At 45.8% G+C, this 1153433-nt stretch overlaps 2 protein-coding genes across 2 annotated transcripts; one reads left to right on the forward strand and one right to left on the reverse strand.

Annotated features, from left to right (window-relative positions):
* Window positions 1-215925: 215925 nt before the first annotated feature.
* On the reverse strand, window positions 215926-772156 carry BMPR1A (bone morphogenetic protein receptor type 1A). The gene is made up of 13 exons (XM_086922023.1): window positions 771934-772156; window positions 537327-537427; window positions 391736-391967; window positions 348037-348199; window positions 333307-333409; window positions 318401-318500; window positions 312715-312814; window positions 311173-311311; window positions 299905-300097; window positions 286911-287208; window positions 261863-262038; window positions 225819-225949; window positions 215926-224676 (listed from the first exon to the last, which is right to left on the reverse strand). Exons 3-13 carry the CDS (start codon window positions 391800-391802, stop codon window positions 224551-224553), a joined length of 1596 nt encoding a protein of 531 aa, XP_086778149.1. The 5' UTR covers window positions 391803-391967; window positions 537327-537427; window positions 771934-772156; the 3' UTR covers window positions 215926-224550.
* Window positions 619125-621148, forward strand: LOC147711277 (uncharacterized). The gene is made up of 3 exons (XM_086920131.1): window positions 619125-619580; window positions 620588-620803; window positions 620885-621148. Exons 1-3 carry the CDS (start codon window positions 619125-619127, stop codon window positions 621146-621148), a joined length of 936 nt encoding a protein of 311 aa, XP_086776257.1.
* Window positions 772157-1153433: the final 381277 nt, after the last annotated feature.

The raw sequence follows: 1153433 nt of genomic DNA on the forward strand, positions 1-1153433 counted from the left end.
GTCCCAAATCTGTGTCTTTTTTTTAGGTTGTGCTGACGCAATCTGGCAAACAGCTTAAGTCTGCCTATAGCCTGGCATAAAAAAGATGAGCCACAATTCTTAATTTTTGGGATTGTTCAACTGAGTTGTTCAAAAAAAGGTGTATATGTGACTGAGTATAACTATATTAGGAACTCAACACTCCCCCCAACTCAATAAAGTTCCATTGTTGACCTTACTTAAGAAGTGATTGTTGATGGCCTCTGGCTTTGTGCCCTTTGACCTATGTATTATAAACCTATTAGACCAGATTGGTGGCATTGTTCAAAAATGTTGGGCAGCAGAATAAAAATGTTTCACTGACAGTGTTCCGTATGAGTCATTTGTTCATGTAAAACAATGTAAACCTATCATTGTAATTCACATTCAATTTACAAAACCTTGATGTGTACCTGCTATGTTACATTCAATGTATTTTTGTTAGTTTTCATTGTAACGTTTGACCAGGCACTTACTACAGAACTATATAACAAGCTTTGCAAGGTCATACATGTAACATCAGCTATATGATTATTATTCGCCATCAGCGATCATGGTGGAAAAATCTAGTACATTATAACATTTCAGTAGTTTGGGAATTACGACCAGCAAGTAGATCCAGGGTAGGGGGTAACATATTGTATGTTGGAGGAAAAGGATGGCGAAAGCAGGGAGTAAATACTATTATGAAACCCATTGTTGCGAGCATGTACTGAAGTTCACTGTTAAGCCATGTAACAGGAGTCAATTTGTGGTAGTGCATTTATGTTCCAGTTCCAGCCATGTGCTTGGCTGAATGTCCACTGTTTCTCTCAGTACAGCTGGGAGGGGGAAGGGGGGTCGCCTGCTAAAGTGTAGGACCTTTATTCCCCTGCGTCAATAGCTCACGGAAGGATGTCCGGAGACCTCCCATTGTTGATTATGTTTACTTGTCCTTTGTAGTTACCTTCCTGTAATGCTATTAGTTCTATTTCAGCTCAGTGCAAAGTCAGCTTTGTCCAAGTCTGTATCCGGGGTCTCAGCGGGAATTTCCAAGAAACGTCAGTTCCCTCTTTTAGCTATACTTAATGATGATGCTATACATTATTTGTTAGGCATTTCCCCCTTTTTCTGACGCAAGTATCCTCCCTAGAGGCATCATTTGGGGGTAAAATAGTTATCTCCTCTTTGTGACTCATTCCAATTATCCTGACACCTTTTCTCAGAAATTTGATACCCCGCATCACATCCACTTATGTGATACAAGTCAGCTCCTTTGACTCACCATCTAGGGAATTCATCACTGGAAGTGGGTGACATCAAATGTATTCTTTTTGGGGTGACGTATGCCCCATGCAAAAAGTAAAACTGCTGGACCATGGAGTGCATTAAGAAGAAAGGGGTCCCAGTTAAGGAGAAGTGTATAAAATTACAAACAATTAATTAAATCAAGTGAACAAAAATGCGTCTATAATGTTTTAATCACATTATAGGATGAACCAACAATTATATTTTCAAACATTGCGGTTGTAACAGTGCCCCTGGGGGTAAGGAGGACGTGAGATCGTGAGGGTGGTGTAGGTAGGGGACAGTGACAATAAAAACACGTATATATCCAACGTTTACACAAATTCAATAATAGATATATAGCAAAACGATCACAGTTCAAATCAATAATTCATAATACACATGCCCCATTGTCCAAAAATTACAGGAGTAGTGGGTAAGGAGAGGCTGTGTCTTAAACCGGGGATTGTGTCGACGTTTTGACCCCTAGTAAGGCAGTAGATAGATGTTTTTCTTTGACTCTATACAGTCAGGCCTTAACGAACATGATAGTTCCTTCTCTCAATTGACAACTTTGCCCTAATACTCTATACTAATCCTGATTCACACTGTGCTAACCAGCTGTTTCAGGTCTTTACCGTCATGCGACAGGTACACCTATGAATCTACTCATAATGGGTATTGTATTGTGCCAACCGTAATCTGCAAATATTCTCTAACATTTTTTCAACTGACATTGCCTTTACCATCTTGTGATTGGTACGCAGTACATATAGGTACGAAACTTTTTTACATGTACGCTATTAACTGATTGCAACTATGTCTTTCAATGTTTTATCAATTCCTTTTCACAAACATGGCCTTTACCATCATGTGATAGGTACGCCATGGTAATCTAATCTTGCCTTCGCAAATGTCTTTTATAAATTGATTGTAAGATTGTATACTATGACATAGTATACCTAATAATACAATTACACCAGTTCTTTAGCCTGAATGCACTATGGGTTTCAACAAACCACCATCGGCACGTGATGCAAATCGATTTCCAAATATTTTTTATCCCATAAATATTTTTTAACCCATCGCTATTTATGAAATCTGATATTTGCGACATGGACCTTATAATACTTTAAATGTTTTCTCAAGTATTATAATTTAAACACTGGTTTGAACCTCATTTGGATTACACTCCAGCAACATGAAACGCATCAAGTCTTTCTTCCATATTTAATGGTCACGTGACACTCGTGTTACCATGACCACGAGCGTACCAGGAAGCTCGGCATTTACCTCGAGGCTCCCGCATAGACGCTTGATGAACCACACATCGGTAAGCTCACCGATCCCCCATTCTCCATAACGGAATGAGTACATGGAACCTGTTCACCAGCGTATTATTATTAATTCCGTTTTCCGTCCTCGCCCTAGGTTACGACTCCTGACTCGCGCGGACGTAATCCATTGTAACGGGGACACTGTGAAATCAGTAACACCACTCGGTAAGCTGCCTCATGGCGTGATTATACCTCTTTGCCAAGTAGTTTCACCAGGGCCAAGGCTGAATAAGTTTCCCCTTTGATTTAGATACGTGGAGTGGTCCCCCGTGCCCAAGTGTCCGGATCTATCTTTCAAATCACATCGGGATACCGGATTTAATTTAATAAGTACGTTTGATCCAATCATACATCCCTTACGGAAATGTTCTACAATATAGTGTTTACACATTGTTGGCATCTTCCATAGGAAATATCGCTTCTCCTGCAGACCCATCCCGACCCATCCCAACCATGACCAGCAAGCACTGATTTATTCAGGTATGCTTTAAACACGGTGTGTCCACCCTCATAACCCTCATTTTTGTAATTACGACTATTTCTAACGACCACAATATTAATATGCACTAATTACTTTTTCAAATAGGTTGCCGGCCCCACCCCTCTTTCGTCCTGATGAAGACCCTCATGCAAGGACTCCATTGATTCCTGCCTTACTAGGGGTCGAAACGTCGACACAATCCCCGGTTTAAGACACAGCCTCTCCTTACCCGCTACTCCTGTAATTCTTGGACAATGGGGCATGTGTATTATGAATTATTGATTTGAACTGTGATCGTTTTGCTACATATCTATTATTGAATTTGTGTAAACGTTGGATATATACGTGTTTTTATTGTCACTATCCCCTACCTACACCACCCTCACGATCTCACATCCTCCTTACCCCCAGGGGCACTGTTACAACCGCAATGTTTGAAAATATAATTGTTGGTTCATCCTATAATGTGATTAAAACATTATAGACGCATTTTTGTTCACTTGATTTAATTAATTGTTTGTAATTTTATACACTTCTCCTTAACTGGGACCCCTTTCTTCTTAATGCTGATACTACCCAGGTCCCAGTGACTTAATTGGGTTAACCCTTCTTTTTGATAACGGACCATGGAGTGGGCTGCCCTTAAGTCCTGTGCAGAGTATTTCAACACCTTTTCCCAGTCTTTGTCTACAATTTCTTCATTCAACTTATGCATCCATTTAGATTTTTACTTAGAGAGGTGGCATCTAAGTCAGTATGAGCCACCCTATAGAGTTGTGTTATGGCTTTTCACCCTCCTCCCAGTGTCAGCATTCTAAGGGGCTCATTACGATCGCGGTTTTCCCGCATCCTCCGGGCCGGCGGAAGCCACCGCCGGCCCGGAGGATGCGGGAAAACCGCTGCGGACCCACCAAAGACCCACCGCCACATTAGGATGGCTGGTGGGTCTTGGTTTCAGTCCGCCGCTTTTCCGCCGTGGTCGGCTTACAACTGCGGCGGAAAAGCTCTAATATGGTGGCGGTGTCTCTCAGACACCGCCAGACATATTAGGATGTGTTTAAAAAATGCTTTTCCGCGGCGGGTTTTCCGCTGTGGAAAAGCATGTGGAACTTCACTGCGGGGGCCCGTTGCGGGCCCCCTGGGTGAAGTGGGGGGTGCACATGGGGGGTACCTATGGTACCCCCCTGTATTTGTATGCAGAAATCGGCAGGCACCGCACGGTGCCTGCCGCTTTCGGCATACAAATGCAATGTATGCATTTTTAACATTGCAGCGGGTGCAGCTTGTAGCCGCACCCGCCCCAGTGGTAAACATAGAGGATCTGACCGGCAGGGTGGCTTTGACATCCTAATTTCACAGGAGGGAACTCCACAGGCCATGCGAAAGTTCCCTCCTACTCAGGGGTCCGTCCGCGATCCTAATGAGCCCCTAGGTATGGTTAAAAACTGCCCAGGTTATTCAATTATCATATGACTTCATAACCTTTATTGGAGCTCTTCTACCATTGTCCCATAAGGAGGGAAAAGGCCTACTTAAACCTCATATTTGTCCATTATTTCTTCAAATGTGTACAATTTACTGGAGCGATACAGGTCACCCACTGTTTTCATGCCCAAGCGGTGCCATTCTAGTCATCCGTTACTTGGGTCTCTTCACCACGGCTCTCAGGGGGATGCTGGATGCATGAAAGGGGAGCGACCTGTCTTTTTGTCGTAGCTGGGTCACCCCGTGGATTGATGCTGTTGGTGAAAGTAACATGGGCCGAGGGCCTGGTCAGGGACTATGTCAAGATACAACGCAAAATGTCATCGACCTCCATGCCTGGCCAGGTACATGAGGTTTCTACTAGAAGCCACAATATTTTTCTACTGGAAATACATCTGTTACTATTCTGGTCACCCACTGGGGCTGTGCTGCTATATGGTAGCATTTAAAATTCGGTACTAACATCCCACCTTTTTCACCCGGTAACGGCAGTGTCTCTAAAGAGAATGTACACTTGCTCTCGCCTTAATATCATTGATGAGGCCAGAGCATCCATCTTCTTATACGTCAGCAGAACCTATAGAGCAGGTGGGTGCAGTAGTAATGAAGCCTGGGCATTATCACCATTTTAATGAATTTCACTCATTCCCTTATGTTTAGTTGGAGTTTCTTCCAGAAGTGGGGTGCAGCGACTTTACTGTGATACCGATATTAGCCTTGATTATATCACTTGTTTAATCTAATATACACATGTCCAAGTGCTTAAACATGTTAGGTTCTCATCACAGACTTCCACCTGCATGTCCCATATTGAAAGCCTCTGTAATAGGGTTGGTGGGAACACACGTTTTGATATTTCATTATGATTAAATCTGAAATGCACCCAAGGTTCTCCATAAGTGTAAATGTGTGATGCAGGCCTCTGTTTAGTTCCCTCAAATATATCAGGACAGCATCTGCATATAACAAGATCACAGGGAATAATTCTGCTTCATGCATCTCCACCTCGCGACGCGTTGCTCTCACTCTGAAGCAATCCGTTAAGGGTTCCATCCACAGTGTAAACAACAGTGGAGTGAGAGGTCAACTCTGGCGTGCTCCCCAGGAATCCATATAGGCGCTGATAATGTCCTACCAGTCTTGACTCTTGCTTTGGGATCCATGTATAGTAATTGTATCCATCCTATTAAGGTCAGTCCCAATCCCATTTAGGACATCACATCAAAGTAGGACCATCTAATAGTGTTAAAGCTTTGCATAAGTCAATCCACACCACTTCAGGTTTCGTATTTGCATCCTGTTTGGAGCTCCCAATTTGTAGTAGGTGGCTTATAATGAGAGACGTGCCACGGCCCTGTTTAAACCCATTTTGAAGAAAAAAAAATGTCTCGCGCATTGTGGTTGGTAGGTGGCTTTGGACAAAGGCTGCGTAAAATAAATCAAAAAATTAGGGGGCAGATTTAGAAGCCTCTTGCGTCACGTTTACTCTGCTGTTGCGTTAATTTTGTGACACAACGGCGGCGTAAAAAATGAGGCAAATTTACTAGGTGACGCATCTAGGGAGATGTGTCACATTGTAAAGCCCTGCATGGCATTATACCTGCGTCGGGTATAATGTATGCAGGGTAGGTGTTCCCAGGCAGGTAAGCCTCGTAAAAGTGATGCAGTGAAATCTACAAGATTTCACTGCGTGACTTTTAGGATGCCACTGCGTCAAAACCTTACGCCTACGTGAAGCAGGCGTAACTAGTGATGCAGTGTATTGGGAATAGGCCACAACACGCATTGCTGAAGTTGCGTCGTGCTTCCGACACAACTCCAGCAATCCGTGACTTTTCCACCAACAGATGCGTCATAATTTCTGACGCGTCTGTCAATGCTTGCTCCCTATTGCGCCATATTGTAAATATAGCGCATCTATGGTGGCGCAAGGGTTTTTCACTCAGGCGAAGGGAAACTGACGCATCTATGCAGATAAATCTGCCCCCTGGAGGCTATCCTGGGCGAGTATATTTTGTAAAATTCGGCTGACCAGCCACCTGAACCAGGAGTTTTAGTAGAGGACAGTGCAGAGATGACCGCCTGCACCTCCTGTACAGTAACATCACTGTTAATACCTTCCCTTTGTTCAGGAGCCAATTCGGGGAGGTACACACTTTAAAGGTATTGCTGTATGGCTTCAGAGGAGGGGGTGTTGCCCTCAGCATAAATCTCTGAAAAATAGGTGTGAAAGGCATCATTGATAGCTTGGTGTGTGTAGCACTGCTGCTTTTGTTACTGGTATTTAAAGAAGAACAATGGTTCCTGTGGAATAGATACTTGATAGTGATTTATAAAAGGACGTAAGATACGTATTTAAGTGAGATGTCAAAGAGAAAGAATTTTTAATACACCAATGTAAGCTTTCAATGAGTTGTATTGAAAATCATTTTGCATTGTATTTAATACTTTTATACATAAAGCAAAAGTATTTACAGTTGCGTAAAGTGTCCCAAGTGAAAGTATGAACCAAAGCATTAGAGTAACATAAGTGAAAAAATAGATGTGCAAGGTTTCAATAGTTTGTCCTTTTACAAAAACGACCACTGTCTTTCATACAATTACATAACATCTATACAATCATAGAATGCTATTTCTCAAAAGGTTCGCTTTTCTCAATAGTCGACGGCGTTTCGAACCTAATATGGTTGTTGGGTCTCTTCAGGACCTACGATGTGGGACCTCTGTCTTTCAGGAGCGCTAGATTGCTGGTGGTGTGCGTGAAAACCGTGTAAGGGTGAAATAAAAGTACTCACTAGGCAACCCAGCCCGGTTCCCTAATGAGGGTGTGTGTCTAGCGATTCCGGGTGGACGCATAGTGGCTTTCCTCTCTTTTAAAGAAGCAGTATTCCGATGTGCTTCTTATGGACTAATAATGATTTTGTTTGCGGGTGCTCATGGGCAGTGACCGCGTTCCAGGATGATTCTTTTGCGATGATGGCAGGAGCAGGACTGCTTCCATCAGTCCTTGCGTTGGTACAGCGACCATATACGTATATACGTATCTTACGTCCTTTTATAAATCACTTTCAAGTATCTATTCCACAGGAACCATTGACCCAGGTTCCGTTGTGAGTAGGGTCCCCTTGTTTTTTTCTTTACGGCTTTTGTTACTGGGGCCGATGTTGCAGCTCTTCTCCTGCAAAACCGCCCCCCGGGTACAAAACCGCCCCCCACCCGCAAAACCGTCCCCCACCCCTCCAGTCTGGTTCTGACCATCCCTGTCCCAGCCCCCTCTGCTTCAATGCCATGAATATCGTGTAATCCTGGAAACTGAGTTGTTGTGTCATGATCAGTTACATTCTTGCTACGTGGCTATCAGCCCTAGCATACTTTTTCAAAATGTGTAAAGTATCTGCCTAATGTTTATGAGACGACTACTCTCATTTTTATGCTCTCACTAAACAAATTATAAGCCATGGATTAAAACTAGAAATCTGTTTGGCAGGGGAAAAATTAGAAAATCAAACAGACAACCTCTAGGTACACCAAATGTACAGGCTTGGGTGGAAATACAATGTTACAATGTAAATACGGTGATAATAACCAAAATTAAATGTCATAAATTGTTTCAACATGTATCACGACCTAGCCAACCTAGCAGTTACTCATCCCTATTACAAAAAGAAAGATGCCATAACATCAGCAACGTGTCTCCAAAATATTATCAATTCAATATCAACCGAAACATTTTCCAAATTTGCTGGTTTAGGGCCCGATGTAGGTGCCCTAATACCGGTCGGAAACAGCCGAATTCGGCCGTTTCCGACCAGTATTACGTTTTTCAGATGTAGGGCATGCATTTACAGAATCAGTATTTTACCGATTCTGTATTTACCGATTCGGTAAAATTACCGAATCGGTAAATACAGACTCGGTAAAATACCGATTCTGTAAATGCAGATGTAGCTGGCACATGTCAGAGTGCCACAGGGCTTTAAGAATCGGTATTTTACCACCCAATCCAATTGGGTGGTAAAATACCGAATACAGGTGTGCATGCACATCTGTGCATGCACACCTGTGCAATGTGACACACAGACATGTCCTTAGGACATGTCTGTGTGCCACATGGCACACAAGTCCCGAATTGGGGTGCAAGAGGGTGTCAAAGTGACACCCCCTGCACCCTTGCAAAAATCGGTATTTACCGAATTGGTAAATACCGATTCGGTAATGACCATTGGTTCCTATGGGCTGCAATGCCCATAGGAATCAATGGGCTTTACCGATTTGGTATTTACAGAATCGGTAAATACCGAATCTTAACGATTCGGTATTTACCGAATCTGAAATACCTACATTTCCCCCCTTCTAATTTACCACTTCTTAAATACCGAATCGGTATGATTCGGTATTTTAGAAGTGGTAATTAGAATTACCTACATCGGGCCCTTAGTCCCAAAAGAACATCTTAACCTTGTCAATACATTTGCATAATTTATCAAGAAATTGCAAAGTTGTATTTTTAATAAATAAAATTAATTTGCCCCAAAAGTAAACTTGTCAATTTCTGAAAGTACACTTACATTGTCCACAACTGTTAGTCTGTCTTTTCCAATGAAGCTAGATCAGTATGCAGTTACCAGTTGTCGCTTCTTTAAAAAAGCTTGTCAGTAGGGACATCTGCTAATGAATGATTGTTCTTCAACCACTAGGAGGCTAAACTGAAGAATGCAAATATATATATTTATCGTTCTGTTAATTAAAACTATTACAATAATAAATTCATAGATATTGACACAATAAAAAATATCGATAACAAATATGCAAGAGAAAAAAAAATGTAGAAATCAGTTGTAAATATCGGGTTATTTTTAAGGCCAGCTCCATCGAATACTAATAAATAGTAATATTTCAGTTTATCAAAGGGACCTAATTTGGATAGGCAAAACCTGAACGGCGAAATACACAAGCTGGCCCATGCAAAGTCTAAATTACATGGAGAGACATGCCAGGACTATAGTTTAAAGCAGTTACATTTCATATAAAAAGGCCTACGTTTGGTTAGTTAATTCCCTTGCAGCATAATCCATACATTTTTCCATGTTACATTTTTAATTGGTGTGTTCACCATTCAAGCACAGGATTACTGCTTGTCTGGATGATGATATTTGCTGAGGATTAAAGTGAGGTCTGGGCAGTTTCTTTGAGAAATAAACCGAAATGAAGGAGAAATGCACAAAATATGGATTTGCTTTTCATCTCTCAATCAAGAAAACAGGATTTATAAAGTGCTGCTAATCACCCACGAGGCTATCCAGGTGCTGACAGCTGTGCTGTTGTGGGTGGAATCAGTGGAATAGCCTGGTCTTGAGCCCCTTTGTGAAATCCTGAAGAGAAAGTAAGGTCCGGAGGTGGAAGGGGAGGTTGTTCCAGGACTTTGCAGTGAGGTAGGAGGAGGAGCGTCCTCCACTGTGACCTCCACGGATGCGGGTGTGTGTGCAAGGGAGGCAGAGGGCAAGTGTCTGGAGGGTTGGTGGAGGTTTAGGCAGTGATTTATGTTTCCTAGTCCTTGATTGTGTAGAGCTTTGTAACCGTGGGTCAGCATCTTGTGTTGGAATCTCTTGGGAACAGGGAGCCAGTGGAGTTTCTTGAGGTGTGGGGTCATGTGGGTACATTTGGGAAGGTCGAGAATGAGTCTGGCCATCGAGTTCTGTATGGTCTGCAGTCTTTTCAGGAGGAGTGTGGTTGCCAAAATCCAAGTGGTTGGTGACAAGGGCTTGAGTGATGGTATGTCTGGTGCTGATGGAGAGCCATTTCAAGGACTTTTAGAGCATGTGAAGAGCAAGGAAGCAGTTGGAGGAGACTGGGTTAATCTGGCTTTTCATGGTGAGTTTGCTGTCCAGGATAATGCTGAAGTTCCGGGCATGGTCTGTTGGAGTGGGCGAGGGTCCTAGTTCAGCAGGCCACCAGGAGTCGTTCCACAACGAGGTGTTATTCCCAAAGATCAGTACTTCATTTTTGTCTGTATTGGGATGAGTTTTGCATCATACAGTGATGCTGGTAATGCACAGGCAGAAGTTGGCCATTGTGGTGGATGGGTCTTCAGATAGAGAGAGGATGAGCCGGGTGTTGTCTGCGTATGATATGATGTTCAGTCCGTGAGTTCTGACGATGTTGGCCAGCGTGGTCATGTAAACGTTGAACCGTGTGGGGCTGAGGGACGAACCTTGAGGGAAGCCTTAGATGATGTTCTTGGGTTCCAAGGTGAATGGTGGTAGGCGGATTGTCAATGTTCTTCCGTTGAGGAATGAAGTGATCCATTTGAGGGTGTCTCGTTGGATTCCGATCTTATGGAGCCTCTTGATGAGGGTGTGGTGAGACATGGTGTTGAATACTGCTGAGAGGTCGAAAAGGATCAGGGCAGCCGTTTCTCCCCTGTCTAGGAGGGTCCTGATCCACATAATCTACAGTTTGATGTTGAACAGGTTTTCTTTTTCCACTGTTGTGTCAAGTCTTTGGCAGGAAAGTTTACCAGTCTATAAAAGAGAAAGTTTCGCTTAATATATACTAAGAAGGTAATTTTGAAATATTGCTGTTGAATAAGTTCAGTGTAAGAATTAAATGATGTCCAAGTGTTGGCTTTTTGGGCCCACCAGAGGGGGGACAGCACAAACTACAGACCAGCTTGTTGGTGTGAAAAAGTCTGCTTTATTGGAAGCAGGTGCACCTTACAAATAAATTCTCTTTGCCTGTGCCGTACAAAACTAAACCTTGCTAAATATATTTTTCCTAACACGTCCCCCACCCCCTCCCCTAAACATAATCCCCCCCTGCAACAATTATAAACAAAAACTTGCAATTGCCAACTTACCTATCTACCTAGCTAAATTATTTCTTGTATCTACCCCAACTGTAAAACCAGATCTCCTAAAATCCCCCAGTACTTAGGAAATCGCCACCCCAAAGAACTGAACGAACACACCAGCACCTGTTCCAGCGACAAATCCCCGTACAATAAACCTTCCTGATGCACCTGTTTCCAACAAGCCTCCTGAGTATGCCAATTCTCACAAAATCCAATACGTAGCAAAACCCCAAAAAGAAGAAAATATCTGTAAAAGGGGACGGGAGGGAGGGCAAAGAAATGTGCCCACAGACCACCCACAACCGGCTGCTGGGTCACTACCACTAAATGGTGGCTGGTACCCTAAAATGACAGTTAAATAATAACCTAGCCCAAATACAGCCCAAAAGAAGCCCACCCAGCCCAAAAATAGCCTTCAGAGCCCAACCAGCCCAACTGAGGTGCTGGCTGCTCCCCCCAGGCCCAAAACCTCCTGGGAGGAGCAGGCCTCCCGCTGGTCGGCTGCCCCTCCCAAATCCCTACTGGGCCCACCGGAGGGGGGCAGCACAAACCACATACCAGCTTGTTGGTGTGCAAAAAGGCCGCTTTATTGGAAGCAGGTGCACCTTACAATTAAATTCCATTGGACTGTGCCGTACAAAACTAAACCTCGCTAAATATATTTTTCCTAACACACACCCCACCCCATCCCCTAAACATGGTTCCCCCTGCAACAATTATAAACACAAACTTGCAATTGCCAACTTACCTATCTACCTAACTAAATAATTTCTTGTATCTACCCCAACTGTAAAAACAGATCTCCTAAAATCCCCCAGTACTTAGGAAAACCGCCACTCGAAAATCCTCCTAACGACTTTCGACCCCCCCCTTAGGCATCCTGTCTCTTTGGATATCTGTGTACCCCTATAACTCCATCACATACCGAGATAGGTGGACTCCGTGCTCCCTAAAAAAGTACACTGCACCATAGCGCAGTTCTGGATGTTCCATCCTACCCATACCTTCCTTCTCACAGAACATCCTCATCTCTCTGTTGATTTTCCTACGTGCCTTATCTCTGGCCGCCGGCTGCTCTGCTCCCCTCCAAATCCACCTGGGTATAAACTTCGACCAAATTACATGGCAGCCGGACCACTGGCGCCGTATTTCCAACAAATCCCTCTTCATCTGCTTCACCAAAGCTAGGCCCTTACACTGAACTAAATCGTTCTCCCCCAGGTGAATGGCAACTACATCCGGGCACACCCCCCCTCCTGACTACCTTGTTCAAAGCTGGCAACAGTTCATGCTACCTCATGCCCCCCTTTCCTTGCCAATGACAAGTTCGGTCCAATTCGAGGTTCAAACTCCATTTCTTATCCCACTCTGCCCCATCCGCTCGCTTTACAAATGAGTGTCCTATAATGAAGATAGACAGGACATCTGCGTCCAGCCCCGCCATCGCACCTTCAAAGACATGTAAGACAGCGGAAAACTCAATCCAACTTAGTTCTCCGTCCCTACCCCCTCAACCTGACGTACGTCTTGTAACAATCCAACTTCCAACGCCCCAGACGCATGAGCTCCTCCCTCCCCAACCCTGTCTCACTGCCTCCGTCTCCACCCCAATACAGAATGAATGCGTCCCAAAAGCCTTCGGGTCCTCACCCATGGCGCGTAGGGCATGCCGCAGAACCCATAGCAGCTGCGCCGCTGTCACCCTGCCCTTGCCAACCTGGCCAAAGACTTCCCCAGACACCTCCCTCTGTCCGGACGTCAGCATCCCCCCAAGCCACTGGGCATACCGCGCCTGTTCCCACCGAACCCATCACCTCCCACTTCCCGTTGGTCAGTCTTGGAACAGCACTGCACCGCCACTTCTCGAGCTCTCAGTTCCACCTCCTCCAAAGGACCCGAGGCCTACCCATGAGCCCCATCAATTCCAAAACTCGAAACGCCTCAAAATACATCCACGACATGAGCGTGGAAAATAGAATGGTCTCCTCTCGGTTGTGGCAGACGGTCGGCAAAAGGTGTATCAAGGCCCCGAGCATGCCCACCGTGATGGGCCGGCGCCCACTAACCCTGGCACCCCTCTCCCGCACCCAACCTTCCGATAGCCGCGTTCCCAGTTCCCGCGCTGACGGCGCGTAACCCCACCACAACTTCCCCATGAAAGCGACGGCCAACAACTTGCCGGTAATCTTCACTTTTGACAGCCCCTTCTCCATCATCCGCAGCATAAACTGCACCACCTGTTCGCCCCGTAGCCAGCGAACGTCCTGCCGCACTACCCCACTGCCCAGAAATTCCCTACAGGCCTGCTCGTACGCTCTCCAGGTAGAAACGGCCACCGACGCTCTTACAAGTTGTACAACCCGGTCTTTCCCACTGACCTCAGTTCCAATGGCACTGGCATCTTGCGTTCGTTCACCTCCGTGGCTAGCCCATGGAACCTCTGCCACTGTGAACGAGACAAAGCATCCGCAATGTCATTGTCCATCCCTGGCACATGTCGGGCTTAAAACAAAATGTCATGCTCCAAACATCGCAGCACGAACACCCTCATCTACTTGAGCACCTGTGGCTTCCCTGGCCGACTGCCTGTTGATGACCTGCACCACCGACATGTTGTCCACTTTGAAGAGCACCCGTTTGTGTGCTAGCACTCGCGCACACACCGTCACCGCCACCACCAGCAGGAAAAGCTCCAAAAAGGCGATGCTCCACCCTCCCCCCTGCCAATGCGGTGGCCATTCTTCCCCGCATCACTTCCCCCGCCAGTACAGACCAAAGCCGCCCAGCCCCGCAGCATCCGACGAGATGGTGAAGTCCCATTCCCAGTCCTCAGGGAGCACCATGGGCACACCATTGAAGCACTCCAAAAATGCCTACCACATGCGCAAGTCCTCCTTCGTCCCTGCCGACAATCGCAAGTGATGATGTGGCAAAGTCAGTCGGGACATCGCCAGACCAAGTCGCCTGCAAAAAGTGGGGCCCACCCGCACAACGCAGCATGGAAAGTTTATATGCCCCAGCAGAACCTGTACCTCCCGCTCTGTCACCTTCTGTTTCCTCAAAATGTTGTCTACCAACGCCAACATATGCACCTTCTTATCCCTTGGCAGGCATGCTTCCATGACCACGGAGTCGAGCTCTATTCCTAGAAATGACAGCACCGTACTGGGACCCTGCGTCTTCTCTGGCGCCAGGGAAACACCTAGGTAACCCATGAGTTCAGTAAAACCGTCCAGCTGCTGCTGGCAGTCTGCTGAACCAGGCCATCCCACCAAGAAGAAGTCATCTAGGTAGTGCCTCACCGTCTCATTGCCTGTGTGCCAGGAAAAAGCCCAATGCAAAAAGGTACTGAAGCGCTCAAACAACGCGCACAAGATTGAAACACCCCATTGGCAACGCCTTGTCCACAAATATGTCCCAGTCAAACTGGATCCCCAACAGCTGGTGATCCTCTGGATGAACCTGGAGCAGCCGGAATGCTGACTTAATGTTGCAATTCCACATGAGGGCACCCACCCCTACCGACGCCACTAGCCTCCGTGCCACATCCACAGACGAGTAAGACACCGATGACAACTCTGACGATATATAATCGTTCACCAACGTACCTTATGGCCATGACAGGTGTTGAATCAGGCGAAATTGCCCTGGCTCCTTCTTCGGCACCACACCGATAGAAGAGATAATCAAATCCCGTAAGGGTGCTTCCCGAAAGAGGCCCGCCATCTGCTCCTCCCGCACCTCCTTAAACAACTTGTCACGCACCACTCCCTTGTGTGCATTGACTGACTTCAGATTCTCCGCCCACCTGGCAATCCTCGGACCTTCGTACCCCAGTCAGAAACCCTCCTGGAACCCCCGCCGCAACACACACGCGTCTTCAGAATGTGGCTAAGATGCCAGGAGGGTCTCTAGCAGGTCCTGCTTAACCGGCGTATGAGCCGTTTCCCAGAGCCCTGACCTCTCTTTTCCTCCCCACCCCCAGACGGTGACCCTGACATCGCGGGCTGCTGGCCCTGGGTACAACTCCCGACTCCCCAGCATTACAACACAGGGTGTCTCCTACCGCACTTGGAGCACTCATGCCGGAATCGGCAATACTGTCTGCCACACGCACCCTTGTTGTGGTCCCAACATGCTCCAACCATGGTGTTCGCTGTACCTTCCCCCTGCCCCACCCTCCCACGGGTGGGGAGGGCTGGAAAAGGGTGAGGCGCAAGCGGTAGGCCGCTGGCCATATAGATCATTTTACCAAACTTCGCCCCCCATGGTCTGCTGATACAAATTCGAATCGAGCTCACCCCACTTCGCCTCCGGGTCCGCCGCCAAGTGTGCAACCACACATAACCCCCATACGTGACCTGCACCTGCCGGATCACTTCCATATATTTGAAAAGCGCAACCGCCCGCTCCGGGTACTTCTCGCAGTACACGCTGGTGAATATCAAAACCCCCGCTGGCCAATTTTCTATGTTCAAAGGGACCTTTGGACGCTTAGCAAACTCCTGTTCTCCTCCTTTGACCCCTCCTTCGCTGTCAGTTCACAGTGTAGGAGCTTCAGAATATCCACATAGTCCCCTTTCCAAATCTTCTCTTTGGTCGTCAGCGATAAGTGCGCCCCCAGGGGTTTCGTAATACCCATTTAAGGAAGCTTGCGCACCGGTACATCGCAGCTCTCTTTCCCCGCCTTGCCCCCTTTGCTTCCCTCATCCGTCTTCGCTTCCCCGGACCCCCGCCACTTGCCCTGTCTGCCTTCATGTCCCCGGCTGACGCCCGCCTCGTCCGGGCCCACCCTGTGTCCTTCACATATGTACCCTTACTAAGGCGCACCCTCTCATCCCTCCCTTTTGCATTAAAGCCACGTTAATTGACTTAACGCTGCCTTGGTAATAGCGCACCCTCTCATCCCTCCCTTTTGCATTAAAGCCTCGTTAATTGACTTAACGCTGCTTTGGTAATAGGGCCCCTTTCATGATAAACTCATCGTGAAAGGGAGCGTGCAGTGGGTGTTGCGGTGGGCGTTCCACTGCAACACCCATTCACTTTGACGCTGCCAATATTATCAAGCTTGGCGATAATAGGTGGCAGCGCCGAATTTAAGAACAGGTCAGACCTGTTCTTAAGGTGGCGAAACGAGATTAAATGCTTAAATTCTCCTCGTTTTTGCTTTTTCCATATGTGCTGCCTTGTGCAGTACACATGGAAAAAGCAAAATGCCAAGGTTTGTTTATGTACAGGAAGGTGTCCATTACTGTACATAAACAAACCTCTTTTAAAAAAGGCCAATTTGTAACTTACATATGTATTGCATAAATCAGCACACATGTAAGTTACAAAATGGCATTTAAGCTTTGTTTATGTGCAGGAAGGAACTCCTTCCTGTACATAAACAAACCTTCCCTGCCTGCGCTGGCATTAGGTTGTAAAACTTATCGCCATCGCAGGGGGAAACGCTAGGCTGCACCATATCCTTGGTAATATGGTGCAGCCTAGCGTTTCCGAAGTGGAGAAGAGAGGTGTTAAGCCAAGGCAGCTAACACCTCTCTTCGCCACTTTGGGCCAGATGTAGGTTAATATCATTTACTGATTCTAAAATACCGAATTTTACTGATTCAGTATTCTAGAATCGGTAAATGATATGTAGATAATGATTCGGTAAATTTTACTGAATCAGTAACATTTGGTAAATACCGATTCGGTATTTACCGAATTGGTATTCCCCATTCATTCCTATGGGCCTGGAGGCCCATAGGAATGAATGAGAATTACCGATTCGGTGAATACCCAATTGGTAATAGGGGCTAGACCTACAATGGTGGCAGGGTGCCACATTGACACCATGTTGCACCCCTGTATAGTGCATGGGTGCACATGTGGCACACATACATGCCCTAGGGGCATGTATGTTGTTAAAAAAAAGCACAAAATTCCTTTTTTAACGGTTTTCCTTATGTACCACCAACTTGTAGTTGGTGGTAAATAACGAATCCTTACAAGTGAAAAGCACTCACTTGAGTGCTTCCTACATTAAGGATTCGTTAATTTACCGAATCGGTATTTAAGAATTCGGTAATTTACTGATTCCTTAAATTACCGAATCCTTAAATTAGGCCCCTACGTCCCAAAAGCCTAATACCGGTCGTAAAACGGACGAAATTCGGTAATTTCGGCCATTACCAACCGGTATTGGGCTTCCTACATCTGGCCCCATGTTGCTAATATGCCCCGTAGTTTCTTTATTGTAGATCAGTAGGTGCTTACAGATAGATGTCCCATCCACACGACCTCAGCAACAACTAAAAATGAAAGGTTCTAAAACCACTAGAAAAATGAATAGACTCTAGAACCTAGAACACTATGAGGTGGGAGGACAAGGGACACAGATCATTGCAATGTCATTACACTGAGCAATTAAATAGTAGTAAAGATCAATACACAACCATATAGAGATTCAATAAAATTGGCATTAGCACACAATCGTGTTTAAGCTCTTTCAATGTCAGAAGTTTCTTTGAAACCATGATGCCATTACCAAGCTTTATTTAACCCACATTTTTTAATACAATAGTTGTGCAATTTTTGTCTAGGCACATTTTGGACTACAAATAGCTGTATAATAGTTGTATTGCATTTTTAAAAGTTGAAGGAATTCCCAATTGTAACAATCTGTGCCATAGTGTTTTTTCTGAAACGTTATCAAACGCAGGTTTCAAAACCATGAAGCATGCTTTTTTTCTGTTAACTGCATCCTCAGCTAAAATGCCACTGCAAGGAAATTTGTGATTGTTCCACTTCTGACACATAAACTCATTTGGTTAAAAAGTACTAGCCCCAATAGATCAGCCCAAGCTTTTAAGTCTTTAATAGTACACTTGAAAAAATGTGGCCTCAACATCAATTAGGGCTATCAACTTGTAAATTGTTGGATCCTTCTCAGCACTTCTCTTGAAAATAGGATGCCAGATTGTCCCTCTTCATGAGTGAGGAGTGGTACGGGTAGCTAGACAGTTTTTATATAGGGTCGCAAATGCATTTAACCAAGGGCTGGATTTATATCTTGTTAGTGACATTCTGGTGGCGATATCCCCTTGTAAATAAGCCCCATTGTGGCTTGTGCTAGTTAAAGTTTGTCAATGACAGAACATGCCTATTCACAACCAAAAAAAATAATATTTTGCTGTGGTGTGGGCTTGTGGAACATTTGCATTTGTTTGTGTATGGAAAACATTTCACTGTTGTCACTGACCACCAAGCATTGCTCACCATTTTTGGCAATACTAAAGCCAAGATGCCTCCTCGCATTGATGGAGTTGCGATTGCACGATTATGATTGTACGATTGTGCATCATCAAAGAAAAGATCAAAACCCTGCTAACTATTTCTCACATATGTAAATACACTGTCATGGCACTACTGCCAAAGTGACTAATGCCTATGTCAACTTCATTGTGAAGTTCAGTACCCTGCTGTCATATCGGTAGAACAAATCAGCACCTCCACAAGTACTGACAAGGATTTGCTAATACTCAAAGACATTGTTACCAATCGTGACGAACACTTACTCAACCTCTTCATGATGACCTTGAATGCCAGAAATTCAATAATGTGCAAGATGAACCTTCAGTTACCCTTGAAGGCATCTTCTTACCAGGGTCGTGAACTGTCATTCAAAGAGTCTAACACAGCAAGTTATTGAACTGCCCATGAAGGACACAGTGGAGTTGTTGCTACAAAGTGAACTTTACAGGACCGAGTTTGGGTCCCTTGTCTTGATGAAAGAGTTGAAAAAGAGTTAAAAGCATTTCATTTGCACAACTGTTTGTCATCTAAGACAACACCTCAACCGTTAAGCATGCTGATCTCCCAAAGCATGGAGAAGATTGAAATTATTTTCTTTGGACCACTTGACAATGGACATCATCTACTAATAATTGTTGACGAATATTCCCATTTTCCTTTAGTGAAAGTTCTGTCGTAAACTTCTCATGACATAGTCATTGAGAGACCAGAAAGTATTTTTGCAACTTGGAGTGTTCTGTTAATTTTGAAACCTGACAATGGCACGCCTTTCAATAGTCGGTAATATAAAGATTTTCTCGCTAATTGAAATTTCAAGCATCAGAAAAGCACACCTCTCTGGCCACAGGTGAATTCTGTGGTCGAGAGATGTATGAATACACTCAAGAAGACTGCTCAGCGCACTGCGCTGGCAAAGCTTGAACTCAAAGCAGTTCATCAGTCTACGCTTTATGCATATAGGTCAACTTCCCTTCTACCACAGGTGACAGCCCTGCCACCTTAATTTTTGGGAGAGCCATGGAACCAAATTGCCACAATCGACCACTCAGGGATCTATTGGCAAATCTTGGCAAATTTCCGCCCAATATCCCTTCTGCCCGTCTTCTCCAAAATCTTAGAGAAACATGTCCATGAACACCTCGCAAGGTTTGCGGAGGTTAATGATATTCTGCACCCCTCCCAATCGGGTTTCCGCCCCGTATTCTCGACGGAGACAACACTGCTCGGAGTGATGGAAAATCTCTGCCTCCTGGTCGATAAAGGGGAGTCTACTGCGCTGATTTTAGTCGACCTCAGCGCAGCGTTCGACACCATCTCCCACAACATACTGCTTGACTCACTCTCCAACATGGGCATCAAAGCACTGGATTGGATTGCATCTTTCCTGACACTCAAGACATTTCAAATCTCCTCTAGCACCGCGGCATCAAATGTCCATCTCTCTCCCTATTGAGTGCCACAAGGCTTGGTGTTAAGCCCCCTGCTTTTTAACCTCTATGTAACCCCGCTCGCTGAAGCAACTGGTCTTAATATGTTCACATACGCCGACGACTCACAAATCGTATTCTCCCTCTCAAATAGTGACCACGACTCCCCCTCCCTCCTGCAGACAGGCCTCAGCAACATCGCCACCTGGATGAGCACTAATATGCTTAAACTTAACGGCAGCAAAACAGAGGTCTTAATAGTGGGTCCAAACCAAAACCTCTGGAATCCTAGACACTGGCCATCCGAAATGGGCCCCTTACCTACCCCGTCGCAACAAGTCCATAATCTTGGCATTACCATTAACAATGGCCTAACTATGGAGCCCCAAGTCAACAACCTCACAGCCACCTGTTTTACAATTCTGAGATGGCTCAGAAAAATCATTTGGATGCTCCCGGACGATACACAAAAGACTGTGGTCAACGCATTAATCACCTCCCGTTTAGACTACGGTAATGTCCTCTACTTAGGGGCACCACAAGCAGTCATGCGACGCCTCCAACTGGTGCAAAACGCTGCTGCCAGACTGCTATGCAAATGCCATAGGAGGGAACGTATGTCCGGTCACCTAAAGGCGCTCCACTGGTAAAGAATCGAAAATAGGGTCAAATTCAAAACTCTTAGCCTCATGCATAGAATTAAATGGGGCAATGCCCCAGATACCTCCAAACCCTCGTGCAAACCTACACACCGGCTCGATGCCTGAGATCCTCCACTTAAGGCCTTTTCTGCGTCCCCAAAACACGCAGAGCGAGGATGGGAGGTAGATCCTTCTCCCTTCTAGGCCCCAAGCTCTGGAACTCCCTCCCGCAACCTCTCCGTTTGGAAACTCGCTACAATCATTTCCACAAAGCCATTAAGACCTGGCTCTTCAACCAGTAACTAGCTCCAGTCTCTTTCCTGAGACTTTCTTCTGCCCTCGTGGTTCAGTATCTTCCAGCGCCGGGAAACCCTTTTTGGGTAGCTGTCGCGCTCAATAAGCCCAATAAACAAATAAATAAATAAATATTGAAATTGATAAGCGTCCAACCACTGATTCGTCTCACAAACACAAAATGAAGACCTATGTGAACAGCCGCCACTGTGCTCAAAGCACTGTGTTCAACAGAAGAGACCAAGTTATCGTCAGGCACAAATGGAAATGCAAGTGTGATGCTACTTTTGATGCTGACCCACTCAGGTTTGTAACTAGTAAAGGACAAATGGTGGCTACTCACCATCCTGTAAAATATATTATGCGAGATTCTTCGCATTTCAAGCACCTGCTTCGACCTTCGCCAACTCCAGATATCAGGAGGAAGTGAGACTTGTACACCTGAGAATCCAGAAGGCCCAATGACTGTCCCGATGTCTCTGTCACCAATGCCAGTGATGGACAATTCTCCGGTCCCTTCCACAGCCTCAGATGACCAGATCTGGGCAATAGACTGGAGCACCAAAACAACTTATTGAAGAGTTGTAATGTATATATGTATTATTGGTACTTTTTATTTAACAAAGGGGGAGATGTAGTGTCTTGTGAGTTAGAAATTGAAGTACCCTTTTGGTTCCTGATGGACTCTGTAGAACAGTGACATAGGTTCATGGGTGTGGGTGATGGAATTCATGATGTAGAATGTTCAGTTAACAGTTACACACTGAGGAAGAAAGACATGTAATACAAAGCTCCGTGTGTTGCATGATCATTTGCATGAACCAGTGCTAGGCTGGACGCTACAGCTGGCACAGAGTCTTAAAGGATAAATACCAATAATGAGAGAGAAGGGTAAAAATAATAAAGAGGCATGAGAGGCCAGCAAGTAAAGAAAGAAGACAAGCAGTGTATTTTGAACAGGCACCTCCTTAAAAATAAGGAACAACTGTAAAATTGGAGAGCAAAGACAGTGGAATGATTGGAAGGGACTTTGGGTCAAAAGAGAAATTGGAGAAAAAATAGCACTACGTTTTACAGCAAGAAGATTTTTCATCAGGTTGGTTTTATCAGACTGCTGAATGACTATCATGGTGATGAATACGAAGTAACTCGTATGACTGAAAGGGATTTTGAGAACTGGTTTCACCAGATTTGTTTTCTTCCCATATCACATCATTTCAGTCATACACCTAGAGGTATCCATGACCTCTTAGAAAGAAATTTCACTTCTTTAACAGATGGTGAAATCTTGACTGAAGGATGTCCAACAGGCTGTGTATTTAGCATAGCATGATGTGTCGGATCAACGGCAAAACCTAGGATGCAGTAGAACATGCAGTTGGCATCATATTAGACAGCACACTGTGCAGTTATTATATGTACTGAGTGTTTGGCATAGTGTATTAATGTATGTTGTGGTGCAGTGGCCAGGGCAGCTGACTTCGGAGCACAGGGTTCACAGTTCGGTCCCCGGCTCCGGCGGCAGCTCAGCTCAGCACCATGTGACTCTAGGCAATAGCTCACTTAATTTCCACAATGGCCCCCAGTGCCTTGAGACCCATAAGGGTGAGTAGTTCAAGCTTTACAAATACGGATTTTATGTCAGTGCACCTGTCCTGTCAGACTCTAAATGATCTCCTAGGGGCCTAGTCTCTAGACAAGGGGTCTTGTATACACAGTTGTTTTACTCTATGCAGTGCTTTATGTGCACTGCAAACAGTATCATTGTCTTTTTTGCAATAGATTCACTAATCGTTTAGGGGCTTATTTATGAGCCCTTGCGTCACTTTTGCGCCGTCGGTGCACCATTTTTAGTGACGCACCAGCTGCGTAAAAAGTGAGCCTTGTTGCAACATATTTACAAAGTGATGCATCTACCTAGATGCGTCACTTTCTATACCCCTCGTCACATTATACCTGCGCTAGGTATAATATATGCAGGGGGGGCGTTCCGACGCAAAAAAGGGTCGTAGAAGTGGCGCAGTGAAATCTATGAGATTTCACTGCATCACTTCTAGGAAGCAAATGTGTCAATATCTTCCACCTGCCTATTGTCAGGCGTAAGATTGGCACAGGCACATTTAACATGGGACTTGCCCATGTGTAATGACTCATTGCTGGAGTTGCATCACTTTTGTGACACACTCCAGCAATGCGTCATTTTTGCGCCTACAGATACTTCAGAAATACTGGCGTACCTGTAACTCCTTGCGACATGATGTGTCATACTGTAAATATGACGCATCATTGGTGTTGCAAGGAGGGTGCAATGAAAAGTGACGCAATGCAGTTTTCTCGCAGCAATGCATCACTTTTCATAAATGAGGCCCTTGGTGTGCATAGAGGCTACTCAATTATCAATATCAGTCAGGCGGTGATCGGCTACTTGTTTCCTGCAGATATTTTTTCCAGGCTTCACAATGTGACATCATTGTGACTACTTCCCCAGGAAGTCTCAGGGGACTCACTGAAATGAGCAGGGAGCAATCCATGGGATTTGTGCCTGGTTCACCTCCAGATGTCTGATGCTCGCACTTGTACAATAGAAGCTATCAAAGATCGACAGCTTCAACTTTAAACATACATATGTGCTTTAGGCAATCAATATTTATTCCTTGTCTTGAAAAATAGGAGCACTTGCAAAGTATTTATAGGTTCCATTTCTTTGCTGCAGTAGGCATACACTTTCCATCTCCACTGCTATATGGACTACTACTACTACAAATCCGCCCTTAGTATTATTATTATTATTATTAGTAGTAGTAGTAGTAGTAGTAGTAGTAGAAGTGGTTGTGGTAGAAGTATTGGTACTAAGACCTACAAGTAGACAAGCCCAGCAAGGGTTGATTTTGGCTCATGCCAAATGTCTGGATCTGGCTCGGCTCTTGTCCCATGGGGAATGGCAAGCCGAAACAGAGCTCATCCGAGGCACTACCTTTTTCCTTCGTTTTGCAGTTTTAAGAGGTGAAAACCAGTAAACACATGAAAACTGAGTGCATAAGCACTTTTTTGTGAAGTTCCGTGGTGCAGAAGCCTGTGTGATATTTATCAAGCAGCACTAAGCCCCTTTTTTTGGGTCAATGCTGCCTGATAAATATCAATCCCTTTAATGGAGTGTTCTGTGTTAAAGTGGCGTGCAATGGGTGTTTCTGGGGCCTTTCCCAGCAACATCCATGGCCTTTTGACACTGCCCCAGATTTATGAGAAATCGTAAATCTGAGGCACCGCCAAAAGCTTTTGCCTCCCCAGGGGAGGCGTAAGGGAGGCACAACGGGGAGAAATATCTTTATTTCTCCTTGTTTTTCCTTTTTCAATGTGTGCTTCATTCTGCAGCACAAGTAGAAAGAGAAAAAGCCTCTTGTGATTATTTTTGTACAGAGAGGTTTCCCTTCCTGTACAAAAATAATCATCCCCGCAAGGCAGGCCCCCTTGCACCATTGTGCAAAGGTGCCTGCATTGGCGCTTGGCAGCCCACTGTGCGCCGGCACAGGTGAAAAGGATAGGAATGTGCTGTATCTTATAGATACGGCACATTCCTGCCCTTTTCTTTGGCCGTAGGGAAGTGCAGCAGGTAGGCCTGCTGCACTTCCCAACGACATAAACCTCATAAATGAGGCACTGTGTTTTAAGCACCCCTGACAATAAGCACTCCTTTCCCTTTCCCTTTCCCTTTCCCTTTCCATTGGCCCTTAAGCACCTTCATGTACTTCTTCTCATATAATAATTAACATGATAAACCAGCGTAATAGTCGGTACATTTGAAGCCCCCTCCCCACAGTCTTGCTGACCAAGAAACGCCCCTGCCTTTTTGTTTGGCTAATAAATTTAATTAGCATCTTTTAGACACTGACCCACTTCCTTTTTATTGTTTGTTAAGTCAGGGAAGTCAGTGACATTCATTAACACAAAAATAGTTTCATGCCTTTCCTATTTCTTAATGTTGTACAAAAACGACATTTTGACGTACGATACATATATTGAGTCAGACTGGCTATGCATGTCATTCTTGTATTAACTGAATATGGTGTTCTAATTCAGCACAAATCTTTTTCCTTCAATGGTAAATAGACTGAGAAATGGATATTCATCCTGAAGAAATAAATTAATCTTCTTAGGGGTCCCACTGATACTTGGTCCTTATAAACCAACAAAGAAGAAATTGGCACAGAAGCTGAAATATAAAATTTACATCTTTATTAACCTCAAATAAGTCAGACTACGTCAGACAGAAGCCTTAGCAACTGAATGAGGCAGTCTAAGGAGTACAGAAAACTGGGGCCTTATATATGCTTAGGGTTACATAGTCAGCATAAGACCAAGGGGCAGTCCTGGCTCATGTAAGCATGCAAAATGACTAATATGGACATGCAAGATCTGCTTGCTCAACAAAGTGGGAGGAGCTAACAGTGGCTGTTTTTGGCAAACACATCCTGACATTTACATACTAGGAACAGTTGCAAGGACAGCTACAAGCACAACTGAGCATGTGCGAAGGTGGAAGATGCTGAATATAGTGCGTTTCTAGGCAGATTACGAGAGCAGTCAACACTGAGGGAGGACAGAGCACATGGCGAGCATGTGGCAGCACATGGCAAACAAGATGGCTGCCAGAAATACAAAATGGCTTTCAGCTCATGCTAACAAATCCGTCCAATATTTAACAATCCAGTGGCTCAAAAGCCCAAAATGGAAACAGGAAAGCTGTTCAAATCCTAGATTCCCCATGACTAAATTGAAGGGTCCTACGAAAATCGCTTTACTTTACTGCACTCCTTTTTAATTAAGCATCAAATATGATCCCTCTATAAAGGAGTTCAGTTCAGAGAGTGTGCCACATCGAAACACACTGGTAGGGTTTCATAGAAAATAATGTTGCTTCACATGCAACAACAGTATTGGCTACATATGCAATGCACATCACAGACTGACATACCTTGAGTCACTCATGGCAGTGTTGGCAGGGTTTTGGGGGTGGGGAAATGTTCAAGTTTCAAAACTGTTACGTTGAACAGGTGTCAGTGCACAGGTATAATCTAATGTAAAACCACATCAATGGGTACATCAGCTATAGGTAGAATACAACTTACAGTATTACTACCCTAAAACAAACCTACCAGAATCCAGATTGGACAGTTAGAGAGTTTCTCTGTGAGTGCAGAGAGAAAGGAAGGCCATCCTTATGGAAGAGGAAGACTCATACACAAAACTGTGTCATGTTTCATCATCAGCAACCTCTCCCCACCCTGGTAGGGCAATACCACCAGGGCGGACTCAACCTCTTGCTGGAATCTGCGCAGGAGAGAGTTCTTAGATAAAAACTACTGGATAAAAGGAGGGATTCAGATCAGTGAATTAAACAACCTTACAGTTCCCAGGCAGTTCATCTTTATTTGTGGAAACTATATGCAAGATTAAAAGCGAATAGGAAAGTTGTTGAGGACAATGGCTCACACTGTCTCAGTAGCTAGGCCCACATGTTTCTGCCCACATTAGAAGCCCAAAAGGGACTGGTGCACTTTTCAGGGCCAGGGATCCCTAACAACCTCCTAAAGGCTCAGATTTTTCTGAGGTGAATAAAGAAAAGAAACGTACCGGAAAAAAAATAAAAAAAAAATATATATATATATATATATATATATATATATATATATACACATACTCAGGTGAGTCTTAGCTGAGGGACAACAAGCTATTAGACTATTGAGGAGAAAGATTCAGAAAAACATTTTTTTCATATCAACTTCTCTAATCAAGGACTTAAAATGAAAAGTGTCATGGGCATACAAGTGACATTGCAAAGCATGCCACTGCACTCATGGCACAGGTGATACGTGAAAAACACATGCAAGACCTGCGCGCATGCACAATATTATAGTAATGTCAATAAAAATCAAGAAACATATATATTGTAGCCACTTCATAGCATTGTCTAATAGGAGCTAAAGAGTTCTCTTACCCTAAACTTTGGGGGATACATCTTCCTGGTCAGAGAGCAGAATAATGTCCTTTTTAGTCACACATTGATTGATTCAAGATATAAAGTCAAATGCATAGTGAGCACAAAGGTTCATATTAACCTATATCACCCTGACACATAGGTTCCCTGATCAAACATCACGTATTCCATGCCTGCGTGATATACCATATTATCTCAATTGTATACGGAGGGATCTGGCGATGACCTCAGTGAGTGTAGGAGTAGAGACTGTTTTTTGGTTGCCTAGCTTTAATGACTAAATAGGAACGAACCTGATTATTGCTCTAATGTCTTATATGGACTAGAAAGAGACCGTTAAATCGCTCATGTTCCCTGGTGTGGTCCAGCTAAGGTTTGTATGGTTCACGGTTCACAGTTCACAGTTAGGGATGGAAGGATCCAATTAATGAAAGGCGGTGATTTTTCCACACGTTTCACATTCGACCCAGCAGGAATATTAGGAAGGAAAAACCTGCACCAAAATAGGTGCATTCATTATGCATAACATTTACAAATTAAATGTGTGAATCAATGGTACATATAGTATAATTATGTTAATGTTAAGGTAATAGACTGCTAGGGTGAGTAGCTGTATTGGCATTGCTCAGATCCAACCCCCCAAAAAACACATGCGGTTGATACTCATACAAGTGCTTTGTGTATATGGCCATACAACACATTCAGCACACCCCCATGACTCATACTTGCAATGATTTCATTAGTATTTCTTTGTGTGAGACTTGTGGTATTGGCACTATGAATGTCGCATTTTTAATCTTTCGACATTAGTTGATGGTATTATTTCTAGGATTCTTTTCCAAAACTGTTGTGGTTTGTTTATTTTAATATTTTATTAAATTAGAAAGAACATATAAATAATTAAATACAATAAGAAGCAATACACTGACTTTATAGCAATACAAGACTCAATGTCAATACTGTCATTTATAGCTCCTACATAACAATGTAAATATCATGTTTCAGAAATAAGAACATATAGGAACCATATTAAAAGTTCAGATGCATCACTTGATAACAAATAATCAAAAGAAAGAAAAGGAAAGGAAGGAGAAAAAAGAGAAAGAAAGGAAGAATAAAAGAGGACAGAGAAAGAAAAGAGAGTAGAGTGAAGAGTGAAGAATGAAGAGAGAGAGTCTCCTGCTACAAAGGAACGAGAAAAAGAAATTAAGGAGACGACACAAAGGGAAATTGCTCTACCAGTCCTTTCGAAGCCAAGTCCACATAACTATCCAGTGTTCTCCATACCCCACTAGAAATGGGGGGAGAGAGATGATTCTCCTCCACAGAGGTATGAGCCCCACAGAGAAAAGAGACCCAAGCCCACCATGTATGATAGGATACGGATCCAAACAATTTTCACTCCGTAAGAATAATATTTACTGCAATTGTCAACAATAAATCTAATAATTGCATATCTAAAGAATCCAACGGTAATGGTAATAGTGCAGCCCATGGAAGCAACAAAATTAAAGGTAAAAAAAGTTGAAACTGAATATTAAAAATTAGCATGAGATGTGTATGAACCAATTCCCAAAAAGGTTGGAGTAAAGAACAATCAAAAAACAAATGCTGATAGGTACCAGCGGCTAAGTTGCAACTCCAACAAAGGTCATTATCTTTAGGATTGAGAGAGTGCAGGCGTACCAGTGTCCAATGTAACAGATTAAGAGAAAAGAAGTTAGACTGAAATAGAGAGGGGGCAATCTTAGTACGAAGAGAAAGTCTCCCAATAAGTTGCCACATGTCTGGGGAGATATGTTTGAGAAGATCATGGTCAAAATGGTGTAGACATTTCTGTTGTGTAACAGTCGCCAACAGAGGCGGTGTAGAAGATAGAAACTTATAAATCTTAGACGCCATATGACCTGATTTATACCACATATATAGGAGAGAGACTGTATGAGAAACCGGATCAAAATTAACCTTAGCAACGGCAACTTTGATTTTCAAAAATGTATAAAAATCAAAATTAGTGAGAGAAAACTGTCGAGCTAAGGAAGAAAAAGGTAATGTATCATGATTGGAAACATAAAGATGTTGGACAAGGGTAATACCTTTATTAGCCCAGTAGACAACCAAAGACGAATCAATATCAATCTTAATTTTAGAATTGTGCCACAAAGAAGACCATCTAGACTTATGGGTTGGCTTAGAAACTTTTTTATCAATCGCTTTCACTGCAGCAATGGTATCTAAAATAATAACACAAGAAAAGGAATAGACAAAGTGGAAACAGTTAAAAAAAGAAGAAGTAGGTAGAGAAGAAGATTATTCCCGCTCAATAAACACCCACGGTGGAGTAGAAAACAAAAGAGCCCCTTGGGAGGCTAAAAAAGCCACTTGATATCGATCCGAATCAGGAAAATTACAACCCCCTCATGTCATAAGGGTTTCCTGAAATGTTTATAGGCTATTCTGACTCTCTTATCACTCCAGAGGAATTTTGAAGTAAGAGAATCAATTTAATGAAAAAAAGATGAAGATAATTTAACTGGAAGCATTGAGGACACAAAGGTAATAATAGGTGTTATCATCATCTTTAAAGTTTGAAGATGTCCCAACCATGAAATATACTTAGGTGACCAAGTATCCAGAAGTTGACGAACCTTAAGTAAAATTTGAGCTTCATTATAAGAAACTGTGTCTGGTACTGCAAAACCAAATCCCCAAATATTTAATATGTTTTGATTGCCATATAAAACCAGCATCCCCCATGTGTGCAGGAAAACAATACGCGTTGAGGGGAAACATTTCCGTTTTATCTTTATTGAGAGTATATCCTGAGACACTAGAAAATAGATTAATAGTCTCGGAAATAGCAGGAATTGCCGTAGCTATATCATCGGAAAAAATGAGCACATCATCTGCTTAGGTGGCTGTTTTGATACAAGTGGCATCAAATTGAAACCCTTTAATATCTTGATTAAGATTAGGTAAGCGAAGAAGAGGATCAATAGACAATAAAAACAAAAGAGGTGATAACGGGCACCCTTGTCTAGTACCTTGACACAGATTAAAGAAAGAGGTAGCACCGTTAACCCTAATATTTGCCCTAGGATGTGCATATAAAGACATCACCATATTAATAAAAGGATCTTCAAGATTGTGGGCTCGAAGCACTGCTTGTGGAAAGGGCCATGAGATCTTATCAAAGGCCTTTTCGGCATCAAGGGCAAGGGCTGCCGCAGGCAGATTGGATAATTTTGCTTTTCCTCAGATATGACAAAATGTTCGAATATTATCCCTAGCCAACCTACCTTTAACAAAGCCGGTCTGCGAAGGGTGTATAAGTAGAGGAATATAGGATTCCAGACATTTGGCCAGGATTTTGGCAAACATTTTTGCTTCCATATATAGGAGAGATATAGGGCGAAAATGTTTAGGATCCAAATGATCTTTACCCTCCTTAGAGATTACTACAATGGTAGCATCCGCCGCAGTCCCAGAAACTGAACCTGTCGAAATAAAGTTATCGAAAACATCTTTTAGACGAGGTGCAAAAGATGGAAGAAAGGTTTTATAAAAAAGAATGGGAAAACGATCTGGACCTGGAGCTTTCCCAGAGCGGGCGGCCTTAATAGCATGAATAATTTCTTCGGATTCAATCGATCCCCCCAACTTTGCCCCATCAGCTTTAGAAACAGTCTGAATAAGAATTGTGTTTAAAAATTGTTGACATTGATCAAGAGAAGATTGATTGTGAGGAGTGTATAATTTACTATAATACTCACGAAAGACCTCAAGAATCTCCTTAGTTTGAAATTTCCTAGTAGCAGAACTGTCATTTATACGGATCACTGAAATAATATCGAGGGACAAAATATCGACTTGCCAAAATATCGTGGACAAAATATCGACAGTCAAAATATCGAGTTTGTATCTACAAACAGGTAAGTACAAAAATATCGAGTACAAAATATCGTTAACAATAATATAGATGTAAAAAATATCGACTTTATTAAAAACAGTGTTAAATTAAATTAATATTAAATTTTTATTACTAAAATATACTTAAAACTACTTAAATTAAATTATAATAATTAAATAATAAATGAAAATAATAAAAATAATTTTTTACAATCTTATTTGTTGACCCTGAACCCTAAAAATACCCCTTTACCCAAAAACCCAAAACTGACCCTGAACCCTAAAAATACCCCTTTACCCAAAAACCCAAAACTGACCATGAACCCTAAAAATACCCCTTTACCCAAAAACTGAAAACTGACCCTGAACCCTAAAAATGCCCCTTTACCCAAAAACTGAAAACTGACCCTAAACCCTAAAAATACCCCTTTACCCAAGAACTGAAAACTGACCCTGAACCCTAAAAATAGCCCTTTACCCATGAACTGAAAACTGACCCTGAACCCTAAAAATACCCCCTTACCCATGAACTGAAAACTGACCCTGAACTCTAAAAATACCCCTTTACCCTAAAACTGAAAGCTGACCCTGAACCCTAAAAATGCCCCTTTACCCAAAAACTGAAAACTGACCCTGAACCCCAAAAATACCCCTTCACCCTAAAACTGAAAACTGACCCTGAACCCTAAAAATGCTCCTTTACCCAAAATTTATCAATATTATTTAATTACCAATTAATTATTAATTAACAATAACAATAAAGTAAATATATTAGAACATTAGCTGTAATTATTTTAATAATTAATATTATTTTTTCCAAATTAATTACTTAAAAATAACACAAAATTATATATATTAAAAATTTACTCTAATTAATGTAATTAACTAATTACAATTAATTAATTAACAATTAATTACTAATACAAAATATGTTCAAAATTATATTAATTAATTAACTAATTAATATTAATTAATTATCAATTAATTATTAATTAAAAATATTAACAAACATATATTAATTAATTAATTATTATTAAATTACTTCCCACCCTATTCCCCTATAAACCCACAACCCGCTACAGAATTACATTACGCAATTATTATAAAAACAAAATTAATTTAATAAAATATTTTATAACATTAATACACACTATTCACACATATTATTACATAAAAATACACTATAAAATATTATATATTATTAAAAATTCGATATTTTTGCTATCTATATTTTATACAGTCGATATTACTTCACTTACCTGAAAAACGATATTTTTGTAGTCGATATTATGTCCAGTCGATATTTTGTCCAGTCTATATTTAAAACTCGATATTATGTCCAGTCGATATTTTGGAGTCGATATTTTATCTGTACACCCATTTATACAAGATATCTGTGTTGATCTGATATTTGACTCCTGAAACTTTAATGTAGCTGCCAAAACCTTCCCTGCTCGGTTTTTAAGGAGTAGCTGTTTAGACTTTTGTGCCTGGACGCCGATATGCGCTCTCTTAGTTACAATCGAATTGTAAGAGTATTTTAAATTCTTTATATCTTGTAAGAGTGCCTTTTCGTTAGATTTCCGATATAGAGATTCCTTCTGCTTAATGGTATCTGCTAAAGCAGCAAGTTCCTTCTTGATATCGGAGTTATTTTTTGCCATTTCGTTAATAATCTGCCCTCTGATCGTACATTTAAAAGCGTCCCATAAAACCACAGGAGAACTAACCGAAGACTCATGTTCAAGAAAAAAAGTTTCAATATCCTTGTTGAGTAAGTCAACCTGAGACCGATCATGCAAAATCTCTGAATTCAGACGCCAAGTGCGAGGCTCCCTGGTTTCTGACAAATTGAGGAGTGTAAAAGAAACCACAGCATGATCGGACACAAGAATAGGATGAATGACAGTAGTCGAGGAGTATCGTAAAAGAGCTGAGTGAACTGGGAGATAATCAATACGAGAAACACTAGAGTGAGGAGAAGAGAAAAAAGTGAAGTCACTACCAGAGGGATTATGTAGTCTCCATACATCAGTAAGATTAGAGGAGGAACACATGTTAGACATCTGTTTATGAGCCCTAGGAGGATGAAATTTTAAAGCAGAATGCCTGTCCAAAATGGGATCCATTGGGAGATTAAAATCCCCGCCGACAATCAAATTACCATCATGAGAAACCTCTGAAAGCTTTTTAGTAATAGAACGCCAAAAAGATGAATCATCACTATTCGGAGCATAAATATTCATGACATAGATATCAAGAGAGCCATTGGATAAACGAGTCAGCAACCACCTACCCTCACCATCATGTTCGGAGGCAACAACAGTCAAACTCGAATTTTTGGAAATCATAGTCACCACTCCATTGTTCTTTCCAAAGGCCTCAGAACAAACAATATCAAGAACCCACTCTTTTCTCAATAATAGCACTTCTTTATACGAAATTTTGGTTTCTTGTAACAAAACAAAGTCACTAGAAAGGCTTTTACAATAATCCAAAATGTGTGCCCTCTTTACAGGATGATTCAAACCACGCATATTAAGGGATAAGACGTTCAAACCTGGCATAATAGTGAAAAATCAAAAAACCAAGTACTATTTGGTGCCAGAGAAAAGAACCCCATAACAGAGACATCTGCACAACAAGAAAAACTGCAGCAGGAGACTCTAGAAAAGAAGGAATAAGTGAAGATTGGAAGAAAAGAAAAAGTAAGGAGAAAAAAACAAAAACAAAGCACAGCATCGAAAAGAAGAAAGATCACACCAAGGGAACTCTATAGTAGACAAAATACATACACAGGAAGAACATGAATGAGCAACCAAGGAGGCCCGCAAACGAACCAACCGCCTAAGAAAAAGGAAGCAATAGAGAATAAGAAGTATAGGCAGCATAAAAAGACAACTCAGATTAAATATATAAATATCTTCTATGAATTGATAAAAAACATTTGATCAAACAAGGAGCTTGCAATCAATATGCACAGCAAATAAGAAGAAAAGCTTATGTAATATTCTTCCTATACAATATAAGGCAAAGCAAAATATATATATTACTATTGAATAAAGTATACAAAAGGTAACATACATAAATAGATACATAAACACATCAGTAAAAGAGAATTCATATGCAATAATTCATATAACATATTAATGAAAGACAACTAGAAATAATTTTTAAAAAATTAAAAAAAAAAACAGATCATAATATTATTAGGCTATCCAAGAACATCGGAATGTGGTACACAAACATAAGAATAATGAGGCCACACATTCAAGTATGAAGAAAAAACTAATGGCTTCAAAGGCCTATGAATGGATGGTAAAACACTGCAAAATAGACTAACATAAACACAAACATGCAGAAACAGAAAAACAAAGAGTGGTATGGATAACGGACAAAACATCTACATCACGTACAAATATATATAACGCTATCAAAATTGATAAAGATACAAGGAAAAGTACCAAGAAAACACATTAGACTAAGAAATTACCAAATAACGAAAAACCTAAAGCAAAAAAAAAACAAAAAAAATGGCAGAAGCTCCTCAACAAACCAAACACAGTAAAAAGGGTAGAAAATACTCTAAGAAACGAATAGAAGAAGGGAGAAGAGAGACAGATCCAAGAGAACAGTAATAAAAAAAACAGTTGCTGGAGCTAAAAATAGAAAGGCAAAAAATAGTAATATGGATAGAGTATCATCATGTACCATAGAAGCAAAACCTGAAAAGAAAAGGTTAGAGCAAACATAGAGCTGCAAGTAACAACAACAAATCGTCTAAAGTAGTATCAAATTCCCTAGCTTAGTGCAGGGATACTAGGAATAAGTAAAGGTAAAATTCCAGAACTTTCACAAAGCACTCAAGACCCAGAAGGACCCGGAGAAGAATCAGACTCCATTTGTAATTCAGATTGATTATACAAAAAGGTAGATAACTCAGAAGGTTTGTGAAATATCTGAGTGCGACCTCTGAAGGTTATTCAAAACCGTGAGGGACCAGCAAAAGAAAAAGGAATGTCCATGTCCAAAAGTCTTCTTCGAAGATTAAGAAATTCTTTTCGTCTGATGACAGTGTCTCTAGCAAAATCCTGGGATATAGCAATTCTATGGCCTTCCCAACTAACCGCTTTAAATTTCCTCATGTGCGCCAAAATTTGCTCAGAATGTTGATGTCTCAAAGGTTTGAAGACCATCAGTCTAGGATGTGGTGAATACTTAGGTCTAAACGTGGGAACCCTGTGTGCCCGCTCTATCTCAAACTCCCTAAGAAATGAGATATTCAGCACAGTAGGAATCCAATTGAGCAAAAATTCTATCATGGAAGGCGCTGCTTTTTCTGAATCCTCAGGTAGTCAAATATACGTAGATTGCTTCTACGATTTCTGTCCTCCTGCTCCGTGAGATCTCTCCGTAAAGCAACCAGGGAGTGCTCCATGTTCCGCATAGATTTAACCTGTCTGTGTGAGGAGTCCTCCACAACACTTATCTGTGATTCCGCATTAGAAACACGAAGTGTTAAGTTCTTAAAGTCATTTCTGATTGCCGCTACTTCAACCTGAAGTAAATCAGTATTTGTGTTAGTGCTCTGCACAATATCGTGAACAGCGTTCAGACGAGAGAGAATAGCATCTAAGGCAGTACCAGAGTCTTTCGGTACAGGCTCCGGAGTAGGGGACGTTTGCTTAGATCTTTTAAGGCTCCCTTTAAAGTCTTTGGTTTTGGTAGAAAGACCCATATTGTCTGCCATTAGAGGAATAAAGAGAAAAGAGGCAACTGGGGAAGCACGCGGAGGCGCTAGGGGGCGCACAGCGGGATGTCTGCCTAAATGAGCAGCTCCGCCGGGCAGATGACGATATCGCAACAAACGATTGCCTAAACAGACCACAACAGGGAATAAAACACATTTTCAGTGATGGGAAGGTGTACTGCATGCCAGGAGCGCTGAGCGGAGATGTTACAAGCACGCTGATCCCTGAACGGGCTGCGGGAAAATAGCGGCCGAGAGGAGACAACATGGCGGCCAGCGCCCCAATCAGCTTGGGGGGAAACGGAGTGTATTGTCGGAGTTGGAGCTCAGTGCCCAATGCGGTTCATACCGAGCGTCAGTGACGGACTAAAGGTACGTGAGATTGATCGCCGCAGAACCCGATCATTACTATATGCAGGGCGGATACCTGAAGTCCGATGAAAGGTACATCCATGTCACAAAACGGCGGCGCCCACTCCGCAAGACCGTTGGTAACGGACAGTATTCACACTTCCCGCAACTACCCAAAGGTGCAAAAGCCACCCCGACACTGCACACTACCCTCGCGTGTAAAATCATACACAAAAAGTGTGATTTAGTAGCTCAGATCCTCAGTGCCATCTCGCTAACACTCCAAACTATCCTGCATTATAACATGAGGTAGGGCGACAAAATGGAGGCGCCCATGAACCGGGAATGCAGGCTCACAACACTGCCAGCAATTGAACACCTACAGTGCAGGTTCCACACAACGGGAACCGGAAGATACTAGCCAAGGACCCGTATTTGGAGTTGACCGCTGCAGGAAGCAGCGCTTGTGAAATCACGCGAAGGGGAAAATTCACACAACCGAATGCTCCGATGACACTCCACAAGCCTGACTTCAGACGCGCCAAAACCAGTGCGCGGTGACGGAGGGAGAGTGCCACGGCGATGGGCTACTTCAGGCTCAATTACTGCGGCCGCTGCGGTCTCACTCTGACCGAGGGGGTGAATATTCCGTGGCTGTGAAACAATGCGGATGGCTGATTAGCGGGGGTGTTACAGACGACCGTAGGCTGAATAGAACACGCTCAGCTGGGATTTCTGATCTTGGCTGCCGATACAAGCCCAATTGTGTTCTGGTCACTCCCTCCACACACCTGCTGACTGTGAGGGACAGAAGAAGCAAAGTACAATACGGGGCACACTGAACATTGCCACTGGGTGACATTACATGGCCACGTACACCATTGCAACGCCTTCTGCGGGCCGCGGGGTCGGAGTCTCCAACCGCACTACACTGGGGTACCTACGCAACGAGGTGGAGGCAAAGGTGTATTAGAACCCCAGAGACCGAACGAGCACCTGTCTATAACCCACCAGTGCGATCGTCTATAGAAGGATACCCTGTCACACACATCTGAACGCGTGACCAACACTTTGGGGTAACAAGATCCGTGACAGTGAAACAGGACCTATTGTCTTCAGTTCTTTGGGACCACGTGCAAATTCACTGCTGCATATCAACTCGCAGGGACCACGTAGAAATCCTCCTGTGACCACAGACGCTATGCTTTAGGAGAGAAACAGCTATTCTATTGCTCGCAATGGGTAAGCCAGACAAGCAGCAATCGAAAATCACCTTTGAAGCACGAAAACCACCAAAGGGCCAAAGTGGGTCTGAAGAGGAGGACCTGGAGACGGAGTCTACGGAAGGTGGCAATATGGAAAGCATTCTTAAGGCCATACAAACAAATGTGCAGGATATCAATGGCAAACTAGACCACCTGACGGGGCGAGCGGATAGTATGGCTGCCAAACTGGACAAAAAGGGGAGAGACTAGATACAGCCGAAACTCGAATATCTAACGTGGAGGTTGAGTCAAAGACAACAACAGCCAAATGCACAGGTATGGAGAAGGTCCTGGAAGTCATCAAGGCAAAGGCGGAGGAGTTGGAAGCATGCTCGCGTTGAAATAACATACGCATAGCAGGCCTGCCAGAATCCACCAACACTGGACGTATGGAGGCTTACGTCGAACAAATATGTAAGGACGTATTTGGAGACAATGCATTATCCCCCATCTTTATCATTGAAAGAGCGCATCGATCTCTGGCTCCAAGACCTCCGCCAGGAGCTGCACCGCGAGCGATAGTGGCTCGTGTTCTAAACTACAGGGATCGAGATAACATTTTGAGACTGGCACGTGAAAAAGGAGAAATTCAACACCAAGGAAATAAATTAGAGTTCTACCCAGATTACACGGTTGCAGTGCAGCAGGCATGATGGGAGTTCAACGATGCCAAAGCTAAACTCTGTGAATTACACACACCCTATGCCAAGCTGTACCCAGCACGTTTGAAAATCACGTGGGAAGACAAACCGGTGTTCCTAGCTACTCCTAAAGCTGCTCTAGATTTCATCAAGAAAATAGCAAACAAAGGTAAAAAGGTGAACCAAAAAGACAGACAACTGGACTCAGACTGACGGTAAGATGTTGAAACGCAAAATGCACTGATAATGAGCGCACCGGCTCCCCTGGGGATCTACATCATTCACAGCCTGATCTGTTTAATAGCTTCTGGCAAACACATCGTACGATGACTAATAGAGACATAGAGTGAACATGATTTGCAGTAGTGATGTGTTTCTGGGCCACAGGCTGGGAGGAGTTATGCATTTCAATCACAAAAGAGGGGAGAGGGTCAAACTAGTTTAAACTCTACCACCCCAGACCCCCAATAACCTCAATTATACACACAAGAGGGGTGACTAGAGTAAGTAACATAAAAGTACACTTACATGTATACACAACAAATAGAGAAAGCCCCAATAGGGCAAATCACTCTATTTGAAAAAACTGCCCTCACTCACATACCGAGGTATGTGACATGCTTCATCATCGGGCCTGCTTACAATACGCCCTGGTGTACCCCACACAGGGCGGAGCATAAGGGAGGGGGAAAAAATAATAAATTTCACTTAACACGACATGTAGTTGAGACAAATAGACATAGACAACACTGAACACATAAATTGGTGAGAATCGTGCAAACACCAAGTGATCTCAACCGAGGAGTGCGACAAAAAAGTGCAGTATGAGGAGTGATTAAAACTGATTAAAGGTGTCAACCAAAAAACAACCTTTATTAAACTTTCCTTGACACCCCTACCAGGGTTAAAAAAAAGATGAAAAAGGATGGGAATAAGCCTCTGAGAAGTAATTAGGAACCTCAAGGCATCCTTCCTACCACTGCCAGAGTCAACATGTTTCGACCACTCTGTGTGCGCCTGTAAGGTCACTCCGGTCTTCTTCAGGACCGTCGCATTCGGTATCACTCTGGGTTCCACCGTACTTCGGAGAAATTTTACCCCAACAGGGGGGCAGGTCTAATCCAACCGTTCCTCTCCTGTATAGTCTGTGAAGAGTGTTCCCTCAAATGCGGGAGAACATTCACTATGGTAAAGAGAGAGAGTGGAGAGAAGGTGGTATAATCCCTTATTCATATACACCTATTCTTTCTTGCAAATTTTTGCCTGTCCTCCATGTCTCTTTCTTTCAAATTATTACATATCAATCATGTCTATAGAACTAGAGATCCATTGTTTAATGTAGAGTACGAAGACCCCGTACACAAGTTATGCACGGACGCCTGCTCAATTAATCCATTGTTCCCATGTAATCAGATGTGTACCAGTGATTAACCATGTCTCTGAATTAGAGTAAACACCCGTACCTCGTACCTAGACCCACTCAGTAACCGAGGGACCATCACTGTACTGCAAACTGTAACTCATGCTATTTACGTGCCCCCACTCATGATGTTATATAATGTTTTGTCACTTACCGAGTTCATATAAGTTACAAACTCGAACTGGTGTCCGGTGTGGAGGACGCCCAAGAACACAATCTGTAAAGATAAGTGCGGGAGGAGATGTTACCTGCCAAGTCTCCCCTTCCCGGTATACGTCTGAGAGATAGATATAACACAGGCTGTTCTGCAAGATTGACGTGCCTTCAAGGGTGTAGCCTGTAACTCATGCTGCAAGCGCTCACCCCCGTGGAACCCTCTCCTTACCGTCCCGTAAGCCCGTCCCGGCTCTGTCACCTACAGACTGCAACACCGCGTAGATGATACGCGTCGTTCGCCATTGGTCTCTTAATGTTGTGACACAGCTGAAGAGTACCACGTGACTGCGCTCGGGCGTGATTACATAAAGCGTTCTCGCGTACGTAGAAGGAACCAAGGGAAATGTAGTTTGTGCTCAGAACTATACTGAGCATTCAGGGTTCGAGACTCCTATGGCGTTATTGAATTTAAATAAAAAAAAAAAAAAATAAAAAAAAAAATCGAAGGTTAGCAATATACACTTTCCTTTCATCCGTCCTAGATTAACAATATTCTTTGATAGAGAGACTTCAAGGGACAACCCAGGCACCAATGTGCGAGATTATTGCTACCGCCAAACAATGGACATGGAGCGCTCGCTCAGAGGCCGGGCTTTTCTCAGAACACATATAAATCTTCGGGTGGATGATGTAGGATGTGTACAAACCTCCTAGTTCGGCATCTGCCAAGAGAATAAGGCCATGAAGGACTTTGCTTAGGAGTCTGGAGTTATAGCGTGGAATGTCCCCTCTAAAGTGTTTATTTCTATAAACCCTCACGTTCTCTATTGACAACCCAGAGACCTCTATTACGGAGTTCGGGTAAATGATCCAATAAACCACAGTGGTACTTAGAAATAAAATAGAAAAGGGGGGTTGTATAAGGAGTTATGCATTGCCTACTGTGTATGCCGGATGTTAAACTCTGCTGACACTGGTAACGGACCTGGGTGGGATGGGACCAAGCACGGTATAAAGTGACATATGCACAGCCCAAACCATCACGCTCTAGGTATTTTTTACAGGAATTCTGGACGGTAGTGTACGTCAGATGTTATCACGGTCATGCCTTTCTAAACTGACCCGGCGTGTTCCATATGTGATCTGTTCATTATATATAGATCTGTCCCCACCCTTCAGTTAGGATGGTGTAGTGTACTCTCGGCGGACCTCTACATGGGTGGTCCCCAAAAAGTTATGTTAGTTTATGATGTTAAGAGGGAGACATGGCTTCGACAGAATTGGGATGCTGGAGTGGGTGGGGTCGGGGTGAGTTGGGGTTTAATTCTTATGAAACTGCCAGAACACTTAGGATGCATTGCTGACCTCCATGTTGAGCTGGATATACGTGGGTCATAGTCAACTAACACGATGTCAGACCATACTATGTTAAGAGAAGCTAAGATGAAATGTAGAAAACTGTATATTGTGACTGAGAACAGGTACATCAGGTAAAGACGGTATAAACCTTTTAACTTGGAATGTACGGGGATTCACTAATCCCAAGAAAATTAGACAAATATTTGCCTGTCTCAACAGGAATCACATAGATATAGCGTTGTTGCAAGAAACGCACATTGCTCCACAGTCATGCAGGAACATTGGGACAAAATGGGCGGAATCCAGACATTCTGCTAATTACTCCTCTTACTCAAGAGGTGTTATGACATTAGTCAAAAAGGGTGTCAACTACAAAAGTGTCCGTACAATCCTAGACACACAGGGCAGATATGTGATTGTATCCGGTATGCTTTGAGGACAGTGTATAACCTTGGTAAATGTGTATGGGCCAAATGTTGACTCCCCTGAGTTTTTTCAAGAAATATGGAATCATTTGCTTGAATTCACGGACACGAACATCATCTGGGGGGGGGAGGGGGATTTCAATATAGCACTAAATAAAGCCCTGGATCGCTCTTCTGCATCCTCAGAACCACATAGAAAGGCAAGGGGGAAAGTGTGTGATATCATGGAGGAATTATCCCTTAAAGATATCTGGAGGGTAAAATATCCGACTGTAACTGGTGCGACACACGTTAACATGGCCCGCGGGAGTTGGTCAAGGACAGATTTCTGGTTAGGATCGGACAACGCTGTATTATGGACCAAAACTATGAAAACACTACCAAGAACTCTATCCGACCACATCTCGATCCTATTAACACTGCAAATACCACAGTACACACCTCCTCCATTCAGTTGGACATTTAATGCAAAAGCACTTTTGGATCCGTTATATGCGGATACCAGAGCTACTGCTATCAAGGAATACTTCCAATTAAATGTCGACACAGTTGAGGACCCTGGCACACTTCAGGAAGCGTTTAAAGTAACACTAAGAGGAGTATGCATGAGCACAACAATAGGGATTCTGAGGGATATTAGAGTATAAATCACTAACCTTGAAAGCCGAATGAAGGAACTAGAAACGGAATATGAACGTACTAGCAATGTTGAACTACTAGGAGAGATCAGGCAGATTTACACTGAACATCAGACCTACGCGGCAGATGAGCTAAAATGTGTAACCAAACGGCCGATAACCAGACAGTTTGGAGAAGGGGGGAGGCCGGGTAGAGTACTGGCAAGGAAAATGTGTGACGGGAGAAGGCCTCAGATAATAACACAAGTGCGGGATGAGGAAGGTACGCTGCACACACGGCCTGAGGGAATATTAAGCAGTTTTGTACATAACTATGCAGCCCTATACAAATCCCAACAAACAGCTCCCCCACAGGAAACTTTTCGATACCTGCACGACATCGCCATTGCATGGCTGTCTGATCACCAGAGGGAATATTTATTACAACCTATAACAGTGGAGGAAGTGACTGAGATCATCCTCTCTCTCCCTACTGGGAAAGCAGCAGGGCCCGACGAGTATACTTGTGAATTCTACAAAACGTATGTAGAACTTTTAGCTCCTCATCTAGTTGCAATGTACGGAGCCGCATTCGACCAAGCAACACTACCCCCGTCATTGCGAGAAGCCGTACTAATTACCCTCCTGAAACCAGGTAAAAACCCAGAACTGTGCGGGTCCTACAGGCCTCTATCCTTACTTAATGTAGACTCGAAGATACTGGCCAAAATCCTAGCAGTTTGATTGCAGCCCCTGATGACGAATTTGATTTTGCCCGATCAGGCAGGGTTCATACCAACAAGAGCTACTTCACATAACACGAGAATCGTTTTTGCACTGTCTCACTATCTAAATCCAAACACTAAAGCGGCAGCGGTTATGCTTGATGCCGCCAATGCCTTTGACTCCATTAATTGGTCCTACCTGCAAACGATACTGCACCAAATGGGATTTCCTATACGGTTCATAACTTGGATAACGCTGTTATACACGAAGCCGATGGCTAGAGTCCGCGTAAATGGCTATATATCGGAACCCTTCCACATAGCTAGGGGCTCTAGACATGGATGCCCGTTGTTACCATTGCTATTTGCCCTTGCCCTTGAACCTCTGGCTTGCATCATTCGGCAGACACACAGTCACTCGGCACTACACTTCCCCGGACGACCATTACACATATCATTATATGCAGACGATATGCCTTTATATGTTCGTGACCCTGAACAAAACCTAAGCCCACTATTGAGAGAATATGTAAAATTTGGACGACACTCTGGATTACAAATTAACTGGGACAAATCTTTAATTATTCCTCTTACTGATACCACGACACCTCATGTCCCAGATTTTCCTCTAGACTGGCAAACTGACCCCACTAGATATTTAGGGATCTGGTATAGCCGAAACCCCGAGGAGGTTATACGAACCAACTATGGCAGAGTGCTCTCTGAGCTGGAGGAGAAAGTTAATAGATGGATACAACTGCAAAAAACACAGGTGATGGACAGAATGCAGAACAATGTCTTACATTCACCCCAGTACAAAGATCTGGGCCTAAATCCATCGTTTTTTTGCACTCCACCCCACCCTAGGTCAGACAATGGCTAAATGCAAATCAGCCTTGACCCTGTGCCTCATGGGAACAGTCCAGCCCGAACTACCAAGCCATGTCTTTCCTAGACTGGAATCAAGCAACCAAGGACCGGTTTCTGGCTATCAGCCTTCTTCAGCCTGGATAGCTTGACTCCAGTGATGTGGAGAGCCTGGGACTCACGTCTGAGCATACCCAGCACACTCTGGGTGAAAATTGCAAAAAACACAGGTGATGGACAGAATGCAGAACAATGTCATACATTCACCCCAGTACAGAGATCTGGGCCTAAATCCATCTTTTTTTTGCACTCCACACCACCCCAGTTCAGACATGGCCATATGCAAATCAGCCTTGACCCTGTGCTTCATGGGAACAGTCCAGCCCGAACTGCCAAGCCATGGATACAACTCCCACTGTCGTTAGCTGATCGTATTGCAATCGTGAAGATGAATGTCCTCCCTAAATTCTTGTATTTATTTAATAACATACCGATACCACCGCCGAAGACATTGTTCAAAAACATAACATCCTTAGTATTGAAACTAATCTGGGCAGGTAAACAAGCACGCATAGAACTGCGAACATTGACATTGCCCTATGAAAAGGGAGGCTTCTGTGTCCCAGACTTCTTCCTCTACTACCTATGTGCACAAGCACAATATGCAGCACACTGGGACGACTGGCACACAAGCTGCCACTGTATGCCCCAGCGCCTCCGCTCCTCCATCACCCGAGATATCAGTGACCAACGAAAAAGTTGGTATGGATATTCTGAAGCAAATAGGTATGGATACATTCGGAGACCTATATATAACGAAGGGTCCTTTCGTCAACCAGAGGACTTGTCTTATATCAGCAATCCGGCCATGCTATTCCGTTTCACCTATTATAGACTACAAAGGGCGATCCGAGATCTATACCCAGACTACCCATCGGAACCACCCAGCTTACACACACTACAACTAATTCTAACATCATCAAAAAGTCGCACCTAGTATCACAACTGTACACAGTATCCCAGAGTGAAATCCCATATAATTCAAATAAAGCGATGCAGCGATGGAATGCGATATTGCCAGATTCGCTATCGGAGAAAGAATGGTCTGCCACGTGCACCCTCATTAAACTACTAACGCCAAATGGTAATTTACGCATCACACATCTAAAATACTTGCACCAAACATACCACACTCCAATGAGACTGCATAAATATGGGCTGTGGGAAGACGCTAGCTGTAAGAGGTGCGGGGTCCGGGAGGCAGATTTTGCCCATTTAGCCTGGCACTACTCCAAAATAAGCGACTATTGGGAGAAAATAATTGATACACTACGTAACATGGTAGGTGTAGACATTGACTGTTCAATGAAAGTGTGCCTGTTGGGTCTTTTATCAAATGTCATAGCTGGGAAAAGTAAATTCTGCGCAGTGGCCCTCTTAATAGCCAAAAGGTAAGTGTCTAAATGTTGGGGGGGGCAAAGCGATACCGAACCCTAAGCAATGGCTGAAAGACATGGCTTACTGCAAAGATAGGCTGCTGACCTATGAAGAAGAACTGCCAGCCAAGTCACGCCCTAAAGATTATTGGTGCTATTTGACTGACTTCTTGCAAACCACTGATATAGATACGTTGTACTAAACGATGGTGGCTTCCTCTCCCATCTACTAGAACCCCTGCAAGACATGTACCAACTCTGTTATATCCAAAACGCTAGACTCGATTACATAAGTAGTTTCAATGACCATGACACACAATCATGGATAAAGAATGCAGAAATGTACTGGCTTTATTAATTTTGTTTTTTCTCTTACTTATACTGTTTTTGATGTTATGGAAAATGAAGTGCTCTACCACTGCTCCAACATCTATACTTACTACGAGGGAGCCATCTTTAGTATGTCTGCCCCAGACTCGCCGCCGGACCCCTGGGTTGTCGACTGAAGGGCTGTGTTATTCTAGAGACTGGTAGATTGTCACTCACTGCCGGCCCCAGGGTTGTAGGCAAACAGCTGTGTTTTACATGTATACTTCAATAAAGATTTTTTAACTTAAAAAAAAAAACTGGGGAAGCACGCAACATATATTACTTCCACTAAAGGAGCACCAGATACTACACTGTTGAAGAACAGCCTCTTGAAGAACACCAGTGTGGGTAGGTCTGGTCAGTCCCGTCCGTATAAGTCTCTTATTAATCTCCACAATAAAATGAATACAGCGCTAACCCCTGGATTTAGAAATTATTAACCAAAAGAGCAGCAGAAAAATCAATTTATATATGTGGCAGGTGCGCTCCACCACTCGGGAGCGTTATTGAGATAACACCAGAGCAAAAACAAGCATATCAATAAAGCACACACCAGAAGAAAGTATGGCAAAGCTGGTATCCAATGCAGCAAAAAGCTATGATTAAAGCAGACAGTACGGGAGTAAGGTCGTCAGATATGCACACGAGTATTCCAGTGAAAAAGCAGTCTGCCAAAGCACAAAAGCAATAAAAAATCGGTGACTGAGACACACGTCTGAAAAGACAGTGCCAAGTGAAGAAAGTACTTTATCAGAGGAGCGCCGCCGTTCCGCTCATGCTGCTTGCGCCGCCATTTTGAAAGTCGCTCCTGAGGTAACCACAAACATGAAGATTATGAAGAGCAGAGCACACAGCAGCCGTCACAAAACCGCTGTCAACACTCCCTCCGCATTCCGCTGCCCGAATCCGTCATCCCTGAAGGCAAAGAAGGTCTCAGACGCAGATTAATTCACGACGGAGCTCAAAGGAATGCGGCCATTCTGGCTGCTCGCAAGCCACGCCGCCCCAACACTTTTGTGTTTTAACATAGGATTGTTGAAGATACTTAGCTATCAGGTAAAATGGCCATGTCATCCATGAGCCATTATTTGACCATCGCGGATTCGAAGAAGGTTTGTCTCTGTTGGTGTATATGTGTTCTCTTTGTGTTTGCTGTGATGGTTCACCTGGTCCCACTAGCTGTTTGATCCAGAGAGCGCATTTTCTTTTATCACATCTTTTTTGGCATACGTCTGTGTTATGCTTTTTCACGCTCACTCAATAATGTATATATATATATATATGTATATCTTTGTATATATTCCCTCTATATTAGGATTCCAGGGGTCAATCATTTTGGACAATATGTCATAGGCCTACGAGACTGGCCCCTAATTTCTTCCTGATGTTTCCATTATCACACTCATAATGTCTTGGATGGACATCTTATCCATGGATGCTTCACTGATTGATGCAACTTGTATAATTATGGTCTTGTAATTTATGTTTCATGTCAGACATTGAATACAATTGCATTTACCCTACACATATATACATCACCATTTCCCTCTATATTTAGTATTAAACAAACTGGTTGTTCTAAGTAAATTCTATCTATATATTGTTGATTTTTCCAGAGTTCACTTATCTGTCTTTACTTCCTTGTATTGTCTAATGATGATGATCAATTAATTTCTTAGGTTGGATTCATTTGATACCAACTTTAACGGGAAACAACCTTTACAACGCAACTTTTACAACGCACTACCATTACAACGAAACTTTTACAACGCAACATCCATTACAACACATGCATTTACAATGCAACCATTACAACGCATGACACTACAACGCACACCACTACAACGCATGCCATTACAACACAGTAATTACAGCGCATACCATTACAATGCATAGCATTACAACACATAGTACCCTTACACTATCCAACACTTACCCTACTGTTGCACCCCCTGGAGTTAGAATAGTAATTTTTACCCCTACACTATCCAACACTTACCCTACTGTTGCACCCCCTGGAGTTAGAATAGTAATTTTTACCCCTACACTATCCAATACTTACCTTACATGCAATGTAATGTTATGCGTTGTAATGGTATGCGTTATAAATGTAGTATGCGTTGTAGTGGAATGCGTTGTAAAGGTAGTTTCAAAGAATTTGTTGTAATGGTAAGCGTTGTAATGGATGTTGCGGTGTAAAAAATGTGTTGTAAAGGTAGGCGTTGTAAAAGTATGCGTTGTAACGTCATACATCCACTTTAACAAACTAATTCACTGTGTTCTCTTAATTATTGCTCCTGGGGCTCCTTTACTTACTAACAATATTAAAGACACAGAGGCAAGTATTATACTTTCAGATCTTGTTTTTAATTGCTAGCAGTCAAAAGAACATTGACATACTACTTTTCCCAATGACTCCTGTGGAGAGAAATTATAGAATAGGCATAGTCAAGTTTTGCCAATCAGTCTTATAAATGTTTGACTTCAAGCAAATTTCCCTCTTTTCTAGATGTGGATTATAAAATTCTAGAACTTGTATGAAAGGTATGAATTCCAACAGTAGAAACATTTCAAGATAAGTTTAATCAGATGCAGGAAACAAGGATACCTATAGGGTTAGTAGGATCTTTAACGCTGCTTCTCGATGGAGCTAGAGCTTAAGGAAAACAAAGAGAAAAGATCACACAAATAGAAGAATTTAAACTATATATTAAAGTATGGGGGGGCGGAGCAAGCCGGCGTCGATGGCGGACGCGTGAGCCTTCGGCTCCTCTCATAGCCCCGGAATCATCCTGATAATCTATCCTTAATCGTGCCTTCTATGCCATAGCGGGCTCTCGACCACCCGTTGGCACCCCTAGATTCACTTGGGGGCCACTTGGGACGACTGCTGGTGAGCAACTCCGACATAGCTGAGGGAGACTAGGCCTGCAGCCGCGCACTATCCTGAAGAGGAGGCCGGGCGACGTCGTCGGACGTGCGGCCTCACAGCTGGGAGTGGTCGGGCCGCGCTCCGACCGGACAATTGTTTGGCTTTCTCCCTGACCGAAACGACCTCTCCCCCTTCGCCAGCGGTTGCCACACGAACGAACGGCTTGGAGGCCCAGCAGCGGGGTGGAAACCGAACACTCTCTACACGAGGCGGAGCGGTAAACATGACGGCGTGCTTGCCGCACTGTGGCGAACTGATTCCCCGGCGCCTGCCGGTCACGGAGAAGGGAAGTTGACCGGTGCTAGTGTTGAGGTCCTGTCTGCACCCTGTGCCTTGCAGGCGCGAACCTTGCCGAAGTGGGAGGTAGGGAGTCGCCCGCCATTACAGGCGCCATCTTGGCTGTATCGGATCCCTGGACCGAACTTGACGACTGGGGGCAGAGAATCGCTTGCTTAAGAGACCCTGATCTGCACTTGAGGCCTGCTGCTGGCGAGACATCCCCCTGTCCTTGGCCCCTCCGCGACAGGGGAGTACGATGGGGAAGAACGATGCTACCCAGGGGAAGATCTCCTTTGAACGGCGCCGACTGAAAGGGCCTAAAGCGGCAGCACCGGAATCATCGCCGAAGGGAGCCACATCGACGGCCCCTGCATCCACGGAGCTCCGAGACATGTTAGCTGCAATGGAAAAGGGCATCCAGGATAGCATTGCGTCTGTTGGCACTAAGATAGACGCTTTGTCATACCGAATGGACCGCATGGCGGAGCGCGTGGACAAACACGCGGAGCGCCTTGATATGGCGGAACGTCGTCTCACCGAAGCTGAAGAGGCCCAGACAGAGTGGGACAAAGACAAAAAGCAGTTTGATAGACTTTTGCATGTTATCCGCGATAAAACAGAGGACTTGGAGGCGCGCTCGCGCAGATCCAACATCCGCATCACAGGCGTGGCGGAATCTACGCAGACGGGGAAGATGGAGCTATTTGTGGAAAAACTGCTGAAGCTGCTGCTCGGAGAGGAGGTTTTTTCCCCCATGTTCATAGTGGAGCGGGCCCATCGCACGTTGGGCCCCCAACCGCAGCCAGGCGCGCCTCCTCGCCCCATTATCGCGAAGCTCCTTAACTACCGCGACAGAGACACGGCATTGCGCTTGGCGAGGGAGATGGGCAGACTACAACATGAGGGTATGGACATCTCCCTCTACCCGGACTTTACGGCCAGGGTGCAGGAAGAGAGGCGGCAGTTCGCGCCATATAAAAAACAACTCCGAACTCTGGGTCTGGACTACGCGATGCTGTACCCCGCCAAGCTACGCATCAATACAGGAGGACGGTCGTACTACTTTACGGACCCTAAAGAACTTCAAAAATCACTAAAGACCTGGACAAGGGAGCGGAAGGAGGCTAGGCGAGGGCAGGAAGACGAAGCCGGCTCGGCATCGAACCTGGAAGAACAGGACTAGAGGGACTTGCAGCGAGGTTTGGAACTCCTCCCCGACTGGGGGACATTATGACCTGGCACGGCTGAGACTCCAAGAGAGAAGTCCAGTGTAAGGCCTCCATGGGTACTCCTGGTAGTGATTGGCGAGGCGGTGGATAAGCTACTTGATCATGTGCCTTGCATACTACTGGTGAGGAGGTCGTTGACGCTGGGGGGGGGAGAAAGATAGGAAAACTGTTGCAAAGTTGGGGGGCTGATAAGGGTGTGGGAGGGCTGTTATACTTGCTGCTCGATGGGCATCGACCTACAAGTGGGGCAAGGAGGAGGCGCTGATCAGATCATTTGATTGGGACAGTTTACGGTGGTGTTCTATTTTGGCTCGCTCTGCCCCGGTGCCTTTGGTTGTGTAACTCTCGAAGGGGTTGGTATTGAACGGGCGAATACTCTACTCCCTGAGGGTTGATGGGGGGGATCTATGGGACCTGTCTGACCTGGTTGGGGGTGGTCGGCTGTGGGTGGGGTGGGGTTCGTGGGGTGGGGTTGGGGACCTGGAATGTTGGGGGGGGTTGTTGCCTGGGGTTGTTTGGGGGAATTGATTGTACTGAGTGTGCACTGCTTCGTGGGACTGTTCCTGTATGGATTTGCCGGCTGGCGAATAAGAGACCCAATGTACTGCCTTGTCTTGTCTTGCTCTTCCTTGATGCTACTATACACACGAACCCTTGTAATGGCTAGTGCTGCGCCAAATCCACCTACGAATGCCTCGAATAAGCTGAACTTAATGACCTGGAATGTGCGGGGTTTGAATGACTTTCGTAAATTAAGAAAGGTCCTTAGCTACCTCCACAGGCATCATGTGGATCTTGCCCTGCTGCAGGAAACGCATTTACCTCTCTCTAGCAGGATGTTACAAACTAGGGGCCTGGCGGGGAACACTGTTGCTGCAGGTTTCACGACACACGCACGAGGGGTGTTAATCTGGGCCAATCCCTCATCACACCTGAAGTTGATCCCGGTGCTGGCAGACTCGGAGGGTAGGTACGTCATGGCTAGGTGTGTGGGTAGGGGTTTGGATCTGCTAGTGGTTAACGTTTATGGCCCTAATTATGATCACCCTGAATTCTATTCGACTTTGTCTGCTCTGAGCAGGCCACATGCCCAACCATGGATGTTGTGGGGGGGGGACTTTAACTTTGTATTCGACCCATCTATGGACCGCTCCTCGGGCCCCGTTCGGCGCCCGGTGGCTTCGGCCTCACACATGAAAGCTGAGATGACTAAATTAGACTTGAGGGATGTATGGAGGGACAAGCACCCCACGAAGGGCGGCTTCACGCACTATTCGGCCTACCACAACGTTCACACCCGGATAGATTACTGGTTGGCATCCCCCCCGGTCCTTGGTAATATTAGCGCATGCGAGGTTCTCCCGCGCACACTCTCGGACCACTCCCCCGTCCTCCTACACCTCTCTACCGGTAGGAAGGGGATCCCGGCCTTCACTTAGAGGTTCCCCCCTTTTGCGCTGCTGGATGAAGCTTTTCGGGGGGAGCTTGCGGACGACATAGAACGCTACTTTGCAACTAACATAGGCTCTGTTGACGACTTCTTCACAATTTGGGAGGCTTTTAAGGTGTACATCAGGGGAGTAGCCATGTCAAAGCACTCCAGTGTATTACGCTCCATCAGGCGGGACCTCGCAGCACTGGAGACCAGAATAGCGGAGCTGGAGGCTCGGAAGCTGTCGGCAAGTGCCGATACTGAGGGCCCGGCGCTCACTCAACTCCTATCCGAGTTCCAGACTCTAGCGGACAGAGAGATTCTGTATATGGGCAAGTACGCCACTGCCAGAGTGTATGGTGAGGGGGATAGGCCAGGTGCGTTGCTAGCGCGCATGGTTCAAAGCTCTCGACGCCCCCTGGTCGTTGAGGAGCTGAGGACTCCGACAGGTGACAAGGTCGCAGACGAGGAACAGATATTAGAGACTTTTACCAGATTTTATGCAGAGTTGTACCAGACAAAGACGCAGGGTGTTGAGGGAGAAATGGAAGACTACCTAGACCACATCGCAATGCCGTTCCTCAAGAGCTCGGATAGGGAATTCCTGATGGCCCCCTTTCACCAGGACGAAATACGGGAGGCCCTGGTGAGCATGAGGTCGGGTAGCGCTCCGGGCTCGGACGGGCTTACGGTCGGCTTTTATAAAGCCTTCAAAGACCTGCTGCTCCCGCACTTGGTTGTCCTCTTTGACACCATCTGTGAGGATGGCGAAATGCCGCCCACCATGCGCGAGGCGTTGCTCATCACGATACCTAAATCAGGGAAATCGCCGGACCTTTGCGGCACGTATAGGCCGCTCAGCCTGCTGAACGTGGATGCGAAGATTTATGCTAAGGTCCTGGCCAACCGGTTGGCTTTACTGGTCCCCGAGCTTGTCGCCCCGGAGCAGTCCGGGTTTGTGCCGAGCAGAAACTTGACTTACAACATACGCACGGTACTGGGAACAATGCAACACGTTAGGCAGGAGAACACCGCGCTGGCCATCTTCCTGGATATGGAAAAGGCGTTCGACTCGGTTGAGTGGCCTTTCATGGTAAGGGTACTGCGGAAGCTGGGCCTGGGCGAGCCGTTCCTGCAGAGGATCGGGGCGCTGTATCACCGGCCCTCTGCCAGACTAAGGCTGGGCGACAGAGTGTCGGACCCGATTTACATTGGCAGGGGCACACGGCAAGGCTGCCCGCTGTCGCCGTTGCTCTATGCCCTGGTCGCGGAACCCCTTGCATGCGCCATAAGGGAATACCATAGCCTGGAGGGCATAAGTTTCCCCACCTATAAAATCGGGATCTCAACTTATGCAGATGATACGTCAGAAACCCGGAGACCAATCTGACCGCGGTCCTCCGAGAGGTGGTCCGCTTCGGCTCGCTATCTGGCTTGAAGGTGAACTGGGATAAATCCATTGCCTTTCCTCTCACACCGGTGACGCAACAGTTCGATATGGAGTACCCGCTGCAGTGGTCCTCTGACTCAGTCCGCTATTTGGGTATCCGCCTGCACACGGACCCCGAGATCCTGGTCCGGGACAATTATGGAGTGGCATACAGTAAATTGGTCGATGATGTTGAAGCCTGGATCAGACTCCCGCTTTCCCTGTCGGGCAGGATTGCTCTAATGAAAATGATAGTGCTTCCCCGATTCCTGTTTCTCTTCCTCAACCTACCTGTGGTCTTATCGAAGTCATTCTTCAAACAACTAACCCAAGTCATGATCCGACTGGCATGGGGTGACAAGCAGCCGAGAGTCAGATGGGCAACTCTCACTCTCCCCTGTGAGATGGGGGGCCTGGGAGCGCCGGATCTAGAGCGCTACTACCGAGTGGCGCAGGCATCGCACTTCCACTCGTGGATACATGGCGACTCGCGTACCCCGCACCTTATACTGGAGCGGTTGTTTGCAGACCCGCTCCCTTTGCCTGCTACTGTCTGTCTACCCACGGACCGCTCGATTGGCCAGATGGACTCGCTTAAAGCGACCAATCATGCCTGGAACTCTCTGACGAGGTCTCGCGGCTGTACCCTTCTGTACTCCCCGTTGATGCCCGTAGAATGGGCCCTCTGGCTGGACCCGTTGGGTGAGAAGGGAGTGGTTAAATCCCTGCAGGCTCTCGGCGTAGTAAGGATGGAGGACCTGTTCTCTGCTGGCACACTGAAAACTTGGGACCAACTCGCCACCACGGTGTCGGGCCCAACCATGCTACAGAAATTCCAATATCATAGACTTCGCTCAGCGTTCCGGGAAATACTGAGCCCTGACATGGAGGAACCAGAGGAGATTCCGGAACTGTCATATGTCATTAAATCCACCTCAGCCACAAAGCTAATTTCTCAGGTCAACAAGTTGGGAGTAGTGCATCAGCGCCTACAACCTTCCAAGGCTAGGGAGGCCTGGCAAGTCGATTTGCAATCCCCCATGGACGACCAAATGTGGCGATATTGCTGTGCAAGCACGCAAAAGATTTCCCTGAATGGTAGGCACAGGTTGGTGCATTTCAAATACCTGCAGCGGGTGTACTATACCCCCGAGCGACTGCACCGCTATGGCCTACGCCCCACTGCGGAGTGCGAGCGTTGCCGAACACTGGTGGCGGACTTCTTCCATTTGGCGTGGCTTTGCCCTGGGGTACAGGCATTCTGGGGGGAGGTGTTTGCCGAACTCGACCAGATCCTCGGGGAGACACTGCCCCGCACCCCGGCGCTTGCGCTCCTTGGTTATTCTAAGCCTTTGGCTCCTTCCCTGCGCCGGCTGGTGGACATGGCGTTATTGCTGGCTAGGAGTGTGGCGGCGTCCTGCTGGATGCGAGGGCCCCTACCAACCAAAATGAGATGGATGCGCGACCTACAGTACTGTTGCACCCAAACAGAACTATACAGCGACCTGTTACCTCCCAGGAGCAGGCCCAAAAATTTCTGGGAGCTCTATAAAGACCACCTGCAAAGGGGGGAGGATGGCGACTCCGACACTTCTGAAGCGGCTGAACTACAGGACCAGGTGGGGGAGGGGGACTGACCGCATTCACTTCTATTCCGGGGGGTGGAGCTGGGGGTGTGCTCTAAGTCAGATGGGGGCGGCGTTGAGGCTCCCACGCTGAGGTGCGGCTGGGGGCTGCCTGGGGGGGGGACATTCCTTAAGGGTGGGGGGACACAAGACACAGTGTAAGTACACACTGGGATACGTATGAATGGACAGGGTTGGCAGACACACAGACACACTCTAGGGGGAGGGGCGGGAGTTTAGTTGGGGTAGTTTTGTTGACTCTCATTCGATACTAGACCTTCTGGTCGCGATTGCAGTAAGGGATTGCCAGTTGACACATGGCTCCATTATGCTACTTGCGGAGTGCACTTAACCAGGTTATAGCAGGCTGATAGCACATCATCACGCCGCCGGGCCCCCAGGATGCCGGCAAAAAGGCTGTGTACGAACTCTCTACAGTGATTCTAGTGTGCTTTTTACAATGTATGTCATGTTGTACTGTGTTTATGTGAATACTTAATGGTGTCAATGGCTCTGCTATCAATAAAGGTCTTTTAATAAAAAAAAAACTATATATTAAAGTATAAGATTGACATACAGTACCTTAGAATAGATACCCCAGCAATACCAACCCCAGAGGTTGGTCTGCGAACCACGTTCACACCAGAAAGTCCTGGAGAATAGAATGGCCAAAGAAGCCGTCTCTCCTGATATTGGCTGTCCAGGCAGTAGTGTTTTGTGAATGTGTGCAGAGATGCCCATGCCACTGCCTGACAGATGTTGTCGTGAGCAGTGGTAGCTGCCGTCGCCCTGGTGGAATGGGCGCGTAGCCCCACTGGAAGCTCCTTCTTTGCCAATGAATAGCAAGCTTTGATGCACAAAACAACCCATCTAGAGATGGTCCGTTTGTGCACAGCCCGTCCTTTTTTAACACCCACGTAGCCAACAAACAGCTGGTCATCCACCCAGAATTTCTTTGTGCGATCCTAATAAAATGAAAGAACAAGCTTTGGATCCAGACGGCGGAGCCTCTTTTCCGCTCTGGAAGGATGCGGAGGCTGAAAGAAGGTGGGAAAAGTGATGGTTTGTCCAATATGGAAATGAGTAACCACTTTGGGAAGGAAAGTTTGACGAGTTCTAAGGACAACCTTGTCCGGATGGACAGTCGGAAAAGGAGGCTTTGAGGAAAGAGCTTGGAGATCACTCACCCTGTGGGCAGAGGTGATGGCCACCAGGAAGGCAGTTTTCAAAGTCAGAAGCCTGAGAGGACAGTTATGTAGCGGCTCAAAGGGAGCACACATAAGATAGGTAAGAACCAAGTTCAAGTCCCACTGGTGCATTATGAAGGGAACAGGAGGAAAAAGATGAGTAATGCCCTTAAGGAAACGATTAACAACATGGGACTTGAAGAGAATTGCCTGATCAGGAAGCCTAAAAAAGGCTGAAATGGCTGAGAGGTAGCCCTTGATAGTGCCCAGAGCAGAGCCCTGCTGGGCCAAAGGAAGGAGGAACAAGAGAACCTCAGAAAGAGGGGCCATTTCCTCATAAAGCTTATGTAGCATTCAAAGGCCCTTTCAAATGCCATCATGCTCTTGGGGTCTAAACTGAAGGAGACGAGTTCTGGGAAGACTGTGCACCCCACTGCTGCTCTGGGATGATGGAAATATCTGAAACTCTTCATCTTAAAACAAAACAAAGTATTTTCTGCTTTGTTAGGCACCTGTGAGAAAGTGGATTAATTGGGGCGAATGGTAGTCCACCACAAGTAAAGATTTTACTATTCTGGTCAGGTCTGATGAAGATTTAAGTCATTTAAACCTGAGCTCAGCCCCTCGTAGTCATGGCACAGAACAGATAGCCTTAACTTAAGAAAATGTGTAAGGCGTTTAGAAGTACCACAATAGTCAAAAAGTCCTAATCACAACTCAATAAAAATCCCACTCCAAATTATTAATATAGAGAGTATTTAATCCAATAAGAGGAACTGGAAATATATATTTTTTTATTTATAGTAATAATAATAGCACTGTAAAGCAAAAAGCACCAACCATGGGCAACTGGTTGAGCAGACCGTAATGGAGCACAGGTCAGATAAAAGTAACAGGTTGGTCAAGGTCAAAGGCAAGGAAGGGTCCTCACTGGGGCAAGGCAGCCGACAGGAACCGAAGATGAGGCCATCAAAGATGGGGTACCAAAGAACACGGTCTTACGGAAGCCATTGGCAAAAGCCAGGGGGGAGCTGCGACCTGGGACCAGTCTGGAGTTCACACCTAGGAAGCTTGGTGTCACATACAACAAGCATTTTTGCCCTTGCAAACAAGCCAATTTGCAGGATCACAGGCTTTACTATCTACACCAGTGGTCTAAGACTTTCCTGCTGTCTGCAGGGCATACCTCGTAACCCAAGGAGGCACTCCTATGGTCTATGAGGGGCTGTAGCAGGAAAACCTGGACTTCCAGATGATCACACTGGCCACCAAGGGCAATTGATGGAAATCCTAGAGCCGTTTTTCTGTTGTGTGTAAAGGGTTATATGTAATAGTTTTGGTAGAACATATTTTTGTCCATATTTCTGTCTGTGACTGTCTGTGCAGCATTTGTATCTCCTCGTCTTGTAATTCCTTTGACCACCAGATTCCTTGTGTTTGTTAAGAACTTTTAAAAAGTATCTTTCTAAAAGTTTTTCTTACAACCCCGACTTGCTCAACGAATTGGATTTGTAATAAGTATTTTTAACAGTCCAATAAGTAAAATCTTATCTTGATCCTATACAGAAATAACATTAGAATTTAACATTAACTTCCAATGCTTTCCTATAGAGCAGCTAATCCTGCAGCAATTAAACTAGCTCTTCACTGTAAGGACATGTTTTCCTTAAAAATTGTCAATGGGGGCGTGGCCAAGATGGTGAGGTAAGATGCTCTCTCCCATCTCTCCTGCCTGCCGTAGGCCCGTATACCGCTTTGTGGACCCATATACAGCCATAGCCAACATAGTTCTGCTGGCAGCCTCCTGCAAGATACCGGAGAACACCGAGCTCTGCAAGGGAGATTCCGATCATGATACGGCGCAAGTAACCACTCCGTGGAGTGGCAAGGCACGGGGTGGGCCGGAGACGTGCCCAACTCTTGTGACGCACTTGTCGGAGATCGGCTGCATGCCTCCCGATGAAGCGGCCTCAGGCAACGGTCCTGACGGTCCCAGGGACAGAGCCTGGTGGCGGGGATGTGGATCCCGGCAGAAGCAGTGACGTGGCTCACAGCAATTGGCTGGCTGGTACCCGTGTGGCAGTGAGGCCTTCCAGGGGCCGGTGGCTGGCAGACGCTAGGCCTGGACTTGGCGCCAATGTGGCACAGTAGCAACTGGGGGTGTGGGATGTGGCCCAAACCAAAAATTAGAGCCCAGAAAGCTGGCCTGAAATGACGCAGGAGCCTACCAGTGCCCCGCTGAGGTGAGGAGTTGGGATCCCTGCCTTGTGGCCTTAGTGACAGAAGCAGCAGGCGCCTTCACTTGGGGGCCCTTAGAGCAGCGTCTCTCAACATGTCCTGGAATGCTATGTGAGGAGCCCCTGTACCACATGGAGCAGTGGTGTGGGTGCCGAAATGGGGACAGGGGCCCAACCTATCAAGCAAAGAGTATTGGAGGCGGATGAGCAATGCAGTAGACTGAACTGACCACTTGCTATAGAGCCGCCTGGTGGAGTGACATGACATAGTGGGCTTCAGTCCTAACAAGGGCGCTCCCTCTGACCACAGTGACAATGCGCTGGGAAGTTGGTGGCCCGCTTTGGAGCCCACGAAGTGTACGCCGGGCCTATTGTGCTGGGTTTGACTGACGACCAACCGCCGGGGCCTACCTGTGAAGAGCGTGGGCGTCCAGGGGAAAGCACACACTGAGCTGGGTCGCGCATCATGGCCAGGACCTGAGTTGACGGCTCTGAGGCCACCGAAATTAACTGACATACGACGTCAGGGTCTTCCGGGAGCAGCATTTAAGGATGGCAACAAACCGCACCGAAAAAGACCGCACCCTCAAAGACATGCTCACTCGCCCGACCAGGGGTCCGGCAGGGAACTGCCCCACGTCTTCAGAGCCTTCACTGAGCCAGGTCAAACCCACCACAGAAGAACCGGTGATGAGCACCTTTTAAGAAGCACTGCAGGAGGATCTCCAAGAGAACTTTCACAGGATATTAAAGAGGTCAGCAGGGACGTGGATGCACTAGGGGACCGCGTTGCAGCACTTGAGGACAAAGGAGACGGTCGAGAAGAGGAAATGGAAGAACTCCAACAGGAGGCCCTCCGACTTCGCGTGCAACACATAGACCTACAGACCCATCTAGAAGAGCTTGAGAACAGGTCTCGCCAGAAAAACATCCACATTCGTGGAGTAGCAGCAAAAGCGGAAGGTGAGGACATCTTTGGATATGTCAGGGATTTATTTCGACATCTCCTCGGTGGGCCTCCAGACGCTGAAATCAAGATAGACAGAGCTCACCGGGCTGGCTCGCCCCAATCAAATACAGCACCCACTGCAGACATCCTAGTCTGTGTGCATGACTTTCTAGTCAAAGAGGAGATCCTACGCATTGCCCGAGAAATGCACCTAATTGCCTTCAGAGACTAAACTCCAATTCTCTACCAGGGCCTGGCAACTCTCACACTGCAGAAACGGAGGGAGTTCAGACCTGTCACCACTCACCTTTGCAACCAAGACATATCTTACTCGTGGAGCCACACTTTTCTCCTCATATTCCATTGGGAAGGCAGGCTCCATCAATTACGATCCCTAATGGTGGTTTGCCAGGTGCTGGGTCTGGACCTGCCCAAGAGGAGCTGTGAGCCAGGGCCCTTGTCCCCCGACTAAGAGAGCGTCAGCCATCCTGGCGAAGGAAGGGGTCGCAACGGAATCTGAGGCAACCAGACCTGGGGGAGATAGTGAAGGGGCCGCAAGCGGCACTGGCTGGCAAAAACAGACAAAAATTAAGTAACTTGGGCAATCTGGAGCATTTTTGAGGAGCACTGGGGCTTGGTAGTGGGTGGGGGGGACGGGTGATTGATTGCATGTTGGACCCTTTGTGATTAAACTTGCAGTCATGCCAGGCTGCCGGACTGATAACGGGTTCTCTCTTCACCTTTTCAAGTTAACTTTTTTCATTGATATTTATTTATTCTTGTTCGGACTCCCACTCGGTTCGGTTCGGTTCAAAAACTTTATTCGATTCAGAAAAGAATCATAAAATTAAAACATTTTACAAAACATGATTTAGAAATATTTTAAAAGAAAGCAATTGTTAAAATTACACATTGTACTGGTAAGAAAACATTAATTAATATGTTCACAGGTAGTTTTACATGGCAACATAGAGAAAAAATAAGGCCCGTACCGTTCACTTTAAATCAACAGGTGTTATTTCATAGAATATTCATACTAGAATGGCCATCAGAAGGAGCAAAAAGGATAAGAATCACAATACAACGTTCTACATGAACAAAAGGTCTAAGGCCAAATTAACCATACTGTTTCCTAATCAGGAGAGACACTCGTATGAAATTTAGCATAGCACAACACACTCCAGAAGATGACAATGATAACAAGTAGTCATAACCTTCTTTGTAGTTACATGGTTGCTTCCCCTTCAAAATAGGCTTAATAAACCTAGTTCTCGGATCCTTATATAAGGAACAAAAGAGGACAACATGCATAGTACCTTGACTAACTTTGTTATTACAAGGACAAGGGGGCAGCCTCTCACACCAACCCCCTTGTTTAGGAAAGGCAAAAAAAAAATGCAGGATGTTTAGCCTAAACCTTGTGAGATAGAATCGCCATTGCACATGAGTTGTGAAGGTTAAATAAAACTGGTGCTGTAAGTTAACCATAGATCCAGATGGCCTAACCAGGGAATGAGCATGTGAAGATTTCCAATAACTTGTTTTGATGACGGTTTTAATGTCACCCCGGATTTTTTCAGGGTTATCGTAGATGTCACCCAGACCTATTTTATGAGGCATTTCAGGTTTCAGGTTTTAAAGTCTTTATTTCGATTATTAGCAATCATAAAAGACATATTAAAATACAAAAGAATATAACTGGTTCATTTAAAATATCCAAAGAAAATCAATGCACATAGATATTATTTAGACACTCACAAAAATACATAGGTGCACAAACAAAAGAACATTTCTTAACAAGTGAATAAAACAGGATTAAATTTCAATCAGTGAATAAAGAGACCTGAATATTTTGTATAAAATTAAAGAAAATAGAGAAAGACAAAAATATTGCCTTAAAAGGTTGGGATTACAGTTCTAGATTGCGAACAATGAATGCAGTTAATAGAACATAGTCGTAGGGTGGTTTAACAATTGTATACTTAAACTAAACAGATTATGGCAAATAGCAGAACAACTTTTGTACTTGGCGCTAAGGCGAGCGCTTTTTTAACCTAAGGAGCCAAGCCCAGCCCAAGTACTTTGCCAAGGCTACCACAAAGACCTCTGAGGTGTTAGTCCTGAGCACCTGTATGGCTTCCATTGCTGTTTTATATGGTAAATTTTGGAACAGAGGTTTTAGCCATTTTTTCCGAGGTGCTCCGTACCTAGGACAGGCAAAAAGGAAGTGACCTTCTGACTCAATATGACCTGAGCAGCACATACAATAAGGTGATATCCCTGTGGACCATTTGTTCAGAAAGATGTTTAATGGCAAAGTGCCCACTCTAAACTGATGGTACAATTTCTTATCTAGCGGTCGGGAAATAACATCCCAGTATGGCTCTCTCAATAGCTCAATTTTAAATGTTAAAAACCTGCCTGTGAGGTCATTTTTATTGGACAGCATCACTCTTTTTAGGCGGGTGGTGGCCCAATATAGAGATTTAAATTCATCTTTAGGTGGGAAGGGATTAGATTGTGGGGATGACCAGAGATGTTCCAAGCCCATGTCTATCAGAATTGTTTTTACAGTAATGAGCCATGGTATTTTCCCTGAACCCCTGATAGACCTAACTTCCGACAATTCCTTTGCAAAAAGGAATAAGTCTAGGGATGTCCATATTCGTCTCCACAATGCCACTAACCTAAATCTTGCCATTTCATTTGTGGGGGGGGAACCAAGATCCAGGCAGAGAGGGAGCGAGGGTGTAGACTGTGGAAGGCCCACTAGGTTTCGGAGGAATCTACATTGAGTTTTGTACAGATTAGACAAGTCCATATGACCCCATAGATCTGCGCCATATAAGATGGCTGTAGAGATTTTAACATCATAGATCTTAAGGGCTGGCAGGACCCATTTAGTGATTGATTCCTTCTGCTCTTTAACGAGACAACTAGTCAGCCTGGCAAGTTTGAGTTGTTGCATATTGATCTGATCCTTCCATCTCAGACGGCTATCAAGGGTGACCCCTAGATAGGTCATGGTATCAACCTGTTCAAGGTTTACTCCATTCATCTTCACTGAACTTCGCACTGGGTGGTTTTTTGTGAAGACCATAAATTTTGTTTTCCCCACGTTGACTACCAGGTTGTTGATGGCACAAAACTCCTCAAAGCGGTCCAAAGCCCGCTGTAGTCCGCTGCGTGTTTTAGAGAGGATTAGAGTGTCATCTGCAAAGATGAGTAGCGGAAACCTCATCCCTGCCAACATTGGGGCATCAGTGGGAGTATCCAAGAAAAGTTTAACAACTTGGTTGATAAAAAGGAGGAACAGGGTAGGGGCCAGGACATACCCCTGGCGGACGCCTCGGGTTACGGGAAAAGTTTCTGTGACTTGTCCCTGACCCCCCCACCTCACCCTCGCAAAGTTGTCCTCGTGGAGTCTTATAATAAGGTCCAATAATTCGGGTGGGCATCCCAAGGTTACCAGCACACCCCACAACCTGTCCCTGGGCACCAGATCAAAGGCGGACTTCAGATCGATGAATGCAGCATAGATGTTACCACCACCTAACCAAACCTCCTTCCAATAGATCAGGCAGAATCTAAAAACCTGGTCTATGGTGCTCATTTCCGATCTGAAGCCCACCTGCATGGGGGACAGGATGTTCTCCATTTCTATCCAACCCTGGACCCTTCCCAAAACCATACGCGCCACTATCTTTTGAATCGAGTCGATTAAACTGATAGGGCGGTAGTTTGCTGGAATAGATTTATCACCCTTTTTATAGACTGGAACTATTTCTGCCCCTTTCCAGGATTTCGGGACTGTAGCTCCAAGTGCCAAAGTATTAGCTATTCTAGTGATATACGGGAGCCACAAAGTGGGATTAGATTTGAAAAGATCCGCCGGGATTAGGTCCATACCGGGGGCTTTGCCTCGGAGAGTAAGTGCCAATGCCAGCTCAACCTCAGCAGCCGTAAAGGTGAGTTTTCCGCTTTCTGGGGTCTGCATGAGTGGATTGCCTAAGGGATTTGAAGTATCATCGTCCCCAGCCCTAAATTGGGCCGAGTAAAATGATACCCAATCCTCGAGTGGCACATTATTTCCGGGTGTAGAAGAGTCAATGTTTTTACCCCATTTAACCAAATCCCAAAACCTTTTCTGGTTATTAGAGGATGATGCCTCTAAAAGATCTGTCCAGAACTCATCCTCCCACTCCCGTTTGGCTTTACTAAGGGTTTTTTTGTAATGGAGTCTAGCAGCTCTCACTTTAACCATATCCCGAGATTTAATGGCAGAGATGAGAGCTGTATGTGCCTCTCTACAGTCCTTGTTATACCATTTTTGAGGCAAAGGATTAGTTTTAGTAACAGCCTTCCCACATGGTTTGGATAACATTGATTTTAAGCTATCAAAGCACTTAATATGAACATCCATCACACTATTTACAACTCCATTCGCCATCCCCGACATCTATTTGCAACATTTCATTAAGTGCATTTTCCGCTACAACATTGATATTATTTAATAAACACTCGTCTTCTATAACCCGTGACCACTTCAATCTCCTCCTATCATTGGTAAGTAGGACATCCCCTGTACAGATTGCAGATGGTTCCTCCCTTATATTTAGATCCGGTGTCTTCAACGATAGGAACAGTGGGTTGTGATCACTTTCCGGGCGCTCTAAAACTGCCATATCAATTAAGAGAGCCCAATGCTCCATGTCCAGTAAAATATAATCAATGCGGCTTTGCCTCTGGCCATTATCAAAGGTGCATTTTCCCTTCCCATCAGAGGCAGAGCGGCCATTACATGCCCGAAACCCATTTTGTAAGCAAAAGGCCGTCCAGGACACTGCAGCCTCTGTAGCTTTAGCCATCTTCTCCAATTGCAAGTCTGGAATACCCCATGCAGAATCATCTGCCATAGTCCATGTATCGCCCATATCTAACACGGGTTCTATAGTACAATTTAGGTCCCCAGCAATTATGGTAGTGATACCTCCGTCCATTTTCATTATCATGTGATCAACAAGTTTCAACAGGGGAGGGCATCGACCACCAGGAAGACCTCTAGCATAGATGTTAATGATATTCATGACTTGCTTGTTCCCTTTGTTTAATATAATGGATAACAGATCCTGGTTCTCCACCGGGAACTCCGTTGGGTAGAAGCCCAGGGATTGTTTCACCCAGATTAGCAAGCCACCTGAAGCCCGCCCTTTACCTCCTTTGGTTGCGGGTTTGAAAAAGTTAATATAGCCCAGCTTATGGACAGGTTCCGTTGCCCATGTTTCCTGCAACAGGATAATATCGTAGTTGTCCATAAAATTTGACCAATCGGCAGACACAAGGCGTGCCTTAATACCCGCTATGTTCCAGGACAAAATTTTCAGATGGTCGTTCAAATTGCCTGGCAACAAAGAGTGTAAGGGCTGTGCAGATCCATGAGCAGCCCCTATATCATCATTATCCACTAGATGCTTAACACAGTCTACTGGGGCAATGATTTTTTCCTCGATCAGGGACCCCAGGGCAACTACGTGTGGTCTAGGGCTGTTTGGCAGATATGTTCGGCCTCCTTCCCCGTCAACTAGATTGGTCGATTGAATTGGGCATACCACATTATAATCACTTGGGACTTGGGCTATCACACTACCAGTCGGATACTCGCTAAAGGGATCGTTAAGTCAGTCTATAGCTTCCAAACCAGTAAGTGGGCCAAAATGATTAAAGAGAAAGGGGCGCTGGCCATCAATCGGGGTCAATACCATAGGATGTCTCGCAGCAGGACCTTTGCGAAACAAAGGATAAGATTGGAAGGGTATATGCCGGCGCGGGTAAAAGTAAGATAAATCTAATGTTTGAACATCCCCCTGCCTTGCAAATCTGGGCACTCGTTTAATAGCATCTACTACCCATGAGTCTTTGAACGATATAAGGATGCAGTCACCTTCTAAATCTTTTGCCTCAGGACCCACCCAATCTACTCTCCTCACATACAATATCTCCGTAGGAGTGGAGGGGGGTAGCGGGCGATTTTTGTTCAGCCAAAAGGTGACTTTATTACGGAGGTCACCATATGATTCCCTAGATCCTGGTTTTAATGGTGCTACACCTGTCAAAACGATGGTGTGTAAGGCCACTTCCGGTGGCAGGTCAACACTGGGGATGTTTGGCCTTTTACGCCCCCCCTCCCTGCGACTAGTAGAAGCAGTATTTTGGGTTCTTGAAATACTTGGTGAGGGACGATTTAAGTTAGATTGTATTAGAGGACCCATATGTTGACGCCCAACCATATTTTGTTTAGCCTCTATTTTTGTTTGGGGCTTTAGTACCTGAGTCTGAGAGCTAGCTCCTAGTTTAGGAGAGATGGTAAAAGAAGTATTAGTTTTTTGACCCCCTTTAGCTATGGTTTTATTTATTCCTGTCGTTTTATTGAGGGAATTTTTGCCGTTTTCCATATTCTTACTAGTAACCTTACTGGGTGCCTTACTTGGTGCTGGTGCGTTAGCAGTGTCCTTATTATTTAAGCCACACAATGCTTGTAACATTGCGTGGTTTGATTGGATCAAACCCTCCATGCTATCGATCTTTGAGGTCATGAGCCTAGTCCGCTCCAGGACTGGTAAAAGTAGTGTTTTAAACATGGCCTCCATTTTTGCCAGCAGAGCCTCATCACTATTGAGGCACATGGGACATGTAGTGGAGGAACCCAAAGCCAAAAGTGAGGGACATAGCATATTGTTAGGCACCGAGGGTTTTAGCAGGTTTGGTTGGGGCTCGGACCCCTGGCGCCATTCCCCTTGAACTGTATTTGCTTTATTGGATTTCATATTTCTTTCCCCTGACATTCTAGAATCCCGCTTTCTCTTTTTGGTGTTGGGGGCAGAATTGGATATAGGTGGATTAGTCTTTTCAACCGGGTTAGAGATATTGGAGTGATTAAGGAGAGGAGTTCCGGATAACTGGCTAAGCTCCTGCTCCTCACTAATCACGGAGTCATTTTTCTCCATCCCAATCTCCTGCGTATCTTTGGAGTCGTTAATACTAATCCTTTCTACCATTATTTTGTCCCTTGTTGTCGGGCTACCCCCAATATTTTCTATATGGACTATTGCGTCTGTAGAGGTGGTATGGACGTAATTGAAGGCTGCATGGGGTACAGATGGTGCAGGGGAGATAGATGTAGCTAAAGCCCCCAGTGAGGATCGTTTTCCACTAATCAGATCTATTGAGAGCCTTTTCTCAACCATGGCAATTTCCTTTTCTAAGATGCCAGTGGCCCGTGTGATAAAAGCGTCCAAGGGGCCAGAAACAACGCCATTAGATGTATTGATTTGAACAGTACGTTCCTTCCCTGATCTTAATGGCATTTTAGGTGGTCTTCTGAGCGTCCAGGGGGAGTGGGCCTAGGCCGGACTCTGCCGTACTCGAACGGCCACAAACGGCCCGCTCTTTGCCCGCTCTTCGCCCCGAGCTGCGTCCCGCGCTGCGGGAGATTACGTCTATTATGTAGGGGACGTAAGGGGCGGGGGGCGGGCCAGCAGGGAGAGCGGACCGTCAGCTGTTTCCCGGTCTCGCAGGGACTCCTGGTCACTGGAGTCCCTGCACGCTTGCAGCCCCGCCGAGCCTCTCACCCGAACCGCCTTAGGAGCCGCCTTGAAGCCCGCAGTGCACACCAACTCGAAGCGGCACCCGCGGAGCGGGTGCGGCGAGAAGTCGAGCCGGTTTTGCAGGGTATGTTACACTGACACGCCGTCAGTTTCCAGATGCCTCCGTTGATAGGTTCAAACAAATGTCCCAATAGTGGAAGGTAGAACGCTCCTTTTACCAGCTACAAGGGGCGGGGGGCGGGCCAGCAGGGAGAGCGGACCGTCAGCTGTTTCCCGGTCTCACAGGGACTCCTGGTCACTGGAGTCCCTGCACGCTCGCAGCCCCGCCGAGCCTCTCACCCGAACCGCCTTAGGAGCCGCCTTGAAGCCCGCAGTGCACACCAACTCGAAGCGGCACCCGCGGAGCGGGTGCGGCGAGAAGTCGAGCCGGTTTTGCAGGGTATGTTACACTGACACGCCGTCAGTTTCCAGATGCCTCCATTGATAGGTTCAAACAAATGTCCCAATAGTGGAAGGTAGAACGCTCCTTTTACCAGCTACAAGGGGCGGGGGGCGGGCCAGCAGGGAGAGCGGACCGTCAGCTGTTTCCCGGTCTCGCAGGGACTCCTGGTCACTGGAGTCCCTGCACGCTCGCAGCCCCGCCGAGCCTCTCACCCGAACCGCCTTAGGAGCCGCCTTGAAGCCCGCAGTGCACACCAACTCGAAGCGGCACCCGCGGAGCGGGTGCGGCGAGAAGTCGAGCCGGTTTTGCAGGGTATGTTACACTGACACGCCGTCAGTTTCCAGATGCCTCCGTTGATAGGTTCAAACAAATGTCCCAATAGTGGAAGGTAGAACGCTCCTTTTACCAGCTACAAGGGGCGGGGGGCGGGCCAGCAGGGAGAGCGGACCGTCAGCTGTTTCCCGGTCTGGCAGGGACTCCTGGTCACTGGAGTCCCTGCACGCTCGCAGCCCCGCCGAGCCTCTCACCCGAACCGCCTTAGGAGCCGCCTTGAAACCCGCAGTGCACACCAACTCGAAGCGGCACCCGCGGAGCGGGTGCGGCGAGAAGTCGAGCCGGTTTTGCAGGGTATGTTACACTGACACACCGTCAGTTTCCAGATGCCTCCGTTGATAGGTTCAAACAAATGTCCCAATAGTGGAAGGTAGAACGCTCCTTTTACCAGCTACAAGGGGCGGGGGGCAGGCCAGCAGGGAGAGCGGACCGTCAGCTGTTTCCCGGTCTCGCAGGGACTCCTGGTCACTGGAGTCCCTGCACGCTCGCAGTCCCGCCGAGCCTCTCACCCGAACCGCCTTAGGAGCCGCCTTGAAGCCCGCAGTGCACACCAACTCGAAGCGGCACATGAGGCATTTCATTAACATATGATAACCAAGGGATCTGCTTCCCATTCTCCAGGTTTAAGCAGTCCTGGAGAATGTCTCTAGAGAGCTGAAGATCCTCAGATAGCCATATTTTGCCCCATAATAATAAGGGTGAAAGACGAATGGTATCACTCACATAGCTCAAACCTATTTCATCATGAGCAAATTTGTTTGATGAGCCTGGTGGGATTGCTAGTACACGCTTTATGAATTTGTTCTCCATGACTTGTATCGAGGCAGGGCTTTCAATCCCCCAAACCCCTGCCCCATAGGTGGCCACAGACAAACATTTTGATCTATACAGGGTTTTTAAATGTGTGACAGGTTTTTGACCTAGCTTACCACAGAAGCGAAACAGACCTTCTATAGAGCGACTAGCGCTCTGAACTCGAACCTTCATTAATGGGGCCCAACTCAATTTATTATTAAAAAGATTTCCCAGATAGTTAAAATTTTCTACCTTTTCGATGGTAAAATTATTTACCACGAACTTTCTGGATTTAGTCCCCTTTGGGCCACAGACCATTGCAAAAGATTTTGTGAAGTTTACCTTCAGGTCTAGGTCCAACATGAAGGTATTAAATGCATCAAGACAGATCTGCATGCTATTTCCTGTGAGGGTCATAAGTACCGTATCATCGGCATAAGAAAGCATTGGTATACTCCTGCCGTTAACCTTTGGGAAGTCGTGACAATGGTCCAACAGATACTTTTCCAGGCCATTTGTGTACACAAGGAACAAAAAAGGGGCTAATATGCAACCTTGTCGTACGCCCTCGGTTGAGGGGATAGATTTTGTCTTTTCCCCCCCTGGCCCGAACCTTATGGCTACAGTTGTCGATTCATGCATTCTACGAAGCAAGGTGACCAAGGGTTCCTCAAAGCCCATATCCCCCATCATCTGCCAGAGCTTGCTCCGACACACAGTGTCGAATGCACTTGAAAGGTCCATGAAGGCAAGGTGGATGGAAGAATTCCTTGACTTCATGTACTTTCCTATGATTAGTGCTCTACCGTCCCTTTACCTTTTCTGAACCCGTATTGGGAATTCACAATGAGGCCCACCGAATCTGCCCATGTTTCCAATCTAGCTAAAATGACCCTACCCAATAGTTTACATGATGCATCAATTAGAGAAATGGGGCGATAGCATCGGGGGTCAGATCTGTCGCCCTTCTTAAAGATCGGCACCACCACTGCCTCCTTCCATGATGCCGGGATACGGCCAATAACAACTGCCCTGAACACATTTAGCAGTAAAGGGGCCCAAACCTTGACGTTATGCCTAAAGAAATCCAAAGGTACTGAATCAGGGCCAGGGGCTTTTAGTAATATGCCTTTCCTCAAGGCATCCTCCACCACTTGCAGAGTAAGCGAAGAACTCAGGGACAAAGATGTCTGTTTGGCCACCAGCTCCCTAGTGTTTTTCAATGGTTCCTGAGTTAGAATTCCATTTGGGTTAAAAAAAAATCCAAAGTGGGATTCCCATGATTCACCTGTAATCTGCATCACAATGTTATCCTTACCATCGCTCGTAAAAAGGGGACGATTAATTACTTCCCAGAAGAGCCTACTGTCTTTTAATTCCGAGGCCTTCTCTAGATCTTCCCAAGCTAGGTTTTTTAAATCCTGCTTCCTTGTTCTGATGGCCTCTTTATAGGCCAATCTGGTCGTTCTAACCAGCTCTTTATCCCTTGGTTTTTGTTTTAATGCCTTTTTTAAGGATCTATGCCATGCAGAGCACACGGCATCAAACCATCTGGGGCCCTATGGTTTATTTTTCCCAATTGGTTTTTTGAGACGCTCAGCTACATGCCCACATAATGTTTAAAAATTCCCTATGACCTTCTCAGGGTTAGCTGTAGGGGATAGACATGAGTCAAATTCGGGGCTATAGGCATTTAGGATCTCTGCCTCTAGACCAACAGCGTCTATTTTGCCCCATTTGAGGGTAATGCCTTGATTTCTGTTATACTTTATAGGTTGCTCCCAGACTGGATGTTTGGTTTTACAGGACAAAGCAGGGATAACATTAGAGGGTTGTGGTCACTGGCAGCATTTGCAATTACCTCAAGCTTATCAACATAATGAAAATAGCCACTAGACACAATTGCGAAATCAATAAAACTTATTGTGCCTCTACTTCCCTGAAAGGTTGGTATTGGGGCCGAGTTTGGGCCAACCCAGGGCTCCACTATACATAGGTCATTTAAGATGATGATATTATTTAAAGCATCCCCCTGGGGTGTGTGTTTAAAGTGTGTCAGAGGGTGTTCATGTGAATCTTTCAAACCACACACGTTTGAGTCCCCATAACTACATAGTGAGCAATTGAAGTCCCCCACCCAGATGATGAAAAGTAGGGGCTGTTCACAACGTGCCTTGGCTATTGCTTCCTCCAAGTTCGATATTATAGATATCTCATTGTCATCAAAGATATTATAATACCAGTTGATCAATAACAGTGGTTCCGGAAACAGATTTTCCAACATAAGCAATTGATACCATGGGGTGTCAACTATCTTAGATGTTACCAGTTTGCATAATTTGAGGGAAATGGCTGTCATTATCCCACCTTTTGCCCTCCCCGCTGGTGAAGGCACCGCCAGGACATTAAATGGTTGAAAGCCATCAATGTTCTGGGGGGTTCGGCTCCATGTCTCCTGAAGACACAAAATGTCACGATTACCCACATAATCCAACCAGCCCTCATCCTCCAATCTAGTAGCGAGCCCAGCGATGTTCCATGAAATTAGACACAACCTTGATTCACATAGTTTGTCTCCACCTAATTCTGGTATTGCTACCAAATCTTACCTTAAGGTAGTTAAATTTGATTCACTTTCTTGGATGGTGCAAACCTCTGAGTCTTGAAGGTTAATAATATGTTCATCACATACGGAGACATCCTCCACCAAATTATCATTACAACTTTCCCCATTCTCCCTCTGGCTCAGCTCTTCTATTGGCAAAACATCTCCAGAAAGATTTTGTAGTGGTCAATCCAACTCCTCCATACCCACAAGTGGATCAAAACGATTTCTTAGGGGAATATTACTTGGCATCCACCCTAGGTAATCATCTCCCTGGATTCTCAGTCTTGGGTCGTTATAGGGTGGTTGCAAAAAGTTATTATAGTTACATGGTGGTCCCCTAAAGTAGCCATCACCCTGGTGCCACATTCCCGGGTTATTTTGGTTCGGCCATGCAGCCATATTTCTCCGAGTCCACCTAGGATATGTTTCGTTCTGGAAGTTCTGCCCAGAATTCTCATGGTACTGATTCGGTGGGACATAATTCAAATTAGGATAGAAGTATTCCAAACCTATACATTGGATATCTCCAACTCTGGCAAACCTTGGCTTACGACAAATCATATCTTTTACCCAGGTGTCCCTGAAGTTATTCAGAATGCAATCCCCCTCTAGATCCTTCTCGCTTGGACCCACCCAGAGGACTCTTCGCACACTGAGTATTTTTGTTTTAGAGTCAGGGGGAAGAGGCCTATTATTATTAAGCCAAAATGTTACTTTATTTTTAAGATCCTGGTTTGATTCCGATTTATTAGGCATAACTGCAGGGACTCCTGTCAGGATTACCGTAAAAGGGACAGAGTCTGGAGGCAAATTTACGGGAGGTAATTTCTTTTTAAGTACTATGTCACTATCGTCTACAGCTCCCTGTGGTGGAATTGGTTTAGGCCCAGAGGTGACTCCCTGCTTAGATGTAGTTGCCTCAGACGTTGATGCTGTGCCTGCCACATTTTGGCTTTGGGACCCTGCAGTGGCCACCACTGCAGATTTAGTGCGTGCTAATGGTACGGGTTTAGTCCGCACCAAAGGAACGGGTGCCGCCTTGGGGTCCACAATTGTGGGTGTTTGGGGTGCTTTACTTAGATTTTTCTGTCCCCCTTTTCTTGAGGTAATATTATTATTATTACCCCCCGTCTCAGGTGATTTACTCTTATTTGCCAATGTTTCAAGAGAGTGGGTATTAAGTGAGATGAGGTGTTCTAATTGGTCTAACTTTAAATTAACAATTTGCGTTCTCTCTAGGAGGGGCAACAATAGGTTCTGGACCAATTTCTCAATTTTCCCCAATAGATCCTCATTATTATTATTGAAAGAAAAGATTTTCTGTCCCACATCACCTGAATGGGTACCCTTTTGCTTGGGCACATTTACCGATACTTTAGGTGCAACTGTCTTAGCTAGCTTGGCTCTACTTCCCTTCAATGATTCCCCCCTCTTTTCCGTTTATGCGGTTGCGTGGGTTCTTGATCACAATTTAAGACTCGGGGTTGCATAGGAGTAGACTCATTAATACTCAGATTACAATGTTGGGCGCTATCCCCCGTAATACCTGATAGTATATGTACAGGTGTAGGTGTAGGTGCTTCATCTGGGCAGCCCCCTAAATCTTCAACCATAGTTGGCTGAGAGTCAGAAATTACGACAAGATTTGGGCTAGCTTCCAAATTAATTTCTGTACTCTTATCGGGGGTAATTGTTGTCTTTTTGGGGGTAGTTGTTGAGCCAATTCGTCCCAAAGAGGAGCGTTTCCCTGTTATTAAGTCTAATGACAAACGCTTTTCAGTAAGGGCAATTTCTTTTTCTAAAATCCCCGTTGCCCGGGTTATAAAATCATCTAAGGTTCCAGTGGCTTTCCCATTATTCGTCTTTACAGTTACCTGCCTACCCTTCCCTGAACGTAAGGACATCATATGAGTATAAGATTCAATTTATAAAAACAAAGTAAGAACGAATACAAAGTCTTAATACCAGTCAATGGAATGAGGTCCTCAAATCACCGATGAAAGAGAGTGGGCCCGGCCCGACCTCGATCGTTCTTGGACGGTCTTAGACGGTCCCGCCCTTGTCCCGGGCTTCTCCCGGTCGCTCCCGCGCAGCGGGTCTATCCTTGCTTGTTTATAGGATCAGGGAGTAAAGGAGGGAGGAGCCTGCAGGGAGAGCTGGCCAGGTGGTTTGAGTGAGGTCGGGCGGGCGCTCCTGGGACAGGTAGTCCTGCGCCTCCCCGCCTGCTCGCAGCCCTGCAGAATCAAGGAGCTTCGGTTCGCTCCACGTCCAAGAGTACAAAGGAATGCTTAATGACACCTCCCTCGCGACGCGGGACCCGCGCAGCGGGTACCGCTAGCTGTAGTCGATCTCTGCGTTGGGAGACAGAGTCCAATCTGCTGCCTGTAACAAGCCAACCGCCACAGAGGAAAAGGTAGTAGTCCGCCAAGAGTCCCACCGGCAGTCCGGTTCTGCTCGCTTTTTAGTCGGTCAGTGGGGGAGGAGCCTGCAGTGAGAGCTGGCCAGGTGGTTTGAGTGAGGGCGGGCGGGCGCTCCTGGGACAGGTAGTCCTGCGCCTCCCCGCCTGCTCGCAGCCCTGCAGAATCAAGGAGCTTCGGTTCGCTCCACGTCCAAGAGTACAAAGGAATGCTAATGACACCTCCCTCGCGACGCGGGACTCGCGCAGCGGGTACCGCTAGCTGTAGTCGATCTCTGCGTTGGGAGACAGAGTCCAATCTGCTGCCTGTAACAAGCCAACCGCCACAGAGGAAAAGGTAGTAGTCCGCCAAGAGTCCCACCGGCAGTCCGGTTCTGCTCGCTTTTTAGTCGGTCAGTGGGGGAGGAGCCTGCAGGGAGAGCTAGCCAGGTGGTTTGAGTGAGGGCGGGCGGGCGCTCCTGGGACAGGTAGTCCTGCGCCTCCCCGCCTGCCCGCAGCCCTGCAGAATCAAGGAGCTTCGGTTCGCTCCACGTCCAAGAGTACAAAGGAATGCTTAATGACACCTCCCTCGCGACGCGGGACCCGCGCAGCGGGTACCGCTAGCTGTAGTCGATCTCTGCGTTGGGAGACAGAGTCCAATCTGCTGCCTGTAACAAGCCAACCGCCACAGAGGAAAAGGTAGTAGTCCGCCAAGAGTCACCTTACACAGTGACATTCTATTAGGCTAGACATCAAGCTTGTGATGGCGGTTAGAGGATTTCTTAGGCTCATTGGAAAGCTAGATTATACAGCGCAGTCACCCTCCCCTTTCCATATGCAGTCCACCCCACTTAGAATTCTCACCCTTAATATGAGAGGCTCAACAATCTGGTGAAAGGTATGGCTGTATTATCATACCTGGAAAACTCAAGAGCTGATATTTGCCTTCTATAGGAAACCCACTTGCTTGCCAGGGACTGCCATTACCTTAGGTTGTGTGCCTTCCCTCATCAATTCTTTTCCTCAGCTCCTACAAAGACGGCGGGGTGGCCATGTTGGTTGCACCCACCTTCAGAGGGGGGTAGATAAGAAGGTGGCTGAACTCAGAGGTAGGTTCCTCACTTACCGCTTCACGTTGGGGGGCAGTCCTTGGTGGTAGGCTGAATCTATGCCCGAACAGCGGGCAAGAGGAATTTCTCCATTCAGCACTAGTGGAAGCTATGTCCATTGATGAACAAAGGGTGCTGCTTGGTGGAGACCTCAACCTAGTATTCAATAACACATTAGATAGATCAGCATAGCAACATGGGCAGGTGGGAGCACTGTCTAAGGAGGGCCATGCCTGGCTGAGAGACTTGGGGCTGAAGGATCTATGGCGGGCCTCTCACCTCATGCATGCGAATATTCCTTTTTCTCCAACGCACATAAAATGTACGCTAGATTACATTTCCTCCTAGGCACAAAGGACATACACGCAGTCATGACAGAGACAGAGATCCTTACAGCGGCACTATCGGATCAGGCGGTGGTTACAGTCTTGCTATCTCTACCAGTGGCGTGGCGCCCTTTCCAACGATAGTTCTTAAGAGACACTATGCTGCAACATCCGGCAGTGGTGACATAGATTCAACAATCTATCAAGGACTACTTCTCACACAATGATTCCTCTGATGTTTCCACAGTAGTACTATGGAAAGTACACAAAACAGTATTAAAGGGCGAATTTATTGCAATCTCAGCACAGAAAACAAAGTTTGGAAAGAGAAAAGGGAAGCCCTTTCCAAGTAAATTAGACAACTGGATCACATTCATCAGCGCACAGGTGCTCGGCGAGTCTGGCCTCGGTTATCTACCCTTTGCTCTCAGCTGGCCGCCATATACATGGACTGGGTGGAATACGCCATCCTCTGCTTGCACTGCTCTTTTTATATAGGCGGGGAACAATGCGGGTGACTCCTAGCTCTTAAACTGAGAGCCAGGTGGCAGGAACAGGGGCAAAATCGAGACACTCACAGGGGGAATCTGGTGACAGACGACAAAGACATTGCTGACCCCTTTAAATAATTTTTTTTCACAATTGTACTCAGGCCAATCCCTAGATCTCACCAACTGCAGACAATACCTTCAGGGTATACAAACATCCTCCCTCACACCGTAGTAAGATGAAAAACTTGATGGTGCGATCCGCATTGAGGAAGTCATATCAGCTATCTCTTGGTTCAAGCCGGCAAAGTCCCCAGGTCCTGACGGTTATACCCCTGCCCTGTCTTAGCGCCCCTCTTGACATCGCTGTTTAACACTTTTGCAGACCCCAGGGCGATCCTACCCTTGATGCTGGCTGCCTCTGTGGTTGTTATCCCCAAGCCAGGTAAAGATAAGTCGCAATGTAGCTCATATTGACCAATCTCTCTTTTAAATGTGGACCTAAAACTATTCACGGGCATCCTGGGGAGCAGGCTGAATTTATACATGCCCTCTCTAATTGACCCCGACCAAGTGGGCTTCATCCCCAGAGGCAAACGAGCGACAACACCAAGCGTTTTCTCTATGCCATCAAGATGGCCTCACACATCCCCGGCAAGTACATGCTATTAGCAATCAACACTGAAAAGGCCTTCAACAGGGTCCAGCGGCAATACCTGGAACAAGTTCTCACGCATTTCAGCCTAGGGGAAAAGCTTAAGACACAGATCTTAAATTGCTACTGCTTGCCTATAACAACAGTTAGGATCAACAGCTATTCCTCTGCCTCCTTCATGATCAGTAGAGGGACACGACAGGGTGCTCCCTGTCATCCCTGCTGTTTGCTCGCTATGTACAGCCATTGGCTCAGAGAGTATGGGACCACTCTGAAATCACTGGAGTGACCTTTGGGGGCAACCGACACACTATAAACCTGTATGCGGACTGACTTAAGACAAACCGGGTAAGGCATTAGCAGCCTTCCTGAGGGAACTCGAGATATTTGGTAACACATCGGCTTTAAGGTCAATGTCGAGAAATCGCAGACACTTAGCCTCTCCCAATCACCCTAAATTGTGGACCAACTGACAAGGTAATATCCCATTTAATGCTCGTCCGATTCCCTTAACTACCCTAAGCTGCACAGGCAAATTTGCAATTACTTATTGCAGTGGAACACCACCAGATCTCTTGGCTAGGCATTGTGGGAGCAATTAAAATGATGATTCTTCCAAAGATATTATACCTTTCAGACCCTCCCCTTACTGACACCCCCAGGAATGATGCCCAAACTCCAGTCGGAGTTACGGCAATTTATATGGCAAGGAAGGAGACCCCACATGAAGAAGGCTATTGCCTTCCTTCCCGCAGCTCAGGGAGCCTGGGGATCCCAGACCTTCAATTAAAATATCAGGCAGCGCAACTGCGTTACTTGGTACAGTGGAACCGAGATGAATCTGAGAAGCACTAATTATTTCAAGACATAGTGGTGGCAGGAATGTCCAAGTGAAAAGTCCCCTTCCTGAAGAGATCACACAGACCACGGAATTTATAGCTGTCTCCAATCACACAGGCAACAATTGTGGCATGGGCCCAGACTAGCATCCGGCACAGTCTGGCCTCCTTTCCCTCCCCCATGACACTCTACTCGACAATCTGTACTTTGGGTGGGGAACACGAGGTTCGCCAAGTGGCAGATCTCAGACTGCCTCTCAATGGGCCACCTGTTTGATGAGGAGAGAATACTTTCATTTTCCCAGATACGCGCAGATTATGGTCTCCCCGAGACAGAGCGTCTTCAGTACCTACAACTCCGACACGGGACACTGCACCCACCAAATAAACCCAAAGCGCAGCGACACCTCACCCAATATGAAAAATGGCTCCTCACTAAAACTTCAGATAAGAGATTGTTTTCAGAAATATATGCATTTTTTAACCTTTGTATAGAAGCATACACAACACTAGTCGGGACAGGTGGGAAAATTACCTAGGGAGAACGCTGGGAGACAAAGAATGGGAGGGGATATATTACAGAACCAGACACACAGCCAATAATGTGGCACTCACCGAAATGCTCACAAAAGTCACCACATGCTGGTGCTATACCCCGCACGGTTGCACAAGGCCATCCCAACACAGAGTGCAGATTATTGGCGGGGTTGCAGAACACCGGGGACACTAATACACATTCTATGGGACTGCCCGTGGCTCCTCCAATGCTGGTCTCAAGTACTTGATGATATTGATACCCACCTGGACACCCAACTGCTACGATTGCCCGCACACATACTCCTCGGGCTGTCAAACCCACTAATATACCCTCTGAAATCTAGAAGAGGACAGCAAATAGGTTTAACATTAGGAGTGGCATACAGAAAGTCCTCATGCACTGGGGCACCCCGCAGACACCTGCCCACACTGGATGGCTTCACAGGCTGTGGCACATATTAAGCATGGAAAACATAACGCTTTCACTGGCTGGACAAGGAGCCCCATTCAGGAAATTATGGCATCCTTATCTGTCCTTACTCTCAAGACATTCTAGAACTTACATGCCCTAAGTCCCTCCGCCTTCCACGCTTACCTCAGATAGCCTCACAGCTGCCATCTGATCATTCTTAAGCAACGGCACTGATACCAGTTCATATGTATTTTAACCTGAAGTGAGTGGAGGGAGGGAGGGATGGGCGGGCAGGGAATGGGATTGTTTGCCGCACCAATATTTTCATAAATATGTTTACATCGCTTAACGGTCTCGCAAAGTCTAGAGAGACTGAAACAGCTGTTGTCTGCACTGTTTTTTTCCTTCCTTGAAAATACCAATAAAAGAATTGAACCATAAAATCGTCCATGTTCTGTTCTTAAATACCATGCACCCTGTCTCATAAGCACTTAAGGCTAGCTTAGGGATGACTATTAATTTTTAAATGGAGGGGTTAAGCCCGTTAAAAGTGGTTATTTTAACAGGTCAAATTTGCAGTTTAAACCTGCACAACCAGGTTAATTGTGGGAGGCCTGCAGTCATATTTTGCAATGTCACTTTAATGGCGGCACAATAATTGCTGTAGTACACTAGTGACATTTACCTAACAGGCCCTGGGTACACTTGGTACCATATACTAGGCACTTATGGGTAAGTTAAATATGCCAATTAGGAGCGTAGCCAAATTTGTTGTGTTTTAGAAGTCAGGGCTGGTCAGCAGAATTCCAGTGCAGTGAGTTAAAAACAAACTGCAGCATCAGTTAAAAAATAGTTTTTTTAACTAAAAATAGGTATTTCCTTACAGTACCCCAGAACATAGTTTGCACTAATTTGACCATATTCTTCAAATAAATTAGTACAACTTGCACCTGTAATCTATCTGAAGACCATCCTACATGTACTGACAGATCAAAGGTGTTATCAAGTCATACATGCACTGCCACTAGGATTGGGAACAGTTCCAGGAAAGTTACACTGCTTTCAGTCAGGCTCACAAAGCTGGACTGAATCATTTAGCTGGTCACTATTGACCATACTACTTTTTCTGAGTATGGCACTAAATAGAACAGCACATTGCTAAGCAAGCCCATTTCTTTACTGGATATAGGGTGACCACCTCACTCCAAGTTATTATGGACACTATTGACAGTCCTTCCTGCAAATCATTGATTTCCATTGAGTCAATCTAATTAGCTCTATGAAAGCAAAACAAGACTACAAGACCCAGAATGCATTAGACTACCAATACAGGACTGGAAACAGTGTCTGTAATAACCTGAAGGGAAGTGATCACCCTAGTTAGATTCTTTGGGTATTGACCATGCAACGTTGGGGTTACACTCAAATAGAAAGCTGGACAAAATATCTAGAGCCTGCAAAACGTTTTGCTCTATGAGCATTCACACATGAAATTGCCTGGGCAATTAGCCTTTAAAAGGGGCATAATGAGCACCACAAAAAAGGCGAAGAGCTAAATGAAAGAGGCTGACAGAATTCTTCTTGACAACAGGAGTGCAGCTTACAATGAGCGGAGGTGTCCAGGGCAGGCAAGAGTGCGCACTGGCAAGTAGCTGATACGGGGTCACAAAGAAGGCAATTTACCACAGCAATTGTTTTTAAGCCCCATGCCCTCAACCCACCTCCCCAGCATAAGCCTCCACCCCTGGGGATTTTGGGCCAAAAATGATATTTTGAAAAGTTTTCAGGTTGAAAAAAAGGGACTCCTCCAACTGGTGGTTTCAACGTGTTTTGGCCCTGTATGATTCAGAGCCTCTTCAGGACAGTGGAAGAATGAAAAACCAGAGTGAATCTGGACTGAGCTAAAGCAAAAGTTAAGGCTCCTCCTCTGGCCCGGGGGTAAGCCGTGATGCAATCGACTCGTAGACTGCCTGATTGCTATGTGGGTCCTAAGCCAGATGGAGGAAATCTGTCACCATGGCCAGTAATAATAGTCCAGGATGTTCAGAGGGGGGTCCCAGTCTGGCTGGATGGAGGGGTATGATACCACCAAGTAGTCCCAGTGGGGGGAGTGCAGAAGCAGAGATGTCTGGGGTGTCAGGAGCCTTGGGCCCCTGGATTGGCGGAGGTCACAGGGATGATGCTGGGCTCAGAGCCACACATACTGAACAGACATTAGGAGGGTTCACAGAAGGGTGGGGCTGCCAGCGGCGAGCAGTCAAGTTGCCCCTTTTGTTAGGCAGGTGGCCTCAGAGTCTGTGCGGGGAGAGCAGCTAGGTCGTTCAGGCAGGCCAGGGCAGGGCGTGCCCATTCGGTGTAGAAGGGTAAAATAGAGGCAGATGGCAGTGGGTCCCTGATGAAAAAGTTGTGGGAAATGTCAGAGTACAAAGAGGTGTAGTGGGCCCTAACAAGTGCTTAATTTGAGCAGGTGCTTTCAGGTGCTCAGCACCGGCACTTCTTTCACAGGGCCGGGGCTCCAATTTCTGACCCTGCAGGTGGTGGTCTCAATATTAATTGTTCAAATAAAAATTAAAAAGAATAACATACATTGCATGGTGTCTGGCTGGTAAATGTTCATTGACAGGCCAGCATACTCCTCTCCAGGCAGGCATGATTGTGTATCACCACGTTAGTGATAATGTCATTACGCCAATCACAAATCCAAGAAGTCATCGACAAACTATGGCTTGCATTTATTCCCAGAGCCTGCTGCACCCTGCCACTGCCTGAGCCTAAGCCTCCCATTGGATAATTGTAGCTGGGGGCTGGCTTATAACGGAGCTGAGGCAAGTAAGATGCAAGAGCGCATTTGGAACTTGGGAGTGAGGGCTCTTGAGCAAGAATATACGAAATTAAGTGTGGACTATTCACTTGCTGCGTAGCCAGAGTAGCATATCCTGCAGCCCTGCATTACTGCTATCCTCAACGTGCTCGATGTGGCTGTGGCCCATCACAACTATTGTGCGCCATGGCGCCACCTGTACATTCTGTGCGCTGCACCCCAACATGGTAATTGCTGAGCGTGTGTGAGTCCAGTAGGCACCACAGCCATACTTACCAGCATTGTCAGCATTACGGCTCGGGAAAATGCCTGTGCTGTAGCAGGCAGGGTCACAGCAAGCTGAGCAGTAGATGCTGCCGCCATCCCTGGACCTACTAATTACAGGCAGCACTAGCAGTGACATCACCTGCTGTGCTCGAGCAGCCGTCTGTTTCACAATAAACGCAGTAATACCGCACTGATTAATATACACAAAAAAAGCATTTTCATTTTGTTTATGTACTCGGTGTAGGTAAGAAAGTAAAACACGCCATCTTCCACTTCTTTAGAAATGACAACAGGAAAACGAAGAGTTCAAAATAGCAGGGAAATGTACAGGCTGACAACAGGGGTCACAGGCAGCAGCTAGTTATAGTTGAGAGAGAGAGCAGGAGTAAAGAGGAGAAAGAAACAACAGGAGAGGAGATAGATAAGACGGAAATAAGTAGAAGAAAAGGAGAACAAATCAGATACAAAGAGAAAGCAGCCATGACTTTAAGAAGAGAGTATTAAGAAGAGAGAAGATAGAATGAAAGGACGTAGAGGAAAGGACAGAGGGAAAAAAAGAGGATATATGATAAAAGGGAGACACAGCTAGTCACTGCTAGAAGAATGATAGTCATGAGCCAAGATCGAGGGGAGAGAGAGCCGAGCATGGATAATAGTGAAGAGGAAAAAGGGCAGGGCTAGAATTAATAGAGGGAAAATTAGAAATACAGGGAAAAAGGTAACACACCAGGTGTGACAAAGATGATAGAAAACAATTAGAGAGGTGAGAGGATAGACTCTTAGAGCAAAAACGTAGGGGACAGACAACAGATCAAGGTTAGAAGATAGAGACTGGGGCAGTGAGAGTGTTGAAAGTGGGGTCACTGGAGGAAGAAGTGAGCTGTGGCCTCCTTGGCAAAATTTTCAGCACCTGCACTTCATTTTTTACAAATTAAGCACTGGCCCTAGCCAGATGGGACAGGCAGGGTACATTGAATCATTCTTAGCCAGAATGCACTCCCAGAAGGGAGAGCTCCCTAAGGTTCAACAACCCCGCCCAAAGCCAGGACACACGCCTATGCGGCTGGCTCTGGGACGGCGAAGGACTGATCTGTTGGTCACGGGGAAAGGCTTACTGTGCATTGCAAAGATTTCCGCAATACCATGTATGGAGAGCAGTTTGGTGATGGTGTTGTGGGTGGGTGATGGCGAACTACCGAGTACGAGTACCGGTATGTGTGAGGTTGAGAATGTAGGCATGGATGAAACGTTATACTATGAATAGGAAGAGTTGGAAGAGGGTGAGCTTAAAGAGGAGGCTGCCAACAAAGCAGCTTGGTAGTCAGAACCCAATGATTCATGTCATGGGCGCCCGGGGGATGCGTAGTGACTTACAGGCCATGAAAAATTAAAAGAAGGACAAACAAATCTGCAGTACAAACTGAGCGGGACAAGCAGCAAGCCAGGGAGCAGTAGCGAGGGTCACGACTTTGAAGCAGGTAAGATAGGAAGTTTGAGTACAAAGATAGAATGTCATTAAGTAGGAGTAGTTACAATGGGAATTGGGGCAGAAGAAGGGATTAGGCTGGTGAAAGGGACATATGTACATTATTAAAGAACAGAGGATGAACCTGGTGTTACAAAGGCAGGAAGCGCAGTAAAAGAGGTGGAGACTGAGGCAGGTGACGTGGAGCAAGGTAAAAAGGAGCGGGACAAGAAAGAAAGCATAGAGGTTAGACATAAGAAGCTTCTATTAATGGGTATTACGAAACCCTCAGGTGCATATTACCATGGCCACAAAAGAACGAATTTGGAAAGGTGAGTACATTCAGATGTTCAAATTGCTGCATAGAGAAGTGAGGACCAAAGAAGGGTCTAAAGAGAAAGATTATGAATTGTCAAAATGCCCCAAGGTGCCAGTTAACGGCTGCCTTCTTAATATAGACAAGCGTATATTGTGAGAAGTATCTGGAGCGATTCGTGGCTCTGTTTAAATACGTACATGTGGTGCACAAGGCCCACATTACTGGGCCTTGTGCACCACCTGCTGGGCATGGGTCCAGTATGACGAGAAATTTAGAGCAAGAGTAGCTAATGACGTAGATGGGGTGTAGGGGCCATTGGATAACGAGCTGTTTTTGCAGATCATGACTCCAGCTAGGCCAGCTCCAACAACGTATACAGCCATGGATGGCCTTTGATTTATAAGCCCTTTCCTGACAGTCCCCTCAGAGGGGGTGGGGTCAATTGGGAGAGGACAGCAGAACATGGCTGGGACATGCTGGGCATTCAGCAAGGGGACATGCAATAGGGAATATTGTCGTTTCAGACATGAATGCGCTCAATGCAGAGCAAGACAGAGTTTTGCAATGCAGCCCTCAAAAAAGGGTCTGACAAGGGCCAACAAAAGGAAGTCAGTGGCAAAAAAACAATGGGGTCAGTGGCAGTCTAGCAATGATAGGGACAGAGGGAGAGGTGGCCCGCACAACATGAGAAAAGGCTTGTAAGCCAGTTAAATTAGATCGTTTGAGACATTGTTTGAACTGCTGTGCATTGACAGTCGAAGGAGAACAACTGTCATGTGGTTTTGAGTATGGATTTTGCCTAGGCTATTAAGGTCCTCGGGCGCGTCGCTGGGTTGAGAATTTGCGTTCTGTCAAGTCAAGTCAAGTCAAGTCATAAAATTTGTATAGCGCACTACATACCCAGAGGGTTTCAAGGCGCTTAGGAAGGGGAGGAGGATTATTTGTCAAATATCCAGGTTTTAAGCTGCTTTCTGAACGCTAGGTGATTCTGGGTGAGGCGAAGGTAAGCGGGGAGTGAGTTCCATGTTTTGGCAGCCAGGTATGAAAAGGATCTGCCTCCCATGGTGGTCTTGTTGATGCAAGGTACAGTGGCGAATGCTTGGCTGGAAGAGCGAAGTTGGCGGGAGGGGGTGTAGAAGGACAGTCGAGAGTTGAGGCAATCTGGTCCGATGTCGTAGAGTGATTTGTGTGCGTGGGTAAGTAGTCGGAAAGTGATCCTCTTATTGACGGGTAGCCAGTGGAGGTCTTTAAGGTGACCAGAGATGTGTTCGATGCGTGGGATGTCTAATATGAGCCTGGCTGAGGCGTTTTGGATTCGTTGTAGTTTCTTCTGGAGTTTAGCGGTGGTACCTGCGTAGAGGGTGTTTCCGTAGTCCAGACGGCTCGTGACCAGAGAGTGGGTGACTGTTTTCCTTGTTTCGGAGGGGATCCAGCGAAATGTTTTTCTGAGCATGCGAAGAATGTTGAAGCAGGAAGAGGATACGGCGCTGACTTGTCTGTTCATTGAGAGTGAAGAATCCAGGATGACGCCAAGGTTCCGTGCGTGGTCTGTCGGGATGGGTGCTTTTCCGAGGGCTTCCGGCCACCAGGAGTCGTCCCATGCAGAGGGGGATTTACCTAAGATGAGGACTTCTGTTTTGTCTGAGTTCAGTTTCAGACGGCTTTGTTTCATCCATTCGGCGACTTCTTTCATTCCTTCGTGTAGGTTCGTTTTGGCGGTGCTGGGGTCCTTGGTGAGAGAAAGGATCAGCTGAGTGTCATCCGCGTAAGAGATGATGTTGAGGTTGTGTTGGCGGGCGATGGCCGCGAGGGGGCTCATGTATACGTTGAAGAGGGTGGGGCTGAGTGAGGATCCTTGTGGTACGCCGCAGATGATTTCAGAGGCCTCGGACTTGAATGGTGGGAGGCGGACTCTCTGAGTTCTTCCGGAAAGAAACAAGGTGATCCAGTCCAGAGCTTTTCCTTGGATTCCGATGTTTCTGAGGCGTTGTAAAAGGGTGCTGTGGCAGACTGTGTCGAAGGCTGCAGAGAGGTCGAGGAGGATGAGGGCGACTGTGTCTCCATTGTCCAGTAGAGTTCGAATGTCGTCTGTTGCTGCGATGAGGGCGGTCTCAGTGCTGTGTTTGGCTCGGAAGCCAGATTGTGAGGGGTCGAGTGATTTGTTGGCTTCGAGGAAGGCGGCGAGCTGGTTGTTGACAGCTTTCTCGATGACTTTGGCCGGGAATGGAAGAAGCGAAATGGGGCGGTAGTTTTTGAGTTTGGTGGGGTCTGCTGTTGGTTTTTTCAGAAGGGCGGTGAGTTCAGCGTGTTTCCAGTCTTCTGGGAAGGTAGCGGAGTTGAAGGAGCAGTTGATGACGTCTCGGAGGTGCGGAGCTATGATGGAGTCTGCTTTGTTGAAGATGTGGTGAGGGCATGGGTCTGTGGGGGATCCAGAGTGGATGGAGTTCATCAGGCGGATGGTGTCCTCAGTGGAGATTGGGTTCCAGGTGTTAAGGGTGTTTACGGGGGGAAGATGGTCAGCAGATGGTAGGGTGGGTTGGCTTCCGGGTTGGTTGTCAAAGCTGTTGTGGATGTCAGCAATCTTGTTGTGGAAAAAAGAGGCTAGGGAGTCGCAGAGGGTTTGAGAGGGGGTGATGTCGTTGGAGTTGGCCGAGGGGTTGGAAAATTCCTTGACGATGTTGAAAAGTTCTTTGCTGTTGTGGGCGTTGTTGTCAAGTCGATCCTTGAATGCTGTTTTCTTGGCTTTTCGGATCAGTTGGTGGTGAGTACGGGTGGCGCTTTTGAAGGCGTCCTTGTTGCTGGTGGATGGGTCTTTTTTCCAGGCCTTTTCAAGGGAGCGGCACAGTTTCTTGGACTTCTTGAGGTCATCGTTGAACCATGAGGCCTTCTTGTTGCCAAGTTTGTGTTGACGTTTTTTCAGTGGTGCTAAGGTGTCGGCGGTGTTGGATAACCAAAGGGTGAGGTTGGAGGCGGCTTCGTTGGCGTTAGAAGAGAGGGCTGGGGAGGTTCGAAGGAGCGATGTGGAGATCTGATCCGTGGTGATTTTGTTCCAGTTTCTTTGTAGAGTTGGTTGGAGGTGGATGATGGGTTTCGGCTTGTTGTAGGTGAAGTGAACGCAGCTGTGGTCAGTCCAGAGGAGATCCGTAGTGTGGCTGAAGGAGACATGGTTGCTGGAGGTGAAGATGGGGTCGAGTGTGTGACCTGCGATGTGGGTGGGGGAAGTGACCAGTTGTTTAAGTCCGAGAATGGCGAGGTTGTCCAAGAGGGTGGCGGTGTTGCGGTCGTTGATCTTTTCAAGGTGGAAGTTGAGGTCTCCCAGAAGGATGTAGTCTTTGGAGGGGAGCGCGTGTGGGGTGATGAAGTCCGTGATGTCTTCACTGAATTTTGCGCGGGGTCCTGGTGGTCTGTAGAGGAGGGTGCCTCTAAGAGTTGTCTTGGGGTCGATGTGGATCTGGAAGTGAAGGTGTTCAGAGTTAGCGAGGTTGGCGTCGGAGCTGGAAGAGATGCGGATGGATTTCTTATGGACGATAGCGATTCCTCCTCCTGTATGGTCGGTGCGGTCCTTGCGTGTGATCTTATAGTCATCAGGGATAGCGATGGCGATGTCAGGGGCGGAGGAAGCGTTCATCCATGTTTCCGTTAGGAAGGCGACGTCAGGAGAGATGGTGTCTAGTAGGTTCCAAAGGTCAATGGCGTGTCTGTGGACCGAGCGGGTGTTGAGAAGGATGCATTGTAGGTGGTTGGGGTCGGGAATCTGTGGTGTGGTCGGAGCGGAGATGTTGTCGGTGCCGCTAAATTTGCAGGAGAAGCAGGAGAACGGTCCATGGGTGCGTCCAGGAGCGGCTTGGACGCAGTTGGGGGCGCGACCGGGGTTAAGGGCTAGGAGGGCGGCGGCATCGTAGGTAATGCGGGGGGGCTGGGCAGCGCGAGGGGCAGGGGGACTGGCGCTAGGCGCGGTCCAGGCGCGGACGGGCGTAGACGGGCTTACCTTTGGCGCACCTTCGGCGCGGATTGGGCGCGGTCGCTGCGCGTAAATGTTGCGCGCGGGAACAGCTGTCATATATGGATGGTGGAAGGGGAGGGGCGAGGGCGGTTCAGCTGGGAGGCGGGTCGGGCTCACGAGGGCAACAATAATAAACAAAATGGAGGCGGAGGGGGGGAGCACAGCGAGCGCTAGAAGGAAACGCGCTAACAAAGTGAGAACCAGTGAAAACAGCGCAAATTTTACAAATGTGAGTCACACTGATGAGGGAGGTCAAAGAACGAAGAATGGCAGGCCCTTTTTACGATTGAATAATGAATGTAAACGGGTCCTGCACTCTGTTTAGTCAGTGTTTTAAGCGTTTACACGGTGTGTGTGCTGTGTTAGATTAGTGCCTGCTCACTGTTATATGAAAAAGTATGTGGCCTGGTTCCAAAAGTCACCAGGACTCTAACACGCACTACAAAAAATTCAAATTCTCCAATCGTACATTCAAATCAAATTTTATCAACATATCAAAGATAAGGCATCACAATTTCATATTGTTATTGTTCATAGTTGTTCATGAAATAAACAATTATTCATCCATTGCATCATCATGTATTCAAATAATATTACATTGTGAATACAGTAAAAACCCAATTCATTTCGGAGCTGAGGCCCCTTCGTCAGGGGTCTGTTTAAAAGAAAAAAGAGAAGAGAAAGGAAACTCAATTACTTTTGATGCTTATGAGGATTACGAAATTCCTACAACTTATTAGTTTAACGGTTCTTAACGCGAAAGTAGGTTGACACAACAAATCCTATGTTGGAATTATATTATTTTGTGGCAATGGTACATCTAAAGAATTTTTTTTTTTAAAGAGTTGTTTTAAAAAAACGTGTTGTCTTTTGAAGCTATGAGAAAATACAGGTATGCTCAATTAATCAAATTAGAGTCAGTTTACCTGTGTCTTTTATTACGTATTGAACATCTGCAAAAGAATTCTTATACTTGGAGTTACTTGAAAATAGACCAAACTAGATCTTTTTTAACCACGCTGCGCGTTGTCTTACAGAGAACATACTAATTAGCTCACCTGTGCGTGTTTTCATGGGCGCATGAATGAAAAATCCTGTATGGATTAAAAAATACGAGTTCTAGTGAGCATTGTTTTATGCATTTTGGTTTCCGAGTTCTCTGGGATTATGGATGAAATTTTACCTGCGAGCTTCAGGAGTAGTATATTGGTCTCACTACTTCATAATATGCGTTCCGCTGTAAGTAAAGGAATAAACGCATTTAGAGGCCAACTCTTGATTTTTAAGAACGATGCGATGCACGTTAGTGCTTGCTCGTATTTTCAGGCTTACCGTTTACGCGAACCGTCTCATTCGATGCGGCGTCCTGAGCAAAGTTTGCCGACCGGAACTATCCCTAATGATATTGGTCCTTTCTTTATTGTTTGTTTACTGCTGCACGATGCCTAACAATAAACGAAGGACTTATTACCTGAATAATCGCATCGTTCTTAAAAATCAAGAGTTGGCCAATATACTACTCATGAGGCTCGCAGGTAAAATTTCATCTATAATCCCTGAGAACTCGGAAACCAAAATGCATAAAACAATGCTCACTAGAACTCGTATTTTTTAATCCATACAGGATTTTTCATTCATGCGCCCAGTAGAACACGCACAGGTGAGCTAATTAGTATGTTCTCTGTAACACAACGTGCAGCGTGGTTAAAAAAGATCTAGGGCTAGATGTAGGTAGGAAAGATTTACCGATTTTAAATTACCGAATTTTACCGATTCGGTAATATAAAATCATGGCATAGGTGTGCATGCACACATGTGCATGCACACCGGAATCGGTACTTTACCATCAAATTGGATTTGATGGTAAAATAACGATTCGTTAAGGCTCCTGGGACTCTGAAGAGTCCCACCTACATATGGGTGGCTCCGAATCGGTAAATTTACCGATTACTTATTTTACCGAATGGGTAATTTTACCGATTCGGTAAAATAATGCCCCCTACATACCATTCGCCTATTTACTGACAGGTAACGGCCGAAAATACCGATTTTCGGCTGTTACCGACCGACCTACATCGGGCCCCTAGTTTGGTCTATTTTCAAGTAACTCCAAGTATAATAATTCTTTTGCAGATGTTCAATACGCAGTAAAAGACACAGGTAAACTGACTCTAATTTGATTATTGAGCATACCTGTATTTTCTCATAGCTTCAAAAGAAAACACGTTTTTTTAAAACAACTCTTTTTTAAAAAAAAAATTCTTCAGATGTACCATTGCCACAAAATAATATACTTCCAACATAGGATTTGTTGTGTCACCCTACTTTCGCGGTAAGAACCGTTAAACTAATAAGTTGTAGGAATTTCGTAATCCTCATAAGCATCAAAAGTAATTGAGTTTCCTTTCTCATCTCTTTTTTCTTTTAAACAGACCCCTGACGAAGGAGCCTCAGCCCCGAAATGCATTGGGATTTTACTGTATTGACAATGTAATATTATTTGACAAAAATCAGGCCTTACAAAGAAAGAACCTCCCTTGAAAGTTCTTTTGGCATCTGGTCTCGCTTTCTCTGATATGGACTGTCGTAGAAGAAAGTTCCCTATGTAGATTAAGATAGCTCTGGGCTTATCACCTTCTCTGGTATTCTGTCTTGGTTTAAATGGAGTCCTATGTGCTCTCTGAATTTCAGTAGTCCAATTCCAACCAGCAATGTCTGGAAAGGCTTTCTCAAAGGTTTTCACTATAAAGGCTTTGACATCCTGCCCTTCTATTCCTTCCGGAATCCCGAGGACCCTGAGATTGTTCCTTCTTTGGCGATTTTCTAGGTCCTCCAGCTTCCACTGGACATCTATTGCTTGTGCGTCAAGAGATTTCACCCTGCTCGTGGAAGCTGCAACCTCTGTTTCAGTAGCGACGATCCTCTCTTCCAGATTAGAGACCCTGTCACCTATATTTGTACAGGCTTTAGATAGTTTCCTGACCACTCCTTTCATTTTTCGCATTGCAGCTTGGGCCTTGAGGCTGTCTGATCGAGTCTCTTCTCTATGTGCTGTTATTCCTTGATGAATTGATTCCATCATTGCCATTAGTGACATCATTGAGAGTTGCGTAGACTCCTGATGCTGTGTCTGAGCCTTCCCTTGATTAGCATTTCCCTGTAGAGATGTTGTAGGAGAATGGTCCCATGCTAGTTCTGGGTGATCCCTTTGGGAAGACATGTTTTTAACAGTAGTTGATGGCATCCCTTCCTCGTTTTCACTTTCCGTTTCTGGGTTGCTACAATCGATATCAGAGCTATGGAGCTCCTCATCCTCTGACCAGTCGGCCTCCTCTGTCACGGAGAAGAAACACTCACTGGTAGTCTTCTCCTTTTCCTTCTCCTTTTCGCCAAGTGCTGACCCAGAGACATTTCCGCTACCTACTGATTCGACAGGTTCAGCTCGGATCGTGGTGGATCTGGTATCCGCTTTCAGTGCCTCGTCTATTGTTGAGCCTTCTTGAATATCCCCATTGTTAGTTGTTGGAGAAATGGGAGTACACTCTCCCATGTCTTCTGGTAAAGAGACTAGAGTATCCTTAGTGGTGATAGGAGCTATACACTCACTGGTCCCTTTACCAATCCCCTCGTTTTCCTCCATAATCATATCGATAGGATGAGTTGTCTGTGATATCAGGACCTGAGTACCGTTTGAGGTGTTAGCCCCTGCTCCAGCTACCTGGCCTAGCTGATATGACTGCAGCTGAGATTGAGGTTGGGGCTGAGGCTGTTGAGGATGAGAGGCTGGTTGAGATGTAACCTCAATGTCTGGCTCAGGCTCAATCTCTACGTCTTCTTGAGTAGATGGTAATGCTGGTAATGATGACACGAGGACCTCAGGGGCTACCGCTGCTGCTGCCCCTGCCCCTGCCCCTGCCGCTGCCGCCGGCTCCAACTCTTTCTGCTTTTTCTTCCTCTCATTCCGATTCAGCATGTCTACGACACTCATGGTGGCGGTGGCTGTGGCTGTAGCTTGTCTGGTTCTAGCGGAAGGGGGTCGCATCTCCTTTGGGGTACTCGGACCTGAGGACGTCTGTTGCTGCTTTACCCGACCCCCAGATCCCACCTCTGATGTTGCCCCCTCAATCCCTGTGCTAATTACAGGCACAGTATTCGCGGAAATGTCTGTATTGCTGCCTGTATTGCTGCCTGTTATGCCAGTGTTGTCAGCGTTTCTCTTTTTAGACAAAGGCTTACCTCCAGTATTGGGTTTTGGAGCCATTAATGAAGCAAGTACCGAAAGTAGAGACAGTTGTTGTCTCACTCGGACCCGGTCTCTGCACACGTGAGCCTTACAGCTTCTTGGACCCGGGCTGCCTCTGTCTGAATCGCAGGCGCCACAGCCGCAGCATCCACGGGCTCTGCAGCGAGCTCCGCTGCCTCCGCTCCTTTCTTGCGAAGCCGTCCCTGTGCGGCTCCCCCTCCAGGCTCCGCGAACTCCGCCGGGTCTCCAGACCAGCCCCAACCTCAGGAAGGACGAAGCAGCAATCCTCCGCAGGCCAGGGGGGAGTGCCCTGAAACACGGATCAATCCAGAGCATCCAGACAGCCGAGATGCCGAAATGCCGAGATGCGGAGAAACAGACACCACCGTACCGTGTGATTTTGTGCTTACTCCGTGCAGCCACAATCCGTGATCCAAGACTCCGTGGAACAGCTCAGACCACTATCTGCCCGGTATGTTTAAGGCAAGCTCATGGCATTTATTTCTCTGAAGTAGTGAGTGGGTTGTTGAGTTTCATATTGAAAACTTTGTCCACCCTGCTGAAGCGGTTGCTCAGCCGCTCCTCACGGCCGCCATCTTGCCCCTTCCCGTTGAACGGCGTTGGCGGCTGAGACAATTAATCAAGCCCTTTCAGGACAAAAGAGTACTGGTCTATCTCATCAATCCTGCCCAGCTAAAAATAATCCACTCAGGCAAGACTATATATTTCTCTTCAGAAATCAAAGCTCGGGAGTATCTGGGCTCAATTTAGCATGGCTCATGACTAATATAGATTGTGTAGTGTAGGGCTATCCTACACATAATATACCAGAGTTACTAGATTACTATTAATCTTTAAATGATCTATATAAGTAGGATGCAGCTTTATGGGGATGATATCAAGCTGCAGAGTTGTAGAAATGTATAGTTTCTTCCGAGGAGGCTATGACTTGTAAGTTTGTAAGTTTAATTTCTTCATTAAGCTCAAGGCTTGTAGAGTTAATGGTGTCACGATAAGGTGGTTCATGGTTTATTGATGAGTTGAATGTGAGTTCCAATCAGTAGTTCTTAAATTGTCCACTGCTGGGTTGCATCCATCACACGCACAGACTTAGTCTGCGCGCCTCACTGGGGGGAGGGTTGGGGCCGGCAGGGTTGGGGGGGGTAAGGTTTGGAGTGGGGTGGGGGGGGGGTGGGGAAAGCAAAAACTAAAAATGAAAAAGAAAGTTCATGCAATCAATGTGTCTCTCAATATAAATGTAATGTTTAGAGTGAATATGCGCAGCCACGGGAAGCTCAGGAGAAATTGTAACTGGCTAGAATGTTGGATTTGCTCCCTACAGGGTTATGTCTAGGATCAGGGTAGTTAGTCTAAACATTGGGGGGTTGAATGATTGGAAAAAGAGGGGCAGGTTTGAAGAGTATATAAAATTAATAAGGGCTGATATCATATGTCTACAAGAGACCCACTTACCATGGAAAAAAAAAACACTGGCTAAATCTAAGGGGATATGAAGTTCTGTCCTGTTCCTCACAGACATCAACGGTAAAGGGGGTGGCCATTATGGGTCGGGTAGCTCTGGGAGGAGCAAAAAAGTCAAAAGCTGATGCGCTGGGAAGATGGGCAATATGTGAATTAAAGTTAGGTATAACGTTATGCACAGTATATGGCTCTAACATGGATGATCCAGGGGTGATGGATCATATAGAGACAGAACTTATTAACTGGCCCTCACCTATAGTAATGTGCGGAGACCTTAATATCTCAGCAGATTTTTCAGGGGATATCCCATATATCGGTCGCAAACCCCGAGTATTCAGGGCCATATCTTCTATAATCTAATCTCATGGGTTGAGGGATGTGTGGGGCAGCCTAAGGAAAGACGAGCCTGGGTTCACCTACTTCTCACACCCATTTAACAAACACACAAAATTGGACTACTTTTTAATATCAGCAACGAGTCTTCCTAATGTAAAGATTGAAATGCTGCCTAGGATAATTTCGGATCATAATCCCCTCATTCTTACTATGACCATGAATATACAAAGGGAGAAGAGCAGACCCTGGACTTTTGACAGAAAGCTTTTAGCGGATAATAATTATCTAGCATACATCAAGAATTGGTCACAGTCGTTCTTTGATGCGAATAGATATAGTGCATCCCGGGTTATGGTCTGGGATAGTTTTAAAGCCGCCTTGAGTGGAGAGACAATCAGCTTTTCGGGTAGGATGTGGAAAGAAGCTAGGGAAGACAGAGAACATCTTTTGGCCAAACTGGCGGATGCAGAGGAAAAACACAGGAGAGATGTCAGCCAGGGGAAACAGGGTAACCAGAGTTTAGAAAAGTTGAATAGTATAAAGGCAGATATCCATCGGCATCTGGCAAAAAAAGCCGCAGCAGAATATCATGGCCGCAGAGCCAGTATGTATGAAACAGGGTAGAACGCTGGCAGGGCTTTAGCTTTAAGGATAAGGCAAGCCACATCAAAAAATACTATTTCTGAAATTAAAGAAGGTGATCAGATTTATAATAAACCAACAGAAATTCTTGAAGTCTTTAGGAGGTTTTATCAGGATCTCTACAAAGAAGAAACGGATATAGACGATTCGAGTTTTAACTGGCCGGATACAGGCACTAAATTAACACCTAGCGAGATAGAAACTCTGGAGCAGAATATCACTATGGAGGAGCTCTCCCAGGCACTAAAAGATCTATCAGCAGGTAAGGCAGCAGGGCCCGATGCCATACCCCTGGAGGTTTATAAATACTTAAAGGAAGAAACGGCACCTCTCCTGTTAGATTTATTCAATGGGATTATAAATGCTGGAGTTATTCCTGAATCCTGGACCAAAACCAATATAGTTGTATTTCACAAGAAAGGTAAACCAAAGGAAAGCCCGGGATCTTATAGACCAATATCATTAATAAATAGTGACAATAAACTATATGCAAAGATAATGGCTACACGGCTGGGGAGGATTAACGCGACTCTCGTCTCGCCCTGGCAGCATGGTTTCGTCCCTGGAAGGGGTACCACTGACCATATCAGAAGGGCCATAACCCTGTTCGATATCCATGCGGCTGGCGGGGGGGGGGGGGTGGTGCGATGATCCTCCTCGATGCAGAAAAAGCGACGACCGTGTCAAATGGAGCTTTCTGTGGAAAGTTATGGCGGATAGAGGTTTTGGTCCTAGATTTTTGCAGGCAATTAAAGCCATGTATTATAATCCAACAGCCAGTATCCAACTTATGGGTGAAAGCTCTAGGCAGATTCATATCACGAGAGGCACGAGACAAGGGTGTCCGTGTTCACCCATTCTTTTCGCACTATACATAGACCCCCTAATTACACTTATAATGAATAACAGCAATATAAAGCCGGTTGTCACTAATGGATTCAAACCAAAATCCTTGCGTATGCGGATGATCTGGCCATAATTACCACTGATCCAGACAGCGCAATGAGCACAATAGTCAGTATTACTTCTGACTTTGGGAGGTTATCCGGGTATCGACTAAATGTGGCAAAGACACAGGTACTATGCTCAAAAAATATTGTTAAACGAGACGACAGATATGGGGATTCAGTGGTATACTTGGGAATAACAATTAATGCTCAGCCAAGGGAAATCATCAAAGACAATTTTCAGCCCCTACTTGAAAAGATGAAACAGGATCTAAAAAGAATCGATACCCTTCATCTGTCAATTATAGGCAGGGCCAATGTCATTAAAATGACAATGTTTCCAAAGATCCTATATAAATTTAGGTCTATCCCCATTAAAGTAGATGACATACTGATCAAGGAAATAGAGGCAGTCTTTATAAAATTTGTGTGGCAGTATGGTAAGGTGAGAAGATCAATTAAATATATGTCTCTCCCTCAAGAAAAGGGTGGGTTAGGAATTCCTAATCTTAAGTTTTACAACTGGTCCTGCCTCTTGACAGAAATGGCTATACTCTTTTTTCCAGGTATTACGCCGCATAGCCAGGGAGATATCCCATCTATCTATCAGCTGGCTTTAGGGAGCGAAGCACATGGGGTATTACTTAGGAAATATGATAAACGATTTTATAAGGCAACAGGCTACAAAACTTTGGAAGACGTCTGGGGGTTATGGTCTTCTGTTCAGAAGAACCAGAACATTCCAAAGTACAATAAACACACTATGCTCTGGAACTCAGGACTATTCCCTCATCTAAGCAGAGATGGCTCATGGAGACACTGGGAAACTCAGGGAATCACTACATTAGGTCAAGTGATGATAAAGGATGTTTTGAGGCCCCTTGAACTTCTGAAATCACAATATTTACTCCAAGGATCCCAAGAGTTCAAATATATACAGTTGTCCAACACTATTAAATCAAAAAGACCGAGGATAGACATATCAAAAGACTGTACAATATTAGACTACATGAAAGGAGGTGGCTGTAGAATTAGATCAATTTACGGGCTACTCTTGGAAACGCTGCCCGATGATATGTTAAAGACAGAGGCGGCGTGGGCCGCAAAGTTGGGAGACCCTGACATTGATCTGGATAAAGCTATCCTAATGGATAAAAGATTCCTACGCTCCTCAAACTTAAGAGCACAGCACTTTAAGACTCTCTTCAACTTATACTATACCCCTGCTAAACTGTATGAATGGGGAAAGAGGGAGGATAGTAACTGCTCTAGATGTGGGAATGGGCCTGCTGACGTTTTACATATGTTCTGTACTTGCGGGAAACTAGGGACAATCAAAAATGAAATCGAAAAGTTCCTAGAGGGGCTGCTAGATGTCAAAATAGACCTATCCCCTACACTCCTAATAATTGGATGTGATGCTAAATTGGGCCTAAGTACAGAAGCCGAGGCACTTGTCTTTTTATCAACAGCCGTTCTTAGAATCTTAATTGCTGCCGCATGGAAGGATGTTGAGGCCCCAACCTTCCGAATGTGGATGTGTAGGATGCTTGGGATTCACAACATCGAGGGAAATGGGATTAAGGATATGGGCACCAGTGGCATCATGGAGGCAGCTAAAAAGTGGGGGCCCATAACTTTTTAACGCAGCCCTTACTATTGTATTTATTGTATCTGTCTTTTTACCCCATTTTATGCTAGCTAAGCTTTTTACTCTCATTATGTGTATTTACCTTTGTGTATTTATCTTCTTCGTGCGCATTTTTATAAATCTGTATGAATACTTAATGCTTTGTACAAGGGTACATTATATGTCATGAACTTTCAATAAAAAAAATAAATAAATAATAATATTATTTGAACACATGATGATGCAATGGATGAATAATTGTTTATTTCATGAACTATGAACAATAACAATATGAAATTGTGATGCCTTATCTTTGATATCTTGATAAAATTTGATTTGAATGTACTATTGGAGAATTTGAATTTTTTGTAGTGCTTGTTAGAGTCCTGGTGACTTTTGGAACCAGGCCACATACTATTTCCTTTTTACGATTGGCCATTGCCACATTTGATTATTTCTCCCATTGCAGTGGTACCTAACAAAGAACCTGGGGAGTTTAGGATGATTCAACATCTTTCATAGCCTGAAGAACAGTTGGTGAATGATTTTATCCATAAATAAAGGAGCAGAGTGCACTATGCATCAGTCAATTCAGCAATAACACTAATAAGGAAGGTAAGCAAAGGTGCCCTGGCGGCAAAATGTCGTATCAAGTTAGCTTCCAGGCTATTGTCAGTTCATCCAGACAACTTTAAATTGTTAGGTATTCAGTTTGCAGGTTGTATATCTGTAGACAAAGTGTTGCCCATGGGATTCTCTGTTTCATGTTCATTGTTTGAAGCATTCAATACAATGCTGTAGCACGTGTTTCAGGGTATTTTCAGTTCAGAAGTAATGATGCACTACTTTGATTACTTTTTCTTGGTAGGAGAACCCAATTCTTTGGAGTGCAAGGAGCTGTTGTGCAGATTTCAGGATTTGCTGTAGTACATTGGGGTTTCTATAGTCCCTGAAATGACCTGTGGACCGGTGGAGGTTTTGACTTTTTTGGGAGTGGAACTGAATTCATTGAGGATGGAAGTGAGGTTGCCTAAAGACAAGAGAGTGACACTATTGAGGCTGTTGAGTGAGATACTGGCAAAAGAAAAAGTGAAGGTTAGATTCAGGTTTTACTGGGGTATCTCAACTTTACATGCATAGCGGTCAAAGCAAGGCAAACATTTTGTCACAAATTGAGGTTGGCTTTGTCGGGCGCTTTGCTCCCACACCACAGAATCGGGCTAAAGGCAGAAGTCAAGGAGGATTTGCGAGTATGGCACGCCTTTTTTGATTGATTTCAATGGCATTGCGAAGGATGGAATGGGATGGGTGAGGAAACAGAATGGTCTCTGCAGTTGTTCTCAGATACAGCTGGTTGTGCAGGCTTTGGAATCTATTGGCAGGGGCATTGGTGTGCCGAAAAATTGCCTGAATGGTGGAAGAACAGAGGCTGTAGCATTGCATTCTTGGAATTCTTTCCCTTGGTGGTTGCAGTTTGTTTGTGGGGACAAGAAGGTGCTGTTTCGCGTAGACAATTAGGCAGTGGTGCAGATTGTTAATAGGCAGTTGGCAAGGGATCTACAGTTGCTTAATCTATTGAGAGTCTTCATGCTGGAATGTTTGCACTTGAATGTGGTCTTTAGGGCATGGTACATTCCCGGGACGGACAACAGCATTAGAGATGCTCTTTCTCGCTCTCAGTGGCAGAGATTCTGATCGCTCGTGCCTGGGGCCGATGCGGAGAGTACACCGATGCCAGTGTACTTGTGAACAGTCGGAGAGAAAAGTTGAAGCAGCTGCTAAAGAGATCCTTGTTTGAGTCAATTTAGCGAGCTTACAATCAGGCCTGGAATGAGTTCAGGGAGACAGGCGCTCGGAGTAGGAGGCCGGAAGAGTGAGATGATTTGCATAGAGAGGATGTGGTAAAGTTTATTATAATAAAAGTGTTTGTCCTCCAAGACGATTGAGTGTAAACTGGCAGTTGTGTTTTTTTTGTGGAAAATGGTACTGGGGTTATGAACCATCATCAGGTGGACTGGGGAGGAGATTGCTGGAGAGTTGGGCCAGAGAGAGGTGTTCGCACGAATGTGTGAGGAGGGTGGTGACACTACAGTTGTTGAAGCGAGTGATTAGGGTATTGCTGCATTTGTGCCATAGTATGCAAGAGACCACTTCGTTTTCTGTGGTGGTGGTGTGGCTGTTTTTTGGGGCTTTCAGCGTGGGTGAGGTGATTGGAACCAGAAAGAGTTAAGGTATTCAAGGGAAGAGTGTTTGCGTGTTGCAGAATCAGTTGAAAGTATGGCTGCCAAAGTCAAAGATAGACCAAAAAAGAAAGGGGCAAGTGTGTGAAACTTGCAAGGTACCAGGTGAAGCAGTTTGTCTGGTACAATGGTGGAAAATAAACGCATGTGGGGTGTCCACACTGGGGACACTTTTTCTCCATGAGTCTGGGGATAGACTGCTGCAGTCCCAGGTATAAGGAGTGTTGTCAAAGGTGTTACATAAGTTGAGCATACAAGGGAAAGACTATGGCACCCACTCCTTTAGAATTGGGATGGCAATGGAAGCAGAGATGTGAGGGTGGGAGGAACTTGAGATACAGAAAGTGGGGAGATGGAAGTCAGATTGTTACCAGCAGCATGAGTATGGGCCTCACTTAGTAGAGGGTTTGGTCTAACGTGTATTCTCTGTTATAGGTTGCATTGCAGGGCCCTAGCATGAGCACATTGAGGCCTGGATTTGCAGACATTCCTTTGTGATGTATGTATGTATGTAAATGTAAATGTATTGGCATTTATATAGCGCACTACTTACCCGTAGGGTCCCAAGGCGCTTCGACCGCTGCGAAACCCTTCCTGGCTTCCCTGAGAGATGGTCCCTTAATGGGTATCTCCAGGGTGAGACCAGGCATCCCCGGCGGTCTGGTGGGGCCGTTAGTGAAGATGAGGCAAGCTAATGCCCAGAGTTGCCGAGTGTGATCGCTGATCAGAGTGGGCACCGAGGCGAGAGAATTATCGAGTCCGCTGACCCTGGTCCAGAAACCTGCCACGCCGGGAATCGAATCCTGGTCCCGGGCCGTCTTCTGCTCTCGGGTCTGCCGCCTCTAACCAGTGAGCCACACTACTTCACTGGTCAGAACACCAGGCTGATGCTGGAAAGTTTGGCAAACAACTGGGATTTGATGGTTTAAGAGTCTGAATAAGATGGTTTGGAAAGGGTGTGAAGTGCTAGACAGAATTTCTGCCTCGGTTGGAAAAGTTACGGAGAAACTTTCATTGTCTGGATGTGGTGGTACTGCCTTTGGGTGAGAATGATTTGGTTAGGATGGAGGGCTTGGCCCTTACGCAATGCGTCATGGAGGACTTGCGTGAGATCAAAACGATGTGGTCTGGCAAAACATTGGTGTGGACAGCGCTCTTATCAAGGAGACATTGGAGGGGTGCCATGAAACCTGGGTTGATTAATGGAGCAATAAAAAAAATTAACCACGAGATAAGGAGGTTTCACAGGAATGAAGGGGTGTTTGTGGTGGAGCATAGCCATATCAGGTTCGAAGAAATTCTGTTTTTCAGGGACGATGGTGTGCATTTGTCAATTTTGAGTATGGATTTCTACCTGCTACAGTTGAAAATAATTTTGCTACCTTGCTTAAGGATCCGGCGTAAGGTGCGGAGAGGCAAGAAAAAATCTTGAGAGGTTTTTCTGGTGGCGGGTAGTTCCAACAGGTTGGAAGTTACTTTCACAGAAAGTTGTACAGGTTGACAAGTTCAGAGTTACAGTGGCGGGGAGGGAGGGACAATTTTAAACGTTACAGGAAGACGAGCTTGAGCATTTTGTAAGTGTGAAGCTTGGAGTGAGCAGAAATCGAATAGATATGAGTAACAGGGAATTCAAGGGCTTTCTTTAGGTGCAGGGGAATGTCGGACAGATAGGTTTTACAATGTATTAGTGAGGACGATTTTGTATAGTGTCTATGGCTAGATGCAAAGGTTTGCAGACGTTTTTGTTAAAGTGCACCTGCCACATTAAAGCAGCCTTTCCCACAATATCACTGTCTCAAGGGTCTTAATGAGCTCCGTCCAGCCCGATGGGGGTTTGAGGATGGTAGGTGTAAGCCTGCACCCTTGGGGTATTCGGGCAGGTGGTGCGATCATTGTAAGGAGGAAAAAAGGATGGGTCAGAGTAGTGGGGTGGGGGTGGGGGGGGGGGGGGGGGGTTTAAGGTTTGAGAGGAGATAGTGAGGGTCAGTTAGTGCGGCACGTCAACAGGAGCAGGGAAAGTTTTTCCTGCTCTTGGTTTTAATGTTTATTGGTAATATAGACTGGGGGGTGTGCTGTACTGTGCTTCTTTGCTTATTGTGACCGTTCTTGAGCTCTGCTCATGTACACGCATGCATGATGTCCTTTATCCTTCATGGCTCGTGCGTTCAGCATACCGCGTGCGCCAGAATCGAAATGTTGCCTATGTTCAGTTTTCCTTTGACCTTGCATCAAGGCGCAGATGCCTTTGATGTGCGCGTGGATGCATGTTTCTATTCAAATGGGTAGAGCTTTATTTATACAGTATCCAGGTCAGTTCCTGGCTGGCTGTTGTGCATTTCTGACTTGCTGCTGTGGGCTCCATATTTATTACTTTTGGATTTTACCAGCTTATTTACTTTCTTCTTCATTCCTGGGGTGGTACTTTCTGCCTGGATCTCTGTACCACATTTTGGCGATGATTAGGAACGAAAACATGCTTCAGGGAGGCACAGATCTTCTTCAATATTGACACTTACTTTAAAAATTATTTAATTGCTGTAGGTACTGATGAATATGTTCCTAAATGGAAAGCAGACATTCTCTTCAGTCATTTGGGTTGTAAAGGACAACAAGTTTTTGACAATCTTCCTAGAATACCTGAACCCACTGATGAGGAGAATGAGTGTGATGTTTTTCTGGAAGCGAAAGCTCGTCTTTGTAGGAAGCTGGCTCTGTATGTGCTATACCAAAATGAGGTGTAGAGTGCACAGAGACCAGTAGAACCCAAAAGGTTGGCAGAGGTAAAGTAGAGAGCACCTCACTGTCTATTTGTGGTAGAGTGGTCGAGCAGTAAGGCTTTATCAGAGGAAAGTATTAAGCATTTGTTCTACACACTCAGTCAGCAAATGAATTCACACACTCAAAGACTGAACTTGTGATACATTCTTTGCAGTAAATATACAGTTGCAACACTGTTTGGATTGTAATTGTATATGAATTTTGTTTTGATTTGCAGTACTGTTACTGAAAAATGCAATGCTTTGGAAATACAGTACATATACTTTGTGTTTTTTCGTAAAATGACCAGTACATTACTTTCAGATTACTTTTCTTACACAGGGTAGTATACCTGGATACTACACGGGGACATCTCCTGTAAACAGGTAAGTAAAAGCTTTTTTGTTATTTAGAACAGTTGTTAAAGGATTTCTTAGATTTTCCAAATCCACACTTAGAAACTTTTCATAGAAAAACAGTCAATGTTATCCTATGGAGGAAAATAGTGTTATTGGTTCAAAGGTAAGTACTTTGTTGTGAGAGTTGGTATTCTGGGGTTAGACTCAGGGGTCCCCCGGAGTCAAGGATGCTCTCTTGTTACACTAGGGCTGCCGGGAGCAGAATGCTGGGAGCAGAATGCTGAGGCCCAATATTATTCAATAGGGGATAGAGGTCCTCTGGTTGGTGGCTGCTGACAAGCAGGCCCCTGGGTTGTGGGAGCAAAGCTCCTGGACTTAAACTCAGGGCAAATGGGGGTTTAGGCCATCACAAAAGATGCACTCTCAGCGGCACTGGGATTTCCGAGTGCAGAGTGCTGTTTTGGCGTTGGGTGCCCTGTAGCTATCAATGGGGAATCGCTGCTTTGCTAACACATTGCAGGCTCTGAGAAGGTCTTCGGGTGCGACCACCACTTGGAGAGGTAAGTTGGGTTGTTGGGTGTTGGTTAGGCACCATCGGTTGGGCCACCCAAGGCCGTGGGGCGTCGAGTGCAGGGGTGCTTTTTAGAGTCGTATCTTCTTACCAGCTCCTGGTCGCGGTTGGGGAGACCTTCTGGTTTGAGGCTGCAGGCGTCGGCTGGAAGCAGGTCAGGGATCACCGGATCTCGGGTCAGGATTGCCGGGAAGACCTCCTCCTGGTGTTGGGCCACTCAAACTCAGGCCGTGGGCTTCGAGTGCAGAGTAAGGCAGACCTGCTGATCCTTGCAGAGCTGGAGTCTGTTGTTGAACAAATCCGGTGTTCACAGGAGATAGAGTCTTCGGGATGGAAGGCAGGCAGATCCTCTGGGTTTCTCGAGTTTGCTGTCTTTAGGACACACCGGGATTTCGTTGGAGCAGGTTCTAGGTGGGGACAGGCCGGTAGGGCTGGGGCCAAGTCAGTGGGCGTCCCCCTCTTGTTAGCTTCGGCACAGCTGTTCAGTACTTTTTCTTTTTTTCTTCTTCTGGTTTCTTGTCTGAGGAAGTAAGGTTTGGGGTTCCCCCTAAATACTAGATATAGGGGTGTTACAGGTAAGTAAAGGTTAGGACCAATGGGTCCCTTCCTTGGGGTGGGTACACCCCCTATTATGACACCCTCCAATGGGAGGGGGAATATGATTACTCCGGTTGGCTGGGTCCCCCAATCTGCAAGATGGCAGGGACTGAGATGTGCCTCACCTCGCCTCCCCCACCTGAGGGGTGGAGTTGGCAGAAGTGGGCAAACCTCTCTTCCGCACTTGTTTTTCCTGCTGGTTTTCCCACCCAATGTGTCGGGTCAGAACCAGTGGGGACCAGTTGCTGAAAGCAGCAAGTGGCCTGGGGAATGGGGCTTGGCACCTCGGCCCTGGATGTGCATTGTTTCAGGCTCTCGTTTAAGAGGTCCAGAAACAAGTCGTGTGGTGGCAGCTAAAAGCAGCCACTCAGCCTTGACACTGATGGTAGGTCATTTTTCAGGGGGCATCTCTAAGATGCCATCTGTTTGAATTTTTCATTAAATCCTACACTGGCATCAGTGTGGGTTTAATGTGCTGAGAAGTTTGATATCAAACTTCTCAGTTTTCAGTCTAGCCATTATGGTGCTGTGGGGTTCGTAATGACAAACTCCCAGCTCCATATACTCTTAATGGCAGCACTGCACTTACAATGTCTAAGAATGGACTTAGACAATGTATGGGTACAGGGCTCATGCACCTGTACCCTCACCACTGGTATAGGGCACTCAGCTACAGGCTTGACTGATCTATACCAGGGCAGTGGGTTGTAGGCATGGCACCCAGGGATGTGTGTCATGTCAACTCTTCACTTTGCTGTGCAACAAGACACGCAGCCTGCAAAGGCAGTGTGATAGTGTAATGGTACAGGGCCTCTAAGGGTGGCACAATAAGTGCTGCAGCCCTTAGTGGTCTTCCCTGATCATAGTGCCCTGGGTATCTGTGGTACCATTTACCAGGGGCTGACCTGTGGCCAGAAATGCCAATTGGGTTTTGTTTTCAATGCAGTTTTAGGGAACGAATATAGGCCCTGGGTACCTGATTGGCAGGAGCCCAGGGCATACTCAGTCAAAGCACATCAGCAGTTCAGAAAAAAGTGGGGGCTACCATGCAGAAAGAGGGCACTTTCTCACAGTCTTCAAAAGAAATTCAGTGATGAGCCAAGCATTCTTCTAGAACGCTTCCATTTTGTCAAGAGAAGACAAAGCAGTGATGAGTTCATGGAGGATCATTTGTCTGTTTTGAGATACTTAGCTACCAATTGCAATTTTGGTCCTTCAGTGGATATTTATTTACGCAATCAGTTTGTCTATGGGTGTTCATCTATAAAAATACAGTAAAGATTGCTGTGTTTTAGAGTCCCATCTCTTAGTGAAGTTTTAACTGTTGCTAAAAGCATAGAACTCTCCATTGAGTCTTCTAGGGTTAAGGGTCAGGAGATAATTACTTCTACTCATGTGCACATTGTTGATACTGAGGTGGATGTCAATGTTGTTAAATCAGAAAACAAATTTACTAAGTTTGTTAACAATACTGCTACCTTTTGTTTCAGGTGTGGGTGAAAATCTCTGATACGTAATTCACCACAGTATCCAGCTGTTGGTAAACATTGTGTGAAATGTAAAAATATTGGTCATTTCCACACTGTATGTAGGATGGGCAAAATCAGACTAGAGTTAATAGTTTGGAAGCACCCTTGGACACGGAGGCACTGGATTTATCCAATTTATTACTTAGTCTTAATGTCTTGCAAATTTCTGATGCAGAAATTAAGGATCCCATTTGTCAAGTAACTATACATGCGATTCTTACTCTGGACATGATGTGTGACTCTGGTGCTCCCATCACCATTATTTCTGATGTTTTATTCTATTCTAACTGGGGTAATGGGGCACATTTGCATCATTCTGATGTACATCCAAAAGCTTATGGGGAATAAGAAATTGATATGGTGGGATTTTTCTTTGATATCATTACTTGTCTAGGTAGGACTTTGCAAACTAAGATTTATGTTGCAAGAAATGGGCAAATCTATCATTTGGTTGGAAGGATCTTGCCAAGTTAGGTATTGATTTAGTTCCTGGTGGTGATCTTCCAGTCAGGATCCATGATTTCCCTGTTGCCCCGGATTATTCTCTTGATTATTCTGGTATGACACTATGGGAAAAAAAGATTTCCTGCTGTGTTTAATGACTCTTTGGGCTGTGTGAAAAATTATTTACATACTACTGCTTAAAGAAAAGATCTAATCCTGTAGCTCATAATGTTTGTCCTGTTCCATTGAACATCAGAGTTGAGCTTAAGTCCTTGCTTGATAAGATGTTATCTGAAGGTGTGATTGTTAAGTCGAAGCCTCCAAATGGGTTAGTCCCTTAGTTATCATACAAAAGAAAGACAAGAGTATTAGATTATGTGCAGACTTGCACAGCCTTAACAAAGGCATTGTTTTTGAGAGTCACCCACTACCTAAAATTCAGGAGTTGTTGGGCAAAATTGGTGGTGCGCTGTACTTTTTCCTGCTAAATTGAAAGTCAGCGTATCACCAAATCCCTCTAAAGTCTGACTCTCAACTTTTTACCACTTTTGTTACGCCTTTTGGGGCTTACAAGTTTATCAGACTTCCTTTTGGACTGGCTTCTGTTGCCAGCATTTTTCCGAGACTGCTGGACACTATCTTGGAGGGTATCACTGGCGTACAGGCCTACCTGGATGATGTTCTCATTTTTGCTAAAACACTGGCTGAGCATGATGCCGTACTGGGACAGGTTCTTGGCAAGTTCACTGAGTTTGTTAATACTCTAAGATTGAACAAATGTCAATTTAATGTACAAAAGTTTGATATTTTGTGTCATTCTGTAAGTGCAAAAGGTATTTCAAAAAAACTTTCACTGATCAAAGCTATTCAAGATGCCCCCATTCCCTGAGAGAAGGATTCCCTACGCTCATTTTTGGGTTTGAGTGAATATTACTCCAGGTTTGAGGATGGGTATTCCTTTATCATGAAACTGTTGAGAGAGTTACCAAAGAAGGATGTAAAGTTCATTTAGAATGACGACATGCAGGTTACCTTTGCAGCTGTAAAAAATCTAATAATTTCAGCTCCTGCACTTTATCCTTTTCAGTCTAATAAGGCGGGCATCCTGACTGTGGATGCCAGTTAAACTGGTCTGGGTGCGGTTCTGTCACAAATTGTTCAGGTCATGCCCAAATATTGTCTTATCATTAGTGGATACTGGGTATCGTCTCCAGATTGAGACAGAATTTAATATATCTGTGGGTACTTTGGACCAGTTTTATTCGGCCATACACCCTTGAAGGACTTTCAGTTTACCTTAAATATTCAGAATATAACTTTGATTTCAGAATACGGGATCGGCCGATGTCCTTGACATCCCAGAGTAGATTGAGAATGCTCTAAAGATTGGTTGGACCAGAATTCACAATTTGGTTCCGGGAGTCATCAATTGTCCTGAAGAAGGTGGTCTGTATTGAACTGCAATCCACCGAAACTCGTCAATGCTTTTAATGTATAGGTAACTGACTACTAGGATATATGCAAGTGTATGAAACAATATAAAGCACCTCAATTAAGCAGATAATCCAACAGTTGCGGGTATTTTTATACAATGTTATGAACATCTTTGTATGTAAAAAAAAAAAATCCCGTTCTGAATGTATTCATTTTGTGTATAATTGCTGTAAAAAAAATGTATTTGTTTATCACAAATTTTATTGGGTTTTGTCGTTATAAACTGAGATATTATGTTTATTTGTGTATGAAATTTCTAGGTAGAAGACTTTTTTTAAGAAACAGATTTTTTAACCTTGTTTTCATATTGTATTTTATTTTGAAAACAAATTATTTGAATTTCTGAGATAGGAACATTTATGCTTTGATGATGCAGTATGGGTATGTGAGGTGCCTATAACTGTGGTGTTCGTAACGGATGTGTTTGTATTTAAGGTTAGCCAAAGAGGACATTTTCTCTGACCTTCGTCTATTGGGTGCTCTGCCTCTTTGGTTTTAAGGTGCCCCTCTCTCTTTTTTTGAGTTACAAATTGTTCAGGGAAATGAGCGCACAGTTGCTTTTGCCTCGCGCTCTAGCTCCACTTCGAAGTCATGTTACACTACCATAGGGCGTGAGGCATTAGCATGTTCATGGGCTGTGAAAAAGGTTTAAATGTTTTTATGGGGACAACATTTCACCATGTTCATTGATCACAGACCTTTGTTACATTTGTTGAATGGCAACGGCGCTGGAAAGTCCACTTCTCACTTGGTAAGGTTATTATCCAAATTGCAAGAACACAATTGCACTTTAAAATACATTCCAGGTTGGAAAAATGTCTGAGCTGACTGTCTTTCCAGACTGCCCATTGAGGATGATTCTAAGGATGAAATTAATTGTGAGGAATGTGTAGTTGCGCTATTGGATGAGGTTGTTTCCAATTCTGCTTCTGTTTCGTACGAAGAATGGCAGAAGACTTCTGCTTTAGATCCTGTTTTGGTTACTGTGGCAGGTTTTTTGGGAAAGGGTTGGCCTAAAGTGAGATACAAGGAGTCTTCCTTGCAACCTTTTATGCAAGCGGCTGATGAGTTGGCCCTGGTTGAAGGAGTGTTGGTGAGAGGAGATCGTTGTGTGCCGCCCTCTTCCTTCAGGTTGTCTCTCATCAAGGAGGCTCATGGTGGTCATTTAGGGGTCTCCAGCACTTGCAAGTCTTTGAAACTGTTTTTTAGGTTGCTGTCTTTAGAGGTGCAGGTTGAAAAGTTTGTAGAGGATTTTTCAATCTGCTTGGTGTCTGACAAGCATTGGACGCAATATGAAACATCTTATGCCTGTTCTGTTGCCTGAAGGAGCTTGGAGCAAGATTACTCTGGATTTTGCAGGCCCCTTTGAACTGTTACCTTCGGGACAAAGCTTTCTTATGGTGGTTATAGACTTCAGCAAGTGGGTCTGTTTCAAATTTACATCTCATCCTGACACTGAGCAAGTCATTGGGTTTTTATCGAAAGTATTTTTTTATTGAAGGGGTACCTAAAAGAATTGGTCTCTGACAATGGCACACATTTTGTTTCCAAAAGAATGTGTGCATTTTTGGATAAACATTGTATCAGGCATTTAACTACAGTTTTGTTTTTTACGCACCTTCTGTCAATGGTCTGGTTGAGCGAATGAATCGCGTTCTCAAAGAGGGAATCCAGATGGCGTTAATGATGGGTTGGGATGCCAAAGATTTTTGGAAAACAAAACTTTGGTCATACGTACTTACCCCGCACAGCACGACTGGTGTTTCTCCTTTACTTTTGTTGAGGAAAAGGTTACACAGATGCTCATTTTGTCCTGACTGTGTCAGAGACATGAACAAGCAATGATCTCATCAGTGGTTAGAAGGTGTGGCTGCTCGGGTAGCTAAAAAGCAAGTGCAGTCCAAATTGGGTTTGATCGCAGACATAGGGTCCTTGTGAATGATTTGAAGGTTGGTGACATTGTGTTAGTAAAGAATCCAAAAAAAGTGAAGAAAGGAGAGTCCAAATGGTCTCATCCTGTAGTGGTTGAAAGAGTTTCCAAAGGATCCGCCTTTTTAAAAGGCAAAGGCTGGTGGAGTTAAAGGGACTTGGTGAAGGTATCTAAGGAGCAGGCATTAAAAATTTCTCGCATAAAGAAAAATGAGGATTCTGACTTCTTGGATTTCTCTGGATCTGAAACTGCTGGTCCAAGTTATAGCAACCCTTGTCCTGAACTCAAAGGTGTTGGTAAAAGTTTGGATAGGTCTACCTTTTTACATCCCTTTGGTGACAGTTTAGAAGAAGAAGCGTCCTCTTCTGTTTTGCAGAGATTTATACGAAATGTGGGTATGCCTACAAAATATAACGATTTTTAACCCCTTCGATGCTCATGACGAGCTCAGCTCGTCATGTGGTACACCTCTCGTACATGAACAATGGGAATAAATCAGGATCAGCACAGGAGGGGAATACCATCAGCATTGATGGTGTTAAGTGGACTAATCCATTTAATTTAATTTGAATTTTGAATTTAAAAAATATTTATTGAGCGCACGATTACCAGGCTGTTTCTTGGCGCTAGGGGGCAAGCCACAAAAAAGGGAAGAAGGAAGGAAGCTAGGGTGAGAAAGCCTGTGAAAATAGGAAAGTTTTGAGCAGTTTTCGGAACTCCAAATAAGTCACTGTTGACCTAATGGTAAAAGGAAGGGAGTTCCAGAAGGCGGGGGCAAGGACTGAGAACTTTGCGCACCCCGATTTGATCTTCCTAAACCGGGGGACCGATAGGAGGGATAGGGAAGAGGAGCGCAATTGTCAGCTGGGAATATAGGACTTGACCTTGGAGATGATGAAGGCTGGAGCCGTCCCTGCAAGGGCCTGGAAAGTCATGCATCCCATCTTAAAAGGGGCGCGTTCTCTAATGGGGAGCCAGTGAAGGGATCTAAGAAGCGGAGTGACATGATGTGATTTAGAGAAACCGTGGCTAAACGGGCGGCTTGATTTTGGACAAGTTGAAGACGCCGTAGGGCGTAAGCGGGGACCCCATTATACAAAATGTTGCCATAGTCCAAACGTGAGAGGACCATTGCCATAAGAATAAGTTTAAGAGCTGAAAAAGAAAAAAAAAGTGAAATCTTTCGAATAGTGCGTAGGGCAAAGAAACAGGATGAGACCACCGTGCCGATCTGGGAATGTAAAGTGAGGTGTTGATTGAGTGTAATCCCTAGTGTTTCAACGGAAGGGGAGGGTGAAGGGGGAGGACCAAGGGACAGGGGCCAGAAAGCAGGGGACCAAGGGCTGGAGCTGCCACCTGTGAGAAGCAGTTCGGTTTTAGCAGGGTTGAGTTTAAGGTGGTTAAAGTTCATCCAATCCCTGATAAAAGTCATCACACATTGGAAATTGTGAATGGAGTGAGGGGAATCCAAGAGATTAAAGATGAGCTGGAGGTCATCGGCGTAGTTGAGGAGCTAGTATTCACAGTCCCCACCCTTAATTACTCCTCTATTCTTTTTTTGTTTATGTTTGTAAGGGGAAGGTGTTGTGCTGTGCTTCTTAGCTTATTGTGAACGTTCTTGCGCTCTGCTCATGTACGCGCATGAGCGGTGTCTATTATCCTTCACAGCTCAAGCGTCCAGCATACCGCGTGCGCCAGAATGGAAATGTTGCCTATGTTCTGTTTTCCTTTGAACTTGCATCAGCACGCCAATGCCTTTGATCTGCGCTCGGATGCATGTTTATATTCAAATGGGTAGAGCATTATTTTTACAGTGTCTAGGTCAGTTCCTGCCTGGCTGTTGTGCATCTCTGACTTGCTGCTGTGGGCTCCATATTCCTTGGATGTAAAAATAAATACATTTGGATTTTTACCATCTTATTTACTTTCTTCTTCATTCCTGAAGTGGTGCCTTTCTACCTGGATCTCTGTACCACAAGGTGGAGACCCCATTTTATGTTTTTATGAGGCAATATTTTTGAGGCAGGTTTCAATTTGTGATATGATGATCAGGTTGGTGTTTACTGTTTTGTCCCTGATGAGCAGGTGCATGAGGGTGTGGCTGGGAGTTTCACCGGTTGGAAGTTAGTTTCATTGAAAGTTGGACAGGTTAACACGTTCAGAGTTACATTGAAGGGGGAGGAAGGGATCATTTGAAAGGTTACACGAAGAGGAGCTTTAGAAGATGTGAGCATTTTGGAGTAATGAAGCTTGGAGTGAGCAGAGACAGGAGAGATTTGAGTGGCAATGGAATTCAAGGAGTTTCTTTAGGGGGGGGGCAAGGAGGATGGATAGGTTTTACAATGTATAAGTGAGTATTTTGTATAGTTTGCAAGGCTAGATGTCAAGGATTGCATAAGTTATGGTTGAAGTGGACCTGCCTCACTAAAGCGGCCTTTGCCCACACTGTCACCGTCTCAAGGGTCTTAATGAGTGCCGTCCCGCCTAATCCCCACGTTTACTCCATTCTGTGGTTGCGCTGGAAAGTGTACTGTACCGCCACCCCTACATGTGCCGGCTACTAACTTTGCCACCCATATCTTGGCGAAGTGGCAAATCTGCCCAATGGATTCAAATGCCCAAAGCAGTGGGGTAACGCAAAATGATGGGTCCCCCCTGTAGAATATGATAAGCACCCCCCAGTAGCTAATATCGCACAAATATTCATATGCTGGTGCTGAATGGGGCCCCCTGAGGTTATTGGCCCCTGCCTGCACTGCAGGGGCCCGCATTACGCCCATGGCCCATAGACCAAGCAAGATGTAAGTGCCCCGCCCACTCAGGTGCTAAAACACATTTAAAAAACATACTTTCACGCACTCATAGATACCAGCAGACACTCAGGCATGCACACAAAGTATTTGAACATGCGAAAACGCATACAAGCATTAACGCAGACAGACCATCACATGCATTGTAATATATAATGTCATCAATACGCACAGACTAAGAGACATTCAGGCTCATACGAACCCAAAAAGGCATGCACATACCATCACACACATCCACACATCAGAGTGCATAAAAGTAACAAACATAAAGGAGCAGCTACAAGCACAAACATTACACATGCAGGCATGCACACACGTGGATAGAAAAGGCATTACTCTGGTGTTGATGAGCATTGGGTGCATTTCTGTGAGCGGATATACGAGTGACGAGATAAATGTATGAGGGTCGGTGGTCAAATACATGTTTGGATTGATGGTGTGGGGATACACGTGGATGGATGAGTAAGTGGGTTGATGGAGCGAGTATGTCTGACTTGGTGTGTGGATAGACTGAGTGGGAGAGGAATGAATAGGTGTGGTTGTATTTTCATTCCATTTATCCATTATTCATGCACTCAAGCATCAACTTGCTCGCCCTATCCATAAGTCTATTCCTTCACTCAATCATTTAATCATCACTAATTCATCCGTCAACTTACCCGTCCATTCATCCTCTTAATCAAGCATTAATTATTTCATGCACCCAGTCTCTCAATTTACTCATTCATGCACTCACTCATTCATCAGTTCCTCCAGCTGTTCTCACATTTACCCATCCACTCAATGACACCCACACACTCATTAAGTACAATTATTTCAACAGAAGTGTACTGCTGCCAATGGCATCGGTTTGATAACTTCATTGTAGATAATTCAAATAGTTAAAAAAAATTGGTTTGCAAAATGTTTTCTACTGGGTAATTTTGCCTGTGCCAATGGTGCCATCGTGTGGCCGGTATGGGTAAGTGAGCCATTCAGTGATAATAATGAAATGTACTTGGATTTAGAAAAATCCCCATTACACACAAAGGCTGATTGATACTAACTAGTCGCTGAGGCTGTTGTGAATCATACCTAGATGGAAATTCGTTGTAGGTAGAGGCTCGTAAATCTATTTTGAAATAGGAGTATTTACAGGCAGGTTGGTGAAGCGCCAACGGAACTGCCAGGGGAGACCCAAGTAAGGTCGTTGTGTCTGTTCGTGAAATCTGTCTCCTCACATTCCCAATATCAATATGCCTTTCCTTTTGTCTCTAACCCCTTTCAGCGGTCTTCCTAATCTTTCACGGTCCTGGGGTCCGATTGGGTGGCGACGAAAAACCTGATAAGCTTTTTCGGAAAGAAATTAAAATTATTTAATTTTGGAATTCTATTAAAAACCCGCTGTGCAAACTTCCGTGCCTGTTCACTTTTCTGCCAATAAGTGATGGTAAATACACCAGGAAAAGTGGTGAGAATTGCCCCTATCGAGGGAAGAAAATTTGACAAGAGATTGGAGGATTTTGCATCAAAAGTGACCTCCACGCGTAACAGGATGGAAAGTTAACAAAACTGCCAGAAAACAGTGGTAAATCTATTCCTTCTCATATGTCAGATTCTTACCTGGACACACAGGACATGTTCAAGGGCAGGAGGTGAGCTTAGCATTTCTTTCTACTGTCTTTAAGCTATCTATAACGATTCCATCAATGGCAAAATGAGCCACGGATGCTATTCCATGCTTCTGTACTTCATTTGTAACACGTGCTCACAGAATTAACAGCAGAGTTTAATTTGTTAGAAAGTAAGTGCCAACCAAGGTCCTCGTCAGGAGGCCACTGCAGCTGGCACGACCCATTGCCCCTGCCTGTGCCACCAGTGCCATAACCAATACAACTCCTAACAAGATGATGAGGTGAGGAAACAGAATGGTCTCTGCAGTTGTTTTCAGATACAGCTGGTTGTGCAGGCTTTGGAATCTATTGGCAGGGGCATTGGTGTGCAGAAGAATGGCCCGAATGGAGGAAAGAACAGAGGCTGTAGCATTGCATTCTTGGAATTCTTTCCCTTGGTGGTTGCAGTTTGTTTGTGGGGACAACAAGAAGGTGCTGTTTCGCGTAGACAATTAGGCAGTGGTGCAGATTGTTAATAGGCAGTTGGCAAGGGATCTACAGTTGCTTAAACTATTGAGAGTCTTCATGCTGGAAAGTTTGCAGTTGAATGTGGTCTTTAGGGCATGGCACTTTCCTGAGACGGACAACAGCATTAGAGATGCTCTTTCTCGTTCTCAGTGGCAGAGATTCTGAGCGCTCGTGCCTGGGGCCGATGTGGAGAATACACCAATGCCGGTGTACATGTGAACAGTCGGAGAGAAAAGTTGATGCAGTTGCTCAAGAGATCCTTGTCTGAGTCAACATAGCGAGCATACAGTCAGGGCTGGAATAAGTTCAGGGAGACAGGAGCTCTGAGGAGGAGGTTGGAAGAGGGAGGCGAATTGCATAGAGAGGATGTGATGAGGTTTATTATGATAAAAGGGTTTGTCCTCAAAGACGATTGAGGATAAACTGGCAGGTGTGGCCTTTTTCAGAAAATGGTACTGGGGTTATGAACCATCAGCAGGTGAACTGGAGAGGAGATTGCTGGAGAGTTGGGCCAGAGAGAGGTGTCCACACGAATGTGGGACGGAGGGTGGTGACACTACAGTTGTTGAAGAAAGTGATTAGAGTACTGCTGCATTTGTGCCATAGTATGCGAAAGACCACTTCGTTTTCTGTGGTGATGGTATGGCTGTTTTTGGGGGCTTTCAGCATGGGTGAGGTGATTGGAAACAGAAAGAGTGAAGGTATTCAAGGGAAGAGTGACGGTGTTGCAGAATTAGTTGAAAGTATGGCTGCCAAAGTCCAAGATAGATCAAAAAGAAAAGGGCAAGTGTTTGAAATTTGCAAGGTATCCTGGTTAAGCAGTTTGTCCGGTACAATGGTGGAAAACACACACAGGTGGAATGTCTATACTGGGGACACTTTTTCTCCCTGAATCTGGGGCTAGGCTTCTGCAGTCCCAGATATAATGAGTGTTGTGGAAGATGTTACATAAGTTGAGCATACAAGGAAAAGGAGATGCAAGGGTGGGGGGAACTTCAGATACAAAAAGTGGGGGGATGGAAGTCAGATTGTTACCAGCAGCATATAAGTATGGGCCTTGTTTAGTAGAGGGTTTGCTCAGAGTAGTGTGGGGGGTGGGGTTTAAGGTTTGAGAGGAGGTAGTGAGGGTCAGTTAGTGCGACACGTCAACAGTAGCAGGGAAAGTTTTTCCTGCCCTTGGTTTTAATGTTTGTTGGTAATATAGACTGGGAGGTGTGTTGTACTGAGCTTCTTTCCTTACTGTGAACGTTCTCACGCTGTGCTCATGTTCACGCGTGTGTGGTGTCCTTTATCCAATTTTGGAAAAGGGGGTGGTGATGGACAGAGTTTCTGAATGATGCAGAATACTCTTACCCAGTCAAGAGATCAGGGCTTGATCCATCACCGTTTTTTAGCTCACTGCACCATCCCAGCTCAGAACCTGGCTATATGCAAATTAGTCTGCTCCTGTCCCAGTGCATGATGGGAACAGGGAAAACCAAACTACAAAGCCAATTCTTATACTGGGAAGGAAACAAGCTTCCGGGGACCGGTTTCTGGCATTTCAGCCGTCGTCGGCCCGGCTTGCTTGAATCCTGATGGTGCAATGAGCAAGGGACTCACGTCTGAGTATACCATCCCACACATAGTGTGGACAAACCGATTTTGGAAAAGGGGGTGGTAAGGGACAGAGTTTCTGAATGATGCAGAATACTCTTACCCAGTCAAGAGATCAGGGCTTGATCCATCACCGTTTTTTAGCTCACTGCACCATCACAGCTCAGAACCTGGCTATATGCAAATTAGTCTGTTCCTGTCCCAGTGCATGATGGGAACAGGGCAAACCAAACTACCAAGCCATTACTTATACTGGGAAGGAAACAAGCTTCCGGGGACCGGTTTCTGGCATTTCAGCCGTCGTCGGCCCAGCTTGCTTGAATCCTGATGGTGCAATGAGCAAGGGACTCACGTCTGAGTAAACTGTGGGAGGGTATACTCAGACGTGAGTCCCTTGCTCATTGCACCATCAGGATTCAAGCAAGCCGGGCCGACGACGGCTGAAAAGCCAGAAACCGGTCCCCGGAAGCTTGTCTCATTCCCAGTATAAGTAATGGCTTGGTAGTTTGGTTTGCCCTGTTCCCATCATGCACTGGGACAGGAACAGACTAATTTGCATGTAGCCAGGTTCTGAGCTGGGATGGTGCAGTGAGCTAAAAAATGGTGATGGATCAAGCCCTGATCTCTTGACTGGGTAGGAGTATTCTGCATCATTCAGAAACTCTGTCCATCACCTTTTCCAAAATCGATTTTGTCCACACTAAGTGTGGGAGGGTATACTCAGACGTGAGTCCCTTGCTCATTGCACCATCAGGATTCAAGCAAGCCGGGCCGACGACGGCTGAAATGCCAGAAACCGGTCCCCGGAAGCTTGTCTCCTTCCCAGTATAAGAATTGGCTTGGTAGTTTGGTTTGCCCTGTTCCCATCATGCACTGGGACAGGAACAGATTATTTTGCATGTAGCCAGGTTCTGAGCTGGGATGGTGCAGTGAGCTAAAAAACGGTGATGGATCAAGCCCTGATCTCTTGACTGGGTAGGAGTATTCTGCATCATTCAGAAACTCTGTCCATCGCCTTTTCCAAAATCGATTTTGTCCACACTAAGTGTGGGAGGGTATACTCAGACGTGAGTCCCTTGCTCATTGCGCCATCAGGATTCAAGCAAGCCGGGCCGACGACGGCTGAAATGCCAGAAACCGGTCCCCGGAAGCTTGTCTCCTTCCCAGTATAAGAATTGGCTTGGTAGTTTGGTTTGCCCTGTTCCCATCATGCACAGGGACAGGAACAGACTAATTTTTATGTAGCCAGGTTCTGAGCTGGGATGGTGCAGTGAGCTAAAAAACGGTGATGGATCAAGCCCTGATCTCTTGACTGGGTAGGAGTATTCTGCATCATTCAGAAACTCTGTCCATCACCTTTTCCAAAATCGATTTTTGTCCACACTAAGTGTGGGAGGGTATACTCAGACGTGAGTCCCTTGCTCATTGCACCATCAGGATTCAAGCAAGCCGGGCAGACGACGGCTGAAATGCCAGAAACCGGTCCCCGGAAGCTTGTCTCCTTCCCAGTATAAGAAATGGCTTGGTAGTTTGGTTTGCCCTGTTCCCATAATGCACTGGGACAGGAACAGACTAATTTGCATGTAGCCAGGTTCTGAGCTGGGATGGTGCTGTGAGCTAAAAAATGTCGATGGATCAAGCTCTGATCTCTTGACTGGGTAGGAGTATTCTGCATCATTCAGAAACTCTGTCCTTCACCTTATCCAAAATCAATTGGTGTCCTTTATCCTTCACCGCTCATGCGTTCAGCATACCACGTGCGCCAGAATTGAAATGTTGCCTATATTCTGTTTTCCTTTGAACTTGCATCAGCACTCCAGTGCCTTTGATGTACGCACAGATGCAAGTTTCCATTCAAATGGGTAGAGCTTTATTTATACAGTGTGCAGGTCAGTTAGGTCAGTTCCTACCTGACTGTTGTGCATCTCAAACTTGCTGCTGTGGCCTCCATATTCCTTGGCTGTAAAAATGAATGCTTTTGGAATTTTACCAGCCTATTTACTTTCTTCTTCATTCCTGAGGTGGTACCTTTCTGCCTGGATCTCTGTACCACATTTTGGCGATGATTAGGAAGGAAAACAGGCTTCAGGGAGGCACAGATCCTGACACTTACTTCATTTCAAAGCGCTACACATACTTCTTGATGTCACTGGATTGAGGAACCCATGAAGTTTTCAGTGCACTGCTTCAATCTCTTCCTGGCCTTTGGATTTTACTGGCTACAACTGAAGCTGCTTCTTCATTTCAAAGATTTACTTACTGCTAATTCAACAGTGCTGTTTTCTGTGCACCGCACTAAAGTGTTTTTTGCCTCTGGATCTTCATGACCTTACTTTGAGCTGCATTCCCAGTTCAAGGTGTTATTTGCTGCATCTACAGTTGCTATTCTGCGACCTCTTTTAAGAATTCACCCAGGTTTGGCAGCTTGCTTTTGGATGTTCTGGAAATCTCTTGTCTGTGTACAACAGTGACAGGCACACCTTGTGAGTACGCCTTTTTTTGCTTCCTGCTGCTCTCTTCATCTGTGCCTATAACCACTACTGTCTCTACCATATTTATGGCTGCTGCTAATTCTGCTTCCAGCACTTTGCCTCTACTGGCTCTATTTCTAGATCGTCCTGGCAAACCTCCTTTGAAGTGTATGCTTTGGATCAGAGCTTTTGAACATTATTTAATTGCTGTAGGTGCTGATGAATATGTTCCTTAATGGAAAGCAGCCATTCTCTTCATTCATTTGGGTCATGAAGGACAACACATTTTGACACTCTTCCTAAAATACCTGCACCAACTGATGAAGGAGATGAGTGGGATGTTTTTCTGGAAGCGAAAGCTCGTTTTTGTAGGAAGCTGGCTCTGTATGTGCTATACCAAAATGAGGTGTAGTGTATACAGAGTGCAGTGGAACCCAAAAGACAGGCAGAGGTAAAGCATTCTATTTGTGGTAGAGTGGTCGAGCAGTAAGGATTTATCAGAGGACAGTGTTAAGCATTTGTTGTACACACTCAGTCAGCAAATGAATTCACACACTCAAAGACTGAACTTCAGACCAATTTCTTTTGTATAAAAAATGATTTTAGTTATTTTATTTCCTAGAACCAAGCAAGCCTGGCACAGGTAAGTGATAAATACGTTGCAGTAAATATACAGTTGTAACACAGTTTGGATTGTAATTGTATATGCAGTGGAGAAGTGTGGCTCAATGGTTAGAGCGGCAGACCCTGATGCAGAGGTCTAGCCCTGGACCAGGGTTCAATTCCCCGCCTCGGCGGGTCTTGGGCTCAAAATTCCACGGACCTGATAATTATCGCATCGGTGCCTATTCCAATCATGGAGTCCCACTCTGCAACTCTGGGCAATAGCTTGCTTAATCTCCACAACGGCCCCCACAAAGCTAAGGATGCCTGGCCTCCACCTTGGGGGTGCCCAGGAGTGGACGACTCACAGGGAAAGCCAGGATGGGTTCCACAGCGGTATTCGTACAAGCGCCTTGAGACCCTTGCGGGTGAGTAGTGCCCCAAACAAGTATCAATTTACATTTTTACACTTTGTTTTGATTTACAGTACTGTTACTGAGATATGTAGTGCTTTGGAAATGCAGTACATATACTTTAAATGGGCTTTTTAGTAAAATGACCAGTACATTACTTTCAGGTTACTTTTCTTGCACAGTGTAGTATACCTAGATATTACACTGGGACATCTCTTGTAAACAGGTAAGTAAAAGTGTTGTTGTTATTTAGTACAGTTGTAAAAAGATTTCTAAGATTTTCCAACTCCACACTTAGAAACTTTTCATAGAAAACAGTCAATGATATCCTATGGAGGAAAATAGTGTTATCAGTTCAAAGGTAAGTACTTTGTTGTGAGAGTTGGTATTCTGGGGTTAGACTCAGGGGTCCCACAGAGTCAAGGATTCACTCTTGTTACAGCCTCAGCGGCACTAGGGGGGGCAGGTGCCGACTGCTGAGGCCCAATGTTATCCAACGGGCATAGGGGGCCTCCGGTTGGTGGCTGCTGGTGAGCAGGGGAACATCCTTTACAACACAACTGTTACCAGGCAGTGCCTTTACGACGCAACTTTTACAACGCAAACCATTACAACGCTTGCGCTGGGGGGCGCTCTAGGATAAGGAATAGGTTTAATGTATTATCCAACACCTTCCCTACTATCCACGGGGACTGGAGTTGGAATAGTAAATTAAACTATTCACTATCCAGCGCCCCAAAGCACTATGCGTTGTAAAGGCATGCGTTGTAAAAGCCGTTTTGTAAAAGCATGCGTGGTAAAAGCATGCGTTGTAACGTCATACATTCGGTGAGCAGGCTACTGGGCTGTGGGAGCAAAGCTCCTAGACTTAAGCTCTGGGCAGATGGGGGTTTAGACCAGCACAAAAGATGCACACTCAGCGGTATTGGGGCAGCCGGGTGCAGAGTGCTATTTTGGCATTGGGTGCCAGGTAGCTTTCAATGGGGAGTCTTCGGTTTGTAAACACACTGCAGGCTCAGGAACGAAGGTCTTCTGGGAACGACCACCCCTTGGAGAGGTAAGTTGGGATGTTAGGGGTTGGTTGGGCACTGTCGGTTTGACCCCCCTAAGGCCATGGGCGTCGGGTGCAGGGGTGCCTTCTAGGTCAGATCTTCTTACCATCTCCAGGTCACTGTTGGGGCGACCTTCTGGTTTGAGGCTGCAGGCGTCAGCTGGATGCTTGAGGCAGGTCAGGGATGACCAGAACTCAGGCCGTGCACTTGTTTTTCCCGCCGGTTCATGCGCCCAAAGTCGGGGTCAGAACCAGTGGAGACCAGTTTCTAAAAGCAGCAAGTGGCCTGGGAAAGTTCACAAAGGTGGCATGCCTTTAAAGCTTCCCCTTCGTGGACCCTGCCCATCCTGGGGGGAGGAGGCTTGGCACCTCGTCCCAGGATGTGCATTGTTTCAGGCCCCTGAGAGCAGCAGGCTCTCGACCCATGGGTCCAGAAACATGTCTGGTGGTGGTAGCTGAAAGCAGCCACTCAGCCTGGACACTAGTGGTAGGTTATTTTTCAGGGGGCATCTCTAAGATGCCCTCTGTGTGCATTTTTCATTACATCTCACACTGGCATCAGTGTGGGTTTAATGTGCTGAGAAGTTTGATACCAAACCTATCCGTTTTCAGTGTAGCCATTATGGTGATGTGGAGTTCGTAATGACAAACTCCGGGCACCATGTACTCTTAATGGCAGCACTGCACTTACAATGTCTAATTATGGACTTAGTGGGGTAGCGCAGCAGCGTGTGCACTCAGTGAACTAAATTATCTAGTTTCCAAGGGAATTGTAAGATTTATAAAAGTGTTTACATGCGTGCAACAGGTGAAAGGTCCTGCTACACCTTTAGTCTGAAAGCGGAAAAAATTACCTGAGAATTTCTCAGGAACCTTATGCACTGCGCGTTCACTCGAATGAGTGTAAACAGTAAGTTTTCAAACAGTTCTGTTAAATTAATCAAATCAGATTCCAAATTAACATTGTAAACATATAATCATGACATTTCAATAAACTTTGCAAATAACATTGATGAGTTGTTGCCCGGTGTTGGTTTAATGAATATTTTTGTAAAGATGTTGTATAATCACAAATTACAGAATTTCAGCAACAATATTTGTTAAAGCGTCCCAATGCATTTCGGGCTTAACAATGAGCCCTTCTTCAGGGGAATCTACAAAATGATAATTTATACATTAATAAACATGGTTGGCAGAAAAATATGTAACACATCATACTAAGAGGTCAAGAGTTTAAGTGATGTTCAACACTGGCTGAAAGGTGAGTACGAAAAAACAGAAGTAACAGCCCGTGACCCCATAGATTACTAGGGGTGAGAGAACAAAGAGATAGGTAAATTACATGAGTAGGGCTCTAGGAAAAAACGTGCTCAAGTTCGTAAAACAGAATCAGAAGGAGGGGTGAAATAGAAAGTGGTGATGTGGGTGAAATGCTCAGTTAATTACGTGAACAAGGTCCCAAGGAAAGCATGCATTAATTCGTAAACATAAGTTTAGGAGATGATGAGAAAAGCGAGGGCTTACATATCTGTCCAGGAACAAGTGCCCAATTCGATATTTCGTCAAGGAAAAGAGCTGTGGGAAAGACGGAAGTATTAAAAAAAGAGTGATGTTTAAACGCGGATAGTGCATGAAGAAAGGAGAGAGAATCTCGCTGACCCGTAGGCGGAACACACAGCTTAAACGTATCGCGTAGGTGTAGCACGGAGCTTACCGTGTCTCGAGCTACGGGTGAGCGAGATTCTCTCTCCTTTCTTCACGCACTATCCGCATTTAAACATCACTCTTTTTTTAATACTTCCGTCTTTCCCACAGCTCTTTTCCTTGACGAAATATCGAATTGGGCATTTGTTCCTGGACAGATATGTAAGCTCTCGCTTTTCTCATCATCTCCTAAACTTATGTTTACGAATTTGTGCATGCTTTCCTTGGGACCTTGTTCACGTAATTAACCGAGCATTTCACCCACATCACCACTTTCTATTTCACCCCTCCTTCTGATTCTGTTTTACGAACTTGAGCACGTTTTTTCCTAGAGCCCTACTCATGTAATTTACCTATCTCTTTGTTCTCTCACCCCTAGCAATCTATGGGGCGACGGGCTGTTACTTCTGTTTTTTCGTACTCACCTTTCAGCCAGTGTTGAACATCACTTAAACTCTTGACCTCTTAGTATGATGTGTTACATATTTTTCTGCCAACCATGTGTATTAATGTATAAATTATCATTTTGTAGATTCCCCTGAAGAAGGGCTCATTGTTAAGCCCGAAATGCATTGGGACGCTTTAACAAATATTGTTGCTGAAATTCTGTAATTTGTGATAATACAACATCTTTACAAGAATATTCATTAAACCAACACCGGGCAACTACTCATCAATGTTATTTGCAAAGTTTATTGAATTGTCATGATTATATGTTTACCATGTTAATTTGGAATCTGATTTGATTAATTTAAAAGAACTGTTTGAAAACTTACTGTTTACACTCATTCGAGTGAACGCGCAGTGCATAAGGTTCCTGAGAAATTCTCAGGTAATTTTTTCCGCTAATAATGGACTTAGACACACTAGGGGTTATGCACCTGTACCCTCACCACTGGTATAAGGCACTCAGCTAGAGGCCTGAGTGATCTATGCCAGGGCAGTGGGTTGTAGGCATGGCACCCGGTAATGTGTCAGTAAACAAGAAAAGAGTGTCAAATGGTTATACCAGACCATAGTCAGGAGCAGCTAAGAAAGGGGTTGACGGCCTCACTCAGGACGTTTAAGGAAAGCCCTCACTCACCACCTGGTGATGACATGTTTCATCATCGGGCCCCACCAAAGAGATTGAGTGCCTCTTTGGTGTGCTTCAACGCCAGATCTACTGCGGATCAGGATAGTGAGATTCAGACGTGTTGTGCAAGGTAAATTTGACTAATGAGTGGTTAGGGTTTTAAAAAGTCAGTAGTGTATCAGAAATAATTTTATTCTGTGATCACTAAGGACAGGTTATTAAAATGTATGTGTTTGGAAAAGAGTCCACAATTAATTGAGTGGTAGTTTCCTTACAAATCAGTCTGACTGATACAGCTAACCATTTGACACTCTTTTTTTGTTTACTGGTTATAACCGGGGAATAAGAGTGTTGCTTAACTCTCCCTACCTCTCCTCTTGTTGAAGCACCAGGTAATGTGTGCCATGTCGACTCTTCACGTTGTTCTGCACCAAGACACGCAGCCGGCAAAGGCAGTGTATTTATGTAATATTAAAGGGCCTCCAAGGGTGGCACAATAAGTGCTGCAGCTCTTAGAGGTCTGCCCTGGTCACAGTACCCTGGGTACGTGTGGTACTATTTACCAAGAGCTGACCTGTGGCCAGAAATGACAATTGGGTTTTGTTTTCAATGCAGTTTTAGGGAAAGAATATAGGCCCTGGGTACCTGATTGGCAGGAGCCCAGTGCACACTCAGTCAAAGCGCATCAGCAGTTCAGAAAAAAGTGGGGTCTACCATACAGAAAGAGGGCACTTTCTCACAGTCTTCAAAATAAATTTATTGATGAGCCAAGCATTCTTCTAGAACACTTCAATTTTGTCAAGAGAAGACAAAGCAGTGAGGAGTCCATGGAGGGTTATTTGTCTGTTTTGAGATACTCAGCTACCAATTGCAATTTTGGTCCTTCATTGGATATTTATTTACGCAATCAGTTTGTCTATGGCTGTTCATCTAAGAAAATACAGGAAAAGTTGCAGTGTTTTAGAGACCCATCTCTTAGTGAAGTTTTAACCGTTGCTAAAAGCATAGAACTCTCCATTGAGTCTTCTAGGGTTATGGGTCAGGAGATAATTACTTCTACTCCTGTGCACATTGTTGATACTGAGGTGGATGTCAATGTTGTTAAATCTGAAAACAAATTTACCAAGTCTGTTAACAATACTGCTACGTTTTGTTTCAGGTGTGGGTGAAAATCTCAGATAGGTAATTCACCACAGTGTCCAGCTGTTGGTAAACATTGTGTGAAATGTAAAAATATTGGTCATTTCCACACTGTATGCAGGATGGGCAAAATAAGATTAGAGTTAATAGTTTGGAAGCACCCTTGGACACGGAGGCATTGGATTTATCCAATTTATTACTTAGTGTTGATGTCTATCAAATTTCTGGAGCAAATATTAAGGATCCCATTTGTCAAGTAACTATAGGTGCGATTCTTACTCTGGACATGATGTGTGACTCTGGTGCTCCCATCACCATTATTTCTGATGTTTTATTCTATTCTAACTGGGGTAATGGGGCACATTTGCATCATTCTGATGTACATCCCAAAGCCGATGGGGAACAAGAAATTGATATGGTGGAATTTTTCTTTAATCTCATTACTTGTCTATGTAGGACTTTGCAAACTAAGATTTATGTTGTAAGAAAGGACACATCTTTCGTTGGTTGGAAGGATCTTACCAAGTTAGGTATTTATTTCGTTCTTGGTGGTGACCCCCAGTCAGGATCCATGGTTTTCCTGTTGCCCCGGTTTATTCTCTTGATTATTCTGGTATGGCATTATGGAAAAAAAGATTTCCTGCTGTGTTTAATGACTCTTTGGGCTGTGTGAAAAATTATTTATATACTATTGTTTAAAGAAAGGTTATAATCCTGTAGCTCATAAAGTTCGTCCGGTTCCATTGAACATCAGAGATGAGCTTAAGTCTTCACTTGATTAGATCTTACTCGAAGGTGTGGTTGTTAAGGCGGAAGCCTCCGAATAGGTCAGTCCCATAGTTATCGTACGCTAGAAAGACTGGAGTATTAGATTATGTGCAGACTTGCACAGCCTTAACAAATGCATTGTTTTTGAGAGTCACCCATTACCTAAAGTTCAGGAGTTGTTGGCCAAAATTGGTGGTGCGCTGTACTTTTCCTTGCTGGATTTAAAGTCAGCGTATCACCAAATCCCTCTCCAGCCTGATTCTTAACTTTTTACCATATTTGTTACACCTTTTGGGGCTTACAAGTTTACCAGACTTCCTTTTGAACTGGCTTCTGCTGCCAGCGTTTTTCAGAGACTGATGGACACTATCTTGGAGGGTATCATCACTGGCGTACAAGCCTACTAGGATATTATTCTCATTTTTGCTAAAACACTGGCGGAGCATGACCCCGTCCTGGCAAGTTCACTGAGTTTGGTATTACTGTAAGATTGGACAAATGTCAATTTAATGTACAAGAGTTTGATTATTTGGGTCATTCTGTAAGTGCAAATTGTATTTCGTCAAAACTTTCACTGATCAAAGCTATTCAAGATGCCTCCATTCCCAGATATAAGGATTCCCTTCACTCATTTTTGGGCTTGAGTGAATATTACTCAAGGTTTGTGGATGGGTATTCCTTTATCGTAACAGTTGTGAGAGTTGCCAAAGATAGGTGTAAAGTTCATTTGGAATGGCGACACCCAGGTTACCTTTGAAGCTGTAAAAAATCAAATCATTTCAGCGCCTCCACTTTCTCCTTTTCAGTCTGATAAGGAGGGCATCCTGACTGTGGATGCCAGTCAAACTGGTCTGGGTGCGGTTCTGTCACAAATTGTTCAGGGCGAAGAGCGCACAGTTGCTTTTGTCTCGCACTCTCTCTCCACCTCGGAGTCACGTTGCACCACCATAGAGTGTGAGGCATTAGCATGTTCATGGACTGTGGAAAAGATTAAAATGTGTTTATGGGGACTACATTTCACCACGTTCACTGATCACAGACCTTTGTTACATTTGTTAAATGGCAACAGCTCTGGAAAGGCCTCTTCTCTCTTCGTAAGGTTATTATCCAAATTGCAAGAACACAATTTCACTTTAAAACACATTCGGGGTGGGAAAAATGTCAGAGCTGACTGTCTTTCCAGACGGCCCATTCAGGATGATTCTGAGGAAGAAATTAATCGTGAGGAATGTGTAGTTGCGCTTGTGGATGCCACTGCTTCCAGTTCTGTTTCGCATGAAGAATGGCTAAAGGCCTCTGCTTTAGATCCTGTTTTGGTTACTGTGGCGGGTTTTTTAGAAAAGAGTTGGCCTAAAGTGAGATGCGTGGAGTCTTCCTTCCAACCTTTTATACAAGCGGCTGATGAGTTGGCCCTGGTTGAAGGAGTGTTGGTGAGAGGACATCGTTGTGTGCCACCCTCTTCCCTCAGGTTGTCTCTCATCAAGGAGGCTCATGGTGGTCATTTAGGGGTCTCCAGCACTTGCAAGTCTTTGAAACAGTTTTTGGTGGCCAACTTTGGAGGTGCAGGTTGAAATCCTTGTAAAGGATTGTTCAATCTGCTTGGCGTATGACAAGCATTGGAAGAAACATGAGACACCTCTTATGCCTGTTCCGTTTCCTGAAGAAGCTTGGAGCAAGATTGCTCTTGATTTTGCAGACCTTTGAACTGTTACCTTCAGGACAAAGCTTTCTTACGGTGGTTATAGATCCTCCTCTTGTTGACGGGGAGCCAGTGTAGGCCTCTCAGATGGGGTGTGATGTGGCAGCATCAGGGGACGTCGATGATTAGTCGTGCCGAGGCGTTTTGGATTTGTTGTAGTCGTCTCAGGAGCCTGGTTGTTGTTCTTGAGTAGAGGGCGTTCCCGTAGTCGAGTCTGCTGGTGACGAGGGCCTGGGTGGCGGTTTTTCTCCTGTTGGGGGGATCCATTTGAAGATCCTGCGGAGCATTCTGCGGGTGTTGAAGCAGGATGCAGAGACGGCGTTGACTTGCTTGGTCATGGAGAGTGCGGAGTCGAGGATGACCCCCAGGTTGTGTGCGTGGTCGATGGGTTCTGGGGCAGTGCCTAGCGATGTAGGCCACCAGGAGTCGTCCCAGGCTGATGGGGTGGGTCAGAGGATGAGGACCTCTGTCTTATCTGAGTTCAGCTTCAGACTGCTGTGCTTCATGCAGTCTGCGACGGCCTTCATTCCACTGTGGAGATTGGCTTTGGCAGTGTGGGGGTCTTCGTGAGGGAGATGATCAGCTGGGTGTCCTCGGCGTAGGAGATGATGTTGAGGCTATGTTGTCGTGCGACTTGGGCGAGCGGTGCCATGTAGATATTGAACAGCGTCGGGCTGAGGGAGGATCCCTGAGGAACGCCGCAGATGATCTTGTGGTTTTTGAGCTGAAGGGTGGGAGGCGGACGCTCTGGGTTCTGCCGGAGAGGAAGGATGTGGTCCAGGCCAGGGCCTTCTCTTGGATTCAGGCGTCATGGAGGCGTGCTGATAAGGTGCGGTGGCAGACCGTGTCGAAGGCTGCTGATAGGTCCAGGAGGATGAGGGCGGCTGTTTCTCCCTTGTCCATCAGGATCCTGATGTCGGTGGCAGCGATGAGGGCGGTCTCGGTGCTGTGGTTGCTGCGAAAACCGGATTGGGAAGGGTCATACTTACTTACCCCTCACAGCACAACTGGTGTTTCTCCTTTTCCTTTGTTGAGGAAAAGGTTACCCAGAAATTCATGTTGTCCTGACTGGGCCAGTGATATGAACAAGCAAGGATTTCATCAGTGGTTAGAAAGTGTGGCTACTCAGGTCGCTAAAAAGCAAGTGCAGTCCAAATTGGCTTTTGATCACAGACATAGGTTCCGTGTGAGTGATTTGAAGGTTGGTGACTTTGTGTTAGTAAAGATTTCAAAGAAGTGAAGAAAGGAGAGTCCAAATAGTCTCTTCCTGTAGTGGTTGAAAGAGTTTCCAAAGGATCTGCCTTTTTAAAAGGCAAAGGCTGGAGGAGTGAAAGGGACTTGGTGAAGGTATCTAAGGAGCAAGGATTAAGAATTTCTTGCATAAAGAACAAGCATTTACAATGCAATGGTTTCGCCTTTGCAAAAGTTAGAGCTATTGGCATTGTAAATGACAAAATTTGTATTTATGTGTTGGTTTTGAAAACAGATAAATAAATGTCATTGTCATTTACATTGCCATTAGCTTAATCTCTGCAGTCACTATGCAGTCCCTAGCACTCCCTAGCACTCCCTAGTCACTCTGCACTCCCTAGTCACTCTACACTCCCTAGCACTCTGCACTCCCTAGCACTCTGCACTCCCTAGTCACTCTGCACTCCCTAGCACTCCCTAGTCACTCTGCACTCCCTAGTTAATCTGCACTCCCTAGTCACTCCAACAGGGAATATGAACCTGCAAAGAGGCAACAATCCTGGTTTTTAACAGAGTGGAGCCGTGTGACTTGGTGAAATTTGGCAAATACTTAAGCCTGCTACAAGTATAATTTAAGGACATTAATAATACTGATCACTGCTCCAATTAAATCACCAAAACAGTGAATTTTAACGTTTTATATGGCAGGTTTAATCCACTTGGATAGATCTTTAAAATGTTTTCATTGCCGCTCTCCGAGCCCATGATTTGAGAACTATCTGCTATATAATTCCCAGTCTGTATGCACTGTTTTGCACACGTAAATTAATTTGCACAGTAATTAGCTGATATTAAGCCACAGGTATTATTCATGATTCCCAAATTCTCATGACATTGATTTGAAATCTGTCCAAAATGCTATATATTACTTACATTACCTATGCTTGCGATTACAACAATATGCACATGTACTGTTTGCACAGCTGAGGTATTTTGCATAGCAATTATCTGGTTTCTAGCCATAGGTATATTCACGATTTTGACATTTTTATGACATCTACTTAAATTTGGCATATAAAAGGTAGTTTTGTCTGGTTAACTTAGAATCTATCTGCACTCGGAGTTATATCTACTTGGCTGAGCTGCAGTGATCTACCCTGACCAGCGCACTGACCAACTGAGAGAAGCCATTCAACAGTGAAACGCTGCTCGTCAGCCAGACCCTGAAAGTCGCATAACAATGAAGAACTAGGTTACCAGTTGTCTCCACACCAAACTCTGGGAGAGAGGGACCACCTCTATAATTGACGCCTGATGGGGGAATGGAGAGCTCAAGAAGCAGCGTGGAGGGAACGGCTCCCAAACACCAGTGGGCCCGGGATGCTCTTCCTTCTCTAGTCATGTGACTAACGTGTGTTTCAACACTTTGCAATGTTATTTTCCTTCTCACGCGTACCTAATATCTACCCAATGATCCATCACATGACGGAGTGATAGCTACAATCACAAGCCGCCGCGTTCTCCCATCTTAGGTGACGTTATTCACTCCCCACTGAACTGAAGTGTAGGCATGAGATTTTAAACAGCTGTTCAACTGCACACCACTCAGCTACTGCACATACAAAATAAAGATCATTCTCTGTTACTAAAGACATAAAACTAGACAACCATTTGTGTATTATTGAAGCATTTCTTGTATTTGAACTTCCACCCCATGAATCAAACTTTTAAAAGCAAACCTAAACTCCCTCTCAGAGTATCTCTGTGGCTGCGAGGAATCTCGAAGACCCCCTCCACTTGAGGGCCCATAGTCACCTGCTGCTCACAATAGACTCAGTCTACAAGAAAAACATGGCAACAGCTGTCCACTGCATTTACATTGCTAGGCCAAAAGGTTACGTGATAGAAAGTGAATGTTATTGCACGGGCTTCGATGTATAGCATGGGCCACGTGCACAAAATGTCCTTTATCACTAATGTGCGAAGCGCCTCGTTTGACCGGAGTGCAGCTGGCCTGGTTCAGCTGGCCGCTCGCCTCCATCCTCCATACATATATATTTGTTAAATGCATGTTGCTCTCACTGCTATATCTACAAAGGCGTCGACAATCTCAGGGAGCTAATTAGCGAGGGGGATAAACAGCCGCTGCGCACGCGGCGCGGCAGATTTCAAATCAGAGGTCACAGCTACCCTGGCCCTGCTAAACTCGTTCAATTTGCGATAATTGCCGGCATGTTTGTTTTTCTGGAGAGACATCAACAAGGTTCTTTGCGTCACTAAGAGAAAGCCGTTCAGAACAAGGAAAGGCATGGACAGCGGGAGGGAGGGCAGGAATGGCACGAACAGCGGGAGGGGGGCGGGAAAGGCACGGACAGCGGGAGGGGGGCGGGAAAAGCACGGACAGCGGGAGGGGGGCATGCAAAGCGAAACATTCACAACACGGGGTAGCAACTACACACACAAAGTCGAGAAACAAACAGAAACACACAGTTAAAAAAATAAACCAAATGCATTTTACCTGAACATAAATAAAAACAACACCAATCCAGCTGAAGGTACTCCTGACAAGACGAAAACAACACGGAAAAAAAAAACACGCCCACCGCCGCACTGACGTGTTAAAAGGGGCTGGATGAGAAAAATTCTCAGGAACGCCCACGAGTCGCCTCGCAGAATGACGGACGCCTCTGTTTTCCAATGGCTAGCCTCCATTTATGGAGCTAGCCAATGGACACAGAGACGGGACAAAGCCCACATACTGCAAAACAAAAGAGTTTGCCTGTGCGAAACGCTGCTTGCGCAGCTTTCGACAGGCGAAACCTAAAAAGGCACTGTTCCTGGGGTCAGCATGGACAAAGGGTGGTTTAATTGGTGGTTAAATAGACTATGGGTGGAGAAGATGAGGACTTTTTTCGAGGGGTTGTAAGGAGGAGCGCAGGGGCTAATGAAAACACTGAGGCTGCACGATTAGGACCAGGACATATGCCATTGGAATGTGAGGTGTATATAAATTTTGAGCAGCTGGCAGCGTACAGGGGAGGCTGAAGAGGTGATAAAAGCCACAGGCCTCGTTATGCTGAGAAAATGAACCCCACGTTTATGAGAGCTGTGGAAAAGTGTGAAGGTGTGTCGGGAAGAGGCGTGAAGGACGAAGAACATAAAGGATGGGTGAGGTGAAGAAACCTAGAGAGATATAATTATTGGAAGGACAGCATAGCAAAGGCCAATGGAATTATTTGATTTTGCATCAGTGACGTTTGCAGCATAATTAATGATTTGCCAATTAATTCATCATCGGCTGCATTGTTTCTCGCTCAAAAGTACTAAAAACGCAATTACACTTGTTGCCGCAGAGTGGATGCACTTCACAATAGTTGACAGTCATCTTTCTGTTGCATATTGCTGTATTTGAGAGTTTAACTGGTACTAATAACGACATTACACAATATAATTTGCTGTTTATTGCTACTTAATTTAGTCAACCCTTCTGCATAATTTGGTCTTCCCGTGCCCCATAGTCCATGGTCCATGGTCCAGAGCATAGCACTCATCCCAATGTATGGACCATATAATCAAACTTCCTCCTTGGCAGGGCGCTTATCCCAGTACAGAAGTGCAGCTCTGACCGTTTACACGACTGACCCTTCAGCCTCGTGAATACCACACTACCAAGTACCAAAGACGTAGATATCATTAGTGCGGCAGGTGCAGTGGCACCGGGGAACAGGGGCGTGAGGTGCCCACAGCACCCAATGATTTCCGTCTCTTACTGCCTGAATAAGGGACTGAAGGGCATTTCTCCTTCCATGAATTAAGGCCAAGGGCACTTGTTGCACCACTACCATGAACGGCCCCAGCGGAGACCCGGGAATTCTTTAACATAGCGCTTCAAAGTGGCATAGGAATGCAGTGAGCTGGAACTGGTTTCGGGAAGGCGCAGTGCTGGGGGTTTGTCCGTCAGCGCAGCTCCAGGCAGATGGGTCCTGCTCCGGAGCGATCCGTCACCTTGGCTTAGCGTGAAAGGTAACAAGGGCTGGTTATTAATGCCACGGCCGCTGCGCTCAGACAAGCACCCATCTGCCTGCAGCTCCTCCGACGCAAAGGTCGTCCATCTCCAGCCTGCTCGCCGATGACACCGCTCCTCAAGTGGACACGAGCGCTCGGACGGATCCCGTCTGCGTGAGGCAGGGCCCCTGGCATACATTACCTGTCATGTTGCTGCGCGACACGCGTTTACCGGCCGTGACCGGAAGCTGACACTGAACGTCGAGGGGGTGGGGGCTGGAGGTGACGGAAGAAGGGCGTCCGTACCTCGATTGGGGTTAATGAAGGCCCCACGCGGCGCGAGGGTGACCGAGGCACCACACACGTACTTACAGTGATTGACAGGCAGTCACGCGCTGCACCCTAGAAGTACTGAAGGCACGCCATGGAGTCACGCGCTCGTTGCTGACGTCTGCTGTGACTGCCAGGCCAGGAGTTCAAACTCGCCTAATGCCAGCGTGACCTCCCATGGGCGGTCAGCTGATTATCAATAAACGGTGTCATAGTGAAACCTGTCACTTTTATTTATTTATGTATTTGTTTATTTATTCATTTCTTTAATTAATGTGATTTTATATAGCGCGAACATTACCCGAATGTGTCAGAGCGCACCAACAATAAGAAGAGTATTATAGTCATCTGGTGTGCAGCTAGGTTGAAAGTAAAAACAGGGGGCGGGAACGGACAGCGGGGGGGTGGGGGGTCGGGAAGGCTTCCTCCGTTGGCGGTCGGCCGCGGAATGGCCAAAACAAACCTGGACAACAACAAAAAATAAACCCCGCCCACGGCCGCGATGACGATGCTAAAAGGGTGGAGAGGGAAGAAATCGCGGAACGCCCACGAATCTGTTCCGGCCATGACGGACTGATCTCTGTTCCAATGGCTAGCCTCCATTTATGGAGCTAGCCAATGGAACAGAGAGGCGGTGACCAAGCCACATACTGTTCTCATTAGGTTTTCACCTTCGTGAAAAGCTGCGTGCGCAGCTTTCACTTAGGCGAAACCTAAAAAGGACGTTTCTGACTTCCGGGATTTCTCTGGATCTGAATGTGTTGGTCCAAGTTCTAGCAACCCTTGTCCTGAACTGAAAGGTTTTGGTACCAATTTGGATAGGTCTACCTTCTTACTCTCCATTGGGGACAGCTTAGAAAAAGATGCGTCCTTTTCTGTTTTTCAGAGATTTGCATGAATTGTGGGTATGCCTACAAAATATAAAGATTTTTATGTGGACTAATCCACTTATTGCTGGTATTAACAGTCCCCACCCTTAATTACTCCTCTTTTCTTTGTTTATGTGTGTAAGGGGAAAGTGTTGTACTGTTCTTCTTTGCTTATTGTGAATGTTCTCGTGCTCTGCTCATGTACGTGCATGAGCGGTGTCCATTATCCTTCACAGCTCACGCGTCCAGCATACCGTGTGCGCCAGAATGGAAATGTTGCCTATGTTCTGTTTTCCTTTGAACTTTCATCAGCACTCCAGTACCTTTGATCTGCGCGCGGATGCATGTTTCCATTCAAATGGGTAGAGCATTATTTATGCACTGTCTAGGTCAGTTCCTGCCTGGCTGTTGTGCATCTCTGACTTGCTGCTGTGGGCTCCATATTCCTTGGATGTAAAAATAAATACTTTTGGATGTTACCAGCTAATTTACTTTCTTCTTCATTCCTGAGGTGGTGCCTTTCTACCTGGATCTCTGTACCACACGGTGGAGCCCCCATGATATGTTTTTTTGAGCCTGTATTTTTTTGTCGCTGATGAGCAGGTGCATGAGGGTGTGGCTGGGAGTTTCAACTGGTTGGAAGTTAGTTTCAGTGAAAGTTGGACAGGTTAACAAGTTCAGAGTTACAGTGAAGGGGAGAGGGAGGGAGGGATAATATGAAAGGTTACAGGAAGAGGAGCTTTAGAAGATGGAGCATTTTGGAGGTATGAAGCTTGGAGTGAGCAGAGACAGGAGAGATATGAGTGGCAGGGAATTCAAGGGGTTTCTTTATGGGAGGGGGAAGGCGGATGGGAAGGTTTTACAATGTATTAGTGAGGACGATTTTGTATAGTTTGCACAGCTAGATGCCAAGGATTGCATAAGTTATGGTTAAAGTGGACCTGCCTCACTAAAGCGGCCTTTGCCCACACTGTCACCGTCTCAAGGGTCTTAATGAGTGCCGTCCCGCCTGATCCCCACGTTTACTCCATTCTGTGGTTGCGCTGGAAAGTGGACTGTACCGCCACCCCTACATGTGCCGGCTACTAACTTTGCCACCCATATCTTGGAAAAGTGGCAAATCTACCCAATGGATTCAAAGGCCCATACCAGTGTTGTAACGCGAATAATGGGTCGCCCCTGTGGAATATGATAAGCACCCCCCAGTAGCCAATATCTCACAAATATTCATATGCTTTGTGCTGAATGGGGCCCCCTAAAGGGTTTGGGCCCCTGACGTTATGGGCTCCTGCCTGCACTGCAGGGACCCGTGTTACGACCATGGCCCATAGACCAAGCAAGATGCAAGTGCCCCACACACTCAGGTGATAAAACACATTAGAAAAACATACTTTCACGCACTCGTAGATACCAGCAGACACTCAGGCATGCACACACAATATATATCCATTTGTTGTTATGTTATGTTATGTTAAAAGAATTTTTACCGCGCACGGTCACCAGAACATTTGAACATGCAAAAACGCATACAAGCATTAACGCAGACAGACCATCATATGCATTGTAATATATAATGTCATCAATACGCACAGACTAAGAGACATTAAGGCTCATACGAACCCAAAAAGGCATGCACATACCAACACACACATCCACACATCAGAGTGCATAAAAGTAACACACATAAAGGAGCCGCTACAAGAACAAACATTACACATGCAGGCATGCGCACACGTGGATAGAAAAGGCATTACTCTGGTGTTGATGAGCAATGGTCGCATTTCTGTGAGCGGATATACGAGTGACGAGATAAATGTATGAGGGTTGTGGTTAAATACATGTTTGGATTGATGGTGTGGGGATACACGTGGATGGATGAGTAAGTGGGTTGACGGAGGGAGTATGTCTGACTTGGTGTGTGGATAGACTGAGTGGGAGATGAATGAATAGGTGTGGTTGTATTTCATTCCATGTATCCATTATTCATGCACTCAAGCATCAACTTGCTCGCCCTATCCATATGTCTATTTCTTGACTCAATCATTTAATCATCACTAATTAATCCATCAACTTACCCGCCCATTCATCCTCTTAATCAAGCATTAATTATTTCATGCACCCAGTCTCTCAATGTATTCATTCATGCACTCACTCATTCATCAGTTTCTCCAGCTGTTCTCACATTTACCCTTCCACTCAATGACACCCACACACTCATCAAGTACAATTATTTCAACAGAAGTGTACTGTTGCCAATGGCATCGGTTTGATAACTTCATTGTAGATAATTCAAATAGTTAAAAAAATGGTTTGCAAAATGTTTTCTACTGGGTAACTTTGCCTGTGCCAATGGTGCCATCGTGTGGCCGATATAGGTAAATGAGCCATTCAGTGATAATAATGAAATGTACTTGGATTTTAAAAAAATCCCCAGACGACACAAAAAGCTGATTTATACTAGTCGCCGAGGCTGTAATGAATCATGCCTAGATGGAAATACGCTATAGGTAGAGGCTCGTAAATCTATTTGGAAAGGTCCCTATACTTTAAATTTAGAACTGGTCTTCTCCCTGTAATGGAATTTACTTGTCACTGGAAAATCCCATACCAGACTGCTCCGTGGTGTCCCTTCTGCCCACAGCGCAGAGAATCTGTCCCTCACTTTTTATTTGAGTGTCCTGCATATATAGTTCCACGGTCAAAATGGCTCAAGCCCATGTGTCGTACTTTGGGCACTAGGCATTGCAACGTGGCTTTAAGGATTCTCTATTCGGACACTCGTACTTTTTACGCATGTGCCACCTCGAAGTACCTTGGGTGGGCATGGCGAATCCGGTCAAAAAGACTTAGGCAAATTGTTTAATTACACTTTTTACCATGGTCTGTTTTAAACTAAATGCTTATTTTAGAATCTATAGATCCATTTTCTGATAGCAGAAAGTTACGGTTTATTTTAAATGCACTGAAAAGTATTTTTTATTGTATGTATGCTTTTTAAGATATTGTTATATGTCGAAATAAAGCCTTTTTGACTTTGACTTTGACTTTGACTTTGTAAATCTATTTTGAATTAGGAGTATTTACAGACAGGTTGGTGAAGCGCCAACGGAACTGCCAGGAGAGACACAAGTAAGGCCGTTTTGTCTGTTCGTGAACTCTGTCTCCTCACATTCCCAATATCAATATGCCTTTCCTTTTGTCTCTCACCCCGTTTAGTGACCTTGCTATCTTCCTAATATTTCACGGTCCTGGGGTCCGATTGGGTGGCGACGAAAAGCCTGCTAAGCCTTTTGGGAAAGAAATTCAAAGTATTTCATTTTGCAAGTCTATTACAAATCTGCTGTGTAAACTTCAGCGCCTGTTCTCTTTTCTGCCAATAAGTGATGGTAAATACACCAGGAAAAGTGTTGAGAATTCCCCGTATCGAGAGAAGAAAATTTGACAAGAGATTGGAGGATTTTGCCTCAAAAGTGACCTCCACGTGTAACAGGATGGAAAGTTAACAAAACTGCCAGAAAACAGTGGTAAATCTATTCCTTCTCATATTTCACATTCTTAACTGGACAGACAGGACATGTTCAAGGACAGGAGGCCAGCTTAGCTTTTTTTTCTACTGTCTTTAAGGTATCTATAACCAGAACATACAAGTATTCAGTGGCAAAATGAGCCACGGATGCTATTCCATGCTTCTGTACTTCATTTGTAACACGTACTCACAGAATTTATAGCAGTGCTTAATTTGTTAGAAAGTAAGTGCCAACCAAGGTCCTCGTCAGGAGGCCACTGCAGCTGGCACGACCCATTGCCCCCCTGCGTGTGCCACCAGTGCCATAACCAATACAACTCCTAACAATCGCGCCCTACAAGTGTGACAATTCAGATTAACCCGGCCCGCAAATCTACACGATGGTCTTGTGCAGCAGATGTGAGTCATTTCTAATGTACATTGAATTACTAAAGAACTGTTGTTGTGTTTATTTGTAATTTAGACAAACAGCTTCACCATAAGGCAATCTGTCATAAGTGCCAGTGTTGACAATTAAGTGCAGAGCACCGGAAACCTCCAGCTCAAATTAAGCAGTGAATAACAGTTGTTGGATTATAGCCCACTGCCAAAGCAACAGTGGCCATTAAAAGCCCTCTACCTACTCCGGTCTCTCATGAGGCAGAGGGAACTACTATGGGGCATATTTACTAGTAAATATCTCCACCAGAACGTCATTTTTAGCGACGTTCTGGAACTGATATCCCTTTCTCCTTATTTACAAAGTGGCGTTCAACCAGTTAACGTGGCTTAACGCCACCTCGTAAATTAGGCTTCTTTTTATGCTTCACTTAACGTGAAAGGGGCGTGCAATGGGTGTTGAAGTGGGCGTTCCGCTGCCATACCCATTGCTTTTTGACGCTTCCCCTTATTTACAAAGCTGGGGCAGCTCCAAAAACTACGACCAGGGAATACCTGGTCTTAGACTGGTGATAAGAGATGAAATTATGAATTTCTCCTCGTCTTTCTGCTCTTTCCACGTGTGCTGCATTCTGCAGCACACATGGAAAGAGGAAATTGCCTTTCAGGATTGTTTTTGTGCAAGGATGGTGTCCCTACCGTCCAATAAACAATTGCCATAGCAGCGCAGGCACCCTTGTACCATGGCGCAAGGGTGCCTGCGCTGGCATTAGGCAGCTTTATTAGACCCAGTGCTTGGCAAAACACAGGGGTGCACCGTATTTTTGTAAATATGACACATCCCTGCGTTTTAAAAATGTCGGACCGTAGCGTTACCAATTGTGGCATTTCACTGCGCTCAGACATTTTGTTGTAAATATCCCCTTAGGTGTTGTTTTCTCTTCAAACTGAATGTTGGGCACTGATGAAATGGATTTATACTACCTGTATTGTTTCATTTGTCCTCGAATGTTTGATAAGTGATCATTACATTGGTTTCTGCTGTACGAGAGTAAATACAAATAAAATCAACAACACAGACGGGGTGCTGATGGGATACACGATAAAGGGAAAGGTAGGAACAATTCTAGTTTGCAAAATGAAGTAAAATATAGCCTCCATTGGCGAGAAGTGGAGATTTCAGTTGGATTATTACATGGTTTGCTTGAGATACCAGCCCACATTTTCCCAGATGTATTAAGATAAATGCAGTCCATGATTAGTTTATTAGATTTACTCGCTCCATGGTTTATTAAATGCCCGAAAGAGGAGAATGAACTATTGTTCCCTGGTAGACCATTCTGACAACGTAATGGTCTTAAAGGGAAATTCCCCATTTCAATTTATTAGGAAAAGTGAATGGGTGAAGATGAAGAGACTTGGCAAAAAAATGTTGTAAAATAAAAGTCGATATAGAAACTGAACACAATTAAAAGAACACAGGAATTCTTTGTTATACCACCAAACTGTGAGGAAATAAGCAATACAATCCTACTATCCTCTCAGGTGGGGATCTGGGGGTGCGAACTCAGGAGTTGAAGTCTAAATGAACATGTTTCTCTCCAGAAGGAGTGTCTGTCTTGAAAGAAGATGTTGTTGAATAGGAGCTTAAAGTGCACATTCAGTGGCTACAGTGGAAGAAAATCATAAAATGTCATTTGTGGCTAAACCACCACTCCCTAAAGCTGGCAACCAAACCAAAAACACAGAGTTTATGAAAATGGCCTCCTAAATCATCCAATGTCAGTTTTGTCCTGCTGTCTGTTCCTAATCTGCTGCTGGCCACACCTGAAAGGCTCAAGCCTCTCGAAGACCTGGGAGCAGAGGACCTGAGTGAGTCTGAGTGGAGCAGGAGTTGCAAGTGGCTGCTTGGGGTGATGGGAGGTTGTGGGCTTGACTACCTGTGGAAATTGCAGTGTTCAGCAGCCAATTGGAAGGTTGATGGAGCTCAGCCACTGGTGCCGCCTCCTCTTTCTTTGGGTCCCATGCCATCAGAAGGCCAACACAGTGCTCTCAGTTTTGGCCTGATGTAGCCGAGCAGCGATCCCTCTTTTGGGGCTGTCCTAAATGGCAATCTAAAGAAAGAAGTAAAATACATTAATTGTACCCACTGCAGGCACATTCATGTGTATCATCACACAGTTCCCGGATTAGGGAGCAAGTATTACTGTGTTAGGTAAAGTTGAGTTTTGGCGAAGAGTTGGGATAGAGTTAGGTTTAGCGATGGACTGATTTGGTCATTAGTGAAACATACAATGCAGACCACTAAAAGGGATAGCCTAAGAAGAAACGTACAAAGAAGACATGGGAGAAATGTTGCATGAACCATGAGGGGTTTCACAAGATTTTGTTTATTTATTTGGTGTTTTATATAGCCCAAACATGACTCCGAGTAGGGTATCAGAGTGCTTTACATTTACATATCAAGAAACAGTTATGTTACCAAGTCATCCGTATTTGTACAGTGTTTTTGATAAAACATTAGGGCTTAATATACATATATACAAACCACAGCGGGGTTAACGTTCGATGAGAGTTAGCATGTGTATGATCATGGAGGATCAATGATGATGGAGTCTGCTGAGTTGATGGGAGATATTTACTCATATACAAAGATTTGGCTTAATTTTTAAAGTGGAGACGGATTAAATTCTTCGAATGTTCAGGGGGGGGGGAGCATTCCAAATTCTAGGGTCTGCACCGGAGAAAGCTCGGTCATTAGTTCTTTGCTTACGGAAATGGGCCGGTTTCAGTAGTAGTTCTCCCTCACTCCGGGAGACACGGCATCCTCCCGATAGTTGATTTTCTGGGCTAGGTACAGTGGTGTACTGCAGTGTATGGCTGGTTTTAGATTTATTCTTTCTTCATAAGGCAGCCAGTTAAGCGCTTTCAGATGGGGGATGATGTGGTCGAATTTTCTGGAGCCAGTTATAAGTCTTGTGGCCGCATTAAGACAGGCTTTCAGAGGGGCTGCTGAGATCTTGGGGAGACCAGCTAGAGTTGTGTAACCGTACTCGATCCTTGAGATGACTAGTATAGCAGAGATGTTGGATATGGGAGGGCAAAGCACTGAGCAGCACATCCACCCATCTTGTCTACCCATTAAAGTAGCTGGCTGAGAGGCACAAATATAAATATAGAGGGTGGAAAACTTAAAAGGTTTGGGGACCAGGCCTAGGGCCAAGACAGAAGTACCTTAAACAAGCATTGGCATAGCCAATAGGTCTCGCCTTCAGGACCTTTTAAGTGTTTAGCCATGCAGCACATTATCCCATGAGCTGTGCCACCAGGTATTGAAGAGCTATATAATTGCTGCATACTGTGTACCCTTTATAAGCAGTATCTATATGCAAATGGTCCGATTTAGCAATGTGCCACAAAAAAATTATATATGCTTTTGAAAATATTACAATGCTCCATCCATTTTCAACCCTTCCCCCAAACACTTCATGACACCAACAAAAGACTGAATGAAGAAAGGTGACACTGGCAATGTCCAGCAATATTACCCCCCGCAGGGCCCCTCGCAAGCATCCATTCAAAGGTAATAAAAATCCACTTACATTCCGTTTAATCAAATGGAAGAATCCCTGCATGCTTATTGTTTTTGCTGGCACTGGTGGCGTTGGTGTTTATGAGCATTTGTTTGAGCTCCGCACTATCCAGCCACTGCTCTACAACTTTGGCTTCTTCGGTCTCATTTCTGTTCTTGGTTTGCTCTAATTTAGAAATGTTTTTTGTGATGTGGGAGGCAAAATATATCATGTTTAAGTGCTGCCGCTGGCATTCCTGTGTACCGTGAAGTCTGCAGAATGTCAATTATGGCTAAGGAGATATGAGAAGGAATTCAATAAGCCCAACTGAGCACAAAGTGTGAAGACCCAAATACCTGCAGCACGTGAAATGAATACTTGGCAAAAGTAAATTACACATAATACAACTTTGCTTTTGCTAGGGGTTTCGCAGCTAAAATAAACATTGCAAAGGCCCAAACTTTGTACTGAATGGCAGGTTTGGGCAGAGGCGCAGCTAGAGCCAAATTTTGCAGGGGGCTACTAAAAAGTTCAGGGGGGCTGATTCGAACAGCAGCATGCACAGTGGAGATGCAGGGACTCTAAGAAGGAGTGAAAACACAACAAAGCTTCATTAGCAAGTAAATGTTCTTTTAAAGACCCGTGAAGTACTCAGGTGCGGCTGTGTGTGTGCCCGGGAAGCTGTCTCAGCCCGGGCTGACACACATAGGGGAGCTGAAGCCCTTTGAGCCCAATGAGCATTGCGCGCCTGGGTTTGGGATGTTCACTGCTGCTGAGTAGCTGCTGACTGGGGAGGCAGATAGATGGGAGAGTTTGGAGCAAACTTCCAGGCTTATATTGAGATGGGGAGCAAAGTTCCTTAGGCAAATGCGGAGCATGGTCAGAACACCAAAGGACTGTTTCCTGCTGAGCTTGTGTTCAGCTGGCCAAAAGAAAACAACGTCAAATCACACTGTGATTATGGCAAATGCTTGGAAGTCATACTGTGCACTATAGAATGGCACCGCGATGCTGCACTAATAGCAGTGTGGGTGATTTACAGGTGCTAATTAATCATAACATATCCTTAAAGCACAAGTTACATCTGTAAGAAACTTTAGCTAGTTATAGATTTGTTACCTTAGAATTACCCCAAGGCATCAGACTGGATCTGGAAAGTTTTTTGTCAGCAGCACCTATGCGCGTTCGAGAGGGGCATCAGTCGGCTCGGAGTCCGTCGTCGGAGTCGTGGTCGCCGGGATGACATCGCAGCAGCTATTTAGACGCCACCCTCGCGCGCTGACATCAGTTCTGTACACGACTTTCCATGCCTGAAATGCAGAGCCATGCAAGACACTGACCATTGGTGCACAAAACTAGGGCTCTGAAAGGATGTCCTTAACCCTAGAAATCAGTTTGCAGAACGGGGAAGATGGATGGGCCAGTATGGTAACTTGTGCATCTGAAAGATACACGTCAGTTATATATTTCTTACCTTAGAATAGATACCCCAGCAATACCAACCCCGGTGATGGGTCTGCGAAACAAGATCACACCAGAAAATCCTGAAGAACAGAACGGCCAAAGAAGCCGCCTCTCCTGACTTGGCTGTTCAGGCAGTAGTGTTTAGTGACTGTGTGCAGTGGTGCCCACGTGGCTGCCTGACAGATGTAATTCAGAGGCAATCACCTTCCCAAGGTGGTAGTGGCTGCCGTCGCCCTGGTGAAGTGAGCCCAAAGCCCAGCTGGAGGCTCCTTTTCAGCAGAGAGTAACAAGCCTTAATACACAACACAACCCATCGAGAAATGGTGTGTTTGTGCACGGCGTGACCCTTCTTTGCGCCCACATAACCAACATAAAGTTTATCATCCACCCAGAACTGTTTTGTGCGATCCAGATAGGAGAGCGCAAGTTTTGGGTCCAGACGGTGGAGCCTCTCTTCTTCCTTTAAAGGATGCTGAGGCGGAAGAAGGTGGGCAACGTAATGGTCTGCCCGATGTGGAAGGCTGTGACCACCTTAGGAAGGAAAGATGGACGAGTCTGAAGAACCACCTTATCTGGATGAACAGACAGGAAAGGAGGCTTAGAAGAAAGAGCCTGATGCTCACTCACCCTCCTAGCAGGGAAGCAGTCTTAACAGTCAAGAGACGTAAGCGACAGTTATGAAGCGGCTCAAAGGGAGCGCACAATAAATAAGTTAGTACAAGGTTCAAGTGCCACTGAGGCATAACGAAGGGGAATGGAGGAAAAAGATAAGTTACGCCTTTTAGGAAACGGTTAACAACCGGGGACTTGAAAAGAGAAGGCTGATCTGGCAACTGAAGGAAGGCAGAAAGATAGCCCTTGAGGGTGTCCAGAACAGAGCCCTGCTGGGCTATAGAAAGAAGGAATAAGAGAACCTCAGAAAGGGGATCCACAGCCTTTGCTGTGCACCATGCCACAAATTTGTTCCACCTACAGGCGTATAGCGTTTTTGTGGTGGGATGCCTGGCTGCCAAGATTACGTCACAGACTTCGGGAAGCAAGTCGAAAGACGTCAAACGCCGCCGCTCAATCTCCACACAAGGCGGTGGATGCTGGGCAGGTTCGGGTGAAGGACAGTCCCCTGCTGCTTGCGACATAAGATCCTCCCGAAGAGGCTGTCTGACCGGAGAATCGATGGCCATGTTGAGCAGCTCGGGATACCAGACTCTTCGGGCCCAATCCGAAGCCACAAGAATGACTTGAGCCCAGTCGCGCCTGATCTTCTTCAGCACACTAGGCAGAAGTGGAATAGGCAGAAAGGCGTACAACAGACCGCAACTCCACTCGCGATGAAAAGCGCTGCAGAGCGAGTGCCGCCTTGGAAAATCCAACACACAGAATTGCTGAAATTGCACGTTCTATTTGTTGGTGAATAGATCTAACCAAGGCTCTCCTCACTGTCAAAAGAGACCTTGCACCACCTCCGAGTGAAGATGCCATTTGTGATCCATCATGCACCTGCAGCTGAGTTCGTCCACCCTGGCGTTCAGGGAACCTGCCAGGTGTTGAACCATCAGGGAAATGCCCTGATGTTCCAGCCATGTCCAGAGACGAAGGGCCTCCTGACAGAGGGCCCACAACCCCACCCCGCCCTGTTTGGTGCAGTACCACATGGCGGTGGTGTTATCCGTGTAAACCTGCACTACTCTTCCCCAGAGGAAAGGAATGCTTTCAGTGCAAGACGAATCGCCCGGAGCTCCAGAAGGTTGATGTGAAGCCTGGACTCTGCCGAAGACCAGAGTCCTCTGATCTTTGCCTCTCCCATGTGGCCATTCCACCCCAGAAGGGAAGCATCCGTCACCACAGTGTGGTCTGGTTGGGGGAGAGGGTTCTGCCATTGACCCAATCCTGGTTTGTGAGCCACCACTGCAGTTGTTGAGCAGTGCCTTCTGAGAACTGGACGCAATCAGCCAGATTCCCCTGGTGCTGCGCCCACTGGAACTTCAGGTCCTACTGCAGAGCCTGCATATGCCACCTGGCATGATCGTCCAGCAGGATGCAAGAGGTCATGAGGCCCAGCAGCCTCAGGGTCATTCTGACCGAAACCCGGAATAGAGGCTGAAAGATTGGAATCATAGCCCGAATATTCCGGACTCGCTGTTCGGGAGGATAGACCCGAAACCGCGTCATGTCCAGAATCGCTCAGATGAAGAGGAGCTTCTGAGAGGGAATCAGGTGCGACTTTGGCACATTGATGAAGAACCCCAGAAAATGCAGAAGGTCAGCCATAGTCTGGAGGTGGGAGACAACTGCCTGGGGTGAGCCCGCCTTCAACAGCCAGTCGTCGAAATAGGGGAAGACAGAAAGCCCTGATCTGCGCAGATGAGCTGCGACCACCGCCATCACTTTTGTAAACACCCTAGGGGAGCTGGTAAGGCCAAAAGGGAGCACAGTAAACTGAAAGTGCTCGTGGCCTATTGCGAACTGTAGGTAACGCCGGTGGGACGGGGATGTGAAAATGGGTGTCCTGCAAGTCCAACGCTACCATCCAGTCTTGCGGGTCGAGGGCAGACTAGGCCTGAGCAAGCGTCAACATCTTGAACTTCTCCTTCCGGAGGAAGCGATTGACGTCCCTGAGGTCCAAGATAGGATGCAGGCCCTTTTCCTTCTTGGGAACGAAAAAGTAGTGGGAGTAACAACCACAACCTACTTCTGGGACAGGAACGTTTTCCGGTGGCCCCCTTGGCCAAGAGAGCCATAACTTCCTGCTGGAGAAGGGCCAAATGATCCTCCGACATGCGGTGGTATCGCAGTGGCGTGGATGGAGGGGTAGTCTCAAAGAGGAAGGAGTAGCCCCATCTCACTATTTGCAAAACCCACCTGTCCGATGTGATGGTGTGCCAGTGGGGGAGGTAATGGTGAATCCTGCTGCCCACTGGCATTTGATGGGCCTGAAAGGTCAGACTAGGAGGTTTTGGAGGCTGCTGCAGAGGGGGTTGGTGGACTGGCCTGCCCGCTGGCCCCTGTAACCATGCTGGTTGTTTCCACGTCCCCGGCCTCGCAAAGGTTGGGTAACTTGCTGCGGGCTGTGGCTCTGGGTGGGACATAGCGGGCACCCCTTCAGTGGCCACAAAAGGGACGAAAAGCAGACTGCGCCGGGTGTGAGTAGAGGCCCAAGGACTTGGCCGTAGCCCGTGAGTCCTTGAAGCACTCAAGGGCATTGTCTGCTTTGTCGCCAGAAAGGCGACAGTCATCAAAGGGCATGTCCATCAAGTTGTTCTGAGCATCCCCAGAAAAACCCAGTGTACCCCATCCAGACGTAGCAACGAAGCGCTACTAACGTTGAAATGGTTCTGCCCAGAGAGTCGAAAGTTTCCAGCCCAAAATGTATTGTAAACTTAGCTGCATCCCCCCTGGCGGCAACAGTCTGGGAGAGCACTGCCTGTGCCTCCTCTGGACACTGAGGCAGCACGTGCGCCACCGTATCCCACACTGAGTGACGATAACGGCCCAAGAGACATGTGGTGTTTATGGACCGCAATCCTAAGCTGGCGGAAGAGAACATTTTCTTGCCAAGGTGGTCCAGCTTCTTTGATTCCCTCTCCAGTGGAGCAGTAGGGAAGGTGCTTTTGGAGGTTGAAGCTTGAACAACCAAGCTCTCGGGGTGGGGTGTTGGGAGAGGAAATTGGAATCTACCGGAGCCAGGCGGTTGCGTCAGGCAATCAACCCGTCCACAGGAGACCCCGTGTTGGGCTTGGACCACGTGCCCAAAAGGACGTCTGTAAAGACCTCATTAAACAGCAGCAGGGGTTCCGAAGAGCTCACAGCCGGTTGAAGCACCTCTATCAGGAGATTAGTCCTATCGGCCACCGTAGGAAGCTCGAGGTTGAGAGCCCTAGCCGCCCTGCGCAACACCACTGCGTATGATGTTCCCTCCTCCCAGGGTAGGAGGAGACAACTTGCCATGGTCAGGAGAGTTGTGAAGACCACTGGCATCCCCCAGTTCCGCTCTCCAGTCCTGTTCAGTACCTAACTGGTCAATCAAAGGGTCACCTGACCCTTCCCATTCCTCCTCATCATCCTCTGGGTGCCCCTGTAGTTGAAATGGGACCTCAAGAGTGAACAGTGGCACAAAAACCCCTCTCAATGCCAGATCCGGCATCGGACGATGCCGGTCTGGCTCCGTGTCCATGTTCAGAAAGAGGCTGGGGTCAATGCCGGCCGGGGAGCCGACCAGCACTGAATTCGGTAATGGTGCCATAAGGGTCGGCGCCAGTGAAGGTGTAACGAGGTCAACCTGCGCCGATCCGGATCCAGGCCTGGATCCAAGGGGGGCCTGCGGCGCTGGGGCTGGAGCAGCCAGCAAAGACCTAGGCCCCCCAACAGAGTCCACGGGACCCAAAGGCGGGCCAACGGGGTTGGTACGCCCAAAGATGGCACGCATCGCCTCGTAGAATGTACGAAGCTGGGCAGGGGTCGCTCTGGGTCCCGGAAAGGGATGGAAGCTCGGGGTTGACCCGTCTGGCTCTGCTGGCGGAGCCGCAGGAGTGGCACCATCCACGTGCATCTTCGGATCGGCCAACCCGTGAGGCGAAGTCGAAGAGCGACGATGCATCTTTGACTTTTTCTTATGCTTCGACTTACCCGACCCCGAGTGCGAAGACTTCGATGATTTTGAACTAGAATGGCGATGGCTCCACGACCGGTCCTTCAACCTCCCTCTCTTCTGGGACCTCTAACGGCGTGGAGCCAACTGTCAGTAATAAAACAGGTTTCAGGACTGCTCCCGCAAAGCCTTCAGTGCCATCAACCGACAGTCGGAGCACGACTTGGGGTCGTGATCGCGCTCCAGGCAAAAGAGGTACACGCAGTGCAGATCCGTCACGGACATCAGTGGGGTACAGGAACCACAGGTCTTGAAGCCAGGCATCCCTCATGCACCTGTTTGGAGTCGGAGACTCAAAACAAGAAGTCAACAAAAGTTAAAAAAAACGTAGTCAAAAAATAACTGAGGTACCTCTCGTTCTGTATCTGCACTGGCTGGCGCGTAAAAAGAAAGAACGGACGACAGCGCGCAAGGGCGGCATCTAAGTAGCTGCCGCAACTTAATTCCAGCGACCACGACGGACGCAGAGCCGACCGATGCCCCCTTCCGACGTGCAGCGGTACTGTTGACGAAAAAACTTTTCGGATCCAGTCTGACGCCTAGGGGTAACTCTAAGCTAAGGAATCTATAACTAATGTGTTTCTTTCAGATGTAGTCCTCACTCGCATTGCACGTATGACAAAGATAGTGTAAGTGCCTGTAACAAGTAGCACTTCTCACAAAGACCACACAGATACCAAAGATCCCGTCCGACCTTCCATCTCGAATGATTGCGTTTGTTTATTCGCCTTCAGCGCTATTTTTAAGAGAAGTATTAATAATGTTTGTATTAGAAGAATTACGGGGTTTAGGAGGCAGGCAGCACAAAGGGGTCATGACGAAGGTAATTAGTGGCCACTTTCTGTGCAGATCCTATCTCTGGAGAGTGAAATAGAAGGGTTTGAACGGGGGAGGAATCTGGCATTTTATGAGGAAGGAATTTAAGTCTCTCAGTTACTGAAATGGAGCCAGAAAACCGATTATAAATAGATTAGAATAAATTAAGCACCTCATTCCAGCATACGGTATCCTCCAGGGCTGGAAATGCTTGTTAACCCATTAAAGCAGCCAACTAGCTGCAGTCTGGGTGAGGCAGATAGTAGAGCCTGGAGCAAAATTCCAGCAGTCGTGCCTAGAGCATGGGATTGTTTCTGCTATGTTTGTCCTCGGAGAGTGGGGGAGAAGTTATAACGTGACAGGGAGCAGAGTTCCAGGAGGCCTGTGCATAGCATGGTAAGACCACCAGAGGACTGTTTCTACAGCTGTAACTGGGACGGATGCAGAAAATAGTGGCACTGGTACAGGTGCGTGCAGCCCTCAAAAGTTGTTAAAATGGCTGAATCAATCAATTATTGAAAGATTTTGCCGTTTCTCTCAGGTAACAAATTTGCATTGAATCAGCAAAAAAAACAGCAGGCTCTACCGCCCTCTCCCTCTGTTGCCCATAAACCTGAAAGGAATACTATTAAAACTGGTAACGTGCTGAAAGAAAGCACGGCACCCCTGCACATAAACGTCAGGTGCATGACGGCGGTGGCGGCGGCTGCCATGGTAACAAGCTTGGCCGCGAAAGTGAATGCGACCGCGCTGTGTTAATTGGTAACATGATCCACAACAACAAGGGAGGAATGCAGCTGCCTCCCTGCGCACAACTGCTTGCTCCTGAGACCCAAACTCCATGGGAGTGAACATTTAGAGAAAAGGCGTGACATGCACCCGTCTTTGGCCAATTGCGTGCTTTCATTATTGAAAGCCACACGCAAAGGCCAATGAAATGTGTGGGAGTTGCCAGACCCACACGGATAAGTCTTGGGGAAGTTTGGAGTGCTCACGGGAAGCCTCCCATTGAGCAGTGCATAAACTCTGCGCTAGGCTCGACCTAAAAATGGTTTACAAAGAAACGGCTGAGGCTGCTTATACCGCACCTATTACTTATTAGTACAGAAATATACAAGAAAGAAGGGCGCATGAGTATGTTGGACCAGCCACCATGAACCCCCTTAAAGGACAAATTCCCTTGTTAATAGAAGTTATAGTAACTGAGCACTACAAAAGAAAAAATATTTTGAAATACCCTAACTTATATCATAAATATAGGTCATACATGCATGTACACTTGTTAATGGAACTGGATTAAGCCCTGAAGAAGTCCTAAGTGGGCGAAAAGTGTTGGCTAACGCTACATTTTATGATAGTATTTCATCATTATTTTGTCATTTTTAAGTTGTTAACACTGTCTGGGCATTGGTTGCACCTCATAAGTATCAGTTTAACACCCAAATGTAGTGATAAGCAACAAAAAGCTGACCTGTCAAGCTTTGCATAGGGCCTTCTACTGTGGGACGACATGTATTTCTGTGTTTTTAGTATCATTGAACCAGCTGAGTGAGAAATAATGTTTTGGTCAATATCTGCAGATTATGCCACAGGTGATGGATTATGTAGCAAATAAGGCAAATCTATAATTATGAGAAAAATGCAGCGGCCGCACAATTGCATAATTCAGGGGCCCTGGCTATCACCATGCTGACATTGCACTTCCAGCCATCATAGGCTACACACACACTTCCAACAGAAAACATCAGAAATAATCTCCTTGTCGTACACTTAACACAGCCCAGATACAATCATGTAGTCAATTATCACAGTGGCCATCAAGAATAGACAGAGATAAAAATGCATGACAAACACATGTAATATTCTGATATGTACCACTTGTGTGAAAGGGCTGCTAAACAACCATCTTGCTTTATCGATATTTACCTCAACTAATTGACCGCACAGTGATCTATGAATGTTAAATTATAACGCTTGCATTATGAGCAATGCATTGATTTAAAATCCTTCATTATTTAAAATTGATTGCTTTTTCCCAGTATAACTTGTGCACTAATGTTTCTCAAAACCTGCAACATTCTGTATTCCTTGCCCTGCCTTACGTCTCTCAAAAATATCAACCAAATCAATCGGCATTAATTGATATTACAACCGACAAGCATGGACGGTAGTCCAGGTTTCGCGAACATCTGTTTATTGCTGTGATAAAAACATCACAAAACCCAACATACATCACTAGAAAACTCAGTTTAGCCACTGTAGACAGGCCTTACCACATGCATCCATCAAACTTGCAATCGGTCATACTCGGCTATCACTGCACACCCAACAGCATTTGGCAACAAGCAATACTCACTACACAGACCCTCTGCCATCACAAATATAATTTGCATTTCCTGAACATTACACTTTAGGCACAATACTGAGATTCTCACCTGTGTAACATGGCACAAAAGCAATATAGTTGGCAAAGCGATCCCAACTTAACAGGATGTTCCTTGACCACAGCCTGGAATCATTCATATAGCTCGGCTAAATATACAAACCCTTACATGCATAGCACTGTATCGTAGCCGTGTACCCGGACAGTGCTGACTCTCAAGAAAACAATCTAAACAGACTGAGCAACAGACAACCGCCCTGCACAGCTCAGTTAAAACCTGCAAATCCCTCCAGCATACTAAACACACCACATAATGCAAACCAACATTTACCTGGATAATTTTACTCTCACGAAAACCAACAGAAGCCATTTGTAAAGTAGACATGTATCAGATCTCTGATACCCAGACATCTACACTCTAATATCAGTCTCCACTTTGATTTTTTCTAATGCACCACCACCTATTTCCCAAGTAGGTTACTGCATCGAATGGAACTGTTATTGACCTGAGGCAGGAGTGGCCACCTGCCACCTTCCCACAGGCCGGGAATTAAAATACATCAGTGTTCCAGGGTTCAATTCCCGACGCTGCAGGGTCCTGAGCCCAAAAATGTCCACGGACTCGATAATTCTCGCCTCAGTGCCTACTCTAACCATGGGGTCCCACGCTGCAACTCTGGGCAATAGCTTGCTTAATCTCCACTACGGCGGCCCACCCGCTGCGGGATGCCTGGCTTTCACCTTGGGGATGCCCAGTAGGGGTTATCTCACAGGGAAAAAGAGAAGCAGAGGTCAGACCTGGGACCAGGGTTCAATTCCCGACGCGGCAGGGTCTTGAGCTCAAATGTCCACGGACTCGATAATTCTCGCTTCGGTGCCTGACCTAATCATGGGTTCACACTGTACAACTCTGGGCATTAAGCTTGCTTAATCCCCACAGCGCCCCCCCGCGGCGGGATGCATGGCTTTCACCTTGGGAATGCCCTGTAGGGGCTATCTCACAGGGAAAAGCCAGGACGGGTTCCCAAGGCAAGCGCTTAGAGACCCCTGGGTGATAAGCGCTATATAAATCCAATATACAATACAATGCAATACAATACAATACAAAAAGCCAGGACGGGTTCCCAAGGCAAGCGCCTTGATGCCTTCGGGTGATACGTGCGCTATATAAGTCGCAATACATTACATTACATCAGTAATAATGGTGCAGTGAGCCCATCGGGGTTCTGGGTCCCAGTGCCACTGCACCTGCTTTACCATGGGAAGCTATGTCCCTTCCCTCAATGGTGACAAATACGTTTCCGGGTTAGTGTCACCAACCAAAAACATTTGAGACTCACAAACTGTCAGTTTTGCAGGCCCAGTGAAGCATCTGTCAGACAGAAACAGGAAAGTACATTGGATCCTTTGACTGAAATGAGGAGGAGGTTAGTGGGGACCTGGGGCTGCAGGATATATGAATACGGACTTCCAATAGAATATTACAAGCAAAAACTGTGGTTCCTCCCTTATGAGAATTAATTGGTATTTTTTCAATTAATCACAATTATATTATTTCATTTAGAGAAAATAATAATGAGAAACTCAGATCAACAAAGGAGTGTAGTCGCTGCTTACTGCAAGAACAGGTACCCAATAAACTAGTGTCCTTGACTTATAAGACCCTGAATAATAACGCACCGGACAGATTGGGGAAGTTGAGGGCCACCTGGGAACAAGACTTGGGGGAGATGGACACAGTAGACTGGGAAGCAGCCCTGATGCACCACAGAGAAGTTGTGATTAAATCCCAACTGCGACAAATTCAATATAAGATACTACACAGGGTTTACTATGATAGGGTTAGGCTATATCGTATGGGTCGAGTTAGTGACTCTGATTGTCTTCGGTGTGCCCACCCGCAGGGGGATTTCTTTCATATCATATCATTTGGGACTGCCCCACGATTCACACCTATTGGGCACAGGTATTGGGAGAGTTAAGTGAGGTGTTAGAGACAAAGCGTACGGTGGACCCAAAGTTTGCCGCATATGACATATTTCCACATTCTGTCAAATGTTTTTGAAAGGCCACCTGGTAAATGGTCATATCAAACACAATGGGAAGCAGAGTGAATTTACTCAGGAATGTGAAACAGCCTGGCGCCATTGACACAAAGGTTGTATAAACATCCAACCCTGGGAGGCAGAGTCCAACATCACTGGGAGGGAGGATATGCCCCCCATCAGGTTCAAACTGGGACTTTGGAGATGTGCTGGTGGTGTGAAAAAGAAAGAGGCGCATACTTGTCCATGTGGTGATATACTGCAACATATTGACGCGATCATGGGTGCAGCTGTACCTTGCCATCCTTAAGTAGTGCTATTGAACATGAAAGGCACTAGACATTAGTGGTGATCATGCAAACGACCCTCCGCTATCGCATTTTTGCGCAGTCAAACACTTGCTGGAGAAAAAGGAAACACAGTACTATAAGAAAAGAGAAACTCCTACCTAGAGGGTCTGGATGCAGAGTTTGTGACACACTATAAGGCTGGATAAACGAACATATTGCCTCATGAAAACTGAAAACAAGCTTTGGCTGTGAAAGCGAAAGTGATGGCAGGGACGCGCTCTGCGGTGGGGGAGGAGCAGAGCGAGGCGCTTGGGAGAGCAAGGTTTAATGAGCCATGAAAGCCACATGGCGGCTGCTTGCGTGCACGTGCTCGTGAACGCAAGCTTGAGGCCAGGAAAAGATTGTGGCAACACTTTGAAAAGCCACTAACTAAATGTCTCGCAGAGCAGCGCATACGCTGGCTCAGCAAGACCTAAAAAGTGTGATGAATGACCATACTTCTATGATGTAAAATAGTTCTCCATGCTTCCAAATGGAGGTGGAAGAATACGGATGTATGACGTTACAACGCATACTATTACAACTACCTACCGTTACAACGCGACCATTACAACGCATACCATTACAACGCATAGCGCTTTGAGGTGCTGGATAGTGGTAAGTATAATTTACTATTCTAAATCCAGTCCCCGTGGACCCTAGGGAAGGTGTTGGATAGTAAATTATACTTATTCCCTATCCTAGAGCGCCCCCCAGCGCAATGCGTTGTAATGGTATGCGTTGTAAAAGTCGAGTTGTAATGGTAGTGCGGAGTAAAAGATGCGTTGTAACGGGTGTATACCGAAGAATACACACAGACATCAGAAAAGTAGTGAGACAAAAGTACTTCTGTGGGTCGATCCAAGATGTGATTGGCACAATCTCAAAACAATGGCTAATGGTTCAGATACAAATAAATGAATGGCGGAAGGATGCTGACCCAAGCCATTGTTGGACTTTGTTCGGGGTGTCCACAGGGCAGACATGGGCTACTGGTTGTCAACTGTGGTGGTTAATGTCCTTTGCCATTGACTCTCAGGCAGTGGTGTAGCATGGATGGGGCCACAGAGTCGGTTGCCCCAGGCGCAAAAATCTGAGGGGCTCAAACTTTTAAAAGAAAAAAAAATCGTACTAGTAGCTTTCTCTGTTTTTGACATATCATTGAGGATTCCTTTTTTCCCCATAATGGGGCATGAAGTAATTCGCCCAGGATGGTGTTGTTGCTGCGACATATACACCCTCTAAACTTGTGTATTGGAGCTGTAGACTACATGCCCTGCCCTGGATGTCCTTGTCTGGAAGCCTGTCCTCGAGATCTTTTTCTGTACTTATCTCCCGATGCTGAGGTCTGGACTAGACCACTGGCAGCGCTCCAGGGTGTCCCTTCTGATTCGGTGTACGGACTGCACATGCGCAGTTGGCAGCGCCAGTAATGAGTGGTTACACCTAAAGATGTTCTTCCTAAGCTCGGCCAGGAGAGCGGAGGAGCAAGCGCTGCCTGCTGAGGCACATGAAAAACAACAATTGATGGACAGAATGCAGAACAATGTCATACATTCACCCCAGTACAGAGATCTGGGCCTAAATCCATAGTTTTTTTGCACTCCACACCACCCCAGTTCAGACATGGCCATATGCAAATCAGCCTTGACCCTGTGCCTCATGGGAACAGTCCAGCCTGAACTGCCAAGCCATGTCTTTCCTGGACCGGAATCAAGCATCCTAGGACCGGTTTCTGGCTATCAGCCGTCTTCAACCAGGATAGCTTGATTCCAGTGGTGTGGAGAGCATGGGACTTACGTCTGAGCATACCCATCCAACTCGGGTGACAAATGCAAAAACAACAATTGTTGGACAGAATGCAGAACAATGTCATACATTCACCCCAGTACAGAGATCTGGGCCTAAATCCATAGTTTTTTTGCACTCCACACCACCCCAGTTCAGACATGGCCATATGCAAATCAGCCTTGACCCTGTGCCTCATGGGAACAGTCCAGCCTGAACTGCCAAGCCATGTCTTTCCTGGACCGGAATCAAGCATACTAGGACCGGTTTCTGGCTATCAGCCGTCTTCAACCTGGATAGCTTGATTCCAGTGGTGTGGAGAGCATGGGACTTACGTCTGAGCATACCCATCCAACTCGGGTGACAAATGCAAAAACAACAATTGTTGGACAGAATGCAGAACAATGTCATACATTCACTCCAGTACAGAGATCTGGGCCTAAATCCATAGTTTTTTTGCACTCCACACCACCCCAGTTCAGACATGGCCATATGCAAATCAGCCTTGACCCTGTGCCTCATGGGAACAGTCCAGCCCGAACTGCCAAGCCATGTCTTTCCTGGACCGGAAGGCACAGGCGCATTCAGGGTGCTGCACGTGAGTCATGCTTCTGCTTTTTTAGGTCGAGCCTAAAGGCAGCATGCAAGTGCTGCTCGCTCTGCGAGACATGCTGTATTGGAGTATGCACTGGAAGCCCCGCCCACACTCTGCCCATTGTTGTCATTGGCTTGTGTCATTGTCCTTCGTAAATGCTGGCTTCTGATTCGTACATAGACTTGTTAGTCCCTCCTTGGTACCGCCTTGTCAGCATTTGTTACCTCTCGTAATGACTGGACCTTTTACTTGGCTTGTTACATGGTCTGCGTTATCTGTTGGGTGACCACTATTTTCTTTAATGTTCTTTCCCTATTCCACCCACACAACACTGCAGACCGCTTTTACATTGTTGTTACGTATTTTTTTATAATTTGCAACGCGGTCCGCTTTCACTTCATCAGCCGCGCTGCTTTATTTATTTAACTTGCACCACTGTCCGCTTTCACTTAGGCAGCTGCAATTCTTTATTTAATTAATTTACAGTGCGGTCTGCTTTCACTTCAGCGGCCGCGCTACAGAAACTTGCTTTCCTTTAGTAACTAAACCACCCATACCCATTTTTAAATCTGCTAGTATAAGCTTAATGCTAGTGCTGCCGTCAGGTGTTGTTTGTACTGCAGCTCTTTACACAAGGTCCAAACTATCCTCATTGTTTACGTCTGCAAGTGTTAAAATGCAACGTCACGCCTATTCTAAATATGAAGCAACATAGCCATAAGAATGGTCTACACAAGTATTTGGTCGAACTGGTTATTGATATCAACCTGCCAGACCATTGTGTTTTTTTCTGTATAAGCAAGCATTTGTAACATTGGTCACTAGATGGCAGCAGAGGGCTGCAATCATCTAAACAAACATCAGCGCTGTGATAACCTATTTTTCTAACACTCAATCCATGCACACCAAAAGTTATGTCCAGATCGATATGTCCAAACTAAGGGCCATATGTATCCTAGTTCCGTTTTGCGATTTCTAAATAGCGATTTTTAAGGAATCGCTATTTAGAAATCTCAAAGCGTTTATGTATGAAGAAAATAGAATTTTTTTTGCGATTCCTTAATCTTTCTTATTTGCGAATTCGCAAGTTGCGAATTCGCAAATAAGGAATCATTTCCAATTCATTCCTATGGGCCAGGAGGCCCATAGGAATGATTATTATTATTATTATGTTTCTTATATAGCGCCAGAATCGACCCCCGAAGGGGTATCTCCGCGCTTGCCTTGGGAACCCGTCCTGGCTTTTCCCTGTGAGATAGCCCCTACAGGCCATCCCCAAGGTGAAAGCCAGGCATCCCGCCGCGGGGGGGCCGTTGTGGAGATTAAGCAAGCTTAATGCCCAGAGTTGCAGAGTGTGAACCCATGATTAGGTCAGGCACCGAAGCGAGAATTATCGAGTCCATGGACATTTGAGCTCAAGACCCTGCCGCGTCGGGAATCGAACCCTGGTCCTGCGTCTGACCTCTGCTTCAGGGTCTGCCTGCTCTAACCAGTGAGCCACACTTCTCCATGATTGTGAAATGCATTTAATTTTGCGATTCGCAATTTGCTAATCGCAAAATGAGATTGATTTCAAGGGTGCAGGGGTGTCTCAAGGACACCCTGCTGCACCCTGAAAACAGCATGTGTGTGCATATGGCGCACATACATGCCCGATGGGCATGTATGTGCGTCACATGCCACATTCAAAAATGCCAATTTGTGCATTTTTACAAGAAATCGCAAATTACCACCAATTGAAAGTTGGTGGTAAATTGCGATTTCTTAAGCTTAATTCGCTATAGAAAAATGCCTCAATCATAGCATTTAAGGACTCGCAAAATTGCGATTCCTTAAATGCTATAGCAAAATAAGGAATCGCAAATTTATGCGATTCCTTATGATGCGATTTTTTAATACATATCAAAAAATGCAAAACAGCCTTTTGCGATTCGCAAAGGCCAGAATTTGCCGAATTCTGGCCTTTGCGAATCGAAAAAGGCTTGATACATATGGCCCTAAATGAAGTGAGCAGTAACAGCCTGCTGTCACTCGCTTTGGGCCTCACACTGCCTTGCAGGAAGCCATCTTAAAAGATCCAGAACAGACCAATAAGGCTTCAGGAGAAAAGTAAGCCAGGTGCCAAAAGTCCCCTCTCACATCTGCAGGATAATAACGCTTCGGTCACAAACAGAGCAAAAGTTCAAACAAGCATCTGCAATGAAATAGGTCTCGCATTTGCAAACTTTTCAACTATTGGCATTGTAAATGGCAATGCCCTTTGTTGATGTGTTTTGAAAACCTGCAAGCAGCGACTAGAAGTACAAAATATACATAAATAAAAGGCAATGTCATTTACAATATCAATAGGTAAAAGTTTTGAAAATAAATGCAAGAACTATTACGTTGAAAATGCTTGCTTAATACATGCACTTAATATGTGCGGCCAGGTGCCAAGGTTGTATGGGCAGGTAGAATCTTTGCATTGCTGTTACCAGGTGAACATAGGCCAGGTGCCACAACACCCGTAGGTTCAGTTTTATTGTCAATGGGATGCATTCCGGGATTTGTAGTTTAAAGGCTCATATTCTGGGTGCACTTTAGTTACAGTTACCACTGTTACATAGTGTGCAACCCATGTATAATGAGGAGGACCTTGGATCCCCAATTTTATTAATCAAAACATGCAAGAGACACTAAAACTCTGCCCCAACAGCTTCCTGTGCCCTTTGAAACAGCAGTGTAGCTTCAAAAGTTCACATTCAGAGATGCCTCCGCAATGAGAGCAGTGAAGGCGGAACCTTGATTGGTGCCAAAGAGGCGAGGAAACCATATACAGGAGCAGGGGTTGCATTAAGAACTGGAAGAAGATCTGGGGGCCTTGGCTGAAATACAGAGGGTCGGAGAGGAAGCCTGGGGAGTAACTATGTTAATCGGATATCCCACTTGTGTACGAATGTGTCCACCACAACGCTATTCCCTGATATGCCTTTTGGATACTGCCTGTCGTTGTATGGTACCATGAGCTATGTTAATAAAAATAATTTAATTTAAAAAAAGTTCCCATTCAGGTGCAGTGCAGTGGGAGGATGGGGCAATCCCCCCCCCCCCCACACAACTTTATTAGGTGTAAATGTTTGACCACATCCTCCTGCCCTCCACTCCTGTGAGGGGAGGGCTGTTCTCTTTGTGGACAGTGTTTTAATATATATTTTTTATAAGACCATACTTACACCAAATGTTTCATGGCGCTAAACAAAAGTGGGTAAATATCGAGGGAATGGAAGGTCCGATTAAAAGTAGAATGGCGAGTCTACTCACCATTAAAAACCTTGTTTGAATAGCCTGTTTTTTTAATGATGTATAGGAATAAAGATCAAGATGTAGACGAAGATCTAGTAGAGTTCCACTCTATCGGAGTCAAAACTGCGCCTCTGTTTCCTGTTTCTAGGTACTGGACTGGTGGAAGGGACTCAGGAAGTGCTAATGGTCCACAGGGTAGAAGGCGCAATACTTCCCTTGCGCCGGGCCATGGCAACCCATGCTATTACGCTGCTCTCGGGGTAGTGAAGGCAAGCAGTCACAGGCTTCTCAGAAAGATAGTATAGTGGGCTAGAGTTCAGAACTCGACAACTGAATAGACACAATAAGGTAATGTGCAACCCAGTGCTAATCTTTATAAAAAAATAAAGTACTTTTAACCAGTGCTTGAAATTGAAAAGTAGAAGTGCAGGTAATCTATACCAGAATACCCACTTGTTTCTGAGAAGTGCTGTTACTCTCAAATCAAAAGTATTACATCTCTCTTGAGAAGTGCCGGTACTCTCCCTCAAAAAAGAAGTGTTGGTACTCTGTACCGAACAGTACCGGCTCATTTAGAGCAGTGCTTTTAACTTTAAATAAAAATTAAAAGCTGTGAAATTCAATACATACCTCATACAGGGAAGATTTGCTTGCCGTCAAATCATTACAACAGAATAATGCTATTCCCTTCAAGCAAGCCGATAAAGGCGGGTGTTAGAATTGGGGGTCTCTGGTTGGCACAGGTATGCACTTGTGAGAAACAGAGACCCTCTCCTCTAGTCAGGGCAAGGAACTTACTCCTAAAAATAACCCCTGCTTACCCTCTAGGTAGTGTGGTGCGAGTAGACAAGGCTAAACTTCAGGGTGTTTGTTAGTTAAGCATTTATGATCAGACACAGCAATCAATGACCCACCACAAATGGACACCAGGCGTAGTTATGTATAAAAATATGTATGCTTTATGTAAAAATATGTTTCTATGCAGGTTTAAATTACAAGACCATAATAACGATTTAAAAATGAGGCCACAGTACTTTTGTAAGTAAGAGTTCTTGGAAAATGCTTAGCTTCTAGTCCTGCGCGCTTCGCGCTTGCTGTGCGACTCGTTCGTGGAAGTTCGTACTCTCAAAGGGAATTATTCAAACGTTGCGGACCCTGAGGTCCGATGCGCAAAACAGACACAGTTCGAGTCGCACAGTACCTTGTTTAGTGGTGTTCGTGACGCCCAGGTGCGGTTGTAGGCGAAGGCGGGCCCGGGACGGGGTCGGCGGTTTTCCACAGGGAGTCCGGCTCGAGCGGGACTGCGGGGAGAGCGGGGCAGACGATCCGGGGCTTAGGCGTTCGCAGTGTGAGGCGCACTACTGTGGCATGCAAGGCGTACTCTTTTAGTACGCGGTTGTAGATGGCACCGTACCTTCGGGTCTGCGGGGGCGCGATGTTCCAGGCAGGCAAGCGTGGCACTCGGCTCCTAGTACGGACCATACTGGAGACCCGTTAGTGTGCGGTGCAGCCCTTCCAATGCTGGAGTGCAGAGCGGGGTGGCCGGATACGTTACGAATGTACGGGCCGTCCGAGGCAGAGAACAGCACTCCTATCGGATTCCGGCGGGAGGGGTGAGGGGCGCACAGCGCGCTCCAAGCGGGCGAAGGGACAGCGTGCCGGCGGCCCAACGGAGCATAGGGAGAGTGACTCGAGCTGGGCTCTCACAAGGCAGGGGCGGCCAGGCACATCGTCACGGCCCAAGGAGGAGGTGAGGTGCACCAGAGATCACGGTTCCGGTGAGGGGGGAAACACAGCAGATCAGCAGCAAACCTCGAAGGCAGGATGAGCCCAATGGTCCTGGGGCTCAGTTCAGGGGGTAAGCTCACTTCCAAGCCCTTGGAGATCGTTTTGAAGCACAAGTTCTTTTGAGCAAAAATAAAGCAAATCTTTTGAAAAGGGTTTCTTCTCCTTTGGCAGCAAGGCAACCATTGCAGGCCAGTCCCCGGGAGAGGGACAGTCTTCCTCCTTCAGCTTTCCCGGTTCCTTCTCCTCAGACAGAGGGTTCTTCTTGGTTCAAAGCAGGATCTGATTTCTTAGGAGCAGGGTCCCTACTTTTATACACCAAATCCTTTGTTCTTTCAGGCCAGGGGGGCCTTTGCCTAATCCAGTCCAGTCCCTGAGCACTTTGTTTTTCAGACTCTGGCTTCTCCTTTCAGTAAGGAGGGCAGGGACATCAGACGCTCCGCAGGAGGTGGAGCCAGCATTGTGGTGACAAGTACAGTCCAGGAGCACTCTGTTGACAGTCTTCCCCTCTCTCTTCACAAGGTACAGGGTAGAGTCATCAGTCGCTCCCCAGGGGGCGGATCCAGCATTGAGGTGGCAGAGCACAGCCCTATTCAGAGTCAAGGGGTACTCCCTCCACCCATCCTGGTGTAATCTCTCTATTCACCTCCTGTCAGCCCCAGCCTGTCTCCTGGAATTCCCCAGCCCTGTCACACACAGAAAACAGAAAGCAGATACACATCAGGCAGACGCGGTGCTGAAATGGTTAGGCAAGCAAATACTAACTTTCTAAAAGTAGTATTTGCAAACACAGGATATTAAAATAAACTTTACTAAAAGAAGTATTATATTATTCTGAGTTCAGGCATACTAAACTTGACTTTCTACCATGATCTCTGAGTCTGTTAGGATTATAGAGTGTAATAATTCCAGCAGCCCATTCTGGCCTATGAAGAGCAGGTAGCCTTACAATAGTGAAAAACGAAAATTGCTGTAATTCACTATTAGAACATGCCACAAACATTAGGGCCTATCCTACCTTACTTACAATGCACCCTGCCCTTGGGCCTACCATAGGGGTAACTAATATGAAGTTAAGGGAAGGTTTAGGGACTGGCAAGTAGGTGTGCTTGCGCAGTCAGCGTGACAGTATCAGACTGCACGCAGGTTCTGCAATGGCAGACAGACACATTTTACTATGCTGCTTCTGTGGGTGGCACAACCAGTGCTGCAAGCCCGCCAGCAGCATTTGTGTTTACAAGCCCTGGCACTCCTGGTGCACTTTACTGGGGACTGACAGTAAACCAAATAAGCCAATCATGGAAACCAATCAATGTATACATTTTTCATAGGGAGCACTTGCACTGTGGCACTGATTGGCAGTGGTATGTGTAAACAACAACCTAGGCAGACAAACTACTTGTTAAATAATAGATATAATATGTGCAAAGGACCAAATTAGAGACAAAATTAAAAAACACAAAATGTATTAACAAATACATCAAGAATTCATACAAAATCACAATAGTTTCAATAGAATAGACATAGAATTAAATTAATTCATAAAGCTGTGACAAAAATATATGTAACAGGAAAAGCAATCATTATATATACAACACAGTTGAAAAACACAGTTCCAATGCATTAAGAAATGTTCGTGGCAAGAAAATTGTAAATGGGTAATGTCATTACCCATTTAAAATTTCCTTCCACAAACATTTCTTAATGTATTTGGAACTGTGTTTTTCAACTGTGTTCTATATATTATGATTGCTTTTCCTGTTACATATATTTTTGTCGCAGATTTCTGAATTATTTTAATTCTATGTCTATTCTATTGAAACTATTGTGATTTTGTATGAAATCTTGATGTATTTGTTAATAAATTTTGTGTTTAATTTTTTCTCTAATTTGGTCCTTTGCACATATATCTATTTTTGACAAGTAGTTTGTCTGCCTAGGCTGTTGTTTACACATATGATTTATCCCTGACCTAGGAGTACAGTAATTTGTTCTTTCAGGGGGTCCTTGTTTTATACACTACTGATTGACAGTGGAACAGTGCCTGAGCAGCTAACACCAGCAAAACACATGAGTCACATCAGCAAAAAGTGGAAGGGAGACTCATGCCAAGGTGCCAGGTCTAACAGCGGGGCTGTTGTTATGCTTAATGTAATTTAGTATTTGTCGAGCGCACGTTTCACCCCCAGGGGGGGTCTCAAGGCGCTTGTACGCATACCGCTGTGGAACCCTTCCTGGCTTTCCCTGTGAAGTGCCCACGCCTGGGCACCCCCAAGGTGAAGCCAGGCATCCTAGCGCTGTTGGGGCCGTTGTGGAGATTAAGCAAGCTATTGCCCAGAGTTGCAGAGTGGGATCCATGATTAGAAAAGGGCACCAAGGCGAGAATTATCAGGTCCAAGGAAATTGAGCCCAAGATCCGCCGAGGCAGGAATTGAACCCTGGTCCCGGTCCAGACCTCTGCATCAGGGTCTGCCGCTCTAACCATTAATTATACTCAGAAAAAACAAAATGCCAACTACACAATTACTCTAAGTCCTCTATTTTTGAGGAGAAAAACCAAGTGAGACTTCTTGATTAATCCGGGTATATTGCTATTACCCTTTTATTATTTGATGTTTTCAATTTTTTTACTGTTTCATGTATGAAAAGGACACCTTTTCGTATTTTTTATGGTTCATACTTACTGACAATTATTTACAACACAAAACATCTTCAAACCATACAAACAAGTCGTATATACAAAAATTACTTGCTTTGATATATACACAATAAAACATTCATTTTCTTGCAAAGACAAGAGTCACGATATGGACTCAAAGTTAGAATAGACAGTTAATTGCAGTCTAGAATTAATAAACTTCAACTTAATGTGATTAACTATGCAAAAAATAGACTCTAAATAAATTCCTTTAGTCTATTGACAAACTAATGTCTAGTCTCTTTTATGCCAACGTGTTTCGAATCCAGTATGTCCACTCAACGGATTCTCATCAGGGCTCTGTCTTTATAGAGTGTATCTGAAAGTGTATAAAGCAAAACTTATTTTAGCTGCTTTACTTGTAGGTGTTGAGCTTCCAACTATACTGTGTCAATGTCACTCATATTACCTGTTTACCAGCAGTCGCCGGTCCGCAGGTAGAATGTTGTTCTTGACTGAATTCCTTTCACTTCTGTATCTATAAGTGAATACGGATATAATGACCTTTTTTGTATAGCCTGGCAGAATAGCGTGGGGCACATATATAATTGACATACCTTGAGGGATCGAGTCTATGTCCCTTCGGTTTCGTCAATTTTATTTTCGGATCTTGTGAATTGATTACAGCCTGAAATTAATAAAACATTCATTTTAGGCCATTTTATGCAAAAAGTCAAAAGAGAGAGGCGCTCACTGCTCTATACGGCATACCTGTTTGAAATCAGTTCTTGCTTCAGCTGTTTGCGTTCTATTTTCTTTTAGCGGCAAGCGCTTATATTACACATTACGGGCTCAGCTTGTGAAGTCCTCATAAGTCGCAGTCGTTTCCCTAAAGGAGTTTTGGGATAGTTTTACTTGACTCCTCACTACAGTTATAAATGGGGCAGCATTAAACGATAGAGTCTTTGGACTTACTTGATCGCGCGGCAACCCGGTGGCTGGCTCTCAGTCTCTGGGTGCGGCAGCCATGTTGGAACGTGATTTTAAGGTTTTCGTTTGGGCAACATTTACGGCGGCCATCTTGTAGTGGGGTAACTGAGGGAGGGTGTTCTGTTCAATGTGCAAAGAAGGTGAATTCCGTTTGAGTTAAACAACCTATTGGCATTGTTTATATCAGCGTTATTTTCAATTTGCGCATTGGTGTTGCCTAGTTTACAAAATATTTGTTGAAAGCATTCTCGTGAATGTAGTTTTATCCTGCATCTACAGTCTGGATATTTCAGATAATGAATTGAGGCCAGTTAATGCACTGTTAAATTTAAGTATCAAGTACGCCTCCTTTTGTAGCAGAATTTTATCAGGGACCATAGGTCTAGACTGTTGCAGCACATACAAAATTGACCATTTGAGGTCATTTTCAGTATGTTTATTTTCGATGAAGTGTTCCACCAGAGGGGCGGTTAACACCTTGTTCTTCAGTCTTGATTTATGTTGCGTTATACGCATGTTTACTTGCTGTGTTGTCTTGCCTATGTAAATTTTTGCACATGGGCAAATTACTACATACACTACATTGCGTGTCTTACAGTTTGAAAAACTCAAATGTTTCCACTTTGAATTCCTATGTTGAAATTCCTTCCCTTCTACAGTAGTCCCACATGCCGCACAGGAACCACACTTGTGGTGTCCCTCAATAGGTTTTAGTCCCCATTGCGACAATAGGTCACTCTTGGGTTTTGGTAATGCAATGTCAGCCCGTACAATTTGTTGTCCAATACTTTTGTTTTTCCGGTACGCAAAAAGCGGACGAGGGAAAGAACAATCCAAATTTTCTAGTAGGTGCCAGTTTTTCAACACAGTCTGTCTCAGTTTATTAGTGTCAGGCCCAAATGTAGTAACACAGACCAATCAGTCCAATTCTACCTTAGATTTAGTCTGTAGCAAGCATTTGCGTGGTGTACAGCGCGCCCACTTAAATGAGTTTTTCAACAATTTTTTAGGATATCCTCTGTTTTCTAGTTCGTGACAGAATGTATCAGCATGTCTTTCATATTCAGACAGCTCCGTGCAGTTTCTCCTGATGTGGAGCAGTTGGCCATAAGGTAAATTGGCCTTCAGATTTCTGGGGTGAGCACTTTGATGGTGCAGCATTGTGTTTTTATCAGTCTGCTTCCTGTGTAGAGAAGAGACTAACCTTCCATCTACACATGTAATTTCCATATCAAGGAACGTCATTCTAATGTCACTAAGCTCGATTGAGAATTTGATGTCAGGATGTTTGGAATTAAGCCATCCGTGGAACTCAATCAACTCCATGTGGCTCCCCTGCCACAGGAGCCACACGTTGTCGATATACCGTAACCACTGCTTGATATGACTACAGTAAGGATTATCCTTTTCAATGAATTTTTTCTCATATTCAGCCATGTACAGTATAGCCATCTCAGGAGCATATGGGCATCCCATAGCAGTACCTTTGGTCTGCATAAAGAATTGCTCATTAAATCGGAAATAGTTTTTCCGCAGTGCTATTTCTGCCAGTTTGAGAATAAAACTGGTAGGAACCCGATGTGGTCTTTCGCGAGCTTCTAAATAAAGCTCAATTACTTCCAATGCCTCTCCTTGGGGGATCTGGGTATAAAGGGACATGGCATCCATCGTCACTAGTAATTGTGACGCTGGATTGAATTCAGTCCCCTCTACTTTTACTAGGAAGTCCATTGTGTCTCTGAGGTATGATTTTACAGAACTTACGAAAGGCTTCAAAAAGAAATCCACATATTTTGCGAGCGGTTCAAGGCAGGAATCGCGCCCAGAAACAATGGGTCGTCCTGGCGGCTCCTTCAAATTTTTATGGATCTTAGGGAGGAAGTACAGGATGGGGGTCCTGGGGTATTTTTTAGTTAGGAATTCACCTTCTCTCACACCCACATACCCTTCCTCTAATCCTATTTTCACCGTGTCAGCTATCAATCCCTGAATACTTTTAACAGGATCTTCCTGCAGGATTCTGTACCAGACTTTGTTGTTCACCTGTGCATTTGCTTCTGCAAGATATTGTTCTCTTGGCCAAAGGACTACAGCTCCGCCTTTGTCAGCCTGCTTGATAACTATTGACTGATCATTCCTCAAGTTCTGTAATGCACTTCTTTGTCCCTTGCTTATGTTTTGTTGAAAATACTTTTTAGTTTTTTCTAATTTGACTATTGAGGATAGCATAATTTGTTCGAAGGCATAGATCTGTTTTGGAATTTTTTGGGTAGGTATAAAAGTCGATTTATTGCGTAACCCAGTCGTTTCTTTTTCCATCATGGGAGGCTGGTTGGCAAAAAAAGCCCTGAGTCGAATTTTACGACAACATTCTATAGTTTCAAGCTTCATTTGGGTGAAGTCTGTTTGCTGGCGGGGAACAAATTTTAATCCTAGATTTAGTACAGATTCTTCGTCTTTTGTTAGTATTTTGGGCGCTAGATTAACTATTGTTGATGGTGCCTTTATGATTTGTAAAAATTCCTCCTTGTCCGCATCTCCCATGGTACCTTGAATCTGGTCTTTCCTTGCTGACCCTTCTCTAAAAAAGACACCTGTTTTTTATTTTGGTTCCCACGTGTGTCAGAGCCCGATGAATCAGATGATGACGAGGTTTCGGAAAAAGTTTTAAATCTGTAACGGGACCTGCCCTGCCCCCCTTGACTCTGCCTGAGTATAGTACTCGTCTTTCAAAAACGGATATGCCTTTTCAAGTGTGAAAGCCTTTGAGTCTCTTTCGTACTGTGCAATTTTATTGTTGAGTGTATTGTCTTTAAATGCCAAGAGCTCCTTTTCTATTTTTTCTAGTAGCGCTTTGGCATCGGATATTGTTGGACTATCTTTGATGGCCTGGGTTAGTATTTCTATTTCTTCTAGTTCCTTTATACTGAGTCTCTGTGCAGTTTCTATAGTGTGGACCATCAGGTCCCTACTACATTTCGTGTTGATACAACTGAATCCCTTTCTGTATTCAGTGTCCTCAGTGAAGATTACAGGGACATTTTTCACCTGTAGCCCCCAGGGAATAGTCCCACCTCTCAGATGTTTTAGTAGAAAGTGCCCATGTAGTTCTGTCGTTAAATGTTTTTTGCTCAGCCTTATTAGTTTATCTGACTCATTCTGCTGTTGGGCAGAAGAGCTCAGAGCGACATTGGAAAATGCAGAGGAAGCAATAAGACTTTGTATACGTTCTTCGCTGAACGATAAGGTGTCCTTCTCAGTCATTCCTTTTTGGAAGGATAAATGATCCCTCCTTGAATTGATCTTATAAACGCCAACAAGCAACTTGACTTAATCGTGTGCCCTTGGAACTCTCGCGGGGGTGTCCCGCTCTAAAGTTAGAGAATGGGGGAGTCAGGTCCTGGGACGTGTGGCTGGCTGGACCATGGGTTATACTTAGAAAAAACAAAATGCAAACTACACAATTACTTTAAGTCCTCTATTTTTGAGGAGAAAAACCAAGTGAGACTTCTTGATTAATCCGGGTATATTGCTATTACCCTTTTATTATTTGATGTTTTCAATTTTTTACTGTTTCATGTATGAAAAGGACACCTTTTCGTATTTTTTATGGTTCATACTTACTGACAATTATTTACAACACAAAACATCTTCAAACCATACAAACAACAAGTCGTATATACATAAATTACTTGCTTTGATATATACACAATAAAACATTCATTTTCTTGCAAAGACAAGAGTCACGATATGGACTCAAAGTTAGAATAGACAGTTAATTGCAGTCTAGAATTAATAAACTACAACTTAATGTGATTAACTATGCGAAAAATAGACTCTAAATAAATTCCTTTAGTCTATTGACAAACTAATGTCTAGTCTCTTTTACGCCAACGCGTTTCGAATCCGGTATGTCCACTCAACGGATTCTCATCAGGGCTCTGTCTTTATAGAGTGTAAAATCATACCTCAGAGACACAATGGACTTCCTAGTAAAAGCAGAGGGGACTGAATTCAATCCAGCGTCACAATTACTAGTGACGATGGATGTCATGTCCCTTTATACCCAGATCCCCCAAGGAGAGGCATTGGAAGTAATTGAGCTTTATTTAGAAGCTTGCGAAAGACCACATCGGGTTCCTACCAGTTTTATTCTCAAACTGGCAGAAATAGCACTGCGGAAAAACTATTTCCGATTTAATGAGCAATTCTTTATGCAGACCAAAGGTACTGCTATGGGATGCCCATATGCTCCTGAGATGGCTATACTGTACATGGCTGAATATGAGAAAAAATTCATTGAAAAGGATAATCCTTACTGTAGTCATATCAAGCAGTGGTTACGATATATCGACGACGTGTGGCTCCTGTGGCAGGGGAGCCACATGGAGTTGATTGAGTTCCACGGATGGCTTAATTCCAAACATCCTGACATCAAATTCTCAATCGAGCATAGTGACATTAGAATGACGTTCCTTGATGTGGAAATTACTTGTGTAGATGGAAGGTTAGTCTCTTCTCTACACAGGAAGCAGACTGATAAAAACACAATGCTGCACCATCAAAGTGCTCACCCCAGAAATCTGAAGACCAATTTACCTTATGGCCAACTGCTCCGCATCAGGAGAAACTGCACGGAGCTGTCTGAATATGAAAGACATGCTGATACATTCTGTCACGAACTAGAAAACAGAGGATATCCTAAAAAATTGTTGAAAAACTCATTTAAGCGGGTGCGCTGTACACCACGCGAATGCTTGCTACAGACTAAATCTAAGGTAGAATTGGACCGATTGGTCTGTGTTACTACATTTGGGCCTGACACTAATAAACTGAGACAGACTGTGTTAAAAAACTGGCACCTACTAGAAAATTTGGATTGTTCTTTCCCTCGTCTGCTTTTTGCGTACCGGAAAAACAAAAGTATTGGACAACAAATTGTACGGGCTGACATTGCATTACCAAAACCCAAGAGTGACCTATTGTCGCAATGGGGACTAAATCCTATTGAGGGACACCACAAGTGTGGTTCCTGTGCGGCATGTGGGACTACTGTAGAAGGGAAGGAATTTCAACATGGGAATACAAAGTGGAAACATTTGAGTTTTTCAAACTGTATGACACGCAATGTAGTGTATGTAGTCATTTGCCCATGTGCAAAAATGTACATAGGCAAGACAACACAGCAAGTAAACATGCGTATAACGCAGCATAAATCAAGACTGAAGAACAAGGTGTTAACCACCCCTATGGTGGAACACTTCATCGAAAATAAACATACTGAAAATGACCTCAAATGGTCAATTTTGTATGTGCTGCAACAGTCTAGACCTATGGACCCTGATAAAATTCTGCTACAAAAGGAGGCGTACTTGGATACTTAAATTTAACAGTGCATTAACTGGCCTCAATACATTATCTGAAATATCCAGACTGTAGATGCAGGATAAAACTACATTCACGAGAATGCTTTCAACAAATATTTTGTAAACTAGGCAACACCAATGCGCAAATTGAAAATAACGCTGATATAAACAATGCCAATAGGTTGTTTAACTCAAACGGAATTCACCTTCTTTGCACATTGAACAGAACACCCTCCCTCAGTTACCCCACTACAAGATGGCCGCCGTAAATGTTGCCCAAACGAAAACCTTAAAATCACGTTCCAACATAGCTGCCGCACCCAGAGACTGAGAGCCAGCCACCGGGTTGCCGCGCGATCAAGTAAGTCCAAAGACTCTATAGTTTAATGCTGCCCCATTTATAACTGTAGTGAGGAGTCAAGTAAAACTATCCCAAAACCCCTTTAGGGAAACGACTGCGACTTATGAGGAATTCACAAGCTGAGCCCGTAATGTGTGATATAAGCGCTTGCCGCTAAAAGAAAATAGCACGCAAACAGCCGAAGCAAGAACTGATTTCAAACAGGTATGCCGTATAGAGCAGTGAGCGCCTCTCCCTTTCGACTTTTTGCATAAAATGGCCTAAAATGAATGTTTTATTAATTTCAGGCTGTAATCAATTCACAAGATCCGAAAATAAAATTGACGAAACCGAAGGGACATAGACTCGATCCCTCAAGGTATGTCAATTATATATGTGCCCCACGCTATTCTGCCAGGCTATACAAAAAAGGTCATTATATCTGTATTCACTTATAGATACAGAAGTGAAAGGAATCCAGTCAAGAACAACATTCTACCTGCGGACCGGCGACTGCTGGTAAACAGGTAATATGAGTGACATTGACACAGTATAGTTGGAAGCTCAACACCTACAAGTAAAGCAGCTAAAATAAGTTTTGCTTTATACACTTTCAGATACACTCTATAAAGACAGAGCCCTGATGAGAATCCGTTGAGTGGACATACCGGATTCGAAACGCATTGGCGTAAAAGAGACTAGACATTAGTTTGTCAATAGACTAAAGGAATTTATTTAGAGTCTGTTTTTTGCATAGTTGATCACATTAAGTTGTAGTTTATTAATTCTAGACTGCAATAAACTGTCTATTCTAACTTTGAGTCCATATCGTGACTCTTGTCTTTGCAAGAAAATGAACGTTTTATTGTGTATATATCAAAGCAAGTAATTTTTGTATACACGACTTGTTGTTTGTATGGTTTGAAGATGTTTTGTGTTGTAAATAATTGTCAGTAAGTATGAACCATAAAAAATACGAAAAGGTGTCCTTTTCATACATGAAACAGTAAAACAATTTAAAACATCAAATAATAAAAGGGTAATAGCAATATACCCGGATTAATCAAGAAGTCTCACTTGGTTTTTCTCCTCAAAAATAGAGGACTTAGAGTAATTGTGTAGTTGGCATTTTGTTTTTTCTAAGTATAACCCATGGTCCAGCCAGCCACACGTCCCAGGACCAGACTTCCCCATTCTCTAGCTCTAACCATTGAGCCACACTTCTCCACAACACCTTAACACCTGTGATTATGAGACAGAGATACTTAGGTTGTTGGAGGTCCGCACAAATTACCATCCGTTAATGCGTGACCCCACTCCTGAACTTCTAGACACCATCAAGCAGATGGTGGCGGACGCTGTAGCAAAAAAATGGATTACCTCTAAAGCGGCTGATTTCATCATCAACACCAAATCACGGGTGCTGGCGTTTACATCTTGCCTAAAATCCATAAGCTGCAGCGTCCGCCTCCTGGACGCCCGATTGTTTCGGGCATTCAGTCAGTTCTGGAACCCTTATCCCAGTTCTCCGATTTTTTCTTGAGAGAATCTGTGGTCACGCAAAATTCCTATGTACAGGATACAACTGACATTCTTAATATCCTTAAAGATATTGATTTTGAACCTGAAATCCAATCACTGGTTACCATCCACATAGAGTCGTTATACATCAGTATCCCCCAGGATGCTACGCTGGTGGCAGCAGCCCGGGCCCTGAGGGAACTGGAATGGTTCTATGACACGCCCCAGACATTTGTGATGCAGTGCATCGAGTTGACACTCACAAGGAATTTCTTTGAGTATAAAGGCCAACTATACTTGCAGACATCAGGGACTTTGATGGGGGCCACATTCGCTCCAAGTCTGGCCTGCATTTATGTAGGCCAGTTTGAGGAGAATGTGGTCCACCACTCTTCCAATCCATACTTGAGTAACATCTCTTTATGGAAGAGATATATAGACGATGTCCTCTGTATCTGGATAGGTACAGAGAACCTTTTATTAACATTCTTGCAATGGTTGAACCAAGCAGATGCCAGCCTGTGGTTCACTTGGACCATCAGTAATATGTCAGCAGTATACTTGGACGTGGATATCACTGTGGTGGATCACAAACTTGCCACCAATGTACATCATAAGACCACCGATAGAAATTTGCTCCTCCATTGCCGTTCTTTTCATCCCAGGGCACTTCGGGACAATCTTCCGGTAGGTAAATTTTTGAGGTACCGGCGTAATTGTTCCACTACTGAAGTATTCTTGGATCAATCAGAGGAGCTTGTGACGAAACTCAAGTGAAGAGAATATCCCATGAAGGTGATCAAACATGCGAACAAACGTGCATTGAACACCCCACGGGAAGCTCTTCGAGAGAAACGTTAAGGACAGGAAAGCGTGTCTTCCTGTAGTGACCACGTTTGATCTCCTGTCTACTAAAGTGAGACAGATCATTAGGAAACACTGGTCCATTTTGGACACAGCTACCAGTAAAATGCCTGTTCCTAGATTTGCGTTCAAAAGGGCGCCCAATCTTAGAGACAAACTAGTCCACACTCGTTGCCCTACTGTGACACAGACGAGCACTCTCCCCATCGGACATTACCCATGCGGTGGTTGCTCGGTTTGTGGTCTCACGATGGCGACTAAGAGTGTTGTTTTACATGACGGTAGAACATGGTTTTTAAACCGGTTCAGTAATTGCAACACATCACATGTTATTTACCGACTTACGTGTAGTTGCTGGCTATTTTACATTGGTCCTAACTTCGTGTAAAGTTAAGATCTGCATACAGGAACACCTCAGTACAATTAGAGCCAAGAAACTCACCACTCGCTTAGTGCAACATTTCATTGAGAAAGGTCACGATCAAAGGGATCTGAAATGGACTGTCATTGAAAAGGTAGTGGGGGATACACACAATCTTGATACCATCTTATCAAGAAAAGAGGCTAGATGGATTTTCTCAGAGAAGGCAGATCGTGAGGGACTCAATGAAAATATTGAATGGAATAAAGTTAGCAGAGCCTGAATGTTTGGGGAAGATGTATCTAGACAGATTGAGTACTTACTGTCTTTGTAGCCAATATTTAACATCAGCCCTTTCTCTGCAGGTTTACTATGAGATGGGTTTCCGCTTGCACATCTAACTAGTGGGTGGGAGGGCGTTCGGGAGGTAGTGACCCCTTTGTATTCTAGTCACATCAGGCTCCCTTTTGCCGAACTGATGGCTAGCTTTGTCCTCTTCCTCCTGTGCTGTTGCAATGAGTGGCGTCATCGAGTTGGGAAGTTGCCTGTGTGGACAGACTGAGTCGCAGTCTTATTGTTACAGCGGTCACAAAGGAACTGTTTATTAGTACCACCATCACCACTCACATGGATATGCCCAGTAGGAGCGGACATCACCGTTAATGCGGGGGTTATCACTCTTTAGGCTTACTGGTAGTCATCAACTGCTGCAGGGAGCTTTGGTGCAACGAGTGCAGTATATTGTGGTATGTGAGCAGGTGGGTAGCTTAAAATGATCTGTAGTTGTCTATTCCACTTATGTCTGCATTGTGATTTGATTAAATGAACGTGGAGGTCTTTTTCATTTCAGTCCAGTTTTTGAATTTGGATTGGAATTTAAATTCTGCCCGCTAAATGTTAATCACCGAACCGGGCCCATCTCGGTGCGGACATTAGCCTCACCCAATATGGCCAACGCACATAGCGAAGATGACATACGCTACGCAGCATCAGGGGCGTGCCCAGGGATCGAATCAATATTCAGAGTCCTTCCCGGGTAACCCCGAAGAAGCTGCAGGAGCGCCGCGGCTTCAGTAAGATCGTTTGTCTGCCCCGAATGCGTATTTTGAATGAGTGGGGATGGTGCCGCACTATTGTGCTATACAATGAATGAATGTGGCAGTTTAGAATAGGAGTCTAATCAACCTTGTGTGACCGCGCATAACTTTGTATATGTATTCAGTTTATTTCGGCCAGAGACATAGATGAGCTGGGTCGGTTGACCATTTCATAAGCTGGTTGTTGAATGGGGTCATGTTATTGCAGCATTCACCTCATGTATGGCGGTTCATTTTACTTTTATTTCTTGTCATATAGAGGGCTTGAGATATAGCAAGCCACTGAGTGACACGTGATCGTTAGACATGGGGTCCGTTTTTTCGGATGGTTGCTGGTATGTACTGACAGGGCAACCATCAGGTAAACAATTTTGGTTTTGTTAGTCGCTGTATTGTGTTAATGTGCTTACAATGAAAAACCTTCGGAAGAAGGGGGATGTCAATTTATTGCTGTGCTTCTGTTTTCAATGTCATCACAGGTCCTTTGATCAAGTGAGTGTGAAGACTGATAATAGAGAACCCCACATTGCCCTGAAGAATTTGCTGGAATGTAGAGCAACGAAACATGTTGGCACCAAGTAAATGAGCATGGTATACAAGTTAACCATTTTTAATTGGGAGGGTTTTGCAGCATTGGAATAAAGTTGGATAGCCAGCAAACCTTACCAGAATTAAAAACCGAATACACTGGTTCTTATTGGGGTTTTAGGTGCATATATATGTAGGTTTCTAAATAAGTGCACATATTGATTTTTTCATTGCACCTCACTATTTTCTCTTTATTATTTATCGACACTGCATATTCTTGGTCTTCTTTCTTTACACACCACATAGAGAGAGAGTGACCGATGATGAGGAGAGGGTAGACTGGTAATTGCTAGCCAGAAACCCCCTCAGGTGTTGTTACCGTGAGGCAAGCTCTCTCGAGACTTACCAATTTCTTCACAGTGGGTTATGGCCTGTTGAGACGTTTTTATATTTCGAAATATACACCTTGACCTCATGGATTAGTGATAAGTTACACATGCGTGGGACTTGAAAAATTACTACATATTAAATCCCCCCTGGAGGTCTTATATATAGGTGTTGTAAATGGGTAAGGCTCCACATTGTTGTTACTGAGTTGAGTGGGGGGCAGCCTTACCTTTTATCCCCCTAACACTCCTATTGATTGACTAGAGCACACCTCCACCTTCTGAAGGCACAGCACTGCACCGTACTCTGGCACAACAAGCTTCCATTCTATGCAGGCACATCACCATCCCTGGGGAGAGCAACACTTCACCGTACTCTGGCACAACAAGCTTCCATTCTATGCAGGCACATCACCATCCCTGGGTAGAGCAAACCTCCACCTCATGAGGGCACAGCACTGCACCGCACACTGGCACAAGCTTCCATTCTATGCAGGCACATCACCATCCCCGGGTAGAGCAAACCTCCACCTCATGAGGGCACAGCACTGCACCGCACACTGGCACAACAAGCTTCCATTCTTTGCCAGCACAGCACTACACCGTGGAAGAGCAAGCTTCTACTCTATGAATGCCAAGCACTATCGCCTGGTACAACAAGCTTCCATTCTATGTTGGCACAGCACCATTCCAGGGTAAAGCAGACTTCTGCACCATGAAGGCACTGCACCGCAGACTGGGCTCAGGCAGGCTACCATGTTACCAATTTACCAGAGTGTATAAGACACATAGGGCAGGCCTGGCTGCCCAAGGCATGAGCAGTAGTTTCTGCTCACACTGCCCATTGTTGACTTGAGACCTGTCTGACTGCCATAATGTGAGGACAACACAACCAATGACCCAGGCCACCACTGGATGGGTGGTGCCTCAACAGGCACTGCAGCCTGCAGCACTGAAATCATTATCAGAATAGAATCAGACTTGAGTCCTGGTGCAGGGGAGGGAGGGAGTCGTCACAGCAGGCTGGCCTGTACCATGATGGTGCTGCAGTGCGCGCGCTACTAGTGTCACACCGACTACACACATGATCACGATGAGCCATAAAGTTACAGCTGCTACTGAGGCCTCTGAGCTTAGATATCAGGCAGTCATGATCCACGCTGGGGCTCCTCTACCATCCTCTAGTGGGCCCCAGGTCCCACGTGACAAAGAACATGGACATGCTCTGATAATTGATCATGTCTTTAATTTGATTGGTTGACAGCCAGGGAGGCGCAGGTTGGCTAAGGCAGGTAAACTCTGTTTAGTTTGTTTCACTGCTGCCCTGCCCGGAAATAGGTGTCCGACCTAGACTGTAAGGAGACGGAGGTGGCCCAACACCCAGGATCGCCGGTAAAAGCGAGCAGGGATTCCCACCCCCTCACCTCCCCTATATTGGTATAAGGACCAGCTTCACCCTTGCCCGTAGTGCCTGGCTCTGGGCCACAATACCCAGCCACCTGTACCTGGAAATAACTGCTGTGGTGGATACTCGTAGTGGGAGGAGGGTAGTTCTGACTGGTGGCTCTGTGCCTAATTTTTTCTCGTCTAGCGCTTTAAAATCAACTTTGGGAGGGTCAACACACCCCTGAAATCGAGGTGGCACTGGGGGCACACTGCAGTACCTACAGGAGTACAGGAGACCAGCAGTGAGTGTCTAACTGCAAACGCATTGAAGTAGTCATCTGGACGTTATATGCAAGGAGCGGTTGCCTGGATGAACGCCTCCCCTTCATTCAGAAGCTACAGGTGCCATAAGTATTCTGGTTCAATGGCCTAATTACCTACAGGAGGGTATAGACTAGAACCCCTCGGGATTTGTGTAGTATTATGACATCTAAATAACAGTGCCTGATAGTGTGGCTACGATGAAGGCGATATTCACATGCCAGCCAGCTAGTGAAAGTGTCTCAATCAATACAGGCTCTTGTTGAGGCCAATGGACAGAAATAAAGGGTACGGATCATCCCTAAAGTTACTTTACACTCATTCTTCAACAGTTGAACTGTGCATCAAGGATGCCCACACATTCAAATAGAACTTGAATAGAGTAATTGTTGAGTCCTATGTAGAAAGACACCAGGAGCCAGGATGTATATTTAGGTCCTCTTTATTAAGTCTTCAGTTCAGGATACATCTGTCTTGACTCCAGCCAGCCTAGTGTTGTACCAGCCCCACCAGGAGCAGCATGCCTAGCTTCTCAGCCCATCTCTAACTGCCACATTCATCCCACTCAGACACCCAGGCATTCCACGCATCTCAGGCACACCAACATTCTAAGACCAACTCACACTCTGGCTGAGCAGCTAGAGACAGCAGGGCTAGAGTACATGTTATACTAGTAAATAGGATATAACATTATCCCTTTTTCTTTAAACAAAAGCAAAAAGGAAACTAGAGAACTAAGCCCAATTCGACTAATATAACGAATCTCAAAGATGCAGCAAATGGACAAAGCATCTAAGAATATAGAACCAAGAAAACATCAGTAATAGTACAAATCTCTAGGATGCAGCAAATGGACAAAACATCACAAGAGAAAGAACCATTAGGTAAAGAAAGAATGGTAAAGATAAATACAATAAATAGCAATATCCCCCATCCCCCTTAAAAAGAGAATATTTAAACATATTACAGTACATAGCATTTAGAATCTTATAATGCAACGTAAAATACTATAACGCAAAGGGTAAAATACTTCACAACTCAAAAGCCAAAATCATAACATAGAATAGAATACCCTGCAACTTCAATCCCAAGAGTAAGGGAAACAAGAACAAATGGGTCGTCACCGATAGAACCAACTGTAAAGATATGTACTATTGTACTGCGCGCAACTGTAACAGGGAATAAAACCCACATACAACCTCGAGTAGGAGTTTTCCTAGGTATATACATATGGGAACTAACATGTTCCAACCCCCTCGTGGAGGTTACATACCCCCAAGTAGGAGTAACACACAGTCCAATTGTAAGAATAAACCTGGATCCAATATGGGAACTAACCCATGCCCAAACCTCTAGAGGAAACTACATACCACAATAGAGAGGTAACAAAACATAACAGTGAACCAGAACAGTCATTAACGCCAATGCTATGGGTGCAGGACCAACTGTGATGTCCACCCACCAGTACTCAAGGAAAACCATCCTAAGTAAAACATAAGCATGTGGCATCACAACATTAGAATGTGCATATCAAGATCACACTGACTTACCTAAGAGATACGTACTCCATAGCTTTCGACACAGCACACTAGAGGAAAATGCGACATAATAACAAAAAGCCACAATGTGTAGCCAAAATACTACACTGAAACTTAAATTACTTAACCACATTCTTTTTACAATCATGGTAATAACATGTGACCACACAGAAAAGTTGGAAAATAAACCATAATATAAACAACATTGTGACAATCCCTCCAACATAGATAAAAAGAAGGATACCACCAAAAGAATGTCTTTAAGTCGATAGTGCAGTCAGTACTCCTGTGTTGTCCTCGAACTACATTCAGCCTCTTTGAAGCTGTTTATAGAATCCCTCATAGGTGAATCCTGAGCGTAAGCAACTGCGCATAAAGAGCGATCTCCATAACCTTGTTGAAACTTTATTGTGACAAACATAGACCAATGTGGTTTGCCTAAGAACCATATATCAAAATGATGAAAAACTCACAGTCCTGGGCTGAACTATGCCACACCGAACCTTCAAAAGATGCTGCTTACATGACATTGATTCCTCAACTACTTCTCAAAAAAATAACGCTGTGTAGTTCCCGGACTCCATGTGTTCTTTCACAAAACCTTATAGGTGAAGCACAAACACTGTGGTTGGCGAGAGATACAGAGTGCATTTGGACAAGCTTTGTGAATATGTGTCAACCTTAAAATGGAGGCACGCATGTGATGTTGCGCCGGGTGGGTCACTGCGCGTAAATGCACCAAAACACTCTCGTGCAATAGACAAGGTCACAGAGGAACGATCTTGGATCTGCGCGGCAAGAAGGCATCCGAGGTAGGTTCCTCGCACAGTATGTAGCTCGCGCCCAAACTTTTGAAAAACAAATGCAGTGTTTGAACTGTTCCATGTCAACCGTTGCAGGGGGGTCTGTAAAAATACAAAACACCACCAGAAGTCCGATAAAATAAATAAATAAGTGTTGCCGACCCTGCCACACCACTACGCTCCCCCTGTATTAATCTCTCTGCACAGTGTCAAACACAAGTCGTAGTCACACACAACTCGCCTCAATGACTTCAAAAACAAAACGAGCACAGTCTAAGAAGTCACACTTCGTCATAAGACATTAGGCAGAGCTCTTGCCAACCGAACTGACTGCTCTCCAAAAACATAACAATACGGAGCTCTTTCACTATGTTTCTGTCGCAGAGGGCACAATTCACAGCCCAACACCCCCTTTAAAGCTCCATACCGACCAGTAGAGTTAAACAGTGTTGAAAACTTGCGCTCGTTTAAAACCTAGTGAAACAATGTGGGTCACTGTGGTTTTGGAGGCACTATAAATCGCTGGAACTGTCAAATAAGCACCATAAAGGTATTTCTCCCCTGTGTAGCCACTGCACATTGAAAGTTATTGCATCTTTATTACTTAAAATCTCAAATTGTTCCTTTTCCTTAAAGAGATTGTAAACTATGCAGCGTGATGTGACTGGAACACCAACACCTGGTTGTAGAGAGGCTACTCATCCAACTCACAAACATTTTTGTATGTTACCATGTGGCTGGACCACCAGATGAGGCTGTAGGTGAACTACTCCTCCAACTCACTGTTGATCTCTGTGGCTGGAACACCAAAATCGGTTGTAGTTGTACTACTCCTCCAACTCACTGTAGCTGTAGTATTTCCAGGCTGTAGTGTCAGTTGGTGGTGACACTGCTCGTTGGGGCTGTCCATAGGAAGGACACTGGTGGGGCTGGCGCTGGCTTACCTGGAATTACCTTCTTTATTCTTGTAGTTGCTTGTAGGATCTCTTGGTATCTCTTGTAGTTCCTTAGTTTCTTTGTTTCTTTGCTGTACCAAGAGTCTCTAGGGTTCAAGTCTAATATGTTGAGTCCTATGTAGAAAGACACCAGGAGCCAGGATGTATATTTAGGTTTTCTTTATTAAGTCTTCAGTTCAGGATACATCTGTCTTGACTCCAACCAGCCTAGTGTGGTACCAGCCCCACCAGGAGCAGCCTGCCTAGCTGCTCAGCCCATCTCTAACTGCCACATTCATCCCATTCAGAATCCCAGGCATTCCACGCATCACGGGCACACCAACATTCTAAGACCAACTCACACTCTGGCTGAGCAGCTAGAGGCATCAGGGCTAGAGTACATGTTATACTAGTAAATAGGATAGAACAGTAATACATGGAGGGACCGAGAAATGGGCCCTGCTTGATCTCAGATAAGCAACCCTGTTTCACATGCTTCACCATGGGGGTAGACTAGTCACCATAGAACGTCCAGACATCTGCTGGAAAACAAAATAGATTATCTCCACTCAAGTTAACCTCCTTTGCACCTTTGCACTGACCATGGTAAAGTCAATGGGAGTAACTTCCACATTGAGAATGGCGTTTTTCTCCTAAAGGCAGAGGTTGACAAACTGAGACCAAATATCGACTTTCTGGCATTGCAAACACATTCTGGATAACGGAATGGAGGAAATAACCTTTAATTAGTAGATTTTCCAGGGTGAGTTGAAGGTTAAAAGCCAGAGCGATTACTTGAACAATGGATTATCAGTGCCTTGCAACCTAATGACCTTTTTGCAATGAGTGTCATAGACAAAGCGCACAGAGCACTGGCATCACCACCATCCACAGAGAACCATTATTGCTAGATTTCTTACCTTTAGGGACAGGGAAGTTTTATGATGTCAGTATATTTGTGTAATATTGTGCCCTTTACTTGTATGTACATAGCTGTTGCTTTAAGAGCCTTAGTTATTGTTTAAGCAGCACCATAGCAATAGATTGTATATGTGTGGTCAGCAAGTCAGTTGCATCTGACTAGATGAAGCTGATGGACGGGGCACTTCCTTCTCTTGAATAAACTTACCTTAATTCATTAACCTGGAGTTTCATCTTGATTTTACACTGGCGACGATGGTCTGAAACCTACCCTACGTACCCAGCACTTCATTTTTATGGATTTGGATTTGTCTCAACATCAAATAATTTACAAAATCTAGTTTTCAGCTCTGTTCTACAAAGAAACAAACTACTTTCATGAGTAATAACTTGTTTTGAAGCAACTCTGCGAGCATCGCCACATGCCTTACTCTGACAAACTTTAATTAGAGGTTTAAGGGTTGGGAGGCTTCGATGTGGGCTCTCTTAGTGTGTGGAAAACAGTTAATCACTTGATTCTTCTAAAGTTTCTATAACGTTGTAGTAACAGCAGCATTTCAAGGAAACTTAACAATTTTCTCATTTTGACTCCATGTCTGTGATCTATTCCCTTTTGGAGTGTGTTGTATATTTATCTTTTCTTTATTTCCATGCCGTACAGTGATTCTTACCTGTGTCATGCATTCCAGAATGTAGATGGCTCTGCCTCCTCCTAGTGTTCTAGGTGGTGACAGTTTGTGCCTGGCCAGCTTGTGTCGAGGTTGTTTCCTTAGGCTTTCCTGCATTAAACCAGTTGTGGTTCACCTGTGGTCTCCAGCTCCTTACTACAGAGTGCAGTCCTGCCAAGTATCACGCATCTGCAGTGACGCTAACGCATTTCAGTGTGGTGATCCGCATCACCGCACTGGAAAGCATTGTCACGCATTTGCGTAGCTTCCCTAAGCACTGCCTAAACGATATCATGCAGTTAAAGTGTGGCAGCTGGCAGTGGCAGCACTCTCTACCTGGGCTGCGTGCGCTGTTCCTGCTGCAGGCTTGGGTCTTGGAGCAGAGTTAATGCTGCTGTTAGTCTCGCAGCGCAATGCAACAATGTTACATTTTGATTTCCGCGTCGCGGCTCACACAGCCTGACATCGCTGTAGTGCCCAGGCCAGTCCGATACATTAATTAGTCTGGCACCGAACGGAGGGGGGGGGGGGGGGGGGGGGGGGTGTCACGTCCTGCTTGAGAAGGCAGGAGTTTGATTTGGGAGGAAGCAGCCTCGGCTGGCTACTGGTGTGCTGGCGCCGCCACAATCTTAGCTCCTGCAGCACTGCCCGGGCCGCTAGCGCATGAGTCCCACAGTGAATTAAAATGTATTATTCATCCCAAGGCTCAGCTTCACGTAATCGTCAGTGACCGGCAGTTGCAGTGGCTGCCGAGGAAAACCCATCACTGATTGGAGCAACATACTTTAGGACAGCCGGCTCCTGGACTAAGGAGGAGGGCGGTAAACCTGAACTGCCACGGTGACTTGCAGTTCGCTTGCTCAGGAGAGTTGCTGCCTACAAAGGAGTCAAAGTAAGTACCAGCCACCACAGTGTGTGGGTGCTTATTCGACCTAGCGAAAACAGTACTTGCTGAAAATTTAACTAAACACTCATTTGTTCATAAGCAAGCCAAATACGTGACGATCATGATAAACATCCTAAATGACAAGAACATTCATGCAAACAAAATGCCATAAGTCTGCCTTTGTGTTTGGATGTGTTTTTTCAATGATTGGCGGGTTTTGTGTTTGTAAGTGTCAGACACGTGAAAGATTGCGAGAATGTTCTTCTGTACATTCGTCCTGCAACGTTTCATGCCCCCTCGCTAGGGTTCTATCACAAAGTACCTCCTGTGATACACGGATCCTTCATTTCTTGGATGTTTTTTCTCGCTGCGCACCCTGCTGAGATGGTGGCGAGTGTGTTATTCAAGGCACAAATGGATATCAAGTACACCCGATAACAAACAACAGTTCATGTTCTTCGATAGTTTAGAGCCAGTTTGTTGCACTGTCGCAAGTGAAACTACTGTCACCAAAATGTTACATGCTTTTTTTTGGCTAAAGCGCCATTCTGGCTGGAAAGTTAACTTGGCAACTGTGGTCTAAACTGCAGAGACGGGTAAAAGTAAAGTCCTGTGCCAGTAACTTTTTTTGCAATAAAAAATGAGGAAATCCTAATTTAAAAATGAATCCCTGCGTGTATGCCATCAGGACTGAGCACAATGTTTACCACAGAGCTGGCTCGTCACTTTCCTCAAAAGAAAGTGTTCTGAAAGTCAGGTTTGTGAGACTATACTATTTGCCTATAGCTGTGGCCTAAAAGAGTGCCTCCCCGCTTTCTAATGCAGCCTGCCCTGCATACAGCTCGTGGTTGGCATCAATCGAGTGACTCTGCAGCTGATTATAATAAATCATGAACGCCTTCTAGACTGCTTTATTTATTTTTTGCAATTTTAGCTGCAGTCTGATAAATTCGTTATTTAATAATTATTTCTTATGCTTTGAAGCAGTGAACTTGAACATTCTTGTTGCCCAAATGGGTGTAATTTTCGATATTTTATGTTTCCCTCCTCCTCATTCCTTTATTTTGCTCGGGAGCAAGTGTCACTCATAGTCGCTGAAATGTCACTCATAATTTCACTGAAATTATAAAAATGTCACACATAGCAATCTGAAACCTTGGCAGCTATGGGAGTGGCTCATTTCAATTTAAACATCGTCGGAGATTTTTATCTTGCAAGAATTGTTAGAGACTTAGGGGCATATTATCAAGCCTGGGCGATAAAATTATCGCCGCTTTATCGGCAGGAAACTGCCGATGAAGTGGCGATAATGGGCTTGATAATATGCTCTATGGAATTCCAATCGAAGCTCATGTTAGATGTCCTTCACATTTAACATGAGCTTCGATTGGAATTCCATAGAGCCTATAATCAAGCCCATTATCGCCACTTTAGTGGCAGTTTCCTGCCAATAAAGTGGCGATAATTTTATCGCCCAGGCTTGATAATATGCCCCTGTGTTTATCTGGGAAAGTTCTTCATAGTTTTGCTCAACCCAGCTTGTTGTTTGGAATTTAAAATTTTTGACAGAGAAAGGAATGCATATTTATACATAGCGCGAAAATTAAGAGAAATGTTTAAGACTAAAAAGTAAACAAAGTGTGTGTTTGTAGTGAACGCTAAGGAAAGCCTTCTAATTGCACAAGGACGATCTGCACTGAAGTTAAACACCTCTTGTGCTTCTCCTCTTTGCTAAATGTTTGAAGTTTAAACGAAAGGAAAACTATACTTACAACAATTAAGAGCAAAGTCTGGGGATTATATATATATATTTTGTGAATAAACATAGCGCACATCAAGTTCCAGTGCGAGAAGCTTATTTTGTGGTGATTAATGTCTTTCATAAATATAAAGCGCCCGTTGCCTCTAGTCAACAGTCATTTGTTCCAACTGCCTTTTGCAACTTGCTCGAGTGGAAGCTTTGAAAAATCAACATTGACATGTTGCCTCACCTGTTGCTATGTCACCACTGAAGTCAATTTACTCCTTGGGAACCTACTCCTATGGCGTTCGCTTCCTGTGGCTGTGGTGAACTCAGCATTCCATTGCGCAACGTGTACGTGGTTTAAATAACGTAAGCGCCATTTTTTTTTTTATAGAAAACTTTATCTACGTGAGCAGTTTTATTGTGAACGAGCCCTCAGCCATTACAGTACATCAACAGAACCGTCACAATTAAGATGTTTTCAGTAAGGGAAACTCCTTTTTTTTTTTCCTGTAATTTTTTATTGTCTAAAAAAATATATATTTACATGGAGCATGGGATATACATGAGCTCCATTGTCTAAGTTCAGTTTGTTTCGTTGTCTTCTGCCGCCCCCTACGCGGTGCTTCGTTGGTGTTCCTTTACCCCGCCCCGACAATAGAGAGGATAGAGAAGAATAGAGGTCGAAAGTGAGAAAGTGAAAAGAAAAAATAAGAAAGGGGGAGGAGGAGCCTTGCACAGTGGTTCACTTTTGTAGGTGCCCGGATCCACAGAGTGAGCTATCTCTATTGTTATCTAGATTCTGCGCCTATGGGGGTTTGTGCGACGTCAGGTAGAGGTCCAGGGGCCCCCACATGGTCGCCTGCCTGTGAGTTTTTGGCGAGTGTTTCGCTGTGATGTTATCAGCCCCCCTTAGGAACGTGACCCAGTTGAGCCATGCCTTGGGCGCAGCTTTCGAAGTGTCCTTCCAATTACTTAGCACTATTTTGACTGCCGCCGTCAGCAGTAGATCAATGAGGTCTCGATCTTCTGTTGTTATAATTGACGGGGACGCAAAACCTAGGAACTAGACTTGGGAAATCTATGTGTATGGCCACTCCTGTGATCTCTGATAAGTTTCTCAATTCTCTCCCAGAATTCCCTGAGGTTAGGACACCTGAGTAGAAGGTGCTCTAAGTCTCCCTTCCCTTGGCCACAATTCCAACATGCATCACTGTCTCTGATCCCTAAAGAGGCTGGGCGGTTGCGGTGTCCAGTATGCCTTGTGTACTAGCCAGTATTTGGTTTGGTTGAGCGCTGCTGTTATCTTTTTCCTAGAGGTGGATCTCCATAACTCTGCTTTCTCAGCCTCGCTTAGCTCCCTCTCTGCTAGGGTTCCCCAGAAATTTGTGACCTTGTTATTGAGTTTGGTGTTTTTGGGACGGAGGACTTTGTATAGGTGTGCTACTTGGTGTCCTAGTGTGTTGAGACTGGCTGCGAGTTGTACAAGCGATGGCGTCTGGCTGTTGAGTTTTGCCTTCCTGACTGCTACTTTAATTTTCAGGAAGTTGTAGAGCTCTATGCCTTGTAGGTTGTGAGTTTCTTTGAGGGTGTCAAAAGTTGTGTGCGTGCCCTGGTTCTGAAGATCTTGGGCAGTGGAGATGCCATGTCTGTACCATTCGTGCATGTCTAGAACCTTATCTCTGTATTTCACTGTGGGGTTGTGCCAGATGGATTCAAATTTGCCTCCCTTGATGCTTGTTGTAAGTATTTTGTCGATGTTCAGGAGCGCTCTTTTCGTGTTTTTCAGGACGGGATTGACCTTGACTGCTGGGTGTCGAGTGGCGGTGAGGAGGGCGATGGGGTTCATGCCTTTTAATAGTCCCCGCTCTAGTGTTAACCACGCTGGGGTGTATTCCTGTCTTGGGTCCGGCTAGTGTAGCCCCTGTCTCGCTATGCATGCTACCTGAAATCATTTGAAGTTTGTTATGTTCAGACCTCCTTGGTCTTTTGAGAGCCTGAGCTTTTGTAGGCTTATCCTGGGTTTTTTCCCTCTCCACAAGAAGTTGTTCCGTAATTTGTCAAGCCTCTCATGGAAGTCTTCTGTGCTAGTCAGGGGGAGCATGGTTAGCATATAGTTGATCACCGGTTTGAGCATCATTTTTACCGCTTCTACCCTCCCCCACCATGTTGTGAATTTGGGGGACCACCATTCTACTTTATCTTTAATTTTCTGGATTATTGCTTGTTCATTGTGTTCTAATGTTGTTATTAGGTCTCTCTCACAAAGGATGCCTAAGTATTTTATGGGCTTCTGTTGCGATGTTAGTCCTGACGTCCCTAATACCGTGCTTGTTGTGTGGATGTTTAAAGGTTTGCACTCTGATTTGTCTTTGTTGAGTTTGTACCCGGATATCTGGGCGTATTTTCCTATAGTGTCAGTTAGTGCTGTGATGGAACCTTCTGGTTCTTCTGTGACTATTAGTATGTCGTCAGCATACGCCGCTAACTTGAAGGTTTCTCCCCCTATTGGTATCCCCACTATGCCTTCGTTCGTTCTTATCAGCGTGAGGAGTGGTTCTATGGCTAATAGGAATAGGGCTGGTGAGAGTGGGCATCCTTGTTTTGTTCCTCGGCCTAAATTGAGTGTGTTTGATGTGCTACCGTTGACCACTACCCGTGCTTTGGGGTTGTTGTATAGGGCCATAACCATCTTCCTAAAGTTGGGTCCTAACCCGAATTTCCCCATGCAGTTATCTAAAAATGGCCATGAAACTCTATCGAAGGCTTTCTCCGCGCCGAGGGCCATCATGACCGCTGCATTGCTGCTTCGGGAGGAGTGGTTGTTTATGTGGCATAGTAGTCTCGTATTGTCGTGGGACATGCGGTTTTTGAGGTAGCCAACTTGAGAGTTGTGTATAAGTTTGGGTAGGTATGCGTTGAGTCTATTAGCAAGTATTTTTGCATAGATCTTACAGTCTACATTTATGAGGGAGATCGGTCTAAAATTCTTCGCCTCAGTTGTATCTTTCCCCTCCTTTGGTATTACAATTATGTTTGCCTCAGCCATTGAGGGTGTCATGCGTCCAATCTGGACACATTCCGTGAAAACCTGTTTCATTGTGGGTTTGAGAATGTGTAAGTAATGCTTGTAGAAGCCAGCTGTGAATCCATCTGGCCCCGGTGCTTTCTTGTCCTTGAGGCTTGCCGTGGCTTTCTCTATCTCGTCCTCTGTTATGGTTAGGTCCAGGATGTCACGTTCTCGGTCTGATAGTGTGGGTGTGGTTATACTTCCTAGCAGCTCCTTGCCCCCGTCTTCCTTTAGCGTTTCATCTTTGGTGTACAGTCCCTCATAGAAGTCTCTGAAGACCTCAAGATGTCTTTGTTTGCAGTCATGGACTTGCCCAGTCTGTCTTTGACGGCCACTATCGTGTGTTGTTTCTGTTTCCCCTTTAGGTAGGATGCTAGGTTTTTGCCCGCTTTGTTTGCAGTGCAGGGGTTGATAGATTTATATTTATTAATCCATGTCCCTGCTCTCTCACTCAGTATTCTATTGAGTTCGTACTTCTGTTTGGCCAGGTTCGTGAGTGTGTTATTGTCCTCCATTCTGGCTATGTGTCTGTTCTCCAGCCTCTTAATCTCTTTCTCTAGGTCTTCAATTCTCTTGTTTCTTTCTTTGTTCATTCTGCCCTTGACTGTCATTACTGTTCCCCGGATGGTGGCTTTTAGTGCCTCCCATAGTACTTCCCTGTTTGTATCCGGTGTGTCATTCATTAGCATGTATTCTTTTATTGCTTCCTCTATCTCGGCTCTCGCTAAAGTGTGACGGAGCAGGCTGTCATCGAATCGCCATCTGCGGGTTGGCTTTTCGTTGTGCTTGCCAGATAGTGTTAGGCTTATGTGCGAGTGATCTGATACTGATCTAAGTCCTATCTCCGTGTGGTCTATGAGGTGGGTGTGTGTTTCTGACATGAGGATGTAGTCTATTCGGCTGTATGAGTTGTGTGGGTTGGAGTAGAATGTGTAGTCCCTGGCATCTGGGTTGCTTAAGCGCCATGGGTCTCTCAATCCTAGTTTGGAGCACAGGTTCTTTAGGATGTTTGGATTATTTGTTGATTGGGTTGGTCTGTGTGGGTGCTTGTCGATTGCCGGGTCTAGAACTTGGTTCATGTCCCCTGCGACGATCAGTAGGTCTCCTAGCGGTAGGGTGTGTAGTTGCGTTCCTACTCCCTCCCAAAATGGTTTGTCTTCAGTGTTAGGACCATATATGTTTGCGACATGAAATGTTTCACCTGCTCTTCTGAGAGTCGTCACAAGTGTTCTTCCTTGGGTATCTGCTTGCGAGTCTACCACTGCTAAATTGGAGTTTTTGCTGATGATTGTTACTACCCCATTCTTCTTACTCGGTGCCGGTGATCCCACCACCTCGCCTATCCAGTTCGCACCTATGCGCCCAATGTCTGCTGCTTCTAATCTCGTTTCTTGGAGCACATATATGTCACTTTTAAGTTTCCTGAGGTGTTCAAGCACCTTCCTTCTCTTCACTGGACTGTTAAGACCCTTAACGTATAGGGATACTATCTTTATGTCGGTCGCTATGCTACTCTGGTTGCTATTCATCATTTAGGATGCCTTGTATTTCGCGGTCTGATTGGCCTTCCTTTGTGTGCTTCTGACCTCTGGGTGGTGTGTGGAGCCGTGTCCCTACGCCTGCGCTTGCTGCTCCTCGGTATGAGTGTATGGAGAGAGAGATAGTAGAAGAAAATAAGGTGATAGTAAGTAAGCACATGTAAACGCTCCCCGCTCCCCCCCTCCCCTGCCCCCTCCGCCCAACCCTCCACTCCCACCCCCTCCCTCCCCTCCCACCCCCTCCCTCCCTTACTTGCTGAATGGGTGTGCGACGACAAAGTTCCTCTGCAAATACTAGTAGGAATTCCCGGTTCGTTTTAGAAATACTTGTAGGAATATTTCTTTTACCTTAGCCAGCAGCGCCATCTACTGGCGATTTTATGCAAAGGCTTTGTCAAATTATTTCGCCTGGAAGTTACTTATGAACAATTTTCTTTTTCAGTCCGAGTTAATGATTGATAGCTATTCTTGATTTGGTTATTTCAAGAGGTCAAGTCATGTTCATATACTAATATTATTTAGTATTTTAGTACATATTTGGTGGAAACTATCTAAGGTTTTCTGTACCAGTTGTACAAACAGCATTTTAACCTGATAAATAACAAGTTTATTTTCAACCCTACAACATTCATATTTCATAGTGAACCAGTTGTGTCAACAGCATTTTAACCTATTAAATACCAAGTTTATTTCCTTTCAGTTTTTACTATATTTATGTTTCACAGTGACTGGTGGGTTCACTTTACATTCTAACTTGTCATTTACCTTTATAATAATTGTATAGGTTAAACAGAACTTACCTTATCTTATGAAAGCATGCAGAATGTTGCCACACCACCGTTTTTTCTGTTATCACCAGGCGATCCGCCCATAAAGTGGCAGAAATGGAAAAAAGTTAAGCATGGGCGGAAAATCCGTTACGCTCGCGGATTTTGCGGATTTTCGGTAAATTCGCAATCCGCGAGATTCGCGAATTTCCCGCAAAATCCGCAAATTCGCACGCAGCGGATTTTTTTTCTTTGCGGTGTAAGTTCGCAATTGCGAACATGTAGGTGCGGCGGGCAGCAACAATCTCGCACTCGCGAAATTACAAAAATTGCATTTCTGCACAAGAAATCTACTAGCAAGCAGCATAGACCTTCTGAAAATGATTATTTTTATCAGAATAACTCCTCAGGTTGACATTTGCCTGCACTTTTTTAGATTTGAGGCCTTTTGATTTTCTTTGGATAACTTTTAGATTAGAAATCAACTTTCTCATATAACCTTGGTGGGGCATTAAAGTTGCTGTAATGCTGCTCTGCAGAAAAACGAGTTTTGCAAAAGTGAAAGCAGGTTCAAAAGTTCAAACTCATCATTAGTAACCGTTCCCTGTAGTGCTTCCTGACAAGGGCCCCTCCAGAGTTCAGTTGCTAGTTGCAACAATTGTATGACCCTGCTCTGACCCTCACAGCAGGCTCATAGAATAGCTACAAGTAGGCCACAAAGGTCTTGGAAAAAAAAAAATTGCACTGCAACAGAAAGCAAATTACAGATAAGGAAGCAGGTGCCAGACTGGAATTTTAAAACAGTGACACATTAATAAATCAACCCCAAATTACTTCATGTCAGTTGAAGCAGGCAGGTGTGCTTGCTTTTTCGCCCCATAATCTACAGTGATGATGAACCAGAGGGTGGCATAAGGCATTGATGTACCAGAGGGTGGCATGGGTAAAACAGAGGGTGGCAGGGGTGAAACAGAGGGTGCTGGGAACCTATGATGATGAACCAGACGTAGAAACAACATAATCATGACCGTTGCGAGCCGACATGTAAGTTCGCAATTGCGAACTGTTACAAAACCCTCGCGAACTGTCAGAAATCCTTGCGAACTGGCAGAAATCCTTGCGAACACAAAAAAAAAATCTGCAAATTCGCAAGAATTCGCGGATTTTGCAGATTGCGAGTTCGCAAATTCGCAAAATTCGCGAACGCCAGATTCGCAAAATTCGCCCATGCTTAAAAAAAGTGTTTGAAAGGTACGATAAGGTGTATGGTAACAAGTTAAGTGCAGAACGTATAATTGCACTCTTGCTACACTGTTTAGGGTCCGAAGGACAGGAAGTGTTTGATCACCTTCCAGATGTAAATGACCAAACATTGAAGGAATATGAAATATGCATACTAAAGTTGGACTAACATTACCTACCTAAAGTAAGCCCCATAATTGTGAGATACCATTTTGGGCGTAGAACTCAAAATGAAGGTGAAACCGTAGAGAATTATATCACGGCCCTAAGGAAATTGGGATCTTCTTGCAAATTTGATGCCTTGCTTGAAGAGAGAATTAGGGACCAATTTATGCTTGGATGCAATATACAGAAGGTGAGAGATGATATCTGGCAAAAAGATGATCCCACTCTAGATGAAGTGATTAACATAGCTAAGCAGATTGAACACTCTTTAAAATGTATTGAGATAATAACAAAACAGGAAAATAAAAGTAATGTTATGCATGAACTTAAGACTTATTCTAATGGAAAAGGCTCTAAGAAAAATGTCAAACCGAGTGTCAGTGATCCACATGTGAGTAAAAAGTCTAGTTTTCAAGGGAAATGCTTCCGTTGTGGGAATTCTGGTCACCTAGCCAATGACAAGAAATGTCCTGCATTAAAAGCCACTTGTAGTAATTGTAAGAAGATTGGGCAATTCACCTCTGTTTATCATGCAAAAAAGAAAAAAAGTCAAAGTAAATTCAGTGTCTCCACATAACATGTCGGACAGTGATTCAAACTCAGATGTTGACTGTGGACAAATAGTATCACAAGTATCTGATAGTGATGAGAAAGGACCTTTTGATGCAATACTTGTGGATGGAATGTCTACTTGTGTATTATTTGACTTTGGGGCAAAAATACCTATTGTATCCAAACAATTTCACACTCGGCATCTAGAAGGTAAACTTAAAATTTTGAAAGCTGATATTAAGCCTTATGCATATGGTGGAGAACCTATCAAACTCATTGGGTATTCTCAAGGTTTGATTGAATATAAAGGAAGATTAGCTTCTTTGAAGATTTATGTTTCTCACAGAGGGGACAGCTTTTAAGCCCATTCCACCAAAGAAATTTGGGGGTCATGCGGGATCCCAACAGTAATCCCCCCATTTTACTAAAAGAGAGACTGAATGTGAATGAGATTAATGGGAGGGAAAATAATATTTCGTACACTGAACATATTAAAAGTTTATTTCCCAGTGTTTTCAAAGACAAGTTAGGTTATTTACGTGATTACACCCATAAAATTAAATTACTACCCAACGCTGAACCAGTTGCTTGTAAAGTCCAAAGGGTACCCTTCTCTTTGCGGGAGGAGATGAAGAGTCAATCAGATAAGTTGAAGGCATAATAGAAGAGGTTGAATGCACTAAGCGGTAGGCCCAAGTGGGCGCGGCCAGGAAATATGACTAAAGGATGCCAAGATTTTCTCCGCAGTGGACCTAAAGTCAGCCTACCATCAGATAAAGCTAGATGAGAGTTCCAGAGATCTGACCGCTTTCATCACCATATTTGGCACTTTCAGGTTTCTTCGACTGCCTTTCGGTTTAGTCTCTGCGGCATCAGTTTTTCAGAGGGCCTTAGAGAAAGTGTTGCAGAATATTAGCGGTGTTAAGATTTATCAGGACACTAATCTTTGCCACTGTTTGATTTTAAATTGATTATTCTGATAAGCTGTGTATATTTTTATGTATTTAATTGTTTATTATTGGATTTGTCAATTATGAACTGTACTTTTTATTATATGTTTGTTTAATTAAAAACAATATACTTTTTATATTTTTTTGTCTCAATTGTTCTCCTCTATTGCAACCTTGGTTCCCTTAATGTTGGTTCAAAATGTCTAGGTTTGATTTACACATTATGTTTTCCCTGTCCTAGGAATTGTATTTACTTTCTACAGGGGGTCCTTGTTACTTACACACTAATTTTTGCTTGTGCCATTGAGGAACATGATAACATTTTGAAAGAAGTTTTAAGAAGATTCTGTAAAAACAATCTTACGGTTAAGTTAGAGAAATGCAAATTTAGGAAATAGTCTATTTATTATTTGGGTCACACCATTTCTGGCAAGGGTGTAGAACCTAAACGTGATTTAATGGAGACTATCCAGAATTGAGCTTTTCCCACAAATAAGGAAGAAGTTATGATAATTCTGGGCATGACAGAGTACTACAGCAAATTTGTAGAAGGGTTTGCTGAGAAAACATCTAACATAAGGAAGTTGTTGTGCAAAGGGGTTGATTTCCATTGGTCTTAGTTGTGTGAGAGTGAATTTCTTAACTTGAAAAATAGTTTAAAGAAGGCACCCAAACTTAGGAGTTTTGATCCAGCGTTGAAATCTGTACTTATCACAGACGCGAGAGTGAAGGGACTTGGAGCTGTCCTACAACAAGAGCAAGGTGAGGAAGTGAAAGTTATTTTATTCCTCTCTCGCAGTTTGAAAGGTGCCGAGCTGAGGTACTCTGTGATAGAGAGCCTATGTCAGTTCATTGGGCCATCAGGAAGCTCAGAAATGTACTATGGCGGACCAAATTTTTGGTAAAGAGCGATCACAAACCCTTGTGTGAGGTGTTTAATAAGAAAGGCTTTGAAGCTATATCTAGCAGGATTTCCAAGTGGATTGTGGGTCTGCAAGCTTATGATTTTCAGGTTGAATATCTGCCAGGGGTGCGTTACTGCATCGCTGATCCGCTTTCAAGATTGGTTAATATAGAGAAGGTGAAATGGACTCAAAGGAGGAAGACATGAACAAATGAGTATGTAATGTCGAACATGATGGGATGAAAGAGGACAAATGGCGCGAAGCATGTGAATCTGATGTAGAGTTTATGGAGTTACGCTCTTTGGTCAGGAAAAGGTTGGTCATGCAAAACTGGTGAGAGTGTGGATGATTTTTGGAATGTGAGGGATGAGTTATCCTTAAGTGGAGGTTTGATATTTAGAGGTTCAAGGTTAATTCCACCTAAAGAGCTGGGTGAGGAGTTGATAAATTTAGCCCATGAGGGTCACCAGGGAATATCCAAGACTAAAGAAAGACTTAGGCTTAATTACTGGTGGCCGGGGTTGGATATTCAGGTTGAGAGGATTGTTAGAAATTGTTTGCAGTGCATCTTAAGTGAGAAATCCTTAAAACCTAGAGTTCAACCTATGATAATAAGAGAGTGACCAAAAGGTCCATGGCAGGAGCTTGCTCTTGACATTTTAGGCCCTGTTATCTCCAATGGATGTGAAATGTTTGTATTTGTCCTCATAGATATGTTTTCAAGATTGCCAGAATTCAAGTTTACAAAGAATATTGACTCTAAACAAGTCATAATTTTTCTCAAAGAAGTTTTTACAAGGGAAGGCTTACCTGGATCCATCTTGACAGACAATGGTGTCCAATTTGTGTCTCGTGAAATGAAGGATTTTCTGCAAAGCTGTTCAATTGATCATAAATTGTGTGCCCTGTACCACCCAGAGTGCAATGGTATGGTGGAACGTTTTGTACATGTGCTTAAAGAAACCATAAGTATGTCTAAACAAAATGGTCTAGATTTGAAAAGTGAATTGAGTAAAAAAGTTTGAAGCATATAGGTTCACTCCCCATGCCACCACTGGGTATAACCCGTTTATTCTTTTGAAAAACAGGCAACCAAACACCTTAGTAGCTCCATTTTGGGTAAATGTGGCTGAATCCAAAAGAGTTAAAGGTGTTCCCTCTCAACATATGTGGGAGGAAATTAAAGAGAGAAAGGCAATTGCTAGAAAAGAGAATTTTTTAATTCCAGGAAGTCTGTGAAATCAACGGTTGTCAAAGTAGGAGATTTGGTCATGATAAGGGCACCTGTGGGCAAAAAAAGTTTGGGTCTATTTTCAAAACCCCAAAAGGTTGTCAAGATTTTAAGAAATGCGATAAAAACCGAAGACTCTCGCATATGGAATTTAAATAGGGAGGTTGTTTTGAAAAATAAAGCACTATTTAATGACAAAAATTACTTGCAAAATGACAAAAACAAGGTTGACACGTGAACCTGATACCACATCTAATGTTCCTACTCTTATTCAAAGGGAATGCAGAAAAAGAAGTTTACCTTCTAGATTCAAAGACTTTAATATGAAATTTTAAGTGATGTTACACGGAATTTAATATGTTGTTAATTTTTTTTACGTATCGTAGGAAAGTGTGTAATATTGTAAATAGCTGTTGCTTTAAGAGCCTTAGTTATTGTTTAAGCAGCACCGTAGCAATAGAATGTATATGTGTGGTCAGAAAGTCAGTTGCACCTGACTAGATGAAGTTGATGGATGGGACATTTCCTTCTCCTGAATAAATTTACCTTAATTCATTAACCTGGAGTTTCATCTTGATTTTACAATTTGCCTCTGTTTCACATTGAATGTTCTGTTGTAGATCGTGAGGCAAAGGAAATTCCAAAAGTGTCTGTTGTACCTGCCATCTTGGGGTGGACGGACGCCAGGTTGTATCTCCACCAAAGCTTTGATTATTAATAGGGCTCCCGGTTTTCCGTTTAAACGGATTTTTACATATAAATACAGACGGAAAACTATTTTTCCTTTGTCTGTATTTATATGTAAAAATGGCAAAATACTAGTAAATTGCTGTGCTACAGCCCAGAGTTGCCATGACCCTGTTCCTTTTGTTGCTGCCCCAGCACTTCTTTTGAACTCAGCATCTGTTCGACAAGTCTCTTTCTGCGGCCTCAGAGGACAGATTAATGGGCTCAAAGAGCTTCAGACCTGTGACGCCCTCACCCCCTACCCCACCCCCCTCACCCTGTGTGTGTCAGCCTGGCTTCCCGAGTCAGCCCAGCTTCCCGGGATCACACACAGCAGCACAAGTACTTCAGAGGTCTTTAACCCTTTCGCTGCAGCGGCTATTCCGCCGCAGCGCTAACGGGGTGGGGCGGCCGCATGCTGGTGACAGAACCGCTCCGTCACCAGCCGCGGTTGAGCTGTGCTGGTGACGGAGCGGTTCCGTCATGACCCGCCCCGCTCATTAGAACGCCCGCGCAGGCACGAAATCAGCGCCGCGCAGGCGCGGCGGCCGGGCCATGACGGAACCGCTCGGTCATCAGCACAGCCCAACCAAAGCTGATGACGGAGTGGTTCCGTCATCAGCAGGGGAGGGGTTAAAAGACCATTTATTTAGTTACGAGGCTTTGTTGTTTTTTCACCCCTTCATAGCGTCACTGCATCTCAGCTCAGCATATTGCTGGGAGAATCAAGCCCCCCCCCCCCGAAATTCTTCATAGCACACACCCTGAAATTTGGCTCTATGTCCCAGCCCAGGTAGAATGGAGCAGGGCATTAGCAAAACAAAGGATTCCTGGCAGGGCGCATTAGCGAGCAATCAATGAGGTGTTATACATGCAGCGCCAAAGGAAGGCAACCTGTGTCACCAATCTCCATAAAAAGGGGAATATGCCACTCAAACACTGACACCCACATAGAAGCCTGTTTTACCTCATTGTTGCGGTTCGGACTAGGTCTGTATTTGTTGTGGAAGCAGGCCAGAAATCTTAACAGTTTACTTATTTTTTTTACAAATTAAGCACTGTCTTTCAAGGAAGTAAAGAATCTCGCAGTTCGGGTGATTTCGATTGCTTGAACAATTATTTCAAGATGTTAGATCTGAACAGAAGCTCCTTGGTGCAAGACAGTGATCAAAAAGATTTTGAGTCTGTTGCGAGGGTAGGATTCTTTGTTTGTTTCTTCAGGCTGTGGACAGAACTATGCGGACATGGTGCTATTCTAAGGGTTGGGGTGATGGAGGGTGGGAGTTGGGGGGTGTTTCTATATCATTCAGTATGCTTTTGTTATGCACATTGATCTTACTAAAAATGTCGATTGCTTTCATGAGTACATATGTCTGGTATGGCAGATGTCTCTGGTGCACAGAGACCTGCGTTGTATATGCAAATTGACGAATAAAGTATGTTTAAAAAAAAAAAAAGATTTTTTAGTCAAATGTTTAATAAGTTTACTCCACCGAGGAAGGTCGAGTTTTAGCCTCCCTTCTACCCCTGGTATTAAAAGTGCCAGCACAATCTAGAAACGAAGAGACAGAAAAGACTTTGGTAAAAAAAAAAAAAAGTAGGGGAAATCTAAATACATTGAATTCCCTCTTCTTTTTTTCACTCATTACACAAATTCTGATTTTTCAACATGCATCAGAGAAGTTGAACGTGTGACATTTACTGGCAGTAAGTGTGTATAATGAGAACAAAAAGAGAAAAAGTAACATTTAAAATTAAAACGGTAACCTTAAATAATAACTAAAACAACGCCTGGAGCCCTTCTTAAAGAGTAATTTGAAGTTCGAATAAACAACTGAAATGGCATAAGTCATTTCATGTCAGGATCCGTTACACATTCTGTATCCACACTTCAAGTTCGGCAACCATGTTGTGATGGCACTGAACAGCACGGTGTTTTTATAATGCCCATAATACACTGCAGGATGAATACATTTGGCCAAGCAGCATTTGTTTCACATTAAGGACTGGTATTCTACATATACACATTTTGTTTAAAAAAATGTTAATAAACGTTAGTGCACAAATGCAGTTACACAGAGGAAACAGAAATTCTCAAATTGAGAGTACTCGATAGTTAAGTAGACAGGTGCAGCCTATGAGAGGTGTGAGGTTTTGCATTGCCCCAGTCACTGTTTCCACTCCTATATTTGATGACAATATTCCCCAGCATAAAACTTTATCTCTCATTACCCTGAAAACACCTTCTATTGCAAATACCTGGAGTTCAGCCGTCTCTCAATAGGCCCTTCATCTGCTGCATGTGCCTGTACAGTGGTCAATGGTGAGGGATGATTGTATGTGCTGATGGCTGTCCGAAATAATGTGGTCAGGCCCAGAATGTTGAAAAACATTAGCCTATGTTATCTCATGTTCTGGGTCTGCAACAACTAGTTCTAGATCCAACTCTTGTAGCTGGATGCACACTTAACCCCATGTCTGTCTGCAGCCTGCTGGCTTGTGGTGTCCCTTTTTCACTGTGATCGTTGTGTGTTGAGTTTATTGCCATTTAGTTTGTTGTGTCCGTGTTTTTGGGGACTGAAATAAATAAGGAAAAATACTAGCTGTAGCTTCATCTTTTACTTGTGGCAAAAATAAATGCAGATAAATACAGAAAAAATGCCCAAAAAATAAATATGGATAAATACAGACGGAAATGACAAAAAAATAAATACCATAAAACCGGGAGCCCTAATTATGAAATACATCTATTGAAGTATCAGTGTATCTTTCCACTACAACATTTTGGCGACGACGTGAACTTATGGCAAGTGGAGGAAGACAACCTGGGTGGTTCTGCTGTTTGACCACTTCATCTGTGAGGATTTATGGGAATCCAGCATTCTAGCAGCTACCTACACGGAGCCTATGCTGAAGTATTATTTACAACGGAATGAAAATGTGTTTTCGCTGCACATTGGCTCACCGTTGTAGTCTCTGCTTGAGCAATTTCTTGTGGTAGATCGCACCGTTCCAGATTCCAGGTGGAGTGACGTCAGGAGTGCAGCACGTTGCTGAGGCCTGAGGAAGTGTGGTTGCTGTGCATTCTGAGATACACAAAGATGTGTGTCATTGGAATGGAGCGCTCATCACATTGCGTTTTGATGTTTTTCAGTTATGAGGTGTAGAGAAAATATTATTGGTCTCTGTTCATGACTTTTGCTCCAATTTATTTGTCTGTATTCATCTCCCCAATTTTGTGTCAGTAAATATAAACTTGCCAAATATATTTCTTTCTCTGTGTGTCCTCTAGTTACCTTCCATCAATCTATTTGTTTGTGTAATTAAGATTGTTATCCTGTGGATACAACGGAGTGTGTTACACTTGTACAACTCATAAATCATACCGACTATTTTCTAAATAAGTCCCTTGTAGCATGCTCTTACCTCAATCGTACAGTGCCCAAGCCTACAAGGGTTTATTGGGTTTTCCCCTGCCTATAACACATCACATTGCGTGACACCATTTTGTGCTGGGCCATGTTGATAGTGATCGGCACACCTTTCACAGCGTTTGAAAAAGTTAAGTGTGAGGAGTGCAGCGCTACCGGTGATTCGCATACCCTTGTCAGTGCCAAAAGTGGTTGTGTGTGGCTCTATTTGGAGGGAGCGTTTAGTGCAATGCAGATAATACTTTTGGCGTTCTGCACACCTTTCACAGTGCACACAGGCGGCCACATTTTAAAGGACTTGTACAGGAGTTCTTTACAGTGATCCACATAACTAAGGTGCATTATTAGCTCATCATTTCATTTAGCTCAACATTGTTGTGACATCGGCTACGGTCAATATTGTGGAGACAGGAGCAGGCGTTATTTACAGTGATCTGCACACCTAAGGTACTTTATTAGCCCATTAAATCATTCATCATAGCATTGTTGTGTAGTTGCGTTTCTCTTTGTTTATACATCTGTTTATCCTAGCACTTATGTGCATTTAAAGTGAGTATGGCTGCTCATAGTAACATTATCACTCCACCATTTTTTGTTACCTCAACCAGGGCTACAAGTAATATTGTGAGAGGACTGGGTGGAAATGTTAGAAAATTATATCACAGCATTGGATGTCAAACTTTTGCGCCAGCATCAAGGAAGGTATTATTGCTAAGTACATTAGGTACTGAAGGTCAAAGTGTTTAAATACTTGCCTGCAGCCTTGGTTCGTAATGGGCAGCCCGTTGCTGATGTATATAAAGAGGCAGTTAAACAACTGGAAACTAGGTTCGCAAAAGAACTCAATTTAGTCATGATATGGTATACGTTTTATACACAGACTCAGGCAGAACATTAGTCAATTGATGAATTTGTGGCAAGGCTCATTACTATCAAATGTCACTTTGGAGCAACGTGACCAGCTCAGTGTTCAAAGTAAAGACAAAAAGAATTCAGGAGAGGCTGTGGGCAGCAAAGGATTGGTCCTTTAAAAATGGGATAGAAATGGAAAAGGTTATTGAGGAAGGTGCATGAAGGAGCTAATTTAAAAAAAAGAGTGAGGTTTCTGTTGTGAGGGACGACAATCAAAATGGAGAAGGGGAGGTTTGTGTTATTCAAAACAAAAAAAGAAGGAAAGGGGGTAACAATGACCTTGTGTGAAAAGCAAAGAGAAGGAGTGCACACGGTGTGACAGCACATATCATTCCTTGCATTCAAAACAGTGTTTTGTTATCGGTAAGGAATGCAGGAGGTTGAGGCGCAGAGGTCATTCTGCCCGCATGTGTAAAGGTTCCTTTACACATGCGGGCATAATGACCTCTGCAAAATAAATAATGGGTAGGCATTGTAGAAGAAGCAAATGATAGCAATGACAGTGCCAGAGTACTCATTGATGTGGACTCTACTGGAAAAGAGAATGTATGTATTTGCTTGGGCAATAAGAGGAGAATCTCAAGACCTGTAGCTATGTTTTCTGTATGTGAGAGCGTAGGTAGAACCTATGATTGATTCGGTATCAATGTATTCCACCATACCTCAGAACTTTGATCAAAACGCAGTGGAATAATGTGAAATTGCTTCCCAGAGACATAATCCTGGAGGATATCAGGGGAAACCCATTGATATCATGAGCAACATGTTGGGAAACATATAATATAGCACACAATGCACAAGAGGTAAAGTGTGAGTTTCGTTGGAGGTTCCCCCAATTTTCGGGTGGATGCCTTAGTTCGATCTCAATACAGTTATCAATCGCAGAGCAGCTCACCAGATAATGGTTGAGGAGGATGCACAGCTGAGTGATGTGCTGGATGGTACAGAGAATGTATTTGGAAAGTTCTTTGGATGTTTGAAGGGAAACATGCATAAGATCTTGCTTATGGATGATGCTGAGCCTGTGCAGGATAAACTCAGGAGGGTGCCATTTCCCGTGAGGGATGGTGTAAACACATTGTTGCACGACATGTTTGACGAAGTAATTATAGACCCAGTGGAAGTTTCACCACAGGTGTCTAAAGTAATTTTCCCCAATAATCTGATGGTCGTTTGAGATTCTGTGTGGATCTCAGGTCCCTGAACCAGGAAATTCTGACAGATATCTATCAACAAACTCTTATCTATGGTAAATGATGGTCGGTACTACTCAAAATTGGATTTGAGGAATGCTTATCAAATCACACGATGATTCTAAGGCCTTGGCAGCTTTTATTACACCTGTGGGCACGTTCCAATTCAGTCGCATGCTGCTCGGCTTAGCGTCGGCTGTGTCTTTCAACATATGATGATTATAAAATGGCGGGGCCAAACCCAAGTGATGCTTGTTGGATGCGATAAGAATGGCACCTGTACCCTCCGAGAAGGATCAACTGCAATTCTTTTTAGGACTCGTAGAGTACTATGCTAAATTTGTAAATAGTTTTGCTGATAGAACAGAGAATTTGAGGAGACTACCACGTAAAGGGAAGAAGTTTGTGTGGGAAAAAGAACAGTTGTGCTAAGGGAGCTCCGTCCAGCCCGACTACATCCTGCCACTATCCGGACTCCTCCTGACCCCCCAAAAGATCCTAGTAGCGAATTTACGGTGCCAACTGCCTTCAGGTGCAGTACGGTGTGAAATTGCAGTGTCCACGCAGCCTGAAACGGAAGAACTGAGCTGCCCATGAAGAACGGCCTGGTGACTGGTGGAGGAGCCGGAGAGTAGTGTAGGGTGTGCCCGGAGAGTGCAGAGGGCAGTGGATTGCTTTCCGGGCCCGCCCATCTGGAGGTGTGTGGCCTGCAGGGTCCCGGATCTAGTGGGAGACATAAAAGGCGGCTGCAGATCTGCCCGGCCCACAGGTGCTCTGCTCTGAGATTGGCGGCAGACGTGCAGAGGCGGACTTTGGTCGCATTGGTGAGGAGCGGGGGCAGGAGCTGCGATCGGCTGTGGGGCTTCCTGGCTGCCGGAGCGCTTAGCAGTGTAAACAGCGGAGAAGGTGGCGGCGGCAGGGATCCCCCTTCCCCCCAGGGACTGGCGGCACGGTTGGCCACACTGGCACAATTCTGGTCCCCGCCATCTCCTGTGGCCGCCCTACCCTCCCCCCCAGAGGATATATCAGCGGCGGCAAATTGGATTCAGGCTTCCACCTGCCGCTAGGGACATCCTGGGGCGAAGTTGATGATTGTCACGCACGGCCGCCATCTTGTAGACCGGCAGTGAGGCCGGGGCGAGGATGGCGGTAGAGGAGCCGCACAGGCCTTCACATCAGGGTTGCAGTGGGGGTTCGACGGAACAATGGGGCCGTAGGGGGCGAGGTCCAACGCTCCTGTGCCCCTTTCTACTCGGGATAGGGTGCACAACCCCTCCCCTCCCCCCCCCCCCCAGAAAACACCAATATCGGTGACCGGCTGGATTGTGTGGCCCTGAGGTCGGTGTTTGCTGGGGGCCGCTGCGGTGCTGCGCAGCTGGGTGTGTGTTTGGAGGAGCCTGCAGGTGGGATGGCATCGGCGGCCTACCGGGCCACGCGCTCACTGCGGGGGGGGCCTAGCCGGATTTGAGCTCCTGGGACGACCCGCCGGCCTGGGGTCCTGGGGGATCCACCACGGCGACAGGTTGAGATCAAAATTGGAAGGTGTGGGCCTGCACTGGGGCAGTTTCCGCATTGACAGACAGCTTTGCTGTGTCTGAATCAGCGGAGGGACCCCTGCAGGCAGTCATGACGTGAGACAACAGTGGTGGTGGCTTGGCCACACATGGACCCATTGACAAATTCACTGGCCCGGGTGTGGCGGCAGGTGCCACTGGGGGCCAGCAAGACGCTATACCAGATAACGTGGCCCTGATGGCAGAGATCACCCAATCCAAGGACATGCTGGATGCCAAAATCGGGTAGGTGGGTTCAGATGTCATGCTACTGCGTCAAGACTTGCAGAAAGCAGTGTCCTGAATCACCAAGGCGGAGACCCGAATCTCTGGAGTGGAGGACGATGTCACGACTTTGATGCGGAAGGCGGCAAGTATGGAGACCATTCAGAAGGGCCTGGCGCTCCGGGTGGAGGATGAAGAAAGACAGGCCCGGCGGAATAACCTGCGCTTTGTGGGATTTCCGGAGGGAAGCAAGGAAGGCAGAATGGAGCCCTTCCTCACGCAGTGGCTGGAGAGCTTGCTCCCCCGGAGGCCATGTCCAGATACTTTGTCGTGGAGCGGGCCCATAGGGCACTTATCCAGAAGCCTTCGGTTGGGGCTCGCCCCCGGCCGGTCATATCGAAATTCTTAAACTATCTCGACAAGACGCTATATTGAAGCAGGCCCGAGCCAAAGAACCTTTACTCTATAATAATGTGCGTATTCTCATCTTTCCGGACTACACGAAGTTGGTTCAGCAGCAGTGCCAATCATTCATAGCCGCGAAGGTACGCCTGAGAGACCTCAAGCTTCCGTATGCCCTCCTGTTCCTGGCTCGCCTGCGGGTGGTGTACCGCTCCCGTACTCACTTCTTTGATACCCCAAAAGAGGTCTTTAAATGGACAGATGAAACAGTATGATTGAGTGCACACGCCCCCTGCGCGGGAGTCTGATTCCTCATCAAGCAAGGCGGTGCTGAAGGGGCCCAGGGGTAGCCACGAAGAGGCAATAGACTTTCTAGATCCCGGCGATGCTCCTTGTCTTGTGGGGCCACTTCCAGGGTGGGTCATTCCCCTGAGCAACAAACATTGGAACCCTGACGCATGCTGTTAACATGGTGCTGTGACGCATACTCTTCGCTGAGTTGGTAACCGTTCTGATGTATACTGATTGGGGGAGTCGCTATGTGGGCTGGGTCCCTGCCTATCTTGTGTTGGTAGGGGGCACGCCCGTAAGAAATGGGCTGTAAGTTGGGGATCCATTGGCTGGGGCGGCCTGTGTTTTTCCTCCTGTTGGGGATCGGGTGCTAACCCCCCACAACAGATACTTCAATGTTTATGAGGTAGGAGGTGGGGAGTTTGTTTGAGTGGGGATGTTTTGGGGGGGGTGGGTGGGGGGGGGGGAGTTTGTTGGGGGGGGGGGTGTTGTGTGAGGTTCCAAGTCGCACTTTCACTAGGGGTCCACTATACTGTACACACACGCCGCCACGGCTTTCCATCCACAACATGGCACTGTCGGCCCCCGTATGGCCCACCGATCAGATAGAGGTCAGATGATCCCGAGCACCCTCTGTGTCATCAGCTGGAATGTACGGGGGCCCTAGACAAAATTAAATGCGGGCCTTACTCCATCAGGTTAAAAGGGCTAAAGCGGATATTCTCATGCTGCAGGAAAATCACCTAATGGGCACGAAAGCCCTATGCTTGCAGCGGTCCGGGTTTCAGCAGGTTTTTCATGCAGGGTTCAAAAGGGGCTCGAGGGGAGTAGCGATCCTAGTGCACCGTAGAGTCCCATACATACATGCGCAACAGTGTATTGACACACAGTGGAGCTACCTGTTTATCCGGGGCACGATTGGAAAGGATCCCCTGGTGTTGGGCTGCGTATATGCTCCCCCCTTTTCAGTGGTCTCTGGTGGAGAGGTTACTCACTTTATGGGTGGTTATGCCTGACATGTGTTCTGTGGTAGGCGGGGACTGGAACGATGTTATGAATGTGGCTAAAGACAGGAGTGGGATTAGGGGCATTAGGGGTCAACCCACGAAACTACATTCTTTGGTGTAGACTTTTGCATTGGTGGATGTGTGGCGGACCATGCATGGGTACAGTCGGGAGTTTACGTACATCTCGGAGGTCCATAAGTCCTTCTCAAGGCTCGATTACATATTCATTCCCCGGTGGGCAGCTGGTAGGGTGGCGTTGGCTGAGATTCTCCCTTGTGGCCTCTCGGATCATTCCCCGTTATCCTGTGATCTCCACATGGGGAAGAGGTGACATCCATTCCGGTGGCGCCTCTCGGTGTGGCATCTACAAGAAGAGGAGCACGGGACGACTATGAATGAGGCGATCGCGCAATACCTAATCTCCAACGAGGGGTCTGTCCCAAGCGTCAGGATCCTATGGGAGGCGCTAAAGCCTACCTTGCGGGGAGATGACATATCCTGGTGCACGGCGGCCTGTAGGAAGCGCAGGGAAGAGTTAATGCGGGCAGAGGCGGACATAGCGGCGCTGGAGCGCCAGAGTCGGGAAGCAGGGGGAGAACAGGCTGTGAGACAACTGCTCCTGGCTCAGCAGTCCTGTGCCACTCTCCTGAAGGACAAGGCCCGACAAATATGGTTGGCAACACGCAGCAGGATATGCCAATGAGGAGACAAGTCCAGCAAGATGCTGTATAGGCTCTGCCAAGGTACTTTTCACTCCCAAGCCCTCCCGGGTGTACGGGATCAGGAGGGGGCGCTGATTACATACCCTATGGCCATAGTGGAGAGCTTCACCACATATTATGTGGATATGTATGCCACCAAGGAGTGTCTGCCAGAGTCCACAGTGGACAAATTCATTGCAGACCTGCCGCTCAAATCAATATCGGATGAGGTGTATGGTAAACTGGAGTTACCCCGACGAGTAAGGAACTGCGCACTGCCCTGGGCGAACTTAACTCCGCGAAGGCGCCTGGACCCAATGGGTTCCCAAGTGAGTTCTTCAAACGCTACAATCTACAGCTGGCCTCGTATTATCGGGCGGTGGTGGAGGAGGCTAGAGAGGAGGGTCGGCTCCCCTCAGATTGAAGGCATGCTGAGGTGGTGGTGTTCCATAAGCCTGGCCGGCCTCCGGAGCAGCACACCTCATATCGCCCCATTTCCCTCTTGAATGTGGAGGACAAAATTTTGTCCAAAGCATTGGCCAACTGCCTCCTGTCACATATTCCGGTACTTGTACACTGAGATCAGGCCGGGTTCATGTCCCGGAGAGCGATCAGGCACAACATAAGGCAAGGAGATATGGCGATGGCGGCCACTCGACAGACAGGGGGAGCCAGCGGCACTCCTGGCGATATGGTCCGGGCATTTGACTCCCTGAGTTGGGTGTATCTGTTCGCACTACTGCACAGACTCAATCTTGGCCTGCGCTTGTGGTCGTATTTAATGCTCCCATACACAGACCTGACAGCATCGGTACGAGTGGCAGGGGCGATCTCCTCCTCCTTCTCTATCAGACGGGGCACCCGGCAGGGTTGCCCCTTGTTGCCAAATTTATTTGCCCTTGCTATGAAGCCGCTGGCAGCGTGGCTGCGCATCGACGAACAGATGCGGGGCTTTGAGTGGGCTCCGGGCCTGTCAGATAGTATCGCATTGTATGCGAATCCTTTTTTTCCTCACAGCTTTGGACAAGACCGGGCCGCGGTTCCTGCAGATCATGCGAATTTACGGAGAGTCTTCTGGGCCCTACATGAACCTGTTTTCTGTCCACCTACTGTGGAGGACTTGCTACCCTGGACATACTCTCCTTTTACCAGGCCTCACATTTATTGGTCCTTAATGAGTGGTGGTATGGGGCTAGAGGAGACCCGCCGCATGCGCTAGAACTTTGACTCCTGGGGCCACACACGATTCTTTACTCGGTGCCACTGCGGGGCATGTTGCCATTGGTCACACAGGTAGTCTTTCAAACTTGGGAGACAGGCGTTGAGGTGTATGGGATGGTGGAACACCTTAACAAAAGAGACCCCTGTTTGGCACAATGGGCGGCTGCCCGAACGGGCGGCCCTACAGGGCTTCCGGGGCTGGGACGATTTGGGTATCACCCCCCTGGGCGATGTTATGAGGGATGGGACGCTTAAGTCCTTCCAACATTTACAGAAGGAATTCTATATGCCTCAGGCCCAGTTTTATCGATACTTTCAATTCCGCCATGCTTTGTCCCCTAGTCTAGAGGGCTTGGAATCTCTTCCAGAATTTAGCCCGTTGGAGGCGAAGGTCTTCATGGGGAATCTAGAGACGAAGAAGATTTCCGGGATATACCAATCCATGGTTACTCATTGCTCTCCCACACTTCAGAGGCTGCTGGGGGATTGGGAGGAAGATGTGGGTACGCTATAGGAGGAAGATTGGAGGGAGGCCTTGGCGGCCCTGCGGGGAGCAGCCATAGCGATGCGGCTTCGCCTCATCCAATTTAAATACCTGCACAGGGTCTATTTTACCAGGGTAAGACTGTGGCGGGCGGGTTTGATTGCCTCCCCGGAGTGTTTTCGATGTGTCCGGGAGGAGGGCACGTTCCTGCATACTGTCTGGCAGCGTTTATCCCTGGACCGGTTTTGGAGGGGGGTATTTTCCTGCCTGTCAGAGGTTTTAGGGGGGGAGGTCCAGCGTACTCCACAGTTGGCCCTGCTCCACGTTATGGAGGGAATAGGGGGGAACATTTATAAACGGCATCTCATGCAGTTGGGCCTTACATTAGCGAAGCTGGATATCGCTAGGGCATGGAAAGCTCCACAGGCCCCCTCGGGGGCTGCCTGGAAAAATGGCCTGGACTTCTGCATGGGTTTAGTACAGCCTATTTTTGTGGCCAGGGGTTGCCCACGCAAGCACTACAAAATTTGGAAACAGTGGGCGGATTATCAGGGACTGTGGCAGGAGCCACCAATTATAATGGAAGACCATACCTTGGGGTGAATACTGAGACAAGTGGGTTGGTGCTGGCGCAGGGTGGGGAGGGGGTCCCGGGAGGGTGTGTGCTATCATATTAAGACTGTTTTGGTCTGTATAACAATTGTGGACAAGACTCTGTGGACACTGTGTGACGTGGGGGAGGAGGGGGGCATTGGGGGTGAGGGGGGGTTAGTATTATGTGTATGCATTTGTCATGCACCTTTGTTGTTACTCTGAAAGTCAATTGCTTCCTAAATATTGTATGCTTTGATTCTGCAGTTGCCTCTGGGCCACAGAGCCCTGCACTGTATATGCAATTTGACAATAAAATATGTTTTTTTTAAAAAGAACTGCAATTACAATGCAGGGATTTTGGCTTTGTTCAACAAATTGAAATCAATACTTACTGTGGAGGCCAGTGGTACAGGATTGGGGGTAGGACTTGCATGGATTGAAAATACTTGCATTTGCCTCACGCACCTCACTCAAACAGAAAGGAGCTACTCAGTTATATAAGGAGAGGAGCTTGCTACCGTTTGGGGTGCGGAGTATTTTCAGGTGTGTTTGTAGGGTTTGTCTCATTATGCATATAGATCACAAACCTCTAATTATGGTGGAGCAGGAAAGAGATAAGTAAGTTGGCCTAGCTAGCAACTCGTCTTCAGGAATATTTCTACACGGAGGAATCAGTGCAGGGATGGAGGAATGTGCAGGCAGGTTGCCTATCTAGGTGGCACCTAGTGTGGGAAACTGTGGATGGTGTGGCGCAGAAACATTTTTAGGCAGAAGATGGGCTTGCATCTGTGCAGGATGCAGTTCGCAGTGCCTTAAGTGCTTTCTCTATGGCTCAATGGGAGGAGAAATTGGATTGGAAGAAGTTCTCAAAAAGGTCTGTATTTTGATTCAGCATAGAGTAGCAGGAGCAAGTACTCTGTTCTAGTAAGGCCATACTTTGAGTTTTGGATGTGTGGTCTTAACATCATTATGAGGGGGGGGGGGGGTAGTTTTAGTCCTCCTGTAGGTTTGAGGCACAAGCTATTTGACTTAGCACATGTGGTTCACTTTGGGCAAGGTTTGACTAGTAAGAGACTTAAAGTTGAGTTTTGGTGGCCAGGTCTTGACGATTAAGTCAAAAGGTGGGTTGAGTGTTGTGGTATTTGTAAAAAGAGTGAGAAGAGGTTGCGAGTAGGGTGCAAACGTGAAGGAGGGCACATTGAGGATCCTGATAAGCCCTGGCACACCATCTGTTTGGATTGTATTGGTCTCATGGTGGAAATACCTGGGGAGTTGAGGTTTGCTTCGATTGTGATTGATGTACATTCAAAGTGGAGTACTGTGAAATTATTTTTTTTAATTATTTTTATTAACAAACATCAATATAAAATACACAGCACAGAGGATTCAGTACAATCTTACTTAGCGAAGACATCGAGTAACAGCTCTTTGTGACATCACATTGGGAAAGTGGGTTACGGGGTAGAGGAATCATCCTGATCAATGCTACGGGACACATGCATGCAGTTTAGTCCTTTCTGATTAGCTTCGTTTGGGGGCTTATTGATTTTTAAATTTTTGAAATACTGTGTTGATGTTTTGAATAATTTTACCTTGCTCCTTTGCACATTGCGATTTTTTCATTCTGCACTTACATAAATCTTGAGCAGCTTCTTTCTTCAGGGTCATGCCTTGCAACCCGGTCCCCTGCGGTCTCTACTGTTTGTTGTGGAGGGCAGAGGCGGCTCAATTGTCGGCTGGTGAGGAGCGGAGATAGGTGGGTTAGCGCTCTAGTGCGCGAAGCCTATAAAAACAGTATGCCCTGCCCGCCACGCAAAGGTCGCGCCACCGGTGTGCCAAAGGCAAGCCCGTCTGCACCCGTCACTGCCAAGTCCACAATAGGGATGCTGGTTATTCTTTACCAGGTTTACCTGTAGGGATAAGGTTTTCAAGAGAGCTACTGCTGGAACTGTGCAAGGTTAAGGCTCATTGCAAACATACTTTAGACCCAGAAACCCTTGCCAGGAAAGGATTTTCTTCCTGTGTGTTTTGTGATTTTGGAACTATAGGGGTGGGAGAGGAGAGCTCTGTTATTACCAAGGCTATAGGTACTCCCTCCGCTACTGAGAAGTCAGTTCAGGGCTTCTTTATTAATGCTAGACCCATGATTAAAAACATGTGGCTTTTAAAGATTTTATTCTACAACGAAAACCGGACTGGGTGTTCGTAACTGAAACGTGGGCCAATGATTGCTCAGGTCCCGACTTTGCAGCTGATATTCCTTTTGGATACTGCTTTACTAGATTGGACAGAGTACGAAGGAGAGGGGGGGGGGGGGGGGGACTACCTAGAAAGAACACATTTTACACTTCTTGGTGATTTTAATTGAGAGAATAGCGCAAGTCACGACACACAAATCCTCTTGGAAAGTATGAATTGCTGTGGTTTTTCACAACTGGTCACTTCCCCCACACATGCAGCGGGCCACACCCTAGATGGGATTATTTCTAACTATTATCATATTAGTGTGGGAGAGCCCCTTCCTCTAGTTTGATCAGACCACTTGCCATTCCTTTTAGTTTAAGGGTCTCGGCATCTTGGAATATTCAACCTGAAAATAGGAAAGTGGCTGACAAACGGAATCTTAATTTGATAAGTAATGAGGCCGTCGCTAATGCTCTCATAAATTTTCAGCTTCCAGGACATCTAAGCGCTAACTTAGCTGCAGACGAGCTATCTAAAAGGTTATTAGCAGTTATGGACACCGTAGCACCCATAAAATGGCACTATTCAAGAAAAATCCTTCCGCACCTTGGTTTTCCGGCAGACTACGTAAATTGAGACAGGAGTGCAGGAAGCAGTAAAGACTATGGCGTATTGACCTAGCACCTTTAGGCAGAGAACTGCATAAACAATGCTTGAAAGCATACAAAGCAGCTATCATGGAGGAAAAGGGAATGTTTTACGTAAAAATTTCAGAGTCACTTAAATCCTCCAAAGAGCTCTTTAACCTTGTTAACTCCCTTATCTCTCCCCCGGGTATTGACCCTGTGGGGTATTCACAGGAGCTCTGCGATAGGCTTTCAGCTTTCTTTTGCACTAAGATTTCAGATATATATGCCAAGTTGGAAGCCTTAAATTCAAGTAAGGACCTAGATGCCCAGCCTGTAACTCATCCAATGGAAAGTTCCAGCAAGAATGCGACTCCTAGTTTACTTTCTTTTCAGAGTTTGTCACCAGAGATTACAGACCACTTATTAGAAGGAGTTAAGTCTGGATCTCCTATGGATCCTTGTCGCTTGAAGTTCCTAAAAAGTGACAAAGTTGCTATTTCACCGCATCTTACCACTGTCCGAAATTTAGCCATCTCGGATGGGCAATATCTCTTGGCCTGGGAGGTGGCAGTAGATAGGTCACTTTAAAAAAAGTCCTCTGTGTACCAAAGGGAACTGAAAAATTATTGTCCCATTTCCCCCTTGCCGGTCCAAGCAAAGATTTTAGAATCTTACCTGAATTCCCACCTGAGTGCTGATCTGAGGGACCATCAAATCCTTGATGGTTCTCAACACGGGTTCAGAAGCGGTCATAGTGCTGAAACTGTGCTCACTGCAGTTTTTGACAACATTGGTACACTGAAGTTGTTGCTGTGTCTAATCGTTCCCGGCTTTTCCAAATAGTGAGGTACGTGCGAGCAACTTTTGCTTCAGCCAATATTAAATTTTCTTGTGCCCGCCCCTGTTTAATTAGAACTTTGTGGTTTCCAGACACTAAAGCGCAACTATAATGTATATAGAAATCGACTCATATGAATCATGTCTTAAGAAGCCTAGTGCCGTTCTGAAAGGTACATGTTGCTATTAGTCATCAACTAAGCTCTAGTCATACAATTTAGGCTGTCAGAATGGACTCTTGATACATACTTATGTTCTTTCCAGGATTGTCTTCACCACCAGCATTGGTTCCCTCCATTTTACAGTTAGCCATATGGGATTACGATTCACCCAAGGAAGTCAGGTATGCGCTTTTATCAACCGTGTTCAGTCACATCTTGGACACAGCAACAACTTCAGTTACAACCTGTATTTATTACATTGTTTCCGCAGACATTTCAAGTCCGTGACAAACCAAACAGAATCGCCCAGTGTCCGCACGTTACCTTTTGGTAACTGGTAAGACCTTTTCCTTCTTGCCAAATCAGCTTTAGTTTCAACAATTCTGGCAGCGGGTTTCATTTATATGTTCTTTGTTCGTCTCATTCTTATTATGTTTTAGACCCATTGAAACTTTATTGATCACTTCTGGATCTACAAAATAGGTAAGGTTTGAGCTAGTCTGTCGGTTTGAGCTAGTCTGTCGCTTTGAGGTGGAAGGCTACTGAGTTTCAAAGTTAGAAGATATAAAAATAGTTTTGTCTTTCTTTATTTCTTTTTTCTAGTTGTTGGTGGTCCTGAGAACCCCATGATTAAGAGGGTTCGAAACAAGTAGACCTCTTATTTTTCTCTGTTGTTATCAAACAAATGCATTGCTTGACAGTTAAGGCTGGTTGTGCAGTACAAAAATAAGTGGGTTATGAATTCATTGTTGTATATCATGCAGCTGTACAGAACCAAGCCTGTTTAGAATTCATTGCATTGTTTTTGGTGTTAAGTCCCTTGTTCAGTTCTATTCTGAAGAACAAATTTCTACTTTTGGATTACAAGGGATTTATGAGTGTGATTGTGCAGTGTGAATGAAGAAGTGCGGGTTGATTGTGAAAGAGTGGTTGGATGGATTTGATATTTTGTGTGATTTTGGTGTATATACAACGATTGGTGAATATTTGTTTTATTTAACTTTTTGTACTAACCTGTGGCGATGTTTCTCTTTTTAAAAAAAAGTGTGAAAAAGAAAAAAGAATTAAACTTCGTAAGAAATAAAATCTTTTGATTAAAAATGGCACATCTAGACTATTAGCTTTTGTGCCTTGTTAAGTCATTCAAATGGTTATCAGTATTGGCATTTGTGGTTGTTTTGGTTGTTGTAGAGAGGCAGATGTCTTCACCGCCCTTCTCCCACATCTCTAACTTGCGAGATCCCAATGAGTTCCCACCTATAACTGAGTGTTTAGTTGGGCCTGTCAGTGGGTAGCGGTTCGGTTTAGAGTAGAGTGCTTTGTTATAATTCCTCCCCGGGAGAAGCCAACTGTCGATGATATACCCTGTATCGTCGGGGCGACCATAGGTACCGTGATTGATGGCCGCAAGATGCGCCGCCCAGTAGTATTTTTTTTATATCTGAGAGGCCAATTCTCCCATCATACCAATTCAGTGTGAGATTGTTCAGGGCAATGCGAGGCTTCCCGCCCCATAACAAATCCCTCTGGAGGCTCTTGATTTCTTTAAAATATATTCATTGGGACCGGGTCTATTGAATTCTTCAAGGCATATAAAAACCGGGGTAACAACATCAACTTGAAGAGTGCCGCTTTGCCCGGTTGTGAGAGAGGAAGCGTTTTCAACAGGCTATGTCTCGTTTAAGCCTTTGTAGCGGAGGGAGAAGATTGCGATTGAAACGGAGCGTTTGGTCCAAGGAGATAAAGATCCCTAGATATCTGAAGCTCACTGAGCTAATTGTATTGGGCAGTCTCGGGTAAAGAGGGGGGTCTCCCTTGAGGATGTACAGAAGTGACTTATTCCAATTGATAGGGAACCCAGAGTATCTGCCAAAGATTACCAGGATCGCCACCAGGGACTTCCTGGGCGAGGCGAGGTACAATAGTATGTCATCTGCGTAATGGGAGATGCAGCCCTCCAAATCAGGGGACCAACGCAAAACACATACTACTGGGTCCCTTCTAATACATGCCGCCAATGGTTCCAAAGCTAGGGCAAACAGAAGGGGGGAAAGCGGACACCCCTGACGGGTCCCACGACTCAGTGCAAAGGTATCTGATTTTTTATTATTGACCACGACTTGTACCATGGGTTCAGAATACAAGAGACGCACCCACTGAGTGAAGCCCGGACCAAACCCCAGTTTTGCGAGCACTGCAAAGAGATATGGCCATTCAACGGTATCAAATGCCATGGTCGCATCTAGAGATACAATTACAGCTGGTTCCTGGATCCTGGCTGCTCTTCCCAGAACCGCGTGTACTCTGTGCAGGTTCAGCGCTGTATTACGGTGTGTCATGAAGCCTGACTGATCAGAGTGGACAAGGCCCCCAATTATTTTGACAAGGCGATTAGCAAGGAGCTTGGATAGAATTTTGGGTTCGTCAAATCACTTTCCAAAAAGTTAGTCTTCTTCAGATAGTGTGGGGAGCGCTATGTGTCGGAGTAACTTGTGGGAATCATCCTCAGTATAGGGCACACATGCGTGTATACAGTACAAAAGTGGCTGGCAAACCGGTTCGCAATATCTTGTAGGTCAGTTAAGGAAATACTATCTGTACCCCCAAGTTCTGGAAATTGTATATAATAATCCTAGGGTGGCAACTAACACAATCTGATTGTATTAGTTGCCACCCTTTTTAAATTACATGTTTTTAAATTGAATTCTTGTTCATTTGTTTGGGACATTATTGGTTTTTAATTTTCATTGTATAATAATTATTAATTTTTTAAATTAAACATGTATGATTTACGATTGTAATATGAATGTGTATTAAAATACGAGGCTTTTACAATGTATTTTTATGTCTTCCTTTTTTCGCAACCTTTCCTCCTATATTGTCATTGTGATTGCCTAGGATTATTATATACAATTTGTTTTTCCCTGTCCTAGGAATTATACCATTTCTCAACCAGGGGGCCCTTGTTATTCTCATGTTGTTACCCCTGAGTTCTGGAATCAGTCTACTTGCCCACTCCTTTTTATCTAGCGAAGCAATTAGTTTCCCCGCCTTGACTCCCAGGTCGTATATTCTGCCCAGTCTTTCCCTCCCCTGACTTTTGGCCCGGTCAGTTACTAGTGCCTTATAGTCGTCTTGTTTGAGTTGTGGCGAGTGTAGTGTCTCTGGTGTAATCTCAGTTTCCAATTCCCCTTCCAATCGGTAAATTTGTTACTCAGCTTCTGAGATCTCCTATCTTTCTTCAGCCCTAGTTATGAGGGACAGGGCTTGGCCCCTCACCACTGGATTTGAAGGCTTCCCATAGAGTTTGGGAAGGAGTCCATTGTCCCGTTGTTTTCTTAAAAGCAGTTATCTACGGCTTTGACAAGGTCTTTACGTATTACCGGGTCCCGGAGATACCATGGGCTAATGGGGGCAATTTCCCCTCCCTTACTTGGCTAAGGACTATGTGCACCCACACCAGGGAATGATCGGAGATGCCCCTAGCTAAGTGATGGATTTCTCTGATGTGAACGACTTGTGAGGCGGGGACTAGGATATAGTCTATGCGTACTATAAGATTATTGAAATATGTTACCACTAAACGCACTATTTCAGTGTGTGAAGACATTTTTCAGGAAGAAGGTGTTCCTTTGGTGTTTTTAACAAATGATGGTACCCAGTTAACTTTACACGAAATGACAACGTTTTTAAAATAGTGTGTGATCAGACATTCATGCACCTCATTATATAATCCCAGGGGAAACGGTTTGACGGGTAGGGTCAACCAATTGGTTAAAGGTACCACAGTTGTCCATCACAAATCAATGTGATGTTAGGACAATGATTAACAGTATGTTGTGGGCATATCGCACAACACCAAACAGTGTTACTCAAAGGGTTCCTTCTCAAGAAATGTATTGGACGTTTGCCAGGTACTAAACAGGTTTCAAGCTGATTGAGTGAATGGGTAAAAAATGGAGGTCAAGGTGTGGTTAAACCCATGGGCGAAGAAAAAAACAAATTTGGTGTAGGTGATTGGGTCAAACTGGAGTCCGGGAGGGTTGCAAGAGGGCTCCCCAAATTCAAAAGTCCATTTCAATTTGCAAAAGAGGGAAGATTCATAGTGATTTTGGAAAATGGTGAGAAGTGAAATTTCAGGAATGTTGTGTTGTAAGAGGATGAGGGATGTTCAGCTACTATGTCCATGAGGGATGAGGAAATGGACAGCACTGGCTGTTGTACAGGTGTTGAGCCTGTCAGGAGAGGGATGGGTGGTTCAAGGTCTGAGGTTGGAACTAGATTTCGGAGACCTCCCACATATCTTGAGGACTATGTTGTATTTATTCTCTGGGTTCTTTCTCTTTCCTTTTATCAAGAAATCCGTTCTTTTTGTCTTTGTACTTTTGTTCTTTGTTTCTTTTTTTATATTTTTTCCTTTTTCCTTGAGGGAAAGGGTTATGTTATGATGTCAGAGAATTTGCCTGTGTTCCATACTTAATATTGTTGCAGATTGTGAGAAGGGAATTCCAGGAGTGTCAGTTGTGCCTGGCATCTTGGAGAGGAATGACACCAGGTGTGTCTCCAATAAATATTTGCTTATGAAATACATCTATTGGAGTACTGGTGTATCTTTCCACTGCAACAGGATGCTATACTTCAGGGGGAGGGGGGGGGGCTTGGGGGGGGGGGGAGAAAAAAACAGAGATCCAAAGAACAAATGTCGCTCCAGCTGCATATTTTCAGACTACACCTTAAAAGTGCAGAAGATGAGGAGGTTCTTTATGGAGACCAAGCGAAAGTTAAGATCTAACAGATATATGCTATTTGCAGCACAACCAAAGGTCATCCTTGAGTGGAAACCCTATTTTTCCACCACTCCAGATAAGTTATGGGACTGGCTGGAGAGAAGAGACTGGTCGGGTTATCGCCCATTCAACAGCAACACTCCAGGTCCCAGAAGAAGCCAACTTCAACAAACTAATGAGCTATCATATTACCACATTGCAACGTAGAACAGATGACCCAAAAATAGTGGTTTAAAACGGTCATTAGACTTTGAACGAGAGAGAGAGAGACAGAGACCGAGAGAGACAGAGACATACTTTTTGGCGAGAGGGGATAACCTGCAGACTTGCTCCTCACATTCGAGGAAGTGTGTGAGAGACTTGATTTACACCAAGATCAATTCCTAGAAACCGGAGTTAAGAAATATGGACAAAAAAGGTCACAGTCTGGTGTCCAACCTATCAAAAGCCTTACAAACGGATTAAACTGCCGCTACTTGTTAGACAGAACTGGGACGAGGAATGTACCACTGAGCTACAGAAGATAGAAGGATAAATCCAGTGACAACACCAGTAAAGAGTGTGAGTCTCCTTTATTAGAAAAAGAAGTCCTTTAATAAAAAGACAGGACCCACAACAGAACCGGCCACTGGCTGGACACCGGTCATGCTCTTCAAATACTCTCACCAAGGCACAAGGATTTGTTGCAGCATTTCAGGGAAGACGCTGTGAGGTCACACCCTGGACACTACTCACACTTAAGGACTCCTCAACGTGATGCGTTGCAGCAATGGCGTGCTCCTTCACGCCAAAACCACTGTGTAGAAGCGGCACATCTCATGACCGGCATCAACTTGCAGTAGCCAGTTGACTCTTGATGCATGCAAAGCATTCCAAACCCTTTAAAAAGGTGACAACCATGACCCTCAACTGCTTACCAACTGTGCAGAAGTTTCAACTGTAGCAATAGCTGGAACACGGTACTTTAAAATAAAAATGAGAAAGGAAAAAAAAAAAAAACATATGCCAATCCAAGTGTAAAAAGTGTCTTCAACGCACGTTTGAAGGCTGTAGTCAGGTGGGTCCTTACAATGGTTGAACAGCCCCATTCCTGGTACCAATATGTAGCACCGAGTTACAGAAAATAGAAGAATACATCCAGCAACACAACCAGTAAGGAGTTAGAGTCTTCTTTAGTAGAAAAACAAGTCTTTTAATAAAAAAACAGGACCCACAACAGCACCGGCAGGCTCAAGGAACAGCAGGCAACTGACAATTGCCTGCAGTTACAGAACCCACGTAGTGCCCAATTAAGTTGTATTCTAAATAGGAATGTATGATATATCAAGACAATAAGCATCATTAGAACATTGGAATGTTGGGAGCTCCAGTGCTCCGGGCTTATAATGGCTGGTATAAGCCTAGAGCTCCAACATTCCAATGTTTCTTTGTTCACAGCTCTGGCTGTAAACAAAGGCTTCAGGGAGCCTGAGAGGATTCAAATCCCCTCACGCGCCCATAAGGCTTTGATTTTTTTGATAGAACATTCTGACCTCTAGTGGCAGAATGTTTTAATAGACTTATAGCCCTTCGTAGCTGGGCTACACTGGCTATTAAAGTCCCTCTCCCTTGTTTAAGGCCCTCGCCTTTGGCTTGGGCCTTTAACGCTGGAGAGGGCCTTTAATAGCCCTCTACGGCGGGCTATAAGGCTTTGGAAAACCAAGTACAGTAATGCACAGATCATTAAACACAAACTAGATGTTAATATTACAAGGATATACAGGAAACCATTTGGATCAAAACCGGGACAGTTCTTGCTCCATGGTACAGGAGAAAGCCAGGGAAGCCAGGTTTAAATGAACATGTTTCAATTTCCTGTACTGCACCTACGACACCCCAGTAAAGCTCTCAGACTGGTGGAGGGAGGTGGTGAAGACGAGGTATGCAACATCTATCAAGCTAGAGGCCTCAGTAGTACAATGCTTGCATGGCTTCCTGTTCACACTCAAGAATCGAATGATACAACACAGATTTGCAGCACTGACTTTTCTTCTTGGAAAGTGTATTATTGCATTACAATGGCTATCCCCTAGAGATTATAGAATTGGCAGGGGCCGAAACACAAAGAATGAAGGAAGTTAGAACCCATGAGAAACTGGAAGAAAATTCTAAATCATGGATGGAAACTATAAACTCAATAATTGAACCCATTGAAACAGAGAACTAATTAGGAAGTCTTGCGATGTGTCAGAGGACTAATTAGAAATGATATCCCAGGAGTTAAGCCCCTTGTTTGGGCGTTTCAGCTAATTGTGACCTCATTATAAGAAATATAACTTGATGATGACATAAGTCTCAAACTGCTTTCTTAATGAATAACTACGGTTTAAGAATGGGAAATGACCATGCAACGTATTGCGAGTTGGGAGTGAATCACAATCGAGTCCTGTTGCATTAAAGTAACGTTATTGTTGAAGATTCTTTGCATTTAACGGTGTAAGTTGTAATAAAAAAGAGCCCAAAAACGTGTCTACAGTTGCAAGTACCGTCATATAATCAGATCCTTTATAGATAGAGAGATAAGTGGTTGCAGTAGTCACAGATTGTTTGCATCTTTGGTGATTGTTCAACATTCTCACCAATGATGTGCAAACAGATGAAGGCAATGGTGTAAAAACATGGCTTCAATTATTGGGATATTGTGCACTTTGAGTACTATTGAAATGTTGGAGACATGCCTAAGTTCAAGGCCCACTTTTTCGGTTTAGACAAAAATTACACACTATTTCTGAGGCAAGAAGGTTGGAACAGAGCAATGCCTATGATTCTATAATAGATTAATGTTGGCAAAATACTATATATTTTATTATGCAAAGTACCATATTCGGAGGTTGAAATCTAAATAAATTCCTTGAATGCTGGACTGTAGCTCCTAATATCCAGTTGGCCCTCCCCATAATTTTGTTTAACCATTAATATACTGCCTACCGTCAAAGAAATGTTAAACATCTCTTCTTACAGTTTAAGAGTCCATTGTCATTATTCTGAATAAGTGAAATAACGTACAACCATAGAAAAGATTTTAGAATCTATTCAGCTCCACAGAGGTATTAGTAGAAGAATGACACAAGATAATAATAATATAGTAAAATAAGGTTATTTACTTAAAAATGATACATTTGAACATCATCTGTGTACAGAACAAAGCAAATGAAGGGAAACTTAAGGCACCATTCAGGCCAGATGCTGCATAAAATACATTTAGTGTTTTACATTATACAAGGTTATTTAACATTTCAGACGTAACAAACATGTATGCAGACATACTGCTTTATTAACATGGTATTATCTATTTACAACTGTATTACATTAACTACACATATATATTTATATACATTATACTGATTTTCTATGATGCACCATCAATAAAAAACAGTAAATTATTTTTTCTCTGGGCTTTGAAACGGTCTGAAAAACGTTTGCATATCGAACCTTTCTTAAGAAGGGCAACTTATAATTGCACCATATAAACAGGTGCATTGAATTAATATTGTCAGTTTAGGCAGGAACACCGAGAACGAGATTATGAGTGAGCATTTTTAACTTACAACCTGGCTATCAGCGACCACTATCTGTGTTCCAGACCGAACATGGACAGGGAATAAGACGAAATTTAAGAGGCAAATTTACCCTTCTATATCCCCCTCATTCCATCCCTAGGCACATTATATAGTCTTTATGAAAGCACTCAGACACTTTGGGCCATTCACTAATTACAGCTGAAACATGTCAACTTGGTTTAGGGTGTAGGTTCATAGATTACCTTTTATCACATAAGATACTGTTTTATCTGTAACTGGAACACCCTTATTAAATGGATACCAGGGCCTGTGGAGGTATTTTTATACTCCCTGGAACATGGTTGAGCCCATCCTGAAGTTTGTGGACAGGATGCGACTCAATGATGAAGCATGCCACTACCAGAAAGGGAGAGGTCACAAATAAAAAAATTAAAAGATTTTGTTTTGTCTCATTGTGTGGATGTACAGTGAGCATTTTCCGACCCTACTGTTGAGACCAGGGAATGCAAGGGTGGTAGGATACATTTCTGTGGCATATATTTAGCCAGGGAGGGTGTATCCTAGACCCCCACTAGATTTTTTTCTCTTTCCCCTCCCAGAGTATGAACCACCAGGGTTCTTTTGGGTTCTTCTACGAATAGTTTTAAAGTAGAACATAAAATAAATTTCAAATAACTTATTTAAAATTTGGTTTGAAAGAACAATATGTAAACTAATTTACTTTCTGCAAACGAGAAAAGATCGGGGGCCACTAGATCTGCTCCCAAGTGTAGCTCTCAATTAAAAAAATAATCTGGAGTTAGTATGTAATATCAGATGCAAGGCAAACATTTAAAAAGCAACAGCTACTTATAAACTATTGTTCTCATTAAAACACCACAAAACCAGAGCCCCTATACAAGATGTACTATGACTCTAGTGAACAGGTGTGAGGGAATTAACAGGGGTTACCTGAAAGATAGCATAATGCCAGTGACAACTTAATTTTTTTTCTCTAACCACACCTCACATTATGCATTCGGCACCAAAATAGACAGCTTATTTGGAAGGTCATTAAAAACTAAAGAAGTTCCAAACGTCTAAAATACACCGTTTTTATTATGAATGGCACACAAAATAGAATAGCCTTCACTGCTACACTAACAGCCTGATTGCCTCACTGTGATTGTTTGAAAGTAGCTTGTGGTGCCATCATCAAATGACAACACAACCTTCTCACAGAGGATAACTAATATAGCGGCATAGACAGTTTTTATATAAAAAAATTAAATAAAATTTTTCTTAAAAGGTGGTGAATGGGAGTGTGCCCACAGCAAACGCTTAGAGAAAACACCAATGATTTAACAGTCAATGTACGAACAATGGCGTCATTCTTTTTCATTTGTGTATCCGTTTAAAATTCATTAGCACAACACTAACAAACGTTGATATTTTATATTTCAAATAAGTGTGAATAGACATAGAACCTGCCATTTTGGCTGTTGTGTGCTCCTACACCTTTTGGCAGTGTGAAGAGTATGTAAGAACAGAAATTGTTCCTCCAACATTACAATTCTCAAAATAAAAACAACTATCATGGTCATGTTCAGTTTCCCTATGTTTTAGATCATCCTGCGCTGATCCACAACTGGTATAATTTGGCAACAGAAATCACACTGTATTTTTAAAGCACAACTACAGCCGATTTTGTGAATAGTATATCAAGCAATATTTTAAGCAGTCTTGACATAAAAAAAAGTTTGTAAACTGATATGTTCACTGTTTGATTCAGCGGAATCTCTAAAACAAATCATCAAAGTGATATGTTGGTCATGGGGATAACTAGCATCATAAATCGATTTTTATTGGATTGGACGATTATACGTACATGCTTCCCTATAAGCGTCTAGTTTTTTCCTTCTGCTCCCATCGGTAGAATGCACTGAAAAGCAGTAGTAGTTAAATTTCACTTGTTTTAAATGTACATTTTCTGATTATTCTGATTTAGCATATCTACACCCTTTGCAAGAGAAGCAGAAAGCCTCAAGGAATCAGACAATCTATTAAAACAACATTACGGTACCTAGTTTAACGGTAGCTGACAAAAAATAATCACCATACAACAGAACTATCAATATCTCCACAACCAGATCCCTTATTCGAAACAGTCAATTAGTTAGATGGGCATCAGAAAGGCCGAAAAAAGGAAAAGCACTTTTCTGTATTTTATGGAGGAAATTTTGAGAAAAATGCAAGCATTTGGACTGCGAAACCTAAGTAATTCTTTCAAAACTATGGTCTTGGCTGACATATTCAAAATGTTAAATCAATTTCACATCAAAAAGGTAGAGCAAGCACTGTGGATAAACTTGACAAACGTTCCACGATATCTTGCAAAGTTTCTAAAGACGTATGCACGAGGCATTTGGCCTTGGTGATCTTTTACTGAAAGTCTAGCGCTCTTTCAGATTGTTCAGTCACCGAAGTTAAACGACCCCCAAGTTCTAAGAAAAACAACATTTTATATGATGGCACAGTGACAAGGAGAATTTTTATTATCAGAACATTATTTACTAATACGAAGAGTACAAATCCAATTCTTGCAAAATAAAAAGGAGGTCAACAAAACGTCTGCCTTCCTAAATCAAACATTCTACTGCAAATACCCAAAAAAGTTAGCATTTTGTATTGTTGTTCTGCTTTGACTAACAATGCCAATGTGCATATTTGACTTCAAATACTTTTCTACTGTAGGTGGAAATGCACACACCATGTAAGTGACCACGATTCTTGTGTCTTTCTATGCAGTAAAACACTCCACACACATGGCATCATGATCTTTGGCGCTTTAGAATAAGTCAACACAACTGCACCTGTTTACTTAGAGGGAACATGGGACAGGAAGAAGTTGTGAACTCTGGCAAACTCATTTGCATTTCAGCTTTGCTAGCATCCATACATTCATAGTACGGCTCAGGCACTGCTATGCAATGAAGTAAAGAAATAATTCTTACAAGCACTTGCTGATATTTTCCCTAAAGCTAGGTTTCCAAGGCTAAATCTTCCCTGATGTACGACAGCCACGTGAAATATGTGCCCATAATTTGGGGATTTAGATTTATTGCTTCAGATTAAAACCTGATCACCTTTGAACCGACGCTTGTGGCCGTTTGCTTCCGTTCTCTCTCAAGCAAGAACGTTTCCGGTTTTAAGTATCGTGAAATACAACCTGGCTTGGAATCCTTAATTGAACGCCATCAAAGGGACAAGTTTATGAATCCCTAAGGGTATGAATCTACATACTGAACTGCACTACTGAAAGTTGACAGTGCAATCTGTGTTTTAATATAAGGGTCATCCATACTGCACTAAATTCTTCGTCCTGATGGTCTTTGGATAAAAACCACATAAGACCGAAACGTCGACACACCAGTCCATGTCTACATTCGACATTTGACTTACTGGTTATTCCAACAAGGAGTCATTTCTTCATCTAGTATACAGACTGGATTGCTAATCTTGTGTATCTATGGAATGATTTTGTCGCTTCCTTATACCTAAGATTTACTTACAATTAATTTGATTATGTACCCTTGTAAGACATGAATTTGATTTGAAGATACAAATAATAAGTTTCTTTGAAATATAATCCTTGTGTTGCTTCTCATCATTCTTCTTTTCTCTGAATTTCATTTGATGAACAGAATTGTCATTTTTGAATTGTTTGATCTCCTCGGGGCTAGTGTGGTAGCTATTTGAGGTTTTTTCAACGATTTCAAACTGTGCCAATAACTACAACAGTCACTGATTATTTCAGTTTAGGAGTTCTAGCAATATAGACCCGATTACGCTGAAAATTTTGAATTTCAAAATAAAACCCTTGCCGGTATCTATCTTAATATATATCAGATTAAATATACACATTTTATTTTCACTTCATACTAAGGCCTCGGTTACTGCTTACCTTGTGAATTGTGATGTCCGGCAACTCTGGTCACTGCACATATTGGAATTTAAGTTATGTGGCAAGCACCAATCCCCCGTAGGGGGAAATGCCCAGCAATAGGTGGCTTTTCCTCCACACACTACAATAATCTGCATGTTATACCCCATTTTTCAAGCAGAACTGGTGCTATTTATTGCATCCAAAGATTTCTGATCCTGGCAGTTTTCTATTTGATTAGAAGTAATAATTATTCACCCTTCTCTAGATCAATCATAATCAGGTCCTTAGTCTTGCGTGCCTCTTTCCAAGGACAGGTAGTCCAATTTTCACTCTGGCATAGACTGATTGGCTAGTTGGGCACTGTAATGAGCACATATGCCACAAAGGGGGTTCAAGATGCTAGGAAACCCACATCCAGAGAAATTGAGAAGTGTTTAAAGGGTTTTTCTGAAAGTCTAATATTCTCTCATTCACCAGAGATGAAACTATTAAGCATCACAGCTTTTAGGACCGAGAAATCAGTACGCCTGACCTCATTAAAGAGCATGATTAGCATGAGGAACCGTAAGTAAGAAATGAGAGTAAGAGCAAAGACACCTTGGAGGCCTAAAAAAGAGGGCTAAGATTCATAGAAAACTATGAACAAAAACAAAGTAACCACAATTCACCAATGAATAGAAAACCAGGGCAGCAGATACAGAGTCAAGCTTTGTTCAGTTTTAATTGTAATACGATATCTGTTTTTGATCAAATTGTCAATCGCAAACTGAAACAGATGCCAACATGACAGACACCAACATCTAGCAGACCACAATCGATCTCGTGCCCCCAAAATGTTTCCTGTTCTTTATTTGTGGAATTCATGGAAGTATTCTTGGACAGTAGTTGAAATTCTAGAGGTATACCTCAAATGCGGCTAATGACATCGCAAAGACTGAAAAGATCAAAAAAGATTTGAGAGGCTCGGTAGTCTAGTTGATCAGACCATGAAACCAGAGGAAAGAGGGACTTGATTCACCACAGTGCTGTGATAGGCAGATGAGATCGGCTCCATCAACCAATATAAAAGGAGATACGAGGTTTAAAACAATTTAAAGGGTTACAAAAGTGAAATGTTCGAAATCGAAAGAACCATAGCTTACTTTAACCACACACATTTCCTAAAGCTCTCATGATCAGTAACAGTACTTCCTACGGTTGATAGCCAGAGGAATGCGCACACCAAGTTAGAGGCAGGCCTATTATCATCAATTATTATTACAGTGACACAACAGCAGCTTTCCACCCACCAAGTCAGAGACAATCCCTCTGCAAGGCCCTATTAACACTAAGGAAACATTTATTTTGTGACTCTTGTGGAAGAGATTCTGCTTAGTATACCCAATGCAATTGAATAGGCAGTAAAACATCCAATGATACAGCACAATCAGAGAGTATGGAAGAAAAGCAAACTATGCACAACCTTTGAGGGAGAACATGAGAACTTTCCTACTATAAACAATTGAATTTGTTGGCCAATTGTGATGCACTTATGAGACTATTCTGCAACAGGTGGGATACCTTGATTAATTATTCTTGAACTACATTCATAAAAAGGGTTGTGTTGAGGAGCTGGGCTAGAAATTACGGCAGCATAATAATAGGATATACATAGAGATATTATATACATGTGTATTTGTGCTATATATGCTTATGTGCACATGTTAGTGTGTACATTACTTGGCGTCTGTATTGGTTTGCTCTTAGTCATCCCTTGAATGGCAAATCACTGGAAGTATAGTTCATTACTGTGACTCAAGGATTATTTGAATGGTTCAAAACATCTTTGCTTGGATGTCTCTGCACGCCTGATGCTACTAAACATAGCTTGCTGTGTCTGCTCTTGTCTGGGTGAGGGATACCTCTCTGAATCGCAAACGTAAATACATCCAACAGCTGCAAACCACCTTTACTATGCAAATTACACAAACAAAAGTTTTCTTTTTAAAATGCTTTTCATTTTAGGACTTAAATATTTATGAACAAAATAGTGTAACTAATCAGCGACTGGCAAGCTCGTGAAGAGGTGGGAGTGGTGTGTCGAAAAACCTGAACGATCTCGAGCAGTCAGCACCCCAATAGTACCTCGGGCTACCTGTTTACCAGAAGCACTTGATTCCCACAAAATCTCCTGGTTTACCTGTAAGCCACTGTGCGGACCAGTAGAACGTAAAGCTAAAAAAACACAAGTCGCTTTGAAGCCACTCGGTTAAAGGAATGAGTACCATGTCCCAAAATAATACACATAACAATTCCAAATCCGATGGTGATAAAGACATTCTGAAGCTTCTGTTCACGGAGTGATATATAATGGGTATAGGAACATCGCCATGATGAGTCACTTTAACAACGCCTACTGTTGATACCCACACACTTAAGTTTATCATAAAGAAGGTGACAGTTTGTGCTCTCTTACTTGATGCACAATTATGCACAGCACACGAATCTAGAATATTTTTGTGCTGCAAAATGATTTGTGTGCCTACGGGGCAACGTTGAGAACAATGACACCAAAACTGTAATGCAGGATAAATAATGCAAAATCCAAAAAGACAAAATAAAATACACAAGTACATTACACAAAGACCCTAGGCTTTTTGGGTGGTACCATTTAGTGAAGACATTTCCATCAAACGAAATACATTACAACATCCAGTAGAAATGTGGTTTGTTAGGAATTTTCAATAGTGCTGTCCATTAACAATAAGCGGTCTTATTTGGCAAATGGACGGAACCAGTTTTATAGAGCCCTCCTCATAGTTTAAATGTGGCACTATATTTCTGCTGCTAATGGCTGCCGCCCCTCAAAATGTTCAATGAGAACAAATTTGCATTATGACCATCTAAGTGGAACATTATTGTTTGGAGAGTGGCAAAGTTTCCCGTAATTAATCTGGAAAAAAATATCCACTTTTCTAAAATAATTGTTGCAGGCAGCAATAGAAAATAAAAAATAAGTAAACCTATTCCTGACCCCCTACCTTTAAACTTTCAAGCTGAACAGTGAAGTCTCTACTTTTAGGTACGTGGTTTTCTGCCATGTTGTGCTACGTACAGCAATGCGATAAAAGGGGGCTTCTGGGTGCCTCTTGTCTGAAGATACAATTACTTCTCAATGCCTCACAGTTAAAGCATTACTTTGATTAAGGTTAAATTCAAATTTTGAATTTTCAGAATTTAAAAAATATATATTTAATGTCACATGACGTGCATATTCTCATTGCCTAATCCTTTCACCACATAAGGATAAGTGGTAAACTATCTGAGAGTGCACTGTGTAAAGGTGGATTATGGTGCAAAATAAAATAAAACGGTTTCCCTTTTTTTATCACTTGAGGGTATGCGGTGCAGCAGATGACTAGAGGCACTTACATTATTATCAGATGTTTTTACATTATTATCAGATGTTTTTTCACAAGGTGCTACTATCTAGACATAACAACACTGACGAGGGAGGGATGCCATTTAGTGTTTGGTGGTTGCCCCACTGGTTGTGACTACACCTTCTTCGAGGCAATTAGGAGAAATGCAAAATCCATATGCATCCAGTACCAAAAAGGGCATGATGTAGAGACATGATGAAGAACTTCAATGAAAAAAGTACACAATATGAGCATTCCATTGGCGGTCGAGGCTGCAAACACAGGCTTCCTCTGGTGCAAGAACTGTATACAAAAATACTCGCTCCACCTCGAACCATGGCAATGGAGAAACTGGCACAAAATAATAAACATGGAAATAGGAGACAAAGAGTCTTACCACCTGGCAGCTCTAATGGACTTCTGAACCTACAGGGAGTCTATGGATAAGTGACTTCAGTACACAGAGTAAAAAGTAAATCATAAGCAGTTTCAACTTTTCAACTAGGTCCTTGAAGTAGATTGAGCTTCTTTAAGGCTTTCACGGAAAGCAACACTATGGGAACATGCAAATTAGCAGCGATGCTCCAGTTTGAAGGACTGCTGCTGAAGTGTGGTGATCTTAGCTTAGCTTAAAAAAAGGAGGATTTAAACATTTCAAACAATAGTTGTCTCTGTGTAGTGTTCCGATCATCCACAACTGGAGGTAACACGCTTAGCACTCAGTCTACAAAGTATCGAAGTAGGTTAATATTAGCAGCCCATAAGTGTGGAAAGGAAACAAATTGTCTTCCCTTTGAAGTTCGATCCGACCCACTAGTCCTGGGAGGAACAAGTCCTAGTGTTGCAGGAGCTTACTCTGTCAAATCTTCACATCCTGGGACTCAACCATCTTTGCAAGAGTTTTCTTGATTCTCAATGCTGTGAGTCTAGATGCAGGGTTGTTGGCCCAACACTCTGACATCAACTTCAAGATGGCTCTTAAGCACTGAAAGAAAAGGGCGAAGGTCACAATTCAAGTAGATGTGTCTTGGCTGTGATAACACCAATAACTGAACATCCTTCTCAAGCCACAATCTGCAGATATCATTAAACATTACAGGATTATAACAATGTACATTCCAAACATAGGTAAAGTGAAGGTAGGTAATGTCAGGAAAATTCAGCAATGTTTTAGTAACTCAAGGCACTTCAACGACAACCCTCAAACGGAGGTACTTTCATTGCCTTGATGAGCCCAGGCACCCATATTTCTAGCAATCCGTGTTTAGCTTTATGCTTTAACAAGGTTTCCATCTTTCCATTTTTTTTTTAGAGTTTCCAATAATGTTTGGTGCTCTCCAGTGGTTTTGAAAATGTGCTCATGATTTTAATGTACAGGAGATGCATATAAAGGCTCCTATCAAAGAAGGCTTGTTAGAATACTGTCTCTCAAACAATTGTAATTTATTGTAAATGTCATGTCAATATCTTGTGTAAAGGATAAGCCTTTCATTGTTCTTCATAAGTGATATAGAGCACTTCCCTATAGCTGTTCCCTCACATGTAGTGAGTTAATTTAAATTATTGACCCTTTGGCTCTGAAGGTAACTGAAAGAAGCAATGCATCTACAAGTCTGGTGCCACCCACCTTATAAGACAAATAGGGCACTTTACACTTGAGAATATGAGATGTTGTTGTTTAGGGGTACGTCAACTTTGCATACTATCTTGTCCTTTAAAGTAAGAAACCTTGCACTTCAAAAGTAGAGACTAAGACTATACAACAAATGCGAACCCACAACAATAAAAATCAATTTCTGATGCACACAAGTAAGCAGTAATTGTTCGTAGCTTAATTAGGAGTCACAATTGCTTTTAGTTTAATTACGTAGAAGTAGGATTGGATTTCCCTCCCCTATGACACTACCTACAGGGGAAGCAAGTCTAAACTGAATGTTTATGTTGCACCAATGAAATCTTGGGGTGGGATATAGTAAGTGTGAACTCCGCCCGTGCCCCATATAATCACCAATCAGAGGGCCAGGAATGCAACTGCTGTGACACCAAGCCAAAGCTAGTGTTAATGGAATGCCCTTGACTTAACACAGAGAATATGGCATGACAATTCATTGAGGAGTCTATACTTACTTCATCGCTATTCCACCTGTTCGAGACAGCAGGGCGCAGAGATTTTACACACACAACTTCTCGCATATCCTCGTAGGAGGGGTCACTTGGGACCATATCGTAGTATGGCAGCTGGTACTCTTCAATAATTCCTGTGACAAAAGTTTAACAGAGCTTGCTAAGCAAAATGTGAATCAAACAATTATTGCATTAAATATGCAGGTTTGCTACACAGCTACTGGAAGCCCATCCTTATTTAATAGCATACAACCAAAAATTCTGACAAGAAATACGGTATACATCAGTATTATCTAATTCAGGGGTCTCCAAACCGGTCGTGGAGGGCCGGATCCATGCCAGATTTGTAAAATTACTACATGTATCTCAATGGGGATTTCCAAAAAATCTGGCATGGATCCGGCCCTCCACGACCGGTTTGGAGACCCCTGATCTAATTACAATATCACAGTAAGAATTTTGCGAGGCTACTTGGAGATGGTCATTGCATTAGATGAATGATGGACTAGGGATCTGTAAATCCTATAGCCTGACACCCAGAACATATTGTTTGGGGTAAAGTAGAAAATACGTTGCTTACCTGCAACTGAAGTTTTCCAGTATTGGAATCTTTCATAGATTCACATGTTTTAATCAATTCCCTGTCGTCGAAGTGAGAGTCCTACAATACCATGGTAAAGCTGTATATATAACTAACATAGGCTATAATCGCACTAGGCCATATATGTAATAGCCTATCTATGCCCTTTTTTTCAAAAAGGGCAAAACTATGACCAATCACTTTATCTATGACCAATCAGATGGTAGCACCCTCTAGAACATTTCCGAGCGGCAGATTCCCTCAGATTTTCAAGCACAAGTGGGAATGACATCCCTAGTTATACGGGGAGTCTCTAAGAGGACGAGGGTGGGTCACATGTGAATCTATGAAACATACCAATATTGGAAAACTTCAGTTAAGGTAAGAAACTTATTTTCTTATTCAGTATTGGATCTTTCATAGATTCACATGCATTAATCAGAATAGCAAGCAGTACTGTAGGTAACTTAAGTACCCTTAGAGGATGGTGAGTAAAAACGATACTCCTTTGTATAGGTCCATATAAAATTACAACATATATCTAAATATCTATATATAGTTTCTTACCTGTCGGTGTAGTTTTGCAGCTTGAATATCTTTCTGGATTCACTATGCTGTGCATTATTTTGCGGTCTAGTAGTTGGGTCCGGAATCGTAGTCTTTTCTCTCCTTTTTTTTTCTTCTTCGTAGCCCAGGTTGGCGTCAACGTCCCACCTTTTGGTGTACTTCCTGTGACGTCCGCATGCTTCCAGCAGAAGCTCACACCTTTGGGCGCCATCTTCGCATTCTTTTTTTCTTGTTTTTGTGTTATGTTCGTGAATCCAAGTTCTTCCTTAAAGTAAATGAATTTCCACTTTGTCTCGTAAGGTGTCTGTCTGTATATTGTCCTTGTATGTCCACCTTCTCCTGCCTCCTCTTTCTGGCAGAGGTGGGTGGGTTCACTAGTGATTCCAGAAAGATCTTCAAGACTACACCGACAGGTAAGAAACTATTCGTTTTGCAGAGTGAATCAATCTAGATTCACTATGCTGTGCATAGACTTTGTAGCTGTTTGTTATGTTTGTGGTGGATGGGTGGAAGATGAGCGTTGGTTGTTGAATATATGTTGAAGCACTTTCTGTCCTACTTGTGCTTCCTTGTTCATTTGCATATCCACACAGTGGTGCTTAGTGAATGTGTGCACTGAAACCCATGTTGCCGCCAAGCATATGTCTTGAATGGGTGTGTTAGCCAGGAAGGCTATTGTTGCTCCCTTTTTCCTGGTAGAATGGGCTTGTGCCCCCTCTGTTAGCTCTTGACCTGCCTGTTTGTGGCAGAATTGTATCGTTTGTGCGATCCATCGTGCGATGGTTCCCTTGGTTACTGGTCTACCCAGGAAACTGCTTGCGAAGGACACAAAGAACCGCTTTGTTTTCCTGTGCTCTTTAGTTCTTTCCATGTAATGCATTACTGCCCTTCTAGCGTGCAGAGTGTGCAGTGCCCTCTCTGCGCTTGTGGATGGTTTCTGAAAGAAGCTTGGTATCTGTATTGTCTGGTTCATGTGAAACCTTGACACCACCTTTGGCATAAAGTGTGGGTCCGTTCTGATCACCACTCTGTCATTGTGTAATTGAATGTAAGGTTCTCGTAGCGTTAGTGCTTGCAGTTCGCTTACCCTGCGTAGCGAGGTGATTGGAAAGAAAGGCTGTCTTTATCGTGAGCATTTGTAGTGAGGCCTTATGGTTGGGTTCAAAAGGCGGCTTCATAAGCTCTGTTAGGACTAAATTAAGGTTCCATGCCAGTGGTGGCATCCTTTTTGGTGGTGCGATCCTTTTAGCCCCTTCCAAGAATCTTTTTACTACTTGTGATGTAAAGAAGCTCTTTCCTGTCTCTCCCCTTGTGTATGCTACCATCGCTGCTAGGTGTACTCTCAGCGAGGTAGAACTTACGTTTGATTTTAGCAGGTGTGTTAAATATTTTAGCACCGTTGATCCCTTCGTCATCTTCTTGTGTCGTTTTTCCCTGATGCACCATTGTGTGAATCTTTTCCATTTTGCCAGATAGCACCTCCGTGTGGTAGGTCTCCTTGCCTTTCATAGCACCTGCAGTGTGCTCTCCGGCAGTTTCAGGTGTGCAAACTCTTATGTCTTCAGGAGCCATGCCGCTAGGCAGAGGCTCTCTGGCTCTGGGTGGAGTACCTCTCCGTTTTGCATGGAGAGTAAGTCCTTCCTTTTCCCGAACTTGTGAGGTGGCCCCTGCGCCATCTCCACTATTTGTGAGAACCATGACTGCCTGGCCCACTGTGGTGCCACCAGAATCAGCGTCATGTTGCTGGTTCTGCATTTGCTGAGTACCCTGTGTATCAGTGGTATCGGGGGAAAAGCGTAGGCAAATGTTTTCGACCAGCTTATGCATAGGGCATTCCCCTGGGATTGTACCCCTGGATATGAAGTAACTGCATTTTGCATTCTGGTGTGTTGCAAATAGGTCTATTGTTGGTGTCCCCCACTTCTTGAATAGCGTTTGTGTTTCTTGTGCATTGAGCTCCCACTCGTGGGATGCTGATGTCGGTCTGCTGAGCCAGTCTGCCTCCATGTTGTCCTTTCCTGGTAGGTGTATAGCTAGGAGGTCTATCTTGAGTGGGATGGCCCATCTCCATATGTCCTGTGCTAGGTTGGATAGTGCGACTGATTGTGTTCCTCCCTGTTTGTTGATGTAGAACATCGTTGTGGTGTTGTTGGTTTGTATCAACACTCTTTGCCCGTACAGTTGTTTCTGGAAGGCTTTTAGGGCAAGGAACACAGTCTTTAGTTCCAGGTAGTTGATGTGCTTGATCGCATCTGTTGGGAGTCCACAGACCCCGCACCTTGAGTTGGTTCATGTGTGCTCCCCATCCCTTCTGGGATGCTTCTGTGGTGATGGTCACTGTTGGGTTTCATGGTGTTAAAGGCTTCCCCTTTGATATGTTCTCCTTGTTCCACCACGCTCTCCTCTTGCACTGCGTGCGTTACAACCACTAGATCTTCCCAACTCCCTGTAGCTTGTGACCATTGTTGTTGCAGCCATTCCTGTAATGGTTTCGTGTGGAGCCGTATATTGGGGACTAGGTGTATGCAGGACTCCATCATCCCCATGATCTTGCTCGCTGTCCTCACTGTCAGAGTTCGCCCCTTCTGGTACTGACGTGTCTTCTTCAGCAGGGCAAGTGTTCTCTTGCTGCTGGGGAACACTTTGATCTGTATGGTGTTGATCTGTGCCCCTAGGAATATCCTCACTTGTTCTGGTTCCATTGAGGATTTCCCCCAGTGTATTGAAAATCCCAGTTCTGCTATCGTTTCTGTGACCCGCTGTGCATGTTCTTTGCATTATTTGTATTAACCTTGCTTTTATTAGCCAATCGTCGAGGTAGAGGTATACATGAGGCACTTGGTGAAGACCCTTGGCGCTTATTTTAGTCCGAAGGCCAGGGCAGTGAACTAGTAGGGTGCTTTGTCGATGGCAAATCTCAGTAGATGTTTGTGCTGCCTGTTCATGGGAATGTGTAGGTAGGCGTCCTTTAGGTCTATGGGGGACATAAAGTCTCCGTCCCTTATCTGAGGGATGACTTCTTGTAGAGATGTCATTTTGAATTTTTGTGTTTTTATGTATTGGTTCAGGAACCTGAGGTCCAGGATGGGTCTTAACGTTTCGTCCACCTTTGGTACGAGGAAGTAGTTCGAGTACACCCCTTTGTTTCTTTCTTTTAATGGTACTGTTTCTATGGCCTCTTTGCGGAGGAGTTCTTGTGCTTCCTCTATGAGTAGCGCTAGTTCTTTTGCTGAGTGCACCTTTCCTTTTGGTTTCCTGTTTGGCGGTTTCTTTTCCAGTTCTATGCAGTATCTGAACTGTATGATGTTTAGTATCCATTTGTCGGTTGTTATTTTCTTCCATTTCTGGAAGAAATGTTTTAGTCTGCCTCCTACTCGTGTTACATGCTCGTTGATCTTTAGTCCGTGTAACCCTTTTATGTTGAGCCCCTCCCGTAGAGGTGTCGTGTGGGTGGGCCCGCTTGGTGGTGCTGAGTCACTTTGAGGTGGGTTGCTGGCCCCCCTCTTCTTTGCCTTCGTCCATTCACCCTCCCGCAAAAAGACTGGCCCGAGGCTGGTATTGCCAGGTTTCTTTTTGCTGGCACTGTTGTGCTTGATTGTCGCCCTGGTAGGTCTGCTGTAATGTCTGATGTGACGTTCCCGGCTGGTTTCCCCCTCTTCCGTTTGGTCTCCGGGTCGGGGTACCTTTTCTCACACCTCTGAATTGCAAGGCCCCCATGGACCTTGCAGTTTCATTTTCTTTTTTGAGTTGGGTGAGTTTCCCATCCACTGGTGCTCCGAACAGGGTTTCTCCATTAAAGGGGTGTTCAGAATGTTATTCTGTACTTCTGGCTTGAAGCCTGAGATCCTCAGCCAGCCATGCCTTCTTTCTGTGACCCCGATCATCATGAGCCTGCTGGATGTGTCTGCCGCATCCAAGGCTGATTTCAGGCATGAGTTTGCTATATTCTTGCCTTCCTCTACCCGGTGTGCTGCTCTTTGTTGGTATTGCTCAGGGAGGTGATTGAGCAGCTGTCCAACCTCGTCCCAATGCTGGTACGTATGTCTGTTGAGTAGGGCATTAGAGTTGGCAATGCGCCAGTGTACTGCTGCATTACTCTCTATTTTCCTGCCAGTGAGGTCTATCCTCTTACTTTCTTTGTCTGGTGGTGGGCCTGAGTTTGTGGGAACGTTGGCCCTTTTCCTGGCTGTTGCTGCAATGATGGAGTCAGCAGTGACAGATCCCTGGAGGTAGGTAGGATCTTTAGAGGAGTGTTTGTATTTCTTCTCTGTCCTAGGTGTGACAGACCTGCAGCTTGCTGGATCTTTGAATGCCTCTCTCCCCTGGTTCAGGACACTTGGTAGCATGGGGAGGAATTGACTCCTTGTTTGAGTGGGGAGCAGGGTCTCTAAGAGGAAGCAGGCTTTTGGTTTTTCTTCCTCCAGTTTCACTCCGTAAGTCGTTGCCGTGTTCCTGATGACCAGGTTGTAGATCCCAATGTCATCTGGCGGCGAAGGACTTGAAGGATACGTCTCCACAGCCTGTTCTGGGCTTTCGGTGTCGAGGTCCTGCCAATCCAGGTCCTGCACCTCCGAGGATGCCGAGCCCAAACTAGTGTGCTGGTCTTCCTCGCCTTAGTATAGGCCCTCTTCCTCTTGGTGTTCTCGGGGCTCTGGAGTTTTCGGCGGGTCTTCGGCATCAAACTCCTCTTCGTCCTCTACTTCGACGATCGTCGTTGCCGGCTTGGACAAGATGGTGAACCTTTTCATCCGTTCGTCGAATTCTCTTTTCCTTTGCAGGATGTTATCCATTTCGGCCTCGAGCCTTCTCTTTTTCCTTTCCATCTCGGCGGCCTGTTCAGCATTTCATACGATCTATTTGATGTAGATGTCAACGTCGAAGTAGCCTTCAGGCCCTTTTCCTTCAGCGCTGAGCGCTCCTTTTCGGGGACGTGCTCCGACGACCTAGGCTTTTCATGTGTTTTCACCATCTGGGAGTCTTTTTCGAAGGATCCCCTGGGCTGTTTGTCCCTGGATGCAGCTGCGTCCGTCGAAAATGTCGGCGCCAGTGCTCCTTTCGTGGACTTAGACTGTTTTTCGTGAGTGTGACTCAGGCTTATGAGAGTCTGTCGGGGTTTTAGGGATCGACGTATCTCCTACCTCTGTTGTAGGATTCTTATTGGTTTCTACAACCGTGTAGTCATCTGGTCCCTCGGCGATGTTGTCCTCTTAATCACTGGAGAGGCTCAAGTCCCGAAGCGCTGAGGTTGGCCTTTGCCCTGAATGCTGTAGTTGGTGCTCTTCTGACTCTCTCTAACCCTGAGAGTCTTCGGGGTGAAGACGGAGCAGGCGTTGCAATCCTTGCGTTAGTGGTCGACCGGAAGGCAGAGGTTGCAAACCGGGTGCTGGTCCTTCTGCACGTATTTGTGGTGGCAATTACGGCAGAATTTGAACGGAGTCTTGTCCATTCCTGTGCTCAGGGAGCCCACTGTGTGCGCATTCTCCATTAGACGTTGAAGTCTTCGATGTTCTCCTCCTTCTTCGTCGTCGTCCCGGCTCAGTGGTCTTGTTCCTGGATGTATTCTCCAATCCTTTTCAGTAGATGTCAGTCTTTTTCCTTCTTTTTTCCAAAAACTCTGGAACCTCTCGGTGACGATCCAGACCCAACGGCGGAAAAAAGAATCTGAAGATGCCGCCGAAAGGTGGGAACTCACGCAGGAAGCATGCTGACCGCACAGGAAGCACACCAAAAGGCGGGACGTCGACGCCCACCTGGGCTACGTAAAAAAAAAGAGAAAAGACTACGATTCCGGACCCTACCACTAGACCGCGGAATAATGCACAGCATAGTGAATCCAGAAAGATTCACGCTGCAAAACTATAATTATATATGACCTTTAGAAAAAGAAGGTAAATAGAAAAATCAAGTGAAATACACCATAGTCTGAAACATTTGACTTGAACATAAATAAACTCCTCTATTTAAAGAGGCTCAACTTATTTGAATAAATGGTGTAACACTGCCTGGCCTACGGCTGCACTGGGTCGATTCTAAGCAATGATGATGCGTGAATGCGTGGGTGCTCTTTCACATCGCTGCTCGGCATATCTTCTCCAGTGGAAGGCCTGCAAACAGAGCAGCAGAAGTGGACACTGCTCTTGTAAAAAGAGCTTTAGCTTTTCTTGTTAAAGGTTTCCCCGCTTTGGAATGGCAACACAGAATTATCACTGAAATGCATCTTGCAATGGTAGGTTTTGTCACTGTAGAGACTTTGACGACCTTGACCATAAGCTACAAGTAGCTGGTCAGTCTTGTAAATGAGCTTAGTTCTCTGAAGGTAAAACTTGAGACACCAAATGACCAAAGTATAAAGAGCCCGCTTAGCTGCTGTGGCTGGGTTAGGGAAAAAAAGTCCAAAGTAGGACCAGCTCATTGAGGTGGAATGGAGAAGGGATCTTTTGGGATGAATTGCAGGTTTGCTCTGAGAAGTACAAACTCATCTGTGAAACGAAGAAAATGTTCTTTGGTGGTGAAGGCCTGCATCTCACTTACCCATCTGGTATAATTGAGCGAGCAAGAGAACAGCTTTCTCAGGAAGCTCAACAAAGTATCAGTGTCTGTTTTATTAGCAAAATGAGCATAGTCAATATGTTTACCAAATAGTGTATCTAGCACCATGAAGATTCTAAGAGTAAAAGTTGTGCTCTATAAAATAAAATATACATACATACATACACGTGTCTCCATCATATGAAATGTCCAATATCTAAGATTGGACCTTAGGTCTAAACAAGGTTACCATGAGCCATCCATGGCGCCTTAACACGGCTGCGCCAGCTAGTTGACGAAAGCCTGTAGAGGCGATGTCCATGGCACAATCTATGATCTCAGATGAGGTGCACTCGTCCTCCAGCAAGATCTTCTTAGCTTCAGACAGTCTATCCTTCAAGATGAGGACATGAGGTCAATGATGGAGCTGATATCAGACCACATCTGGCGGTCATAACGGCCTAGAATCTCTAGGGAGTTGGCTGTGCGCACTCTAATTGCAAACATGGTGGAAAACCTTGTCCAAACTGCATTCCTCCTTGTCAGGTGGTGCCGAAATATTAATAGATGGGTTTTTAGATCTACGTTGTGCTTCTTGAGAGATCACAGAGTCAGGCTTGGGGTGTCCTGTCAAACATGAAGGGGAATCCTCGGGCCCCCGTACTTTTTACAATGAGGGGGAGGACAGCCGCTACTGTGGCAGGGTTCTTCATCACCTTGACTCCTTCTTGCCAGATGCAGTCAATGATCAGTATAGAGCGTACCAATTTCCTTGCTTTCTCTTTAAAGTAGTACAGGAAACAGTCGGACTGTTTCACCAACATAGGGAGATGGAATCTGGTTGCCGCCCTCTCCATGAGGTTATGGAAACTTCCAATGTCTCCATGAGGCGAATCAGCAGATTGTTGTGGAGGTGAGGATGGTGTTAGTAGAACATAGTCATCCAATTCATCTAAAAGTGGCTGAGGATCAGGAATCTCACCCTCTTCTCTTTCATCATCAGCCTGCAGATCCTGTACCAAGGAAGTAGGTAGTTGTGCACTATCCCGCTTAGGTGGAGGGTCAGGGTAATATCTAAGGGCTCAAGACGTCTTGGAGGAAGAGGATAGTATTGTTGGTAATAATGCCCTTCATCATCATAATCCTTTTCTTCCTCCTGACATTTAACATGCAGTTATGAAGAGATGTGAGCTGGCCCAAAAGGGCTGTCTTCCTCATCAGATTCTTCAAGATCCAGCAAGGGGCTTGGAGGCACCTTGCTGGGCGTTGTGACCTCAGGACGTAGAAAGGTTCTGGTGACTTTTAAGACCTAAATAGTCATTGATGGTGTCGTCGACGGAGGGATGCAAGCACCCTGCCTTGGATTCATGGTTGACGTTGACGGAGCAATAGTCGGTGGACCGTTCCTGGAATCATCGTCAACGGCAGTGTCATTGATAGGATCATCGTCGATGGGAACTTCGTAGACGCCTCAATCTTTGTCGACAAGTTGGGAGCGTTGATGGCGGCTGTCGTCATTTTTTTCGGCGTCGGCAGTTTTGGTACTCGTGGATGTCACCAATCATGTTGTCAAGAAGGACTTAGAAGAGGATTTATGCCTCGTGGAGGGGTCGGTAGAGGGAGCATGTGGGCTATCTCTATCCTTAGTAGATTACATCAGTGGGCTAGATAAGGATGTTTCTGAGGAGAACATTTTTTACTTCTCCTTTTCTTATAGCTGCGAGGCAGATAAGTCTATTTTCTGGACTCCTCAGACTCTCCTTCATGGGAGCTAGCCCTTTTGTGAGACCTGGAAGAGGTGTCCCTATCCTCTTCATAAGATGTTCTCTTGAGATTTTGTTTTCTGAAGCCACAGAAGTAGTCTACTTTCCCTGTCCCTCAGAGTTTTTGAGGAGAAAGTGCGACAAATCTTGCACTCTTACCTCATGCATGGGATGAAAGCAATAAAGGCATTCTTATGTGAGTCATCCACATGAACGCTCTTGCAGGGATGAAAAAGGCCTTTTCTGTCAGATATACTAGAGAAATTAGGTTGGCTAAAGCTTTTCAGAAGAAATGTCTAAGGTCAGGGAGACTCCCTTCACGCACAATGTGCTAAAATATTGTGCAATTTTAAAGGCCAAATGTAAAAGTCTTTTCCCTAACACATCTGTTTACAAAATATGTTTGATGCATGTCAGCATTTTTAAAGCAATTCATAATGTAAAATCACCGTAGAAACATCATTGAATATAGGTTTTTAAAAAAAGTCTATGACCTGGCACTGGTGCAAATTTATGATTTTCAAGAATTCAGAAGTTTTAGAAGTAGGTCTGTAATCCATACACCAGACAAATTTCAGCAAATTTAATTCTGGCAAGAGCACATATACACATGTGCATTTTCCCACGTGAAAAATAGCAGAGCAAGTGCAAATTCACTTTATTTCCTTGTTTTGTCAGGTGGGGAAATATTTCTAAAACCAGTGGCGGTTGGTGGAATTTTAAACTAGTGGGGCGTAAGAGCAACGCTCGCTGCTGACATCTGCTTTGCTCTGTAGTTCTCCAGATTGCATTCAGACAAGGCCACCTTAGCGGGATCGGTAAATTGGGTATTTTCGCTCAGGCAGCAGTAGAACCTGATACGTAGAATTTTTAGAAACCACAGCAGTGACGCGCAAAGCGCTATAACAATGCTCCATCTGACAGTGCGACTTAAGCCCTCCAACTTCTGAATCAAGTCCACAAACAATATCTACAGTCTATATAAACTAAACAATTAGTAATATTGTGTTTGTTGATTTGTGCAGTTGCAATTTTGATGCAGTCACTATCTTGTGCAATGTGGTTAAGAGAGAGACCCTCAAGTGAGTTTAGGCAACAGGCCTGGCCATTAACAGCACTGACCGGCATTAACTGATGGGGAAGTGGCTGGGACGCCATGCTGTCTGAGGAATAGCTACCTTGGGGTATCTCTGCTTGTACTGCTAATCAAATTGGAGGCCTTGTTTGCAACCTCGTTAGGTTATCTGCTTGTACTGATAATCCAATAGGAAGGCCTATTGGCAATCTATGGCCAGACAAAATGCACTAATACACTTTTAATCACACAGGGAACAATTGTAAACCCTTATCCGATAAAGGAAGTCATCCTGTCTCTTGGATGCAGTCGCGGCCGGCATTAAGGGTGGGTGGGGGTGGAAATGGGGTCGTCACGGAGGGGAAGGGGGGGGGGGGAGGAGGGGTTTAATGGAAAAATATATATAAAATAAAAGTAAAACTTACCGTCCCGCTTTTGGTTAAGTCCAGAGACTCCCAACTCCCGTCGTCCTGTGTTTTGAACTCCTGCAGCGCTCGTCATCAGGAAGGCAGCCTCCATTTCCTCCACTAATCACAACGCTGCAATGGCAGTGTTGTGATTGGTGAGGCCGCGCCCCACCCGGGTCATTTCTCTATAGAGAACAGGGAGAGTGGGCGGTCCTGCTCAAGGGCAGGTGGGAGTGGCTTGCCCACTGTTGTTCATAATGACTGGGCGGCCTCAGGCTGCCCAAACAGTCAGTATGAACAACAGTGGGCAAGCCACTCCCCCCTGCCCTCGAGCAGGACCGCCCACCCCTAACCAGGAACTTCTGCTTTCTCGCCGTGCGAGAAGGCAGAAACAAATGGTAGTTATTACCATTTATGTTTCTGCCTTCTCGCATGGCGAGAAAGCAGGGGAGCGGCGACCAAACATCCCCTATAGAGGAGCCACCACTGTCTAAAACCGTTAATTTATATCTTAGCCGCTTTAAACTCCTTAAACCTTTATTTTTGGAAGGAGTTGGTCCTTTGCCACCCTCAAAGGAAAATGTTACTTACCTGTAACAACTTGGTTGCAGATGGTAGTGCTGAAGTTTACAGATGAACGTCTTCATGTGTTGCATATAGCTATTATGATGATCGAATGCTGATTACTACTCCTCTGTGTTGGACATTTCTGGAGGTCTGAAAGAAACTTCTGAACCAGATGGCGGGAGGTGGAGTATATGTCGGAGTACTTTGTGGGCTATGGGAATGGGGTCACATGGCAGCTCATAATACAATGCACCCACCACTAGATGGGAGAAGAGTACAAAGCATGTGATCTGTACAGGAGAGTTTGCACCTTCTTTACCCCATTATCAGGAGTACATTTCTCTAAACTTGTCCAGGGTGGGGGATGGGTTCGACAGAAGTTGTAGATTGCCCCTAAACATTAAAGTTTGTGGGTGCACGAAAACATCACAGGCATTCCAGCCCTGGAATGACCATTTCTCCTCTACTTCTAGAACTGGTGAAGAGATTTGCACACACATAACCTTCATGTGAGTGAATACTTTTATGAAAGCAAAAACGTTTGCACATTATCTGAATTAGCTTCAAGAATCAGGTTCATATGGGGACTGTGAGAGGACCTGGAGAAGTTCATCTAGTTGTGAACTGTAAGTCATTGATCTAGTGCTTGGAATATGCTCATAACTATGGCAAGCAAGGGAAAGGAGGCACAGTGAGATGAAGTGATCTGCCTGAGAATTATACAATATGTTCAAGTGCTACAGGACAGACTGTTAGTGGTCCTGCTGATAGTCTGATAGCATACTAGGAGCTGGACTGAAAATGTAATCTAGGTTTATTTACAGTAACATTTTGGTAAATGGACTGAATGCTTAAAATACAATTTGCCAAAGCATTTTGCAAGATGCCTTCTCAGGAACTAAATTGGGAAGGAGAGCAATGTACAGTTAGAACAAGGGTGTATCTTGTACTCTAATACAATCAGAACACCAGTGTAAAAAAAGGTCATCACGTTCAAAGCCCCAATGCGATCAAAAAGCGGACGTTAACACAGGACATTCATAAGCAGAGCCTGTGAACATTCAACCATTTGATAGAAATAAAACACTGGTATGTTCAGCATTTATTAGATCTTGAAATACGGCCTAATCAGAGACTTACTAGAATCCAAACTCAGAAAAGACAGCTTTGATATAAGAACGCTGGCATAATTTGTCCCCTCACTAGCATCAGAAGGGACATGTTCATTTTTATACATTGAATGATGATCTACGAAGTATTCTGTTCCTCGTACAAGTATGTTTTATACAAATTCCACCATCAAATCACAAAAACAATGGAAAATATCCACGGTTGAAAACCAGAGGCTATATGGCCCCACCAAGGGTGAACAAGTACCTGAGTGATTTAAAAAAACAAAACTTTTTCTAGTTTTCTACATTTTTTACCTTTTCCTGTTTTTCAGCCTACTCCTAGACACACACAAAAGTGTGATGGTATGTCCTCACACACCAACAAGTGTCAAGCTTCATCATAGGACATCACCACACTTTTCAAAAACCCGGTTTGATGAAGACCGAGCCTGTGCCTTGAAATCAGAGAGGCACTTATTACTAAATCTGTATGCGTGAGAAATATACCAAAAAACAAATGTGATGACCTTATCTGGCTTGAAAACTATATAGGGTACCACCTGGTATTATAAACTAAATATGGGGACATGGGGTTCTAGTAACCCAGCCCGAAAAAACAGCCAACATATTTTTGCCTAGTGGCTCAACAGAGTCCACAGCATTCGCCAGCACAGACACCGGATCCTCTAGTAGCATATACTCTGTGTACATGACACCATGTCAGGGGTCTAACCCGCTGGAAGAGTTTCAGTAAATTGGCTCCAGTAACTGTGAGGAAAGGAATCTAGAGGATACAGAGGTTAAAATGTAGGTAGGAACACAGCTTGGCATGCACGGTCTAAGAATTATGGAGAGTATTGTGGTTGAGCAGTTGATGGCTTTTAAGACCATTAGCTTCTTTAAAGTTTTCTGTTTAGAAAAGTGCTTTAAACATCACAATGCTAATTTTGCGTTTAGCAGACAACCAGCTCGCTTTGTGGCAGTATTAGCCAATTGCATAACTTTGCTAAGTGAGGTAAAAGAATATACGAGAAACCTCAATGTAGAAAGTTATAATCATGTTTTCTAAAAAGAAAAGATGAGATCAGTCTTGGTTTTATGAAACGAAATGTTCAAGCCTATTTTCTGTATACTCTAATTGAAATCTGGCTGCTGTAGCTGCGTTAGTTAGAAACGCTCCCACATCCATGGATATCCTTTTGGGGCGGGGGAAGGAATTCCCAAAGGTATCATGAAAATATATTGATTCTATTTTGGATGAATTTAACAATTAGACACTTTTCCAATGTTGATGGGTAACACAGAGCTTAAATCCATATTTGGCAGTGAGGAGAGAAAATAGGAAAGAGAAAGATTTGGGCATCATCCACGTGAAGATGACAGAAAAGGCTGAAGACAATAGCGATATTGCCAATCAATGAGGTGTCAAGAGAGTCACTTGTACAGCAACCAGCAAGTATGTGGGGTTAGAGAGGGAGGCCCACCAAAATGTTTAGAAGGAACAATCAGAGAGATGGGTTGAAAACCATTTCAGAGCTGTTCTCATACGGAGATAAATATAACCAATTTGGCAGTGATATTCTCTTTACAGATATGCCTCCATTTTAAGTGCGGATTAGATTCCTTCTAAAACATTATGTTAACAACAAGACCTTCAAAGGTATACTAAAATGCACTGCTGAAGCAACAAACCACTTATTACCCAACTTACATCACCAAACTCTAATTTTCTTCTTCTAATTTTTTTTGTCCCTGCCTGGAAGTAGACAAAAGTTGTTTGTTGTGAAATGAGAAGTGCCCACTTTAAAAGGCCTTTCCCATCCTGAAATCCAGTGGCACTAGTTGCTGGCCCGCACCATTTTCAAAACCAGCTGAATTATTTACAAATCCATCATCACTAGAACCTCTGTCTATCTGGCAGGTCACCACATCCATACGGGTGGCTCTCGGCAGACCGGTAGCCTGGAGACAACGAAGTGTAAAATAAAGTAGGACACAGGCTTTTTCCACCCAATATCTGGAATAATAACTCATGATCATGCTCAAAGAAAATTCGACTGGACCTAGGCCTAATTTATTATCGAAATTTGTGGATCTCAATAATCATAGGCATTAGAATTCAGGTGTCTGTGGATTTAGGACAGGAGATCTGCTTTGTTCAGAGCACTAGGTTGAAAGTAACAGTCTTTATTCAATGAAAGCCCAGGGTATGTTCTGACAACCATGCCTGCTGAACTCTTCTCCATGTTTTTCAGATTATTATTTAAGGGTGTCTGAAGTAAAGCGGTTTCAGTCGTTTGCTTGATGCTTACAAGTGCCCTCGAACATTTCTCCTCAAGCCACAATCAACATTTTCCGATGGTAGAAAACATTGAATGCTTTTGACAATCAGAAAATTGTGTATGGGAAATTACTTTTAAAATATATTTTCTAACATATTGCAAGGTGTCGAATTGACACTCAAAGAACAAGTTACTCACTTTTGGTAAAGCCTTTTCTGGTAGAGACTCCATCTAAGTGCAGATTCTTTACCTTCGAATATCCCCCAGGCTCAGCCTGGAGCCGAAAAAATCTTGAGCAGTACCTCTCTGCCCCAGTAGGTGATGCTGACTGCTCTGACTCAACATGGTCTGCTCTGGATGCGTTGTGAGCAGTGCCTATATAGTGCCACCCAAGCACGTTAACATCAGTTTCTTTCGTGACATATTCCATGCCCAAAGACGTGGAGCCACCTCAAAATGGTTGAGACCGGTGTGCTGAACTAAGGAGGGCCTTCTAGAGGAAGAGTGCAGTTTGAGAACGGAGTGGAGTGGAAGTGAGGGTCAGTAAGAAATCTTTTGTTAGATACTGTCTTTACCAGAAAAGGTGTTACCGAAGGTAAGTAACTTGTTCTTCACGAAAGACTTCTAACTGTAGCTTCCTTACCTTAAAAAAGATAACCCAGCAAGAAACTACCCGGAGGAAGGGCTGCGAACTGACAAACCAAAAAGTCCTGCAGGATTGAGTGGGCAAAATGCCAATTCCAACGGATTTGACTGTCCACAGGATAGTGCTTCAAAACATTAAGTGACGTCCATGTAGCCTCCTGACAGATCTGAAGGACAGGCATACCATATGCTAATGCAACTGTGGCTCTGGTGGAGAAAGCCCGCAAGCCTTCCGGAGGCTGCTTCTTTGCCAATGTGTAGCAGATTTTAATGCAGAATACAATCCATTGAGAGCTAGTCCTCTTCTGCACAGCATTGCCCTACTATGATCTAGTGATTCCAATGAAAAGTGGATTGTCTAGTCCATCTTCGTTGGTACGATCAATATAAAAACTATGGGCTCTTTTTGGAAACAAACAATGAAGTTTTTCCTCCTCCTTAGGTGGGCGAGGCGGGGAGCGAAGGTCAGAAGGGTGATCGTCTGACCAACATGAAAGGGGGTCACCAGCTTAGCTAAAAAGAGGCACAGGGTCTGAGAACCAGTGTGCCCTGGTAGAAGGTAGTATACGGTTGGAGAAGTGAGAGGGTCTGAAGCTCGCTTATACTCTGGGCCGTTGTAATGGCCACCAAGAAGACCGCCTTGAGAGTCAAACGTCTGAGAGAACAATTATGCATGGGTTCAAAGGGAGAACACATCAGATATGTCAAAACCAAATTCAAATCCAACTGGGGTATAATGAAAGGGGAAGGCAAAAACGTGCTATGAACCTTTCAAGAAAAGAATCACAACTGGAGTCTTAAACAGAGAAGGCTGGTCCGACAACTGCAGAAACGCTGAGATACCCGACAAATGTCTCTTAACAGTGGCTCAGGGGGTAGCCCTTGCCAGAGCCAATGACAACATAACCTGTGACACTGCCGAAAAAGCACTTCGGGAGGAAGATCGTGAACACAACTGCTGCTGCTCAATCACAAAGCATGAAGATGGAACGTGCGCAGGTTAAGACGAAAGACCTAGCCCTTCACCTGTGATAGAAGGTCTTCTCGAATGGGTAGCTTGATCAGAGGACAGATGCTCATGCTCCGGAATTTATAGTACCATACTCTCCGTGCCCAATCTAGAGCCACTAAGATGATTTAAGCACAGTCAGTCGATATATTTTTGAGGACTCTGTAGGAGTGGCATCAGTGGAAAGGTATACAGGAGTCCTGAATTCCACTCCACGCAGAATGAGTCTCTGAATGAGAGCTGACATTGCATGTTCTCAGTGGTGGTGAAAGGATCGAGCCATAGTTTTCCCTAATCATGGAAGAGACCTTGAGCCACCTCCCGTGCAACTGCCGCTCGCGATCCGCAAGGTGCCAAATGAGCCTGCCAGGTGGTTCGTCACAAGAAAATGCCTTGGTGGTCAACCATTTCCATAGGCACATGGCCTCCTGGCAAGTGGTTTGTTGCCCCCCCCCACCCTCCCCTCATTGCAGTACCACATGGCAGTGGTGTTGTCCATGAGCACATGTACCAGTCTCCCCTTGATGGATGGCAGGAAGGCTTTCAACAGCAACAGATGGCCTACAACTCCAACAAGTTGATGTGGAGCTGGTTCTCCACCAGAGTCCTCTGATCTCCATCTCTCCAGGGTGGCAGCTCTTTCCATGAATCAATGAATGGGTGATCACTGTCAGCTGAGAGAGCGGTTTTGCCAGATTGCAGTTAAGTAAGAAATGCGTTACTTACCTGTAACAGCAGTTATCCAGTATTGGTGTCTTTCATAGATTCACATGCCTGAATCATTCCCCGTCGCCGAGACGGGAGCCTCCGGTACATAAAAAAGTAATGTCCTAAGGACATACATAGAGAATATAGGCCGAAGGGCCTCCCCTTTTGGGGCCTTTCCACGTCCTTATGTAAAAGGACCAAACTCTCATCGTTAGCCAATCAGCTCCGACCTCCCTCTAGAACCTTCCCGGGAGGAGCCTCCGTCCCTCAGATTTTCGTACGCACCCAGCTAGGGTGTCGCAATGTAGACATAGAGGTACGTGAGTCCTTACCGGGGAGGCGGGAGGGTTGCATGTGAATCTATGAAAGACACCAATACTGGATAACTGCTGTTACAGGTAAGTAACGCATTTCTTATCCAGTATTTGGGTGTCTTTCATAGATTCACATGCCTGAATCAGAGTAGCCAGCAGTTATACATGCCTAGTGGTAAAGCACATTCTCACATCTAGCAGGCCTGCATAAATTACAGACAACATGAGAGAAACATGGTAATATACAGCCATGCATATAGCAGAAAAAACCCATGAAGAATGTGCATACCTGGATGGCGGGACGAGGTAAGGCTCACCTTATTGGAAGAGATGGCGCAGCACCGCTTGTCCCACTGCAGCGTCCTTCTGCAGTTCGATGTCCAGGCAGTAGTGCTTGGAAAAGGTATGCGGGGACTTCCATGTCGCCGCTCGGCAGATGTCCAGGATCGCCACTCCAGCGAAGAGCGCCGCTGACGTTGACATCGCTCTGGTCGAGTGGGCAGCCACTCGGTCTGTCAAAGGCCGTCCGGCCAGATCATGGCAGAAACCAATTGCTGAAGAAATCCAGCGTGAGATGCTCTGTTTTGTCAAGGGCAACCCCATGCGCGGGTTGCTGTAGGCCACAAAGAGTTGAGAAGACTTCCTGACGTCTTTGGTCCTGTCCAAGTAGAATTTGAGACACCTTTTAAGGTCCAAGGAATGCAGTGCCCTTTCTGCTGCTGTGGAAGGGTCCGCAAAGAACGACTTGAGGACAATTGGTTCGTTCAGATGAAAGTCTGACGGCACTTTAGGAATGAATTTAGGGTTGGGCCTGAGTACCACTCGGTCGTGCCTGAATTGGAGATACGGTTCCTGAATGGACAGCGCCTGAAGTTCGCTGACCCGTCTGGCTGACGTCAGGGCTAGCAGGAGAGCCGTTTTCCAGGAAAGATGCTTGAGCGAGGCCCGGTGTATGGGCTCGAATGGGTGTTTCATGAGTTGGTTGAGCACCAAGTTCAACTGCCAGGTTGGAGGGACTTTCCGAGGCCTCGGAAAGGATCTGTAGAGCCCCTTCAGAAATTGTTTTACCAGTCGACTGGACCAGAGGGAGGGTCCCGATGGGGTCCTGGTGAACCTAGAAATCGCAGCCAGATGAACCTTAATGGAGGCGTGAGCCAGCCCCGATTGAGCCAGGTGTAGGAGGTACGGTAGCAGCTGTACTGGGGTGACCCGGAGAGGGTGTAAGTCTTGTTCCGAACACCACAAGCAGAACCTCTTCCACTTCAGCGAGTAGGTCTTGGTCGTGCTGCCCGCCCTCGCTTTGGCCAGTACCGCCCTGCAGTCCTGCGGTATATCTAGGCCTCCGAACTCACGGTGCTCAGGAGCCAGGCCGATAAGTTGAGCGAACGGAGGTTCGGGTGGTGTACTTGGCCTCCGGACATTGTCAAGAGGTTCGGGTGTTGTTGCAGGTGAATCGGGGGCCTGATGGACAGGCGAAGTAGATCCGAGAACCAATGTTGTCTCGGCCAGTACGGAGCAATCAGTATCAGCGTGCACGGTTCCGTCCTCATCTTCCGGAGGAGCCTCGGTATCATCGGGAACGGAGGAAAAGCGTACGCAAACACGCTGGACCAGCCGATGGAAAAAGCATTTCCTAGCGACCCCCGTTGGGGATGCCAGCTTGCGTAGCTTCGGCATTTGGCGTTCCCTGCCGTCGCGAAGAGATCGATCCTCGGGGTGCCCCATTGTGAGAAGACGTGGGCCACCGTGTCGCCGTTGAGTTCCCATTCGTGGGAGAGAGAGGTCTGCCTGCTGAGGGCGTCCGCGATAGTGTTGTCCTTCCCTGGAACGTACTCCGCTTTGAGGGAGAGGCCGTGCGCCACCAACCAGTTCCAGATTTTTTGCGATTCTCGTGAGAGAGAGAGAGAGAGATCGCGTTCCCCCTTGTTTGTTCAGGTAGTGCATCGTCGTGGTGTTGTCTGTTTTGAAGAGCACAGGGGAAGTGCCGATACGTGGCAGGAAGGCCTGTAGAGCCAGATACACTGCTCTCAGTTCCAGGAGGTTGATGTGTAGTTGTTTCTCCTTGGCGTCCCATTTGCCGCTGACTCGAAGGTCCAACAGTACTGCGCCCCAGCCTTCCAGTGAGGCATCGGTCGTGATGACCAGTGGTGCCGGCGGCAGGAGGAACTGCAAGCCGGCCGTCAGGTGTGTCTTGTTTCTCCACCACAGAAGGGCCTTTATGATGGCCGGTGTGATCGTGACAATGTCGTCGAAGGAGCCGGAACACTGTTTCCATTGTCTCGCCAACGCCTCCTGCAGGGGGCGCATGCGGAGCCTGCAGTGCGGTACGAGGAGAATGCATGAAGACATCATCCCTAGCAAGGAGGTGAACGTTCGGACCTTGATGCGAGGCTTCTTGGCCACCGCCGCGGCCAGAGACAGTATTTTGCTGATCCTGTCCTCTGAGGGGAAAGCCTTCGCGCGCTTCGTGTCCAGGGTCGCCCCTAGGAAGGTGATCCTCGTTGACGGAGTAGTGCATGATTTTTTTGAGGTTGATCGTCAGACCCAGCTGTTGGAAAAGAGCGCTGCAGGCGTTGAAGGAAGCCAGCGCGTCCTCCGGGGAAGGAGCCTTCACCAGCCAGTCGTCCAGGTAGGGGAACACCTGGTGACCCCTTTGTCGCAGGAAGGCTGCCACTGGCGCCAAGCACTTCGTGAAGATACGTGGGGCAGATTTGAGGCCAAACGGCAAGACCTTGAACTGGTAATGTCTGCCCGCTATTTCGAACCGTAGGTATTTCCTGTGCCTGACGAGGATGGGGATATGGTAGTAGGCGTCCTGTAAGTCGAGGGAGACCATCGAGTCTCCCCTTTCCAGTGCTCCTAGGATCTCCTGGATTGTGACCATCCGGAAGGATTGACTCCGCAGGAAGGCGTTGAGCGCCCGGAGGTCTAAGATCGGCCTCCACTTGTCCCCTCTCTGTTGGACCAGGAAGAAGTGGGAATAAAAACCCTTCCCCTTCTGGGACTCCGGGACTCTTTCGATGGCTCCTTTGACCAACATGGCGGAGACTTCCTGGAGAAGGAGGTGCAGGTGTTTGTGAGCACGCTTCAGCGGAGGGGTGTTGGGAGGGGTGTTGACCAGTTCGAGGGAATGTCCAAATTGGATTATTTGTAGTACCCACCGATCCGTAGTGATTTTTTGCCAATTGTGGAGGAAGTGGGTCAGTTTTCCCCCAATTCGAAAGGATTGAGACGGTGGTGGGACTGGCTGGAGTAAATGGTCACTGGCGGCCGCCAGTGCCCTTCTTGGCGGATTTGCCTCTGAAGGACGGTCTCCCATAGGATGACTGTCGGGACTGTTGTTTATGCTGGGGCTGGTTCCTGTTGCCGTAGGAATAGGACGACCGATTTTGGTAGGAACCTCTGTAGGAGTACTGACCTCTGGAGCGGCCCCCCCGAAAGGATTGGTTCCGGGACTGGAGGGAGCCCAGAGCCCTCGCCGTGTCGGTGTCTTTTTTGATGGCTTGGAGTGCCTCGTCTATCTTCTCCCCAAAGAGGAATTGACCATCGAACGGCATATCCAGCACCTTAGATTGGACCTCCTGCCGAAAAGACGTCGCCTTGAGCCAGCCTTGGCGGCGGAGCACGGCAGCCCCGGCCAACTGGCGGAATCCCGTCATGGCCGCGTCGATGGCGCAGTCGATAATTTCTGCCGCGGAGTTTTGTCCTTCCGCTAGAAGAGCTTTCACCTCGTCCTGGACCGTGGCCGGCAGGCCTTGCAGATAGGGAGCTATGTCTTCCCATAGCTGGCGGTTGTAGCGGCCAAGGAGGGCGATGGAATTTGCCACCTTGATGGACATGGCGGATGTGGTGGAGAACCTCTTGCCTATGGTGTCCAGCTTCCTTCCTTCCTTGTCCGGGGGCGCGGACAGCGGCAAGGAGGGGTTGCGGGATTGTTTTTGGGCCGCCTGAGTGACAACCGAGTCCGGTTTGGGGTGGCCTGTCAGGCAGGCAGGTGCGGAGTTCGGGGCCTTATATTTTTTGTCTAGGCGCGGAACCACCGCAGGCACCGAAGCAGGCGTGAGCATCAGCTTCTTGCCCTGGTCCCATAGAAAGTCTATAAGAGGAATAGACTTGGCCGATTTCTGGGTGTGCTCCTTGAAATCATGGAGGAAGCATTCCGTTTCCGCGGATTCCACTGCCATGTGAAACCTCCTTGCAGCTCTGTCCACCAGTTTGTGGAAACCTCCCACGTCCGCTGCTTCAGAGTGGCGCGGTCTCGGGGATGCCGGGGTAGACGAATGGTGTGATGACGCAGCATCGGCATCGTCGTCTCTGTGGTCCGAGGCGACGTCTTGCACCTCGCCTTCCTCTAAGTCCGTCTCATCGTCCTCGCTTTCCGATGAGTCCTCCGCCTGGGTTTGCGGTCGGAGTTGGCTCCGAGGACGGGCCTGGGGAGCGGAAGGGTGCGAGGCTGATGGTTGCGCTTGGGTGACCGGTACCTGGGCACCGCTGTCGGCGTCCGGGAACCGTTGTTTATAGTCCTGCACCAGGGATTTCAAATCGTTGACCAGAGACAGTGGCAAACAGATCATCGGGGTGTTCCCCGTGTCGACGTTCAGGGAGCTGCCTTGATACATAACTCCGTCCCGGATCTCGTGGACGTCCTGGTGTTCTTCGTGAACCTCCTGTTCTTCGTCTGACTCCTCACTCTGGAGTGTTTCCTGTTCTTGCTCGGGTGCCAACTCCACTGTTGGGCGAACCGAGGGCGTTGGAATCGAGTGAATAGAGACTTCGACCAATCTCGATTCTTTCCAAGATGGCGCCGGGGTCTCTTCCGACGACGTGCGTGAAGATGGCGCCCCCGCCATGTGTGTTGGTGATTTGGGCACCTCCGTCAGGGTCAATGGCATCAAATTTTGCGGGGATAAGGGTGTCGCCGCCTTACTGATGGTAGGGCCTTGGACTTGAGATATCTTTGTCGAAGTTGTGGTTTTTGAACTTGACTTCGACGTTTTAGGAGACGAACTGGACTTCGACGTCTTAGGTGACGAGCCTTCGGTATGAGGTGTTTTCGGCGAAGGCGTACCTGTAGATTTAGACCTCTTAGGTGACGAAGAGGCCGCCTTCGTATTGGATGAAGGTTTCAGAGGAATGGTCGAGGAGACCGGTGCGCCTGAGGACGCAGTGGTGGTCGTCGTGGCCGTCGCGGAGGGCGATGAGGCCGTAGTGGTCGACACAGTGGTCGTGACTGAGGTGGTCCGCTTAGTAGATGGAGCGGGCTTCTTGAACCTCTGGCCATCCTTAACAGACACGGAGGAGGTGGTGGAGCGTGCCTCCGAAGGCTTCCTGTGCGCCTTCTTGGGAGGAGTGTCTGTCTCTCCAGGGGACTGCACCCTGGGTCTCTTCTTGGAGACTTTGGAGGTCGCGGAGACACTACCCTCGGAAGATTCCAGAGTGTCTCGGACCTTAAGCCTGTCGAGCCATTCGCGAAGGCGAGTTTCCCTTTCCTTAACCGTCTTCTTTGGGAAGGCTCTACACACCCTACACTTGTCAGTGACGTGGTCAGGGTACAGGCAATATAAGCACAGGTCGTGCTTGTCCTCCGCTTGAATCCGCTGCTTGCCGCAGGAGGAACAGGCCCTTAGGAGGGCTTTCTTCTGTGAGTCCGCCATGGACGAAGCTTTCTTATTAGATTCCGACATGTAGTCGATGATAGGATAAAAAATCCTTTTCGTACAAAGTGAACTTCGGCGAAGTTTGAGACTTCGAATTTTGGAAAACCTGAAGAGCTCAGGTTGGAGACTCCCTAGCACAACGTGCGGTAGAAAAATCTGAGGGACGGAGGCTCCTCCCGGGAAGGTTCTAGAGGGAGGTCGGAGCTGATTGGCTAACGATGAGAGTTCGGTCCTTTTACATAAGGACGTGGAAAGGCCCCAAAAGGGGAGGCCCTTCGGCCTATATTCTCTATGTATGTCCTTAGGACATTACTTTTTTATGTACCGGAGGCTCCCGTCTCGGCGACGGGGAATGATTCAGGCATGTGAATCTATGAAAGACACCCAAATACTGGATAACCACCAATGCAGATCTTTTGCAGTCTCCTCTGAATTCTGGGCAAGATCGCAGAGATTACATTGGTGCGGTCTCCACTGAGACTTCAGAACTTACACCTGCCACCTGGTGTGCTACAACAGTAGGATGCAGGAGGCCATCAGACCAAATAGCCTCAGAGTCACTCCCACGGAGATCCAGGACGGAGGCTGAAATATCGGTTTCATAGCACAAATGTCCTGGACTCTACACACAGGATGGTAGGCGTGAAAACTCCCTGCGTCCAGAATGGCTCAGATGAAAGGAAGTGTTAGAATAAGTCAGGTGTGACTTCAGCATGTTGATAGTGAACCCCAACAAATGTAGAAGGTTTACCATAGTCTGGAGGTTGAATATGACTGCCTGGGCAAGTCCGCATTCAGCAGTCAGTCTCGGAGTTAGAGGAAGACTGGGATCCTCAACCTTAGAAGATGAGCAGCAACCCTCCTCATCACTTTCATGAACACTGAGACGCACTAGTGAGGCCAAGGTGGAGCACAATAAATTGGAAATGCTCCAAGCCCATCGTAAACTGCAGGTAAGGTCTGTGGACGCTGCAAGACAGGAATGTGTACCTAAGTGTTTTGCAGGTCCAATGATACTATCCAGTCACCAGCATCTAGGGCAGATGGCACCTGGGCTAGAGTGAGCATTTAAAACCTCTTTCCTCAGGAAGGCGTTGGGAGGGCGAAGGTCGAGAATAGAGCAGAGGCCTCTGTCCTTTTTGGGCACCAGAAAGTAGCAGCAGTAGAAACCATACACTACTTTTAGCAGCAGCACCCTCTCCATTGCTTGTTTGGCCAAAAGAGACTGCACTTTCTGACATTAGGGCAGATGGCCCTCCCACAGCCATTGTATGGCCAGTGGCATGGTGGGCTGCGTTGCTATAAATAGGAGGGCATAACCACAACAATCTACAACACCCACTTGTCAGAGGTGATATTCTGCCACTGTCCGTGGGAACCTCTGCAACAGTCAAGAAAGTGCTGAGAAGCTAGCTGGCCATGTTGGTAGGTTTGATATTGGTGGATCTGAAGCCCTCTACTGTAGCCACGGAAGTAGGAGTGCAGTTGACACGGAGCAGTGGACAATTCAAGGAAAGATGAGATCGGAAGTCGCCGATCTCATCTTTTCTCTAGAACCGGACCTAGCCATACTGACTGAAACATGGTTGACTGATTCTTCTACACCTATCGTGGATATCCTAGTCCCCCCCAACTACTGTATCATTAGACTTGACAGGTCCAAAAAGACAGGCGGTGGAATTGCCTGTATTTACAGAAGCAACCTCTCAGTTACTAGAGCGTCCGCCCCCTCCCTTACTTCCTCTGAATACCTCTGTCTGGATGTCATCAGCGAAAGCAAACCGGTATGCTCACTACACATCATATACCACCCACCTGGGGACAAGCTCTCCTTCTCCCAACAACTCATGGACACAATCTCAACCAACTCAGGACGGCAAAACACCCAAATTTTCCTTGGCGACTACAATCTCCATTGGAATGACAGCAGCGACACAGTGGTAAAGAGCCTCAAAAACTTCCTCATCGCCCTTGATCTCACCCAAATATGCAATAGCCCGACCCATGAGAAGGGCTCTATCCTCGACCTCATCATCTCCAAAGAGGACGCTATTCAACTTGAGTCAATCCAACCATGTGACTGGTAAGATCATCATATTGTCTCCTTCCTTATCAATGAAAAGGTTACATTTAACCCAGTTCAACCCTCTAAGCCCAAAGTTTGGAAAAGAGACATAAAAACTCAACCCAAACTCCTTACCGCCTAACAGCTGCAATCTCCTACTTCCCCCTTCCGGTGCTACGGACGTTCAACTCCTGACTGACCACTATCTCAATGCTATGACCACAATAATCGATGAGGCCGCACCCATGCAACTGAAAAGAGTTTCGTCCAAGATCTCCAACCCATGGTATGACGGAAGCCTCAATGAAGATAGAAGGGCCATGCGAATGGCAGAGCGCACCTGGAGATCAGCCCCCTCTGCACTGCACCTAAAAACCCTGACGAAACAGAGAAACGCCTACTTCAGGAAAATAAAACGCTCAAAAAGAGAGTTCTTCAGCCTCCAGCTCGCCCAAGCGAAAAACCACCCAAGAAAACTGTTTGAGCTAATCAGAACACAATCCAAAGAACAACCCCAGACACTCAGTACCATGGGCGTTACACCTTCCTGTGAAGACTTCTCTGCCTTCTTTAACCAAAAAACTGACAACATAAGAAGCAATCTCCTCAATGACGCAATCCTTTACTCCAACCCTCAACACTCAGCAATGTCTGAACCAAAGAATAATGCTACTTGGTCAGCCTTTGGCACCTACTCCGAAGAAGAAATCGACAGATTGCTACGCACCTTGAAACCATCCAATCACCTCACTGACCCCCTCCCTGCTAACGCTGTAAAAGACTTTATCCCTTTGCTCCTCCCAGTCTGGACTAAGATTATCAATAGCTCTCTTCAACAAGGATCCATCCCCAACGCCCTCAAAGTCGGTCAAGTCACACCGCTACTAAAAAAAACAACAGCAGACCCCTCTGATCTAAACAACTACCGTCCTATTACAAATATTCCCACCCTCGCTAAACTGTTGGAAAAATGCGTACAGCTGCAACTGACTAAACACATAGATAAGTTTGATCTCCTCAACACTCATCAATCAGGCTTCCGAGCAGGGCACAGCACCGAAATTGTTATGACCCACATAGTTGACGACGCTCTCCAAATCCTAGACCAAAACGATACCTGCCTCCTCATCCTTCTTGATCTCTCCTCAGCATTTGACACAGTTAAACAGGAGAACCTACTCAAACTACTAAACACAAGAATGGGCATTTCTGGAACTGTTCTCAAGTGGTTCACTTCCTTTCTACACAACCGGTCTCAGAGATTCAAAAGCAACAACCTGTTGTCCTCTCCGGTACCTGTTTCGCTAGGCGTCCCTCAAGGATCCTCCCTCTCCCCAACACTGTTCAATCTAGTTATGGAACCTCTCACTACCTTGTTACAAGCATCCAACGTGCACTTTCACATGTATGCCGATGACACCCAACTTTATCTCAAAATACAATCTCCCAAGGACATCATGCTTCTGAACACCACGATCCGAAACACCCAATCCTGGCTTGCTGAGAATCACCTCAAACTCAATGCGCTGAAGACGGAGTTCCTCCTGATCGCACCTCCCGCAAAAATCTCTACCGCTCAAACTTGGCTTAATCACCTAACTGCTCTAAATGTACAACCTACCATCGTAGACTCAGCAAAATCTTTAGGCATAACACTTGACGCCAATCTAAACATGCAGCAGCACATCAGCAAGGCAACCAAAGGAGCGAACTTCCAAATCAACACCTTGAGAAAACTTAAACCCTTCCTTCCAGCCAAAGACTTCCAAACTGCGGTGCAATCCATAGTCATCCCGCACATTGAATACGGAAGCACTGCCCTCTGCGGACTCCCGCTAACTACAACGGCACCCCTAAGAGCGTCCCTTAACGCTGCAGCGAGACTCATCACTGGCTCAAAAAAACACTTGCATATCTCCCCTGACTTTAAATCCCTGAACTGGCTACCTTTTGAAGCCAGAATACATCTGAAAATCGCCTGCATGACACACAAGGCTGTACACTTGAACTCACCCGCCTACCTCACTCGAAAGCTGACAATCTCTGGGGGCACCAGAACTACTAGAAGCACAAACAATCTACTGTTGAAGCCTCGAAGATTTCGGAAGGAAAAAACATATAAACGTTCCTTCTCAGGAATGGCGCCCAGGATCTGGAACTCACTCCCTCCTGAAACGAGGCTCATCTCCTCCAACAAACTTTTTAAGAAAGAAGTAAAAGCGATTTTCATGGCTAAATACACATGATCTACTACTCAGTATTGCTCAAGAATCCGCTCTTACTACCTGCCCGACCCCTTGGACTATGTGTATTACTTGTATTATCGACATAGTTGATTGTATACGTTCCCTCTTTGTATTTCTCTATATTATTGACGCACCTGTCTGACTCTGCATACTGTTCCTACACCACCTCAACTATTCCTACTCTGGTATTACTGATCCACCTGTATGACTATGCACCCTGTACTCACCTACCTCAACTATCCTACCTTTATGTTATCTCCAAAAGCATTTTGAGAACGCTTAAACAAGTATATGCTCCTTTTTGTATTTTTATATTACTGGCGCACCTGTTAACTATGCACCTTGTACCTACACTACCTCTATTTTGACCTACCTCTTGTATTGTGACATACCTATGTAACTATGCACCTTTACCTAACTACCTCAACTATTACATACTATTATTCTTTCACCCCCTTGTCTTGTAAAGCGCTCTGATATCTGTAAAGATCTTGTTCGCGCTATATGAAACTTTTCAAATAAATAAATAAGGGAGCGAGTCATGACTCAGCTATTCTTAAATAACTCCAGTGCTGTATCCACCTTATTGCCAAACAGGAGACAGTCTTCGAAAGGCATGCACATAAGGCTCACCTGAACATCCTCTGAGAAGCCTGTGGACCACAAACAAGCCTGGCACTAAACAGCCACTGTGGAATCCATGGCTCTGTCAAGGGAGTCAGTTGTGTTGAATTTACACTGGATGGTGAATTGCGCCGAGTCCCAGCAGGCAATGTCTTGTGTAATAACTGCCTCTTCCGGGACCAAGGGCAGTGCTTGTGCTACAGAGTCCCAAAGGGCATGAGAATATCTGCCCAAAAGGCAAGTGCTATTGACTGACCACAAAGCCAGGATGGTGGGGAGAATATCTCCCCAATTATCTCGAACTGTTTGAAATCCTTATCGGGAGTAGTAAGGAAGGTGTTTGGACTGACTCTGGCTGTCAAAGTCTGCACCACGAAACTCTTGGGGGTGGGGTGCTGCGTGAGGAATGTGGGAAAGGTGCAGACCCCTAGTAGGACGTCCATGAGAGCTTTGTTAAAAGGATGCAGGCACTCTGCACTTGAGTGAGTGCCTCGGCTGGAGCACTTCGGTCAAGACATGAGTCTTAACCTCCACAGATGGGAGTTGGAGATCAAGGACTTCAGCTGCCCTACTCATTACCGTTATGAATGATGCACTCCCTTCAGAAGATAAGCCAGGTGGGGAGACTAACCCAGAGACTGGTGAGGTGTTTAGCCGACTGGTGTTACCCAGATCCTTTTACCAGTTCTCCAGGAAGGATTGAGCAATGTGGTCTGTGGAGTGCGGACCTAGGAGTAGGCCTTGCACTCCTTCCGGACAATTCAAACAGCATGGTGAAGTTGAGGGATGCTTTGACTTCATTTTCTCTTTAGACTTATCCAACGACTAGTTTGACTTGGGGGACGAGTGGACACAGGAACGACTCTGGGAGCAGGCCCGAGATCATCCTCAAGAGCAGGAATGGCAGGGTCTTGTGTTGCTTGTGAGAAGCTTCAGTAACACTCCCGAATCCTCTTCGGGTGAATCGAAAGGCCGTCTGAACGGGACTTGGGAGTCTGGCTTGACCCCAAGCACCAAAGAAAACCAAGAGTGTATCATTCACGGACACTGAACTCTACGATCAGAAGCACCCAATCCTGGCTTGCTGATAATCATCTCAAACTCAATGCTCTGAAAACAGAATTCCTGCTGATCACACCTCCCGCGAAGATCCCCATCACGCAAACCTGGCTTAAACAGTTAACTGCACTCAATGTCCAACCCATCATAGTGGACTCAGCGAAATCTTTAGGCATAACCCTCGACTCCAACCTTAACATGCAGCATCATATCAGCAAGGCTACTAAGGGAGCGAACTTCCAAATCAATACACTGAGGAAACTTAAACCCTTCCTACCAGCCAAAGACTTCCAAACTGCAGTTCAAGCTCTAGTAATCCCGCGAATTGAAAACGGCAGCACCGCCCTCTGCAGTCTCCCGTTAACCAGCACTGCACCCCTAAGAGCCTCTCTAAACGCTGCAGCCAGACTCATCACTGGATCAAAAAAACACTCGCACATCACCCCTGATCTGAAAACACTGGACTGGCTGCCTTTTGAAGCCAGAATACATTTGAAAATCGCCTGCATGACACACAAGGCTCTACATCTGAGCACTCCCGGATACCTCACTCAGAAGCTGTCAATCTCTGGTGGCTCTAGAAACACTAGAGGCACCGACAATCTTCTGCTAAAACCTCGAAGATTCCGGAAGGTAAAAACCTATAAACGCTCTTTCTCAGGAATGGCACCCAGGATCTGGAACTCACTCCCTCCTGAAACCAGGCTCATCTCCTCCTGCACACTCTTTAAGAAAGAAGTAAAAGCTATTTTTATGGCCAAATACACTTTACCTATTCGCGTGGATTTGGAAAGACCCTACTCCGACCTGTATTACTTTGTTCGAACTTTATGACCATGTATTTCACCTGAATTATTGGCGCTACTAACTATCCACGCACACATTTAACTCGCTGTTCGAACTCTATGACTATGTATCTCACCTGTATTATTGACGCTACTGACTATCTATGCACACATTTAACTGTTATATTTGTATTGATGTGCTGTACTACCCAAGTGTAACCCCACTCTTTTGCTGGCATTCCCAGCCATGTAAAGCGCTCTGATATTGTATTATTGACGCTACTGACTATCAATGCACACATTTAACTGTTATATTTGTATTATTGATGTGCTGTTCTACTTATGTGTAACCCCACTCTCTTGCTGGCATTCCCAGCCGTGTAAAGCGCTCTGATATCTGCAAAGATCTTGTTCGCGCTATATAAAACTTTCAAAATAAATAAATAAATAAATGTGCCTGTGATATTCCCTGCAAGGTTTCAAACCCGTAGCTTTTTGAGAGGAGCATGTCCCTAGCACACTGGAAACAAATCGGGGAAAATGGCTCGACAAAAGTTGAGAAAATGTTGGTCAAAAAGTGACTGAGTTAGCTCTCTGAATCTGCGACTGTTGGTGCGGAATGAAGAAACTGATATCGTACTCAGGTGGCGGCTTTCATAGGCACGCACACATCCCATCCGGAGCAGACAACGTTGGCATGAAGCAATCTGTGTCACCTACTGGCGTGCAGAAGTGAGAGTCAATATTTTCCGGATCTAGCCTGACACCTGGGATTTTAAGGTAAGGAATCTGCTGTTAGAAGGCTCTCCCAGAACTCAAACTTTTTTACGTATTCAGCAAAAAGATCTTTCATATACCAAAATATTTTACATAGTAAAAAAGCCCAGTAAACAAAGGCTAAGAAGAATGAAAAGAAGCTAATTACTGACTTGTAACAACAGCGAAGCTTGAAAGTGTTCTACCTTCCCAGGCTTTTTAATAATTTGGCAACTAATAGTTAGGCCTAGAAGTTTTTCGTGAATAAAACATTTTACATTTGGCCATTAACACTGGTGGGAGGCAGTATCTCCCTGATGAAGTGAACAGTAAACCTACAATGGTCGAATATGTGACCACCATCTTAAGACACTTTTCTCCGACAGTGGTGCTGCATAAAAACAATACACTTTTAACCATAAAATGATGCATGTGGTTAGGTACTTTAGGAGCCTAGAGACAAGCACTGCCACATGTCCATTGTTACCCACTCAGGGATGTAGAATTCCTATAGCCCGATGCCCAGGACATATTGTTTGGGGGTCAAGGGCAAAAGGTTTTCATGTGTATTTTGTCCTTGGGACAAGTAAGCCCAAACCCCTGCAGCACAAACCCTTTGGCTGCACGTTTGCAGTACCACATTATGGATCAGGGAAGGTCATTGTCTGCAGCTAAGGTAATATTTTTGTCATTATGTTAATGCTGTTCAAACTTGCATTCATGGTTCATTAATTGAAAGCCTTTATTATTAGGGTGAGCGCTCTAAGTAAATGTTGTAAGCTCTGACTGCACTACTAACAGTGGTTCCAGTATAAAAATGTGTACACATTTTCAAAGTTTAGTGATATGAGGCTATGTATAATGCGCAACAAATGATCTCTGATTTGATGCAAATATTTGCAGAAGCTTGAAAGCAAGATTGAGAATTCTTTGCTTTCAAAATAAAATGTTCATAAAAGAATTAAGCAGGAAAAAAAATTTGCTAAACCACTGTAAAATTTTAGGTACCATTTCTTTTCAGCGTCATTTAATAACGTGTGATGCATGCTAATATTTCCCCAAAATATTCACAATGGAAAATCAGTGTAGCCAGTTCCAATAAGATTATGGGAAACAAAAATAAACAAGCAGTGGCAAAACCAGTAGGTCTGAACTTGGTGTTCAGCTTTTTAGTTTTGTCAATGTGTGACTCGTTTTGGCATGGTTTTTGTAAAAACCATATTGGTGTGGGAGCTGCCCGGCACGCACCATGATAACAAACATTGGCAAAAGTTGTTTTTGGTCTCAAAAAGCACAGACGGCCACAGCAGTTACTGGCACTGAACAAAAACTATTTGTGTGCGGATATGCTCCTTGTCAAAGAGCAGAATGTTTTCACTCACAGTGAAGCTGGACGATACAGAGAGAGAGAGAATTTTGATAAATTCAAAAAATCACAGACCAAACTAGGGGCCAATTATTAAACAAAGTCTCAAAATTGCACCCATGGTATATGTCCTTGCATTGAGTGCAGCTATACGGCTTTCGTGAATTCCCAAGAATTTAAAGAAGTAGGGCAAGAAATAGTACCCCTAGACAAGATTTGTGAACTGCATTTTAGCATAAACAAATATGCATGTGTAGATTTGCTCATGCGACAATCTGAGTGTTGGCAAGTTCACTTTCCCTCCAACCATTTTTTTCCCCCAACTCTGGAAAAAGGTTTACGTCTGCCATTGTCAGGAGTAAATTGCCAACATTTCTCAGTATGTGAACAAGTTAGAGAAGAGTTGTTGAAAACCATTAATACATTCAAGTAAGTAGTTTTGAACAGACTCAAAATGGGCATTCTAACCCTGGAACTATTGCTTACCCGTATCTTCTGCCCAGTATGTAAATCTGTTGAAACGTGGCAACATAAAGGGATTGCAAGTATTCAAACACTACTATGGTATGAGCCCTGGCATAATCAGAAAGGCTATACCAAAGCTCTTATATAATGAGATTGCTGCCAAAATTTGTCGCCGTACTACATGGCAGCAAAGGGACAAGTGGATTTTGTTACAGGACAAGTAGATTTATGAAGCAACTTGCCCTATGGACAAGTGGATATTTTATTAAATTCCACACCCCTGATGGATCCTAGTTTATTTGGATTTTTCCTTGGACATGGCATTGCCGTTCTCCTCTACAGGCTTTGCAACTGGAATGGAATTATTTCCTTTTACCTCCAGTGAAATGTCAGATCCGAGGTAGTTTTCAATCTCTCCCATCTTAAATTAGTTTCTGTCATGGGTGTTTAGAAGCTTGAGTACTAGGAACAGTAGTAAGTGCCTGTTGTCATTTTTTTTTTATCTCTTCTTTGGCAGAGTATTACACACTACTTTGCAATCATAATTCTTGTACTCTTCGATTCTTCTCCTCTTGTCTCCTAGATTCACACCTCCTGACCTAGGTGTACTCTTCATGTGACAGGTTAATGTACACTAGTAGAATTTGTTGTCTGTAGAATTGTATTATTTATCGTGCTCTGTGCTTTCCACAAAGTGGTTCAAACTTTCTGGTGCATGTGACTTCTGGCTGCTCTGGATTTCCCTCCTCTGGAAATGAATTTCGATTTTACTTCTCAACTTAGCTTACCTTGTAATACATTTATTTAAAGGTTCTGAACCTTGTGGGTGGATTCGGTGCACATGCCTTTATCAAAGAACCAGCTGCATGAATTACAATGATAATTTTTAAACCATTTATTTTGAGATGCCCTGGGAAGAGACATATAAGTTAAAGGGATTCTCACGATGTGTGCTGATAACACAACACCCAGTTAATGAGGAAGATGGCTGGGTATTGTTTGATGGAGAGGGAGAAAGAAAGAGAGCGGTACCTGGAGTTTTCATTTCAGCTAATAGAGTTGGCCCTATACCACTCAATGTGCTTGGCTAAAGTGGGCATATGGTTTCATTACCAGTGTTCCGAGCAAATCATGAAGGTGTCCCGACCACTAAGTGACCGGATATAAGCATAATATTGAAACCTAGATGTCAATCGTGCTGCAAAACTGAATTATACAAAAAAGAGCCTTACCGTTCCTGAATACTTCAGCCACAGTTTATCCATTTGAAGCAATCTTTCTGTTCCCAGCATAATACGTAAAGTTTCACTATATGTCAATCACAAGTAGAGAACCAAGCATATTAAGCAGCTTGTAAGTCAAATACATGCGGCTGCTCCACTGCTCATATGACTGATTTAATTGGCTGCCGGTAAAAGAAATTGTTGAAGCACACTGCCGCTGTTGGTCATGAACCAACCCACTGTGCATGTGAGCAAGTTCAAAAAAGATCTGGCGGGACGTTTCAGGGTATTAATAGGAACTTCAAAGAAAATACTTAAAAGGCAACAGGGATCATGCATTAACATCTGAGGAGATGTGCACATTTGGTGAAAGTTGACCCCTAGACTGGGGTTGCCTGTCGTCACTTGTCAATCAGTCAGAACAGAAGAAATAAGCCTAGGGCAGACGGAAGTGTTTCTCGACTCACACTCTCTCCACATTGCAACCCTACTCTCCCCTATCAGATGGAAGATGTTCTGGGGAAATCATAACAAACCTTAACAAATAATGGAGCATTCAAATTAATTGATTCAGTCTGAAGCAAAGAATGATTCTAGAAAGGATAAATTCAGAAAGCATTTGAGAGACTAGCGAACACATGTAGGAGTTTAAGAAATGAGCTGATATCTCTGACAGATGAAACAACGTTTTTAAGCAAAGGTTTGCACCCTATTTGTGATCATCAATATCGCCTGCCCATGGTCTGTTTTGCAGCAGGAAACAAACAACGGGGGCACAAGAGGCTGGATACAAAGGACACCCACTTGTCATTTTGTCCAAATGCTTTCAGTCTACTGATGATTCTTGCAAGGCCTAGTTACCACTTGTGTTCTTGTGAAATTAACTATTTTATCGCCAGGGACAGTAGCAAATGCATACAATAAATATAAATCAACACACAACACTTACCAGAGTTCCCACCAGAGACCCCGGCCTAAGCAATTTCTATTTCATGGACCTTGGGTTAGGAACCGCAGTTTAAGACTATGTTTGAATTCAATGCATTGGCTTACATTGAAGTCTGTAACATATCGACATTTTAATAAATTGGAATGCCTTTTCATTTTACACCCGAGTGCAACAGGGACACAAAAGTTTAAACATATCAGGCATTCTCATTTAAATAAGATGTGGATGGCAGGGAACGGTTATCTAAATTCAAACATCAACTTCATTCCAGACCCCCGACAAGTTCACTCATCGAGTTGAAATGCAATGGATAAGAAGAGGCCAGTTATATTTACCCCACCAACAGTTCTCAGCTGTCTAAGTATTATTAAGTAATTGACTGCCTAACAGTTATTGATTGAATAACGTGTGCATTCTCCCATCAATTCTTTGAAAACAACTGTTCATGATTGTAAAAAGAAACAAATAGTGTAGTCTCTAGACTGGTCTATATGTAGGCACTCAATAAATCATGGGGAAAGGATCACTTGTCCTGCATAACCAGGGTATGCAGGTAGGTACGTGGTGTCTCACAAATTAAAAGACCCTCATGCACGTGTATTATGAGTGTTCGTAGCGGTATATGTTGTCTCACCGCTCTTTTATACACGTGTGTGCATAATCCTTGGGTCAGTATTTATGCACCCTCCGCCTGGAGGATTTACCCTTGGTTAAAACAGTAGTGATCGTGGATAGTGAGGTGGTAGGGAAGGGAGTTAAAATACCCGGACAGCCAGATACATGACTTTATTGGGTCTGGATTCGGGTAGCCCAAACAAGGGGGGCGGTTGGATGTTGTGCCGCTTTGGAATGGTTAGGAATTCAAGCGCACTGTATGGTGTGTATTAAAAAACGGTCGACATGTTTCAGCCTCGTTGCCTATATAGGTCGGTGGGCTTTCTTCAGGACCAGTGCAAAAATGGAAAAGAAAAAGTGAAAATAAGTGAAAATATGACCGGTTTTCAGTCAGTCCACGGTCGCATTGTACCTGGTGAAATGCGTGAGCGCACTTCTTCGGGTCAAAGGCTAGGAGAAGGTGCCTAACTGTGGCGTGACTCCTCCCGCATAGCTTTGCTATCGCTGCCTCTTCTCACCCGAATGACTGGTCTATATGTAGACACTGCCATGAAAGTGATCACAATTCCACCAGGAAACTCCAGTTAAGTTTGTTTCTCCCTCCACAGAGCACAGTGTTGTGATGAAATGCACTGGAAGAGACAACACCTTTAAAGTATATTATGAAATAGGACTCCTACCTCCGGTCACACATCGCCGAGACATCTCCCAGATGATCAGGCCAAAGCTGTAAATATCTGCCATTATATAAGCCTGGAAGTGGTTCTTGTTCAGGGTCTCGTCCAAGACCTCTGGTGCCATATAACGCTTTGTCCCAACTCGGGTGTTTTGAGGTATATCCACCTCATTTGTATCACTGCAAAGACGCATGAGAGAAGGCAAATACTGTAAGTATGTCAACAGTGGCATTGCAGTGACATTGCAATGTTTTCATGCAGAATAATTCAATTGAAAGTAAGTGACAAACATACTTATTTTAACAATTCATAAGACAACTTTTATGTATATTTATGTCAATTGTGCTTCAGATTTGTGCTTCAGATTTCTTCCTCTACATTAAGAGCAGTACTTGTATTGCTACAGTTATATACACAACATTCGGTGGGTGCTTGTGGTGAGACATCTATACAAGATCTGGTTATATATCATAGTATTTTCTATACTTCTGTAGTAATGGCTGCATTTATGCAATCATTCTACATTTACCCTGTGCTATGTAAATATACATTAGGCAAATTTGTAAATAGATTATCTATATCCATATACTATCTGCATGTGTACAGTTGTAGTAAAAGCTGCACTTCTACTTTATTATGTACAAATTCAATACTATACAAAAATACTTTAATTGTATATCAATTCTGGTACACAAATACCTGTCCTTTTACAATTACATCTGCCTTTAAATACATTTACTCTGCTTATATAGAGTAATAGCTGTTCTATGATCTAAATCTCCATTTAGAATATTCTACTTAATTATTTTGTAATAGCTGTATGGACAATAACAACACACATATGTTGCTAAACAATTGATGTATTAATATATATATATATAATTATACACAAAATGCTAGTTAACCTGTAAGCATCTGTTCGTAGAGTTCAGTGCTGTAAATTCATATGCTTAGCAGAGTCCTACCATCTAGTGTTGAGCTTGGATGTTTGCAAGTTGATTTTCTTTGAAGAACTCTTAAGTCCTGAGAAGTGGTGCGACTCCTCTCAGTGTACACTGCGCATGGGCAGCAACTCCAAACAGTGGGTGAGAGGATGTATGGACTGTGATCGATAAGCATGGTGCGGCAGCACAAAGTGAATATGTATGGTGATTATTAGATGATCTGCAAGAGGTACACCATCCATGGAGGACATTTGTTGCATGTAAATCTACAGCACTAAACGCTAGAAATAGATGCTTAACAGGTAGGCAGAATTTTTCGTTAGTTGCAAGTGTGACTGTATAGCACCCCCCCCCCCCCCTCCCTCCCAAGGCCCTGGTGGCTAGCGTGTGGCTGAAGCAGATGTATGAAATAATGTCCTTAGAACGACTTGGCCAACACCTGAATCTTGCGGACAGGTTCAGTTGTCCACACAAAGTGTAGTAAAAGTGTGCAGGGTTGACTAGGTGGCTGCTTTGCAAATATTGGCTATGGGGAAGTTACCTCGGAAGGCAGTAGTAGCCACCTTCTAGTGAGCTAAACTTGCAATCCACCAGACTATATCAGCCATAGAGATAGGCTGCCCCTTGTGAGGTTTAACACCTTGGCTGCTAGGTGTCCCCCCCCCCCCCCCCCCGGTGCTGGATCCTTTGCTTTCCCATTGTTCATGACGAGCTCAGCTCGTCATCAGCACAGCTCAACCGTGCATCATGACGAGCTGAGCTCGTCATGAGCATCGAAAGGGTATAAGAGATTAAAGAGCTGGTTTAACTTGAGGAATGAGTTTGCCCTAGCAATGAAGGACATGAGAAAGCTCTTAACACTTAACATATGCAGTGCTCTTTTTACCATAGAATCGAGCTGAGGGAAAAAGACTGGACTTTTCATGGTCGGATTAAGATGGAAAGGCAACACTACCTTAAGGAGGAAATTAAGGATGGTTCTAAGAACATCCCTATTTCTGTTGATCTATATGAAAGGCTCCTAACGTGCTTGCAGGTCGTTGATGTGCCAAAGCAAGGTGATGGCTATAAGGAAGGCACTGCAGTGGCCATATTAGCGCATAGGCTCAAATGGTAACCTCATAAATCTGATACGGACTAGGTTGAGGTTCCAGATGGGAGCAGGAGGAACTCTGAAGGTCTTAACCCTTTTGAGTCCCTCCATAAATGATTTAACCAATGGTATCCTGAAAAAAACGTGTTGCCTGTTTTGCATGTAAGCAGCAACTGAGAAGTGGAGATGAATAGATATATTGGTCAGGCTTCATTTCTGCAGGTGCCGGGACCGTGGGGACCAGATGTAGGTGAATAAGCAGAGGACTCCTGTTTTCCAAATCGGACGCAGTTAAACCTCTCCCCCTCTGCCTGATTCTCGCTAAATTACCTATGGCATTGAATTTTTTGCCTATTTGAAGTGTCAGTAAGTACACTGACACTCTTTTCACACTTTTTTACCACACACCTTCGTGAGTGTGTAGGTACTGCATTGGCTTTATCACGTGGCTCTACTTACTTTCGCCACTCACCAATCACCTTCTCGGTCCTGAAGAAAGCCCCATTAATTACACACAGGGGCAGAAACATGTAGACCATCACACATAGCCAACGGATAGGTAAATAATCCTTACTAGTTGCATCACACAGATTTTAATATATATATCCTGAGCCGCCAATAATAAAGTTGAGGCAAGGATTCTCAGAGATATTTTTTAACAGTAGAACTTCATATCACACTAACGCACCAACACCCTCTCCGCTGTAATCAGGCGTCGTAGCACAACCGGGGGCATTTGGCCACCCGGTTGGGACCCCGATGATGAAGCATGACACCAACCAGGTTGGTGTGTGAGGGGTCTTTTAAACACCCAATGGGTCTCAACTCATGCCACAAACAGTGACAACAAGTATTCACATACACATAGTGGGCCTGTCCACATTGTTTAAGTAGCTAAAGGTATGTGACCATCTCCTGCACTGTAAGGTTTAAAGGATCTGATTTGTTGTAAATGCAGTAATAGACCAAACTCTTCCACCTGCTAAATAGTAGGTGCATGTTGTGAGCCACTAGGCATCCTCCAAGGTGAACATCTATTCTTGAAAGAGGCACCCAAAGTTTAGGACCCGAGGCAACAGATCGCAAGTGAGTTGACCTAGGTCCGGATGTCTGCCCTGGCCTTGTCTCTGTTTGAGAATGACTAGCTTGAAGGGAAACCTCTTGTGTGGGCTGACTGATAGCTCCAGTAGAATGGAAAACCAAGACTGTCTGGCCTATGTTGGCGCTGCCAAGATGAGAGTTAGAGATGTTTGGTTGAGCTTCCTGCCCACAAACGGAAACAATGGGAGAGGTGAAAAAGCACAGGCAAATATCCCTGACCAGTTCATCCATAGCCCATTGCCTAATGACTGTGGGCGAGACTATCTGGTCTTAAAGCTTTGGCATTTTGGGTTGTCTGGGGTGCAAAATAGGTCTGGCTGTGAAGTGCCCCACCCCTGAAAATATCTGTGAAGGACCTAGGGTGAAGTTCTCACTTAAGGACTTGTTGAAGCATCCTGCTGAGCAGGTTCGCAAAGTTGTTGGCTGTCCCCGGTAGATGCTCCACTAAATGTTAAATGCTGCAACAGAGTGCCCAAGTCCAGATGCTCTGTGCACGGTAAGAGAGCAGAGGGGGCTGTATCTGGATATAATAGGTGGCACTAATGTTGGCAGTTCTGATCTGGACTACCTTGGTGGGAATGAGTTGCAAAATGGCTTTGGGGGCTAGTTGAATGGCCAGTAGTTTCAAGTAACTAATCGTACTGAGACAGCCACTGTGCTTGGATTGTGTAAGATGCACGACCCAGCCTGTAAGAGAGGTGTCCATGCATGACTGGATTGGCAAAAGACCGGACTTGCAGAAGGTTGGTGATACACCTTCACTGCAGAGAGCGGGCGCTTTGGCTTGAATATACAACAGATCTTACCACTGGGCTGCCAGACACTCTTGAAGAGGGTGAATGAGCAAACTACTATGGGGCACGACTGGAATGCTAAATGCCAGAATCCCCAAAACACGCATGACTGCGAACTGTGATCTATGACTTTCTCAAGCCTCATGAATCTCCCTAATGAAATTCAAGTAAACGTACATTCATAACAAGTAAATCACCGATACCTTTGGGTCTAGTTAGCGGTATTTAAAACTCAAATGAATATAAAAATGAATCTGACAGTTAAGTTGAAAAAAAGAGGCAGTGGATGCTGAAAAGCTAAGATCCTTTGCTCGTTGGGGCATGCTTTGCCTGTGATCGCAATTAGGATGGAGCCAAAGATGGATGAAATAGTCCAATCGGCAGCGGTGGTGGTTTGCTGGCCACATCACTGCTTGGCAAGTGGCAAGCTCCTTGTTTGAAGCATCCTTTGCCACTACCCCTATTGTTCTCTCTGTAGGATGTCCTACTGTAGCCCCTGCTGCCGCTTGTGGTACAAATAGGGCTTCTAAGAAGTGGTTTAGGCCCCCTCTGGGTTGGTGCATCCAAAAAGAGCCTGTAAAAGATGCAGCCTGGAGAGCCCACATGTATTTGGCTGTCTAACTACCTTTTTTGATCTTTCGGGGCATCTCATCAAGCTGTGTCTGAGAAGGTGCTTCCTGTCAAACGGGGGGTTGATGAGATGCTGATGTGTTCATACCCAGAGATACAGAGCCAGACATGCTGACCTCAGGTTTCCATCAAGAGATAGGGTGTCAGGCATGGCATCTAAGCAGGATGATGGTGTTGGCTTCCCTGGAGGCTGTGCTAGCGACATCCAATGCATAACGGATATTGGCACTTGAGAAGATCTTGCCCTTCAATACAATCTCTTCCTCTTTCTTTGGGAACTGTTCCAGGAGGTGTTTAAAGTGGTTCTTCGTGTTCCCTACTATATCTTGATAAGAGATCGAGCGAATTGGCTAAGCTCAAATGGGTACCTTCTTCCACTGCCACCCTCTTGCCCACGTCATCTATTTTTTTACTCTTCTTTCCTAATGATGGGGCATCGCTAGTGGCTTGGGCGGAGGTATGCCTGTATGAACAGACGACTACTAAGAAGTCTGATGGTATCTGTCCTCGAAGCTAAACTGGATCACTGGAGGAGGGCCTGAGTTTTTTCTCCAACATGAGGGTGGCTACTCTGGCCCTGCAGGCTCTCTGAAATAGTTGAAGGCAGACTTCAGTATCCCCTTTAGCATAAGTAAGAAATTGACTCAGGGTCTCCGGAGGAAAATTGTTGTCTTTTTGTTTTACATGCATGTCCAATTTGTGGTATGTCGCTACCTGCTGAATCACCTCAGAAGACTTAGCTTTATCATCAGGTCAAGGCATCCTGGTGGAACTACACTGTGCTCATCCCCCAGGACATCACTGAGCATCTGCCCAATTGGTTGGTCTTGGGGGACAAAAGGTCCTCGGGGACTGCCCCAAAGAGATTTAGAACATGGAGATAATGCTGGAGAGTCCAGTGGAGGCAGTGTTGGAAGGGTGAGTGCTGGAGGTGGGGGTGGAGTGTATAGAAGCATGACATGTCTGGTGGCTGTATCTCTGAGCTATAGGTTCCGAGAAGATGGCATTGGGGGAAGTTCGTTCCCAAAAGCAAGGCTTATTTTGTGAGGGATTTTGAAGGGAGTTTGGTGGAGATGTTTCCGCTGACCGGGTGAACTAAGAGGTGCTGTTGCTTAGCATCCAGCTCTGGTTGCAACTGCTTCAGGATTGAGGTCTCAACGTCCTCCTTTGAAGGTTTCATTGTAGTCTTGTGACCATTCTTCTTACTGGGACCTCAGAGTGTATTTCTAACTAAGTTGCATACGGCTTACAACTAAGAATCGTTAACTTTGTAAAGTTAAAATAAGACATGCAGTGCATTAATTACATTTTTAAATACATCGAAATCTGTAACCAGTCAAGGACACTAGCATTTTCAACTAACTCCATACAAAATATGTAGTGTACTCTACTACTTCAGATTGTAAAATTTCTATTCCGAACATGATCTCCTCCTTGCAACCAGACTCCATCCCTACCTTCCATTCATCTCTATCAACATCCCAGTCACTCCTGAGCTAGTGAAAGGTAGTCTCCCAAATTTTTTTTACGCACATTCCTTTTAGCCACGGAATCAGTTACAGCTTCAGTGGTAGGGGATACAACATCTAAACTGCTAGGTTAATCAGTACCCTTTGCTAACATTAAATAGATACAAGGAAGCATGTCCAGCCGCATTTAACCCTAAACCTTGTGCTAGCTTTGCCCTTGCAAAAAGATTTTAGCACCATAGAGAAAGTAACATACTACCAATAAATCATAAAACTGAGAAGGCATAAAAGAGAGGGTTTTAGTCAACAGAGTAGCAATACAATTGCATAAGGGAGTTATCAGTCGATGCTGCAGCTGTTATTCTGTAGTTTCTGATTGAGCCAGATGCTGCCCTCAATAATATCTCCAGTTTCTCTACATGGTAAGAGCGAACCTGATCAGATCAGAATGGAATTGATATACCATGGCCTCAGGAGTTTATCAGAGATGTGCATAGTTGGAAAGGTTTGCTGTGCCAGCTTCCACAAAAATCAAAACTTTATGTTTTCACCACGAAGAACGTTAACTTCTCGTAGAACATGAAGTGTTTCTTTCAAAATGAAAAAACACTGAACGGTCAGCAGGGACTTTTTGTGCGCCGTTCTCTCAAAAATTGGGTTGAGCCCTGTCATGATTAGCAAAATCATGGCCTCCTATACTGCCCAACAACTACTGTCAGAGTGAACGGCCATTTGACTGCCTTTATACCCCATACAGCGGGGTACTCGCCCCTTAATCCCTCTTCTTTTGCCATGGTTCTAGAACGCCTGGCAATCTGCCTTCGCCAGCCTCCGGACATCGCCAGCATTCCCTCCAGTGGGCAGGACCATAAAGTTCTGCTCTATGCAGATGATCTTTTATTGACTCTGACTAACCCCATGTAGACCCTCCCTGCCATTGCACATCAGCTGCATGAGTCTGAACTCGTCTCAGGATATAAAATCAATATATCCATATCATAGGCCCTGAACATCACTATACCACTGCAGCTCCTATCGGGAAATGGTTCCTTTTCAATGGGCTACAAAGTCTGTTCGCTACCTGGGGCTTAACACTACAAACTTCCACCAGACCTGGACCCGCGCTAACTGGCCCCATTAACGTAAGGCCATTTTGAAAGACCTGCACAGATGGAAACCGTTACATATCTTGTGGTTGGGACGGATCAACATGGTTAAAATTAATATTCTGTGTCGTATACTCCATCTCTTCCAGGCTCTCCCCACCTCTATTCCAGCAGAAGATATCCATCAGCTACAGAACAAAGTTTGTGCCCTTATCTGGAATGGGAAACAATGCTACCAGAAAAAAGGGAGGTCTATCTTGCGCCAACTTTCTTGATTACTACCGAGCGGGGCATCTCAGGTTTATTTCCGAATGCGCGATTGACTCCAAGGCCCACAAATTAAATAATTTGAACAATTCAAATCTGAATTCAATATACCAGATAAAATTAGAAATCAATACCTCCAACTCTGCCGTGGAGGGAGCGACAAGCCCATTTACTCCCTTCGAGAACCTGGTCCACCACTTTGAGGGCTCTAGGGGTCGGGTTTCTAGGACCTATACTGTCCTCCAACAATCTCGCCTGCTGCCGAGACACCCATATCAGGTGGGCTAGTTTTTAGGTCTCGTTTTAGCCAACGCGCATGCGTTGTCTGCGAGACTTATGTAAGGGGCTTTCAAAAATGCTCCCAAGCAGGTGGATTGCCTACAGTGCATGTGTGCAGGCGTGTGCACATCGCACACTATTTGGCAGCCTGTGAGCCCCTCTCTGCACTCATGCTGGTTTACTTGCAGACGGCATCAGACTTCAAAGGAATCCGCTCCCCCGCCATTCCTGGCTTTGCTCGCTGAAGGCGGTCATGCCCAAGATCACACCGACCTTGCTTCCCCCACTTTAGCTACGTGAAAACCAATGTTTATATTGAGCGTCCTGGTTTGTACATTCCCAAAATAGTCGAGCGCTGTTGCAGTAAACAATCGAAAAAAGCTTTTGTTTGGGTTCTTTAATAACAAAGCCCACCCTTCACTACATTTTCCAGCACACCTGTGTGGTTTCTGTGAAAGAAATGTAAATAAAATGTGTTGATCAGATCACGGGTACAGCTGTGCTCCTTGTATTCCCCCCCTTCCTTTTAACCCATCCCTTTCAGCAGCAGCTGGCAGGCACAGTAAAGGGCAGAGCGGCGCACACATTTAAACTTTGTTTATTCACTCTCTTACCTAATTTAATATGCGTGTTCTGCTCTGTATGCAACAATACAGTATTCCGATATTTCTCCCTTTCTCCAACTTTCTAACATGATTTTTGTGTCCAAGCACTTCACAATGCTGGCAGGCACCGTTTGGGGCAGAGCGGCGCACACAAACTTTATTTACTTGTGACCTCCTACACACTCAAACAGCGCAACATCCACAAGCTAAAGGTAGGCAGCCACCGAGGCCGCCAGGTCTGCACCTTTGAAATGTCGTCTTTTATTTATTAAACTATCACCCAGTTTATATGCTTGTAGGTATTAATACATTTTGGTATATATAAGTTAATGAAGTGCTGGTTAGTTGAGGGCAGTTTTAAAAGTGCATATTATCAGATACACTTGGTACGAATGCTGTTTACTAGGCCTGGGAATTTTCGTTTACACAACAGAGAAGTGGATGGCATTGCGTGAAAAGCATGACAATCGTCCAGCAGAACAGATTTATGAACAAACAGACATAATTCCCAGAGTGAAATGTATAGGTAGGTGGATTTTGTTTACAATTGATGAATTTCACCAGCCACTGCTCTTTACTACATGAAATCGTTTTTCACAGAATTACACTAAATCTATCTATCACAAAGCAAGTTGTTTTTACTAGATTTGACCCATTATTTCGTCTTGTGGAAATGCAGTAAGTAGAATTCGTGAAGATTAAAAAATAAATATAGATGTCTATATTGTTGGCTTCATGAACTGAGGCGTTTTAGTCGTATCTGCCATTTCACAGACAGTTCGTATAACCTTCTAGTACTTAAACTTGTTAATGGCTCTGATGCATGCTTCTAGGTCTCCCTTCCCCCACCGCTCCCTCTGCAAAAAAATAACAAGCACTGGCGTTGCCAATAGGTCTCGCAGTAGGAAAGTTTGAGCTATTACAATTGCAAATAACAATGCCTTTTATTTTTGTTTTCATTTTAAAAACATAAAGGGCTTTGTCATTTACAAAACCAATCGCTCCAACTTTCCTACTGCGAGACCTATTGTGCACTGCACAGTGTGGGTGAAAGTGGCACTGCGTGTGTGTGTGAGTGGCTTTGAGTGAGTTGCGTTGCGTGGGTGAGTGGCGTTGCATGTGTGAGTGTTGTTGCGTGGGTGAGTGTTGTTGCGTGGGTGAGTGGCGTTGCGTGGGTGAGTGGCGTTGCGTGGGTGAGTGGCGTTGCGTGTGTTAGTTGCGTTGCGTGGGTGAGTGGCATTGCATGGGTGAGAGTGGGCTTGCGTGTGTGAGTGGGCTTGCGTGGGTGTGAGTGGCGTTGTGTGTCTGAAAGTGGTGCTGTGTGGGTAAAAGTGGCACTGCGTGGGTGTGAGTTGCCAATAGGCCTCGCAGTAGGAAAGTTGGAGCTATTACAATTGCAAATAACAATGCCTTTTATTTTTGTTTTCATTTTAAAAACAAAGGGCTTTGTCATTTACAAAACCAATAGCTCCAACTTTCCTACTGCGAGACCTATTGGCAAATCTGTTAATAACATGTTTCAAGGAGCGCAGTAGTCTAATTCGACTGTAGCCTTTTGGGCTGGTACTTAAAATGCATAGGTCCACTGTTTGGCAGGCCACACTGTCCTTTGTGCCTTGGTGTCACTGCACCTGCTGCGCCACTAATCCATACGCTTCAATCTGAACTCTAAACTATGCCCATGCTCTTAATAGGATCTCTGCTAGCAGATGTAAGAAAGACAGTATTTAGTTGTAGTTTCAGTCGATATTATAACAATATATATATTTTTTTTAGATTAAAGCCACATTGTTTATACTTTATGTGCCCTCTATACCATAAACTGATAAAAGGAAGAGAATCCGTGAAGCTGCATACATTGCTTTAAGCTTCCAAATAATGTGAACACAGGCACTTTTTTTGTTCACAAAATTACGACTAATAAAAAAAGAAATCAACTGTAGCAACGTATGTAAACGTGCACGAAAAAAGTCGTTTCGGTTTAACAAAAAACAATGTTTAACGCAATACGCTTTAAGCTATTTCCCCGAGAAATAAATTACGCACGTTTATTTTGACACTGGGAAAATACATTGTAATGCATTGCCATTTAGTTCAGAAAAAAACCCAGACCGAAAGTCTGCTATAGTGTGAAACATCACGTTTTCACCAGTTGAAAAGGAAACCAGACCAGGATAATAAAGTGCTTTAAGCCTTGTAGTAAAGATTGTAATCAGTTGGCTCCCAGCATCTAGCGTGGCATGTTGGCAGTTGTTTCTGAAAATGAACATAATATACCAGTTGGTATTTGTTAATCTGGCCGTTAGTCTAAAAGGGTCCATTTTATTGGCATTACGTGGCCCAGTCCACCAGACAAGGCGGATATCTGTAGAGTGGTGAGACTCAGAGCAATTGGTAAAAGACAGAGCGAATGACAACTGCCAACATGCCACGCATGACTAACATTGTATATCCGTTCAGGCTAGCAGCAAAGAAATCGACTGCCTGAATTACCGGTAATATTGTCTACCGAGGACAATTGCAGAAAACATTTCATTACGAGTGTTTTTCTGTATTTGTCTTCGGAGCGGACATACCATTGTGTCACACTACAATACCCATCATCCCTTTGGCTCGCACATGCGCGATCGAGTGCGCCACTACTGAACTACATTTCCTTATGGTTTTGTAGTTCTGACGTATGCAATGCCCAACTTTCCTTTGGCCTGCACATGCGCGATCGAGTGCGCCACTACCGAACTACATTTCCCTACGATTTTGTAGTTCTGACGCATGCGACGGAATCGGTCATGTGACCGCTCCGTCGGCCGGCAGAAAGAGGTTCAAATATCCGCTTCCTTTCCGTGCAGGTACCTCCCACCAACAGCCTAGACGGAGGCGAGGAGTACCGACGGAAAGGTAAGCGTATGGGGCACATAACACTAACGAAGAGTACGCTAGCGTTTTCTATTGAGCCTCGGAGCAGAATAGCAGGAGTGCTGACAGACGTGCTCGGGAGCACTTATTAGAGCGCTCGGAGCCTGTTTCTTTTGGTCTTGATACCCGGTATATACATAGACGGGCACTATTGGTATGGCGGTTGTCATTTAGACATGGTTTGATAAGCGCTGATAGTAAGGAACGCCCATTACAACGCGCTCGGTTTCCTAGTCTAAACACCCATTATACACATACACGGCCATCTGTCTATTAGAAGTCGATCCAGTACATACAAACTCGGAATCGATTTGCATTTCCAAAACGCAAAAGACAGAACTTTTTCTACATTCACTGCGCTAGACAGAAGAGTAGCAAAACTGCTACAAATAAAGCATTCTGAATAAGGTGTGTCTGACACATGGGCTTTTTTGAGCTCTTCCTCTCATCATTTTTCTTTCCTTTACATTTGATAGAGCGGGGCTCCATTTGTACCTGAGTTGTAGCCGGGTGAGGTGGAGAGCTCATTCCCCAGAGCGTGGGTGAGTGATCACAAGGAGTACTTTAACCTTTTTGTTCACAAGGCCGTTGTCGCCTTATACTCATGTTGACTTAACAAGCAACCCTAGACCAATATGGTTTGGCAAATGTACATTATCACGAGACATTTCTCTGTGTTTGAAGCTATCGTTAATAACTCTGTGTGTTCTTATGTGTATGTTTGTCTCGTCCTTTTTTCATGTTGGTGACCATCTGGATCATCCCGACTGGCGATATCAGGTGATATGATTACAATCACTTTAAATACACTTACTAGCAGTAGCACATTTTTGTTAAAGGTCCTGATGAAGCAGACGGGTATCTTGTGAGCCTATTCCTCTGCAGAAACATGTCGACCTAGATTATACCTAAGTAGTTATTTGTAACACTACTTTGCACTGTTTTTTAACCTTGGGTGCGGGTAGGATTCTATTAAAATGTATTTCTTCCATTCCCACAACCCAATAGTAATTCACTTAGTCACATGCTACACATGGCATTCTTTCTCTCTGCACTGCTAGTTATCTTTACCCCCTGATACCACTATATAATTTTCCTCTACACATCACTGCATCCTTCAGTACGATTAGGCTGCAATCTACCTAATCCACAGTGGATTCATTTCCACTTCCTTCGGGTGAAGGATCCCAAATGATGTAGGGCGGTACAGGACGGGTATCTGATGGGAACATATATTTTTTCTCCATGAACACTGTGGATTTATAGATTGTATCCCTTCCATAGCACACAGTTTTCTAGATAGCTTCTTCTTTTCTCTGACCCATTGTCATTTGTGGTTTTTTCATTATTCTGTAGGGATTATAACAATGCAAGGTCACTAAATATTCCCCTGACACACCCTTCTTACCGTATTGTTGTTCAAGTTTCCTTACAGCCTGTGGGGAGGCTGAGGCTGTGTAGTTAATAGTACATCGTATTACAAAGCCCCCCTCCCCCCTCCCGTGAATCCTGGTGCCAGATCTCCTGGCACTGCAGAGGGCACATAGCGCTTTGAGACTGCCCTGGGGTTCTTCACTAAGAGCAGGGCACTGCACGTGCTCCGCAAGATTGAAGTACGAGTTCTCTTCCGTGTAATCTTTATGCTGATAGTTTGAGGTTGGTGCATGCTTTGATAGGCAGTTACAGAGGCAGCGGTGACGTTTCTATTAAGAGGAAGTCCACACAGATTGAATCATACATGCACGTGTATCCCTCCCATCAAGTAGTGCCTTTCTCTTACTGGAATGTTGCCAATGCTTATTGAAAGCTTCTCTTATAGCTGCAAGATGCTCAGCGCTGATATTTTGTATCGCATCAGCGGCCCTCTAAAATCTGTCTGTGCCCAGACGCTTTCTTCTCGGGTTTCTTACATGATGAGCAAAGTTTGTTTAAGAAGAGCAAGTATGCCCCTTTCTTCCAGTTAAGTGTGGTAGGAAACAGCACTTACCACTAAAATGGATGTGTACTGCGGAGATGTGCCTTTGTATGTGAATTAATTGTAATTGCAATAAGGTAGCTCAGCTTGTCCTTGCAAAAATATGGCTTTAGTCTGCAGGTCAAAGGTTCCACTCCCGCTAAGAACGCTCTCCGAGTGGACTTACATGCTTCAGAGATTAGTGACCCGCAGACCTTTAACCCGCCTGCTACCTTGCTACAACGTACGTGCCCTAATGTTCAACATATTTTCTGCAGTCATTTTCTCCACGTTAATAGTCACATGTAATTAATCATTGTTAAGTTCTGACCGAAGGTTAGCGGGAGGGGTGAAGAAGTTAGTAATGTCTCCTCGATGCTGCGTGTCTCTCAGACTACATGTTATCAAGCACTGACTATAGCATTTTCAGCAACAAATCATCCTTAAAAACAAGGTATTCCCGTAGTAAATTTTTAGCTTGACATTTTTGTTTCTGTAATTAGAGTGTTACGTTTTTTGACGTAGCGCTGCGTTTGGCGTGCGTCAGCTGGGAATTTCCCAGATCTTCTAGAATCTTCGCACGCGGAAGGCATGTTGTGCTTCCTGTGCTGTTGCTGCGTCATTGACATGTAAGTGACAACTTTTTTTGTGTTTCCCTATGTTTTCGGATTCTATAATTGAATATGTGTTTAATTTACTGTTAATTTCCCATAGTTTGTATGGTATTTAGACAAAAAAAATTTTGCGAGTAATTCCGGTTTTGCATCTTTATTTGTTTTCTTTGGTTTTTAATGTTTAAAATGATGATGTCCTATGTAAATGTTTTTGTGAAATGTTTCCATTGTATTTTCTTGCTTGTATGCGACGGCGTGTTGTGTTTCTAGTTCTGTTGCAGCGTCGTTTGACAGGTAAGCAATCATTTTATTTGTATAATTGTACTAATGTGAATGTAGTATTGATGGTGTGTATTTATATGGTAAATGTAGCCGCGTCGAAAAGAAGACACCAGACTATTAGGGACTGCAACATTTGGGATTTTCCATATGTGAGTAAAACAACATAGAAAACGGTTCTACAAACTGCTACAGAGTTATTGGCTAGGAATGGTGTTGTTTTGCTTTGGTTTCCAGATAAACATCTTGTATTGGATGATGTTCACTCAGTTGCATGCTTGCCGACCCTTTCATAGAAGCTAGGTCGGGGAACTGCTCGGCCTGACACCTGGTCACTCCGCCATATGCATAATATGTTTTGTGGATTCTGGTTGGTGTGAATCAACTGTTGGCTGTTGAGGATGAGCAGATTTCTTTGTGGTGGCATTGAGTGTGCTTTCACTTCTCGGCCTGCCCCCTTGTTTTCTCGCTCCTCTCCTCCTCTCCCTGGCTTCCCCCTCTGCTTTAATTGATATTGGTAATGGACAGTATTTTCTTACATGGTTCATACTGTAACAAACGTGCCTGCTGTTATCAAAATCGGTGCCATTTCTTCTGTGAAATTGCTCAGTAAAACCAGTTGAAATCATTAATGTATATCTCATGCATAAGAGCTAGGGGACTTTGCGACATATGCAGTTCAAATTGTGATGTTCAGAATGTGATCTCGGGAACGATTAGAGCTTTCGCTGCACCTCTTTCTCACCCATCACAGCCTCCCACACGCACAGTTGGTTGCTGCACTTAAACGTTGTCATGTCTTAGGCCCGGAAGCAGGGACGTGGGTTTTACATGGCAGTGAAACGGATCATGTGGGAGCGTGTTAGTGTTTTTGTGTAGAATCCAACAGCGATTAGGTTTGAAGCCTGTGGCCTGCTTTCCTTCTTTTCATTTGGCTTTTGTGAAATATGTACGTGCTCGATGTGACTGTGGATAGAATGAGTAAGCGTACCCTACTGCATATCCCCCACTTTCTCTTCAGAGTTTTGTGGTTCATTTTCTCCTACGCATGTAGATGTACTGCATAATAAGTGACAATAGCTGCTGCAAAGTAAATACTTCAAGGCCGCCCCTCTCCATGCAGAAGCTGTGGAGAGAGGTGCAATAGTTTGTTTAAAAGGTAGGGAGAGTGTGAGAGAGATGTGTTTTTTAGAAAAGAAGAGAAATTGTTTGGCGTGACGTGAGAACATTTAAACAGCACCAAGAGTTGGGTAGGAAATATTGTAGTAGTCTGCAAGTGGGAGACTGAACAGTGGAGCACATAGGGGGTAGCACGAGAAGGACACGGTTAAAACGTAAGACAAAGGCCTGGGGTGGGGGATCCTTGAATCTTAATGGGGGGCTGTTTCACGATGCCCACTTTGAAATGGCATAGCTTGTACCTCAAACGGAAACCAGTATAAAGTGCGCAGAGTGGTTTCCAGTGTGTTGTTGGGCCCAAGTGCAAGGAAGGGAATGGGCCCCTTGGTTCCTGCCTAGTGTAAAATAAAGACATTATTTGATTTCATGGATTCCTGATGCCTGTGTCCCGGTGCCACTGCACCTGCTGCACGAACGGAAAGCGTGTCTCTGAAAGAGTGGGTGCAAGGGAGAGGGGAGAGGCATGGTGAGCTGTGGTTGGTGTTTACTCAGAAGGACCCTGTAGGACGTTGTAGGTGACAGCGCAAGTCACCACAAAATATATATTTAAACAAGATGCGCGGCCGCCATTATTTACTGTTAAAACAAAGACAAAGATGTGTCGGAAACGTGCTCGAGGGAGAGGTGGGGGTAGGAAGAGACGGGAGCCGGGGGAGAGGGTACACCGAGCAGGAGGAAGGGAAGGCTAAGAAAGCAAGCTGGGTCAAGGAAGGGGGAGAAAAGGAGCGCTGGGACGTGGAAAGATACGGAGTGGGGTATGGCAGAGATGGGGGTTAGAAGGCAGATAAAGAGCAGACAAGACACGGCAAGAGCAAGGAAGGGAATGGGCCCCTTGGTTCCTGGCTAGTGTTTGCGGGGAGAGAGAGGGGAGGTGCTGGTGTGGGAGGGGGGAGGTGCTGGTGTGGAGGAGTGCTGCTAGGGCAAGTCTGTGTTTGCGGGGAGAGAGAGGGGAGGTGCTGGTGTGGGAGGGGGTAGGTGCTGGTGTGGGAGGAGTGCTGCTAGGGCAAGGCTGTGTTTGCGGGGAGAGAGAGGGGAGGTGCTGGTGTGGGAGGAGTGCTGCTACGGCAAGGCTGTGTTTGCGGGGAGAGAGAGAGGAGGTGCTGGTGTGGGAGGGGGGAGTTGCTGGTGTGGGAGGAGTGCTGCTAGGGGAGGAGAAGACCTGGCCGTGAATGCTCGTGCATGTTTGCTCACGTGATTCACGTGAACTGCAAGAAAACCGCGGGGCTGAAAGCCCTTGGTTTGAAGAGGATTTTGGCGACTTGATTTCTCCCCATTTCCCATTCCTGCGGAATGGTAAAGGCGAGACCTAAAAACAGCAGGGAGCGTTTCCAGGGCCAGATCTTCCTCGCTCCTTTTCTCTTGTTGTTGCTATCTTTACATAGCTTGCACTGGACACAAAGGTATAGGAGCGCTCTACACGAGCACTATTACATTACACAAGGACGCGTTGATTTTTCTTACCACAGGAATGTTAAAATTAACAGATTTGCCCAGAGTCACACGGTGGTGAGGCTATTGCTGAAACTTGAACAAGGTTCTTTAATCCTAAGGCTGGCATAAGGCTTCACAATTGTGACACGGCATCACATAGTAACCTGGTGTTAGTGGTTAGACTGTCTGCGTATCTCCTCACGTGACCCTTACACCCGTGTGGCATCAGTACACCACAGTTTGCTGTTTATGCTGCTTTCCTCAGTGAGCTGTGCTGTTTTCACACACATTAGTTTGTTTGTGTTCAGGTCCATTCCTCGCAGACTGCTTGAGAAGGTTCCAGTACTCCAGCACTAAATGGGCCTACTTAGACAAGTGTCAAAACCTCTGCTGCAGATTTCATTTTTCATTTTTTGTTTAAAATGTAATTGCGTCTCTGATGCTTTAGAATTTGTCTGTTCCTCATCCTGCTGCCATGAGACCGAGTTAATCGCTCAGTGTCGCATAGTGTGATCTGCATCACAAATTAGAACCCCAGGTCGGCTGACAAAGTCCATTAACTTTGAACGATGCACTGTTACATTAAAGGACAGTCCCCTGTTATTTACTACAAAACGGCAAAAGAGCAGTATGTCCTTTTAAAAGATACAAGGTTGAGCCGTAAATAGCGCAGGCCTTCTCAGCACCCATCACTCACTGTTGGCCTCTGCCGTCAACCTTGTCCTGTGCTCCTAGGCCTTTTAGTTTGTGAAATATAAATATATCATTTGGTATTTATTGGAGAAACATAATGTGGTTATTGTAACTGTGTATTAAGTGCAAAAAATCCTAATGCCACAGACAATAATTTGCTTATATAGTTAAGGGTGTATTTAGTGCTTGACTATACGAACCAATTGTAGCAATCGCAGTATGGCGCACTTTACTTTTAAACATATTCATCTAAAGCGCAGCATGCCACCATTGCTACAAAACGAATATGCTACTTACCAGTATGCATCTGTTCTTGGCATGTAGGGTTGCTGACATTCATATCTGTGCATAGATCGCCACCTAGTGCTGGGTCCGGATGATCGCACATTGTTGTCCTGGAAGAGTCTTCGAAGTATCACAAGATAGGTGGCTCCTCCCCTGGACTACATTGCGCATGGGCATCGACTCCATCTTCAGATTGTTTTTAGCCATTGTGGCAAAGATGGAGTGAAGCTTTGTGAATGATGACCATGCTAGAAGTATTTGTGAATGCTGCAGCCGCTACAGGCGCCGGGGAGGAGGGCGGGCGATATGAATGTCTGCAGCCCTACATGCCAAGAACAGATGCATACTGGTAAGTAGCATATTCAGTTAGAGGCATGTGGGCTGCTGAATTCATATCTGTGCATAGAATACATAGCAGTCCCTCCATTAACGGCGGCCGCCTGTGCCAGCTGCAGCAGTTTGGAAAAGTGTTTTTAGAACAGCCTGCCCTACAGCTGCCTGCTGTTTGGAGTGCACATCTACACAGTAGTGTTTTGTAAATGTGTGTGTGGTAGACCATGTGGCTGCTCTACATATGTCCTCTAAAAGAATATTTCCAAGGAAAGCCATGGAGGCCCCCAACTTCCGGGTGGAGTCGGCCCGCGGGGGAATCGTTCGAGTGCGCTTGGCTTTCTGATAGCAGATCTTCAGACACTTAACGATCCACCTGGCTATACCAGCCTTGGAAATGGGGTTGCCTTTGTGTTGTGGCGAAAAAGCAACAAATAGTTGTTTCGTCTTCCGAAAATCTTTGGTCCTATCAATTTATTACATCAAGGCTCTCTTGACGTCAAGCGTGTGGAGCATTCTCTCTGCAACTGACTCAGGATTTTGGAAGAACACAGGGAGTTCTATAGTCTGGTTGATATGGAACTGAGAAACTACCTTAGGAAGGAACTTAGGGTTAGTGCGAAGCACCACCCTGTTGGAATGAATCTGTATGAATGGCTCTTGGATAGTTAGTGCCTGGAGTTCACTAACTCGTCGTAGCGACGTAATCTCTATCAGGAAAGCCACTTTCCATGTCAAGAACTGAATCTCGCATGAATGCAGTGGCTCGAAAGGTGGACCCATCAGTCTTGTGAGGACCACATTTAGGTTCCATTCGGGAGCTGGTGGGGTCCGTGGATGAATGACTCGTTTGAGTCCTTCCAGAAAGGCTTTGATGGCAGGCACTCTGAAAAGGGAGAGATGCTGCCTGTTTTGGAGATAAGCCACCATTGCGGATAAATGTATATGAATGGAAGCATAGGCCAGATTACATTTGTATAGATGTAAGAGATAACAAATGATGTTTTGAATAGATGCGTCTAGCGGGTTGATGTTGTGGTCTGCACAATAAATGACAAACCGCTTCCATTTCGACGCATAGCATGCTCTGGTGGTGGGCTTCCTTGCCTCCCTGATTATGTCCATACAGTCAGGAGGTAAGTTGAGGTAGCCAAATTCTAAGACTTCAGGAGCCAGATCGCCAGGTTGAGCTGTTGCGGATCTGGATGCTAAATGTCGCCATGGCTCTGCGTCAAAAGCCTGGGTGTGAGGCGCAGCCTTTGATGCGGTACCACGGACAGTTCCAGAAACGTGGTGTACCATGGTTGGCGTGCCCACGTCGGAGCAACCAGGATGAGAGTCATCGAGTGTTGCTTCAGCTTGCGTGCCACCAGCGGTATTAGAGGTGCTGGGGGAAAAGCGTACGCACATTTGCCTGACCAGTTCATCCATATTGCATTGCCTTGCGATTGTGGGTGTGGAAACCTGGCGGCAAAGCTTCGGCATTTGGCGTTTTCCTTTGTGGCGAACAGGTCTATCTCTGGCTGACCCCACCTTTGGAAGTACGGGTGGAGTACTGATGGATGTATCTCCCACTCGTGCATTTGGTGGCTGTACCTGCTGAGCAGGTCCACCATCTGATTGTCCTGGCCCGGGAGGTGTTCTGCCATGAGGAAGATATTCCTTTGAATGGCCCACTTCCACATGCTCTGAGCCAGATGAGACAACTGTGGAGAGTGTTTACCTCCCTGCTTCTGGATGTAGTACATGGCCGTCATGTTGTCCGTCCGGATCAACACCACCTTGTTGCACAGATGTACTTTGAATGCTTTCATCGCCATCAGTTCTAGAACGTTGATGTGCATCTTTTTCTGCAGCGTTGTCCATAGTCCCTGCACAGTGTAGTGGAGTACATGAGCTCCCCAACCCTGGAGAGATGAGTCCGTCGTCAGAATGATCTGCGGCACAGGCTCCTGGAATGGTCGTCCCTTGCAAAGGTTTTGTGGATTCCACCAATGCAGAGAGTTGTATGCACGACCGGTTACCAACACTAGGTCTTTCAACTGTCCGTGAGCCTGATTCCACTGACGTGTTAAGCACTCCTGAAGCGGACGCATATGTAGTTTCGCATGCGGGACTATGAAGATGCAGGAGGACATCATGCCTATCAACTGCATGAACACTCGTGCCTGAAGCGAGTGTTGAGGTCTGAATTTCTGTATCAGCGATTGAATGCTCCTGATCCTCACTGAATTTGGCTGTGCTTCGGCCGCCAGAGTGTTTATCGTCGCACCCAGATACTGCCGTATGTGGGCGGGTTGCAGGTGGGACTTTGGGTAATTCAGTGAGAATCCCAGATCGTGAAGAAGGTGAATGGTGTGGGACATGAGGGCGGCACACTGCTGGGCCGATTTTGCCTGGATTAGCCAGTCGTCCAGGTAAGGGTAGACGTGAATGTTCTGTCTCCGTAGGTGTGCCGCCACTGTCGCCAGGCACTTTGTAAACACCCTGGGTGCCGTGGTGACTGCGAAAGGTAGGACCTTGAACTGGTAATGTTGATTTTGGATGGTGAACCTGAGGTATTTTCTCTGTGACGGGTGCAGTGGAATATGAAAATACGCCTCCTTCAAATCTAATGTTGCGAGAAAATCTCCCTGACTGAGCAACGGTAGGACTTGCTGCAGTGTTAGCATGTGAAAGTGCTCTGACAGAATGTACTGATTGAGGGGTCTGAGGTCCAGTATGGGTCTGAGGGACCCGTCCTTTTTTGGTATCAAGAAGTACAGGGAGTAGACTCCTGTGCCTCTTTCCTGCACAGGCACGAGCTCTATTGCCCCTTTTTGCAGCATGACGAGGACCTCCTGCTGCAATAAGTGCAAATGCTCTGTGGACATAGGATGGTGTCTTGGGGGTATGTTGGGTGGAGTGGATGTTAACTACAGACAATAACCGTACTGGATAAGCTGTGTGGCCCACCTGTCTGTGGTGATAGAGTTCCAGACTGGCAGGAACTGTTGAAGTCTCCCGCCGACAGGTGTTGGATGGTCGGGGGGCAGTGATAAGGCGTCACTGTTTGTTAGTGGCGGAGGACCTGGAGTTCTTGTTTCCACGACCTCTGCCCTTGGCGCTGTTTCCACGATAACCACCTCTACTTTGCTTGGTGTATGTGGTTTGCGCGCCACCTTTATAGTACTGTGTGTTCTGGGACAGCTGGACTCTGGAAACACCTCTATTGCTTGAGCGACGAAAAGAACCACCCCTGAACTGCTGCGACTGTAGAGCCCCCAAAGACTTTGCAGTCTCAGTGTCTTTCTTGATTTTCTCCAAGGTGGTGTCCACCTCTGGGCCAAAGAGATGATCAGGGTTTACTGTCTGATTTAGAATGGTGGTCTGTATCTCTGGCTTGAACCCGGAGATTCTGAGCCAGGCATGTCGTCTCAACATAACACTAGTGTTAACAGCTCTGGCCGCGGTGTCTGCTGCGTCCAGTGCACATTTGATAGAAGCATTTGATATGAGCTGCCCTTCCTGGATGAGCATCTCAGCTGCCTCCTTATATTCATCTGGTAGGTGCTATAACAGTGTCTCAAGTGTGTCGTAATGGGCCCCGTCATACCTGGCTAAGTGTGCCTGAGTGTTTGAAATGCGCCAGATATTGGCCGCTTGAGCTGCCACCCTTTTCCCTGATGCCTCGAACACCTTAGATTCCTTATCTGGGGGAGGAGCATCACCCGTTTGTGAATTAGCCCTCTTCCGGGCATTAGAAACAACAAGAGAGTCCAACGGCAACTGTCCCTTAATGTAAGTATGGTCTCCAGGCGCCGGTTTGTACTTTTTTTCAATCCTGGGGTTTATCACCCTGGCTCTTGTAGGCTCCTTAAATATTTCCCCAGCATGCTTCAAGACACCCTTCAACATGGGCAGAGTCTTGACAGTCCTCTCTGAGGTGGAAAAAGTGTCAAAAAGAAAGTCTACTTCAATGGGGTCAGCATGGAGCTGGACGTCATGATTTGTGGCTGCCCTTTCAATGAGGGCATTAAACGCTGCCGAATCCTCTGTAGGCGACGTTTTCACAGCATACACATGAGTGTCTGGGGCAGTGTGTGGGTCATTTGGGTCAGCAGCATCTGCCCAGGGTTCATTTGTATCATCTGGATCAGTGTCCACAGGATAGCTGTATTCGTCATTATCACCATCCCCAGTTTCCACATCTGAATAAGTGGGCGAGAGATCATGGCCAGTGTTGTATAGAATCCTTCTTCTTCTTTAGTGGTATTTTATAGGACTCCATTGGCTGTTCCGGGGCGATCTTTCGTTTATAAAGAGAAAGTTTGCCTGTCTCGGCATCGATAAACTGTTCCTGTTGCTCTTCCAACGAGGATTGTCTATGCTTTGCGGCTGGGACCACAGTTGTTGGCTTCGGCACCGTGGATACCTTTTTGGGCACGTCGACGGCCATTTTAGGGACGAAAGCCTTCGGCACCACTTTCGGTGGCAGCGTGAAGTGGATGGGCGCCAACGTCCTTTGAGGTTTATCGGCAGGCTTCGAAGGTGGAGGATCCTTAGGCCCGACAGCCGAAGCCTTGTCCTTCATGCGCTTCAGGGAGTCCGCCACCTGCTTCGAGAAGGAGGCGGACGGCTGCGTCGACTCGACGGAATCCTTCGAGGCACCACCAGGCGTGGACTCTGGGGTTGTACCGCTCTTGGCCTTGTCCGGCCGACGAGGAGGCTCGAGAACCTTCTGATCACCAAGTCCTTTGTCGGTGTCGACTGTCTTCGGCGCCGACTTGTTCGGGTCGACTGCCTTGACCTTTGCCTTCGGCGTGCTAGACTTCGTCTCAACGCCCTTTAGCGGTCTCTTCGGGTCAATAACGCTCTTCTGCTTCGTCGGTGCCGACAGGTCCGAGGACTTCGAGCCGACCAAAGCAATACGCACTTTCGGTTGCGTCGATACCGGAGCTTTCACTTTCGGTTTCAATTTCGCTGTTTGCGGCTCCTTAGACATGTCCGAAGCCGAGCCCGAGGGCGGGGCCGTAGAACTTATTGGAAGATCTTGGGTAAGGCCTTGTGGCGATCCCTCGACCTGAGCCTTATGAAGCGTTTCGGTCCCAGTGTCAGTTTGTGGGCATAGCTCCTCGCCCGAGCTATCTTCTATGGCCCCAAAGGCCCCATCGTCGTCTCCTACCTCGTCGACGACGTCTTCCACATCGAACATCTCAACATCAGTGTTGTAGCTGGAGTCGACCTCCGACGCGGGATCCGACAGGTTCTCTCGAACCTCCCGCTCTGCCCTTCATCTTCCCCGGCATCGAAGATGTCCACTGGCTCCGGCGCAGTCTGCTGGGCTTCCTTGCGCGCAGCGCGTCGATGCAGAAGCGTCTTCTTGGATCGAAAACGGGAACAAGCCATGCAGCTGGCTTCATCATGATCCGGCGACAGACACTTGTTGCACACCGGGTGGACGTCGATGTGGGGATATTTGGAGTTGCATACGGGACATCTCTTGAACGGGCTCCGTTTAATGATGGGTCGTCAATAAGGCCTCTGGCGTCGACCGGGCATTCAGCGCCGAAAAGCACACGGCTCTCCTGGATGTCTGGCTCGGGAACTGAGCTGGAACAGAACTGGGCAGCGATCGCAAGACAATACCAACAAAAAAACTAAAGGCCTTTTGGCCTTAAGAAACCTTTATATCGATTCTGACTTGAGTGAACCAATATGCATCTGAACCCAATGGCGGAAAAAAACAATCTGAGGATGGAGTCGATGCCCATGCGCACTGTAGTCCAGGGGAGGAGCCACCTATCTCGTGATACTTCGAAGACTCTTCCAGGACAACAATGTGCGATCATCCGGACCCAACACTAGGCGGCGATCTATGCACAGATATGAATTCAGCAGCCCACATGCCTCGAACTTAAATACAAATTTTTTTGGCCTACAATTTATAGACTTTTGTTGCAATTGGTAATGCAATATTTAGCAATGCCAATAGCTCAAACGTAATTAATGCGAGACCTATTGCATTGCAAATGCTGGTTATACTTTCCATACATAGATGTAAATATTTATGGCTTCTGCCACTAGGTGGCAGCCGACCCAAGCATGCAAGCCTAAGAAGCTTGAGAGCCGCAAACACAGGTTCCGCATTATTTACAAGTTATTAATTACATTCTGCCCCCATCTGATTCCAATAGGTATTGGGACAGGCATTAGTATGCACAAGTAATATGTAAATAAAAGCGTTCTCTCATCTGCACGCTAACTAGCGTGACAGGGCTGCGATATGAGCCACAGAATACCCCTATGGGCAAAATGGGTGCGCCATGGAAGTACGAGCAGTCTCTCACCAAAAAGTCTGGATAAAAACAGGCTCCATTCGCAAGCAGCTGTCTGACACATGAATACCTGGGCTTCTCGCTTTGTTTTTCTGTTTTCCTTTGGCTGGCTGTTTTTCCTTCTCAGCAAAGGCAGTTTGCGGAGTTTAAAGCCAGGCCGTGATCCGGTGTCTACTACAGAAGAGGCCGAGGGAACGTCGCAGTAGAATGGAAACTTTTCCCGCCCAAATCATTTTAGTTACAGCCTACAGGCTGCTCCTGCTAGCATGGCTCTCCCCGTAATAGGTGGGCGTTGGGGGAGTGCTACTAATAGTATTGCCCTAGTGTGCCCTCTTAACAACCCGCCCCCCCGTTATGCATCCTCACCTGCAGATCAAGCCTTTAACCACAAGGAGTGCAATTAACAGCGGTTACAGCCCAAATGTGCGGGAAATAACACCTGATATAACCCATCCTTCTCAGTAATTGGTCATTGAGACTGTCTGGCAGCTGGTCCTCAGTATGTATATTAACGCAGTACTCTATGCTTGATATGATAGAGCATCACTGGGGATGGCAAAAGCTGTGTTCTAGTCGCAGCTGACAATTTGTGTAAAGTTTATTTAACAGATGTTCTGATTATTAAACAGAAAAGTACTAACTACATGTACCTTGGATAAACGAAAAGTGGAGTTGACCAGCTAATTTATGAACTTGTTCTGCAAGAGACGTTTCAACCGCCTTAGTTACCTATCTAAACCAGGTTAGAAAAAGATCCCATCCTACCTGTTGAATTTGACAGCCAGTCCCATATCTGCGATGCAACAGGTCACATTTCTCTTGATCAGGATGTTTTTGCTCTTCAAGTCCCTGTGTGCAATTGCCGGCTTGCCTTGGGTGCCATAGATTTCAGTGTGGAGATGACAAAGGCCACAGGCTGCCGAAAAGGCCAGCCGAAGCAGGGATCTGGTGTCTAGCATGGCGCACTTCAGAAAATCATACAGAGAGCCGCTCTCGTGGTAATCGGTAATGAGATACAGGTGGGTCAGTGAACCTGTACCTTTGATGTCTGCAGCAATAAAACCTGGTGAACAAGTGAGACAAAACATTAATGTTATTTATTAGAAAAGGTTTTAATTGATATAGTAAAAATAATACATAAAAATAGTGCAGTCAAAACACTTGCCTCTGTGATAGTTATTCTTATAAATATGTAGGCAAATCTTTATACAATAATGCAATTTCTCTCACCTCTTGCATACAAGCCTGACGCATTAACCAATCGAACAAGGAAACTGATTAACTGTCCTGGAATAACCCCTGGGACCGAAGTAATTGGTGACATAATTCTGTTGGGAGTCGAGTTAATTTTTAGGCCTCGGCTAGCGTAGGCTGAGCTTGCGCAGTCTCGCTGGCGAGATTTTATGTTTTCCAGAGTGGAGCTTAAACCAGCCAGCTCTTCTCCATTGGCTGGCTTCCTAAACGGCAGCCAGCCATTGGAGAAGAGGTTTGTCCGTCAATTTAGCCCCGTGCGTTTCGGATTGAGGGGCATGTTTTTTTCGCTTCTTTCTCCCCTCTTCCCATTGGTTGGAATGTAAACAACAAGCCAATAGGAAGAGGAGAGAAAGAAAAACACCCCCCCCCCTCTGAAAATGACCAGGCGTTTTGGAGATCCATTTCTGGCCTGCGAGCGGAGAGGACTGTGCAGCGACTGCTGGCTCCGACTGAGGCGAGGGGAATCCATTCACTCCAGCGCTCGTGCGGAATTTATTTTCTGCCGTTCCCCGGCTCGTGCACGCCCCTCCACACACACATCCCAGGGCCCGCCATGGAGCGCTGGAAGGGCAGAGTGCAGGCAGGGTCGCTTAGCCTGGCCATCGCAAGGTTTCGGCCCGCCTGAGGGCGAGGGGTGTTTGGGGCTGCCCTCTGCAAGCTCAGGGCAGCATCCTCGGACGAGGCTACTCGGTCGGGTCAGGTGGCCCCTAGGCAGGAACCGGCCTCGAGCCTGCCCTGGGTGCACCAGGGCAAAGAGAAGGCGTTACCGAGCAGGCGCTGTGCCCCCTCGGCGGCTATGGTGCTAGCGCAGTACGAGTCATCCCATAATAGGACCGGACACGCTGTTCTTTCTGTGCGTGCTGCGTTAGTCAATTAAATTCAAAGAAGTTTAACAATAAAACACAAAGATTACCACAATAACACAGGTCATTTAGGGCAACACAGAGCTGGGAGGCAAAGAATAACTTTAAACCCCTAACTTTAGTTTAATGAACCTGGTTCTAAGAATCCAGGCCCATCCTAAATATTTTGCTACACCTGCTACAATTAATGGGGACAGGTTAGCTTTTAGGATTCTACAGGCATTAACAGCCGAGCGGGTACCTAGATTTCTACAAACCGGACTTAACCATTTGGCTCTAGGTGCAACGTACAGGGGACAGACAAACAAAAAATGTTGTAAACTTTCACCATGGCCAGTGCAGTTTGGACAATGCCCAGTCCCACCGGAACCCCACTTTTTAGTAAACTCCCTTAAGGGCAGCGAACCACATCTAAACTGATGGAAAAGTTTGCGGTCGAGGGGCTTTGTTATGATGTCCCAATATTTTTCAAGAATGGGAGTGTCTTTAAAGATGATAAATAAACTGGTAAGAGTACTAGAGCACAGTCTCATATGTCTACTTTGAACCACCCAATCCCAATAATGCAATTTTAAATCTTTTTTGGAAGGGAAGGTTACGGAACTGGGATCTGACCACAAATCACCATACCCCATGGCGCACAGGGTTGTTCTTAAGTCCTTAAACCAGCCTATATTTGGGGAGCCCAGAAGATCTCTGACCTCCAAGCAGGCTCTTGCATACAAGTGTAATTCAGGCGTTGTCCAGAGACGGCACCAGAATGCCAGTGGGCGAAATCTAGCCTGGTCCTCCACAGGCTGGCACCCGAGGTCATACAAGAGCGGGATCCGTGGTGATGACTGAGGCAGACCCGCTGCCACCCTAAGAAATTTGTTTTGGGCTACTCTCAGGGGGTCCAATTTGCTAAAGCCCCATAGTTCCGCCCCGTATAAAACAGAGGGAAGAACCTTTGGTCCATAAATCTTCACAAGTGGTGTGATTGGCCGGGTGAAGGAACCTTTATGCTCTTTAATCAAAGCTCCTCCTAACTGCAAGTGTTTTAAAGCCATAAGGTCAACTTGGTGGGACCAACTTAGGGTCTCACTGAATGTAACACCCAGATAGGTAAACACCTTGGTTTGTTCCAGGGGAATGCCCCCCATAGTAACCCTTGCTGTGATCTGATTGTGTCCTCTTAAGACCATGAATTTAGTCTTAGACACGTTCACCTCAAGCTCATGTTCGCTGCAGAAGAGTTCAAACCTCAACAGGGCCTGTTGGAGACCCTGTCTGGTCTTTGAGATCAGAAGGGTATCATCAGCGAACATGAGCTAGGGGATTTTCATTCCAGCTAGGGTCGGGCGTCTGTGGGATGGTTATCGAAGTATTTAATAACCCTATTTATGTGTAAGGAAAAAAGGGTAGGGGCTAGAACGCAACCCTTGCCTTACGCCTTTGGCAACCGGAAACCTATCCGTTACTTCCCCTGGTTTGCCCCAGCGTACTTGGGCAAAAGTATGTGCATGTAAATTCACCAGGAGGCGAACAAGGGGAGCCGGCATACCCAGTTCTAATAAACACTTCCACAACCCAGCCCTCGGAACAAGATCAAAAGCAGACCTTAGATCAACGAAGGCTGCATACAGGTTACCTTTACCTAAAAGAACCGTCTTCCAATAAAGAAGAATAAAACGGAAGGCCTGGTCTAAGGTACTCACATGGGACCTAAAACCAGCTTGAAGTGGGGTTAGGATATAGAACTCGTCGATCCAATCCTGAATCCTGCCAAGAACAAGGCGGGCTGAGATTTTTTACACTGCATCTATAAGGCTGATCGGCCGGTAGTTGGACGGGACCGACCGGTCACCTTTCTTGTATATTGGAAGGATTTCAGCCCCTGCCCAGGACTCGGGAACCCTTGCCCCAGTGGCCAAAGCATTAACCAACTGAACTAAATAAGGTACCCATAGGTCGTGATCTTGTAAGAATAGGTCGGCTGGGATGCAGTCGGGACCTGGTGCTTTGCCCCTTGGAATAGATTGCAGGACAGATTTTACTTCACTACTAGTAAACTCCAGTAGATCAGTCGACACAGGCCAAGGAATATTATCCTGTGCACCACCAAGGCACCTAAATTGTTCCTCAAAATATCGAACCCACTGTTGTTGATCCACCGAGGCTGGGCTTGGGCGGTCTTCCTCTGACAAACCCCATTTAAGTAAGTGCCAAAACCGTTGCATGTTCCTAGAGCTACAAGCTTCTGTTAGTAGTAGCCACCGCTCTTCATCCCAATTAGTCTTGGCTGTACGTTTTGCAGCATTAAATGCCTTCCTACAAGACCTAATTAATGTAAGATTCTTGAGTTTTAACGCTTTAAACAGTTCACCATGGGTCCGACGGCACTCGTCATTGAACCAATTATTGGATTTCCTTTTCCCTCTCTTACCCCTTTTGGAAATAGACTTTATGAAAGTTGTTTAAGTGATGTAAACAAATTGGTATGAATATCAGTAATAGTTGTATTAATCACCTCCTGTGAACCACAATTGGAGATTTCTGCCAGTGAGTTCGAAACCAGGGATCTGATCATTTTACAAGCGTCGACATCCACAGAAATGTTTGGCCAACGAACCCGTCTCATATCATTGGTGAGTACAGCTTCATCCTGAACAACGTTGGTCATGCATTTGACTAGTACAGAAAAGCTGGAATCCTTTAGCTCTACCACCAGTGGGTCGTGATCACTTTCTGGGCGAGACTTTACCTCCATATCTTCTAACACAGCCCACAACTTGACGTCCAATAATATATAGTCAATACGGCTACTAAATCTACCATTGCTAAAGGTATGTTTGCCCAACCTGTCAGAGCGCACTCTACCATTAAGAGCACGCAGACCCTGATCCAGACAAACCTTTAATAAAAATAGCCGCTTGGGTCCATTTAGTAATTGGGGCTAGTTCGAGACGTGGAATCCCCCAAGCCAAATCCTCAGCCTCGGTTAAGTAACCATCATCCAGGCTCAGTGGTTCAAAGCAAGTATTTAGATCACCCATAACAACCTTATGTCCAACTACCGATAGTCCACTTAAATAGTCGTCCAGATGGAGGAACGTTGGTGAAAACCTACCACCCTGGATGCCCCTAGCATAAACATTAATCAAAAGAATGCTCAGCCCACTGGTAGATTTAATACTAACCATTAGTATATCAGGGCTATCAATGAAGACTTCCTCTGCTGTCACACCCTCATACTGTCGAACCCAAACTGTCAGGCCACCCATAGCTCGTCCTCTGGGACCCTTAATAGCTGGTTTGCTAAAGTTCAAATAGCCCGTGAGAAACGTTGGTAAAAGTGCCCAGGTTTCTTGAAAGGACCATACATCGCAATGTCGTATAAAGTTCACCCTGCGTTAGTCCTTCTCTAAGCCCCTCTCGCTGTTGCTCATCCGCTTTCCCAGCGCACTTGGTTGCTCGTGTTTGGTCCCTCAGCTCTAATCCATGAAGCCCCGGTTTAGTCCTTCCTCCTTGTTTATGCGGCCTCTTCTCCGCCATGTTGTGAGTTTATGCATGCGCACGCCCGTGGCCGTCTCGGAGGCTCGCCGATGTGCCAGAGGCGTTGAGAGCAGGAACGGCAGAGGAGGCAGCCAGCCAGACGCACCCCGTGCAGGAGTACGAGCCTCTGCCCCTGCCGACGTCAGTCTTGCACCGGAGTCCCGTGCTGGGACCAGGTCAGCCGGCAACGGGTGGACAGCAAGCAAAGCAACGGGTGAGGGCAGCCCGTGGGGAACAGTGCCTGGGAGGATAGGGCGGCTCTCCTGTTGATGGGGTGGAACAGAGTGCACAAACACATACTGGGGACCACTCTGTGCTTTGGGGGAGGCTCAACTGATTCCGTGTGTTGTTTTGCTGGTGGAGTGTGAGTCGTGGGGTTCAAAAGGCAGCTGGAGTGTATGTTGGAGAGTTTTATTTCAGTGCTGGTGGGCGCGCGCAAGTGGTAGTCTCATATTTGAAGGTGGGGGGTGGTAGTACCGAGGCTGGTGGTTGTGCATTGGGGAGGGGATTGTTTCTTGTTCGTTTGTGTAATTTTGCCTGGAGATTAGTTGTTAGTGCATCAGGAAGTAAAATGTTTACTTTTTAATACTGCCTATTAGTACCGGAGCTTACCCAGTTGCCTGTTTGTTAGTACTTTCTATTTTGGCAGCGAAGGAAATCCAAGCACAGAAATGTTAAATTTGACCAGCATCAAAGTGTTATCAGTGCAGCAATTGTGTTTATGGCAAGAGATGTCTCACCCCTCGGTGCCCTCCCTCTTCCCTACCCTGGCTGCCCCAGCCCGTGGAGGGCAGGAGGAGGAGCCGCCTGCATGGGCTGAGCTGGCAGGGCCACGGTTCAGCCTTGACATGGAGAATTTGGACTGAAACCGATCAGAGCACGTCATTTTCAGACAGCTCCATCATCAATCACCCTGCGCACTCAAACCCTCCTCCCTCCCACTCTCCACCCCGCCCCCCTTCGCCCCCTCCTCCCTCTGCCAGCACCTCAGATTCTGCAGCATTGCTTCTCCTCCGTACCCCCTGGACCCCCTCCTCTCTGTACAGAGGCGGGCAGACACCCCTTCCCTGCACCCTCCAGTCCCGCAGACAGAAGCCCTACCCTCCCCATGTCCAAGCGGAGCCAGCGCTGCTCTCCAGCGCCCCGGCCCTGCAGATGTGGCCATCAGAGCTCACCAAGCCAGAGGAGGGTCTCTATTCCCAGCAGGGGAGCGTGTGTGTTGGGCTCTGTGTGTGTGTGCGTTGGGCTCTTTGTGTGTGTGTGTGTGTGTGTGTGTGTGTGTGTGTGTGTGTGTGTGTGTGTGTGTGTGTGTGTTGGGCTCTGTGTGTGTGTGAGTGTGTTGGGCTCTGTGTGTGAGTGTGTTGGGCTGTGTGTGTGTGTGTTGGGCTGTGTGTGTGTGTGTTGGGCTGTGTGCGTGTGTGGCTCTCTGTGTGCGTGTGTTGGGCTCTGTGTGCGTGTGTTGGGCTCTGTGTGCGTGTGTTGGGCTCTGTGTGCGTGTGTTGGGCTCTGTGTGCGTGTGTTGGGCTCTGTGTGCGTGTGTGTTGGGCTCTGTGTGCGTGTGTGTTGGGCACTGTGTGCGTGTGTGTGTGTTGGGCTATGTGTGCTTGTGTGTGGCTCTCTGTGTGTGGCTCTCTGTGTGTGGCTCTCTGTGTGTGGCTCTCTGTGTGTGGCTCTCTGTGCGTGCGTGTTGGGCTCGGTGCGTGCGTGTTGGGCTCGGTGTGTGCGTGTTGGGCTCGGTGTGTGCGTGTTGGGCTCGGTGTGTGCGTGTTGGGCTCGGTGTGTGCGTGTTGGGCTCGGTGTGTGCGTGTTGGGCTCGGTGTGTGCGTGTTGGGCTCGGTGTGTGCGTGTTGGGCTCGGTGTGTGCGTGTTGGGCTCGGTGTGTGCGTGTTGGGCTCGGTGTGTGCGTGTTGGGCTCTGTGTGTGCGTGTTGGGCTCTGTGTGTGTGTGTGTGTTGGGCTCTGTGTGTGTGTGTGGGGCTACTCACGCTTTACTCAATCTCTACTACTCTCTAATACTCTCAATATTTACACTCTACTACTCACTCTACTAATCACACTCTAATACACCCTCTAACTACTCTCTACTACATACAAGTTACACTCCTCACAACTCACTCAATTACACTATCCACAATTTCATACTCACTCTCTACTACTCTACTGCTCTCTAATATTTACTCCATTCTAAAAATCATTCACTACTCACTCTACTAAATAGATATAGTACTCCATATACTCTCTACGACTCACTACACTAAATCTATTTCTATATAATGCTTTTCATTACTCACTACTACTCTGTCTCTACTACTCGCTAACTCCTACACGCTCTCTACACACTATCTACTACTCACTCTATACTACTCTCTACTAATCTACACTACTCACTAACTACTATTGCCTACAACTCACTCTTACTCTATTCAAGAATACTCTATTAATAAACTAGTCACGCTCTACTAACTATTAATCACTGCTAATACTCTCTAATGCTCACCTATTGCCATTGTAAATGACAATACCATTTATTTTTTTTAAATGGATAAGAGATGTGAATGAACGCCTCCAGGGCCAACCCTCATGCCTTCATCGTCAGTTAGATTCAGTTGAGTCTCACGGCACAGAGGGCAAGTTCTGCAGAGGGCCGGGTGCACATGATTAAACTGGGCCAATAAGAGGTGTGTTGAAGAAGGGGGACATACCCTGAAACCGGTCCCAGTATGCTTGTTTCCGGTCCAGGGAGGACCTGGCCTGGCAGTTCGGTCTGGACTGTTCCCATGGGGCACAGGGTCAAGACTGATTTGCATATGGCTGGGACCAAACTGGGGTGGCGTAGTGGGCAAAGGAACGATGGTTTTAACCCAGATCTTTTGACTGGGGGAGAATGTTTGCATTATCAGCATTCTGTCCATCATTTATTTGCTGTAACACCAAACAAACGTGGCACATTCAGCGACTCATTTTAATGCCTAGCATTAGCCACGACTTTTTTATTTTACTAACATTGTTTATTCTATTACTTAAATGTGTCTTCAGACAACCCTCCTTGTCCATTTGTCTGATTTTGTGCCACTCACATTTTCCGCCACTCCAGCAAGGGGTATTAGGTCATTCCGCTTCAGCCATTGGGCAACTTCACACTGAGTGACAGCTTTCTGCCTTTTTACAAAGAGGACTTTAACAAACAAAGTTCTTTCTTTAAATCGCAGGGACTGCTATTGCAATGAGTGCTTTTTGATACCAAAAATATATTTTTTTTCAGCCTATGTATTTAATTTACATTCATGACTGACCGATTGGCTTTGCCAATGCTTATGTAGTTGGGAAGTACCAGGGCACATTCATGAAAGTGCATCTTGGAGCACATTAGGTCAACACTGCACGATTTTTAGAAAGATCTAACAGCTACCTTTGGACTCTCCTTGGGTAAAAGGTTGGCAAGTTGTGCATTTCAATCTACACTGGCTCAGAGCCACTAGTCAAAACAGAATATCATATAGAAACCATTCTAACATGTACTTCGGGCTACATCCCCAAGGGAAGTTTATGAACATGTACGCATATGGTTAACGTTAAAAGCAACCTGATCTGTTTTTTTTCAAATAATTATATCAATTAGTACACATCAGAGATGCTCCCAGTTACACTACCCATTACAGGTGCAAAGGACCACATGCAAATCATTCAGAAACCTCAGACCGTAATCAGTGCCATCCTCCAGTGACGTTCAAACACGGAGACCGATCCCTCTGTGATAGACAGCATTATCTAGCTGCATTAATTAGTAACAAATCTGCACATTGTTCCCATGCACATCATATTCCTTCTGCAACACGACCAAGAGTGATTTGCATATGGTTGAGTCTAATCTGAGGTGGCAGGATAGGCAACGGAACGAGCGGTTGGCATGTTACCCCGAGTGATTGACAGTGGTTAGACTTGTTGCAAGCATTTCTCCAATCACCTTTTGTGTATTTGGGTGAAAAGATCTAAGCAGGGTTCTCATCGTTGTCGGAAGACACCCTATGCCACCTCATGGCACAGCCACCATTCATAATCCACTAGGTACCGCCATCAGGACAGAGCTTGTCAGAACAGGAGCTCAATGATTTCACAAGCCTTCTGGCACAGTACCCACACTCCACCCGGATTGTCAAAGACCTAATTGGTGGTGGTATTGTCAGTGAGGACATGTACCAGATACTCCTTTATGGATGGTAGGAAGGCCTTCAACACTAGTCGATTGGCCCGCAACTCCAAAAGATTGACATGGAAGCAGTTTTGCACTACAGACCAGATGCTTTGATCTCCATCCCTCACAGATGACCTGCTCCCACCACAGCAGTGAAGCATTTGTCACCACCATCGGCTCATGGTGGGAAAGGGAAAGGGGGTCGTCTGCTGCTGGTCAGGCTGCAGATGACCAGCCACCATTGCAGCTCTTGTGCCTTCTCATCTAAAACATGGATGACATCCAACAGGCTTCCTTGGTGCTGGACCCACGGACTTCAGAAACCCCTGCAGAGCCAGCATATGCAGCATCACAGCCGAATGTCTTGGATCTGTTGCAAAAGAGGAAAAGCCCTGAACTGCAGAGTCCAAAAGAGCTCCTATAAAAGCAAGTCTCTGGGAAGAAGTCAGGTGCGACTTTGGCTCATTGATCGAGAACCCTAACAATGTCAGGAGGTTTGCCATCATCTGGAGGTGGCCTACGCCTGACTGTGGCCAACCCACCTACAAAAGCCAGTCTTTGAGGTAGGGGAAAACTGAAATCCCCAACCTCTGAAGATGACCAGTGACCACAGCCATCACTTTAAAGGGCAATGGGCACTTATTACACTGAAGGGGAGAATGGCAAAGGGAAAATGCTCTCGGACAACCTGGAACTTTAGGTAACACCTAAAGTATGCAAGACGTACACATGAAAGTACACATCCTGCAGGTCCAAGGCTATCCTTCAGTCGCCCGCATCCAGACAGAAAGGAATTCAGGGCAAAGAACTAAAAATAGGATGAAGCCGCCATCTTTCTTCGATACGAGGAAATAGCTGGAGTGACAACCTGTCCTAATTTCAGAGTGCAGAACTCTCTTGATGGGTCCTGTGGACAGTACAGCTCACACCTCTTTACGTAAAGAGAATACGTGCTCCTCTGAAAGTCACTATGATGTAGGAGGAAGCTGGGGTGGGTAGGAAAGGAAGGACATAGCCCTGCTGGACAATCAGGAGGACCCACCTGTCAGATGTGACCAATTGTTACACTGAGAAAATGTCCTGCCTCCAACAGGGTGGTTGTGCACAGCTGAAGACACACTAAAGATATATGCAAGATGATTCCACAGGGAAAGCGAAGTGTGAAGATCTGGGCCCCTGCTGACCTGTGCCTTAAACACCTGATTCCCAGCAGCAAAAGGACTGGGGTGACTGCAGAAGGGATGGGGCTTGGCTTTGGCCAAAAGTCAAGTCTCCGGAGTAGCCTTGGAATGAAGCAAACACAAGGAGATGATGTACGGAGCACTGAAACTTTTCAGACACTCACCCCCAGTCACAGATCTGGGTTGAATCGATCATTGTTCTTTAGCTCACTTCGCCACCCCAGTTCAGACACAGCTATGTACAAATCAGTCTTGAACCTGTGCCTCATGGGAACAGTCCAGCCCGAACTGCCAAGCCATGTCTTCCGTGGACCGGAAACAAGCATCCTGGGACTGGTTTCGGGATAACAGTCCTCATCAGCCAGGCTAGCTTGATTCCAAGCCTCAGAAGGGCCAAAACTGGTGAGGAATCTGGCAGGTGTTTAAAGGTAAAAGGAATGTGCCCTGGTAACTTTCCTTAAAGTGTTCTAGGGCAGAATCAACGTTTTCCACATAGGGGATATCCATCAAAAACCATATCAATAACAGATGCCCATCTCCAGAAAAAAAAGTAAATTGTATCCACACATGATGACGAAACACCACAATAGTGCTGACAGCTAGTCCCAAGCAAACAGTAGTATCTAAACAGCACAAATCACATATATGGCTGCATTCTTACCATCATGACTGGTCTGAGTCAGGGAGGCCTTAAACACTTCCGGGACTGTCAGTAAGATCTCGCTGGCCCTGTCCCAGAGGGTGTACATGTAACGGCCACATTTTATTACCGCAAGGCTAGGCTAACCGAAGAGAAAATTTGTTTCCAGAATGCCTCTTTCCTTTTGTACTCCCTGTCAATGAATTAGGACTCAACTTGCTAGTGGAAACTTGGATAAACAAACTCCAAGAGAAGGCGCTTCTATATGGAGTTTGTCCACCTGCCTATTCACTGGTGGGCAAGAGCAAGGTTTGAATCAAGTGCGAGTAAGCTTTTCAGTTAGGGCTCATCACACAGGAGCAAGGACTCAGAGGAAGCAAACCCAGGTTGTAGAGCTTCTGTAAGTACTTTTGTCTTAAATTCGACAGAAGGTAATAGTAGGTCCAGAATTTCAGCAGCATGCTTGATTACCACAGCAAAGAAAGTGTTCTCTTTTGCTGGTAGCCCCAGGGGTGAAATCAACCCAGTATCAGGGGAATTATCAAGCCCACCGTCCTCCAGTAAATACATATATAAACTTTCATCCTCATAATGTGGCAGTAAATCATCCACGTCATCACCACTGTCATCTCATGATGGTGGCAAACTCTGGTTGGAATCGAACCAAAAATGATGCTGGGGCATCTAACGATGGCTCCGATGTGGTGGGAGGGTTTCTCTGGATCAGGCGGTATGAGAACTAAGTTAACTGCAGTGGAATCCAAATGTGATTTTGGTCGGGCTTGGGACAAATTCTGCTCAGTGTTGGACCCTGGAATAGTCATTAGATCCCTCTCTGGGACTGGCATTGAAGAGGGCCTGTTGGAGGTTTCGAAGTTGGAATGGAAGTTGACACTAGAGTTGGTGCAAACCTGAGGCGGGTTCCAGGGGTTCAGATCGGGCAGAGGACAGATTCTCTCGTGGTAACCTGACTGGAGGCCCATACGGCTCCTTGGTCCCTAAGGCACTCACGTGTGGCTCACAGCATGGCCTACTTAAATTCATTGACATGCTGCAGCACCCCCAATGGCCTGTGACACTTAGGGTGAGTTGAATTGTCGACAATTGCATTTTGACATTTGGATCAGTATTCATGCTAGAAGGTTTAGCTTTGAATAAGGGAGACTCAAGGTATACACATATATATGTATTGTATTTGAATCACTGCACTTTTGCAACTATGAGCACTGAGCTATCTGCACCTGAATATTAATATATCACTTACCACCTTTTAAAAAGACAATCTAGTTTTAATAGTGTGATAATCAAACATTGATATGTGTTTTTACCACGTGAGACCCACGGAATTGTTTTTTCTTTATGTATGAGAAACTCCGGGAGCATCGGGATCAACTACGTGTTGAGCTCCCCAATAGGGGAGCGAGATCAAGCATCGCCTTGATGCCCTTACCTCTTCTCTTATGATAGAGTTGCGGCATGGTGTCGAGTCCCACTTCGCCTTCATGGCCATGACTGTGAACTGGAGTAGGATTTGTGAGGTCAGTTACTTTTTTTCGTTATTCAGCAACACACTGCTTTGCCTCATGATCCTGGATCACCTTTGGGTGCATGAGACACTTTCATCACGACTTGCGAGTTGTGCCCTGAGCCCAAAACCCAAAGGCACAACTTGTGTTGGTCCAGCACCAACAATGTTTTTTCAACAATGTTTTTTCAACAGACACCACAGTTCCTGAACCCTGTAGTTTTAGGTGGAGACATTGATCTTCTTGCACACTGGAATTCAGTCTAAAGAAACTTGTCAAACTGATGAAAAAAATCATGAACGGAGCTCCAGATCCGCATTCGAAAGCACTGAAAGAAAGGAAATTACGTCAGTGTGCAAGAGTGGCTCTTATATGCAGCTCCCTGTCACTTACAGGGAGGAACAAAGTCAATGTGGAGCCACAGGGCATCACTTAGTTGCACATGGGTGCACTGCTGTGAAACGTTGCATATCCAATCTAATGCCAGGGAAAATTCTAAAGGCGAAGAACCTCCAGTTAGAAGTAGCCATCAAAGAAATCTACATAACCTCCTTTCCTCTCAGTACTTACCCAAGATATTCTCATGTCGCATAAGAACAGTCTGGTAGATTTCAGTTTCCCGGAACCAACTGGCTTCCTCGGTGGTGGAGAAAACTTTCACGGCCACCTTCTCGCCCCTCCACCTGCCCATCCAAACCTCACCATAGCGACCCTTCCCGATTTGCCGCACCATCTGGATCTGTTTACCAATAGTCCGCTGAACCTAGAAGGATGCAAGACCCAGGTTATAAAAATTAGAAAAATTATATCAAGCAAGCATATTAAATAAAAATATAATAGTGTCCATGATGTGTGAATTTAACTGACATCAATGCAAGCAAATTTCTCTACACACCCACCAATAGTAAAGTGGGATTAAAATACCTTTTTGATTTGGCAGGCGGAAATACTGTGATAAGAATAATAACACGGGTTGAGAGGTGTCGGATTTATATTTTCTGGATGAAAGTGTGCAACAAGGTACTTGAAATAAAAATAAACATGAAAGGCCAGCAGTACCTGCTGTACAGCAACAACTTCTAAGTACCTGAATAGTTTCATGAAAAGTGTCAGCCTTGCAAGATGTAAAGTACAACTGCTAATCTTAGTAAATGTCAGTCCTAGTTTGTCAACAGTTCAGAGTTCTGCCTGTTGAACAACACTACCCAATAGTATTGTAGCAGCTATACACAGAGGTGCTTGTACTGCGCCACTGAACTTATAGAAAAATAAGCGGCTGTGCGGTCACATTACAGTTAAACCATTCATGCTGAGAATAGCATTATCACTTTGAAAGTATAGCCGCTCTGCTGGGATGCGGCAATGCAGACGCTTCATACCTATGGTATCCCTACTGAGTAATATCATTATTTATTTATAAAGTTTTATATTATGTGCACAGCAACTATACAGGGAGTGCGTATACTGTTCAATTAAGCGTGAACACTGCTGTACCTGTGTTCACTCTTTAAACAGAGTATACAGATATTCGGAGCATGATAGCAGTGATCCTGATTGCAAAAACAACAAGTGATGGACTGAATGTGGATCAATGTCACACACTCCCCCAGTCAAAAGATCTGGGCCCAAATCCATCGTTTTTTTGCACTCCACACCACCCTGGGTTAGACAATGGCGATATGCAAATCAGCTCTGACCCTGTTGCCCCATGGGAACAGTCCAGTCCGAACTACAAAAGCCATGTCCTTCCCAGAACGGAATCAAGCATCCGAGGACCGGACCGGTTTCGAGGTAACACCTCTCATCAGCCCGGCTAGCTTGACTCCAAGTGGTGTGGAGTGCCTGGGACCCACGTCTGGGCATCCCCAGCGCACTTAGGGCGGCAATTGCAAAAACAACAAGTGATGGACTGAATGTGGATCAATGTCACACACTCCCCCAGTCAAAAGATCTGGGCCCAAATCCATCGTTTTTTTGCACTCCACACCACCCTGGGTTAGACAATGGCGATATGCAAATCAGCTCTGACCCTGTTGCCCCATGGGAACAGTCCAGTCCGAACTACAAAAGCCATGTCCTTCCCAGAACGGAATCAAGCATCCGAGGACCGGACCGGTTTCGAGGTAACACCTCTCATCAGCCCGGCTAGCTTGACTCCAAGTGGTGTGGAGTGCCTGGGACCCACGTCTGGGCATCCCCAGCGCACTTAGGGCGGCAATTGCAAAAACAACAAGTGATGGACTGAATGTGGATCAATGTCACACACTCCCCCAGTCAAAAGATCTGGGCCCAAATCCATCGTTTTTTTGCACTCCACACCACCCTGGGTTAGACAATGGCGATATGCAAATCAGCTCTGACCCTGTTGCCCCATGGGAACAGTCCAGTCCGAACTACAAAAGCCATGTCCTTCCCAGAACGGAATCAAGCATCCGAGGACCGGACCGGTTTCGAGGTAACACCTCTCATCAGCCCGGCTAGCTTGACTCCAAGTGGTGTGGAGTGCCTGGGACCCACGTCTGGGCATCCCCAGCGCACTTAGGGCGGCAATTGCAAAAACAACAAGTGATGGACTGAATGTGGATCAATGTCACACACTCCCCCAGTCAAAAGATCTGGGCCCAAATCCATCGTTTTTTTGCACTCCACACCACCCTGGGTTAGACAATGGCGATATGCAAATCAGCTCTGACCCTGTTGCCCCATGGGAACAGTCCAGTCCGAACTACAAAAGCCATGTCCTTCCCAGAACGGAATCAAGCATCCGAGGACCGGACCGGTTTCGAGGTAACACCTCTCATCAGCCCGGCTAGCTTGACTCCAAGTGGTGTGGAGTGCCTGGGACCCACGTCTGGGCATCCCCAGCGCACTTAGGGCGGCAATTGCAAAAACAACAAGTGATGGACTGAATGTGGATCAATGTCACACACTCCCCCAGTCAAAAGATCTGGGCCCAAATCCATCGTTTTTTTGCACTCCACACCACCCTGGGTTAGACAATGGCGATATGCAAATCAGCTCTGACCCTGTTGCCCCATGGGAACAGTCCAGTCCGAACTACAAAAGCCATGTCCTTCCCAGAACGGAATCAAGCATCCGAGGACCGGACCGGTTTCGAGGTAACACCTCTCATCAGCCCGGCTAGCTTGACTCCAAGTGGTGTGGAGTGCCTGGGACCCACGTCTGGGCATCCCCAGCGCACTTAGGGCGGCAATTGCAAAAACAACAAGTGATGGACTGAATGTGGATCAATGTCACACACTCCCCCAGTCAAAAGATCTGGGCCCAAATCCATCGTTTTTTTGCACTCCACACCACCCTGGGTTAGACAATGGCGATATGCAAATCAGCTCTGACCCTGTTGCCCCATGGGAACAGTCCAGTCCGAACTACAAAAGCCATGTCCTTCCCAGAACGGAATCAAGCATCCGAGGACCGGACCGGTTTCGAGGTAACACCTCTCATCAGCCCGGCTAGCTTGACTCCAAGTGGTGTGGAGTGCCTGGGACCCACGTCTGGGCATCCCCAGGGCACTTAGGGCGGCAATTGCAAAAACAACAAGTGATGGACTGAATGTGGATCAATGTCACACACTCCCCCAGTCAAAAGATCTGGGCCCAAATCCATCGTTTTTTTGCACTCCACACCACCCTGGGTTAGACAATGGCGATATGCAAATCAGCTCTGACCCTGTTGCCCCATGGGAACAGTCCAGTCCGAACTACAAAAGCCATGTCCTTCCCAGAACGGAATCAAGCATCCGAGGACCGGACCGGTTTCGAGGTAACACCTCTCATCAGCCCGGCTAGCTTGACTCCAAGTGGTGTGGAGTGCCTGGGACCCACGTCTGGGCATCCCCAGCGCACTTAGGGCGGCAATTGCAAAAACAACAAGTGATGGACTGAATGTGGATCAATGTCACACACTCCCCCAGTCAAAAGATCTGGGCCCAAATCCATCGTTTTTTTGCACTCCACACCACCCTGGGTTAGACAATGGCGATATGCAAATCAGCTCTGACCCTGTTGCCCCATGGGAACAGTCCAGTCCGAACTACAAAAGCCATGTCCTTCCCAGAACGGAATCAAGCATCCGAGGACCGGACCGGTTTCGAGGTAACACCTCTCATCAGCCCGGCTAGCTTGACTCCAAGTGGTGTGGAGTGCCTGGGACCCACGTCTGGGCATCCCCAGCGCACTTAGGGCGGCAATTGCAAAAACAACAAGTGATGGACTGAATGTGGATCAATGTCACACACTCCCCCAGTCAAAAGATCTGGGCCCAAATCCATCGTTTTTTTGCACTCCACACCACCCTGGGTTAGACAATGGCGATATGCAAATCAGCTCTGACCCTGTTGCCCCATGGGAACAGTCCAGTCCGAACTACAAAAGCCATGTCCTTCCCAGAACGGAATCAAGCATCCGAGGACCGGACCGGTTTCGAGGTAACACCTCTCATCAGCCCGGCTAGCTTGACTCCAAGTGGTGTGGAGTGCCTGGGACCCACGTCTGGGCATCCCCAGCGCACTTAGGGCGGCAATTGCAAAAACAACAAGTGATGGACTGAATGTGGATCAATGTCACACACTCCCCCAGTCAAAAGATCTGGGCCCAAATCCATCGTTTTTTTGCACTCCACACCACCCTGGGTTAGACAATGGCGATATGCAAATCAGCTCTGACCCTGTTGCCCCATGGGAACAGTCCAGTCCGAACTACAAAAGCCATGTCCTTCCCAGAACGGAATCAAGCATCCGAGGACCGGACCGGTTTCGAGGTAACACCTCTCATCAGCCCGGCTAGCTTGACTCCAAGTGGTGTGGAGTGCCTGGGACCCACGTCTGGGCATCCCCAGCGCACTTAGGGCGGCAATTGCAAAAACAACAAGTGATGGACTGAATGTGGATCAATGTCACACACTCCCCCAGTCAAAAGATCTGGGCCCAAATCCATCGTTTTTTTGCACTCCACACCACCCTGGGTTAGACAATGGCGATATGCAAATCAGCTCTGACCCTGTTGCCCCATGGGAACAGTCCAGTCCGAACTACAAAAGCCATGTCCTTCCCAGAACGGAATCAAGCATCCGAGGACCGGACCGGTTTCGAGGTAACACCTCTCATCAGCCCGGCTAGCTTGACTCCAAGTGGTGTGGAGTGCCTGGGACCCACGTCTGGGCATCCCCAGCGCACTTAGGGCGGCAATTGCAAAAACAACAAGTGATGGACTGAATGTGGATCAATGTCACACACTCCCCCAGTCAAAAGATCTGGGCCCAAATCCATCGTTTTTTTGCACTCCACACCACCCTGGGTTAGACAATGGCGATATGCAAATCAGCTCTGACCCTGTTGCCCCATGGGAACAGTCCAGTCCGAACTACAAAAGCCATGTCCTTCCCAGAACGGAATCAAGCATCCGAGGACCGGACCGGTTTCGAGGTAACACCTCTCATCAGCCCGGCTAGCTTGACTCCAAGTGGTGTGGAGTGCCTGGGACCCACGTCTGGGCATCCCCAGCGCACTTAGGGCGGCAATTGCAAAAACAACAAGTGATGGACTGAATGTGGATCAATGTCACACACTCCCCCAGTCAAAAGATCTGGGCCCAAATCCATCGTTTTTTTGCACTCCACACCACCCTGGGTTAGACAATGGCGATATGCAAATCAGCTCTGACCCTGTTGCCCCATGGGAACAGTCCAGTCCGAACTACAAAAGCCATGTCCTTCCCAGAACGGAATCAAGCATCCGAGGACCGGACCGGTTTCGAGGTAACACCTCTCATCAGCCCGGCTAGCTTGACTCCAAGTGGTGTGGAGTGCCTGGGACCCACGTCTGGGCATCCCCAGCGCACTTAGGGCGGCAATTGCAAAAACAACAAGTGATGGACTGAATGTGGATCAATGTCACACACTCCCCCAGTCAAAAGATCTGGGCCCAAATCCATCGTTTTTTTGCACTCCACACCACCCTGGGTTAGACAATGGCGATATGCAAATCAGCTCTGACCCTGTTTCCCCATGGGAACAGTCCAGTCCGAACTACAAAAGCCATGTCCTTCCCAGAACGGAATCAAGCATCCGAGGACCGGACCGGTTTCGAGGTAACACCTCTCATCAGCCCGGCTAGCTTGACTCCAAGTGGTGTGGAGTGCCTGGGACCCACGTCTGGGCATCCCCAGCGCACTTAGGGCGGCAATTGCAAAAACAACAAGTGATGGACTGAATGTGGATCAATGTCACACACTCCCCCAGTCAAAAGATCTGGGCCCAAATCCATCGTTTTTTTGCACTCCACACCACCCTGGGTTAGACAATGGCGATATGCAAATCAGCTCTGACCCTGTTGCCCCATGGGAACAGTCCAGTCCGAACTACAAAAGCCATGTCCTTCCCAGAACGGAATCAAGCATCCGAGGACCGGACCGGTTTCGAGGTAACACCTCTCATCAGCCCGGCTAGCTTGACTCCAAGTGGTGTGGAGTGCCTGGGACCCACGTCTGGGCATCCCCAGCGCACTTAGGGCGGCAATTGCAAAAACAACAAGTGATGGACTGAATGTGGATCAATGTCACACACTCCCCCAGTCAAAAGATCTGGGCCCAAATCCATCGTTTTTTTGCACTCCACACCACCCTGGGTTAGACAATGGCGATATGCAAATCAGCTCTGACCCTGTTGCCCCATGGGAACAGTCCAGTCCGAACTACAAAAGCCATGTCCTTCCCAGAACGGAATCAAGCATCCGAGGACCGGACCGGTTTCGAGGTAACACCTCTCATCAGCCCGGCTAGCTTGACTCCAAGTGGTGTGGAGTGCCTGGGACCCACGTCTGGGCATCCCCAGCGCACTTAGGGCGGCAATTGCAAAAACAACAAGTGATGGACTGAATGTGGATCAATGTCACACACTCCCCCAGTCAAAAGATCTGGGCCCAAATCCATCGTTTTTTTGCACTCCACACCACCCTGGGTTAGACAATGGCGATATGCAAATCAGCTCTGACCCTGTTGCCCCATGGGAACAGTCCAGTCCGAACTACAAAAGCCATGTCCTTCCCAGAACGGAATCAAGCATCCGAGGACCGGACCGGTTTCGAGGTAACACCTCTCATCAGCCCGGCTAGCTTGACTCCAAGTGGTGTGGAGTGCCTGGGACCCACGTCTGGGCATCCCCAGCGCACTTAGGGCGGCAATTGCAAAAACAACAAGTGATGGACTGAATGTGGATCAATGTCACACACTCCCCCAGTCAAAAGATCTGGGCCCACATCCATCGTTTTTTAGCACATCGACCTTAACAGTACCCAGGGAGGAAATTAGTCTGGTAGCCCAATTGGTCATTTTAGAGCCCTTGAATAATCATTTATTCCCTCTGAATTAATAAAATCAAATATATAATAAGTAATCTGGCAGAAAAATGTGTGAAATATAATCTACTTATGCAAATCCCAACTTGATTAACACAATCCTGTCCCATATGTCAAGGGGCCTTCCAGCTGGCTTAGAATGTTTTGTGACTTGCACGTATTATTTGATCTCCGTTATAAATGACCTACGCCAGGGATGTTTCAAACTATGAACATTGTCTGATAATTCTTTTTGTATTTGTGGCTTTTTGTTTTAAGGATTTTCTTCTATAAAAATAATCAAATGATCAGCAATGTTCATTACCTTGTTGCACTCTCAGTAAAACGATTCCCTTCTTTCCAAGATGATAATGATGATAATGATAATGATATTTATAAAGCGCACAAACACCAAAATGGTGTCTCGGAGCTAGAACCATGAGCAGATCCCCAACCAGCTCCCATCACTGAAATAGCCAGGTTTTCAATTTTTTTCTAAAGCTCAAGAGAGAGCTAGCATTCCTGATCTCGGATGGCAGCAGGTTCCACAGCTTAGAAGTGCTGTGATGAAAACTCCGCCCTCCCCACTGCAGGGTCCGAATTTTTGGCACAGTAAGTAATTTAGCACCTGTGGAACGAAGTAATCTGCCTGGTTGATACCACCTAAAAAGTTTCTGCAGGAACAACGGGCCTTTAAATGACAAGGCCTTAAAAGCCACACAAAGCGCCTTGAATTTAATCCGTTGCCCCACTGGAAGCCAGTGCAGTTTCTGAATTTCTTCAGAGATGGATTTATGCCGGGGGATGCCCAACAAAAGGCGGGCGGCTGAATTTTGCACTACCTGCAGTTTCCTCAGACATTGTTTCTGGGCATTCAGATAGAGCCCGTTACAATAATCCAGCTTAGACTGAATCAGGGAAGTGATAACCACTTTCTTGGTTTCTGCCAGGATGTAGGAGAGTATCTTCCTGATTTTTTTTTTATCAGGAAGTGTGACGCAGACACGATGGCATTGGACTGTTGTATGAACGTCAGTATGTTATCAACCAGAACGCCCAGGTTTCTTGTCTTTGCCATTGAAATGGGCAGCAGGCCCATATCTGCAGGCCACCAGAGACTACTCCAGGAAGGTTTTAAATTGCCGAAAATCAGCACTTCCGTCTTCTCAGAATTAAGTTTAAGGCAGTGACTACTCATCCAGATGTTAATGGCGGCCAATGAGTTGTGGAATTTCAAAGCCGGGGAGCTCTGCTTTTTTATGGGCTGCAACCACAATCTGAGAGTCATCTGCATATGATGTTAGTGAGAAGCCATAATCTCTGATCAGTAAAGCAAGTTCGGTGACATAAACATTGAACAACAGTGGGCTCAACGAACTTCCCTGTGGAACACCACAAGGCAGCACATAAGGCTCCGAGTTGAACCCGTTGATCTCCTCTCCTCCAAAAAGGAAGCCAGCAAGGCCAGTGCCTTGCGCTCCACATCTAAAGATTTTAATCGGTGGGTAAGGAGAGTATGATCAACAGTGTCGAACGCGGCGGAGAGGTCAAGCAAGATTAATGCTGCCGAACCTCCCCTGTCCATAACCGCTCTATTTTCTTCGGTCGCCTTAATAAATGCAGTCTCAGTGCTGTGTTCCTTACGGAAGCCGAACTGAGAATGATCCAGCAGCCCATTGTCATCAATGTACTGAGTCAATTGAACATTCATGATTTTGTCCGCAATTTTGGCTGGAAGGGGAAGGCGCGCAATGGGACGGTAATTTTATGTAATGGAAGCATCAAGGGTAGGTTTCTTGAGAAGCGGGAGCACAGAGGTCTCCTTCCAAATGGTTGGAAAGCTGCCTAAAGAAAACATTCTGTTAAAAATGTCCATTAAAACAGGACTCACCAGGTCAGATAGCTCCATTAGAAAAGCTGACGAACACGGATCTGAAGGAGAGCCCGATTTGGAGGCCAAGAAAAGATGGCTCACTATCAATAGAGACAGGAAAGAACTCCGGAAACTTGCTTGTACCGGCAACTACCACCTGCGTAGTAGGGACCAACTGAGCACCTACGCAATTTTTTAAATTACAAACAATATCCAGCACTTTATTTTTAAAATTGGACGCCATATCATCAACAAACTGTTGACTACCTAGTTTGTTCGGAGCCTTGGGAACCGTTAGTCTATTTATGACTGCGCACAACTCTTTTGAAGAGTATTTTGTAGAATCAATGTGAGATTTAAAATATTTACTTTTCTCAGTCACCAAAAGTGCTTTATAGGACCTAAGGGCTGTCCTATAAATCTGTTTATCAGCGTCATAGTAGTTCAGGCACCAACGGCGTTCCATACGACAGCATTTTTGTGTTTCATTACGAAGTATATCAGAGAACCAGGGAGCGGATCGTGCCACCCGGTTGCCCGAGATGTGCTTAATAGGCACAGCTACACTGATGGCATCGGCTAACCAGCTATTATAGTTGTTAACTGCTATGTCCACATTGGCACAACGAAGTCTGCCAATCTGGTACGAAGAGCAGGTTTGTCCACTTTGCTCCAGGCTCTACAAGGAGCAGCCGGAGGCCTGGCCTTATTATCTTTATGGTGCGCAGATATGGGAAGAGTAAAGTTAATAAGTAAGTGATCTGACCAAGACAGAGAAACCCATCTATCACTTTAAGATCACTTTCTCATTCCACCAATCATTTATCATGACAGGCGCTGGATCCTTACACTTCCAGAAGATAAACTATCTTATTTTTGCAGCTGATTAAACACAAAACCACCACTTCTTGACCGCAAGGATTTGATATATAGAACCAGTCATTAACTCCGCTTTAAAAGAACCCTAATAGCAAGCTCCTCTGAAAAGTCTGCTTGACGTGCCTTATGCTGCATCTTGCATTTAGTGGGCACAAATAGCTATTTCAGTGACTGCTGGAACATTAGAAGAATAAAGTGGCAGTGCGGAGCACTCTGAAGAAGGCATCCTCAAATTAATTTGACTGAAAACGTTGGCCTTCAGCAATGTTCCCATAAGGAAATGTGCCCTAAATATATACAAGCAAATAATGTAGCATATAAGCTATTGACATCATTGATGTTTAATCTCATTCAATAATATTTCCAATGAAAATAGTGTATGAATACGACAGAGTTGTCCCTTTCATCTTTTATCCTCTTGTTCCTCACTGTGTAAATTCTGTGCTCATGTAGGGATCCAGTAAATCATAGCTTCCCTCACCGCTGAATTGCTTTGTTTCATGGTACCCACCAAAGGAGGACTTTAAATAAACGTGGCTTCTAGTGCAGAGTCAAGTTAAACCAAGATCCTTCCAATGAGAAATCAGAAGGCTCCATTTCAATCAACGCTAATGTAAAATTAGATGGCTGGAAAACCCTCTTAAGAAAACTACATTTCTCAAGGATTGCTCGATTTGCAGGTTTCAAGGCAAAGGTGACTATACACAAAAGAACAGCACACGTTGGCCACATAGGAAAATCGCTAGGCTGAATTTTAAAAAATATGGCATTGTTAAAGATTTATTGAGGCAACTCAATTTTACAAAATATTGCGGTGGCTAGTGTAATATCTGTAGCTAGACGTTTTCCTCATATCAACAGTCCCTGAGGTAGTATAATGGCCACCAATTCAAGTCCTGACTGCAATTCAGATTGTTTGTCTGACTTCAGGCTATTGATCTTCGAATTTACTAGCTGCCTCTGAACATGAATTGCGCATTTCTGTTGACAGAATTAGGAGTAGCATTATCTATAACTAAGAGTTGCCTAAATCCAAGCATTGGATACTTCAGTGACCACTCAGTAACCACCTAAAACAATTATGGTTGTGCGATATCTCTGGCGACAAATGGGTCGAAATGTTTGAAAGGCAACTCTTTTGCTATGTCACTTTAACTGTTATGTTATATTTTTGAAAAACACTGCCAGAAAAGTTTCATTAAAATGATTAAAATGAAAATATATCTATTTAAAAGGCTTGATCGGTGATGTTCTTGTTTTTCCCAAGTACAGAATGTATTGATTCCTTTACGCTTCATAGCATGATTGTTTTCTCAAAATATTGCTTTATATTTTCCGTTTGGGTCTACCCTGTTTTCCTCTGGTGCCTCTAATCAATATTATTACCTTCAAATGATTGATTACATTTCGATTCCCTCTGTATTAAGAAACAGTGGCTACAGACTAGCACTGAAAAACAAAGACAATAAAAAGATGCGGGGTTGAGGGGGCGGCTACCGAGATTACCCTTTTACAATCACGTTATATTATAAAAGAAAGGAAATCTCAAAAAGGAAACGGACATCACTAAATACACCACCCACGAGAGAAAAAGTATCAACAGCCTCAAAATGGAGCAAATACCATGTCCACGAAATAAACATAGCTCAGCCCCCTCCTCCCTGAGAGCATGGGGCAGTCCGAGCACCACAGGCGCACTTAACAGCAGGGTAGAACCCACGAGAGGATGACTCACCAGCAACGGCAGCCCTAACCCGCTGCCAGAGCTCTGTGATTGGTCGATAAGGTCCTTCAATGACTCCCCAGGTGGGAAAAGAGACTCATCTTGCTCCAGATCCCGGATGTAATGGCGTCTGTCTGCCTGCAGTTTATTCCTGCACAAAAAAGAGAGCGTTTGAAAGCCTTTGGATGGTGCAGATGTAGTTTTCAACATAACCCCTTAAAAGACAAATGTGAGTCTAATCCCGCGGACTGGAAGCGAAGGACATATTTCAGAGACGTTTTTATGCTGCTAGCCAAATGAAAATAAAACAAAGAAATATACCCCCATACGTGTAATCCCCAGCTAATGTAAACGGAATTCTAAATGTACATACCTGGAGACCACACCATCTTTAAATAATGCTCCACAATATAAAGAAATATACAGAATAATGTACTTCAGAAGGAGTGCCCTCTGTGCATGGACCCATCATTTTGATATTGACCAGTGATCTACAGAGCATAATGTTTATAGGTAGGTGGCTGGCGCAACTTCACCTTTCCAGCAGGTGAACTTTCCTTCTTCAAGCGTCAAATACAGAAAAAAGAGGTAGATAGTAAGGGAAGGAGGGGTACTTTTTTTAGAAGAGGAAATTAATTGAAACCTAAAATTGCTTATTTTTAACACTTTGGAAAGATTCAAGGCTTTTAAATGATAGTTTTTGATTATGATAAAGTCAGTGCTATTCCTGTAACAAGTGGTGCTAGAGTGATGGGAGCAGTGTACCCAAACCGTCCCAAGAGTTATTGGACCTAGGTGAACCAGAGGGTCCAATATGTCAGCCCTTTACATAACAGGGCTACAAACTCTGTTCAGTAGGACAACCCTTTCAGCTTCCTTTGCTAGTTCATTTCTATTCACTTGCTCATCATCCGACATCAACATACAGCGCACACTAGTTCTGTTCAACTTTCCTGCACATGGTGTCAAATCCAAGTGCACCTGCCCGGATAGCAAGGCGGTCTATTGGTTCCAAAGCTGGATAAGTAAATCAGCAGGGCAGATTTAAAAAGCAACTCATACTTTCGTAACATAAAATAATACTCAGTGCAAAAAACCATGCTTGATCCTTGAAGATGTGTAAAACCAGTGGACTGGAAATTAATGTTCTAAAACCAGCAAATTTGCCGATCTCTTTAGAGACAAAACTATTTTAAGGGACCACCATTTGGCAGCTGTGAGAATCGACAAATATGATTCCATGCTAGAAAATAAGAGACGTATTAGAAGGTAAAGGGCCCTTTATTCTTACGACCTAATAGTATTAGATTCTATCTTTCAAGAAAACAAGTCTTCTCAGTCGATATAAAAACCTTAAACATGACCTTTTTGCTCACGTCAAAATGGACTTAAAACAGGAGCAGGCTAAAGAAGCCTGGTTAGTCTTAAAGGAAATAAAGAATTATGGTCGACTGGCTATCTGAGCAAAAGTCCGCCTTAATCATTTGCAGCGACATATTTCTAAAAAATAATCCAGCTGGTTTACATAAACAAAAAGTGCATTTGTTGTCTTACTTGTAAAAGAAGACGGTGATGAAGATGCCCAAAACCAACAAGCAGATGGAGACCGACACAACGAGCGCTATCCAGTGTGCAGTACCATCCAACAGTCCCACTGTACGGAAACAAAGAAAAGCACAGGAATCTGATGTTATTAAAATACAGCCTTGAAACACAAACGTGCAATTCGAAATATGGAAATGCAAAATTTGAAATGTGGAAATAACTTGAAATATAGAAATGTATTAGGGCCGGCATCGACCTTCTTGCCAGCACCACCTATTATCTAGGACTATTCCCAAGGTGCACAAAGTCTCGTTTTCAGAGTTGCCCTACTTTTTCACAAGTCAATGTGTCGTTCTAACTTGCCGTGCACACACTACTTAGTGCCTCCGGTGCTCGAATAAAGGGGACATACGTTGTTAATTGTCAATGTATACGGGAACTTGAACTGCCAAGTAAATCCTTCCTGCCTGGGCTGTTGACATGGCAATGTTCCACCGAAGACATGCTCCTGACTAAAGAGGTGGGGAATGGGTCTGACCCGCTACAAAGTGGTCCCCTCACAGACGTTCCTCAAAATAATCAAGTAACTGCTTCGATCACTTGAATTAACAGGTGGATAACTATCAAATTCAATGTTGTCACACAACCAAGTTCGTTATCTGCACCACTTGTAGAGAACATTAAAACTGACACATTCAATTTGCAACCAGCGTTTCTCTGTTAAGATCGTTCTTTAGTAATATCCGAATGATTCAGAAATCACTACACACTCAAATCAATAATTTCCATTGTCTTTGAATCTTCAAAACATTTAAAGTACTTCCTAGTCCAGAAATACATGAAATCTTCAAGCACAGACATTATGTTTTGACCTCCTATACAGTATTAATCACTTGCCAATGTATCAATAATATACATTAATCTATCTAAAATAATTCTATATTTCCTACATTTTCTATAGTTGAGAACTCCCTTTCCTAAATGAAACCACTAAGCTTTGACACTTAGGGGCGAATTACGATGTCAGGTGGACAAGGCCTTGGTACTGGAGCAGACCAACGCACGTCTGGTCAGCAGTCCTGACCGCCTCATTAGAATGTGACCCAACACTGTTCAGTCACAATTATGCATTTTCCTTTGGGAGCATGCATTACAGCTGTAAACCAGCCATAATGCATGCTCCCGTAGAGAAATGGGAGGTGCTGTTCATCCCTGCATCCTGTAGCAGGCACCACGGGTGAAGGGATCAACGAGGGGGCACTCACCCCCAACCAGAGGCCGCGCACCCAAGGGGACCTTGCTGTGGGCCCCCAAATACGCTTTCCAAAATGGTTTCCATGTCGGACAGGCCAACACGGAAACCGTGCATCGTAATCCCAAGGGCGGAAAAGCCACCCTTTGGATTACGAGCCAGTTGCAACTGGCCAACTGGCTCAAGGAGCCCGCCGAAAGCCAGGCGCAATAACCGGCCAGTTTAGTTTCTGACCGCCTATATTGTAATACGGCGGTCGGAAAGTAAACTGAGCTGGCCAATTACGATGAAGCCCAGAAGGCTCCACCTTTACGGGCCGTATTGTACTCACCCCCTAAGTGTGTGAGTGAGTTAATGAGTGTCTCAGTGGGTATAGGAGTGTCTGAGTAGGTTTGTAAGTGGGTGTGAGAGAGTATGAGTGGGTATATGAAAGTCTGAGTGGGTGTGTGAGTGGGTGTGCGAGTCTCTGATAAGAGGTAAATTCAACTCCACCAGCAGAGCTTGCAGAGTTTAGCCACTCTGCGCTTTACTTGGAATGTTAGGTTCGCAAAAAACTCCACCAACTGCCGCAGAGCAGTTTGCCGGCGCTCTCACCCCTAGACTTAATCCCCTAACCAGTAGTGCGCCAGGAGATTCCTTTCAAGAGTGGTTAAGAAAGGGGGCGGGCCTCCAACAAGGTCTGAACAATTCCACTGTGAGGGACTTACTTGTGGCAACAATAGGGGTTCTTGGCCACAACAACCCTCATCAGCCAAAGGGCGCAGAGAAATGTGGTTGGGTTTGAACGAGTGCTTAAAAACAAAACAATGATTCCTTCTATGTATTTGAATAAATATTGCGAGATGAGAAGAACTGCAATTGTGACTCATGTTTTACATGGTCAGGGCACGGGTTATGGTTTTCTCAGCTAACCATTACTGCTTAATTTTACAGGGCTTCCAGCTTTCTTTTAGCAACCATAAGATCACAGACTATGTTTTTAAAAGAAATTTCGAAGGTTATTTAAATATACCATGAAGCATGAAAGTAAAAATGGACTATAACTTACCATTAGCAAATTTTTTTTGTGCATTTATTTTTTTAATTATATACTCCTCATCCACTCGGTTTGACAGCTCTTCGCTTAAGACTATTGGCTTTGGATCAATTCCTGGATCGGGCTCATGTGTAGCCTCTAAAGTGGTATTAGTCTAGCCCAGTGACTCTGGAACAGGATGTGCCCATCGCACTGCACGAACGGATTTCATGTCTATGATGAACTGTATACACTATTTCGCGGGGGGCACCTGTGGTTACTTGTTTGTAATGTTGTCCTTTTCTTTAAATGCTGCAATAAAATACTTTAAACCTAAAGTGGTATTAGTGGTATGCAGGAAGCCATCATTTCTAGTAATTTCCCCACCGTTCTCACTGTCAGACACTGACCTTTCTGGTAACAGCAAACTTCTTGTATTATAGCTAGGACTCTTTTCTCACATGGAAATGCCTTTCCTTGCACTGAGTTTATTTTTTCCTCCCAAAACCAGCTTCTCCCATTCTGGAGTGGGTGAAGACTTCTCCATGTTTATAATGAACCCCAATCAGTGGAGTGTTGTCATCACTGTACTTATGCTGTCTCTGCATCTGTGTGTAGAACTTGCTCTCACCAGCCCGCCATCTAAGTAGTGGTATACATGTATTCCCTTTCTTCTCAGGTGCGCAACTATGTCCGCCAGGCACTTTGTGAATACTCTGGGGGGGGATTTTATGCCAAAAGACAACACTGAATTAGTAGTGTGTATTATCTATAATGTGGCGCAGGAACTTCTTGTGTCTGTGATTCACTGGAATGTGCAGGTAGGCATCCTTTAAGTGTATAGTTGCCATGTAATCCCCTTGCTGGAGTTGAGGAATAACCTCCTGGAGAGTTGTCATTTTGAAACTTTGTGTTCTTATGAACTTGTTTAGGATGAAGAGGTCTAGTATGGGTCACAGTGACTTGTCTGGCAGCAGTTCTTTTTATTACTTCTGGAGATCGGTCTTTTCTACCTTTGTGTGGATTTTGTGTGTAGGGCCCATAGTTGGTAGGTGTTTTTCAGTTCTATGCAATAGTTGTGTTGGATGATGTGAGAATCCATTTGTCCGATGTGATCTCTCTCCACTACTGGAGGAAGTTGCATATTCTTTCCCCCCACAGGTGTTGTGTGTGGTTGAAAGTCCAGATTTAACGAGTCACTTGCTTGCTGTTGCCGCCCCTCTGGACAGCTGTCCTTTGCCTCTCGCTTGCCCGTGAAAGGGCGGTTTCTGTGGTGCTTGAAATTGCTACTGTTGTGCCGGTGTTTGACCTATGTTTTTGACGTGTTGCAATGGTTTAAAACCCTCCTCTTCCTGTTGGTCTTCTAATGGCAGTGATTCACCTTTTCTGTTGCACTCCAAACGGTAGGGTCCCAATGGACTCTGCTGTGTCATTATCTTTTTCAGTAGTTGCCGTGTCTCATCTGCTGCACTACTGAATAGGTGTTCTCCGCTAAAATGAGTGTTGTTCATGCTGGCCTGCACCTTGTTTTTGAACCCCGAGATTCATAGCTAAACGCGTCTTCTTAGGGCGGGTACTGTCACCAGTTGTATTGCTGCTGTGTCCGCAGCATTCAGTGCTGGTTTATAGCACATATTAGCTAGGTTTTTCCTCTCTTCTGGTATTGTTCTGGAGGTATTTCATTAGTTACGCTATCTCCTCCCAGTTCTTATGGGCATACCAGTTAAGTGGGGCTTTGAAGTTTGCTATACACTACTGTGTTGCCGCTCCTCTCTTGAATTTTCTTCTTACCATTTCTATTCTTTCAGTTTCTCTATCCAGGAGGGGGCTGGCTCTTTTCCTGGCGGGGGCTACAATGAAGGAGCCCGCCACCACAGTGACCTGGATGTCCTTAGAGGAATGTTGGTACTTTTTCTCGACATCAGGTATCACTGACCTACAAGTTGCTTGCTGTTTAAATGCCTCTCTCCCCTGGTCCAGGACGCTCAGGAGCATCAGAAGCAATTTACTTTTGTTCTGTGATGGTAGTAGTATCTCCAGTAAGAAGCATGTCTGTGACTTCTCCTCATCCAGATGGACCCTGTACCACTCCATGCCTTTTTAACCAGCTGATTGCTCATGGTAAGGTCATCCAGGGGAGATGGTCTCGACATACAAGTGTCTACAGTTTCCTATGGTGAATCTGCCTTGAGGTGTTGCCACTGTTTTTCAACACTTTCCGAACCCAATGTGTCCTGGTACAGACCCTGGACCGCTCGGTCCTCCTCCGCATAGAGTAAAGACGGGATCTTTTTGCCTTAACAGCCTTCGGTAGGCTAGATTTTCAGCGCAGAGTAGTCTTATGTGGTCTAGAGTCAGAATCGTCCTGATCAACCGCTCCGATCTTCTTCAACTTTATGTGCCTGCACTCTGCCTTTTCTTCCCTAGATAGCCCGAGATCTCAGAGTGAAGTTGTTTCCTCTGCCCCTACATGGCATAGTGTGACTGCCTTTGTTTTTCTCATGCTTTCAGCTTTCTTGGTTTGAACTCTACACACTCTTTGCAGGTGTCGGTCTTGTGGTCTCTCGGAGGCATAGGTATCACACCGGGTGGTAGTCCCTCTGGGCCAACTTATTGTGACACTCTGGGCAGAAATGGAAAGGCGTGTTCTCCATCTCATGCACAGCAGGGAGCCCCCTGTCCGCGCATTCTCCGTACTCCAGTCGACGGACGTTCCACTTACTTCAATGTGTTTTCAGTGTAGTCGGTCTCTGGCTAACATTACCTTACTTAGTTATGACGATTATCATCTCTGTTTTCCGTAACGAAATCCTGTTATCCTTCCCCTTGGTGACTGGAGAGCTTCAACAATGCTTCTAGACCCAACGGCGGGGAAAAAGAAACTGAAGATGGCAACCACATTTGGAGACTTTCAGCAAGGGCATCTGACGTCCTGATACTGCAACAAGCGCCAAATGGTGGGGGCAGTAGATACCCAACAACAACAAAAAGAGAAGAGGAAAATAAAAGACTACTATACAAGAAGAGAGGTCCGGACCCAACCACTAGATGGCGGAATTATGAACAGCATGTGAATCCAGAGAAGATACATGCTGCAAAATTATTTATTGAAGCACAGAACAACTTTTAGTGATTTAATTAATCATGAGCAGGGAACTTTTGGCAGCCTTGCAAATGTCTATGCTGGAAGCATTTAGTTGCTGGGGCTTAATGGTATGATACAGCAATGCCATCCATCGAAATACCTGGCTTTCCTTAATGGGACAAACTCAGTTTGTTGGCAACATGTACAGTAGTGGATAAAACACGCCCATGTGCTACAGCAAGAGACTTGTAACAAACAAAATGAGGGGGTTTGAAAAGGTGCAGTTTATAGCTCCACAATGAACATATGCCTCAAACGCGATGGTTTTTAGCAGAAAACCTACCTGCCGGATCCGGAGGGGGCAGTGTGGGCATCAAGTCCTTGTTGCAATGGTTCGCCCTGCAGCACTCAATAGTGCGTCGTATCTGAGCATGCGGGGAATCCTAGTGCCAAGAAGGTATGTAAGACAGTTGTGAATTCAGAGACATTATGGACTGTTAGGAACAGAAACAGAATCAAGAATGACAACTTCCCAGAGCAGAAACGTCACCCACATTATTAAAGGTTTGCTTGTACATATCCGAGGCAGCTTCGGGAGGAAAAACAACTGAAATGCTCTATACAGAGTATGTTTAAGTGATAAGTATTGTCATCAATGTTAGACACATTGAATGTTTAATTCAGCAACACTGGCATCCTCCTGCATACTATGTTGAACCCAATATTGGATTATCGCTAAGCAGACTTCCGGTAAATTTATGAGGGTTCTAGTCACTGCATTCCTGCTACTCCCATTTTCCAGATTGCTTAGAAGTTAACTGCTTGTAACAACAGTTTTGCATCTTCAACAACGAAACTCGCTTACAAATTAAAACGAAGTACAGTAAGAGAACTTTTCGATACAAGCACTGGATGGGGTGATCATGCCCATCATTGTAATCTATAAGAAACTAATGCTGCTAAACAGTGCACATCAAAAACCTCTATAAAGCATGTTAATGTTCAAGTATCAACCAAGTGGACCAAAGAATGATTGAGAGTGGTGGGGCAGAGACAAATGCCAGCGAAAGAGGCAGTTGTTTCACTACGGCCAATACGTTTTTGTTTTTTTTTTAATATGAAAATCATAATATACACTGTATTGGTCTTCATCAATCATGCAGAAAAATGTAGTTCCTATCTATACTGCATACTACTAAGTACTTATTTAACAAGTAATTTCACCTGCATTTGGTTCAATTGAAATAATAGTGCGTGGAAGGTGTCAGCAATGGTGTTATGTAGTAACTAAAAAGGCAGTATGAACTATAAAAACGGCCCTGGCTACAGTACTGTAATAGCTCTTTATCTGGAAACCTAATAGATCCTTTGTGAGATTAAGACAACTCTGCAAACCAGTTAATATGTGTACAATGTAGGAATGGAAAGACCATGTATGAGGCAGCTTCATTTAGAAACATGAACAAGCATTGGAAATGCAATAGGTCTCGCATTAGGAAAGTTTGAGCTATTGGTATTGTAAATGACACTTTTTTATTTATGTGTTGGTTTTGAAAGTAGCAAAATTAATAGCTTTGTCAGTTACAATGTCAATAGTTTTAACTTTTTGCAAATGTGACACCTATAGCATTTGTAATGCAATGTGTGTTGTATTTACGTGACTTAGATGTATTGATATTACAAATAACAATGGCTTTTAATTTTGTAAATAATTAATACTTAAATAAAAGTTATTGTAATTTATAATGGCAATAGCTTAAACGTTTGTAAATAACTTTTGTGAAGATTATGTTCAGTGTATTTTATTGTGACGAAAATCCAAGAACATTGCATTTGCACCTAAACACACACAGAGCCACACACATATAGATGTGGTGATGGTGGATGTGGTGGTGATGGTGGATGTGGTGGTGATGGTGGATGTGTTGGTGAATGCGGTAGTGGATGCGGTGGATGTGGTGGATGCGGTGGCTGTGGTGGATGCGGTGGCTGTGGTGGATGCGGTGGTGGTGGTAGTGGATGTGGTGGTGGATGTAGTGGTGGTGGGTGTGGTGGTGGTGGTAGTGGATGCGGTGGTGGTGGTGGATGTCATGGTGGATGTGGAGGTGATGGTGGATGTGGTGGTGGTGGATGTGATGGTGGATGTGGTGGTGGTGGTGGATGTGGTGGTGGATGATGTGGTGGTGGATGATGTGGTGGTGGATGCAGTGGTGGTGGATGCAGTGGTGGTGGATGCGGTGGATGTGGTGATGGTGGATGCTGTGGTGGTGGATGCGGTGGTGGTGGTGGATGCGGTGGTGGTGGTGGTGGATGCGGTGGTGGTGGTGGATGGGGTGGTGGGTGTGGTGGTGGATGGGGTGGTGGTTGTGGTGGTGGATGTAATGGTGGATTTAGTGGTGGATGTAGTGGTGGTGGGTGTGGTGGTGGGTGTGGTGGTGGGTGTGGTGGTGGGTGTGGTGGTGGGTGTGGTGGTGGGTGTGGTGGTGGGTGTGGTGGTGGTGGTGGGTGTGGTGGTGGTGGATGTGGTGGTGATGGTGGATGTGGTGGTGAATGCGGTGGTGGTGGATGCGGTGGATGTGGTGATGGTGGATGCGGTGCTGGTGGTGGATGCGGTGCTGGTGGTGGATGCGGTGCTGGTGGTGGTGGTGGATGGGGTGGTGGTGGTGGATGCGGTGGTGGTGGTGGTGGTGGTGGAAGTGGTGGTGGATGAGGTGGTGGTGGAAGTGGTGGTCGATGTGGTGGTGGTGGTGGTGGATGTGGTGGTGGTGGATGTGGTGGTGGATGTGGCGGTGGATGTCATGGTGGATGTGGAGGTGATGGTGGATGTGGTGGTGGTGGAGGTGATGGTGGATGTGGTGGTGGTGGAGGTGATGGTGGATGTGGTGGTGGTGGATGTGATGGTGGATGCGGTGGATGTGGTGGTGGATGCGGTGGATGCGGTGGATGTGGTGGATGCAGTGGTGGATGCGGTGGTGGTAGTGGTGGATGGGGTGGTGGTGGTAGTGGATGCGGTGGTGGTGGATGTGGTGGTGGTGGATGTGATGGTGATGGTGGATGTGGTAGTGGATGTGGTGGTGGATGCGGTGGATGTGGTGATAGTGGATGCAGTGATGGTGGATGCGGTGGTGGATGGGGTGGTTGTGTATATTGTCTAGAAGCCTTGTATCAGCAGAGCTGGGCATTATTGACATAACAGCAGTGGCACACAGGTGGGTAACATGCACGTGACCTGGTGACCCTGGAGGCGTGAGTGGTAGGACATTGTTAGACCCCTACAGTGTGCGTCTGTGTGGTGTGTCCTGGTGCGTGTCTGTCCGTTTTCCCGTGCATTTATTCTGGGAAGGTCTGTGTCTCTGTCAGTCTTTGTTAGAAAATGGTTGAAGGGACATCCGTTGTAGAAGTTTGAAGTTTTTTTATTAACTGTACAATTAATTAAAATCTTTACAGTAAAAGGAAAAAGTATATAGAACAGTAATTATAAACTTCTTTACTTAAAAAAGTGTATAGTCCAGTGTTGATTAAGAACAGTTTAAAAGAAATGCAATAAAATATCATGCGGCCCCTTGCTAGGGCCCATTGAACTGGGCTTTTCACGGCCATATATGCCTGGAGTTAGTTTTTGCTGCGGGTGTATCGTTCTTTGGGAGACGTGCAAATGGTGCTGTCAAGGATACTACCTAATGAGATCGCTTCTGCTTCGATCAATGGCCTTTGCGGTGGGCTTCCTAAGTATTAAAATGCTCTCATTATTGGCTTTTAGGGCTAGCCTGATTTGATGGACAAATTTCGCCGATCTTGCTAAAGTCATTATGTTGGTAGTTGACAGGCACAAGGCCGATGCTTCCGAACATGTTGTTATGTTCTGATTGAGGCAAATCGGACGCAACAATCGTCGACGTTCGTTGTTGAGATGAGGACAGCAGCAGAGAAGATGCAGCCAGGATTCCCTTGTGTAGGTACACAGCCTGCAGATTTTAGAGTCCCCTCTATAAGCCCACGCGGGATTGAAGTCTACTATTCCAAGCGTGGTCAGCCTCATAAATAGAATTTTACTTCGAACCTGTGTTGTGACGGCCTCGCTTAAGTAAGATTGTGCTTTTCCCACAATGTATGAGTTGTTTAGCGGTTCCAATTGGGGGCTGCGGCGTAGGGTTTTGTAATCGAGTTCGAAAGAGATTTTGTGCACTTGTTTGTTGATGGCTCTCTTCCAGACAGACAATGGGATGTCCTGCCGAGAGAGGTTTTCTTCCGCTATCATCATAACTTTGATTGCGTTGCCCAGCCTGGTGTGCCATGTCAAAGCTGAGTCTTCAAAGATGGATCTCAAATGATGTTTTAGAGAATTAGCCGGGGCCTTTAATAACCTTAGATACAGCTTGATCAGCTCCCCTTGGCCGATCACGTCTGGCCTTGCTAGACCAAGTTCCAGTCTCAGCCTTGTTCTTCTTGCCGTTCTGGGTATATGTAGCACCGACTTGTAGGCCTTTGCTTGGGCAGAGTTGAGAAGGGCGTCCAACTTCCCGGGGAAGGCAAGGTGACCATAGGAAATTGATGGAAGAAGTTTTGCTTTTAGGGCTATCAGAATTGGACTAGTAGATGGACTGATCAGGTTCTGACTTAGTTGTCTTAACAGATGTGTTACGTTATTGGCTTTCGAGGCCTGCTGATTTAGGTGTACGTTTGCTTTGGCCCGTTCCGAGAACCAGACTCCTAGGTAGTTGTATGAGGCCACCGAGTGTATTTGGGCATTTCCCAGCTGCCACTGTGCGTGCCGTTTCCGATGGTAGGACCCGAAGATAATAACCTTTGTTTTTCCTTGGTTGACTGTTAAACTGTTAGCAATGTTAAAACTGTTTAGGGCCGTTAATGCTCTTTGTAGGCCAATCTTCGTGTGATCCATTATAGCCGTGTCATCGGCATACTGTAGAACCGGTAGCCTCACTCTTCCTAGTCTGGGGGCTACTAGGCTGGCACCTTTTAGAGCCTCTCCCAGGTCCGCAGTGTATAAATTAAAAAGGATGGGAGCCAAGACACACCCTTGTTTCAGCCCATTTACTGTAGCTATTTTGGAGGAAACTGTCAGAGCGCTTGTTTTCACCCGCACCCAGGTTGCCTCGTATAGTGACATGATTGCCTTAAGAAGTTTCGGTGGTATCCCCCACTTTCCTAATTTCCACCATAGGCGTTTTCTGTCTACTTTGTTGAACGGTGTGCTATAGTCTACAAAGCAGCAGAATAATGGGGGATGATTCTTCGAGGCTGCCTGGCGGAGAGATATGATAGCGCCAGGACGTTGTCCATAGTAGATGCCTTAGACCTAAAGCCAGTCTGGTACGTGGGTATTATATTTTCCTCTTCTGCCCATTTTTTTAGGTCGTTGAGAAGCAGGCGTGCATAGGCCTTGGCCTCCAGATCGAGCAGGGCAATGAGCCTGTAGTTTGACGGCTGTAGACGGTCACCTTTTTTGAAGATTGGAAATAGTATTGAGCCCCTCCAAGAGTCCGGGGTTGCGGCGGTCAAGTAGGTGTAGTTGAAGAGCGGAGTTAAGAGTGCAGCCCAGAACTCAAGTGCCTGTTTAAAAGCCTGCGCTGGAATCCCATTGGGCCCCGGAGCGCCGTCATTCCTCATGCGCTTGATGGTTTTAATGACCTGTCGGGTGTTGGTCCAGGTTGATGAGGTCTCGTCGGCGTCAGCCGGTGAGCTGTTACCCCTTGGGGTATTGGCTGAGCTCGAAGTCACGGTATCTGGGTATGTACTAGACTGTCGGGCTTCCTCGGTCGACTCTGCCTTGACCAACGAAGGAACTTCGTTACTGGAGACTGTTGCATATAGCTGTTTCACATATTGAATCCACTCTTTTCCTGCCACCCCGTTTTCTCTTGTTGGTCCTCGGTTGCTTAGTTGGTTGATGTATTTCCAAAGTCGTGCAGAGTTCCTTTGTTTCAAGAGGGTAAAAACTTTAAGCCATTTACTTTCGGTGTCGGCTTTTTTGAGTTCCCATTGCTTCTTCCTTATGGAGGTCCGTAATGCGGATATGGGTGGCCGCTCTGTTTGGCTGCCCCCTCTTTTCTTTGCTAGGAGAGCCTTACGTAGAAGTTTAAGTTCTCGTAGGTCCTGGGGGCAGCTATTTCTTCTGCTGAGTTGCTCATTTATCTTAGTTTTTTTTTGTGGAGTGGGGTTCCCGAGCTTGTTTTGTAGATCCTCAATGATTTGCTCCCATCCTGTTATGGGCGGTTCCACTGTGAGCAGACTCCCTTCCTGTGCCTGGGCCAACCATGTTTGTAGTTTCTATTCTGTCATGTCCGATCACTTGATCCTCCGCAGGACACTGTTTCTCCTCCCCGCTTGACTCCCTAATGGATTGGTAGGGGGTTGCGGAGGGGATGACCAGCTGGAATGTTGCTCTTAGTGTCCTGTGATCGCTTTCCTGGCGATTCTCGACTTCAAAGTCAGTCATTCTATCCGCCAATTCACCGCTTATCAGGATGTAATCAATTCTGGACACGTTTCGAAAAGTGGGCTGAGGTTGCCAGGCATTCGAGCGGGTTTTTTTCAGTGCATAGGTTGATGTTAATTTGTAACTGAGGAAAAGGTCATGCAGAGGAGCTGCCCTTCCTGATCCCCGAGGAAGGCTTACCAATTTATCTAGGTCTTTTAAATTAAAGTCCCCAGCTAAAATGACCTGGTGTGTTTTATATTTGTTTAGCAGGTCCTCCAGGTTTTGTGCCAGTGCCTCCAACTGAGCTCTCATTAGGGTCTGCGCTGTGTTGATGTAATAATTTAGTACCAGCAAATGAAATGGATGATTAATGGAGCTCAAACCTCTTATTTGAAGCGCTTGTAGACCAAGGGAGTTCGCGTTGATGGCAGTAGCATCAAGGGCACACTCTTGTTTTATGAAAATTGACAAACCGCCTGCGGGGCGACCGAAAATGTTCCTTTTCGTTGCTGGTATATGGAATGCATAATACCCTGCCAGAGGGGTAGAAGTTAAGGCCCAGGTTTCTTGGAGACAGATTATGTCTCCACTTTCCAGGAACTGCTTTAGGTTATCATTGTTTCCAATTTTGCTAATCCCTGCTATGTTCCAGGAGATTACGGTAAATTGTGTTTTCACAGTGGTTCCGAGCCTGGCATCCCCTCTGAGGGACTCGCAGTTGTGGCGGTTAGGAATGCTGTGTCCTCCAGCTTGCGGATCCCTTTTGCGCAGGGATAGGAGAGATGGTGCGTATGACTCGTTGATTGTTTTCACATACGATTCTAATTCCCAATGGGACCCTTTGACCAGTCTGGCTTCTGTTTGAGGATCCCAAGCTGGTTGTCCCTTGCAGGACCGATCGAGTGGCCTTTCTCCCACTGTCCGGAGCCAAGACAAGTGGATATTTTGGAGGCAATATTGTCTGAACTTTGATACCCCACTCCGCGAGTATGATGGAATTTTTCACGATGGCTTGTTGTGTTTCTTTATTCTTCAATCCCACCACGGTAGAGTCGCCATGGGTGTCTCCTTTCAAGGACTCGAATTTCACCCATTCTATATCCCCTGTTTGTGTCTTGTCCAGGGTGTCTAGATGTTTAAATAGACGTAGAAGGTTGCTCCTGTTCAAGATGTCGTGATTTCCCTTGCTGCAAAATCTCGGAGTCAGAACCACCTCATAAATGACTGCTGGTGCACTCTCGAGTTGAACCTCGTCTCCCTTTTGTGTAGCTGGTGCTGCTGGGGTGGTTGCTGACCTGTCACTTCCTTGGGGGGTTGGAGGAGGGCCTCCTTGCCACCTGATGTATTGATCGTCGTTGGACCTGGTAGGGGGGTGAATACTCAGTGGAGTTATTTGAAAATTGGCCGCGGGTAACACGGGTTTGGCCGGAGGTGACTTTGTGGGCCGTTTTGTGACTGAAGGGCTTGTTCCGGCCGTTGGCTGGTTTGCCATAGGGATGCTTTGTATTGCTAGTAGCTTTTCCCCCTTTGTGCTCGAGGTACTTAAAATTATGGTTTGTTTGTGTTGGTCTTCCTGTGGGGAGGGGACTGAGGGAATCCTTTTGCCCCAGTTTTTGTCCGTAAATATTGGATAAAGCTGGGTTGCTTTTGTTCCCTCTTTCAAAGGTGGTTGTTTGGACTTCAATAGTTGTGACTGTCTCACTTTTAGCTTTGTTTTTTTCTGTTGCTTTTTTAGCTTCTTTTTTGCTCTTCTTGATAAGGGGGGATTCTGTATGTCTGCTATGCCTGACAGATCTTCCTGCCTAACTGTTCCGGAGACTTCGCTGTCCTTATGAATTGGGCTTTGACGGCCTGTTGATAGTAAGGGACTGGTGTCTAACTTGGCGGACGTGTACTCCGCGAATTTGCCGTTGTCGGCTATATCCTTCCCCGATGGGGCCCAAGATGGCTGTGTCTCCTTCGGGGAGTAACTGATGTGCTTTGCTCGCTCTTCTTTGTTTGTTACCGTTGGTGCCGCAGTTCTCCCTTTCGCTATTTCCATAATTTCAGCTAGAAACTCGGGCAAGGAAGCCCATTTCACGATGAGGACTGAGCAACGACAGGAGCAGACCCCCTGATTGGAAAGCTCATGTTGGTAGATCCTATTAGCCAGGGACTCCACCTTGCAGCTTATATCTGTCAAACGCCCGGCTATTGCCTGTAGGTCTATCTGTAGTTCCATCTTGGTTGATTGCCACAAAAGTGCTTTGTTGGTGGCGAGGTTTGTCTCCAACTGGGATGGATTCTAAGTGATCGTGTCTGTGCTACTATTGCAGATAAAATAGTCAGCTTTCATTGTGTGAGGCCGTGGAGATTCCGGGGGCCACAGTGAAATTGGGGTTAGGTCAAGGGTTCTTTCAATCTTTTGTTCAGGGCAATGAGCCTGTAGTTTGACGGCTGTAGACGGTCACCTTTTTTGAAGATAGGAAATAGTATTGAGCCCCTCCAAGAGTCCGGGGTTGCGGCGGTCAAGTAGGTGTAGTTGAAGAGCGGAGTTAAGAGTGCAGCCCAGAACTCAAGTGCCTGTTTAAAAGCCTAGATTGTAGAGGAATGATCCTATGGGCTCCCCAGCAGCTGGCACCAGTGGGTCAGGGGAGTCTAGTTTGGGGACCATCGGGTTAGGGGACTAGTGCTCATGTTCGGATTCATGTTCATGCTGGAAAGTATTTGTGCTCGAGGTCTGAGAGGATGGGGCAAGGGCTTCAAACTGATGGATTTGCGCTGTTGTCATTTCGATGGAACCACTTTTAAGAGGTGCTGAGTCTGTGGTCTTACTGGTTGTAGTGACCTGCGTCTCGCCTGTAGGCTGGAAGGGAGAGCCGACCCTAAATTGACCTGCCGATAGATTAGGTTGCAGTTGATCGTGGGCTACATCAACCTTTTCCGGCTCAGTCCTTGATTCCTCATGAAGGGGCGTCCCAGCTTTAGGGGTGCCGATGGAGTTGGGCAGCCGTCTGATGTGTTCGTTTGTGCTGCAGTGTAGAACCGGGCTTAGAATACCTGAAGTGGCGGTCAACGTGATGTCAGGGATGCTGTTTGGGGGGTCCTTTTTAAAAAAAAAAGTTTATAATCGACCCTCTTTGGTCAGCCTCAAGTGATTTTTCATTTGGGCTGCCAGTTACTCCTTGTCATCCGAGTAGTCTTGCTGATGGGTGATTGAATCGTGGGACTTTTTTCCGGGGATGTTGGCTGGCGGCCCTTCCTTTTGCCCCCCATGGCTGAGTGCCAGGTACCGTACTGGTGCCCTGCTAGAGTTAGCCTTACAGCTACTGGACAGCTTTTTCTTCAGGACCGGGGCTCTTCCGCCACTGTGATATGACCTTGCCGCAGAGAAAGGACAACTAGGGCGGCGTATAGGTTAAGGTGGCTGTAGGTTAAGATAGCTGCTACGGAGCTACTGCAGCTGTTTGCTGTTTTGGCTGCAGAAGGCGATGGCTGCACTCATAGGGTTCTGGAGTTCTGGGCTAGCCAATTAGAGTGTGGGATAAGGAAGGGAGTAGAAGTAAGGCACTGACCTAAGTTCAGCTCTGGGTGGGCACAGGGGTGGGGGTGGGGGGCACGACCTCCGCCGATGCTGCTTGCTCACATCGAGGCCCCTTTCTTTCCCTTTAAGTTTTGAACAGTCTTTGAGCGTCTGCCAGTGGGCAAGTTGGTGGATAGACAACTAAAACAGGCTGTGAGATGGTTGAGGAGACTGAGGAATGGATTGCCTCACCTGCCGGGCTGGTTGCGGGTCGCTGGCTACTAGTTGTTGGTTGCCGGCTGGTTGAACTCTGGTCCGGTCCGGTCCGGTGTCAGGTTGCTCCCGCGCTGCGCCGTGCCCCTTCACTACTTGCGCCTTGATAAGAGGTGTAAAGTCATGACTGCTCCACTTGTTGAACATTATCATCAGATGTCACACTCACCTAATGAAATGTTGTGGTTTGTCATAGAAGTTATCAAATGTACAAAAAGATACCACAATGTGAATCGTCTACTCACCTTGAGGGAAAACAAATGGATTTGGACGTGTAATACTGTGGAGAATGGGCTAAACTCCGTTCTGGAATGGCATACTATAGCTACATTGTAATTCGCTATACATCTGATTTTTACTCACTGTTAGGAATAGACTGACATCATAGGTTTTCAACCCGTTTTAAGATGGCCGCCATTCATGCCACCCCCGGTCTTTGATCCTAGTGGAGGTCTGTTATTGCAGAGAATGAGCTATTTTTCGCTGTTTGGTGCATTATTTTATTAGTAGAATTTTCAACATATTTGGCTGCATCTTTATTGTATGATTAATTGGTCCCGTTTGGGGTTGTTTAACCTACTGTAATATGGCCGCCGTTTGCACTATTTATGATTTATAAATCTAGCCTATTTTTTATACTGTAGGCTAAGCAGACACTCATTCTTGTTGTTTTTATACCATGATATGCCACTGTTTTAGTCTTCCAGTCACGGAGTTCAGTTGTTTAATTTTGCATTGAATATGACGTGAATGACGTTATACGTCATCGCGTAGGAGCGCACTGAGTTTATAAACACGGAAGTGCCACGGGCGGCGGTCCCGTATTATCGAGGCGTGAGGTAGTCTAGGATTGCAGGTCCCCGTACATTCAGTGAGTATCCCCTCTGGTTGTTTCAAGTAGCTACCATGGCCAATATACAGTCTAGACCCTAATTCCGTTCAGAAGTGTAATTAACGCTTCTCTCCGTTTTTAGGTGTTTTGAAAGCATCTCGTTTAATTCGATTGTGAGTATTGGGTCCTTCGCACATCTTTGGTGAGGTGGAGGTTGATGGATGGTATGATCTTCCCTCCTAGCTGACATAATATGGGGTGTGTTGTTTTGTGATTACAGCGTTTTTGTCGATCCATTGGCAGGACATTGTCACATAGTTTGTGAGTATAGCGCATGTTTGCATCTTTCCTCATATATGTGGTCTAGCCAGAAGTCCTAGCTTAATAGCATGTTCTTCGATTTTCAGGTTTTGGAAAGTTTTTCTGATCAGTAAATCCTCGCATCCACCGGCTGGTGGGGCTTGGTAAGGTTTTATCTTAAGTGTTCTTTGAGATTTTTATGTGATGGCATGTATATGTTACACTGGGTTAGCATGTCTTTTTAAGGTTGATTTTTTGGGCACATTTGGTGATGATTTCTATACACGTTAAACTACACTAGGGTGGTTTGTTTCCCTTTGGTTTTTCTTTTGGTGAGAAGACGATACCTGGTAGGCAAGGTTTTTATGTACCTATATTTTTTATGTATTGATATTCATATTTATCTGTAGATTTGATTGTGCAACTGGTCCTGAGGATGGTCCTGTGGAAGTAATTTCTGGAGAAGGACCGAAACGTCGACGCCTAACACCGTCTTGCTATTATTGATATAATATGTGTTTATGTCAATGAAAAGCGTATTATTTTGAGAAATTGTCTCTCACGTGGTACTTTGTTGGATCCATGTGTTTAGCATGAGGTGTTGTTTACTACACGAAAAATTATAAATTGTTGTAGTATTTCTGTTGCCAAGCCAAAATTCTGATGAACAATTTTTTAACAAATTAAGTTGTTGAAAGAAAAAAGAGAATAAAAATCAATAAGAATTTATATCCGCCTTGCCTCGTATGAATGTGTGATCACTTATGGTGACACTAGTAATTTGTTTGAAAAATATTTAAAATTATTCCTTTGAGGACAAATGTTTATCTGTTATTGATAAGAGAGCTGGCGGGGGAAAGGCAGGGCAGGGGCAGGGAAGACCAGGTGTGCCGCCCTATCACTTGGTTGCAGTGCAGTTGCAGTGCTCCAGCTCCCCCTCTCGCAGCCCCCTCGAGAGGGCAAGTCCGAGAGCAATCCGGGGTGGGGCGGGGGGACGGGGACAGCCCGGAGCGTAATACAATGCGGTGCTGTGCTGTGCAGTGGGTCAGCTCCAGGCTCTTGACCGTTGCTGCGGACCGGTGATGTGGCTCTCAGTCCTGCGGAGCCGGTGACTCTAGCGGCTCCTGCCGCGAACACGCAGTCACGGTGCCCTTGATGCCACCCTTGAAGCTGCTCTTGGGGGGTGAAAAAGGGTGAGAAGACGAAGCAAGGCGGAGCGCTCTTCAGAACACAGGACGCCGACCCGTTCATTGCTCCGGGCGCCTCGTTCCTCGTCTCTCTGGCTCTCTCAAACGCGGCTCAACTGCGCCACCTGCTGCTTCCTCTCGATCGGGAAAAACCGAGAAGCGCTGTTGTAGAAGTGTTTGTGTGTTTGCGACTGTTTCCGTGTGAATGCGTGCCTGCGGGTGTTTATCATCATCTGTGGGAGTCTCTTTGCAAAACGACATGTATGTTCGTGTGTATGTGTGCTCGCACGTGCCTGCGTTAATGTGATTGTGCGTGCTATTGTGTGTAGTGTATGTGTGTCTATATGCGTGCGAGTGTGTTTCTCTGTATGTGTCTGTTCGCGCGCGTTTGCACCATTGTGTGCGTGTCCGTGGGCGTGTGTGCGCAGGTAACGGCTTGCTGTGCACACGGTACACACTAGAACAAGTGTTCCCCTGGAGTGTAAAATAAATATGTGTACACTCTTCGCAAATATCCGTCCCGTTTGTCCAAATGAAGCCCGCTATTCGGGTGTATTTTGGGAAAAGGCCGTTTCCTGGACACAGTCTGCAGACGTCTCCCAACAATAGCCCCTTTGCTTTAAAAGAAGACGATGACAGACGCGGGCTCCCGGACACTTGAGGGCATTGCTGTGGGGAGGGTGGAGGAGAAATGCGACACGGCGGGCAGGGGAGGGGGCGGAGCGGGGAGAGGGTGTGAAAGCAGCAGGGGCCTTTGAAGTGAAGCTAAGCTTCACTTCAAAGGTGTGGGAGGAGTGCGGCTGAGGGAACAGACGGCGATTTGGTGATGTGCACGCGCATTTTAGGTCAATGCGCTTGCGCATTGACCTAAAAGCCATGGGCACAGCACCAAATCGCCCAGTTAGGTAAAGTCTGTTTAAGACGCTATAGTCTCGCCTCTTCATGCGCTTGCGCATTGAGAGGCGAGACCTAAAAATAGGTAGAATCACCAGCAGGTTACTTTTTGACCTACTAGAAACAAAGCAAAAGGCGGTAGTGTTCCCGAAAGGGAAATGTCTGCACAACACCCAATATAACAGTTGTTATTTGTCTTTATGTTAAGTACACATTGTATCAAGAGAAAAGTAATTTTTTAGGGTGCCATAAAACCTCAAGACACCTACCACCTGAAGATGCCGTCAGCGCACACTATAAAGTGTGTCACATGAACCAAACAAATTAAAGAGGATAGCACTCCTATGAGACAATATTTGTAATAATTGGAGCAAAATTAGGTAGCCCCCAGTAAGTGAAACTCTAGTATTTGTAGAGTAAACACCAAAACAAATATAAGATAGCATTCAATGGCAATGATCGAGTTCTAGGATATAGTCCACTTGTTTTAATTTTCAATCTTTATTCTTGTGATTCCAAAGCACAGGTCGTTCCAGCAGGATTAAACATCACCAACACGTGTTTCGTCCTACACAAGGACTTTTTCAAGGCTTGTAATCAGGTGAGCTAAATTGTCCGATGGAAGTCCAAAATGAGCCAAAGTTAGTGGAAAAGAATAGAATGTCTAAATGTAAACGGTGGAAATTAACATTTGTAAGGTAACATTCAGCAACTTTCGGTCCAAAGAAACAGTATCTGAGGTCTCATAAGACCTGGCTAGTACGCGAACTGCACAATTACGCAGAAATTATATACAGGTCAGGTTCTCATAGATGAACACACGAACATGGACCGTAAAGAGTTCAGTAATACACAACGACAACCATGATAAGTTGAGACGCCTAAGTTTAGGACCGTTACATGACCTCAAATAAACAGTATCTGGAGCGCGGCTTTTTGACCTACCTTGTAAAAATCTGCAGATTACTTGAGGGATCTACGTGTTTAATGTCTCCAGGAAGGGTTGGAGATTAAAGAAATTACCGTTGGTAATAGATCAGGTTTGTCTCTGGATGGGTGATAGCTAGTAGCTATTTTGGTCACAACTGCCTGAGAGAAAGCAGTTAAGAATCTTCTGGGATAAGACACTGATTTTAATAAGAATGGCGATTTACTGACTGTAAGAGTCTGGAGCAGTCAATAAAGAAATTGACATCCAGGTGCACATTCAATGGGGCGCAACGTCTCAGGGAACAATGCTTCAACAAGGAGGTTCAACATACTAGATTTGCAGATGTGCATCAACATATTGGTTTTTGTGGGCTGACCCAAACTCTTTGGCGAGGATGTACTCCGTGTTTCAAATTTTGCTATAAGATGCTGCATCCTCCTTTGCATCTCATTTACTCAACTTATCACAGGATGCTTGTGACGGGGGCATTAGCGCTGCACCTGCTACCTGCTCTAAAGAACAAACGACTATTACAACTTTCACATCAGCTTGTTTCTGCAACCGAAGTACTCTATGCTTCTAATTCTAAATGAGTCTGATTTCACTCCATAAAGAAATGTATTCTGGAATAGATCATGAATGCAGTAGTGCAGAAATATGCTAATATGTGCTTTCCAAAGAGACATTTGAGGCTTCACACCAGAGAGGCACTGTAGCATAGTAGGTAAACATCCACTATGCAAACAAGAAACCTGAACTCACACCTTGCTTCTCTCCTGTTGCTTTGTGACTTGGAGTGAATATACATTCTGCAACTTCCCAGAATCTTCCCATACCGTTGCTTCCTGCTAAAGTACTTTAAGATCCAAGAAGGGATATTTTTAGCCTTACCTTACACTGGAAGTCTGATCCTTCATACTTCATGCAACCCTTAGAATAAGTGATATCTCCATGCTCATCTTCTTCAATGACTGCAAAACATTGACCGTTTGTCCTGGAATAAAAATTGCAATTTGACCATGATTTTGTCAGGCATGAATTTACCATCTTCACAAACTCTAACAACTGGAATTCTGCTATTTAAAGATTCTTTGAAGTGAACAGAAAGTTAACAAAGGTCATAGCAAACAATCAATTGTATAAATCAGAAATTAGCAAATTGCAAATTTGGCACAAGTACACATAGCTTGGGGGAGGGACGAACTATTCCTGTATGTGATAACTGCTTCAAACACCTGTCAAAATCCTCCCAACATACCAGTATACAGGTTTCCACAAAAGGCGATGAATAATGAAAATGCAGTTGTATGTAGATACGACTTCAGCTCGTCCCCAGAGGAACCCACTAGGGCTAAAAAGCATTTATTTTGTCATTTTTGCAGTGAAAATTGTGACAGATTTGCAAATTATGCAGCAACATTTTTTTCAAAAACAAAAACTTGAGCTCCTGCACTTGTTTTCAATAAAGCCCCCGGGTGGGTCATGTTCCAGGGGCATGCATATTGATTAAACAAAACTAAAGGACGGAGCTCGTCTCCTGAGGGTCTTATGTGCCCCGGGGACCACCATCTCCCTGTGGTTTTATTGAAATTAAGGAGGATGGTGGATCCCCCTCCATTGGGCTCTAAGGCCTCTAAGGGCGCCAGAGACCACCAATCTCCCTGGGACTTCAATTAAAATAAAATAGAGGGGCCACACGGAACCCCCCCCCCCCCCACGATTACCTATGCCCCGGGGTTCACCCCCTCTCCAGGGCAAAATACATTTTAAAGAATGGGGGAGGCATGCTGTCCCCCCTACCAGGCCATACACAGCCCGGGGAACCACCACCTCTCCGTGGCTGCATAGTAATGAAGGGGGGAGACTATTTTTGTTTGATTTTGCTTGGCTGGAGCTATCACAGCTCCTGCACATAAAACCAAACACGAATTCTGTTTCAACCAACTTACTGGGAGCGGAATTTTCATCTGTTTCCCTGCCTGTTGTCATGTGGACAGGGAAACAGATTAAGTGATTGCTCCAGCACACAGGGAGCTGCATGTCTAGCCATTCCGTGCATGCAGGAGCAATGCCAGCTCCCGCAGAATGTAGGGAGCAGTCAGTGACCGTAGGGGTCATGAGGCTCCCTGCGGTCCCAAACGATACACACTGGGTGTCCGGGTGAGGCCAGGGCACCCAGGTAGACGTGGCCAGGCCCCAGGGGATTGGGCCCTCGGGGTCAAAATAAGTCTGGGGAAGTGGTCTGCACATCCCCCCTCCCCAATTGAAATTTGGCCGGGGGATGGGATCCCCGGGAGGGGTGCCGTTCGGCCCCCTCCCCCATTGTAAAAGAAAGCACAACAGAGCACATAAAACAAGCAGAAAAGGCAAAACAGAGGGCAGAATAACAAGCACGAAAGCCAAAACAAAGAGCAGAAAAACTAGCAGAAAAAGGCAAAACTCACGCAACCCCGCAATGTACTGCTTATGACCGCATATATTAAATCACTCATTACATCTCAAATGTCATCAGTGATAACATCACTGATATCATCCAGCAAAGTGTTTTCTAAAAGTTTATGAGTGTTAAACAGATATACTAAGCTACTACAAAACTTACATATGTATACTTTGTGTACTACTAATGAGTGATATTGTTTCTAGCATATATTATGTGAGTGGCTGAACTGCTGTGAGTATCCGTGTGTGAGTGCTTGGGTGTGTGAATGGTCCCCAGGCCCATTAAGGGCCCACGGAGTGGGTCAGGAGGCCCCCCTCCTTGTTTTATTGCGCAAGTTCTGGTGAAGTGCTGGTCCCTGGGGCCGTATATGTTTCAGGAGGGGGGCTGTATATGGCCCCCCTCCCTCATCTATTTCAATTGCTGGACCCGGGAAGGAGATGGTCACTGGGGTCCACAGAGCTCGAAAGAGCCCATAGAGGGGTTTGCGCGCCCCCTCCAATATTTTAAATAAAGCCTCAGGGAGGGGGGTGGTCTTCAGGGCCCAGAAGAGTCCATGGAGGGGGACGCGGGGTCCGCACATCCCCTCTCCCATTTTATAATAATTCCTCATGGAAGTGGTGTCCCCTAGAGCTAAAAAGACATGGGGGGAGTTCTAGGCACACCCCCTTTTCTTAGCCTGGGGGGAAGGAAAAAAAACAAGTGTGTGAGACAGCCCCTTTTTTGCTGCAAATCTGATTTGTTTTTAACCCCCTCACCACACCTAGCGGGTCAGGGTATTTCTGCCCTGCTCTATTTTCTTTATTTTTTACGTTTCTGTGGGACTTTGCTGAAGCAGAATACTAAGATGGCTGCTAACACTTCCCGGTTTAAGTGTTGCCAGGCAATCACATTTCAGCACGGAGGCTATCAGATATGCAAATTTGTTTTTCGCTTTATATCGCAAACTACTGAACGGATTTAAACCAAATCCCAGAAATGACTCTTTCTGGATCAACAGATAGCTTTCTGCCAAATTCAGTGCAATTCTGTCCAGCAGTTCGCGCTGTAGTCCTGTTCAAAATCCCTACAGGAATAAACATGGGGAAAACGTGTTTGGGGACCCCCTGTTTTCTTAACCCCTGCTTAACGGATCACCCCAAAACTTACCAGACAGCTTTTCTTAACCCCTGCTTAACGGATCACCCCAAAACTTACCAGACAGCAGCTTTAGTGAGAATGGTGCCAATGATACAGGCAAATCAAAAAACATTTCCTATGGAAACGAGGCCCTAGCTAGAACGAACTATTGAAGGCTGCCACTAGGGTATATATACATGTGTGTGCGTACATACAAGCACACACACACTATTTAATTTACATCTTATATGCGTCTTTTAAAAAATTTAATTCTCAGCGCACATAATATGCAACCCTGTTTTCTTTTCAATCCAGTGTTTTTTTCGAAATATCTAATGTTGGAAAATTTGTATTCTAAACTTCACATCAAGTGTCAACAATGAAAACCACAAAACATTACTAAAATGTTATGCTTCAGTTACAAAATTAGAAGCAGGTGTTGGGATTTAAATAATTAATGGAAACGCACTACAATCAAAATGAAATTGCTATACACATAAAGGCCACCCGAGGGCACTCCTAACCAATGCAACATATTCACCCCCTTTAAAACATTCAGAACATTTGTTCTTTAAGGGCGGCGCCGCTTTCAAATATGAGTTTTCCTCTATTTGAACAGTATTGGTTTCTTAATGTTATATTCCTCCAGATATTACATAGCAGATATCAGATGCTCTCCTCGGCACATTATTCAAGGTGGGGCAACTTGGTTTATCTGGTTAAACTTGCACGGCGTAAGAGAACACAACAGATTCCTGCTCTGGGGCACCCATAAACAGGACATAGAAGCCCTGTTCCAGGTGCCTCTCCGTGCTTAATTTGTAAATAAATAAGTGCCCAGGCCCTCCTTAAGAGGCCACGGCAGCTTGCACCACCATTTCCTCACACAAAGACCCTGCACTATGCCACACACAATATTTTTTTGTCAACATTTTTCTGCAAAGCACTGTTTTTTGCTTAAAAAGAGAGAGCGAGAGAGAGCGCGGGCGTTTTTTCACACAAAAAACCCCAAAAGTTTCAGGGACGTTATAGTTAGGTTCAAATTTTCCACGCAAAACACCATACAAATTCAGCAGTTAGAGTTATCTCAAGTAACTATAGCTCATGCTCATGCCATGCCCAGCTTCCTCATCAATAAATGTAGAGCAAATGTTGCAGTAATATTATTGTCATGGAAGATGTCATGGGTGATGTAGTATGTGGGGAATTAGCAGTGCATGGCGAGGGCGCGAGTTAGAGTTACCTTAGGGCACAAGTTATAAATACTTGTGATAACTATCTATAAAGGCTTAATTTGTATGGTTTTGTGCATATGAAATGCGGAGCTAACTATATTGTCCCTGTAATCTTTGTTTTTTTCAGTGAAATTCCAATTCCCCCCACATACAGCCAACCTCACGCCAAAGGCCGTGTGCAGCGAGGGGTTAGCCGCAGGGCCTGGCCAGCATGATGTAAACCCCTCATTGCACATGGGCTTTGGCTGTGCACAGTGTGGGGTTGGCCGCAGGGCCTAGGGGCCAGGGCCTGTGGCCTACCTCCCCAAAACAGCCAACCCAGGTGAGGGGGCACGCATCCCCCCTACTCTGGCCAGACCCCATCTCCGTGCCCTGCTGTTTTTTTTTTTTTTAGCAAATAGAAGATTTCCCTGCCCACACTAGTGCGGGCAGGCAAACAACTATGTCCCGGGGTGGGCACCCTAGGACATAGCAGGAGCTTGGCCCTTGGGATGGAGATTCCAGGGCCATTATTGGCTTCGGGAAGGGGGCCGCGTGTCCCCCTCTCCCTATATGTCTATGGGTAGGCCCCGGGGGTGACTGTCCCGAAATCAGCCCGGGAGGAGCAGTCATGTGGCACCCCCTCCCCCATTAGCTGGAAGCTTGGGGATGGAGTTCTAGGAGCTGAGACTGGCCTGGGGAGGGCAGCTAGGCATGCCCCCATTATAATTGATTCAACCTCCTGGACCTAGCCCATCTAGTGGGCATATATAAAACAAGCACGATAGCCAGCGCTTTTTCAATGTTACAGTGGATTCGCAAATCCTACCAAACAATTTCTTTTTACTTTTTGGCCCCCGGCGGGTCTAATTGGGACCCCACCACGTGGCCTAGGGGGTCGGGTATTCCTACTCTACCCTTTTTGGGTTTTTTTTGAACTTTTTTCAGACTATGGCTCAGTCTCGAATCCTAAAATGGCTGCTAACACTTCCTGGTTTATTTAAGTGTTGGCGGCCAATCAGATCTCACTAAGAAATATATAGAATCCGTAGGGGGTTCGCGTCCCTCGACATCCATATTACTTTTTCCTTTAGTAACTCCAAACTACTGAACGGATTTGCACCAAAATACAAAAAGAGCCCTTTCTGGACCAAGAAGAAAACTAGTTACTTACCTGTAACTTCAGTTATCGAGTATTGGTATCTTTCATAGATTCGCATGCTTAGAATCATCCCCGCCGATGAGGTGGGAGTCTCGCGGTACAATAAAACATATACATTATAGTCATAACACTATTACACAATAGGCTACTATGGACAGTAAAGTCACTACATTAGCCTTCCTTAGTCCTTCTGTAAAAAGAACCAAACTTGGAACCCAGCCCATCAGGCTGCAGCACCCTCTTAGAACCTTCCACAGAGAGGCAAACCCTCAGATTTTCTTAGCACAAGTGACAGTAAGTATGTCTTAGAGATAAGGTAAGCCTCTCCGGGGAGGAGGGTGGGTCGCATGTGAATCTATGAAAGATACCAATACTGGATAACTTCATAGACTCACATGCTTAGAATCAGAATAGCTAGCAATAAATAATACTTGGTTGTATAGTGGATGGTGGGTATCATAAGCAAAGTCAATAGATACCTTGTAAAAACCAATATAGTAGTGCAGTACGTATTTGAACCCTAACAAGAGAAATATCATATACATATGCATCAAAATAAACATATCTATATATTAAACACTTTTCTGTAAAGCTATAACCACTTTCTTACAGAGGCTTAACTTACTTAAAAATGTTTCGTAACACTGCTTGACCCACTGCCGATTCAGCCTCTGTTGCAAGATCAAGGCAGTAATGCATTGTAAATGTGTGCACATTCTTCCAGGTTGCAGCACGGCAATTTTTTTCCAAAGGTACTCCAGCAAAAAGAGCAATAGATGAAGACACTGCCCTTGTAGAGTGAGCGTCAGGTTTATTTGATAAAGGATGTCCAGCTTTAAAATGGCATAATTGGATAATAGATGCAATCCACATTGCGATGGTGGACTTCGTCACAGCTGTTCCTGGCTTTTGACCACCATAGGAAATAAATAATTGGTCTGATTTTCTGATGGACACAGTACGTGAAATGTAGAATTTTAGAAACCTTTTGACATACAAGGTATGCAAAGATTTCTCAGCAGAGGAAGACTGATTGGGGAAGAAAGAGCGCAATATAACAGGCTCGTTAAGATGAAATGTAGAGGGAACTTTAGGAATAAACGTAGGATTATTTCTGAGAAGGACATAGTCATTGGTAAATTTCAAATAAGGTTGCTTGATAGTGAAAACCTGGATTTCACGGACTCTCCGAGCAGAGGTGAGGTCCACTAGAAGCGCTGTTTTCCAGGAGAGGTACTTTAAGTCAGCTTTGAGAACAGGCTCAAATGGATGCTTCATGAGCTGCTGCAGCACCAAATTAAGCCTCCATTCTGGAGAAGGAGCTCTGATAGGTGGAAAAGTTCTGAAAAGCCCCTTTAGAAACGGTTTAATCAAACGATTAGAGCAAAGGGATTCCGCTCCCGTAGAGCGCCTGTAGGTAGAGTTGGCCGCTAAATGAAACTTAACCGAAGCAAACCGGAGACCACACTTAAATAACAATAGAAGATAAGGCAGAATCTTGTCAGGAGAACATCTTAAAGGATGTATATTCTTGTTACTACACCAAGAACAGAATTGTTTCCATTTTAGAGCATAGGTTTTTAAGGTAGGAGAAGCTCTTGCTCTAGCAAGCACGTCTGTGCAGTCTTGAGGTAAATGATTCTCCTTAAAGATTAAGATGTAATTGGACTTGACGAGAACGAAGAATCTGGCCCTTGCTCATTGATAATAGGGTTGGAACTGCATGAAGATGGAATGGTCTGCGTTTGGACAGTAGGAGAAGCTCTGTGAACCAATGTTGACGCGGCCATCTCGTGCAATTAGAATCATGCAGCATGGTTCCATCATGAGCTTGCGCAGAAGTCTTTGGATCAACGGAAAATCCCCGTCCATCTCATCTTGAAGGCGTTCCCCCCCCCCCCCCCCCCCAAGAGCCCTTCTCTGGCTCCCAATTTGCAAAGAATGGGCACTTTCGATTGTTCCTGGAGGCAAAGAGATCCAGATTTGGATTGCCCCACTTCTAAAATATATTCTCCCCAACTGTTTGATCCAGTTCCCATTCGTGACAGGACTTTGAGGCCCTGCTGAAAGTGTCTGCTAAAGTGTTGTGGATCCCTGGTAGATGTCCCACCTTGATTTTGATATCATGAGAAAGCAGCCATTCCCAAATACTTTGAGCTTCTTGAGATAGGATGTTAGACCGGGTACCTTCTTGCTTGTTTAGATAATGCATGCAAGTGGTGTTGTCGGTTCTGATTAGAAAAGTTGACCCATGAAGCCTTGGGAGGAAAGACTGCAAAGCTAGGATAATGGCTTGAAGCTCCAGAAAGTTAATATGCATCTTCGCCATAGCAGCAGACCATCTCCCTCTTATGCAAAGATCCTGAAGGTATGCACCCCACTCCTCTAGGGAGGCATCTGTCGTGAGGATGAAGTCCGGTTTAGAAGGCTGAAAAGTGAGCCTGACTGAGGCATTCTTGGAGCACATCCACCAGGTAAGTGCTTCTCGCATAACTGGAGTTATTTGCACTAGGTCGTCAAATGACCCAGAGATTTGCAGCCACCGACTGTCCAGTTCCTCTTGAATCGGCCGCATCCTTAGACGGGTATGAGGTACTAGCAGAATTGCTGATAATAGTGTTCCCAACAAAAGATTTGATAATCCTCACAGAAGTGAACTTTCTTTTTAGGAGGTCTGACACCAGAGAAGTGAGGCGAGATTGTCTTTCTTTGGACAAGAATGCTTTTTCTTTGATAGTATCATTGCCCCTAGAAATTGAATTCTTTTAGAAGGACAAAGGACTAGTTTTTGAATGTTCAGTGACAGTCCTAGGGATTGAAAAACTTGTAGGCATGTGGACGTTGCGTGAGAAGTCTGTCGAAAGGAAGGAGCCTTTATAAGCCAATGGTCCAGATAAGAGAATAATAGTATGCCCTGAAGTCTGAGATGAGCTGCCACTGGAGCAAGGAATTTTGTAAAGACTCTCAGGGCTGAGCGTAAGCCGAATGGAAGGACTTTGAATTGAAAATGTACACCTGCCACAGTAAATCGAAGGAATGTCCGATGCTTGGGATGAACTGGGATGTGGAAGTATGCATCCTGGAGATCCAATGTGGTCATGAATTCCGCATGGTCCAGAATCTGAAGGATTTCTTGAAGTGTGACCATGCGAAACGATTTCTTTTGAAGATATTTGTTCAGCTTACTTAAATCCAGGATAGGCCTTCATTCCCCTGACTTCTTCTTTATTAGAAAAAAGCGGGAATAAAATCCTTTCCCCATCTGAGAGTGGAGCACCTTTTCTATTGCTCCTTTCGAAAGCATGGTTTTTACTTCTTTTCTGAGAACAGCAAGATGTGGAGGATGCTTCTTCAAAGGTGGATGAGGAAAGGGGGGGGGTTGACAAATTCCAGGGTTTGTCTAAATTTGATAATATCCAAAACCCACTAGTCTGTGGTTATTCTTTCCCAATTTTTGAGATGTCGGGATCCATTCGGAATCCTGTAAACCAGGTGTGGCAGATATGCTGCAGGTGCTAAAAGATTGTCACTGTTTTCTAGCAGAGTCCCTGCCTTGAGGTTGACGTCCTCTATTCTGTTGTCTATAAGCAGCAGCTGGGGGATTTCTAAAGGACTGCTGTTGTTGCTGCTGTTGGTAACCATATCGTCCTTGATTGCCCTGGTTTTGGTATCTTTGATATCCACCACGAAAGGAGTATGATCCTCTGCTTCTAACTTTTCGAAAATGAGTCTTTCTATATTGTAAGGTGCCAAGAGCCCTGCAGTGTCAGTATCCTTGATTTCTTGTAACGCCTCATCAATATGTTTCCCGAATATTAAATCACCATCGAATGGCATGTCCAAAATCTTTGTTTGGACCTCTGAGCGAAAGTTGGTGGATTTCAACCAACCCTGTCGTCTAAGGGTTGCTGCTCCGGCAAGTTTGTTAAAGCCCAGGGAGGCTAGATCCAGAGATGTCAGTAATCTCTGAAGCAGCCCTTTCACCTTCAAAAAGTGTTTTCTTTGCTTCCATTTTCTTGTCATACAGTAGGTATTCAAGGTAAGGGGAAATGTCCGACCATAATTGGCGGTCATATCTGCCTCGAATCGTCAAAGAGTTTGTGGTACGAACTGACGTACCCGCCATGGTGGTAAAGCTCTTACCAATGTTATCCAGGTGTCTCCCATCCTTATCTGGTGGCGCGGTTATAGGAATGGATGGATTTGGGGACTTCCGTTGGGCCGCCAGTGAAATAACAAAATCTGGTCTTGGGTGTCCAGATAGGCAAGCTGGAGCATCATCTGATACTTTATACTTTTTATCGATTCTTCAGAGAATCGAAGGTATCGAAAATTAAATTTTCATTATTTTCGTTCCTTCTTCTCAAATATGATCGATTATAGAGATTGAACAAACCGATTTCCTACTTTGGTCCTTAAAATCATAAAGAAAGCACACGGTTTTCTTCACCGATAAAGGAAGATGAAACCTGGCTGCTGCCCTTTCCAGAATTGCATAAAAACCTCTAATATCCTCCGGAGAGGAATCAACCGCCAGAGGGACTGGCGAGGATGGCGTATGAATTAAGTACTCATCCCATTCATCCACAGTTGTGGGTGAATTTGGTATCTCTCAATCTTCGGCCACAGTGTCGCCGTCATCATCTTGAGACAAATGAGTAGGCACAACCTCCTGAGGCACCGTGATCGGGACAGAAGGATCCGCGGCCTGCAAAACCGTAGGCGTAGTTGAGAAGGATTACATTCCTGGGCCAAAAGGTCCTTCATCTGACTCCTCCAGATAGTGGCTATGAGGTAATGGTGAAATATGAGAAACGTCCTGGTAAAAATGCCTTGAAGATGGCAATTTTTATGTTAAAACTGGCATAATCTGCAAAGATGTAGGTCTTTTGCGCTTAAGCATCGACGAAATGTACATAGACGGTGAGTCAGTATTAGTAAAAATAGCTATTATAGAAGAAACCGTCGATGTTGTAATCAGTGAGGTCGTCGGCATGGATGTAATAGACCACGAAGAAGCATTGACGAGATTGGCATCATCGAAGGCAATGAAATAATAGTAGACGGTGCCTTCGACTATGGTGCCTACGTCGATGATGGGATTTTCTTAGTCGATGAATCACTCCCCTTCTGATGAGATTATCATCGACAGCACTTTTTTCGACGTCGACGGGGGCTCAGAAAGGGATTTCTGTTGTTTTGAGGCAGTTTTTAGTGAAATATTCGATTTTTCTCTAGTTTTCACCTCTGAAGAGAATGAAAGCTTCTCTTTGTTAGAGGAAGGGTGATCGGTCTCGGACTGAGATTTTTCCAGGGTCTTATTCTGTCGCTATGGGGGATCTCCAAATCTATCCCTTTTTTTGGCCTGAGGGGTGGACGCCTGAGGACTTACACTGCCACCATCTCGAGAAACAACATCCGATGTAGCTTTCAGTTTTTCCAGCCAAACCAAAAGTCTTCCTTCTCTGTCCATTAGAGTCTTGGCAGGGAATTTTCTACAAATCCTGCAGTCCTTGACTTTGTGTGCTGGATAAAGATAATATATACATTCTTTATGTGGATCCTCAAAATGTAATCTTTTCTCCCCACAAGAAGAGCAAGGCAAAAATAAGCTTTTCTTTGAAGAGTCAGGCATATCTGCTCACAAAGGTAGCTAAGGTAAAGAAAACTGAGCAGAGCTCAGGGAGACTCCCTGTCACACGAGGTGCGGTAGAAAATCTGAGGGTTTGCCTCTCTGAGGAAGGTTCTAAGAGGGTGCTGCAGCCTGAGGCTGGGTTCCAAGTTTGGTTCTTTTTACAAAAGGACTAAGATAGGCTAATGTAGTGACTTTGCTGTCCATAGTAGCGTATTGTGCAATAGTGTTATGACTATAATGTATATGTTTTATTGTACGGCGAGACTCCCACCTTGTCAGCGGGGATAATTCAAAGCATGTGAATCTATGAAAGATACCCCAATACTGGATAACTTGCTTTCTGTCAATTTTGTTCAATTCCGTTCAGCGGTTCAGGCTGTAGTTGTGTTCAAAATCCATATGAGAAATGACATGGGGAACAGGTTTTGGGAACCCTCCTTTTTCTCAGCCCCCACCTGACAAATCACAACAAAACTTTCCAGAGAGCTGCTGAAGTTATTGGTGCACTAGTTCAGAAAATTTTGTGAAGAATAATCAAACAGCGCCAAAGCTATTCACAAGACAAAAAACTCTCCATCTATGGAAAAACTGAAGGGGGGATGGGTCGGGTGGTGTGTGCGTGTGTATACGCGCATGTGGTGTGATTGGTGCACTAGTTTAGAACATTTTGTGAAGAATAATCAAACAGCGCCAAAGCTATTCACAAAACAAAAAACTCTCCATCTATGGAAAAACTGAAGGGGGGATGGGTCGGGTGGTGTGTGCGTGTGTATACGCGCATGTGGTGTGATTGGTGCACTAGTTTAGAACATTTTGTGAAGAATAATCAAACAGCGCCAAAGCTATTCACAAGACAAAAAACTCTCCATCTATGGAAAAACTGAAGGGGGGATGGGTCGGGTGGTGTGTGCGTGTGTATACGCGCATGTGGTGTGATTGGTGCACTAGTTTAGAACATTTTGTGAAGAATAATCAAACAGCGCCAAAGCTATTCACAAAACAAAAAACTCCATCTATGGAAACTAGGGTGCGTGTGTGGTGTGTGGGGAGTGTGTGTGTGTGTCTGTGTACACATTTTTTTTTAGCCAAGGGTTAAAGGGAAGTTAAACTTGGGTGAAAAGGGCAGTTAAAATATACCGTTTTAAACAAACAAAACCACTGAAATTCACCAATTACAATTATCTCAAGGATCTAAAACTCATACACTTAATTCTGTATACCTCGTGCTCTCACCACACAGAGTCATCATCAAGGATGTCATCTCAGAAGTTGCTGTGATGTTATCAATTATGTCATAGAACATGTCATGAGTGATGTAACATTGGATGTAATTAGCAGTGCATTGTGAGTGCACGATGTTAATCAAGCCCTGGAAAAAATGATTGAGTTGCAGGCAATTAAGCGCTACTTTTTTAAATAGACCTTCATGCCATATTTATTCCATTTCTAAGCACTGTACATTAGAGGTATTACTGTTGTGTTACTCAATTTAGTCATCTCTAAAAGATGGAAGACTGGGTTACCTTTGCCATGACCTGCAGATGGCTCCATGTTTCACTGGAAAGTGTCCACCTCACTGAGCCATTCTGCAGACTGACAAATGCTTTCCTGGGTGAGGCCCCATGTTAGAGGAAAAGGAGGAGCCAGTGGGACGCAAAACACTTGCTCCTCCCACGAATGGATAGAGCACCAAAAACTGTAGGATAACTTGACCATGTTAAACTAGTGAACAGTGAGAGCACCAAGGGCAGTTTCATGAACATGGTGCTGTTTTTTCTGGACTGCTAATAGGACAACATATTCAAAGCAGAAGGTCGGTGAGTGCAGTCAAACAACAATCACTCCATCCTATTTAGAGCGAAGTCACACTCAATCTAATTCAGGAGTATTTCAAGTTCTGTAGTAACTAACTTCATTTTCAGACAAATGGGAAAACTGAAATAGGTAAAAGATTACTTGAAGCTGGCCTATGCATTTTCAACCAGTGAATTTGCCAGTGTGTTAATATGGGATAAACTTCTACATAAAGGGACCGGGAAGAGGAGATGTAAATAATCACTGGAAATCGTTCTTACCTACAGCAACTTGGAGGTAAAGGTTTTTTCTCCTCCTTTTTCTTGCCACAATTTAAACTTCTTGCCCATACACGTGAAAATTCCCAAATTCCTCTCTAGTAAAATATTTGAAGAAGCGAGGAACATACATGGGGGCAATGTGTGACGTATATAACCTAGTACTAGATCATACATACTCAATCACTAAGGTACAGATTGCAGGCCTATCTCAAACCTAAATATGGTGAATAGGTGTCACAGATACTCGGAAACATGGCGCTCGCACTCTAGAAGCTCAAAGCAGAATCCTTTTAAGATACTCCAAAACTGGTAGTGGACAACATTAAAACTGAAAGACGCTGGTCTTACGGGGAATTCAAAATGCTTGCGATGTCAAGAAGATTACTGTAATATGGTATATCTATTATAGGATCCCACAGCCCTGAGTTCATACTGGAGGTCAGCATAGGGTAAACTTAACAAATCTATAAATGAACCACTTAACATATCTAAAAGACCGGCCATAAGGCATGATAGAGTCGTCATACCAATTATCTCGCCAACAGTTTGTCATTGTCACTAGTTTCCCAATAAATATGCATCCTAAGACACTATAGAACACCTCAACACCAAAGCATGAAGAGTGGTTTATAGAAATGTACATACTAGCATCCTATAAACAGATAATACAGAAACTGCAGACCAGGATATCCAATTTGTAAATATGTGGTTCCCTTTCCACGGGGGAAGGCAGACCTCACCGAATACTAACCTATTGTAGCAGATTTGGAATACCGCACTCTAGAGAAAATATATTGGTTGATTAAGGGATAAACAAAAAACCTGGAATTAAGTCATCTATTCCAGGCCTCCCCTCAGAATCACCTGCCAAAGTAAAGACTCCACAAAACTCTGTGGCAGTCTTCTCTAGCCTTCTCTTCTTCCCTCCTGCAAAGTCACAGACATGTACAAATTTCTCCTTAAGGAGCTCGCGGATTGATATAATTACTTTTTTTGTTCTCTCCTTTGGAGATACATATAATACAAACGTTTTCTCGATATCTGTCATACAAGAGCAATAACACCTTTATTGTTTGAACTGTGCTGAGAAACTGGGTCTATCCGAGAGAATGAACCGTAAACACTACATCCATGTTATTTAACAATATTTTGAAATTGTGATAGGTTTGTGCCAGAGTATATATTTATGTTCCTGGGTAAAGGAAATCCCATAATCAATATTACGTTTTAGGTATTGTATTCTGTATTTAATCGTTATCATAAATACAAGTGCTCTTTTGGTCAGTTTTATTTATGATAACGAATAAATACAATACCTAAAAAGTAACATTGGATTTTGGGATTTCTTTTCCCTAGAAACCTACATATATATGCTTTAGGCACAAACCTATCAGTTTCAAAATAGCTGCCTCTAATTTGGTGGTCCTTGGGTGAAACCATCTGATAGGTAGGTGCCACACCAAGAATTGGGTTCTGTCACAGTGTGTGTGACCCCCGCCCGGCAGCACCCTCCCCCCAAACGATTTAACATATTAATAATGAACAAGAATTGCAGTGAACAGTTGAATATCTACAAAACTATTTTCTTTGCTGTCATACAAGAACTTTAATAAAGTTATATTACCGCTACTACAAAACAAAAAAGTCATAAGGGAGGAGTACGTGAATTTGCATGTCTATTGTAATGAAAAACAGCCTCCTAAAACGAACTCAAACATTAATGTGATGCTGTGCAAAATGTGTGGATTCGAGACATACATACCCGCTGTGTTCAGTTGGTGTGGTGGGCATGCCCGATGGGCATTAATGATTGATCACGTGAGTTTGTGAATGACTTTGTATGTACTGCTCTTGTACCTTCGAAGTGCCATTCGACAACATTAACACAAGGAAGAGTAATTCGTCAACGTTATTTATACAGTATATGGGAATAATGCAAATATAATGTGCTACTGGTTTCTTATGCTGCCAATGCTTACTTGCAGGTGCTATTGATGGCATTGTCAGGGCAGTAGACTGAACAGTGGCACAGGAGGAAGGGTTCACGGTCTTCGGGTGCCACTGTCACTCCGTCCGCTTGCTTTTTCGGGTCAGAGTTCGACTTCATCGCTGTGCCGTGAAGAAGGCTGTCCAGATACTGCCCTGCAGGTGACAAACAAGAAAGCAAAATTAGGGTGTGATGTATATATCAATCATATTTCTTGCGGGGTACAAATCAAGATGAATGGTCTCTTGGCATGTAAATAATGTTTTATTTCCAAACTAGGTGGCACTTACTTGATCCACCTTTGAAGGATTAAAATTCAGTTTCCCATTACAGGTTGTTGCAGGCAGGTGCCCGTAAACCGGCGTGGCTCAGGAGCCATGCAATGCTGAATCAGAAGTCCTATCCCACAGAAATCGGATTTCCAGTGGTGGAAAGCTGCTTATGCTTGCTTGGCTGCTGAGTGGCAGTGATTGAGGGGCTGGTGCTCACTGTAGCAGGTACCTTGCCCCTCACTCAGTAGTCAACCTTGTCCTGTCGGTGCACAGTTCTAGACAGACTCCCCATTCAGATATCCTCCCATTTCTGGGTGGGGACATCATCTAGCAGGTAAAAGTGCCGTGGAAAAGAGTCTACGTCTCAAATTTTGCTTCAGGCAAAGTCAAGAATCTTCATTGCTTCCATCAAGTTTCACAACATTGCTAGCAAATATTAAAGATTTGTCCAGAACTACAAATAAATCGTATGTGATACCTAGTTGGCCATGCAGCTCTCCACAACAAATATTTACATGTTGGGAAAGATGGAGATTGACAGTGTTCAGTGTCAACAAAAGCATGAAAGATGGAAGCTCCGGTTATACGCATCTTAGCTACATTAATATGCTACCTCCTACATGCATTAATTACCAGAAAGATTTGAAACACACCATTAAATCGGATGTTATTTTAAATTTAAAAAAAGCCTTTCAGAACATCTGCTCGGGTCAAAAACGTACGAACAAGAGGAGTTTGATCCCACTGCACTCCCACTGCCTATATCAACTCTGCCAGCACCTAGGAGAATATAGTGTTTTAACTTAGATCAGATACATCTGAGAACAAATCCAACAGGTTCAAATGAGTCTGTGACACTGGGACAACTGAGAAGGGGAGTGTGGTGGTGGCAAAGTGTAAGGTGATGTGGAGGAGACACAAGTTTAAGAGTCCCAGTGTGACCTTTATGCCTACTACTGAAAAGGCAAGGAATCTACCAAGAAACGTTTTAGGGTTTCAAATCCTAGAGACTTAAAAATATTTTTTTTCCGGGTACCTACATTATAAATTGATTCAGAATTCTCAAATTCTTATTAGTTATATGAGTTGGCAACAGTGCATAACAGTTACTCACAAGATAAGCAGTAGTGTTCCGTGGAGTGCACTGGCCAAAGTCCCACCTTTTCCTTTGATCTGGTGCCCACTCTGAGTTTCGACTACTTGCAGAACTAAATCTTTACACAAGAGTTTTCAAAAACAGGAGGGCAACTTGTGTCCTAATTTGTATTCACGTGTTTCTTAATTAGTTTATAGCTGTAATCACTCTTAATTCAAATTCTTGTCAAACAAGTCTTGTTTTCTCCTCCTTTTTTTTTTATTAAGGATGAGCCCTCAAACGCTGCAATTTTATTTATAGATCCTTTATTCAATCCCAAAAATATCAAGTAATTGGATATATGAGAAATACTCATGAGTGAGGAAACTGAAGCTGTTTTTTTTTTAATCAACAGTGCATAACAACCCTTAACCCACCTTCAGGTTTTAGTCTCCGAATACGGTGTTGTAATATGCCCTTGGTTGTAAAGCACGAAGGTGTAAGGAATAAAGCAACCATCTGGAGTTCGGCAATTTGGACAAAAACACGCACTGACATTCCTTTCAATAATGGTCATATCTTATCCAGCTGATTAGTACAATCAAAGAGCAGGTTTAAAATCTAGATTATGCTTTTGTTTCTGGTCCCGGACTGTGGCCACCAGGCGAAAGGAAATTCAATCATGCTATGTATTCATAAAGCGTTCTCAGTCACTTATTTCACAATCCTACACTTGAAGACACAAATGTGGCATGATTCAAAATTATCTCAGACATAATCCCACTAGTAGACATTTACATAGTGGACTGAGTAGAGGTAAAAAAAACTGGAGGATTGGAGATCGTAGTCTGTAACTCAAACTCTCTGCCCTCACTTTTTGCACTGTGTGAACCCATGTTTGTGGGTGAAACACAGCTCAGAAGCAGGCCTCAGTGGGCATGGCCATTTTATTCAACTTTTGTGATTTAAAGACATGAAACTGGCTTCTATAGCCTTTCCAAAGTATTACATATCTGGGAATAATTACTGGTAATCTTCATTACACCATAACCACTATTTCTTCACGGTCCTTGAAATGTAAGTGCAGTCCTTACCACACAAAGTGAAAAAGAGGCGTCTTCACAAAACGAACCTCTGTAGAAACACAACACCTATATTTTTTAAAAGCTACATTTGAATTCGGCAACACGAGCCCAAACCACCTTCTAGCTCTCTCTTTACTACCCTATCATAAGCACTTAGTCCTCGGTTCTTTTCTTGTTCTATGAAGATGCAGGAGGGAGGGGCTCAAGATATTACCGGATACCGAATGACTGACAACCACATGATTTACTTCAAGAACTCTAAGAGACCGAATTCAGGAAGCTTGTGCCAAAAACACTGACCATGAACATTCTACAAACAACTGAGAGATATGTGCAAACCTGCATGGAGGAGTCTATGAAGCAGCATTGAAAATGTCAATCAACCAGGTAGATTCCTACTAAAAACCTGACCCAGGAAGCTAGTCACTCCCGAACAGAATGACCTTGGCCTAAAACGTCCACATCACAAGAATACTGCTCAGCCTACACAAACGGCTTATACTGGTAGAAGGATTGTGCCCCGTTCAAGAAGGAAAAACCACCATTAACTACCCCGGTCTTTGAAAACGTTTTTCTCCTGCTCCAATAAATGAGAATACTCTGGCAACCATCAAACAGCAGACCATGACCATCTAGGGAATGCTGGTTTCTGTGAAACGGATACAAAAAACAGTTCTGAAGAGAACAGATATTTTATTCTCTGCTGACTGGTATGCCTGACGGGTATGCCCAGACGTGGGTCCCGTGCTCTCCAGGCCACTGGAGCCAAGCTATCCTGGCTGATGAGGGGTGAATCCCCGAAACCGGTCCTAGGATGCTTGTTTCCAGTCCAGGGAGGACATGGCCTGGCAGTTCGGCTGGACTGATCCCACTGGGTTCAGGGTCAAGACTGATTTGCATATGGCTGGGTTCAATCTGGAACGGCATGGGGAGCAGACAAAACTATGGATTTAGTCCCAGATCATTGTACAAGGATGAATGTATGACATTGTTCTGCATTCTGTCCATCAATTTTTATTTTGTGAGAATCAGGCATTAACATCTGGATTTAATCAGAAAAGTTAAGGTACTTGAGCATTATTACACTCAACCAATAAATCAGTAGATTTGTAGAGAGCTATCTGTCGCCCATGAGGGTAACCAAGCACTCACTGTGTCCAGTCTATTAGCTAAACAGCCAGTTCTTCAGGGACTTTCGGAACGCTGGAAGAGATGGGGAGGTCTGTCTTTGATGCTACATAAGGAGAATGAGCGACCTATGTATCGGTTACGTCGGATGCGGGGGTGAGGGTTAGAGAGCGGGACGCGGAGCGGGGGTGTCTAGTGGGCTGATGGAAGTTCAGGCGGTGGTTCACAATTAAGTAGGGCCTTGTATGCATGGGTCATGATCTTCAACTGGCATCTTTTCTGTACAGGGAGCCAGTGGAGTTCCCTGAAGTGGGGGGTGACACAGTTTTGCGTAGGGCGATCCAGGAAGAGTCTGTCTACAACGTACTGTATGGTTTGTAGTAGTCGCAGGAGGAGAACTGTAATCCCTGAATAGAGCGCCTTGTCATAGCTCAGTCGGCTGAAGACTAGGGTGTGGGAGATGGGGCATCTTGAGCTTAGGGGTAGCCATTTGAATATCTTACAAAAGCATGGGGAGAATGAAGAAGCAGGCAGAGGAAACTGAGTTGACCTGAATCGTCATGGTTAGCTTGTTGTCCAGAATGATGCCTAGGCTCCTAGCTTGTTCAGTGGGAGTAGAAGTAAATCAGAGTTCCGAGAGCCACCAGGATGCATCCCATGAGGAGCTTTTGTTTCCGAAAATCAGTACCTCTGTGTGCCCGTTTTTCACTTAAGGCAGTTGTCCTTCATCCAAGAACAATTCTAAGAATATAAGAACAATTTTACGTAGAAATATATACACACAAGTGTCACAAAAGAACATTGCAAGAACGAGTGGGTATATTTAGTGGAATTGAAATCAATGATGAGTGAGTGATAATGACATTTCAATCATCTGTAGTATGCCTCATCTTTTACTATAGGGGTCAGAACAATGCATAATTTATAAAAATAACTAGCAGCCCGTCCCGACGTTGTCCGGAAGCAATCATGGCTCAGGGCCCCCGCCTGCCCTGACGTGCAGTATTATGCCTCTATGTTTACTTTGTACGCTTTTGTAACCTGCCCACGTCACTGCCCACGTCACTTGTTCCTCCTGTAATGCGTTTGGTACCTTCTCCCGATTGTCATTTTAGCTTTCAGCTGACCGCTCCACTTTGTACGCTTTTGTAACCTGCACACGTTTCTTTTTCCGTTTGGTACCTGTGGCTCGCTCACCACTCCTCTCCGCCGCCACTCCTCCCTCACGTTTGCTTTGCTCACTGCTTACTTGGCGCCCTACCTCATCCGCCGCTCCTCCCCACCACCGATCCTCACCGCCTGTCCCCCGCTCATGTCTGCTGCTCCTCCGCTTGTCACTGCTCCTCCCGGCGCTGATCGCCGCTCCTCGTCACTGCTCCTCCCCGCGCTGATCTCCGCCGCCCCTCCCCGCGCTGATCTCCGCCGCTCCTCGCGCTCGTGTACGCCGCTCCTGATGTAAGCACGTACGTCGCGGCCGGCGCTACTTTGAAGGGACTACTTTTTTTTTTCTTATATTGTTTAAATAACGTATTTACTTTTAATTTATATAGCCTATGTCCATCTGCACACCCTGAGGATTACAACAATGTATCGGGTGTGTGGATTGGCGTTGTGGTTCAGGAGTTTACCCGCCTCAAAGTTCTTCCTTTATAATAGTAGTATAGATATAGATAATTGCTGGGGTCCACATTTTTGTTCAGAAGCCTGCAGATGGTGGTATTTAATGTGTGGTGCAGAATGCTCAGGCTGCATAGCCTTCATTCCACCTCACGCCTTTTTCATCCACCAAAAGTCACTGCCTGCCCCTTTATCTCAAATTTTCAGATGCTTTTTCCTCTCTGCTTTCTTTATTATTCACTGTGTTCAGTCTATATTCCTTCTTCTTTCCCCGTTTGTGTTTTTCTCATATTGCTGTGGGTCACGGTCTGTTGAGATAAAGTAAATGTTGGTCCCCTAAAATAAAAGCTGGTGGTCCTACCTGCAACCAATGGCTCAAATCAAACACTGGGCCAAGATTAAATGAGTGTAAGAGTTAATCCGTAGTACTTGGGCATTACCGACCCCTCCCCTCCTAAGAAGCCAGACGATACTGCAGCTGGAAACAGAGAATGGTTAAACACGCAGTAAAAAGTGGTTGGAAAAAGAAACTTCGCAATTACAATAAAGTGAGGATTCCAGAAAGGCACAGGGGAGTGACAGAAATTTACAATACGTAGCTTTAACTGCACACACTTCTTTTTGAGGTTCACAGAAAGTTAGATTTCCCACCCAATGATTATACAAAGTTGTATAGAAGAGACCATTCACAACTCAATCGGTTAAAGAAAAGTTATCAGAGGTACAGGGGCGGTGAAGACCTTCCCTTGCACACCATTTTGCATAATGACTTCTGTGGTGATTTTTGGCAGCTTTTGCAGAAGGATGTCACAACTCCTTACTGGTCGTGAAACCTCCCAAGAGTAATGCAGCTTTTGTAGCCCTATCAGTTCAAGCATCATACAATCAGGTAAAGATGTTGCAAAAATAGTAGCAAGCCCCATGGAGACCCAAGTGGGGAGAGCTCTCAAGAAAGGACAGGGGGATCCTTGTGAAAATGTAAACAAAGACCTAGGGGGCTCAAGTGAGCAATTAGAATCACCTGTGCCCTGTTATAGCATTTTATGCAATGATCTCAGAAGAGGAAAGTTCAGGGAAGCCATTATAAAAGGCATATGGGCCATTTGAATATCAGATAAGTCATGTTAATTGCTATCTTTGGGCAAAATATTTACGGACAAACATTCCCCCTCGTGACAAAAATAAGATATTATGACAATGCATGAATAAAAGCATTTGAATGAGCCTGAGAAATCACTGAGTTTGTAAAGAATAAGTATTGACTATCGCACATACCTGTTCTTACTTAGCAGACTGGAAACAGAAGATGGTCTTTCACTCAACTGCAAAGGCTTGCACCACATCTGCCAACGTTGGATACCCCCCCCCCCCCCCACACAACCCCACTGCCCCTTAGCAGAGTTGGCTCCTTTTTGCCTCATTTACTGTTGGTGCACATTAACAGAGCCAGGTCCACGGATTAAGAAGAAGACAGACACTAGACCACAGTCCACTGTTAAACCTTTCAGATAGAGCATCAGGTGGCCTTTTTAAAGAAGCACGCTTCCTAGCCTTACTGTGCCCCTAATGCTGCCTTCCAAACTCTTCAAGCAGGTATCTATTTTGTAAACTCTTAGGTGGGCGGGGTAGTGGCAGAAAGACACCACCAATATATAACTAGACTCTAGACACTTGCTTAGCAACATCTGGATCTCTTTTGTCACTAGATGACAGGCTGTGGGTTTCAGGTCATATCTGGGTAATGAACAGTCGCTTTGGAAAAGGAAAAAAAAGATGGAACCAGTCCCTATCATCATGTAAGACCTTTGCAAGCAAAATGGACAGATGAGATCGATTTACTCCTTCGTTCGTAGATCAGAAAACATGCCCCGTATTGATGCAGACAAACACCTATAAATGTCATGACTTGTGATGGCAGAAGTTGCAACCCTTCCTTGCTGACTAGAAGTCCGCAGATGTGACAGGAACTATATCCCCCATCTGGTGTCATTCTCTCTTTGGGTGAAAAGTAGCCATCCTCCAAGTAGACAAGTGCTCATTTGTTCCTTGCGTAAAATAACCGTTACCCAAGCATACACTTTATGACTATTATTTAATGCAGTAGGACGGTATCTGGTACAGGATTTGGCAGATGGATACTAACAACCCAAAAAAGTGCTGTCCCTCCAGAAAAATGTCCATAGAAAAGAGGATGGGGCTAGAAACATACTGTTTCACAACATACGCATTTTAAACAGTGCATGACGCACTCCCCAGCTCAAACTATCAGCTCCCCAATGAAAAGGGTGGAAGTGGCAGTTTCATTCTTTTAAGTCATAAAACTAGTGGAGGAACTGGGAGTTCATCGTGGCATCGTGTGAGTGCTTCGCCTGCATAATTTAAGCAATGCAAGGGACGAACATATGGTTAGACAAAAAGGGGAACGAGGAGAACAGAGTGAATTGGCCTTATGTGAGAAATCGAGTCAACGCTACACCTTTCCAACGACGCCTTAGAGGTTCATATTTAGAAATTGGTTTCAAAATGGAGGTATTCGGTTCCTAAACCGTCAACGCAGAAAAAGCTCCCACACAGAGGTGCCACTGTTCCAAAGGCGAGGCAATGCCAACCGCGCTCGGTCAGAGTGAAGTCAGGCAGCAGCTGTGTAAATTCCCGTTAACAAAGGCCCTTCACTCCGACATACCAAACGCGTGAACACAGGAGGTGCAGCTGAGGAGTGACCTCAGAGGAGGGGAATGTTCCAGCAATCAATAAATAGCGACCTACAGCAAAACACTCAGATCTTTCCATGCCTCAGTCTGGCCTTCCGTGCGGTCCAATTTACGTCCCAGACCCGTTTGTCCAAGGACCGTCACATTCTGAATGTGGCACACCCTTTGAATTAGGCTATGGATACCCCTGGCTCCCAAAATGGTACCGTCCTCTGGGAAAAGGAATTCTCTTGTTGGGAACAACTCCCTTCTGCAGCTGCAACTAGAATTGGAAGGAAGTATTTCGGGAATGGGGGAGCAGACACGAATCCTTAAATAATAAAATAAATGTTTTAATATTAAAGGGGAGTGTGCGAGTTACTGAAATCTTTAAAAACAATAAGGCTGTGCAGGATCAGTATAAAAAGACGTGATTAAATGAACTAGCAGGTCGTGATGCTGCTTTTGGCCACATCATTCTGTATGCACATGCATGTGTGATGAGTATGCGAACATGGGCCACCAGGTATGTGCCTAACTACAGAATGGCACAAGTGTCCTTTCAATTATTGTTTTTTATTTACCCTTTCAGGATGGTAGATGCCACTTAGAGAGTCAAATAAAAAAGAAATTGCTTACTTCCAATTGCTATTTTGTTTTTAATTAAACAAAAACAAAGTGGTCCGGCAGCAAATGGCAGCTACTGGACTCCAAAAAGACTGAAAAAAACATGACTTTAAGGACCACGAGGAGCAATGGAAAACAGGCTGGTGGGAAGAAGCACACAAGGACAATAACTTGAATTAATATCAGCCACTGGTAATTACTTAAGGCCACATCCCAGGCCATCGAATTGCATTGCCCACTATGCCACCTCAGATTAGACCCAGTTATATGGCAATCAGTCTTGTGCCAGCTCCAACATGAAGAGTCCAGCACAAACTGTGAAGCCAGTTCTTCCTTAAACCAGAATACTAGCAACCCAAAACTGGTTGGTACAACGAGTTCCATTACATTAGTTAATGTTAACAACTGCCATTTACAGAGCTTAGAAATAGCCAGACAGGCTATATAAAATACATTAGAATAGACAGCAACATATATGGATATAAGCCGCTTAATACACAAAATAAAAAGCTCTTCTCACTAAAACCCACTAACACCTAGAAACCAAACTTTCAAGAGCAGGAAGAAACCGGGCTCTGTGAAGCTCCAACTCTCTTCTTCTCATTCCTCCTAATCTGAAGAAGACATCGTCCCAAGCGTGTTCTGTCTCAGGAAATGTTCGTAAGATCTGGAGTTCGCTCCCCAACGATCGCAGCTGGAACCCCTCCTTCTCCTGCCTCAAACAGGACCTCAAATCTCTAATGCTCAACAAATACTTAAACATAAACACATAAACTAACTGATCTACGGTTCCCGCATGGCAATCCGCTGAAACGTAGCCCTTAAACGAAGTCTTGCTTTGCAGGGCTGCAGGCCATGTACACCAGGAGTTGGCTGCTCCTGCCCGTTTCCATTCATGTCCTAGCTGAAGGTCAGACCCCTGCAGCGAATCACAACTGCATAAAAACACAAGCATTGACAAAGCCAATAGGTCTGGCCTATGCAAGAGCTATTGGTTTTGCCAATGTGTTCAGCGATGTTGTACATTAGTGTGGCTGTTGTCCAGCATGGCTTAAAGATAGTTGCATAGAGGGGAGTGGCGTGGAGTGTCGTAAAGTGGAGTGGCAAAGAGTGTTGTAGAGTGTCGTGGAGTGGAGCAGGATGTAGTGAGTTGCAGAGAATGGAGTAAAGTTGCATAGAGAGTTGTGTAGAGTGGCAGTGTGGAGTAGTGTCGTGGAGTGGCATAGAGTGGTGCAGAGTAGAGTGCAGTAGCGTGAAGTGCTGCTGAGTAGACTGGCATAGGGTGCAGATGCTTAGAGTGTAGTGATGCAGAGTACAATGGCAGAGTGTATTGGCATAGAGTGCAGTAAACTGGCTTAGAGTGGTGCACAGTAGACTGGAGTAGCATAGAGTGCAGTGTTGGCAAGTAAAGTGGTGTAGAGTTTAGTGGCAGAGAGTGCAGTGTTGTAGTGCAGTGTTGTAGAACAATGCGTCGGAGTGCAGTGGTGTAGAGAGGCATAGAGTGCATTGGCGTAGAGCTGTGGTGCAGATTAGAGTGGTGTAGAGAGCAGTGGCATAGATTACAGTGGTGCAGAGTAGATTAGAGTGGCATAGAGTAGAAGGACATATAGTGCTTCGACGTAGAGCATAGTCTTGCAGAATATAGTGGGGTAGACGAGAGTGGGTAGAGTAGATTGGTGTAGAGTATGATGGCGTAGCGTGCAGTGATTGAAAGTAGAGTGGTACAGAGTAGAGTGTTGTAGAGTGGTATGGCGTAAAGTGGCAGTGTGGAGTAGAGTGTTATAGAGTGGTGCAGAGTAGCGTGCAGTGGAGTGAAGTGCCTTGGAGTGGTGCATAGACTGCAGTGGCTTAGAGTGAGTGGTGCAGAGTGCAGTTGCGTAGAGTATATTGTTTCAGAGTAGAGTGGCATACAGTGGAGTGGTGCAGGGTACAGTGCAGTGGCATACAGTGGAGTGGCATAGAATGCAGTGGTGCATAGGTCTTGCCTTTGAGATCTATAGGATTTCCCAAAGATTTTTAGCAATGCTGTACTGCACTGCAGTTGCTGTGCAGAATGTCTAAAAAAATAACAAGCATTGACAAAGTTAATTGGTCACTGCAATACGAGAACTATTGGCGTTGCTAATTTTAATGGTTTAAAGGCATAGGAATATTAAGTGATGTGTCCAGAATCACAGCATGTTGATCCTACGCCATGACTCTAACATAGTTCCCCGGTTCCAGGTTTGGAAGCTTTGATTGAAATGGCACACCTTGGGTAGAGGGAGGGGGGCAGTGGGTAAAACACGAAAGCAATTTAGGAGCAGCTGTTCACTGCTGTAAACAAAGAAGCCATCTTGTGACCAGAATAACACCCCCCACCCCCAACAATTTTGCTATCTATGGAGTAAGCTCAATCCCTTGATTATGTTAAACTGGGCGTCTGACATAATCACGGGATTGAGCTTACTCCATAGATAACAACATTCATATGTGTCCTGGAGTGGTTTCTACAATTCAGGTTCCCTGATATGTATCCATATGACAAATAGAACTGTCTGTTTTGTGCTCTCCTTATATTCCTCTTGATCTGTATGTTTTTTCTTAATAACTTTTTATGAACTAGTAGATCCTTCTCTAGCAAAGGACTGATTTTAACATGTGTAGCTTACAGGGTGAGAGTCCTGAAATTGTAATGAAGAGTTTGTCTGGGTGGTAAAAAATTAAGTTATGCAACTTTCTTCATTGGGCTTCAGATGGTCACAAATCTATAAAGCGCACAGTAACCTTAACACCACGTCTCACTGTCCGTGCCCAGCTCAGAACACTGCTGTCTCTGATATGATCATATACAACCCCAAGGTGCTCTCAATGTTTTGATGTATGCTGAACGTGCACACAAAGAAACATGAGCGATGGTGGGCGGGGGGGTGAGGGGCAGTGGGGGCTCGGGTAGGGAGGGGTGTTTACAAAACAGGGAATCCACAGGTAGGGTTGGACAAAAAATGAAGTGGGGCAGAGGGGAATACACAGGCACTCATGTTGAGTGCTAAAACACAAACTAAAATAGCTCCAAAAAACGGGAGTAGCGCATGGACACAAGTACTTGGTCCATGTTCTGGGGGAGGACCAAACACAAAAAGAGGATGTGACGTAGGTATGGATTGACAAACAGGAACAACGGGAGTGAGAACGATGCAGAAGTAAGCCAATGAAAAAAATATGGGTGGGCTGTAGGCCCACTGTATGTGTGAAAATGGTGTTATGACGTTACAACGCATGTTTTTACCCTGCATGCCGTTACAACGCAAGTTTTTACAACGACTTGATGTCTGGGGTGTGCTGGAGTTTGGAATAGTATAATTTACTATTCCAACTCCAGTCTGTGCAACAGCAGGGAAGGTGTTGGAGTTAAATCCAACACTTTACAGCCCCTACAGCAAGCCATTTCGCTGTAATGGCATAGGGGTAAAAGCATGCGTTGAAAAGCATGAGTTGTAAAGGTTGTTTCCCTGTGAAAACATGTCTCTAACAGGCAGTGCATGCGCTGTCTAGCCGAGACCTAAAAAAAGAAAAAGCAATACGACGTGGCTGCTGTGCCATTTTATAGGCATGCGACAACATGCATATGCACACCTACAAAACGCATAAATTGGTTTTGGTTTGGTCAGATATTATAACCTGTTACATTTTGTGTACATGCATGTAGTTTATGTTAGTACCGATTACCCAATGTGCATCTCGGTGCAGTATGGGTAATGCAGTTCACATAGCAGTTTTTAAGGGGTCAGGTGATAAATTTGTTGATGCGGAAAGCGGGTGGAGCATGAACGGTTTAAAAGTGAGAGTGCTCACACGGGAGACAAACCATTGCCTGTAGCGGATACCGTGCGGAGAAAGAGATGACTGAGTAAGCAGGTATATCCAGACTTTGGATGATTTAGGGGGATGTATGTAACATGAAGTTTTGAAATACTAAGAAGGCAAGTGCACATGTAAGCGGTGTTTGTACCCGTTAGGAGAGAGATATAAAAGCGTGTATTGTGCGAAGGAAAGGAAAGAGAAATAATGCTAACGATGTGAGAGGGAAAGCGGGATGTTACATGTTCATTCTAAAGTCATTTTCCGTGAATTCAGTTAATTTTAATTATGCTTTTGGGAGGGTGATGATTATGAATAATAGAGTTTTGGAGATTTAGCACATGATTTCATTTAATTCAATTGTCATTATTTAATAAATATAGACTGCTTAAGGACAAAATGATATATGCACAAGTTGTTATTGTACTAGATGTTGGGACTATCTAAAAACTACGCATTATTTGCAATTGTCAATTTACAGTAACCCCTGACGAAGGGCTGGACAGGAGCCCGAAAGGCATTGGGTTTTTAAATAAAGATATGCTGCTCTGAACTACTAGTGTATTTGGATCGTATTTTCTGAAGAAGTCCGGATGGGCGCAAGTTAATATGAGAAGCTTCCAAATTGCAGTACGTTACATATGTGGATCGGACAAGCGATAAGAAGAAATTTTGGCAAACATTCTTGAATAATATTGGACAAATTCTTAGCAAGGACAAATGGTTAAAAAACAGGTTGGATTTGGTATCCATTAAACGCAGTGCGTCTGGGAGTGGAGCGTGCACCAAGTGCTACCCACATGTCGGTATTTATTGAGTGCATTCAGGGCTAAGCACTGCCCAGCTTCCGAATGCAATTCGTAAAGTTTGTAGAAAATGGACTGCCTAAAATGGATTATAATGTGTGAAGCACGGTGTGCATACCACCTCTTTCATTGCACCTACAAAACGAGACAAGAGTGTTTTTCTTTTTATTTACCAACCTGAGATAGATTGATAAATGATAAAGCAGCGATAAAAGTGTTTTAAAAATGTTGTGCAAAGCGCTTAAAAAAAAAAAGAGAAATGGGGAGCAGGTTGGGGTAGGAAGTAGGTAGAGGACAAAGCAACACAGAGAAGGGCAGGCTCTGTAACAAAAACCAGGACGCGAACAAATATTGAGCAAGGCTGGGTTGGGAGGAGGACACGGTAGAGAATGTATTCATAGGGAGCAATCTGTGGGGGCAAAAGCACAACAGGCACAGAGGGTGGGGAAAGGAAACTGCTACGGAGGTCAGGAGGTGGGGAAAAGCAAAGGCCAGCAGGGGCGGGGTAGGGTAGAACACTGGGCAGAAAAAGTATTGGAGAGTTGTAAGTGGATAGAGAAGTATACCAGGAAGACTGCAGAAAATACATCAACTCTTTAGGAAAAGCTTTTCAAAAAAGAAAAAAAATGTTCCAGAAAAGCAAGCACTTGTGGAAATATAAAAGGAGCCAGTGACAGAGATGGTAAACAGGCTACGCTTCACGGGAGTGACAATGATCAGAAGCACAGACCAATAAAAGTATAGCCAGTGAATAGAAAGCAAGCAAATCTGAGTGACCAAACAATGGCAGAAAGTATTCTTAGGTAATCTTTGGGCATGTCCCCAAGATGTCTGTGCAACCAGAAGCTGTACTGTCTGGTAGGCTTCACACTATGAATGTGCATCGATCTTTCACACTTCCTGATTCATCACACTATTAAGCACTACATCCCACTACACAATAACCACACCTCGACGGTCATCAATGACAACAGTTCCCATACAGACTCAAAACCTAGACAACGCTCTCCAACCACACATCCACACGATGTAGTATACAACCAGGTGGACAAGGGCTTTAGCGCCTCACATAATGGCAGTAAGCGCTACACAAATGCCGACCCTGTTTTGCCTCTTCGTCAACGGGGTAATCGCCCATCTTAACGCCACCGACTATACAGATGCTCCCAAACTAAATGGCAACAGGGTGCCCGCAATAATGTTTGCGGATGACACACTGTTGCTATCTAAAACACCCATGGGCATTCAAAGGATACTCAATGCCTTTGTGGCCTTCTGTCAGGATAGAGGGTTGGAAATCAATGCCACAAAAACCAAATACATGGTATTGAATCCGAGCCCCAAACAGCGCCCGAATCCCCAACTGGGAGCAGTGCGGCTGGAAAGAGTAGCCACGTTTGAATATCTCGGCGTGACGCTCAACGAAACTATGACCTTGGGGCCCCATCAGAGCAGGGCCAACCTTAAATTAATACAAACTACAGGGGGTATATCCCGGATGATGACCGGCTCGTCCTACCGCCCACTGGGGGCCCTAATTCAGATATATAAGGCCCAGGCCAGGGGGGCGATCTTGTATGGGGCTGAATTATGGGGCCACATCCCATGCCGGAACCTGTCTTCCACAGAAAATAGGTTTATAAGACAAATAACCGCACTTCCCCCTAGCACTCCACTCCTTCCTCTGAGGCTTGATTTAGGGCTACGGCCACTTGCCGACGAGATAAGTTTAAGACCCATTGCCTTCTGGCGCAGGCTAAGGAGCGGCGATGATCTCGCCGATTATAGGGCGGAACTGGTCGAACTACTAAATCACCCCAAGGCGCTTAGTATTCCCTGGGTCCAAAACATCCAGTCAATTTGCACCGATCTGGGGCTCCCGGAATTGTGGACTGAACCGGCAAATGTAGCACCAAGAATCTCCAAGAGATCCTTGGCGAATCTGTATCATGAACACAAAAGGGCAAGGGCCTTAGCTACCCAGACAGAGGGGTCCCTTTCTTCCATATTCCTGCAAACCAAGGATCTCTACAGATTTGAGAAGGCTTTCGATCCCATATATCCTATACTTACCAGAAAGTTATTTCTCCAGCGGAGATACGGTACATTGCCTTTTCGGTCCTTTTCAAGCACCTGGTCACAAGTCCCTTCCACCAAGCACTGTCCTCTTTGCGATGATAAGGAGGAAAATGACTTGCACGTGGTCTTTTTCTGCCCAGCCTACAAGGCAGCCAGAAAGCATTGGCTGCTTCCCCTGATTAAGAATTTGGGTGGCAGGGAATACACACCTATGTACAGGATTTTAAAATCCGATGTTTCCGGCCCAACCGTTTTTGCACTATCCAAATTCTTTACGAATGTTTGGTACACGCGTAATCGCCATCTAAAAAATGCTAGACTTTAGATTTGCTTCAATTCTTAATAACTGCTTTTATTGTCTGTGTTGATTTTAAAATCATGTATTGATGTTTTATCAATTTTGACAGAGTTCATGTGATTTTATTGTATGTGTATCTTTTATGACCAAATGGTCGAAATAAAGATTGGAAAATGAAAATGAAATGCCATATTAATATTTTTAAAAATTATAACTGCTGCAATTATTTCAAATGGAAACAAATATGTTCTAAGATTTAAACTGCTCCTTGGCATAATATTTAAAGCATAGTGCTATAAAGTAGATTATATCCGGGCCCACTCACCTCTAGTGGAGGCAAATGCCCTAATCTAATTTGTGTTAAACTTTTGTCTCAAACAAGACATCCTAAATTCTCATAACCACTAGGAAACGTTTTACTAAGATAAAAGAATTGCGTACCTGAGATGCACCATCTTGAAGGTGTAGTCTGAGTATGCATCACACAGCGACTTATACAATTTATTTATTTTATTTATAAAGTTTTATGTTATAGGAAACCAAATCATAAGAACAAGCATTTGAGCTCCCAAAAGTCGGTGCATTAGGTGTGTAAAAATTGATGGTGTATGAAAATTAGAACAATGAATAGGGGATGAAAGAGGCATGGGGGATGATGAGAATTGCATTTTGCCAAAGTTTCCATTCCAGCAATGCCTATTGCTGAGGTTGCCAAATACCAAGACTGCCTAGTCTTGATTCTACCTCAGGCCTCTTTCTTCTGCCATCCTACAACTCCTTTCTTCAGCTCACTCTTGCAGGTTTTCACTAATGCTTTTGCAATTTTGTTGCCATCTTCTCTTCCTTTTTATTTCTCCCATTTCTGCTCCTTTTCTTTCTGGCTCTCAGTCAAAGTCTGATTTTGAAAAATGAGTCCCCTCCGGAGCCCACCAGATGCAACCAGCTGCACAAATTAAGCACTTACTCATCTACAAACTGATTTGCTCTACTAATCAGTTAATCACAAATCTATTTCACAAATAACTTCGACACGGATTGGAGGTGTTATTGCCAAAAAAAACGCGGTACAGTGTTGCTGAATCAAAGTATAGATATGGTAATTACATTTCTGACAAAAGTCATTTAGTTAACAACCTGGGAAAACCAAACAAAATATCAACAAAAAGGTGTTTTACCTTCTTCACATAATTTATTCAAAGCTGAACAAAAATGTAATTCTCATTTTTTTCTCATTTATAGCCTGAAGTAATTCTAATGAGTTTCATGAGGAGTGGCTGTAATTTGATCAGGGCGAATATATTACTCGGAAATTCAGGACGCCGTGATCTACAGAAAAAGGTACTCAAGTGCTAGCTTCCACTTTCAATGCATCAAATATGTGGGTTTAAACCAATCTTTCCATCCTTTCTTAATCAGGGGATAACTTCGGAAAGGCAGCACAAAACCTGAAACTTGCCAACTATACCATGACCTGCTGCAAAGCCCAGAGTCTGCTGCATATAACATTTTTTTAAACAAATTCCTAGAAGGAAAAAGTTACTTGCCTGTAACAACAGTTTTATATCCTGATGCTTTGCTCTTCTCAGGCTGCCATGAATTAATAAAGCAGTGTTCATAATGTGGAGCCGGGATCTTTAAATAGACTCTCCGAGGTGCTATCCCGTTATTTATAAAAAGTCTTGTACAACTTAAAAAAAAAAATGGTTCCTTAAGAAGGAAGAAAGGTCGGAATGTACACTTGGGCACCAGCATGGATACACTAAAGCAGAGGTCTCTTTTGCCTAATTTTCAGCTACTTCCAGCTAATTCCAGTCGCAAAACAATCACAGGAAACGATTAACACTCCAAAGAAAAAGCCATAAAAACACTATGAGAAAAAAGTCCGTTTCTACATGAAGTTTCGGAAACAATAGGAACAAGCATTTGCAATGCAATGGTCTCGGCATCATTAAAGGTAGAGCTATTGGCATTGCTCATGACATTTCTTTTTTTTTCTTTAAATCACAAATACATGGCATTGTCATTTACATTGCCAATACACAGCACTCTGCACTCAACAGCACACACCACTCTGCACGCGCACTCCCTGCTCTGCGCACTCCCTGCTCTGCGCACTCCCTGCTCTGCGCACTCCCTACTCTGCGCACTCCCTACTCTGCGCACTCCCTACTCTGCGCACTCCCTACTCTGCGCACTCCCTACTCTGCGCACTCCCTACTCTGCGCACTCCCTACTCTGCGCACTCCCTACTCTGCGCACTCCCTACTCTGCGCACTCCCTACTCTGCGCACTCCCTACTCTGCGCACTCCCTACTCTGCGCACTCCCTACTCTGCGCACTCCCTACTCTGCGCACTCCCTACTCTGCACTCCCTACTCTGCACTCCCTACTCTGCACTCCCTACTCTGCACTCCCTACTCTGCACTCCCTACTCTGCACTCCCTACTCTGCACTCCCTACTCTGCACTCCCTACTCTGCACTCCCTACTCTGCACTCCCTACTCTGCACTCCCTACTCTGCACTCCCTACTCTGCACTCACTACTCTGCACTCCCTACTCTGCACTCCCTACTCTGCACTCACTACTCTGCACTCACTACTCTGCACTCACTACTCTGCACTCACTACTCTGCACTCACTACTCTGCACTCACTACTTAACATGAACCCTTTCATAATTTGAATCTGATTTGAAGAGATAAATAACCAGTTTCTTACAAATAATTTCTTGTGTTGCTTCTTATTACTTTTCTAACTTCATTTGTTGAATAGACCTACCATTTCTTCTGGTGAATTTTTTAAGGCTAGTGTGGTAGCCTTTGTAAGGTCTCAAGTAAAAATTAATTGTTACAACAGTGGCTGATTGTTTCGGTCTAAAAGTCTTAAGTAATATAGACTGTAGCATATCGTTTTTACAAAAAAGTTTTTAAAAAATCCCTTGCTGGAACTTTTCTTTAAACATATATTGCTTGCCCGATCCCGCAAGGGTTTATTGGGTTACCCAATCCTCTAAATCACTCAGTGATTTCAAGGCAGAAAAGCTCCATATCCAGTGCCAATGGAATTATGAAATGCCGCTGCATTTTCTAAATAATTATAGATTTGTCTCACTTGCCCATCATCTGTATGATTTGCACATTTTCACCCCAAAAAAATGTTTCTAGCTCAAACAGATCAACATTTAGTAAGAAGGCCACAGCACGTGTTGCTGTGCAGCAGCAGGGTCTGTTTGCACTTACTGGTCACATTTAAGTTGCTCACTGCTGTACTTAGATGTTAAGCTGATACTAATGAAGTGCAACCATTGCCTATGTGCATTTAACATACTTTTGGGGAAAGGTAAAAATAGTTAAGGAATACTGCCACAACATGTGCCACAATAAGCCGCATAATTTGCTTTTTCTTGACGCATCATTTAGTCAACCCTGAGGCATAATTTGGTCCTCGTCTGCTGCATAATTCCAGTGGCCCTGCCCATGTAAAGGCTGGGGAGAAGACGGTCAGACGAGGAGATAATGTGGTGATAGCATTAGAGACTTGGTTTGATGATCTTAGGCCACTGAATCTGAATTTCATTCATTGCCAGTAAAGTGGCTGCATGATTTTCAGTTGAGCATTCGTCATCACAGAATGACAGAAGAACTTAGTGCAACATGTGAAAGCAGAGGGTGCAGAGTTTGTTTTCTGTAACACTTCTTTCAGGAAAATGTCTTGCTTGAAAAGGGGATGACAATTTGACTAAAGGATGGGGATTGGCTCTGTTGGGGAGATAGGCAAAAAGGAAGGTACATGAAGAAGCAGGGGATAGGGTGGAAGGGAAAGGGTGAATGGCAGGAGAGGGCAACAGGGTTGTAAAGGTGCAATGATGCGGGATGTAGGCCATTGCTACCTGGATGAGAGACAGCTGTCTCAAGCTAAACTCGGACAAGACTTAAGTCCTCATCCTGGGGCCCACCACCTCCGCTTGGGAAGACTCCTGGTGGCCCGTCCCATTAGGAACCTCCCCCACACCCACGGACCACATAAGAAAGCTCACCATCATACTGGACTCCTTGCTCACGATGACCCACCAGATCAATGCAGTCTCCTCATCATGCTTCCACATTCTTCGCCTGCTTCGAAAGACTTTCAGATGGATCCCTACTGAGCCAGAAAGACACGCACTCATAAGCAGCAGACTACTTCAGCAACGCACTCTACACAGGCGTCACTCAGAAACCCCTCAGGAAACTACAGAACGTTCAGAATGCCGCAGCCAGACAGGTCCTCAACATCCCCGCTGCAGTCACATCTCCAAACACCTGCGAGAACTCCACTGGCTCTGTCAACAAAACAGTCACCTTCAAGCTCCTCATACACACCTACAAAGCACTCCACAACGCCATACCAGAGCCACGCTTCTCATTCCACGTACCCACAAGACACCTCCACTCCACCGCACTCGCCCATGCGACGTCACTCGGTACCGCAAGACAGGACCAGAGGAAGATCCTTCTCCTACCTCGCCGCCAGAACCTGGAACATCTTGCCTCTTCACCTCAAGCTATCCTGTCGCTGAACCAATTCATGAAGTACCTCAAGACCTGGCTCTTTCACTGATCCTCAGCACCCATCAGGACATGCAGCCCCCCTCCCCCCCACCCCTCCTGATGCCTACCCCCTCCAGTCCTTGAGACCCTCACAGGTGAATAGCCTTGCTTAACAAACACTGATTGATCGATGGATTAAAATGGCTATTGATGAGGAGTAGAAGGCAAAGCCACAAACTGTGTGGTGTGATCCGTAAGAGTTATGCTTGGTGGGTGGATAAGGGTTTGTGGGATCCAGAACAGTTTCGGAAGAAGGTGTGGAGGGACATGAGATCTAGGTGGATGAGGCCCAGTCCACAGCTAAGGAGAAGACCAAGAGAAACTTCTTAGAAGCTGATAGGTATTCTGGAAGAAGGTGTTTTAAGCTGATAAGAATTCTGGGAGAAGATGTTTTATCAATCTGCATGATGTGGGTGTGCACATTTATTGGTACTGATGGGACTAACATTGGGCAAGGAAAAGACAAGCTGCTGAAGCATAATGCTCGTTCTACCATTTGCAATCCTGAAGTTTCAGCAGTCCTTTGAAGACAAGAGAGACATTACAAAAGGAAAGAGAAAAGGAGAACTGAAGAGACACAGAAACCTATTCTCGAACAGACTGACCCATTGAGAAGAGTAGATTAGAGCATATTAGGAAGAGCTTGCACCCCAATACTTGCACAGGAGCAATGGAAGGCTGTTGACATGTAATTTGGTAACCCAATTAACATTTAGGTACTTGTTACAAAGAATAGGTTGGTTATGAAGCCAGCAGGTCAAAATCTGGGGATCTACAAAAGATAATCAGTATTTTACATATTATGTTTAATGGGTGAGTCGTATAGGACAGAGGTGTCAGTGGGAGGGACCGCTCTATCAAACATTGTGACCCAGATCAATCCAAGGTACATAGGACATGGTTTACGAACGAGTTTACATGGCTTAAAGCAATCGAGAGCCTTAGAAAAAAATGAAAATCGGGCCTCCAATGCTTACTTTCCCCCACTTGTGACTGACCCAAAGGAAACGTGTAGAAAACAGTAAAAGCAAATAAATAAATAAAGCAGGACACAAATGACGCATACTTCTGCCAATTATCAGACTGACTTCCTGCTTGGGGTTTCTGCACTTTAAAGGGCCATCAAAACAACTGCAGAAGATGAAAGAATAACGACCTACTTACTGCTAGTCGTAAAAGACGTCTCTGCACAAATTTTTTAACGTTATAATAGAGATAGGAATTTCTTTTTAGCAGCAGCGCTAATTTTGTTGAACAGAAGGAGCAACCCAATACCAAACCATGTTTAAATAAATAGTGAGTGATAGTAAACCGCTAGTCAACGAAGTTGTGGTAATGGATTTGGTAATATAAGGGAAACGAGATTGGAGTCTCACTTAAAAAATATGAGTATTTTCAAAAGCACATTTCTGGATAGTGAGTCAAAAGACCAACCCTCCAAAGCAATGGGATCACGTAGAAAAGTCTCTGCAGCATTTAACTTCCAGCTCCCACCCTCACATTCATAATATAGACAACCTACAACAATTGTCATAGTTATGAACACGAAGCTGTGAAGTGCGGGAATTGACCATGCAATGTATTCTCAAAGATATCTTTAAGAAACTAATATTTGTGGCCACTTGCTGTCGAATCGCTCAATGATACTAAAGCTCACCCAGTCATTCATGTAAAATGGTACTAGACCAACAAAACTAGCATACATCCGATTAGTGGTCCCGGGGGAAGACAACTGCTGCACCTTTGTTTACCTTCCCGCAACCATTTCTAGATTAAAAAGAGAAGAAATTAACATTAAATAAACTTTATTTCTTCACTTTATTACATATTTAACTGCAGCGAGTCTGGACTGGTTAAGCACACCAAGACTGACTTGTGAAATGAATCCAAGTGATGGCTCATGGGAGGGATCTGTACCTTGACTACAAAACACTGTAGCCAGGAAGTGAAGCTTTTTTCTGCTGCGCCTCAGTGTACACGTCTTTGGAGGATATTGATTTGTACTTTGGCTTAAAGACAATCTTACTTTTTAAGTCATTTTTCAGCCTCTAAGAAGGGAGGAGAGCCAGGGTGGTGATGTCTTCATCCTACACATTTCTTAAATCCCAAAAACTGAAATAAAAAAAGTCCAGTCTTGTTTTAGGCTTTTTTTGTACTTATGTCTGTTTATCTGTCATGTGCCACCTTCCAGCAAATCTTAGCCAATTTTGCCAATGCACTTTTCTGTAATTCGTAGGTATTTAGCCACTATGAATGAGGGTAGTCACTGTCCAGGTATCCGTGTCACGTCAACACTTTGGGAACAGAAGACCTAATGTCTCAGATGCTGGCTGGAGTCCGTCCGTGTTTGATGATGTGCTGTGGTAAAATCGGTAAATTTGGGGGAATCTGGCTAATCTTTGAGGCGTGGGTAATGGCCACAGTTTCCCCCCCAAATTTCAGCAACAATACAAGCGCTGCCTGCCATGACTACTTCCTGCTCCATGTGGAAGGCTGCAAGCGTCCTTACACAGAGCACTTGTAGGTGCCAAGGAGAGCCACCAGCACAGTGCAGGGAGAGAAGATTCAGGAATGATGTGGGAAAAGGTATATTTGTGTCAAAGGGGACACTGCTTATGGGAGTGTGGTCCTGGTAAGCAGTGCCAGGGTAGGACTTTGGCAAGGTAGGGCTGGTTAGTGTAATGTTGTGAAGACTAGTTGGCAGGTAATTTAAATGCAGGTGAGTGGGGGAATGACAGTTGGGAGCCGGAAAGATGACTGCCAGCAATGCCAGGTCACCCATTGCCCTCAGCTGCCCCTTCCTTTTCTTCTACACTACAAACAGCTAAGTACTTAACATGGGTACCTGCCTGCTTTTTCAAGAAAATCAGAGTTGTGAGCAAAGAGGTTTCACAAATTCGTACACACCTAGCATCAAACTGGTGATGAAAGACTCCAACAATTGTGACCGCCTCACACTAGTAAATATAAGTACACAGCAACAACCTGGCATATTAATGTCTGCACTCCAGCCCTACCTGCTGATATAAACATGTACCAACTTCCCCAACATAGGTCTCCTGTTAGTAATGTGATTCAGCGCACTCACCTCACTCCTGAATGAACACGATTTGAATCACGGAATGTTTACCCACAGAAAATGAAAATAGGATTGTTTATGCTTATACATCAATAAAAACGTTCGGGGGCATAACACTTATTTGAAACAGCAGGAGGGATGAGGTTGTGTTAAGAAAGCGGAGAAGAAAGAGAGACAACTGGATATCTCACCAGTGTCGGCCTTCAAACCATCCTCATCAAATCAAAAAGACACAAAAGAGGCAAACTACCCCATGTAGGTGGCTGGAAAACTCTAAACTGAAAACAGGAATCTAGACTTTCAGTTAGTTCTCATAATCAGTGACATCAAAACAGACCGACAACAAGTATTACTGGCTCAATAAAACAAAAGTACAATTGTTCCAAAACCTTGCGTTAGGCCGTTCTGCAGTCTACACCATCCTGACTACTTTCACCTCGTGAGATCCCTACACAACTAAACTTTTGATTCACAATATCCCTTTAAAGCAAAAAGGCAGCGAGTCAAATAAATAGCGTCCTTCCTGAATGCAGAAACTCTCCTGCAGATAAGCTATTCTTTGAGCCCTAAAAGCCATGTCTGGATTCATGGCGAGTCTGCCCACCTACACGAACTGCGGCAGGGAAGGGAGGATTAGAACACCCCAGGGGGACACTCAACCCGAGCCATCTCTCCCTGCCAATCCGTTCTCAGCTTTGCAAACTCAGAAAAACTCACCTTTGATGCCATGCCTAAAAATAGACGCCCTTCTCTGGCGTTAGAAAGGGCTTATGCCGACTAGATGCTCTGGCAGCTATCAGAGGCATGAACATTTCTCAAATCTGCGGCTGCTCCCGAGAAATCTTGCAAAACGTATCATAGCAAGCTCAAATAGATGCAAGGGGGGAAGGTCGTAAGAAAAAAAAAAAGGAAAATGTAAAAACACAAGTTAACCAGACACTAGATGCACAATGAAAAGAGAATAAAACAGAAGCAAGATATTTTGCTGTGTTTCGACACTCGCACGTAAATATTATTTTCGTGTCGTCTGAACCTGCAATTTAGTTTACAACCTTTGTTCTCCACGTAACGAAGAGAGCTAGAAAGTTTGCAGCACTTTACCCACGTGGAAACCTGCTCTCGCGTGAAGCGTCCAAAAAAACCAAAGCAGGATTCTTTTGCACAAGGAGATCTGCATGTCAACAGCTAACCTTGAGCAAAAGCAATGCCGGCTCCCCAGGAGGCGGGGAGCTGGTGGGACCGTGGGGCTCACCCCACGGTCCCCAACAGTGAGGCCAGGCCCCGGGGATGGGGTACCCAAGGCTATAAGAATTCAAATTTAAAAAAAATGTAACGGAAAGGGCCACCCGGGGGATGGGGTCCAGGGAGCCATAATTGGCCTTAGGAGGGGGGGCACACTGCTTAGAAAAAAGGCTGGCCAGCCCTGGGGGATGGGGTCCCCAGGGCCAGAAGTGGCCAAGGAAAGGGTTGCAACGCGACCCCCACCCATACTATTTTTGGGAAAAAATAGAAAACTAGACAATGCCCCGGGGGATGGGGTCCCCGGGGCCATTATAGACTTCAGGAGGACGGCCACGCGGCCTCCCTCCAAAATACAAATTTTTAAAAATACTAGCCCGGCCCGGGGAGATGGGGTCCCCGGGGCCAATAGCGGCCCAGGGACTGGAGGCTGGGCAGCCCTTTCCCCATTTTTTTCTTTAGGCCCTGGGGGATGGGGTCGCCGGGGCCCAAAAAATAGTAAAAGAAGCGGGGCCTCACAGCCCCCCCTCTACAAATATTTTTAAAGAAAAAAAACGGCATCTCGCCAGGAGGCCTCACCCCCTCCATGCAGCACTCTGCAAACGAGCCTCCAGCGCATTCTAAATTGAGGGATTAAGTCCCCTTGAATATGGAGGGTCCCTGGGGTCCAACTAGCCCACCAATTAACTCAAGGAAGTTTTATGGATTTTCTGCATTTGCCACACAATCCATCATCTGCTACATGATTTGCAGATTAAAAAAACCTTGTTTCTAGCTCAAACGGTTCAAAAGGTACTAAAAATGCAGCAACACGTTACCTCGCAGTGGAAGACCCTTTCTAACTGTTGACTGATCACCTTTCTGTTGCTTATTGATATATATGGGTGTTAATGTGGTACTTATGGGGGGCAATAAAGGCCAGGACAGATTTAACAAGTGTAAAAAATGCTATTACAAAATATGCATCATAATTCGCTTTTGCATTTTGCAGAATTTAGTCAACCATGCTGCATAATTTGATCTTCTCCTGCCACATAATTCCATTGTCCCGGTTTATAGTGCTATGAGGTCCCAGCCTGTTGCAGAAAGCACTGTGAATATGTAAGTCATTACTTTAAAAGAGTATTTACATAATCTAAGCTAGGCTGCTGCAAAATGATGCGGTGATGATTGAGATAAAACAAGTTCTTACAAAAATATACATTTTAGTAAGAAGTAATCAAACAGTATCTAATGCAGAATTTTTTCTAATTGTCTCCACTATTTCAGAGCTCAGCTGATAACACCCTAACATTACATCTCAAAAAGAATACATCTTTGCCACATTGAAGCTATAAGCAGAGCCACTGGAATTATTCAGAAGAGGACCACATTATGCAGCAGATTTTCTAAATTCTGCAGCAAGAAAGGGTAAATTATGCTGCACAATGTGCAACATTTTGTGGATAGCATTACTCATTATTTTGCCATTTTTAGGTCTCGTAGAGAGACCTAATACCGCCCATCCACAAAGCTGACTTTTACGATGAGGATTTTCAACAGTTCACGTGAATCCCAATCACGTGACCTGCTCTCATGCACGAGCCTTCCCCCTGCCAGCAGCCTTTCTCCCTTCACAGCCATCTGTTCCTCTCTCCCCACCCCCCGCCGTCACTTATTCACGGCCGCAGGCCGTCCTAATTGCTTTTTTTTTTTTAGCCTGGCTACTTCAAAGGGTTCGGGTTCGGCTGCCTTGCCCCCTGCAATGCCTCTCACTTTATCTTCCTCTCCCTTGTCCGTTCACCATGTCTCTCTTTCTTCCTACCTACAGGGTATTACTTTGAGGCTCACCTAGTCTTTTCTTTCCCAGCCACTTTTCCCAGCTGCACGCCTCTAAACCTAAGCATTGCATTCTGTTCCTCACTGCGAGGAGCAGATGCTGCAATAAACGCACCTTGATCCTGTTCAGCACACACCTGCTCACACTCTCTGACCAGAATGACAAATGTCAACTCGCATATGCGTCTCTGGTCTCTCCTTCAGCAGCATCAGACGCGTCACCTGCCTTCAAATCACCTGCCTTCAAATCACCTGCCTTCAAATCCCAAATCTGTCTTCTCTTTCAGTCTGGAGATCTGCTTTCTCAGGTCGTGGCATGCTACCCTTGGGAGTTCCTTTTCTCGCTGTTGTGTGTCAAGGTGCGTGAGTTTGGCTGCTCTGTGTGCCTTTGATTTCCTCGGGCATTGTTCGAGCATGCTGCGGCTGTGGGCGCTTCCTCCATGCAGAGCGTAGTTTGAGATGCGAGGAACGCACGCTGTTGGCCATTGTGTTATTTATGAGTTGGGTGTCACTGATCAGCTGGCAGACGGCATCCTCACAGAACTTCCGTTTTAATACCCCCTCTCTGTACCTTTTGCTCTTAACATCGAATGGTGAGGTGGATAACTCAGGCAGGAGATGAGAGAGAGAAAGTAGCAATTATACCATGAGTATTTCGGGAAGATTTAGGAGCGCCCCTCCCCTTTCACCCTCTGAGAAATGTTGATGCTGAGATAAAGTGGCTTGCCTAAAAGCACACATCGAGTAGCGCCGTAGAAACATAACTTTAGCTCGCCCCTCCTGAGCCCAATTTATGGCCACATTTAGGTGTTGGACATGTTTATTTTATATAGCTTGTTGTCAAAAGTTTCACCACACTACAATTGAAAAAAAAAGAACCCCTTTATTCTTTCGAGTTTTGCTTTGCCATTTTGTTTATTAGAGTATGCTACTTTCTAAAACATCTTAGAATTTAGAGTGAAAATGACCACCTGAAATGTGGTGTTTTCACAAATCTTTCCTCACAAAAATATTGCCTGCAAACCTGCAATTCTTGCTTATGTGAAAACAAGCATTAGCCAAGCAAGTAGGTCTGGCTCTTTTATATTTAAAGTGTATCTTTTCTATAGGAGAGTTGGGGTGCTGTTGTGGTTGTGTGGCAGTTTAGATGGACGAGTGAGTCAACAATCAGATGTGCGAGTGAGTGCATGTATGCAAGAATGAGTGAGTGCATGAATAAATGAGTGAGTGCATGCATGGATGGAGGGCTGGATAAGTGGTTCAAAAAATGAGCGCATGGATGGATGCTGACAGATTTTCAGGTATCAACAGTCTTATAGCGGCATGGTTCAGACTGGGTACTACAGTAACATCTGCCTGTCCTATGCAATAATCATTATACCCTATCGTTATGTCAGTCCACCCTGTGCTGATGTTATCATGCCCTGTGTTAATGCCAATATGCTCTCTGATGTTATGCTTCACAAAATAAGTGTGCCATATACTGAAGTCATCGTGTCCTATTAGAATGTCAGTTTGTTGTATGTGGTTAATATTTTCTATGGTTATGTCAGTCTGACCTATAGTGAAGTCATTATGTACCCACGGCCATCCTTTCTGCCCGCCTCGCACACCACATCAAAGCATCCAGATCACAGCCTGTTCAGCCTGTGCCTTCTCTCCCTACCCTTAACCCTGCCCCCACCACCTCTCGATATTGCTGCTTGTTTTTCGTGCGTTCTTTCTATGTTCTGTTTTATCTCTGTCTTTGCCGACCTTTTTTCCTCTCCTCCATCTTTTATTCTTTCTTCTCATCCACCCTCCTCTCTTTTCACTGTTTCCTGCATTGTCCGCCCATATTTGCTTCTATTACCCGTTCTCTACTTCTGTTCTTTTTCTTGTCCGCTCTCTCCATATACAGAATTCATTATTCTCTTATTGTCTCAGTTGTTCCTTCTGCAGTCTTTCCTTATCTCAACCCATCTTTCGTTGCTTTAAAGTTCCTCCCCGTTTCATGCTCCGTCTGCTCAAAAAGTATAGCGCCGCGAGGGGAAGTAGTGTGCTCTATTACAGTGTATACAGTACACTCACTCTTTCCCTGGCTCCCTCACCCCTCCCCAACTCCCCGGACCCCACCCCCCTCTCTTCAGACCCCCCCCCCCCACCCGCTCTGCTGCTCTGATGAGCTCCGTGCCCCTCCAGAACACACAGCGAGAGCCGCCTCCGGCTCTCGTTAACACCCCTCGGTGAGACAGACAGGAGCCGAGGCTGCAGCACAGACTCAAGGGCAGGGACAGGGGAGAGTGCACGCAGCTGGAGTCAGACGAGCTGCACCACCCCACAGCGGGGGGCTCCTGTATCAGCATCCACAGACCGCCCAGCCATCACCATCCACAGACCGCCCAGCCATCACCATCCATAGACCGCCCAGCCATCACCATCCACAGACCCTCCCAGCGATCACCATCCACAGACCGCCCAGCAATCACCATCCACAGACCGCCCAGCAATCACCATCCACAGACCGCCCAGCAATCACCATCCACAGACCGCCCAGCAATCACCATCCACAGACCGCCCAGCAATCACCATCCACAGACCGCCCAGCAATCACCATCCACAGACCGCCCAGCCATCACCATCCACAGACCTCCCAGCCATCACCATCCACAGACCTCCCAGCCATCACCATCCACAGACCTCCCAGCCATCACCATCCACAGACCGCCCCAGCAATCACCATCCACAGACCGCCCCAGCCATCACCATCCACAGACCGCCCCAGCCATCACCATCCACAGACCCTCCCAGCAATCACCATCCACAGACCTCCCAGCCATCACCATCCACAGACCTCCCAGCCATCACCATCCACAGACCTCCCAGCCATCACCATCCACAGACCGCCCCGGCCATCACCATCCACAGACCTCCCAGCCATCACCATCCACAGACCTCCCAGCCATCACCATCCACAGACCTCCCAGCCATCACCATCCACAGACCTCCCAGCCATCACCACCCACAGACCCTCCCAGCCAGGTCTGCTGCACCGCCATCCACAGACCTCTAGACCACCAGCCCCTACAATACCATCCACAGACCCACTCACAGCCAGGAAGACTGGACCACCATCCACATGCCCCCCCTTTATCCATCCGTCGCCCTGACTCGATCCATCCGTCGCCCTGACTCGATCCATCCGTCGCCCTGACTCGATCCATCCGTCGCCCTGACTCGATCCATCCGTCGCCCTGACTCGATCCATCCGTCGCCCTGACTCGATCCATCTATCTTTTGCCCTCCCTCCCTCCCTCTGTCGCCCTCACTATCTATCTGTCGCCCTCACTATCTATCTGTCGCCCTCACTATCTGTCGCCCTCACTATCTGTCGCCCTCACTATCTGTCGCCCTCACTATCTGTCGCCCTCACTCGATCTGTCGCCCTCACTCGATCTGTCGCCCTCACTCGATCTGTCGCCCTCACTCGATCTGTCGCCCTCACTCGATCTGTCGCCCTCACTCGATCTGTCGCCCTCACTCGATCTGTCGCCCTCACTCGATCTGTCGCCCTCACTCGATCTGTCGCCCTCACTCGATCTGTCGCCCTCACTCGATCTGTCGCCCTCACTCGATCTGTCGCCCTCACTCGATCTGTCGCCCTCACTCGATCTGTCGCCCTCACTCGATCTGTCGCCCTCACTCGATCTGTCGCCCTCACTCGATCTGTCGCCCTCACTCTATCTATCGCCATCACTCTATCTATCGCCATCACTCTATCTATCGCCATCACTCTATCTATCGCCATCACTCTATCTATCGCCATCACTCTATCTATCGCCCTCCCTCTATCTATCGCCCTCCCTCTATCTATCGCCATCACTCTATCGCCATCACTCTATCTATCGCCCTCCCTCTATCTATCGCCCTCCCTCTATCTATCGCCCTCCCTCTATCTGTCGCCCTCACTATCTATCTGTCGCCCTCACTATCTATCTGTCGCCCTCACTATCTATCTGTCGCCCTCACTATCTATCTGTCGCCCTCACTATCTGTCGCCCTCACTATCTGTCGCCCTCACTATCTGTCGCCCTCACTATCTGTCGCCCTCACTATCTGTCGCCCTCACTATCTGTCGCCCTCACTATCTGTCGCCCTCACTATCTGTCGCCCTCACTATCTGTCGCCCTCACTATCTGTCGCCCTCACTATCTGTCGCCCTCACTATCTGTCGCCCTCACTATCTGTCGCCCTCACTATCTGTCGCCCTCACTATCTGTCGCCCTCACTATCTGTCGCCCTCACTATCTGTCGCCCTCACTATCTATCTGTCGCCCTCACTATCTATCTGTCGCCCTCACTATCTATCTGTCGCCCTCACTATCTATCTGTCGCCCTCACTATCTATCTGTCGCCCTCACTATCTATCTGTCGCCCTCACTATCTATCTGTCGCCCTCACTATCTATCTGTCGCCCTCACTATCTATCTGTCGCCCTCACTATCTATCTGTCGCCCTCACTATCTGTCGCCCTCACTATCTGTCGCCCTCACTATCTGTCGCCCTCACTATCTGTCGCCCTCACTATCTGTCGCCCTCACTATCTGTCGCCCTCACTATCTGTCGCCCTCACTATCTGTCGCCCTCACTATCTGTCGCCCTCACTATCTGTCGCCCTCACTATCTGTCGCCCTCACTATCTATCTGTCGCCCTCACTATCTATCTGTCGCCCTCACTATCTATCTGTCGCCCTCACTATCTATCTGTCGCCCTCACTATCTATCTGTCGCCCTCACTATCTATCTGTCGCCCTCACTATCTATCTGTCGCCCTCACTCTATCTGTCGCCCTCACTCTATCTGTCGCCCTCACTCTATCTGTCGCCATCACTCTATCTGTTATGTTATGTTATGTTATGTTAAATGGGACTTTTATAGCGCAACGGCTACTCCAAAGGAGTGTCCCGGCGCTTTTGTGCTCCAGACCAAAGAAAGAGCTGGAAAACATAACAGTAAAAAGAGCAGGGGCCTAAAGAGGGGGCAGATTATCCAGTGAACAGCCAGGTTTTTAAGTCTTTTCTGAAGGCAAGCAGGTTAGCGGTGTTTCGCAAGGACACCGGTAAGGAATTCCATAGCTGCGGAGCAAGAAAGCTAAAGGACCGGCCGCCTAGCCGAGCCCTTTTGATGCGTGGCACCCGAGCCAAAGCCAAAGCTTCTGACCTGAGGGATCGTACAGGTCGATAGAAGTCCAGCCTCCTCTGAAGATATTTGGCACCATTGCCATGCAAGGCCTTATGGGCGAGAGTCATGGCCTTGAAAAGTATCCTCTTCCGCACCGGAAGCCAGTGAAGGGATACGAGGAGATTGGAGGCACTGGTGCGGCGGTGCAGGCCAAAAATTGCGCGAGCAGCAGCGTTCTGAGTAACCTGCAAACGCTGGAGGAGGTATTCAGGCAGACCCAGATATAGGACATTTGCATAGTCCAATCTGGACCCTATGAGTGCCTGAACAGTGATCCTCCGATGTTCCTCCGAGAGAAGGGGAAAGAACTTGCGCAACATTCTGAGTATCCCAAAGCAAGTTCCCGTAAGAGTGGAAACCTGGGATTTGAGCGAGAGCTCGTTGTCAATTTTAACCCCCAGGTTCTTAGCCCACTTAGAGGACTGAGTGGGAGGGAACATGTCAGCAGGCCACCATCCCTGCCAATCTGGTTCTGATGGGCATCCGAAGAATAGTATTTCGGATTTGTCCGAGTTGCATTTGAGGCTGTTGTGTGAAAACCAGCTAAAGACAGCCCCAAGGCACTCGCAGATCCTTTCTCCATCGAACTCTTCGCTCTTACGACAGGTGAATAGAAGCTGGGTGTCGTCAGCATAAGAGACGATCCGGGCCCCGTAGGACTCCGCCAGTGTCGCCAGAGGGGTCATAAGGATGTTAAATAGAGTGGGGCTCAGTACAGAGCCCTGAGGCACTCCGACTCCCAATGGCGGCATCTCGGCGGACCCGGGTGGGACCCAGACCGTCTGCCGGCGGTTGGCCAGAAAGGAACGAAACCAGTTGAGCACCGTCCCCCCTAGACCGATGTTATGAAGTCTAGTGAGGAGATCCTCGTGGGGGACGGTGTCAAACGCCGCCGACAGGTCTAACATGACTAACATCACCCTGCCTCCTGTGTCCAGCACCTCCTTCACGATCTCCGAGACTTCCAGGAGCGCCGTCTCGGTGCTTAAGTTGGAACGAAAGCCCGATTGGGATTCATGAAGTAACTCATTAGACTCCAGGAAGTTAGAAAGCACGCTGTGCACGTGTTTCTCCAGGATCTTGGTCAGTGCTGGAAGGAGCGAGATTGGCCTATAATTAGAAGGCGCCTCTGGATCAAGATTGGGCTTCTTGATCAGGGGGATGACCATGGCTTGCTTCCAGGCCTGGGGCAGAAAACCCTGACTCAGGGATAAATTGAGGATAGGATTAGCTATGGGATTAATGACATCTGCCATTTTCGCTAAGAATTTTGCTGGACACGGATCTAATGGTGAGCCTGATTTAAGGTTCCTCATCAAGGCTAAGGATGCGGCAACCGGAAGGGGAGGAAAGTGTAGCAAAGCTGGGCCAGGAGGAGACAGGAAGACTGTCTCCGTCGGCATCGTAGATAAATCATCTAACGCTCTCGACGGGAAAGAATCCTGAATTAGCCTGATTTTGGTGGTGAAGAAATTGGCAATAGTGTTAGCCCAGGTCTCCACCGGGGCACCCTGAGTAGAGGTTGTCCGGGGGCTGGTGAATTCACGTACAATTAAAAAAATCTCCTTACAGGAGTTAGCTGCGTCTTCAATCCTTTTAGCGAAGTAACATTTCTTGCCCTGTAAGATAAGATCGTGGTAGGACTTCATCATGATTTTATAGCGTTGTTTGGCTTCAGGCTCATACTGGACTCTCCACGCCCGCTCAGCAGCTTTACATTGCCTACGAGCGTGGGCTAAATCCTCCGTAAACCAGGGGGCAGAGACCCGCCGGGCAGCAGATCTGGGTGGCTGTGAGGGAGCGAGCTCATTTAGTCTGGCAAGAAGCCAGGATTGTAGGCTCTCCAGATCTTTCTCCAGGTCGCCAGTACAGGAAACAGGGTGATCTGCCAGGGCATGCGTTAGCATGTCTGGGGTCACCCGGTGGAATGCCCTATAGCTGCTGCCCTGCTGCCTCATGACACTGGCCGGAGAGGTCACAGTAGAAGGTATTTCAAAGTGGGCAAGATAATGATCAGACCAGACGACTGGCAGAAGAGTTACAGCCATGATAGGTGTGGTGGAAAACACCTGATCGAGTGTGTGGCCTTTGTTGTGGGTCGGACCAGAAAGATAGGGGGAAAGGCCTAGAGTGGATGCAATATCCAGCAATTTGATGGCGTCCTGGTCATTATGGTCGTCCATATGGAAATTAAAATCTCCCGCCAGTAGGCACAGCTCCGATCTAAGGACAAGGATCGACATGGCCTGCTGGAGATCATCAAGAAAGGATCCCACTGGGCCCGGAGGTCTGTAAACAATCAGACCCTTCAGCGCTTGTTGCGGCGATAGGGAGATGGTAAAGGCTAAAGAGTCCGCCCCTGCGATGGTGTGAGTATGCGTGACCGTGCACGGAAAAGATTTTTTAACAACCAAGGCAACTCCTCCTCCCCTACCCTTGTCTCTGTCCTGTCGATGGATGGTATAGTCCGTGGGGATGGCTGCCACAATGTCCGGGTGGGAGGAATCATTCAGCCATGTTTCAGTAAGCATCAGACAGGTAGGACTGGTCGTTGAGAGGAGATCAAAAATCTCTTGAGTGTGTCGGTGCAACGACCTCGTATTGAGGAGTAAACAAAGCTGTTTTATGCTACACTCCTTAGCAGGGATAGGGGAAGGGAAGGAGCGAACAGGGTGCCAATGGCAAGCAGGGCACGTATGTTTACCCTTATATCGGCCAGGAAAAACCCTGTAACACGACGCATTCCAGTTACGCAAAGAGTATAGCTCCTGAGCGGAGTAGGAGAGCATAGTGGCCAGAGGTACCAGCCACGCCAGACGCTTCCGGGACGCTGACGGGCGCAGACGGGCAGGACTCTAGCACAACTCCGGCGCAGGTCCGGCGCATCCGCTGGTCGCGTCCGCTGCGCGGAGCCGTAAGTGCCTGTTTTTATAGTCCTTGTCTATGGCCTCCCCAACCCAGCCCAAACGAAGATGGCCGCCAAAACCGGCGTCCAGCCCTCGGCATCAACACTCAGCCGAGGGTGTGACCGGAGCTGCAGGGAGGGGGGAAAAAAGAGTTTTTAAGCGCTGCTGAGCGCTGGGGGGTCTCTACACACTGCTGCTATCTGTCGCCATCACTCACTCTATCGCCATCACTCACTCTATCGCCATCACTCACTCTATCGCCATCACTCACTCTATCGCCCTCACTATCTATCGCCCTCACTATCTATCGCCCTCACTATCTATCGCCCTCACTATCTATCGCCCTCACTATCTATCGCCCTCACTATCTATCGCCCTCACTATCTATCGCCCTCCCTCTATCTATCTCCCTCCCTCTATCTATCGCCCTCCCTCTATCGCCCTCCCTCTATCTATCGCCCTCCCTCTATCTATCGCCCTCCCTCTATCTATCGCCCTCCCTCTATCTATCGCCCTCCCTCTATCTATCGCCCTCCCTCTATCTATCGCCCTCCCTCTATCTATCGCCCTCCCTCTATCTATTTATCGCCCTCCCTCTATCTATCGCCCTCACTTTATCGCATCACCACAGAATCACTTACGGGCACCATAACATCATTCAGGGGCACCACAACATCACTCAGCGCCACCACAGCATCAATCTGTGCAACCATTCAACAACAACTGGTTTAAATATGTTCTCTCAATGTTTCAAGCTTTATTACAAATGTCACAAAAAGATGTTAATATTTCACTTCTGTTCTTGGATTTTCATTACAATAAAATACACTTAAGATAATCTTCACAAAAGTTATTTACAAAAGTTAAAGCTATTGCCATTATAAATTACAATATCTTTTATGTAAGTATTAATTATTTTTTAAAAATTAAAGGCCATTGTTATTTGTAATATCAATACATCTAAGTCACGTAAATACAACCCATTGCATTACAAATACTATAGGTGTCCCATTTGCAAAAGTTAAAACCATTGGCATTGTAAATGACAAAGCTATTGATTTCGTTATTTTCAAGACCAACACATAAATAAAAGATTTGGCATTTACAATACCAATAGCTCAAACTTTCCTAATACGAGACCTATTGCATTGCAAATGCTTGTTACTCAAGGAAAGGCTGTCAGGGGAAATATTTCACCTCAGTACCAGTTTAACACCCAGATACAGCAGTAAGTAACGACAAGATTACCAGTCAATCTTTGCAATGGGCCTTCCACTGCTCCGGAACACTTTTATTTATTTTTTTATTTATAAAGTTTTATATAGCGTGAACCAGATCCCGAAGGATATCAGAGCGCTTTACAAAAGGGTGGAAGGAAGGTCAAAACCCAATACATCAATTAATAATACAAAACATGAATAATCACATGATTCACATACACATGACACAAAGGAGAATAATACAAAAATCAAAGGGGGGTACACAATGCTGTAAATAAGAGCAGAGTCACATGATGGACCAGAGATTGTAGAAGCGATGATTTCGAGCCAATGGACCTCGCCCAGATTAAGGTAGGAATTTGTCCATAAGGAATATTTTGGCTTCCAGTTTGAAAGCAGTCGTTGAGGGAATTCTGTGAACTTACGGTGGAAGAGAGTTCCATATCTTTGGGGCCGCACCAGAGAAGGCTCGGTGACAAGTTCTCTTTTTACTAAGGATGAGAGATTTCAGGAGGAAAGTGTTAACGCTTCTCAAGTCTCTCCCGCCACAGGATAATTCAAGCTTTTGCGCTAGATACCTTGGAATTTGAAATGCATGTACAGGGGGAGGGGTGATGCCAAAAACATTCGATGGGTAATTTCCTATCCTAAACCTCACAAAAATGTACTCCTGTGAAAGGCAATGGCAGGTGCAGTTCCATGTTGGGAAAATGAAGCAAACATGTCAATGTTTTAAACCGGTGGAGAAAACTGAATATCCACATAAATACTTTTTGGAAAGGAGATCTTCATCTGTAGATTTCCAGGAATTCTTTAAAAATCACAACATGGAGCAACATTTACACTATACATAGGAATAACCAACACCACCTAATTTCAGAGTTTGTATCTGTCCTTTGAGAATTGGGCTGAAGGTATATTTGTCACGCTTTAAGTAACAAATTGTTTCTTACCTGTCGGTGTAGTTTTGCAGCTTGAAGATCTTTCTGGATTCACTATGCTGTGCATTTTTCCGCCGTCTGGTGGTTGGGTCCGGAATCGTAGTCTCCTTTGTGATCGGCATGCTTCCTGCGTAAGCTCCCACCCTTGGGCACCATTTTCGGATTCTTTTTTTCCCCGTTTGTGTTCTGTTTCCTAATAGTATGGCAAGGTTTCAATATTTTGTTTCACCACTTTTCCTTCAAAAGTCTATTAAGTCTTTTTCCCGTTTTTTACCACCTCTTTCTTCAGTCTCATCTTTCTGGCGGAGGTGGGTGGGTTCGCTAGTGAATCCAGAAAGATCTTCAAGCTGCAAAACTACACCGACAGGTAAGAAACTATCCGTTTTGCAGCATGAATGTTTCTGGATTCACTGTTGTAGCGGTTTGTTATAATTGTGTGGCAGTTGGGTGGAAGATGAGCTTTGGGTTTTGAATATGTGTTGAAGCCCTTTCTGTCCTACTTGTGCTTCTTTGTTCATCTGTATGTCAACACAGTAGTGTTTTGTGAAAGTGTGCACTGAGGCCCATGTTGCCGCCAGGCATATGTCCTGAATGGGAGTGTTAGCCAGGAAGGCTATTGTTGCTCCCTTTTTCCTGATCGAATGGGCCCGCAGGGCCTCCGCTAGTTCTTGCCCAGCTTGCTTGTGGCAGAATTGTATTGCTTACGCAATCCATCGTGCAATTGTTCCCTTGGTACCTGCTTTTCCCATGAAACTGTCTGCGACTGACACAAAAAATTGTTTCGTTTTTCTGTAATTCTTTCTATGTAGTGCATGACTGCACGTCTGGCGTCCAGAGTGTGCAGTGCCCTTTCTGCTTTTGTCGTTGGTTTCTGGAAGAAACTAGGTATTTGAATAGTTTGGTTGTTGTGGAACTTAGACACCACCTTTGGCATAAAGTATGGGTCCGTTCTCATCACCACCCTGTCGTCGTGAATTTGTATGTAGGGTTCTTGTAGCGTTAACACCTGTAGCTCGCTTACCCTGCGCAGCGAGGTGATTGCCACTAGGAAGGCTGTTTTCAAAGTTAGCATTTGTAGGGATGCCTTATGGATTGGTTCCGTCAGTAATAGGCTGAGGTTCCACGCGGGTGCTGGTAACCTCTTTGGCGGTGCGATTCTCTTTTCACCTTCCAAGAATCTTTTTACAATCTGTGAAGTAAAACAGTTTTTCCCTGTCTCTCCTCTAGTGTAAGCGACTATGACTGCCAGGTGTACCCTTAGCGAGGATGAGCTCAGGTTAGCCTCGAGCAGGTGCGTGAGGTATTTTAGCACTGTTGAGTCTCTTGTCATCCTGTTGTGCAGTTTTTCCTTTCTGCACCATAGTGTGAACCTCTTCCATTTGGCCACATAGCACTTCCGCGTGCTAGGTCTTCTTGCCTCTCGAAGTACCTTCAGGGTGCTCTCAGGTAATTTAAGGTGTGCAAACTCTATGTCCTCAGGAGCCAGGCTGCCAGGCTGAGGCTTTCAGGCTCTGGATGCAACACCTCTCCGTTTTCGAGAGTAGGTCTTTCCTTCTCCCAAATCTGTGTGGTGCACTCTGTGTCATCTCCATAATCTGCAAGTACCAGGTCTGTCGGCCCACTGTGGTGCCACCAGTATCAGGGTCATGTTGCTCATCCTGCACTTGCTGAGTACCTTGTGAATCAGGGGGATCGGCAGAAAAGCGTAAGTAAAAGTCTTTGACCAGCTTATCCATAGGGCTTCCCCAGTGACCCTTCCCCTGGATGCGAAGTGCTGGCATTTTGCATTCTGGCTTGTTGCAAATAGGTCTATTGATGGTGTTCCCCACCTGTCGAACAGTCTCCTTGTCTCTTGGGCATTGAGCTCCCATTCGTGTGAAGCCGATGTCTGTCTGCTTAGCCAGTCCGCTTCCACGTTGTCCTTCCCTGCCAGGTGAATTGCCAATAGGTCTATTTTCAGTGGGATGGCCCATATCCATATTTCCTGCGCTAGTTCGGACAGCTGGGCTGATTGTGTCCCTCCCTGCTTGTTTATGTAGAACATTGCTGTTGTGTTGTCTGTCTGGATCAACACAGTTTGTTTGTACAGCTTCGTCTGGAACGCCTTTAGTGCGAGGAAAACGGTCTTTAGTTCCAGGTAATTGATGTGTTTGACCGCATCAGTTGGTGTCCACAGACCCCTCACCCTGAGTTTTTCATGTGTGCTCCCCATCCCTTCTGGGATGAGTCTGTGGTGATGGTCACAGTTGGTGTTGGTGGTGTTAGAGGCTTTTCTTTTGTTATGTTTTCTTTGTTCCACCATGATATCTCCTCGTGCACTGCGTGCGTTACAACCACCAGATCCTCCCAACAACCTGTAGCTTGTGACCATTGGTCCTGTAGACACTCCTGGAGTGGTCTCATGTGGAGTTGTACATTTGGCACTATGTATGCATGAGGCCATCATGCCCATCATCTTGCTCGCCGTCCTCCCTGTCAGAGCACGCCCCTTCTGGTAGAGGTGTGGCTCCTTCAACAGCGCCTGCGTTCTCTTCTCGCTGGGGAACACCTTCTCCTGTACGGTGTCGAGCTGTGCACCCAGGAACATCTTTACTTGTTCTGGCTTCATTGAGGATTTTCCCCAGTGGATGGAGAAACCCAGGGCCATCATCGAGTCTGTCACTCGCTGTGCGTGCTGTTTGCATTTCTTGTATGACCTTGCCTTTATTAGCCAGTCGTCCAGGTAAGGGTATACGTGGATCCCTTCCCTCCTTAAGTGTGCTGCGACTGCTGCAAGACACTTTGTGAATACCTGTGGTGCTGATTTCAGTCCGAATGCCAGTGTTGTGAATTGATAGTGATCTGTGTTGATGACAAATCTTAGCAGATGTTTGTGCCGCCTGTTCATTGGGATGTGCAGGTAGGCATCTTTGAGGTCTATGGTGACCATGAAGTCCCCGCCTTGTATCTGTGGAAGGACCTCTTGCAGGGACCTCATTTTGAATTTTTGGGTTTTTATGTATTTGTTGAGGAACCTTAGGTCCAGGATGGGTCTTATTGTTACGTCTACCTTTGGTACCAGGAAGTACGTAGAGTACACCCCCTTGTTCCTCTCCATGGGAGGTACAAGCTCGATAGCCTCCTTCTGCAGGAGTTCTTGTGCTTCCCTTTGAAGTAGCTCTAGTTCCTTCTTTGCTAGTGCTCTACTTTTGAGTTTTCTGTTTGGTGGTGTTCTTTCCAACTCTATGCAGTAGCCGTACTGTATGGTGTTGAGAATCCACCTGTCTGTAGTTATTTTCTTCCACTCCTGGAAGAAAAGGTTCAGTCTTCCTCCCACCGGTGTTACGTGCTCTTGGATGTTTAGTCCGAGTCACTCCTCTTTGTTGTATCTGTGCTCCACCCGTGGAGTTTTTGAAAGTGTGTGCACTGGTAGTGTGGCAGAGTCACTTGGAGGTGGGTTGTTGTCCACCTCTTCTGTTGTTTCCACATCCATTTCCCTTCCTGCGAAAGGACTGGCCCCTCTGTTGGTATTGCCAGTGTTGTTTTTGCTAGCCTGGTTGCGTCTGGGTGTCGCCCTGGTGGGTCTGGTGGAAAGTCTGGTGCGAAGTCCCCGGCTGGTTTCCCCCTCTCGGTCTCCGTGACGGGTTCCTCTCTTATTTCCCCTGAACTGCAAGGCTCCCATGGATCTTGAGGTGTCAATGTCCTTTTTTAACTGGGTGAGCTTTTCGTCCACTGGTGCTCCGAACAGTGTCTCACCGTTGAACAGGGCGTTCAGGATGTTGTGTTGCACCTCTGGTTTACAACCAGATATTCTGAGCCAGGCTTGTCTCCTTTCCGTGATGCCCAGCTTCATAAGTCTGCTGGCTGTGGCTGCACCGTCCAGTGCTGTTTTTAGGCATAAATTCGCCACGTTTTTCCCCTCCTCTACCAGGTGCGTAGCCCTTTGCTGGTATTCTTGTGGGAGGTGTTTGATTAACTGGCCCAGTTCGTCCAGGATCTGGTATTAGTGCCTGTTTAGCAGGGCGTTGGAATTGGCCATGCGCCAGTACGTTGCGGCATTCCTCGCTATCTTTCGCCCGGTCAGGTCCATCCTTCTGCTCTCCTTGTCTGGAGGTGGTCCTGACGTTGTCGGTGCATTGGCCCTTTTCCTTGCAGTAGCAGCAATGATGGAGTCTGCAGTGACCGTTCCCTGGATGTAGGGTGGGTCCTTGGGGGAGTGCTTGTATTTCTTCTCAGTCCTGGGTGTGACGGGTTTACAAGTCGAAGGTTCTTTGAAGGACTCTCTGCCTTGTCCCTTGATGCTTTCGAGCATTGGCAGGTACTAGCTCCTAGTTTGTATGGGGAGCAGTGTTTCCATGAGGAAATCCGCCTTAGGCTGTTCCTCTTCTAGTTTTACTCTGAACGCCGATGCTGCATTCTTGATGACTTCATTGTAAAGTCCAATGTCGTCAGGTGGCGAGGGCATCGCCGGATATGTGTCCACTCCCTCTTCTGGACTCTCGGTTTTGAGGTCCTGCCACTCTGGGTCCTGTGTGTCAGAGTAGATCGAGCCCTGGAAGGTCCTCTGGTCGTCATCTTCCTCCTCCTCTTCGTAGTAGGGAGTGTCATCTTCCTGATATTCCAGATCTTCCTGGCTTTCCGGCCGTGCCTCAACCTCATCTTCTTCCTCGACGAACTCGACCACCGGTGGCTTTGGCTTCGACGGAATTCTATACTCTTTCATCCTTACATCGAAATCTTTCTTTCGCTGCAAGATGTTCTCCATCTCTGCCTCGAGTCATCTCTTCTTTCTTTCCATCTCGGCCGCCTGTTCGGCGCCGTTTGGTTGTGCCGGTCTCTTTGTCTGGCTTGATGACGTCAAGACTGGTTTCGGCGTCGCAACAGGTCTTGCGTCCTTCGTCGAAGAGGTCTTCGGCGTCAAGCGTTCCTTTTCGTGGACGTTTTTCGACGACCTTGGCTGGTCGACGCTCTTCGGCGACTGGGAGTCCTTCTGTGAGGATCCGCTGGCCCTGGGTGTTGCCGCGGACGCCGGAGTTTTCGGTGTCGGTGCTTTCAGTGTCTTACCCTGTTTTTTTCGAGAGTCTTGGGCAGACTGTCGAGAGTTTTTCGGGGCTATTTGGGGCGTCGAGTCTCCTACCTTTTCTGGAGTCTTCGTATTATCGGTCTCTACGACCGTGTAGCCGTCGTCTTCTTTGGCAACGTAATCCTCCTCGTCGGTCGAGAGTCCCAGGTCTCGAAGAAGCGGTGGCTGGCCCTTGCCCTGCATGGCGAAGTTAGCTCTCCTTTGCCTCTCTCTCACACGAAGGGTCTTTGGGTAAAGGCTGAGCAGGCGTTGCAGTCCCTGCTTTCGTGGTCGACCGGCAGGCAAAGGTTGCAGACTGGATGTTGGTCTTTCTGCGCATACTTGTGGTGGCAGTTCTTGCAGAATTTGAATGGTGTGTTGTCCATCTCTTGCGTTCAGGGGGCCCCCTGATTGCGCATTCTCTTCTGGACGTCGAAGGTCTTCGAAGATCCTCTTCCTTAGTTGTCCCCTTCGCTGATGTAGTCTCACCTCGTCTTCTCTTTTCTTTCCAAAACTTGGCTTTTGGCTTCTCTTTTCTCCATATCTCTGGAGCCCTCTCGGGAACGATCCAGACCCAAGGGCGGAAAAAATAATCTGAAGATGGCGCCCAAGGGTGGGAGCTTCCGCAGGAAGCATGCCGACGTCACCGGAAGGACACCAAAAGTTGAGACGTAGACGCCCACCTGGGCTACGAAAAAAAACCAAAAAAAAGGACTACGATTCCGGACCAACCACCAGACCGCGGAATAATGCAGAGCATAGTGAATCCAGAAAGATTCACGCTGCAAAACATTTGTTCTGTTTGAGCTAGAATCAAGTTTTTTTGTTGAAATCTGCAAATTATGTAGTAAATGTAGTAAACTGATAGTTATGTGGAAAACTCATAATTCCAGAAACTCATAATTCCAGTGGCCCTGGCTTTAAGTAACTATCAATTAATGGCTGGTAAGAAGGCTGCTTTCTTTTTTTTCTTTCTGCACTACCACCACACCCTTTGCTTTCAGGCAGAGGCATCTCAAAGTCAGTATTAACCATTCAGGGGCATTGTGAAGGCTGAGGCCATGGAGTGGCAGATAGAAGGCCAGCAGGGTTGCATTCAGATCTATAGACCTAATCCTCTTGATCCCTGGGGCATCACAGTAATGGTCTAGGAGACAGAGGAAAGGAGCGATATTCATAGATATTTATTTTATTTATTTTAAAGGTTTTCTATGGCGCTGGCTAAACCCAGAGGTATCAGAGCGCTTTACAGGAATGTGAGGAAATACAGTATACAAGAACACTTAATAATAAACATTGCAGAAGAGTCCATATAGTCAAGTAAACAGAAAAATAAGAATGTTATTTACAAGAGAAATAAAATTAGTTAACTTGGGAAGATCAAACTATGTTTAGGTTAAATGGGAGAGGGTGAGAGAGAAAGGATGAGGGAGACAGAGAGAGTAGGAAAATAGGGGGTTAGAAAACCAGTGGGAGGTTGTGCGTGTGGTTAGAGGTAGTATGTGAATACAGAGAACAATGAGGTGGGTTGGGTGGGGAAAGAGTAGCGAGGGGTTGGGGGGATAGATTTGGCGGGGAAATAGAGGGGGCCCCGACGGGGTGCACAGCAAGAGAACGGATTCAGAGGTAGGAAAATTATGTACCCCAGTATTTGTTGAGGTATGTTTTTAGTTCTTTTTGGAAATTGGAGTAGGAGGGGTTGCAGCGCAAGTCTTTAGGCAGGGAATTCCAGATGGTGGGAGCGTTTCTGGAGAAGGAACGAACTTGTATGTGTTTCTTCTTTAACGGGGGATTAGAATTAGGGTGTTGTGTTCCTCGTCGTCGGGCACAGCCTGCTTTGTGGAGTTTATCAGGGAGGTAGTGTGGTGTATTTGTATTTGATATTGTCAAAGAGAAGGCCGAGAATAGGGAGCACTGGATGGTTACATTTTTTTAAAGGCAAATAAATATTTTGCAGTGCAGCTCACATCAGCAAGCCTTCTAATTTGAACTACAGAAAAGTAAACAATTGTTTATGCTTTACATCAATAAAATGTTAGGTTATATGTTTTGCCTTTAATGTTACTTCAAAGGACAGCATATGTTTGGCTTTGTTATAAGTTGGCAAATTAATAGAGCTTACCTTGAACCTGCATACCAAGCAGAAGTGAGATGCTGAGCATGTTCATATAAGCCTTTAGATGCATCATGGATCGTCTTCTGTCTTTTACTTGGTGCTTTAGATGAGGATTACCACATTAAGCTCACTTGGGTCTAGGGGTTCGGATGATGTTGAGAAGATGTTGAAAGGTTAGGGTTATGCGCCTGCTTCGGAGTCAACGCATCTGCACCCAGTCTAGCGCATCCTCCCTATGCTGAAAAAGAAGTAAAAAACAATGGACAATGTTACACTACTGCATTAACTGCAAGAGGTAATGAAAAGGCAGCTGGAGGAATATAAACAGGGGAAGTGAGCTTTAAAAAAAACAAGCACTGGCACAGCCAATAGGCTTGCCTATGCAAGAGCTACTGGCTTTGTCCATGTATTTTACCCACGTTGTACACCAGCGTGGCTGCTGTTTAGCATGGTTAAAAGTTAGTGACATAGAGGAGAGTGGTGGGGAGTGTCGCAGAGTGGAATGGCAAAAAGTGGAGTAGAGTGCCATAGAGTGGAGTAGAGAGGCATAGTGTGTTGTATATTACAGTGGAGTCATGTAGCATGGCATACAGTGGAGTAGAGTGGACTGGTGTAGAGGACATTGGCAGAGAGTGTCGCAGAGTAAAGTGGAGTAAAGTGCAGCAGCATAGAATTCAGCAGCGTTCAATCCAGCATAATAGAATGCAGTGGCACAGATTAGAGTGTTGCATAGAGTGCAGTAGCGTAGAGTGGTGGAGTGGTGCAGAGTATAGTGCAGTGGCGTGGAGTGCAGTGGCGTGGGGTGATGCACAGTATGTAGAGTGCAGTGGCAAAGAATGCAGTAGTGCAGAGTATAGATGTGCAGAGTTCAGTGCCTTACAGTGCACTGGCGTAGAGCAGAGTGCAATGGCATAGGGTGTTATGGAGTATAGTGGCGTAGATTGCAGCGGCATCGAATTCAGCAGCATAGAATGCAGTGGGGCGATTAGAGTGATGCATAGTAGAGTGCAGTGGTGTAGAGTGGTGCAGAGCCTGGTGCAATGGCATAGAGTGCAGTAGCATAGAGTGAAGTGCTGTTATGTGCAGTAGTGCAGAGTAGAGTGGCATTGAGTTGTGTAGACTAGAGTGGCGTAGACTATAGTAGTGCAGAGGAGAGTTCAGTGAGGTACAGTGCAGCTGCACAGAGAAGAGCAAGATGTCAGAGCTGAATGGTGCAGAGTAGAATGCAGTGCATAGAGTGGAGTGGCCTAGACTGGAATGGTGTAAAGTGCAGTGGCGAGGACTAGAGAGGCGCAGAGTGAAGTGGCATAGAGTACAGTGGCAAAGTGGAGTAGAGTGCATAGTGGAGTAGAGTGCATAGTGGAGTAGAGTGCATAGTGGAGTAGAGTGCAGTGGCGCAGAGTGGAGTAAGTGGAATATGAATGGTGTGGTAGTACACTTACATTAAAAACAACATATTTTCAATTGAAATCACCATTACTTTTGCAGGCATGCAGTTTCACTGATAAAAGTATACGGATCACAAACAATAATGTGTGGAAATGTTATCACCTAGTGTATTGATTTGTTTTGATCATTTTAAAATATCTGTTTCGACCACACTTCAGAATTACCCAAAAAAAGTGCTTCATTTGGTCTTTTCCAATTCTGAAATAACTACAGTTCATTTAAGGACATTTCAATTTTGTTGGGTGTTAGAAAAAAAAATATCATACAACATTCCTCGAGCACTCTCCCAGAGCGAGCACGATTGTCACATAAAACCTCTCACTTTGAAGTGAGAGAAAGAAAAGTAAACACCAAGCTCCCTGGACTCCTCATATATCTGTTGACGCAGTCGCGTTTCAGACCACAATTTCTTTTGGCTTCTTCAGGACAAAGGTACAGAATATCTCAAATGGTAAAGTATGCCTCATACACGGAACAATCCTCGCTTCTCCGGCCTCTACACAGTGAGGCGGGAGAAGCGAGGATAGTTCCTTGTATGAGTGGCCCATCGCGGTAGGTTAAAAAGAAAAGGTGATGGAAAGGCCGGTGACCGGAGGGCTACCACTGTCTGCTAACGTGGCAGACATTACCATTTGAGATATGCTGTACCCTTGTCCTGAAGAAGTCATAAGAAATTGTGGGCTTAAACGCGACCGCATCGAGAGATATATGAGGAGTCCAATGAATTATGAATTTGGCTTTAGATTGTAGGCGCACACCAGTAAATAAGAGAGGTGTGATACGTCTGGCACTAAGATGACTACCTCAGAATGTATCACCCGGAATAAGGAGTGTACATTAGTATATGTATATATTAGAGTTTTGTATAAGTTGTATATATTGTGTTTATATATTGTATTGTTGTTGTGACAATGATTTATGTCGGACTATTATGTTTTTGTTCATGTTGTATATATATTATGCTTGATGTCCTTGCCATGAGTAATTGATTTTTGTATTAGAATCCCGTTGAATAATATGTATATCTAACTGAATCATTTATAATTATAATCATAAAATAGTGAAAACGTCAGGGTAATTGATGGTGCCTTGTACGAAAATAAAAGTGATTGATCCCTCCATACTTTTCATTTTGCACATCTGTGATGTTTTATGCCCAGGTATAGGAGGGTCATTTGGGAATAACCCCCTAGTTGTATATAAAACAAATAAGAGCCAGCAAATAGAAAGCAAGCAAATGTGAGTTACAAACCTCAAAGCCAATTGTGAAAAACTGGCAAAATGTATTCGCATTGAAGCTTTTCGAATGCCCCCAAGATGTTGTTCGCAAACTAGACAGCTGTGCTGTCTGGTGGGCTTCGACCTTAAATAAAAGCAAAGAGCAAACCTACAGTGATCTGGATTTAACTGGGCTAATTTCGTTAAGAAGAGATATGCAAAGGCTTATTAAAGATTACTTCTTAGAACATAAAAAATAGGCTTAGTTAAGGAAGGAGCTGGGATACGGATTATAGAGATTTACCAAATGGCATTTGTGTTTTAAAGTTGACGGAATACCCATTTTTCTATATACGTCTTAGAAAGACTCCAGTAATCTGTTAACGTAGAGGATAATGCGTATACATAATTCAAAATTCTGGAATTTTGCCACGCACTCAAAGCAGGGCTGCCAAAGGGTAGTCCACTTCCCGAGGCCTCTCCACTGGAAGGTAGGCTACTATTAGATCCTATGAACAAAAAAGCCATATCCCTCACATACAAAAAACTGATATAACCGCCCAGACCCTCTGGGGCGTCTGCGACAACATTGGGAGGTGGACCTGGGTGCTCGCGAGGATGATGATTGCCGCGATGCTTTGGCCTCCCCTAGAGAGGTGGCCATCTCCATGAGACTGCGACTAGTCCAGCTGAACATCCTCCATCAAGTCTATTTAGATGCGTGCATTCTAGTCAAAACCAGCAGACGGACAGATCACCTTTGTCTCCGACAATGCCACCAGGAGGGGACCTTTTTTCACATTACATGGGACTGGCAAGCGGCTAGATCAAATTGGAACGCCATTTTCAAACAGGCTGAGGGTAAGACGCATACATCCTCCATAAAACTCTGCTTACTCAATGTGTGGGACACCACCAACCTTACACAGACCGAGAAAACGTGGGCCTCGTTGGGATGGGCCATTGCGAAACACAACATCGCAAAGATATGGGGTGCGGGTGCGACGCCTACTATTCGTGACTGCGCAGCTGACATGGACAGAGCCATGATAGCCGAAAAAGAGGTCTTCAAACACTGGGGATGCCCTAGGAAGTGGGATTGCAAGTAGGGTATGTGAAACAAATAACAGGGAGATATATGTGTGTCTCCAACAGTTGAAATGCGATGAGAGAAAATGAGATTTGACAATGCGCTCTTTGTTGATGGGCCACCTCCGAGCGGGGGATCGTGATGTAATTGATATTAATGTCATCAATGTAATATTACCCAATTCATAACAATAATGTACATGTTCATCTCATGTAAGCCATAACGCCAATGCATTGATGTGCTGTTTGTTTTCACCAATAAAACAGTTCATTAAAAAAAATCTGGAATTTCTTCCCTAGTTTGGTGAAAGTCGTTCCCTAGGTTTTTTGTAAAACATACATTTATTGGCATTTTGTTAAGTAAACAGTATTTGCTTTACAATAAGTTCTCTAGGATTTAATGTACAAAACTTTAAAAGTGGACTGTATCAATCCACTATATTCTGGGAAAAGTACAGATCTTGCACCGTACCCACCAAATCGGTAGGTTTTAAGCATACGTCTTTATGCAGCAGTGGCTACTTTGCAAGGGTCTTTGAACATCCATAGGGTCAGTTTCCTGGGCCAATAAAGTAGTTGAGCCACCACACCGTCTTCCGATAGTTTGTAACATTTTTCGGTAACAAAAGGGCAGCACTCACCCTCGATTTGCCCCCATTGACTACTTCACCTCCCAATACAATTATCAGTAGTATGAATACAGGTGCAGATTCCACAACCAGAAGGGGAGAGGAGTGTGGATGCTGCCAGGTTTTCTTTAGGAGTGTATATGTGTGCCTTCAAGAAACCTTGTGCTTATAAATATTTATATGGACTGGAAATGTAGGTATATGTGGAAGAAAGCTATTTTTTTTTGTTTTCTGGCGGGAGTGCATATTTAAATACACTTCATACACAATACTGTGAGAACACTTAACCAACATCGCAACTAATTGGATTCCTCTTTTAAGGATGATCATCAAAAAGTGTTTTGCGTACTGATTCCTGGTGATCCAGGGGCATATCTGTCAGGTGCAGTAGAATAAGGACCGTGGGGCACACTGCACCCCAATTGCAAATATACTTTACTATGAAACAGGGGAAGCATTTTCCTAGCTTGCATGAGGACGTTTGATGCCTTGTTATGCCACTTTTCAATCAATCAATCAGCATTTATATAGCGAAGCACTGTCAGCCTTTGGGAATCAGGGTGCTGAGGGTGCCACGTCTCTGTTGAAAGGCCAGGTCTCGAGTTTCTTTGTGAAGTCCAACAGTGGAAGTTTCTGAGGTTGGGGTGATGTGGGTCAGTTTGGGGAGGTCCAGTAGGAGTATGGCTACCGAATTTTTAATGGATGGTCTGGAGTCTTCGGAGGAGCTGGGTGGAGATGCCAGTGTAGAGATTGTTGCTTTATGTCGAGGCGGCTGGTGACGAGGGCCTGAGTGACGGTCTTTCTGGTGTTGACTGGGATCCATCTTTAGATTCTGTGGAGCATGCAGAGTGTGGAAGAAGAGGAGGTGACTGTGGTCCGAAACAGAATTGTTCTTTATGAAGATCAGTACTTCTGTTGTGTAGGAGTTGAGTTTGAGGCAGTTGTCTTTCATCCAGTTGGCTAAGATGGTCATGGCTTTGCGGAAGTTCGTTTTGGCGTTGGAGGGGTCCTCGGTGAACGAGAGGATTAACTGAGTGTCTTCTGCATAGGAGATTATGTTGAGGTCCTGGTAACTGATTACATCTAAGAGGGGAGTCCTGTAGGTGCTGAAAAGTGTGGGGCTGAGGGATGATCCTTGGGGTACACTGCATATGATGTCCTTGTGCGCAGAGGTGAAGGGAGGCAGTTTGATGCTTTATGTGCATCCTTTAAGGAAAGAGGCTATTCATCTGAGGGCGTTTTGCTGTATTGTATTTTATTGTAATTGAATTTATGTAGCGCTTACTACCCCTGACAAGGCGTTGAAGCCCTTTTTCGGCGAGTAGCATGCTATTCCGGGACCCATAAATGATTAGTGTTGAATTAGTATAGTCAAATATGAAAGCAATTTAAGTGGTGGATATGTTAGTCAGTTATTTGGATTCGGAAGGATAGCAAAAGGATAGAAGAGGAAAAAAGGTTTGTATTTATATAGCGCTTGTTACCCCTGATGAGGTGTTGAAGCGCTTTTTTTAGGGAGTAGCACGCTACTCCAGAAACCCATAAAGGATTAGTGGTGAATTAGTATGGTGAAACATGAAAGTAAATGCAGTGGTGGATATCAGTCAGTTATTTTGAGTTAGAAGGATGGTGGAGGGATAGGAGAGGAAGAAAGGTTTGCATTCATATAGCACCTGTTACCCCTGATGGGTGTTGAAGCGCTTTTCTGGCGAGTAGCATGCTACTCCGGAACCCAGAAAGGATTAGTGTTGAAAATTAATATAGTGAAATATGAAGTCATTTGAGTGGTGGATATGTTATTCAGTTATTTAGATAGAGAACGGTAGGCGGTGGGATACAAGAGGGAAAGAGGTTTGTATTTATATAGCGCATGCTACCCCTTATGGAGTTTTGAAGCGCTTTTTGGTGAGTAGCACGCTACTCTGGAACCCATAAGAATTAGTGTTCAATTAGTATAGTGAAATATGAAAGTAATTTGAGTCTTTCCGTACCTTCCTGATACCTACAGGAAGACCCTCGTACAGGCCCTAGTTACTAGCCGCCTAGACTACTGCAACGCCCTGTTGACACTTGCCAATGCAGATGCAGTGGGACGTTTGCAGGTAGTCCAGAATACGGCGGCTAGACTGGTCATGAGTGCACCACCCAGGACTCCATCCAAGCCTCTGTTGGAAGAGCTGCATTGGCTCCCTGTACGGCAGCGAATCAGTTTTAAAATATGTTGCACGGTTCACAAAATCCTATATGGAGATAGTCCCAAATATCTCTCCCAATCACTGGAGCTATATAAACCCTGTCGGTCACTTCGCTCTTGCAACCAAGCCCTCCTGAAACCACCTGTCACAAAAAAATCTAGACAGGGAGATCGAGCATTCTCTTCAATCGGCCCCGCTCTATGGAACAAACTTCCCACTGATTTAAGACTGTCCACTAACCACCTGTCTTTCAGGAAATCCTTAAAAACTCTACTATTCCGAGAAGCATTCCCACCGCAATAATCACCTACATTGTAGCTGCAAATGTAATGCTTAGCCTTGGAAGAGCAAAGCGCGGAGATACCCTTACGGGATTGATTCCTGCGCGATATAAGAATTTAAATAAAATAAATAAATAAATATGTTAATCAGTTATTTGGATTGAGAAGGGTTGGGGAGGGGTAGAAAAGGGAAAAAGGTTTGCATTTATATATCGCTTTTAACCCTGATGGGGTATTGAAGCGTTTTATTGGCGAGTAGCACGCAACTCTGGAACCCATAACTGGTTAGTGTTGAATTAGTATAGAGGAATATGAAATTTGAGAACTGAACATTTTGGTCTGTTATTTTGATTGAAAAGGTTAGTTGAGGGATAGAAGAGTGAAGGATTTAGATGTATATTTATTTATTTTTAGATTTTTTATTTTGGAGAGGTCATAGTAGGAGGCGACTTTGGATGAGTAAAAAGGTGCTGTGGAGGGGAAGAGTCAGAGGGAAGAGTTTAGAAAGGTTTGTTGTGTGAGACAGTGTTGAATGCACCAGAGAGGTCGAGGAGGATCAGGGCACAGTTTCTCCAAGGTTGAAGAGAGTTCTGATGTCATCTGTGGCAGAAATCAGCGCAGTCTCTGTGCTGTGGTTGGCAGAGAATCCGGATTGTGAGGTACCAAGTAGGGGGTTTTGTTCCAGGTATTCAGTGAGATGTTGGTTGATGGCTTTCTCAAGTACTTTGGCCAGGCAGAGGAGCAGGGAGATGGGTCAATAATGTTTGAGATCACTGGTGTTGGCGTAGGGTTTCTTCAGGAGGGGTCTGACCGCTTTGTGTTTCCATTTGTCCAAGAAGGTTGCTGTGGAGATGGCGGTGTCGAGGATGCTGGCGAGTTCAGGGCTGATTGGGTTGGTTCCGAGGTTAAAGAGATGGTTGGGGCAAGGGTCAGTGGGTGCCCAGGAATGGATGGAAGATTACTGTGGAAGCCTGAGTGATGAGCCGAGACTAAGTGGTGATCATTCGGCTGGTGTGAGCTGGTTGGTTGAGAGTATTGGGTTGAGGGTCGAAATTGTTGTAGATGGTGTCAATCTTGCTGTGACTGTGATAGTAGCCAGAGAGGGTGTTGTAGAGTTCTTGGGAGGGGTGGATGGTGTTCTCTGTGGCTGTTGGGTTGAAGAATTCCTTAACTATTTTGAAGAGTCCCTTTGTGTGGCTTGCCGTGTTATTGACGCGGGCAGAGATGACTTCTCGAGTCGGTAGCAGTTGAGCTTGGTGTTGCTGAGCTCGGGGGTGTACCAGATGATGTGTTTTGAGGTTTTGTTAGCTTTTGCTTGTGTCAGCAGGGCAACTCAGTCGACGCATTTGGAGATCCTGGCGGAGATCTTCTGGATGGCCTGGTCAAGGTCTGCTGAAGCTTTGGGTTGGGTTGGGTGGTGCGAGGGGCCTGCATTCACTGTGTCATGGTTACCTTGCCCCAGCTGCAGTGGGAGGAGCTGTGATGCTTGCTGATAGTTTGCTGAGTGTTGGAGATGGTGAAGTGAACAATGGCTTGGTCCATCTAGGTGAGTTCTGTTACTTGGCTGAATTTGATTATGTCGCTGGAGGTGAAAATGAAATGGAGTATAGTGTGTGACCACCTTTGTATGTGGTTTGGGTGACCAGTTGGGCGAGGCCAATGTTGTTCAAGTTCTCTAGGAGGGTGATTGAAATTATGTCATAAGGGACGTGGAAACTGAGATTGCAGAGTAGGACGTAGTGGTGGGAGATGATGAGGTTGGAGATGGCGTCGCAAAAAGCTGGTCGGTTACCCGAGGTCTGTATGCGAGGGTGCCTCTTATCATGGTCTTCGCATCTGTCTGCAGTTGAAAGTTGAGGTGTTCCCTGAGAGGTGTGGGGTTGTCACTGTGGTGGAACATCGAGGGATTAACCTGAAGATGATGGCAATGCCCCAGCCTTATTTGTTGGTGCGGTCTTGGTGCATCATCTTGTAGCGGTCAGGAGTGATGTTGAGGTTTGAGGAGGTGTTAAACCATGTTTCGGTGATGAAGGCAATGACAGGGGAGTGATGTCCCAGACTTCGGTGGCATGTTTGCAGAGAGAACGGGCTTTCAGCAGAAGCACTGGAGCGGTTTCGGGATGTTTGTAGTCTTCTGAGCGGAAGCGGCATAGGGTCAAGTGCAAGCTGGTGGTCCTGTGTAGCAGGAAAAGCGGCAATGGCAGCTGGTTGATTGCAGGTAGGACGTAAAGCAGCTGTGTGGGGTACAGGTCCTAGAGATTCTTGGTGGTGTAGCAGTGGATAGCTGGAGAACCAGGGGTCCTGACGCTGGGCACGGTCCAGGCGCAGAAAGGTTTGCCTTTGGTGCGCCAGTGACGCGGAGATGCAGGAGCCTCCTAAAGTAGTCCGGATAGTTGGGGGAGGGGCTGTCAGAGACCGGGGCAGGGAGCAGAAAACCGGCTTAAGTGGAAAAACAGCAGGAGCGGAAAAACAGCAGGAGGGGGTGTGGAGGGAGGCAGTCTGGTGTGAAAAACACAAAACCCAAAAGACAGTTTAAAAATAAAAATGTACCAATGAAAAATAAAAAGTACCAGAGGAATAAACTACTAATCACACAAATTAGGTTTCCCATTAGCACCTTCAGCGCGGCGCAAATTTTCGCGCTGTCAGAAGGTTCTATTGAGCGGGCGGGGCCATGACGTAACAGTTCCGTCATAAGCACAGCGCAACCGGCGCTCATGACGGAACCGCTCCGTCCTAAGCACCGAAGGTGTTAAATTAGGCTATGTGAGGGCTGTTGTGGCAATCTGACAGGGCAAGTGGTCCTCTGAACAGCGGGAACAAACATAAGGATTTGAGGACTAGAAGCGGAGTCCCAGTCTCGTGGAGCTAGGCAGTGGCAGCAGGGGAGTTGAACAACTACCAGAGGTCAAGGGATACTCAATGGAGTTCGTGCAGCGGCCTCCATTAGTTGTTCTGGGAGGTGGGAGGGGCTGTTGAAGAGAAGATGTGGGAGCGGGTAAACAGCAGGAAGCAGTCCGGTGAGGAAAACAAAAAAAAAGCAAAAGGCCAATGAAAAATAAATATGTACCAATGAAGAATAAAAGGTACCAGATGAATAAACAAATAACCACTAACGAAACAAATTACGTTTCCCAGTAAATTAGGCTATGTAAGAGCTGTCACAGCAATCTGGCAGGGCAAGTGGCTCTCCTAACAGCAGGATCGAACAGGAGGCTTTGAGGGCTAGGAGTGAAGTCCCAGTCTCGTGGAGTTATGCAGTTGCAACAGGGAAGTGGCGCAACAAACAGAGGTCAAGGGCTTTGCAATCACAACTTGGGTGTTAAAGATTAAGAATTTCCCAAAAATATCCAGTTACTCTTGTGCAACTCTGCAGCAAGCTTTATATACTTCACAGTTAGCCACTTTTACTATAAAAATTACATTTCTTATCATCAAGAGTTCTCACTAAAGTAGTGGTAAAGACGTTGTCTTATCCCAGAATGTCCTTGTTGTTAAGAGAAATGTGCATGAATTTGTAAGAACACTAGCAATATACCAATTGCAACCTGCGCACATTTCATACACCTGCAGCACTCTTAAGTATGAATACATCAGCATTTCTGGTATGTATGGCACAGCAACCTTAAACAAGCTTTGAAAAAGCCAATAGTTTTTGTCTTGGCAGGCTAGTATGATGGTATTTTTTACAGCTTGTATAGACCACAAGAACAAAGAGGAAAAAAGAAGCAAACATATACCCCCATTTGTAGGAGCTGCATACTTACAATAAAAAAATAATTAACAAAAACTGCTTATAATTTTAAAAGAACAGAAACCAGCATATATACTAATATCAGGTATACAAACACCTTAGAAGTACATCACTGGAAAATGTGATTCTTACTGTAGCTAAGAAAGCTACTCTTGGCTTGCAGTTACTATAAGCACAAAACATAGTTTAAACTCACAGGGATGACAAACAAGCATTTTCAATGCAATAGGTCTCGAATTTCCGAGCGTTTAAGCTATTGCATTGTAAATGACAATACCTATTTATGTGTTTTTTAAAGCAACACATATATAAAAGGCATTGTCATTTTTAATGCCAAAAGCTCAAACACTCACAAATGCGAGACCTACTGCATTGAACATGCTTGTCATCCCTGTGAGTTTAAACTATCTTTTGAGCTCAAAGAAACGAAAAGCCAAGAGTACCTCTTAGCTACAGTAAGAATCACATTTTCCACTGATGTGCTTGCATGGTGGCCGTGCCCCTTTCTTTAGACACTACTCACTGCATTCAGGTTACAGTGAGCAGCGTCTAAAGAAAGGGGCGCTGCCAACATTAAAGCAAAAGTGCGTATTGTGCGCTTTCACACAAAGCGGGGGAAAATGAATTACAGGTTGTGTAACACGGCCTGTAAAGTGAAAGCGGACCACGTTCTTAATTAAATAATTGAATAAGTGGGGCTGCTAAATTTAAAGTGTCCTGCGCTGTTAGTTAAAGGGAACCGCGCTATCATTTAAATACAAATAATATACAAGCAGGTGGCCTGCTGCAATGTCGTGCGTGAAATAGGGGAAGATGATTAAAGAAAATAGTGCTCACCAGCTTATAAAGCAGGCCCTGTAACACAAGGTAAAAGTCCAGTTGTTAATGGAGGTTACAAATGCAGACAAGGCGGTAGGTACCAAAGAGGGAATACTAAGCCTATTCACAAATGAAAAGCAATGATTTCACAGGGACAGTAAAAGAAGCTAATTGAACAGAAAGGCGGGAAATGGTCGGACCGTCTGTGCCATACCTAAATACAGCATGCCTCCTGGACCGCCGCCTGCACTGCCCAGGCTCGAACTAAAACAAAAAATCACTGGCAAATCAAATAGATTTTCCCTATGCAAGCTATTGGCCTAGTCAATTTCTTCAGCCACATTGCACAATAGTGCAGCTTCTGTGCAGTATGGCTTAATTATTATTTCTTTTAAAGCAGTGGGATGAAGTTCACGCTGGCTGCATCATATTGCTTTTTTATTGCTGTTGGGAGGCATCTCGGAAGGAGGGTGGGCGTGCAACATTGAGGGTGTTATGCCTCCTACCACCAATATTTGAAAAACACGCTCCAAAGCAACAAGCGTTGGCCGTGTCAGTAATTTTTTTTATAAACCTTCAGCAAAGCTGTACATCAGCTGTGTAAAAGGGCTAAAAACATTGGCAAAGCCAACAGATCATGCTGATGAAATATATTGTTTTTCCCAATGCTTGTTTTTGCTGGTGGGACAGGACATCATGAAAGTGGGAGGAAGCAAGCAACAACATGGGATGGGGTGGAAGCGGGCAAGCAACAATGTAGCACCGGTGGGAGGGGCCAAGCAACAACTGGGGATAGGGCAGGAGGGTGGTAAGTAACAAAATGGGGCGGTGAGAGCGAGCAAGGAACAACGTATGAAAAGGTAGAAGGGGCTAAGCAACAACAGGAGGATAAGGCAGGAGCGGGCTAGCAACAATGTGGGATTTGGCAGGAGAGTGGAAGGGGGCAAGCAACATCACAGGAGGGGTAAGTAACAATGCAGAGTGGGAGGGGGCAAACAACAGGATAGAGTGGGGTGGGAGGGGGCTAGCAAGGTGATAGTTCCATTGCTTGACCCAGTCACGCTCTGAGTGCAAAAGGAGGGGTAGGAATGGCAAGCAACAAGACGGGAAATGACTGGCAGGTGCAAGCAACAACACAGAGTGGGGAAGGGTAAGTGGGTAAGAAATAACAGAGGCACTGGATGGGGCAAGCAAAACCATGGAGAGGGAAAGCAACAATACAAGGAGATAAGAGTAGAAGGGGAGCAGAAAGGCCTACATACACATGCAGTCTTGTGGTGTGCTTCAAACTAAAAAAAAAAGTTGCTCTGAAAGCGTGAACAGTGAAAGAACACAAGTACATTGGCCATACTCCAGGAGAGGAACAAATGCATGAAGGGGAAATGAAGCCGGCATGCAATGACCAAAGGGGTCAAGGAAATGAGTTTCGATGAAGAAGCCAAAAAGTGGGAAAATATGGGGGGGGTGAGGCTCTAAGTACTCTGTAAGCTAACAAACTGTTTCACAAACAACTGCCATGCACTCTCTCAGGCAAGACCTAAAATGGACAAGGAACGAACAGAAAAACCGCATTGTATTGTCCCACCAACCATGAAACGGGGTTCTTTTCTTAAGAGGTGGATACGCACACGTGATCAGGAAAAAATACTGACACTCAGTGCGAAAGAGCCAGTCGTAGGCTGGCTCGCTGCCAAAAAATCTAGGGCAGCCCTGCTCCTGCTGTAGCAGTTGTGTGTACGAATTATTGAGCAAACCTACATCTTCTTGCACAGTAATATGGTGAATTTGAAACGGAGGTGCGGGCGCGCAATAGGCAACGCATTTATATAGCGCTGACCACTCCCTGGCCAGGCCTTGATATATAGCTAGTAAACTAACAGCTCAACAGTAAAGAAAACGACAAAGGAAGCAACTTTCGCCATTATATTAAGAAAATAAACAGTAGATGAACATTTCCGGGTGTGCAGTTTTTAGGGGTAGGGCTAATTCATGTGAAATTAAAGTGAAGACTCTGTGGCGACATTCTTCGCTAATTTGGTTTTTTGAGTGATTACTGCAGAGGGTCTGATTAGCCCTCAAAGGCGCGCAGAACACCTCTATAGTGGGCGCAGACAAAGGAGAGTTGTGCTCTGAAGAATGGGGCGCCGATTTCGCCTCATTTCAGTGGGCTTGACCCCCGTGACCTCTGTCAGCCTGGCGCTGTTCTCGAACGGGGGAGGGGTCTCCCCGTGCCTTCCTTCAAGGATGGGCTGCAATTAACCATTTCCCCCACAAATAACTCCAAAAGTCCCAGGAGACGGAGCCAGGCTGAAACTTTTTCCAAACCAATTAGGCCCTCGAGAGGCCTTTTAACGTAGAGGCAAATTAGTGGCAGAGCAAGGTGTCTGTCACTTTCAATTTGCGCGAGTAGGGGGCACGCACCCTTCAACCCGCGGCCTACTTTTCACACATCTGTGACTCCTGCTTAATTGAGGAACAAAGGAAACTTGCCACCATGAGCAAAAGCGAAGCTCTGAAGTAGTAAAAAAACTAGAAATGTAAGTTACTCGCGCAACCCTAAAGGCCAGCGAAAATGAGGACGGCATGTCTCATTCTGAAAGGATTGTGGCATGTGCATTTGCAACTAAAACGACGTTTCGAGGACTAGAGGCCGGGATAGTGGGGTCCGGCAACTTTGGGGATTCATCCATCAAATCAGCAAGTGGCAACCGGAATAGACTTGAGCAGCGGTAGAAACCGAAAAAAGTGCTCTAAAGGAACCAACTCACTATGGGGGGCGAGCACACTCTTGAGGACGAATGTACCCTTGGTTCTACTTCCTTAATGGGGGGGGGGGGGTTGGGGGGGGGGGTTAGGGGGGGGGGGAGGTTAGGAGGGGGGGGGTTCACATACTTTGAACAGAACCACTCACTCGGGGAAGGGGGTGTCTCTCTATCTCTCTAGGGGGTGTTCCTCTATCTCTCTAGGGGCTATCACGCATAATCACAATTGCTGGCGGGGCTTCTCAGCATTCACATACCTCTCATTCCCTCTCTGATAATAACTTGAGACGCCATTCTCACACCTACTGTCCAGTTTGTAGTTCACGAGCCGCTACACACCCACAAAAAAGATAAACGACTTACCTTACAGCTAAGAAATCCTCAATATTCCTTTGATGAATTCACGGACTGGTAGTCCTCTTTCAGACCAAGGAACAGAAGGCTCCCCCCTGGATGTCAGGGAACACCTGTTCTCATGCATTGCCATCACATGACATACATCATCATAACATAGCATGCCCCAACATAGGACATTAAATTGCAGTGGAAACATTACATCCTCTCAGCAACCAGTGACCATATAGAAACCCACACACAGCCACGTCACATTTATAATTATGAGTAACTTGAAATGGGTTAAGAAGATACAAGGGCTAGACAATCGGCGAAGGGACAATGCACTCACCTGATGGGTCATTTACAACTGAGCAAGGAGCACAGACACTGGAGAAAAAATATGGACAAAGCGTTCAACGGGCATTGTAAAGATAATTAAAATAAACCACAGAGAAGGGGCTCACACAAAACAAATCTGGAAAAAGAAACAAATGCTTGTCCAGTTCAGGCACCTTGAGACCTTATTTTCATAAATGGGTGACCACGATTTACTGCAGTTAGAAAGATAGAATTAACCCTGGGCAGTGAACTCTGCTCCATTCGCTGAGTTTTCTGCACTCCGCGGAGCATGCAGTGTTTCAAAAAATTCTGCTCTGCGGAGTAGTTTTTTTCCTTGCTGTAGGAAGGTGGATACCGGACTATGGTTACCCCAGATTTCTTGCCTTGTGTTTAGCTGGTTTTCGATTTAGTTGGCCTGGGACCCTTCTAATCAGAGTCCCAGGCTATCTGCTCTCTCTGTAAAATGGACTCCATGCAACCTAGGTGCATAACCAATTTGGTACTGGACACCTTGTCAGCCCCTGTACAGTGCACTATAGGTGCCCAGGGCATAGGTGCATCCAAGGCCTACCAGGGGCTACAGCATATCTTTTGCCACCCCTGCTGGCATTTAAATCGACACAACTGGCTGATCGTTCAGCTGGGGCAAGGTGGTGTAATCACCCCTTGCTTAGATATAGTATACCTATATCTAAACCTATATCTGGACACATATATACCTATCAGTCACTCCTATGGCAGGCCTTAACAATCCTGGAGGCAGAGTGCTTGGTTTTATGTGAGATGGTGCTCTAGCATGAGCTGAGCCTGTCTGCAGTGGTCGGAACCATTTCCTTACTGCTGTTCCAGGATATTGCCATACCATATACTCTTGCATTATAATCCTCGCGGTTATTGCTAACATCGGTTTGGCTTTATCAAAACATGTCGTGTTTGGTGTCATACACTTTGGAATACTACCCCCTCGCCAGTTCTGGCGACGGGGGTAGCATTCCACCCTTCTAGAGGGAGAAGACATGTTACTTTACTTAAAACGCGGTTAATCCTAACCAGAGCCTCAGCATCACAAAATGGATGCTGCTGCCACAGACACAAGTCTGACCTACTGCTGACCGAAACTTGCAGGGGAGGCCTGGTCAAAAGGTTTCCTGTCACAGGGAGGTGCTACACCTCCCCAGACAGGAGATAGTGGATTTGGGCAGGGTGGGCTGAATGAAACTAGACACTGCCTGGGGCACATAAGGTGTCCCATGCAAAATCCAGACAAACCGGTACTGGGGCACTCCAGCCCCAGTTCCGGCACAAAACTGGACAAAGGTAAAGGGGTGTAACCTCCCCCTTCCTGGGTCCCACCCATAGGAGGGACCTAGCAGGTAGTCCAGCCCCCAGATTTGGAATAAAGGTGGGAGCCAATGCACATCAGATTATCCTGACTGAAACTTCTGAAACGAAACTCTGGACCTTTCGACATCCTACTCGACGTAGAAGACTGAAGAATCTCCCTTGTGGTCAAGGAGTGACCACCCTGTGCAAACAGGCACCATTCAGCGCGTCACTGTTTGCTTTGTTGCAGTTCCCGCCGGAACTCGAGCGACAGAGATCGACAAGACCCAGCTTTCCTGCTTTCCAACAGCCCGATCCACAGTCCCAGCAAATCTGAGACCAGTGGAAGCGACCTGAAACGTGGGGCCGGCCATCTTGGAAAAACTACAAAGTGCTGACCGTGCAGCTCTTCGAGGTTCCCTCGAAGCTGTACATTGGGGTTTGAGAAGCCCCAGCCCGAGCAGCTTTTGCACCAAAGCTCTCCCCTCCACACTCACCGAGTGCTGCGTGGGGCCCTTTTTCATTTTCCTGCTCGACGCGTTGGTCCGGTCGCTTGCCCGTTGGCTAGCGGCCCCAGTACCGGCGAACCTTTGAATTTGCTCTGCTAGTCTGGTTACTCCAGACTGGCTCTCGCTCCCCTGAAAAGGAGCACCCGCTGTGACCTTGCTGGTCCGAGTAAGAAGCGATCTTCGAATCCTGCGTGGGTTGCCCTTGCCAAGGCTTGTTAACTGCAATCCGGAAGCCGACACCACCGACAGCAAGAGCCTTCGTGGGACAGCTCGTGATCCACTCCTGGACATCCCCGGTGCCCCAGAGTCCACGTGGCAGCGGAGACAAGCTTCTCGACAACCACCTGATTGCGCCCGACATCGCCTGGTTCCTTCCTGGTCACTGGCTAGTGACCCAGACTCTGTCCCCTCTGCTTTCAGGTACTCTACATCTTCGATCCACCCTTGGATCACACCGGACTCTTCTCTTCTGGCCGCTTGCAGCATATTCATCTCCAGGCACCATCGAACTGCACGACGAAACCCGACACACTTTGGCACCTATGCACCCGCTTCCTGTGGGTGAGGTAACTCATGAATGCCGGTGCTCCTGTAGTGGTTTACACCTCCAGTGTCTAAGTCTAAAGTTTGGTAATTCTAGTCCAGTCAGAAGACTCCTAAAACTGTAACTCGATAACATTTACGCACCATTGACTTTCCATTGGTGCATGCGTGTGCTTTTAGCGCTGCACCCGAGTCCCGTGGGCCTCTCCCGACTTAATCACTGCTAGTCCAGAGTTGCCCCAGCGATTTCCAAGGCCCTAGGCCTTACCACTGTTCGATTAGTGATACTTATACCACTTTTTTGATATATGGTTTGAGTGGCCACCGGCCTCATCCATAAACGTGCAACTTTCATGTTATATTGTGCTTTTGTTCAAACGCTTGGGCTTCTATACTCAAAGAGTACAGGGGATTATTCTGAGAATAAATACATATATTTTTATAATATATAACTTGTGTGGTGTCCTTTCATTTGATATTACAGGATTGCATATGGTAAAACAGATGGCTTCACATGCCCTCTTGAGTTTAGCCTGAAGGCTGCTTAGTCCATGCTACCCCTAGGATAGCTTGTCTTTTTAAGGTTGACTTACAACCACCACCATAAGGGATTATTTGGACTGATACAAGGTGCCCACAGAATTATGGACATCATACATCAGGCCAACTTCTCACACTTGCTCACTCTAGTCAAAGTCCAGTTGTTGAGCAGGAGCGAGAAAAATCCTCTTGGCGAGATTTCTTACCGAGGGTGGTCGGATTTCTCAATGTGAGATGTCACAGCAGGTCACGACCACTCACGTTGAGAAACCTTCCGTTCGAGTTGAGAAAGCTGGCACTCAAGTAGAAAATTTACTTGAGCACCAGAAAAGAAGCTGCACCCTCCTGCGTTGCGCATGGTGGATTCAGAATGATTTTACAGCCCAGGACAAACACCTGGCGCTCAAAATCAATGCGAACGGCATGACCGAACGCACTCCACGGCTTGCGAACTCTACATATCGCCGCAGAGTTTTTTTTCTCATTTCACAGAGTTCAGCTTTTGCTCAGGCTTAATCAGAACATGAAATCACCCAAAACACAAATCTACACCACCCAATACTTTAAACTAAACATTCGTCCCACCACGCCGCTTATACAGCTAAATATTATATGCCTATACAACACTCCCATGATACAAATTACACTACGAGTCCTTGAAGCTCTATAAAATACACACCGCCATCTCTCACCATAACATTCCCATGACAGCAAACACTAGTAAAGTGTCCATATCACAACATTCAACTACCTTCTATAGCACATCTCAATAACCAATTCATCAACATATCCTTTATCATCCACCATATTATATCAATGAAACATGCTCCTTAAAGCTTTGTATGCGGACACTAAATGTGCTGTAGAAGCAAACAAGCATGGTCATAAAAACAATATCTCCTACTACATATCAAATGCCTCTTACCCCTCTAAAAACACAACATACAAGATACCATTTTACACACCGACCCTAATATCACAAAGATGCACCAGATATAATGCATACCACCACAAATGGGTCATCCCAGGATGTAATCATGCCAAGAGGCCTTGCCAGCTAGGACACCTGGTTATATAGTACAATACAGGATAACATGAAAAGCATAATTCACCGACTATTTGACACCCTTCTTCCATAAAAACAGTCACCAACTAAAAAAAAAACTGGATATCAATCCTAAAACAACCAATCTATACCGCTCTACAGTAACTTCTTCAATTAACCTATACTTAAAGTCTGCCAAATCTCATACTGTGTTATTGTATGCTTCAAAAAATATTTGTTGTGCAGAAGAGCTGATAAGTCTGGCACATGATAAAGGAGTACACATAGATTGAAAGGTTACCAGGTTAGATTCACCCCTACTTTACAAATATGAACTTACGTGGATCATCATGAGTGTTGTAACAGAAGATGCCTCTTGTGATAGCATGTAGGGGACAGTGATCCCTGGGTAGCCCTCACAATCAGTGGATCTCAGGACCATAGTAGTGCAAGCTTCAGGTAGTTTCATGGAATTTGTAAGGTTTTTGTATCATTATAAAAAAATTACTTCCACCATTTAGTGAAAATCAAGATTACCCCACCATAAGATTTTAGTGAATATATCCTAAGCTGCAGGCGTGCAATGAAACTGCTTAATCGATTCATCCTAGATATGTAATTTTTAACTTGCACACTTCAAACCCACCAAATAAAGGATGGCTGGAGAAGAAAACCCCAGCCCCAGTCCAAGTGGCCAATATATCCTAACTGTATTTTAAGGTGTGTTACAGAGAGTTTTATTCTGTAGCTTGGACTCTAGATGAAGACCCAGATAATGGTATTTTGGTCCATTATTTTGGCTTACTAGTCAAGAAGTTATGGCTGAAAATGCTGGCAGTGGAATTCAGCAATGTCCATCAGCAGGAGATGGTTAGAAAATTACCTGTATTCAAATAAGTGCATTGAATTCATGAACTTCACACGGGGACATTTTTAACATCAGTTCAAGAAGTCCACCCAGGGACCTCGGAACCCAAATCATGAACTCCACATAGGATCCTGGATAAACAACATAGAATCTACACAGAAGAAAAACGGAAAATACACTACAGGAAATTCACAGTGTGAAATTGAGTTCAGGAGCTCCACGTGTACATCAATAGTTGATAAATCCGTAAGATAATGTGAAATCGTAAATCAGGTGAAATACACGGATTGAATGGAGAAATAAAAACGGTTTTGTGGACGTCTTACATTGTGGGACTGGAAAGCTGGTTAAAATCATCAATACATTGAATTGCACAAGCAGGCTAAGTTCAACTCAGCTTGCAGAGTTTACATTTCAGTAGCTGTCATGTTTCTATATCAGCCCCAACAGCCGTTAGGGACAAGGCAAAAAGAGTAACATGAATAAACCGCAAATGGGTTGTTAAAGTCATAAAAATAACATAATGAGGAAGCATTAGAAACTTAAAAATTAAATATGAAAGGAGAATTGCCAGTGTGATATCACCTCAGCAGCTCCACCTGAAACCAGATGGCAGCAGGCTTAAATGCAAGTGGCGAACACAGGATGAATATGATGAAAACAATGTGTGCGAATGATTACAGAAGACGTTTTAGGAAGGTTATATAGAAGGTATTGGATGGTTATTGTTTGTAAACCCCTATAACTTTCCGCACAGAACATACACCAGGCAGCTGTTTAAGATTTATTAGGAGGACGTGCATTATGAGTCGATACAAGTCACATTCTGACTTCGCAGAACCTGTGCGACTTATTAGAGATATATATATATATATATATATATAAATATATATATATTCATATTCACAAATGGGCAGCCATCTACAGGTTGGGACCATTATTTACAAGATCTGCATTCACATGTGAGGCAAAAGCTTTAAGATGATTTCAGTCAAGAAATAATTTACAGACATAAAGAAAGGAGAAGCTCAGAGTCCTGTTTATATATTTTATCAGATTGGCATGTTAAAAGTGATTTTAAAACTTCGATAGACCCGTCATTGCCAATTAACTTGTCAATTTGAAGAGTAATCATCCAGACTCTTTGAAATATACTATTTTGCAGCCAACGTGAGTCTAACTTGGGTCCTAATAATTCTAGCAAACATAAACCAGAGTCAACCCTACCTTTTCTGTACAAAATGATGGAGACCATACTGATATTCCAGTACAGCACTATCTTCAGAAGAGTAAAACTACTATGCAATCTGCAATGGGATGAGCAACAACGATGCTCGACTAGAGGAACTCCAGGGTACAGATAGTTGTAAAGCTAGAAGCAAAAACTTTGAATATGAGCCATTTGTGGTCAGTGTAATTGACAGCATAACTAGCAAACAGCTAGACCAGATGATAACAGAGTTTCATATTCAACTAAGAAACTTACACAAGAATTAAAAAAAAAAAAAAGAAGTTTACCCATAAAATCTGTTAAATATGTTTCAACTGCATTAGGCAAGGTAGTAGTTCTTTGCAGTCCCTAAAACAAAATTCTGATATATAGAAACTTGCTAAAAGTAACTAGTTATTGCCTTTGGAGTCTCCTCCTTCGGATCATTAACAGTCGGAGAGAAGCATTGGCTCTTTGTAATCAGTCGTAGATTATATAAGGAAAACTGAACACTAGCTACACAGCTCATTACCCTAAAACCCCCACCATGTTTTTGGACAATTTCTCATTATCTGCATCATTGCTTTACGGTCATTTGTATGACCCTGGTATTCATGACAATATAAGTCGGAATAGATCTACTAACATTTTTAATGCAGTTTGTATTTTGTTGAAAAGTGCCTTTTTAGGTAATACATTAGCCAGGACCTTGTGTTTTTACTAAAATGATATAATATATTTACTTATAGGGGCTTTCAACCAGTGGTCTTCATTTATTTGTCAGTTATTGTGCTAATTCACAGTTTCCATCTACCCACTACACCACTGGCTTTAGGGCAACAAAAGAATCACCTTCAAGCTCCTCACACATGCCTACAAAGCTCTCCACAACATAGGACCAGCGTACCTGAACCACCACCTCACATTCCACATACCCGCCAGACAACTCTGTTCCACCCATCACACCTTAGCCTCCGTTTCACGGATCCACAAGATCAGAACCAAAGGAAGTTCATTCTCCTACCTCACCAAGACATCGAACTGTTTGACCCTCCACCTCAGATAATCTGTGTCTCTGACCCAATTCAAGAAGGACGGAAAGACCTGGCTCTTCCAACGATCCCACAAAGCAAAAGAGAGCAGGGGGGACAGGGAGCTATGTAAACGGCCAGTGACTCGTGCTCCTGAAAGTTACATATATCCCACAAGAGTCACTTTTCCTATGAGGGAGAGGTAAAGAAAGAAACTGTAGTTGTTCCAATACTGTGATTACTGTGGACAGTGTGTCCTGATCTTGGAGCCCTCACACACCCCAAAGGATGTCATGCTTCATCACTGGGCAATGCTCCTCGTCGGGCTGGTGCTGCAAAGCCCTAAGGGTCCCCCAAAGGGTCACTTTATCAGAGCTCTTTTCAGGATGAAGCCGTAAGGGTGTGTGAGGGTATGAATGGCAGTAGTGTGCTAACGTACAGTTTGAAAGATGACTGGAGGGATGACTAGAAAATGTATTAACACCTTGGCTGCTAGAGCTATTTTCCTCCGGTGCTGAATTGTTGTAGAGCCCATAGTGCATGACGAGCTCAGCTCGTCATCAGCACAGCTCCACTGTGCCTCATGACGAGCTGAGCTCGTCATGAGCATCGAAGGGGTTAAAGAGAGAGTTCCTTTGTCATTAATAAAAACCAAGCGGTTGTGTTGCTTTGAGGTAGAGAATGGCCCTCTGTAGCTAAACATAAAAACAAACCCCTAATGGGCAGGTTTGGAGGTCGACATGTTTCACACAATTTATTGGTCTGAGGAGATCCAATGCACTTCTTCAGGACCAAAGAAAGTGTGGAGATTGATAGGAAAGAAAATTGGACTGTCTAAATGAATCTTGTGCCATTTAAGATGAGGAAGAAGTATTCCAAGTAAAACTGGAAGTATTCCCCATGAGTTTGGCTGTGGGTATCCTCGAGATAGTTTTTTCGTAGGTATGAGAGGCCTGTTCACCTACCCGACCTCCTGCTGTCTCCGAAGAGGTCAAGATCAAGACACTCTGGCCCCAGTAATCACAGTATTAGAACGACAACAGTTTCTTTTTTTACCTCCCCCAATGATCCTCCACACCCAGGGGGGACCAGCAGCCTCAATGGTGTGGCATTATGCAATATACAAAACAATAAATAATTATAACTTGGCAAAGTTGTCTTTGCTAGATGATGTCTCAGGCAGACCTAAATCATTCAGACCATTTCCTTTATAATATCGTATTACTCCGCTTTCAGTAATGCATCTGAAGCAAAAGACTGAGACCAGGTTAGCAGAGCAAGGCAATCAGCTAGTCAAATTCCTGATCAGGTGGTTCCACTATCATAACCTTCTGATCCAAGCAGTAGTGGTCCTCCCGGAAATGTCAGTTTCTCAAGATGCCCGTTTTCCTTTCAGGCCAGCACGGTTTGCTTTTGTTGAATTCTACAATTCCCCTCACCGCTTCATGCCTCACCCAAGTGCGTCCCACCCCGCTTCTCTTTCACATGCAACATTCTGATACATACACTTGGATGCTATAGTTCGAAGAAACACTTGCTTTGTTCTTGGGTCTAGACAGAAAGACTCCTAGGACATCAGGGTACCTACTAAGTAGCCTTCGTGTCTGGTTATGGCCTGACTCTGTTGCAACGTACTCTCTCAAGCCAAAACGTAACATCATTCTAGCTCAGAGTCCACTCTTTGGTACTACCCTGAAAAATAATACTATAACAACTAGCACGCACTCTAGACTTGATGAATTTCACAACAAATCCCACTTGATGAGTGTGAGATTTGCGCATTGAAGGCCTGGCATGGATACATGACAAAAATACCTCGGTAGGCTTGGAAGGCAGGTAACTGCTTTCAAATATAATGGTCTAAGGCTCAGGAGGGCTCCAGGCAAGCCACATTTTCAGGATACACATTAAAGATAAATTCATATACAATGAGTGTAAAGTAACCTCATTTATATAGTTTATAGTTCGCTCGAAAATCTAGCACAGTCTTCATTCTCAGACACAGGAAGTTCCCCTGCAGTCCTGCCACATGATGGAGTTACAAAGTAATGCTTTAAAAACATAAGTGGACTTTTTTGTTTTTATAGTAGATTACAGCAGCTCGGATCTTTAACTTGGTCAGGCAACGTTGTAAAATTTTCAGTGGGAAAAAAATCCATGTTTGTCGTCAGCACTGCATGTGCTTCCTATAGCCTGTTTACACACAATGTGTTGACTGTCCGCCTGGGGACAGGAAACGATAAGAAGTGTCCAGAAATAACTCACAAGGCGGCTATTTATCAGCACTTGCGGTGCTCATTCTTTTCTGTTTAAAGCACTGCCATGACTTGTCATCCCCCGAAGACATCAGTCGGAGGCCTTCCACCCACGCACAGAGATACATAATGTGTGAGCATATCACTGGCCAAGAGGCTTCAGTGGCAAAATCAAACAAGAACATCTCCAAAGAGTAAAACCACATTTACCAGAGAAGAGAACACACACCTGCACTCGAAAGCGGATTTAAACATCATTTATACGTTTCCTTTCATAAATGACAAAATGTAACAAGCATTTGCAATGCAATAGGTCTCGCATTAGGAAAGTTAGAGCTATTGGTCTTGTAAATGACAAAAAATTTTTACTTATGTGTTGGTTTTGAAAATAGCGAAATTAATAGCTTTGTCATTTACAATGCCAATAGTTATGATTTTTTTTAAATGTGACACCTATAGCATTTGTAATGCAACATGTTTTCTATTTACGTGACTTAGATGTATTGCATTGAGAAGAGTGTAATTATGTGGCGTGTAATTATGTGGCACTGAGTGGTAATATGGGGAGTGTATGTTTTATTCAGTTAAGTGTACTTTTGTGGCGTGTAATTATGTGGCACTGAGTGGTATTTGGAGTGTGTGTTGCATTGAGTGCAGTGTAATTATGCAGCATATAATTATATGGCACTGAGTGGTATTGTTTGGAGTGTATGTTGCATTGAGTGCAGTGTAATTATGTAGCATATAAGTATGTGGCACTGAGTGGTATTATGGGAAGGTTCTGTTGTATTCAGTAGAGTGTAATTGTGTGGTGTGTAATTATGTGCCACTGAGTGTTATTATTTGGAGTGTATGTTGCACTGAGTGCAATGTAATTATGTAGCATATAATTATGTGGCACTGTGTGGTATTATGTGGAGTGTATTTATGTGGCATTGAGTAGAGTGCAATTATGTTGCGTGTAATTATGTGGCACAGAGTGGTATTATGAGGAGTGTATGTTGTATTCTGGACAAATGAATAATGGCGAGTGTTCCACCCAGGTTCCAGCCATCTAAACATAGGAAAGAAATGTGGCTCAGTGAGCTGAATGCTAGTCACTTGCTAAGTGCGGTGTAAAAGTAAAAACGTGCAACTAAAGTGCTTTAATAATTTACGTTTTTAGCATATCAGAAAATATGGGCTCCACCTGAAATGTATATATTTTTTAGGTATATATAGATATACAATACACAGCTAATGCAGACATGCTGGTTAGCGATGTAAATGTAGTGGAGGAAGCAGTATTATTTATGCCTCATGTAAAGAACGAACGATCAGCAAGATCCAGTGAAATCCCTCCGGTTTAGTAGTGATACAGCACACCCTCGGATTCAGAATCTGCTCAACACTGGGACAAAGTACAGGTTACTCCCTCCACACCATGTCATCATAATTAAGAGTAAGAAACAAAACAAAAAAATATCCGATGCGTTTCTGAAGAGGTATTGTTAGGTGTCATCAAATAAAGGCTGTTTGAAATTCCTTCGTAGCAATAGCTCTCTGCACGCAGGGCTCTTGCAGAACCCCGGCTTCGCCTCTGTGCAGGACGGGCTGTGCTTTATGGCAGGCACAGAGGGAGGGAGGGAGGGAGGGAGGGACGGTCTACTGCCCCTGCTATTACCAGTGATTGAGCGGCGCAGAGGATACAGCACGAGGGAAGTGGGTGAGAATGGAGGAGGGGTGTAGAGATGACAGTCTCGGACAGGAGAGCGAGTTCAGTCACAGTCAACTTGGAGGTGAGGGTGGTTGGCGGATAGGAGAACAAGTTTAAGCTATAGGCATTGTAAATTAAAATGTCTTATTTAGGTTTTAAAAACGAAAACAAAAATAAAAGGCATAGTCATTTGCAATGTTAATAGCGCAGACTAGCATAAATGCGAGACCTATTGCATTGCAAATGCTGGTTTTTAGGTTTCGCTGGGGGGCGGAGCCGTTAGGCTCCTCCTCCAGAGAAATCTATTGAGTACAGTAAGCACTATGGAACACGCCCCCCGTCCCATTGGCTAGCTCCATAAATGGAGCCTAGCCATTGGACGAGGGGCCTGTCCATCAATGCCGGACCAGACACGGGGGCGTTCCCGAGATTCTTTGGCTTTGGCGACGTCACGCGACGCCGGGAACGCCCCCGAGTCTGGTCCGGCCGGGCCGTGCTTGCTGCTGTCCTGCCTTGTGTCCCTCCTCCCGCCGTCCCCACGTTTCCCGCCTCCCTCCCGACGTCCGTGACCTTTCCCGCCCCCCTCGTCCTCTCCCGCCCGCCCCCCCCCCCCCCCCCGAGAGCGGAGGAGGGAAGCCCGACTCGCCCAGCATACAGGTTTAATGTGGGCGTAGGATCCTGCTTTGAGAATCTGGTCACCCTACCTCCGGTCATCCCATTTTTCTGTAGCTCCTGCCCTGCACAGCAGTCCATCGTTTGTGTCGTGACTCTCCCGGCTCAGTTACCCGGAAGCGGAAGCGGAAGCGCGGTTGTCAGACGGGTCAATGTCAGCAGCAGCAGCATGGCGGCTGCGATGCTTTTGCGAGTCTTGCGGTACGCCTTGCCGAGGGCGGGCGGGAGCCTGAGCCTGCAGACCCGGGGGATGAGGGAAGGTACGTGCAGCCTGTGCAGGGCACCTGCTGGGAAAGGGACACTGGCCGCGGCGCTCCTGGCACAGCTTGAGGGAACTTTGGTACAACTTTCAGTTAAACACGGGCAGCTGCAGGGAACAGACACAGACCAGGAGCCGCGATTGACCTGCGGGCAGAGGAGGGAGGACATGTGCTGTAAGGCTGGGTTAGCAGATTACTGCATGTCACACTGCGACGCTGCTTTTCCAGATTTAGCTTTATTTTCAGGGGTGTGTGTTAAAATATTCCTACTTACTTGACCCAAGAATACAACTCCCATTTTTGGTCAGCTGCTCAGGTGACCTGGAGCCATCTGGCCCCTTTGCTTTAGAGCAGACAACATTAGCAGCTGGAGCTAGAGGCAAACCTGAGGAGGCGCTCCCCCCAGGCACAGGACCCGGAAGGTTGCCGGACCGAAGGGCACTAGAGGACATGCGCCTTAGGGGCAGACCGAGACTGGACCTTGGGTCATACCTAGAAAGGGTCAGGATCAGAAGCAGACCAGGATAGAGACTGGCTTGTACACAAACCACTACAGGCGCTGGACCTAGGTAGGGACAGTCCAAGGCAGGGGCTAGGTCAAGGCACATGGAGTGGATCTAGGAACGGTTTTGGACAGTAGGTGTACTGAGGAACAGTCCTTTACAGAAGTTGGACCAAGAGGCACTACGGGACAGGAGTAAGACAGCAGTCCGAAGCGGACGCTGGACCAGATTTTTCCTGGCACAATGTGAAGTGGTAAAATTGTACTTGCGGTAAATGTACAACAACTCGCATTCTCAAATGAGCTTTTCTGGGTCCGTTCTTATGAGGGCTTTTAGCTTTAGCGCCTATCTCTTTGACACGCTTACCTCACATGCAGCTTTCTATTCTGTAAAACATTAGAAGACTTTCACTGTTACATTATAAATTGGGTCATGCTGTGGTCTAAGTACATAGAGATGTGAACCAGAGGAGAAGCACGCTTAGAGGTGGGATCAAATGATAAATAATGAGGGGGGGGGGGCGCAAAGTGCCAGGGGAATAGGATGTGATCAAAGGCAGTACAAGAGTGTGGCAGAGAGCTAGAGATTGAAAAAGAGTAACGCGTGACAGGTGGAAAACCAGAGAAAGAGACATAAAGACAGAGAAAGCGAGAAAAGGCGAGATACAAAGAAATAGTGTCAGGGTTGAATGGAGAGTGATCAGTGCTCAGTGACAGAATGGAAATTGATAAGGCTATTGTGACAGCAAAAATAAAGTGACATGTTAGTCACAGGAAGTGTTTCTGTCATCAATAGTGCTAGTGTTTGGGAGCAGAAATGTTAAGGAGACGGGATCACGTTGAACCTCTCCAGAAAAGTGTTAATTATTTGATTTAATATGAAGAATTAGAATTGACTGGCTCAGTCCTCAAGCACAGAAGCTTTCACCCGCACATTACAGGTATTGGCTTCTATCTATCAAGGTAAATACATTTTAAAGACACAAGAGTTAGACAGTCAAGTAGTCATTTGGATTACACCAGAGCTACTTTTCACAATCTTGATAGTTTGAAGTCTTAAACAACAGAGCTTCCTCAAGTGCCACAAATAGTACAGTCTCAAGCTTTAGATAGTAGAGTTGAGGTCCTGCTATTCTTACGCGTTTGCTACAGACAGCAATTGTAGGCCTGACATAGCACAGAACCGATATACTTTAGAAAGATATAGTAATATGCCTGACGTAGCACAGAACTTGTGTACATTTGAAACATATAGCTATTACTAAGGCTACACAGAATGTACACGTTATGGCATTAGGTATCAGAGCTATTCTTCAGGTTGCACATATAAGGCACTCTGAGGCAATAAATGCTCAGAAATACTCCTCTGGTACATTGCTCTTATTATATGATTGACTAAGCATAGGTTTGTCGATTAGGATAATTACATTCATATAACACAGTCCTAAAGCACAGGTTCTGCCTGTGTCCGTCTGAATAGGTGTTAATGGGAATTCTCTATTCCTGCAGACGTAAAGGCAAACATTTAGGCGTGAACTGTGGTAGAACGAGACTTTATTTGTAAACTTCTGTTTCTTCAAATTGCAATCGATCACTCCAGCAGTTTCAACAGATGAATCTCTCCGCACCAGCTGGTCTCATGTCTCAAACGCCAAAGGTTATAACGTTGTGTTCTAAGCCTGAAATGATAGAAGCAAGATTCTTGATGCAAGAAATCTGGCATACTTACATAGCGAGCAGCCCGGGAAGCTCATGTAGCACCCCCATAGACTATAGTGTTAAGAGAAGTAGAGAGCAGATTATGATTTGATGAACAAACAATGCTAAGTAAATAGTAAGAAACAATCTTGTCTACCATACATTTTGGCATCATAAAAACTATCAGCACTGAATTCATTATACCCCAGACTCTGAACCCTGGAAGAAACGTTGTTCCGCATTTGCACTTGTGAAATAAGCTTATGTGCTTTTTAGAATCAACTTAAAGCCAATGCAGCAAACGTCTGACATGATCTTTTATCTTAAAACTTCGAGTTCAATGGACTATACATAACATAGCTCAACAGAGTGAAGTGCCCACAATCACCCTGCGTTTCTTTTCTGGGAAGCAGGTCTTTTTAGTTTATTCATGCCTTGTATTTCTTCGGATTCTGTAGTTTGAATTTCTTTTGCCATTAAAAACGCAGATCCGCAAACCAGACTAGACAAGCTACTCACTCTTGACATTGAGCTACTTGAGATGTGTTGGACAGACATAACCAAGTACTGAACCTAGAGACCGGTGGGCCTTACCAATGGGCCTAGAGAAAGGACAGGGCAGGCTCTGCACCCAGCACAGCCGAAGACATGCCGAACCTATAGATATACTGAGGAAGTTCTCCCTCTGTGAAAGTGCATCTGTCCTAAGGACAAGCAAGAGCCGAAGCTGTACTTGGGGGTAGATCAGGAGCCATGTTGGAAAGCGGATTAGGCACTGAACCCAAGAAACAGATATTGGCCATAGAAAGATGATGATACACGCTACACCTACGGTAGAAGAGGCAAAGAGTACCCATGAACATACTACTGAACATATAGTTACTAAAAGTACACCCAGTGACAGACTAGGGTTGGTTCTGAACCTGTGGTCTGACGATGACTTGATCTATAGACACTGGATACAGGTGTGGATTTGTACTTCACGTTTACCTTGTGTACAATAAACACATGCTGGATCGGAAAGCTGCAGAACACGTGTTTTTAGTGTTTTTTAGGTGTTGGAACTCTATTTAGTCCTTTTTTTGCATCGTTATACTTCCAAGTGTTGCCCTCTCCACTATCCTTGCGGTAATTCATTTTCTAGTTACTCCGGATCTTTAGGCATCTTAGGATCTCAGACTAGAAACAGGGTGCTGTGCAAAAGCTGAACCTACGGACAGAAATCGAACTGCAGGTTGACTCCAGACTCTAGGGTTCGACTAGAAAGGATGCAGGAACCCAGAAAACAAGAGGAAAACAAACTCTCAGCGACTGACCATTACAATAGGTAACTATTTGAACCGTACCCTTCGTTTAGGTCTAGATCGTGCAAAACATATGTTGTGCAGCTGCCACTTTACTGCTGCACACGTGCAGTGGAACTGTCACTTTACTGCTGCACATGCTTAAATAGAATATTTTTTGAGCTTTGCTTTAAAGAGTTTTCGGTATATACGTCTCCTCTGTCTTTATGGTTAACTTCCATCATTCTCATTCGCCTTGGTTAGTAGCTCATTCAGCTCTGGATGAAACACTTGTTTGAAGAGTTTCAGTATTTATTCATTTTTTAAATTATTTCTTTTGTTTAATGCAAACTTTACCCAACAGGGTTTCAGAGTGCAGTACAACATGACAATGTGAGAACCCCAGGCAGGAATCACACATTTGTTGAATGGAGACATAAAAACGTAAACGTAAACATTTATAATACAGCTCTCATGCGATTTACATAGGAGTTCAATACATTTGTATATATAATGGATAAATGGGCATTACTTTTTAAAGTGCAGGGATTGAAGATTTCCGGAGAATTACATTAGAAAAGGGTAACTATTAGGTAGTTGTGCAGCAACTGGTAAGCTTGACATGTATATTAACCGGGAATAACAAAATAAGGAGGATCAAAAAAAAAATTGGATAGAATTTAAAATATAACCTACATTGCCAAAATCTTTTCTTATATCAGTAAATACCCGCATTAATCACATAAGGTGGCTATTTGTTTGCCGTATATTTGTCATAGAAGTATGCCTTATGAAAAGTATAGGACTGAATTATAGGCAGTCGGAGCACATTTAAAGAAACCACGGGAAGATGGTTTTTTAAGCAACAGTTCGCACAAGGCCTCAGTGTTGGTTTCTGCTTTGAATTCTGCAAACATGTTGTCATCAAACCAAGCAACTACACCTTTTGGCGCTTAGTTCTCACATGCCTAAATGTGAGTGTTGCAGTTTAGTATCCTTGCCTTTTCCAGAGCCTGATGTCGTACCTGAAAAACACAGAATAGTTGAGTAATGTGAATGACTGCTGAATGCTCAGTACATTTTGTGATACAGAAAAACATAGTGAAACCATTGAGGGTTTTGAAATCATTGGCTTGATTTCAAAACCCTCAATGGTTTCATATGTTTATGTTGATCAGCACTTCTACATTCCCAGCCAATATGTATTGTTGTTTCTTACAAAAATACTGGCTGTGCTATTATTGTACTCACAAATCTTGACTGATAACACTGTTCGATATACACAATTTTGTTTCTATAATTGATTCAAAACAAAGACCTGTGAAACGAATAATCTGCCTAAAAATGAGTTCCAAGTTAAAGCCTCTTCCAAGGATTACTTAATACTCCTGTTCGCATGGGCATAAGGGTTGCTCTTGTTTTTGTTTAAATAAATAAATAACATTCTGGATGAAGGGCGCGGCATGATGTGTGGGCGAACCACCCCCTTTTTTGTGTTGGGGCTATCTTTCCCCTGGTTTCTAGGGACCCTCTCTGTCCCTGGGGGCGGGTACAGTTTTGGTAAACAAGTGGTGGCTGGTGACTTTTGAAATGGTGGATGTAAATGTTGGGAAAGAGTGTTATGTCATGAGCAAGCAAGCCCAACCAACAAAAGGGGGGCACACGAGTTCCCTGCCCTGTGAAAAGTTTGAAAAAAAGAGTGGCAATTTGTGTATTTTACAGCATACCTATTTTACATGCAATTAGACCTGGGGTTATAATTTAAAAATGTTTGAGGAACTCCTTCCTTAGATGGACCTACTTGTGTGCCCAGCAGTACTTTTTACTACTTGCAATAGCAGCACACATTTCATTAAACCAGACGCATCACAAATAAGGCATTCAATGTCATAAGCATAGTCAGGGGTCATGTGATATATGTAAATACGCTGGGAATAGATTTGTTAGGAAAAATACAAAGCATTGGCTAGTGGCTCTGTAAGGCACAGTGAGATTTGCCGTTCATTAAATTAAATATACATTAGTAATACAACCGCTACGTACAAAACAAGGAGAAGTGGAACTGGAAGGGCAGTCACTGCCTTTTTATCAGACTCTGGGGCAAGTGATGCACTTCAAGAGCATCTGAGCATGATATGTATATGGGGCGAGGGCTGCACATTCGATCTACCTAGTGCATCTGAATGTGTTCTAGACATGAGGCTGCTGTGGTAAATGGTCTACTCCAATTTTAAATGAGCCTGTCATGGACTTGGGTGCAGGGGGCAAATTAAATTCAGATGGCAGCCTCACTGGACACTTTACACCAGTCCCTTCTCCTGATAAATCTCCAAGATCATGCAGCTTGCTCGCTGTGCCACCTTGAGTTGCACTGCTATCAGCACCAGTGAGCCCGTCCTAAAGATGCTGATCTCTATTCAGGGAGTGGGCTCCGTGCTCTGAAAGATTTTTAGGACAGAAATACGAGATCCTTTTCTAAAACATTACATTCCAATAATGTTGTTTTCGTTTAAATTTGGCCAGACTGGCGTAACAGGCATCAGGCTTTTTCCCGGGAGGCTGGAAGATTGGGACCGGTTTTGTTACCTGAGGCCAGTTTTGTAGCAGTACTGCAATATCGGCCCTCAGTAACAAAAGCAGCAAGCAAGCATTTACAACCTCGTAGGGCCAGGCAGTGCTTCCCCAGAGGCTGGTCTGAGAAAATTGCCAGGGCTGCCTTGGGTTCCCAGTCTGGCCCTCATGCAAAAGTAGTATTTGACTTCTCGCTGCAAATAACTCAGATGTGTATTTGAAAACACTGAGTAGTGTGGCTCACTGGTTAGAGGCGGCAGACCCGAGAGCAGAGGACGGCCCGGGACCAGGGTTCGATTCCCGGCGCGGCAGGTTTCTGGACCAGGGTCAGCAGACTCGATAATTCTCTCGCCGCGGTGCCCACTCTGATCAGCGATCACACTCGGCAACTCTGGGCATTAGCTTGCCTCATCTTCACTAACGGCCCCACCAGACCGCCGGGGATGCCTGGTCTACATTTTCACTAAAAAATGCCAGTACACACACCTAAAATTAACATAATTATTTACATAATTATTAATCAATTAACTAATTGAAATTAATTAACTATTATTTATTACGCTATTTATATTCATTTAAAACATTAATGAATCTATTAATTTATTATATTTAAATTACTTCCCACCCTACTCCCCTATAAACCCACAACCCGCTACGGAACTATTAATACTAAATTCAACATAAAATACATTATTAACTAATAAAATACTACAAAAAATACTACTTTGACTACAAATACTCATTAAAAACACTACATTACTTATAATTTTTAAAAAACGATATTTTTGTAAACTATGTTTTTGTAAACGATATTTATTACAACTATATTAATGTTATCGATATTACTTACCTGTCTGTCGATATTCTGGTCAGACTATATTTTTGTCATCGATATTTCTTCCTGGAGATATTTTTGCAGCGATATTTAGGTTAGTCGATATTTTTACGACAATATTTCCGTTCTGTACCATCCAGTGCGCAGTTCCACTCACAGGCCTTAACTTTAGACACTCCGTGGATGGACATGTGGCGGGTCACAGGATCCATCTCAGGCGGCCAGACAACAGCAGCTTTCTCTGAGCTCTGTGTATACTAACGAGCACAGAGGGGGTTCTAGCTTAGCTACACAAAGTCCTCTGGTATATTTACTTTCTAAGTTGACGTTTTCAGTAATACACCCAGGAGTTCTATTCAACTGGACCAAGTGGGCCCATGTCATGTGCCACGGCAGATTCTAGTCCTAGCTTGTTGCATCCAACCTAAGCAACCTGGGGGGGGGGGGGGTGCGGCCCTGCATCTCAGCAGAGCACAGGTAGCAATACAAGCGCTGGATGATACAACTCTGCTTCCGACATAGGGGTACAGCCCTGCATGCCGGCCACCCACGTGCAGAGTGATGCAACCGTGCTTCTTACCATGGCGTCTCGACCGGCATCATGTACTGCCCCCGTCATCCCTGCCGTTCCTCCACTCTTGTGCCAGGTCTTCCCAGCTCCTTTGCCCACACCCAGAATTTCTGTCACAAATACGACTTCTCTCCTCCCTCGTACCCACAAACCCAGCAGTTTCACCACAGTTCTGCTTCCTCTCTCAAGGCCACCGAGTACAATCAACTATAGACAAACGGGCGGTTTTTCGTTTTAATGTATGTCCAGATTTGTGTCGCAATGTATGGTGGTGCAGTGTATGACTGGGCGTTCGAGACCAAGTGAGTTGGGAAGGGAGCATGTATTGTATGTATTGCACAGTCTTGAATACACTACCTCCTACAGGGACGCCTGCTGACTGTCCTCTTGATACTCTTCTGTAGGAGTAAATGCACAAGCCAGTTTTCATGGTAGTGCAAAATGATAACTGAAATAGTTGCAATACAAATCGCATTTGCGAGAGATTAAGCTATTGCCATTGTAAATGACAATGCCATTTATTTATCTGTTTTCAAAACCAACACATAAATACAAATTTTGTCATTTACAATGCCAATAGCTCAAACTTTTCCAAAGGCGAAACCATTGCATTGTAAATGCTTGTTTTGCTTTGTCTCAGAGAAAGGTGATCAATCGTTTCCTTGAACGTGCGGCAAATCAGAAGACAGTCTTCTCTTTTAGGAAATAAAAAAAACTTTGAGCTAATTGTCTAAAACGGATGATCGAGTTGTATTTTGCAAAATTAAAAAAATGGTGAGAGGTTTTAGTCCTTTGAATGGCAGTATTTCAAAATGTTTGCAATCTAAAAGGAGTAAACAACAACTCCTTCAATGGGCTCACACAAAAGATAAGCTACGTGAATGTGTGGGTGTCAAGACACTTCCCACAAATAGCTTTACTGGTTGTATACTGTAGCTGGTAAGACAGTCGACTGTTGAAAACATAGCTCACTTGGTTAATGCATGTATTGCAGAGATCTATGTGTAACCTGCAAGTTACATTGTAGAAGTGGAATGCCAGTGAACGTGATCAACGCAAACAATACTCGGATTACAATAAAAACAGAATGTCTGCATTTGCTGCAGCAGGATTGCAGCATTGAAAACTTAAGTTGTTTTATAACAAAAATGACTCCTGTTGCCGCACATGGAACGCTCTTACCAAAAGTTGACGAAACCCTTTGCGTTGCTTATCACTGCATTTGGGTGTTAAACTGGTACTAAAGACGCAGAACGTGCTCAGACAGGGTTAACATGCAAGAAGTCTGCAACACAGTGAAGCGATTCTACCACAAAATGCGCCGCACTGAGCAGCACAATCCGCCTGTTGACCAAATCGTTTAGTCAAATCTGCTGCACTATGTTCTTCCCCCTGTGCCGTATAATTCCAGTGGTCTGGTCAGTAGGTAAACGTGACGTTCTAGAAGACTTTGAACCATGCAGGAAGTGGACAACCCCACTTCATGTAACCACCCCTGGTGTACTATTCCTGCTTCAGAAAGTTTATTAACCCCATTTTTGAGGTGAATGACCGGGAAACATGCGGCCGAGTTCGGGGCATAATCGCTTTGCAGCCTCTCAGGTTGAAATCGTAAGCAAGGAAACAGCGTTTTCTTTTGGGGAAAAGCTATTCTAGAAATAGCTTTAATTAAATCACTAAGCAACAGTTACACCCGACAATTTTTTTTTACCTTCGCAATAGTGTCACAATTGGTTTCCTCTATTCGCTGCTTCAAATTCAAATTGTTTTATGTAACAAACTACAACAAAATAGGTTTTTTTGTTTCCCATCCCCAGAAGCACACTGCACCCCGTTTCCCATCACTACAAACTGCCGCTCTCACGCTACGCTAGCCCTGCTTGGTCTTCCCCTGCTACCCCGTTTTTATGGGGACCACTGATTCACACGTGTTGCCCCAGGCTGGAAAGCTGCAATAATTTCCTGTCTCCGTTTTGGGGCCGAGCCTTCCTCCCTGGTTGATACCGTGCAGGTCTGGCCAGGGTCAGATTGTGACAGAAAATCGGCCCGGGTCCACAAAAAAAATAAATAAATAAAATCGGCCCCATTTGCAGAATGCCTTTCCTGAAATCACTACTTCAGCGTAATTGCATTAAAAAGGAGGGGGGGGGGGCTTAAAAAAATGCACGCATTCGTTTACACTAGTGAAACATACCTGAAAACCAGTGAGGCAACTTCAAATGAGGCCCCCTGCCTCGCTCAGTATGTGTGTACATTAATGGGCCGACCAGCGAGACAAAGTGAGTGATACCTCTGCCTGTTGCTACACCGGGGGTGGGGGATCGGCAGTGTTGGAGGCGAGGGAGGGTGGAAATGAGCGCCCATCTGCCTGCAGAAAGGCCACTCAGCCACCCACTGGGCCGCTGGCTGTGTTGCGAAAATAGAGACACCTCCCAAATCGGCCCCAGACTGCTCAAAAAAGCAGCCCACCGCAGGAACTCAGACACCGGCCCCTCGGGCATTGCCCAAATGCCCGCGTTACCAATCCGAGGCTGTGTCTGGCCCATAAATCCCAAATGTGCGCCCATAACCCTACAGCCCATCTCATTTTTAACGAGGATAAAGCGGCCAGTCTGCATGCAGCCGGTCGGACCATTGTGTGTTATGCGGCAAGGCAACTCAGTGGGATAAGAACGGTCTTAAGGACGAAGGTGCAAAGTCTGCAGGGCTGGTAAGCCTTCCATCCTTCCAAGGTCAAGAAGACGTGTTTGATAAGAACAGTATATCATTCCGGAAGCACAGCGGTGGCAGACAGGCACAGAGGCTGCTGCAATGAGCACGGCATTGCTGTGTTTTAAGTGCTTTGCTCTGCATAGACAACCTCTTCCATTTAAATTTCAAAGGTCGATAAGGGTCGGGGAAGAGCAGTCACGGTGAGTTAGGAGGCTGATAAGGCCAGAGTAGAGCGCATTACAGGCCCCTGTTGTCTCAATAGTACCAAACAAAATAAACACAAAATGTAATCGAATTAAAATATAAAATAGAATGGAAGCCAAGGAGACGCATGTAGTTTCAAGTAGGAAATCTTCAAACACAAATAAGTGAATAAACCAACCAAAACCACACCATAATTGCGTGTGTTTCCTAAAGTATAAGCGCATTGCCTTGCAGCACTATGCATGGATTTGGTGAAAGCGATAGCGCTATGTGTGTTTGGGGTGAGTGACAGGCGCTTTGTGAGTTGGTGCAAATGAACTTTACTGGGGGAGGATAATGGGTCTTTGAGTGGATTTTTGAGGGCTTGAAAGACGCCAGAGTACCTATAACGGAGCCTCAAACCCGCCCCTATGTAAAAATTAATACTCGGCCCTGGCTAACAAGCTGTACAGAGTCTGCAGCATAACTCAAACAAAGGGAAGCTCGGGAGGGCGCCAAGAAGGTCTGTTACTGTACCGAAATACTGTGGGCCCTGCACTCATGCAGTACACACAGGGCCCTACCGAACAGTTGACGCCCTCGCCTACCTTGACATCTAACAGACAAGCACCTGCAATTACGGCATTGTTGCTGTGCGCATAACTCAAGAGCTACAAAGCCTTCCCATGGGCAGAATAAGCGCTATATAAATCACTGCAACATAAGAAACGAGCGGTGGAGAGAAGGGGGGCAGGATGTGAGGAAGAATGAGCAGCCTCCCGTTTCCTCCGACAACTTCGCCGCAGTTTGTGAAAGGGGCAGTAAACACAATATGTTTGTGCCTCGTGTGAAGTCGCACCGCCGCACTTTGTGAATTGAAATAAAGATGTAAAAAACGCCACTGGCGAGCAGCAACACAAGTCCCTCGATCGCTGAAAGTGAAAGCTATACATATGAAACCTGGGAAGACTAGGGCTGCCCGCGCATGCGTGGTACTTGTAATTTCCGCGTGTCCTGCGGCTCGTGCCCAGTGAGCTCATGCCTATTGGCTGCACGTGAGGACAGAACCTACCGGAGTTTCAAGAGTGCAGCGGGCTCGTACGGCCCAGGGAGGGAGCCGCCAACATTCCATGCGGGGCTCCTGTGAGCAAAACGGAGCCCCGCCTGTTGCTGCAGAGTCCCCACAGGAGCCGGTAAGTGGGGCATGCTGACTGCACGTGCAAAGCCCGCCGCGCTTGGCGCACACGTGGGCATGAAAAAAGACTCAAAGCGCTGCTGCATTAAAGCGCATTTTACTTTGGGAAAAATGTTATTATCTCTTGTTTATATTCCGTGACTGCGCCCCAGATATCAGACGTGCGGCGTGAGCCCGGCCGGCGGGCGTGGAAGATGCATGAGCTTCAATGTGACCGACACACTGCGGATAAAACTCAAGCTTTCTCCGTGGAGCCGACGAGGGGGGAGGAGGGAGTGAGTGAAAGCGACACGTACTCAGAAACTGAAAGCATTCAAGCTGTCTCCAGCAAGCTGCCAGCAGCCAGATACGAAAGCGCGCTCACAGGGACAAATCTGAGACAGCAGAAGCGCGTGGCCGAACGCTGTCTCAGATTCCCAGGAAACTGAACACAATAGTAGTCGAGCTAGACCGCATGCTACGCATGCGCAACTCTAGCTCGACCTAAAAACTGGATGGAACAAGGATTTATGGCATTTTTAGGTCTCTCCTACAGAAAGGTCGGCTGTCTGAAATTGAACATCTGTTGTCACTAGCACATTAAAATATCTACAACTGATGGGCTTTGCAGAAAAACTTTGCTCTTGATTGGATGGCTTTCTTGTGTATGCCAATTCTATCCTCAATATTGAACGCCTTTCTGTTATGGTTGATGCTCTGTTTAGTTTTTCTAAACCTATGCTTCTTGGAACTATACACATTCAGAGATGGTGGGTAACAGTGAGAGCATGAAAGTTCTTTTTGGAGACAGTAGCCGGACAGTGGCTGGGACTAGGGGCTGAATATGGAAGGCGCTGTTGTAATGCTGTATTATGCAAATAAATCCTACTGAGTAAGACACCTGTACTGTTGCTCATCATCTTCATAACACTGGCAATGAGCTCTGCCTGATAGGGGACAGGCAAACGTCATCACCACTTCCCCTGGACCTGCGTGTCTTGTTGGATCTATACACTGGCGTCCTTGAAGATTATCTCCATTTCAGCTGCTAGTTGTACCTCAGACTCATAAGGTATGAACATTTTGACAGCATGAACACTGTGCTTGGCTGATCTCAACTTTACATGCATACAATTCTTGCCATTGCATACACATTTATCTCATGAGAATCATGGAGCGTGAGTGCTCCCCAGTTTGTGCCTCTCTGGAAACGGATTGCGTAACCCAGCGTAGCATAATTATATTATCAGACATAATGGCCATTTTGGATTGGGCCAAAAACATGAAAACAGGCACAGTAACTAGGCACGCATTGTATAACTACACCACTGGACACTGACAGCCATTTTAAATTGAGCTGAGTTTTCCTCACCAAGTCTCTTTGTGAGAAGACTTTGTTTCTTCTGCAACTGCAGGTTACTGCTCCAGATATTGCTCCGCTTAAGAGTCTGAGGTAACTTTCACACTTATCAGAGGACACAACCTGCATTATAACAGAGGATAATATTTGTACTGTTAGACGATGTCCGTGAGCAACGTGTCTAAGCCACCGGCTTTCCAATCAGAAAAGGGTGCCCTATTCTCTGTTGGAAATGTTGGAAAAACTCTGAATCTTCCTTACTTGCCATTGGAGAGGAGAAATGTTCTACAGCTAGAAAATAAGCCATACTATTGCACCACTTGGGGAGAGAAGATTGCACGACTAAGACAGTATTGATTGAAGTAACAATAGGTAACGGAGATGGAGAACCCACGGATATATATTAAACGTAGGTGAAAATGCTTTAACATTACTTCGTCAAACGTATTAATTTTATTCTGGAATGCCATGCATCTTTTTCTAGCTCTCAGGAAACAACAGAGAAAGTGGGGAATTACATTGCCTCACTTAAAACCTTAGCGTGCACTTGTGAATTTGGGGAACTAATAGACTCATTTATACGAATCCAGTGATGAGATACATTAGCAGTAGAAAGGTACAAGATTGAATTGAATTGAAAAGCAATTTGTATTGCGCGACTAAAACCCGAAGGTATCAAGGCGCCTGAGATAAGTTATTGTCTAAAAATCCTTCACTCACGGAAGCCATAGTAATTGTGGATGGGAAGGAACACACCCGGTCGGGTCAGGGAAGCGAAAGATTATCTCACACAACCTGGTTATGCATCTACTGAGCACAGCAGTATGCATGTGAAAGTGGAATATGAATCTAATATTCAGAAAGTAACGCTAATAGGAATTATAAGCAATTAATTCACTGATTTACGTGATCTAAAATACAAATGCTATAGATGTGGCAATCTCACCCACGGGTGAAGACGAGGAATTTCTGCTCCTTGGGGATGGTGGAGGGCCCAACATTTTTACCATGGGACTTTGCGCCAGCACCTGTGTCTCTGCCACAGACCATCCTTCCTGCTCACCGGAGGCCCCAGCCCTGACTCTTAGGCCGGAGCCACCTTCTGCCCGAGTAACACAGGAGAGGTCCCGTGGAGCATTTAAGATCTACGGTTCTGACTCCGGCTGCTTCGGACCCAGATTGGGAGGCGCAGTGGTGGGGCCTGGAGCGGTGTGGACTTCTGCGACTGATGAACGTCGGGCCGGCCCGAGCCCTGTGAGGTAACGCGTCTTGGTGAAGGGTGCCCACAGGTTGATTGTCTGTTGCCGGCCACCCCCCTTCCACCTGCATTGACCTCCTGCGCCCTGGGGGATTTCCAAACCCTGGAACTGGTGAGGTGCCTCGATTTCCCGGCCTGGACTGCTGCCTTGTACCTGCACCACTGCTGTTGAGTCCTGGGTGGGCCCATGGGTTGCCGTGGCCCTTGCAGGTATTCAGACGGAGACCGTGTCTTCCCCCCTGTTTCCTGGAGCCTTGCGTGGGGGCTAGTGGACCTTGCATTACCCGCGTTACTACAGTACTCACTTGCAGGACTAGGAGCGTGTTCTACACCTACATCTACTGTCACACAGCCAGTCACAAGTCTAGGGACATTAATCATACACTCTCCCACTTGTGCCATAAGGACATGGATAACGATACACTCCACTGAACACTGCCACAGTACCAAGGACATACAGTAAACACATACCCCAAACACACCCTCTACTACCCACTCACTACACTACACTCACTTTCTACTACATACTCTTGCAGGACCAGGGACGATTGCTACACATTCACCCTCTACTGTATGCTCTTGCAAGGGCAAATACTATACTTCCCCCCCCCCTCTACTACTTACTTGTGCAGGACGAGGGATCACGATTACAGATTCACCTTCTACTGCGTAGTCCAGTAGGAACAGGGTTGAATGCTACAGGTTCACCCTCTACTGCTCACTCTTGCAGAACCAGGGATAAATACTACCCCCTACTGCATACTACTACTGCAGGACCAGGGACAGTTACAACACTACAACATATCCTCTAATGCACACTCTTGCAGGACCAACAAAAGATTAAATAAACTGCTAACACAACATGGACTCATCCATAGCCACTACTCACAAGACTCCTGCATACTCTTACAGGAGCAGAGACGCAACAAGGAGCACTAACTTCGCATGAGACTTTCGTATGACAACATATTCAACATGCTCCTTTTTCCGGACTACTCCACACACAATAGGAATAGACCGAGTAACATGTACAATATAGCTAACATCATACGTAAACTCAGTATCAAAAAATATTCTCTGACAGAAAATTCAAATTCCTGATCTACGGTGAGCGACATCTCACCCGCACTTACAGAGTGTAGATCCAAAATTACACAGTACAGGTATATAATTCGTGAGGAAGTCCCCAATCATGCTTAGAACCTTACCCCACAGAAATATCCACAGTTCAGACAATAGACATCACCATGATTCAGTAAGCTAGGCAAACGATCCGAGGCAAAATTTTGATGCAATACTCCGCCATCCAGCTTAACCCTCCAAAAACAGCTCCACTTCTCTGCCAAGCACTACCTGGTCAAAATGCTGCAAAATGTTCTTGGTCTTGCCGTCGCCTGCTGCATCCAACAAAGCACTACGCCTTCCAGTCACTTAGATGTGACAACACCAGTCGGCTGCATACGCCTTCCTCACAAGCGCTTGGGAGAACGATCTGCACTCATGGAGAGGAATGCTTACTCGCACCCAAGGACAGGCACAATGGGGTAAGGCCATTGATAATAATTCACAGCCTAACATTGGACAGTTAAATGCCCGCATTTCACTCACTGCCTGTTCACTCACCACTAAACTAAATCCACTCAATATTGGCACTGGTTAGCCAATTTTTCAAATCTGTACACCGTAAAATAAAATAAAATAAATAAATAAGAAATTTAGCAGGTCAGTTCCTTAGGCTTCCAGTCTTTGCAATAGTTGTCCGCAAGCTGTCTCATTAAGAAGACACTGGTGGGTTCAGGGTGTCTTTTTATTTCTTGCATCTTAAATATACCTTCACATCTTTATTTTCATAAATTCCCTTCACACATAGGTTTGCTTTCAGGTCATCGCCAGTGTTATAATTAAATGATTGCCTCTTGGTAAGTAAGAGTCTGGTAGCCAGTTCCTGTAGGATAGCAGGTTGTAAGTTTATTGAAGAGTTGCAGGTTAGGTTACATTTTACTTAATTGAAAACCTCACCAAGAGCTGCATCCTCGCTGCTCAGCCCACTCTTTCTAACTGTTCACTCCTTCAGTCACTCACTAACATTTAATAACATCATATATGGGCAGGGAAAGAAAGAAGCTGTGCACAGAATGCATCATAAGCATTGCAGGCCGTTGTACTTAAATTTCCTGCTGCTCAGTCAGTATGCATGTGTGTGTGTGTGTGGAATGTCTGCTGACTGAGTAGAATGTTGGTGTGCCTGGTGGACTGGAGGAATGAGAGTTCGAGAGAGTGGGCTGAGAAGCAAAGATGCTGCTCCTGGTGGGGCCTTGTACTAGACATCACCTGTACTTATCTACTTGTAACTACCATCCTGTAACCTACCTAATAAACCTCTACTTTGGTTTAACTCACAGCTACCTCTGGTCAGTCCCTGTTTAACTTTACAGTCACATGTTTTATGCTTCATCTTTCGAGTTTCTTACTAAGTTGTCATTTCTTTCAATGCATTGTGTCATGGGTTATGCATATTGTTTTGTGTGATCTTTTGCTCATATAGGTGTTGAGTATTTTCTTATGTTGTTTTGACTCCGTGAGAACACTACTTATTATTGATTTTTCATGCTATACATATTTCCAGGGTATTATGCCTCTTCATTAGGGTATTTATTGTGTAGGAGCTGTTCTCCAGACACCTGTTTAGGTCTCGCGCCTGCGATGCATATGGCGAAGCCATATGCCATCGCGCAGGCGCGATACTATTGCTGCTGGGTCTGCTTCCCAGGAGACAGGAGATGTCACGCGCACGCTCTGAAAAGCGATCGGCGCCGGCCGCGCGCGCGCGTTTCTCAATCTCCTGTCTCTCTGGGAAGAACTCGTATTTTGTGGCCCAAGACGGAGCCTGAGCGCCCCAAAGAAGCCAAGGGACCCCCCAGAAGGGACGGGACTGCTGGAGACCAGGGGTAAGTGCGCCGTGCCACGTGGATGGTGGACGAGATTTTCTTTTTACTTTACGTGTTTTTATACAGCGCGTACTTTACCCGAAGGTGTCAGAGTGCTTCACAATAGGAAGCGCTGGACAGGGCGGGGGGGGGGTGGCCATATGTCGGGGTGTCCGTCCTTCAGTCCTGGTGGAATATCAGTGCCCCTTCTTTATACGGCCCCTCAGTGCCGAGGTCAGCTTCCTCCAAGACTCCCGCACTTCCTTCTAAGCTTGCGCACTTGAAAGGGAAGTTCAAGTGGAATCCTCATTTCATGGTCAAGGCGCCACATTTCATCCGGGGGAGCTGGTGTGTGTGTGTGTTGTATAAACAAAGGCCCGTCTCCCGCCTCTCAGACACCCCTCCCGGAAATGTACAAGTTTTCGCTCAAGTGCAAGGTTACACTGCACAGGCTCTCGCTGACAGAGCCCCCCCCCCCCCTTACACTGAGTACAACCCACGTGTGCCCGGGGGCCGCACCTGACGTCACTTCCACAAGGAGCTCAAGCTTTTGCCGCCTCCGTCGGCGCCATGCCAGGGCGCGCGTGCAGCACTCGTGCTGTGCAAAGTGTGCACGTTTAAATAACACAACACATGACACAATCTGCGCTGTTTGCAACATGTCCCTGATGCAGGAAATCAAACAACTGGGTGCGCATTTTGTTCTTGATGGAGGTAGATTAAACAATGCACCATCTGCCCCATGGCCTCGGTGTAGATGAACGAAAGGACTGGCTGTAAACACTGCACTTTGTGCAGCATGGCCTGAGTGTTGATTGATTTAAGGACAGACTATCAAATCTCCTCTACTTACAGCACATGGTTGGAATCAGCAGTCACAGAGACTGTAAATACTGAACTATTAATTTCATAAGATGAGTGTTAGCAGACACGGAGACTGTAAATACTGCACTGTTTATTTCATGAGATGAGCGTTAGCAGACATAGAGACTGTAACACTGCACTATTTATTCTATGGGATGAGTGTTAGCAGGCACAGAGACTGTATATACTGTACTATTTATTCAATGGGATCAGTGTTAGCAGGCACAGAGACTGTAAACACTGCACTGCACTATTTATTTCATGTGGTGGGCGTTAGCAGACACAGAGACTGTATATACTGCACTATTTATTCAATGGGATGAGTGTTAGCAGACAGAGACACTGTATATACTGCACATTTCATTCAATGGAATGAGTGTTAGCAGGCACAGAGACTGTAAACACTGCACTATTTATTTCATGGGGTGGGCGTTAGTAGACACAGACTGTATATACTGCACTATTTATTCAATGGGATGAGTGTTAGCAGGCACGGAGACTGTAAACATTGCACTGCAATATTTATTTCATGGGGTGAGCATTAGCAGGCACAGAGACTGTAAACACTGCACTATTTATTAAATGGGATGAGAATTAGCTGACAGAGAGACTGTATATACTGCACTTTTCATTCAATGGAATGAGTGTTAGCAGGCACAGAGACTGTAAACCCTGCACTATTTTTTCATGGGAAGAGTGTTAGCAGACACAGACTGTAAATACTGCACTGTTTTTGTCATGTGATGGTGTAAGCAGACACATAGACCGTAAACACTGCACTATTTATTTCATGGGGTGAGAGTTAGCAGACACAGACTGTAAACACTGCACTATTTATTTCTTGGGATGAATGTTAGCAGACACATAGACCGTAAACACTGCACTATTTATTTCTTGGGATGAATGTTAGCAGACACAGACAGTAAACACTGCACTATTTATTTCTTGGGATGAATGTTAGCAGACACAGACTGTAAACACTGCACTATTTATTTCATGGAGTGAACATTAGCAGACACAGAGACTCTAAATACTGCACTATTTATTTCATGGGATGAGCGTTAGCAGACATAGAGTCTGTAAACACTGCACTATTTATTTCATGGAGTGAACATTAGCAGACACAGAGACTGTAAACACTGCACTATTTATTTTATGGAGTGAACATTAGCAGACACAGTGACTGTAAATACTGCACTATTTATTTCATGGGACAAGTGTTAACAGACACAGACTGTAAGCAGAGCACTATTTATTTCATAGGATGAGTGTTAGCAGACACAAAGACTAAAAACACTGCACTGCACTATTTATTTCATGGGATGAGCTTTAACAGACACTGAGACTGTAAACACTGCACTATTTATTTCAAGGGATGAGCATTGGCAGGCACAGAGAGTGTAAACACTGCACTATTTATTTCATGGGATGAGCGTTAGCAGGCACAGAGAGTGTAACACTGCACTATTTATTTCATGGGATGCGTGTTAGCAAGCACAGAGAGTGTAAACACTGCACTATTTATTTCATGGGATGAGTGTTAGAAGGCACAGAGAGTGTAAACACTGCATTATTTATTTCATGGGATGAGCGTTAGCAGACACAGACTGTAAGCAGAGCACTATTTATTTCATAGGATGAGTGTTAGCAGACACAAAGACTAAAAACAATGCACTATTTATTTCATGGGATGAGCTTTAGCAGACACAGACTGTAAACACTGCACTATTTATTTCATGAGATGAGCATTAGCAGGCACAGAGAGTGTAAACACTGCACTATTTATTTCATGGGATGAGCATTAGCAGGCACGGAGAGTGTAAACACTGCACTATTTATTTCATGGGATGAGCGTTAGCAGACATAGGGACTGTATACGATGCACTATTTATTTCATGGGATGAGTGTTAGCAGGCACAGAGAGTGTAAACACTGCACTATTTATTTCATGGGATGAGTGTTAGCAGGCACAGAGAGTGTAAACACTGCACTTTTTAGGTCTCGCGCCTGCGATGTATATGGCGAAGCCATATGCCATCGCGCAGGCGCGATACTATTGTTGCCGGGCCTGCTTCCCAGGAGACAGGAGAAGTCACGCGCACGCTCTAGAAAGCGATCGGCGCCGGCCGCGCGCGTTTCCCAATCTCCTGTCTCTCTGGGAAGCACACAAGCAAGCCCAGCAAGCCCCGCCAAGGCACCACGAGTGAACGCAGTAAGAGTTGTGCAGCCCGCATTACTATGCGCCCCCTCTTCAGCGCCATTCTAAACAAGTTTTTGCAGGTTGTGTCCTGTGAAAGCTCCTGCAGCAGGCAGGCAGGCTGCGGGAAACCTGAGCTCGGGCAGTAACAGCAGAGCAATGCTGGCTGCAGGCAGCCACGACTCTCCCCTGATCTCGGTTGCTTACACGGACCAACTTAACCGGGGAGTTAGGTGTCCAGACTCTGCACGTGGCACGGTCGGGGTGATCTGCGAGAGTCCTGGCCCCTGGAGGATCCCTGCCCCTTCCCTGCTTCAGAGCCTTCAGTCTGCCAGGCTGGCACGAGTAAGTATACATTTTCGTTAGCACAGTCTCTGCTTGATGGATGTCTTCATTTCATAGGCACCCGCTCTTGTCATCCTCCGTGCTTTCACCCCAAGAGCAGTGTGCGGCTAGCTCGGCTCGAAGTGCTGAGCACTCACTGCCTGGTCTCGTCAGCTCCATTGGTTTTACCCCAAGATCAGCGGCGAGCTCCACCCTGCTCTCACAGCTGTGAAAATTAAAAGTCTTGTGTTTTTTGTGCAGAGCGAAGTTATTTTTCAACAACCAGCTGTTCCTAATGGCCCCTTGGGTCAAACGTTTGTATTTCTCGTTTGGCCCATCTTGGCTCACTGCTCAACCCGGTAAAAACCAATAGGGAAAACAAACAATCTTTTCTGTGGCAAACCCTCCCTTGAGATCATGCAAAAATAGGCTGCTGTAAATATTGCACGATTAATGGCTGTAGGTGTCTGGGAGGTTAAATATGTGTTGGGTTTAAAACCAGTGGCTTTCAGTGTTTACGGACAGGTGGCTTTGTTACTGCCACCAGCACGTGCCTATTTCAATGAGGGCGACAGGCTCTCTTATTGTTAATAGTCTGGGAAGTAAACTTTCAGCGGACATCCCACTCGACACGCACATTGTTGTCAATGTATGGCGGGACTTTAAGTAATTAAAAGCACCACCACATTCACCACCACCACCACATCCACCACCACATCCACTACATCCAACACCACCACATCCACCACCACATCCACCAACACATCCACCACCACATCATCCACCACCACCACGTCCACCACCACCACGTCCACCACCACCACCACCACGTCCACCACCACCACCACGTCCACCACCACCACCACGTCCACCACCACCACCACGTCCACCACCACCACCACGTCCACCACCACCACCACGTCCACCACCACCACCACGTCCACCACCCCCACATCCACCACCACATCCACCCCCACATCCACTACACCCACCACCACCACATCCAACACCATCACCACATCCACCACCACCATATCCACCACATCCACCCCCACATCCACTACACCCACCACCACCACATCCAACACCATCACCACATCCACCACATCCACCACGTCCACCACCACCACCACATCCACCACCATCACCACATCCACCACCACCACCACATCCACCACCACCACATCCACCACTACCACATCCACCACTACCACATCCACCACTACCACATCCACCACTACCACATCCACCACTACCACATCCACCACTACCACATCCACCACCACCACATCCACCACCACCACATCCACCACCACCACATCCACCACCACCACATCCACCACCACCACATCCACCACCACCACATCCACCACCACCACATCCACCACCACCACCACATCCACTACATCCAACACCACCACATCCACCACCACATCATCCACCACCACCACGTCCACCACCACCACGCCCACCACCACCACCACGCCCACCACCACCACCACGTCCACCACCACCACCACGTCCACCACCCCCACATCCACCACCACGTCCACCACCCCCACATCCACCACCACATCCACCACCACATCCACCACCACATCCACCACCACATCCACCTCCACCCCCACATCCACTACACCCACCACCACCACATCCAACACCATCACCACATCCACCACCACCATATCCACCACATCCACCACGTCCACCACGTCCACCACATCCACCACCACCATCACCACGTCCACCACCACCACCACGTCCACCACATCCACCACCACCACCACAATCACCACATCCACCACCACCACCACATCCACCACCACCACCACCACCACCACCACCACATCCACCACTATCACATCCACCACTACCACATCCACCACCACCACCACACATCCACCACCACCACCACACATCCACCACCACCACATCCACCACCTCCACCACCACCACATCCACCACCACCACATCCACCACCACCACATCCACCACCACCACATCCACCACCACCACATCCACCACCACCACATCCACCACCACATCCACCACCCCCACATACACCCCCACCACATCCACACCCACCACCACCACATCCACCACCACCACATCCAACACCATCACCACATCCACCACCACCATATCCACCACATCTACCACATCCACCACATCCACTACATCCACCACATCCACCACATCCACTACATCCACCACATCCACTACATCCACCACATACACCACGTCCACCACCACCATCACCACCACCACATCCACCACCATCACCACATCCACCACCACCATCACCACATCCACCACCACCATCACCACATCCACCACCACCATCACCACATCCACCACCACCATCACCACATCCACCACCACCATCACCACATCCACCACCACCATCACCACATCCACCACCACCATCACATCCACCACCACCATCACCACATCCACCACCACCATCACCACATCCACCACCACCACATCCACCACCACATCCACCACCACCACATCCACCACCACCACATCCACCACCACCACATCCACCACCACCACATCCACCACCACCACATCCACATCCACCACATCCACATCCACCACATCCACATCCACCACATCCACATCCACCACATCCACATCCACCACATCCACATCCACCACATTCACATCCACCACCACATCCACCACCACATCCACCACATCCACATCCATCACCGCCACATCCATCACCGCCACATCCACATCCACCACATCCACCACCACCACATCCACATCCACCACCCCCACATCCACCCCCACCACATCCACACCCACCACCACCACATCCACCACCACCACCACCACATCCACCACCACCACCACATCATCCACCACCAACACATCCAACACCCCCACATCCACCAGATCCACTTCCACCACATCTATGTGTGTGTGTGTGTGTGTGTGTGTGCTCTTTGTGTGGCTGTGTGTGTGTGTGTGGTTGCACATGCAATAGGTCTCAGATTTGCGAGAGATTAAGCTATTAGCATTATAAATGAAAATGCCATTTATTTATCTGTTTTCAAAACAAACACATAAAAAAAATTGTCATTTACAATGCCAATAGCTCTAACTTTTGCAAAGGCGAGACCGTTGCATTGTAAATGCTTGTTTTCATTCAGTGTGTGTTGTATACACCCTTCACACTTGATGTACCCTATATATTAATGTGCCTAGCAGTGTCGGTTTTACACCCTTTACACTAGTCTTACCCTATATAGTGTATGTGGGTTGTTTTCCCTTCATAGTTATTTATTTTACATGCGCAGTGGGCCCTATTCCTGAAATGTTTAGTGCGCAATGGGGAGTGTACCCTACGCATACATTTTTAGTGCGCAAAGGGCAGTGTACACTATAAATAAATTATTAGTGTGCAATGGGCAGTGTTCCCTGTACATTATATTTTTAGGTCTCGGCCTGCGAAAGACTGAGCACACGCGCAGTCGAGCTGGAGAGATTCAAAGAGATTCAGTACGTTTCACTAGCGAGGTTAAGCCCTGTCCCTCTTTTCCATTGGCTGCCGTCACTGTTCATGCTAAACAGTGGCCAGCCATTGGAGAAGAGGTCCTAGTGACGTTTTTCCTTCTCTTTTAGTCCCGTCCCTTTCAGACTGGGTTCCTTGACTTACTGCTGTGGTAAAAGCTTTCTTTTCTTTATGGGGCCATCTGTTTCGCCCCATGAAGAAGATCAGAAAGCTTTTACCACAGCAACAAGGCACGCCGAGCCCGTCCAAGTCAGGCGGCTCTAAAAGAGAAAAGGCGGTGACAAAACCACCTAGGATATTTGCTTTTATATAAGAGTTCACTGCTGGTCGGGACAATGGGAAAAGCTGTAGTGACAGAATTGTACATGAAATTGGGTGATATATGCATGAAGTTGGGTACGTAAAGCCTGGTTGTTTCACTCCTGTTATTTAAGGTTATTTTAGGTTATATACGTGAGAGCGTGATCTGATCTGATGGAGGGCAGCCAGGAGCCGGGTACCTGTCCCCATCCGAGGGAGCCCGGGCGGCGGGTGCGAGCTACTTGGGGACCATGTCGTGCCCCGTGTTGCTCCCCTCACTGCTTGGGGGCTGCCCCGGGCTGAGGAAGCAGACTGGCACCTTCCACCTGAGCGAAAAGTTCGCGCTATTGATGGTGTTCAGTGCCTTCGTAACTGCTTTGGAGCACTTTTCTTTCTGCCGGACTCTTCCAAGCTGTTGAGCGGGGTCTTCTTCCAGCGCGCCCCGGAGCCTGGCGCCTCGCCGCCGCCGCCTCCCCCTACTGCCGCGGGTGACCTGGCGGAGCGGCTGGCCCGTATCTGAGAGGAGCACGCCTGAGGGCAGAGGGAGGCACAGGATACACTGTAGCAGGCCCCCGCAGACATCCAGTCAGACATCCGTCGCAACAAGTTGCGGCTGGCCGCCGGCGTGGGGGAGCTGCAGATGGTGGACCATGAACCCTCCAAGGAGATAGTCTTTAAACCGCCCATGGGGGCCGCCGGGGGAGAGACGGCCAATCCCGGAGTGCGGGACAAGAGGAACAAAGTGCGGGAGGTGAGTGACCTGGGAACATCACCTGGGGCTGATCATTAGGCGAGCAACAGTTCTGGTCAGAGAATCTTCGATCCTAATGTTACACTCCTCCTTAGTCTCACAGGACCTTTGCGCTTGTAAAGCAACCTACAACTGTTTCTCCCAAGAGTAATCAAAGTGCAGTGAGAGTTCAACATGCCCAAGCCACTCGCCCTCGAGAGCCTACCTGTCTAACTACTCTTACGATGCCTCCTTTGTAGTCTTCAGTCCGCCACGCCATTGCCCCCCCTTCCCTCTTTTGTTTTTAAATCTGTCTGCCTGTCACAGGGCCGTTTGGGTTTTCTGGAGATCCCTCTTAATTGGAAACCACAGGGTAACCTCAGTTATGCTAACATGTGAGCATCCTGAAAACATGAAATGGCGACGAGGAAGACTAAGCAGCCTACACCCCCAGTACATAAATCGTATATCACATGCAAGTAGGGTGCCTATCAAGTAAATCAAATGTGTGGAGATGCCCCTGTCCTGCATTCAGAGTAAATACATGAGCGGGGCATCTCCATAAACCCAATTTACTTAATAGGCACCCTACTCGCATGTGATATATGAACATGTGTGCATCCAACAGATGCGGATGCGCTTTGAGTGTGCTATATTGAGACAAGGAGAGCAACGTAAGTTTATCGGTTATGTTTTAGCTGAATTGTAAATGATACCTTCTGAATGGCTTGTTTGATGCATGAGGTTTGCCAAGCATGCATGATAGTGTACTTTAGTCACACGTGTGTTGTGGGGCAGCCGCGCTCCTATACGTTTTCATAGCTAAGCCCCTGCACAAGATGCCCATCCTCTGCAGGCCCAGACTGCTCTTCTGTCCCATCATGCCAGCTGTTGGTCCACTGTTATGGGCTGAGTCCCGGCTTCCCGCAACACTAACTGTTCTGTATTGCTCTTGGTTACATTAAAAGCCGGTTCCCTAACGCCACCAAGACGAACTTGGTCCTTTCATATGCTCATGGCGTATGGGGTGCTCATATCTGTCAATTGCACATTTCCTGTGTTTACCAAAGTCTGTGGTACTACTCACTCTCTACTACACACTACTACTCTACTACACTCTCTACGACTCTACGGCACACACTCTCTACGACACCGACACACTCTCTACGACACACTCTCTACGACACACTCTCTACGACACACTCTCTACGACACACTCTCTACGACACACTCTCTACGACACACTCTCTACGACACACTCTCTACGACACACTCTCTACGACACACTCTCTACGACACACTCTCTACGACACACTCTCTACGACACACTCTCTACGACACACTCTCTACGACACACTCTTACGAGACATGAGGGCACAAGGTCATGAAGAGGGGTCGGGCTTGGGGCTGAGATCTGACCCTCAACATCCCTCCCCCCAAAACAAAAGCTTCTGAAGCTACCGCTAATGCCCTGGGAGGATGTAAAAAAAAAAATACCCATGAAACACAGCACCGCCTACCCTCCAGATATGAGCTGGAAACCCACATCCCACACCTGCAGTGTGGGAGACAACAGTGTGTAGGAGAGACAGCAGTGTGAGAGACAGCATTGTGTGTAAGAAAGACAGCAGTGTGAGAAACAGCAGTGTGTGTGAGAGAGACAGCAGGGTGAGACAGCATTTGTGTGTTCTATGAAGAGACAGCAGTGTGAGAGACAGCAGTGTGAAGGAGACAGCAGTGTGAGAGACATTTTAATTATGTTTTCGTTTTTGAAACATAAATAAAACGCATTGTTATTTGCAATGTCAATAGCTCAAACTCGGGTAAATACGCAACATATTGCATTGCAAATGCAATAGGTCTCGCGTTTGCGAGAGATTAAGCTATAGGCATTGCAAATGACAATGCCATTTATTTATCAGTTTTCAAAACGAACACAAATAAAAATGTTGTCATTTACAACGCCAATAGCTCAAACTTTTGCAAAGGCAAGACCGCTGCATTGTAAATACTTGTTTTCTGTGCAATGGGCAGTGTACCCTATACTTGATTTTGATGTGCACAGAATTTTGAATTGTACTAAAGGTTCCTTAGTGTACCCTACAAAGTGGAGGCATACAGAACGGTGTGAATGGCTTGGAATTTACACTTCGCTGGTGTCCTCCATTCTCCCAGTCCTGCACAATTCCCTCATTGCGAGGTGTGTAGAAATGGTGAGTAATTTGGGTTTTACACCTTCTTGGTGTCCACTTTTCTCTCAACCCTGCACATTATTACCATGCTGTATTTGAATTTAAAATTGTTGTAAAGAGGATAACTCTTCTATCCTAATCTGTTTTCTCTTGCACTTTTACATTTCTGAATTTTCTTCATTGTTTTCCCAAGGGAAGGGGATGTGCCTTATCTTGATTTTTTTATTATGCACACGTTTCCTTGTTGCCCATCTTCACACATTCTTCCATCCCCTGTTCTTCTAGAATCTGTACTTGCCTTTATTCTTCTCCCTTGTTCTCATTCACTGCATACTCTACTTCACCAAAGTTATATTTACCTGTATGCAATTATCTTTCTGCATAGTTGTGTCTACCTTCACTCAATGTTGTAACCATTTTTGTTCATTGTTTTCTCAGGGGAAGAGGATATGTTTTACTTAGATTTCCTGCTGCTCAGCCATTATGCACAAGTGTGTGTGTGTGGAATGCCTGATGACTGAGTAGAATGTTGGAGTGCCTGGTGGACTGGAGGAATGACAGAGAGAGTGGGCTGAGCAGCAAAGATGCTGCTCCTGGTGGGGCCTTGAACTAGACATCATCTGTACTTATCTACTTGTAACTACCATCCTGTAACCAACCTAATAAACCTGTTCTTTGGTTTACCTCACGGCTACTTCTGGTAATCCTTGAATTCTACACAGTATCCTTTGTAATACAGGCTATTACAACCATTACAGGTTATTACAACCATTACAGGTTATCAGAGTATCCTCATACATATTCATCCTGGATACGCTAATCTGACAAGGATTTACGATTGAGTTGGTCAAGGAGCCCAGTCAAAGAGGGATAGCGCTAGTGCTTATCACAGCTTTTTCCTACCTATCTAAAAGAACCAGAATTGATGTTGCTGCAAACAAGTAACTAAGGTTCCATTACTACATGCTACTCTCAATCGGTGGCATGATTGTGCAGTCAATGCTTACTGCAGGAAGTGCATGTAAGTTTCAAACTTGTGTACAGAGGACATTTTTTACGCATTATAATAAAACTCCAGTCAGTGGCATTAGTTCCATGACAAGATACAAATGTATTTAAAGTTAGGAATGTAGAGCAGACAAAAAACGACAAGAAAACCTTGAGATCCAAGCATGGTATGCAGCTGATAGGTGGCCACAAGCACACTAGAGAGTAGAGGAAAAACAGAGGCTGGGAACTCAAGGCTTTAAAAGCCTTTGGGAGCTCTGGGATGTGCACAACAACCAACTGTTAAAGATGTATCTCCCCCAAGTCAATCAATACAAAAGAAAGATTGATTTGAGCAAATATAAGTTGTTAAGGATTAGTATGAATTTATATTTGTGTGCATAATTAACATGTAGAATGTCGTTTTACACTTGATTACACATATACACACTGACACTACTATTATTTTCTACACACATGTTCTTTGACATATAGAAGTGTATTTTTCAGACCCTTGTTAACTAGGCCTCAATTTAAGCCTAGAAGCCATATTTTCTAAAATAGAGGCCTTTCTGTCTTCCCCCTGCACATTTCGCTCTTCGTTATTCCTGCAGCATGCAGTCTTGCAGAGTAATGTTTGTTTATTTTCATTGTCCTTGTTCATGCTGTTCTCGAAGCAATCTTGCCCGGCTAGGTCACAAAGCTGTCCTTGTGTCCAGGTCCTCCAGTTAGCTCCCTGCACCCTATTCATTCATAATAGTTTGCTGTTGTTCATGTAACTACTTTGTTACTGGATGGCAGTAGCATACAGTGAGCAGAATCAATCAATTAATATTCATGTAGTGGGATAGGGATAGTGCTTAGGTGCTAAAGCAATATGACGTTTAATAAGACTGTTCTGATTTGCTAATAAGATGCTTCATTTGCTCACAACATGACGAATTTGCAGTTTCTGATCTATGAGAAGATTTACTACATAAAAGCTTGATTTTGGGAGTGAGAAAAATCTACGGAATGCAGCTAGGGATTCTGTCTGGTTCTCTCTAGATTGTGTTGCCCACTTGAGACTCCAAATATTTTTGATTTTAGACTTCTATGTAACACTCTATTTGCTGAGAGCCTTTATGGTATTTACTCTGTAACTCATCTTTCAAGATTTGAACGCTGTTGTTCAGTATGCCCTTTTACTTAATTGACTGTACTTCTGATATTTTGAAGTGTTGGGAGGTGCGTCCCCTCAGGAACACATTGCTTCAAGGCACTGAGGTTTAACACGGTCTCCGGTTCATCTATCCATGGGCATTCTGTTGAGGTAAAGCAGTGTCGTAGGGACCCTACAGGACACTGCTACTTTCTACCCAGGAGAGTGTGGGAAGGTAATAGAATCATTCCCTGCCCACTCTCCCCCAAGGATGGAACATATCCCGACCGGCGGGTTGCACAGATAAATGCTGCTCCCATCTGGGTGGAAGCAAAGTAACAGCTCCGGCGACACCGAGAATGTGTATTGGCTAGGAAAGCTGGAAGGGGACTTAAGGTTGCTCTCACAGCACCCAACTAAAAAAGAAAAAAAAAGCCCTGGGTGCCCCAGGTGGGTACCAGGTCACTTAAAGTTTTTTTGTTTTTTTTCATGGCCAACTCCTGCGAGGATGCTGACTGGAGAGCAGTCAGGGGCCATGGGGGGCTTTGGGATCCCCCCGCAACTCCCAACTTTAAAAACAAAAGTGTGAATGTCCCTGGTGGGAGCCGGACACGCCAAAAACAAAAATGTGAATAAAGAATAAATGAGCTGCCTAAATCGCTCTGCCATTATTCACAGCTCAGGGCAAGGAGCGCTCCATAATGCCTTGTGAGGGCTTTTTAGTAGGAATAATTTTGATCCTGGTGGTGCCCCTACAAGGGGTACTAACGGGCATTTAATATGTTGGTGAGGTGTGCAGGGAAAGGAGCAGCTCCCTAGCAACATAAAAAAATACAGTCTCCTGGGTCATGGAATCCATGACCACAGGAGAACTTACCATATTGTTTTCAAAGTATGCCAAGCTGGGTCTCCATGCTCTTCAGCTGCAGTGCAGGAACCTCTTGTGGTTGGTTTTATGGCTGAACTTCAGGAGTTTATGAATACTAAAAAAAACATTTAAAGCTCAGACAACTCGATGTTTCTAACTTCCAATTTCTATTTTTTTTTAAATATACAATTGATTGGAATTATTGGTGACATTTTGGCAAAGCCAGTACGTCTGCTTTATACATGCTGATGTGCTAACACCTGATAACACAAACAGACTAGCTTCTCTTTATATTTTGATGTTCTGACCCTTTGACAAAGACTGTAGGCCTACCTCACTTATGCCACCCTTTATATTGTTACGTGTGTCTGGCCACAATGCTAACTAAGTAACTGGAAAAAATGTTGTCCAATAACACTTAATTTACGGCAAATTTAATAATAAACACAGGCATACGTGTATTACTACAAGGCAAAGTTCAAATTACTTGTTATAACCAGAGTAGTGACCAATTCACATGAGAAAAGCACCGTGTACAACCCCGTGATTACTTGCTAGTTACTGTACACACAAAACTCTCCTTATAAGTAATAACTGTAAGGCATCTTCAGTGTGACTTTTCTGTACTATGCAAGTTTAATTCCTTGCGTTCCGGTTTTCGATAAATAACTTTTTAAACAACTAAAAATGGAAAAAATATGGAGTTTCATAAACCACACATGCAGCAGTGTTAAACCTATTTGTTCCATTAACAGTAGCTCTAGCTCTCGTGAGTCAAGACGCAAAAGCACATTTCATTCTGCGCAGCTACATAAACTGCACAAACATGAGCACGTCAGTTTTATGCAGAAACCACTTTTCATCTTTGTATGCCCTTAAAGTTACAACAAGAGCACAACAAACCTTTAGGTTCATTTATTGTTGCACGGTGAGGCAGGAAATAGGGATATTCTTTACCGTGTTGCTAAATTGATAGACAAATACATTTACAAAAAAAAAATCCAAGATGCCATTTTTCCAAAGCATACGACAGGAATGCGCGGCCTCCGGCTTCATCTTTCACTCTGTTTCATGGAACACGTACTGGGAAATTCTGCTCCGCTGGCTACGCGCCAGTTCCTTAACCAGCCTGGGAGTCAGGCCCCCCCTCATCACTCGGCCCCTCCCCTCCACGGCGCCTCGCCTGACGTACTTTTCGGGGCGCACTAGGCTCTGGCGCAGACTTTCTGGCTCCAGTGCTATTGTCTGCTTGGCTGCTTCCCACTCCTTCACCGAGTCGTGGATTAGAGCATAAGAACACAGGGGCTTCGCCTCACCGACAAATATATATATATTTTTTTTTTGCAGGTTTAAATTGGTCTTCACGGTGAATTTATATCAAGACCAGCTGTCCGCCGAAATTGCCAGGACCAGGTTAGAAAATAGGCGCTAAAAAAATACCATAGTTTTAACGGTGTGTCTGCTTTGAGCGCGTAGGTTTTCGGCACGTCTTAAACATATATTTTTGGAACCGACGAGGAGAGTGCACGTCCTCAGCCGTTTACGCGAATGAGTTAATTACATTCGCTGCTACTTATAATACCAGGTTTTTGTTTATCGATTAATAGGACACTACCACAGTTTCTATGCACTGTAAATACTGGGTATATTTATGACCCACTTTTTACCTAGGACCGAGGTTCCATCATAGCTGCCAAGGTTTGGGATTGCTTATGAGTGATATTTCCATAATTCCAGTGTAATTATGAGTGACATTCAAGGACTTTGAGTGACACTTTCTCGAGATCAAAATCAAGCAATTAAGACGAGGGAAACATATAAATATCAGAAATTCTAACCATTTGAGCAACAAGGAACTCTAAAATGATTTTAAACTGCTGCAAAGCACCAGGGAACTAAGGACACTGCAGTATGGATGAGTGTGCGTGCCAACCTTGCAAGACATCTCACATTAGTTTCTTTATCTTTTCACACTTTTATTACTAATGTGATTGGTAGCGCCCCCTCTCAGTCCTGCATGAAATCAAACTCAACCATGGACATCTGGTGTTTGACATCATGACAAATTAACCAACTACATGTGTGCAGCAAATAAACTAGTGTGATAAAAGACCAATTTATCAAAAACAAGTATGTATCCATATCCTAACAGGCATTGGTACTGCATCGGTTTCGCCTATGTGATTAATAATGAGCTGTTTTTATTGAACTTCGTAGCTTAGTGAGCAGTTGTGCAATAGGTTAGAAAAACTCAGTTTAAGCGTTATTACTTTTTTCAACTTATACCAAAAAACAGCTTATTGTTAATCACATAGGTGAAAGCGATGCAGTACCAATGCTTGCTCATCAGAGATACCACTAACTTAGTTTAACATACATTTTTGCAACAACCTGCAACTTTTCTTATTTTTTTGTTTCTACTTTATTTATTTATTTATTTTTGATATTTATAAATCGCATACAAAGGCCCACGGGCGTCTCGGCGCTGAGTATCTGAATTGTTTACCCTAAGAGAAATGAGCAGGATTTATTGATTAAAAAGCCAGGTCTTAAGTTGTTTGCGAAAAGACCATAAGGATGGACTGGCTTTGATCACTTGTGGCAGAGTGTTCCACAACTTTGGGGCCGATACCAGGAATCTTCTGTCACCCCATGAGACCGTTTTTGTACGGGGTACCACAAGATCGCCTGAGCAAGATGAACGTAGTGTTCTGAACGGACGATAGGGAATCAAGTTGCGGATGAGATATGCTGGTCCTAGATTATGCAATGCTTTATACACGATGCATAGAGTCTTAAACTTTATCCTGTTTTTAATGGATAGCCAATGCAGCTCTTTAATGGTATTCGAGGCAGAGTGATGTTTGGGAATATTTCCCAAAAGCCTTGCAGCTGAATTTTGTATTATTTGCAGTTTGTTTGATCACGCCTAGTTCCAAGATCCAGAGATCCATCTTGTGGGTACCGGTTTTAAGGCTACCCACTTGGCATGGACTATCTGCCCTGGTTTTAGTGGCTGCTATGAATGCTGCTAGTGGCCATGCTCGTATTGCTGGTGAGATGCTATTTTGGGGGTTATTTGTACAAAAAGCAAAAGCTTATTGACATCCAGTCATAAATCTTCAGGCCACCAAAGAGGGCACGTCCACAAAGGTGAGGCATTTCGCTTGAGCGCTGCAGCAAGTCTGAGCAGACGCGGGGGGGTTTCAGAGCCGGCAGAATTCACTCATTTCATGTCACTGTAAAGGCCACGTGGTCTTTCTCATTCCCAGCAGAGGGTCTGTGGGGTCCCCTGGATACACCTCACCAGGCTGATTTATCTGGAGCGATAATATTAGAAAGAACTTCCCTAGCTGGTTAAGAGTGCCCATGCATGCAAATGTACAGTTCATGTGCGCTTGTATTTCTATGACACACACGTACCTGGGAATCATTCTGGAACACATATCACTTACCGCAAGCATCACAGAGTCAGGCCTACCCTTCCATACTTTCTCCGGAGGTAGAATTGAGGCTCCCAGAAAATAAAGATGTGTGGTATGACGCAGCAAATAAAATACAAGGCATTATTATCGGCAACTCCAATGTTAAACTGCAATCACCTTTATCGCTCTGTAAACCGAATGGGCTTGGCAACTGACTGTCACCTGAGAGTAACTAACACTGAGAGGCGCCGCAGCAGCCTGATCGCGCGCTGCCATTACCATTTGTATATTAATATACAGGCTGCTACCTTAGCTGATCCGCGGCTGAGAATCCGGAGGACGGTGGCGCTCTAATAATTGCAGGCCATTCACACGCAAGGCTGGTTATAGGCAGGCTCAGGCCATGGGCCTCAGCAATTCAGGTTTGCCGCCCGACCCGCCTCCAGTGAGATTCGCCCAGGCTGTCCTGGGAGAGTGCTAAGCGGGGCACGACCTTCCAGTGACAGAATGTCCTGGCGGCCACTGCAACCCGGGTCCCTAACTCCTCTCCATCTACGCGGTCTCCCTGGGCTTCGCAAATAAGTGAATTTGGCGGGTGGTAATTAAAGGCCTGATTGAATTTGCAGCGGCGCCCGCAAACCAATAGCTGCAATCCGCCTTCAATTGCAACAGGATGTGACATCCCCGCAGCGCCGGCATGGATACAACATGACTGGGCCCTCGATGACGTCAGGCGCCGCGCCTCGGGGAATCACAAGATACAAGTGTTACACTGAGTACTCAGCGTGATCCTGCCGGCAGCCTTGCACCAAGCATGGAGCAGCGCGCGCCACATGCTGCACGCTGCCATACTTAACAGTTAATCAGCTCCTTCATTGAGTGTCATAGCTCAGAGTCACACTATACATATGCGTGACAATGCATTTCAGTGCTGTAATGCGGAGTACCACACTGAAATGCGTTAGTGTCACTCCTGGTGCGTGACACTAGGCAGGACTGTTCCATCAGGATGTAAAACACTAAAAAATTGGTCTTCGGCCTGTGCCGAAACGCTCCTGATAAGATGACACAATGTGACCAGTTCGGAAAGCTTTGCTGTGGCTTGGATTCGCCTTCATCTCAGAGTCAGATACCAAAGTACAGGTTCTACCAGTGTTCCGAAGAAACTCCAGATATTCGAATGGATGACGACTTGTGATGGTGATAACAAGGAAATGGCGCGGGAGGGGGTAATCTTAAGGTCTAAACCTACAGAAAATGCAACACTCCAAACATTTTGAAAGGCAAGCAGTCATGCACTCCTTTTAATATTTATATGCTAGTTCTGTCCGATAACTGCTTTATTCACATTCACTGGCTTAATGGGGACGAGGTAACATTCCCCTGTAACCATGCTACAGGGATAGCTGGCATGGTTTCAGATTGCTGTGTGACATTTTCATAATTTCCGTGTAATTATCAGTGACATTTCAACGACTACGAGTGACACTTTCCCAATGAAACAAATAGGGAAATAGATATCAGAACACACCCATTTGAGCAACAAGAAACTCAAAGAAGACAGTAAGTCACTGAACGAAAGCTCGATAACGGAGGCGTTCGAGCAGCGTGGGCGAGCTGCTCTGCCAATCAATGTGATATTCATTTTATCCAGTGTGTGCCAGCAGCTCACCTGCGCAGGTGGGATCGGGTCTGTCGTGAGATCACATGACTCACAGAAGAGTAATATGGGACCACATTCTCAAGTATAACTCAATCTTTGGTACAACTCGCACTCTGAAGTTAGAATGAGAGGGCAAATAGGTGCACAGATCCAGTTATGTGAAATTTAAATCAGCCACCAGTGTGAACAAGAAACACCTTGAAGCGAAAACAGCAATCAAAACAGGCACTACAGCACTGTTGTGTCATGTGTGCACATGCAGAGCGGCCTGCTCAAACGTTGATCCCGGCAGGTAAGCCGAGGTTACCCTGGGTCTTATCACGTACCCCGGCGCCCTCCCCGAACCCCTAGCTCGCCCAGGTCTTCTTCTGCAGTGGAACCAGTCCTTGCAGATGTCGCACTCGATCGTGAAGCTGCTGACATCATAGGGCTGCCAGCACACAGGAATCGCCATCCCGTTCACCTTTAGAACCGTTACAAACGCATAGGGGGCCAGCCGGAGACTGGGAGGAGGGGGCGTGCATTAGCCACACAACATTGCCCATGCTCAAGGCCCACGGTACTAGCCCAAGACCTATGGCGGCGGCGATCGATCATACTGTGCATGTACGGCAGAGGCGAAACGCCTATGCATGCGCACTTTAGAATCATCAGTACATTGCATGAAAAATGAGCTGGGTATCTTTTAGGTCTAATTTCATAAAAATAGGCAGAGGTGAAAAAAAATCCAATCCAGTCGATTTTACTGACAACATTGTCATTGCTATAGCAAGTGCTTATTAATGTTCCAGTGTATAAAGGGGAATATCAGAAAACAAGTACAATATAGACACTACCATGATATTCCTCCAAGGATATTGATTTATGCATACCTAACAAGGGAGAAAACTTTCATCTTCCGTAGTGATGCAGCTCTCGCTCCAGGTATGTAGTCTCCTCGAAGTGAAAGGCAGCGCTGCTGCCTTGCATGTTACTACGGTGGAGAATTGAGGTATTTTAACAATGCAGTCTCTGCATATACTTTCTGAAATGTGGGTTGGTCCAAACATAAGGCGAGCAACAAGGCAGATGATAGGCAAAACTATTTTAAAACTGGAGTGTGCCACAAGCAGTCAGCTTTAGGTCCTTTGTGTGCCAAGGTTTTTAGAAGCTCACATCTACCAGACTCTCTGTTCTAAAGGGCAAAACAGCATATACACGTAAAATAACTAATATGGTTCGAACATAGATGTACGTAAAATGGTCTTACAAACTCTGACAGTGCCCTATGACAAGCCAGTGACCTGAAACTATTTATTTATGCTTCCGAGTCTGGCTTATCATTAGATATCCAGAATATATCTGCATTTTTTAAATTTATGTTTCAATATACGAACTAACAAAATATTATTTAGGAGATAAACGGACACTTGCTGCCAAAGGCAACCTCGCATTCGACAAAAAAGCTACACATCCATTTTATGCTAAAAGAAAACAGGTTTGTATTGCACAATTTGCAAAATACGGGTATGAAATAGATCTGCATGCCCACACCCCTTATTTTTAACCAAGATACAAACTTCGTTCTTAGCAATTACTGTTTTCTCTGAAATGCACTAGTGCAGTGAAAAGCAAACACACACAAACACAAAAAACAAAGCCAGAGTAAGGAGTTTCCCTTATTGTCCTTCTAAAGTTGTTTGTTCACCACAACAGTAAGTTATAACACACCCATGAGTTGATTAAATGAATGCGACATATGATAGCACATGCAAGCAAAAGAGAACTTGCATCTCTGAAACTTGTTAAAATAACTAAGAAACATCACATACAAGCGGGAATGGGGGTGGGGAGAAGAAAAATGATCTCATCACAGTGTGAGCAGCGGACAGACACTAATTAAGCTGAATCAATCTGTGCTTGGTCCATGCTCCACAGAAAAGAAAGAAAGTGATGCTTGGCATGCACTGGCCAATTAGGAGGCAGCAAAGAAGAGTAATGTACAAGTTACTTACCTTCGGTAACGAAGTATCTGATAGAGACTATTCTAGCCGCAGATTCCTTCACATAGAATTATCCTCAGGCGTGAGACTGGATCTGGAAAAACTTTTGCCACAGCATCCCTGCGCGCCGGGGGCGGGGCGACACCACGCGACTCCGCCCAGGCGTCGTCCGCATACGTGACGTCAGCGAGGTCACATAAGACCCACCCCAGCACGCCTACGTCAGTTTTCTTCAGAGAACTTTTCCGCACCACTACACGGTGCCAGCAGACAAAAAACTGTGGGAGCATGAGAACAGTGTGCAAAAGAGTAGAAAAAGGATAGACAAACTACACCAGAAAGAAAAGTGCAAAACTGCAGTGTCCAAAGGCAGGGGTAGGGAAAGAACAGAGCAGAGCCCTGAGCAGCCACCCTGCCAGCACATAGACAGCCTTTCCCCTGAAACAAGGAACATGCGTAAAGCCATGATACGCGTAACAGGCCCACCACTCCCATCCAGAAAGAAGGAAGGCCCGTCCCAAGACAGATAGAAACACAAACCTCCAAGCCACCCCATCATAGAGGGCAACCATCCCCCAGGGAAGAAGGGTAAGTGAGAAGTTGGCCTGATGTGTGATGTCCACTATTCTAGTGGGCACCCTGTATCAGTCCAAACAACCCTTATGGTGATGGTTGTAAAGTCAACCTTATAGACCAGCTATCCTAGTTGTAGCATGGACAAAGCAGTCTTAGGCTAAACTCAAGAGGGCATGTGAAGCCAGCTGTTTTACCATATGTAACCCCATTAATACCAAATGAAAGGACACCACACAGGTTATATATAAAATATATATGTATTTATTACTAACACAACCCCTCTGAACTCTTTATGAGGTCAGAGGCACAAGCACATAACAAGATACTCAATTATCATACAATAAGTTGCACAATATACAGTAGAGCCCTAGGGGCACGTAAAACCATATACTAAAATAGTGGTATAAGAACCACATCACGAACAAGGAATAGGCCTAGGGAATCGCTGGGGCGACGCTGTACTACCAAAGGATAGGAAGCAGGAGGCTCACGGGAGGCATGTGCAGTGTCTTAACACACACGCGAGTTACCATAGTTATAATGGGAACGAAAGAAATGGAAACTAGTTCTTTTTGGACACTTCCGGATGGACTAGGAGAAAGCTACTGAAAACTAGGACACTAGGATAGTTAATACCCACAGGAGCACCAGAGTACTCACGTTACCTCACCCACAGGAAGTGGGTGCATAGGTGTCAGTGTGTCGGGTTTCGTCGCTGAATCCTATGGAGCCTTGGAGAAAGATGCTGCAGGCGACAAGGAGAGAAGTGTTCGGTTGGATCTAGGGGCGGATCGAGGATGAAGAGTACCTGAAAGCAGAGGGGACAGAGTCTGGGTCACTAGCCAGTGACCAGGAAGGAACCAGGCGATGTCGTGAAGCTTGTCTCTGCAGCCACGTGGACCAGGAGGTGTCGACGACGACCAGGAAATGGGCACGGACTGTCCCACGAAGGATCTCGCTGTCGACGGTGTCGGCTTCCGGATTAGAGTCAACAAGCCTTGGCAAAGGCAACCCACGCAGGAATCGAAGATGGAGTCTTGATCAGACCAGCAAGGTCTGATGGGCTTCTCCTTTTCAGGGAAGCAAGGGCCAGCCTGGAGCAACCAGGCCAGCGGTGTAAATTCGTAGGTTCGTCGTCATGGAGGCCACTAGCCAACGGGCAAGTGACCGGACAGATGCGTCTAGCACAAAAACACTAGCAGGCCCCTCGCGGCACTCGTGGAGTGTGGAGGGCTGTGCATCGGTGCAGAAGGTGCTCAGGGCTGGGGTTTCTCAACCCCCAATGCACAGCTTCGAGGGTGCCTCGGGAGCTGCACAAGTAGCAAAGTGCAGGTTTTCAAAGATGGCCACTCCCACGTCTCTCGTCGCCTCCACGGGTCTCAGCTTTGCTGTGGCTGTGGATCGGGCTCAAGGACGTCTGGAAGTCTGGTTCTTGTCAGGCTCTGTGATCGGGCTCCGGCGGGAGCGTCGACAAAGAAAACCGCAGATCGCTGGATGGTGCCTGTTTGCACAGGGTGGTCACTCCTTGACCACAAGGGAGATTTTTCAGTCTTCTATGTTCAGTAGAATGTCAAAGGTCCAGAGTTTTGTTTCAAGTTTCAGTTCAGGATAAATCTAAAGTCTCGACTCAGCTCCTACCTATATACCAATCTGAGGGGATGGATTACCTGCTAGGTCCCTCCTATGGGTGGGACCAGGGAAGGGAGTGGTTACACCCCTTTCCCTTTGTCCAGTTTCGCGCCAGAGCTGCGGCTGGAGTGCCCCAGCAACCGGTTTCGACTGGACTATGCACGGAGCACCTTGTGTGCCCCAGGCAGTGTCTTAGTTCTTTCACCCCTCCCTGCCCCAATACACTATGGCCTGTCTGGGGTGGTACTAGCACCTCCCAAGACAGGAAACCTATTTTCCAAGCCTCCCTCGCTGGAAGGACTCCAAGCAGTAGGAGGTCAGACTTGTGTCTGTGGCAGCAGCATCCATTTTGTGATGTTGAGGCTCTGGTTAACTTTAACCGGGTTTACTAGGAACAACATGTCTTCTCCCTCTAGAAGGGTGGAATGCTACCCCCATCGCCAGAACTGGCGAGGGGTTAGTATTCCAAAGTATATGACACCTTCCTACAGCAAGGCATAGCCAGAAGACCCCTATTCGGAGGAAAGCAGAGGGGCCAGGACCCTCAGCAGCAACAGGAAGGGAGGGAAGGACAGAGATTGAAGGGAAACCCCCCCCAAACCTGGAGTAACCAGAGCAGCGGGGCACAGAAGCACAGTAACACCAACCTCCAAGGAACCAAGAGGAGGAATGAAACGCAACCAGACTGAGCCACCCATGAGGAGCCAAAGAAGGTACTCACAGGAGACACCGCCCCCCACCAGGAGGAGAGTACTAAAGACCAACCCAAGGGTCTTCGCAGAATAGGGAGGAAGGGCGGGCCGTGAAGGAATCTGCGGCTAGAATCGTGTCTACCAGATACATCGTTACCGAAGGTATGTAACTCGTACATGATAGAGACTACTAGCCCCAGATTCCTTCACGTAGAATAGATACCATAGCAATACCCACGGGGAAGGAGGGTCCGCAAAAGGACCCCACCAGCCTGAACGGAACAGAAGGTCCCACAGGGGACCAGATCTGCGGGCTAGAATGGGAACTTCATCCCGCCAGGCAAGAGGAACCTTCAAAAGAAGAAGATCACCGACCCCAGAGGGTATATGGGGAAAGAGACTGAAGAGGCCCGTACACTCACAACAGAACAACCAAGGGCAAGGTTAGAGGGGCCTAAGCACCCCACTCCCTCACAAGGCAACAGAGCTTCCATCCAATGTAAAGATAGGAAGAGGAAGAAGAAGCCCAGAAAGCCCAAGGAAAAAAAGAGGGAAGGAAGGCGAGCTCCCTCTAGATGGAAGGCAACAGGCCAGTTAGAACAGCGCCAACAGTCATAACCTGCCAAAAGCAAGATAAACAGCCCGGGCCCCAGAAAGACCTGCAGTCTACGCCGGACAAGGGAGCACTCAAAATCACCACAGACCTTGGGACAGGTGCAAGAAGGTGAGAAAATGCCGGCCCCAACACTACGAGGGGTCACGCCCACGACCTCAAGAAGCAAAAAAAAATACAGAAATGCCATGGAGAACCGGCACCCGAAGGCGACCAGAACTCCCTAGCAGAGCGCAAGCTATATAACAGCTACCACTACACCACATAGGGTACGTTAAGTCCCAAGATATGGGAACCCTCTTTGGAAGAACTTCCGAAGCAGATGAAAAAACAAAAGGGCCCCGGGGAAAAACACCCCACAGAAGGCTTGACAAGCAGCCCAAGCTAAGCAGAAGGCCTAATCTCAGGGCCGAGTATGCGCAACAACTCCAGCAAACACACACACACAGGCAACAAAAGGGCCATCCAGCAGCCAACAATGCCAAAATCCCAAGAAGGACTCAATGGCCAGAAAACAGACTCCACAGTCAAAACAAGTGGCCTAAGAAGGCCCAGACCCAGCCCAACTAAGCAGTCACTGAGGAGGGGATGGAGGAGGATAAGCTGGAGGAGGACGGAGCCCTGCCAGGAACCTTTGTATGGCGGAGTCAGCAGCCTGCCGTCAAACGGAAGATCAATGAGCGCTCCCGAATATTTTCAGGGAACACGTCGTTCCGAAGCCAAGCATGGCGACGGAGGGCGACTGAGGAAGCCATGGCAGGGCCCAGAAACTGAGATGTCTAGAGCGGAGCGGAGAATAAAAGCAGCTAGCTCCCGGCCAGCCACAGCATGATGCCGTGAGTCCACTCGGACTGTCTCTTGGGAGGCTGCAGATCCCAGAGACCCAGCCGAGTCCCACAAACAAGAGGAGGCCCTAGCCAAATCACACAAGGTGTTAAGGGCCCGCAGGGCAACGCTGGTTGAGGCGAACATGTTGCGCCCCCAAGAATCCAGCCAGCGGGCCTCCCGGAACGGCGGAGTCAATAGTGGCGGCAGTGAGGGAAAGGCAGTCCGCAAAAGCGGACTGGCAGCAGAGGGGTGGAGGAAAAGTCAAGCTGGATCACGTGGCGCCGAAAGATGCCAGTGCAGAATGTGGTGAGGCACCGGATCCCCTGAGGCGGGACGCCTCCAAGCCTCCATCAGGGAAGAAAGGAGCGAACCTTCAACGGGAAGCAAGATATCCCTGCCACTGGTGGAGAACCTCCAAAGACGGTCCGCTGGAAAGTGAGCAACTGGGTCACCCATGCGCAAATCGCCCACGGCCGTGGACAATGCGTAAAAAAAGGTTGCACCCACCTCCGTAGGGCCCCGCGGTGGAGAAAGCAGCTCCTCCGTGGGCGACGGCTGCAAACTAATGTGGCCTTCCCCGATGCCAAGCGGGACGGGCAAGGGCCAGACCTGTTAGTCAGACGGAGCTGAAGAATGACGGACTTGCCGCTCTTCCGACGAACACCTCTGCCTCAGGATTGGCGGGGAGCCGCCCTTCGACGACACCAGTGAAAAAGATACCACGCGGCGACCAGTCTCCGGGGAGGACGACACCAATATACAGCCTGCCTCTGGAGAAGATGGAGTATCCGAAGACTAATCTGCAGAACGACTCCTGCGCGGAGCAGTAGAGTCCGCCACCTCAGGCAGAACGTCAGCACCACCCGGCGTCGCCGGACAGGGTTCCTCTCAGTCACACTGCGTCGGGGACCGGAGTGTAGCCGAACTGGCCTCGGCGGCGCCAGAGCGACGCTGACTCAACCCCCGCCGAAGCAGCCGCCTGCGCGGAGGAACAAGAAGGGTCTGGGGAGTGACACAAAGCCTTCCGCCAGCCACAGCCCAGAATGTAGCAGAGATCGTCCGGCAACCCATGTGGCGGCGCCAGGCATGATTCAACCTTCGACTCGTCCTCCGACGAGGTAGTTGCCCGTGGGGAGGGACGAGAGGGTCCCCACTCAGCCACGACCCGGAGCGGGACGAGGAGGGTCTACTGACCCCTGTGGATCCGCACAGTCCAGCCGTAGTGGCATCACTTCGGCCTTAGACAGGACCACCTTGTCAATGGACCGAGAGGGCTCGGGGATGCGACCCGAGCCCCGGCAACCTCCCGCAACACCACAGAGACTCCCGCAGGAGTTTGCGGCCAGGCAGAGAAGCTGTGGTCTGAAGGAGGTGCCCTAGAAGAGCCGCACCACAACAGCACCACATCCTCCAAGCCTGAATCCGAACCAGTAGGTGCCGAAGCCACCGGCGGCACAGAGGGCCCCGTGCAAGACAAGGGATCCGCTGACACCCCGGGGGGGGAAGGAGGAGGAGACACCAGCGAGGCCTGCAAAGCCGCCGCGTATGTCTCCATCTGGACTCTCGACGCCCCAGGACCGGGAAACGGTGGATAGGATGACAAGCAGGGCCGCATCACCCACGGAGAGCCCACGCTCCCGGCAGGCCGGAACCCAGCCCCCAGGGACAAACTGCGACACTTACCTACCGGGAGCGACGCTCACATCACATCCGAGAGGGGCGAGGACGACGACCACAGCTGTATCTGAAGCAGTCTGCCGAAGCAGACAGAGGGGAGGACGTCGACCTGGAGAGCCGCGCCAAGAGAAGTTTCATTTAGCACTCCTGCCTCGACTTCGGCTTCAAATGTTGGCACGCCGCACAATCAGTGGTGCTGTGATCCTCCCCCAAACACCACATACAAATGAGGGGAGGGTCTGTCGCTGACATAAGACGCCCACACGACGTGCAAGTCTTTAAGCCCGAAGGCATTCGCACACTGTTCCACAAAAGAAGGGACAATGGAAGGAAAAAAGAGGGCCCAAACAGGCCCGTGCAAGGACCGGATTTGCAGATAAGGAAAAAACTGACGTAGGTGCGCTGGGGTGGGTCTTATGTGACCTCGCTGACGTCACGTACGCGTACAACGCCTCGGCGGATTCACGTGGTGTCACCCTGGCATGCAGGGATGCTGTGGCAAAAGTTTTCCAGATCCAGCCTCATACAGCTGAACTCGCGTGTTTGAACGGACGGACCGGCAGTGTAGCAAACCAGAAATCGGCATTCCCGAGAACCTCTAAATTCACCATCCCCTGACGTTTCCGCATGCCGGTCACCGTCCCTCCGAGGTCTTGACAGGTTACATTCATCAAACCCTCAGTGTTTTCGATCGTTGTCTATTTACCGGAGGGCAAAAGAAACACATTTTTTTTAAATATTCCACCCCGATTGGAGAAGGCGCCTACGCAGCTGCGTCCGTCCTTTAGCATTCTATGCAGATAAGGCTCCATTCCTTGGGACTTGTTTATGAACATTTCTGCCTGATGGAACATTTCCCTCTAGAACGCGATTTTTCTTAACATCATCCTCGAGAGTGTACCAGACTGTTTTCATGTGACCCCCCCTATATGAGTGGCCGCTTTCCTGATTTTTTGTTGCCCCTGCCTGTTTTCCATCGTATACATGCCCTGACGAAGGTGCGGCCGCAGATCGGGCCTAGCACTGAAACGCGCGTTGGCGTGGTTACGTTCTGTCCTGCTATTACCACCATCTTTCCCCCCAGCGAGTTGCTGAGTGGATGTCGCAGGACAATTCCAGTGTATTAGTGTACGATGTGTACGAAATGTATGAATAGGATACGAATATTAGAATGTTGTTGTGATGAAGAATGAAGAATGAATGGGAGACTTGGGGCGTCTTATTGAATTCCATGTGATTGAAATATTGTCAATTTTGTACAATTATGCATTTGAGAAAAATACTTATAAAAATAAAATGATATATTTTTGTATTCTGTGTCCGAATTCTCAGTGAATGGCCCTGATTGAAAGTGAGCTCAAAGTTGTGTTCATTGAACAATATTTTTGGACTCTATAAGAGCCTTTAAGCTAAATACGTGGGGCAGACCTCCTTTTCTTGATCTTAGATACAGATCCAGCCTCATGCCTAGGGATAATTCTATGTGAAGGAATCTGCGGCTAGTAGCCTCTATCAGATAATGGCGTCAACGATTGGTAAGCAATGGAAAAGTTCCAACTCCTTTATTGTAAACAATGGGTCTCCCAAGTTCCAGGAAGGCAGAGACGAGATACCGGCCTTTTAGAGAATCATGATTTCAACCTGCACCAACACCTGACACTTGATTCTTAAACAGAACCATAGGCAGACAAGGACAGTAACCTCTATCCACTCCAGAGACTCTTCATTTAACCTTAATTGAGAGGAGAATACTAGACCTATCAGGCTGTGACATTTTTAGGAGATCGAAGGGACTAGGGGAGTTGTACCGCCTTCATAGGACCAATAATAGACCTCACGAGAGAGTGCCTTCCAAATAAGAGGACAATAGAAACGTGCAACAGAACTGCTGATTTTTCGGGCATCAATAACCAGGAATAGACTTTTAAATTTGAAAGCATATTAGGATGCCAGTACGTATAGAAGCCAGAGCGAACACACATGACTGGCATGAAATAAGGATTTTATTAAAGTGGTAACCAACCAGTGCCCCTTGCTAAGAGAGACACATCACAGTCTTGAAAAAGATGGTATATAACTGTTAAAAGCCATCGAAACGCGCTGACGCCCATACCAGCACAATCACGAGACCAAACTCATTCCTGCAGACAAGACTTTCTAAGCAAGTCCAGGATTTTTGTTTAATATTGGTCGGTTTTGATGTGCAATTTTGATGACAAATAATACTGTCTGTGTTTGTCTCTCATATTGTCTTTTTTCGTTCTCAGTTTAAAAGCACGATAACCAGCTTGCGTTTGGAAATTGGTGTTCTAGTAGTAGATGTATGAACTTTTAGATGTACATGGTTGTGATATACACTTTATATGTTTTTAATGAAATTATAATTTGTTTTGCGCATTTTTTTTTAAATTATTGTACTGTTGATGAAATTTCTTTAAAAAAAAACAGTGAAAACCTCCTTTTTAAACAAACCTTTTTGTCTATGCATTATATGTGTTAGAGATCGGTACAAATATATGGGCTAACGTCTCAGTTGTTTTCGCCAAGGGATACCTTGTTACTTCACTCTCCCAATAAAGAGGGCATGATTTATCGCAGGCTCAACCTAAAAAGACTGACTAGACCTCAGCAGAAAGTAAGTGACCTGTCAATGGATACCTTGTTACTTCACTCTCCCAATAAAGAGGGCATGATTTATCGCAGGCTCAACCTAAAAAGACTGACTAGACCTCAGCAGAAAGTAAGTGACCTGTCAATTGTTGCAAAGGAAATCAGTACATTGGAGCAAAAGATATGACACTCTTAATCAAAGCTCGGGGCACTACCACTTTTTTAAAATGCCTCAGAGTGGTGATGTTATTTAAAAAAACGTTATCACTGGGGTGCCGATATCTTCTCTAAATGAAACTTCTATAACTAAATGCATCCTGACGTAGTGTTACAGTCGCCCTGCATCACTACTGTGAAGTGAGGAGTAAGCAAATCCAGCAATGAGGCTTCATTGATTAACAAAACAGACATTGTTCCAGCCAATATTGAGAGCTGTTGGCTTTTGCCAGTGTGTTTTAGCCATGTTGTACAGCAGTAACCCTGACAATCCTACCCCCACTGACTTTAACTGATGGATACAAGATCTCCACGTTTTGTCAGACTCGTAATAACAACAGGGCCCAAGTCGTAAAGGAAGAAGTGGGAGGGGGTGGCTGTCACCGGAAGTGACGTCACAACAGGAAGTGGCGTCACAAACGGTGCTGAGCTCTTCGTCCTACAGAGGTCAAAGAGTGAAGTCCAGCTGTTTGGCAGGGGGGATGGCGTCCCCCTGGTAAAATAAGAGGGGGCGCCGTCCACCCGCGTGGTACCCCAACTCGAGTTCTGAATAACAAGGATATACAGGAGGGGTGAATGCTTTTATGCATGTGACCAACTTCTAAGAAAGACCTCTTGGTAGCACTGTAGATTATTGTATTCACTTGTATGAATTTATCTGCACCTCAAACATATGAACTGTCCATTGGATACATCAAGAAATAGTACACGAGGTATGATGCATTTCTTGGAAACAGAAAAGAGGATGCGTGGGGAGGGTGGTTAGTGGGACAGAGCAAACAACACAGTTACAGAGTCAGGAAAAAATATATCACTTAATTTGTGGCTAAGAGACGTCAGCAATGAGTGGGGGTTACTATTTGGTAGCAATAAAGAAGGCAAGGCAGTTTACTGAAAGGTGGTCTATGCACGGAGAAGGCATTTTCCTATATAAAAGTACAAATGCCGGCTTAAGCATATTGGCAGATATAAATTGGAAAACTGAGCAGGGACCGACGTTAGCAGCACGTCTGTAGTGAAAACATCGGTAACGATGTCATATTAGGTTGTCCGAGTGGTACCGAAAACGGATATGGGTCCCCTGTGGAATCTCGTGAGTGGCTCAGAGACTCCAGTATCTCCCAGATATTCATAGACCTTAGACTGAAGGGGAGGGCCCCACAGGGTGTCCTCCTAGCGCCGCAGGGCCAGCCTTACGCCCCTGCAGCTGGCAGTGTTATCTACTCCACTTGGTGCAAATCGTCTCCTCATACATGAAAGGAAGGCACGTGAGTGTGACCGAGGAGCTTAAAGCGAAGTGTGCAGGCGGGGTCAAGTTTGCTTCTCTATCAGCACACAAGCTTGTCTATCTTTGTGGGGCTCTTGTGCGCCGTGGAGAAGGTCCCACTGTGCTTTTGATGCTTTTCTTTACTTAAGTCGGTTTTATTTCAAAGCTTTAAGGCAGGAATGAATATTTATTTGACACGAATTTTATAACTTTTGTGCTGATGCAAGTAAACTTGGAGCTCGAACAGTAAATTAACCCTTATTAGAAGTCAGTGGCCACAGTGTACGGAGGATGGGGCGGGCATGTGCTTGTAAGAGACCACGGAAAACATAAGCGTAAAAAGACCATGGCCGTACAGGGGTGTGTGGCGGGCCCACCTGTGTAAGATTATGCGGTTAGGTTACGTTGGCACCACGTGTGTGTTTTTAGAACCACACTGATCTCGAATACAAACGCAAGGTATTCACAGTTTGATCTGAGGCATGCAATAAGGGTACACACGCATCACAATACGTGGAGGTTACATGGTTGCTGCGCTATGCTTTTTGTGGCCAGGCCTTGTGGTACGGTGTGTAGACAAGGCAAAAAGCGATCATGGGTCTCAGACAGCACGCTTGTTGAGTTCAATGGGTCCACTCATCAGTTGAAAAGCTCCCCTGCAATGGAAGGCCAGACATGTATGGAATACAGTCAAGGAGGTTACCTATGACGCTATTTGTGACAGCATTTGGGAAGGTTATGAGAGGAGCAACAGATAAAGCTCGCACCAAAACCATAGAAGATTATTTTTTTTAACTTTTACATTTCGGGTTTAAACGTACATTTCATTTTAGTATTTTGAATTACGTATGAACACGAATCAGAGCTCCTAAGAAACCTAGGCGGCGTGCAGCGCTTTATAAAACTCCTACACAAATAAACAGTACTGTCCCTTCTCGGTGATCTAGAAACCCTTCTCCCATCACTGAACTCTACAAAACGGCAGATTGTAAAATTGCCCCTCTTCTCTGCAGACGATGCTACAAAGGACTGGTGATTTACAGGCCTCTGCCGCAGAGCAGCGGGAGGAGCAGACAAGAGCCGTGCGCAGTCTGCAGCCAGGACACCTTGTAATTATAGCAGGCCTGTCTGGGACTCAAGGCAACCACTTAACTCTTCCTCCTGTCCCTGATAAAGTCACCAATCACCAGAGTCGCGAGGTGACGTGCACGAGACGTCCACCGCAACGTCTTAAATTAGCAATTAGGCTGCATACAGCTCGAAGCCCAGACATGAATCAGTATAGAAGAGGTTGACAAATCAATATCGTCACACGGATGCATATTATACCTCCTTGAACCATTTCGGAATTCCTTGCCAAAACTTGTGCGTTGCATGTTAAAATGTATGCTATGCTTAGTGCTGCTGAGTCAGCTGCAAGAATCACTGACCATATGTGGTGATAAAACATCAAAAAGGGACATTAATTGTAGATTTATTTGTTAAGCCAACTGCTAAAAACACACTCCTCCACTACGACAGCTTCCATCCAGCTACCCAAAAAAATAGTGTACCATTTGGAGAATTTCTAAGGCTGAGGCGCAATTGCACAAACATACAAGACTATGACGCCAAAGCCGCAATAATGAAAGAGAAATTCTTGACCAGAGGAGATCCAAAGAAAATAATAAGAGACTCATTTAAACTGGCCCGTTTTTATGATAGACAAAGCTTGTTACAACCAAAAACAAACAAGAATATTCCCCAATTGGTATTTGTCACGAAACACTCAAGTATAAATGAAAGAATTAGACAAACGGTATGTGCCAACTGGCACATACTGAATGTCAATGTTCCCAAGCCAGAACAGTTACCCAAACCCATCTTTGCGTACAAAAGAAATAAAACACTGAAAGATCATATAGTAAGATCAAGAATGACAGTCAAAAGTAGTACCACTCAAAGATCTATAACAAATATGAAACCAGTGGTAGGAAATTACAAGTGTTCCAACTGCAAATCATGTGAGTCAGCAATAGAGGGAGAGAGTCTAACTTTCAATAAGCAACTAATTAAACCATCAGACCTAAATAATTGCAGAACCGCAAATGTAATTTATTTGATAATTTGTCCTTGTGAAAAGGGTTATGTAGGACAAACAGGCAGAACCCTCAATGTCAGGCTGACCGAACACAGATCGGCAATAAGAACAAAAAAATTAACAGCACCCATGGTGAGTCATTATGTCGAACATAATCATACACCAGAGAATATGGCATGGTATATTCTTGAAAGGATATATCCAAGAGTAGGCTTAGAACCAGAAAAGATACGCAAAATGAGAGAAGTCTACTGGATATTTTTATTGGGTACTGCAACCGATGGGCTAAATGCAGAAATTCCATGGGAACAGGCCATTCTTTAATCTTAAGTAACGGAAATAATAAGCCAAAAAATAGGTTGTCTTTCAAAGGGACTAGAGGGAAGGGAAAAGTTAAGTTAAAAACAAATACAATGTATATGTTATGTTTTACCTGACTATTGCCTGCAGATGGTAGCATACCCTTTATTTCCTTATAAGAACCCCTGTGAGATTTCACGATCATTATCCCATAATAATATTCTGATCACAATAAATCTAAATTCACCCGTGATCGCCATTGACCTGTGTTATTTATGCTACTTTATATCCTATTATTATAGTCTAGAAGACCTTCTCATCTCTAAGTCTATATTGTATCCGAAGCTGAAAACGAGCCCACACACACCATTATAAGATGGCGGATCCATTTAACTCCTATCCGCAGGATCATAAGCCACCCTACCAATATTGCGCAAGACCGCAAGAGTCCCGAACCACAGGCACAGCACTGGCGCCAAAACAGGGAGGTTTTTATATAAAATTTAAAAAAGCGAGGACGAATACACCTTAAATATCCTCCACAATTAGATGAAGTACTCAATGCAATGTATAATACTAAATTATATAAATATACTCGAGGTCAACATTGACCGTGTCTCCCAACCTTTTAATAATCTTCAAGTTTAGTCTAGGAGATCCGCCTTTATCATCTCAATATTGAAACAAAAGCGGAAACTTAGCCAATATACACCATCATAAGATGGCGGATCCGCTTACTCACAAACACAGGACTACTAGCCACCCTACCGAAATTACGCGAGACCTCGCGAGTCACAATCAATCGGAACGGTATTGGCGCCAAAACAGTGGGGTTTTAAACAGAGCGAAGGCAAAAACGCTGCAAATATCCATCGCATCCATAGGAGGGACACGACGTAATGCTCAACCTAAAAAGCTGAAGGTATGTGCAAATAATAGATAAAAACGAAGGACCTTAACTACATGAACGCTCTAGTTTGACTATATAAAACAGCTTATATGCCATCTAATTTGTTATTATAGCCAGAAGAATCTTAAGAGGCATAATACGAGTCAACATCCAGCCCTATTAACAGAGGCGGTGATACCATTAACTTGATAAGAAGAACCATACTCGGAGCAGCCTCATATATACAGGTAGATCATTTTTCTGCCAAACATTGAGTAAAGAAAAAGAGAATGTCATACCAGTCATAGTATCACATGTATATATATTTCTTACAGAAATATTATCCAGAAGACATCAAAAAAGTATCTCTCCTAATGCAACCGGGCATGAACTATACCTGAATATACATTGAGCAGCCACGCTAATAATCAGGTACCCACTTCCCGCTAAATCCTTTCTACAATAGTATACATGCAGCCAGGGCCACTTAACACATCTATACAAACTGAGTGTATCTCTTATTTACAGGAAATAATTTGGCTTTGTACCACGTTCAAAGGACACGCTACAGGTCCAGTCCAAACGCAATCAAGACTGAATAGCTAAGGTATGAAAGGAGATAGACCTTATAATATAAACAGTAAGATATGAAAATAGGATCCTACATGGATCAATTCGCATAGACCTATTAGCAAGCACGTAAGACCTACTTAGGCAAATAATATTTGCCGATAATTACCATCTTCTTAGACCCTTCTGTTCCTGACCCCAGTCCTTTGTAAAGTAACCTATTAAAAATTAGCTACAATCTGCAAGCAAATCAGAGTTCTGATGTTTGAATGTAAAAAGTGTATAGATAAACCTAATGTAATCTGTGCAAAAGATATATGAAATGTTTTAAATTATGTATATAAATGTACAGTTCTTGTAAATAGATATAGAAAAGTACAGATACAGTAACGCCGAACCGTGTAGAGCCGACCAATGGTAGTAGGGAAAGCCAGGAAATAAAAGAGACGGATAAAATCCATGATACTATTAAGTAAAAAGGAAGTAAATGTCTAGACGTTGAAAATGATTTATCTGCTGTAACAAGGGTAAATACTAAAATATTGTCTTTTTATTATCATAGCTACTATTGATTTAAAAAAGAAAAATGCAGAAATCCTGAGGAAGGCGAACGGCCGAAACGCGTTGAAAGGAATAATCTCTGCGTATTGTCGAATGTTTTAAATATTTTCTATTGTGCAGTAACCATAATGTATTATATGTAAAAAGTATGTGTACAAAAAAAACAAAAAAGTGTCAATATATGTATAAACAATAGAAATGAAATAAGAGGGGAAAAAAAGGAGGGGGAAGAAAAAAACAAAAATATGAAATACAAATAAACATTTTGAACAGTGATGATCTGGTAGAATTTTTGATCTAAACAGCGTCTAGCTCACTCACAAAATATAAATGTTAATAACCTGACTTATTCCTTCCAAAAAAAGAATCACTGACCATTACTGAGGTACGAGTTTGTACTCGTCGCGAAAAGCATGTATGTTGAGCATTAAGCTGAGTGTTGTGCTTTGCTTGTGTGATAATATTACTACAGCGATGCTTCCAAAGGACAATTTAAAATGGGTGCATGCAATAGAAAGAGTGGGGACACTAATTAATAATAGCAATAATGGGTTATGTTTTTATTATTACAATAACCTTTAGGATCAAGAGAGCGACCCTTGACCCTGCTCCAGGCAGGTAGCTCCCCACGCCACGACAGCACCACCTGTTGTGCCTGTGTTTCCTTGCTCGCTGCTGCTGACACTGCCGCGAGTTCGAAGCCCTCCTCCACCCGCAGACCACCACCTGTGCCTCATCCCAGGTGGCCAGTGGCTGGCCGTAGGTCTGCTTGCACTATATTGCTTGGTTTTGTTTAACTGTTAGTTTTTCACTGTATTGCTTGGTTTTTATTTAACTGTTCGTTTTTCTCCTCAGGTTTTGCATTGTCAATTCTGTGCCCTGTGCCCTCTTTTGCCTCTGTCCCCTCACTGCTCCTGCCCCAGTCTTTTCCCGCCGCTGTGCCCCCAACCGCCCCACCCCCCTGCTTGTACAATATGTAATGCCTCTGTTTTTAATCATTTAATTTGCTTGTTTTCCTCCTTCGCCTTGGATTCTGTGCCCTCTTTCTTCTGTTCCCTCGCCGTTCCTGACCCGTTTTCCCCCGGCGCTGTGTCCACTGCGGCCCGCCCCGCACGCCCATTCATCCACTCCCTCCTCCCAGCTGCTCCACCCTCCCACCTCCCCTTTTTATGGCAAGCCTGTCTGCGCCCGTCTGCACTTGAATTGCGCCCAGCGCACAACCCCTGGCCCCCCCCCAAATCCCACGACGCCCGTCTGTTACGATGCCAGCACCCTCCTCGCACTCAAAACTGGACGATTACCCACATGCTTCCTGGCCGCCCCGAAGCACACCCAAGGACCCTTCTCCTGCCGAAACTGCAGCTTCATCAGCATCTGATCCACCAAAGCCACCCACCAGGAAAGAACGCAACCACCTCAGATGCATCCTTCTCAACAACCGCTCCGCCCACAGACACGCCGTTGAACTCTGGGACCTGCTCGACTCAACCTCCCCAGACGTCGCCTTCCTGACAGCGACCTGGCTGAACCCCTCCTCGGCACCAGACATCCCCATAGCCATCCCAGACGGCTACAAAATCACCCACAGGGACCAGGTCAAGGGAGTAGGAATCGCCATCGTCCTCAGGAACATTCTCTGAGTCTTGACCAACACCGACGACAGCCTCAGCACCGCTGAACACCTGCACTTCCAGATCCACACTGATCCCAACACCACCCTCAGAGGAACCCTCGTCTACAGACCCCGACCACAGTTCAGCGAATCCATTGCAGACTTTGTCAGTACACACGCACTCGCCTCCAGAGACTACATCCTTCTCTGGGACCTGAACTTCCACCACGAGAACAACGACTACTACAACTCCACCACCCTGATCGACAACCTCGCCAATCTAGGACTCAGTCAACTCGTCACCACACCCACCCACTCCGCCGGCCACATGCCTGACCCCAACTTCTCCGCAAGCTCCCACGTCTCCTTCAACCACACCACCGAACTCCACTGGACTGACTATCGCTGTATCCACTTCACCTTCCGGAAACCCACTACGGACCACCGCACCCAACAGACCCAACTGGAGTAAAGTCACTGAAGACCAGCTAACCCCCACCCGGAGACCACTCTCTGACCCAGACACCACCGCCCGCAACCTCAGACAATGGATCGATGACTGCGCCAACACCCTCGCCCCTATCAAGAAACCCTCCAACAGACACACCAGCAAGAAAGCCAACTGGTTCACTGAAGACCTCCAGGCCTCCAAGCAAACCTGCCGTAAGCTAGAGAAGAAATGGCACCGCAAACAGACATCTGACAGCCAAGCAGCCCATAATAACGCCACCCGCAGACACCATCAACTCATCAGATCCGCCAAAAGAGCCTCCTTCAAAGACCGCCTAGACAACAACGCACAAAACAGCAAAGAGCTCTTCAACATTGTGAAGGAACTCTCCAACTCCAGCTCAAACTCATCCCACCTTCGCAAGACCTTTGCGACTCCCTTGCCACCTTCTTCCATCGCAAGACCACAGACATCTACGACAGCTTCAACGTCATAACTGCCCCGACAACCACGGAGACCTCCGTGCTTACAGCCACCACCCGCACCAACCCCCTGCTCTCCGGGACCAACATAAACGATGACGATACCATCAAAACCATGAACACCATCCACTCCTGATCTCAGTCAGACCCATGCCCACACCACATCTTCAACAAAGCCAGCATCACCATCACACCCCATCTCCGGAAAGCCATCAACATCTCCTTCGAGACAGCAATCTTTCCGGAGAGCTGGAAGCACACCGTGATCAACGCCCTACTCAAAAAACCCAAGGCTGACCCAAAGAACGTCCGACCCATCTCCCTTCTCCCGTTCCCGGCGAAGGTCATCGAGAAGACCGTCAACAGACAACTGACCGCTACCTCAAGGAGAACAGCATCTTGGACACATCCCAGTCCGGGTTCCGCAGCAACCACAGCACCAAAACTGCCCTCATCGCCGCCACCGATGACATCAGGGCCCTGATGGACAAAGGAGAAACCGCGGGCCTCATCCTCCTGGACCGGTCAGCCGCCTTCAACACTGTCTGCCATCAGACCCTACGCACACGCCTCCACGACGCTGGGATCCGGGACAAGGCTCTGGACACGACAACCTTCTTCCTCTCAGGCAGAACTCAGAGCGTCCACCTTCCCCCTTTCCGCTCCGAAGGCACTGAGATCATCTGCGGCGTACACCAGGGCTCATCCCTCAGCCCGACATTCTTATGGATGACCCAAGCGCCCAAGATTGGAACATTCTAAAAATGCAACACAGACTTCTCACATTCATGCAGTGAGAACACACCTTTTTTTTTTACTATGTGGGTAGCTATGGATTTTGGACCATAGCTCAGCAGCAAACCTGCACATTTTTAAAAACTGGATAACCATGGGAGTCCAGGGGTGCGTGACTTGCATGGCTCACACAACTTCATTTTACACAGAAGCCCTTGCAAACATAAAACTTTGGTATGAAACACACAGTTTCCTCACATTTCTGAGACGGAAAGCTGTGATATCTGGGAGGGGCCACAAATTTCCTACGACCCTGAATTGCCACATGTCTCCCGAAAAAAATTTACCCCACTTGTGTGGGTGGATCAAGAGACCACAACAAAAAAGTCCCCAAAGGGTAAACATTTGGAGCTACGTAATAGGGACAGCAGCTGTATTTGGGGCCGTGCTGTAGCGCCACCCATGCAAACCTACGAGCAAATTATCTATTTGTTTTAACTAGACAACTGGGGGAGTCCAGCTAGGTGTGCCTTGCATGGATCCCACTAGGTTTTCTGATCCCACTATGCCCCACAAACTTCCAGAATCAAAAGGAATCTACAAAATTCCTAGCACCCTGCATTAGCCTACTTGTGCCGATAAAAACGCTGCCCTTCCTGTGTGACTGGACCTGAATCCTGCAACAGGAATTGATCAACCCAAGGTCACTGAGAGCCCTTGCCTGGGCACTCCCATTGACCTTGGTTTGATCAGTTTTTTGTCAAAAGCACGATGTGCATCATGATTTAACCCTCCCAGGTGTGTACGAGGCCTAAAGAACAGGGCCGGTCCTAGGCATGGGCGGTATGGGCAGCTGCCCAGGGCCTCGCGCTCAGGGGGGCCCCTGCCGGCCCCGCAGAGTAGGGAAAAGCGCACTCGCGCAGGCAGTAAGGCACTTAGAGGGGCCTCACATCTTCTCTTTCGCCCGGGGCCTCAGAAGGCCTCAGAAGGCCTAGGACCGGCTCTGCTAAAGAAGTATTCTGCAGTGAACAATGACATCAGGACTTAGGCCTCAAAGTTTGTTATATTTCATACACGGAACAACTTCAATCACTGAAAAACGTGGTTACAAAGGAAAATAACAAACCAATCTAAATATTAATTCTTCCCGTACTCTGGAACTCCATTCAGGCACCTTCAAGCCTATGAAACCATATCCCCACAGCACGAGAATTCCCAAAACAGCAGTTGTAACTTCAATTGTGCTTCAGCCTCCAGCATGAGACATACAACACTGAACACAGGTGAAAGCACACAAATACATACAGATTGCAAAAGGATGAACTATTTCACGCTTTAAAATGTAACAACTTGAAAAAATATATACTGTACTACTGAAGTGCTACTCCATTCCACCAATTCCTCAGTGATCTTTTGTGTTGACCTTCTTTGTCGCCTTTCTTAAGTGCAGGCAAATACAAACCTATTGATGCATGCTTGTACTGCAGTGTAGAGAAGTCCAACAATCCACCATTGCAGTATCCTTTATAGGCGCTGGGACTTGTTTCAAATGTAGATTTGCTCTAAGGGCTTAAGAAATAGATGCCAAATGATGCTAGATAGTTAACACTGTATATGGGGGGGGAGCCTGGAATTATCACAATCAAATGGCGTACATTTTGCGGTTTCCAAAAAGTAATGTACATTCATCTTTGTGGTGCCATATTCCAAAGAAGGTAATTGAAATATCTTCTGTGTCCCTGCAACAAGCCACAACATTTTGGCTATGGGTTCCCTTACGACTACAGAACTGAGCAACTGTAATGCTTTTTACACTGGCCTTTATACTGGTCTGACCTAACCGAAGACGATACAAAATGCAGCCTGCTTATAATATTGCCCAGGAGAACAGAACTTGTTCAACCGACGACGAGACACCTTTCTTCGGGTTTCTGTAAAAGCAAAAATCCCCTAAAATGGCTAAAAGCCATCCCCAATACTATGCCCTTACCCGTTCAACCAAATTACCTCATGAACGGAAGCAGAAGTTGGGGAAAAAGTTACCCTGAAGATGGCATTTAGATATCGGACCAAGGCAAGCTCTGGGTCAACATCAAGTCTAATACACCCACAATAAAAAAAAAACACATGGAAACAAACGGGTTACTTTTACAAGCCCAACCACTAGATAGCCAAATTATGCACATCATGTTCATCCATAACAGATTAAGCTAATACTACAGAAATGTGTTGCCAAATCAGCACTTTCCACTAGAAGCACTCAAACTTCGAAATGAACCGACTATGCACAAAAGAGCTATTGAGACTGATAGGTTACCCTATCAGTCACAAATATGTGGCAAGTGGTCTTGCTCCGAAGGCTACGGACCCATGTCTAAAGACAACCGAGTTAAGAATAGGTAGCTTAGCACTCTAGGGAACTTGGAAGAGCATTAAGAGAAAGGAGAGAGTTTAACAGCTGTGTGTGTGAGAGGAAAAATGTAGGGACTGTGTGAATGGAGTTAAGTGCGAGTGAGAAGTGGGAATTGAATACAAGTGAGCAATATGAAAAAGGCATGAGGAAGAGGAGTACGAGTGCATAGGAGTTTGAGTGAGCTCGATACTAGGCCCTGGTGATCCTGGATAGACCCAGAATCCAGGTACGTGCAAGTTTTACTTCTTCTACCAGCTTCATGGCCACTCATATCCGTGACGAGTAAGACAAGCAGCTGCTCTGGAGGACAGGGATCTCAGTGACCGCTGCCCAGCAGGTTAGTCCTGCACATTGGGTTTCCTTGCTCTAAATATTAGAGTTTGGGAGTTGCAACCAATGCCACCACATTTACTTAATACTTGTTAATTAAGTAAGCTAGTCATGTGGCTTAAGTTTCATCTGTGCGTCTCATCAGGCTAAGCAGGTCTGCATTCATTTTCCTTGTGATTTTCTCGTGAGACGGCTTGTTTTCCAGAGCAGCTTGGTACACAGAGCATTTGGGTTGCGCCAACAGTTGTCCCTTGGTAATACATAATTTAAAAATCATGCTTTTTTCGTTCTAATAGTTTTATGTCTTCTAAACAAGCAGAGTTATTTCTAAAATTGCACCGCTACACACTGCCTGGCACACTTATGTTACTTCTCTGTAAGAGGACTCCGTAATCAAGGTCGGTAAAATTTGTGAGACTCTTGGACAATCTTCTGTCACCTTCTTCGGCTCCCGCTCTCCCACGTCCTCCCCCTCAAAAACTCATCACAGACTTCCCCCCCCCCCGTGGTATATCACTTTTCGTTTTTATTATCTTTAATTTTGGTTTTGCGTAGCAAAATGTTTATATCGGCAACTACAAGACTGTTTTTCTTAGAAGCACAACGGCCACTAAGCTCAGTGAGCAGTTTCTCAGCTTTGTGTTTCTGTTTTCTTTCTTTTATCCTAAACATGACAAATGTGTTATTGCTGATTTTTTATATATGTGCTAATGCTGTTTTTATAGCAATGGTTTTAAGTAACTGTGCTAAACTAATAAAACCTTTGATAACCTTTGAAGACCTTTAACCTTTGAAGACTCGGTAATCAACTTCACCACAACCAATTGACCCTCAATTAGAACTCCACGAATTACAAACCCACAGAACAGTGCAAAGCTCAGGCCACCAGTCAAAAAACCCTAGCACTAATAGCAAACCTTGTACCATCCACCAAAATACCTCACTGGAGGGCCAATCACAGAGGAATAGGAGTGGTGTATGATGCCTAAAAATACCAACAATAGATGGGAGAAGAACGCAGGACTATTTGGAAACCCCTAATTCAAGCTAGGAAATACACCTAATACCGCTTCCATAGAAAAGACCATCCACAATTCTATTATGCTATCCCTAAGTTCAGAAGAAGAACTACTACCCAAGGGCTAAAGGCAACTTACTCTGTCCAAAAGCATAATCACCTAAAACACGTAGGGAAGACCGTAGCAGACCCATGCGAGCTGCTAAAACCCCAAGTGACCGGCTACACTTCCACAGCTTGCTTGGGTTGGGCAGTGATTCAGAAACCCTGTACCCCACTCAAAAAGGCCTCGCTGAGGCAACCCAATTACACCAACTCCACATAGGTAGCAACGACATGTCACAAGAACTATTCCACCTCATCCCCACCTCAAAACAGACCTACATATGTACGGACAATCCAACACTCAACATTACTCTCACTCACTCACTGGGCAAGCATATGTCCATGGGCATCCCTGCCACGTAACCTTTACTTCATGGGCAAACCCACGACCACAGGCAATGTATGCACCAAAGAGCCGAATGCCCAGTAATTGCCGGACAGCTGCTATTCAAAATACGCATTACATTACTGTGCACATTATACAGATAACTACAAACTAATTAAAAACCTTTTTAATTACATAAGCCTACCTAGAACCCCAATTAGGTTGCAGCAAACTCATGCTATGTATAGAAGGGTGGTGAGGGGGGGGGGGTGTACAGAGATAAGGGATACAAAAGATCTAATCGCATTGAGGCTACCACAATAAGGTCGAATTGGCATTTTTGGGAGGTACTAGGGCAGTGAACCGAACCTTGTTGCTTGCTGCCCTCTGCTCTCAATCTCTGCCTCTCTTACGGGGAAGGATGAAAACACAACCTCCGCCCAGCTCAAACACTGTGCTTACAGCAAACACAACTTCAAAGATGGTCTCCAAAGACAGCCATAATTCTTTAGGGAGGATACAATGACAGGGTCCAAAGGTAATGTTTACACATCCATACTGTCAGTCTACACCTTCCCCCTTCACGGAACCTCTTCCTGGGTGTTAAGATAGTTTTCCAAAAGCTGCTTCTGAGAGACTGAGCTGTCTTGAACAATCAGAACAGGTACGACTGAAAGACATGGGAGTGAAGGGAAGATGCACAAACGAGCACACAAGCTCGCCAACCACTCAACTTAAAAAAAAAATGAAGACCTACGGAATTGGAAGAAGGAAAATATGACGATACCAAGAAACCATTATATTACCGGGGTGAGAGGTTACCCTTTCTGAAAGGAAGGAGAAATGGTAAATGAAACACGTAAAAGCAACACTGACAAGTAAAGCATAGTCACGATAATACAAATGACAACATGCTTTGATGAAAGGAATAGACGTGCTTTTGTGCGCGGAGCCGAAAGATGTGCTTGGCTTTCGTTTTTGTAAAGTTATGGTTGTTAAGGCAGTTAAAGATGCGAGTGTCTTTAAGGCATTCGAAATTGTACCACGGAGTCATGGTGCACTTCTAACATTACCTCCTAAGACCCAGTGGCGGCTGGTGACATTTGAAAGTGGTAGGGCGTAAAATGATTGGCATACTGCACCGTTGCGAGCGAGCGCAGTGGGACGCATAATGTTGCACACTAAAGACTGACAGCGTGACAGCCAAAAGTTCAAGGACTCAGGAAAGAACCAGACGTCCCTTCAGCCAAGAGCAGGCAAGGAGCTGGCATCGTTGACGCCGGGCAGTGTTTAATTTAACTGTGGGCTCAGATTGCCATTTTAATTGGACTCCTACCATCGCGTTGTAGACAATCCCGGGTTCCTCTTAGGCATGTACGTGCGTTTTACCTAATGTAACCAGCGTGGGTAGCAGCTAGTTGGATCGATAAAATACTACCTTTTATTCGATTCCGAAACGACACAGGCGGCCTCGGTCTCAAAAGAGTTATTGAAACCGCTAGTACAGTTACTCTGACAGGGCTGGGTAGCTTGGACTTGCTTGCTTTTTACCAGTGAGACTCTGAGGGACCCTATGGAAATGAAAAATTACTGAGGGACTGAGGCCCCGAGAGCTGTAAATTGCAGCTGTTACTGTTGCAAAAACGGGCATTCACATGTTCATCATCACAAGCGCACACAACATGTGAGGAAGAAACAATGCTGGCGGCCCTTTAGTTGATAGGAAGTGCATTCAGCATTACAATAGACAGGGTCAATAAAGCGCCTAGAGTGAAAGTATGGAAGGGTAGCAGGCTCTAGAACTCACAGATGGATTAAATTCATCAGTGCAGATGTACAGGATTTAAAATGTTCCTCATCCATCACATTTTCGTTGTCTGTCAACAGGTCGCGCATCATATTTCTCCACATAATTACATCAAATCCCACCACGGACATATTAGCAGTAGGATATCCCTGCAGCTGGTCTACTACTAGAATACAAGACATAGGTTTTATTAGAGGGGTATTAATTCGGCAATTTGTCAAAATAATATATGCAGGCAACGTTTCGTGTCAAGATCTTTGTACAGTAGGGAACTCTGCTGGGCCTAGCATTCTAAATACAATAAATCAGAAATTAACATTTTCGGCATCAATTAGAAACTATATAAATTATACACACACCTTCACAAACCCGAAGCTTCTCCAAGTTTTACTCTCTTTTTTTGTCTGATAATTAACTTGCAAAATCATGAAGAATCATTAATTTATAGTGCCAGGACACTTTCTGATCGAATGGCACGTATTACACGACCCTTTAATGCGAATCGTGCTAAAAAATAAATGGCAAAGTAAGGAAATCCCTGTTTTTGGGTTAACAGGAGAACGTATTACAAAGAATAGTCAGTGCAGCCTTGCAAAGAACGGTTGGTCTCGGCACGCCAGATCATGGTTATCTGCTGTTTTCTCTGGGGGCAGATTGTTCAAGCCGCCTGCGCTAAAAGTTATAAATCATGACGCATAGGTATTTTTTATTACCGATTTTGCCGCGTGAATGAGTAAAATGCTCTCGCGTTGCAGACAACACACACACAACAGACAACACTCAAAGAAATGTATTCAATTTCATACACGCATACACACAAACACATCCATTCACGACAAAACTCTCCATCAAACATTCATGCATGCACGCACGCACGCTCGCACAAAACACTTTAAAATAAAAGAAAAACACACACACACACTCTTACAGGTGCACTGATACAGCCCTGCGGTGTCTTCTGCTGCTGCAGAACTGGGCTTTGAAGTTCCAGTACTGGGACACATACACAGACCTCTGCACCCCTCCTACTCCTGGCCCTGGGGTGCAGTGTCTCCTACTACTTCAGCACTGGAACCCTACACATAACACAACATCCCTTGTGTTGTGTTTTTGCTTGGTTGCGCATGCCCATTAGGAGCCCTTTGGCCTCCTAATGGGCGTGCTACGGGCAAGAAGGCCTGTGCCCCCTCTGGCGCCAGGATTGGCTGAGAGGGACTGTGACTGTGAGCCTGTGACGTGATACATGGGAGGGGAGCAGAGTAGAGCCCGGAGGTGGCGAGGACCGGAACCAGGAGCAAGCAAGGTAAGGTACGAGTCTCTTTCCTGCACTGGTATACTTCACAAGTTCACATACTCATAAAGATTGTAATTAAAATGAGCCGTGTCCTCGTGCCCCTGTCAGCAGGCCTGTCTAGCGCCAGGCCACACTCGTGCTACTACCCCCACGGTGACGGAAGGGCTGGCCCTGGTAAACACAACCACCCCCCCCCCCCCACGTGTACAGTCATCAGTGGAGGTCAGGCGAAGCAAACGGGTTAGGGTTCACGCAAGGGCCTTGGCATGTCTGTCACTCTGTACCAGTACGGGCCGGGGTGAGCTGTGTGCTACTTGGATCCCCCAGCTGCAGGACTCCGGGTATTCCTGTAACTAAGATTAATAATTAACACATTTCTGTCATGTCACCACCGCTCTCGTTTGTATTGTTACTTTCTAGGTATTCAGAATAGGTGTAATTTTATTACTACTTTACTCATTTGATCGACTTCGGAAAGATGAAAGGCTGAGAGGAACCGGGAATCGAAGCAGTGGCATCCATGCCATCCCCGGATTCTAGCAAGGACCACATTATTCACTGAGCTATCTTCTCAGCTCAAACGGACGTTGCAGGGATGTTGTGTTATGTGTAGGGTTCCAGTGCTGAAGTAGTAGGAGACACTGCACCCCAGGGCCAGGAGTAGGAGGGGTGCAGAGGTCTGTGTATGTGTCCCAGTACTGGAACTTCAAAGCCCAGTTCTGCAGCAGCAGAAGACACCGCGGGGCTGTATCAGTGCACCTGTAAGAGTGTGTGTGTGTGTTTTTCTTTTATTTTAAAGTGTTTTGTGCGAGCGTGCGTGCGTGCATGCATGAATGTTTGATGGAGAGTTTTGTCGTGAATGGATGTGTTTGTGTGTATGCGTGTATGAAATTGAATACATTTCTTTGAGTGTTGTCTGTTGTGTGTGTGTTGTCTGCAACGCGAGAGCATTTTACTCATTCACGCGGCAAAATCGGTAATAAAAAATACCTATGCGTCATGATTTATAACTTTTAGCGCAGGCGGCTTGAACAATCTGCCCCCAGAGAAAACAGCAGATAACCATGATCTGGCGTGCCGAGACCAACCGTTCTTTGCAAGGCTGCACTGACTATTCTTTGTAATACGTTCTCCTGTTAACCCAAAAACAGGGATTTCCTTACTTTGCCATTTATTTTTTAGCACGATTCGCATTAAAGGGTCGTGTAATACGCGCCATTCAATCAGAAAGTGTCCTGGCACTATAAATTAATGATTCTTCATGATTTTGCAAGTTAATTATCAGACAAAAAAAGAGAGTAAAACTTGGAGAAGCTTTGGGTTTGTGAAGGTGTGTGTATAATTTATATAGTTTCTAATTGATGCCGAAAATGTTAATTTCTGATTTATTGTATTTAGAATGCTAGGCCCAGCAGAGTTCCCTACTGTACAAAGATCTTGACACGAAACGTTGCCTGCATATATTATTTTGACAAATTGCCGAATTAATACCCCTCTAATAAAACCTATGTCTTGTATTCTAGTAGTAGACCAGCTGCAGGGATATCTTACTGCTAATATGTCCGTGGTGGGATTTGATGTAATTATGTGGAGAAATATGATGCGCGACCTGTTGACAGACAACGAAAATGTGATGGATGAGGAACATTTTAAATCCTGTACATCTGCACTGATGAATTTAATCCATCTGTGAGTTCTAGAGCCTGCTACCCTTCCATACTTTCACTCTAGGCGCTTTATTGACCCTGTCTATTGTAATGCTGAATGCACTTCCTATCAACTAAAGGGCCGCCAGCATTGTTTCTTCCTCGCATGTTGTGTGCGCTTGTGATGATGAACATGTGAATGCCCGTTTTTGCAACAGTAACAGCTGCAATTTACAGCTCTCGGGGCCTCAGTCCCTCAGTAATTTTTCATTTCCATAGGGTCCCTCAGAGTCTCACTGGTAAAAAGCAAGCAAGTCCAAGCTACCCAGCCCTGTCAGAGTAACTGCACTAGCGGTTTCAATAACTCTTTTGAGACCGAGTTAACAGCAGGCAGGCCGCCTGTGTCGTTTCGGAATCGAATAAAAGGTAGTATTTTATCGATCCAACTAGCTGCTACCCACGCTGGTTACATTAGGTAAAACGCACGTACATGCCTAAGAGGAACCCGGGATTGTCTACAACGCGATGGTAGGAGTCCAATTAAAATGGCAGTCTGAGCCCACAGTTAAATTAAACACTGCCCGGCGTCAACGATGCCAGCTCCTTGCCTGCTCTTGGCTGAAGGGACGTCTGGTTCTTTCCTGAGTCCTTGAACTTTTGGCTGTCACGCTGTCAGTCTTTAGTGTGCAACATTATGCGTCCCACTGCGCTCGCTCGCAACGGTGCAGTATGCCAATCATTTTACGCCCTACCACTTTCAAATGTCACCAGCCGCCACTGCTTGATATTACAAATACCAACAGCTTTTAATTTTTTTAAATAATACTTAAATAAAAGTGATTGTAATTTATAATGGCAATAGCTTAAACTTTTGTAAATAACGTTTGTAAAGATTATGTTCAGTGTAATTTATTGTGATGAAAATCCAAGAACAGAAGTGAAATATTAACATCTTTTTGTGACATTTGTAATAAAGCTTGAAACATTGAGAGAAGATAATTGAACCAGTTTTTGTTGAATGATTGCACAGATTGATGCTGCGATGGCGCCTAGTGACGCTGCGGTGGTGCGGAGTGACGCTGCGGTGGTGCGAAGTGACGCTGCGGTGACGCTGCGGTGGTGCCGAGTGACGCTGCGGTGGTGCCGAGTGACGCTGCGGTGGTGCCGAGTGACGCTGCGGTGGTGCCGAGTGACGCTGCGGTGGTGCCGAGTGACGCTGCGGTGGTGCCGAGTGACGCTGCGGTGGTGCCGAGTGACGCTGCGGTGGTGCCGAGTGACGCTGCGGTGGTGCCGAGTGACGCTGCGGTGGTGCCGAGTGACGCTGCGGTGGTGCCGAGTGACGCTGCGGTGGTGCCGAGTGACGCTGCGGTAGCGCGGAGTGACGCTGGGGTAGCGCGGAGTGATGCTGGGGTAGCGCGGAGTGATGCTGGGGTAGCGCGGAGTGATGCTGGGGTAGCGCGGAGTGATGCTGGGGTAGCGCGGAGTGATGCTGGGGTAGCGCGGAGTGATGCTGGGGTAGCGCGGAGTGATGCTGGGGTAGCGCGGAGTGATGCTGGGGTAGCGCGGAGTGATGCTGGGGTAGCGCGGAGTGATGCTGGGGTAGCGCGGAGTGATGCTGGGGTAGCGCGGAGTGATGCTGGGGTAGCGCGGAGTGATGCTGGGGTAGCGCGGAGTGATGCTGGGGTAGCGCGGAGTGATGCTGGGGTAGCGCGGAGTGATGCTGGGGTAGCGCGGAGTGATGCTGGGGTAGCGCGGAGTGATGCTGGGGTAGCGCGGAGTGATGCTGGGGTAGCGCGGAGTGATGCTGGGGTAGCGCGGAGTGATGCTGGGGTAGCGCGGAGTGATGCTGGGGTAGCGCGGAGTGATGCTGGGGTAGCGCGGAGTGATGCTGGGGTAGCGCGGAGTGATGCTGGGGTAGCGCGGAGTGATGCTGGGGTAGCGCTGAGTGATGCTGGGGTAGCGCGGAGTGATGCTGGGGTAGCGCGGAGTGATGCTGGGGTAGCGCGGAGTGATGCTGGGGTAGCGCGGAGTGATGCTGGGGTAGCGCGGAGTGATGCTGGGGTAGCGCGGAGTGATGCTGGGGTAGCGCGGAGTGATGCTGGGGTAGCGCGGAGTGATGCTGGGGTAGCGCGGAGTGATGCTGAGGTAGCGCGGAGTGATGCTGGGGTAGCGCGGAGTGATGCTGGGGTAGCGCGGAGTGATGCTGGGGTAGCGCGGAGTGATGCTGGGGTAGCGCTGAGTGATGCTGGGGTAGCGCTGAGTGATGCTGGGGTAGCGCTGAGTGATGCTGGGGTAGCGCTGAGTGATGCTGGGGTAGCGCTGAGTGATGCTGGGGTAGCGCTGAGTGATGCTGGGGTAGCGCTGAGTGATGCTGGGGTAGCGCTGAGTGATGCTGGGGTAGCGCTGAGTGATGCTGGGGTAGCGCTGAGTGATGCTGGGGTAGCGCTGAGTGATGATGGGGTAGCGCGAAGTGATGCTGGGGTAGCGCTGAGAGATGTTGTGATGCTGAGTAGTGCTGGGGTGGCGCTGAGTGATGCTGGGGTAGCGCTGAGTGATGTGGTGATGCTGAGTAGTGCTGGGGTGGCGCTGAGTGACCTGGGGTGGCGCTGAGTGATGCTGGGGTGGCGCTGAGTGATGCTGGGGTGGCGCTGAGTGATGCTGGGGTGGCGCTGAGTGATGCTGGGGTGGCGCTGAGTGATGCTGGGGTGGCGCTGAGTGATGCTGGGGTGGCGCTGAGTGATGCTGGGGTGGCGCTGAGTGATGCTGGGGTGGCGCTGAGTGATGCTGGGGTGGCGCTGAGTGATGCTGGGGTGGCGCTGAGTGATGCTGGGGTGGCGCTGAGTGATGCTGGGGTGGCGCTGAGTGATGCTGGAGCGGCGCTGAGTGATGCTGGGGTGGCGCTGAGCGATGCTGGGGTGGTGCTGAGCGATGCTGGGGTGGTGCTGAGTGATAATGTGGTGTTGCTGAGTGATAATGTGGTGTTGCTGAGTGATAATGTGGTGTTGCTGAGTGATAATGTGGTGTTGCTGAGTGATAATGTGGTGTTGCTGAGTGATAATGTGGTGTTGCTGAGTGATAATGTGGTGTTGCTGAGTGATAATGTGGTGTTGCTGAGTGATAATGTGGTGGTGGTGAGTGGTGCTGTGGTGGTGCTGAGAGATGCTGTGGTGGTGCTGAGTGATGCTGTGGTGCTGCCGAGTGATGCTGTGGTGGTGCTGAGTGATGCTGGGGTAGCGCTGAGTGGTGATGTGATGATGCAGAGGGCAGAAAGGCACAAAAAACGAGTCTAACAGAGGGCATAAGGGCAGAAAAACAAGGGAAAAACGAGTCCAACAGAGGGCCGAAAGGCACAACAAGGTGATAGGTAAAGTTGCACGAAGGGCGCTGGTGGTGGAAGCAGTGGATAGAGCACATGGACAAGTGTGAGAGGAATCAGGGTGAATGAAGCAGGTGGGTGACAGAATAACAGAGTGCAGGGGGAAAGACTTACACAAGAACAAGCATTTTTTTGTGTGGTTTTGTAGCCTTTGTGGTGTGCCGCGCTTTAACTTTATATGTTAAAAGCTAGAGCGCGGGGTGCCGTCAATGCTATAAAAATGTATAAATTGAAAGTAAAGGCAAGCGCCCGCCATGTTGAAATTTCACTAATGCCATACCGATTGCATTGCAAATACTTGTTTAATTTTGGTTACCGATCTGTGTTGGATCAATGACTAAAAATACAAGCATTTGCAATGCAATAGGTGTCGCATTTGTGAAAGTTAAAGCTCTTGGTTTTGAAAATGATAAAAAGCCAATGCGGTATGTGCTGTGGGTGGGTAGTCTCTGCAGCAGGACGTATGTCAGGATTTAAAAGCGCAGGCAGTGGCCACTTGGAGGAGCAGGCCTTGAGGACAGCATGCATCTTAAAGGGGGGGGTGAGCTGCTGACAATAGACGCATGGATATCATAGTGAAAGTAGCATGGCAAGGTGCGCTGTTGAAAAAACATACGGATGTTTTAAAAATAGATTCAGTTGAGCCGCCCAGATCAAAAGTAAGGCGCACAGCTGGCATGTTAACACCTTAAGTGCTGCGCCTATTCCAACGGCCGACGGCACCACTACCTCGGGAGTGCTGCCGTCGGCCGTTGGGCGTTCCAACTGCACCTGCGCAATGGAACGTTCAGCACTGGAGCTGGACGTTCCATAGCTGCTAAGGTGTTAAATCTGAAGTATGTTGTGCCACATTGTAAATAAAAACACAATATTTAAAGTTAAAGTGCGACATCCCGGTGAGTGCTTTTAGGTCAATATGAAGCAGCCACACAAGAGTTGCTGCTACCATATTTTAAGTGAAAGTGAGATGTTGCGGCATGCCCTTTTGGAAATATAAAGCGTCTAATAATGCGCAATGTCCAAAGCAGCTGTAGCAAGGAGGGGGAGCGGGCGTGTGCGGTGAGCGCTTTTTGTAAATATGAAGCGACCAATAAAGCACAACGTCCAAGCAGCTGTACCCAACGAGGAGGAGCAAGCTTAAAGCAAAAAAATGGAGAAAGTGAAATGCAAGCAAAGAGAAAAAAACACGAATACGAGGAAAGAAAGAAAGGGTGCAGGAAAGGGGGGCTTAAAAACAATGAGGAGAGGACAGGGAGAGAAGAGATAGGAGCGAGAGAAAACGGGCAGGAAAGTGGGAGGAAGTACATGAAGCGACAGAGAAGAGAGGAGACTAGTTTGGCAGCAAACAGGGCGGTGGACACATGCTGGCAAATGGTGACAGGGGTGGGGAATTCCTATCTCCCGACGCCCGAGACATCAAGATTTCTTACAAGGGCAAGAGGTTTTCATTTCTATTTTGTCCAAAGGACAAGTAGACAGTCTTACGGTAATCTGATACACAGCTGTTTAACCCTGTTGGTCACAGCCAGTTAATAAGTAGCTCTGCAAAGTTTATTGTCAGTGAAAGGGTAAATGTAAAAGCTGGGGTCTGCATTTTAATTTCCCAATAGCAGAAGCACAACATGATGAAGCTCTGCTGAGCTCAAGGTTGCAGCTCCGTATAATACTTCCACAGCACTGGAGTCTTTTTGCTTTCTACCAGAGGCTCATTTGTGGCTTTCAGGCCCTCCCCTAGTCCTTTCATTTTCTTAGAGCACAAAACGAACACGGAGCTTCTGCAGCGCCAGAACACTCACATAACTGGAAGGTAATGTTATCGGCCTCTTGGCTCCTGCTCAGACTTGAACCTTGTGACCCGCTGCCTTTTATTCTGTGCTTCACCCTTGGGCCTCAATCGGAACCCAGGATCGCTCCTCACCCTCGCCTCCGTGGGCCTGCAGTAAAGCACATGCTTTTCCTTATCATCATGCTCTTGCACAACCCTCCTTTGCACTTTGCCTTTACTGTGCACCTTATGTTTCACCCAGTGCCTGAATTAGCTAATCCCACCCCCCTCTGTTACCCCCCTCTGACTCCCCTGACCCGCCCCATTGGCCTCTCATATCCTGCATCAACCAGGGCTTACAATAACGCTCAATAGTTTCCCCATGGGGAATTCATGCAGTCTTCAGGCACACCCTCATGTCTGTCCTTGCACTGGGCCTCTCGTCTCACTTCATGCGTGCACCAGGGGCATCTGAACACCCTACAGCAGCTGTAGGGTTCTTCATGGGCCTCTTCTTTCTGCAGGTCCAGACAAAGGTTCATAATTGACGTGAAAGGATATATACATGGATGAATGAGTTAAAGGATGGATGAGTAGATGGATGGATGGGTGCAAGGGTGAATGAATGGATGGGGTGAAAGTGGATGGATGAGTGGACGGATGAATGGTTAAATGAAAGCGTTGATGGATGAGAGAGTGGATAAATGGATGGTGGAGTGGGTGTATGGATGGCTGGGTGGAAGGATGGATAGATTGATGGATAGAAGGGTGGTGAATGTAGGGATGAATGAAAGGGTGGATGGATAGGAGGAAAAAAAAGAGGATGGTTGGGGTGAAAGATGGAAGAGCAAAAGGGCGGATGGAGGGATGAGTGAAAAGGTGAATGGATATGAGGGAAAGAAGGATGGGGGGTGAAAGATGGAAGAGCAAAAGGACGGAGGGATAAGTGAAAGGGTGGATAGAGGGGGTGAAAGTGGATGGATGAGCTAAAGGATGGATGGATGGATGAGTGGAAGGAAGGAAGGAGGGATGAATGAATTTAAAATGATAGATCTAGAGCTGAAAGGATAGGTTTGGACCGGGGCATTGTGAACCCCTCTCTTTAGCAGCTACAGTGGGGGTTGAGCTTTTGATGGGCCTCATCTTTCTGCAGCTCAGCAGTCAAAGGCCCATAATTAATGTGTAACGGAGAGTGAGTGGATGAATGGATGGATGGATGAGTGACTAACTGGCTTACTAGATGGAGGAATGAGTGAAAGGATGGATGAGTGATGGGGATGGTGGATGGATGTGTTGATGAAGGAAAGGGTGAAAAGATAGATGGTTGCAGGGTGTATTGATGGATGAGTGAAAGGGTAAATTGATGGATGAGTGGAAGAATGGATGAGTGAAAGGGTACACTGATGAATGAACGGAAGGATGGGTCGATTGCTGAGATGGATGGATATGGTTGGGGATGGATGAGTAGGTTTGAATATGGATGGGCGGATGGATGGACAAACAGAATGGGGAAAGTCTGATGAAAGAATGAATGTATACCAATGTAAAGGTGAAATGCTAGATATCAGTAGGTGAATGAAAAGATGAATGGGTAGATATAAAGAAATCACTAGTATTAGAAACCTTCTATAATCCGAGCCTGACATAACCAGAGAGGCTATTATCCGAGCTCTCTATAATGAGAATGCTGCCATTATTTGACGGTGCGCTACATGGCACCAAAGGGACAAGTGGATTTAGTTACAGGACAAGTTGATTTATAAAAGCAACCTGTCCCATGGACAAGTAGATATTTTATTAAATTCCACACCCCTGGGTGACCTGCAGAGCGCGTGAATGGGAAGAGCGGCCGTGGGAGGTGGTAGGGTAAGTAGGAGAGTGCGATGTGCAGGCGGGGGGGGGGAGGGGGAGGGCGGGGGGGGCAGGGAGCGGAGCCTTTGAAGTGTGTGAGGCACTGACAGACAAATGGTGGTTTGTGACGTAGCTGGTTTGTGCACGCACACGGAGCACATGAACTGTGGCAAATCTGCCGTTGGTTTCAGAGCTTATTCGGCCCTCAATACTCTCGTCTATTTATCACTTACGTGATAAAATAGTCGCGACCTAAAAAACGACTGTGATGAGCTTGAGATGGACTACGGGTAATGAACATTCCCGGTAAGTAATAAGGAGAATTCTGCAGCTCAGTGAAAACAATGTTATACGGTGAGCAGGAGGTGACCAAGCTGCTTCTCTGAAGTGCGGTAAAAACTTAAACTGAGTTCAACGCCACAGAAATAGTAGCTGAGCAAGGGAAAAGATGTCTACCTGTAAAAACTGATTTACAGCTTATTGTGCTCTACAATTGCATGATGTGCACCCTCTGGTGCTAGGTCTGGAATACAGCAGCCTGCTTTGGTCATTTAAATTTTGGTTTTAGGTGCGCACTTATTGACCACGTACTTACTTTTCCTGTGCCATAATACCTCCCTCTATTTAGGACAGAATTAGAGGCAATGATGCACATTAACCACCTGGATTATTTGTATAAAAATACAATTTTGCCCCTTTTCGGCTCATGACCAGAAGGAAAAAAACTTTTAAATGTTTTGATATGGCAACCTATATATCTGTTGTTTGGACATTCTTAATCTAGTAACAAAAGACCCACAAATGTAAGAATGAGAGTTAAGTGGGTGGGGTGTCTGCCACAGTCATCATCTTATAAACAGCATGATCTGGGTTAGAATTCAGGCGGGATGCCTCCGCCTTTCATCACTGAGAGGTTTATAATCAGAGTAGCAATATGTTGATCAACCTCTTAGTTAAGCATCAAAACAATACATTTCTTAAGTTCAAGGCTAATGATTACATTATTTGGATGAGTAAACAGAGCAGAGGGCAACTCAATCCTATCAGCCAAAAAAGGCACGTTTGGTCAATGCTGTGCCTTCTATTTTTCATAATACAATAGCAAAGATTAGGGTTGCTCAGACTCCCCTTAAACTGGTCCTAAATGGTAAACGTGACTACTCCGCATGCTATTCACATGTTCTAGGTCAGGGGATGTTAGACGGTGGGGGTCAGAGACAAACTGGTCAAAAGAGCGCGCAAAGAAACGTATTTTGTTCGGACTTTGCTCTAAGGTTATTTGTAGTGGGCTCCAAGTTTGAGCAGGATGTCACAGCCAAAACTCTGCTCCAGCACATTTTATGGGCAGCTGGAGCAACATTCTTCACGGCCAAGCACAGCATCGGTGGATGGCCCCCAGAGCGGCCTTCCGTTACAGTTGAAATCTGAAGAGGCAGCCGGTGACACTTTGTGCAGTAGAGCTGGAGAATGCAGACCTCTCAAACAAGCCAGGAAGCAGAGTAGACTTGTACAAGACACAAATAATGTCTGGCCTTCGGCGTTGTATTCGCCGCTGTCAATACAAAGCCCATGAAATATACACATTGGTAGCAATTGCGGCAAATCTCCCCAAAAAATAAATTAACCAAAAGGTATGGCTTTGTGGATGTATGCAAAGTTGCAAACGTATTCCAATGCAATATATATATATATATATATATATATATATATATATATATATATATATATATATATATATATATATATATATATATATATTTACAATCTTTACAAAATTCAAGGAATGCAAAAATTTAAAAAAATTGGAGAAAAACTTCTCCTTAAATAAGATTTGCAAGACAACGACCCCGTCTATTAAAATACTTTTACGGAAGGCTTTGCTATACGCTATACAAAATTCTGTTCTCAATTATTTTTGGGTAACAAAACTCCAGGATCTGAATTACACGGTGTCACGAGTGTGTAGTGCGCACGTACACCCCTTTTTTACAGCACCATGGTACTGTAGCATTACAGAAGGATCCTCAGGCGCTTGTCCGTCCCCTATGTAATACAGATAGCGCTGTTTATGGAGGTATTCCTTCCTTTGCATGCGAGCATGGTCCCACGCAAATGAGGGAAACGCTGTAATTCTGCTCAAATCTGGTATTATGAACGTGGGCGCAGAGGCGAAGAGGCACTCAAGACCTGAGCGGGCAGTACACCACAAGGAGGTGGCACACTGTCCGCGCGCGCCCCCTGTGGTCAAACCTCTTGAGGTGGGAAAGGTGGTCTTGACGACCCACCCAAACACCCTCTGCAAGGTCTGTCCTCCTGTGAAGTACACTATTGATTGTAATAGGGCGCACTGTGCCTGTCTACGCCTCGCGCTGATGTTTAAAAAGGTGCGTCGTGGCGCAGAGGCAGTGCGCCCTTTACTAACACGGGTCCTGTAAGCAAAGTTTGAAAACTCAGACGAACCAAGCCTGCTGTTATCTAGCTTTAGAAAAAAGCTGTTGAGTGTTCGAAGGTTAACTCTTTAGGCAACTATATATAGGAGTTATTTGCCAAGAAAAGTAATATTTAAGTGAGGAGAGAAAGAGCTTAATGTATGTGTTTGTTTGTCAGTCAAGAATAAGGTTATAAAACTTATAACATGGTTACAACGTATATAGTGCAAGATTAAAGACAATGCTGAAGGCGAAGTAGAATTTAAATAAAAATGTTGCAACTGGCAGGCAGGGCATGAACCGACTGCCGAGTCTCGCATTTGCTAGAGTTTAAGCTATTAGCATTTTAAATAACAATGCCTTTTATTTATATGTTCTTAAAACAGCACACATATAAAAGGTATTTTCATTTATAATGCCAATAGCTCAAACTCTGACAAATGTGAGACCACTTAAATTGTGGCCGCGCCCCTTTCTTTAGATGCTGCTCACTGTATTAAGGTTACAGTGAGCAGCATCTAAAGAAAAGGGCGCGGCCAACATTAAAGTGAAAGCGAGGTATGGGGCACTTTAACCCAAAAAGTAAAAATAAATTAACAAACATTCTGTATCGTGGCCACTAAAGTTACATTAAACAAATAAAAAAGCATGTCCACTATAGTTTAAGTGGGCTGCGCTGCAAATTAAATAAAGAATTGAGTTCGGCCGCTACAGTTGAAGGGAAATGCGCTGCAAATTAAATTTACATTGCAATGGTCTCGGCATTATTAAAGGTAGAGCTATTGGCATTGCTCATGACATATTTTTTCATTTTTTTAAAAAACAAATAAATGGTATTGTCATTTACAATGGCAGTAGGTGAACATTAGAGAGTAGTAAAGTATTCTCGCACACAGACAGAGCCGCGCGCACGCACACAGACAGACAGACAGAGCCGCGCGCACACAGACAGACAGAGCCGCGCGCACGCACACAGACAGACAGAGCCGCGCGCACGCACACAGACAGACAGACAGAGCCGCGCGCGCGCACACAGACAGACAGACAGACAGACAGAGCCGCGCACATGTCAGACAGCCAGACAGACTGACAGAGCCGCGCGCGCGCACACAGACAGACAGACAGACAGACAGAGCCGCGCGCGCGCACACAGACAGACAGACAGACAGACAGAGCCGCGCGCGCGCACACAGACAGACAGACAGACAGACAGAGCCGCGCGCGCGCACACAGACAGACAGACAGACAGACAGACAGACAGACAGACAGACAGACAGACAGACAGACAGAGCCGCGCACACAGACAGACAGACAGACAGAGCCGCGCACATGTCAGACAGCCAGACAGACTGACTGACAGAGCCGCGCGCGCGCACACAGACAGACAGACAGACAGAGCCGCGCGCGCGCACACAGACAGACAGACAGACAGACAGAGCTGCGCGCGCGCACACAGACAGACAGACAGACAGACAGACAGACAGAGCCGCGCACATGTCAGACAGCCAGGCAGACTGACTGACAGAGCCGCGCGCACACAGACAGACAGACAGACAGAGCCGCGCACATGTCAGACAGCCAGACAGACTGACTGACAGAGCCGCGCGCGCGCACACAGACAGACAGAGACAGACAGAGCCGCGCGCGCGCACACAGACAGACAGACAGACAGAGCCGCGCGCGCGCACACAGACAGACAGACAGACAGACAGACAGACAGACAGACATAGCCGCGCGCGCGCACACAGACAGACAGACAGACAGACAGACAGACAGAGACAGACAGACAGACAGAGCCGCGCGCGCGCACACAGACAGACAGACAGACAGACAGAGCCGCGCGCACACAGACAGACAGACAGACAGACAGAGCCGCGCGCACACAGACAGACAGACAGACAGAGCCGCGCGCACACAGACAGACAGACAGACAGACAGAGCCGCGCGCGCGCACACAGACAGACAGAGACAGAGCCGCACACAGACAGACAGACAGACAGAGCCGCGCGCGCGCACACAGACAGACAGACAGAGCTGCGTGCGCAGACAGACAGACAGAGCTGCGCGCGCAGACAGACAGACAGACAGAGCTGCGCGCGCAGACAGACAGAGACAGACAGACAGACAGAGCTGCGCGCGCAGACAGACAGACAGACAGAGCTGCGCGCGCAGACAGACAGACAGACAGAGCTGCGCGCGCGCAGACAGACAGACAGAGCCGCGCGCACGCAGACAGACAGAGACAGAGCCGCGCGCGCGCAGACAGACAGACAGAGCCGCGCGCGCGCAGACAGACAGACAGACAGAGCCGCGCGCGCGCAGACAGACAGACAGACAGAGCCGCGCGCGCGCAGACAGACAGACAGACAGAGCCGCGCGCGCGCAGACAGACAGACAGACAGACAGACAGAGCCGCGCGCGCGCAGACAGACAGACAGACAGACAGACAGAGCCGCGCGCGCGCAGACAGACAGACAGACAGACAGAGCTGCGCGCGCGCAGACAGACAGACAGACAGAGCCGCGCGCGCGCACACAGACAGACAGACAGAGCTGCGCGCGCAGACAGACAGACAGACAGACAGAGCTGCGCGCGCAGACAGACAGACAGACAGACAGAGCTGCGCGCGCAGACAGACAGACAGACAGACAGAGCTGCGCGCGCGCAGACAGACAGACAGACAGAGCCGCGCGCGCGCAGACAGACAGACAGAGCCGCGCGCGCGCAGACAGACAGACAGAGCCGCGCGCGCGCAGACAGACAGACAGAGCCGCGCGCGCGCAGACAGACCGACAGACAGACAGAGCCGCGCGCGCGCAGACAGACAGACAGACAGACAGAGCCGCGCGCGCGCAGACAGACAGACAGACAGAGCCGCGCGCGCGCAGACAGACAGACAGACAGAGCCGCGCGCGCGCAGACAGACAGACAGACAGAGCCGCGCGCGCGCAGACAGACAGACAGACAGAGCCGCGCGCGCGCAGACAGACAGACAGACAGAGCCGCGCGCGCGCAGACAGACAGACAGACAGAGCCGCGCGCGCGCAGACAGACAGACAGACAGAGCCGCGCGCGCGCAGACAGACAGACAGACAGAGCCGCGCGCAGACAGACAGAGACAGACAGAGCCGCGCGCAGACAGACAGAGACAGACAGAGCCACGCACACAGAGCCACGCACACAGAGCCACGCACACAGAGCCACGCACACAGAGCCACGCACACAGAGCCACGCACACAGAGCCACGCACACAGAGCCACGCACACAGAGCCACGCACACACAGACAGAGCCACGCACACACAGACAGAGCCACGCACACACAGACAGAGCCACGCACACACAGACAGAGCCACGCACACAAAGACAGAGCCACGCACACACAGACAGAGCCACGCACACACAGACAGAGCCACGCACACACAGACAGAGCCACGCACACACAGACAGAGCCACGCACACACAGACAGAGCCACGCACACACAGACAGAGCCACGCACACACAGACAGAGCCACGCACACACAGACAGAGCCACGCACACACAGACAGAGCCACGCACACACACAGAGCCACGCACACACACAGAGCCACGCACACACACACACAGAGCCACGCACACACACACACACAGAGCCACGCACACACACACACAGAGCCACGCACACACACAGACAGAGCCACGCACACATACAGACAGAGCCACGCACACATACAGACAGAGCCACGCACACACACAGACAGAGCCACGCACACACAGACAGACAGAGCCACGCACACACACAGACAGAGCCACGCACACACACACACACACACACAGACAGAGCCACACACACACACACACACACACAGACAGAGCCACGCACACACACACAGACAGAGCCACGCACACACACACAGACAGAGCCACGCACACACACACAGACAGAGCCACGCACACACACACAGAGCCACGCACACAGAGGCACAGAAAAACCGGGATGACAAGCAGGGAACAGAGGCACAGAAAAATCGGGGGAACCGAGGCACAGAAAAACCGGGGAACAGAGCCACTTTTTGTGGGGGAAGCACACTACTTCAGCTCAATCAAAACATGCACTCCTGGCTCCCAACATGTGGGCAGTCAACCCCCCTCTAGTGACACTCGTAATATCGTCTGGTAACAGCTGTGCTCTCAAGCCAGACCATAAAAATCCAATAAAGGGAACAGGAGCAAAATCACAAAGCATCAGTGGTAGTCAATGGTTGTGGTACACATGTACCTAGACAGAATGTGAGAATGACCGCAATCGAGGACGGGTTGTATACACCAACCAGGTTCGTCCTGGTCAAAGATTTTACCTTCTGACTCAGTCATTCAAGTGCCAATCAACCACAGAAATACACTTCTAAAGCCCCCATGACCTCAGGGGAGCCACCTACAGGCTCACAGGGAGTCAGGCGGAGATCAAAAAGCAGAGTTCAGTCCAAGTAAAGTTGCCACTGGTCAGCTGTGTACACCAAGGAAACAGTTTATTGTAGCTTGTGGTCTCCCTGTAGACACAAAGGATGTCAGCCAACTGACCCCTGGAGTTCAGTTCCTTGTCATCAGGATAAGATATGGAAGGTTCAGTCCTTTGGGAATAGGACAGTTTCAGTCCTTCAGTGCCCCTCTCAGGTCACAGGTAGCAGGTCCAGTCCTCTTCTGATCTTCAACAGGTTCAGAACCTGTTCTGAAAAGGGTGCCACATTTATACCTGGCACTGATTATTGGGTGGCAGTGACTCCGGGGACGCTCTAACTAAAGGGGTAAACGTTCTCAGGGGTAACAATACTCACTTTTTCAGCAGTTCTTGTTTGCTTTACTGAAAACAGGCCAAAATACCTAGTGTTAGGGCATTTTCAAGATGGTAAAAGTCTTCAGACACAGTAAACTTACGCTCTAAAGGTTGGGGGTGGGGGGGCGTGTCCTATGGTGATGATAGTGCTCTCCTACATTTAACACTAAAATCCAATTTTGAGCATGTATTGTACCCACAACAAATTCAGAGACCCAAGTCTGGTAGGACAAATGTCCTTCAGCAACCTGACTGGATAAACTAGAATTATTTGGCCACCTTGTTTTTTCATTTTTCAAGTGCACCCTAAGTGCTGCATGTGGGTCAACAGACCCGTCAAGCTTGATTTGACTGTAAATTCAAAAGGGGGCTCACAACCACAAACCTGCAAATTCTGCTGAACTTAGAAGAGTCATCCTATTCAGGTACGCTTGTTGTTTGCTCCTGAGCTGCATTTCCCACCTATTCAAGGTTGAGCACAGGCTGGGAGCAAGACTTATGTTAATTAGCTTTCTGGTAGTTCAGTCAGGTAAATGTCAACTTTCTAAATGCTAGGTTTTCTTAATATTGATTACAAATCTAACTAATAGCTATCAAAAATAGCTAATTATTTTTCCAGCTGGTCCCATTCCCAAGATACATTATTAGTATTTTAATCTGCACTCTGGTTAACTAAATTGATCATCAAGACCTGCCACAGTGAGAAAAGCTTTTTAGGCCTCATCACTGTATGGACATGGTAACATTACCATTCTACATGTTTCTGACTTTTAAATACCATTCATCCTACTTTGTGGGCTAAAAGGCTTACATATAAGAGACTTATCAATATTTAAAAGGGAGTTTTGTACCTGTCAAAAAGGGTATATTTCGACAGCTTGAAGTACGTGTTTTACACTGTATCAGTCAGTCAAAATACAGTGGAGGCCTAAAGCCAAGTTTGCACTGCCCATATAGTGAATTACACAATAGTTGCTGTAGCCCCCTTAAGGAATTTTACTTCCAGGCCCCTAGATACATTTTGTACCATATACTATGGGCTGCTAAGCAAGTTAACTATACCAATTAGAAGTATGCCAATTCAACCTTATTTAGAGGAGAGCACAGGCACTTTACTACTGGTTAGCAGGGGTAAAGTTCTGAAGCCAGCAAAAATATATAGCAAAAATCTAAGGGGGACATCGCACAAATGATGGTCATTTATTACAGCGACTCAGCCCAGGTAAAAGAGCTGTACAAGTCAGGCAAAAGCAAAACTGGAGATACCAACGGAGGTACCTGGAAAAACATTTTAATTGAAGTACAGGACAGTTTTTGGTAGAAGGAATTATCTGCTGTTGGATAGGAGAGAAACTGAGACCACAGTGGCCAATTGAAAGAAGGAAGGTACGTGGCTTATTTTTTTACACCTTAACAGCATTTTTTTTGGTAAACATTTATTTTATGACACCAACAGTATAAGTGGCTTAAAAATACTGCTGCTTAGAAGACCCACTATCATCCTCAGCGAAAAAAGAAAAAAATCTGCCACAAGACAATTATTGGGACAATGTAAATGGGTCTTCTCAAGACTGGTCAAAAGAGAATGAGATTCCGTTTGATGTTCTCCATCCACCTCTGTCGCTACGAGAGACATGGTATCAGACCTGGGATGGATAGAAATGAGAGGAGCTATTGTTGATAGAGTTGGTAAAGTGATTTTGCCTGTTAAACCACCTCATATACCTAAGAGAGATTCAAGAGTTTAGTTACTTCAAACACAAGTATTCAACATAGAGGGTGCATTAAAGGGGTGGGTAGTGTGGTTTGCTCATGGATTTCCAAGTCACGTAACAAATCTCCAGCATCACACTAAACCAGAGCAAGCTAATGAAGCTGTGAACTGGAGAACGGTTCCTACTGGTGACACCTTGACTTTAAAAGACCATTTAATCCAACTTTTCTTGAGGTATGCTATCAACCAGATGCCATTCAATGCACCGGTAAAGCATGAGACTGAGGGCCTCCTGTGGAACTACAACAGCTGGGAAAATGTGCAGACTTGAATAGCCACCAGGGCCACACCCCTAAAGGCCCTCACCTTGGATACCTGCGGAACTTCTCCCACTGCCACTCCCAAGCCCCGTCAGCGATCTGAGGACGTTAGCATGCTAACGTCATCAAAAAGTGCAGACGATAGCGCTGGAAGCCATTAGTTTCTAGCTTGTCTACGGAAAAGGTGAGTACTTCACACGTTTTTGGTCGGGGTTTATTAGGTTGGCGGGGGAAAGGAAAGATTTTCCTTTCTCTGTGTCTGTCTATAGCAGATTTCTGCACCATGATTGCAGGTGGGGCCATGATTGTGAAGCAGGAATCCAGAACCCTAGACCCCAACAGCAATTGGTTGCAGCTTACAGATTGCCTAGGGTACTGACGGAGAGAGCGGACCCCCTTACCTGAGCTGTTGCCAGGTAGAAGTGAGGTATCTTATCTATGCACTTGTCATGGCTTTACAGCGGTGAAGCACCTGCACCCCGCACCCGTGAGTCAGCACGCTGTCACAACGCGGTTGTTACAACAACCGCGTTGTGACGACGCATACCATTACTCCGCAAGGCGTTACAACCACTTGCGGAGGGGGGAGAAGGTGTTGGATTCAAAATCCAAAACCTTCCCTAAAGTCCGCACAGACTGGAGTTGGAATAGTAAATTTTACTATTCCAACATCCAGCGCCCCCCCCCTCCGCAAGTCGTAACGACTTGCAGAGTAATGGTATGCGTTGTCACAACGCAGTCGTCGTTACGACCGCTTTGTGACAGCATGCAGATTCATTACACGCGAAGTGAAGAGGCATATTCCTTTACAGCTCACAAGCTGTTCTGATTTTAAAATCAACAATGACTTTTGCAGAGTCATTGGTGAATAACGTTTTTTATTAACTATTTACTTACTCTCGTGCCAAATCCAACCAGTATGCCTGTGATTGAATAGCGGATGGGTGTGGAATAAATGTTATGGTGCTTTTTAGCTCTTTACTGTCAGTACATACTGCCTCTGTACTGAACAGATTCTGCCCTCACATCTTTCGGAAACTGGTCCCTAAGGGAATGTTTTGGGCCCTTCCCGGACTCAGGCACTTGGCCTACTCACACAAGTGAGGTATCATTTTTATTGGGATACCAGGGTGAACGCCGGGCAGGAGGACTTGGCACGGTCATGTGATGCCACCCACCCTCAGGGATAATCTCAAAAACTCTCTTTCCATGACAGCCTGTTGAGTGACGCGGCTGATAAGGGTAGCTGTGCAAACACGGTCAGATTTTTGTAACTGTAGATGCCCTATGACCTTTCATAATCCTGCACAGTAGTGGTGACTGCAGCAATTTTGACAAATAGGGACCCTCTACTCTAGTCAGGGAAAGGGGATTACAAACCTAAAATAACCCCTGCTCACCCTCTAGGTTGCGTGGTGCGAGAAGTCAAGGCTTATTTCAGAGGCGTTGTAAGTTAAGCAGTTGTGACCACATACAGTAACCCAGTGACAACACTACAAATGGACACCACACAGGTTTTATATAAAAAATAAGTAGACCTTGTATAGAAATACCACAAGACCATAAACGACAAAAATACACACTATGATTACTTTAAGATGGTAGATTAAGCTTAGTTCAGTTCTTAGATGCGACACTCTGCGTCAATGTACCTTAAATTGAGTTGCGCTTCCACGACAAGCAATGTCGCAGCGATGGGAAATGCGGCAAAGTTCAGATACAAAGAAATAAAGACGTGAAGATCTTCCAGATGTGGCACGCTTCTCGGGGATGCAAGAAGCTCTCGGTTCGATGCGCTCGGGATGCAAGAAGCTCTCGGTTCGATGCGTGGACTGCAGTGGCGACACCCTTAAGATGCGACGGCAAAAGCTCCAGCTGCGACGCTCTTCTCCACGATACGTGAAGCTTGCGCTCGATGCGACAACTACAGCGGCGACATCCAAGATGCGATGGCAGCAGCTCCGACGGCGGCGCGCTTCTCGGGATGCAAGGTGCTCTTGATCGGTGTGGTGCAGTGCGACAGTTCCAGAGGCGACACCCTCCTTCTCCGGAGTTGCGACGGCAGGCACAGCGACATGCTCCGACCTCAGTGCGAGATATTTCTCCTGATGCGGTGCAGTGCGACAGCTCCAGCTCTTCGGAGTTGCGACGGCAGCAGCAGCGACGGAGACACGCTTCCTCTTCGTTGCGGCACGCTTCTCTATGATGTGGTGCAGTGCGACAGTTCCAGCGGCAACACCCTCCTTTCTCCGGAGTTGCAACGGCAGGCACAGCGAAGGCGACACGCTTCTTCTTGTTGAGTCGCGCTTCCAGCTCCTTGTGACACGCAGTTCCTCAGAAAGCCCAAAATAGCAGCAGGCACTTCCAAAAGAACTCTGGGGAGCTGGGGGGTGAAGTATGTTGTCCCTGAGACAACAGCAGGAGGCAAGCTCTTTTCCAAGCCCTTGGAGATCCATCACAAGTTGAAAGCAAAGTTACAAAGTTCCTTTCTCCTTCCTTTGGCAGTAAGGCAACCACTGCAGGCCAATCCCCCAAGCAGCACTTCAGCTTGGGAATAGTCTATCTTCAGTTTCTTCAGGTTCCTCTCCTCAGTAAAAGTTTCTTCTTGTAGTCCAAAAGTGATCTAATTTCATGGGATCAGGGTCCCAAAATTTATACCCAGAAATCCTTTGCTCTCTGAGGGAAGAGGGGCCTTTGCCCAGTCCAAACCAGTTCTGAAGCACTGTTTACCAGACCTCTCCTTTCCTTTCACAGTGCAGGGCAGAGACATCAGACACCCCACAGGAGGTGGAGCCAGCATTGTGGAAGGCAAGTACAGTCCTGGAGCACTTTGTTGACAGGACTTCTTCTCTTCTTTCAGTGTGCAGGGCAGAGACATCAGGCGCTCCCCATGGGGTGGAGCCAGCATTGTGGAAGGCAGGCACAGCCCTATTCAGAGTTCAGGTGCACTCTTCCTTCCCATCTAGATGCAGATATCTCTATTCACCACTGGGTGACTCAGCCTGTCTCCTGGAACTCCCCAGCCCTGTCACTAACAGAAACCAGACATAGGGATACACAAACTAGCAGAGGCAGGTTTGAATGGTTAGACAAGCAAATACCTACTTTCTAAAAGTGGTATTGGCAAACAAAGAATATTAAAATAAACTTTACTAAAAGATGTATTTTATTATTCAGAGTTCAGGCATACTAAACTCGAATTTCTACCATATTCTCTGAGCCTGTTAGGATTATAAAATGTAACAATTCTAACAGCCCATTCTGGCCTATGGAAAACAGGTAGCCTTGCCATAGTGAAAAACGAAAATGGCTGTAATTCACTATAAGGACATGCCACACATACCAGGGCTTGTCTTAACTTATACTTACAATGCACCCTGCCCTTGGGCCCACCCTAGAGGTGAGTGATATGAAGAAAAGGGAAGGTTTAGGGACTGGGAAGTGGGTGCACTTGCCCAGTCAGCATGACAGTACCATAATGCACGCAGGCTCTGCAATGGCAGACCTTAGACACATTTTACAAGGCTGCTTCTGTGGGTGGCACAACCAGTGCTGCAGGTCCACCAGCAGTATTTAATTCTCTCGCCTCGGTGCCCACTCTGATCAGCGATCACACTCGGCAACTCTGGGCATTAGCTTGCCTCATCTTCACTAACGGCCCCACCAGACCGCCGGGGATGCCTGGTCTCACCCTGGAGATACCCATTAAGGGACCATCTCTCAGGGAAGCCAGGAAGGGTTTCGCAGCGGTCGAAGCGCCTTGGGACCCTCTGGGTAAGTAGTGCGCTATATAAATGCCTATACATTTACATTTACATTTACACACCCTGACACACTCAGTGCACCAGACTAGGGTCTGACAAGTAAACCAAAGTAGCCTAACATGGAATCACTAATCCATACATCAATTTCCAATAGGGAGCACTTACACTGTGTTACTGAATAGCAGTGGCACAGTTCCCAAAGCATCTAACACCAGCAAAAATACATGAGGCAACAGCAATAAAATGGAAGAGAGACCCACGCCAATGGTGCCAGGTCTAACACCTCTTCATTAGGTTATCACCTGCAATGTTTAAGTTTTACAATTAGGCCATAGGTTTTTAGGAGTCAACTTATCATTTAAGGAAATACTAGACCAGCAAATGTCCCTTTTGGTGATGTCAAGTGGCTTTTTACGTATAATTAACACCTTCGATGCTCATGACAAGCTCATCTCGTCATGAGGTACACCTCTCGTGTGCTCATGACAAGCTGAGCTCGTCATGAACAATGGGAATCAATCATTGTCAGCATAGAGGGAGAATACCATGAGCAGCGATGGTGTTAAGGTTTAGATTATTGTCAGTAGTCCCATGTGTTCCTTTAATAAACCACTAGGTACTACTTTATATTGCAATGTGTTTACTTTAAGTTGATGTAAGTCTAAAAGTCCCAGAATACACCAGTTTATTACATTAAACCAATAACTGGAAACATGTAGTCTCCGGCCACCCCTACCCTCATCTTAATACCTGAAATAGGCCCATATGCAAAACCTACAGCTCATTGCCTAAGGTTTCAAAACTCATTTCTGTCTGCAGTGCTGGACTACAGTGGCCTGGCTTCAAAATGTTTCATCTTTGCAAAAAAATCCGTAGCCCTACTAGGAATGAATTGTGAAGCTAATGAAAGAATTTCCCACATATTTTCCACTCTCTGGTTTTTTCCCTCTTCCAGTTTGCATGGTCTGAATTCCTTAAAACGTTCTTCGTGCTTGCACAATCCCTGGGTGCTGACAACATAAACAAAGCTCCAAGACTTATGAAGAATTGCTCAAAGCAATTTCCTTTAATGGCAGCAATCCAGGACTCAGATCATCCAAAGGAGTGCGCCGCCTCCCTCCGCACCCTCTGAGAGTCTAAGAGGGAGGCAGCAGAAGGGAGGGCTGGGCTTCCCCCAAACTGATGGAGAGATAAACACCGTGACAGAAGTGTGGCTGGGAGTGTGTGCGTCTGTCGGTTTTTTTTGTCGAATACTATATAAAGAGGATGGACTAAAAAGGACTGCAAGGGTGTTTTATTTTGTGTGCTGTAAGCAAATAAATTCGAATTTACAATACAAAGAGTACTGAAAACTTGGACTGACTGACATTCAGAATGCTGCATCAGAACAAGTCTCTGCAAGAGGCGCAACAAGCATTTACAATGCAATGGTCTCGGCATTGTTAAAGTTAGAGCTATTGGCATTGCTCATGACATTATTTTTATTTATGTTTTTGTCTTTAAAATATATAAATAAATGTCATTGTCATTTACAATGCCAATAGCTTAATCTCTGGCAAATGCGAGACCTATTGCATTTGCACCCACACAAATTAACAGCTCCAAAACGAATCACATAGAAAACACATCACACACACACACATATCACACACACACACACACACACACACACAAACACACACAAACACACACACACATATATATCACACACACACACACTCCATCTATCTTTCCTAAATTTTTGTAAACACAAAGCTTTGGTCATGAAAGATTGTCCTCTCCAGAGACGAATAAAGGAAACAGAAAGAAAACAAACGTGGAGATGGTGGAAGATAAGGCAGAGGACGCAGCCAGGGAAGACGCAAGCCATGGAAAGCATGCATTAAGCTGCCAGACTGGGATGGATAGCAGAGACCGAGGCGAGAACAGAGCTGTGACATTTGCTCGCCCGCCCTGTAAACAAGCCTTCTTCACACTGCCAGATATTTCCATCTCCATTGATTGCAATGAAATGACCCCCCACAAACACTCGCTCTCACCCTGCTTCAGAAGAATGGCAAATCAAACCGGCTATTATACCCGAACAGTTTTCTTTCGAAATATCAATGTCTCCACTTGTGCAGCTGGGAAAGGGGGATGAACCTAGTTTTGATTTTCAAGTGAAAATAAACACACTCAAAAAACAATGCTTATCTCCCGGATGGACCAGGTTAACCATTTTAAGAGTATTGTAGCGGTGTGGCCACAAGTGCGCTTTCGCCCGTTATTGCAGGTAACTCTGTAAGCCATCTGGTGGTGTCTAATTATGCCTCACTGGGGCGTTAAATAGCTTGTTATTTCATTATAGCTGTGTGAAGAAAAAAAAGTTGCACGGAAAGCAGTAAAGAAAAAAAAGAAACTTGCTCACATTGATTTAAAAACAGATGGAAGGAGAAGGGAATTTTTCAATTCTAGAAAAATGAATGGTAGAATATTCCGCAGTGGGTGGTTACGCAGTGGGCCTGCACGCACGCATGATACCATTGCGTCAGGACGGTGAACAACTTGTCAGAATCTTTTACTCTTAAACGTGACTATACCATTACATATCTAAACCGTAGCCTCGTGCAACTGACGCGAGCAGTCAATAGTTACAAAACATATGTCTGAGGGAATAACAGGAATGCATGAAGGCTGAGCTGCAAAAATAAACAAAGATTTGTGATGAGGCACAATGACATGAATGAAATAGCTAATCACACAATTGAGTGCCGAGCTCAGAAAACGTTGATTAAAGCCTGGTGAAAATTCCAGTCGCAACTGGTTACTACTGGCTCCGGTTGCAGATGATTAGTTTTACACATTGAACCACATGCATGTCCGCCAGGAGGACACTCTGGAGAGGCTACACGACGCTGGGTTTGCATTTGTTCTTACACTCAGATTGAACAGATGCTTTTGCACAATCCCTTCTTTCATGCCTTCTTAACCCCTTCCATGCTCACGACGGAACGGTTCCGTCATGAGCGTCGGTTGAGCTGTGCTCATGACGGAACCGTTCCGTCATGAGCCGATAGGCTCATTAGAACCTTCAGCACAGGGCGAAAATTCGCGCCGCGCTGAAGGGGTTAAGTAAACCCACACAATACGGTTTATTAAAGGCTTCTTTTAGAGGGGAAAACGTAAAATGTGGCTCGCAGTTCCAATGTTTAGAATTGGAGGGGTAAAGTTTCAGAATGGACTGCGGGCGCCGAAGAGCTGAATAGCCTAATTACAGTCACACGAAAAGGGAACATTATTGTTTTAAAATAGACTGCCTGTTCGCTCTTTCACTTTCTTGGTACCCCAAAATGTGGGTTTGTTGGTTAGTGCCTAGAGAGAGGCTTCTATCTTGTGTAAGCTAGGAAAGGGGACCAGCGCCCGGACCGTTCCCCGAAGCCATCTTGTAAAGCCCGCCCAGTCTCCCTTCGTGGTTCTGGCTGTAAATTGAGCTTGCTTTGCAGAGCACACAGAAAGGACCAGCCATTACGGAAATCTGAGGACAACTAGCTCGTTCGTACCCCCAATGCTCGTCCTTTCCTTGTGACAGAGTTTCTGTGGAGGTTGGCGAAATGTTGGATACATTAGGTAGGGATGTACACCGGATGTGCCCTTTTCCGAAAGGCACATCCGGAGAAGACATCTGCGCGATTGTACAAGCGAGTGTTTTAGAAGGAATTTGCATAATTCCTTCTTTAGACCAATTAAAGTTAATTCTAGCAGACGCGCTTCTGCGAAAGTTCTTTAATTTAAGGATCAGGTCTACAAATCACTGCTCCACTGCACCACGTCATGAACACCACCACGTTTCTCAGAGGCAAAGCAGAAATGCCTCGGAGAAACGCGCCGCCATTTTGCGCCTGGGGGGGCATGACGGATGATGTCACCGATTAAAAAATGCAAAAAAACACGCCCCCGAATCTGCTCAAGCCGGGGCCAGAACAGAGTGACGCCCCTCTCCTCCAATGGCTGGCCAGCATTTACGAGGCCAGCCAATGGAGAAGAGGGGCGGGTTCAAGCCCCCATACTACACAACATAAAATCTTCGGCTCCGCCCACTGCTTACGCAGTGGGACGGTAGCCTCGACCTAAAACTGCCCAATTAAAAACACGCCTTGGCAATGCCAAAAAGGTCTCGCCTGCGACAGCTATCGGCTTTGGGTATGATTTTTAACCATACTGTTCAGCAATGTGGCTGCTGTGCAGCATGGCTAAAAAAGAATAATTTAAAAAGCGCTATGGCGTGACAAACGCTAATGCTTTTTGTTATTTTCAAATAACGGGGGGGAGGTATCATTGAGGGGAGGCAGGACAGAAGGATGCGATTGGGGAGAGGATATGCACGAGAAAATGGGGAAGCACATGGACAACAGAGGGAAGCTGGGAGGGGCTGGGGAGGTAAACAGAAAAACAAAAGGAGGGTGGGGGAGCTGGGGTAGCCACCTGACAGAGTTGGCAGGAGGGTCTGGGCAGAAGCGGTTTGTTCATATGGACATGGGGGCATTCACCCCCTGACCTCCCCACTGCATCACACCAGTTCAATGGGACGACCAGAGGCTGTCATCTGAACTGCGCATGTCAAGATGGCTGGTGTTGTCACTGTAGCCAGCCTGACACGAGCAGTTCAAGCTTCTGCAATCAACACCTGAAAGGCAGCTGAGAAGCAGAGGCACAGCCCTGCAAGCTTCTGATGGAGCACTGCATTTGCCTGCTTCAGCCAATCCTAGCAATGATGTTATGCTGTTCAACATTGTAATAAGTGGGGGAGGAGCTTCGCGGGCAAGCAAGATGGCCGCGTAAGCTCGGAGCTCCGCGGACCCTCCGATCCTCCGCAAATATCCTGGAGGCTATCCTGTTCCACAGCTGTGGATTCCAATTGGTGTATGGTCGCAGACGCGGGAACCGCTTTCCGCTTCCAAATCCGACATTATTAGACAAAGTTACGTTGAGTTGAACTTTGTGCCAGGGATGCGCCATTGTCCCGTGGGCGGCTGGTGATCGAGACGACGCGAAGCATGATTGATATGCGAAGCGAGCACCTCCGGTTTCTGCTGGCGGAGTGTACGTAGCTGCGGAGTCGCCTGTCGCTGGCTTGGCCTTCGTGGTAGCTACACCTCGTGCCTACACAAGTGCCTACTTTGTCCTCGCTGTGTCGCCCTTTGTTCTCTCCGAACCCATCATGGCCGATAGGGGTGACCCCGACAGGACGGCGAACCGAAGCAGCAGGAAAACGACCCAGCCTCAGGCAAATAAGATTGACCGATATGCCCAGCAAAGGGCCTCGCCTTCTGTAGTGGATCAATCTAAGGACTCCTTACGTGCGGGCTCGCCCGAAGGATCGGAGCCCACATTAAGAGACATCATGGGGGCTATTACAAGCATCAGGACTGAGATGCATACGCAGCACAAGGTCCTGGCGCATAAGGTGGACACCCTGGCCATCGATCTCAACCTGATCAGGGCCGACTTGGGCAAAACTAATGATCGGGTGAAATCCCTCGACATCAAGACCTCCAGCCTAACGACTGATGTCTCTGACTTGCAAGCGGAGGTCCGCACCCTGAGGTCGGTTAATGACCAGTTCTCCAGACGGCTGGAGGACTTTGAAGGGCGTGCTAGACGGCAGAACGTCCGCATCATTGGAATACCGGAGGGAGCGGCTGTTGATCTCTTTGTGGAGGACTTGGTGAAGACCCATCTCGCACCAGCCGGACTCAGCCACTTTTTCTCGGTTGAACGGGCCCACAGAATACCTGGTGGCCCTCCGAAGACGGGTGTCGCACCGCGACCCATCATCACCCGACTCTTCAATTTCAGGGACCGTGACGTGATCCTTCAAGCTTCGAGGCGACATGGGCCACTTAAGTTCCAGAATGCAGATGTGAACTTCTACCCGGACTTCACCAGGGCCGTTCAGAGACAGCGTCAGAGCTTCGCGGGGGTGAAACGGCGCCTCAGGGACTTGGGGCTCAAGTACTCTATGCTGTTCCCCGCTAAACTGCGAGTTGAGCGTGATGGCCGAGCCCTGTTCTTCGACATGCCTGAGTCTGCGAGTGACTGGCTGGACACTTTGCCACACCGCCGAGAAGAGCATGAGGAACACTCCGAAGGCGCCTCTGGTGGCCCTGATCTTCAAGAATAGTGCTTGTCGCGCTATCTTTAGCGGTTGGTGTTCCCGTTGACTGACTGCTGATGCCAAAGCTTTTGCACTTTTGCTTCTCCTATTTTTCCATGGAGGGTGGCAGGGGGGGGACTGCGGGGGTTCCTTACTCCTCTAGGGTCTTTCTTGTAGTTAGTTTATGGGGCGACAGGCACACTGCTGGTTGGGGGGGCTTTTTAGTCTGCTGCAGGGGTGCAGGGTGGGGGGTGGTGGTGGGGATGGTTATGTGTGTTTCCTTTGTTCTCTTTTTCTATCTCTTAGGCAATGGGTCGTATGCTCTGCTATGTTTCACATGTTGTTGAGGCTTTTGGGGGTTGGGTGGGACTTGGGACATGATGATGGGGGGTAGGAAACTTCAAGTTCTTTGTTGGAATGTCAATGGCTTGGGTGACCGTATTAAGAGAGGGGTGGTATTGCAGTTGCTTAAAAGACATATGCCGGATATTGTTCTCTTGCAGGAGACGCATTTGGTTGGAAACACGTGTAGAGCGCTCAATCGTAAAGGTTTTAAAATGGTGGCCCATTCGGGGTTCTCTTCGGGATCTCGGGGGCGGGTGTTATGGTGCGTACGTCCCTTCCGTTTGCGATTGACTCTACTGTTATTGATGAGAGGGGCGGTACGCCGCTGTTTCGGGCCGATGGGAGGGGCGTGCCCTGGCATTGGTTTCAGTTTATGTTCCTCCGGGTTTGCAGACTAGCACCTTCCAGGACCTTGGTGGCGCCATTTTGAATCTGCCCGCAGGGTTGTGGGGGGTGATTTTAACTCGGTTTGCTCCGGATCCTTGGACAGACATCCGCCTAGAGACCTCCGTAACACCCAACTATGGTTGCCCACCTTTCTTGAGACACTGGGGTTGGTCGATAGTTGGCGACTCCTGCATCCCACCCAGAGCCAATATTCCTTCCATTCTGGCGCTCATGGTAGCCTTTCCAGAATCGACTACGTCCTTACCCTGGCGGCTCACTCGCTGGCGGTTTCCGAGGCCCGTTTTTTGGCGAGGGGCATTTCCGACCATTCCCCGCTGTGGGTCTCATTCGACTTTAATATCGTCATGTCGGAGCGACCTGTGGTGGTCAACCCATGGTACTTTCGGAACCCCAAGACTCGTAGTCTCCTGGCTAAAGCCATTGACCTCTACTTTTTACGGAAAACGTGGGGTCGGTTACATTGGCCGCCACTCTGTGGGAAGCTTTTAAAACTGTCTTGAGGGGAGAGGCCTTTACTCTCATAGCGGAGGCCCGTAGAATCAGAGATGCCGATATGGTGCGTGTCGAGGCGGAGATCACGGAGCTGGACTCCCGGTTGGAGGCGGGTCCCGAGCCTGCCCTGCTGCACAGCCTCTCCCTTAAACAATCGGAGTACCGTGACCTCGCTACTGATGCTGCCCTCGTTCTGGGTAGGGAACAGCAGGGTCGATTTACGACGTTGGGGACAAGGCCGGGAAGTTGCTGGCCTGGCTTGATAAGAAGGAAAGGGCCAGCCGCGTCGTCCCTGAGATACTGGGAGAGGACGGAGTGGTAGTCACTGATCCGAGCGCCATTGCGGAGTCCTTTTCAGATTACTTTCGGGGTGTTTATGCCTCTGTCTCAGACCGATCTGAGGCCGATTCGATTGCCTTCCTTTCTGGCATCGATCTCCCGTGCTTGTCGGACGCGGATCGAGATGATCTAGACAGGGACGTTTCCGTGGATGAGGTTGCACTTGCAATCCCCTCCTTGAGGTCTGGCAAGGCGCCTGGTCCCAATGGCATTCCGGTTGAACTGTATAAAATTAAACCTGATGTGGTGTCCCCACATTTGCGCAATATGTTCCTGGAGCCGCGGGAGAAGGGCCTACTTCCCCCTGACCAGAGGTTGGCCACCATTGTGGTCATCCACAAGGAAGGGAAGCCGAGAGATTTGTGCCGGTCGTACCGTCCCATCTCTCTCTTGAACGCGGAGCCTAAGATTCTCGCCAAGATGCTCGCCAACGTTTGATTGGCGTTATCGGCGACTTAGTGCATCCGGACCAGTCGGGCTTTATTCCACACCGCAACACTGCTCTTAACTTGCGTCAACTTCACGGTGCCCTGGCTAGGGCCCATACGCTTTAGGAGCCGGCTGTCCTGGCGTCCTTGGATGCCATGATGGCTTTCGACTCCCTCAAGTGGAGTTACCTGTGGGCAGTGTTGGCGAAGCTCTGTTTTGGCCCGGAATTCGTGGGGTGGGTCAAACTTCTATATGCCAAACAGCTGGCTAACGTCGCCGTTAACGGCCGAGTCTCAGCGACTTTTGCTCTTCGCAGGGGCACCAGGCAGGGCTGTCCTTTGTCGCCCCTCCTGTTCGCACTCGCGCTTGAACCACTTGCAGCCCTGTTGCGGACCCATCCCGACCTGCATGGTATCAGGTGGTCCCCTGGTTTCGAGGACAGAGTCTCTCTATACGCAGACGATATTCTGCTGTACCTTACCTCCCCCTGCAAATCCCTTATTGTAGCCTGTGATGTGCTGCTGCTTTTTGGTCGGTACTCTGGCCTAGTTATCAACTGGACCAAATCGCACCTGTACGTCCTGAAAGGGGGAACACCGCGCCTCCCAAGGGGTTGTGGCATTCAGGTGGCGAGCCAGGGCTTCAAGTATCTGGGGATCTATATCTCCAGTAACGCGAAGGCGCGTTACGAGCACAATCTGCTTCCCCCTCTTCTCCGCCTTCGGCGTGACGTGGAGGGATGGCGCAAACTCCCGCTCTCCCTGCTTGGGCGCGTGGCATTGTTTAAAATGATGTCCTTGCCCAGGTTCCTCTACGCCCTGCAAAACACTCAGGATCCGGTCCCAGCCCGATGCTTCGGGGAGATCGAGAGCCTGCAACGTGCCCTACTCTGGGATGGCCGACCCCGCATCGCAATCACGAAGCTCACGCTACCGTGGTACGATGGGGGGATAGCGCTACCTGACGTGTGAAGATACTATTGGGCCTCCCAGCAAGCGGCTATCAACCACGGTCTGTACGGTCCGGAGAACAACCCAGGATATGCCATGGATAGGTGGCTTCTGGGCGGCGGGAACTACTACAGGGCGCTCTACTCGAGGTCTCTCGACAGGCGGATGTCTGGTCCAACGAAAACCGGGGTCCATATTTGGAGGGCAATTACCAAGGCTCAGGGATGGAAAGAGACTGACTAAGTTGACCCCGTTGTACGATTCGGACATCCTGGGCACACTGTGGCATACCAAGGGTTTTGACAAGTGGGATTTGATAGGCATTTCCAGGGTGGAGGACATGTTGTTGCGTGGTGAGATTAAGACTTTTGCCCAGTTGCAAGCAGAATTCCAACTGGGTGAAACGGAATTCTTCCGGTATGCCCAGTTAAGGCACGCATTGCTGTCCGCTAAACCGGAGGAGGGGGCGATCCCTGACAGCTCCCCATTGGAGGATAGGGTGCTGGACGGCCATATGCCGGACAGCGCCATCTCACTGTCCTATAAAAAACTCATAAATGTCCGTACCGACCTCCTCCTGGGTGTGAGGGACCAGTGGACACGGGATGGGTTAGAAATTGATGATGAAGACTGGCAGAGTGCGGTATCCTCCCCTAAGGAGGTTGCTATCTCTTCCCGTCTCAGACTGGTGCAGCTCAAAATCCTGCACAGGGTTTATGTTACTGGTCCCAGACTCGTGCACATGGGCTACTCCGTCGATGGACTCTGTAGGCGTGGCTGCGGTGCTCTTGCCACTTTCATGCATATCCTGTGGGAATGTCCCGCAATAGCCTCCTACTGGCGACGCGTGCACTCTATCATGAGTGAGGCGACTGGGGTAGCGGTGCATGCGGAAGCAAGGAGGTGCCTCCTCAACATCTGGGATCCGACGGACCACAACGTGGCCCAGACCCAATGGGTGACCCTTGGCAACATGATAGCTAAACGTGACATCGCGCAGAAGTGGGGAGCTATGGCAGCTCCTAAGGTTGTACAATGGAAAGCCAATATGGATTGGTGTATGTTTCGGGAAAAGACCGTGTATGTTGCCTGGGGTAAACCTAAAAAGTGGCAGAAATTGTGGGGGGCTTGGAATGCATACAGAGGGGACATCTGCATACCCCCAGAATCCGCTCCGCTGGAGGAACACCTGTCGCCGTAGCTTGAGACACCAACTGTACTGCTATACAATGCTATCCTGTGTTTTCCTCCCTCCCCATTCCTAGTCCTTTGTTCCGTTGGTCATACTTGTGCTCATTATGCCCTCCCGACCCCCCCATAACGCCTCACTGTCTTTCACATTCCATTGCCTATGTCTTTGCGCCAGGTCTGGCGCTTCTTTTCTCTTCTTTTACCTTCTCTGTGTTTCTCTTATAAAAATTAAAATCAACCTCAATCGTTCTGCTGTACCAATTCTTGCACTATTGTTTCCCTGATTCGAAATGCTGCCTTGTCTCCTGGATGTTAGGCTGAATAGCTGTGTGCACTGTTTTGAATAAAGGTTTTAAAAATAAAAAAAATAAACATTGTAATAAGTAAGGCAGCAGTGCTTGGATGCTATTATCAAGCAAGGAAGCAGCACAGGAGGAGGAAACTCCTAAGTATTTGCATCTGAGCAAAACATGTGCTTCGGAAAATCAAAGTAAGTTTATTTTTAAAGGGTTTTATTAAAGTTTGATGTGCCCCACCACTTTTCAAATGTAGCAGCTGCCACTGGGTCTGAGGTAGCAAGTGGGCAACAGAGGGTGGGCAGAAAGGGCTGGGAGAGCAAGCGGACAATGAAGGGCGGGCAGGAGGGGCTAGGAAAGCAAGCTCACAATAGAGGTTCGGCAGGAGGGACTGGGAAAGCAAGCTGACAATGGTAGGTGGGCATGAGCAGGTGGGGCATCAACCTGAGAAAGGGGAGCAGGCGGGAGGGTATGGGGCCGCAAGCTGACGGTGACAAATGAGGTTTGACTGGAGCGGCTGGGGAGAACACGGATGGGAGGAGGGGCTCAGGCAGCAAGAGGGCAACGGAGGGTGGGCGGGACAGGCTGATAACACAAGCTGACAACTGGGGACAAGGGAGGGTGGGGGACAGCGGAGGGTGGGCTGGAGGGGAGTGGGACATTAGGGGGACAGCGGAGGGTGGGCGGGAAGGGATGGGGACAGCGGAGGGTGGGCGGGAAGGGATGGGGACAGCGGAGGGTGGGCGGGAAGGGATGGGGACAGTGGAGGGTGGGCGGGAGGGGATGGGGACAGCGGAGGGTGGGCGGGAGGGGATGGGGACAGAGGAGGGTGGGCGGGAGGGGATGGGGACAGAGGAGGGTGGGCGGGAGGGAGGGGATGGGGACAGAGGAGGGTGGGCGGGAGGGGATGGGGACAGAGGAGGGTGGGCGGGAGGGGATGGGGACAGAGGAGGGTGGGCGGGAGGGGATGGGGACAGCGGAGGGTGGGCGGGAGGGGATGGGGACAGCGGAGGGTGGGCGGGAGGGGATGGGGACAGCGGAGGGTGGGCGGGAGGGGATGGGGACAGCGGAGGGTGGGCGGGAAGGGATGGGGACAGCGGAGGGTGGGCGGGAAGGGATGGGGACAGCGGAGGGTGGGCGGGAAGGGATGGGGACAGCGGAGGGTGGGCGGGAGGGGATGGGGACAGAGGAGGGTGGGCGGGAGGGGATGGGGACAGAGGAGGGTGGGCGGGAGGGAGGGGATGGGGACAGAGGAGGGTGGGCGGGAGGGGATGGGGACAGAGGAGGGTGGGCGGGAGGGGATGGGGACAGCGGAGGGTGGGCGGGAGGGGATGGGGACAGCGGAGGGTGGGCGGGAGGGGATGGGGACAGCGGAGGGTGGGCGGGAGGGGATGGGGACAGCGGAGGGTGAGCGGGAGGGGATGGGGACAGCGGAGGGTGGGCCTGAGGGGATGGGGACAGCGGAGGGTGGGCCGGAGGGGATGGGGACAGCGGAGGGTGGGCCGGAGGGGATGGGGACAGCGGAGGGTGGGCCGGAGGGGATGGGGACAGCGGAGTGGGTGGCAGAGGATGGGGACAGCGGAGGGTGGGCGGGAAGGGATGGGGACAGCGGAGGGTGGGCGGGAGGGGATGGGGACAGCGGAGGGTGGGCGGGAGGGGATGGGGACAGCGGAGGGTGGGCGGGAGGGGATGGGGACAGCGGAGGGTGGGCGGGAGGGGATGGGGACAGCGGAGGGTGGGCGGGAGGGGATGGGGACAGCGGAGGGTGGGCGGGAGGGGATGGGGACAGAGGAGGGTGGGCGGGAGGGGATGGGGACAGAGGAGGGTGGGCGGGAGGGGATGGGGACAGAGGAGGGTGGGCGGGAGGGGATGGGGACAGAGGAGGGTGGGCGGGAGGGGATGGGGACTGCGGAGGGTGGAGGGGATGGGGACAGAGGAGGGTGGGCGGGAGGGGATGGGGAGAGCGGAGGGTGGAGGGGATGGGGACAGCGGAGGGTGGAGGGGATGGGGACAGAGGAGGGTGGGCGGGAGGGGATGGGGACAGAGGAGGGTGGGCGGGAGGGGATGGGGACAGAGGAGGGTGGGCGGGAGGGGATGGGGACAGAGGAGGGTGGGCGGGAGGGAGGGGATGGGGACAGAGGAGGGTGGGCGGGAGGGGATGGGGACAGAGGAGGGTGGGGGGGAGGGGATGGGGACAGAGGAGGGTGGGCGGGAGGGGATGGGGACAGCGGAGGGTGGGCGGGAGGGGATGGGGACAGCGGAGGGTGGGCGGGAGGGGATGGGGACAGCGGAGGGTGGGCGGGAGGGGATGGGGACAGCGGAGGGTGGGCGGGAGGGGATGGGGACAGCGGAGGGTGGGCGGGAGGGGATGGGGACAGCGGAGGGTGGGCGGGAGGGGATGGGGACAGCGGAGGGTGGGCGGGAGGGGATGGGGACAGCGGAGGGTGGGCGGGAGGGGATAGGGACAGCGGAGGGTGGGCGGGAGGCGATGGGGACAGCGGAGGGTGGGCGGGAGGCGATGGGGACAGCGGAGGGTGGGCGGGAGGCGATGGGGACAGCGGAGGGTGGGCGGGAGGCGATGGGGACAGCGGAGGGTGGGCGGGAGGCGATGGGGACAGCAGAGGGTGGGCGGGAGGCGATGGGGACAGCGGAGGGTGGGCGGGAGGCGACGGGGACAGCGGAGGGTGGGCGGGAGGGGACGGGGACAGCGGAGGGTGGGCGGGAGGGGACGGGGACAGAGGAGGGTGGGCGGGAGGGGATGGGGACTGCGGAGGGTGGAGGGGATGGGGACAGAGGAGGGTGGGCGGGAGGGGATGGGGAGAGCGGAGGGTGGAGGGGATGGGGACAGCGGAGGGTGGAGGGGATGGGGACAGAGGAGGGTGGGCGGGAGGGGATGGGGACAGAGGAGGGTGGGCGGGAGGGGATGGGGACAGAGGAGGGTGGGCGGGAGGGGATGGGGACAGAGGAGGGTGGGCGGGAGGGGATGGGGACAGAGGAGGGTGGGCGGGAGGGGATGGGGACAGAGGAGGGTGGGCGGGAGGGGATGGGGACAGAGGAGGGTGGGGGGGAGGGGATGGGGACAGAGGAGGGTGGGCGGGAGGGGATGGGGACAGCGGAGGGTGGGCGGGAGGGGATGGGGACAGCGGAGGGTGGGCGGGAGGGGATGGGGACAGCGGAGGGTGGGCGGGAGGGGATGGGGACAGCGGAGGGTGGGCGGGAGGGGATGGGGACAGCGGAGGGTGGGCGGGAGGGGATGGGGACAGCGGAGGGTGGGCGGGAGGGGATGGGGACAGCGGAGGGTGGGCGGGAGGGGATAGGGACAGCGGAGGGTGGGCGGGAGGCGATGGGGACAGCGGAGGGTGGGCGGGAGGCGATGGGGACAGCGGAGGGTGGGCGGGAGGCGATGGGGACAGCGGAGGGTGGGCGGGAGGCGATGGGGACAGCGGAGGGTGGGCGGGAGGCGATGGGGACAGCGGAGGGTGGGCGGGAGGCGATGGGGACAGCGGAGGGTGGGCGGGAGGCGATGGGGACAGCGGAGGGTGGGCGGGAGGCGACGGGGACAGCGGAGGGTGGGCGGGAGGGGACGGGGACAGCGGAGGGTGGGCGGGAGGGGACGGGGACAGCGGAGGGTGGGCGGGAGGGGACGGGGACAGCGGAGGGTGGGCGGGAGGGGACGGGGACAGCGGAGGGTGGGCGGGAGGGGACGGGGACAGCGGAGGGTGGGCGGGAGGGGACGGGGACAGCGGAGGGTGGGCGGGAGGGGACGGGGACAGCGGAGGGGATGGGGACAGCAGAGGATGGGCGTGATGTGGACGGGGATGCCGGAGGGTGGGCGTGATGGGGACGTGGACAGCGGAGGGTGGGCGTGATGGGGACGTGGACAGCAGAGGGTGGGCGTGATGGGGACGGGGACAGCAGAGGGTGGGCGTGATGGGGACGGGGACAGCGGAGGGTGGGCGTGATGGGGACGAGGACAGCGGAGGGTGGGCGTGATGGGGACGGGGACAGCGGAGGGTGGGCGGGAGGGGACGGGGACAGCGGAGGGTGGGCGGGAGGGGACGGGGACAGCGGAGGGTGGGCGGGAGGGGACGGGGACAGCGGAGGGTGGGCGGGAGGGGACGGGGACAGCGGAGGGGATGAAGACAGCGGAGGGTGGGCGGGAAGGGATGGGGACAGCGGAGGGTGGGCGGGAAGGGATGGGGACAGCGGAGGGTGGGCGGGAAGGGATGGGGACAGCGGAGGGTGGGCGGGAAGGGATGGGGACAGCGGAGGGTGGGCGGGAAGGGATGGGGACAGCGGAGGGTGGGCGGGAGGGGATGGGGACAGCGGAGGGTGGGCGGGAGGGGATGGGGACAGCGGAGGGTGGGCGGGAGGGGATGGGGATGGGGACAGCGGAGGGTGGGCGGGAGGGGATGGGGACAGCGGAGGGTGGGCGGGAGGGGATGGGGACAGCGGAGGGTGGGCGGGAGGGGATGGGGACAGCGGAGGGTGGGCGGGAAGGGATGGGGACAGCGGAGGGTGGGCGGGAGGGGATGGGGACAGCGGAGGGTGGGCGGGAAGGGATGGGGACAGCGGAGGGTGGGCGGGAAGGGATGGGGACAGCGGAGGGTGGGCGGGAGGGGATGGGGACAGCGGAGGGTGGGCGGGAGGGGATGGGGACAGCGGAGGGTGGGCGGGAGGGGATGGGGACAGCGGAGGGTGGGCGGGAGGGGATGGGGACAGCAGAGGGTGGGCGGGAGGGGATGGGGACAGCGGAGGATGGGCGTGATGGGGACGGGGATGCCGGAGGGTGGGCATGATGGGGACGTGGACAGCGGAGGGTGGGCGTGGTGGGGACGGGGACAGCGGAGGGTGGGCGTGATGAGGACGGGGACAGCGGAGGGTGGGCGTGATGAGGACGGGGACAGCGGAGGGTGGGCGTGATGAGGACGGGGACAGCGGAGGGTGGGCGTGATGAGGACGGGGACAGCGGAGGGTGGGCGTGATGAGGAAGGGGACAGCGGAGGGTGGGCGTGATGAGGACGGGGACAGCGGAGGGTGGGCGTGATGAGGACAGGGACAGCGGAGGGTGGGCGTGATGAGGACGGGGACAGCGGAGGGTGGGCGTGATGAGGACGGGGACAGCGGAGGGTGGGCGGGAGGGGACAGGGACAGCGGAGGGTGGGCGGGAGGGGACAGGGACAGCGGAGGGTGGGCGGGAGGGGACAGGGACAGCGGAGGGTGGGCGGGAGGGGACAGGGACAGCGGAGGGTGGGCGGGAGGGGACAGGGACAGCGGAGGGTGGGCGGGAGGGGACAGGGACAGCGGAGGGTGGGCGGGAGGGGACAGGGACAGCGGAGGGTGGGCGGGAGGGGACAGGGACAGCGGAGGGTGGGCGGGAGGGGACAGGGACAGCGGAGGGTGGGCGGGCGGGAGGGGACAGGGACAGCGGAGGGTGGGCGGGCGGGAGGGGACAGGGACAGCGGAGGGTGGGCGGGCGGGAGGGGACAGGGACAGCGGAGGGTGGGCGGGCGGGAGGGGACAGGGACAGCGGAGGGCGGGCGGGCTGGGACAGCATAGGGTGGGCGGGAGGGGACAGCAGAGGGTGGGCGGGCGGGAGGGGGAGGGGACAGCAGAGGGTGGGCGGGCGGGAGGGGACGGGGACAGCGGAGGGCGGGCGGGAGGATACTAGGACAACGGAGGGAGGGAGGCGACTGGGACAACGGAGGGAGGGAGGCGACTGGGACAACGGAGGGAGGGAGGCGACTGGGACAACGGAGGGAGGTGGAGGCGACGGAAACAACAGAGGGAGGTGGAGGGGACGGGGTCAACGGAGGGAGGGGACAACGGAGGAAGGGCGGGAGGGGACGGGGGAGGCGACTGGGACAACGGAGGGAGGGAGGGGACGGCGACAACAGAGGGCGGGGACAACGGAGGAAGGGCGGGAGGGGACGGGGGAGGCGACTGGGACAACGGAGGGAGGGAGGCGAATGGGACAACGGAGGGAGGGCGGGAGGCGATGGGAACAACAGAGGGAGGTGGAGGCGACGGAAACAACAGAGGGAGGTGGAGGCGACGGAAACAACAGAGGGAGGTGGAGGGGACGGGGTCAACGGAGGGAGGGGACAACGGAGGGAGGGCGGGAGGGGACGGCGACAACAGAGGGCGGGGACAACGGAGGAAGGGCGGAGGGGGCGGGGACAACTGAGGGAGGGCGGGAGGGTACGGGGACAAATGAGGGAGGGCAGGAGGGGACGGGGACAACGGAGGGAGGGCGGGAGGGGACGGGGACAACGGAGGGAGGGCGGGAGGGGACGGGGACAAGGGCGGGAGGGGACGGGGACAACGGAGGGCGGGAGGGGACGGGGACAACGGAGGGCGGGCGGGAGGGGACGGGGACAACGGAGGGCGGGCGGGAGGGGACGGGGACAACGGAGGGAGGGCGGGAGGGGACAGGGACAACGGAGGGAGGGCGGGAGGGGACAGGGACAACGGAGGGAGGGCGGGAGGGGACGGGGACAACGGAGGGAGGGCGGGAGGGGACGGGGACAGGGACAACGGAGGGAGGGCGGGAGGGGACGGGGACAACGGAGGGAGGGCGGGAGGGGATGGGGACAACGGAAGGAGGGAGGGGATGGGAAAGCAAATGGACAGGGAGTGGTGGGGAAGCAAGAAGAGGCAGCGAAGGAGGGCATGGAGGAAGAAAGCACAGTGTCAGGGTGAGAGAGAAAGAGAAATACAAAAGGTTAGAGAAGTGCACAAGGGATGTAGCTGGAAAACAGATACACTCTCAGAGTTCTTAAACAAAAAGAAAAAACCAGAGCCAGAAAAATTAGCAGTGGTAGGACACAACTAATGCGTGCAGCCTTATGCCACCACAACTCCTGTGGTTGGGTTGATTTGCTGGATGATATTCTGTCCCTTTATCGCTAAAAGCAAGAGGTTTTTTAAAATAACTTTTCCTTCACATGCTTTCACTTGGTCCCTATTTATGGCAGGGAACCAATGAGGATTAGCTAAAATACACACCCTCTGTGCACTCTTCGCCCACTTTCAGCTCCTCCAAAGAAAAAAACTATTCTACTCATCAACTAAACATCCATCCCATAAAAAGCTTTATCAAGAGCTACAAGTGAAAATAAATTGCAGGACTGCAAATCTGTGCACAATACCCTGCATTCTATGGAGTCAAAGGATGACCCATGAAAGAGTAAACCACATGTATCGTCAACTTATTATAATATAATATTCAAGACTTATTTATTGGTAAATCATGCTGTAAGGCAAATAAGTACCAACATATTTATCATCTACCAACAACTCAAAATAAGTTTGGAAGGTAAATTTCACTACGGCAAGAGTCTGAAATGACAGATATAGGATCCCAATATGAAGAAGACTGCTTAGACAAGGGACTTCCAGCAGACCTTTCTCTTAGAAGCAAGTGAAAATCAACGATCAACAATCCTATCAATGCAATTGTAATGTTTGCGAATAAAACTATATTTACGGTCTGTTCACACAGAAATTTTCTGTCTAGTCGTCAATAAACTATGCACAGATAGACTAGCCCCTGGACATGGCAGTAATGTTTCCATGCACATGAGTAAGTGAACTGCTTTGTAGGGAAGACGACTCCAAGCAGAATGTTTAACTATATAAAAATACTATAAAGAAAAATATGATCTTCAACACTCCTATTCTTCATCTGCCTCAACATGTAGTTGACAGGAAATGTATCTGGCCTCAAAGACACAAGTCACCTGGTTTTTCACCATTGGGCAATGGAACAAGCACGTGCCACATGCAGGTTTTCCGCAGACCAAGAGGTACAATATGGCATGGCTGCCTGCAGAGAAAAACAGAAGATTATCCTGACCCACAAGTACACAACATGTGAAATTACTCTCAGGAGTACACCATAGTTTAAAAACTCCTAGAAAGGCAACTATGCTATGCTGTACCAAAAGAAGAGAATTGACCATGAAGAGCTCTATGAGATCTATTAAGTAAAACAAGTGAAACCCTGGCCACAATTAAGTGGTATTCCACAAGGGTGTGTGGTTTATCAGGCTGTGGGCAATTGTGTCAAGCATTGCAGGCAGAAAGACAGCAAAAACAAGAGTTGATATTGGCGTATTCCATGTTGGCAAGTTATCTGGAAATGTCTTACTTTAGGAAAACGATGCATCCCACCTGCTAAAAGCCGAGCATAAGCACCATTTATAACACTATCTTACACAATGATAATCATACTCACACTAAACTTTTTTCTAAACCGGCAAGACTTATGTATATACAAAGAAACACCTATTAGTTGTACCTAGAGTCTCTGGGGCATGCTTTTATTCTGCGTGTTGTAGTGTGGATGATGCATTTTGATAAATTGTGGTTTTTAACAGATACAAGAATTTTTAAATCTCTTTACAGTAAAGGACAACAATTAAAATATGGTTTTGCGCTAACTGGTGGCACCACATGAAAGCAGTGTCATAAGAAAAAAACAAGAGAGGCGAACAATTCAAAATCCATTAATCTTCCCCGATTTTTTCATGATAAAAATGCACTTTAACAAATCTACACCAGAAAAATCAGACTACTGGATTTTAAAACATCAGGTGATGCATGCATGGTGAAAGATAGGAAATGTGCAAACTGCAATTAAACTAAGCCTGCGCTTAAATGAAATGGCTCCATTTGTACTTTAGGCCAACACAGATGAAGATGTGTAGCTGTCCGGTCTTCTACACTCGACCCAACTATGTTTGTATACAGAGGACCTTGTTCAAACCAAGCCATTTCCCATAACGGAAGACACACAAAAACCGAGACCACAGCAAGGTTATTTAGTTAAACCCCGTGGAACAAAGATGCTGCTTTTTTCTAAATTACGGGTGTTAGAACCGGCTGTCTCTAGTTGGCAGAGGTATACACTTCTGACAAATAGGGACACTCCTTTTCTAGTCAGGGCAAGGGGATCACACCCTTCGATAACCCCTGCTCACCCCCTTGGTAGCTTGGCAGAGCAGAACAGGCTTATCTCAGAGGCTGTGTGTTAAGCAATTATGACCACATACAGTAATACAGTGAATACACTACAAATGGACACGACACAGTAGTATTATAAAAATAAGTATCTTTATATAAGACTTAGCACAAGACCAAATAACGGCAAAACTGTACACAATCGGAATAAATACGTTCGGGAAGGAAAAAGGATAGTTCAAAGGTAGTTTCTTCTTTAGCACAAGAGTCTTTTATATCAAGCAAATCTTCTTCTTGGAAACACAGTTCTTAGCAACAGGGTAACTCACACGGGAGCTACACAACGCTGGGGCAAAGATAATCCACAGGTTCGGCGTCGACCGCGAGGAGCGCTGCGCCGGGCCTGGAGTCACACGGACCCCCAACAACACAGTACCTTAGGAAAATGAAGCACACGATGATCAGCGGCGTCGAGCAATCCGGCGTCGCGTCTTCGGTGTCGATCAGGCCACAGCAGGCGTTGTTGATGATGCAGTTGCACAGAGTGAGCAGCGCTCACGGCGTCGAAGGGCACACGGTTGATGCGATCAGCAGCGGGGCAGACACGAGGTCCTCTGGAGTTAGAGCCGTACTCCTACTCACTGGCGTTGCTGCTGGCGTCGGTCGGGCCCAGCGTCCGATCGTCGTGATTGCTGGTCCTTTCAGAGGTGCTGGATTCACACTTCCAGCGGATAGCACTTTTTAGCAGGTGAAGTCCTTTAGCCCTGTGACTTCGGCAGGAGACTGGCACTCTTCCAGTCCTTGGAGATTTTCTTAGCAAGCGTGAGAGTACACACACAGTTCCTCTCTCCTGGTTCCTTGGCAAAAATAAAGAAGCACTGCAGGATTCCCCCAACAACAGCACACCGGCAGAAGGGGTAGGCAGTCCTTTAGATCAGCAGGCTTCTTGTCCTTGGTTACAGGGTTCCTTGTCAGAAGTGATCTGATTTCCTAGTTCAGGGGTCCTTCTCTTATACCCCTTTTCGTCTTTGATCCCTTTGTCTATGCCGGGGGTTTCCCAACATCCTGGGTCTGTGGTGGGTGGAGCCAGGCAGTCACACCTGGCCTATTCATTGAGCCGGGCCGGGTCCTCAGACGCCCCGCAGGAGGTGGAGCCAGCATTGATACTGGCAGGAGCAGAGCTATCGCCCTCCTGGCAGGAGGTGGGGCTAGGATCGTCCATGGCAGGCACAGAGCCATCAGTCGCTTGGCAGGAGGTGGAGCCAGCATTGTATCAGGCAAGGCAGGCTATCAACAACTACTCTCCCCCTACTCTCAACGTAAATGTCCCACTCATCCCACACTGACTCATCCAGACCTCTTGGAGCCACCCAGCTCCTGTCACACACACGCAAGACCAGCAGAGACCAGATATGGTTAGACAAGAAAATAGACACTTTCTAAAAGTACTACTTTCGAACCCAGAGTCCAAAAACCATCCACACCAACGGATGCGTAATTAAACCCCGAGCTCAGGGATACCAAACTCGACATTGCACCGTACTCTCCGAGCCAGCTAGGATCATAGCATTAATAATCCCGGCGGCCCATTCTATCCAACGGAGAGCAGGCTACCTCGCAATAGTGAAGTCCTAAGATGGCGGCACTTCACTATCAGGACATGCCAACTTGGTCAGGCTTGTCCTACCTTACACTTACAATGCACCCTGCCCATGGGCCTACCATAGGGGTGACTAACATGAAGTTAAGGGAAGGTTGGAGGGGCTGGCAAGTAGGTATACCTGCGCAGCCGACGTGACAGTGCAAGACTGCACGCGGGTCTCGCAATGACCGACCCGTAGACATTCTTTTACAAGGCCGCTCCTGTGGGTGGCACAACACGTGCTGCAAGCCCACGAGCGGCATTTGTATTTACAAGCCCCGGCACTCCTGGTGCACTAGACTAGGGACTGACAGTAAACCAAATAAGCCAAACATGGATACAATAGATACATCATTTTAACAGAGGGAGCACTTGCGCTATGGCACTGATCAGCAGTGACACGGCGCCCAAAGCATATACCAGCAAAACATCGTAAAACAGTAGAGGCAAACAGAAAAATGGAGGAGAGACTCAAGCCAATGATGTCAGGTCTAACACGTGTCCCCTCCAGCTGAAATGTGGGGAGAACTACCCTTAACCTAGGGAGTCCTCATCACTAAGGCGGAAGAATCTGGACAGACCATCAGCATTGGCGTGATCTGTACCAGGGCGGTGTTCCACCGTAAAGTCCATCCCCTGTAGAGCAATGGACCACCTCAACAGTTTTGGATTCTCACCCCTCATTTGCATCAACCATCTGAGGGGCCTGTGGTCTGTCTGAACCCGGAAGTGAGTCCCAAACAGGTAGGGTCTTAGCTTCTTCAGCGCCCAGACCACAGCAAATGCTTCTCTCTCTATCGCACTCCACCTCGTTTCCCTGGGAAGTAACCTCCTACTGATGAAGGCTACAGGCAAGTCTCGGCCCTCTTCATTCACCTGAGCTAGAACAGCCCCCACGCCATGCTCTGAAGCGTCCGTCTGAACAATGAATTCTTTCGAAAAGTCGGGTGCCTGGAGTATAGGTGCTGTGCACATTGCAGTTTTCAGGGTGTCAAAGGCCGTTTGACAGGCATCAGTCCAGATCACGTTTTGTGGCTGCTTCCTGGAAGTCAGCAAAGTCAAGGGGTGCACAATGTTACCGTAATCCTTGACAAACCTCCTGTAATAACCCGTGAGTCCTAAGGCGGCTCTCACCTGTGTTTGGGTTTTGGGCGGTGCCCAAGCCAGGATGGTATCAATCTTGGGTTGTAGGGGGGCCACCTTACCACTCCCTACTTGGTGCCCCAAGTACACCACAGAACCCTGCCCAATCTGGCACTTACTGGCTTTGATTGTGAGGCCTGCTCCGCGCAGGGCCAACAACACTTCCTGGAGGTGGCGCAAGTGTTCCTCCTAGCTAGCGCTGAACACTGCGATGTCGTCCAGGTAGGCGGCGCTGAATTCCTCCAGTCCAGCCAAGACCTGGTTGACCAACCTCTGGAAGGTGGCAGGGGCATTCTTCATCCCAAAGGGCATCACCCGGAACTGGTATAGCCCATCTGGTGTGGAGAACGCTGACCTCTCTTTTGCCCCATCAGTCAAGGCGATCTGCCAGTACCCAGACGTTAAGTCAAACGTACTAAGGTACCGGGCAGCCCCCAACCGATCGATGAGCTCATCAGCTCTGGGGATGGGGTGCGCGTCAGTCTTCGTGACCGAATTGATTCCTCGGTAATCCACGCAGAACCGGAGTTCTGGTGAAGCACCAGGCGCTGCAGCCTTCGGGACCAAGACCACTGGGCTGGCCCAAGGACTGCTAGAGGACTCAATCACCCCTAACGCGAACATTTTGGAGACCTCATCCTTAATGTACGCTCTGACCTTGTCAGTCACCCTGTAAGCCTTGTGCTTTACAGGAGGGCTGTCTCCGGTGTCAACGTCATGGACACACCAATGCGTGACACCCGGAACCAAGGAAAACAGATCCAGGAATTGTCCCAACAGGTGGCGACAATCCTGTTTCTGCTCCAGGGTCAGTGTGTCAGAGAGGACCACACCATCCACTGACCCGTCTTGCTCTTTAGCATACAGGAGGTCAGGAAGAGGCTCACTCTCCTCCTCCGTTCCATCATCTGTGGCTAAGAGCATGCCCACTTCAGACCTTTCTAAGTGGGGCTTCAAACGGTTGACATGCAGGACCCGCAAGGGGTTCCTGGGAGATTTCAAGTCCACCAAGTAGGTGACATCGCTCTTCTTCTCCACAACCTTAAACGGTCCAGTCCACCTGTCCTTGAGCGCACAAGGTTCCACAGGGGACATGACCCACACTTCCTGACCAGGCTGAAGCTCTACCAGAGTGGCATTCCGGTCGTACCATCGCTTCATCTCCTCCTGGCTGGCCTCCAGATTTGCCTGAGCAAGTTCTCTGAAGCGCCGAGTCTGGTTCCGAAAGGCCAGCATGTAGCTGTATACATCCTGGGGAGGTTTCCTGGGAGATTGCTCCCAGCCTTCCTTGACCAGACTCAAAGGTCCTCTTACCGGGTGACCGTATAAGAGCTCAAAGGGGCTGAACCCTAGAGCCTTCTGCGGCACCTCACGGTAAGCAAACAACAGGCATGGCAAGAGGACGTCCCATTTCCGCCTCATTGGTTCTTCAAGACCCATAATCATGCCTTTCAGGGTCCGGTTGAATCTCTCAACCAGCCCATTTCCTTGAGGGTGGTAAGGAGTGGTGAACTTGTAGGTTACCCCACACTCCTTCCACAGAGACTTCATATAGTTCGAAATGAAGTTCGTGCCTCGGTCGGACACCACCTCTCTGGGGAACCCCATCCGGGAGAAAACACCCATCAGTGCCCGTCCCACCACGGGGGCCGTCACTGTCCTGAGAGGGATGGCTTCCGGGTACCTTGTGGCATGGTCCACCAAGACCAGGATGAACCTGTTGCCCAGGGCTGTCTTGGGGTCCAGGGGCCCAACAATGTCAATACCCACCCGGTCAAAGGGGGTGCTGACCACCGGAAAAGGTTGGAGGGGAGCCTTCTGCTTCCTTCCGCTTTTCCCACTTGCCTGGCAAGTGCGACAAGTCTTGCAATGGATGTCTACATCCCTACGCATCTGAGGCCAATAAAAATGGGTGACAAGCCTGTCATAGGTCTTGTCCTGCCCCAGATGTCCAGCTAACGGTACATCATGAGCCAAACCCAGTAGGAAGGCTCTGAAGCGCTGGGGTACCACCAGCACACGGGCTGACCCAGGCTCAGCAGCCTTAGGCTCGCTATACAGGAGGTCGTTCTCCCAGTACACAAAATGTGACCCTGACTGATCACCTGAGGATTGGGCTGAGGCCTGCTGCCTCATGCCCACAAGAGAAGGGCACACCTTCTGTTCCGCACAGAATTCCTCCCTGGAGGGACCACCGTCCTGCTGCCAGTGGGTCAGCTCGGGCAGATCTCCCAGTTCGGCAATTTGTTCCCCTGTGGGCTCCAGGGCATCCCCCTCAGGGTCTACCTCCTTCTGGACCACGGGAACAATGGGGGCCGGTTTCCCGCGCCTCCTGCCTCTTCTCTTCACAGCTGGGTCCTGGGCCGTACTTTCAGGCTCCGGGACCCGATCAACACCCTTACTCGCTGTCATGGATCGAGTGGTTGCACACACCCACTCTGGTACACCCAACATTTTCAAGTGCGCCGCTCGCTCCACCTTAGCCCAAGGGGAGTCTTCCAAATCATTGCCCAGGAGACAGTCGACAGGCATGGCGGGCCTCACAGCAACCTGAAGAGTACCTGAAACTCCCCCCATTCAAAGGAAACCTGAGCCACCTCACACTCTTTTTGGGAGTTATCGGCAGCTATCACGGGGTAGAATGCGTGGGGAACAACCTGCTCTCTGGACACCAAGTGACACCGCAACTACCGGTGACAGTTTCGGGAAAGGAGAGACCAATCAGGAAGAACGTAGACGCGGGATGTTACACCGTGAACAGACACAACAACAAACTCTGAGAGTGACGCTTAGGAAAAAGTCCAATCGGATGGAAGAAAACTCAAGGCTAGCCCTGCTACAGAGCCTTACCAAGGACAAACAACAAAAGAATTATAAAAATAAAGGCACCTCAATCTGCGCCTCTCCAGCACTGAGAAAAGAACAGGCCCCCTAACAACGTACTTGACAGAAACATTGTGAACAAGGATTAGAAGAATCCATTGAACAGTTAAATCGAAATGAAGCATTTCCAACCAGACTTCCCGATGAAAGATTAGCGGTGATATGGATATAATCCCAACAATGATTGCCACCAATAGTATCTGAAAAAGACCATATGTCGATCTGCTGTCATTCTAATAAAAGATACCCTGCACACTCGTGATGAGGGAAGACTAAAACTATTTCTAAGCTGGTCCTGAGGAAGGTGGTCCGAATCCACCGAAACGCGCGTAGACCTGGCGTGATACTAACATATACGATCTGTGTTACCTCAAACTTGGAAACTGTTTTAGAGCGAGTAAGATTGTGGTATGGTATGTGTGGTGTGTATGTATGTAGTGTGTGCAATAGGGTAATTGTTGTTGTTTTCACTCAATTTGGAAAGTTATTATGATATTTTGTACAAATCATGTCATTCACTTTTGCACTTTTAAAACCACTTGGATTTAAACCAATGCTAATTAATTGATGTTCACTATACAAAAAAAAGGACTTAAAATAAGAAAAAAGTTGTTTTAAATAATTTTGATAAAATCACTCAAAAAAGAAATAAAAGATATTTAATGAAAGTAAAAACATTGTCGTTTCCTGTACCAAACTAAAAGTTGACTGCTAAAATTTTGAGAGCAATGCCAAAAAAAGACTAAGAGTAGACCATGGGGGAATATTGTTATTTTTGTATATATGTGTAGTCCCCTCTTTTCCCTGGTCATATAAGTAATTATAGAGGGGGTCCCAAACTTTATGCTAACACCAAGTGACACTTGACAGCTGTCACACTCGCTCCGGTGTCTCTGAGAGCTTCCACTCTATGGCCATTAATGGTCACCCACTGCCTATATTTACTAGTGTTACTAGGCAGAGGGGGTGGAGGGACCATTTGCATGTCTCCTAGCGAGACCAGGGACATTTCTGCCGGACCCCTCCCACCATGGACAACCATCTCCTCCCCTCCCAAGGCTACACTTGCCAACTGACGAGGGGGTGCACGCGGCGGTGCATTCGAATCCTTCTTGGGACACTGGGGGTCATAAAACCGGTGTCCCACCTGCCCACAACCGTAGCAGGTTAGGGGGCCCCTAGGAACAGGTTTACCCGTCGGGGCCCCTGGCTTCTTCTCAGGGGGAGGCTGGGAACCTTTCCCTTGGTTCCCTTGGGGATTACTTTGGGGCCCTTTCTGAGACTCCTTCTGTTTACCCTTGTCCCCCCCACTCTTCTGCTGGGGACCCTGCCCACCTTTGGCTGAGTCTCCCACTGGACCCTTGTGGACCCTGGTACTGACCCAGCGGTCCGCCTCCTCAGCAAGTTTTCTAGGGTTAGATATCTTGCTATCAATCAGGTGCTGGCGCAGCTCTGGAAAACAGTTATTAGACAAGTGCTCCCACGCAAACAAATCATAGAGAGCTTCATAACTTTCCACTTTGCTGCCCTTTACCCAACCATCCATGGCTCTGCAAAAATAAGACACATATTCAACCCACGTCGTACCAGGCAATTTCTTACATTCTCTAAAAGCTTGTCTGTACTGCTCGGGGGTTAAACCATATCGCAACATTAAAGCATCTTTCATATGAGCATACGACATCCTATCCGCAACAGGCATGTCTAACAGGGTATCTCTTCCCTCATTCACAAAGCGACCCCACAACCCCGCTCCCCAATTCTTCTCAGGGACCTGGTGGGCCAACAATGCTAACTCATATGCTTTAAACCATTGACCAATATCTTCATTCTTATTGTAATCTTTGATCACATCTTTCGGGAAGTAAAACTTACTTTTTGCAGGCTCGGATGGAATGCTGCCACCAGAGGGATTCAACTCTAACTTTTTAGCTTGGATATCCAGTTCCCTCAACCTGGCTTCACGCTCCAAAGCTAACTTCTCTCGTTCAAACTCCAACTTTTTGATCTCTAAATCAGCTTCCCTTCTACCTCTTGCATTTTCTAACTCCAACTGCCCATTTATCTTTAGCCTTGCCATCTCCATGTTGTAAGCTCGCTCTTTCGCCCTTTCTTCTCTTTCTTCAGGGGAAAGACCTTTGGAGGAAACACTGCTTCCGGGAGAGGGCACAGGTCCATTCACTGGCACCTCCTCATCCCCTTCCTCTGTGGGTACCACCACCACCACATCAGAGGGATTTCTGGATTCCCACCAGGCCTGTAATGCTTTATAAAAATCATCTTTTCTCGAGAGGCCGGTGGTAGGAACTTCAAACTGGTTGCAAAAGTGTTTCAGCTCATCTTTCTTGTATCTTTTTTGCTTACTCCTCTCGAACTCTTCAACAACAACGATAGCAGGGGCAGTGACTCCGTTGTCACTCATGGTTAAACTGGCAGTGTTCAGAAAATCAAGTTTCAGGAAAGCGGAGAACAAAAATAGGATCCTTCCGAATCAGATTGTGACTGCGTTATGGTCTGCTTTCGCTACGTAGCGCACACTAATCACTGTACATGGGTCATAAATGCAAGGTCCAAATCCCACCGCTGCCACCAATGTTAGAACCGGCTGTCTCTAGTTGGCAGAGGTATACACTTCTGACAAATAGGGACACTCCTTTTCTAGTCAGGGCAAGGGGATCACACCCTTCGATAACCCCTGCTCACCCCCTTGGTAGCTTGGCAGAGCAGAACAGGCTTATCTCAGAGGCTGTGTGTTAAGCAATTATGAACACATACAGTAATACAGTGAATACACTACAAATGGACACGACACAGTAGTATTATAAAAATAAGTATCTTTATATAAGACTTAGCACAAGACCAAATAACGGCAAAACTGTACACAATCGGAATAAATACGTTCGGGAAGGAAAAAGGATAGTTCAAAGGTAGTTTCTTCTTTAGCACAAGAGTCTTTTATATCAAGCAAATCTTCTTCTTGGAAACACAGTTCTTAGCAACAGGGTAACTCACACGGGAGCTACACAACGCTGGGGCAAAGATAATCCACAGGTTCGGCGTCGACCGCGAGGAGCGCTGCGCCGGGCCTGGAGTCACACGGACCCCCAACAACACAGTACCTTAGGAAAATGAAGCACACGATGATCAGCGGCGTCGAGCAATCCGGCGTCGCGTCTTCGGTGTCGATCAGGCCACAGCAGGCGTTGTTGATGATGCAGTTGCACAGAGTGAGCAGCGCTCACGGCGTCGAAGGGCACACGGTTGATGCGATCAGCAGCGGGGCAGACACGAGGTCCTCTGGAGTTAGAGCCGTACTCCTACTCACTGGCGTTGCTGCTGGCGTCGGTCGGGCCCAGCGTCCGATCGTCGTGATTGCTGGTCCTTTCAGAGGTGCTGGATTCACACTTCCAGCGGATAGCACTTTTTAGCAGGTGAAGTCCTTTAGCCCTGTGACTTCGGCAGGAGACTGGCACTCTTCCAGTCCTTGGAGATTTTCTTAGCAAGCGTGAGAGTACACACACAGTTCCTCTCTCCTGGTTCCTTGGCAAAAATAAAGAAGCACTGCAGGATTCCCCCAACAACAGCACACCGGCAGAAGGGGTAGGCAGTCCTTTAGATCAGCAGGCTTCTTGTCCTTGGTTACAGGGTTCCTTGTCAGAAGTGATCTGATTTCCTAGTTCAGGGGTCCTTCTCTTATACCCCTTTTCGTCTTTGATCCCTTTGTCTATGCCGGGGGTTTCCCAACATCCTGGGTCTGTGGTGGGTGGAGCCAGGCAGTCACACCTGGCCTATTCATTGAGCCGGGCCGGGTCCTCAGACGCCCCGCAGGAGGTGGAGCCAGCATTGATACTGGCAGGAGCAGAGCTATCGCCCTCCTGGCAGGAGGTGGGGCTAGGATCGTCCATGGCAGGCACAGAGCCATCAGTCGCTTGGCAGGAGGTGGAGCCAGCATTGTATCAGGCAAGGCAGGCTATCAACAACTACTCTCCCCCTACTCTCAACGTAAATGTCCCACTCATCCCACACTGACTCATCCAGACCTCTTGGAGCCACCCAACTCCTGTCACATACACGCAAGACCAGCAGAGACCAGATATGGTTAGACAAGAAAATAGACACTTTCTAAAAGTACTACTTTCGAACCCAGAGTCCAAAAACCATCCACACCAACGGATGCGTAATTAAACCCCGAGCTCAGGGATACCAAACTCGACATTGCACCGTACTCTGAGCCAGCTAGGATCATAGCATTAATAATCCCGGCGGCCCATTCTATCCATCGGAGCAGGCTACCTCGCAATAGTGAAGTCCTAAGATGGCGGCACTTCACTATCAGGACATGCCAACTTGGTCAGGCTTGTCCTACCTTACACTTACAATGCACCCTGCCCATGGGCCTACCATAGGGGTGACTAACATGAAGTTAAGGGAAGGTTGGAGGGGCTGGCAAGTAGGTATACCTGCGCAGCCGACGTGACAGTGCAAGACTGCACGCGGGTCTCGCAATGACCGACCCGTAGACATTCTTTTACAAGGCCGCTCCTGTGGGTGGCACAACACGTGCTGCAAGCCCACGAGCGGCATTTGTATTTACAAGCCCCGGCACTCCTGGTGCACTAGACTAGGGACTGACAGTAAACCAAATAAGCCAAACATGGATACAATAGATACATCATTTTAACAGAGGGAGCACTTGCGCTATGGCACTGATCAGCAGTGACACGGCGCCCAAAGCATATAGCAGCAAAACATCGTAAAACAGTAGAGGCAAACAGAAAAATGGAGGAGAGACTCAAGCCAATTATGTTAGGTCTAACAACGGGGTTATAGCGCAATCTTGACTTCCTAACACAAGAACACATGTTTGTATTGATGGCTGATAACGGCTGACAATTTAATCTGGTCGTCCTGCTGTAGCACACAATCACTATATAGACGCCTGTACTGTCTTTGCACTTACTTCATAGTTACCAGACTGTGTACGCTACTGCTATTTGTAATGATGCCACCCAGTGTGTCCACCTGATGAAGTCTTGCACATTTACCACCTTCCTTATGTTACTACCCGATGCCTCATAATTCTCCTAACAACATGTCCTAAACGAAGAAAGATCAACCAAACTGTATACAGCTCAACACAGAACGTCTTTGAAACATGTATTTATTAATGAACACAGACAAATATAAGTCCACTTTTGAGATCATGGGAATTTTGCACAACATCAAGATTCAATTCAAAGTAAATATTCAAGTATTGTACCAAGTCACAACACTCATCTGTTCAGTTTTCATACTAAAGGGTTGTGAAAAGTATACCCACTCCATGTGTAGAATCATACATCACCATGAAGATGCACATGAACAAAAGGCATACGGACAGCATCCAGAAAATCTGGCCTCTTTTAGTAAAGAGCTGTTTTTTTCAATAACTAAAGAAAGAAAATGGTTGTTTACCAGTAGGAGTAGTTTTGCAGCTTGTAGAGGCTAGTTCTCCTCCACTTACCCTCCCTACAGGCGCCGGCGACCACAATTTGTTACTAGGTCAGTCCCTTGTGTGACGTCAGGCAGTGCCCCGGAATTTCTTGTGCATGGTAGCAATCTTTAGAATATTTTTTTCTTTTCTCTTGGTTTTCTCCTTTCCAAGAATATGCTCTTTCTTTTTTTTTCTTACTTCCATGCTTATATACGACCTTCTTCCCACCGGTTTGCTTTGTTCTCATTTGGGGGGAGGTGGGAGAGTCACATGTGAATCAAGAAAACACCTCAAGACTGATACCAAGATGGCGACCGGAGCAGACCTGTAGGCTCCCGGCTCCTCCAGCCTTTCTCCGCCGCACCGATATCCTGGCATATATCCTGATGAAATTTAATAACGGATTGAGTGCGGCGCGGCGCTGATTTCAGCTGTTTTCCCGGACTCTCGACCTGCCCGGCGGCCGGAGATAGCTGCGGTACTGCTTGCAGCCCTGGACCCCGCCTGCACAGTCGCTCTCTGCCGTGCCCCGGAGAACTGATGGCGGCCAGAATACTCGATCGGCGCTGAAGACCCGAGCACCGGTGGGGACCTCGTGAAGCACTGTCCGTGCTGCGCCGCTTGCGATGACTTGAAGCAGGCGGTGAGAAGTGAGCGCTTGCTGCGCTGTGGCACCCTTCCGAAACGGATCCTTTGTTTGGGGCAGATGTTATGCGGAGAGGGTCGCTCGGCCATATTTGCTTGCCTACGGTTGCCTGACCCCACGCCTCACTACCCTTCTCTGTTACGGGGCGCCTCTCCGCGCTGTGTGCCTCATTGGCACTGTACTTGGTGATATTGAAGCCCTGCATGGACGCTCGCCTGTGCCACACTTATCCTGGCGATTGCCCCGGAATTTCGCCATAATGGCTTTGTTTGGTGCTCCGTGTTGTGGGGAAGAGCGCCCGTCCCTGCCAGTGGCCTGTGTTGCCCCGCCTGAGATGGGGTCCGATTTTCAAGCACCTTCCTTGGGAAGTGAGAGGCAGGGGCTTCAGCCTACACTTTCTCTCGGTACCATCCTGACTGCCCTGCGCAACTTCCGTGCTGATATGCACCAAGGCTACCAAGTACTGGGAGGGAAGCTGGACGACATGGCGTCGGCGCTGCGGCAGGGATGCAACGTTCTGATCCCGCAAAGCCTCCACTCGTCTCCGCCTGCGTTCCATGGGGATACAGTGCTTCCCTCTGCCCGCTGGACAGAAGTGCCCGCTTTCAATTCTATTGGCGTCCGAGACCGTCCGCCTGATAACTCTGTTTGGGATACTTTGTTTCCCCTTTCACCGGAGAGTGCTACATTGTTGGATTTCTCATCGCGAGTGCCTTGGGACCTATCCACGACATTGCTGACCCTATCGACTGCTCCTGGGTTATGTCCTCCGTCTTTGTTATCGAAGAACTCATACATTCTGCAGGTCTCTGAGGAACTCCCTATTACAGTCGGTGGATTTACTGGTGACTCTCGACGGCCATTTTGTGTTTTTAAGACACTCTCATTCTTTCTGTGGCCATATTGTCTCTTTGTTTTACAGTGGGCGGGCCTTTCTCGGGGAGCGCATTTGGGGATGTATCCACGATCGGGCCAGGGCTAGGCTGCTTTCTTTATTATCGGCTTCTTGCCTGGTTGAGCCGAGTTTGGGACTGTTTTTTGCGTCCAGTTTACTCTAATGCTGCAACTTGACATTTCACTCCTGTGTCTGCATTATTGCTTGCTGGTTAATTTGTGCTTGGGATGGAAGGTGTATCTGTGGCTGGAGGGACCGGGACTGCCTAGAATTGATCCTCCTCCTGTTCTATTTGTTTTTTGAGAGTCGATGATTAGGGTGTCCTTTTCTCCCTCTCTATATCTGGATGTTATACCTTTTTCTTTCTCTTCTTCCTTTTCTTTCTCGCTATATTTCGGGTTTATGGGGCGACAGACACACTGCTGGGGGGGGGGGGGGGCAGGCCGTAGCCTCTGCATGCGTGTAGGGTGGGGGGTTAGTAGTTAGTTTTTAGTTATAGTTTCTATGGTGCCTTATTTTATTCCTATTGTTGATTTTCTCTTTTTTGGTCTAGGTCCATGTCTAGGTCACTAGGGGATAGGTGGTGGCGGGCAAGGTGTGGGGCGTTAGGATTGTTATTGTGCTGGATGTACAACTTGCTGCCATGCTGCCTGGTTGGGACTTGACGGTTGGGTTGATTTCCTGCGTGGCGAATTGTAGCTGATGTCATGCCCCTCCCACATGGATTCTTCTTTTTTGCTTCTTCTTCTCTTATGATTCAGGAAAAGTACGATTTGATTTTAATAGTCGCATAAAAAACTTTAAAATTAACCTTCACTGGTTCTGGGACACGGTATTACAGCGATTATTGTGTAACTCTTCAATGCTTGACTAGGATGATGGGGTATTACTGTGTCGCCGTATTGCTTGCATTGGTGCTCCATATGTTTTGTGGCCGGCCAGGTGGTTGTAGGCCCGTATTTGTTTTTCTTTGATGCACAATAAAGGTTTTCAAAAAATTAAAAAAAAAAAAAGAAAACACCTCAAGCTGCAAAACTACTCCTACTGGTGAGTCACCATTTCGTTTTGCAGAATGAATGCTTTTCTGGATTCACAGGCAGTGCATTAGATTATGTAGAAGTTTACCCTTTCTTGGGATGGCATGGGTGAAATGAGGATGAGTTTGCAAACGGGTGTTGCTGTACTTTCGGTCCCACCTGAGCTTCTTTAGTCATCTGTATATCCACACAATAATGTTTAGTAGAAGTGTGTGGAGATGCCCATGTTGTGGCTACGCATATAGTGTCTGCTGGCACATTTGCCATAAATGCTAGGGTTGTGCTCGGTTTTCTCGTCAAATGCGCTTTAGGGTGAAAAGGTAGAGTTTTTTTCTGAGGAGTAGCACGTTTGTATCATCTCCACAATCCTTTGCGCGATTGTTCCTTTTGTAACGGGTGAACCTTTGCTGGAGTTCGCATATGAGATGAACAATTGGTTCTCCCTTATAAAACGTATGTTTTATAGCTAATATAGTAGACCTCACATCAAGGGTGTGCAAGCTCTATTTCAGGCATGCCTGCAGGTTCCTAAAGAACACCAGTAACTGGATGCTACAATTGAGATGAAATTTGCTCACCACCTTCGGTAGAAAATGAGGATTAGTTCTGAGACCTATCGCCCCCTTGTGAATTTTTATATATAGTTCTTGTATTGTTAACGCTTGGAGTTCACTTACTCTCCGTAGTGATGTTATTGCTACCAAGAAGGCAGTTTTCAGTGTGATAAACTGTGGTTCCGCTTTATGCTTAGGCTCGAATGGCTCTGTCATTAGCTGTACTAATACCGTATTTAAGCTCAACATAGGGGCTGGGGCCTTCCTTGGAGGAGCTATTTTGAAACATTCTAGGAACGTCTTTATGACCGGTGATGTGAAAAATGGTTTACATGATGTTCTTCCGGTGTAAGCTACAATTGCTGCAGGTGCACCTTGACATATGAATGGTAAATTGCATTGTCCAGTTGCCGGGTGAGGTGGGCTAGTATTGTTTCCCCGAGTAAATACTGAACCTAGAGCATTGTTGCTATTACACCAAAGGAGGTATGTTCTCTATTTCGCTGCGTAGCATTGTCTTGTTGTTGGCTTACTTGCCTCCCTTAGAACCTCCAGTGGTGAGGTCTTCTTCATTAATGGCTTTTACTAGCTCTGCTCTAGGCCAAATTAGGTATTTTCTGTGGAATAAAATTTTTGCAAAAGGTCATGTGGCATCACTTACTGTGATTTCATCACTATACACAGGAATGTTTTGAGACCTGCAAAACCCAGCTTCAATTTGCCCATAGAATGTTAGCAAGTATACCATGTTTGTACTCAATTAGGTTTTTCGGAAATCATTTTAAAATGAAAAAACAGGAAATAGTTTGAAAAATGATCAATGGTAGGCTATTACACAGGTGCTCCCAGGTATTGGGGGGGGGGGGTGCAACATTTAATGCAGAAGTCTCATGTATCCTTTATATCACTGGTTATGTGCTTACCTCAAGTGGAAGCCCCAATTGCTCAGCTGTAGAAAATGTTCTCTGTATTTCCACTTCATTAATTCCAGGTCGATATCAAAATTCTGCATATTTCTATAAATCTGGAGGAAAAACAATGATGTAAGTAAAAAGATATTACACTTTTACTTCAAGAGATTTATTAGTTGTTTTGGACTACGAAAATGTGCACAGTTAAAAGCAGACATTCCACACTTCGAAAAGGATTATGACTTTGCCAGCTATAATACAGCCCATTTTCCACTGCCTCCTTAACTAACAGACTTACTTTTTAAACTCACGCAAAGTGGAAAGTCTATAAAATCGTATATGGCTCAAGATCATATACATTTTATGGCATCGACATTTTTTTGGGGAAAACAAGCACTGTCAGATAAGAGCAGCAGAGTCTTTGGATTTGGATGATGGGTGAATATAGTTATTTCATCAAGATATTTGCAAGACTGTTGTTTGCCCTAGGACTATTTTTGAATTCTTACACATACAAACCAGAATTGGCCAAACCAATAGGTCTGTCTCTAATGCACTCAACACATTCAGAGTACACAGAGTAGGGAGCTGAAAAAACAGTCAAAGAGGTATAGTTATAGAGTAGTCCCTCAAATAGTTCAATGAAAAAGCACTCCAGTGGAGGTGACAGGTTTCACTCATACAGCCATTAGCATTAGGTGAGCGTTGGATACTCCCCTGGACTGGACCAAGACAAAATTGACCTAGTCTCTAGCCGATGGCTGATTGAAGAAAACAAATGGTTGAAAAGGACATGGCGAAAGTCTACTTTACGTACATGGCAAGCAAAGGGTTTATTTGATAGCAGTGTCGTAAAAACCCAGAACCTACAAAAATATTAAAGACACTCACACATTACGCGATCTAGTCCATTCAGAAGCATTTGAAGATCCCGCTTCCAGATATTCTCCCATCATTGACCCACAGTTGCTACTTATGTTGCATAGTTATTTGAACCTTTTTATTTTGAGGCATTTCTTTTGGTGAAAGTTTGCACGATGGACTGCTCGTGGATCTTCACTGGGACTTTACAACAAGAGAGCCTGATCCCTGCCCTATATTCAGGATAACCACATTAACCCCTTCCATGCTCATGACGGAACGGTTCCGTCATGAGCGTCGGTTGAGCTGTGCTCATGACGGAACCGTTCCGTCATGAGCCGATAGGCTCATTAGAACCTTCAGCACAGCGCGAAAATTCGCGCCGCGCTGAAGCGGTTAAGACAAATGAACATACAATAAATCTAAATGAAGATCAACAAACGAAGCAGCAGCGGACCCTACAGCGCCGCACCTAAAATCCAGTTCCAAGATAAGTCCTTTTTAGGTTTCGCCTGGGGCACGGAGCTCTAGCTCTGCCCCCAGAGAAATCTTTAGTTTTCAGTATGGGTGCCTTGAATACGCCCCTCTGTTCCATTGGCTAGCCATTGGAACAGAGATCTGTCAGTCAAGGCCGGACCAGATTCGGGGGCGTTCCCGAGATTTTTTCCCTCTCCACCCACTTCTGTTCGTCATCACAGTGGTGGGCGTGTGTTATTTTTTTTTTTTTCGAGTGGGCCTGTTTTGTTCCTTTTCAAAGTGTCTGTTGTTGGAGTTGGCTGCAAGATTCGAGTTCCCACGAGGCGATCCGGTAAGGAGTATTTTGTTTATAAATGTGCGTGCGCCGTGATCCTTCCCCCCCTCCCGCTGTCCGTGCGCCGTTCCCGCCCCCCCCTCGCTGTCCTGTGCCCGTTCCTGCCCCCCTCCCGCTGTCCGTGTCCTCTCCCGCCCCCCTCCCGCCGTCCGTGTCCTCTCCCGCCCCCCCTCCCGCCGTCCGTGTCCTCTCCCGCCGTCCGTGTCCTCTCCCGCCCCCCCTCCCGCCGTCCGTGTCCTCTCCCGCCCCCGTGTCCTCGTAGGTGCTTGTTTCTTTATCTTTTACATCTCAAAGCTCCAATTACATGTATAACTCGAACGCCTTGATAGAGCTGAAGGCTGCACGATATTTGTTGCAGAGGCACGGCCACCTCATATTTGTAATTTTTCAAACACAAATAGTTACTTGCTAAACTTACCTTTGCCGAAACTACAATCGGTATTAACCACTCAAGTCACTCTCGTTAATGTCTAACAAACAAGAACAACGTTGTTAATGCGCCCTATAGAACATACAGGTATCGTCGCTATTTTGGCTGGATGATGATGTAGCCACTTCCTTGTAGAACGATTCCAAGCGGGATCTGAAAGTGTCATAGTCCCCTCTCCCCCCGAAGTTTAGGTCTAAAGATTTAGATCTATCCCCCCCCCCCCCCCCCCGGAGGGGGAAGGAAGGAACCGGGGAACCATTCTAAAATCATCACTCGTCTTACATGTGCAGGGTTCTCCTTAGGCAAACGAGCGTGTTTGAATTTCATTTGCACTGCTTTCCTGTTTATCAAATGTGTCGAGGGTCTGTTTTACTAATTTTTCAATGAAAATACTAAAGTTAACATTCTGAATCTGGTTACCATGTCGGGAAACGCGCACAAAGATGGATAATTCTCACAAGAGGCTCCGATAGTAGAGCCGGGTACACAGTGCACATTTAGTAATATTAGTGCTTCCATTGCTGTTCGATGGCCAGAATAGAATGGCGCAATCCGACCTTTTCAACAAAGTGTAGTGCGTTGTGTGTAGAAATCAATTACCAGTTTGATCTCTAACCGATATCTGTGCTCTACCCGCGTTAACACCTGTTCAGTCGCATTTTGACATCAGACATTTGATCGTCAAGCCTCACACTTTACATACCTTTGTGCAGAATTATTTATTTTCGTTAATAGCTGTTACTTTAGTTTTTTTGAAGAAATGGAAAAACAATTGTCTGGCTATCGGAATTCGTTTTATTTGTAGTTTGGAGAAAGCTAATGATTCAAGTTTTCCTATTTGTTTATGTTTAAGACGAGCTATAATTGCCTGCTTGCTGTCAGTGGATATTTCTAGATACATACTATCCAGCAATACAATATTTTTTGATAGTTATGAATCTGCATTTCTTACATTGAAATTGACATCCTAGTTAAGTTGTCTGGCTCCTTTGCCATGCATTTTGATATATGTCAATACTCTGCTATTTCTCGGTTTCCATGAAGACATTGTTAGTGCTGTTGAGTACTTAACCACGTTCATATTTAGAGTATTAAACAGGTAGGAGATGAGACTAAGTGATTGCACAGTTTTTTTTATATTTGGGCGAAGCCTCATACCCCGGGATCAGCATAGGAACCTCTTCGGCTCCATTGGGACGTCCACCCACGCTACCTAAGCCATAATCTTCCCAATTACATTCCAGTATTGCCGGACATTCCCAGGGTGTCAGCATCTTTAAACTACAACCCTTAATGAAGAGCAGTGACAGTGTTTGAGGTTCTGCTGCAGGTTGTAGTGGAGTCCAGTCAGACTCCAGGCATCGGCACAGTAGGCAAGATTGGCAGGACATCCCTTTGAGAGCAGGATTTGGAGCAAGGGCTGGGCAGAGTGATCCCTCTCACTGTGATTGGGCTAGCGTTATTCACAAATCTCTGCCCTAGGTACATTATTCTACTGCCCACTCTGTTTGGTATTAGAAGCTGTGATTTTCAGGCTCTACAGCCCTGCGGTCCAAAGTTGCACAAACACTGCTGCCTTAGGGCATTACCCCACTGAGCACTCTGATTGGTATTAAAACCTGTGATTTGCAGGCCCACCGGCCTGCATCCCAGAGTTGCACAAAAATCCCTGTTGTAAGTACTTCACTGAATACTCTGGCTTGTATTAAAACGTTCGATTCTCAAGATGTACAAATCAATAGTCTATATCTAACCTCCACTGAACTACAAATCAGATACTGGTGACCTAGTGCCTACAGCAGTCGCCAACATTTGCATCAAAATTACAAGTGGTATCCCACTCACAATTTAACTTGCAACATTGATTTACTATATTTTTTAACTTGACGCGTTCAATCGTTTCCCTCTTCTCTCTTTTATATGTGGTAACATTATGGCTGTAATCTCTCATTTCATGTCTTTATTTTTTGTGATTTGTCTCTCTTTTTGCTCTTTTCATTTTGCCATTATTTTCTCTTCTCTAGCTCGATTCCATTTGTTTCTCCTTTGCCTTCATCTTTTTCCATCTCTCAGTCTTGTTGTATTTACCTGTAATTCTCTTAATTCATGATGTTTTGAGCTTTCTCGTTTTATTTGCTGCCTTTTTCAAGCTCGGCCCTTTCATACACTCATTTCATATACTTTATTCTGTTTTTCTGTCATTTTTACAGACATTCCCTGCTGTGCTCATACTTTCATTTCCCACTGTCTCTTTCCATTGCATTTCCTCTTCCAGTCTCTACTTTCTGCTCCTTTGTGTGGAACTTGACCTGTCATTGTGTTGTCACTGCGGTTATTGGTGTACTGTGCCACAGTTCTTGAACTGTAGAGAACACAAACAAGAGTGCCACAAAAGAAGCTTGGAATGTGGCTGGAGAGAGACAGCTGGGTCCGTGCAAGTGACCCATAGTGACATCTCTTTCCACACTCTTAAGACTTCAGGGTTTGTGCTTCATACTCAGTAGAGATGCCCAAGAGACCATAGTTGGGGTCTGCAGTCTGCAGCTGTGGTGCACTTCTTCACAAGTTCTTTTACTCCAATAAACCCATTCTTTGGTATTCATTTATCACTACGAGGCCCTCCTGTGAAGTTAGCGCCTTTCCATTTCTGGTGTTTTGCAGCAGCTTTCAGATGATCTTAGAATTTCTCGTTGCTCAAATGGGTGTCATTTCTGATATTTATGTGCTTTCCTAGTCTTCATGGCTTGATTTTTTGCTCGCTAGAAAGTGTTACTCATAGATGCTGAATGTCACAATTACAGATTGAAATTATGAAAATGCCTCACATAGCAATTTGAAACCTTGGCAACTATGTCTTTCATTCATGCTGTACAGATTCAAGGAAAGACATTGGCAAAACCAATCGGTCTCGAAGGCGAGACCTGTGAGAGCTGTGTGGGCTGTGAGAGCTGTGTGGGCTGTGAGAGCTGTTGGCAATGTAAATAACAATGCCATTTATTTATAAGTAAAAAAAAAAAAAGAAATGTCATGAGCAATGCCAATTACCTCTAACTTTTCCAAAGGCGAAACCGTTGCATTGTAAATGCTTGTTAACACTTTGTGCTGCCAACCCCAACGTCAGCTGCTATTTGACGTTGCTGTGCTTTCCAGATCAATTAGATGGTTTGTTTTTAACTGGGTTCGCAAACTGCAAAATTAGAAATTATTTTATGCTTGGGGCAATATGTAAATAAAATGCTGGCAGTTTAATTACTTGGACATACTAACTGGGTTCACAAGTGGGAGGCAATATTTGTATAGATTTCGCTTTAATATAGTGCAGCTAAAAGATACCTTTTGTAATAGACAAGTACCACTGTTTATTGGAGACCGCCTAATTGATATTGTTGGTCTCTCCAATATTAGAATCGCAACGACTTCGCATAGACACGGCCAGGGAAAGGAAGAGATTGAACTTCCTGGACTATTTGTGGCAATAACTCCCAATACCGGGAGCGTGGAAACTTGTATGGGAAAGAATAAATCACACTGATAAAAGGTAGGCATAAAAGAATATAAACAAAAAAAACAAAGGATCCTAATAATTGAAGGGACCTAAAAGTATTCTCTTTTCCTGAATAGACCAATATAAGAATAATCAAGTGGACAGGACTAAAAGGAAGCTATTTGGGAAAAGGAAGTGCTTGACCCCACGTTACCGGAAAAGACCGTTGTGGTAAGAATCTGTACCTTTACACTATATTGCCAGTATTGCACGTAGATATGCGAATAGGAATTGGACAATCCAAGAAGCATTGTGATGTATATGCAAGACGAGTCAGTATACTAGCGGGAAAAGAGCGTTTTGGTAAGAACTTGCACCAAATCACTGGACTGTCCACATATATGTAAATAGGATTTGGATATCATAATGTGTAACCTGAACAATCCTTAGGTAACTATAAGAATATGAAAATAGGAAATACTCCCATTTCTTTAAAGAAATAGCACCGTCTGGTAACCCATGTAACAAACTAGCTTCCAAGTTTACATCTATTTCTTTCTTAAATTCTATTGATAATATTCTTTATTTGCCTTTGCCTAAAAAAAAACCCTCCTCTCTTTCTGCCTCTCACTTTGAAAAATCCTGGAATAATCCTAAAATGCCCAAAATAAATAGGGGCATTGTCTATTTATTAATGACCAATGTAGAATCTATACTCCAAAGGACAGGAATATGATGGGAAACCACATCATGTATGAAATTTATTGAAATTATTCATTGAAAATATACTATGAAGATGTGAAATGACCATGAGCAGATAGGGAACAATGTATTGTCAATGACATTGTGGTATATGATTTAAAACTTGTCTGATGCTTGTTTGTTTTAAAGTGTGTCATTTTTTGAAACCTAACAAGATCTATCTGTGGTTCTGGTAATCAGTCGCCAACTTTCCATTTCTCTTTATGGCTTTCCACATAATTTTTTCTGTCCCCCTTCCGTGGCGGCACATTTTAGAGAGGTGGTTTGTGGTCAACCACAAGGTGTTTGATTTGGAATATATTTGCACAATGTAATTTACTGTTGTGTTTTTTAGCAGTTCTTTAGCAGTCTTTCCCTAAATTTGGATATTGTGTCTTCCTTTTGAAAAGCTAACAATCAAATCATATGTCTTTCACTTTTAAAATGAATTGTGAAATGGAAAATGTGTACAAGACCTAGGACACATGAAACTGATGTTAGCTTTCTTTTATCTATTTTTTGTTTTCAGCCCTGAAGAAACTCCCTGGTGGGGAGTGAAACGCGTTGGCTGACCTTTTTGTATAATATCTGGTGATCTGTATTTTAAGAATGGACAAAAATAAATAAAGAACTTTTCTACATACTTAAACAAAACTGTTTTTGGACTTCTATTTGGTGTGCCCCCATAAACATTGAACAAACCATACAATAAATCTAAATGGAACTCATCTAGACAGGCTCATCCAGATTATCCTGAAAACCTGGTTTTGGCACTCCAAGACCTAGGTTAGGGACCGTGGATAGAACAAGCGGTCCCAGTAGAATGGCGTTGGAAAAGAAAGTGTCTTGAGGAGGATTGAGACTGGTGCTCTTCCCGCACTGTGGCAAATGGCCCTGAATGAGCTGCAGTGCATGTGTAACGTTTAGTGGTTTGAGGGGGATGTGTTAATTGACTACTACTTAATGTACTTTTCTCAGCTGAAGGGTAAGGATGTTTATACTTTTTTTTTCACATTTTATTTTTATTTTTACTTCAGTTTCATTGTCAAGCCTGAAAAAAGACTGTTGCGTACTCCATTTAGCCATTAGGTTTTGGGTATGCTTCATAGTCATTTGTTTTAAGTGGACAGAATGCACTTAAGGGGCTGTTTGTTAATTATACTTCTTGCACCTTTAACATATTATTGTGTTTATATACTGTGCTAACTCCTGAAATTGAATCTTTAACTGGTGTAGCCTCTCAAAAGGCTGTTAAACAACAGATTACTGATGGGCTTAAGTTAGGCTATTTGCTACATGCCAATCTTAGTTCAGTGTGCAAGGTTAAGGCACTAGTTTACTTTAAGTTCTATCAAATATGGTAGGAGTGCACAAATAGATTATCCGGATGACTCAAACTGCATTATTTAGGAATATCTTATTAAATGAGGTCTTGTACATCAGGTTCAGGAAACAATATTACTAGGGTTGATTAACAGGGGTGAAGGGAAAGAGTGAAATGCAGTTAAAAGCACCCTTCATTCTAGGATATCACCACAAAATATTTAACCAAAAGACAGGTTTTAAGCATTTATAGTGATTATATCCCTTTGATATTAATCACTATTCTGGAAAACACCGTACACTGCCTTTATCTAAGGGTTTTGTTAAAATTCTCCCTCATTGGTGCCAGAATTACATTATGAACTACCAAAGTGCAAAGTAATGTGAATCCTTCTTTCAAATAAATGGTTACGCAAAAAGACGCCCTTAGTACAGTTACTTCAATTTTTATAACAAAATAAATACTCAAACAAAGCATATTTGTACTATTAACACCTGCATAATAAACACACACTGGCACAGTCAATAGGTTTAGCCTTGGCCATGTTGTACAGCAGAGTGGAGTGATGCAGAGTGGAGTGGTGTAGCATGGGGTGGGGTGGCGGGGCGTAGAGTGGCGTAGGGCAGAGGATAGTAGAGCGGGGCAGAGGATAGCGGAGCGGGGCGGGGCAGAGGATAGCGGAGCGGGGCAGAGGATAGCGGAGCGGGGCGGGGCAGAGGATAGCGGAGCGGGGCAGAGGATAGCGGAGCGGGGCAGAGGAGAGCGGAGCGGGGCAGAGGAGAGCGGAGCGGGGCAGAGGAGAGCGGAGCGGGGCAGAGGAGAGCGGAGCGGGGCAGAGGAGAGCGGAGCGGGGCAGAGGAGAGCGGAGCGGGGCAGAGGATAGCGGAGCGGGGCAGAGGATAGCGGAGCGGGGCAGAGGATAGCGGAGCGGGGCAGAGGATAGCGGAGCGGGGCAGAGGATAGCGGGGCAGAGGATAGCGGAGCGGGGCAGAGGATAGCGGAGCGGGGCAGAGGATAGCGGAGCGGGGAAGAGGATAGCGGAGCGGGGAAGAGGATAGCGGAGCGGGGAAGAGGATAGCGGAGTGGGGAAGAGGATGGGGAAGAGGATAGTGGAGTGGGGAAGAGGATAGTGGAGTGGGGAAGAGGATAGTGGAGTGGGGAAGAGGATAGTGGAGTGGCACTGAAGGGAGTGGCACAGATTACAGTTAAGTGGCAGAGTGAAATAGAGCAGAGTGCTTAGAGTGGAGTGGAACAGAATGAAGTAGAGTAGCATGGCGTAGAGTGGTGTGGATTGGAGTAGAGTTGCGTGAAGTGGCATATAAAGGAGTAGCGTTCCTTAGAGAAGTGTAGAGTGAAGTGGCGTTGAATGGCTTAGGGTAGAGTGGCATTGTGTGCAGTGGGGTAGAGTGGCACAAAGTAGAGTGGCGTATATTTGAATGGCAATGAGTTGCGTACAGTGGAGTGGTGTAGAGTGGACTGGTGTAGAGTGCAGTGGCACAGAATAGAGTGCAGAGGTGTAGAGCGGCAGTCTTTTAGCATTCAACCGCTCAGGCACCATAGAAGACTCCGTGCCAGCCCAATATTTTCAGAAACATGCCTTTATGGGTGACCTCTCCCCGCGTGAAAGAATTAGGATAATTGACTACTGGGAGATAATCATGAAGTTGGGAATGCGATATTTAGTATGGGACAGGACAACAAAAGAAAGTTACACTGGACTCATCACGGGCAAATTAAAAGCACTCCCTTGGAGTGGAGGACCAGAAGATAGATCAGGAAAGTGTATTTTACATAGATGAGGACAACAGTATTATTCCCCCAGTCCACCATTTGAAGTAATCTCATTTTGTGTGGTCCTGAAGAAGGTGTTTGAACTAAAGTAATTCCCACAACGTAACATATGTTGACCGTTTGTAAGAGTGATTAGCGCCCACAACACCACAATGGCTGAAACAGAACATCTCCTCCCGTTGTTTTGTTCCTTGTGTATGTGTGTATCGCTGGGGCCTAGCTTTGTATGGATGGTATAATTTGATGAATGTATGAGTGAGTGAGTGGATTGCAGGATGGGATGATCAAATTATTTTATATGAATAGGAATTTGTCATAATTTATATACAAGTCGTTCAAGAAAATATAACGCAAATATTGTGAAATTATAGTTAAATATATGTGATTAAAGAATTTATTGGTGCCACTAAGTAAATAGAAAAACAAAACAAAAATTAATTTTGAATTGAATAGTTTTTAAGATGTGTAGTGTTTCGGGAACCTGAACACAATAGCAATGTACAGGCATTGAGGAAGAAATACAGGTCAAGTGGGATTTTGTTCTTGTATCAATGGTATTGTTTCCCCCTTGTCCCAGACTGTAAATTACATTAGTAGGGGACACCTTCCTTGGATTTATGACGAAGTGGTATAGAGTGCAATGGTATAGAGCCCAGGTTAGGAGGTGGGAGGGAAAAGAAGCAACATGGAAGGTTAGCTGTGGGAGGGCTAGAATCTACATGGACGGGGAGATGGGAGACAGACTGAAAACACAAGCCCTCATATGGAGAGCTTGAACACCCAAAAAATAGCACACAAAAAGGGAGCACTGAATGGACACAAGTACGTGGTCCAATCTCCAGGGTTGAGCCAATCACAAAAAGAGGACACAACCCACGCATGCCTTGGCAAAAGGAAATGAGTGTGATGCTGAAGTCCAAATTAACAAACAGCAAGCTATGGGTGGTCTGCAAGCCCACTTATATGTGAACAAAAGCCTTGCAGAGGCAGCACAGCTGCTGTATAGGTGAAATTAAGAAGTTACTTCCCTTACGCTATATCTGTAAGAAACATAGGTTAGTTATAGATTCCTTATCTTAGAATTACCCCCAGGCGTCAGACTGGATCGAGAAAGTTTTTTGTCAGCAGTACCCCTGCGCGTCGGAAGGTGGCTTCAGTCGACTCCACGTCCGTCGTTGTCGCCGGGATGATGTCACTGTAGCTAAATAGACGCTACCCTTGCGTGCTGCCGTCAGTTCTGTACACTACTTTCCACGCCAGAAGCGCAGAGCCATGCAAGACACTGACCACTGGTGCACAAAACTAGGGCCCTTAAAAGGATGTCCTTAACCCTAGAAGTCAGTTTGCAGAACGGGGAGGATGGATGGGGCGGTAAGAAATCTATTAACTAGCCTATGTTTCTTACAGATATATCATTACCGAAGGTAAGTAACTTGTTCATCTGAAAGGAACAGGTAGTTATAGATTCCTTGCTTTAAAATAGATACCCCAACAGTACCAACCCCAGGGGTGAGTCTGCCAACCAAGTTCATACCAGAAAGTCCCGGAGAACAGAACGGCCAAAGGTAGCAGTCTCTCCGGACTTGGCTGTCCAGGAATTAGTGTCTCGTAAGCGTGTGCAGCGATGCCCACGTAGCTGCCTGACAGATGTCCTTTAGGGGACTCCTCGTCAAAAGCAGTTGTAGCTGCTGTCACTCTGATGGAATGGGCGCGCAGACCCACTGGAGGTTCTGATGAATAGCAGGCTTTGATGCACAGAACGACCCACATAGAGATGGTCCATTAGTGCACGGCCCAACCTTTCTTAGCACCCATGTAAGCAACAAAGAGCTGGTCGTCCACCCGGAATTGTTTGGTGCCATTTAAGTAGAAAGAAAGTGCACATTTTGGATCCAAACAGGAGAACCTCTCTTCCACTTTTGAAGGATGCGGAGACGGAAAGAAGGTGGGCAAAGTGATGGTTTGGCCAATGTGGAAAAAAGTAACCACCTTGGGAAGAAAGGAAGGCCTAATTCTAAGGACGACATTGTCTGGATGGACAGCCAGAAAGGGAGGCTTGTAAGACAGAGCTTGTAGCTCACTCACCCTGCGCGCAGAGGAGATGGCCACCAGAAAAGCAGTTTTCAAAGTGAAGAGTCTGAGAGGACAGTTATGCAGTGGCTCAAAGGGAGCGTACATAAGATAATTCAGAACCAAGTTCAAGTCCCACTGGGGTATTACGAAAGGGAACAGGAGGAAACAGATGAGTAATGCTCTTAAGAAATCTATCTACAACAGGGGACTTGAAAAGAGAAGGCGGATCAGGGAGCCTGAGGAAGGCTTAAATGGCTGAGAGGTAGCCCTTAAGAGTGCCCAGAGCAGAGCCCTGCTGGGCCAAATATAGGAGGAACAAGAGAACCTCAGAAAGAGGGGCAGAAAGGGGATCCATAGCCTTTGCTGTGAACCATGCCACAAATGTATTACATCTGCAGGTGTATATCGTCTTAGTGGAGGGATGCCCGGCTGCCAAGATTACATCACAGACTTCGGGTGGCAGGTCAAACGACGTCAACTGCTGCTACTCAATCTCCACACAAGGAGGTGGAGGCTGGACAGGTTGGGTGGAGGACTGTCCCCTGCTGCTGTGACAGAAGATCCTCCCAAATAGGCAGTCGGATTGGAGGCTCGATGGTCATGTTGAGCAGCTCGGGATACCAGACTCTTTGTACCCAATCCGGCGCCACAAGAATTACTTGGGCCTGGTCGCGCTTGATCTTATCCAGCACTCTGGGCAGAAGTGTTATAGGCGGAAAGGCGTATGGAAGACCTCAACTTTACTCACGACGAAAAGAGTTGCCTTGCGAGTGCCACCTTGGAAATTCCAATGCACAGAATTGCTGACATTGCCCGTTCTCTTCAGTGGCAAACAGATCTAACCAAGTTTCTCCCCACTGTTGAAAGAGACCTTGCACCACCTCAGAGTAAAGACGCCATTCATTATCCATCATGCACCTGTGGCTGAGTTTGTGCGCCCTGGAGTTCAGTGAGCCTGCCAGGTGTTGAACTACCAGGGAAATAGCCTCATGTTTCAGCCATGTCCAGAGGCGGATGGCCTCTTGATATAGGGTCCACGACCGCATCCCACCCGGTTTGTTGCAGTACCACATGGCGGTGGAGTTGTCCGTGAACACCTGCACTACTCTTCCCCGGACAGAGCGAAGGAATTGAGTGCAAGACGAATTGCCCGAATCTCCGGAAGGTTAATATGGAGCCTGGACTTCGCCAGAGACCAGAGGCCTCTGATCTCCGCCTCTCCCATGTGGCCGCCCCATCCCAGAAGGGATGCGTCTGTCACCACTGTGTATTCTGGTTGGGGAAGGGAGCGGGATCTGCAGTTGTCCCAATCCTGGTTCGCTAGCCACCACTGCAATTGTCGTGCAGTGCCCTCCGAGATCTGGACGCACTCTGACAGATTCCCCTGATGCTGCGCCGACTGGAACTTCAGGTCCCACTGCAGAGCCTGCATATGCCACCTGGCATGGACGACCAGCAGTATGCAGGAGGCTATGAGGACCAGCAGCCTAAGGGTCATCCTGACCGAAACCCTGGATAGAACTGAAAGATCAGAATCATAGCCCGAATATCCCGGACTCGCTGTTCAGGAGGATAAACCCGAAACTGCATCCTGTCCAGAACTGCTCCGATAAAGAGGAGCTTCTGAGAGGGGGTCAGGTGTGACTTCGGCATGTTGATGGAGAACCCCAGCGAATGCAGGAGGTCGGCCGTAGTCTGGAGGTGGGAGAAGACAGCCTGGGTGAGCCCGTCTTTAACAGCCAGTCGTCGAGATAGGGGAAGACTGGAACCCCTGATCTGCGCAGATGAGCTGCGACCACCGCCATCCCTTTCGTGAACTCCTGAGGGGGCTGGTATAGCCAAATGGGAGCTCGGTAAACAAAGTGCTTGTGGCCTACTGTGACCCGCAGGTAACGCCGGCAGGACGGGGATGTGAAAGTAAGCGTCCTGCAAGTCCAACGCTACAACCCAGTCTCCAGGATCAAGGGCAGACAAGATCTGAGAGAGCGTTAACATTTCAGAGGAAGTGGCTGACGTTCCTGAGATCCAAGATAGGACACAGGCCTTTGTCCTTCTTGGGTACCAGAAAGTAGTGGGAATAGCATACACAACATACTTCTGGGGTAGGAACGTGATCGATGGCACCCTTGGTCAAGAGTGCCGAAACTTCCTGTTGGAGGAGGGCTAAGTGATCCTCTGACATGCAATGGTACTGAGGTGGTAGTCTCGAAGGGGAGGAAGTAGCCGCTTTGGACTATTTGCAAATCCCACCTGTCCGACGTGATGGTGCACCAGTGGGGGAGGCGATAGCAGACCCTGTCGCCCACTGGCGTTTGGTGGCCCTGAAAGGTGGGACTAGGAGGGTTTGGAGGCTGCTGTGGAGGGGGCTGTGGTGGACTGGCCTGACCGCTGGCCCCCAAAACCACAACAGTGGTTCCCACTTCCCCACCTGCTCGGGCCTGCGGCTCTGGGTGGGGCGTAGCGGGGAAACACTTCCGTAGCCACAAAAGGGGTGAAAACCATACTGCGAAGGGTGGTGGTGGAGAGGCCCAAGGACGTGGCCATAGCCTGAGCTCTAGAACGCTTTCTGCCTTGTCGCCGAAAAGGCAACGGCCATCAAAGGGCATGTCCATAAGGGTGGATTGGACATCCCTGGAAAAACCAGTCTAACACAACCAGGTGTAGGGTCGAAGGGTTACTGACGTGGAAATCGTCCTGCCAAGTGCGTCTGCGGTATATAGCCCAAAGCGGATGGTAAGCTTCGCTGCGTCTCTCTGGCAATTGCACGGTTGAGTACGGCCCAGCCTCCTCCGGGCACTGAGGCTGCACCAGAGCCACCGTATCCAACACAGAGTGGGTATAACGGCCAGAGTGGAACACAGAGACAAAAGTACCCATCGACGCCGGTCTGGCTCTGTGTCCACATCGGGGGCGAAAGCCGGGGTCAACGCCAACTGGTGGTCCAGGCGTTGTCGGCTGCCGACGTGGTGCAGGTGGAATCAGCGCCGGTGGAGGTGTAACGAGGTCGACCGGCACCGATCCGGATCCAGGCCTGGATCCAAGGGGGCACTGCGGTGTCCCAAGCCGAGTCCACGGAGCCCAAAGGGGCGCCCGCTGAGACGAACTGCCCAAAGATGGTGTGCATCACTTTGTAAAATTGACGAAGCTGGGCAGGGGACGCTCCCAGTCCCGGGAAGGGAGGGAAGGAAGTGGCCGACCGCGAAGGCTCCGCTTGCGGGGCCGCGGGAGTGGCACCACAAGCACCCTTTGTCGTGTCGGCTAACAGAAAAGGGGAAGTCGAAGAGCGATGATGCTTCTTCGACTTCTTCTTGTGCTTCGACTTATCTGACCCTGAGTGCTAAGACTTAGAAGAGGAGTGAGGATGACTCTGCGATCGGTCCCTCGACCTCCCACACAACCAGGATCTTAAGCGATGTAGAGCCGACTGCCGGGCCTCGAGGAGCTTTCGGGACCGGTCCCGCAAAGATTTCGGGGCCATGGTTCGGCAGTCTGAGCACAACCTGGTGTCATGGTCGCGCTACAGGCAGTAGACGCACACCCGGTGCGGATCCGTCGGGTACAGGAACCGCATGTCTTGAAGTTGGGCATCCCCACGCACAAGGAGTCGGTTGAGACCCAAAAATGAAGTCCACATAAGTCACAAAAAAGTCAGACAAAAAGTGACTGGGGGTACCGCTCTCTCCAGATCTGCGCTTGCTGGCGTGGAAAAAGAAACAACTGACTTGAGGAGCACGCGTCGGCGGCGTCTATGTACCTACCGCAAAGTCATCCCGGCGACGACTGTGCCTACGACGCGGAGTCGACTGACGCCACCTTCCAACACGCAGAGGTACTGCTGACGAAAAACTTTCCGGAACCAGTCTGACACCTAGGGGTAATTCTAAGGTAAGGAATCTATAACTAACTGTTTCTTTCAGATTGGAGAAGTTCCAAAACGTGGCTTCAAGAAGTTAATCACTGGCCCGCTAGGAAGCCGAATTCTGGAATCGATTTGATTTCCAGAATCCAGGCAAGCGATGTCTGGATAAGATTTCCAATATATGCTGTATTGTTTCGATAAAAAGTAGATGCCAGTGCAGGCTTTACGCCTAAAAACAACCTTTGTGATGCTGTTATGCTCATATTCAAACACGATTTTAAGAAAACGAGACTTAATTAAAATCTTTCCACTTACTTTGAGTCATTACATTTGTTATAAGTTATACTACTTTCTCCTACGGATAATCATACATTGATGGACACTGTGCCTTATGTGAATAATATTTATACAGTGACAGACCTGGCACATAAGAGACATTAGCAGGACACAATATAGTACAATCTGGGGAAAGGATGTGGCCTTACGGCTAGAGCGTCGACCTCGACGCTGGGGAACCGTTTTCGAGTCTACGCAGGGACCCACAACTTCCTGTGATTCTGGGCAAATCACTTAATCTTCCCGTACCTAACAAAAAATGAATGTGTGGTCTACAACACAACTGGTGCTCATGCAAAGCGCTCTGATACCTTCGGGTCAAGTTTGCGCTATATAAAACTCCGGGGGAAAAAATCTATTGTGCCATGGAGGGGGCTCTGATGACGTGAAGAAGGTTAAGTGGCCTGTGCATGTAACTAAAGCCTCAAAGACAAGATATATATAATATAAGATTATCCTTTATGCACAATTGGTGTTTTTTTGCTTTACAAGTTTGTCAATTGTTAAAAATAATCAATTAAAGGTTTTCAAAACACTGGTAACATGAAATAAAACTGTCATCCTGACACATTATTACACCTCCAGTCGCATGATTTAGCTACAGAGCCCCTGCCAAAAAGCAACAATAGTACACAAGTAACATGGCCGGTCTTAATGTACATAGAACTATGGTATGGCACCTTGCAAAACTGACATACACTACATTCCCTAATCCATGTAAGGCCACTCACCCAACTACCCGAGAGTCAGCATTATGGCAAAGGCTGATGCTGTGCCTCCAGCATAAAACACTTTATTTACCAATTAAACTACGGTTCTTAAAGATTTTAACGAGTTCAAAGACAAAAAAGTAGATGGAATTATTTAACCCTGCTAATTGATGTATTCCATGTGCCCTTGCTATCTGCCACAGCTCCTAATCTTTCTGCACAGTTGTTAACAGGCGTAAAGGCAGATTGTCTAGGGCATTTCAGTACAAAGCGGAAAAGGAAACCGATTAAAGCATGCAAACAAAAGTCAAAAGAAAGACAGAAATTATCGGACACGGACACGTAGGCGTTCCAACACTGATTTCAAATGGAATATGAACAAAGTTGATTTGTTATCGGGGCATGGCTAGAAAACAGGCACTGGCTGAGGTCAGGGGGACTCTCGATTAAGACTACTTCTAGTCAGGACATTCTACGAGCCATTATTTTCATATTTGTTCAGCAAGCTGTGTCACGTTTGAGAAGCTTACTCAAAACTTTTAAGATCACCAGTACAACGAGACTTAATCAGTCACTGTCCTTCTGCACACAACCATAGCCGAGGTATTCAGTAATGGCCATAACCAAGTCGAACAGCCTACTAAATAGTGCTTTATAAATTTACAATCTGGTTATTCTGAAAGTCACTTGTGAATGGCCACTGAAACTACATAATGTCACACTAAAAAGGTCTGTCCCTCAAACTTAGGAGCATTTGGTCTAAGTGAAAAAAAAACATACAAGAAGCCAGGCTCTTACATATTTTTTTTCTATATCATAAGATCTTTGTAATTAAGCACTGATTTTCTTGTGCATAGGTTGGTACAATTGGGCAAGCGAAGAACAGTCGTGCATTTGACTTAAGTCTGATATTTCACTAAAGAAAGCGGTAGGCTGTTTCCTGGTGGTACGAAATGTGTTTACAGTGATAATAACTGTTTTCCTTAAAGGTCGACCCACTTAAATGCAAATGTTTAGCCATGTTAGAAAAAAAATTAAATGCCCACAGAGTTTCTCTATAAAATGACTTTTCAGCAATATGCAGACAAGTGCTGGTCGTTCCAAAGATGGGGAAAGCATGGCCAATGTGTTCTTAAATGGAATGCCTGATTACATATGCATGTGGTAACAAATAACCAGCATTAGCATAGCCAATAGGTCTGTCCTTGACAAGCTGATGCCATCCCATTTTTTAGAAGCATAAGCTACAAAAACAAAAAGAAAAAAAAACTAATTGTGGCAGGCATAGACGTATAATTAAAATGTTATATTAAAAAAAGATGTCAATCACATATACTATTACTAGAGCACTGCTGTGCTTCCAAAGGCTACCTAGAGCAGGAACAGAAATGTTTTTTCGTGTCAATTCACATCATAGGAAAATATGATCATCGGTTGGAGCAAAAAAAAAAAATAATACTGGCTTTGCTGAGTTGCTGTAAATTAAAATTGTTAAAACACAGACACACGCAAGAATAAAAAGTACAACCAAGTATTCGCAAAAACTAAAAGGTTGCACCTTAGACCTACTGGCTTTGTCAAAGTATTATGTGCAGCATAGCGTAAATACAAAAAAGCTTCTGACCTGGTGACTCTATGGGCAAGTGCACCACACATGCATACACTTACAAAATAAAATGGCTGCTTTTTTCCTGTTTGTGCTGATCCAAGAGCGAAGTACACAGGGAAGACAGCTGGAAAACACATGCTCCCTTGTGGAGCCCTTAACCAAAAAATGAAAATGGTGGTTGAAAAGCAAGCAGTGGAAGCACAGAAGCCAAGCACTCAAAAGAGATGATAAAGAGGATATTCTCCACAGGAAGGACAAACATAAGATTGAAAAGCTTAGACACAAATAAGAAGGCAATTTATGGTAAGCTATGGGAGGGCTCCGACCACCCTGCATGTTCTTGGCAAGCCCACAAACTGTCTTTCATAACCAGACTGCTGCACTGTCTGGTAGGCTTGACGTAAAAAGTATAAATAATTTAAAAGGAAAAGTCACTGGCAAAATAAAGTATTGTCCCACCACCCCTGGCATGGCAATGCAATTTTTTTAGGTTAATATGAACCTGTGATAAGGCACATTTCTGTAACTCACTGAGTGAGAAACGATGGATGTAGTGGGCTGTCCACGTTTTATGTTGTAGCGGAGGGCAAAAAAGTCAAAATGACAGCTTAACGAACAAGTTAATTACCTTCGGTATCGCATTATCTGGCAGAGACAGTCTATTCCTTAAGTTTTGAATTCTCCCCAGGCATCAGAAACATCACAAGCAAATGACCTCTTAAGCATGAAGCCCATCATCAGAGGAAAAAAGAGAAGGGAAAAACCTATGCAATAGGTATCCTTGTACTACATGACCGGTCAAACACAGAATTGAAACAACCACAGGAACTCCACATTAGTTGTCACCAGCAGGCGGAACTTATACCAACATGGCACTGCCATAATATGACCATTCCCAACTGAAAAAAACAGTTAAAGTAGGCCAGAAAAAACACCCTACGGAACTGCTTCTCTTTATCAGTGTTGCAGAAAAGAAGAACCTGACGTCTGTACGCCGGAGGGGATTTATAGGACTTCCCTGACTTCACAACCGAAGTTGACGTCATCACGGAATCGTCGGACACCGTCCCCCAGGGATCATAGGTACTGCAAAAAGTTTTCAGAACCAGTCTGATGCCTTGGGAGAATTTAAAAGTTAAGGAATCAGCGTCTAGATGTCGCTATCAGATTGATAAATTTAAGAAGAGAGCAAACTGAAAGCCAGATTATGAAAAGAAATGTGTGTGTGTATCTATGTATTTATTTATTGTTTCCTTTTATTACATGAAGCTGGCAGAACTAGTGTGGTGTTTCGACCAAACCTAAAATGTAATTAAGGCCACCTTGCTGTGCACATGCCCACATAAACAGGCTAGTAGGGACACACAGATGCTCAATGAGGCCAGATACACATGCAGAGTGCTATTAAGCTCTCCACACATAAACCAGGTACTGTGTTGTATAGCTTTAAGTGCATTCCATATGCAGTCCAAATAATACCCTGAATTTATTCTTCCCTTCAGAAATAGCACCACCCTCCGTGCTGCATTCCCTTTAGAAAGACAGGTGAATTAAAAAAAAAACTTCAAATACTCTTCTCTTCAACACCTACCTTTGTGTGTTAGCCTACATGTGACGGAGGTTAAACCAGCTGATCCAAAGTCTTAAAGTCAAGGGCAGGATGCAATATCTGATCTCTCTGCAGATCAACCCCGCTCTTTTCGGTAATGCTGAAAAACTTCCAATCGTTCCTTTCCAGTTCTACTAGTAATCCTAAATGCATCCACATGAAATTGGCATCCATAAATGTCTCCGAGTGACATCACATAAAAGAGCGATGCTTGAGCTGTCTAACGTTTCACATCGAGCTCGAAAGTGGAAAACTTCGTATTAACGATAACCAGCAGACTACAATTTCATAATCTGTAGGCCCTCACAGTAAACTGGTCACAGGGAACCACTGTGCAAGTGGAACAGACTTCCTAGGGACTTGTATTCAATTTAGCGCCCCACAACCTTTCACAGATCACTTGGCTCCTTCACCATTCCATCCTCTAATAAAAGAGCACTTGCAAAGTGCAGGTCTGGCTGCATTTTTTAGGACTGCTTATATTTCTTTCAAAACCTGCTTCAATGAAAAGACAAATCCAAAAACTACTGCTTTCTGTATACAATGGCAACTAGGTGATAAAGAACAGGATGTATCATTACTTACTATAATTTCGAGGTGTAAGATAGCCCCTCGTATTTTGCAATTCAGGCTCTCTCTTATGTCTAAAGAGACACAAAACTGGCAATAGCATTAGGAATTTGTGACAATAGGGCTTGCCGACAGGTATACTGCCAAGTCACACCAAAAACAAAATAATAACATACGGGGCAATCCACCAATGCCACTTCCACCAACCTTTCTTCCCTACTTCTGCTAAAGCTCATTAAAAAAATACCTCTCATTCGGACAACCCTTCTCCACTTTCGTCAGTAGCCTTCATTTTCTACATTCATTTAAAACATGACATGGTGTTCTTCTATGCACCCCTTACTTCCTACTGGGCTTCAATCTCCTTTCCTCCAAAGGGTTGACCTCTCTGCTCTCTCTAACCCACAGAGTAAACAGAAGGCGCTGGACAGGATTCCCTCAATTTAAACTTAAGCTATGCTGGTGGGTAGGAAACAAAACACACAATTAAGTAGAGAAATAAAGACTTGCCCATTTACGAAGACAATCGCGGTCAAACTAATTAATTTTGCTTTTGCTTTCATATGCATACACCTTCATACTGTTATCCATGGGATTTGTCCATAACAGACTTCCACCAATATGGACTTCGACGAAGAGTAATAAATGGAGCTCTCATTGGCTTCTGGGACTCAGTTATGGATTACTATTGGCAGTCATGACAGCTTAACAACAACCCTGACAGATAATCATAAAAGATCAATATGTAACACGGCACAACAAGTAAGCTACCTCTAGTGCGCTGCTCCGCGCCTGCTGCCGATTTCCCCCACCTTGCCTGGCTGTGCCCCAAGGTCTCGGCATACTGGTGTGAGGTCTGCGCTGCTATCTCTAAGATCACCTCCTCAATGGTCCAACCTGATCCTCTGCTTTGCCAAATTTTTCCCAGATATCTCACGCAGATTGATCGCCATGCTACTGGTCCTTGCGTGGCGTAGGGTCTCCATGTGTTGGGGTCGCAGGCCTGCACCTAAGGTGGCCCTTTGGCTGGAGGATGCATCCAGACGCTGCCAGACGCTTCTGTCCGAATTCTGGGACCTTATGCCAGTCAGATCACGCCCACTCGATATAAGGGGGCCCGCTCCTGTCCTACCTACTGAGTCATGACTCCCAGTGCCCTGCGTCCTCTCCTGCGCTCCCCGCTGGTACTTTACCGGTGAAGGTCAATGAGCTGCCTCCTTTCTGTTTTAATCCTCCCTTGCTCCCCCAACCTCCCCCCTCCACACTTTGTGTCTCTTTTGCGATTTCCTTCACTGTTTCAGTGCTCCCACAATGTTTTTGCCTCGGTTCTGCTATTTAGTGATGCATGTAAGAGGTTCTATCCGCTATGACCTATTGTATAAATGTGCATGTTGATCTAACATGGTGTACTCTTGTCACATTGTTGTGCTAATTTTTTCAATAAAGGTTTTTGAAAAATCACAAAAAAGTAAAAACTAAGCAACCTCCATCAATTATCTGCAGATTTAGATCACTGGGTGCATCAACCCTGGCGAGGTCTTTTCAAATTTAGGTAAGCGGTGCTATGTTTGTTGAATCTCTTGATAAGGTACATTGTCCCTATCGATAGTGACAATTAAGCTGAAACTGCGTTGCCAGTTTACCTGGGGGAAAAAAAAAATTGCGTCCCCCGAGTTGTGAAAAGGAAACGAGGCAACTCATACATTCCTGAAAGATTTTCCCTTAGCCATTATCTTCTTTGACTAGATACAACTGTTCCTAAATTCACTTAATTATCGGCTCCCATAATCATTGTGCAAAAGGAGAGATGATCGTAGAGAAAAGATCATAGCATGTCAGGAGATGCAATAAGAGTCTATCAAAATGGCAGATTAAAAAAATGAAATTGCGCTAGTCTTATTTGATGATACCAGTGTGATTAGGGATTGTGTTGTACGCTAGCCTGTACTAGCCTTCTAGTTACATAAGCTAGGAAGCGTAATCGGTATGCCAATAAAAGCATGCTACCTTGGAGATGAGACATCTTCTGAAATCCTGATAAAGAACTGCCTTCTAAACTGGACAGAACAGCAAAAGCATAACCTTACCATAAAATGTACCAGATAAGACCCAATCTTTATACCAATCAAGCAAGTAGGCATGCATGTAGAAAACAGATTAAAAAAAAAAAAAACACGTATCCACAAGGTGCTAGATAGGTTCTGGGGCATACAAATCAAAGGTGGGACTGTAGTAGTTTTACGGTCTGGCTTGACAGCACAGCTGTCTGCAAGACATAGGTTTGTCAATTCTCTAAAATCTACAAATTTTGGTCTTAGGTTCCACCCAGTAGAGCAGGCCTCCCTCCCTCATGGTATTGGCCGTTTAGTGCATCGTCTCACCTTCTAGGAACTGCCTCTCCTGGGAAGTGGGCGAGAATATTTTACACCCGAAAAGTACACTGAATCATCATACTGCTGGTCACATTGAATTAATTACCTCCTCGATGCATTCTATACAACAAAAGGCAATCCGTTTTTGTGCTACATCCTTTCCAAACATTTGCAAAGCCAACAGATCTGGTTTTAATGTGCTAACGAACATCAGTGCATGCAATGCATGCAAACAGTATTTGTGATTGCTGTTTGCATCCATAAGCTTATTAAAGCCAAACATATTGGTGTTGCCAATGTTTGTACAAATACCCACAAGTCTTTGGGGATAGCACTCATCAGAAACGATCAAAGTAAGCATCTGTGGCAAACTCTGGCCGGGTGACGAATGAAGGACACTACAGAGAAATTAATATGCGAAAATAGTAGACACCACTTGAGATCTACAAAAGAAAAGCAACTCAAAAGTTGCTGCGGTTTAAGGTTTTGCAGTTTCATTTTTTGTCATCAATCACTAGTCTAAGAACTGCTGAAGAGGATTTCAGTAAAGCTACATTGCAGGAAGACTGTGTGAAGGAGCTTCGAGACAGCCGAACCCGAGACACGCCAGATTCAGCTAAAACCAGAAACATGAGAAAATCTTAAAACTGGTGTAGAAAACTCTTAAAACGTGCTTCAGGAAGAGGAGGAAACACAAACAGAAAAATCATAAAGACGAAAATGTTCCACCCAGTAAACCGGCTGTCTCGGTAGCTACTTAGAGAGGGCCATATTGAGGTTCCGTGACAATTGTAAGTGGTGTTTTTAACTCGCACGAATATGGTCGAGTCTAGTATCTATGAACCGCAAATGACGAGTTTAGTAAGTGTGCGCAGCTTCGCTGTGCTAACTTAAACCGTTCGTTTGTTATGTGGGTTTGTCATCTGTACCCACGGGTTCCATCTTAGATACGGCATCCATTTTGTCTCTTGCCCTCAAGTAGCCAGCGAACGGACGCTGTCCGCTTCGCGACCCTGGGACTCCCAAGATATTTGCGGAAGACACATGTTCTTTGTAAGTGTCTTTATGACGAGGGGGATGCTACTGTAAGGCGGATGGTGCCGCTCGAGGCTCATCTTGCCGCACGGGCTTATTGTCTCAGCCGTGCATCTCATTAGGCACGTCCCTTTGATGCCTGTATCTCGTGCTTCTCGACACTCCCCTTTTACACCCTTTCCGATCTCCCTACTGTCTCCGTCTTCCTCTGCACCTGTCTTCGTTCCTATTTCGATCTACTTTACTGCTGATTGGAATTTGCTAATGGTGGGAAGATGGGTTTTTACAGTTGGGAACCGCCAAATGTTTCCGCACTTATGTTCCGGATCTTGTGTGCTTCAAAGTGATCTAAGCGACCCCTCTGAGAGCGACTTGTGGGAACCAGGTTGTAAACTATTGTGTATCATGTTATCCTATGGGTAAAAACTGTATAAAAGGAGCGATCCACAAATACAATTTGAAGCAGTCTCCCCGAACTACACTCGATGTACTTCCTGTGACTTCTGTGTTCCCTGCAGTAAATAAACCTTGACTCTTTGACGCCGAAGGAAGTGTCCCGTGTCTCTGTGACTTGTACGCCGGAGCAGGTTACCCACGAAGGTTTCAGGTGTTGTGCCCTGGCACCGCTGGGTCCAAAGAACCCAGTCCTTCAGTTGGCGCCCAACGTGGGGCTGCATCAGTGGTACCGGTCCAAGCCCGACGATCGTGAGGAACTTCGTGTGAAATCTCCGAGGGAAGGTGCACCCCGCTTCATCGATCCTGTTGTCGAAATAAGTGGCCCGAAGACTTTTCCCGCGAAGATTCCCGCCTCCTAACGGCTGCGACGGACTGCTGCCCTGACTGTAGACCTGTTTTGGCGCCTGGCGTAGACCTTGGTATAGCGAGACGATTGACGGGCCTTCCTGAGGACGCCATTGATCTTTGAGTTAAGTATTTGTGGGTCGCTCCCAGAGTTCTTGGTTGTAGACACTTTAGCGAGTGTCTTTGTTGTAAACACTTTAGCGAGTGTTTTTGTTGTAGACACTTTAGCGGGTGTCTTTGTTGTACACGCTGTGTGAGTGTTTTTGTCGGTGACACTTTGCTAGCGTACTTTGTTGTTGTTGTATTTGTTTGACGACTGCAGCCGCCAAAGACCGAGGGTTTAGTTCTTTGCTGGGACTTGGTAAATCCCGAAATCCCATAACCCTTGAAGTTTGTGAAACTCGGCTAGTGTGCAAGATGCCTGGTCGCAGTACTTTGTTCAGTTGCTTTAGACCTTGTGGTGCGGATTCCCTGCTGGAGGACTCGTGTCCGATACCTCCGGTTGGAACTCCTACATATGACTTATATAGCAAACATGGGCTAGGCCCGATTGCTTTTAACGATTATTGGATCAAATATACAAAGAAAGACGGCGATCTTCGTTGGCCACCTCACGGTAGCTTCGAAGCGTCGATCTTAGATAATTTGGAAATAAAGTTGTTCGAACGTAAATCAAGGCCGGCCATGTTTGATGCCTTTCGGTTCTGGCGCAAAGAAGCCCGACAGAAAGAGATCAGACAAAATAAACGTAGTCAGCGAGATACTGTTGCTACTATAGTGAAGAAAGCTGAGCAGTTTCAGCGTGATAAGGAGGATAAGGATAAGGAAGTGTTTGAGAGATTACAGCGTATGTCCATAGACAAATGCTATCCTGTTTTGCCTACGGAGTCGGATAAGAAGGAAGAGGCAGTTGAGGATTCTTTAATGTCCTATCTTATGAAGTCGCCACCTCCGTACGTACAGGGTACCGCAGCTCCTGTGGTCCCTGCCGTACCTGTTCTTCCACCTGTTATTCTTCCACCAGTTCCTCAACCTGCACCTGCTCTTCCGACTGTTCCTGCTCCTTTGCCTGGCTCTATTCCTACTGCTCCTCCGCTTCCACATACTCCTGTTCCCGCTACTGCTCCTGTGTTGTTAACCCCTGTTGTTGCTAATGTCTCTACTCCTTCTCTTGTTAGTCCTGTGTCCTACTCTTCTCCCTCTACTCGTAATCGTGATTCTCCCCTTGCGACAAACTTCTTTCAGTCGCTCGGACCTGTTTTTGGGTCTGCAGGTTCTGATGGTCCACAGAGACGTAGCCAGCTTCCTGGTAATAGAGAACGTGTTGCGCTATACAATATGGCGATGGGTTGGATGATAAACCCTGTTAGAAATCCACCACGTGTTGTCCTCGAAACGTTTGATCAATTCAACATACCTACTCAGAGATATGTGTTTGATGAAATGTGCAAGTTCTTACATGATCAGATAGCGGCCAATGCGCCTGACGAGGTGCTGACCGCCCTGTCTGAACTCCGGCTTCAGTTCGCAACTGGACTGATAGTCGACACTAATGTCCGACGTGCTATTGAACGGTTGCTATCTCTTCGTCCCGCTCCTATTCCTCATGCATTGTTCGTTGAGGACATTGAACAACGAGATGGGTCTGGTCAATATCCTATGCGTGAAGTTCCGCCAGTTTGGGTACCCGCTGATAATACTAATGCTAATGCTCCAATACCAGCACATTTCCAGAGAGTGTGGATACACCTCCCTTGGAAACGATCGGAAGTGCTTCAGGTGAAACAAACTTTGCCTGATCCTCGAAAAAATCCTGCGGGGTATTACAAAGAATTATCGCAGCTCGTAGACGCTACGATAATGAATCTGGCCGATATCGACATGTTGTTTGGCAATGTCGTACCGCAACCGGTATGGGCCAAGATTCGTCACCAAGATCACGCGAATGAATTAGGTGGTGATTGGGCTGCCATTACAGCGGCAGACGCTGGACAAGTGGCTGCTACTAAACCCGATCAGTTGATTGAACTTCTTCCCCAGCGAATCATTACATTAATGAAAACGCTTATGCCAGCTATGAGGGTAAATTGGGACAAGTTGTCAGCCTGTAAGCAGAAGAAAGATGAGAGTGTTTCAGACTTCTTTACGAGGTTCGAGGAAACATTCGTCGATCATAGTGGGCAGGATATGGGTACTGAGGGTGGACAGAGGTTGTTTGTGGATAAATTCGTATCGAACTTATTGCCCGACTTGAGCCATAAATTGAAAAATTCAGAAAGTTCATGGGCCGTTTCTACCTCAGCTCAGATATTGGCTACGGCACAATATTACGAAAATAGAGAAAAAGAGGAGAATGACCGTGCCGATAAAAAGACGAAAGAGCTGAAAACTAAAGTGTTGTTACAACAAGCATATCCGCCGCGTTCTAATCAGAATGCGCCTCAGCAGAATAGATCGCAGTCGCAATCGAATCGATCGCAGCCGCGTAATGATTCATCTTTTCAGAGATCTTCATTAGGGTACAATCAATGTGCTTATTGTAGACAGGAGGGACACATTAAATTTGATTGTCCTGCTTTAAATGATCGTAATAGTGGTAATTCGTCTAGAGGAGGCCGTGGTGGTTCACAGAATGCATCACGTGGTAGAGGTCGTGGTGCCCAGAACGACCGTTCTGATAACTCGTCAAATTCTAATAATTGTTTCGACCAACGTGGATCATCGCAAGGACGATCTGCGCAGTACAATGTAGACGATTATTACGTCGATCAGGGAACTGACGACAGTAATTACTAGGACAGCCGAAGACAAGGAGAGGGAGTGGTATCAGTTCCGGTTGATCAGAGAGGGCCTTACGTCGCAGTTGCTACATCGGGCGTCGTTGAGCCTTTTCTGTTGGACACTGGTGCAGCGAAAAGTTCTATCATGCATTCGAAACTCCCTGGCGCACCTTTGTCTGGCTTAACAAATGTTTCCGTTGGATTCTCTGGCGCCCCCGTTAGCAATCCAGTTTCGCGCCCTTTGCCCCTTAAAATTGGGCCACGTGAGCTCGAAGCTCCATTGATTTTGTCTACTGGTTGTGGCGAAAATCTTTTGGGTCTGGATTTGCTTAAACGCTTGTATGCGACTTTGTATTGTTCTCCTGCGGGTGTAAAGCTTACGTTAGGAGAGAGGGTAGTCTCTCCCATGTACTTGTCCCTCGATAAGCTTCCACCGGAATTGAGTTCTCTTCCTGCATCTTTGTGGGCGACGGGTCCAAATGACGTGGGCCTACTTGATATCTCCCCTTATGTTGTTCAGTTGAAATCGAATGTGCGATTGCCACGTATTCCCCAATATCGTATCTCCCTTGATGGTGAACGAGCTTTGTTAGCGATCATCTATGATTTGATCGAGAAAGATGTCATTGAAGAAACTCGGGGAAACGTGTGCAATAGTCCTGTACTGCCCATTCTTAAACGTACTGATCCTACCAAACCGCCTGTTTATCGTTTTGTTATCGATTTACGGGAGGTGAATAAAATTGTGGTTCCTCAATTCCCTGTTGTGCCTGACATTACGGCGCTACTGACTCTGATTCCAGCTACAGCTTCATGGTTTTCGGTGATTGATTTGAAAAATGCGTTTTTCAGCATCCCGATTGCCGAAGAGAGCAGGGACCTTTTCGGTTTCTCTCTTGGTGGACGTAGCTTCCGGTTCAAACGCGCTCCTCAGGGCTACTGTGAAAGTCCATCGATTTACAGTCAAGCTTTGAAGGGTCAACTAGATGCGTTTAGGTTGCCGGTTGGTGCGGCTTTAATCCAATACGTCGACGACTTATTGGTGGCTGCTGATACTCAGGACATTTGCAAAATTGCTACAGTGTCGTTGCTGCAACATCTCTGTGAGTTAAATCACAAGGTGTCACCTTCTAAACTCCAATATTGTTGTCAAGAAGTAACCTACCTAGGTCACTTATTGTCAAAGGAGGGAAGGAGATTGACCCCAGAGAGAATTGCAGCGATTGCGCGCATGGCTGTGCCACAAACCCAAAGAGATGTGCGTGCCTTTCTAGGTATCACATCGTACTGCAGGCAGTGGATTCCTAATTTTTCATTGCTAGCGAAACCATTGGTGGCTCTTACGTGCAAGGATGTTTCGACTCCTTTACCATGGACGGAAGAATGTCAGAAAAGTTTTTCTGAATTACGTGATTCATTGTGTTCGGCTCCTGTGTTAGGTACCCCTGATTACAGTAAACCGTTCACGTTATATGTTCACGAGAGGGAAGGTTGTGCTTTAAGCGTCTTAACGCAACCTTTTGGTGGTAAGCAACGTCCATGTGCATATTTTTCCTCGACCTTAGACCCAGTAGCTAGAGCATTGCCGAGTTGTTTGAGAGCAACTGCGGCAGCTGCGGTCTCCATCCGACAGTCAGCAGGATTGGTCATGGATAATATGCTTACGGTGATGGTTCCGCATGCAGTTGATACTCTTTTGAACCGTACGAAAACTCAGCACTTGACGAGTGCGAGGTTATCTGGGTACGAATTGACGCTCTTGGCAAGCCACATTCAGATAAAACGTTGTAATGTCCTAAATCCGGCAACTTTGTTACCAATTAGTGCAGAGTCAGATGCAGTAACAGAACATGACTGTTACTTGCGGACAGAGGAGGAAACAAAAGGTCGTGTGGACCTTAAAAACACCCCATTGGAAGACCCGGATGGCATCCTGTATGTGGATGGGTCATGTTTTAAATTGCCGAATGGTGATGTGACTACTGCTTATGCTGTGGTGACATTGAATACTGTTGTTGAGACTGCGAGATTGAATCAGAATTCTGCCCAAGCTGCAGAGCTGATCGCTCTTACTAGAGCATGTGTATTAGCAAAAGGTAAACGTGTGAATGTGTACACCGATAGTCAGTATGCTTTCGGTGTAGCGCATAGTTTCGGACGATTGTGGCGAGAACGTGGTTTCTTGACGTCACATGGCACGAAAATACAGCATGGCCAGCTTGTGAACGATCTTTTGGATGCATTGACTTTGCCTGCTCAAGTTGCAATTGTTAAATGTAGTGCGCATCGTAAAGTGACGGATGATATTGGTCGTGGTAATGCGTTTGCAGATGAGATTGCTAAGGAGACTGCCCGGAACCTTAGCACTCGAATGTATGTGACGAATTCGGTTAGGTGGCCTACAGAATCAAGTATGTGTGAGAATACTATAGAGAGTGTGAAAGCAATTCAGAATGAGGCCACCGACACTGAAAAGATGAAGTGGAAAGAAAGTACGGGAAGGTTGGATGTGAATGGTTGCTGGATTGATTTGTCAGATCAGAAAAGATGGATGTTGCCTGATGCGTATGTACTGGCCGTTGTGCAAATGGCACATGGGTTAGCACATATTAGCGCGAAAGGTATTTGCAAGTTGTTGGCTGATGTGTGGAAGAATGATGGAATTACTAAGTGTGCTGAACGTTTGGTGAAGAATTGTATGGTGTGTATAATGTACAATCCTGGCAAAGGAACCCCAACTCCCCCTGGCAGTTTTGCTCCCCCTTCGTATCCCTTTGAGGTGATCCAATTGGACTTCATCCATATGGAGCGATGCAATAACCTGAAATACGTTCTGGTTGTGGTTTGCGCATTCTCCCGATGGATCGAGGCCTATCCCCTCAAAGACAATACTGCTTTGTCTACTGCGAAAATCCTACTGAAGGAATACTTTCCTCGGTATGGAATGCCTAGAGTCGTGTGGTCAGATAACGGAAGTGAGTTTGTTGGAAGTGTGATGAAGAGTGTGTGTAAGGGCCTTGGAATTAATCAGAAATTCCATAGCGCCAATCATCCCCAGTCAGCTGGATTGGTTGAAGGGTACAATGGCACCCTTAAACTAAAATTAGCGAAGATTCAAGCTACGACTGGACTTTCGTGGCCTGATGCTTTGCCTCTAGCATTACTGTCAACTAGGGCGACTGTACACTCCCGAATAGGGCTCAGTCCCTATGAAATAGTGTTCGGCCGTCCTGCGAATGTGTGGGGGGTTCCTAGGCCAGGTATATTCGTTGATCTTGAGTACCCGATGTTGATTGACTACTTACATGACTTGACTGCTAAACTGAGGTTAATTCATCAACAGGTTTACGACGCCTTGCCGACGCAGGCGGAGGGTCCAGGCCACCAGCTCCAGCCTGGTGATTGGGTTGTCACCCGAAATTTTTCGCGCAAGAAGAATCTGGACCCCCGCTTTGTTGGACCTCACCAGGTGCTTTTGGCCACGAGGACTGCCGTTCGTCTTGAGGGACGGAAGAACTGGGTACATGCTACCCATTGTAAGCGAGTCCCTATTTCTTTGTCGGCAGACCCGTGGGTAAGGAAAGGCATTGCGTCAACAGAAACAGAAACATTGCCGGCGTTTGTACCTTTCAGTGACGCACAACTTGTTGGTGAACACTCAGTGCAGCAGAAAGCCATTGTTGGAACATTGTCAGCAAAAGACTCAAGACCTAATCAACAAACTGATCAGCAGGACGCTGTCTCTTCGACAGATCCTTTATTTGACGAGCAGACACGTCCCGGGAAACATCGATATTCTTTGCGATCTCACACTAAGGACAAATAAAAATTTGCTTGCTTTGCTGAAATTGATAACTGCAATATCTTCGTTTCCCATGATCAACTTTGAACATTCGTATCATTGAAAATTGTTTCGTATATATATATATATCAAGCTTCTTCCTTGTATCTTTTTCCTTCCACAGCTGAATTATTGTGCTAATATATACATATTGTGTATTGAGGGCCGTAGGGCCGCGCGCGTACTTCCTTCTGGACAGTAGGTCTTGACGCTAGGTTAAAGACCGTCGGTTCCTAGGAACTCCTGGGGATTGACTATTGCTGCACAGAACGAAGTGCGTCAAGAAACGTTGCGGACGGTCGTAGGGAAATGGCATTTTCGAAGCTGAATGATTTGGAAGGGGCTCAGGCATATAGAGTCAAGCTGCAGAAACTTAGTCGTACGAAATGTTTTGTATCCCAGTTGTTTGTTTTGTTTTTAACTGCTTCTGCATTCTTGGCGGGTGGGGTGTATTACACTATGTCTTACTTCTTACTTCCTACCCCTACTCCTACTCCTTACCCTAACATTACTTCTACTGCTTCTCCTCATTCTTTTCATATGTTACCAGAACACGAACAGGCTAGACGTGTAGAATTCCGCAACAATTCCTTTATCCAGCTCCTCCATCAGCATCAGTTAGTGGTTAACACTACTAATTGTTGGGTGTGTGGGTTGATGCCACATACTACGGGTAAGGGAATTCCATATCTGGTGTTACCGTATAGTTCCCAAGGGTCAGCTCGAGCATACCAAACAATGCTTCGAAGCGCACTAGGTTTCCACCCCTCTCCAGAACGTTCCCCCAAACCAGGTCCTACCTCGTATCAGTGGGTGGTATCGATGGCAATACAGGATTTGGAAGATGAGATCTATGATGCTTTTCTCATCCCTAAGGCAGAGGTACAAGCCTATAGGGCACCGAATAGAGGGGAATATAGTACGTTCACTAATGAAAAGCAGCTTAAAAGCTCGCCTCCAATATGGGTCGTACCCCACACTGGTAATCTTTGTATCGTGGGTCGTGGTTCGCAAGCCTCACTTGGAGTAAGTGCTTGCACTGAAAGTTACGTTCTGCCAATGTCCCCGATCCCTGTGTTTCTGGCTGCCAAGGGTACGTACTTCATCTGTCATGATCGTGCATATACATGGTTGCCCTCAGACTTCATGGGCTCATGTTTTGTTGCAAATCTGTTGCCTCCGACGTTTACTGTAAATGCCGATTATCATAAGACTAGAGTTGTACGAGGCGTAATTAGCGAAGAGGATACTGCCGGTCAAGAGGCAGGAGACTTTTTCAAGGGTTTCCTCCCGTTTTGGGGACCTATGGTTAATAGTAGGAACTTGAGACATTTGACTCGAGTGGTAGAATCGACAGCTAACATTACTGCCAGTGCCCTTGGTAATATCACCACAGAACTTCAGGCGGAGAGACTTATGACATTACAAAACCGTATGGTTTTAGATGTTGTCCTAGCAGATCGCGGTGGGGTATGTAAAGTGATCCATTCGAGCTGTTGCATTTTCATTCCAGATAATGCTCCTACTGTCTATCAAGCCATCTCGAAGTTGCACAAGATCTCCGAATCCATACACGTGGATGTAGGGGATTGGACGCTACTTGGTTGGTTTTGGGGCCTGGTGTCGACTTGGGGTTGGAAGATTCTGACGATCATCGGGGTTGTGGTAGTGTTCCTGTTCACGTGTTGCCTTTGTGTGCAGTGTGGTCCTGCCTTATGTGGCCTCTGTGCTACAACGTGTATGAGACAACCATCTGTTACCAAGGGGACTCGGTTGGACAGAGCTATGCTACAACGACATCTTGATGGTCTGATGAATATCGAGTATGATTCCGACTAGTGCTTGCCTACATGAGGGCAAAAGGAGCGTCTGAGGTTCCGTGACAATTGTAAGTGGTGTTTTTAACTCGCACGAATATGGTCGAGTCTAGTATCTATGAACCGCAAATGACGAGTTTAGTAAGTGTGCGCAGCTTCGCTGTGCTAACTTAAACCGTTCGTTTGTTATGTGGGTTTGTCATCTGTACCCACGGGTTCCATCTTAGATACGGCATCCATTTTGTCTCTTGCCCTCAAGTAGCCAGCGAACGGACGCTGTCCGCTTCGCGACCCTGGGACTCCCAAGATATTTGCGGAAGACACATGTTCTTTGTAAGTGTCTTTATGACGAGGGGGATGCTACTGTAAGGCGGATGGTGCCGCTCGAGGCTCATCTTGCCGCACGGGCTTATTGTCTCAGCCGTGCATCTCATTAGGCACGTCCCTTTGATGCCTGTATCTCGTGCTTCTCGACACTCCCCTTTTACACCCTTTCCGATCTCCCTACTGTCTCCGTCTTCCTCTGCACCTGTCTTCGTTCCTATTTCGATCTACTTTACTGCTGATTGGAATTTGCTAATGGTGGGAAGATGGGTTTTTACAGTTGGGAACCGCCAAATGTTTCCGCACTTATGTTCCGGATCTTGTGTGCTTCAAAGTGATCTAAGCGACCCCTCTGAGAGCGACTTGTGGGAACCAGGTTGTAAACTATTGTGTATCATGTTATCCTATGGGTAAAAACTGTATAAAAGGAGCGATCCACAAATACAATTTGAAGCAGTCTCCCCGAACTACACTCGATGTACTTCCTGTGACTTCTGTGTTCCCTGCAGTAAATAAACCTTGACTCTTTGACGCCGAAGGAAGTGTCCCGTGTCTCTGTGACTTGTACGCCGGAGCAGGTTACCCACGAAGGTTTCAGGTGTTGTGCCCTGGCACCGCTGGGTCCAAAGAACCCAGTCCTTCAATATCCACCGGAGGTTTAGTGCTTTTGTGCAACAAGGGGCGCGTGCAGGAAACCTGAAACTGCCTCCCATATCAGATAGCACTTTTTCTTCAAGACCACCGTGGCCCCCGCAGACAAACCGACTCGCACACCACATTAAATCTTTTATAGCCCAAGAGCGCAGACTCTCTGCCGTGGAAAGCATCAAGAGCCATCCTTCTGAAAGGCAAGCACTTTCGGAATACAAATTTCAGGGCCACGAGGAGGATGGCTCAGTGAGCCACACACTCGATGCCCGCACAGCTGAGGTCGGCAAGTTGAGCACCATCATTACATTGGGTAACAGGATCGCCCATGATTTACTGAGGTCAGAAACGGAAGGCACACTTAACATATTCAACTTACCTCCACATTACCACCTTGTCCGTCTTCCTGTATGCAGTGCTCATGCATGAATATAAATAAATACTTACCCTTTCTGGCAGAACCAATTCCCTAGCTGAAACCCAAAAAGTTCTCCTAAGATGGCCCTCGTTACCCATGAGCCACCACAAAAGGGAGGAACAAACGAAGCTCTTCCTTTAACATACTACGCCAAAAGAAACAAGCAAACAGGAAATAGTCAACGGTCATACCCGGGTCGGAGGTCGGGACCCAGGACCGCTTTCAGGAAGGCCAGGACTCAGGGTAATGAAAATTACTGGTAAGTAACCAGGGCATTATTCTACACCAGCCTCGTTGAACATGCCCAGTATACTAATATCAAACAAGAACTAACCAATACCAGTAGATTATAGTTGGGAAGCAGTGTGTCCTCTCCTTCGAATGGCTGTTAAGAGCCGGCAGTTCTGGTGTGCGAGGGGGCTACAAATCGTTTAGAGCGGTTTTGATTCATAGAAATTTATAAAACTAAATATTAGGTAGGTCAAAGTTCTGTTGCAAGGTAGAGAAGGGCACCAGGTTATTGGGTTGTCCTAGGTTAAGAATGGCCTTTATAGCTTTTTGGGCCCATGTCTCCCAGAACAGTTTTCCCGTCTGGTTTAATGGCACGATAATACCAGAGTGGTATAAGGGCTGAGCCCTTTGTACAGTGATCTAAGCGTTTGTCTAACAAGAGTGATGTTAGAGTATCCTTTATAATATGGTGTGGGTGAGCAAGAGGGAGTTTCAAGATGTTATGAATTGTAAGGGTGGAGCTAAGAAGGAGTGGTGTAATCAGGCAGGCCTCAATACTAAGCCATGAGTGGGAGGGGGGTAAGGCTCCCGTGGTTTGAGCCACCACCCACTCTTCACAACCAGGTGGTCTCTTTGGTAGCGAGGGAAGCATTTCTGTTTAGGACTTTGTTAGAGATCCTAGGCTTTTTCCCTTTTCAAAGAAATTCAGATGTAGCAATGTCAAATGATTTTAAGAAGATGGGAGATAAAAGCGCCGGCAACATGCTGGATATCATGGTGATCAGTGAGGCTATCATCATCATCACTATTCCAACACAACCCCACCAGGTGTTGTTTGTGGGTGTCCATGTGGCAAGAAGTTCTTTACATTTGATCTTTTTTTTGCTCATTGAGTGCAATGGAATGTTTAAGAACTTGAGAGAACCACACGCCCAAGTATTTGAACGCTGATATTGCCACTTCAAGTCAAGCTCTCCAATAACATCAGCTGTGCAATGTATATTTAGGGGGAATACCTCAGTTTTATCTATATTTAAGGAATAGCCAGTGAGCTGTGAGCACTTACTTACTTTTTCCATAATAATTGGAATGGCTAGTGGGGCATATTCAGTTAACAGTAGTACTGCATCTGCGGTAACTACTTGTCTGCTAAAAGCAAATTGGATAGTAGGAATTCTTAGGTTGTTCTATAGGCGGCAATGAGAGGTTCAATAACAAGCAAGAAAAGCAGGGGAGAGAGAAGGCAACCCTGATGGGTGCCTTCCATTGATTGGGTTCATCGTCCCTCTCATTTTCTTCCTTCTGTTTGGTCAGCAGATGCTGGGATTCACATACTCTTCTTGTGTTTGTCCCTACCGTGGAGCATGACCCACGTACTGCTTCCCTTGCCCATAGTTCCTTTTTAGGTTTCGCTGGGGGACGGAGCCGTTAGGCTCCTCCTCCAGAGAAATCTATTGAGTACAGTAAGCACTATGGAACACGCCCCCCTGCCCCATTGGCTAGCTCCATAAATGGAGCCTAGCCATTGGACGAGGGGCCTGTCCATCAATGCCGGACCAGACACGGGGGCGTTCCTGAGATTCTTTGGCTTTTGCCGACGTCACGCGACGCCGGGAACGCCCCCGAGTCTCCTCCGGCCGGGCCGTGCTTGCTGCTGTCCTGGGCATCGTGAGTGTTTTTCCCCGGCACGTTTCCCGCCTCCCTCCCGCCGTTCGTGTTCTCTCCCGCCCCCCTCACGCCCCCTGTGTCCTCTCCCGCCCCCTCCCGCCGTCCGTTCCTCTCCCGCCCCCCCCCGCCCCCTGTGTCCTCTCCCGCCCCCTCCCGCCGTCCGTTCCTCTCCCGCCCCCCCCGTGTCCTCGTAGGTGCTGCCGCCATTTTTTTTAATCCGCGGCTGCCCACGCCGCACTTGTGCCAATTTTCGTGCCTCACGCCCCCTGTGTCCTCTCCCGCCCCCTCCCGCCATCCGTTCCTCTCCCGCCCCCCCCCCCCCGTGTCCTCGTAGGTGCTGCCGCCATTTTTTTTTTTTTTTTTAATCCGCGGCTGCCCACGCCGCACTTGTGCCAATATTCGTGCCACCCCGCCTTGCAGCGCAAGAAGAGAGAGAGAGAGGAGCCGGCGCCCGTGCCTGACGGTGGGCGGGGTTGCTGAATCAGGAGAGGGAAGTGAGAGGAAGATGGCGATCTAACTCCTCCTCCGCTGGTGAGCAGACCCTGCGCGAGAAGCCTCGAGCGCACAAAACTTCACCGGCGGCTCCCCTCGCCTCAAAAAGAACAACAAAGCACCGGCGAGGAGCTGCGTGGAGCCGCTAAAAACCCCCCACAGAGAAAGCGGTAGGAGCAGCAGAGCCCGCCTGAGTGCAGCGGCAGCAGTGGGCGTCCCGGGCAAGCTCTTGTAAGATCCTTGCAATTAATCCCGATTTCCGATTGGTAATTGTGTATTTAAATAAATAAATGCAGCCCACGTGCTTTGGGAGAGCGAGCGCGGCGGGAGGAGGGCTTTTTTATGTCCAAACGGGAGATGGTTCATCTGGTTGGGGGGGTTTCTCGCTGCTGGTGTTTCATGAAGTGGTTTATGGGAGGAATTGGTTAACAGAGACTAATAAGCGGGTATAGCGAAAATCCCGTGTGTAGTAGAGCTGCGGGCAGGGGTGGTTTGGTGTGTGCAGTGTGTGTTGTCTCTGTGTGGACTTGGATCTCAAAACACAGTAAGGGACACAGTATAGGAGAGCGAGAGAAAAACACTGCCCTGGGAAAAGCTTGGGCTGAGGGTGACCTTTTTTTCACGGCCGATTGCATTGCTTGGTTTGGTCTATTCTTCAGAGGTCCCCCTTCCTCCTCCTCCTTTTCAGAAGTTGGCCTGCAGGGGAAAGGGCTGCATTCAGGGTCTGATTCGCTCCTAGGAGCAGGGAGGAGGAGGGTGTCGCGTTGCTGCTGCTCCAGGCTCTCTGGTGGTGGTGTGTGCGTGTCTGATGAAGGGGCTGCCTGGAAGAGGTGTTTAGGTGTGCTTGACGTATGTATGTTAAATTCATCAGTTACGTCAGAATTATGGAATAAGTGTGGATTGAGCATTTGGAAACACAAGTGGCAGAAATATGGTGACCCTAAGAGGAAGTAGGGGTTACTAGAGCCCTGGGACTTCCTAATTTTTCCTGTTTTTAATCATACTGGCTGCTAGCCAGATTAGTGTTAGGTGTACCAGGCAGGTATTTTTAAAGTTTAACCCTACCCCCACTCAATACCCTATTCCTTTTCCAACAGTGCTCCCATGCATCTCATAGGTTGTAGCACGCCTCGTTCTGCAACGGCCGGGAAGAACTCTCTGATGAAGAATACCACCAAGGCAAGCACTGTCACCCCTTTGACCCGGCCGACATGGCGAGCACTGTCACCCGCAGAGTAGTGAGTGCAGATTAAAGAGTGACTAGGGAGTGCTAGGGAGTGCAGAGTGACTAGGGAGTGCAGAGTGACTAGGGAGTGCAGAGTGACTAGGGAGTGCAGAGTGACTAGGGAGTGCAGAGTGACTAGGGAGTGCAGAGTGACTAGGGAGTGCAGAGTGACTAGGGAGTGCAGAGTGACTAGGGAGTGCAGAGTGACTAGGGAGTGCAGAGTGACTAGGGAGTGCAGAGTGACTAGGGAGTGCAGAGTGACTAGGGAGTGCAGAGTGACTAGGGAGTGCAGAGTGACTAGGGAGTGCGGAGTGACTAGGGAGCGCAAGGGAGTGCAGAGTGACTAGGGAGTGCAGAGTGATAGGGAGCGCAAGGGAGTGCAGAGTGACTGCAGAGTGCTAGGGAGTGCAGAGTGACTGCAGAGGCTAATGGCAATGTAAATGACAATGCCATTTATTTATCTGTTTTCAAAACCAACACATGAATATAAATTTTGTCATTTACAATGCCAATAGCTCTAACTTTTCCAAAGGCGAAACCATTGCATTGTAAATGCTTGTTTTAGGTTTCGCTGGGGGACGGAGCCGTTAGGCTCCTCCTCCAGAGAAATCTATTGAGTACAGTAAGGCACTCTGGAACACGCCCCCCGTCCCATTGGCTAGCTCCATAAATGGAGCCTAGCCATTGGACGAGGGGCCTGTCCATCAATGCCGGACCAGACACGGAGGCGTTCCCGAGATTCTTTGGCTTTTGCCGACGTCACGCGACGCCGGGAACGCCCCCGAGTCTCCTCCGGCCGGGCCGTGCTTGCTGCTGTCCTGGGCATCGTGAGTGTTTTTCCCCGGCACGTTTCCCGCCTCCCTCCCGCCGTTCGTGTTCTCTCCCGCCCCCCTCCCGCCCCCTGTGTCCTCTCCCGCCCCCTCCCGCCGTCCGTTCCTCTCCCGCCCCCCCCCCCGTGTCCTTGTAGGTGCTGCCGCCATTTTTTTTTTTTTTTTTTAATCCGCGGCTGCCCACGCCGCACTTGTGCCAATTTTCGTGCCTCACGCCCCCTGTGTCCTCTCCCGCCCCATCCCGCCGTCCGTTCCTCTCCCGCCCCCCCCCGTGTCCTCGTAGGTGCTGCCGCCATTTTTTTTTATCCGCCCGGGGGTCAACCGGCAGCTGCTCGGCACCTTGGCCGAGGCACGAAGGGGCTGCGACCGCATTGGTGGCTTTTCGGAGGCTCGTCGGCAGAGGCGCGCTCTGATTGGCCGCTGCAGTGGGCCTGTCCCCGTGAGCTGCGCCGCCGTTGGTTGGAGCCTCGCCGCGTCATCAGGATCTGCCCCGGGAGCCGCGCTGTGAGTGGCTGACTCCGGGGGCACCCTCGACGTCAGCGGAGGCCAGTGGGAGCTGCGACGGGGGCCGTGCCTGCGAGGGTGAGTCTTCGGCCCAGCCGCGTAGCTAGGGGGGGGGGGGCGGTCCGCCCCAGGCGGCACCATTTTTGAGGCGGCCGCTACGGGCCTACAGTGCCGTGGTGCGCGTGCGCCTATTCGCTCGCCGTGGTCTAAGTTACTCGTATTTGTTGCCACTCTAGCAAGGATACTGAAAGTCAGTGAATCTGTCCCCTGCCTCCCACAGTTGCATTGCATTATGCCCATGTCACCCTGACGGTCGGCAACGGTCCGTAATTTAAGGCTTCCCTCTCCCCCCTCCTGTCCCCGTCCCAGCCTCTAACAGTCCAGCCAATGCCAGGGCCGTCCCTGCCTGCCTAAGGAGAAGGGCCGCTGCGCTGCCCGCAGCGACCCGGAAGTGGTTGACAGTGCGGAATTGCGTCAGGAATTAGTGCCCAATGAGAATCTGCCGCCTGCAGCACGAGTCCTCTGTTCATTTTCGCTGCCGCGTAAATGGTGATGAGATTAGAGCCCACCATCGCAGGTGGCTGATTTGAATTTCCAGTGAGTTCTTTTATACTACACAATCATGGCAGCTGCACAGAGCTTCTGTGCTTGCACTGCAGTAATGTGGTTCCGCGCCCGGACCCGACCGGTACCTCAACAGCCTAGAGGCAGCATGTACAGCTGAGCCAGAATGCTGCCTGGCATTGCTGCGGAAGTGCACGAATCGTTGCGGCCACGGCCCGCCAATTGCCATCGGCTCGGGCTCACCACTGTGAGGTAATCTCTTAGGTCTAAATTGCTAATCCTGCATTTAAGGCTTGTAAACCGAGGTAAAGAAGGCGTTAGAGCAGACCCCGTCAGCAGTGATCACTTTATATGTTTGATATTATTCTATATAATGTGTCGGGCCCCCAGCCCCCACATGGCCTTCATGTTTGTGGATGTTGTCTTTCACACATCTGCCGTGGTCACCAGCGCCTCTGTATATTCTGATGGACTACACCGGTTACTTGTGTTTAAAGTTTTATTACATTTTCACTGTAAAGCGCGGCGTTCGCTTCCTAACATGACGGTGCGGTGTTACCCATCCTGCTAATAAAAATTTGCTCTGCCGGCATGTACGGCGACAGTCTTAATCACCGTTTGAGCTGCCGCCTGCCCTGTTATAGCTGGGAACTCTGTTTACTGACACTATTAAACTGTGTTAGCAGTCCCTTCCACTAAGACTTTCAGGGTCGGGTGACTGTTAGAGCCACTGTGGTGCCTTTCAACTTCTCAGCGTGCCGAGTGTCACCAAGTCAGCACAGCCTGTAGTGACAGGCTGCAGCTGATGTGATGGTGACTGCTGCAAGCAGGGTTCGGCAGGTAGTGTGCAGCACGCTGGACCAGGGAAAACTGCTCAGTCAGCTATTGATTTCTTTTGATGAGCATATTTCCTTTTGAAATAATACACCCTGTGGCCTATGATACGGCGACTCTTAGAGTTTCTCATTGCTCAAATGGGTGTAATTGCTAATATTGACATGTTTCCCTCGTCTGTATCGCTTGATTTTGCTCAGCCGAAAGTATAACTCATAGTCTTTGAAATGTCACCGATATTAACACTGAAGTTATGAAAATGTCACTCTTAGCAATCTGAAACCCTGGCAGCTATGGTGTTGTCATTTGGTTCTTTCTTTGAAAGTGTTTGTTTAGTATCATTATACATTATATTGGTACTGTCACTGTTAGAAATGGGGGTCTCTAGTTGGCAAAGGTAGGTACCTTCTTCCTCGTCAGGATAAGGGAGTTATACCTCTAAAATAACCCCTGCTCACCCCCTTGGTTGCTGGGCACTAGCAGTCGGGCTTATCTCAGAAGCAGCGTGTAAAGCATTTGCACATAACCAACATTAATACAGAAACAATTTTATTTATAATTTGTGCCACATAGGTTCACCCATTTACTGATTGTTCACTTGGAACCTTGCTTTCTGTTATCTAAATATTTTTTTTACACTGGTCTAGTTTTTCCTTCAGGTATTTAATGAGTTACATTTTATTACGTATGTTAAATTTCGGGCAGATAATGTTTGCCATGTCAAATTATTTTACACTTTGCCCTACCGATTTTCAATACCACATGCCTGCCATGGAGTCAACATTTATCAGGTTTCTGCTTTACCCATGTTTCTATCCTTAGCGTTATTGCTTCTTTAAAAAATGTTCTCTTCTTCAGACAGCTTCTCTGATTTCGTAGCCTTTCTTAGACTGTATATACAGGGCGTTAGTATAACCGTAGGTCACGGGGAAGAAGTCTTGCATGCCTCCTTAGGTTTACATATGAAAGTAATTGTTTCTATCTCGTTGTTTAAAAAAAAAAAATATCTATCTATCCGTACTTCCACTCTTAATTGTAAATGGCCAGGATGTTTGATCAATTTACTGTACTAAAAAAGGTACTGCAGCTATCTAAGCATGCATGCTTGGCTTCAGTGACATTGTTTTGCGGCTTTTTGCGGCGATGTCGGCATAATTGTTGGCAGGTATAAAGCCTCTAAATTAATGTTAGCTTTACGACTAATGCATGTGCCCAGTAGCTGCAACCAACACGGTGCTGAATCTCAACATCGTACTTCTGTCGCTACCAGTTTTGTACAAAATGAATCATTTTAACTCTGCATTCTGTGAAAGGTGGTTTCTACTAGGATAAGTTTTGGTACTGTCACATGACTGATAAAGCCAATGTTTTACATTTGCCAGTAATTACGCTTAGCATATTGACTTGTAGATTGCAGTACCCTAGTGTATACAAATCCCAGATGAAAATTCCCCAGTTTGTTTACGAACTTTGCCACACAACAGTAATCTATCTATTAGAAACGAAACACTTTGCCACTCTTATTTTCTCCACTCTGATTTTTAGGTCGAGCCTAGACAGCTTGCAAGCAGCGTGTAGCTCTAGGTGTATGTGTGTCTCTAGGTGTGTGTGTGTGTGTGGAGCTCTGTGTGTGTGGATCTGAGTGTGTGTGGCTCAGGATGTGTGTGTGTGTGTGTGTGGCTCTGTGTGTGTATGTCTTTGTGTGGCTCTGGGTGTGTGTATGTGGCTCTAGGTGTGTATGTGTGTGGCTCTGTATGTGTGTGTATATGTGTGTGTATCTCTGGGTGTATGTATAACTCTATATGTGTGTGACTCTGGGTATGTATGTGTAGCTCTGTGTGTGCATCTGGGTGTGGCTCTGGGTGTGTTTGTAATCAGTGTGTATGGGTGTGGCTCTGGGTGTGTTTGTAATCAGTGTGTATGTGTGTGGCTCTGGCTATATATGTGTAGCTCAAAGTGTGTATGTGTGTGTGGCTCTGGGGTGGTGTGTGTGTGGCTCTGGGGTGGTGTGTGTGTGGCTCTGGGGTGGTGTGTGTGTGGCTCTGGGGTGGTGTGTGTGTGGCTCTGGGGGGAGGTGTGTGTAGCTCTGGGAGGAGTGTGTGGCTTTGGGGGGGTGTGGCTCTAAGTGTGCATGTGTGACTAGGGAGTGCAGAGTGACTAGGGAGTGCAGAGTGACTAGGGAGTGCAGAGTGACTAGGGAGTGACTAAGGAGTGCTAGGAAATGACTAGAGAGTGCTAGGGAGTGCACAATGCTAAGAGGCGCGGAGGGACTAGGGAAGCTAGGGAGTGCACAATGCTAAGAGGTGCGGAGGGACTAGGGAAGCTAGGGAGTGCACAATGCTAAGAGGTGCGGAGGGACTAGGGAAGCTAGGGAGTGCACAATGCTAAGAGGTGTGGAGGGACTAGGGAAGCTAGGAAGTGCACAGTGCTAGGGAGTGCTATGGAGTTCTAGAGACTCCAGAGATTAAGCTAATAACAATGTAAGTGACAATGCCATTTATTTATCTGTTTTCAAAACCAACACATAAATAAAAATGTTGTCATTAACAATGCCAATAGCTCAAACTTTTCCAAAGGCGAAACCATTGCATTGAAAATGCTTGTTCCCTTTTACTGGCACTTCCTTCCTCCCTCCCACCTCCCTGCATTTTTGCTTGCAATGCCACCCACCACCTGCGGTGTTGCTGATCTGGGGGACGCCCCTCTCCCTTTGTTGCTTGCCCCTTCCTGTTCAGCCAGAAAAAAAATCAACTAAAAGTCAGGCTAACTAATTTCAGGGTGCTAGAAAGATGCAAACTGTGCTGCGCTCCATACTCTGCATGGTTTTGTTTGTGATGTCTTCATGCAGGACCAACATGGAGAACTTCCTCTTGAACAGAAGGTAATTTAAAGTCTTGGGGTTTGTTTGGGTGAAGGCAGAGAATAAAACCAAACTAAGAAAACAGATCACTGTCCCTCGCAGTCAGTGCTAGCCAAATCAGAGTGATTTATTCCCTATAATTCAGACGAGACCTATATGGCTTTGCCAACAATTGTTTTAGATGGTAAACTTGGAAGGATAACCAACCCATTCTGTGATATTTTGCATTTAATAAGAATGCAGGAACTGTATCAATGTTACATTGCTACCAAATACCAGGCGAGGCAGCACATCTCCGATCTTGGACTGTCACTGGTTAATGTTTTTTTGGAATATTTTAAGAGTAGTTTAAGATATTTGTCACATCATGTTTCCACCCACTGCAGCTAAGAGCTCACGAGGCTGCCTTGGTTTGTGGGGACTTCATCAAAACTTCAAATAAACAAATAGCTGTCTTGGTACACTTGCCTTACAAGCACTTGGACTAACACATTCACAGATCACTTTCATCACAGAATCCCCGGTCCGAATACATAAATGCTGCTAACATGGAGCGTGCAAGCAACTTCATTCAGCAATGCTGCATACAGCTCGGACCGAATGGGCGGGAAGTTAGTAGAAATACCAGAACTATGGCATCGTAGCTATGATTAGGGGGAATAGGTTTACTGGAACACCGAGCCTTCTCTGGTGTGGCCCCAAAGATATGGAACTCTTCCACCGGAAGTTTGCAGAATCCCCTCAACAACTGCTTTCAAACTGGAAGCCAAAAGATTCCTTATGGTAAAATTCCTACCTTAATCTGGGCGAGGTCCATTGGCTCGAAATCATCGCTCCTACAATCTCTGGTCCATCATGTGACTCTGCTCTTCTTTACAGCATTGTGTGCCCCCCCCCTTTGATTTTTGTATTATTCTCCTTTGTGTCATCTGTATGTGAATCATGTGATTATTTATGTTTTGTATTATTAATTGATGTCGTTATTGGGTTTTGACCTTCCTTCCACCCTTTTGTAAAGTGCTCTGATATCCTTCGGGATCTGGTTTGCACTATATAAAACTTTATTAATAAATGCATTAATACTTAAATAAAAATCAAATCACGCAACGCATAGTGGTCGGATTTTCTAAGGCAAGTGCTCCTTAATTCATAATAAAACCATTCCATGCACATTGGTGGGGGGGTGGAAGGGTGACACAAACACTAGTTTATAAACGCAGTAACTAATGGATATTAATATTTAATGGTGAATGGAATGGTGCTCAGTTTCCCACACTCGACAGGGTGGTATGCAAAGTGGACAGAGTCGTATTTTAAATTAGTGACCCTCATATCACAGCAAAGCAAAGGCCTAAATCACTGAGCCACCAAGCTTGATAGGTCACAATTCTAATCTATACTACTATTATAAAGAGAGAACTTGCACCTTTGAGCCAGGTAAACTCGAAAACTACACCACCAATCTGAACACCCAAGACATCTTAGAAAACCTCAGGGCAAGCAGAAGGACATAGGCTACATAAAAAAAAAAACGTTGTTTAAAATATTTTGAAATAAAAATAAAGTAGTCCCTTGCAAGTAGCGCTGGCCGATACGTATGCGTGAGGGGAGTAGCGTCGTTCACGAGCAACAGGAAGAGCGAGGACATGAGCACCGGGAGGAGCGTCTGCGTGAGGGGAGGAGCGGAGTTCACCAGCAACAGGAAGAGGGGAGAACATGAGCGCCGGGAGGAGCTGCGGAGCGGCGAGAAGCGGAGGAGCAGTGGCAGCGCGGGGAGGAGCAGCGGATGAGGTAGCTGACAAGCGGTCAAGCAGTGGAGAGGTAAACACTCCAGCGTAGGGAGGAGAGGCGGATGAGGTAAGTCGGGACCTAGGGGGGTTACAAAGCCGAGGCGGGAGGCGGGCGGGAGGCTCAAGGCGGGAGGCGGTAGGCGCTATGCCCAATGTCGGGGCGGGGGGCGGGGGGCGGGGGCGGCGGGCGGGAGGCTCAAGGCACAAGGCTCAAGGCGGGAGGCGGGAGGCGGTATGGCCAATGTCAGGGCAGGAGGGATGCGGACTGGGCAATGTCGGGGGGGGGGGCCTGCACAGAGGCTTAAAATGCTTCCCCCAGCCCCCTTCTGCCCCGGGCAAAGCCGGGGCGGGCTGCTAGTTAATTTATGAAATTACAATGGCTTTCCAAAACATATCAAACCAACTAGACAAATGTAAAACAATCTAAAAGTTAAAAACTAAACCTATAAAAAAAGCGAAGCGGGGGAAAATACAGCGAGCAGCTTAGCTCAACTATCCTGTTAAATTAAAAGGAAATAGAATAACAGCTCTCGTCAATCGGGAACCGAAGCGTTCATTGAACCCTGAACTAAAACTGATGAAATCAAAGTGCATTATCGGGCATAACTAATCTGGAATAATAACAGCAGCTGGTTCAGCAAAGTTCACACACACCAAAAATGTACTGGTTTCGTAGGTGTCTCATCTGCCGAACGGCACAGGGGACCAGACAACTATTTTAAACTGATGTGAAATGTTCTGTGCAACGCAACTCGGGCCCCATACCAGCTCTAACGGACAAACACGGACTTGTCATCAGTGGCCTACTGTAGACAGGAAGTTTTCTGCCCGTGTGCAGAAACGGGCAACTTTCAGTAGGAAATGTCTAAGTCCTTCTTAGGAGAAGAAAGTATGCGTCCATTATTTGAAGCGTGAAGTTCATTTATAACGAAATATCTCGGATTAAATAGCTCTGCACGTGTCCTTTCTGGATAGAGAGCTGCTAGTTTCAAGGAGCTTTCTGGCACTTTTAGGTTTCAATAGCCAAGCTCGAATACAGTGAGAACTAAGCCACTGAAACCTTCAGTAGTTGTTAGCACGAAGCAAGCTCAAACAATGATGGAAATGCTCATATTTGCATTACATGATTTTGGGCACCAATCAGGGAATAATGTTCATATCTTTTCAGGGTGATATGCAGTACATAGTTCCTTTAATCAATTTTGATTGAAATGCCAGAAGAGAAACTAATATTTCCATTACTTACTGCGCATTTCCAAACTGAAAAAACGCAAACTGCTACAGACGCTGCTTGCACACTAAACCACCACCAACACGGACACAGTATCCAACTGAGAAGAGCGAATGAAACTGGGGTTTCTGACCTTTATGGCTGCACACATTGGTTCTCTGGCTAGTTCTACTTCGAATATGATTAAAGGGACTGCTTACTTGTACGAGGTTTGAATACTCTGCTCTGGCGGCTGCCAAAGTATTAAAAGTGCATCAGAGTCTTTATAGTACGTACAGGGGACAGGACCTCAAGAAACTACATCAGGTGCATTTTCAAGAACGATGAGATGTAGTAGGCCTCTGTGAAATTTTCTATTACGACTGTCAGATTTGCATAATCTGCACAATTTCGTTTTAAAGCAAATTACACAAAATGTCAAATCATGGCAGCGTGAAATTTCGTACACGTTTTCGCTGAGAATTGTCAAGCAGAATAGATCTTGCAGAAGACTGGTTTGAGTAGAAAATGTCAGACATTTTCTTCTCAAACCAATCTATCCCTTTGCCAGCATCACGAGTGCCTCTTTACCCCTTCAGCGCTGCGCGAATTCCGCTGCGGTGCAGAAGGTTCTAAAGAACCTGTGGACTCCTGACAGAACGGTTCCGTCATGAGCACAGGCCAACCGACGTTATCCAACTTCAGGTCAGGTCTCCATACCTCGCTAACTAGGAGTGCGCTAAATAAGCAGAGCTATGCAAACCAGGAGGAGGCTGCTAAAGAGATCTCAAATAACTGAGGAAACGGTACTGGAACCGGCACCTGCTCACTCTGCTTGAATTAGCCAAGAATGTCAGCAGGCGCAGGCCCCAACACCCGGGGGAATCCTTCACTCAGGTTTCACATAATATGGGGTATTAAGCAAGATTTCTGGTGAGACAAAGCCCTTTTTACTAGGCCCTGTTATTCAACATAATATGGAGTAATTAGAAACGTATAGAATTTCCTCCCATAAACGCAGCCGCACAATGTCTACTAATAATTGCCAGAAAATTGGTAGCCGAAGCAGAGTGTAAAACTTGCAGGGAATTCAACATCAGGAATCTATTGACAACTGGTTCTTAATTACACAAAATGCAAATATTTGTACGAAGTGAGTTCGAAGGGACTCCGAAATGTCCCTTTGATTAAGGTACGGGAAGGAATAATTTGGATACAGCATAAGCCCCATGAGCCTTGTCCCAGGACATCCGTGCAAGAATTCGGTTAATCCCCAAGATGAGTTTTTCTTTTTACACAGAGAACTCGCCTTGAATAAATAAAGTCACTTACATTGATTAAAGCAATCATACACAGGCCTGGAGGAGGAATACAGACAGATGTGGGTGACAGTAAAGAAGTAGTTCGTTCATGGAAGACTGGCGCAGAGACTAAACCTGTAGAAGCAGATAGGAGATGAAGGGGTGGGAAAAGTAAGACTCCTCGGATGCAGGAGTGAATGGCAACAAATATGGAGGAAGGTGAAGATAAAGAAGGGTAAGTGAAATTGAGGGTGAATGGAAAGAAGATGAGAAAGAAGAATTAAATTGGTAAAGAATTGGGTTCGGAAAGGGAATAAAACAAGGGAAGAACGGGGAGGAAAAGGAGCTGTGTATTCTTTTTTTTTTGCCAGCGATGTGCCCTTTTATGCAAAACCTAAAAGTAGGTGCAGAGTACTGTAGCACTTGTGTCAACTTCCAAAGTGCCACTCTCACGTACATCTGTCTCACTTTATACCACTGTTTCTGGTTTTCCCAAGCACTACATCATCACGGAGAAAACGGTGAAGCACGGAGGAGCAGGGAGGCCGGTTGTATCGAAGAAGAGGCATATACAGGCTTCTTGAACCCTAAGAAGAACCGTCACATCAGACACTTACTAGAAGCCGTGAAATTATCAAAGGCAACCTGAATCAAAAAACAGGTTTTTAACCCAATCAACTTCGGTGGCTCCTCCGGGCATTTTGAATTTCTGTACTTTTCTAAAAAAGTTTGACGCGAGTATAAAACCGCCACGAACAGATCGTCTGCCGAATGATGTGATTACATAGATTCATCTCATCCATTCAAAAGACATCAATTATTTTGTGTGAACGTCCTGAGGAAGGTGTGAAGACAGAAAAACACCGAAACGCTGCGTCGACTGTGTTCACTTGTGTAGTTAGCATTGTCTTTTTAAAATAGAATTGTGCCATACTTGACCACTCTTGGGTGGCGTGTTTCTATTGATTTTAACCATGTTTTAGATTGTAACCCGTTCGGGAGGAAATAAATTTTATGTTTGGATTTCCAACAATTTTTGTTCAATTACTGTTATTAGTTTATATTCTCTTAGTCCACTTGTCTACTTGTTATTGCCCTGCTATAGTTACTATTAGAGTAACTCTATTGCACAAATCCTTAAGTATTGAATCTTCCTTGTCGACAGATGAGGATATTTTGATTTAGAACCACAAAGACAGGGCCCCTACTCATTTTCTAGTGTTCAGTTCCCCCACCTGTCGCAAGCAACAGGGGTACCTCCAATTTTTGAGGAGGCTATGACGACACAGTAGTAGAGATTTGAAATCCACTGTATGGAACACACTTAGGGTCAGATGTACGACCCTTACAATTTGCGAGTCTCAAATTGTGTTGCTTTGCGAGGTGCAATTTGTGACTCGGAAAATGTAAGTTACAACAGTGCCTCTGGCACTGTTAGCGATTCCTAATGGGGTCGCAAATTGCCTGCCTCATTACTATTCAAGAGGCAGGAGCAATTTGCTACCCTATTAGGAATGGCTAGCACTCCCAGGGATGGTGGCCTGCTGGGGTCCGCAGAGGACCATATCTGTAACTAATTTTTAAATAAAGCAGTTGTTATTTTTTAAATGCAGCCCGTTTTCCCTAAAGGAAAAACAGGATGCATTTAAAAAATAAATATTAAATGTTTCTGTGTTATTTGTTAAGAGTAGACAGTGCTCCATGGGACCACTGCCTGCTCTTTAAAAATATTTGTTTCTATTGAAGCATTTGTTTCAAGTAATGCTTTTTTTTTTTAAATAGTAGCATTGGTGTATGGTTTAGTGTGCTTCCTTTTAATAAACAAATTTGAGTGGCTGGTTCAGCGGTCACTTTAGACCAGAGTGAGCCTGGGTCCGACAGTGTCTGCCACACGCACCCGTGTGCTTCTCCGCACTATACTGCTGCAGTGGTCACTTAAACACTACAAGCAAGCGCCAACCCAACAGCAGAAACATCACCAGCCCAACATCCAGAACGGTTTATGGATGAACACACAAGCGTCAATGGCAAATTAACGACCACAAGAAGTACTTCCATCCACTCTGGATTTCGGAAACAAGAGACATTCTTCATCTTCACTTTGATCGATTTTGGTCTTCCTCTCCCTGCTCGAGGCAGAAATAGTTTCTTCATGTCTGGCAAAGATATGTGCCAATGGGTGTGAAGGAAAAACGCATTCCAACAAGCAAACTCTCCCGTTGCAAGAAAGAGCGGTACAAAAAATGTAAACAGAGAAGAAAATAAATAAAAATAAGAAATGAGAAGTTAAAGAACAAGCATTTACAATGCAATGGTCTCGGCATTATTAAAGGGAGAGCTATTGGCATTGCACTCCCTCCTGTCTTCCCTCCTCCCTTCCTCCCTCACCTTAGTCCTCACTTGTCCCTCTCTCAGTCTGTTTCAGTGCTCCGAATGAAGTCTCCCACGTTCGCTCCATCTGTCGCTGCCATTAGAGTGCCGGCCTTATGATCGTATTTATGTGGCGCTGCCGCCAGACACATACAAACACATACAAACACAAACACACACTTCTTACACCCAGAAAAACACAAACAGGGCAACAGAGTGCGAAACACAAAACGAGAAACGTGAGGGTAGTAGCAACAACGACAGGCAAACAGTGGCTTTTTTGTCTGTTATTGAGAAAGAAAAACTAGTAATGCATAAAAGTCATACACACAGATAAAGCAGGGCTCGCATGGCATCAATATAGGAATTACACAGTAAAAAGTAAAGGAACACTGCTTAATCTTACCCTAGCAAGCACTGCACGCTAGCATGAGGGAACAGGGTGACAGAAACGATGTATATCCAGGGCTTAGCGTTGGAGAGACAGGGCACTGCATGGATAGAAAGTAGGTGTCTGAGTTTATTCTTAAAAGCTTGATGACAAGAAGAGCAGAAACAATGTATTCAGTTTCTCTCGTTTGGCCACGTCAGAATTTTGCGAGCTGCTGCTGCAGTGTGTGAGCACCTTGAAGAGCATGATCGAGCAGCTCAGTTCAGAGCCCAGGCTGGGACCCCATAGATGCAGGGGCCCCAGAGATTAAATGCAGACGGCTCGACACCCTGCTTGGTACACCCCGAGAAAGCCTGCCAAGGACAGCTTCCATTCGGGTCACAGTGGTGAAGGCTCATCTGTTGCCTACTGTGGCATATGGCAGGCAAGCAAGCTGCGCCCTGGAGAATGAATGGACTCTGGCGGAGCCAGAGGATGCAGCCACCCTGCTTCCTATATATCAACTGCCCTCTCCTAGACTCCGGAAACGTCTAAGAACTAAGACACACACTAGTCTTGCCTGCAGCGTAAGTGTTTGCATCAGCCAAGCATGTGCCTCTTCCAAACTAATCATGCCACTACTTGTGTGATTACACGCTGTAGTTCAGCAGCTACTAGAATGGACTCCAGGACTTTGCAATTGAGAGGCCGGATACTTGAAGCAGCAGAGTTGGAAGTCTTCAGTGTCTACACTTTTGCTTCCTGGGTCCCGCGCTGCATGTGGATGTACACCAGTGTCTCCATGGACGCATTAACGTCACAGCACGGAGTGGCAGAACATTAAGATAGCTGCTAGTTTAGACCCATCAATTTGGTGGTGGCGTAACAGCTACGTGGCCGACTTTTAAACTGGAGCACCGGGTTCGAATCTCTGCAGGATGCTCAACACTGTGTGTGAATGCAAGGAAGAACAAATAAATAAAGATCAATTATGGTGTGCCACGCTTTATAGCAAAACTGATAAAATAAGTACAAAACACGGGCATTTATTGCGTACTAACCGGGTTCAAGTCAAGCACAGTGTGCGGCACTTTATAACAAAACTGAGAAAATAAGTGCAAAACATGGGCATTTATTATGTATTAACCGGGTTCAAGTCTCTGCGGGATGATCAACATCGCGTGTGATTGCTATGCCGCGCTTGGAGCACAAATAAACGTACAATTAACACTATATTAAAAAAGCTGGTATCAACAGCAAAGAACAAAAAGAAAACCTGTTTTTATACTCCGTCTCCGGCCAGACTGTCAAACCCTGAACAAAAGGGCCCGCATCGCTGCCATCACTGCACGCCAGCCCCGTGGTGGGGGAGGCGGAAGGGGGCAAGAGAAGCATTCCCTGGGTACAATGAAGGGGACAGGGAGGATCCGGGGGCAAGCGGCCGCTCGCTCCTCGGAGGAAAGGACGGCTGCTTCTGTCGGCAGCTCCGGTAAGGGGTGACGGCCTCTGCTGCGGTCTCCCGTTGTCCAAATAAATAAACAAACAGCCAGTCAAGTACAGCGAGGCCGGGGGGGGGGGGGCGGTAGTGAAAGGGTGGGAGGAAAGAACAAGCATACTGCCTTCCATGAAACCGGCCAGGAAGAGAGCAGTCATCGGCGCCCGGCAGAGACGCTGGTGCCGTGTACGTGCGCGCGACTGAATCCGCGCGTGGCCAGCTCTTGTCGCTCCTCTCCCATTGAAAATGCTGGGCACGTGCCCAGCTCTCGTCTCCTTTGCCGGCTGAAACGATTACAATAGATCTCTGCCGAGAACGCGGTTCGCGCGTCTCTAGGCCAAGACCTAAAAAGGTTTCTCTAAAGACGTTAGGGAGCAAGCAAAGGAAACCCGTAGAGAAACGGAAGTGTAATGTAAGAGAGGAGAACAAACAGACAAAGGGGAGGACGTGGGGTAGAGACCCAAACAGTGAGATCTACAGAGAGAAGGGAGTAAGTTAAGACAGCGACGAGGATACAGAGAAAATGAAAAGGTGTAAGAATCAGAGACGGGGATATCGAGAACAGCATAGAAAGATGAATTTATGGACAGACACACTGGAAGAGAAACAGAGAAAGAGAGAGAAACAAGCATTGGCATAGCCAATAGGTCTCGCCTTTGGGACCTTATAAGTGTTTAGCCATGCAACAGTTGATGTTGTTGCACCAAGGATATTGTGCTGCATGCTGCATAACTAAATACTTATAAGGTCCCAAAGGCAAGACCTATTGGCTACGCAAATGCTGGTTAGTTACTGATAGGAGTTGGATCCGTAACTAAAAGGAAAAGAAAATGTGTAAAAGCACTTTATTTAAAGAGAGGGGGACACAACGGGGATTGGGGTAAAGCAACACAGAGGGTGAGGGTGGGGGGAAGGAACAGCAGGTAGAGAGAAGGAGGGCGAGGGTGGGGGGAGCAACATGGAGGGAGTGAAGAGGCAATGGGGAGAAAGACGGGCTAGGTCATCAAGAAGAGAGGCAGGGAGGAGCACTGAGGCAACAGGGAGCAAACAAGATGTAGAAGGCGAGAAGTACACGTGAGAGTCAGCTCGAAAACGCATGCATTGTAATGAAGTGCTTAACACAAAATAGAAACTTTGAGCTTAAAAAGTAAGCAGTGGAAGTGGAGGAACCAACCAATCAAAGAGAGATGGTAAAGAGGCAATGCTCCATGGGAAGGACAAACACACGATTGACAAGCTGGTATACCAATGGAAATAGGAAAATGAGAGTGAAAGGAAAGACAATAAATGGTAAGTTAGGAATGAGCAGGCTCCATGCCCCGGTGTTCTTGCTAAGCTATAATATGCCTCACAACAGGCAGAACATGCACTGTCTCATAGTTGCTAATTTTTCCAGGTCCATGTATGATGTGCTGTTTTCAGTTCAGGTTTTTTAATTTGATTTCTGGGACTTTTAGTCCTGTTTTATAATGGAAAGAACAAGACTACGAATGCCATAATTCAAAGAAAAAATATGGTCTGGAACATGTCATATACAGACCTGGGAAATTTGGCAAAGCTGTTGTCCAGTAGGCTCAACCTAAAAAGACAACTCCGGGAGAAAGATACATGCACAGGTGGCTGTCTGCGAGAAAAAAAACATCTGTTAGTGTCACACACAGGAGTAAGATAATGTTTTATGAAGCTCGAGTGAGAAAATCCTTGTATTGTTACACACTGTGGGTGGTGGGGAATAAACATTATGTAGTTACAAACAGAGTGAGGAGAACTTGCGGTTTACCTCACACACTGGTGACCATAACCCTCATGCTGTCACACAGTGTGAACATAGCTACCAAGTTTCCAATGACCTTGCTTGACTAGTTAAGCCAGTCTGGGTTTTTTCTTATAACTCTGAGACTTGTAGTCATATTTAACCCAGCATAAAACCAGGACTACAAGTCCTAGAAAAAACGGGACTGGCCTAACTAGCCAAGTATGGACCTGGGAAACTTAGCAGCTATGTGTGAAATAACCCCCTTATTGCAAAACATGCCTTGAGGTCAACAGTAATTACAAAATGTAGTACAATGGAAACCTCCCAGTTTATCATATACTGGGGAAATAAATCTTGTGCAGTTACATACTGGGTGAGATAAACCTCGTGTTGGAAAAGCTCATGTGGTCATGCACTGGAGTACCGATGATATTAACACACATTCAGTACTCGGAATAATGTCAGTTCAGTATTTGAAGGGAACATATCATCATCCTTTGAACTTGAACAGGTGCCAGCCTAATTAAACTTTTTGCAAAACAAATAATGTTGTTCTTGAGTGTCTGATGTACTAAAAAGTAGACGTTTTCAGTTTTTTAGAAGAAATTAAATGGATATATGCCTTCTGCTCTCATGGCACAGCAGTATTCAAAATAACTGTTGCTCGTACGACCCCTCACAGTCCTCCATATACTGCATGAAGTACTGGGTAATCTATGTTGCGAAATATACGTTAGAGGTAAGTGGGTCATTTAAAATTGTAAAATCATGTATTTAAATAAATGTAGTGAAATATAAAAAAGTGAAGGTTTAAGCTGTTCATTGCAAAAAAAAACTTATTACAAGCTAAATACTGGTGTTACAGTACTCATATTGTTGTAGATCTGATGCAGCTGCTGAATCACATTACTGAGAGATTGTGGGATTGATTAGGGATTACCTGTTTCAATGCAGTGGAACATACACTAAGGTCCACCCCTTTCTTTAAATTCGATGGGTGTCATGTATTTCAGCACTCAATATGGCAGGATGCTGAGATGCATGTATGTACAGTCATAGTGTCTCAAAAACGAACTATAGCACTGTACAGAGTTTGTGTGACTAAAAGGAAGCAGGAGTGAATGCAGAGCTGCTGAAATAGAAATAACAGATTTCATAGTATTGTTGCGAGCATGCTGAATGAAAAGTCCAAGCAAGTATTGTGGATTTTAGTACTGAGCATTCTTTTAAAGGCATGTTTGAAACCCACCTTTTTACAAATTTGAAGTATTATTTGTATTCAATAATGATTTCAGATAGCATCAAACATTTATTCAGCTTCTTAAAAGTAAAGCAAACTGACACTTTCTCAGCTGCACCTCTCATAGTCATTTAAATTTAAAAAAAAGCAGCAGCTAAACATTCGAGTGGTGCGCGCTGCACTCATTAACAAGCAGAAGCTGTTTTCGGGAGTGGTGCGTGCATGCGCAGTCTTCACTTTTCAAGCACTGTACTCGTGCACTAAGGCGCCGGGGAAGGCAGGTGTGTGTAAGACAACCTACACAAACATGTAGGCCATGTGAGGGCTGCCTGACTGAGGCTTATACAGACACACATATAAAGGAATAACATCATAAACATATGCCAATCGATCACCGCTGACGGAGTCTGTCCTACCCAGGGCTTTAAGTAGGATGAAAAAAAGGAGGGTCTCAAAGGGGCGTGGCCAATGTATTTAAGGGCTTGGCTTAAAAACACCTGATCTAAAAATCTGTGCTTATTAGTATAGTGTGCCGCTCAACTTGTTTTTTTGCTGTTTGTCATTGCATCCAGATATATGATACAAGTAAAATCATGCCTACAAGTCAGGACTATTGGCTTTGTCAATGGTTGTTAGTTGCATACAATAAATGAGCAGCAACTATGGGTTGTATATAATATTGAAAAAGTTCCACTTAAAGCCCTGGTGACACCACAGTGATGTTGCTGCTCGCCAGTTTGAAAAAGATAAGCGATATCCAGAGAGAAAATGACTAAAGGATTTCCCTTCCCCTAAAAGCTCACCTGGCATGACGTCCTGCCGTAACTTCTCAACTAGTGAGAAGTGTGAGCATGCGCACATCGATGTGCCTGCTGTCACTGCAGTCCCGAAAAAAAAATGGACCGCCCGTGCCAGGGCACAAAACAGAGCCCGATATAGACACGTTTCGATGCCCCCTTAAAACAACTGCCAGTGCTGAAACACAACCCAACCCGACCCGGCCCGGCCCGGCCCAGTTAAACCCAGGCCCTACCGCCCTCTTTCACTCTGCATAGAATCCATATTTATACATTCGGATGGAGGCCTCTACTCCTAAACATAGCTACAAACAATTACTTTCAATTCCTTCCCTCCCCTTATTTCGATCTGGAAAACAAAATAGTTGTAAAATAATAATTTCGTTGTGTGGAGCCAGGGTTCGCCCGCACGCCCCAAGCACCACATGTACTGCTTTCTCTGACTGGGCTCTGGACAGTGCCAGGTCCTCCAGACATGTGCATCTCTTCACACACCATGCTTTCAGCATCATCCTGGAGCAACAGGATGCAGACCAGCGACCACCAGGTAAACCTTCCAGTGACTCATCTGAAAAGGGCATCAACTGTACGGACAGTCCTCCTCCTTGGTGGTCCCTCTGACCTTGCTGTCCACGTTGATCTTCAGAAAGTAGTTGGTGACGCACAGCAGCTTCCTCAGGCGTACAACTCCCTTGAGGTGCAGGTAGCTGCTTGTGTGTCTGTCCACCACTGGCACCGAAGCGTTGGTGACCCCCTGGCAGCAGCAAACCCCTGCCCAGGTCATAGTAGGTGCCAGACAGGCATGACACCTAGAGCAGCAGCCCCAGGCAGGACAGCTAAGACAAGATTGCGGCACTCTTCCTCAGTACCCATCCCCCATATCAGTGTGGAGCTTGCGACAGACCCTAGCCAATCCAAGCACTGCTGTTATGTTGCATATCACACTAAGCAGCATAGGTGTAGTGCTAGAATTGGCTGGGGCATGGAAGCACAACGCTCTATTGAAGACCAATGGTGCTTTGTCTTTGCTGACGCAGCTCCATGGTTGCCTTCAACGTGAAAGCCTGAACTATGCACGTTAGGCTGGCTATAGCAAAGATTCTGGCCAATCTGACATGTGCAGCTCAGTTTCAGCCTCAGCTACTCGTACCACCCCCTTACAGCTTTCCTGAGAGCATCAACCCAGCCTCTTAAGGAAGAAAACAAAATGAAGGTATGGGCTATTCAAATTGTAATAATGAGCCTGGGAGGTAGTGGCTCGTAGCAGTAGGGTCTAAGACCCTGCGCCCCAATGACGAATCTCAGTTGCTATATACAATGATAACATTTACGGCATCAATGGTGAAATTAACTGTTGAACAACCATTTACATCCTTAATTACAGCACTTAATTACAGAGATTGAACACGCAGCTTTGTTTGTACATGTAACTGTTGTACATGCAGCTTTTGCAAGGGTAGTTATAAGTTTAAACTTGTAGTAGTCTTCCACAATATACACAGATGGCATCAAGAATAACATCGATGACATCCGAGGCAACATTATATGCATGATACACCTTTGCCATTTCGTTCATCAATGACATACATCACTGAAACAACAAATGCTTTCCCATACAAATTATTGACACAAGTACAATATGCCTAGTTTTACATTTATCAATTGTGAGGATATATGCAGGTTTAAAGTTACAATGAAGTCTGAGATCAGCAATTGTAAGACAAAGGAATTTGCCCAAGTAGTGTGTGCAATGCGGCAGCCTTTAATCTCTATGTATTCTAACAAGGATACCTACAATCTTACAGTACTACTACACTTTTACAACTGCATTCAAAGTAGTGATGTCATCAATGAGGTCAGTGATGGTGAAGCAGAGGTCACAGGCAGCCATAAATTGATTGTCAGTGATTTTTAGGTCGTGGATTGTAACCATGACATCCCATACACTGTTTGGTGAGAGGGAGTAAAATCTAGTGATAAAGGTATGCAGTGTTCAGTGAACTGGGGAATAAGAAAGGTTAAATGTGCTAACGGACAATACAACAGATAGTTTTTGCCACATTTACTTACAGGCACTTCTTATTATTAGGCTAAAATAAAAGACGAATGCTTGATTGGTTCAACAGTTGGTGGTCAGACCCAGCATATCGGCTAGAGCTGGGGCGCCTCAGATTCCCTCAGGCCCTGCCTGTAGTCACCCGTACAGCTCTCCTGGCATGGCGATCCGCATCGCAACACATCCACTGGGACACTAGATTTACATTGCAAACGCCGTTGTGGCATGGCATTTTGCTGCGGGAGGTTGGGACCTTGACGGGCTTCAGGTGTGGGATCTGATAGGTATCACCTGCCTTGGGGATGTATGGAAGGGAGAACACTTGTCCTCCTTTCAAGATCTACAGCAGACATACTCCTTATATTCTACACAATTCTTCAGATATCTCCAACTACGTCACGCACTGGCCATTGACACGCCTAACCGCTTGGCATTTCCTGAGTTTAGCCCACTGGAGGCCAAGACTCATGGGAAACCTGGCGAAGGGAGGGATATCTCAAATATATCGATCCCTGATAAACAATAACCCATCCACACTAAACCCTCTTAGAACCCACTGGGACCGATGGATAGGCCCAATGGAAGAAGAAGCCTGGTGAGATGCTCTTATGGCTCCCAGAACACTCACTATATCTGCCAGGCTCCACCTCATGCAAATATATATCTTCACTGCGCATATCTTACACCGACGAGGCTGCACAAAGCGGGATTTCTCCCAACCCCGCTATGTCCACGCTGTGCGGGAGAACCAGCGGACTTCTTCCATATGGTCTGGTCCTGCACCGTCCTATCCAAATACTGGGGATCAATCGTATCTGAACTGAGTGGCATACTGGGGTGGGAGGTCCCTCTTCATCCCCTTGCCCCTTCTCTTGGGGGTGATAGAGGGGATGGACGGCCCCCGGGCCGACAAGTTGTTTCTAGCAACAGCCATTTTGATTGCTAAAGGAGACATTGAAGCAGCCTGGAAGGACTCAACGCCTCCCTCTATTTCAAAATGGCAAAGGGGAGTGGGCTGGTGTGCGTTCCAAGAAAAAGCGATATATGAAGCAAGAGGGTGCCCGACCAAACATGAACGAATACGGGGCAAATAGACGGGTCTACTGGACTGATTACTCACAGCACAGGGGGCCTGCCTTTGTCGTACCAGCCAGATGGGGGGATAATATCTGCAACCGAAATGAAATGTCTTACATGTCACAGTGATTAAACGGTTACCTTGTTTACTTTGTTTTACAAAATGCCAATAAAATTGGATTTTTTTTTTTTAAACAGACGCTGCTTGTATCTAAAACATTCCAAGCGTCATTTTTAGGTCGAGCTGACGTTAGCATTCATGCGAAGCATGAATGCTGTCAGCTCGACAACTTATGTTGCCCGTATTTGTGAGACTGGACAGCAATAAGACGCGCGCCTTTCCACTGTCAGATTTCACCTCGGGAGCGCGCAGCATTGTCTGCAGTGGCAGTGTCAGTTTCACTTTTCTTATTACTTTCGTTTTCCGCGAGGCTGGCTTAGAATGAACAGGCTTGCTGTGAACATCATGAGTAATTTTTTTTAGCTGTCTCTTAATGAACATGCACGCTGGGATTCCTTTTAAAATACTTCTTTGTAAAGGCACATTTATAATTATCGGAAGCATTCTTATAACTTTCGTTTCCCCTAGGCTGGCTTAGAATGAACAGGAATGGGTGAAGCTGGTGGTTTATTTATTTATTATGAACATCATTAGTAATTATTTTTAGCTGTCTCGTAATGAACATGCACGCTGGGATTCCTTTTAAAATACTTCTTTGTAAAGGCACATTCATAATTTTTGGAAGCATCACAGTGAATAAATGGGTCTAGCTGCTCGTTTATTTATTTATTACTTTGGCGTCATATTTTTGCTGTTCGTTTCTCCGAGGCTAGCTTGCAATGAGCAGGCTTGCTGTGAACATCATGTGTAATTGTTTGCAAGCTGCAATAATGACAAAGCTGTGTTTTTATTAATCTTTTGGAGCTGTGTTTTTTTATTAACGTGGCGCAATTGTTAGTGTTGTAACTATTTTCAGAAGCCTGAGGGCATCGTTAGCTGGCAATGCAATGCTTACATTTAAATAATGTTGTCTATATTTGCGTGCACTGCGTGTATCTTTTTATTAAGAAGTAGGCGGGTATCGTTTACAGTAAAGGCACATTTAGCGTTTTTTTATTCTGTATTGACAGCATGACAGTGGTTAGGTTATTTTATATAATGTCATGCTTCTTTTTGTGCAATGCCTTTGCATCCTAAAGACTTGCTAGTCGGATAATCTTTTGTTATACTCCTTTGGCGGCACTCATTTAAATAATGTTATTCCCGTTAGTTGGCGCCATGCAAATCTCGAGCACTTTGGATGTAGCTCTCTAAGAGGTGTTACTTTCTTTTCTTTGCCGTTTGTGTATTTGATGTAGTAGGCGCCATGCAAATGTAGAGATTGGTTTCTTTTACAAGTATACTGGTGCCATCTTAAAAAGGTGTGCTTTAGGAGCAATTTCCACTATGGTGGGAAAGTTTGCAGTAGGCTTAGAACAGCGTGATGTCTAACTGGTGCTAAACGATAAGTTAAGTTGGCGCCGTCTTGTCTGCTGTTCTCTATTTCAAAGCAAAATGTGGCATCATGCAAATTATTGCTTTGTAGAAACTAACAGCCCGCAACTACAACTATAGGCAGGCACTAAAATATATATTCTTCTGAATATGACACGTTAAATATATTAAGTGCATGTTCTTACAATTACACAACGTTACGTTTTATTTTTCGTAAACGTGTCTACATTTCCCACTAAAATATATCTTCTTCTAAACATGACACGTTAAATATATTAAGCGCATGTTCTTAAAATTACAAACGTTACGTTTTATTTTTTCTAAACGTGTCTACATTTCGCAGTAATTGCGTACATTGTTAATAAGGAAAATACTTTATAGGAGCTCACCTTTAACGTTTCTCTCATTAAGGCTTAACTACAAGTCGTTTTCACGCAATACTTTCAGTGCATGTCATTTAAGATTACAAAGTGAAATTTGTATGCTTTTAAACAGTAAAATAAGATTATTCTAAAGGGACATGTCGCAAACATCAAAAAAACACTCTTTGTTTCGATTTTCAAGAAATGTGCCTACATTTCTCAGTAACTGGGTAGATTTTAAAGAAACGAAACTCCTTACATTTTATAGGCCACCTTTAACCTTTCCTTCACATTGATGCTTACCAGACAAGTTCTTTTAACACTTGTGGTCATTTTCACACTAACACAATGCATTTCGTTCCTCTACGCCTGTGGCATTTTATTGCACCAAACTTTCCTATCTCATGGTAAACAAAGGTACTTAAACAGAAACCTTGTTCTCATGCAAAGCACATGTTACTTGATTTCTTTCACAACAAGCTTTTGCCTCCTTGAGTGCGGTTGTTTGGGCTCCTTCTGCAGTATCGTTGGACATACGATTTACGCTGCTTACATTTTAATAGGTAAGTTTACTTATATATTTTTCAAACGTATATTATTTGCAGTTTGCAATGGGTTTCAAAAAAATAATTTCTTCTGCATTTCTCTATAGCGTCTCCTGCCCAAGTTACCTTTTCCGAAGCGAGCAGCGGACAAATACTGCTCAAGAAATAAGTTTCACAGCAACAACGTAAGTACTAGCAAACAATCGTGATAAACTTTGTGCATAAAATGGTGATGTTTTGCCTTTGTAAATTATATATATACTAACTGTTGCTTATGAATTGCTTCTAAAAATAATATTTTTCAGTTGCCGCGCTTCCTTAATAAATACATTAGCTCTGTGCGCGATGGTTTTTTAAGCTTTTTTGAAGCTTCCCGATGCTCTTGCATGTATTTACACAAATAGATATTATATCTGAAATAGAAAAGCCCTTTCTCCTGTCCGCTGTTAAAATTACCAGCATACGATAATTTTTCTCTTTTCTTGCCCTTCGCTCTCGGACTACAGTGCCTATCACTTAGTCCCCTACCCTTTCCAGTAGTGCAATGTGTTTCTTACACTTGTACTCTTTTATATGCTTCATATTTTAACATAACAAACACGCATCTTTTTTACTTCACCTCGCATTTCTATATGCCAACTGCGCATATCTAAGACTAACGCTGTTCTGCCCATATTTACAAGCACATGATTGTAGACAACTTTTCTTGCTTTTCTTTCTCTGCTTCTAACTACCATAACTTACCACTCTCGCATTTCCGCAGTCGCCCCTTACCCGTTTCAAATACACGCATTTACACATTTACTGTCACTCGCTCTTTTCTTTAACATGCTATCGCCTAGCTCTCTCCCGTGTTCACCCTCCCCCAGCTACCGCACCTAATTGCTACAAATTTCCTTTTCATAGCAATATTTATTTTTCCCCTTCCGCTTCGCTCTTGCTTTAGCTGCCATCGCCTAACAGACCCCCTCCCCAATCTCTTATTGCCTACTGCTTTTCTTACTACTTTTAATTACACGTATATAATGCCTCACAACAAACAGGCCCATCTCTACTCCTAGCTCGTACTTTCTATGCACCAAGCTGCGCACATCAAAATATCTGTGCAAATACTTTTTAATTGTTCTATTAAACGCTCTTGCTTTTAGCTGCCATCGCCTAACTGACCCCCCCCCTCTCTTACTGCTTACTGCTTTACTTACTAGTTTTAATTACGCGTATATAATACTTCACAACACGCAAGCACATCTCTACTCCCAGCTCGTACTTTCTACGCGCCAAGCTGCGCACATCAAAATATATGTACAAATACTTCCTAATTCTTCTATTAAAGTGCGCTTCCTTAATTATTAAATTCCCGCTGTGCGCAATGCTTTTTTTATGCTTACTTTAAACTTCATACGCCACCTGCGCATATTTAAGTCTAACGCTTATACATATTTACAAGCACAACATTATCTACAACTTTTGGTACGCTTCCCTCTACGTTTCCAGCTATTGTCACGTAAGTCCTCTCTTTTTTGCTATCGCCCTTTTAACACTTTAAATTCACGCGTTTACAGACTTTATGTTACTCACTATTGCCTTTTACCTTCGGCTATCTAGCTCTATCTTCCACTTTGTTACTCTATTTCATTGCCACATATTTAATTATAAAGCAAAATGTACTGCTTTCTTTCTGCTGCCTCCGCTTGCACGTACTATCGCTTACTGTTCCTTCCCCCTACTACTGCTCATTGCCTTTCTTTCACTAATTTAAATTACACGTTTATAGTACATTACAAACACAAGCCTCTCTACTTTCATTGAGTACATTCTACGTGCCAAGCTGCACACATCTAAATAACTGTGCAAATACTTTCTAATTGTTCTATTGGAGCGTACTTACTTAATTAATAAATTAGCTATCTGCGCGATGCCTTTTCTGTGCTTACTTTAAACTCCCCAATGTCCTTAATAGCATTCGCCCTAATAAATAATAAAAACTGCATCTACAATAACAAATGCCTCTCCTGTCCACTGTTCGTATTGACTTACATACTATTATCTCTCCCTTATATTGCGCTTTGCTGTCTACATACAGTTACTATCATTTAGTTGTTCTCCCCTTCCCATCGTACACTGTTTTTTTTTTCACTTCTTGTTTTTCACACGGTACATATTTTAACATAACAAACACGCATCTTTCTTTATTACACGTCGCATTTCTATATGCCAACTGCGCATATCTGGGCCTAACGCTCTCCTGCCCATATTTACAAGCACAGTATTATATACAACTTTTTCTGCTATTTTGTCTGTGCTTCCAGCTATTATAATTTAACACCTTAGCCTTTCAGCTGCACCCCTGCCTGCTTCAAATACACGCATTTAAACACAAACGTATATTATTTGCAGTTTGCAATGAGTTTCAAAAAAATAATTCCTTTCTGCATTTCTCTATAGCGTCTGCTGCCCGAGTTACCTTTTCCGAAGCAAACAGCGGACAAATACTGCTCAACAAATAAGTTTCACAGCAACAACGTAAGTACTAGCAAACAATCGTGATAAACCTTGTATGAAAAATGGTAATGTTTTCGCTTTGTAAATTATATATATACCAACTGTTGCTTATTGCATTTCTTCTAAAAAACAATATTTTTCAGTTGCCGCGCTTCCTTAATAAATACATTAGCTCTGTGCGCAATCGTTTTTTAAGCTTTTTTTAAGCTCCCCGATGCTCTTGCATCTATTTACACAAATAGATACTATATCTTAAATACAAAAGCCTTTTCTCCTGTCCGCTGTTAAAATTACTAGCATACAATTATTTTCTTCTTTTCTTGCCCTTCGCTCTCGGACTACAGTGCCTATCACTTAGTCCCCTACCTTTCCCAGTTTTATATGCTTCATATTTCAACATAACAAACACGCATCTTTTTTACTTCACCTCGCATTTCTATATGCCAACTGCGCATATCTAAGACTAACGCTGTTCTGCCCATATTTACAAGCACATGATTATAGACAATTTTCTTGCTTTTCTTTTCTGCTTCTAACTACCATAACTTACCACTCTCGCATTTCCGCAGTCGCCCCTTACCCGTTTCAAATACACGCATTTACACATTTACTGTCACTCGCTCTTTCCTTTAACATGCTATCGCCTAGCTCTCTCTCGTGTTCACCCTCCCCCAGCTACCGCACCTAATTGCTACAAATTTCCTTTTCATAGCAATATTTATTTTTTCCCTTCTGCTTCCCCTGCTTTCAGCTGCCATCGCCTAACAGACCCCCTCCCCAATCTCTTATTGCCTACTGCTTTTCTTACTACTTTTAATTACACGTATATAATGCCTCACAACAAACAGGCCCATCTCTACTCCTAGCTCGTACTTTCTATGCACCAAGCTGCGCACATCAAAATATCTGTGCATTACTTTTTAATTGTTCTATTAAACGCTCTTGCTTTTAGCTGCCATCGCCTAACTGACCCCCCCCCTCTCTTACTGCTTACTGCTTTCCTTACTAGTTTTAATTACGCGTATATAATACTTCACGACACGCAAGCACATCTCTACTCCCAGCTCGTACTTTCTACGCGCCAAGCTGCGCACATCAAAATATATGTACAAATACTTCCTAATTCTTCTATTAAAGTGGGTTTCCTTAATTATTAAATTCCCGCTGTGCGCAATGCTTTTTTTATGCTTACTTTAAACTTCATACGCCAACTGCGCATATTTAAGTGTAACGCTTATACATATTTACAAGCACAACATTATCTACAACTTTTGGTACGCTTCCCTCTACGTTTCCAGCAATTGTCACGTAAGTCCTCTCTTTTTTGCTATCGCCCTTTTAACACTTTAAATTCACGCGTTTACAGACTTTATGTTACTCACTATTGCCTTTTACCTTCGACTATCTAGCTCTATCTTCCACTTTGTTACTCTATTTCATTGCCACATATTTAATTATAAAGCAAAATGTACTGCTTTCTTTCTGCTGCCTCCGCTTGCACGTACTATCGCTTACTGTTCCTTCCCCCTCCTACTGCTCATTGCCTTTCTTTCACTAATTTAAATTACACGTTTATAGTACATCACAAACACAAGCCTCTCTACTTTCATTGAGTACATTCTACGTGCCAAGCTGCACACATCTAAATAACTGTGCAAATACTTTCTAATTGTTCTATTGGAGCGTACTTACTTAATTAATAAATTAGCTATCTGCGCGATGCCTTTTCTGTGCTTACTTTAAACTCCCCAATGTCCTTAATAGCATTCGCCCTAATAAATAATAAAAACTGCATCTACAATAACAAATGCCTCTCCTGTCCACTGTTCGTATTGACTTACATACTATTATCTCTCCCTTATATTGCGCTTTGCTGTCTACATACAGTTACTATCATTTAGTTGTTCTCCCCTTCCCATCGTACACTGTTTTTTTTTTCACTTCTTGTTTTTCACACGGTCCATATTTTAACATGCCAAACACGCATCTTTCTTTATTACACGTCGCATTTCCATATGCCAACTGCGCATATCTGGGCCTAACGCTCTCCTTTCTGCTATTTTGTCTGTGCTTCCAGCTATTATAATTTAACACCTTCGCCTTTTAGCTGCAGCCCCCTGCCCGCTTCAAATACACGCATTTAAACATTTTCTGTCACTTGCTCTCTTCTTTAACTTGTTATTGCGTAGCTCTCTCCCCTCTTCACATCTACCCCCTCCCCCCACCCCCCCTTCCCCCAGCTACCGGACGTAATCGCAACAAATTTACTTAAAATTGAATATTTACCGCTTTCCTTCCGCTTCTTTGTATACTTTTAGCTACCATCGCCTAACTCTACCTCCCCCACTACTGCTTATTACCCATCTATTAATTATTTCTACAAAAAAGTTCACATTATTACATTACAAAATATATTATTAATATGCTAAGTTACATTCGCATACAATTATATGCGACACCATCCACATACGCAAACACACTCGCATTTGCTCACACAAATATTAAGTTTATAAAAGTGAATATTTAACGTTGTGCTGTGCATATTTACTTACATATCATTATTTACATGTTTTCTTACGCTTCAGTATTTGCTTCTACCTAGTAACACCCCCCCCCCCCCTTCCCCCCTTCCCGTCCTTTCCTTTCCTTATGCTACTGCCTCCTGCACGCTCTAAATTTTGGCGCTATTTACTGCATTTATACTATTTACTTTCTCCTTCTAACTACAATTTTATAGGCGTACTCCTCCCCTATTGTTATTTCCTTCTACTTCGTACTTTATACGCGGCAAAATGCACACATTTAAATAACTGCGCAAATACGTGGAATTATTGCATCACAAAAATACATTATTACATACAAAGCAACATACACTTATAATTGTATACCACATCACTCTTTATACAGCCTGCAATATGTTAATAGTAATATTAGGCAACAAATTTTTATGGCATGTCATATTTAAATGCGCGCTAGCATTCCTATGCAAAGGCTGCCCTTTATTTAGCATGTTATCTTATTTATTGCTGTTGCCCTTTCTTAAAGCAACATAAACATATAATTGTATACCACAACAGTTTTTTACACAGCACGCATAATATTAATTATAGTTTCCAGCTAAATACTTTCATAGCATTTTAATTTTAAATGCGTGCTAACATTTTATGCAAAACACAACCTTCATTTCGCATGTTATCTTATTTACTGCTGTTGCCTTCTTTCCGCTTAATATTCACTAACAAAGCATCACTTTAATGTTTAACGTTATTCTGTTTGCCTTTAGCTATTATCACCTAACTACCCCTCCCCCCCCTCCCTCTTCCTCTTATGTTTATACTGCTCAATATTTTTATTTCACTGTTTTATTTTCATACAGTATATATTATAACATAACAAGCCTGCCCTTCATTCCACCTAGCCTTAAAATTTATACACGATAAGCTAAACACCTTCATATAATTAATAAAATACGTTCATATTATTACATTGCAAAATATATTATTAAAACGCAAACAACGTGCGCTTACAATTATATGCAATAATATAGTCTTACATAACAGTTACTATTTCAACAAACACGTTCGCATTTGCTCGCATAAACAGTAAAGGTACAACAGTAAACGTATAACGCTGTTCTGTCTATATTTACTTACATAGCGTTATGTGCAGCTTTTCTTGCGCTCGTGTCTTCGCTCCTACTTATTTTTATTCATCCACTCCTTCCTATTACTACTACTGCCTCCTGTCTGCTATAAATTTACGCACTATGTACAACATTTATTTTACGCGCTATCTTCTTTTAATCACTATATTCTAGGCGACCGCCTCCACCCCGCCTATCTCCTTCTATTTTGTACTTTATACATGCTAACATGCGCACATATAAATGAGTGCGCGAATACGTTTACATTATTGCATCACAATAATGCATTATTGCATATAAAGCTACATGCACGACTACTGTATATGACATCAGTATTTTAGACAGCAAGCATATTATTTGCGATTTCAAATAAAACAGTTTCATTGCATAGCAAATTTAAATACGCTAACATTTTATGAAAAGGCTGCCTTTCATTCAAAATGCTTTATATTTACTGTATCAGCTCTGTGTGTTATACTTTATCAATATCCTTGCTTAAACCTTATTTACACTTTACTAATATCCTTACTTGTGCACAGCATTTAACTTCATAGTATTACAACAACGTGTTTTACTTTACACGCCTAATTATTTCTTAGCAAACGTTAAGTGTGTTAATACACACTAATTATTTAAAAGCGGCGTTTCAAGTAAAAGTTTACAACAAAGACGAACTTATTATACCTGTCGATGTAAATTTACTTTCGTGTGTTACAAGTACGTAACATCAAAAAAATAACGCGTTTGTTTTAAAGGCGCCATTTTAAGTAACAATCGTACAATTTGCAATAACAGCAGAAAACAAAATACGTTTAAATACTTACATTATTCTACTATTAGCATCTTGTTTTCAATTTTACCGTACAATTCACACATATAGAGCTTACCTAAACATGATTCTCTGCTACGTGCTCTATCCGACAACCATGTCCAACGCACAAAGCGCATGCGCACATACGATCTTTACATGTATAACATAACACACAATATATATAGAATACGTGCTTAACTCATGACCCATTAAACTTTCATAAACATGTCTTTTATTTCTGTTTCTTTAGTAGTTAGCAACATGCAAGCATAACAAAAAGCTTACCTGAACACGATTCTCTGCTACGTGCTCTTTCCCACACCGATGTCTAACGCACAAGGCGCATGCGCAATGCATACGCTTACATAACTAAAAGCTATCACTTTCACTTTCTACGCACTATTTTATTTTATGTTACAATTAATAATAGTACTATTTTTATGTTATTTATTATTAAGTTTAAACGGTTAAATAATATATTCTAAAAATGAGCAGTCATATAAAATAATTATTTTAGCAAGTTCATTTAAATTTAATATTAAAATATTGCCTTTTTTTAGCGATGATATTGTGTTAATATCAATGCGCTCTGTACGTTGTGGCTTGCGCGCAGCACCTGCTTCTATATATTATTCGGTGACTGTTACAAACGCGCTCACATTTGCCAATAAAAAATACGAGCTCCGTACTAGCGCACGCCTGCTTTAAGCCCCTGTTTACATTATTTTGCGATGCATTACCTATCGCTAATATTATAGCGTTGCTCTTCCTTATTAGCCACTATTATTGAGCATACTTTAAAACATGCTACTAAATGCGCTATTTCTAGTATTATGTGTTTTTAAACGCTGCATGGTACAGCACAATAAAAAGGTACCTGTACTCACTTTACTTAACATATAAAAACATCACAGTGTGCAAATAAAAACAATAATGTTATTATCTTTGTAAATGTATATGTAATATATTATTATGTGTGTCTTTTTGTTCTAACTTTGCTCTGCCCTATTAGCCACTATTACTAAGCATATTATATAGTGTGCTGCTAAATACCCTTTTACAAGTATTATTTTTAGACGCTAAATAATACAGCACTATGACAATGCAATTGTATTACTATCAGTGCGCTCTGTATGTTGTGGCTTGCGCGCAGCATTTGCTTCTATATATTATTTTGTGACTACCACAAACAAGCTCACATTTGCCTAATTAAGAATAGGAACTCCATAGTACACCACGCCTGTTGGCAACCCCTCTTAACATTATTTTGCAATGCATTATCTATTGCTTATCATACAGCGTCACTATGCCTTATTAGCCCCTATTATGGAGTATACATTAAAAAGTGCTAATAAATGTGCTTTTTTTGGAGTATCATTATTTTAAATGCTAAATAGTACAGCACTACAAAACGGTACCTCTATTCACTTTACTTAACATACGGAAACACCACAGTTAGTGATTATCATAATGGGCGAGGGAGCCATATAAAACGTAACGTTGTTGATGTGAGTCTTCATGTACCCTTTTTGCTTGTGTTGCAAAAATTTGCATGGATGCAATAGCATCTTCAAGTGTTTGTATGAGTTTTCAGTGGTATTAGTATAGATGATGATGCACAGTAGTATGTATGAGGATCTTCAGTGTAGGTGCAGTACAGTCATGTATCTGAGGTGTTTGTGTTCTTACATAAAAGTAAGTTGTTTGTTGTTAATGCTCTTTACACTAGGCATGTTGTCTCTGAACATACTGTCTTAGATAAAAACTAATGGGTGAATGTATTTCAGTTTCAGGATATTTTAGTGTGACGATTGTCTGTCTTTAGTTGGTGTTGTCCCTAGGCTTCTGCTTGTGCTCATGTTAACTATTTCTCTTCTGCTCACTTTCCGAAGGGACCTACTGCCCAATATGTGTATAAACTCTCGGTAAATGCACACATAAATAACTGAAGTGAAGGTGTCATGAGTTTATTTGTGTCACTTGTGCGATTTCTATAGCAAGGCTTTGTGTTTCTCTAACAGCGTTAAGGCTGGTTTGATAGTTGCAAGAGTGGTGATCTGAGCTAAGAAAAGTTATCTATATGTTTTCAGAGAGAAGCTGTAACCACCATGATCAGTTCAGCAGAAGGAACATGTTAAAGCTTATCATACAGTGTCACTATGCCTTATTAGCCCCTATTATGGAGTATACATTAAAAAGTGCTAATAAATGTGCCTTTTCGAGTATCATTATTATTTTAAATGCTAAATAGTACAGCACTACAAAACGGTACCTCTATTCACTTTACTTAACATATGGAAACACCACAGTTAGTAATTATGATAATGGGCAAGGGAGCCATATAAAACCTAACGTTGTTGATGTGAGTCTTCATGTACCCAGTTTGCTTGTGTTGCAAAACTTTGCATGGATGCAATAGCATCTTCGAGTGTTTGTGTGAGTTTTCAGTGGTATTAGTATAGATGATGATGCACAGTAGTATGTATGAGGATCTTCAGTGTAGGTGCAGTACAGTAATGTATCTGAGGTGTTTGTGTTCTTACATAAAAGTAAGTTATTTGTTGTTAATGCTCTTTACACTAGGCATGTTGTCTCTGAACATACTGTCTTAGATAAAAACTGATGGGTGAATGTATTTCAGTCTCAGGATATTTTAGTGTGACGATTGTCTGTCTTTAGTTGGTGTTGTCCCCAGGCTTCTGCTTGTGCTCATGTTAACTATTTCTCTTCTGCTCACTTTCCGAAGGGACCTACTGCCCAATATGTGTATAAACTCTCGGTAAATGCACACATAAATAACTGAAGTGAAGGTGTCATGAGTTTATTTGTGTCACTTGTGCGATTTCTATAGCAAGGCTTTGTGTTTCTCTAACAGCGTTAAGGCTGGTTTGATAGTTGCAAGAGTGGTGATCTGAGCTAAGAAAAGTTATCTATATGTTTTCAGAGAGAAGCTGTAACCACCATGATCAGTTCAGCAGAAGGAACATGTTAAAGCTTATCATACAGTGTCACTATGCCTTATTAGCCCCTATTATGGAGTATACATTAAAAAGTGCTAATAAATGTGCCTTTTCGAGTATCATTATTATTTTAAATGCTAAATAGTACAGCACTACAAAACGGTACCTCTATTCACTTTACTTAACATATTGAAACACCACAGTTAGTAATTATGATAATGGGCAAGGGAGCCATATAAAACCTAACGTTGTTGATGTGAGTCTTCATGTACCCAGTTTGCTTGTGTTGCAAAAATTTGCATGGATGCAATAGCATCTTCGAGTGTTTGTGTGAGTTTTCAGTGGTATTAGTATAGATGATGATGCACAGTAGTATGTATGAGGATCTTCAGTGTAGGTGCAGTACAGTCATGTATCTGAGGTGTTTGTGTTCTTACATAAAAGTAAGTTGTTTGTTGTTAATGCTCTTTACACTAGGCATGTTGTCTCTGAACATACTGTCTTAGATAAAAACTGATAGGTGAATGTATTTCAGTCTCAGGATATTTTAGTGTGACGATTGTCTGTCTTTAGTTGGTGTTGTCCCCAGGCTTCTGCTTGTGCTCATGTTAACTATTTCTCTTCTGCTCACTTTCCGAAGGGACTTACTGCCCAATATGTGTATAAACTCTCGGTAAATGCACACATAAATAACTAAAGTGAGGGTGTCATGAGTTTATTTGTGTCACTTGTGCGATTTCTGTAGCAAGGCTTTGTGTTTCTCTAACAGCGTTCAGGCTAGTTTGATAGTTGCTAGAGTGGCTAGAGTGGTCATCTGAGCTAAGAAAAGTTATCTATATGTTTTCAGAGAGAAGCTGTAACAACCATGATCAGTTCAGCAGAAGGAACATGTTAAAGCTATTATAGATAAACCTTGAGTAGATAATGTAGAAGACATCTTGGCTCGTCTAAGTAACTCGCTACTTCCACGCCAAGGAGTACGATGTTGGGCCAGCATCTAACTACATTCTGTTTGCATTACCGTCAATGTTATTAACATTATTATACTATCTTGTCTTGAGATTAAATGTGCCTTGTACATATGTGGGCTTGGCTTGGGGCCCAAGCTACGGCTCTCTTCACTTTACTTAACATATGGAAACACCTCAGTACGCAAATAAAAATAATAGTAATAATAATGCTAATATCTGAGTATTTGTAAAGGATTACTATATGTCTATTTTTGTTTTGACTTTCATCTGCTCTATTAGCCACTATTACTGAGCGTATTATGTATTAGGTCATTATATCTGAAATAACATATTATGAATATAACACTGCACTGTGTATTTAGTAGGCAGTGCATTGTATATATTGTATATATCAAACAATGACATATATATATATGTGTGTGAGTGTACTAGCATCACAAAGGGAGCTGGGGACAAGTTTGTACCAGAAGGATATGTACACAGAGCAGCTAAGAGCAGCACAGCGTACTTACAGTGTTTCCTTACTAAGTTTTCTTAGTTCTTACTACTTCTGCCCACACTCATGTTAACTATTTCCCATGACATCCAACTTTCAGGAAAAGCATTCTAGGCACTCATAACACTAGCTCGTCTCTTTCTTGGTACCTTACTATGCATACAAAGCTCATGTGCACTTTTTCCTCTAACATCTGTACTTTAACTAAAAGGCTTATAAGCACCCATGACACTCTCCCATTCCACCACCCATGCCTAATGCACAAATGAGTTGCCAGTATACCTTGCACTGCACAATGTACTGCTTCACTGCAACTCCACCTTTTATCGCTTCTCACCAACTGTCGCTCGCCATTCCTCCCACCTGTCTGCAGCTCCTCCCCACGCTACTATTCACTACTTTTTCTATTGCTCTTCAATGCTGCTGTTCTCGATGCGTTCATATCATTATGCATGTCATAACAAATACTACTTGCAAGGGACTATTTATTTTTTATGCATAAATTTCATAGAGGACGTATCTTTATAAGTTTTTTTATAGCTTATGTACTTTTGCTTGGAAATAAGTTTCCAAACATGTCTTAGATGTTTTCATTTGTGCTGCATTTCTGAACTTTACTTATCTTAAAGAACACAGTTCTCTTTATAATAGTATTAATAATAAAGAATCCTATATGTTTATTTAAAACACAGCACTATACATGTATGTCCTAACAACAATATGTATGTATATAAAGCAGATAAAGTCTTTTGTTAACACAATTAAATATATATATATATATGTAAATCACTACACATAATTTTTACTATATACCTGTAATATGCTTTAAGAGAAATGTAACACTACAAGATAACTGACTTAAAGATATAACAATAACAATATCATCCCCGAGGCAGCTATACATGCTCAACTCTATTTTACTTTGGGTAATAACTTGCTCAATGTTCCTGAAAAGCTTCACCAATAAGAGTTTAACTAGTAATTGTGAGCTTTACAAATGTGAATATTTATTAGATTGTTGAAAATTTAATTGTTATTAACACTACATTTATCTGCAATTTGCATGCACTGTGCCATTAAAAATGTATTAATCAATGTACATTACTGTGTTTAAAATTCTAAGTATTACTACAACAGTTTGAATAGAATAATTTAATATATGGAACTAGGCATTAACTATGCTGCAATTACTTCATATATATATGATTTTTATTCAATATTACTACAATTGCTATTAGCGCTTACATATTATTTCTATAATAATTTGATTCATCTATTTATATGATTATATATTAGACTCTTTCACTGTATAAATATATTCTTTTTCCTAACAGTAAATATAAAATAAAATGTCATTACTTAAATTTCATTAGATGCATTATAAATATGACTGTTTACTTTAAAACTATGTTACAAATACATAATTAAATTGATACAATAATGCATTATTTGCTTTTTATTACAGGTTATACAAAAGAAGAAGCTAACAGCAAGGTAATTAATTTTCATTAATTTACACTACTGTAACTAGCAAATCATTGTATATATATTGTTGCATTGCTTGCTATTGCCTCTTACTTATACTTTATTGCAAACATTTGTAGTTAGATATTACAACTTACTAGAAGTACTGCATCACATTTTAATATTTTCACATAACTATACAAATAAAAATATTTTAAAGGATAACTTACTATCTATTCGAAACTAACAACATACTATTAATATACTTACCATAACTATACTATTTATAACATAGATAAATTATAAAAAATATACTTACTTATAACAATTACTTAGCAATTTATTGATATAACAACATATAAATATATAGATATGCATAACATTATACAAGCACAATATAATCAAGCACATGACAAATTTTCACAAAATTCTAGAGGCAAACAATGCTTACCAAATAGTTTATTTGCTATTATTCACAACAACAGTAAATTAGCATACATATGGGATGCAGAAGACTTGCATTACATAATGGACCTTGGAGATGCATTGTATATAAAAATGCATTCTATTAACAAACAAGATTTTATGCATCCTGATGATCTGCCAAAGTATATCACACATGGGAATGATATATATTCAATACGGCTTAGACAACCATACTATGGTAATATATTTGAACGATTTGATTTGTCATACCCAGACATACAAGAAGCATTAAATCTAGCAATATCACATTCTGGAGTTTTACTTTGTATGGATGTTTATGTTATATCTATATTTAAAATTGAAGATAAGTACTTTATATTTGATTCCCATAGTCGGGATACTTCTGGAATGCCACATCCACATGGCACATGTATAGTAATGCAAAAGAAGACTTTTCAAGATGTGCTACATTATATTTGTAACTTAGCACATCACATTAAACCATTTAATGCAGTAGACGTACAATTTGAATTAACACCAATAGATATTACTAAAATACAAACAAATACATTTCAACAAGCTTATCGAAAAGAACAAAATAGTAAACATAAAAGTAGATTTTTTGTACATAACACAAATATATTAACACAAACTGATATTCAAAGTAGCATAGGTAGACAAGCAACAACATATAACTCACAAGTACAGCAAAATAACATTACTACATATGCACAAGAAGAAACATCAATATTAAATACAATAACGACAACTATTACACAAAAAAACACAGACAAGAAAAGACATAGCGCAAATAAAATTAATTATGAAGTTCTCAAAAAAAGAAAAATTAACACACTGTCAGAACAAAATGTTACAAATCAGCAGCCAACAAATATAGACAAAGAAACTTATGCAAGTATACTAAAAAAAAACTTAGAATGTACTGTAAAAAAAATATTAATACAATATGCGAAAAGAAAGTGCTAATAGAAAAAAATAAAAACTCCCCAAAAAATACTCAGAAGTTAATAACAACAAATATCCAAAGAGATATTAACAGTCAACAAGCAACTGAAGTTATTAACAAAAAAACGCACAATTATGCAATGAAACAATCTGCAGTTTGCAAATTAGACAATACTGAAAATAATAATTTTAATGCTAAAGATAAAAATACTAACGCAATATTAGAAGTTAATTTTAACAATAATGTTATTAATACACAATTAGACATTAATGAAACAGAAAATATATGTATTTGCAATATTGTATTTGCTATAATTTATAATAAAACAAAAAACACGCAGAATTGGACTACAGAAGATATGCATAATATAATGCAACTTAGCAAAAAATTATATATAGATATATTAACTTTTTATAAAAAAAAGAACATAAATATAGAAGATGTACCTAACTATATAGAATACAATAAGGTAATATTTTCAATACAAATGAAAAAGATAAAGATGCATGAAATGTTACAAAATAATGCATTAGGAACAAATATAAAATTAACTATAGAAAATACATTAGATATATATGACTCTATTATAATACTTATAAATTCTATTTATATTGTTATTATTAAAGAAAATGCACACTATTGCATTTATTATTCAGATGGAGAACAAATTAAGCAAAATCTTAGTACTAACATCATATCAATAGATAAAAATATAAAAGAATATACGAATTTTATGCAATATATATCTTTGCTAACACATAAAATAGTGTCATATAATACAGATGTAATAATACTCAAAATAATACCTTTCACTGTATCTACCATTCTTAGATCTTCCTTTAAAAAAACACAAAAGCGATTTAATTTAAAAAATGAAATAAAATGCATTGAAAAAATGCTTATCCATTACAGTGAACAATCAACATGTTCACTAACAGCTATTGACCATGCAAATATAACACATGTTGTTACAAACATACAACATGATATCAATATAGGTAGTAACAGTATTAATAGTGACATAATACCAACTATGATATTTAATACCTCAGGAAATAAAGCATCTATTGAAAGCAATGTTATTGAAAATGAGAATATAACTGACAATATTAATACAAGTGAAATACAAAACATTAATCAAGACTTGTTACAAACATTATCTATAATAGAAAACTTTTATAATGAAATAAAGTATGGGCCTGAATATGTATGTACCATTTGTAACCAAATGTGGCACAAACAAACTATTAAAGATATAAAAAATATTAGTGATCACAAAACTTTTTTACTGTGTAACATAAGTGATTATAAAACAAGTTATATATGTAATACATGCTATCAATACATAATAAAAAAAAAAATACCACCATGTTCAGTCTACAATGGAATGAGTTTTCCCAAAATACCATCTGAACTTCATTTACATAATTTAGAAGAAAGATTAATATCTCCAAGAATTCCTTTTTTGCAAATTAAAACATTACCACGTGGATTTCAAAAAGCATTAACAGGTGCTGTAGTTAATGTACCAGCTGATGTTATGACAACTATTACAATATTACCAAGACAAATAAGTGATAATATGACAATACCTATTAAATTAAAAAGAAAGTTACGTTATAAATCATACACACATTATGAAAATGTAAGGCCTAATATAGTAAAAAAAGCTGCCTTATATTTAGCTTATAATAGTGATTTATTTAAAGAATATGGCATAACCATAAATACAGATTGGGAATATACGCCATATGAAGAAACTACTACTAAAGATACATCTGATGCAAATGTTACATCAAGTAGTTCAGATAACATACCTGTGGGTAATTTAGATACATTATTAACAAATGAAATAATTGCAACAGATAATATTAATGTACTAAGTTTAGCTCCAGCTGAACATAACACACCACGTGGACTATATGAAGATAAAGATTCAGAATATTTAGCATTTCCAACAATTTTTTGTGGAAAACGTAGAACAGATAATAAAGATAGACACATAGCTGTACATTATAGTACTATATGTAAATGGGAATTAAGATGTTATGATAAAAGAGTTGCCAATTGTATAACTAATTTGTTCTTTAAATTAAAAAAATTACATATTAAACAAATACAAGATAAAATTTTTATATCACTTAGGAAGTATTTTACTAATGGCAAAATTATAACAGTAAAAGATATAAAAGACAACTTACAAAGCATATTACAATATAATGAAGGTTACAAAATATTAAAAACAATAAGAAGTTCTCCACCTTACTGGGAACATTGCAAAAAAGATTTATTTGCAATGATAAGACAATTAGGTATCCCAACTTTTTTCCTAACTTTATCTGCAGCAGAAACAAAATGGTACCATTTAATTAATATATTGTTACGCATAAAGAATGCAACTGAATGTACCAGAGAAGAATTTAACAATATGTCATGGGAAACAAAATGCACTTTAATACAACAAGACCCAATAACATGTGCACGCCACTTTGATTATCAAGTAAGAAAATTATTTAATTGCATTTTATTACACAAGACTAATCCAATAGGTAAAGTAACAGACTATTTTTATAGAGTTGAATTTCAACAAAGAGGATCACCACACATACATGCATTGTTATGGATAAATAATGCACCACAATATAGCATAGACAAAGATAACAAAGTAATTAAATTTATTGACAAACACATAACATGTACAAAAACAGAAGACACATCTTTAAGCTCTTTACTGCCATTACAAAAACATGGACATACTAAAAATTGCCGTATTAAGCATCAGCGAACATGCAAATATCAATTTCCAAGATATCCTATGGCTAATACAATGATATTAAAGCCATTACAATTAGAAGAAACACCTACTACATTAAAGGAACACCTAGATGTTATTCATTCAACAATGAATACAGAGCAATTTGCAGATTACACATTTGAAAACTTTTTACAACAACTGCAAATGACTGAGGAACAATATATAACATGCATACGATCACAAATAAAAAAAACAACTATTGTTTTAAAAAGAATGCCATCTGAATGTTATATTAATAATTACAATAAAATAATTTTACAAGCATGGCAAGCTAACATAGATATACAGTATGTTTTAGATGCATATGCTTGTGCTGTATATATTGTATCATATATTAGTAAATCTCAACGTGGACTAAGTAAAATAATAGCACAAGCAGCTAAAGAAGTTACCAATAATGTAAATATTAAAGAACAATTAAAAACCATTGGCAATAAATTTTTAAATTGTACTGAAATTAGTGCACAAGAAGCTGCTTATCTTATATTGCAAATACCATTAAGAAAAAGTTCACGTTCATTTGTATTTATCAATACAAGTATGCCAGAAAAACGTACATACTTAATGAAAGACATCAATACACTTAATATAATGCCTGAAACTTCAACAGAGATTCAATTTGACAATGTAGTTAACAAGTATAGTAAACGCCCAATTACATTAGAACAATGTACTTTAGCTGATTATGCATCAAAATACAATACAAAACAAAAAACACAAAACAAAAATCTGCAAAGTACTTATGATGACTTACTTTTAGAAACTAATTTTTATAGCTCAGATGATGAAGAACTTGAAATAGATACATTATCTAATAACTTAAGCAATAAAATTTACAAGGAACGTACCAAAAACAAAATTATACGTTATTGTAGATTTAATAAGATTAATGATACTGAAAATTATTACAGAGAATTACTAATGCTTTACTACCCATGGAGAATAGAAAGTAATATAATTTCACAAAAAAGTACATATTATGAAAGATACTTAGAAGTAAAAAAAGAGGTAGACACAAACTGTAACTTGTATAATAAACAAAATATAATAATTAATGAAGAAGAAACATATAATGACAATGATATGGTAGTACCACCCGCTTCACCTACAACACTAATATCAATAGATAACCAAGAACAAACTACACAAGACTATCAAAAAGATGCAACATATGACTTATCACTAGATTTAGGAATAAGAACTACTACAGAAGAAGAATTATTAATACAAAATATACTCCCACAAGAAGAATATGATAATATTATGCAAAATTTAACAGCTGAACAACTCAATTTTTTATATCATCATTTAAATTGGCTAAAAACAAAAACAACATCTTTCTTCACTTTTTGTACTGGTGGTGCAGGAGTAGGCAAAAGTTTTCTAATAACTGCACTCCACCAAACATTATTACGATACTATAATACTAAAGCAGGAGAAAATCCAGACAACGTTCACATATTACTAACAGCACCAACAGGAAAAGCAGCACATAATATAGAAGGACAAACATTACATAGTACATTTAAAATTCCAGTTTCTCAATCATTTACATATAAGCAATTAACACATGAAAATAGAGCTGCATTACAAAGTAAATTATTGCATTTAAAAGTATTAATAATAGATGAAATATCAATGGTTGGAACAAATATGTTTACTTTTATACACAATAGATTGCAAGAAATAAAATCATCTACTGAACCATTTGGAGGAATATCTATAATAGCAATTGGAGACTTTTATCAATTGAAACCAGTGTTTGATACATATATATTTGAAAATTCAAAGCATATGTATGGACCATTAAGTACAAACTTATGGCAAACACATTTTAAATTATTTGAACTCACTAAAATAATGAGACAAATTAATGATTTACCATTCGCACAAATGCTTAATAGACTAAGAATAGGGGAACAAACAAGAATTGATGTGCAAACTTTAAAATCTCGCGAAATAGAACCAGACGCAACATTAATACAAACTATACCATACATTATGGGTACTAACAATGAAGTAAATGAAATAAATAACAATGTTTTGATGCAACACATAAAAAACTATGCAATGTATACAACAGTAGCTATAGATACAGTAGCAGGAGACTTAACTGCAGAAGTAAAAGAAATAATATTACAAAAATTACCTACAAACGCAACACAGACAATGGGCTTGCCCAAAATATTAAATATTGCCATAAAATTACGTTACGATCTAACTTCTAATATTAATGTAAATGACGGTTTAACTAATGGTGCAACAGGTATAGTGCAATATGTTGATATTGCAAATAATATTCCAATTATTGTCTGGATACAATTTGATAATAACAAAATCGGTAAACAAACAAGACAACAAAATAAACACCTATACAATGCAAGTATTTCTTCAACTTGGACACCTATACTACCAATTTCTCGTCATTTCCAATACGGAAAAAAATTCATAACTATAATACGAAAACAATTTCCATTACGACAATCATCTGCACGCACTATACACAGAACACAAGGTGAAACAATAGAACCATTATATATACATTTCAATAACAGCAAAACACACCATTTACATTATGTAGCAATCAGCAGAGCTAAATCTCTAAAAAATATATACATTAAAAACTTTGATGAAAGTAAAATATTAACACACTTTAAAGTCCATGAAGAAATGTTTCGCTTGAGAACATATATGTCATTACAAATATCTATACCACAAATACATCAATATGACAAAAATTTCACACTTATAATGCATAACATAAGATCGCTGCAAAAACATTTTAAAGCAATGCAAGCTGATACTAATATATTAAGTGCTGACATATTGTGTCTGACTGAAATCAACATTACATACAAAGCACCTCCTGACACATACAATATTGATCATTATGATTGTATAATATTTGACAAATTTTATAATAAACACGCAAAACATGGAATAGCTATATATTACAAGAAACATCATGTAGTACATCCAATATACACAACTGAACAACAAATTGACATTTTGAGATTCGTACAAAAAATTGACAACATACAATACCTGATAGTAATTATATACAAGCCACCTAAAGTTGCACTACAAACATTATTAACAATTTTAAGCACAACATTGAATGCATATCCACATCATAAATATATCATAATGGGTGATTTTAATACTGATATACAAAAAGAAACATACAATAGCAAATTACTAATAAATTACATGCAAACACATTTTAATTGCGAACAAAAAATAAACACACCTACAACAGATTACAACTCTTTGCTAGACCACATTTTTACAAATGCAGATGTAACAAATTATGGCACATTAGAATCATATTACAGTGACCACAAACCAATATGGATAGGTATTTGACAAAAAAGGAATACAAGTTTTGCAATACAAAATAATAATTTGCTTTTTTCATTCATGGCAATATCCTTAATAAATGCATTATATTTTACAGATGATTTCGATTGAAGAATTGAAAAACAGCAAAGAAGACAACACAAAGCCATATCAAAAAGCACTTCGTGTCAACATCATCAGATGTTCAACAAAGACATATTATCGCAATTCAAAGCAAGAAAATAGAGTTTTGTACCACTTGGCTTTAGCAGATGAAACCGGCACTATTAAAGCGACATGTTATGATGAATCATACTATATGCAAACAAAAGAACAAAATGGAATAATAATACGCAATTATTTGTATAAGAATGGTATATTGTTGATAACAAAGCAAACAAAAATTGCAAGAATGCCACCCCTAACAATTTCCGCAGGTATAATAGAGGAAGCTGAACAAATTCTACAGCCACAGGCACCACCTGTATCTCCCATAAAAACTGTCCGTGATGCTGCTGTAAAGACAGTTATGAGTGTGTCAGGAACAATAACAAAGGTAAGCTACATTTCATAACTTTTAATTGAAATGTCATTTAATTACTGTTATAAAGTGCTCAGTCTACAACTACATAACTGTAATAAATTGTATCCATTGAAATGTACTTATAAATGCTTATTATAACATGTAAAGACATAAATTAGAATAAACAATTACAAATATGCAAGGGACTATGTTAAAAAGTAACTAAAAAATTCAGAAAATAATTGTGTTTAAATATAAAGTAACAAGCTTACAACATAAAGAAAGCAGCAGTTAATTACCAATACAGCGTAAGTAAATTGTTTTTTTATATATTATACAAAGCAGCAGTTCACTACCAATACAACGTAAGTAAATTTTTTAATATATAATACTATTAACAAAAAGGTTTATACACAATCACTTACTAAAGCATTTACTGCTCTCAAACAAGTACTTGTACAACAAAATAAAATGTGTACAATATTATTTGCAACAAGTTAATAATACATAATCACAGGAACCAGCTATTTACAAAAATAAAGCGTAAGTAAAAACATTTCCATATATTATACCTACGTACAAGGTAAGTAAAATTTTCTATATTTCACTTTAATCTAAAAGGTACATACAATGATACTGACCACCATACAGCATTCACTTATTTCAACAAGTACTTGTATATTCCAACATTATTTTACTGCCATCAACTATTAAGCAACGCTAACAAGTAAGTAAAATATTTCTATATATCACTATTTACAAAAACAAAAAAATGCAACAATACAAAGATGTACGTTACACTGATGTATATAAACAACCACTTCTTTACCAGCAAAGGAAATGTATTGTACAGCAACTTATATTTATTTATATCATTATTGTATACTTCAAATAATGTGTGAAGAAATGCTACTAATTTTTTTTCTGTACTTCATAACAACATAATAGCTATAGTTATTACTTAAATGCACTGAAAAAAATAATATTGCATTAACATAATATATAAACACAGCAACAAATTATTATTTTATATACTGCAGGTAGAAGATACAAAAACTATCTTTGTTAATGGACAAGACGCGAAAATAAAAAGTATTACCATTAATGACGCCACAGACTCTGTCAAAATTTCTCTCTGGAGAGAAGCAAGTGACTTTACTACGGACATAGGACAATATGTACAGTTAACACACTTGTCTGTACACATGTTCAATGGAGAAAAAATATTGAACACAACTAGAAATACTACAATACAAGTAAGTAATAATTCTTTTAACAGCTATTATCATAAATCAAAACAATAAGGGAAAGTTAGTAATATAACAATCTCTCTACAGGAAAAACAACCACCACATGAAGACATTAATGTCACATTATTTGGAGTAGAAAAAACTCATCAGGAAAAAAGCACAATGGCTGTGCAAATCACAGGAAGTGATCACATCCAATCAATGGAAATAGACAATACCATTTTAATGGACTTTTTAAATATTGAAACTGATACTCAAGACTTAGAAAATTCACTAATGCAGTACTTACCAATATCACTGAATGTGTTATTTTGCAATGGATGCATTACCGAAATAATTAAGGAACTGTAACATCATAAAAAATTGTTTTACTGCACTACAACTATGTTTACAAAAAAAAAAAGTATTATTTTTACAGATACTGTTTTGTGTGTTTACATTTCATAGCATATTTGCACAATTTTTTATGTTTTGCTATACATTACTACGTTTGACTTTGCATTTTTTATAATTGTATCTGTTAAAATTTGTTCAAATCGAAAACATGACTAATTGATATATATCCTCAAAGTGTTCCATGTTTTTTTTCAAATTAAAGTTTATTGCCTTATATGCTATTTATCTATTACCAGTCATTTGTTACTGCCATATTTATCTATTTACAATGTACAAATTATTTAGAAAATCTTAAGACTACAGATTAATAAATACAAAAGCTATTTTAACATGACTTGTAACTTTGGACATTGCACAATAATGCCAGTTGAAAACATATATATTTTTCCTACTTGATTGAAATGTATAATATTGTTACAGCCATAATTGAAATGCTTATATTACACAAATATAAGACATGCTGAGCAAGAAAAAATTCATATATGGTACATATACTTACAAATAAAAATTTTGTGCATTACCATTGCTTTGGACTTATATTTACAACAAACAGTAAATATTATACGTTCCTAGTGTATTATAAAAATGCAAATTTAATTGCACATTCGAATATGATTTAATATACTACAATTGCTATACATAATTATATACCACTTCTTCCACAGGAATTGTGCTGTTATGTTTTTTTCATAGATACTAATAATTGCCACACTACCTTTGCAAAAAAGCATCGCCATTTACAATGCTAATAGCTCAAACTTTCCTAATGCGAGACCTATTGCATTGTAAATGCTTGTTATGAATATACATAATGAACATTTTAAATCCACTAAGCCGTGGACTGTGCCCCGCCACAGCGTTTAATAATCGATGTCCATTCCATTTACAGTCACTACGAATTGTCCTCGCTGTGAACAGCTACAGCGCTGCCAACTGGAAGCAGTAAATCGAAGATATGAATCAGCAGATAAGGGCTGGAATTATTACTCCGTTTTTGTCAGGAGTTCAAAAAACAAACAAGAAAAGCAGAATCACCACGAAAGCCAAAAATAAACGTCCCAAACGTACTACTCCAAAGTCTGAACTCCAGCTATTACAGATTGTCTGTCTTCTGAAAAAAGTACGGGTTCAGGAGGTCAGCGCTGGAAGCATTAAAACAAGCAGTTATAATGAAAGTACATCGTGTGCTCTGGAAACAAAATGAAGAACGTCTTACTAATAAGAGGGTGATTTGCAGTATCCTAAGTGCGTCAGAGAGGAAGCGCTATAGTGCTGGAAGGTGCAACACAAACGCTGAACGCCATTTTCACAATGGATCAAACATGTGGTGTACGTCACAGTGTGAGGGATGGCAAGCACTGGACAATTCTAAAAAACATTTTCTTCCGTAAGTGGAAATAAATGCATTTGAAATCTAAAAAAAAATTGTTTTCACCACAGAAGGGGAAAAAAAACGGTCCACAAAGTGGTTCTCCCTTACATACAAAGGTACCGGAGTACTAAATGTACTGCCTGTTTCACACAGTTTCATGGCCAGTTCAGGGAGTGTGTGGTTCTCCCAAGACCTTCCTTTTTCATGAACCACGAAATCCGGCTATATATCTGGTTAGCAAGTTTGAGCTGATCTTGCAGCCCATTTTCACTATGCAGGTAAACAAAAAAATGGGCCAGACTTTCATTTCACAGAATGGTTTTGCCCACCCATTTAGGGTGGTGGGATTAGACGGAGCGAAATTATGGGAGGCCTCGAGTAATGAGGTGGCAAGGGACTAAGCAAGTTGGACGCACACAGGGTGGGTAGGGGAACTCACGGTGGCTATCTGTCTGCTTAATTCAATGACTGATGAAGACAAGCGTTACCCGAGATCTTTTTCCATTGCTGCCAGAAGGGAACCAGACAGCTATCTAAAATGCAAGAAACCCACTATCTATTTGCAACCGCAATTGCGAGTATCGGGAGGTTAAGCCTGCAAGTGCCTTTAGCCCTTTGCAGTCTGAGAGATGGAGACACTTCACGAGTTCTCATAGCTACTGAGGTCTGCACTCACTCATACGCCCACCTTCTCTCCAAGCAGTATAAAGGAAACTGAAGGCTAGTCAGAATTGGATAAACTTTCTAGGTAGTAATTCGGCCATAAGTGCAGTTGGCAGTATACATGTGCCACATTACATCGGCTGATATTCAGTTTGGTCTGGCATTCAGCAGGCTGGTACTCCAAAAGATCATGTTTTATCCTCAATGTTATTTAAGACACAAACACACACCCACACCTCCCCCCACACACACACACCAACCAACCAACCAACCCAACCACCCACCAGGCCCTCCTAGGGAGAAATGTTCATCCCATCCACAGAACTGAGTGACACAATCAGAAGCAGTGGGGTCCAATGGTTTGTTTCCATTTTGTCACCAATATCTCAATGTTGAGTTTGGGAAGCAGAAGTCACTAAGCCAGGCTGTATTCATATTTAGAATTGCAAGGTAAACAGTACTGTCTTTCAACATTCAAGTGAGATAAAGTTCAGTAATAATGTTAGTTTTCAGAACTATTTCCCTCTTCGTACCTGGTATATTAATAATCTCTAAATCATGCAATGATGCAGCACGGCTACTGGTAAACTACGCCCACCAAAGTAGAAAATTCTTGGTTCAAGTGGTTTTGTTCAGTTTTCAAGTGAGTCTGGGCCCCCAACACAATTGCAGGTAGCGTATCACTAGAAGGGCGGCAGCGAGGTGTGTAAGGAGTTGCTGCTGACCAGGACTACCTTAAGGTAACATGTCCCTGTCCTTTAACCAATGCTCAACTGCAAGCAGCACATACAACTTCAAGTGGTTATCCAGATGTCTAAATAAATCACACTTAACGTTTTTACTCACTGCTCTAAGAAAATATCACAATTACCATGCTGTCGTTTTTCTCCAGAATAGGAGTCACACACATCATCGGTGACCTGATTGACCCCTCTCATATGCTCTGAGCCTTTAAAGCATAAAACAAGAATAACAAGCAGAAGCAATGACAATTGGTGTCGCCTTTGGGACCTACTGACTTTACCAATGGTTTTTAGCCATGCTGTACAGCATGCCTTATACGAAGAAGCATAACTTAAGAAAACCAAACAATAGGTGCTTTGTAGGCAAGCACAATGGTTGTGTTATTGTGATGGTGTGCGACTATCATACAGTCTTACACGAGAAAAAGGATGTTTTGCCTTTAAACTCTCACACAATACAAATCAACCAAGCAATGAGAAGCCAACAATCAATCTATGTTAATGTGGGTGGGGCAAGATGGCGGCCGCAGTAGTGGCCGTGTGAGTGTTCTGTGTCCTACCTCCTTCACAGCGGACAACGCCAGAAGCCGCTCACCCGTTGCGGCGGGTTATGTGGATTGTGCTGCGGATCGCGGGTTTCCTGTAGCCCCCTGACGCTGAGTCATGTATCGGCAAGATTGCAGCTCTGTGAATTGCCAGTAGTCACTTGACCCCGTTCGGATTGCCTGGGCGGTGTGGAGCCGAAGAGGAGGGGAGGACTCCGCATTACCGGCAGTGCTCGGTTGTGGACCTGCTCAGAGGCAGAGCGAAGGTGAAGGCGGGGGTGAAGGCAGAGTAAAGCGGAGTGAAAGCGAGGCAAGTTCCCGGCAATCGGCGGCTGATACTTTGTTACTGGGATCGAGTCAGATTGTTACATTATGGCCCCGAAAGGCAGAGGGGCTAAAACGCGTGGGGCGGCCGGTGCTAATGTTAATGCTGCTAATGTTGTCAATGCGGCTAATTCAAGTGTTGGTAGCGCCGGCGTGACTAGTATGGCTGAGTCTCTGGGAGTGAACACGACCGCTGGGGCGCTGACTGCACCGGCGACTCGAGGTGGAGGTAACGGAATTAACGGAGGAAATGTACAGGTCATGCTTGATGAACCTGTATGCAGCACAGCACTTACGCCATCAATGTCTACCCAAGCTCCAGGTGAGCCAAATGTAACAGGAAGTGATAATGTGCATAGAAACCATACAGTCCCTGCAACTTTTTTGAAGAAAGTTAATGTCAATGTTAAAGCGAAACCCAGTACTGAGCCGGCAGCAAGTGGAAACACTGACAATTGTCACCGCCACAAATGGTTTAACCCTTCCCAGCTGCGCTGTAAATGCCACGGCTGAGGTGTCGAATGTCCGCAAGGATAAGGAGGCTTTAGCTCAAACGTCGAACAAAGCTGCATGTATAATGAATGATGATGCGATTGACTCGGAGTCAGCTATGTCAGACGGCAAGTTCAACTCGATGTCAGATCTCTCTATTGTCTCTGAGGATGATAACAGTTTGACCGGTGAATGGGGAGATGAAGGCGAATTGGTGGGTGATGATGATGATGAATCTGAGCATTCACTACCTCAGACCATGGGGCAGGCTGGTGAACAAGAAACTGTCAGACGGAATCAAGAATCTGATAGATTGCCCCATGCGATGTCTCCTCTTGTGCAACTTAGTTGGGAAGTAGGGAGATCCCTAGAAGGTGGTGAGCAAGAACAAAGCCGCAGTCAGGGTATGGCGGAAGAGGAAGGAGATGAGGTTATTCTGGACACTATCTATAAGAGTATTAGGGCACACCGTTCAGAGACCCAGGCAGAAAGTAGTCGTACCCAGGGAGCAGTCCGGAAGCTTCAAAATACAATGCGGCGTATGGTAAAGTCTTACAATGAGCTGACTACTAGAGTTACTGAAACTGAGGAGCGTATTTCTAGTGCGGAGGACTCGCTGACTAAACAGCAAGCAGCTATAGAGACATTGCAGACAACAAGATCAGATGTTGAATGGAAATTAACCTGCGCGTCCTGGGTATACCCGAATCTAAAGAAGGAAAAGATGTTCGCAAGTTTATTATCGAAGTATTTTCAGAAGCTTTCCCTGAGTTAAGTGACTGGCAGTGGGAGAACGAGGTAATCAGGGCGCACATATTTCCTTTTACCCAGCGAAAGCACTATGGAGACTCCAGTGTGGCTGGGGAGATCAATTGCCCAGCCGAGAGCGATTTTAATATGTCTTAACAACTTCATATTGAGAGAGGCAATTTACGATCTAGCACGTCCAGATAGACGCCGCACAGGCAATGGTTGCAAATTTTTTGTTCGCCCGGATTTTAGTCCTGCCACGGTGCGGCAAAGATGGCAATTTCGACAGCTGATTCCGTTGTTCCAAGGCAAGGGAGCACAAGTATTTCTTTTAAATCCTGCCAAATTGAAGGTGATTCTCAAGGGCCAGACTAAACATTTTAAATCTGAAGCTCAGGCGCAAGATTACTTGAAGTCCCTGGATGCCTAAATTTGCAATGCAATATAAACTATGTTGCTGCTGTTTATTCTTTTTTTTTCTTCTTGTGCTAGGTCCCACATTGAAGCCCAGCTGATTCTGGAGATTCCATTTATATATTTTTTTCTTATCCTAGTAGCACAACCACAGATTAGTTCCATGCTTAATAAACTGTTTCTGTGTTGATTAACGGGACTATCCATAATTTCCCTCTCTTGTTTATGATTAAAGGTTTAACTGCAAAAGAGATTTCCTCTCAGTTGGATATGCTATACTGTATGCTGGCTAATATAGAGGCGTTAGTCAGGTCAGAAATATTTTTTTACGAAAGAAGCAGAAAAGTAAGAACTATGGGTGACGGTCTGGCGGGGTCCCTGGAGAGGGGGAGCATACACACACTCATCACTGAGGACAGTGTCCTTAAGCCCAGTTATGGGTGGTAGGGGAGGGGAGGTTGGAAGGGAGGGTGGGGTTGGCTCGGGGCAGCCAGGATGGGGGGGGGGGGAGGGTTAAATATTAAAGTAGTACATGAGCACACTTCTTTTTCTTACTTGTGGCATGCAAGGCGGTGGATGAATGACATTATTTTGTATTCGAGATTATGGAATGGCAGCTAGAGCTCTAAGATTAGGTACACTGAACATCAGGGGTGTCCATTCCATCAATAAAAGACAGCGTGTAGCTAGGGAACTTCAGTGGCTTCGCTGCAACATTATTGGTCTTCAAGAGACGCATGTAGTGTGGTCCAAACGGAATTTCTTAAATGAATTGGGCTATAATGTTTTAGTATGTACTAAACAAACTTGTACTTCTCAGGTTTATCAGAGAGCCACGTCTGATCACGGCCTTGTTGTTCTTTCTCTAACATCTATTTGCTCCGCCAGCAAGCCCCGGGAATTTTCTTTTGATCGTAAGTTGTTGCTGGATGGAATATGCTACTTACCAGTATGCATCTGTTCTTGGCATGTAGGGCCGCTAACAGTCATATCTTGTGCATAGATCTCGCCTAGTGTTGGGTCCGGATGATGGCACCTTGTTGTCCTGGAAGAGTCTTTGAAGTATCACGAGATAGGTGGCTCCTCCCCTGGACTACAGTGCGCATGGGCATCCTCTCCATCCTCAGATTGTTTTTCCCCATTGTGGCAGAGATGGAGTCCAATACAATACAAGATGACCATGCTTACAAATAATTCTGACTACTACAGCTGCGACAGGCACCGGGGAGGATGGGCGGGGGATATGAATGAAAGCGGCCCTACATGCCAAGAACAGATGCATACTGGTAAGTAGCATATTCCGTTCGAGGCATGTGGGCCGCTAAATTCATATCTTGTGCATAGAATAAATAGCAGTTTCTCCCTTAGCGGTGGTTGCCCGAGCCAGCTGCAGCAGCCTGAAAGAGGGACTTAAGAACAGCCTGTCCTACAGCAGCTTGCTGCTTGGAATGTACATCAACACAGTAGTGTTTGGTGAATGTATGTATGTATGTTATTCCATGTGGCTGCTCTACATATGTCCTCTAATGGAATGTTACCCAGGAAAGCCATGGATGCCCCTAGCTTGCGTGTGGAATGCGCTCTTGGGGGGACTGTTAGTGTGCGTTTAGCCTTCTGATAACAAATCTGAATACACTTAACAATCCATCTGGCTATGCCTGATTTGGAAATGGGTTTGCCTTTGTGCTGTGGTGAAAAAGCGACAAAGTTGTTTAGTCTTCCTGAAATCCCTCGTCCTGTCTATATAGTACAGGAGAGCTCGTTTGACGTCTAATGTGTGCAGTGATCTTTCTGCTACTGAGTCTGGATTAGGGAAGAAAACCGGCAGTTCAATAGTTTTATTAATGTGGAACTGAGAAACTACCTTGGGCATGAATTTAGGGTTAGTGCATAGCACCACCCTATTTGTGTGAACCTGTATAAAAGGTTCTTGAATGGTTAGGGCTTGCAGCTCGCTAACCCGTCTCAGCGACGTGATCGCTACCAAGAAAGCAACCTTCCAAGTTAAGAACTGTATCTCACAAGAGTGGAGAGGTTCGAAAGGATGTCCCATCAGTCTGGTCAAAACTATATTAAGATTCCAGACCGGTGAAGGTGGTCTTCTGGGTGGAATGACTCGTTTGAGACCCTCCATAAAAGCCTTTATGGCTGGCACTCGAAACAGTGAAAGGTGTTGCCGGTTCTGTAAGTAAGCCGCTATTGCCGCCAAATGAATACGTATAGAACTGTGTGCCAGATTGCATCTGTATAAATGTAACAGGTAACAAATAATGTTCTGTGTTGATGCATCCAGCGGGTTTAGGTCATGGTTGGAACAGTAAATGACAAAACGTTTCCATTTGGCAGCATAGCAGGCCCTAGTGGTAGGCCCGTCTTGCCTCCTTGATGATGTCCATACAATCAGGAGGCAGATTCAGATACCCAAATTCTATGACTTCAGGAGCCATATCGCAAGGTTCAATAGTTGCGGGTCTGGGTGCTGAACTTCGCCATGGCTTTGGGTGAGAAGACTGGGTCTAAGACGCAGTCTTTGATGAGGCACCACAGAAAGTTCTAGGAACGTGGTGTACCATGCTTGCCTCGCCCACGTTGGAGCAACCAGGATGAGAGTCATCGAGTGCTGTCTGAGTTTCCGTGCCACCAGAGGTATGAGCGGGGTTGGTGGAAAAGCGTACGCAAATCTGCCTGACCAGTTCATCCATATCGCATTGCCCTGAGACCGCGGGTGTGGGAACCTGGCAGCGAAGTTTGGGCATCTTGCGTTCTCGTTTGTGGCGAACAGGTCGATGTCCGGATGACCCCACTGCTATAAGTACGGTTGCAGCACCGAGGGATGAATCTCCCACTCGTGCACCTGATGGCTGTATCTGCTGAGCAGATCCGCCATCTGGTTGTCCTGGCCCGGGAGGTGCTCCACCATGAGGAAAATGTTCCTCTGAATGGCCCACTTCCACATGCTCTGAGCCAAGTGTGACAACTGTGGAGTGTGAGTACCTCCCTGCTTCTGAATGTAATACATGGCCGTCATGTTGTCCGTCAGGATCAACACGACCTTGCCGCACAGATGTATCTTGAAAACCTTCAGTGCCATGAAGATTGCCATCAATTCCAGCAGATTGATGTGCATCTTCTTCTGTTGAACCGACCATAGTCCCTGCACTGTATAATGAAGGAGATGAGCCCCCCACCCCAGGAGGGATGCGCCCGTCGTGAGCACTACTTGTGGTACAGGCTCTTGGAACGGTCGTCCCTTGCAAAGGTTGCGTGGATTCCACCAATGCAGAGAGTTGTACGCACGACCGGTCACCAACACTAGGTCCTTCAATTGTCCTTGAGCCTGATTCCACTGTCGTGCTAGACACTCTTGGAGCGGACGCATGTGCAGTCTCGCGTGCGGGACTATGAAGATGCAGGAGGCCATCATGCCTATCAACTGCAGAAACACTCGCGCCGGTAGTGAGTGTTGTGGCCTGAATTTGCGAATCAGTAGTTGCATGCTGTCGATTCGTACTGAGTTTGGCTGGGCTGTAGCCGACACAGTGTCCAACGTCGCTCCCAAGTATTGCTGTACTTGAGCGGGTTGAAGATGCGACTTGGGATAGTTCAAAGAAAATCCCAAACTGTGCAGAAGATGAATTGTGCGGGACACGTGGCTGGCGCACTGCTGGGCCGGCTTCGCTTGCACAAGCCAGTCGTCCAGGTAAGGGTAGACATGAATGTGTTGTCTCCGAAGGTGTGCCGCCACTGTTGCCAAGCACTTGGTGAACACTCTGGGAGCAGCAGTCACTCCAAAGGGTAGCACCTTGAACTGGTAATGCTTGTTTTGTATAGTGAACATGAGGTATTTCCTGTGTGCCTGATGCATGGGTATATGGAAATATGCATCCTTCAGATCCAGAGTTGCCAGGAAATCCCCCTGACTGAGCAATGGCAGGACCTGCTGCAGAGTCAGCATGTGGAAATGTTCTGAAAGGATGTACAGGTTCAAGGGTCTCAGATCCAGAATGGGTCTGAGAGACCCGTCCTTCTTTGGGACTAAGAAATAGACAGAGTACACCCCTGTTCCGTGCTCCTCTAGAGGCACCAGTTCTATGGCCCCTTTTTGCAGCATGCTGGCCACTTCCTGCTGTAATAAGGTTATAGGATGGTGTCTTGGTGGTATGTCGGGTGGAGTGGATGTCAGTTCTAAACAATACCCGTACTGGATAAGTTGCCTCACCCACCTGTCTGTGGTAATGCCTTCCCAGACTGGCAGGAACTGCTGGAGTCGTCCCCCGACCGGTGTTATATGGTCTGGGGGCAGTGACAAGATGTCACTGTTTGGTATTTGCTGAGGACCTGGTGTTATTATTTCCACGTCCTCTGCCTTTGGTGCGGTTACCACGGTATCCACCTCTATTTGTATTGTTAAAGGTGGTCTGTGCACCACCTTTACTGTATTGTGTCTGCTGAGATGTTTGCGCCCGACGGCCCTCTACTACCTAAGCGACGAAAAGAACCCCCTCTGAACTGTTGAGACTGCAAGGCCCCCATAGACTTAGCCGTCTCGCTGTCCTTCTTGATCTTTTCAAGAATCGAGTCAACGTCAGGCCCAAACAAGAAATCTGGGTTAACGGGGTGATTGAGCAAACTCGTTTGTATTTCTGGCTTAAACCCTGAAATTCGCAACCATGCCTGCCTCTGTAGCATCACACTAGTGTTAATGGCCATGGCTGCACTGTCTGCTGAATCTAGGGCACACTTGATAGAAGCGTTTGATATCAGTTTCCCTTCCTGAATCAACATTTCCGCCCCCTCTCTATATGCATCAGGCAAGTGTTGCAACAATTGCTCTAGGGTATCAAAGTGAGCCCTATCGTATCTAGCCAGTAAAGCTTGTGTATTGGCTATTCTCCAAATATTAGCTGCCTGCGCAGCAACCCGCTTCCCAGAGGCTTCTAACACTTTAGATTCTTTGTCTGGGGGAGGAGCATCACCACTTGTTTGTGAGTTCGCCCTCTTCCGGGCATTGGAGACCACCAAAGAGTCCAATGGCACACCACCCTTGCTCTGGTTGGGTCCTTGAAAATGTCATTGGCGTGCTTAAGGACACCCTTCAGCATCGGCAGCGTCTTCACTGACCTGTCCGACGTAGAGAAGGTATCAAACAGAAAGTCCTCCTCAACTGGGTCTGCATGCATGACCACATCATGGTTCAACGCCGCCCTTTCAATTAGAGCTTTGAACGCCGCAGTATCCTCTGCGGGGGCTGTCTTCACTTGGTGAGACTGGGTGTCTGCCGTGCCTTGATCGTCGGGCACATCCTGCAAGTCATCCTGATTAGATTCATCAGGATAGTTGAATTGCTCGTCATTCTGGTCATCCCCCCCACCATCCTCAGTGCGTGTGGGGGAATGAGTAAAGGCTTGTCCATAAGGCCTTACGGACTCGAAAAGGACCGGCGAGGTAGCAGAGTCTCTTTTCCTTTTGAGCGAAATTTGATAGGATTCCATTGGCTTCTCCAGCAAGATCTTCCGTTTGAAGAGGGTGAGTCTTCCGGTTGCAAAGTCAATGTACAACTTCTTTGAGCTTTCAGAAGAAGGTGGAGTGGAGCCAACGCCTTCAGGGGTGGCGGTCGTTCCTTTAAGCTGAGACATCATTTTGCCAGGGTCGGTGCCCTGTGCCGGCTTAGAAGTTTAAGGTCTTGCAGTCGGAGGCAGTCCAAAAACTATAGGTGGGGGCCCCGATGGCTGTTTGACTTTTTTCACGGTCATCGCCAACTTCGAGCCAGGTGTTGCGCTGGGATCCCCAAAATGGCCGCGGCTTGATGCGTCACGTTCCAACGCGGCCATTTTGTGCTGGTCTTCGAGAACCTTCACCAGCATCAACGTGTATGCATTCAGACTGTGGGGCGGCTGCGACTCAAGTCCGTCTTCAGTGTCCACGCCCCCGAGGGCAGCCTTAGATGACGTCGCACTGTCTCTTCGGGCCTTTGGCACCTTCTTGGATGTACCGATCTTCGGGTTGGCACTCTTTGTAACCCCGAAGGGGCAATGACACTCTGAGCCTTCATAGGATCCGATGGAACCAGGCTTCGCGAAACGAATACTGGTTTGGCCAGTTTCAGTTTCGATTCATCTTTAGTCAGTTTCGGTTTCGTTTGCGAAGCCGAAGGCTCTGAATTATTCTTAGGCAAGGCTGAGGGGCTGTAGAAGGAGTAGAAATATCTTGGCTAAGGCCGTCCGGCTCAGGTCGAAGCATCGCCGTTGACAAGACAGTGTCACTTTCGACCCCCGAATGTTAGGGCGGGTCTTGCTCATCGCTGGAGCCGCCCTCCGCGGCTCCAATAGCCATACCGTCGTCTCTTACCTCGACGGCTTCATCGTCTTCGATGTGTTCATCGTCTACCTCTTCTTCGTAGTAAGAATCTTGACAGGAGACCGGGTCGGAGAAGTGCTCCGGTTCCTCCTCTTGGACGCCCTCGTCGTCCCCAGACTCAAAGATATCCCCCACATCCGACGCTCTCCGCGCCGGTAGTCTCGCCTCACGTCGAAGAGCGAGCGCCTCTTCCGACCTGAATTTCGAACAGGCCAAGCAACTCTCTGGTCTGGAGACAGACATCTGTTGCACACAGGGTGCACGTCTGAGAGAGGGTACTTCACGTTACAGACTGGGCAATGTTTAAACGGGGCCTGGAATTCCATCGTCGATGTCAATCTCCATTCGGGCCTAAAAAGCCGAGAGCACACGTGCTCAAGTATCCGGGAAACTGGATAAGGAACTCAGAGCCGAACGAAGTACAATACCAATGCTTAAAGAGGCCTTTTGGCCTGAATAAAACAAGTTTTTCCTATAGGTTCCGAACAAGAGTCACGGATCACATCCGAACCCAATGGCGCAAAAAAAACAATCTGAGGATGGAGAGGATGCCCATGCGCACTGTAGTCCAGGGGAGGAGCCACCTATCTCGTGATACTTCAAAGACTCTTCCAGGACAACAAGGTGCAATCATCCGGACCCAACACTAGGCGGCGATCTATGCACAAGATATGAGTTTAGCGGCCCACATGCTTCGAACATACATTTTCAGGATTATATGATGAACTGGATCGCAGAGTTTTTTAATTATAACAGGGAGAGTACCGAGATGGGGTTCATGTGGGACGCGTTTAAAGCCGCTTTCAGGGGGGAGGTTCTTAGCTTTGGGCTTCATGGGCAAAATCAAGAATGTGTACAATTGCAGGAGCTATACGAAGGTCTAGGGGAGGCTGAAGAACGGCTGGTGCAAGATATACACTTAGGCAGAGACATTCAGGGTTCGGTAGCAGAAGTGGCTCGGTGCAAGGCAAAGGTAAATTACCAGTGGAGCCAAGAGGCGGCTAAAACATACATTATTAAACAACAGTTTCTCTATGAGTATGGGGGGGCAAGTGGCAGGTGCTTGGCCCAGAAAATGAGATCGAGGGAAGCCGCACAAAGAATCAACAGTATTATAGACTCTGCTGGGCAATCGGTAGAAAGTGAGACTGAAATAGTTGAAGTATTCAGGCAGTTACAACACTGTTAGAACAATTTTGTAAACATGACCTGGATATGGATACTGCAAAAAACACAGTTGATGGACAGAATGTAGAACAATGTCATACATTCATCCCAGTACAAGGATCTACCAAGCCATGTCTTTCCCAGACCGGAATCAATCATCCAAGGACCGGTTTCTGGCTATCAGCCTTCATCAGCCTGGATAGCTGGACTCCAGTGGTGTGGAGAGCCTGGGACTCACTTCTGAGTATACCCAGCACACTCGGGGTGAAAATTGCAAAAAACACAGTTGATCGACAGAATGTAGAACAATGTCATACATTCATCCCAGTACAAGGATCTGGGCCTAAATCCATCGTTTTTTTGCTTGCTTCTGGTCTGGGAAAGACATGGCTTGGTAGTTTGGACTGGACTGTTCCCATGAGGCACAGGGTCCGAGCTGATTTGCATATAGCCAGTGTCTAACCCAGGGTGGTGTGGAGTGCAAAAAAACGATGGATATAGGCCCAGATCCTTGTACTGAAGTGAATATATGACATTGTTCTACATTCTGTCCATCAACTGTGTTTTTTGCAATTTTCACCCCGAGTGTGCTGGGTATACTCAGACGTGAGTCCCAGGCTCTCCACACCACTGGAGTCAAGCTATCCAGGCTGATGAAGGCTGATAGCCAGAAACCGGTCCTTGGATGCTTGATTCTGGTCTGGGAAAGACATGGCTTGGTAGTTCGGACTGGACTGTTCCCATGAGGTACAGGGTCAGAGCTGATTTGCATATAGCCAGTGTCTAACCCAGGGTGGTATGGAGTGTAAAAAACGATGGATTTAAGCCCAGATCCTTGTACTGGGGTGAATGTATGACATTGTTCTACATTCTGTCCATCAACTGTGTTTTTTGCTGGATATGGATACAGCATTAAAATTAGAGGCCCCGATAACGATGCTGGAACTCGAAGAGGCAATCAAAGGACTTCCTGTGGGTAAGGCAGCAGGCCCTGATAAGCTTCCGCTAGAGACTTACAAATGTTTTTTTCAAATCTTGAAGTATGATATGTTAGCTATCTTTAGGCTGGCGCAGACTGGTGTATATCCTAAATCATGGGATGAGGCTAGCATAGTGGTCTTTAGGAAAAAGGGAAAATCCGCAGATCAGCCAGCATCATAACAACCTATTTCATTGTTCAACACAGATGGAAAGATCTACTCTAAAATCTTGGCGGCAAGGCTTTCAGGAGTGATTCCTTCGCTGGTGTCTGTGCCAGCATGGGTTTATCCCCAAGCGCGGAACAACTGATCATGTTAACCGGATGATTGCTCTAATAGACTATGCTAATGGTATGGAAGAAGCTCTGAGTCTTATACTTCTGGACGCCGAGAAGGCCTTTGACCAAGTTTCGTGGGCTTTCTTATGGGATGTGATGAAATTCCGAGGATTTGGGCCACAATATATAAAACCCATACAGACACTATACCAACAACCAATTGCTCATATCTGCACAATGGGATTACAGTCGGCAGTGGTTCCCATACAAAGGGGGACAAGGCAAGGTTGCCTGTGTTCCCCGCTGTTATTTGCCCTCTACATCGATCCGTTTTTAAAGATGATTGAGAGCAGCTCCCGGATCCCCTCAGTCATAATACACCAGCAAGATTATCGGGTACTTGCGTATGCTGATGATGTGGCTGTAGTCTCTCCTAAGCCTGCTGTGGCGATGCCTGAGAATGAACATCTTGCAGTCGTATATGGCTCGGTATCCGGGTATAAATTAAACACTGCTAAGACCCAGATTCTATGCGTAAATATTAGATCTTTTATAGACCCTAGGGTTCTCACAGAGGTTACGTACCTGGGGGTACAGGTAAGAGCCTCTGCCTCTGCTATGGTAAAATCTAATTGGGAGAGGTTGCTGACTGGCTTGAAAGGATAACCAGTGCTTCAAAGGGTAACCTGAGGCGGAAAGCCGGGACCCCATATTACGGCTTGAAACTTTTAAAAATTGTGTGTTTTAGGGAATCAGATTACGTGATTCGCCGTTTTTCTTTTAAATAATTGCACTATTCCCCAGCTTGTCACGAGATCAATATCTGTCCTACCTGCATTACTTGTGTGCCCCTATTAGCCCCCATCCTCCCGTTTCACCGTTTCTGCCGATTCGGGAGACGCCATCTTAGGGAGGGTGCAGTGTCGGCGCACTAGCTGCTCGAGACCCCACCTGGCACAGGCTACAAAAGAGCCAGCTCGAACAACGCCAGTGCTTGAAAGGGTAACCTGAGGCGGAAAGCCGGGACCCCATATTACTGCTTGAAACTGTTAAAAATATTGTGTGTTTTAGGGAATCAGATTACGTGATTCGCCGTTTTTCTTTTAAATAATTGCACTATTCCCCAGCTTGTCACGAGATCAATATCTGTCCTACCTGCATTACTTGTGTGCCCCTGTTAGCCCCCATCCTCCCGTTTCTCCGTCTCTGCCGATTCGGGAGACGCCATCTTAGGGAGGGTGCAGGGTCGGCGCACTAGTTGCTCTGGACCCCACCAGACGGCCCCATATAAGGATGTCATCTGACCGGACGTGCGCTGCGGGCGTGCCAAAGGCAAGCCCGTCTGCGCCCGTCCGCGCCAGACCGAGGCGGGTGACGCTGCCCAGATACCTTTACCCATGCAGAATGTTTTAGAATCCCTGTCGTACTCAGGTGAAACTCTTCGATCCATTGGGCGTAATATGCCAAACAGTTTGACTAAGGAGAAGACAAACTGTTGTACCTTCCCCATCCTGTTGGAGGGACCTCTGTCATGCAACTCATGTCACTTCCAAAGCATGCAAGGGGAACCCCCAAGTAGGATGTCTCCCAGTGTGGCCCCCAAGGTCGGCCAGTTGATCCTCACCCACATTCTGTGTAACGTCCGGTCCCTCGCAAAGCACGCGATAGAGATATGGGATTTGATCAATTCTCTCTCACCGGACCTATGTTTTTTCACAGAAACATGGCTCAATCCCACTAACATACCTGCGGTTAACATAGCTATTCCCACAGATTATAATTTCATTCAACTTGATAGAAAGAAAAAAGTGGGAGGCGGCCTAGGTATTGTTTTCAAAAAGAAACTTAAAGTCCAATGGACATCGTCCATAAACAACGATATCATGGAACTAGGTATGTTTAGGGTACAAGTGTCCCCGACTGTTTCATGTGATGGGGCCCTGCTGTATCGACCACCAGGCCCCAAATCGAAACTCAACTTTACCACGGCCCCAACAGAAATTATTGCCACGCAGGCCATTACCTCCAATAACTTCATATTATTGGGTGACTTTAACTTTCATGGTGAAGTCAAAGATAACTCAGAAGTTAATACACTTCTCTCAAATTTGAACGATATGGGACTTAGACAGATGGTAATAGGTCCTACACATTTGGCAGGTCATACCTTAGACCTCATATTCACTAATTCACAACTGCTGGAAGTACAGCAGCCGCAGCCGCTTACTTGGTCAGACCATTATCTAGTCCAATTTTCCCAACAATTTCAAGTAGGGCCAAGAAACAAGGTCAAGCCCCCATACCCGCAAGGACAGTATAAAAGACCTTGGCACAAATTGAAGATAGATAGTTTTACCAAACCTTATATAGATCAAGCCATAAAAATGGAACTTGTGGATAAAGATCCCTCTGCGATGCTAGATAGTTTTAATTTAGCCCTAACTAAAACCTTGGACTCAGTGATCCCACAAAAAAGGCCACAGTATCGCCAAGGGGACCCTCGGCCCCTTGGTACACAGAGGAACTCAGGTCCCTAAGAACAACATGTAGAGCTCTTGAAAGAAAGTGGAGGAAGGGAAAATTACAAGGAGACAGGACCATATATAAGGGTGCACTAGCCCATTATCACCTTGAAATAAAAAAGGCTTGATGCGTCCATATTCAAAACCAGATCAAAAACTCTAAGAACTCGTCCAAAGCCCTTTTTAATACTGTTAGAGACTTCTCTTCACCCTCAGTATGTAAACAAGTACCTGTAGAATCTCAGGACTTATGTGATTCCATTGCATACTTTTTTCACGAAAAAATTGAAAAAATCTATTCAAATTTCTTGGATCAAGACACAGATGTGATACAAGAGAAAAGTTAGGCATCCCCCTTGTACCCAACGGAGCCTCGCTCAACCATTTTAAGCCCATCTCCCTCCTGGAGACGACAAAACTGCTATCAGCAGCTAAATCAGGATCTCCACAGGACATTTGTCTGCCCAGTACAATGGCTCTTGTATCCTCGGTCTGTGCCCCAGCCGTCCAACGAATTTTTAATACATCTATTGAAACAGGCATCATTCCTGGGGCCTGGAAAGAGGCGTCCGTCCGGCCTATTCTGAAGAAGCCTACTGCAGATCCATTGCAGTTGAGTAACTACCGGCCAATATCCCTGCTACCCCTACTGGGGAAATTGCTGGAATCTAATATAAATACCCAGCTTAGCCAATATTTGGATGCTAATAACTGGCTAGATCCTTCCCAGTCGGGATTCCGCCCAGGGTTTAGTCCCGAAACTGCAACGCTGGCCGTCACCAACTCCTTAAGGTGCACCATCGATTCCGGGGGCTCAGCAATCCTAGTCCTCCTAGACCTCTCTACGGCCTTCGATACGATATCTCATCGAAGGCTAGCGGAGAGACTAGGTGAATGTGGTATCGGAGGCACTGCCCTACAATGGTTGAAAGACTTCCTAAGGGACAGATGGCAAACCACCACGCTTGGACCATTCACGTCAAAAAACGATTTTTTGCTAGATAAAGGGGTGCCACAGGGATCGTGCCTCAGTCCCACCTTATTTAATGTTTGTCCCCCTTGGCTAAACTCATCCAATCCTTTGGCTTTGAAACAATCTCTTACGCCGACGACACGCAGCTGTTGTTTCCAATTGGTAACAAGCCTCCGGATGAGAAACAACGTTTCACGGATGGGATGCTAGCGGTTGCGGATTGGATGAGGGAACAGTGCCTACAACTCAACCTGGAAAAAACAGAGCTAATGCTCTTGGGGAAATCCGCACACCTTTGGACTGCCGATTGGTGGCCCTCCAAACTGGGTGAAGCACCAACACCATCTTCCTCTGTAAAAAGCCTGGGAATTCAATTAGACGCCAGGCTAAACATGAAGGAAAATATAAAGAACATTACAGGCTCATGTTATTACAACCTACGGCTATTGCGGAGAATTATTCCATACTTACCCTTGGAACACCGGAGAACCGTAGTGCAGGCTATGATAGGAAGTAGGTTAGACTATGGCAATGCCCTGTTGGCAGAGGTTGGAAACACAGCCCTTGCCAAATTACAAGTAATACAAAACACGGCTGCCAGAATGGTCTTAGTTAGCCCTCCCGGTACTCCATCTCTTCCTCTTCTTAAACAGCTACATTGGCTACCAATCCAAAAGCGCTCCGTATTCAAAATCTGCTGTCTGACTTTCAAAGCGCTCAGAGGTGAGGGCCCAGCCTATCTTAGAAATAAACTTACCAAGCACTTTAACGAACGTAACCTTAGATCCAACTCCCTAGCCCTCCTGATTGTCCCCAGGATTCGACTCACCAGCACAGGAGGCAGAGCATTCTCGTTTGTAGCCCCAAAATACTGGAACTCGCTTCCACTGACACTGCGGGAATCCACAAACTATATGTCCTTTAGAAAACAACTAAAGACCTGGCTGTTTTAACACTCTGTACAATGCCAGTCCTCTCTTTCCCTTTGAGTCTCCTCCTTCAGAAACAGCGCTGAGATGCACCTGGGTGTTTCCTGCGCGATACAAGAATCACTAACATAACATAACTGGGATCCGTAAACAACTGGACCAGTCCGAATGTCTGCATTTAACATTGGTTGGCAGTTGTAATATTTTAAAAATGATGGTATTACCTAAAAATGTTTATTTTTTTCAGTGTGTACCATTAGAGATTCCCCAGGGAAGTCTCACACAATTGCAGTCGAATTGTTATGGTTGCAGGGAAAAGAGCGGAGTGCATAAAATTCATGGTTTTACCAAAGGCTCTAGGAGGTTGGGCTGTACCTGATTTCGTCCTATACTATTATGCTTGCATGCTCCAGCACATGAATATCTTACTTATTGGGGTAGGGCCCTCAGACCCAGCCGCACAACCTTCAATATACAGTTTGTTGTTAGGTACTGAAGTAAGAAATCGTCTTTTTCTTAATATGGACTGGAATTATTACAAACGCACAAGGTTTAAGGTGGTTGCGGCCGCCTATGAAGTGTGGAAGGCTATTAAAAAACTATATAAAATAGAAAAGGTCTCTAGGTATACTCCACTGACTGCCCCGATTTTTTCCCCAGTGTCTTCTGGGATCGTGTAGTGGTTAGCTGGCGACTGAAAGGCTTAATCACTCTGGGTGACATATACAGTGGGCGGGTTAAAATAGTTTGGTCAGCTTAAGGAACAATATCAACTTCCAACTTCGCATTTTTTTAAATACCTGCAAATACGTGACTATCTGTTGAAAGCTCGCCCGTGCATACAACCTAATCCTGTTATCTAACCCAATAAGAAAGCAGCTCGGATAGGGGTACTTTACAATTTAATGCTGGATGCCATGCCTAAGGATCTAGAAATACAGGTTAGTAAATGGGAGAATAGATTACGATGCCAAGGGATTTTGCTTGAGAATTCAATTGATTTAGCTGGACGAGTGGTTATGTCTGCCAACTTGGTCGCTCAACACTATAAGACTTTATTCCATTTGTACCATACGCCTGACAAAATTTCAAAGTGGGGCGGTGATCCGGATGGGAAATGCTTCAGGTGTGGTGCTCTGCAGGTGGATGTGATGCAAATTTTTGGTACTTGTGTGGAATTGAGGAATCTGTTTGTGCATGTGAATAAGTTCTTATCTGAGATTCTGGGTACTCCTTTCCAGCTATCACTTATGCAGATCCTACTGGGTATAGATATGGGGGTGGGTGCGGTCCTGGCCTCTAATAATACTGTTTATTTGGTATTTGTAACTACAGCTGTGCTTAGGCTATGTATAGCCTCGTGTTGGTAACAAAAAGATGCTCCTTCATTTGATGCATGGCGGACGAGGTTTCTTTTTACGTTTAACACTGAATACAGCCTGTATGCCCTGAAAGGGAGGCGGAAAAGGATACTGGGGCAGCAAATCTGGGGCTTGGTTAGTACAAACATGGAAGCAGATCGTTGATTATCCCTGACTTTCTCTGTACCTTTACATATTTCCATCTCATGTACCGCTATGATGCATGAGATTTCGGACGTGTAAATTTGTATATTTCATGGTATAGCGCAACTTTGTTATGTTTATAACCTCTGATTAATTTTTTACGACTGTATCATCAGCTCCGTCCTTGTAATTCTTGATGTGAAGTTTTTTTTTGTGCTCATGTACTTCTCAATAAAAAATGTTTTTTTAAAAACAGAAGCCAACAATCTACTGTCAAAATATCGCAATATTTTTTTTTCTTTGTTTAAACAACTGAGTAAAGATGGGTATGTGGCTTTTTTGATCATTATAGGGTAGATTTCGTGGAAATTTTAGGACGGGGGTTGCTTTTCAATTTAATGCCATCACAAAAAACACCAGTTTCGAAAAACACAGAAATACCCACAAAAGAGTTCCTAGCACACAAAATCATGTTCAAGCAAACTCTCTGTAAATAGACAGACGGCGCAACACCAATTGCTCATCTAATAAAATAAATAACTCCCAAAATAGCCAATACAATCCTCTTACTCAATAAAGCAAAAATACACCCAACCATTACAAATTACTAGGTGCCAATCATCGAGCTTCCCGGCAAATGCAAGCTAACTGGAAAATGCTGTCTCTGGACTCCAAGGCTCCCCTCAACAACCACACTGTCCTTAATCCACTGCAGTCTGAGTTACACCCCTACTCAAAATCTGTGGCTTCACTCTTTAAGTAGCAGATGAGAATGAAATATACCTTCTAGTAACAACATACTGTATATTGGATTAAAAAGTAAACCTTAAGATCCTGCCTAATCTCTTCTTGGAAGCAGCAGCCTCAGACTTTCCTTTCTTGCTCAAACGATTTAAACAAACTTACTTTAATACAAATTAATATCCTTCCTGTGAAACTCCCATTAAGATGCATCTGCAGTGCCATCAGGTTAACCACTTTCTCCAGTGCTCACTGGTACCGAGGAACACTCTGTTTAGGAGACAAATGGTGACCCCAGTTGCCTCTATTAATCATAACTAAGCTTCCATTCCAGCTGAAACGTCAATGGCTTAGGTGACCTTCCCTTCTTGACTCACTAGTCTCACCTGAAAAGTGAGGCTTCTTTTGATATCAAAGGCCAGTGGGGAAAGGCAGTCAAGCCCGTCCCTCCTGTTTATCGTTCAGGATTCACACTCTAGTCGACTCTTTAGAATATTCTATAAAAATAAAGTTCAGTGAGATGAGCACATAATTACTGGGAGTCCATGTTCTGTTGCAGTTGTAAGGGTGAGGTCTTTTCCTTGTAAAAGGCCAAAAATCTCAATGAAGTTCTAAGATGGTTGGAGAGATGTACAGGAGGTTTTCCCCTATATGGACAAACGTCCTTAACTAAAATATGTGATGGGGCACTATTCTGTTTATTTTTCCTCCCTCAGATGATGTATCAGCCAAAAAATCCAGGTGCTTAATTTTAGCACACAAGAAATGTGTTCCCTTGGCTGGCCACAACGTAGAAAGACGACATGGAAGAGAGCCAGGTTAGGAATCTTATACCAGTTCAGTCCAAAGCTAGCTAAGCTACACCCAAAGCAAACGATCGAAACAGGAAATTAACCGTCAACAGAAGCCAGACTTGAACTGTCCTTCCATGCAGGGAGAGAATTAGAACAGTATATTGCATAGTCGACTTAGTAAGTTTTGTATAGCGCGAACATAACCCTAGTGGGTTTAAGAGTGCTTTACATGACAGGGACTGGTGTAACATTCTGTCTGACAAAAACACAAAAACCAGGAAATACATGCGTGAAGAATCAAACAAATCATAAAGTATAATAGTACTATCAGCCCGTCCCGACCTTGTCCGGGAGCAACAGGCAGCTCCCCTGCCCGCCCCTACATTGTCCATTATGCCGGGCCCCCGCCCAGTCCGTCCCCGCCTTCCCCGACCCAAACTACTTCTCAATGGACTTGGGGTCCCCTTACCTCCGCCAGCGCTCCTCCATCTAAAACCCCTGTGGCTACACGTCACTTTTTCCTCCTTTTCCTCCTGTAACGCACCGTTTGACTTTTCGCCGCCCACCCGTCCCGTCCCCCGCCCGGCCCGCCTGCCGCACCTGCCCCGACCCCCGCCTGCCCCTACATGAGTGCCCTTACCTCCGCCAGCGCTGCTCCCGCCTGTCCGCTCGCACCACCACAACTCCCCTACGCCATGTCCGCCGCTCCTCCTCTGCCGCCGGTCCTCTGCTCCTGACGTCACCCCTCCTCCCCCGCACCATGTCCGCCGCTCCTCGAACGCCGCTCCTCCCCGTGCTCCTAACGTGACCACGCACTTCGCGGCCGGCGCTATTTTTGAGGGACTACTTTTTTTAATCTAAAATTTTTAATAATGTTTATTTTTTTAATTTATGTAGCCTATAACCATCTACACACCCTGCTGATTTCAGCGGTGTATCGGGTGTGTAGATTGGCGCAGTGGTTCCCGAGTTTACCCGCCTCAAAGCCTGAAAGTTTCTGCTTTATTATAGTAGTATAGATAACAGATTTGTCTAGAATAAAGACAGTAATAGGAGGGGATAGTCCCCTTCAGAGTTTGCCAACTATACATTATCAGTGAGACTGGTATATTGTCTCTAGGTGAAAACTTCTTCAGTAGTAAAGATTTGGCTTCTTTTTTGAAGGAGGAGGTAGCAGATATTAGGCAAACATACGGTGGTAGAGAGTTCTACCACAATAGCCGAGAATGCTCTGTCACCCGTTTTCTTTTTTGTGAGTACGTTGGGGTTTCAGAAGCAAGGTGAGCGCGCTTCGTGAGTTTCTGCTGTCCCCTGATTTTTCTAGCTTTTGAGCCAGGTAGCTGGGGGTATTGAAGTATAACGCCTTATGCGTCATGGAGGCAATTTTCAGCTGGATCCTTGCCTCATACGGTAGCCAGTTTAATGATTTTAGATCCGGTGAGATGTGTGTGTTTCTTTTTGTTCCAAGGACAAGTCTGGCTGCCGCGTTGAGGGATGCTCTTAGAGGGGCCAGTTTGTATCGAGGTAGGCCACAGTGTGGCACTACCATAATCCAGTCTGGGTAATACAAGGGCTTGAACTGCTTGTTCAAGGTCTTCTTGTGGTAGATAGGGTTCGAGTTTCCGCAGAATACTTAGTTGATTATTCGCTCCTTTAGTGGCTTCGTTGATGTGATCCTGAATATTTAGGTGTTTGTCTAATGTGATACCTAGTGATCTAGCAGAGTCTATGCTGTGGGGTGAGTATTTGAGGGCTGTAAGAAGTTTCAGCCAAAGATCAATGTTTAGGCTGTGTTTGGGTGAGGGGATGAGAAGAAATTAGGTTTTGGCCTCTTTGAGTTTGAGATGGTTAACCATGAGCCACAGGTGTGTGTGTTTTGTAAGATGGAGTTGAGGAATATGATGTTGTCTGGGGAGGCGATTTTGAGATACAGCTGAGTGTCATCAGCGTACATGTGGTATTGGATATTGGAAGATTTTAGGAGGGAAGCCAGTGGTTCAAGGAATAGGTTAAATATAATGGGAGAAAGAGCAGAGCCTTGAGGAACGTCAAGCATGATTGCATGGGACTTCGACAGCGATTGATTAATTTTGACTCTTAGGGATCTGTTTTGAAGGAAGGAAGCGAACCATTGAAGTAAGACCCCTGATAGGCCCATCCTTTGTTCCAGTAGGTTCAATAGATTATCATGTTTGACGGTATAAAAGGCAGCCGATAAATCAAGCAATATCAGAAGGCAGAATTAATTTTGATCCAGCATTTTTAGTATGTCATCCACTATATGAGTAAGTGCAGATTCGGTGCTGTGATCTTGACGGAATCCTGATTGGTGTTGGTCGAGTAGTTGATATTTGATTATGTGATTGCATAGTTGACTCCGAACACATTTTCTAAGAGCTTTGCCAGGGTAGAGATGTTGGAGTCGGTCGGTAGTTGTTAGAATCAGAGCAGTCTGCCATAGGTTTTTTTTAAATGAGAGTTATTTGTCCTACTTTTAGGCAGTCAGGGATAGTGCCTTGACATAGTCAGCCGTTTACAATCTTGGTCCATAGAGGGATAACACATGATTTGATTTCCTTAAGTATGTGAAGAGTTAGTGGGTCCGTGAAGTGGTTAGACTGATTTAATCTATCTAATTATCTTGTTTAATCTAATTGAGTATCTATCCTTAACTCATATTGTACTCAGAATGATTATCTAGATTTGATTAACTAATAGATTAGTCGATTTTTATCTTCAAAATAAATTGTCTTATAAGAGCAGCAATTCAGGGGTGACTCATTTTTCCAAAAGTAAGATTCACTAGGGCTGTGAAAGAAGTATCCTCCATCACATCTTATGAGGGGCAAGCACAAGCTCAGAATTTAGTGTTGCAGTTTCTCATACAACAGCTCCATTTGGAAATATATGGGTCTCACTGTCAGTCAAAAAGTAAGTTTACTGAGACATAGTTCATTAAACTATTCCAATCATCAAAACACTTAATTCAGCTCTACTGAACATAAAAGTTTTGCTAAAACCCAGTCATTACACAAATATATAAAATATACATACCTGAGGCGGAAAGCCGAGAGCAGGACTTTTTTAAAGACTACTTTTAAAATTGCTATTGTGATACCGTGTTTTTTAAAAACTGTGATACTGTGTTTTTAAAAACAACTAGAGTCGATCTCTTGGCTCCCCACGTGACTCCCTCCCCGCTCAGCCGAGTCAGGCGCTGCAGCGGGTCGCAGGTGAATCACCGGGACACCAGGGCCACGCCCATTGGAACAGGCCACGCCCCCTTCACTACAAAAGCGCACCCTCCCTCGCTTGCGCTTGTTGTAAGCAGAGCTCTTGAGGCGGAAAGCCGAGAGCAGGACTTTTTTAAAGACTACTTTTAAAATTGCTATTGTGATACCGTGTTTTTTAAAAACTGTGATACTGTGTTTTTAAAAACAACTAGAGTCGATCTCTTGGCTCCCCACGTGACTCCCTCCCCGCTCAGCCGAGTCAGGCGCTGCAGCGGGTCGCAGGTGAATCACCGGGACACCAGGGCCACGCCCATTGGAACAGGCCACACCCCCCTATTTCCGTCATTTAAGGATGTGCTGGTTTCGGAGGCGCAGCGGACGGGCGCAGCGGGCGCGCCGGCGGGGCGCCGAAAGCACGCCAAAGGCAAGCCCGTCTGCGCCCGTCCGCGACCAGCCAGGGCCAGGGGACACAAACCCTGGCTCCCACTCTATCCAGGGCAGGACATACAGATCGGCGGCCATACACAGCATAGGTAGCAGAGCCGCTGCCCAGTGCACCCATATCTATGCACCTACAGAGCTCCCCGCCCGCTGTCCGAGCTGCAAACACTCCTTCCGCAACACCTCCCCGTCGGCCTCGGCACAAACTTACCGCATGTTTGCGCTAAATTGCCGCTCATTACCAAAACATAGCACACATATTGCCATGCTGCTCGAGGAGCAAAAACCAGACGCGGTCTTCCTGACAGAAACGTGGCTCACTGCTCAATCTGAGCCAGATGTGGTTTTAGCCTTACCCGTAGGCTACCATATCTTCAGACTGGATAGATCGGAAGGGAGAGGCGGAGGTCTGGCGATCATACTGAAGAACCAGTACCGATGCCGTACCACAGCAGAAACTATCCCTGAGTGTGAGAGTGTAGCATTCTGCATAGAGTTTAACGCAAATAGCTCTTTCTCCGGCACCTTGATTCACCGCCCCCCTGAGCCAGTAAAAGTGTTCCATAGGTCTCTTCCAGAGATTATAGCGGAAAGAATTCTATCTTCTGCCTACCACACGGTCCTAGGGGACCTTAACTTCCATTTCAATTCCCCCTCAGACCACATTGCTAAGGAGCTAATAGACGACCTCGGAGCTCTTCAATTGTCCCAGCGGGTGTCAGCCCCGTCCCATGAAAAGGGCAATTTACTTGACCCTATATTTAGCAACTGCCTCGATTTGACTGTTGACCAACCCATCCCCCTCCCATGGTCGGACCATTTTTTGGTCCCGTTTACCTGGGCTACACACAAAGCCCCCCAGTTACCTCCCCAGGTCACCACTAGGAGGAACTGGACAAAACTCCCCTTGGAGCCCTGGATACACAGCCTGGACTCCTCCCGTCCGCCACCCTGCTTAGACCCCAATGTGGCAAACGGAACCTACGTAGGTTGGATCACGAACTCGCTAGACTCGATCCTCCCTCTTCGCAGATCCTCCTCAAAGAGAATGCAGAAATCAGCTCCCTGGTTCTTCGACTCTCTAAGAGAGCTAAAACGCCTTTGCAGGCAACAAGAGAGCCTGGCGATTAGACTTCCCTCCAGACAAAAAGGCTTCCTACAAAGAGGCGATCAAAGCCTACAGAGAAGGGATTAGGACAGCCCAGGCAACCTACTACTCTGATAAAATTCTTGCAGCAAAATCAAAGCCCAAGGAAATTTTCCATATAATATAGCAATGCACCAGTGTCAACACTGCACCCCCTCCGAACAAAACCCAGGACCAATGTAATGAGCTTGCGGAATTGTTCCACAATAAAGTCTTAAAAATCTACTCTACCTTCTCAACAGTTGCCACAAACCCGGATGCGATTGATCCACTCCCCCCCAGACCGCCTCTTCCCCCAGAACAGCCTTCCCTGGAGCACTTCCCTCCTTTGGACCTCGACACCCTAGGCAAAGTGGCACGCCAAGTCAAGTCGGGTTCTCCATGTGATCCTGCTCCACCAGAAGTCCTGATGCAGGCAAGCAAAGCCACCCTGCCTGTAATCCTGGAGCTTCTAAACTCGTCCATATCCGCATGCTCAGTCCCCACAGCTTGGAAGCAAGCCATGGTGCGGGCGCTGTTGAAGAAACCCAGCCTAGACCCCGATGATCACTCTAGCTACCGCCCCATCTCACTTCTCCCTTGGGTTAGCAAGGTGCTAGAGAAGTATATTAATGCCCAGCTGGTCCAGTTCCTAGAGAACCATTCTCTACTACACACATCCCAGACAGGCTTCAGACCGAAGCATGGCACTGAAACCGCCTTATTAGCGGTCACCGAAGAATCTCGAAGGGTACTGGATCAGGGAGGATCAGTGGCAGTGATCCTCCTTGATCTAAGTGCCGCCTTCGATACGGTCAGCTATACCACCTTGCTGGACCGTCTCTACGACATCGGAGTTTCAGGTGACGCATTAAGGTGGTTTGACTCTTTCCTGTCTGAGAGATCTTTTCAGATCTTTGACGGCGAAACAGTGTCATCCAGCAAACCTCTGAGCTGCGGAGTACCGCAGGGCTCCTCCCTGAGCCCTGTGTTGTTTAACGTGTACATGAGGCCGCTGGCGGGTGTCGTCGAACCGTAGGGCATTAAAATAGTGTCGTACGCCGGCGACACTCAGCTAGTGGTCTCGCTGGCCACTCAGAACAACAGGCAATCCCCGGTAGATCTGCTAAAATGCTTAGAGGACGTCAAGGGGTGGATGACCAACTCCTCCCTAAAGCTAAACTGAGAAAAGACGGAGCTCATGCTCCTAGGCCCAGCCTCACCAGTGCCTTTCACCTCCTTGTGGCCCCGCGCACTGGGCCCTCCCCCCACCCCTAAGGATAGTGTTAAGAGCCTAGGAGTGTGGCTGGAAAACAAACTCTCCTTCTCCACCCAGGCCACTAAGCTGTCTGCCACATGCTTTGGCCTACTCAGAACCTTGAGGAAGGTCCTCCCGCTTCTGCCTCTAGAGGCCAAAAAGGTGGCGGTACAAGGCCTCATCCAGTCCCGCCTGGACTCAAACAATGCCCTATACGTTGGGGCACCTGAGATGACCCTCCGGAAACTGCAGGTTGTACAAAACTGCGCAGCACGTACCCTGCTGCAGATCCCGCGAATCCAGTCAGGCAGACCTGCTCTGAAAAGCCTCCACTGGTTGCCAGTGAGGCAGAGAGTGGCATTTAAGGCGCTGTGCATGGCGCATCGCGCCTTCTGGAAAACGGGCCCGGCCATCAACAACAACCTTGTCATCCCCTACCACCCAAACAGGAACCTTCGTTCCGCGGAGGCCTTCCTTGCTGTTGTTCCCAGAGTGAAGAGAGCCAGGTCTGGGGGTAGGTTGTTCTCCTTGAACACCGCCAAGCTCTGGAATGCTCTCCCCCTCTCACTCCGGTCCAACCCAAACCTGCTCGGATTCCGGAAAAACTTGAAGACACTATTGTTTGCCAAATCCTCTGTGCCCTAACTCCTCTTCTCCGTCACCTCTCTGCTTCAACTCAGCGCTTGGACGCCCGCGGGCAGCAATCGCGCTCAATAAATATATTTTCAATTCAATTTCAATTTCAAATTCAATTTCATAATTGCAATTTCTTCAATTAAAAGCAGAACACATAAAACCATTTCTCAGTATTTGCTTCGAATTTGCAGGGTACTTACAGTAAGATCTAGCACAGCGTGGATGATAGCTAGACTTTCCAAACATTGCAAGCTTACAAATGCCAGCTCATGGGAACTAACTTCAGAAATTTACAGTACTGGGCGTGGAAACGGTCTACTCTGCGAGATATAAAGGGAATAGAATAAGGTATTGGTCTTTGTGCTGTGGTACCATCACAAGGGAAAGGGGGTGAAAAAAACATGTACCTTGGGTGGGGAAAGCAATCAAAACGTGAATCGTTTTGAGACGAAATCTCATCAATAGAAGTTTTGATGCTCTTTTGGGATGAAAGACTCGAGTTAGACGCCAATGCCATCTACTCTAGCACTCTCATTTACCATACGCAAAGATTAGGTACATCTGAAAAAGAGCCTTTTCACTTTCTGGAATGACTGTTGCTGCCAGCTAATGGGGCTGGAGAAAAGCTTTGGGAGGCCCAGCTCATTAAAGCTCTGCTTTATATACTGTGTCTATTGAATTGTCAAGAGCCAGACAATAATCCAAAATAGTTCTGCAAATGAGTGCCTTTGGCTTTCTCCATACTCTAAGCCAGAGAAGAAGGGCCTATAATTTAATATATTTTCAATAAAACCAAGCCCTTCGTCTTGGCAAAATTGTGTAGGGGTAGATTGTGGAACTGCGAGCAGCCTTCTTAAAAATGTACTTAAATTTTTTTTAATACAGTTGCTACTGGCATATCCCCACACACCAGCACCAAAAGTGGCAATAGATATCGTTTTGTGCACTAATCTTTTAGCAAATCTTAAAACAGCCTCAATAGATCTTTGAAACTGATATGATCTGATATGTAAATAAAATGTCCAAATAAAAGCAATGTCAACTCATATACCCAGTAACGTAAAATGCAGAACTTTAATAATTTCGGAGCCGTCAAGCATGAATTTCCAAGTTTTTGATACCTTTGGTCCACATTTCATTACAAAGGCTTTAGTAAGATTTGTTCTTAATCCCAGATTGCCCATTAACCTATTAAAGGAATCTAACAGCGATTGGAGACCATTGGCTGTCCATGCAATCAATAAATACTGCATCATCTGTGTACAATAATATAGGAACAAAATGAGAATCTATCTTTAGGATATCCTTTCAAGTATTAAAGTAATCCTCAAGTCCATTTATGTACAGTAAAAGAGAAATGGGGCTACTACACAGCCTTCAAACTGCTACTGCATGAGAAATTTCTTCCGAAAAATCCCCTCCCATACTATATCGCATTTTAGCTGTTCTCTTCCCATGGAGTCTGCAGAGTAGATTTAGAATTGTGCTGTGTATCTCCATTTCTGCCATAATCAGCACTAGTTTGGGCCACTCAACTGTATCGAAGGTGTACGTTAAATCCATGAAAGCCAAATGGTGACAGCCTTTTTTGGATATCGTGTATTTTTGTATGATAAGATTGAAGCTTTGTTCAGTAGTACCCAAACCACGACAGAATAAAAACTGAGCATCTGAGAACCCCCCTCCAGTCCAACCGCCTCCCCCCCCCCGAGTTTTTATTGCCCAATCTTCTAATTTAGCCAAAATTACCCTGCCCAAACATTTGAATGTGGCGTCTAATAACAAAATTGGGCAATATCAATGGGGCATGTTTGTGTACCCCTTTTTAGGTCTCGCCTGTTTGGGAGAAGGAGTGTAACATAGCCTGCACCAGATGCAGTCTTCTAAAGTTGATCATTATACAGTCATAAGGTGAACTTTTACCTATAAGCTGACCCATGAGACTCTTCTAACTTTAACAACCTCTTGACAGATCACAGGTTCAGCCTGAGGGCTTCACATTGTTCGATAAAGACATGTATGTTTAAGAGCATGAAGGTTCTATTTTTGGTGCGTTCTCAAGGACAATTATATAGGGCATGCACCATGGAGGGATATGGGGACCAACATCATGGGCCTCAGTTGGACTATTTTCAAATTTATTGTGGACAGTGTGATTGTTTTGGGCGCCCACGTTTTGCCAACCACTCTTCTCCGAGTCCATGGTTTTGTTGTGGAAAACACAAAATATTAAAACATAGCATAACAGACACCAGCAGAAAGCTCTGTGCAGTCTAAGGTAGTAAAAGAGCAGTGTAGGAGGAGGAGGGGGGAGAGGGAGAAGAGGGAGAAGAGGGAGAAGAGGGAGAAGAGGGAGAAGAGGGAGAAGAGGGAGAAGAGGGAGAAGAGGGAGAAGAGGGAGAAGAGGGAGAAGAGGGAGAAGAGGGAGAAGAGAGAGAAAAGAGAGAAAAGAGAGAGAGAGAGAGAGAGAGAGATTAGAATAAATAGCTTGACAGAGTTGCTGTTAAAGGTCAACTCATATTTAGTAGGCTTAAAGGAAGTTATGTTTTTATCACAGACTTGTAATAAAGTATTATCTACTTTTGTATATAAGAAGCGTCTGTGAAACAGCAAACGGAGACGGCTGCCTGCCTGTGTGAGGAGGGCCGATATCCCAGTCGCGACAGTAAAGAGCGGTCTATACATTACCGAAGAGGAGTCTGTCTATTTTTCATTTTTTAAGCTTTAAGTCACTCTGCAATAGTTTTCTTTTGGGTTAAAGAATCGGATGTAACCAATTTAGCCTCGGGTAGCACATAGGACCTCTTATCTCCTCCGTTTAGACTTAGTGAGTTGGATTAAGGGAGTGAGTTATTTGCGTTTGGGTCCTGTGTTCATTCATGATTCCAGAGTTCTGTTCATGTCTCCCCATTTCAATCACTCTGCCTTCTAGATTGCCTTGAGCTTGGTGGATATTATCTAACTTACTATCTAGGATATTTAATTTTGTCAAAACCAAGGAGTAAAAGTTGCTTACCTCTCTGAATACGCTATCCAGGGGATCAAACCCATCTAAACATTTGAAAGTAAAATCTTCATACTCCGTTTTCCCAGTATCCAATTTCTTCGCTAGCTTCCTCCCCAATGGGTTCTTGACTCTAGTTCTTTGATTCACTGGGAGGATAAGCTTAGTCAGTAAGGGGATAATGCTGGCGATACTTGCATCAACCACTTCCCTCGTGGTTTTCTTTAGATGGGTCTTTCCGACAGGACCATTGCTTAGAGCACTGTCAGGGTTGGTGAGCCCTTAACAACACACAGATTTGAGTAAAAAGACTTAGCTAAGGCCCCACATGAGATAAAACTGGATTATCTGGGGGAGTCTGACGAAATAACTCACTGAGTAGAATGAGTTCCTCAACCTCTAATAATCTGTACCCAGAAGAACCTACACTCTCTGGGGTAAGGCCCATACTTGCTTCTACTTGACCAATTTCCGTCTAAATAGCCCCCCAAGACTGATGACCAGTAACTGGTGATGGACTCTGAGACCATTTCCCCTGTTGTATGACAAGCAGTCAGAAGACTGCCCTTCAGTTTTCCAATGTTGAACCTTTTTAGTCCAGATCAAACAGAGCCCAAAGTAAATGAAACTTCCAGTCTTCTTTAGGACCCAATACCTGTCGTCAGGTGTTAAAAACCCAAGCCAAGAGGCTAGGCCCAGTGCAGGCTCTCCCGGGCTCTGACGGGCACAGGCAGACCCACTCTTGGCCCGGTCTTCGACAATCATAAAACATGGCCATATCAAACCATTAAAAACTCGTCTCAATATTTTATGATACCTAAATACAACAAGCATTTACAATGCAACGGTCTCGCCTTTGCCAAAGTTAGAGCTATTGGCATTGTAAATGACAACATTTTTATTTATGTGTTGGTTTTGGAAACAGATAAATAAATGGCATTGTCATTTACAATGTCAATAGCTTAATCTCTCGCAAATGCGAGACCTATTGCATTTGCACCCACACACACACACACACACACACACACACACAGAGCCACACACACAGAGCCACACACACAGAGCCCCCCCACACACACAGAGCCCCCCCCCACACACACACAGAGCCCCTTCACACACACACACACACAGCCCACCCACACACACACACACAGCCCACCCACACACACACAGAGCCCCCCACACACACAGAGCTCCTTCACACACACACAGAGCCCACCCCCACACACACAGAGCCCACCTACACACACAGCCCCCCATACACAGAGCCCCTTCACACACACACCGAGAGCCCCCCCCCCACACACACCGAGAGCCCCCCCACACACACAGAGCCCCCCCCACACACACAGAGCCCCCCCACACACACACAGAGCCCCCCGCAACACAGAGCCCCCCACACACACAGAGCCCCCCCACACACACACAGAGCCCCCCCACACACACAGAGCCCCCCCACACACACAGAGCCCCCCCACACACACAGAGCCCCCCCCACACACAGAGCCCCCCACACACACAGTGCCCCCCACACACACAGTGCCCCCCACACACACAGTGCCCCCCACACACACACAGTGCCCCCCCACACACACAGTGCCCCCCCACACACAGTGCCCCCCCCACACAGTGCCCCCCCCCACACACACAGTGCCCCCCCCACACACAGAGCCCCCCCACACACACACAGAGCCCCCCCCCACACACACAGAGAGCCCCCCCCCACACACACAGAGAGCCCCCCCACACACACACAGAGAGCCCCCCCACACACACACAGAGAGCCCCCCCACACACAGTGCCCAACCACACACAGCGCCCCCACACACACACACACGCGCACACACACGCACACACACACACACACACACACACAGTTTATCTGTGATTCAGTTCGTACCATCCTAAAATCCGCAAATAGTGACACCACTGTCAAGGGAGGAGGTCTGAAGAGGCAGGTAGGTACACCACTAATGGTGACTGATGAGAAAGAAACACGAGATGGTTCTCAAAAAGAAAAATACATGAAGGTTGGCTGACGAGAAACATGTTTAAAGAGGCTTCGCATTTAAAATATAGTGTAAATGGAGGTTAACAAATGAGGATGTAAGCAGCGAATTAAAACCAAACAGCATGGTGGGTGGAATGGACAATAACATCCATAACATACGTCAACATAATAGATTTACATTATGATACAGGACTGGTCAAAGTCCGGGATTTGAAGAGGGACTAACAACCATAAGGTTCGTCAGGACTGAGGTACAGAAAGAGGCAAAGATCACAAGGGGGAGGGGGCAGGTCGGAAGGTGCACCCTTTCCTGCCCGGAAGTCAATCTCGCTCCCAGCTCACCTGCTCGGGGTATCCTTCTCGCTCACAGTGGCCAGCGGAGTCCTAGGAGAAGTCATGTTTGCGGTGGACCCCGAGCGGGTCTCCGGTGCAGGGGTTGCAATACGGGCCCTGATTCAGTGCCTCATGGCGGTGCCGCCTCCCTCTCACCGCGGCCATCACTGCCGGCCTCTGCGCGCCGCTCCCACAGGTGTCCGCGCGCTCGCCCTCCACTGCCGGCGTGCGACCAGGCTCGTGCACTGCCCCGCAGCTCGAGCACACGCTCCTGTTGGTACCACGGCCACCTCCCAGCCTACCCAACATGGCCGCCCGCCCCTCGCCCCCCCCAGCGCGCGTGCACACACACACACACACACACACACACGCACGCAACTTTCGAGACCTCGGCCCACTTCGTCTATTTCCGGCACATGTCGGTTACTGAGTCTTTTCGATTCTTTCCGGTTAAGTTAGGGTCGCTCTTAAAAAGTGAAAAAGATTTCGGCAATTTACGGCACAACTTGAAAACAGAAAAAAGAAACAAGCTTCGGTGACATCACCCCTCAACGCTCCTCACAGACTCCGAGTTATAGTAAAGACTGTTGACATTCATCATAACAGATACAAGGGCACAAATATGAAGTCATCTTCAGACAGAGCGGCGCTTCTGCCCGCAATGACCGTAGCCTCTGCTACCTGTAGCTGTGCGCCCCACGTGGCCCTCCACCCCTCAGCTCGCCCTGCCCTGGTATTTCCCTGCACACTATGATCAGGTTCTTCCGCTTCACATCGCATTCCTGCTAATGCTCTTGTTACGGGAGAAGTTGAAGCTCAGGGAAGCCATCTCGGACCACAGGGCGTGCTCAGCCCCGCAGCCCCTCCATGCACCGGTACTCGCCTGCTGTGCCTACGATGTGTGCGTGTGTTACCTCAGCGCTGAGAGGCAATGGCTAGCATGAGGCAGGGGTGGAGTGGGTCCCTGGCATTTGCGAGGGGAGGCACGGACAGTGGGCGGGCAGGAGGGAGAAGGCACGGACAGTGGGCGGGGGATAAACAAGGCACAACGGGAAGGGGAGGATAGAGAACATGGACAATAGGGAGGAGGCGGGAACAAATGGATCGCTGACAACGGGAGGAGGGCGGGAGGATGGAAAACGCAGACAATGAGGGGTGTAACTCCTCGGCGAGAGGGAGGGTGTGGGGGGCGGGGCTTAAAAATATAGACAAACGCCAACGGATCGCATCAAGCAGGGGAAAAGAGTAATTGACACACATCTCTTCCAATGGCTAGCCTCCATTTATGGAGCAAGCCAATGGAAGAGAGAGGCGGGTTAAAGCCCCATACTGGAGATCAAAAGATTACGCCTGCGCGACACTGCTGCGCAGTGAACGCCAGGCGAAACCTAAAAACTACTATAAATATGTTAAAATGCAAACGAAACACATGAGCAAACAAATTAATATCCCTTATTTTTCCTTTCAGTCATTTGTAAATCTTTTCCGACTGCAATTATTACGTCTAATGAACGTTTAGCACATAAAAACCTAAAAGCTACCTGGAGTGTTTTGAAGTCACATTTCTTTAAACTAGGCCTATATAAAACTAACAATCCTGTAAAATACGCACATTTCTATATTTCGTATTCTTACCACCAGTACAGTATCCCCAACTTTAAAAGTTGCGTTGGATAAGTTCATACCAGGCAACATTGGGTTAATAGTACATTTATATTTCAAAATGCTGTGTCGCAACATGGATCAGGCAATTCAAGGGTTTAACTGTACACATCCTCATTACACAATAAATCAAGTATGTGTGTGATCAACATTTTCAAGGAAAATACTTCAGATCATGCTCAGATCATTATTTGTAGAACATGATCAGAGTCCCACTGCGAAGCACAGATTTTTAGGGAAGTAGTATAAATTCACTCTAGTTTTCAAATCTGATATTATAATACGAGGAAGGTTACAGGGATGTCTGAAATATCCACTTTGTAAGGTGTGATGGGGTTAAGCGAAGAGTACCTACTACAATTAAAAATACACCAAAAAAGGACACTGTAGAAGATAAGTACAGTGCAGAAGTGGAACTCAATGAGCTCCCTCCCATTTCTCGAGTTTATGGTGATAGCGGGTGAGCCAAAGTAGTCAGTGTGAATATGAGCGAGACACTTGAGACAGAGCTTTCTGTGTTTGTTGGATTTCAGGACGGTAGACACTTAGTTTACAAATTACTTTTAAACTCCACTGGACACTTAAGTCAGACTGCCCCATGGAATGGTTATTTCACAGTCTTTAGGTCATGTATGCTCAGGTACTGGCTTCTAATCATTTGCATTACTTCAGAGTTTGGGATTCATATTCTTGCAACGCACCTTAAAAAACGGCATAGGAAACATACTTTATTCCTGTGTATACACTATAGCCTTATTGGCCGTTGCATAGGGCTACTCCAGTTATTAAAGACCCTGAAATACAGTTAAAAGTCTGAGCCGCAGGCGAGGTCCTATAACTAGGCAGAGGGCCTTTAACAACTGGTATATCCAGAGGCAGAAGGACTGTAAGGCTACTAGAACATTGTACTTACTAAGAATGTTCTAAGTTAAAAAGGGAGAAACAGAAAACAAACACAAGAATATTAAAGAAGTCGTATACTAGCTATTGTTAGCTCTGTGCTGCTTCACTGTCTTCAATGGAACCCACCATGTCACTGTTCTAACTGCATTTAAACTTCCTTCTTCCCGTCATATAAATAACCATGAGTGTGTCTATAAAGAAAACACTACCATCATAAATAATTCATGTGCGCTCTTGATTTGGCGCTTTCAAACGTTGTCTTAAGGCCAAGTGAATATTTTTTTGTTTTTTTTACAGGTTTGCTGGATCTATAGAGGGGTTCATCCTGGCTCTTGGCTACAAAGCAGTCGCTGCAAATGAAGAAAGGACTAGCAGATCTAAGACAAAAGCTCGCTCTGCCCTTGTGCATGTGTCGTTGTACCAGGACCAGCAATGGCTGCTATCACACCCCTAAACGTTAGCACCGGTCTAACTACATAAAACAAATCAAGCTGCTATTAATCTTATAGTCAAGCCCCTTCTCTAAACCTGAAGTATCTGCAAGCCAGGGCCAATAGAAAAATCAAATGCAGAGCTGAGCTATGACCTATTTCACTTAAGGAAACATCTGTGTTGCATTAAACTGTCAAAGACAGCCAGTGTGTACAGAGGAGACTTTCATAGCTGGAAAGGCTGAAAAAACACTGGGCAGATTTTCCAAACTGCTCTGCTTTCAACCAGACCCAGCCACCCTGTGAGGGGGAACTGAAGTACCATCTGGCAAAACGCTCTAGCCAAAGCTAGATCCAGCGTAGAAGGAGGAGGAGGCACAGCGTCGAGCAAACAAAGCATGCAAGGTTCAAAGCAAGCAAGAAAGCAGGCCTACCAACAAGAGAAAATGCAAGAAAGCAGGCAGCAAATACGATCGACAAAAGAAGAGGCAACATATGTACTAAGAGATGAAGCAAACAAGAAAGACAGCGAATAAGAAGTGATGCAAACAAGTAAGCAGAAAAAAATAAAGTGCATTTAAGACTTGAGACGTGTGTTAAATAAGGAGTAACGTAAGCAAACGACCAACCACGTAAGCAGCAATAAAAGCCTCACTAAATACATATAAAATAGAAAGCATGCATGACGTAGAAATAAAAGACCGCAAAGCAAACAACACAAGAGATGCAGCAAGGAAAAGAGAACACTTTCATACAAGAGGGAAGACATAAAAGAAAAGTAGAGTGAAGAGTCAGAAAAGAAATGTATTGTGGAAAAGATGCAGACATATCATGTGTACGATCCTTTCAATTGAGATAGTTTAATATTCCAACGAGCTTTTAACGAATTTTTTTTTAAGGTCATGCTCCATAGCAGATGTATAACTGAGGAAGATGTAATTGCATTTGGTTGCCTTTTTATTTTAATATATATTTTTATTAAAATTTTCATAGCGTGCATCCATAAAATCCGCATTCGGTTGCCTTTTGATACCCGACCACGAGAAAGATAGGTTGTGATTGAAGGTGGCGAGAAGTGTAAACAGAGCATTGAGCCCAATATGCTTTCTGGCCATGCTGCATCCATGGACATTTCCACATGTTTTTGTGTTGTCCAATGTACCATCAAAGAACTGAGCTAGCTGAAGGTACCAACCACACGGATGATTAATGTATTGGTTAATTCAACAATATGTACTGTAATCCTGGCACGTGGGCCCCAAAAGATTATAGCACATTAAGGAGCCTTAGAAGATTGCCTTCTTTTCGGGAGACTGCTTCAAAGAATCCAACTAGGCTTTAGAAAGTGACTGAGGAGCGCAACAAACCACGATGCTTAGATGGATGGTTTAGGGTTAGATCAAAAATACTCTCCTCCACTTTGAACGGCAACCTAACAATAGTCCAAAAGCTAGGCATGCACTAGGGTTGATTTGTCATAAATAAAAGATGCGATTGCCATAGGCTGTCAGTGCAGAATACACAATAGCGACACCACAGAACAGCAGCCAGAGTGGGCAATGGGATAAACCATTTGTCTGCGCAAATATGCACTTTAACACTCAAAGATAACATTTTCTAGTGCCGAAGTATCCTTTTACGTTGTTAAAATGTATTAGCAACGATAAATTACTTAATCCAAAAACAGTTCATATTCTATGTATGATTCATATGAATTAATACACGACTTCTATAGCTTTTAAAATCTCTTTTGTGGCATCTCATTGTAATTTATGAATGCATTTCTCTTTCAGGTAGACACTGGCGAATCATCAAATCATGATAGTTCGTGGTATAAATAAATTCGGTTCCCAATGACCTAAATTTTGTATCTCTGTATGTATCCTACTATTGAAAGAAACACATAATTTCTCATTTAACAAACAGCGGAATTAGTAATGTTGCCTCTCCTGGCATATCACGCCGCCACCCTGCTTAAACTACAGGTGGTATCTAAAGCAGACATGCATCTGCTGGTTAACTGTTGTGGTGTTATCGTAATCATGCACGTTTTATTGGGTGCCTACCTACATTCAATTATGTCAATTATGTGCTCTCGTCTAGGTCAACTTCTTAAGATATCACTTCCTTGAAGTGACGTGATGTGATGTCATGGAGGTCATTTGGTGTACAGTGTCCCTTCCACTAACCCTGCCATTTTGGTACATCGACGTACATGACAACCATATATGGTCATGTTAAAAACAAAACAACATGCCATACAACCGAATCACTCATGAAGTACCAATCCTTAGTCCTCTGAAAACACCGCAAGTTCCACAACACACCATAGAAACCCTATGACTCACTTTCCTGAGCTCCAGATGCACAGCTGGGAGCACAACGTCCCCACACGGGAGCACAGACTGAGCCCTCGAACACCACAACCAAGCACCCAACACTGTCAACACACCCCAGACTGTCAGCTCCTAGGGTAGTCACTTCTCCATCATCAGTTTCTAAAGCACCTAGACGGGAGCAATAAAAGGCCTGGGATACAGACATCTATCGGCACAACCCTCCTCCATGCTGGCTGCTTCACTCTTCAAACTATTGCACACTAGAGTTCACTCACTGCACACTTTCATAAGATGAGGGTCAGGGAAACATGTGTACCTGCCCTATACCACACTACTAGAAAAGGTTAGGACCTGTTTCGGTTAAACATGTCTGGGCGGGGGTGGAGGGCAGAGTCAGGCTCCAAAAGGATTCAACTGCAACAAATTCAGATCGGCCACGACGAAGCTGCGCATGCGCATACAACTGCACATAAAAGTTAAAGAAATAAGTGCTGTTTAGTGACTGACGGCGAGACAGGTTAGCACACCACAGTCAGAGGAATTTAATAAACACTCGAGAAAACGCTGGACCCGTAGTTAGATGATCCATAGGGTGACGGGGAGAAGGGTGCGGGGGGAGTAGTGGAGGTTGTCATTTCCCGATTGCACTTTGCTCTCAGATCTGGCTCTGCCTCCTGCCGTAGGCTCTCTTACCCAGCACTAACGCAAGCATGCACCCCAAAAAAGGAGCACGGACACCGCGCCACCCCTCTGCCCCTTCCATTCCGGTCTCCAGCCTTACAGCTGCCGGCTCATTACTTTAAAAACACACCCACTGACACTGCGGCCCAGGAGTACATCTCAGCTTTGTAAACTTAGTAGGGAGTGAGTGGTTCTAAAGTCACGGGGTGCCACTGTGCTGATGGTCTCCGATATACGTCACAGAAAAAACACTGCTTATTAACAATCAGACAGTAAATACCTTATGACATGTGCAAGATCTCAGGGACTAGGTGCCCCAGAAAGCAAATTCCACACTGGTTTCAAACATCCATATTTGTAAGGTTGATGGCCCAGGGCATCAATATGCTGTTAGAAGGATTAGAGCAAAAACAACAGTTGATGGACAGAATGCAGAACAATGTCATACATTCACCCCAGTACAGAGATCTGGGCCTAAATCCATTGTTTTTTTGCACTCCACACCACCCCAGTTCAGACATGGCCATATGCAAATCAGCCTTGACCCTGTGCCTCATGGGAACATTCCAGCCCGAACTGCCAAGCCATGTCTTTCCTGGACTGGAATCAAGCATCCTAGGACCAGTTTCTGGCTATCAGCCGTCTTCAGCCAGGATAGCCTGACTCCAGTGGTGTGGAGAGCATGGGACTCACGTCTGAGCATACCCATCCCACTCGGAGGCATATCCCACCGCGACAAACCGCCTTAGCCACTGCAAAAGTATTGTTGAAAGAATTCTTCCCCCAATACGGTCTTTGCAGAATTTTATGCAGCGACAACAGCCCTCACTTCGTAGCTGAAGTGATACAGAACATACTGAAAGGGTTGGGGGTAAAACAAAAGTTCCATGCCGCCTTCCAGTCCCAATCAGCGGGCCTGGTAGAGAGACACAATGCAACTTTGAAACTAAAGCTAGCCAAAATAGTTGCCACGGCCGGGTTGAAATGGTCCGACACTCTTCCATTGGCATTGCTATCAATGCACTCCACCCCAACCAAACACAGACTGACCCCGTATGAGGTGGTCTTCGGCAGGCCTATGAGAATTTGGGCGGCACCAAGACCCACCTCCATTACATGCCACTGAACATTCCATCCTTTTCATCCCTTCGCCCTTTTCTGTTCCCGGATCTTGCCTTGCCTGGATGATACTCCAACAAGAAAGTTACAAAGACAATGTCACTTCCGACTAAACAATCGCCCAGTTTTACAACGAGTTCTGGGGAAACAAAATGGGAAGAACAGCCGGCCCCCTTCTGCCCTCAAACCTTCAATGCGACATTCCCGATGAATGTCCCCTCCAAAGAACGAGTGGAAATGCAAGTGTTCAATAACCCCAACAGAGCCACATTATCCTACCTGAAGAAAAGAACTGTTGCAACACTGACTGTGGCCCTATCTGTGGTGAACGTCTCTGGCCTTGTATGCATTGAAGGCCATGGGACTAAGAATGTGGGTCACAGTTCCTGTAGCATTGTAAGGACTTTGAACACTGCCAACCCTCCAGCGCTTGTTGCATCACCCAATATGTACTTTGTTTGTGCAACCAAAGCCTACACCTGGCTCCCAACAAACTGGGGGGGCACATGTTACATCGTCTTTGTTTTGCCACCAACCTACACAGCCCATGCAGAGCATCATCGAGAAAAGCGTTCTAAAGACACTGATCAAGCAGACTCTGCTGCATCACAGTTCCTCGACGCAGCAAAAGGGCTTGTCCCGCTATGGGGTCCGATAAACAGCCGAGCCATCAGACATCTGTCCCAGGCAGTAGAGACCGCCCTGAATGTCACTGCTGGCATCCTCACCAACAACACTGCTGAGCTCCAAGCAGTCCGTCTGGTTATCCTGCAGAATCGCATGGTCCTGGACTTAGTACTAGCGGACCGTGGAGGAGCATGCCGCATCATCCGTGCCAGCTGCTGTGTGTACACTCCGGATAATTCACCTTCTGTCTATGAAGCAATCGAACATCTCCATAGACTGTCTTCAGAAATTTACCAAGGATCAGAGACTTGGACAATTGGAAGTTGGCTTTGGGGCATCTTGAAGGAGTGGGGTTGGCAAATATCAATAATTCTCTTGGTCCCAGTATTGACAATATGTGGTTGTTGTTTGGGTGTACACTGTATACCACCTTTGTGTTCTCTTTGCATAAGTACCTTGCCTCTAAGACTATGGACACTCAGCTAACAAAGATGATAGTAATGTATGAACAAGAAATACAGGACATTATGGAGATCGAAATAGACTGACGAGCTGGCTAGTTATGTTCAAAGGGGTGACTGTTAAAAGCAAAACGACAATCATGAACATTACCTGCGTCATCTTGTCTGGTGAAAGTTCCTACGTGCACATAAGCTGCAGTCATTCTGACCGACCGCATCCATTTTGTATTCTGTTGGTCACCTTTGTTTTACCCTGCCCTTACTAGCATCTCTCTCACCTACTTGGTGTGTGTGCTGGGGGCTATGAACTCTATTGCCACAACAAACCTCAACACCACTTGCTGCCATAAAACTCGTTCCTCCTCTCATCTGTTTACAGGCAAACTCTTGGTCATTCTATACCTCCCTGCACCTGGTCACACAAACATGGTTTACTGCACTGCCAACAGCAAGACTTGTTTTCACCAACAATGGGACCTGTTTTTATCAACAGAACGGACTCTTAGATCTGGCCGGTCTCACATGTTTTAGACCCTGAAGCAAGGTCCAGCTGCAAGATAAGATTGTCTGTTTGACCTGGGTGGGAGGAGAATTACTGTTGGGCTTGTGTGACAACCTGCCCGGGGCGGGGACTCCAAGCTTGTGTAACCATGTTGATGAAACAAATGCATTGTGTCAAACTTGTATAAAAGGAAGAGCCAAAGGAGTTATCGGCAGAACACCTCCCTCAGACATCCCAGTGTCTGCAGTTGACGTGGTCTCCTCATGAGAAATAAACCTTTTTCTTGTCTTCCAGTTTCCAGCGCTTGCCTCATTATTTTGGTAACGGACCCAAGGTGAATTAAACGTGAACCCTGCACCGGGCAGCATTGGGGGTCTTAGAAGACTCGCTGCCTTTCCCATTGTCGCTATACCTCTTTCAGAACCGGTCTGACATTTACGTTCATGAGGTCCCCGCTGGACAGAGTCAAAAATTGCCATTGAGGTTAAGAGAGACAAATGCATCTGTTTTAGTGATGGGTTATATAGGCCAGTGCCCATTTGCACGGCTGTACATACCATGCACGTCACAGCTCAGGTATTGTTCCACCAATCCTAACAAAAAGAGACTGTTGAGTATGAAAGAAAAAGTAGTGTAAATAGTGGCCGGAATCCTGAGATCCTGAGATGAGGCACATCCGAACAGACATCATAGACCCTTCCTAACTAATCAAAAGAATGAATTAAACTATCATCTTCAAACAGAAGCAATAACTAATGAAAAATAAAAAGGGCAGCGTTTAATGATGACTAGAGAAGTATTATAGCCATGTAAACAGTTAGAAAAAAGTAATATCAACTTTTTAACAATAAAAGAGAAAGTGGCAAGATCAAAGTCTTTAATGATGTGCATAAATGCAAGAAATTACAATCAAGAGCCTCATTGTACTGAAAGTATATGGACTGCTCAACCTTGTGAGATGTCAGAAGACTGACTGATAAAGCTGTGATTAATGAGACATTGCTTTTACAAAAGATGTTAGTCTGTGCTTTCGTGTATAAACCATTAAGCTGCAAAGTGATTTTCCAAAATAATAACTTTTACACCTGCAGCTTCGGGCTAGATACGGAGTGAGGTATCTAAAAGCCAAGAGTCATATCACCGCGCAGCAAAGCGCTGGGCTCTATCACTCTCTTTGGTCCTTCACCAGTTTATAGAACACACTAAAGCAACCGCATTGATACATGATAGGTTTCGCCAAACACATAAATGAATAAACAATAGGCAATTCAATTGAGACTCTTGTGCCACGGCTGGATTTGTACATTCTTATGTCTGACTGATAGAAATCAACTTCTCACCAATTGAATTTTTTTCCAATTATTTTTCCATTTTTCTCAAACTCGCTAAAGTAACCAGATTTCAGCCAGATTCATCAACCAAAATTGCGATCGCAATAGCTGCAATTAGCTATTGCGATCGCAATTTAAGTAACCACAATTCATGAAAAGAAAGCAGACCATATTGCGAAATCACTAAATGGATTTTGCGAATTCGCAAATAAATTCGCAGAATCTACGTGGAACCCCCTTAGCAAATCGGAATTTGCAAGAAACCAATGATTCTGCGAATAAAATTGCGAAATCGCTAAATAATCGCAAATCAAATTCATCAAAAATCGAAAATTGCGAAAAAGCCCAAAATCGCTATTTGCAAGGCGCAATTTAAGGAGAACCCAAAGCAAATGGTAACCATGAAGTCAATAAAAAAAAAAAAATCCTCCAAAGTAGTTACAGGTGCGGGCCTGACCAAACACACTTAAGGAGACACAGTAGGAGCATGAGGACATTCACAATGACAGGACTCTACATGGTGGTTAGGCGGCGAAGGCTCCAGCCTGCAGCAAGGAACAGACGCAGGATCCAGGAGCGAATTTTCCGCCAGCGGATCATACTTCTGGGCCAAACGGAGGAGCAAATCTACTCAAAGTACCGGCTGAATGGGGCAATGATTACTAAGCTCATCTGGGACCTTGACCCCCTGATGCAGCACCCAACAAGGAGGACCAATGCCGTGCCCACCCATGTCCAAGTCTTGTGCAGCCTGCATCTCCTGGCCTCGGGAAGCTTCCAGGGGATAGTTGCCGTTGCAGGGGGGGATCTCCCAGAGCACCATGCCCCGCTGCCTAAGGAGTTTCCTGGAGGCCATGCTGACCTGGCTACACCATTACATAACATTCCCAACCACCCAACAGGACTTGAATCAAACCAAGCAGCAATTTTATAACGTTGCGCAATTCCCCCATGTAATTGGATGCATTTACTGTACCCACATCCACATCTGCCCACCTGCGGAAACAGAATACATGTACCGGAACCGCAAGTGCTACCACTCACTGAATATCCAGATGGTGTGCAACACTAAGACAATCATCACGGACATAGTGGCACAATACCCAGGAAGCACACATGACTCCTTCATATTACGGCACAGCGGCATGCACACACGACTGGCCAGGGGAGACTTTGGCGAAGGACACCTTCTAGTTAAGTACACATGCCAACAAACAGTACATCGTGACCATGTAGCTGTGCATGACAGGCACTCACCCTATGCTCCTTTCATTCAGGTGACAGCGCCGACGGTCTCCATGAGTACCTCCTCACCCCATACCTCAACCCTGCCACACCACAGCAACGGTCTTACAATGCTGCACACATCCACACAAGAAATTGCATTGAGCGCACATTTGGACTTTTGAAGAGCAGATTCCGCATACTACACAAGACTGGTGGGGCCCTCAAATACCAGCCTGAGATCTGCTGCCGCATCGTGGCTGTGTGTGAAATACTCCACAGCATTGCTACCAAGCGGAGGATACCTGTAGAGATCTCTGGCAGTGAGTCGGAAGGGGACAACCACCCACTGCACATGTGCGTCACGCACGCAGGAAGAATCCTGCTGAAGGACACAGGCGCCGCAACCAAATCACAATGAACTGTTTCTAGTGCACCCACTCCCCTCACCCAACACTTCACTCATGCATGACAATTGAAATAATGACATGAGTCAGATTAACTTGTGCATAAGAAATGTTAGTTTTTTTCACAATAATGTAAATTTTTTTCAATAAATTGCATGAGAGCTGTATTGACTCATACATCCCCATGTTTGTGGGGAGGGCATGCTTGTATCATCAGCATGGCCCTGCATGGAAATAATAAATAGTCAGTGGCGCCTCCGGGCGGAAGCTCCCAGTCGCCTTTCGACCTCCTCCATTTCAGCATTAGCCAGTGAGGCTGCAGTGGGCCTGGTGCTGCGGCAGGATAGCGTCACCAGCGGCAATGACAGGCTGCTGTGGCTGGAATTACCCTCACTAGCATCATCCCGTCCACCTGCCTGGCCATGGCAAGTCGCCTGCAGACTCTGCACTGCAGTGGTGACTAGCTCCAGTGCCCTAGCGACATCCTGGCAGCATTGCACCATTTGTATTTGCATCGCTAGTGAACAACGCGATAGCTGGGAGGTGGCATTCCCGATTATGTGGTTTGAGCATGTGTACGCCGACAGGCGGGTCAGCAGCTGGCAGTGGCGGCGGTTGATATCCTGCTGGGACAACAGGACCTGGGGTTTTGTTCGACAGCAGCGGGCATTCTTTCCATGCTGTCAGTGAGCTGTCCCACATTACGTGCAGTCTTCTGCAGCTGCAGGTGGATGGCTGCCATGTGAAGTCCCTGCTTTTGATGTACACGGAGCATCCGACGCTCAATAGACAGGCCAGGTACCCAGACATTCACCCTCCTGCCAGCACGTGGTGCGGTGTCGCGCGGCTATCTCACCAGTCTGCTGGACTGTGATCTCACAGTGGCTGTGCGCCGTGTCTGTTTCCGTGCTGTAGTTGCCGGTGCCCCTCGCATGGGTGTGTCTCAGGGTGGTTGTGGCGCGCCCGTTGTTGCAGGGGTGGCCCTGGCCACAGGGGCAGGTGGTGGTACTATTGCTACAGGTGCTGGCTCTGATAGTCCTGGTTGAGGGGTATGATGGCCCTCTCACTCGGTGTCCTCAAGGTTGTCATCAATGTGAAGGGCCTCACTATCGGTGCTGGGTTGTTCTGCGCCACCTGTGATGTAATTGGGACGGACTGTGATTAATGACATGTTTCTTGCACATGGGAAGTTGCTACATGCATGCAGGCTAGCATTCCCTGACTGGCTTTAGGAATGACTCTCACTGGACAGGTCTGGCTGTATGGGGCTTTCTGGAAAATGTGGTCCCACTACAAGTCCCACAATGCAATTGGGCTTTTCTGGTGTGCATGACTGGGGTTTCTAATGGGTAGCTCTGGAGTCATGGCCATTGTTGGGGGACAGGGTCGCAGTCGCATGGCACTTACCTTGGGATTCTTGGGTGGGTCGGGAAGAGTCCAGCCGGGTTACCCCCACGCATGCCTCGGGATTCAGGGTGTCCTCCACAAGGTCCTCTAGTGGGGTGTTGGGTGGTACAGTGGGTTCTCCTCCTCCGGTTCCGAGTCGCTCCCCCAGCCTCTCTGCAATTCTTTCCTTAGCACGCCCTCGGAGGTCACACCACCTCTTTTTAAGGTCTATGGAGCGCTGGGTCACTCCCATTGTTTACTTTAGCGCGGATGCGCAGCCAAATGCGCCTTTTGTCCACCTCAGGCACCCTCCGTGAATCTTTCCCGAAAAGCCGGTCATGATCTTTTGTCACTCCCTCTATTAAATTTTCCAATTCCTGCTCGGAAAATTAGATTTTTCTTTTTCTTCCTGTGGCACTGCTCCCTGCAGCTTCCTGGGACATTTTCTGGGGTGGTTTTTCTCCGGATTTGCAGCTGAAGGTGGTCTGTAGTGGAGCTCTGGCCAGTGCTGCTTCCACTTTCAGGCTCAGTGTGCTGAATGAGGGAGATAACTGCCTGCTTCCTGGTTGTGATGTCATCACTGTGCTCGAAATGAGACTTCCCTTTTTTGCGATCTCGCAATTAGCGATTTCAGTAATTGCGAGATCGCATTTCTACACGGAATGAGGGCGATTCTGCGAATTTGTTTGCGATTTAAGCAAAATCGCAAACGGCAATTGCGGCCGATTGCAATTCGCTTTTTTTAAAATCGCATTTCTTCATGAATCTCATTCTGCGAATTCTAAATTCCGATTCAGTAATTCTCGCAATTTAGAATTCGCAGATTGTGACTTTGGTGAATATGGGGGATTGTTTTTTGAAAGCCTCCACATTTGTTTACGGCAGCAAAGTTCTTGGACAACGGAAGATCTGTTGAAGTGAACTTAGATACCGAGTTAGACCTTATGACTGAAGGACCGAAATCCAGAGGCAGTCTAACTTTAGAGATGAGAGCGAGTCATCACTCCCTGCGTCAGAGAAGGCAGAGTGGCATCGGTAGCCTCTCTGTTCTGACTTGCAGGCAGAGCATGGCACAGTGACTGTTATTACTCAACACAGCTGCGCTTCAGGTGCAGACTGACAAAGAGGCATGTTCTCGCTTGACTTCGAGGCATTGTGCTTGTACACAACAGGCCGGAAATGGCCCCAGTTTCAGGCACTCGACCTACTAGAAAGCTGCAGCCTCAATTAAACACTTCCAGAGATCTGAAGGTCCGTCGACGTGCCTGCAGGCCGATGATATAAAGAAGGATAAACTGGAGAAGGGTGTTATTTTGGCATAAACGTTACAATTTGAAGGTGTCTGGCTCTTTTAAACTCCCTAGTCTGATAACGAGTGATACAGCATTCCTGGGGACTCGTTCGACTCTCACCCAAAGGAATGAGTCTTACAGAAATTGCACTTGAAGTAAAAAAAGAACTACGTTTGCTTTTGCAAACCCATATACTCTGATAGTACAGACGGGGCTTACCCAAGAAGGACTAACATATCTTTCTGTAACAGCAAATTATGTGTGAGAACTTAATTTGCTTATGTGGCGCCATTACAGAAAGAGATATTAGGGAAAAGTACTAAAATAAACTACTACCTGCTTCCAAAGCGGGGCATGGGATCTCCATGCACAAGTAGTCGTAAAAGTGTTTTAATAATAAGAAAATAATGCTTAATTTCGATGTGTTTATGTTAGTCTGACTAGGCTTTAACCCGACTACAGTGACATTTCACATTTGCAGGAGGAAAATGTACTTTTTGTGTGAACACGCATACTCCAATTGTATGTGTTTCTCTGTGTGCATTTCTATTTCAGAAAACCTGCAAAATAGAAGCCTAGTTAGTGGTGGTGTTTAATGCATTAATACATTGTATCATAATACATTGTATCAATGTGCCTTTCTTTGAGGCTCAGAATGTTCCTGCTTTTGTAACACTCATGGTCCTTCGCTCAAGTTTTTTCTAGTTACTATTCATTAGCTGAACTGTCCATTGTATTTCTGTATTACATAAAGGTCAAGTCATCTCCATTTCCTATGCACATCTATTTATAAATATGCAGCAAAGTAGGTGTTTACTGGATGCATCTCAACATATGAAGCTTAAGTACTGAAAAGGGATTAGTTTACATTAATTTACCTTGGTTATTCCAGACCTATTAGCTTGTGTACCATCATACTGAGTGTGAGGCTCTTCTTTCTAAAGGCCTATAAAAAATTATATATTTTGGAGAGGAGTCCGGGGATTTTACCACTTGCTTAGAGAGCAGCATGTATGTCGGTCTGACATTTGATTTATACTTTAAGTCTTTCTCTGCTCTCCGGCCTGAGAAGTCTCCGGCCTGCTTTCTTAATTTATGCTTCGACCTTTTTTGCTTTCTTTTGAGTCAGACTCCTTGTCCGTCCTCTTGCTGAACCATAATTTGATTCTGGTTGCTATTTCCTTTCGAATGGACCTTATATTAATTATCTTGCATTATCTGATTTTGACTTAGAACTCACTGCTGACTGCCCATGAATTAAGTAACAACATTTTGCCTTCTGTAATGATCTTAATTTTATATAAAATCTTATGGTTTTCATTTGAATTCTCATCTTGTGAAGGTTTCATACATTCACATTGGCCCTAGTCTTCTGATTCACACGGTCCCAATCCTACGTCTCTACCATCTTAATTATTTAAAAAAGTTGGTCATCAGTATTAGCACATCTACAACCTATTCTTTAAGTTGTTACCAAGGTGGGTGCAGCCTAGGAAAGCACCGATCTATGTTGACAGTCTGCCCCAATAGCCTAATGTAGCAGCAGTATAACCACTACCCTGCGTAGTGCACTGCGTGCTGAAACACACATACACTGAGGAGCAGAAATGTAAAGGAGACGGTCATATTTTTTTGTAAACGTGGTGCGTTTACTTCTGGCTTGCCACTGTAAGATGTGTGTGATATACAGCTGTGTAGAGTCCTTTAATACGTGGGGTTTGCTTTTTCAGCACATAGGGTTCATCAGAATGTTTTTTCTCTCTGACAGAATATTCCTGATTGTCCACCATGATTATCAGTGCATTACTCAGTATTGCCTGCTAGGAATATGTGTTAATTATAACTCAAGTGAACGAAGTGACTCAAAAATTCCAAAGGGGTCAAATCTCTCCCAAAAAGCCAGAAAATGCAATTGTGATATACCATTACAAATGGTTCTTTTGAAATACAAACTTTTACACTTTTAGTTTAAAGTTAACTGTATACATTTTGCCTTTTTTTTTAACACCCTCAACCTCACTATAACTTCAAAACTCGCCATTATCCTTCCTTGCCATGGTTTCAACTGGGCATATTTACTATTCTCACTCCAGTCTTAGCTAGATTGAACGCTAGAGCAAACTAGAGTCAAATTGTGGTACAATCACAGTTTAAATTTAAAACACATTTTTCAAACTACATGATTCCGCACTAAATAAATTCTGAACAAAAAGTTTCAAACAAATTGCTTTCCTAACTAAATGTTTTCAACCTTTACCCTATCAGCGACTACCTGTGGCCATATCATACATATTGCAATGTGGATGCAAATGGTGGTGAATATTCTAGTATTACAGAAAGGGCCACTTACACTTATATGGCCCTTTCTGTAATGGATCGCTGTAGACTAAATATGGGCCTGGACTATCGTAAGGGGGTGTGTGCTTATTTGTCTGGGGCATGGCTCCATGCGAAGGAGGGTATCCTTTGCTTTTACGCCATATTACAGACACAGGCAATAAGGCAGTGTGCAGGAACACTGACTGTGTGCCAAAAAGATAGCGGTGGTGCAGTCAGTGTGCCACCTCACAGTGGCCATTGTGAGCCCACTAACTCCCAAGACATTGCCCTGCAGGCAGATCCAGTCACTCAATGCACCCACCTGCTGGGGCATCTCCGTTCTCCGCACCACCCCTGAAAACCATGCCAGGTTACAGGTGGACTGGCGGCTTCAAACAGTCAGTCCACCATTCGTGAACAAGCTGTTAACAGTGCAGGTGCTTTGACTGTAGTAGAGTGTACTGTCCCAGTTTGCACCTGGCACATCCAGGTAAAGGTGTGACGTGGTGCAGACAAGCGCAATCTGCCTAGTAGATAAAATGCTCCGTAGTGCAAAGTACTGGGTTCAATCTGCAAGCTTACAACCAATTGTGGCCACCAAGTCTTCCATCATTCCAAATACCATTAAAATGATGAACACAGAGTCAAGTAATAATGGATGTTATTTACACTGGTTTTAAGGTGGGAGCCTAAAACAGGAAGTACTATGTAATTTTACAGGATTGTGTATTTTTCCCATTATAATGTAATGTGTAATGTAATGAACACTTTTATAGCGCTACTACCACTCCAAGGAGTATCTTTGCGCTTAACGCCAACCCAGGTGGAATAGGTTGGGGGGAATGGAGGCAAACTTAGTCACAATATACTTTACACCAGTGCTCTACACGCGGCGTCAGTGAGGGAAAACATCCAAGTTTTAAGTGCCTTTCTAAAGTGGCTCTCATTGGACATCAATCGGAGCTGCGGCGGAAGTTTATTCCAGGCCTTGGCACCCAGGAAAAAAAAGATTTACCACCTTTGGTTGCCAGCTTAAATCTAGGCGTTACCAACAAGTTATGATATGCAGACCTCAGGCAGCGCATGGGCTGATCGCATTTGAAGCCAATGGACAAATATCTAGGCCCTTGTTGTTGGAAAGCTCTGAAGGTAATCAGAAGAATCTTAAACAAGATCCGTTTACAGATCGGTAACCAATGAAGCGCCTTTAGCGCGGCCGAGGCAGATAACTTGCGAGGCCAGCGTAACACCAAACGGGCAGTTGCATGCTGGACCATCTGCAGCCTGTGGAGAACGGACTTATTTGCTCCCGCATACAGGCCATTGCAGTAGTCCAGTCTGGATGTTATCAGAGCAACTGCCACCGTTTTTCTTGCTGACAAGGGAAGAAGATCAAAAAACTTCCTCCAGGATCTAATAATATAGAATCAAGTGCCGGCCACGGCCACCGCTTGTTGTTTAAAAGACAGCTGGCCATCAAATTTAATGCCCACATTTCGAGCAGAAGAGATAGTATTTGGAGGGGCTTCAGCATTGTCAGGCCACCAGTCTTTCGGGGAAAACAGATTGAGAGTCGAACGGTAGAATTTCCGTCTTACCGGAATTACATTTGAGGTGATTGTTATTCATCCACTCAAATGTGGCCGTTAGGCAATTTTAAGGTTTTCCGCGGCCCGCGGCAGTTCCCTATCCAGAACCAGAATAAGCTGTGTGTCATCAGCATACGATATTGTGCTGTTTTAAAGACTGTTGCTCTATAGACTGTTGCTCTATACAATTGACTTAGGCTGCACAAGAATTTGTGTTATACACACGTTTTGCGCAAATCCTAAAAATTATAACGAAGTACAGATCAGTGGATTAAAACATACTTTACAGAAATGTGTATGTATCCTAAAGGTCACAGGTTCATATCCCAATTTTAAAACTTCAGAGTGTACACACGAGTATCGAAACACATGTTATCAGCACCCAGAAACCAGATCAACAGAAGCGGCCCAATGTAGAAAAATATTATTAAGTGAGATAACCACTATTTCCAGTGAATATAGCGAGTTGAGAGACCACCATAGCTATGTAGCTCATTTATTCTTTAACAAGCTTAAAATCACATAATTCCAGTACATGTCAAAAAGAAATTAAAACCTCTCCAGGACTGAAGCAGAATCAGGCATTAAGATTATAATCCAATGTGCTAGTAAGTACCTAATGACAAAGCACCACTGTAAAACAAGCATTGAGAAAGCCAATAGATCTCACCTTTCAATGGCATTTGCCTACCTTTTTGCTTTGCCAATGCTATACGCATCAGCCAGAAGAAGAAAATGCTGGTTTGACGATGCTGGACAGCAGTGGCAAATTGGGAAAAAAAAACATAACTTACAGTTCCAAGATAGTGGGCACCAATCTTGGGGCAGTAAATTAAAAACAAAGAACTACATATGTTAGTGCATTAGATTCAAATGAATAATGTGGCAGCAAATTGCAGCTGCCTGGGGCCTCATTAACAAATGTAATTAGGGCGTAACGGAGGAGGAGGAGAAGTTAATGCTGGGAGGAGTAAACAGAGGAACTGGGTGGGGTGAATACATCTCAAAACCAAATTAAAAAAGCCGATCTAAAAATACCAGCTAGTGATAGTATTTTATGTATATTAGCCTTGGTCATCCACAATACCATCAGTGAGACAATCTCACAGAGCAACAGTATGTCCATTTTACCCGCACTGAACACTAAGCAAGGCTCTTTTGGTGATTGATAGTACACTATTAAAGAAACTATGAAAAGAAGGTGGGAGAACGCAATCTCTATCTCTTCCGCAAACAGTGACAGTATCCACTGTACAGGAGCATAGAATAAACTTGGGTCCTCCCTTTTTCTCCTGAACTTCGGCAGACGGTAGAGATCTAAAGTAACATCAAGAAACCTGGCAAGAATTTTCTAAAGGAATATTGAATGAACTCATATTTGAGTGAGTTAAAAAAAAGTCTACATGTACACTAGTTTTGCTGAGTATATATTCTGATTGAGATGGATAAAGGAGTGTAACCTTTCAAGAACAAAGGGCAATAATTAATTTCATAGCGCAGTGGGGTAATGGTCACTATCATCAAATGTGATCCACAGGTTAAGAGTACAAATCATGGTAAAGCCAACTCAATCTTCCATTCTTGGGAGATTGGCAATTACGCTGGAAAGCAGCCAACTCCTGATACTTTCCCTGGAAGGAAAATGGCACAAGAGCAGTACCATGAGTAAATCATTATTAATATTAAATAGAATATCTATAGTGGAGATTTATGGAGAATAGATGAGATGTCTTGAGGTAATCTGCTTTGCACGTTATCACAAAATAATTCTGGTCAAATGATGAAGCCCAGATGTGATCGCACACCTCTGGGTTCCAATATCAACACTGTTACACATCTAATGCTATGAATAAATTCTCAACTAGAATCACAAATACAGTCTTACAACTCTTGCTTTGCTTATTGGGACTTTCTAGGATTATCAGATGTGAGGAAGGACTGTAAAGCAATACCTCAGTGGGCTGAAAACAAAGCTACAGTTCCTGCACATCAGAGTTTCAACAGTAGAAGGATGTGGCAAATCAGATTTTTATCCTTTGAAGCTTATAAAATGAGTGCTAAAAAAGTAAAGATTGCTGAATGGATAACGAATATATAATATTTAAAGTGGAAAGAGATGTTGTGGTATGTCCACCTTTATGATCTGACTATATAGTGAAATTTTGATAAAACATAGTATCAAAGGAAGACAACGAATGATGAGCACAATTACTTTCTAATATCCGATAGTACCAATATTACAGACAAGAGGCCACATGTGTGGGAGAGCACTAAACAAACACCACGTAACACACTAGTTACATCATTTGTTGCTTTGAAGGTTATTCTGAAACAAAAATAGTTGTTGGTTCTCTGGTTAGACCAGTGTATTATTTCAACATTATGTAATCACATTTTGCTTGCTGTGTCAGTTAGTGTGTGTGTTTACCCTATGTGTCAAGCTGACGCATTGCTCTTTGTAGGTCAAAAACCAGATCATGCTAGGTTTTCTCTAATGAGACAGAAAGCGGGTCATACTCTATCCCCACATTGTGTCGGATTTAAACAGCAAACTGTTTTTTATACCTTCACACTGGGTTACGGGGGCGTGGCTTAACGCCAATGTAGAAGGTAGTGAACCTCAGTGCCCCGGACCTTCCGAATGGGCAATATCCTGAACCCCCAGTGCCTCGACAATCGAAGAAGCAGGCGGCTGCTCCCCCCGGGAACCAGTGAGCGCAAGGGGGTGAGGCGGCTTGAGGTGAAATGCTTGAAAAAAGCAAGAAAGGCGACGCAAAGATCCCAAGGGGTGGCATACAAAATGGCAACCGTGCTCAGAGCCAGAGCCTGTAGCCTGGCAATCAGAGGAAGGTGCCGTAAGGAGCGGCCTGTGGGGAGCTCTGGAGCAGCGATAGTGAGCGGTAACTTAAGGTAGAAGGCAGCAAAGCCGGGACTGCAGAAAGCCAGACCGCCAAGAAGCAGAGGAAGTGAGCCATAGTGAGCGTACGGCAGAAGACTAATCGTGCGGCCACGTCTGATTGTGACGAGAAGCGGCCGCGAGCAGGCCACAAGACGGAGCAAGTTGGGAAACAGCTCAACGCCCGCCAATAACCCCTTTAATACGAGAGGCACGAGATCCGAGGAGGGGGCAGAGACACGGGAGGCCACGCCAGTGACTGGGGCCAGGAAAGTGAATGCTGGGTCCCCCTGAGCGAAGCTGTATAAAAGGGATGCCAGGACCTGAGATGCGGCGTGAATGCTGGGTCCCCCTGAGCGAAGCTGTATAAAAGGGATGCCAGGACCTGAGATGCGGCTACACATAGCCGAAGAAGGGAGCTCAAACACACCAGGGTAACAACCTGTGGGGATTCCGGGAAAAAGGAGGTGCCAGGTCCGTGGCTTGGAGGGATCGGAGAGCATTGCAGGCAGCAAGTGGGAGCATCAAGGCCTCTGAGGAACGAAGGGGCGGAAAATAGTGAGGGAGGAAGAAATGGACCAAGAGTGGCACGCATGGTGAAGCATCAAAATGCATGGCTGAGTGAAGGAGATCCACATAAGTAGACCATCATTTTGAGTACGCAAGGCAGCTATGGTCGCTCCATCTTGCTGTGAACACTAGAAAACAGCCGTGAGGTTGGTTGAGTACAGACTGCAGCAACCCGCATGCAGAGACCCACAGTGGCCGATCGACATGGAGAAAGTCTCTAAACAGAGAGGACAAAGTGCTGTCCCGCAGGGGTTGGGGGCACCCAACCAGACAAAGAGGATGATACCCTGGACCCAGCGAAGGATATGTCCACCTCGATGCCTACACTGGCATATATATAATGGAAGCCATCATGGCGTCCCGGTAAGCGGTTGAAACCGAAATGGACTATTGGCACCGACCATAGTCTCCTGAAGGATGAACACCGTTGACTAGCAGAACACATGTGAAAGCGCACCTGGGGTACGGCCAGACGTCTCAAGCCTGGGGCGCTGCAGAGGTCAATCATAGCTTGCCGGTTCCATTTCAGAGACAGAGACCATATACTCAAGCAGGCCCGGCAGATGAAGGATCTGCAATTAGAAAACAGTAAGGTGGTGTTTCTGGATTTTACCAGGGAGGTACAGAGGCAAAGATCTAGCAGTGAAAAGAAAGCTACGACAACTGCAACTCCCCTATGCAATGCTAATCCCAGTCAGATTGAGAGTTGTTGGGCCCAAAGAGACACTGTTCTTCCAGATGCCACAGGAGGCTTGGGATTGGCTGGATACTACCCCAGGATGGAGATCAGGAGCCAGATAGCCAAGATCAAAGGAGATGGCAGAACGAGTCGTGAACAACTGAGGGCGTTGACCTCGACTAAAGCCAGAATGGATGGCCCGTGGACATCAGGGCAGTGGTGGAACTCAGTCAAACGGGGTCCAGTCCGAGGTCAACAAGGAGTGATCGGGAGGATGGCATTATTGGAGAGTTCTCAATACAGAGTGCAGCAGAAAAATCGGAAACAGAGATGCCTATTGTGACGCTCCACACCGCAGATAAAGTGGGCTGATTTTGCAGGTCCAGAGCTCAGGGACTGAAGCCTTGGGCGGACTATATCCTTTTGGACAAATACAGAACAGGGACTGTCTGGAGGGGGAGGGGCTGCAGCAGAAAATGCTACAGACACAAGAGAGGAGGGGCTAGGGGGTACCCATAGCTTTCGGGGGGAGGGCCTCCGGGTTGAGGGGTTCCGAGGCTGGGCGACAGCCACCACACCCATATAATCAATATTGTTGAAGAGTTTGGATGGAAGGGGGCCCACTTCCGCCTGTCCTGGAGAAAGAGGTTGGGTAGTTCAGCTGTTTTGGGAATGTTTACTGGGGACCAGGCGTGTGTGGAGGAAACTTTTAATGGATCTAGTTCTCAAACTTTTCAATGGGATCCAACATACGTTATAAGTGCATCTCCTGGGATGTACTCCATGACGAAGTGGCATAAAGTGCATTCTTTCCTGGTGCGTAGAATGGTGCAAATTGTATTATTGTAAGAGACAAATCAATGCGAAAGAGGGGGCCGCTCTGAATCAACATTGGCATGGACACTATTTTATAGGAATTATTCGACATTTTCCCAAGGAATATTGGTATGGGTGAGATGGGGGATACCATTCCAATGCACCCGGGAACTAATAGACCCAGATGGAGGTATGCGGTGGTGATGTGCAACCTGGACGGGAGGGACATCACGATAGGGAGCATATATGCCCCGAATGTAGAACAAGCTTCATTCTCAGCCGATCTCTCGAGGTCACTGGCGCAGTCACAGACTGGGTCGGTACTCCTGGGTGAAGATTACAATAGTGTTGAGGATGTAGGACTTGAACAATCGGACCCCCCATTCCATAACTCACCGCCTTCCGGGACGGCAAGGGCGCACAGAGACTGGCAACAACAATGGGGATTTATAGATTTTTGGAGGGCTCAGCATCCTGGGGACATGTACTATTAGTTCTTCTCCCCTATGCATGAATTACAAGTCAAACTGGATGCCATCTTGTGCACTCCTGATTTACATGGATGGGTACAGACTAGCGAGTACCTAACACGCACGGCCTTGGACTACAATCCTTTGCTGGTCTGTTTCAGCTGGTCCAGGATTAAAACAAGTATCCCCACATGGCATCTTCGACCGGAGAATTTGGAGGATCAGGTGTACTAGACCGAGATCCGTACAGCTATAGAAAAATACTTGCGGAGAACACAGGAACGGCCTCATGCTGGAGTGCGAAGCGTTTAAGGTGGTGCTCAGGTGTAGATGCATCTCCGAAGCGGTAGGAGTGAGGAGAACTCTTTTAAGGGACACACTATTCTGTGGTTCCGAAATTCTGGACCCTGCTGTGATATGGTACCGAGGTCCAACACTCGTGTCACAAAATATCGTCGTACCATGACGAATTTGGTGTCTACAGATCGGTAATGAGTAGGACATTATCCCTATACATTTGCGTCATGATCGAGTGATGCTGACACCCTTAAATCATGGTTTCCATTCTGAACCCTCGAACTCCATTTTGTGAACGGCATCCATCTTATGCCTTGCCCCCATATAAGTCAATCGATTAAGGTCGAGCTTGATCTGAAAGGAGACGTCCACCTTAGCTGACTTCCCCATGACCTGGCCAAACTGACTCCACTGCCCCAGCCCAAAACCTGTTTAGGCAGCTCCTCGCTCAGTGGCCGAATAAGATAGCATCAATGCATAACATGCCATAAACCATTCACTACATACAGGCCATGTTTTCTACACACATACACCTGTCCATGTTCCTTGTTTATGGCTAAATTTTACGACAAGGAGGTGCCCGGTTTTATTAGGGTTTCATCGATATCTGATAGGAGTTCTGGGCCTGGCTGGGTAATCCATCACGAACTGGACTTCTAAAATATGGGTTGGTCATCATGACTTCGCTTTTTGTTCTATTTTGGAAATATGTATATGACCGTATCATAAACTAAAGAATTCTTGACAGCAGCTGTTATTTTTTATAAAAGGAGAAAGCTGGTTCTGTAAAAACGAACAGTCTCCTGAGAACTTACGACCCGTGCTGTCGTGCTTCTAGGACACATGTTACTTGGTTGCAGCCAATAAAACTCGATCTCTGACTTCAACTAGAAGACTCTTGGTTTCTGTGGTCCGGAACAGGGAGAACTCAGAGGTCTTCGGGTGTTATCCCCTGGCACCACCGGGTTCCTAAAAACCCGGCACCTCAATACGCAAAGCAGAGGTTGCAGCATATTGAACGCAAAAGGCAAGTGAATGTGAAAAACCAGAGGGCACTACTGGTGGCCAGGGAGGAGGTGGCGGGACAAGTAGAAAGATTGTGCTGCTATGATTATAAAAATTATATGACGAGGGCTCATGTTGAGCACGATAAACCTTGTGCCCTATTGGCATGCCTGGCCAATCCGGCCAAGAGGGGATCAATTCTTTTAGAAATGAGAGGGGACCAGGGAGAGGTATGGTGCCGCCAGCAGGACATCAATTAGCACTTCTGTGATTACTACACCGAACTTTATAAAAGTAAAGTCTCCCCCACAGTTGGAGCAACTTGATGATTTTATGGAACATGTAGAGTTGCAAACAATAAGTGAGGAAGAGGGGGAAGCATTGGGGACGGAGATAGAGCTCAACGAGATCAAAGGTGCTGTCAAGACCATGGCCAGGAATAAGACGCCAGGAACTGATGTGTTCCCGATAGAATTTTATGCTACATACATAGACCTGCTGGGTCCCCGAATGGTAGCCCTATATAATCAGGCAAAACAGGAGGGGAAACTTCCAGGGACTACTAGGGAAGACCTGAGTGTTCCACTATTAAAGCCAGGAAAGCAGGCGAATGACAAGACAGCGTATCGGCCACTGTCAATGCTCAATCTGGACTATAAAATCTTGAGCAGGATAATAGCCACACGCCTCTTCCCGCACAGGACGAGTCTCATACACGGGGACCAGACAGGTTTTATACCAGCACTTAATATGGCAACAAATATGTAGAGATTGCTGAGAGTACTGGGAGCAGAGTCCTACCGTAAAGAGGAGGCTACTATCTTGGCAATAGACATTGAAAATGCCTTTGATCGTCTCGAATGGCTGTATTTTTTCAAAATGATGCGACCCTTCGGGTTAGGGTACGAGTTTGGAGCATGGACAGCTCTATTATACAGACACTACACAGCCTGGGTTTGAACAGGAAAGCTCATATCGGACAGATATGCGGTAGAGAGAGGAACAAGATAGGGATGCCCACTGTCCCCTTTGTTGTTCGGATGGCTATGGAACCGCTGTTCGCTAAAGCCAGAACTGGAAATTGGTACTGCGGGCTAGAAGTAGAGGGATATGTACACCATATAACCTTGTAAGCAGATGATCTGATCCTGTTGCTCAGAAATATGAAAGCAGATCTTGAGGAGGCTAAAGAATTGTTATCAGCCCTGGAAAGAGTAGCAGGCCTCCTAGTAAACTGGAGAAAGTCATGTTTGCTCCCTACTATGCAGGGGCGGTAGAAACCGCGAACGGTGGAAGGGATCAAGTGGGAAGAATGATGCATCCCATCTCTAGGGGTGCAAATATATCACAACAGAGCGGATCTCCTGGAGGGAAATGTGGGGGAGGTCAAAAGGGGGACAAGAGCCAACTTTGTTTTTTGGGGACCCCTCCCATGTCGCTCACTGGTAGGGCGTCATTGCTTAAGATGGTGACTCTCTCGAGGCTCCTGTACATATTTGGAGTACTACCGATATGGATCCCAACAGAGAGGTTTCGAAAGCTTCGGATGGATTTCTTATGGAAGGCGGAGAGTGGCTTTAAAGACCTTAATGAGGCCCTAGATAGAAGGGTGACTGGCGGTGCCATATTTTGAATACTATTATATAGCAGCTCAACTGCAATGGCTGACGAAGTGGGTGACAAGCCAGCTCCGGGTAACGGTGCAGCAGGGTTATGGATGTCCGGCCTCAGACCTCTTATCCAGAATCGTGTTAAAGTTACCTGTACAAGAAAGGGACATGCCTGCGGAATTAAATGGGACTCATAAATGCTGGGTCAGGAGTTTGCAGAGAGCTACGGTGAGACATCCATATGCGCCGGAGATACCGTTAAAGTATTGTATGGCATGCCCACATAAGGCAGATTGGAGGAGGCTGGGGGCATGGGAAGAGGTAACAGTGCGTACCGTAGGGCAGTTGTCTGCAGGTGGCATGTTATTACCATTTGACGCATTTAGTGAGAACAATGACATACCAGGGGGTGACTTTTTGCTCCATGCGGCCATAATTGCATAAGTCCGCAAACATTGGAGGAGTGGATTGACCGAACCTCCTCTAGGTGAGGGACGTCAATACGTGGTATCTGCAGTGGAAACATTTAAGGTGGTTACCTACTTCTATAGGAGGCTGAGCCGGGCGACACTTCTTAAACTGACTGGGTTCCAACAGAAATGGGAGGAAGATTTAGGGGAGCCTACAGAGGAATACAAGTGGGGTGAGCTAACGCAGAGGGTCAGTAGGATCACTAGGAATGCTAGATTCCAACTGGTAAACTTTTATGTATTCCATAGCGCGTATCTTACTCCAGGGCGCCTCAACAAGTACTTAAACATGATAACGGTGGCTTGTCCCAGATATGGGGAGGTAGGTGCGGAGTTCTTGCATATTTTCTGGGACTACCCGGCGATGGGGAATTTCTCGAGGGAGGTGGCGAAAATGTTAGCGGAAATTACTGAAAAATAAGTGCATAAGACCACAGGATACTGCTTACTACATAGCTTTCCATATAATTTTAAGAACAATGTTACCAGTAAATTTCTGAACCTGGGATTAATATTCGCAAAGCAGGATATTACGAGTCATTGTAAGACAAGGGGAAGGCCTAACATAGGCAGTTGGAGGAGAGAGTTTGAGTGCTGGGCAGGGTATGAGGGAACGGCACGACTAAGGAACGCTAGGCATAACGGGAGAGAGAAGACGTTAGAAGCAGCTAGGGTCTGGGAAGCTCTGATGGTATACACCTTAAGCAACTCAATGGCATTTCAGACGAGGGACACCGGCAGGTATCACAGGATAATGGTTTGTAAAATCAGTTGGTGTGAATGCAAGGGGAGAAAGAATGACGTGGAGTCCCCAATCAGCAGAAGTCCTAAAGGGGCCATAGAACCCACATTGAGCAGTTGGAAATCCCTGGAGAGTGCCCCTGAGCAGATTTTCTGTGCATAATGATGCAAAACACGCCTGGGGGAGGGATAGAGGGGATGGGAGTTGCCACTTGGCGGGGGTGGGAGGTTAAGATCATCATTGCATTAAGTACTGACATGCGATGTAGGTCTATTTGATACTGCAGCTCTTGAGGACACATTGAGCAAATATAGATGTCAATGTAGCAGTAACAAGATGCATGTATATCAAGAGCACATTAATGATAGCAAGCATGTTCATGCAAATGTTTCTACTGTACTAGTACATATTCTATAAATGCTTAATAAAGTTTGTTTACAAAAGAAACACTGGGTTTGGGGTGGAAACTAAGTTTCATCACTTTATTAGAGGCAAACTAATGGTACATTTGAATACAATATAGGAAATGATGGACGCCCTAAACATAGAAGGAAATGCATTCCTATTCCTGGATGACATCTACAAAATGAGTAATGGCTTTGACACGGTTGGAAAAAAAGCCTTCCAGTCAGGCCATATAAGGAGAACTTATCTCCAGCCTTGTTAACTTTTATGTATTTTACTCAACCAAGTCCAGTATTTTAAAGTAGCAATGAATAGGCAGATTTAGTCTGCCTCAAGCACTTCCAGGTACGGATAGTGCGGCATACGATATTTGCTGTTGCAGTAGGCCTTTACCACCTCACCTCAGGAAGGGTCAGGAAGGTGAAAAGTAACAACATTCAACAATGCCAGGTTTTGTAAAATACACTGCTCATGTTGGAGTGGCAATTACGTGGTATGTATAATTTGCTATTGGATATCAATCTCTCGAAAATATTTTCAAACAATCGGACCAATCCCCACCAGCTTTAAGACATTTTTCATCAAAAGTCAAGTTGCTGAGAAAGTTCAAATGTTCTAATATTTAGATTTGCCACTTGAAAAAACCAGTACGTGGAACAATTTGTTATAATCCAGGATGTTTAAACATATCCAACCCCTTTGGGAAGTAATTAATTTTGCAACTCGATTGCCATGGCTTATCCAATGCTTGTTTTTTTTAATAGCCCGTGCCTGTAATGAATTTATTTTCTTTGAAACTGTCCGATAGAGTCCCACACCAGCCTAGTCTCATAGCGCGGTTAACATATATTTTTAGAAGCTGTGTGTAGCACTTCGATTCCCTTCTCTTCAGTGAAGGGTTAATAGGGGAGGAATTTAATTATTTAATGTATTCTTGTGCCGGCACATGAAAAAAAAATTGCAAAAAGGATTAGACTTGTGCAAGGTACCAAGAAGTTACTGCTACCAGACTCCAAGGATTCCTACAGCCTTCCACAGAGGGAATGAAAGGCTGAATCCATCCGCTAAAATGTAGTCTGTGACAAACAGGATATGTAGAAACAACTGAGTTGTCTACTTTGTATGCACATGCATAATGAACCGGACTGCAGTCTCACCATGCCCAAGATTGAGAAAGGGCCTCTGCACCCCAATGATGGCTGTCCTTTACTACCCACTGGGGTCAGGAGGGACATTTTTAGGTTGAGGACTCCGTCGCACTGCGTAGTAGTGTGGGCGGAGCTCCGAGAGTTTATGTTTCTTAGGTAGGGGGCTTGAACCCGCCCCTCTTCTCCATTAGCTGGGCTCGTAAATGCTGGTAAGCCATTGGAGGAGAGGGGCGTCACTCCCTTTAAGCCCCGTCTTTTTCGGATTCGGGGGCGTGTTTTTTAGGTTCTTTCCATCTGTGACTTCTTCAGTCACTCAAACCTAAAAAACACGCCCCCCAGTCTGAAAAGGAAGGGGCTTGTTTTGATTGGGTCCCCCGGTTACGACCGAATGGGCCTTCTTCCAGCCCAGTCCTGCTCCACACTCTTTTCTCCGTTAGCTTAAACAACCAATGTTTTCCTTAGCAACATCGGACTCACTCACAGACAGTGCAGCCAGGCCACCGGTACGTCACTTCCGGCGAAGAGCCCAGCATTCGATTATTTGGCTGGGTCGAACGGAAGTGCAGCGTCCATCTTGGATGGGAGCAGAGGTATTGGTGGAGGACCTGAGTTTAGCAGTTGACAGGGGATCTGCAGACACCCATGAGAGCCGCTCGCCGGGTCCGAGAGTTGCGAAGGAGTCATGGTAGTGCGTCCCTTTAACCCAGACTTCGCCCCTCCCCGTGGCCTCATATCCTATTCTGCCATTAATGCTGCCTGACCACATGGCAACCCTGCCCCATTACGACGCGCGCCACTGTCCTACAAGACCCCGCCTCGTCCTTCCTTGTATCTGATCTTTTTGTCACACTTACTTGTGAATTCCGCAATGTCCTTGCCTGCGTGTGACAAGAGATCTCTTGCCCCTCAGACAGCACCCATGCCCGACCCCCCTTGCCATTAAAGCCAGCAAACCAAGGACCCCAGCAGCTCCCCTCCCATCCTCCGACGCCCCCCCTGCCACGTCAATGGTCGGCTGATATTGCGGGCAGTTACCAACAACTTTCCTTTCCCCTCCCGCCATATCCTTTAGCTATCCCACCAACTCTTAACCTTTACTCGCATTGCCTCTCTACGCGCGTCCCTTCCCTCTCCTTGTTCCTCTGACCCATTGCCGAGCAGGACCCAAGCTGATCTCCAGATGGCGATCCCCCCTCCCCTTGCGCCTCACTCGCCGCACTACCAGCCCCTACCGCCCCGTGCCCTTCACCCGCCCGTTGCACCCTCTGCGTTAAAGGACTGTAACTCGCCCCACCTCTGGACTAGCATACAGCTATTGAGACAACCCTTTTAGGCATTCTCGGATATCCTCGCCTGGCCAGCGGATTTTCACAACAGTTAGTACGATGCCAACAAGAACACCTCCGCCCACTGTGAACGAGCGGGACACAGAAAATGTGAGTATTCTGTGGGGAACTTGTTATTAGTAAGCCATTCGTCTTTGAAAATAGCTTGGGTGACTTAGAATATGGTATATTAAGATTAGTAGCGCTCTAACGAGGCTGTTCTGGAAATTCTGGCATAGTTTGAGCTTCATTTAAACAGCGCTGGACGTGAAGAGAGTTTTGTAGTTTCCTGCTTGAATTGGTTATGTTATTTATTGATTGCACATGAGTATCTGTCACTTGAAATGATAATTTGATAGCAGTCCTCCTGAGTGCCTTAAATGACCTGAGCCAGTGCACTGCCATCTTTTGTAACCTGAGCATGCCGCCATCTTATACACCCTCCAGTGTAACATGAGCGAGCCATGACACAGTGTATGTCTAACCTATACTTCCTGGGTCTGAGTATGATTATTTCTTTTTAAGCTAAGTTGTCCTGATCTTGCATGCGTGCAGTGTGCACTCTATTCTCCTGCGTATTGTGATCAAGTTTGTCTTGTGCATGCATCTTCCTGTTGTGTATAAGTTGCATGGAAAAGTAAGTCTGTGCTATCGTTCTAGCATGCTCAGTAGTATGCCTCAATATCTGGGAGGCTGTCCCCCTGGCTGTGCTTGTTCTCCTGCCCCATGGCTCTGCTTGCTCCCCGGCTGTGCTTGCTCTCCTGCCCCCTGGCTGTGCTTGCTCCCCTGCCCCCTGGTTGTGCTTGCTCCCCTGCCCCCTCGTTCGTTGTGCTTGCTCTCCTGCCCCCTTGTTGTTTGTGCTTGCTCTCCTACCCCTGCCCCCTGTTGCTTGTGCTTGCTCTCCTGCCCCTGCCCCCTCGTTTGTTGTGCTTGCTCTCCTGCCCCCTGTGTGTGGGTGCTAATGCAATAGGTCTCACGTATGCAAGCGATTAAGCTATTGGCAATGTAAATGACAATGCCATTTATTTATGATTTTTTAAAAAAAATGTCACGAGCAATGCCAATAGCTCTACCTTTTCATAATGCTGAGACCATTGCATTGTAAATGCTTGTTTACTTGTGTGCACGAGGGCCCCTGACACCTTTGCTATGCCTATACACTGGACCATATTTGCAATCTATGTGTTGCTCCAATGAACTACGGCCCAAGGAACTCTTTCTTGAGCTGGCAAGGATATCCAGGAGTTTCTTAATTGGGGTATATTGACACTTTCCAATTACAATTTGTTTACATTCCCCAATTGGGAACGTTTACGACACCATTTTGACCAGGCTAATTCTTAACAATGCCAATGCTAGCAAAGCTGCATCATGACAAGCGTAGGATGTACACACCAGCCCCAAACAACCATTAAACACACTTTGACAGAATAACTTAAATGCCAAATGAATTCAGTAACAAATAAAAACTTAACAGGTAAAAAGGAACCGCAAATCTAAACTAGGATGAACACAAGTTCCTTTACGCTATTTCTAAGATTGTGGAAATTCTCGTAATTTGCTGTGCACAACTACATGAAATTTCAGAAAAAATATGCGAAATTACAAATAATTACATTTCATTTAAAACCAGCATTTGCCACTATAGTGTAGTGCAAAATAAGTCCATTTTGGATGAGAGTACACATTATGCGCTAAAAATAGGTAAAAATACTCAAGCACCACAAACAGTAGCTGTTTGTGTTGTTATCACTTGCATTGCTCCCTCATGCTTGCGCTCATTTTTTTGCCATGAATGGTGCATAATTTACAAAATTCCCGAAACTACGAGATTACTTCAGCATAAGGAAATGTAGCCCTTGAATACTTGTTTCTTCACACACAGACTCTAAGCATCCCATTGCAATGTGCACCTTGCTGTGAGAGAGTGATGTTGCACATGGCTGCTCTTATTGCAAGTTCCCTATTTCAAAATGTCTGTGCATTCGTGGAAGTCTGTGGAGCCCCTAATAGTGGAGTGTGCTCAGCTTTATAACTTCAAGACTTAATCAGGAGCTGATTTTGTTGGGCCAGACTGTGACCTTCCACAGTGGAATCAATGGAGCATTACACGTGCTCAAAAGTCCAGCTTGTCCGGAACATCTGCTTCTTTAATTGATTAGGATTGTTTTGCTTCCAGTCACCAGAACGTTTCTTAGTGTCCCAGGAAATGCAACATTAACAGCAAAACGATTATTTTTTCTCCATTTGGTTTGTGTACGAGACAACCAAAAGCAAAACTAAGGGTCAACACCCAACTCGTGAATCAGACGTTTAGAAGAAGTACCAAAGGAACGTATTATTCTTGACAAGGCGAACTTGATAAATTACACGTTCAAAGACTTACATTTTGTGGGGTAAGGGGTGGAGGTTAACCTGAAAAAAACAACTAATATGCCACACAGTTAAAACGCCTAAAGCTACCTCAATTGACCTGTATCTGGGGTAACCACAATAGAAGCACCAATATCTCATCTGCACGCACATGTGCCCTCTCTAAAAAAATGATGTTACTCAAAGAGTTGTTGTCAAGCATATCCTCCCAAGGACCTCAACGTTTGACCTTGTGTGAGTGGCTACAAGGATGTGCTTGTTTTCTTAATGGTTATAATTAGACAGATCAATACAGTATTAAAAAAGAAAACATCATTGTACTTAAAGCAATTAGTTTCTAAGCACCAACCATTATGTTTCTATGCTCATTTTCAGCAATACTGCATTATACGACCAATAACAATGGGGAACTCAGGGTAAAACCGGGACCGAGTTGCTAATCTTGCGTGCACTACTGGAGTTGAACATTCTTTTACACGTCTACATCCTGGGTGAATATTTGAAACTGTATCGGCCAGAAGCACTAGCTGCCATCTTGTGTTAGATTGTACTTAACTTATGTAAACGAACAGGACCAACATGACATAGAACTAAAGTGCTGGTAGCCTACCTCAAGTATAAACACACATTAAAGAGGCTTTATCATCCCTGCAGTAAGGCTAGCTTCAGTATAGCCTACAATAGTGGCGAGGAAAGCACGGACAATTCATTCCCTGGGAGCAACATCTATTTGAGGGGTTTGAGCAGAATTTGGTTTTCTTGAGAAAAGGATCTCAGAATGTTCTACTGCGACCTTAGCTGGGAAAAGTTTGACTGCGTACCTGAAATCCAAACCAGGGCATTCAAAGGAAAAATAAACCATTTTTTATTCCATTTGAAATGTTTGTTTGAATTTTACGAAAATAGAAATGTTTGCCTATGCCTCCAAACTTACTTAAAGTACATACTAGTTCATGTACGAGTAAACCACAACTTGTTAGTTTACAAAAAACAATTTATGTTTTTCAACTTGGTACTCAGTTTACAGAAGAAGAATTCACAACAAACAGAACAAAGATCACTATCAACCTCATGTCTGAGCCATATAAAAATTCAAAAACAATTAATACAAATGTGCAATGAACCGAACATGTGGTGAACAATTAGAAAAACAGTGACTTGTTGACATATACACACATCACATTAAATACATGGACCAAGAAACTTTTTGCATTTGTGAAACAGGGGCTATTACAAACATTTAGGAACCCGGGGAGAAAATGGAAAACAGCGTTTACAGTAGTTAAACTCCCAAAACCTGAACAGAAACTAATCAATTGAATTTCAGGAACAAAGCCCGTTTCTACAACAAATGACAATGGCCAACCGGCCAAACAAGGAAAAGAGAGTGCCGACGCGTTTCGAATCCTGATTAACAACTTGCAGAATTCTCATCAGGGCAGACTGGATCTAGTCCATGGGCACTATTTAAAATGAAACAAAACAGAGTGTTTACTATCTAGCGGGTCCTCTAGCCATTAATCTCAGGACAGTGCGATTACAAAACAGTTCGTACCTTGTGTAAATCCTGCCCACAGTCAGTTCTGGATTAGGGGAAATGTCGTCTAGGCAAGGAGGCCTACGCTGCAACAGAGTAATGGAGTAAATAAGTACTAGCCAGGTGCACAGGAAGGGAATGCTTGAAAGCCATTATCACTCGGTTACCTGCGTTTTTATGGAAGCTGAGCCACATCTTCGCCACATGGGGTGAAGTTCCTTTATTTTCTGAAACATAGGTGACAGAGTGCGACTTAGTACACTGCTTGCTCGCTGACTAGCTAGTCGCGTGTAGATTTTAGTGCTTAAAATAATCCACTTACTTGGGCACCGATCCACAGTGACCTCAGTGGGGATTCTGTTTTATGACCACGTTTCGCCACGCAGGGAGCAGTTAATAATCTGTGAGGATAAGGAGAGGGGCACCGTGTTACCGCGCTGCTATTTGGATGATAAGTAGAACACAAGTTACAATTATGAAATGTATCCGCATTCGCGCTAGTCGCGTGTGAATTTTACACTCTTGCAAATGGTCCACTTACTTGGACACCGAGTCGCGGTGACTTCAATGGGGGTTCTGATTTTAAGACCGCATTTCTCCAACCAAAACACTTGGGTAAATGTCTGCGAGGGGAAGGAGAGGGGACACGTTACCGCGTTATCGTTTCTGTGCATACCAAATACAAAGTTGACAGTTATGGAAAGTGGCCGCTTCCGTGCTTACCGCAATATGTCTAAGACAAATCCGATCAGTGTGCTTGCTCCACAGCGATAACCAAGGGATGTGAGTGTCCCTGGGCGTCGCCGGCCTTGAAGCCCAAACCATGTAGTTGGTAACGGGCCAATCAGGCAGAAGTCCGGATAATGATGCATGCTGGGACCTGTAGTGTCAAAGAGCCAATCAAGGTTTCTGCGAACCCTTGAGGTGCATTATGGGACATGTAGTGTCAGCCAGCGGGCACAGATTGTTTATGCCCTGTTTATTTCATTGAGGCTGTTCAGACCCTTGTTTACGCTGTCAAACTTTAAGATTAGGTACGCCTCCTTGCGCAACAGCATGGTGTCCACATCTAGGAAGTGTTTGGGGTCGATCCATGCCAATACGGTCCATTTGAAGTCAGTCTCAGAATGGCCATTACTGATAAAATGTTCCACCATAGGGGCAGTGATAACTTTTTTCTTAAGCCGGGAGCGATGCTGGGTAATGCGGGCATTAATGGGCTGATTTGTTTTGCCTATATAAACTCTGTTGCATGGGCAAACCACCGCATAGACGACATTTCGAGTCTTGCAATTCGTGAAGCAATCATGCTTCCATCTAATGCCATTGTTTACAAATATGTCACCTTCTATGGTGCTTGAACATGAAACACAATTGCCACATTTGTGGTGTCCGCATATTGGGTTTCAGATTCCACTGTGTGACAAGGTCGCTTTTGGGTGCTGTGATATGACTATCTGCTCTGATTAGATGTTGCCCTATGCTTCTATTCTTGCGCATAGCAAAGATGGGTTTTGAGAGGGGATGCTCTAGAGTCTCAAGAAGATGCCAGTTATTCCGAATTATGTTCTTAAATTGGTTCGTGTGTTGGCCAAATGTTGTCACGCAAACCAATTGTTCCAGATCTTTCTTTTCTTTCTTTTCAAACAATGTCTCTCTTGGAGTAAATTTGGCCCTATTCTTTGAATGTTTTAACAACTTTTTAGGGTATCCTCTTTCTGCCATCTCATTGCAGAATCTGCTTGCATGAGAGTCAAAATCACAAAGGTTTGTGCAATTTCGCCTGATCCTCAACAGTTGCCCGTAGGGCAAATTATTTTTTAAAGATTGAGGATGCGAACTGGTGTAATGCAAAATGGTATTCCGGTCAGTTTCCTTTTTATGCAAGGAGGTAGTTAACTTAGCCTCATAGGAGCTTACCGTGACGTCCAGGAAAGTCATTTCTTTTGGACTGTAGTTTAGTGTGAATTGAATATCCGGGTGCCTAGAGTTCAGCCACAGATGGAACTGCTCGAGGTCCGCCTGGCTCCCCTGCCACAGGAGCCAGACGTCGCCGATGTATCTTAGCCACTGAGTGATATGTCCTGAGAAAGGGTTGTCACTGAGGACAAAACGCTCCTCATATTGTGCCATGTACAACACGGCCAACTCCGGTGCATAGGGACAACCCATGGCTGTCCCCTTGACTTGAACAAAAAAGCTATTCTCAAATTTAAAATAGTTGCTGCGAAGAGTGATCTCAGCTAATGCCACAATGAAGTTGGTAGGTACCCGATGGGGTCTATCCCTTTGTTCTAGATAAAGTTCGATGACCTCTAGAGCTTCATCCTGTGGTATCTGTGTGTAGAGCGAGGCGACGTCAAGTGTCACCATCAACTCGGTCTGGTCATTGAATGGGCGTCCCTCAATCTGTTTAATGAAGGCTGTTGTGTCACTGAGGTGCGATCGGACTTTTGCAATACATGGCTTTAAAAAGAAATCAATGTATTTTGATACTGGTTCAAGCACCGAATCGCATCCCGAGACAATGGGTCTGCCTGGGGGTACCTTTTCATTTTTGTGAATCTTCGGTAAGAAGTAGAGAATCGGAGTTCGAGGCATTTTTTTATTCAAAAATTCATACTCTTTAGGTCCTAAAAAACCTGTGTCCAAACCCTCCTTGGTAATTCGAGATATTTTATCCTGGATTGCATGGACAGGGTCTTCTTTGGAGGGTCTGTACCATTCCCTATTGTTAACATGTTTTTGGCCTTCAGCAAGGTACATGGGACGTGGCCAAAGGACCACTGCCCCGCCCTTGTCGGCTTGTTTAATCACTATTGAAGTGTCAGATTTCAGATCACCGATTGCTTTTTGTATACCCTTGCTGATGTTGTTCTTGGTGAAACTTTCTTCGCGGGAGCCGAAATGACGTCCACACAGGAAACCACTGGACTTAGAGTTAAATCACGCTTCACTCCAACTCTAAATATTCCAAAACAGGTCATAGCTTTTGAGCAAGCTGTACTATCTTCCCTTACCAAACTTGAGAAGAAAAAAAGTTTCACCAAGAACAACATCAGCAAGGGTATACAAAAAGCAATCGGTGATCTGAAATCTGACACTTCAATAGTGATTAAACAAGCCGACAAGGGCGGGGCAGTGGTCCTTTGGCCACGTCCCATGTACCTTGCTGAAGGCCAAAAACATATTAACAATAGGGAATGGTACAGACCCTCCAAAGAAGACCCTGTCCATGCAATCCAGGATAAAATATCTCGAATTACCAAGGAGGGTTTGGACACAGGTTTTTTAGGACCTAAAGAGTATGAATTTTTGAATTAAAAAATGCCTTGAACTCCGATTCTCTACTTCTTACCGAAGATTCACAAAAATGAAAAGGTACCCCCAGGCAGACCCATTGTCTCGGGATGCGATTCGGTGCTTGAACCAGTATCAAAATACATTGATTTCTTTTTAAAGCCATGTATTGCAAAAGTCCGATCGCACCTCAGTGACACAACAGCCTTCATTAAACAGATTGAGGGACGCCCATTCAATGACCAGACCGAGTTGATGGTGACACTTGACGTCGCCTCGCTCTACACACAGATACCACAGGATGAAGCTCTAGAGGTCATCGAACTTTATCTAGAACAAAGGGATAGACCCCATCGGGTACCTACCAACTTCATTGTGGCATTAGCTGAGATCACTCTTCGCAGCAACTATTTTAAATTTGAGAATAGCTTTTTTGTTTAAGTCAAGGGGACAGCCATGGGTTGTCCCTATGCACCGGAGTTGGCCGTGTTGTACATGGCACAATATGAGGAGCGTTTTGTCCTCAGTGACAACCCTTTCTCAGGACATATCACTCAGTGGCTAAGATACATCGACGACGTCTGGCTCCTGTGGCAGGGGAGCCAGGCGGACCTCGAGCAGTTCCATCTGTGGCTGAACTCTAGGCACCCGGATATTCAATTCACACTAAACTACAGTCCAAAAGAAATGACTTTCCTGGACGTCACGGTAAGCTCCTATGAGGCTAAGTTAACTACCTCCTTGCATAAAAAGGAAACTGACCGGAATACCATTTTGCATTACACCAGTTCGCATCCTCAATCTTTAAAAAATAATTTGCCCTACGGGCAACTGTTGAGGATCAGGCGAAATTGCACAAACCTTTGTGATTTTGACTCTCATGCAAGCAGATTCTGCAATGAGATGGCAGAAAGAGGATACCCTAAAAAGTTGTTAAAACATTCAAAGAATAGGGCCAAATTTACTCCAAGAGAGACATTGTTTGAAAAGAAAGAAAAGAAAGATCTGGAACAATTGGTTTGCGTGACAACATTTGGCCAACACACGAACCAATTTAAGAACATAATTCGGAATAACTGCCATCTTCTTGAGACTCTAGAGCATCCCCTCTCAAAACCCATCTTTGCTATGCGCAAGAATAGAAGCATAGGGCAACATCTAATCAGAGCAGATAGTCATATCACAGCACCCAAAAGCGACCTTGTCACACAGTGGAATCTGAAACCAATATGCGGACACCACAAATGTGGCAATTGTGTTTCATGTTCAAGCACCATAGAAGGTGACATATTTGTAAACAATGGCATTAGATGGAAGCATGATTGCTTCACGAATTGCAAGACTCGAAATGTCGTCTATGCGGTGGTTTGCCCATGCAACAGAGTTTATATAGGCAAAACAAATCAGCCCATTAATGCCCGCATTACCCAGCATCGCTCCCGGCTTAAGAAAAAAGTTATCACTGCCCCTATGGTGGAACATTTTATCAGTAATGGCCATTCTGAGACTGACTTCAAATGGACCGTATTGGCATGGATCGACCCCAAACACTTCCTAGATGTGGACACAATGCTGTTGCGCAAGGAGGCGTACCTAATCTTAAAGTTTGACAGAGTAAACAAGGGTCTGAACAGCCTCAGTGAAATAAACAGGGCATAAACAATCTGTGCCCGCTGGCTGACACTACATGTCCCATAATGCACCTCAAGGGTTCGCAGAAACCTTGATTGGCTCTTTGACACTACAGGTCCCAGCATGCATCATTATCCGGACTTCTGCCTGATTGGCCCGTTACCAACTACATGGTTTGGGCTTCAAGGCCGGCGACGCCCAGGGACACTCACATCCCTTGGTTATCGCTGTGGAGCAAGCACACTGATCGGATTTGTCTTAGACATATTGCGGTAAGCACGGAAGCGGCCACTTTCCATAACTGTCAACTTTGTATTTGGTATGCACAGAAACGATAACGCGGTAACGTGTCCCCTCTCCTTCCCCTCGCAGACATTTACCCAAGTGTTTTGGTTGGAGAAATGCGGTCTTAAAATCAGAACCCCCATTGAAGTCACCGCGACTCAGTGTCCAAGTAAGTGGACCATTTGCAAGAGTGTAAAATTCACACGCGACTAGCGCGAATGCGGATACATTTCATAATTGTAACTTGTGTTCTACTTATCATCCAAATAGCAGCGCGGTAACACGGTGCCCCTCTCCTTATCCTCACAGATTATTAACTGCTCCCTGCGTGGCGAAACGTGGTCATAAAACAGAATCCCCACTGAGGTCACTGTGGATCGGTGCCCAAGTAAGTGGATTATTTTAAGCACTAAAATCTACACGCGACTAGCTAGTCAGCGAGCAAGCAGTGTACTAAGTCGCACTCTGTCACCTATGTTTCAGAAAATAAAGGAACTTCACCCCATGTGGCGAAGATGTGGCTCAGCTTCCATAAAAACGCAGGTAACCGAGTGATAATGGCTTTCAAGCATTCCCTTCCTGTGCACCTGGCTAGTACTTATTTACTCCATTACTCTGTTGCAGCGTAGGCCTCCTTGCCTAGACGACATTTCCCCTAATCCAGAACTGACTGTGGGCAGGATTTACACAAGGTACGAACTGTTTTGTAATCGCACTGTCCTGAGATTAATGGCTAGAGGACCCGCTAGATAGTAAACACTCTGTTTTGTTTCATTTTAAATAGTGCCCATGGACTAGATCCAGTCTGCCCTGATGAGAATTCTGCAAGTTGTTAATCAGGATTCGAAGAGCGTCGGCACTCTCTTTTCCTTGTTTGGCCGGTTGGCCATTGTCATTTGTTGTAGAAACGGGCTTTGTTCCTGAAATTCAATTGATTAGTTTCTGTTCAGGTTTTGGGAGTTTAACTACTGTAAACGCTGTTTTCCATTTTCTCCCCGGGTTCCTAAATGTTTGTAAGAGCCCCTGTTTCACAAATGCAAAAAGTTTCTTGGTCCATGTATTTAATGTGATGTGTGTATATGTCAACAAGTCACTGTTTTTCTAATTGTTCACCACATGTTCGGTTCATTGCACATTTGTATTAATTGTTTTTGAATTTTTATATGGCTCAGACATGAGGTTGATAGTGATCTTTGTTCTGTTTGTTGTGAATTCTTCTTCTGTAAACTGAGTACCAAATTGAAAAACATAAATTGTTTTTTGTAAACTAACAAGTTGTGGTTTACTCGTACATGAACTAGTATGTACTTTAAGTAAGTTTGGAGGCATAGGCAAACATTTCTATTTTCATATTGTGAGGCCCTGCCCACCCTCCTTCCCATTGGGCCCAGCCACCCTTGTGTTCCTTGATCATGTTTGAATTTTACAGCACAACTAATGAGATATTAAAAACGTCCTTCCTATTTCTGAAAGACCATGAAGCATGTGAGAGAACTGCTGCTAGTGAGCTAATGAGTCTACATGCGAGAAGTTTTTTCGGGGACCATCGCTTGCAGAAACATAAGCGTTGGACAAGGACGACTAAACATAGGAGTTCTGGAATTTCTGGCAAAAAGAAACTGAGAATTAAGATTTTCAATTCGTAGAAACCGAAGCTGTTTAACATTCATTCCCTCTTAGGAACTTTCTTAAATGTAATACATGTGTTGATAGGGTCTGTACAACACGAGAAATCAAACAATCAGAACATTTGTAGAGCGCACTAATCACCCACGAGGGTCTCAAGGCGCTGGGGAGGATGGCGGGGAGGGGTGGGGGTTGGGGGGGGGGGGGGGCATGGGGTGCTGCTACTGCTCGAATAGGCAGGTCTTGAATAGCCTCCTGAAGGTTAGAAGGTCCTGGGTCTGCAGTAGGAGGATGGCGAGGGTGTTCCAGGACTTGGCAGTGAGGTGGGAGAACCATCTGCCACCGGTGGTCACTCTTCGGATGCGGGGGACGGTGGCGAGGGTGGGGTCAGCGGAGCTGGCGGTTCGGGGTGTAGAACGTGACTCGTCTGTTGAGATATGCCATTCAGGTGTTGTGGAGTGCCTTGTATGCATGGGTGAGTAGCTTGAAGGTGATCCTCTTGTTGACGAGAAGCCAGTGAAGGTCTCTCAGGTGAGGTGTGATGTGGATGTGACGAGGGATGTCGAGGATCAGGCTTGCAGAGGCGTTCTGTGTGTGTTGTAGTCGTTTGAGGGGTTAGGCCAAATCTCCAGCTTAGAGGAAGTTTCCATAGTCCAGCCTGCTGCCGACGAGGGCCTGGGTGACCGTTCTTCCCGTCTCAGTGGGGATCCACCGGTAGATCTAGTGTCAAAGGCAGCTGATAGGTCCAGGAGGATGAGGGCTGCGTTTTCCCCATTGTCCATCAAGGCCCTGATGTCATCGGTGGCGGCGATGAGGGCAGTTTCGATACTGTATTTGCTGTGGAACCTGGACTGGGACGGGTCCAGGATGTTGTTCTCCTCGAGGTAGGGGTCAGCTGTCTGTTGACTGTTTTCACGATGACCTTCGCCGGAAACGGGAGCAGGAAGATGGGCCAGAAGTTCTTGAGATACCTCGGGTCCGCCTTGGGTTTCTTGAGTAAGGCGCTAATCTCCGAGTGCTTCCAGATCTCCGGGAAGGTCGCGGTCTCGAAGGAGATGTTGATGGCCTTGAGGAGATGGGGTGCGATGGTGGCGCTAGCTTTGACGGAGAGCCGGAATGGATGGTGTTCATGATTTTGATGGTGTCATCGTCGTTTATGTTGGTCCAGTTGAGCAGGGGGTTGATGTGGGTGGTGTCCGATGGTCTGAGGTGTCGGTGGCTGTCGGGGCGGTCAGGTTGTTGAAGCTGTTGTGGATGACTACAATCTTGCGATGGAAGAAGGTGGCAAGAAGGTGGCAAGGGAGTCGCATAGGTGGGATGTCATTGGTGTTGGAGCTAGGGTTGGAGTGTTCCTTCACGATGTTGAAGAGCTCTTTGCTGTTGTGTGCGTTGTTATCGAGGTGGTCCTTGAAAAAGGCCCTTTTGGCAGATCTGATGAGGTGATGGTGTCTGCGGTGGAAACAACCTTTACAACACAACTTTTACAACGCACTACCATTACAACGAAACTTTTACAACGCAACATCCATTACAACGCATGCATTTACAATGCAACCATTACAACGCATGACACTACAACGCACACCACTACAACGCATAGCATTACAACGCATAGCATTACAACGCATAGCATTACAACGCATAGCATTACAACGCATAGCATTACAACGCATAGCATTACAACGCATAGCATTACAACGCATAGCATTACAACGCATAGTACCCTTACACTATCCAACACTTACCCTACTGTTGCACCCCCTGGAGTTAGAATAGTAATTTTTACCCCTACACTATCCAACACTTACCCTACTGTTGCACCCCCTGGAGTTAGAATAGTAATTTTTACCCCTATACTATCCAATACTTACCTTACATGCAATGTAATGTTATGCGTTGTAATGGTATGCGTTGTAAATGTAGTATGTGTTGGTAGTGGATTGCGTTGTGAAGGTAGTTTCAAAGAATTCGTTGTAATGGCATGCGTTGTAATGGCATGCGTTGTAATGGATGTTGCGGTGTAAAACATGCGTTGTAAAGGTAGGCGTTGTAAAAGTATGCATTGTAACATCATACATCCGTCTGCGGATGGCGTTCTTGAGGGCTGTGTGGCTGTCCGGTGTCATTTCTTCTCTAGTTTACGGCAGGTTCGCCTGGAGGTCTGAAGGTCCGCGGTGAGCCAGCTGACTTTCTTGTTACTTCGTCTGTTGGAGGGTTTCTTGATCAGGGTGAGAATTTTGGCGCCGTCGTCGATCCAGTGCCTGAGGCTGCGGGCGGCGGTGTCGTCGGCGGGTGGGATTCGGGCGAGGGTGGTGTTTAGCTGGTCTCCGGTGATTTTGCTCCAGCTGCGGCGGGGGATCTGTTGAGTGCGGTGGTGCGTGGTGGGTTTCCGGAAGGTGAAGTGGATGCAGTGATGGTCGGTACAGTGGAGTTCGGTGGTGTGGCTGAAAGTGACGTGGGAGCTTGCGGAGAAGATGGGGTCAAGCATGTGGCCGGCAGAGTGGATGGATGTTGTGACGAGGTGTCTGAGACAGAGGTCGTCAATCATGGTGGTGGAGTTGGTGTCGTTGTTGTTCTCAAGGTGGAAGTTCAGGTCTCCGAAGAGGATATAGTCTGTGGAGGCAAGGGCGTGCGTGCTGACGAAGTCGGTGATGGAGTCGCTGAACTGTGGCCGGGGTCCAGGGGGTCTGTAGACGAGAGTTCCTCCGAGGGTGGTGATGGAATCACTGTGGATCTGGAAGTGCAGGTGTTCGGCGGTGCTGGTCAAGACCCTGAGGGTGTTCTTATGGATGATGGCGATTCAAACTCCTACTCAGTTTGTGCGGTCCCTGGGGGTGATCTCGTTGCCATCCGGGATGACTATGGCGATGTCGGGTGGCGAGGAGGCGTTCATCCAGGTCTCGGTCAGGAAGGCAACGTCCGGGGAAGATGTGTCGAGCAGGTCCCAGAGTTCGACAGCGTGTTTGCTTGCGGAGCGGGTGTTCAATAGTATGCATCTGAGGTGGTTGCGTCCTGTCACACGTTGGCGGCTCGGAGGCTGGCGAAGCTGCAGCTCCGGCAGGAGAAGGGTCCTTTGGTTTCCATGGGGGCGGCCAGGAAGCAGGTGTGTGCGTTCGTCCGGTGTTGAGTGCATGGAGGGTGCTGGTGTCGTAGCGGCATCGGGTGTTGTGGCGTTCGCAGGGGTCAGGGGGTCTGGCGCTGGACGCGGACCAGGCGCAGACGGGCTTAACTTAGGCGCGCCTTCGGCCGTCATAAAGGGAGGTGGAAGGGAGGAGCAGCTGGGAGCGGGCGGCGAATGAGCGAGCAGTGGGGCGGGGACGCAGCAGCTGGAAAAACGGGAGGTTAGAGCGGGCGGAGGGTACAGAATGCAAAAAAGGCAGAGATAGAGCAGAAGTAGTACTACAAAGAGTTATTTGTGACTTTTGTCCACATTTGTATGTAAGGTTTTTAGTTTTTTTAGGTCGGGCCTACAGCAGCGCATGCGCTGTGCTCGACATTTAGTAAGGGGCCTTTTGGAAGTACGAACCAGGCCTAAAGCTTGCGTGCATGTGGCCTAATGCTTGCGTTCACGTGAGCGTGAAATGTGCACAGCTGCCAGCTTTCTGCACCAGAGGTGCCATCTGGAGCATGTTTTTTGCTGGGGCGCGCACTACCTCATCCCTCCCATTTCCCACTTGTTTTCTCACACAGGCTGCTCTGCGGTCCCCAGAGAGTCGTTTAAAAGTGCAGGAGGAGGCGGGGTGGCGGCTTCCCTGCCCCTCTGCTCTGAAGTCAGCATGACATCGCATAAACCGAGCCGCATCTCTGGCATATCACACTTGTTTATTATCTCTGAACGCCCGCATTCACAGCTACCATCTGCCTTTTTATTGCTCGCCCCTCCCCCTCCATAGATCGAGTCTCGCAGCCGCGCTTTCACTTTCCCGGCCGCGCGGCCCTGTGCCTTCCTCAAGTCAAGTCAAAGGATTTATATAGAGCACTACATACCCAGAGGGTCTCAAGGCGCTTAAGGAGGGGTGGGGAATTACTTGTCAAATATCCACGTTTTAAGTTGCTTTCTGAATGCTAGGTGGTTCTGGGTAAGGCGAAGGTAAGTGGGAAGTGAGTTCCAGGTTTTAGCTGCCAGGTAGGAGAAGGATCTACCGCCTTCTCCTACCATACAGGCACATGGACAGTCTCATACGATAGACACATACGCTTCTACATAATTTTTAACGTTTCATTATGTCTCTTTTACACACTTTTCCCTGTGCTCTCACTATCCTCCTCTCTTCCATTCTTCCTATCTCTCCTCCTTTTGTCTCCTCTTCCATTCTCTCTCCGCCTCGCTCACTCACTCTCTTTCATTGCTGCTCTTTCCCTGCCCCTCTGTTTCTCTCCATCTCAACTCTCTCTCAGCCATTTTCTCCTTCTCTCTGACCATCTGTGAAGGTTTGATGACTCCCAGTACATGCAGCTGATTGGCTGCTCTACAGTCGATATGCTTTCGTTATCTATGAATTGACTGGCACTTTTAGCAAGCCCCAGAGCCTTGGCACCGCACCCAACACAGAGCTGCTGAAGAACACATCTGTAGTAGCTCTACATCCCACTCACAGTAACCGATGGACACTGCATTCCAACAGAAAGCAGGCTAACATTTATGCTGTGCACCAATGACCTGCTCGTCAGGGCTTCAAGTGGGCTGGGTCCTACCGGTGCTCAGCACCTGCAGTTCTAACAAGCATTGGCATAGCCAATAGGTCTCGCTTTTGGAACCTTATAAGGATTAGTTATGCAGCACAGTATCTTGTTCAACTTGACTCTAGTTCAGTGCGGATCTTACCATTACTAATTAAAATTGTTTTAGCTTTGGCTTCTTTTCAATGCAAACTTTATCTCAAAAAGTTGCTGTACCAACTTGCAAGTCCGCAACGGAAGCCTATTCATTTGCTAATTAATTTCAACATAAGGTTACAAGACCATAAATTGAAGTGTTCAGTATTTTTATTAGTTTCTTGTTTGAAGATGTTACTCCTGCGCACCCCACTCCTGTACTAAGGTTATAAGTAACCTGGCACCCGCCTCTCAGAGGTTCGTGCATCCAGCCAAATCTGCCATGGCACTGGAGCGTCCCAGTCAGGCACACACCGGGTGATCTTCGCACCTCCTTTTAGGCCCCAAATCACTACTTTTTTCAGTCTGTCACTCACCCCTCACATCCCTGGCACTCACCCTTCACACATCAGGCCTTGCAGTCACTCCTCGCACCTGGCACTCACGCTTCTCCCTCTCTGGCACTCAGCATTAACTCTATAACACTCAACTGTCACCTCCCTAACACTCACCCTCAACCCTCCATGTACTCAAACTTCCCCTCCCTGGAACTTATCCTTCACCTCCCAGAAAATCACCCATGTCTCTCCTAGCATTCACTAATCGCCCCCTAAGCACTCACCCTTCACCTCCATGCCACTAGCCCTTCATCCCCCTGGCCTGGCAGCTACCCTTCACCCCTTGCACTCACCCTTCCCCTCCCTGGCACTCACAATTGACCTTCCGGACTCTTACATCTCACCTCCATGGCACTCAACCTTCATCTCCCTGGCACTCACCCTTTATCCACACGACCTGGCACTCAACCTTCACCTCTGTGGCACAAGCCCTACACCCCCATGGCCTGGCAGCTACCCCTGACACAAATACATCTTCCCCTCCCTGGAACTCACCCTTTACCCTCCTAACTCTTAAGTATCATCTCCCTGGCACTCACTCCTCGCCTCTCTAGCACTCACTATTCACCCTGATGGCATGGTAGTCACCCTTGTCCCTCCTGGCATTCACCACTCACCCTTAACCCTCCTGGCAATAGCCCAGTTAAAGAAATACACCCTCATACCACTCAGTACCATACAATTACAAACCACTTATTTACACACTAATAAGGCCCACACATAAGAAAGGTGATATGCATACCCCAAAAAACTACAGATTAATTAATCTGTTAGATATCGGGGAGAAGATATTTGCAAAAATAGTGTTAGGCAAACTAAAAAATTGGGTAGAAGTGATCTCAATCGCCCCAGTGTAACAGGGGGGGATTTAAAGAAGGGCACTCTACAGTGGACCATTGCTACGCCCTTTGGGCACTTGCCCAGAAGTCGACAGAACAAACGGGGAATATGTTCTGCTGTTTCGTCGACTTCCGGGCAGCCTTTGATTTGCTGGACAGCGGGAGGCTATGGGAGTGCCCGACTAAATATGATATCCCAGTTGGCCTATTAGCAATCCTAAAAGAATTGCACAGAGGGAACTGGGCCCAACTAATTAAAGACACTCAAGGGGCACTGACAGGGAAAATAGACATAGGGAACGGGCTAAGACAGGGCTGCGTCCTAGCTCCACTCCTCTTTTCAATTTTTTTTTTATTTCTTTATTGCATTTAATTGAAAAACATCAAGATAGAATCACAATCCCACTCAAAGACCCCCCTCCCCCCATTCTGACATTGCGTTCGACCTCTGCTTACACATTCTCTTTGCAAAGTGGTATAAACAGCCATTTAGCCAACAACCCGGAACAGGGCAGGCGGCGCTTCACTACATAAGTCAATCGCATTACCATTAAAAAAACTCTGCTAGGTTCGCGACCACCATTCCAAGGTAACTTGTGTCTTATCCCAGCCGCTCCCGTCCGCATATCACCCCGTATTCAATGTTTGTATGGACCCTTCAGTGACTTCTTTGTTCGCTAAGTATGTGTGGTACAAGCCCCAGAAGGTTTTAGGCCTACTAGTGGGGGGTTGCAGTTCGCAATAATTTTCAGATTGAGTACAGCAGTAGAGCATGTCATGCGCCCAGAGCTTTGGTGTGGGCAGAGGGCCTCTCATCCAGCACTCGGCGGGCCACTAACAGGCTCATGTCTACCAGTCGCCTAACCGCCCTCAGTAGTTTTTTTAGTGTACCCCAACAGAGCTACCAGGGGATCAGGCGTAATCTCGACCTCCGTCAGCTCGCTAATATCAGCAAATACCTTTTCCCAAAAATCCCAAATACCGGGGCACTACCAGGCAAGATGTAAAAAGTCAGCATCTGGGGCACTACATCTCTCACAGCGGGCGGAGTCCCGCAGACCATATCTGCAGAGTCGAGCGGGGGTGTAATACACTCGGTTTACGAATTTGAAGTGGACCAGCCGATGACGGCCATTGAGCGAAACTTTCTTAGTAATAGTGCAGCAGTATCGCCACGTGTCATCGTCCAGCACAGTGTCCAAGTCAGTCTGCCACGATAATCGCGCCTTAGTGCATGGGTACCGCGTACTCGTCTGTGTAAGCTTGTATAGACTGGACAGTAGCTTCCTGGGCGAAGCATTTTTAATTACATGTATAAGCTCAGGGACCTCAGGGGGTTCCGCCATGTCCCCGCCCAGTAAGTCGCCCAGAGCGCTGCGCACCCTATGGTATTGAAATCGTGTCAGTAGTGGGGGTGCTTCGCTGGTTCCCAGTGCCTGCTCCTATGTCTTTGCCACTCCTTCAGCGAACAAATCTCCAGCTGTATTTATGTTAAGTTTGTGCAAGGCGTCAACTACTCCCTTTTCCGCGAGCGGGGGCAGCCATCTGGCCCAGTCGACTGGCATCACAGGTGAATACAGCAACGCTCAGTTTTGCATCTGTAAGAGGCTATGCCATGCATGGTTAGTGGCAGTTAAAGAGTCCAGTATGTCCGTTCTGCGGTCCAGGGGCCGGAAGATTGTGTTGGAGCGTGTCCAGTTGTGCAAAAAGTGTCTCCATGCGTACATGAGGTATGTTTCGGTCCCCATGCAGCCAAGTGTGCAGATGTGATGCCTGGGCTACTCTGTAGTATGCCTCCAGGTCCGGGGCTCCAAGACTGCCCATTGAGTACGGCATAGTGAGTGTCGCCCATCGGACACGAGGTTGTCCACCCGCCCAAGCTAGCTTTGTCATCTGTTGCTGCAGTCGTGCAAAAAACGATTTGGGGAGGTCCATTGGTAAGGTCATGAACAAAAGCAAAAATCTGGGGAGCACAACCATTTTCATTATAGATATGCGTCCCATTAAGGACAGGGGGAGTTTGCTCCAGTTGATCACGTCATCTTCTAGCTTGCTAACTGCTGTGCCATAGTTGGCTCTAAAGAGGACTTCCGCATCCGTGTGCAGCTGTATCCCCAGATAGCGGACCGTATCTGTGGTCCATTGGAAGGGGTATTCCATTGGCGCTGGCTGCGTGATCAGCGTGAGTGGAAAAGCCAGCGACTTGGTCCAGTTGACCCTTAAGCCAGAGAGCGCTCCAAAGCGGACCACCTCCCTGAGCACTGATAAGTTATCAGGATCGCGAACATACAGCAGGGTGTCATCTACGTACATCGACACTATGATCCTGTAGCCCGGGAATCCTATGCCCTCGTTTCCGTGGTATTCTCGCAGGGCGCATGCCAGCGGTTCCACCACCAGGGCATATAGGAGGGGCGAGAGGGGGCATCCCTGCCTAGTTCCTCTGCTAATGGGGAAGGAGCCCGTGACCAGGTCTCCCATGCAGAGCAGTGCCCTCGGCTCGTGGTACAGTGCCCCCAGCATGTGTAGGAATGGCTGCCCCAGGCCCATACGTTGCAGTACTATACGCATGAAGGGCCACTCCACGGAGTCAAAGGCTTTCTCCAAATCTAGGCAGGGCTCGACAAATCCGAAAAATTGTACTAGTCCTGCTGGTCTAGTACCATGGAAAATCCCCTCGACCTGACTGCAACCCACTTGACCTCCGTCTCTGAAAACGGAGCAAAAGTGACAAGTTAACAAGATTTAAAGGCATCTTTATTGCTGATTCCCTTAATGAGCAATAAAAATGCCTTTAAATCATGTTATCTTGACACTTTTGCTCTGTTTTCAAAGACAGAGGACAAAAGTTAGTTTGACTTCCTACTCGCCAGAAAGGGCGAGTAGGACCTAAAAATAGCTCGTCCTCATCCATTCTCCCTCGCAAATGCGAGCGGGCGAGTGGATTTGTCGAGCCCTCTTAGGAATACAGCCAGTGCCTTCCTCTCTGGTCTAACATGTTGGATCACTCCCAGGGCACTGCACTCGTCATGTGGCTTTCCTGGCTTTATTATGGTTACCAAAAGTGCCTCCCTCATTGAATGTGGCATACTTCCCTCTACGCATACGTCATCAAAAAGGGTCGACAACTGTGGGAGCTAAAATCTCAATATCTCTCTCAATCTCTATTCACAACACATATTTAAACTGAACTCAATGCAACATAACTACACTTAAAATAATACCACCTAGTAACACATATGCTTGTTTCAAACCTTGTGGTCAGATTAAAATATCGTACTGCAGTTCGTTTTACATACTGTGATCAGTTTGAGGTATTGTGGCTGATTTCAAGGACTGTGGTCTGTTTTATGTTGTGAAGTTAGTTTGAGGCAGTCAGGTACTAGTTTTGCATTATTATTAGCAATACCAACTGCTCAAACTGTTATAATGTGAGACCTATTGCATCGCAAATGTTTAATTAGGCCACCACCAATGTACTACTACTACCAGTTATTCAAGAAGAAGATTAGAATGCATTATCATTAAAAAGGACTTTAATCTCAATAAAACTTTTTAGTCAATAAAACTAAAAAAACACATTTACTTCTCCAAACTGGGTTCATTTAAACAAACAATGTATAAACAGAAAAGAGGTAGATGGATAACGTAAGCGAAGAAGATATAGGTACATGGATTGGTATCAGGCTATGGTGTAGGCAGTGGTTGGAGACTGGAGTAAAATGGATGGTCACCGAATAAGCGGGAGGAACAGAGTAAGGTTCAGCAAAAGGTATGAGAAAAGGAAAGAGATCATGAAAACAAGGACTAAAATGAATTTTTCTACATCAAACAATTTATCCAGGATGGATTTGGCATCATGGGATAGGTAAGAGTTCAATGCAGACCTGCCTTAAAGTTACCTTTGGTTACACAAACAAAACGCTGTCAATCCTTTTAATAAAAAATAAAAACAAGCACTGGCGTTGCAAATAGGTCTCGCAGTAGGAAAGTTGGAGCTATTGGTTTTGTAAATGACAAAGCCCTTTATGTTTTTAAAATGAAAATAAAAATAAAAGGCATTGTTATTTGCAATTGTAATAGCTCCAACTTTCCTACTGCGAGACCTATTGGCAACGCCAGTGCTGGTTTTAATTGCTTTGTTCAAATGCCACTTCGAAAACCGAGATCTGTTGGCTTGGACAGTGGTTGTTCAAACTTGAGAAGTAATGTTCTGCCTCAGTGACAAAGCACCACAAAGCTAAAATGAAAACCTCATGCAAAATTAATCAGCCCACAATGAATATCTGAGGATGCCACTCACCTCACAGCTGCAGCACGGACGTACTTTTTTTTATTATCCTTATGTAAAGCCTCTTTGCCACAATAACGCTCATATGGTGTGTTACGTGCAGTAATATAATTTGAGAAAACCTCCGGACTGCCATTCACTTGGAAAATGAATGAAGTCTTCATTTTAGCCAAACGCAAATGGCGCACATCTTAAAACCCACCTGCAAATTTTAATGTTCAAAATAATTGTTAATACCGTTGCTGCGTTGCACTCTGCAGACACTATAAAAACTCAAAAGCATTATTTTTTGGCAGCTTCTGCCACCTTGAAGGAAATTTTTTATTGCCATTTAGTATTCGAAGTAGACCTATACCTACGTCGAAAATGCTTTACAGAAAATGAATCTGTCTAGCTCTTTCATGCCAATGCTTGTAGCTAAAAAGTAAAGAATGTCGGAGAGATCTATTGTTTGAAAGTTGTGCAGATCCAGTCAGAATAATCACCTCAGCATATGACTTTGTGAAACAAAAATAGTTTCTAGCATAAATATATGTACTACCATCTTCTCGAATCTCGAGAATGAATTTACTCTCCATGTACCAAAATAATTCAATTTCAAAAGAGTGAAAAAAATACATCTTCTCCCTTCGAAATAGTTAAAAGGATGAAAAAAAGCGTCCAGTGCTTGTGGAGATCACTACACAGCCAGCAGCACTCGGTCTCTCTCCACTCGCTTCAGTGAGCAGCCGAGCAACTATCGTGGGCCGGGTGCAAATGCAATGCACGAGTTATGTCTGCGAGGTTTAGAAATGCTCGGACACAAGAATGTTTTAATAATTTGCAAGGGTGTAGATTTTACGAAAATGTTACACAAGCACGTCAATCAAACTAAGAAATGAACGCATCTTCATCTTTTACTAGCTCGGTTACCAAATACACACTATCTGAAACAAGGGGGGGGTGGGGGTGGGTTGGGTTCACAAGGGAGAGAACAACACGAGTGGTGGGGGAAAACCACGAGGGAGACGCACGCATGGAGACAAAGTGAAAACAGCACGTACCTGATAATGAATGCAGAGCGGCCGGGAAACTGAAAGTACGGCAGGCCTGCGGCCGCACATGAATAATTAGGGGAGGAGAAGTCCTTTGATGTGCGGCAGTGAATGCGCGTGCTTGATTCACGTGAACTTAAACAAAACCGCACGAACGAAACCCTTGGTTCCACTAGCGTTTTGAGGACATGAATTCTCGCTACGCTCAATGCGCTTGCGCGCATTGATAGGTCGCGGGACCTAAAAATTAGTTACCCAAAGTTTCCTGAAACACTAGCTTTTTAAATAATTCACAGAACTCATTACTGATTGATGAAATGCACCGGTAGTCAAAATAATCAATAACACTAGAGAAACACACCCAAAACAGAACAGAGATCTTTTTAATTTGTTTTGAAACCCTTAAAAACAGCAGTTACAGATAAAATACGAAGGCTTACAAAGTAATAAAATAATCCCTTTACTGCCTTTGGACTTTATGTAACAGCAAGGTGGGTTTCCAGAGACGAATTTCAAGATTCTGCCAAAGTATCAACAATACTATTGTCTTACTTGCAGTACCAAAAATGTTATCTGGTTATAGGGGTTTAGTATAGTGCAAAACACAGCTCACTCCGTATGGAGTATCCCAGCACTAACAGCTAATAAACAAGCATTTACAATGCAATGGTTTCGCCTTTGGAAAGGTTTGAGCTATTGGCATTGTAAATGACAAATTTTGTATTTATGTGTTGGTTTTGAAAACAGATAAATAAATGGCATTGTCATTTACATTGCCATTAGCTTAATCTCTCGCAAATGTGAGGCCTATTGTACCCTACGGACGAGCTCAGCAGACAGCAATTACTACCACACACACACACACCCAGAGCCACACACTCAAACCCAGAGCCACACACACAAACCCAGAGCCACACACACAAACCCAGAGCCACACACACACACACACACACACACACCCACCCACCCAGAGCCACACACACACACACACCCAGAGCCACACACACAGAGCCACACCCACATACAGAACAACACACACACACAGAGCCAGACACAGAGCCACACACAGAGCCACACACAGACTCACACACAGAGCCAGACACAGACACACAGAGCCACACACACACACACTTTGCTCTTCTGAAATGTTGGCATGTATGGTAGTGAGCCGTGTGTGGTGAGCTGTGTGTGGAGAGCGCCAGGCGAAACCTAAAAACCACAATTCTTCAGTGCAGGAAGTGATGACAGTGAAGGCCCAGCCAATGGATGCCCAGAGAAAGAACAGCGATCATACAGAGAGTATTTCAGGGTAGTAGTGAACCTGCTACGTTAAATGATGTTTTAGTGAGAGGCAGGCTATTCAAAAAGCACCTTAAGGACGACCAACACCCACACATTGGAAACGCAGAAAGGTGAGGCAGCTAAATAGTGGCAACCTAACACTGCTAATACATCAAGACACAAACATTGCATTCTAGACGTAAGCTTTTAATAGCGATAAAAATTAGAAATGTATTAACTTTTCAGAAAACAATACCCTAGATAGATAATTCAAGCGCTACAACTTGATCTCACGTTGTGACAACCCGGCAGTATGGACCCAATACCGGTACACAACAAGTGTGGAAACCACCGATTACGTGCCAGCCTTATTTACTGTAGGGGAAAGACACTTAAGGACAAGGGGAAAGAGGGATGGGCAAAAACTTACCAACTAAGCATCAGTGCAGAGAATGGAACCACGAGTGGCATCAAGCAATAGCTCCACAAAATAAAGTGATTATTTACATATGCTTGTAACCCTTACATTAAAACCGTGATGACCACCTCAAATAACAAGAGAATAAAGATCCCAGCCCAGGAGAAGATAATACACACATCAGATTCACTCTTCAATACAGAACACTGTAGTGCTTCTCCAAGCAGAACTGTCACTAACGAAAGCGACAGACAGAAGATGCAATCACTGGGGAAAAGGTGAAGAGATGTCAAAAGGAGGGGGGCGTCGAGTATGGATGGACCTATATGCACCTGCAGGCATTCAGCCCGACAACAGGAGTGGGCAGCGGTGCTGAGAAGCCATTCACACGAAATGTTGCTGACCACAGTTTTGAAAGCGTAGCTACAAGTTTCTCGCACATACAGGGAAAATAGCATGAAATTAACTAATTAGGGTTAACTACATAAGGCAACATTCTGCTCTTAGTTTGATGGTATCGGTGGCAGTACAGAATGAGATGTAGGGTGATTTAGTAAGTTTATCGAACTGCTTCATGTCCCCAAGGGCCCGATGCTCAAGTCCTGGGCTTATTTTTTTCTTCTTCAAAACATTAATTTCAGGTATGTTAGTTCAACCGAAGCAACTAAATCTGGACTACAGCTATAATAGGCTGTAGATTCATAACCTGGGATTGGATCAGTTCACTCTTGTTAACATGGATTTATTTGGTAACTTGATAATCGGAAGACAGAAAGGTTGTCGTGGTTTGACAAGCACGGTGCTCGTCTTAGCTGGTCACTGCAGGAGGTGTACTACTGGTCATCTTCAAAGGTAAACATGAGGCAATTAAGCAGAGTGACTACTAGACTAACATTCAAGATGGAGGCATGGGAAAGCAGGCCCATGGCTGGGGAAGTGTGCAGAGGACCACGTTAATAGTTTGGGAGTGACTTGGGAATCATCGAGAAAAACAAAATTCCCTCAGTTGTGAGGTTTTACGACTCGACTAACAGCAACCAGCAACGTGAATTTTTAGCTAGAAAAAAATATACATGCTCTGCTTGTTAAAACTGTTGTTAGTAGGGTTTATCCCATATAGTGTCTAATGTGGTGTATGTGGTATTAAATTATGTGTTCAGGCCCGTTAAGATTTGCGATTTAATGCTAATATTGTATATGCTTATTTTTGTGTGAAAATCAATGTTCTATTTGCGAGTAGGTTTTTATCCAACATACACTAAAGCTGGGAAGAACTGAACTAAGGTAATAACTCTGCCTAGATGCAAGATAGGGCACTGTGGGAATAATGCGGCAGTCAATCTTGGCGATTACCAGGGAGTTTCATCAGCAGGAATTTACACACTGCCAAGACAGGTGTTTCCCTTAAGTTTCAAAATGATCACCGTGCCTTCTCTGGCAAAAAAAAACTTTCCCTAAATTAACAGGAGCAGGTCATTACAGGCTCCGGATCACCTTCCCAAAAGACCTTTCATATTGATTCCGCAGAGTGAAAAAAAAGGCATGGATTCCTCTAATTCCCCCGACTCTCCCACAGGAGTGACCCCTGGTAGAGGCACTGAAGTGACATCCGACAACGTTCACACCCGCACTCTTACCGCAATGATGTGCTTCTCAAAATCAAAGTCTGCCGCAACGCCGTCCACATACACTGAGCCGCCATGTCTGACCTGTCACACAGCGCACACACCCCGGTCAAGCAGCACCTCTCTCCGACGCAAAGCAATGACGCACTCCCGAAATCAGCCAATCACTACACTTGCAACTGCCACAACATAAAGCAACGCCGAAGCCATTCACTCTCTGGAAACAAATAATAAAGCGGCCATTGCTAAAGCTGCCACTCTGCTGAGCAAAAACTTAGGCGAGCTGCTGCTTTCGACAAACGGTAAAGTTATAAGGCTACTTGAAAATCTTATCCACAGTTGCATATACCGCATATCTTAACAAATTGCGTGAATGTGGCCACAATTTTACAGCTTAAATTAATCCCAAACTGTTCCAGTCTCCTGCAGTGATTCATAGGATTATAATATTTATTTACAGTTTGTGATTAAAGTTGATATAATAGGGGAGGAGCCAAGATGGCGACGGGTACAGACGTGTAGCTCCCGGCTCCACCAGCTCTCTCACCTCCGCGCTGATATCCTGATCACTACCCTGGCAGTTCGTTGCGGAGAAATACACGCCACGCTGTGCTGACCTGAATCGTCCTTCCCGGGATTCTTAACTCGCCCGGCAGCCGAAGATAAGATGGGACGCGACTCTGAGCACTGACCCCGGGACTGCGCCGACGTCCGTCTCCGAGGCTGGGAAGCTTGGGGACGGCCGGGATGCCCGAGAGACACCAGGGCTGAGAAGGTGACACTTTCCTCCCGTGACGGACTCCTGGTAGCGCTGCCTGCTGCGTAACGCTGAGACCAGCGCCCTGGGATTTATCGCCTCGCTGAGACGCTCGGCAGCTACGGCGTCTTTGTCCGAGGCGGGTGGCGAGCGGGGATGAACATGCGGCCATGTTTCAAGGATGTCGGATGCCTGCCCCCTTGATCCGGTGCTATGGCCTGAAGCGCTGTGGTCTTCAGTATTGAGAGCCCGACGTGCATTGATTTAACGAGCTTTTGGTGCCCCGTACTGTTGGCTGGTCACGCTGAACCCGCCTCGGAGGCTACTCGGTGACCCACTTAACATGGCGGTGTCTGCTGATTCGGGGAACGGGGGTGACTGCCCGTCCCTGCCTGCTGATTGTGGCGCCCGGTGGGCGCGGGAGGACAGATCGCAAATTCCTTCCCGGGTGCATGACGACGGGGGAATTCAACTACCGTTTTCGTGTGGGACTATCCTGGCCGCCCTGTCCGACTTTAGAGCGGAACTGTGCGCGAATTTTCAAGCCCTGGGTGACCGCCTTGATGTCATGGTGTCTGCACTACGGCAGGAGCGCAGTGTCGGAAGCCGGCCAACTTTGGGACTGTCTTCATCGGAACCTCTGGGGGATGAAGTGTTTTTTCTCACTCGTGCAGAAGACGTGATTGCCTCTGCCCCTACTGACGCCTGCTACCAGCCGTCCAGTGGACTTGCCTGCGATACTTTGTTTCCCCTATCTCCGGGGCTTGCCATACCGTCGCCTGCAACAATGTCTCTGCCTCGAGACCGAGGTATGCAGCAGCCGGCCCCTTCGATGGATCTCCTCTTGTGGCCTTCGCCCAACGCATTGGAGAGCCCGTGCCTCCCCGATGACCTATGGGAACTGCTTAGGACGGACAGAGGACTACATGGTGGTATTCGTTGGCCATTTTGTGTTACTGTTTCACTATCCTCTTTTAGGCCGCCATATTGTCTCTTTGTCTCGATGGGGGCGGGCCTCCTTCATGAACCCCACTTGGGGAAGTATCCGAGGTCGGGCCAGGGCTAGGTGCTTTTCTTTAATGTTATCGGTTGCTTGGCTGGTTAGAACGGGATTAGGACTGTTATACACTTGATTGTGTTCTGCACGGCGCATTGTCTTTCCCCAGCTGTCCCTGCTTTGCTATTTATTTTTGAACTGTTGTGAATTGTGTGGGGGTAGCGTTTTTGGCTGGGGGGCTGGGACCGTTTGGAATTGCTCCTCCTCCCGCTTCACTTGTCTTTTGTGAGAGTTGTAGATTGGGGTGGCCTTTTCTCACTCTCTATATTTAAGAGTTACCTTTTATTTTTCTTATCTTTTCCTTTTTTCCTCTTTCCTCTCTTGTACTGTATTTCGGGTTCTTTAATGGGCGACAGGCACATTGTCGGGGGGGGTAGGCCGTAGCCTCCGCATTGGTGTAGGGTGGGGGGGTAGATTTGATTTTCCTTGTTTAGTTCTATGGGCCTTTTTCTTAACTTTCTGCGCTTTCTTGTTCTATTTTCTGTTCCGGGTCTGCGACATGGGTTAGTAGGGAGTGGGTGGCACTGGGGGTGGTACGAGACTGATTCCTGATGCTCTGTATGTTTTTACGCTGCATTGCCACCCTGACGGGGCGCTAGACGCTATTACTGTTATCATTTATGCTGCCTACTCATATTGATGGACTACTGTACGGACTCAGTTCTCCTTGCACCTATTCTTCATTGCTTTATATTTGACCGAAAAAAACTTTAAAATTTAACCTTCAGTGCTCCTCCTCCTTGGCGTCATGGTCTTTTCCAGTGTAACTGTTACTAATTGTTGCTCTATCGCCTGATGCCGATGGGGGACCGAATTGCTAGCACCTGTGCTCAAAAGTGTCGTGGCCGGCCCGATGGTTGTAGGCCCGTATTTGTTTTTCTGCTACATGCACAATAAAGGTTTTCAAAAATTAAAAAAAAAAAAAAAAGTTGATATAATAACTGAATAACTTCAGATGTGTAGACTACCAACAGTTTTCTCCAATACGAAGGAGGGAGCGGAAGTAGGGAAAAAGTCATTTTAGAGTTTGCGCAGCCAATGATCGGCCGTTGCCACCGAGCACCTACGGGCACACGGACAGCGGGAGGGGGGCGGGAACGGACAGCGGGAGGGGGGCGGGAACGGACAGCGGGAGGGGCAGGAACGGACAGCGGGAGGGAAGCAGGAACGGACAGGGGGAGGGGGGCGGGAACGGACAGCGGGAGGGGGGGCGGGAACGGACAGCGGGAGGGGGGGCGGGAACGGACAGCGGGAGGGGGGGCGGGAACGGACAGCGGGAGGGGGGGCAGGAACGGGCACATGGACAGCGGGAGGGGGGGCAGGAACGGACAGCGGGACATTGCGCAACCCACCCCTGCAAACGACACTTCCAAAATGCGAAAACAGAGCTTAAAAAAATAATAATAATAATAATAATAAACACGCCCACAGCCGCATGACGTAGCGAAAAGCCTAAAAGTCGCCGGAACGCCCACGAATCTGCTTGCTGAAGGACGAGCAGATCTCTCTTCCAATGGCTAGCCTCCATTTATGGAGCTAGCCAATGGAAAGAGAGGGCGGGACAACACACACATACTGTAAACATTAGATTTCGCCTGAGCCGAAAAGCTGCGCGGTGAGCAGCTTTCGACAGGTGAAACATAAAAACGGAAGCAGCAGTAGGTCTCATTCTAGCATTCACAAAGAGGAGATGTTAAAAAGCCATGTTTTAACTAGCTTTATAACGCACAAAGACGCTACAAGTGCAAATGTAAACAGGTAACAAGTTCTAGTAGTAAAGAGCAGAAAAAGGAGAAAGAGCAACGAACAATAACGTGAAACACAAATAAAAAGTTTTTATATTTTGTTCTGTTTGATATAGCGCAAAATTGATCCAAAGGTATTGGAGCACTTTAAAGGAGCACCTGTTAAACTGTACAAAGACACATTCATTTGTGCTTGTTTAGGGATGATGAGATTACGAGGTTTGTCCAGAATCACAGGATGCTGAGCCAATCGTCAAGACTCACACCTGATCTTCACTTCCAACATGGGCAGCTCTGGCCACTGCACCACATCCTCTCTATCAATAAACACACACACACGTGCGCAAACACACACACACGTGCGCAAACACACACACACGTGCGCAAACACACACACGCGTGCGCAAACACACACGCGCGTGCGCAAACACACACACGCGCGCAAACACACACGCGCGCAAACACACACGCGCGCAAACACACACGCGCGCAAACACACACGCGCGCAAACACACACGCGCGCAAACACACACGCGCGCAAACACACACGCGCGCAAACACACACGCGCGCAAACACACACGCGCGCAAACACACACGCGCGCAAACACACACGCGCGCAAACACACACGCGCGCAAACACACACGCGCGCAAACACACACGCGCGCGAACACACACGCGCGCGAACACACACGCGGGCGAACACACACGCGCGAACACACACGCGCGAACACACACGCGCGAACACACACGCGCGAACACACACGCGCGAACACACACGCGCGAACACACACGCGCGAACACACACGCGCGAACACACACGCGCGAACACATACACACATTTGCGCGAACACAAACATGTGTGCAAGCCCACACAAGCACACTCACACACGTGCGCGCAAACACACCCACACGCGTGCACGCAAACACACCCACACGAGCGCGAACACACACATATAGAAGTCTAACTCAATCACAGCCATCACTTTTCCTGATTATCCAGCCAAAACATCACTCTGCTTTGTCTGGCTTGACTTATGTATGTATATATATATATACACATGCAAAACCTTGTGAGCACAAGGTGGTTAACCTGAGCACTCCTATGTGCTGAATGAGCAAAGAGGTAATCCAATTGTTATGATCAAAAGTTTTATTCACTTTTTCACATTTGGTGAAGTGTATATTCTCTCTTTTGGCTGCATATAATAGTTGACGTATGTTGGACTGTACTGATCCTGTGCTGGAACTTACACACTCTGGTTCCTGAATGAGAGTATAAATGCGTTCCGTGTCCTCCGTAGAAAATTCGAAAGTGTCTGCTTTGTTTGATGTCAGGTTAGCTATGTCTGCATACGACATGATTTTAAACAGGTGGGTGCGAAAGCGGATGGACAGAAGGAAATGACTATCGCAAATTTGGGGAAATCCGCTGCACTCCTAGGGTCAACCAAATTCTTCTGTAAGGTATCCCAAGAAAGATTAAAGTCTTTTAGGGTGCTCAGGATGCTGCCCTTACTGTCCAGGAAGGGCAGAACGTAAAAGTACATGCAAAACCTTGTGGAGAAACTAATCAGGAAGGAGGTTTCCAAGTGGTGGGAGGCAATCACCCTGGAGAAGTACCAAGAGGAGAAGAGGGTACCAAGGGGTCTGAGAATACTGATAGCCCCATCCTACGAGGACCCAGATGTGGAATTGGCAGAAGAATGGGCAGAGAATTTGATGGACTGTTCCAACAGGATGCTATCAATTCTAATTAAACATGCGTGGAAGGATCGAGCGGCACTGCTCAAAGAAATAGCTGAACTGAAAGAGGAGATCAGCAAGGATGACACAGCTGAGAATATGACAAAGAAACTTGATGAAATTGCCAAAAGAATTTCAAAACATGAAGATGAAATCGTTGCCAAGAAAGAACGCAAGTTCCTACGCGACAAGATCGACTACCAATCAGGCCGCATCTTCACTTTCAGTCGTAAATACGACAATGTCGAACGGAAGGGAATACAAGCTACCCTGGACAAAGTGCAAACGGAAGAGGTTTCAGAGGAGGAGGTTGTGGAGAGTGATGCCTCGGAGGATGGCAACCCATTGGCACAACCGAACCAAATCCAACCGTCGAATTTTCGGGAGGAGTTCCGTGTGATGAACCAAACATCACAGCAGCAGAACTGGCAGATCGATCGGGGCAGAGGACAAAGCAAAGGATTTCGCGGACGAGACAGAGGAAGAGGCAAGGTTGGAGAAGACACCACCGCATCCAGCACCAAAAAAGGAGGGGCGGCAGGTGGAAGCGGCAGTGGAGCCCCGATGGGAGTGGAAACACGGGGCCAAAAGAAACGAGGAAAATGAACCAAAAGAACGTGGTAAACCTCTCTTCTCGTTCTCTTTCAAAAACACAACACAAAGTGTTACAATTTGGTCTTTCTTTCTGCCCAACCTCGAACTTTATTTACTCTCGAGAGCGAATTGATCTTTTTAAATTTACCCGCAAACTACGTTTGCACAAGTGGAATAAACTTAAAGTTAAGAATGCGGGGAAAACGATTGAGACAAACCAGCCAGCCACTGAATCCATTTGGGAAGTAGAAGCTTTGGCTGCTCTTAAAGAATTGGAATTTAATGTACCACCTGAGAGTCCCATTGATGCTGAAACTTTGGGGTTCAATCCTAGCTTGAATTGTCCCAACAATTTTAAACCTAAGTCTAACTTTAACCCCGTACTGCCAGCCTGTGGTATTGATGTCTTTGAAGATCTGGTGATTGAAGATTTGAAAAAACTGGCCAGAAAGAAAGACTGGATGTGTGACAATTTGAATAAACAGGAACGTTTGTCTGTAAAGAAATTGGAGGATGACACTTCAATCATTATCCGTCAATCGGATAAAGGAGGGAATGTTGTGGTAATGGATGTTAAAAGTTATGTTGAGGAGGGTATGCGTCAGCTAAACAATGTTGATTGTTATGAGGTATCGTCCATTGAAAAGATTGAAAAAACTAACACTTTGTATCACAACATGTTGAAGGAATGGCATAGTGAGGGTTTACTGGAATGGAATGAATATTCCTTTCTATTGAACAGAAACCCCAAAGTGGCAGTATTATATCTTCTGCCCAAACTGCATAAGGATGCTGTCAAGCCTCCTGGCAGGCCTATTGTTTCGTCCATTGGATCTCTCCTTGAGAACACCTCGAAATATATCGATTATTTTCTACGTCCTTTTGTGGAGGGGATACCCTCGTATCTGAAGGACAGTAGAGACTTCATTAATAAGATTAAAAATCTGGAATGGCATAACAGCTATCTTTTGATTTCTCTCGATGTAGGCAGCCTATACACCTCCATCAGGCATTTGGATGGTATCAATGCCTGTCGGAGGTTTTTGAAGAAACGTTCCATCTCGTTTCGAGACCATACAGACATGATTTTAAGGATGATGCTGTTTTGTCTCGAAAACAATTTTTTCATCTTTAATGAGACATATTTTAGACAGCGCCAGGGGACAGCGATGGGAACTTGTTTTGCTCCCAGTTTTGCGAATCTATTCATGGCAAACTGGGAGCAACAGGTGGCAGAAACCAGCATGTTGTACCGCAGCCATGTTAAAACCTGGCTGCGTTACATTGATGATCTTTTTATCATCTGGGATGGTCCAGAAATGCTGGCAGAAGACTTCATCCGTGAGCTGAATTGCAATGATCTTAACCTCACCTTTGAGGGTAAGATCATTAATTGTGCGATGGAGTTTCTGGATCTACAAATTGAGGTGGAGAAGAATAAACTCGTCACTAAGCTTTACCGCAAAGCGACGGCAGGCAACACCTTGCTCCACGCTGACAGTAGCCACCCGAAATCACTCATACGCAGTATCCCCTTTGGGGAGTTTCTCCGGGCTCGGAGAAACTGTAGTAAGGATGAGGATTTTGTGAAGGAAGGTGACAGAATGACGGAGTGTTTCAAAGAGCGAGGCTATAACCCACAGGTTATCCAAGCAGCATTTACTAAGGCTAGAAACATCAGCCATGACTCTTTACTGGTACCCAAGACTGACACACCTGAGGAGCAGGAAGTTGTCAGGTTTATTTCTACTTACCACGCCAGTTCGTGGCAGGTACGAAAAAGTTTCAAGAAAAACTGGAACGTGTTACTCACCGAACAGACACTAAAAGAAGTGTTAGGCAGCAACCCTAGCATCACCTACCGGAAGGCAGATTCTCTCAAAGATAAGCTGAGCAAGAATGAGATTAGGATCACACCTAAGAAAACCCAGGAAATAAAAGGCTTTTACACTTGTTTAAAATGCAAAGCTTGTAAATTCAGCAACAACGTAAAATCAGTCTACTATCCAATAGAAGACAGAGAGAAACCAATCACACAACATCTGAACTGCCTTTCTGACCATGCCATATACGTACTGATGTGTCCATGTGCTAAAAAGTACGTAGGGAGCACTATGTTCCCTGCGAAAAAACGAATTCTTGAACACATGAGGGCGATTGATAACAAGGACCTAAGTTCGCCAGTCGCCCGGCACTTTGAAGAAAAACATAAAAGCAATCGCAACCTTCTTAAGTTTTTTTGTGATTTTCAGAGTTCCAGGCATGAGAAGGGGTGGTGACAGAATCCGTAGGTTACGCCAGTTGGAGAGTAAGTATATTCTTGACCTCGACACACGTATCCCAGGAGGCTTGAATTCTGAAGAAGAATTAAAATGGTACTTAGGAGAGTAAAAGGTGAAAATGTAAAGTATGCTGCCTGCATCTTAGTTCAGCTATAAAATGTATCGTGTTATATATTGATCTCCTAGCAATGATTCTAATGTTTTTAATCACTTCATAGTATATTTGTTTCTTAATTGACACTAGCAGTGTATGGCCGCTCGTCAATGGCATTAAAAACTCTGATGTGCCGTCTTTGTTGTTTTTTAGGTGACACATATCTGTGGAGAGTAGACCGGCCAGAAGAACTGATTATCCGATGGGTCATGCTTAGAATTTCCCACTTGGAAGTTAAAGACTGTATATTTCATATATGGTGATATAAGTCAATTGAAATGCGAATATTTAATGTGTATAGGATTGCGCAGAATCACTGATTACCCCATGGGTCATGTTTAGAATTTTCCCACTTGGGATTTTAAGATTGTTTAGATGGTGATAGTATCTATCTGATATTTGAATATTGATTATGCACATGACTGCCGTGTAGATATCAATTCGCATTCTGGTTTCCCATGGGCCTTGTAAATTTGATTTCCCACTTGGGAATTTGTTAGCCGGTTTAAATGTGTCACCTACTAACCTTATTAGCCATTGAACATCTTATGCTTTCCTCAGTTATGTTTGTTGTCATGGTTTCTATGACAACATGGAGGTTTCTATTTAGCTCACCCACTTGGGGCGCTGTTCATATTTCAAATTTCAGTTCACGCATGATTGTATGTACAAATCAGGCGTTTGTATATGGTTTTATGTTAATTGGGCACATCATCATGAAAGAAATGACCATGCCAAGATGGCCGCTGTGTTTTTACTTTGAGCACCATGTCTGTTTATGTTTACACTTGAAGTTTTGAAAAACTTTATTTAATGTTCACCTTTGTGTTTACTATTCACCCGTGACCAAGGCGAGTTGTCGCTGAAACGCGTTGGGGGTTTAGTTCTATGAACTGTGTTCCATGCTGGAATAAAGAATACACTTACGAACTTTGCTGGATGGCTTAATTCATTGGTGAATATTGGCTGGAGGTCGAGTGCATTTACACGTTGGTTAGCGTGTGGTGAAAGAGAATACGAACAGGGTGCCTTTGACCCTGATTTGCACCGCAGTCCGAGGGTCCCGGTTTCTCAAAGGATGTGAACTGGTATATATATATATATATATATATATATATATATATATATATACATATATACATATACACATATATATATATATATACACACACACATACATATATATATATATACACACACACACACACAAGCAATTCATAATAAATGTTTATATAAACAAGTCAAATGTTTTAAAGCTGCGTGTCCCTAGAGAGATGGCAACACAGCAACAGAATTTGAGGAGCAAGGCTACTGTTAACAGGCACGGTAGGCTTTCACTTTCGTCCAGAAACAAGTTCTCTGCATTGCTGTGGCGCGGGAGCGCAAGCGATTTCCTTTGAAGTCTGATGCGGGGGAGCGGCAGCCTGCTATTGTAAAACAGTGGCCTATCAACACCATACAAACAAGACATTAATTTGTGTGCTAAGAGATAGAATGCCAATCACAGCTTCAGCCCTGCTGATCATTCCAACTTAATTTGTGGGATTTGACATGAAAAGCCACACAGAAGAGCGCAGTATCAAATACTGATTACCATTTCACTTCTAGTTCAACCAAGGCCAACCTTTCTCACTCATCTTGTGGACATCTTCTTTGTGGGAGGAACAACAAGGAAGGTGTTTAACCCTTTCCTTGCTGCCGTCGGCCATTGGCCGATGGCAGCACTACCTCCCCAGTGCTGCCGTTGGCCAATGGCCGACGCGGCCCCACCCGCGCACGGAAACGCCCGCACCGCGGCGGAATTACCGCCGCGGTTAACAGGTTAATGAAGTCGAATTCAATCACAACCATCACTTCTCCGGATTACCCAGCCAAAGCATGTCTCTGCTTTATATGGCTTGACTTTCTCCAGGTAAAAGAATGCTGCCATTGTCCTTATCACAAACTCTTATAAAGTTACTTGACTGATGAAACCTTATTTAGAGGGACTTTTCTTTTTCCAACACTTATCTGAGAATATTAGCTTACAACTTCGTTTTGTCCACCTCCTATTCCAGAAAGATAGCGCATTATCTGCCTTCCTCCATCCCTTCCAGAAACAGTTTTAAAAGATGGCGATAGTCTTTTTTACATCATATTCTATGCTAGAATCACTTACAAATGTAATTACTGCTGCAAATTTAGAAGTGTCGTACCAGCAACACTAATGTCTCCGACTGCCCAGTTAGATCAAGGCTTTGGCTGAAACCTCAAATGATGTCAGTCTATAAACCAGAAATCAATTCTTAAACTAGTTGTAATGAGTATTACTGTGGAACGGACGGAGGTTTGTGTGTATCCAGCCATCCCTAAAATAGGTGAGCACCATTAGTACACATATTTCTAAAAAACTGTATAAATTATATTAAGATTGGCAGTCCTTTTTTAAACTACAGCACTCGCAATTCTAGGAGAAACCATTTATAAACTTCTAGATTCATGAATTGATGCCTGCTTGTTGCAGTTTAGGATTTGTGTCCACTGTGGTATCTTTGAAGGATAACAAAAGACAACAGACAGTCCAGTGTGCAACATCCCAACCTCAAGCAAAACAAGCACTGGCAAAGTTGCACAGTCCGATTGTTTTTACACACTTTTCCCATGGGCACGGTTTTTACCTTGTGCTTTGTGGAGGTCGAACACTGTGCTCTGTGTATAATGCATCATGTGCATCCAGGCAAGGCTAGACGTGGGCCCCATGCTCACTGTGCCACTGGAACCAAGCTATACCCAGCTGAAAAGCCTGTAACTAGGGTGAGCCAGTCCTGGATTGCTTGTGTTCTGTCAAGGGAGGACCTGGCCTGGCAGGCCTTGCTCGACTGATCCCATGAAGAGCAGGGTCATGGCTGATTTGCATATGGCTAGGTCCAAACTGAGGTGGCATGGTGAGCAAAAGAACGATGGGTTGGGATGCTACCTAGAGCAATGACGAGTGGTTAGACGAATTGCAAGCATTCCTCCCATCAACTCTGTGTGTACATGTACCACCCTAAGTGGCTATGCCCCGACGTGGGTCCCATGCTCACTGTGTCACTGGTACCAAGCTGTACCTGGCTGATGAGCCTATAACTAGGGTGAAACCGCTCGTAGGTTGCTTGTGTTTCGGTTCAGGGAGGACCTGACCTGGCAGTTTGGGCTGGACTGTTCCTTGAGGGCAGGGTCAAGGCTAATTCACATATGGCTGGGCCCAAACTGCAGTGGCATGGTGAGCAAAAGAAAGATGGGTTGAGATGCTACCCCGAGCAAACACCAGAGGTTAGACAAATTGCAAGCATTCCACTCATCACCTTTTGTGTTTTACATCCAGGCATACACACGGTTAGTACCGCATTAGCTTTGCGGCTACAAAGAACTGTTAGCTTGAATCCGGAGACATGAAGGTGCACATATCAATGAACTGGAAGGGTGTTGGTTAGTAAACACAAAAAAGCAGCAAAAGTTGTACAGTGTATTAATATAGCTGTTTACACTAACTACATGCATGCTCCTAAAAAAAAGATATCTGCAATTTTTTGGGTGCTCGGTTAAAATGTAGACCTTCTGCTATTGGGCCCCTGTGAACTAGGAAATGGTTGGGATCGTTCAGTGAAACGAGCAGTGTTCAAACCTAAGCAGTCTACACTGCATTGTTCGAGGTCTGAAAAGTCTGAACAGGAATGGAATTATTTTGGATTTACAGCACAATCCTGTTTTGGGTGTGCCCAACATAACGTGCAATATTGGCATTGTGGCTCTATTCGTTATAAGTGTTAGGGGTCAAAAAAAAAAGAAACTAGATCCCATCCCGCAGGATACGCTGGGAAGGACCGGCTGAAAAGGAAAAAAAAAAAAAGAAAAGTAAGAAAAATACAACTAAAAACAGCCAATGGTCTAAAATTCGCGACTGAAATTTGTAAATGTGTCTGCTTATGCAGATGTTAAACAAATTACCTACATTTTGAGTTGAGAAATGTTAATAAAACCCTTTTTTAAATCATCCTTTCTTCTGTTCCCACGGGAGAACGTATGTTTTGGTTGAGTCTCCTGCTGGTTTACTGGCTCCTTCCAAAAGGAGAGAGCAGAGTATTTTTTTCCCTAAAATGTGGTGGCTGCATATTCGCAACCCAGCCAGCATGGCTCCAACCTTGAAGTGTAGTGCTTCAGAGCAGGCCCAGGACCGCAGAAATGTGCAACCTGATCTTCGCCCTCCTTACCCCTCCCCTTCCTCAGAAACATTTACAGAGTAATCCAATCTGCACCACGGCATTTCAGTGCGTTAAGGGGGAGGAAGGACTGCTGCCTGAATCAGAAAGTGGAAATGAAAAAAAAAAAACGGCTCCTCAAAGAATCCATTTTGTTTCAATGCTAAGAAATCACAGGGCGGCTGTTCTTGGGATCCCATCTGCAGCATACTCCAGCCTGCTCGTGAGGTGCCACTTATAAACACAGACACAGCGTACTCGTTCACAGGGCCTGCTGGTATAGGCCCCCATACACTGCCACTTGGGCAGCATAACACAATTAGTCGTTTAAAGGAGCCAAGAGAGGACTTCGTTTGCTTGGTGTCCACAGCTCTATACCCCTGCCTCGATGTAACTGAAGTTGCCTAGGAACTGGCCATATCTAAAATTTAAATAAATAGTACAACATTTTGTATATCTTTCACACGTATGCACGATCTATTTGTATGCAGTACCTGCTGCTAAGGACTTGGGCTTCCTAATGCTGAAAAACGTGGGACTCGTACACTTGCGAACATTTCGGACACACAATGAAGAGATTTTAAAGCAGCAATATGGTTATTTATACTTTCCCTTTGGCGTGAAATGGACAAAAGGCTATTAGATTAAAAAAAAAAAAGTCATCAAAAAATTCTCAACGAGCTTGTTTTGCTACAATCCACCACAATGGCACTCTTCTAAAAACTAAGTTGGTAACACAAGGAGCCTACGAAAACTCCGAGGTGCGAGTCTTCCCATCATGTGGCAGTAGCAACATGACACTTGTCATCCCTGGCGTTTGAGCAAGAAGCTCGTTGTACTGTGAGACTTATTTTTAATAGGAAATTTTAAACTACGAGTTCCAGACTGCACCATTCGATAAAATGACGGACAAAAACTTGGGGCCAAAAAGGACACTGAGCATTTCGAAAGACATGCATAACATATTTGGCAACAGATGGTGACTTACTTGCTCTGCTGTGCAGGTGTAGGTGTGGAACAACATATGGGAGGGGAGGTGCAACTTCCGTCATAAAGATGATGGCTGCAAGCTCTACAATTAAAGATCACTGGGTGAAGAAATTAGAACAATCTCAACAAAATAACAAACCGGGATTCCCGGGTCCAAAAAAAAACAAGGGCACCCGGAGAAGGCAAGTTTAGTTCCTCAGTAAGCCAAGTGAGAAAACCCTTTACCCAAGTTTGGGAGGCTTCTCCGGAGGCTATAAAGCAGGGACAGTTGGTGTAACAAAAACAGAAATTAAGCCCTAGGGCAAGTTGGGACCACTTGGAATAATAGAATAATTACACGCAGAGCGAGAGAACTGGACACCATAAGAGTAGCATCAATACTTGCAGCACACAAAAGCTGTAAAATTGTACGTGTTTTGCAAGCACCAAAACATTAAACAAACCTCAAATATTTAATAATGAAATAAAGGAAATCTCGAAAAAGTTTAACTGAAATTCGGCATATACATGTCTCCTACTTCTAATCTGCTTTCTGTGCAATGTAAACTTAATAAGAGGACCCAAGAGCGCTACCATTTAAGCCATCTGTATCATTTATTTATATAAAATAACAGTCCATGTTTGAAAGGAATTGGGTCTGTCAATATGAAAAAATCTTAATCGTTGACATTTTAGATGGATTGCTAAACGTAGAGGTAGTCATAGATAACAGTGGGTCACTTGTGAGTTGTGACACAGAACAAGTCAATTGTAGTAGATAAGGAACGTCTTATATAATTAGCCACTGTAAATTGGAATGCCCATTTTCTCTGAAGCTATCTCAAGGGTGTCCGTGCTACTGAGCACTGCCATTTCTGTCAGGGAAGGGAGCTGCAATTATGTTTGCTAAGCACAAGGCGTTTGGTCAAGTGTGGAAGTTGTGATAATAGCTATGGGAGTAAAAGGGGCCCAGGTACTCTTCCAGTGATGCCCACATTCCCCTGGTTGCTGGGGGTGAGTTCCCCAGGGTGGTACTGTCTGCGCCTCGGAGGTACGTCACCCAGTTGAGCCATTCTTTGAATGTCGCCTTAGCTGTATCCTTCCATTTGGAAAGTACCATTTTCACTGCCGAGGTCAGAAGGAGATCTAAACATGGTGGCAAGGGTAGAGAACTCTGACAGGGGAAAAGGGGACAGCCAAACATATATACCACGTACCTGTATCCTTGACAAGGACAGCCAGTTTGGGCTGTTACCCTGTAATGGTAAAGCGATGATAACTGTATGTTTAAAATTTAATAAAATACTTTGAAGTCAAAAAAAGAGCTATGGGGTAGGAACTAAAACATGGTAAGTACTTGTTTTTTATTCACGCGCAGATGTGTCAAACATGCTTACATGGTCAGATTATCATTTTCTCATTATGAAGAAACGATTTATAGAAACAAAATCTGCCTACTTGTGCTCCTTTACAGTGAAGATGATTTCAATGTCACCATTACTTGCCAGCCTTCCCCACTTTCCTGCCGTCTAGACTTGTTGAGATTATTCAGTCTTTCCTCAAAGGAGTTGTGGTTTGTATCACATTTTTGGTCGAGAGCCTCACGGCTGATCTCAAAATAAATATCTTCTGCATAGGCATTATGGAAATGACCACTGCACCTTGTGGGCAAAATCCATGCTATTGAATAAGTGTTTTGTAGTGCTTGGAACATAAAACAGAGAGGGTAGTTTACTGCAGGGGGTATGCTTACTATAGAAAGAGTCAACCTGCCTGAACTGTAATATACTATTGAAAAATAACGGTACAAAAAGGGACCCCCCCCCCTCCCCACCACCAATACCAAAATGCTGCTGGGCATGAGTACCTGCTTTGTGCTTAGGGAGTTTAAGGTGTGACTGCCACATCAGCACTGGTTGTAATCATTACCCACTCTTCTGCATAGCAAAAGCCTTTGCCTCATATAAAGTTGTTTAAATCTGTTTTGAGCAAAGTCCTCCTTTACTCCCAACAACCCTGTCCCTATGCTTAGGCTAGGTACCCTCTTGTGATATTTTTCATCCTAACTTCCCGACGGCTCTTATTTTGCTAGTGCTCCTTATTTGCCCTGCGAGCCAACACTATTGCCAGTCATTTTAACTAAGCGCTGGTATACTCGTTATCATAATCTGCATGCTCATTAATATCGGACTCTGTACTCTTGAGCATATAGTACAGTACTTGCATACAACTTGGAGAAAGAAAACTATGAATGGTTCCCCAGGAAGATGACATATCCAAACTCTTTGGATCACGTTTTGCTCTTTTTCTTTCATCCTTCTAGACCCGATTCTCATGTGCCACGTCCGGTAGAGAGCTTGTCTCAGATAAAAACTTGGACAAGCACTCTATGGAGACTGCTTTATCTTTCAAATAAGAGACACCAATATGTACCATGCCATTGTTATCTCCATTACGTGGTGTAATTCTCCTTTGTAATTTTCTGCTCCTCGTCTGGCCGGCGCTATAATGCCCAATCAGTAGGGGCTATTTATCGGAGATCCTCTGAACTTCGCCCCTCCATGCTTTTCGTTTAAATGCATGCAGAACATATGAGATCTACTAGTTCACACTAGATGCCGTGTAACCACCGGATCAGAACAATGCACACTATGGAACCTTCCCCCTGCCACTGGACACATTCTCTGTAGATCTTGTGGGGTATGTCACCTGATATACCCATCTGAAGAGGTCACTCTGGACCCAGCTCATAACTGGACATAAAGTGCCCACAAAAATATAATACAAAAAACTGCATGTATTGTATCCATTGCCCATGTATGCTTGACTACATAGGAATCACCACTAGATCAGTCAAAACAAGAACCACTGAACAGCGCAGTATTATTTGATGCACTTGCAGTGCCATCAAGATGAGTGCCCATTTTCTGGGAACTAATCAGACACATGAGGACCTCACGTAGACTGTTTTGGACGCAAACACCCAATGGGACTAACACACATTGATCTGCGACGAACGGTGGGTGTTTTACCGCTCCACCCACATCAAGGGACCTAAAGATGACATACCCTGGAACGAGCTTTACATAAAACACCTCTCTATAATTTTTTTAGCTTTAGGCTCCATGATATCCCCATGGTGCTATAGTACCCTGTGATGACCAGCACCTTGTCTTGATTACAGTCTACACAATGTTTGGCTATTCAGATGAGGATAACCCTACCCATTCCAATTACCGTATGTGTCCAACTGCAGTAAGTCATTTTTTACATGGGCCACATAAAAACAATCCTATAATGGTTAGGTTACACGGCTGTGGACATCCCTACATCCGGCCTTTTCTAAATACCTTATGTGCCCAACTGTAGTTATTCCCCCTTTTTTTCCTGACCAAATTGAATCGTTCCTCAGGAGTTATCCTAATACCGCTTACATATTCCAATATGGCCACCATTATTTGAGCTCACAGTCTCCCTGGTTACGTGATTATTCATCACAGCAGCGCACTGAGCTGCTTCCCATAGTTGGCGTGCGCTCGTTTTTCCTCTGCTACAGAACCGGTCTAGCTCGCGGACGTTGCTAATTACCGAGATGCATTGCGCCTCACAGCAATCCCGTGCTGACACGCACACCTGTTCCCAAGTATGCCCTACAAGGGTTGTAATTAATTTCCGCCAAACCCTACTTAGTCGTCCCAGGCAGTTCTAACAGGATGGCAGAGCACAGTAGTTCCTAGATTATCTGCGTGGTCCAGGTGAGTACATTAGCTCTAATCTCGCCGGCCGCGTTCTAGCACCTTACCTCGCAGTAGGTTTAACTTATTGAGACATGCTTTCCCTCAACCAGTTCTTTTTCCGAAGCTATAGCACGGCACTCTGTCCTACCTCAGGTACACTATTACCACCATTTGTGGGTAAGATCCCTCGAGTTATCTATGTTCAAAACCATGCCTGAACACTGTCTGGCATTTTATATGTTAAATCATACCCTGGTCTGAAAGAGTGGCTGGTTACCTTATGTTTCTTTATATATACTTGTCATGCTGGTCTACCTGCCTGTATTTCATAGTTGTGTGTGTTTTAAGTGTTTATGTTTAAAGCCAGATTTTAAAGGAAGGTTCAATTGGCCCCGATCAGGTTGTGTACCAGAGGGCAGAACCACGCCCACAGCAAAACACGTGAATAATAACTTGCTAGTTGAGTGGTTGTCCATTAAGGCTAGTGGCAACACTCCCTTAAAAGCTGTCTCCCTGTTCTTTCTCCCTAACTGGGTGGAACTCTCCAGTACAGTAGACTTCATGTGATTGGGGACATTCAATGCACCACCGCTATCCCAATCAGTTCTAGGATAGGAATACATACCCAGTCCTCATGAAATGCTACTGGCCCGCTGGGTGCCCAGGCATGAAAAATGTTGACCTCATGTCACACTAATTGAAGCTGTCTAGCCACATAATTCCTTACGACAGCTCCCTTGTTTTTACTCTGTCAAGGAGACCACTTCATTAAAGTCGTTCTGGTAACCCTTAGTCTATTTTGAATCACCTGCGTACCCCATCCTACACTCACACCCTTACTTGATATCATCTTTACAGCCAAGATCAGAGGATCTTCAATAAAGAGCCCTCACTGAGGAGCCCGTTTGACATTGCCCCACTGGCCTGACGAGGACAAGCTCTATTATGAAAGAGGACACCCCATTTTGTGCGCAAAAACACTCAGGTCTGATCATTTAGATCTCCTGGGTCCCTCAGATCCACCTACCAGTTCCGTTTGACAGCTTTACACCCCTATGCCCCCTTCCCCGGAGGAACAGCACCCTCCTTTCTTATAACAGGTTTAATTTAGGAGCTCGGGTGCTGGACCTAGTAAACTGTTCCTTGACCCTCATTTAATGTATTGCCATTAGGCCATAGCCTTTAACCTCTAAATGACGCCTCCGATGAAACAAGTGCGCCCAAACACACTAGTTTCAGAGCTTTGGGCCAAGTGAGCCTCTTAACCATCTACCAAAAACAATAATAGTCAATATCTCAAGCAAAGAACTAGTAAGTACCACAATTTTTTTTTTATTAAGGTCTAGTTGCAGATGCATATAAAAACCTACTGGCATTAATATCTAAGAATGATCCCCTATTCTTCACAAATGACCGAAAGGAATGGCAAGGCACATTCCAGAAGCCAAACACCGCAGTAAACAGCTTGCAATTCCAGGGTGGAAACAGACTTGCTGCGAGTCTCGATGCCAGGTTTTTCAGGAAACTAACTATTAACATCTACGCGAATAGGACAATCACAATCCAAACCAATGATGAAAACTTCTCAGCCTTTGAAGAGACATTTAACAACCGTAAGGGGAAGAAACAAAGCGCAGGTGCATTACGACTGAAAGAATTGTGGAAACCATCCTTTATTAGTGATACCAGATACCTAAAGTTTCAGGCCCTGTTAAGTTGACATAAAATCATAAGACAAATGCTTTTACTTTTCCACAGCTCAGAAGTAAAGCTGCTCTTGCTCAAGAAGTTCATTAGAACAGCACAGGACGCTAGCTTAGCCGTAAGTGCTTCAGCACATCATATTTAGAAATAGTTCTGCTATGTGCTATGATATTGCAATTATCTTTATGGAAAAGTATTGAGGCCGATACATTGTATTAGAGTGGAAAGTCCCAAAACTGCCACATACTCAGGACACGTGGTCCGCAACAGTATATCTCGGCCCATAAATGGTATAACTCAGCTTAGGCATTACCTTATTGGACAAATATCCACTGCTTAATTTGTGCTGCATGCATTAGGACACTCCTTCCTTCTGTGGTGTGTACCTATAAGAGCTGTCAGAAACATCACCTCTTCGGACACTCAGAGGCTATTCGGACTGTCTCTGTGCTGCACATATTTGCATTATCTTGTTGACCTGCAATAAATTCTCTTCATCCTATGTTCTGACAGAGTTGGTCTTGTGGTATTATTTGTTTATTCTTTATTTTAGCTTCCACAGAATCACCTCTGTAGAGGGAAGAGGTGTGGCGCAGCGGCCAGGGTGCCAGACTCCGGACCAGAGGGTTCACGGTTTGATCCCCGTGCAGGCAGCAGGTTAATCCAGCACCATGTGACTGAGCAATAGCTCGCTTAATCTTCCAGACGACCCTCAGGTAATTGTGCGTTTTTCAAATACTAGATTTCATTTTGTGTAGTTCAATCACAGATTTCACAAGGTTCACCAATAAAGCCACTTAAAAGCATCACCTCGCATAATTTCAATGGTGAGTAACAAAATCTGCACTGAACAAACTCAAGCAACCCACCCTTCTTGCTACTAATGGGTGGGACTCCAAACACAAAGTTCTGTCTGAATTCAATCCTTACATGAAGCTTGGTCTCAACAATACCCACTCAGCTCTGAAGCACAAACTGAATTTACTATTAAAGATCAACTGTCACAGTCACCCCAACATGCACAGGGACAAAAAAATCCACGGTCTCCCTTCTGTAAGCAAGAAATCCTCCGCTTGGCCACTTCCCTTCTAGGTTAACAGATGTGTCAAAATCAGCAATAGTTTTCTTTGAAAATACGAAGACTCTGGGATTCAGGCTGCAAAATCAAAGCTAGCCAGCTCATTTCTTGTGCCATTTCAGCACAGGCTTGAAGATGTGTCAAAGCTCTTTCCAATAAGTTCACTAAAACCAGTTAGGAGCCAGGTGTGAAATCTTCAGACCATAAGAATTTTGGTTTATTTTTAAATTTACGAAATAAGAGCCACTTTCATATGCCCCAGGACAAACCTGTGTGTCAGGGAGGAATGTTTTATCTGGCAAACATCTGGGTGAAAACCATATCTACTTATTCAAATAGCTTACCTATGCAGACATCATGAGGTGTATAGGATGATTTTTCATTGACCATTAAGCATTCTTTATATGCCAATCCAAATGTGGATGAAATACAGCTAAATAGGCAATTTTAGAGGTCTCTATAATTAAGAGGGGTTTGGGTGTGGCAACTGAATAATCTCACTATATCCAGGGGTAAAAATGTAATAAAACTTACCATTAATAGAATAGGGACAATCTTGCAAGCAAATATCACACTACGAGAGAATGTATGAGATTGCAAGAATAATGCTTCATTCAGAGAGAAAATTCTAATATATTCATAGCGATACATCAGTTTTCAAGGGAATTGAATCAGAATTTAAAGGAACTATCAGAGAACAAGGGAAAATATTCAAAATATAAGGAATACGTACCATGTTATAAGCTCAAAACTAAGACTGGCTAAACTACGCACCATGGAAATGTGAACATTGGAGAACACTGAATATATCAAATTACAAAATGTTGATTTTGAAATTAGTGTAGCCAGAAAAGCATGGAGAATTGAAACATATAAGAACACCATTTGAAAGACAACTTTCTTTGTAGCCTGGGTGGGGTCAGGTAATATGCCATGAAAAAACTGCTGTTCTATTGTCTAGCATTATGAACCAAGACTACAACTTCAAAAACAGAAGTCAATGTCCTCTATAACATTCCACCCACTGCTTAATAATGTATCCCATGCAAATGTCCCTTCAATCTGAAAACCATGGCCCTACATAAATCCAATCTATACTAGCATTACTGAGTTTGATAGCAATGAATGGTCTTGAATCAACTTCCAAAAGAAGCATTTAGATATGCTGTATTTTAAACTGTTGGTGCTCAATCAACTAACAAAAGCAAAACTCCAATACAGTGTATCTGCTTCCTAGCAACACACTAATAAATCTGTATCTCACCAGCCTCGGAGCTAAACAAGACCTCTTATCGGTCATGTTACTAGAAGCCTCAGCCAGATATTAATAACCGGATGAGGCTCATGGGGTTCCGCTTTGCACTTTCTGACCAAACAGATATAGCTAATCCACTGCAAATCCCAACTCCATCATCAGCAAAAGGGAGTCTATTGAAGACCTAAAGGGGGTCGGGCAAGTGGTCAAACTAGTAATGCCAAAGAGGTCTTACCTGCTATTCTGCATTTTGCTAAACCCACGTCCTAGCACAGATACTGGAGTGATATGGGCGCAATACTTTGTTTTTAGTTAATTTAATACAATACTATATTTTTAATGTTTATACAGAATTAAAGATTTTACCTTGAAGTTGTCGGTTATACACAGACACTGGCATCGACCTGGTCTAGGTGAATTCATCATTGCAGGCGTAATTAGCCTTTATCGCGCTACAAGCGGGTCACCCAGAGGTGAGCGTTTCTAACCCTTCACAACCCATGAATTCACACAGTAGATGGGTTGGTCTCATAGGAATTACCCTAAGAACACTTAACTTTGAATTATGTCTTGAATACAGATTTGAGGGGAGCAGGTGTGCCCCTGATACTTCTCGAATATTGAAAACTTTGATACCATGAGATATTTGACACTAAAGGTAGGATCCTAGCCTCATTTATCATCACTTTCCAGGCCCGCTTTAAGTACTCAATCACTAATAGGTCCTCATGATTGGAGGAAGATCCGTTCACCTCTATCAAACTTTGAAATCCTGGTTAGCCCAGCAAGCTCCTTGACCACATAAGCCGTTCATTCCATTGAGCTTCCTGAGTCTCTTCAGAAGGTGAGCTCATTTTCTTGGCTTCACCTTTTAATATTTTTCACACATACACCGATTTCTAAAATAGACCTATTCTCTCTCTGAACATGCCCTACACAACTGTTTATGTGTCCTGATGAAGAACCTACAGTGATGTCATTAATACGCACACGTAACTAAGGCTCAAACGTCTACGTTCATGATCTAGCATTGTTGCCCAACAAGACCCATACTATAAAGGAGGTCTTGCTAGGATTTTGTTAATAGTAATACAACGCTATTGGAAAGAAAAATGTATGCTCTATGTTTTGTCAGAATCTATCACTCTTTTGTGTCACTAAAGTAGATAACCACCTATGTTTGTTTTGTATGTTGGATATGTGTCTTTTTGTGATCTCTAAATTACATTATTTTTTCAATACATATTTATATATTTTTTCAAACTGATAGTCTTTCTGTTTAAGTGTTGTGCGATTAATTAATTTATTGATAGTCCCACCCTTAGGGGGGACCAAAAAACAACAAAAAAATGTTGGAAGGTGGCAGAACAACTGTTCATAAAACATACCTATCCCCAGGTTCTGCGCATTAACCCATTGAGATTATCGAACTCACGTCCTGATCAGCATTCACTTCTGAAGATAATGGCAATGACTTTGCATTACAATGAAGTTAGAATACCACATCCTTATGTATGTTGGCTAGGACATGTTTTTTTTATTTTTTCTACTACTCGGGGGCTATTGCTGGCATGCCATTCACTATAGATTCAGTCTTAGACAATCTCCATCTTCTAACCATCCTGATAAACTAATATGCATGATCAAAGTGCTGATCCCTTAGCCTGCTTCAACATTTACTCAAACAAAATCCCTAAAGAGCTGCAAGTCAGCTCTCACTCGGTGCCATGGAGAACTACCTTAAAATCTACTGACTAACGTTGGATCACTCGTATGTTGTGTCAACCCATATTTATACTCCCTTCCCCTCTGTCTCCTCCTCCATGACCAAACTCAACAAGCAATACTGCTGGTATGTTTTAACTATCTCTCTCTAAAGAGGTGATAAATCTATCTCTCTCTAAAGATGTGATAAAATGTAGGTCATGCAAAGTATCTCAGGATTCAAACATTTTCCTAACTCCACAATATGCAGCTATATATCTGTGATGGTGTTCATATATATGTTTTTTATCCTATGTTCAACACTTATGTTAACAAGCATTGGAAATGCAATAGGTCTGGCATTAGAAAAGTTGGAGCTATTGGTCTTGTAAATGACAAATATTTTATTTATTTGTTGGTTTTTAAAATAGCTAAATTGATAGCTTTGTCATTTACAACACCAATAGTTATAACGTTCGCGAATGTGACACCTATAGCATTTGGAATGCAACAGGTTTTGCATTTACGGGACTTAGATGGTAGCTCTGGTCGTTAGGCCACATCTCTAGAGAGCAGGAGAGTGCAGCAGGGGAGAGAAGCACAGCAATGCAATAGGTCTCGCATTAGGAAAGTTTGAGTTATTGGTATTGTAAAGGACACATTTGTTATTTATGTGCTTGTTTTGAAAATAGCGAAATTAATAGCTTTGTTATTTACAATGCCAATAGTTTTATCTTTCGCAAATGTGACACCTATTGTAACACAATATGTGTTGTAGCACTGAGTGGCGTGAGGGGGGTGAGGGGTGTGAGGGTAAGGGGTGTGAGGGTTAGGGGGTGTGAGGGTTAGGGGGTGTGAGGGTGAGGGGGTGTGAGAGTGAGTGGGTGAGTGGGTGTGTGAGGGGGTGAGTGAGGCGGGGTGAGGGTGAGTGAGGGGGGGTGAGGGTGAGTGAGGGGGGGTGAGGGGGTGTGAGGGTGTGTGAGGGGGAGGGTGTGTGAGGGGGAGTGAGGGGGGAGGGTGTGTGAGGGGGAGTGAGGGTGTGGGTTAGGGAGGGTGAGGGTGTGAGGGTGACAGGGTGTGTGAGGGTGAGACGATGAGGGTAAGGGTGTGTGAGGGGGGTGATGGTGAGAGGGTGCGAGGGGGTGAGAGGGTGCGAGGGGGTGAGAGGGGGTGAGGGGGGTGAGGGTGTGTGAGGGTGAGGGTGAGGGTGTGAGGCTGGGTGAGAGGGGAGTGAGGGTGTGTGAGGATGAGGGGGTGAGGATGAGTGAGGGGGTGAGGGTGTGTGAGGGTGAGGGTGTGCGGCTGAGAGGGTTGTGAGGGTTTCCTTTCATTTGCCTCTTTTGTGAAGGCCTAGAATTTGCCACCGCAGCAATGCGGGGGGAACTGCCCTCCCTCCCGGATCTCTTTAGGGGGGGGTCCCACAGGGATCTCGCAAGGCCAAAAAAGCGATTTGTTTTGTTTAATTTTTGAGACTTCACCTGTGAAACTTCAGAGTGAGCGTAGTAAAGAATGGTATCAAAAACAAGCATTAGAAATGCAATAGGTCTCGCAGCATTAGAGTTAGTGCTTTTAGAATTGTTTATATTTTTTTTGTTGTAAATCTTTTGCATTTTATTTTTTGTAGGCAATGCAAAAGATTTACAAATCAAAAAAGCAATAAGCAAATGTAAAAGCTTTAAGTAAAAATCCTGCGAGACCTATTGCACTGTGTGAGGGTGAGGTGTTGAGGGTGAGTGAGGGTGGGGGTGAGTGAGGAGTTGAGTGTGAGTGAGGTGTTGAGGGTGAGTGAGGTGTTGAGGGTGAGTGTTAGTGAGAGTGAGTGAGGGTGAGAGAGTGTTATTGTGAGTTAGGGTGAGGTGTTGAGGGTGGATGAGGGTGGGGTGAGGTGTTGAGGATGAGTGAGGATGAGTGAGGGTGAGTGAGGGGTCGAGGGTGAGTGAGGGTGAGTGAGGGTGAGTGAGGGTGAGTGAGGGTGAGTGAGGGTGAGTGAGGGTGAGTGAGGGTGAGTGAGGGTGAGTGAGGGTGAGTGAGGGTGAGTGAGGGTGAGTGAGTGTGACTGAGTGTGAGTGATTGTGAGTGATTGTGAGTGATTGTGAGTGATTGTGAGTGAGGGTGAGTGAGGGTGAGTCATAGTGAGTGAGGGTGAGGCGTTGAGGGCGAGGCGTTGAGGGTGAGGTGTTGAGGGTGAGGTGTTGAGGGTGAGGTGTTGAGGGTGAGGTGTTGAGGGTGAGGTGTTGAGGGTGAGGTGTTGAGGGTGAGTGAGGGTGAGTTAGGGGTTGAGGGTGAGGTGTTGAGGGTGAGTGAGGGTGAGGCATTGAGGGTGAGTGAGGGTGAGGTGGTGTTGAGGGTGAGTGAGGTGTTGAGGGTGAGTGTTAGTGAGAGTGAGTGAGGGTGAGGGTGAGAGAGTGTTATTGTGAGTTAGGGTGAGGTGTTGAGGGTGGATGAGGGTGAGGTGTTGAGGATGAGTGAGGGTGAGTGAGGGGTCGAGGGTGACTGAGTGTGAGTGATTGTGAGTGATTGTGAGTGATTGTGAGTGAGTGTGAGTGATTGTGAGTGATTGTGAGTGATTGTGAGTGATTGTGAGTGATTGTGAGTGATTGTGAGTGATTGTGAGTGATTGTGAGTGATTGTGAGTGATTGTGAGTGAGGGTGAGGGTGAGGGTGAGGGTGAGGGTGAGGGTGAGGGTGAGGGTGAGGGTGAGTCATAGTGAGTGAGGGTGAGGCGTTGAGGGTGAGGCGTTGAGGGTGAGGCGTTGAGGGTGAGGCGTTGAGGGTGAGGCGTTGAGGGTGAGGCGTTGAGGGTGAGGCGTTGAGGGTGAGGCGTTGAGGGTGAGGCGTTGAGGGTGAGGCGTTGAGGGCGAGGCGTTGAGGGCGAGGCGTTGAGGGTGAGGTGTTGAGGGTGAGGTGTTGAGGGTGAGGTGTTGAGGGTGAGGTGTTGAGGGTGAGGTGTTGAGGGTGAGGTGTTGAGGGTGAGTGAGGGTGAGTTAGGGGTTGAGGGTGAGGTGTTGAGGGTGAGTGAGGGTGAGGCATTGAGGGTGAGTGAGGGTGAGGTGGTGTTGAGGGTGAGTGAGGTGTTGAGGGTGAGTGTTAGTGAGAGTGAGTGAGGGTGAGGGTGAGAGAGTGTTATTGTGAGTTAGGGTGAGGTGTTGAGGGTGGATGAGGGTGAGGTGTTGAGGATGAGTGAGGGTGAGTGAGGGGTCGAGGGTGACTGAGTGTGAGTGATTGTGAGTGATTGTGAGTGATTGTGAGTGAGTGTGAGTGATTGTGAGTGATTGTGAGTGATTGTGAGTGATTGTGAGTGATTGTGAGTGATTGTGAGTGATTGTGAGTGATTGTGAGTGAGGGTGAGGGTGAGGGTGAGGGTGAGGGTGAGGGTGAGGGTGAGTCATAGTGAGTGAGGGTGAGGTGTTGAGGGTGAGGTGTTGAGGGTGAGGTGTTGAGGGTGAGGCGTTGAGGGTGAGGCGTTGAGGGTGAGGCGTTGAGGGTGAGGCGTTGAGGGTGAGGCGTTGAGGGTGAGGCGTTGAGGGTGAGGCGTTGAGGGTGAGGCGTTGAGGGTGAGGCGTTGAGGGTGAGGCGTTGAGGGTGAGGCGTTGAGGGTGAGGCGTTGAGGGTGAGGCGTTGAGGGTGAGGCGTTGAGGGTGAGGCGTTGAGGGTGAGGCGTTGAGGGTGAGGCGTTGAGGGTGAGGCGTTGAGGGTGAGGCGTTGAGGGTGAGGCGTTGAGGGTGAGGCGTTGAGGGTGAGGCGTTGAGGGTGAGGTGTTGAGGGTGAGGTGTTGAGGGTGAGGTGTTGAGGGTGAGGTGTTGAGGGTGAGGTGTTGAGGGTGAGGTGTTGAGGGTGAGGTGTTGAGGGTGAGGTGTTGAGGGTGAGGTGTTGAGGGTGAGGTGTTGAGGGTGAGGTGTTGAGGGTGAGGTGTTGAGGGTGAGGTGTTGAGGGTGAGGTGTTGAGGGTGAGGTGTTGAGGGTGAGGTGTTGAGGGTGAGGTGTTGAGGGTGAGGTGTTGAGGGTGAGGTGTTGAGGGTGAGGTGTTGAGGGTGAGGTGTTGAGGGTGAGGTGTTGAGGGTGAGGTGTTGAGGGTGAGGTGTTGAGGGTGAGGTGTTGAGGGTGAGGTGTTGAGGGTGAGGTGTTGAGGGTGAGGTGTTGAGGGTGAGGTGTTGAGGGTGAGGTGTTGAGGGTGAGGTGTTGAGGGTGAGGTGTTGAGGGTGAGGTGTTGAGGGTGAGGTGTTGAGGGTGAGGTGTTGAGGGTGAGGTGTTGAGGGTGAGGTGTTGAGGGTGAGGTGTTGAGGGTGAGTTAGAGTGAGGGTGAGTTAGAGTGAGGGTGAGTTAGGTGTTGAGGGTGAGTGGGGGCGAGTGAGGGCGAGTGGGGGCGAGTGAGGGCGAGTGAGGGCGAGTGAGGGCGAGTGAGGGCGAGTGAGGGCGAGTGAGGGCGAGTGAGGGCGAGTGAGGGCGAGTGAGGGCGAGTGAGGGCGAGTGAGGGCGAGTGAGGGCGAGTGAGGGCGAGTGAGGGCGAGTGAGGGCGAGTGAGGGCGAGTGAGGGCGAGTGAGGGCGAGTGAGGGCGAGTGAGGGCGAGTGAGGGCGAGTGAGGGCGAGTGAGGGCGAGTGAGGGCGAGTGAGGGCGAGTGAGGGCGAGTGAGGGCGAGTGAGGGCGAGTGATGGTGTGGGTGAGGGGTTGAGGGTGAGTGAGGGGGTTGAGGGTGAGTGAGGGTGAGGGGTTGAGGGTGAGTGAGGGTGAGGGTGAGGGTGACTGAGGGTGAGGGATTGAGGGTGAGGGATTGAGGGTGAGGGATTGAGGGTGGGTGAGGGTGGGTGAGGGTGAGGGGTTGAGGGTGAGTGAGGGTGAGGGGTTGAGGGTGGGTGAGGGTGAGTGAGGATGAGGGGTTGAGGCTGGGTGAGGGTGAGTGAGGTTGAGGGTGAGTGAGGGTGAGTGAGGGTGAGTGAGGGTGAGTGAGGGCGTGTGAGGGCGAGTGAGGGTGAGTGATGGTGTGGGTGAGGGGTTGAGGGTGAGTGAGGGTGAGGGGTTGAGGCTGGGTGAGGGTGAGTGAGGATGAGGGGTTGAGGCTGGGTGAGGGTGAGTGAGGTTGAGGGTGAGTGAGGGTGAGTGAGGGTGAGTGAGGGCGTGTGAGGGCGTGTGAGGGCGAGTGAGGGTGAGTGATGGTGTGGGTGAGGGGTTGAGGGTGAGTGAGGGTGAGGGGTTGAGGGTGAGTGAGGGTGAGTGAGGGTGAGGTATTGAGGGTGAGGGGTTGGGTGAGGGTGAGTGAGGGTGAGGTATTGAGGGTGAGGGGTTGAGGTTGGGTGAGGGTGAGTGAGGGTGAGGGTGAGGGGTTGAGGGTGAGTGAGGGTGAGGGTGAGTGAGGGTGAGGGTGAGTGAGGATGAGGGGTTGAGGGTGGGTGAGGGTGAGTGAGGTTGAGGGTGAGTGAGGGTGAGTGAGGGTGAGGGTGAGTGAGGTGAGGGTGAGTGAGGGTGGGTGAGGGTGAGTGAGGGTGAGGTGTTGAGAGTGAGGGTGAGTGAGGGTGAGTGAGGGTGAGGGGTTGAGGGTGAGGGTGAGGGTGAGTTAGGGTGAGGGGTTGAGGGTGGGTGAGGGTGGGTGAGGGTGAGGGGTTGAGGGTGAGTGAGAATGAGTGAGAGTGAGGGTGAGTGAGGGGTTGAGGGTGAGTGAGGGTGAGGGTGAGGGGTTGAGGGTGAGTGAGGGTGAGTGAGGGTGAGTGAGGGTGAGTGGTTGAGGGTGAGTGAGGGTGAGGGTGAGTGAGGGTGAGTGCGGGTGAGTGAGGGTGAGGGTGAGTGAGGGTGAGGTGTTGAGGGTGAGTGAGGGTGCAGATCTCAATACAATACAAAATTCACAACTGGGAGTACGACGTGAAATTCCATGATGGACTTATAAGTAGGTCAAGCCAAGCCCCAGTGAATAACCTATGTAAAATGAACCACTGATAGAGACCACCACCAAGAAAGAATTAATATCGCAGGACAGTTGTGTGTGAATTCAAACTCTAGATTAAAGCATTTGTGTGAATGTGCAAGTTAAAGTCCCAATTACCAATGGAAGTGTGTACTACCTTGTATTTCCAGTACTTACTTACTTCTGGAAAAGTTTAATCTCACATGGAAATAAGATGGCCTAGGTAGTGTCTGTGTAACCACAGTCACAAACTGGTGCAACCTGAAGAAGTATAAGTACCTCTGATTAGGTGAAAGAATTCCTTTAATAGTGTATTGCATTCAAAACAATGTTCAGTCGTGGTAAATGTTTAAATGTGTAGGGAGCTCTTGCTACACAATAATAACTAATACTGTCACAATATGTGATCCACTGTTGCTATTGACATAATCATGAAAATAAATCGTCGCTATGTTCCCATGCTGGGAAAAGAATTACTCTGTCTGTCTGCTAATCAAAGAGCAACTCACACGTGAGACAACCATTCCTACTCAGACAGCGTGTAAGTATGGAGAGATGCTAGTTGCTCAACTCACCAAAGTACTGAGCGATAACTTCTATATGGTAACTGCTGTTTTAGCCAGTGAGGTCACACCCGACCTTTGGAACGCCAGTCCGCATAAGTTACTCGAGCGAGAGTCTTTAACTGCGCTCTGAAAACAGAGAACCACAGTCACCCACTGCAATAATATTCTAAAGAAACTGGTGAAATGTTAAATCCACGCAGTGTTTACACTCACCGATGGAAGACCGTCAGACTGTCGACCAGCTACATTCAACACCGAAGAAACACGAACCTGTCTAAAAAAACGCGCTCTGAAACAAAGAGACGCAATAAATGCCTAAACTGTATTGCTTGAAGACGACTGATAGCCCATAACCTCCCAGCGGAGTAGGTACTCACCGATAATCAACCGTGACAGTCCTAGTCTGCTACGTTCAACAAACAAGGTGAATGCTTGAAGCACCAGATCGGCTTAAAGCCGCGTGGGCTCGCGATCGTTTTGAATCGAGAGTGAAAGAGGACTACACGATAGCGCCATGTCGGAATGGTTTAGATGGCGTAAATAAATTCTTGATTCTCCAGGTGTTCTATTTTTGTACCAAGCTCCGAAGAGGAGTGCAAAAAGCTTATGTAGCCTGCAATAATGAATATTGTGGTACTAATTAAATGTCGAATTGTTTAGTTGGGAAAAACGGGATTCAAATACCAAAAGTAACTGTGTACTGCTCACTAGCTAATTATTATAATGAAGACGGGCTGTTAGGTGCAACCTAGAAAACCTGACAAGAACGTTGCTCACAAGCAGAAGATATGGAAATGTGTGCCAGGGGACTGCTTAAATAAGATGCTTTGTATGTGTAAATGTATGTGCTGTTTCGAAATGGAATCAAACGTGGACAGAAGGAAATGAGTGTGTACACAGCTCCAACAAGCCGGAGGGAAGAGAGGGGAGGGGGGAGGAGAAATGCGACACGGCGGGAAGGGGAGGGGGCGGAGCGGGTCAAATCAACAAACAAGCCGGAGGGAAGAGAGGGGAGGGGGGAGGAGAAATGCGACACGGCGGGAAGGGGAGGGGGCGGAACAGGGGAGGGGGCGGAACGGGGGAGGGGGCGGAGAGGGGACATGCACGCGCCCGTGACTTTTAAGGTCAATGCGCATGCGCATAAGCTTAATGCGCATGCGCATTGACCTTAAAAGTCACGGGCACTGCAAGGAATCGCCACGATTCCTTGCAGTGCAGATAAAGTGTGGATAACTCGCAATACTCTCGCCTTGCTCGATGCGCATGCGCATCGACAGGCGAGACCTAAAAAATCACTGTACACTTTAAATTATTGCCTATGATCCCCAGGACTGACTTGTAGTTTGAAGGTACATTACAGTGTATGGAGAAGAGTGGGTAGCTTTAGTTGGATGTCCGGCTCTTCCCAATTCAGCGGAGAAAGCTTGAATCATGTTCCTCCAATAACCACTATGACCAAGGGTGATTCCAGATCCTGGTCCGCGGTAGATCAAGTGCTGTGACTCCCATACAATTTAAAGTGACATGAGATATTTGAGAAGCTATAAGACCCAGGAAGAAGGGACTTTAGTCTCTTTTCCGCAAACAGCTCTCCAATCCATGTAGTTATCGAAACAAGACTATTGAAATCCATTCTCTTTAAATTAGTAACAAATGTTTTTGTTGTTGGGGGTATGCTGTTCTCTCACGTTTGTTGTAGGGTAGATGAGACGAACTTCAGGATATTGACACCTTAGGGCAGTCTACACAAAAGAGTGTAACAAAATATTTTTTTCGGAAAGCTTGTTTAACAGTCTTGCTTAGTGGGAAACACTTTGATTTTCTTCATGACTAGGGCAATGCAGACCTCTAAAGAGGTCTTAGTTTTGGATTTTTACAAACATATGTGTATGGAATTTCTTTGACTGTTTATATTTGCAATAAATATGACCTACATTTTTGCCCTGAATTGAGGCGTGAGTGTTTTTATTTCATACAGGCGGAAGGTGGGGTGCAATTCAGGATTTCAGCAGGTCTACAGCCTAAGCAAACAACCCTTCAATCTGAAAACACAACCTTGAGACATCAAGAATATAGTAGCATGTTGCAAATACCTTCAAATTCCCAACCAGTGATATAAGGAAGGATCATCAGAGATAACTGCGACTGCCATACCTTGTAGGAAAATAGCTTTTATTACCAAAAAAATAGCATTTCAGGGACAAATACAGACGAATCTAAAAAGGTTGGACAACATCGACATCAATCGAGGCAGTAAACAAAGAAACATTACCACTACTGCAAGGGAAAGCGTATTTTTGCATTGCAAATTACAAAAGTACCGTCCCTCCCCACCTCAGCCCTCCGCGTGTTCTTTTGTAACAACAGAGCACAGGACACTGACTAATTTGTGGGCTAGCCTTTCAATGAGTGGGGATAAGTGGGGCAAGGTCGGCCGGGGCAAGAAATGCAGAAGGAAAAGAGAGAATGCATCACTTGCGCTTACGGGAGGAGAAAACAGAGAAAGGGCGGAGAGATGTGAAGAGCTGGTCGGGAAAAATCAGATAGCTGGAGGGGAGGGGGCATGGCGGCGGGGGGGGGGGGGGGGAAGTGCAGACAGGAAACACAGTTTCACAAGTGACCATCTTAAACCTTAAAGTTTGACGGTAATTGAAAAGTTTTGTTATACTAACAGGCAAACCTTCGCTGACATCACTCCCACATTTCCCTGTGACATCGCCCGACAAACCTCTTGTGTGATGAAATACCAGGCAACCCTTTCTTTGCCACAAGCGTCTTGCTATGCACTGTAATTCCATGTATGCATCGCTTCATACCCATGACCAGGCATCGACGCAAATATGCGGTCGGGGAGTCCTCTACTCCATGGGAGGGGTATGAACTAAGAAGCTGAGCGACATATACAAACACCAGAGAACAGAGACAGACCGAGTGGGATGATTAATCATATTAGATGCTGGCAGATGTTTCAAATTTAAACAATGTTGCTACTATTAAGTTCCCGCAGCCGCCCATTATTAAAAGTCTGGGCTGTGCTGAGCTCAATGTTCAGAGGTAAGGGAAAACAAGACAGAGGGCATTGCTGTGGGGAGGGGGCAGGAGAAATGCGACACGGCCGCAGCAGGGGGTGGAGCAGGGAGAGCGGCGATGGGGGAGAGACACGGCCTTACGGCTGTGAATAATGTGAAGCAGCAGGGGCCTTTGAAGTGAGGCTAAGCTTCACTTCACAGGTGTGGGAGGAGTGCTGCTAAGGCAGAGCGCACGCTGGGGAAAGCTTGTGGGGCGGAGTGGAAAGAACTGCTGGGGAACAGATGGCTGGCGATTTGATGATGTGCACGCGCATTTTAGGTCAATGCGCTTGTGCACTGACCTAAAAGCGCGCGGGCACAGCATCAAATCGCCAGTCTGGGTAAGTCTTGTTTAAGCCCCTATAGTCTCGCTCCGCTCAATGCGCATGCGCATTGAGAGGCGAGACCTAAAAAGGCCTCCAAGTATCAGCCTATAAATGATAAAATATGAAGCTACAGACTAAATTAACCAAATCCTAATAAAATAAGAAGATCCTATGATAAAGTTCAATAAGGAATTAATGGCAATCAGGTGTACAGAAAACACACCTTTTGGATGGATATGGATGAAGACATTTCAAAAGTAAGGATAGAGTACCTTAGACTTGCGTCACTTAGGCCGAAGTAGGCCAAAAGGAACGGGATGACCGAGCTTTTACTGGATAGTAAACTCAACCATAAAAGGCGTGCTCCCCGGATCCAAGCTCACATAACTGAACACAAAAGATTAGGTTTACTAACATTTACTTGGTACTACTCATTTTGTAAACAAACATAATGGAAAGTTGAGGTAACACTCATATCCGTAACCACTGTATGGTTACCTTCCAATGGGTGTGAAGATCTCAAAGGATATTTATTTTTTCTGCACTTACTTCTAATCTTTACTTCTTGTTATCTATTACCCATACCGATGTTAACCTAAAACAGTTCCATACAAGTCTTCTTTGATGTAAAGCACTCTGCCATCGACAATGGCATGATGCATGCTATAAAAAAGGCTTTAAATGTATATTATGCTAGGGACATGGAGGAGAAAGGATGGGGCAGAACTATCTGCTTCATTCCAGATTTTGTGGGCGAAAAGAATAAACAGGCAGCAAAGTGCCAACTTTAAGGTGTATAAACAAACAGTGGTCCGAGACCTATTATTTCAAATACGTAAAAAATCACAATTTACTCAATTAAAAGGCGTATGTTATTTTGACAGCCCTGATCGGGTCAATGAGAAAGAATAGAAAATAGGCAACAGCAACAAACTCAAAATGTATATACAATATTTTAATCTATTGTCAAGTTTTTGAAACGACAGCACAATTCACAGTATTATGTACTTTTCTTTATATGCATTGTCCCGTATTCAGAACGTGCAGTAGAGCAAAAGGGGTGTCAAAAGACCCGACCAAGATAATCTGTCAAACAGTGGGCACTGTGACCAGCCTTGCACTACAGGAAGGGTACATTACAAAACAGGAATTCGATTTTCTCAATAATAAATATCCACGCATGCCAACGATTTACACGCTCCCCAAGGTGCACAAACGTTTAGATGATCCACCGGGGAGACCAATTATTTCAGGATGTGGCTCTGTTTTAGAACCACTGTGTAAATATATCAATATATTCCTGAAACCCATTGCTATTGCTACCCCCACATATCTACGTGACACTACGGCAACTATAAAGCTGGTAGACGGGCTTCAATATGATCCGCAAACCAACCTGCTTGCCACAATGGACATCACTGCCCTGTACACTAATATTCCGCAACAGGCAGCATTAGATTGCATTGAAACGGTTCTGAACCGTAGACCGGCTCCACATAGGGTTCCGACTGAGTTTATTCTTAAACTCTTAACTATAGCAATGACACAGAAATTTTTCATTTTTCAAGGTCAATTCTACGTACAGACTAAGGGTGTGGCTATGGGGGCAAGCTTTGCGCCCAACCTAGCCATTATCTTCATGAACGAATACGAACACTTGTTTGTGCTGAGCCAACAAAACCCATACAGAGACCACATCCAGCTTTGGGCCAGGTACATCGATGATGTCCTTATCTGGAATGGGAATAAATCATCTTTAACTGAATTTCATATTTGGCTCAACCAACAACTGGCCGATATTCAGTTCACCCTGGAGTGTGATAACCACATGATCAACTTTTTGGACATACAAATAAGGTCTGAACAGGGACATTTGTACACTACTCTGTATAGGAAGAGTAGTGAGCGCAACACGCTCCTTAGGTATTCGAGCCACCACCCTCGGAACCTCAGGGATAACCTCCCATTTGGGCAATTCCTGAGGCTCCGTAGGAATTGCACCAAGAAGGAGGATTTCTTTGACGAGTCATCACTCCTGATAGCCAGACTAAGCGAGAGAGGTTACCCCTTACGCCTACTTAAGAAGGCACGTAAGCGAGCTTGGCACAACCACAGGGACCAATTGCTTATGGTACAAGACAAGGACAAAAGTGAAGAAAGATTAGTCTGTGTCACTACGTTTAATACCAAAAGCAACCAAATTAAGAAAGCCATAAACCGACATTGGCATTTAGTACAAAATGAAGTGGGAGGGCTTCCAACACCTTTGCATGCTTTCAGAAAAGGGAAGAGTATCAGGGACCACCTAATTAAATCACTCCTCCCTACAACATCAGCCCCTTCCCAAACCACACTTTGGGGTTTACCGCCAGTATTGGGACATAAAAAATGCGGAAACTGCAAAGCATGCCCCCTCACCATCGAATGCACAACCTTCTTGCACAACGATCAGACACACACGTTGCAAGCACATAGCAACTGCAACACCACAGGGGTAATTTATGCGATCCTGTGCCCCTGTGGTTTTATGTATGTGGGACAAACTACACAGCGAGTCAAGTGCAGGATTCTCCAACATGTCAGTCGGATACGATGTAAGACAGTGGGAGCCGCAATACGAGTCGAAACGTCGACATTTCATTAATTAACCTAGACCACTAACTATATCACCCTCAAAGATATAGTGCAGACATTTTTTACATCATATGCCTAGGAATAAAATTAGGGAAATTGTGCTAATTGAAGTGGCCAGGATATGGTTCCGGCCTTCATTGGCTGGTGTTTCTTTTGAATTGTTTGGAATATAATTTCTGAAATCTGTGTGATTCCTTTCCTTTCACCTTATCACGTTCACTTTCTTTTGACACCCCTTTTGCTCTACTGCACGTTCTGAATACGGGACAATGCATATAAAGAAAAGTACATAATACTGTGAATTGTGCTTTCGTTTCAAAAACTTGACAATAGATTAAAATATTGTATATACATTTTGAGTTTGTTGCTGTTGCCTATTTTCTATTCTTTCTCATTGACTGATCAGGGCTGTCAAAATAACATACGCCTTTTAATTGAGTAAATTGTGATTTTTTACGTATTTGAAATAATAGGTCTCGGACCACTGTTTGTTTATACTAATACGTTACCCAGGTCCAGTACCGTTTGGGTTACCCCATTTCTTTAATGGTTTAACTTTAAGGTGTAGTTCTCCAGGACACGGATTTAGTGGGCCTGTGCACCTGAGACAAATTGACAGAGAAGGGCTACTTTACAAAGAGCAAAAGAAAACATTTCAACAAGGCAAGGTTGGCAATAATGAACAGAGCCCCTGTCACTATACAGGCAGGCTGGGGTGGAAGAGATGTCAATGTATGGTAATTTCACTTTCATATTAAAACAGAAGCAACAGGAATTCAGAGGAGCATTAATTCAAAAAAATTAAACAGGACTACATTTCTAAAACACAGACACAGCAAGTTCTGATGCGGTAAGTTTTAGCAGCCTACTGGATCGTTCATCGCCCTCAGCAGACACCCAGGCTCAATAGATCAGATTGCTATTTGTGGTCATTAACAGTTCATGATAAAGTGGTTAAAGTCATTAGCGATGGATGCCATGTTTCTTATCACTGAAAGCAGTACTAGGGAACTGAAGATAATGGGCCAAAACTCACATGCAGATAGTCCTTTAATTAAAGTCTAGGGCCAAGAGTTGGGGTCCATCACAGAACTAGGGGAATTAAGATTTAAGGGACACTTACCCAACTAAACCCTGGTCTGAAAATCTATTTACTACCCTACTGTCTCAGTTCTCGTCTGCACAAATATGGAGCGCTATGCAAGGCTCTCCGTGACATCTAAGCATTGTAAAAAATATGTATAAGTACCATTAAGGGAAGAGGGGCCCAAACAATCTCTGATGATGTGTTATGCCCTATGAGGACAAGAGCCGTACAAAAGGGGGTGATGGTGATGGACGGAGCATCTGAATCAAACACTCACACCCAGTCAAAAGATCTGGGTTTAATCCATCACCGTTCTTTAGCCCACTCTGCCACCCCAGTTCAGACATGGCTATATGCAAATCAGTCTGACCCTGTGCCTCATGGGAACAGTCCAGCCCGAACTGCCAAGCCATGTCTTCCCTGGACCGGAAACAAGCTTCCGAGGACCGGTTTCTGGCATTCCAGCCGTCTTCAGCCCAGCTTGCTTGAATCCAGTGGCAAAGTGAGCAAGGGACTCACGTCTGAGCATACCCTGCCACACTTATGGCGGCCAAAAGCGGTACAAAAGGGGGTGGTGATGGACGGAGCATCTAAATCAATCAAACACTCACACCCAGTCAAAAGATCTGGGTTTAATCCATCACCGTTCTTTAGCTCACTCTGCCACCCCAGTTCAGACATGGCTATATGCAAATCAGTCTAACCCTGTGCCTCATGGGAACAGTCCAGCCCGAACTGCCAAGCCATGTCTTCCCTGGACCGGAAACAAGCTTCCGAGGACAAGAAGCACACTATCTCAGAAGTAAGAGTACATTACCAACAACAAACAGACTCATGCAAGCTGGAATGGGAACCCACTAGAAAAGACACAAGAAGAGGGATGTGATGTCAATCTGCCACTCAGCTATGAAAAGAAAGCAGCAAGTCCCATTGGAACCAACATTAAACAAGGGCCCAGGAGTGGATTCCAACCACCATCTCTAAAGGTCACGACAGGGGCAGAGACTACGTCAATCATATCCAGCCCAAAGAGGCCCCAGGCTCTGAAAGGTCATAGCATTGGCCCCATAAACAGCCTCCACATGTCTTCTGTGGAACGAAAAACAAAATAACTCCCATTTCATAAACATGTCCTGCCCCAAATCGACACAGCTCTCCCGTCCTTCACTCTTTATTGATAATGCATCAGCACCTGAAGGGATAGTTTGAACAGGAAGCACAAGTGATGGGATGGTTATCTGCTCAAATATGAGATGGATTTGCGAGAAGAATAAGGTCTGAAGCATCCGAACGAGAGCTGTCCTAGTTTACAATTTGCAACAAGTACAGGTCTCAGATGAGACACAATCAAAACTGCTTTTTGGGGAGGCACCCTCTGGGATTCAGCTTTGTACAAAGGCTCATTGATGCACCGAGAGACCAAAGGATACTGGTAACACAGCCATAGTCGAAATGAGCTCCAAGATCAGGCCCAAGCTCTTGTAAAATCTCCTGCTGGAATACTCTATAAATATAACAGAACACTCATATCAGTTAGATTAACGGTTGCAAGATCTGCCCTAGGGACAAAGCATCAACTGAGAAAATCCTCATCCTGCAAACCACTTAACTCACAGGGGCATCATTCTGAACCAGGCCCTCTGTCTGGTAAACCCACAATCGCAGACAACAGTCTGCTTAATAACCTAAAGCAGAAACGAACTGGCAAGTACCATGCTATGCAAAAGCCAAGTAACATAACATTTCTGTCAATTTGGCCCAGCACATTTTAATAGAGATATGGAACTTATTAAATCTCTCTCTCTTTCATCATTGTAATACTGGAAGGTGCTACAGAAGCAAACCAAATATTTTAGTGTGGGGGGGGGGGGGGGGGGTGGAGGGAGATGTAGAGCTGGCAACCTAAACAGCCTATGTTTAACACAAAAGCCATACATTCACAGGTGCTTTATGCTCTCATCCCTCCCACTTTCTAAACTGTGGAACACGTATTGGACAGAGGCCCCAAGGCAAAATCCAAGAGGATAGAGGTGCTGGACAAAAGGTACTTAAGCAATCTCAATGCGTTAATTATAGGACAGAGAGGCACGATTTATAGAGAATAATACCTCTTTATAGATAATCAATTAAAAAAAGCTGAAGCCTCAGATTAAATCATACTTGCGGCCATAAAACATACATTCCATTGTTATGGCAAGTCAATGGCTTTTAAATGCCTGGTAGGGTTCCACTCCAACCATCTTCAAGATTCAGTCTATCCAGAAGGGTCACAGATGCACGAACCAGACCAGGCTTTTAGCTGGGATGACTGCATTAAAACAGTTGTTTCCTGTGCCCTCTATAAGCCAACACGCAGAGGCCTCACAACTATGACTGTCTGGGTACACAGGATAAACAATAACTCGATAATAATGCGAGTTGGTCAACTCGGAGCTTCACATACGAAAGGGATTCTGCAGCAATAATCGGAGTCATAACTGGGGCTCACAAGCCTCACAAATATTTTTCGTGGGATATCGAATGGTTCAAAGTCTGGAGTACCTTACTAAAGCATGACAAATGTTGAGGTGGCTGCTGCCGATACTATAGTCACTAATAGGGGTTACTATAGTCACTAATAGGGGTTATACACACACACACACACTTTATACCGGGTTACATGCAAATCTAATTTATTCAATCTTCATTCTACATTAAGATTTTTAAAAGGGCAGCCTGGCCGCTTTAAAATCTCACTGTTGTCTTTAATTTAAAAAACAAACTTAGCAGATCTCGTTTCCATCAAATACTATTTGTGAAGCACTTCACAACAAATATTGTGCAGAGATAAGCACTGCCCATCAAATACTGTACAGAGAGGAGTACTAGACATACTGTCCTAGGAAAAGCAGTGTCAACCACATCCTGTGGCAAGATAAGCACTGAAAACAAAACACTTCACCGGAAGAAGCACAGTACCTTGCATACTGTCCCACGAGAAAAAATGTCCATCACATGGTTGGCACGAGTACTGCTCATCAGATACTGTACAGAGACCTGGACTGTCCCTCAGATACTTTCTCAGGTGAAGCACTCCCCATCAATCAGATCACAATCCCAGATCATGCAAATACAAATCCAGGATATTGGGAATAAATGATGACTAACACCATTAATTTGGAAGTAACAGACACCTATTCCCTGCCTCATCAATAATGCTAGCAGGTGGAAAATACTAATATTAGACTTATTTGCACAATAATGAAAATATACTCTCAAACGTGCAATTTGATGTCATATTTAATACTAGTAAAAACGAATTGCTGTTATTTCATGCACTGATTGGGCCACAATACCAAATCAAAAATGTAGAAAAAAATAATACTCTGTAGCTTGCAATAAACAGTTGGCTGAGGCCTTAAAGCAGGGTTCTCCAAAGTCAGTCTTGGAGGACTAGATCCATTCCTGATTTTTAGAATGTCCCCATTTAAATAAATGTGGTTATCTTAAAAATCTGGCATGGATCCGGCTCTCCAGATCCGACTTTGGAGAACCCTGCCTTAGAGACACTATAAGGAATTAGTGCTTTCATGGACCACAATACAGTTTTAAACTTTCCTAGGCTAAATTATATTAAAGTCTACCTTCCCTAACAATTATGTCCCAGGTCTTTCAATCCTGCTGATAAGTGGTGGTAGCATTCATAGTAAGGAAATGCTCCTAAATGCCAGTACTGTTCTGAGCATTAACACTCAGATACCATATCTATGTCCTTATGCGCCTAAATGCCAGAGAAGGTCCAGGAATGCGGAGTATAAAAAAGTGCGGACAATATGTGCCAGTACAATTCCATATACCACAAGTCAGCTTAAAGTCATGTCTGGGAGTTGAGGAGCACTTGAAACGCATTCCTGAGTGTGGAAACCACCACTGAGTCGAGTCTGTAAGGCTAGGGGACAGGTCCAGAAAGAAGAAACTTAAATTTGGGCATGCTTCTCCCCAAAAAATTGAACCTGGCATAACCAAGGCAATTGCTAAAAAAACAAATACGATTTCCCAACATTATGTAGGCGAGTACTTTGGACATCAATAGTGGTTGCACATGGCGATTATTTCCACCTTTTTACACACATATGAACTGCAATCTCAGAGAATCTGGGGGCGGAGGTCTCCTAGGGAAGAGTACTTCGAAAAAACGTTTTTTATATAGCGCTCCACACAGCACTTTTATAATTTTTGCTATAACTAAAATTAAAGGAACTAGGCTTATTCACATGGAATGCCATGTTAGCCTAGCCTGGATTTAAACTCATAGCTTTCAGATAATCAATATTTTCAGCTTCTAGTATCTAGTATCTAACTCATTGAGCCAGCCTGCCGCCTTGTAAGGTGATAGTTGGCAAAATCACGTAAAGTTTTAAAAGATAAAAAGGTAGACCAAGAAAACTCTGATAAATATAGGAGCAATGGAAGAGCTTTTAACGGTTCTCATCACTCCTCACATAGTCCTACTGCTATTTGCAATTTAGTAAACATTAGAAAACAGAACATGACTAAGTAGAACAAGTAATGGCAAAGGCAAAAGGTCTCCCCTTTTGACTGCCTAGGTAGACCTAATGACTTTGCCAGTGTTTTTTTTTACAATACTGTACAGCATCAGCACAGTTAGAGAAAAATATATTTTGGAGATATATGCAGCATCAGAAAAATAAAATAATCGAATGTGCAAAAGCATGTATGCGTCACCACAAATGTGCACTTATGCTTCATGACTCAAAACCGAGCCACCAGCATGACGACGAATGCATCATGACACAGAAGCAATTATGAGTTTGGTTTTACTCTACGTTTTAAAATGTATTTTAATTTACCGTTCCAAGATGCAGGACACCCATTTTGGAGCAGCAATTAAAGAAAATATTAAGGTTTTTATTTATTTCATAAGAACAGAGCGACCTGGCAGCAAATTTCACCTACCTATGATGACTGCACCTTCCTAACATGCCCAATCCAAGAGGTCAGACAGAAAGTTCAAACTGCTAGCAGGGACAGAAAGTTCAAACTGCTAGCAGGGCAACAGGAATCGGGACCACGTTACATGGCAACGTTAATAAATTCTACAGTAAGGAAATGGATATTCTTATGCACATTATGCAAAGTAATGGAAATGACATGGCACACACTGTAATATTATCTAGCGGATTTGACTGATATCAAAGGAATTTCAAAGCTAAAAAGCGCCAGTTTATTAAGAAAGAAAATTATACCCGTTCAGCAGATCATACTAAAAAGGTTATTCAAAACCGATGTCATGCATTCATGTACGCCATTTTATTGTCTTTTCTACACGTGTATGCAGTTCTTTTAATAAAAGCATGCTTCGTTTATGTGGTGAATGGCGTCCCAATTTTTTTTCTCCAAAACTTGCCCTAATTTTTATGGGATTAACCTTCTTTTCACACTACCGGCCTGCAGGAGCACCTAAACAAAAAGCAGAAACAGTCCCCCTAGAAAGCCATAGTACATTCATATTAATGATGTAAGTGTCGCACTAAAAAAAACTCTTTAGGAATTAACAAATCATACCTTAAAACAGACAAATGTTTGTAATTTTTCTGAACTCAAGCTTAACCTCTTGCATTAAGTGCTGATTTGCTAACAGCACCTGTGATGTTAGCATGAACCTGAGAAAAAAGGGAAACGAAATGTTTTGAAGAAAAAGAGGACTTCGTGCGTTCAGCTCTGTTTGAATTGTAACTGAGCAATATGCGTTTTTGTTCTGCTTTAAACAAAATTGCCCCCCCCCCCTCACCGAGTACCAATTGAGGACGTGTACACAATCCGAGTAAACCTCTCCACTTTTTAAATGCGGAGTACATCTATCAACAGGCCAGAAAATATGTTATCAGTCACCAACTTGGAAAGTGTCAGGCAAGGTGCTGTGACCCGTGAGAGGTGATTTTAATACATTTTGATCGGGTTTAACAGCAATTTTGTGTTAAAATCTGTAAACTGTGCAGCGATCGCGAGCTGTGCGACAAGTGCGGAAAATTTAAGGTTATGCAGAAAAATACATGGTAATTGCATTTTCCTCAGTGGTCATGAATGGAGAGACAACAGCATTACATTATGAGTAACTTCATTATCCCATACTCGTTCTGCATTTTGAATTTCCTGGCGTCTCACAATGTTACTCTCCTATTGAATAATTATACTTAGATATATTTATCGTAAAAGGTGTTATACGGATTTCAAAAAGAAAATCATTTTGGGAGAGGCGTTCATCTGGAAAGCATGTTCAAAGCCCCAGCTCGGTTCCTTAAATCTACTGTGTTTTATATCGGAGACTCCCTGGAGTTTGACTCACAGCTGCTCTGCAGATGTGCCGTGTTCCCTGTTTGTGTTATATTAGTGGCAGAATTTCCCTCATTCTTAGACACTGCGTCTTGCTTTTTCATCTGCTTTCTGACCTCCTCCATTTTGCGTGCCCTCTCTCGCTAAAGAGACGCCACTTTCAACACCAAATCCTTCTCCCTTCCTCTGCCATGGAATTCCGGGCCCAAAAAAGCCCAGAATTGGAAACATTCACCTTGCGGCGAAAGTAAGTTTTCCTTTCTCTGTTGGGATCGTGCATCGCATTATCCCAATAAAGATTTCCTTCGGTCTTAAAGTTCAACAACTCCATTATGCGCAGGGCCACAGCAATTATGCAACAATAGAAGATCATGGTTTGCAGCGGGGTTCACTAAATTGTGCAAAAAGAAAAAGCTTCTCTATGCCCCAGACATAATTCTATAAATATCTCCAGTTTCGCCATGCCTTGTCCCCTACCCTGGAGGGTCTGGTTTCCCTTCCCCAATTCAGTCCACTGGAGGCTAAAGTTGTTATGAGTGATTTGGAGACGAAAAAGATCTCTCGGATTTATCAATCCATAGTCATACACTGCTTCACCTCCCTTCAGAAGCTGCGGGGGGACTGGGAGGCTGATGTGGGTGCATTGGAGGAGGAGGACTGTAGGGAGGCATTGGTGGCACCCAGAGGAGCGGCTATAGCAGTGCGCCTCCGCCTCATCCAGTTTAATTATCTTCACAGGGTCTTCTATACCCGGGCCAGATTGTATCGTGCAAGATTGAATGCCTCCCGGAGAGTCTCAGATGTGGCCGGGAGGAGGACACATTTATACATACTACTTGGCGCTGTCCCTCTCTGGAGAGGTTTTGGAGTGGGGTGTTTGCGTGCCTCTCGGAGGTCCTGAGGTGGGAGCTCCCGCGGACACCGCAACTGGCTCTGCTTCACGTCATGGAGGGCATAGGGGGTAACATTTATGAAAGACACCTCATTGAGCTTGGCTTTACACTGGCAAAGCGGGACATCGCTAGGGCGTGGAGGTACAGCGGGCCCCATCGCTGACAGCTTGGAAGAACGGCTTAGATTTTTGTATGGGACTGGAACAGCCTATTTTTGTGGCCAGGGGTTGCCCAAACAAGCACTTCAAGACATGGAAAAGATGGACTGACTACATGGGGGTGTGGTTGGAGCCGCCGGTGGCCGTGGAGGCTCGTCCACTAGGATAAGTCTGAATGTACGCGGCGCTGTGGGGATACAGGGTGGGGGGACTAGGGGAGGTGTGGGTTATTGTGTCGAAGATTTGTTGCTATACATTGAGGCTGCGACAAAGACAGTGCAGACATTGTGCGACCTTGGGGGGGGTGGGAGAGCTTGGTTGTCTTGAGCTAGGTATTCTTCACTTTGTTTTCTGGATGAAACCTGCAAACGTCAGTTGTCTCTGTGATAATGTATGGTATGATCCTGCATTACACTCTGGTGTGCAGAGCTCTGCGCTGTGTTTGAAATTGACAAATAAAAATATGTTTTCAAAAAAGAAAAAGCTAAATTACGCAGCATAATCCTCTACACACCACTTTAACATATAAAACGAGTCTGGCCAAATATTTCAATGCATTACAACCAGTTTATCATCTGAATACAGCAATCAGCATGTGAAAGGTGAAATGTTAAACTTTGCTGCCACTGTGCAGCCCATCATGAGGGGGCTTTTTTGTTCTGTTTGAGGTTAAACACTTAATGGAAATCTGCAAAATATAACCAAAACAAGGGCATCCCAATTTAAGCTAGCAAGGAGAGGTATCTACCTCAAACAACATATCTTTAGTTTATCACTTTCCATTCTATACCACTACAATCTAGTTCGATAAATATTTTTGTTCATATTTCAAATATTTAAAATGCAATAAATCACGAGGATAACAATAACATAGCAATCAACAAAACCCTTTGCTTTACAGTTAACATCCACCCACTCACTTATCCATTCTAAAAACAGGTCTTAGGTAATTAAAGGGCCCTCTTCAGTTAACTGATATTAACTCAAAGACCCAGACATACTATGGTGTTATCCAGTAAATCACACTAAAATTGATGCATGTTTCGGTCCATTGTAATACATTTAAATCACCTGCTTCTGAACATAATCAGTACATGCAACAACCAAGATTATGTGCTCTTGTTGGCTGAATTGAAATTGTGTGCTGCCTCTCTGTTATATTTCTTGCATCATTGTATGGTCTAGATTAGAAGCAGCGGGCTATAGAGATGAGCAACAGTCTTTGCTGACACGATTTTTAAAATTATATATTTGAGTGATGCTCTGGGCTGTGCGGCCTTGATGACCCATTGCTGCTTAATTTGGTTAGAATAAGTAGAATTACAGTGTTCCCATTACTCCCATTACACAGAGTGTACAATGGAAGCACACACTGATGAAGAATACAAATTTCAATTAAACAGCTTTGTCATTTTGATGCGGATGGAGTTTGTAGTCAAGATTAATGCAATTAAAGTTTTACAACCCGTTTTCTAAAATGAAGGGGAATGAAGGAGGGATACAGGATCGCTAAATTAGTTTCATAAGCACACCCAAAAATAGAGGCTCACAAAATGTTCCTTTTATTTCAGACCATGCTGAATCATTGGTGAGCATTGTTTTATTATATTTCATTACTGGCAGATTAAACCACAGTACATTGTTGAATGCAATATCATTGAGAAGAAATTCCTGAACAACAAGTACATGATTACAGCTATAGCTGCCCATCAGTAAGTCAGCATATAACAAAAAACACAAGAAATCGAATAGCAAACACGGATATGTGACCAGACTGTAGTGGAAATACCACGACCATCCCCATCAAGGCACCTGAATTATTGGTGAGCAGTAAGTTACGGATATTTTTGTGGTGAAAAATATTAGTTTCCTTCTCCTCCACTGCTCGCTTTGGTAAAAGATTTAATACGCACTTCACATACAAGGCCTAATCAACTGAAACACAACTGGTATTCTACCATAAACTAGTACTCAATCAGAGAAGGCAAGAACATGTATGCAAAGAAATAAATGAATGAAAAGAATAACTTTACAGAAGTATTCATCATTCAATAAACATTTGCCGTGTGTGGAAAGGCACAGTAAAGCACATTGAGCATAAGGTGCTTAAAACAGCTGCACAGGACTTTAAGGAGGATATAAATGTGGAACAGCAACACAAAACCTGCTGCCTATGTATTTAATATTTCGATGAGGGCCTCGTTAAAATGTCTTCAAGGTATGTAATAATGTGATACTTTACCAGCCTGTAAGGTCCATGGGACTCAAATGCCCCTTTCCAAAGGGCACTGTTCAGCGGTGCACTGAACGTGCAACACTTTAAATGTGGCACATAGTAAGTGCGCCTTCTAAGAGCTGGTCCTATAGTTTGCATGTGTCCATAATATAGGTTTGAACAAAAGCAAAGGCATTGTCTCATTCCAAAAAGGCCAGAGTTCAATGCAAAAAAAAACCCCATTGACATCGCAAGGGTGCAGCGTGTTTATGGGACTGGCTTACTGGAACGGACATCCACAGCACACTGAAGTAGCCATGATGATGTATCGGATGTTCCACAAAACTCCTAAATTATTAAGTCAAGCTAAGAAAACAAAGTTCCTCCAGATGTCCCCAATGGTTTAAGAGCATCAGAGGAAGCATTCGAATCACGGCTTGGTTTTCTAAATCTGCTTCAGCACCACCCAAGCAAAATACTGCCTTTCACAAAATGGCAGTGCCGTTGTCCACCATGGGAAGGGGATTAAAGGAGACAGGGTAAACAATGCGACATCTAAGTGCCACAAAAAACACTACGATTAGGTAGAAGGACAACCTCATGAACTGGATCAGATCGAGTCTATAATTCCCCGCTTCCTGAGGCTATCTATGGAAATGTACATATAACTTTCTCAATATTTCTGAACATACCTTCCCAAAATAAAGGTCTACCTAATCATACCTTTTGCTGTAACTCTGAAACCCAATACAATAAAATCTCATCTACTAAAACACTAGACTTGCCACTATATCCCTGAAATAGGAAAATCTTACACCAGGGGCTTAATTAGTTAATGTGAAGCTCAAAGGATCTACTTCATTATGCTCTCTCTGAAAAACAATTTGCAAATTTAGGTTTGGTGCAGCTCTAAGGCAATAGGGAATTTTTATACCCGGAAAGGAACTTATTAAAGCAGACGGATGCACATCAATAACTATTGTAACAAAAACAACTTTAAGAGCTTCAAAAAAGTGGTTAAACCACATATTTTCTTTTTGAACAGGATTATTTTTGTAGAATATAAACTCCCAAAATGTCATTTTCAAAGCGACGATGATGTACAGATTAAGGTTATCAAAATAAAATAACTATCTTCAAAAATAGAGGGAATGTTATTATTCTCTTGTACTGGTGAAGCTGCTTTTAGGTGTCTAGGTATTAAAGGCCAGGCGTAGAGCACATGGCTCATTAAGACTCCCCGGAGCAGCTCTTATATGTACACATAAGCCATATGCAATGCATGTGACTAAAATCATACTGAATATTTCCACAAGTAACTGGGTGGAAAAATATACACTTCCTCCCTGCTATCATTTCCCAAGCAGCAACTAATTAATCTTTCTCAGGATGTGAGAGAAAACACACCCTTACCTCACCCTCCCCCTAACAAAATGGGGGCATTGCATCTACTTTAGATATTAAAGACAACAAATCGGCAGCATTGGTCCTCAAAGTGGACATAATAAGATAGCCTGCTACTGTGGAGACATTTTCCTTTACAGATTGGCAGAAGAATCCCTAGAAATGGCAATATATTCATAGAAAGCCAATGACCTTAATTAGCCAGTTTCCGACTGTTCATTCAGCAAATTTAAAATAAATCTTCTAAGATCGGAATGCTAGCTAGGTTTGCAGCTACAGCTCAGAGTGAAGCAATGCTGTCAAGTTAAGTGCACGTCCCTCCTAATACCAGGATATCCTTTTCTCGGGCTTTACTGAAAAATCGGGAATTATCAGGTGCAGCAGGAATTCTGGGTCCGATTCACCAAGTAATCCCCCAATCCTCCCTACAGTGTTCGTTGGAGATCCCAGCTGTTCTGGTCACCCAAAAACAAAAGGGGAAAACATAATTTTCAGGTTATATGGAAAGAACATGCTTTTTGTAATGTGGCCTTAGTACTGTTTGCAGTTGCCGCAGTGTGTGGGATCTGGGGACAGGTAGTGGCAGGTGAGAACCTAAATCAGACACAAAAGAGGGTAAACAAGAACCTGTTGATTCAAGGACTTTGTAGCTCAGGAAATGAAATGCTGAGGACGGGTCTGTGCAGAGTAAATCCAATTGCAGCCTCCTCTTGCACCCAATGCAAGGGTCATTCTGCACCCTCCTCTAACAAGTGTTGCAGTGGTGGGGGCCAGTTAGTTCCCATCTCCCTCTACAACTGCAGCAGAGACCCTCAAATGACTCCTCCTGCAGCAGATATTGTACCTTGCCCTCTACCTCCTTCAGCTGTTGGAACAGAATAGATTTTTAGGTTGAGCCAGGGCAGCGCATGTGCTGTAATCCATGCTTTATTGGAGTATGTACTTGAAGGCCGGTCCACTCTCCGCCCAGATTTGTCATTGGCTTGAGTCATTGTCCGTTGTAAATGCCGGCTTCTGAGTCGTTATTAGGCTTGATAGCCCCACCTTATTACCGCTTTGTATTCATCTGTAACCTCCCATGAGGACTGGCCCTTTTACTTCGGTTATTAACCGGTATGTCTTCTTTAGTCTGTAAGCACTATTTTCTTTAATGAGTTTATCTTACTGCAGGAAAACAGCAGGGTCTCTTGTGCACAGTTGTGACCACCAGCTTGTTTATTTATCTCGTAACAAACAAGGAGCTCTTCAGGGGCCTTGGGAGACAGAAGGGGGCATCTCAGCGACACCTTTAAGTATTTGGAATGCAATATGTCTCACATTTACAGGAGTTTAAGCTATTGGCATTGTAAATGACAATGCCTTTTATTTAGGTTTTAAAAACCAAAACATAAATAAAAGGCACGGTCATTTACAATGCCAATTGCTCAAACTCGTGTAAATGCGAGACCTATTGCATTGCAGATGAGTGTTCTAGCTGTTGCAGCAGAGACCATTCCACTCCCTTCTCCAGCTTGCTGCTGCAGAGGCCCTTCTCCCTCTTCCCTCCACCTCCCAGAAACTTTTGAAGGAAGGTACCCAAGGCCCTCTTCATCTGCAACACTTGCAGGTCTTTATGCTAGCCTCCATTTTTTGTGACAGAGTTCTTTGATGGACATAGACAGCATTCAGCCCACACCCGCCTGTTTAAGTCCTGCACCACACCCCTGCAGGCCAGGTTGTAGGTTTGTTACTTTTTTGTTTGGAAAGCATCCCACAGCTCTACAGCAAAGGGCGGAAAAGGACACCAAAGTATTTCACACATCTTGTTTACACACCTTGACAACAACTAAGACCAAAACAAACGTTTGTGAGCAGGTGGCAACTACAGTTGTGCAATTAGAAGGGAGTCTTGCACCTAGAATAAAAGGCAAATCCTACAATTTGGCGGGCAGCGATGGAAAAATAGGCTTATATAAATCTAACAAAACTACATATACAATAAAAGAAATCTCTAATATGGGTCCACTGTGCTACAACACTACTTTTAACAATATGTAGATACGTCTAACTGACAATATATAAAGTTAAGCAAGCATTTGCGAGAGTTTAAGCTATTGGCATTGTAAATGACAATGCCTTTTATTTATCTGTTTTGGTAATTAACACATGAATAAAAGGCAGTGTCATTTACAATGCCAATAGCTCAAACTCTTGTAAATGCAAGACCTATTAATTTCAAAGAAACGGCCGCCATTGACCGGGGTGCTTGGAAAGTGAAAGCACGCATGGGGCACTGAATATTGCAGGAAAGCATGTTGTGCCAGCAATAGGAGAAACTCATTAAAGAAAATAGTGCTTGCAGACTAAATAAGACATACTGTGTAACAACAGCAGTAAAATGGCCAGTCCTCATTGGAGGGTACAAATGAAGACAAGGCGGTACTAAGGAGGGGCTAACAAGCCAATTAACAAATCAGAAGTTAGCATTTACAAAGGACAATCACACAAGCCAATGAAAAATATGAGCGGAGAGTGGGCGGAGCTTCAAATCCATATTCAAATACAACATGCCTCGCAGAGCAGCACATGCGCTGCCCAGTCTTGATCTAAAAAGGGACGTGCAATAATGCAGATGTTTGATATATCAGCCAGGTTTTTGACTGCTTGCAAAGTCATCACGTAAAATTACTTTGAGGGAAAATGCTCAGTCAGTGATTGAAATGGAAATATCAATGTGCTGGCACTGCTAATTGCTGCCCAGAGGAACTCCTTGCCACTGGGAAGTATCTGTGTTTGCCCATTAAAGGTACTGCCCCACTGCTGAGAATTGTTGGTCCAAACTAAAGAAGTGCAAATTCGTAGTACCTACCCATTCAAAGCATTGGCTAAAGTGTTGCAATAAAGTCTACCCCGCAGAAAAGCACAAAAGCAGGAACACTATGAACCTCTCCCTGAACCGTTCTTCCACAGACATGTAGTGATTTGCAATCTCCACAAGTCACTTGAAACAGAGTATATCAGTGATTTATTTTCTATAATTTGTAAACAAAGCGTAATGGGATAAAGACAGCAGGCGTTCGAGAAAGAGGGCTACAGTTGGAAAGGCGTTCGAGAAAGAGGGTTACAGTTGGAAAGTAGTCTATCATGCAGTACAATACAAACACAGGAGTGTAGGCGGAAGGACACAACCAAACAACACCAATAGAATAAGATGAGAGTAGAATACTCTACTGGACTAAGCTAGGACGTGATACACAAAGCATCAAGTCAATAGCTGCAGGAGGCTGGTTAAAGAGTGCCACTGTCTGAAAGGGGTAGACCCAAAACACACCCTCAATATATTGTTAGCAGATGGTCTATTTGACAATTGTACTCAAAACCCAGATCTAGAAGTCAACAGTTGCAAACATTAATCAGTTTGAACGGCGTCAGTAATTTTAACAGGCAGTAATTGTGATCAAGAGGTGAAATGTTTGCCTGTGGTATCCTTGCAACAACACTAGTTGTAATTTATGATCTTAAGAAAACATACACCTCAATTCTCGGATTTATACAAATTTGGTAGATGCATGCATGGAATCTAGTCCTAAAAACAATCTCACAGTGGGGAGTTGGTTTAATACCCAAGTTGTCTAAATAAAAAAGGCTGATGCTCTGTGTGGAAACTATTTACCACAAGTAGACCAGAAGAGTAGACTAGTATAAACATTGTACTAGATGTTCACTGAATTGCAAGCATAATTGTTTTTAAAACAACAAAAGCTGTTTTTAATTTGCCCACCAATATTGAAGAGATACAATTTACAAAAACAACTGACAAAATCCTAACAGATGAACATCATATTTATGTGCAACCAAAAGGAGTATTCTTCTGTAGAATGGTCATTTTATACTACGGTGTGTAACCTGCAGGTCAAAGGTTTGAAGAATGTTTGTATGGTAAATAAAAGGACAAACAATGATCGAGGTAAAACAAAAATGAAATACTTATTGGATTATTGACCTTGCAACAAGTGCTAGCCAAGTGGCAACACAATCTACAAACGGCGTAATTATCACCCTATATCCCTGAACATGTGACTGTCATATCTAAATTTCTTCTACTCAGGGAACAAAAATGGGTCTTCAAACTCATGAGTGACAAAATAGGTCTGAATGATTCTATTCCATGGACCATGCTGCAAGGGCTTCATGGATTCTTGTAATTTTGATATGGTTCTCATCTGACTGGCAACCTAGCCACTGTTAATTTTGCAAGGTCCAGTGCGTGGAACCCAAGAATATGATTGTTTTATACAAATGACCTATATCCGTAGTCCAGTTCTGCAAAATTTAGAATTGAAAATCAAATTTTGAGTCCAACCAGGATCTAACATTGCAACATTTATGTTTTTATTGACGCTCATTGGATATTAGATAGTATCCTAATGAGTCTGATTTGGTGGGTACAATTACTTTTGCATCTGTACATTGACTGCACACTCGCACTCAACAGTATTACATTCCATAAGTGCTGTGGCGAAGTGTAGAAATTGGTGCATGGCATCCAACTAATGATTGAGGCTCGGGTGAGTATCTCGGAGCTTCTAATTTTATGATGTCAGCTTTTATGTTTTTACTTGTATATCTATAAACTTGTCGGTACGACACAGAGTTGATTAACACACTTATTGAACATCTAATTCGCGTTTATATTCGAGAGGACTGCGATTCCCATCAGTCTAAGTGGCGTGCAGTAACGCAATGACGTTTCAATACAACGCCGCTTTGGCGTGATTATGACACAGTTTTGAAGCGTCTTAAGATCTTGGTTGTGAATCGTATGGTTTGTGTTCACACTTTTTAGGACAACAAGATTGTGATAAAAAGGCATTTACGAGATGAAGTGAACATCTGACGCTGTGTTAAAATAGAATGGGACTACTTTTTTCTACAAGACGAGGAGTCGCACAGTGACGTAATTACGTTTACGTGCTGGCAGTAAGGAACAAACACCCGGCTGATTTAAGCACCGTTAGATCCAGTAGTCGGTACCTCCCCGACGGCTTGGATGACCGTCAGAGATACCGACGGACAGGTAAGAAGCTGTGTGACAGATGTATGGCGAGCTAGTAACGCTATTTGATTAGACCGTTTAGCGCATTGTGATACTGTTGTCTATAGAGCTAGCTTGAATCAAGTGTGTGGGCGTATTTGGGTATAAGTATGATGTGGTCCAATAGACATAGCTTATTACTAACTACATTTGGCCCATCACCAATGTATCGAACTAATGTATCGATCTAAATGGTCGTAGATACACAGACTAACATGGGCATTCCTTACTATGTGATTTCATGTTGGTCATGTGCACGGTTGAATTTTATGAAGATAATGAGTAAATATGGGTACTCTAAGAACGTGATTACTTTTAACTTACACAGGATTATTGCCCGAGACAGCTGACACTTGTGTATTTTTGAGGAGTCTTTGAAAGTTGGAATAGGGTGCATAAGATAGTTGAGCGCCTGAATACCGATACCAAGGGACCATCCTATAAAAACAAGAAGGGTTGGCTCATGAGAATGCGAAAAGTTGTCTGTGTTTATAATAAATGAAAAACAGGTTAAATGTGAGGCAAGTCAGGGCACCAATAATTAAATGTTGGGTTAATCTGTTTCTTTCCTCTCTTAGCCTGAGCCGTTGCCAGGTGGGGTGAGGTATTTCCTCCGTATACTTGAGGTAAGAACAATACGTTGAGTGCCCTAAATTAGGGATAACCAGCTGGCAAATTTATTGCCACAATGGTCACCATTATTGAACACGTGTGATTACATCCAAGGTCTTTTTTTTTTTTTAAAACATGACATGTATTCCTATTTGCATTTCCTTCTAGATACTTTACGAGATACGAGGATTGCAAACTGTGATAAACAGGTGATATTGTTTCCAATTGGAACATACACATATACACTTTTTATATGTTATTATTTGTTTCATCTTTGCAGTAGCATACTAGATAGTTCCTGATGAAAGCACACGGTACACGATTGCCGAGATGTGCTGAAACATGTTGACCATTTGACGAATTGAGACAGCTATTTGTTGAAACTGTCTCCTTGCACTGTTTTTAATGTTGGAAAGTGGTAGATAAAAATAAATTCATGGTCTTACCACGCTTCAATTTTAATTTCACATTCACGATTGCACTGCATTTCTTCCCACACACTCTACGACACATCTGCTCACTTCTGTGTGAATAAACTAACAAGGTTTATAAAAACATCCTTGGGGCTCATCCATCAATAGGGTGGAGTTGCAGACCTGATAGTCACTAGGTTGACTATCAAAGGAAACCCAGATGATGAAGCATGTCACCTGGAATGGCGAGTGATGGGAATCCGTAAATGTATTGAATATTTTTTCAAAAATCTTCTATTATTCAGGTCAAGCCTTGGTAAGATTAACCATACGTGTTTGCATATATATGTATAGACCCTGGGATATCGTGGTTGTTTGTAATTATCACCCTTCTAATGGAAAGGGTGATGCACCCCTGAATATTTATTCAAAAAAACGAAATATACCAGGTGCAATGTTTGCATGTAGTCCACATAGTTTGGGGGTGAATATAAATGAATTGAGATTTGGGGCTGACAGTGTTTTCAGAGGAGGATCAACGCGAGTGTGTGTCATACTGAGGATTAGTAAGTGTCAATATCAGCAGTCAAAAGACTGATGCCCAGTCAGAGAGACTTCTTAAAATACACAGGAGTCTTGACTAACACCATGCCTGCGCCAAGATGGCTTGGAGTGATAGGCCAACGTGTTGATCAGAAGTGGCAGCAGTGCCTAGCCATGGGCGTCTACCACCGTGAACAGAATGGCTTGCTCTCATACCCCATGTTCTATTTTAGACCTAGTTAGCACTTTCAGCAATCCCCTTTTGCGGACCACCCACTGTGACTTGCTCAGGTGCTTATATTGCCAAAATAAAACATTCAATCAGAAGCTTCCGTCAGCACAGCTGGGTAAAAACACAGAACTGAAGCAATTTAATGACCTGAAGACTGTGCCTAGCTTGTTCAAGATGGGGACCCGATAATTGCACTCTTTTTGGGGACCAGGAAAAACTTTTTTAATCATTGGACTGAGACATACAGCAAAAGCAAGAAACTGAGAACAACATTGATTAAGGAGTAAGAGAAAGGAAAAAAGCAAGGATGAAAAAGACCCTGCAAGGCTGAGATAAAAGACAGGAGTTGTAGGGCAGTGGAACGAAGAGACACACAGTGGACTCAATAATATGCAGCCTTGAGAGTCATCAACTCCTGTTTTCCCGAGAACCATTCTCCTAAGCACAACTTTAGGCCCCTTCAAGTAGTTCTGAAACAAAGTAAGCACTGCATGAGGCTCATAATACATTTGCAGAGGTAAAAAGAATGTTGTATTTACTCATTAGATATGCTTACATGGTTTTAATCAATTATGTATTTGAAAGCAATAATCTCTCTTAGCTACCTCCACATGGATAATAAACATTACATACACAACTGCTGTCCAAATTCAGAAGCCGGGGACAGCTCCATACATGGTTTTCAGAATAATCACCGGAAGAGGATTCTCATTTACTTGAATTTTATATAAATATATCCCATGTGGATATGTCCTAGGAGAATGGTCTGGCATTCATCTGGTATTGGATGTCCTAGGGTTGCCAGATTTTCAGGATAGCCAAAGACTATGCAATTGAGTCCCTTTTATATGTACTGTAGGTCAATGCATCTCTTCAATACTGAAAAAAAAATTGCCAGTGTAAATAAGTCGGGCTTAGGAATGCACTGTCAAGCCAACCCTAAAAAACCAGATACGTTTATAACTTACTCCTCCTACCTGCAAAAAACACACCATAAATTATCTATCTAAAACACTTTAATAGTATTAAAATGGAATGTGTGCCTCTTAAAGTTCAAGCTCAGACAGCTGCATAAATAAACAAAATGACCACAAATATGGGGTTGGGGGTGAAAGCACCCAACTTCTGCACAATAAAAACGTGTACAACTGGCTCCCAACATGTTGGCGGAGCCAAAGCACTTCTGGTTGTTCTCACATAATTGTCCAGCAACAGCTCTCCTGCTGAACCAGACTATAAAAAGATGTAATGGATTGCCTCAACTGACCAATTGTGCACAGTTCTGCTTTACCCGATACTACCAAGAATGTTATTGCTGGAAAATCAGGATTCCAAGCTTCAGGCTACAACGTATTCTCATATCACTCCTCAACTGAGACATTTTTTCAGTAAACTGTAGAATAATAGAAAAGCAAAATGTAAAAATCCTCAAGATGCAACTTTTTTTAAGATAAGTAATGAACGGTTGTTATTTGTGACACCCGACTGGTTAAGATCTTTTTGAAAAACGCACAAATGCCTCAAATTCCTTCTTTCATTTTCTTAATTTAATTTTTCATTTCAGCTCCTGTAACTTGTTTTATTTTCAGACTATTATAAGCAAAAATTGAAAATGACAGACGTTCAAAAACCTACCTGCAGTGTGGGTAGATGTAATTGTCTATCACTGATTGCTAAGCATGCTTTGGTGCTTTCAGTACTAAGGGACTCATTAACATGCCAGTCGGACATACATCTACAGAGTAGGTTGGACTGCCAATGTCACTTCAGAGGTCAGTCCAACCGCCAAATTATGCTGAATGCAGTCTGACCGACTGCTGGAAGACTTCAGACTCCAACAGCTTTTCTCCGACCCAAGATGGCGGCAGAAGAAAAGCAGTAGCCATAAAGCTGAGCAGGAAGTTCTGATCACCATCTGGATTACAATGTGCATTTCCGATGAGCCGACCGTGGCAGTCCGACTATATTCCTCGACTCTGCGGCAACTAAGGATTTGGGGTACATACTTACCCAAATCAACTTCTCCCCGAAAGTCTCCAGTGTAGATCCCTTACTCATGGTCCCCCCCACACCATGGCAGTTGAAGCCCGAAGAATACGACCCTATGGGCGCAGGAATGCAGGTGGTATGTATCCCTACTGATTGGACTGTGCAAAGATTGCCACTCTCCAGCAATGGGGTACAGGCAGAACAAGGCACATCCCACATATGTCATGCATGTGTGTAGGAAGCTGGCTCCGGATATGGCATACCACTAGGTGGTTATACCCTGCACAGAGTTCAGGGGTTCACCAAAAGTGTACTGGGCTCAATGTAAAACCCAAAGTGGTAGTGGGAGCGAGCAGTCTTAGGCCTAATACAGAGGAGTGCAAGACATTTATTGCACAAGCTTGACCAATAATGGACACAACTCAAAAAGGAGATCCGAACCAATTTTAGAAAAGTATACTTTGTGTGCATTTTTTTTTAAGATCTCTTGTGCACACCTCCCCCCACTCACCAAATTTCGTAATGAAACACAACCATAACTGTGCCCCTCATACGCAAGGGCCACTGCACCTAATGTACTATTGATAGCTATTATCCTAATATAGATATTTCTATTATTCAATCTAGGCACAGTGTTTGGCCACAATTGTGACCCCGTAAGATCATGTAGGATAACTTGGAGGGATGAGTTTTCTGCAGAGAGCTGTGTGCAGATTGCAGGTCAAAGATTTGAGTTATGGCAAGGTCGCCTCTTCATTTTATCCTTGTGAAATTGACCATTTGAATTCTTATCAACAAGACCTAATATTAGGTAGCAGCTGGACTCAGAATCCATTTGTTTGTGTGCAGGTGTAAATTTCCAAACAAAAAGAAAATTACCATATGATATTTGATACGTTCTGCCTAAACATCTAGCTTAAAGAACGCAATATAAGAAACGTAACTGCATACAATGAGATAAGTAAAACGAATGAGTCCACATAAAATGTTAGAGGCAATTTGAGGCCACATTAGACAAAATTAAAAAGGGCATAAGAAAAAAAAAAGATGCAAAGGTGTTTTCAAAAAAGAACAGGGGAAAGAACCTGAAAATTATTTTTTCTACACAAACGTGAAATTGTGATGAGAAGTCACTTCAGTTCTGTAATAGAGTCATCCTTTTGTGTGTGACTTGGGTTTCAACTGGGCATGTACTGCTCTTAAGCTCCAAAGTCTGACACATTGGTTTTTCACAAACAGACAGGCCCTTCTCAATGATTTGACAACGTCATATCAAGAGTCCCACAGCAGAACCGTTCCATCTATAATGTGACATAACATGCACTTATAAGAAAGTCTACGAAACGTTTATGGCAAGGGACGCTGCGCTTTGCAGCACGGCAGGCATATTTTTGGGGCTGCTACTACTATTCAACAGAGATGTGTTTTGATATTCACAGCGAGCTATTTTAACTTGGCTACATGTCAGGGAACAGGTCTTATTTTATAACTAACAATATGACAGTCCTCACTTTAAGGTTCTAGTCACATTATTGTCACGTTGCCCACAGAATGTGCAAAACCCCATTTCGCAGCTCAAAAAGAAGAGAGTTTGAACGAGCGCTCGTATTTGCCATCTTGTTTATGCTCTTGGTGGCTGGTCCACATCAAATCACTCAATAGCGTGTGAATAAGAGGTATTGGGGAGTTTTAAGTGGAGATGCCTTAAAGACTAATTCACGCTTCTCTGCATGGAAGCGGCTGGGGGGGGATGTCTGAAAAACCTCTACTTGCTAGGGAAAATGTGAACAAGGCACAGTAAGGACTGCCTGCAGTTACATGACCCCATCAGACATATCTAATCGATTTTCTTAACCCACACTTCATCCTTTCAAAGAGAATGCCCGCCCCCTGGCGTCTATCTTCACTCCCAACCCTCTACAGAGGCTATCCTCTCCACTGGTATACCATTTAAAGACTTATTCTTAGAAACCAAAGCAGCCTGGACCGGTTTGCCCATGCAGGACAGGGAAAGTTAAACAAACTGGCACCTACCATCTAGCCTCACTACTTCCAGGATGTGCAGCCCAGGTCACTTTGTATGTACGTCTTATTTTGACATATATTGCTGCTTCGTTTGGTATACTAATCCATGCAAATTTGAAAATAATATTTCCTATGAGACTTGCTTAATTTTACTCACTTTCACAATAAAGCACCTGGTCACGTTTTGTTATCACTTTACTGCACTTGCCACATCACATGGACGTTTAATCTTGTAAATGCATCATAAAGACAGACCCCCCCCCTCCTTTAAACCAGGCAGCTGGGTCTTCTTTTCAGGTGAAGTGACGACATTCTCCCCACAAGTCCACCAGTCGAGATCAAACGCTCATTCAAGCTTTTAAAAATACATGGTGGGAGATTCACAAGCCCCTTGCGGTTGATACGTCACTTTTCCCATGTTGAAAATGACGCAAAAGGCCTGTAAATAAGCCCCATGGACTCTCCGTCGAAAATGTAAAATGAAGCATGGAGTAGGCAATAGCACCAAGGTCAGGCAACTCGCTTGAAAACTATGCAGAATATTAAAATATTATAAATGCAAGTTCTTTACCATGCGAATCGTCCCTCAAAAACCGACAACAAATCTGTTTAAGTCGTGTTTTATATTTTGTGAGTATTTTTTAATTAAAGTTTGAACATTTCATCATAACAAAGACTATGAAAGGGTGGAAGGCGAAATTTTAACAGAATGTGGTTTAATTACTGAAAAACGAGGCGACAGCAACTTATTTGTTCGACTATTCTAAAATACCATACGGGGGATGTTTGGCGACAAAGTTTATGCATTTGAAGATGCAGACAAACGTATTCAAACAAAGTTTTGAAGCGACTTGTTTATTTTAATTTTAAAATAAACTAGTCAAAATAGATTTAGCAAAATGGCCAGTAAAAAACAGGTACACCCATGCAGTTTGGCTCAATGTGGTTCTCCCGCCGCAAAAAAAAAACCCTATATTAACTTTCCAGATGTGCACGCCATCAAAACAGTTTTCAAGAGGCCCGCTGTGGGGTAAATTTAGTATTCGTCACGTTTTGGTGCATTCTTAGACATGTTAGAAGGGAGACAGGAAGCACGGCCAGAGAAGTCCAGGTAGCGTTTAATTAAAAACAAATGACTAAGAGGGCGGCGCAGTGTCGCAGAGTTGCCCTCAAAGAAGGGAGAACCAGGCCCTTAATTGCCAGTAATTATTGCAGCAGATCGAGAAACTGATTTGCATGTCTCTGCCTTGCAGGGGACCTAGACTATCTACTTTGGAAATGTAAACAGGCCTTTGAGCGCCATATGTGAAGAAAAACAAAGGAAAGCACACAAGACCGTGAGAGAGGGGTCAGGGCCCCTCGCCCCAAGAGCGAGATAAAAAACACAGTTTGCTTTATTTTACCCCTATTCCTTGATATAAAAAACGTTGCTTATTAAATCTAAAGACGTGAGGAGGGGAGGGAAACACTGTTTCGGTATATAGGCGGCATACAGTGAATAACATATCCAATGCGCGGGGAATATAGGAATTAACCCAACTTTATACATCCGTTCTTAATCTTTTCGACGAGGAGGCGACAAGGGAATATCACCACTTAACTATACAACCAAGTTCACTGTAAAACGTCTTCCTAATTCTTCTTAAGGTTTCATAAAACCAACATTTAAGAGGAGACATAAAAAAGGCATCATTTACGTCAAAAAGTGATTGAAAGTACTAGCGAGTCATGGACATTCCGGGGAGGGGGCGGTGCGGGATAATGGTTTAGGGTTCTTAGTTCTACAAAGTATATGTCGTTGTCAATTCCCATGATGTTATATACCATAGAGATATATATAGAAGACGAACATTTACTAGCTAAAGCATTACCTGAATGTGCAAAACCACAACAAAATGGTTTGGGGAAAAAGCAATGCAAGTAACCCATTCAAATGTTGACACTGCAACCACTTCTACGAAGGTGAGCATACTTTCACTCTTTTGTTAACTTTAACCAAAAGAGAGCGTGAGAATGACAAGCGCTTTCCTTTAGAGACAACCGTCTGCGCGAAACGGTATTAGTAGATATTTACACAATTTCTAAAACATTCAAAATATAGTTACCAACACCGACTGCAAAAATATAACAATCGAACAACCAAAGAAAAACTTGCGACTCCCTATGATGAAGGTAGCATGCAATTGGAAAAAAGCACAGTTCGAATACAAAAATCCCACAGTGTGTGTGGGGGCGGTGGGTTACGTGATTATTTTGTTGCAGAACGTCATGCATTTTGGTGAAGACAGACCACGCAAGCTTTACATACAACGCCGATGCTCAGATATGTTTGGCTAAAGTTCTTTCAACCCCCTAGCCAGAGTAGGGACTGTATGAAGGGCTGTCATTTACTAAAAACAGAAGTCTAAAAATAAATGTAAGGGAAGAGGGGCTCCCGGTTCAGCCCTTCACCCCGTGATCCGAGTCATTTTGGTTAAATGCCACCAGCGGCGGGGCCTGCTGGGAGGGATCCCGGTACTCACCCCCAAATCCTAGTCGGCCGCATTCTCCTTTCCGTGGTCCGTCCACGCGCAAGATTCCGGGACCCGAAACTTTCTCCAAACTTCCCACCAAACAAGCCTGGCCAAAGCCAAATCCTCCTGTTGTCGTTTTTACCCTCTCGGAACGCAGATAAGCTCCAGACGGCAAAAATCCAGGAATCACTGCAGCCAGCCACAGCGAACGGGGAGTGATGGGCGGAACAGCGCATGCCCAGAGGAGCCAGGCCTGTCGGGGCGACTAGACCCACCTCCTGCCGAAAAAAGCCCCAAACAAGCCCCACCTGCAGTACGAGGATGCCAGGCCAGACAAGAGACAGTTTACACACCAGCACTAGAGGAGTAATGTATGCCCTCCTACCTGAGAGCCGCCCGCTGCGGAGTAACCCTATAAAACGCCTCAAATGTTAGATGCTTCAGGTTCGAAAAAGGTCTGGTTCTTTATGCTAAAATTGCACCTTTTAAAGAAATCTCTCAAATTCCACTCCGCCTCATAAGAGCTCTGTGACAGCGGTGCTGGAACAAATTTCAGAGTCAGAGTGCTACCATCAACATTAATTCAGTGAAGCCATGAGATTGTGAAAAAATCCAGGTATTACACAAAGAACAAGCATTTACAATGCAATGGTTTCACCTTTGGAAAAGTTAGAGCTATTGGCATTGTGAACGACAAACTGTATTTATGTGAAGGTTTTGAAAACAGATAAATAAATGGCATTGTCATTTACATTGCCATTAGCTTAATCTCTCGCAAATGTGAGACCTATTGTACCCTACGGACAAGCTCAGCAGACAGCAATTACTACCACACACACCCACACACACACACACAGACCCAGAGCCACACACACACACCCAGAGCCACACACACACAGAGCCACACACACACACCCAGAGCCACACACACACACCCAGAGCCACACACACACACAGAGCCACACACACACACACACCCCCAGAGCCACACACACACACACACACCCAGAGCCACACACACCCAGAGCCCCCCACACACCCAGAGCCCCCCCCACACACACACACACACACACACAGACCCAGAGCCATATATATATATATGTAAAGTAATTGTCCAAATGTGGGCAATACAAGCACCTACGCTCAACAAGAGCTTTATCAAAGGGCTGGTTGGTGGTTGACCGTTTTGCATGAAGCACAATAAATGTGCTTTATGGCTCACATGCACTCATAAATGTCCTCTGAAGGGTAGACAGGCACAAAGTTTCCTGGGAAGTAATGGAAGAGGAAAGGAAGAGAGGAAATGGCAGGATGAAGATTGAAGCGAGGGAAGGAAGAAAGGGTCAGGGAAGAATAAAAAGAGGAGACGTGAATAGAGAAAGAATGAGGGTGAACACAGTGGTATAAACGTGGAACACAGCTAAGTATGGTGGCCAGATTTTGAGAAGCAAAAACTGGGACAGGCCAGACATAAAAGTAGGACTAACCGCCTTTAGTGTTACTTTTATGTATGTCTGTCCCGATTTCGCATATCTATCTATTTATCTATCTATCTATCTATCTATCTATCTATCTATCTATCTATCTATCTATCTATCTATCTATCTATCTATCTATCTATCTATCTATCTATCTATCTATCTATCTACATACAAATACAGTGTGTGTGTGTATATAGGCACACATTTACAAGACAGCCTTCACATAGCATTATCTTCAGACTTTACAGACACGTTCTCTGAAAGCCGGGACTGTTCGGAGAAATCCGGGGCGTCTACTCACCGCCGAGGGAAAAGCTGGGAGGGGTGTAAAAAGAGCAACACAGACGAGACATAACCAAAAGGAGCCATAATTGAGGAAAATAGGGATAGGGGCTGAAGGGAAGGAAAGACCGGTGAAGGCATGAGCAGAGGAAAACAAACAACGAGGAAAGAGAAGAGAAAAGTAGAGAATCCCTGAGGGAGGAAAGAAGCTAGAGGACCCGAGGAAAAGGAAAGAGCGGAGAATAGAGAAGAATAGGAAGAAGTCCTGAGGGAATGAAAAGCGCTCGGAGGATAGAAGTGCTTACGAAATAATTCTTGCTTGAAAAATATTTTTTCATAAATTATCCTCCAGTGCTAACCCAAAATAGTTTGTGAAAGATCATGATCCACAAAGGCGGGGGGGGGTACCAATTTGGAACTCATTCAATAATACTGTTTCAGCTACAGCACAGTGGGAAAAAAAAGGTGGAGGGAGCGCACCAAAAACAGAACAAATTGAAAAGATCCGAGGGGCAATGTCACGATGGAGGACAGGAAGACCGTGGGACCCCGGCCACAGGTGTTAGCTGACTTGCTGCCCATTGGCTCCTCTCCTTTGAGGGAGCAGGCCAGTGTGCCTTGTAAAGATTAATGCGAAGGCCAGTCGCCAGCACTTGGACCCCCAAGTCAATTACCTGGTGCCCTAGGGGCCAACGGGGTGACCAAACACGACTTCAACAATATTGGCTGGGTAATTCCCGTGTATAGCAGTCCAACTTTTTTGCTTGTGCACAGGTTCTTTGCGCCAAGACAGGTCCTTGGCTTGGCTCGAACTGGGCTCTCCCTGTTAAATCACTGGTTCGACAAAATGTATGCAGATTGAGCGGATGATGAGCAGAAGTGACTTCACTTCTATTCCGGTGTGGTGCACCACTGTGAACTAATCCATGCACAAAGAGTCCTGGCAGCAATTACATTAAAAACATATCATTGTGAAGTTAAGAAAACAAGAGTCTTTTAAACACCCCTCCTTCTTTTTATAATAACACTGAAGCAGTGGTTTGAGAAAAGGTGCAATCCGCAAATGTAGGCCACTTTTTTTTTAGGGTGCCCGGGCCTATTTTGCATCCCAATCCAACCCTCTTTATCACTTACCCATACCCACTTGATTTTTGTCACAAAGATGCCTATTTCTTTTACTCCCCCCATTCCCCCTCTCCCCCTGGCTAGCGTGCTTTGCTTTCAGAAAATGTTAATGCAGTGAGGCCCATCCTGGGATGTCTTCTCATACTCTGGCTCAGTTATTCCACCTAGTGTGCTCCTCTGTGAAACTATCCTATTGCAGGCGGTGTTCTTTTGGGCATCAAAGCGCTTTACAGTGGCAAATGTGCCCACCACAGTGTTTTGGGAGCGGGAATTTTGTGATGGTAGTGACTGTAGGAGTGGGCAAGTCTGGTTTTGGCAGGTGTGGTCTAGGTGCATGTGTGGAGAGGGTGGAGCTAGACTTAAAACCAAAATCGACCTTGGTAAAAATGTCCACACCAGCCCCACCCTGCAGGGGGCTAGACTAGAAGTAGTCCTGGGGCTCGGGTTGGGTGATGGTAGCCCATGCCGCTCTGAAAGCCGCCCCCTTAGCGGTGGAAATGTCAGAGTGGGCAATGCACAGTCCAGCCCTGGAAGGGCACTTTTTAATTTTACAAGATCTAGTATTTGAACATAAATCATGGCTCTAATAACCCGTGTGCGCAGAGAAGTTTTAAAAGCACCATACGAAAATATTGACTGTGAGGTCACAGCCAGACTCCAATCCCTTCTTGCTCTTTACTCACAGGCCTCGTCTTTTCCCGTGCTTACTCTGCCTTATTGTGTAAATTTGCAATATTCACACTATTCAGTTGGACTTGTGCATCTGTCGGATGGGAGTGATACAGGGGCCTTGACTGTACATGTACGCGCACATAGAGACGGACGCACGCATTGCCCACCCTGCAGCAGCATGCGCTGCGCCCTCCTCACAGTGACTTCGGTGCTCCACGCAGTGGCGAAAGGCGGTAGTACAGCCTCGCATCCGCCCAAAACGGGGGCAGTTCTCACCCACCACAACCCCTCAAACGCACTGACACGCAAGTGCTTAAAACAGTGAGAACGAGGCTCTGCCACCCGATGTGTTTTTTGGCATCTTTAAAAATATTTCATTGACTTCGTAATAACGTGTTCCTGTAACACCTCACCTCTCCCTGGACCGGGAATAGCTCAAGTATGAAAAAAGAAAAAACATAAAAAGATTTTTTTTTTAAATGGCCATGATGTATTTTTATTATTAGAGGCGTTAGGAATTATTTTTATACCTTGAAGATGTGTAGTTCAGGGCAAAGTTTATGACGAGAATAGCCTCTCGATTCTGCCCACATCTGAACACTTCTTAGCAGGCATCTGATTCGTGTGATGCTCAAAGCATATGCTCAACACTTTTTTTTCCGGAGTTTTATATCGCGCGAACTCGACCCGAAGGTATTGAAGCGCTTTACATAAACACCAGTAACCTTACACAAGGACACATTCGTTTTTTGTAGGCATTAATACAATCTCTTAAAGCACACTTTTCTCTCACACACACAGAAAGCATCTCGACTTGTAAATATAAAGTCGCAGCGCTCAACGCCTCCGCTGGGAAGTGCAGCGTTCAAAGGGGTCTCTGCGCAGACACAGCGCCTTGTGGGTAATATGGAAGGGTCCAGCCGCTATCTCAGCCCTGGGAAGTATCGTGCTCCAATACACACAGTGCATCCCAAAGGGTTATCTGAGGACGGTTATTGTCACATGGTGTCCCGGGGGTGTCCCCACACCCTGCGCTCTCAACCAAGGGGGTCGTGATCCAACCCCCTCTCAACCCCCACCCCATAGCAGCTACAGACAAGGAATGGGGATCTTTAAGGGCCTCTTTAATCTGCAACTTGGCAGATACCAGCTCATAATTAAAGCAAAAACGAGGAAAGAAAAATAGATTGATAGAATTGGGAAAGAAGGATGGAGGAAGGGATACAAGAGTCGGTGAAAAGATGAGCGTGTGAATGGATGAAGGGCCGGGTGAGGATGAGCGTGTGAATGGATGAAGGGACGGGTGAGGATGAGTGTGTGAATGGATGAAAGGACGGGTGAGGATGAGCGGGTGAAAGGATGCGTGAGTGAAATCAGGGATGGGTTGAAAAGTTTTATGGGTGAATGGGTGAGAGAATGTTTGGGTGAGTGGGTAAAAAGATGGGCGGATGAGATGATGGGAGGATTGGTGGGTGAAGGATTGATGGATACGTGGGTGCGAGGTGGGTAGATGGGTGGACAAAGGGATGGCAGTAAATGGAAACCTAAGAGGATGGATGAATGGGTGGGTGAGACTGAGAATGGAAGAGTAGACAGAAATCTGAGAGGAAGGGTCAATAGATAAAGGAATCAATTGAACGTGTGGGTGAAAGGATGGCAAAGTAAATGGAAATGATGAGAGGATGGGTGGGTGAAAGGATGGCAGAATACATGGAAAGATGGATGGAGGATGGAAAGATAGACGGACGGACGGATGGATGGAAATATGAGCAGATGGATGGGTGGGTGGTTGAAAGGATGACTGCGTAAATGAAAACCTGACAGGATGGATGGATAGGTGGATGGCAATAAATGGAAATCTGAGTGAATGGATGGACAAAAGGATCAATTGATTGATGGTTAAGTGAAATGGATGGATGCAATGCATAGATAGTGTATGTGCGAACAATTGTACAGGTATAATGGCCAATGTATGGATGGAATGGTTAAAGATTGAATAATGGATGAAAGAATGAATGAATGTCATGGTGAAATTGCAGAGATCGGCGGGTGGATGGAATTATGAATAAATGAATGGATAGGGGCTTGGATGGAAGAGACAAGGGAGCCCTTCTACGGTGTTCATGTTCACTTGATTCTCTTTCTTGGTGTCATTAGAGACATGGTTCAAAGTGAGGTATTTACATATTCTGGTTGCTCACTTGTTCTCAGCACACACTCAGTGCATCTCCAGGCATCACTTAAGGAAGGGTCTGATTATCACTCAGAGTATCAGCGCTGGTGGGTTCAGTACCATCAGCAGCACACATAGCGCCTGGAGACAGGAAGGGTCTTCTAAGCACGTAGTGCCCCTCGGCGCTGGAGAGCCCAGTGCTCTACTCACGCGCTCTCTGCACGTCAACACTTATATCTCGGAAGGTAGCGCTAAGAACGCTCACCACGTCAGGTTTTTTAATAATTAATGGTGCTGCTATTTTAATGGGCATTAAATATGCTTTAAAGAAACGTCGTTTCCTCTCTGAATTAGCCAGCAGCGCAGCTCACGCGTTCCTTTGAAACTCCGGGTGATGCTTGCTGTCGAGCGCAGGTTTGCACTCAGTGACTGAGAGCAGCGCTCAGTCTCCCGCCTCGGTGCTGTATGCAAGTCGGGCTCGGGAGCGGGGTCAGCCAGCGATGTGTATGTTCTCTGACATTTCTTAAGGGTGGGGGCTGTCAAACGGCACCCCCTGACTGGCCATATGTAGCATGTACACCCCCCTTGTTTGCCCGGACCTGTTGCCTCAGCCGGGAGCGCTGTGTATTGCCGGGGGCTGGCGGCGGCGGAGCTGGGGGCTGCGGAATCTCCCAGCCGTGATTTTGCCTGCCTGGGTTGTTTTTGATCCCGTTTCCTTTCTTTCCCCTCCTGGCCGCCCGGTTCCTCCCTCGCTCTAGCTCCCTGGTTGGTTTTAATCAGGCCCCCTCGGTGGGCGGGGCGTGTCATGATAGCCCTGCCTCCCCAGCGTTGTGTGTGATAGCCACATGCTGCAACTGCCTAGAACAAGGTGAGCTCACTTATAAACAAGCGGAATCCAGTGTTGTCTTTAGAAACTTATGCTCCTACCAACACTTTGCGATCGGGTTTCCGGCAGCTTAAATCGTACAGTCAGAACCATGTCTCTGTCGTTCGCTGGGACGATGGCCGGGGGGCAGTGGCGTGGGAGGTTGCAGCATAGCGCGGGCGGCACACAGACAGCGGGAGCGGGGGCAGGAACGGGCAAACGGACAGGGGGGGCGGGAACGGGCAAACGGACAGCGGGAGGGGGGGCGGGAACGGGCAAACGAACAGCGGGAGGGGGCGGTAACGGGCACAAGAAGGCAAGAAAAATAAAACAGCACTCACCTGGACATCTTCCGGCGGCAAATGATCAAAACATGGCGTCCAAAAAAAAAAAAATAACATCCGCCCACCGCCGGAATGGCGTCACAATGGGGCGGGATGAGAGAAATTCAACGGAACGCCCACGAATCGCCCCGCACAATGACATACGCCTCTCGCTTCCAATGGCTAGCCTCCATTTATGGAGCTTGCCAATGGAAGAAAGAGGCGGGACAGCCACCACATACTATTCTCAAAAGATTTCGCCTGCGCAAACGCTGCTGCGCAGCGGATCACCAGGCGAAACCTAAAAACGTATACTAAATGAACTGCTTCTATTAACAGGAGAGTGATAAGGGTGTGACAGCTAGCTCATGGTGCCTTTTGGATTACACTTTTGCACATATATTACTAAAGCATGGTGGTGCATTTTGGAGCACACTGTTGCAAATATATCACTAAAACATGGTATGGTAGCGCACAGACATTTGCAGACAGCATATTTCCATTGAAATGGTGTTACGTTGGTACTTTCCCCGTTTGCGTTTGTCCCCTGCATGCCCCCGTCCCTGCCGCGCGACTCCCCGCATTTGCATGCATTAAGTCAGATCGCGATCTGACAGTTGTGTTGACAGTTGAACTGGCCATGATTGTGAGCTGGTGACCGGAGCGCTCTCTTACCGGTGTGTCGTTTATGACAGAAAATAAAGTCAAGATTAATTGAGTGTCATTCTTAACAAATGGCCGCTACATTTGCACCAACAAACAGTTTTACTGATGAACCTATATAGCGCACAAACAATAATGTGTGGATAACGTGTTTCATCAAAGATTTGTCATGTACACATCACCAAGTGTCTTGATTTGTTCTGATTGTTCTGATCCATTTAAAAGTTTTGCTCCCATCAAGCCTCAGAATTGAAAATATGCCTCATTTCCGCTACCCTAACTGCAGTTATATTTTGAAATGTTTGTTCTGTTTAATTACAGGTATTTCAATGTACTTATGTGTTAGAAAACATGACATCCTGCAATCTTTCCTTTCGCACCCCGTGTACCTCAGCAAGATTGTCACATTGCTTACCATACAAAAAACTCTTACTTTGCAGACAGGGAAAGTAAAGTAAACACCAATCCCCATGTTAAAAGAATAAGTAACAATTTGTCGGGAGACATAGCATGACATTTGACCTTGATCTTTGAACGCACAGCAAATGTGACAACATAAAAAAAAAATTAAAGGCATCTTTGTTGCTCGTTCACTTTCTGAACTCCAACAATGTTATTTTGGGGGTGCTGCTGCATCTCCACACTCATCCTTGCAGTGAATATGCTCTGAATTCACACATAATCTCTTAGCATAACACAATGTATCCTTGCATTGTTGTACTTCCAGCTTAGTTATAATAAAAAGGTACACTACAAATAGCAGAATGCAAGGAAGTATATGACTAGTTCAAACATTTTCTCTTGATGACGCAATTAATAATTCAAGTCCTTCCTTCGCCATTCTTCCTTTGGAGTTGGAGTACATATTTAAAAATAGATTGTACGAAACAGCATGCCAGGACTTGATAAAAAAATAAACAAAAACATTGAGACTAGTTTTTTTATTAACAACTCATGGGAATCGCATTTGGTGTCCAATGCACCACATTTCTCCTCTTCCACACACAACTACATTTCTGTTCGTTTAACATGTGATAAGGAGTGTTTAATAAAAAGTATATTTTTATTAACAAGTTGTGATGCATAATGGATTTGAGATATTCTGTTCAAAAGTTGTGTTTCTTTTAACATGAGGGAATGTAGGCCTTAATTTTAAAATGGCGTTCGCTGCCTGCAGCCACCTTTTCAGCCTACAGTTACCTCTCAGTCCTCTTTCACCATGCTCACAGTACACTTAGGCAACTTTGTAAATAATGTTTTGAACATGATGTATCTTTTCCATCTACAACATGGTGCTTCATTCTCAAGGTTCTTTTTCATGCTGTGTTAGCATAGTGAATGGTTCCCTATGCCGTATTAATGTTTCCGTGTTCCTCATGAGACTTTGTCCTTGTATGTTATGTAGAAACATTGTATTAACAATTGAGGTGCCTAAGGAACCCTAGGGATGGGAACTGTATTATGGGAATCTGGTAGACAGTGCGGAATAAGGTGATTTTAACTACACTCTTCTTTCTTTAATAAACTTGGATGGGCTGGTGGGCCTTTGCACATTCACTCCAAATGTATGGTACTTTTGTGTTATTTGTTGTAAAAGAGGCCACATCCTGAGGGTTGTAGGCTCATTGTCCCCTGGGCCTAAGATGGCAACACAACTTACTCTACTCTTTCAGGAGGGGTCTTTTGAGTCCCCTGAAGTGGTGTGTTACTATCTCTGTGCTCGGGCTCAACATGCTTTCCATTGGTATAGACCGACCCCCTTTCTTTCTCATTTTGTTAACAGAGTCGCCACACTCCAGCTTGATCTCTCAGTAGCCTTCGCCGTATTGGACCATCAACTACTCCTCCAAACACTAAACAATGCTTTTCCAAATGGAGCTGTGGCTTGCACAGCTTTGCATGTGGCGGACGGTGATAAAGGTTACTGTTGATGCCACAACGTGGTTGATGCTTCTTAATTTGAGAGGGTAGCTGTGCACCAAGCAATCACATTGCTCATGAACAGATTGTTAAAAGAAATGCCAGGACAGCTGTGTACACCCATTTAACATTTCACTCTAAGAAAACACCAATTTTCACGGAGGCTAGCATGTCAAGAACCAAGAGAACCCAAACGCATTCCTTATTCAATTTAGAAATAAAATAGCTTCCACCCGACCTGTATACTTTTACTGTTGGCTAGTACTAGCTCGTTTGGCTACCCACTGCTATACAGAGAAGAGCAACATTTATTTATATTTTTTGTTCATTTTATTGTATTATTCAATTCATTCTTACTTTCATCTATGAAAAATAACTTTTTTTAAAATGTTTGACTTCAATTGTACAAAAATTCAAAACATGTTAATGTAACCACCAAAGATTTATAAAGTGCAAATGTGCAATCATGCAATTTCAACAGACATGTCATGTATGTTTGAATATATCATCTCAATAAAATTTGCATGCACATCCCCATAGTTCAACCACACTCTCATCCTGACCTATCACACAACACCACACTACCATACACATCACATGCATACACTTCCCAGCCTTTATCGGCATACATGTTGGAGTCTCAGAGAGAACCCTTCATGAATATCCGTGATTATGTTGCCAGCTGGGATTTCTCTGTAATAGCTATACATTTTGTTTCCAGATCCCCCGCCACTCACTTTCAAAGAACCTAGAAAGTGTGGTCCTGATGAAGGTGGACATAATTTGCAATTTCCACTGAAACGTGCATTGACCTGGTTACAGTGAAATCCCAGCTGGTAACATAATCACGGAAATTCATGAAGGGTTCTCTCTGTGACTCCAACAGTGTATGCTGATAAAGGCTGGGAAGTGTATGCATGTGATGTGTATGGTAGTGTGGTGTTGTGTGATAGGTCAAAAACGAGTTGAGATCAATTCTAATGCATATGTTGCTTATAAAGGTATATTGATGACAATTATGATGCTATGTGAAGTGGCCTAGTGATTTTTATGCTTATTTACTGAGAATGCACCAGTTAGAAAAGTTGATGCAAAAATGTGCAGCAATGCAGTACAGGCTAAAGATTTTGCAAATTAATACTAGAGACTATGTAGTTTATGCAATATGAGAAACGATTTCAGTGGAGTAAAAATGTGAAAACTTGCATTTATATGAATATCAGAAACACTTTGTCGTAGTAGGGTGTTTCTAGCGTTAGTTACTTTGATATAATAATATTGTGTGAAATGTATACATTCCTCAATGTAAATTGATTTAATTTCATTGTGTTTGAAGTAAAGGCCTTCACAAAATATTTTTCTAATTCTGACCTTTTTCCTTGATTTAATACAATGGATCATTCTTTACAAGTAAAATGTAGAATATTTTGTCCTGTACACTTCTGCACTCTGACATTCTTCAATGCTTTTTACAACGTTCAGAGTGAAATAATCCTGTGGGAATATAATTTCAGCTATGGCTATAAATCACAACTTTGTATTTCTTCTCTACTAATGTTAGGGATGTAAGGACTTGCAAACTTTCATATCTCATGACTAGCATGGGAAACCAGTATGATGTTTCAAATTGTATTAGGTGACTTAATGTGAAATGGGACATATGATAGTCTTTCGATGGTGGTATGATGCTATGTCACCTGACTTTGCGAATTAACTTTTAAAGGAGAAACCCCAAAGGAAGGGGAAAAAACATTGATTTTTTTTATCTCAATGACCACCTTTCTGATTTTTCCTACTTGGGATCTGGATGCTATGCTGATCAATCTTTTCTTTTGGACTGTTTGTCAATGCTACAATCGGTAGCTGATGGACTGAGACCTTCTTTGCGAACCATTTTTATTTATTAAATGCCTATTTCATCTTTAATCTTTAAGTTAATGGACTCGACCTTAATGGACTTTAAAGCTGGACTTTTCCCTTTGCCCTCGTAGGGCCTGACCTGTTAGAAATTCGAACCATCCTTCTGCCTTAGGATAGTGGGACTTTGTACTCTGAATTTAATAATCATCCTCAAAAGATTTGCCCAAATGTTTGGCGCTTTAATGCAAGTTGGGAGATTCTTGACTGAAGTCCTTAAGTAACTGCATTTTCTGATGAATTTTAATTCCTTAATATAATAACCAAATTAATCTAAATTTGTCTGAGTCTATTATTGAGTCCTGTTTATTTTTCCCTATTGACTGTGATTAGTGTTTAAATGTGTGTTACAGAGAATCAGCAAGCCTTTTCAGAATATCAGGGTTTACTTCTCCTGTTTTGTAGTGCAATTGCTGAGCTCTTGGTTTCCATCATTTTCATAGCATGGTGGAGTAAATATCAAAAGTGGAATTTCCATTTTATGCTGTCTGTTGTTTCTCTGTAGTGCCAGTAACCCAGCTATTTAGCATTGCTGCTCCAAGCTGTCCCTGTACTCCCAACCTCTGCCTGACTTTTAGCAGACTCAGATGCGGCAGTAAAGCGCACAGGGGTGTCTGTAGTACTGGTGACAGGCTCGCTGCTGCAGCTGTGTTCTGCCTGTCAAGGCCTACACGATCCAAATCATTGTGTCCTGAAGTTCTGACACGCCAAAGTGAGCTACATGTGTGTCTAACGTTGCTGCAGATTTCAAAGCCGTTCTAGACCATTGCAATTTTGAAAAGGGGGTTATTGTTACAAATAATCTCTTTATACTCCATGACACGACTCCACATATGATAACATGTCACTGAAAGCTATTCAAGTGTAACACATAAACTCATGGAAAATTTGAAATGTCACACATAAGCAATCTCAAAACGTTGCTGCTATGTATTGAGATGACGTCACTCCGGGCAGAGGATGAATGACATTAAAATGATGCCCTCCAGGGCCAGACTGACCGTAGCAGGCACCGGGCATTTCCCCGGTAGGCCGCCAGGGTGGGGGCCAGTTGTAGGCCTTGAGGGGCCGTTTTTGTTACCGAGGGCCAGCAATATCGGCCTCCAGTAACAAAATCCGCTGCAATAGACCGTAGCACACAGCTCGGCCGCACCCCCCCTCCTCACCACCAGAGGTGCCAGCCGTGCAGTTTGCCAGGGCCGGTTACAGTTCCCAGTCCGGCCCTGATGCTCCCCTGAAAAAAATTCTGTGGATGGCCATGTTGACCATATAGACATCCACCACCCTCATTGCACTTGGTCCCACTTTCATTGTTCATCTTGTAACCTGTCCTTCTCTGCTGTAAAACACTTTCAGAAATTTGAGATGCTTGAAAAATCAAAAATGTCATGAAATGAGGCAACATTGTGTGTAATTTCATAAAATATGAATACTGAACATGAAGGCTAATCTCAGGTTCCAAAGTCACACAAGGTTGTGGTAGGAGACTGGCAAAAATCAAACACAATTTCATGCGAGTAATATTTTGTGACCGTTCACAGTTATATAAAGAAATACCCAGGCCTACATCAGAGGCAGCCTTGGCCGAGTACTAGTTAAGATGAAGCATTTCATCCACATATGAGTAATTATAGTATATATAATTTTATTAAAATCAGTAGCAGATGCTATTTGCTGTGGTGGATCCACGGGCTGTGAAATTTCTGGGTGTTTTGGGTAGTGAAATAAGCATGTGCAGAACAACTAGTCTGTTTAGTACAATTTTACAAATGTTCTTGATGTCTTGCTCATTCAAGCTGATGATAAAACCATATTTTCTTTCCAGGACATTTGTGACATTACTTTCCTAAGAGTCAAAGTGTGAAAAGAAAGTGAAGATGAAAAAAGATATAATATACTTTATGAATTCTGCAAATGTGGTTTGTGGTATAAAATCTAGGACATAAAGCCAACTTCACCAATATTATCTCATGATTTTCAGTCTGAAGCCCACCTAAAATAATGTCACATTCTTCGTGATAGTTGACAAGGTCCACAGATCAAGATAATATGTTCAAGAGCCATTGAAGAACCGTTAGAAAATTGAGTTACTGGTTGAGGCAAGGGAGGGGCATACACAAGCAGCAACCACAATTCTTTTCAGGGTGAAATTCAAACAAACCCCAAATTAACCTGTGCTTAACCCTCAGTTAACTTGGCACTAAAGAGTTTAGGCTTAACCTAGAGGCAATGTGTAAAATATTAATGCAACACACACACACACACAGTAATAAAGTAAAAACTAAATACAAAAAAATCCCACTCCAATTTAGAAAAATAGAGTAAATTTCAATACATTATTTGAGACCCAAATAACAAATTCCAACCAATAGAATCGAGTTATGCAATTTTAAAGATTCAAATGAAATTGTGGTCATCTGTTCGAGCTATACCGTGACAAAGTCACAAACTCAGGCTGACCGCAATGGAGATCAGGCTGGATACAGGGACCAAGTTAGGGCTGCTGAACAAAATACCTTAAATCCTGGTCGCGGAGCGTTGAGAGATCCCACGTTGAGGATACATCATGCAGTGGCGTTTTTGATAAGCTGCAGACTGCGATGCAAAGTCCTACTGCGTGGATGCATCACCCAGTGGCGGTTCTGTGAGAATCTGCGTCAGATTGTGTCACACAGCAGTGGTTCCGGTGTGAGGCTGTGAGGAGATGCATTGCGCTGCACCAATCCCTCTTGGACCATCCTGGGAGGGCAGAGCACCTTCAGGCCCACATCCAAGAGTGCAGGACTGCGTGGCATCACTTGGGGGGGGGGGGGCAAGACTAACAGCTGTCAGCGTCCAGATGCTGGATTCAAGTTGGTTGAAGCTCTTCTGTCCATGAGGCTCTATTCAGGAGGCCATCCAACTAGCCCTTAGAGTCACTATGCTGGTCCTGGGTTCAAGATGCAGGTCCAGTCCTTGTTACTCAGGCTGTAGAGCATCAGGGAAGCACAATGGAAGTCCTTCTTGCAGAGCAGCACAGCAGTTCTTTTTCGTCTTCCACAGGTCCAAAGGTGTACTGAAGAATTGGGTCTGAGAGCCCAATATTTATACTTGGTGGAAGCTTTGAAGTAGGAGAAGGTTCTGGATGTTTCCATCCTCAAAGGTGTTTGGAATTTCCTGCCTTCCTTTCCTGGACCCACCTTGTCTGCGTCACTGTAAACTGGTGTGAAACCAGTGGATGCTGCTATTAATGACAAGTTGTGGGTTGGTGTGGAAGAATGGAGGGGTAAATGAAAAACATGAATAAAAAGTACTTATCTACCACTGTCGGTTGAATTAAAATCCAGCTTTACCATTAAAGAGGGTTGTAAGATACAATTCCTTTGACAGAGCATTTCTACTTGCTCCCCAACAAACAAATGTTATAATTTATTAAATGTAATAATGTAACTCAATGTTGTCCAACAGGAGAAGTAGACCTCATAGTAGTGAATAACAAATGTAGGAGTTTTTCACCACCATGGCATGTAAAACATAAAATTACATGTCTAACTTTTTTAATGCATGGCGCCCTGACCTATAGGCTGCTACGTAGGGCCTACCCCACTGGTGACTTACATATATTAAAAAGGAAGGTTTATGCCTGGCAAGAGGATTATTTAGTCAGATCGAAATGGCAGTTTAAATCTTTTCACACAGGCTGCAAAGGCAGGCTTGCACATGTTTAAAAGGCTACTTAAGTGGGTGGCATACGTAGCGCTGCAGGACTACTTGCAGCATTTAATTTACATGCCCTTGGTACATATATTACCACTTTACAAGGGACTTAAAAGTAAATTAAATGTACCAATTGGGTGTAAACCAATTTTCCGATGATTAAAGGAGAGAGCATAAGCACTCTAGCACTGGATAGCAGTGCTAAAATGTGCAGAGTACTAAAAGCCAACAAAAATGTGTTCAGAAAACAGGAGGGTGAAGTCGAAATGTTTGGGAAAGACCCTGTAGAAAGGACTAAGTTCGAAAGATCCTTACAAGGTTCTCTTGGCCTTGAATGTAAGGATAGATAAGTCCATGAGAAATCTATCAGAGAATCTTCTTTGTTCAATTACATTTTGGCCTTTTTACTGGAAGTCTGAAGACTATTGAAGTGTTTTCACTTCAATGTAAGATGTTCTGTTTAGCCCATCGCAGAGATAGACAGAGGGGTGATGGGCTCCCGCAAGGCATGTTAATGAAAATTGCTAATCAACATGCTTCAGGGGTAGCTGTTTTCTGATTCTGCGAATTTACCCTTTTATCTGTCGGGCAAGGGGCCTCTAATTAAGATAGACACATTTATGAAAACAAGAAAGAGGTGCACTCGTTCATGAGATCTTCAGCATCCAACCTTTGCAAATTGATGAATAGATGGCAGGTCTTCTTTACATTTAATTCTCCCCACTGCACTAAGTTGTGTTGTTTTGCAACTTAGTTCTTTTGTGTTCTTTTTTTCTTATTTCAATTAACTGATATGTTTTTCCTCTCTCAATTAACTTTTTCACTTTATATAATACTTAAAATATTTAATTTTCATGGTCTACCAGCAGGCCCCGGCCCTTGATGATTTTATTGGTTTGTATGGAATGCATTTGTGTATTACCACTATATTACAGGGGTTATATTACACTGCAAAACTATTGCATCCCCTACATCAGCCTAATTGCTACATCCCACGATAACCCTGGGTAAGTAGTTTTGGAGGGAATAATAAACGTACATATTTACCATACGATGTAAGGGTAGGCTATTCTGTTTTTTTTCTACAAAAAGCGGTTTTTGCTGATAGCACAGGCCTGCCACTCCTCCCTCTTTCTGGAGAGCAATCAGCTGGGATTAAGGCCCAACATTTTTAATACCAAGAAAATAATGTATGACATACCTTGATATTCTTGCTCCTACTGCTTTGTGTCTGTGGTGGCATGATGCAAATATATCCTTGAGGCTTTATTTAGACAAGCCCATGCTTTCATACAGCAAAATTACTGAGATTAGCATTATGATATGAAACAATGATACACAAACAACTCCATTTTTGTGATTAGGCGAACAAATCTTGTAAAGATTCCAAAGTGATTCTAATGCTAAAAATGAATGTCATTGCAGCAATGGAACTAGCTGTACATGGAACCTCGTAAGGTTGGATTGATTGGCCGAACTGACAGGTCAGTTTGAGGCTTTTTTTTTTTTTGGCTGTTAGTGTGCCTGTTTTATCGGCTACAAACATTGCCTGCAGCAAGCACACATGCATACATCCTCCGCTACCCTGTAACCCACATATACAGCGTTTCTCTACAAGTTCAGAACTGCCCCGGCCGATTTTCAAATGTGCCGGACTTTTATTTTTTAGCTACTTTATTTATTAATGGGACCACTTTCGTTTTGTTTTCCCGGTCTTATTTCTGCCCAGGTCAGACCCTGGATCCAATGTAGAAGCGCCTTGGATTGATGATTTTACTAGAGACACTACGTCATACGTCGGTTGGTAACAGAACCCCACTCCGTTTGTGTTCAAACCACAAATCCAGTTGAGAGGCCGCGGCAAAGATTCCTCTAATATACTGAGCTGTTACCGCCAGGCATTTAAAAACCGAACAAACACTTGTAGTACTGCCACGCAACAGTACAAGCGTCAAGTCTGATGATCTTTGACCCTTAAAACAACCGCTGCCAGGACCCGCAGTAGCGGCACAGCTGCGCTCTGCTTCATGCAATTAATTACTTCCTGTGTATATAAAAATTGAAAGTATTGGCCACTTCGGCGAGAGAAAGGGATATCCTGCAATTCTGCTCACTTCCCTTTTCGATCCTCATACCGAGCAGTTCAGACAGTAGTCCTATTATGAGCCTGTATGCAGAGCTGGAAGAGGTTTTATGTGCCTTGGGACCCTCACGAGTAAGTAGCACGCTTTACAAATGTCCTGATTGATTGATTTATTGATTATGTAAAGGTATGTTATGTCTGATGATGACATATTTCTGGTATTGTATTCTGAACCAGCGCCAGGTGCAGTACTTGTACCAAATATATGAATCACAAAGGAATCGGAAATATGCACTTGTGCAGCAGTTCTTTGATAAAAATTAATTGGAGGCCCAATTTTTTTTTTTAGGAGCCAGTGGCAGCTTGTGAACTTTGAATGTAGTGAGGCATTTACGTGCCATGAGTTCACCTCGTATTTTTTCTTCCAAAATTGCCGTGGGTGCTCACTTTATTTATAGAGCTACCTCCAGCGTGCCAATGCCAGCATTTTGTCATGGATGCTCACTCACGCCAAAGAATGAAAAATTGCCTACCTACTGTAACAGAAAGTTTCAGTTCTATTAAGGACACGGAGGTGATTTTTTTCTGCTCTTTATTTTATCAGCAGCCATCAGAGAAAAACAATAACCACCAAGAAACTTCATTCGCGCAAGAAAACACTGTCCACCACCACTTTGAGAGCAAGAAAGGCCACTTTATTTAAGACAGGTGTGTAAATCAAACATCTTTCCAACACATTTATTTAATAATTAATAAAATCCAAATCTTCCAGCTTGACTAAGCATCCCTACCTAGGAGTAACCCCCCCCCCACCAAGTTAAACCTAACCCAAACCAGAAACAACTAACTCTTGAAGAATACCCCCTCATTTCCTTTAACTGCCCTTTGAGGATGGACCAACCCGCTCCAGGCTGCCCACCCCCCACTAGAAACCGCCTACAAAAGAACAAGACACCTGTCCCAAAGTGGCAAGGCCAGAAGGCCATAGCAGTGCCGAAAAATACTGCAAAATGGGGGAAAAAACCTAGAGAAAAAAGGGGGAAGGGTGGGTGGGGCAAAAGAACCTCCCTCTCCAGCCACCCACTAGCGCGTTACTTTCCTGCCTGCCCTAGACCTATTTATAACTTCCCTCTCAATCAAACCCCACCTGTCCTGCGCCCAGTCGTCTTTGCGCGAACACACCCAGGGAGAGACCGGCTCGCGCACGGCTCTCCCTGGGTCCCTCCTCGCGCAAGAAAACACTGTCCACCACCTCTTTGAGAGCAAGAAAGGCCACTTTATTTAAGACAGGTGTGTAAATCAAACATCTTTCCACCACATGTATTTAATAATTAATAAAATCCAAATCTTCCAGCTTGACTAAGTATCCCTACCTAGGAGTAACCCCCCCCACCAAGTTAAACCCAACCCAGTCGGTTCTTGATCCGCCCCAGTAGCCAATCGTCGGAATTCCGACCACTGAAAGCGAGATAAAGCATCAGCAATGCAATTTGTGACCCCTGGAACATGTTGAGCTTTGAATACAATATTCAGCTGCAAACACCGCAACATGAAAGCACGCAACAGTTTCAACACACGCAAATCCGCCTGTTAACAAGGGCAACCATCGCTATATTGTCCACGTGGAACCAGATCTGTTCCGGAACTCTTCCCCCCAGATGTACAGAGCCGCCAGCAAAGGGAACAGTTCTAAAAAAAAGCAATGCTGCGCCCTTGCCCCTGCCAATGAACAGGCCAGCCAGCCGCGCACCAACGCCCGCCCCAAAAGATGCCGAAGCCGTTGGCTCCAGAAGCGTCCGTGAAGAGCGGCACCTGCCAGATAATGTCCTCGTCCGCAAAAAACAAGGACACGCCGTTGAAATCCTGCAAAAATTGCAAACCAGATACCCAAATCTGCACGGACAGGTGCGGTAAGGCGCACCCGATGATGAGGAAGACTGGCTCCTGACAGTGACAAGCCCAGACGCCTACAAAACGTCCGACCCGCACGAACCACTCGGCACGCAAAATTCAAGTACCCCAGCAACTTCTGAACCTTCCGGAGCAACAATTTGCGTTCGCCCAACACCAACCTGATGAAATCAGAGATTTCGCGCACCTTGCCAGCAGGCAACCTTGCAACTATAACCGTGGTATCGATTTCAATTCCCAAAAAGGTCAACATGGTATATGGGCCTTCGGTCTTATCAGGCGCCAAAGGGACACCCAGCTCCGCGGTCAAAGCCTGAAAGATCTCTAGGGCCAACTGACACTGCCCAGACCGACCCGCACCAATGAAAAGGAAATCATCCAAATAATGACATACCAAAACATGGCCACTGATGAAAGGGAAGCGCCATTGCAGAAAAGTACTGAAAGTCTCGAAGAGGGCACAGGACACTTAACAGCCCATCGGCAAAACCCTGTCAACATAGAAATGTCCCCCAAAGTGCATACCCAAGAGACCAAAATCCCAAGGATGAATGGGCAGAAGGCGAAAACCGATTGAATGTCACTTTTCGCCAGCAGAGCACCAGGGCCCGCGGTGCAAACCAGCCTCAGGGCGTCATCCACCGAAGCATAGGACACGCTAGAATCTGCCGGGTCGATGAAATCATTGATAGAGGAACCCTCCGCCAGGACAAATGGTGGATGAGCCTGAACTCCCCAGCCGCCTTTTTGGGGACAACACCCAGAGGGGAAACTATCAGATCCAGTAAAGGACAGCTAAGAAAAGGACCAGCTATCCTACCCGCAGCAAGCTCAGACTCCAACTTCTTCTGCACAACCTGGGGGCACTCTTTGGCGGACTTCAGATTATCAGACCACCGACCCAACCGAGGACCCTGGTACCCAATCCGGAAACCTACCCTGAAACCCCAGGACAAAGTCTTGGCCGCCTCCAAATCGGGGTATTCCTTCAACCACAAGTCAAGAACCTCAACCTTAATAGGAGTAGGAGCCCTTTGAAACAAAGCGCGAAGGCTGTCCTCTGCCCCCTGTACCCCTCCCTTGGTCCAATGTTCAATAGACTTCGGGACTCGCGGTCGCCGAGCCAACTCTAAGTCTTCTTCCTTAGACCCTGCCTTTGCCTGCACATCACGATGCAGGAGCCTGAACACATCAACAAACACGCCATCCCAGATCCTGGATTAATTTTTCGCCGATAAATGAGACCCAAAGGCATCCCAACACCAGAATAAGGCAATCGCTTAGGAAAGATACTATCCTCCGCCACCTGCTTCTTAGGTGCCGCTGAGTCCCCTGTCCGCACAGGCCCACTGCCGGAAACATCCCCTGCAACAGTAGCATGCACCTCCGTCTGCCGCACCAGCAGCGGTGCTCGAGCGACTCGCTCCTTAATCACCCCATCACCAGTACCAATAGATCTGGTACGCTTAGCAGGGAGACTCTCCCTTTGTTGCCAATCGCTTAAGAAGGATACTATCCTCCGCCATTCCAGACTCTAGATTTAGTTTTCCAGACAATTGAGACCCCAAAGGCAACCCAACTCCAGAATAAGGCAATCTCTTGGGAAGGATACTATCCTCCGCAACCTGCTCCATAGGTGTCGCTGAGTCCCCTGTCCGTACAGGCCCACTGGCGGAAACGTTCCCTTCAAAATGAGCATTCACCTCCGCATGTCGCACAAGCAGCGGTGCTAGAGCGACTCGCTCCTCAATAACCCCATCACCAGTACCAATAGATCTGGTACGCTTAGCAGGGAGAATCATCCCTTGTTTCCAAACGGACCACCACCCATCCTTACCTCTTGGCAACTGGGATAACTTCTGAGGAAACACCACAGGATCCCCTTGAGTTGGACGACTCCTCGCTGACTCTCGTACTGTTGCGTGGTCCGCACGTGACCCCTGCAAGACACGAGGATCAGGGAATTGCCCCACCCAGTTGGGCCCGTGCTGCCAAAAGCCCAACATCCTTCTCCCTCAACTCCCCCTCTCCCAAATCATCATCATGTATATCCAACTGTAAAACATCACCAGAAAAACGAATACTGTGTACTGCCACTAGGCAGAGCCCCATCACCAACTCCTCCATCGTAATATTGCCAGTTAATCTCATCATTGCGCACTGCGCTCATCGCTGCAGAAGAGAAAATCCGCTCCAGATAACTCTCCCGGACCCCCCCCACATGGAACAGCCGTAGGGTCAGTCCGCAAGCCTCTCACACCAGCCACCAGCCGACCAGCTGGAGCCGAAACCGGGAAACGAGGGCCGCTCGAGCCAGACTGCGAGGAAACAGCAAGAGTGACACCCCCACTGGAGCCAAGGGGAACGCCCACAGAAGACCCACCAGGACAAGGCACAACCCATTGGCCACCGCCCAAGCCGCCCGCCAGACCACCCTGCAAGGCACTGGGCCCCCACGCAAATCTGGGAAAACAACCGGACTGGATGGCGCAGGCACCCCCCCAGAGCCCGCCCCCTCAAAACCAGCACAGTTGGCCTGCTGAAACCCAGAAGGAGGCCCAACAAGCCCTGTATCCGGAACCCCGGGGGCCGAGGGAATGGACAGCGCTGACAGGTCACGAGAGAGCAACACAGCTCGAGGAAGGGCCCCCACGCCAATGCAAACCCAGACCGAGCAGAGGAAACATCCCTAAAACCTGAGCAGCCCTCAATAAAACCACTTGACAAAGTAGGGGGGGCATCCCCCACCAAGGGGGTGGCAGGGAACACGAGGTAACATTGCCCGTTGAACATCAGGTAGGGGGAAGCACCTTGAGGCACAACATGCAGGGGCACAGAGCGTCTCTATTTCACTGGAGCAGCAATAGGAACCTGGGGGAGGCTCTGCAAATCGAGGCTCCTTCCCCGCTTTGCCCTGGCACCCACGGAGGACTTTCTGGACCGCAAAAAGCCCGCCCGCCCGCTAGAAAAACCTCCCAACAGACCGGCCCCGCCTCCCACCGGGCGCCCCTTCGCCAGCCAGCAGCCCCAGTGGGGGCCAAACATACCTGCTGGTGGGCGCCCGGTACTTCCAGGGAAGGCACCACGGACACCACGGAACCCGCAGCCACCACCGGCAGAACCGCCGGCATGGCCGCAGCGCCGTCCACTTCGTCCTCCGGACGGGAGAAAGACACGCCGATGTCGCCCTTGTGTTCCTTTGCATGATTTATATTCAATTCAATTCGATTATTCAATTCAATTATTCTCCATATAAACCAACATGTGATAGTCCAATGCATTTCGGGCATTAGTGCCCTTCACCTGAGTCCAGGGCGAGCGGAGGGGTGTGTGGGGGCCGCAGCCTTTTTCAATCCTTACTACCGTCTAGATTGAGACACCCTTTGGTCCCCGATGAAGGGCACTAATGCCCGAAATGCATTGGACTATCACACGTTGGTTTATATGGAGAATAATTGAATTGAATAATTGAATTGAATATAAATCATGCAAAGGAACACAATATGAATAAAAGAAACTTACGAATTCAAACAATTGTGATTTAATAAGGAATCCTGAAATGACAGGAGATGTATGAGTGGAGCGCCAGGGGATGCCTCTAATATCCATTGAAAGCACAACGTTGTGTATATACCATAGGTCGCCGACGACAAGCGACGCCACCCAGGCAGCACCCTCAACCTTTGAGAGACACTCAAGAAACTTTGCTAGTCAGAATTTACGCTGTGCACCTTCCACCACTTTTTTAGACAGTTTGTATACTGTGCCACAGCAACGTGATGTCATGGAATAGAGAATGTCAGTAATGTCACTATGTTAAGCCAGAACTGGCAGTTGCTGTCCTGTTCAGCCAGGGTTGGTAGCACACTTGTTCTTGGTTGAAATACACCTTTTAAGAAGGATTTGGTGGAGTGTGCCTGTAAAGAACTATAAAAGGCGGCGTGAAAAAAGTAGGTGTTCTTTATTTCACCAACACGGCTCCAGAGTGGAGCGTAAATCACAACAGCTGCATCAGGATCACCAGCTGTCAACTGTGAACTGTCAATGGACAGCTGGTGAGGGCATGCAGCGATACGGTGTCCTCACAGGGACACATGAGCATACAACAACCACGGTGCCCTCAATGTGACACACTAACTAAACATAACACATCTGCCCCGAAGGAACAAGGAGAGGAGAGGAGAGAAGGGGGGAAAGAGACAAAAGTTGCTTAGTACATTGTATTACAAAATTAGGAGATTAATCACAAACGTAATCCCTAAATTTCACTGGTGGTAACACTCTTCTACCAAACCTGCTTATGCGGACACGGGGTGACTCATTGCGCACAGGAGTGGGAGGCAATAATCTGACTACTCTGCTTGAGTTGGTGCCCCTGGAGGTAGCATGCACCACACCACTTGGGACAGGTGTATTCATGTTGGGTACCTCAGTACTTGAGGTGAGGGAATCGTGTACAGACTCGTCGTCAGATGAGTCTGTTAGAGCGTTGTTGTGCTTACTAACACATGTTTGTTCACTGCCAGACAACCTAATGGGTGCATTGGTAATTTTCAATCAATCAATGAATCAATCAAACATTTGTAAAGCGCACTACTACCCCTGAGGGTCTCAAGGCGCTGGGGTGTAGGGAATGCAGCTACTGCTCGAACAACCAGGAGACTTCTAAAGGTCAGCAGGCCTTGGGCCGTGGATGTCTTGGCGGCGAGGTGGGAGAACGATCTGCCATCGGAGGTCACTCTTCGGATGCGGGGGACTGTGGTGAGGGTGAGGTCGGCGGAGCAGAGCTGGTAGGTGGGGGTGTAGAAGCTGAGTCGTCTGTTGAGGTATGCCGGTCCGGTGTTGTGGAATGCCTTGTGTGCGTGGGTGAGTAGCTTGAAGGTAATCCTCTTGTTGACGGGGAGCCAGTGCAGGTCTCCCAGGTGGGGTGTGATGTGGCAGCGGCAGGGGATGTCGAGGATCAGGCGTGCAGAGGCGTTCTGGATGCGTAGAAGCTGTTTCAGGAGTGTGGCCGAGGCTCCTGCGTAGAGGGCATTTCCGTAGTCCAATCTGCTGCTGACAAGGGCTTGGGTGACTGTTTTTTTTGTTTCGGTGGGGATCCAATTGTAGATTTTGCGGAGCATGCGGAGGGTGTAGAAGCAGGAGGAAGAGACGGCTTTGACCTTCTTAGTCATGGAGAGGGTGGAGTCGAGGATGACCCCTAGGTTACGTGCGTGGTCTGTAGGTGTTAGAGCTGTTCCCAGTGCGGTCGTCCCAGGCCGAGGGGGTGGATCCGAGGATGAGGACCTCCATCTTGTCCAAGTTCAGCTTCAGTCAGCTGTTCCTCATCCATTCGGCGACGGCCTTCATTCCTTCGTGGAGGTTGGTTTTGGTGGTGTGAGGGTTCTTGGTGGGGGAGAGGATCAGCTGGGTATCATCAGCATAGGGGATGATATTGAGGTTGTGCAGTCGGGCGACATGGGCGAGAGGTGTCATGTAGATGTTAAACAGCATTGGGCCGAGGGATGAGCCCTGGGGTACGCCGTAGATGATCTTGGTGGTTTTGGAGGGGAAGGGGGGAGGCGGACGCTCAGTGTTGTGCCAGATAGAAAGGAGGTGGTCCAGTCCAGGGCCTTCTCTTGGATCCCGGCGTCGTGGAAGCGTGATTGTAGTGTGCAGTGGCAGACCGCATTGAAGGCGGCTGACAGGTCTAGGAGGATGAGGGCAGCGGTTTCTACGTTGTCTAGCAGGGCCCTGATGTCATTGGTGGTGGCAATGAGGGCGGTTTTGGTGCTGTGGTTGCTGCGGAATCTGGACTGGGACGGGTCCAGGATGCTGTACTCCTCGTACTGAGGGATCTACTGCAGGTCAGTTGTTTGTTGACGGTCTTCTCGATGACCTTCGCCGAGAACGGGAGCAGGGAGATTGGCCGGAGGTTCTTGAGGCCCTTGGGGTCCGCCTTGGGTTTCTTGAGTAAGGCGTTAATCTCGGCGTGTTTCCAGCTCTCCGAGATGGTAGCTGTCCCGAAGGAAATGCTGATGGATTTCCGGAGATGGGGTGCAATGGTGGTGCTGGCTTTGTTGAAGATGTGGTGTGGGCATGGGTCTGACGGAGATCCGGAGTGGATGGTGTTCATCATCTTGTTGGTGTCATCGTCGTTGATGTTAGTCCAGGAGAGCAGGCAGTTGGTGCCGATGGTGGTCGTGGGGGCGAAGGTCTCCGTAGTTGTCGGGGCAGTCGTGTCGTTGAAGCTGTTGTGGATGTCTGCGATCTTGCAATGGAAGAAGGTGGCCCTCGAGTCGCACAGGTCTTGCGAAGGTGGGATGTCGTTGGTGTTAGAGCTGGGGTTGGAGAGTTCCTTCACAATGTTGAAGAGCTCTTTTTTTTGTTGTGTGCGTTGCTGTCTAGGCGGCCTTTCAAGGAGGCCCTTTTGGCAATTTGCTTGGAGGTGGGTTTGCACACAGAGAGGGCAGAGAAGTGCCACATCCTACCGTCGCTCAAAAGAGCGGAGGTACAATACACCTTGCTTACAGTTAAGGGCGGAGAGAACCTGTCCTGCCCTTTGCCTATGTGTCCACTTCTCTTAACCTTTACAGTATCCCCTACAGAGAGCTGCACCGGTTTACAACTGTGTCTATGATCATACCGGATTTTGCTATTGTGCTGCACCTGCTCCACCCTCCTTCTTACTTGGTCGGTAGAGCAGTGCACTCTTTTTGCTGCTAAAGTACACCCCACGTTGTCTTTGGTGAGAGGTGTCCTTCCTCGCATGAGTACAAATGGGCTGTGTCCGTTGGAGTCACATGGTGTAATTCTGTAGGCCCACAAGGTCTTTAGGATCTCCCTTTTCCAGCTTATCTTGTTGCTGTTGGCCAGCTGGATAATACCATTGAGAACTTTATTGAAGCGCTTCACTGCTCCGTTGCCGGCTGGGTGGTACACAGATGTTGTTTTATGCACATTTTGATTTCTCAATGTGTAAGCCCTGAATGTATCAGACATGAACTATGGCCCATTGTCGCTGATAATCTGTTTCTGGAGCCCCTCTCGTATAAACACACCATCTAAAAAGTCAACCACTGTCTTTGAGTCAGGTCTGGTGGTAAACTTGAGTCCGGGCCACTTGGTAAAATGGTCTTTGATGATGATTACGTACCATTGATCACCATGTTCTAGTACGGGGCCCATAATGTCCACTCCCACGCTTTCCCATGGCATGGCGGGGTAGGTGATGGGGTGAAGAGGTGGTCTAAGGGTAACCTGGGTTTTGTCTGAGTGCAGACACATGCTGCATTCTCTAACCATTCTTTCTACGTCAATGCTGACACCGGGCCACCAGTAGTTTTCCTTCACCCTGTTTTTGCACTTTACAATCCCTAAGTGTCCCTCGTGGCATAAATGCAGAATATGCTGTCTTAGAGAGACAGGAGGAGCTACTCTACTACCTCTTAACAGCAAATCATGTTTGTGTGATAGCTCATCTTTTACCTCATAAAAATGTCTCAACGTTTCGGTGAGCTTGTTTTTGTGTGTCCACTCTACTGCTAACATCTTGATTACTTGACAATTGTCTTTGTCCTTTTCTTGTTTCAAACGCCATTCTTCCTTTGAACTTCAAGATCCTTTTTCCTTTTTGATCCTTGAGCCAATGTTTTTCTTGCTATTCTGTACACTGTCCGTTTCTCTTTTCTCGTCAGCTGTATTCCTGTTTGTTCGGTGATAATTTTGTCGGTACTTTCTTTGTATTTTTTTTTTATTGACGGTGGGTTCCGGTGTTGGTGATCGTCGCCACTTTGTAAAGAACTACAACAGGCAGCGTGAAGAAAGTAGGTAGTTCTTTATTTCACCAACACGGCTCCAGAGAGGAGCGCAAATCTCAAAAGTTGCTCCAGTATCACCAGCTGTCAACGGACAGCTGGTGAGGGCATGAGCATACAACAACTACGGTGCCCTCAATGTGACACACTATCTAAACATAACAGTGCCTTATTTTAATTGTGATGAGGGTGGGATGTACCCCAGGGAAGACCAACCCTAACTAAAGTTGTGTGGGCAGATAGCTGAGGCAGCGGCTGCAACGCAGTGGAGCTCTGTGGGCCTGGAGTCGACGTCAGGACGAGTGGACCCTGGTGTTGACAGCTTTGATACTAGTGCTGTGGAGCATTAATTAAACTATTTTAAAGAACAAGACTAAAGTAAGGAGGGAGTGGCAAGGCAGAGCGTGAGGTAACCGAGCTTGTGTTGGCTGCACCAGCGCATTCCAGCGCATGCCGGTGTTTGCGGGGGCATGGCAAAAGCCTTGTAAAATATAGAACGGTGCAGGCCTGGTGAGAAGGTGTGTGTACTCAGGGCCGTATTGTGGACGCATGCAGCCTGTAACTGTGGAGGATTGTACTGTGGAGGATGCACAAAGGCTATCTATGTAAGATTCACGTACTCTCCTTAGATTCCGGATGATGTTCAAAGGGGTCCACCTCCCGACGTCCCCAACTCTAGATAACTTAACACAGAGTAGTAAGGCAATCAGGTGAGGGAAGGTATTAGGAAGGGAACAGCGGGGAGAGGGATACCTGCAACAAAAGAGTACATGGTTAGTGCAACGTGCAAATCTAACTACTCTAATATAATTCTCACTATGTTTGACCAATACCTGTGAGCTAGACGGGACAGTAGCTGAATTCCAATATAGGCATCAGCAGTCCTAATAGAGATACTTCTCTCCTTGAAATCAGTATAGTCCTAAAACAAGAAGGCACAATAATACTCATCCACTCATATTCGGTTATTATGCAAATATCATTTAGTAACCAAACCATACATTCCCAAAAATATATAATTTAGAATTCCCAGGTAAGAATAGAATAGCAAAGAAGAAATGAGGAATCAAAAAATAGCTTGTGTCCTTTGGCTCCACTTAGAACAAAAATAGAATGTCACATAAACCCCCAAAGTATATGGGTAATCGTCTCTTCCCGAGACAAATCAGCGCTTACCTCAGCGCAGTCCTTTTCCCTCTGTTGTACACTTAAATGTGGCCCCTCGAACTGTAAGAATACCATGCGCTTCCTTCAGCGCTTTGTATTATACCATGAGAGTCGCATATTCCTTCATTGTGCAGCTCTCCAGAAGCATCCTTGTAAAAGCACAGTGTTCCGCCACCTGCACTTCCTTCAGAGCAGAGAAGATAATGGCGGTATGAATGCAAACAGCACCCCCTGAGAGCGAGTCTCTAAAAACAGGCAGGCAGCGAGTATCCCTTCTCCGTGACAAGCGCTTTCCTCAGCGCGACGGAGACAGTGTCCTCACCCGAGCAACTTCGTGACTCTAAGAAGCTCACACAGGACTCGTGAGCAATCCTTAACCAAAGCACATAACTGCATGAAAGAAACAGGAACTCCAATACTTGGGTTATTTTCCTGCACAAACTTCAAGCAACAAAACAGGACGCAGGGGGAACCAAAAGAAGGAAGACTCAGCAGACGAGCAGCCTCTCGTAGGAATAACCAGAATTACGCGCACTTCCCTCTGAGGCCTGCTGGGTATTATAACTTTAGCTCCTCCCATGCCTGAGCATGAAGTCTGCGAGATGTAGTCTTTGCTCAATTAGTCCTTGTAGGTGCGTGGTTTCAGCGCCTGACAATATAGGCATGCAGGACCGACAGGGGTCTCAGCGGAGGCCAGCGCTATGACTGTTTAATGACCAGGGTGAAGGGCAGTTGTGGACTCTCACTAGTTCGTCAACTGCATCTCACCAGTTTGTCAGGTGCAGCTGATAGGAGTATCTGTTCGTGTTAAGCCGGAGGAAATATCTCCTTTGTCAGGTGACCAGTGAGGCTGTTTGTGTTAGGCAAAAAAACTGGACTGCAAAAGTAAACCAGTTGTAACAGGAAGGAAGTGTATTTGTGAAAAAAAACGAGACTGCCAACTACAATCTGCTAAAGTACAACTGGAGGAGCTGAGAATTCGAAAAGTTGTGGACTACGGTGGCTACATTTTTTATGTTTGTTTGTTGTGTTCAGGGCCGGACTGATAATGTCTGGCACCGGGCAATCAGGGAACTGAGAACTGAAAGCAGCCCTGGCAAATTTTGCCAGACCAGCCCACGACCAGCACGCTTAGCGGGCGAACGCAGCGAGCAAGCCTGACCACTACTAGGGGGGTTCTCCCCCCAAGAAAATTTTGGAAAAAGACAGACTAAAATGGTGAATTTTACAACACATTTTTCATTACGTATTCAATTGTATCAACTTTCAAAGCACAGTAAATAGTAGATGATGACCTTAAAGAGCACCAGGTTACCCACCCAGTCATATGTAGCCAGACATTCTTTCAGAGAGCACCAAAAATAGACACAAGTAATGAATCAGAGAGAACAAAGTAAAAGTAAGACCTCCCCCACTACTAGGGGGAATTTGGGGGGGTTGTCCCCCCAAGAAAATTTTGGAAACAGAAAGCATTTTTTTTACACATTTTTCATTGAATGTTTACTAAAAGAGAGAGTTTACGGATACATATTCTTTAAAGTTCTTTTAAACTATTCTGAGTGTTATGTGAAGCAGATTAGCAGATACGTATGTCCATTTACTTTGAGGAGTTAATAATTGGCATATCCCACTGCCATTGTATCAGCAGCAATTAGTTACAGACCCTACCACCAACCATTTAGCCATACCATGAACCTTAAGCACAGGTTTTCCTCAAGGGCACTTATGTGATAATTCACTTGTGTGACAACTTGTAGGACACTTTATGACAGGCCTCAGCTTTACATGTGCATCGCATGTGCGCAGCCTTTCGAATTGCAAAAGAACCTGAAGGGAACTACAAGGTAATAACAATTAAATTGATGGATATATGGATGGATGGATGGATGGATGAAGGAATGAATGGATAGATGGATGGATACATGGATGGATGAGCTTTGATGAGAGGACAAAGATGTCTGTGAAGGACATTGTAAGAGTTTGGCCCGAGCTTTATCACAATATAGCTAAGATAAAGCCCTCTCAGGTTCAAAATACAAACAGTGCATCATCATATATTATAATCGAACGGCCTATGCACTCATTGTGTTAATGCATTCAATAAAAAATCTGGATTTACAATCCGGCAGATCTGTTCCGTCTCCCACCCGTACAAAGCCGAATAAAAGCATAGTAGCCATCTTCACTTCTTGTTAGGGCAGACACAATGCCTGCGAGCACCAAATCAAAAATTTTAATTATGATGATTGTCATATTGCCAAGGTATTTTAAATGCTATCAGCATATACATCGTTTTCTCCCATTTAACTAAGCATTCAGACGAGTCCCCACATTTATCTCATATATGCATATCTAGGCAAAGATCCTTCAGGGCATATTAAAACATTATCCGCATTTTGCAAAATCCTGTCTTCCTTAGATGACCCTTCACTGAAACAAATGACCTACACAATAGCGCTGGACCCATGCGACTGATTGTTCAATAACCTGTGTAAGCAGAAGGGGCAAGAGGGGGTACAACTGCCTTGTGCCCCTTTGGATGGGGCAGGGGGAAGACAGACAAGGTCCTATTAACCCAGACCGCTGCCCTGGTGTCCTTAGTGAGAACCCTCACATACCTCTGAAAAAGTTTCCAAAATTCATCCGGGCTGGTAGTTGAAGCAAAACCAGTGCATTGAGTCAAAGCCTTCCTAAAATCAATTAAGACAAGGGCCTGCTCTTATTGCAGTACTGGGATCATTCCAAGTTGACAAGTAGACGTCTTAGCCTCATACTGTGACCGGGTATAAAGGCTACGGCTTCTGGTCACTGTGTATCAGTGACTGAGCAGCTTTGCACAATCTAGTTGCCAGAAGTTTGGCCTAGATTTTAGCTTCCAGGTTAATGATAGTGATCAGGCAACAGGAGGAGCATTGTGCTGGGGGACGTCCAGGATAACCCACATTTTTGCAGCACATGATTCATATGGGCGGCAGTGTCGCTGCCAGCGCGGGCCGGCCCCAGTGAGTGAGTAGCCCTCGAACTGCACAATGCTCCCCCCCTCGTGGCTCTAAAGATCAGAGGTGCAGTTTGGGCAAAGCCAGAGATAGACTTCTGCACTGTGGCCCTTCAGAATCACTCTGTGTAGTAGTAGGATCTGTCTCTAAATTGCTACGCAGTGACAGAAACGGAACGTTTGTTGCTTGCACAAGCGGTGCATGAAGTTAAGTTGCTGATGAAAAGCTACTAAGGATACAAGTAGAAGTCATCATATCTTATTCAAAGACTGACACACCTTGGGAATCAAAACCGCATCTACAAGCTAAAACAGTAAAAATGGGGCAAGCCCATGGGTTAGTAGAGCAACGCAATATCAGATGTCTATCGGGACTACGGACTGTAGCACACACATCCCAGTTTACATGTGAGCACGCAAGGATATCCTGATGGGCACAGGTCACAAACAAGGTATTGGAGCACATATATGGACATTCACTAGATAAGACAGAATGAAACAGTTCCAGAACTAATGCAGCCTTCAAGATAGACAGCTCAGGCAACCCTACTTTCACTCTCTTATGCACAGTAGACTATATTAGCAATATTTTCCAGAGCCCTGCAACAAAGAGTACCTGAGGATCTTTGAAGTTTGCAATCTCTCTCTGTCAAGTGGATTCACTACAGAGTATAACTAATAGTTTTAGCCAAAATATTATTCGAAAAGCTTGTGTGGCTTTAGAGCGAATGTTCAGCCTCACTTGTTTATACAGATCTCTTAGGGTACGTTTGAGATCCTGTTTTTCATTTATGGGAAATACTCATGTGCTCTGCCATCTGTAGGTCTACCAAAGGATGTGTACGCAAAAGTTAGCACAAAGGGTTTGCACAAAGTATTTATATGACACAAGCCTTATTAAATGCACTAAGATGTAAATGTGTCGACAGATGTAATTTACTTCACAAACATAAAGCAATCCTTTCTTTTCGATTAAGCAATAATAAAGTGCCCAGAAAGCCTTTACAGTAAGGGACTTTCCCAAGCAGTTGTCTCTCTCTCTCTCCTTCTCTCTCTCTCTCTCTTGCTCTCTCTCTCAGCGAGATATTTCAGCCCAAAGATAATTCTACAAAGAGAAAGAGGCAATTTGCAAGAAAAACAAACTGGAAATGACACGAGAGATCTCTCTGGGTGAATTCCTGCGCCATCCATCTTAAGAGACGTTATTAAAACTTCATCTTTTCTATTAATTTAAACATCTTCCCTATGCTTCATGCAGCTGTGGGTAACGATTCCCTGTTCCTGCGCACAGGGACACTCAAACATATATTCAATTTACAAAACAAGTACAAAGCTTAACACGTCTCTGGAATGAATCTGTTTATGTCGTTAGTACACAGTGAGACTGGAGAGGCCTACTGCCCAGTGCTCGCCTCCTACTGTAAAAGGATCACACAAATGGCTCAAGGGGGGAAGGGAGGAGGACCGAGGATGGGTGAACGGCTCCTCCATATGACACTGACGCCGTTTTGGCTGATTGAAGGGAGTTGGTGTTACTTTCAGGGCGAAGCAGAAGGAAAAGGCATCGAGGCTCAGGCAACGCCAAAGTTCACAGATCCACCAAGTCACACTGCATGTTCATCTGTCTGCTTCTCTAGGTCATTCACACCCTGCACTGGCACTGCACTCCATCACTAGCAGCAATGAAAGTGTCACAAAGTCATACAGATTGACTAACCTTAAACATCAGGTACAGAAGGAGCGATGTAGTTGCTAATTTCTCTCCTCCCTAGGAACGGCACCTCAAGTGAGTCTTATATATAAAACTCCCCTATGAGGACCTCACCCAGGAAAGGGGAAAAGTGGATAAATAAAACATAAAGGACTGGCAGCCATAAACCATCTACAGGGCTCGACAACAGGAGAGACACCATACGTTGGATCTGTATTCTGGTTCCTGCATAGAGACACAAGGACACGAATAATAGCACTCCTCCCTGGATTACAATATCAAATATATATGAAGGTGTAGAAATTCACTTACGTAACAAGGCTGCCACAATCATCCAATCAGAAAAGGGCAAAATAGGAAAAAATAAAGTAAATAGCAAACGAAACAGGGAACTGCCCAAGAACCCCAGTTCTGGAAAGATAAAGATACTTTATCTGTAATAACGCTCAGTCATATGAGAAACGCTACTTATCTTCTCTCAATGTAGTCTCTGTCTGTTCAGCTGAGTGGAACACGAAATGCAATGACTCTTGCTCCCAGCGTTCTCCAAGAAACAAATCCGAGCCTCTCAACAGCTCAGAGGAATCCAAAATGTTCCGCCGAATGCCAAGCCCCAAAAACATGGATACATAAACAAACAAAAATAGAAGAGCAGAAGGTATGCTCTAAATGCTAGCACTCAAGCTAGCCAAAGTCCGTATACGTCGGGACTTTCGTGGTAAAATAAACCAAGATCTGAGTCTCTATTCCGCGAGAATAGTGAGCCTCTGACTCAGCTCTCACAGTGCGGCTCCCGGAGGGGGTTAAAGGTCACCAAACACCGCGGAAACATGAAACAAAGGCACAACCCTCTAGCGCGGCTCCACAGCGCGAATCCAATTTGATAATAATATCCAAAGAACAGAGTAACGCCGTACTCCGTAAACAAGGGTCCAGATTTGATAAGTACAAGTGAATGGCAACACCACAGGTGACAAGCACCAAGGGCTTACTGAGGGATACAGATATAGAAAGCAGGAAGGGGAAAGTAAGAAGAAAGCAAGAACAGACTACACAGCAAGCATTCTGGGAGATGTAGTCTCTCTAAAAGCGCCTAAAAAGTGACAGAACCCTTTCTCAATGACCGACTTCCCGGCGGTCCGCCAGGTTTCGAAGGGTACCTGGAGTGGAAACGCCTCAATAGCCCAGGACAATGCAGATTAGCGAGAGGTTCCCAAGAGCGCTCCTCAGGTCCATACCCCTTCCAGTCAATCAGATATTGCAAGGCACCCCTCACACGTCTGGAGTCAAGCACTGCCCTCACCTTATACTCAACATCCCCTTCAATGTCCGAAGGCTGAGGTCTTGCTACAGACCTGGTACCCTGCACATACGGTTTCAATAGAGACACATGGAACACGAGATGGATGTGCCAGGAAGAAGGTAGTTTCAATTTCATGGCTACAGGATTAACCACTACCATGATGGGATACGGACCCACAAACTTAGGTTGCAAACGTGTCTTCCCCTTAAGCTTCAAGTGTTTGGTACTCAACAACACCTTATCACCCACTGAGTATGCTGGCTCAGGAGTTCTCGTTTTGTCGGCCTGTACTTTGTTGCGGTTCCTGGCTGCCGCCAAATGCTCTTTGGCATCCTGTAAAACGGAAAGTAGGTGCTCATGATGTTGTTGTATGGTAGGATGGGAAGAAGGACATGGGTATTCAAAAGGCAGTGAATTGGGGTGATAACCATTAAGGCAAAAGAAGGGCGAGCATCCCAAAGAAGAGTGAGTAGTGTTGTTGTAGGCGAACTCCGCCATCCACAACAACGTTCTCCATTCCTCATCCTGTTGGAGGGTAAAGCACCTTAGATACTGCTCTAGCGTCTGATTAAGTCTTTCCATTTTACCATCCGTCTGCGGATGGTAGCTCGTTGACAATCAAGAATCAATTTTCATAACGTCACACAGAGCCTTCCATAATTTAGAGGTAAACTGTGTTCCTCTATCCGTAATAAGAACAGAGGGAACACCATGTAAGCGTACCACGTTTTGCAAGAAGACTATGGCTAATTCTCCTGACGTGGGTAACTTAGTCAGTGCAATAAATTGACCCATCTTGGAGAAGTGTGGCTCAGGGGTTAGAGGCGGCAGACCCGGAAGCTGAGATCGGCCCTGGACCAGAGTTCAATTCCCCGCCTCGGCGGGTCTTGGGCTCAAAAAATTCCACGGACTCGATAATTCTCGCTCTGGTGCCTTCTCAACTCATGGGTTCACACTCTGCGACTCTGGGCAATAGCTTGCTTAATCTCCACAACGGCCCCTCGCGGCGGGATGCCTGGCTTTCACCTTGTGGATACCCTGCCAGGGTTATCTCACAGGGGAATACCAGGACGGGTTCCCTAAGCAAGCGCCGGGAAACCCTTTGTGGGTAGCTGTGCGCTATATAAGCTCAAATACATTTACATATACATTTACTTGGTGAGATGGTCTACAACCACTAGAATAGTGTTGTTGCCGAAACTGAGAGGCATTTCTATGATGGACACCGTCGTTTGCCATGGAGCTGGAGGTATCAGTATAGAACGTAGTAATCCACTACTTCTTTGGTGCTGTGCTTTAGCTTGAATGCATATGGGACATCTGGCTACGTACTCTTCAATGTCTTTCCGTATCGTTTCCCACCAAAAGTATCTGGATGTGGTCAGTAACGTCTTGTGTACTCCTGGATGTCCTCTCAAGGAGGAAACATGTGTCCATTGTAGGACTTGAGTCTGTAATTCATGCTCAGGAAGATACAACTGTTTATCTCTGAAGAGGAGCTTGCCTCTCAATATCCTCTGTAAGGGCTCTTTGGCTATCCAGGATTGTGCATCCACCATGTCGGTTTTCTCTTCAACTTGCTTCAGGAATTCTGAGGGACATGTAATAGCTGATACAGACGGACTGAATGAGGCCTTGTTTAGAAGGAAGGGAGGATCTTCTTCATCTAAAGGTTGATCCCTTAATACCGATTCTGGTCTTGATAAAGCATCTGCTTTGCCGTTTTGTGGGCCGGGGCGGTATTTTATCACAAAGTCAAAATCCGAGAAAAACAAAGACCACTGTAACTGGCGTGGTGTTAACGCCTTCGCACTTTTCAAGAAAAGGAGATTATGGTGGTCAGTAAAGATTTCAACAGTGTGTCTGGCCCCCAAAAGATGATGTTGCCATTCCTCACATGCTCGCTTTATGGCCAACAGCTCCTTATCCGTGATGCTATATTTTATTTCACTGGAGGACAATTTCCTGGAGAAGTAGGCCACCGGATGGAGTTGGCCCGTGTCAGGGTTTCTTTCCGATAGAATGCCTCCTATAGCATAATGAGAGGCATCAGTCTCCATCACAAAAGGCTGACTGGCATCTGGATGTCGTAAGATGGGTGCGGTGGTAAAACGGGCCTTCAGAGCCTGGAAAGCACGCTCGGCAGGGTCCGTCCACTTGAAGATAGCCCCCTTCTTCAATAGATGTGTTAAGGGTTGGATGATTATGGAGAAATCTTTAATGAATCGTCGGTAAAAATTTGCAAAGCCTAGAAAGCTCTGCAAAGCTTTCACACTAGAAGGAGATTCCCATTAATGATGGCTTGAATCTTCTTGTGGTCCATCCGTAACCCATTCGGACCGATGATGTATCCTAGAAATTCCACTTCTGTGGTATGAAGCAGGCATTTCTCCAATTTGGCGAATAACTCATGGTGTTGCAGCCTTTCCAACACTTCCATCACATGCTTAACATGGTCTTCTCGTGTGGAAGAGTAAATGAGAATATCCTCGATATAGACGATACATGAAACGTCCAGCAAGCCCCTCAACACCTCATCCATGAAGAATTGAAATGCCACAGGGGCATTGCACAGGCCGAAGGGCATGACCTGGTACTCATAGAGCCCGTATTTAGTGCGGAAAGCGGTCTTCCATTCATCTCCGCGGCGGACCCTCACAAGATGATACGCACCTCGCAGGTCAAGCTTGGTAAATATTTTTGCGTCTTTCAACTGGTCCAATAGAATAGGTATTAAAGGGAGAGGGTACCTGTTCTTTCTGGTTACTCTATTAATGGCTCTGTAATCGATGCATGTTCGCAACCCCCTTCCTTCTTTGGAATAAAAAACAGAGGTGACGATGCAGGGGACGTAGAGGGACGTATGAATCCGACTCCAAGAGTTTCTTCAAATATTGCTGAAAATAGATATTCTCCGCCTCTGTAAGGGCATATATCCTGCTACAGGGAATGCTGGCCCCTGGTTCCAATTCTATCACACAGTCATAATCCCTGTGTGGGGGTAACTTGCTGGCTTCTTTCTCGTTGAAGACATCCTGGTACCTCCTGTAGACCTCAGGAAGGGTAGAGATAGCGTTAACACTCGAGGTCCTTCCTCCGCTTGCCAGAGTGCTTGCAGGGGTTTTCATCCGGATTTCCTCATGAATGCAGGGAAGGGTACAATGGTCAGCACAGTACTCCGAACTTAGGGTGATTGTACGAGCAGCCCATTTCACTACAGGATCCTGCAGCGTTAACCACGGCATTCCCAAGATTAGCTTAAACTGCGGAGCATCAATTAAATCAAAGGAAATGAGTTCGTAATGGTTTTGTCCTACTTGCATAACGAACTTGCGGGTATGATAACATACCGGCCCGGATGTTAAATCAGACCCATCTACGGCTTTCACAGCTTCAGGAATTTCTTTCTGGATACACGGGACTCCCAATCTTTTGGCGTATTGAAGATCTATGAAGTTGCCCGTAGCTCCACTATCCAACATTGCGTGTACCATCACGGGTGTTTTCCCTGGCCATTTTATGGTAACACACAAGTTCATATGGGGCACAGACGGTTGCATCGTTTTTGCTACAGCGTGGTAGACCTCTTTCTCCAAACTTTGGCTCAAACAAGGGGTCTCTGACTTGTTTGAGCATTCTCGTTTCCCGAAGCATTGAAGGGATATTCAACCACAGGAATGTTTCTTGCACCTTTGGTTTTTGCTCTCCAATCTTTGATAAAGTGCCCAGGCTTTCCGCAATACATGCAGAGTTTCTGATTGCGTCTCCGAGTTCACTCCTCAGGACTCAAAGGACCCCTTATTCCTCCTATTTGCATAGGTTCTGTAGTATCGGTAGAAGGAGCACTCTCCGATGCTGCTCGAGGTTTGGATGTTGGAAAGCGTATCTCATATCGATGTTTATCGCCTTTTCGTTCCTGCAGTCTGTGATCCAGCTGTACTGTGAGATCTATTAGCTCCTCACAAGTAGAAGGCAGAGTCACCACCTGGGCCAGAACATCCTTCAACTCCCCTCTCAATCCTTGGTAGAACAAGGAGACTCTCTTTTTGGATGACCAATCAGTTTCAACAACAAGACGGTTAAAATTAGTTATATAGGACAACAAGTCTTGTGATCCCTGTTTAAGCGTAATCAGCTCCCTATCTAGAGATAGCATGTGAGCCTTGCGATCAAAAAGCTTACGCATTTCTTCACAAAACTCATCGAAATCATTCAAGACTGGATCATTTCTTTCCATCAGAGGAAACAACCAATTTGCCGCGTTACCTCCTAGATACGACAACATAAACGCCGTCTTGGAATGATCATCAGGGAAGACAGTGGGTTTGCACATGAAATGCAACCTACACTGTCCCAGAAATGTGCCGAATTTCTTAGGATCACCTAGAAACCTTTTCGGGGGTGCCAATAGTAACTGCACTGGTTGTATAACCTGTATGGTGGAAGGACCTTGCGCTCCCTGAGTTATGGGGGTCTGTGTCTGTATAGGTGGAGGTAATGTGGCGTCCCGGATGTAATGGGCTCCTCTAGAACTTGTGGGACTGGATCGTGCTATTCCCGCTACCTCATGTCGAAGGGTACTCATTTCGTTCCTCATCTCGTGATTCTCCCCTCTTACTGCGTCTACTTCCACACGCAACGCATTAAGGGCTTCTAGCATAGACGTCAGGACTGTGTTGGTGTCCATCGCTCAGGCGGTAGTAGTACGTGGGCTTGTCACTCTGTCACCAAGTCATTCAGATTGACTAACCTTAAGCATCAGGTACAGCAGGAGCGATGTAGTTGCTAATTTTTCTTCTCCCTAGGAAAGGCACCTCAAGTGAGTCTTATATATAAAAACTCCCCTATGAAGACCTCACCCAAGGAAGGGGAAAAGTGGATAAATAAAACATAAAGGACTGGTAGCCATAAACCATCTACAGGGCTCGACAAAAGGAGAGACACCATACGTTGGATCTGTATTCTGGTTCCTGCATAGAGACACAAGGACACGAATAATAGCACTCCTCCCTGGATTACAATATCAAATACATATGAAGGTGTAGAAATTCACTTACGTAACAAGGCTGCCACAATCATCCAATCAGAAAAGGGCAAAATAGGAAAAAATAAAGTAAATAGCAAACGAAACAGGGAACTGCCCAAGAACCCCAGTTCTGGAAAGATAAAGATACTTTATCTGTAATAACGCTCAGTCATATGAGAAACGGTACTTATCTTCTCTCAATGTAGTCTCTGTCTGTTCAGCTAAGTGGAACACGAAATGCAATGACTCTTGCTCCCAGCGTTCTCCAAGAAACAAATCCGAGCCTCTCAACAGCTCCGAGGAATCCAAAATGTTCAGCCGAATGCCAAGCCCCCAAAACATGGATACATAAACAAACAAAAATAGAAGAGCAGAAGGTATGCTCTAAATGCTAGCACTCCGCTAGCCAAAGTCCGTATACGTCGGGACTTTCGCAGGAAAATAAACCAAGATATGAGTCTCTGTTCCGCGCGAAAATTCGAGCCTCTGACTCAGCTATAACAGCGCGGCTCCCGGAGGGAGTTAAAGGTCACCAAACACCGCGGAAACATGAAACGAAGGCACAACCCTCTAGCGCGGCTCCACAGCGCGAATCCAATTTGATAATAATATCCAAAGAACAGAGTAACGCCGTACTCCGTAAACAAGGGTCCAGGTTTGATAAGCACAAGTGAATGGCAACACCACAGGTGACAAGGACCGAGGGCTTACTGAGGGATACAGATATAGAAAGCAGGAAGGGGAAAGTAAGAAGAAAGCAAGAACAGACTACACAGCAAGCATTCTGGGAGATGTAGTCTCTCTAAAAGCGCCTAAAACGTGACAGAAAGTCCCTTTCTGCCTCAGCCTGGTGCAGAAGAAGGCCAAAACTTCAACAAACACTGTAAGTTAACCAGCCGCATGTCAGAATAACACAATCCTAATTAATGTAATTTTAATAGAGCAACTGACTTATTATACCAGTACTGCTACAGCACCAAGCTCTGCATTCATTATGGCTCCCATTAGGTTCAACAAGGAGGACAGCAGCAGTTGGGCACACGGCTCCCCAGCACAGGCACCGGCAGCCTTCAGTTGTGCACAGTCAGGAGTGTAGGCAGCGGAAAGCATCATTGTAGGGGTTATTCCCAGCCACGAATACAGCCAATGGCAAAGAGGGGGTCTAGCTGGGGGCTCATAGCAGGCATATTTAATTTTGGTGATCCTGTGGGAGAGATGAAGAGCAGCACTACAGTGCAACCAAGGCAAGTCTGTTAGTCTAGCCAGGGGTTCAAGTGGCAAGGCAAGTTCACAAGAAGACCCGCAAACCGTGTGGGTCGTAGGCAGCTTGAGGCAGGAAAGCTAGAAGGGGGTGGTATCCGGTGAGCAGAAGCAAGCCGTTTAAGGACACATGCATGCTCTCTAGCAAGTAGCAACGCAGCAGACACCACAGCTGGTTCAGGTATCGGAGCGCCCCGGTAGTGCTTCAACAGTAGTAAGGATGCCGTTCTGGCTGGTAGCTTGGGTTACTGGCCGGGGCTGGTGGTGGTTGGGCATGCTTCTGCTAAATAGCTAGAATGTACTAAAGTAAACAATTTTGTGCCTTATGTGTTTTTAGACTAGTCATACAGCCTGCTGCATGACACATACTGGTATAAGTACTCGTAGGTCATAGCGCAAGACACACACCGGACCCTGGCCAGGGCGGTCGGACGCTCAGCATTAGGATTATTACCTCAGTCAGCCTCTTCTTCTGAGGCTTGTCCTGACCCCCGTTATGCCTCATTGTATTGTAATGTTATTTGCTTAGACTAGCCATGCAACTTACTCTGAGCCTAAGGTTAATAATAGCGGGTGGCGCCAAATCCTTGCAGACATATCCCCGATCCATGGTAATTCTGTAGGGCTACTGTGCAGAAGTCTATCTCTAGCTTCGCCCAGGCTGCACCTTTGATGATTAGACCCACGAGAGGGGGAGCATTGTGCAGCTCGAGGGCTACTAACTAACTTGGGCGGGCCCGCGCATGCAGCGACACTGCCGCCCTTATGATTCTTGTGCTGCAAAAATTCTAGTTATCCTGGACGTCCCCCAGCACAATGCTCCTCCTGTTGCCTCAGCACTTTCATTAACCTGGAAGCTAAAATCTAGGTCAAAATTCTGGCAACTAGATTGTGCAAAGCTGCTCACTCACTGATACACAGTGACCAGAACGCTGTAGCCTTTATACCCAGTCGCAGTATGAGACTAAGACGTCTACTTGTCAACTTGGAATGGTCCCAGTACTGCAATAAGAGCAAGCCTTTGTCTCAATTGATTTTAAGAAGGCTTTGACTCAATGCAATGGTGTTGTTCCAACTACCAGTCCGGATGAATTTTGAAAAACTTTTTCAGAGGCATGTGAGGGTCCTCACTAAGGACACCTGGGCGGCGTTCTGAGTTAATAGGACCGTGTCTGTCTTCTTGCCCCTTCTGTTTACACAGGTTATTGAACAATCAGTCGCATGGGTCCAGTGCTATTGTGTAGGTCATTTGTTTCAGTGAAAGGTCATCCAAGAAAGACAGGATTTTGTTAAATGCTGATAATATTTTAATATGCATAGAAGACCCTGAAGGATCTTTGCCAAGATATGCATATATGGTATAAATGTGGGGATGCATCTGAATTATTAGTTAAATGGGAGAAAACAATGTATATGCTGATAGCAGGTGATCATGTAGACGTAGAGGAAGCGTTTACCCTTCTAAGGGCAAATGATCATTTAAAATACCTTGGCAATATGACAATCATCATAATTACAATTGTTGATTTGGTGCTCGCAGGCATTGTGTCCGCCCTAACAAGAAGTGAAGATGGCTACTATGCTTTTATTCGGCTTTGTACGGGTGTCGGACAAAACAGATCTGCTGGATTGTAAATCCAGATTTTTTTATTGAATGCATTAACACAATGAGTGCATAGGCCGTGCGATTATAATATATGATGGTGTACTGTTTGTATTTTGAACCTGAGAGGGCTTTATCTTAGCTATATTGTGGTTAAGCTATTGGCCTAAACTCTTACAATGTCCTTTGCAGACATATTTGTCCTCTCATCAAAGCTCATCCATCCATCCATTTATCCATTCATTCCTTCATCCATCCATCCATCCCTATATACATCAATTTAAATGTGATTACTCTCCGAAATCCCCTCCAGGTTTTTTTGAGATTCAAAAGGCTGCGCACATGCAATGCACATGTAAAGTAGAGGCCTGTCATAAAGTGTCCTACAAGTTGTCACACAAGTGAATTATCACATAAGTGCCCTTGAGGACAACCTGTGCTTAAGGTTCATGGTAGGGCTAAATGGTTGGTGGTAGGGTCTGTAACTATTTGCTGCTGATACAATGGCAGTGGGATATGCCAATTATTAACTCCTCAAGGTAAATGGACATACTTATCTGCTAATCTGCTTCACATAACACTCAGAATAGTTTATAAGAACTTTAAAGAATATGTATCCGTAAAGTCTCTCCTGTAGTAAACATTCAATGAAAAATGTGTTGAAAAATGCTTTGTTTTGGCCTTTCTGTCTCCCAAATTTTCTTGGGGGAACAATCCCCCCAAACTCCCCCTAGTAGTGGGGGCTGGTCTTACTTTTACTTTGTTCTCTCTGATTCATTACTTGTATCTATTTGTGGTGCTCTCTGAAAGAATGTTTATGGCTAAATATGGCTGGGTGGGTAACCTGGTGCTCTTTAAGGTCATCATCTACTATTTACTGTGCTTTGAAAGTTGATACAATTGAATATGTAATGAAAAATGTGCTGTAAAATTCACCATTTTGGTCTGTCTTTTTCCAAAATTTTCTTAGGGGGAGAACCCCCGAAAACCCCCCTAGCAGGCGTGGTGCGTCCATTGGGGCGTAGGGGCGTAGCCCAACCCGTGGACGCACCGCGCCAAGAACTGTCAATAAAATAATAAGCATGCACACACAAATATAAATATTGCTGATTCCTCTCTCACGTGTGTGACGTGAGAAAGCAGCGGCCACCGGGACCTGCCTGACACAATCAGAGTGCGCTAGGGGTGGGGCTGGGCTGGACTGCTGCAGCTTGAGTGACAGTCCACACTCAGCTGCAGCAGTAGTGCGCATGTGCATTTTTGGGTTCTCACCAGCCCAAGCATGCGCGTAGTATTAGCTTCATGGATAAGAGTGGGAGTCTGGACCCAAGGGTTGCTGTTTCATACAGCAGCCAGGACCGCAGCCCCAGTGGTCAAAAGGGAGGATGGTAACTACGCCCCCCTAAACAATCCTGGCGCTGCATGCAGCGCCAGGATTGGTTGGTCCACCACGCAGAAGAGCAGGCAACCCTTTATTGGGTGCCGCGCGTGGGTGGTGCAGCTGCACTTTCTGTGGCCAATCACTGTGTGACTTCATGTGAAGCCATGCAGTGATTGGCCATTTCGTGACGCACGCTGTCTTGTCTGGCTGGCTGCTCCCTGCCAGGACACACACTGGTGCCACTGCCTGCTGCTCGCAGCTCGTCGTCGGACTCGTGGACACTTCTTCACTTGGTGTAGAGACAGTCAGTGACAGTGACTAGAGAGAGATCCATCATCCACCACATTCTGATTCCCAATCCTGCGAAAAAAACATTAAAGTAAGAGTCTCCGTCAGTCTCACACTCACAGTACCTGCGCTCTCGTCGACTCGTTAGTAACGTTACACTACACTAAAAGTGGCTGGCTTGCGGTAGTAAGGCCTGGGATTTGTGTATTTATTTATTTTATAATTATAATGTCAAATCAAGTCGACACTCAACACAGACACACAAACATCGTCATTGTTCGATCGTTCTTGATTTATTTAGCGCGCGCGGCTCTGGGCCCTCCCACGCAGCAGGGAGAGCCTGCCTGCGCACTGTGCCGCATGTGACACACTGGTTTGGTTTGAGGCGCTCAAGAAAATGGAAGTAGAGGGGAGCTTTACTGGGCGATCATTTTACACAAGGACGAGGACACACGCAAACCCAGAGGCACACAACAGGCTGTTTATTGAGGTACAGCGTGGTCAACACAAGCAGAGGTCCCTGACCCCAACATGGCTCTGTGCACACTCTACACTGTGTACACAGGTACCTGCACACACAAGACAGGCATTCACTGTCAGGGCTTCAAGTGGGCCGGGTCTTCTTAGCTCTTAGAAAATGCAATTGTAAAAGCAATTTGCTTCTGTTAAAACACGCACCTGCTGACAAATAAGCTTAGTCAGGTATTTGGAACTTTATTGGTAAATCGTCATGTATGTGCTGCATGCGAGTTTGAAGGGACATCTTGCTTAAGGTGGGGACAGCAGATTTCATTAAGCACTGGAGAGATGGAATTCTTTCGGCTGGAGCCAGCCGCTGCCAGAGCAGAGACAAGTATTGTTGCCTGGAGAGGTGCGAGCTTTAATTTGCGGAAACTATTTATGAAGGTTTCCCTAATCAGTTCTGTTAAAAACCAGTGCTTGCACCACGTCTTTGAGTTCTGGCTTGGGACTCAAAGGTTTCATTTTTCTTAAATTCCACAGATTATACTGATCAACCCTGACAATATTCACAATATGTTTAGCCAGATATAATTGAGGGTGAATGGCAAGATGATTTAAGTTTGTTACATTTAATGGCAACGAACCACCTTCCTGCTGCTCCATGGAAGTTACTGTACAGTGTTCTTATGTGTGTCACTCTGCTGTCTGCTAATCATCTACCATTAATTTAGGCTTATTGTCAGTCAGTTTCCAAATATTATTTTGCCGTTTTACAGTTGCAGTCTAATTTTATATGTGTTACTTATTTCTATTGAGTAGAGGTGTTCGCTTTCCTTGTTGCATTACTGTCCGCACTTCATCTCAGTAAATGGAATGTTTACTTGTATGTAAGCTTCATTAACTCTAATCAGGATCCAAGGGGCTGACTCTGGGCCTTTCTTGTGTATTCATTTTGTTCAATTTTTTTCTTCTGAGTTGTTGTGTTGACATAAGATCTGGCACTACTAAAGCTGCCATCTGCAGAGGGGCCGGCGTAGTCCAAAGTAAACTTCAGAACCCCAGGTTTTGCTGCCCTTTGTTGCAAGCGTCTTCACTGGCACCATTGCGACTCAATGCGAACCCCATGTTGGCAAACGCTTTCCTTTCAGTGTGGTTTACAGTACCGCGATACCTTTACGCCTCACCACTTTCAAATGTCACCAGCCGCCCCTGCTCCCTAGTAGTGGTTAGGCTCGCTCGCTGTGCTTGCTAAGCGTGCTGGTCTGGCAAAATTTGCCAGGGCTGCTTTCAGTTCCCAATCCGGTTCTGGTTGTGTTCTCCAACCTGTGACAGCGGTGACTACTTTTCTTGTTTTACTGGTGTGTGGATTGGGGAAATACTTTTGTTTTGCAGTGTTAAAAAAGTGCAGGCTATTGCAGCTCTGCCTGTCTTCCTAAATGTTCCAGGGGATCCCAGTATGCCATGTGAGGATTGTCAAGAAGCATGTGAGACCTATTTAGAAGCGCTGTTGGGTAATAAATCTTCCAACCCTCCTCAGAGCAACGCAAAGCAAACACAGGCACCAGCAGCCTCAAAACAGGGGAAATGTATTTGCACCATTCTTTATTGGCATGCCAAAGCAGAAGGCGGACGCACATCGCATTGTTACATCTTGGAACAAGCTTCTTCTGCCCCACATAGATATTCAGGGGAGCATATATAGAGCAGAAAATGCTGTCATGAGTAAAATCCTTAGATGTGGGCAAGGCCAAATATGTTTAAATACAGACAAATAGAATTGTCATGCAAGCACAAGACATAGAGCAAAATAAGGACACAAGGGAACAGAAAGCAAGTTTAAGTGAAACCTGCAAGAATCAGAGGCTTTTGACAGATGTTAACTCAGGACGTGTCAGAGAGGGCAATAAAGGTCCTTGGGTCAGGCTGGAATAGATTTGTAAAGGAGGGATGATTTTAGGAGCACAGGGCAAGCAGCTTGGTCAGAGACAGACATAGTTAGCTCAGTGGGTCTGAGATAGTGTGGGCAGTGGCGTCACTAGGGGGGTGTGGGGGTGCGGACCGCACCGGGTGACACCATCACATGGGGTGATACCAAAATGCAAAATAATGGAACCCCCACCCTGCCCCGCCCGCGGACCAGCCTGTACGGTGGAGCCCTGTGCCCGGAGCCCTGACAGGGGCACTACAGCATTGCATCCATAGGGGACTTCGACCCGGTGACCACCAGCGTGCCGGACGCCAAGATCGAGATCACTGTGTCCTGCAGGTAAGACCCCCCGTGCAGCTGACTCTCACATGCACCCCCTGACTCCCTCGTACAGCGGACCCTCACACGCATGCACCCACAGGCAGGGTTGGATTGGGATAAAAAATCTGCCCAGGCACACCCAAAAAAAGTGGCCCACATTTGCGTATTGCCTTTCCGCAAAACACTGTTTCAGCTAAATTTTATTAAAAGAAAGGGGGTGGGGCATGTTTTATTAACTTCACATAGATTAAGAAAAAAATGCACAGATTAGTTCACAATGCTGAGCCACGCATGAATTGAAGTGGGACCACTTCTGCTTAGGTCCCCTTCCCCCGTTCAATCAGCATACATTAGTGGGCCGGCCCAGCAAGAGAAAGGGAGTGATACCTCTGCCCATCTGCCTCTAGAAAGGCCACTCAGGCACCCACTGGGCCGCTGGCGGCATCCCAACAGCACAGACAGCCCCCAGGCTGCCCAAAAAAGCATCCCACAGCTAGAATTCAGCTATCGGCCCTTCGGTCATTTCCTGAGTGCCCGCATTATCAATCCGACCCTGCTCACAGGGTGATAACACATTAGAGCAGGCTGACAGTGTTGTAGGAAGGAGACATTGTTGAGAGAAGAGTTTGCAGTGTTTGGGTAAGTGCAGTGGGGGCTGCTGGTCCACAGTTACCGTGCCCTGGGGTGTTGTGTGCCTAGAAGGCAGTATAAGCCATTGGGAGTTGTGCAGTACATAAGCAGAACAGTTAGTCAGGAGCGCTGGTCAGGTAGTGGCAGGTCAATTCAAAGTAGAAGTTATTTATATTTAAAGTATGGCATTATTAAACCACGGCTGTACAGTACGGAGAGTGTGGGTAAGGTTACTAACAGTACAAGTGTAGAGTTTGCTGGAGGGTGTACAGTGGCATCACTAGGGGCGTGCGGGGGGTGCGGACCGCGCGGGTGACACCATGAGTTACCGCACTGGGTGGCACCAACCCTAGAGTATGGGGGAGAATTTGGGATTGATTCACTTATTTGGCTGATGCAAACATATAGTTATATATTTTTCCTTACAAGTGCTAGGGGGAACAATATTTGTAGCCAAAAGGAAGTTGGCTTTGCTAACACATAGCTTGTGTAGTGGTTAGGAAGGCATTGAAGACATTACCATGCAGAAATGTTGACACAGGGAATAATGGTGAGTCGGATGAGTCGGATGAAGAGGAGGATCTATATATGTTGTAGCGTATACTAGCCCCATCAAATGTAATCCCTCTCAATGACTTTCTGTTAATTTGTCTGTCAATGATTCATACCGCTCTCTTTTGGTCTTCTGATGGATCTTGTTTGGTATCGAGAGGGGTTGGACATAAAGGGGCTCAACAGTCATCCAATGAAGAGCAGAAATTGGATAACCTAACTACAAACTAGAAATTAGGCCCATATAGATCACCCTCAACACAATACTATAAGGATAGAAAATTATCAGAGCCAGACCAAATTTCCTGAAGAAATGTAGATGAGCTAAAACAAGAACATTAGGAGTGCAGTCAAAGCTATACAAAATAACAGCATTAGTATTTGATATTATGGGATCTCTCTAATATGATCTCCTCTTGACATTAGCTTCAAATTAGGTATGCACACTCAATTTAAGAGAAAACAAATCATGAATAATAACTAAGTCGATAGGGTAAAATTAGTTTAGTTTATCCAAAGTTTAGGTAAACAAGTGTATCAATAAATCAGAATATCAATAATTTGGTTAAAGGTAAATGAGGCATTAATATCAGATATCAGATACCAAAGCTCAGAAGTTCAGGAAATAGACATAAGGCATGCCAGTTCAACTAGTCTCCCAAGAAGGAAAAGACCACTCAGCGCACACAGCATATGCGTCGGTTCGTAAAGGAAGCCAGGTGAGTCTCCATCAAGCTAGTCAAGATTACCAAGTAAATTCAGTAAGTAAGGAAAAAGTGAGTAGCCCGTCCATCACCATCCAGCTCCAACGACAGCTTGCACCTCACACACCCAATCACTGTCTGTTAAATCGAGAAATATTATATTCTTAAAGTTTCGGGGTTGACACTTCCTGGAGTCTCCTCGTCTGATCAGACCACTCAGTCCATTGGTCAGTTTGTATAGGAAAAGTGTCAGACAGCATAAAGAATACACAAAATACTCAAGAAATAGGTGGGACTATTAAGCAGTCCTGAAGCAGTCCAATATGTGATACGTTGGAACTATGTTCCTTTAGAAAGAACACATTAGCGAGTTCAAGAGGACAGTTTCCCAGGCAGCTGGTTAGGATTGTAGCAAAAATTGTAGCAAAATCTCTTGAACAGTGCATGAGAACTCAGGAAAGAAAACACTGTTCGCATTAGTTGTTACATCGAGGAATTCTCTCACAAATAATAGATTCAGTGAGACAAGAAAGCTTCTCATGTGCAATTCGGCCTATCTTAAATTGTGCTAATATAACATGAAATATATAGAATTATTAAGGATACATTCATAGGAAATATAAACATGTCATGATGCTAGTATGATTTTAATGCACTTGAAATCAATAATATGGGTATAAAACATTTGTGTCAGTATGATAGATTCGTACTTTTCCGAATGTACCAATGTGTATGTATATTTTAAAATACATCTTAAGTAAATCGTTATTTATGCACAGCATTAGTACATATATTAAATAGAATCTGTGAAAGTTTCATGAAGGCAGCATTTAATAGGAATATGTGACACCTAATTTTCTTTTGTCATTCATTAGTACATACATTTACACACACAAATCATAGATTTTAGTAAAGTGTCACCATATTCAGAAATAAACAATAATATTTGATAAATTCTCATTTGTTATTCACACACAAATGATAATAGAGGATGATTAGTGGTAATTCCCATAACATGAGAATTCACCATTTAGCATATTCTTACCCCTATTAGTAAAATATAGTACCTTATTGATTAATAAATCACAATTTATATTATTTATGTGAATATATCATCTAGTCTACACTTTTTCTGCATGCTTTTACAATGCAGTAACTAAGGTTCTCTTGTTTCTGCTATTGTTTTCTAAAACGTGTAGTTGGTGCACGTTTATTAATTTCCCATAGAAATGTTGTGATTCACTTTCTCTTGCCATTAAACGTTTGAATGTAATTTCCTCTCCAACAACAATATTGCAATGAAGGCGTTGCGGTGCACTTTGGGAAGAAAGTCATTGTGGCGGTGGAACTGCAATTTTTTTTTCACATTTCAAACAGCGAGTGAATCAATGGATCAGTTCATGAGTGCACTACATACCTTGGCTGTCATGCGTAATTTCTGTGATCTCCATGAGGAGATAATTAGAGAACAGCTGATTATTTGTATGAGAAATATGAGGGTACAAGAGTAATTGTTAAGTTTAAAGGACCCTTCGTTAGATAAACCCATTGCAGTTGCTAAACGTATAAAAGATACATTGCGCAGCGTGAAGGAGTTAGGAAAAAAAGATGATGATGAGGTAACTAAACAAGTAGTAAACAAGGAACATAACGAGGAAGATAAGTGCAAAAAGGGAGAGGTTAAAGCATTGGAAAAGTAATGAAGGAGAAAAAATGAAAGTTACAGATGTGGGAGCATAAGACATGGTACGTCTTCAAGTAACTATACAGCTTTAAAGGCCAAGTGTTTTAAATGTAACAGAATTGGTCATTTTTTGAGAGCGTGTAGTCAAAGGAAATTCCAGGGCAAAAGTAATGTACATTTTGTGCAAAGTATTACTGGTGGGGGGATGATGACATTGAAGTATTGTTGCTGATGAAGTTACAAAGGAAGTTTATAATCAAGGGTTAATGATGAAGGAAGTATGTGGAGACAAAGTGAAAATTTTGGATGATAAGCTATATAGTCCTCCTAAATGTCTTGTGTCTATCAATTATGTTTTGCTGGAAATGTGGGCGTATTTATGTTCAACTTATACGCTCAATGATCGAGGAACTTGGGAGGGCCTGAAGAAAGAAGATCTTTCTACAACTAAGGTCAAATTGGTTGGGTATGGGGGAAATATGTTGCCTGTAATAGGATGTTTTCAAACTAAGTTGTCGTTTAAACACAGAGAAAACACATATTGCATTCATGTGGTGAAGAAAGGGCGATGTTTACTAGGATGGAGAGAGAAAATAAGCCCTGAACATTGTGTTGAATCCAAATAGAATGGAATAAGTGCAATCAGTGGCTCATGGAACTGTTGAAAGGTGGCAAGGTGAATTTACGTAATTGTTTTGATGTGGACTGGGATGTTTGAGGAAGTTTGCACACAAAATCGTGTTAATGGAGGGCATTGTCACTAAAGCTCACAAAGTAAGAATTGTACCTGCTGTGATGAGAGATGCTTTAAAAGTAGAATTGGCAAGGTTGTTGGAATTGGGAGTGATCGAGCACATTGAGGCATCGTATTGGTTAAGTGCGGTTGTGATTGCCTGCAAACTCAACTGAAGTATTAGGATGTGTGTAGACTTAAGAGACCTAAATGAGAATATATTGGAAGACCACTATTCTATACCAAGCATCAATGAACTGTTGGTCGGAGTTAAACGAGGGTAATTCTATTCCACACTTGATTTATCAAGCACAAACCACCAAATATTATTGTATCCAGAATCAAGGCATTTTACCTCATTTATAATGCCAGGAGGAGCAGTTCAGTTTGCGAATATGGCGTGTGTGCTTGCGTAAGCGTTGGCAGTGTTTCAAAGGGTTATGCAGAAGTTACTGGGGGATGTAGAAAATGTATGATTTTTCCAGGATGATATCTTGATATGGGGGGAGGACAGGGTAAAGCATGATGAGTTGTTGAGGATTGTCTGTGGAAATTTAGACGGAGCAATACTCACAGTAGAGGTAAATACGTGTAAATTTGCCCGTCATTTGGTGGAGTATTTTGGTCACACTATATCGTATGAAGGTCTCAAGCCGAAGCACAAGCTAATGGAAGCAATTAAGAAGGTTCTGTGCCCAATGGATTAGGACCAATTGAGGTCATTTTTAGGCCTGGCAGAATATTATACCATTTGTTAGGGGGTTTGCTGATATTGTGCAACCTTTGCAAGAGTTAATGAAAAAGGGAGAAAGGTATTGTTAGAAATGGGGTCTCTAGTTGGCAATGGCTGGTGCCAATGACCAAACAGGCACCCTTGCTTCTCAGTCAGAGTAAGGGGGCTACACCCTTAATAACCTCTGCTCAACCCTGTGGTAACGTAGCACGAGCAGACAGGCTTATCTCAGAGGCAGTGTGTGAAGCATTTATGACCATACACAGTAATACAGTGAAAACACTGCAAAGGGGCACCACACAGGAATTGTAAAAATAAGGGGTTTTATATAGGCTTAGCACAAGACCCAAAACGACAACAATCCACAATTTAAGTAAATAGGAATATTCTCAAAATGCTGCAAAGTCACTCAAAGTGTGCAAAACGAATTCCGTTCAAGCCAGGGGTCTATGCAACCCGAGATGCACAATGTACCTGAGTTTAAGGCGCAAGGAAGCACAACCTCGCGAAGAAGCTGAAGCAATGAAATGCGGGCACTCAGCGGCCACAGCTCTCAGCTGCAGCGCCCACACCACCGTGCGACGGCGATGACTCTCAGGCGTGATAAAAAGGGCAGGCACTCAGCGGCGCAGCGCGGAGCTTTGGAATGTCGCTCCCGGCTGCAGCGGCCCACAGCGTGCGATTACGATGACTCTCAGATGGGGTGTAAGGCGGGCACTCAGCGGCAACAGCTCTCAGCTGCAGCGCCCCCCCAGATGATGACGATGATTCCTTGATGCACAGTGGATGTGGGCACTCAGCGGCACAACGCGGAGCATCAGGATGTCGCTCTCAGTGGCGGCGGCCCACAAGCAAGTGATAGCGATGAGTTATTGATGCGAAGGGGATGCAGGCACTCAGCTCCACAATGCGCGGGCTGCGGGATGTCGCTCTCAGCGGCGCGGCCCTCAAACGAGGGATAGCAATGGTTTTTTGATGCAGGACAGGTGGGCGCTCGGTGGCAACAGCTCTCAGCTGCAGCGGCTCGCAAATATGATCACTGCAATTCTCAACCTGCGTTCTCTGGCAGTAACACAGAGGCCCTGGGATACTCGACAGGGGCCTGACCTGCAGATAAAATTCCTCCCAAAGGAATTCGGATGGTTGGTGGGTGAAGTCTTGTGGTCCTGAGACTTCGGCAGGAGGCAAGCTCAATTCAAGCCCTTGGGTAATTGCTTCAGCAAGATTGATGAAAGCTCAAAGTCCTCTTCCCTCTCTTCAAGTCCAATGGTAACCACTGCAGCCAACCCCAGAAAACAGCATTATGGCTCAGGGGCAGTACAAAACTCCTTCATCTTCCCTGGTTACACGGACAGAGGTTCGTCTTGACAACCAGAAGTAATATCAATTGTAGGGGTTTCAGCACAGATATTTATACCACAAAAGTCTTTGTTCTCAAAAGTCACAAGTCACTGAACCCAGACAGAACCAGTTCTGTGCAGTCCTGCAGCACTCTATTTACAAGGCTGCAGCTTTCCTTTCAGAAGGAGGGGGTCTGCCATCAGATTCACAGTAGGAGGTAGAGCCAGCATTCACTTTGCCAGGCACAGCCCTATTCAGGTCAAGGAGCTACCCCCCCCCCCCATACTTCAAATGCAGATCCCTCAATTCAAGGTCTGACTTGCCCCTCCAAAACCAGACAACGAATACTTATAGCAGCAGAGCACACTGGAAGGCTTAGGCAAGAAAATACATACATTCTAAAATTGGTATTTTCAAACAGAATATAAAAATAATCTTCACTAAAAGATGTACTTTATTATTCTGAGCTCAGGCATACTAAATTTGACTTTCCTATAATTTTCCTTGGGTCAGTTAGGATTATAGAAAGTAATAATCAAACTGCCCATTCTGGCCTATGGGAACAGATAGCCTTGCAATAGTGAAAAGCGAAATTGGGTGTAATTCACTATCAGGACATGCTACACATACCACGGCATGTCCTACCTTTCACATACAATGCACCCTGCCATAGGGGCGACTTACACAATGCCAAGGGAAGGTTTAGGGACTGGGAAGTAGGTTCACTTCTCAGTCAAGATGGCAGTTCTGAACTGCGCACAGACTGCAATGGCAGGTCTGAGACACATTTTACAAGCTGCTTCTGTGGGTGGTCCACCAGCAGCGTTTGGTCTACCAGCCCTGGGCACGCATGGTGCACTATACTAGGGACTAACAGGTAAATCAAATGAGCCAATTATGGGAATACCAATGTATACAGTTTAACACCAGTAAAAACAGAGGAGAAAGAAGCGAGAAATGGAAAAAAGACCCACCCCAATGGTGCCAGGTCTAACAGGCGTGAATGGACGTGTGATTGCCAGTTGAATTTGACGAGATCAAGAATAGCATAGTGAATGCAGTAGAGCTAATACCTTTTGACTTTTGGGGTGCATGGCCAGGCAGTCTAACATGGCAGACACCCTCTAGGCGAGCTCCCATAGCCATGTCCTAATCTTTCAATTATCTTGCCGCATTGATGCATATATTGAATTCCTAAGACCGCGCTGAGCTACCTGGTGCTGCCTGCTGCATCAGGCATGGTGCTTTGCTCTGAGAGCTGAAACACAGCGGCCGTGGAGATGGAGCGATATTGGGCAGACTGGCATTGTGGAGCAAGGGACAGCCCTCTCCCACCTCCCTCTGGTTGAATATGGTTGCTGTACACGGGCCCTAATGCGGGACCCGTATTGGAGGCTGAGACACCGGTGCGGTACTCCCTATTGTGGGCCCGGGCCCCAAGGCCTCTAGACGAGGTAGGACCCGCCCGGGATGGTGTGCAGGGGAGGGTCCGCAACACACAACTGGAGGCTCCCGACCCTGCGGCCAACTCAGACCGCGGAGGCTCCTTGGCTCCCTGAGGCACGTCTGATGCGAGGGACCCTCCCGGATTGAAGACAGTGCGTGGAGCGGCTACGGGTCCCAGTGGCGTGGCAGTGACCTGGGGGCCTCCACCGTTGGCCCGAGACAAAAGGCCCGACATGGCAGTTGGCCAGCTGAGGACCCAGGCTGGCCTATGCTCAGCTGTGGAGGGCAGGGAGGGGGTTTGCATAGACTGTCCGGAGCCCTGGGCCCTGGGCCCACAGTACTATGGGTGACCACCCTGGGACAGCCTGCAAAATTCAGGGGCTAAATCGGGCCGCGGTGCGGCATTCTGCCATCCCATACATCTAGCGTAACATGAAGGCAGTGAGAAATAGCTGAAAATAACCTGCCGGGCTGGAACAGAGGGTCCATGAGATCTGCTGGGCTATGATCCGCTATGCACAACTACTTGATTTCCCCTGCAGAGAGAAGGGGGGGCTTTCGCTGGGCTTCCCACGTAGCAGAGAGGGTGCCTTTTTAGAACATCACTACCTCACCTGCCTAGACTGTCATCCGCTGATGAGATTGAGAGATCTCAGGGGTGGCTTGCAGGATAATCACCTCCCGCTACACCGAGTGGTCCTCACCCCCCGGTCGGAAGGGAAAGTATCCTCACCTAAGGGCTCCTTTATCATCGTGCTATGAGGAAAGACAAGCTCCAGGGGCCAGATCTAAACAGAGCATGCTGGATAGATACACTGCAACTGGAGCCCCAGTGACAACTCCTGGAGATCAGGCAGTAGCTGTGCCAGACAATGCAGCTCTGATGGCAGCCATTACCCAATCCAGGGATATGCTTGATGCGAAAATTGGAGCAGTGGGCTCTGATGTCATGCTCATTCGTCAATGATAAACCTGGTATCATTGGTGTGAGTTTCACTTCCATTTTTTACTGATTGCCTCCTCTGTTTTTGATCTGTTTAGCTGGTTTGGATGCTTTGGGCATTTTGCCTCTGCTATTCAGTGCCACAGTGCAAGTGTTCCCTATGTTAAATTGATATATTGATTAGTTACTCCATGATTAGATTATTTGATTTACCCTAGTACAGTGACCATGTGTGCCCAGGGCTTGTAAGTCAACTGCTGCTGGTGGGCTTGCAACACTGTTTGTGCCACCCACAGAAGCAGCTTTTAAAGTGTGTCTCAGGCCTTCCCCTGCAGAGCCTGTTGCAGTCTAGTACTGCCATGTCGACTTGGTAATGGAACCCACTTGCCAGTCATTAAATCTTCCCTTTTCTTCATATCAGACACCCCTAAGGTAGGCACTTGGGCAGAGTGCATTGTAAGTATAAGGTAGGGCATGCCCTGGTGTGTGTGTGGCATGTCCTAATAGTGAATTACAGCCATTTTATTTTTTCACTATTGCAAGGCTACCTGTTCCTTATAGGCCAGAATTGGCAGTTTGATTATACCATCTTATAATCCTAACTGACCCATGGAACATAGTAGAATTTCGAATTTAGTATGCCTGAATGTTTAGTGAAGTTGGTTTTAACATTCTGTGTTTGAAAAATACCATATTTAGAAAGTAGGTATTTTCTTGCATAACCATCCAGCCTGCCTCTGCTAGCTTGTGTATTGCGTGTCTGGGTTTGTGAGTGACAGGGGCTGGGGGATTCCAGGAGACAGGCTGAGTCAGCACAAGGCTGAGTAGACCTATCTGCATGCAGATGGGTGGGAGGAATAGCACCTGGGTCTGCATAGGGCTGTGCCTGCCTTCCACAATGCTGGCTCTACTTCCTGTGGTGTGTCTGATGACCCTGGCTCACCCTGCCAAAGGAAAGCAGGAGTCATGTAAACAAAGTGCTCCAGGTCTGCACAGAACTGGTTTGGACTAGGTACAGGACCCTTTGCCTTCAGAGGACAAAGGATTTTCTAATATAAATATTGGGTCCCAGACCCCAAGACTTTAGATCACTTCTGGAACAACAAGACAAACCTCTGCCAGGGAGAAGAACCAAGGAAGCTGTAGGAGTTGTAGTGCCCCCCCCTGCCAGTGTGCTGTGTTGCTGTGTTGGCCTACAGTGGTACCTGCAGTGCCAAGGAGAGGAGAAGGAACTTCTAAAGGACTTTCATCATCTTGCAGAATATTATTCCAAGGGCTTGATTTGATCTTGCCTCCTGACCGAAGTCTCAGGGATACCAGATGTCACCCCTTCTGTTTGAATGTGTAGCATCCTGCTACAATAAATACAGACACATGTAGTTGTCTTAACTGGAGCTTTATTACACACTTGTTACTCCTGCCCTGTCCCTACTCTAACTGCCCCGTTCCTTTCCCCGGCTCCTCCTGTTCCTGCTCCTCCCATGACTCCGCCCCCCAACCACTAGACTACCTCACACAATTCTACATCTCCCCCTTTCTTAACAAAGTGAGCTTAATGTCCTCAGTGTTCGCAGTTCTTCAATCCACCACACGGGTTGGAGGACAGCCTGTTCTTCAAGCCTCAGTAGTGTCGAATCAGTGGTGGGCTTGGCTTTGGTCAATCTTTCCGGTGTCTTGATCAGGGCATTCTTGACCACGTTGCGTGTGGACTGTTTACTCTCACAGTCTGCAGTCCTCAGGTTTCCTTCTGGTGGTGTAACGGTTGGTTCAGATGCTCGGTCCCTTTCATGAGTGGATAATGTTCTGGTCCTCTTATGGGCACCTGCACCTACTTTTACTTCCTCTTGTCTTGTCCGGTCAAGGGCAACACTGTCCTCCAATTCAGGGTCATGCATACCAGACAGTACGGTACTATCTGACGAGACTGTCTTGTTTTGGTTCGGTAACTCATTCACGGCCTCGGGTTGTCTGACGAACTCGTGGGCTATCTGTGCATAGGCATGTTTCTCTCTCATCTGATGATCTCTCTCTACTGACATGTCCGGCTTTCCTTGCGGAGTGGCTGGCAGGTCCCTTCCCGTCCGGTGACTAAGGTCTACTGTCTCTGTTTTCCTTTTGTAGGTCCTTTGAGTCAGCCTCTCGGACCCCTTCAGGGGTGACGGTGTCTGATCTATGTCCGGATATACTTGTGATTGACATGACAGATTGTCTTGTAGCGTGACTGAGTATTCAGAGACCTTAGTGTGTGACATGTTGCTCTTGACGGGAAGGATGTCCTTTGGTTCCGTGGTGCGTTCGGGTGGTTGACGCCATGGCTGTTGTCGGGACCATGACTTGGTCGACTCACGGGATCGAACAGACGTGCTCTCTGGGTCAGAGAAGTCTCTTGTCGACTTCCAGGATCGGACAGACGCGCTCTCTGAACCAGAGGAGTTCCTGGCCATAGACGTGCTTTCTGGGTCAGAGAAGTCTTTTGTCGACTTCCAGGATCGGATAGATGTGCACTCCGTGTCAGAGAGATCCTTCTCCCCATTCCTTCTCAAACGTTTCTTTGAAACTGTCTTTGGTAATGGATTTTTGAATTCCGTAGTCTTCCAGGATCGGATAGATGTGCACTCCGCGTCAGAGAGATCCTTCTCCCCATTCCTTCTCAAACGTTTCTTTGAAACTGTCTTTGGTAATGGATTTTTGAATTCCGTAGTCCATGACAAATTGCTCTTCCCCTTTGAATTGTCTTTGAAATGCTTCTCCGTGTGCCTTTGATGGAACATCTTCAATGCTGTCTCATTTGGGAGGTTGTTTGATGATCCTGTACTTGTTCCTTGTGCTTGATCCCAAGCTTTTGCCTCTTTGTCCTTCTCGTCTGAAGTTAACAATTTCCTCTCCGTCTCTTCGTTGTCGCGGGAGCCATGGATGCATGGATCTTTTTTAGTTCGTTGCTGTGGAGGATCAGTCCGTCTTGTGCGACCTGTTTCTCCTTCTCGCTTGTTTGATGCTCTAACACCTCTGATTTGGGGGTGATGTGTTCTCCGGCCAGATGTTTCCTTGGACTCGTCTTCACTGCTTGTCGACAGATGTTCCTGCGCCGACTTCCGGTGTTGACCAGTGCAACCCCTTCTTCTATGGTTGGTCTTTCTCTCCCACTTGCTGTGCAGGATGCCCTCTTGTCCAGGAGTGCGATCTGTCCCACTTGATGCTCTTTCCTCATCAGAGTATTGTGTGTCATACTTTGAATGACTCCTTGAGGAACTCCTGGGGGGTGAATAACTCCTTGGAATTGTCTTTGGATGGTTGACTCTGGGTCATCTGACTCCGAGTAATCCTTGGTTGACTTTGAGTAGTCGGATGCTGAGGAATCTGACTCTGAGTAATCCATGTCACTTTCCTTGTCACTGTATCTTTCCCGTTGTCTTTTTGCTGGTCTGCCTTCCCTCTCTCTCCTTTCAGTTCTGTTTGTTTTCTGAGTTCTATCTTCCCAGGTATCTTGATGGTTTGCTCTTAGGTGCACGTCCTTCAATCCTTCTCTTGCTTTGATTTGCATTCCAATTTCAGCCTTCTTGATGATTTCCTTTAACGACCAATGCCCTTGCAGGATCTTGCGCTTTGTGTCAGGGTTTGTGCAACCTTCAACTATCCGAAGTCGAACCGCATCCTCATTTGTAAAAGTGTTGAAGTGGCAGCCTCGTACCATACTTTGCAACCGAGTGATGAAATTTGGCAACGGTTCGCCTGGTTCCTGCCGTGCTGTATTGAAAACCATGCGATTATGATCCACATCTGTCTGTGCGTTGAGATGGGCACAGAGCTCCCTTTGGAGTCTTTTATAGATTTCTGTATCCTCCTTGGAAAATGTCCTGATTGGGCATCGGCCCTCCGGACCCACCAGACGGAGGAGTAGTATCAGACATTTTCTCTCTCTTTGCTCACCATTGGCTTTTAAGAAATCTTCTAATGCTTCGAGCCACCAGTGTCGTTTGAGATCCGAGATCCAATCATCAGTCTGCATCGCTTGGGGCGGTACTTCACTGTATGGAGTGACCCGCTGTGCTGCGTCTCCTCCCGCCATGAGAGAGGGAGATTCTGGTCAACGTCTTTGGTCTGGTCGTTTGCTTAGAAATTGATAGCCTTTGTAACCAACACAGTATACACCGGTGACCGAACTTGGATGGTTCTACTCTCTCCGGGGTCCTCTGTAGGACTGCCCTCCTCTGGGTCTTCTGCAGTTCTGCCCAGCAGCTCTTCTCTCTTCGGCGCTCTTCGGATGCAGGACGCCGACGGTGATACAGCACGGCTGTGCGTTCCCGTTTTTCAGCTTAAAGCTATACCGATACATCGAGGATCTATTCACCAGTGCCCATCGGCTGTGTGTTAACCTACATGCCAACACTCTGTGGAGCTCGAGGGAGCCCAGATTTCCCAGACGGAACATTTGATGGCCGTTTTTGACGACGCTCTCCATTTCTCTTCCTGATGAAGACCCCACCATGAGGCTCTGAACTAGCCCTTTAGCGTAACCAGGGGTCGAAACGTAGAACTACGCCTTCACTTTACACACCATAGGAACCAACTAAACGATGGACTCTTGTTCCCTATGTGTGATGTGACTTTGGGAACCTTTGCTCATTAACCTGCTAGTAGAGGTTTTTCAAGTGTCGATTTGGATGTAACCACTTTGTCACCACACCTTTACCCTGTCCCTTTCACTTACTCACTCACTTTCCCTCCTTTTCTCTGAGAGCACGTCCGATGAATACCTTATGTATTGTTTTGAGTACATGTAGATACTATAATATGTTTTTTTCAATTTTTGCTGCTTTTGGATCAAATCTGACCGTGCATGATCAAAAATGCTAAAATGTTTATAAATGAATAAGTTGCATTTTCATTCCGACTCATCTTTTTTTAAAAAAACTCTATGGTGAGTGTGTGTTTGTTGGAAATCATTTGATACTGTTTGAACTCAGACCAAACCTTATTTATACTGACCCACGGACCCAGGTCCTGAGTGTTTAGGGCCTTCCCCGTTAATACTCATATTCTTTTATATTATAGACACGTGTTACTTCAGTACATTCGCCACTGCGCATTCGCTTGCGTTTCTCAATGTTCGCGTTTCCACCCGTGCTGACATTTGTTTTTGTCAATGCATGTTTGGTAAGTCACTCTTGTGGTTGCTCGTGCTTGTTAGTTGATTCATTCTCGTGTGTGCATGTGCTTATTCTGTTTTGGTTGCCAAGACTTGTTCATTATTGTTCACACGCCGTTATCCACGCTTATTTATTTGCCTTACCAATGCCTATTTCTTGGCATTTACCAGTGCATGTTTATTTGCACATACCAAGGCTTGTCGACTTGCATGTACCAATGCTTGTTTATTTGCGTATACCAATGTTTGTTCATTTGCATGCACCAATACTTGTTTGTTTCCTTTCGCCACTGCTTGTTGGTTTCTACTCGCCAAGACTTGTCTGTTGGCTCTTTACAGTACATGTTTGTTCTTCGCCAATGCTTGTTTGGTCTTCGCCAGTGCTTGTTTGGCCTTCGCCAATGCGTGTTTGGCCTTCGCCAATGCTTGTTTGGTCTTCGCCAATGCTTGTTTGGTCTTCGCCAATGCTTGTTTGATCTTCGCCAATGCTTGTTTGCATGCAACTGCCAATGCTTCTTGTTTTGATGAATGCCTGACTCTAAAATGGCCGCTCTCTGATAATCAAGGGGTCTGTCCTGACGAGCGCCTGACTCTAAGATGGCCGCCGTCACTGCAGGCACACACGAGGCTGGCTCTCCCGGTTCATTCACTCTGGGCACTCAGGACTCACCGGCGGTCGGCCTCTGGGGCAGTCCACGCCAAGATTCACTTCTCCTCCGCCACCACGGACAGCAGGTGAGATCGGGGTGGGCTCCCGGCTTGCCTCCGCAGTTCCCGCTTCTTCTTTGCCGATGACCTCCCAAACCTCACGCATCAGGCGTGGGGTTTTCCGACGTCCGATGTCTCCCGGGCTCGGATTTCAGCGCTCTCAGCAGCGCTTGCTGGCGGCACGCTGTGGACACCGTCCACACTTCTGGGGCACCTTTTCTACCTCTCTGGGCACTCCACAGGGTCGGAGTGGGCTCCCGTTTCCTGCACACCGGCTATGCACCTCGGACACACGCTTCCAGCGTGAGGCGCTTTTTTAGCGCGACGAATCGCTTTGCACTCGAGCAGTTCAGCGCTCGTTCTTTCGGCCCCTCTGCTCTCTCACACACTTTGGGGCCACTCTTAACAGCTGCTGGCCTCGACCTTCAGGCGGCGGCAGCGTGGTTCTATTCAGCAGCGTTTTCACAGCTGCTTGGGACAGGGCGTCTTCGTGGGGCTCTGCACACAGTGGGGCTTGCTGTATCCCACCCTCGTCGCCAGTTGTAGCATCCTGCTACAATAAATACAGACACATGTAGTTGTCTTAACTGGAGCTTTATTACACACTTGTTACTCCTGCCCTGTCCCTACTCTAACTGCCCCGTTCCTTTCCCCGGCTCCTCCTGTTCCTGCTCCTCCCATGACTCCGCCCCCCAACCACTAGACTACCTCACACAATTCTACAGAATGCATCTGGAACTTGCTGTTCTAGCTGCTACAGAAGGAATTCTGCAACACTGACACCGGCGAGCGACACCGCCACCTGCAGCTCCGACCTGCAAAGTAGACCCGACGCCGGCCGCGAGCCATATCTACGCCAGCGAACAACATCATAAGCCTGTCATAGCCGTGAGTGCTGCTCCGACATGCGATGCTGGCCCGACGCCTGCTGCTGTGCCGCGTCGACTCCGAAGCCGACATCATCACTGAGCCGATTGTCGACGTGGGTGGTCAAGAATCCATCGACATCATGACATCGTACGGAACCGTGGTTTCGGCACCATTGTGACGTCACCCCCTCTCCGGTCAAGAACCGACCCCTTCCCTGTCTGTGCAAGCATCCAAGACACCGACGCATCATCTCCCTCGAAGAAAGGAACTGACGCCATAACGCGCCAATGACGCTGCACCTCCCTGACGCCATGAGCTGTCGTTGTTTTCGCTTTTCCAAGGTACTGTTCACTGTGGGTCTGTTTTGACCCTGGGCCCTCGCAGTTGGCGCTGTACTTTGGGATTTCTTTGACCTTGACGTCGTGGTAACTGCTGTTGGGATTATCTGTTGCTAAAGACTGCTTTTGAGTGAATAACCTACTTTGGAACTATTCCTACCATCTTGAAGAATTGTCCTTGATTACAGTATTGTGGATTTTTGTTGTTTATGGTCTTGTGATAAGTCTATATAAAGAATACTTATTTTTATAAAACCTGTGTGGTGTCCAGGTGTAGTGTTTTCATTGTATTACTCTATGTGTTCACTAATGCTTAACACACTGCCTCTAAGATAAGTCTATCTGCTCGTGCCAAGCTACCACGGGGTGAGCAGGGGTTATCCAGTAGTGTAATCCCCTTTCCCTGACTCAGAAGCAAGGGTCCCTATTTGGTCAAAGGTGTATACCATTGCGAACTAGAGACCCTCAGTTCTAAGAGTTAAGATCTCCACAATTCATTTGAACGAATCAAGGAGTCGGAAACTTGGATCTCATCAACAGAAGACTCCGTAGTCACCCGCCAAAAGAAAGTCTCTGCCTTGCAATCAATCCTGAAGGGCCTGGCAGAGCGGGTGAAAGACGCAGAGGGACGTGCATGCAGAAACAATCTCCGCTTCGTGGGGTTTCCGGAGGGCTGGAAAGGTAATAGCTCAGAGCAATTTCTCATGACGTGACTTACGGAATGGCTTCTCTCTGGCTCCGTATCACAATGCTTCGTGATAGAACAAGCTCACAGGGCCCTGCTTCAAAAACCTCCGCCCAGAACTAAACATCTACCGATCAACGTTAAAATTCTTAATTACAATGATTGAGATGTAATCCTGCGGCAGGCCAGGCTCAAAGACTCACTTTTTTACACTTCACACTGCATAATGATATTCCCGGACTATACGAAGATGGTCCAACAATAACGGCAATCCTCTGCAGAGGCGAAGGCCTGGCTCTGTACTTTGAAACTCCAATACACCCTGTTATATCTGGCCCACCTCAGAGTGTCCTCAAATTGCAATCCCTATTCTTTGATACACCTGAGGAGGTGTTTGCCTGGACAGATGAAACTATCAAGACAAAACTCCACACCTCCGAGGCTCGAATCGGATTCATCATCCGTAGATGGAAGCTACAAATCATCTAAGCCCAAAGACGGACGAAACCATAGATTGTGGTCCAAGCACAGGTCCAAAACCTGCAACCAATCCCAAGCAAGGTCAGACTATTCCCAGTAGAAATGAACAACTCCATGATCGGTCTCTAAGACCGCAACCAGTGGCAGACGCTGTGCAAGATGCGGTGCAATACTCATCGGCTACATCCCCATAGAGACATCTTTTGACTCTAAAGACATTTAAATGTCTCAGGGACAATTACTTGGGATCCATTGCCGGGAAGGGAACATATACTCCCACTGGGGCTGTGACCCACCCTTCTTCAGTGACAGATACTTCAACAGTTTTGAGGTATTGGGGAGGGGGGAGGTTCTGTCTGGGCAGTTTTATGTTGTTGTTGTTTTTAATGCCATGCTCCTTAACCTGATGTACGCATGTCCTGAAGTGACCGCCATGTATAAACTTCCCTGCATACAATTACTTCTCCTAGGCCCACACCTAAGGCAGTGACATAGACCCCCGGGATGGAACTACGTATATTCAGTTGGAATGTACGGGGCACGTTAGACAAGATTATACGAGGTGCCATACTCTGACAGGCCAAGTTGTATAAAGCTGATGTCTTACTCCTACAAGAGACCCACCTCTTGGGTAACAAGGCGCCCGGTTTGGGTATGACCAGGTGTATCACTCAGGATTCACGAGGGGCTACCATGGGGTGGCAGTCATGATCCATTGCAGGGTGCGGTTCGCCCACCTCAGATTCTGGCTGGAACCCCAGGGAATATATGCAATAGTAACAGGTACACTATATCATGAGTCAGTTACCCTGAGTAGTGTTTACGTTCCTCCCCCCTGACCTGACCCTCTGTTGAATGCCTGACGAGCACCTGGGCTGAGATCCCATGCAGGTAGACAGTAGCTGGATGAGACTGGAATGACGGGATGTTGCCCTCTCGAGACAGATGGTGTGGAGGAGAGGGGGTCGGTTCCACCACGGGAATCAAGGCTGCAGTCCATGACAGATGGGGTAGATTGGGTAGACACATTGAGGAGACTACATCCCAATGCCCAAGAGTTTACATATTACTCAAACGTACATGATTCTTTGGCCCGCTTGGATTGTATCTTTATACCCTTGGGACACCTCCACAGAATGATGGTGCAGAGATATTGCCCTGAGAGTGAGACCTCTCTGATCATTCCCCAGTAACACTGGAGCTGGATCCCCAGTACAAACTACATATGCACCAGGCCATCACAGAATATTTTGGGCACAACATGGGATCCGTGGAGTCCCTGGGGGTACTGTGGGAGGCCATGAAGCCAACCATACGGGGGTGCAGATATGGCCTTCTGTGCGGCACAGCGCCGCAAGAAATGGGAGAAACTGACCCAGTTACAGGCCCAACTCACTGAGCTCCATCATGAGAGTACGGGGACAGAGGGAAACATAGCACGCCGACAAATATTTCTCACACAACAGCTCTTTTCCAATGAATTATTAGAAGAGGCCAAGCTGGCAGTGGGGGGACAATCTAATACACTGCTGCATCGGCTTTGTCAGTAGGCGCTGCAGCCACGCTCCATTCCTGATATCCATGGCCCTGACGGCATGATATTATCTAACCCACCTCGAATTACAGCGAGCCTTGCTGACTACTTTACAGATTTATATGCAGCCAAAAAAATTCTACCAAAGGCCACGATACATAATTTCTTAGAATATTTACCCACCAAGGCGCTTTCAGGTGAGGTGAGGGAAGAACTTGACGTCCCACTATCAGTTGACGAACTTGTGTCCACACTGATTGAGATGCGCTTTGGTAAAGCTCCTGGGCCAGCGGCTTCCCAAGTGAATTGTTCAAGATGTTCCAGGTCTAATTCCTTCCCCACTACTTGGAAGCGATTAACGCTGCTATGGAGACTGGTTACCTTCCACAGGACTGGAGACACGTGGAGGTGGTCGTCTTTTTAAAACCGGGCAGGCCCCCCGATCACAACACATCATACCGCCCAATCTCATTATTAAATGTTGAACCTAAGCTGATGACTAAGGCCCTCGTGAACCGTCTGCTGCCTCACATTTCAAACCTCATCCACCCAGACCACGCAGGCTTTATTCCTGGCCGCGCTACGAGACACAACATCCGCCACACCCATAATGCCATCACGGCAGTAGATCATTTTGGAGTGTCCGGCGACCCTGCTTTTAGCAGACATCGATAAAGGATTTGACTAGCTTAGTTGTGCTTACCTCTTTGCACTTCGAAGTAGACTGAATTTTGGCCCTCGGCGTCTGGCATATATACGACTCTTATATATTGATGTTACAGCTTTGGTGCGTGTAGCAGACGCCACCTTGCGGAACTTCTCTATTTGACAAGGGACTCGTCAGGGATGCCCCCTCTCCCCATATCTGTTTGCGCTTGCTGTGGAGCCGCTTGCAGAATGGGTCAGAATAGATGCCAACTCCATGGCTTTGAATGGGCCAAAGGTGTCTAAGACTGCATAGTGCTTTATGCAGATGACATGCTGTTTTTCCTTACTGATCTGAATCGGTCAGGGCCTAGGATACTTCGTATTATGCTAATTTTCGGAGAAACATCTGGCCTCTATATGAATGCCAGTAAATCGTTCCTTTGGTCTCTAAATGGGGTGAGGGAGAATCAGGCACTTGGTCCAGGGAGGTGACAGTGGTCGTGGAGGGGTTCACGTATCTGGGAGCGTTTCTGACTTCCTCCCAATCTGACTTATGTGATCGAAATTTGGCCCCATTGATGGCGTAGACCAAAGCACAGATCAGAACCTGGTCTCACCTGCCCCTGTCCTTATTCCGCAGATCTGCAATTTTTAAAATGGTCTCCTTCACTCGCCTACTGTATCAAATACAGAATCATCCGTACCCAATTTCGACCTCATGGTTCAAGCAGATGAACGCATTGTTGGGTCAATTCCTTTGTGGTGGGGGATCCGCCCGGTTTGCCCTGAGAACCTGTTTCCAACCTACATACTGTGGGGGAATGGCCACTCCAGATATTCAGGCATATTATGCAGAGTCCCACCTTCTGGTGTTGAATGACTGGTGGAATGGAGATAGACAGGATACGGCGTACGCAGTGGGGCGCTGGCTAATGGTTGATACAACACTACACACAATTCTTTACTCTGGAGTGACACTGCGAACCTTTCAGCTGGCAACAAGGACTGTATTCACATTATGGAGGCAGGCCCTACGCCGCTTTGGATGGTGGGGGCGAGTGACCGGAGAGACTTTCCTATGGCATAACAGTCTCCTACCCCAACTCTTGACGCTGACTAGGTTCAGTGGTTGGAAGAACATAGGTATTTCCATGTTGGGGGTGGTCATGCGGGGACCAGTTTTAAAATCATTCCAGGAGCTTCAGCGGAAATTTGTATGCCCAATGCACAGTTCTATAAATATCTCCAATTCCGGCATGCCCTCTCACCATCAATTCTACACCTGAACGCCCTGCCAGAGTTCAACCCCATCGAAGCTAAAGTTTTTATGGGAAACTTAGGCAGCTATAAGATTACCAAAATATATAAGACAATAGTTACCAACAGCCACACCACATTAGATACACTTCAAGAGATATGCAAAAATCCTGGCCAAACAACTCTCTCGAGTAATAGCCTCCTTGGACTCTATTCGCCAGCACGGATTCATCCCAGGAAGAGGCATGGTCAACCACATTAGTTGAGTAGTTACCATACTGGACTCTGCTACTGTGCAAAAAGCCCCTTGCGAAATAGCACTACTTGATGCAGAGAAGGCGTTTGACCATGTCTCTTGGGAGTTTCTATGGGCAACTATTCGGTGGCAAGGTTTTACGCCTGGCTTTATTCAAGCGGTCAGAACAATGTATAGATCTTTTGCAGCGCGAATATGCTCACTATGGATTGAATCCGATCTCGTGTCAATATCAAGTGGTTCCCGACAAGGCTGCCTGTGTTCCCCCTTACTCTTTGCCCTCTACATCAATACCTTTTTGAATTTACTGGAGAATAGTTTAAATACATAGCCGTCGAGGTCTGGGCAGAAACAGGGTAATATATTAGTGTATGCGGATGATATTGCGATAGTCTAGCTGGATCCAACTAAGGTCCTGGTAGAGAGCAATTAGCATCCCTATTCGGGAAAAGTGCTGGGTATGAGATAAAAATAGCAAAGACACAAGAAGTCTGTACAGATCAAACATTCTATAGTGATTCTTGGGTCACGGAAGAGGCAACATAGTTAAGGGTACGTATCATTGCATGCTTGGACAAAATGGTACTGTCTAACTGGGATCCGATGGTGTATAAAATCAAAAGGGATTCTGACAGAATGGAAGGTTTACATTTGTCAATGGTGGGAAGATGTAAGGTCTTAAAGATGAATATCCTACCAAAAGACTTGTATTATTTTAGATCGGTCCCCCTGGAACTTACAGGGAAGCAACTCCAGAAACTTCGATCTATATGCAGCAGTTTGTAATGGGCTCAAGGTAAACCTCGCCATGCAATGAAATATATGACCCTACCACGATCTCGAGGGAGCTGGGCGGTGCCTAATTTTCTGTTTCATTATTGGGCCTGCCTTCTTCAACATATGGATATTTTGTTGGTTGGGGAAGGAGAGGTTAAGGTAGAGGAGTCCCTGCATATTTTTCAAGTGCTGCTAGGTTCTAAATCAGAGAGGATTTTTTTTCTCAAAATTTTGAGCCCAGCTATTATAAAAAAAAACACTTCAAAGTGGTTCAAGCTGCTCATAAGGCATGGCTCCAGGTACGGAGGCACCTGCAGATTGGTAGGATTAATTTGTATATGCCCACCTCTTCTTCAACATTCCCCCTTTCCATTTTTTCTGATACTAAGATGGCCAGATGGAGATGGAAGGGTGCCTGACCCTGGGAGATTTAGTGGATAACAGCGGTGTTAGGGCATACTCTTCGCCGGGGTCTGAATATGATCTCCCTAAGATTGAATTTTAGGTCGAGCATTCAAGACCTCTTGTATATACTTTAGTATATACTTATATGTGTATGTACTTTGTGGGCTCTGGAGATCAGCCCTAGGATTTGTCTGCTTCCGCTAAGGGACTTTTTTGTCTGTTAAACTTCCTCTATTTAAATGTCCTGATAGACAACGACCAGTAGATGTCAGTAAAATACCAGAAATGCTTTCTGCTGAGGGTCTTTCTTTTTTTAATTTTTCTGGCAACTGCCTCTATTTAACTTTTTTGATAGAAAACGACCAGCAGAGGTCAGTAAACTACAAAAATCACTTTAGCATTCTCTAGATTCCAGTCCATAGAAATTGTCTTCCACAAGCACCCAAAGACAATAATTTTTTCAAATCTTGTATTTTCAGTGATACGAACACTGAAGGCCCTGATTTTATATTAAAAACTGAGCTTTGGACTATAGCATTTCCCGCTGAAAGGCAATATTGCTCCCCGTGTGTTCCAATACCTGATGTCTCACGCAGTATGGTGCTTACTATCCCTTCATGTTAAAGAACAGTAGATGTTTCAGCACCCAGGCTAATGTGCTGCATAGCTAATACATATAAGGTCCCAAAGGCGAGACCTATTGCATTGCGAAGGTATACAACCTTTACAACAAATCTTTTACCACGCACTACCATTACAACGCAGTCATTACAACGCAAACCATTACAACGCATTGCGCTGAGGGGCGCTCTAGGATAGGGAATAAGTTTAATTTACTATCCAACACCTTCCCTAGTGTCCACGGGGACTGGAGTTGGAATAGTAAATTAAACTATTCACTATCCAGCAACCGAAAGCGCTATGCGTTGTAATGGTATGCGTTGTAAAAACTGCGCTGTAATGGTATGCGTGGTAAAAGTATGCGTTGTAACGTCATACATCCCATTGCGAATGCTTGTTTTAAATACCTCCAGGTCAAGGATTATTTGCTTAAAAAATCAGATGTAGCATGTTTGGCCCAAAAGAGCAATCTATTAGAGAGTGGAAGGATTGGGGTTTTATATCAAAGTCGTATCGAAACACAAAGTGATGACCTGGAGGTGCAAAATTTAAAATGGAACAACAGGTTATCCCAGGGAGGGAATATTCTACAAGATTCCATTGCATTGGCTGAAAGGCTTTTGATTTCGTCTAGCCTTAAAGCATAACAATACAAAACAATGTTTAACTTATATTATACTCCTGTCAAAAATGCACAATGGGGCAAATATACACGTTGATGAGTTGGGTCAGGCTGATAGTCTGCATATGTTTCATGCGTGTTCAGGGCAGAGAAAGTTGATAAATACGATGGAGACCTTCTTGACTGAGGTTACAGGGACACAGATTGTGATCACTCCTGTGAGAAGTTGGCATGGTATATGCTGTTCACTAATTAAAGTGGGCACCTTGCACAAGTCCAAACAAATCTTATGATGTATGAGGTCAAAGATAACCTTTAGAAAGCTATCGTAGTGGTAGCTGTGGAGAGCAGTCTTCAGGCTTAATCTTGAAGGAATGTAAAGCAGCTTGTTTTACCAGAATATCAACTCCTGCTTTAATTAAATGAAAGGAGAACCACACAGTAGTTATATAAAAATATGTATTTAATAATATAACACTCTCTAGTATCCTCTACACGAGGATAGAACACAAAGCACACAATACAAGATCAATAGAACAGTTGTAAGTAGCGCACTACACAGTGGGCTCCAGGGGGAGACCAAGCCATATTCTAAAATAGTGGTATAACAACCATGACTAGGGACAAGACAAGGTCTGGAGCACGTAGAATCGCTGGGACCCCAAAGAACCACCCAAGATGAGTAAATAGGGACCCCACTGAAGACGGGTGCAGTGTGCTAACACAACAGCGGGCTCCGTACAATTCTAAGGGGAGGTAGAGGTTGCAATTTTACAGCTTAAGGACCATTCTAGGAAGACTTCGAGGAAACCCTTTGGAACTTAAGAGGTTGGAGAGCCACCCTGCCCATGGATACCGTAGTACTAAGTTACCTATCCCAGAGGAGCCGGTGCATAGGTCTGGAGTGGTATCGGAAATCTTCGGAGTCCACAGGAGCTCAGGAGCAGCAGACCGGTCAGTGCCTGCAAATGCAGGGGAGTGACTCCTTCACCCCAAGGGAGATTCTTCAGTTAGTGCACCACAGGTCCCTCATGGAGCCTGTAGGGAGCAAGGGCACAGACAAAGCTTTGGACGGAGAGGGAGATTAAGTCGGGCCCAGTCGAAGTCCAGAGTGTCCAGCCGGTCAAAGGTCAGTGGGTTATTCTTGTAGAATCTTGTCCACGTAAAATCTAAAGTCTTACAGCCAGGTAAGCCCTTTTGTACCCACTGGAGAGGATGTAAGGCCTCAGACCTCAGTCCTAGGATCGCATTCTCCCCCGCAGCTCCACTGTGCTCTGCATTGCCTGTGGAAGCTAGCATTTCCGTTCAAAACTACTGTAAAATGTAAATGTAAATGTAAATGTATTTATATAGCTCAAATCACTGACCGAGGTCGGTATCTAAGCGCTTGCTTAGGGAACCCGTCCTGGTATTCCCCTGTGAGATAACCCCAGCAGGGTATCCACAAGGTGAAAGCCAGGCATCCCGCCGCGAGGGGCCGTTGTGGAGATTAAGCAAGCTATTGCCCAGAGTCGCAGAGTGTGAACCCGTGAGTCGAGAAGGCACCGGAGCGAGAATTATCGAGCCCGTGGAATTTTTAGCCCAAGCCCCGAGGCGGGGAATTGAACCCTGGTCCAGGGCCGATCTCAGCTTCCGGGTCTGCCGCCTCTAACCCCTGAGCCACACTACTCCACCTACTGTGATTCCGGTCTTTCTTTTTTGCGTGCTGTGACTTAATTGGTATAATTGTGCCTGCTGCCTCTGTTTTATTTTGTTTAATTTTGTTTTCCCTTATTGCCAATTGCTGTGTGCTGTTGTTCTCCTTCGTTTCCCCTCTGTTTCCTGCCACCGCTGACCACTGACCCCTCCCCCTTCCATTCTGCTCCACCTCCCAGCTGCATGTACCTCCACCCTCCCCTACATTATGGTGACCGCTGCCTGATCTTGCAGCGGACGCCCAATGGCGCGCCGAAGGCACGCCTAAAGCAAGCCCGTCTGCACCCGTCTACGACCTGACCGCGACTTGCACCAGCACCCATGGTTTTCCTAGACCCCACCGCTACGAATCAACCACCCTCCACTCACTGAACCCTGGTATGCACGCTGACTGCCCAAGATCCTCGCCGAACACCACCCACGGGCAGTTCTTGTGCAGACCCTGCCGCAGATCCTTCACCATCGACAAAACTTGGACAACCGCCAAAGGCACACCTGACGCACGCACCACCGAAACCCTGACTTGCATCCTTCTCAATGTGCGCTCCCTGCACTGACACGCCGTAGAGATCTGGGACCTGATCGACACCCTCTTGCCCAATGTTGCCTCCTTCACGGAAACATGGACCAACGCCACCTCCGGCCCCGACATCGCCACTGCCATCCCCACGGCTACAAGATCCAGAGAAAGGACCACCCGCACCACCCAGGAGGAGGACTCGCCATCACACACAAGTCCCCCCTCTGACTCTCCACATCCAGTACGACTGACTCCCACTCCAACACTCAACACCTCCATTTCCAGATCCAGAGAAACCCCAGGACCACGCTACTTGGCACCCTCATCGACAGACCGCAGGACCTCGCACCCACCCCACAACTACCATCACCGAGCTCGCCGCACCCCACGCCATCACCTCCACGGTTTACATTCTAGTCGGGGACCTAAACTTCCACTTCGATAACAGCAATGACCCCGACTCCACCACTCTCCTCGAAATCCTCACCAACCTAGGACTGAAGAAGCTCATCAACACGCCCACCCAGAGAGCGTGTCACACCCTCGACCCCATCTTCGCGGGAGGAACAAACATCCAATGCAGCCACACCACCCAACCCCTCTGGACTGACCACCACTGTGTCCACTTCACCTTCAACACCACCACCGCACCAAACCCCCCTGCGCCAGCCACGACGGAACTGGAGCAAGGTCACAGAGGAGGGAATTTCACTGCTGGGTCTCCTGCTGCGCCGACAAGTTCGCACCCCTCCTCCCCCTTGCCAAACAACGCCCTCTGAAGACCGCCTGGTTCACCACAGAACTTAAAGGAGCCAGACGCTCCTGTAGATGCCTTGAGAAAACCTGGCAAAACCTGAAAAGCACATAAGAAAGGAACAACCACAAGAATGCCCTAAAGGTATACCAGCAGTGAATAAGAGACACCAAACGGACCTTCATAAGAGACAAATTCCAGACCAACGTGGCCAATGCCAGTTCAACGTCATGCAGCAGTTTTCAAAACCCACCTGCCAAGCCACGGACGAAACACCTTCCCAGGAACTCTGTAACAAGCTCAGCTCCTACTTCCATCTGAAGATCAAGGCCCTCTACGACAACTTCAGCGAATCAACGATGAATACCAACCCCCTACTCACCGCCGCCGATGAGCCGACCATCACATCCTGGGATCCCGCTACCGTCAAACTCATCACTGCGATCATGAAGAAAACTCACTCAGGAGCCGCAACAGGCCCACAGCACATATCCCACAGGGCCGCCACCGTCATCGCACCCACCATCAACGCCTCCCTCAGATCAGGTATTCGCCCAGACGACTGGAAACGGGCGGAGGTAAAACCCCTCCTCAAGAAACCTACGGCCGGTCCAACGGACCTGAAAAATGACAGGCCCATCTCTCTCCTCCCTTTTGGGGCCAAAGTCACTGAGAGATTCGTAAACGCCCAGCTGACCGCCTTCATCGAGGAGAACTCCATCCTGGACGCCTCCCAGTCTGGATTCCGAAGCAACCACATTACCGAGACCGCCCTCCTCACCGCCACTTACGACATCTGCATGCTACTGGATCAGGGACACACTGCGCCCCTCATCCTTCTAGACCTCTCCGCAGCCTTTGACACTGTTTCACATCGCACGCTCACAGCCAGACTTCACGACACAGGAATACAAGGAGCCACCCTCCCTCTCCGGCAGAACCCAGAGGATTCGGCTCCCTCCCTTCCTCTCCAATCCCACGGAAATCAACTGCGAAGTACCCAGGGATCATAACTCAGCCCCACACTCTTCAACATCTACATGGCCCCCCTCGCCAGACAGCATGAGCTCAGCATCGTATCCTATCCCGACTACTCCCAACTCATCCTCTCACTCAGGAAGAACCCCGAAGACACCAGACTCTGCTTCCAGGAAGGAATGAAGAACGTGGCAGCCTGGATGAAAGACAGCTGGCTGGAGCTAAACTCAGAGAAGACCAAGGTCGTCATCCTCGGACCCTGCACCTCCGCCTGGGACAACACCTGGTGGCCTTCCTCCTTCGGGAACCCACCCACCCCTACAGATCATGCTCGGAACCTCGGCATCATCCTTGACTCCTCCCTCTCCATAAACCACCAGATCAACGCCGTTGCCTCAACTAGTTTCAACTGCCTTCCCATCCTCCATAAGACCTTCAAATGGATACCCCCAGGTGCAGAAGGACCGTCTCCCACGCACTCATAACCAGCAGACTGGACTACGGCAACGCCCTTTACACCGGAATCAACAAAACTCTTCCACACAAACTCCAAACCATCCAGAATGCTGCAGCCAGACTCGTCCTCGGGACACCGCGTCACGAGCACATGACCTAACACCTACGAGGCCTCCCCTGGCTCCCCATTGAGAAGAGGGTCACTTTCAAACTCCTCACCCATGCCTACAAATCCCTCAACAACATTGGAACTAAATACCTCAACGATAGAGTATCCTTCCACATACCCAAGAGGAACCTCCGCTACGCCAACCTCGCCCTGACAGAGGTCCCCAACATCCACAGAAACATAACCAGTGGGAGAGCTTTCTCCTACATTTCAGCCAAAACTTGAATAGACCTCCCTTTGAACATCAGACACTCCTCGACCCTGTGCACATTCAGGAAGGACTTCAAGACCTGGCTCTTCGACTGATCCGGAGCCGCTCTCCCTCCCCAGCTCCTTAATACCCTCACGGGTGGTAGCGCGCTATATAACCCCCTGATTGATTGATTGATTGATTGGACAGATTCTGGGAACCCTCCTAGGGGAGGGGCATGGCAGAGGGGAGGTTACTCCCATGTCCTTTGTCCAGTTTGGCGCCAGAGCAGGACCCAAGGGCTCCCAGGACTGGTTTGAGCTGGACTATGCACAGGGACTCCAAATGTGCCACAGGTGCAGACTTTCAGGCACTTTCAGAGTGCACCCACCCAGCCCAAATACAGAAAATCCTGTCTGGGCGGTGGTCACACCTCCCTGTGACAGGATGCCTATTGTGCTGCCTTCCTATACTCAAGCTTGGCTCAGCAGCAGGAGGGCAGAAATGTGTCTCGGGTCGGCAGCATCCATTTTGTGCTGTCCAGGTCGAGAAGGCTGGCACCGCTTAGACCAGTGACCCCAAGAAGCTCACTTAAGAATGGTGGAATCATACCTCCCACACAGATTACAAGTGTGGAGGTATGATTCCAAGGTGTTTGATACCAAACACAATATGTTTCTATGCAGCCGTTTTCGAGAGAGTAGTTACCGTGAGGTTATAATGCACCTTTACCTATATGTCCGGCTGAGTCACAGACAACCTGGGAGAATGGTCTCCGGAGGCTGCAGAGGGGCTCTGCTCATGCAGGGGCACCCTCTCACATAAAACCCAACACCCTGCCTTCAGAAATGATAAGGCCTGCTATAGGGGTGACTTATAAGTTTTATGTGTAGTGACCTCTAGATATAGTGAACCTATATCTAAAGTAAGTGGTGCAAGCCCCAGCTTACACAGGTTGCAGTAGCAGACCTGTAGTTCCATTTTGCATGGCCTCTCATGGGTGGCATAAAGCATGCTTCAGCACATGGGTGGCCCTGGGTACATGTGTACCATATATTAGGGACTTATAAGGGTACCCCAGTATCCAATCTGGAGTGTACCAAAGTACATGCATAACTATTTACATGAGAAAGCAGATAGACTGGGGTCCTCATTAGCAGGATCCCAGTCAGCCTAGTCAAAAACAGTGCAACATCAAGCAAAAATTGGGGGTAACCGCAAGGAGCAGATCATACAACTCCTACAGTCATGTTGTTGGGAGTTCTAGAGCATAGGTCTTCAAACTGTGGGGCGTGCCCCCCTGGGGGGGGGCGCAGCGTCCCCTCAGGGGGGGCGCGCACTCCACCCTACCTCTTCACCATTAATTATTGCTTCCAGGCGCCAACGCTTATTAGGCTGGAAGGGCTTCAGCCCCTCCTTCGTGTCTCAGCCCGGGCTGCTGCTGGGCAGTGTCTGGAGTCTAATCTCCGGCACGCCAGAGTTTTTCACAGGTCTTTCACAAGACCATATGCATATTTACATAGCATTGTGAACTGGTTGCAGTGGCAGTTTGTATTCTGGTTTCAGTACCCCCTGGGCCCTCATTCTGCTATTACTTACTTTTGACAGCAAGGCGGACTTCGGATGCAGAGCCATTGTGCGCATTCGTTTTTACAAGGAAATGGCAAATGCGAGTCTTGGAAATCCACTGCTCTCCTTATTTTTATTTTTAGGTTTGGACCTGTGGCTGGAGCATGCAGTGCTCCGCCCAGGCGAAAGCTTTTGTTTCCTACAGTTTGGGCTTAGTCCCGCCTCTGTCTTTCATTGGCTAGCTCCATAAATGGAGGCTAGCCATTGGAAGACATTGGCTGTCAATCATTCTTTCCCCTCGGAACGCGATTCGGGGCGTTTCTGTGACTTTTTTTAAGTCACGCCCTCTCCTCTTCCCATTGGCTGGAATTTTACCTTCCAGCCAATGGGAAGGGGAGAGCACGCAAACACGCCCCCGAATCGCGAAACGACCTGTTGCTGTTCCAGTCCCGCTCCCCCCCTCCCTCCGCCCGCAGCTCTCCTTAGTCCCGCTCCCCCCCTCCCTCCGCAGCTCTCCTTAGTTTCGCTCCCCCCCGCCCGCAGCTCTCCTTAGTCTTGTTCCCCCCCTCCCTCCGCCCGCAGCTCTCCTTAGTCCCGCTCCCCCCCTCCCTCCGCCCGCAGCTCTCCGGTAGTCTGCTCTTGCTTTCCTAGTTAAGTTATGTTCTGTTGCTGTTTTTTAACGTGTGAACCGTTCCCCGGGAGTCCTTAAAGTTGAATGCTGATGAACCTCGGATCCCCAACACCACCACCTGTGACTGGCTACAGGCTCCCTTCGGGCTCCGGAGTATCCCGCCCACTTGTAAAGGACTGATCCAAGTCAAAAGGTAGGTGGGGGAGTCTGTGTTACGTCACCGCGATATTATCTGTTGTTTAAACTTTTGCTTGGGGAGGGGAGGCGGTTCCATTGTGGTGTACAGCTCGTTGTTTATGTTCAATTTTTTAGAGGGAGAAGCCGAGGAGTAAAGCATGAGATTGTATAATGAGGATAGCAGTTCCCTCCCCGCTTGGGTCCTCCATTGTCCCGGGACATAGATTCCTGGCATTCCATCCGGGCTGCGGAGAGACGCACCAAGACCGGAAGTGAAGGGCTCCTTGTGACAGCACTCCCTTTCCTTCTGTTTATTGTGGCGTTGCTGGGCCTGGAGTTTTGAGAGCTGTCCCCCATCCCCTCTGTCCATCCTTGTGCACGGCCCGGGTGCGCGTCCACGCTGTAGCACCCGAGGTCGCCCCCTCCTTTTCCATACAGATGTCAGCCAGCCGTTAACCCTCTCTCTTCCCTGAACAAACTGGCCTATTATGCCCCTACCTCCCCAAAACACCGCCCACTCCATGTGCACTGCGCCCCATTGTGCGCTCTACACACCACACCCCTCTTCACTCCCTGCGCAGCACAACTCTCACATAGTCACAGCTGCACAATGAGTGGACTCTCCCTTGGCACCCCACCCTGCCCCCTGACCCAGGCGTCTGTTTTCCATACACACTCCACCCACTCTTCCGTTGCACACTGTGTGTGCTCCTTTTACAGTGCTCCACCTCAGTCTTCACACACTGTACACTCTACGTAGCCTTTTAAAATGTTACTCATACGTTTTTCAACAGGCTGCTCCCCAACATTTCCTCGCTCCCTCCCTGCATACCATTACCTACTCTTCCCTCTGCATAATTAATCCATATTTTCTCGTAATCCACACCCGTGACCCGGCTGTTTCTTTTCTTGGTACACTGCTTCCAACTATCTCCCTGTCCCAGACCTTCTCACCCCTTTACACATAGCTGCGCAGTGCTCTTGCCTTGCCCCCTATCTGTGCCACTGCCAGCCCCTTCCTAAGCCCTAATGTGCAAATTTCGCCCAGCCATTTCCTTCACACTGCCTGTTCCTATGCCCCTTAGTTTGCCCGTTCCCGCCCCCCCTCCCGCTGTCCGTGTGCCCGTGCTTAATGCTTGTTATTCATGCATTTATTGTGTATTTCACGCAGCGCTGTGCTATTGTGTATGCACTATTGAACTATAAAAGTTGTGCAACTTTTATTGGGTATTTAAACACACAGGGTGCTTCCCAGTGGGTGAGAATGGAGTAACAGAACTTCTCAAGTAGGGAGCAACGTTCACATACGTTACCGCTGCAACTGGTAGTCAGCCAACTGAGCTATCCGACTCCCAATGGACCCATGACGTGCCTCGTGCTCCCTCCCAGACCACAGAGGAGCTGAACACTTTTCTGCCTCCTCGCTGGATCTTGCTCTGGCGCGATGCACGTAGCGCTCACTGCAGGCGCTGAACCCCCGGAGCTATCTCGCGAGGACTGGTGCCGCGGGTGCCAGGGTCTGCATGGAACTGTGCGGCAGGGAGTCCATCGCCGGGCAGCTGGCACACCCCAGTTTCCAGAAGGGTGTGGGAATTGGAGTGGGAAGAATGCGCAAATGCGCCTGGAAGGTGGTTCAGTTAGCTCTATGCGCTATGCAGAAATGACCTCCCACTAAAGATTATCGTATGCAGATTGTGCCAACAAAAAACTCTAAATGTGCCGCGTGCACAGACAATTGTGTCCATTTTGTAAGCCCAGGTGGCCGATTGTAGAACACGGGGTCCACTTCGGAGGTTACTTCGGGGTCCTGTTCCATATTCATCATCTGAAATAGTGTGTCCAGTGTGTTAAGGTGTGCCTGACTGGGCGCAAGAGCAGATGGGCACACGTGGGGTAATATATGTGGGTACATGTTGGGCTGTTTGTTTACTTGTGAGGGGGGGGGCTGAATTATTGCCACCAGTCTAGAAGGCCTCCTGGTGAGCGCTCCTTCCGGATTACGAGGCAACATATCAAATATGAGAAGAAGTTCATTTTTCCACATCTGGAGAGAACACATGAGGATTGTGTCCAGTTCCAGAGGCCTCAGCTGGACCATTCGATCTGCTCTGCAGGGCACATCTGAACACATCTGGAGTTTGGTGTCACTTGTAGAGGTACCCTCGGGGGTGTGTTGTACAGTTGAAGTATTGTGTCCAGTTCTGGAGGCCTGTTCTGGGGCGGTGTGTCCATGCCTTCCCGGCCACACCCTAGAAATTGTGTCCAGTTCTGCTGGCCTCTTCTGGGGCAGTGTATACAATTCTACGTGTCTTGTCTTACGAATTGTGTTCACTTCTGGAGGCGGTAGCTTGAGTAGTGTTTCCAGTTCTGGCGGCCAAATCTAAGTCTTGTGTCCAGTTCTGGGGGCCTCTTACGTACTGTGTTCAGTTCTGTAGGTCTCTCACATATTGTGCCAGTTCTGTGAGCCACATCTTACGTATTATGTCCAGTTCTGGAGGCCAGATCCTGGGTATTGTGTCCAGTTCTTGAGGCCTCTTGAATATTTTGTCCAGTTTTGCAAGGCATATCTTACCTATTGTGTGCAGTTCGTGAGGACTCTTGTGGAGAATCGTACCCAGTTCTGCAGGCCCTGTGTCCAGCTCTGGAGGCCAGATCTTAGGTATTGTATCCAGTTCTGGAGTTCACATCCTAGTATTGTGTCCAGTTCTGGAGGCCTCCTACATATTCTGTCCAGTTCTTGAGGCCTCTTGTGGAGAATCTTACCCAGTTCTGTAGGCCCTAACTCCATAAAGTATAACCTTATGATGCTCTACTGAGAGACGCTGATGAGGTGTGGGAGCAGCAGCGCACTAGCGTATGGGTCTATGGAGTATAACCTTATGATGCTCTACTGAGAGACGCTGATGAGGTGCGGGAGCAGCAGCACCCTAGTGTATGGCTATATGTAGTATGCCCTTATGATGCTCTCGCAGCGTGATGCTTATAAAATGGCTTTGGGGTGCTGGGATCTATTTTAGCCAAAGCCTTTGAGGACAAGTGGGACAGCAGCACCAGAGATGCTTATGATACATGTTTGGGGTGTTGGAAGTTAGTTTACCAGGGCCTTTGATAGCAAGTAGAACACCAGAGCCCTAGCTTATCGACCTCTGAAGCATAGCTCTGTGATGCTGTATTGAGAGATTCATCAGGTAACAAGTTTAGGAGGGGCTCCGGAGGGGAGGAGTGCGGGTGTCTAAACGCTGCCATGTGGACTCTCGCCGTTTGCTGTGCGAGGCTCCTGCTGCTCCAGACCACCACCGCCGCCGCAGTCCAGGAGGCCTCGTCTAACATGGAAGTCTGCCTTTCCCCCTCCCCACCTCCCCACTGCTCTCGGTGCACACAGCTCCGTCAATGCACCTCAGCCCTGACCAGTGCTCACCACCCCACCGGATTCATGCATCCTGTTGTATCTCATCCTGCACCCCACACTTTTCTTGCACAGGCAGCGAAATGAAATGCAATAGGTCTCACATTTGCGAGAGATTAAGCTAATGGTAATGTAATTGACAATGGCATTTATTTATCTGTTTTCAAAACCAACACATAAATACACATTTTGTCATTTACAATGCCAATAGCTCAAACTTTTCCAAAGGCGAAACCATTGCATTGTAAATGCTTGTTTAATACTTTTTATTGCAGTTTCAGGTACACAGTGTTCACATGTTAAATTTGAGCCACATATTAGAAAGTGGACATTATCAAAGGCTGAGCTGGGACAGGATGGGGCTGCACTTTGCTGACCTACCAGCAGCCAGCTTAATCACCATTCTCTTGAGGCACCGAAAGAGCAAGGATTGGTCTCAGGTGGCAGCTATGTGAAGTTGTCTCACCTCAATGCAACAGAATGTCCAACATTGTTTTGCTCACTAAATATGCGAAAAACTGCTAAATACGGTGAATGTTTAAAAAAAAAACACTGAAAATTATCAAGGAATGGGGACGTAGAGCAGGAACAATGGTGGTGTATAGAAAAAGAGGGGGAAGAATTGAGCAGAGAATAAAGGTGCAATTAGAGCGAAATAGAAGAGAAAGGAGGGGTATGGGCAGAAAAAGAATAAGAGGAAGGGGAGAGAGCAGGTAAGAGGGTGACAGTGAGTTAGGAGGTGAAGCATTGAAACATTAAGGGAGGGGAGGTTAAATGGATTGGAAAAAAGAGCGATAGAGGGCACAAAGGGAGTGATGTGAATATGTGTAAATTGTAAGACGGAGAGAGAGTTAAGGCAGTGACAAGATATTAAGACCATGGAGGGAGCCCAAAAGAGTGTGAGAATGTGAGAAAGAGAGAAAGAAACAGCAATAGAACAAAAGAGAAAGACTGTATAAGAGAAGAGAAGAAAGGGTGAGCGAAAAGTAGGAGGCAGAAGGGAAAGACGATAGAGATGAGGGAAAACAATAAAACATATGGGAGGAGAAACAATGATGGGTGTAAAAACCTTAGTTTGAAATTACACAAATGTTGGACTTTGTAATTATTCCCCAGTTTCTGAAAATACAACAATTCTGCTGGGATGAAAAATAAATTGCACATTTCTACAGATTACACAGGTCTGCCATTTGTCTAGAATTCAGACAGGCCAGAGACCTTTACATAGCCATTCAAATAATCAGGAAGCAAAGACGTGGATGCACTAGTGAGTCATTGAAAGGGACTATACAGGACCTGGAACAGATAGAATGCAAGTCATTTAAAATGCACGATAACTTGCTGCCTTACTGAATTACAGACAAGGCTTTAATTGCTTGGACCATCCCTGGACTTTGGTTTAAGCATAAAAGGGACATGTGCGACACTCCCAAAAGACTACTCTAAAGGCTCAAAATGTTCCTTTTATTACTACTGGTGCACACTTCACTACAAACACTTGCAAAATCCACTCTCGCAAAGGAGGGGCTAACGTATACATCTTTTCTACCTCTTTCCATGGTTGTTGGACCTATTGCAACCAGCTCCAGCCCTACCTGGAAAGTAAACATAACACCTGTTGACATCAAAGACTTTCAGAGAATTTCGTTCCACAGGATAATTGACATCAAGTAGTTTAATGCCCTAGAATTTCTGCAAAATGATGCACTAACGGTCTGGAATTATGTATAATTGTAGGCAGAAATCAGGCATTCACTGGTAGAGGCCAGATAGCGCACTGGCTTCCTGTGTAGGACAGCTACCCCGTGCCACCTTGATTGATCCAAAGAACCAGTATATATCACACTCCAAGAACCAAACTCCAAGCAGAATACCTGGAAATGAAGGGGATGGTCTCAGAATACTGAGAGCATAAATTGCAATTGAATGGGGATACCAACAACAGAGGAGGACCCGTAGAGCACCACCTAGATGGGATCCCTGGCACAACATCCCAACAACTAACAGATACAGTCCCTTAGAAATGGTGGATTGACCACTAAGGGACCTAGAACAAACCACCCCAAACTCGATATACTCCTCCTCCCAAAGTAACAACTCCGTCATAACTTCACCAACCTCGGCCCCGAAAGAGAACCCACATATAATACCTTTACTATTCTGGAATGTGGCGGGTCTCCGAACTAAGATCAACGATCCTGCGGCAGTTAACTTCCTAGAGCAAGGCAAAATAGTCTGCCTCCAAGAAACCTGGGCAACTTCAGAGTTACACTTACTAGGGTACAAAACCTATTTCTCACCCGCTATCCAAAATCCAACAGGCAGACCCAAAGGAGGTTTAACAATTTATATTGCAAACACTCTTTCCCATCTAAAAGTGTCTAACCTCTTCACTGACCTCAACCACCAGATATTGTCCCTCTCCTTTGCAAATGAAGATACCATCATCCTCGTTAATTTTTACAACAATTTAGCGGAAAATGACTTTCTCATCTTCATCGAAAACATGCAGAAGAGACTAAGATCCCCCCTACACGGGGAAACCAGTTCCAAAATGATCCACTTCATCTGGGGAGGGGATTTCAATACACACCCGTGTCCAATGGCAGACTCCAAAATTTGCGGTTTCATGGACGACAACGACGTCCCACTAGCTCACTTTACCCATAATAAATCCGGCAATGCTCTGAACAACACTCTCTCAGAGTTTGACCTACTTATTTCCAACTCCCTGAAGGCTGAGAAAAATCAGTTTAACCCAACCTATGTAGCCAGAGGCCATCAGACAACCGTGGACTACATCCTGCTGTCCCAAAGCCTTGCCGCAAAAGTCACAGACCACCAAGTAATACACAATTTACTAAGTGACCACTATGCAATAATGGCCGAACTTCATCTATCGGAACATAGTTCTAAGGCTACGGACATTGCAGCTGCCCTTACTCAAAATAATCTCCAACTGCACAAACAAAACGGCTATTCTATAAAATGGGAAAAGATCGACCCACAAAAACTCACAAAGCAGTTAGTCGACCAGGCATACTCGTATATTATTAACTGCCTGGACCCAGCGTTAAACCACTCCGAGGTCCTGTCGAACTTTACAGAAATATTGAAATTAGCCAAGAGACTACTTACGGGGAAAACAACCATTAAACACACGGATAGGAAAGGTTGGTTCAACCACAACTGTACGAGAGCCCTTACCGATCTAAAAACCGCCCTCCATAAAAAACCAAGGGATGCGGCTCACATCCAACTTCTGAGAAGGAACTATAAGCTGGAACGTAAAACAAAATTACAACAAATGAAAGAGAAACTCTGGAATGACCTAGATAAGAGCTCCCTATCAAAAAATAGCAAGGAATTCTGGAGAACGATCAGATCCCCCTTCCTCTCGGACAACAACTCTCCTAAGATAGAGGTGGCAATAGATGAGGGAACTTGGATAGCTCATTTTGAACAAATTTTTAAAAACCAAGTAATTACAGATCATCCATCTCACCACCACAACGAAGTACAATACCCAATCCCAATTTCTTTTGACATCACAGAAATTCTGGTGGCTCTGGATAAAAGCAAAACCGGAAAGGCCCCGGGCCCGGACGGCGTACCTGTGGACCTCTTCAAGTTTAACCAGGAGCTTTGGGCACCTATCTTAACGAGAGTATGTATAGCAGCAGCTAGCGAGGGCATTTTGGACTCCTGGACAAGATCAATCATGGTCCCCATCTTCAAGAAAGGGGACCGACAGGACCCAAAATGCTATCGCCCCATATCTCTTTTGGATTCCCTTGGCAAAGTGGTGGGAAGGGTCATTCTGGAGAGACTGCAAATGTGGAGTGAGGAAAAGTCCATCATCTCGGATTTACAATTCGGCTTTAGAGAAGGCCTTGGGACAGTTGAGCAGGCACTTAATCTCAGCCTCATAATGGCCAAATACATGCACGCAAAGAAATCGACGGTATACATGGTCTATGTAGACCTGTCTGCCGCTTTCGACTGCGTCGCACATTCCAAACTATGGACAGTCCTAAAAGAGATGAACGTAGACCCCTCATTGCTGGACCTTCTAAGAGAGTTGTATTCCGGTGCCTCAGCCAGAGTACGGTTCGGAAAGAATGGCGAGTTGACGGCATCATTTGGGGTGGAACGAGGAGTCAGGCAGGGCTGCGTCCTGGCCCCCTTCCTCTTCTCGCTCTACACAAACGGATTGGAGGAGGCAATGCTGAGAGGGGCCCAGGACCTCCCAAAAATGAAACAGAGACTGATTCCAGCGCTCCTCTACGCGGACGATGCCGTCATCCTGGCCCGAACCCCGCGTGAACTTCAGTACTCCCTAAATAGATATACCTCCTTCATGAACTCCCTGGACCTAAAGGTTAACGTAAAAAAAACTTTTGTTATGACCACGGGGAGGGGGAAGAAAGGGAAAAAAAACATCTTCCTCGATACTCAACCTTTGGAGATCGCCACACAATATCCATACCTCGGGATTGTGATTGACGATAACCTAACATGGAGACCAGCAGTCGAGGCGAGATGCCACAATTTCAAGCGCGCAATAGCAGCCCTGCAGACCTTCTCCCGGAAACTGGGAAGGAGGCGCCCAGTAGAACTCCTAAAGATCTACAATGCCAAGTGCCAGGCGATAGCTCTCTACGGAGCAGGGATCTGGGGTCACACAGACGTTGGAGCCCTCCAAACAATTGAAAATCGATTTGTAAGATTTCTCCTCGCCACTCCAAAAGGCTCATCAAACTACGCCTCCCACATGGAACTGGGTATTCCCTATTTGCAGGATCTCCTCAAAATTCAGCCACTACTCTTGTGGAGGCGCATTTGGACGTCGGAAGTTAACACCCTATCACAGTCGATAGTGGCCGACATAATGTCACTCGACCACGCCTACAGAATCAAGTGGCTTAGCTACATCAGAAACTTTTTCACCGACCTTGGCCTCGAAAAACATTATCTCCAGCCACAATCACTGGTAGCTCTCCCAAAAAAGGAACTCAAGGAACTTGCACTACGGCACTTAGAAACACTGAGACTGTCATCCGAGGCAGCAAAACCCTCAGCGATTCACGCAAACACCGTACAGCAAACGTTTGGCATTCAACCGTATCTCACTCTTGATATTAAAACATTCGAGAGGATGCTACTTACCAGGCTCAGACTGAACCTCTTTCACAGACTGGTCGCCTTTCCACTAAACAAAGCCTGGGACCCAAACCTGCCTCCGTGCCCTTGCGACGAGATATCAACCCAATCCAGTATCCACGTCATTTTATTCTGTAAATTTTATCATCCCCACAGAAAATATTGGATACTTCCACTGTGCAGGCGATGGGGTCTCAGACAATGTCGACCAGCCTTTCTAAGACTGCAAATCTTAGAGTCGGAAGAAGTCTGTTTCCTGGTTTTAAACTTTTTAAAATGCATTTTGAACCACAGAAAAAACCTTTAGCAAAATTGCATCAAGGAAAGAGTAAAATAAAACGACTTAAGGATCAAAGACTCCCTAAAAACAAAATAACCTTCTTCCCTTTTTTGCTTAATTGCACAAATGTATTTTTATGAAATGGTCTTCTTTTTAATCTATGTATGTATGAAATTTCTTATGTTACTTGCTTCTTTTATGGTTTCTCTTTGTGATTAACCGAATAAAGAATTATTATTATTATTATAAATTGCAAGAAGGAGACCAAAAGATGGGAGAAATTCTAGGACTCTCGTTGCTCACTTGGGGCAACCTGCATTGCCAATGAAAGCATTCAAAACAATATGTCTGTAACCTGATCATTAAACTGAGTGGAATTTGTGGTGTTCCCTGGAAATACTAGTAGGATAGATGCATGGGGCTGCCCTTTCCCATCTCACTGAGAGATGGCTTTGATTTCAAAATGCTTATGACCTGGGCTCCGCAGGAGGGAATGGCCATCAATGATGCAGAGTACCAGCTTCCAGACTTTTTTGTCAGGTGGTGGTGGCGGTAGGGGGGCTCGATGTGTAAAAAGGTTATGATGGGGGGGCTCACCCAACAAAAGTTTGAAGACCTCTGTTCTAGAGGATGCAATGGCAGTTCAGGAAATGTATGCATTTAGGTATTTAATATTTATCGCTGTGGCCGTAGCAAGATTGTGCATAGCATCACTTTGGCAGCAAAAAGAACCCCCAACCTTCAAAATGTGGAGAGGAAGGCTATATGCTATGTGTAATCGTGGACATAGTTTATAGGCCCTTAAAGGGCAACAGATATGAAGATTGGGTGCCACTATCTGGGGGGTGGGAGCCCTAGTGGATCATTTAGCGGCTACGACGGCCTAAAACATGTTTTTTCCCTTTTTTATTTTGCCTCTGTCGTATTTGTTTGTTGAATGTTTTTGGTATCTATGAATTTATATGTAATTATGGGATTTAAAGACATGATAATGTAATTGGCCTCTACAGTAGTATAGTCATACAGAAGTATTATATGCATGTATTTTCTTTTTGTTGTTCTTTTTTTCTGTTGTCTTTTTTCTTTTCTCCGTTTAATTATTCTGGCCCTTTCAGCCCCTCTTCTCCTTTGCGTGGTAACTTAAGGTTGACCAGAATATTATGGTTGGTTTTTCTTTTTCTTTGGTGTCTTTGTCCTCGTCTCTGTAATTGTAATTTTACATGATTGGCTATTGGCTTAACAAAAATAAATATAAAAATAAATAAATAAAAAAGATAACGTTTGAGAGACCTGTTAGAATGAACTGAGACCCTTCAACGGGGATGATTGGACCGAAACATTAGAGTCCCCGCGTGGTGCGGCAATAGCATTGTGTCTTCGACTCATACAATTTAAATACCTTCAATGGGTCTATTTCACTAGGCACAGACAGTAGAGAGCCAGCCTGGTGGATTCCCCTACTTGCCTGAGATGTAATTCTGGAGAGGGCGCCTGGTTTCATACAGTCTAGTAGTGTACTGCGCTTCAGAGGTTCTAGCAGAAGGGCTTAAGCTCCCTTTCGGAGGTACTGGGATAGGATGTGCCCGCCTCGCTAAAACTAGCCCTCTTCCACATCACAGAAGGTATAGGAGGCAATAGGTATAAGCGTCACTTACTGTTCTTAGGCCTTACAGTGGTGACGCAGGAATATAGCCAGGGCGTGGAAGGCCCCCTCCCCCGCCCCGGTGTGGACATGGAGGTGTGGAGAAGGGGAATGGATTTCATTATGGTCTTGGAACTACCAATTTTTAAAGTGAGAGGTTGTCCTCAGAAACATTCTCAGAGATGGAAAAATGGGCCGATTGCCGGGGTCTCGATCTGGAACCGGTCACCTCGATCTCGCAGGCTGCAGAGATAATGGAGTAGTGGTTGGGGGGAAGCTTCCTCAGTTTATATGTTCAGTTGCAAAGACTGGTTGGGCAGCGGGCAGATGACATTCGGTAATGATATTAATAGCATGGCGCTAGTTTCTATATGTTTTATTGTTGAATCTGAAAATATAATTGTTGATATCAGCAATTCCATTCTGCATACCTATGTATATGTTAATATTCCAAGGGCCACCTCATTGTATATGGCTGTAAGACGCAATAAAATCTGTTTAAAAAAAAACTAAAAACCTTTGACTAGCGTGATCATACCATTGTGTCCAAGGATGCCTGCATGCATGGATTGGGGAATGTACTTAGGCAAGTGAGAAATGGAAAGGAAAGGGTTATTGGAGTGGAAGTAACTTTTACTATGATTGAGAAGGAGGCATTTGCCTGTTGGCGGGAAGTCCACCAAGTTAGATATTTGAGTGAGGAAAAATGTTTGGGTTGTGAAACCGACCAAAAACCTTCGGTCGATGTGTTTGCAACTAAAGGAGCGAATCGTGCATCCAAAAGGATTGCTAAATGGATATATAGATTAAAGGAGTACACATTCGAAGTGAAGTATGTTCCTGGAGTCTCAAATGTGAATGCCTATTGCTTTTCGCGGCTACTGGTGCAGAGAGACAATGAGGAAGAGAAGGAAGAATGGATGGTAGCCAATATAATGTATTCTAAGGGCAAAGCAGTGTCTGAAAAGGAAATGGAAAGACGCAATGGCAAGGGATATGGAGATGCAGATCCTTGTGAAAGGTTTACCCAAGGTATGGTCTAGGTAAGAAGCAGACATGAAGGATTTAGTGAATTATAAAGATATATGGTCAGAGTTGTCATACCAGGAAGATGTCATAAGAAGGGGAGACACATTTGTTATGCTATTAGAGTCGAAAGCAAGGGTTTTGGGCTGCTGCATGAACTGAGTGGAGGTATATCAGGAATGAAAAGAAAGGTGAGAGAAGATTTCAGGTGGCAGGAGTTCATTGGGATGTTAAGAGGTATGTGAGAAACTGCATGAGTTGTGCGTGTAGTGAAAAAACACACCTGATAAAGGAGACACCAGTTGTTCCTATTTCATTTCCTTGCAAACCATGGAAAAAGGTTGCAATGGATATCTGCGGGCCTTTCAAGTTGAAACATAGTGGGAAGAAGTTTGCTGTAGTGATTGTAGAGTACCATTCAAAGTGCTCAGAAGTGAGTGTTGTGAGCGATGTAAAGTCACAAGGCATAAGAGATTTTTGTGAGGAGGTATGGAGAAGGCAAGGATATCCTGAAGCGGAAGTGACGGATAATGGGCTCAGTTCGTGTCGGATAAATTTGATATGTACTTGGCACAGGCTGGAGTAAAGCATGTTAAAACAGCTGTTGGGCATCCCCTTAAGAATGAACTTGTGGAAAGGTTAAATGGAGTATTGAGTGAAAATGTACAGCTGTCATTGCAAAACGTTGTTGGAGTGGAGGGAGCAGGTAAAGAATATGTTATAAAGCTATTGTGGGGAAGCTGGGATTCTTATCTAGATTTTTCCCTTACCAATATCCAGAATCCCAGGTCAGGTCGATCAGATCTTTTTTACCTTCTAAAAAGTGTGGAGGGAAGATTTTCCAAGTTCATAGCTCTACACAATTTTCTAAACCAACAACCAAATCCAATTCAAAGAAGTACTGACTACGAACTAAAATTTAAAGATTTATTACAAAGCCAAAAATAATTGGACATACAGACACCTCAGCACGAGGTTCAGAAAATAAACTGGAACTAATACAAACATAATCCTAAGCAGGAGTTTCAGATGACTCAAGATAAAAAGCAAAGTTAATTCAAGGAGCATTAGACATCCAATGACGGTCCCAACTTGAAGTCTGGACTGCATTTACAGAAAAGAAAAGAAAATGGTTAATCTGTCCCCACTCTAACTCTAAGGTAACATCCCTACTTAACATTCCCCAGGAAAGAGTAAAGGTGTCAGCAGTGAATGCTTCCTAAGAAGTACATTCACTATTCATCAGCGACTGCTTAAACTTCTGAGCTCGTTCTAAGATGCTCCTTTCTACACCCCACTCTTCCCTGAGTTCCCTCTAACACTGCCTACATCCTGCCCTCTGCGAGAATCTGCAAAAACTCGGCTCTCCTCCCTTGGGCACTGTCGCTAATACAAAACCACTAAACCCAAGGCACGCCCAAGACACACCCCTACAGGCAGGTGTCGATGTGCGGATTTTTCCATCATGGCACATCTCCATCCAGCGTTCGTTGAAGTGTCCTTGGATCCCAGGCACCTTCTCCGCCTAATGTTGCACTCCCGCATTCCTTGTCACTCCTCTGATCCGCGCCTACCATCCTAACTCCTAAAACAATAGAGTATTCTACCTAACGAGCTCGTCGACCTTGCACCTGCAAACAGAAAAGCATGAGAACATCTTTGCACAAACCTCAAGTTACATTACAATCTCTGCTGAGAACAGCGCGTTTTCCAAACTGAGAAATATTCCACCTTCGCCTAAAGCTAACTAAAAATCACAGTGAGGCCTCTACTGGCTTCTTCTTGTACCAGGCCTTTACACATTCAAAAGCATTTCTAATTCTACATTATAGGCAATTTATTCAAAACCATTATTAATCATTACTACATTTCAATTCAGCAGCCTAAATCCTACTCACGCTAATCCATTGCAATCTATCTCCCTACACGTGCAAATTCTAATATGGCACGTCTATTCTAATGCAGCATTTCATATAATAAACAACATTTCTACGTTATTCAAGCATCACACTTCTGTTACAGCTCTACATTAATCTGCAACTGCTAGGAATACATTTCTACCTATACCTCTACTGATCCCCGGTATACTATTACATTTGTTAAACGATTTATTAGTAAGACCTCTAAATATGCGGGTGCTGACTACTCGTGGCTATGATGCACCCCTACATTTTTTTAAGATAACATGGTGCTCTCTCAGTCCCCCCCTTTGATGACCTGTGTCATCACACATCACACCATCCCCAGGGAAAGACCCGAGTTAAACAGAGCTCGCTTCCTCTCTTGAGCAATTCCATGCTCTTAAGATTTCGATATTGACTGTCCTGCAGCCTCTCCATTCGTCTCTCCTGCACTCGCAATGATCTCTCCAATCTACCTGATTGTTACCACTTGCAGGCCCTAATCAAACCCCACGCTCCAATCTCACATGCCACAGCTATGATAAGAGGTTTCAACACAAAACCAAGAAAACCATTTCCAAGGTTGGCAAACCAACTCCCTATCTTGCCAAACCCTTTACCAACCTTTTCCCACACAGTCTCTTCAGTCAAATCTTCAATCTCATGATGAATCACAGTAATGTTACTTATTTATTTCTCCAGATCCTTGCTATTGTCTGGTATATAAGTACAACATTCTTGCACCTTCAAAAGTTTACAGACTCCTCCCTCTTTTGCTAGAAGGACGTCCAAAGCAAGACGATTTTGCAAAACCATAGTCCTTATCGACAACATCTCACCTTCAACCAACACCAATGACATAGCTGTATTTATTGAAAATTCATCCACAACAGTTGCCAACCTTCTGATCTTCACATCATTCAGAATCACTCCCAATGTCGGTATCATCGCTCCAAAGATGTCTCCGACCACTGCTCCTGCACCTCGTCTCACCCTTGCATGCTGTCCTCCTTCCAACAACTCAAAATCTTCTGTATGATAGATCTTGGGGAAAATGATTGCTAAATAGCACATTCCATACCATTTCTCAGGCAATCGCACATATGCATTCTTCCCACAAACGAAATAAACCGTCGGAATTACTTACACCACGCCCTGCATAAAATCTTTTGCATAATACTCCAAAGTGAAAGTTTGCTCACATGTGGTATGACCTACGTACACATTCTCATAGTATGCCTCGGGTCTGTGAATGCACAACTTCCCTTTTTGCACTTCATCTAGTGCTGTTGGACCATAGCTTTCCTTCGACCTGTGTAATTTTTCTTCATCCGTCCAATCTACTCTACCCTGTCCTGAATCTCGCAACTTTTTTTGTCTCCTGTATCTATCTTCTACTTGATCTATAAATTTCTTCTCTGTCTCTGACAACAAACAAGTCAGATTATGACGATAAGCATAAGACGGGTCCAACTCTTGGGTCGAATTAAAGTATGTTCTAAGTCTGTCTTCTGATTTGTAATAATCAAACTTGTTCAAATGGGTGTAGGCTGGCACTTCAGGAAGTACAGTATCATAATTCAAAAAGAAATACTCACAATGATTTCATCCATAAAAAATGCTAAGCAACAAATTACATTAAATTCCATACGTCAATGGGAGGTGATGGTATCTAATACCTTCATCTGCAGAAGCAGGCAATTGCATACACACATAACAATATTTTGCATCCATGGCCTCAATGTACTCATACAACAACTTTGCATACGCATTGAGCTTAAAATTTCCTCTAGACAGATCTGCATGTAATCTACGACTCTCCTCTTGCAGCAAAGCTCTTGCGTTTCCTACCTTGACCACTTCTTTGCTAGGAGTAGTTGGTGTAGGTGTTCCCTCTACCTCCACTGCCTGCTCATGTGGCGCTAAATACGAAACTACAACTACCAGAATGATGAAGAGTATCACCCCTCCTACAAGTGTGCCTACAATGCACCTAGCTCTACAATCCTGGTTTCCAGCCTCTATTGTCTCGGGACTATTTCAATTTGCTTGTTCGGCAACAGCACACAAGAGTCACTGTCTTCTTCTTTAGTTACTTGCAGTGCTCAAACCACACCTCAGAGGCTGAAAGTCCCCTTTGATTTCAGTTCCTTATTTACAGCAAATGACAGACAATCCTAACCCTTCTCCATCTTCTAAGGGAAGTCCCTAAGTTTCTTCTTCTTCCACTTGGACCTAGGTTGTCGAAAGCAATTTTATTTACAGCAATGTCTCTTTTAGTCCATAAGAAGATTTGTTCCAACTTCTTCTAACACATACTCCAAAAGCTCAAGACGAAGAACAAGCGATTCATGCGATGGTATCTCAGGCCCAAACATGGGAAAAGTTAGTCTACTCAAGATCAAAGGGCTAATTCCACTCAATATCAGGGGATTTGGAATAGTGATGGTCAATACTCCTTCAATCTCAAGTCCTGGCACCAACAACAGCACATCCAACTTGGCGTTAGGACTGGAACTGATCACTGTCACTGGCCGCACCCTCCCCGATCTCAGCACGCCTGGCATCAGTCACAAGGTATGTCCACTCAGGAGTCGCGTACCTTCGGCAAGGCACCCTCGTTTGCCTTGATCTCCATAGACCTCCACAAGCTTGCCCCCCTTCTTCTTCTGATTCGGATTCTTCAGACACTGGAGCAAGATCTCTTTCGGATACCAGTCTCAGGTTCAGTCACCTCTGCCTCTACGGCCAAGTGATCCTCTACTCTACTGGTGTTTGTACCTTCTTCTTGCTCGCCCTGCTCACAACTGTCTTCAGCTGAGTTTGACTCTGGACCACTTTCACAGCAAAGTCCCCTTTCAGAAACAGTTTCGGAGTTGCTGCCGTTATGACCCTCCTCAGCTTGATCTTGCGAGCAACCAGCTTCATCAGACACCCTCGCAGCTTGGCTTGGCCCCTCCTGTGGCCCTGCCTCGTCAGCTGGATTTTCATTCGGGAGAGGAGCTGTTTTTTCCAAGGGTGCTGAAACACGACGAGTATGGGAAGCATGTATTCAGTTCGGCAGCCCCCCACACTTCACATCAGTGTTCATCACTAGGATGACTTGGTAAGGGTCTCTTCAGGGAACATCCAAGCAGCTCTTCCGTATGTGCTTCTGAACCAGCATGCTGGGAAAACAAGGGGGAGAGTAAGGGATTGTGTCCACTTGTGGTGGACGAGGAATACTCTTGTTCCCCTGGTCACGGATATAGAAAAACAAAAGAAGGAGTATCACCCGACGTAAAGGCTGAAGGTTTTCCAAAAGTGTAATAATTATTCCTTTTCTAAAAAACCCCTCACTCATTACCTAGTGGTGACATGCTTCATTATCGGGGTCCACCCAGGTGGCCTAGCGTCACCAGGGTGTGCTTCGACACCTGTAATACAGTGGAGCAGGTTCAGGAGAGCGACACCAATCCCTTTCGCGGCGATACCGCGACGCACTGCAGCGATTTTTCACGGGCTGTACAGCTGAACACATGGGGGACCCTCCGGTGTCCTGATCGGGAAGTTCCGACCCTTATCTGAGACAAAAAACAGTTTTTTTCAACCCGACACGCGCCGACAGCAATGTGCACTAAAATGGCGCCTTGATGTCCGGACGGTGACGCCTGACGGAAGGCAGTGTCCTTGCGCCCTACCACCGCGGACCAGAACCGGAGCACCTGAGGGGACATGAGCCGCTCCAAAGACGCACAGATCTCCTATGTTAAGGTGAGGAATGCCATCTACCCGCACCGCATCACCTATTTGACCAGAGCGCTTTGCCTGACCCTAAAATGGCGGCTCTTCAGTAACGCGAGCGCCTCAAACGAGTGATTAAGAGGCAAACACCTGCAGGGCAATGTTTGACTTGAGCTCACCAGCGCTACCAACCACGCTTCTGCATAGCTAGTTACAGGGAGAGAGAACACCTCGCCTGCCCTGTTACTCCTCACAAGTCAGTAACATCGTCCAACATTGCCTCCAGCCTCCAGACCAACAAAGTACCTTCATCAAGGCAACATGAGGAGTGATCACTGAGGAGTGGCTAGTACTACCACATGGAGGCGGAATGCTGAGGGAATGTGCGCTGGAGTATCGCTATTGGTATTGCTTCCACACGGGGGTGTTCATCTGTAAGTGAGTCCCCTTATCTTTAACTCTTTATTTGATACCGCCCTTGGAGCCGTGTGCCTTTAAGCACCTGCCCACCATCTCCTACCCACACATTGGACACTGCTCACAAGAACAGCGGGGTTTAATAGTGCCAACCATCCATAGCACAATAGTGCCCACCATCCATAGCACAATGGCATTCAGAGAAGACAGGAACACCATAAAAAAAGTGAAACCAGATCCTTTAATTTCCGACTCACCAATCAAAAACAAAGCTGATATGGCAGCCACAATGGAGATGATCTTGAAGAAACTGTCAGACCTCACGGATATCTCCAAATCAACCAAAGCCAACACGGACTCAATGCAACTTGAAATGACCGCAATAAGGGCCGACATGAGCGCTTTAACCTCGGGCCTGGGAGCCGCAGAACAACGGATTAGCGATGTGGAGGATCTATCGCGACAATCAGCGTCCAGGATCCAACGCCTGGAAGACATCACAGACGCCCTCAGACGCCATAATGCAGAGTTAGAGGACCGCAACAGACGGGGGAATGTCAGAATTTTCGGCATACCAGAAAACGCGGAAAAGGATGCTGATTCTTGCGTGGCGTTCCTAGAGTCCTGGATCCCCATGATTACCAAGACTGAATTCCCACATGGCCTCGAGCTCGACAGGGCGCATAGGATCCCTACCTTCACGAGCAGGAATGCTAAAGGCCCCAGGCCAATGATCTGCAAGCCGCTCAGATATCAGCACGCTGACCTGATTCTCCAATATGCGAGGAAAAATCACTCCATTACATGGGAAGGTCATAGGATCATCTTCACGCAGGACTTCTCCAAAGACACAGTTGATGTACGCAAGGGCTTCCTGGACCTCCGCCCTAAACTTAGATCCAAGAACATCCCCTTCTCTTTCGCAGGACCAACCAAGTTCAGAGTCATGATAAATGGCCACCCGAGATTCTTCACCGACCCGAAAGCCCTGGCGCATATTCTCGAAGAATGCCCAACGCAAGAAATGGACCAATCGACCGGCTTTTCCAACAAAAGGAAGACCACGTGTCCGACTCAACAAGATGGGGCAAGTTAGTTCCATGTCACTCTTGTCACTCTCCATCCATCCAATGGACCGGCATCGGTTGCCTCGTTTGCATCGGTTGCCTCGACGGAATTCTCCTCCATAGAACTTGACTCGACTAGTGTCACGGGTTCCTAAGCTCCTAAGCTCTGCATGCCAGCCTCATCGAATCTACAGTACCGTGAGTTTGTAAGCGTGGCCACCTTTGGCCAGCATAATGACTTCATATAGCTTGTGACTGTTTACGATGTGTGGATGCGTATGACTCACGCAAGTTATTGCAATTAGTTATTGCATTTAGACCAATGGGTACTCTTGTACATTTTTTGCTCATCTCAAAGTAGCGCCTCCACTCTGGATCTTGACATTCCACAAACTTAACACATGTTGGGGGTAGCACAACACAACGAGTATACCACGGTCGCATCTGGTAGATGCTCTCATAATCTCAAAACTGCTCTCTACCTATTTACTCCATATTAGGTCAATCTTGTTATGGCCTGTTATTCGTATTTTGCTAATATTTTCCTCTAGGCCACTTTCCTGTTGGTTACACTGTTGGTTATACTATCCGTCTACATTCATCTGGGATTGATAATATGCACTCATTCTTGTTATTGTTATTCCTGTTTTGCGTAGCATGGTACTGTCGTCGTACTCCCTACGTACGCATTTGGGGGGGGGGGAGGGAGGGGGGAGAGGGAGGGATCATCTAGAGGGAGGGGAAAAGAGAGAGGATGTAGGAGCAATCACTTGGCAGAGCCTCAGTAGGTTCCTTTTCATTTTGTATTGCATTCTGTTTTTTATGCTTAATACTTATGTTATACTTATGTTTCTCAGAGTTACCACACACAACTCGCCACACCAAATCCACTTTATCCCTTATTGTTTCCACAACCCAGGCTGCAGGTACGCATCACAAAACTTGTATTTATGCATATTGTCAAAAAAGGTTGCACTGAAATGTATCCGACTTTGTCGGAATAAGGCACCTGAACTCGTCAAAACACCGCGTTTCTCACACATCACGCCGCCAGCCTCCCACCGAGCGATGAAACATTTCACCGATGGCTAACTCCAACTCAATTAAGGACGATCTTAAAGTGATTTCACTAAATGTCAAAGGGCTTAACCACCCGGTGAAAAGGCGGAAAGTGTTCGACTATCTAGCAAAAACAAAAGGAGACATCATTCTTCTACAGGAAACCAAACTTTCTGAGGAGGACTTGCGATTCCTTAACATACACTGGTCGTCCCACGTCCTGTCCTCTCCTGCGCTAAAAAAGAAAGGTGGTGTAATCACACTGTTGTCTAAGAATGCCAACCTGACACTGCTATCACACACTCACGATACAGATGGTAGGTTACTAGTGACTCACCTACGCAGAGAAGACGATCCCATCCACGTAGTGAATATATATGGCCCTAATTCCGACGATCCCACATTCTGGGACTCAGTCTCTCGGTCCATTGAACATATCTCCCAAGATGAACTACTAATAATGGGGGGCGACTTTAACCTACCCCTAGACCCCTTACTGGACCGACAATCCAAGTGCTCATTTCACCCCTCACGGTCACATGGGGCCCTTCTCCGTCTCTGTGAGCGCTACTGTCTCAAAGATTCTTGGCGACTACAGAACCCCGATGGGAGAGACTACACCTTCTACTCTGCCCCACATAACTCCTATTCACGTATTGATTTCATCCTATTATCCACCTCATTCGCACACCTGATTGAAGAAACTGGTATTGCCCCCAAACTGGTGTCCGACCATGCTTGTATTCACACCAAACTTGCAGGCTCCCGCTCAATTCGCCCGCCCAGAAGGTGGCGTTTTAATGACGAAATCCTTACCAACCCAGAGGACAAACTCAAGATAGCCAACGCCATCGAGGAATACCTACTCCTAAACGATACCGCTGATACCAAACCCAACACTCTATGGGACGCCCTTAAGGCCACAATTCGTGGAGTCATTATAAATATTAGAGCTAAAACCAATAAAAAATTAAACAAAGACCTGGAACAATTGGAACGAGACATCACAAATCTAGAAGCCCGGCACAAGGCCAACCCTCAAGACCTCAATCCCCTCGACCTTCTCACTAAAAAGAAGTATGAATACAATGCCATAACTAGTAAAAGAGCGGGCGTTTGGATTAACCGCTTCAAAGCCCTAAAACTTTGTGAAGGAAATAAAGCAGGTAAACTACTGGCTTCGTATCTCAAACACAAGCAAAAGCTGTCAACCATTTCATCAATAAAAGACGCCACAAATACTACCCACACAAATCAAACTAAAATCCTTGATACATTCAAATCCTTCTACGAAGAGCTTTACAAGAATGACAAATCGCTGGACATAGCAGCATGCACCGAATATCTTGAGTCTCTAGACCTTCCTAAACTTTCAGAATCTGACAAAACACGATTAGGTTCCACCATCAGTAAAACAGAGATCGCAGAGGCCATCAAATCTCTAAAAAATAACAAAGCCCCCGGCCCAGATGGCTTCACTGCTTCTTTTTATAAAGCCTTTGAAAACCAACTTACCCCCACCCTCCACACTGTTCTCAACTCTACGGCGTCCAGTGGATGTATCTCACCCTCTATGAGCGAAGCCAACATAGTCGTGATCCCTAAAGAGGGGAAAGACCCGCTCCACACCAAAAACTACCGCCCCATCTCTTTGATAAATCTTGATTGCAAGATATATGCCAAAATCCTAGCGAACCGACTAAACGCTGTTCTTCCCAAATTGATAAGTCCGTCGCAAGTTGGCTTTTCTGAAACATAGAATGTCAAATGACAACACCAGACTTCTGTGCCATATATTAGAGAAAGCTAACAACTCCCAATCCCCGATGGTTGCGATCACCCTGGACGCTGAAAAGGCCTTCGATAAGGTTTCATGGCCTTTTCTTCAATACTGTATGCGCTCTTTCAATCTCGGACAATCGTTCATCACAATGGTGATGGCCCTGTACGCCTCCCCCTCGGCTCGGATAGCAATTAATGGCACCCTCTCTGACCCATTTCGCCTCTACCAAGGTACCAGACAGGGCTGCCCACTCTCTCCGGCTCTCTTCCTTTTGGCCCTTGAACCCCTTCTAACTGACATCAAAAAGAATGAAGATATTCAGGGAGTCTCCTTTGGAGATACTCAGATAAAATTGGCAGCATATGCTGATGATATATTAATTGCAACAGAAAACCCGGCCAAATCAATCGAGGGTCTCATGACCTCAATCAGCAAGTACTCGTACCTATCGGGGTACAAGTTAAACAGAGACAAGTCCGAGGTTAAACCACTAAACATCTTCACCACCAAGGAAGTTCTTGGTACCTCAGGTCTAACTTGGCAAACAGGAGCTATAAAATATCTAGGAATAGAGTTTACCGACAAATTAATGAGCACCATCACGCACAACGAAACGTTGACATTAACAAAAGTGAAAATAATCCTTGACGGCTGGTCCCCACGATTTATTACTTGGTGGGGAAGGATTGAAGCTATAAAAATGATGATATCACCGCTAATCAACTACCTGAGCACTATGCTGCCCCTCACATTCTCAAAAGATTTCCTCTCCAAACTTGATAAATTAACTTCCTCCTTCCTTTGGCATGGGAAAAAAGCCAGAATTAGCATAAAAAAACTAAGGCTGGATAAATCCCTAGGTGGCGTCAATCTAGCCGACTTTAAGCTCTATCAAACCGCGTTCTTAGCGAGGCAGGGGGCTTTTTGGCTCACCCCACACCCAGACTACACCCCAGTGTGGCTGATGGTGGAAAAATCCATTCTGCGTGGCCTTCCCCCCTCCACCCTCCTCACTACCAAACCACAATCCACTGAATCCTCAGGTACCATCTTCAGAAACACGAAGGCTGCCCTTCTTCATGTAAGCAAATTTTTACCGCACCAATTTTGTAAATCAAGATGGGAATCACTGTGGAACAACACCAGACTGCTATACAAAGGGAAACTAATGAATAATCCTACTTGGATAGAGAAGGGTATACACTTCCCTCATCAGCTGTTTGATGGTCCGTTGCCACTCACTTTCAACGACCTACAAGACAAGTTTCAACTCCAGAACATAGACTTCTATTACTTCTTACACATCAAAGTAGCCCTCTCCAAAACAGACTTATCCAACATCACCCCCTCCCTTCCTGGCTACCTACATACGATTAATAGACTGGGTCATCAGGTGTCCAGAATATACAAACTGATCCGCCCACAATCCACAAATCTGACAACATCCACACAGTCCTTCTGGGACTCGTACTCTTCCACACCAACCTCGGAAGCAGAGTGGGCCAGAATATGGGAGTCTACCTCACGACACAAAATCAGCCCTACATTATCCCAATCTAAATTCTGGCTTCTCCACAAAGCTTTTTGGACTCCCAGGAGACTCTTCCTGCACAACATCAAGGAAGATGACTCCTGCTGGAACTGCATGGCAGAGGGTGGGGACCTTGAACATCTAATATTCAAATGCCCCTGTGTATCTGACTACTGGGATAGAATCTTCGAATTTATCACCAAAGTGCTGCATGTCTCGCTCCCGAGGGAATTTGCAACCTTAGTCATGGGCTTCACCAAAGCTGTTAACCTCAATGAAAATGATAAAGCCCTACTTGACTTACTTTTGACAGCAGCGGTCAAACTCATTCTGAATAACTGGAAGGACACTGGCAAAGCTTCTTTCCCCCACTGGCTCAACTGGGTCTCGAACCTCAGAGGAGCCGATAATATTGCGCTGGCCGCTACACCTTGGCGCCCCCCTTATAGGAACCTATGGTCCTCGTTGGACGCTCATTTCGACCTATTTAAACCACCATGATTACCTGATGTACATATGCACCATGCACATATACACCCTGCCCATAGTTCGGGTTGCCTACCTGCCCAGGCGACTAACCTCATTGACTTATATGGCTATCTTGCTCCACCTATGACTGTAACCTTGTAAATGTACTGATGCAATGCCTGTGTTTTACATTTTATTATTAGTTTAAATTGATTATTGTTTTTCCTATCTTATCTTAACTTAATTTACCCCTCCTTTGTTCCCGTTATACTTGCTTACTTGCTCTTGTTGACATCGGAACCATGCATGATTTATGCTCATGTCTGTAATGCTTGCTCACCTCTCTCAATAAAAAATTTTGTGAAATAAAAAAAAAAAAAAAATTGTCCTGGTTTAACTTTGTAAAAGTGAATTTTATTAAAAAGCAACTGGACAATAATAAAAATAATGAAGTGCGGGATACTGGAAGGGGAATTACGACCTACGTATCTCAGTATGTGTTATAGTGCGTTGATCAACATGTTTCAACCATTAGGGAAGGTTCCCGGTATTCATCAGGACCAAGGAGATGGAAGGTATGAGTCCCCTAAAAGACTCACCCTATCCTAAATCCTTTCAGTACCAGTGGCAAAATTTACCAAAGGTGGAATGCTCTAAAAAATAAGGAGCATGGACAAAAACCTGTGGGGAGAGAAAATAAATGGGCGCCAGGCGCAAATCACTCTTACTGGCCTGTTACGTCGTGCAGACTCTCAGTGCATACATACTGCATGCCACAGTGGTGTTTGGAAAAACCTCAGGAGACAATGAGCGTGATCATATCGTGTACGTGAACGCTTATTATTATAGCCAAGAAGGTTATGTATCAATGTCTATAGGTGCGTGCAAATTTGCATGCAATAATTCTATTTTTTTTGCCATATTTCAATGGTAGGCAGAATTGCGTTGTTAGGTCGCAACTATATTCTGATGCGCATTATTATTAGACAAGGGCCACATAATGGTAGCCCTTAGTAATTATTGTGCAGGCATGAGACATGCAAGACTAACAAACATGTAACATAGAGAGGGTCACAGATACTGCATGGCATCCTGGACTCAGGTCGTGACAGAGATCACTGGAAGCCGGGACCACAGCAGCCTGCACCTGATGAGACACAGAATGGACGACATCAGCGAGTCCCTTGCAATAATCGAGGATCAGATCATCTGTGATAATAATCTGAGCTGCTGATGGCACCACTGGCAACCTCATAACCCTTCCCATCAGTACTTCATGAGGTGAGAGACCTGTTCTCCTGTCTGGTGTACTGCGCATACTCATCAACACCAAGGGCAAAGCATCAGGCCATTTCAGAGACGTGGATGAACACACTTTTGCCATTCGAGCTCTCAAAGTCCCATTGATCTGCTCTACTATCCCAAAAGCCTCTAGACGATAGCTACAATGAAGTCTCTGATCAATGTTCAGTGCTGTGCAAAGCATCTTCATGATTTCACTATGAAAACGCGTTCATCTGTCCGATTCCAAAGAGGTAGGGATCCCGAACCTAGGTATAAGCTCCCTCAACAACAACTTAGCCACTGTAAGTGTGTCACGCCTGCGTGTTGGGTACGCCTCCACCCACCTTGAAAACACACACAGCACTACTAGGATGTACCTCAACTGGTTGCACCTAGGTATCTCAATGAAGTTCAATTGCATTCTGTTGAAGGGTCCCCCTGACCTCCCAATGTGACTCATGGTTACTGCAGTTCTCTTGCCGACGTTCATTTGCTGGCACGTAACACACCTCTGACACACGGTTTCTGACACCGCACGGTATCGTGGGTTGTACCATGTCTGCCTGAACACTCGCACCATCCCATCCCTTTCCAAATGTACTGCACCATGAATCTGTCTCGCCATTGGACTCAACAACTCATCCGGCAACACCGCTCTTCCATCACCAGAGACCCAAATGTCCACATCTCCTTTCACACAGCCTGAATTGATCCACACATTCTTCTCATGGTCAGACGCCTGTTCCTGCAAACACTTGAGCTCATCCCAAGTATCTGCCATGGCCAGCATCATGTTAAAGTCGGTTCTTTCTTGATTCCCTTCTACATGTTTCTCAGTAAAAGAACAACCTTGTTCGGCACAGAATCGTGCAACCTCGTCCGCGTGGCGGTTTCCGAGTGACACGAAGTCTGTCCCAATTCCATGTGCCGTGCACTTTACAACTGCAATTTCTTTGGGGTGCTGCAAGGCCTCTAGAAGCAACCTCAAAAACTCCCCGTTGCGAATGGGTGATCCAGACGATGTCATATAACCCTCTGAGACCATAACTGTCCGAAGTCATGAACCACACCAAACCCATACTGGCTGTCGGTATAAATGGTGATTCAAATCTGACCTGCTGCCAAGCAGGCACAAGTCAAAGCAATGATCTCAGCCACCTGAGTATATTCCTTCCAGGCATGCAGCTTCAACTACCCCTGTAATGGTACATACAGGAAACGCTGCTCTCAACTGACCAACATGGTCTCTTAGGCATTAACCATCAACAAAGAAAATTTCATCAGGGTCAGTCAATGGCTCATCGACAATGTCCGGTCTCGGTTTGGTGCAAAGTTCAGTCACATCAAGACAATCATGATCCGCACAATCTTCATCAAGTGTATTAGGCAATGGCATCAATGTAGCACGATTTAACCCAGAACACCTCTTAAGGGTCACATTCTCCGCAGCAAGTATGACTTGCTCGTAGCGTGTGAGCCTATTGTTTGTCAGGTGTTGTGTCTTGGTCCTAGTCATCGGTAATTCAACAGAATGTGGAACATGTACAGTAAGCTGGTGACCCATGGCAATGCTCTCGCACCTTTCAATGCTGACACCTGTTTCAGCAACGGATTTGAGACATCCGGGCAACGCTGAAGGTATTGGATCTAAAGTAGCTGAGAAATAGGCAACTGGTCTACGGACACCCCATGGTCCTGCACTAAGACTGCTAAAGCACAACCTTCTCATTCACAACAGAGTAATGAAAAAGGCTTATTGTAATCAGGCATTCCCAGTACCGGAACACGACAGAGGTTCTCTCGCAGCTCAAGGAAAGTCTTCATACATTCGTTGTCCCATGGTACCGGATCACTCACATCCTTGTGCGTCAATCTCTGCAAAGGCTTCGCTTTCAAAGAGAAGTTGTCATTCCACTGGCGAAAGTAGCCAACCATCTCCAAGAACATCCTAACCTCTCTCTGAGTAGAAGGCACCATCATGTTCATAATTGCCTCAACCCTATCAGGTGACACCTTCCTCTTGCCATTTTCTATCCGGTGACCCAGATACTGCACCTCATTCAAACAGTACTGCAGCTTGTTAGGCGACACCTGTGTCCATTTTCTATCAAATGATTCAACAAAGCAATAGTATCAATCCTACATGCATCCTCAGTCTCTGACGCCACAAGGAGGTCGTCAATGTACTGGACGAGAACAGAGTTCTGCGGCAGTACAAGACTCTCAAGATTCTTTTTCAGGATCTGATTAAAATGCGATGGACTGTCTGTATACCCCTGAGGGATACGACACCATCTTAAGACACGGTCTTCCAGCCGGAAAGCGAAAAGGAATTGGCCCTCCTCATGCAGGGGTATCGAGAAGGAAGCCTGACATAGATCAATCATAGTGAACCATTCAGCCTGGCACGGGATTTGGAACAATATTACAGATGGATTCGGTACCCCTAGACAACAGGGAACAACTATGTTGTTCACCTGGCGCAAATCCTGCACAATCCTGAATTTCCCACTCGGTTTTTGCAATCCCATAATAGGCGAGTTACATGGACTGCCCATTACCTCTCTTAGAATTCCTTGCTTAATCATGGACTCAATCACAGGCTTTATCCGTGCGATGGTTTCTGGTGTCAAATTGTATTGGGGTGTTCTGGGGAATTCAGCATTTTGCATAATCTGAATCTTAACTGGCTCAACACCTTTGATCAGTCCTATGCCTTCAACAGTAAAGTCCTGCACCTCCTGTGAGACTGAATCTCTCAGATCAAGTGGAAGCTCCTCCACTGTCAAGGCAGGGTACATTTCTATGCACTCATGCTGATTCATGACCTTAAAGGTAGCATCATCATCGTTAGTCTGTAATTCAACTCCTTTGGGGGTGCAATAGATAGTACGATTGAGTTTACACAGGAGATCCCTCCCTAGTAAACAAACAGGACTCAAACCGCACACCACAAATTGATCTCAAAGCGTTCCTATCTTTACAGGAATCCGTTCCGTCAAAGGATTGGTCATCTTCCTATTCGCAACACCTACAACTTGGATTGTCTATCCCGAGAGTGGTAGGTTGGGGACTACTGCAGATCTCACAGTAGAACGGGTGAGGCCAGTGTCAACCAAAAAGGTTGTAGGGTGACTATCAACATCCGCCTCTACAAATGGTCCCCTCTGGTCCACCTCCAAGACTGCCCCAAGAGTGCAGTCTCCCTCCCCTCTCAGGCACCGTCATGCTAACGGGTCCAGGTAGCAATCATCACTCCCATCAAAAAGAGGCATCTGCTGATAAGTCGGAGTCCCTGACTGGATCCTCGGTGGCTGGGGAACCTGCACTCAAGGAGCCGAAGTCCCCCCTTTGGCCGATTTTGGCTTTGACACTGTTGTTGTCACCAGAGGCACCTACACCTGGGCTTCCTCTTCCTCCTGCTGTACTTGATTTTCAGGATTGACGGGACACTCGCGTCTCCAGTGTCCAATCTGATGACACTGGTGGCACTCAGTAGTTCTCTTCAGAGTTGCCACATCTACCCTTGGCTTGGAATCATCTCCAGTCCCCTTTTTCTGACCATTCTGTCTCCTACCCAGAGTACCTCCTCCTGACTGTGCTTGACCTCCCTTGTCAGCTGCTTGCATCTGGACTAACATCAGCTTGTCCTTAAGCTTTTTAGCCTTTGAGTCTATTTCATCACTGCAATAACTAGCGTACCTCAAAATTTCATCTAGCGGCTTGTTCTGCCAACAAATCAAATGCTGTTGAATCATAAGACAGATATCAGGTCTCAACCCTAGAACAAACTTTAAAACAAACTGTCCAATGTCCCTTGGGGCCATCACATCCAATCCACTATACTGTTTAAAGACCTGCAGCAGCCTCTCATAATACTCATGTACTGTCTCCCTAGGCTCCTGAACCGTCCGGTCTATTTTCACCCAATCAATATCCTGAGGTGGTACCTTGGATTTCAGCCATGTGATCACTTGCTCATACTTTTTCATAACCAAAGGTGATGGCCCATTTGTGACAACATCTCGGTCTGGCTTGGAGGTTGGCCATTCAATAGCAACCTTACATGCCACCCACAAATCTCCTGGAAGGACGATGTCAAACAATGTATTCAAATCAATCCACAGCACTTTAGATATCTTGACAAACCTCTCAACCTGCTTGTACCACTCGACTGGTCTCTCTCTCTCAGCTTTGGGAATCCTTAGTGAATGCCGCCAAGTCCCCTCGACTCCAAGGCACATGTACATAACCTCCGTTGGTCACTTCCCTTAAAGGGTATGCCCAAACTCCTGCCATTCCCCCTCCTGGAGGAGGTGTCGCTGCTACACTCCCCTTGACGCTCTTTTTCTTTGACCATTGTTCTTCCCATTTTTCAAGTCTGCTCCAAGCTCGTATCCCTATAATCAGCTCTCTAATGTGGGTCTTTAAGCCAATTACCCTCTTCTCTTCTAGATCTTGATCGGTATTTTGCAGTCTGTGGTTACCCTGTAACATTTTTGTCCTAGACAAGTCCACATCATATTTGTTAGCCAATTCAGTCAAATTTTTTTTTTAACAACTCTTTTTATTGATTGACCGCACATCAATGCAGAACTCCGTACCCCGGAGGAACTACAGTAGATATAACATAGCATAGTCAGCGATCCAAGTAACATTTCAGGACATAACCCCAAACCCCCAACTCACCCACCCCCCCTTTGTGGCCCTCACCCCTCCCAACCTGAACTCCCCCCCCCCCAGCACAATGTCTATTTATTTCTGTAGAGAGGTTTGCATATACATAACAGTGTGTACGATATTGCCCCCCGCCCCTTTCACATCAGGCCCTCTGTGTCTCTTATCTGTGCAGGCGGTTCCAGCCATATTCCCCTGTAGTCCGCCCATCTTTTCCATATTTTGTAATGTTTCCTAGGGCAACCCCTGGCTTTGAAGATTGGTCGCTCTAACCCCATACAAAAATCGAGGCCCTTTTTCCAAACTACTACTTTGGGAGCCCGGGGGTCCTTCCAAGCCTGTGCCACATCTCTCTTTGCAACTGTTAGCCCCAGTAAGAGTAGGTAATTCTTGTATATATTGCCACCTACGCCTACTAGGACCTGAAGGAGCCCAAGCCAGGGGGAACGAGGCAAATCCCAGCCCAACACCTCGGACAAGTAGTCCCACACCCCGGTCCAAAATTCAGCCAAACCACCACAGCTCCACACCGTGTGTAGGAAAGTGCCCATCTCATGACCACATCGCAGACATGCAGGGGACTCAATCAGACCCACTCGCGACAATCTCTCCCTAGTATAGTACGCCCTATGCAGGTACTTAAACTGGATAAAACGCAGGCGCAAGGCTATAGCTGCTCCCCTAGGGGCCTCGAGGGCTTCTTGCCAATCTTCCTCCTCCAGGTCCCCCACATCTCTCACCCAAGAGTCCCGCAGAGACTGTAGAGAGGAGGAGCAATGCATGACCAGCGTTTGGTATATGCGGGAGATCTTTTTCTCTGCCAGATCTCCCATGAACACCTTTGCCTCTATCGGGCTGAACTCGGGCAAGGAGTCCAGTCCCTCCAGTGTGGGTGCCAGGGCATGGCGGAACTGTAAGTATTTAAAGAACTGCGTTCGGGGCATACAATATTCTTCGCTGAGCTCCTGAAAGGATTTAAGGGTTGTGCCCTTCAGGACATGTCCGAGTGTGGAGATTCCTATCGAATCCCAGCCTCGGAATCCTGGCAGTGACGCCAGCGCCGGCAGCTGCCCATTGTGCCAGAGCGGGGTCTCCTCCGTAATTTTACCCCACCAGCCCATCCGACGCAGCGCTTTTCTCCAAATTTGAAAAACCACCTGGGTAGCTCTGGGCAGCCCCTTCCTCAACCGCGCTGAGTATAAGATCGTATGTAGCGTATCCGGGTCCATCAAGTATCTCTAGAGGGCATATGCTGGGTCCCCCTGTCTCCATACCACCATTCATTCAAGACAAGGAGGTGGGATGCTTGATAGTAGGACAAAATATCCGACGTCGCTAGCCCCCCACAGTACGGAGACAGAAAGCAGGTGCGCAAGGCAACTCGCACCGCCCCCCCCCAGGAACCGACCCAATGCCGAATTGATTTGCCGAAACCATGATGGCGAAATCGAATAAGGATGATTCTGTAATTGATACAGAAGGCGCGGAAGGGCAACCATCTTAAAGATAGCCAACCTACCATAGAGGTTGAGGGGCATGCGAGACCAGGACTTCATTTTGGTCTGAACCCGGTCCCAGACCGGCACTATGTTGCGTTCCCAAGCAATAGCGGGCGTAGTTGTCAGGAACACCCCTAAGTGCTTAAGGCCTCCTGTTGCTACCTGCAGAATTGACGCCCATGGTCCTACCTCACCATGGTTGCCCAGCACCCAGAGGGTAGACTTGCGCGGATGGAGATACAATCCCGACACTTCTCCGAAAATTTGCATGATTTCCAAGACTCTTGGTCCCGTTTTATTCACCTCCGTAAGGAAGAACAGGACATCATCTGCATACAATGCAACCCTGTCCGACGGACCCGCCTCCAAATCGAATCCCCGCAGTTGTGCGTCAATCCTGCCCCACACCGGCAGCGGCTCCATAGCCAGAGCTAACAGGTACGGCGAGAGGGGGCACCCCTGCCGGGTGCCTCACCAATGGGGAAGGCCACTGATGTAGCATCTGCCACCCTCACCGAGGCCGTCAAGCCCGTATATAGCAACTTCAGATGTGACATGAAATGCGGCCCAAGATTAAGGCACGGGAGAAGTGCAAAGAGGTAGACCCAACTCAGGGAGTCAAAGGCCCTGTCAATATCGGCTAGTAACAGTGCCGCCTGGGCCCCAGTTTTCTCAATCGCCTCAATCGCTACATGCACGCGTCTGATGTTATGTCTCGTCGCTCTACCGGGCATAAACCCGGCCTGATCCGGGTGGATCAGCTCCGTAATATAGGGGAGAAGCCGGTTCGCAAGCGCCTTGGCCAGTATGTTGGCCTCAACATTTAGAAGGGAGATCGGCTGATAAGACTCGTGCTTATCTGGGGGCCGTCCAGGCTTACAGAATACAACAATTTCAGCGTGTCGCCAGTCTGCCGGCAGTCGTCCATTTTCTCTCGCCGCCTCCAGGGCTGCCTTGTAGTGGGACCCTAGTTGAAGAATATATTTCTTAAAAAACTCACTTGGAAACCCATTGGGCCCAGGGGCCTTACCAGTGTTTAGCTCCCCCAGGGCCGTGTTCAGTTCCTCGGCCGACAACGGGATCTCTAGGCATTCTCGCACGTCCTCTGGGAGTGCACGCGGCGGGAGGTCTGCAATAAATGTATCAATGTCCAGCGCTGAGAGATACTCCTGTGGAGCATATTGGGCCGCGTAGTATTTGGCGAAGCTGTCCGCTAGCGCCTTCGGGGCCGAGATTGAGGCCCCAGCGTCGTCTCTGAGGCCCGGTAGTGCCTGCGCCCGAAATGTATTTTGGCAGAGTCTATGGAGCATGGTACTGGATTTGTCCCCCCATTGATAAATCCTGCTCCGGGTCGCCAGCCATAATTGCCGAGCTTCGTCAAGCAGCAGGGATGCATAGGACTGCTGCGCCAGGAGCAACTGTCCCACTTCCCTACCATCCCGAGCTATACTGCACTGAGTCTCAAGCAATTCCACCGCCGCAGCAGCCTTCACCAACTCCTCCTTGCGTTTCAGACAAGCCGCCACGCACCAGGCGATATCTACCCCAGAGCGTTTCCACATCAGTCACCGTGCCTATATTATCCGTCCAGTAGTGAGCTATGGCCTCTCCCATGTGATGCTGATATTCTTCCTGCTGCAGATTCCATGCTGAGAGGTGCCACCAAAACGGCTGCCTCCCCCTATCTAAAGTGACATCCACCGTAATCAGAGAGTGGTCTGACAGCCCCCGTGGTAAGATAGACGCCGCTTCTACCCTCCCAATAGTGGCATGAGGGACAAAGATGTAGTCGAGCCTGAAAAAGGACTTATAGACTGCTGAAACGTATGTGTATTCCCGACCACGTGCATGGAGATAGCGCCACGTGTCCACCCATCCCATTCCCTGCACCATGCTTCCCAGTTTGGTGTCTGCAACTTGCCCATCCCCTGGTCTACAGCGGTCTAGCCGGTTCGGCATAACATCATTCCAATCACCCCCTATAACTGCCATGTCCTCAGGGATCTCCGCCCACACCGTATACAACTTCTCAATCAAAGACCATTGCAACAGGGGCGGGGCGTACACACTCCCAATTATTAGCGCCTCCGCCCCAATCATTCCTTTTATAAACACATACCGGGCCTGTGGATCAATCCAATGTTGCGAGTGGACATAAGACAGTCTACGGTGGACCAGAATTGCCACTCCTCGCGACCCCCTTAAAAACCCAGCATGATAAACCTGGTCGTAGCCATATCTCTTCAGGCTGAGTGTTTTGTTACCCGACAAATGCGTCTCTTGCAACAAAAGAATGTCGGCTCGCTCCCGTTTCCCCAACCTCAGGACTGCACCCCTCTTTATTTTATCAAGCATCCCTCGCACATTCCAGCTCAACACTCTCATATAGGCCCTAGGCGTTCCTAGACCACGATTCTCAACCGCCATCTAATCGCAAGCACATCACAGAGCACAGCGACGGGCAAGGTGGCCATGTACACACCAAGAATAACAATCGAAAGCGACATTGTGCAGTGCAATCCTCCCCCCACCCTCCCACACCCCCCATCTCGCCCCCCACCCCCCTCCCTTCCCATCCCAACTCCCCCTCAACTTCCCAACTTCCCCCCTCCCCATACCTCAAAAACACTGAAGTACCTGTCGCGTAACAGGATATCGCCAACCCCCAACGGGAGGCTGGAGACCATCTATCCCAATGAATCCCCATAAACTACCCACCTAACCCCCTCCAACCCCCCTAAGAATGAACGCCTCTGAACTCAGGGATGGCGTCCGCCTTTCAATCTGCATCCCCCTACCCTTACCCACATCCCATATCGGCCATACAATTGTCATGTACACATCTCTAGCAGTGAGTCTCAGGGCATCCACCAGGTTCAGCCGGAGGATCCCTGGCCGCTCAAACCTCTCGCACAGATCTGTGTGTCAATTCTTCAATCCATGTCCCTCAAACCCTCACGGATCTGGCTTCTGATTGTCGGAGGTATCGGTCCCCTCAGCCTCGGCCTCTTTGGAGGGAGAGCGTCTCTTAGGTCGGGTTCTCCAGTTGCTCCTACTTCGCGATCGTCTCGGGGTCCGCGGCTGCGCCGCTGTTGAGGATGAGTCAGAGTCTCGAGCTGGCGGAGTGTGCACCCTAATGCGGACAGTCTCATCAGTCCAGGTGAATACTTCCTCTGGAGTATTGAAAAACTGTGTGCGGGACTGGAACAACACCCGCAGGCGGGCCGGGTATAGCAGGGCATATGGGATCTTGAGGTCCCGCAGGCGCGCCTTGGCTGCTGTAAATGATTGCCGTTGTTGCTGCACCAGCTTGGTATAGTCCGGGAATATCAGAATCCTCTGATTAGCGTACATGAGGGGCTCCTTCACTCGTGCTTGTCGCAGGATAGTGTCTCTGTCATGATAGTTGAGTAGCCTGGCTATCACCGGCTGGGGGCGAGCGCCAACGGGCGGCTTCTTGGTAAGCGCCCTTTGCGCCCGTTCAATTATGAAGCAGCGCGAGAGAGACTCCGGCGGGAGCCACCCCTCCAGCCACCGGGTCAGGAAGGCCTCCATATCCCCTTTTTCGCAGTCTTCCGGAAAGCCAACGAACCATAGGATGTTGCGTCGAGCCCGCCCTTCCGCGTTTTCCGCCCGGAGCACCAGGCCCTTCTGAATTCCCTCCATGTTGGCCACCTTTTTCTTTAGGGTCACTACATCGTCTTCTACTCCTGTGAGTCTGGTCTCGGCCTCAGTGATGCGGGCAACGGCATTCCGTAAGTCTTGGCGTAGTAGAGTGACATCTGCCCCCACTACCCCTATCTTTGCATCCAGCATGTCCCTGGATTGCGTAATGGCCGCCATGAGAGCTGCGTTGTCCAGCGCTGGCGCCTGTTGGCCTCCCGAGGCCCCAGCACCTCCACTCGGTCCCGTGAACTTGTCGATGGGCCCCTGCTTCGAGGTTCTGCCGCCACTCCCGCCTCTGGTCATGGTCTATGGCCGCTGGGGTCACCACTCCAGCTCTCGCTGCGTGCCTCCGGAAGGAGGCCACTCGCCCACACTCCAAGGCTCAGGGGGCCCGCCAGCTGCCCCTCCAGCACTGCACACTGTGTCACTCTGCCACTGTGTGCCACGTCGATCCTCCGCCGTAGTTCTCCACAGTGCACCCCAGTTCCTCACCCAATGTCTCATGCGGGCTGGACTACAATTTAGGGCTTTCGCCAGGGTTCACGCAATGATTTGTGTGGCCACAGCCGCCTATAGACAGGACTTGGAGCAGTGCCGCCACCGGCACCTCCTCCGCCTCCCTCGAATGTGTGGCTCCAATGCCTTGTGCCCAAGTTGCCTATTCAGGGCCCACGGGCCTCCCCTCCTCTGCGGCTCGACTGTCGCAACCTCGTTCAGCCACTCTAATGCTCGGCAGAAGCCGTGTCCTCTGTAGGCAGGGTGCCCTCCCAGGCCTGTGCCGCGGTCCGGCGCGACTGCCGAATGAGATGCACCCCTGACCCAATACGGCAACCCCGTGACTCAGCATGGGGTCCCCAGTTTCGGCCCACAGCTTGTCGTGAACAGGTCCACGCATCCCCACAGAATCAGGGGGGGGCCTGCAATCCGCACCAACAGCTGGGAAGGGCTATACTTCCGCTATCTCTTGCCTCCGCCACGGTCCAAAATGACAGCCGGGGTCCTGCTGGCCGCCCTGCCACTCCCCCCGCTCCACTGGGCCTCCACTCACTGTCCCCTAGGGCGGCTCACCTTCTGCCGGGCTCCTTTGTGCCTCCAGCCGCGCCGCGGGAGGACCGCCCCGGGGGATCGCCAAAATCCAGGTCCCGGCTGTCTCGTGCTGCCCAGGCCTCCACTCCGTCGCACCCCGGGGCGAACCCCCCAGTCGCCGCAGCCGGGCGCACTCTGGCGTCTCACGCCAGCGATGTGTAGACTGCCTCATCCGCGCCGTGACCGCTGGCACAGACTCTCCCACGTCTCCTCCCGCTCACCGCCACTCACTACTGGTCGGCTGTTATCGCTGGGAACCACGAAACTCGAGGTCCCCGGCGCCTTATCTCTGCCCAGGCCGCTCCGTCTCGAGGCTCAGTTCCCGGCCTTCCGGACCTCCGATGTAGCCCAAATTCATTCGGGGCCCGCCTGCCACCTTCCGCAGTAGGACACCTCGTCAGGACACGGGCAGGTGAGGGAGAAGCAGGATAATTGCTCGGATATCTGAACGGCGGGACGGAGCTCCTCTAAGCTGCGTCCGCCATGTTGGCTACCTTAGCCACGCCCTCAACTCAGTCAATGTCTCATGTGTCGACCTTGCTTTGCGAGTCACATCTTTAGCCACAAACAACAACTCATCTGGTTAGTAAAGTTCCACTTTCTCCAGAGGCAAATTTTTTTTTTTTGGTGAAAGAAGTTTATTGCACTTAATACAAAATAAAACAGCATTACACATGTATCGCCTACAACCTCAACAGGCCGGCTGCAGACTCGTTCTTCCAAAAAGGATCGCAGTTGTTGTACACAGCCCATCAGCCGACATCCAGCGGACCGGCGGCGTTGTGTTTGATATTCACAGATCAATCAGTAAGTGCCTTAGTCGCTTTCACACCTGCTAGTGTTCTTACTTTTTTTAAACGTATTTTCACCCCTGGGTAACGTACCCATAACAATACTCAAGTTAACATAAAGTGTCCTTCAGCTACAATTGCTCCGTATCACAGCATCCTCCCCCCTCCGCATCATCCCATTGTTGTTATCACCAGTAAACAAGTGCTCTCCATAACCTTCCCCTAGTCATGATCAGTTTCTTCTCCAGTCACACTATGCTCCAGTAGATAGTCCCGTAAGAACCCCCAATAGTCCTTGGGCCTGGATCTAATCGGCAGCTCCTCTTCATATGTGTTCAGTGTGTCACGACAGTACGTCATGTCTTCCAACCAGTTTTTAATCTCCGGGCCCTTCCTACTGTTCCAATGTAGGGAGACCCTCCGCTTAGCTAACAGCAACGCTACAGCACAGAATTTGCGCTTCCGCGCTCTCAGCTGCGGTACAATCCCCAATAAACAAATTTTGGCGTCGCATTCCAGTGATGATCCCAGCATTTCATTCAGCACCCGTATCACCTGTTCCCAGTAACCCGCCACCCTGCGACAATACCAGGCCAGATGCATGAAATCCGCATTGTCTCTCCAGAGGCAAATTTCCCTCAATTATCTTGTCCACTTCTGCATTCAAACGCACTACATCCAGTCTTTTTGCCTTTACCACCGCCGACAGGGTACCTGTACTAGACGCACCACTCAATTCTCTACAAGCGCTGTCTTGTTCTCTGCATCTGTTCAACTCGGATGTGGCCCTAAAAGCTATCCTGTTATCCGCACTCCCATGGTCCCATTCCTCTCTCTGCCTGTCACCTTGAGCCCCTTCGACTGTCTCTCCTGACCTTAAATCTGACCTCAATTCACCAAGAGATTTTGGCCTTGGTCCTCTCAGATCCATCGGCCCTCTTGACGAATCTGCTGTAACTGGTAACAGAGTACTCGATTCCACAGGCCTTGGCATTTGACTCAAGCCACCAACTACACTATTCGCGCCATAGCTAGTGCTCCCTCCTATCCCTGTCTGTGGCGGGTTTCCACTCCTCACTTTCTCTGGATTATACACTGATACTATGGGACCAATGGTAACCGGTACCGTAAGAGCGTTCGGCAACCTCTGGGAACTGACACTTTGATCATTCGGGTTTTCTCCCGCCGAGAGCTTTCCCACTACTTCGACATTAAGCGGGGCTTGCGGTTCCCTAGTTCTATCTATTGGAGCTCTCCCTCTGGCTCTGAATTGTATGGAGGTGGTCTCTCAGATAACATTCTTTCTATCAAGCTGTCATCAGTATCACTGTCATCTTCCTCAACATTCTTTTTCTGCGTGTCCCCTGTCTTAACCAACAGCGGATAGAATTTGTCCCCTCAATGGTTTCTTCTCTCCATCTCTTTTCTAATGCATACCACTTCACATCTTGAAATGCCCTGACTGACCGTTTCACTCTTTCCTGCCTTCGGTCTCTATTTCGCTCGTGTGCCGCCCTAATCCACGCATGTAATGCCTCAAATAGTGTCGGTCTAGGCAAAGGTCGCAAAGAAGCCATAATCGATTTCAACTGATATAACACTTCCAATCTAAAAGTTCCATATCTGGGAAAAGTCAACTCCTCATTCCCTTCTGTCATCTTGGCCCAATTCTCAAGCCACAATATAGTGTGCAAACCCACATTCGTAGCCATATAATGAGCTGGAGTATCCTCGGGCGGAGCCTCTTCTCCCCCCCTAGGCTCTAATTTCTTTTCTTTTTTGAACAAATCTCGTAAAACCTTAAAACATTTCATGATGAAAACGTTTCTCCTTTCTCAACGTTTTTACTTCCTGATGAAAATCCACCAATCCCACCAATCCCAATCCCAGCGCGGCTTCACACCAATGGCCCTATCACAGCGCGGCACCTTTTGACGTCACTCGCCTCCACTTGCAGTAGTTCCCCTCATTTGCAATTCTCTTCTCACTCGCGCATACATCCCATACATACACTGAAATTATCACTTCCGGCTAAGCAATCACTTCGCTGACTGTACATCCACAGTCTGACTCTACATCCACAGTCGGGTAATTGTCTACCGCACTGGCAACAGCCTTTCCCCGAAACGACCGGACAATCACCTCAACTGATATGTTACAAACACTCAGCAACCCACGACCAGCGTTGATTACTCACACACTCACAAATTCATTCCCCCTATCTCGATCAAGCGGGCGATCAATGGTACCTCACAATCCCCTTAACAATGGTCGATAATTACTTTTGGGTGTGCGGTACACCTGACCCACTTATGCTACTCCTTGAGCCTAAGATTTTCCCGGGCTGCGCGCGCTCACAGCCTGATCTCCTTTCATACAACAGGCATTCCAACTCTGCAAAACATAACAACATGAAACACAAAGCACATAAACACCGCGAACTAACAACACAAAACCCTATTCATACTCACTCTCCACGAACTGCTGCTTTCGCCGCACCGCCAATCTCCATGAAACGCCTTCTTCCGCCGACAATCCACTGGGCAATCATTACGTAATTTTCTATGGGTCTTGGGAAATTCTTATCCTAATCTAGATCTCCACTCACTCTAGAGGTAACCATTCTCTACTGCTACCAACTGGGGAAGCTGGGATTCTCATCTAGATTTTTCCCTTACCTATGTCAAGATCCGATACGTTTCTCCTCGGAGCTGTGTTGAAAGTACCAAACCTACGATCACGCAACCCACCCGTGACCCAGCATAAATCACAGACCAATAGGAGGGTTCCGCAATCGCGGGAAAGGAAGGGGACAGCGGGGAGGGAGATCTGGAACGATAAAGAACACAGGATTTAGTTTCACACCCCTCCCTATCTACTCTAGAACACCAATACACTCTATAGAAATCAACAAGATTCTTTTCCCCCCAACTGTTACTCAGGCCTACCTGTAAAGGAAAATTCTAAATCTTTATCTGCAGGAGATCGAGGGAAGGTCCTATTAGTGGCAATCATCTAATAGGGAAAGAACACACAGGCACATGTATTACTCCACAAATGTACCATAAAGCATAGGCTGCTGATTCCACCTCACATACCAATACTTGACCAGAAATTGTCTTGATCCACTCTTTAGTTACAAGGTACCCCCCTGTTTCTTCTCCTGCAGTTTGAAAAGAAAACACAAACAAGTTGTGGAACATAAAAGAAACAAGGAATAATATGCCAAGTTGTAGGTTAACTGCACCTTTCAACTAAACCAGTTCAGCACACCAGAATATATCGTATTTTGAAATAGAAGAGAAATGCCAAGTATTAGTCCGTGTTCACAGTCTTGAATCTCTCGCCCAAAATTCTATAAAGTTCAAATAGTTCAATAAATTCCAATTCTGTGAGTGGTTGCGTCCTGAATCCAAGGAACATTCACCAAATAGAAGCGCAGCCGCGCTTCCCAAACCCTCGGTACACAACCCTCAGCCTCCGGGAAAAAGATAACGAGAGGTGAAATTGACAGACACAGCCGTGTCCGCCACTCCCAGAATCTTTGCAAGTATCCAGCAATAGTACCCAAAAACGTGTCTCTGGCGACGTGAGTTCCCAGCCGGAAACACACGGTATCCTTTACTCACGGTTTACTTTAGCAGAAATGCACATCAGTCTTTCTCGGCGTCTAACCTGAATTATCGGCTCCGTTTGTGCCGTTCGTGAGGTTTATGTTTCCGGATTAGCGCGATGACATCTCGCGCTACTACCCCCATGGCCCTCTGGGGATTGTAGTCTGTTCCTACAAGGCCTCCGTTCCCCACGCATTGCGCGGACAGCGGCCCAAAAACGGACCGATTCTGACAACCTATATCCAGAATCCCAGGTCAGGTCGATCCGATCTTTTTTACCTGCCAAAAAGTGTGGAGGGAAGATTTTCCAAGTTCATAGCTCTACACAATTTTGTAAACCAACAACCGAATCCAATTCAAAGAAGTACCGACTACGAACTAAAATTTAAAGATTTATTACAAAGCCAAAAATAATTAGACATACAGAAACCTCAGGCGACTCAAGATAAAAAGCAAAGTTAATTCAAGAAGCATTAGACATCCAATGACGGTCCCAACTTGAAGTCTGGACTGCATTTACAGAAAAGAAAAGAAAATGGTTAATCTGTCCCTACTCTAACTCTAAGGTAACATCCCTACTTAACATTCCCCAGGCAAGAGTAAAGGTGTCAGCAGTGAAAACTTCCTAAGAAGTACATTCACTGTTCATCAGCGACTGGTTAAACTTTAGAGCTCGTTCTAAGATGCTCCTTCCTACACCCCACTCTTCCCTGAGTTCCCTCTAACACTGCCTACATCCTGCCCTCTGCCCTTTCCTTCATGGCACATCTCCATCCAGCGTTCGTTGAAGTGTCCTTGGATCCCAGGCACCTTCTCCGCCTAATGTTGCACTCCCGCATTCCTTGTCACTCCTCTGCATCCGCCCCTACCATCCTAACTCCTAAAACAATGGAGTATTCTACCTAACGAGCTTGTCAACCTTGCACCTGCTTACAGAAACGCATGAGAACATCCTTGCACAAACTTCAAGTTACATTACAATCTCTGCTGAGAACAGCGCCTTTTCCAAACTGAGAATTATTCCACCTTCGACTAAAGCTAACTAAAAATCACAGTTAGGTCTCTACTGACTTCTTCTTGTCCCAGGCCTTTACACATTCAAAAGCATTTCTAATTCTACATTATAGGCAATTTATTCAAAACCATTATAAAGCATTACTACATTTCAATTTGGCAGCCTAAATCCTGCTCACACTAATCCATTACAATGTATCTCCCTACACGTGCAACTTCTAATATGGCACTTCTATTCTAATGCAGCATTTCACATAATAAACAACATGTCTATGTTATTCAAGCATCACACTTCTGTTAAGGCTCTACATTAATCTGCAAATGCTAGGAATACATTTCTACTTATTGCACTGATCCCGGCCACTATTACATTTGTTAAACCATTTATTAGTAAGGCCTCTAAATATGCGGGTGCTGACTACTCGTGACTATGATGCACCCCTACATTTTTTTAAGATAACATGGCGCTCTCTCAGTCGCACCACTCCTCATTCTACAACAACTGAAGTTACCATTTGTTTTACTGAAGGGAAGGAAACTGTGTATTAAAGCTGTAACTGGATGGATGGGAAAGATCGGAAGAAGGAAGATAAATGAGAAGGAACTGTTGGAAAGGATGCTGTGTAAACAAATGGAGTACGCCAAGGGTGTAGAAGGGGGTACCGGGTGTGCTGTGTATAAAAGTGGAGATTTGGAATACCAGGCTTTTGGGAAATGTAAGGAAAGGCATGTCGAAGTGTTCTGTCCCAAAGCATGTTGTAGAGATGAGAAAGTACAGTGTGGTGTTGGCGAATGGAAAAAGGTGGAATGTGAGGAGTGTGGGTAAGTCTAGTGAGGCTGAAGTAGAAAGGTGTAAACGTAGTGGGGGTAGTGAGAGTCAAAGAAAGGGGGAGGTGTAGAGAAGTGAATCAAAACGGCATCTCTCTGAGCTCCACAGTTATAATCACAAAAATGCGGGTTAAGGTAATGTTCCAATTTGTTCAAGTGCAGAAGTACTGTCTTTTGCCACACTATTGTCTTGAAATGAGAAATTCCACCAGTCCGGTATTCCAATTTCTTTTAATGATTTTTCCTCTTCAATCAAATTCACAATTGTCCTTAATTGTAATTCAGCCAACACGTGTTTCGTCTGATGCCAATCCCTGCATCAACAGACTTCATCAGGGCTGAAACCCAAACATATTAATATTATTAAATCTGCTAATCTAATTTTTATAACGTTACCCATTACCAAATTACACCAGAACAGAGTGTACGATATTAGATAAATCAAATCAGGAGGCTCTCGGTTTTGGCCATCATAGTAAGAAAAGGAATTACTCAAAGTCACCCCAGTGAGAGTTAATAAAATACCATGCTTGTATTCAAAGGGAATACTAAATTAGAGTAGTCCCAAACGTGCCCTTATCAGATTCAAGTATTAAAGTAGTGAAGTTTTACCTCAGTCGAAAATAAATCATGTCGAAAGATAATGTTTCCAAATGTTTCAATAATTCGTAAGGCTCAGTTTAGAAGAACCTGTAAACAAAGGTATACTATCCCGGTAAGTCTCGTATTTTATAGACGAAATAAACACATGATGCCTATTGCTCGGTAAACCAGGTAGTGTGTCGTTATTGCAGCTACGATACATTGTTAACTTAAGAGTCACTAATATAAGGTATTTATACATCTAAAGTGCCTAATATCTTATCTGGTCCTGTATACTCAAAATTCACAACAGGAACATGTCTCACCTATTATTATGTAGATTAATCCTCTTCAAACGGGACATCAAACGAGATACAACAGATTTGGTATCTGGATACACGAGTACGTGTGCCTGAAACAAACGAAGTTTCCTTAAGTTTCAATAAAAACCCATAGTATTCTATGCAAAAGTATATCCGCCAGTAAATAGTTGTAGGAAATTAGATGTTCTAACAGAGTATTCTTAAGTAAAATTGAGCTTATTTATTATTATTGAAACGTGCACTTATGAGTTGCACGAAAGCGTTTAAGCTGCTGATATTAGAGCAGCCGTTGCTTAAGAGTCATCAACAATTGCACGAGTGCGTAAAATGACTAATATAGGGGTTTAAGTAGCGTGAGGAATTCTATTCATATAAGGGTTTAAGTAGCGTGAGGAATTTTAAGCATTACATACGGAGAACGAGTTTTACCTGTCCGTAGACCGTAATATCTCTTCGTGAACTCCCCGGCTTTCGCATTCGCGTTCTGTTCGGGCGCCATATTTAAATGTTAGCCGTAAGCTAGGAATTTCAGGCGCCATGTTTGATAAGTAAAAAGTGTATATTATTCATTATTATCAGCAGCGCGTTATTCTGAATAAATCCGGATTAATATATAAGTTTGTGGGAAGATTTATCCAATGTTCGAGTGATTATTAAATCTAAATGAACACAAATGTTGTATACTCCGTATACTCCGTTTGAAATTCTAATTATCCTTATTAGTCTTAATGGGAGCTTAAAGTCAGTAGTTACACATTAAAACAATCATTCTTAGGACCCTTTTAATACAATATATTTGTATTAAGAAATCGGATTAGTCCTTCCTTTATTTCAATGATTGGGCGCAAGTTCTTGGCTAGCGAGTAATTAATTCTACCATGTTTGATATCAATATACGGGACAATATGGCCCTTATTATTCTAAAAGTATTTTCCATAACTAAATAAAACACTGGTTTTGATAAAAATGATAAATAAATAAAAACTTTTAGTCTCAGGTCGAATGATACAATTAGCTCATTCGAACCTGTGAGTTCAAAACTAAGTCATTTGCACTAGACCTCTAAGCCATAAGATCTTTTCAACTCAAAAACGGTTTTGTATACCTTTGTCACGGTTCCTAAACTCTCGTCTCAATTTTCTCATATTATATGTAACAATATGAGTGAGTGCGAAAAATTCCAAGAAAAGGAGGAAAGTAAAAGAGAAGTGGATAAAGTAAATGTGCACCATTATTAGTTACATACTAATATACATGAGATTTCATATAGTGACAGTTTTCCAAAATATACAATTATTAAACCAGTAGTATGTCTGAGATATTATGAAATATATATACATTATTCTATACATAACTTACACCCATTTATAACTAAGTTACCTCATCTGGTTTCTGTATCACAACATTCTTAATCTACATTATCTGTTTTTACAGAAATACATAATTAGTACATTGATTGATTTGCAATCTTTGGTCATAACAGGAGTCAAATATAAGTTAACATACTGTTTGCATCTCTTTCAATATAGATATGCATATTGTTCAGTTCAATCTCCAAGAAAATACTGTAACTCAGAATCCAAATTGAGACCGTCTTCAACTGCTCTAAGTTTCATAATCCATCTCGCTTCACTGCGTCTCAACTTGAGTACTCTATTGCCACCACGTATGTCCATTGTAATATGTTCAATACCATGTTACAAAAATTGATGTCTGTCTCTTTCCTGACAGTTCTGTACAATATGTGAGGCAATAGGGTATCTGGTATCACCGTTTTTAATGCACGAAAATGTTCTATCATCCTGTGTTCGAGTCTTCTCACAGTACTCCCTACGTAAATATTTTTACATGTACAAACAATGACATAAACTACAAAAGTAGTGTCACAGGTAATAACTGACTTTATAGTATATTTACCCGTATCATTATATTCAAACTCCTGGATCTTTTTGTATGCCCATCTACATGAGCTACATCTTCCACAATAGTAAAATCCTGTACATTTATCTGTTAGCCAGTTGTCCCTAGATACCAATCGTGGATAACTTGGACTAACTATATTAGCCAATGCCATTCCCTTCCTAAATGTTAGAGAAGGTTTCTCGGTTAAAAAGGCAAAAATATCCTTATCATGTTTCAAAAGGTGCCAATATTTATCTATAATGGAATATAGTTTATGGCTACCAGTCCCGAAATTGGTAATCAGTCTAATCTTTGAGGGTTTACATTCTTGAGTGTTAATAGATTTATGTTTAAGTGTCTCAGCTCGTTTCATTCGTTTGGCTTCATACATAGCTTGTGTTATAATTCTCCTGTCATAGCCTCTGTTTGCTAATCTTTTTGCCATATCATCCAAGTTATGTTCAAAATCTAAGTCCTGTGAGCAATTCCTGCGGGCTCTTAACATCTCCCCGTATGGGATTGCATTAATTTGGCTTTTAGGGTGACAACTATCTGCATGTAATAGTGCATTGCAACTGGTTTCTTTACGATACATCCAGCTACCTAGTGTGTCCCCATTAACAAACAGTTCAATATCCAGAAAGGTAAGTTTACATTTGCTATAGCAAGTTGTAAAAGACATATTAACTTCATTTGTATTCAGATAGTCAAAAAAAACTTTGTAATTCAGTAGGGGTGCCCCTCCAGATTAAAAGACAATCATCAATATATCGTCCCCAGTAGTATATATGATCTATCCATTGTGCGCCTCTGGTGCCCCAGATCCACTCCGCCTCAAACCATCCCAAGAAAAGATTAGCAAAAGACGGAGCAAATCTGGAGCCCATAGCTGTCCCAAGCTTCTGTCTATACCACTTGTTATCGAATAGAAAAATGTTATTTTCTAAAACAATCCTAGTCATTTCCATTATCATTTGTGTATGTTCAAAATACTCTGCAGATCTTTTATTCAAAAAGCTTTCCATTGCTTTCATCCCCAAAGTATGATCTATATTCGAATACAATGAAACCACATCCAATGTAGCAATAATCATATCTCATTCCCAAGTTACATCATTCATCAAATTTAAAACATGTTTGGTATCTTCTATGTGAGAGGGGAGTTTTTCCACATACGGTTTTATGAATACATCAATAAATTGAGAGAGTCTTTCTGTTTGGCCACCAATACCAGAGATAATCGGCCTCCCCGGTGGTTTCTCACGGTTCTTATGTATTTTGGGTAAACAATACAAACATGGGGCCTTAGGAAATTCAATCCGTAAATACATGTATTCATCATATTCCAAAATACCATTATCATACCAATATTTAAGTCTCAAATTAATCATTTCAGTAACTTGTGAAAGGGGACTTGATGCTTCTCGCACATAGTATTTGTCGTTGTTAAGTTGTGAAAAAACTTCATCATTATAATCCATTCGGTTCATTACAACGATGTTGCCACCTTTATCAGCCTTACGTATAATCAATTCAGAATTAGACGACAGAGATTTTAAAGCCAACCTTTCTTGTTTACTCAAATTACCTGGTGAGGGAAAAGCAAAACATCTATTTTCTTTAGCAATTAGACGATCAATGTCTAAATTAACTGCTTTGTAAAATGTATCAATCATGTTACCTGCTGATAACTGAGGTATCCATCTTGATTTATTTTTGAGTCCACTGCTAATAGATAGATTTTGTTTAATATCTAGTTCATGCAATAAAGTACTCATAGTAATGGGATCTTCCTCATTCTCAGTAATCGAGAGGAGGAGTTTTGTATCATAAACCTCTTGTATAGTTATATCATTAGGTAAAGTGGTTGTGGGTAAGTCGCACCTTTGTTCATTTTCTTGATGAAAAAAATATTTCTTTAACTTGAGTAACCTTGCAAATTTATAAACATCAATTTTAGCAGTGTACCAGTCAATACTCGTAGTCGGACAGAATCCCAAACCGTTTTATTTAGTTATGGAAAATACTTTTAGAATAATAAGGGCCGTATTGTCCCGTATATTGATATCAAACATGGTAGAATTAATTACTCGCTAGCCAAGAACTGGCGCCCGATCATTGAAATAAAGGAAGGACTAATCCGATTTCTTAATACAAATATATTGTATTAAAAGGGTCCTAAGAATGATTGTTTTAATGTGTAACTACTGACTTTAAGCTCACATTAAGACTAATAAGGATAATTAGAATTTCAAACGGAGTATACGGAGTATACAACATTTGTGTTCATTTAGATTTAAAAATCACTCGAACATTGGATAAATCTTCCCACAAACTTATATATTAATCCGGATTTATTCAGAATAACGAGCTGCTGATAATAATGAATAATATACACTTTTTACTTATCAAACATGGCGCCTGAAATTCCTAGCTTACGGCTAATATTTAAATATGGCGCCCAAACAGAACGCGAATGCGAAAGCCGGGGAGTTCACGAAGAGATATTACGGTCTACGGACAGGTAAAACTCGTTCTCCATATGTAATGCTTAAAATTCCTCACGCTACTTAAACCCTTATATGAATAGAATTCCTCACGCTACTTAAACCCCTATATTAGTCATTTTACACACTCGTGCAATTGTTGATGACTCTTAAGCAACGGCTGCTCTAATATCAGCAGCTTAAACGCTTTCGTGCAACTCATAAGTGCACGTTTCAATAATAATAAATAAGCTCAATTTTACTTAAGAATACTCTGTTAGAACATCTAATTTCCTACAACTATTTACTGGCGGATATACTTTTGCATAGAATACTATGGGTTTTTATTGAAACTTAAGGAAACTTCGTTTGTTTCAGGCACACGTACTCGTGTATCCAGATACCAAATCTGTTGTATCTCGTTTGATGTCCCGTTTGAAGAGGATTAATCTACATAATAATAGGTGAGACATGTTCCTGTTGTGAATTTTGAGTATACAGGACCAGATAAGATATTAGGCACTTTAGATGTATAAATACCTTATATTAGTGACTCTTAAGTTAACAATGTATCGTAGCTGCAATAACGACACACTACCTGGTTTACCGAGCAATAGGCATCATGTGTTTATTTCGTCTATAAAATACGAGACTTACCGGGATAGTATACCTTTGTTTACAGGTTCTTCTAAACTGAGCCTTACGAATTATTGAAACATTTGGAAACATTATCTTTCGACATGATTTATTTTCGACTGAGGTAACACTTCACTACTTTAATACTTGAATCTGATAAGGGCACGTTTGGGACTACTCTAATTTAGTATTCCCTTTGAATACAAGCATGGTATTTTATTAACTCTCACTGGGGTGACTTTGAGTTATTCCTTTTCTTACTATGATGGCCAAAACCGAGAGCCTCCTGATCTGATTGATCTAATATCGTACACACTGTTCTGGTGTAATTTGGTAATGGGTAACGTTATAAAAATTAGATTAGCAGATTTAATAATATTAATATGTTTGGGTTTCAGCCCTGATGAAGTCTGTTGATGCAGGGATTGGCATCAGACGAAACACGTGTTGGCTGAATTACAATTAAGGACAATTGTGAATTTGATTGAAGAGGAAAAATCATTAAAAGAAATTGGAATACCGGACTGGTGGAATTTCTCATTTCAAGACAATAGTGTGGCAAAAGACAGTACTTCTGCACTTGAACAAATTGGAACATTACCTTAACCCGCATTTTTGTGATTATAACTGTGGAGCTCAGAGAGATGCTGTTTTGATTGTCGTATTTACCCTGGGGGACTGGGGTGTTTGGTGACTGTCTGGCAACCAGTACCTTTTCTCTCTTCGAGTTCACACGTCATATTTGTGTTTAATACACTCCATTACATTGAGCTGTGCGCCTGATCTTTGACTTGGTTGCCTAAATTGATTGTTGTAGAGAAGTGAAGATGGCATGGGGAAGAGAAGAAGTGGAAGAGATGTAAAGTTTCCTGGTTATTTGGGGGACCATTTGTTATGTTAGGAAACAGAATTTGCAGTGGCGGCCGCCATATACAAAGAGAGGAGGGGCAAGGGGAGAGGGAGCATGGGCGTAGCATGGAAGTTTGTATACTGTGGCATAGCAACGTGAAGTCATGGAATAGTGAATGTTGCTGATGTCACTATGTTAAGCCAGCACTGGCAGTTGCTGTTCTGTTCTGCCAGGTTTGTCTCATACGTGTTCTCAGTTGAATTAAACCTTTTAAGAAGGAATTGGTGGAGTGTGCCTTGTTTCAATAACATCAGTCCAACCGATCAGGCTCCAGTTTATTCCTTGAAGATCCTTTGAGAACCTTCTTTCTTCCTGCAACAGCGGCTGGTCAAGATGCAACTCAGTCCTGTTTGGAAGATTCTGCCCCTAAGAAAAGATAAAAAAATATGTGGAACAACATCCATCCTGAGACATCCGTAAAAACGTTTAAAAAAAGATAACAGCCTGACAACAGAAACAATCTGATAACCATTAAAACAGTATTTTTGTGGTTACAATCAAGAGCAGAACGCCTTATGAAAAGAAAAAGTAAAAAAACTACTTCCATTTAAGGTATATATCACTGTACATTCACATTATGAACTGGCTGGGCAGGCACAGTAACGGGTGGGTTAATCCTCGCCTCTGTGTCCTTGATAGAATTGAAACTTTCGTTTACGATAGCTAGGAAATGTTTCATTCTATGTCAGGACCGGAGGCAAGATGCTGGTTCAAAGACACCAGAGACACTTGTTTACAGTAGATCCTTTAAAACACAGCTTTCCAAACTTTTCATGTCGGTGACACACCTTTTTATGAAAAAATGTTGAGGGACACGGTAATGCGAGCGAGCGCAGCGAGCGAGCCCGAACCCCTTAAGGAGGGTTCGGGGGGGTTCATATGTGAGGTCTTAATGTTATGTGAGGTCTTAATCTCTGATCTCACTTCCTGTAAGCTCATGAGTTGTGATGCCACTTCTTGTAATGCCACCTGTGATGTCACAAGCTGTGATGTTACTTCATGCGATGTCATACACCATGATGTGACTTGCATACTGCCACACACATATAACCCCACCGCCACACACACAACCCCACACACACAACCCCACACACATAACCCCCACACACAACCCCAACCCCCCCAGACAACCCCCCCCCACACACACACACCCCCCACACATACACCCCCACCCCCAGAACCCCCCACCCCCCCACACATACACACCTACACACAGCCCCACACACACAACCCACACACACACACACACACAACCCCCCCACACACCCTCACACACAGCCCCCCCACACACAACCCACACAAACAGCCCCACACACAACCCCCACACACACAACACACACACACAACCCCACACACATACACAACCCCACACACACACAACCCCACACACGCACAACCCCACACACACACACAGCCTCGCACACACAACCCCCCACACAAACCCCCCACACACAACCCCCCACACACAACCCCTCACACCCCCCCACACACACAACCCCTCCACACATACACACACACAACCCCATTGCATTTGAAACAATGGATGTCTGTGCCCTGTCAACCACACGGCTGTTTAACCCTTGACTGCATAGAATAAAAAAAAATCTTGGTGGGCAATACTATTGTGAACACATTGATAAGTAACTATTTAGCCTGCCTGTGCTTAGTTGTGTATTTCCTCAGAAGTCTGTCTTGTGGGTTCTGGAGGATTTGGGTTATAGTTAAATTCTATTGGGGCCTCCTGACGTCAGTTGAGGTGCACCGGGGCTTTGTATGCACCTGGTGCTGTGTTCTGTTCCAACTTCCAAGTGTGCTGTTGCTGTTGTATTAACTATTGGAGAATGTTAGGAAATAAAGCTGTACGTCTTAACAATCAATGTTAATTGGTGTCTAAGCCCAGCATAGTTTACAGCAGTGCACATAAAGCTAATTCCGGAGATTATAGGGCGTCTGGTGTAAAGATGAGTGAATACATTAGAGAAGAATGTATCAAGTGATTAACACAGAATGTGAAATATTTACAAAATGTTATCTAGTCTCATGAGAGCAGGTGCCAGTAAGAAAGGGAAAAGTAGGATTTTAGGTTCGGGTACACACGCTGACATCCGAGAGGGATCACTCGAAGCGGGGCTGTTGTCTTGTTTTTACGACCACCTGGAAGCAGTCAGAGACCTCTGGTTGCAGAGGATCACACTAATTCACAGGGGCGCGGGGCGAAAGTAAGAGGCTGCTTAGCCTTTTGCAGCCCTAGGATGCAGTCCTGAAGATGCGGAGGGCAGCACAGCTGAGAGAGTTTTGCCCTCCGCCCCTTGCTTCCCTCAGAGACGGCTCACTGAAATTACACTGGGCGAGCAAGAAACCTGAGCGGCTATGCGGGGGCGACTTGCACGGAGATCAGACAGTGCAGGCTCAGCCCTCAACCCCGCAGGAACTCGGCGAGGCCATGGCCGGGATGGTCCCCACCAAAGAGCCAAGGACCGCTGGTGAAAACCAGAGATCCCATGATGCCATTTAAATGAATTGCTTGGACGCCTGAGCAGTGCAGTACCACCCAGCACTAAGCCACACCTAGGGGCGAATTAACCTTCACAGGAGAGGTCATTTCAGACACAGCCATGCACCTGCCCTCACTGTGCACTTTCAGCCCTGGCAGCTCACCTCTGTTTGATCCCTCGCCCCTAAGTCATGTCGCTCCGCCACACCCAGCCACCTGTGCCCCTAGTCGCACATATTTCAGGCATATAAATAATGTGCTTCTACTACCAAATGAACAACATAAAGGTAAAAGGCTGGCTCGACTCGCCTCTCACTAAAAACTGCAGGTTTCCCTCGACGCCGCGGTGGGTGCCACAACTCACTGAGCTATTTATTTACTCTAATACCCATTTGTGGCGTTGATGATATGTACATATGCAAAATACAGAGATTTAGCTATTTAAAAGTGCCCCAAAATGGTCTAAGCCTCACCAGTTACAAACCGCGCGCTCAGGACCGTGAGCAGCGTCGTAGCACTCCCGGAGGGGGGGAGGTCAACACTCACTGGAGCTCCGTTCCATGAGGCTCCGCTCTGCAGCTGCTCCGCCTTGCACGTCGCGTCCACGTCATGATCACTGAATGAGGGGGCTAGTCACATTCCCCTAATATCTGCCGGCTGGCAGAAGTCATCGCGTCGCATCGCGCGACACACCTACGTGTGGGTCGCCACACACAGTTTGGAAAGCTGTGCTTTAAAAGGTAGAATCAGAAGACCAGTCCGTTGCATTAAGAATATCTTCAAGTCATGCGCCCCAAGGTAAAAGATTTAGAGGCCATAACCCATGTGCCTGAATGTGCCCCAAATGTTTTTGTGACAATGACTGCTTCCTACATCACCCATCTTATCCATCTGGCAATGGTGGGGGAAAAAACACCTTATGGGACTTTGTCAGAGCAATGAGCAATTGTTGTTCCCCAGGGGGACGAATATCTTCTGTCATAGACACATACCCCTTAATTGCACGCATCACGCATAACTTTGGAGAATCTGGGAAACTAGAATACGACACAAAATGAGAAGTGCACTTAGTTCTCCTAGATATATGGAAGGTAATGGTAAACACTCTATCTGTTATGTCTAGGGCTCTGACATCTGAAACTGTCCTACAGGAGATGAGGAACAACAAGGTGGCCAGTTTTGCTGAAATATGTTTACACAATAAATATTTGTTAGAAGGCTAGGAAACAAACAAATTCAATACCATGTTGACATCCCAGAGAGTGGAATTTCTAGGTTCTGGGGAGAGTAGATCTTTGATATGGGCATATCCGGCTGAAATTGTTGAACGGAACGGAAGGTGTTGGCCTCCAACTGAAATATCTAGCCACTTGATGGCCCAGACGCGATGCAAAAAGATCCACCATGAAGGGGCCCCACAGATTTTAAAGTTCCCAGAAAAGTCGGGATCCATTTTACATAGGCTTGCATCTTGCCAATGACGAGACTGCCAGTCTGCCACCTGGTTCAATTGGCCCGGGAGATTAACTTCTGTCATGGAAACATATTCTCCAGGCAGTGTTGCCAAAAATTCAGAGGAGAATTTTTGGACCTCGTTTCCCTGAGATGATTAATGTAACGGACTCCCACCATGTCGTCCATCTTCAGTAGGGCTCAGCATTGTCCTGTCCTTGATCCAACATTTCACAGCAAAAGACCCTTCCATTAGTTTTAGGCACTTTATGTGGAGTAACACATAAGCTTGTACGTGTTCTTGCTTAGAGGTTCGGATGGCCCAACTAGAACATGAGAATCTTTGGAAAATGCATTTCCTTGCATGCAGATTTGAACAGCTTCGAACTGAACAATGCATGGATGATTTTTGGAGAAAAAGTAGCAAAATGAAAATAATGGATAAATGAATTGATGCAGAGGCGTAATTGGCTGTGCCAGTGGTTTAGAGTGAAATGTCGCCCCATTATAATGTTGTATATGGAGTGCCTTTTTGGCGGAGGACCACTTCCTGCCGGGGGAGAACCCTCCACAGCATGTTCCCCATCCTGTGACGCTGGCATCTGATTCGATTACCAGATACAGTTGGGATCAGTATACGGCCCAGCCATTCTAGGCTTCCATGTGAGCGATCCACCCTCGCAATTCGGCCCTGGCTTTTTTTGATAAACCAACCTTTTGTGCGTAAGTGAGACCTCACAGTAGGTGATAGGCCTTCGGATGTTGCAAGGCCTGATAATGCAGGGGGCCTGGGAATATGGTCTGTATGAAGGAGGATAGGAGGCCCATAATCCAAATGATGTGTGGAGGGAGGTGAAAGGTTTGTCCACTGTCCTCCTGAACTTGCGCTTGATTTTCACAAATTTCTGAGAAGGAAGACTCAGAGTTGCATTGACCGAATACACCACGTAACCCAGGAAGACTGTGGATTGTGTCAGTGAGATAACTGATTTGTGCTTGTTAATGACAAACCCCAGGGATTCCAAGAGGTCGATTGTTCTCTGAAATGGTTCTGCCATTTTCACCTGGCACTGTCCCTTTATTTGGTTGCCGTCCAGGTAAACAATGAGTCGAATACCTCGGCAAAAAAATGTTCTACGACTGGTTTCAAGACATTGGTAAAGGACAATGGTGCTGAGGACAGTCAGGAGAGAAGCGTTGTGAACTCGAAAGTCTTGAGGCACCACTAGAATTGGAGTTCTTAGTGATGTTAAGGATAGATCATGACCATGAGATAAGCATCTTTTAGGTACAGATGTGCCGTCCAGTAATTTGTTTAAAAAAGATCCCGGAGAAGGTGAATCCCCTCCATCTTGAAGTGGCGGAAAACCAGACAATTGTTGGATTCCTTCAAGTTGATCATGCGACGTTGGCCACTTCCCTCTTGTCCACCAAAAATAGGTTGGTCAGGAAACCTAAGGGATGAAGTTCAGTCAGAACGATCGCACATTTTACTATGAGATCCGCCACTTCTGTGTTCACTAAGGCGGCCTTTGGAGTGAAAAAGGAGAGAGGGCATTACCTGGATGGCTGATGGGGCGAACCATAGAACTCTATATGGAATCCTTGAATGGTTTGAGGAACCCATGCGTCTAAAGTAAGTGGCGCCCAGTTATGAGCAAAATATCTCAACCTGCTCCCTAATCTTACTTGTGATGGGGCTCGCACACTCACCTTGTGGGAAGCATGTTTGCGGCCTCCACCTGGTACTCCTCTGGACCCATGATGGCAGGGATAGCTTCTGGTAAGGTGGAAGGAGGTAAAGTGGGATGGATTCTGCCACTGTCCCCTTCGGGTTGTTAGACATTGGGAGGAGCCTTGAAAGGAAATGCTGCCGACCAAGAGACTTCCTCACCAACCTCGGTCTCAAGCAACTGGTGACCACCCCACCCACTACGCCGGACACACACTCGACCCCATCTTCTCATCCAGCAAGGACATCACCTTCAGCCACGCCACCGGACTCCACTGGACGGACCACAGCTGTGTCCACTTCAGCTTCAGAAGGACCATGATCCACCACCACCAGCTACAGGTTGCACGCAGAAGCTGGAACAAGATCACAGCCGACCAGCTCGTGACCTCCCTGAGCTTGAACCCACCCACCAGCACAACAAACCCAAGCCAGGCGGCCACCAACCTCGCGAAGTGGATCAGCAACTGCACAGATGACCTCGCCCCTCTAAAGACCCCGCTCAGCAGACCCAGCAGCAAGAAAGCCCCATGGTTCACCGACGAACTCAAGAGCTCCAAGAAGAACTGCCGAGCCCTCGAGAAAGCCTGGCGCAGAGACCCAACACCGAACAACATGACTGCCCTCAAGCTCGCCACCCGAAAACACCACCAACTGATCCACGCCACCAAGAAAACTGCATTCAAGGAACGACTGGACAACAACGCACACAACAGCAAGGAACTCTTCAACATCGTTAAAGAGCTCTCCAACCCCAACGCCGGAAACAACAACATCACCCCTTCCCAAGACCTCTGCAACTCCCTCGCCTCCTACTTCCACAACAAGATCGCGGACATACACAACAGCTTCAACTCTCAACCGACGCACGCCATGACTGAACCACCGCCCCCCACCACCACCCTCCGCGCCTGGCCCCGATCAGCACCGAAGACACCATCCGCACAATGAACTCCACCCACTCCGGATCTCCGACCGACCCCTGCCCTCACCACGTCTTCAACAAGGCCGACGCTGTCATCGCACCCCACCTGCGGGACATCATCAACACCTCCTTCGACACCGCTACCTTCCCGGAGAGCTGGAAGCACGCCGAACTCAGCGCTCTAGTAAAGAAGCCATCAGCCGACCCCACCGACCTCAAGAACTACCGCCCCATCTCGCTACTCCCGTTTCCTGCCAAAGTAATTGAGAAGACCGTCAACAAGCAGCTGGCCGCCTTCCTCGAGACGAACGGATCCCTCGACCTCTCGCAGTCTGGCTTTCGGGCCAACCACAGCACCGAGACCACCATGATCGCAGCTACCGATGACATCCGAACCCTGCTCGACAACGGAGAAACGGCGGCCCTCATCCTTCTAGACCTCTCCGCGGCTTCGACACTGTCTGCCACCGCACCCTAGTACAGCGCCTCAGCAACGTCGGAATCCAGGAGAAGGCACTGGAATGGATCACCTCGTTCCTCGCCGGGAGGACATAGAGAGTCCGCCTCCCCCCGTTCAGATCAGAAGCCACCAAAGTCATCTGCGGCGTTCCTCAAGGCTCCTCGCTCAGCCCAACCCTCTTCAACGTCTACATGAGCCCCCTCGGAGACATCACACGCCAACACAACCTCAACATCATCTCCTACGCCGACGACACCCAGATGATCCTCTCCTTCACCAACGACCCCGCCACCGCCAGAGCCAACCTACACGAAGGGATGACAGACGTAGCCAAGTGGATGATGAGCAGCCGCCTGAAAATGAACTCACAAGACGGATGTCCTCATCCTGGGATCTTCGCCCTCCGCCTGGGACGACTCCTGGTGGCCCCCCGCCCTGGGCAGCGCACCAAAACCAACAGACCACGCACGCAACCTAGGCTTCATCCTGGACTCCTCCCTCACCATGACCAGACAAGTCAACGCCGTCTCCTCGTCGTGCTTCAACATCCTGCGCATGCTACGAAAGATCTTCCGATGGATCCCCACCGAGACCAGGAAGACGGTCACCCAGGCCCTCGTCACCAGCCGGCTGGACTACAGCAACTCCCTCTACGCCGGAACCACCGCCAAACTCCAGAAGAGACTCCAGCGGATCCAGAACGCCTCAGCATGACTCATCCTGGACATCCCCCGTCGCAACCACATCTCCGGACACCTGAGAGATCTGCACTGGCTCCCGGTCAACAAGAGAATCACCTTCCGTCTCCTCACCCACGCACACAAAGCCCTGCACAACCAAGGACCAGCATACCTCAACAGCCGCCTCTTCTTCTACGCTCCCACACGCCAGCTTCAATCGACCAGCCACGCCCTCGCCGCCGTCCCCCGGATCCGTAGAACCACCACAGGAGGAAGGTCCTTCTCCTACCTGGCCGCCAAGACTTGGAACTCCCTCCCGACCCACCTCCGCCTGACCCAGGACCACCTCGCCTTCAGGAAGCAACTCAAGACCTGGCTGCTCGACCAGTAGCGGACCCCACTCCCTCCCCTAGCTCCTTGAGACCCTCCGGGTGAGTAGTGCGCTATATAAATGCTGTGATTGATTGATTGATTGACCCCTGCCACGACTAGCCCCAGCAAAAACCTGCGGGGTGAAGATCTGTTTGATTGATGCTTGGGCATTGTCCAAAGAATTAAAGGTGGTCACGAATTTCCCAATTCCTGAATGAAAGGATCCCCAAAGAAACCCCCTTGGGCAATAAAGCCGCTTCAGGTTTTGCCAAGTCTCCCAATTCTGGGTAGATCTTCAGTAATGGAGGCTGACAATGCTCAGTGGAAATGGTGCAGTTGGCATTTCCAAGGAATATGATGGCTTATTGAACCCATCCTGATAAGGCCTCTGGAGATTTCAAGGAACTGGACTTCTTGGCTACCTGGGCCATGTCCAATATTTTGGAGAGGGGGCCAGAAATATCCAGGAGTTTATCCTGGCATGAGCCCCAGGAATGGTGTATCCCTCTTTTAGGATCTCTGATATACTTGGCCTGGAGACCCTTGGCCTGGAGGGTGGCCATCTGTGCATCGATTTCTGGTGTCAGGGCCACATTGCCATCAAGGGAAGGAAGCGTACATTCCACCAGGCGGCGACTACGGACTTCCTTATCAAGTGGTTTTCTTATGCAACCAGCCATGTAGGCGTCTACCTTTGGCACTGGTGTCCATTCTTTTTTTTTTTTTTTTTTTTTAATTTTTGAAAACCTTTATTTGTGCATGAAGAAAAGAACAAATACGGGCCTACAACCATCAGGCCGGCCACGATACTTTTAAGCACAGGTGCAAGCATTTCGGTCCCCTAGCATCAACAGGCGAAATAGCAACAGTTTATGAGCGTCACACTGGGAAGATCCATGACACCGGGGGAAAGGAGAAATGAAGGTTAATTTTAAAGTTTTTTATGGAATTTTATCATAAAATAAGCAGTGAAGAATAAGAATCAAGGAGATTCGAGTCCGTACATTATCTTCACAACATGGGAAAGCAGCATCATTTCTGAAAACAACGGTGGAAATTAACATCCCAGGCAGTGAGGCGGTGCAAATCAACAGCAAGACATTCAAACTAGCAGTTACGCGCCCCTTCAGCGCCGCCCCCACTCAGCCAACCCCAAACCCGGACCCAGAATCGAACCAGAGTAGAAAGCGCAGAAAACACAAAAAAGAAAATTAAGGCCCATAGAACCAATAAGAAGTACTAAATTACCCCCCCACCCAACACCAATGCGGAGGCTACGGCCTACCCCCCCCCCCGCCCCCCCCAGCATAGTGCCTGTCGCCCTTTAAAACCCGAAATATAGACAAGAAAGGAGAGCAAGAGAAGAATGAAGAGGAAGAAAGAAAAACTTTAACACCTATGATATAGGGAGTGAGAAAAGAATAAACTAATCTAATCTAAACTCCCAAAGAAGAATAAGGTGGGGAGGAGCCCACTCAATATCAGAGCGCCCGGGACCCTCGGCCATCTACAACTTCCACGCACTAAAAACCTTCTACCCCGAAAGCAGCAGTACTATAGTAAATTGCAATATTAACATAGATGGAAGAAGTCATCTCACGATGCATGCCCACAGCATATACAAAACAGTTCCAGTCCCAGTCCCGCCAACCCATGAAGCAGTAGCGACAATAAACAGCCTAACCCTGGCCCGATCGCAGGTGTAAGACAAAGCCAGCTCCCATATGAAGGCCCAGCATCTCGTGCACACAAAGACAATATGGCCGCTCAGAAGAAGAAGGTGATTCAGGAGCATAAAATGGCTGCCGACCATCTGTAGAGATCCCTTTGTCCACCTTACATAGTCCCAACAGGGCATCTGAAGCACAAAAGTTCCGCAGGGGATAAGGCGAAGGCCACAGTGAATGAGCCCTCGAGGGTGCCAGGAGCTGCGCAGCCGGATACATCTGCAAGCGCGGTGGTGCAGGCAACAATGAGTCAAGCTTCGAAGGAGGGGGAAACAAAGTATCAGCAACAGAATTGGAGAGTAGCTGACCATAGGCGCCGGTAAAGTCAGCAGCAGGCACCAATGTAGCACATCCACATGTAATCACCTTATCCCCACATGACGGCAAAGGCAGATCCACACCTTGCTGGAAACAAATGTTGCGCTCACGACCCGCATCAGATAGTATTGAGTCGAACTGCTCACTCAGTGCCTGGAGACCATCACGCATCTGCGAGTGAAAGTCCCGTAGGGCGGCCAGAACGGAGCCACAGGATGGTGGAGGCTGCAACCCCGCATTGACAATGATCCGAGCCGGCGCTGTGGAGCTGGTGCTAGACGCAGGGAGGGCGAAGCAGTCAGCGGGCAGGACCGGGTGATCTCCCCCAAGCCGCGGGCAATCAGATGAGGTCATGATTACCGCAGGACGATATAATGGCCGGGGGGGTTGTGGCAAAAACAAGCTCCCTTCAGGTCTATATCGCCACAAGGATCGAGGAAGGTCGAGCACCTGTCCCTTAAGGTTGCTGTGCAGCAGGTTAAGTGTCAGAAGAAGGAGCCTGCAGCCTAGGCCGAGCCGGGTCGCTGAGCTTCCCACAGCGCGCTCCACCAGATCGGAGCAGGAGACCCGATCCTCCGGGGCTTACCTCACAGCCCTCATATTCCAGGCGCAGCGTGCAACAGTCTTTCAGCCCTCACGTTCCAGGCACAGCTGGCGGCCGTCCTCGGTGTGCAGTGCGGTCGGGACCGCGCAGCCTGAAATGGCGCTGGCAGGTCCGGTCACTGCGGAGCCTCCAGGGGCCGGCGACGAGCGGCAATGGAGCGAGGATCCAGGGCGGGGGACACCATCATGAATATCTCCGGCATCCGGGCAAGCTGAATTCTCGGGGAAGCACAGGAGTGATCAGCTCGCCTTCGCACACGTTTCGCCGCCAGGAGCGAGAAGGATAGTAAACAGGATGTTCTTGCGGAGCCAAGGGCCGACGGAGCCGGGAGCTCAAGCGTCTGCTCCGGTCCCCATCTTGGCTCCTCCCCCCCGGTGTGTCCATTCTTTTGAGCTCAGGTGCAAGAGATCTTCGAGGTCTAGAATTTCGAACCTGGCGTCCTGAGGATTCTTGTCCTCCCCAGTATCATCATGAATGGTAGAGGAGTGGCACTAGGGTGCCATGGCTCATCGGGTTCCACATCCACGTCCAAGGCATTGGGAGACTCAACGTCTGCAGTGGGTTCTGGGGTTGGGGAGAGACCGAGGATAGGGATGAGATCCTCCTCTGATGTACTGGACTGGGAGGGACCAGAAGGGTCAAGGATTGTGACTGACTTATAGAGGCTTTTCATAACCGGTCAGACGTGTTGAGATGGAAGTCAGGGTTATCTGCGCATTTCCTCTTGCTATCTTGTGGTGTGGCTGCCCTAGTGAGAGACGGACTAGAAGTCCAAGAGAGTCTTCCCTTGGGGAAGGGGTTTTAGGCACTGTGCTGCCATATGTAAAAGATTCCTCTCTATGAGCGCCACTGCTGCAGATACTGCTTTAGTTATGGAGGTGTCAATTATCTCACAAAAATTTGTTATGCTCTCCTCCTCCCTGTATGAAGATGCAGAATCTTCCATAACTAGGGCAATTAGGCATGTCTTACATCCTGACGTACAGGCCGTCGCAGTGTTACTTGACGCCGCGAAGGCATTCGATTCCATAGAGTGGAGTTACATGATACACATACTATACTGGATGGGCTTCCCTCCCATATTTGTTAATTGGATTAAATTATTATACACTGAACCCACTGCGAGAGTGCGTATTGGGGGGGACACGTCGGACCTCTTGCGAATTGAACGAGGCACACGTCAGGGGTGCCCGTTATCCCCGTTGCTGTTCGCCATTGTGCTCGAACCGCTAGTGTGCAAAATCCGACAGCTTCACAAAACTGCGGTGCTGAACTTTGGAAATAGACCAGTAGTGATCTCGCTCTATGCGGATGACATGGTACTATATGTCCGAGACCCGGCTGCACAATTGTCTCCTCTACTGCGCGAATATGTGAAGTTTAGTTTGTACTCTGGGCTTCACATAAATTGGAAGAAATCGGTGATCATTCCGCTGACGGAGTCCACCAGGGCTCCACCTGTGGAATACCCGCTGGTGGTCAGCGGAGCCAGTGAAGTATCTGGGAGTGTGGAAACACAGGGATCCAACGGTGGTCATTGTGGAAAATTATGGGACAGCCTACGCATCATTGGTCACACAACTGGACAAGTGGCTGTGCATGCTGCTTTCGTTAGCGGATCGGATAGCCATTATAAAAATGGTGATTCTACAAACATTTCTGTATTTGTTTTGCAATATCCCGATACCCCTGATGATGCATTTTTTTAAAACTGTTCAGACACAATTGCTGAGACTGGTTTGGGGCGCGAAACAACCAAGAATTTGCTGGGACACACTCACACGTCCATTTGACAAAGGGGGGTTTAAGACACCTGATATGTACTTGTATCACCTATGCTGCCAGGCCCAATACGCTTACTACTGGTTCAAACACCACACATTCATGCCACATGTAGCAGTGGAACAGGGGGATGCTGACCCGGTACCTCTGAAGGGAATTATTACACACTTTGCTAGGCACACACCAAGGACGGATATAAACACGATCGACGTTATCACAGCAGCATGGCAGGCGATAGGGCGTAGGACTCAAAAACGTCCTCTCTATGCCCCCATGTTGCCGATTGAGGGACACGCTGGACTATCTGTGGACCAAGATAAGGGGTCCATTAAGGTCCTTGGCGAAGTCGGAATAGTGCACATGGGAGATCTCTATGAGGAGGGGATGTATATATCTGGGGAGGAATTATCGTACATAACGAACCAGACACTTCTGTTCAATTTCACCTGCTACAGGTTGAGACGGGCGGTACAGGCCCACTACACCACTTTTCAGGCAGAGCCTGACATCTCCCTGCCGCTACAGATGGTAATGATGGCCCCCATGAAAAAGAAAATGGTTACTAAACTATACAAAGCAACACAATCTGATATGCCACATACTGAGGGTGCTAGTCTGGTGAGATGGAATAAGGTGTTAGACACTCCACTGACGGAAGTAGACTGGGAGCGAATATGCTCGACTACTGGGCGCCTGACCTCCAATAGCAACTTAAGGATAATACACTTAAAGTTCCTACATCAGACATACCACACACCTCACAGACTGTGGAAAATAGGGCTACGCGAGGAGGGGACATGTAAAAGATGCGGACTGGGCCCTGCGGGTTTCCTGCATCTAGCTTGGAAGTGCGGATATGTACACGCTTACTGGGAAGACGGAATAGCTTGTATAGTAAAAATGACAGGAGTTGAGCTGCCAAACACCCCGGAACTGTGTCTGTTGGGGCACGCCCGCAACTAAAGGGTATTGTGGGCAGACTGATACAGGTGGATCTGCTTTTGGCGAAGAGGTGTACTTTGTTCATTTGGGACAGCAAATGACGCCCTAAAGTGGAGGCATGGCTGAAGGACATGGTGTACTGTAGGGACCAACTAAACACTTACGCGGAAGAATGGCCTACCAAGTCCAAACCCAGAGACATTTGGGCCCCATTGCGAGAATACCTGTTAGCCTGCAGTGAAGGCCATTCAGAGAGCGGCTCACAGGTTCAGGTGGAGTGAGGGTAAAGGGCTAAGTAACTTGTGACAAAAGGTTGTTGGAGCGTTGACTCCAGCGGTACAAATTGAGATGTGGTGTTAAGGGTATGACCTAATGGGTAGTGTGATGCACTGAATGAATCGGAACTGTTTTTGCTCTTATTCTTTGTGTTTCAGTTATTGTTTATTACTGTTTTTTTGTTAATTACGCAGCTAGCAATTTGCAATACCAACAGCAGGGACTGGGTTGGTTGAGTCATGTACGCTACTCACTCAGACTATGATAAGGTGACACGAAATTACACTAATAATGTTGTGCCTGCTCCTACTGAACTATTAAGTGCGGACCACACACACTGTACAGGAGCCAAGGGGGCATGGGTCATTCCGGCGCTTTCCGGGGATGGGCTATGCACGAACGATCGGCTAAATGCTTTTTGTGGGGGTCATGTACAGATAGCTATGACGCGGCCGGCCCAAAGTGGTTGTTGGCGGCTTGCTGTGTATGATATACCTGAGGGCTTGGTTGCTCGGGGATTTGTTTATTATTGAAACTGAAAAGCTGCCGGCCACCTGTTGGTTGTAGGCATACAGCTGTGTCACACGCAAATGTCAATAAAGGTGTTGTCAAGAAAAAAAACGAGGGCAATTAGAGACTAGGGAAACCCAGGTAATAATATGTCTGCAATCTGCCAGATATGTCATGAAAAAAGATGCCCAAACACCCCACTGATTTACAAGGGGATCCAAACAATGGATCGCCTGGCTTGGCGTCTGCATACCAATTACTGCTTCGTAGTGCCATTCACTGTACTAAATACCCCCGCAGGGGCGTTCATACTCCAGGCCGCGGGCGCTGGGAATACACAGCAATATTCCCAAAATACCCGCAATGGAGACAGTTGCCAGCCTCGCTCCTCACTTTGTATCCTAAAGCAATTTGTGTTCCGGCTACAGTAGGAGAAACAAGCATTTACAATGCAATGGTCTCGGCAATATTATAGGTAGAGCTATTGGTATTGCTCATTATTTTTTTTATCTTTTTTGTATCCCTAAATAAATGGCATTGTCATTTCTATCGGCATTCGCTTTTTTTGCATATGTGATACCTATTGCATTAGCAGAGAGAGAGTGAGGTAGTGAGAGAGAGAGAGTGAGGTATTGAAATAGAGAGAGAGTGAGGTAGTGAGAGAGAGTGAGGTAGATAGAGAGTGAGGTAGTGAAAGAGTGAGGGAGGGAGAGGGATGTTGTGAGGTAATGATATAAGCATAGAGTGATGTAGTGAGAGAGAGAGAGGTAGTGAAAGAGAGTGAAAGTGAGTTATGTTATTCTAAACTTTTTAAGCGCACAGACACCCAGGGGTTTCATGGCGAGTTAGTGAGATAGAAAGAGTGAGGTAGTGAGATAGAGAGTGATTGAGGTAGTGAGTTAGAGAGAGAGAGTGAAGTTGTGAGCTAGAGGGTGAGGTAGTAAGAGAGTGAGGTAGTAAGAGAGTGAGGTAGTGATGTTTTGAGAGAGAGAAGTTGTGAGATAGTGAGGTAGTGAGATAGAGTGGTGTAGTGAGGTAGAGAGAGTTATGTAATGAGAGAGAGGTAGATAGAGTGAGGTAGTGAGAGACAGAGACTGAGGTAGTGAAAGAGTGAGGTAGAGGGATGTTCTGAGGTAGTGAGATAGAAACAGGGAGTGAGTTTGTGAGGTAGTGAGATAGAGAGAGAGTGAGGTAGTGAAAGAGAGTGAAAGTGACTTAGTGAGATAGAAAGAGAGAGTGAGGTAGTGAGATAGAGAGAGAGTGAAGTTGTGAGGTAGTGAGATAGAGTGAGTTAGTGAGGGAGTGATGTAGTGAATTTTTGAGGGAGTGAGTCGTGATATACTGAGGTAGTGAGAGTGAGATTGAGATAGAAATAGAGTGAGCTAGTGAGATAGAGAGAGAGTGAGATAGAGAGTAAAGTTGTGAGGTAGTTGTGAGCCAAAAAGAGGGAGGGATAAAGCAGCCCTGGTTGTAATGCAGTGGTTGTAATGCATTCCTATATGAGCCACAGTATTGCCGCCTGATTGTCTGACTTTATATAAACTCTGCAGAAATAATCTGAAAACAAAGGGGAACTTATAGTAACGCATTCGTGGCTCAGTTTGTTCGTCACCAACAGACTGCTTTGTAGATAGATGACAGGGTTAAGGGACCTGTTGCACAGATCTAGTCTAGCTGCAGTAAGCTTCAGGGCACTGTACTGGGGAGGTATGTCCAGCGTTAATGGACTTGCTCTGGTACCACGTTTGAAACAACGTGAAGCAGCTCAGAGTGTTGATGTGCCTGTTGCGGGGGTCGTCTTGTGACCTGCAGGTGACACGTGCCAGGTGTGGTGAAGAAGCTCAGTGGGTGAAGCGCTCACTGCAGACAGCGGCACGTCACCTGTATGACATCATCCGAATTGCTGCTGGGTTTAAGTGCACCCGCGGTGTTGCCAATTCCGCTGCCGGTTGTCTTCCTGCACAACTCCGCAACAGACCTGCAGGAAATAAAAGGAAACTAATTACGGGCCGCCGGTGGCCCCGGATCTGTGCCTGCGGGAACCTTCGTCGCTGCTCAAATTGTTGATGCCATGGCTGGACATAGTCCACGGAGCAACCTGAAACAGAAAAATAAAATTATTTGGCCCCCAGCAGAGGGGAAAGGAGGGAGCCTGGGTGTCCTGTCTGTGAGCTGAGTGGCACAAGTGACGAGTTTTTGAAAAGAGCAGGGGAGTGGATTATCACTGGGAGGGTGGGGGGGAGTTAGGGAGACCCTCGGAGAAGGCTGCTGGGCACAGGGAGGGTGGCAGGCAGGTGGAGAGCGCGGAGCAGGCATTGGGCCGGGGTGAGTGAAGGAAGACAGGCAGGCATGCGAGAGAGAGAGAGAAAATATGAATGAATAAATCAGTAGTACTATAAGTGCTTAGAATTTACTGTGAGAATCTGAAAACTAAGGGAGAAGAGGGGTGGGGGGGGGGGGGCTGCAGGGCGGAGCCAGGAAGGACGGTCATGAATGCAGGCTGGCGGTACAAATGCAGGATTTATATAAACTCTGCAGAAAGAATCTGAAAACAAAGGGTAACTTATAATAACGCATTTGTGTTCGTCACCAACAGACTGCTTTGTAGATAGATGACAGGGTTAAGGCGCCTGTTGCACAGATCTAGTCTAGCTGCAGTAAGCTTCCGGGCACTGTACTGGGGAGGTATGTCCAGCGTTAATGGGCTTGCTCTGGTACCACGTTTGAAACAACGTGAAGCAGCTCAGAGTGTTGATGTGCCTGCTGCAGGGGTCGTCTTGTGACCTGCAGGTGACACGTGCCAGGTGTGGTGAAGTAGCTCAGTGGGTGAAACGCTCACTGCAGACAGCGGCACGTCACCTGTATGACGTCAAGCAAACTAAATATGTCACACAGCAGAACACTACTTCTAAGCTTACATACACATTACTTAACTCAGTCGGTACAACTTGTACTAGAAGGTGTATTTGAATCAATTTAATAAAGCCAGTGTTTAAAAAAATAAAATAAAAGGACATATACTTGTTGAGGTGGGACGAAGTAAAAAAATATAAAGAGCATCCAAGCCAACATAAGTAAAAACTATAACGATGTATCGATACGCAAAGCGTAGCATTTTAAAATAAAAAAATAACAATGGCACATTGTACCATACTGTAGAAAAGAGTAGCATGGCAACCAGTCCATCCCGAAAGTTGTACTTGATAGCGCAATAAATGTGTTATTACATAGCATTCAGATTATTGCTAGATTGAAAAAAAGATTCTCAACTCCTGAATTATGATGCAACGCTCATAGTAGAGGTGAGCCTGCTATTTGTGCCAGCATCACATTCGAGGAGACACTCCACACGTCCATGCCCAGTGGTTGGGACGCGTCCCAAAAGGACTGCATCACCATCATATGCTGGGGTGGGTGCTAGCTAGAGTGCAAGAGGAGCAGTTTTAAAATATGCCCTAGGACGACTCACTCAACATTTTTAGTGGACACTTCTCAGTGTTGGCAACTACTTTCTTGAACGTGTTTAGTTGAGAGCAGCTAGCATGACATTACTCCAAGGGGGGGGCAGAGCAGGACGACGGAGCTGCGGGCGGAGGGAAGGGGGGGCAGAGCAGGACGACGGAGCTGCGGGGGGAGGGAAGGGGGGGCAGAGCAGGACGACGGAGCTGCGGGCGGAGGGAAGGGGGGGGGAGAGCAGGACGACGGAGCTGCGGGCGGAGGGAAGGGGGGGGCAGAGCAGGACGACGGAGCTGCGGGCGGAGGGAAGGGGGGCAGAGCAGGACGACGGAGCTGCGGGGGGAGGGAAGGGGAGGGGCAGAGCAGGAGGACGGAGCTGCGGGCAGAGGGAAGGGGGGGCAGAGCAGAACGAAGGAGCTGCGGGCGGAGGGAGGGGGGGGGCAGAGCAGGACGACGGAGCTGCGGGCAGAGTGAGGGGGGGGCAGAGCAGGACGAAGGAGCTGCGGGCGGAGGGAGGGGGGGAGCGGGACCGGGACGAAGAAGGGCTGCGGGCGGAGGGATGGGGGAGGGGGGCAGAGCTGGACTGAGCTGCGTGCGGAGGGAAGGACAGAGCTGGACGAAGGAAAGCGGAGGGAAGGGGGGACGAGCAGAGCAGCTCAGAGGAGCTCTGGAAACCACCACCGTCTTTCTCCGAGGCAAAGCAGAAATGCCTCGGAGAAAGCATGGTCATTTTCGCATTTGGGGGCGTGTGTTTTGCTGTTCTGAGTGACGGACAACGTCACTGTCTAAAGAACGCAAAAAATCACGCCCCCAAATCCGAAAAGGACGGGGCTACATTGGAGTGACTGATCTCTCCTCCAATGGCTGGCCTCCTTTTAGGAAGCCACCCAATGGGGAGAGACAGTGCAGGGAGGCGGGTTCTGAAGCCCCACTAGAGGACATTAATTCTCTGACCGGAAGCTGCTTCGCAGCTTTGTCCCGAGACCTAAAAAGCTTTGCCTACGCAAAAGATTTTGAGATTCTCTGAAGCTTTTTATGCTGCTCACCAGCTTTGAATGAGGCCTGAACTGTTGAAGATGAATGGGCCATGTGTTCTTGAGTTTCTTATTCAAGAGAACCACTGGCATGAACTGAATACTGGTTGGTGAAACGATTTGAAAGTCTAATTTCTTCAATAGGAGCCTTTTAGTCCTTTACACAGAACAAAGGCCCACATCAATGGTACTTATTTCAGATGTCAGCAATGTGTTTTTCTTTTTCTGGCTCCTTAGGTGGTCCCAGGCTCTTTGACACAAATAATGCCCACAGTTCCTTTAATGTGAGGCTCTCAATGGCATATATTTTATGCAATCAGAATGAGGGATACTTGAAAACACCTGGTGTTAGAAAGAGCCGCCTGATATTAAAGCACGCTTAAGGAAAGAACACTAAAGTAATTTCTGCTATTCTTCTCCAGCTGGCATTTCAATTTCAAGACAGTAACCTGAGCCTCTACCCTTATTTATTAGTGCGCTGTGCTAGACAGCTCATTGCCAGCTGCAAAATAAGAGGACATGCAATCCCACAATCTGTTGGTGAAGTCGTTGTCTACGTCAAAATGCTCTGCCTAATCCTCAAATGCCTCTAGGGCATTGCCCACCCTCCCCGTGCACCTAAACCTCCCCTAGTGTTCTCTACGGATACCTTCCACCTGATGCACATCACCAACAAAATCTCCAGCAAAGGATGGCGCTTCCTCCCACTCCTTCTCCGATAGCCCAGTCACCTCTCCAGCCCCTGGCCTTGACCACCTAACATCAACAGCCTATCACCATCCCCCAGTCCTCTCACCTCCTGCCCTCCAGGGCGTCCCACCCATCGGACATGTACAGTTAAGGGTGATCATAGACAAGGGTGTCACTGTATGGGATTGGTGTGTCCAGAAAGGGCATCCCATCCACATAATGTCCCATATTAGTTGCAATATAAAGAAGTCCATTATTCAAGATGTAGATTAAGTAAGATGGTTTATTAAGTAGTTAAGATCAAGAGCCGCCTCACTGTTGCTCAGTCCATTCTGACACACTCAGACATCCAACATTCCACTGCATCACTACGCACCAACATTCCACACCACACTCACACTGGCTGAGCAGCGGGTATAACATATCTCCCTTCTTTACAGGGAAAAAGAACACAATGTGACTGCCTAAGTGATAATTCTCATTTGCAAATGCATCACGAAACAAATTAGATGCAACAATTAAAAGAATGACAATATGGCGAAAAACAAATGCACATATAGTTTTCTGAAGAAGCATACATGGAAACAAAGCGGATATAATACATAAGAAACCATGCATGGAAAAACACTAAATAAAAGAAAGAACATTTAGCGAATAACAGCTAGACATGTCACTATCTGATGAAGAATGCATGGAAACAAATTATATGTAATACAGAAGAAACCCTGTATGCAAAAACCCTGAGTACCAGATAGATACATAAAAGACCACACATATACCCGCAATAAATAATAAAAGGGACACATCTCCTTCCCTTCAAAACCATAGTAGACAACATCACACTGTACCACGTCCTACATCTCATACCAAACCCCACATGCCACAGAACACAGAAGTTGGCCAGACAAGCACGAACAGCAATACACAAGGAAACAAACACAAAGTGGCACAGCAGATCACAACCATGCAAACAACAAATCTGCATCAGAAATGGGTGGACTAACTAACGCACATCCATTCCATAAAGGATCTAATCCACCCTCACACAGTCATCCCTATACAAGAGCATCTAGTGTCCACCGTCCCCACACAATCATCCCGACACAGGGCATCTAGTGTATCATACAAGCAAAGAATTTGTGACCCACACAATCATGAATAAGGAAGGGCATCTGGTGTATCACACAAGCAAAGAATGGGTGATCCGCACCCCCACATATTGATCCATACACAAGACTATCTAGTGTATCACACAAACAAAGAATGGGTGACCCCCACCCCCACACAATCATCCCTACACAAGGGCATCCGAAGTATCACAGCAATGTCTGCAAATGCAACACTCAACCTCACACCATACGTCACAGTGCACTCAGCAATAAACATGGAAAACCATGGAAGGAGACCATAGCAAACAAAGCACATCATTACATAGTAAAGGGGGCGTGACCTAAAAAGATGGCGGAGTAGACGATTTTCTTGGGGCGCCCGTCAACTCGAGTGATTGATAAAAAGCCTGTGTGTTACAAGTTGTAAAATTAATAAAAATCTGCTTGTAAAGTCTACCTCCCTTACCTTGCCGCTAACTGCGATCTCTGATGGGCCGATAATTGGTGGTATTCCCAGACGAGCTTGGGTGAATGGGAGCTCAGCTGGCCATTTCGCTTTCGCTGCTGAGACCTGGGCCAGCGGTCTCACTGCCAAGGCAGCCGGAGGTGCACAACAGTGGTCGTCTGCCATCCTGTTGAGGGAAACACTTCTGACTGCCGGGTGAGAAGGCGCCCTTCTGTGACAGCCCGATCCCCTCGGGCAACAGGTGAGTAGGTTCAGGGTGATCAGCCTCAAGGCTATAGTGGTGTAACGCAGCCGGATTTGAGGACGGGCACCGGCCGGCGGTGGAGGCTGAGTGAGCACCTCTTTTGAACTGGGATCAACTGTGGGGGTGGCCCTTCTGCTGGAGTTACTGCATTGAAAGATCACTACGCAGAGCAGGACGACGGGGGGCAGAGCAGGACGACGGGGGGCAGAGCAGGACGACGGAGCTGCGGGGGGAGGGAAAGGGGGGGCAGAGCAGGACGACGGAGCTGCGGGCGGAGGGAAGGGGGGGCAGAGCAGGACGACGGAGCTGCGGGCGGAGGGAAGGGGGGGGCAGAGCAGGACGACGGAGCTGCGGGCGGAGGGAAGGGGGGGGCAGAGCAGGACGACGGAGCTGCGGGCGGAGGGAAGGGGGGGGGCAGAGCAGGACGACAGAGCTGCGGGCGGAGGGAAGGGGGGGCAGAGCAGGACGACGGAGCTGCGGGCGGAGGGAAGGGGGGGGGCAGAGCAGGACGACGGAGCTGCGGGCAGAGTGAGGGGGGGGGGCAGAGCAGGACGAAGGAGCTGCGGGCGGAGGGAGGGGGGGACCGGGACCGGGACGAAGAAGGGCTGCGGGCGGAGGGATGGGGGAGGGGGACGGAGCTGCGTGCGGAGGGAAGGACAGAGCTGGACGAAGGAAAGCGGAGGGAAGGGGGGACGAGCAGAGCAGCTCAGAGCAGCTCTGGAAACCACCACCGTCTTTCTCCGAGGCAAAGCAGAAATGCCTCGGAGAAAGCATGGTCATTTTCGCATTTGGGGGCGTGTTTTGCTGTTCTGAGTGACGGACAACGTCACTGTCTAAAGAACGCAAAAAATCACGCCCCCAAATCCGAAAAGGACGGGGCTACATTGGAGTGACTGATCTCTCCTCCAATGGCTGGCCTCCGTTTAGGAAGCCAGCCAATTGAGGAGAGGTCAAGTACAGAGGCGGGTTCAAGCTCCGTACTCAAAATCATTAATTCTCTGACCGGAAGCTGGCAAGCCAGCTTTTCCGGTCCGAGACCTAAAAACAGATGCTCTTTGTGTGATGTGCCCTCAGGTGTTCAAAAGACCCAATCACGGAAGATCCCTGAAACACTTCAAGCAGAGGCCGCATCTATTACTGTGAATGCGGCTGCAACAGAGTGTCTAAGCATTCCCACAGATGTGCTGCAAGGAATTAAGAAGATTAGGCACTCAAAGTTATACAAAGACCCATAAAGAGAGCAAAAAATAGACATGTTTGTGGTACGCAGGCCAGTGTACTTAACTGATGGCAGCTGGAGGTGAATAGAAAGAAGGGACAAGATGGTCTTCTAAGGATCTTAAAGGATTATACTGGAGCCTGATTAATTGGGCTGATGTTATTGACATTCTTTTTCCTTTCCCAAAGTCTCATGGGAAATGACGTTCTTTGTGGTTATTGTAGTTGTCTGATGGCCTCTGATAAAATAAAGTGAAGAAAGAACAGAGTAATCCTCGCCTCCAGTCCTGACATAGAATTAAATGTAATGTGCCAGTGTCAGAATCTTGCCATACATATTGGTCACCATAAGTCAAAATATACCTTTAGCATGTCAGAGCCAGCATTTTATCTTTGTTTGCTTCCACCAACTTTACGTCCCTGCTCCAATATTCTGTGATTGCCCTCTCTGAGACCAAGAATTACCTCCAGTATGGCAGCACCAGACTTTTGCCATTGGGGACACCCAAATGGCAAAAATTACTTTCTGTACTTTCTACATTTTGCCATGGGAGCCTTCCAATATGCCAGCGTCAGCATGTGACCTTGGGTGCACCCATAAGCTTAGAATTATCTTGCATATCACATGACCAGCAGCAGACTCACAAACAAAAACCACACTAAGAAACACATTCATACTCACTATTGATTATAAAGCTGCCTTCGACAAGGTGAATAGAGCTAAGCTCTGGCAGAAGCTGTACAGTTTAAACATCCCAAATGATCTCCTAAGAGCCATACAGCTTCTCCATCAGGACACATGGGTCAGGATAAAGATTGGGGACGGGTCCAGACTATCACGTCCAATTCCGACGACAAAAGGGCTCAAACAAGGATGTGTCCTTGCCCCAACACTTTTTAACTTGTTCCTAACCGACCTTCCAGAAGCCTTAAATAAGGTAAACTCTCATTCTCCCAAAGTAGCTGGTTTCTTGTTGTCAAATCTTTTATACGCTGATGATGTTGTACTTCTTAGCAAAACTAAGATCGGCTTGCAAAGACTCATGGATGCCATCTCTGACTATTCAAATAAGAATGAGCTCCAGATAAACAGCAAGAAGACCAAAATTTTGGTGGTTCGTTCGGGAAAGGCCAAGAAGCTGGTTTGGGTCTTGAATCAAGAAAGGATTGTTGAATCCAAAGGCCACAAGTACCTTGGAGTCTTTTTTAACAACAACGGTAGATACAAAACACATCTAGAAGAACAAAAAAAGAAGGGTTCTGCGCTCGCTTTCGCAATCAGTTCTATACATAAGAAACTATAAGGCCCAACGTTCGCTCCAACAATCCAGGTAGCGCAAGCAAAAATCATTCCCACATTAACCTACGGAAGTGAGGTTCTAAAAGGCTTGGATAGCGGCCAATTGGACAAAATTATTAAAAAAATTTATAGAATAGTGTTCAAGCTACCAAGTCAAACATCACCGGCCCAAATTAGGTTGGAACTGGGAATCTGCCACCAATCACTTGCCAGAGCCTTGAGTTTTCTAATGTGCTGTCATAAATTGAGGTAATCGAAGGAAGGCAGCCTAGCGCAACATCTATGGTCTTGCCTTCAAATGAATCTATGGCAAGCAGGGCATGCATATTGGGAAAGAGGATTAAGCACACTAGGCCTGAAAGACCTTTGGGGCATGCAAGTAAGCCATAATGAATTCAAACGTCTAGCGAAAATAAGCACAAAAAAGCTCTCTTCCGTGGAAGACAAGGCTTGGCTGGCAAAAAGAAGTCACGGATGGATGTCCTTGCAATCCTATGTCCTGTTGACCCCACAGGAGTACCTAACTCAACCATTCACTGCTCGAATAAAATCAAGGTTCCTAAAGTTGAGAATGGGAGTAATCAACCTGTTGGTCCATTTGCCAAAATGGAAAAGAGCCCACGGACAGGAACAATGTAGACTCTGCGGGAATCAAAAAGAAGACATAGTACACATCCTTTGTCTTTGCCCAAACCTGCTGAACGAAAGACGGTCCCTCCTGAGGAAACTCTGGAACACAAACATGATTAGAACGTGTAGAGCAGCAGTCTTGGCTTGCTTTGACCCTCGGAACACTAAATTAAACTGTGCCCTAGTAAGGTTTTTGGAACAAGCAGAAAAAAAACTTGGTGAGGTGTCCCAAGTACGCAATTTCTCACCAGCACAAATACTAGCCTAGTTCCAACTGCCACCTTACTGTATAATGGACATGATCCTTAGCTCTCTTTTTTTTAAGTATGTTTTATACATTTTTATAATCTTCATAACGCATATGATTCTATACTTATTTTTATATGTATATCGTTCTTAAAATTCTGCAACTTGCAAAGGTTTTTTTTTAAATCATGCAATAAAGATTTTCAAAACATTCATACTCACTAATTCTCACTCGTACTCACTCCCACTGACTGTCACACATAAACATATTTGCACCCTCTCTGATTTTCACTCTCACACACTCACCCTCTCTAAATAACTGACTCTCACTCACATCTGCAGAGCGCTTTGCTTTGTATGCCCGGTGTACAGGTGCTCTGCTTTTATAGACATCACTAGGGCCCTTAGGTTTATGATCCCTGGTGGAACTACACCTGCTGCACCACTAATAGCTGTGTGCCCCTGACTCATTCCACTCTCTCTCACAATTTTCCCTCAATCACACCATCTAATTCACCATCTAATTCACTCCCACTTCTTACTCACTCGCTTGCACTTACTTTAAGATATACTCACTCACACTCTCACTGATTCTCACTAACTTTTACTCTCAGTGAAACTCTCAATTACACTAACACACAAACTCTCACTCAATCTCATTCACTGTCAATAACTCACAAACCCACCCTCACACAAGCATTGAGAAACTATATATTTTGTTAGGTCTCGCCTGGCAGTACCAGCACGCATGTGCTGCGCTCGCCATGCAAGGGGCCATTTGGAATCGATACAGATTCCAAAGCATGCACACGGACGGACAGAAGATGTGCACGCGGGGACTGGATGCTTCACTGGCGGCGTCACACACTGGGGACTTTTTTATATAGACATCCGTCTGCCGTCACTTGTTTTTTGAGGGTCTGCAATCCCAAACGCAGTGCACATCTGGAAGTGATTTACTGTCCAAGCTCTGTTTTTCTTTCATTTGCCCGTTTAACTTTTCGCTTTATTTGGATAACTCCACATTGCAGTAGTATCATGCAATTTTAGGAAAATATGGAATGAGGTCAGTAGGGGGCACGCACGCTCTTTCATAAATGTGTGCCAGGAGTCCATCTGCCATGCAGGACACTTCGAAGAGACCCGCTGCTACCACCAGCGCTGCTGGACGTGTCACAGGAGACAGAATTCAATCTAGCTGCGGTTCAGCATAATGCCCAGGCAGTTTGTCATGATTAACATCTTTCGAGTCAGTGGTTCGCGTTACCTTCAGCATCGTGTTACCACCTTGAGCTCTCCAAAGTTTGGAAATCGCATAACTTTACACTTAGTTCAGCTGGAGGAGAGGTGTAAAATAAACAGTATCGGGTCTCGCAGCAGCTGCTATAATTAAAGACAGCACCGTGTCCTCCTGAGTATCAAAGGGAGCGTCCGTTTGGAGAGAGGAGAGGTGAGGCTTTGGAGAGAAAGGAAACACATGTGGAGTCCCTTAATAAATCATGTTCAACTTGGAAAGCAAGATATCCAGCGCCAAGTGGAAATCACATCGAAAACCAAATGGAGAAAAAGCTTGATTTTTTTCCCCCTGCATTTTCACATGAAAAACAAACCGTGATATAACGCAATATGCAATATTTCGAAATGTAGCAGTGTTATACATAGAAACGGGGCTCAGCAAATTCATTTCCGAAAGACGTTTTCTACGTCTACAATCTTTTTTAATATTTGCATTTATATTTTGTGTCCCTGTGACTGCAAAGGGTGTTTTGGAGCTTGAAAACTGTCTGTAGCTGCTAAGTGCAACAGTCATTAATTGGCAAGTCGGCATAAGCATATACGAATACACTTATGCATGTACATAGAGGGGAAAATAAATGGTAGCCATACAATGTGGTTCTGTAATGTCATTGAAGAATCTGGTGAGATGATAAACCGAAATTATCTCCAAAACTCAGAGATTACCATAAAAGGCCATGTTAGATTTTTCCTGGCATACACGCTACTGTACAAATCTGGCCAATGACATAAACCTTGATGGCGTTGAACTCTTAATTTCGTGAAAGTTAAGTTACTTGGTTTCACTTTGCACACCAACTTCACTTTCATTGAACATGATGCCAAAAAAACACAAGCATTAAAAATGCAATAGGTCTTGCCTTTTGTTAAGTTAAAGCCAATGGCTTTAACTTAATCAAAGGCGAGACCTATTGCATTTTCAATGCTTGTCTTATCTTATTTCCTTTGCTGGCAACTCAGAGCTTCAATGGCAGCAGAAAGGCATAAATCCAGCACTGGACATCAAAACCTGCAAGCTATGATTCGAAACAAAATGCCAAATAGAGCAGCAAGGCCAGGATTACAAATGGGAAGGCCCAGCTCATCACTCTCCCAGATTCTTGATAGGACTGGAAGCACAGCCCTATAAGAACTTGAAGCTACGCTTGGGATCCTGCCCCTGCTGTCCTATGTTGCTCCTCATTGGCTTCAGGGATGCACTGATGTATGCTCGGAAAGCCCCCTTTAACAGATCCACTGTGCTGCAGGAGGACTGCTAGTATGTCTGCCAAATATAATGTATTGTATCTGTAAGAGAGGATCATAGTTGACTTACACCCCTCAGACATGAGCATTCAAGACATCCACCTACAGAGTGCTGTACTTTTAAGTCTGTAGATGGATTGTGCCTCAGGCCCAGTCCCCTCGGCTTCCTCCTTCCTTCCTTCTCTGACATGTGCAATTGCATTATCCATGAAAACATAAAACAGTATTTTTATGAACACTTCTAGGTTAGATAAATATTAGTTGTTGACGGAGGAAAGGGACAGTAGGTGGCGGCTCTCAAGAGTCAGGGCTCCACCTGAAGACCCTGTTAAGGAGCTGCCACTGTTAGGACCCCAACACTGAACCTACTAAATGCTAGGGTTGCCGGCTAACAAGGCTGCCTAGTCTCTTGCTTCAACCGCAGTACAGTTCCTGTATCTTTAAGTTCCTTTGCTTTCTGCTTCTTTCTCCCATTGACACGGCTCTCCCCCTTGATTTCGATCAAAGTCAGACATTGAGAGATAAGCCCCCAAAAATGATCACCAGTGCCCATAACCTGCAACCACCATCACAAATAAAGCACTGGTAAATGTACAGTCCTCATGGGTCAGATCTACAATTTTCCCTTATTTACAAAACTCAACAGCAGTATACCTGGAAAGCCAAAGCTGGCATATTTGAGTGACTCATGTTAGTTTTTGAAAAAGCTACTGTTTACACATTGCACAATTGTCCCTAAGAGTACAATTATGAAAAGTGGAAAGACACCCAAAAGTGCAAAGGCTCATTCTTTTTCTTTCTTCACAGAGAAAGAATTTTTCAATGAAAATTCCCTTCCCTTCAAATGTGAGTGAATATTCCTTTTTTTGCCCTGCACGTTGAGTTACTTCAGCTTTTTGCTGGAGTAAATATATGACTGTTTTTTAGGGTGGGAAAGAGTTAGGTTGAAGTTAGTAAATTCCCTCAACCTCACAAGCATGTGAGTGTTCACAAAATGAGAAGAAAAACACTTACCATGTTCATTCAGCATAAACCTCTTGATTGGGGTTCACTGCTGTGTAATTCAACGTACTTGTGGTGGAGAATTATTCAGCAGTAACACCATTTTGCCTAACAGGTATCCTTTTGTGGACATCTGAGAGGCATGAAGAAAACCCTTCACAGCCATAAATGTAAGTTTATGGCTGTAAATTACTTTCATGTATGGTTCACAGCACCTACATAATTTTATACATGTCAGACTGCATTTGAGTCAAATAGCAGGCAGGGGTTACTGGGCCAAAACTGTGGGGCTGAGGTTGTTTGATTCTATTATCCCCAGGCCCGCCTACTATGGCTGTGCAAACTGGGCAAGTATGGCAGTTTCAGCACTTGACTCTCGGTGGTAGCAATGGCGAGTAGTGACAAGGCTTCTCAAGAAGGTAAGTGTGGTGGTGCTCAGGCTCAGCACTCAACACTACACACAGCAACCCAATAGGATAATTCTCCACCAGGTGCTTCTCTCTGAAAAAGATAAGTACTTTGTTATGATCAAAAATCACAACACTACAATGACACTAGATACCTATCTTGCAAGTGTGAGTCCCATACACTTCAAAGTGGGGTCCTAATCTAGGCACTGTACCCAACTCTTTTCGTGGGATGTTACGGTTTCTTGTGGCATAGTCTCTTGATTTAGATGCAGTATTCACCAACAGCTCTCTTAGCACACTGTCTCTGCTAGGCTCTCAAGCCAGTTCAGTCTGTTACCCATTTCCTCCTGGGGTGTTGTTGGACCACATTGGGCATTCCTGTGGGTGGCGGCAATTACACACTTCTTGGCACTATGCTGGGACACATTGTCAGAAAGCTAATTGGGTACTCAGTTCTATGTTGCCACAGTTGCTAGATACTAACTTTGGTATTGGGTGCCTTGAGGTTAAGGCCTCACTCTTTGGAGCTGTGCCTTCCCCAGGGCACCCTAGGGGCCAGTGCTGGGTATACTACTCGCCAGGTGTACTTTGGCGGGTCTTGTAGTCTTTAAATTTCAGTTGTCCGGAATAAACAACAGGGTCAATAGTGCAGTGGGCACACCATCTTGGGTCACCAGCACACAGCAGGTGCCACAAAGTTGGTGTCTAACCTGACTTCAGTTTCCAAACCAATCGGTAACACTGGACACAAGAGCCTTGGTGGCGATTATGGGCATAATGCAAGGAGGCCGCTTAGCACACTTTGGAAATGCTCTGGCTCCTCTGATGATTGCGAAGACAGATCAGCAATATCGATTTTGTCAATCATGCTGTCTGTGTCTGGTGGAAGGTAATTGCACCGAGGTACACTTCAACTCCTTCCATCGGTCAGTTCCTCCTGCAGGGTAGGTACATTTCTTCCCTCTTGCTCATGCAGGATTCCTTGGTTCCGAGTACAAGTTGCGGATTATTCCTCAATATCAGACTCCAGGTGATGTCTCCCAAATTCTGGGGAGCTAGCTGTCAGGCAAACACTAGCCCTGGTTGCACGAATGTCATTTGAATAGTTTGTGGAACACTCCCTCTTCAGTTGAAGGGAACTTGAAACTGAAACAACAAGTGGGTCACCAACTCCCACTTTTACACACAGCTAGCAGGCAGGGGATGTTGATTCTCTGGCCCAGATTATGAGCACTGTCACGCAACGCAATGCAGCTTCTTAAAAGGCTGCACTGCGTTGCGTAGCAGGGAGAGAGTAGGAGAGCGCCCTATTCACAGAGAAATAGCACTCTCTTCCCCTCTTCCTAGCGCCAGCACTGATTTCAGCTGCCGTGCGCAAGGGACACACCTTAGCGCCAAGGCGCTACGGTACGTGCTTGAAACTAGCATAGGTTTTGTACAGGAAAGGTGCCCTTCCTGTACAAAATAATATGTCCATACATGTCCAAAAGAATTTCCTGCTTTGTGTGTGTGCTGCACAGTGCAGCACACATGCAAAGTCAGAAAGGCACATAGAACTGTAAACATTTCTCAGTTTAACACCTGCTTTTCAGCGGCGTTAATTTTCGGTGCTAATTCCTTTCCACTAATGTTAGTGAATAGGGTTTGGCGTCAAAAAGCATGGGTGGTTGGTAGTCAATTGTGGAGAACATGGCGGTTAGCACTCTCGGCTAGTCGGGAGGCTCCGGGAGGCTTTGGAGCCCGGCCGGTCGTTTTGCGATGTGAGATGCGATATTGGACCAGCGGATCAGCGGAAGGCAGAGGAATACTTATTTTCATTTCTTTTGGGGATTTTGGAGCTTCGGGAGATTGGCGCGCAAACGTTTTTGCAGCGGCAGAGGCTGTGGCTGAGGTTTCGACCGGCTCGTGCTGATTCGGAGCCGGTCGGTTCGGAGATTGCCGTTGGAGGCGGGGCAAGCTCCATAGTTGTTTGACGGCTCTAGGACGTTCACGCCGTTCGGATCTTGCATTGGGGAACTGTGCGAACTCAGACGGATACACCGTCTTGCTCCAACAGCCGAGGTCGCAGGGAGCCCACGCTGTGCGGGGAGATGGGATGCGTCGTTTGGCATTTTCCTTTGTTTGGTGAGCTGTGCTGAACTCTGCTGACTCTATTGGCTCGTGGCTTGGCAGCTGAATCGTGGGAAGTCAGAACAAATCTTTTTTTGTTTGTTTTTTGTTTTCTTTCTGGATTTGGATCTGGATAGCATACACAGCCCCAACGCGGCGGAAGCCGCCGTAACTGATATAAGGTATCCTCAATAAGCATGGGCGGAAAATCCGTTTCGCTTGCGGATTTTGCGGATTTTCGGTAAATTCGCAATCCGCGAGATTCGCGAATCTCCCGCCAAATCCACGAGCAGCGGATTTTATGGCTTGCTCGCACTGTTCGCGTGAGTTCGCGGCTTCCCAGTACAACTTCGCGCCCCGCGAATAAGCGCAAAATTGCAGAAATACGATCTTAGCAAAACTGAAACTACTTACCAGGTTCAAAAGTTCAGGCTCATCATTAGTAGCCATTTCCTGTAGTGCTTCCTGAGGGGCCCCTCCAGAGTTCAGTTGCCAGTTGCAACTATTATGTGACCCTGCTCTGAACCTCAGAATAGTTACACATATGCCACAAAGGTCCTGAATTACAGCTAAGGGAGACAAGCAGGAGCCAGGCTGGAAGTTCAAATCCATTAATCAGCCCCTAATTTATTATTGTCAGTTGGGGCAGGGCAGGTGTTGTAACTAATTTTGCAACAATGAAAGCACTTAGCAAGTGCAAAAGATCACTAATCAGGAAGCACTAAGGAAGCAGGTGCCAGCTAAAAAAATATTCTGTGACACATTAATCAGCCCCAAATTAATTCAGGTCACTTGAGGCAGGGAAGGTGTGCTTGCTTTGCCACAATAATGTACACTGACTGGACAACCAGAGGGTGCTGTGATGAAACAGAGGGTGGCATGAGTGGGCCAGAGGGTGGCATGAGTAGTCAGAGAGTGGCAGTGGTGACAGAGAGTGGCAGTGATGAAGAAGAGTGTCCCAAACAGGCTGGACACGTAGAAACAACAAGTTTGCGAAACTTGCGACCCGACAGGTAAGTTCGCGTTTGCGAAATTGTACAAAACCCTCGCGAACTGGCAGAAACCCGCGCGAACACACAAAAAAAAATTCGCGAGAATTCGCGGATTTTGCGAATTGCGAGTTCGCAAATCCGCAAAATTCGCGAACGCGAGATTCGCAAAATTCGCCCATGCTTAATCCTCAAAGCAGCAATGCAAAGGTGAGAGGATATAATAATAATATCGTTGAAAGGGGGCTGGTACGGTGGGCAAAGGCAGCCTCTGAAGTGAAGAGGGGGAGAAAAGTAGCATCAAGGATCTCCTATGTGGGTTTTTGGCACTACACAGCGGAAACTACCTAACCCACAATGCTCTCAAAACAACCTTATTAATGCTGGGGGTACTGCGAAAGAGGAACTAGGGGCTGTAGAAGCTGTAGAAGCTCTACATTGTATGTCAGCCAGGGACTCACAGGGAAGCCAGGCTTCTGGGTACACGCTCAGGAGCAAAGGTGGGAGACAAGGTAGTGGCGGCACTTGGACAGATATTGTACCACTGTTACTGGCAAAATCTAAGGCTAAGTTTTCCAAGAAAACGGGCAAAATACTTCTAAAGCTGAGAAGCCTGTTGAAAAGCTCAAACCACCACCACCTTCGCTAAAGGCTTACTTTAAAACAGTCCCTGCTGTGTTGGAACTTAAACCTGCGGACGTGGCTTCTCCAGCTGAAATCCCAGAGGATCTTCATACACCCAATAGGTATTATCTTTTAGCTCAGCTAGAATAAGAGCAAGATCAGGGCTCTGAGCAATTAGAGTCTTCAAGGGTCTGTAGGATGCAGAGTCTAGAGATGGCTAATAATGAGTCCAGGGTCCAGGACTGTTTCTTAGAAAAGTCCAGTATGGACGAATTAACTCCTACTCACAACCCTGGGATGGGTCTCTCACTCATACCAGCAAGCAGTATTATTACTCCCTCTGTGACTGTACCTAGTGATCAATCTGTTCTGATAATGCTTCAGTCTATAAGCAAGGAGGTAAAAAATGGGGTTCTTGCTTCACAGAAAAATCAGCAAGAAATAAAACTATATTGCGAGAAGCTGGAAGAAAAATGTGATGCATTGGCGACGAGAACCGCGGAATTGGAGTCTACAGTCTCTGACCTAAAAACACTCGCACTCCAACATACTAGGAAGATAGACGATCTCCGACAGCGAGAACAGGGGTATCAGGAGAAGATGGAGTCGCTAGAGAATGCGCAAAGGAGGAACAATCTGCGCCTCCTGAAAGTCCCGGAAGGGGCAGAAGGGCGTAATATCAAGGAATTTGTGGTCAGACTAATCAAGCAAGCAACTGAAGTCGAATTGTCAGACGAAGAACTGCTGAGGGACATACAACGAGTACACAGGGATCCGTTTGGACAAAATCCTAATAAAACGAGACCCAGGAAAATACTAGTCCATTTCCTCACTTATACTATTAAGGACGAGATACTCAATAGGGCACTCAAGAGTAGTTAGCTTTCAGCTGAAGGAATTACTTTCCAGATCAGGTCGGATGCATCCTCGATCACAGCATCCAGACAGTGGTAGCTAGGTAAATTACTAGATCCTTTTAGACAGCTCGGCGCCACTGCTCAACTGAAGTTCCCTGCATCTCTAAAAATAATGTATAAAAACAAAATGAGATCTTTTAAAAGGGTTGACGAGGCAGAAGAGTATCTCCAAATAGTTACAGATGATGTCAAAGGGGACCAGGGGGAGTAGAGTAAGGGATTAACGTACTAACAAACCGAGTCAATGACTCAATGACCTCCTAAGATTCGCTTTTGTAAATAGTCTAACTTTTCTAATTTTTGCCTAAAGGTTTTTCCTTTTCCTTGCATTTTTTTTTCTCGTTTTTACTAGGTCCACTAAATAATCAGACCATCCGGGCAACTGAGGCCAAGAAGAAGAAGGGGGGTTCTCCAGGGGAGCACAGGAGGTTTAGGGTTGTACAGTGCAGGGGAGGGAGGGCACCTGGTGGGGAGCATGTGGGAAAAAAAGAAAAAAAATGTCCAAATCGCCAAATAGGATATGCAATCATTTTTTACCTACCAGGGAAATATGTTCCAGGATAAAATAGCCCCACTGGTATATATGAAGTTTCTGTCATGGAATGTAAATGGTTTAAGGGTTAAATATAGAAGAGAAAGGATATTCCAATATTTCAAAGATGCCCCGAACATATTCTTATTGTGCAAGAGACACATTTTATGGAGCAGGAGCTAAAATAAATTTGTAGAAATAAAAAATGGATTCAGCATGTAATAACCACACACAACAAAGCACTATTAAAGGAGTGGCAATTTTGATTAAATCAAATCCGGCAATAACACTACTAGAATCAAGAGCTGATAAAAAAGGAAGATGGGTCATAGCAAAGATAAAATTCCAGTCTTATAAATTTACGGTAGCAGGATTTTATGGGCCAAATTTAGATGATCCGCTCCCCATGAAAGAACTGTTGGTTGAGCTTCTTGATTTTGAGGATCCTCTAATACTAGCCGGGGACTTTAACTTAGTTCTAAACCCGCAAATAGATAAATCATATAAACCCAAGATTTCGCATAACCCTAAAACAAAATTACTACTTGTAAATGCTATTAATCAGTTTGGCTGGAAGGATATATGGAGGAAGAAATGGGGCACAAAAAGGGAATTTACCTTTCACAATAAGAAGCTCCGCCATAAGTCTAGATTGGATTTCTTTTTAATTTCAGATCAGCTCTGCGAGTTTGTACAGGAAGTTAAACATTTAGGAGCACATATTTCAGATCATTCGGCAGTCTCTCTATCGCTGAAACTATCGGCCCCACAGAGCTATAAAAGATGGACTATGGATAGGTGTATTTTGTTGGAGGAAGAGATAATAGAAAAATTGTTGTTAGAGTCGAAAGCATTCTTCGAGAATTACTTAGGGACAGGCCCACTTCCTGTTGTCTGGGACTCGTATAAAGCTTTTTTGAGAGGGATAATATTGGCTATTCAGTCTTCCAGACATAAAATATATAGGGCAAAGATCTCTGAGATTGAGTTAAAAATCATTAAATTAGAACGAGATTTATTAGATCTCACCTCAGGCTCAGAAGCAGGTATTCGGGAACAATTGGCAGGCTGTAAATCACAACTCGAAGACACTCTAGATGATAGACTCAGGAAGCGATGGCAGGCTAGTTCTCTTGCTCATTTCGAATATGGGGAAGCTAGCGGTAAACTACTAGCCTGGAAAGCCAAAAAGGAGCAGAAGAGGAACACAATTAAAGGAGTTCAGCTGGGCAATACGGGTGTGATCTCAGAAAATAGGGCTGATATTGAGGAAGCTTTTTTTAATCACTTTTGTTGGACTTGGCCCTTAAGGCAGGTTCACCCCTAATCTTTTTGCTTTAGATCTGTGATCTGTATGGATGATTTTCTGGTCTGTGCGCACTTTTTCCCTGTGTCCCAGAGTAAAGTGCGTGCATGTAGTTAGGCTGGCCTGCTCTCCCATGGGGATGCATGGGGAATGTCTGTGTCCCTGGTAGTTCCTGATGCGTGGGGAGTGCAGACTCCAATTTGGTATGTGCGAGCTCGTGGGAATGAATGCTTCGCAATGGTGTATGTGGCATGTGTGAATCATGTGTAGAAATGCCACTTCTAGGACTTGGCATATTACTGTAAAATATGCCTGCCGTGTGATTGGCTGGAGCTGGCTGGTGAGCCTGGCTCCAGGAAGGCTGGATGGGCCTGCCCGGTGGTGAGTGTGAGATTAGCATGTTGATGGCTTGGGAGGAGTGCACCTGGTCCCTGATGGGCCTGGACTTTCCCCGTACAATGCTGGCTCCACCCCCTGTAGTGCGACTGATGTCCCTAGCCCTGCCAGTGAATGAAATGGGTGGTTGAGCTATCAAGGGTACTTCAAAACCAGCTGCAACTGGTTTCCCCCCCACCCTGCACCTACAGACAAAGGGAATCTACAGTATAAGAAGGGGCTGTGTCCTCATACAATTTGGTTCTGCTTGTGGATCCTTGCCAGAGGGGGCTGCTGCTGTTGCTGGGGCAAGGAGGACCGCCACTTGGATTGTCTCCCTGCCTGGAGACCCAGTGAGCTGGCTCTGGCCCTGCCTTACCCCTCTGTCTGCTCCAGACCCTGCTGGAGCTTTGCTTTTGCCCATAGCGCTGGAGAGCGCTTTATTTCATGCCCCTAGTGCTTGGGAGCGCTTAATTGCCTGCTAGCGCTGTGGAGCGCTTTATTTGACTTTCACCGCTGCCCACGCCGCATTTGTGCCGTGTGCTTTGTCCCTGAGCTCTGGGGAGCGCTTTTTGTGCAGCCGGTGCCCACCCGGCATTTGCCCGCTTCAATTGCCGATTTTTGGCATAGCGAGTGCCTACCTCGCTTTATCTTTTACTTAAAGGCCAGTGCCCACCCGGCATTGCCCCGTTTTCTTTAATTATTTACACGAGCCGGAGCCCACCCGGCATTGCCCCGTGGTTTCACCGCCACAGCCCCGGGACCAAGACAGTGCAGCCGCTGACGTCACCCGGAGAGCCTCGCTGTTATTGGTTACAGCTGCCGGAGGCTCGCCGGGCGACTCGCGCTATGATTGGCTGCTGGGAGGACCGAGGACCGGAGAAGCAGGAAGCAGCCTGCCGCGTCTCGCCGAGGCTCCCGAGTGAAGGGGAGCCCCGCCCGCGGCCCCAGGAAAGCCGTCCCGCCAACAGGACAGCCGGTGAGTGCGCAGTGGGGCCGGGAGAGCGAGTGCAGGGAGGAGGGCGTCGGGGCACATTGCCGGTGCCCGCCCCTCCCCTGCAGCACACGGGCCAGAGAGAGGCCCAGAGGTGTTCAAGCCCCGTGAGGCTCGTGGGGCATTTTCCTCTGTCTTGCGTCCCCCGTGTGGGACTCCAACGATCCCGGCCAGTTTGATTTGGAGCCCTGCGAGGCTCTGGGGGAATTATCTGTCTTTGAGTCCCCCGTGAGGGACTCCAACGTTCCGCCCACAATTGCGAGGGAGCCCAGAGAGGCTCCAGGGGCACATCTGCGTCTTCGAGCCCACGAGGCTCCGAGCCCCCATTGTTATTTTAGCCAGAGTGCCAGCATCTTTGTTTTGCGAGCCCTGAGAGGCTCTTAGGGGACACAGGCAGTTAGTTGGTCAGAGCCCCGTGGCTCCCACGCTGTGTCTCCCCACCTGTGTTCTTGAGCCCACGTGGCTCCAACGTTTGCCCAGCTGTGATTCACAACTGTCCAGCACTTAGTGGACAGTTGCTACGTTTAGGTTTGTGGTTTGTGCTGCCTGCGCAGACCCCCTGACATTGAGACTCAGGGCATTCAGCCCCTTGCGAGGCCAGTTGGCCTGAGGGACAGTTCTAGTGTTGTGCTACATGCACCCTGCGCATTGTAAGTTACTTGCTGATGTGATTCTTGCGCAAATTTTCTAACCTGCAACTCTGAATGTGTTTACTGCCTCATGTAATTTGAAGAAATCAACCCAGGCTGTCTTATAAGCAACACATACGCTATGTCAAAACATAATAATATACCCAGAAACAGTTAAACTATAACACCACAAACAATTTGATATCAAAAATAGTTGGTTTTAATTAAAAAAGATTAGATTCACAAATAAATTGTGTGCATGATGAATTGATACAATAAAACAGATATTATTTATAAATAAAAAACATAAGATAAAAACAGAAACATAGATGTTTATCCTATCTAATACAAATGCGGCTGTGGTCTGTCAGTCACCGCGTTTCGACACGTCGTGGTGTCTTCATCAGGACAAAAATTGTATGCAGCCAAATGTTTCTAGAGACAACAAAACATTTTTAGTTCTTCTTCACATTTGATAGGGTGTTATAGTTCTTATATATACATTAGATTATAGATATTATACAAAAAATTCATGATTGAATTATTCAAATTCATTTAAAATTAAGACATAGCCATATCTATTATGTACATAGCAATAGTGTTGGGAATTCATTCTGTAAAGGAGGTATTGTATTGAGGAGACATTATCACTCTGGTTAGAAATTGATACTCAACATCACATTAGTGCCAGTGTCACTCTGATTGGAAATTGACTGTTTACAAACATTTTATATAATGTCTTTGATAAATCTCAATGTAGTATCATATCTCTGTCTGATCAGTTTATACTACATAACATACAAGTCTCTTCGGTAAAAAGTACATCAAGCTTTTTTTTCTTTCTTTCTCCTCTCAAAATAGCCTTTCTCCCAAAGCGGCAAAAGTGAATAAAAGAAATATAGAAAAGATAGGAAAAAGATTTAGCTAAAGATAACAATTCCAGCCCTATTTTTAGTTTACTTATTTTCCTGAATTTTATCCTCTTTTTATCATGTCCTATAGGGCCTATAGGGCCTATCTACCTATGCGGTTGTCTATTACATCAAAACCATTGTCTGCGTAATGAAAAGATCTAAATACTACATGCCTAGAGCTCAAAGTAGGGTTATACGTTTACCCATGTTAGAATTACCTGATGGGACTTGGTTTGTTGCTTTAAAACTTCCAAAAAACCGTCCACAAAAAGTGAGGCACCTCATATACTTCTATATTTTTTGTGGCATGTGAAATCTGAAAAAGATTCAGTCAACATTTCCAAAATAGTAAGAAACCTTTGCTGTTTCCTCTGAGCACTTTCTGTGTCTAGTTAGTATAATCATGGTATATTTATCAGCATTTTCTTATATACCTGTTTAACCAGGTTTCACTGCTCCTTTCTCACTTCTTGTGGGCCAAATATTCTTTTTCAATACTTTTCCTCTTAAAATCAAATGTATCCTGTCGAGGAAGTATAATATCTTTATAAATTACCATCTATCTTGTTGTATTTAAAAATATATATTGGCACATTGTAAAGTTTGTGTGTTATCTAATGTGTTTTTACTATAATACAAAGGCTATTTTTTTTATATAACCTTGTGTGGAGTTTCCTTTGTGGTGGGCCTTGGGTGTTGTTGCTGGGGTGCGTGCGCAAATACTTAACTCATACCGCCTCCAAGTTTAGCCTTGCTGCTCACGCCACGTTACCTAGAGGGTGAGCAGGGGTTATCTTGGCGTGTAACTCCCTTGCCCTGACTTGGGAGTGGTGGTCTCTGACTGACTTTGGCGTGAGCCCTGGCCAATTTGGGCAGGAATTTCTGCAGATCTATATCGGCATTTTACCACGCTCCAACAGCAAGAGTCTTGATAAATGGAAGTCTTTCAGCATCCATAAAAATAAACAGAGGTACAAGACAGGGGTGTCCCCTCTCACCTCTACTTTTTGATTTATATATAGAATCATTGGCTGAAAAACTTAGATTAGATCAGGGCATGGTAACATTTAAATACAAACGCTGGGAGAAAAAAATCTCTCTTTACGCCGATGATATGATGTTATACACTTCAGACCCAATTAACATAATCCCTCTTATTTATAATGCTGCTGATCAGTTTGGGCAAATTTCTGGATACCAGATTAATCAGTCTAAATCTGAATGTATGACCTGGAATATCATCACTTCTACCCTAATTCCAATTTTAAAACATGAAATAAGATATTTGGGGGTACAAATTATGCAGGATATACAACAATTGGCTGACAGAAATTTGGTGAAAATTGAGAGAGGCTGCCAAATCGCTCAGAAGCTGGTCACTTCTTCCTTTGACTTTAATAGGGAGGGTCAATATTATCAAGAGGATGCTGCTCCCTAAACTAATTTTCCTGTTCAAGAACACCCCCCTAGCTTTCAAAGAAGCCAAGTTAAGTAAAATTCAAGCTAAATGGAACTCGTTTGTATGGGCTTCAAAGGGCATAAGGATCGCATGGAAGAAGCTTCTTAGAAAGAAAAGCAAAGGAGGGCTCTGTGCTCCAGATTTGAAAGTCTATGCCTGGACTTTGCTAATGAAGGCAGGGGTAACGCTATTTGATACTCCAGAGAGCACAGAAACAGGCAACATGTTCCAGCTAATGTTATCGGGGGTTCAAGGAGGCACTCAGGGTTTCCTGCTGAAATTTGGGGATCCGCGTTTTTTTTAGAAGGTTTGTTTAAAGGTGCTGAGAGATATGGCATACGTCTGGGCCAGAGTAAGAAGATCACTGACTATTCCATACTACTCTGCTCTGGCTCCAATTTGGGAATCACCTGGCTCTCCAGGGTGGACAAAAGATTCATTGATTACCCCTCTCCGGGTCGCCAATTTAACAACTTGGGGTCAGCTAATGCCGGAAGTGGTCTTGTTAATGTGGGAGGAGATCTCCAGTCTCACAGACAATAACCTTTCCAAGTTTAAATATTTACAAATTAAGAGTTGGAGTCAGGCCATCACAGTTGAAATCGGCACTAAGACAGTGTTGGAGGAACTCTTACTGAGAAAGCCCAGGTTGATAAAAACATCAACTCTGAATTGGATCATTTTGGAAGAAGAAGATGGGGACTTCTCTATGCCAGCTCAATTATGGGGAGACCAAGTTTCGGATGTCGACTTGCAGACTATATGGCAAGTATCTTTTGATCTACTTTATATTACAGTCTCTCCCGCCAATTTAAAGCGCAACCATCTTTTTTCTCTTCACAGAGTATACTGGACTCCAGCTAGATTGGCAAAATTTTCTAAGGGTCCATTCCTTCTTGCCCAAAGTGTAAGCAGGTAAAAGCTGACGACCTTCATATGTTTTTTACTTGTCCTGCCCTAGGAGAGTTCTGGGCCATGGTAGAAGAAGGTATGAAAGAGCTGTTTAAATTTGACATACAGGTTAGTATACCACTTGTTTTTTTGGGGATTTTTTCGAATTACGAGGAACTTCCTCAAGGTACAAATAAGTTAACCCTTTATCTAATTATTTTGGCACACAGAGAGATATGCAAACTTTGGGTTAAGAATATTGCACCTTCATACCTAGATTAGATTAGGGCAATCAAACACACACTTAAGTTAGATAAGATAGGTGGGAAGAGAAGGAAGCATTTTTGGATTCCCTGTATTGAATGGCTCGATAGGATGTAAACGATCTTGTCCAATGATTATGCCTTTTTGCAGAATGGGTTACCCTAAGATCAGTTCAAGGGTCTGGAAGATAGAGGAACTGAATTGAACTCTTTGGTATCATTGTACACAATGGGTATCTGCAGAAAGAGCATCCATCAAGATCTTCGGGGTTTAAGGTGGAGCCTCTCAGCTGCGTAGTGGGGGGCACAAACCTCTTACTCTGAGAATACCCTGTTTGGCGTATTAGGACAAAAAAAAGCATGGGTGGTTGCATGGGAAACCCTGTGTACCTCCCCCCTAAGGCAACGTATTGCAAAACAGCGTTTAGCGCTGCTTTGGGTTACCTTTCCGTACAAACCAATGCAAATATTTATTTGCAATGGTTTGTGAATCTCAAAACAGGTTTAGCTCGGGTTAGTGTTAGAAAATTAACACCAACCCAAATCCAAACCTTTCAAAATCCGGTCCTCTGTCTGTCTTTGCAGAACTGGTTTGGGTCAATATCGGTTTCATGTGTCTTTCTCAGGCTGTCTTGCAGAGTCAGCTTTTGTCTTGAGTGATGCTATTCACAGCATGGCTGTCTCCAGTTCAGAGAACCCACATCAGAGGCACAAAGTGGTATGAACTGCTCCACTTCTATAAGAACCCTCACACCCTGACACATATACTGCAGTGCCACCTTTCACCCCTGCAATCCACCAAAACACAATATCATGAAGATTAATTAGCAGTCATCTCTATCAGAATAATGCTAATCGGGGGCATGGCCTAGCAGAGGGCCAAAATGGTGGCTTGACCTACAAGCTCCGGAAAGGCAGTGCACTGAATGCAGCCTTACTCGTTTCCATCAATGCGGTAATCAGCCCGACCCCTTACGCAGCTGCCCGCCACTCCCTGGAGCATTTTGAGCCCTTCAGCACTGATGAGCACAGAGCCATCTCTGGAGAGGAGCCTCTTGCCAGCTGTTGCCTCAGAGGCCCTGCGACGTAAGGGGTCGCAGGTGAGCCTGAGCGCGGGGCTGCAGCCATAGCGGAGCGACGCAACCGAGGGGGCAGTGGTAATGTTTGTGGGGTTTTCCCGACATACCCCTTCCCTACCTTTCTTGGTCACAAGAAAAGGACTTCTGGGGTATTGGGACAAAAAATCTACATTGGTTTGGTCTTTTCCTTTTCTGTGGTAGACTGTAAACCGGAAGGGTTGAAGAACAAGGAACCACCGTAGAATTCTTTGATTGTGTCCTTTCTTTCGGGATAGCCATTCAAGAGGAGCATGATCGGTGTAGAGGAAAAACTCCCCTCAAGTCAAGATAATAGCGGAGGGCATTGGCAGCCCACTTGATGGCCAAGACCTCTTTTTCAATCACCACGTATTGGATTTCTCTAGGGAACAGTTTGCGGCTAATAAAAAGGATGGGACGCTCTAGTTGGTTGTCACCCTTATGTGATAGTACCGCTCCGATGCTGTTGTAGGAGGCATCTGTTTGTAGTAGAAAAGGCTTCTCATAATTGGGACTTAATAGAAAGGATTTTGAGGTGATGAGTTGTCTTAGTTGTCGAAAAGCTTGTAGCTCAGAAGGAGTCGAATTCTTTTTTTAGATGTTTTTCTGTTTCTATGGGTTTTTTCAAAAGATTGGTTAGGGGAGTGGGGACCTGGGAAAAACAGGGGATGAAGGGTCTGTAATAACCAAGAAGGCCTAAAAAGGCCCTGAGATACTTTTGAGTTTTGGCAAAGGGGACTTCTGCAATTGCTGCCACCTTCTTTTCTTGGGGTCGGATACAGCCGTCTCCCAATAGGTATCCTAAATATTTTATGGATCTGGCTGCCAAATGGCTTTTAGTTGTCTTGATTGTTAACCTGCCCTTTCCTAGGGTTTGGATGACTTGGGTCAGGGGATTGAGGTGATCATCCCAAGTGGCACTGTAGATGATTATGTCGTCTAGGTAGGCGGGCGAGTAGTTTCTATTGGGTTGCAACATTATATTCATGAGTCTTTAAAAGGTTGCAAGTGCCCCGTGTAGTCCAAAAGGTAAGACTATGAAGGGAAACAAACCTCTAGGGGTAGAGAAGGCTGTCTTTTCTCTGTCCTGGACTCTCAAGGGCACCTGCCAGTAGCCCATTCAAAGATCCAAGGTGCTAATGTATTGGGCGCTTTCTAGACTTTCTATCATTTCATTGACTCTAAGGAGGGGATAGGCATTAAACTGGGATATCTTGTTCACCTCTCTAAAGTCGATGCAGAAGCGTATTGACCCATCAGGTTTGGCTACCATTACTATGGGTGAACACCACTCACTTTTGGAGGGTTCTATGACCCCTAGTTTTAGCATCTGAAGAACCTCCTGATCGATTGCTTTCTGCCTTACCTCTGGGACACGGTAGGGACGTAAGCAAACTATCTTCCCTGGGGTAGTGTGTATCTCGTGTTCCACAACTGTGTTGTTTCCCGGCACCAGGGAGAACACCTCTTGGATCGGAAGCAAGGCTTCTTCTAACTCCTGTTTCAAGGATTCAGGTAATTCTGTACCTATGCCTTGTTTGGCTAATAATTCTGGTTTTATTGCCACCAGAGCAGGGGCTGGCCTTCCCATTTTTTTTGAAGGTTAATATGATATATCTGTATGTGGGTACCACAGGGAACCATTTCGATGTTGTACGCGACTGGGGTTACTTTTTCTACCACCTTGAAAGGGCCTTGTTATTTGCTCAGTAGTTTGTGTTCTGAGGTTGGCCATAGTATCAATACCTGGTCACCTATCTGTAGGGATCTGCCTTTAGCTGTCTTATCATATTGCTTCATTTGGCTGGTCTGAGCTTGTTCCAGGTTGGCCCGTACTATGGCTCGTACCTGGTTCAGCTGAGTCTTAAGGCCGGCTACATACTCTAGTAGGGGCTTCGCTGTGTCTATTTCCTCCTCCCACTCCTCTTTTGCCATGTCCAAAAGAGTATGCGGGCCGTCCGTTTGCAGCTCAAACGGGGAATAGCCTAGACTTTTTTGTTGTCCGCATCTTATGACGAATAAAGCTAAGGGGAGAATTTCTTTCCATTTTCGAGCTTCTAGGTTGAGTAGTTTCCTCAAGGTGACTTTTAAGGTGCGTTATAATGCTCAACCAGCCCATCTGCCTGAGGGTGATAGGCTGCTGTGCGTATCTGTTTAATCTTCAGCTGTTGACACACTTGTCGCATGAGTTTTGAGCTGAAAGGGGCACCCTAAACAGTAAGAATTTCTTTTGGGAAGCCTACGCGTGAAAAGATGTTAATCATGGCTTTGGTGACCTGAGTAGTGTTGGGCTGTCTAAGGGCAACAGCTTTGGGGAAGCGGGTGGCGTGGTCGACCATGATTAAAACGTAGCGATAACCACTACTGAGGGTAAAAGGGGCCCAAGGATATCCATTCCAACCCTAGTGAAGGGGACGTCAATCACTGGTAGGGGTCTCAGGGGAACCAGGGGCAGAATATACTGACTAGTTTTTTGACAGGTTTTTTGACAGGTCTTACCTGCAAGGCGTTCGCTCTCGCTCAATTCAAACAGGAACCAGCTGGTTCGTAAAAAAGTAGGGATTCGTAAGCTGCCCTGTGGTTGGTATTTATGTGATGTGCACATGACCTCATCTATGTATAGTCACGCCCCTAATTAAAGCTATAGTGGGACTTTCTAGTCCCACTCTAGAAAAAATAAACACTGAAAGGTATGAATCGGTGCGATTTTTAGAAAACAAACAGAGCGTGTTAATTAATCCTTTACACAGCGTGCTAATTAATTATTCCACTGCACAACCCTGAGAATATTTTCAGCGGTGAGATACAATTTGTTTGCGAACTAATGAATATATATTTTTAAATACAACAAGATAGATGGTAATTTATAAAGATATTATACTTCCTCGACAGGATACATTTGATTTTAAGAGGAAAAGTATTGAAAAAGAATATTTGGCCCACAAGAAGTGAGAAGGGAGCAGTGAAATCTGGTTAAACAGGTATATAAGAAAATGCTGATAAATATACCATGATTATACTAACTAGACACAGAAAGTGCTCAGAGGAAACAGCAAAGGTTTCTTACTATTTTGGAAATGTTGACTGAATCTTTTGCTAAAAGTGACCTGCTTAGGTATTTTATGTTTATCTCCTTTGCTAAATGTGACCTGCTTAGGTATTTTATGTTTTATCACCTTCGCTAAATGTGACCTGCTATGGGGATTGTTTAGGTTTCCTTCCCTTTGATAAAAGTGACCGGCTTAGGGGATGGTATTCCTTCCTTAGGTCCTGATGATAAGGTCCTAGTTCCCTGCGTGATTTTCCTACATTGTTTAGGGTTGCGTAGGAGGTATTTACTCTTTACCAGTGATTACTGGTTGTGTGCTACATGTACTATTTTGGTGACAGTCATTATATGTTTATGTGCTAAGTGTATACCTACAAGTATTATTTCTAACAAGTGCCTACCCCTGACAGTGGTCCATGTGGCCCTGTCCTGTACATAATCCCTTGTAAATTCTGCCCGTGCCTGTTGGCACATTGTAAAGTTTGTGTGTTATCTAATGTGTTTTTACTATAATACAAAGGCTATTTTTTTATATAACCTTGTGTGGAGTTTCCTTTGTGGTGGGCTTTGGGTGTTGTTGCTGGGGTGCGTGCGCAAATACTTAACTCATACCGCCTCCAAGTTTAGCCTTGCTGCTCGCGCCTCGTTACCTAGAGGGTGAGCAGGGGATATCTTGGCGTGTAACTCCCTTGACCTGACTTGGGAGTGGTGGTCTCTGACTGACTTTGGCGTGAGCCCTGGCCAGCCAGGGATCCCGTTTCTAACATTGGCGGCAATCGGTGAGGATAAGGATTTGTGTTTGCGCTGTACCACAGTTGCGACAGGCCGCACTTCAAAGCTCTACATTTTTAGATAACCACAATTTGGGGATTATTGTTTTTTAGGTGAAGATCAGTATTGCTTCTCCTGAAAGGTGTCATTTTGTATTTTGTCCAGTACCTTGTTCCCCGCCCTGCTCCCAGAGTTTGGTACCTGTGTCGCTTGTGGTCAGGTTGAGAAAATCAGGGGTGGTAGAAACTGCCTTACCAGTCTGAAGGGAGGGTTGTGTGTGAATGAGTGTTATGTTACACTGGACAGTGGAGTGCGAGTTCTCTGAGAGAGGAATCTTGCTGAATTTTGTTGATTGTATACTCCTGTTTAGCTCAGACCCCCAGGTTCCCTGGCTCAAACTTTTCTTGAGAACGTCCACCAAAATGGAGCCAGTTTTTCATCTCTGTGGTCTTTTTAGGTACAGTAGATTAGAACTGGTCAGATTCTGTGAAAAGGGAGGCATAGAGGTGAGTGAGTTGGATACTCAGTCCCAGCTTAGGGACAGCCTGATCCTGTGGCAAAAGGATCAGTGGGATCTTGAGCACAGTGAGAGAGATCGGGCCCGGGCCGCACGCCATGAGGGTGGTGAGTCTGTGGGGATCCCTGAAGATTCTGATGAAGAATGTGAGCTGGATGGTGATGACAGTGGATGGATGTCAGCAGATAGTGAGGACCCCATAGATAGGGGGTCCCTTGCTGGGTCCAGTGTCAGTACCAGCGCCCCATCCCTTTCCCTGTCCCCAGAGGAGTGGTTGGATAGGAAGGAAGAGAGGGAGCATCAGCTAGCGATGGAACAGCTCAGGTTGGAGCATGCCAAGCTAGAGGCTGAGAGGGCCTTGTTCAAGGTAGCCCAAGAGAGTAGGTTACCCCCTGAGTGCCGTTGTAATTGTCTGGATTCCCCAGGGAGGGTGGAGTCCAGTGGTGGCAGCTTTTTAAGTGTCAGTATAGACAGTCCCACTCCCAGTTCCCTGAGTATGGTTCCTGTTTCCCCAGAAGAGGAGTTCCGGTTGACATTAAGGAACCTTAGGAAACAACCTCACCAGGAGTGGGGGGAGTATTCTGATGAGTGTGAGGATGCACTGATTGATTGGTTAAGGGTTCAGGGGGGAACCTGATTATTATAGCTGTTTAACCTAGTTGTCAGGGAGCAGCTGCTCAATTGTATTGCGCCGGAGTTGCGCCAACACCTGTTAGAGTGTGGATTGATTAAGCCTTGTGAGCTTGCAGCGGAAGCAGACCGATGGGAAAGTGCAAGAGGTTCCTTAGCGTGGCTAGTGAGTGATTCCAACAATAGTGGGTCAGGTTTCCTCCGACCCAGCGTGGTGGAGGAGGGTGAAAGTAGGCCAGCTAGGTCCCAGTATAGTGAGGAGGGTGTAGGGGCTTACTGCCTGTCTCAGAGGAGCGGGAGTGAGTGTGAGACCGAGAGTCCCCAGATGCCCGAAGCCCTGCCTCAGAGCCTGGATGGTTTCTTTAGGGAACACCAGGGTGGGGACCTAAGCTTACCTGTTAGTTCACTTGAGGGAGATCTCCTAGTGTGTGGAGGACCTGGAGCATCTGTAAGCGGAGATTCTATGGTTGTAGAGTCTGGCAGTACTGCTCCGGTAGGGAGAGTACAGAAGCCCAGTGAAAAGAGTGATTGGGGAGTGACATGTGAGTCCCCAGAAGTCCTGGAGTGCCAGGCAGTGATTCCACCGAAGGTTCTAGACCGGAGGTTGGAGGTCCAGGTTCAGGGTTTGCCTGACCTGAAGGGTGAGAATACTGTAATCAGTGTCCTGACCAGTTCTTTCTCCAGAGGTACCGCCCCGGTTGGGAGGGAGCAGGACTCTGGAAGTGGGTGCAGAGGGTGGGAGAGCCCACCTCTGACCCCGGTACCACCTAAGGGTTTAAACCCTAGGTTAGGAGAATGGTGTTTAGAGGGTACCCCTCGCAGGAGGAGGAGGAACCCTAGGAGAAGAGGTAAGGGGAGGAGAGCCTTCCCTGAGACTCCTGGTCCACCTAAGGTTGTAGACCCTATGCTGGAGAACCAGTGGCAGTCTAGCCCTGTCTTGCAGACAGGAAGAGTGGAAAATGGCTGTTATGTGCCAGGGGTTACTACCCCCCACTTTGTGAGTAGGCAGGAACCAGTGGCACCTGGGTGGCCTAGGGCCTGGTCCTGGCCGAGGGCAGCTGGAGATTACCAGTGGGGTAGCCCAGTTAGTCCCTACCATAGTTTTAGAAAGAACCCCTGGGGTTCACCGTGGCGTAAAACAGGAGGGTGTCCCTGCAGTTGCGGGCCCGCGTCCGTGTTTTATCCCCCCAAGCAGGGAAGCCCATCATGGTGGTGATTGGTCTACCCTGCGTTTTGGCTGGAAGGGGGTTGTGTTGGACTTGGCCCTTGAGGCAGGTTCACCCCTAATCTTTTTGCTTTAGATCTGTGATCTGTATGGATGATTTTCTGGTCTGTGCGCACTTTTTCCCTGTGTCCCAGAGTAAAGTGCGTGCATGTAGTTAGGCTGGCCTGCTCTCCCATAGGGATGCATGGGGAATGTCTGTGTCCCTGGTAGTTCCTGATGCGTGGGGAGTGCAGACTTGAATTTGGTATGTGCGAGCTCGTGGGAATGAATGCTTCACAATGGTGTATGTGGCATGTGTGTGTCATGTGTAGAAATGCCACTTCTAGGACTTGGCATATTACTGTAAAATATGCCTGCCGTGGGATTGGCTGGAGCTGGCTAGTGAGCCTGGCTCCAGGAAGGCTGGATGGGTCTGCCCGATGGTGAGTGTGAGATTAGCATGTTGATGGCTTGGGAGGAGTGCACCTGGTCCCTGATGGGCCTGGACTTTCCCCACACAATGCTGGCTCCACCCCCTGTAGTGCGACTGATGTCCCTAGCCCTGCCAGTGAATGAAATGGGTGGTTGAGCTATCAAGGGTACTTCAAAACCAGCTGCAACTGGTTTTCCCCCCACCCTGCACCTACAGACAAAGGGATTTTACAGTATAAGAAGGGGCTGTGTCCCCATACAATTTGGTTCTGCTTGTGGATCCTTGCCAGAGGGGGTTGCTGCTGTTGCTGGGGCCAGGAGGACCGCCACTTGGTTTGTCTCCCTGCCTGGAGACCCAGTGAGCTGGCTCTGGCCCTGCCTTACCCCTCTGTCTGCCTCCAGACCCTGCTGGAGCTTTGCTTTTGCCCATAGCGCTGGAGAGCGCTTTATTTCATGCCCCTAGTGCTTGGGAGCGCTTAATTGCCTGCTAGCGCTGTGGAGCGCTTTATTTGACTTTCACGGCTGCCCACGCCGCATTTGTGCCGTAAGCTTTGTCCCTGAGCGCTGGGCTGCGCTTTTTGTGCAGCCGGTGCCCACCCGGCATTTGCCCGCTTCAATTGCCGATTTTTGGCATAGCGAGTGCCTACCTCGCTTTATCTTTTACTTAAAGGCCGGTGCCCACCCGGCATTGCCCCGTTTTCTTTAATTATTTACACGAGCCGGAGCCCACCCGGCATTGCCCCGTGGTTTCACCGCCACAGCCCCGGGACCAAGAGAGTGCAGCCGCTGACGTCACCCGGAGAGCCGCGCTGTTATTGGTTACAGCTGCCGGAGTCTCGCCGGGCGACTCGCGCTGTGATTGGCTGCTGGGAGGACTGAGAACCGGAGAAGCAGGAAGCAGCCTGCCGCGTCTCGCCGAGGCTCCCGAGTGAAGGGGAGCCGCGCCGGTGGCCCCAGGAGAGCCGTCCCGCCAACAGGACAGCCGGTGAGTGCGCAGTGGGGCCGGGAGAGCGAGTGCAGGAAGGAGGGCGTCGGGGCACATTGCCGGTGCCCGCCCCTCCCCTGCAGCACACGGGCCAGAGAGAGGCCCAGAGGTGTTCAAGCCCCGTGAGGCTTGTGGGGCATTTTCTTCTGTCTTGAGTCCCCCGTGAGGGACTCCAACGATCCCAGCCAGTTTGATTTGGAGCCCTGCGAGGCTCTGGGGGCATTATCTGTCTTTGAGTCCCCCGTGAGGGACTCCAACGTTCCGCCCACAATTGCGAGGGAGCCCAGAGAGGCTCCAGGGGCACATCTGCGTCTTCGAGCCCACGAGGCTCCAAGCCCCCATTGTTCTTTTAGCCAGAGTGCCAGCATCTTTGTTTTGCGAGCTCTGAGAGGCTCTTAGGGGACACAGGCAGTTAGTTGGTCAGAGCCCCGTGGCTCCCACGCTGTGTCTCCCCACCTGTGTTCTTGAGACCACGTGGCTCCAACGTTTGCCCAGCTGTGATTCACAACTGTCCAGCACTTAGTGGACAGTTGCTACGTTTAGGTTTGTGGTTTGTGCTGCCTGCGCAGACCCCCTGACATTGAGACTCAGGGCATTCAGCCCCTTGCGAGGCCAGTTGGCCTGAGGGACAGTTCTAGTGTTGTGCTACCTGCACCCTGCGCATTGTAAGTTACTTGCTGATGTGATTCTTACGCAAATGTTCTAACCTGCACCTCTGAATGTGTTTAATGCCTCATGTGCAATTGTTTATGTCCCATTACCTTTGCTAAAAGTGACCTGCTTAGGTATTTTATGTTTATCCCCTTTGCTAAATGTGACCTGCTTAGAGGATTGTTGATGTCCCATTACCTTTGCTAAAAGTGACCTGCTTAGGTATTTTATGTTTATCTCCTTTGCTAATGTTCCAAGTTTAGCCTTGCTGCTCACGCCACGTTACCTAGAGGGTGAGCAGGGGTTATCTTGGCGTGTAACTCCCTTGCCCTGACTTGGGAGTGGTGGTCTCTGACTGACTTTGGCGTGAGCCCTGGCCAGCCAGGGATCCCGTTTCTAACAACTTTGATCAAGTATATAAGGAAGATTTAGATCCACAGGAAGACTTAATTCAGACATGGCTCGAGCAATTTGCTCTTCGGAAAATCAATGATCAGGCATCTGAGAATTTAAATAGAGGAATTAGTTTGCAAGAAATAGTCGGCACAATAGACTCAGCTAAAAGAAGCAAGGCTCCAGGCCCGGACGGGCTCCCTGCCGAGCTTTATAAAGCTTTAGCTCCAGTAATCTCCCCTGTTCTCCAGCTGCTTTTGACATCTATTTTTGAGGAAGGAGGCAAAATCCCTTCCTCTTGGAACGAAGCTACGGTTGTTCTTGTCCTTAAACCTTTTAAATCTCCATCCCAGTGTGATTCTTACAGACCTATCTCTCTGCTAAACTTGGATTACAAATTCTTGCCCAAAATATTAGCAGAGAGATTAAATGGGGTAGCTAGTAGATTATTGCATTTTGATCAAAGGGGATTTGTCAGAGGGGGGTCCATTCAAGACCTGACGCAAGCATTGGTGGGCGCAATTGATCTCGCTTCTCTTTACAAACTACCGCTCGCGAGCATAACACTAGATGCTACTAAGGCATTTGATCGCGTTAATTGGATATACCTGACGAAAGTTCTAGATAGGTGCAATTTGGGCAGGAATTTCTGCAGATCTATATCGGCATTTTACCACGCTCCAACAGCAAGAGTCTTGATAAATGGAAGTCTTTCAGCATCCATAAAAATAAACAGAGGTACAAGACAGGGGTGTCCCCTCTCACCTCTACTTTTTGATTTATATATAGAATCATTGGCTGAAAAACTTAGATTAGATCAGGGCATGGTAACATTTAAATACAAACGCTGGGAGAAAAAAATCTCTCTTTACGCCGATGATATGATGTTATACACTTCAGACCCAATTAACATAATCCCTCTTATTTATAATGCTGCTGATCAGTTTGGGCAAATTTCTGGATACCAGATTAATCAGTCTAAATCTGAATGTATGACCTGGAATATCATCACTTCTACCCTAATTCCAATTTTAAAACATGAAATAAGATATTTGGGGGTACAAATTATGCAGGATATACAACAATTGGCTGACAGAAATTTGGTGAAAATTGAGAGAGGCTGCCAAATCGCTCAGAAGCTGGTCACTTCTTCCTTTGACTTTAATAGGGAGGGTCAATATTATCAAGAGGATGCTGCTCCCTAAACTAATTTTCCTGTTCAAGAACACCCCCCTAGCTTTCAAAGAAGCCAAGTTAAGTAAAATTCAAGCTAAATGGAACTCGTTTGTATGGGCTTCAAAGGGCATAAGGATCGCATGGAAGAAGCTTCTTAGAAAGAAAAGCAAAGGAGGGCTCTGTGCTCCAGATTTGAAAGTCTATGCCTGGACTTTGCTAATGAAGGCAGGGGTAACGCTATTTGATACTCCAGAGAGCACAGAAACAGGCAACATGTTCCAGCTAATGTTATCGGGGGTTCAAGGAGGCACTCAGGGTTTCCTGCTGAAATTTGGGGATCCGCGTTTTTTTTAGAAGGTTTGTTTAAAGGTGCTGAGAGATATGGCATACGTCTGGGCCAGAGTAAGAAGATCACTGACTATTCCATACTACTCTGCTCTGGCTCCAATTTGGGAATCACCTGGCTCTCCAGGGTGGACAAAAGATTCATTGATTACCCCTCTCCGGGTCGCCAATTTAACAACTTGGGGTCAGCTAATGCCGGAAGTGGTCTTGTTAATGTGGGAGGAGATCTCCAGTCTCACAGACAATAACCTTTCCAAGTTTAAATATTTACAAATTAAGAGTTGGAGTCAGGCCATCACAGTTGAAATCGGCACTAAGACAGTGTTGGAGGAACTCTTACTGAGAAAGCCCAGGTTGATAAAAACATCAACTCTGAATTGGATCATTTTGGAAGAAGAAGATGGGGACTTCTCTATGCCAGCTCAATTATGGGGAGACCAAGTTTCGGATGTCGACTTGCAGACTATATGGCAAGTATCTTTTGATCTACTTTATATTACAGTCTCTCCCGCCAATTTAAAGCGCAACCATCTTTTTTCTCTTCACAGAGTATACTGGACTCCAGCTAGATTGGCAAAATTTTCTAAGGGTCCATTCCTTCTTGCCCAAAGTGTAAGCAGGTAAAAGCTGACGACCTTCATATGTTTTTTACTTGTCCTGCCCTAGGAGAGTTCTGGGCCATGGTAGAAGAAGGTATGAAAGAGCTGTTTAAATTTGACATACAGGTTAGTATACCACTTGTTTTTTTGGGGATTTTTTCGAATTACGAGGAACTTCCTCAAGGTACAAATAAGTTAACCCTTTATCTAATTATTTTGGCACACAGAGAGATATGCAAACTTTGGGTTAAGAATATTGCACCTTCATACCTAGATTAGATTAGGGCAATCAAACACACACTTAAGTTAGATAAGATAGGTGGGAAGAGAAGGAAGCATTTTTGGATTCCCTGTATTGAATGGCTCGATAGGATGTAAACGATCTTGTCCAATGATTATGCCTTTTTGCAGAATGGGTTACCCTAAGATCAGTTCAAGGGTCTGGAAGATAGAGGAACTGAATTGAACTCTTTGGTATCATTTGTACACAATGGGTATCTGCAGAAAGAGCATCCATCAAGATCTTCGGGGTTTAAGGTGGAGCCTCTCAGCTGCGTAGTGGGGGGCACAAACCTCTTACTCTGAGAATACCCTGTTTGGCGTATTAGGACAAAAAAAAGCATGGGTGGTTGCATGGGAAACCCTGTGTACCTCCCCCCTAAGGCAACGTATTGCAAAACAGCGTTTAGCGCTGCTTTGGGTTACCTTTCCGTACAAACCAATGCAAATATTTATTTGCAATGGTTTGTGAATCTCAAAACAGGTTTAGCTCGGGTTAGTGTTAGAAAATTAACACCAACCCAAATCCAAACCTTTCAAAATCCGGTCCTCTGTCTGTCTTTGCAGAACTGGTTTGGGTCAATATCGGTTTCATGTGTCTTTCTCAGGCTGTCTTGCAGAGTCAGCTTTTGTCTTGAGTGATGCTATTCACAGCATGGCTGTCTCCAGTTCAGAGAACCCACATCAGAGGCACAAAGTGGTATGAACTGCTCCACTTCTATAAGAACCCTCACACCCTGACACATATACTGCAGTGCCACCTTTCACCCCTGCAATCCACCAAAACACAATATCATGAAGATTAATTAGCAGTCATCTCTATCAGAATAATGCTAATCGGGGGCATGGCCTAGCAGAGGGCCAAAATGGTGGCTTGACCTACAAGCTCCGGAAAGGCAGTGCACTGAATGCAGCCTTACTCGTTTCCATCAATGCGGTAATCAGCCCGACCCCTTACGCAGCTGCCCGCCACTCCCTGGAGCATTTTGAGCCCTTCAGCACTGATGAGCACAGAGCCATCTCTGGAGAGGAGCCTCTTGCCAGCTGTTGCCTCAGAGGCCCTGCGACGTAAGGGGTCGCAGGTGAGCCTGAGCGCGGGGCTGCAGCCATAGCGGAGCGACGCAACCGAGGGGGCAGTGGTAATGTTTGTGGGGTTTTCCCGACATACCCCTTCCCTACCTTTCTTGGTCACAAGAAAAGGACTTCTGGGGTATTGGGACAAAAAATCTACATTGGTTTGGTCTTTTCCTTTTCTGTGGTAGACTGTAAACCGGAAGGGTTGAAGAACAAGGAACCACCGTAGAATTCTTTGATTGTGTCCTTTCTTTCGGGATAGCCATTCAAGAGGAGCATGATCGGTGTAGAGGAAAAACTCCCCTCAAGTCAAGATAATAGCGGAGGGCATTGGCAGCCCACTTGATGGCCAAGACCTCTTTTTCAATCACCACGTATTGGATTTCTCTAGGGAACAGTTTGCGGCTAATAAAAAGGATGGGACGCTCTAGTTGGTTGTCACCCTTATGTGATAGTACCGCTCCGATGCTGTTGTAGGAGGCATCTGTTTGTAGTAGAAAAGGCTTCTCATAATTGGGACTTAATAGAAAGGATTTTGAGGTGATGAGTTGTCTTAGTTGTCGAAAAGCTTGTAGCTCAGAAGGAGTCGAATTCTTTTTTTAGATGTTTTTCTGTTTCTATGGGTTTTTTCAAAAGATTGGTTAGGGGAGTGGGGACCTGGGAAAAACAGGGGATGAAGGGTCTGTAATAACCAAGAAGGCCTAAAAAGGCCCTGAGATACTTTTGAGTTTTGGCAAAGGGGACTTCTGCAATTGCTGCCACCTTCTTTTCTTGGGGTCGGATACAGCCGTCTCCCAATAGGTATCCTAAATATTTTATGGATCTGGCTGCCAAATGGCTTTTAGTTGTCTTGATTGTTAACCTGCCCTTTCCTAGGGTTTGGATGACTTGGGTCAGGGGATTGAGGTGATCATCCCAAGTGGCACTGTAGATGATTATGTCGTCTAGGTAGGCGGGCGAGTAGTTTCTATTGGGTTGCAACATTATATTCATGAGTCTTTAAAAGGTTGCAAGTGCCCCGTGTAGTCCAAAAGGTAAGACTATGAAGGGAAACAAACCTCTAGGGGTAGAGAAGGCTGTCTTTTCTCTGTCCTGGACTCTCAAGGGCACCTGCCAGTAGCCCATTCAAAGATCCAAGGTGCTAATGTATTGGGCGCTTTCTAGACTTTCTATCATTTCATTGACTCTAAGGAGGGGATAGGCATTAAACTGGGATATCTTGTTCACCTCTCTAAAGTCGATGCAGAAGCGTATTGACCCATCAGGTTTGGCTACCATTACTATGGGTGAACACCACTCACTTTTGGAGGGTTCTATGACCCCTAGTTTTAGCATCTGAAGAACCTCCTGATCGATTGCTTTCTGCCTTACCTCTGGGACACGGTAGGGACGTAAGCAAACTATCTTCCCTGGGGTAGTGTGTATCTCGTGTTCCACAACTGTGTTGTTTCCCGGCACCAGGGAGAACACCTCTTGGATCGGAAGCAAGGCTTCTTCTAACTCCTGTTTCAAGGATTCAGGTAATTCTGTACCTATGCCTTGTTTGGCTAATAATTCTGGTTTTATTGCCACCAGAGCAGGGGGTGGCCTTCCCATTTTTTTTGAAGGTTAATATGATATATCTGTATGTGGGTACCACAGGGAACCATTTCGATGTTGTACGCGACTGGGGTTACTTTTTCTACCACCTTGAAAGGGCCTTGTTATTTGCTCAGTAGTTTGTGTTCTGAGGTTGGCCATAGTATCAATACCTGGTCACCTATCTGTAGGGATCTGCCTTTAGCTGTCTTATCATATTGCTTCATTTGGCTGGTCTGAGCTTGTTCCAGGTTGGCCCGTACTATGGCTCGTACCTGGTTCAGCTGAGTCTTAAGGCCGGCTACATACTCTAGTAGGGGCTTCGCTGTGTCTATTTCCTCCTCCCACTCCTCTTTTGCCATGTCCAAAAGAGTATGCGGGCCGTCCGTTTGCAGCTCAAACGGGGAATAGCCTAGACTTTTTTGTTGTCCGCATCTTATGACGAATAAAGCTAAGGGGAGAATTTCTTTCCATTTTCGAGCTTCTAGGTTGAGTAGTTTCCTCAAGGTGACTTTTAAGGTGCGTTATAATGCTCAACCAGCCCATCTGCCTGAGGGTGATAGGCTGCTGTGCGTATCTGTTTAATCTTCAGCTGTTGACACACTTGTCGCATGAGTTTTGAGCTGAAAGGGGCACCCTAAACAGTAAGAATTTCTTTTGGGAAGCCTACGCGTGAAAAGATGTTAATCATGGCTTTGGTGACCTGAGTAGTGTTGGGCTGTCTAAGGGCAACAGCTTTGGGGAAGCGGGTGGCGTGGTCGACCATGATTAAAACGTAGCGATAACCACTACTGAGGGTAAAAGGGGCCCAAGGATATCCATTCCAACCCTAGTGAAGGGGACGTCAATCACTGGTAGGGGTCTCAGGGGAACCAGGGGCAGAATATACTGACTAGTTTTTTGACAGATCGCACATTCACGCCAATACTTCCTCACTTGCTGGTGAATACCTGGCCAATAAAAGTGCTCTAAAATGGCTTTCTCTGTCTTCTCTCCCCCGAAAAGCCCTCCCAGCTAGTGGCTATGGGTAAAGTATAGGACTTTCTCCAAGAACGGAAGTGGTATTAGTAATTGTGTAGGTGAGTTTTTCCCCCCTTTTCTATTCCACAACCCCTTCTGAGTAAACAATTGGGGACCTACTTGTAGTGGGTCTTCCTGCTTGGTTGCTTGTTTCCAGGCCTCCTGTAGGGTAATGTCCTCTCGCTGCGCCGAGCGGAAGTTCCTGTCATGTTCCCAGAGTGGGGATTGGTGGCGGTCAGAAGGGCGGTGTTCCAGTTTTTCTTTTCTCTTCTCTTTTGTTGTTTGCTCTTCCTATCATTTCCCCGGTTCTAACCAGGGTCCACAACCTGGGAAAAAGGGGCTTCTTTTCTCCATTCAGCCCCTTCCTTCCAAGGATCATTAAGCAGGGTGTGTATGTGGGGATAGTCAGTTTCTAATACTGCGTGTTCAGGTAGCTGAGGGATGAGGCATATTTTTTTTTCACAGGTGTTTGGGTCGATTGGTGTTGTACAGCCACGTTAGTCATGGGATAGGCCTTGCTGTCCCCATGTATATATTGAATGCTGACAACCCCTGTGGTGACCGGTGCTCCCACTGGGATGACTTGCGGTCTCATACGCTCTGCCTGCAGCCTGTATCCACCAGGGCGTTTCTTGGCTCCCCATTAATGGCTACCTGGCGTGGAAGAGATGGGGGTCGTCCTCTGGGGTACAATATAAGGCTCTAGCATAGCAGATTTCCATAGGCTCCTTATTTTGGGGACACGCTTACGCAATATGCCCAAATGCTCCACAATGAAAGCATTGAGGTCCTAAGGGAACAGAGGGCCTGGGGTTTGGAGGTAAATGAGTGGGAACTACAGTCATAGTCTCTGGCTTTCGGGGTTGGTATGGTGGCCTGGGGGTTCTCATGGGGTGGTTTCCAGGTTGCATCCAGTTCCTCTCTTCTTTACCTTTTTGCAACTCATGAGCCCTGAAGAATGCACCTGCTATCTCATCTGCTTTCTCTAATGTCAAATCTGCATGCTGGCGAACACATCTCTGGATCAGCGAATTAAGTGAGGTGAGGAATTGTTCAAGGTATATTTTTTTAATATAGCTTCCTTAGTGGATGTTAGGGGTTTGAGCCATCGGTCGGCTACATCCTTTATGCGATAACATAGGGCTCAGGGGTTTTCTTGTGGGCCTTCCCGGATGTGGTGCAACTTAATCCAATAGGTCTCGTCATCAATGCTCAAACGTTCGAGAATACACCGTTTAATATCCGGCTAGGGGGTGTTGCCGAGAGGATTGGCAGCCTGATAGGCTGTTTGGAGGTCTCCAGTGATTAGCGGTCCCAAATACTGTCCCCACCCCTCTGCTGGCCATAGGGCAGCTCGGGCCATTCTTTCATAACTTGAGAGAAAGAAGTCTGGATCCTCCCCCTGTACATACTTAAGGATCGCTACCGAAGGAGGGGCTGTGAAACCCCCAGGGTTGTCCAAGCACCTCAGCCAGTCTTCACGTGGTGGTCTCTTGGGTTTGGCTTTGTCCGGTGAGGATTTTGTGCAGGGCTTCCCTCTTGTTTCTGCTGTTTCCACAAACCTGGCCATGATCTTCTCGAGCCTCTCTTGCCCTTCTGCCATCTTTTTTACTGCAGCCTCCATTTCCTCTGATCCCACTTCTGACACCACTTGTCGGAGGGACGGTCGGAAATAGAAGCAAGGAGGCTGTCTGGGATCTATAAGGCGTTGTTTATTGGAAATTAGTATTATACTAGGATGGATGAAGGACAAACAAAAGCAGGTCTGTTGATTTAGCACAGAGGATAGGAAGATTTAAGGCAGGGAATATGTACCTTCTTGACAGTTTCTAACAGGGTATAAATCCGGGTGGAAGTTAAATGAAAGCAGTTCCTTTTGTCTCCTCAGATCAAGGGAGTAAGGAGCAGTCTTTGCTAATTGCAACAAGGGTTTGTAGCTCTGTCCGTCATAAGATGTCGTCAGGGCTTCAAAAGAGGCCCAGGCGGTTCCAAGGTTCCAATCTCCAAGTCAACAACAAAAGAAAAAAAACAAAACAGAAAGTAGCGGTCAGTACTTAAGTTCTGCTTGACCACAACCACCTTTATCACACCTTGTGAGGGACTGGCAAACAAAACAAAGTGAGGGGAAAATTAAAACAAAAAGGAAAAGGAAAAGAGTGGAAAAAAGGAAAACAGTAGAAGGAAAGAGGATCAGTTGTCTAGTATCCCTCAGAGCAGGGTGACTGGAGATAGTGCCATCGATCCTAATCTTGTGGTGTGATGGTGACAGGCGGGATATGGGCGTGCACTTTGTGAGGCTAGGAGGTTCAGTGACTCAATGTGGCAGCAACCCCTTGCTCTCCCGTTCCCACCATGTCTCCCCTGCCCAGGGCATGCACTGTGGTCTACTGCAACTCTCCTGAGTTGTGGCCGCTCGCACGCTTCTTCCGGATCTTCCGTGTTTCCGTCTTCGTCGTCTTCAGGTCGCGGCTCGGTGAAGGTCTCTTTAGTCATCTCCGCGTCCTTCTCTGGGTCTCTGGTGCTTGCTTTGCTCTTCTGCTCTCCCCATCTTCTGGTGGTTGGTGTCCTCGTAATGCCTTCTTCTGCTGTTTTCTGCTACCGCTGCCTGTCTTCCAAGGTTCCTGATTGGAGGTTCCGCCAATTCGCTCTGCCTCGGCAGGGTCCGATGATTTCCGGGTCACCTCCTCCTCCGGGCTGTGAAACGAAGGAGAAATCCTCCGGTAATTTTGGAGTTTCTACCCGTATTTCGTTGTCTCCCTCCTCTGGATTCTCACAGTAAGGTACCCATAAGGGTATTACCGAGGGGGCTGTGGTAATGTTTGTGGGGGTTTCCCGACAAGCACCTACTCTCGCGGGGTTTGCATATTAGTTCACAAAGCAATACAGTTCCTGGCACATACGGTGGTTAAAGACTCAGAGGGGCGCTATTTGGTAGTGGCGAGAACTCTTGGCACGAAACAGATACTATTGATTATATATATATATGCCCCCAATGTAGACGCTCATGACTTTTTCTCTGGTACCTCCACACATATTGCCATGTACCCATTGATTCCATTATACTGGGGGAGACTTTAACCTCACACTGCAACCTACCCTTGATACTACAGGTTTGGAACATGCCACTAAACTACACCCCGCACAATAACCCATGGCCCTGTTAGAGACTCCCTTACTATCGGACGCCTGACAACATCATCACCCTGCTGATTGCGGTTTCTCTTTCTAAGCAGTCCCGTAAAGACCATTGGTACCTGACCCCGACCTTCTGCTCCATGCACTCTCTGCAGATTATTTACCCCGAACCTTATCAGATCAGTCACCGGTGCTGCTGTCGCTGACAATCTCCTACATTGCACAGCTGTACCGGCCCTGGCACGTCCCAACTGATGCAATATTTAAAAGCAAAATCAATCATGCTATCATTGAATACTTCCAACTAAATACAGGCTCAGTGCCTTGATATGCCACTTTATGAGAAGCTTTTAAAGTTTATATCTGGGGCATCTGTATGACTAAGCAGGCGGGAGTTTTGCGCAACATTCAACACGATCTTGACGCAACTGAAATAGTGCTGAAAGATCTAGATGCATGCGTCCTATTGGGTGACCCCCCTCTTCTTTGCATCAACAGACAAAGCTCCTTGAAGAGTTCCAGTAATTTGCAACCTGCGAGGCTACCTACCTGGGGAAATAGGCACAAGTCCGAGTGTATGGGGAGGGAGAGCGACCAGGATGGACCTTTGACAGGCTACTTGGCCCCCGATACCAATCCTCTTACATCACTCAGTTGCAATTAGATTTTGGTACACACATTACTCGGAGCACGGGTGTATAATCTGCCTTCCTCTCCTACTACTTTCGCTTATACACAACACACTCCCCGCAGGCAGATGCAGCCCTCTCTTGAATATTTGGCAGAGGTGGCAATGGTCTGGATTGATGAAGGCCAACGCCAGTTCCTGGCCTCACCTATAAGCTTTGACGAAGTATCACAGGCCATTGATGACCTTAATGGGGCTGTGGCCCTGGCACGGATGGGCTCACTGGTGTATTCTATAAGACATATAAGACTTTGTTGGTTTCCCACCTCTTGGAGGTGTATGCAGAGGCACTTGACTCGGGAGCACTCCCTCCCACAATGCAAGAAGCTGCCATCTCCTTAATTCTTAAGCCTGGCAAGCCACCCGATAGATGTACCTCTTACAGGCCCCTGTCTCTTCTTAACCAACATTATAAAAATCTGGCCAAGGTGCTTGCGACACGCATCTCACTCTTAATAGATTAAATTATCTCTCCCCTCCAGACTGGCTTCATCCCGAATACATCCACATCTGTTAACCTACGCACAATATTCGCAGTACTCAATCAAATCGAACCAGCTCTCCCTGCTGCTGCGATACTATTGGATGCCGAAAAGGCATTTGATTCTCTAGAGGGACCTTTCTTAAATGCAGCGCTAAATAAACTAGGCTTCCCTCTCGGCTTGTGCGATCTCATCTGCCTCCTATATGCCAGCCCCGTGGCCCAGCTTCGGTTGAACGGTGAACTTACAGATCAGTTCACTTTGTCAAGAGGCACTAGACAGGTCTGCCCACTTTCACCCCTACTATTTATAATTGCCATGGACCCACGTGTGCGACATCTCCAAGAGAGACACGTCCATCGTGGTCTCAGATTCCATTGGGGTCCTCTCCTGGCCTCCCTAAGCGGATGACGTTCTGTTGTTTGTTCTCGAACCTGAAACTAATCTCCCCCCCCTGGAGTTTTTTCTGGCCTGATAATAAATTGGTCCAAGGCTGAAATATTCCCACTGACAGATGTTGCACTCCCCTTCACATTGGACTTTCCTCTGCAGTGGTGCGACGACCCCCTCGGTATGTGAATGTGATATTACATCGCACAGCATCCGAAGTCATCCGTCTAAACTACGGCCCTGCGATCGACCAACTGTCCACACAGATAGACCTGTTCATATAGCTCCCACTATCGCTTGCCGGCAGGATAGCCATTATTAAGATGGTTGTACTGCCCCGTTTTTGTACCTTTTTCTGAATGTTCCCATTCCCCTCAGGACCAAGATCTTCAAGACACTTCGGAGCATACTAATTAGATTGGTTTGGGATGGCGGAAAGGCCCGTATAGGCTCGAAGACACTCACAATGCCTTTTGCATATGGGGGCTTTGGGGTAACAGGTTTCTTATTTATATTATTTAATAGTGCAAGTACATTATATGTATTTTTGGTATCATCCGGACACACAGCTACAATACCTAATACCTGAATGGTCGCAGGCTTGCCCCCTTCTCTTCTCCACCATTCTCCCTCTCTGACTTACTAGAACACCTAAGTAGATACAAGCACTACATACAACGTATTGGGCATGGGAAAGGCTCAGCCAATATTTGCAAGACGACCACCTTTACTCCCCGAAGTTGCCACTACTATACAAACCCTGGCTATCCCCAACCACCGAAACACCAACAAGAAAGACCCTGTCCGCTGCGGACTCCATACTGTTTGAGACGTGTTTCACCAGGCTCAGGTACGTTCTGTACCTAAACTCGCTGCAGGAAGTGACTTGTCCTCTATGGACAGATTTCTCCTGCATAGAATGCAAGCTTCCAAAAGTCACTGCACTGCAGTCCTCTATAATAGAACCAAAGTAGTTATTCCCGCTTTCTACAGTTATCCTCTCACCTGACAATACTCATCTTGTTTCCTGTTTATATCAGACGCTATGACTTGCAGTGGGGGTTAGACCCGAGCAGGGTGGGAGAGATATTTGGACCACCACTTGTCGGGATAAAATATGGATATGCTGCTGCGAACTATCACTATGGGGTCTTGCTTGGTGCACCCCTTCACTTCAAGTCCAAAACCATTGTAAGTTAAAGGCAGTCCTAGGTATTTGTACAAACACTGTATCGGTTCGAGGCTAGGGCTAAAATCCAAAAAAATCTTGATAACAGATACTCTCAGTTTGGGCGTGCAGGGCAGAGGACACAGCTGCAAACCATGTATCGATCACTCTCTACCCAAACAAAAATTTAGCCTGCTCTTTTACTAGGAATATGAGACATGCTCTAAGCAGTGAGTCTTGTTGATTGTTGGTGCACCTTCATGTATTCAGTAAAATCCACCCCACAAATAATTTATGAAGATAGTGAATCTCATGGAGGAAACAATAAATACCTACCTATTTTTCAATGGAAGCAATGTCACATTTTGTGATTTTATGTGTGTGTGAGTGTGTGTGTATGTGTGTATATATATATATATATATATATATATATATATATATATATATATATATATATATATATATATATATATATATATATATATATATATATCCACAAAATCCAAATCTCCTCCAGATAAGGAAAGGGCCACTCAGGGGAGTCTTCGGGAAGTTCTTTATTTAAAACAGCATGGCATGATGCATTTCGGCCTCACGGCCTTCTTCGGATGCCGCCGTATGCAGAGTGTAACTCCACCCCCACCTATATTTGTCCAGTGTCTCCCTCATTGGTGGAACTCCACTGACCACTGGTCACATGACTCCAACTCCGCTGCAGTCCTACCACGACTACAGCTCCCAGAATGCAGTAAGTCCGGGTAAGTGTTGGTTGGGGGAGACAATTTCCTGGAGGGTGCAGGGTGTTTAAAAATTATGAGTTTCTGCAGGCAACAAAGTTCTTCCTTCCGTCCCCTTTGACGCTCCAACCTCTCAGCGCATACACCACCCAGTTCGGGAAACAGGATGGGTTATCACTGCCTCCTCGTCGACTGACGATCTGCACTCTGCAGCGATTCCTGGAATGGGATACACTCTGGGGTGTGCCGGAGAATATCAATACCTTGATGCAGAAACGCTGCAAGCAGCGGGGAGCCAGTAACACTCCGGCCTCTTGATGGAGCGGGACCCTTGACGCACCTCTGGCTGGCGCGTACACATCCACAAAATCCAAATCTCCTCCAGATAAGAAAAGGGCCACTCAGGGGAGTCTTCGGGAAGTTCTTTATTTAAAACAGCATGGCATGATGCATTTCGGCCTCACGGCCTTCTTCGGATGCCGCCGTATGCAGAGTGTAACTCCACCCCCACCTATATTTGTCCAGTGTCTCCCTCATTGGTGGAACTCCACTGACCACTGGTCACATGACTCCAACTCCGCTGCAGTCCTACCACGACTACAGCTCCCAGAATGCAGTAAGTCCGGGTAAGTGTTGGTTGGGGGAGACAATTTCCTGGAGGGTGCAGGGTGTTTAAAAATTATGAGTTTCTGCAGGCAACAAAGTTCTTCCTTCCGTCCCCTTTGACGCTCCAACCTCTCAGCGCATACACCACCCAGTTCGGGAAACAGGATGGGTTATCACTGCCTCCTCGTCGACTGACGATCTGCACACTGCAGCGATTCCTGGAATGGGATACACTCTGGGGCGTGCCGGAGAATATCAATACCTTGATGCAGAAACGCTGCAAGCAGCGGGGAGCCAGTAACACTCCGGCCTCTTGATGGAGCGGGACCCTTGACGCACCTCTGGCTGGCGCGTACACATCCACAAAATCCAAATCTCCTCCAGATAAGGAAAGGGCCACTCAGGGGAGTCTTCGGGAAGTTCTTTATTTAAAACAGCATGGCATGATGCATTTCGGCCTCACGGCCTTCTTCGGATATATATATACTAGCAGGCTGCCCCAGCGTTGCCTGGGGCAGAAGGGGGCTGGGGGCAGCATTTCAGGCTTGCGTGCACTCCCGCCCGGCCCCCGCCCGCCACGACGTTGTCTGTGTCCCAGACAATGTTGTGGCAGGCGGGGGCCGGGGCGGGAGTACACGCAAGCCTGAAATGCTGCCCCCAGACCCTGAGCCTTACTGCAGTTGTTCCGGGCCAACCTCCCGCACCGGCTCCCTCCCGTCCGGTGTCCCAGAGCCTTACCTGAGCCGCCGCTCCTCCCCGAGCTCCTCACTTCACCGCCGCTCCTCCTCACCATTACGTACGTTGCGGCCAGCGCTATGTCGTGGCTGTCAGCGTTGCGGCCGGCGCTACTTTCAGGGCACTACTTTTTTTTTAAAGTTATATTTTTAAATTTACATTTTTTTTATTTTCTATAGCCTATGTCCATCTGCACACCCTGAGGATTACAATAATGTATTGGGTGTGTGGATTGGCACTGTGGTTCCCGAGTTTACCTTGCCAAAAGGTTTGTGTTCTCTCTTTATAATAGTAGTATATATATATATATATATATATATATATATATATATATATATATATATATATTTTTTTTAAAATCCACCAAATCTTTTAAAAGAAGGACTTGCACTCAGAGTAAATGCCAAAAGTTTTAATTCGCCGTGACACGTTTCGTCAGTGAAACTGACTTGATCACACAATGTATTTCGGCATGAAAGGAAGTCTTTACATAGTTTCATGGTAATGGACGACGTACTGCTAATGTCTATACAAAGTAGGTTATAGCGGCAGCCATATTGGATTGTACATGTCACTGGCTTAACTTAGGCATATAATACATTACAGTTGCAACTTGTTGACAGCAAACCTAATTGCATTTCCAATAATAGCATAAATTAAACCGCTACTTCATGTCATAAAATATTCATATTTTGTTATCGTGTTTTTTATCATCATTGCTTGCCGTAATCTCCTACGCACATGCGTACTATAGTAACTTCAGCAACAATGGTACAACCCAAATGTATACTTCAAATAAACAAATCACATAATATATGTAATTATAATGCATGGAAGCGATGTCATGTATGGGTTTTCAATATTCGTTGTTTAAAGTGATTATGCCACTTCAATCAACTTTATTTAGCCACGATTGCCGAACATTCTACCATTCTCGTTTGTATATGTTAGGCAACCTATATGGTAGTATCAGCTAGGTGGACATGTGACTAACTCTGTATTTTTTTTTTTTTTTTTTTTTTTTTTTATATCCTCATTTTGCGAATGAATGTATACGGATTACAATAGAGAACTTTAAGACTTCCACTTTTATTCCTTCACTCTTTTCTCATATTTTCCGGCCACATAGAGTACCCCTTTGGTGGAACTGTCATGTTATAGTCCTCCTGTATCCTTTACCATATTCAATAATTCATGGCGGCAAGGAAGGAGAGCTAGCCTTTTTGGCTACTCGATGGAAATTATTCCCATCTGAATTATTGTCACCGCTTTAATCATCGGACAAGTTGTTTTAATCAAATTTCTCTTGTATATTAATTAGTATAGTAGTTTTCCCAAATTTCCCAAAAGTTAAATTTTTTGGAGAGTTCCCCCTTTCTATCTAATTTGTTAATGGTAATAATGGAATTAAGCCAATCTCCATGCAGCGGAGGCGTTGGCTTTATCCAGTTCAGACAAATCTCTCTTCTGGCAAGAAGTATCAAGACAAATAATAAATTTTCTTGTTTTTTGGTTAACCTCTCGTTACTTACATTTAGCTCAGTGCATATCCCAAAAATAATTAATGTTGTACTTACATTTAGGTTTGTTCCCAATGTCCGACATATCGTGTTACCTACTTCCTGCCAGAAGGGTTCTAGTCGTGGACATCTGTGAAACATATGTATGTCGTCCGCCTTCTCTAGTCCACACTTGGGGCAGGATTTTATACTTGCTCCTTTGAATTTTGACAGTTTATTTGGTGTCCAATATGCCCTATGCAGTGTGAATAAGTGGTTTCGCTTTAAACGTGCTGGTTTAATGATATTCCAACATTTTTCACATGATTTCTTCCATAAGCTATCGAGGTCTGAGTCTATGATGCTTTTACTCCAAGTCGATTCAGATAATAAAACGTCATCATCTCTTGGCGTGATTATAGCCCAGTACCATATAGAGATTTCCTTTTTTATTGGGGAGGTCTTCATGATCTCTTTCTCTATTTCTACATTTCCCGTTTTTTTCTCCAACAGGGAGCTTGCCCAGCTTGTAAGTTGATAATATTTAAATTTTGAAAGGGTCCCTTTAGTGGTTTCTGTAAGTTGTTCCCATGATACTATTGAGTTCTCTGTCATCAGTTGTCCCCATTTGTTGATTCCTGCCGTTCTTAGAGGAGTTGCTAGGGCGTCTTTTAGGCATTCAGGTGTGCCTGGTGAGTCCCATATAGGGGCAGCATAACTATAGTAAGGAATGTTTAATGCGCTTCTTACTTGATACCAGAGTTTTGCCATATTTTTTAGTATCTTTAATTTTATTTTTTTAAAGAATTTGGGATGTCCAAATTTAAACAGGAAATGGTCGACTTTATTTGTTAGTATTTGGAGATATTGAGGGTAAAAAACATAGCTGTTCACCAATGATCTTGCATTCTTAAATTGAAAAGCTCTATAGTATTCCATAATATCTGGACTGGCTATTCCACCTTGTAGTTTCCTTCTTCTCATTTTGTTCCAGGCAATCCTTGAGCCTTTTGACGCCCATATGAAAGTCGTTATATCTCCTTGTATTTTTTTCAACTGGTTATTTTTAAACTCCAATGGTATGACATTAAAAAGGTAGGTAAATTTAGGAAGGATCGACATTTTCACCAAATTAGATCTTCCTATCATGTTTAAAGGTAGCTTATCCCATACCTTCAGAAGCTTTTTCATTTCTAACGAGATCTTACTCAAATTTATTTCGGGGATTTTTTCGAGATCTTTTACTAAAATTATACCCAAGTATTTTAGTTTATCCTTTGTGTATTGGTTATTTTGTTGTGTATTCCAGCTCATTGATTCAGTTTTTGATTCATTTATTAAATATCCAGATACCTTCCCAAACTCTGAAATTACCTTGTTTATTGCTGAGGAGGAGTTTTGATAATTCCCTGTAAAAATCATTAAATCGTCCGCATATAAGGCCACTTTTTTGATCCAATCCTGATGTTTAAAAGGGATTATTGATTCGTTGTTTCTTAATGTGGCTGCCAAAGGTTCAATATATAGATTAAAGAGCAAGGGAGACAAAGGACACCCTTGTCTTGTTCCTCTTTGAATTATAAAATTATTAGTTAGATTCCCATTAACTAGGATTTTTGCTCTCGGGGTTCTATAAGTCTCAGATATTAGTTGACTAAAGTTTTGACCCAGATTATATTTATTGATAAGTCTGTTTAGAAAAGACCAGTTAACTCGATCGAACGCTTTAGCAGCGTCAAAAGTTATTATTGTGAGGGGTATTTTTTCACTGGTAGCTAAGTCAACTGCTGCAAAAAGTTCGTGGGTTAGGTTAAATATTTGCCTCTCTTTTATAAAGCCCTTTTGGTCTGGATGTATCAAGTTTGGCATTACCCGAGCTAATCTGTCTGCTATTATTTTTGTGAAAATTTTATAATCACAGTTTAGTAGGGATATGGGTCTATAAGACTCACAGGCTGTGGGGTTTTTTCCTGGTTTTAGAATAAGACTTATAATGGCATCATGCCAGGTATCCGGGGTTTTTTCTTTATCCCTATATATTTTGTTTAGTAAACTTGTTAGAGGGGGGGTTATAGTTTCTTTTAATGCTGAGTATAGTTCGTTTGGAAGAGCGTCAGGCCCAGCAGCTTTCCCTTTTTTCAAAGATTTCAGGACTGATTTTACTTCTTCCATTGTAATTTCTGCGTTTAGTTCTTCATTTTCCAGGTCTGATAATCTCGGCAAATTTAGAGAATCCAGATATTCTTCTAATTGCTCTGGAGTAGAGGAGGAATCTTCCATATATAGATTTGAGAAAAATTTTTCAAATTCCTGCTTGATTTCTGACTCTTCCGACGATGTCCCAGGCTGATTGCTTAATTGTATTTTGTCTATTTTGTTTCTAGTCTGTTCCGTTTTAGTTTTCCAGGCCAGTAATTTTCCGCATCCCTCACCGTACTCGTGGGTGGCAAGTTTACTAGCTTCCCATTTAGTTCTAACTCTGTCTTCGAGGTAATCTGCTAGCTTCCCTCTTAAATCTTTTCTTTCCTTTTCCAATGTATTTCTTGTTTCGGGATTCGGTTCTATGTTGATTCGTACGTCTAATTGACTTATACTCTCTTCCTTTTCTTTAATCTCTTGCTTGGTAATTTTTGCTCTGTGGGCCCCCAGGCTTATAAGTTTGCCTCTGATGGTTGCTTTGTAGGCATCCCAGGTAATTTGCTCTGAGGTACCTACTTTATTATCCTCGAAAAAGTTTGCTGAGGTTATGTTCAGATCTTCCCTTATTTTTGGGTCCAGAAAGAGAGTGCGATCTATTGTCCATCTAAATTGAGATTTCTTTATTTCAAAGTGCACTGTTATTTGAACCGCTGAGTGGTCAGACAAATGTTCGGGCAAATGCTCCAGAGTTTTGATGCTTCTATGAAAGTCTTTGCTGATCAGAAAATAGTCAATTCTGGACTTGTGTCCTAATTTTTTGTTATGTAGGGTAAATGGGTGCTCCTTTTTCCCTTTCTCTCTCCACATATCGATCAGTTCTAAGTCTCTTTTATAAATATTAAGCCATTCTCTCATTTTTGGTAAATTTGATTGCCTTCCTGGAGGGGCTCTATCTAATTTAGGATCTATCATAATGTTAAACTCTGTATTGGCGCACCGGAAGCCAGGATGATTTAAAAACATGCAGTGGTATGTTGGAGAGACACACCGGAAATGGCCACAGCGTTTTGCCTCTGAAGAAGAAGCGGGGAAAGCTTCGAAACGCGTCAGGCAGCAGGGCTTTATGACGGGATGAGAAATCGCTTGTTTGTGGAAATAAAGGTTGTTGCCTTAACTGCTGTGGTGTGCGGCCTCGTATCTGAGGAGTTTGGTGGACAGTTGATATGCGGTGCCTTCGGCCGCAGAGGGATCGCACTCCTGAGAAACAAAGGACCGGCGGGAGTGAAAACATTCATCTCCCAGGGGCACGGCAGACACCGTAACGAAACAGGCAGCTTTTCACCCTGGAACCCAATGGAGGGTAATCAATGTTGCCCCAAAATTGAAATGACTGTGACCAAACCCACTGGAGGGTAAAAATCATGTTAAATTGAACTCCAAATACCGGCATGCACCGCAAATGGATTATAATTGATTGGCGCACCGGAAGCCAGGATGATTTAAAAACATGCAGTGGTATGTTGGAGAGACACACCGGAAATGGCCACAGCGTTTTGCCTCTGAAGAAGAAGCGGGGAAAGCTTCGAAACGCGTCAGGCAGCAGGGCTTTATGACGGGATGAGAAATCGCTTGTTTGTGGAAATAAAGGTTGTTGCCTTAACTGCTGTGGTGTGCGGCCTCGTATCTGAGGAGTTTGGTGGACAAAATATATATATATATATATATATATATATATATATATATATATATATATATATATATATATATATATTTTTTAAATCCACCAAATCTTTTAAAAGAAGGACTTGCACTCAGAGTAAATGCCAAAAGTTTTAATTCGCCGTGACACGTTTCGTCAGTGAAACTGACTTGATCACACAATGTATTTCGGCATGAAAGGAAGTCTTTACATAGTTTCATGGTAATGGACGACGTACTGCTAATGTCTATACAAAGTAGGTTATAGCGGCAGCCATATTGGATTGTACATGTCACTGGCTTAACTTAGTCATATAATACATTACAGTTGCAACTTGTTGACAGCAAACCTAATTGCATTTCCAATAATAGCATAAATTAAACCGCTACTTCATGTCATAAAATAGTCATATTTTGTTATCGTGTTTTTTATCATCATTGCTTGCCGTAATCTCCTACGCACATGCGTACTATAGTAACTTCAGCAACAATGGTACAACCCAAATGTATACTTCAAATAAACAAATCACATAATATATGTAATTATAATGCATGGAAGCGTTGTCATGTATGGGTTTTCAATATTCGTTGTTTAAAGTGATTATGCCACTTCAATCAACTTTATTTAGCCACGATTGCCGAACATTCTACCATTCTCGTTTGTATATGTTAGGCAACCTATATGGTAGTATCAGCTAGGTGGACATGTGACTAACTCTGTATGTTTTTTTATATCGTTCGTATTAGCGGCTTAGTGCCATATAATTGATGTCCAAAACATAGTAAAACAGAGGCAATGTAGTACCATTATAAACATTGAATGTATTTAATTGTGTAGAGGTTCTTTCCCCTCTTGCATTATCCTTCCCTTACAAATGTAAGGGTGGAGTCAGCTCTAAGGTCATCCTCCCATTTGCCCAAAAATAAATTAGCAAAACTAGGGGGAAAACATGTGTCCATTGCTGTGCCGAGAATCTGTTTATAAATGGGCCCATCGAACATAAAAATGTTACTTCTGAGGCACAAATGTATCATTTCAAGTATCATCTTTGTGTGTTACAGGTATTCTATAGGTCTACTCTTGAGGTAGTGATGACAAGCTGCAATACCTTGTGCATGATCAATGATCGTGTATAACAAATTTACATCTAACGTTATCATAAGAACTGTGGTTTCCCATTGGATTTCCTTAAGTTTTATAAGGAAATCCTTACTGTTTCTCACATGTGATGGCAGATTCGTTACATACTCACGTAAAAAATGATCAACATACTTGGATACGTGCTCAAGAGTACTGCCTATCGAAGAAACAATAGTCCTCCCTGGTGGCACAGAGGCATTTTTGTGGATTTTAGGTAAAAGATATAGGATAGAGAGTTTAGGGTTTTCACGTTTAAGGAAACAATATTCTTCCCATGTTATGTAACCCTTGTCTTCCCATTCTTTCAATTTTGTCCATCTATCAAAAATGCTATTATTGTACATCTCTATGTTCGTTTTTTCGTAGAAGTTGTGATCACTCAATTGTCTTTGGGCTTCTGCAATGTACATTTTTCTGTCCCATAGCACAATGTTCCCTCCCTTATCTGCAGGGCGAATGATGATATTAGGGTCACTAGCTAGTTGGTTAAGGAATACTATTTGTGTTGTGGACAAGTTATAATGGAAGTTCTGTTTTTTCTTAGTTTGATGTTTAAGTTTCATTAGAGACTGAGTTACCACCTCTTGAAAAGTATCTATATTGTTTTGGGGGAGGTTAGGGAAGAAAACAGATTTGGGTTTGAATTTTGTCTGCTTGGTGGATTCTGTAGGAATGCCTAGGTCCCATTCTTCATTTTCATCGATCTCATCTACATCCTAACCTATTGCCAGACCTTGAATGTCTCTTAATGTATCTGCATCTGCAATATTCAGTTCAGAGAAATCACGCTCAGTTTGGCTTCCTTCACACTGAGGGTTTCTTTGGTTTTGTTTGTATAGAGTGTGCCATTTCTTTAGTTTGCATTTTCTTGTAAATTTGTTGAGATCGATACGAGTATCTGCATAATTAAAAAAAAAAAATCTGTGGGACAATAAGTTAAACCTAGGCAGAGAGTACTTTTTTCTGACAGTGTAAGTTTTTTACTGCTTAAGTTAACAATGGTTTTATTTACCATGTCCGGATCCATTATTTCTTCCCTCTTGAGCCACGTGCCTTGTTTCCCATGGACTCCTTTTTGTTTGTTGTTTGATTCCCTTTGCTTTCTTCGTTTTCTTCTCTGTTTGCTCCTCCCCGCCCTCTTCCTCTTCCACGACCTCGACCTCGTGGTGTTTTCCCTCTCCTCGGGGGTGATTGTGTTGCTGTTCTCGGTATTTGTTGTCCTCTTCTCAGGACTTTGAACTCGTCTAAAAAATTCACCACTTTTGTTGGTATCTGTCGTTCAGATCTGGAGCTGACTGTAGATATGGATACATCCGTGTCTGATCCGCTGTTTTCCATAGTTTGATCTCTTTGTCTGGTGTGCCAGCTTCCTCTTGATTACTCATTTCTTGTGGTAGATTGTCGTACAAATAGTCATATTTATGGCTATATGTAAGAAAGCGGCCAGACTCGTAGTCCACACAATCTCTGTGGAGCTTTCTTTGTTTACACTGTTTTATATCTTCATGTTGTTGTAATTTCGATTTCATATCTATCATGAATATACTAATGATTTCCTGGTCGTTGCTTTTGGACAATTCATCCTCCAATGCACTAATTTCTGATAGAATGCCCTCTCTGTCCTCTCATGCGTATTTGATGAGTATGTTCAGCATGTTCCTCGAACTGTTGGCGGAATTTTTTTGCCAATCTTGTAAAATGCGAGGGTTCTTAGATTCATATGTAGGCATGATATAAATACGGAGTCCTCGTGGCACCATTGGTTTATCGTGTTAAAGGTTTTGAGAGGGACCCCTTATGAACCAGGGGATTGGAGTACTTTAAACAGTATAACAGAGATTATCCCTTGGCTAGCGCACTAATATTCTCATACACTTACACATACGTTCTTATATAAACAGTAAACTGTATGGGTTCCAAAACTATCCACACTTCTCTTGAAAAATTACAAAATATTTTATTTTCTTAAAAAAAGGGAGCAAGTGTTGTTGCAAAGATACACCTTTGATTAAAACCATAACCGATACACACACATAGAACTAGAGTTATATACAAAATAAATAGAAAAAGAATACATAGGATGCGTGTTGGCTGCCCATGATATTAGATATAATTAAGTATGGCCGCGAAACTAGAAGAAGGGGTCGTCCTTTGAAACAGATTAGGGATAGGCCAATGCAATGCTTGACATTTGAAGCAAGGCAAATACACAAATGAAGACGAGGCTTGACACTCGCTTCATAGCGCTCTATATTACGGAATGCGTTTCATGCAAAACATTGGAGCCAGACGTGATCGACAGTCATCCTCGAAAGGGAGGCTTGAACCGCATGATCTAAAACGAGGCTTGAATTACGTGACGCATGAGGTAATGGAGAAAAAAATCCGCAAATAACAGCGAGACGGAAAAAGTATTAGAATCAGCTGCAAGGAATTACAATACAACCAATGAGCGAGTGCCGATACAAGTTTAAATGGGGACAGAAACGGCAATGGTTTGATTTATTTTTTCGCCAAAGCCGAGCCGCCAGAGCCAAACCGCCAGAAAGAGAAGGGAGTGGAACGACGATGCACACAAGATAGCCAGTAAGATTAGCTGCCCCCCCGCCCCCAGCTACCATAATACATGTGGGATATTCGAGTATTTAAAAACCCCCTTTCTTTTACTATTAATCCCTAGGGTAAGACCAAGGCCAATAAAGCAAGCTGATATCACCTTAAGAAACCGGATATCGATACCACTTCCCATCAGATGGCCCACTCACTTTTTATAAGGTAAGAAGTAGAGTATAGAACAGTCAATCCAAAAGGCAGACCCTATACCAATAATACTGCTGACAACATACCTATATATATTACAGAAACAAACAGGGAGGTTTTTATCAACCAGGGATATCCAGAACAAAGACCTAGAGTCTGCGAGAGAAGATACCCACTAGAAGGATTATATCAAAACTAGTGGTAAGGAGTAATGCACATTATTTTAAAAGGTGCAATGTTGGAAAAGGATGGCACTTTAATAGTAAAATACACAACATATATTTTAGAAAAAGCAGCCTGTAGGAAAAGCAGCCTGTGGAATAAACGAATCGTAAGGAAAGGCGGATTCGAGGAACCGCGTTCATTAAAATAAGGTACTTGCTTATCTAATAAATTCAAACCCTGTAACGCCTGTTCAATACCTAGAATAACTCCAGAGAACTAATACGCTCAATTTTCGCCCCTAAGATTGCTGCATTTAAGAGGAACCAAATGTCCAGAGCATCGAGAAAACACCATTCTAGAATTTTAACTGTCATGTGAAAAGGTAAACAATAGAGGAAACCTGTTTTGCGATTTAGTTTAAAATGGTATTTGAGACACTTAATAAATAAAAGAAATGTGGATGAGACATGAAATGTCCTCCTTGCACGATATAGCAGCAGAATAATTTCTGGGAAGGATGTTGTAAAATGGTGAGTTAAAGAACAATAAGAAAGGTCCTTACATAAGAGCACAGGAAATAGACGAGGATAATATTGACTCATCCTGTTACTCCAATACAAAATCTTTATCAAAAATGTAATAAATCCTTTTAGGCGCTTTATAATATAAACATGATCCCGATGTTCACAATTTAATAGCATATCATTTGTTCCCAGGAATATATTGGACAGTGGCAACCACCCAGTGCCCAGATTATAGGAGAGACTTATTACGAAGTCTTGAAAAAGATGGCAGTATATCACTAAATAACCATCGAAACGCGTCAACGCAGGAAAATACATAATCAAGAGAACCTATCTGACCTGGAAGTCTAGAAGATATTGGGCCTAGGTTTAGATTCCAAATAAGCAGGTCCTCAGATGTGTAACTTTGATGACTAAAAATGTATGTCTTTTGTTTGTCTCTCCCCCAATGTGATTTCTTACTTTGTCTAAAATCCAATGTAATCTAGTGTAAAAAAGTTTACCATTGCTTTTTTAAATTTCTTTTTATTGTATTAAATTGCGTCAATGAATTGCTTTTAAACTGTACTGTAACCATGTTATCTATGTGAATGTGCCCTGTGACCATGATTTATTAACTTCATATGTTTTAATCAAATGTGTATCTTTGCAACAACACTTGCTCCCTTTTTTTAAGAAAATAAAAAATGTTGTAATTTTTCAAGAGCAGTGTGGATAGTTTTGGAACCCATACAGTTTACAGTTTATTGAAGAACGCATGTGTAAATGTATGAGAATATTAGTGCGCTAGCCAAGGGATAATCTCTGTTATACCATTGATTTATCCACATAATCCTGTAGTGAGATTGCTTCCCACCATTTTGCTGTTTCACTCTTTTTTAGTTTTTCAAGCCGTCTGAGTTTTGCACTTAAGGAAGTATCCATATTGTTTGTATGTTTAAATGTGCTACTTCCGGTACCTGGCGTACGAGCTAACAGTGTCACTGCTGCCGCCCTCTGTTCTGCATCCGTATTAATTCTGTTGGATTAATAAGCCTTGGATTAAGATTGCACTTGAAGGTGCAATTATGCACAGTTTCTAGTTCTCGTTGCTACAGTGTGCACTTGCTTGTCATTTGTTCTCAGGTATTACTCCCCTCCTCGTAATTGGAGTTTCTTGTTGCCGCCAAAATAAAGTTTGTGGATTAAATGTTCACGAATTGGGGTTTTGTTGATTTCTACAAACCTCGTGTCCACTTCACAGAGGCGATCGTTAACGAGTTCAAAAATAGAGAATCCTTTCATATAACTATTAATCCAAATAGTCTATACTTCTACCGGATTACTCATAGTTTTAACGTTTAAACCCCTGTGGACATAACAATATGGGGATTGTGTCTCCTAAAGCAACAAGACGTGCAAAGAAGGGATACGCTTGCTTCCAAACGCTAACCTCCCTTAACACATCCTGCGTTCCCCGTGTGGGAAAAAGAGACACTTACCTCCCACATCGTTCTTGAAATCGTCTTCTCCCCTTCATGTGTTGTAGTTTGCCTGGAAATGGCAGCGAGGCGGCCGGCCGTTGGACCTCTCGAAAATCTATTACACACTTGATCCTTTTGCCGAGGTCCGTGTCCCATAGACAAGTGGCAAGTCAAACCGGGCAGGTCTCCCGGTAAAAAAAATTTCCACCAAATCTTCTTAAAAAAGGACTTGCACTCAGAGTAAATACCAAAAGTTTTAATTCGCCGTGACGCGTTTCGTCAGTGTGTCATCAGTGATGTCATTTGAGATGTCATCAGTGATGTCATGAGTGATGTCACTGACCATGTCATGAGTGATGTAATATGTGACGTCATCAGCAGTGGATTGCGGGCGCGCAAGTTATAGTTAGCTGAACTAACTATAACGGGGGAATTTCAATGGTTTTGTATGTCCAGCTAACTATAACATGTTTGAAGCCTATGGTTTTTTCAGTGAATTTCTAAGGTTTTTTAAATGCTAATTCCTAACTATAACGTGGCTGAAACCTATGGTTTTTTCAGTGACTTTCAAAGGTTTTTTAAATGCTAATTCCTAACTATAGGGTGCCTAAAACCTATGTTTTTTTCAGTGAATTTTATAGGTTTTGCAAATGCCAAATTTTAAATGTACTGTTATATTTCTTTTTTTGATACTAATTTACTACATTTTTTATAATTATCATTTTTAGCTATTTTATTTTTTAAATTACATTACATATTTTTAATGTAAAATATAAAAAAATATAAAAAATGTATTTTTTCTTCAATATATAAAAATTAATTTCTATATCTTTTTTTTGCGTGGTAAACGTGTAGTACGCGTACCGTCTTCGCACACCGTTGGGCAACTTTAATCGTACTGTACGCGTACCCGCGCATACGTCACAGATACGTTTTGATGTTACACGTCGCATCGGCGCTTGCACATGACGTTATGTACGTTTGTACGGCAAATATACAGTCAGTGATACCTGTACCTTCCATCTTGGCCAAGTTGTGGAACTTTACAGATATAATGACACATTTACTTTTAAGACCCGGGTGACGTCAGCACTACAAAACGGACACCCGAATCACATGATTTTTCATATAGCTCACAATGGAATCATGCCCATAGCTCTGGAATCATGCTTCAGAGCCTTGTGCAGCACTAGTGTACATGAGGCCAGCCCACTCTGCTTACGCTACCAGGAAAAGACAACAACACTACATGGCCCAGATTTCCATTGTAGTGATTTCTTAGTTCCAGGTCTAGTTGTCAGAACGGAACACACATACTCCCTCATGGCTGGTATACACCCACACCACACCCATTCAGCGCATCCGTCACCACACACGTGACCCTACCTATAAAAAAGACGGGGCGCACATGTTCTATGCTATTTTAGAGTTGCTCCCATCCCAACCACTGTGATGGTCCATCCTAGTGCTTCGAAAGCTTCATATAGGCCCAAACTACCGAATAAGGGGGCCCTCTACCACATGTGTGGTCTCTTTGGTCACTGAGTTAGTGGTACCACAAGGACTGAGCGGGTGAAGAACCTGCGATAATGATGATATTAAATCGTGTGAGTGCATACCTCATTCGTCCAGTTCATCTTGTGCATACCTCATTCGTCGAGTTCATCGACTGCATACCTCATATTTTTCCTGTCCTTGCAAGGTGAGAAATTTGCATTATTTTTGTAATAGTCTATACTGTAACTATGAGTACTGTATTGCATCCCGTACATCGTTGTGTAATTCTGTGGCATTTTTGTGCTGCGCCATGTCTGACTCTGAACTTAATGTAATGTGCTCCCTCTTATTCCTCCTATGTTTTTAATAGTTATTGCTGCGTCACGTGGTCCTCCCAGGCCCCTATTCTTATAAATCGTGCGTGCATGATTGTAATAGGTATTGCTGCGTCACGTGGTCCTCCCAGGCCTCTATTCTTATAAATCATGCGTGCATGATTGTAATAGTTATTGCTGCGTCACGTGGCCCTCTCAGGCCTCTATTCTTACAAATCGTGCTTGAATGCTTAAAATAGTTATTGCTGTATCACGTGGCCTTCCCAGGCCTCTATTCTTTTAAATTGTGCGTGCATGATTGTAATAGTTATTGCTGCGTCACGTGGTCCTCCCAGGCCTCTATTCTTATAAATCGTGCGTGCATAATTGTATTAGTTATTGTTGCGTCACGTGGCTCTCCCAGGCCTCTATTCTTATAATTCATGCGTGCCATACCCCGAAGTTAATGTAAGTTTTCTCCCGCTCAGGAAATTGATTTTTGTGAATTTCTGTGTCGCATTTTTGTGCTGTGCCACATGCCCTGTGCTTCCTCGCATGTACTGGTATTGTAAGGTTTAATCCTAATTCTGTGGTGGGCCAATCACTTAATCCTCCCTTGACTTTCATATTTATATCTACGCCGCATAGTCGTTCCTGGCCAGTTTTTTCAAATATCATGTATGTCTGACACTTACCTTAATGTAATGTGCTTTCTTTTAATTCTCCCATGATTGTAATAGTTGTTACTGCGTCACATGACCCTCCGTGGGCTCTATTCTTATAAATCGTGCGTGCCATACCCCGAAATTAATGTAAGTTTTCTCCCGCTCAGGAAATTGATTCTTATGAATTTCTGTGTTGAATTTTTGTGCTGTGCCACGTGCCCCCTGCTTCCTTGCATGTAATGGTAGTGTAAGGTTTAATCCTAGTTCTGTGATGGGGCAATCACTTAATCCTCCCTTGACTTTCATATTTATATCTACGCCGCATGGCCGTTCCTGGACTGTTTTTTCAAATATCATGTATGTCTGATGCTTACCTTAATGTAATGTGCTTTCTCTTAATCCTCCCATGATTGTAATAGTTGTTGCTGCATCACATGCCCTCCTAGGCCACTATTCTTATAAATCGTGCATGCATGATTAGAATAGTTATTGCTGCATCACGTGGCCCTCCCAGGCCTCTATTCTTATAAATCGTGCATGCATGATTGTAATAGGTATTGCCGCGTCACGTGGCCCTCCAGGCCTCTATTCTTTTAAATCGTGCGTGCATGATTGTAATAGTTATTGCTGCGTCACGTGGCCCTCCCAGGCCTCTATTCTTTCAAATCGTGCGTGCATGATTGTTATAGTTATTGCTGCGTCACGTGGCCCTCACAGGCCTCTATTCTTTTACATTGTGCGTGCATGATTGTAATAGTTATTGCTGCATCACGGGGCCCTCCCAGGCCTCTATTCTTTTAAACTGTACGTGCATGATTGTAATAGTCATTGCTGCGTCACACGGCACTCCCAGGCCTCTATTCTTTTAAATTGTGCGTGCATGATTGTAATAGTTATTGCTGCGTCACGTGGCCCTCCCAGGCCTCTATTCTTTTAAATTGTGCGTGCATGATTGTAATAGTTATTGCTGTGCCACATGGTCCTCCCATGCCTCTATTGTTATAAATAATGTGTGCATGATTGTAATAGTTATTGCTGCGTCACGTGGTCCTCCCAGGCCTCTATTCTTTTAAATCTTGCGTGCATGATTGTAATAGTTATTGCTGCGTCACGTGGCCCTCCCAAGCCTCTATTCTTATAAATCGTGCGGGCGTGATTGTAATAGCTATTGCTGCATCACGTGGCCCTCCCAGGCCTCTATTCTTTTAAATCGTGCGTGCATGGTTGTAATAGTTATTGCTGCGTCATATGGCCCTCCCAGACCTCTATTCTTATAAATTGTGCGTGCCATAACCCCAAAGTTAATGTAAGTTTTCTCCAGCTCAGGAAATTGCTTCCTCGGATGTAATGGTAGGTACTCCCTGTCCCTCGCTTAAAGTTTGTGGGCGGATTGAGCTGTGAAGATGGAGTGACAGTTGTTTTAGTAATTGTGTATTCACACCCCTTTATAGTTATTTATGTCTTCGTAATTGAATGTGAGCATGTAAAATTTGTTCTTTACATCTATCATGGAATTCTCTTCACTTTTTTCCCATTTATCTTTATTTGAAATAGAAATGGATGCAACTAAGTACCAAGAGCTTCTGGATTATGTAAGCCGTAATGTGTATCCTGATGGTTTCACTAAAGTCCCGAAGCATGGATCGAGCGTGAAAGGTAATCTATTAAAGGGTACCTCTTTTTAAGTAATGGGACATAATTTACATGTGTGGTGTAATGATGTTCCAGTTACCTAGCCATAAATAATAATTCTTCATCAATGTGTGTACTGAAAAAGTTTTATTTTAACATTAGTGTTTAGCAATCTCAGCAACAGTGGAGTGGAGAAGTGTGGCTCAATGGTTAGAGCGGCAGACCCTGATGCAGAGATCTGGCCCGGGACCAGGGTTCAATTCCCCGCCTCGTCGGGTCTTGGGCTCAAAATTCCACGGGCCTGATAATTCTTGCCTTGGGCCTATTCCAATCATGGAGTCCCACTCTGAAACTCTGGGCAATAGCTTGCTTAATCTCCACAACGGCCCCCACAACGCTAAGGATGCCTGGCCTCCACCTTGGGGGTGCCTAGGAGTGGACGCCTCACAGGGAAAGCCAGGATGGGTTCCACAGCGGTATTCGCACAAGCGCCTTGAGACACTTGCGGGTGAGTAGTGCGCTATACAAGCATCAATTTATATTTACAACAGTGTTGTCCAGTATATTCCTGGGCAAATATCGCTCTTCTGCTATTCGGGTAAATATTCATATCTGTTATGTGACTTTTCAGTGTTACAGGTGCAAAGGAATATTGAAAGTTAGTGATTCTTTGAATTAATGTTTAAGAGTAGAATCGAGTAACGTTTAGAAGACTATAACAAATGTAAGATGTTTTTCAAGGGAAGTTTGTTTATTTTGAATATATATTACATTGATATTCACGTTTTCGAATAGTTGTAAGTCTAAACGTATGTATTTGGGTTGTAATGTAAAGGTATTCATGATTGCATTTTTAACTCTACAGGTACCTTTTGAGAAAATGGACATTGTTCTTTGCCCGACAAATACTGGCTGTCATTGGATACTTCTGGTAAGTGCAAGTTTTTCAACATTTATCAGTCCGTTTTGAAAGTTATTGTTGGAAAATATGACTGGTTGTAATAGTTTAAACTGCCTACATTTTTTTTTCAAATAATTTAAAAGCTAATATTTTTAAATAATTTTGTAATGTATCTAGAGTAGACATCTCTACCATAAAATGTAAACTCTCCATGCTAAAAATCTTATTTCTATAATTTTTTTTATAGATTTTGAAACCTTTAACCAAGACAGAAATCGTTCATGATTCACTGAGTAACAAAATTCAGACCTATCAAGAGTTTTTAATAAATTGAAGCTAACTTTTCCCTAAAAAAATCTCCGTTATCTCTTTATTATTTCTTATATTGTATAAATATAAAATTGTCAATATGATTTCTGTTCATGAAATTTAAAAAAGCAAAATATTTAACATAACCATTTGTATGTCCCTAAAGGGTTTTCCTACAGCAATTGAAGCGTCCGGACTATGACAAATGGCAGTTAGTCGTAGAATGTAAACAAAAGCAACAGGACAGCTACAATTGTGGTATTTTTTGAATGCTGGTAATGATACTTCCATTATGGTTTTTTAAAATCTTAATTTCTTAAAGATACATTACTTTATCTTAATAGCGTACTTCTTTACAATATCGTAAATAGCAAAGAGGGTTTTTAGGGATGACATTTGTGAACGTCTACCGAACAAATCTATAGTGCCTGTTGGAAGCATATTGCTATTCGCATATGATTTTGTCTGACCACTACTATGGTCCTAAAGCGGTTGCTCTTAAACCTATGATTGCTTTTCAACCCCAATCCTATTGCGAACAATTGTTATTGTTATTGTTATTTTCATTATGTTTGTGAATTTTCAATTATGTTTGTTGTCTAGCCTTTACAATTTCTTTGGAACAGTTGTGTCTGTCTCATTTCCTTGATTTGAAAACACTTGGAAACATGTACAATATATTGCAAATTAAGTTTTCAATGGTTAGCATTGCTATTATGATGTGGTAATGTACATTTTTTTACATTTAGAGTCTGTTGAAAAGTATTGTGGTGTCTGCAACCAAAAAGCTTCAGCAATTTATACGGAAAACATTATGGTAAGGATCTTTTCTGAGTTGCGTCCACCATGTTGGTTCACTGGCTATGCACCCTTCCTCGTAATGGACTCAACACCACTTTGCCACTGACTGAGGACAGTTCACTATGTTTACTATGTAAATAAATTTAAGTTTGCATAGCAAAAAGCTATTGACCTTTATACAATTCAAATAGAGTAACAAATTAATTTTCACTTTCTTCCCAACAGGCTCAATATTTATAATGCTGCTGATGGGTCCACTTTGAATGTATCAAAACGAATGCAAGATCTTACTTACCTTTTTCAGGTTACAAATGTAACAAATGTATGTATTAGGAAAGTAAAGAGGTGATCGCATCCCAGCTGTAAAATTACATGTTCTGCATACTCCTGCCATCTAGTGTTGTGTCCAGATTATCATAAGTAGTATTTCTTTGAAGAAGTCTTTCATATTGCAAGTAAGGTCACTCCTCCTCTTCTTTTTTTATTTTGTCTGGGCATCGACTCCATTGTTTCTATTCACACACGAGTTTGATAATGGAGTAAATCTGTGTAAGATAGAGTTGTCAATGCGCATGTGAAATAAATAATAACATAAAACAACCACAGGTGTTGGCGGGGTAGGCAGGAGGACACATGTTAATCAATAGCTCAACATTCCCAGATATTGACACTGTTTGCAGTTTCTTACATAAGTCAACAGCCCAAAGCAGACATTTTAAGAAGTTTGCAAAAACCGAGCTGAACAACGACTAAATTGTTGTACTTCTTAATTTGATCAAATTTGATTTTCAAAAATTCAATACCATCTCTATTTAGATAATTAATGAAATCAACAACTTTACCCATTGCTCCATTACTAAACCTTTTTCCACATTCAAATTATGTCGTAAAATTACCTAACAGTTTATACATGCATATATATTCTTTTCTAAACCAGCAGTTTTAGATATCAATTTCTCTAAAGAATCCAATTTCCTCGTCAACTTTTTTGTCAAAATAATAGTGATTGCTTCATGCTCTATTTTATCAATAGCTTCCAATTTTATAATTTCTTGATTGAATATAGAACATTCATGCAATGTTGGCATTAACCAGATTACAGATTTGTTTTCTGCAATTCTCATATATATTTTCTCAAGAACGATATTTTCATCTGGAAACAAATTGGAAAGTAATCGTCTCTGTAAAGCTTCTTTGCCATGTTCAGTCACTTTTCCAATTCTTATATCTTGTAGAAGAGTTCCATAATCAGCATCATTTGCTTGTCGGATATTTGTAATAAGTTCCTTATATTCAAAATATGACCAAATGTTAACATTTCCAATGCTACCCAAAGACTTTCTGGTATCTTCATGCGCAAGTGTTTTAAATACTCGCTGTCCTTTTACAGGAGTAAGTTGTAGTAGATCTCCAAATCTAGAACAATCATTTGGGTGAGTCTAGGTCTTGCTGCAACATGACATCGAGTATTTAAATCTGTACAAGAAATTGAATATTTAGCTGAAAAAGAGCCAGAAAGTACAGATATTGTAAAAACAAATATGTTGGATACATATTATCGAAATAGAAGTCATCATCTTGAGAACATTTGTCTCTATGAAGTGCTGCAAAACTAAACTTTTAAACGGAATATTACAGAAAACATCAATAATGGTATATATGCTGTGATTGGTTCTGAAGGATGTTTGGTGAAACAAAGAAAAGGACATTTGATTAATCACCGAAAACGGAGTTGCGATACTCCTGACAAAAGGGAATTTTACTATTTAGCTCTTTTACAACTCTTCAAGCCGTGGTGTTCAGAATAGGAATTACTTGGAGATTTTCAGAGCTACGAAGATTCATTCAACACAACTAAAGATACTATAGAATGTCCTGTTTTTCCTAATTATTTGGAACTGCCAACATGGTAAAACATGTGAAGACTCTTCATCCCCACAATTATGCGAGAGATGCATGCGACAGGCTGCGGGAAGACCCTCCACCAGCTGTAGCCAGAACTTCCACAGCACCATCAACTCCGCATCTGGACATCCGTCCCAATTTTGCAGACCTTATTATCCTTTGCAAATTTTGCAAAGAAACATTATGTTATGGAGAACAGTCCATTGATTTGATTTGCAGGTGCAAACAAAAGCACCGTTGCTCCCGCCGTTAATATTTTTTTGTTTATTTGATCCAGTTGCAGACTGTTTTGTTTGCGCAGTTTCCTTTGAAAATAATAATATTTTTTGGTAACTACTTCCCAGACAAGACAGTGGGTAATTTGCGCGTCTGCTGCCTTCAATAGATGTGCTTGCCAATTCTTATTCTAATTCTAATTCCAATTACAGGCCCTCATTAGTGCCCAGTGTAATAATTAGTCTACGCCTTGGGGGTGGTTCACTTCTGCAAAGAGAAGAGACTGCGTCGCAGCGAAGGTCTGCACCCTGCCACGTGGCTGCCACCATGACTGCGTGCTTCCTCAAAACAGGCGGATTGTGAACTCACCGCCACACCACCGCAGACATATGTGTGTATTGACTAGTGCCTTCTATCTCCTCTGCGGACAGCAGGGTTCACAACTTGAATTCAGCTTTGGATCTAAATTTGTCTTCAGTATCTGTGCTGAGAACTGCCTTCAATCTATTCTGAGGTCAGTAGAGTTGACAACTAGATACCAGGAGCGCCAGCACTACAGAAAACATTGAATTCAGTCTTGATTTATTTAAAACAGAGACAATTGCACTTTGTCCTCAGATTTTCTTAAAGTTTTCAACAGTAGGAAATTCAGCCTTCATTTATTTAATGCAGAGACAATTCTACTATATGTCTTCACATTTTCTTTAAATAAGTGACAAAAAGCATTCATCTATGTCTGTGTCAACAACTGCCTTCAATCTACACTGTGGACAGCAGGGTTCACAACTTGAATTCAGCTTTCCACCTACACTACGGACAGCATTCAAGTTAGCCTTGATCTATGTAAGGCAGAGACAATTTTGTTAATGGATGCCACAAAAAATGTTCCTCAATGTCTGTACTAAGTACTGCCTTCAAATGTACACTGCGATCAACAGAGTTCACTACTTGATACCCGAAGCGGAGAAGCACTACAAGCAACATTGAATTCAGTCTGGATTTATTTAAGGCAGAGACAATTGTACTGCGTCCTCAGATTTTGTTAACTGTAACAAAAAAAGCATTTGTCAATATTTGTGCTGACAAATGCCTTCGATCTACATTGTGAGGGCTCATGATTCAGGTGGAATGGCGATTGCAGATGACGCATTCCAATAGCCAAGAGACATTGTACCAGTGCGACCCGCCCGTACCACGAATCATCGCAAGATGAGCACATGCGGAGTTCTTCAGGTACCACTAACTCACTGTACCACAAGTCATCTCCACGTGGCTTTGTTAAAGCAGAATTCACTAGGCAAAAAACATTGCTCCAAGTGCGGCCTGCCCGGACTACGCATTATCGCAGGTTACATACACGCTCAGTCCCAAAGGTACTACTAACTCAGTGCACCATAATTCATCGCCACGTAGCCGTATGCAAGCAGAATTCAATAGAGAAAAAACATTGGTCAGAATGCGGTCCCCCCTTTAACACTCATTATCACAGGGAACATACAAGCTCAGCGCCAAAGATACTACTAACTCAGTGCACCATAAATCATTTCAAAGAAGAGTGAACAATTTTATGTCACAGTGAGACATACTGTCCCTTTTAAATGGAATTGATGCAGAATTCAATCGACAAAAGATATTACTTCAATTACTGGCCCTCCCCCCTCCGACCACGCATCATTACAGGGTACGTTCAAGCTCAGCACTAAAGGTATTACTAACTCAGTGCACCAGAAATCATCGCCATGTGGCCGTATTGAATGAGATGACTTATTTAGAAGAAAATATATCATACTTTTTAAAGACTTTGCTACCAGTGCGTCCTGCTTGGATCACGCATCATCGCAGACTCCACAGAACTTTGTTGCTTCAGGTGCCACTAACTCTTTCCACCACTTATCATCGCTGCGTTCACACACACTAAATTACCAATATTGGGCAGCTGTAATCAATGTCATGTAGTCATGGGCTCTTGGTAACCACTGCCTCCTGCCATCACCACATGGCCGTATTCAGGCAGAATTTAACGGATTCTTCATTCATTACGTATAAAGTGCAGTACCGGGGGGAGTGGCCAAGATGGCGGCGGAGTAGGATGCATTTTTCGGTCCCTCCGGCGCCGCTTTTCTAAAGCTTTGTATATCGCCCAGCAGGGTGTCTAGCAGATGCCCGGGAGGCGAGGCGGGAGTGCCAGGATACACCAGGGAGCAGTGCAGCGATATTTCCGGCCACCGGAGACTCTGCAGGGGCCGCCGGGAGTTGCGGCCTGCATTGCCCCAAAGTCCCCGGAGTTGTTTGAGACCAGGGCGGAGTCTAAAGAGCGGCAGAGAGAGCAGATTCGGCACTGCCGCGCCCTGCAGATGCCAGTGGCAGTGAGCACTGGCAGCCACGACCCTGCCGCAGCATATTCCGTGGCGGCGGAAGAAGGGGCGGACAGCGGAGGGACCTTTCCCCCTCTCTTTATCGGCCTGTGAATCGGCGGCCGGGACTGCGGCCTCACGAGCCTTGACGGGGGTCCGGTGCCACACGGGACGCCTGGGGAGCGGCTTGCGGACAGTGGGAGTTGTGCTGGGCCTACGGCGGCACAACGGAAGTCGGCGCCCGAGCTAGGTGTGCCACACCTGAGTCTGGAGGCATGAGGGGAGCGCCACAGATGGGAGCTGCAGCTGGTTGCATGGGGCCTTGTGTGATAGCCTGAGCCAGTGCTGGCAGTGGGGCGGCCGCCATTTTGAGGCCTACATCGCTCCACCGCGTCAGCCACAAGCAGAGCGGAACAGCGTGGGCCCACGGCACCCGAAGGGCTCGGCGGGGGACTACTTTGATTGGCGGCACAGATACCCGGCCCCCCCAGCTGTGCAGGGGTGGGGTGAGTGGAGAGAGAGCGGAGGACAGACTCTGCAGCACCTACCCATGCAGTATTGGCAGTAAGGTGACCTGCATTTTAGGGACTACTTCTCCCTGCCCCTTGACCGCAAACGGAGCTGCGCAGTGAGAGTCCACAGTACCCTGAGGACGCGGTGGTGGAGTGAGTGAGAGGGCGGCGTGGACCATCTGGACCCACCAGAGTGCGGCAGCGGGGTGCTCAGAGAGGACCCGACGCCGAGCAGGGAGGCGACTGCACCAGCCGTTAACGGGGGGCTGGGACATGGCGGCACCCAGACTCAGAAAAGACAAGCCACCGTAGGACAATGGGCAGAAAGTCACGCAACAGGCGGCGTCACCAGACAATGGGAAAACCCGCACCGTGGCAACCCGGAGGGCCGGGCGACCAAAGCTTTCATGCTGGAACTGTTCGCAGCAATCACAGAAGACATCACGGAGCTGCGCTCCCAGCTTGCGTCGGACCTAAGGGAAGTGCGGCGAGATGTGGATGCGGTAGGGGAACGAGTCGCAACACTAGAAGACCATGACCTGGGTACCGCAGAGGATGTGCAAAGGCTGTAGCAGGATATCCTACGCCTCAAGGAACAAAACCTGGACCTCCAGGCACGTGCGGAAGACTTGGAGAACAGGTCTCGCCAAAACAACATACATATACGGGCGGTGCTGTGGAAAGGGGAAGGAACAGATCTGAGAGTACGTGGAAGCACTTTTTCGATACATTTTGAACGACGCAGCACTGCAGGAGGTCAAGCTAGACAGGGTACGCCGTCTCGGTCTGCCGCGCGGCCCCAAGGCCCCACCTCCGGACATTCTGGTTTGTGTCCATGACTTTCAGCTCAAAGAGAAAATCCTAAGGTTGGCGCGAGAACTCTCCTCCTTAGAATTTCGAGACCATCGGCCCGTGTTATATGAGGATCTTGCGGCCTCCACCTTGGCCAAACGTAGGAGCTTCCGACCTGTCACTACCTTCCTACGGGAGCAAGGGGTGCCCTATTCCTGGGGTCACCCATTCAGACTTATCTTTAAATGGAATTCAAAGCTCATCCATATCCAGTCGCTGGAAGCGGCCTGCAAACTCCTGGGGCTGGACCAAACTAGCGGCCCGCCTGTCACTGAAGTTTCCCCTTCCCGGCAACGACGCCGCTCCCAAGAATGGCACATGGTCGGCAAACCAGAGACAAGGCCGAGACCGGACCCCACGGACACCCAACGCGAAAGGGGGGCAGCTGTGGCTTCGGTGGCCCGTGTGACGGAGGCGACAACGGAAGCATGAGATCACTATTCTGAACATACACCCTTGGGCTCACTGGCTGGTGCCGGAGGGGACCACCTACCCGTGGTTCCAGGACACTATCCCGACGGACGTCGAGGGAGACTGGAGGAAGATCGCCAGTTCCATCTATGTGCGTCGTCCTAACCTATTCACCAATCACCTTCGGATGATGGACAATAAGTATGTTTGGAATTGTTGGATTTACTGTGTTCTTTTTCTTCCTCTTCTTTTTCTTTCTTTCCTGGGGTTCTGTTGGGGAGGGAGGGAGGGTGCGGGGGCAGGTTGCAGGTCTGGCGATACGTTTGCTAGCGAGCAGGGTGACTCCTATTAATGCAGGTAGATCAGGGGGCCCTGGCCCCCGTGAATTGTCTCATGACCCTGACTGAGTTACGGGTCCTCACACTAAATGTGCGAGGGCTTAATAACCCGGTGAAACGGAAGGCAATACTCTCCATTCTGGAGGCCTCCAAAGCGGACATCTGTCTCCTGCAGGAAACTCACCTTTTGCAGAAGGACTGTTCTAGGATGCACACCTCGCACCTGGAAAATGCGTGACACACTCCTGCACCGGGCTGAGGTGGTGGAAAAGTTTAAGGGGACTATTAACGATTACTTAACACATAATAACACCACTGACACTTCATTGGCCACTCGCTGGGCGGCGCTCAAGGCAGTCCTTCGGGGGGAATTGATAGCGGTATCGGCTGCTGAGAACTCGGAGCAAGCGCGCAAACGAGAAGAGCTGTCACAGAAAAGGCGCGAGCTTGAGCGCATGCATCAACGTACGTAGTATGCTTCCTTCAAAAATATATTTTATATCACTTATAGATGTAGTTGAATAATCAAATGCACTTAGCATACATGTTCGATCTTCCACTTCTACTATGATTGCTGATGATGCACTCCACCCTAAGATGTACACTGCGGACAGCAAGGTTTACAACTTCAATTCACCTTTACATCTACACTATAGACAGTACGAAATTCAACCTTGGTTTATTTAATGCCGAGAAAAAAATAGTGCTGTTACACTGCTCGTATGCGCAAGCTCCTTCAATCATTGCATTCTGTGAACTATGATAACAAAGAATGTAGAAAATTGCGGCAAAATGTACCTCCACCACCGGCAATACTAAGTAATTCTGGGACATCACCTTCAACATTGCCACCAGACATACGTACCCTTGTTGAGAAAGTTAGAATGCACTAGGTGAAATGCAATTGTTTAATTTGTTATGGAGAGCAATCAGTAGACCTAGTTTACGGAGCAATTGATAACCATTGATGCTAGTTTCCCCCCTCCGCTCAAAGTTCATATAGTCCAGTATGCAACAGTAAATGGTTTAAGTGCAGCCCACTCAGACCATGCATCATCGCAGGGTGAGCACATAATAAAGACCAGACGTACCACTAGATGTAAAGGCGGGGTTACCAAATATTAGGGATAAGAATGTATAAATGTTAAGCAATAAAGTGAAAGTACTCAACATGAGTTGGACCTAATGGAATGTTACTGTTACATGTTTCTTTTAGATATCAATTTAATGAACACAGTCCTGAAGAAGGTCCAAGATTGTGTTTGGCACCGAAACGCCGCGTCAACAGTTTGTTCTTTATTTTAAAATTAACTCAGATTGACAATTTCTGCAATAGTGTGCAGAGGTGCTAGTCATTGTTTTAAAAGAAAGTTTTAATGTATTATTTGTGTATTGATTTCTTTATAATATGATGCATAATTAATGTTCAGCATTCTGCTGTTTTTTTAAACTATAATTTTAATAAATGGATGAAATTTTACGCTCATGTCTGTGAATATACTTATGTTGAATCATATTGTTATATACAAGCCTGTAAATTTGGTAACTCACGCATAGACTAGATCCATCACCATTGAGCAATACTCTGTTTAAGGATAGTGGCCCATTAGAAATATTTTTTTTGCGGAAAGTGCGGGAAAAGGATACTTTTTTTTCAGATTGTTAACCCATTCATTTTCCGGGTAAAAGGGTAACTCCCTCTTTATTTTTGATATTTCAGCACAGTTGCATAACTGGGGAGTTTGTTCTCTCTTTCTCACCATATAGGTGAGGCGCTAGAGACACGTAATTGTCCTAAGTGAATATGGACAGTTTTAAAGTCTTTAGTTTCTCTGAGGACCACTTTAATAAGCTAATCAAGGGTCCAGTAAAAGCTGTGAGTACTATAGCCACAACTAACAACAATGAAGAACAATGGAAAGAGTTATGGAATCTCAAGAAAAAAGTTATTAGAACCGAATTACACTCGAACTTCTTGATCGAGTACTGCAAGAAGGGAATGATCCCAAAGGGACTACAGGTCAAGAATGAGCCCAGTTTATTTGTTAAAAACATAAAGTTCATTGAGACATGGACATTTATTGCCAACAGGTGTAGCAGGGATTGGCTACTTTTAATCATAGAGACAGCTCAAGCCACCCTAATCATTGAAAAACGGGAATTAGAGGAAATGGAACAGAAATTGAAAAATAACACCTTGTTAGACGATGCAAAAATGAAACTGGATGAAATCCAAGGGGATCTTAATGGCTATAGGGACTACCTGATCAATAAAAAGAGCAACACATTTAGGAAAGACTTGAGTCAGTATAAACAAGAGATGGTATATCCCTATATGCAAAAGGATTATTTTGACAGACAAAGAGAGGAATGGCCCTCAAGGAATAACTGGCAACCAAACAAACGCCATGCCCCCAGGAAGGGAGTTACGTTCTCTGATACATCGTACACCAGCAGTGAGTCAGAAAATGAAACAACACCAGCAAATCAGAGCGAAAAGGAGAGAAAAAATTCCTCAGAAACAGATTAGAGAAAGTCTCTCTTTTTTAGACCGGCGAAAGGGCAACCAGAATCAGAACCCAAACCCTCGGGGACGAGGGAGAGGGGGAGGATTCTTACCTGTGAACCAGGGCCAACAACGTCCGTACAAGAAGTCGGAAAGTATGGGACTAGAAACCGAGACCAAAGCACCAATTATAAATCTATCCAACAGAACTATGACAAATGAGGAAATTAGCGTACTAGAGAAGGGACACAGGTTTGCGATTGCAGGACCCCCAAATAAATTTCTCTTAGAAAGGGATCTACAGTTTTTTTTTAGTAAAATAAGACTCCAAAAATATTTTGAGGGTAAAGAGAGAGCCCCTACCAACAATAAGTCAGGCTTGCGTCCCAAATCTTTATGGACTCCTCTGAGCTCTATGGTGAATAAAAATGTGGAAATCTTTGAAAATGTTATAGAAAAGGGGATGGAAGAAATACTAGATCAAAGGACATGGATTAAAAATAATCTCAAATTGGGGGAGAAAAAGGCCCTGAAAAATCTGGAAGAATGCAGGGAGATCACAATCAAACCTGGGGATAAGGGGGGGGGGGGGGTATTGTAATATTAGATAGCCTTGACTATGAGAGAAGAATTAATCTCCTTCTCTCGGACCCCAACCATTATAAAAGATCAACCTTACAAGAGAGGCTATGTCTAGGGACACTTATCAAGAGCCTTCTTAATCTAGCAAAGGAGGACGAGGTAATTAACCATGAAGAGTATACTTTCTTAAACAATGAGACACCTACCATACCGGCAATCGACGGATTACCCAAAGTGCATAAAAACATCAAGGACCCCCCCATGCGACCCATTGTCTCAAGCATAAATTCCTTAACTGAACCACTCAGTAAATACGTGGCTAAATTTATACAACCCCTAGTGACAGAATAACAGGCATACATAAAAATACAACTGATATGATCAGTAAAGTGGATAATGTAAAATTTGATCCACATACCCAATGGCTTGTGACGCTTGACATAGAAGCGCTTTATTCTAACATCCCCCAAAACGATACTATCAAGATGATTAAAAAGATGCTGCAAGATGAGAATGAGGATCTATCGGACCACTCAATATTTATTGTGGAGCGTGTGGAACTGATTCTTAAAAACAACCTTTTTTTATTTAAAGAAGAAATGTACAAACAGACGAAAGGGACGAGCATGGAGGCCTCCTGTGCTCCAAGCCTAGCATGCTTATACGTGGCAGACTTTGAAAACAGACATATTTTTAATCCTTTAGCACCATTTTATGAAAACATTTCCAAATGGTCCCGCTTTATTGATGATGTGTTTTTCATCTGGCACGGCAATGAAGGGGATCTTTTGGAGTTCATCGCATGGTTGAACTTAGGAGATGTAAATCTCAAATTCATCTCTGAATACAGTAATGAAACATGTGACTTTCTTGACATTAAAATTAAAAGCCTGGAAGGCAAACTAGCGGTTGAGTTATTTACGAACCCATCAGATCGTAACACCATGCTACATTTTACAAGCCATCACCCAGCCTCACAAAAAAATAATATTCCATTTGGTCAATTCTTAAGAGTGCGCCGAAATTGCACAGCCAGAAATGAATATGAGAAACATGCAAAGACCTTAACAAAAAAATTCTTAGATAGAGGTTATCCCAAGTCAATGGTAAGGAAAGCGTACAAACGTGCGAAATATTATAATAGGGACAGTTTATTTGAACCAAAGAATACACAAGAGAAACAGGACAAACCAATAGTATTTGTTACTAATTTTCCTGTATATCAAATAAATTAAAAAATTTGATCAATAGCAATTGGAAATTGATCAATGACCCAGGAGAGGTTCAGCTGTCCAAACCAATTTTCGCATTCAGGCGGAGTAGAACATTAAGAAATTGTTTAGTACAAACCTACCCTGGCAAGAGTAAAAGGAACTTAATCAGTACCCTAGATGGTACAACACCAGCCAGAAATTTTCCTTGTCGAACCTGCAAAAATTGCAGTTTGATAATAAAAGGCTCGAGTGTAAATTACGGTAAGATCACTCACACCCTTAAAGCATTCTTTAACTGCAGGACACAGAATGTTATTTATATGATAAAGTGTCCCTGTGAAATGGCCTATATAGGTGAAACCCAAAAAGAAGTAAGATTAAGGCTCAATGGACATAGGTCCGCGATTCGGACCAAAAAATTTACTGCCCCCCTTGTAACTCATTGGCTGGAGAAAGGACATCAGATTGATGATCTGAGATAGTGCATTTTAGAGGTAGTGAGTCTTAATAAAAGGGGTGGAGACCTGATGAAAAAATGTAAGAAAAGGGAACAATATCATATGTCCAGATTCAGCACATATAAATCAGGCTTAAACAATAAAGAGGAATGGGAAAGAATATTGTAGGTAGAATCTGTTATCGTTACCCAAAAGTGAATTTCAGACTGTAACTAGAATAATTTGCATAGTATAGAGCAGGGCTAGAATCTGTTATGAATACCTACCAGCGAATTTCAAACTGCAACCAGAAGAACTAATACAGTACAGTACAGGGCACTATATATCAAATTATGGGTGGTCTAACAATATCTGACTGTTAAAAGGCCCTACAATGGTATTGACTCAGAGAGGAAAGACATTCCACCATTACCATCAATTGAAAGAGGTATGAGAAAAATGACCATACGAATTATAAAGGGAATACCATTGATAATCTAATTATTAATATGGTATTGTTCCTGATTATAACTAGATTTGTACTCCAAATATACGTTTTATTTGGTTTACACTGGCTGTTGTCGAAGCGATCAGCAGCTCCATGTAGTAGCACACTAAATCATGACCTATTGAATAATGGAGGCCAAGTATACAACGGCACAGAACCAGGCTACGTGCATAAATAAAAATAAAAGTACAGGGATTTCTACCTGACAACGAACAAGAATCAATTAACACAAAGGATGTATATACATTCTCGATATTATGTGGGGAGGCCCGGTTACCAAAACGGGGTCACTTCGAATAGCAATTGTTTGAAACGGCATCCATTTACAAATGGCGGCCCATTTCAATGCAAAATACACGGGAGCTAAATAGTAGACCCTCGGCATCCAGTACTCAACATGAGTTGAACCTAATGGAATGTTACTGTTACATGTTTCTTTTAGATATCAATTTAATTAACAAAGTCCTGAAGAAGGTGCAAGATTGTGTTAGAAGTGGAGAAGTGTGGCTCAGGGGTTAGAGGCGGCAGACCCGGAAGCTGAGATCGGTCCTGGACCAGGGTTCAATTCCCCGCCTCGGCGGGTCTTGGGCTAAAAATTCCACGGACTCGATAATTCTCACTCCGGTGCCTTCTCGACTCACGGGTTCACACTCTGCGACTCTGGGCAATAGCTTGCTTAATCTCCACAACGGCCCCTCGCGGCGGGATGCCTGACTTTCACCTTGTGGATACCCGCTGTGGCTATCACACAGGGGAATATCAGGACGGGTTCCCTAAGCAAGCGCTGGGACACCCACTGTGGGTAGCTGTGCGCTATATAAGCTCAACTACATTTACATTTACATTTAGGCACTGAAACGCCACGTCGACAGTTTGTTCTTTATTTTAAAATTAACTCAGATTGACAATTTCTGCAATAGTGTGCAGAGGTGCTAATCATTGTTTTAAAAAAAAGTTTTTAAGTATTATTTGTGTATTGCTTTGTTTATAACATGATGTATAATTTATGTTCAGCAGTCTGCTGTTTTTTTAAACAATAATTTTAATAAATGGATGAAATTTTACGCTCATGTCTGTGAATATACTTATGTTGAATCGTATTGTTATATACAAGCCTGTAAATTTGGTAACTCACGCATACACTAGATCCATCACCATTTAGCAATACTCTGTTTAAGGATAGTGGCCCATTAGAAATATTTTCTTTGTGGAAAGTGCGGGAAAAGGATACTTGTTTTTTCAGTGAACCTGAATGACCACATACGTATATCATATACATTTCATCCCTACCACCCGGAGGTGGGAGTAGATAATTTGCACACTTGGTAGCCATTTCTCAGGCTCTCACTCCGGACTCCGACTCCCACTCTGCATAATGGGCTGGAAATCCAAAGACCCTACAGGAAACAGACTTTACGTCTTGTACCAAGTTGTCAACTTGCTCAAATCTTCTTTCATATACAGAGCCACTTTAATTCTTCTTCCAAGTTAAGCAACAGGAAATGTCAACTTGCTCATTCCAATGACAGTGCCTCATAAGAGCCCTGTGTTCTTATTTTTTGTAAGTACATCACCAAGTCGGGAGTGGGTAGTTTGCGCTTCTGCAGCCTTCCTTGCATGTGGCTGACGTTTCCTAGACTCCCTCTACAGACTCATACTTTACTATTCCTTTTTATCTTATTTAGCATTCATGCAGAATAAAAAGCTTAACAAAGCCACTTTATTTCTTCTTCAAAGTTGCTAAGCAACATGAAATAGCAACTTGCTCATTCCAATTGCAGGGTCTCGTAAGAGCCCTGTGCTATTTTTTGTAAGCACATCACCGAGCCGGGAGTGTGTAGTTTGTGCTTCTGCAGCCTTCTTTGCATGTGGCTGACGTTTCTCAGGCTCCCTCTACGGACTCATACTTTACAATTCCTTTTTACCTTATTTAATTGCCAGCAAATCCAAACACCCTACAGGAAACAGACTTTATGTCTTGTTCCAAGTTGTCAACTTCCTCAAATCTTCTTTCATATTTCACCATGGTAGGCCCTGAAAGTAGCATCGAAAGTTGATAGTGGAGACATCTGAACGTATCGTCATCTTCAGGAGAACATGCGATCGTCCAGAGGTTATCTAGAGTATGTATTTTGTACATATTCGTATGTATTTTGTATCTACTCCTCAACGCCGATCGATTAATACGTCCCATGTTGGACACATCTGTGTAATGGCCTGGAAATCCAAACACCCTACAGGAAACAGACTTTATTTCTTGTAACAAATTGCCAACTTGCTCAAATCTTCTTTCATATTTCATCATGGTAGGCACAGAAAGTAGCATCGAAAGTTGATAGTGGAGACATCTGAACGCATCGTTGTCTTCAGGGGGACGTGCAATCATGTCCCAGTTTGCAGATTCTTACATAACTCAACATCCAGAACCAGATATTTGAATAAGTTCTACAATTTTTGAGGATTTTAGATTCAAAATTGCAGACCTTTATTCAGATTGATTTACACCATTTTCACCTTAATAGATCTTGTTCACAAACAATAGAGAAATGTTCACTTTCTGTGTCGCATTTTTTTGCTACGGCACGTGGCCTGTGCTTCCTCGCATTTAATCGTAGTGTAAGGTGTATTCCTAGCTCTGTGGTGGGCCAATCCATTAATCCTCCCGTGACTTTCATATTTATTCCTGCGCCAAGTGGCCGTTCCTGGCCTGTTTTCTCAAAAATCATGCATGTCTAACGCTGAACTTAATATAATGTGCTCCGTCTTATTCATGGTGTGACAGCAGGAGGTGTGGGAAAGATGGGAGGAAGGCAGGAAGTTGATGGGGTAGTAACAATTACGCTAAGGTACATTAAGGGAGGATTACAAAGTCTATAAGGGAACCCGATTGAAAACAAGTGGGATGGGTGAGATGCTGTTTGTATGACATTAAGGGGCTCATTAGGATGGCGGACGGAAGTGCCTCCGCAGACACAGAGCATGCGGAACATGCCTATTTTCCGTGCGCCTGTCGCAGACACTCCGTCCGCCAAATCAGGATACGAAATACGGGCCAAAATCCGTCCGCGGCGGTAGAACACGGTCCGCCGCACCACCACACCCAACCACGCGGCGGACGTAACCTATCCAGAGACTCCGCCGTACGGACTGACGTCTAGGACCGTCCTCCAAATCAAGATGGCGGAAAATACACATAAAAGCGCTGCGGAAAAACAACCTGCCTGAACACTGCGGATGCCCCACAGCGACCATACCCACCACGAGCCGCTCGCCGACATGGACCCTGCACTACACGCTTACCCGATACTCTTCGCGATCCACTACGTCCTAGTCTTGGCCCACCATCGAGGACGACGCAGGTAGGCTACAAACCATTCGCTGTCTGGAAAGGAGCACCTGCAAGGTCCGTGACGTAGGGAGGGGGGAGTGACATGTCCCGGAATCGACATATTCTTGTGTACGGCAACGCCTCCAAGGGTCGTGACCCAGGTAGGGGGGAGTGACATGTATCTGAACCCACCGCCCTCAAGTACATACAAATCCACACCAGCATCACACACGCAAGAATGACTCCGACAACCCACGACACATGATTGACAATTTTATTTACGCATAATCGGAGTAACATCACAGTCTAGGATCGAGCATGGGCAGTGTGGACACCAGAGCAGGTACATCAGAGGCAGTACATCAGTATGAGAATAGCAACAGGGCAGTGTGGAGACCAGAGCAGGTACATCAGAGGCAGTACATCAGTATGAGAATAGCAACAGGGCAGTGTGGACACCAGAGCAGGTACATCAGAGGCAGTACATCAGTATGAGAGTAGCAACAGGGCAGTGTGGACACCAGAGCAGGTACATCAGAGGCAGTACATCAGTATGAGAATAGCAACAGGGCAGTGTGGACACCAGAGCAGGTACATCAGATGCAGTACATCAGTATGAGAATAGCAACAGGGCAGTGTGGACACCAGAGCAGGTACATCAGAGGCAGTACATGAGAGGGGCTAGGTGCATCAACAGTCCATGGCATCGAACAGCTACATCAGAGGCAGCACATGAGAGGGGCTAGGTGCACAAACAGTGCATGGCAAGGCACAGGTCCATCAGAGGCAGTACATCAGAGGGCACACAACAGCAACTTACATCACACTATCAGGTGGATTGCGTGAAGTACCGGCATCGGACAGACTGCCAGCACCAGAAACCGGAGTGTGACACACAGCCACAGATGTAGTGACTGACACATGAGCCACAGACCCAGATACACTGCCAGCACCTGATACATGAGTGTGAGACACAGCCACAGCCCGAGTGACTGACACATGGCCCATAGACCCAGATACACTGCCAGCACCTGATACAGAAGTGTGAGACACAGCCACAGCCCGAGTGACTGACACATGGCCTATAGACCCAGATACACTGCCAGCACCTGATACAGGAGTGTGAGACACAGCCACAGACCGAGTGACTGACACATGGCCCATAGACCCAGATACACTGCCAGCACCCGATACAGGAGTGTGAGACACAGCCACAGACCGAGTGACTGACACATGGCCCATAGACCCAGATACACTGCCAGCACCTGATACAGGATAGGTCTCGACTGATATACTGCCACTAACAGACACATGCAAGTCAACTGCACCAGCGCCACTGGGACCACTGAAATGATGAGCCACAGGGCTGTATGGTCCAGGAGGCAGGGTGGCTCTGGGAGCGGGGGATAGTTGCAATTGTCCGACATCAGATTGTGCATGTGTCAATGCTGTGTGTCTGTGTTTCTTGTGGACATGTGCCTGCACCCTGGACAGGATAGGACTGACAAGTGGGCCGGACTGAGAATAAATTTCACCCACCATGGGAGGTGCATCTGCTGGGGGGGGGAATGCTCTCTGGGGATGTGCTGGAGCCTGCTTGTCGTTTGCTGTGTGGCTGCCTTGTGGCCTCTGCAACATGTGTCATGGGGGATGCTACTACAGGGTCCACCTGCATCCGTCCCTGACGGGCCCAGATGGGAGTGGAGGTAATGGGTGACTCCACTGCGGAGACATCTGTATTCCGTTTCCCAGAAAACAGCAGCCACAGTGCATCAATGGGTGATGTATGCCTGTCCCTGACAGCGCCACTGTCCATGGGAGATGCCTTGGGCCTTGGATGTTCCATTTCCGTAGGAGTACTGTTGTCTGCGGACTTTCCCTGTTCCCTGGATGGTGCCCTGTTCCAGGCAGCAGACTTGTCGTCTGTGGTGTACATGTCTCCAGGACACACCTTCTCCCCGTGTGTGTCCCTGCCCCTGGGAGTGTCCGTGCTCTTCTTAGGTGCGTTTGTCTTGTGACTGTCCTTGTCCCTGCCCTTGGGAGTGGCTCCTTCTTTCCTACTTTCCCTGCCCTTGGGAGTGGCTCCTTCCTTTCTAGTCTCCCTGTCCTTGGGAGTGGCTCCTTCCTTCCTAGTTTCCCTGCCCTTGGGAGTGGCTCCTTCCTTCCTAGTTTCCCTGCCCTTGGGAGTGGCTCCTTCCTGCCTTGTCTCCCTGCCCTTGGGAGTGGCTCCTTCCTTCCTAGTTTCCCTGCCCTTGGGAGTGGCTCCTTCCTGCCTAGTCTCCCTGCCCTTGGGAGTGGCTCCTTCCTGCCTAGTCTCCCTGCCCTTGGGAGTGGCTCCTTCCTTCCTAGTCTCCCTGCCCTTGGGAGTGGCTCCTTCCTTCCTAGTTTCCCTGCCCTTGGGTTGGGAGTGGCTCCTTCCTTCCTAGTCTCCCTGCCCTTGGGAGTGGCTCCTTCCTGCCTAGTCTCCCTGCCCTTGGGAGTGGCTCCTTCCTTCCTAGTCTCCCTGCCCTTGGGAGTGGCTCCTTCCTTCCTAGTTTCCCTGCCCTTGGGTTGGGAGTGGCTCCTTCCTTCCTAGTTTCCCTGCCCTTGGGAGTGGCTCCTTCCTTCCTAGTCTCCCTGGCACTGGGAGTATGCGAGCCCTCAAGAGATTTATTTGTCTTCTCAATGTCCTCGTCCAAGGTAGTGTCAATGGAAGTGGAAGTGAGGCTTGCCTTGGTAGTACCTTGTGTGTGGGATGGCTGTGCAGCATGTGTAGCCATTACACCCAACCCCTCTTTTGCTTCACGTGTGTGTACTCCACTATATCTGACGTTGTCCTTGTGAACAGATTTAGCTGACCTAGGGGATGGGTCGGAGGCCTCCGTGCCTTGACGTGCTGGCTGACGCTGCTTCTAGTGCAATAACCTTTATTAGAGTCCTGGTCAGAATATTCACTCCCCCCTGAGACATCCAGTGTTGTAGATGGTGGAACAGAAGTACCACCCAGTCCATGCGACTGTACAATGGCAGACGACACACTGTTAGCCAATGACTGCAGTGTCCTGTGTACACCAGCCAGATCACCATGCATACCTTCCATGAATGCCACCACCTGCCCCAACTTCCTATCGTGGTCTTGGAAAGCATTAATCATATTGGTCTGCCCCACACACAGCTGTCGCAGCAGATCAACAGCCTCTGCACAAAGTGCATTTTGGCTCACCGAGGCTGGGGCAGCGGGGCCGACACCGAAGGCCACTCTGCTCCCCCTACTCCTGCGTGCACGAACAGTACATGGTGCAGTTGGCGGCAGGGTGGGCCCTGTGTGCTGTGTCCCGACCGAAGGTGTTCATTGCCCACTCCCAGTCTGTGACAACAGTGCTGACTCACCAACACTGTCGGAAGATGATGACAATGTTGTCTCCACATGCGAGTCCTCCGGGACGGTCCTGTCCCCCTCTCCGGCGCTGGCCCCTTCGGTGCCAGTCTGCGTGTGCGCGACGTCTGATCCGAATGCATTGCCTTCTATCATCTCCGCCGTCTGTGGCTGAGTGCCCTCTGCCAAAGCTGAAATGCACAGGAAATTGGTGTAAGTCATGGGCACACTCACGTACAGTACTGCTACGGAATCCCTAAAGCCACTGATGACAATGTCCATCGATCCCCCAACCTGCACACGGCCCACCCCAACCAGTCATCCTCACAGGAATGAAGTGGCGTTGGCCGTAATACATGTACAGCATGCACACTGGGCATGAGGAACTACATCTGCACACAAGTGTTGCCAAGGGGTGACGGAGCACTACAGCATGTGCATGAAAACTGAACTGCTTAGCGGGTGGCGTCTCAACATGCCGCATCGGGAAGTGAAATTTTACTGCGCCAATGTCACCAACATGCCATTGGAATGAGCCACACGATCGACGGAAGTCCCTAATGTGTGTGGGCAACAATACATGCATTGCACTCACAAGAAACATACACTGACAGTATGCTTACCGCCACGTTGCTGTTCATCCACACGCAACCGCTCGGACAGGTCAGGATGCGTCACAGCTATGATACGGTGCATGAGAGGGGTCTTTGAGCATCGGGCCAGATGTGCCGTCCTTGGAATCATCCCTAGTGTCACTTCCGTGACATTTTTGCTCAGTCTGGAAATGTCGTCCCAGCGTTTGTGGCAGTGTGTATGTCGTCTATTGGACACCCCCGCTGCTCATACATCACGTGCAATGCTCCTCCACACGTCCTTGCGAAGGTGCAGCTTGACCTACCATGATGGGAGACAAAAGGGTGCAAGTCAGTGGACAGTTGGCCAGTCACACAGATAGGGGCAACACATTTCTCTCTGCAGCCATGCACATTTCGAATCTTTTGTTGGTCACACATCACACCGCCAAGTTTCCAGAGCCCAGGTGTCATAGGACACCTCATGCACAACAACTTATCCCCCACTGCACTTACCACCTGTCCGGGTGCGCCGTACAGGCGTCCGTAGTTGCGGAGCACACCGTCCACGAGGACATCAAGCTCCGCGGCGGTGAAGGGACGAGACCGGATCTCTTTGACTCTCGACATGCCAAGGTCACGGAGTATGGCACTAGAGCGGCAGTTGGTGGTCAGCTCTGCAGCAGCAGGTGGAGGTGATGGTCACAGGCAGCAGTCGGTGGTCAGCTCCGCAGCAGCAGGTGGAGGTGATGGTCACAGGCAGCAGTCGGTGGTCAGCACCGCAGCAGCAGGTGGAGGTGATGGTCACAGGCTGCAGTCGGTGGTCAGCTCCGCAGCAGCAGGTGGAGGTGATGGTCACAGGCAGCAGTCGGTGGTCAGCTCCGCAGCAGCAGGTGGAGGTGATGGTCACAGGCAGCAGTCGGTGGTCAGCTCCGCAGCAGCAGGTGGAGGTGATGGACACAGGCAGCAGTCGGTGGTCATCGTAGAATGTATGCTTTTGCACATCACACATATATAGGGCCCTGTGGCCATGTCAGTGGCATACGGCGCCACCCATTGGTCAGCCGTGGAAGCGTGTGTGGAATTGGGCCAATGATTGGCCCTGGTGTTGCGGTGAACAGCATACGGTACTTACTATTGGGCACACGTGGCCCATGTCCACACCTCCCATTGACTGCACGTGCACAGACCGTCACGCTCACACACCGGCAAGTGCATGTGCTAGACACCGGGACGGATGCATCAGTGGCGCCACCATGGTGGGGCAGGTATTTGGCGGGGGAGGTGCAGGCCAAAACATCCATAAGCTGATGTCAATGCACATGGCAGTTCATGACCCCCCTTACAGTGACATTGCATCAGCCAGCCTACACCGGCCGGCCCAGCCCTGCCCATGACCGCCGTGCCGGCCATGCCAACTACCGCCGTTTCAGGCCCCTTCCACTTCCGCCGTGCCAGGCCCTGCCCATGACCGCCGTGCCACCCATGCCAACTACCGCCGTTTCAGGCCCCGTCCACTTCCGCCGTGCCAGGCCCTGCCCATGACCGCCGTGCCGCCCATGCCAACTACCGCCGTTTCAGGCCCCGTCCACTACCGCCGTGAGGACCGCCGTGCCGGCCATGCCAACTACCGCCGTTTCAGGCCCCGTCCACTACCGCCGTGCCAGGCCCAGCCCATGACCGCCGTGCCAGGCCCCGCCAGGGCGCGGCGGTAGTGGAGGGGGCCTGAAACGCCGGTAGTTGGCATGGCTGGCACGGCGGTCATGGGAAGGGCCTGGCACGGCGGTAGTGGAGGGGGCCTGAAACGGCAGTAGTTGGCATGGCCGGCACGGCGGTCATGGGCAGGGCCTGGCACGGCGGTAGTGGACGGGGCCTGAAACGGCAGTAGTTGGCATGGCCGGCACGGCGGTCATGGGCAGGGCCTGGCACGGCGGTAGTGGAGGGGGCCTGAAACGGCGGTAGTTGGCATGGCCGGCATGGCGGTCATGGGCAGGGCCTGGCACGGCGGTAGTGGAGGGGGCCTGAAACGGCGGTAGTTGGCATGGCCGGCACGGCGGTCATGGGCAGGGCCTGGCACGGCGGTAGTGGAGGGGGCCTGAAACGGCGGTAGTTGGCATGGCCGGCATGGCGGTCATGGGCAGGGCCTGGCACGGCGGTAGTGGAGGGGGCCTGAAACGGCGGTAGTTGGCATGGCCGGCACGGCGGTCATGGGCAGGGCCTGGCACGGCGGTAGTGGAGGGGGCCTGAAACGGCGGTAGTTGGCATGGCCGGCACGGCGGTCATGGGCAGGGCTGGGCCGGCCGGTGTAGGCTAGCTGATGCAATGTCACTGTAAGGGGGGTCATGAACTGCCATGTGCATGGACATCAGCTTATGGATATGTTGGCCTGCACCTCCCCCACCGAATACATGCCCCGCCATGGTGGCGCCACTGTTTGAACCTTGTTGCAAATGATGCATCCGTCCCGGTGTCTACCACATGCACTTGCCGGTGTGTGAGCGTGACAGTCTGTGCACATGCAGACAATGGGAATGTTGAACGCGGGCCGCGTATGGCCAGACGTAAACAGCGGAAGCAGTGCACCGCCATGGCGGGGTCAATGATTGCATGTCAGCTGACGATGCACCTTGTTTCATTGTCTGCAGCTGCATGATGACGGTTGTGTGCGTGATTGCGTGACTCCACAGTTCATGCTCTATCCCATGTGTGTCCATACCATGCCCATCGGTGTGCCACAAATGTCCATCACATGTGCATGTCGACATCGGTTATTTCCATACACAAGTTTATCGTACCTCACATCTACACAGTAGATCCCGGATGTATTGCCACATTGTGATTCAGTTGTCAGTGACTGGTATATGTGTGATATTGACTATGGTGGGGGTTCACTTGTGTTCAGTGCATGCGTGTTGCCTATTGGGTCACCCTGCATGTGATGTCCGTTTGGTCACCATTATTGGTGTTGCCATTGGTGCATCAAGAAATGGTGTGTGTATATTTTCGTTTGTGTGCATGCACTTGCATGTGTGTATGTCATGTTGCACATACACATGTGGGTCATGTCACATGTCTTGTTGGCTGTAATGTTGAGGTGAGATAAAGTGCATTGCACATGTTGCAACACATCATGTAGCTAGTGGATGCACATTGTTGCTACGTCAATCCATGTTGTTGTGACAATCAGAGATGTCACACATATGCTAATTGAACACTGCCTATTACATGTTGGATAGAGTGCGATGACATGTGAGTGAGTGGCACAGACATGCGTTGTATGTGAATTGACTTCCATTCCATTTACTCCCACACAGGAGGGCTCAAAATGTCCATCGCCCATACACTGTGCTGGAGGATATGGTGGACGAGGAGGTGATCAGGAAATTCAGGCTTGATCGACGTCGATTGCTGGAGCTTGTGAACCAATTGTCTCCTCACCTGCAGCCGCGAAGAACCTATCCAGGTTCCATTTCACCCACCCAAAAGGTGATGGCGGCAATCCATTTTTTTGCAACAGGCACATTTCAGTACACTGTTGGACATGCCGGGGGAATGTCACAGGCCATGTTCAGCACGGTACTTCGGGATGTACTGACAGCCATGATGCTGTACAAGAATGACTACATACATTTTCCACAGGCGGCAGAGTTGGCAGCGGTCAAAGCAGACTTCTATGCACTGGGTCGCATACCACACGCTGTGGGTTCCATTGATGGCATGCATATTGCGATCATTCCACCACGGGCACGTGAGCAGGTGTTTAGGAATCGGAAGCACTTCCATTCCCTAAACGTGCAGGTGGTGTGCCAGGCCGACAACATAATCTCACATGTGTGTGCAAGATTTCCTCGCTCTGCACATGACGCCCACATCATGCGGAGCAGCATTGTCCCCCAACTGATGGCAAATCTGCGTCCGGCACAAGCGTGGCTTGTTGGTGAGTATGCTGTGGTGACAGGAATGATATCTGTGTGGCTTGGTGTGCCCACATGTTCAGGTAGTGATGTTTCTCTCTCTCTATAATTTCCACAAACACAGGTGACTCGGCTTACCCAAACAGGCCTTGGCTTCTGAGTCCAATACGCAATCCCACTACAGCGGGAGAAATGCGATACAATGATGCCCATGGAAGGACACGTTGAGTGGTGGAACGAACATTTGGCCTGCTTAAGTCTAGGTTTCGGTGCCTGGATAAGACTGGAGGGGCCCTGCCTTACTCACCAGGCAAAGTATGCAAGATTGTGATTGCCTGCTGCATGCTCCACAACCTGGCTGTGCGCAATAACATTGAACTGCTCTTGGACCCAGATGAACAGCAAGTTCCTCGCCCTCCCGACCCACCCATGTCGACTGATGAGGATGGTGGTGAGGAGGAAGGTGTGGACCAGAGGCGCCAGCTCATTGATCGCTACTTCCCTTGATTGTGAGTGTGCCCCTCTTGTGCTGCTTGTGTATGCCCTGTGTAGGTTTGCTGCTCTTGTGTCATTGTGTTGGGCATCATCTATGTGTTTTGTTATGTGATGTATGCATGTGTGTGTGTCTCTTCATTTATGAGTACATGCACGTCTCCATGATGTGTGTAGTCTCATCCATTCCTGTTGTGATGTGTGTGGTTTGTTGAAAGTTGCACTGCAGTGTGTTGGGATGAGTGTGATGGTGTTTCCTAACGTGTGTTTGCGTTTTCTATGTTTCCCTAGGTCACTCCCTTACGGCATGATTCTGTACTAGTTGGATCCCTGAACCTGGTTACGTCTGTTTCTGATGCAATCATGTGAATAAACATGGAGGCAACACATCATTGAGTGAGTAAGTGTTATTTATTTACAGATTGTGCATAGGTGTAGGTGCATATTTACAAATGAGTGAAGGGGTGGGGGAGTGAGAGTTAAAGGTTATGGCAGATGAGATGTCCGTGCAGACACCACATAGGGTGGTGTCTGCTAGTGCAGCAGGCCTGTGCCAGGTGGGACCGGATAGTTGGCAGGGTGAATGGCAGGCTCAGGTACTCAAAAGAGTCATTGTCGGCTCCTCTTGGAGCGTGTGGCAGGAGCTTCGACACTGCTCTCGCCCACTTCCAGCCTCGGGCGGCCCCTCCGTCTTTGTGTCGGGACGGAGTCAGCTGGGGGCGCTGGCTGATCAGGTACCACATCCGCCGCCAGTGGTGCAGGTGTTGGTGGCGGTGGCGTTGTTTGAGGGGGTGTGGGGAGGGTGGTGTTGGCGGATATCCTCGTGCTAAAAATGTCCACGAGTTGGCCAAGCCGCCTCTCGATGGCCCCCAACATCGCTGTGTTGTCAACAAAGTCCTGGTGGGCCCGGTCTGCCTGTGCCTGGCCACGTAGATAGTTTTCCTCCACCCTGGCTAGTGCTTTTAGACACTGTTGCACGGCATTGGGTGTAGTTGTTTCATCATGCCTTCTTTGTGCTGTGCTCCTGCCTGCAGGATCTGACCTTGCATCTGTGGTTTGCCTCACACTCTCCCTGCGTGGCTCGGATGGCGCTGGCCCAGCGATGGGCGGTGGGTTGGGCAGGGTGGCAGGGGCAGAAGTGGTGGTAGTAGTGGTGGTGGAGGTGGTGCTGGAGGTAGCTGTGCAGGTCACAGTAGCCGGTGTTGTGGTAATGCCAGAGGCCGTAGTAGTTGTTGGTGCCGGTGTGACCTGGGAGCCAGATGTCCCTGGCTGCCTGCTTGAGCCGGCACCATCCTCAGCCCCGGAGGTGGCTGGCCAATCGTCCCCTGAAACTTCTGAGTGTGGGGAGGCTGGAGGCCTGGTGTTTATCGCAGCTGTCAGATTAGGATCCCCTGCAAAACAAAAATGTGAGGATGAGTCATGTGGCCATTACGTGTACATTTATTTATATTTGACATTCAGTCGGCACTGGCACATACCCCACCCACCACCACCACCCTCTCTATGGACATGGGGGCCTGTTGGGAGTTGTAGTTCCGTCCCCTCACACACCCCACCCACCACCACCACCCTCTCTATGGACATGGGGGCCTGTTGGGAGTTGTAGTTCCGTCCCCTCACACACCCCACCCACCACCACCACCCTCTCTATGGACATGGGGGCCTGTTGGGAGTTGTAGTTCCGTCCCCTCACACACCCCACCCACCACCACCACCCTCTCTATGGACATGGGGGCCTGTTGGGAGTTGTAGTTCCGTCCCCTCACACACCCCACCCCCCACCACCACCCTCTCTATGGACATGGGGGCCTGTTGGGAGTTGTAGTTCCGTCCCCTCACACACCCCACCCACCACCACCACCCTCTCTATGGACATGGGGGCCTGTTGGGAGTTGGTCTAGTGACCTGTAGCACACCCCACCCAACACCACCACACTCTCTATGGACATGGGGGCCTGTTGGGAGTTGTAGTTCCGTCCCCTCACACACCCCACCCACCACCACCACCCTCTCTATGGACATGGGGGCCTGTTGGGAGTGGAAGTTCCGTACCCTCACACACCCCACCCACCACCACCACCCTCTCTATGGACATGGGGGCCTGTTGGGAGTTGGTCTAGTGACCTGTAGCACACCCCACCCAACACCACCACCCTCTCTATGGACATGGGGGCCTGTTGGGAGTTGTAGTTCCGTCCCCTCACACACCCCACCCACCACCACAACCCTCTCTATGGACATGGGGGCCTGTTGGGAGTTGGTCTAGTGACCTGTAGCACACCCCACCCAACACCACCACCCTCTCTATGGACATGGGGGCCTGTTGGGAGTTGGTCTAGTGACCTGTAGCACATCCCACCCACCACCACCACACTCTCTATGGACATGGGGGCCTGTTGGGAGTTGGTCTAGTGACCTGTAGCACACCCCACCCAACACCACCACACTCTCTAAGGACATGGGGGCTGTTGGGAGTTGTAGTTCCGTCCCCTCACACACCCCACCCACCACCACCACCCTCTCTATGGACATGGGGGCCTGTTGGGAGTTGAAGTTCCGTCCCCTCACACACCCCACCCACCACCACCACCCTCTCTATGGACATGGGGGCCTGTTGGGAGTTGTAGTTCCGTCCCCTCACACACCCCACCCACCACCACTACCCTCTCTATGGACATGGGGGCCTGTTGGGAGTTGGTCTAAGGACCTGTAGCACACCCCACCCAACACCACCACACTCTCTATGGACATGGGGGCCTGTTGGGAGTTGTTGTTCCGTCCCCTCACACACCCCACCCACCACCACCACCCTCTCTATGGACATGGGGGCCTGTTGGGAGTTGAAGTTCCGTCCCCTCACACACCCCACCCACTACCACCACCCTCTCTATGGACATGGGGGCCTGTTGGGAGTTGTAGTTCCGTCCCCTCACACACCCCACCCACCACCACCACCCTCTCTAGGGACATGGGGGCCTGTTGGGAGTTGGTCTAGTGACCTGTAGCACACCCCACCCAACACCACCACCCTCTCTATGGACATGGGGGCCTGTTGGGAGTTGGTCTAGTGACCTGTAGCACACCCCACCCACTACCACCACCCTCTCTATGGACATGGGGGCCTGTTGGGAGTTGGTCTAGTGACCTGTAGCACACCCCACCCAACACCACCACACTCTCTATGGACATGGGGGCCTGTTGGGAGTTGTACTTCCGTCCCCTCACACACCCCACCCACCACCACCACCCTCTCTATGGACATGGGGGCCTGTTGGGAGTTGTAGTTCCGTCCCCTCACACACCCCACCCACCGCCACCACCCTCTCTATGGACATGGGGGCCTGTTGGGAGTTGTAGTTCCATCCCCTCACACACCCCACCCACCACCACCACCCTCTCTATGGACATGGGGGCCTGTTGGGAGTTGTAGTTCTGTCCCCTCACACACCCCACCCACCACCACCACCCTCTCTATGGACATGGGGGCCTGTTGGGAGTTGGTCTAGTGACCTGTAGCACACCCCACCCAACACCACCACACTCTCTATGGACATGGGGGCCTGTTGGGAGTTGTTGTTCCGTCCCCTCACACACCCCACCCACCACCACCACCCTCTCTATGGACATGGGGGCCTGTTGGGAGTTGAAGTTCCGTCCCCTCACACACCCCACCCACCACCACCACCCTCTCTATGGACATGGGGGCCTGTTGGGAGTTGTAGTTCCGTCCCCTCACACACCCCACCCACCACCACCACCCTCTCTATGGACATGGGGGCCTGTTGGGAGTTGGTCTAGTGACCTGTAGCACCCCCCACCCAACACCACCACCCTCTCTATGGACATGGGGGCCTGTTGGGAGTTGGTCTAGTGACCTGTAGCACATCCCACCCACCACCACCACCCTCTCTATGGACATGGGGGCCTGTTGGGAGTTGGTCTAGTGACCTGTAGCACACCCCACCCAACACCACCACACTCTCTATGGACATGGGGGCCTGTTGGGAGTTGTAGTTCCGTCCCCTCACACACCCCACCCACCACCACCACCCTCTCTATGGACATGGGGGCCTGTTGGGAGTTGGTCTAGTGACCTGTAGCACACCCCACCCAACACCACCACCCTCTCTATGGACATGGGGGCCTGTTGGGAGTTGGTCTAGTGACCTGTAGCACACCCCACCCACCACCACCACCCTCTCTATGGACATGGGGGCCTGTTGGGAGTTGGTCTAGTGACCTGTAGCACACCCCACCCAACACCACCACACTCTCTATGGACATGGGGGCCTGTTGGGAGTTGTAGTTCCGTCCCCTCACACACCCCACCCACCACCACCACCCTCTCTATGGACATGGGGGCCTGTTGGGAGTTGAAGTTCCGTCCCCTCACACACCCCACCCACCACCACCACCCTCTCTATGGACATGGGGGCCTGTTGGGAGTTGGTCTAGTGACCTGTAGCACACCCCACCCAACACCACCACACTCTCTATGGACATGGGGGCCTGTTGGGAGTTGTAGTTCCGTCCCCTCACACACCCCACCCACCACCACCACCCTCTCTATGGACATGGGGGCCTGTTGGGAGTTGTAGTTCCGTCCCCTCACACACCCCACCCACCACCACCACCCTCTCTATGGACATGGGGGCCTGTTGGGAGTTGAAGTTCCGTCCCCTCACACACCCCACCCACCACCAAGACCCTCTCTATGGACATGGGGGCCTGTTGGGAGTTGTAGTTCCGTCCCCTCACACACCCCACCCACCACCACCACCCTCTCTATGGACATGGGGGCATGTTGGGAGTTGTAGTTCTGTCCCCTCACACACCCCACCCACCACCACCACCCTCTCTATGGACACGGGGGCCTGTTGGGAGTTGGTCTAGTGACCTGTAGCCCACCCCACCCAACACCACCCCCTCCCTATGGACATGGGGGCCTATAGGAGTGGTTTAGACGTTGGTGAGTATGTGGACTGCATGCATGGGTTGGGGTCTGTGAGATGTGTCTTCAGAGTTGTGTGAGGCACACTGTGTTGTTGTGTTTGTGGTGCTTGGTTGGTACTTACCAGCTTCTTCTCCCTCATCAAGTCCATCAAGGGTCTCAGGGTGCAGGATGGTCAGCACCTTCTCCTCCCACTCGGTGTACGGTAGGGGCTCCGGGGGGGTTCCACCGCCTGTGTGGTTGGCCCGGAGAAAGTTCTTGGCTCTGATGGATTTCACCCGGGTCTTGAGGTCGTGCCACCGCCTCTGAATTTCCTGCTTCGTCCTCGGGACGGTCCCGGAGGCATTGACCCTGGTGACGATCCGGTCCCACATGCTGTTCTTCCTAGCTATGCTGGTCTGCTGCACTAGGGCCCCAAATAAGTGGGGTTCGACACGAATAATCTCATCGACCATAACCCTTAACTCGGTGTCGGTGAATTTAGGGTTTTTCTTGGGTGTCATGGTGCTCGGGGTGTGTGTTTATGTGAATTAGGAGGTGCTGGTGTGTGGTGTTTAGGGATGGTGTGGTGGGTCTTTGTGTACAGGGTGTGTTTGGGTGTGGGCTATGTGTATGATATCTGTTTTATGCTGTTGGCTAAGTGGTGTCTCCTGCTAGCAGCTATGCTGTGATGCAGAGGATTTCTGGAGTGGGTGGGAGTTAATTTATAGTCTGTGTGTTGGCCCTGTGTGAATGTTGATTGGCAGTCAGGTGATAGGTGGGTGTGTTGGCAGGTGTGGTTTATGCGGTTCTTGGGGGTGGGTCATTGTGTCTTGTGTTTGGTTTAGATGTGTCAGGTGGGTGGTTGTTCATTTTCCTGTGTTTGGTGTTAAATTCTGTCGCAATGTATGGCATTGGTTTGACTGTAGGGATGTTGTTCGTGTTGGACTATCGCTGTGGTGCACGGTTTCTCAAAGCATTGGTACCGCCGCGGACGTGGATCGCGGTGGCTACCGGGGTACTTGCGGAGTTATCCCAATTGCGGACACGGACACTACGCAGGTATCGCGGGGGAGGTTGTTGTTATCCTGGTCATGTGCGTACGCGGCGGTCGGTGTTATTTTGGTTCCGTCCGCCTGCCGCGGCCTCAGGTGTACTTCGACCGCCGCGGACGGAGATTGTCGTGCTCCGTCCGCCGCGATCGGCGTTTCTATCAGATTTGATCCTAATCGCTATTGCGGTTTTTTCGCGGACAGGTCCGGAGTATCTTGCCACCTTCCTCGGCGGACGGAACACGTTTCCGTCCGCGATCCTAATCGACCCCTAAGTCAGGCAACTCCCTGACAATAGAGTCGATTCCCATGCACAATATCATCAAAAGGAGTAGTCAGCCTTACCACGTGACTAAATAGACTTCTTCAAAGAAAAACAACTTGCAAACATCCTAACACAACACGATATGGCAGGACTATGGAAACCATGTGAATCTACAGCACTACATGCCAAGAAGAAATGCTTACTGTGTAAGTGACATTTTCCATCTGTAAGATGTAAGATCTGTCAGTAGTATAGAAACATGTTCTCAGTGAAGTGAAACTAGTTATTCTGATACATTGAAACTATTTTCACAACTTGTTTACTGTTCTATCAGTGTTTATAGTCCTCACGTTTAATATTTTGAGCTACACTGCAACTATTGTTACAACTTCTTTACTGTAATATCAGTGTTTGAGCTGCCCACATAACATGTTTTGTAATTCATTGAAACTATTTTAAGAACGTCTTTACTGTAATATCAGTGTTTGAGATGCTCACATAAAATATTTTGTGATACATTGAAATTCTTTTTACAACTCCTTTACTGTAATATCGGCGTATGTGGTGCTTTCGAAGAAATGTATTTAATATTTATTTTGGAAATGAAGGAACAAAGTGAACTTGAGTGGAAATTATTATGAATACATTCAATAAATAAATACAATAAATAAATAAAGTGTCACTATGCATTGTGTCAAGTACTTTATTTAAGATTTGCAGGAATATGGTCCCTTTCATTGTCATGACACTCAAAGCCAGACAAGAACGAACAGAGCAACTCAAGCACATTATAGAATGGTACAAAGCATGTAATTTCATGATTGGGGATTAGGATGGCAGACAGAGATCACATATAAAGTGATTCCCGAATCTTCTTTTTCTTTTGAAGGGTTGGTCCAAGAGGATTTGAATATTTGAAAGGGAAAAGTAGGAGGTGAAGAACAGAGGTTGGAGGTTACATCTCAGGGTGCAAGAATGGATGAAAAGGATGGTCCAAGGTCTGCATGTACAATGGCCAGTGGAGGCATTTTGAGGACGGGTACACTCAAGGTGGTGTATAATATGCAATATCTAGTGGCGGTACCACCACACACACACAGAGTGAGCAAGGGCAGATAAAATGATGGATTGTATGTGCTTGGGCTATGAGTAGAATACACTGGAAGAGGACCAGGTCAAGTGCAGAGATTAAATAGATAAGGCATACAAAGGAGGTGCAACAAGGGGCAGGAGGGTCCATGAGTGGTGGAGGTAGGGTTTCTTAATCCGTGTCCTACCTACTGTGTTGCAAGCCTGAGACAGTGATGACCACAGCCCCTTACTTTGTCTCCCCCAATTACCTTGTCAATTAGGGTGGAGGGAGGGAAATAGAAAGGAGTAAAGTACATGTCTACAGATGTACAGGTATGTGCAGGACACTGGATCAAGCACTAAAGAAACAAGGTCAGATATAAAAGACGATACACAGAAGGCTGCACAAATAGGACGGCGGATCATGTACACAAACGGGTAAGTCAGCAAAAGAACAACAAGGCTAAGAACACAGCAACAAATGGACGCTACACTGTAAAACTTATTGGCATAGGAGGTAGAAGAATACTCTAAAAAAAATCCAGGTTCAAATACAGAAAAGAGGAAAAATATATCATATATGATGACAAACACACTGGGGTAACACTCTGTTGTCCAACACAGAAAAGATTGTACAGAAATTATACACCACAGACTTATGTCTGTATTGACTGGTCCCTTCGATCTCCACTGCCGACAGCAGAGTTCACAACTTGAATTCAGCTTTGGATCTAAATTTGTCTTCAGTATCTGTGCTGAGAACTGCCTTCAATCTATTCTGCGGTCAGTAGAGTTGACAACTAGATACCAGGAGCGCCAGCACTACAGAAAACATTGAATTCAGTCTTGGTTTATTTAAAACAGAGACAATTGCACTATGTCCTCAGATTTTCTTAAAGTTTCAAGAGTAGGAAGTTCAGCCTTCATTTATTTAATGCAGAGACAATTCTACTATATGTCGCCACATTTTCTTTAAATAAGTGACAAAAAGCATTCATCTATGTCTGTGTCAACAACTGCCTTCAATCTACACTGCAGACAGCAGGGTTCACAACTTGAATTCAGCTTTCCATCTACACAACGGACAGCATTCAAGTTAGCCTTGATTTATGTAAGGCAGAGACAATTTTGTTAATGGATGCCACAAAAAAGTTTCTCAATATCTGTACTAACTACTGCCTTCAAATGTACACTTCGATCAACAGAGTTCACTAATTGATACCAGAAGCAGAGAAGCACTACAAACAACATTGAATTCAGTCTCGATTTATTTAAGGCAGAGACAATTGTACTGCGTCCTCAGATTTTGTTAACTGTAACAAAAAAGCATTTGTCAATATCTGTGCTGACATCTGCCTTCGGTCTACATTGTGAGGGCTCACAATTCAGGTGGAATGGCGATTGCAGATGACGCATTCCAATAGCCAAGAGATATTGTACCAGTGCGACACGCCCGTACCACGGATCATCGCAGGATGAGAACTTGTGGAGTTCTTCAGGTACCACTAAATCCCTGTACCACAAGTCATCTCAATGTGGCCTTGTTCAAGCAGAATTCACTAGGCAAAAAACATTGCTCCCAGTGCGGCCTGCCTGGACTACGCATTATCGCAGGTTACATACACGCTCAGTCCCAAAGGTACTACTAACTGAGTACACCATAATTCATCGCCACGTAGCCGTATGCAAGCAGAATTCACTAGAGAAAAGACATTGGTCAGAATGTAGCCCCCCCTTTACCACTCATTATCGCAGGGAACATACAAGCTCAGCGCCAAAGATACTACTAACTCAGTGCACCATAAATCATTGCAAAGAAGAGTGAACAGTTTTATGTCACAGTGAGACATACTGTTTCTTTTAAATGGAATTGATGCAGAATTCAAACGACAAAAGACATTACTTCAATTACTGTGCCTCTTCCCGACCACGCATCATCACAGGGTACGCTCAAGCTCAGCGTCAAAGGTATTACTAACTCAGTGCACCAGAAATCATCGCCATGTGACCGTATTGAATGAGATGACTTATTTAGAAGAAAATATATCATACATTTTGGAGATATATTTCAACTTACTTCTGTGAATGGACAACCAATATTATTTAGAAAACTTGATTTTAAAGACTTTGCTACCAGTGTGTCCTGCTTGGACCACGCATCATCGCAGACTCCACAGGACTTTCTTGCTTCAGGTGCCACTAACTCTTTCCACCACTTATCATCGCTGCGTTCACACTCACTAAATTACCAATATTGGGCAGCTGTAATCAACGTCATGTAGTCATGGACTCTTGCTAACCGTTGCCTCCTGCCATCACCACATGGCCGTATTCAGTCAGAATGTAACTGATTCTTCATTCATTACGTATAAAGTGCAGTACCAAATAAAGTAACCTCCCTCAAACCTACACAAAATCGCCACTTGACCTTACTAAGCCAAAATTCACAAGACAAAAAACAATACTATCAACACATCATCGCAAGCTCCACAGAACCTTGTTGTTTCAGGTACCACTAACTCAGTTGGAACCAAACTAAGTATAACACCTATCAAAACCTACACAAAATCCTTTTAGTATGCTTTCTTCAAAAATATATTTTATATCACTTATAGATGTAGTTGAATAATCAAATGCACTCAGCATACATGTTCGATCTTCCACTTCTACTATATTTGCTGATGATGCACTCCACCCTAAGATGTACACTGCGGGCAGCAAGGTTTACAACTTCAATTCACCTTTACATCTACACTATAGACAGTACGAAATTCAACCTTGGTTTATTTAATTCTGAGACAATTGTACTGTATGTATCAGATTTTGTGAAAAAAAGTGAAAAAAGCATTGTTCTATAACTGTTATGACTACTAGCTTCCATATACACTGTGCACAGTAGGTTTCACAACTTCAATTTACCTTTTCATCTACACTACAGACAGAATTAAATTCAGCCTGGATTAATTTAAAGCAGAGAAAAAAATAGTGCTGTTACACTGCTAGTATGCGCAAGCTCCTTCAATCATTGCATTCTGTGAACTATGATAACAAAGAATGTAGAAAATTGCGGCAAAATGTACCTCCACCACCGGCAATACCAAGTAATTCTGGGACATCACCTTCAACATTGCCACCAGATATACGTACCCATGTTGAGAAAGTCAGAATGCACTACGTGAAATCCAATTGTTTAATTTGTTATGGAGAGCAATCAGTAGACCTAGTTTATGGAGCAATTGATAACCATCTATGCTAGTTTCTGTCACGCCTGCCAGGTTTCGGATCGGTCTTTGCAAGTAGACAAAGATGGACGTCGGAGAACGGGCATGTGCGAAGGGGTCAGGCAGGAGCTAAAAGCCTGACTTCCCTTCATACCAGTGCTTCGCGTTCTAGGGCATCGTGAGACTATCGTCGAGTCACTTCCGTTTAGCCATTAACCCCGTTGGGGTCCTGTTTGTTTCTTTTCTGACGTCCTGCTCCATTGTCTGGGGAATTACGAGGTTCTGGATTTCCTCGTCCTATTCCGTGGAGACAGTTTGTTTTCAGAAGCGAGTTTCATTGCTCGCGTAGTAGAGGGGCTTTTCTCCTCTCGCTTCGTCCCAGTCCTCTGATTGAAGCGGACTTAGCGTTTCCCCTTATCCCCCCTGGTGCCGGCTATCTTCTGCCCCTTTGTTCCTCGAGAGCCAGCCAGCTTCTCCAGGTTCCGCCCGCCGGCCGGACTTATTGTTCCGTCGGCTTGCCGGACTAGAGCAGGGCCAGTATGGTAGCCCACCTGGGGCATTGTGGTAGTTGTGGTCCTCCCAGGGTCCTTACTTTACATCCCTACAGTTTATTCCCCCTTATAGTTATTTTCGGACTTGCACTGATTTGGAAGACTGGCATCCGTCACAGGCTGAGAACTAAGAAGATTACGGTAACACGCTTGTTGCGCACCTTTCCTTTCTGTAAACCTATTACCGTTAATCAGATAGATGTATAGAGTTAATGAAGGTATCCTTGTATATACAGATGTTAGTACCTGGAACAAACAACTCATAAACCTACGTACTGCAGTTCAGATTCCTGGAACTGGATAGGGTAATACCTGACTCCTCATGTGAGTACACGCACTAAATACCACGTAGGCGAAGGGTGTCTTACTTGTATCTTCATTACGTTTGTAGAATCTTTCTGAAGAAGAGGTCAATTACTTCCTGTGCATACCTTGTAGGCAGTGATAGAGTACGGGGATTCCAGAAGCTCAAAATCGGTAAACCCACCTATTACGATGTCAAGATATAGAAGTATGTGATTTATGCATTGTTTTGACCCTCTTCTTTCTTGTAGTTCCTGTTTCCAGCCGGTGAGGAGTTGCTACCTGTGGAATCCTTTTCCCCTTTGCTTTCCTTGTTTTGTTCCCACCTTTCCCTCCAGATCACCATTGCGTTCTAGTGATTGATAGATGCAAGAGGTGTAGGGGGGAAGGGTTGGGCCTGTCAACGGTTCCCGGCACTCCTGCAGAATTAGCTCGTGGATCCTTACAGTTTCCCCCGTCCCCTCAAAGTTCATATAATCCAGTATGCAACAGTAAATCGTTTAAGTGCAGCCCACTCAAACCATGCATCATCGCAGGGTGAGCACACGCTAAACACCAGATGTACCACTAACTCAGTACACCGTAAATAATCACCAGGTGCCCTTCTTAAGGCAAAATTCAATAGTCAAAACACATTTTTAACAGTGTGCTTTGCCTTAACCACACATCATCACAGGCTCCACACAAACCGCATAGACTAACAAAAGGGAGAACAAGGGATCGTGTTCACCTTAAGTGAACGGAGAGTACTCCTGTTCCCCTGAGGAAGGACTAAATAAACAAAGAGAGGAAACAAAGAAAGTTCCTAATGGGGTGGCTGACTGGCAAAAGGAAGGGATTTATCCTTTTGTTAAAAACCCCTCACTCACCAGCCTAGTGGTGACATGCTTCATCATTGGGGTCCACCCTGGCGGCCTAGCATCACCAGGGTGTGCTACAACACCTGAAATACAGTGGAGCAGGTTGTGAGTGTAAGTGCAGAAAAAAGTGCGTTAAAAATTGTCCTGGTTTAACTTAGTGGGGAGATACATTTTATTTACAAGTAACTGGACAATATTAAAAAGGTTAGGCGAGATACTGTGAGGGTAATTAAGGCCAAAAGTATCTCTATATGTGTACTGGTCTACATGTTTCAACCAAAGATGGAATGTACCAGGTTTTCATCAGGACCGAAAACAGGGAACTGGACGTTATGTGCCGCCTAAAAGGCACACCCAATCCTAATTCCTTGTGATCAAGTTAGCAAAACTCGCTAATGGTGAAAAAACTCTAACCTCAATGGGTGAGTAAGGGAAGTAAAAATCAAAAAGACCTGTTGGAAGAAAGGAGAGAAACGGACATCAATCAGACGTGATCAATATTACATGCCTGTTACGTTGTGCAGTGTCGTGTCTCTATGTCTTCATGCTTCATGCCACTCTCATTAGGAAAATAGGGATGGTATCGGCGTGATATAATAGTGTTGTTCTTAGGCCCACCGGGGGCATACTATTTTGCCAAATCACGCATACTTATCAAAAGGTGTGTGCTCAGTGGCATTCGCTACTTTTATTCAATCTCGCGCACTCATAGTAAATTTATAGTGGCGTGATGTCAAACTCTCGCATACCTGCTATTGTGGTCGCGAGGGTTTATTTAGATGTGCATAGATTACCCGTAAAAATCAAGGGACATACAAGGACTTACTAACACATAACGTGGAAAACACACAAACAAAACCAAATAATGGTTGAAGGTAGGCGGCTTACTCCTATTTTAGTGTCTTTTGCATCGGAGGGCAGGGAGTGATATCACCACTACTGAAACATATTCTGTAAATACATGGAGTCAACTGTTATGGAAAAGGTTTTCCGGTAAATATCAGCCGCGAATTGCGGTAGATTCCGTACTCCGTAATGGCATGGGTATCAGAACCTGAAAAGCAAGGCGGCTCTACTTACAGTTAACTCGCGGTGGAAAAGGCCGGTTACCTACATCTCTCCTCCGCTGCCCCGCTACAATGCCGGGTGTTCTCGTGTGAGTAAATGTAAAGAGCCGGCTTCCGGGGTGGGCGGGGTTGCGTGCCTGTCACGTGGGTGTTGCCGAGGCAACTCGTGTCTACAGTTTTCTACAGGTGCCGCGCTCGGCCAGAAAAGGCGATTGAGAGCCCGGAACTGTATTGTGGGACAGGGTTTAATTAATGGCCATGAAATGACGCTAAAGATATGGAAGCATAAGCAGAAAAGGTCGCTTGATCTCACGTGGTAGCGTGCCAGTTAAAAGTGCACATTGGTATCAAGCCAAGGCAACATAGAAGTTGTTGTATTCTGACAACAGTATGTGATGGTAAATTAGGAGCGTATGGTAAAAGGATGTGCGCGCGGCGGTGGGCGCGTATTAGGTGTGCACATTGTTATGACATGGAAGGACCATCGTTACCATAGTGCCTAGGTTGATTGCAGGGTCTGCCATAATAGGAAGTAATGGGGGGTCAATATAGGCGGATCGAACTACCAGTATGGTTGTAATGATCAGATTATGGGGATGGGGCACTGCGCGCACATCGTCTTACCATACGCTCCTAATTTACCATCACATACTGTTGTCAGAATACAACAACTTCTATGTTGCCTTGGCTTGATACCAATGTACACCTTTAACTGGCACGCTACCACGTGCGATCAAGCGACCTTTTCCGTTTATGCTTCCATATCTTTAGCGTCATTTCATGGCCATTTATTAAACCCTGTCCCACAATACAGTTCCTGGCTCTCAATCGCGTATTCTGGCCGAGCGCGGCACCCGTAGAAAACTGTAGACACGAGTTGCCTCGGCAACACCCACGTGACAGGCACGCAACCCCGCCCACCCCGGAAACCGGCTCTTTACATTTACTCACACAGAACCCCCGGCATTGTAGCTGGGCAGCGGAGTAGAGATGTAGATAACCGGCCTTTTCCACCGCGAGTTAACTGTAAGTAGAGCCGCCTTGCTTTTCAGGTTCTGATACCCACGCCATTACGGAGTACGGAATCTACTGCAATTCGCGGCTGATATTTACCGGAAACCCTTTTCCATAACAGTTAACTCCATGTATTTACAGGATACGTTTCAGTAGTGGTGATCCTAATCCCTGCCCTCCGATGCAAAAGACACTAAAATAGGAATAAGCCGCCTACCTTCAACCATTATTTGGTTTTGTTTGTGTGTTTTCCACGTTATGTGTTAGTAAGTCTTGTATGTCCCTTGATTTTTACGGGTAATCTATGCACATCTAAATAAACCCTTGCGACCACAATAGCAGGTATGCGAGAATTTGATATCACGCCACTATAAATTTACTATGAGTGCGCGAGATTGAATAAAAGTAGCGAATGCCACTGAGCACGCACCTTTTGATAAGTATGCGTGATTTGTCAAAATAGTATGCCCCCGGTGGGCCTAAGAACAACACAATTATAGCACGCCGATACCATCACTATTTTCCTAATGAGAGTGGCATGAAGCAAGAAAACATAGAGACACGACACTGCACAACGTAATAGGCATGTAATATTGATCACGTCTGATTGATGTCCGTTTCTCTCCTTTCTTCCTACAGGTCTTTTTGATTTTTACTTCCCTTACTCACCCATTGAGGTTAGAGTTTTTTCACCATTAGTGAGTTTTGCTAACTTGGTCACAAGGAATTGGGATTGGGTGTGCATTTTAGGGGGCACATACCGTCCAGTTCCCTGTTTTCGGTACTGAAGAAAACCAGGTACATTCCATCTTTGGTTGAAACATGTAGACCAGTACACATGTAGAGATACTTTTGGCCTTAATTACCCTCACAGTATCTCGCCTCACCTTTTTAATATTGTCCAGTTACTTGTAAATAAAATGTATCTCCCCACTAAGTTAAACCAGGACAATTTTTAACACACTTTTTTCTGAACTTACACTCACAACCTGCTCCACTGTATTTCAGGTGTTGTAGCACACCCTGGTGATGCTAGGCCGCCAGGGTGGACCCCAATGATGAAGCATATCACCACTAGGCTGGTGAGTGAGGGGTTTTTAACAAAAGGATAAATCCCTTCCTTTTGTCAGTCAGCCACCCCATTAGGAACTTTCTTGATCTTTAATGGTGGTACTCCTCTCTTTGTTTATTTAGTCCACACAAACCGCACCTACTTCAGTGCACCACAACTCATGAACCCTTTACAATAGAATGTTCTGTATATTTATTCACATACAATGTTCCTACCTTTGTACAACACAAGTCATAAACCGTTATGATTAACTATCGGTATATGATATCATGATTACTATTCTACTTCTTACAAACAACAACATAATAAAATTGAGTTGAATACACGTGCCCGTACCCACTTCAACTATCTATCTGTGTCTGTGTATTTATTATGTTTGTAAAATGCTGCTCCTCCACCCTACCAGCTACCACTTTATATTGTGCTATAAATAGCATATGCAACCAACTTACCTCTGACAGTCAGTGTGGGCTATTCTTCTTTTTAAAAAAAAAATTATATTTATATAGCACAAAATCAACCCAAACCTATACCAGCTATTTACATGAGCACTATATTTTCAATACATTTTCAGAAACGCGGTAATGACTAAGTATGGGCGTAAAATCCGTTCCGCTCGTGGAATTTGCGGATTTTTGGCAAATTTGCGATCCGCGAATTCTCGCAAAATCCCCAAAAATACGCAAATTCGCACACAGCGGGTTTTTTTGCTTGGTGATACAATATTGCGGCACGCGGCGTTCACTTACCCTCATTCAGCGTTTGCAGAGATGTTTTTCTCCATGTTTTGCGTGTGCTGCGCCATTTTGGATCTTGCTGTGGGATCCCGCGGGAGTTTGTCGACCGCGATTACGTCATCGCGGCTTGCCACCTTGCACAGCGAGAGTTTGTCAACGCGAGTACGTCATAAAGGCCTGTGATCACGCATCGCAGGATTAAACAATTGCAAACACGTAGATGCGGTGGGCAGCAACAATCTCGCGTTTGCGAAATTGCTAAATTTTCAATTCTGCACAAGAAATCCACCAGCAGGCAGCATAAACCTGAAAATGATGATTTTTATCAGAATAACTCCTCAGGTTGACATTTGCCTGCACTTTTCTTTGCAAGGAGTCCATTTTGGGGGGGAGGGGTGGGAGGAAGGAATTGCCCCACAGTCTCCAACTTCCTCTTCCTGTCCAGCAGGCTCCTTCCAGTGCTTTGTTCATGTCCTGGTCACTTTGATTTGGATCTTGACCTGGAAGGATTACTTTTTGTGGATGCTGCTGGATATTTGGATTTGAGGCCTTTTTGACTTTCTTTGGATCACTTTTGGATTAGAAATTTCACAAGTAAGTTTGTTTGGGGCATTACAGTTGCTGCAACTACAATTTTGGAACTTTTTCAGAACATTAAATAAAATATATTGTGGGTAGCCACAGTATCCAGTAGGACCAGGGTTAGTTATGGGTGCATGATACAACTGTTTTGTTGAATTTCAACATGATTTAGGGCATGGATGGCATTGGATTGTGGTGATTTTTGTGTGTTTTTTTATTTTTTGGCTGTTGTTGGGGCCTTTTGCCCAGGGGTACTCAGTGGTGCATGGACTGAGTCTTTCTGTGGGGTCTCTTTAATATAAACATCATGGAGGGCATGGATGGCATTGGGTTGTGGTGATTTATGTGTGTTTTTAAATTTTTTGGCTGTTGTTGGGGCCTTTTGCCCAGGGGTACTCAGTGGTGCATGGACTGAGTCTTTCTGTGGGGTCTCTTTAATGTAAACATCATGGAGGGCATGGATGGCATTGGATTGTGGTGATTTTTGTGTGTTTTTCGATTTTTTGGGGTGTTGATGGGGCATGGCCATGTGTGTTGGGGCCATTTTGAGGACTGGTACAGGCATGGCCTGGCCATGTGGTGGGGATCAAGGGGCCATTATGAAGCCAGGCAGTGTGCTTTGTTGTGCCATAGGCCTGCACCTAGTCTGCCATGCTTTCATTCATTATGCCCAGGGGTACTCAGTGGTGCATGGGCCTAGTCTTTCTGTGGGGTGTCTTGAATGTAAACATCATTGAGGGCATGGATGGCATTGGATTGTGTTGATTTTTACGTGTTTTTCGATTTTTGGGGGTGGTGTTGGGGCCTGTCCATGTGGGTGGGGGCCATTTTGAGGCCTTGTCCAGGTAGGACCTGGCCATGTGGGTGGGGGTCTAGGGGCCATTTTGAAGCCAGGCAGTGTGCTTTGTTGTGCCATAGGCCTGCACCCAGTCTGCCATGCTTTCATCCATATGCCCAGGGGTACTCTGTCAGTGGTGCATTTTATTGGTCTTTCCATTTTGGGGGGTGGGTATAATAAAAATGCTTACTTGCAAACTATTAATTGAAGCGCTACATATGCAACATTTATTTAACTGATGTTCCTCTGGATTTGTTTGCTTTTAGGTGCAGAAAGACGAATCATCAGCCTCATCAATACTCATCAGTGCCAGGAACAAGTCCTGCTGCGGTGTGTGCAGCACAACGTCACGTGTGGCCACAGACAACTCTGCAACTTGTGCAACTGCGGCCTGCTGTTCTGACATCTGAAGAAAATGGCCCCAAAAAAAGTTGCCCGTAGCTCCTCCAGCAAGAAAGTTGCCAGTAAGGAGCAGAAGAAGCAAGTGGCGCCACTTACCAAGGAGACTGGTGTGCCGACCGCCGCATTTTTTGGGGAGAAAAAAGTACGCCTGCAGCAGCAGCGGGGTCTGCTGGGGACCAAGCTGGGAGCAGCACCTCCTCTCCATTGGGCTCAGTGCCACCACCACCACGCCAACTTAGGTTCAAGCCCTTGAGTGCTGCAGAGGCAGCCAGTATAGTTGTTCAATCACCATTGACCAGTGATGTTGGCTCATCAGAAAGTAGCAGCATCCCTCAATCAACACAGGTTGTTGTAACTCATCTGACGAGTTTTCAACAACCACAGCCGCAACAACAACCACATGTGCAAGTACAAGCCCAAGTACATGTGGAAGGAGAGGCGGCGCAAGCAGAGGTGCATGGAGCGGCACAAGTGCCCACAATAGTTGTTCCTCCCGAAGTAGGGGCACATCAGGAAATCGACATTCAAGCAGAGGTATCATTTGAGGAAGCCACTCCTCCTGGTCATTCATTGTCTTCCAGATCCCTAGCAAGGAAAAGATCAAGGATAGTGTCTACATCTTCTTCAATCCCCCTTCCTTCTGATGATATGGATGAAAATTGGGAACCACCACTGCCGTTTGAGAGTGAGGCACACCATGATCTGACAAAGCTAGCTAAGCGTACAAGGAAGGTCCCCGAAAGTCTCATAGTTATGGAGTGTGATGATGACGATGAACAAGAAGTGGCGTATACTCCTGCTGATGAAGACTCTCACGACGACGACGCAGTCATCATAGACGTCACTCCAGCCTCAGCGGGCATGCAGCAAACAGACATTTTTACCCTATCCCGAAATGCTGCTGAGCGTGATGTTGGCGACGTGGCAATGGGACCACCACCAATGCAGTTAACTAGTACACCACCACCTACTGCTTCCATAGTTTCTCGCCAGAAGGGACCTCCATCCACCTCGACCTCCATTTCCTCAATTAGTGGTGCTGTAAGTGCACAACGTAGTAAATTTCGGCAACACACATCCTCCACTTCATCTGGCATTAGCATTCCCAGTATCGCCTCCTCCGCCCCCCACAGACATTTGAAGTCCGCAGTTTGGGACTTCTTTAGTGTTAGCCCAACAAGGGAAAACATAGCCATTTGTACCATTTGTAAGAATCAAGTTAGTTGTGGTAAGCTTGGTACCAACTATGGTACCGGAGGCCAGAGAGGTCATCTTGAGAGACAGCACACTGTCAAATGGCATACGCACCTAAAGGAGATCAAGGCAGCCCGAATTGCAAGTCAACAAATTGTATCCGTTGATGTTTCATCTGATGATGACGAGGAGGAAGAAGCGTCAAACATTTCTTCACTTACACCCAGTACCCCTGTCAGCAGCACACCCCCTGCAAGATATATGAGCCACACTAAGAGTGTGGGAGAGAGTGAAACACCAATGCGAAAAAGTTCATCATCACCGAGCGTAACTGGGTCGAAGAATTCATCATCATCCCGTAAAATGGTCCAGCCCACCATTAGAAGCATGTTGTTTTCAGTTGCGCCATTTGAACGCAACCACCCAACGGCGCGTCTGTATAACACTAAGCTGGCTAAAATGCTAGCGCTGGACCTTCTCCCTTTTTCTTTTGTGGAAGGGGTGGGTTTCCTAGAATTAGTGGCAATGCTCTGCCCTAAATGGAAGGTTCCTAGCCGGTTCTATTTTGCCAGAGTTGCTGATCCAGCACTACATGAAGATGTGCTGGAGGTGATTGGGGCAGCTTTGCAGAAGAGTGCTGTTCACACTATACATCTGACAACAGACATGTGGACCAGTTGCCAAGCCGTTGATTACATGTGCATCACTGCACACTGGGTCTCTTTTTCAGGGGATAAAGCAAAGGTAAGCGCAGGTGTTGACACGGACAAAGTTTATAAAGCTGCTCGGGAACATACAACACTAGCCATGTTTGCCATGGAGAAAAATCATACAGGAGAAAACATTTTGCATGAGTTTAACACAAAGGTCTTTCAATGGCTGTCCCCAAGAAAACGCATGATTGGTTATGTTTCCACGGATAATGGCGCCAATGTAGTTAAGGCCATGGATAAGGGTAACTATTTCGGAGTGGCGTTTTTGGCGCACTGTATAAACCTGGTTGTTAAAAAATTCTTGAGTGAATAAAGTCCAGTGTGCGAGTTACTGACCACGTGTCGAAGAATGTGCACACATTTCAACCATTCTTTTAAGGCCTGGAAGCAGCTGAGGTGCCTGCAACATGAACGTAAAGTGCCAGTGAAAGCACTCATCCAGGAGGTGGTAACACGTTGGAACTCAACCTTCTACATGCTTGAGCGTCTGTATGAGCAGTATGCGGTAGTTGATCAGTATTTCTTTAAACTGGGTACACCTATGATAGACCTGAGGATACAGGTGGAGCAATGGGAGCTAGTTAAAAGCCTGACAGACATACTTCGTCCTTTTGAGGTCTTCACGCGTGCAGTCAGCAGGGATGACTGTAATTTGGGAAAAGCTATCCCATTGTTGCGCAGGCTAGAGCACCAACTGAAGGCGGTTTCTTCTACGTTTCAAAAAGATGGAAAGCAAGAAGCATTTGAGTTGGCGGAGAAGTTATTACAGCGCCTACTTTGCGATGAACGTCTTCAAAAGATCCACACAGAACAGCATTACATTTCTGCTACTATTCTGGATCCACGGTACAAAAAGGCAGTGGCAGGCAGAGTATTCTTTCCTTTTGATGACGCAGATGTTACAAAGTACAAACATTGGCTAGCTGTGTCAGCCAGTCGGTTTGAAAGAGAACAGCAGAAAATTGAAGGAAAAGGCAGTACATCAACAGCAGCATCAGCATCAGCAGGCCATCTGGAGTCAAAAGAATCCACTTCTGCATCTGTGGCTGTGGCAGAAGTGAGTGATTTTCCCTCTCAGCCAATAACGACACCAGCAACCGTATCATCTGCACCAGAAGCAACAGTAACATTATGTGAAGAAGAGGATTGGCTAACTCAGCTTGGGTTTGCTTCTCAAAAGGTCCCAGAAAAAAGTAAGCACAGTGGAGGAACGCTGGAGAACCTTGAGTCGATGGTGCAGGACTATCTGAATGACTCAACAGAGGTCTATGTTCATGATGACCCATTGGCGTATTGGCATGGGAAAAGAGATGTGTGGCCAGAGATCACCAACCTGGCTATAAATTACTTGTCTTGCCCACTCGCAAGTGTGCCTTCTGAACGTGTTTTCAGTGCTGCTGGTGGCATTGTAACTTCCAAAAGGACCCGCCTCTCGCCCAAAAATGTGGAGAGGTTAACAATGATCAAGATGAATCAGCACCTCATACTACCAGATTACAAAATACGAGAATGCACGCAGGAAGAAGACGAGGAGGACACCAACTTAGATGAGGGAAGTTCTTCTCTGTTAACTGACCTACTCCTGTCTGAATTCGCAAAGTTTGAGGACGAGATCTTCATCCCTGACACTGAGCCCTGAAAATGAGTCAATGAATCACTAACTTTCTTTTTTGTCCTTATTCACTTTTATTCCTGTGTGTCTGTCTTTCTTTGTTTTGCAAAATCTATATAAGAAAAACTTATAATCACCTAATTACAAAAACAAGCCCATCAGCAGAACTGTCTTCACTTATTTGCTTATTGATTTGAAGGTGCCGCAGTCTGCATTCCTCAGGTTCACAAGTTCACAAGAGCATGCTCCTCTATTCTCCTCCTGCAGACTCCTATTTCCCTCAAAGCAGATGGCTGGATTACGCCCAATGAAGAAAGACTATGCACTTGTTGGGGTGTTTTACTTCTTTGCGGGTGAGTTGACGGGTCTGGGGCATTGCTGTGAAGGTTTTTGCGCTTTTGATCACTTGCCTGTCTTTGGGGTGCTGTTTGGGGGGCATTTAGGTTGTTGGGTGGGTTTTGGGGTCTGGGAGCACTGCTGGCACAGTCTAATGTTGATTGCATTTGTTTTTCACAAAATCCATGGTGGAAAAGGGGAGTTAGGGCATAGCTGGGAAGGTCTAATATCGGAATCAAGTGTCTTGGACCAAATCCACGGTTTTTACGTTTTTGCTCACTTGCCTGTCTTTGGGGTGCTGTTTAGGGGGCTTCCAGGTTTTTGTGGGTGGGTTTTGGGGTCTAGGAGCACTGCTGGCACAGTCTAATGTTGATTGCATTTGTTTTTCAGGAAATCCATGGTGGAAAAGGGGAGTTAGGGCCTAGCTGCACAGCGCATTTGGACTGAATTGAAGGTAGGCCCATTTTTGCTCTTTGCCTGTTTGGGGGTGTTCTGCTTTTTTGCAGGAGGCTGCAGGGGTCTGGGGGCATAGCTCGGAAGGTCTAATATCGGAATCAAGTGTTTTGGACCAAATCCATGGTGAAAACATTTTTGCATTTATGCTCACTTGCCTGTCTTTGGGGCGCTGTTTGGGGGGCTTCCAGGTTTTTGTGGGTGGGTTTTGGGGTCTGGGAGCACTGCTGGCACATTCTAATGTTGATTGCATTTGATTTACAGGAAATCCATGGTGGAAAAGGGGAGTTGGGGCCTAGCTGCAGAGCGCATTTGGACTGAATTCCAGGTAGGCCCAAAGTTTTCAAAGTGTGGCTTTTCCCGGGTTTTGCCTTTTGGCTTTTTGGGGGTGTTAAACTTGTTTTTGCCCGGGTTGACAGTTCTGGGGCCATTGCTGGGAAGGTCTAATACCCGAAAGAAAGTGTTTTGGAGACAATCCCTGGGGAAAAAGTTTTTGCATTTTCTGAGATTTCGCTCACTCTACCGTTTTCGGGGGGCTGTTTGTGGGGGTTCCTGGTGTTTGTGGGGGGTTTGCGAGTCTTGGAGCAATGCTGGGTATGGATACTTTTGCTTGCTTGCAAGTGGTTTGAACACAATCCATGGTGGGTAAGGGGGGATTTGGTCCTACTTTACTTTCAAAGTACGTTTTGTCACCATTTTCTACTAGGCCTCGTTTTTGAAGATCTGATTGGGGGTCTAACGACTGGGTTTAGTAAGGGTCTGGGAGCACTGCTGGGAAGGTCTAATTTTGTTCTAAAACACAGTTTACAGTACACCTTACTTGAGGGGAAAGACCGGCTAAATTAATTCGCCCAAAATTATTTATCCTTCAAAAGGAGACTCAGACATTCTGAGTACGCACTTTCAAAAATATTGTACTGTCTATTAGAAAACTCAAAGTGTGACTTTTTGCACTACACAGCATACATACCTTATATTTATTTGTCAGTGGTGTTCTAATATCACTTCCTGTTCTTCCATCAATAATTACAGGCCGGGTTTCAGCCTGTGCAATGGGAAAAAAAGGATGAAGTCAGGCTTCACATTAGCGAGCCGCAATTCAGCATCCGCCAGGCAGGCAGTGGACAGGGTGTCTTCTGGTCACCAACATTGATGGACGGAGCGTCAGATGGAATGGAGGAGTCCCGCTAATAAGAGGAATGGTTGGATGCATGCAACTTACCAAATTCAACAGGACAACTACAACAACATACAGATACAGTATCCGTTCTTTTCTAATTATCTTTTAAGTAATGTTATTGCTGTGAACTTCTATGAGTGTGACTCTGCATTTCTTTGATCTCTGCTTCTAAATTCATCCCTACAGCCATTGTATAGGTTTTTACTTCTGCTATTTTTCAAACCTAATTTAATGTACAAAGTGTTTCTCTGAGTGCAGAGATAGGCAAGTGAAAATGCATAATTATTACTGCAGCCCTGTACTGTCGCATTCTTTCATTCACGGTTGTCGAAAGTACTACTTACTTTTCAGTAACCATGCATGCAGTACTGCATGAACTTCCTTTATGTCACTTAAAAGATTTATGGATAGCTTTGTACCCAAAGATTTGTTTATCTTCAATTATTGTTTGTCCATGCGGTGCTTTTTTTTCCTTCTCAACAAAACTTTCCCAAAAACCCCCATTCCCATCCATTTTCCAAACCCTAACCCTCTTCCCCCGGGCTGTGTGGTTTTGATTGATGTGTGACTAAATGACAGCAATAATTCCACACACTTACTGGGAAGGATAAGGTCATAGAAACAGGCTGGTGAAGGAATCCGGGGATATATTCTTACTCAGCTTGACACAGAGTCACTATTGGCAAATGACAGCAGATTTTCATGTGCGCCATCAACTTGATTAGTCATCAAGAACAACCTCCTCCTAGACGTGGCAAATTATTACGCTGCTGTGTCCTTCACCTTCAGTACTATTTCTTGTAGTAGTAGCCAATGTAAAAGAAATTCAACGCAAGTACTAGTTATACTTTCAATACTTTACCATTTGTTAGGCTACATTGTGGCACTGTTCTAGTGTACTGTCACCTGATATATTCTTTATCGTACCGTTCTAATGCTACGGGAAGGACAAACAAGGTTTCATTTTCTTTTTTTTCATATGCTGCAACTGCCACTGTGTAACACCACTAGTACCACCGCAATGATGACATTTCGTCCGCCCAGGATTGCCAACCTTAATCGCCATTTCCCGTGCAGCCAGCCCTGTGCCTCGCCCTATTTCCAAACACAAATTACAGGTAAGATAAGCGTTTGGGGGAGGTAGTATAATGGAGTATTAGGAGAGACGAGAGACTGACGGTAGTACTAGTAAAGTACTAGGACTATTGAATTCACTTACTCTGTGAGAGGCACTTAGTTTTCAAAACATTTGGGCAATTAGTAATTACTTACAAAACTTGAATCAAGATGCCACTTACGTTTCAGGAAAACAAACTTACTGTTAAACCCCCACCCACCAGCCTCAAAAGCAGTAAAAAACACGTATGCTAAGATAAAGTTTAAAGTATATTTATATCCCTAACATAAATAATCTCCCGCAAGACCCAACCCACCCCCCATCCCTAACCCCAACGAATGTCTGTGAAAAGTCCCAAAAACCCAACTCCCAATTTCCACCCCAGAAGTCTTTAATAAAGGGGCAAGGGACAGTCTCCTCCTACTGCTGGCTGCTGTTCACTTTTCGGGCCAGGTCGGCATGCTCCTTGCGGAGGGTCTTGAGCAGGGTTTTGGTGTTCAACAGCTCCTGCTCGAGGTAGGACACCCTGAGTGAAAGGCGGTGCAACCTTTTTTTGGTACTGCTGTAAGGGGCAGCTGATTTGTTTGCTGCTCGGCGGTGGTGGGTGGCTGCGGTACCCCGGCTCCGTACCGCTGGAGACCTGCTGCACTGACTGGCTGACTTAGGGAGCACGGAGGAGGATGCAGCTGTCCCGGTCGATGTTGTGGTCGACTGCGTGTCCCCCTCCTCCTGGGCCACCAGCCACCGATATTCGGCGACAGTCGCCTCCAGCCTCCGTTACCGGGCCCTTTTAGCCAGCTCCTTCCATGTTGGTTTGGAAGGAGCATCTATATGATGAAAGAAAGACATAGTCTGTAACCAATGCTCCTTAAGATTAACACAAAATGATTCAGCAGAAAGTTGTGTCACAGTAGAACTAGCAACTTGCAAGCGCAGTACATAACTATTGTGGCCAGTATCTATCTAACCTCCCACTTCTTCATCCTTGCTCTAACATTAGTAGGAGTTTAAGGAATCAATTCTACGAGCACTATGGACTCACTCCATTAGAGTCGACTATGACAGTACACCAGTCTTATTCTTCTTCTTCTCTCTTGTTTACCAAAATTGGTACGTTAACTTCTGCAAGCCGGCATAATGCCAGCGCAGTCAACTTGCATCCGAGAAAAACAGACGCCCGCCATGATGAGTGAGACAGACTTGCGTCACTGTACCAGTCCAGTACATGCAGGTGGTGATGCTCTTACTTTTCTATTACGGGTAGCACAGAGAATACTCTGTTACAAGGGCTACTGCTTAATTAATTTAACTTTCACCCTACAGTGCCAATGAATACTAGAAAAGGAAAATGAAGAAGATAAATAATCTGATTATCTATCACTGCACATGGTATGTATTTGCTTACATATGGGATGACTTTAGGTGCTTTGCTTTTTATTGAGTGAACAGTGATACATCCACACATGAACAACCGAGTTCTACTAAACTTATTAACAGAGGTAGTGAGTGGCCATCGTAATAGCCGGATATATGCTGTGCTTGCAATACAAACTACTGATACTATTCATGGTAGTATTCGGACAAAATTACAACTTCTTTTCCTTGCCTTTCCTACACTGGGACGGACGTGCGGGTGCGGTGTTACATGCTCTTCAAAGTAACACTCAGTTCATCCAGTGACCGTCTACTCTCTCTAGATACACATATGCTATCTAAGAGTCAGATAGTACCATGATCCAGGCATCCATCCATTCAAACTATATGTCAATCATTCTTCTTCATGTCTCTCATCTGGGCAAACCTTACATTTTCTCACGGGAAAACAACCTTTTCATTTTATTTGGGAAACCGCAAGCCATACATCCGTGCTTGACTTGCATTTGAATTTCAACCAAAACATATATTGCGCACACATACAGTTTCTGTTTCACCCACCCATGCTGTTCTCCTTCCACCCATCCTTGCTTCATCCTTCACCCAGCCATGCATCATATCCCTTCCCAGCCACCTCGGGCACCAATCAAACACGTATCATTCTTCTTTGTCAGTCATCATTACTTTTAACTTGCTCGTCCCTCCACACTTACTTACACCCTTCTTTCGCTTTTCGTTCATCCCATCCATCAAGTTCATCTCAGATCTGATTTGGATTCTCGAAAAAAAATTCACCGCTGAGTTGAAGTAAATTTAGAGGAGGCTACTACCTGGTTGATAAAAACTTTGTTCTAAATTTGAAAGTCTGCTTAACAGTATAGTAACTTAACTGTAGAACATATATACTACACCCGTGCAGAGAGCACACTCTGCAGTCTGCAATCTCAATAAGTAAGGAATATAAGAGCTTACCACTGCCCGCCACTACCGTGGCAACCCGCACAGCAGTTTCCTCTGGCACTTGCACCTCCTCCTCCCCAGAAGTGTCCTCCTCCACCTCCGCGCTGGCCCCGGCACCAGATGTTCCACCTACAAAGTACATTTAAGAATGTTAGATGTCATAGACATACACCACTCATTAGTATTTTGTCTAGGAATGAAGAAATGTGAATACAGACACCAATCTAATAATTTGTGACTGTCTACTCTAAAGTAAAAATGTCCCTTTTTCCAGGGAAGGGTGTTGTCTTGCTGCACTTTTTGGCACAACTGATGAATTCTTGCTTTTTAACACGCACCATTTTTCCCCTAACAGACAGAAGCTTCACTTCTAAGAACGAGAGCAAGATCAGATCATTATCACTAGGACGGAGTGACCAACGATTCAGCACCAAAAAGAAAAATTAAAGTTCAAACCAGGTGAGGGCTCAGCTCGCCCACAATAAATGTGTGAAATAAATCACTAAGCACGTTTCCATTTTTAATAAAGCTTTAAAACTTAAATAGACTCTGTGGTTTTGGTCAAGAGTGACTGAGCAAAAGGTTTTGTAATTTGCAAGCATGAGTCCGTGCCTCTGACACTTCTGGACTCTGACTCCGTACTCTTGTCCTGCGTTGGATAATCATCATTGGGGATCAATCATCGATGAATTCGGGAGCTAAATGACTCTGCCACACTATCTGGTCAGTAAGGAGATTGGGGGTTCTTCAAAGTCTGATATCACTGAGGTATGTGGAAAGTCTACCTGCGCCTATTATAATTGATAAACAATGCACTATTTAGTGTCCATAGTTCTGTTTGTGCAGATTTGTCCCTGCAACAGTAGTAGTATGGATTGTCCTCCTATCCAAACCAAAAGTAAAGTAGTATCTTATTCTTTCTTGGTGGTCATTCACATTTTATTGTTGGTAATTGTCAAAGCATAAACATTTAGAAGATTTGAAAGACATTATGGAGAACCCCAGAGGACTGCACTCAGTGCATAGAGCTATTGCTGACTAGAATGGGAGTTTCGTTTAACACCTTTTGCCAAATGTGCAATCTTAGTTAGCTACACAGACAGACTAATAAGAATAATCTAGTAATACCACAGGGAGTCATAGTAGAGGCAGGATAATAATTTAGATACAGTCTAAAAGAAGATCAAAGACGATTTAGAAAAAATCGAAGGAGGAACGCTAGGAAAAAATAGGTACTCTATATTAAAATTAAAACTTACCAGGGCCAGCAAAGGAGCCCTCGCCTGACCGATCCTGGCCTTCTACAGCAGCAGCAGCCGATACCCCCTCCTCCTCTGTCCTCTTGCCCCTGGGGGGAGCTGATGTACAACATGAAAGAAAGAAAGACCCGAAAACATGGATGATTGTTGTCAACCAAATCAAACATTTCAAAAGAACAATAACAAAATATTTTGGCAAAAAAGCAAATAGACAACTATTCCACGGGATATATTGACCTATCTCATGTGGTCTACTACGATATTAGTATTGCTTGATTTGCGGACCGTCGACTTGGAAAGTTATGTAACTCACTAAAAAAACTACTAAAAAGGTTCGCGTAGGACTGGCAGGCACCAGTCCGCAGCAGGCAAAGTGACAGACAAATTCCATTGTGATTGCAGATCAGTGACAACACTAAAAAGTTTCCTACTACATTAACCAGTCATTAAAATACTCAAACTATCAATCCACCACCACTATTTCTTCCTATTGCCAGGTGTACAAAGGAAGGACTGGACTTGAGTCTGTAGGGGCAGATTTACAAGCCCCTTGCGGCTCTTTTGCTCCGTTGTTGCGTGACTTTTGTGACGCAGTGGCAGAACAAAAGAGGCGCCATGGTGCGGCGTATATTAACAACGTGACGCATATGGGAGATGCATCACGTTGTAAAGCCCTGCGCCATCAGTGGGCGTTCCAGCGCAAGGGAGGGCGTTCCTGCGCAGGAACGCATCCTAAAAGTGGCTGAGGGAAATCTACAAGATTTCAATCAGTCACTTTTAGGACAATGATGCGTCACTCAAACCCTGCGCCTGCTTGAAGCAGACCTACGGCTTGACGCAGCATTGGGGAGATAGGGTACCCCAGAGCATTGCTGGAGCTGCGCCATCGTTGCGACGCAACTCCAGCAATGCGCCGCCTTTACGGCACAGATGCGTAACGCTTCGGTGACGTTTTGAGCCCATGGTGCGCCGCACTGTGAATACGGCACACCATGGGTGGTGGTGGCGTGGCGCACAATTACTGGCGCATCCCTGCTACTTTGCAGGGATGCACCGGTAATTGCAAATCTGCCACTTAGTGTCTAGCATTACGCAGTTCTGTAAACTACACTCATACATAATTTCTCAGGCCAATGAAATGAACACAAAATCGAAAAACAAATAAGCATAGTAGCAACGCTACTGAGAAGGAGAGCAGTGCACCTGAAATGCACAAAAGATTTTGAAATATAATTTACCGACAATGTAATCGGCAGCATTATTGCTCTTGGTAAAAAACAAAAAATTGCAATATAATAACACACAGAGCAGGAGAAAACAGAGTAGTGATGAAATAGCTGCTACTACTCACCAAGCCCGGGGATCTCGATGCCGAGCAGGTCGAGTAGGTCGCGTTCCCGGTCCAGGAGATCCGTCCAACGGTGGGTGGCCTGGTTGTAGGTGCGCCGGACCCGAGAGTGAGAATACTAACCCTGGGCGTAGTTCGCGGAGTCGGACTCCGCGGAGCTACGCGAAGACGCAGTTGCACTCCGCGAACTACGCGTAGCTCCGCAGCCATGCGTAGTTGCTTGCTAGGCCCGTTCGCGCGCCGTTTTTTGTCTTCGGGAGCGCGGTGCGCGTGTTAGGGGCGTTGCCTGCATGCTCGGGATGGCTAGCGCGCTAAGTTACCCAAGAGGTTTGTCCCGCCCGCTTGCGTTCCCTTATTTCCTGTTCCGGGTCACAAGTAACGTGGTCGCGTTGTGCAAGACATGTTCGGGAACTCATCTTCTCGTTCGCACTACAAAAGTGCGTGATCGCGCTAAATATCGCGCAAACCTACCCACGCGGTCGTGATGGGCGCAGCCATCTTGGATCACACACTCTGGCTATGGTTTTGGGCCTACTTTTGCATCTTGGTGAAATCTCTTCAATCCTGGTCTTTTTACCCACTTTTTCAAACTTTCTTTAGTTATTACCTATCTCTCTCTGTGCCTAGGTTTATATTTTTCTTTTTATTTCTACTTTTACAACTTTTCTATTGTTTTATTTTACTTCCTTCTTTTACCTTGCTTCTTCTTTTCCCTACCTTTTTGTCTTGAACTTTTCTTCTCCCCTCCACCCAGAACCATGGTCAAGGGCGCCAGCAGCAGCGGCGGCTCAAAAGGCAAGGCGCCTGTGCCCCAAAAAACCCGGCTGCCTTGCGGCAGAATGCGCCCCCTAGGGGTGAGGCCCCGCCAACTTTTTGGGGAGGAGGAGGTGGCTGCCCTGGTGTTTTTTATCCAGCGCCACCTCCCCTTGATGTTGGCAGCAGGCGGCAGGCCCGGCTCCGGCTACCACCATATTGAAGAGCGTCTCCGGCGGTGGGTGAAGGTGCGCCGGGCAGTCTTCCGCTGCTCCGGTATCCGGCGTACCCACCATCAGCTGACCCACCGCTGGGCAGACATTTTGGACCGGGAGCAGGACCTGTTGGACCTGCTTGGCGTCGAGGTCGTGGGTCTTGGTGAGTGGCTACCCAAAAAAAAAAAGTGTGTGTATAATATATATCTCTATAGTAGTATAAGTATTGTTATTGTATCTTTGTAAATCTTGGCTGAATAAGTAACGCGATGACTGGTGCTCCTAGTTACATTTCCGATGTATTCCGTTATTATATCTACTGTAATTGTATGACACTGGTCTGTGCTGCGCTTCTTCATCTTCACTGACTCTTGCGTGTTCAATTTGGCGCTAGCTTTTGCTGTTTATTGGTGTGAGATTTTCTTTATTGTAGAGAACTGAAGTTAGTTAATGCTATTAATAGAGTCTTGTCCTTCCTTTGTCCGTCCGTGAAATAGCCGTTGATGGATAATTGTACGTGTTTGCATATTGTATCATTTTTTTTTCACGGCCTTCTCTTCTGCATGAATCCTCCTCTGGCAATGAATGCAAAAGTTACTTTGTTCTTCTTACCTCAGCCAGGGCCGGCTTTAGGCATGTGCAAGCTGTGCAACTGCACAGGGCCACCAAACGCCAGGGGCCACCCCACCAATATATATCCTTAATTTAATAATCCTCAGAGGATGGATACATATTTGCGTGGCGGCCCATGGCAGGGATTTGGTGCCTCCGGCTCTGTTCCACTTCCAAACACCCTGACTCCCCCCTCTTCACTGGCCTCCGTGCTCCGCCCCGACCTCCTCTTCCGGGCCCCCCACCTACGCTCCCTGGCCAGGAGTCCAGGACCACCATGAGCCTAGAGCCGCCCCTGCCTCAGCCCTCCATAGAACTGATGTAGTTTGTTTATTGAGTGGGTAGGGCAGCAGTAGCATTCAGTCAGTAGCAAAACAAAATATGATGCAATGAACGTACAATTTCGTGTTAGTATGCACAAAGTTAAGCATGTCTCCTCCTTGTGATCTATGCATTTTGCTGGCAAAAAATTAAAAAGAAATGGCTACTTACAGATAATTGATTACCCCATTCTTGAATCGGTGGTGTTGTTCAGGTGTTACTGCCTCTGTGTTACTTAGTAATCTGCAATCAGAATGTTTATGGAACATTTGATTTGTTTTCTCCAAGTATATATACACTAGTCAGTGAATCATGCAAAGCAGTAGTCATTTGGTAGACCAATGTTTGTTTCTTTTAATGTTGTAGCAGTGGTTTTTGAAATGCTGTCTATGTTTCACAGCACTCAATGTTTTTCTCTTTCTTTATTATTTCTTACATGAACCACAGAACCCAGGGGCAAGCAGAAGGCTGGGACCGAGTCGGCGGGTGAACGTGAACCACAGGCACAGAGCTCCTCTACTGAGGATCCTGCTGCTGTCCCCAGTAAGTCCAACAGTGCTTTCTTTTGGAACAATGATATTTCCCTAACTTTCTAACGGAGCTTTTTTTTCCAACCGATTAATGACATTTCACCTAACTAAATTTTGACAAATGCTTGTTTGATTTTGATTATGTTTTCAAAATTTTGGGTATTACTATCTGTCCCTGCCTTTCTGTTCCTTCAAAGAGCCTCTGCTATGACTCTCTGTGCTACTACTAGACTGTCTGTAGGTAAGCTTGCCCTGTTGCCCACTCTTTAGTTAAGGTATTAATCTTTTAAAAAAATATGTGATAGAATAGCGGAAGGCACAGGGTCCACTCCTGTCCTATGCTTTTTCCTCTGTAATGTCTCTTCTTTGCCAATTGACACCAACCAAGTATGCATCCAGATGTTGGTCTAGTATTTTGTAAGCGTTAGTATACCACTACTACTCTTGCGGGTATTCTTCTATGCAGTCACATACATAACTATGTATGCACCACAAAATTGGATGTTGGTGATAGGCAGGTTGGACCTTACTTACAGTCTTACACCTCAGTCACAGAACTCAGAGGAACCCACAATTCAATGAACGACAACCTATATGGGCTCAGTCATTGGTCAATTATTCAATTACCCCTTTCCTGAACCCCAATACGAAGATGCCAAATGCTTTTATTACACAATCCATAACCTAAGTAACCCCCTTTTGCTCACTCTCTCGTGTAAGTCTACAAGACAACAGACACTGAAAATATACTTCCGAGTCAATGTGGTACTTCAAAACCTTTATTTTGTTAGAAGTAACTAAGTAAGTAACATCAATGTTTTAAAGTTGTTCCGTGAAATACGTCAAGGGCCACCAGAAAAAATCCAGAGTTAAAAAAGGCTGAATAAAGTAATCTACATTTGTACAGCTACCAGTGCACGATAGGGAAATGTGGGAAATGTCGGAGACCCCTCACCATTGAACGTATACTGGTTGCATATGCCTCTTTTTGGTAAGCTCTGGAAATCTTTGCTTCGTAGAAGGAAATCTTCTCATCTGCCGAAAAATAATGACAAAAGTGGTGCACGTTAGACAGTATGAAAAAATTAAATACATTTATGCAAGTTTTTAGCTGTCATGCTAAAAAAAAGGTGTAACCTGAGGCTGTAAGCAAACTCGATTCCACAATCCACATTCAAAAAGTAAATACAGGCCTTTTTATTTTCCAAACTCTTCAGGCGTATGCTTTGAACAATCATGTGGCCTCAAAGGCGTCTTCTCGTACTGCGCAACAAGCTGCGAGGTAGCATGCGCAAAACTGTAGACATGTCATTGATGTACAAACTGGTTAGGTTACATGGTTCAGTCTAACTTTCCAAGGACTAGAGTAGCAGTATAGATGAGATGAGCTTGGGTACCATACCATAACAAATGAATGCTAATATGTGTAGTGAGTTAGTTACTCTGCTGTACTAGGCAATGTGGACTACTACTGATTACGTTGTACTTAACTGTTTTGCAGAACTCCATTCTTGGTGAACAAGTACAATGGGGGCTGTGCATCCATCTAAAAAGGTGTACTTATTTTTATTTGTGCAGAACCGGTACCATCCACCAGTGCCGACCGGGACAGCGGCGCTGCGACGGCGTCAGCAGAGGCGATCCCGGAGGGGAATGGAGGACCAGAGGCACCTACAGCAGCACCGGCAGCAGTGGGGGAGGAGCCAACAACGGTGGGCGATGGTAAGTTACATTCAATAGTGATCCACATTACTTGGTGGGTGGGGAAAACTTCCTCACTGTACTCTGATATTTATAATGAACTTGAAGTTCTACTGGACAATATATGACGCCACCTTTGTCATTACCAAGCTTAGCAATAGCATTACCACCGGCGAGAATTGATAAAATAACAGGCCTCTTCTATGTGACTACAACTCAGCTGTGAAAGGTTGGTGGCAGACTAAAAAAGTCTTATCCACAACATTACATGACCGCGATGGATTAACACTAAGGAGATTGATTTTAAGTATGATGAAAGGAGCAAGGAAAAAGCACCAATCATATAATATAGAAGGATACTTTGGAATCAGCAATGCAGGTGGCTGATAGCAGTCGGATGCATGGGTTGTTGTGGAAGCATAGAAAGGGGAAAACACAGCTGCCTGCGTGGGTGGTAGACACATCCAATATCGGTGGGTAGTGGATACTAGTGTCAGCAGCGGTGTTTTAGTTAAATCCAAAGGCAAGGGAAGGAGGGGACGACTGGATGCATTCCGGGTCGTTGCTGGCGAAACACAAACCACCTAAGGTTTGTTGCGCGATATAAAGAATGATAGTCTCTATACTAGACATTTACTAGTACTAGCTGGCCCCTGTTAATTAATGTTAGTTTGAGACTGTCACTGTTCCCGGAAGCACAGAGTATATGATATAAAAAAACGAGATATGAAAAAGACAGGTGTTCGTATGTGTGTGACCATTGAAGTACACCCATGCTATGCTACTAGGGCAGGCATAATGCCGTGCCAAAAAGTCAAACAAATTAAGTATATAAGCCGTAGAATGCTCAAGATAGATAAAACAACATTTTTTGTACTCAGCTTGCTTGCTAGTGCTACTGTACTGTGCCGCCCACTATGTGTTGAATAAATTTTGTGTTCTTGATTTGCTGAGATTTTGGATTACAACAATTCTGTCTCTTTCTTTATAGTTACTCCTTCAAAACCAACGAGGAAGGAGTTGGCAGTCCGGGCCCGGCAGCGGAAACTGCAGGCCATCGTTGAGGCCTACCGCCGGCTGGTGGCTCAGGCCGAGGAGGAGGAGGAGGAGGCGGCGGCAGCAGCTGCTGCCTCTTCCAATGCCCCGGCCCCCAAGCCTGCAGGAATACGTCGGCGTGGTCAGGCAGCCGCCCGCCGCCAGATTTTTCCAGCATCGGCCACCCCCCCACAACAACATGCATGCCAATGTAGGTGCCGCCAGTTCCAAAGAAAGATTCTCCTCCGGGTAGCCAGGCTGGAGGCTCAGAGTCAGACAAATACTCAAATGGAGGAGCGTGTGAAGATCATGGTTGATAAACACTTAAAAGCCCGCCGGCTTTGAGATGGACCCTGTTTGTTGTTTGCCCCTTTTTCAATCCTTTTGTTGGTGGGTGGGAATTGGGTGTTGGGGTTTTTTACATTACATTGAACGTGGGAATTTGGTTGGGGTTAGGGGAGGCGGGTAGGGACAGCTGTGGGGTAAGATTTAAATATATTTTATTTTTGTATCATCTTTATTTATAATTTATTATGTTAAAAATAAACGAGACACAAAGTTATGTTCAAAAGAAAACATTTGAAGTTCATTTGCGTTTCTTGGGGGGTTGGAGGGGGGACTGTTTCACCAAATAATGTACGTTGTGCAACATCGCAAGGTTTAATTGGCCATGCAGGTCGGCGGACAGTGCTTTCTAATAAAAAAATATATTGCCCACATCTTTAACATGCAGACAGATAGATGCGGTAAACCCTCACCGAGTTATATTTGTAGTATTAGAAGAACTACCAGTCTGTCTTGCGTTATACCTCACTGCAAATTTATCTTACCTGTGATTGCTGATGATGATTTATGATGAAGTGTGGCACTGCAAGGGCTGCATTTGTTTCCCAAGACAATGGCGAAGAATCTGTGGTTCTGAACTTCTGTGATAGTAGTAGTAGACAGACCCTGCCAGTAGCATTTAGAGACAAAAAGAAAGAGGCAGTCATTTGCGTGACAGACAATGTGGGGGTAGTATAAGTAAGTACAGTACATCACACGGCTGACCCAATATCGCAACTGCTAAACTGAAACAAAACAATTGTTTTGGGGACTGGAAACTAAGTGCAAGAGAAGATAAGAAGTTCAACTGTAGTTGTAGTACTCACGGCAACGTCAAACTTTTCTAAATCATAATGCTTTAAACTTAAACCCAAACAATTACGCCAATTCATTAGATGTATTCGTTGTTTGATGTTAATGGTAAATTATTTGGCATTATACACAGAGCTTGAGTTGGGGAGCCGAAGAAGATCCTGGCCATGCCTTGTTGACATTTCACTATTGCTGCTTTCACCACATCTGTCCCAGCAAGCGCGTGATCAAATTGTTGGTGTATATTTAATGTAAGAAACATCACACCTCAATGTAACCACGCAGCCCGGGGGAAGAGGGTTAGAGTTTGTTGAATGGATGGGTATGGGGGTTTTGGGAAAGGTTTGAGAAAGAAAAACAGTACGCATGGAGATTGGAGACAACAAAAGCAAAACAATGAAGATGATGATTTATGATGTTGATCCGCTAGCCAATGAATGTAAGGAATAAACGTAAGAAAAGGACACGCTGAATATCATTCTTGGTTTCCCGCCATCCAATTGCTTGATGATGAGGATTTGTGGTAAGGGTGAGTTGATGCTCATAGTATAATAGCAGTGGGTGAAAAACGTCCAGCCTGAAAAAGAAAAGGCAAATACAAAAGAATGTGAATGACCTAAACAAATTGTACTACAGTGAAGATAAAAAAAATAATACAAGAGGAGTAGTCGTATGAGAGGACTTTCAGACTGAGGCGGCTTGGATACAATATGTATAAGTCTACTAGTTGCACATCATTATTAATCTAGAAGTACAAAAAAAGACAGGAGCCAGCACAGAACAGGCCCACGACGACACAGGGTCGCCCGTAATACAAACTGCATTTCCCTAAAAATTTCACAGAGCCACAGAAAGGTGAATGAAATTGAAAAAGCAACCTAGAACTCCGTGTTGAACACAAGGGACGTGCCCTCTTTTTTGACTATCCTGAAAATGTCAGTGAGTGGCTGGACACTGTTTCGCCGGCGCGTGATGAGCACGAGGATGAAGTTGGAGGCGCCTCGGGCGGAGCGGAGCAGCAAGAATGAACTAGGGGCTGATGCTACCCCCGCCTCGAATGACCGCCGGACTGGTGTTTTGTTACTTATTATTCTCTCCTTCATTTACATGGTGGGTGGCGGGACGATTTCGCGGGGATTCCTTACTCCTCTGGGTCTATTGTAGAGTAGTTAATGGGGCGACAGGCACACTGCTGGTTGGGGGGGCTTTTTAGTCTAATGCAGGGGTGCAGGGTGGGGGGTTTGTTGGGTACAGTTATGATTTGTGTTGTTTTTTCCTTTCTTTCTCTTGTGTGGCAATGGGACATTGGTGCTTCTGGACTGTTTCTGATGCGGGTGTCTTTGGGGTTTGGGTGGGGCGGGCAGAGGGGGGATGGGGGGTAGGCTGTTAAGAATTCTCAGTTGGAATGTTAACGGGTTGGGTGACCGAATCAAGAGAGGGGTGGTGATACAACTGATTAAACGACATATGCCAGATATTGTCCTTCTTCAGGAGACACACACTTGGTGGGCAACGCTTGTAAGGCTCTGAATCGTAAAGGATATAAAATGGTGGCACACTCAGGGTTCTCTTCCGGCTCCCGGGGGGCGGGCATTCTCGTGCGCGCGTCCCTTCCCCTGGAGATAGAGACCACCTTGATTGATGATAGGGGGCGGTACGCAGCCATAGCTGGTAGATGGGAAGGGCGTTCCCTCACGTTGTTTTCTGTGTATGTCCCCCCGGGGCTCCAATCTAGTACTTTTCACGACCTTGGTGGTGCCATCTTGTCTATGCCGGCTGGCCGTTTGATAGTGGGGGGTGACTTCAATTCAGTTTGCTCCGGTCTGCTTGATCGCCAACCGCCCCGCGACCTACGTAGCCCGCAGCTGTGGCTGCCATCCTTTCTTGAGTCCATGGGGCTGGTGGACGGGTGGCGACTTCGGCATCCCACGCTCCGTCAATTTTCTTTCCTATCGGGTGCACACGGGAGTCTTTTGCGCATCGATTATGTCCTCACATTGGCTTCGGATGCATTGGCCGTTTCCGAAGCCCGCTTTCTGGCGCGGGGCATTTCCGATCACTCCCCGCTATGGGTCTCCTTTGATTTTGGGGTGATCCTGTCGGATCGACCGGCAGCGATCAATCCGTGGTATTTCCGGAATTTCAAAACCCGTTCCCTCCTGGCCAAAGCCATTGATCTTTACTTCTCCGAGAACGTGGGCTCGGTGCGGTCGGCCGTTACACTCTGGGAGGCCTTCAAGACGGTGCTCCGTGGCGAGGCCCAGGCGCTCATCGCTGAGACCCGCCGGACTAGGGATTCTGACATGCTGGTTGTCGAGCAGGAAGTATTGCGACTCGAGGCCCAGTTGGGGCCCGAGCCGGACCCCTCTGTTCTCCATGCCCTCTCGCTGAAACAATCAGAGTATCACGCCCTGGCCACTAATGCCGCTCTAGTCCTGGCTAAGGAACAGCGAGGCCGCATCTATGACGTGGGCGATAAGGCCGGGAAACTGTTGGCTTGGCTAGACAGAAGAGAGATGGCCAGCCGTGTGGTACCCGAACTCCTCGGGGACGACGGTGTGGTCCTTACTGATCCCAGCGCTATCGTTGACTCGTTCGCTGGCTACTTTCAGGGGGTCTATGAGTCTGCCTCGGACTTTTCGGAGGCGGACTCATCGGCCTTCCTCTCGGATGTTGACCTGCCCTGCCTTTCCGAGGCAGAGAGAGAGGACCTGGATAGGGACATCACCGCTGAAGAGATTGACCTTGCCATCCGCTCCCTAAGGACCGGGAAGGCCTCCGGGCCTAACGGCATACCGGTGGAACTGTACAAAATCCGTTCGGATGCGATCTCCCCGCACCTACGTAGAATGTTCTTGGAGTCCTTTGAGAGAGGCTCTCTCCCCCTGGATCAACGCTTAGCTACCATCGTGGTCATCCACAAGGAGGGTAAGCCGCGGGACGTCTGTCGATCGTACCGTCCTATCTCTCTCCTCAACGTGGAGCCCAAGGTCCTCGCCAAGTTGCGTGCCAACCGATTGATTGGCGTCATTAGCGACCTCGTGCACCCAGATCAGTCGGGATTCATCCCCCACCGAAACACTGCCCTCAACTTACGTCGCCTTCATGGTGTCATGACCAGGGCCCACACTCTCGAAGAGCCGGCTGTCCTAGCGTCTCTCGACGCCACAATGGCCTTCGACTCGCTCGAATGGCCATACCTCTGGGCGGTGCTGACCAAACTCGGGTTCGGGCTTGTCTTTGTGAGCTGGGTGAAGCTCTTGTATGCGGACCCGATGGCCAATGTTGCGGTCAACGGTCGCCTCTCGGCGCCATTTCCCCTACGTCGGGGTACTAGACAGGGTTGCCCCCTGTCCCCCCTTCTGTTTGCCTTGGCTCTTGAACCACTAGCAGCTTTATTGCGTGCGCATCCTGACCTGCGTGGCATTACATGGGCCCCTGGCTTTGAAGACAGGGTCTCCCTGTATGCCGATGATATTCTGCTTTATCTGACTTCCCCCTGCAGGTCCCTCATTGTGGCCTGTGATGTGATCAGACTTTTTGGGCGGTACTCTGGCCTGATTATCAACTGGGCCAAGTCCTCCCTGTATGTCCTCAAGGGGGATACTCCGCGTCTCCCCAGAGGATGCGGTATTCAGATTGCCACGCGCGGCTTCAAGTACCTGGGCATTTACATTTCTGGCAACCCCAAGTTGAGGCATGACAACAACCTGCTTCCTCCTCTCCAGCGGTTACGGCGTGATGTGGACAGCTGGCGTAAACTGCCGCTCTCCCTCCTTGGCCGTGCCGCTCTATTCAAGATGATGGCCCTGCCCAGGTTCCTATACGCACTCCAAAACGCTCAAGATCCGGTCCCGGCGCGCTACTTTCGTGATCTTGAAGGCCTTCTCAGGACCCTCCTCTGGGAGGGTCGACCCCGTGTTGCCTTTCACAAACTCACGCTCCCCTGGTACGACGGGGGCATCGCCCTCCCAGATGTGCGCCGTTACTATTGGTCCTCGCAACTAGCAGCCCTCAACCACGGCTTCTATGGCCCAGTGGAGAGCCCCGGCTATGCCATGGATAGATGGCTGATGGGCGATGGCAACTACTATCGGGCCCTATACTCGAAGTCTTTTGACCGACGGTTGACGGGCCCCACCCGTACGGCGGTTCGCACTTGGAAGGCGGTTAATAAGGCACAAGGGTGGCAGAGCAGACTCACGAGGTTCACTCCCCTCTTTGACTCCGACATCCTGGGTAGACTATGGCACACCAAAGGGTTTGATAGGTGGGACCTTATCGGCATCAGCAGGGTTGACGACATGCTCTCCAAGGGCTCGATTAAGACCTTCCCCCAGTTACAAACTGAATACCAGCTGGGCGCGACGGAGTTCTTTCGCTACGCTAAACTGAGACATGCACTGCTCTCGGCCTCTCCGCCGGACGGTGTCATACCCGAGAGCTCCCCCCTGGAAGACAGGATACTAGATGGGCACATGCCGGACAGCGCGATCTCCCTCTCATATAAAAAATTAATCAATGCACGCACGGACCTCCTCCTTAGTTTGAGAGACCAGTGGGTGGCGGATGGCCTTGAATTGGACGATGAAGACTGGCAGAGCGCAGTTTCCTCCCCTAAGGAGGTTGCCATTTCCTCCCGTCTTCGCCTCGTGCAATTTAAGATCTTGCACCGGGTGTATATGACAGGGCCCCGATTGATGCACATGGGTTTCTCGCCTGACGGTCTCTGTCGCAGGGGTTGTGGGGCTCTTGCCACTTTTCTGCACATACTTTGGGACTGCCCGGTGATCGCCTCCTACTGGAGGAGAGTGCACCGCATTATGGAGGAGGTGACTGGCGTGGCTGCTCATGCTGAGGCCCGTCGTTGCCTTCTGAACGTATGGGAGCCCTCCGACCATAACGTTGCGCAGACTAGATGGGTTACCCTTGGGAACATGGTGGCTAAGAGGGACATAGCGCAGAGGTGGGGTGCGGCCGAGGCCCCCCTGCTGGTACAGTGGAAGGCCAACATGGACTGGTGCATGTTCAGGGAGAAGACAGTCTATGTGGCCAGAGGGAGACCCCGAACTTGGACTAAAATTTGGGGAGCATGGAATGAATACAGGGGTGATGTGTGTTTACCACCTGAACCAATCAGTCAGCATGATAATGTTTCTCCCTAGCCTGTGACGCCAACTGAGCTCTATTGTAATATACTCTCCTGTTACCTTCCCCCTCCCTCCTCCTTTCCATTCTATAACCTATCCTTGATGCGCGTTTCCCTGCCTCTTTTCCCTACCCATCCCTGACACCCAGCGTCACACTATTCACACTGCCACTTTCGCGCCCGCGGGCGCCTTGTTGTTGTATTCCTTTAATATAAAATCAACCTTTGGCGATTATGTTTCAATTGTTTGACACTATTTCTCTCCTTTTATTCCTGCTGCCTTGCCTCCGGGATGTCAGGCTGAATAGCTGTGTGTTCTGATTTCAAATAAAGGTTTTCAAAAAAAAAAAAAAAAAAAGAAAAAGCAACCTAGCATTTACAAAATTAATCAACAAAATCAATGCGTCATTCTCAGTCATCAATCATACCACTATTGTACTCTACCACTGCACAGTGCACACACATGTAGTAGCCTGGGTCTACTGTGCTGTGCCTCTTATTTGTATTTATTATTACCTTGTATTCCACTCCAAGAAACATCGTACATCAATCAGCTCAGATCCAACTGCCTGACATGCAAAGATATGGTGGTCACCATCATTATCAGCAACAGCAATTCAGTCTGTAGTGAGTGACTACGATAAATTAAGTCCTGACTGCATCTGTAGTAGTAGGAACACAAGTGCGTAAATAATTTATATTATTAAATAACATGGAAAAATTGGCTATCACGTGAGTCTGAAGTTACTAGTATACTTCAACTCCATGCACATTTGATCAGAGTCAGCAAAACAATACATCCAATGCAATGCATGGCATCATTCATTTAATATACCTGTTTTGCTCTTCTCTTTCACTGTCAGATGATTGATCACAGATGCTGCCGAGCCTTTGTAATGCGAGTCACAACAAGTTGACTTCAGTTGTGGATGCCTGCTCAAGTTTCTTTTGACACTGAAGAGTCGTCTATGAATGCCTGCAGACAGAGGTGGTAGCCTTAAGACTCAGTAAGGCAGTGATGAGTTGCAGATTTCAAATGAAATAGAGGATGGCTGTAGTCATGTACGGTTCACTTGTTATGGAGGGACTGTTAGAGGCTACATTATTGTTATTGTACTATACTCCATCTACAACATCAAATGTATGGCTGCCAAGCATTTAATGATGTCCCACTGCCACATCTCAACGGTCAGGGTTTTAAGATTAACAGTAGGATCCACTAATCTTCTTGACATTACATAAGCATTCAGTGGTATGTACTGCTCAAAGAGACGCTCAAGCATGAAATAAGTAGAGTTCCAACGTGTTGGGACCTCCTGGATCAGTGCTTTGACTGGCAATTTATGCTCCCGCTGAATGACGCGTAGCAGCTTCCGCGCTTTAAAAGAATGGTTAAAATGCGTGCATATTCTTCTGCAGATGGTCAGTATGTTGCTGACTTTGGCTTCAGTTTTCAGAAAGTCTTGCACGACTAAGTTAATGCAGTGTGCCAAACAGGGTACCCTGAAATACTGTCCATCTCTCATTGCCTTCACTACATTACTGCCATTGTCGGTGGCAACAAAACCAATCTTAAGGCCTCTTGGTTTCAGCCATTCAAAGACCTTGCTGTTAAACTCAGACAAAATGTTTTCAGCAGTATGATTTTTCTCCATACCAAACATGGCTACAGTTGCATGTCTGCGAGTATCATTAAAAATCCCAGCAACGTCAAGAAGGCCTGAAGTTAACTTGTCTTTAACACCTGCAAAAGAGATCCAGTGTGCGGTGATGCACATGTAATCTGCTGTGGCTTCGCGACTGCTCCACATGTCTGTTGTCAGGTGGATACAATGGACAACACTCTGTTGTAAGGCTTTCCCAATCAATTCCAGCACGTCGTGGTGTAGTGCTGGAATAGCAACTCTTGCAAAATAGTAGCGACTGGGAACGTCCCATTTTGGGGCGAGTGTTGCCACTAATTCCCGAAATCCCACTGCCTCAACAAATGAAAATGGGAGAAGGTCGAGTGCCAACATTTTTGCAAGTTTCGCATTGTACTAACGTGCTATTGGGTGGTTCCGCTCGTACTTTCCCTCCTGCCTAAACATGCCAGTAATGGTAAGCTGCTTGGGAATTCTTTCTGTTCTGCTAGACGGACCACCTTTCAATGCAGTGTTTGCACTCCTTGGTGTCTCCGGCTGACTCTGGTGCCACTGAGAAGTTGCTGATGCGGAGGATTTGGACTGCACCACTCCAGTGCTGGCGACAGGGCTCATTTGTATACCACTCCCAGATAGAAGGTCATTGTCTCCCTCTTCTTCCATGAGTGGACCTTGTAGTACTGTATCCCCACCAACACCAGTGCTTACATTTTTTAAGCTTGCAAGGTGGTTCTCCCACTGAATTGCGTGTGTTTTTTTCAAATGGGTCGTTTGGCCTCCAGTACCATAGTTTGTACCAATCTTACCACAACTAACATTGGTATGACAAATGGTGCATATAGCAATGTTCTCCTGATGTGGGTGAACCGTAAAAAAATCCCAGACTGGGGAACTAAACTTTTGTCTCCGGCCATAGGAAGAGGACCCACTTCCAATGCCGGATGAACTGGAGGATTTTTGTTGAATTTCCCTATGTGACAGCTCAGTACTAGTACTGCCACTACCTCCTTCTGTTGAGGTGGCGCTTGTCGCACGCTGCCGGGCCTTCGCTGATGAAAAAATGGGAGCTGGTGTTACTTTGGGTGCTGAGTGTGTAGGAGTTATACGTGCTACCTGCTCATCACTAATCGCAGCCCTTCTGGATAGGGTGAAAATGTTGGTCTCTACATCCTCTGCACCAGGAATAACGCTTGTGATGATGACATTGTCAGACCCGTCTTTATCACCAGCAGTATCCTGCTCACCTACATCGACCTCCATAAGTTCAAGCCTTGAAGGATCCTTCCTTTTTCCTAGCCTGGTCTTGGGATGTCTCTCCTTTGAATGCTCAGATACTCGTGGTGGATGCCATTCCTTATCAAGGTCATCTGAAGGGATGCTTGGCGAAGAACTCGATGCACTGCCACTAACCCACCTTTCCCTTGGTAAATTGAAAGACAGTAGATCACCTCCAGAAGTGGCTTCCTCTTCTTCTTGCTCGGAATGAGGCTCTACTTCCTGAACTGCCCCGACATCGGGAGGAACAACTACTACTATTGCGTGCGGAGATGGTGGTTGTTGTTCTTGAGGAAGTACTATAGCGGGCTGTGGTTCTTCAACAACTACTATTGTGGGATTTGGTTGTGGTTGTTCAACAACTATTGCGGGAAGTGGTTGTGGTTGTTGAACATCTACTGCTGGCGGTGGTTGTTGAGCACTTTCATCTTGCGTGGATTGTGTACTACTTTGAGACAGCGATAAGTTTAATTCAGGCTCAGTATCACTGCTTTGTAACACTAGGCTGGCTACCTCTTCGACCCTCATGTGCTTGGCCCTGGGTTGGTGGCTTGCCTCCGCTAATGCGGATGTGCTGGCCCCAGCTTGCACCCCGGACACCGCTGCTGCAGGCGTACCTTTTGGGGGCCCAAAAAAGGTTTTGGGGTCCATACCAGACTTACGTGACACTTCCTTCTTCTGTACCTTCTTCTCAGCAACTTTCTTGGTGGTGGAGGACCTGGTACCTGCTTTCTTAGGGCCCATCTTCTTCTGATGTCAGCACACAGCAGCACTCAGTAGCACAAATTGCAGAGATGTGTGGTCAGATGAGTCACACACCACACGTGGCGTACAACTGAAGGACGTCCGTCTGGCAGTAGAACGGGCGATGGATGAAAACAACCAGCACCTCCTCAGTCTTTTTTTGTGCACCTACAAGCAAAGAAGACAGAACAACATCAGTCAAACAAGCAGTAAGCCAACATGAACAATTGAAAGACACACAGGCCAATGTATAAAACACAAAACAGAAGACTAATACTACCAGCACCACAGCTCCCAGCCACATGAAGTCCAGAAAGAACCAATAATAAAGTCAAGCAGGCCTATATACCAATATGGACAGAAAAAGGAGGATGCCTGCTACACATGACAGGTTAATGCAAGGAAAATACCCCATGGCTAAGAGGTTGGAAACCTACACTGCAAAAACACATACAAGGCATAAAATTATTACACACACAAAAAAGTTACCTACACCCCTGCCCAGACAACAAATTTGGGAATGCAATGGCATACACACATGCCCTAATGATGGTAATTGAATAGACCGAATAGAAACAGCTACATAAAGCAGCCCCGCTAACTACTACCTCTGGGACTCTGGCCTACTGTCAGATCAGACCAAAAGCAGGGAGGCCAATGATAAGTGCACAAAGGAAGTACCTACAAAATGGCCGCCACCACATGACCTGTCCACCAACAACAACATGGCAGAATCATCACAAAGGAAGTACACACAAAATGGCCCCCACCACATGGCCTGGCCACCCACAACAACATGAAAAGAAAGAGAAGACAGACAATAAATGCCTATGGCAAAGGGACAATGCTTAGCTTCACAAAATGGACACACCACCGCCCAAATTGGTCACCCCAACCATAAACAAGAAATCATTACATAGAGGACAGAAAGAAACTGGAAGTGGTCCATGCTCCAATAAGACAAAACTACAACCAAATGACACATAAATGAGGACATTTTGTAGCACAAGAAACACATTAAACATTTTCGAGGAACTTTTATGCAACTCGGGACATATTGTTCGCGAGATTGCAAAATCGGCGTGTTCGGCAGCGCGAATCGAATGAAACGTCGTTATCGCGTTCCCGAGCCAGTACATTGAGCGCGCGAACAAGACAAAAAATGTAAGGTCACGTTCTCACACTGTGCGAAGTTACCAAAACTACCCAAGCTGTATTCCTAGGGTTACCTAATGGCAGAAATTGACAGATTAGTTAAACACACCCAAAACCTGACATACCCCACACATAAAAATAAGATTTTCTAAATCAAACCAAGCCATCCATGATTTTCTAATTAGGGGTACACCACAAAAACAGTTGATTAACTTTCATGACCCTATCACTAGTACCTCTGGCCTACTGGCAGAGTAGGCCACAAGTTTGGAGGCCTATGGCAAGAGCAAAGTGGCTGGGAAACTTAAAATGGCAGCCAACACATGGCCAGGCCAACCACAGAAAGTTAATACAATGAACTCAAACATGCCTACACACTAACTACATGGAGTACTAGGGTCAGCTATTGGCTTAAAAAAAATAAAAAACATTTAAATTACACAAACAGAAATTCCACAACAGACATTGCTATTGCATAATGATGACCATAATCCAATGCCAGCCATGATGTTTGTTTACAAACTTGAATAAAAATTTAAACACAGACCACAGAATTATGATTTTACCCATGGGTACCTCTCTATGTAGCCTGGATGAAATTTAAAAAGAAATACAAGTTGGGACCTCATAAAAGTACAGGCACCCATCAATAATTTAAATCCAGGAATGAATACTGTAGTTAAAAATCTAAAATCAAACAAACACAAGTCTACAACATCATACTCACTCATACATTACTGAAACTTACTTGAAAAAGAGAATTCAAAATCCAAAAGTCCTCAATAAAATCCAAAAAAAAGCAGTAATGCAGCCAACACACACAGAAAGTGATCCTGCCAGCTCAAAATCCAAATGAAAGTGAGCACCTCATGGACAAAGCACTGGGAGGAGCCTGGTGGACAGGAACAGGAAGTTGTAAACTCCAGAGCCCTTCCTCCTTAATCTTCAAAAATAGAGTAGAAACAGAAAGAGGACTCCTTCCCCCCAAAAAATACAGCCAAAGGTACAACTTTAAGGGGTTTCTCACTTTTTTGCTAACCAAAATGGTAATTTATTATTATGGTTTAACTTTTAACATGCTCGCGAGTTATTCTGTGCAAGATTGCAGGTTCTGCGTGTTCGGCAACTCGATCTTACCAACAAGCAATCCTCGCGCGTCCTTATGGCGCTATCGCGCATCCAAATGACGTCATCGCGTTCGCACAGTCGCACGGGAGGGTTTACAAACATGGTGGCACACGCGACCGGGAAAAAGCGAACGCAGAACCACGGTAAGCCATTGCCGCGCACGTGATAATGTTATTTAGCGCGCGACAACTACGCTACGCACCGGATCGCAGAGTAATCGACAACTACGCGTACTCCGCGGAACGCGGAGTTGCCGAAACTCCGCAAACTCCGCGAACGGAGCGTAGTTCTTCGCCCAGGGTTAGAGAATACATTACCCGGCACACCTTCTCCCACCGCTTCCGGCGCTCCCGGAGCCCTTAGCCACTTGCGATCTTGCCGCCTACCATGATGGTCCTGGGGAGGCGGCGCTGTACATAGAACACTAGTGCGGCCACCTCCTCCGCGCTAAAGATCTCCCGTGGCATCACTAGCTCCCCCCTCAAACGCCCGCACAGGAGCCGGGCACGGGGTGCGGGACCCTTCCCCTTCTCGGGCTGCTTCCTGGCTCCCTTTACCATGGTCTGGGCAGAAAGGAAGGTAAATAATAAATAAGAAATAGAATAGGGAAGAAGAAAAGAAAAGAGTTTAAAAAAGTAGTTTAAAATTAACCAAAAGTAGCAGAAAGCACAAAAATATATAGCTAGAATAATAGAGGGATAGATAATAAGTAAAATAGATTAAAAAAACTTCAAACAAGCAAAGGATGGCAGAGATTGAGAGAGGATACAGAAAGCATGCCCAGAACCATAGCAATGAACGAAAAACAAGATGGCCGCGCCCGTTCACGACCGCGTGGGTAAGTTTGCGCAAGATTTCCCCCGCGATCACACGCAAACTTGTACTAGCGAGCCGCACACTTTGCGAGATTACACATAGCGCCCGGAAACAGAAATACGTCACGCAAACAAGATGGCCGCGCCCATGTACGACCGATAGGGTAACTTCGCGTCGTTGCGCTACCAGCGGCTTGCGAAAACGCAAAAAACCACTCGAACTAACACGCCACAAAAAAAAATCGCATATTCGCACGAATTTGCGGCTTCCGAATTCGATCTCGCGCAAATTTGCGCCCCGCGAATCCCGAGAAATTGCAGAAAAACGATTTTTGCAAAACTGAAAGCACTCAGCAGGTGCAAAAGTTCAAGCTCATCATTAGTAACCATTCCCTGTAGTGCTTCCTGAGGGGCCCCTCCAGAGTTCAGTTGCCTACTTGCAACTATTCTATGACCCTGCTCTGACCCTCACAGCAGGCTCAGAGAATAGCTACAAATATTGCACAAAGGTCCTGTTAAAAAAAATTACACTGCAACAGAAAGCAATTACAGATAAGGAAGCAGGTGCCAGACTGGAAGTTCAAATTCAGTGACACATTAATCAACCCCTAATTCATTCATGTCAGTTGAGGCAGGGCAGGTGTGCTAACGAATTTTGCAAAACTGAAAGCACTTAGCAGGTGCAAAAGTTCAAGCTCATCATTAATCAGGAAGCACTTACAGCTAAGGAAGCAGGTGCCAGCTCAAATTCAGTGACACATTAATCAGCCCCAAAATAATTCATGTCAGTTGAGACAGGGCAGGTGTGCTTTTTCCCCCATAATCTACAGTGATGAACCAGAGGGTGGCAGTGATGTACCAGAGGGTGGCATGGGCGAAGAGGGTGGCAGTGGTGAAACAGAGGGTGATGTGATGTACCAGACGTAGAAACAACATGGTTGCGACCGTTGCGACCCGACAAGTAAGTTTGCGTTTGCGAACTTATAAACAACCCTCGCGAACTGGCAGAAACCCTTGCGAACACAAAACAAAGAAAAAATCTGCACATTCGCGAAAGTTCGTGGATTTTGCGGATTGCGAATTCGGGAATACGCAAATTCGTGAATCGCGTATTCGCAAAATTCACCCATGCTTAGAAATTACGTCATTACTCTACAATAACAGGATGTGCATGCAACTCCGAGACTCAAACACTGATTTTTATCATCAAGTTGTACAGTAAACCTGAATGGCCACATACGTATATCATATACATTTCATCCCTACCACCCGGAGGTGGGAGTAGATAATTTGCGCATTTGGTAGCCGTTTCTTAGGCTCCCATTCCGGACTCCGACTCCCACTCTGTATAATGGGCTGGAAATCCAAAGACCCTACAGGAAACATACTTTACATCTTGTACCAAGTTGTCAACTTGCTCAAATCTTCTTTCATATACAGAGCCACTTTAATTCTTCTTCCAAGTTAAGCAACAAGAAATGTCAACTTGCTCATTCCAATTACAGGGCCTCCTAAGAGCCCTGTGTTCTTATTTTTTGTAAGTACATCACCAAGTCGGGAGTGTGTAGTTTGCGCTTCTGCAGCCTTCCTTGCATGTGGCTGATGTTTCTTAGATGCCCTCTACGGACTCATACTTTAGTATTCCTTTTTACCTTATTTAGCATTAGTGCAGAATAAAAAGCTTAACAACGCCACTTTAATTCTTCTTCAAAGTTGCTAAGCAACATGAAATAGCAACTTGCTCATTCCAATTGCAGGGCCTCGTAAGAGCCCTGTGCTATTTTTTGTAAGCACGTCACCGAGTCGGGAGTGTGTAGTTTGCGCTTCTGCAGCCTTCTTTGCATGTGGCTGACGTTTCTCAGGCTCCCTTTAGGGACTCATACTTTACAATTCCTTTTTACCTTATTTAATTGCCAGCAAATCCAAACACCCTACAGGAAACAGACTTTATATCTTGTTCCAAGTTGTCAACTTCCTCAAATCTTCTTTCATATTTCACCATGGTAGGCATAGAAAGTAGCATCGAAAGTTGATAGTGGAGACATCTGAACGTATCATCGTCTTCAGGAGGACATGCGATCGTCCCGAGGTTATCTAGAGTATTTATTTTGTACATATACGTATGTATTTTGTATCTACTCCTCAACGCCGATCGACTAATACGTCCCATGTTGGACACATCTGTGTAATGGCCTGGAAATCCAAACACCCTACAGGAAACAGACTTTATTTCTTGTAACAAGTTGTCAACTTGCTCAAATCTTCTTTCATATTTCACCATGGTAGGCACAGAAAGTAGCATCGAAAGTTGATAGTGGAGACATCTGAACGTATTGTTGTCTTCAGGGGGACGTGCAATCATGCCCCAGTTTGCAGATTCTTACATAACTCAACATCCAGTACCAGATATTTTAATAAGTTCTACATTTTTTGAGGATTTTAGATTCAAAATTGCAGACCTTTATTCACATTGATTTATACCTTCTTTACCTTAATAGATCTTGTTCACAAATAATAGAGAAATGCTCATTTTCTGTGTCGCATTTTTTTGCTACGGCACGTGGCCTGTGCTTCCTCGCATTTAATCGTAGTGTAAGGTGTAATCCTAGCTCTGTGGTGGGCCAATCCATTAATCCTCCCGTGACTTTCATATTTATTTCTGCGCCAAGTGGCCGTTCCTGGCCTGTTTTCTCAAAAATCATGCATGTCTAACGCTGAACTTAATATAATGTGCTCAGTCTTATTCATGGTGTGACAGCAGGAGGTGTGAGAAAGATGGGAGGAAGGCAGGAAGTTGATGGGGTAGTAACAATTACGCTAAGGTACATTAAGGGAGGATTACAAAGTCTATAAGGCAGAGTTCTTCAATCTGTGGGGCGCGACACCATCCCAGGGGGGCTCGCACTCCACTCCAATCTTACCTTTGTTTGGAGAACTCTGGTATGGCTGGAGGGGGGTGCGAGGGGAAATCGATGGGGCACTACGTACCTGTTCTTTTGTCAGGTAACTCTCCCAGGAGGGGGTTAATTCACGGAGTTGACAGCTTCAGCTGCAGTGTGAGGCAAGGAGTCTCCTCTGCTAAAAACAAAAGCAAACAAACAGACACGCTTTTGGTTTTAGCAGAGGAGACCCCTTGCCTCCCACTGCAGCTGAAGCTGTCAACTCAGTGAATTAACCCCCCTCCTGGGAGAGTTAGCTCTTCCCAGAAAGGAGACAAAGTTTCCAAATAAGTTTTAAAGCATGGGCAAAGTGGCTCTGGCCCAGGGCCCCAGCCTTTCAAAGGGGATGGGAGTGAAGGGGGGTGGGGGTGAAAGAGCCAGCTCTGTTCTACAGAGTCTTGCCCTCAAGACCTTGAGTACAATTTTTAACACAATGTTGTAAATAGCGTTTTTTTAACATTCATATTTAATGTGTAAGAGTCTATTACAGACATTTTGCAGACAAAATGTGTTATACAAGGAAGCCATAGTTGCTGCTTTTTCATTTTTTGCAACTAACATCCATTGACAAAGCCTATTTTCATAGACTGTTGTAGGTCTAATGTTACTGGATGCAATGATAGAAACAGCACAATACCAGTCTCTGCACATTATTCTCAGTACATATTTTTAGCTTCAGTGTTTTAAGACACACCCTTAATTACATCAGAAAGGCCCCTCGGAGAGACCCCCAGTTTTGTCATCTCACTTAAAGCCTTGGAAACAACACCATGTCACAGTCACCTGAGGTCCTGGCACTGTGCATCATGCATGACTCATGACTTCCAAGTTTTCAGATTGCCTATGTACAGGGGCATAGTGAACCCTCCCCCCACCTCACCCCAGCCCTTGCTTTAGGAAATACAGCAGGGGCTAAGTTCTTGATAGGCCTCTTTTGTCTGCAACTCTACAGAAACAGGCCTAACTCATAATTAATGTGAAAAGGGGGGTGAGTGAATAAGTGAAGGAATGGGTGAATAGCTGGATGGATTAGTGAAAGTATGAATGGATGAGTGAAGGGGTGAATGGAAGGATGGATGAGAGAATGGGTAAATAAATAGATGTATGGGTGGAATGGTGGATGTATGGGTGGAATGGTGGATGTATGGGTGAAATGGTGGATGTATGGGTAAACAGGTGGATGGATGAGTGAAAGGATGAATAGATGAGTGAAAGGGTGGATGGATAATGAGTAAAAGGGTGGATGGATAATAAGTAAAAGGGTGGATGGATAATAAGTGAAAGGGTGAATGGATAATTAGAGAAAGGATGGATGGATGCATGAGTGGAAGGGTGGATTAGACTAAATAGATGTATGTATGGGTGGAAGGGTAGATGGATGGGTAAAAGGGTGGATGGATCAGTGAAATGGTGGATGGATCAATGAAAGTGTGGATGATGTACGAGTCAATGGGTGGATGGATGAGAGAAATGATGGATGGATTGATGTATTGATAAGTGAAAGGGTAAATGAATTAATAGATAGATGGATGAGTGAAAAGGTGGATGTAAGGATGGATGAGTGAGTGATGAGGGTAGATGGACAAAAGGATGGATAGAAGAGTGAAAGGGTGGATGAGTGGTCAATGGATGGATTCATGAGTGGATGAGTAAATGGATGAGTGGGTGGATGGGTGAAGGGTGGATAGGAGGATGGGTGGCTAAGTGAAAGGGGAATGGAGAGAGAAAGGGAGGATGGATAGATGGATGAGTGAAAACATGGATGAATGATTGGCAGAATGGATGGGCAAATGTGTGCATGGATGAGTGAAAAGAAGAATATAAAGATGGATGAGTCAAAGAATGCATACATGAGTGAAAGGGAGGGTGGAGAGCAGGAAGAAAGGATGGATGGATGGATGAGTGAAAGGTTGAATGGGTGGACGGATGAGTGACTGGGTGGATTGATGAGTAAGTGAAAGGATGGCTGGATGGGAGAAAGGGTAAATGGTTGGATGGATGAGTGAATGGATGGATGGGTGGAAGAGTGGATGGATGAGTGAAAGGATGGAAGGGTGGAAGAGTGGATGGATTAGTGAAAGGATGGATTGGGTGAAAGGATGGATGAGTGAAAGGGTGGATGGAGGGATGCATGAGTGAAATGATGGATGGAAGGATAGATGGATAGATGATGGATAGGTTTGCAAACGGTTGAAAACGTTTGGATATGGAAGGGTCACAGATGGAAGGACAGAATGAATGGTGAAAGAATTAATAGATGACAAAATGTACATGATAAATGGGGAGGGTTGTGATTAGGGGTGGGCGGCCAGCTACGCTCCGTGCACTACGCACGCTCCTCAGACGGAGCGTAGCTGGCCACCACCCGCCTCCCTCCCGCCCTCCCTAAATACTTTCAATTACACGAGTAAAATAATTAAAACGCACTTACCTTGCCCGCCGCTGCCCGCCGCGTCCCCGGGGCTCGCTATCTGCAGTCTTCCGTCTTGTTTACTAATGCGCATGCGCGGGCGGCGCGCATGCGCATTAGTAAACAAGACGGAAGACTGCAGATAGCGAGCCCCGGGGACGCGGCGGGCAGCGGCGGGCAAGGTAAGTGCGTTTTAATTATTTTACTCGTGTAATTGAAAGTATTTAGGGAGGTCGGGAGGGAGGCGGGTGGCGGGGCTGGCGGCCAGTGATGTTTGCGTAGTGGGGCTACGCGGAGTGCGGAGGTGGGCATAGTTTCTCGCCCACTTCGCGTAGCTCCGCGAATCCCCACTACGCCCACTACGCCCAGGGCTAGTTGTGATGACTTACTTTGCTTTCTTGGTGCCATAAGAGCTGTAGTTCAGAGTGGGAGTTATTTAAATTGTCTGGGTACTCCCTTGCCTATGTGTTACTATTCTGTATTCTATGTGTGCTCATGTGTGGGATCTATACATCATGCATATGACATTTTGTGTGACATCCAACTGCTACTTGAATGCAAAGACCCGTTAAGCAAAGTCAGGTTCCATATTTTAAGATCCACTTAATGAAACACCCATAATGTGTTCTCTATAGTGGGTTCATCACAGCAATCCTCCCTTTAGTTCACTTATGCATGGTGCTTTACATCTTACAATTTATTTATTTATTTATTCATTAAGGAGTTTGTGAGATTGGGTTCTCAGCACTTGCGGTATTAAAGACTAAGTACCGTTCAAGACTGGATGTGGAGCATAACCTGAGGATGGCAGTGTTCCGTTGCCGACAGGCCCAACACCGCAGGAGTGAAGAACATCTCAATCGTCTGCCCTCACCGTGACCCCCAACACCCGCAATCAAAACGGATGGTGGAGAACACGACGCCGGGAGAAGGTGGGTAACAAAACAAGGGAACCCAAGGTCTTGGGGAACACAACTCGTCTCCTCTGGCTTCTTGGCAGCTGACAGCTTGACACAGACGAGACCGCTAAAATGAAAGAAGGGGACAAGATTAAATACACCCCTATTACTATGACCAGTGCCAAGTACACACGCAAACCACCGACCTCCCTGCTTACCCCGGATAACAAACGGGTGTAGCTTGATACGAAACAGGAATTCTTCCACTGCAATAGTATTGGTTGTTTCTTTGCGTAACCCCAGACCAACCACGCCCCCTCGGGAAACACCGAGAATGACTAAGGGGGTGGGATTCACAATTCTTTGGACAAAAAAGGGACAGGGGAAAAATGGTATCACGCGAATATGAAAGACACCCAAAAAAAACCTGCAATCTAAAATAGAACACGAAGGTAGCGCCAAAAACGTCCGTTATTCAGCTTCTTCGTGAAACCACCCAAGCAATGCGCATAACAAGATGGTTTGGATACAAAAAAGGGATAATTACGGGACGATACAACTCAAGGAAACACAGCTGCGAATCCAGAACGTCACCAAAGATCAAAAACAGGTCCCCAAATAAAAGGATTTAGTAGTGCCCAAGGGAATAGGAAAACAGGGGGGGCAGGGAAAAAAGGTGGGGGTCAAAACCCAGCACTAGAAAAGACTGCTGGAATGGAGCTCGAAGGAAGGGAAACAAGGTAGAACCACAGGAACAGGAATCACACGGCAAGGGACCAATAAAGAAACCAAGCACCTGTTTCCTGTTGGCAGCCCCTTTTTAAAGCGAGCCCTAGGGAGCGTCCATACATTCACATATGCACTTGGCACTTTTAAGGATAATTCACTAACGGGGAACTAGACAAAAGGACCCAGGCCCCCTTGAACCCCAACAGGCAGTAGGAAAAATCCACCCACCGATTGATAGTCTAAATGTGGCTAAACACCGGCAGACCCGTCACATTCATGTTGGTGGTGTTATTATTAATCTATGTCCTGTGTAAAACAAAGCATCCTAGTAAAAAGAATTTGCGCACATTTTATCTTGGAAAATTATTTTTTGAGCTGTGTAATACACCTCTGTCATTTCACCACAGCCACTCACAAACCTGCAGTTTACTAAACTCTCTTATTGTGTTGAACATTATTTGCCGGATATGACCCGTAATATGCGCGTGGCAGTCAATCATGTAGTGTACCAGATTCCAGACATTTCTGTCAGGTGGTGGGGGGGTCAAACATCTAAAAAAATTCACCTGGGGGGGCTCAACCTAAAAAAGTTTGAAGACCTCTGCTATAAGGGAAACCGATTGAGAACAAGTGGGATGGGTAAGATGCTGTTTGAATGACATTAAGTCAGGCAACTCCCTGACAATAGAGTCGATTCCCATTCACAATATCATCAAAAGGAGTAGTCAGCCTTACCACATGACTAAATAGACTTCTTCAAAGAAAAACAACTTGCAAACATCCTAACACAACACGATATGGCAGGACTATGGAAACCATGTGAATCTACAGCACTACATGCCAAGAAGAAATGCTTACTGTGTATGTGACATTTTCCATCTGTAAGATCTGTCAGTAGTATAGAAACATGTTCTCAGTGAAGTGAAATGAGTTATTCTGATACATTGAAACTATTTTCACAACTTGTTTACTGTTCTATCAGTGTTTATAGTCCTCACGTTTAATATTTTGAGCTACACTGCAACTATTATTACAACTTCTTTACTGTAATATCAGTCTTTGAGGTGCTCACATAACATGTTTTGTAATACATTGAAACTATTTTAAGAACTTCTTTACTGTAATATCAGTGTTTGAGATGCTTACATAAAATATTTAGTGATACATTGAAATTCTTTTTACAACTCCTTTACTGTAATATCGACGTATGTGGTGCTTCCGAAGAAATGTATTTAATATTTATTTTGGAAATTAAGGAACAAAGTGAACTTGAGTGGAAATTATTATGAATACATTCAATAAATAAATACAATACATAAATAAAGTGTCACTATGCATTGTGTCCCTTTCATTGTCATGACACACAAAGCCAGACAAGAACGAACAGTGCAACTCAAGCGCATTATAGAATGGTACAAAGCATGCAATTTCATGATTGGGTATTAGGATGGCAGACAGAGATCACATATAAAGTGATTCCCGAACCTTCGTACTTTTTCTTTTGAAGGGTTGGTACGGTCTTTCCAAGAGGATTTGAATATTTGAAATGGAAAAGTAGGAGGTGAAGAACAGAGGTTGGAGGTTACATCTCAGGATGCAAGAATGGATGAAAAGGATGGTCCAAGGTCTGCATGTACAATGGCCAGTGGAGGCGTTTTGAGGACGGGTACACTCAAGGTGGTGTATAATATGCAATATCTAGTGGCGGTACCACCACACACACAGAGTGAGCAAGGGCAGATAAAATGATGGATTGTATGTGCTTGGACTATGAGGAGAATACACTGGAAGAGGACCAGGTCAAGTGCAGAGATTAAATAGATAAGGCATAGCAAAGGAGGTGCAACAAGGGGCAGGAGGGTCCATGAGTGGTGGCGGCAGGGTTTCTTAATCTGTGTCCTACCTACTGTGTTGCAAGCTTGAGACAGTGACAACCACAGCCCCTTACTTTGTCTTCCCCCCATTACCTTGGCAATTAGGGTGGAGGGAAATAGAAAGGAGTAAATTGCATGTCTACAGATGTACTGGTATGTGCAGGACACTGGATCAAGCACTAAAGAACCAATGTCAGATATAAAAGACGATACACAGAAGGCTGCACAAATAGGACGGAGGATCATGTACACAAACTGGTAAGTCAGCAAAAGAACAACAGCGCTAAGAACATTGCAACGAACGGACACTACACTGTAGAACTGATTGGCATCGGAGGTAGAAGAATACTGTAAAAAAAAGCCAGGTTCAAAAACAGAAAAGAGGAAAAAGATATCATGTATGATGACAAACACACTGGGGTAACACTCTGTTGTCCAACACAGAAAAGATTGCGCAGAAATTATATGTTAGAATGTTTAAGGAGCTGCAAAAGGGGTAAAAAAAAAAAAAATATATAAATATAATAATAACATTTTAAAAATAGGCCTGTATAAGCTTACTTCTGATTTAGGGGATACACAAAACTACACTTTCAAGAAGCCCCGGGGGTGGCGGTCCCCGGGCTGGGGGGCCTCAGAGCCCCCCTCAATTAATATTTTAAAGCCCCAGGGGTGGCGGTCCCTGGGGCTGGGGGGCCTCAGAGCCCCCCTCAATTAATATTTTAAAGCCCCGAGGGTGGTGGTCCCCAGGGCTGGGGGGCCTAAGAGCCCCCCGCACATATATTTACATTTACTGCGGTGGAGCTGTGAGCCCCCCCGCACATATATTTTAAAAAAAGCCCCAGGGTGTGGCCCCTCTGGGCCCCCCATTATAATAAGCTACATTGTATTGGGACTACATTAACCACAATGCCTATGACGACGCCCACTGGGGCGGGACTTTATACTCAATTAAAAACATGTTCTGTAAAGTACCGCTTCTTGCCTCCTTCCCTGCCAGTGATCAAGAGCTCAAGAAGCTCGAAACGCGTATGGCTCAGTGAACGCGTGTGGCATGCTGTCGGTGTTGCCTCCTGATATTCAGTGTGCGGAAACCCTGAGGTGCGTGACATCCTAAAGGGCAACCTTGTGGCATGATGTTAAGCGGCTGGTCCAGTCGCGTGGATGTCCTGACGCCGTAGAGGCGTTCCCTGGTGTTTACATTTCAAGCGCCGCTGTGGGACCGAAGGGACCTTGAACTTCAGAAAGACTTTGGCAACATTGCTTTTCACCCTGATGGAATTGTATTTTGAATGTGGCAGAAGCGAGCAAACCACTTGGTGAGAGAACAATACAAAGTCTTTGGAGGCAATATTGGGACTACATTAACCACAATGCCTATGACGACGCCCACTGGGGCGGGACTTTATACTCAATTAAAAACATGTTCTGCAAAGTACCGCTTCTTGCCTCATTCCCTGCCAGTGATCAAGAGCTCAAGAAACTCGAAACGCGTATGGCTCAGTGAACGCGTGTGGCATGCTGTCGGTGTTGCCTCCTGATGTTCAGTGTGCGGAAACCCTGAGGTGCATGACATCCTAAAGGGCAACCTTGTGGCATGATGTTAAGCGGCTGGTCCGGTTGCGTGGATGTCCTGACGCCGTAGAGGCGTTCCCTGGTGTTTACATTTCAAGCGCCGCTGTGGGACCGAAGGGGCCTTGAACTTCAGAAAGACTTTGGCAACATTGACGAGGGTGCCGACATGCTTTTCACCCTGATGGAATTGTATTTTGAATGTGGCAGAAGCGAGCAAACCACTTGGTGAGAGAACAATACAAAGTCTTTGGAGGCAATATTGGGACTACATTAACCACAATGCCTATGACGACGTCCACTGGGGCGGGACTTTATACTCAATTAAAAACTTGTTCTGCAAAGTACCGCTTCTTGCCTCATTCCCTGCCAGTGATCAAGAGCTCAAGAAGCTCGAAACGCGTATGGCTCAATGGACGTGTGTGGCATGCTGTCGGTGTTGCCTACTGATATTCAGTGTGCGGAAACCCTGAGGTGCGTGACATCCTAAAGGGCAACCTTGTGGCATGATATATATATATATATATATATATATATATATATATATATATATATATATATATATATATATATATATATATATATATGTTACCCAGTGGCAGACGTCCACTGGGTAGCTATACTTAGGACACTTTTTGGTTTGCTTGTAACTTTGGTGTAGTTTGACAAATCTTCTTTTTAAACTTTCCCCCCCAAAAAGTTAATCTAACTCAGATTCTTCCTGGAAAGTTTTGGGATTATCCGTCAAGTGGAGGCCAAGAAAAAAGGAGGATCCCAAAACGAGTTCCACATTCATTTTTCAATAGAATAGCTATACCTCAAAAACTGCTGAATAGAATTTCATCAAATATGGCAGAAAGCTGGATCTTGGTCCAGATTTGGTGTAGATTCATTTTGTAATTTTTGAGAAAATGAGGCTTGAAATCTATGTATATATCAGTTTGCTAAAAATCCATGGACCTAACAGATAAAAAGCTAAGATCTGATTGCAGGCACCACATCAATGACAATGAATGAATGAATGAGGATTGCTTATATAGCGCTCCTCCCTTGCGTTGGCCTAATGGCACCGGTGGTCGGCCTCAAATCTGGGGAACTGGGTTTGAGTCTCAGCAAGGACATGCAACATCCTGTGATTGTGGGCAAATCACTTGATCTCCGAGTGCCTAACAAAAATAATGTGTCATCATGTAATGCAACTGGTGCTCGTGTAAAGCACTCTGCTACCCGATAACTTCGGGTTAAATTCGTGCTATATAAAACTCTGTTAAAAACTTTTTTTAAAAAGAGTGTCCAGAAACAAGAAACCCCTTACCCTAAAGACTAAAAAGGAATGTTTTTAATTCCTTCTCAAAACTAGCTTCCTCTGTAGCTAGTCTCAAATTGCCAGGCAACTGTTTCCACATACCTACAGACAGAACCGTAAAGGAGGAGCCTCCTCTCTGAAGCTTTTTAAAGCGGGGTTTTAGTAACAGCCCACCTGACTTGAACGCAGCGGTCTCACTGGGCTGTAAGTCTGTATCCTGTTATTCAAATATAAAGGGCCCTTTTTGTGGATATGTGATATGTGTGATATGTCAAGGTTAGCACTTTAAACATTATATGCTTCCAAACTGGAAGCCAATGAAGCAGCTTGCGAAACAGATGAGTGCATAGGTAGTTTGTACAGTAAGCGGACCAGCATGTTTTCTACCACCTATAAACGCTGAATTAAGTACCTCTGGAGGCTGAGGAACAAAACATAGGTATAGTCTGACCATGACAATAACATAACTAACTACTTTGACCTGCGCTTCCAGAGGAATCAGGTACAATAATCTTTTAAGCAGGCAAAGAATCCACAGACAAGATTGTATCACCGATGAAACCAATAGTAGTTGAAGGAGAGATTTAAATCAAACAAAACACACAGATTTCTAGCCACCTCCGCAGGGGGCGTGGTTGTGGGACAGTAGGATTCTTATCGCTCCTGCCCTGAGAGGTCGCTCCCCTGTCTCCCTGCCGAGACGCGGTATTGTAGCTCTGTGCCTGCCCTGCATATCAGTGTGCTTTGTGATTTATGCGCTTCAGTTACTGTGTGCCTACTCTGTGTGTCAGTGTGACTTGTAACTATAGCGCCTCATTTCCTCTGTGCCTAGCCTGTGTTTCAGCGCGAGTTCAGCGCCTCAGTTGCTCTGTGCCTGCTCTGTGTTTGGTTAACGATTTCAGCGCCAGAATTTCACCGCGCTAACGCTACCTGATTGCCGCTTGCTGGCTTGCTCCATTTCCGACCTGCAGCTCCTTCAGGCAATATCCCCCGGCGCCCTGGTCTGCTCCCCCCTCCATTTTGTTTTTTGTTGTTGTTGTGGGGCTCCGTGTGCCTTCCCTGAGCTCGCCCCGCCTCCCAGCTGAGCCGCCCTCCCACTTACTATTTACGACGCTCCCGGACCCAGAAGCACTGTGATCCCTCATCGCTCCTGCCCTGAGAGGTCGCTCCCCTGTCTCCCTGCCGAGACGCGGTATTGTAGCTCTGTGCCTGCCCTGCATATCAGTGTGCTTTGTGATTTATGCGCTTCAGTTACTGTGTGCCTACTCTGTGTGTCAGTGTGACTTGTAACTATAGCGCCTCATTTCCTCTGTGCCTAGCCTGTGTTTCAGCGCGAGTTCAGCGCCTCAGTTGCTCTGTGCCTGCTCTGTGTTTGGTTAACGATTTCAGCGCCAGAATTTCACCGCGCTAACGCTACCTGATTGCCGCTTGCTGGCTTGCTCCATTTCCGACCTGCAGCTCCTTCAGGCAATATCCTCCGGCGCCCTGGTCTGCTCCCCCCTCCATTTTGTTTTTTGTTGTTGTTGTGGGGCTCCGTGTGCCTTCCCTGAGCTCGCCCCGCCTCCCAGCTGAGCCGCCCTCGCCCCTCCCCCTCCACCACCCATATATGACAGGAGTTCCCGCGCGCAGTGTTCACGCGCAGCGACCGCCCCCAACCCGCGCCGAAGGTGCGCCAAAGGTAAGCCCGTCTACGCCCGTCCGCGCCTGGACCGCGCCCAGCGCCATACACCCTGGCCCCCGTCCCTCCCAGCCCCCTCGCATTACCTACGATGCTGCAACCCTCCTAGCCCTTAACCCCGGTCGCGCTCCCAACTGCGTCCAAGCCGCCCCTGGACAAACCCATGGACCTTTCTCCTGCTTCTCCTGCAAATTCAGCGGCACCGACAACATCTCCGCTACGACCACACCACAGATTCCCGACCCCAACCACCTACAATGCATCCTTCTCAACACCCGATCAGTCCACAGGCACGCCATTGACCTATGGAATCTACTAGACACCATTTCTCCTGACATCGCCTTCCTTACGGAAACATGGATGAATGCTTCCTCCGCACCAGACATCACCATTGCCATCCCTGAAGACTATAAGATCACTCGCAAAGACCGTACCAGCCACACAGGAGGAGGAATCGCTATCGTCCATAAGAAATCAATCCGCATATCAACCAGCTCTGACGCCAACCTCGCCAACTCCGAACACCTTCACTTCCAGATCCACATCGACCCCAAAACCACACTCAGAGGCACCCTCCTCTACAGACCACCAGGACCCCGCGCAAAATTCAGTGAAGACATCACGGACCTCATCACCCCACACGCGCTCCCCTCCAAAGACTACATCCTTCTGGGAGACCTCAACTTTCACCTCGAAAAGATCAACGACCGCAACACCGCCACCCTCGTGGACAACCTCGCCAACCTCGGACTTAAACAACTAGTCACTTCCCCCACCCACATCGCAGGTCACACACTCGACCCCATCTTCACCTCCAGCAATCATGTCTCCTTCAGCCACACTACGGACCTCCTCTGGACTGACCACAGCTGCGTTCACTTCACCTACAACAAACCAAAACCCAGCATCCACCTCCAACCTACCCTGCAAAGGAACTGGAACAAAATCACCACGGACCAAATCTCTGCATCGCTCCTTCAAAACTCCCCAGCCCTCTCTTCTAACGCTAACGAAGCCGCCGCCAACCTCACCCTATGGTTATCCAACACCGCTAACACCTTAGCACCACTGAAAAAACGTCAAAACAAACCTGGCAGCAAGAAGGCCTCATGGTTCAACGATGATCTCAAGAAGTCCAAGAAACTCTGCCGCTCCCTTGAAAAGGCCTGGAAAAAAGACCCAACCACCAGCACCAAGGACGCCTTCAAAAACGCCACCCGCACTCACCACCAACTAATCCGAAAAGCCAAGAAAACAGCATTCAAGGATCGACTTGACATCAACGCTCACAACAGCAAGGAACTTTTCAACATCGTCAAGGAATTTTCCAATCCCTCGGCCAACTCCAACGACATCACCCCCTCTCAAACCCTCTGCGACTCCCTAGCCTCATTTTTCCACAACAAGATTGCAGACATCCACAACAGCTTTGACAACCAACCCGGAAACCAACCCACCCTACCATTTGCTGATCATCTTCCCCCCGTGAACACCCTTAACGACTGGAACCCAATCTCCACTGAGGACACCATCCGCCTGATGAATTCCATCCACTCAGGATCCCCCACAGACCCATGTCCTCACCACATCTTCAACAAAGCAGACTCCGTCATAGCACCGCACCTTCGAGACGTCATCAACTGCTCCTTCAACTCCGCCACCTTCCCGGAAGACTGGAAACACGCTGAACTCACCGCCCTTCTGAAAAAACCCACAGCGGACCCCACCGAACTCAAAAATTACCGCCCCATCTCGCTTCTTCCATTCCCGGCCAAAGTCATCGAGAAAGCTGTCAACAACCAGCTCGCCGCCTTCCTCGAAGCCAACAAATCCCTCAACCCCTCACAATCTGGCTTCCGAGCAAAACACAGCACTGAGACCGCCCTCATCGCAGCAACAGACGACATTCGAACTCTACTGGACAATGGAGACACAGTCGCCCTCATCCTCCTCGACCTATCTGCAGCATTCGACACAGTCTGCCACAGCACCCTCTTACAACGCCTCAATAACATCGGAATCCAAGGAAAAGCACTTGAATGGATCACCTCGTTCCTCACCGGAAGAACCCAGAGAGTCCGCCTTCCACCATTCAAGTCCGAGGCCTCTGAAGTCATCTGCGGCGTACCACAAGGATCCTCACTCAGTCCCACCCTCTTCAACGTATACATGAGCCCCCTCGCGGCCATCGCACGCCAACACAACCTCAACATCATCTCGTACGCGGATGACACTCAACTGATCCTTTCCCTCACCAATGACCCCAGCACCGCCAAAACCAACCTACACGAAGGAATGAAAGAAGTTGCCGAATGGATGAAACAAAGCCGTCTGAAACTGAACTCAGACAAAACAGAAGTCCTCATCTTAGGTACTTCCCCCTCTGCATGGGACGACTCCTGGTGGCCGGAAGCCCTCGGAAAAGCACCCATCCCGACAGACCACGCACGGAACCTAGGCGTCATCCTGGATTCTTCACTCTCAATGAACAGACAAGTCAGCGCCGTATCCTCTTCCTGCTTCAACATTCTTCGCATGCTCAGAAAAACATTTCGCTGGATCCCCTCCGAAACAAGGAAAACAGTCACCCACGCTCTGGTCACGAGCCGACTGGACTACGGAAACACCCTCTACGCAGGTACTACCGCAAAACTCCAGAAGAAACTCCAACGAATCCAAAACGCCTCAGCCAGACTCATATTAGACATCCCACGCAACGATCACATCTCTGGTCACCTTAAAGACCTCCACTGGCTACCCGTCAATAAGAGGATCACTTTCCGACTGCTTACCCACGCACACAAATCACTCTACGACATCGGTCCAGAATGCCTCAACTCACGACTGTCCTTCTACACCCCCTCCCGCCAACTACGTTCTTCCAGCCAAGCCCTCGCCACTGTACCTCGCATCAACAAGACCACCATGGGAGGCAGATCCTTTTCATGCCTGGCCGCTAAAACATGGAACTCACTCCCCGCTTACCTTCGCCTTACCCAGAACCACCTAGCATTCAGAAAGCAACTTAAAACGTGGATATTTGACAAGTAATCCTCCTCCCCTTCCTAAGCGCCTTGAAACCCTCCGGGTATGTAGTACGCTATATAAATTCTTTGACTTGACTTGACTTGACTTATAATTATCCCCACTTTTTGCTTGATGTTGCACTGTTTTGACTAGTCTGACTGGACCCCAGTCTATCTGCTTTCTCCTTTAAATGGTTATGCATGTACTTTGGTACACTCAAGATTGGATACTGGGGTACCATTATAAGTCCAGAGTATATGGTTCCCATATACCCAGGGCATATGTACCCCAGAGGCCTCCCATGGCCTGAAGCATGTATTATGCTACCCATGAGAGGCCATCCAAAATGGACCTACAGGTCTGCTACTGCAACCTGTGTAAGCTGGTGCTTGCACCACTTACTTTAGATATAGGTTCACTGTAGCTATAGGTCACTACACTTAAAACTTATAAGTCACCCCTATAGCAGGCCTTATCATTTCTGAAGGCAGGGTGTTGGGTTTTACTTAAGAGTGTGCCCCTGCTTGAGAAGAGCCCCTCTGCAGCCTTCGGAGACCATTCTGCCAGGTTGTCTGTGACTCAGGCGGTTTTATGGGTAGAGGTGCATTATAATCTCACAGTAAATACTATCTCGAAAACGGCTGTATAGAAACATATCGTGTTTGGTATCAAACACCTTGGAATCATACCTCCACACTGGTAACCGGTGTGGAAGGTACGATTCCACCCTTCTGAAGCAAGCTTCATGCGGTCACCGGTCTATCCGGTGCCAGCCTTCTCGACCCTTGTGCACCACAAAATAGATGCTGCTGACCAGAGACACATTTCTGCCCTACTGCTGCTGAGCCAAGCTCGAGCAGAGAAAGGAAGAACAATAGGTATCCTGTCCCAGGCAGGAATGACCACCTCCCAGACAGGATTTAGTGTATTGGTGCTGGGTGGGTGCACTCTGAAAGTGCCTGAAAGTCTGCACCTGGGGCACATTTGGTGTCCCTGTGCATAGTCCAGCTCAAACCAGTTCTGGAAGCCATTGGGTCCTGCTCTGGTGCAAAACTGGACAAAGGACATGGGGGTAACCTCCCCTCTGCCCTGCCCCTCCCCTAGGAGGATCCCCTGAATCTGTCCAACCCTCTACTGTGGGTACAAAAAGAATGTATGACATTACAATGCATACATTTACAACGCATGCACTTACAACACAGTTTTTACATAGCGAAATCCACTACAACGCATTCCATTACATTGCATGACACGACATCGCATTTTAAAAAACTACCTTTACAACGCATTCCATTACATCGCATACTACCTTTACAACGCATATCATTACAACGCATACCATTACATTGCATTTAAGGTAAGTATTGGATAGTATAGGGGTAAAAATTACTATTCTAACTCCAGGGTCTGCAAAAGTAGGGTAAGTGTTGGAGAGCGTAGGAGTAAAATTTACTATACTAACTCCAGGGGGTGCAACAGTAGGGTGAGTGTTGGATAGTGTAGGGGTTAAAAAATACTATTCTAACTCCAATGGTATGCGTTGTAATGGTATGCGTTGTAGTGCCTGCGTTGTAGTGACTTGCGATGTGGTGCCATGCGTTGTAATGGTTGTAATGCCTGCGTTGTAGAGTCATGCGTTTTAAAGGATGTTGCGATGTAATGCCTGCGTTGTAAGTGTAATGCGATGTAATGGTTGCGTTGTAAAGGTTGTTTTCAGTACAAAAGGGCTTACCTGACTAGCTCTTTATATTTTACATGGACAAGATTCTACAAGAAGAAACCAATGACCTTCGATCGTCTGGACACTCTGGACTTTGCATGACTTTGACTGGGCTCAACTTCGTCCCCCTCTCCGTTTAAAGCTTTGTCTGTGCCCTTGCTCCATACAGGTCCCTAGTAGAAACTGTGGTGCAATAACAACAACTGAAGAATCTCCTTTAGGGTGAAGGAGTCACTCCCCTGCATTCTCAGGCACCTCAGCACAACTGACTGGGCTGCTGCTCCCAAGCTCCTGCAGAATCTGAAGACTCCAGCAACACAGGAGGTGGGTTACAAAGGTCCCTGAGGTTGATCTGCCCTCTCAGCAAGTTTGAGGCCAGTGACCCTCGTGGGGACTGCATAACCTGAACCCCTGTGCACCATGTATATTTTCAATTACATATGCTTGTTGGCAATGCCTGAGCTTGGGCAGTAGACTCCTTGTAGTCCTGACCCTGAGCAATATTTGTACCAAAGGACTCTGGCCTCCTTGCACCAAGTGCTCCATGGGCTGGTACTTTGTAATCTTGTTCGAGGTCTCCTCGGGACTCCTGTTCATTCAGCCTGTGGGTCCTCCTGAGGGTCATCTTAATTTCTGTTGGGCTTTCCTAGTTGCTCCAGACATACCCTAAGTCTCCATTGCTTCGTGAGTCCCCTGGACCTTGCTGTTCCACACCGTAACCTGCTAGACCTTCCTGCTTGGGTTGCTTTTGCCAAGGCTTTTTGGTGCTTCAGCTGGACACCGACCCCTCAGAACTCGACATCCTTTGTTGGACAGCTTGCATTGGGCTCCTGGTTGTTGTCAACATCTCCTGGTACTCGTGGCTGCTGAGTCAAGCATCCCTTCTTCACACCCGTCATCTGTGGGCATTCGTCTCCCAAACCCCTGATCACTATGAAATGACCCAGACTCTGTCCCCTCTGCTTTCAGGTTACTTCCTTCCAGAATTCAGGCTTGGATTCCACCGGACCCTTTTCAACTTCACGGCAGCAGCACTTCTTCGCAGCCTTCCATAGAGAATGACGGTGGTTTCTGATGCCACTTCAATCCTATTACCCCGGCTCCTCTGGGATAGGTAACTCTGGTACATCGGTATCCACGGGTGGGGTGGCTCTCCAATCTCTTACATTCTGAAGGGTTTCCTCAAAGTCCTCCTAGAAAGGTCCTTAAATTGTAAAATTGCAACCGCGACTCCCCCGTAGAATTGTACGGAGCCTGTGGTCGTGTTAGCACACTGCACCTGTCCTCCGTGGGGTTCCTGTCTACTCTCCATGGGTGGTTCCTTGGGGTCCCAGCAATGCTACATGCTCCAGACCCTGTCTTGACCCGAGTTGTTGTTGTTATACCACTATTTTAGTATATGGTTTGGTCTCTCCCTGGAGCCCACTGTGTATTTTGCTACTTACAACTGTTCTATTGATCTCGTATTGTGTGCTTTATGGTCTATCCTCGGGTAGAAGATACTAGAGAGTGTTGCATTATTACATACATCTTTTTTTATAACTACTGTGTGGTTCTCCTTCATTTAATTAATTGAGGAGGTGATATTCTGGTAATACACGCTGCTTTACATTCCTTCAAGATTAGGTCTGAAGACTGCTCTCTAAAGCTACCACTAGGATAGCTTTCTAAAGGTTATCTTTGACCTCATACATCATAAGGGTAATTTGGACTGGTGCAAGGTGCCCACTTCAATTAATGGACAGCATATACCAGGCTACCTTCTCACAGTGGTGGGAGGACATTATTCGGCCACGCTCCTGTCCATCCTTGTAGGGGATTTGTCCCAAACAACAGGATCTCGGTCTTATCTGGATTGCACTGTAGTTTGTTCTTTTAGAGCCATTCGAGTAACACCTTTAAGCAGAGAACAAGAGTGTCTTCGGAGCTAACTTAATCCCCATCACAGGTGAGCAGGAGCTGGGTATGGTTTGCCTAAGAAATAATCTTAATTCCATCCACTAAACAAACGATTTGTCAAAAAAAGCCAGAGGTGACAGGTAAATGTTGAAAAAGGTAGGGCTTAATGGCGGTCCCTGAGGGACCCCTATTTCAAAGGTTTGGCCTTGAATGAATAAGGTTTCATCCACACCACCTGCTCTCTTTCCTCCAGAAAGGATCCTAACCATCCTAAGGCTGCTCCTGTCACGTGCAGATGTTGCAGGTCCACCGAGTCAAAAGCTCCTGACAGGTCCAACAGCACAAGTGCCACATTAAGACCGGAATCCAAAACTGAGCTTAATCGACTCAGCTATTTCTAACAGTGCTCTCTCTGTGCTATGTTGAGTACAACAATGTGCTGGCAGACATTTTAGGACTCTGGGAATCAGTCCCCTGTTCTACAAAAAAGTTAGAAAAACATATAGGGGGTAGGGTAGGGATAAGCTGCAACCCTAGGCATGGTGCGGAGATATCTGTGGGACCCGCCCGGGGCTAAAAACAGTAATTGTTTTGTATTTTTGCCCTGGAATCATGGAAGTCCTGTGGATCCGCAGCACAGATTAAAAAAAGGGCACCCGCTTTAGCTTTGTTGCCCTCTGGGTGGGCCTGAGGGGAGTCAAATTTTATATAAGTAAGGTGGAGGGGTCACACAGGACCCCTTTCAGAAGCCATTACCAGGCCACGGGCACCCCATTCCTTGGGGCAGCATTGCAGTATAATGGGTCAGGGTGTGTGGCCCCCCTACCCAGGCCATTAAAATGCCCTGTGAGCTCATCCCCTGAGTTTGCTGTGCATTGAAGTGGGGGGAAGCATGCACCCCCCCTCCGCAGGTCATTAGTAGGCCTCAGGGGTAATGACGTGGGTGATCTGGTGCCCACCCAGGACACTTACACCAATGGCAGCCCTTGAGGCCATGGGGGAGACTGGCGCTTTCCCATCCTGCACCCAGTGACATGGCAGGAGCCGGCTCCATCTGTTTACTCCTGCCCGGGGAGAGCAGCTTTTCTCTGCCTCTATCAGTGGGGTGCTTACCTGTGTTCCCTGCCTGCAAAAGTGTGAGGAGGGAGTTTAAGCTAATTTTACCTGTGATCTTGCAGACAGGGACCTGCAGTGTTCAGGTGGTTGGGGTCCCCAGGACACTGCTGCCACTGACTTCAGGAGACGGGGTTCCTGGAGCCACTGTATAGCTCAGGGAGAGGTTGCCCCAATCCCCCTCCCTAGAAAATAAGCATCAGCCCCAAGGATGGGGGCCCCGGAGACATTACCTGGAGAATGTGAAATGAGTGAAGTAGCCACTCATTTCACATTCACTGCTCTAGCGAACAGCTATATTATGCCCTGAAAGGGCTTTTTTTTCCCTAAATATTTTATGGATCCTAATGGTGCCCCTAAGCGAGGCAGGGGCACCACCACACATTTTTGTAACATTGTGGAGGGCTGCAAGGAGGGCAGCAGCCCTCTCGCAACATTTAAAAAATCACAGCATGTCTCCTGAGTCATTAAAATTATGACTTCTGATGAGTGTATCATATGTTTTTAATGCATTTTGAGCTGGAGCTGTATGCTATTCAGCTGGAGTGCAGAGATTTCTTGTTGGTTCTATAGCTGCATTTTGCGGTCTGAAAAATATTAAAAAGAAGACTCAAAAACATGTTAATGTTTTCGTTTTTAAGAAAAAAAGGCTTTATTGAAAATATTTTAGGATAAGCACTTGTATTAAATATTGCTGTGTGTGAATGGATATATATATATTCATTTGAATATGGTTACTTGTGACTTTTTTTACAAAGACAATAAGTCTGCTTTATATATGTTGATGTGTTCGTTCCCTTGATAAAGCCAAAAGGCCCGTTTTATATATTTGGTGTTCTGATCTTTTACAAAGACAACAGGTCTGCCTTAATTAAAATGATAATCTTTCTACTGTTACCTCCCATGGCCAGCCCTGAGCTCCAGAGGGTATGGTTGGACATGGGGGCCTGGTCTTTGGCCATGCACAGTGGGGGTTGCCTTGCAGAAATGGCCTCCTCCGGTTTCTTCAGGATCATCTCAATGTTGTGACCTCCTGTGCTCCCCATGTGCTCTGCCACCTGAAATAATCATTCTCATGCTTAGTCTTCAGGTACCTCTGCATTGTTGATGTGCTAAAGGAATAGAGGCCTTTTGTCCATCAGCTCATCTTCATCTTACATAGCTTGCATGTAACCTTGCATGCATTTCTTTTCTTCTATTTCTCTATAGTTAAAATACTCCAACATGTGAGACTGCTTGTCTTTGTCTCTAACCCTTGAGACACTGCACATCTTCCTCCTCATCATTTGCAGCAAGAAACAATGGGCCTGGAAGATGAACCTCTCCAGATTGTGCCTGGTTGCATCAAAAGGAGCAGCAATGATTAGTGGCATCATGTCAGGTGTCCGGCATTTCACATAATGGTGAATCTGCCAAAGAAATAAAGTGTACCTTTTTATGTGCTGGAATGATACCTGACTCGTAGCCAAAGAGAATGTATTTTAAAATATGATTTGGTAAAGAGACTCTTCAGGAAAACCTGCCATCGTTGATAGGTGTGATGGGTCCATAATCTTGAGAGATAGCCGTGGATCCAGCTTACAATAAAAATTGAATTTTATAAGAACACCTCACTTAAAGGTAAATGTGGTGCCAGGGAAGATGATAATGGATCATTTAAGGTGGGAAAGGTTATGGTTTGTAATTGTGTGCAGCCTCAAAATGCATTTGTAATTTGCGTGCTATTTTAGGGGCCAAAAATTAGACCTTAGCTAAAATGGCACTCATGGTCCTTGGTGACGACAACTACAATGGAGACCACACAAGGTCCCTCTAAGTCCGTGGCCTAGAGTCTGCAGCCTCAGAACCTAGGCTGCCAACAATGAAAGGGACTAAGCATCGGCCCATATTGTCTGCGGCCTCTGTAGTTTATCCGTGGACTTTGGGTCCTGGACTAAAGCAAGGTTGTGCTCTTCAGGATCTACAGTTAAGTTGTGGAGGCTGAGGACCATGGAAGCCAATTTTACGTATGTCCCGTACACGACTTTGAAAAATGATCTGTGTGGCATGGCACATAGATAATAATAATAATAATAATAATAATAATAATAATAATAATAATAATAATAATAATAATAATCCACATTTGTAAAGCGCGACACATCACTTGTTAGGGTCTCTAGGAGCTGGGGGCCGTCGGGAAGATTAAGAAAGCTACTGCCCAGAGTCACATTGTGCTGGGCTATTCTGCTGCCGGCCCCGGGGATCGAACCGTGATTTCCAGATTCCGGAGCCAGTCACCCTGGCCGCGGCGCCACACCTCTCCCTATTTTTGAAAATAATTTGGTTATATATGGAGTGCCTTTTATGGTATCACCGCTAAAGCCTGATAAGCAGAGTGTGCTCACCTGCCACATTTATGAGAGAACACCCTCCTCACAAAACTACGGCAGACCCAAGACCTTCTGGCCTTCAGAAGACTCCTCAAGACCTGGCTCTTTGATCAGTAGCAGCACCCCTCCCCCCAGCGCCTTGAGACCCTAACGGGTATGTAGTGCGCTTTGTAGGTGTCTTGATTGATTGATTGATTGACTTTTTGCAGGGGTAGGAGGCAGGGCATGTGGACTATGCCCTGCACACTGTAATGACAGCCGCAAGAGAAATTCTTCTCTTACAGTCAGCCAATCAAAGCGTCCAGGTCTGCGGACCAGACATTTGGCCCATGGATCCAAAAAGAATGTAGGAAAAAAAAGTCTCTCTCGTCCAATGTGAGACTTTTATTGTTCTAACAGGGGTGTGGAATTTAATAAAATATCTACTTGTTCATGGGGCAGGTTGCTTCATAAATCTACTTGTCCTGCAACAAAATCCACTTGTCCCTTTTGTGCCATGTAATGCTGCGGCAAGTTTTGGCAGCAATCTCATTATATAAGAGCTCTGAAATAGGCTCTCTGATTTTGGGGGTTTGAATACTAGCAATTCCTTTATGTTGCCACGTTTCAGCAGATCTGCCTACTGAAGCTGAAGGTAATAGTAAGCAACAGTTCCAGGGTTGGATGCCCTTTCGAGTATGTGCAGATCTACTAACTTGCATGCTTTAAGGGTTTTCACCAACTCTTCTCTAATTGTTTCCCATACTGAGACGGTTGGAAATCTACTTCTGACAATGGCAGACATAAAACTTCTTTCAGGGTTGGGAAAAAAGTGGTTGGAGGGAAAGTGAACTTGCAAATCTACACCTGTATATTTGCTCATGCTAAAATGCAGTTTGCAAATATTTTCTAGGAGGACTACTTCTTTTTTTAAATTGTTTATTCCTCATTCGCCTCCAACCCCAGCTAACTTGAAATCCATAGGCTGCTACTGCTACTCCAGAAAGAGAGGTAGGCCCCACCGTTCGATCTTGCCTCTCAGCACTACCAGCAATAGACCTACTTCCTCCAGTTGCTGCCCTCTCGTTGTTGCAGGGGAGGGTGGTTTTACTCTCTACAGGACTGAACCCGGGCCGATGTCACTGAATTTACACAATTAGACACTGGCTTAGAGCTTCCTTGAGGCTTAATCATCGGATAACAACAAAAAAAACAGGGACTCAATCAGACTGCAGAACAATTTAGTAATTTTTTCCAAATGATCTTTTTCTTTGAATTTTTCAACCGAATCAAATCCATTTTTGAGGTTTTATATAGAGGGGACAACCACTCCCAATGTGTGGGGGAAGTAGCTTCGGCCCATCTCTTACAAATTTCACGTCTGGCTAAAAGCATTGCAAAAAATAGAAAATCTCTATGTGGGCCACTAATGTCCCTCCAGATGCCAAAAATGATGGTTTCAAGGGAGATATGTATCGTCCTTCGGACATTTTAGAGAGCCTTGCAGGGGAAAAGTAAGCCCTGTGTGTTGTAAAATAGTGGTTCCTCCTCAGCCACGCAGGCTTTACAGTTGAAAAAAGGATATTAAATGAAGCTAGCCATAAGGATTCATAATCTATACCTGGGATAACCTCTCCCCATAATTGGTCGGCCAACTTGAATTCCCCGTCTATAGCCTCTTCAATCGCCCAATAATAGAAAGATATTTCTTTCTTTCCTACTGGTTTATTAACTAGATGATCTTCCAGGGGATCCCCTTGCCCTAAAGGGATCTTCAAGTTTTGAGACCAGCTCAAAAGCTGCAGATATTTAAACCTTGAAAAACTTCCCACTAACTTATCGTTTAGAGTCGCCCAAGGCAACAATGAACCTCCGACCGCAAGGTCTCCCCATACTTCTACACCAGATGTTCTTAAGGGGGCAGCTAACTGGTCTTTTAAGCAGCGGGGTGATCCCGGGCTATCCCACATAGGTGCAAGCCTCGAATAGTATTCAAGGCCAATTAATTGTTTTATCTTTGCCCAATTTTGGGCCAAACCTCTTAATACCTTCAGTCTAACCTTCTTAAAAAAAAATTGTCCCCATATTTAAACATAAAGCCATCCCACAGAAGCTCCAGTTGTTCTAACATAGCCAGAGACATTTTACCTCTAGCTAAAGAATCAGGGGTTTTTAACAGCATTCTGGAGTATGATAGCTGAAAAGTCCAAGCGTAATATTGGATATCCGGAAGAGCCAGACCTCCTTTCTTCCTCCGCCGTCTCAACTTCTTCCATGAAATTCTTATAGCTTTGCCCAAAAAAAGAGTTAATAGATTTCTGTAATTTGTCCACTAATATCTTATCAAAATTCAAAGGAATGGTATTGAATAAAACCTTAATTTTTGGCAAGATAGACATCTTTATAAAATTTACTCTGCCCAATATAGACAAAGGTAGAAGCTGCCTAGTTTTCATAAGATCTTGGAATTCCTTCAAAATTTTATTGAAGTTAATTTTAGGAATTTGATCTATCTCTGGAACAATCTTTATTCCTAAATAACGTAGCTCCTTCCTGGTTGGGTGTCGGGACATTGGCAAATTCCAAGTCATTCTCTCAGTTTTGTCTTCGTTGACCTTGTACCCCGAGACCAGGCCAAAATCCCTAGCCAATTCAATCACCTTAGGGAAAGAAGAGTCCAAATCTGATGCCAAAATAAGAATTTAATCGGCATACAGAGCTACCTTCCTCTCCCATAAACCGCTCCTGAATGGTATAATAGCAGGCTCCTCTCTGAGTCGCTGCGCAAACGGCTCTATATAGAGATCAAAAAGGAGGGGAGAGAGGGGGCAGCCCTGTCTCGTGCCCCTTTCAGTTTTAAATGGTCTGGTGGCTTTACCATTTAGCACCAGTATGGCCAATGGTTCGCTATAGATAAGGCGAATAGTACGGCAGAATTTTGGCCCAAATTTGAATCTTTCCAATACTGCCCCTAAAAACGTCAAATCCACACTATTGAAAGCTTTGGTCGCAATCAGGGTCATTGCTGCTAGGGGTAAAGAAAAGGTAGATGCGAAATCTATTGCGCCAATAAAATCATGAGTGAGATCAAAGAGGTTTCGCCACTTAATGAATCCCTTCTGGTCAGAATGAAGCACTTCCCCCTGCTATATTCCCTAGTCTGTCCGCCAAGATTTTAGAAAAAAATTTGTAGTCGGAATTTAGCAAGGATATTGGCCTATATGAGCTGCACTTTATAGAAGGTTTGCCTGGTTCAAGAATTAGGATGATATATGCTTCCCTCCAGGTCGCCGGTGGCCGGGCTCCTTCTAATAGGATTTTATTGAAAACCTCAACCAAAACTGGGGTAACTACCTCAGTCAAATCCTTGTATAGTTTGGTCGGGATGCCATCCGGCCCTGCAGCTTTACCCTTCTTACTGTCCCGAAGAGCCTTCCTTACCTCTTTGTGAGATATTCCTACCTCCATGCTTTCCTGATGGAATCCACTCAAAACTGGTAGCTCAATAGAGTTTAGCCAGTATTGAACAGAATTCAAATCAGAGTCGCTATCATCTCTATATAACCCCTCAAAATAGGCGTGAAATATCTCTCCGATCTCCTCCTCTTTACTTATTAGTGACTTGGATCCCTCCCCATATTCGAAGTGGGCGAGCTTACTCACCTCCCATTTATCGGAAATTCTCGTTTGAATTATATATTCCAACTCAATTTTTAGGGCCTCTGATTCTGTCTCTAATTCTACCATTACCACCTCTTGGAGATCTTGTTCTTGCTCAGAGACCGATTGATTTTTTCCTTCACTATCTTCATTTGGGATTCCACAGAAGTGATCACTTGCCTATATTGTCTATTTTTATAGACAGTTTTATTTGTAATCAAACCTCTTAGAAAAGATTTTAATGTGTCCCAAACCACCATTATTTCCAATGAGCCACTATTAAGATCTAAGAAGGCCCTCACCTCTTGGATCAGGTAGCCCGTGATTGCCATGTCTAGGAGGAGTGTACGATCGAACGACCATAGCCTTGGTCGTTGCCAACTGGCTAAATTTAAATCAATCCAGACGGCAGAATGATCTGACATATGAGGGGCTATATAGTCAATATTTTGTGTGCGGTCTCTTAAGTCATTGCTAATCAGGATATAATCTATACTTGACTTATGTCTGTATTTTTTGTCGTAGAAAGATATCCCCAGTTGAAGACCTGATCTTTCTCTCCATAAGTCACTAAGATCATACTGCTTCATCATTCTATTTAAGAATGCCCCTGATTTTGAAGGGGTTATTGCCCTACTATTAGATGATTTTTCCAATTTTGGGTTCAGAACAATGTTAAAATCCCCTGCTAAAACAGTTGAATCCGAAAATTCCAAAAGATTCAAAAAGATGATTTTTAGCGTTGATGGATCATCCTGATTAGGATAGTAATGCCCAACTATTGTCAGGAGGGTATTTTCTATCAGAATCTTTGCTATCACCCACCTACTACTCGTGCCATTTCTGGCTTCCTGAAGGGTTGCGTTAGTTTGCTTTTTTTATTATTATCATAGCAACCCCTCTGATGTTAAGAGACTGGTCTGAGCAGACACAATGTTCAACCCACAAATATCATCCATCTCCTTTTTTACCAGGTGGGTTTCTTGAAGGATAATTATCTGAGCTGGTGAGTCTTTTAGGTATTGTAGGATTCTCTCCCTCCTACTTTTGACTCGTAAACCATTAATATTCCAAGATAGACACCTAAGGGTTTTCATGGCTGATATATATCAGGGCTAATATCTTGAGACATGCCTAAACCAATCCTGATCCGACACCAAACCAAGGAAGAAACAATCTGGACATTAACTGGATTATGAGGCGAATACTTTAAAAAATGTCTTTTACCCAACTGCTCCCACACCCATGTAACCCCCCCACACTATCCAAGCCTCCCCCCTCCCTGGGGAACCCCCCCATATTTCCCTGGAAAATAACAGGTTCTGCCTGGCTACTGCTATGCTCGAGCTGCCCCATATTTCAATTAGAATCTCTTTGCTTTAACTTTATCATTTACTGCAATTTCTCGTTTACTCATCTACAATCTACTACAAATGACTGTGAATCAAGGTAAGTCGATATGAAGTACTTAGTGGCTTCTAAGGAAACACACTCTATGGGGGAATAAAGAGCTAGGATTTGTTTTTAAGACTTTAAGTTCCCTAGCAACTCATCCGCTTCTTGCGGTGTTTTAATGAAATGCATTTTATTATTTAACACAATTTTCAGTAGTGCAGAGAACTTTAGCTGCACTGTTGCCCCCAGCTTCCTAAAATCGTCCATTCTCCTCCCCAGCTCCCACTGTCTGTCAATAGTTGAACGAGAGAGGTCAGATCTAATTTCGAATGAGAAAGAAGAGTCTCTAGGCTTCAGGGATTTCAGCTTGAGTGTCGTTGTTAAGATTTCCTCTTTTATAGAGAGTGTCAGAAAATTAACCAGGATCTTTCTGGGCTTCATTCTATTAGGCTGTCTTCTAAATGGATCCTGATGAATTCTCTGAATATCTCTTTTCATATCTTTTTCCGTGGCGTCAAGCTGAATTGTGTCCTTAATAAGGGAGATGACATAAGATTTTAGTTCCGCCCCTTCTCTTCCCTCTGGTATATTTAGGAGTCAAAGGTTGTTTCGCCTGGAATTATTTTCTAAAATTTCTACCCTTTCATGAAGGGCGGCCTCTCCTCTTTTTAGTACAGAGATGTCTGATCTTACTTCGCCCAGTCCATCTTTGATAGAGCTAACCTCACTCTCCAACGCAGTTGTTCTAGAGCTTAGATTATCGAGTTGTTTATCCAGTGACTTACAAAACTCTCGGATCTCCCCCTGATTTACTTCTTAGACCGCAAAGCCCTCTTAATGTCCATGGCCATTGAGGTGAAAAGGATTTCCCAAGAGGTCCCTGACGGACCCCCCCATCCGAAGGTATCGCTGGAGCCATCATGTCCCCACTAACCTCAAGCCTTTCCTCAAGAATTTTATCAGTACCCTTCTCGCCTCCTATGTCAGACCCTCCTCTTTTTGTTACTACTACCGTCTCCATATTAACAGGGGCTAGTTGGTTCTCCACAGAGTTACCCCTTGAGGTTACAGGAGATGGTGTCATTGTATGAGTAGTATGAATAGTTACTAGGAGCCCTTGATTATCCTGGTCAGCTTGTGTCTCATTCGTCTGTGACTCGGGCCCAGATTGGTCGGTGGGTACCCCCAATGGGGGAACCACCGGCGAAGGGGGGTCTGATACAATATCTGGCTGAGCGGATATAGGAGAAGATGGTGGCTTAGATAAGGGGAGGCGTGGTTCCATTGTAGAAGGGGTGGACAGGTTTGTTCCCCCAGAAGGCTCCAGCTGACCCCTAAATGCCCTCTGTTTCACCCCTGCCTGTCAACTTCCAGCACCTGCGGGAGAACCTTGAAATAAGATTTCAATGAAGGAGTAATCCGAACTTTCAAATAAGCTGCGTTATCCTTTTTTGCATATTTTTTTGCCCCCTTCTTTTTATGTTCTCAAACTGGAGAATAAACTGCACTAATTTCTTCAGATTCTGAGGAAGGATCAGCATTATTTAAGGCTGAATCACCGCTGACTCCATCCCCCTCATCATTGCTCCGGCTAATTTGTCTATGCAGTTTTAAATATTTCCCCGTCCCCCTTCTCCCAGCTTTCCTCCCTCTCCTTACACCCTTACTTGCAAAAGGGGTCCCTCTTTCGCCCTCCTTAATATTTTTTTTGTCAGCTACCTGAGAGCAACGAGGGCGTAAAAAAAACTGAGATGGGCTTGCTGGTCCTATAGGGCCGGGAGGGCCAGGGACAACTGGATTGATATTGCCGTCCCCTTGCCGGGTTAAATTGTGCAATGAATAAGGCAAAGAAGGCTTACCGAGCCTGTGGGCCCGCCGAAGCCCGGGTACCTTGTTACAGGGATCTGCAGATGTAGCGTGGTCCGGCTCTCTAGCATCGAAGACTCCTGCAGCTGCTGTCGCCAAAATTGCAGCCTCTCCCCCTGATACAGCCGACGTCTCCACCTTTCCCTCCAGCGCTGCTGTGCCTGCACCCACCGTGCATCCTGTGCTGGCTCTGCTGATCCGCCTCCCGGATCCACTCTGGCCGAGTCTGCCTCGCAGCAATCCGCGGGCAGTAAACTCCCGACCTCGCCCTAGCTCAAATGCCACTCCAAATAGGAGAAGCTAATGCGCGCAAAATAGTACTAATATGCAAGTTAAAGCCTTAATTTCGCATTGTTGGCGCTACTCCTAGCCCCGCAGCATACAGGAGCAGCCGAGCAGAGCAGACAGCACCGGCAACGGCCGCTCAGCTCCCGGCTGCCATGTTCTCCTGTCACCGGTACCAGGAGGACTACTTCTTATCCTACTTCTGTAAATTCTTGGGAATTCACGAAAGCCACATATCTGCACTTAATGCAAGGACATGGGTGCACTTTTGAAACTTTTTTTAATAATTGGGCCCCTAAATTAGGTCTGGGGTTAACCATGACCTTTTGTGCTTATTAAAGCTCTGTCTCCCTCTCTATGTCTATTGACTGGCTTCACTGTGAGGGACAGTATTCTGCTCTTTCATAAGAAGCATGACGACACACAGTCGTTTTGTCCAGGGCCAGAACTACTGTGGCAATGTGTGCTTTTTTAGACCAAATTTTTTTTGTTCTTGTCATTGTTTGTTATAATGGAGCGAGCCCAGCAGCTCCCACACCTGTAAGGTTTTACAATACCATGCCAAAACAAGTCACCCATTGACAAAACCAAATGGCTGACCATCAATTTCAGACTTGATGGCTTTACCAATGCTTGTTTATTTTTGATTCACATAATCTTAATAAAACTGGTTACACTGACTTTCCATTATGAATATTTTTGGAAAATACTAGCAGACAATGACACATTTTACTACATGATGTTGCAAAGAAATGGTACCTAAAATTTGACAGTAGCTTAGCAAAGTGTTTTTGCTTTTTTTTAACACTTTATTTTGAAAGTAAAGAATCATCAATCTTGCTTTCAAGCATCTACAAATATTTGCATCTAATCAGAGAGCATTCTGGGAGCAGTATACTTAGCCTCATATTGCTAAACATTAAAAACGTGTACACATTTTTATACTGGAATCACTATCAGTGCAGTCTGAGCTTACAACATTTACTTAGAGCGCTCACCCAAATAATAAAAGCTTTGCATTAATAAACCATAAGTACAAGAGTGAACAGCATTACAAAATGGACACAAATATTACCTTAGCTGCTGGCAATTCCTTTACCTGATCCATAATGTGATACTGTAAACTGTCAGCCAAAGGGGTTGTGCTGCTGGGGGTTGGGCCTACTTGTCCCAAGGACAAAATACATATGGAAACTTGCTGCCCTCAACCCAAACAATATGTCCCGGGCGTCGGGCTAAAAGAATTCCACATCCCTGTCTAATTTAAGCCTGTGGATGACCCTGGACTTAAATAGCTAAGATGTACAAAATTGTTAATCCTTTAAAGTCAACCTGTGAACATTTTTTCAATGCTAGCATCTCTGAAACGGCAAACGGATTTACAATGAACCAACAAAAACACAGTTTATGTCTAATGTTCAGCTTTCATGCCATGTTTGATGTGAATCCTTTTAGTGGTTTTGGCAGAAGATGCTACGAAAATTGCTAATGGAAACTTATATGAGAAAACACATTTATTTGACCCCAACCCCCTTAACCTTTAAGTCCTTGCATAGACTGCCGTACATTATAAGGATATTGCAAGTCACTGAGGAGTTCCATGACCATATAGAAGAAGAAGGCAGAAGACAGAGTTCCTTTATATGATACTCCAAGGTGACTTGCAGTATCATGTATCCAAATGTTGCCATACAAATTCCCTTTCTGCTTGTCACTATACAGCTAGAAAAAACAGAGCAGATGAAAGAGAAGCAACACTTTGTTTTGTTCCTTAAACATCTGCTTTAATTATGCTCCTGTGGCCTTCCTCCACTGCTGGCTAGGACAGCAGGCGTTTTTTACTTCAGATCTCAACTGTAAAAAGGTATTACAGTTGAGTTTGGGCAATATTTTTTTTATATTAGGTGACTGGGTTTGTCACAAATCTCGTATTATAAAGAAATTAGAGAGAGTTTTTTTTACAGGGATTGCAGAATCCAATATATTATACTGCTATTATTTTACTCTGTAAACCCTTACATTGTTTAAAAAAAGAAAGTTGTTAATAAAGGGTCTATAGTCATATTCAACATAGTTACTGTGTGTACATGTGGGGGTGCATAAAATGGAAATAGCATAAGGACTGGAGTCCAGCGTGGTTGTGCATGTTGAAAGTTATATGATGCACAGTTTATGAACCAGAAAAGTTTGGGGTGTGAGTAGTTGTAGTGTGCATATAGTTATTTATTATGTGTTTCTTTACTTTTTGTAGTATGCCTTTAATAATGATGAGTTGCGCTATCCTCCACAAGAGAGGGGCGTCCCCCACTCGCACTCAGATATAACATGTAATCAAGTTAACAAATGTTCAAGAAACGATATTTCAATTCCAATTTATTCTACTTTTGTTCATGGAGATTAATTTGAAGCTTCTTAATACTTCTTTCCTTATAATCATTTAATATTCATGATGGAAAAATACATCAGGGAAACAATATCTGTAATTTGTAAAGGAAACATTTGGTCAGTCGTCACACATGACCTTAAATCATTCACTGTAGTTAACGTGCAATTCTTGCGTGGTACTGTCATGCTTTTTTAACGAAAAGGTGACCCTGGCAAGAAGTGGTGAAAACCAAATAAAGAAAGTGAAAATTCAAAGTACCATTTTCCTGAAGAACGCTTTTGGTGAATCGATGTCTTCACAGTGAATATTTGTTATTAAGACAAACAGAAATGATCTAAAAAGCTGTGTAACGTGCTCCCCATGTCATAGTGACTTCGCTAGTTGTTAGTATCATGCATATGATTCTCATAAACGGCTGAGGTGAAGTATACTATTGTGTACCCAAAAAATATGTGAACACTGTGGGGGTCAATAGGATGTCGGACGAACCTTCGTCCGTCCGCCACCCCCGAGGTGGAGGGACCGTCCGCAAGGGCAGCGGCGGTCCCTCCATGCCAATTAGGATGTGACCGCCACCCTGGCGGTCACATCCTGTATCCTTAACATTGCGGCGGATGCTGCTTCAAGCAGCACCTGCCGCAATGTTAAAAATGCATGCATTGCATTTGCATGCATAAAGTGGCAGGCACCGCGCGGTGCCTGCCGCTTGTGCATGCAAATGCAGGGAGGTACCATAGGTACCCCTCAAGTGCACCCCCACCCCCCTTCACCCTGGGGGCCCGCAAGGGCCCCCCAGAAGCAAAGGTCCACATGCTTTTCCGCGGCGGAAAAAACGCTGCAGAAAAGCATGTTTACACATGCTTCCTAATTTGGCTGGCGGTGTCTTGCAGACACCGCCACCAAATAGCAGGCTACACCCCGCAGACCTACCGCCTTCCTGATCTGGCGGGTGGTGTTTACAGGGACCGCGGCGGTGAATCCGCATCCTCTGGGCCCGGAGGATGCGGATTCACCGCCATCCTAATCGAGCCCTAAGTTGGTAAATGTGTACACTTACGCAGTTTATATATTGCATGAGTTTTTTCTAAAAAATAAATGGTTCACATAGACTGACCTAAGTAAAGAAAATGTGAACACATGCTTGGTGAAAACATCATATCCCTAACGGTTATGAATAGTAAGTGTATAAAGAACTAGGTACTTACTTGGAGAAATAGTTAGCGGTGAGTATACCTCACTGTTGCGGCCCTTATTGCATCACCGCTCTATCCTAAAAAGTGAATAATAGTATTAAGTGATATCCTAGTAACGCTGTGTATTACGAAAGAAGTGATAATAATGTCGCACTTCTTACCCAAAATAACCGAGAGTCGGCTTTGACGAAAGAGTTTGGTGCATCCGCATGTAAAGATCGCAAGATAATGAGTGCCATTGGACGGGGCGCCGTTGTATAGAACGTGATATGTCATGATGTCACGTGGCGTATGAAAAAAGAAGAATCCGTAGTTTTAAAAGGTACATATCCCAATGTGTCCTGTGGTGTTTGCAGTGAAAATCCAATTCACTGCATCAATCAGTGCTCACCATGTCACTTTTCTGGATCCATGCGTCATCAATCACAATGGACGTCTCAACACTCAAGTATACACGAAGCCGACCGATCGGAACAACCTATTACACTTTCATTCATTTTATCAACCATCGCTGAAGAGACAGTTGCCATACTCTCAATTACTTCGCCTCAAAAGAATATTGTCTACCAATGAACAATACATATAGAGCGCCGGGGGGTGCGTCAACAAATTTAAGGATAGAGGATATCCTGAATTGATAGTACAGGAAGCAATGATGAAAGCAAAAATCAAAACACGAGATGAGTTATTACGACCTACAAATATTGAAGATGGTACCAATAGAATGGGATTTGTAGCCAAATATTCAACAGAAAGCCATCATATAAAGAAAATTATTTTGAAATACTGGCCAATGTTAAGAACAGAGACAGATTTCAATGGGATCTTCGAGTCACCACCAAGATTTGTGTATCAAAGAACTCGAACTTTGAAAGAACTACTCAAGACCTCTAAAAACATTTCAGGGAAGTTCAAAGGTACTTTACCCTGTTTGAATTGCGTATATTGTAATGCCATCATAAATGGAGACACTATCAGACACCCTCACACGGGAATTCCTATCAAATTGAAAGTCACAGCAACTTGTAACAGTGAAAATTTAATATATTTGTTAAAAATGTCCTTGCGGACTAGCGTATGTTGGCAAAACTGAACGCAAAATAAGGATACGCATAAATGAACAAAAAAGCAACATACGTACAGGAAACCATAAGTCACCAGTGGCGGTTCACTTTAATAATTTCAAGCATAACATCAGCCAACTACGTTTCTGTGTTTTAGGATGAGTCACACCCATTCAGGGGCGTGATAACACGAAGCATCTCTTGCAGCGAGAAACTTATTGGATATGTTTTCTTAATACCGTAAGCCCTAAGGGACTGAATGAAAAACTTGAACTTAGTTGCACAGTTTACAAACCACTAAAGTTTGGGGTGCAAGTAGTACTCCTTGTTAAACCATGTAATAGCTAAGTGCACCTAATGTGAGTTGGATAGCAATTTTTCAAAGTAGGTTGGGGCTCAAAGCCAAAGCCTGTGGCAAAAATCTGTGGGAAAATCCAAAGCTTCTGTTCATAATGGATGTCTTGGCACGCGCCTATGTTAAATAGCGGTTATACAGTGCTATAAATAAATTCTATATAATGTGGAGGTTTATTAGATGGGAGTGTTTATTTTCAAAACTTCGCTGAAGATTGTTAGTCATTGCAGATTGTTGAATCATGTAGAATGCAGCATTGACCCACTTGGAGATGGTGTGACTGTAAAATTGATCCAAGAATGTATACCATTCTGTTCCTTTCATGAATGTGTGTAGTGTATTTTACCAAACAATGGCAGGTTGTCCATAGGGCCTAGCTGAAGGTGTCTTATCAGTGACTAATGCATAATAGTCAACCTCTTAACTCAAAATTGCAGGTCAAGCCAAGATGGTGATCCCACGGTGGATAAAGAGCAAACACGTTTCAGGAGGTTGCCAAGGGTTTGAAAACTGGGTGACCCCATTGTAGTCTACGGAGGCATTTTGCTTGTTAGGTGGGTAAATACCAGTAAAAGAGAGTAACTTCCACCAAATGTGGGTGAATTGACAGATATGCTATGTTCTCTGAATGTGTCGAAAAGGTCTGTCCATTATCACTTGATTGGGGACAGAAAACGAGGTCTACAAGTCCACATAGCCTCTAGCACACTACCTAACTCACTGGATGATCTCATCAATGCTGTCATCAATGATGTTGTTTGAGATGTTATCAGTGATGTCATAAATGATGTCATTTAACATGTCATTATGTTGTAAAATGTGAGGTCATAAGCAGTACATGACGAGGGGGCAAGTTATAGTTAGTTCACTAAACTATAACTCGTGATTTTCAGTGGTTTTTAGTTTATAAACATTAGTTACCATTTCACTTCAACACCCAATTAAAGTTTCCCTTTAATCTTTGTATCTTCAGTGAATTTCTGGGCTTTTTTGTGTAAGCTAAGAATGTATTACCATACCTACCTAGAACTTCACTTTAAGTTTTATTTTTTCAGCAAATATCTGTCTATTTTAAAATCATATTCTATGTTCAGCATACACAGAGCCTCCTGCAGCAAAACAACCCACTGTGCTTGTGCTTAGCCGTCAGCCATGCGCAGAGCGGCCAGGCTCCACTCCCACCTCCCTTTGGACACCCATCCCCCGCTGCGCACAGACTTCAGCCATTTGCAGCTGTGAATTGGTCTTGCACCCAACCCACCATAGGCAGTCAAGCCTCCCCCCACACACAAATACATACACACTGGTTAAAGTAAAGTTATGTTTAGCTTTGGTTATAAAACCTCAACATCAAAATAAGTTCAAACACCTCCGAAACCTAACGAAACATCGGTGAAAGTGCAGTTAGGATTTGCTGTACAGTTGTGCTCCTAACCATAAATTGCGCATTTCTGTCTGTTTTTGGTTTTAAGTCATAACTGTAACTGCACTTTCCCTGAGATTTTTTAGGTGAATTTCTGAGGAGTTTTTTAAACAGAAGTTGATATGTTATATCTAAAACTAACCGTAACTTCACTTTAACCTTAGTTTTTTTAGGTGCATTCTGATCATATAGAACATCCAAACGTTCCATTGTACCCGAACGTCTATGAAACCCCAACCCCACAGCCCACAGTCTTGGGCTGTTCACAGGGTGGGTGACCAAAAAATAAATCTTCTGGGCTGTCCCTGAAACAACACTCAGTTGAGGGCCAAAGCTCATTGCAAAAATAGCCTTCTGCCATGTGCAGCATTGTTGGCCATAGGCCTGGCCTCCACATTCTGCACCCAGTTCTCCGCAGGAGCTAAACACTGCTATACATAACCTTTGGCCATGTCCTGAAGGGTTTAACATAGGGTCTAGGCTCAGGTCTCTCTGTTGTCTGAAGGAAGTGCGCAATTAGAGTCACCGGGTCACTCACAACCACCTCTCTGCCTTCCCAATAAATGTCGAGAAGACAGTACAGAATACAAACCAGTTAGTTTATTGGTAACTAGCAGCCAGCCCCAGTGTTGCCTGGGGTAGAAGGGGGCTGGGGGCTGTATTTCAGGTTTGCGTGTTCTCCCGCCCAGCCCCCGCCCGCCACGACATTGTCTGTGTCCCGGACAATGTTGTGGCAGGCGGGGGCCGGGGCGGGAGAGCACGCAAACCTGAAATGCTGGCTTCCCCTACCCCCGCCCGCCACGACATTGTCTGTGTCCCGGACAATGTTGTGGCGGGCGGGGGCCGGGGCGGGAGAGCACGCAAACCTGAAATGCTGGCTTCCCCTACCCCCGCCTGCCCTGACATTCCCCAGCAGCCCATGCCCCGCCCGCCCCGCCCCGACCCTGGCTGCCCCGGATTCTTACCTTGCCTCTGCTGCTCACACCGCCGGTCCATATTTCTCCGCTCCGCCGCTCTGCCACTCACCACCTGTCCGCCGCCGCTCCTCCCCGCGCCATATCCGCCTCTCCGCGCCATATCCGCCTCTCCTCTCCGCCGCTGACCTCACTTCACCGCTCCTCCCCTGCGCGCCATGTCCGCCGCTCCTGGGACGCTGCTCCTCCCCTGCTCCTGACGTGACGACGCACTTTGGGGGAACTACTTTTTGTAAAAATGTAACTTTTTATATAACATTTATTTTTAAAATTTTTAAAGCCTATGACCATCTACACACACTGCCGATTTCAACGGTGTATCGGGTGTGTAGATTGGCGCTGTGGTTCTCGAGTTTACCTTGCCTAAAGGTGCAAGTTCTCTCTTTATAATAGTAGTATAGATAATCTGCAGAGGAGCCCAGTCTTGTCACGGCCACAGGAACTCCACAGAATCCAGGCGATGCTCAAAGGGGTCCACCTCTCAATAGCCCCAACTCTAACAGAAAGATGCACAGAGTATTGAGGTGATCAAGTGAGGGAAAGGAATTAGGGTGGGAACAGCTGGGAAAAGGATACCTGAAAACAGAAAACACAATGAATAATCCAGGTTTACATTGCTACCTACTCTCATAGGATCTTGCTAAGTGGACTAGTACCTGCTCAAACAAGTTCCACTTGCAGGAGTGTTCCAATATCAAACTCACTACCGAGTGATGATTCTTCTCACTCCAGGAGAAGGATAAACCTACAACACAGAACACATTGGTTAAGATTGCATTCAGCCCACCTTTACATTTATAAGCCGTCACCCTTACACATACATGTCCTTGTGGTTTGCCTTTTCCTTCAAAAGTAAAGAATGAACCAAAAAGGAAATGAATGGATGTGACACCACAATCAAAAGTTGTCAGAAAGGAGCAGAGTCCAGATCCTAGCTCGCAAAGGCTTCTCAAGGATTAAGCAACAGGAGATCCTGCGAAAAGATTCCAAGCACCTCCCGCTTCTTACTAGTGTAGGACTATTTAACTCAGAAGCTCCTTGAAAAGAAAGAAAAATTAACGAAGATAACACTTGCCGGAGATTTCATCATCTAACTTCGCGTGAACACACTCAAAGTTATATGGCAGTCTTTAAGAGCGCACCCCCCCCCCCCAGTACCTTCTCTGGCGGCCTCTCTTCGTACTTCAACTTGTGTCCAGCGCTGGTCCTCGGACCAGCGGCCACCCGAGCATGAGCAGCCAAGAACTCCAACAGCCATTGGAGCCAACTCCTCTGTGAGGACAAAACGGCCCAATGCACCTATGCTTCTCACTCCTTGAGAATGCTGAACCAGGTGCTTGTTGCCCAGAAATCACCCGACTCCGGTTTAGAAGACACCACGAGTCGGTAACAGATCAAAAGACGGCACGCACGCACGGTGTACCAGCAGGCTGCCTTAGAGTATAGAAACCCGCCGGGACATGTCCTTTCATCCAGATGGAAGAACTTTGAATCCTGGAGCTGCGAGGAATCTCTGTTCCTTACACACACGGAATTACGCACGCAATCGAACGTGCGTTTCTGACTAAAATACCCGGAGGCCCCTCCTACCAAGGCCTTTTGCGAGCTGTAGTTCCTGGGATGGTTCCTGTCTTCCAGGCGGAGGTCCCTTTGGATAAGACTTCAAGGTAGGCGTGAGGGTCAGACCCTAACAAGTCTGACCAGTCTCCTGAAATGACTGCCGAGGGACTGAACCTCCGTCTACACGGTAACACAAAATATACATTTCCAACACCTCTAAAAACCCGCCCAAACTGGAATTCTCCAGCTCAGGCCATGATGAACAAAGAACTTATCACAAAACACAATTGCCCCTGACACCATCAATTACAAAATTATTTTTCTAACAGTAGTCCCTTTTATTGACTCTGTATGTATTTAAATGGTTTTACTTTTTCTTTTTCTATTCTTTTATCACATTTCCAATTTTCCTCTTCACTTTACATATAATTCATTTACAATATTTACAATATTTATACTGTACATTCATATACGTAGAATTTCTATCTCTTAATGTGCATTTAGAAAAACACAACTATTTACTATACACAGTGTCCTACTGACTTTGGGATGTCAAGGTATAACTTTTTCTTGATCCTATCTACATTAATTAGTGATGGTCCTAGCTCATATGGTCAAAGCAATATGTCTTTTGATTTAACTTTTGTGTTTGTGGCAGAAAAATATATCTCTTTTATATGCCGTACAGTAGTCACAATATCTGACTCTTATTTAAACACTTCTTCAACTTTATGACCAGTAAATATCGCCGACGCGTATCGGCCTTGTCGTTGTGTGACCCGCACTTTTGTTTTGTCAAGGTCTTCCTCAGGGCTGTAATTACACTGTTGTAGGACAATCTTCCAATCCGCCTTGTTGGTGACGCTGGGTACTGTATCTAATCTCACCCTCTGTATCTTTTTACTGTTTGCCTCGAGGGAATCGTGGGATGGCCTCCATTGTTCTTAATAGTCCGTGGCCTCGTTCTCTTGCTGGATTTCTTTTTGTTCTACTTTCCCTGCTTGCTCTAGATTCAATGTTCTTTCTGATTTCTTTCTCTCCTTCAGCGTCTGTAGTACCGTTAGACTTCTGTGTTTTGGCGTCTTGGGTCCGCGCTTCTGAACAAAGAAGGCACACAATTATGAACTATGGCACAGGGCTAGGAACATGCTATCTTGACCCCAAGGTCACTTGGCTAGTGCCTACCATTCTAAGATGTTGGAACGGGTCTCTCTAACAGCAAAAGGTATGCAACAATAAATGGTACATTAGTGCAGCGATGCTTCAGCCTTGAGAAGTACAAGCTGGGACGCAGGGGCAGACTGTCTGCTGAGGCAAGCATTGTGAGACAGAAACTCGATCTTAGTTACAGAACAAGATGGCGCCAATAAAGATGGCACCATGAATGCTAACTTAACAAGGAATAGAGTTTAAGCATAGCAAAAGGGCATTTCGATTCTGCGTATTATGAAAATAACATTTCAAATCGAACAGACCCTCCTTTTATCATTCATGGTAATCTTTATTGGTGCTATCAGGTAAGGGTCTTCACAATTCTAAAACAGAGGAGAGGAAATATTCACACATTAACTACCGTTACTAGCAGATGAATTATTCAGTAGAGCGATTACCATACGATGTTAACATATGTAATTTGTACTCGAATATGCCTTCGTCTATTTTGAGCAAGTCTTGTAAACCCTGCATCATTATAGTGTTTGCATAAGAATTACGCCTCAGGGTCTTAGGACGTCCTTTGAACATTGATATACAGCAGGCACAACAGGCAGGGAGGCCGTGTATACACAGACAGCAGGTCAGAATGATATCTGCTATGGCAACCAGGAAAATAAGAATCTTCCAATCCTAAGTAGTGAACAGGCCGCAAAACCACCCTTTAAATGACCATGCACCATTCTCCTGGTGTATCTCTGAGGCTATTTTGTGCAATTTCTGTATGGCTACATACACAGTGGGGGGGCATGGTCTGGGATGTACACACAGCAACTACTACCAATGACGTGATAGGCCCCAGCCCGATCAGCTAGGATAACGTCTAAAACTATACTATTTTGGAGGGCAACAAGTCTTGTAGCCTGGACCTCTACTGTGATGTTTGTCAATAGTCCCACAGTCATATTAATGACCCCTTCCACTAACCGAGTGAGCTGCCTAATATTGAGACTATTGGCCATAGGACCCCAAAAAGGTAGGATGCTGTAGTCCTGTGCTCTTTACGAGCGTGACTCCTGAAATGGCGCCCGGGACTAGACCACCGCAACAAGAGGCAAGCTGCCTAGTCTTTCAGGCAGCAGTGACGTCATCCGCGAACGCCCGGAAACAAAGGGAGGACGCGGAACACAGGAGGTCTTTGGAGTCGAATCAAGAGGACCGCGGACCTGACGCTGCGAGCAGGATCCCGGACCAGCAAGAGGACGCCGAGATGACTGAGAGTCCCTGCCAAGAACCGCCTAGTGGAAACGTCCAAGAGTCAGGCTGACTTGAGGAAGCGGAGGAGGATGGCAAGGCTCCAACAGCCACAACCCTGGAGGGTCGTGGCCTTAGGCAAGTACCGATTTTGGGGTTCTTTACTGGTTGGTGTAAGGAGAGTGAGCATTCACCTGTTTTCCTCCTTTTTTTCCTCTTTTTTTTGGAGTATATTTCTCACAACCCCTGCGTCCCTACTCGAGCACTGGTCACTTTCCCCGTAGTATGCACTGGTGCTCGAGGTGTTGGAGATGGTACACTGTTTCCGGTATGTGCCCCGGTGACTGACTGTTGCTTGTCCTTCTTTGAGGGTCACAGCCTGAGAGAGCCCTTCCCAGTCCAGACACCACGAGGAGGAAGAAAATGAAAGAAAAGAACACCTCGTTAGCACCGGAGTTCTACCTGACATCATTCTTCACTACAGGAACGGACAGACAACCAGGACACTTTCCTTTCCCTCCCTGATCTCTGGTGTTAATTTTCTCTTTTCTTTTGTGCTCCTTCCTTACGAGAACCTCACCTGACTTGAACTACTTAAAAATAAACTGTCACTAAATAAAACACAAGTATATTCACTGTTCCCCGTCCTGTCATAATTCTGTACACTGTACCATTGAGATCACAGATGCCTTTCATAGCGTTTGTGAACTGCTGTAAGGTGGTATCATCGGGGCTAATTATTCACTTAGACCAGGGTACAGGGGCACCTCTAAGATGCAAACGATGGGCCTTATGGTAATTTTGAGGGGCTATGTACACAGGTGGCAGGAGGTAAGAAAGGTAACACCTTCCTGACCATCCTTCAGGGAGCCAGACAAAACCGTGAGCTCCACAGAAAAAATAAACATTAGATGGCGGGATCAGGAGTGGACTCGTGGTTACTCCCAGATTGAATGTGGTGTTGCATCTGCTCTCCCTTACCTCTACTTCTCCAACCCCCTGGATGCAAAAAGGGGCCAGGACATCCACCACTGACAAAGGTATCGGCTTGTCTTCAGTAGCGTTGCGGGCCTGAAAGGACTGGTAGTATTCTGACGTGTTGAACTGTAGAAAATTGTCCCTCTCCACCTGACAACAATACCCTTTTCTTACCCCCTTAAACGCCTGCATGCAGGAGCTCAAGAACAACCTGCCAAATGGTTCTTGACCTGTGAGAGCACCAGGGGGTACTTTATGTTGGAAACATATGTTCTGGGTCAGGGTACTGGAACCAGTACTCTTTCGTTCAAGTGGACTAATCTGAAAAGGGGAACGGATTATGCTGAGCAGTGCAAACCACCCCTCACAACTACTGACATATGACAAAGGCATGGGTAACAAATTCTCACTTCTCTTCTATGGGTCACTGAGGGCATCAATCTGCATACCCAACCCTTTGTCGTATTATAAGCAGCGTGCGTCTGATGCAGAGTCTGAATGAAGACATTAGCGTTATAGGACTTCCCGTGCTCCTCCTTATGGGGCACCAAAGTAACAAAGATATGTTCGGGGGAACAGGTGTAGTACCAATCAGGGTATGCATAGGATATTTTTATTCAAGAAAGTACGTTACCCCAAGCACCACTATTAGAGAAATGAAAATGATTACTACAAATACAATTTTGCTTTCCACAGACCAGGAGGACCAAACAGGCTCATTTAGTTCATGGCGCAGAGCTGCAAAAGGTTGCTCCTCCTCCTCAATGGGACAACCAAAGGGATACATTCTTGTGAAACTGTGGAGAGACTTACACATGGAGCCAAGCTAGAACAAACAAAGAAAAATCAAGACAATATATTGTTTGTTAAACGTTGGCACTTTTGAGCACCAGTGGTGGAGCTGTTCGTCCAGCTCACATTCAGATCCCGCGTGGCAGGGCAAAGTATGTTCTCCTCGAGAACACAGTCCACTTGCCCTGTTCGGTGACTGCCTGAATAACACACTGACCCCCCTGTCCCTAAACTAATGTTGGTACTACAAGCAGGGTACGTGTATTCTATTCTGCAGCACTGCAGTCCATCTCTACTAACCTGACTTTCCCTTTGGTGCACTGTTCCTCCTACGGGGGCGCAAATTGTATCTCAACACTCCAGGCGCAGCGGGTCATAAAACAAAGGGTCAGGCTCAAGAGGACCAAGGGGCAAAGGGTCAGATTCAGGCAAATCGGTGGATTGGGTCTCAGCTGGACGCGACTCAATCACAGGTGGGTGTCAGACTTGGCATCTTTTGGCGTGTTTCCCTTGAGTTTTTGCTTTCTGCCCTCCCGGTTTTGACTTTGTTTTTACTGGCGTAGTGTTTCTGCACACTTTTCGTACTGTTGATCAGTGGTAAAGCGCAAGTGCTCCTGCGGTAAAGTAAGTTATGCATTGGTGTTTCCACAATTGGATATTTGACCTACTTGTTAGTCCGTAGTAAAGAGCACTGAGTGTGCCAGGGCCTGTGAATCAAATGCTACTCTTGGGCCTGCAGCTCTGATTGTGCCACCCACGTGAGTAGCCCTGAAAAAGGTACCTCAGACCTGCCATTACATGTCAGGCACCCCTAAGGTAGGCCCAAGGTACCCCTGTGGGCAGGGTGCAGTGTATGTGAAAGGGGGGACATGCCCCGGTGTGTGTGGCATGTCCTGATAGTGAATAACAGCCAATTTCGTTTTTCACCATTGCAATGCTACCGGTTCCCCATAAGTGAAAATGCGAGGTTTGTTTATAACATCTTATAAACGTAACTTACCCAAGGAATTAGGTAGGAAAATGAAGTATAGTATGCCTAAACTCAGAATCTAAAGATGCATCTTTCAGTGAAGGTGATTTTTACATTCTGGGTTTGAAAATACCACTTTTAGAAAGTAGGTATTTTCTTGCTCAGTCATCCTGTGTGGGTCTGCTGGAATGTGGATTGCCTTTCTGGGTTTTGGATGGCAGAAGGCTGGGGAGCCAGAGGGGCGCCAGATAGTCTAGGAAAGTCAGGAAAGGGCTGAATAGTCCTGGGCTGCGATGGGGGAAGGGGGAGGAGATTTCCTTGCATCTCAAAAGGGCCTGGTCTGCCTCTGACAATGCCGTCTCCACCTCCTGCCAGGTAATCACACCAGAGAAGGCAGAACTAGTTCTGGCTGGATACAGACACCCTCTTCCTGTCAGATCAAAGGATTTTTGTGTACAAATACTGTTGCCCAGACCCCTGAACTTTAGAACTCTTTTGGATCAAGAAGACTGCCAAGAAGAAGAGCTGAAGAAGCTGTGAGGAGGAACTGCCACTTTGCTGTGTTAGTCTACAGTGGCTGCTTCTGTCTTGGGCAGTGAAAAGACTAGACTGAACTTTCTGCAATCTACTTTTGTGAGTTTCTCCAAGGGCTTGAGGTAGAGCTTGTCCCCGTTCAAGAAGTCTCAGGAACAGCAACGACTTCAAGCTCCTCTGCTCTCAGCACCGGAAACTGTGTGTTTTGTGCTGCAACAGAAGAAAAGCAACTCGTCGACATCGACGACGCCACTGCCGACTCTGTGTCCTGACGGCACCGCATAGGGCACTGTCGCAATGCCGCAACGTGACCCTGGTCCCACCGACGACGCCTGCTGCCACTGCCACAGAGCAGCTGCTTACACTGGGACCCGTGGGCATCACCTCGCTTCACAACGACGTCTTGGTATCCCCGATGACACCGCTCCCTGCCGAAATCAATGGCGCTACTTGCACCCTGGTTCGAGGGCACCGCTCATAAATTACACGATGCACCGCCCTCATCCCGTACTGCAGCCTTGGCCTACCGACGCCTGTGCCATCGACTCCAGTTCATCAGCTGATGACAGCGTTTCAGCAACGACAACGTCACTACTTGTGCCATGCTAGCACTGTAACGAGCACCGCCTTCATCTCGCACCGCGACCCTGGTCTCACCAACGAAGCCATCTGACGCCGCCACCGAGCCGCTGCTTGCAACGTGACCTGAGGGGACCGCACCGCTGCACTTTGCAGCGCAGCACCTACCGCCTGCCGACGCCAGTGCTCCTGACTTCAATAGAGAGGAGATCCACCTGCATCGCGTGTGACTTTGAGGGCCCGATGACTCCGGCACTGACCTCCGGAACCGACGCAAGCGGACGCCGTGTTTTCAATGAGAGGTCACCGATGCCCTGCATTTCTAAAAGTTACTGTTTGCTGGTCTTCCCGACACCGTAGCTGGCCCGTCACACAGCGGTCAGCCAGAACTCTTTGGATTTGTTTGCTCATGATGCCGCGATAGATAGAGCTATAGGCATCAAGGAACTGTTTTTTGAGCGTATTTTGATAACTGCCAATTTTTAAGTACTGTATTGGGGATTTGTATTGTTTTTGGTCTTGTATATGAATATTGGATATTTTTCTAAACTAGTGCGGTGTCCTTTTGTAGTTCTTACACTGTATTACTGTTGGTTATGTGCAAATGCTTTACACACTGACTCTAATATAAGCCTGACTGCTCGTGCCAAGCTACCAAGGGGGTGAGAAGGGGTTATTTTAGGAGTGTAACTCCCTTATCCTGACTAGGAAGAAGGGTCCCTATTTTGACAAAGGTGCAAGCCCTTGCCAACTAGAGACCCCCATTTCTAACAGTGGTCAAACAGGCTTGGGCTCCTGAATGGCCTTGATTTCAGGTGGCACCGCTTCAGTCAGCACTGCATTACTCTCCTCCTTTGTCGGTGCCCATGTGAGCCAGCATCCGAAAAGGGGATGAACCGCAGTATTTGCTCCGTCTCACAGTCCCCAATCCCGTCCCCGACCCACTGGTCAGAAGGCAGCGGAAGGGGCACTCTTTTGCAATGGGTGCTATGTATCCAGTTCTTCCGCCCGTCAACTTTAACTGCTGTCCTAGTGGCCAGAGGGACCTGGAGAGTTCCCTTCTAGTGTGGTCCAAGCTGCTCCTTTGAAAGTTCCAAACTAACACCCAGTATCCAGGCCGTAGTTCATGACCAGGAGCCTCTGGATGTTGCTGCAACGTCTCTGCGATCTGTTGGTGAATAGAACGCAGATTTCTGGTTAACTCATAAAGATAATGGATAAGCAAAGTGTGACGGGCAGGTCGTTCCTCAGAGTGAGCGGACAATGTTCGGGACTGGTGGTCAGCCGTCCCCTTGTCAACAGTTTGTCTCTCCTCTCAGCAGCAGGACTCCCCTTACCTCCGGGAAGAGTCGATAACTGAAGAAGACGAACGCCTTTGGGACTGAATAGAAGAAGGACGGGGTGTCTTTAATTCTTCCTCCCAACGCGATGAGACTCCTTCCCTATACCACGTCATCGAATCAGCCGGACCAAAAGAAGGAGGAACCCGGAACAGAGCGGACAGCGTTTCCCTGGAGGACGGAGGTGTTGGTGAGCAGAGAAGGTGTATGCAGTCGGAAGAAGTAGGAGCGGAATTCGAGACGAGCCCAGGCGATTACAACAAGCCGGGAGGCCAACGTCCCCTCGAGTCGCCCTGCCATGCTCCCGTGGGAGGAGCGTGGCTAACACAGGTACGGGGCAATGTAGCGGGTTGGGTGGGCCGGCGTGTCCAACCTTCCGAGTAGAGAACCAGTTGTAAATACCTGTACAGTCTCCTGACCCCCTCCCAGCATGAGCACTAGAGCACGCCAGTGATAGTGTAAAAACACAAGTGCACTTGGTTTCCCTCACTCCCGGTCCCGTAGTACGAGCCCCGGACGTACCATTAACCCCGCTCTTTCTTTTCCTTGTCTTTCATTTCTCCCGGACCCGACCTGTCTGACTTCTTCATTTTGGAGTCCCTTGGCAAACGGAAGACAGACCAGGCAGAGTTCGCAAGAGAGAGACTAACAAGCAGGAGGAGGATAGCGTATATGAAAATAAAGCCCTCTTTAAAATCACTGATTAAATTCTCCGACTCCGTTTCTCGCACTCCAGTAGCCCCATCAGAACTGGTGTCAGAAGTGGGATCAACACCACAGTCCATCTGCGATAATGAGATGGACGCCCTGATTCAACATATATTCAAGGGGCAGGAAAAACTGGAGTGGGCCGTAGAGCTGCAGCTTTCATCAGCACAAGCTGACCGGGAATTATTTAAGAACACCATCTCAGCCCAATTAGAAAGTCTTCAGAAAACGGTGCCGCCTCCAAATGTGACAGCGAATACCGAAGGCAGGGTACATGTCCCAAACCCCTCGGGGATAGCATTACAGAAGTATGTACAGGGGGAAGACCCTGATGCGTTTCTACTGAACTTCGAACAAGCATCCTGAGCCTTCGGTTGGCCAGAGGAAAAATGGCCCTTCTTTCTGGCCCAATTGCTGACGGGCGAGGCACAGTTGGCCTACCAGGTGGCCAATCCCGTGGGCAATACACCATACCACCTGATTAAAAACGTGATTCTCGATCATTTGGGTCTCGGTTCAGAGGCTTATAGAGTCCGGTTCAGGAAGGAGAAGGGGGCTCCTGGCGAAAACCCCAAGACTCTGTTTTTTAGACTCAAAATGGCAGCGGATAAATGGCTGATGCCCGACTCCTGCACCAAAGAGGAAGTAATGGACAAAATGTATTTGGAACAATTATGGAAGCCCTTCCATATGGGTCACAAAGGTGGTTGAAGCAACACCCAGGACTGACCATAGAACAGGCCATAGAGATGGCAGCCCACTATGCGAGAGCCCAACCCTGTGTCTCGGGATGGGACCCGGAGAAGACTGTTAGGAACCCTGTCCCGACCAGAGCGGAAAAGAAACCAAAACCACTAGTGGAACCGATGATACCACGACCACCCAGAACGGAATCCCCTCTCATGCGTGGGCCCCAGTGCTTCGACTGCGGCGAGTGGGGGCACATCGCTCGTTTATGTCCCCGGAAACATCCTCCCGAAGAGCCGATGGAGGTGGGGTATCTCCCCAAAACTGTGCTTTACTCTGCAGAAATGGGGACCTCCTTCTATGTGAGTATGAGAATGAATGGCTGTGTGGTAAAAGCCCTCCTAGATTCTGGCTGCAGACAGTCAGTAGTTAAAAAACGCTTTGTACAACCTAGCCAATATGTTCCCGATACAATAGTACACATACGCTGTGTCCATGGCGACGGGAAGCCTTACCCCCTAGCTCAGATTTTAATAAGCCCAAGAGATAGGGCCGCATACGCTGTAAGGGTGGGAGTGGTAGATTCCTTGCCAGAGGACGATATTATAGGGGTAGACAACCCTGAGTTTCTCGCCCTGTTCAAAAAGACCATTAGCGAACAACCCCAGGTGGAAGGTGGGCCCCAAGCTGCTCTCATATCTCCTGAGCCCTGGGTCATAGACCACAGCTTTAGGTTCCCTCAAGTAGACAACAAGACACTGTACAATGCCTGGGAGAGTGCACATATGACACAGGAAACACACCCTCACACCTATCCCCGATTTGTGATAAACAACAAATTACTGTATAGAGAGGCCGAAGAGGCAGGACAAGCCCAGCTCCTTGTACCTTCCGTGAACAGGTCTTGTTCTTCGCCCATGCCCACCTCACAGCTGGACACGCAGGGAAAGAAAAGACCACAGAAAGCGTCCTCTGATACTTTTATTGGCCCGGGATTTACAAGGATGTACAGAACTACTGTATGAAATGCGAGATCTGTCAACGGAAAAACACCCAACGACCCCAGGCCGCCCCATTGCAACCCTTACCCATTATTGGCGTTCCTTTTGAGCGGGTGGGTATGGACCTCATCGGTCCTCTGCCAAAGTCATCAAGAGGACACTTATATGTCCTCATCATCGTGGACTACGCAACAAGGTTCATAGAGGCTTTTCCCTTAAGAGCCCTCACCACATACAACGTCGCCGAAAAGTTAGTAGAATTGTTTGCATGGGTGGGTTTCCCGAAAGAGGTCCTAACCGACCAGGGCACACCGTTCACTTCTCGACTGATGAAGGAAGTCAGCAAATCTTTTGACGTTTGTCACATCCGGAGGTCCGTTTATCATCCGATGGTCTGGTTGAACGCTATAACCAAACCTTGAAGTCTACCCTGAGGAAGATGCTAGCCACAGAAGGGCCTGACTGGGATCGCTTGCTCCCTCTGGCATTGTACGTAATACGTGCCCAAAAACAGAGCAGCCTAGGATGTTCGGCCTTTGAACTCCTATACGGGCGCCATCCCCGCTCCTTGTTGGAGATGACGAAAGGTGCCTGGGAAACTGAAGAAGAACAAGAAAAGAAGACTCTCCTGGAATACACGCTTCAACTGAGATCGAAATTAGGGAAGCTTCGGGGTCTTGCAGATGCCAATCTGGAACGACATAAGAGGACCCAGAAGAAATACTACGAACGTGGAAAAAAGCTTAGGAGACTCTACACCGGCGAATGGGCACTAGTCCTCCTCCTATCCCATTCCAGTAAAGGCAAGACAGAGTGGACTGGACCCTACAAGGTGATCTGGACGATAGGAGACACTACGTATCGATTGCAACTCTCTCCATCTAAAAGTCAATGTTACCACATTAATCTGCTAAAAAAAATGGATCGGTCCTGCTCCGCGGGGCACCAACTCGTCATCCCCACGATCCCAGAAAAACGGTCCACGCTGGAAGACCTGGTAATAAACGACGAACTTTCTGAACAGATGAAAAAGGAGTTGCACAACACCCTGCTCCCGTTCTCGGACATTTTTTCCGACCTCCCTGGGAAGACGACTCTGGTTGAACACCATATTGAGACTCCGCAGGGGAAGATGGTGAAACAACGTCCCTACAGAATCCCCGCTGCCAGACGAGAAGCCGTGAAGAAGGAAGTCCAGGAGATGTTAAAACTCGGCGTGATCCGCCCTTCGAAAAGTAGTTGGGCCTCCCCGATTGTGATGGTGCCGAAACCAGACGGGTCCAAGAGGTTTTGCATGGACTTCAGGGCACTTAACGCCATTTCTACTTTTGATGCGTACCCTATCCCTCGTGTGGATGAACTGGTGGAGAAGCTGGGAGACGCTGTGTATATAACCACCCTAGACCTCACCAAAGGTTATTGGCAGGTGCCCCTCCATGAAGAGGACCGAAAGAAGATCGCCTTTATCACTGATGAGGGACTGTACGAGTTCACAGTACTACCTTTTGGATTGCACGGGGCACCTGCCACCTTCCAGCGTCTCAAGAATCACGTCCTGGAACCATACCCCTTATTCAGTTCGGCCTATCTGGACGACATCATGATATACAGCAGTACTTGGAGAGAGCATCTCCAACACGTACAAATCATCCTGACTGCACTACAAAAAGCAGGGCTCCACATCAACTCCAAGAAATCACGTGTAGCCTACAATAGGGTCAACTATTTGGGTTACGTATGGGGAGACGGTGCCATTGCCCCTCAAACCGAGAAGGTGAAAGCGATCAAGAACACAGCCTTCCCAACCAATAAAAAGGAGTTAAGAGCCTTTTTAGGCCTCATCAGCTATTCCCGGAGGATAATCCCTAGGTTTGCCGACATAGCCGCCCCCCTTAATGACCTGCTACGAAAGGACGTAAGACCCAGAGAAATCCAGAGTCCCTCACAGGCAGCACAGGATGCTTTTGAAAACCTAAAACAAATCATAACTACATCTCCCGTTCTAGAATCACCCAATTTCAATAAAACATTCATACTCCCTACAGATGCTTCTGACGTAGGGGTTGGGGCCGTGCTATCACAGGTTAGAACACCCCATTCTATACACTAGTAGAAAGCTGTTTCCCCATGAATGTAAATATTCCACAGTTGAACGGGAATGCCTGGCGATCAAATGGGCCATCGACAAACTGCAGTATTATCTAGAGGGGAAGCCATTCATCTACAAAGAGATCATGCTCCATTGAAGTGGATGTACCAAAATCAGAGCCACAACCCCAGAGTACTTAGGTGGTTTTTGTCCCTGCAGCCATACTCTTTCACGGTGCACCACAGGAAAGGCATGGAAAATGGGAATGCAGACTTTCTCTCGAGGGTCTTTGCTCTCCCCGATCAGGAGACTGCAGGGGGATAGGAGTGTGATGGGGCAGGTCATTCCTCAGAGGTAGCGGACAATGTTCGGGACTGGTGGTCAGCCGTCCCCTTGTCACCAGTTTGTCTCTCCTCTCAGCAGCAGGACTCCCCTTACCTCCGGGAAGAGTGGATAACCAAAGAAGACGAACGCCTTTGGGATTGTATAGAAGAAGGACGGGGCGCCTTTAATTCTTCCTCTCAATGCGACGAGACTCCTCCCCTATACCACGTCATCGAATCAGCCGGCCAAAAGAAGGAGGAACCCGGAACAGAGCGGACAGCGTTTCCCTGGAGGGCGGAGGTGTTGGCGAGCAGAGAAGGTGTATACAGTCGGAAGAAGTAGGAGCGGAACTCGAAACGAGCCCAGACGATTACAACAAGCCAGGAGGCCAACGTCCCCTCGAGTCGCCCCGCCACGCTCCCGCGGGAGGAGCGTGGCTAACACAGGTACGGGGCAAGGTAGCTTGTTGGGTGGGCCGGCGTGTCCAACCTACCGAGTAGAGAACCAGTTGTAAATACCTGTACAGTCTCCTGTCCCCCTCCCAGCACGAGCACTAGAGCACGCCAGTGATAGTGTAAAAACACAAGCGCACTTGGTTTCCCTCACTTCCGGTCCCGTAGTACGAGCCCCGGATGTACCATTAACCCTGCTCTTTCTTTTCCTTGTCTTTCATTTCTCCCGGACCCGACCTGTCTGACTTCTTCATTCTGGAGTTCCTTGGCAATCGGAAGACGGACTCAGCAGAGTTCGCAAGAGAGAGACTAACAAGAAGGAGGAGGAGAGCGTATATGAAAATAAAGCCCTCTTTGAAATCACTGATTAAAGTCTCCGACTCCGTTTCTCGCACTCCAGTAGCCCCATCACACAAGGGTTATTCAATTTCAGAGAACCTGCGTGGTCACGGGACGCCCCACACATTTGCTGGGCATCCAAACACGACCTCATACGGGGACAATCCTTTTCTAGAGTGAGCTGTGACACTTATGGACATTAATGCTAGGGGCAAAGCATCGGACCACTGCACTCCTGTGCTCTCTTTGATCTTAGTCAATTTCAGTTTGGGAGTCCTATTGTACTTCTCAAACAGCCCGCTGACTGGGGATGATTTGCTACATGGAACATTTGTCTAATGTGTAATCCGTCTAACACCAACTGGATGACCTTAGCATTGAAGTGGCTACCGTTGTCACTCCAGATCAAGCGGGGTAAACCAAAACACGGGAAGAACTCTTTCAAGAGTACTTTTGCCGTGGCCATGGCAGTGTTCTCTTTCGTGAGGTAAGCCTTAACCCATTTCCTGAAAGCACAGACTACCACCAACACATATTTTAAGTTGTTGACTTGTTCCATTTCAATGTAATCCATCTGGAGAACGTCGAAAGGGAAGAAAGGATGTGCAAAACTACCAACAAGAGTAGGAGTACCTTTTCCAGGATTGTGCCTTAAACAAACCATACAGTACTTGACCAGGTGAGCTGCAACTTTGAAAATGTTTTCATTTCACCATATGGGGTCTAACAGCCTGCAAATCCCCTTTGCATTAATGTGTGCTTGCCTGTGCACGATGGTGACCTCAGGGAGGCCATATGCATCCGGCAGCATCCATCTCTGCTTCCCGGATTTGTCTGTCCAACACCCATCCTCATCTAAATTAGCCGTGCTCTCCTGCCCTATTGCTAACTCCTCAATTATTGCCTCACTCTGGATTTCTTTTATATTCTCCAGAGTATCTTCGAACATCCCATTGTCAGGCACCCATCTTGCTTCACCTGCCACAAGCATCCTCTTCATTTTAGTCCGGGCTGTCTCCTTTGCTGTCTGATCTGCAAATGCGCTCCCCGTCCCAACATCATCAGTTATTGCCTTATGAACACTGCAATTCACTATTGCTAGTCTCTTAGGAAGTGTCAAGGCTAACAAAAGTCTGTGTATTAGTGGGCTGTTCCGTATCTTTATTCCATGAGACGTAAGGAACCCCCTCTCTGCCCAGAGCCGCCCAAAATGATGGGTCACTCCGAACGCGTACTGGCTGTCAGTATATATATTGACAGCCAGTCCCTCACTCAACTCGCAGGTATGAAGAAGGGCCACTAATTCTGCAGCTTGCGCTGATTGGTAGGGAACTTGTGGTGTTTCAACTACAGTTCGTAGGGTGGTGATAGCATAGGCTGCTGTTGCCATGCCATCTGGTATTTTAAAACAAGAGCCATTGACATATAGAGCCCCTTGGGGTTCAGATAAGGGAAAATTAGTCAAGTCTACCTGTCCCTTCGTCTCTTTATCCGTACGGTAGGTGCAATCATGCACGTCTGTCTCCTCACTCTCAGAAGGGAGGGGTAGTAACTCAGCTGGGTGCAGAGTGGCACATCTTTTGATGGTGACGTGTGGTGCAAACACGGTCAGCTCGTAGCCAGTCAGATGTGCACTTGTAAGGTGCTGCGTCTTCGTTCTGGTCAAAAGTATGTCCACAGTATGCAGAACCATAACTGTGAGATCAGTATCAAGCCCTGCCGATTGTTGGATGGAAATGGCCACTGCCTAGGACTCTCTTAGACAGCTCAGGAGGGCTCTGGCGACATTGTCAAGCAGAGCAGAGAATTAAGCACACAGCCTTTGTTTACCTCTAAAGGCCTGTGTTAAAACAGAGAGCACGCAGCCAGCCGTTTCATGTACATGCAACAGGAACAGCTTCTGGTAGTCTGGGGTGCCAAGCACAGGTGCAGAGCAAAGCGCTATTTTTAATTACTCAAAAGCATGCTGACAGTCATGTGTCCAGGGCAGGGGCTCATGCACATCTTTCGTGATTAGTTGCAATAAGGGTTTCGTTAGTAAAGCAAAATTAGGAATCCAGTTGCGACAATAAGAAGTGATACCTATGAACATGCGCACATCCAGCTGAGTCCTAGGGATGGGCATCTTAGTTTAAACACCCACACGCTCAGGTGTTAGTCTCCTTCCCTCCTTCGACAGTAGGTGACTTAAGTAGGTGACCTCCTGTCGACAATATTGAAATTTAGAAAGGGATACTTTATGCCCATGGTGTGCCAAATGTAGTAATAATTTAACCGTTGCATCCCTGCAACCCTTTTCAGTATCCAAAGCTATCAATATGTTGTCCACATACTGTAATAAGACATTACCTGAGGGAAGGACAAGGGAGTCCAATTGACCTTTCAAAGCTTGGCTATAAATACTGGGACTCTCTGTATAGCCCTGAGGAGCCAAACAGAATCTAAAACTTCTGTCGGCCAGTGAGAATCCAAATAAATACCTACTATCTTGATGTATAGGAATGCTAAAGAATACATTCTTCAAATCAATGACAGAGAAGTATGTGGCAGAGGGAGGAATCATGGTCAGGAGATCTGTGATGTCGGGGACAACAGGGAACTGGGGGAACACTATTTTGTTCACCTCATTCAGGTCAATCACAAAACGGTATACATCGGGGTGATCATCTGGAGAACCTGAGGGTGCTCTTTTTAAGATAGGAAGAATAGGGCTATTGCATACATTAGCATTTGTCTCTTCCACAGTGCCAGACACAATCAAATCCTGTAAAATCTGCAGCAGTGCCCGTTCTCCTGCCTTTGGTATCTTGTACTGGGGAAGGCGAGGCAGGACAGCATTGTCCTTAACTCTGATGGAAACCGGAGGGATCTGCAACAGCCCTACATCTGTGTCACCCGGAGCCCATAATGTCTCTGGCACCTCTCTAAACTCAAGAGGAAGAGGCTTATCTTTTGACAAACGTTGCTTAGAAGTCACCATGTTTAGTCCTATGGTCATATAGACACCAACCGGAGAGCACAAAATAGTTGCATGTAGCTTCTTCAAGAGGTCCAACCCCATTACATTTTCTCCAAACTAGAGGTCAATAAGAAGGGTGAGTCTACAGTGAAAGGACCAATGGTCAGGGCCAGGGACTTGGAGATGGGCTCACAACTAGTATGCCTGAGAAGCCTACCAAAACATTATTTTGGCCAGAAAGGGCTAGTGACTAGTGAACGATAAACAGAGCTATTCATTGTGCCTGTGTCCACCAAGAATTTCTTTGCTGAGCCCTGCAGATCAGCAGTGACATAGGGTCCAAGCTGGTCCACAAGGATCTAGACTGATCCCCCACCCTGCCCCTGGCTGTCCTAGCCATGGTTAAGTCCTGTCACTTCATCCAAGTCATAATCATCGTGCTAATACTGGTGTCCCCCTCGGATCATCAAAATAATTCTGCTCAGACTGACCTGGTTGCTCCTCACCTGTTCGGCCCCCACCATATCCAGCTGCTGCCCTTCCTCTTCCTCATGATCCCTGTCCCCTCAGAGACTCAACCCTTTGCAACAGCATCAGACACTCGCTTCGCCAATGCCCTTCCTCTTTACAATATGCACATTAATTTTGCCCCACAGGCGTAGTATTTCTGCTAGTGAGGGGCAACTGTCGGACCGGGACTATTCCCTGCCCTCTACCGCTGCCCTCTACCGCTGCCCCGAGACACCTGCAGCATCAACACCTTTGTCTCCAAATCCTTATTTTTCTTCTCTACCTTCTCTTTGTTCTCTCTGTGCTCATAGTACTGTGCCATACTTCAATTCACCAATGGGGAGGAGGTAGTCCAGGTGCTTTCCGAAGCCTGCAAACGAGCCGCGATCTCAGGAAGCAAGTTTGTAACAAACCTGTTAACGAACAATCGGACGCCTCCCTCAATTGACAATTCGTGACCGCTAAAATATGGACACACCTCCTCAAACCTAGTGAAGAAGTCAGACACACTTTCATCTTTCTTCTGAAGACATGCTGTTAATTTATCCGAATCTACTCTTCTCGAAGCGATCAAGGAGTGCATATACGTGATAATTCGACCTGGCAAAGCTAGTATCTCTGCAGACTTCATCTCCTTGTCCCATGCCCTAATCCCGTCTCACGTGCCACCTAACTCTACTAGATTGTCCTGAGTGTGCACCTGCCGCCAAATATCGCCCGGCACCAGTAAACCGGAAAACATCTCAATATCGGCCAGCGTCATCACTGTCGAGGACCAAGCTTCTATCAACTCTTTGTAATAGGCAGTCGGATTCTTCCTAGAGTCGGGCAACAAGATCTTAAGGGATACAACCTCACACCTTTTCCAAGGAGTATAAACCTACTGTTCCTGAAAACAGCCCTCTACTCGTTGTCTGATGACTTGGTCCTGTCCATTTCAAAGCTCCAGTATTTCGGGGTGATAAATGGGATGTACCTGCCTCACCGGGAACTGAGACACTACAATCGGGCTCCTTTCAACGTGGCTTTTTTCAACGTGGCAACATACCTAAAAACATCATTAGGGGCCATGCCATTTGTGTACACACTATCTCGAATATCATAAATAATTTGGGGGGCAACACCATAAAACACTGTTCCCATAGCCCAATCAGAGTAGCCGACATATGCTTTAGGGCATGCTGCTGCACAAACAGCTCATAGTCTTTCAACACACTTCACACATCATCCACACTGTAAATTGGATTCCGGGCCCATTAGGAGGCCTGGTCAGCCACCATCTTCTTCTCTGCATCACCCACATCAGACCGAATCGGATGTATGACGTTACAACGCATACTTTTACCACGCATACCATTACAACGCGGTTTTTACAACGCATACCATTACAACGCATAGCGTTTTGGGGTGCTAGATAGTGAATAGTTTAATTTACTATTCCAACTCCAGTCCCCGTGGACACTAGGGAAGGTGTTGGATAGTAAATTAAACGTATTCCCTATCCTAGAGCGCCCCCCAGCGCAATGCGTTGTAATGGTTTGCGTTGTAATGACTGCGTTGTAATGGTAGTGCCTGGTAAAAGATTTGTTGTAAGGGTTGTATACCGACGAATCAACACTCGCCCCATCTGTTCTTTAGCAGCCTCTTGATCCCCATCATCCAATCCCCAAAGTGGTGTCCCTACTTACAGCAAGGACGAGGAAAAGGAATGTGGAGAGGATACAGTCATAGATGGTGCAGGAACTGTGGACACTAATGTCTGTGTAGAGGGTGTGAAAGAGAGGGGTAGGGAAGAGCCAGGGGCAACGGGCACAGCAGATCGGCCCACATTGGCTCCCTATTTGGTCAATGGAATCGGAGAGGAAAAGAGAGGTGCTCCATCTTAAACAACCAGGTCAGGGGCAGGGGAGCCAGAGGTGGCAGCATGGGGTGTTGGTGAGGCTGCTTTATATAACCTCTGCTGGTCATAAGGAGGGGGTGGCTGTACATCTAGGAGATCCTCCACAAAATGATTGCCTTCATCTCGAGCAACATAGAAGTTATCACATTGCAATCTAAACCTTTGGTCTGCACATTCTATGCCCTTCTCTATCTTTTCCCTCTCATACACTATAGCCTTTTGCGTTACTGTCTGTGTCTTCCCTCTCCGGGCCTCCTTCTCTGCTCTTATCCGTCTTTGCTTAGCTTCCTTTTGCCAAATCTGAAGATGGTCGAACATAGACTGCCTGCTCCATTTTTCAAACAATTTATCCTGCAGGAAGTTCAGCTTCTGTTCATCAAAGGTACCCATCAAAGGCCACTGCAACTCAGCATTGTCCCTCGTATATTAGTGCCATAGCGTACTAAACATAATAGGGCCAAGGCCATGCTTGACGTGCATGTCAAAATTTGGAGTGCCTTCCGTGCAGTCTGCCGCTCCTCCAAGCGAGCATCAACAGAGCAACAACTTGCTAAAACAAGGCATCTTTACAAAAATCCAGAAAATTTGCTACTTGAGCACGACAAATGACATACCAATTCCTCCCCACAGGTCTGTCCTCGGTCTTAGTTGAACGCTCAAAACCCAAGGACCGATCCGCAGACCGCACCAATTCTTCAAAGCTTCCCCATCGCGAGTCTCAAACACCAGTCAAACCGCAGGCTTTTTCAAGAGAGGACAAATTATTAAGTCACCTGGCAGAAGGTCCACAACACCTTCTTTTTCCAACACGGTCCGCAGACCTATCTATTTCACAAGCAAACCACGAAATGAACTCCAAACGTACATAAACAATTATTCAAAACTACACCATTTTCACCAGGAATCAAGACAAACTCACCTGCTGCACACAAGTCGAACAAAGTTATTCTCCACTGCCGATTCTTCAGGCCAAATGGCCGATTCCAAGAGTTTCGCCTTTCAGGACCCCAGCCGGGATGACCACTAGACGAGGCACCGCCTGATCAGACAGGCGGGGTGTCAGGGCTAAGCTAAATGTCTCACTTGTTAACCCTAAGCTTCTCCCAGTGGTATTCAGGATTCATCAGTCCTGACATTTCAAGTCCACAAAGACCCTTTCTAAGCAATGGTCTTCGCTTTTGCACAGGACTTTACTCAGGCGGTGGCGGCGGTTTTCTAAGATGGCCGCCGAAGTTCCAGCGAGGTTGTCGGTCTAGTGTTTTCGACCGGCAGCGCTCGCAGCTGTGCTTGCACTCCACTCCCCACAGAACTGCACACTTCAACTGAATTTCTCGACAAATCGGTTGTACCTTTTAGTGGCGCTTCATATCTTTGGTTTTTAGTTCCGTGAGTATATTTATCTCGACGGATATTCAGAAACTGTCCCAGCATTGACGTGAGTTCAACTAAATTATTTTTCTTCGAGTAAGAATACCGTTGTCGAGGCGAAACTGTGGCAACAGAGTACCAACCTCTGATACAATTTGTAGCTGGAGTACAGCAGACAGTCTTTTGAGTTTAGCGCAACGTTCAATCGTATTACAATGTTGCCATGTTAAGCTATTACGTTCCAGAGAACAGAAGGATTTGCAAGCTAGTATTTCTTGTGAGTAGTGGTGTTTCTTAACGAACTATTAATAAACTTTGGGTGAAGAAGTCCATGAAAGGGAGCACATAAAGTTCTTTGTTCCGGCAGCACATTTGGAGGTTATTCCAGTAATATTCAAACCAAAAGGCAAGCATAGGAGTGTATCATCAAGTAGGTGTGCGTTATATATATATATATATATATATATAAAAATACTTACCACCTTTAAAGAAGCTATCCACCTTGCCGCATTTGAAACATTATCAATTGGTTCATGAACTCCAGAAAAGAAAAAGATTAGCAAATAAATACAAGGTATCAAAAGGTAATAAGAGTCAAGATAGATACAATAGTAAATGTTTAGATTGAAGAATTAAGACTAACCATAGCATTGTCATTTCATAGAACTGCATCTTGAAGAAAAGTTGCCAGTCACCTTGTAGAAAAAATACACAAGAGAACAGTTAGCCTATCTGCCAGGACAGGTAAGCCAGTTAGGTATAACAAAAGGTTAACATAATAAATAAACCCTTGTACATGGAAATTTGTATTTAGTTATTCTGTCACAGGAGAAAGACTCAAGAACTGAGCAGACCAGTCCTGCAGAAGAAGACCAGGCGTGTTTCTCTTATTCCCAATCCCCTTTCCCCCCTCCTTGCTGTCAGGATCTGTATGACCTTGGCATCTTGGGTTGGGGTTAGAGGAAATTTCATTTGCTCCTGTGGAAGATCTTGTTCTGGAGTACAGGTACTGACAGATTGAAGTGCCAACCAAAAAACACTTCCGCCTTAGCACAATGGCCGAGGGTATAGATTTTAAGACCCTAGCTACAGTGTTAGATGGAATTCAGACACAATTAAATGAAGCAATGGCTGAAAACAAAACTCTTAGGGAGGACATAAGGAGGTCAAATCAAGAAACTCAATTTTTGCGTAGAAGTTTAGATGAGATGTCAGCTGCAAGTTTAGTGGGTACTAAGGAAAATAAGTCCCCAACTTTTGCCCCTGCTCCTTCAGCTGCAGAGTTGACCACTCAGGTAATCCATGCTATGTCCCCAACTATTCCCTTAGCTGCTCCCGAAAGATTCAGTGGGGATCCACATAAGGCCCAGACTTTCCTGACACAGTGTTCTTTACATTATCTTTGTAAACCTGTAATTTTCAAAGAAGATCAGTCTAAGGTGGCTTTCATGTTGTCCTACCTGAGTAGAGATGCTGCAGCTTGGTCCATGCTGTTGGTAACAAACAATGATGCCATTTTGTATGACCTCGAAGAGTTTAAGAAAGAGTTCCTGAGAATTTTTGATCGAAGGTCTGTTGCCCAGTGTATTGATAATGAATTGTTGGATTTAAAGCAGGGAAGTCGAGATCTGGTTGCTTATTTAGCACAATTTAACAAGCTCATTTTGGAAACCAACTGGCCAGAAGCTAAAAGAGCATCGATATTTTATCGGGGTCTCAAAGATGAGTTAAAGGATGGTCTGGCGCAAATACCTAAGCGACCCACCATGGTGTCTGAATTGATAGATCTGGTCCTTCAAATTTATCAACAGCAAAGTGAAAGGAGGAGCGAGCAGCGGAAGGAGGTTAAATCCTTGCCTCCCCGTTTTGATCGGTTCAAGTCTGAGAATTTCAGAACCAAGGAAACACCAACTGAAAAGGAACCTATGCAGATAGGTTCGGTGCGCAGTCCTCTTTCAAAAGAAGAAAGGGAGAGAAGACGAAATGGAAAGCTCTGTATGTGTTGAGGAGATTTAGGGCATTTTTTGAAAGACTGTGCCAAGAAACCAAAGAGTAATCTGCCAGTAAAAGACAGGCTTCACCAGCAAAGGGAGTTGCCCTGGTGGAAGCTAAAGAAAAGTGGACTCCGGATCCCCAATTTGTGGCCAATACGTTACAATCTTCAGCCCCTCATTTAGTAGTTTCTAGTTTAATTGAATTTGGTCAGAACAGTTTCGATGGAATCTCTGTGATGATTGATTCTAGAGCTACAGGCAATTTTTGCGACATTGGGTTTGCAAAGAAATTGGGAATACATTTTGTCGGGAAAGAAAGACCTGAAGCTGTGCGTGCAGTTGATGGGACCAATTTGTCATCCGGTCCAATTGTGCATGACATGGAGGAGATCAAATTAACGGGGTCTGGTAAACATGTGAGCATTCTAAGATTTAATCTTATTGATGCTCCCCAAATTCAGCTGATTTTGGGTTTGCCTTGGCTCACAGAGCATAATCCTCGGATAGACTGGTCTAAAAGAACCATTGAAATGGACTCAGAGTACTGTAAGAGCCATTGTCACAATTGGAAATCTGAAACCTTACCAATATCATCTTCTCAACTTTTGGCTAGTCAAGCTAAGTCCATATGCGTAATGGCCACTCAAGAGATTCCAGTGGAGTACATGGATTTGGCGGCAGCTTTTGATGAAAAGGAAGCAAATAAATTGCCTCCACATCGCAATTACGACTGTAAGATTGACTTGGAACCAGGAGCGTCTTTGCCCTGCAGTCGTATTTATGCCCTTACTGAAAAGGAAAATTAACATCTCAAGTATTATCTAGAGCAATATTTGGCTAATGGTTTCATCCGTCCTTCTCAGTCTCCTGCATCTTCCCCCCTCTTTTTTATTCCAAAAAAGGATGGAAGTTTAAGAAATTGTATCGACTATCGAGCCTTGAATTCAGTCACAAAGAAGAATAGATACCCATTACCTCTAATTTCTGAATTGTTGGATCAGGTCAAGGGGGCGTGTTGTACACCAAATTAGACTTAAGAGGAGCTTATCATTTGGTGCGAATGGCTGAAGGAGACGAATGGAAGACAGCCTTTCAGACCGGATTAGGTCTGTTTGAATACCAAGTAATGCCCTTCGGATTATGCAATGCTCCAGCAGCCTTTCAACATTTCGTTAATGATGTCTTAAGAGAATGTTTAGATCGATTTGCAGTGGTTTACATAGATTATATTCTCATCTTCTCAAAAAATGAGCAGGAACATATTGAATATGTGCGAACCATATTGAAAAAGCTCTTGGAACATCAATTGTTTGTGAAATTGGAGAAGTGTATGTTCAATTCCCAGCAAGTGGAATTTCTATGTTTTGTATTCTTACCTGAGGGAGTCTCGATGGACAACTCCAAAGTAAAGATAATTTTGGAATGGCCTTCGCCACAGAATGTGAAACAGGTGCAGAGTTTCCTTGGATTTGCAAATTTTTATCGACGTTTCATTGAGAATTTTTCTGAGAAGGTTTCTCCTATAACTCGGTTGCTAAAAAAAGGAGTCAAATTTGATTGGACTGAAGATACTGAAAGAGCCTTTGGTGAACTGAAGAGGGTCTTTACTACAGCGCCTGTTTTTATGCATCCCAATCCTGAGGAGCCTTTCTTTGTTGAGGCTGATGCCTACAATTTGGCGGTTGGGGGAATTTTGTCTCAGCGGAATAAACTGACTGGTCAGCTTCACCCAGTTGCTTATCGGTCTCAGAGGTTGACTCCTGCTGAGTCTAAATACTCCATCGCTGATAAGGAGTTATTGGCGGGCAAGGATGCCTTTCAGGAGTGGAGGCATTATCTTTTGGGAAATCGGCATGAGGTAACTGTGTATACTGACCATCAAAATCTTCAATTTTTGAAATCAGCTCGAACTTTGACTCCAAGGCAGTTGCGTTGGTCATTATTTTTTGCAGATTATAATTTTGTTTTGATTTACAAGCCAGGCTCCATCAACGGCAAGGCAGATGCTTTATCCCGTTTGGATATTGGAGTAGATTCTCCGGAATTAAAGAAAGAATTGATCATTTCTCAAGAAAAGATTATTGTAGTGGTTCAATTTCCAGAATTTGACATTTCAAGTCCACGAAAACCCTTTCTAAGCGATGGTCTTCGCTTTTGCACAGGACTTTACTCAGGCGGTGGCTGTGGTTTTCTAAGATGGCCGCCGAAGTTCCAGCGAGGTTGTCGGTCTAGTGTTTTTGACAGGCAGCGCTCGCAGCTGTGCTCGCGCTCCTCTCCCCACAGAACTGCGCACTTCAACTGAATTTCTCGACGAAGCGGTCGTCCTTTTAGCGGCACTTATTATCTTTGGTTTTTGGTTCTGTGAGTATATTTATCTCGAAGGATATTCAGAGACTGTCCCAGCATTGACGTGAGTCCAACTATATTATTTTTCTTCGAGTAAGGCGAAACTGTGGCAGCAGAGTACCAACCTCTGATACAACTTGTAGCTGGAGTACAGCGTTCAGTCTTTTGAGTTTAGTGCAACGTGCAATCGTATTACAAAGTTGCCATGTTAAGCTATTTCGTTCCAGACAACAGAAGGATTTCTTGTGAGTTCTGGTGTTTCTTAACGAACTATTTGCTAGAAATTGGGGATACCCCCGACTATAGTTCCGGGATAAACAAATCAGTTGAAAGAGCAATAAATTAGGAACAAGGTAAATAGTGGACTAGGACTGACATCAGACAGTAATAAGTGTATCTAAACAAAATTCTTGGTACAAAAAATATATGTTTTTAATTTATTATTATTCAATCATTGTTTAAAAAGCATTCAATTTTATCTGCTATATATATATATGTGATATATAATCTACATATATGAGATGCTATACATTTTAATTCATTCCAGTTTGCATTGCATTACAATGGATATAGATCCAACTGAACATTTTGATCTAAAACATATACATATATGAGATGCTATACATTTTTGGATCAGGAATTAGTTTCTTTCAATCTAGAAGAATTGGCATAAGCAAGATGCAAATAGGGAAGTAAAAAATGGACGACCTTATGTTCACGGGAAACTATTCGCTCCAAATGAAGGATTGCAAACTATGATAATTCTCATGATGATTTGATGGCAGGTCACAAAGGAGTGAAGAAGACTTTGGAGCTAGTGCAACGTGATTTCTGGTGCCGTCCATGGAGGCTCAGGTGGGACAATATGTAACCTCTTGTGAGCAGTGTTTTAAGGGAAAGGCAGTTAGAATGGCACCACAGGGCTTACTACATCCTTTGCCTCCTGCTCCCTATCCTTGGCACACAGTTTCAATAGATTTTATAGTTGAGTTACCCTCAAGTCAGGGTTTTTCGGTCATTTGGGTGGTGGTGGATCACTTCACAAAGATGAGCCATTTTGTCCCATTAAAATCCATTCCTAATGCAACTCAATTGGCTACCTTATTTACACAGCATGTAGTCAAAAGGCATGGTATTCCTAGAGTGGTCATTTCTGATAGAGGACCCAATTTGTTTCCCATTTTTGGAGATCCTTTTTAAAGAAGTTGGATAGTGACTCTCGTTTGTCCTCCAGTTATCATCCTGAAATGGATGGTCAAACGGAAAGAGTAAATTAGGAACTGGAGTAGTATCTGCGTTTGTTTCTGATGGATCACGAAGGAGATTGGCCAGAACTAATTTGGGCAGCTGAGTTTGCGTACAACAATGCCAAACATTCAGCTACAGGATATACCCCCTTTTTATTTAAATTCAGGCAGTCACCCTAATACCTTTGTAGGAAAGCAAGATTGTAATGTTCCAGCAGTTGAGGAGGTAGTTCAAGATCTTACTAAAGCTTATAAGCAGGCGACTTAAAATATAATAAAGGCTAAGTCTTCTTATAAGAAACAGGCAGACAAGAAAAGGCGTGCTAGTCCAATTTATGAGTCTGGTGAGGAGGTTTGGATTTCAACTCGCAATCTGAGTTTAAAGGGGAATAGGAAGTTTCAGCCTCGATTCATTGGTCCTTTTCTAGTGGAGAAAATTATAAATCCAGTGAGTGTTAAGATCCAACTACCAGCAAGATTTAGACTGTTTCTCTATTGCGGAAGAGCCCACCTAATTTGAGGGAGAACAATCCACCAATGTCAGTTCAAATTCATTCTAAGGAAGAATTTGAAGTTAAATGAATCATTGACTCAAAAGTTAGGAAAGGCAAATTGTTTTATTTGGTAGACTGGAAAGGGTTTGGTCCAGAAGAGAGAACTTGAGAACCAGAGGTCAATTTGCACGCTCAAAGATTAATAAAAGAGTTTCACAAAAAGTACCCTAATAAACCAAAAGAGGTTCGGGGAGGAGTTTTGGTGTGGGGTACTGTCAGGGCTAAGCTAAATAACTCACTTGTTGACCCTCAGCTTCTCCCAGTGGTATTCAGGATTAATCAGTCCCAACATTTCAAGTCCACGAAAACCCTTTCTAAGCGATGGTCTTCGCTTTTGCACAGGACTTTACTCAGGCGGTGGCTGTGGTTTTCTAAGATGGCCGCCGAAGTTCCAGCGAGGTTGTTGGTCTAGTGTTTTCGACAGGCAGCGCTCGCAGCTGTGCTCGCGCTCCTCTCCCCACAGAACTGCGCACTTCAACTGAACTTCTCGACGAAGCGGTCGTCCTTTTAGCGGCGCTTATTATCTTTGGTTTTTGGTTCCGTGAGTATATTTATCTCGAAGGATATTCAGAGACTGTCCCAGCATTGACGTGAGTCCAACTATATTATTTTTCTTCGAGTAAGGCGAAACTGTGGCAGCAGAGTACCAACCTCTGATACAACTTGTAGCTGGAGTACAGCGTTCAGTCTTTTGAGTTTAGTGCAACGTGCAATCGTATTACAAAGTTGCCATGTTAAGCTATTTCGTTCCAGACAACAGAAGGGTTTCTTGTGAGTTCTGGTGTTTCTTAACGAACGATTTGCTAGAAATTGGGGATACCCCCGACTATAGTTCCTAATTCAGGATAAACAAATCAGTTGAAAGAACAATAAATTAGGAACAAGGTAAATAGTGGACTAGGACTGACATCAGACAGTAATAAGTGTATCTAAACAAAATTCTTGGTACAAAAAATATATGTTTTTAATTTATTATTATTCAATCATTGTTTAAAAAGCATTCATTTTTATCTGCTATATATATATGTGATATATAATCTACATATATGAGATGCTATACATTTTAATTCATTCCAGTTTGCATTGCATTACAATGGATATAGATCCAACTGAACATTTTGATCTAAAACATGGCTAAAGGTTACTGGTTACTACGCGCGTTTAGGTTGTGAGCCTTCATCAGGAAGCCATGAATATTCCAAATGAACCTGAAGGTCAGATGATGAAATTGGGAGCAGCCTTTGAAGAGTATGTTGTTACGGTACAGTAATGGTTTATTCTGAGGAGTTTAGTACCATCGTAGTGGCAGTCAATACTGCACACAATGACACACACCTGCAGAAAGGCTTTCCACTTAGGTACTCCTACAAGTTAGATGCACAAAACACACCATATGCTCAGATTCCAGGAGTGGGGACAGAGTAATTCCAACTAGTGATCTCAGAATAGGATTCATTCTGGCTTCACATGAGGGTCTGGCTTCTGCACACGCAGGGGGGCTGCTACAATTTCACTTTGGCAGCAACGCTATTGGTGGACGGGTCTTTACAACAGACTGAGATGCTTCATCTGTCAACAGATGAAGGGTTCCACCCTGGTGTGTCCACCCTAGTCACCCCTTTTGATTTCAAACAAGCACTTGGCTTATTTTTATTTGGACCATTGTGGCCCTCTATTATCTGACAGGCTTACAAGTATATCTTGGTGGCAGTGAATCCCTGCTCTGATTTCTTTGTGTCTGGCCACAGCAATCGTCTAGCGCCCAAACTGTTAAAAAGGATCTGTGAGTCTGTATCAGGACACATGCAGTTGGCCCACTACATTCTGATCGGGGTCCGACATTTATCTCTCGGCTTACATAGAGGCCATGGGTAGTTTGGGTGTGAGTCTGCATTTCTCGTCTCTATACCAACCGAAGGGAAATGCAGTGTGGAGAAGAAAAATCAGGACTTAAAGTAGTCTTTAACAGCAAGGGCATTAGGCTTGAGTCGCACTTGGGTCCATCACCTATATGGGGTCCAAATTGGCTTTGAACATATATGCCAAGAAAGTCCCTCGGTGGTCAGATTCCTTAGGAGATCCTGTTTGGGGTTAAGATGTGGGTCCAAGATCTCATTAATGCCAGCACAGTGGCGGCGGGAAACACAGTTTGACATAAAGAACGTTTTGCTGTTTTACAGGAATTGACTTATTTCCAGGACGAACAAGTAAAATGCACCGCCATGAGTGACGTGAAGGTTATTCTGGCAAGGACAAGCTGGATTTCGAAGGCTGGGGATCTGGTCAGTGAAAAGATTGTGCAAAAGAAAGAATTTGAGTTATCTTACAGAGCGCCTGTGCCTGTCCTGCCTGTTGAAGGTACACAAACAGTACTTCTCCCGTGCCTTGCCAGATGATGAGACAAATGATTATCTCTATTGGTCTGATCAAACCACACTATGTTGCCAATTCTCAACAGTAAACTGCATTGACTCCTGTGTAGCTACCAATCTCCTCTCAATGCCATACAGGAGGTTCAGATGGAGCTTTACTTACAAATGAAGCCTGTTCTCTTCGACAAGAGACAACAATGAACAACAATGAACTATGTCTTCTACCTGTTTCAAAAACAATGATAACTGTTCCGTCAACATGTAGAGAAACACAGATTTCAATTTGGAATCCTGAAAAGAATAAGGTCTATGTCAATGTACCACAGATAGTCTTCATCTACTTTGAACCAACTTGCTGAGCTGATAAAGATAGACCGAATGTCTTCTGGATACTTAATCGACTTTCAACGCATTGTGAGCACCACCGGTTCCAGTAGATGTCAAATCTATCTGGGAACCTAAATATTGGCAGGTTCAGGGAACTGAGGCTTTATTTAGTTCCTGTTTAATACACAGTAAATGATTTTCCTGAACAAAACTGTGCAACAGACAACATGCCTTGGCTTGGCCAAGTTCAAGGACTTAAACACACCATGAGTTCCCGTTCTTACACGATTTGCCAAATGGCTGCAAGTAACATCATAAGATAAAAACACTAATGACAACATGCTGTGTAAAAATAAGTAAACCCCATTGGATCCCAATTGGAAGGGATGGTTAGTCTGGCCACTAGATACTGACAAATGCCAGAATAGATTCCTAGGTAGCAACAAGGGATTTACAGCCAATAGGCCTGATACACGATATGTGCAGGATGAGCATTCAGGAATGGTAACAACTTACAGTGTTGGGAAGTTGTGCCTTGATTGACTAAAAATCTCAACACTGTATCAGGTAAAACAGCACTTGTCCCTTCTATATGATGATCTGAACATACAAGACTTTTTAATGGGTCCTCAGAAACCAAGTTAAAAGAGCTTCCTTTCTGCTGTCTATAATGAAACAAGGAAAATATCTCAAAAAGAGGCTTCTGAAAGTCTGGGTGAGATTGACAGGGCCAACTTTGAACAGGCTCATGCAGTAGTGGACAACGGTATGACTTGACTACCCTATCATCTAGGATTTACTCCTTAGGTAACATTGTCTCATCCACAATAGATGTGCTTCAGGAAGATTTGTCTGTGTTACAAGATGGGCAGTCCCAATTTAGGTCAATTCTAATATTAAGCTGGACACTTCAGACACTATATTCTGGCCACGTGCCATGGCGACACAAACATCACAAGTATGTTTTCAGAATAACACCTTTCAGAACAACACATAGCTATGGCACATAAGGATGCTAAATACACAATGTTACAAATTGAAAGACTGGAAAGGTTACCTTTTACCGTTTGTAGATATAACGTCCTCAGATTGAGTAATCCATTGGTATATTATACCATCAATCTCGACTTTTCATTACAACATCAATATGGGTCACTGGGTGAAGGGTATATACATGAACAATGGGAGCTTCCTTTCAAAATCAGGTGTCACATTAAGGATACTGAAGTTTTTCTCAGTGGCTCTGAATGCGAGAATACTTTAAGTGGGTCCCTATTCTGCAAGGACGTTTCATTGCACCGAGTATTCAATTCATCTGGGAGTTACCTCATGTTGAACAGTCACCAATGCTGTGGGATGAAACCGGGAGTTGCTTATGTGGTGACCATATCTTCTATTATTACATGCTGTACTCAAGTCCTAATTTTGCCTGCACAAGTAGTTAGGGAGGGTATGCTGTGGCCTTCAATTAATCTCACCAATGTGCACTTTGACACCATAAGCAAACTGAAAGCCTTATTATTTCAACAAGATGTGGCCTTAACTTCGACCAAGAAAATGTTTGATCTTCAGGTGGCACATTCCTCTTCGGAGATACAGGCGCTTCTCCCTACCAACTACCCACGTCATTTTGGGGAGCTGGTCTGTCGTATTTTTAACATGTCTAGTATGACTGGAATTGTAGGTTTTTAGGAGCGTTGGCTCTGGGTTGGTCAGCGCCTGCTAGACAGTGTCTGGATTAATTCCATCCTTTATCTCTCTGTCTTCGGAGGCATCTTTGGAAGTCTTCCGCTGCTCCTGCTACTGGCTTCAGGGATATTGCTTTTAACATTTTTTCTCTGCAATGGATGTCCCAGTTCAAAATCAAAGCTAGCTGACAATGCCTCATGTCCTGTTGTGCTGTGATCACATGGTGCATTTCTTTAGCCCTACTTTACTTCTTGAACTGGATGAGCACTGGTTCCTGTAATTTTGGCCTGAATGGCTTTATTGCATACAGTCGGTGTTCCACTGCTTCTTGTGAACTTATGGATGTGCCCTGGACTTGTGCTTAGGGTCGCAATTGGCTAAACCTTTGGACATACACATACTCATGGACCCGCTGAAGGCCCATCTGTGCAGCTTACAGATTCCACTGCTCCTGACCACGTTTCATGAGCTTCCATGGGTTTCCTCTGCACCTGGGGGTTTGGATCTAGGCTCTGTTTTAACGGAACATTGAGTGGCGGACCTCGCTTCCACATCGGCTGCTGTGGGGGTTGGATGGAAACATACTTACTGTTTTGATTTGCTTTGAGGTGTACTTCTGGGATCATCATCTGCAGACGCTTGGATTAGCAATGTTTTGTCTACCACTTGGAAAATGTAAACATTTGGCTTTCCGTGTGGTAGGAACTTTTGATTCGGCTTTTAATTAATTGACTTACTTTTTTTGTTTTTATATTTTTAACAGCTATCAGTTTTCTTTGTGCTTTGGGCCTCCAAATTGCATGAGTGCCTAATTTTAAAGCAATTTTATCATCCTTTTATCATATAGATTTTAGTATTTTCCTATTCATGCTGATGCATTTTTTAATGAAGGGATTTGTTTGCTTAGGATAGCTTCTTAGCTGACCTATGTACCAGGAGTGGGTGTCATGGCCCCGGGTTTGACCTGGTAGTAAATAGTGCCATTTTACATGTACACATTCCTTTCCTAAAGTTGCCTTCACTTTGTTGTATTGACTTTTGACACACATTTGCATTTGTGACACTTGGGTTCGTTTCTTGAACATACCGGCTTTGCTGACACAGAGAACTTCATGAAAACACTATCACACTGCATTGGCCTTGAGTACAAGGCCCTCACGTGTGTTATACAAATGTGCTTGTTATTACGTCCATAGCTATCCATGGAATACAAACCATGGCAGCCTGATGACAATCTCAGACCAATGCAAGGATGCATTTTTCTACATATAACCTGTTGTTTCCCAAGTATAATAAAAGGAGACACTTTTCTGCTGACTTCGAGGGGGTCCCTGCATGCTGAAGCTCTCACCCAGCATCTCACTGACATCTCTATGAGGGGTGTCCAGTTCGTGACCAAATGGGTTCCTACATTCTTACCCACCAGGTAAAGGGGTTAGATCATCCAGTTGGGGGTTTCTTAACAGACAATACATGCACACCCTAGACACGCAGGTCAAGGTTTGCATTGTAGCAGTATTCTAAATAGTTATAACACTGTATATGAATGCTTATATAAGTTGTTCAAGCAAGATGGCAGAACTCTTTGTTTTATTCACCATCTTGACTCTCATTATAACCTTTGTCTGCTTCTATCTATTGATCATTGCAGCACATATTTTCAATACAAGAATCACTTTGGTTTAATAAATATTGAAAAACGTCCTTTTGTGCATTCTTTGAATAGTTCTCTGAGCGAAAGAGAGCAGGAGTGTCTGAGTGAAAGATTCTGGGTCTGTCACCACAGTTCCTGAGGGGACAGAGTTGACCTGTTCAGTAGTTGCCAGAACAGTTCACCCCCTGTCTAGGTTAGGAGGCTAATGGTGGCACTGTGAGCTAGCTGGTGCAAGGGACAACATATCCTGCAGGGGTGCATGGAATCAGTCTGGCACCATCCTAAATGTATGCCGCCCTAAGACGCGCAATTCCTTCTGATTAGTGGAAACTACACAACAAGGAGACACTTACCTGAACAAGTCCTTACCCAAAAAATGACCTGAAATAGACAATTATTGATCAGATATCATAAAGTGTGATGAAAACCTATAACAAGATCTTATTTGCAGAGCAAAGGTGGATCTACCCTCTGAAGACATCAAGCAGGTGCCTCAATGATGATGTGACAAATTTAATTGAATCAATATTTAGCCAGGATCTGAGATCATCACTTTTGGGCTGTCTGAACATGTATCTTGCTCCACTCTTCCCTGCAAGTCATCTACCTTTGTGGGAGAGCTTTACCCTTTGAGTATCTGAACACTGATTAGACTCTGCCCCTCAACCTTTGTACATTTTTATTATTAATTTTGTTTGTGTGTGGGGGCATAATATAGACCCCCCCATAATCATCTTTAGGTCTTTGTTGTTATTTTTTCCTGAGTATTATTTAGTTTGTGTTTGCTTCAGTGGATTTGGTTTATTAGCGTTGTTTCTATAAAAACCAAGTCTCTTGTCTCATCGTTTTAGACTACCCTAATTGAGTGACCAATTATCTCTTTAATAGTCCATTCTAGAATGATTAGCCAGTCACTATGTACACTACAACATTGTCGAAATTAAAATTTTAAGTTCAAGTCTATGTGTCCTTTTTCCTCACACAGCGTTGATCATTGAGAACACAGACTGAAATTCCCATGGGCTTAAGTGCTTGTGTGTCATGTATATGTTACATATGGATGCACGCATTTTACGCAATGCAGAAACACCCTAAAGGATCATATTCTCAGTGTTTCCTCCATTCAGTATATAATAGCATGGTGGTACTCTAAGTGCAAAGGACAGCATCTATCTCTCGATGAAGTAAGTGACGGGGTAGACTAATAGAGGCTACACTCTACTTTAGTCTTAGTGCTTTATTTTATTACCCCATCACATACATATTTAAACCAATTGCATATGAGCAATAATACGTTATCTCATTATAGGGCTATTTGCCTTTACTTTAGGTGCATTATATTTCCCGCTTCTGAGGACTGTGGGAATTAATTTGTGTGTCTTGTCTAACTGTTTGTTGAACGTTCTAGTTAGTCCGTTTGCAGAATGGCTACCTTGAGCTTCGAGCTCATTTAGATGTTTATGTCTTAACCAGCATATTACAGAAGCCACATTATATTTTCCGCCATTGAGGGCTGTGCAAGTTAATGTGTGTATCTTGTCTGTCTATGCGTTGAACTTTTTAGTTTGTCTGTTTTCAGATTGGTATCTTTATTCCACCAGCTAATTTAGAAACATATGTCTTAACCAGCACGTGTACAGCTTTATAGCTGTTAGTACAGACAACTTTTTCTCCCATATCATCAATAGTAAGGGAACTCTGACAACTATTATTTAGTCTGGCTCCGACTCTGGAGTTTTCAGTAGATTTTTCTTTTGACAAGTCTGATATTTGTTATGTAATTAGATTGTGACCACAGAGGAGATGCCTTCCATTCTGCACCATAAAGCCCAAATGTATCCCTAAATTGGGTATCTGGCCATGCGTATGGATGTTAATATGCTCTCACAAGGATTCCTCACTCCCTCTAGAGCCGAGGTCTTCAAATATTTTGATTCCCACTGTTGAAATTGTTTTGGCGTAAGGACCCCCTTCTGACCAAACTTTCTAGAACCCGGTACTCCACATAATTGAGAACCATTGACAACCATAAATGTAATACCTAGGCTGCAACTTTAGTGTACGGAAATCGAGAAGAACCATACTAAATTTCATGGGATGCTGACATCTTGGTGTTTACAGTTGCATGAAACTAGAGGTTGATTAATCATTAATCATATTTAAAACATACACTATGCAATCATTAAAGATAAACTGTAAGGAGGGGAAGTGGTTCCTTAATCTCATTTGACTCTGTGCTTCTAAAAATGTTTTTATTTTTAGCATTATGAAAACAGGCGGTTCAATTTTACCAAAAACTGACTTCTGGTTATATTAGTTTGCTGCTGTTGTTGACTTCAGTCATGTTTGGGGGATGATTTGTCTATTTTTAGTGCTACGGGTCAAAGCCCATGACAGAAAGCATATATGTAAGTCATTATTTTATACTTTCACTACAAACAGTATAAGATAAACTGCTACAAAATGTGAAAAAGTTTTACGATAAAATGGTGTTTCCAAAATATCGATTTTAGTAATACCAAGACTGTACGTAATGCAATTTGTTTTACATAACTGTCCCTTCAACACCTCCATGTGGATAGTAAGCCCTATGTAAACACAATTACATTTAAAAGCATGCAGTTTAGAGCTCAGTTATCTACTCAGAAACACCTTTTTCTAGTAGGTTCTTTCAGTACATTGATACTATTTGTGAAAATGAATTCGAATATGATACTCGAGTACTCCAATATTTTAACTAATTGTCAGCTCCCATAAAATGCATCAGTGCTAGCCACAGGAAAGTCAGAACAAGAACTTTTAATGTGCCTGCCAGGCAAGTGGCAGTTTACAGCAGCAATCTGTAATGCATATTACCAGGTGTTTGGGCACTTCTCTGGGTATGTGTTTATGTCTCTTATAGTCCTAAGTTTCTTCCTTTTAAACACTTAACATGGCTAATTCAGAAAACAAATTTACCTCCTTGGGAAATTACTAACTCTTCCTTAAGTTTGTGTAAAAGATTGCATTATTTGGAAACATGCAGAGCTCACAAGAAACAAGAACAAGAATCTTCTGTCCAGCCACACATACTGTTTTTTTTTTTTTTTGAAAACCTTTATTGCACAGTATCATGAAACAAATACGGGCCTACAACCATCCGGCCGGCCTCGACAACTTTCGGAGCACATCAGCAAACAATACGGCAACGCAGTAGTACTTCAAACAAAATACAGTCGACCTGGGTTACACTGGAGAGATTCGTACTACTGGGAAGCAGGAGAAGTGAAGGTTTATTTTAAAAGTTTTTTATGAAGAATATTAAACTGTAAAGACTAGAAAGGATCAAGGACCAAACATACCATCCAAAACTGAAGTGGGCGACACGCATCAAATAAATCCAGCGGGCATTGAGACACAATCAAAATGGCGGCACAAAGACATTACACAAGGATTGACCATCGCAGAATACGTTGTGTGCCGGTTGCTACCCACCCCCTTACAACTAACGCCATTGACCCAAAGAAGAAAGGAGAAAGGAAAAGAATGTAGAAATAAAGAGAAAAAATTAAGGCCCATAGAAACCAAAACGGACAAAATAAATCCCCCCCCTACCCCTCACCCTACACGCATGCAGAGGCTACGGCCTACCCCCCCTAGCAGTGTGCCTGTCGCCCAAAAAAGAGTACCCGAAATAAAGAAGAAAGGAAAGAAAGAAAAAGTAAACATGTATTACCGGAGGAGGGCCAAACGTATGCATCCGTAACAACCATCATGAATATTATCGGCCGCCTCACCCCCGACCCCTAATCGAATCATAGCCAACGTCCAGCTCCCCCGTCTATCCATCACAGTCTTGGCAATGCAAACAACAGTAAGTGAGAAGGGGAAAAGCAGCGTCAACCTTGTCCCTTGCGATCCAGTGTGCCAGTGAGGTACAATAGTGGATTAGCCTTGTGGAATAGGAGAAGCAGCCGGGGTGACCACAGCGAAACAAGGCACCGTCCATCAATGTCCACCCAACGCAGAGCCGTGTGATCCACAAACGTACAAAACGGGGCAGCACACAGCAGCAGTCTTCCAGAGTTAAACCACCAAAGCATAAGCAACATGCCCAGAATAAGAGTGCCAGACTCGCCAACAAATCCCAAAGGAGGTACCAGACATGGCGTCCAGGGGCGATCCCCGAGCATCGGTACAAGTTCAGGAAGCATACTTTTCTCAACTGCTGTGGCAGACAGTGTCGCGATGGTGTTCGGCTCTCTCACCCCCAGCGCCTCAATGCATCTCTGGAGAGGCAGCTCGCAACAGTCGAACCCGGGGTGTGGAGAAGTGCTCCGCACGCGAATGCCAGCTCGGCCAGTCGAGGAGAGCGGGGGCAGAATGGCGTCCAATCGGCCCCCCAGGTCTCGGGCATTGCAACACAAGGCAGCTCGCAGGCTGTCCAGGGCACTCAAAACATCGCCGATCTTTAAGGGCGCCTCGGGAGAGGATGATGCTGCAGCTCCCTGCACATGGGGCTCGCAGGCGTGTGGCAATCCCCGAGCCCGGCCGCCGGCATCCATTCCTAGCAGCCGGTCATCACATCGGCTCCCCGACGGGCACAGCCAGGGCGTGGGGACCAGGGCAGCACCCTCCATTCCAGCGCCGCGTTCGATGGTAGGACAGCGTCGGTCATAGCAAGCGCCCGCAGCAAAGACCGGTTCGTCAATTGCAAGCGCTGAGGATGAGAAGACTCACAGAGTCATCCGGGGAAAGGGATACAATTGTTGCAGTGGCGGCGGTAAAGCCGTGGAAGCGTGGAGATCCGAGGGAGAAATGTCTCGCTACTGCGGAGGACCCAGAATAGCTGCCGCGTCCCGCCGGCCGACTCCGCCCTGCCCTCAATGGCCGATGTTGTCTTAGTCAGGCTGGCCGCCTCCGAGAACAAAGAACCGGTCTCCGTCGTCGAGCACCAGCAAGAGAACAAGGGCGTCCTGTCACTCCTACCGCAGGAAGACCAACGGGGAGCACATCGTTGGAACCAGCATCGCTTCCCGAGTCCGATACCGTACCACAAATACAGGATAGCTTACAGGAGGAAAAGCGGTACGGTAGGGAAGCGGACGGGTCGGCGGAGCCGAGGGTTCAGGCGGCCATCGCGGTTGCAGGCTAGGCTCCTCCTCCACACATACTGTTTTTAAACAATTGTACTAACACTTGACTCTAACCCATTCCCATGCCTAATATTGCCTCCTCCCAACAGTCTAGCCTACCTCCTTTCTTTAACATCAAATCTACCAAACTTTTATGAATAAAAAAAACTCCTATTTTTCCAACACATTACACCACAATTATTTTTCCAGCCTGCCCGCTTTAGCCCAGTATTTCTGTTTCTTGCTCGATACTCGTCTTCAACATCTTGTAGCGTACATTTGCTTTTCTTTCAGGCAAGCAGATACCCTGGCAGAAAACCTTGTTTAGCTATCTGACTGGCTTTGGTTTTACAGCAGAAGACACTCACTAAATGAGACTCCAGCTGAAGCATTTTAACTATCGATGAACTGTTCGGAAACGGTTGTCTTTTTCCTGATTGCAGGCAGAAGTGATGCTGAGGAATGGGCGACCCCCTTCCCATGACTCGATGACCACCTGGGGGTCGCGTCCCACAGATTGAAAACCTTTGCTCTAGAGGTTTGCAGTGCTCACAATTTCGAATTTAGCTTGACAACAAATCTTATACGAATATATTTTGGTTTGGTTTGTTCTTACAGAATTACTTACTGTAGGATGGTGGACACCTGACTATGGTTACCCCAGATTTTTTGCCTTGTGTTTAGCTGGTTTTCGACTTAGTTGGCCTGGTTCCCTGCTAATCAGGGCCCCAGGCTATCTGATCTCTCTGTAAAATGGACTCCATGCACCCTAGGTGCATAACCAATCTGGTACTGGACACCTTATCAGCCCCTGTACAGTGCACTATAGGTAACCAGGGCATCGGTGCATCCAAGGCCTACCAGGGGCTGCAGCATATCTTTTGCCACCCCTGGCTGGACCTTAAATTGACACAACTGGCTGCTCACTCAGCTGGGGCAAGGTGGTGTAATCATCCCTTGCTTAGATATAGTATACCTATATCTAAACCTATATCTGGACACATAAATACCTATTAGTCACTCCTATGGCAGGCCTTATCAATCCTGGAGGCAGAGTGCTTGGTTTTATGTGAAATGGTGCTCTAGCATGAGCTGAGCCTGTCTGCAGCTGTCGGGACCAACTCCCTTAGCTGTTCCGGGATAATGCCATACCATATACTCTTAAGTGCATTATAATCCATCGCGGTTATGTGCTAACTTAGGTTTGGCTTTATCAAAACATGTTGTGTAAGGTGTCATAAGATTTGGAATCCTTGGAAGTCCCTGCGACGGGGGTAGCATTCCACCCTTCTAGAGGGAGAAGACATGTTACTTTACTAAAACGCGGTTAATCCTAACCAGAGCCTCAGCATCACAAAATGGATGCTGCTGCCACCGACACGAGTCTGACCTCCTGCTGCTGACCGAAACTTGGCAGAGGAGGCCTGGACAAAGGGTTTCCTGTCGCAGGGAGGTACTACACCTCCCCAGACAGGAGATAGTGTATTGGGGCAGGGAGGGCTGAAAGAAACTAGACACTCCCTGGGGCGCACAAAGCTTCCCCTTGCATAATCTGGTCAAACCGGTTCTGGGGCACTCCAGCCCCAGTCCCAGCGCGACCCTGGACAAAGGGAAAGGGGTGTAACCACCCCCTTCCTGGGTCCCACCCATAGGAGGGACCTAGCAGGTAATCCAGCCCACTAGATTGGTATAAGAGTGGGAGCAGTGCCAACGCACATCAGATTATCCTGACTGAAACTTATGAAACAAAACTCTGGACCCTTCAACATCCTACTCGACGTAGAAGACTGAAGAATCTCCCTTGTGGTCAAGGAGTGACCACCCTGTGCAAACAGGCACCATCCAGCGCCTCACCATTTGCTTTGTTGCAGTTCCCGCCGGAACTCGAGCAACAAGACCCAGCGTTCCTGCCTTTTTACAGCCCGATCCACAGTCCCAGCGAATCTGAGACCAGTGGAGGCGACCTGAAGCTTGGGGCCGGCCATCTTGGAAAAACCACGAAGTGCTGACAGTGCAGCTCCTGAGGCTCCCTTGACACTGTGCATTGGGGTTTGAGAAGCCCCAGCCCTGAGCAGCTTTTGCACCAAAGCTACCCTCTCCACACTCTCCGAGTGCTGCGTGGGGCCCTTCTGCATTTTGCTGCTCAACACGTTGGTCCAGTCGCTTGCCCATTGGCTAGCGGCCCCAGTACCGACGAACCTTTGAATTTGCTCTCCCAGTCCAGTTGCTCTGGACTGGCCCTCGCTCCCCTGAAAAGGAGCACCCGCTTTGACCTTCCTGGTCCGAGAAAGAAGCAATCTTCGAATCCTGCGTGGGTTGCGCTTGCCAAGGTTTGTTTGCTCCAATCTGGAAGCCGACAGCGAGAGCCTTTGTGGGACAGCTCGTGGTCCACTCCTGGACATCCTCGGTGCCCCAGAGTCCACGTGGCAGCGGAGACAAGCTTCTCGACAACCACCTGATTGCGCCTGACATTGCCTGGTTCCTTCCTGGTTCCACCCTGGTCACTGCTGAGTGACCCAGACTCTGTCCCCTCTGCTTTCAGGTACTCTTCAGCTTCGATCCTCCCTTGGATCGCACCGGACGCTTCTTCTGGCTGCCTGCAGGATCTTCATCTCCAGGCTCCATAGATCCACACGACGAAAGCCAACACGACTTTGCACCTGTGCACCCGCTTCCTGTGGGCGAGGTAACTCTTGAACGTTGGTGCTCCTGTATTGGTATACACCTCTAGTGTCTAGGTCTAAAGTTTTTTCCTTCTAGGTCAGTCGAAAGACTCTTAAAACAGTAACTGGATAACTTTTACACACCATTGACTTTGCATTGGTGCATGTGTGTGCTTTCAGCGCTGCACCCGAATCCCGTGGGCTTTTCCCGACTTCAGCATTGCTAGTGCCGATTGGTCCCAGCGATTCCCCAGGCCCTAGGCCTGACCACTGTTCAATTAGTGATACTTATACCACTTTTTTAATACATGGTTTGCATGGCCCCCCGGCCTCATCCATAATTGTGCAACTTTTATATGTTTAACTGTGCTTTTGTTTAAACGCGTGTGCCTCTGCACTCATACAGAGTACAGAGGATTATTCTAGTAATAAATACATATATTTTTATAATATATAACTTGTGTGGTGTCCTTTCATTTGATATTACAGGATTGTGATTGGTAAAACAGCTTGCTTAACACGCCCTCTTGAGTTAAGCCTTTAAGGCTGCTTAGTCCATGCTACCCCTAGGATAGCTTGTCTATAAGGTTGACTTACAACCAACACCATAAGGGATTGTTTGGACTGATACAAGGTGCCCCCAGAATTGGAGACATCATATATCAGGCCAACTTCTCACATTGGTGCGCAGCGGTGCGGATTTGAGCTTGCTGTTGTTTTACCATTGCAATCTTTTTATCAAATTGAAAGATCACATCAAGTACCTTAGGTACATATAAACAAAGCTTAGCATATTTAAGTTCTACTGAACTTAGTAGTTGTAGATCAAATGGCTTAGCACACCCTGCCTACAACTCACTAGCAAGGTACAGTAGGAAAACACTTAGTGTAGGTATGTGCACCACTTACACCTCACTAGCAGTCATGGCTGGCACAGAGGGAGCTTCAGGCTCTCAGCCTGTGATGGTTGACCTTACCAAGGCACCTTCCAGCTATGACAACCTCAGCCATAGGGACTTGAGTGCCTTGTGCACTTCAAGGGGGCTGGAAAAGGGTCACAACCCTACCATTCCCATCCTGATAGCCATCCTGGAGAAGGATGATCTTGAGAAAGCTAGTACAGCTTCCTTAGGGTCAGGAGATGGAGTGAATCCCCCAGAGAATGAGAACACCCCAGAAGATGAGGTGGACCCAGAATCAGAAGGTAATGAGTCAGCTCAGGACCAAGGGGATATCCAGGTACATGTGGGGAGGCTTAGCCAAGACAACGTGGACCTACATGGAAATGGAGAGGGCCAGCACCTCCCCATAGTACATACTAGAATTGTTCCAGGCAATAGAAGATTGAGATCTCCCTCAAGGGATTCTCACATTTCTAGTGCCTCAAGAGAATCTCAAAGGGGAATGACCTCCCCCCAGAGAAGAGAGCATAAGGCCAGAATGAGGGCTGTCCAACTCCAGATAGAGAGGGAAGAGGTAGCCTTGGCCCAAGCTAAACTTGCTTTGGCAAGGGAACACAAATTGACTGGATTAGATTCCACTGGTGGCAGCAACATAATTCCTAGAGAGAAAGACAGGTCCTATGATACTAGAAACCTGACAAAGATTGTGCCCCACTACAAGGAAGGGGATGACATCCACAAATGGATGACTGCTCTGGAGAGAGCCTGCATGGTACAGCAAATTCCTGAAGAACAGTGGGCAGCAATCTTATGGTACTCCTTTTCTGAGAAAGGGAGAGTTAAGCTCCTCACAGTTAGACCTGAGGATGCTAAAAATTACACTGTCCTGAAGAGTGCTCTGATAGATGGGTTTGGCTTAACCACTGAACAGTACAGGTTAATGTTCAGAGATACCCAGAAGATACAGACTCAGGACTGGACTGATGTTGTAGATTGTGCTCATAAGGCTCTGTAAGGTTGGCTACATGGCATCAAAGTACATGACTATACAGGATTGTATAATTTGATTATGAGAGAGCAGATCCTAAGTAATTGTCAGAACCAGCTTTTACACCAGCACCTGGTGGACTCAGATTTGATCTCTCCCCAAGAATTGGGAAAGAGGGCAGATAAATGGGTCAGAACCAGGATTAGGCCTAGAAATCAGGGTAATGACCAGAAGAAGGAGTCTACCAAGCCTCAAGGCAAGGGTGGGGATAAATCAAAAGAGAAGACTTCCCCAGGGCCCCAAAACTCCAAGGATGGGGGTGGGTCCCAAGACACTTCCTCTACACAGAAAAAGCCTTACTGCCGTGCCTGTAAACAGGCTGGCCATTGGAAAACAGACAGCTGTTGTCCAAAGAATAGTAATAAGGAAAATATACCTCCAGGTAAAGCTCCAACACCTCCTGTCACTGTTAGCAGTGGTCCCCCAGGTGGTGGGAGCACCCCCAAGAATTTGGCTGGGTTTACTTTTGGAACACAGGTGGACCCTGGCCTAACCAGGTCCCCTAACTTAGCAACTCTTGTCTGTGATAATGGCATGGGGGTTGTCAATTTCACTGCTTGCCCAAACACTTTGAGTAAGTACAGACAGGAGCCCCTCATCAATGGTCTAAAAGTTGAGGCCTTTAGAGACACAGGGGCTAGCATCACCATGGTGGCTAAATGTCTAGTCCCCTCATGGCAACTTATACCTGGTGCCACATACCAGGTGACCAATATTGATGGAATAGAAACCAATCATCCCATGGCAGTAATACATCTCAGCTGGGGAGGTGTCACTGGCCCAAAGAGAGTGGCAGTGTCAGCAAACTTGCGCGTAGATTGTCTAATTGGAAATGATTTGGAAATCTCAGCCTCGGCTGAGGTTGAACAGGAAATCCATTCTAGAATGGTAAATGCCCATGGAAAGGTTAGTGGGGCTGTGTTAGACACAGCCCCAATCCAAGATGTCCTTCCTGAAAAGGTTGGTAGGGCTGTGCAAGTCTCCGCCCCATCTTTAGCAGAAGCCCTTCCTGAACAAGTTAGCAGAGCTGTTATGATAACAGCCCATACCCAAACTGAGTCTCCTCCTGAAAAGGTTGGTGGGGCTGTGATGGCCACAGCCCAAACTCAAACTGATTCATGTGTTGTGAAGCCTGAAATGATGGATCACTCCACACAAACAGAGAGCATTGAGGAGGAAGAGAAATCTCCCTCCCACCAGACATTAGGACAGGATCAGCCTCCTCAGGGAACTAATCTTACCCCTGATGAAGGAACTGTCCCAGAGGTTGTTGGGCCTAGCCTGACAGAGCCCCTGATGGCAGTGGACCCTTCTCAGGTGGGACCCAGTCTAGAGCAGGAAACCTGCCCCTCTCTACCTTGCCTTAGTCAGCCCAGGCCTGCAGAGGACAAGGACGGTGAGCCCCACAGGGCTCCCTGTCAAATACTGCACCCCCATCAGCAGATTAGGGGCACCGAAGCTAGCAGCCCTAGCCAGGTGAAAACTTTAAAAACTCCTGAGGGATCCCCCTTAAAAGTAGTTAGGGACCTCCCACAGATGGATTCTGTTGGGCACAGCCAAACCTGGGACCCAAAGGGCCCAAACCTGAACTGTCCCTCCAGTAAGCCAACAAAAGGGACCCAGCCTTCAGCTTTAGGCAGCCAGAGGTTGACCCTGAGAGCACAGTGCAACTCAGTTGATGAAAGAAAGGCACACATGGTGGAAGATAATTGGAGGAAGCTGAGCCCTAAATTAGTGGAGCCTCACTTCAGTAATCCATATCAACACCAGCCTTTTACTTTGCAAAAACCCACCCAAGGTAGTGATTCCCTATGGTGGAGACCATCTGATACCCCTAGGGTGAGGGATTACTTGGTGGACCATGACACAGGGGGTAACCATGCCAGTACAGGTTCCTCCTTATATGGCCACTCAGGTAATATAGGCTTACCTGGTCAAGGATAGCCTTATCTCCTTTCGTTTGGGGGTGGGGGGGGGGGTTATGTAGGAGGGTGGACACCTGACTATGGTTACCCCAGATTTTTTGCCTTGTGTTTAGCTGGTTTTCGACTCAGTTGGCCTGGTTCCCTGCTAATCAGGGCCGCAGGCTATCTGATCTCTCTGTAAAATGGACTCCATGCACCCTAGGTGCATAACCAATCTGGTACTGGACACCTTATCAGCCCCTGTACAGTGCACTATAGGTGCCCAGGGCATAGGTGCATCCAAGGCCTACCAGGGGCTGCAGCATATCTTTTGCCACCCCTGGCTGGACCTTAAATTGACACAACTGGCTGCTCACTCAGCTGGGGCAAGGTGGTGTAATCACCCCTTGCTTAGATATAGTATACCTATATCTAAACCTATATCTGGACACATAAATACCTATTAGTCACTCCTATGGCAGGCCTTATCAATCCTGGAGGCAGAGTGCTTGGTTTTATGTGAGATGGTGCTCTAGCATGAGCTGAGCCTGTCTGCAGCTGTCGGGACCAACTCCCTTAGCTGTTTCGGGATAATGCCATACCATATACTCTTAAGTGCATTATAATCTAATAATGTGCTAACTTAGGTTTGGCTTTATCAAAACATGTCGTGTAAGGTGTCATACGATTTGGAATACTACCCCCTCGCCAGTCCTGGCAAGGGGGGTAGCATTCCACCCTTCTAGAGGGAGAAGACATGTTACTTTACTAAAACGCGGTTAATCCTAACCAGAGCCTCAGCATCACAAAATGGATGCTGCTGCCACCGACACGAGTCTGACCTCCTGCTGCTGACCGAAACTTGGCAGAGGAGGCCTGGACAAAGGTTTCCTGTCGCAGGGAGGTGCTACACCTCCCCAGACAGGAGATAGTGTATTGGGGCAGGGAGGGCTGAAAGAAACTAGACATTGCCCGGGGCGCACAAGGCTTCCCTTTGCATAATCCGGTCAAACCGGTTCTGGGGCACTCGAGCCCCAGTCCCAGCGCGACCCTGGATAAAGGGAAAGGGGTGTCACCACCCCCTTCCTGGGTCCCACCCATAGGAGGGACCTAGCAGGTAATCCAACCCACTAGATTGGTATAAGAGTGGTTGCAGTGCCAACGCACATCAGATTATCCTGACTGAAACTTATGAAATGAAACTCTGGACCCTTCAACATCCTACTCGACGTAGAAGACTGAAGAATCTCCCTTGTGGTCAAGGAGTGACCACCCTGTGCAAACAGGCACCATCCAGCACCTCACCATTTGCTTTGTTGCAGTTCCAGCCGGAACTCGAGCAACAGAGATCAACAAGACCCAACGTTCCTGCCTTCTTACAGCCCGATCCACAGTCCCAGCGAATCTGAGAACCGTGGAGGTGACCTGAAGCGTGGGGCTGGCCATCTTGGAAAAACCGCGAAGTGCTGACCGTGCAGCTCCCGAGGCTCCCTCGACAATGTGCATTGGGGTTTGAGAAGCCCAATCCCTCAGCAGCTTTTGCACCAAAGCTACCCCCTCCACACTCTCCGAGTGCTGCGTGGAGCCCTTCTGCATTTTGATGCTCAACGCGTTGGTCTGGTTGCTTGCCCGTTAGCTAGCGGCCCCAGTACCAACGAACCTTTGAATTTGCTCTCCCAGTCCAGTTGCTCTAGACTGGCCCTCGCTCCCCCTGAAAAGGAGCACCCGCTCTGACCTTCCTGGTCCGAGAAAGAAGCGATCTTTGAATCCTGTGTGGGTTGCGCTTGCCAAGGTTTGTTTGCTCCAATCTGGAAGCCGATACTGCCGACAGCGAGAGCCTTTGTGGGACAGCTCGTGGTCCACTCCTGGACATCCTCGGTGCCCCAGAGTTCACGTGGCAGCGGAGACAAGCTCTCGACAACCACCTGATTGCGCCCGACATTGCCTGGTTCCACCCTGGTCACTGCTGAGTGACCCAGACTCTGTCCCCTCTGCTTTCAGGTACTCTTCAGCTTCGATCCGCCCTTGGATCACACCGGACACTTCTCTTCTGGCCGCCTGCAGCATCTTCATCTCCAGGCTCCATAGATCCACACGACAAAAGCCGACATGACTTTGCACCTGTGCACCCGCTTCCTGTGGCTAAGGTAACTCTTGAACGCCGGTGCTCCTATATTGGTATATACCTCTAGTGTCTAGGTCTAAAGTTTTGTTCTTCTAGGTCAGTCGGAAGACTCTTAAATCAGTAACTCAATAACTTTTCCGCACCATTGACTTTGCATTGGTGCATGTGTGTGCTTTCAGCGCTGCACCCGAATCCCGCGGGCTTTTCCCGACTTCCGAATTGCTAGTCCCGATTGGTCCCAGCGATTCCCCAGGCCCTAGGCCTGACCACTGTTTGATTAGTGATACTTATACCACTTTTTTAATATATGGTTTGCGTGGCCCCCCGGCCTCATCCATAATTGTGCAACTTTTATATGTTTACCTGTGCTTTTGTTTAAACGCTTGTGCCTCTGCACTCATAAAGAGAACAGAGGATTATTCTAGTAATAAATACATATATTTTTGTAATATATAACTTGTGTGGTGTCCTTTCATTTGATATTACAGGATTGTGATTGGTAAAACAGCTTGCTTAACACACCCTCTTGAGTTAAGCCTTTAAGGCTGCTTAGTCCATGCTACCCCTAGGATAGCTTGTCTATAAGGTTGACTTACAACCAACACCATAAGGGATTGTTTGGACTGATACAAGGTGCCCCCAGAATTGGAGACATCATATATCAGGCCAACTTCTCACACTTACTGAATGAGAATGAATAGGTATGAGAGTCTTGGCCCCTTTTTAGGTCAATCCTGGGCAGAGCATGTGCTGCTCTGCGAGGCATGCTGTATTCGAGTAAGAACTTGAATCCCCGCCCTCTCTCCGCCCATATTTTTTAATGGCTTGTGTCATTGTTCTTTATAAATGCTGGCTTGTTGGTCCCTCCTTAGTACCACCTTGCTCCTTAGTACCGCCTTGTCTTCATATGTAACCTTCCATGAGAACTGGCCCTTTTACTTCTGTTACACGGTATGTCTTATTTAGTCTGGAAGCACTACTTTCTTTAATGAGTTTCTCCTACTGCAGGTACGACATGCTTTCCTGCAACATTCAGCGCCCCATGCACGCTTTCACTTTAGAAGCAGCCCGGGACAGTGGCGACCTCTTGTTTGGAATGGAATAGATTTTGCATTTACAAGAGTTTGAGCTATTAGCATTGTAAATGACAATGCTTTTTATTTGTGTTAGTTATCAAAACAGATAAATAAAAGGCATTGTCATTTACAAAGCCAATAGCTTAAACTCTCGCAAATGCAAGACCTATTGCATCGCAAATGCTTGTTCTGTATGGAATGCATGAATCGAATGAGTAGGGAGCTCTTTGGTTCTGAAGAAGGCCTTTGACCAGCTTTGGCACTTTGTTAGGTCAAAACATGTTGGTATCTTAAAGTAGTTAGGTCAAACTTTAATCTCTACCTTTACACCACACTGTTTAATATGAGCTCATACCAGGGTAGAGATTTATAAAGACATTTTCTTTGGGTATAGCCCTAGATATTTTTAACTCGTGATCTGGACCTCCGAATTTATCCTGTAGATAAGATATCTAAGAACTCACAGTTTTTGAATTGAGTCCACTGGAGTGGTACCATCCTACTTCATTGTGTTAGGTCGCCTATGATGAAGCATGCCACGATAAGTTATGGGTGAGGTTACTTCTCAGATATCTCAAGATGGGCCTGTAGATCAAGACCAGTTTCTATATCTCAGAATAGGATTTAATTTACATATATTTCTTCCAGTACTCAAGTACCTTGTGTGGCTGTATGGCTTTTTGAATGTACCATCAGATTCTATATGACTAAGACCATGAACTTTTGGGTTCATGGAAGCGTTTGCAGAAGAAGTTAGAAGTTAATGGAAATACTACATGGAACAATCCCATAGAGTTAGTCAGAAAATATAATTTAATGAGAAGGCAATAAAAGTAATGCCAGGAAGTGTATTTTCTTGACCATGTGACCTCCGTGGCTGAACCTGGGAACCATACCTAGCCTGTCATTACGGCAGGGATACCCTTAAACAACCCCATCCCAGTAAAAAAGATATCAGCTAAAGTTGTGAGAAGGCTTCTTAACCTGCATCACAGCAGGCCCAAGATTCTAGAGGCTGCTGCACTTTAGAAATGAGAAAGATGAAACATACAGTGGCTATATAGTTTTTGTCCATTGGTAGCTTTATCTCAATGACTTTGCCTTATCCGCTTATTCTATCAGCTACAGCTGCACAGTATAAAGGTGGGCATCCACTGCACATTGTTAGCCTTGATTTTGCACAGCAGCACAAGCAGGGAGTTCCTTTGAGACTCTATGCCTCTTCCTTATCTGGCGCTGCCTTGCGCAGATCTGCTCCAACAGCACAATTGGTGGAGCTTCTTGAAACAAGCACTTCAGTTGATCTAAGAAAGCAATAATCAGTGTCAATCATACCATCCTGCTGCTCATGGTGACATGACAGCCCACTGTGATTGTTTACTGTAGTAAAGAGTTGGTCTTTCAATGAATAGTAGGAGACAGTGAAGCTTCTCGCAAGTGAAACGAAGACAGGTAACTGAAGTGATATACAAAAATATAGAACATATGAGGAAATATGTTGGAAAAACAGAGTGCAGAACATCAGTTTAAGACGATTATGTGCACATTTAAGGTTTTGTCATCATACTGAAAATCAAATCGCGCTCATTTGTTTCATAATTTAAGAAAAACAGGCAAGATGAAAAAGCAGAAAAGGTCAGAGTGAAGTTTGTAAGTGTATAGGTTGAGATCTGGTTCTGTGTGTCACACCACATTTTCCTCTACATCGGCCCAGAGACAAACCAGAAGCATTACTGCAAAGTCTGCCAAGTCTACGCGTGATGAACTGCTCCTGTCCAGCTTGTTGTTTTTTTAAATTCTGGGACAAGTAGTCCCGGTTTTATAATTAAAAACAAGACTTCAGGAGGGAGGAGCCACGGGCGAGACCAAGATGGCCGCGTAAGAGCTCGGCTCCGCTGACCTCCCTTTCCAGCCTTAATATCCTGGCTATAATCCTGCTGCAAAACCTCGCTCCCCGATAGAGGAAGAGAAGCGACACCCCTGACCGCTTTTCCAGGCCGCCTGCGGTGCTCGGCCCCAGAGTTACGCCGTCCGGCGATTGGCGGTCTATCGTCATCTGAAGCCGGGTGCTCAAGTGAGTCGGGAGCCCGCCTCCGAGTTTACAAACATCGGGCCCGTAAACCGGAAGTCAGCCGCCCGACCCCGTAAACAACCCGATGATCCTTCTGGGGAACCCAAATGACACGCTGAGGCCCTGATGAGCTGAGGATTGATGGAGCTGGCCCCCATGAGGCTCCTGTCCCTGTTCTGCACCGCATGTGTGTTTGAGGTGCAGATAAAGTGAGCAAGTGGTGCGAGAGGGGTGCCCATCATCCACACTGCGTGATGAGCGGCGGTGATGGTGCGGACACCTTATTCAGGAGGGGAGGTCTATGATGAGAGGGAGAGGGACTTCCCCGAAGGTGCATTATCTGGGCGCACTCTGCATTGTCCTGATGGGATCCGTCTGTTGATAAAGGTCCCGGATACTATGGATATTCGTTTGATGCTGAGACACGAGTGAAGCCCTTGGCGGATCCGTTGGTCCCTGCTACTGGCCGTGGGGTCAGGTGTGGGGTCTGGCTGCTATGGAGCAGAGAAACATCAGGAACGGAGAGGCCCTGCCACAGTGGGGGTTCCTGTGCCTCGCAGCTGGACAGGTGACTCAAACGGCCTGCTTGTTTCCTTCCCAGTATAAGAATTGGCTTGGTAGTTTGGTCTGCCCTGTTCCCATGATGCACTGGGCCAGGGTCAGACTAATTTGCATATAGCCAAGTTCTGAGCTGGGATGGTGCAGTGAGCTAAAAAATGGTGATGGATCAAGCCCTGATCTTTGGACTGGGTAAGAGTGGTCTGCTTAATTCAGACACTCTGTTCATCACCACCCCCTTTTCTGAATCAAACGGCCTGCTTGGCAGTGGAGGCGAGAGCGCTAATGTTTGGTGATCTGTCCTTTGTGTGCCTGGATGAACAGTGGCTGTAGAGACTGCCCCATCTGCTGGCCGGCCAGGAAACCCATGTATTCACTTGCTGAGACCCCTGGGGGTGCGGCGATGCGGCGGCTGGAATCGGTGGGTCCCGGAGACGGGCGGGAAGCCCTCTGACCCTGGCCCCCGGGTGTAATCCTTGTTCCAGTGACCGACAGTGACGACGCTACGGTGTCTAGATGGCGACCAAGCCGGAAACCAAAAAATCCTTGCCCAGATCTTCCAAGGGGTCCAGAAACATTCAAACCAATAAGTTGGACCGATATACCATGCCCAAGGGGTCCCCAGCGGAGTTGAAGAAGGCTCAGCCGGTGGGGGGTGATGGAACAGTCCCTCCCACTGAACCAACTCTGACAGACCTTATGGCAGCTATAAATGGAGTCCAGGCATCCCTAGGCCAGAAAATGGAAACCTTGGATAACAAATTGGACACAGTCACAATCGAGGTAAGCTAGATACGGGCGGATCTAACGAAGGCGAGTGAGAAAGTTAAATCACTTGAAATCAAGATGGCTAGTCTAATCGATAATGTGGCATTGTTGCAGCATGAGGTAAGAGACCTGACGACCTCAAGGACCCTTGCGGATCGCAAACTTGATGAATATGATGGGAGGGCTAGGAGTAACAATATTCGCATTCTTGGGGTGCCCGAGAAATCAGAGGACCAAACACCGGATCTGTTTGTCGAAGATATTGTCCTCAATCACCTCAAGCCCAAGGGACTGAGGAACTTTTTCACAGTCGAGCACGCTCACAGAGTGCTGGGAGGAAGGCCCAGGCCCGGGGCCCCCCCTCGCCCAATGATTACGAGGGTCCTGAATTTTCGAGACAGAGATGTAATCTTGCAGGCGGCAAGAGCAGGGACCCCCTTGCGGTATGACAACGTAACGCTTTCCTTTTTCCCGGACTTTACTCAGATGGTGCAGAAACAATGACAGAGCTTCCTGCCGGTGAAGAAGAAACTCAGGGACAGGGGACTGAAATACGCTATGATGTTCCAGGCCCGCCTGCGGGTGGAACTTAACGGGAAGGCCTGTTTTTTTGATAACCCCGAGGTGGCGTCCGACTGGCTGGACAGCAAGCTTCCGAGCGAATCCGAGGAACGAGATCGAGGTGGAGAAGAGGAACAACTGGAATGAGAATAAACAAGGCTGTGAGATTTAATGTGTAGTATTGTACATTGGGGGGTGGGGTGGCTCCACAGTCAACATTTTGATTAGACCAGTTTAACTGTCAATTATTGTGGAATGACCCAGATTCGAAGAAGTGTTTGGGGAGGCTGGGGGGGATAGTCCCAGAGGCACCACGCTCCCAGACGCCTCCCCACTGGAAGATCGAGTGTTAGATGGTCCTCTCCCAGAAAAGACCATATAGTTAATACAATATGGGAGACCCGCTGGCAACCATTAGGGCACAATGGGGCACTGACGGCTTGAAATTAGATGATGAGGATTGGAGGGAGGCAGCCTCCTCTCCAAAGGTAGTGGCTATTCAAATGAGGCTCAGGCTTGTGCAATTAAAGATTCTTCACAGGTCGTATGTCACGGGGGCGCAGCTAGTGCACAAGGGTCGGGCGGAGAGCGGGGAGTGCCGTAGGGGGTGCGGGGAACTTGGAACCTTCATGCATACTTTGTGGCATTGTGCAGAAATACAGGAATACTGGGTTAAAATTCATGACAAGATGCGAGAGTTGCTAGGGGTGGAGATACCAGTGGAGGCTCGAAGGTGTGTCCTAAATGTCTAGGAGCCTACAGATATGAGAGCATATGGGATTCAGTGGGCGACCCTTGCGTGTATGATTGCTAAACGGAACATTGCTCAGCTGTGGGGCGCTTGCCAAACGCCCTGGTCGAGAGATGGATGGAGGACCTGGATTGGTGTATGTGCAGGGAGAGGTCGGTCTACGTCGCTAGGGGCTGCCCTGCGAAGTGGGGGAAGGTTTGGGGAGCCTGGAACGGTTATCATGGGGATATGTGTTCCTCCAATTGTTTGGGACAAAGCTGCAGCGCATGAGTCCCTGCAATCCCTAAATGTTATCCTGTATGTATTATCTTGTAGTAGGGAAATGTATATATGACAAATGTGGAAGCGCAAATGTCACCCGATGCCTTTTCTTTTTGATTTGTTAATAAAAAGATTTTCAAAAAACAAAACAAAAAAACAAGACTTCAAGTCCCACAATTTTAAAAAAAAACTGAACTGAATCAGTCAGTGACACATGGACCTAGGAAACTTGGCAGGGCTACAGAATCCCAGTGTCCACTTGATCTAACCACTGAGACCATTTAGTTTGCAGTACTATGTTAGAGCATTCGTTCATTTATGTTTCCATTTAATGATCAAAAACCATTACAGTGCCATACCCTACCTGAGGACCTGCCGACGCTATACCTTGTGCCTGCAATAACCGGATCACCGAGGGAGGACAGGTGCTGGCGTTCCGCTCTCCCCTCGCCGCTGTATGCCATCAACAGCCGCTGAGTAGGGGAGAGCGAGAGGTGGAAAAACTACCTTTCCCAGCAGCCCTTGGTGGAAACCGGACCTCGGAGCCCTCAGCAGCGCGCCAGGCGGCGCATTCAAAACAGGCTCCACATCGGTGGAGCGGGGGAACCATTACTGTGCCATACCCTACCTGAGGACCTGCCGACGCTATACCTTGTGCCTGCAATAACCGGATCACCGAGGGAGGACAGGTGCTGGCGTTCCGCTCTCCCCTCGCAGCTGTATGCCATCAACAGCCGCTGAGTAGGGGAGAGCGAGGGGTGGAAAAACTACCTTTCCCAGCAGCCCTTGGTGGAAACCGGAACTCGGAGCCCTCAGCAGCGCGCCAGGCGGCGCATTCAAAACAGGCTCCACATCGGTGGAGCGGGGGAACCATTACTGTGCCATACCCTACCTGAGGACCTGCCAACGCTATACCTTGTGCCTGCAATAACCGGATCACCGAGGGAGGACAGGTGCTGGCGTTCCGCTCTCCCCTCGCCGCTGTATGCCATCAATAGCCGCTGAGTAGGGGAGAGCGAGGGGTGGAAAAACTACCTTTCCCAGCAGCCCTTGGTGGAAACCGGAACTCGGAGCCCTCAGCAGCGCGCCAGGTGGCGCATTCAAAACAGGCTCCACATCGGTGGAGCGGGGGAACCATTACTGTGCCATACCCTACCTGAGGACCTGCCGACGCTATACCTTGTGCCTGCAGTAACGGGATCACCGAGGGAGGACAGGTGCTGGCGTTCCGCTCTCCCCTCACCGCTGTATGTCATCAACAGCTGCTGAGTAGGGGAGAGCGAGAGGTGGAAAAACTACTTTTCCCAGCAGCCCTTGGTGGAAACCGGAACTCGGAGCCCTCAGCAGCGCGCCAGGCGGCGCATTCAAAACAGGCTCCACATCGGTGGAGCGGGGGAACCATTACTGTGCCATACCCTACCTGAGGACCTGCCGACGCTATACCTTGTGCCTGCAATAACCGGATCACCGAGGGAGGACAGGTGCTGGCGTTCCCCTCTCCCCTCGCCGCTGTATGCCATCAACAGCCGCTGAGTAGGGGAGAGCGAGAGGTGGAAAAACTACCTTTCCCAGCAGCCCTTGGTGGAAACCGGAACTCAGAGCCCTCAGCAGCGCGCCAGGCGGCGCATTCAAAACAGGCTCCACATCCGCATCGCAGGAGCGCGCGGTCTTCGCGGGGCGAAGCCCGGGCAAAGGGCGGGCCGTCTGTGGCCGTCAGGGGCCGAAGGAGGCTGGGCTGGGCCCATCCTCTAACGTCGGACCACGCTTCTACCTCGCCCACCCGTCCATCGCAACCGGAACTGTAAGTTGTCATTAGCCCTGTTTCACTTTCGCCAAAGGATAAACAGTAACTTCTTGAGTGTTGTGCCAATTCACAATTGTAATCTAACTACCATTACTCCTCACCTATACTCAGATTGATCTGAGACACCAGCATGTCTTCAGACGCGATGAATTCTTCTTTACCTTCTACTGTAGGGGTCACTATACTAGGGCCTTTAGACAAGTACTTTGCACGGGCAACGAGGGAAATAGACAGAGAGATAGCGCTGGCAGAAAAACGAGCTGAGCGTCGCTTCTCTATTGAACTTCTTAAACATAAACCCCCAGCCCTGGCACACAAAGAGGTATTAATTCCTCAACCATCTAACAACGCTCTACCTATGGGATAGTCAGATGCAGACTTATTTAATATTGACGACATCCCTCTGATTTTCCAGGAAGGCCCACCCCTCATAACTATTAATGAGTCAAACAACGCTATCAACACTAATGGGTCACCATCTATATCCCATTGTTTAATTGACCTGAATTCTCCCATAGTGTTGGATCAAGCCTCTCAGTCCAATATAAGTCCCTCACTCCCTGTATCGAATCCACCCTCGGAGGAGGCTTCACAAATGGAGACACAATCATTGCAAATAGTCAGTCCACCCAAAGAAAAGACACAGAAAAAGAGAGGCCAAGAAGTGTGTCATTCGCCACCGCGGAAAAAAAGGAGGAATGTTGGGGTTTAAAAAAGGACTAAAAGCATAAATCCACCCTTACCAACAAAGAACTCTTCAAACAAAACTAGTAAGGACCTAGAGAAAGACGTATTAAGCGAGCCACAAGCAGATATGAGCATGTTCCCAGACGTACTGACGTCTAAAGGGCTCCTTGAGGACATTGAACGTCTCTTCAAATCTTTAATGTTGCCACTCCTAGAAAGGGTTAAAAGGTTAGGGGAAAACATGGACCGTATTCTAGCAGCATATACACCAAAGGAAGCCCCGAAAGATAACACCTCAAAGGAAACCCGTCCTCCAAAAACACAACCAGCACAGAATACTTTGATCCCACGACAGGATAATGCTAAAAAAACCTCCTTGCATAATAATAACAGCCCTAGATCAATGGCCACACAAGCACTACATAAAGGAAGGGTTAAGCCAGTCCCCTTGAAAGCTCCTGTTCCCACAGACCCCAGGTTAACAAATGTACCACCACAGAACTGGGTAAAAACAAAGAATAAGGAAAATGTTGACCTACCCCCAGAATCATCAAACTGTGTTATTATTCTGACTGGTGTTCCTGTGGTACCAGCGGGCAGCATAGAACCAAACACCAGTCTCAAAAATAAGGTCATACACTGGTTGAGGAATAATAGACTTCTCCCACCACATTTAAATGGGGATATAATGTTGGTTAGACGGTGTGGTTGGGTAGGGGTGAGACCCAAAGATATAGAGGGGGATGTGATAATAATAAACTTTAGGGACCACAGAGTCGTCATCCACATTTGTGACTGGTTTTCGGGGAGAAAGGAGGGCAGTGTATCTCCTCGAAACTTGAGTTACTTCTACCCCGAAGCTCTGATGAGGTCCCGCACTCATCCCCCAAAATGGGGTCGCCCCGATCCCCAGCAATTCTTTAATCGTAAAGAACACCCCAATTTCACAAGACACTATATAAATAATTCCCCATTCTTCTTTCCACTTCAACGTCCAAATAGACCTGTTCTTCCCTTTGACTATGCCCACTATCCCACAAACCTGACTGAATATTGGAATATCCCCATACACAACCTTTTTGAACCCCTTTCAGGCTTGGACCTAAATGACTGACTCGGTACTCCAGTCTCTAAACCGGGTAGCAATTTTAGGGGGGAAAAAGAGGCTGTATTCGAGTGTTCCATATTAGGCCAGATGCTTCCCAATACCAGGGCTAACATAACCAGAGCTAGGGAATTTGGGATCAAGCAAAATAGTAAGCCGGGAAAGGATGCCCGGGTTAAGGGAAATGTAATCGATGGGGTCACGTGGAAGGATGACACGGTAAAGAAGATCCCGTGCAAAATAACCAAAGGTAAAAATGCACCCAATCTCAAAGATATAAGCACACATGAACGCCAAGTAAGTGTAGTGTCGTGGAATGTGTGTGGGCTTGCAAATAAAGTTCATGAAACAGCGTGGGGGGAGCTCGTTAACAACATTGACATACTATGTGTCCAGGAAACCTGGGTATTAACTGAATTACACATAGACAGATTTAAGACTTTCCATGTCCCTGCTGTACCCTCTAGCCATGGTAGGCACAAAGGGGGACTATGTGTGTATGTGTCAAATCGCTTAGATACTAGTATCAGTTCTGGAAGATCAACCTCACCTTACTTTCAGTTGGTCACCATTCCTCTAAATTCCATCGGCGTGCTAATAGTGGTTAACTTTTATAATAATATCAAGAACTCCGACTTTAGGGAAGAACTATTCAAATTGACAAAAGAAATAAGAGAGGTAAAACCTGTGAAAGGGAAAGATCTAATATGGGTCTGGGTAGGTGATTTCAACGTAAACCTATGTACTAGTGAAACATGCGGTTTCCAGGAATACGGGGAGGGGGACCATGTGGATAGTAGTCACTTCCAACATAATGATAAAGGGTAAATATTAAATGGCATTATGGCCAAGTTTGATCTTGGCTTTGCAAACAGGCTTTGCTCCCCCAAGGTTGAGTTCACTTCTACCTTTTTAGCGAGGGGACTTCACTCAACTATCGATTTTATCATCCTGCCGAACAGGTTTGGCGGCCGGGTGGCTAATTATGAGACCCCCACCATCGGTTTGAGTGACCATTTACCGATAAAAATTCTTGTTAGTGCCCCAGGAACTAAAACCGCCACAATAACTGAGACCCTGGCATGGTCGCAAAACCTTGCGGTAGCACGCCAAAATGGCATCGCCCTAAAATGGAGCATGGTAGACCCAGTAAATATTCTTCAGAAAATTGTGGAAGGTGCTCTTCCCTCAGTCTTGGTATGCTTAGAGGAAAAGTCCACAAACGAAATTTGGAGGCATTTAGTAATATCACTAGTATCATACAGGGTGTCTTAACCAGGACTCGCTCTAAAAAAAGTAATAGCCCTAAGGGCTGGTTCGACACTCAATGCACTAAGATATATAAGGCCCTCAAATTGGCTTTGAGTGAAACAACAAGTGATCATGTTGCAATTAGGTCACTTAGAAAGGCATACAATTTAGCTAGGCACCAACGAAAGAAAGCAATTAAAGAAAAAGCATGGCAAGACCTAGTGAAAGCTGCGGAGAGCAGAGATGCAAAACTATTTTGGCAGGTAGATAACTTACCGTTCCTTAATAACAAAGTGGCAGCTAGGATGGAGATAGCCATCGATGAAAAATCGTGGGTGGAATTTTTTTCGAACGTATACTGCAATACCCAAGAGGAACCTCAATTAGTGAGTAACCATTGTCCCCTCCCAATTGAGTTCAACCTAGATGAGGTTCTAATGGCTATAAACTCCATCCAGAATAACAAAGCCCCAGGACCAGATGGGATCCCTAGTGATCTCTATAAGATGAATACTGACCTATGGGCACCAGTCTGTTTGCGGGATTTGGGTGCTTTTTTTTTTTTAAAAATTTTTGAAAACCTTTATTGAAATCAGAACACACAGCTATTCAGCCTGACATCCCGGAGGCAAGGCAGCAATGAGAAAGGAGAAAAATAGTGTCAAACAGTTGAGACATAATCGTCGAAGGTTAATTTTACATGATATAAACACAACAACAAGCGCCCACGGGCGCGAAAGTGGCAGTGTGAGTAATGCGACGCTGGGTGTCAGGGACGGGTAGGGTATGAGGCAGGGAAACACGTATCGAGGATGGATAGCAGGATGGGGAAAGAGGCGGGAGGGAGAAGGTATCAGGAGAATATAATACAGTAGAGCTCAGTTGGCGTCGCAGGTTAGGGAGAAACATTGTCATTTTGACTGATTGGTGCAGGCGGTAAGCACACATCCCCCCTGTATTCATTCCACGCTCCCCAAATTTTAGTCCAAGTTCGAGGTCTCCCTCTAGCCACATAGACTGTCTTCTCCCTGAACATGCACCAGTCCATGTTGGCCTTCCACTGAACCAGCAGGGGGGCCTCGGCCGCACCCCATCTCTGGGCTATGTCCCTCTTAGCTACCATGTTCCCAAGGGTAACCCACCTAGCTTGTGCAACGTTGTGGTCAGAAGGCTCCCATATGTTCAAGAGGCATCGACGGGCCTCCGCCTGGGCAGCCACCCCAGTCACCTCCTCCATAACGCGGTGTACCCTTCTCCAGTAGGAGGCGATCACCGGGCAGTCCCAGAGGATGTGTAGAAAAGTGGCAGGAGCCCCACAGCCCCTGCGACAGAGACCGTCAGGCGAGAAACCCATGCGCATCAATCGGGGCCCTGTCATATACACCCGGTGCAAGACCTTAAATTGTACGAGGCGAAGACGGGAAGAAATGGCAACCTCCTTAGGAGAGGAAACCGCGCTCTGCCAATCCTCATCGTCCAACTCAAGGCCATCTGCTACCCACTGGTCTCTCAAACTAAGGAGGAGGTCCGTGCGTGCATTGATCAATTTTTTATAGGAGAGTGAGATCGCGCTGTCCGGCATGTGCCCATCTAGGATCCTGTCTTCCAGTGGGGAACTTTCGGGAATGACGCCGTCCGGCGGAGAGGCCGAAAGCAGCGCATGTCGCAGCTGAGCGTAGCGGAAAAACTCTGTCGCGCCCAGCTGGTACTCAGCTTGCAACTGGGGGAAGGTCTTAATCAAGCCCTTAGAGAGCATATCATCAACCCTGCTGATGCCGATAAGGTCCCACCTATCAAATCCCTTGGTGTGCCACAGTCTACCCAGGATGTCGGAATCAAAGAGGGGGGTGAACTTCGTGAGTCTGCCCTGCCACCCTTGTGCCTTAGTAATCGCTCGCCAGGTGCGGACCGCCGTGCGGGTGGGGCCCGTCAACCGTCGGTCGAAGGACTTCGAGTATAGGGCCCGATAATAATTACCATCGCCCATCAGCCACCTATCCATGGCATAACCGGGGCTCGCCACTGGGCCATAGAAACCATGGTTTAGGGCAGCTAACTGCGAGGACCAATAGTAACGGCGTACGTCTGGGAGGGCGATGCCCCCATCATACCAGGGGAGCGTGAGTTTGTGAAAGGCAACGCGGGGGCGACCCTCCCAGAGGAGGGTACGGAGAAGGCCTTCGAGGTCACGAAAATAGCGGGCCGGGACAGGGTCTTGGGCGTTTTGGAGTGCGTACAGGAATCTGGGCAGGGCCATCATCTTGAAAAGAGCGGCTCGGCCAAGGAGGGAGAGTGGCAGTTTACGCCAACTGTCCACGTCACGCCGCAACCGCTGTAGAGGAGGAAGCAGGTTGTTGTCATGTCTCAACTTGGGATTACCAGAGATGTAAATGCCCAGGTATTTGAAACCGCGTGTGGCAATCTGAATACCGCAGCCTCTGGGGAGACGCGGAGTATCCCCCTTGAGGACATAAAGGGAGGACTTGGCCCAGTTGATAATCAGGCCAGAGTATCGCCCAAAAAGTCTGATGACATCACAGGCCACGATGAGGGATCTGCAGGGGGAAGTCAGGTAAAGCAGTATATCGTCGGCGTAAAGGGAGACCCTGTCTTCAAAGCCAGGGGCCCATGTAATGCCTCGCAGGTCAGGATGCGCACGCAATAGTGCTGCAAGTGGTTCGAGGGCCAAGGCAAACAAGAGGGGGGACAGGGGGCAACCCTGTCTGGTACCTCGACGCAGGGGGAATGGCGCCGAAAGGCGACCGTTGACCGTGACATTGGCCATCGGGTCCGCATACAAGAGCTTCACCCAGCTCACAAAGACAGGTCCAAACCCGAGTTTGGTCAGCACTGCCCACAGGTACGGCCATTCGAGCGAGTCGAAGGCCATAGTGGCATCCAGGGACGCTAGGACAGCCGGCTCCTCGAGAGTGTGGGCCCTGGCCATGACACCATGGAGGCGGCGCAAGTTAAGGGCAGTGTTTCGGTGGGGGATGAATCCAGACTGGTCGGGGTGCACGAGATCGCTGATAACTCCAACCAAGCGATTAGCCAGCAACTTGGCGAGGACCTTGGGTTCCACGTTAAGGAGAGAAATAGGACGGTACGAACGACAAACGTCCCGCGGCTTACCCTCCTTGTGGATGACCACGATGGTAGCTAGTCGTTGATCCAGGGGGAGAGAGCCTCTCTCAAAGGACTCCAAGAACATTTTACGGAGGTGCGGGGAGACCGCGTCCGAACGGATTTTGTACAGTTCCACCGGTATACCGTTAGGCCCGGAGGCCTTCCCGGTCCTTAGGGAGCGGATTGCAAGGTCAATCTCTTCAGCAGAGATGTCTCTATCCAAGTCCTCTCTCTCCTCCTCGGAAAGACTAGGCAGGTCAATGTCGGAGAGGAAGGCCGACGAGTCCGCCTCCGAAAAGTCAGAGGCAGACTCATAGACCCCCTGAAAGTAGCCAGCGAACGAGTCAACAATGGCGCTAGGGTCCGTAAGGACCACACCGTCGTCTCCAACGAGCTCGGGCACCACACGACTGGCCATCTCCCTCCTGTCGAGCCAAGCCAACAACTTCCCAGCCTTATCGCCCACATCGTAAATACGGCCGCGCTGTTCCTTGGCCAGGATGAGAGCGGCATTAGTAGCCAGGGCGTGGTACTCCGCCTGTTTCAGCGAGAGAGTATGGAGGACAGAGGGGTCAGGCTCTGGCCCCAATCGGGCCTCGAGGCGCAGTACTTCCTGCTCGATAGCCAGCATGTCAGAGTCTCTAGTTCGACGGGTCTCAGCGATGAGCGCCCGGGCCTCGCCACGGAGCACCGTCTTAAAAGCCTCCCAGAGTGTAACGGCCGACCTCACCGAGCCCACGTTCTCGGAGAAGTAGAGATCAATGGCTTTGGCCAGGAGGGAGCGGGTCTTGAAATCCCGGAAATACCATGGGTTGATCACTGCCGGACGTTCCGACAGAGTCACTCCAAAATCAAAGGAGACCCACAAAGGGGAGTGATCGGATATGCCCCGCGCCAGAAAGCGGGCTTCGGAAACGGCAAGTGCGTCCGAAGCCAATGTGAGAACATAGTCGATGCGCGAAAGGCTCCCGTGTGCACCCGATAGGAAGGAAAATTGGCGGAGCGTGGGATGTAAAAGTCGCCACCCGTCCACCAGCCCAATAGACTCAAGGAAGGACGGCAGCCACAGCTGCGGGCCACGTAGGTCGCGAGGCGGTTGGCGATCAAGCAGACCGGAGCAAACGGAATTAAAGTCACCCCCCACTATCAAACGACCAGCCGGCATAGACAAGATGGCACCACCAAGGTCATGAAAAGTACTAGACTGGAGCCCTGGGGGGACGTACACAGAAAACAACGTGAGGGAACGCCCTTCCCATCTACCAGCTACGGCGGCGTACCGCCCCCTATCGTCAATCAAGGTGGTATCTATCTCTAGGGGAAGGGACGCGCGCACAAGTATGCCCGCCCCCCGGGAGCCGGAAGAGAACCCCGAATGTGCCACCATTTTATAACCCTTACGATTCAGAGCTTTGCAAGCGTTGCCCACCAAGTGTGTCTCCTGAAGAAGGACAATATCTGGCATATGTCGTTTAATCAGTTGTATCACCACCCCTCTCTTGATCCGATCACCCAACCCGTTAACATTCCAACTGAGAATTCTTAACATCCTACCCCTCATCCCTCCACTGCCCGCCCCACCCAGAGCCCAGAGGCACCCGCATCAGAAACACTTCAGAAGCAACATTGACCCATTGCCACACTAGAGAAAGAGAAAGGAAAACAACACAAACCATAAACGTGCCCAACAGACCCCCCACCCTGCACCCCTGCATTAGACTAAAAAGCCCCCCCAACCAGCAGTGTGCCTGTCGCCCCATTAACTACTCTACAAAAGACCCAGAGGAGTGAGGAATGCCCGTGAAATCGTCCCGCCACCCACCATGGAAATAAAGGAGAGAATAAGAAACAACAATAGCACCAGTCCGGCGGTCATTCGAGGCAGGGGTAGCATCAGCTCCCAGTTCATTCTTGCCGCTCCGCTCCGCCCGAGGCGCCCCCAACATCATCTTCTTGCTCATCACGCGCAGGCGAAACAGTGTCCAGCCACTCGCTAACGTTCTCAGGATAGTCAAAAAAGAAGGCACGTCCCTTGTATTCAACGCGGAGCTTCGCAGGAAACTGCATGGAGTACTTGAGACCCATGTCTCTGAGGCGTCTTTTCACCCCCGCGTAGCTCAACCGCTGTCGCTGTACCAGCCTGGTAAAGTCCGGGTAGAAGTGCACCTCCGCATTTTGGTAGTGGAGCGGCCCATGCGATCTGGATGCTTGGAGGATCGCATCTCGGTCTCTGAAATTGAGGAGGCGCGCCACGATCGGTCGCGGCGTCGCTCCCGTTTTAGGTGGGCCCCCTGGTACACGGTGGGCACGCTCCACTGAGAAGAAATTACTCAGTCCAGAGGGCGCCAAATGAGTCTTGACCAAGTCCTCCACAAACAGGTCCGCTGCGCCATTCTCGGACCCTTCCGGTACCACTACTATGCGGACGTTCTGCCGCCTGGCTCGCCCCTCAAAGTCCTCCAGCCGCTTTGAGAACAGATCAGCAGTCGACCGCAGATTGCGAACCTCAATCTGCAGTTCGGAGACATCCGAGGTCAGACTGGCGGTCTTAATATCAAGAGTTTTCACACGCTCATTGGTCTTGCCCAAGTCGGCCCTGATAAGGGTAACGTCAATAGCCATGGAGTCCACTTTATTGGACAGGGTCTCGTGCTGCTGCTGTACGTCGGCACGGAGGCTAGTAATGGCACCCATGATGTCCACGAGGGTAGGATCCGAGCCATCCGGCGGGCTAGTCGATGGGGTCCCTTTAGAGACGGCCCCAGATGTAGGTGGTGACTTGAGGTTGACATATCGCTCCATGCGATTGTTCTGTGTTTGCGATTTGCCCCGACCACCTTTATTCGATGCTCTGTCCGGATCACCTCTGCCCGCCATGATGGGTACGGGAGAACAAAGGCAGAGCGGCAGCAGGTCTGGGTCCACAGCCGAGAGGCAGACGGATCAAGAAGTCTCGACCAGGTCGACAAGGGCAAGACAGGGACGCAGTGTCTTCACCAAGGAGGCAGGCAGGCGGGCACCACGCAGTCCGATCATGCGAAGTGGCGAAGTGACGAAGTCCGGAGGGACAATGGCACCGTCACAGAGCGGAGTTCAGCTCGACGTAACTTTGCTCAGGAGCCCCCGATTTGGAAGCCGATTGCAGTCCCCGCCTCAGTAGGCCACCAGCATTACAGTTCCACCAACGTGGGTCAGGATTTCAAGCAGGATGATTGCGGTGGATCGGACGGTCCACGGAGCTCCGAGCTTACGCGGCCATCTTGGTCGCCCGCGAAGCTCCTCCCCCGGGATTTGGGTGCTTGTTGCTCAAAAGGTTTCATTAAAACATGGGCAGAATCAGTAATAATCCCAATATATATAATGGGTGACAGGGGAAGCCCATCAAATTACAGACCTATATCTCTCCTAGATTCATTAATGAAAATTGCAGGGAGAGTGGTTTTGACCAAACTACAGTCATGGGCAGAGGAAAATGACAT

This window comes from Lissotriton vulgaris, chromosome 5, assembly GCF_964263255.1.
Source record: "Lissotriton vulgaris chromosome 5, aLisVul1.2, whole genome shotgun sequence".
NCBI classification, from domain to species: Eukaryota; Metazoa; Chordata; class Amphibia; order Caudata; family Salamandridae; genus Lissotriton; species Lissotriton vulgaris.

Bases quoted from the DNA above. Each gene is read 5' to 3' on its own strand.
- BMPR1A (XM_086922023.1), bottom strand. From the start codon at position 391,802: ATGATGCATCTAAAGGCTTATATGAACATGCTCAGCATCTCACTTCTG. The intron at 312,815-318,400 runs GTAGGTTTTCTG...GTTTCCGTACAG, and splicing joins GCCCCCTCCGGATCCGGCAG to TGGGACTGTTGGATGGTACT. The intron at 225,950-261,862 runs GTAGGAGTCCTA...CTTTTGTCACAG, and splicing joins TCGGCGATGTGTGACCGGAG to GAATTATTGAAGAGTACCAG.
- LOC147711277 (XM_086920131.1), top strand. From the start codon at position 619,125: ATGCATTATATTTTACAGATGATTTCGATTGAAGAATTGAAAAACAGC. The intron at 619,581-620,587 runs GTAAGCTACATT...TATATACTGCAG, and splicing joins TGTCAGGAACAATAACAAAG to GTAGAAGATACAAAAACTAT. The intron at 620,804-620,884 runs GTAAGTAATAAT...ATCTCTCTACAG, and splicing joins CTAGAAATACTACAATACAA to GAAAAACAACCACCACATGA.